General features: G+C 45.9%; 6 protein-coding genes across 17 annotated transcripts; 5 read left to right on the forward strand and 1 right to left on the reverse strand.

Annotated features, from left to right (window-relative positions):
• Positions 1 to 471: 471 nt before the first annotated feature.
• Positions 472 to 29,319, forward strand: LOC138268588 (mothers against decapentaplegic homolog 6-like). The gene is made up of 4 exons (XM_069218390.1): positions 472 to 1,019; positions 6,708 to 7,174; positions 10,076 to 10,177; positions 23,341 to 29,319. Exons 2-4 carry the CDS (start codon positions 6,748 to 6,750, stop codon positions 23,874 to 23,876), a joined length of 1,065 nt encoding a protein of 354 aa, XP_069074491.1. The 5' UTR covers positions 472 to 1,019; positions 6,708 to 6,747; the 3' UTR covers positions 23,877 to 29,319.
• A 39,153-nt stretch (positions 29,320 to 68,472) lies between these two features.
• ZBTB7B (zinc finger and BTB domain containing 7B) lies at positions 68,473 to 191,449 on the forward strand. Of its 4 annotated transcripts, none has more exons than XM_069218391.1 (4): positions 68,473 to 70,006; positions 127,302 to 127,518; positions 171,169 to 172,265; positions 188,036 to 191,449. In XM_069218391.1, the coding sequence occupies exons 3-4, from the start codon at positions 171,175 to 171,177 to the stop codon at positions 188,442 to 188,444; spliced, it is 1,500 nt and encodes a 499-aa protein (XP_069074492.1). In that variant the 5' UTR covers positions 68,473 to 70,006; positions 127,302 to 127,518; positions 171,169 to 171,174; the 3' UTR covers positions 188,445 to 191,449. The 4 variants fall into 4 exon arrangements, with proteins under 4 accessions (XP_069074492.1, XP_069074493.1, XP_069074495.1 ...); XM_069218392.1 differs by lacking the exon at positions 68,473 to 70,006 and adding an exon at positions 70,833 to 70,965; XM_069218394.1 differs by lacking the exon at positions 68,473 to 70,006 and adding an exon at positions 71,791 to 72,089.
• Positions 191,450 to 204,810: 13,361 nt separating this feature from the next.
• DCST2 (DC-STAMP domain containing 2) lies at positions 204,811 to 374,035 on the reverse strand. 4 transcript variants are annotated; one of them, XM_069218399.1, is made up of 18 exons: positions 373,505 to 374,035; positions 310,121 to 310,201; positions 307,545 to 307,617; positions 305,769 to 306,155; positions 304,123 to 304,293; positions 302,870 to 302,971; positions 293,325 to 293,519; positions 292,771 to 292,836; positions 291,502 to 291,715; positions 290,783 to 290,940; positions 288,907 to 289,071; positions 284,678 to 284,845; positions 280,467 to 280,567; positions 258,384 to 258,514; positions 244,856 to 244,992; positions 236,234 to 236,327; positions 206,510 to 206,656; positions 204,813 to 205,548 (listed from the first exon to the last, which is right to left on the reverse strand). In XM_069218399.1, the coding sequence occupies exons 4-18, from the start codon at positions 306,034 to 306,036 to the stop codon at positions 205,008 to 205,010; spliced, it is 2,658 nt and encodes an 885-aa protein (XP_069074500.1). In that variant the 5' UTR covers positions 306,037 to 306,155; positions 307,545 to 307,617; positions 310,121 to 310,201; positions 373,505 to 374,035; the 3' UTR covers positions 204,813 to 205,007. The 4 variants fall into 4 exon arrangements, with proteins under 4 accessions (XP_069074502.1, XP_069074500.1, XP_069074501.1 ...); XM_069218400.1 differs by lacking the exon at positions 310,121 to 310,201; XM_069218397.1 differs by lacking the exons at positions 310,121 to 310,201; positions 373,505 to 374,035 and adding an exon at positions 315,112 to 315,349.
• DCST1 (DC-STAMP domain containing 1) lies at positions 316,357 to 424,727 on the forward strand. Of its 2 annotated transcripts, none has more exons than XM_069218396.1 (16): positions 316,357 to 318,911; positions 328,522 to 328,647; positions 330,363 to 330,437; positions 335,246 to 335,374; positions 367,568 to 367,707; positions 368,943 to 369,294; positions 380,878 to 381,021; positions 388,876 to 388,997; positions 389,890 to 390,047; positions 393,628 to 393,727; positions 404,614 to 404,709; positions 406,657 to 406,783; positions 414,663 to 414,779; positions 414,900 to 415,042; positions 417,686 to 417,799; positions 424,312 to 424,727. In XM_069218396.1, exons 1-16 carry the CDS (start codon positions 318,905 to 318,907, stop codon positions 424,564 to 424,566), a joined length of 2,205 nt encoding a protein of 734 aa, XP_069074497.1. In that variant the 5' UTR covers positions 316,357 to 318,904; the 3' UTR covers positions 424,567 to 424,727. The 2 variants fall into 2 exon arrangements, with proteins under 2 accessions (XP_069074497.1, XP_069074496.1); XM_069218395.1 differs by lacking the exon at positions 316,357 to 318,911 and adding an exon at positions 327,287 to 327,945.
• Positions 424,728 to 434,982: 10,255 nt separating this feature from the next.
• Positions 434,983 to 598,244, forward strand: ADAM15 (ADAM metallopeptidase domain 15). Of its 4 annotated transcripts, XM_069218402.1 has the most exons (25): positions 436,553 to 436,852; positions 474,659 to 474,759; positions 513,084 to 513,160; positions 515,555 to 515,633; positions 517,800 to 517,876; positions 521,122 to 521,299; positions 525,207 to 525,272; positions 526,091 to 526,162; positions 526,428 to 526,597; positions 531,997 to 532,081; positions 534,342 to 534,490; positions 534,592 to 534,766; positions 534,854 to 534,946; positions 538,164 to 538,359; positions 540,337 to 540,445; positions 555,979 to 556,174; positions 557,455 to 557,532; positions 561,111 to 561,222; positions 570,370 to 570,514; positions 574,850 to 574,912; positions 577,100 to 577,196; positions 580,696 to 580,773; positions 583,379 to 583,450; positions 591,743 to 591,873; positions 597,598 to 598,244. In XM_069218402.1, the coding sequence occupies exons 1-25, from the start codon at positions 436,696 to 436,698 to the stop codon at positions 597,653 to 597,655; spliced, it is 2,814 nt and encodes a 937-aa protein (XP_069074503.1). In that variant the 5' UTR covers positions 436,553 to 436,695; the 3' UTR covers positions 597,656 to 598,244. The 4 variants fall into 4 exon arrangements, with proteins under 4 accessions (XP_069074506.1, XP_069074503.1, XP_069074504.1 ...); XM_069218403.1 differs by lacking the exon at positions 583,379 to 583,450; XM_069218404.1 differs by lacking the exon at positions 580,696 to 580,773.
• An 89,709-nt stretch (positions 598,245 to 687,953) lies between these two features.
• EFNA4 (ephrin A4) lies at positions 687,954 to 851,335 on the forward strand. Of its 2 annotated transcripts, XM_069218407.1 has the most exons (6): positions 687,954 to 688,192; positions 771,329 to 771,621; positions 826,919 to 826,987; positions 841,476 to 841,571; positions 846,214 to 847,074; positions 848,282 to 851,335. In XM_069218407.1, exons 1-5 carry the CDS (start codon positions 688,080 to 688,082, stop codon positions 846,312 to 846,314), a joined length of 672 nt encoding a protein of 223 aa, XP_069074508.1. In that variant the 5' UTR covers positions 687,954 to 688,079; the 3' UTR covers positions 846,315 to 847,074; positions 848,282 to 851,335. The 2 variants fall into 2 exon arrangements, with proteins under 2 accessions (XP_069074508.1, XP_069074507.1); XM_069218406.1 differs by lacking the exons at positions 841,476 to 841,571; positions 848,282 to 851,335 and having other exon boundaries at positions 687,962 to 688,192; positions 846,214 to 846,461.
• The last annotated feature ends 302,098 nt before the right edge of the window (positions 851,336 to 1,153,433 follow it).

The following is a 1,153,433-nucleotide window of genomic DNA, read 5'->3' on the forward strand; positions in this document are numbered from 1 at the left end:
GGCGACGCCGAGACTCGAACCTGGTTTCCCAGCTCCAAGGTCGGCAGCTCTGGCCCTTGTGCCACATCAGGCTTCTACCTTCAGTGGAGGCTCCATGTAAATAGATTGATGTGGGTGGTTGGAGCGCGTGGTTACCTTTATAGAACCTGTTCCCTAAATGCGAATGTGTTGGTGAGGGCGTTCAATCACATTGATCAATCGTAGCTTCTTAGCGCTACCCAATTTATAAATATGCATGGTGCGTTGACATTGCTTCTAAGCCACAGACACATAATAGGCATATCATGAAGGTTATGCGGGGTGCACACCTAAGGGAACACCTGATGTCGGTGCAAGGTTTCTAAGCACTATACATGTCGCGTGTGAGCATAAAGCTTGTTGAAGTTTGCGAGGTGGGAGTTTTCTTTTCCTGCCCCTCCTCTGACGTCGTGGTTTCTGTGAGCTAGCCCCTGCCCCGCTGCCTCCCAGATTTCAGCACCGCTATCTGGGGCCAGCCACCGCGTCTGGAGCCTTATCAATGAATGTCGCCTCCCCCACCCCTGGCACATGGGGAGTGATTGCTTAGGAGATGAGAGGAGGGGGGCGCACAGTAGCCTTTAAGAGCATATGGGAGGGCTCCCCTGGCCAGCAGTCCTCCACAGGGGGCAAGCGGGAGCCTCACGGGGAGGGGGTGGCGGGTCCAACTGCCCAGAGTCTTAAAGGAGCAGGAAGAGGAGGAGGGGAGAGCCGGGAGGCAGGAACTGCAGCAGGGGGAGAGCCAAGCCGGGCTGAGAGGGAGAGGAGCGGGGCACAGGGGAGGCCAGGAGACATGCCAGAGGGGCTGTAGCTAGACACCGGGGACGGGGAGGGCCCCTGCTGGAGAAGCGGAGCAGTACCGGAGCAGTACCGGAGGAGTACGGGGCCTCGGGAGGGACACGCAGGAGAGCTGAACATGGAAGGCGTCTAAAAGAAGGGGACCAGTCCGCCCTCGTGTGCTTCACCTGCGCCCTCGGGGGTCCCTGAGGCCGGGTCCCCAGCAGGTGAGACTCCCGCTCTACTCCAGGCGGCCCCGCACAGCCCCTCGCTCCGACCTTCACGATTTAGGGTCCGGTCTTGGCTCTGTGCTGTGACCTGTGGTCCCGTCTGTGTTCACTTTCTTACCTGTGGCCTCTAGTTTTTTGCTAGAGACTTTAGTGGTGACCGCTGACCCTGATTTGTTAGTAGTATTCATCTTCTCTGAGTTTATAGTAGTGTTCACTGGCTTTGAGAGCTTTTAGCAGTGTTCTCTGGCTCTAAAACTTTAGTACTGTTTTCTAGATCTGAGTTGGAGTTTTTCAGTAGTGTTCTTTAGCTCTGATTTGTTTGTAGTGTTGCCTGACCCTGAGCGTTTAGTAGTGTTCCTTAACTCGGAGCTCCTAGAAGTGCTCCTGGGCTCTCTGCTTTTAGCAGTGTTCGCTAGCTCTGAATTCTTTGTAGTGTCGCCGGGCCCTGAGCTTTCACTGAGTTTTCCTAGTTCTACCCATTTAGCAGTTTACTGTAGCTCTGTGCTTTTAATAGTGTTCTCTACCTCTCAGTTTTCTTTCTTTAGCTCTGAGCTGCTAGTAGTGTTCTCTGGCTGTGACATTTTTGTAACTTTGCTTGACTGACTAATGGGAGTGCCTTTTTCGCTCGTGGCCCTGTTGACACGACCGGCTCTTGTACCCCCTGGCTTTTTACTGTCCAACACAGCGTTGTCCCTGCCCCTTGCTGTTGTCTTGAATCTTTGCTGTGTCTCTGGCTCTGATTTTCGTTCTTGCTGTGCCCCTCCTGGCTCCTTGCTGTGCCCCTCCTGGCTCCTTGCTGTGCCCCTCCTGGCTCCTTGCTGTGCCCCTCCTGGCTCCTTGCTGTGCTTCTCCCGAGTCCATGCTGCATCCCCTGTCTCCTTGCTGTGATCTCCCCAAACCTAGCTCACTGCACTCCAAATTGTGTCCGACTTTATGCTGTGTCCCTGGCTCCTTCCTGTGGCCACTGGCTCCTTGCAGTGTCGCTGGCTCCATGCTGTGACCCTGCCTCCTTTCAGTGTCACTGGGCTCATTGCTGTGGCCTCTAGCTCCTTGTTGAGCCCTCTGGTGCCTTGCTGCATCACTGGCTCCTTGCTGTGACCCTTGCTGTGTCCCAGGCTTCTTGGTGTTGCCGCTGGTTTCTCCAGGCAGTGTCAGTGCCTCAATACTGTGTCCCCTGGATCCTTGCTGTGTCCCCGCCTCCTTCCTGTGTCCTCCAGTCCTTGATGTGCCCTCGGATACTTGTTGTGCCCCCCAACCCAGCTCCTTAAAGTCTCCCTGGCTCCTTGCTGTGGCCTCTGCTCCTTGATGTGCCCCTGGCTGCGCCTCTCCCGGCTCCATGCTGTGCCCCCCCCCCAGCTCCATGCTGTGCCCCCCCCCAGCTCCATGCTGTGCCCCCCCCCGGCTCCATGCTGTGCCCCCCCCCCGGCTCCATGCTGTGCCCCCCCCCCCGGCTCCATGCTGTGCCCCCCCCGGCTCCATGCTGTGCCCCCCCCCGGCTCCATGCTGTGCCCCCCCGCTCCTTGCTGTGCCCCCTGGCTCCTTGCTTTGCCCCCTGGCTCCTTGCTTTGCCCCTCGCACCTTGCTGTGTCTTCTGGTTCATTGTTATATGTCCTAGTGTCCAGGCATGTTCAGTTAGTGTGGTACTTTGTGTCTCCTGCCTGTGCACTGTCGTTTCTGGCTCCTTGCTGCACCCTCGGGCTCCTTGCTTTGCCCCTGGCTCCGAATAGTGCCCGACTTTATGCTATGTCACTGGCTCATTGCTGTGGCCCCTGCCTCCTTGCTGTATCTCTGGCTCATTGCTGTGGCCTCTGGCTCCTTAATGGGCCCCTGCCTCCTCGCGGTGCCCAACCCCCACTGGCTCCTTGCTGTGTCACTCGCACCTTGCTGTGTCAGTGGCTCCTTGCTGTGCCACAGCGGTTCCTTGCTGTGCCTCTTGGGTTCTTGCAGTGGCACTGGCTTGTTGCGGTGGCCTCTGCCTCGCTGTGGTGGCCACTAGCTCCTTGATGTGCCCCCTGGTTCCTTGATGTGCCCCCTGGTGCCTTGCTGTGTCATTGGCTCCATGCTGTGCCCCTGGCTCATTGTTGTGACCTCTGGCTCATTGCTGTGTCCCTGGCTCCTTACTGTGTCCCGGGCTCATTGCTGTGGCCTCTGGCTCCTTTATGTGCCCCCTAGCTCGTTGTTATGGCCTCTGGCTTCTTGGTGTCTCTCTGGCTCCTTTATGTGTCACTTGGCTTCTTGTTGTGTCACTGGCTCTGTGCAGTGGCCTCTGGCTTCGTTATAAGCCACCTGGCTCCTTGCAGTGTCATGGGTTCCTTGCTGTGTCCCTGGCTCATTGCATGGCCTTTGTCTCGTGCCTTAACCTCTGCCTCTTTGCTGCATCTTCTGGCTCCTTGCTGTGAGCTCCAACTCCTCGTTGTGATGCTGGCTCCTGGATGTGCACTCCAGCTTCTCATTGTGATGCTGGCTCCTTGATGTACCCCTTGCTACTTGTGTGCCCCTTGTTCATTGCTGTGGCCTCTGGCTCCTTGATGTGCCCCCTGGCTTATTTCTGTGTCCCTGGTTCGTTGCTGTGGCCTCCGGATCCTTGATATGTTCCCTGGACTCTTCCTGTGTTGCTTGATCCTTGATGTACCACTGGATCCTTGCTGTGGCCCTTGCTTTGTCCTCTGACTCCTTGCTATGGCCTTTGGCTCTTTGATGTACCCCTGGCTCATTGCTGTGGCCTCTGGTTCCTTGCTGTGCCCCCGGCTCCTTGCTGTCCCCCCACTCAGCTCCTTGCTGTACCCCCAGTCAGCCCCCTTGATCCTTGCTTAGCCCCCTTGATCCTTGCTTAGCCCCCTTGATCCTTGCTTAGCCCCCTGGCTCCTTGCTTAGCCCCCTGGCTCCTTGCTTAGCCCCCTGGCTCCTTGCTTTGCCCACTGTCTACATGCTGTGGCCTCTGGATTGTTGCTGTGCCACTGGCTCCTTGCTGTCTCCTTGGCTCTGTGCTGTGGCATCTGGCTCATTGCCTTGGCCTCTAGTTCCTTGATGTACCTCGGCTCCTTGTTGTGGCATCTGGCTCCTTGCTGTGTCCTTGGCTCGTTCCTGTGTCACTGGCTCCTCGCTGTGGCCCCTGGTTCCGTGATGTGCCCTGGCTCGTTGTTGGATCCTTGGCTCCTTGCTTTACCCCCTGGCTCCTTGCTGTGCCCCCCACTGCTCCTTGCTGTGCCCCCCTCGGCTCCCTGTTGTGTCCCCTGGCTCGCTGCTGTGTCACTCGTACCTTGCTGTGTCCTCCGGTTCATTGTTATATTTCCTGGCGTGCAGACATGTCCAGTGAGAGAGTGACTGTGGCTCCCTGTGTCTCCTGCCTGCTTGACTGTTCACTGTATGGGCTCCGGACATCTGTCTGTCTCCATTGCCTCCCTCCTCTCTATCCTGGCTCCTTGCTGCGTCCTTGAGGTGCTCCTTGGGGCTCTTTTCTGTGACCTTGGTTCTTTTTTTTTTTTTTTGTGTGTGTTTTCCAGTGGTGACTTGATGCTCTAGTGCATCGGATTCAGACAGGTTGCTGTGTCCATTGTCACTGCTGTGTCCATAACCCCATGATGTGTCCCCTGCCCCTTGATGTGTCCCTTTTCTCTTTTTTAGGTCGAGCGTGCAAGGCCTCTGACCTGTTGTAATCTATCTGTGGGCTTTTCACCACGCCCACCTCACACCCATCACTTTCACTCGTTCCTGGGCTTGCCTTTCAAAAATCCTTTGCTATCATTGGTAAATGCTTTACTCTTGGGGAGGTTTTATTACCGTCTTGCAGACTGCCCCTGTTACATGGATAATTACATGATTGCCGATATGTTTGACTGCAAGCTAACTTCTTTTTTCCTTTTGTGTCTCTCCTTTGCGCTCATTCTCTTGGCGGCCAGGGCGCTTTTTATGTCAACTGTTTTACTCTTCATTTTCAATTTAAGTGGCAAGAAAAGTCCATTTAGGAATTTACAACGTTAACAGCTTTAACTTGAGCAAACGCGAGACGCATTGCAAATCCTTGTTATGTTGTTGGCCCCTGGCTGTGACTCCATGCTGTGCCGTCAGGCATTGTTGTGTCCCTGGCTCTGTGATGTGGCTCCTTGGCTCTGTTCCTTGCTCTGTCCCTGACTTCTTCTGGTGTTCACTGGCTCGGTTGCTGGGTCTCTGATGTGTGTGCTGATTCTGTTCCAGATTAGCTGCAATTACCACTGGGTCGGTCTGCTCCTGGTTCTCTGATGTGCCCCCTGGTTCTCTTCCTGACTCCCCTCTTTGTCCCATGGCTCAGTTTCTGACTCCTTGCGGTGTCCCCTTGCTCTGTCCCTGATTCTATGATGCTGTCTCTCACTCTGACATCCTCTCCTTGCTGCGCCTCATCACCCTGATATGTATCCTTGCTCTGGTCCTGGCTCCTTCTTGTGTCCCTTAGCTCTTTGTTGTGTCTCTGTCACCTTGATATGTCCTCCCAATTCTTTAATGTCTTCCCTCAATCTGACATCCACTCCCTGCTGTGTCTCTCATCACCTTGACGTGTCTAGTTGCTTTGATCCTGGCTCCTTCTTGGGCCCCAAGGTTCTTAACATCTCATGGATGTCACCTATGGCTCCTCGCTGTTTTCCAGCCCTTTGCAATGGTCTTTGAATTCTAGATGAGCCTGGCGGATCTGATCTTGACTTTTTCATTTGTTTCCTGGCCCTGGTCCTGGTTCTCTGATGTGCCCCTGGCTCCTCACTGTGTCCCCTGGTTCTGATCCTGGTCATTTATTGCGCCCCTGGCCGCTCAATGTGTGCCTGTTGCTCTGATTCCTTCATAAGACATCTGGCAAGTGACTCTATCCCTTGCTTCTTCTACCAGGTCTGTGCTGTGCCCCATAGCTCTTTGAGAAGTCACTGAGCTTCTTGCAGTGGCCCTAGGCATGGTCAGCATGGTTCCTTGATCTGACACTCGGCTCCTTTCTTTGTCATCTGACTTCCAGCTGTGCCACTTAACCGTTTGTTGTGTCTCATGGCTCTAGGCCTCGTTTGTTGACAGGCCTCCTGCCTCCTTGCTTTGTCACATGGCTTCTTGTTTTGCCTCCTGGATCTCTGATGGGTCACGTGGCTCTTTCCTGATCCTGGGTCCTTCTCTGTCACATGCCTCCTTGTTTGGTCACCTCCCTCCCTTCTGTGTCACATGACTCCTTGTTTTACCACCTTTATGAACTGAGAATGATAACTAAAAAATCTGATGAAGTGGTACAGGATATTTTTATGTCAAGAGATGATGAAGCAAGAGTGTGGACCCTGATAGGAAGCATGGTATTCTCAGATCAACCTATGACCGTAGTACCATGAGCAGCAAATACACTGGGAGTCTAACAAGTATGTGTTGGTATCTGGTCTATGCATGTTTCTAAGCCGAGACATGACAAGTGCTCTGGTGCAACAAGAAATTGCAAGTGATTATCATAGTCGAAGAGAGGTGAACCACCAAGAGCTAAAGAGTGGAGATCATGAGGCAAAAATTGGCAAGCAAAGGTTGACTTTTGCTTCAAGTTTTCGAGAAGCCTGACCCATCGATTAATAGATAAGGAAAGATATTTTATATTAAATAGTTTAAAACAAATCATGTTTACTGCCAGATTCTGGTCAACAGAGTTCTTTGCCAAACTTAATGGCTTCTTCTTGTCCGTCTTTCCCTATTCAGGTGAATCACCTGGACATACCCCTGAGTTCTGATCCATCATATGTTCCGCTCGCGGCGGTGGGGACTGGTGAGACGCCTCTGGAGGCAGCGCTGTGCGTTGACCCAGTGCGGGCTGAGTGCCCGCGGGCAGAACGAGGGCCCGGAGGAGACACTTAATGCCCTCAAAGTCTCCGCTCATAACTTGTTCAAGAAGCTGAGAGATGATGAGCTGGAGCTCCTGGTCCGGATCCTGGCAAGTCGAGGCAGCTGGGATGCTGGCTGTATCTGGTGCCCGCGTGCTGAGCTGTGGGTGGGCAAGCAGACGGTGCCCCCACATGTATTGCTGTGCCGCCTGTACCGCTGGCCTGACCTGAGGCATGCCTGGGAGCTAAAGAGGCTCTGCTTCTGCGAGGCCTTTTGGAGAAGGGGCACTGATGGGGCCTCCCTCTGCTGCAACCCTTACCACTACAGCAGGCTCTGTAGCCCAGGTGAGTGTCAGGATGCCAGGGGCTACATTCCTGTTGAATCCCACCAGATAATCAGTTTAGAAGATTAAAAATATCTAATTCAGTAGGGAGACCCCTGCAGCATCCTTCCTTCTTCAGGACTCAGATCTGCCAATAATCTTGGTTCTGACCTGCAGCAACCTCACTTGTTCCACTTTTACAAAACTCACACCCATGACTTTGGTTTACCAATCAAGCCCACACATAGGTCTGCCAGTATGCTTCAGCTTTGAAGCGCGGCACCCTGTGTTTGAAGTACCAAATAAGATCTGCTTCTGTGCAAGTGCACCTGAAACTGGAGTGAGGTATCCCATGCTGAGTGCTGGGGCACTCAGAGTAGGTAACCCAGTGCACCCTAGCCCTGCTGCTCCCCCTACCGTTCCAGTACTGACACTCACAAACAACTATGCCTGTACGCATACACCTCAGATATAACCTGTAGCATGCTGCTGTTCCATTACTGATCCCCCACACAGCTTTATCAGTACATCTCACTTCTACCCTGCAGTATCCGTGCTATTCCATCGCTGAGACCACCACACAGCTCTGCTAGCATCCATTTAAGGACCTCCTCTTTCCTCACTCCTCATCCCTGCTTCTCATCCATCATCCCTGCTTCTCATCCTTACTATTCATTCATCATCCCTACTTCTCATCCATCACCGCTACTTCTGATCCGTGCCTCTCATCCATACTTCTCTTTCATCATTCCTACTTCTCATACCTCATCCATCATCCCTACTCCTCACCCATCATCCCTACTCCTCATTCCTCATCCCTCAGTCATACCAACACTTTTTCAGTTTTGTAAAACACACCTTCACACTGATTGGTTGGCAACAGCCAATCAGAGTTATGAGAGAGAGCTGCATTCTATTTCACTGAAAAGCAGCCTTCTCGTTGCATGTGCTGGGTGAAGATGGAGGAGAGGAAATGCAACCGTGTTTTTTGTTTCCAATGAATTCAAGGCCGTACAATGTTTCATTTTATTTAACCTAAGTGTTTTTTCTGTTTACACAGGCTTCGGGAAAAAGCTCTGCTGGTTTGGGAAATAGAAGGGGCACACAGTTTGGGCTATAAATCAGCTCTTGGAGAGAGGGTTATACAGTTCATCTACAGTCCAATGAAAACCTTTCTGGTTGCAGTTTCAAATGTAGAAATAAAATGTTTGAAATCAACTCTGGTGACAGTGCAATCCAATTCATCCAAACATTTTCTGGTTTCATTTGCATTTGTAACAAAATGTTTAAATCTGACGCTGCTTTTATCTCTGAGAGCTGTTGTTTTTATAGGCGAGCGTGTTGTATTCTCTCATTGCGCTTCAAACCACACCCATGTCACATCAGCCTCTTTCATTGGTTCATGGGCTTACCTTTCAAAATCTGCTTGTTTTCATTAGTGAAGGGCATGCATACGTCATGCCTTTTCCAGTGTTTAGCCCTCCTCGAGTGCAGCGACCAAGTACTGAAAACATACGAGCCTGCTTTGCACTGATGATGGCCATCTGCTCGCTTATGTGAAACTTTTACTTTTCAGTTTATATGGCAAAAAAGTCTAGTTAGTTATGTGAAACTGTTTTATTTTCATTTTCAATTTATGTGCCAAGAAAAGTCTGATTAGGAGTTTACAATGCTAATTGCTCTAGCTCAAGCAAACGCGAGACTGGTTGCATTGCAAATGCTTGTTCTTTTCTGAAACCAGAAAGTTTTTCATTTAACTATAGATGAATTGTGTAACCCTTTCTCCAAGAGCTGATTTATGGCCCAAGCTGTGGGTTCCTTGTATTTCCCTAACCAGCAGAACTATCTTCAGAGGCCTGTGTAAACAGAAAAACACTTAGTTAAATAAAATGAAACATTGTACTACCTTGAATTCACTGGAAACAAACACACAGTTGCATTCCCTCTGTCTTCACCTAGCACATGCAACGAGAAGGCTGTTTTTCAGCGAAATATAATGCAGCTCTCTCTCCGAACTCTGATTGGCTGTTGCCAGCCAGTCAGTGTGAAGGTGTGCTTCACAAAACTGAAAATGTGTTGGTATGACTTAGGGGTGATGGATGAGGAGCAGGGATGATGGATGAGGAGCAGGGATGATGGATGAGGTATGAGAAGTAGGAATGCTGGAAGATGTATGAGAAGCAGAGATGAGAAGCAGGGATGAGGGATGAGAAGTAGGAATGATGGAAAAGAAGAATGGATGAGAAGCAGGAATGAGGGATGAGAAGCAGGAATGAGGGATGAGAAGCAGGAATGAGGGATGAGAAGTAGGGATGATGAGAAGTAGGAATGATGGAAGAGAAGTAGGGATGACGGATGAGAAGTACGGAGGAGAAGTATGGATGATAGATGAATAGTAGGGTGAGAAGCAGGGATGATGGATGAGAAGTATGAATGATGGATGAGAAGTAGGGTTGATGTATGATGGTTGAGAAGTAGGGATGATGTATGATGGAAGAGAAGTAGGGATGATAGATAAGAAGTAGGGATGATGGATGAGAAGCAGGGATGAAAAGTACGGATGAGTAGTGAGGAATGAAGATGTGCTAAAATGGATGCTGTACCTGCAGCACCCCCTACTATTCCAGGACTGAAACACACACGCCGCTGCATATACATGTACATCTGAGTCATGCCCTATAAAACACCACTTACGCACAGCTCTGCCAGTACACGTACATCTCAGTCCTGCGCTACAGAACACCTGCTGTTCCAGTACTGAGACCCACACACAGCTCTGCCAGTACATCTCAATCCTGATCTACAGATCAGCTCTGCCTCTGCAGTTTAGTCCTGACTTGCAACACCTCTTTCCCTCCTCTGGCTTTCCTATGCTTCGATTAGACGACCTTCTAAGCTTAGTGTTGTTTATGTTTTGTTGCAGAAACCCCACCACCCAGCTCCTCGAAGGCCTCCACCTTTGATTCCTCCAAGCTCCAAATCTATGAGAGTTCTCACAGCGAGCTCCGGCATCACCACAGAAATGGTAAGAACAGGGCCCAGTGTGAGCAGTGGGGGAAGAGGTGGAGGTGTGTGTGTGTGATACAACATTAGTGTAAGATCAAGGAGTTATGAACCAACCTTAAGTTTGTTTGTTTAGGTTGTTTGTTGCACGTTCTATATAACGCAAATATGCCTCCTTTGGCCACTACAGAGCGATTGAAGAGTGTACACATACAAAAATGCCACACAGCCAAAACGAGCATGGTGCACCAAGGGATGTGCACTTGAAGGTCATACAAACACCTGGTGACCTCTGATCCACTCCCAATTGTCCACAAAAGGTCACAATATATAATATACACACATACATACATAGTATGTTCCAGTGAAGTGTGCTTTGATCCGGGTCCCTGTAATGCAAATGCCCTGATGAAGACTCTAGTCACTGCACAAGTGATGCAAGCAGTCTTTGGTCTGACAGATGGGTGGCAATTGTTTGGTTGGGTTTACCGTAGGTGGGAGTTGGGATGTTAACGTAATCAGCCCTTTCCCCCTCTCTCCGTATGTTCTAGTTGCCACGGTCTGTTAACTGAGGTCCCCTAAATTCTACAAGCGATGTACGATCTTAGTGACAGACCTGTTCTTTACAAAGACTTCTCTGTGTCTAGGATGAACTTTTAGGGGCAGGTGTGGCTTTGTGAAATAGTCTGTGACGGCTTTGGACCATTCCTATAAGTTAGTTGAATTTTATGTCTTGAGTCGTGCTTATAGCTGAGTGGTGGTCCCTGGGTCTCATAAGATGCTGTTCCTAGTTCTGACAGATCTCAATTGAATAGTAGGTGCCAGTGCTTAATTTTAAAAGTGGGGGAATCCAATGCGTTTCTTAAGAGCCCATTGTCAGTGCTGACGAACGCCGAGGTAGCCGACTATCAATGCTGCTTGATTCCACCTTTCGTCTCTTTCTTCTTCATCACCATACTTAATGTCTACTTAACTCGTTCCGACAGGTTCTTTTTTCATGCATCACTCTCCATTTGTTGCTGTTTTCCTTTCTTTCGCTTCCTTGTCCTTTCTCCATTTTCTGCCTTACTTGTGCTCTGGGTCAAAGTCTAATGATGTAAAATATGTCTCATTCTACAAAAATGTCAGTGCCCACAACCTCCAACCTCTCGCACAAACTACACACGCTTGGCTGCTAGTTGTGTAATGGCTGCAGCCTAAACAGTGCGAAAGTAGAGGGCTTGTTCACCTTCATATCCCTATTCTGATGGAGAGGATATGAGGGTATACCCTCACTACATTGCGTCTTCTATATCATGGGTCAGTGCATCATGAGATGTTATATAAAAAATAAGACAAGGGTTATGTAGGTTAAGATTAAAAAGGTAGTTGAGAACTTAAGGGTAACCCAATAAAACAGGGCGGTCTCCCATAAGATATCTAATGTGCCACGATGTATTGCCTCCGGTGTAGTGCTCCATGATGTAGAGGGCTTCGATATAGTGACAGACATCTGATATCAAATTTTTCCCAGTGCTACAGATCTTTCTTGCTTATATCTGGGGCTATCAAAAATATGAGGTTACAGTTTTCTTCATCACCTAGGATTAGGTAATCATTTGCTGCAGGAGCTCCACATTCCATGCCACATTTCTTTAGTGGGGGTGAACTAGTGGCGTAACAAAGGCCCCCGCAGTGCGGGGGAGCCCTGAGCTTCAAGGGGCCCCCTCAACTCAGTACCCTGGCATGGGAGCTGCTGAGTGAGTTCGGAGGGGGGCCCCCTCCATGTACTTTGCAGGGGGGCCCTCAAGTTTCACTACGCCACTGGGATGAACTCTGCTATGGACAAGGCAAATAGCTGTCCTGTCCAATGAGGATTATTGATAACTTCTATCTCTCTCTGCTTGATGAACATGTCTTGCCATGGTGGCTTAGTTGTCTGGGCATTTTGTTCAGAATTTAACCTGATAGGGTGCATTCTGCATGGCCTCTGTTTGCTGCAGTGAAAGTTTGGGACTGCAAGACAGAAAGTCCTCCTTGGGGGTATCTTCTGGACATTTTTTCTATATGTATCAACTGTGTGTTTTCTATGTTGCTCTGTATGTGCAACCAGGAGTATCCGTTCCTAATTGGTTCCCCAAGATATCCTTTTGTAATGAGACCTTCTATTGGGGGTACCCAAATCAATACAGAAATGTCAGCTACCACGTGATCCTATACAAGTTCACCACCGGATTCATGAGTCCTCGCTATCCTTCTACGCATGCGTGCTTCGGGCCTATAGAATCTGGCGCTGTTGGCGCTCATCTCCTCTCCAGTATGGCCTGGAGGCAACCGGCCCTCCAGTTAGATCTGGACACTGCAATGTCATCACATCCAGCACTCAGCATGTTCAGTCTCGCAAATGATGGCAGTTGTGGAAGGCTTTTTCCATAGGATGCCCAGACCGAGGTTGCACAATTCTTGCTAATGGAAAGATCACAACCTTGGCCACCATGCAGCTTAAAGTAACATGGCCTTGGTGGCCACAGCAAACGTGCACAATTCTTTCACTTGTTGTTCCCTTTAAGAAGACATATTTAGTTCCTGGTTCTAAGTCGGGATTGGCTCCGAAACTCTGTTTTGCAGACTTTAAAGTGTATTCATACACACCCTGTGTGGTACAAATGTTTTTGGTCCATAATGGTGGTTGGAGATTCCACTCCTGTCACCAGATTGTTCTTAACTGACCCCCTCCTGATTACAAAAAGTGGTTCTCTAGCGTCCTCGCTCCATGGAGCTTGCAGGTAAAGTGACGTAAGCCCGGTGTACGCATCTTTTGTTATATTACAGCCCTACACATTGGGCACTAGCATTCGTTGAAACTGCAAGCATTGTAAAGCGAAGCTTTGTGCATGTGTTTTTTTCTATACGTCCATGCTCAGCTGGTGGCTGACTTGTTGACACGTAGTATGCAATATTAGATAATATATTGGGTAATCAGCCCTGGTCTTAATAGTAATTATGGCATTGACAGATGACTTGATATAGGAGGTGATTGAACAAATCTATGAGGGTATTGTAGGAAGTTGGCTCTGTATGTACTATTTCAAAGTAAGAAATAGCATGCACAGAGTCCAAGGGTTCCCCTTAGAGGTAAGATAGTGGCAAAAAGAGATAATTCTAATGCTCTATTTAGTGGTAGTGTGGTCGAGCAGTAGGCTTATCAGAGGGTAGTGTTAAGCATTTGTTGTACACACACAGGCAATAAATGAGGAACACACACTCAAAACACAATTCCAGGCCAATAGGTTTTTATATAGAAAAAATATATTTTCTTAGTTTATTTTAAGAACCACAGGTTCAAGATTTACAAACAATACTTTAAATGAAAGGTATTTCACTCAAGTATCTTAGGAACTTTGATTCATCACAATAGCATGTACAGTTTTGGCAAAAATGGCAATAAGCTATTTTTAAAAAATGGACACAGTGCTAAAATCAACAGTTCCTGGGGGAGGTAGGTATTTGTTAGGTTCACAGGTAAGTAAAGCACTTACAGGGTTCAAAATTGGGTCCAAGGTAGCCCACCGTTGGGGGTTCAAGGCAACCCCAAAGTTACCACACCAGCAGCTCAGGGCCGGTCAGGTGCAGAGGTCAAAGAGGTGCCCAAAACACATAGGCTTCCATGAAATTAGGGGTGTCCCGGTTCCAGTCTGCCAGCAGGTAAGTACCCGTGACTTTGGAGGGCAGACCAGGGGGGGTTTGTAGGGCACCGGGTGGGACACAAGTAGACACAGAAAGTACACCCTCAGCGGCACAGGGGTGGCCGGGTGCAGAGTACAAACAGGCGTCGGGTTTGCAATAGGATTCAATGGGAGACCCAGGGGTCTCTTCAGCGATGCAGGCAAAGCGGGGGCTCCTCGAGGTAGCCACCAACTGGGCTAGGAAGAGGGCCACCTGGGGGTCGCTCCTGCACTGGAGTTCGGTTCCTTCAGGTCCTGGGGGCTGCGGGTGCAGTGTCTTTATCAGGCGTCGGGTTCCTAGAAGCAGGCAGTCGCAGTCAGGGGGAGCCTCTGGATTCTCTCTGCAGGCGTCGCTGTGGGGGCTCAGGGGGGTCAACTCTGGCTACTCACGGGCTCGCAGTCGCCAGCAAATCCTCCCTGTAGAGTTAGTTTTCCACAGGTCGAGACGGGGGCATCGGGTGCAGAGTGGAAAGTCTCACGCTTCCGGCGGGAAACGTGTGGTCTTTAAGAGTTGCTTCTTTGTTGCAAAGTTGCAGTTTCTGTGGAACAGGGCCGCTGTCCTCTGGAGTTTCTTGGTCCTTTTAGATGCAGGGCTGTCCTCTGAGGCTTCAGAGGTCGCTGGACATTGGGGGACGCGTCACTGTTGCAGTTTTTCTTGAAGTGGGGAGACAGGCCGGTACGGCTGGGGCCAAAGCAGTTGGTGTCTCCGTCTTCTCTGCAGGGCTTCAGGTCAGCAGTGCTTCTTCGTCTTCAGGTTGCAGGAATCTATCTTCCTAGGTTCTGGGGGCCCCTACATACTCAATTTAGGGGGGGGGGGGTGTTTAGGTCTGGGAGGATAGTAGCCAATGGCCACTAGCCCTTAGGGTGCCTACACCCTCTTTGTGCCTCCTCCCGGTGGGGAGGGGGTCACATCCCTAATCCTATTGGGGGAATCCTCCATCTGCAAGATGGAGGATTTCTAAAAGTCAGAGTCACCTCAGCTCAGGACACCTTAGGGGTTGTCCTGACTGGCCAGTGACTCCTCCTTGTTTTTCTCATTATCTCCTCCAGCCTTGCCACCACAAGTGGGGGCAGTGGCCAGAGGGGCGGGCATCTCCACTAGCTGGGATGCCCTTTGGCGCTGTAGCAAAGGGGGTGAGCCTTTGAGGCTCACCGCCAGGTGTCACAGTTCCTGCAGGGGGAGGTGAGAGCACCTCCACCCAGTACAGGCTTTGTTCCTGCCCACAGAGTGACAAAGGCACTCTCCCCATGTGGCCAGCAACATGTCTGGTGTGTGGCAGGCTGGCAAAAACTAGTCAGCCCACACTGGAAGTCAGGTATGTTTTCAGGGGGCATCTCTAAGATGCCCTCTGGGTGTATTTCACAATAAAATGTACACTGGCATCAGTGTGCATTTATTGTGCTGAGAATTTTGATACCAAACTTCACAGTTTTCAGTGCAGCCATTATGGTGCTGTGGAGTTCGTGTTTGACAGACTCCCAGACCACATACTCTTATGGCTACCCTGCACTTACAATGTCTAAGGTTTTGCTTAGACACTGTAGGGGCATAGTGCTCATGCACCTATGCCCTCACCTGTGGTATAGTGCACCCTGCCATAGGGCTGTAAGGCCTGCTAGAGGGGTAACTTACCTATGCCACAGGCAGTGTGATGTTGGCATGGCACCCTGAGGGGGCTGCCATGTCGACTTAGTCATTTTCTCCCCACCAGCACACACAAGCTGGCAAGCAGTGTGTCTGTGCTGAGTGAGGGGTCCCTATGGTGGCATAAAACATGCTGCAGCCCTTACAGACCTTCCCTGGCATCAAGGCCCTTGGTACCAGGGGCACCAGTTATAAGGCACTTACCTGGATGCCAGGGTGTGCCAATTGTGGAGACAAAGGTACAGTTTAGGAAAAGAACACTGGTTAGCAGGCCTCAGCACACTTTCAAATCATAACTTGGCATCAGCAAAGGCAAAAAGTCAGGGGGTAATCATGCCAAGGAGGCATTTCCTTACAGGTATCATGTAATTTTAGTCACTTGAAGAACTAGGTGTGGATTAGTAACTGCTAATTAATTTCCAAGCTCATTTGTATGTATATTGAGGTGCCTTGATTACTACCTGTTCCTGTGCGATTGTCCAAAGGAAGCCCTGGCCAACTATGGGCCGAAACACGTTGACCATTATAACAAGAGGCTTCCCCCCTGATATATATCTTTGGGTTTGACACTTTTATATAAAAAAAGTTGGCCTGTAGCACAAGAAAGCAGTCTTTGGGTACTCCAGGTACATATTGGGACTGCTTTTTAGGTGTATTCAACGCATTAAATTTTCATTGGGACACCACCAGAAAATAATACAAAGACTGTATCAATCAAACTACGATAAAAAATTTCTGGTATTACAATTTTTGTGGTAATTACATAGTAGACGTTGCTAATGGAATGAACTTATTTCTATATGTGGGTATTGTAATATACCAAGAAAAGGCTTTTTGAATTGGGTTGCACAACTTTAGTCAGAGTTGTATGTCCAATAATGATACTATTAGGGCTTCAAATGATTAGTCTATGGGGAACTGCTTTGTTTGTGTAATTGTCTAGCCCAGATCCCATTAGAGTGCTATTGTCAGGATCCCCGCTGCATACATTTCTCTAGGTATCTACACCCTTGCATGTCCGCATACCATTCTTCAGGCCCCTCTATCCATGTTTGTACAGCCACCAGTGCATTTGTGATACATGCACTTGGTTACAAAGGATAGGACTCTCTGGATGGTTTCTCTGGAAAGACTCACTGCGCAGCTGCCCACTGCCCCCTGCGTGCAACCCAGCTAAGCTGCTCTGAAATATAATGAGTGCCCAGAATTGTGTGTGCAGGGTTTCTTGTCTGTGTTGATCTTCCTTGGCGCCCACTGCACCCACCTCCACATTTTCGTGCGGTTCCTTGGTAAACAGTCTCACTTGGCTCTTGTTTACTGCGCCGACTGCCGACAAAAGGGACACTGTGCGACAAACAGGAAGGGCTGTGAAACCTTGAGGGACCTTGGGTTGAGCCCTGCACACTAAACAAGAGCTGTACAGAGACTCTTGTGAGGGACCATCATATACTGGCACAGTCACATGGATTAAGGATCTGCAGCAAAAAATATCCTGTACAACATAGTTTTACGGACACGTTTCCTTCAGCGATGTTTCTAAGGAATGTGAACACCTATAGTGAAGAGGCTGGGCAGCACCTGAGCTGCATGGCACTGCCCAAGTGTCTTTATGTTAGCCCGAAGAAATTACTGACTAGTTCAGGGATTGGTGACAGAAACAGTTGGCGAGCCCATTGATAAAGCAAAACAGTAGCTTCACCAGTTTTAAAATGAACTAAGGTCAAAATGTGTAAATTTGTGACTTTTGGAATCAAATTTCCATTGGTAGGTAGGGTGTGAGAAGTTTGATATTTCACAAACCTGTATTGTAAACAATATGTGGAACCACAAAGTCCATGTATCATCTGTGGTGGACATGATATATGTTGTTGAAGTCCCAGTAGCATTTTATTTCAGTAGTTCCCAACCATTTGACTTCTGTTGACCCCGAATTTATCAATTCTGGAACTCAGGGACCCCCAGTGAATCCTTATTGGAATGCTGGGACCCTCCACTGAGTCATTACTCAAAGATTGGGACTTAGGGAGTCATTCTGACCCTGGCGGTCACCGACCGCCAGGGCCAACGACCGCGGAAGCACCGCCAACAGGCTAGCAGTGCTTCCTGGGCCATTCTGACCACCGCGGTCAGAAAAGGGGAACCGGCGGTTTCCCGCCGGTTTTCCCCTGGCCCAGGGAATCCTCCATGGCGGCGCTGCTTGCAGCGCCGCCATGGGGATTCCGACCCCCTTCCCACCATCCTGTTCCTGGCGGGAACGGGTGTCGTGGGGCCCCTGGGGGCCCCTGCACTGCCCATGCCACTGGCATGGGCAGTGCAGGGGCCCCCTAACAGGGCCCCATAATGATTTTCAGTGTCTGCTTTGCAGACACTGAAAATCGCGACGGGTGCCACTGCCATTCGGAGCCGGCTTCATCGTTGCTGGGTCTTTCCCGCTGGGCCGGCGGGAGGCCTTTTGGCGGTCGCCCGCCGGCCCAGCGGGAAAGACAGAATGGCCGCCGCGGTTGGAATGACCGCCTTAATCTTTTAAAATTATTACGTTTTCTAAGCCGTTGCGGACCCCGAGGAGGCTTTGTGGACCCCCGGTCCAAATAGAGGTGCAAGATAATCCAATTCACTGAATTCGCTAATTGTTCTACAAACACTTTATTCAAATAGTCAGTTTAATTTTCTGATTTTCACAGAGTATTCTGAGGGATGTGTATGGATAGTCTGGGCCTGCTTTGCTTTACCTTTTATGTACGCGCCCTGAATCTTGTAAAGCAGCTGAACCGTTTATACGTGGGACATTGGATGTAAAGCGCGTAGATACCACTGGATAAGTGGTCCATGGGAATGAAAGCCCTGCCATATTTCAAGATGATTGATGCATAAATGGTTGCCATTTAGATTTATGCCATGTAAATTTATCCTGTAGGAATATCCAGAAATTGTGGCATTGCCAAATGCAGAACTCCAGGATGTAAATAGATAAATACAACTTAGATAGTTGATAAATGGTAGAAATGCTAGCAATGAAAAACACCAAGGTCAAGTGACCTTACAGTCATAGAACTATGGTGTTTAGACAGAATATCAGAAACAGAAATATTGTGGGACAAAGTATAGTATCAAGAATATCGAGAACAAAAATATTGTGAAGGTAAATTTCTGTAGGTAAGCAAAGTTTTACTATATGTAACTCCACATATATACATACCTTGACAATATATATATCTTCAAGGTATGCAGATGTGGAGTTAAGAAGAGTAAATATATTTTACCTATTTTATCTATTGTACCTTTTTGCACTTACCTTCTCAAGATTTTGGTCCTCTGTATTATTGGCATAATATTCTGCCCACGCGATGTTTTGGTTTTGAAAGTCTGTGAGTGATTGTATAGGGATACTATGGACACTGTTAATTACCATCGCTGTTAAGCTACTATGAGTAATGTATGCAGACAGGAGGAGCTCAGTCAGCCTCATTCCTGGTGGTGGTGGCAGCAGGTGAGCACTGGCACTCATGTTTGGGGACCAGGATTAGTTTCACTACCAGATATTGATGCAGAGCAAGAGAGAGAGAGAGAGAGAGAAACAGAAAAGGAAGAAATACTGAGGAAGATATGAAAACAGCAACAAAGGAGAAATGAAGGATTAAAGGAAACTGCAAGAGTGAAATATACCCTGAGTGTAGGAGAGTAGAAGAAATAAGCATGAGGTGGAATCGAGACTAGGCAGTCGTGGTATTCAGCATCCCCAGCATTTGGCATCAGACTGAACAACCTTTTGGCATCTGCACTTATTTACTTTTCGGGAACCGAGTGGTGGCCTCATATAGCAGCCAGTCATGTTTTTGCTAAGGAGGAGGAGTTGGGGCCACTGCCTTTAGGGATGCCCCTAAGGGCAGCTGTTGCAAATAGTAAGCATTACTTCATTCATTACTCAGTGGAGATCGGGAATCAACTGAGGCCTCAATGAATCAAGCGCTAGTGTTGTAGTGATACCTAATAACCAACCTCCGTAGTGGATTCATACACGTCTTAGTGGAAGCATAAAACAGTGTAGTAGGAACGCCTAGTGGTCAAACCATATATGGCATCCCCTAGACGAGGTACATATTGGTACTGCATTGACTCCCAGTGGCCAGTTACATCATGGCACTCTATGAAGTCCTAGAGGAGATTGCAACCAGTGATGCAGCGACACCTAGTGGCCAGTCCCAGCATACCGCTAGCGGACATCTTGAATGAAGTTAACAGAAACCGGGGCAGCAATCATACATGGTGGCAAGCAAGAGTTTGATATTGATTCAGGTGCATACACGGCACAGTGCTACTTTGTGGCAATTCACAACACAGCATCAACTGAGTTCTTATGAAAGGAGCCAGGTGCAGGAGCCAGTGACATGGGTAGCAAGGCCCAATATGATACTGGCGAAGCATTGAAGGCAACACCAAGATGAAAGGTGGAAAGCTTTCAAAAGTCTCAGCCACTAGACATTGACCAGAAAAGCATTCCAGGCAGTCTTTTTACCCCCAGTATTACACTTCTGAGAGAGACCAGCCATATGCAAATCAGCCTTCGTCCTGTTCCAATAGTAATCGTCCAGTCCAAACTGTTATGTCCGCTCCACTTTGAATGTACAACCTGAGACCAGTTCGACCCTGGCATACACAAATGAAGTAGTGAATCTAAATGCAGAGCCACTGGAATTATGCGGCTGGGGGACCAAATTATGCCTCACGTTTTCACTAAATTATATGGCAAGAAAATAGTGTGGGGTAATGCAGCACAGTTTGTGATAGATTTACTTCAATGTCATTTTTTCTCATGGTAACATTATCTGGGCACAGATTGTACCCCATTAGTTGCAGTTTACCACCAAATACAGCAATAAAGAACTAAAAGATGACCAGTCAAAGGGCCTTCCACAGCGCACGAACACACATATTTAGTAACCGTTGATGCATTTGAGCTAGAAACATTCTTTTGTTTGTAAAAAAAAATCTGCAGATTATGTGGCAATGGGAGCAAATCAAAAATTATGCGGAAAACACCCCGTCAGCGGAAATGCCTAATTCAAGAGGGTCTTGGCTAAGTGGTAAGTCTCAGTTTTATACTGGCCAAATTACTGAGTGCAGGAAGTTCATATTGGTATGGCAGTGACACCCGGAGCTCATGGAGAGTGAGGTGGACTAGCTGAGTTTAGTGATGTCGTAGGCAGACACACTGGTGCAACAGTGACGCCCAGTGGACAGTCACAGTATCGCACTAGCTGTGGCTTTGGTGGAGGAAGGGGACACATACGTGCATATATATATTCTGATGCACAGTTGACCGAGTGAGTTTCTAAGGACGTTGCCTCTTTAAATATTTTGTATAAGTTCGCATGGGCTCCAGCACTCAGGAAATAACAAGCAAGCAGAGGAAAAACGCCGATGGCCTCCAGCTTCCTCTCCCTAAAAACAATCAAGCCGGCGGGTGACGGGTTTTTCCCTGGCTCCTCAAGCAGGGCTATTTTAGGACAAGCCTGACCATTCTACGGGGAGGAAATGCAAGTCAGGGGGAGAATGATGTCGTGACGCACGTGTGGGGGGTACACTGTACCCAACACACCTTCCAAGCTCACAGCCCACCCCGTCAGGCCCTTAATGGTTGTCCCTGGGCGGCTGCATCGGGGGTCTCTGGGGTGCTCCGACCCCGCGGCCTTCTCCAGTGGTCTACTGTTCTCCTCCCACTTATGTCTGGCTGGTCCTCGAAGGTGGTCCAGGCAATCTAGGCTCAGTCTTCTCCCGCCACGTCTAACCCTGAGCAGAGCCGAGTAGCTCCTCCAGGCCATATTTTAGCTTTCTATTCTGGGCCGTGCCGTCTTAAGTTTAAAATTGAATAATTAAGACTACAAGTCCCAGAATGCAAAGGTAATGCCCGGAATGGATGAGGCACTCACGCTTGGACCTTGGATACCCCAGAGCTTGTTCCGATCGCTCACGTGGGACACCGCAGCCTGCCTAGCTCTCAAACGCATCCCTCACCCTCCCTTCGAGTCTGTTTGGTCCTGTGTGGCGAGACTGGGACACGCTCCTTCCTGCTTCTCCTGATAACCAGGACCCGTCCGCCACGTCGGGCCCGGACCCAGCAGGAAGGGAGCCTTCCGGAGCCGGGACCAAACACAGCCGCTCTGTCTGGGAGGCACAAAGGCGCGCTCCCTGCCAAGGCCCTGGCGCCCACCCGCGCATACCATCCGGCTCCCGGAGTGGCCGTCTCCAGCCCGCCGCCTCTCGGCGCTCTCGCCCCTTAATTGCCTTCGCTTCCTAACCTCTTCTTCTTTCTTTCATCCTACACATTGTTTCATTCCGTTCTCCTCTTTGCGCCTGTTTTCGCTTCACTTATTTTTCTTTTATCCACTATTTCCCCCACCGAACGTGTCCCACATTTTCACGCTCTTTTCGTTTTGTCGTACGTTTTTTTTTTCGTGTGTATATTTTCTTCTATTTTCCCTCTCCCAAACTCTTGTCTGATTTAGTTTCTCGCTCCCAACCTCCTGTTACCTCCATTCTGAGGAATTAAATGTTTTTTTTTTTATTCCACATCAGTTTCCCCCTTACTCCCTCTCTCTCTCATTATCTTACCCCTCTCTTTTTTATATCAGTCTCTTTTTCCCCTCTCTCTCCTCAACTCTCTCGTCTGTCATGCGTTTTTTTTGTATCACACCCACCTCCTTTCTCTTGCACTCTCCACCACCCGGGCTCCACTTTCCACTCCTGAGTTTAGAGAGTATCTGCACGGGTGTAGCTTCAGGGGGTGTGTTTGGCATGTTACACCCCTTTAATAATTGTAGTTTCTGACGACTAGTTTGGTACAGGTACTTTCAGTCGGGTAGGGTGAGATGTCTGTCGGATTTCACCTGGAATTTTGTATGCACACACTGGCAAAAATACACACACTCTCTCCCTCTGTTTTCAAAGTCCTCAAAATACTGCTTATTTTTAGAAAATACTGTGTTTCTCTCACTTAATACTCCTATCTGCATTCCTATCTCTTTCCACTGCCCTCAAGTCTCTCTGATGCATCCTTCTTGTTGCATAATGTATTTTATCATTATATGCCAGAAAAATTGTTAGATAATCTGAAGATCACCCCCCCCCCCCCCCCAATCTTACTGACCAAGCCACGCCGCAAGAGTATCTTCAGTATCGTAAGTAACTTGCATAGGCAAACTCTGCGCCACAAGAATGCTCACTGGCGTGTTCTAGGACATATTAGATGGAAGTATTCTTCTGCATATGGTTAGTGAGTACATATTGTAAAAATATCCAGAACTTCAGGCTTTCCAATGGGATAACATGGTAATTTAGTGGCCATCTTCTGTGTCTAAGTAACTGGATGAGCATATTCTGTTTCACAGTACATTTGAGTTGCAAGTCCTATGGGAAAGTGCTTTAATATCTTATTTTGTGGCATAGTATCACATGACATATTTTCTAGTAAATTAATTTAATATTTTCAAAGTGTCCACACGTGTCCAAGGCACATTTGTGTCCTAATACAATTGCATGCATTTAAATTTGTCAGCAGGGATCATTCACTGATTTTGTGAGTTCTTTCCCCACTCCCCGAAACACCCTCGTCCAATCTCCTTTTGGTCATAACAAAACTCATGAATGATTACAAAAACTGTGCGAGTTACAATGCCATCTGAGACTCGCCAAGCATGTGACTGTAGGCCCAAGCCCTGTTGGCCTTTCAGAGACACAGACCTGTGTCCGGAAATGTTGCCATTTCCCACCGTGCAATGTTTGTGTTATGCAATTTTGCTGAGCTTTTTTGATGTTCCCTTCTCCCTTTGGTTTTTGCAGACACAACGATCTCCAGAAATACCATAAACGATGGTTATTGGTGCAAACTTGCCTATTGGGAACACCGTGCCCGTGTTGGCTGCCTCTATGCTGTCCATGAACCATCCGTCCAGATCTTCAGTGACCTGCCAAAGGGCAATGGCTTCTGCCTCGGTCATCTTGGTATTGGGGCACGCAGCGATGCGGTGCGCCGGACCCGGGGAAAAATTGGTCAGGGCTTGCTACTCAGTCAGGAGCAAGATGGCGTCTGGGCCTACAACCGCAGTGAACACCCCATCTTCATCAATGCGCCCACACTAACATCAACCAGCCAACGGAACCTTCTGGTGCACAAGGTACTGCCTGGCTACTCCATGAAGGTCTTCGAGGCCGACAGATCGACCACACACCGCAGCCACTCCAGTCCAGGAGATGGGCCCTGTGACCCTGACAGTGCCCGCATCAGCTTTGCCAAAGGTTGGGGGCCACGCTACTCAAGGCAGTTTATCACCTCCTGTCCCTGCTGGCTGGAGATCTTACTAAACAGACCTGGTTGAGGGAAAATCCAATGTAGAGGAGGCCACGAAAGAGTAATCTACTTTCCTCCTGCCAGAAACCATGTCTTTTTACACCTACTTTAGAGTATGGATCTAACCATTCTATAAACAAATAGTTGGATAAACCACTTCATCTTCATGGCACCTACACAACGACACAAGCCATTTTGTTACAAGCTTCATAAATCAAACCTTAGTCAATTGTTCATTTGTCAACTCTGCAAATTCCGCACAGTCACTTCACTGCCAAGATGGCAGCCATGACATTATAATCTACGAATCGAGTACCAGCCATTCCATCATCAGTTTTCCAGATCATCTACTAGCCGTACCATGTCACACTTTACAAAGCGGGCACCAGTTACTTCATTCCCACAAATTGTGTCTTAGTTATTCATTCCATTTTTAGGTCTACAAATTGAACCCTGGGCATTTCGGGCCAGATGTAGCAAAGGGTTTTACCCATTTTGTGTCTATGGGAAAATGTGTTCGTACATATGGCCCTTCATTCCCTAATCTGGAATTCCAATATCTTTCCTTCCATTGCATATCCGGTCATTCCATCATTTACTCAGCAAGTTGGACTCTTATGATTCCATTGCCAAATCTACAAATCTGCAATCATTATTTCATCACCCATTCTTGAAAATAGACAGCATTTGTTCCTTTACCCACTCTGTAAATCACACCACAGCCATTCTGTGGACTGCTTTGCAAATCTGACCACAGTATTTCCCTGGCCCACCCAAATGCAAATGGAATCCGTGTCAGTGCTTCACCACCTCCACAAGCCGAACGCCAAAAATGTTTTGAATTCATTCTTCAAACTTGACATTCCATGGTCAACTCAGCAAATGGAATCCCAGTCATTGCATCATCACCTCTACTTGCCGAACCCTAAAAATGTCATAAATTCACCTTCTATATTGGACCATGTCAATAGGATCACTTTCCTTTCTCTTTAAGTCTGTGCTTTAATCGGAACAAAAAAGGCAAAGGGCCTCGAAAAGGGGGCGTGGCCAAAGAAGGGCATCTATGAATCCCCACAAAGAGGCAAGGCCTATATAATGAAGTGCATGCATTAAACATGTCCACTGAAATCCTGTGCTTCACACAGTGTACTAGCTATCTTGCTTTCAAGTGCCTCTCTGTGAGCTTTCTGTTATTGCTTCCAGACATATCACACAAGGATGGACATGCGGTTAAAACAAGCCAGACAAATTGGGTTTTCCAATGTTTGTTAACAATCTCAGATAAAAGAGTAACAATGATGATCTTGTTGTGAACGATTAGAATTGAACATTTTTCAAGTCTGAAAATATGAAACTGTGAATTAAACATCTGAGGGCTGTGGAACGGCTGGTGGTCTTCAGAGGGCCATAACTACTCCTGTTCTTTACATCAGTTTTGGTTGTAAGTTGCTTTCTCAGCAAAAAAAAAATGGAATCCGGTAGTAAGGCGAAGTGCCTAGTGTATGCACCTAATTTATGCTGTCAACTTTGAGATTACAATAGAAGCCACTGGTGGCAATGGGATTTTTATGAGTCCTAATGTGTAACTAAGAGCATAGAGATAGACACAAAGAGACATTGAAAGTGGTGAAAAAGACTTTTGAAAGATTAGAATATTGCAGAGTTTCCAAATCTTGAATCCATCCATAATTCAGACAATTACTATCTAGAAACATTTCCTTGGCTTATATTTTTAAGGTTCTTTTCTTTTCTTGCAGTTAAAAATGATGATGCACCTTTGGCTGGGAAGAGGGTAGAGGGGGCCTGGTGGCCCATTTATTGTCGATGAAGTGCAGGCTTGTCAGAAGCGTTTGTGGAGCCCTCGTCACCAATGATATGCAGGACCATTTCCTGGTTTGATTGCGATAATTGGTAGCGGCTAAGGATACCTGCCTTATTGAGAATATATCACAAAGGCAGATTTCAAGTGACATATTTAGCAGTGTCAGCAAGGGGCCCTGGAAATAGAGGAACCTGGGGCAAATAACATGTCAGTGCCCCCCTTGATCAGGTGGTTAATGTCTGAATCACAGGAGCTGGCCCGTATTAGAACGGCACCCACCAATGTAAGGCAGGCTTGGCTAATGCGCATTAACAGTGCTTCTCAAAGACCGAAACAGAGCATAAGGTTCACCAAGAAAAAGAGATATATGAAGAAAGGCACAGAGCGGAATGGTAATAGACACTGAGAGGAGGATGACCGGGCAAGGAAATCTAACCAAACTGGAGAAATCACTGGATGGAGGCAATAGACATTACTAAAGATTACCACCAGGGGGCAGTAGTGCCATGTGTGTTAATTTAGAGGGTTTGAATACTACTTTTCATGTATTTTCATACCTGCGTTAATATCAGGATAGAAAGAGGGCCACTGGAATTATGCCACTGTGCAGCTGTGGTGTTTTTCGTATACTTACAGATTTGCCACGTTTGTCACATAATCCATCAATTGCTGCATAATCTGCAGATTTTAACCCCAAAAATTGCTCTGGCTCATTCAGTTCAAAAGATGCTAAAAACACACTGACACCTGCTGACGCATAGTGGAAGTCCCTTTTCAAAGGTTGACTGGTCACCTTTAATTCGTTTATTGCTATATTTGGGTGTTAAACTGGGACTAATGAGGTGAAACCAATGGCCGGACAGTGTTAACAAGTTTTCGAAATGTCAAAGTAATTCTATCACAAAATGTGGCACATTGTACCACATAATTTGCCTTTTCTCGCCGCATAATTTGCTCAACCCTTCTGCACAATTTGGACCAACTCTGCCGCTTAATTCCAGTGGCCTTGAAAATAAGAATAGCCGTATCCTTTGGCATCCAGTACTCCTTTCATGGGCATCAGTGTGCAACCTACAGGACACGCCTTCAAATTACAGCTGTAACTTACTACTGTTGAGTTGAGTTATGTTGGAGCTGCACAGGCAGATCGGTTGGTGGTGTGCGCTGCATACACTGACTCCGTTCATTACCAGCAGCTTAGCCAGCCCCAGCTAGGGAAACAACATTGACATTTTGCAAAAGATAAAGTTCAGGCTGGGATCTAATAATTTAGTCAATTGATGTGGCAAAAGCTAAGTTTTTGCGTTTATAGGATGATAGATGCAAGGGCTGTTGGAATTATCACGTGTGTTTGAATTATTCTTTAAGTGCCTAAGTTATCATTTTTGGCTTTGTGGCACATTTGAAAAATACATTTTTGTCTTACGAAATATAGTTTCTACTACTGTTAAAGTGTATATCTATAATCATATCTTACTATATTTAGAGCACAAGACTGGTAGGCTAGATGTTTATTACACCATGAATGTATTGTATCCTCCTGGGCTTTCACGCGCAAAGGCATTAGAGAGAATCTTTTACATTTGCAGATATTACAGAGTTTATATGTATCGAAATGTTATTTATGCTTATTTAAAGTATATTATTGGAAAGAAAAACTTAGCAGAAGAGAAATGGCCTGGTGGGTTGGAAAAAGTGGGGAAAAGAGGCTGTAAATGGGAATCTTTGAATACAAAGGCCCATATTTATACTTTTTTTGCACTGCATTTGAGTCACTTTTTAATGCAAAAGCAACTTAAACGTACAAAATACAATTATATTTTGTAAGTTTGCGCCAAAAAGTGACACAAATGCGACGCAAAAATAAGTATAAATATGGGCCAGAGTGTGGAGGAGAATACATTGAGTAGAAGAGGAACAAACGGAAAGGTGTGAGACAAATGTCACTGTCAGGGCTGAATAAGAGACAGTATCAGGATAACGGGGGAAGCTTCGGCTGAACAGAAGGTGAGCGCAAGGGAGCATGTAATGGAGGCGGAGACATAATGAGGGAGAAACAGAGGCAGCAAGAAGGAGTTAATCTGAGGGGGGAATGAGAGAGACTGAGTGGGCAGTGAGTGTGAAAGGGCTAAGAGGGGAAAGAGAAACATTAACAGCAATAGATAGTGAGAAGAAGAAAGAAAGAAGGAGAGGTGCACAAAGGTGAGAAAAAGAGAGAGATAGAAATATAGAGAGACTGAGAAAAGGAGAACCACCAAAATAGAAAAGGGGAAGAGAGAGGATGAGAGTGAGTGAACAAGAAAGAGAAAAGGAAATTTAAGATGATACAACAAATATTCAAAAGAGCGGGAGTAAGCTGGAGAGACAAACAGTGGAAGACGGAGAGATGAGGTCAAACTGAAAATAGAGAAAGGAACGAGATACAGCAAGATGAAAAAAGAGACTAAAAGAATTTAAAAATGGACTGAAGAAAGAAAAGCGACTGAGACAAAGTAAGAAAGAAATGGAGAGAGCAGGACATCCTGAATACACAGGAGCAAAACAAATAATTAATGGAAGCAAGTGAAAGGAAAAGAAGGGAAGATTGAGAAGAGGAGATCATGAAAGCAAAAGTGCTAGATTGAGGACAAAAACCCCAAAAAGAATGAGTGAGGGGAAAAAGAAAAAAAGTGTTGTATAGCACAGAGTGCTTTGGAATGAAGAAGAAAGGATGGGAGGGAAAAGATGAGAGGCAGAGAAAGGAAAGGAAGACGCATGAGAAAATACAAGTAAGAAAGTGGGAGAGCGAAAGCAAGAAAATAAAAATAAACGAAAATTGGGTAAATTGATGTGTGAACAAGAGAAGACAAAGGAGAAAGTGAATGATTAAAAAAGGGCTTTATGGAGAAGCAAGGAAAAAATATGATTTGAGGGCTTACATGACAGAGGAGCGTTAATTGCTAACTTCTATCTGACTTGACCCTTCTTAAAGTTTTCACTGTTTATATTTAGGAAGAATTGGGGTATTTATGGACACATTTGGGATTGTTGCCATTTTCATAGAGGTGACTTTGGGTATAATTCCGTGAGATTTAGGATCAAACTGACACCCGGAGGGCTCTCCCTGACGACCAGGGATGCTGAAGCAGTCTGGTGGTCTCAAGATGGACCCAAGGCCGGATGAAGGGTCGAACCAGGGATTAATGTAGCCAGTGGTAGCAGGTGGTGGCACCAGCACATATTTTTGGGCACCAAGACTCATTTCTCATCACCAGACTCTGAGCAAGAGAATAAATAAATAGAAAAGGTAAAAAGACGGAGGTGGAGAACATAGGAAATAAAGTGACAATTGAAGAAAGTAGGGACGAAAGAGAATCCGAAAGAGTGGGTTAAAGAGATAGGAAGTGTAGGGAAGTGGAAGAAATAATCTTGCGGTGGAATCAAGACTAGGCAGCCTTGGTATTCGGCAACCTCTACTTTCAGCAGTGGTGCTAGCCAGCTCTGGAATTAACGTTTGTGCCCTGGATCTTACTTTCTTGCAAAGTCAGCATTAAATTAAACCCATGCTGGAAGATGAGGCCAAGACATAGATCTGAATGGATTCCACTTATGCAAGCTTGTCATACCCAAGCATACCTTCTCTGTGAAAATAAAGTATTTTTTTCCTCTTGATACTGACTCTTTTGTTATATTAGGAGTTGTTTATTTAGACAGTATTCACCAATTTATTTTCCTCTTGGCACTTCATACAGCATGTCTTTGGCTTGTGGTTGTGTGTTCTCACAATGTAGGGTCTTGAGAGCAAGGATTGTTTGAACTGCCAATGCTCCGGGTGTGTGAGCTCATGTGGTTTGAAGGGTTTTGGCCATCACTTCGGTGGCATGCCCTAAGAACCTGGCAGCCTTCAGAGCAAGGCATGTATAAGTGGTTTATGGTATAGGTTGTCTGTGTGGTGATTCCCGGTAACTGCTTGAGGTCAAATAGTCCTTCACCTAACTTACGTCAGCTATGGTAGTGACCTTCTTGGAGTCCAGATGGATGTCTGTATATACAGCCTTTTTCAGGCCATTTCATTCAGTCTGGGGCTGTGTATGTTGCAGTGGTTAAAACTGTGCTGTTTTTTGTCTGATGTGGTTTGTTCCTGACCTAGGATTTGATGAGCTCAGTCTGTGCTGATGGCGCGGTCCTGTCTCCTCCGCACATACAGCTTACGCTACAGTCCGCTGTCCCAATGCTTTAGTATCTGGTATTGTGCCGATTTCACTTTAAAGAGACCTTCCATTCCCCTGTGCTCCTGATCCCTGTGTCTCACTGTGCCTGTTTGTCGTTTCACACATTGCCTTTGAAGATCATGCTCACCGGCTGCCTCTTTTAGGGCCAGATGTATCAAAGGATTTTACCCATTCTGTGCCTATGGGAAAAAGCTTTCGTACATATGGCCCTTAGTTCTTTGTTTTACAGTCGGTTTGAACTCCTCGTCTTCTCGCCCCATATTTCAGGTTCAATGACCCTATCTTTGGCTATCCCGAGATATTTTGTGTCCTTGGGATTTACCACTAAGATTGACTGCATTTGTGAGTGATAGCTGCTACTTCTTCAAGTAGACACAAACTCACCCCACCGCAGAGGCACAGTCTGGTGTCAGCCATGATTCTTGTGCCCTGTCCGGGTGAAAAGTATCCTCTCTGCCCGGAAGCCCATTACAAAGGCCAGTCCACTTTGGTATAGTTTTCACAGCTCAACCGAAACCTGTGACTCCGTACGTATGTCTACCTTAATGCCTAAAAATTAAACCCACCCACTCTAGATGTCTCACCCTACAAGGTTTTGTAGATGTGTAGTGTGAGGGTGGGGTGTGAATTAGGAACAGCCTGGGGCTGAATTTTGAGATATGGACTTTGGAAGGAGTGTAGGAAGCGGCAACAGCCAATGGGATGACAGTTCTCATCCGCAACAGGGGCCCTCCACCGAAACTGGCCACGCTCATGGCTAACGGTGAACACCCCACATCAGAGCCGGGAACTACCCACAAATCTCATTCCAATCACAGGACCATCTTTAAAACCTCAATGACATTGAACCTAGCCAAGCGAGTGTGGACAGGACTTGCTAATCGAGGGGACGTACCCCAGGTGGTTACAGGAGGGGTAGTGAGGCTAAAGGAAGTAGGTTTGAGAAGCAGTGTATCTGAAGCTGGGGTGGAATTTATGCGAGTAATCCATTATTGGCATGACACGGAATGTGGAATTAAAGAGATCATCCAGTGAATGATGTCACAATGTCTCAAAAACCAAGCAGATACAGTTAAACAAAGGAACATTCCAGAATGTATATATTTTGAGGATTGCTGGTGATGCAGGGCTGCTTAAAGAGAACTTGTTTTCTCTTTTCTTGATGGAACCATCGTGGAGTGGTTTTCTGTGGGGTGGAGATGGGTGACTTTTGTGTTAGGCTCTTGGTTTGAAGAGATTTTGATTGTGTGGCTTGATGAGGTGACTAATATGTGACAGCCTGTATTATTGGGCACATGGAGTGACGGTAGGAATTCCTGCATGACTATATGTTGGTTAGCACATAGATTGGGAGAAGGTCAGTCAAGTCACATAAGCTATATTTAGCTAAATGCCATAAAAGACAAATTAAATACATACAGAAATAAATACATGAGTTAATCTCGCCATAAAAACACATGGGCACGATATTGAACAGAGCTCTGATATAAAAACAGTCTCTGGCAATATCATAAAATATCAGGCATTGGACAGAGAAGGATATCGGTGGGTCTCACAATTCTTATATAAAAACCAGATTAAAAACATCATAATTTATGCGCAAGAGCGATAAGAACTATCTGGATAGCACGAACACGAAGGCTCACAATGTGGCAGCAATTCTCGGTGATGCATGCTCACTACTTAGCAGGCCAGGATTCCTATGCTTAAAACTGTGCTGAATGCAACCAACACTGGACAGACACTTGGAGATGAGAGTGATTGCAAGTAGATTATACCTGTCTCATGGTCTCGAATATCGGGATCCTTTAAAAGTGGAAGTAAAATATTTTTCCTGAGAAGGCAATAAAATTGACAGTACAAAATTAAATGCTAAGTAGAGTGTGGAGACAAATTATCACATGGACACAGATTGGGAGCAGGTAACAATGGATAACCAGAACGACAGACACCCCTGCCACTTTCCAACTCTCTTCTAAAATGCCTAAATACGATTAAAAGAGGAACGCGTGGACCGTGTGCGCCATCTCGTGGCACTTGGGGAATATTACACCGGTGTCTAAAATCCTGTCCCTTAGATGGCTTCACACTGAGCAAATACAAGGATTGGCCGTTTGCGAAGGGCTTGGCCACATGGTGCGTTTATGCTACAGGGTGGGGTGAAGTTGTTATATCCTTTTCTTCAAAAGGTTATATCATCCAACATGGGCATTAAATCAACTAATCTTTGCTTTCATATCTAGGAACGTGAAAAGAAGTTGAATGGGGGTCGCCTAGAGGAGAAACATTTTAATTCTCCGTGCTACTTACTCTTTCGCTGCAACACACAGAAAGAGGAAAGTGCCTCTGAGGATTAATGTTGTGCAGGAAGGTGTCCTCCTGCACAAAAACAATCCTGCTTGCAACTCACGCACCCCTGCCTCTTCGCAGACGAAATCTGACGGGAAAAGCAAGCGCGGTTCCCCGGTAGTGAGTGTGGGTGGGCCCCACCTCTAAGTACTGTCTCTATGTCTCTCTCCCTCAGATTTTTTTTCTCGTGCAGTGTCTCTCTGGTTTCTCCCTCTCCCCCTCCTCGTGTCTTTGAGTTTTATTGCCTTCGCCTCGCTTTTGCTCTCTCCCTTTTACGGTTCCTTTCCACTCATGTTTTTCTTTCTTTTCTTTCTGGGTGTTTGTCTTTTCTTTTCTCTCTCCTTTGCCTCCCTCTCTATCCCTCTCCCCCTTTCCTTCTGCCACCCCCCGTCACTCACACCCCCCTCTCTTCCTCCCTCGCCCCCCCTCACCTCGGTTCTCGGGGTCTGTGGTTTGCGGGGCTCTGCCACCCTAGAATAGCACCGAGCCTATAAATAGGCCCCGTCTGTGCCACCTGCAGGAAGCGGTTTTTCGTGGAAGTCTCCGGGGCCTTAGAAGAGGTCTCTGGTGGCGGCGGTGGTCGCAGGTGGGTTTCCAGGTGGGCGCCTGGGGTGGGATTGGAGTGGGCGTAGGGGTTTGATGCCAGGTTGCCGCCAGGGCCTGTGGTCGGCGTTAAGTTGACGTGACACTGACGCTTCTGTTAAGCGGTTCTGTAAGGGTCTCGTGCAAGTCGCTCGCATAGCTCAGAAGGATAATGCACATACTGCAGCCCGCTCAGGGGCTTCTGTTAGAGAAGGAGGTGCTCAACACTTTATCCTTCTGAGGTAAATAAAATAAGCATTAAGAATACAAAATATTGAGTTGGTCAATCATAAAAAATAGAGTTTAAGCTCCCAGAGGAGATTGAGTTAGGTTGCATTCTTACAACCTAACTTGTAATCTAATTCCAACAGAGGAAGTGGGAAGGGGCGTACCGAGTGCTTTTCACATTTTCCCTGCCTCGTGCTGTGTTTCTGCGCAGCCAAAAGTTTGACGCAACGTGATTAGAGCACATCTGGGAACCTCATGCAAGACACCAAAATACTTCCCTTATAGCCCACGCTATAAGATACGTTCTTTACTGTGCATGCACAACAAAGTTAGAACCACTTACTCAATCACATAGAGGGCGCCTTGAGGCCATGTTACTATCAGTGGGTCTTTAAGGAGCTAATGGGACATCCCTCTCAGAGTTCTCAAGTTTCCCAAGTCCATGAGTGAGGAACTTATCAGGTCCAGGTATTTTCTTTACATTATGGGACATGGAATACTATATCCTCCAGCATATGCTTAAGAGCACAAGTACCAGAACGCAAAGAAAATACCTGGGTAGGAGACACTTCTAACATGTGGTCCTGGGGAACTTGATCGGTCTGTTCTAGGGACCTTCCACCAAAACCATGTCAGGTGATCAGTGAGCCGTGTGCTTGACAGAAATGACAGAGTGTAATAACAATCTCCAGGATTCTGTCACATTACTATGAACAACAGAGTTCTATATTTTAACTCCTACTTACTATGACATCACAGATTCTAAAATTACTACAATGCCACACAGAGTATCCCAGACCTCTGAAGCCTACCAGGTCCATGCGCATGTACCTCAACTAGTCTGGCACCTTTGTCTTCTGGTATTTTTAGGCCTCCTTTAGAACGGGATAAACAGGACTACAGGTCCAAGAATGCAAAGCAAAAACCTTGACCTCGGAGCACTGTATGATAGTGTCCCTCTCCCAGTGTCTTCTAGTGCTTGGTGTGTTGGCTTTATATGCTGGTTGTATGTTACACACTTTGCCGGCTCTCTTTTGTAATATTCAGCCAGAATCAACACCTACTAACATATCACTGGGTCGTAAAGACATTGAAAAGTACCACACCCCTGTGCACTGAACTTGCACTCTTCTGATTGTGGGATTATTTCTCTACCAAGCACAGAGTGAGTCCAAGGACTTTCATCTCCCTGGGAGAACAGACAGTTCATGACCTTTGTGACGTGTGGCACCCTGATCGCAGTGCTGGCTATTTATCCACGAGTACTTAGCATTCTGGGACTTGAAGTTTCAATCACTTTGGGCGCGCCCATCTTAGCCGGACTCATGATGGCTAAAAAGCTGGTACCTGATGTTGGGCTACCGGTAGGATGACCAGGCGTCCCGGATTTGCCGGGACAGTCCTGGCTTCACCTGCTGTCTAGGCAGAGTTTGTCAAATTTGGTTTGTATCCCAGTTTTTAGAGAGGGTTGACTGAAAACAGTCAGAGGCACATTTTTATGTGTTCCAAAAAGCAGGGTTAGTTTGCAGACGTTATAATAAAGCAATTTAATTAACAGGTATGATACTGGGTTTAAAAATTTCATTTTCTTAGTATCTGTTTGGTGTTTCTAAGCTGAACGGTGTCATTCAGTGGCGCTCAGTTGATGTGAAATTTTAATCCTTCTTCTATTTTTGCGAAATGTCCCAGTTTTTGGTGTTTAAAATCTGGTCACCCTAGAAATCGGACACCTAAACTGTAGTCCCAGTGGCATAATGCAAAATGATCCCCCCCACCTCCTTGCAGGATGAAGACAGGTCCCTGAGACTCTGACATATCACAAATACTCATGGGTCTTCGGCTACAAAGAATGCCCCAGAGTAGCAGACTTGTGCAAAATCCATGTAATTTGCCTTTGCGTGGTTACAGAAAATGTTTGGGAAAGTTATGGGTAATAATTCTAATTGGACAACTGGCACTGAAGATATATTTTACGCAAAAAAACAGCACTACAAACTCAAGCGCTGTAACATCAGCACAGCTGTGTTCTGGTGCTCTGTATTGTTCCAAGGGGTCACACTAAATTTTTACTGTGAAAGGCGCATAATTAGCAATGTGGCATAATAATGCGCTTTAAAAAGTGATATTACAGAGACTACGCAACATTACGACGGCATAAGTGACATTTCGCCTCAGCCTAGTGATAAGTTTCTACAGCCCAGGTTTTTTTCCTTTCCATTCGAGGTTGGTAGACCTATTTATTCCCATTATCAAATCTGGACTACAACTCCAGAATACAATAAAATGTCTCAGAACAGTTGTGGCTTGGGGAAAGAACCAGGTCCATTTGCTCTTACTTTTAACGAACTGGCTCTGCTTGCTCCCCGGTTTCACACTTCCTTTCTCAGAATTTCGTTGCTAACACGTTTACTTGTGCCCTTACTGTTTCCAACAAGGCCTCTACAGTTAGCTTTGCTTGCATATTGTTAAGGCACATAGATGTGGAATTAAGGGTAGTAAATCTATACTGGCCTCCTTATTCTTACCTTCACAATATAGTGTTGACTGATATTTTGGCCACAATATTTTAGAAGATTTATATTTATTCTCAATATTCTAACATGCAACTACATACCAGGCTGCCAGCGCTACCTATAGGTGACAGACCGGCCCTATATGGGTCATATATTTGCCCCTGATTGTGCTGTCCTGTTTCCCCCATATAGAGATCTGCAACCACAGCATTAAACAACAGTACAACTATACTTGTGGCATAAAACAGACCCACTTCGACCCTTCGCCGACAGCCAAAAATCCCCTACCTTTTCTGTGACTGTGACATTTTAACTTCGCTTCCCCAGACACCCAAAAATAGACTTTCGGGTTGAGGTGTCTGAGGCGCACTCTGATTTTGTGCTTTGTGCTATCTTTTCGACGCCCCCTTCTCATCCCCTCCGGGCCTTTGAAGTGGTTTGAGGTTGAGGAAGAGTGGTGTGTGCAGCTCTGTTCCCCGAAGTCCCACTTAGCCGCGTGTGATTGTGAGCATGTGTGGGGGCGGGGGGGAGAGAGACAGACTGAGAGACCTCCTGCATGTGAGGCAGCAGTGCCAGGTCTTGCTAGGTTATCAGGGTGCTCTGTGGTTCAGTCTGATGCTGGAAGATTGTGGATGTGATCAGGGCACAAGTCCTAAAAAAAGAAGTGGGGGGACTAACCAAGTTAGGCGGTATTTAAGTGACATCATGGTGCATGACATCATGGCGTGTGGCATTGCACGTGGAATCACAGAGAGTGGCATCACAACACACCACCTCTGCGGAACTGACATCACCAGAAGTGACATATGTTTAGCAGGTCTATCATGAGTACATTTGAGTTCATTACAATATTTAACGAATAAGATTTTGGGTCAGGTTAATGCTAAAAAAAAAAGTGATGAGACCCCAAAGCAAAATCTGGGCCTCAACTTTCACATTAATTTTTTTAAGCTCTGCCAAAAAGAAATTAGCAACAAGCAGAAATGTGGCAGTAAATCTGTTCTGCTTAATTGGTTGCAAAGTCTGCATTTTAAAATATCTCATGGGGTTAAGGTACCTGCTGCAGATATCTTTGTGTGCCAACAAAATCTCTAGGAATAATAATATTGGTAAAATAACTCTGGAGGTTAACAAATTTGCTGGAGAGATCTGTGGTTTGTCTAGTCTCAGTTTTGACTCAAAGTAGCATAGAGGGTTAATATGTCTCCTGCAAAGCACATTATGTAACACTCACATAGCCAATTTTTTGCTCTATAAATTGGCAAGTGGGTTACTGCTTTTAACACAAAGATCCTTTTGTTACTTGCAGTTCATCATGGTCAATGTATAATATATATGTGTGTGATGTAAAGCGCCCTGACACCCTGCATTGGGATGAGAAGCGCTATAAAAGAAATAAACAAAATAGCGGTATTTAAATTGTTATTTGTGTAAATACTGGTACAGACCAACACATCTGCCATTCTTACAGTTCATGCATGTTTCTTATATACAGGGACTGAACTAACACATTTCTGTGTGGCCCAAACCGTTGGCAGGGTAGACGGCGTCCACCCTGTGCAAATAGTGGGTAGAAGCCATCTACCTGTGTGTACCCTTGACTTGTGTCCTAGATGTGATTGACCAAATGCCAGGCGCAGCCTGGGCATTGGGGCACACCGAGTTAGTTCTGAGGCAAAGTATGGATCAGTGAGAAGCAGCATTGCCCAGTGCTGTCTGGGCACTGGGATGCACTGCGCTTGGTTCTGAGGCAGGACTGTGGCTCTAAGTAAAGCTGAGGAGGCAGGTGCGGCCCTGACATTGGGTGCCCTTTGGTCCAGTTCTGGTGCAGCACTGTGGGTCTCTGAGACTCCAAAGGGACAAGCGCTGTCTGGGCATTCGGGTGCACCATAGTCCTGTTTTGAAATAGCAGCATTACTCTGTGACAAGAGGTGTCCAGTGCTACCTGGGGGTGCACTGTGGTCCAGTGTTGGGACACCAGTGTTGTACTGTGAGAAGATATGCCCAGTTGTGCCTGGCACTGGGGGTGACCTGTTGTCTAGATGTGGGACAGCAGTGTGGTTCTGTGAGGATGAGGTGCACGGTGTTGTGTGGGCACTGGGGTTCACTGTGGTACAATTCTGCGTCAAGGGGACACCATCACCTGTAGGAGCAAAGGTACCTGGCATTACCTAAACACCTGGTATGTTCCCGGTCTGTGAGAGCAGCCAAGATACCTTAGCTGATGCTAGGCCACTGGGATGGCCTGCTGTCCAGATCTCAAGTCAGGGTAGAGTAGCCATAATGGTAGTAGCAGTGCCACAAGCGACCAGCGCCACTGGGTGCAATTATGTCCATTTCTATGGCAGCAGAGTTAAATGAGCATCACAAAGATGCCAGGAGCTTCGCTGGACATAGGCCTGTTACTTATGCCTTAAGCAGCAGTGAAGATACAGTCCGAAGAGTGGCAGAGGTGCCAGCAGCTGGGCTGGGCATCAGACCGGGTGGTACTCAAGATCCAGTCCAAAGAGTGGCAGAGGTGCAAGGAACTTAGCTGGACATTGCCCTGTGGCTTAGCTGTTGGGTGGCACTGAACATTCAATCAGAAGAGTTTTGGAGGTGCCAGGAACTCAGCTGGGCATTAGTCATAGCTTAGCTATTGCATGGCATTGTAGGGACAGCCCCATAATTGGCAGAGGTGCCAAGAGAACAGATGGGTATTAGCATATGACTTAAGTAGCAGGTGGGACTGAAGTTCCACTCAGGAGAGTGACAGGGGTGTCACAAGCTTGGCTGGGCATTGGTAGGGGCTGAGGTATTGGAGTATAGATCCGAGCCCAGCTATGGTACATGGGCAAGGACCTCCGTTGATTGTGCTCCCAAGAACTGGGGATCTTGTGACAAAAGCTTGGTAGGCCCCTCCTTCCTCACTCTGAGTTCAAAGGGCACAGAATATGTCTTGGTACATCTGGTTGTGACCTCACTGTAGTCAATGATTCCCTGCAGAAGTAACAGATAGTACTTGATGCTTAAGAGACCATTATGTACAAGCAGTGCTTTATTTGTAAAAGAATGAATGATGGTGCCCAAATGTCTGCTCCAGTAGTGCTATAAAAAATCGTACACTAATTAACAAGGGTATGTAGTCTTGAATTTACCTCAGGCCTCTTAAATCCACTACCAGACACTGCTGCTCTCTTATCACACTCCTGCTGGTCCCTGCTTTCTGCCTTTGTGTCCGCTTCTCGTCTCCCTTTGTGCCAGTTTTTCCATCTTACTCTTCCTTCCTCCTTTTTCCCATTTGTGTGTTTTTCTCTCTCTTGCTTTCTGTCAATATCTGATGAAGAAAAATAAGTGCCTGTCCCAGTGAGTGTCAGTGTCCCCCCGGCAACCACGGGCTCAGATTAAGCACTGCGTACATGCCTCTGGTATTGGGTGGTGGCAGTAGGGGTCGCAGGAGTGTCTCTTAGCCTCTGGTGTTATGAAGGGATTTCCAACTAGTAATGTGGAGTTGCTGTACACTCCAGCTTGATTCACAAGAGGTACCATCGCCTACTGTGGACCAAATTTTTGTCCCGCTCTCACCCGTATTATGATGAATGGGTAGGGCAGATGAAGTGATTCTACTGTGAGAGGGGAAACACTGATGCAGGGAGGGTGTTCCTCAAGGAGGAACTATCAATAGTGCAGCAGGAGCAGTGGCACTGGGGCCTAGGTGTACGAGGAGCCCAAGGCAATACAGTTAATGGTAAAAACTTTGCACTTGTATAGCGCACTACTCAGCCGTTAGGGTCTCAAGGCGCTGTACGCATACCGCTGTGGAACCCCTCCTGGCTTTTCGCTGTGATGCGCCCACTCCTGGGCAACCCCCAGGGTGAAGCCAGGCATCCAAGCGCTGTCAGGGCCGTTGTGGAGATTAAGCAAGCTATTGCCCAGAGTTACAGAGTGGGACCCATTAATTAGATTAGGCACTGAGGCGAGAATTATCTGGTCCAAGGGAATTGAGCCCAAGACTCGCCAAGGCGGGAATTGAACCCTGGTCCCAGGCCAGATCTCTGCATCAGGGTCTGCTGCTCTAATCATTGTGCCATATTGTGCCATATGTGGTATATTTTTTTTATCACGTCAGGAGTACCCCTGTCTGCCAAACTCTAAATCAGGCCCTATGTGTAGAACTAATCTGGCAGGTGCCTCAGAAAGGAAGTTAAGTTCTCTTTTACTACGGATCTCCAAATTCACTTCTCCAAAAACAAAACATGCAAATCATCAGATCACCATAAACTTTTAGTGAAGTGTGCGGTCAAAGGAGTTTTAAAAACAACATAAGCATTTGATTTGCACCATGCAAGCGATTTCCGGATGTACACTTTCAATGAATTGTCCTTTGCTGAAAATGAAACAATACAGGAAAATATCTTCATCCCTACTCCTTGTTCTCCCAAAATATCAAAAGTGCAGCTGGGACTGTATGTAAGGCCATGGTAATGACAGTGCAAAGACCTTGGCAGCCTATATTCGGGGGTTGTAATGAGATCATGAGAGTAGCAAAGGGGGGAAGAGCTGGGCCTGATTCTGGATAAGCTATGAGGTATGCAGGGTGGCAGAAAGGTGTTGAAAGAACAGTGTTGCAGCTGAGGCTGAAGAAACAGGAAGCCTGAAAGTAGAAGAAGTGCCGGAGGCCTGCCTATACCGTGGGATGGTGAGTTCTCGTGTTTCGAGTGAGTGGGTAGTTGCTGATGAGTCAGCATCGCTGGTGACCGGAGTCATGCGGCACCTGTAGCCATTCAAGGGGCTTTCTGATGGGCTTCCCTAATAATTGTGCACCACAGACAGCTTCCGGGGTACTAGGGAGGTGATACGAGGCCCTGCACAGACACCAAGGTGGAACATTAAGGAGCAGATTTACTAATACTTTATGGAGTGTTGCATGCGAGGGAGAGAGATGAACAGCACCAGGCTGCTTTGTTCTCAAACAGTGGTGCACAATTAGGGTGGTTTGCGCCACGCAAACACCTGTGTACCATAGCCCAAAGTTGTGTGATATTTAGTGCAGATTTTGTACTGGTATACTACACTCTGACATACCGTAAAACGTTTTCACCTTTATATGTTTGCTGTACAATGCAGAACAAATCCATAATTTGAAAAGGTTGGAGAAAAAAACTAACTTTTCTCCTACCTTGAGCCTGCTTAAAAGTGGCATTTAGTTTGCAGAAGCCCTGTCTACAAATGTTGGTAAATAGAGAGTTGCATCAAAAAACGTGGGTGGTAGCATGCAAACACATATGTACTATGCATTGGACGCCTCTTTGACGCAAAACAACGCAAAGAATACCTTCTGTTATTTTTGGGCAACTTTCCAGGGCACATAAAATTTTGTTCTGGAAAGTAGATTAAAAAAGTCAACACTTCCTGCCAGTTTACATCATTTTTGGTGACTTTGCACCAGCACGAATTCTTGATAAATCTAGTCTTGAGGGTAGACCCAGTAAGACTCTGGTTTGGATCACCGACAGACTATAGGAAACAAAAATATTGGGTTACAGAATATTGTGTCAAAAATATTGAAGAACAAAATATCGGGAAGGTAAGTGCAAATAGGTAAGTATAGATTTACTATTCTTAACTCCACATCTAGCCACCTTGAAGATACATATATATTGTCAAGGATGCATATGTGTAGTTATATATATAGTAAAATGTTGCTTACCAATAGAAACTACCCTTCATGATATTTTTGTCCTCGATATTCTTGACACAATATTTTGTCCTAAGATATTTTTGTTTCCAATATCCTGTGTAAATACCTCTGGTATACGCTAGCACTATGCTGCACAGAGGCTGCCCCTCAGGCGAGTATTAGTGCACAGAACATCAGAGTCATGCGAGTGTTAGTGACCAGTGTGGGTGCCAGGTGAGTAATAGTGCACATAGCATAAGTGTTACATGAATATTAGTGCTCAGAACACGGGCATTACATGAGTTTTAGTACAATAGCGCACAGTGTGTGTACCAGCTACGTATTATGGGAAAGACCTGAGCCGGGTGAGTAGTACTCAGATGACGGGTGTTCGTGAATACGGAGTAGATGGCAAGGAAGTATTAGCGCAAAGATACAGTGTTGGGTTAGTTTATGCGCATGAATTGAGCCTCAGGTGAATATATGCCATCCTCTTCCCTTTGTTCACAGAAGGTTTCCCTGCTGCATTGAAACACACCCTTCTAGCTTTTCCTGTGTTGCTGGCACTAGCATGGCATAAGTAGCCTTCTGCTGGGCTTTCTCCAGTAACAATCCACAGTGAGACCTTTACACGCTGATTGAGAAGAATGGGTATTAGTGCTCGAAATAGGGTTTCCTATATACAGTAATGTACAGGTAAATTGTCTGAAGACTATTCGTTCTCAGAGTGGCATGCCAAAAGGGGGGTTAGTGCACAGTGTAAGCGTCTCATTGCTATTAGTTCACAAAAGAGTTGTCATGTGGGTAGCAAAGTCCAAGCAAATGTTAACGCAACGTTTCCAGCTGAGTAACCAAAATTGACATTTTGCAGGTAGATACGTAGATTTGCAGGTAGGGTGGTGCTTCTAACAGACTGCTTAGCTCGGGTAGAGTCAGTGAAAAATCAGAACCTTGCAAAGGCAGTGAACTTTGGAAAAACTGCCCATTTCCCAAACGTTTGGTCACTAGGCAGGTAGTTGTTAGTGTCCTCAATGCTCGTAGACCCCTATGGCACATATTGCACGGCGGATCCCTCGTGCAGAGAGCAGCTGAGCTGCCCAATGACTATTGCATGACTGGTGAGTATAGTACATTAGGAGGACAACGGGCACAACTTTTCTTAAAAGGAGATTCCATCCAATGCCTCCTGGCCCACTATGGGTCACCCAACAATGAATTAATTGTGCAAGGCTGGGTCCAATGAGAGACCCTTAGACCAGTTGTAAGACCACATGGGCCTACTCTAACACAGTAAGGCCTACTGCAACGCGGGCAGGGTGTAATGCACGGCCTGCTACAACACACTAAGGCCCTCATTCTGACCCTGGCGGTCGGTGATAAAGCGGCGGCCAACCCGCCAACAGGCCGGCGGTCCAAAATATGCAATTCTGACCCTGGCGGGAACCGCCAACACAGCCCGCCGCATTAACACTCCGCCCGCCACGGCGGAACAAACAAACAGTGCTGCGGTCCCCGCCAACAGCCAGGCGGCAGACAATGTACCGCCCACCCTATCACGACCCACCAATCCGCCACCTTTTCCGGGGCGGGAGCACCGCCGATAAAAACACGGCGGAAACAGACTACGAACGGGAAAACGCTCACCTCCACATACTCCACGCGAGATTCCGGCAGTATGGAACCCGAGTTGCAGGTCATCCCCGCACTCCTATGCCTGCTCCTGTACCAGGAGCACGCCCGGTGGCGCGGAAGACATCGGTGAGTACTGCACCTACGACACAGGGGAGGGAAAAGATTACCGGCACACACCCACCCACCCACACCCACTACAACACACACATCAATGCATTCCCACAGATCACTGTCACAACCCACAAACCCCCCCCTTCCGAAATAATGCAAAGACCAAAAGAAGAGATCTCAAACGGGCAGATATATTGAAAAATGGACAGCAGTAATCCAAATAAATAAATAAACTATGTACAAAATATATACAGCTACTAAATGTAGTCCAACCACTGTCCGTGGACCACAGGGGTCCTGAGCAAAGGGGCAAGGCCCAGTCCCACGACAAGAACTCCACGGAGAGAACACTGCAGGGTCATCAGAAAGAAAAAAGGACAGGCACCTCAGGGGGAAGGGAAGGGGGGGCACCTCAGCCACTTGAGTACACGACGCCAGATCCACGAGGGGACTCCATGACCATTGGCCATCCTGGGGAGAGCAAAGCCACAGTCCAAACAGTCCATACAGTGGGTGGCCTGCCCACTGGGCCATCCTGGGGAGAGCAAAGCCACAGTCCAAACAGTCCATACAGTGGGTGGCCTGCCCACTGGGCCATCCTGGGGAGAGCAAAGCCACAGTCCAAACAGTCCATAACAGACTCCACTGCCACTGGAGGAGGCATGTTGGCCAGAGGACATCCTGCAGCCCTGCCCGAGACAGATCCTGCCCTGCCACGTCTGCCAAAGGGCCAGCGGTTCCTGCCTGGAAGGGCCCAGTTCAGCGGTTCTTGCCTTGAAGGGCCCAGTTCAGCGGTTCTTGAGACGGCGGTCCCCAGCGGAGCGGTGCTGGAGACGGCGGGGCCCAGTTCAGCGGTTCTTGCCTTGAAGGGCCCAGTTCAGCGGTTCTTGAGACGGCGGTCCCCAGCGGAGCGGTGCTGGAGACGGCGGCCATTCTATGGCCAACTGCTCATTGCCTGGTGGTGCCCTCCTGGGCAGTGGGGATGGTGCTCCTTCAATGCCCACCTGGGCTGTGGGTGGTGGGGCCCTCCTGGCCAGCTGGGCTGGGTCCTCCCTGGGCAGCGGCTATGGGGGTGGTGGGCTCTCCCGGGGCAGCTGTGCCGGTTCCTCCCGGGGCAGCGGCTATGGGGGTTGCGGGCTCCTCCTGGGCAGCTGTGACGGGTCCTCCATGGGCAGCAGGCCTGCTGCCTGACTTCTCCGCCTTGCTGCCCTTGCCCTCCTTAGTCGGGAGTCTGTGGCCCTTTCCTCCCTTTGGAGCTGTGGCTGTTGACGGTGGCTGGCTAGTGTCCTGGGGGGATATCGAATCCGGGCTCCGGCGGCGGCCCTTCCGCCTTCTGCTCCTCTTCCCAGGGGGTGGGCTGGCTGTCCCCTTGCTGCTGGGCGAAGATCCAGACCTGCGGGCTGGTGGGCTCCAATACCCCTGCACCCTTGTCAAGGGGGCTGCAGGGCTGGTGGTGGCTGAGGTGCTCTTTTTACCCCGACGAGAAGGAGGGGGGGGCTCAGGGTCAGGAAAGAAGGTAGCAGTAGAGAGATAGATTTTCTTGGGACAATGGAGAGTGGTAGGTACAGTGGGTATGGGAGTGGAGGGAGAGGATGTGGTTGTAGGCGAGACAAGTTTGCTGTCTTTGGGTGCAGGTGCAGGAGCGGGAGGCTGTCGTGAGGTGGATGGCTGTTGGGTGGGTGGGTGGCTGCGTTTGTGTGGTGTGGAAGAGGGGGTGACAGACACAGTGGGAGAGGACACAGGGGACGTGTAAATGGCAGTGGGGGTGGTGACTGCACGTGTGCGGACTGTAGTGGAGGGTATGCTGGTGATGGAAACACTGGCTGATGGTGAGGTGAATGAAGGTGTGAGTGTAGACGTCACAGGGAGGGAGGAGGGAGACGAGGAGGTGGGGGTCACAGAGGTGGTAGTGACTGTTGGCATGTCTGCATCGGAATGTTGCTTGTGTGAATGTCTGCGTGATCTGTGGTGCTTATGTTTGGATGAGCTGCTCTTGGGTGTTGAGGTGTGTGCAGGCTGGTCTGATGGTGTGGGTGGGACAGGCAGAGGAACAGGAGACTGGGAGGAGGGAGTTAGTAGAGGGAGGCAGGAGACAGGGACAATGGCTGTCGTCAGTGCTGAGGCCAGAGCCTGGAACGATCGCTGATGGGCAGCCTGACCCGAATGAATGCCCTCCAGGTACGCATTGCTGCGATGAACCTCCCTCTCCACCCCCTGGATGGCATTCAAAAGGGTAGTCTGCCCAACAATGAGCGTTCGGAGGAGGTCAATGATCTCCTCACTGAGGGCAGCGGGGGTAACAGGGGCAGGGCCTGAGGTGCCTGGGGCGAAGGAGATGCCCGGCTTCCTGGCAGAGCGGGCACGGGGCGAACGCTGAGGGGCTGCTGGGAGGGCGGAGATGGTGCGCTGGGTGGCGGCTGTACCTGTAATGGCGGGGGGCACGGATGGTGCCACCCCCGCAAGGGAGCTCCCTTCCGAGGACGTGTCCGTGTCGCTGCAGGGTCCAGTCGTCCCCGTTGTGGAGCTCCCCTCGCCCTCCGTCTCACTGGTCCAGTCAGACTCTGTGGCATGGCCCTCCTGGGCCATGTGAGATGCAGCTCCCTCCTGCCCCGATGCCACTTCTCCTCCGCCTGATGATGCTGATGCACACAAGCACAGAAAGACAAACAAAAAGGGGGGGGAGAGAGAAATAAAGAGATTTTGAGTACATGGATCACCGGTACAGTTAGCGGACATGACAGACACAGATGCCCCCTGCACTAAGTTGCGCACTTGGGGTCCGCTACGCATTCCGTGGAACATGCCCTACACGCCTAGAGTTGACAACTGCACCCATGGATGACACGGCCCAGGGATGGCTGTACTGACACACTACTGAGGGTGGTGGCTGGGGACACAGGGGCTTACGGGGGTGCCCAGCCTACAGATATCGCCCTGGCCTAGGGGGACCCACAGCCCTCCTCCCCCACCCAGACACCTCCACTGCGCGACAACAGAGTAGATAATGCTTGTACTCACCCCCTTGTGTCTGCTGTGCTGCCCTCACGCGCCCATCCAAATCAGGGTAGGCCACCGCCAGGATCCGGAACATCAGGGGGGTCAGTTGACGGCAGGCACCCCGCCTACGTTGGGAGACCATCCCCAGCGGAGACTCGGCGGTCTTCTTGGTCCCGCGGCGGATGTCCTCCCACCTCTTGCGGCAGTGGGTGCCCCGTCGATGGTGGACCCCCAGGGTCCGGACTTCCTTGGCGATGGCACGCCAAATCCCGATCTTCTCATGGGCGCGGACCTATGTGACACGTACAGGGAGGGAGAAATACCACGTTCAAGTTTGTCTGCATTTTCGTTGCCAGTGGCCCAACGCTCCCCATCCCCGCCAGGCCCCCCGCCAGGCCCCCCGCCAGGCCCAACATGCCCCCCATCCCCGCCAGGCCCCCCGCCAGGCCCCCGCCAGGCCCAACATGCCCCCCATCCCCGCCAGGCCCCCCGCCAGCCCCAACATGCCCCCCATCCCCGCCAGGCCCAACATGCCCCCCATCCCCCCGCCAGGCCCCCAAGCCAGCCAGTGGCCCCAAATCCATATAGAATTAAACTCACTTGTTGGTCTGGAGGACCGTAGAGTAGCGCATACTGGGGGAGGACCCCATCCACAAGTTTCTCCAACTCCTCTCCAGTGAAGGCAGGGGCCCTTTCCCCAGTCGCAGCAGCCATTGTCCCTTCCAGACCGAGGTCACAGCAACACTTGCAGTATAGGTCCTCTCCTGTGAAAGTTCAAGTCGCAAGTGGATAAGTAGATAGGAAATGACGGTCACGTCCGCGGCGGTGCGTACCGCGGTGGTGCGTACCGCCGGCGCCCTTCGCCATTGGCTCCTGAAACCCATAGGCTTCAATGTTAACCAATGCGGCTTCGCGCCGCGGTCTTCGACCGCCGCGGTGTGCCACGCCAGCGCATTGACCTCACATCCCATTGTCACACTTCACAGGTCAGGCAGCCGCCATTTCGGGGGTCCACATGGCTCAATTTCAACTGCGTCACACAGGCCTAGGCCTTGCATAGCCACTCAGACACGCCATTCACTGCATAGAGAATCGTTTACTGTGCAAGCTGTGAGTACGTACCTGTGGGTTGCTTGACTCTGTGCTCCATGTTGTCCTTCCTAGGCACCGTCCGCTGGGTTTGGCGAGGAGACGGATGAATCCTCGCGTGTACCGACCGCTGGTGGACCTGTCGACAATGGAAGAACGCCACATTATCCTGACCTACCGGCTTGACCGTGCCACTATACATGAACTGTGTGCCCAGCTGGAGCCCGACCTGATGTCCCCCATCCGCCAACCCACAGGGATTCCCCCTCTGGTGCAGGTCCTGTCAGTACTCCATTTCTTGGCAAGTGGGTCATTTCAGACAACAGTGGGAATTGCTTCTGGGATGTCTCAGCCCATGTTTTCGAAGGTGTTATCCAGAGTGTTGTCTGCCCTGATGAAATACGTGAGGAGCTACATCATTTTCCCTGAGGTGGGCGAATTGGCTACAGTGAAGGGTGATTTCTATGCCCTTGGACATATTCCCAACGTCATTGGTGCCATTGATGGGACCCATGTGGCTTTGGTTCCCCCAAGAGACAGGGAGCAGGTGTACAGGAACAGAAAAAGTTACCATTCCATGAACATCCAGGTGGTGTGTTTGGCTGACCAGTACATCTCGCATGTAAATGCCAAATTCCCAGGGTCAGTGCATGACGCCTACATCCTGAGGAATAGCAGCATCCCTTACGTGATGGAACAGCTAGAGAGACATCGTGTATGGCTATTGGGGGACTCTGGGTACCCCAACCTGTTGTGGCTACTGACCCCAGTAAGGAATCCCCGGACCAGGGCAGAGGAACGGTACAATGAGGCCCATGGGCGTACTAGGAGGGTGATCGAACGCACCTTTGGCCTCCTAAAGGCCAGGTTTCAGTGCCTGCATATGACAGGGGGATCCCTAATGTACTCACCTAAGAAGGTGTGTCACATCATCGTGGCCTGCTGCATGCTTCACAACCTGGCTTTGCGCCGCCAGGTGCCTTTCCTGCAGGAGGATGGTCGAGACGGTGGTGTTGTGGCAGCTGTGGAACCTGTGGAGAGTGACGAGGAGGAAGACGACGGGGCTGAAACAGACAACAGGGACAGAATCATTGAACAGTACTTCCAATAGGACACAGGTAACAATTCAAACATAATTTAGTAAATGTGAACTACTCTCCTGCATCTCTGCTGCCTGTCTATTTGCCCCAGTGTATGATGACTGAGTTATGGCTTTTCCCCTCCCTATTTCAGATCTGGGGTCCCCACTACGAGTCCTGTGCTTCGTTTCCCCATGGACTACAGCTTTGTGGCAGCTGTTTGTTGACTTCACTATGTACAAGGACATATTTGCAATGTCATGTCAATTACAATATTTTGAAATCACAGCCAGACTCCAGATAGTTTTGTGCAAAATAGGTGTTTATTTCAGTGCTCAAAATGGGATGGGTGGTTTCAAGTGGGTGGGGGCTATGGTGAAGGAATGTCCATGGCAGAGTCCAGAGTAACAGTCACACAGGTGCATTGTCCAGAGGCCTGTGGAGAGATGGAGCATGGGCAGTTCAAGGATGGACAGGGTGACAATGTGGGACAGTGGGCTGACATCAGGTGGTATCCTTTGCTGGCGGGGGTCTTGACATCCTACTCTGTCTTCTTGCGAGATCTCAGGGCCCTCTTGCGGGGTGGTTCTTCTCCTGCAGGAGGTGGGGGTCTGGTGGGCTGCTGTTGTGCGGGGGCCTCCTGTCCACTAGCGCCGGCAGAGGTGGTTGGCTGTTCTTGGTCCAGGCTAGTGGCAGGGGCCCTTTGTTGTTGTTGAGTGTCCGTCCTGGTGTTGATGAGGTCCTGCAGCAGCCCTACCATGGTAACCAGGGTGGAGGTGAGGGCTCTGATGTCCTCCCTGTACCCCCGATAGTGTTCCTCCTGCAGTACCTGGATCTCCTGGAACCGGGCCAGTACCGTCGCCATCGTCTCCTGGGAGCGGTTGTATGCTCCCATGATGGTGGTGAGGGCCTCGTGGAGAGTGGGTTCCCTGGGCCCGTCCCCCCCCTGTCGCACAGCTGCCCTCCGAGTTGCCCTGTTTCCCTGGGCCTCTGCCCCCTGGCCGGTGTGCCCACTACCACTGCCCCCAGGTCCCTGTTGTTGTTGGGGTGGTGGGTTATCCTGGGTGCCCTGTAGTGGTAGACACACCGCAGATTGACGCGCCCTGGAGACAGAGGCATGGGCCCGCTGGGTGGGAGCTGTGCTGGTGTTCCCAGAGGGGTTTGGGTCTGTAGTGGCCTGTGCCTGTGTGAGGGGAACCGACTGTCCAGAGGTCCCCGATGGTCCGGGCTGGTCATCAGTGTCCAGGTCGACAGAGCTGCTGTCATCGCTGACGGCCTCTTGGGTGGGGGGTGTGGAGAATTCTGGGCCCTCCGTGGCGGTGTGTTGACGGTCGGGTCCTGCAGGGGTATAGAGGTATGGTTATAGTTTCAATGTGTGGCATATGGGTGTATCTGTGGGTTCCCGTGTCCCCAAGTGCTGGCATTCGTGTGTGGGGGCTTTGGTGAGGGTGGCTTGTGGGGGAGATGTGTATATGCATTGGGCATGCTTTGGTGATGGGTGTCCATGCTTAGTGGACGCATGCAGGCCTAGGTTTTGGGATGTGTGGGTTGTGATGGTGAGACATTGGCAGGGAATAGGTGTGCTGGGGGTGGGGGTGAGGATGGTGGTGGGGGTGAGGATGGTGGTGGGGTTGAGGATGGTGGTGGGGGTGGGGGTGGGGGTGAGGGTGGGGTTCGAGGATGGGGGTGAGGGTTGGGGTATGATTTGGCATGCAGGTGGGGGGGAAGCAGTATTGAAGCTTCAACTTACCAGTATCCATTCCTCCGCCGACTCCTGCGAGGCCGTCAGGATGCAGGATGTTCAAGACTTCCTCCTCCCATGTTGTAAATTGTGGGGGTTGAGGTGGGGGTCCTCCGCCAGTCTTCTGCACGGCGATGTTGTGCCTGGATACCATGGAACGCACCTTCCCCCGTAGGTCGTTCCATCGCTTCCTGATGTCTTCCCGATTTCTGGGGTGCTGTCCCACAGCGTTGACCCTGTCGACAATCCTCTGCCATAGCTCCGTCCTCCGGGCAATGCTGGTGTATTGGACCTGTGTGCCGAAGAGCTGGGGCTCTACCCGAACGATTTCCTCCACCATGACCCTGAGTTCTTCGTCTGAGAAGCAGGGGTGTCTTTGGGGTGCCATGGAGTGGTGTGTATGATGTGTGGGGTGGAGTATGTGTAGTTAAGTGTGTTGAGTGTGGTGGTGTGTGTTGTTTTGTGTGTGGATATTGTGTGGGTGATGGTGTAGTGTGCCTCTGTGTGATGGTATTCTGTGATCGCTGATGTGTCTCTCAGTGCTTCTTTCTGAATTTTTGGTCGTAGGGGTTTGTGGGTGATGTGGGTGTGTGTTTTATATTGTATTGTGTGTGTGGGAGTGGTGTGTGTATGTGTATCAGGTGTGTGGAATTCAAATCGGCCAATGTGGCTGAGTTTTGTTCGTTTGTGTGTATTCTGACCGCGGCGGTGTGTACCGCCAATGGAAAACCGCGTTTGAAAGACCGCCGCGTGGATTCGTGGGTCGTAATGGCATGGGCGTATTTCTGTTGGCGTGACGGTGGAGGTTTGGTCACCTCCACTTTTCCGCCGACCGCTGGTCTGGCGGTCTGTTGTGGCTGTCGGATTTTCGGAGGTTTGGCTGCTGCGGGTCAGAATGACTGTGGCGGGTTACCGCGACCGCGGCAGAATTATGGAGGATTTCTGACCGGCGGTAGGCGCCTTTTACCGCCGAGGTCAGAATGACCCCCTAAATCTGCACCCCCCACCACACTTACTAAGTTGCCAACTGAAACAAGGTTATCATGACACCCTTAGCCAACCATTGCTTATCAGCCAACCGCATGGCTGTATGAACAGGGGAGTATGACCCACCAGTGCTTGTTTTGTTGAGGGGTAGGATGGACAGTAGCGGGGCCAGTGTAGAGCGGAGGGAGTTTGTTTGCATGTATCACTGCACAAAAGATGGTCAAGGGACACGAACGGCCCTATACACAAAACCCACTGTCTCAAGGAGGTACTATGCAGAAGAAAAGGACCAAATTATGCGGCAGAATCGACTAAACTAGGTGCCAAGAAAAGACAAATTATGTGAAGTAATGCGGCACATTTTGAGATAGTACTCATTCATTATTTTGTCATTTTTACAAATACTGAAATTGGCAGGGCAAAGGTTTCACCGAATTAGTACCAGTTTTACACACAGTAATAGCAATATGCCACAGATAGGTGGCCAGTCAACCCTTGTGAAAGGCCTTGCACTACACAGCAACACGCGTTGCCAAGGTACAGAAGAGGATGGATTATGTGGCAAATTCATAAATATGTAAAAATTTGCAGCGGACGCAAAATCGCATAATTCTGGTGGCCCTGCTGAAAGAGTGCCCGTTGGTGTTCTTGTAGGGCAGGAGTGATCGAGTCGCATGGGCATAAGTGAAGCAGCTAGCCGGAGTGTACATTTTCTGCAGCCTCTGAAATGTTTAGAGTGGTTAACTCGGTTGTCATAGTCCATGTGCGATAGTACTGAGGTAATTCAGGCCTGGGCGTTTTGGGGAACCTAGGCTTGCTCGTGAAGAAGGCATTTCAAGGAATTTGATTTACTTGTGGCACCGGGGACAGGTTTCCGTCTTTGATCACTTCCGGGATTATGACGTCAGTCGATGCCTAATTGAAAGCCCTATTGAACACTTCTTGGAGACCACTGAAGCATACTGTGATGACACACCTGTGCCGACTTTAACACCTCACTGCTGAGGTCCACAGGGTCATTTCTGGGCACTGATGCTCACTACTGATGCATACTGCAGCTCCGTCCGAGACGTTATCGCCAGGAAACCTTCAGGGACTCGCAGACTTTATCAGTAAAATATATAAATTATTACTGTAAGTCTGCCGAGGCCTGCTGCAATACAACGCCCCCGAGGCGTATGGCAAACCTGCAGAGACCCACTGCCACACTACTTAGGTCTATGACGACGCAGCTCCTGCCTACTGCGTCACAGGACCATCCCCAGAGCCACAGGCGTCTGCAAGGACACCACCAAGGTCGACTGCCTTACCACTGACACCCGCTGCATTAGTACCGAGTTCTACTGCGTCACTGAGACACAAACGACTCACCATCTGCCTTGACCTACTAAATTTGGGATTCAAATATTAGGTGGCTTCCATCTCTGTGCTTTGACACTGCAACGTGACGCCCTATTGGCTGCACCCCACCATTACGCCCTCTCTAGAAGCCGCGCCTCAGTTCCGCCACCAGACCCACAGGGGTGATGTGAGGTGAGGGATGTGCAGAACATTACCACCCTGCCCCTCCTGGCATCTTTTTCAGTCAAACTGGTTAGGCCGGTCAACCCTCCCAGTTGCTGGGAAAAGCAAGCTAGGGGCGCAGGGGGGTGGAAATTTAAGCACATGCAAAGCACCCGGGGGGTTTTGGTGGAGGGGGCTGGAGAGGAGACATAGCAGGGCCCTTAACACCCTGGCTCTGCAGCCTTAAAGCACAATTTCACCTTCTCAAACCCCTCAGCTTCAAACCCTGCAACATTCCTACACCCCTAACTGAGCCCCACGTACCAGATGAGGGAGCTGAAAAGCTGACGGGGAGAGGGAGTCTTACTGAGTGGTAAAGTGGTTGTGATGTTGCAGCCGGAGATGCTGACTTCAAAAATTGGGGGCCAGGTTCGAATCTCGTCCTCGACATCTTGTGATTTTGGGGAAATCATTTATAATCTCTCAGCCTGAAAAAAAAAAGAAAAATGAATGTGACTTTGTGTAATGTAACTGGTGCTCATATAGAGCGCTCCAATACGTTTGAGTCCAGTTTGCACTATAAAAAGCTGCAACACAAAACAAGCATTTGCAATGCAACGGGTGTTACATTTAATTGAGTTAGAGCTATTAGCGTTGTAAACTCCTAACCAGACTTTTCTTGACACATTAAATGGCACAAAAAAAAACACAGTGTGATGGCGCTGCATAAAACAAAAAAGTCAAAAAGTGGTCCAGAAACCATACAGAAAACATGGAGCCTTGTAAGTTACCAGTAGTTGGTCGGTGCGCTCAAGGAGGGCTAAACACCGGAAAAGGCATGACATATGCATGCCTCACACTAATGAAAGCAAGCGGATTTTATAGGGCAAGCCCATGAACCAATGAAAATGACTGATGTGACATGGGCATGGTTAGAAGCCCAAAGAGAGATTACAACAGGGGACGGAGCACTTTGCACTCACCCCTAAAAAGTGGTTGTCTCCTCCTTGTAGTGTTGGGACTGAATTACATTGGCTCCTGGCGGAGATATCTACGTATATGGGAGTGTTCAGTGCTTTAAATGGGAGAGTATTGTCAGGCTCTGAGTGCCTATTTATCTGCAAAGGAGAGTAACTGCACTTCTTATCTAGGATCCATTACTAAAAATGGTAGAGTTCAGTTTTATAGAGTGAGAAATTGACCTGATTGCACTGGGGTGCTTTACATGAGCATCAGTTACATTCCACAGGCAAGGAGAAACTGAGGGCCTCATTACGAGTTTGGTGGTCTTCGCGGTGGCGGTCGGACCACCGCAATCCCAGTGGTCTAACTGCCAGATTACGATCAGGGCAGACAGACCACCAGGAGACCACTGCTTCCGCCGGGATCATGACAGGTTGGTGGCGGTCAAAGTCGTAGTCAACCACATCGGTGCAGAGTTCGGCACCGCCCTGCTGATCATGACTTAGCTTTCGGCCTGCCTTTTCATGGTGGCCTTGACGGCCGCCTCACCACCGCTGTATTGGAGTTATGGCAGTTCAACCGCCCAACTCAAATTCAGGCCCTACGTGATTTGCCTAGAATAACAGGTTTCTTGAGCTGTGTACTGGAGTTGTCTCCTCCACCAGGTGATGCCATCCTTTTCATAGGCAAGTTGTTGTGTCCTCCCGAAGATGTAGCTCATTTACGTGGGTGAGATTAGGAGTGGTTGTCTTCTCCTGCTAGGCACTGGTCTTCTGAAAGGAGTTAGCATTGAAGTTGTGGCCTCCTTCTGGAAACTGAATGTCCAGAAGATGTGTGACTACCCTTGATGGGGTTCATTTTAAAAGGCAGCAGCCTGTGTCACTACCTCCTCAAAGATGGGAAGTTTAGATGCCTCTCCTGGGGTGATTTGCTACTAAGGGAAATGCTGTACCATCTTCTAGGAGGGAACAGAATGGTTGTAAGCCGTACTAACCTGTTGGTGTGTACAAGTCAAGTTGTCACCCTAACCACCACCAGCCTCACCAGCACTCTCACCATCACCCTCACCATCTTCACCACCATCACCCTTACCACCCTAACCATCACTATCCTCTCACTCAATATGGTTCCCAATTCTTGTAGAAGCTCTTCATTTTTTAACAACAATTTTCAACTCATTACTTGGTTGTTGTTTTCATGGAAAGTTGTGTCCTACTTTTGAGTTTATTTACTCTTGAATAACTTGTTCTCATCTGACACTATGCATCTAGGTTTCCAGCAAAGTTAAATCATACCAAAGATTAAGAAACATTTACACATCGTCTATAGCTGTCGACCTGCCAGCCTTATCTATGGAAATCAATGTGTGAATGTTGCGAAGGAAATCTATGGTAGGATGTTGCTGTAAACCCTTGGGTGACTGCTCCCTGGGCAGATTCACATTTGCATAAACTTCATATTTGGTGCCTTGTACATTTTAATTGCTATGCAGTGGGAATATAAAAATGTAGTATTCATCACAATACGTGTCATGCTTTTAATAAAGCAACTTACAAACGCAGTCAATCCTACTTTGAACACTGTTCCTGTGGGCTGCCCTTCCTAGTTTTGTATTTCTCCCTCCTCTAGAGTATGGCTTCATTACTTTTGTCATCCACTGCTGAATTTTCAGATACTCTTTTTTTTCTTTTTGTTTCAGCACACCTTGAGAGCGCATGTGTTTTCCAGCTGTCTCTCCACAGTATTTATTGTAGCTCCTCCACCTTGCTACATATTGTTCTTGCCCATGCACTTCTCTCCCACTGTTTAGAGCAAGTCTTCAAATGGAAAAATAGAAGTGCAGGTACCCTGCACCAGAGTGCTTAATTACTTCTGAGAAGTGGTAGTACTCTTGAATTAAAATACTGCACGTCTCCTGAGAAGTGCAGGTGCTCTCCTCCTCAAAATAAAGAAGTGAAGGCTTTCATTACCTGACAGTACCAACCCATGCAAAGCACTGGCTTTAGAGTGCTCACAAGTCAAGAGTGAGATCAATGGCACATGCATGACAGCCCTTTAAATATAACTAGTTGAGTCGTGCCACCGGGGGTGAGGCTCAGCCTGCAAGGCTGATCATCCCACCAAGCCTTAATTCCCGATTTCTTAATACCCACAAACAGGTTTCCACACCTAGACAACTCACAGCTTTGGAAGTGTCCACTCCCGAGCGAGCACCCCAAAATCACCCATTCCAGGAATGCCGATCTCCTGGCGGCATGGCGCCGACTGGCACGGAAAGTGGAGCATGATTGGAGGGTGCGGCCTGGATGGGGACAGAGGCTATTCAGTGGGCTGTTTCCAACGCGGAGGTAGCACAGGTTAACCTGGTTTGATGACATCTATAGCCGGGTACACTGGAATTATGCGACAGGGGAGGGCACAATTATGCAGCATGTGAGGACCAAAGTATACACCGTAATCCAGCATATTTTGTGTTAACATATTATTTTGCCATTTCTACACATTAACGCGTTCTTGGCAAAGGTTTTGCCTCATCAGTACCACTTTGACACCCAAGTACAGAAAAAAGCAACAGAAAGGTGACCAGTCAACATTTACAAAGAGCTTTCCACCAAGAGACAACACTTGTTGCTATGTTTTTAATAACTTTTGAGCTAGAGCATTTTATTTGCTGAAATCTGTTGATTATGAAGCAGAAAATGGATTATGTGTCAAATGAGGAAAATCCTTGATGGTGCGGAAATCGCCACTGGTTCTGCCTGTAGCGCATAATCAGCAGCTAACTAGTTCCTTGGTTACAAGACAGATAAAGTGATGTAGCAGCCTGTTTTTATGGCGACTGAAGTTTCTAGGGGTCTTCTTTAAAGGAAAGAAACTAAGTAGCGGGCTGGCTAGTGGGACCAAGTGACATGACATATTTGATATGTGTGGTAATAGGTTTTTATCATCTTGGATCAGTGTCAAACGCCATAGTATGTTATGTAATGATTTATACCCTTACCAAGCCAAAACATCCCAAAACCTAGATTTGGATTCCAGGCCTGCACGGGGCGATGGTTACCTTAATGACCAAGATCAAATCATACCTAAGTGTACAGTTTCTACAACCACTTCAATTTGGGAGGCACATTAAAGGTTATTCCAAAGTTGCAGAGCCTGGTCTGCCAGTAGAAAAGAGAAACATTTATGTTAGGTTCTGCAGACGTACAGAACGCACTATCGCCCAGGAGGCTATCCTGGAGCTAAGCAGGTGTGAGTCTAGGCACATCTGAGACCCAGCAGGATTACTTTAAAAGCCAGTTCTTCAGCTTCCTCAGGAATTCAAGAAGTGAGGATGAGACTCTCATGTGTAGCGTCAGATCGTTACACACTTTAGGAGTGATGGTCGAGAAGGCTTAACCCCAAAGTGTGTTTTTCCCTATGCGTGGGATTTGTGAAAGTAGGCGTCCGGGTGATCTGAAACATTCACCTTAAAAGACATCTTGGTGCTAAAGACTAATAGGAGCTGGGACAGAGGATGCAAAGGAAACCCTATATTGCCTACACAACTAAGTATATTTTTAGGGACTTTCGGAAGTACTGGCTGACACCTGGTGATGGTGACCATTAAATAGGTCACCTTCACCTAAGCTCTGTTTCCTGAAGTAGACAGTGATCTTGAATGATCAATTTTGCTCTCTATTGAGCGTGCAAACTGTTTCGCCAGAGAGATCAATGCATAATGAATGAGCGAGGCTTTCATTATAATTCTATGCAATGTTGTTTGCCGGATAGACAATAAAGGATCATGATTGCGCCGTGGACAGAAACAGTGTGACTTTTTGTGTCCAGTTGGGGGTGAAAGTCGCATGAACCGGCACCACCGATTAAAAGTTAAGTCCTCATCACAGATCCAAGCCGTCTCCTGGGTGACTGCCCTGCACCATCTCCTCGGGCGAGGAGCCTGGAGTTCACGTCTGACAAAAGGTCAGATGAGAGTGGGGAGGACAGATGGTATGTTGTGAGGAGAGAGATTTTGTGAATTACAGAATACAATTTAAATGTCTCCCATCTCATTAAGCACATAAATGAAACAAAGGGGCATATTTATACTCTGTTTGCGCCGGATTTGCGTCGTTTTTTTTACGCAAATCTGACGCAAAGCCAACTCCATATTTATACTTTGGCGTTAGACGCGTCTAGCGCCAAAGTTCTTGGAGTTTGCGTCATTTTTTAGCATGGACACCTACCTTGCGTTAATTATATGCAAGGTAGGCGTTCCCGTCTAAAAAATGACTCCCAGGCCTGTGCGCCTTATTTAAATTCCTGTGCAAAAATGACGCACGGGAGTGGGCGGGTCTTAAAAAATGACGTCCAGCCGCGTTTGCGTCATTTTTTAACGCCTGCTCAGGGCAGGCGTTAAGAGACCTGTGGGCTCGGAAGGAGCCCAGAGGTATCCTCCCATGCCCCCAGGGACACCCCCTGCCACCCTTGCCCACCCCAGGAGGACGCCCAAGGATGGAGGGACCCACCCCAGGGACATTAAGGTAAGTGCAGGTAAGTATATTTTTCCGTTATTTTTTTGTGGCATAGGGGGGCCTTATTTGTGCCCCCCTACATGCCACTATGCCCAATGACCATGCCCAGGGGACATAAGTCCCCTGGGCATGGCCATTGGGCAAGGGGGCATGACTCCTATCTTTGCTAAGACAGGAGTCATGTCAATGGCGTCTGGGCGTCAAAAAAAAATGGCGCAAATCGGGTTGAGGCAAGAATTTTGACTCAGCCTGACTTGCCCCATTTTTTGACGCCCAAGCTCCATTTTCCCCTACGCCGTCGCTGCCTGGTGTGAGTAATTTTTTTTGACTCACACCACTCCGCAGCGCCGGCTAACGGCGGCTAACGTCATTCAATAAATACGGCGCCCGCATGGCGCTTTGGAATGGCGTTAAAAATTTTGACGCACAACTGCGTTGGCGCAGTTGTGCGTCAAAAAGTATAAATATGGCCCAAAGTGTGTTAAGTGCTTTAACTACAAAGAGAAAGTAAAATGTCTACGGAAATGGCCATGAAATGTAGCCGAACTGAAGAACAGACAGAATATGTGGTGGAACTCACTTCCTGTTGTTTCCTTTCACTTAGACCTCTTTGTTTGATGCAAGCCAGTCCATGAATTCCCGTTTAGTTTTCCATTGCCATTTAGGAGACTATGGTAAAGTGATGCAAATGACGCATACCACCGGTCGTAGTATTCCGTTTATGTAGTTGTCTTCAAGTGGATCACGGAAGTAGACTGTGATTGTGCTTCCTGGAGCATTCCCGTGTGTGTTTGGATTCAGGGCTGCAGGGACACCAGTTCTTCCATTGGCAGTCCCTGAGCTAACAATTTCGGTTCAAGGCCATGGATCTTTCCCATCCTGTCCTTCAAGAAAGAAAACCCCTCTTCCTAAATTTAAATTCTAGCCGATCGAAGTGTTCATAATCATCAGCTTCTGAAGGTTCCTGGAGTGCTGAATTTCCACGGTTGCCGTTCATGTATGTTATTTTCAGCCGGCCACGTTTCCCAGGTCCATGAGTGATGTGCTGTTCCATTCTAGGATTTTTCTTTGAATTCTGGGACATGTAGTGTTGTTTATTCCATTATAAAACAGGACTACAAGTCCCAGAATCCAAAGGAATAAATCTGGATGGAGCAGCACATCACACATGGGCCTGGGAAACTTAGCAGCTATGTATGTTATTTTATTTTCTTAGCGCCACCATTGTTAGGACACTGATTCCGAGTCTTGCAGAATGGTGAGGTGTAAAGCTTCACTGTGGAAACAACATTTCTGATGATGCATTCTTCCTCCCAATTTACAGATCTGTAAGGAAAGAAAATCTGGAACAGGGGCATTAAACTTTTTTAAATGGTGTGCATTTTAGGTTTTAATTGTTTATGGAGTTACCAGAGTCTGAGGCAGTGTTACTGAACTAGTATTGTGTTAAAAGTGCATCAAATCAACATTTTTCCAAGAAAACAAAAATTAATTAAAATAGGAAAAATGAGTGTTCACTGTATAATCAGTGTTCTAGCTGTGTGACAAAGGCCATCAACATGCCTACTTAGGTGGTAAATGTGGATATCTGGTGGTTTAGTAAGGTAGCAGAGGATTACAGTGCTCTAGTTAAATAATGTGTTTTTTGGCATTAAAAGGAGTCAACTTTCTACTTTTGAAATGAGCACTTTCTTTCCTGTCTACCATCAGCAGTGAAGTGTATACCACACAGTGAAGAGAGAAGCATAAGCTTTCTTCCAGTGGGAAAAAATGGCATAAGAAAATCCTAAAATACGTTTTTTATGCCTTTTTACTCTTTTGAGTAGATTGCCATTTGTCACTTTTGAGGTTGTGCTTTCAGGTAACATTTGTGGATATCATAGGCGGAATAACGTAGGCAACATGCAGGATTAATAGTGAAAGACACTTTCTAAAACCTGTCACTAAATATCCCTCCATTTACACTCTGTAATGTGTATTTACGCAGCGCACAACTCACCAGGAGGGTATCCTGGCGCTGAAGCAGTAGCTGTATGGGCCGAGCCAGGGTCGGGGCTGGTGGAGAGCCAAATCTTCAATTTCTTGCAGGATTCATGAATTGCGGAGTAGGCTCTAGTGCAGGAGCAGGTCGTTCCAGGCTTTAGGAGGGAGCCATCCTTGGGAGATGGCTATAAGCATACGACCTAAAACAATGATAGTACAAGAGGTATACATGAAAACATGTGAAAATACCAGATATTCACATTTCAAAGCAGCATAGGGAGAATTGTCAGTGCTTCTACGCTTGCACGGAAGTGAGAACTGTTTTTAGATGTTATAGATTGATAAAAGCTACTCAACCAGTCAGGCTAATATTCACACACCTGCCCCAGTCATATCTGTAGAGTAACGTTGTGGCCCACCATTTCGAGAACATAGATTTCTCAAGATTCAGGAGTCATGAATGTCACTCTCGATGGTTTCCATATCGGGCATGATACTTCTTTCTCGTGCTGGCTTCTTAGCAAACAACCAGTTAACAAAGATTTACTTAGGGGGTTATTACAACTTTGGAGGAGGTGTTAATCCGTCCCAAATGTGACGGATATACCACCAGCCGTATTACGAGTTCCATAGGATATAATGGACTCGTAATACGGCTGGTGGTATATCCGTCACTTTATCGTCACTTTTGGGACGGATTAACACCTCCTCCAAAGTTGTAATAACCCCCTAAGTTTTGTATGTCAGCACCGCCCAAAGTACGCGCTGCCCTGGCCAGCTTCCACCACCATCTGCTAGTACTACCATTTAAACTGATTGAAGGAGACCTACTCCAAATGAGATCACAAATCATTCACAACCCATACGAACATTCTGTCTGCTACAACCTTCTTCCAGACATTAGCATCACTCCCAATTTCGGAAGGAGACCCCGTTATAAGCTAACCTTTCTTCCTTTTAGCTTTCGCCTGCACGTCAAAGCAAGTTAATAAGGTTAATGGGGAAAATAAATCTCCACATTTTTCCCTAGAACACCCTCTTATCCGATCTAAATCTTATCATATGTCCACCTTACGTGCTGACCCTTATATATGACACCTATAAAGCTAAAACAAAATTACAAGTCTCGGAATGTAAGTGCAAAAACAAGAATAGCTGGAAATGCTACATATAAAGAGTTGCGCAGCTTAGGAGATATTTCCTGGTGAGATTGTAGATCAACAGAGTAAAAGTTATGGTTAACAGAAAACATCTGATTCTTAACTAAGAGGCTCCATTAATCCAAACAGCACTTACACTGTCTTACAATAAGAAGTGAAATTTGCACCATGTGAGTGAGGCTTGACATTTTGAGCATCCCAGATATTTAAGAAAACCCCAAAATCTAGACAACAGGATAAGATGTTACCAATTCACCTTCTTGGCACACCCATTTCCGAGTTTCTATTTACTTTGTGAAAACATTTTTAAATATCTGCTGAGTGTCACCAAGCCATTTGTGACGAGTTCGTTTTTATCCAGTGGTTTTGGATTGTTGGACTTGTTCTTTTGTTTTCCAAATTAAGTGCATGATCTGGATCTGCAAGTCTCACTATGCAAATTAATGAATAAAGTAAACGACGGCAACAATTTGTCTGCAGCCCGTCTACGAGCCACTTCAACTAAGTGAGTGTTTTGGTCTTTGTTAAGAAGCATGAGCGCCAGCCCACAGAGTCTGTATTCATTTATACTGCTTCAGAGCCATGTTTTTAATTGCCTCAAACATTAAAATGTGCTTTCTGATGTAGCAGCACTTACTGTAAGAACAAGAAGGATCCAGCAAATAATATGAAGGTTTGAGCATACGTCAGGGTGGCAAGTTTAGTGAACCAGTTAAACACATTGGGAGGATGGTGGGATTGTGTACCCTTTTTCATCTTTTGATTTCAGCATTCAAGGCATCTGGATTGGGTGGGTCTTCCTTGAAGCAACACAGAGTGACAACCTCTAAAAATTCAGCAGATTTTGTGACCTCCATGATAAGGGAGAAAACAAAAAATAAGCCCTCATGGTGACTTTTTTTAAACAATTTTTTGGGGGAGTTTTACAAAACTTATTCTATTCATACTGTGCATCTTGTTAAACCATTATTAAGCAACTGCTGTGAAATTTTGCAAAACGGCTGTATAGAATAAACCACCCCCCAGACCATCAAGATCAATTCCCACCCTCTCTAAGAGTTCCAGTTAAATTATCATTCTATGTGTTGCAAATGACTATGCTCTAACGCCTCTAAATCAGCATGAAGACTCATCAAGTTTGTTTTATCATAGTGATGAAAGGGTAGGTTGGGAACCTGAGTAGGCAGGGGTCGCAGGGGGGGGTTCAGGTGTTAGCCTGTTCAGGGGCATCCTCTTGAGATGCTACTATTGGGTTAATATCTGGGTCCTTAAGGTTGACCACTAAAGCCTCCCAAGCACAAGCCATATCCAAGGTGACAATCCCTCGTCCAGCTTCTCTCAGCAATATTCTCCCTTCACACCCCGGCCACTTCTCAAATTAGATATGTCATGTAAGTATCTGGGGGACTTCCAATTCCTCGTGATTTCCTGCTTAGCCAATATAAAGGCCAAATATTGGAATGTACTAGTAGCTTCAGTTTTGGAAGTGTGGGGGAACCAACTCAGGAGACAGTGACCCAGGGTGCAGAGAATCTCTTTTTCTTGGTTTGTCGACAATGTCCCAGTAATCCCTTCCCAGTATGCACGCAGATGGGAGCAAGACCATAGCATATGGAGACGGTCTACCCCCACCTCCCCACACCTCGGGTAGGCAGCGTAAACCAACTGGAAGTATTTGTGAATGCATGCTGGCGTGAAGTATGCCCTGTGTAGGAGGTAAAAGTTAATTAGTTTAAAGCAAGCATTTCTCAATATCTTTGAAATTCTGCTCATTATGATATCTTTCTCACTGATCAGGACCTCTATATCTTCCTTCCATTTACCCTTCAGTCACGCCAATGGGTGGTGTGTATCCTCCCCCATGGCTATATACAGACATGTAACAGCATTAAATGCGCCGGATGAGAGAACCATATAATGACAACTCTTATGTGTCTGAGGTTCAATGGTACCAGACTGCCAGTGCTTCAGGAGCGCTGCTGTGACAGCCCCATATAGTAAGAAATGTCCCTGTGGGAGGTCAGATTCCATACGGAAATCTTCTAAGGGGAGCAGTTCAGCTGTCCTATAGAGGTCTCCAATGGTGGTCGCTCCTGCGGCCACCCACTTCTTTAGATTTCTCTAATCTCCCCCATGTAGGAGCGTTGCCAACATAGTGAGGGGTTAGTCCCGGGTATATGGGATCTTAGTATGTGTTTTCCGGAGGCACTAGCCCTATCACTTGGAAATCCCTCGAAACTGCAGAATCCACGGCCTGAATCCATCTTGTTTGCTGTAGCACTTGTGTAAGGTCCAGGAGTCCTGGCACAAAAGAGCCTATAGCTCCGCCATAAGTCCTCATGCTGATATCATGCGGGACTCCAGTTCTTGTAAAATGTGTGCAACGTAAGAAAAATAAAGATGTCTGCAAAAGCAGTCAATTGCATTTGTTGCAGCAGCACGTGACCGATGCAGTGTTTTCATGGGAATACACGAGTGCTTCAAAGGATGACCCTGAATGTCTCCCTTTTTTTGCCAGTTGTCCAAGTACTTGTTGTTTCATTAGGTCGAGCATGCAAGCGCTCTGACGTATTATAATCTATCTGTAGGCTTTTAACTACGCCCACCGAACGCCCATCACTGTCACTCGTTCATGGGCTTGCCTTTCAAAAATCCTTCAATATCACTGTTAAATGCTTTACATTTCAATCAATCAATCAATCAATCAATCAAAAGAATTTATAAAGCGTGCTACTCACCCGTGAGGGTCTCAAGGCGCTTGGGGAGGGGGGGCAGGAGGGTCACTGTTCGAACAACCATGTTTTGAGGTTTTTTCTGAAGAGCAGGAGGTCTTTGGTTTTGCGGAGGTTGGTAGGGAGGGAGTTCCAGGTTTTGGGGGTGAGGTAGGAGAAGGACCTGCCTCCTGTGGTGGTGCGTTGGATGTGGGGGACTGTGGCTAGGGCGAGGTTGGCTTATTGGAGGTTGCAGTGGGAGTGTGAAAGTTCACTCTTTCATTGAGATATGTTGGGCCGGTGTGGTGGAGGGATTTGTGTGCGTGGATGAGGATCTTGAATGTGATTCTCTTGTTTATGGGGAGCCAGTGAAGGGTTTTGAGGTGTGGTGAGATTAGTTTGTGGCGGGGGAGGCCAAGGGCTAGGCGCGCGGCTGTGTTCTGGATTCTCTGGAGTTTGCGTGTGAGTTTGAGTGTGGTGCCGGCGTAGAGGGCGTTACCGTAGTCTAGTCTGCTGCTGATGAGTGCATGGGTGACTGTGTTCCTTGTCTCTGGGGGAATCCATTTGAAGAATTTTTTTTAGAGTGCGGAGTGTGAGGAAGCAGGAGGAGGTAAGAGCATTGATTTGCTGTGTCATGGAGAGGGAGGGGTCCAGGATGATGCCGAGGTTGCGTGCAGGGGTGGGTGCGGGTCCTAGGGCGGTGGGCCACCAGGAGTCGTCCCATATGGTTTTGTTGGGGCCGAAGATGATGATCTCGGTTTTGTTGGAGTTAAGCTTGAGGTGGTTAGTTGTCATCCAGTTGGCGGTGTCGAGGAGAGCTGCGTGTAGGTTGGTTTTGGCGGTGGTGGGGTTGCGGAGAGGTCTAGGAGGATGAGTGCGACGGTCTTGCCTTTGTCGACTTTGGTCCTAATGTTGTCAGTGCATGCGATGAGGGCGGTTTCCATGCTGTGGTTCTTGCGGAACCCGGATTGTGAGGGGTCAAGAATGTTGTTTTCTTCGAGGTAGTGGGATAGGCGGGTGTTGACTAGTTTCTCGGCGACCTTGGAGGGGAAGGGGAGGAGGGAGATGGGGCGATAGTTGAAGAGGATCTCTGGGTCGGCTTTGTTTTTTTTTTTTTAGGAGAGCTGTGATTTCCGTGTGCTTCCAAGGGTCTGAGTTGGTGGCAGAGTCGAAGGAGGAGTTGATTATGTCACGGAGTATGGGGGCGATGGTTGGGCTGGCTTTGTTGTAGATGCGATGTGGGCAGGGGTCGGAGGGGGATCCGGAGCGGATGGAGTTCATGTTTTTTTCGGTTTCTTCGTGTGTGGTGGGGGCCCAGGTGGTGAGTGTGGTGGGGGATCATGAGTGGGGTTTGAGTTGGGTGAGTGAGGGGTGTGTGTGGTATGAAGCTGTTGTGGATGTCCAGGATTTTGTGGTGGAAGTGGTTGGGAAGGGCGTCACATATGGGTTGTGTGCGTGAAGGGTCTATGTTGCTGGCTTTGGGTTTGGCTAGTTCATTAATGATGGTGAAGAGTTCTTTGCTGTTTTGGGAGTTGTTGTTAAGGCGTGCCTTGTAGTGGTCTCTTTTGGCGGTGCGTATGAGTTGGTGATGGGTGCGAATGGTGGCTTTGAGGGTGGAGAAGTTGGTTGTAGACGGTTTTTGACGCCATATTTTCTCCGCTTGGCGGCATTTGCGCTTGGAGTCTTGGAGTTCAAGGGTGAACCACGGGGCATTCTTGATGTTGCGGGTGGCGATGGGTTTTCTGAGGGGGGCTAGTGTGTCTGCGCAGGTGGTGATCCATTTTGAGAGGTTGCGGGCTCCTGTGTTGGGGTCACTGGTGTGGAGGGGGGGTTGTGAGCCATTTGGGAGTTCAGGCGTTCTGTGGGGATCTTGTCCCACATGCGGTAGGGTAGGGTGTGGTGTGTTGATGGTGGTGTGTGGGGGGTTTGGCGAAGGAGAAGTGGACGCAGTGGTGGTCAGTCCAGAGGAGTTCGGTGGTGTGGCTGTAGGCTATGTGTTGGCTTGAGGTGAAAATTGACTTGAGCGTGTGTTCTGCTGAGTGGGTGGGTGCGGTGTCCCGCCTTGGGACGATTTTGTTACTGCCTTGGCCATCGACCCTATAACATGTTTGCCAATACGGTTGACTGCGAGCAAACTTATTTTTCCTTTAGTGTCTCTCCTTCACACTCACACTCATGGCGGTCGTGGCACTCTGAATTGGCTCGTTTATGTCAACTGTTTTACTCTTCATTTTCAATTTATGTAGCAAGAAAAGTCCAGTTAGGAATTTACAACACTAAGGGGGTCATTCCAAGTTTGGCGGGCAGCGGTTGCCGCCCGACAAACTTACCCCGTCAAATGACTGCTCCGCGGTCAGAAGACCGCGGAGGCAATTCTTACTTTCCCGCTGGGCCGGTGGGCGCCTGCCAAGGGAGCGCCCGCCGGCCCAGCGGGAAAGGCCCTGCAACATAGAAGCCGGCTCCGAATGGAGCCGGCAGTGTTGCAGGGGTACGACGGGTGCAGTTGCACCCGTCGCGATTTTCACTGTCTGCTATGCAGACAGTGAAAATCATGCTGGGGCCCTGTTCGGGGGCCCCTGCACTGCCCATGCCAATGGCATGGGCAGTGCAAGGGCCCCCAGGACACCCGTTCCCGCCATCCTGTTTGTGGCGGTGAAAACCACCAGAAACAGGCTGGCGGGAGCAGCGCCGCCATGGAGGATTCTCCCAGCCGGGGGTAATCCGTCGGGAAACCGCCGGACCCGGCTGGGCGACAATGCCAAATGAAGCACCGCCAGCCTGTTGGCGGTGCTTCCGGCGACATCCACCCTGGCGGTCATAGACCGCCAGGGTTGGAATGAGGGGCTAATTGTCCTATCTCAAGCAGACTGTTGCATTTCAGTTGCTTGTTTTTTTATGGAATCCATTATAAGCTTGCTTTCAAAAAGGGGTTTCTGGGATCACAATGTTGAGACTGCAGACCATTCATGAGAGGGGCTTTGAAACGTAAAATACGTGGACACACATCTAGAGAAATGATAAATTTTGAAGAAGGGGAGAGGATGTGGTGTAACAGCCAGAACTGCCAGCTATGGAACTGGGGAGCCAGGTTTGAGTGTCAGCCTCCACTCAACATGCAGTGATTTTGGGCAAATCCGTTACTCTCCCAGTGCCTAAAAATATAAAAATGAATGTGTCCTTGTGTGCTCATCTAAAGTGCTCCAATACCTTTGGGTCGAGTTTATGCTATATTAAACTGCCCCAAAAAAGTGTATGCCAGGGAAACCATGGCTCGTAAAACTAGCCCCTATGGCATAGGAAAGCTTGCCTATTATGCTTTTAAAGCTACGTTTTGTACTCAACTGTATGGTTTGGGTCAGAGGGCCATACAAATGCCGCTGGGGTTAAGCATCCAGAAAAAGCCTTGAAACAGTCTCCCCAGAAATCTAGTTTCCCTGGTCCATGCATGAGTAACTCAGCCTCTCCAGGTTTTTACACTGAATTCTGAATTAATAATCTTGATTTTATAAAGTGAGTAAAAAACAGGGCCACTGGAATTATGCAGCAGGAGTGGGCCAAATTATGCTGCAGTGTAGAGTAAATCATTTGGCAAGAAAAGGCAGACTATGCAATGTAATGCAACACAATTTGTGAAATAAATACTTCATTATTTTTTTTCATTGTTATATGTTCCAACGCTGCCTGGAGATTGATTATGCCTCATTAGTACCAGTTTAACACCCAAATACAATAATAAGGAACAGAAAAGTAACCAATCAACCTTTCCAAAAGACAGCCCAGTGTGAGGCAACAAAAATGTTGTTGAGTTTTTAGTAACATTTGAACGGTTTGAGCTAGAAACATTTTTTTTTTAAAAGTGAATATTATCTAAGAGATTATGTATTATGAGGCAAATCTATAATTATGCTAAAAACACCACAGCCACACAGTCTCATAATTCCAGTAGCCCTGAATAAAAACATCAAATTAAAGGCCGTTGACGTAAAGCAGAACGCAGGAATAAAGTTACTGATGCATGGGCCTGGGAAAATTTAGATCTTGGCATCTCTCAAATAATTTTCTTACGCGGTGGGCTCCACTCATCGTAGAGAGGCGTTTCCCATTTAAGGCTGCCGCCCTTGCTTGCCCTACATTGTCAGTGCCAAAGTCCATCGGCCCGCCCATGTTATTCACCTTCTCCCGCCTCACCCCGAGGGCGGAAAAGCTTTCTAGAGTGTAGGAGGGTGGAACCTGCAGCGCGACAGAGGCTTGACGGACTACTGCTTCCGCCAACCACAAAGAGGAGACTCACCTGTACGGCACCACCCAATGAGAAAGCAGGAAACAAGGAGAGCCGCTTCCTGGTTCCTGGGAGTCTGGTTTCCTTGGTAGCATAAACATAAAAGAAGCAGTAAATGCAGGAGGCGTGACGACTTACAGTAAACGTCACACGAGCGGGAACTGTCATCGCTAAATCGGGCATTTTTTATAAATAGTTCCAAAGAGTTGAGGAACGGACGTTCTTCGTAGGCGCAAAAAAATGTTTTTCTTTGGGGCTTGAATAATATTGAATAGTGTTGCAAAATAGCTCATATTTTAAAACATTACTCTTAATGTAAATGCCACATTTTTTAAATGTAATACTTGTTAATAAAAAATAGTACCCTTTCTGATGGCTAATATTATTAACATATTTCGTTTAAGTACGTCAACACCTATTAAAGACCAGAGAACAATATTCAAAGATGTCTGCCACATTCGCCTGTCACGTTTCTCCTTTTTAAGCGCCCGCTTGGTGTAGTCATAGAAAAAGGACTGACCTTCTTGGCGTCTTGAGCAGCAGAACATGGGAGGTGTGGGCAGGAGGAGGAGCTATGTGGTGCAGGCTTGGCAACCTGTGCCAGGTGAGGGGAGGGAGGGGGGCCGCAGGGACCCTGGGGGTGGAAGGCAAGGTGTGGGGGATGACTTTGCCTTCTGATTGGCCAAGAAAGAGCAGCAAGGGGGTAATCCAGGAAGTGGCAGTTAGGGTGTTCCCTGTTGCTAAGAGGGGGCTAGAGGACAGGTGAGGGGGAGGGAAGAGGGAGCAGCAGCCCTGCAGGGACAAGAGCAAGGAACAGCCCACCGAGGACCGGCGGCAGCTAGAGGAGGCACGGAGCGGTCCGAGAAGAGCAGAAACAGACATTATACGCAGAGGGGAGCAATCTTTCCAGGGAGCTCTGCAGGTAGGGGAGACAGCGAGGGCGCTAGAAGAAGAAGGGAGAGTATGGGCAGAAGAGAGCAATAGAGCAACACGGAATTGAAGGCGGACAGGGAGGTGCAGCAGGGGCAAGTAAGGCCACTGGAAATTACAGGGAGTTTACACCATTGAAGACTGAAGGCAGAGCCAGTGGCCACTACATGGAAGACACGACGGTCATATACCAGTGACTGAATGCCGTTCAGGGATGTTTTCAGGAGTGCAAAGCTAAGCTTCTTTGGAGAACTGCCATAGTCAAACCTGGACATGTGTTCCTGCCCCTTGAACAGCGCGAGCCCCCAATATGCATCCGAGAAAGCAAAGTTCTCAGCGAAGACCCAGACGCCATAACCTTCCCCAGAGAATCCAAGTATAGTTTGTACAGGTAGAGACCACCCTTTACTTGCGAACAAGGTGGTAGAAAGCACTTCGGAAGCTAAAGTCATAACCTGAAACTACAGAGATCAAGCAGGTGCTATTGGAAACCCAGGGGCAATAACCAGCTCCCGAGGATAACATTATTGAACAGAGCAGTTTTGAAAGGAATAACACCCAGTTGGAATTCCAAAACGGTTCTAAAAGAAGTCCTTCCTGAAAATGTTAAGTATGTAATCTAAGCTTGTGGAAGTCAATCACACCCTGGAGACGTGTTTACTCTTGAGAAAGCTGAACATATCACACCAGAACGTTTGAGACATGTCTTTGCTGTCAAAAAGGCAATCATGCATTGACATTTTTGAGTGTGTTGTAATCTGTGTGTGAAGGAGGCACATGTCAGAGAGCCCGGGATCATCCTGTGCCTCAGAAAGTATAGTTCGACGTGCAACCAAAATCTCCCTAAAGTACGTTGTGATCACCAACCCACGTGACAAAGAAGGGTACCACATGCTGAGACCCCGAGCCCACATCCTGTTCCTGAAGATGAGATCATCACCAAAACTAAGACTGTAACCCTGTAAAATCAAACCAGCTTTCTTTAGAAAGTTGTGAACACTAAAGTTCCAAAGACAAACGAGCAGAAGAACCTGTGAATAAACTAGTTAAGTCCTTGTAACCACCTGAAGATAGAGAACTTGCACTGAGATTACATCGACTCTCTTAAAGAGGTGAGTTTATACTTTACTCCTAAAAATGTTTTCCTTTCCTGAAGGATCTGATCCCATATTACATACCAAAGACCTTGGTGGGGAAACTTGAAGAAAATGGCCTTATATCTCATCTTATTGCCACTCCTGCCCCAAAGTTTTTTTCTTTTTCTTATACCTTATTCCAAAGACCTTTTGCCACTGAAAGGAAGTGATTCTATGGCTGATGCTAGGTATCCTTGTCCTCCTGAAGTGCCGATCCATATTTAACGACCACAACCTCTGTCCCTCGTATCCAACACCTCACCTCAAAGACTCCCTCAGAAGACATCATATTGAATTATGAGGCCCTTGCATACCTTCAAACGGTAGAGCTGTCACATTTCTCATTCTGCAGATCCTTGCAGCTGTACCTCACTTCCAGGAACCTTGTTTACCCTTATGTAGGTGTTCATGTAACTTACCTCCGGGGTTCCCTTCCAATAAAGGAGATCTTTTACCTCGTCTGATGACCGGTGTAACCCGCAGTTCTGTCAACACTTAAGATTTTTTTCAAACAGGTGCCACTATTGTATTTGTACCTACAGCCTGTCATCCCATTGGGGATTTAGATTGTCATAGGCGCAAGTTTAGTTGAGGCCCTCCTTCAACAGCTGCTCACTGTCCTGTGTCCTTATTTCCCAGTTCAGAACAATATCTGGAGCAAAAGTCCTCCCTTCCCTCCCCCACCACGCTACCTTTCTGTGATGGACTGTGGCCTGATCCCACCCCAGTGACGTTGATCCCACCCAGTCTCACCTTGGGGAAGCAACGCCCACACCTGTCCCCAGGAGACGCTGATCCCACCCATATCTCTCCCTGAGACTCAGAGCCCACACCTGTCCCCGGAGACGCTGGTCCCGCGCACCTGTCTTCCCAGCTCCAAAGGTGAACGACAGCACGCCAGGTGCGCTGGGTGTACGACTCGAGACCGTTGACAGGTGAGTAGTCGGTCACCAACGGGGTGCTAAACAGTCCTTTGGTGGTTAGGGGGGCACCCGCTGACTCGATGTCTACCAGGCATCTCCTACTCACCTTGCGGTGGTATGGTGGTGCCCCCCATACCGTGTTGTTAAATAGGGCACCTAGGCACGCCGATCCTTGCCTCTTAATGACATATGTCCTGTTCTTCATTGTTTTGAGAATGACTCTGTTGAGAATGTCAAAACATTTGTGATTGACGAAGTAAAAGCGAGAAGGATGAGAACAATAATGAATTTTCGTTGTCCATAAACCTACATAGAAATTGATTTTCATTGCCTCATGCTTCAGTGGTGCCTCCCCCCCCCCCTTTACTTTCTCCGGTCTACCCTTGTCACGTGAAACTTCGGTAGTTCCCAAATCTTCTCTTCCCAACCAAAAAAGTTTTATTTTTATTTTTTTTAAATCTACGTGTTTGCTGTATTCGAAAACCGATCTGCCCGTAGGGCCCGAGAACTCGAAACCGTGCCAATCCGATGCAGCCTGCAATAAACCACGGCATTTGCGGTCTTCGTCTTTTTGTCATTCCCGGTTCGCGGTTGTATTTGCACCTCTCGACCCCGCGGCCGGTTTTAAATGTTCTTATGGTGATTAATAAAGTGATCGCATTATATTTTTGCAGTAGGTGGTGGGGGCGCTGGCCAGTGGGCTACGGTTGTCTACGACGTCCAATGGCGCTCCTCCACCGCTTCCAGGGTAAGGTGCGTCCCTCAGGTACTCAGCAGTTGCAGCAAGCGGCCGCGGCGGGCGTGTTACTGTACCTGGGCCAACCTGTTACTTCCAGCATATGCCCCTCCTTCGATATTTCATTTTTTTCCTCCTTCCATTTTCTTTTCCTGCCTTCCCAATTCCCGGCTGGAGGCGAAATTTGAAAGCAGTTGGCCCAAATACGGACTCCTACTTTGATGTTGATTTTTTTTTTTTACTTGTTGGTTGATGAAGCGGGTGCCCTTTTTGTTAAGATAAATAAATAACAAAAAACATGTATGTGTTTTCATGGTGGCCTGGAGAGATCGGGAGCGCTTTTTAAAGGGAATATTTAATTCCGCAGTCTAGACAATGCGTGAGGGGGATTAAGTAATTGGTGAGTAATTCAGAGACTTTGATTAAATGTAGTTTGTAAATAATAGTTGTTTTGTAGTGTAATATTCACTGCAATTTATATAGGAGACTGTACAAACTATTGTTTCCAAAAGAGATGTTTCTGTCGCTCTGGAACTCATTTAATCTGCTGTGAAAGGCTGAGTCGGCCCTGTCATGATTCAAACCAGTGGCTTGCTGGTATTTCGTACATGTGTACTGGCTGCTTCTCAGTATTTGCATTGCATTTCCCTTTGTGTGCCCCACCCCCCTTGTTAAGAGCTATATTATTTACTGGCTAGATTATAAGAAAATAGTTGATGAAAAATTCGAACCTACTGAGAATGTACTCGAATGGGACGTAGTTTGGAGAGGGCGGTGTGTGAGTGATTCATTCTCACATTTGTGTTGAGACAGTCGGGGTATAGCTAGAAATGTCATGGAAATGTATGGTCGCCTATAGAAAAGCAGTTATTCGTGGCTCTACAAACTGGTTTAGCAGGCACTCTTAAACATTGTGTACAATTGCATTAGTCTTCTGAGAAGAACATTGAATTAAGGGCAGGACTGACTCTTAAAGAGTTCATTGTTGGTAAAAGGATGCCACTGAAACTATTTAAATTTGCCTGCTCGTGCCTTTTTGGCGTGTCATGTGCGAGGGGTTGCGGCTCGGCGCCGCCGCGGACGCGCCGAGTGACTTGGGGCACTTCCTCATTAAGTGACCGCCCGCCTTCCCTATCCGTCGCCCCCCATTCTGTGCGCTGCCGGGACCCGCTCCGTCCGCTCGACCCCCTTTGGACACCCCACCTCTCCCCAGCCGCGGCAGCTCCTATCTGTCCATACAGGTGACTGGTCAAGACCCGTCATTTCGGCTTGTTCAGTGGGTAAGCGCATATGTTTAATTCATGACTGGTTTCCCCTTTTGGGGCGAGGATGGAGGGAGGGCGGACCGGCTTGCGGGAAGTTGCCTGTCTGCCCTACCCATGCTGAATCAGCAAAGCAGGTCTCCGAGTCCCTAAACTTAGGACTCCTGTATAGGGGGGGTTTACATTGCAAAGTAAATATTCATATATGTGCTTGACCGTCGGCCATGACACGTGATCAGCTGTGCCAAGGGACTTTTCTTTGCCGTTGCAATCTTTCGTCACAGCATCGCTGGCTTCCCACATGCGAGCACCCCGGCCTCTCCCCCGGAGCGCAACCACTGGAAGGAAGACATAGAATAACCTGTTCCTTTATTTTACCCCTGCCGCGGTGCATTGTGGTCCTTGCGTCAGATGTGGGTGAGTGAATTCTCCGCCTGTTGCTGCCTTAGGTGCAGAGGCTGCTCCCATCTGTTGACAGAAGCGCATCGAAGTGCACCTGTAACATTAAGGCAGCGGCCCATCCCCCACCCTGGAAAAGATGCTGGTTCAGGACCAGCATTTTAACCAGCACCCCTCACTGATCTGAAAAAGCGAGTTACTGTTTCCTGTGAGTTTAAGTCCAATGCAAAAAGTAATGTAACTACAAATTCTAGATTACTAAAACGTAGGCAATCTATTTTCACTTTACCCATCAACACGTTCATCCACTCAAACCCCCCATTGGCCTTCTGACTTAAAACATAACGGGGTGACCTGTTGAAGTCGTGTTATCTGCAGATCATGGATTCATTGGATCCCCTTTTTTTGTGTGGGGGGGGGGGGGGGGGGGAGGGATTTTATCTCAAGTTTGTGCCTGTTTCTGTGGAGTTGAGTCCAGTATTACACGTAGCTCAAGTATATAGATACCACCTCTCTAACTTACTGAACTTAATGATTTCACACTTTGGGGGAACCAGATTTTCACATTTGAAGAAGCTGCACCACATTTTTTTATTGTAACGCTAAACATCAATTTTTCCTTCTTGTGAATAAATATCACCTTCATTAGCCTCGTAAAATATCTTAGTTGGTGAACGCACGAACTGCTGCACTCTGTATCCAACTATCACATCTTTGGTTCTTATGCTGGCAGGAACTACTTTGCCTTTTAACTTGCCAAGATCAGTGATGTGACTAACATGTCGAATGGATCATTTGCTCTTTACTGTGGTACTAAGCTACATATAGAACACAAAAACGAAGTTATTCACCAGTATCTTAACTTTAGGACCTTTAATTTATTTTCTACCAATTTTAATTTAATATCTAGCATTGTGATTTTTGCACAACTTGTGCACAGATCAAACACTAGATCATGTGGTTTGCACTGAAGCAACCCTGAGACCTAAGTTCATCCCCTTCTGTATGTGTGGTAGTGGTCCTCAAGAGCTCACCTAATTGCTGAATCTGCCTGTTATTGACCATCCAGCACTTATGATCAGGCTGTAGGGAGGACAAAACCAGCCAGTATAATATGCCTTTATTCTGTGCAAGCGGGGTACATCAAGCATGCCTTGAAAGCAGGGCCACATCAGGCATACAATGAAAGCGGGACCACACTAGGTATGCCATGAAAGCAGGGCCTCACCGGGCATGCCGTGAAAGCAGGACCATGTCAGGTGTACCATGAAAGCAGGACTGCACCAGGTATGACATGAAAGAAGGGCCACATCAGGCATACCATGAAAGCAGAGCCTCATCATTCATACCATGAAAGCAGGACCACACCGGGTATGCCATGAAAGCAGGGCCACACTGGGCATGCCATGAAAGCAGGACCATGTGAAGTGGACCATGCAAGCAGGACCACATCAGATATGCCTTTATTCTGTGCAAGCAGGGTACATCAAGCATGCCTTGAAAGAAGGGCCACATCAGGCATACCATGAAAGCAGAGCCTCATCATGCATGCCATGAAAGCAGGACCACACCGGGGATGCCATGAAAACAGGGCCATGTCAAGCATACCATGAAAGCAGGACCATACCCAGTGTGCTATAAAGAAGGGCCACATCAGGCATTCCATGAAAGCAGGGCCACAGCAGGCGTACCATGAAAGCGGGACCACACCTGCCATGTCATGAAAACAGGACCTCACCAGGCATTCCATGAAAGCGGGACTACACCGGGCATGCCGCAAAAGCGGGACTACACCGGGCATGCCGCAAAAGCGGGACCACACCGGGCATGCCGCAAAAGCGGGACCACACCGGGCATGCCGCAAAAGCGGGACCACACCGGGCATGCCGCAAAAGCGGGACCACACCGGGCATGCCGCAAAAGCGGGACCACACCGGGCATGCCGCAAAAGCGGGACCACACCGGGCATGCCGCAAAAGCAGGACCACACCGGGCATGCCAGGAAAGCAGGCTCACACCGTGCATGCCATGAAGGCGGGACCACCCTGGGTGTGCCGTGAAAGCCTGACCGCACTGGACCTGCCATGGAAGCGGGACTGCACCGGGCACGCCATGAAAGCGAGACTGCACCGGGCACGCCATGAAAGCGGGACTGCACCGGGCATGCCAGGAAAGCATGTCCTTCTCAGCACCATCCTTAAAGCCTTTTTGGGAAAACGTTCCAAAATAGGTGCAGAAGTGAGTACCATTCAGAAACCACCGCTCATAAGCTGTTCACTTCACCTAGTCACGTAATGATGAAACACTGAGGGAGATCCCTGAGTATACAGGACTCAAGACTTCCTAATTCCCTCAGTCCCGTCAATATTTTCCAGGAAACTCCTTAAAAACCCAATTCTTCATGCTCCTTATTTTACACACACCTTCTGGACTCTCAAGGGGTCACAACTGAAGAACACCTACGAGCAAAAAAATACGCTTGATTAATTTGAACTGGCTCCCGTACCAGGTGCCTTCGTGACAGCTATGACTTGGATGGGGGGATTGGAAAGAGCGAGTTTCGCAGCCCGACCTCACATAGCCGTCCACCCAGTACCTTATAATTTTTGACTGCTAGGGCAGTGGCAGGTATTAAAAACCTATCCACCCTGCCTTACCTGCAAAGTGACTCTGGATAAATGCTGAGGTATTTAGGTTGTAAACATTCAAGATACTGGCTCATATTTCTCTACTCTTCCTTATTCCAACAACAAAACATGAGGGGTGCAGCAGCTTGGGTAAGAGTTCCAAATGTTATGCAAACGTCCAGCACCCTCACCTCCTTAGAGCACCATCAAAGCACCCTACTCTGGTCAGCGACCAGGCCGTAAACACCTCCAGAGGTCTTGGTGCCCTGGGAAGTAGGCTGAACAGGGCTGTTTCACTAAAGAGTTTTGCCTCCCTTAGTGGGAACAGTTGGGGCAAACCTCTTATGGACACTAGAGTGCGGTTGAGTTGGTACAGTGAGAATATTTCTACTAAAGGGTAGTACTTAAGTGCATTTGCTTAAAATATACTGTTTAAGGAGGCTGCTGAACTTACAGTAAATTGGGTTTTGCTGCTCTCTTAAAGGAAAAATATGTTTTTACTATTCCCTGGGCGAGCGTGATGAAAAAACCTGGATGTAGGATCGTTGTCATAAAAAAATCGTGCTTGTGCAAGACTAATATTTACTTGTCTTTTTATATGCTGTCTGCTGCCTTAGGGTTTAGCTTTGCATTGCTATAAATAATATTTCGAATTCCCTAGCAGTTCGGACTCGGTGATTATTGATCAGGATGGAATGGAGCTTACCTCACAGTTATATTGCCACCCTAACACACAGTCCTCTTATTATGATGATAACTCGGACCCAGAAGCCCACTTGGGTGGGAGAGGGTCGTTAATGGCCTCTGGCATCTCCATTTTGGTCCGACTTTGTCCCGGCGGTACTCTCTAAGTCGCATTGTAGCGCTTCAGGCGGAGAGCTTGTGCTTCAAAGCGCCCGCTCTTTCTGACAGTTTGGCCCCGTTAGCTCAGTACCTTGCGAGGTCGCAGCTGTGTAACTCGCCTGTTGTCAGATGTCTGAGGTAATAATCTGGTTGTAGTTTGTGAAGACAAGGCCCTGTTTACATCACAGACCATCAAAGCCCCCCTAAAGCCCCCAGGGGACTCCCCACTCAGTGAGGCCAGCAATAACCAGATTTTATCATCGGCTCCCCCCCATTTTGTGTTTGTGGCGACAACGGCTGACAATGCTGATCTCGGACGCTATCAGGGGCACCGCACCACAACAGAGACACTTGTTTATGGTCGCAATGGGGGCGGGGGACATAGGGTCAGTCGTTTGAAACGAACGAATGGGAGGTCGAAAATGGGCGTCTGTTTAAGTCGGAGACCGAGCCAAAGGGTCTTCACCGTTTATGTCATAAGTCGCTCTGATTGTCTAGTGCCAGAGGAGGCTGCAACATCAGCACCGAGATCTTCTCTGGAGGACGAATAGCATCCTTTATTGCCTGAGACGTCACCAAGAAGGGGCTCCATTCCCATGGATCTTTAACTTCTAGACGCGAGAAGAGCTCTTTTCTGAGTAAGAGACGTCCTTGAGTGCATGTTGCCTTCTAGTCGGTGTGAGCCGAGAGTACTTAAGGGAAGACTTGCTGCCATGGAAGGGCATCCATTTTAAGAGACATCTCTGTCAGTGTGTCTAGAGTGGGTGGGCTTCAGTTGTTACACTAGAGGCACCACTGTGAATAAGTTCTCCCTTGTGACGCCTCTGAGATTGTGTTTACCATGAACGTGCTGTACAGAGAACCGTCCTGCAGACCCCCCCTCCATCAGGTTTGAAGTGAGACCGCCCTCACAGTGACTGTTGTGAGATACAGCTTTTTGAAACGGGCCATGTCCCAAAATCAGCATCTCCTATCAGTTACAGTACTTAACTCCTGCCTCATCTGTTGACTTCGTGTTAATTTGAATGTTCCACTTGGGACAGCATCATCTATCCACGCTATAACAAGATGGGCGATACTGGATCCATGGGAGATAGGGGGACCAGGTTCCTTTTTAGATCTGGACTTTGACAGTGCTGCTATTAACATTTCTTATTGATTACAATATTTAGGGTAAGCATTTTAGGCCTGGTTTTTGACAGCGCACCTATCAAACTGGAATTATGCAGCAAGGGAGGGACACATTATGCTACTGGACTGATTAAGTAATGTGGCAAGAAAAGCTGCATAATGTGGAATACTAAATGATGGGACTACACCATTATTTTGTCATTTTTACACTTGTTAACACTGTCTGGACATTGGTTGCACCTCATTAGTTCCAGTTTAACACTCAAGTATAGTAATAAGTAACAGAAAGGTGACCAGTGAAGCTTTGCAAAGGGCCTTCCACTGCATGGCATCACCTGTTGCTGGGCTTTTAGTAACTTTTGAACCATTTAAGCTAGAAACCATTTTTTTTCCTTAAAATCTGCAGAATACGCTGAAGATTGTGGATTATGTGTCAAATGGGGCAAACTGTAATTATGCAGAAAACGCTGCAGTCGCAAAATCTCATATCTCCAATGGCCTTCCCTCTTGCTTATTGTATAGAGTGGATATTGGTTCCACATCTGTCAAACATTGGATTTTTTTATACTAGGGTCTTTTATTCATTGGCTAAAGACCTGACCAATTGCATCTTTGTTCAGCCAAGTCGAGACTTCATCTCTCAAGTAATGCTAGTGGCTGTGCAGTTTGGGTGAATCCTTCTGTATTCAGTCGAGTGCTTGGGTTAGTCTGCATAAGGTGCTATTTTACAACTATTGCCCTGTCTGTGCCTGAAAGGTCCCTCCTGTGTGTCTCGCTCTAATGGGCTAACGTTGCATGTATTAATCACCCTAATCAAAAAAACTGAAAATAATGGCTTTGCCAGTGCTTGTTTTCCTTATCAGTTATACCTCCCTCTCTCCCTGCTAATGTATTCCCTTTACATTCCCCTCACATCCTCGTCATTGCTACTATGTGGTCTGTATCTACACTATATTTTCAAGGTAATGTGCGTGTAATATTTCCATGTAGTTTATTTGTGTGTAGGTTAGTTACCTTGTATGGACAGCCTAAAAATCTGGTATAAATACAGCCCTTTTGGACCAACATTGGACGCTGTTGGCTTAAATACTCTAAGACATGGCGTTGGTATTTCTGGAATGCTTTGTTTGCTTGAAGAGGTGCCGACGTGCTTTGCGGAAAGGGAGCACTATAGTCTGTTGGAACTCAATGTTATTGGTTTAGTATGTGTAAGGGTTGAGTTAGTCATTCTGTTGCCTTTGAATTGTGATGCAGCCTGTATGTAATAATCTGCTCTTTTAGTTAACAGTAGGATTGTGCAGGATCTGTGTATGATGCAAATTCTGTATACTAATGGAATACCTAACACTGATTAGCATCACTGTCATGCATCTGGATAATAGATTATCAGGCTGTTTGTGGGAGAGGTGTCGTGCCATTCGTGCTGGTCACTAGATATGATAACTCCAATACCCCTCTGCTTTGTGATGACCTCCAGCATCTTTCCCTTACAAACCCCCCACTTAGCGATGCTATTCTGACAAACCCTCGAGATACTTCTCTTTTGTGATCCCTCAAGTACTCTTTCCTTTAAGATCGCTAAACTTTCTTTACATCTGGTAGTCTTTCTCCCAAAGACACTTCTTGTGTTTTACATCCATCATCCTTACATCAATGCTACTGAGCTTTGAGACAACCTCAAATAATCTTCTGCTGTCCCAAAAGATCACACGCAATTGGAGTGCCTCAAGGACCTGCTCCCATGGTTCAGCACTTCTTTGGAATTATTACATCTCTTCCATTGGCCTATGCAGGAGACCAGTGCCCTTCTGTCCTAGTAATGGCAGGGCGACGCCCAAATGGTCTCCTTGTTGTGTTTTTTTTTTTTTTTTTTTTTTTGGGATTCATACAATTAGCACTGATAGTCACACTTATTCCTTATAGTATGAGTTAAATGACAACCTTTTGTGCCCTTTGACTAGGTGAGTCCTTGTTTCTGTCGTAGTCCCTTACGCAGGTGCCTGTGGACCCATTGGGGAGGGGGGGAGGGGGGGGAGGAGGAGGGGGGAAGGTGCCCGTTTGCTATCCAAAATCAGAAGCTTGCAAAAGACATTTTCTGGGCGCCGAGACACATTGTGCTGTAGGGCATTCCTGAGTGCACAATATCATCGGCTTCCACTACCCTCGGCCACATGCCTGACACCCTGGACGTTCAGGTCCCACTACCAAGCCTGGGCATTGTACCCTCAGTGAGGGAACAAGGGGTGCTTTGGCGAGGGCCTAGCTGCATTTGGGAGAATGGTGCTCTTTACTGCATGTCCACCGCTACTCGGGGGAGAAGGGTTTCTCTGCTTAGAGATCCCACGGGGTGAGCACCCAATTGTCACTTTAGTTAGAATTAAGCAATTTGATGCTGAACAAGAGCTGCTCTGGTGTCAGTCCTTCCTTAAGGACTCCAAGGGTTCTTTGTCCAGAGTCATGTTCGATTAAGAAAAAAAAGGGGTGCTGTGGTTCGACTACATTGCTGTTAGGTAACAGGGAGTGCTGTGGGGGGGACTTTAGCCCCTAGTCTGGGTTTAAAGGGCGATCCACTGAAAATCCATTCTTCCTTTGGGAATGGGTAGTGCTCCAGGGAGAGGCCAGTTTTAGGGCGGCAAGGGGTCATGCTAAGTGTCATCCTTACTGAGGACATGAGGTTTGCTGAGGCTGGAGTCCAATTGTTCTTGGCACTTGAGTGTTGCTCTGGTGAGAGACTAGCTCCAGTACAGAATAGGGCTAAGCTATGCCACCTCTAGAACCCTACTGTGGGAAGGAGGAGTGCTGTAGTGATAGCCCAATTACTAGAGAGTGAATGGGTATGTTCTGGTGATAGGCACATAAAGGATAGGAGAGCAAAAGAAAAAAGATGAAAATTGGCTCAAAACCTGGCACAAAAAAATTATTTATTGATCTAAAGAAAGTCTTGGCCAAGGTTAAACAACAAGGAGTGAGGAATGAGGTAATGCTTATTCACTATCTCAATCACAATGAAGAAAGAGGGGAGGGAACTACCTTACAATCCCTTTAATGGGTCAACATGTTTCACGTCTCAAGGGTCCATACGGATCCAGTGACGCTTCATCAGGACCAGGTAACTCAATACTTCTCCTTAACTCTACACGTAGACCACAATCAGCCTTGAGCTGTCAATCTAAACATCTCCGTTCACTTTCACAAATAAACTGCATGTCAGGCTTGTCACATGTAAAGGTCGACCATTTAGTGCACTTCAGGAATTCTAGCTAAATTTTAAGCAAATTACTTGAAAATTGCTAAATTCAATTGTACAACATCGAGTTTGTGTCCTATTCAGTGTTTAAAACGAACGCCTGCTACTAATGGAAATTAGTTTGCCATTATTGTGCAGAATAACATATCGGGGTAGTTTTTTGCTGGAAATGTTTGCATTTTGGTATGGAATGGCATCAGCACAATTCTGAGGTCGGATTAATTATTTTGTATGCTCATACTGTTTTTTTAATTTTTATTGTAGCCCTAATACCCCATTATGACCTGCATTGTAAACAGCTGGTGTCATTATAGTCCGACTGTATTTTTATAATTATTTTTGAATCACCACTGAAGGATTAGCCAGCCTTTCCATGACAAAGCTTGTTACCTGTGGGTTTCACCAAGATCTCTGCAATAAACTCATTAAACGATTAAGCTATCTCCTTGCCCATTTGTCTGCTACATTTCTAAAATGTATAGCAACCACCTGTCACGTGACACTTTGCGAAATTCGTGGTTTCTTAGACAGTACATTGCATGCTGGAGGGGGAGTGGAGTGGAGGGGAGGTGGGGAGGAGGTCATCCTATGTTTTTAATGCTAAACTTGAAACTACAATTTCCAGAACTAATTTGAATGCAAAGTACAAATTGGCAAAAGGTGAGTCACATGGCACGAATAAATTGGCCAGCGTTGGCTATAACACTGACTAAGTTGTTGTTAAGGTATAATTTTCTTTGTCAAATGTGCAGATGGCAAGACCAGCCCATGACCTGAATACCTTCTTCGCCATTCATCACGAACATTGGCTGAAGTGCACACTGTTTCAATGTGCGCGTCTGCCCTCTTTGTCATATGCATGAATTCTCTGTTAATAAATTTCACTCAGAGCTTGTGCTGGTGTTATTGGGAAGTGTGTGGACAGTGTCTGGAATGTGCCAGTGAGGTATCCTGTGCGTCTCATGGGTCCACATGAAAGGAAGGCTGACTGAACTTTTTGGGGTGTAAAATACAACAATAATCAGAGTTCCTTGGACCCCTCATTCCTCTTGGCGCCACTGCACCTGCCACAACAATGGAAGCTAGGTCCATGGAATGTGTGTGGAAATCACATTTACCTTTAATTGTGCCTGTCTTAATGGCATGCGTACAGAGGTTTGCACCTTTGATGAGGCCCCAAAAATTAGATAGTGGACTGGTAACACACTAATTCCCTCTCTGTTCTTGGTTGGTAGATTGCAGATTAGTACTGTGGCCCGTTTGGCAAGAATTTGCTGTGTGTTCGGAGGTAGCTGTACCCTAACCTGTTGTGGCAAACTTCTCTTTTCACCTCATCTAACTTTCCCCTGCCTATGTTTAGCTTTTACAACTCTGCCAGTGTTTACCCGGCACTAGTAACCTAGACCTATCTGCGTCTACTTTTCTTTTCCTGTTTACAGATCAAATTCTCGGTTGTTGTACAGGCCCGGTTCCAGGAATTTATATCTGGATGGGCCAAGGGTGTGTTAAGGTGGGCCAATGTGTACCCAATTTCTGTTCCTGTATTTGAAAGACTGCACCCCGGGGTGACACACGGAGGCTGTTCACACCTCACTTTAGTGCCCTGTCTTCATCCAATAGTCACGCACCTGCGTCGCGGCCTACAGGTGCGCGCGGGACACCAGGCGAAGCTTGCCCAATACAGCTCCTAAACCAAGGGGGTCTACCTGAATAAACCTACAGATCCACGAGGGGCCCCGCCGCTCAACGAGAGGAGGGCGATACAAATAAACCCCGAGTCCGCCCGCGGGTGCAGGCGGTGGCTCCGCACTCCACCAGCGCTGCATCCCGCGCCTCCACCGAGCGCGGGATGATGAAACCGCAGTGAAACGAGGCCGCCCTCGGCCCCCCTGCTACCGGCGGTGGGAGATCTGGGGAGCTCCCGCGTGCCCACATCCGCTCGCGCGCTGCAGGGAGGGCACCGCGAGCGCCGCGGCGTTGCAGCGTGTTACGTGGCCGGCTGGCGCGCGCCCCTGGGGCTGCAGGCGTCCCGGGTCCGCCCCCCCGGGGACGGCAGAGAGTCCCCGCCGCCATCTTGTCGCGGACGGACCGAGGGACTCTGCATTTATCCGGGGCACGTGCTTTCCTCTACTCACCGGCACGAGGCATTAAAACCATCCCGCCCAGCAGATGCCCACTGCATGTTTTTTGGGAGGCAGTGGCAGGTTGCAAGAACAACGTTTGACAGAAAAACACCTTTTGAAACTGTTACATGGTCATATGTTTATGTACATTGCTTTGAGCGCATAGCTTTCCAGTCAGCCTCAATTGGCGCGTCACTTTACATAGCTAACGTTTGGGAATACCTCGGAGTCAGGTGGCTACCTTTCTCAGTTTACTTTGATTCTCATCTGGGCACCCCCAGGACGCTTTCTAAAGTGATTTCCTAATGTATACATTGTTTTACTTCTGTGATAACATGGGGCAAAATACAGACATTGGATGATTTTGTTTTTCCTATATTGTTCCACGCCTTGACCTGAAATTACAGATCACCGTAAAAAAACAGCTAGGCGCTAAACCTGCAGGAAGAAACAAATCGTGGGAAGTTAATTTCCCCAGTAGCTAGAATAACATTTTTTGAGCTAGATAGAGGTTTGGCACTATGGCTCACCTTCTTGTTACGGTCTCCCATAGAATTCATAGGAACCATAAGCCTCTTCACCCCACAATATTGTTCGATCTTGCACGCTCCTTGGAGAGTGAAAAGGTTGAGAGGTGTGCAGAGCCAGAGGTTTTTCTGATTTGAAGACACGTTTCAAGTTGCACGATGTCTACGTGCAAACACTGTAACATTACTGTGAGCAACCTTGAAAGACTGGAGCTGGTGTTAAGTGTTTTGGGGTCTGGTTGCGAGGGTGGGGCCTAGTTAAACATTAATGAATTGATAAACTGCAGGGTCGTGTTTGATAATCTAGTGACTTAGGCCCGTATGCAGAGCAAGGCTAAACAACCACTATTGATTTGACCATAATAGTCCTTACTCGTTTTATTTTTTTGTTGCATGTAATCAATCTAGCCTTCTTAATGGGCGAAAATCATAGGAGTTGCATGACTCCTGAAAACCAAGGGTTTTGAGACCACTGCTGTCTTTGTAACAACAATAGCAAACGTAAATTAATGTGTTGATATGCTGATTGGAGCCTATTTTTACCCATCAATAGGCATATTTGTGACCTGAGATATAATATTACTGCACATAATTTATTCCCTTTGCTTGGATATTTCTATTTCATTTAGCTACACTAAATGTGGACTGACCGTGCAGTGCAAGATTTTCATTAGGTGTTTTTCTGGATTTTTCATCGAGCCCACACACAACGCTCTCCCCTAACTTGCTCTTCAGAAACTACTGAATGGCAATCTGTTCAAGTCAGTCTTGAATGTTGACCTGCTTCATGGGATCCAGAAAAAGAGAAATGGTGCAAGGGATTCCTTATAGCTTGGCTGGCCTCAAGCTGTAACAGTGGTCATCAAACCTTTTAATGCGTGCCCACCCAGTGGAGAAAAAAAATATCGGCTCCCTCCTACGAATTTTTCACCGTTATTATATTAAATTGCCAACGTTTGAATATGTGTAGACTTATTTAAACATTACAGTTAAGTTCTGTTACTGTTTTAAAAAGCCAAACAAATACATGATGCCAAACATACTATTCTGGTTAGGCAGGACGTGTATAAGTATTCACAGTGGGATTATTAGAAGTGGGGGTTGGGTTTTGAAGAGTATTTGGATTCCCTTCCCTTAGGACACATACTCCCAGCATGGATATAAATGACAAAACATGTTCATAATGGCCCATTACAGAGCGGGTTACTGCTGCTGATTTGTTTTCAGCTCAAAACAAACCCATGTTCCCAGCAGAATGCTTCTTTTGGCTACAACCTGGCCACTTGAGGCCCCCCCTGTGGGGCCTGCCCCCCAGTTTGAAGACCCCTGAGCTATAACGTCCTATGAGAGCAGCTTGTATTGACCCATGCCTCTTTGTATAAACTAAATTTCAAGCACTCCAAAATTAATCCAAGCCAGAGATCCATTGTAAGTATTCCACCAACAGTCTCTATTTCCATATAGTGTCTTACAAGTCTTTGCCAACTTGTGTTTTGTTTATGCTGTAGGTACACAAGCAAACTTAATCAGGGCTAGAAACAAGTCACTAATATGTAACAATAGTCTGAAGTCTTCAAATATATAATCATCAAGTATCTAAAATCCAATCAGCTGTATATATGAAATGTTCCAAAGTCACTAAAAACTATTGGTCCAGTTTTGAAGGAGGGTGCTCCAACAATTATGTGATCCAGCGCAGAGTACCACTGATTCCGAAATGGTGTTCTGAGTCATTGAAGCTTTGTTTTTGCTTTGGACTTGTTCCTACAGAAGAAGACGTAGTGGATTTTCTTCCTTTCAAGCACCCATTACTAATTGTATCTAATTGAGTTTAGTGCATTTGTGTATTTTAAGAATGTGTGCGCTGTATCTTTCAGCCACCTTCCTTTGTAATGCCTCTTTGTATGTGCATATTATTTTTTTTGGTGCTATTTGCCACCTGATAGTCTCTTCAAAGTACTGAGGTGGTAAATATTGCCCTGCCTTCCCTATCCCCTTCACACCACCTCTCCTCGCCATCTCACATTCTACATCTTGACCCCTAGCCATGCTAAGTGGTGTAACATCCAGCTTTATTTTTCAATTGCAGATCATGCATTGCTTTTGTGTGGGTGACTTCAAGACCACTGTGAAGTCTTTGGTTTTGTTCAGATTTTTACGTCCTATCATACACGTAGTTCTAAGATTGCCTGTGCTGCATATGTGGTAGTGGCAGATTATCATCTTGTGAGTAATGGTACAAGCATGGTGATGGACTACAAGTATAACTAATCGGTTTCTCTGCTAACTCACTCAAATCCTTGGTTGGTCTACCCCTTTGTCCTCTACTTACAAAAGGCAGACATGCAACATTTTCAAGGGGTGTCCTGCTGTGCAGAAGACAGCATGGCAGGATATCCAGCTCCCCGCAAACAGTACAACCACATATTTTTCCCCCAGAGTTTGCACTGCATAAGCATGTCTTGCACCTGCTGCTTTCCAGTAGCCACTTGGGGTCCTGGCAGTCAGCAAATTGCACTACGACTACCACCGCTCCCGGAGGATGAACTATTCACGTCAATGCGGTGAACAGGAATGGCATTCAAGCAGTTAAATCGCTCAGATTTGGCTTAAAACTCTTAAGTATCCTGTTGCCACCCTGGGTTTCCTCTATGATTTCAGGTACTCTTTTAAGTTGATCTGCTTTATGAAGGTGCTATTTATAATACTGTTTCATTAGGCAGTTGTTCATTTGTTTACATTCATCCCATACAGAGCTCCAGGGCTTAAAAGGTTCATGTACCTGCTATACAAGAATCAAAATTAAATTCATGTTGCAGGCAACAATACCACCAACTGGTCCAATAAATATTTGTTGCATCGTTAATCTATTCAAATTCGTACATCAAACCAATCTTTCCATTGCATAGTAGGAATGGGCGGGAGGCCATTTTACATAATCTTCAAATAGAAACCGTGAGTGATACAGCGGTAGTAAATCACAGGACTTTTTTGAGGTTGACACTGGTAGCAACATTAAGACTTTTTGTCCATACGTATAGTTTTTTTTTTATGTATGTGTGTTATACTCATGAAAGAAAAAAAACAGAATGGTGTTTAAAATTGCCCTATATGCTGCATAACTAAAACCAAAACAAATTCATTGACATGTAAAAAGTTCAAATAATGTCGGTCAGCTTATACATCGATGTTAGAGGTGTGGGATGAGTTTGCATAAGTAACACAGTAGCATCATTTTTCTTTTACGCTTTTCAATGGTAACACTACTGACACTTTCTTTGTTTTAACAGGGCCAGTATTAGGGTTTTTCCCACCCGCAGAACGTTATATAGTGTTGTTGATATGATCTCTGTGGTTGAGTAGGCTAGAACAGGGAAATCGTTTTTTGATTGCCAATAACATTGGCCCATTTGACAGATTTGCACAGTTTGTAAAACAAACAAAAAACACCATTCCACGAAGAAAAAATAAAAATAAAAATTAAGGTTAGCTCTTCTGGTCCAGGAACTAAGTTTAGGGAAAAATATAACTCTGTGGCCACGTAGGTGTAACAGGAGCACATTCATACCCTAATGTGAAGGAGTGGGGAGAAGTTTAAGATGAGCAGTGAGATTTAAGATGGCAGACACATAAACCAGTTCTCGAAACGTATTTCTCTTCCTGATCCGATTTGAAAGAATTTAAAAACCTGTAAATATAAAAAAACATTTTACCCCGGAAAAAGAAATGCAGGTGTCTGGGGGAAATAAACTAAAATATCTGTTTCTTGTAACTGTACATCCAGAACTCTTCATTATCAACATAATTAAAGTCTACCAGGGTGTCTTGAGGTTTACAATGCTACTTTACCCTTACAACTACAACTAATTCATTCAAAGATACCTATTCTGTCACTGAAGCAGCCTTTGATAAATCAATATATTTTTTACTGCAACACCTGGATTGTCTCACTGGTTCTGTAGTTTTACAACAAATTTTCATGTCTTTGAAGATATTCGTGAATTGTGAGTGCAGCTGTAATACCCCTTGCCCTATTTGCATATAATCTGCAAGGATATATAAATGTTGAAACATTTACATTACATCTGAATTTAACTTGTATGATGTACATGGCTTGGAAGCTAACAAAATGTCTACATATTTAGTACAAGGTCATGTGGTTTTTACTGTAGTACTGCACCCATACACTTGCTTTTCATGTCCAGATATTAATGAAAATGACTTCATCAATTGCAGCCGTTCTCGTTCTCCTTGTAGGAAAGTCACTCTTTTTGACATGGTTACCCGCACTTTTTGCCGGTTAGCATGCTTAGCCTTTTTTCTGTAGGATCCTGCTGACTAGGACCCAGTGATTGTGCTCTCTCCTCTAAATATGGTGCTTTGGTACCTTTTACCCTCCACAACTGGCATACTGGTGTACCCCTGTAAGTCCCTAGTATATGGTACTGAGGTACCCAGGGCATTGGTACAATAGGGGTCCCCCATTGGCTGTAGCAGGTATGCCACCCATGGGAGCCCATGCAAACTGTGTCTGCAGCTTGTGTCAAAAGGTACATGCAGCCTTTCACTGCTGGTCACTGCACGTCACCCCTATGATAGTCCCTTTCAGCCCAAAGGGCAGGGTGCAGGTCCCTGTGTGTGAGGGCACCCCTCCTTAAGGAGAGGTGCCCTTATGAACTCCAGTGCATTTACCCGTGTTCTGGTCCAGCTACCCAATGGTAGCTCCAAACCTAGGCATGTTTGGTATCAAACATGTCAGAATCAAGCCCAATACCAATGCCAGTATTGGTGGCTTGATTCTATGCACTTTGGGGGCTCCTTAGAGGACCACCCAGTATTACTCCTGCCAGTCTTTCAAGGTTTGCAAGCAGCCCATGCAGCTGCAGTCCCTCAGACAGGGTTCTGCCCTTCTGCTGCTTGACCAGCTCAAGCAGAGGAAGGCAGAACAAAGGATTTCCTGTGAGAGAGGGGATGTAACACCCTCTCCCTTGGAAATAGGTGTTACTGGGCTCGGGCGAGGTAGCCTCCCAGCACCACTAGACTGCTTTGAAGGGATCATTTCATGCCCTCCTTGCATAATCCGGTTTGCACCAGTCCAGGAACCCCCGGTTCCTGCCCGGTGCGAAACCACACAGAGGAAAGGGGAGTGACCACTCCCCTGTCTATCACCACCCCAGGGGTGGTGCCCAGAGCTCCTCCAGGTTGTCACTTAATTCTGCCATCTTGGAAACAAGATGTGCAGAGCCCCCTGACAGCATTAGTTGATCAGGACAAGTAACTGACATCAGTTCCCCACTCTGATAGGTGGTCACCTTACAGAGTGACTCAGACCCCTGTTAGGGCTATTTAGGGACTCTCTTGCAGGCGGGCCCCTAGATTTGTTGTGCAATACTCCACCAGGACTCCTCTGCATCATCCTCTTATGCTCTTGGCTACTAACTGCTGCTGGACTTTACAGGAACAAAACAAGCCTGCAACTCCTGAGACGACCTTGCCTTGCAACATTGTTTCTCTGGCTCCTTCCAGCAATTGCAGCATTGCCACAGCTGTGCGTTCTCTGAGGTCGACAAGGCTTCAGCTGCACTAAAGAAGCAAGAAGGAATCTCCCTTGGAGTGAAGGAGTCCCTCCCCTGCATCCGCAGGCACCTAATGCAATGACGTTCGGCTGCAGGGATCTGCTCTCCACTGGAAGTGCGTGGATCCTCCAACATGTGGTGGTTCTGAGTGGTCCTCTCTCCTTTCTGTCCAACTTGGGAGACGGTGGGCCCTTGCCTCTCCTTGAAGGACAGAATCCTTGAGCACCTCAACTCTGCTACAAACCAAGGCTTGTTGACTCCTGCTCCGAGGGATCTTCAGGCTCCAAGTAGCCCCAGCCTCCAGGACTTCATCCTTGCAAGGAAAGTCCAGTCTCTGCTTCTCCAGTGAGCTGGGACTCCTTTCCTGGTGTGCTGACTGGGCCTCACTGCACCTTGCTGTGCCTGCTGCCAGTGTGTTGCCTGTGGGGGTTATGACTGCTTCTACTGGCTCCCCAAGTGCTGAGAGTAAGCCCAGGCTCCCCTCCAAGGATTGAGTCCCCTGGACTTTGCTGGTCCCCTTCAGCTCTGCAAATCCTCTTCTGTCCAGATGTGAATGTGCCAAGGCTTGTTTGTGGTCCTCCTGACCACTGACCCAGTGACCAGCGTGCGACAGCATCCTCATGACTTCATGGATTCATTCCTCTGCAACTCCTAGGCTCCACAACTAACCTTTATCTTCCACCCTCGACCTGGATCTTCTTCCACAGAAGGGTGGGTAGTGTCTCCAGCCCCACTTAGACACTCCTGCGTGGACTGGATTCTGTCCCTTGGGTTCCACTGGACTGGTCCTGTTCTTGCAAAGTTCCTTTTCCAAGTCCACTTGTTAGTCTATGGGAAGACCAGGTAACTTACCTCTGCTCTCCTGGTCACTGAGGTACATCTAGGTACTCACTTTTTGGGGCCCCAAGTTCTCCCAGCTCCCTTCTAACTACTCCACATCTTTGGGTGGGGGACCTAACTTCGCATTCCACTAATTGAGCATATGGTTTGGCCCCCTTATAGGGCCATATCTATTTAGGCTATTTCTTGCCAATGCTTGTCGTTTCTCCATGCTAATTCCCAATACTTACTGGAGATACATATATTATACTTACCTCCAGTTGGGGGGTGAGATAAGTAATCTAGTTCAGTGTTACTGTAATAAAGTACCTTTATTTTTGCAACACTGCGCGGTTCTTTTTATGTGAGATAAGTTACTATGTGTGGTATTGCAAGTGCTTTACGCTCCTCTTAGATGAGGTTTCGTTGCTCATCCACAGCTACCCCCAGAGAGCCCTGGCTTCCTAGACACTTTTACTAACTAATAGGGGCTTCCTGGACCTGGTATAAGGTGTAAACACCATAGGTGTACACCACACACCAGGCCAGCTTACTACACTCCTCTATATATACCATCTACAAAAGCATTGAGATGTCCTTGCAGATGCTGGAGTAGACCCACATGAGCATCAATTGAGAATGCACTACTTGTTCGTGAAACTGCAGCAGTCTTACACCTCCTAATGTAAAATTTACTGATATACTAGTAATGCCATCTATTACGTTATGTGGGAGGTCACGAGCAGTGATTTGGGAGATGATGACCTGAATGTTGCATTGTATTTGGAGAATTTCACTGTGTTTTTTACGGTTTTGGAGCACTACCTTAGCTTTGCTCTCACAGAAGTTTTATACAGGTGAAATTTGTGCTTCATTAGTTAAGGTTGATTTGTGCATTCCACAGGAAAGACCAGTTTTAAGCCTGTAATCTTGTAGAATTCCCTGGACTAATGAAAAGCGAGTCGGAGTCCTTTTCAGTGAGTAATCGGAAAATCCTGACATACTGAGTTTCAGTCCATATGAAGCACGCAGTGATCAGCCCACTACTACAGAAGCGTTCTGCAAATCCAAAGGACCTTTACAACTCGTGACACATATACCCTACTATTTTTAAACCGAATCATGGAAAAATAATTCAAAAAGCAATTTCTGAAATATATGGAAACTTGCAACTCATTTCAAGATTGGCAAGCAGCCTTTGGACCTTCAGGATTCACCAAAAATGCATGTACATAGACAACTGGTGTCCGCTTCTGTAGGCATTTCTGCTTGCCACGTGTACTGATGTGTTATTTAGAAAACAAGCATTTGCAATGCACTGGGTCTCGAGTTAGAACTATTAGTGCTGTAAATCCCTAAATGGACTTTTCTTGCTACATACGTTTAAAATCAAAAGTAAAACAGTTGACATGAGCGAGCCAGTTCAAAGCACCAAGGCCACCATGAGCGTGAGCGCGAAGGAGAGACACAAAAGGAAAAAGAAGTTTGCTTGCAGTCAAACATAATGGCAACTGTGTAGTTATCAATGTAACAGGGTTGATGTCCAAGATGGTAACAAAACTGTCCAAAAGAGGGACAAACACAAAGCATTTACCAATGATAACAAAGAATTTTATTAATGCAAGCCCATGAACGAGTGATAATGATGAGCTTGCCGTGGGCATGGTTAAAAGCCCATATACATACCAAAACGTCCGAAAAGCAGTGCTTGCACACTGCTATACTCGACCTAAAAAGGGAAAAAAACTGATATCCATCTGAGATTTATATGGCTCCAAAGTCCCATCTCAGCAAGAGTGCACCTTTCGTTCTTTCCGGTCACAAGAGCTTGTTCTTATTGTCTTCTGCTGAAAGTTGATGCACTTTGAGCCCCCCCTGGGGTACCATAAAAGAAGACATCTGTGTGCGACCTTCTGTGTATTTTTATGTAATAAGCCACTGCTGAAAGTCTTATATATTGCATGTTTGCTATTGATGCACTCTGGCAGAGACAGACCGGCCTGCAGGGAGTCACAGGATCGTTCCGTGGCCTTTTAGGTCAATCACATGTCCTAAGCTCCCGCCTTCAGGTGGCTAGAAGAGCTGAGACAGTGCCCACTGTATGTCAAGCTCACCTGCTTTTGAAACATCACCAATAATAAAGTGTAATGAGCTGAATACTAAACTTCTTCCTGTCTTAAATGATGTTCAGTTGTTCGCCTTACTTCCCCATTTGTGTCTGCAAATATTACATGTTCACTGTAACCATATCCCTTCAGGGATCAGAGAGTTGGATGTGACATGGTATTCAAGAGATTGTGGAATCTTGGTTTGTGCAAGCCCTGTTATGTGCTGGTAAGGTGAGGACCGGACATCCATGAACACTTGCCTGCTTGGATGATGAGCAGAGTCTAAGTACTGGAAAGCTATGAAATCTGAATGATTAAACTGGATGTACCTTTCTATTTCAAAGATGGTCAAGTATTTTAAGGTTCTTACTTTGGCATTATTACGCAGACAGATGGAGAGAGGGGAGAAGGGCTTGTTGAAAAGCCTGAAAGGTTGACTTACGGTGGAAAAGAAGCGGAGAAGAAAATTGAGGACCCTTTAATGTTGTGCTGTAAGAATGTGAAAGTAACAGACAAATTGTTCTTGAAGGGGACCAAAGTCTGAATGAGGTCCTTATTTCTGCAAAAAGGGGTGACTGTCCCATGCAAAGTGCAAGTGAATATGAAGCCAAATGAGATTCTAGTATCCCAGATATGGCAGACATTGATGCCAAATAGTACATCAAGAAACGGGGAACTGCAAAACTATAAGGAAATGGGTATTTGACTCTCACCATAAGATGTTGCTATGGACCTGCTTGTACCACACGTCCAGCAGACTCTTAACGGATGTCTAAGATTGAAAGTGCAGTGTAGGCAGCAGGTAGTAAACAAACTGAGACAATATACTATGTGGCATTGAGAGGCCAGGCTTGGCTGGGTAAGGCCAACTAAAGTCCTTGCGAGGTCATGTGGTAGTGAAACATTGAGAAATGTGAGGGCCCCTGGGCTATAGAGGCCTCCACTTGTAAGGAAGACATTGAGGTACACAGGACACCAGAGGTGAGGCATTGTGGATATTTGGAACTGAAAGGAGGCCAGGGTATTCTTTTCTTGGCTCTGGCAGCTGTCATGTGGGGATAGGAAGGTCTTGTTGAGGCGTCAGGAGCCACAAGGCCTGAAGAGGCCTTTAGCATGTGCGAGCTGGACCCAAGCCCAGGGCACAGACCTCCTTCCCGCTCCCTGCAGAGGCCCTCACGACTTGGGTCCAAAGAAAAGTGTGGTATGGGGCTACCAAATTTGGTTTTGCACAGGGTGCTGTCTGAGCAAAGGCCAGAACTATGTAGAAGTAAACGACAAAATGGCTGCACCCTCGTTTCAGAACATTAGAGTTGTGAAGGGGTCAGAAGGGTGTAGATCATGTTGGAGTGGTTGATCCGGATTCGTGGCTTTGCATCGGGGTGGGAGACCAGTCTTTGACTGTTGCTGGGAGAGGTGTAGGGAGCTGTTGACGGGACGTGGGCTTGCTAGGAGTCGCCCCTGAGGCATGGCGCACATGGGGGTTCCTTGTAGTTGGCCCTTGTTTGTGCAGGGTCACGAAGGTGTGGTGCATTATGAAGCTAGAAGCCGAGATTCTTTGTCTGTGGAGCTCAGGGGGCGGTGAGGGAGTTTGAGTCCGATTTCGTGGTTGCTGGGGTTCGTGGTGCCGAGAGGGTCCCAGCTAGGAACCGTGGTGTGTGTAGGGTCAGGATGGCGCGGTGTGCTTCGGGTGTGGAGGGAGCGAGGGGTCCTTTGTTGTCAGAGTTCCTGGTGGTCAGGTTAGCGTGCTGAACAGGTTTGTGCTGTGGCGCGCAGCGCCTCGAGTGGGAAAGAGAGCCGAGGTCTACTGCTTGAAGAATTCGTGACGTTTGCTGGGTCAGGAGGGTGTGGTGCGGGTAGGGTGGGAAGGCCCCCCTCACCTGGTGCCGTCGGTGGCCTGCGGGGGATTAAGGGCCCGCCACCACTGGAGGGAACCTGCCTGACTGCTGACAGCACCTTGCTGACGGGGCCTTCAGGAGCGCTTAATTGGCGCCTGCAGCGGGGTTCAGACGCAAACCTGCCCCCTGCCTGGCCCGCATCTTTTTTGTTTACTGCTGTGATGTGATATCACAGGATTTGTATTTTTTTTTAATGGTTTGGAACACTTTCCCAGTTGTTGGTTTGCACAAAAATACACGCCTTTACACTTGAGGTGCCAGGATTTTAGGCTGTCCTGTTATAGAAGTAAACAAGGCCCCAGCACCTTATAGTGCATGAGCGTGAGGACGCTGGTGAGAGATCTCCTGGTATTCTCGTGCACAGCTCGAGCAGTAAGGCTGGATGTATGTCCAGGAGAGGGCCACCATAGCAGATATTCAGCATATACACCTACAGTCAATGACCTTACCATCAGTCTTGGTGAATGTATTTACACTGTCAGAGTTTATCTGGGAAATCTGTCAAGGATTAGGATCTCTAGGACCTATTTCGACACGTGCACTAGACATATTATTTTTCTCCTTGTCGTCGGAGAGTAGGTTTGGTGACAGCGGACAGGGGCCTGCTGAGGCACTCACGCGGTGGGCGTTTGGGGGGGTCGCGGGGGAGAGGGAAACCGTTTCTGCCTGCAGCTGAAGAAAAACAAACATTGCCGGTTGAAAATAACACGTTTCTGAAAATGATTTGCCTTTTGAGAAAGAGTGGAGGTGCACACAGAGTTTTTCTCTGGAAGGCACGAAGCGAGGCTGGCAGAAGTTGGTCACTTGTCAGACGTGCGGACCAATTTTTTTCTGAGACTCGGGCTGGAAAATATTCCTTTTGCAAGCGCGCATTTGCTCTTGTCCACAGTGAATGCACAGAAGCACTTAACACATTTTAGGAATAAAGACTTCCAAACTAGGAAGCTGTCAGGAGAGCAACACAGCCGCACAGTGTCTGGTGGGCATACGTGTGTCACATAAGATGTTTATTGAGGAAAGGCGCTTCTTCCCCGAGAGAGACTCGAGTTAACTCAATGGCAATTCTTTGTAAAATTCACCCCTTTTCGCACATTCTGGTCATCTCGGCCTGTGTGGGTGACTAGCTCTTTTCTTTGATGGGATATGAGTTTTTAGAAATGGCGTCGGTTGGGCAAACATCAGCCTGTTTGTAAGCCACTGGGTTCGTAAACATGGGTTTCTTTCCATAGACCCCGGGCAATGAGTTTGCAAAAAGCAGTACACAGTAAGGCTGAAGAACTGTGTTCGAGGACAGGCGTTAGTTGCTTTGCTAGGAGATTGAGTTGGACAGACATGAAGTGGTTTTGTAAAAAAAAAAAAAAGGAGGGCTTTAGGAAAACGGACATCAGGCGATGGTTTTGTAAATATGGATTCACTCCCACGGGCACTACTTTGTAGAAAAAGCTTTACTAGGACATCCACTATGCGATAGGTTTGTAAATATGGAATCATGCGTACGGACACCACGAAACTGGGTTGTAGAACAGCTTTTATTTAGTCGGTGGGCACTGGGTTTGTAAAAATCGACTCATTACTGCAGGTCTGAGACAACGGATTTCATTACACTGTAAGATTGAATGCTTTTCCTAGAAGGGGCATCGGACGATAATTTGGTGGGGAAAGGTTCAGTTATAAGGAGAGGGCTTTGTGAACATTGAGCCATTTGTGCAAGCATGAGGTGATATGTTTTTTGAAAGGGCTTTAGATGGAAGGGATAGGCCACAAGAAGAAAAGTCCAGGCTTCGGATAGCAGGTTTATAAACATGGATTCATTCCTATAGGGAACAGGTTTGTCTGAAATAATTTCATTGCAAAGGCAGAGCGCGGTGGAATTCAAGAAGGGCGTTAATGATACAGACAAGGATTTTGTAGAACACGACTGACTTGGACAAACACCAGACAATGCATTTGCAGAAAGGACTTCAGTTGTGTCAATGCCGGTTGATGGTTTTACCAGTTTTCAGTTTTGGCAGCACCGTTAACTTTCTGGCCTCTATAATGCACTTTAGGTGTCTGGTCTCGTTGACACCAAACCAGTTCTTCAAGCGAAGCCAGTCGAGCTTCAAGCCTCCAGAAGCATGAAAAGTAGCCTTAGAAAATCATTTTAACGTTTTTTGTGGAACAGACCGCAACTAAACATAAACACTGAAATACACACAAAACGTACAGAATCACATGAGTTACTTCGGGTAAAAAAGGGGTGTGTAATAAAGTGAAAGAATAAAGTGACAGAAAAAAGTGGTTCAAAGTTTTACTGTAGGCCCCACATTCTTGCTGTTTTTTCAGACTTCAAACTCTGAAGTTCCCCTCCACCTAGTAACATTCCTTTCGTACCCATACCACTTCCTCATACAGCCTTACCACTTCCTTGCTTGCATTACTTCTGACACCGCTCTCTTCTTTGCAGCAGCCATTTTCTTCTTAGCCCCAGCACTTCCACAGTGTATTGTATGTCTTCAACTGTACCTCTAACAATCTTCATCTGTTTCTTATCACTACTGCTTCACTACCTAACATTGTCTCTCACTTTCACCACCAAAGTGCCCTTATCCAACATGTGCCAACTTTGTTTGGTCCCAGTATAGTCCCCTTGTTTGTGATCTCTGAATTGGTGGGAACCTCTCTTGAGCAAATCCTAGATGTCCTGCAGAGTTAGTAGGTGTATGATGAAGAACTGATTTTCTAGTTGGCAAGATTCCATATGAAGATTTTGCTGGATTCATTCTCTTAAATATTTTCAGATTTCTGTATTTGGAGTACTGATTTGCAGATTTATTTTGTTGATTTATCGGTTTTAAATTTGGTCTGATTTTGTTCTTGTTTTTGCCAGATTTCATTCTTGATGATAGCTGATAATAGTTGTTGGTCTGTGCATGCTTTTGGTCTCTGTTGTGTCTACTTTACAGTGCTTTTTGTGCACTCCTATTGTTCTGTGTTTTTGCCACATGATGTACTTGTTTTAGGTCTTATGTACTAGACAGCGCAAGCCTGTCAGTTGTGAGACTTATTGTTAGCTCACAGTGGGCTTAGAGCCTGCCCATTGCTTACCATTGGTTGGCTTCATGTCACTCTCATCTGCTTGCTTATCCATTTGCGTTTGAGAGCTTTCCTTCCTCTTCTTGTGCTTGTCCCGCCACCAGATCATGGACAAATTACTTGTGTTTTTCCACTGCTACCTTTTCATGTGCTACTTTCCGTTGTTTGTTTAGGCACTCCATGTGAGAGCATGTGTTTTCCAGCTGTCTTCCTCATTTACTTCTTCCCCTGGGCCACTCTCTATTGTTTTGCTCTTTGACTGTCAACATGCTTCTCCCCTAACATCCTCTTTGTTGCCCTTGTGTGCTTATCCCCTGGGTTGCTTTTTTTGTCCGTGTGCTTATCCACCCAGTTCCATATTATGCTTTCTCATCCGTTTGCTATTCCTATACCCCATCTCTCCACTTGCTCCTCCTCACCGCAACCTTCGTGATCTCCCCCTCCACCTGTGTTGCTTTGCCCACTGCCCTCCTTTTACTTCCCCAGCCATCTGTGATTCCGCCCACCTCCCACCTCCGTGTTGCTTGCTCTCACCTGTATTACTTTTTTTGTTTTACCAGTCCAACTTGCATGCACTAACAAAAAGGATTAAAAAAATGCTTGCAACATTTTGTAGGTGCATGCATGCTTGATATGCACACCAACAAAATGACGCACCTCGTTGTGGTGGCTTTTTTTCCTACCTTTTTAAAGCCATGATTATAGCTTCAGTGTGGCTAAAACCGTTCACAAAGCTAACTGGTCCCAAAGGCTCGACCTATTGGGTTTGCCAGTGCTTATTATTTCTTCTACTTCCATTCTTGGATTATGTCCGATTTTGTTCATAGTGGTTGTTGCACACACATGCCATGACATAGACATGCATGCGTGCCTTGCACCCATGCATACACGTCATGATGCAAGTGTGAATATACGTTGCGACGCATGCATGCGGTACGACTGCAATCTTTCAATGAGTTTTCTTTAAGTGAAATTCCATTGCCGGGTTGATACACATGCGTGTGCATGCATTTTAAGGCATGCATTTTCACACATGCATGTGACTGCAGAAAGAATTGGTAAAATCAAAAGAATGTTTTGGCCTTCAAACGCCGAGACGCGTTGGCTTTGCCAGTGTTTGTCATTTGTGTTCAGCTGTTAACTTTTTCATGAGTTTCATGAACACCAACCCCCTTTGTTTATCACAAATCCTGATGAAGGTCACTTTTTAGTTCTCCAAAGGCCAGTGTCCTCAAGGAAAAATAAACCTTATGCTTGGCATAGATTCTGTTCCACGAAATTGGGCTCCTATGGCGTAATTGGTGCCTGAGAAATGGGGAACAGTAGAACGATAGAACGATAGAAAAGCAATTGGGTCAGAAGTAGGGGAGTTAAAAATGTGTCTATTGCCAATAACACTTGTAGTGTGAAATGTGGTTCCTCTGTATTCTTTTGACTGTTTTTCATGCAGCCTAAGACATCACATGAGATACTGGCAGGAGACGGATTTGGGTAAAAATTCCCCTTACAGGATATTTTTGGCTCCAGTGAACCAGAATTACGCAAAATCATATGGTTAGACGTTTTGTGAATTTTGCTGGAATAATTTAAATTCTGTCCAAGCCTAGTCAAAATTGCATTAATGTGGCACCGAAATGTTATAGATAGCAGAGAGAGGGTAATTATATCAGAGAAGAGAAAGAGCTCCAGCGATATAGACATGTTACTCCTGCCCATCTTAAGCATCAGGAGGCCAACGTTACATTCCTGTTTCATTTTTCCGGTAGACTGCAACATGTGTAAGCAACATTGGGCAAAAAGTTGTGCTAGTGATCTATGTGCTTGAGTGCCACTGGGCAAAAAGTCCAGCTAGTTAGAGATGTGCTTGAGTGTAACCCTGCAAAAAGTCAATTTGAGCCACTTAACGCGCTTAAGCACCATCAGGCAAACAGGATGAACTTGAGTGTCACAGGGATACATTTGCTATCTAGTGGGATTGGTGCATAATTCAAGGCTGAGTCAAACTGCTTGATGTGATGCACGAGGGAGTGGCCTGTGGGCTATTTTAGGGGCACAATGTAGGACTGTGGAAGTTACACTATGCTAATGCATCAGAAATGCTTTCAAGGTGGAACGTACAGTACTGCAGTGCCTAACACAGAGATTTGTATGGCAGATTTAATTTCAAATCGAGATCGAGTGACTGGCCTTACAATGCACGTTTTGGTCTTGGGAAAACAGTGGAATGCAGATTAGGCTGGGGAAGCAGTACTTGAAATGCAGATTGAATTTTGGATAACAATCGATAAAATGTGGGTTGGACATAGGATGTTAATACACAAATTGTCAAGCTAGCCCATGAAATCTGTTTCTCACTTGTGGCGCATGGATTACCCCATTGCTTCTTTGGGTGGCTTGGCTGGCTCCTGCTGTGCATTTTGCTGGTTAGGTCAATCATATGTTGTCTCATATGGTCAAGTCCATGACCCTCTTGGAATCTGAGTCATTCCTTGATCATAGGGAGGCGAACTGAGATTCCTGACCGGCTGGACAAGTAACCCTGTGATGCTGTGCTGGTGCGTCATGAAAACGGTCACATGGGCTGTCCTTTGGGTCATCAGCTTCATTGGTGTTTTACCTAATCCTAGTCCAGCAGTGACTTCTCTACGTTCGCGGTTTGCAGTTTCAGATCCCAGTATGCTCACAAAGCAATTCTTGAAGTCCTCAAAGTACACTTGCTGGACATCTTGACGGTTTGGTGGTTGTGAGTTGAGAGGAAATTTCGAGGTTTTGCCTGTGGCATGAAGAGCACTGGTTCTGTTGTGGCTCTGTGGGAAATGGCAAGGTCGGAGCATTGGTTAATCCAGGAATCCATTTTGTGAGTCTGATCTGCTAGACTGCTGCATTCCCATTTGTTTTTAATCAGTCAATCCCTTCCCGCCTTGAAGGCCAAGGCAAGGTGGCTTTTTGTGGTGCCCTGTAGATGTCCAGTGCTGTGACTGCACTGCAGGGGATATGCATTTAAGGTCTTGTGCTTGTCCTCCCAGTTTGGTTCCAAATGTGATGTACAGTTGTTGGGCAAATGTGTTGGCAATGGAGGGTGAGGCTGATGTAGAACTTGCTTGACTGTGCCAGAAATGCTGGACAGTTTTGGTAATTTGTTTCTTGCGTTTTTGCAGGTGCCCATGTTTAAAAAAAAAAAAAAACAATAAATAAATAAAATAGCACTATATATTACGATGTTTAGGGTGTTTTGAAAAGGGTCCGCTTCCATTGTAGCCTTTAAAAGGGCACAGTGGTGGATTAGGTTCTTATGTTTCCACCACTGTCAACATTGACTGTCAAGACCGTATTTAGTACCCATACATAGCTGATGAGTGCCATTGAGGATGTATGCTGATGATACATAGCATGGAGATGAGGGACAACACCAGGCACCTCTTGGGCGTGGTAACTTTGGGTCGGTGCTGCCTTTTCAGTGAGTATCTTCTCTGGACCTAGCACCTCGTACTTCCTGGCTGTGAAAAAGCCTTGGCTTCTGGATCAGCCAAGATGGTCTCTCAAAGGCAGAGATGACTTATGTCTACCTTGCCATAGTTGACCAGCCTTTCCACAGCACAGAAGCCGGAACTCTTTTCATCCATGTAATTGTTACTTTCTTACCTGGCTTACCTCCATTGACTTCCTGCGAATGCAAAGTTTTACCTTTCACCCTCTCAGTCTCGCACTTGCTGCCCTCCCATGCGCCATGGGATGGCCATCGCCGTGATCCACATGATACCCTACCCCTCCCTTTGCCTTGCATATTAGCCATTCGCTCATGCTGTGCAGAGGTTGCCCTCCCCATGGTTAACTTTTGCCCTCCATGTGGCGCACCTGTTGGTCATGTGATGTCTTCATGGTTTGACCTCTGAATCAGTGGCTCACTGCTACCCCCAAAGACCTTTACACCCCCGTACTTGCTTCCCCCATGCCTCACCTCCCTTATCTTGTGTGCCTTCGAGCAGGCGGCACACCCTGTCCGTATTTACCTGGGCTCCCATAAAAGGTGCCTCTCACTTTCTGTTAGAGACCTCATTCGGATTCATGTTTTTTTTTTTATTGTGGCCCTTAGCGTGTTAAATCAAAGTACACCTCAGTCTGCCAGCCCACCTGCACGTACCCACTGGCAGCCCATGTGCCAGTCCACGTGACTGTTTCCACTGGCAGAACTGCCGCTGCCCATCTGTAAACCCAGGTCTGTCATTCATGCCAGCTCACTGTACAAGCCCACATGCATGTACCCAGGGCTAGGCTACCTGTCCCTAGTGCTGGCTAACTGGCTAGGGCCAGGTCACATGCCTGTCAAGATTAAGCTCATGTGCTCTATCGTGGTGCTGGTTAATTTGCCCATTCCTGTTGCCAGTCAAGCTCCCTGTTCCTAATGTAAGTGCAGGTGCACTCGAGCCTGTTTAGATCAATGTCCCTAAGGCCAGTCCAGGTAAGTGCTCAGTTAAAATAATGGCTGGCAGCTATTAAGCCACTTCTCATACCGTTTTTCGGTTTGGTGTGTAATGACGCTTACGTTATTCATGGCAAACATATTGTATTCTACAAATATCCTAAGGGGATTTGGCTCAGCTTCCTTCTGCCTTTGGCTTCTTTGATTCTCTAACCTTCTTTCATTGGCTGGAGACCTTGTCAAACACATAATGGATCAGCCCACATGAATGTTTTAGTCTTGCCTTCTTTGTTTTGGCTGCTTGGGTGTATCCTTCTTCCCTCATTGCATGAAGGACCATTTTACACCTGAAAAGTATACCTTCATCACAGATGTATTTATTTATCTCATTCATGCATTGGATGCACAATGACATCTATTTTATGTGGTCTAGAGACAGCTGTAGCTGTCTCACCAGCCCCATGCTTCCAAAAAAAATGCTTACATAGATACAGGGGCTTTTGGTATGCCCTCTTCATCCATTGTTTTTTCCTAGTCTCATTCACATTTTGCTTCTGCCCACCACAGTATAGAGCATGGAACAGTATATTAGCCCACTTCATCCACTGGCTGTCTTTCACTGGCAGCCATGCTGTTTTGCCCTATTATGCCCTATCACGTGTGCAGAACTGCTCGAAAGTAAGTGCACCCCACTGCCAAGGGTGGTGTGCTTTTTATATTTTTTTATGTTTGGCATTTTTTTTTTCTTACGGCATGTTATGCTAAGTTCAGGCTTATTGGCTTTGGCAATACTTTTTTTGTTTAGCCCTACAGTAATCATTTGTCAGTCATTTTTCAATCATTTTCTCAGGACTTTGCCGGCTTTGCTAACCCTTGTTCAACATGTTGCGGCAAAATGAGGGGCGAGGCCGCGACCAGACCCTCAGTAGAGGGCACAAAGGGAAAGTATTAGATGCCAGCTGGATCTCTCACATTAGAGTTGTACAGTGATGTCAGTATGACGTCAGGTTACAGGAGTGATATCGCAGTCTCTCTTTGAACTTAGGAAATTAAATCCTATTGTGTTGTCTGAATCCTGGAATTTGTTTAGATGTTTTACATAGCCCAAAATGCCTCCTTATGCACCCTTCAAAGTGCTCTCAGACACTGTAAGGACAGAGAAGTACCAAAAGCAGATGATATTCAGACAGCTGCAACGAGCATCCTGCAACAAAGGGTACAAGTTGTGAGATGATACTAGACCCCAAATTCCTCTACTCGAACCACCATGATCTATATGGAGATCATTTGTTTGGGACAGGGGTTGCATCCAGTTGAGGGTGAATTTAGGTCTGTGGGTCCACTGTGTTTGAGTGCCATGCCATGACCGGTAATAACATGGCTTGTGCACAGGTGCTGCATGCTAGCTTGGGGGTGATTGTGGCTATATACGGGGAATATCCTCATCTTATGCAGCTCTTAGGAGTAATTGGCATCAGCCATCATTTCAGTAGTGAATAGAATGTACGGTTTTGCGTAAACTATTTAATAAGAAGACATTTAAATGAAAGAAACAGTAAAATGTAGAGTCTGTTGGATTCTTTGTGCTTTAAACTGCTCCTAGAGAGACGAGGAAGGTCTCAAGGGAGGCCATGGGCTTGTGATGAAGACCCTAAGTGTTTGGTTGTAAATGCACCACCACATGTGGTGGTCTCACCCTTCCCCCCTCAGATGTGGCTTCATAAACGCAGCTTGGGCAGGGGCATGTTTCCCATAAACAGTGCCACTGGAATTATGTGGAAGGGGGAGGACAAATTATGCAGCATGGTTGACTATATTATTCAAGAAGAAAAGGCAAATTATGCTATATAGTCCTGCACATCTTGAAATAGTATTGCTTCATTATTTTATAATTCTTAGGTTTCGTCAGTGACCGAGCATGCACTGCATGCACCCTGGCTTCCGAGGGGTATGGTTTACAATAAGGGGCTTGGAACCTGCCCATTGCTTACCATTCATTGGCATCATTGTCACTCTTCTTTGCTGCCTCCTAATTGGCCAGCATGTGCTGGTCGTCACTTCGTTTTCTATCTGTGAAGCATGGACCAAGCACAAATTGATTCAACTTAATTAGTGTCTGCCTGCTGATTGCTCTGTGAATAGGGTATGTGTTTCAGGACACTTCATCTGTTTCCAGATCTTGTGCTGCTTTCTCTATTTGTTCTGTGTTTAAACACAGTTTTGGAAATTGTTTATCTACGTCTTGATCTTTTGGCTTGTTCGCACTTGTACTACGCCACTCCACTCTATATGACTTTACAGTACTCCACTCTACGCCAGTCCACTCTACATTACAATAGGGCACTCCACTCTACGCGACACCATCCCACTCTTAACCACTGCACTTTACTCCACTCTTTGCCACTCCACTCTACGCCATGCCACTCTGTGCCATGCTATTTACACTACTCCATTCCACTCTACCCCACACAATGCTGCTCTACTCCACGCAACTGTACGCCAATCTACTGCATCCTACGCCTCTACATGACTTAACTCCACTCTACGCCATGCCACTCTTTGCCACTCCACTCTACACCATGCCACTCTATGCAACACAGTACCACTCTGTCACCTCATTTAGTGCCTTGCTATGCAACTCCACTCTATGCCAAGCCACTGCACTCTTCCATTCTACTCTAAGCCACGCCACTCAACATCACTCTATGCCAAGCCACTCTACTCTGTGCCACTCTATCCACTCGACACTACTCTACACAACTCCACTCCACTATACTATAGTGTACAACACTCTGCACCATTATAAGCCTCTCCACTCTGTGCCATGCCACTTTACACCACTGTACTCTGTGCCACTCTTCTCTTCACCACTGTACTCCATTCTACACTACTCCACTCCACACCACTCTACTCTTTGCCAGTCTACTCCACTTTATTCTATGCCACTCCACTCTCCCCTGCACCACTCTGTCAAACGTCTCACAACTAACTTTTAGCCACGCTGAAGAGCAGCAACATGGCTAAAAGACATTGGCAAAGCCAATAGCTCTTGCATATGTGAGACGTATTGGCTTTGCCAATGCTTGTTACACATGATAACGCTCTCTGGGCAACGATGTGTTCCTATTGATAAAAGTTTAACAACTAAATACAGCAAAACAACTGAAAGAAGACCAGATAACCTTGGTGTAGGGCCTGCCACTGCACGGTACTCGTCGCCAAGTTTTAGTAACTTTTGATCCGTTTGAGCTAGAATCAGCATTTGTTTTTTGCTAAAATCTTTATGTTGTGCAGCAGAAGATGGACTGAGTGACAAACGCGGCACGTCCATAACTATGCAGAAAACGTCGCCGCTGCAGCATCGCATAATTCCAGTGGCCCTGCTTGTAAGAGGCAGAAGCTGTCGTTTTCCTTTGCTCTGTATTGTTGCCCAGGTCCCTGTTTTCGAGTCTAGGGTTGTGCACTCAGGGTCGAGAGTAGGGGCGGGGGGGCTGGCAGGCCTGGGAGTTGCTGCCAGCCCGAAACAAGTGAGCTGATCTATATATTTTGCTGTTGAAGGCGCAGTGGCTCGCCCCGTGCCAGCATCCTGGTAGGCCCTGCCAACAGGGTGTGTTCCCTTTACTTAGGCTGCCGAGCCCTCCCAGCCTGTCCCCTGAGCAGCAGGAACCGGAGGGGGAGGGTGGGGGGGGGGGGGGTTGTGTGTAGGGGGAGGGATCACCTTACAACCGTTGGGGGGGAGACTGACAAGCCTTCTGCCGCCATTTTACCTATATGGCAACAGCCACCCTCCTCCCCCACCTCTTGTGCCCTCTGCCCCCTGCGAGCCCCACCCTCTCGGCTCTCCAGGCCCGGGATGTGTGCAAGATTTTGGCGGACTTCCTTGCGTCGTCGACTTAGAGCAGCGCGGCCTGCTGGTGCCTTTACGTGCACTGGACAGAGCTGGGGACCTTTGATTGAACCAGTCGCAAATGGCTTATGCTAGATTAAGCGCGTTTTTTGGCCAGGCTAAGAAATGCAGTGAAGGCAGATTCCTGTTGCGTCTTTTGTTCGTGATTATGGGTAGTGTTTGGTATTTTTGGAGTCGCTAGAACTTTCACTTGTCTGCTGCACTTGCAGAGTGCAGAATAAATAAATGCTGCTAAGAGCCAGCAGATCACATAGAAGACATTGGCAACTGATCTGCTGAAACTTGTACCAAGACGGGGTTATTTTTATGGCCTTTTTGGAGTTGCATCGGCTGTGATGTTGTGGGTTTTGGCAGAACTGTCTCGTGGGGTGGGGGTTCCTCAGGCAGTGCTGTCGTTTGCACTGTAGGGTTCCTCTCGTGGAGTGTTGTGGGTCTTTTTTGCCTTTGAGGTTCCTCATGAACCAATGTGTTGTGAACTTTCTGGGTTCCACCTGAAGCAGAGGTCTGGGTTTCAGATCTTTTGAGGTTTTCATTATGCTGGAATGCGATTTGTTGTTTGGCAGGTTTTTTCGAAGGAGTGGTGTGTGTTTGGGACTTTAAGGTTCCATCTCTAGTAGTTGTATGGGTTTGAGATCTTTAGCATGGCCCGCCGTGATGAAATTGATTTTCGTTCTCTGGGGTTGGTCTCATGGGGTGGTATGGATTTTGGGCCTTGGGGGTTCCTCATGGAGTAATGTGATTTGGTCCTTTGAGGTCCTCCTCAGGCAGATAGATGGGTTTCAGGCCTTTGGGTTTCTCCATCAGTCTGTAATGGATATTGTCCTTCTAAGGTTCCTCGTGGAGCGGGGTGGATCTCAGAACCTTTGGGTTCCATTCATGTGGTTTAGGTCTGACTCTCTGCCTCTCTTGCTCAAGTCTTTCCAACTATGAATTATAAAAAGTTCCAAAGTTGGCCTTATACCTCCAGGATCGAGCGTTCTAGGAACCAGCGCCGCCGAGGAGTGTGGTTAGAGGGAGGTGCACCCGGGTTTCAGGGGCTGCAGGCCACTATCACCCCGCACTTGCCACCGTTGCTGCACTGTCTGTGATGCCAGTAACCTGAGGGGCAGACCTGCTGTCTAAGCCAGCAAAGGCATCATTTAGTAACTTAGTGCCGTGCAGTCTCAGGACTGAGACAAATGTAACTTGAGAGATACTGTAGTGTTTGAGCCTTTAGGACTAGTGAGACATGAACACGTTTTACTGTTTGAGCCTGTACGATCTCTGCAGCCAGGATGAGAGAATGTACCTCTAAGGTTCCTGTAACCACAGAGATAGTTGTGCTCTCCTGGGCCTAACCTTGTAAAACCTGGATCACGGGAGGGACGGCTGCAGACTGCTGCCAGTGGGAACTGTGTTCAGTGTAATCGGGGGGACATCCTTGCTGTCTGAAGGCTAGGCCTGCGTGGACTTTGTACCCTTAGACATCGCTCTGCCCTGGAGCTTCTCGCGATAGGCAGGGGCACCACCCAGACCTGTTGCTACAGCGCTTGCCCTGCGGTTCCTGCTCCCCAAGGACCTGTGTGACTGCCTTTAATTACCAGAGGCGTAGGCACCGCAGGATGGCGGCTCTGGGCTGGTGACGCGTGCGTGCTGATGGCATGAGCTGGTCGCCACCACGTGTCATTAAGGTAATGAGTGTCCCCTACCCCGCCATGTACTGGGAGGGTTGATGCTCTCCTGGGAGGCACTGAGCTCACACTAGCCTGGCCTCCACCCTCATGCTATTTCATGCAAGTGTTATGTATTTTAAAGACTAGCTGACAGCACTCTTGCAACCTATTGTTATCAGTACTTTAAAATGCACAGTGGGTGTTTTCTCCTTACACAGGAGTTTTTTTTTTCCTTACCTCATGCAGTTGGCTATTTAATGTTCCAGTGCACCTTCGTGGAAGAAATTCCATTGGATGCGTGAGGGTGGGTTTTACATCTGAAAATAGCACTCAGTAACAAAGTTTTCACGTGTAACTGTATGGCCTACATGCATTCTGTAAGGAAGCCCTCCTTTACTGCTTCTTTGTCTGCATTGAAGCCAGTAGTGTTTTATTTAACGTGGTAAAAAAACCACTGTGCAGGCAATGCACGTGAGCAGTATGAATGCCTGTGTATACATCTGTTGGTACATTAAAGCCAAACCAATTGGCTTCGCCAATGCTTTTTTTTTTTTTTTTAATTCATGAGTCCCGGCCAGTTGAGGCAAAGCTCCGGGCTCTGGCCCCCGGCTCTGTCTGCGGCCACTTCCCACACAGGGGTTCGCTCTGTCCCCGCAGACACACGGTGTGACCCTGGCCTCTTGGGCTCCGCCGCCCTTGTGCTCGGATGTTGCAGATGGAAGAATGCGTCCCCGCCGAGGAATTACTAAGTTATTAAACAGTATCCACCTCCCGTGTTCGCCCGCGGCCCTCTGTCCATCAACCCGCTCTCCACCCTTGGTTTCCTTCTCTCTCCCTCGTGTGTGCCGGCCCCCCACTCTCCCGCCGCCTCTCCTCTCCTCCCACGCTCGCCTCTCCCCCCAGGCCCTGCTGGCGTCTCATGCTTTCTGCCCCCCGCTTCCCGCTCAGACTGCTTCGCTCGCCGCCTCTCCCTGCTTTTCTCACCCCTGCTTCTAGCCTCTGTCCTCCTCCCACCCCACCCTGCCCATGTCACGGGCTCTTTTCGCATCCCGCGTCCTCACTGTCGCTCTCACTCTCTCACCGTCTCTCTGCGCGTGTCTCTCTGTCACTCACTCTCGCTCTCTGTGTCTCTCTGTATCTTTCTATCTCTCTTACTCTCTCTCTGCGTGTGTCTGTCTCTGTCACTCACTCTCTGTCTCTCTGTATCTTTCTTTCTCTCGGTCTCATTCTCACCCCCTCTCCATCTCTCGGTCTCATTCTCACCCCCTCTCCATCTCTTTCCCTCTCCCTCTCTCTTTCTCACACACACTCTCTCTCACTCACTCCATCTGTCTCTCTCTTACACACACTTTCTGTCTCTCTCACTCTCCCATCCTCTCGCACACACTCTCTCTCTCTCTGTCCCGTCGCACTTGCTTTTGGCCACGTGTCCTCTGAGCTTCTCACGCACACTCTGCCCGCCTCCCCTACCTGCCCTCTCCCATCCACCCGTACGGTTTCCCCTTCTTCCTGGACTCGTTCTCTGCACTCCCTACCCCGTCCCGCCGCCACTGCTTTCTCTCTGTCGCGGGTCGCCATCTTCTCTGCCTCCCACAACGCCTCCCCTTGGCCCCTCCATTTCTCAGCCCACCCCTGCCCTGTCCCTCCAGCTTTACCTTTACACGTGCTCTCCTTCCCTCTCCGCCTCGGTCACCCTGCCCTGGGCGCTTTCCCATCACCCCATCTCTTCTCCCCCACTTTAAATCCTGCTCCACTCTCACTTCTCCCTGCTTTGCTCTCCTCATCTCTCTCTCCGCTGCTGCCCTTCCCCTGACATCTTTTGTGTTCTCGCCTTCTTCCAGCCTCTTGTCGCCCATTCGTCCCTCATCCACTCTCATCCCATAATGCATCGCTCAGTGGCCTTATCATTCCACCTTGCTCTTATGACGACGCCTTCCCACCTACCAAGCCTTTGTGTCCACGTGCTGTGCTGTTACTTGGCAGAACAATGTTGGCACAAGCATTCAACAATCCCCCCGCTGCCTTGCCAAAAACAGTAGGCAAGAACGCCGATTGGTCAGTGCAACTCAGATCAATCTCTTCCACTGAAGTGATGTTCAAAGCCTAGCCAAGAGGCAAGTGTGGGCCCAACCCTTTTCTTTTAACCTTTTAATAAGTATTCGTTCATTTCAACCTTTTCATACAAAATACATATATATATATTTTAAAACACAATCAGAAAAAAAGACAGTCAATTAAAGGTCAAACCAAGTGAGGCTCTGCTGAGGTTATCACTACCTAACCATCACTAGTATGCCTCCCTTCTGGATACTGCTGATTGGTTAGGTACAGATAAGCTCAGCAGTGCCTTTTTGTTTATCTACATTGTGATTAGTTGGTGGCCAGGCTCATTGCTGATTACTGGAAGGTTGCATAAGGTGCTGCCATCTTTGTTTTGGGCAACCATGAGAGGAGTGCCCATTTGTAGATGTTGCTTAGAAGTTTTTGGAAGAGATAGTTACCATTGAAGATTCCTTCTTGGGAAGCAGGAGTCAGGTAGCCGGTTCATGTAAGGTAACAAGTTGTAAGTTTATTGAAGATGGTAGGTTGCAGGTTACTTAGTAGAACGCCCCTTCAGGAGCACCATCCTCTCTGCTCAGCCCACTCTCTCCAACTGCAGCCCAACACTACACTCACCAACCAACAATTTATGACATCAGAAGCTTGGATGAGTAGAGCAGGGAAAACAGCAGGAAAGGCGTTACGGACACAGCAGATTATAACAATAGTGTTATATCCCTGCCCTGGTGTTTTCCTGTCGTATTTTTTGAAAGTTGTTTTTAATTCCCTTTTCTAGTACATCAAATCCAGGTACCCTCATGTAGGTGCCACTTGTTCTTTATTTCTATTGTAGTTGGGTATTTCCTAAATGTTATTGACTTTAATGTGCTGTTCTTAGCCGCAATACCTTTACAAAAATAATTTGAATTGCTGCCATTTATTCAGGCCCTGTGGTTTAATATTGTCTAATTTGTTAATCCACTTTGCCATCCCACTGTAATAATTGCTTTCTCCTGATCTAGCTTCTCAGAATATCCAGTATTTTTTCTAAAATGTCAAACCTCATTTGTTTAACATTAAGTTGGCTTCCAAAAAATGTCTCACTGGATGGAATTTTTGGTTGTTGTGTATTAAGCTCCTCTGGCCATTCGCATAATATTTCAATTTTCTTGTGGTTTTCTCGTTCAAGTTTAATCTACATGGGCTTTTGATGATGTGTGTAAAAAAACATCCTATTGTGTTGGAAAGTTCCTCAAACTTTTGTCCATTTTTTAGAGTGTATACCTTATTTACACTGATTGCATTATTATAACTGGAATAGTTTTGGGCAAGGGGGTGTTAGAGTTGTACCGTAGCCAACTTTTTCTCATTCCCATCTCTTCTTTGTGCAGCCTCTATATAGGTTTTGAATTATTGGATTGCAGGATTGCAAGTACCTGTTTCTGCCAAACTATTTTTTTTTCAGTTTCTTGCATACGCCTGTCATCTGTCAATTTTTCATCAGCTCTATTGTAATTCATTAACTCTAAATTCAATATGTCGGACAAGTGCTTACCCTCTATTTTGTTGAGCTTCTGTTTCAACCATTTTTCTCTAGCTGTTTTTTCTGATTTCTCTGACAGTTATTCAAAAATCTTTTAGCGTAACCCCCTCTGGCACTCTCTCTGTTAAATACCTTCTTTTGTGAATGTACTCCCTTTCTACTTTCCTAGTTCTTGATAGAAGTATAAGCAAATTTTCCTGATTGAAGAGATTAATTTTAACTGATCAAAACAAATTTTATGGTCAAAATATCGACCTTCAACAATACTGACTATACTGTATCGTCAAGGTACATAGCTACCTAGACGTATAGACTTACTGTTCTAATCGATTACTGTGACGATAAAGTGGTTGTCGTTGCTGATTTGATGTTGTTGAAGCCCGAAATTTCAAACACAATATTGTGACACCCTGATGATTTCTTTATTTAGATGTGAAACGGTTATTCTTTGGAGAGAAAAAAATACAGAGCTTGATAGGTTCTTATGCTGCAACAGGCACAATCTTGGTAATACCGTAGTAGGTAAAATAGGCCAAGATCCCTGGAGCAGCCGTAGAAGGCCGGTTTTGGTGCTCTGGGTCTCAGTTTAGCTGGTCCGGGCCGTCCTATTTTCCAGAGCGCTCCAGCAGGTCACAACATATTGTTCTAAACCTGTGACACTGGTTCAGTTCCCCATCCTAGGCACTGCGACAGCCTTTACCACTATGCTAGGATTTACTGAGATTTGTGGATCCCCCTTTGAGTGGACGCTATTGCTGCACTCCTCTATGCCGTGCTGTGCTGCTATTGACGGCAAATAAGTAATTCAACATTCTCCCTCAGTTCCATAGACTTTGTTGTTATTTTTAGTATTATTACATTTTTTCTTTGTAGCTTTTTTTGTAGTTTAGTCCACTTTGTCTTTATATTGAATCGGGGTTTTCCTTGTTTCTTACACCTCAAGTCGGCACGTTCCGCCTGTTTAATTTTCTCTGCTCCGAACTGTGGGAGGTGCACTTTGCCCTTGGCCTGTTACCAAGCCAAGGTCAAGAAGGACACAGTGCCTTCTTTGCGTTACTGCACTAGATTGGATTTGACATTAGATTTTGGATGTTCCAAAAGGCTGCTACTGTGCTTGACTTTCATGACATTCCCATAGATGAAACCTCAGTATGATGAGTCTACTTGGAACTACGCTGTATAGTTATGGTTATCCAAGAATTCCAACATGGCGCCGGCATTTAACATCTGAAGAAGGGTGGCGTTTCAACCTGGTGCACAATTTACACACCTGTGAATGTAGCTATACATTGGAAGTGCTGCGGGGGTTGTAGGAGAGACAGGGTCGGAACCCAGAGTTTCTTGTGGCTTCCCTTGGCTGATGCGCAGATTGATAGGAATCGAATCTTTATCGAGCCATGACGCCGCAGTCACGCACCGGTGCTGATGGGTCACTCATTGCGCCCAGCAGTACATTACAAACGAAGCACCCTCATAGCAAAAACGTTTTACATTGCTTTTTGCATTTATTATTTTTCCAATGTTTATTTTGTAGAAAGGAAGTCGTAAGTATCCTTGATCATATGAATAAAGCCCACTATCCATTTCAGTCATTTTTAAATAGTGACAGTACCTTTGTTTTATCTGAACAACTGAAATTCAATGTACTGAACCCCAGTAAACCGGAGTTAGCGGTACTAACGGCTGCGTGAGATGATCACTCATTTATGCTCAATGTTCCTATCAGCCACTGAGCTGGCATTTCCTGTAACGCACTGTTCCAGTATCATGCCCCCAACAGATATTCTTACAGCGATCATACCGTCCACTGCTTTTTCAACAATTACCATTCCCCTGGCCTTCGGTACGCAGCCAAATCAGTTCATCCATCGGTCTGTTGTTGTCAATGATTTTTTTGCCCGCTGGAGCATTGGTCATTTGCCAGCCACTTCGGCCATTGGCTCACTTTACAGCAAGTGATGCTATTCTGCACTTTCACAAGGAGCACGTCCACACACACAGTAGTGGCCCGCAGTGACAGACTACTATGGCAATATGTGATTGTTTAGACCAAAAAATAGTCTTGACCGAACAAGCATTGGCAAAGCAGAGAGGTTATTACCCAGTTCCAGAACGTTTGGTTTTTCCAATACATTTTGTGCATGTTCTCACTCCTCTGCACAGATATTGTGTTAGTAATCTCAGCCCCATCTGTTACGTTAATGTAATATAGGATAGTATTAATTTGCCAGGCGCAATGCTCCTCGGACATTTATAGTGCTAGTAATTTTGCTCCATCATTTGTTATGCAGCAGTAGAGACCCTTTGTTATTTAGCCTGCATAGGGCTACCAGTTAATGAGCCTATGATCTCACCCCATAGTATTGTAGCTATACATCCCATAACACAGCCATTGTGCTAGAGATGGTGTAGCCATCAAGTAAATGCGCCAGAAGCCATTCTTCTTGTTTTTCCATACTTTGGGGGTTTTGGGTCTTGATTAATAGATTTCGCAATTGGGACTACAAGCTGGGCTTTAATAGGGCCTGGTCTCACACGAAGGCAGTAATTACAACAACATCTGCTCCTTTATTCATATCCTTAACTTTACAGGCGAAAACACTGATCGAGTTCCTAGCAGTGACTTAAACTAACACCCTTAAGGTAATCCATGTCTGGGATGCAGTTCCTGTTTACATTTCACGTTTTACTTAATCTTGCCTTCCCAAAGAATATTTTCCTTTTTACAGATGTTTTTTTCTGAAGCAAAATGTGACTCCTGTGTAGTGCATACTGTGAAATGAGTAGTCTCCCGGTTGTGGGTAGGTGTGCGAGTCTCCCACAGTGCTTGTCGGTGGGTCATAGAGGTGGTCAGGATACATACACATCCAGTCCTTGGCCTCTCTGCTGCGCTCACAGAGTGACAGTCACATATGTACTAATTGTAATTGTGGGAAAGTGTGTGAAGGAGGTGCACCGGTGTGGAAATATGGAGAGCAGGAAAGGAAAGGAGTGAAAAGATGTTCCCGAGAAGAAGGGACTGATGATGTGTGGCAGAAGCAGAAGTGGAATATATTAAATGAATGGAGAGAAAAACAGTTTAAGTGTCTAAAAAAGCGAGAGACACTCAGATGAAAGTGGTATGAACAGGAGAACGGTGGTAATTAGGACACTCGGATGACCACCACCCCTTCTATAGACCTAAGTAGTGATTAATGTACAATCTTAAATCTTCACCATTGAAACATTTTCAATTCTAGTCATTCACAACAAAATCATTATTACTCAGTTACTTGATACTGCTAACACAAATTGACAAAACCAGTAGGTCTGACTTGTATTAAGCATGTCTGTTGTCTTGCATGTCTGGCTGCAATAATAAAAAACACACACAAGCACTCAAGGACTGCCCACGGACATGCTTAGTGAAACACAGGATTTTAGTTAACAAGTTCCATGCCAAGCAATTAATGACATTGGCCATGCCTGTTGAAAAAGATCCCTAGTTATGCACCATTTAGAGCCCACCCGCAGTCCAAGAATCAAATAAAAGATCCTGGACTGGAAGACCTACTCGTACATGGGCCTTGGAAACCAGCTCTGCTCTACCATTTGAGGAAGCCTCAGTTTGCTGATTAAGTTGGTTTGGAACTTGTTTGGATTCCCACCCCACCTCCCAATCGAGATAATTCATTGATTAATGATGTCACAATGTATAGAACAGTATACTACAACCTCCTCCACTTTGGAGGACGAGGAAGGGTGTATACATGCCTTTGGGATACTAAATGTTACAGCTGGCCTCATAACTTGGCCTGGACGAAATTTAGGATATACCAGTAAATGTGCGTAATTTCAGGAATTTCGCGTTATGCTTGTTATGTGCATTGTAATTATGCACAATTCGCTGTAAAGATTTACCATCAACACGCCATTCATGGTAAACATGTACTGTGACCGCACAGGAACAACAGAACTTGACTTTTTGTAGTGCACAATGTGTCTTTGCATCAACCACTGACACGAGGCGGCACATCGCTCAAAAAAATATAGCAGCACATGTTAGATTTGCATTTTGTGTAATTATGAGTCATTGTGCTGAAATTTCAAGTATGCGAAAGCAAATTGTGCAAATTTCGCACTACCCAACTCCAAGTCTATACAAACTAGTCTATCCGGAAGTAAGACACTGATGCTTTCGAAAGACTTTGGGCACTGTCAGTCAGGCACAAACTGATCTGACTGAGTGCCCTCCCCAATCAGCCTTTCAGAGTCACATGTCTGCTCTGAACATCTTCTAATTTCTCTATTGGTCGATTGTGCACGGACTCCTAATTGACCCACAGGGACCACGTGGTTGTATGTATCCCTGGATTCACCCCACTTGTCACTTGTTCCTGATAGTGAACCCCTCAGGGTCACCTTCAAGGTTTCTTCTGGCTTTATCCACTGGGCACTTTCCTTCAAAATTCAGCGCCATATTCCATCCAGGAAACGTCCTTGAGTTGAACAGCTCGACTGCCAGACAACATTGACAAAGCCGATAGTTCTGTGTATGTACATGTGTGCGTCAAGCAGAAAGATGATTTGTGTAAAATGATCGTTTGTGTAAGACACTCGCGGAGAAAAGCATGACTAAAGCAGTTATGAGTCCCGAACAGAAGGGACTGAAAGAAATGTCTTATTTATTGTGTGTCAAGAAACATTTTGTAAATCTGATTTCAAACATATTGCTAGTAAGAGCGAAGACAGAGCTAAAAAACTAAAATGATTCTGCAATACCGCACCAAAGCCTACCAATACGGCAGGGTATGGATGTGTGGCATACAGCAGCTTTCATGATCATTTGTGCTAAGTCTTCAAAAACAAAAATATATTTGCTTCAGTGCCAGGGCTGGTGGGCCAAAACTTCAATTTGCCATTTTTTTTCTCTCCAATTTTATATTGATATATTTATAGTTATCCTTTTGGGTTTAAACTAGGTCTTGTTGTTAAAGCAATTCAAAGCCTCTAGTACCTTTTATTTGCATCGAAAATAATATTTCCCTGCGATATGCATTAAAACAAACAAGGGTGTCTATACCTGTTCTACCGACATATGTCAGGTAGGAAGCACCTAAATGGTTATTTTTTATTTAAGTGTAAAATATATACTCCATCCGGCCGCCATGTCTAAATGGTGAAACCCTTGCTTTTACTCTTTTTATCTTTGCCATGCTTGGAACAAAAACCGTTTAAAAAATGTATCGCACCAGCTTGCATGCCAAACCCGGTGGTTTTGCCATTGTATATTTATTTTTTTGGCATATTGACGCTGCAGTTACAATGGGTGATTACCTATAAAACCCGAATGCCAAGGAAAAAAATGCTGCATGCACCCGACACGAGGCCACTCGGGGCCTGTGTACACAGATCTTTCCCGGAAGCACGTGAACCCCCAGAGCTGTCGTCTAGTCCCGGCTCCACCATGACCACACCCTTCCTCCCGCCTCCTAACATGGCCCCCAAGGCCGGACCCTCGACTCCTGGCCGGCCCGTGGCGCCGGGTGTGACCGTGCCAGGCTCCCCCAGGGCCGCCTCGCCCTTCCCGCCTCCTCCCCTTTGTTCGGGCCTGGCCGGGTGGGCGAGCCCAGGTGCCGCGCGCCGCCCACCTGAGCCGCGCCCTTGGGCCCGCGCGGCAGTCGCCAGGCGACCCTTGAGCTGTACAGCCAGGTGTGGCACCAGCAGGGCCGCACCCCCGGGGCCCGGCACTCGAGCCGCTTAAAGGGCCAGCGCGCTAGCTCGGCCGGCTGATGCTCCTGCTGCAGAGACCGTCATGCCGTCCGATTGGCCGCAGCTGCGGATCCTTCACCTGCAGGTCAGGATGCTAGATGCGTGTCACCGAGGGTTGCAGAGGCTGGCCACGTGCACGCCTCAGTGCCATCGATATAGCCTGGCTAATGCACCTGCTGCAGGCACGTGCGTGACGATTACAACTTCTGGTTCTAATCAGACAGCTGTGGAATTTAATGCGGGGCTGCCGAGGTGTATCACGTGCAGCCCCCAGTGACGAAGCTCAGTCGGTTAATGTGCCTGCATCTCCAGGGGTATGTCTGTTTGAGGCTGGGGCGAATGCGGTTCTTATTCATTTGCACGCAGATGACCATAGGAGTAGGAGCTAAGTGACCCCTGCGTTGGGTGCACTTCTTGGTGCCTGTTGTACACAGATAATGTTACTGCATGCCATTGAGTAGTTAAGCCGTACACAGTGCTGATTTTTGTAATATAGTAACGTGTTATAAGTAGATTATGCATACAACTTTGTCGTCTGGTCCTGATTGCCAGAGTGTGTTTTGATGACATCATAAGCTGCTAGAGGGTTGTAAATGTGACCAGGATAGCAATATAGAACCATATTATGAATATTACCAGTTCTATATTTTTTTACATTACATATATAGGATGTTTGGTTTGAAAAGTGTGCTCAGTTCATGCAGGGAAATGGTTTTGTGAAAAACATGAATTCTTTAGTATACTGTTTGGTTGCCTCCAGTAAAGATAAGAGAACTATGTGTATATATAATAAATGTATGGTTTAAGAGAAAAAAAAACACGCTTCGTATTGTTAAAAACATTATGCCTTCAGAGGGGTTATTCTTGAAGCTGTCCTTTTCAGTGTTCAGCTAACAATAGGAACAGGCTGGAAACACCAGGTGTGGGATCTGTTTACCTTTCATTGATAGATTGTTGATAAAACAAGTGTCAGTACCACTTGATTTATGTGGTTGTGGTTGCTGTGTTTACTACATAATTATGACTTTGCCACATAATTTGCACATGTATCCAAATCTGTTGCTTCTGATGGATACTTATAACTGAAGATAACTCACCTTTCGAATACCCCCAGGCACCAGCCTCCATCCAGAAGTTTTAAACAGCATTGCTTGAGTTCCAGGAGGTGGCACCAGGTTGTCCTGAGGAAGCGATGATGGAGATGCATTTAAGCGCCACCCCTGCACATCAGCGTCAGCTCCTTTCTTTCTATGCCTTCGTATGCAGATCTAATGCTTACTCCTAACATTTTCCTCATGCGTTGACAAGATTTTTTTTTCTTACAAATTTCTATTTTCTAGGGTGCAAGGGAACTGAGTCCTCTCCTAAATCTATAGGGTTTAGGGCTTCTTGGGTCTGTTTCAGACACGTCTGTGAGAGATCCCCAGAGCAGTGCATCTGGTATTTGGGTTTAGTGCACAACTCCAAGTCCTGCGAGGAGTGTGGCCTTATGAATCAGAAGGAGATCTCGGAACACAACGCTGAGTGTCACCACACACCAAAGGAACTCTTGGAGATCCAGCTCAAAGTCTAGGTTGGGGACCTCTTTCTGCTTTCAAAGCCAGTAGGGTGGACCCAGTCCATTCCTCATGACTCCCACAGAAGTATTAAAACAAATCAAGGTAGTTGGAAATTAGCTGTTTTTGTCAGGCTATTCTAGCCTTCTGGTAAGTCAATGCCATCTATTTGCAGGGGAGCTATACCCATACTTTATAGGATCTGGTTGCCAAGATGGTATTGGCAGTCCCTTAAGAATTTCAGGCCAGCCTAACTCAAACCATCTGGTATGGTCAGGATGCTGCAAAATAAATAAGCCAGTCTGGAGTGGACAGTATCGACTGCTTAGGCAGAACGGTTGCCACTAGTGTGGTGCTTCAGTGGCAGCCTGGATGCGATCTACTGGCTTGTCTGGGGATTTGCAAGCCTCTCCTATGGACATGCTATTGGATCTTGCCTCTTTGTTGAGAAGGACAATACTGCATTGGAACGCTTTAGAGAACGGCAGGCTAAGGTGCGTTTCATAGGCCTTTCTACACCTGCAAGGCAGTATCCTCAACAGTTCTGCCCATTTGAAGCTACTCTAAAGGGTTGGCGTACCACCAAGGCCTACCGCCCCCTGCAACAAGCGCCCCAGTCCTGTTGGGGACAAGAATCAAGCAAACAGTGTGCAGGCTACCAGAGGCAATGAACTTTACAGTTCCATGACTCTATGGCAACAGCCTCCAAGCCAGTTTATTTTGTCCCCAGTGGCACACAACCACTCTGTGGGAGGAAAGATCAGATATTTCTTATGGTGGTGTCAAAATGTAGCAACTGACAGTTTGGTCCTGCACATTGTTCAACAGGACTATGCTCTGCCTTTCCTTTTTGATCCGCGTCTACCTCTTCCACCCACAACACATCTTTCAGAGGAGCACCTGTCTATCCAAGTACAGGCTCTTTTGCCCAAAGGGGCTATAGAATTTGTCCTGGATGTGGAAATAGGCACTGGATGTTAAGCTTACCACTTACAGGTGCTGAAGAAGGGTTAGAGGCCTTCATTGTATTTTATATCTCAACCCTCTGAACGCCTTTTTGTTGTAAGGACAAATGTAAAATGCTGATGTTGGACCAAGTTCTGTCTGCCCTGGACCCAGATGACTGGTTGGGTTTGGACCTACAGGATGACAACTTTTATGTACCTGTCCTGCATTGCCACCAACACTACTTCCAGTTCAAGGTGGGCCAGGGGTGTTTCCAGGTTGCCGCGCTCTACTGTGGTATCACCAGTGCCCCTCAGGTGTTCAATCGGGTGATGCTGGTAGTCACAGCACACCTTCAGGGGTTGGAGGTTCCAGGTTTTCCCTCTCTATTGAAGGCGGGCTCACCACAGTCAGTCGTAGACCACCTCCAGTTAACAGTCAACCTGATATCATTGGGATTCTCTGTTGTGTGCCAAAGTCATACCTGACACTTGAGCTCCCTTTCATTGTACCATCCTGGTTATGGTGCAGTTCGAGCCTTCCCTCCACCACAACCAGTCCAGCACATTCGCCTGTGATCCCGATGTTTCAGCTTTGGACCTGGGTCTCAATGAGAGTGGCACGAAGGCTTCTGGGTTTCTTAGCACTCTGATTTGGTTATGGAGAATGTGGTACCTGGAATTTCTGGGTATGAGCATCTGTCCCCCGATCAGGCTACCCCTTCAAGAGGATCTCCTGTCACAAAAGCAGGGGAGGGTTCTGGTCCCAAACCTGTGAAATCTACACCTCTTTGTAAGGAGTTTGACCAGCGGCAAATGACTGCGTTTGATCTCCCCCCTTAGGTTTGTTGGGTGCCATCCTTACTGCAAGTTGTACCTCTACAATGTGCTCACCTTTAAAGGTTATTTGTTAGCCCATTTGGCCTTTTTAATCCCTATACAAATCACCTTTTGTGCTGAGGTTTGTAAAAGGTTTGACTCATTTGTTTTCCACTAAACCCTTTGTGGAGTCACACTGGGGCCTTACTTTGTTCCTCACATTCATCATGGTCAAGGCTTTCAAACGCATGCCTCATGAACAGCCGCCCACCACAAATTTTCACTCTGAAGACCGTGTTTCTGGTCACAGTAACTTAAGCTCATTTAGTGAGTGAGCTCCAAGCACTTTGGTGCAGCTGCCTTACACCACTTTTTCCCCCTGGCAAATTAGTGTTGAGAACCAAGGGGACATTTTTGCCTAAAGTCATGACTGCATTTCATGTTGGGCTACCCATCACCCTCCCAATGTTCTTTGTCCCGCCTCGCCAATGGAAAGATGAGAAGAGACTCCTTCGCCTAAAGCCCAAAATAGCTTCAAGCTTTTACATCAATCATAACCAAGACTATGGGTGGATGTTCAGCTCTTTGTTGGGTATTCTGGTACAAATAAATGCAAAGCAGGACAGAAAAAGCCTTTGTCAAGGTGGATAGTCCTCTGCATCCAGATCCGCTACACACAGGCCAAGAAGCAGCCCCCAGAGGGACTGAAGATGAGTTCCACCGGGACCAAGGCTGCTACCGCTGTGCACACTGGCACGTGAAGTGTCTTTACTTGACATCTGTCAGGCTGTGACATGGACATCAGTACACACATTCACAAAGCACTACTCCCAGGTCTCACAGGAAGGGGCTTTCGCCTGTTTGGACATTGAAAACCTTATGTTTTGAGCCATTTTACAGACACACCATCTTAGGAGATGCTGCTTTGGTATCTGTTCTCAAGGGGCAGAATTTGCGGTTAGAAGTATCTATTGGAGGAGAAAGTTACTTACCTTAACTAACGCTCTTTCTGGTGACTACTCTTTCTAAATGCAGATTCCTCATCAGCTAACCTTGCTCCATCTTCTGTACAATTTCTATAAAAAAAGTTCCCAAATTAGAGATCTGCACATTGGTACCACCGATTCTTGTGGGCTCAGCACCTGAGGGAGCACCCAGAGTAAAAAAGAAACTGATGTCCATGCGCAGGGCTAGTGCTTATGTGCAGCTCCATCATCACTTCTGGGGTGTAATGAAGTCAACCAGGAGCCAATGGCGTCACCAATCTCCGGGCTTGCTGTTAATATCTAGCACCTGGGCTTATTCTAAAAGTGAAGAATCTGCAGTTAGAGTATCCACCAGAAAGCTTGTTAATAGATCCAAATAATGCTACCAGAGGAATACTGTCAGAGGATGTGCCACACAATGTTGCATAATTTGCCTTTTTTTTGCTGCATATTTTAGATAATGGGTACATAATTTGTTCTTCCATTGCCACATAATCCTAGTGGCCTGACAATATTAAAACTCTGCAGAATGGTTTAGAATGGTTTAGAACCTGTTACTATGGTGATGAAACCCTTATTTCAAAGTGAGTGATGAAAATGTCTCTATTTTTAACACGTCTCTATGAGTTTTGATACCCTTACATTTTGTGAATTAAAAGCACCAAACATGCAATATAAATATGTATATAATGTGTGTTTGAATGTAGATACGCACATAGACAGCACATGCGAGTGCACATTAGTCCGAAAGTAAATTCCCTCTTGCAGTTGTGCATTTGGTTTGATGACTGCACAAGTGTAGATTTATTAGAATGAGTGTTCATTTGTTATATAAGCCTTGGTTGATAGCACCTCTTGCTTTGAATCTACAGAGCGGGCTTTGGATTTGTGACTTAAAACCATTGGCTTTCTTTTACCAGCTTCTTTCAGCCACTGGATTGAGACTTTGTCAATCAGCCCTTATCTTAGCCCAGTGGAGTACTCATCTCTTACCTTATGCTGTTGGCTCTCTGACTGTATCCTTCTTCCTCCATTTGAGTGATCACTTCCAACTGCATAATCAAATCATTAACATTTATAAAGCGCGCTACTCACCCGTGCGGGTCTCAAGGCGCTAGGGGAAAGAGGGGGTTACTGCTGCTCGAAAAGCCAGGTCTTTAGGAGTCTCCGGAAAGCGGAGTGGTCCAGGGTGGTCCTGAGGCTGGTGGGGAGGGAGTTCCAGGTCTTGGCCGCCAGGAAAGAGAAAGATCTCCCACCCACCGTGGAGCGGCGGATGCGAGGGACGGAAGCGAGTGCGAGGCCAGAGGAACGGAGGAGGCGGGTGGGGACGTAGATGCTGAGGCGTCGGTTGAGGTATTCCGGTCCCTTGTCGTGGAGGGCTTTGTGTGCGTGGGTGAGAAGTCGAAAGGTGATCCTTTTGCTGACTGGGAGCCAATGCAGGTGTCTCAGGTGTGCGGAGATGTGGCTGTTGCGGGGTACGTCGAGGATGAGGCGGGCCGAGGCGTTTTGAATGCGTTGCATGCGATTTTGGAGTTTGGCTGTGGTTCCAGCGTAGAGGGTGTTGCCGTAGTCCAGGCGGCTCGTGACGAGGGCGTGGGTCACGGTTTTTCTAGTGTCGGCGGGGATCCAGCGGAAGATCTTGCGGAGCATGATGCACTTCTTTACAGCTGCAGGGCCATTTGTCTGTTCTGCTGGCACCCTCTTGGGTATCTTACTCTAATTTGATAAGTCTGGATTGGTTGCCTTATTTTTCTATGGTTTCTGCAGCGCTTGTCTGAGTTGTCCATAGTTGGCACAAATCGGAATTTGTTTAGTCCTCAACCGTTGGAAGGGCTCCAGACATCTGAAGATATGCGCTTTGTATTGTACTTGTGAATGTCTGATTTGTACCTCTATATACATTTGTAATTTATTTGCACAATGCATGTCTGCCTTTCCAGAAAATCTCTCATTACGGCTTAGTTTGTTTTATGCAGGACCGAACTACAGATTAAACCAGAGATATCTTCAACTCTCTTATTTCTCGAAAGTGTGGATTTTTTTTGTATTTTTAATGCCCAGTCGATTTTGTGTTAATGTCAATTTTGATGACGAAGATTATGAGATGCTTCACATATTGCCTGTTCTCATAAGGATCCCCTGCTACCGAATGAATGACTTGCCCAACATTTTTGGCTTTTGTAGAGTAAAACTGTTTTACCAGCTCCATTAATACACAGTCACAGCATGGGCTGCACAGACCACTGACACAGTTGTTAGAGCCAAAACTATAGCAGTGTAAACAATTTCCATTTTGCTTATTTGAGTTCACTGATTGGTCAACTTCAAAAGTGTGTTAACAGTATGGTAAGGTAGTTAGTTGGGGAAACTATTGGAATCTCCTGGTGCAGAGGGAGGGAAATTAAAACCTGCTGAAAAGAAAAGTTGTGTTATAGGTGTACCATGCACGGATTACTGGTAAGGACTTGCCAGCAGTATTTTTCGGTACTCCAGGCGCACAGTCCAGACTCGAGAAATAGAGGGACTTTCCTGGGTGCAACTGTTTTACCTCTTGTGTTTGGGGATGGAGCTTACCAATAATTGTATGTAAAGGAGGAAAATGCCAGCTTTATACTGAGGTGCCCTCTTCATCATCCGCGGGGAGCAACTGAAGCATTATTAAAACAAGATATGGGATGCATCTAGCTACCTCCTGTGGTGGACTTCTTTCTTGTAATATAATGGTCATTCTGGTTTCTCATAGTGATTTTAAAGTGCTATTCTGCTACATATTTGATTGCCTTCGAAATGTGGTGGATTTTGATTAAGAAATTGCTAAATCTAGAGGCAAACATGGTTTTTAATTCCCAGTGGAAAGTGTAAGGAAACATCAATTATTATGGTCCTTTCCCATCAGTAAATGTATGTGTTCTTAGCAACAAAATTTTTTTTGTTAAAGGGAAGTAGTGATTCTTTCAGTAAAAGTACTATCTGAATTATTAACTCCCTTGTAGTTGAATGGGTATTATTAGTTGCAATGCAAACCCTAACGCCCAAAGAAACTTTCTAGTTCTGGGTATTGACTCAGCCTTGATTCCTCAACATTGTACGGCTACTGTGAACTCAGATGATATTACTGACAATATGACATATAGCCTCACCGATGACATCACTGACCTGGCATTTGAGACAACATTACATGTAGATTAAATGCTGCAGTTCTGTCGACAGCCAACAGGTGTCCTCACAGAGTTAAGCCCAAAACCAAAAGTAATCGGTTCTACTACAAGCAAACTATTGTTCTTATGGGGAGTACATGAAACTAAAAAAACAGGCATTTTAACTGAAATAAGAGATATTACATGGAAACATATTTACTGCTGTTCTTCTGACACTATGTGGAGACAGAAGATCAACACGCTTGCTTAATAAGTCCTGCCAACTGAACTCAAAGTTCTGCTATTTGTACAAGAAGTGGGCCCCTCACCCCAGAAGTAGCCTCACACTCCCCAAAGCTACCACAGGAAGCAATCGGATTCCCAAAAATTGGTCTCCTGTTCCCAAAAACTTCGGGCACATTCCTAGAATTCCTTTACACAGCTTAAATTATGTCTCACATGTGATGCTAACTGTGCTGTTATACGTTCGGCCATTAAGTGCTGTATTCGTGGTGTCAGTAGTTAATATTGCATAGCAAGCCATGGCTGGGGAATCACAGCTTTTTTTAGAGTCTGGATTATAATCAAACACCACTTCATCTTTGCGCTTTTTCATTGAAATTGTAAAGCTTTTTATGAAATTACTTGGCCTGTGATATTATTAGAGAACACATATATTTTAAACAAAGATTTATTTTCGGCGAATTTTCCCTGTTTTAAAATGTTATTCATTGGCCACTGCCCCTAGTACCAAGAGGTAGGGCCTGAGCCTTCACCCAAACCCTGCGCCAAGCACCTACGCTACTCCTTGGCATGGCCAATGATATATATGCGATCCAAAAACATTTTCCTAAAGAGCCGTCTGAGTGAAGCATGACTACTGAGTAAACCTGGTCACGGTGGTACCTGCAGGGCATGATAAGCAGCCATCTTGGAAGGTTCACACAGAGCATAGCTGAAGGCCACGCTTCGTGCCCACCACCTGCTGATCATTGCTGCCAACCATGTCCTGCTTGTAGTGTGGATAGGGATCTCTGTCTGTGACTTGGCCAAAGGCCAATGCTTGTTTCTTGCACAGCAAGCCCTGCTTTTATATCATGTGCCAAGTGTCCCGAGATCTTGCCTTGTGCCATGTTTGTGTTCTGTGAAAAAAAACGAAGTTACAAGTGCATTTCTGTAAACTGATGAATTTACGATTGAAGGTAAAAAAAAAGTCTCTAAAAATAAAGGTGCTGCACACTAGATTTGGTCTACTCCCCACATTGTATGCAGTTCCAAGATGGTTTGAATTCTCAAACAACGGGAGATGCAGGCTTTGTGCATACCACCAGAAAGACTATTTACACTTTCTATGCGTATGCCCCGCACTGTTATACTGGCGGAAACTGTACCTCAAAAACATTTTAAACTCCAGTTGCATTTCATCTTGCCGACAAGCTATCCTATTTTGTCTCAAAGGGTTGACTCCTCAACACATGGCATGCGTGGCAAAATTAATTTTAAAAGCAGAACACCTTTTAAAGCATGCACCGAAAAACTGTGAAAATTGATTTAGCTATTAGCTTACAATTAATTAATATTGTCAGCACCGTTTACAAGATCAGCCTAGATGCAGAACTTTAAGGACAGGAGGGAGCTAGTGGGGACAGTTTCTGCTATTGCCCTTGTAATGATATACGCAACATTATTTAAATGGGGGACCATTAATCTATCATGGTATTAGTGCTTTTAAATCTGAGAATTATGAATCCGAGCAGGATGTTTTTGGTGTTGTAGATGATAATGCTTTGTGCTAGTTGCTGAGTGCGATGGTTTTTATCAATTATGGAATAAAGTATTAAACCTTGAAAAAAGGCTTGAAGGTATCTGGTTTTAGAACTTTAAGCAGTGGTGTGTAATAGTACAATACATTCTTCTGTTAATATTAGTTTTTTGGGACACACACACGTCTTCCGCTATTTAAGACATTTGATAACTTCTAATCTGTCAATCTGTGCACAATTTTGGCCTGGCAGTCATGACTGACAGCATGCAGAGTCACTGAAAAGAATAACTCCCTCCTGTGGGTTTCTGTTTATGTAGAAAAACATACAGACAGAGAAATATATGGTTTACTGCCTGAGAAAAATCAGTAAAAACAGAAAACCGGGAGCTTTGAGAATAAAGCGAAGCCACTGCCGCACTATGACTGTCCTTAGGGTGTCACTTTGGCACCTTTTGTGATCTGCTCTGCTTCTGCCCCTACTGTAGCCACAGATGTCCCTCATTTGAAAAAACCCTGATTGTCCGTGCCCAAATGACTTGCGGTCCATGTAAGGGAAGCTCATGCCTTTGCTACACGAGTTGTTCTTGTGTTGTGTGTTCGAGAAAGGCCTTTGTTGCTGCTGCGGACTGTTCAGCAACTATCTGTTGTGTGAAGATCCTTGCCCTGCTGCTGTGCGGGCTGTACCAGTTTGGTGAAAGTGGTTTGTCCTTGAACTTCTGCTCCCCATCCTACACTTCTTCTGGCATGGCAGGGAAGCTTGCCCTGTTTTGTGTGAGAGAAGGTTTCAGTGCTGCTGTTGCCTATTCTGCAACTATTTGTTGAGTGAGGATAGTTGCAGTGCTCCTTGTGTTGCACCTGTTTTGTGAGAGTGGTTTTGTTTGTTCTGCTGCTACCCAAGCTGTGCCTTTTCTGTGCATGTGAGGGGCGTTGCCAGTGCTCTACTGGTTTTAGAGCAGCCTGCGGTGCTACTGCCTGCGATGTTAACGATATGTGTGAGGAAAATGTGCCCTGCTGCACTTAATGCTTCGGCTGTGGTTTTTATACACAACTGTGGCTGGTGTGGAACCTGCTGTAAGTATTGGTTGGAAGCTTGCCCTAGTGATGTCTGGGCGCACTGCCTGCTGTGTTCACGCAGACCATGAACATCACATGCAGCAGCACTGCGAGTGGTTCAAAAGAAACCTGCCTTCTCAAGCCTGTGTTCTCTTAGAAAATAGCTTTTTATCTGATTTCCATAAACTTGCTCCTGACATTGGTGCATGGGCACACCACGCCTTCTGTGATTTTTGAAGCCTTGTGGTGGAAACTTGTTTGCAGCAGGTTCATTATCACTTGAGGTAGATGTTGCATCTCAGATCATCCTGTCAGAATTTCGCCCCATCCATGTCACCACCCACCCAGCCCCACCTCCTTCCCCATCTAAGCAAAGGGTTAAGAGTGTGTTCTTGTCTCTTTCGTAGTTCTCCGAAACCTGGCCCAGGAGGTGCCTGACCTCAGGTGTAGGCGTCGGCGACGAAGAAGTGTTTCGAGGCGGGATCCTGAGCAACAGCGAGGCCCTTCGGTACACCAGCCGGGGAAGTCCAGGCAAGCCGACGACTCTTGGTCTTCTCACAGTGGAAACAAACACACCATCAGGCCACAAAACCGGACACATCGACCAGGAGACGGATAGCCAAGGTAAGAGACTTGGCAAAATTGGGCAACTTGGTAAAGTTGGGCAGTTAGGTGGAAACCACCAGCTTTATTGGCTGTTAGAGTGGAAAAAAAGTGTGTGTACATTACGGCAGACACAGCAGTAGAGTTTGTTGAAGAGGGACCGCTAAGTGGTTTTGGGGTACCACCATCCAGGTGGAGGCAACCATGGTGCAGTGAGTTAATTGAAAAGTGGATACATTCACAGAGAAGATACAATGATATCTAAATTGTTTTGAGGGGACAGTGCAGATAACCTGTTTTATAATCCTGGTCAGTGTGGAGTGTGCCAAAGACACCTGATTTCTGTAAGGCTGTTGCTCTTCTTCCCAAGTAGGTCTATGCAGCAGTTGCGCTTGCTGCATGCCTGGTCTGGCAGTCGGGGTGAGTTCCTGGGTGTGTACTGCCTACTGACAAGATGCAATGGCTGCTTGCCTGTACCCGCCGGATGTTTGCAGGTTGCCAAAACAGCTGACAATTCTTTTTCATTCATCTACACTTGCTGCACAGAGAATGCCTTTCAGGACATTTACGTTCTTAACTAGACCAGTCTACTGACTGCAGACCTCTGCAGCAACCCTGAATCTAGCAATACCTCAGGGTCGGGCGAGTATGAAAAGTGCTGAGGCCAAATGTACTCCTTTTGGGTGTTTTGTAGCACATAGCATGTCGTATTTGCGGTGACTTTTGAGATTTTTATTTTTAAGTATAGAGTAAAGTTTTAGGAGTCTGGTAGGGGCGTGGCGTAGTCCCTAATGGCTGGAATTGATCTCTAACAGACAGGCGGTCGTAGTTGTTTCATGGTAGGCTGTGTACACAGACACCAATATGCTCAAAGTATAAATGCCTAGAAGTAGCCAACTGTTAGAATGAAGCACTGCAACGAAAGAGGGCGTTTTGATGCTTTCATGAAGCAGTGTCCCACGTCCAGGTCCCTGCTTCCCCGAGAAGCCCTCTGATCTCACCCAACCATCAACAAGCCTTATACCTAATCTGGTGATGAGAAAGTTGCTGAGCTGTGGTGCTGGCTGTCTCTGGGAAGAAACGCCCTAAACTCATTTCCTACGTAACAAACACGAGTATCTGTAGATCTTGGTGGGCCTGGGTACTCTACATTGAGAGAGTGTTCTTGATGGGTGTTACAAATGCTAGCCTCTAAGCCTGGCGTCGCCTACCGCTTCAGATTCCTTCTGTAGGCCCAATCGGAGAGCGTAAAGTCCCTCACGAGCCAAAGATCCCATCAAGCTGGTCTCCAACTCCTCTGGCAGTCATTTGCGTAAGCCGGGCCTATTTACCAATCATTACATAGGGCACAGTTGCCATCTTTGGCTCAGCATTCACTGGATGAAGAGCCTGTACCCTCTCCGTGCCTCCTTTCCTCTGAAACACCCTGCACAGGGGCAGTGAATGGTTCACTCCATAGTCCACCTCAAGCCTTGGCAAGGCACACATCTTCCGACACACCCCTTTATTTTTTAAATGCATATTTTGCTTAAATAGAAAGCATGTGCAAGAGATGACAAAACACTCAAATGTTGATGTAGAATCGTACTGAAATCATTTAAGCAAATTCTAATAAAGCAAACAATACAAATATTTTTGTATGAAAAGAAGGGCAGTGGAATGTGGAAGGAGGAGAGGGAATGGAAAAAAGACTATCATTATAGAAATGAGCAAAACCTAATCATATCACCAGTTAAATTTATCCCAGATTATATCAGATTTATGTCAATGAAAAGCTTTTTCCAAACTATCCAGACTGTCTTAAGTACGTCCCTCCCACCCTTTTAAATCCTTAGCCGTGGGAGAGCGGTAGGCTGCAGGTTTGTTCCGCAGTGGGGCTTATTCAAGCAGTCATCCTTCGGAGAACAGTGCCTGATGTACTGAACTGAATCTGTCGGGCTGCAGTGGCTCAGTTGCAGGCGCCTTGTGACTCCTAAGGCACTCTTGGTGTTATTATAGTGGAGCTGCTTTAAACTGCACTAAAATACAGGGAGTGCAGAATTATTAGGCAAATGAGTATTTTGACCACATCATCCTCTTTATGCATGTTGTCTTACTCCAAGCTGTATAGGCTCGAAAGCCTACTACCAATTAAGCATATTAGGTGATGTGCATCTCTGTAATGAGAAGGGGTGTGGTCTAATGACATCAACACCCTATATCAGGTGTGCATAATTATTAGGCAACTTCCTTTCCTTTGGCAAAATGGGTCAAAAGAAGGACTTGACAGGCTCAGAAAAGTAAAAAATAGTGAGATATCTTGCAGAGGGATGCAGCACTCTTAAAATTGCAAAGCTTCTGAAGCGTGATCATCGAACAATCAAGCGTTTCATTCAAAATAGTCAACAGGGTCGCAAGAAGCGTGTGGAAAAACCAAGGCGCAAAATAACTGCCCATGAACTGAGAAAAGTCAAGCGTGCAGCTGCCACGATGCCACTTGCCACCAGTTTGGCCATATTTCAGAGCTGCAACATCACTGGAGTGCCCAAAAGCACAAGGTGTGCAATACTCAGAGACATGGCCAAGGTAAGAAAGGCTGAAAGACGACCACCACTGAACAAGACACACAAGCTGAAACATCAAGACTGGGCCAAGAAATATCTCAAGACTGATTTTTCCAAGGTTTTATGGACTGATGAAATGAGAGTGAGTCTTGATGGGCCAGATGGATGGGCCCGTGGCTGGATTGGTAAAGGGCAGAGAGCTCCAGTCCGACTCAGACGCCAGCAAGGTGGAGGTGGAGTACTGGTTTGGGCTGGTATCATCAAAGATGAGCTTGTGGGGCCTTTTCGGGTTGAGGATGGAGTCAAGCTCAACTCCCAGTCCTACTGCCAGTTCCTGGAAGACACCTTCTTCAAGCAGTGGTACAGGAAGAAGTCTGCATCCTTCAAGAAAAACATGATTTTCATGCAGGACAATGCTCCATCACACGCGTCCAAGTACTCCACAGCGTGGCTGGCAAGAAAGGGTATAAAAGAAGGAAATCTAATGACATGGCCTCCTTGTTCACCTGATCTGAACCCCATTGAGAACCTGTGGTCCATCATCAAATGTGAGATTTACAAGGAGGGAAAACAGTACACCTCTCTGAACAGTGTCTGGGAGGCTGTGGTTGCTGCTGCACGCAATGTTGATGGTGAACAGATCAAAACACTGACAGAATCCATGGATGGCAGGCTTTTGAGTGTCCTTGCAAAGAAAGGTGGCTATATTGGTCACTGATTTGTTTTTGTTTTGTTTTTGAATGTCAGAAATGTATATTTGTGAATGTTGAGATGTTATATTGGTTTCACTGGTAATAATAAATAATTGAAATGGGTATATATATATTTTTTTGTTAAGTTGCCTAATAATTATGCACAGTAATAGTCACCTGCACACACAGATATCCCCCTAACATAGCTAAAACTAAAAACAAACTAAAAACTACTTCCAAAAATATTCAGCTTTGATATTAATGAGTTTTTTGGGTTCATTGAGAACATGGTTGTTGTTCAATAATAAAATTAATCCTCAAAAATACAACTTGCCTAATAATTCTGCACTCCCTGTATTTGTGAAGATATTTTTCATGTATTTGTAGTTTTAAGTTTATATTTCAAAGCTGGAAAACTATGTTTTTTGCTTATTTTCCGCATGAATATTATTATTTTTAATGATGGCTATGCCAGGTACACACTAGCCACGTAGCAACCCTGATCACAATTTGATGATCTTGTGAGGAGATGATATTTAATGTGTATATTCGCCTGCATAAATTCTGACCAGGCTTGGTCCCGTGGGTCCAGTAGGTCACAAGCGTATCCGCTGGCGTCCCTCCTCAGTGTGGTCATCAACCTGACCCCCTGCGTTCGAGCCGGGAAACTGCTGTGTCACAGTTGCAGCCTAACGTGTGTTGCCTGCTCCTGATCACTCGCCAAGTAGACCAGTAAACAGTAATCAATGTCTTATAGCTTCCATATGTATATTGAGTGGAAGTTTAAGGGGTACTGGATGTCGGTGACCTGTCCTACAATACCTGTCTAGGTTTTTTATTAATCGCTCCATGTACACAGAAGACCAGACCCATGCGTCGTTTAACAAACCGGTGTATCTTGGAGCTGTAACCTACGTGTGATTCCATATTTGATGAATACACCTGAGGATGACTTCAAGAAAATGCTCAGATCTCTATAGTGTTTGGGCATACATGGAGCAATATGTCCTAACTTCGGCTGGTGTATCTACCAGCTGCAATATATGGGGGCCACTTCCACTATTTATAGGTCGGCCATGCCAAATTCCTGTACCACCTCGAACAACACCTGCCGCATTGGTAAAAACAAGTCTTCTTCGTTACAGGTTTCAGGGTTTAGTTGTGTTACAGGTTATATGTAAGGTCCAAGAACACAGGTAGGACTAAAATGCACTGGGAACCTATAGATGTTTGCAGCTCAGCTTCCAGGTCCTCTCTGTCCCTTCCAACAGGACCTAGGGAGCCGGGGAAAGGGATCTTTCCATACACTAATCCATCACTAATTCCTGTTGAGTTCCGCAGTAGCGTGCTACTCGCCGAAAAGTGCTTCGACGCCTCGTCAGGGGTAGTGAGCGCTGTATAATTACTATTACAATACACAGACAACATCCACCCCACCATAACACTCAGCCGGGGCAGGGGACACACAGGGCACTACAGGCCCCTCTGGGAATATTTGAAAAACTACACTTCTGCTCCTGTGTTGAATGTTTTTTTAAACTCACCCTTCTGATCACCCGACGTCCACGCTCATTATCAAACTGTTTCAGGAGAAGGGCCAACCTGATGAGCTCCTGGGGGAAACGAACCCCAAAAATGTGTAATTCAGAAAAGCTATTTTCACTCCGACTTTCGTCTCTCTGCTGTAAGGTAAAATCAAGAATTCTCACATGTTCCTCTCCTCTCCACGGGTTTGGAGCCATTTTACCTGCTAAAGCCGCACCCCCTGTGGTTCTCCTTAGAAGAAATGCATTTCCTGCACACTCACTTTATTTCTTTTCTTCACCCGTACGTTCCAACTAAAGACTTGTTATTTCTCTATTTTAGTTTCATTTAGTGGTCTCTGTCGCGTTAACGCCACCCGAGGACTAAGCAGCATTTGGGGACATATATTAACCGAGAGGGCATGCGTAAATGGGGTTGAGGAGATTGGCCGATAGCTTATACCAAAAGATCACTTTGAGAAAGACCACCGCCTGCCACGAGGCCACGGCAGCCCTCCTGGGACCCTTGTCACCCTTGTGACTGCACCTGGATTGGAGTTGTATATAATATTGACTACTCACGTAGAATGTGCTACAGTAAATGTCACACTAATGCATCTACAGCCTCGGTCACCCCACTGGACCCCTACGGATACCATAATGCCCACAAAATCACTCATGATCCCAGTATAAAAATCGTACACGCACGAATGAATCCTTTAAAATACCTGCCCTTCTTTAATAAGTAAAGTTCTGTAATCTGTGATTACACTATAAGGTACAACAACACGGTCTGTAAGATAGCTCAGAGGGTTAAAGTGCATGATGCAACGACCCATGTACAACATTCAGATAGTGGGCTTGGATACAGTCAGTCAATAAACCAAAAGTTCTCCGAGTTGTACATTGACAAAATCTGTTATTTAAATTGCCAGGAAAACTTATTATTTTCAATACGGAGTTGGCTGACATGGGAAACAGTGTGGAAAGAGATGTCAGTCTGCAAGGGTGTCCTGGGATGATGTCCCAGTCTATCTTAGACTGATGGCACAAAGTGCCTTGTTGTTTTTGCAGTGATGTTACAGTATGACGTCAGGTTCCTAGAATGCCGTCTGTCTGGCGTTTCCTTGGTATTAAAGTGATGTCACAGCCTTACATCCGGATTTATGACATTTCACAGTCTGACGCCATGTTGTTCGAATGATGTCACAGTTTTTGAGTCTGTGAGTGTGTCACAGACTGGGAGCTTGCAATCTTACTCTGCCAGAGTTCTCCAGATGGTGACATTTTCTAGGGACACTGCTTTAGCCATTCCAGCACTGGTCCTACCCACAGAAGACCTGTCTCCTTCTATGGATGTTTCTTGCACAACCAAGCAGCTATTAAAGGGATTGAGCAGTAGCAGAATAAGTCCAGGTCTGCACATTCACCATCAGTAGGAATTCTATACTGCCTCCCTGGTGTGTAGTTAGTTTGTAAGATTTGTTTGTGACATTGTGCCCCTGCTGGCCCTTTTAAAAACAAAACTTTGTGGCACCGATTGTAAAAAAATAAATAAAAATAAAATAAAAAAAATCGACATAAAAACAATACCACTAATAAAGAATAGATGAAAACAAGGGGTTTTAGAAGTAAAATAGTTGTCTGATACTGAAATCGTGTTGGTTTGATAAATCAAAAAAGAAAAACGATTTAAACAGGAAGATACGTCATGTATCTTTTATTTCAGCGTATTTTACATTCTGAAACAGCATGCCATTTAAATTAACTGCACCAGTTGGAAATTGTATTCCTTATTTCCTGCTTCCTGGAAAGTTGTAGTCGAGATTTCGGTGAATCGTGATATGTTTACCGGCCGGGCCCCGGGCCCACGCATGTGGCGCAGCTAAATGCGTACAATATGTGGATCTTTTTTTGGGTGAGAGGAAATGTTTGTGTGATTGGCGGCGTAAACACCACTTGAAACGCTAACCTCACTGTCGCCATGGCACAGCTTGATGTTTTTTTCCAGGTTTGATCGCCGTCTTTCTCGTCAGCCCTCCGCTTTTATCGCTGCTCTGCGCTTTCTTCCTGTGCTGCCTAAAAGTACCTCAAGCCTGACAGCCTCGCTTACATGCCTGTGTACGTCATCACTGTAACTAAACCACATACTGAGATTGCTTCACTGAATTTATAAACCATATTAAGAAGAAACCCAATTACCAGTTGGTAGTCAATGTAGCCAGTTTCTCTGGAAGGGGCCAGCCCCAAATGTACCCAGATTCTGCACAGTGCCAGGATGTGCTTGAAATATTCACACATCTGCTGTGTTTCATCTGCCCTGGAAACCCATTGGCCTTAACAGATCCTTGGAGACCTTGTAACAATGACCCACTATGTACTTCTGTGACAGTGTTTTAGAGTTCTCCAAAAAAGACAAAAGTAAGAACCTGTTCAGAAGTCCTGGAGAACAGCTGAAGAGGAAATTATTTGCCAATACTGATTCTGCAGGAATACTCTGCCAAGAACCCAATTGTAAACTTGAAATAGGACCCCCAAGTCAGCGAGACGCGGCCTGTCGTTGTGAGAATGTGTTGTTGTGCAGGAAATAAACTGGGTGTGCCTGGTGTCATTGTGGATGCAAAATAGAGTGATGAGACTGGGGCTCCTTATGTGCAAGAAATATACAGTGTGGGGCTGGTGATACTTGTGTGCAGGGGACAGACCGGGTCCTTTATGTGCAGGAAGTAAACACGAGGGACCAAGGATCCTAGATTCAATGGACAGTTTGTCGAGGCCCTTAGAACATCTTTGAGAATTAGAAGTATGACCGCGGATTCTTCTTCTCAGATGTTTCTGGGTTTCAGAAATCACAGCCGCTAGGTTACACTCTGGGCTTTAACATGGCTGGGGACCCACGGCCAGAAACCCGGGGAGCCACTGGCCGCGGGGCCCATTTCTTTGAGGTCGGGGTGTGGCCAGTTTCTCGGAGTTCAAAGGTCACACAACCACAGAACTTGAAATGTCATGATTTATAATTAGCCACTGTCTCCCCTGGGGCGAAATTCGTGTAAAAAAAGATCTAAAACCCCAAAGCCGTTTGTTTAATTATTTTAAATAGCGCTAACATGCTGTATTATGGGGACTTCAAGGCCCGTTGAACAACTATGAATACGCCTTATCAAGGCAGGGTCACGTCACGACAGGTCTGTGAGAAAAGGTGGGAGCTATACATCAAAATTATGACCAGGTGATAATCTCCGCCTCGTGGCTCACAAATACCACAAATTGTCCCGAGCAGCCGTGTCCCACAGGAAGGTTGTCAAATCTACGTCTGGAACTTTATGAATGCGTCTGGGGGGCGATTTACTGATTTGTGGCATCCGCACAGGTTTCCCGGTTACGCCTGCAACCCTGAAAAAGTAACAGGTAGCTCGAGACGACGCAGACACTTCCGCATGCACAACTGTACACAGTGTGGGGGGACGTGCCCGTGCCCCAGCACCGTGTGTACTGCTCCCCCCCTTGTGCCCCACCACCACCACCGCCCGGAGGTGACACAGAAAAACAGACACTGCTCCTTGCCACGAAAATTCATTTGCCCAACTTATTGTCACTTCAAAGCAGCGTTGTTTGCTCAAAATGTTTCCATCTCACTTTGTATGTATATGTCTATGTTTGCGTATACAGGTCCATGTACACACACAAAGCCAGACGAAGCAAAACAAACGGGTAAATCTCACTGTGTGTTTGTGTATACACACACACAGACACACACACACATATATATATATATAGATAGATAGATAGATAGATAGATAGATAGATAGATACCTGACTGTGGAAAGCACCTCCCTGTGTGGGAGGGGGAATATCTGCAGCGTTATTCTCAGAGGGCTCAAATGTCTCCGCAAGCACCTGTAAATGAAGGTGCTTGGAAACTGAATTTTGTTTGTTGCGTTTGCCATCCGTCTTCATTGACATGCAGGGATTGAAGTGCATACTGCAACAAATATAGCAACTGTGACCCTGAGCATTCTGGTAGCAGGGTTAAAGATGTGTCTAAAAAGAACAAAATATTCTATAAGTATTTTGTTATTTTTTTCACCTTTAGCCAACCGCACATAAAATTATGCACATACCTTAAATGAAAAATAAATGCAAATAAAACTGCTTGTTAGGGATGCTCTTTCACACTATAAAAGTTGATTAATGCAATCAGTACAGATGTCTTTATGTGAGACCAGAAAGTCACAGAATTCAATCCTGGTTGGCACAGTTTTGAACAGTGACTTGGGCATTTATAGTGCTATCAAGTCCCAGTATGTAACAGAAAGCACTGTGAATATGTAACGCATTATTTTAAAATTGTATTTCACACAGTATAAGATACGCTGCTTCAAAATGCTTTAGTGTTTAAGGTAAAACAAGTACTTTACAGGATACATTTTACTAACGGACTCGCTGGAAAGTTGTCAGATCTTCCATTGTTATTTAAGACCTTGCGTAAGTCTGGTCGGGCATCATATGGTATGCCACTGAATTACAACGTACAGTTGGAGAAGCTAGCTCAGCAGGTTGCTTCCCTGTTGCTGGGCCTGTGCGTCATCTACAAGTGTGTATTCCATCCCTGCGGTGCAGCGGACACCTTCAGCCTTCAACAGCAGCTGTCGGAGGTTGCTGATCACAGGTGTAAATGGAACCTACTTACGGAGCAAATGGACTACAGTTATATTATAATGCTTTTTTTTATAGCAGGTAAAGCGAAGAGAATCCCACCTTTTTCCGTGTTGGGAACTTCTAAAACAGCTCAACAAGTTCACCATGCAGCCACTAATTTTTGTTCAGCTATTAATCTCGAATTGAGATAGTGCCCAGCCATGCACCGGTTTCCATCTTTGTAACTCCTCCTTTTGGTGTGAAGCTTCTAAAGCATCTAAACTCCTTCCCCCCTCCCCCCCCCCCCCCCCCCCACACACACACACACCTCAGTAGTCCTGTATCACTTACCTCAACCAGGGTAGACACTGCCCTAGGAACTGTATTCTGAGGGAGGTGAAAGGGGATTTTATGTTCCTGATAACTTCTTCAAAGTAATGCTGAAGGCCTCTGCCCCCCACCATACCCCAAAACGACCCCATTTCATTCTTACTGCAGTTCACTTTGCCTTCCCACTAGGCCCAACATGTCTTCATTGTTGGCTCCCAACGCACCGTTGATCGTACAGAGGTTAGCGGTCTAGACTCCACAAAAGCTGCTCTGCTTCAGTGGACTCCACCAGGGCCTCTCCCTTCTACCCACCCTTGGAAACTGGCCTCAAGTTGGCCACCTGCCCCTGTTGGTTGTGCTTCCAGGATCCAGCCCTCTCCCAACCGACGCCAGGCAGGCTGGCTCACCGTGTACGACAGATCTTGTGCAAGTTCCTCGTTCCAGTGTTCACATCCGGCTCTGGCACAGCCCACTCCTTGGCTTGCACAGACTCTCTCTCGGAGTAGCCCCCTTCCATCACAAAGCGCAGAACACTACTGATTTCATACATTTCGATTTAGGCAGTTCCTTTTTGTCATCAAAAGTGAAATTCCTTCCGATGGACCAAATATCTGTCACCCCCTAAGAGGCTTTAAAATAATCTCCCCAGACAGTCAGCATCCAAGGTACTAAGTGTGCCTTGGCCATTCCAGAAGTAGCAGGTATCCACAGAATCCTTGTTTATTATGTCACTCTCTGCATATCTCTCCACAGTAGGATTTTTTGTTTCTTGTTTTGTTGCTGATAGGGCTTGCCAATGTGAGATTTATTGGTTTTGCTAATGTTGTTTTAGCTATGTTGCAAATGGCTTAAAGTAATGTAAAAAAAAAGCTGTTTGACGCAGCCAGCGTTGTCCGCGTTATACTGCTTTTCTATATTCAGTTATGCTGCATTGAAGCTAACACTGCTGTATAATACGGCTAAAAACATTGTCAAAGCCAATAGATCTTGCATAGGTGGTGAGACCTATTGGCTTTGCTCATGCCTGGTATGGAATGCCATATGGTAAGTTATAAGTATTTATGTAGTTTTTACAGCGGCTGAAGTGCTAATGATATAGAATAGAGCATGCCCTTGCCAAGGTGTTACTGTGTCCAGATTCAGAAGCATTTTAGGAGCATACAAAAACTGTGAAAATGTGCTATATAAATGCACTGATTGTAACCTAAGTTGTAGGTAAACAGGAAAGTCCAATAGGTTATAGGATTTATTACAGTGATCCTTTAGGCTATGTGTTACTTTGGGTGAAATGGTTACAAAAGAATAGAAAATGCACTCCTGACTAATTGTTTAGTGGTAAAATATAGCAATAATCGGTGTTTAGTGGGTTTCATACAGCTTTTGGCCTCTGTACCACTGCACCTGCTGCACCATTCAAATTGTGGCCCCCTAGTGGCTGCACGGTAATTGCTCTTGTGACTGCTTGTTCAGTGACAACATTTAGCCGTAATCAGTGATCGATGGGTTTCCTGGAGCTTTTGGCCCCGGTGCCACTGCACCTACTGCACCTACTGCACCATACAGATCAAGGCCCTAGTGCCTGGAAGGTAAATGCGCTTGGGCCTTCTTGTTCAGTGACAAGATATAGCAATAATCGGTACCAGGTGGGTTTCCTGGAGCTTTTGACCCATGTGCCACTGCACCTGCTGCACCCTCCAAATCATGGCCCTTGTACCTGCACAGTAGCATCACTTGCCTAGTGGTAACATATAGCAATAATCAGTGTTTGGTGGGTTTCCTAGAGTTTTTGGCCCCTGTGCCACTGTACCTGCTGCACCATCATAATTATGCCCTAGTGCTTGCAAGGTAAAGAGAGGAAGTTGTTTATATCCAGTAATGTATGTGTTTCGAAAAAGGCACAGTTGCAGATGGAATACATATTAATTTTCTAGGTAAACAAAGACAAAAGGTCTCATAAAAAAAATGCCTTTAAACTTAGCCAGCTGTCCCAAACAAGTTGCAGCATATGTTATAAATAAAGGATATGCTTTACACATCAAAGTGAAACCCAAGCATTGTTAAATTGTGTTACAGTGTGGTTGGCTCTTTTCTGTGAAATTATCTTGTTATGTGCTTGACAGTGAATGGGCCATAAACAGTTTAAATTGCCCAAGATTACCAGACGTTAGGCTGACACAGACTGAAATGCAGTTTTGTAGTTTGTTCCTAAAAGGCAGTTTCACAAACTAAATGGACGCAAAGAAGAAGACTCTTACAAAAAATGTGCTGATGAAGAACAAGATACCTTTTTGAGATGACTATGTCTCAGTGATTAATTTGAGCCGGTGAGGGACACCACCACTTATTTTTGAGGGCCGGCAGTTATTTTTCTGTCTCAAGCACATACTGTGAGCAAAAGACTCATATGGGAAAGATGGAGAAAGAGAAAAACAAACAATCTTTACAAAGGGAGAAAGCTGCAGGAGTGAGCTGAAGGAGCAGGGAGTGACTTTAAATGGATTAAAGAGGCCCGAGATGGCTTCAGGATTAAGCTGCCTCTGTATTGCGTGCTTGCCCATTTAATTGCAGCAGCCGCATGTTTCAGATGAGAGCTTTGGGCACCGGCACATTTTTTATTTACAAATGAACCACTGCTATGTCTAAAATAAAATTTTAAAAAAGGGTACAAGCAGGCTTCTTAAACAAAATAACCAGGCGCCCAGAATACAGCTTGACATTCAACCTCGTCTTTGAGAGCCCAGCAAAGGTGACAAGATTTAAAGGCCTGCTGACAGAAAAGGAGTTTGTGGAAGTATTCGGTGAACACAGCTATTTCTTCAGACAGGACAAACTGAACGTGGACAGTCTAAAACAAATAAAGCCAGCAAATGGGAAGCAAGAAAACATGAGTTACAAACCACAAAGCCAATGGCAAGTGACGGGTGGAATGCATCCCCACGTCAAATTTCAGAAACTCCCCAAGATGTCTTTCACATACCTAGACAGCTGCCTTGTCTGGTAGGATGCAACCTAAAAAGTGGTATGCACCGATTTTGACAGACCTCTTGTAAAGCTTTTCATTTTGAGCTGTGTCCGCACAAATAAATATTAATTCTAGTAAAAGAGACCTTGATGGAAGCTGACAGCACACGCGAGGGGTGTTGTCATCCATTGCTGCAGCGAAAGTGCCCATCACAATGTTTATGTGCCTTTATTTAGAGGTGGAGACTAAGTAGTGGTGTGCACCTGTTCCTGTTGAAAGATTTCATCTGGGGGTGACCTGGGTAAAGTGAAGCTTGGCCTGCTGATTCCATTTTTAGGAGGATGGCTAGTCTTGGTTTTATTTTCCCTACACACCCAAGCACAGGGACAGCGTCCCTAGTCATCTGCGGCGAATGAGGTGTAATTGGTATGCAATTAAATGACGTAGCTGCTCGGTACAACCCAGTAATGAGGAGAGAGGCTGATCAGGTCTCTGCTCCAGGTTACAAAGATGCATCTTGCCCAGAGGTGGCACAGCCTATAGGTAAAGTGAAAGATTTGCTGGCTGGTAACACATTTTATTATTAAGAGGCTGCTACTGTTGGGCAGAGAAAGTCAGGGTAACTACCCTATTTCCACGCCAACCAGTCCACCAAAGCAGTTAAGAGTCTTCATAAACATTTTGCTAATGCACAACACAGAGTGTGTGTGCACTCTATCAACCAACCCTAATAAAGTTTACTAACCCTTCCTCTCCTCCTGGTCTCCCATACTTTTATGGTATTTGTACTTAAACAGCCCTATACTCAGGTCCCAATGCATTACATTATTGCAGTTCTTCATGTGATAACATTTACTCACAATTTGTTTCCTGACAACTCCTGGTATGTGTTTTGATCATTAGCAGCTCTTTGCGGTAGAGCAGGAATGCCAGTTTGAAGTATCCATCAGGACCACCCAAATGCTGCTCCAATTTAGGGAAGCGTTGAAGACACCCCTCATTAAAAAGTACTGCTTCACAATGCATTAACAGTCCACAAACCTGCCGCCTCTCCGGTCACTTTTTGACTTTGCGCCTTTCTTTGACACTCTACAGTGCTCGACGCCCTTTGGCGAGATTTACACTGAAGATACACCTCACGCATATATTCATACGTCATGGTTTTAAGAAAGCCCACTCTTCATCTCTCCTGGTCCCTCCTTTTTGTCTTCTGCACCTTCCAACCTTTAAGGTTCCAAGGCAACTTTATGGCGGCATAAAGCACGATACCAATAACAACCTTGTTGATGGTCCCCACCTAGCCGCAGCGCCTACCTCCTTAGATTTGTAGCTTCTTGGCTTAAGAAACAGGTTGTTATTAATCCAACATTTGTTGACCTCGAATGATAGTAATGAGGTGGCCCCATTGGGATTCACACCCATGACTTGTCCATTTCCGAGACCTTAGAGGTATGTGCTTAACCTTCTCAACTTTTTGACATTTGGCGGCTTTGCTGGCTTTATTCTGTATCAAATATGCAAGAAGAGGTTCTTATTGAGACCAGTTTGCACTAGTGAATGTTGCGCGTTTAGTTAAACAAAACACACACACTTACTGTGCCACCCGTCTTGTCTGTAAAACCTGCTCAACCAGGTATGGATTGCACTACCATAGCCGGTATGTGTCTGTTCCTTTTTGAAAACCCACTGCGTTTCCTGTTTGCTTGGATTCAGGGTGTGAGACTTTGTTAATATGTTTAGATCCGAGCAGCTGTAAATTTTTCTCTGAGCTGCTCTTCTCCGAAGGTGGAGAACCGGTGCCATAACATGGCACGCCGATACCCAGATGATGCAGATACCTGTTTGGTACATCACTGCCTTTTTTCACTACACCTAATCCTACAACAGGAAGAGGCTTGTAACCACGAGACCTGGGTTTGATTGTGACTTTACGTCTTGTACTACAATCTTTAGCAAATCATTTCATCTGCGAGCACCTTTGTTCCCTACCAGGTGAAAGATGAGACTCTAAAAACAAATGGAACACTAATATAAAGAGTTATTTAATAAGATGTGGATGTTTGCGTTCCATTTGCAGTGTTCCTGAAAGGGCAGATTAAATGGTCCGGGCACTGGACAACAATAGTCAACTTGAGAGAGCATTGTGCCTAGAGGCTGATTCTAACCATCACTGGATAGATGCTCTCCAGGTTGGGCTTAACAGGTGTTACTAGCCATGTAGTTGAACATTACTGTTTACAGCGCTAGTTACCACGAGTTGCTTGTTTTGATTGGCCTAATAGTAGATGAAGAAACAGATGGCATTGGTTTCTTCAGAAACAGTGGGTACAGGTTTAAGTTCAAAGATGGCGAAGAGACCATTTCACTGCTGTGGACAGTGATGGTCTTTATTGGTGCTACATTAAGTTCAACAGTAGGAGATGGCGCACACCGAGGGGATGAGCAGGAGCAGTCATGTGTGCCAGCAGCACATTCCCGTCCCACCCAGTAGTCGCCCCGGCACTATTTCTAAGAAATTTGCTTATCATCATCTGTTGCTTTTAATTTCTTGCACTCATTAAGAATACTTAACTGGCTGCTCTTGTTGATCGGTGATTAATCGTTGATCATTGATTTTTGGCACAATCGTTCCACGGGATCCTTAAGGAGAAGAGATGTACTCTTTGCTAATATTTCAGACTTTGGAACTAGAGTTCTTTTTCTAAAATCCCCATTTGGTCCAGTTGAACGACTGTTCCTTGATGTACCAAAATTGAGAGTGATTCGAAACGGTCTTAAGATTTGAATAAGCACTGTATATAAATAGGTAGTTACATTTATATCTCACAATTCAAGTAGAGAAACACTCCTCGACTTGCTGAATGCAAATGGCTGGATTAACTTTGGTTCGAATGCACAGTGAGCAAGCAGAAGGACAAGCAATTAAAGTGATTTATACTTCAGTGCAGCAAGTCGAGAAGTGTTCCTCTACTTAAATCGTGAGACCCCTGCTTTTGTGTTAAGCCATTCATAAAATGGCAGCTCCTTCTGACCAGTTGTGTTTTGGTGTTCTGTGTCCTGAAGAGAACCCTTGAATACAGTGGGTTTGAAACGCATCGACAATAGGGTGCAGCGGTGAGCGATATTAAAGAAGATATGGCCTTCAGGGAGAATTCAAAGCATTGTCTTGTATTCTACATCATTCCTGTTTGAGCTACTACAAAGACTTATAATTAGCGCCTCAGTGCCTTTCTGCTCTTTAAGGAGCAGCCTTAAAAATGTTGCGAATTAGTTAGGCTCGGAGTTCCCTCTCTCTGAAGTTGGTGCAGAACCTGAATTTTAGGTAGTTTTTTTTGTGTGTCAATTTGTGTTCTTCAATTTGTATATCGTCATATGTTTTTGGTGTATGTAATGTGTGTGCAGTGCCCCAAAACTTTTTTTATATGAGGTAATTGCTCACTTTTGTATTTGTTCTTCTGTGTGCGATAAATGTTATTCAATTACAATTGTTCTGGATAAATTTCATTTATTAATACTAGGGAGAGGTATTTGGTTTTGCCTTCTCATTGTAAATAATATTTTTTCCAAGTCAATTATAGTGTTGGCTCTTGTTTCTTTTGTGTAGTTTGATTGGCCAGCCTCGCTGTTTTATAGGCCCTTTTCTATTACAATGGAGGAATAAATAAGCATGAAATCCGGAACTATCTTCCCTTCCTGGCACAAGCTCAGGGTCTGGTGATTGGGCAGATGTTTGTCTCTGGGGGCTTCTATATGTCTGTGGTGATAGGGTGCATAACCACAGACATTCCTGTTCTAGCTGAGTGTTTAACAGGTCCCACTTGTGCTGGAATTATTACAAACATAGGTCTGTAGAGGTGCTAAGTGCCAACACAACCTTTGGTGCACACTATTTTTCAGTGACGTAGCCTGAACCCTGACAGTGCTTACCACACTTTACTCTTAGGAATATCTCCACTGATAAGTTGTTGAAAGGGTACTTGTTTTACAGTTTTCTCAATATTGTACTGACACTTGTCTCACACCCCAGATTTTTATTTTTGAAGTGTGGTGATTAGGTAGCCATACCTTTACTGGCCATGTCCTGGCTGTGATACAATCTCTGTCATGCCCAGACCAAGCAGCCTCCACTCACGTCTTCTGTGGTCCACACAATCTTTTGTCGCTTTGATCTCCGCTGTGCATCTTTAGTGCAAGGGTTTGCTTTCCGCAGCCCTGGGGTGGAAAGTTGCTGACGGACCAGCTTGTTCCTATCTTTCATGCATTGCACCCCATTTCTAAGAAGAGGGGAAACTGTTGACTTTGAAAACCCCCTTTTCTCTCCTCCAACCACAACAGAAAGGATGACAGAGTCTTCAAATCTTCAATGCATAGTCTTGGAAAACGAGCAAACACAGTTGTGTGAAAACTGGAAATGACACCCGTATTCTGAGAAACCACAGTCGGCCTTCCACCCCTCCCTCGGTGAATATCTGGTTGAATTGTAGAACTTAGGTATTTCAAGCCTTATGAATTATAGAACTGGTGATGTTCGCACGGGGGATTGTGACTGCGGGTCAGGTTGGGCAACAGTTAACAGAAAATCCTTAATCCTCAGCAGTTCCTAACATAATTTCCACTCAGTGCTTAGAAAGTGTTTTTTGCTGTCAGTCTACTATAATGGACTGGTAGTTTGTTGGGTAACAAAGTTGAGTCTTGCCCTAAGCTGCCCTGCCCCAAAACTGAGTACCGGGAGATTGCCAAGATCCCCACAAATTACCTTTCTGTGAACCAGCCTACATGTAATCAACTTAAATGCTTTATCAACCCAGACAGAAGTTTTCATCATACCTTGTCCTGCCCCTTGTTCGTCCACACCCATCGACGAACCAACAAGCCGACACTGGCTCTTGTTTATCTAGTAGAAAGCTAACCAATCCAAATCCTCCATTCCCCAAACTTACCCTATTTGTTATAACTGGAAACTCCTATCTTAGTGTGCATCGTGCACATGCTACAAGCATTCTAGTTCTACACTACAAGATGCCTGAAGTAATTGACTCGTGTAGTTTGCTCGTGCTGCTCTGGCCGACCCGCCATACTTGTCCTCCCCATTGGACCGCACGCGCCCCCAGTCGCTGAGCTGTTGCAATAGATGGTAACCATTGGCTGTCCAGCTCTGGGAATCCCAATTCCCTCATCTTTTTTTCTGGCTCATTCTTACATCACGCTCCAGCTGTTGACTTTTCTGCCTTCCGCATCCTAATCACCCCCCTTCACTGGCGCACCTGTCGAGATCCCACCAGAGACCCTGCAGTTTCCGCCTCTAGCACCTGTCCACTCTCAATCCTTAAAAAACATGTTCACTGAGTCCTGCCCTGAATGCTGCCGAATGTGAATTTTCACAACGGAAGAGTGGAAAAAGCAGACTTTTCTTAGACACGGAGGGGAACCCTTTTTTTTTTCCTCTAACCTTTTTGTTTTTTTGTCTTAATACTCCACTATTTTCCTACACTCTAGAATGATTTGAGGGTATTTACAAGTTTTATTTCAATGTGAAAATTTCAGTGAGAGAGAAGCGTAATACTTTGTATACATATAGCCATTAATATCTTGATATACTTGAAAAGTTGTGAATATTTACTTAGTTCAACCTGTAAACCAGTGTATGTTGCCCATTTTTGCATTGTTAGATATTGTTTTCTAGGTACAGGCTTATATTAGACTAATGCTAAGAATTCTCCGTGTAAATAATAAGTGAGTGAAGTCTGTGTTACCGATCAATTGCTTTCAACTATTATAAGCTTCTCAGCAACAACCTAAAAACAATCAGCCTAGCTAACACGCTTAGAAAATTCAAAGCACTATAGAAAAAAATAAAATAGCGTTAGGGTGGTTGTCCTTGTGGAACTCAAATTCTATTGGTTGTGTTTGCATTGTGTATGCACCACTTCGTTGAAAAGTATTGTTTGAAGATTGGTTTTGCTTCTGAAGTGTTTAAAGCAAGTAATCCGTCTACTGCGGTTTGAAATTCAGTGGCTTTTGCTGTAGTTATGCTGACAGAAACAGGTTTTTAAAACTGTAAACACGCTGAATTCTGTGTTTTACGACGTGCAAAGAAAGTATATTGGTTACAGACGTGCAGAATTGCAGTGTTTGGCGATGATCGACACAGGGTGTGCCCGCACAACCCTTTATGGGGCAGCGCAGTCGTTGGGATGGTCTGCAAGGCCGTACTTCGGTGCTCCTAAGACTGCCTCTCCTTTATTTTGTATTTTCATTTTTTAAGAAAAGGTCGGCCATAGAGTAACACCAAGCACGTGATGTTTGAGGCGAACCATATAACCTGCAAACCTATTTAATTTTTCTATTTGCTTTTTTTTTTACTTTGCTGTTTTTATTCGAATCTGGCTCTTGACCTGACAACCTTTGGAGATGGCCTGGTTGGCTTGCATGGGCGAGCTGCCTCTACCCGTGCAAGCGGTGGAGACCGATGCCAGCTCATGCTTTGACACACACTTTTTTTGTCCCCAGTTTACCCTACACCTACAAAGTCCGCTAGCTATGTACCTTCCTGTCTTCGCCCAGTCGACATTTCCAATATGGTTGCTTCTGTCCTGGTAATTTATAGAGTCTTTATTGCAGCCTCTCAGGGGTGCATTTTACAAGAGCAGATTTTGTTCTTTTTAAACCATATTGTAGACATTTTACGCGTGACGTCTTTGGGTCTTGCTCAGCCCCACCTGGGATCCGAACATACAGCTGGCTCAGTCTTAGCCCTGCCTGGCATCGCACAGCAAAGGGGCCAGACGCTGCCTTGCCCCTTCCAGCCTCTCTGAGACAAGGGTGCTCTTGGGAAATCCCCCAGTTTGACACTAGGCTGCGCTGTCCCCAAGACTACCACTGACCGCCCAGCGCCACCCCTTTATTCCTTTGGGGGGCCCGCATGAAGTTGAGAAAGGTGGGTCTGAAGGTAAGGTCATATAGCTAGGTGAAACAGTAGACAAAGAGTAGACTGAATTGATATTTGGATCCAAGTTCATTTCTTGAGGGCATTGTCATCGAAGCTGTTCCCAACATGATTATCATGGCCAGTACTGTAGGCGGGGGGGCTGCACTAAGAAATGTATATTTGTGCATTCGTTCTAACGTAGCTCTCAGAAGCCGCTATTTGTACCTGCGCAAGCCTTCTGCGGGGAAAGTTTAAGGCTGTGCACCTTTTGCTGTGCTCCCAAGCCTGCCATCACCAAGTGGTCCCAATTGAATGTCTTCCCCGCTGCCCCCATGGATCCCAACCTAGCCTTTCTGGTTTTTATTAGAGCATTATAGCCACTAGCCGAGGGCGGTAATGGTTGGTAAAGGCCCTCTTCCTGAGCTGTAGGCCGCAAGGCATTGCATTTGTTGCAGTGGAGCTCTCAGTATTCTAATAACACACAGCTCAGTCCCATATTTAGACTGAAGCATTATGGGGGGGTACAACACTAAGAAAGTGATTGATGTATAAGTCAGAGACTACAAAGGGCACAAGTGTAGGATTCATTTTTTGAGGCACCTTTCCTTTGAGACAATATGAGTGTACCACGATTATCTGCTCAATGTTAGGTCTGGCCCAGAAACGGCTTTAAAAGGTTTGCTAGCTCAATGTACCAAACAAAATCATAAATACAAAAATACCTACAAGTGCATACAAAGGGCTTTAGATTGTCTCTCTTCATCCGTTGCCCTTTCAGTTTCCATCCGCGTTTCCTTCCAGCCCACCTTAGGATATAGCATGGGCCAGTAGGTGGTCATACACTGTAGTCCTTCCCCGTAGTGCACCTAGTGTCGGCATTTATCCTGATCACAGGGTCATTTCCACCAAAATATAGTGCACTTCAGTGGGAGAGTTGGTGGGACAAGCAGTGCGCATGTTCACTTTTTATTTTATTCTTTTCAAAGCATTTGCCTACCACTTTTAGGAGGTGTCATTATTTTTTTTTTTATTTTTTTTTTTTAAACATGTAATCATTAAATGTCTATGAAAGTGGTTGCAAAAATAATAATAAAATACGTAAACCATTGCCTGCTTGATCCGGCCTGACCTGCTTCCTTTGCCAATGCTTATTGTAATGAAGACCGTGAGTTAAGTTAGCACTACAGGCCTAAGCCTGAGAGATGAGGGTGAAGGGCTTATGTAGGCTGAAAGTTATTGACATTGACAAGAAAGATGGCAGTCAATACACCAGAGGAAGCATCCAGCTGCCGAAGGAGGCCATTGTTCTAAATCTTATATCCTTCAACCATCCAGAAATACATATCGGGCTGTACAGTCTCTTATTTAAAGTCCTAACTTGACCTCTGGCCACAGATGCGGCGTCGGGCCTTCACCATATTGCTTTGAAGTCCAGGATGTCTCAACTTGGTTTTGAAGCGCCTAGAAGCGCCTTGAACAAAAAAAAAAAAAATAGAGTCCATATGAAAGTGCTTGTTCGGAGCATCCATCGCTTGTTGATCTTAAGATGCGCACCAGCGTCCTTTTTCACTCGCCATATTATGTCGCCGAGATACGAAAGAGGATGCCTGGTTAGCGCTGTTAGTAATCTGTGACTGTAAACGGGGGCGATTCTTGCAATTTACGCCCACAGGAAGAAAATATGAAAAGAGGGGGGCAGGGGAAATGTGCAAAATGAAGAAAAAAAAAGATCAAAATAAAAAAGGCAAAAGCAAGAAATCTAAGGATCGTGCCTTTGTCATATACATTACAGAAAGAGTTTTTTTGTTGTTATAGTCTTGGCGAAGTTATCCGACGACCATCTCAGTGGCTGAGGTCTTTTTTGGCAGTTAATCTTCCTTTGCTTTTAATAAATTATTCCAGATTTTGTATATCATTTAGTGAAAAAATTACTTTTTATCAATATTTCTTAGCCTGGTGTTGACCAACACCTTTGACTAGCAGGGGGTTTCAGGCGGCACTTTCATTTGTTCTTTTTATGTCATTCATGTTTTTCGCCCGCCCACCACAGCATTCACCAATGGTCAGTGTTCTTGTGGCAGCATTGTGCTTGTGCACAAAGTGGACTTACTCCTGAAAAGCTGACCCCCCACCACCTTGACGGTTGATGTGTGTTTTTTTAAAATTATTATTTATTACATTTTAAAAATTATTCTGCGAGTACTTGGCAGCTCTCGAAACACCTCCACAGGGCCCTTGATGCCTCTTGTTTTATGCACGCATATGACATTTCTGAACGGTTTTAATTCCATTCAAAGGTGGCTGTCTTTCAGCTGGCCTCCTACTAATCCATAAATGGCCACATGTGCATGCACCCGCTTGTGCATCAAGAGCCATCTTCAAATATTTCTGTACAACTTTAATACACAAATATTCAATGACAGCCGCTTGTACACGCATGCCTGAGCTACCATCTTCAAATATTTCTGTAAAAATTCAAAAATGGCCACTAGTGTGTGCATACAAAGGCAGTAATTTTTAGGTTAAGCGTACGACCTCTTGTCTACTTTTAAGTACACGTCTTCTGTGGGCTTCCAGCTATTTCATTTGTTCGTTGCAGGGTCATTTAAAAATCCTTGCTTGCTAGTGGTCAGTCATGCCTCTTTGTCCCTCCTTCTTCTGTGTGTGAGCATGGACCAACTACTGTATAAATACGCTTTGTCCTGTTTATCAAGTCTGTAGGGGATTTTTTTTAAACTTTGTTTCCTGCTCCTGTTCAGGGAAGTTTCCCTTTTGATTTGTAGAGAAATCTTGCTCTGAGCTTAGCTATAAACAAGGGTATAAATCAGGCTGTTATCTTGGTCTCATTTGGTCTTTGTGGGCTGTCTAAACCATCTCTCAGCTGCCTGGCTCCCGCCCTTCCTTGGCCTGTATTTTCTTTACAAACTTTACCAGAGATCCGCAATCCTTAGAGACAGTGCCCACTTCTGCTCCACACTGGGATCCCATTCGCAGCTCCATCGGTGCATCTCAGTTCACACGCTCCAAACCCTCAGCCGTGCCAGTACCAGGAACCCCACTCACACTGTCTGCCAGAGCACCTCAGTTCTTCCAGTCAGTACTCTCTGCTGCTCCAGTACTGAGACCTCAGGTGTAGCTCCATCAGTGCACCTTAGTTTATACACCCCAAGCCCTTCAGCCGTACCAGTGCCTGGAACCCCACACACGCTGTCTGCCACAGCACCTCAGTTCTTCCAGTCAGTACACTCTGCTGTCCCAGTACTGGGACCTCAGGTGCAGCTCCATCAGTGCTCCTCAGTTCACACACTCCAAGTCCCTCAGACGTGCTAGTGCCTGCAACCCCAGACACACTTTCAGCCAGAGCACCTCATTTCTTCCAGTCAGTACACTCTGCTGCTCCAGTACTGGGACCTCCGGCGTAACTCCATCTGTGCACCTCAGTTCACATACTCCAAGCCCCTCAGCCATACCAGTGCCAGGAACCCCACACACGCTGTCTGCCAGAGCACCTCAGTTCACACACTTCAAGCCCCTCAGCCGTGCCGGGAACCCCACACATGCCGTCTGCCAGAGCACCACAGTTCTCACACTCCAAGCCCCTCAGCCATGCCAGGAACCCCAAACATGCTGTCTGCCAGAGCACCACAGTTCTTCCAGTCAGTACACTCTGCTGCTCCAGTACTGGGACCTCAAGCGTAGCTCCATCAATGCACTTCATTTCACACACTCCAAGCCCCTCAGCCGTGCCAGTGCCAGGAACCCCACTCACGCTGTCTGCCAGAGCACCTCAGTTCTTGCAGTCAGTACACTTTGCTGCTCCAGTACTGGGACCTCGGGTTCAGCTCCATCAGTGCACCTCGGTTCACACACTTCAAGCCCTCAGCCGTGCCAGTACCAGGAGCCCCGCACACGCTGTCTGCCAAGAACACCTCCGTTCTTTCATTCAGTACACACCGCTGCTCCAGAACTGGGACCTCAGATGTAACTCCATCAGTGCACCTCAGTTCCCACACTCCAGGCCCTCAGCCATGCCAGTACCCGGACGTCCACACACGCTGTCTGCCAGAATACCTCAGTTCTCGGAGTCAGTACACTCTGCTGCTCCAATACTGGGACCTCGGGTTCAGCTCCATCAGTGCACTTCAGATCACACTTTCCAAGCCCCTCAGCCGTGCCAGTGCCAGAAACCCCATACACGTTGTCTGCCAGAGCACCTCAGTTCTTGCAGTCAGTACACTCTGCTGCTCCAGCACTGGGACCTCAGGCGTAGCTCCATCAGTGCACCTCAGTTCACGCACTCCAAGCCCCTCAGCCGTGCCAGGAACCCCACACATGCTGTCTGCCAGAGCACCTCAGTTCTCACACTCAGTACACTCTGCTGCTCCAGTACTGGGACCCTGGGCACAGCTCCATCAGTGCACCTCAGTTCACATACTCCAAACCCCTCAGCTGTACCAGTGCCAGGAACCCCACCTTCATCAGGCGTTTATTTTTTCTCTCTCCTTCATTCTTTCTTTGTCTTTTATATTTGCTCTTTACCTTGACTCAGTAGGCGTCCTTTATTTTTTGAAAGATCTTTCTTCCTTCCTTTGGTGTTTTTCTTATCTTTATTTTTCAATTCACATTTTACTACCAATCCCTCTTTTCCCGTCTGTATGTGGAAGCCACAAGTTACTTGTTGGGACTCGAAGTGTCAAAGTTGTTTTCCCATTCTGTGTCTCTGGAAAATCTGTCAGTACGTACATGCCCTGGTTCTTTCGCTGCACCTTTCTCTCACCATCTCTCTTTTTTCTCTAATGTTCATTTTTCTCTTTCTTTCCCCACTTCTTTCATTATTTTTTCCTCTTTATCTTTTGTTCGCTAGCTTCCTTCCCTTTTTTCTTTTGTCTCACAAGTTTGCTCTTTTTCTCCTCTTAGTTGTGCTTAAATTTTCTCGTTCTTTCTTTCCCTTCATTCTGTTATTTCTTTGTGACCCCATTCTCTTTCTTCCTTTTGTCTGTTGTATTCCTTTCACTTCTCTTTTTCTGCCCCATCCGCTTTCTCTCTTGAGGCCTAGTTATCAATGGAGCAACAGGTGCAGTGGCACAGGGGTCAAAGACCTACGAACCTCACTCAACTCTAATTACTGCGCTGTTTTCCTACCAAAATTCCAGTCAACCATTTTCCTTTCTTACTCCAGGGCCCATGACACTGTTACTAGGCCACTTGTCCTCTCCATCTTTACTCCTGACTCCCTCTTTCCTTTCACCTTCAAACCTGTCCCAAATGATATTTTTTGTTATGGTGTTTTGAGCATTACACTCTAATGCCAAAAGTTTATTTCTGATAAAGGTTTTTATGATAATTGTTTATGTTTTAAGATAGAGGTAGAAGGTAAATGGAAGTGGTTTAGTTAAATGCTGGGCCACTAGAATTATATGGCGGGAAAAGACAAAATTATGAGGCAGCGTTGATCAGTTTATGTGGCAAGAAAAGTCCAATTATGAATTTACAATGCCATTAGCACTAACTCAAGAAAATGCAAAACCTATTGCATTGCAAATGTTTGTTTTAAAATGTTTTTGTTATAAAGTTTACCTGATAACCTTCTGTCCACCTCAGACATTGTATAGTATATCCCTTCTTGAATTAGGAGTGTATGTGGTGGGTCCTTTGCTCAGTAGGGCATACTATCTCACAGCTCAGTGGGACTTAAATCTCCCAGCTCATTTAGCCATGTCCTCTCTCCATCCATTAGGATATCGCATGACCCAATTGGGCATCCGATCTAAACCATGTAATAGAACATACATTATGCCAGTCAACACTACACACCATCTCCATACTCATTAGGGTACACCATCTCACCAGTATCTTCCAGAATCTCTTCTAGGTTTAGGCTCTTGTTCAGAGAACAGGTACACCCATGCCCTTTCATTGTGCCCATTTGTCTGAAGAAGTCCCTCTGGACCAGGCAGTTTAGCATTTTCTAAAGACAAGTAATCGCAGGCCCAATCTATCTGCTTATATCTCTTTAGACCATACTCATCCATTAAATCTTCCCATGTTCCTGTATATAAGATCAGCAAGCAGGCTTCATGTCCCCTTCTTGCAGCAGATCAGAACTGCAAATCTATCCAAGCTATCTGTTTTCCAGCCGGCCCTACATGGTATAAGCTATATTCATCGATGAGGGAGCGCAGTGTAATCTGTCCTGGGTTGACAACTATTTGTTAGTGACTGATCATAGAATAATACACTCTTGTTCGAGTTGCTGGATGAAGGTGAAGACTGTGGCCACCGGTGTCCTGAGAGCTCCTTTGTGGGTCCCTCTTTTTAGTTTAATTTCTTGGTCACTCTGGTAATTGCCTCCTAAGCACTTCTTTGTTTTCTGTTTCTATTCATTTTATGGTCATAAAGATCCCCTCTAGTTATAGCCAAATTCTAAATTTGGGTAGTGGCAGAACCTGGTCTAATGCAGGATACCTTTTCCACAGACGACCATAGAGCGCCGACATGTGTTGCCATCACAACTTCTCCCTTTTCCTTGTGACTTGCCAAAGGGAGTGTAATGAGGCTGTGGCCATGTCTCTATTATATCTCATAGTTAAAAAATCCAGGCCATCTAGAAGCAAATGGAGTTTGGCTGACTTGTGGTCAAGTGGATCTCTCTACCTGGTTCTGCAAAAAATGTTTGATTCCAGTGGAGGAGGAGCTCTAAAAAAAGGTTAAACTGAGTTAGGATATATCTACTGGGACTTCTGGGTTTGCAGCCGCAGGGTAGGTCTCGGCGTAGGGACTCCACAAGGCTACTGGCCGTGGTAGTTCTGCCTTGGGTCGCATTGTCCCAAAGGGTCCATCCTCGAATAGAGAAGGGGCTAACCCTGTCTATGTTCTTTTGTACAGCTCTTTATGTAAGTTACTTTCCTGCCACTTACCTCACACCATTGAGTTCATTAGTGAAGCTTACAAGTTGTCTTGTGTTTTGGTCTTGAGGGAACACCACTTGATCTGCTTGGACAAATAGGGCGTAAAACATGTCGACCATATTCTAGGACAAGGAGTAATTCTTCCTTTTCCTTTTTTTCTGTCTTCTTGTTGGTAGAGTGGAGGAACTTTATCTCCTCTCCCACTCCCCTGGTTTTTAGCCTTGACCTAGACCCCACGCATTGAATAAACATAGAGTTGGTAGGGTTCAGAGCTAATTTTCACCAACTCCTCCAGCTTCCCATCTCTCCTCATAGGTCTGAATCCACTCCTAAGTTTAACCACAGCTTACAGTCTAAAAAGATCTCTGGCAAAGAGCCCCCTTGAGGGGCCTGTTGGACAATGCAGCGCCAGCCTGACGAGGAGCAGGCCCTATGATGAAGCATGACACCCTTTGGGTATGTGAGAGCTCTGTCTTCTACTCATAGAGTGCCCCCTTGACCTGTGGTTTTTCCCTGTGGAACAGTGTACCTTATTTATTTAGACTTAGACTCTGGGAGGATGTGCACTGAACCAATTTAAAACCTCCATGTCCCTCTACTATTTTGTTTTATATCTACCTGGAGCCTTGGGGTACTGGAGGAAGCCAGTAAAGGCATAGAGCCTTCCCTTAGTAGGGGTGGGGAGGATCAGATCTGTGGCAAACTCATTGGGGAAATGCAGGGTAGGGGCCACTTCATGCCTAGAGAGTGGGGCAGAAGGCTCCACTTGTGTTTGTCTGCCACTAGAGCCCGAGTACAGCCCTCCCAAGCACCTTGCCGCTCACCACCACTGCAGCCTGGGCAGCGCTCTATTGGACACCTGCCATTGCCTGCACCCCCGGGGTGTGGGAGAGAGAACCGGGTGTCTCTGCCCAGGCATGCATACTGAACATTGTGAATCGTGGTCTCGACTTCTCCTGGCTAGACAGGTTCGGCCAGCTCTCCCAAAGACTTGTCCCCTCATTCCCGAGGAGGGCGAGGCCGCTGAACTAACAATGTGCCCACCACTTCCTCAAGAGAGGCGAGGCAGGCTTAACCTGCCCTGTGCGCCCACCACATTCCCAGGAGGGGCGAGGCCATCTTAGTCTTCTCTGTGGGCGCCCATCATATTCTCCCTGGGGGGTTGGGGCACGCCAGTGAATGATGTTAAATTGTGTCTCAAAACCCAAGCAGACGTAATCAATCATAGAAATAAGCTAGAATTCTATTGTTTGTAAGTGCTGCAGGACCGGGTAAAGAAAACTGTTCTTTTCTCACTGCTGGATGGCCTAATATGCCCCTGTGTACCCACCACATTCCCAGTCAGTGCAAGACTACCTTAATGGGCCCTGTGCACCTGTCAAATTCATAGGAGGGGCGAGGCCACCAGTACATACCCTGCACTGTCCCTCACTTCATTTTAAATAGATACTTGCTCTGTATATATGTACATGGTATTTTTATGGCACACATGTAGCCAAAAGGCAGCGGCCAAAGACCAGCATAAAGGCAGTGAGCAATAGGCAAGGGTCATGGGCTATGGACAGTTAATCCATTGAGATGTAATCTTCTTTAAAGAGGTGCATCTCCAACTTGTTTCTAATTTTGAAAATTCTTTGGGACAGTCCTGATGGATACGTGGATGCTTTTCCATACCCTGGGTTCAGAGATAGAAAAGGCTGCTGCCTTGTTTTTTTCTGTTTCTTTGCACTTCTTAGTCTGTGGTCTGATGGTGTCCTGGCAGTGGATGTGCAGAAATCTGCCAGGGATGGTGAACTTGACTGCAAGATAAGCTGGGGTGCTTTTTGTGATAGCTTTGTAAGTATTTCAGCTGGTTTTAAAGCAGGTGCAGACTGGCAAGGGGAGCCAGTGAAGCTCCATCAGGTTGGGGGTGATGTGTTGATATTATTTCAGGCCCCGGATGAAATGTGCTGAGGCATGGTGGATGCCCTTAACGGATGCCATGGTGGAGTCTCGGAGGCCATGGAGAAGGACGTTATCCCTATCCAGATGCAAAAATTAGAGTGCTTGAACAGCAGTTCTGAAGTCACTTTCTGAACAAAACGGTTTCACTTTCTTTAGCATAGAGCTGAAACCAGGCCGTCTTTGTTCTTTTGCCAGTGTGTTCCCCAAGGATGTGCAGAGCTTGGTGTGCAGGGTGAATCCAGGGGATTTTGCATTAGGTTAAAGTTTGATTTTGAAGCGGTCAAGGTTCATGTGATTAAATTAGGTTTATGTTGCTTCTTATTTGTTGTTGGCAAATAAGAATTCTGTTCAGGTTGAGTTGAGCTTCAGGTAGGTGATGGACATGTATGTTTGGATGAAGTGCAGGCAGTGTTTGAGGCATTGGATAGATGAAGTGGATGAAACTGTCACGTGGTCCATCACATTCTCTGTAGAGGCGAAGCCCTTCTTAGCCGGACTGTGGCCCTCCCTTTCCTCAGAAAAGGTTATGCCTCCTTAACTTTTGTCAAAAAGTGTACTCTAGTGGAGGCTGCATTAAGGTGGTGTTAGGAGGGCAAGGCCACCTCGATGTAACCTGTGTACCCACAGATTCCAGGAGGGGCGAGTCAACCTTAACTGGCTTTGTGTGCTCATCATATTTCCAGGAGGGATGAGTCTAACATAACTGGCTCTGTGTGCCACAATATTCCCAAGAGGAGTAAAGCCACCTTAACCCATCTTATGTGCCTGTTACATTCTTAGGAAGGACAAGTCCACCTGAATATGCTCTGTGCTTCCTTCATTCTCAGGCACATGAGAGGTGAGTCTAACTTTGTGTGCTGCCCCCATTACCAGGCAAAGTGAGGCCATCTTAAGCTGCCATTTATGCCCACTGTATTCCTAGGTGTACATAACCAGCTTAACCTGCCCTATGTGGCCACCATATTCCCAGGTACGACCCCATCTTATACTGCCCTATGTCCACCACATTTCTGGGGAAGGGGATCAAAGCCATGGTATCCTGCCCATTTGTCCACCACATTCCCAGCAGAGGCACGGCCACCTTAACCTGCCTAGCATGCCCAAAATATATTGCCAGGAAGGGGGTAAAGTGATCTTAGACTGCCCCATATGTCCACCACATTCCCAGGAGCGGCAAGGCCATTTTATCCCTTTCTATGTGCCCACCACATTCCCATGATGAGCAAGGCCAGGATGTCCTACCTTATGTGTCCACCATATTCCCAGGAGGCGCAAGGCCACGTTTACCCACTTGTGCCCCCTCCATTTTGAAGAGAGGGGTAAGGCAACCATTAACCTGCTCCGTTTGCTTCCCCATTGCCACAAGATTTGAGGCATCCTTAGCATGCATAGTTGCAACCATATTCCAAGGGGCAAAAAAGGCCACTTTACCTTTGTGTGACAAATAGGGAGCTCCCCAATTAGAAACAGTTCTGCCGTCAAGAAAGGAGCCTTCATATACCATGGTAGATGACAAGTGCAAGGGGCTTTCCACTGAAGTGCAATTGTAATCCGCTCCTATGAGGAGAGACCAGAAGCGGTTGCAAGTTCTGTTAGACCTTCGAGACCCACCTTGGCTTTGAGCCGTGGAGACTAGGGAAGTAAAACAATACACGTTTAAACGTCAACTGGTGGTTTTGTTATTCTCTAAACCGTGAAATAGGCTGGTATTTCACACACATTATTTGTAGTTTACCTCCCTGCCTGAGCTCAGATAATGTTACCACAGATTCATTTCACTACACCTGTAGTGATTTATAATACCTTTGCATGCCTTGCCTACAGGCAACTTTAGCTGGTATTGTGATGACCTTTTGACAGGACTACAATAATTACATGGCAGCAGAGGACCAAATTATGATGAAGTATTGCCTAAATTATGCGTCAAGAATAGAAAATTGTGCACCGTAATGACACATATTTTTTTTATAGTTATTTTTTTCATATTTAGGTCGAACACGCAAGTGCTCTGGCCTGTTGTAATCTATCTGTGGGTTTTTATGCATCCCCATCACTATCACTCATTCATGGGCTTGCCTTTCAAAAATCCTTTGTTATCATTGGTAAATGCTTTACGTTCGTCACTCCTTGGGGCAGTTTTGTTACCGGCTTTGCCATCAACCCTCTTACATGGACAATTACACATTTGCCGATACATTTGACTGCCAGCAAACTTCCTTCCTTTTGTGTCTCTCGTACGCGCTCAAGGCGGCCATGGCGCTTTGAATCGGCTTGCTTATGTCAACTGTTTTATTTTCAATTTATGTAGCAAGAAAAGTCCAGTTAGGAATTTACAAAGCTAATAGCTCTAAGTTGGGCAGACGCGAGACCCATTGCATTGCAAATTCTTGTTACACTTGCTAACATTGTCTGGAAAAGCGCTTCGCCTCATTAATATCAGTTTAACAACCAAAGATAGCAATAAACATCAGACAGGTGACCATTTAACCTTTGGGAAGGGCTTTCCACTACGTGGCAGCACATGTTGCAGCATTTTGAGTAACTTTTGATCCGTATGAGTTAAAAACAAATAGTTTTTGTTCAAATCTGCAGTTTGTGAAGCAGGTGACAGATTAGGAGGCAAATGCAGCAAATCCATAATTATGTGGAAAATACTGCAGCTACAAAATCGCGTAGTTTCAGTGGTCCTGCCTATTGATTAGAACACAAAAACTTAGAATGGGCTTTGTAGCACCCAACAGATTATAATTGGATGGATTTTTTTTATAACTCTGAATTGCATACTTCTTATTAAAAAGCTTCCCTTCCTGTTCTGGTGTTTCTCCCTCTCCTGGCACAAAGCTTCATAATTATCCTTTTGGATGGATGACGTGTATCCTTCCACTGCTTATATTAGAAAACAGTTTTTTCTTTTATTTTATTTTTGGAACTCCGTTGGAGTTCAGCTCAGCCTTGGCCAGCTCGTTTCTACTCACATTCAGACTCTTTATTCCTACCTTAGTTCATGTGTTGCTCCGATACACTTTTCTACTTTAGTTTACATTTTTCATTAGTAGGGAAAAACCCTAAGTTTCTAAGGGAGCTGTTGTCCCACATCAGATCATTTTCCTTCACATCCCTGCTACTTGCTCCCATCCCCACTCAACCATCATACCTTCATAATCATTACTAGAGTATTTTTTCATTTCCGTTGCTTTAAAAAAAAAGAAAAAAAAAAAAGGTTTTTTTCCCTCTACAGGCGAGGAAGCTCCATGCTAGAGACGCTCCCCTCACTTTATTTTTTGTTCTTCTGCATAGTGTTTTTGCTTTATGATTTTACCACTCGAAAGTGGTCATTGGCATCTTCAAATGGCAAATTAAACCTAAACACAAAAAAGCTGCTAATGTCTCAATCTCATGTATAAATATATCACTACCCATGCAAATGCACTGGGGGCCATCTTAGAATGGTTTTCTTTGTAAGCGTCCATATTTAGATGGTGGCCCATGTGTGCGCAATCATCATGATACATTGCCAGCCGTCCTGGATTGGGTTTTCTCAAACAAAAAGCATTCCAAGATGGCCTCCAGTGCATCGAAATTCCCCCTTGGCATTTTGATTCCCCCCCCTCCTTTTTTCAACATTGCTTAAGAAACAAGTATTGACAAAGCCACTAGCTTGGCAACTGCATTATCAAAGCAAGATGCACTGGTTTTGCTAGTGCTTGTTTGTTGTAATGTGTTCCGAGACACATGACAAATCAAACACAAATGTGGAATTCAAAGCTAGTTAACCTGTTGATCGTTGTCATTTCTCATTGGAATATTATTTTAAATGTAAAACTTCAACATTAAAAAATACATCATTGAGGCTACGTCTCCAAGTCATGTCAACCAGAAGTGGCGTCCAAGCTGTGGGAATCGCCCATAATCTAGATTTTGCCCAAACACTAGCAGAGCATTCCCCTACTACTAGTCCCTCCACCCCACCCATCACTGCCTTAATGCGTAGTACAAGAGGTCCACATCTAGTTACCATCCTGGGATCCTGAGATGATAATGTTCGAACGGCTGGTGCACCTCAAACGCTCATGGAACAGGGAGAGTCATTCACACATTGTTCTTGTCTTGCTCTTAAAATGTACTATTTTTGGGTTTGAACATAAACTTTTAAGAAAAGGTATTTTTAATATGACATTTTTAATATTTGTGTTTTCAGTGTTTGTTTTATCTATTAAGACAGGATATCCTGAGTAAGTTTTGTGTTATTCGCCTGTATAACTTGACTGTTTTTGAAAGGGCCCTAGCTCTGGTTAGGCTTGAGCCTGCCTCTGAATGCCAGTTAAGGTTAGCTCACATTTGCACCCATATGATGCTATCCATATAACCGAAAGACCTGATACATGTAGGGCACAGTCAGGCAACCTACCACCCTTCCAGAGGCACGATCACTCCGTAATACGTATGACCTCTTAATAGGCCACAACACCCTTGGGTATTTGGGAATATCTCTTGCCATCTTCCTATAAGCTCAGGATACAAGAAGAATCCTTACGACTCCAAACCCTGTTGACACCCTTGTCTGTTTCACCACAAAGACTTCCTTCCACATTTTTACAAGAAGTCAGAACGTTCCCGTGGGCGGACTACGTGCTCAGCATGGCCAAGCTTGCCACATCACTGAGTCACACGTTTAGCAGAGGATGGACGAGGACTGCCCCTCCTTAAAATAAAAATAAAAAAAGCAAAGTAATATTTTTATGGAATGGCAAGAGGCCTTGAGTGTCAAAAAACGAGCCAATCATGTCACGATGGGCTGTGGTGCTCCTCTAGAACCGAGACACTTTGCACGATGCAGTGATACCCCCCACCCCTCAACCTGGACTTTCATCATTACACCTACAAAGAGAATTAAAATGGGAGGCAAGTCCTATTCAGGCTTTCCAGAGATACTGCCCACAGGCCTGCTCTGGGCCTGACATCACAATGAACTGGGCACTAGGTTCTAAGACCACAGCCATGGCAAGTACCCAAAGTTTTGTGTCCTGTGTCCCTAGCAATCACGGCTCCCAGTGGAAGTCGTTCATCTGAGAAGCGAACCACAGAAGTGGACTTAAAGGTGGCTTTCCGGTCTCAGTGTGAAGACCACTGGGAACGAGTTTGTCCTATAGCCATGGTACAATGGAAGATTATTTCTGCTACATATCTCACAGGTGGCCAAATCGGTTTAATCTTTGTGCCTGCAGGACTGTTGCAGGCTGGTACACAGCACTAGTGTGTTGCATTCTATGGGTCGGAGTTTGAATCTTGGCAGAATCATTTCAGCCTTTCATCGTATTGTGGACAAGAAATAAATTGCCACTAAATTGAGTAGTATTTGTACTGGTATCTATTCCAATGCTGTGTCATTGATCTACCATCATAAGTTACTTCTGTCTACATGTCGTTTTTATGGTCCTTCATTGAAGTATTGGGTGACCAACCCCATGTTCGAGGGTATAAAAGATTTTTCGAGTATCGGTTGGGGTGGGACCCAAAGATCTTGTCTGATGGCCCAGCAGTCAGGTTTTGGACAACACCCCCCCTTCTTTCATGATTGTCCCTTAAGCTAAGAATGTTCATGACAAGAAGGATCTGAAGACCAGTTGATACTGCCAGTGCTCATCAATAATGGAGCTTGCATCTCCTTTCAACTAACCTATGTTACCGTATAAAGAGGCATCAGTAACCCTACCCGCTTGGAGTGTCTGTAGCGGGTCTAAAACGTCTAAGGGAGGGAAGAGAGTTTAGTGTCTCAGACCTCAGCGGAATGCACTTTAGCCCGGTGAAGAAGTGGTTATTCAGAGGAGTAAGTTGCAGTAATGTCAGAATCTAGTAAATTAAATGGTATTTTATCTATCTATCTGCATAACTATCAAACCTCTCTCTCCCACGCTCCCTAAACTTATTTGGTGCTTTCATTACACAAAATGCAGCAGCGTAAAAACCCATACTTCTCAGGAAACTGTCAGTTACTTTCCATAATTCGCAGAAATTAATCTCAATGACACTCTCTGCAGCACGTCATCATTGTCTAGTGCTTAATTAGCTACTTTCCTATGAAAGCTTAATCAAAACTAGAACATTCAAATTACAATCAGGGCACGTTGAGAGCCGCACATTCCAAGAAAAGGTTCAAACGCCTCTGAGCTTTGCCATTGATCACTGTTTAATTAGCACTATTTGTAAGAGCCAAGCAAAACCCCAACATGCAAAATTCAACCTGGGATCAACATTGCTGGCAGTCTTTGAGCAATTCTACGTCTACTGTTTAATCAACAGTCTCTTCATTAAAACAGAAGATTCTAATTGTGATTAGGTTCAGCTGTCGCTCTCTCTTGCTGGCTGCTCCTTCAGCAGTCTCTGTAGCAGCCACAATGTTACTTAAGAAACTGAAGCCTACTGTATCTGCAACCCTGTATTGTTAATTACATAATTAAGTACTTTTCTTTTTACTCCAGAATACAGTGCAGTCCAGTACTTCACTTACTGGTTCAATAAACCTCGCACTGTTTCAAAGAAGCATTGACTTGGGCCAGAATAAAGATGTATTATTAAGATACATAAAACATAGTTTGCGCAGATGTGCTATTTTTGCCATCTTTGTTTTTTTGTTGAGCTTTACAAGCCACCCAGCTGTTGGCATTATTGTGTATGATGCCAACAGAACCTCATATTGCGATATCGGATCATGTTCTGCAGTTACCCATTATGTATCCTCTATACTTATATTAAAAATGATACTTACGCAGTAGACATCGGTTCGTGGAATGTAGTGCTGTAGATTCACATGCTTTGCATAAGTCTGCCATCTAGTGTTGGGCTCAGAGTGTTACAAGTTGTTTCTCTTCGAAGAAGGTTTTCGAGTCACAGGATCGAGTGACTCCTCCTCTCTGTGATACTGAGCATGGACATCGAGTCCTTTGTTAGATTGTTTTCCCGCAGGAGGGTGAAGTAAAGAGTGTAGAAGTGTTTATGTACATATATATATTGTAAAGAAATGAGATGTCCATGGAATGTATACACATATTTACAATATATACTACTACAACGGCCACAGGCTTCCGGGTAGGAGGGAGGGCGCATGTGAATCTACAGGACTACATGTCACGAACAGATGTCTACTGGGTAAGTTACATTTTCCGTTCAGTGGCATTTGTAGCTGTAGACACACATGCTTTGTATAGACTGAAAAGATGTCCCATCCCAAAATAAGCGGTGGCTAGCCTGTTTGGAGTTGGAGTAGTCTGAAAGCGTTTTAAGCCCTACCTGTCCAAAGTTTGCTTGTTGGTGAGATAACACATCCACACAGTGATGTTTAGTAAATGTGTGTATTGTAGACTATGTGGCTTTACATATATCTGCCATTGGTATATTTCCTAAGAATGCCATTGAAGCTCCTTTTTTCTAGTGGAATGTGCTTTAGGGGTTACTAGTAACCATCTTTCAGCTTTAAGATACCAAGTTTGAATACACTTTACTATCCATTTTGCTAATCCATGTTCTGAAATAGGATTAATTTTGTGTGGTTGTTGAAATGCCACAAAGAGTTGCTTAGATTTTCAGAAATTTTTGTTCTATCTATATAGCACGGGAGAGCTCTTTTAACATCAAGGGTATGAAAAGCTCTTTCAGCTACCGAATCTGGCTGTGGAAAGAAGACTCGCAATTCCACTGACTGATTGATATGAAACGGTGAAACCACTTTTGGTTTTATTAATTTGAAAGAAAGCTTCTTCTAAAGTGAATGCTTGAATTTCACTAACTCTTCTTAAAGAAGTGATTGCTACTAAGAAGGCAACCTTTCATGATAAAAACTAAAGAGATCAAGAAAGCATGGGTTCAAATGGTGGGCCCATAAGTCTTGTGAGTACAATGTTAAGATTCCAGACAGGAGCTGGTGGAGCTCTAAGTGGAATAACCCTTTAGAAACCTTCCATAAAAGCCTTTATAACAGGAATCCTAAACTGGGAAGTATGTTGTCTGTTTTAGAGGTAAGCAGCTAGTGCTATTAAATGGATTCTAATAGAGTAGTATGCAAGATTTGCTTTTTGTAAGTGTAGCAAATAGCAAACAATATACTGAAGCTTTAAGTGGGTTAATGTTTTTTGGACTGACAGTAGTACACAAAATGCTTCTATTTAGCTGCATAACACTGTCTAGTTATGGGTTTGTGTGCTTCCTTTAGAATATCCATACATTCAGATGGAAGCTGTAAGTAGCCAATTTCTATGACTTCAGAAGCCAAATCACCAGGTTGAGTATACTTGGATTGGGATGTCTGATTTGACCTTTGTTTTGAGTCACCAGATCTGGTCTGTTTGGTAGTTTGTGATGTGGTACTAGAGACAGATCCAACAGTGTTGTGTGCCAATGCTGACATGCCCACTCGGGAGCTATGAGTATCATGGTGGGGTCTGGTTAATCTTTTTGATGAGAAATGGAATTAGTGGGAGAGGTGGAAGGGCGTAAGCAAATATCCCTGAACAACTGTTCCATAGAGCATTGCCCTTTGATTGAGGGTGTGGGTACCTTGATGCAAAGTTTTTGCATTTTCTTTTGTGACGAAAGGTCTATGTCTGGGGTTCCTCACATTTGGAAGTATTGTTGAACACCTGTGGGTGAATCTCCCATTTGTGTACTTGTTGCTGTGTCCTGCTTAAGAGGTCCGCTAGTTGATTGTGTATCCCTGGAATATATTCTGGCAGTGACTGAATATGATTGTGAATTGCCCATTTCCAAAGAGTCTGTGCTAAGAGGGACAATGGAGATGAGTGTGTTCCCCCTGTTTTTGCAGATAATATATTGTGGTCATATTGTCTGTCCTTATTAACACTGTCTTGTGTGTGATTTGTGCCTGAAAAGCTTTGAGTGCTAGGAATACTGCTAGTAATTCCAAGTGGTTTATGTGATACGTTTGCTGGATTGAATACCATTCCCCTTGTATAGTGATGTTGTTGAGATGAGCTCCCCAACCTATCATTGATACATCTGTTGTGACTATGGTCTGAAGCATAGGGTCCTGAAAGGGCTGCTTATTTAATAGGTTGGTGAGATTCCACCATTGCAGAGAGTGAGTGCTAAGTCTCAGCAGATCCTGAATGTGGCCCTGTGCCTGAGACCATTGTTGAGAAAGAACACTGTTGTAGTGGTCTCATGTGCAGTCTTGCATTGGGTACTATTGCTATGCATGAAGTCATCATTCCTAATAGTTTCATCACCAACTTTACTGTATAAGTGTGGTTGTATTGTAGTTGTGATATTACATTGCGAAATGCTTGAATCCTCATTGGGTATGCTAATCCTGATTGAGTGTTCAGAATTGCCCTGAGATACAGTTGTATCTGTGCTGGCTGCAGGTGAGATTTGTGATAATTGATTGTGAATCCTAGATTGTATAGGATGTCTATGGTATACTGTGTATGTTGTTGTCAGATTTGAATTGTACTGGCTTCTATGAGCCAGTCGTCCAGATACGGAAAGACATGTATGTGTTGTCTTCTGAGGAATGCTGCAACTACCGCTAAGCATTTCGTGAATACCATTGGTGCTGTTATCCTGCATGGTAGCACTTTGAATTGGCAGTTCTTTCCTGCTATAACAAATCTTAGATATTTTTGATGTGCTGAATGTATGGGAAGGTGGAAATAAGCATCTTTTAGATCTAATGCTGTCATGTAATCCTGTTTCAGTTGTAGAGTGACCATATGAAGGTGTTCTGAAAGGATGTATTGATTGAGGGGTCTGAGATCAAAGATTGGTCTGGGAGTACCATCTTTCTTTGGTATGAGGAAGTATAGTGAATATACTCCGGATCCCTGTTGGGATATAGGTACTATCTCAATGGCACCTTTGAGTAGTAGTGATTGTACCTCCTGTTTTAATAAATTGAGATGTTCCAGAGTAAGTTTGTTTGAACAGGGGGGAATGTTTGGTGGAGTGGAGATGAGTTCTAGACAATAGCCATGTTGGATAATTGATAGAACCCATTCATCTTTAGTAATGTTGTGCCACTGTGGGTAAACAAATTTCCAGTCTTCCTCCCACAGGAGATGTATGCTCTGTGTTGATGTGTAAGAAGTCACTGTTTTGTTGAGGTGAATGAACCTTTAGGAGCGGTTGATTCACCTCTTACTCTATACCTAGTTCCTCTGTAGGAGCCTCGAAAGGAACTTCTTTTGTAGAAGTGTGTCCCTTGTTTTTGTTGGGATGTGGATGGTTCTGTGGTTGATGGTTTGAAACTACCCCTAAACTGTTGCCTACGAAAAGTTCCCCGCATAGGTGTCGTGTATAACACAACCATATCTTTAGCTGTTTCGGACTCCTTTTTGAGCTTCTCTATTGTGGTATCAACCTGTGGACCAAATAAATGTTGTTTATCAAAAGGCATATTTAATACTACTTGTTGTATTTCTGGCTTAAAACCTGAAGCCCTAAGCCATGCATGTCTTCTAATGGTGATACTGGTGTTGACACCCCTTGCTGCTGTATTCACTGCATCTATAGTGGATCTGATTTGGTTATTGGAAATAGCCTGCCCTTCTGCTACTATTTGTTGTGCCCTTTTTTGATGCTCTGGTGGAAGATACTGCAACAAGCCTTCCATTTGATCCCAGTGAGCTATATCATACCTTGCTAGGAGTGCTTGAGCATTTGCAATCCTCCAATGACTAGCAGCTTAAGTTGCCACTTTTTTACCTGCTGCATCAAATTTGCGACTTTCTTTGTCTGGAGGAGGAGCATCCCCTGTAGACTGGCTATTGGCTTGCTTTCTTGTAGCACTGACCAATATAGAGTCAGGTGGTAGTTGTGTTCTAATAAAAACCGGATCAGAGGGTGCAGGTTTATATTTTTTATCCACCCTGGGTGTAATGATTCTGGATTTTACTGGTTCTTTAAAAATATCTTCGGAATGTTTAAGCATGCCTGGGAGCATAGAGAGACACTGATACTCTTTATGAGTAGACGTTAAGGTGTTATATAAAGATCCTCCTCAATGGGATCTGTATGTAATTGTACATTATGATACGCAGTTTGTTTGGCTATAACCTGATTGTGAGAAGTGGTATTTTCTGGGGGAGATGGCCTTGCAGGGTATAAATCGGGATCATTGGGAAGAATGGGATCTGTGTCATATATTTCCATGGATCTAGATCCTCTTAAGGGTTATACAAATCATCCCTTTGTGGTGAAACAGGATTGTGTTGAGAACTGTGTAGGTGAAGGTGGTGGTGGTGGAGTATCAGGTGGTGGAGAAGCAGGATGTAAAGGAGAATGTGGTGGTGAAGGCTGCTTTGGTTTCTCCTTTTGTTTAAATACTTTAGTAGGTGGGGGGAAGCTTCTAAAGTTTCATGAAAAGTCAATTTTCTTTTGATTGGTGGAGGAGGAGAGGCTATGATCCTTCCTGTGTCCTTATGTATAGGGATCTTTCGCTGTTTAGCGTCCACAATCTCCAATATGGACTGTATTTCTGAAGACTCCTCAGTAGCTGGAGCAGATCTACCACAGACAGGTTTTAGCTCCAGAAGCTTGGATACCGAATGCTTGAGTCGGGCCAAAGATATCAGCTCCGAATGCGCTGTTACTTTTTTCGGCTCCGAGGTGGAAGAGTCAGATTTTCATCTTAGTACTGAAACAGATGTGGCATGCTGTTTGCTGTGTGCCGAACGCACCTTGGTCTTTTGTTTCGGTGCCAAAACTGAGGGTTGGTCAGCCGAATGTATTTTTCGGGTCCGACTATGGCTCGCATACAGAGCAGAACCGCAGACCAATGCAGAAGTCTTTTTAATTGTCTTTGGGTGATGGGATGGGGCTGATGTACCCACGTACTGCGCCGGTGGGATGGATTGGCTGTCGACATTGGAATTCCGAATCGGAGTCTGCAATGGAAACGGTTGCACGCTTTGCTAATTCTTCTTGTGCGTGTTCGTCCACGAAGATGTCGGGAGTGTGTTCTAACAACTTGGACGCCATTTCTATTTGGTGCGCTCTTGATCCCTAAGAGTCTTTTGGGATCGAAACGACCGGCAAGCGTCAGTTTTCTTCTCTGTGATCTGAAGAGAGACAGAGATTGCACACCAAATGTTGATCGGTGTATGGAAATTTGGCGTGACACCAAGGGCAAAAGCGAAATTGAGTCCATTCCATCAGCCTAACATCGTTAGACTACAACATGTCGAAGTATGCCCAAAAAGGGCGAAGTTGCCCCTAAGGGTGTGTAATCAACCCCAGTGATTACACTTGGATCGACTATAAGGTTGGAAAACGTGATTAAAACTATACCGACTTTTATAGAAAAGAAGAGAGAAGTTCAGATAATACCGAACCGAGACCTACCGGAACACGAGGAAACACATCTGAACCCGACAGCGGAAAGAAAACAATCTAACAAAGGACTCCCAATCTAACAAAGGACTCCATGCCCATGCACAGTATCACACAGAGGAGGAGTCACTCGATCACGTGACTCGAAAACCTTCTTAGAAGAAAAACAACTGGTAACACTCCGAGCTCAACACTAGATGGCGGACTTATGCAATGCAGGTGTATCTACAGCTACACATGCCATCGAACATATATATACTGCTTAGCATTGGTGTTAAAGTTATTTTTAATCGCTCACTATAATGGAGCGAATGTACTGTGGAACCCTGAAGGCTGCCTTCACGTTAATAGTTGTGAGCTGAACATGGCACCTCTGAGTTATTTGGTAACTGGTGACTGGCTGCTGCATGGTCTGAATCACTACTAAACACAGGTAGACTAACCTCTCGGAATATGCTTTTGAAAGGCAGCGAGTGCAGATAGCCTTCTGTCCAGAACATGTTTAATGAACAGGACACAGGAAAGACCATAGGTTCCAGACAGGCAAGATGTGCAGAAGGCTGTACAGGCCACCTCACATGTCTCCGTTTATGTTTAAGCCATACCTTTGATATGTAGAATTATAGACTGAATTTAGAGAAGGATACTTAGGCACTTCCAGTCTGCCTCTTTCTTGCAGATAAAGATCCTCAGACCCAACAAGTCTGTCACTTTTCTTGCTGACCACCTGCCACAAGCTCAGCAACTACACATTCTCCCTAGCAGGTAGAGAGTCGGAGTCCAATCCAGCCACTCCACTTCCATGCAGGTAATGCCTTGCCAGAAACCTAATTTCTCTGCAGTGGAGGATTCAAGGCCTTTTTGGCCACGGAGTATAGCTGCCACTCCAGGAGAGAATGCAGAAGGGTTTGGGCTAGCTGTGTATTTTATCTCCAGAGGATTACAGCACTCGTCTGTGGGGGGGCTTATCGTACCCCAGTGTCAATTATCGCAAGGCTTTCAGTAGTACCATTGAGCAGCCATGCATCGTAGGTCAGTGCGTGGGACAAGTGAGATCCGGTCTTGTTTAGGTGATCCTCAGTTCTCTTTGGAATGTGGCATTTGGAGGTGTGGGAGTGCATGGAAAGCTAGATGGCTGCTTTCTGGGTGGGGGAAGCATAGAAAATTTCCACTATTTCTTGTTTTTTTTGTTATGTCCGGGGTATAATGAGATATATTTTGTTACTGTCTTCTGGTAAGGGCGGAGTCAGATAACTTGCATGACTTTCTGGTACTAGGATGGCAGTAGGGTATCTTCTATTGCGTCATTGTGAAGAGGAGAGAATAGGATTTTTGCAGGGCTGGCTGAGGAGAGGAGAGTGACAGCTCCTCCAGGTGGCAGCAGCTATGATGGCTTTTAATGTCCCTTCCTTAATGGAGAGAGAGTAGATTGACTTCTGAACAGGCAAGAGTAGAACAGTTTCTACTCGGAAAGGGATTCCACTTGGATCTGAATGTACAGTGTCTTTAATATCCTGTAACACTACAAAACCAATTAGCTTGTAGGCGTTTTATTGCATTGTTTTCAGTGGACATAGTTTTCATTTATCTCTAAGTAGGCTTTCATGTTGTGTCTTGGGTGTGTTTGCTTGAAGCTGAATGTTACCTTTATGTAGACCTACACAATTAGCAATGGACAGCATTGTGTCTTTGATTCTGTGTCTGTTCCCGGAGCAGGTTTGTAAAGTTTGCAATCTTTGTCATAGGTACTCAAAGCTGTATATCGTCTTTAAATGGACTTGCCCATTTTGTCATTGATGCGTTGTGTATTTGAGTCTGCCTGCTCTCCATAAGTGGACCTAAATGGGGAGTCATGGTAGTGTTGTGTGCTTCAGTCCGTTCTTTATCCTTAAACTGACTTGCGTGGTTTGTCACGGATGGCTTGTGTGCTTGATATTTCCCCCACCCGAAACTGGCATGCAGCATTTATTATAGCCGATTGGTTGTGTAAGTCTGTCCTTTAACCTAAGTAGACTTTCAACATTTCTCATGAATAGTGTTGCGTGCTTGATTGTCCTTCATCCATAAATAGACTTGCATGGGTTTTCATGAATGCCTTATGTATCTGAGTTAGCCCTTTATCCCTTGGTGGATGTATGGTTTGTTGTGAATTTGTTGCTTGCTTATGTGTGTCCTTTAAAACTAGGGAGCCTGTAGTGTTTGTCAAAGATGGGACTGTTGACGTAACTCTGTCCCTTATCCCTATGTAGTCTTCCGTGTATTTTCATGGATAGTGTTTTGTTCGTGAATTTGTCCTTCGTTCCTGGGGAGACTTCCTGCATTTGTAATGGATGAGTAGTCAGCTTGATGCTGTTCTTTATTCCCAAGGAGTGCCAGGTTTATTGTGGACAGTGTTGTGTGCCACGTCTGTCTGTTTACAGACTTGTGTGGCTGGTATGATACCTGGCATGGCTTTGCCATCAGTGATAAGAAAAAGGTCTTGAGGTATCTTCAGAATCATAGGTGGTCATCTATTCCATTCTAAGAGTGTGAGTTTCAAATTCAAGGTCCTGGCACACTGGACTTATGTCTCTCACCCCTCATGGACAGTTAACCTGGAAACTCATAACAAACATTTACGAAAATATTATTGACTCACAGCTTTGTGTGCTTGTCTGGTCTCTTCTGGATTGTAGAATCCAGATATTGTTTTCTACGGGGCAGCCACTCTGATCTTGAATAACTGAAACTGCTTGCCTCCTGAGTCCCAAGAATATGTTGTCTTTTACATTTTAGTCCTTTGCTTAACAGTTGTTTTCTTGAGATTTAATCTACAGTGTGGCAGTCACTTACGGGCCTGTGTTTGTTTTCCTCTCCAACAGGTGACGATGGGAAGCCCAGAGGATGAGTTGATAGGTATTCCATTCCCAGAGTACAGCAGCGACTTACTGAGTGGGTTAAATGAGCAGCGACATCGGGGTGTCCTGTGTGACATCACCCTTAAGACCCAGGGCCTGGAGTACCGCACACATCGAGCTGTGCTGGCTGCCTCCAGCCACTACTTTAAGAAGCTCTTCACCTCTGGGTCTCCAGGCACCGCTCACAGTGTCTGTGAGTTGGACTTCCTACAGCCTGATGCTCTTGGTGCCCTTCTGGAGTTTGCATATACTGCCACGTTGACAATCAGCAACTCCAACATGCGTGAAGTCCTGCGGGCTGCCAAACTGCTTGATATTCCTTGTGTGGTTGAGGCCTGTGCTGAAATCCTGCAGTGCAGCGTTGACAGGCCTGGCGATGCAGGCATTGACGCTGATGGAATAGACTATGAGAAGGCCGAGCGGTACTTGGCTGAGTTTGCCGCTAGGCAAAATGGAGAAGTGCGGGCCGCCAGCCCACCACCAGCACCATCCCCTCTGCCACAGGAGCCTATGAGAAGCATCATTCCCCGCCGCCGCAAGAAGCAACACCAGTTTTTGCAAGTCAAACCATCTCGTCCAAATAACCATATCCTCCACAATGCGCCCTTTCTGAGCCGCCATTTTCCCATCCCACTGTTTGATGAAGATGAGGACGATGACCGCAGCCCCTTACGTGAAGAGCGAAACCACTCTCCACTGAACCTGGTCAGCAATGAAAACAGCCTGAACTATGACCTGGAGCGGTCCTTTGATGGGCGGCCCACCCCACCCCCACTACAGCCACCGCTGCCTCCTCTTTCCCCACCTGATGAGGTGTCGGATGATGACCCGATGGACCTGGAGGATGCTGGCTATCTGAATCCTCTCCATGATCCTGCACTGGCGGCAGAGTTGCTGGACGGCGTCGACAAGCTTGTACGGAAAAGGCGATCCCAGGTGCCTCAGGAATGTCGTGTGTGCCACAAGATTATTCATGGTGCCGGAAAAATGCCACGCCACATGCGCACACACACCGGTGAGAAGCCATTTGCCTGCGAGGTGTGCGGAGTACGCTTCACCAGGTAAGGCTGGCTCTGCTGTTTCCAGTCATGTTCACATTTAATATCAAGATGTCAGAGTTCTTATTATGACAAACAGGTTCTCTACAATTTGATACAGTAGATATCGCTGTTTAAACCGCCAGTTATAATCTAGTACATGGATGAGTGACTCCGACAAACACTTTGATGCCCATATTTTTAGATAATGAAAGTTTTTAGAAGTTAGTGACTTGACTTTGCTAAAATGTCCTATGATGCCTCAGAACCCACCAGCTTCTATGATTCAGATTACTAACTAGTCAACTGAATTATTCTGTTTGGTATTAATTTTATGAAGGAGATTCACAAATTCTCAACTTATGGGCATGACAACACTATTAGCAATACAGTGTCCCATCTAAACTGAAGTATAATGAGGCAGCACCGACATGACATAGGGTCCTTTCTAAACCAAGCAGGGTTTTAGCTAGAATACAGGGGTTTTTAAAGGCCCATGTGAACTGTGCAAAGGCTCTCCCAAATCAGTGCTCTCCTAAACCACACGTGTTGCTACATGATGGGAACTCTGGGATCGAAGTGCCCTTCTAAACCATAAAGGCGTTGTTACATAGGAGAACCATACAATCAAAATGCCTTTTCTAAATCTCATGAAGGTTTCAAGCAACAGTATTTCCAATATTGTAGAGCTAGATAAACTATACAAGGGTTGTAACATAACTGACCTTCTAGTATCAGTGCACCTCTACACAAAGTAAGGATGTTGCATGACATGAAAATCAGTGCCCTCTGTAACCAGGGTTGTTACTTGCCAGAACGTTTATGATCACAATTTCTTCCCATTAGCTTGTAAGTGTTCCTACATGCAGAACATTACCACAGTGACCCCTAAACTGTGCATGGATTGATATAATACAGAACCTCCACCTTTCTTGTACCCCGTAAAACTTGCAAGGGATGTTACTTAACATAATTGCGAGTATCACAGTGTCCCAAAAAGCATGCGCGATTGGTACATGTAGGAAAGTAGCCTTTTTCTAGCATGGTTACCCCCACTTTTGGCATGTTTGTCAGTGTGTTTGACTGTGTCTACTGGAAACATGCTAATCAGGACTCCAGTAGTTATGCTCTCCCCCTTAAATTATGGTTATAGGATACTGGTAATCCAGTATTTCATCCACAATTGGCATACTGGTGCCTGCTTATAAGTCCCTAGTACATGGTACCTAGGTACCCAGGGCATTGGGGTTCCAGGTGATCCCTATGGGCTGACGCATTTCTTTTGCCACCCATAGGGAGCCCATGCAAAGGCTTCTGCAGGACTGCCATTTGAGCCTGCGTGAAAAGGTGCATGCACCCTTTCACTGCCATTTACATTGCACCAGGTCACTCATAGGTCACCCCTATAGCAGGCCCTTCAGCCGTGAGGGCAGGGTGCAGAGTACCTGTGTGTGAGGGCACCCCTGCACTATCAGAGGTGCTCCCACGACCTCCAGGACCATTTTCCCAGACTTTGTGAGTGTGGGGACGCCGTTTTACGTGTGTACTGGACATAATGTCCAATGTCCAGCTACATAATGGTAACTCCGAACATAGGCATGTTTAGTATCAAACATGTTGGAATCATACCCCAATGGTTTTGCAAGCATTGGTTGAATGATTCCATGCACTCTGAGCGCTCCTAAGAGGACCCCCAGTATTGCCATTACAGCCTTCTGAGGTTTTCCAGGCAGCCCCAGCTACTGCCACCTCTCAGACAGGTTTCTGCCCTCCTGTTGTTTGAGCAGCTCAAGCCTAGGAAGGCAGAACAAAGGATTTCCTTTGGCAGAGGGGTGTTTCACCCTCTCCCTTTGGAAATAGGTGTTACGGGTTTGGGAGGGGTAGCTTCCCCAAGCCTCCTTGAAATGCTTTGAAGGGAACCCCCAAGTCCCTGCTCTGGCGCGAAACTGGACATAGGAAAGGGGAGTGACCACTCCCCTGTCCATCTCCACCCCAGGGGTGGTGCTCAGAGCTCCTCCAGAGAGAGGGTCCCTGGGTTTTGCCATCTTGGATTCCAAGTTGGCAGGGCACTCTGGGTGGTTCTTCAGATTCGGATTGCAAGACTCCAGCAGGAATCCTCTCTATCCTTTACTTCACCTTCTTACCGAAGAAACTGCATCTGGACCCTCCAAGAACTCCACAACTGCAACAAAGAACCTGCAACAAAGAAGCAAAGATGACTTCTGCAACATTGTAATTTCAGCTCCTGCCAGCAACTGCAACTGTTTTCCGGTTGTGCATCCTCAGAGGACAGCCTGTCTTCAGTCTGCACCAGAAGAACAAAGGAATCTCCCTTTGAGTGAAGGAGTCACTCCCCTGCTTCAGCAGGCACCTCTCTGCATGACGACCAGTTGTATGGGACCCCTCTCCTGACAAGCTGCTTGGATCCTGCATCACGGGTGGTGGACTGAAGTGGTCCTGATGTCCAACTGTCCAACTTTCGTGTAGATAAGAGCTTGCCACCCCAAACAAGACAGTACCCCAGTGCATTGCATGTTTTGCAGTTGCCAAGGCTTGTTGCCATCCTTCTACAAACTTCTTCGTGCACCATGCAGCTCCTGCCCCCAGCACTCCTTCCTGTGACGCAGAGCTTACTGAGTGGTTCTCCGGTGGCGTGGGACCCTTTGTTGTAGTGCTGCGTGGGCCTTCTTTTGTACCTTTTTTGTCCCTGTGCTGTGGAACTCCTGTGAGCACTACCTGGTCTTCTGAGGGCTTTCTGAGTTGCTGAGTCCCCTCTGGCTCCCCCTCCTAGGTAGAGTCCACCAGGTCCCTCCTGGTCCTGGGCAGCGCCATTTTCCGCTAACTGCGAGCTTTGGGTGTACCAAGGTTTGTTGGCGGAATACAGCGCCGCAAATCAGATTGCAATCATCCATTCGGCGTGAGACACCTTCTGCACCAACCAGGAACCCGCATCTGTCTTCTTGGGGGCAGTACTGACTGTTGTTCTTCACTAGTGGTTCTTTTTTTGCACCTTCATCCGGGTTAGCAGGGGCTCCTGTTCTCCCTGGAATCTTCAGTGCTTCTTGGACTCGGTCCCCTTCTTCCACAGGTCTTCAGGTCCAGGATTCCATCGTAGGTGTCTTGCAGTCTCTTCTGGTTCTTGCATAATCTTCTTTCTTGTGTTCTTATGTGTTCAAGGAAAGTTACTGTGATTTACTCCTGCTTTTGCTGGGCTCTGGGGTGGGTTCTATTACTTACCTTGGGTGTTTTCTAAAACTCCCAGTGCCCCTCTACACACTACACTTGCCTAGGTGGGAAACCAACTTTCGCATTCCACTTAGTATATGGTTTGTGTTTCCCTGCAGGCCCATTTCTAACTATTGTGATTTTCACTATTTGCACTGTTTTCTAACTGTTTTTACAGCTATTTCTGCCTACTGTTGTATCTGTTTTGTGTATTACTTACCTCCTAAGGGAGTATAGTCTCTATGGTATTTTTGGCGTTTTTTTCACCAAAATAAAGTACCTTTATTTTTGAAACACTGAGTATTTTCTTGTGAGTACTGTGTGACTACAGTGGTATTGCATGAACTTTGCATGTCTTTTAGCTCTAGAGAGCCTGGCTTCTAGACACTGCCTACATCTCACTAACAGGGGATAAGTGGACCTGGTATAAGGTGTAAGTACCTTAGGTACCCACTACAAAACAGGCCAGTCTCCTACAGTACAGGACTGGACATCCTGCTTCGTTGTGCAAGGGATGAAGAACATTTTCCAATAGCAGCATGAAACCAGGGCCATGTGCCTTGTACAGCAATATCGATGAAGCTACATGACACCACCGAAAATGACACTGGGTGCACATGTAAGGTACCATGGGAGCCAGTGGATGCCAGATCCACATTTCCATGCCTCTTCAGGATTGGGTTGTGGACCCTCGAGATTTTGTTGGTCCTTACTTTCTCTTTAAGTTTTTTTTTTTCCCCTCAAATTCGTCTTAAACTTTGTCACCCCATAGGTAATGGGGCTTCGTTTCAAGAGAGCTGCTGAAAACACTTGCCAGTGTCAGATCCCCTCAAATACTTTGTGGGGTGTTTGGGCCTGTTGCTGCGTTGACCAGTAACTTGTGTGCGCTTATGCAGTCTTAGGCCATTAGGAAGAGGCACACAAACATCATCTTTGCACTTAAGGAGAAGTGATGGGCTTTGCATTGGAGGAGCCATTCTCCCAAGTGACATCAGGGTAGACACAAATGGAGCCATTACTCTTCCTCCACTCACCAAAAACAGAAAGAAGCCCAAGAGATCCAAGGAGGCATTTTGAGACATGGATTTGTCTTTTGAAGCATCCTTGCTTCAATTTATCATATCACAGCTAAATGTTTCTCCTGCTGGAACCCTCTCAGGAGCAGATCGATAAATTGCCAAAAGTCATCACGGCTTCTGGCTCACTCCCACAGATCGCAAAGGTTCTTTATGCTCTGACCTTGGCCCGAGGCATTCAGAACCCATTACTTCAAGTGCACTCGTGTTTCCTCCGGTATTAATGCAGAAACCAGGGCTTCAGCACTGGTGGCTGCACTTGTTCCGGGCTCCACCAGAGTTGGTATAAGATCCGATGACTGATCTTATTTCTTTTCAGGAAAGATCAACTTGTTATCTAAAGGAGATTGGGCCCCTTGAATCCTCCAATAGTCAAGGAGGAATCCATAGGCTAGATGCATGACCTATATGGGTTTATCTCCAATACACTGCATTTCGAGATTGTGACGATTTTTAGGGATGAGAGCGACGATGATGCAGAGGTTTGCTTCCTCCTCCGCAGAGTGACACTAGCTTTCTGGCCAACTTCCAGAATGCGCGTTGTTTGGACACCTCTTTTAAGGTGGAATTCCCCAGGTGTAACGGGTTCAATCTCTGCCATACAGGCTCATTTTCAGCTGTTATTCAGCATACAATGGAAACTTTAGAAATCCGCATGAACACAGAGCAACCAATCACCCCCCCGCCCCCCCAAGAAGACCTTGCCTGATAAAAAAATAACAGTACAAGATCTATTTTGCCCTTAAATGAGGCTTTACTCTCTTTTATCAAAGAAACTTGGACAAACCTCAGTCCACCCCTGCCCTGCTATGATCCACATCCATAAAACTGAGGCCGATCGCTTCAAACCTGCCTTCTTCTGATGGATACAACTACCTGTGGATTCCTCACCTAATGAATACTCCCATGGCGCCAGCATTCGACGGAAATCTTCTTACTAGTCTCTGCACGTCGACGAGGACGTCACTCTAGCCCACGCGACGCCGTCTGACGTCATACAGGCAATAAGAGGTCCTCGACGACGTGCGGACGTCAGTTCCCTTTTTTCCGTGCATTCGAAACGGTTATCTTCGAGGGAGCAACTGTTACTTTTTTGGTTACAGTGTATTTTTGCTGCGTAGTCTTTCGCTGTGGTAATAATGTCGCAGAGAAAGTCTGGATTTAAGCCTTGTCGTGAGTGTGGAGGCAAGATGTCGGTGACGGATCCTCATTCCGATTGCCTTTGGTGTTTGAGCTCCGACCACGACGTCTCGACTTGTGATTCATGCCAGCACATGAATCCAAAGGCCCTCAAGGAACGTGAGGCGAAGCTGTTTATGGCTAAATCGAAGGAGAAGCATCACAAGAAGTCTTCTTCTCCAAGACATCGGCGTCATCGAGACTCCCGGCGCCGTAGAGAATCTCGGCGTCATTCGAAGGAGACTCGTTCCAGGTCTTCGGATCGGCGCCGAAGGACATGGGAGATCAGTCCCACGGTTACGCCGCATCCTTCGACGCCGTTGCCCTCTCCGGCGTCTCCAACTTCACCTGGACAGGCGTCGGTGATTGAGGTATTGGAGCCTCAGGTGTTTTCTCCGGCGCAGACGTCGAGGCCGGCGTCGGGGTCGCCTCCGAGACAGGCACCTCAGTATCCGGCTTTTCCCACCCCTGGAGCCGATAGTTCCGCATTCTTGAATGCGATGTATGCCATCTTCCAACAGATGGCTCCAGGGGGTGCTCCGGCTGGGCCTTTTCTTTGGGTGATCCTGCGCCTCTTCGGCCGGCACCCTCTATGCCCTTTCTTCCTTTTGGGAACGTGGGCTCGGCGCCAGTGTCGGCGCCGGTGGCCGCTCCGGTGGCTTCAGAAGGATTGGCCCCGGGGATTTCCATCCCGTCGACGTCGGGATTTCGGCCTGTGACTCCGGTGGGTCCATCTGCTTCAGCTGCTCTTTTGTCGGCGCCGAAGTTACCTGTGGCGCCGGACGTGGCGTCGGTGGCTTCTGAAGATCGGCGCCGATCTTCGACTTCGGCGGAGGCATTGTCGACTCCGCGTATTGAACAACGACTTCATTCCAGGAGACGTGCTCTCCGTGTATTAGAAGAGCAGGAGTACCTACGAGCCCTGGAGGAAGGAGAGCTAGAGGACTCGGTGATGGGCTGCGTGGACTGGAGTCGGCCAGTGGGCTGGACACTTCCCCTGAGTGGGATCTTTCGTCCCCTGGGGAATATACTGAGGAGGCTGCTTCCTTTCATGCAGTGGTACGGAAGGCAGCTAGTTTTTTGGACCTGCCTTTGCCGGTGGTGGAGGCTAAACAAAACCTTTTAACAGAGGTGCTACATCCGGCCTCAGCTGCGGCTGAGCCTCTGTTGCCATTTAATGACGCTCTGCTGGATCCGGTGTTAGAGGTGTGGAAGAGGCCGGTATCTTCCCCAGCAGTTCACAGAGCCGTGGCCAGGAGGTATCGGGCGGCTCCGACTGACCCTGGGTTTCTATCTAGGCACCCTACGCCGGAGAGCTTGGTGGTGCAGGCCTCCTGTTCATCCAAGTCAGCGCCTGGTTCTTTCCCGACGGTGCCTGGGGACAGAGATTCAAAGAAGCTAGAGGCGCAGTCGAAGAAGATTTTTTCGTCCTGCAGTCTGGCGTTAAAAGCCACCAATGCAACCTGTATCCTGGGGAGGTATATTCATGCTCTGATGGATGACATTTCCTCATCGTTTACAGAGCTTCCCCAGGGTCTTTTGGATCTTGTCTCAAATGCCCAGGCTGCTGCGACCCAGATTATCCAGACGGGACTGGATACCACCGACTCGGTAGCCAGAGCAATGGGCACAACTGTGGTGGCAAGGAGACAGGCCTGGCTCCGTAACTCGGGTTTTTCTGCAGATGTACAGTCCACATTGTTGGATCTCCCGTTTGATGGGGACAAACTGTTTGGAGCCAAGGCTGATTCGGCCTTGGAACGTTTTAAGGAAAGCAGGGCCACGGCTAAGTCGTTAGGGCTCCAAGCTCCTTCTTCCACGGCCTCTTCCAGATTTTTCAGGAGGTTTCGTGGATTTGGGCGTGGCTCTTCCTCCTCTTCCTTTCGGGGAAGATATCAGCAACCTGCCTCTTCCCATCCCTATAGATCTTTCAGGGGGAGAGGTAGGGTTCGCACCAGAGGAGCCTCTCAGCAGCACTCTGCCTCTTCCTCATCCTCTGGCGGGGTGCAGCAGGGGAAGCAGCCTTAGGCTTCCACCATTTCCCACTCACTCCTCTCCTGTAGGGGGAAGATTACAGCATTTTCTCACCAAATGGAAGACTGTTACAACGGACACTTGGGTTCTCAGTATTGTGGGAAAAGGCTACACCCTTCCCTTTCGGGAGTTCCCGCCCCTCATCCCGCCCGCCCTTCTTATTGTTCAGAAGAACACCTCCTGTTGCTAGAACAGGAGGTACAAGCCCTCCTTTCCAAGGGCGCGGTGGAGTTGGTCCCAGAGCAGGAAAGGGGTCGAGGATGTTACTCAAGGTATTTCCTGATTCCCAAGAAGGATGGTCGTTTGAGACCAATTCTGGACCTGAGGATCTTGAATTGGTTCCTCAAGCAGGAAAAATTCAAGATGCTGACCCTAGCACAGGTGCTTTTGGCGTTGAACAAGGAAGACTGGATGGTGTCTGTCGACTTGCAGGATGCTTACTTTCATATCCCGATACTCAAGTCACACAGGAAGTATCTCCGGTTTGTGGTGGGATCGCAACACTATCAGTTTGCGGTCTTTCCGTTTGGTCTTACTTCAGCACCTCGAGTCTTCACGAAGGTGATGTCGGTGGTTGCGGCAGAACTCAGAAGGAAGGGGATAGCAGTATTCCCTTACTTGGACGATTGGTTGATCAAAGCCAAGTCCCCGGAGCTTGTGTCGCATCATCTGCAGTCAACAACCCAGTTGTTGTTCGACCTGGGTTTTTCGGTGAACGAGCCCAAATCTCACCTAGGGCACTCTCAGCGCCTCCTGTTCATAGGGGCAGTACTGGATACAACATTGGGTCGGGCCTTTCCTCCGCCTCAGTGGATTCAAGATATTCAGGATTTGGTTCCAATGTTTCAAAATGGAGCGGTAGTTCCAGTCCTCAAGGTCCTTCTCCTGCTCGGTCTTTTTGCCTCCTGCATTCTGTTGGTCACGCATGCTCGCTGGCACATGAGGGCTCTTCAGTGGTGCCTCCGAAGGCAGTGGTCTCAACACAAAGGGGATCTAGAGGGTACTGTCAAGATCTCCAGAGATGCTGCTGTGGATTTGAAGTGGTGGATTGCAAGCAACAATCTTTCACAAGGAAAGCCGTTCCAGCAGTCGCCACCAGTGGCCACAGTCATAACGGATGCTTCCACTCTAGGGTGGGGAGCTCATCTGGGGGATCTGGAGATCAAAGGTCTTTGGTCTCCAGAGGAACAGATGTTTCACATCAATCTGTTAGAGTTACGGGCTGTACGTCTGGCTCTCAAGGCCTTCCTCCCTTCCCTTCGTGGTCAGTCGGTACAGGTTCTAACGGACAATACTACCACGATGTGGTACATAAACAAGCAGGGAGGAGTGGGGTCGTACCTTCTCTGCAGAGAAGCTCTTCGACTATGGTCCTGGGCAAAGGACCATCAGATTTGCTTGATAGCAAACCATCTGGCCGGAGTCTTGAACGTGCGTGCGGACAGTCTCAGTCGCCATTTCTCGGCAGACCACGAGTGGCGTCTCCATCCAGATCAAGTCTGTTTAATCTTCCAGAGGTGGGGGTTTCCTCGGGTAGATCTGTTTGCCACTTGAGAGAACGCGCATTGTCCGTTGTTCTGCAGCCTCCAGTATCCGATGCAGGGAGCGTTGGGGGACGCGTTTCAAATAACCTGGTGCGGCCAGTTGCTTTACGCGTTTCCTCCCATACCCTTGATTCCTCGAGTATTGAGGAAGATTCGCCAGGACCGGGCTCTAGTCATCCTAATAGCTCCGGATTGGCCAAGGAGGGTATGGTACTCCGACCTTCTCCAACTCTCAATGTGCCCTCCGCTCCGTCTCCCTTTCAGGGCAGACCTCCTCTCGCAGTCGCAGGGGCAGGTTCTACACCCCAACCTCCAGAGTCTGCACCTACATGCCTGGAGATTGAACGGGGCAACCTGAGTTCCTTCTCTCTCCCGCCTGAGGTAGTGGATGTTATATTAGCGGCCAGGCGACACTCCACTAAATCTATCTACGCTAATAGATGGTCTAAATTTGTTGCGTGGTGTGGAGAGAGGCAGATTGATCCTTTGCATTCTCATCTATCGGACGTTTTGTCTTTTGCTCTGTCTCTAGCGCAGAAAGGTTGTGCAGTGGCTACCATTAAGGGTTATTTATCGGCCTTGTCAGCCTTCATATGTCTTCCAGACCAACCATCTTTATTTAAATCCCCTATTGTTATCAGATTCCTGAAAGGTCTTCTAAATAAATATCCTCCAAAGCCATTTGTTATGCCGCAATGGGATTTGTCCTTGGTCCTGACTTTCCTTATGGGGTCCCCTTTTGAACCTATGCATTCTTGCCCCTTAAGGTATTTGGTTTTAAAAACAGTCTTCCTGATAGCTATAACATCAGCAAGGAGAGTGAGTGAGTTGCAGGCCTTATCAGTAAAGCCCCCTTATACAACTTTTTATGGGGATAAGGTGGTGTTGAGGACCAAGGCTGCTTTCCTCCCGAAGGTTGTTTCACCCTTCCATTTGGCTCAGGCAATTACTTTGTCCACGTTCTATCCTCCGCCTCATCCTTCCAAAGAGGAAGAAAGACTGCACCGTCTGGACCCAAAGAGAGCGTTGAGCTTCTTTATTGATAGAACAAAGGATTTCAGGCTGGAGGATCAGCTGTTTATTGGATACGTGGGCAAGAGGAGAGGAAAGGCAGTCCACAAGAGAACACTATCCAGGTGGGTTGTTCTTTCCATTCAAATCTGTTACTCTTTGGCAAAGAAGGATCCTCCTGAGGGCATTAGAGCTCATTCCACCAGAGCTAAGTCGGCCACTTCGGCCTTGGCCAGAGGTGTTCCTGTGGTCGACATCTGCAAGGCCGCAACTTGGTCGTCCCTTCACACTTTTGCAAAACATTACTGTTTGGATTCTGAGGTTAGAAGGGACGGCCATTTTGCACGGTCAGTGCTGCAGGATTTCTTGGTTTGACCATTTAGGCACCCACCGCCGGGCGTGGTACTGCTTTGGGACTCTATTCATTAGGTGAGGAATCCACAGGTAGTTGTATCCATCAGAAGAACAAGTTACTTACCTTCGGTAACGACTTTTCTGGTGGATACATTAGCTACCTGTGGATTCCTCACGGTCCCACCCGCCTCCCCGTTGCCTTTCTGGTCTTACCAAGTAATCCTTGAGTACGCTCCTCTTGGTCTTTGAGGGTGCAATAGATGTTGTATATTATATTTATATATATGTATATATGTATATATCTTTGTGTATATACTTGATGTGTATATATATATTTTAAAAAGAGAGTTATATATATATATAAAAGATTTACAGTTATTCATGCAATGTTGTGTATTTTTACAATGTAATGGGATGTTGCCTTGCTCTTTCATTGCATTGCCTGGTTGTTCTCATGCACGTAAAAAATGATTGGTACTGACGTCCGCACGTCGTCGAGGACCTCTTATTGCCTGTATGACGTCAGACGGCGTCGCGTGGGCTAGAGTGACGTCCTCGTCGACGTGCAGAGACTAGTAAGAAGATTTCCGTCGAATGCTGGCGCCATGGGAGTATTCATTAGGTGAGGAATCCACAGGTAGCTAATGTATCCACCAGAAAAGTCGTTACCGAAGGTAAGTAACTCGTTCTTCTGTCCACAGTTTGGTCATGCAGTTATGGTGCTGCCACAAAAGCCAGTTGCACATTGGCCAGTTATTCCCAAGCACTTTGGAAGGTGGCCACCCTTGCCATCCCTAGACTCCTCTCATGCAGGAATCTCTCAGACCCTTGATTCAGAGTGGCAGTCCCTGCAAATCGAGTTAGACTTAGTGGAGGCGGTTGCCGGCTCCATGGCCACGGGAAATGTCATATCACCATATGTAGATGAGGCTGTTAAAGCCAAGCTACCAGACATGCTATTTAAGGGCCAGTGTCTCTTCATAGGAGGCTGAGAATTCAAAAGAGCAACTTAATCTGGAAAAGCTGCAACCAGGGCCTTCAGGCTTCCTTGCGAAGAAAGTTCCTCAACAGTGGCAGAAATCCTGGGGTTTCAGAGCAGGTTTGTGCCCGACCTTAGTAAGTGTCAGTGCAGAGCACTTTAGGGTTAAGAGTGTGCACACCCTGCCCTTCCCTCACTCCCCACTCTCCTTCCTTCCGCTGGCACCGACTTTAGCGACTGTTTCCGCTGTAGTTTAGCCGGTACCTCAGAACTAGCGAAGGTGGCGGGGCGGCCTCACCGCTAGACCTGCCGCGTTGGAACTGGGGGACCAGGTTCGCGTCGCTGCCATCGGTCTAAACAGCCGGTGATTCTGGGGAATTCACTTAACCCCTGTGCCTAAAAGTTGACACAAAAAAATGCGACTTTGTGCAATCTAACCTCGTGCTATCCGCTTTGTTGCCCTTGGACCAAGTCTGCGCTGTAGAAAACCGCACATCATAAATAAAACATATAGAACTGCGCCCACAAATATGGTGTTGCAAGCTTTAATTTGACGCACGTTATTTATGACAATAGTGAATGCTTTGGTAGACGCTTTAGGTACATTTTAGGTCTAAGCCAACGTTGCCATCTTGTGGTTACGTTGTATTACTGCATTTTATTTAATTCAGTGTGCATTAATTCCTACTGTCAGAATTGGGGTAATGGGAGGGCCCCCAGTCTCCGAAAGTGGACTGTTTTTTTTCTTCAGATCTCTCCGCGAGTGGTGCTGGTTCTGCCACCATAACCTTTCAGTTTTAAATTTGGCATTTCTATATGATTGATCGTTTGACTTACTTTTTAGCTGGTGGAGGAAGATCCCATATCAGCACATTGAATGTAAAATATGTTTCAAAGCCCACCAGGATTTTTTAAAACCAAATCCTGACACTCAAGTCTGGAGGTTGTAGAAGACACCGCTGACGCTTGTTGCAAGCACAGCCAAGGAGAGCCAGGCCCAAAAGAGATTGGCACCTCTAGTCAGACCTCGTCTTTTACACCTGGTACAGGTTTAGAGTATGTAATAAGTGCCTCTGACTTGAAGGATGAGAGTTCCTCTTGTGTGCAGACCAGTTTTCTAGACCGGACTGTGCATCTGTGCCTCTCAGGAGTATGGCAAGGGCCCACTTTACTGCTGCAGTGCTCGCGGAGGCCAGGCCGCTCCTGAGGACCGTGTTTCCCAGGGCTGACCGCTACCCTGAACAGGTTCCTCTACCCTTACCAGAGGGGTCTAGAAGATCAAGAACAGGTCATCTCTAGTAATCCCGATTGCCGCATCTTGTGTCCATCAGGATTCGTTCTAGATCCAGTTCCTCCAGCCCACCAAACCTAGTTCTGGGAGGAGCCTAGCGTCCACAACCAGCATGTCCGAACGCATCAGCCTGGGCCCAAGGAGGTTAGCAATGACAGGAAGCTTTTAAAGGACTGTCCTGAAATCAGGAAGGTAAAAACAGTCATTCCACAAGGAAGCCCATGGAAACTGAAGAAGCTGTGGAAACATCCTAATATCTCCTCTACAACGAAGGAAATATTGTCACCCGCCTTGTCCCTGGCCAAGGCAGGCATGCACTAATTAACTCTGATGCCTCACTTGTCTGAAATGCATTCTTTCGCACTGAGGCTCAAGGGTGGGTGAAGAAGGCTTTTTCTGCACTTCCAGCATTTTAAAGTTTGCCCCTGTAGTAACCCGGCAGCCCTTGCTAAGGTTGGCTTTCATGACTTCTCTTGCAGGCTGCTTTGCTCTGTTCTTTGCTAGGTCCCTTTTCTTCCATTACGAAAGCATGACTCGCTCACGAGGTGCCAGGTGAGCTTTGAGAGAACTAAGGTAGCCCTTTGTTGCCCTCAGCGTAAAATGCACCAGTATTACTATGATGGTACATTTTATTTCCATATGGGTTCTGCATTTTATCGTCTTGTGGTATGGTTTAGATGCTTTCTCCGGAGTCTCTGCTGGAGATCTGAAGGGCATCCATGTGTGCATGTTTAAGCATTGCTACTTATGTGGGCTTTCCTACCATGCCCATGTTAGAATCGGTGAGGCAGTTCTAAGTCACTCTGTGACTTCCAGTTCCTTCTGAGTGACTGCCAGGTCATTTCTTCTCAGGTCCACATCTGCTCTGACAATGCATCGGAGGACAGTACTTTTATTCTTCTTAGCACTAGCACTGCGTTGCATTTAAATGAAGAATGGCAAACATTCCACAGGCTGCCTGCCAGGTCCGGGTCACCCAGGAGTGTCACTGGGGGGAGCGGGGGGAGAAAAAAAGGAGGTATGAAACGAGATAGTAAATGTAGCGGATAATGTGGGACGCCATCTTGTGTGGTGACGTGAGCAGCCTATTGTACCTGCCACTGCTCATGACAAGGGGGTGGCATGAAATGCCTACTGTGAACATCTGTTTCAAATGACTGGAAAGTGAATTATTGTTGCCAGCGGGTGAGCAGTTTTGTTGTCACCCTATGGGCGACCCTACCCCGAGACAAGCTTGTTCATGCACACCTGTCTGTTAACAGATAACTCAAATAAGATAGTTTTTAACAATCCCATGTAAGGGAAAGGCATATTCATCGATCTCAGAAATCAAGGGAGGGAATTCACAGTTTATCTGCGAAATAGCTGAAGGCGCGTCCTTCACAGAGCGCTTAATGAAACGGTGTGGTGTGGCCATAGATTGTGGTCCTGAGCAGCCTGAAGAGAGCGAGTGAAGCAGTATCTCTGAAATTTATCCTGGAGATAGAGAACCCCTTTGTGTCCCGCTTGCTGTACAGGACAAAGGGATTTTTTTAAACGGAAGCCAGGTGGGCGCATGCCTATATGATGAAACATGCTGCTCTCTTTTAAGGTAAAACAAATAATCAAGGAGCCGTATCATACAGTTGTTGGAGCCTCCAGTTAAGCACCTTGGAGCCATCAAATAGAGTCCGTAGTCAACCCTCAGCGATATTAAGGTCTGCACCACTAATATGTAACTAAAAAGGGAAGATTTATTTCACCATTTTGTGGTGGAACAAACAAATGGACACCACCTTATTAATTTGCTGAGATAGTGATAGGTTATCCTCTAGGTAGATACCAAGATTCCATACTACTATTCTTGGTGTAGGTTTGGGGCCAACTCAGTCGGACCAACTTGTCGTACTCTGACCAAAAACAAGTACCTCCATCTTGTTCTTATTAAGTTTAAGTACATTATTCATCATACTGTTGGCAGTAGCTGATAAGCTTTGAAAGATGCGCAGTTCTGCTGTGGTCTGTCAACTATTATCACAATGTAACAGTGCGATGACTATTGGCACAAGCATTTTTGTACCCCTTCTAGAACCTCAGGAAACAGCCACATTTCTGGCAACTCGGTATCACTGCTGCACCCATGAATGTTCCCATCCACCAGTCCTAATGTGTCTAGTTACTCATTATCATTGATGCACTAGTGATTGTCTGTCTTATCAAAGATGTAATGCCATACCACGTCACTCTGCATCTTATCGCTTAGGCACCGTTGTTCATGTCCGTCAGCATGTGCCATACTTGGACTGGGCATAATGACAGCCACGCTCACAATCAGAGTATTCCTTTGACAAAGAACGAGCTTCTGGTCCTTCTCTCAGGAGTCAGATCAGAGATGCATCAATAAAGGAAAGATTTCATTCTCTTTATATGTGACCTCGCCCACTCTAAAAGTGGCATGCTTCATCATCAGGTCCACCCCAGCCCTTAAAAGCCAGAGTGGGCTTTACCGAAATTCCGGGAGCACTTGAATGTATCCTACCGGACGTGTAAAGATTAAAAATACCTCACTTTTGCTAAGGCATCCCTTCAATAGTGGTACAAGTCGGTATAGGTTACAAGAAAGAAGGGAGGGAGGGTTCCCTAGGATATTATGGTCCTAAGACCCTCACCTAAGCTATCAACATGTTTCAGCCACTACAACTGGCCTACAAAGACGTTTCCGCTCTCTCTTACCGGGATGTTTGGAGTAAGACGCTGGACGATTACCCAGGCTTTGAGGCCCCAGGCATTGGTAATTTTAACTAAGATTCCCTCCATAACTACATAAAGCTTAGAGGCTTTGAGATAACCAGGACTGCCACTTAATGAAAGAAGTAAGTAAAACAAGAATCTTTCTACTAGAACTCTACAACTTCAGTTAGTTTGTCTTGTTCCAAGGTAAGTTGCATGAGTTCATAGGGGTGTCCAACTTTGAGATTGAAAGTGGAAGCAGGGTAGGGTTGAGTATATATTGGTCTGGCTCAGTATTGAAAGTTTTTCCTAAATCTTTGTCTGTTACCATTTGTATTTCTCATTTAGTGCTGTTTTTTTTTAAAAACTATTTCCTCTCCCTCTTGTTCCAGGAATGACAAGTTGAAGATCCACATGCGCAAACACACAGGTGAGCGACCTTACTGCTGCGTACACTGCAGTGCCCGCTTTCTGCACAGCTATGACCTGAAGAACCACATGCATCTGCACACGGGTGACCGTCCATTCGAGTGCTCGCTGTGTCACAAGGCTTTCGCCAAAGAAGACCACCTACAGCGCCACTTGAAGGGGCAAAATTGTCTGGAAGTGCGCACTCGCCGGCGGCGTAAGGAGGAGCCACCTGAAGGGCGGCGCCAGCTAGCTGAAGGTCTGGACTTGTCCAACGGTCGCATAGAGGACTTCAGGATGTCCATGATCCGCTACTGGGGGCTCCCTCGGCCCGATTCTTCAGAGGGAAGCCCAGAAGGCCCAGTTGCAGCGAAACCCCCAGAGTCCATCTAGCAAGGGCTGGGAAAGCTGGATTGGTGGGTACTGATCCCTAACCTGCACATCCTTGGGTTTCCACTCCAACTAACACCACCTCCAGATATCAGGCAGAAGATGTGGGCCTGTGTTTGTTCCAAAGCCATATGAGTTTTAACTGCACTGTTAATTTAGAACTGGCTCAAGGAGCCAGCAGAACATTCACCAAAGGAGATGGTGAGCTTGGTTGGCAGATGGGGCCCATACCTTGCCAGAACATACCAGACACAGATATAACTTGTTTTTGCTTCTGGACCGGTTTTGTTCAAGATGTTGCTTCTCAGCCGGTCTGCATTTCTCACCAAAGGCTATCATGTCTGACTATGACAGCGGCACGCACCGGCTCCAGATCTCTGTGGACTGTTCAAGGCAAGAGGAGAGTAAAACTCTGTTCACCTTCTCGCCTTAATGTTCTCTCTAGATAGTAGCCTTACAGGCAAATAGGGGGCCAGTGCCTTCTAGGTTTTAGTGTCAGAAAGGGAGAGGGGGGGGTTAGTGTAGTTGGGGTGCGGGGCTAAAATTTTTACTCCTGGTAATCAGGATTTACTCTCTGGACCAATCACTCCTAATCGGGTATGGCACAAGGGGAGAGGATACAGAAAAGCACGCAGGGAGTGGGTGTTCGAGGCCAATGTACCGTGAAGCCTCTCGATTTAGCATGGGTACCGCAGAATTCCCGTGCAGTTCTCAAAGGATGGCTAGGATAACTGCATCTTGTAAATTAACTGTTCAAAGCGTCTTATCAAAATCTAAAAAATATTTTTATTGAATATTAAAAATGAATAATATATTCCCTACATGTACAAAGATGACTACATACATATATTTATATATATATGCAGACGTTTATATATATATAGTATGTAAATGTTGGCAACAAGAAGAAAAGCAATAATGCATTTTTAGACTTGCCTTCGGTGATGCGGGTTTACACGAGGTGCTAGCGCTTGGCATGGGCTCAGCCCCATGCCAATGCGAGGGCCCACACTGTCTTTCCTGTCCTGCTCTAGTTGGACTCCAGGTGGAAGGGGAGTTGAAGTTGGGCAGAGTCTTCCTCTACAAGATCTCTCTTGGAATAAAAAGCTGTGATCATCTGGGAGTCCTTGAATCTGCTCACCCCATCAGAGAAGTGGGTTCTCCCTCTCGGGAATGGGAGGGAAGAAAGGTGTGTCTTGCTTACGGTAGGTGTAGCCTGAAGAGGGGCTGGGGAAACACCAGGCAGTGATTTTTGCACATACGCCGGCATGAAGGAAGGCAATTAATGCAGAGAGCATGAACCCAAAGAAAACTGGGTAAAATGCTCTAGATCAGTGTTCTGCAATGTCGGTCCTGGAGAGCCAGGCCCATGCCAGATTTTTAGCATATCCACATTTAGAAAAATGTAGATTTCTGAAACATCTTGTTTCCAAATGTGGATATGCTAAAAATCTGGCATGGACCCGGCTCTCTACGACCGACTTTGCAGAACCCTGTCTAGATAGATTGGGCAGAAGCCCCACCCCCGACATGTAATCACTGTAGTACCTCCCCTCCTCAGTGGCAGTGTATGTTTCCCCTTCTTTGTTTTTGTCCCTGATGTCCTGAGCCCACATTTATTTATTTGGCTTCCACATTTGTCCAAGCTGAACTCCTCACAACCAGAATATCGAATGTGTTATATCGCATGACTGAGATATTGCATCCACTACGTCGACCTAACCAATACATTGCCCAGTAACTATAGTGTGTGTAGATGTGGAGGAAGGAATAGTATACTATGCATCTAATTGTGTACTTTTCCAAATGATGTAGCGGATGGGATAGTTTTGTGGGTTGACTTTATCAACCGTGATATAGCAACTTGATACCGTCATGAGATGCCCAGCAAGCACTAGGTAGCTCTGGAAGCGCTATGGTTGACCCAGGTCCTTTAAGCAGCCGAGCCTCTCTTGGGATTGCTATGACCAGACATTACATCCTCTCTAAAGTACCCTCAACTAAAAGGAGATAGCCATTGCACTACCCTAGCTGCCTTTTTATAGGGTGGTTCACTTGATAAGTGGCTGACCACATTAGTCATATCGGAGCTGCACAACCGAGGCTGACAGGTGATGGATTCTGTCCCAGACAACCAGCCAGTCAAAGAAAAGTGAGCCTTACCAGTGGCATGCTCTGACCTAGCCTTGCCGACCTCTCAGATGCCAGCATGAGTTAGTCCCACTGGTATCTCAGGGGCACTGACCTCTCCAAATTCCCACCCTGGCCAGTTGCCTGTTGGGCAAGTGAACACCTCACTCTGTTTCAAGGCGGACACAGTGTTTCTGGTCTTGGGCTCTCTTGTGTGAACGCAGTGCACTGAGACTGTTGTTTTTTCAGGTTGCTTTGGTTGATCTGAGTTGAGTAATGCGCCTGATAGAAATGATTTGTGGATGAAAAGTACATTGTGTCTGTGATGATCCGACAGGAAGGTGGCTACCCTACCTTGGATGAAATCTTTTTCCCTTTCTTTCCTAAACTGCACACCCTTTCCTGCAGCGCTTATTAGGGGTGTCTACCATTCCATGAGTGAGATAGGATGGGGGATTTCTAATGAACATTTTTCTTGATTAGTTCATTGGTGCTGTTACGCGTCTTCAAGCTTTCTTGGGGAGAAATTTGGGAGGTTCCTGGAGCCTATATTCCCCAAACTGTTCACAAATCTCCCTTCTTTTCAGATGAGGTGACTCCCATGCAGTGAAACCCCTGCTTTATCACAAGTGTACTTGTATTGTTCTTCTGCACTCCAATGCATTTTCACAGGAGGGTGTCCCTTTCAATGGATGGCTTATTGATATGTGGCCAGGTTTCAAACAGGACAAATTGTTTATTATGAGATGAATCTGTGCCACTGCTGGGCTACTTGTGAACTCCAATGAAACTACTGTGTGTAAAATTATTGGTTGAAGAGTTCACCTTCAAATTTCACTTGTGATGCAGTAATAAACACATTAATTTATACCGTACAATCGTCCTTTGCTTATCTACTTCTTAGAGTTACCTACGTAGACAGTTAATAGATATTACACTATATTAGTTTGCTTGGTGAACATACCAGATAAATCTCACTTTGTAAAGATTTTTGAAGTGCACCTGAGTTTAAGTATTTACTTGGACCATACATCACAGTTAACATTCAGCTCAAACGAAGAGACATGTTTCTGAACAATCACAAGTCAATTTCAAAGTGCAATTAGTCACAATCCAAAAACAAGCGTTGACAAAGCCAATAGGCCTAGCTTAATGAGGAGCTATTGTTTTAGGCAATGTGTTTTGCCATGTTGTACACCAGTGTGGTTGCTGTCCAGCATGACTAATAGTTAGTGGCCTGGAATGTCGGAGTGGGGGATTAGAGTTTTGTAGAGTGGATTTGTTGGAGTGTTGTAGAGTAGAGTAGGGGGAGTAGTGTCATAGCGCTGAGTAGAAGGGTGTAGAGTTCAGTGGTTCAGGGGCTGAGAGTGTCAGAGTGAAGTAGGATTGGGGTGGATGGTTTGGATTTGAGTGATGATAGGGCTGCTGTTGGGTGTATTGGACCGGGGCGCAGTAGATTACATTGGACTGAAGTGGGGTGGATGGGATTCACTAGTTTGCAGTGGGGGGGATTGGAGTGGGGTAGACTGGATAGGTTGGAGTGTGGTGGACTGAACTGGGATGGGGTGAGACGGATTGGGTTGGGATAGAGTAGGGTGGATTGGAGTAACTGGGGTGGATTGGAGTGGGTTGGACTGAATTGGGGTGGGGTGGACCGGATTGGGATAGAGTGTGGCGGACTGGAGTAGAGTGTGGCGGGTTGGAGTAGAGTGTGGTGCATTGAAATGGGATGGGCGGATTGGATTGGGGTCTGGTGGGCCGCAGTGAGATCGACTGGATTGCAGTGGGGTGGAGTGGTTTGGAGTGGGGTGTTTTGGATTGAGGTGGATTGCATTGAGCTGGGGTGGATTGAAGTGGGGTGTGGTTGAGGGATTGAGGTAGACTTGATTGGAATGGAATGGAATGGAGTGTGGTGGATTAAGTTGTACTGCACTATTATGTGTTATAGCATCATTTCAGAAATTACACATAATAAAGAAACAATGTTGCTTTGAAATATTTAGAACATGATAATAGTCATGTCCCATTTTCCCAGAAGCAAAAACAAAAGAAAACATGAGTGCAAAGTGAGAAAAGATGACTTGGAAAAATAAAAGAAAGTTAGCTGTAAAAAATAAAACTTTGCAATTTTGCTTGAGGCACTAAAAGTTACAAAGGACAAAATAGTACCTTGATCACGTCAGGAGCACTTTCAGTATCAGTATCAGTCAGTGCTTGGTCCCGGCTCCACACCGGGGAACAAAAATGATGCCAGGCCTGCAGTGACAAATTGCAAGGCTGTAAAGCTGAGTGCCACGCATCCCAAGAAATGGTAAGCGACAGGCGGGCTCCAAGCCTTTTCCTGTACACACCAGAATCTTGCAAGCGAGACGCATGCGCTAGCACATGCACTCGCAGGCTCGACCCTAATGACTATAACCAAACTGTGCATCACATTTCATTAACATCCCCACCCCACTAAGGAGACGCATTGCAAATAATTTAAGGTCCCACCCAGCACTGAGACAGAAAAAAGCTTAGTCACTATAAAGATTAGACTAATTACAGATGTATTATAAGTGAGTATGTTTTAGCTTCCAGTGAAATGGAGCACAGGAATGGCCAAATGAAATGCATGATTTGCACACACCCAACAACATAGCCACACAGATGTACGAAGATATCTCAAAAGCCATCGTTCTCAATCAACCTGCCACATAAAATGACTGTCATGATGACTTCACCAATGCATTCAACCTCCAACAGTGAAACAGAATCAGTGGCAGGTCTTCTAAATTTGGTCAGAGTCGTAGGTTATAACCATGTTAACCGACCTGAGTAGTTTATGTAAGATAAATAGACAGTTCCATTGGTCCACATGATACAACATAATGAGAATCTTCTGTTCTGCATTTCTCAGTGCTGGGAATTGATTGCTTTTCCCCAGATGGAGGATTAATCACTCTTACGTGTTCTGTGCTCACTGTAATTTCACCAGGTTGCAAAAACATCAGTTGCAACTTATTACCAAATTACAATGGCCGAGCATGCTATTTAAATTCTGGCAACCCATACCCCTCTTGTTCAGAACTGATGCTCTAGAGGCCTGATTATTCAAGTTTATCTTCCGCTAAAAGACTGCCTCTTTCAAGGCTTCGATCTCAAGTGCATCCTTCAAACTGAGCCCCACGAAGGATCAATTCACTCCAATCTCCATCAGCCCCAAGCGAATTCAAACCAGGGCCTGCTACCCTGATTGAAGCTGAATGCTGCACTCCCCACTTGTCAGCAAGGATAAATTAAAATCAATCCTGACTGCTCTCTTAGAACCCACTTTCTAAAGAACCATGACTGCCTGGTAACACCACAGAATAAACCTATGCTGTGGAAGAACTTCCATCCTTTACTCTACACTATTTCCGATTAAGTATCTAAGTCAAAAAAGTGTTTGAGGCAGAGCCGCGTGAGTGGAATGGAATTTACGTATCTCGAGGGAGAGAAGAAGTGAAAGAAACCACACCGATGTAATTGCAATCTGTGTTTTGGAGCATGGTGTCAAGGATTCAAGGAAGTCAAGTTTCAAAAAGAATCCTATATATAGAAGGTGTCCAAAAACCAAAGAATGTCAGTACTAAAATGTGAGGAAACACCATCTGGCTCTATGGAGGATCACAGATACTTTCTCCTAAAGGATGCTGGGAAAAACTTTTATTATGTGGATGGTCACTTGAATTCTGCATCAAAGGAAGGGCAAAGTATGTGGTAGAGTTGACTAAATTATGCAAAAAGAGAAAGGCAAATTATGTGGCTAGGCGAAGAAAACAGATGCCATATGAAATTAAAGGCATTTTCAGCAGCGCATTCTACACAACATCATATAGCTATTATAATGTTTTATCATACATTTGTTACATCAAAAAGAGCTCTCCGTGTTTTTGTAATTTTTCCAGATTCTGAATGTCCTTGTCAAAGAACTGTTTTTCCTGCCAGTGTATTGGATGTAAGCATGGATTTCTATGAAAAGTGCAAGTGAATTACATTTTAGGCAGCAGCATTGTTGATTTATGTTGCAGACAAAATTCCTTCTCAATCCTCTCAATTCCTCAAATTGGGGATATTAAAACCATCTGGCAAAGTCTCTCACCTCTTTAATGTATAAATATAGAAGTCAACAACTGAAAGGAGGGCAGGTAACAAATTGCTTTTCTATCATATAATTGGGATTATTACTTGCCCCTATTTAATCTGTGCATGTGGAAAACGCTGTTCAATTTGTTTGGATGGCCAGTTTCGAGATTTGTTGTCATTGTCTCTACTGTCCAACGAAGTGTACACCTATGCAAGGAAACTAGTAATTGAAACGCTACTGTGTGGGCCAACATACCCCTTTCCCCCCCAGATGAAATCTTTGAATCTGTGCATAATCTAGAAATTGTTTTTAACTTGCTGTCTAAGATCCATGACACTCTTGAACCTCTATAGTTGGTAGGATCAAATGTAAATGGTTGATTGCATACTTTCTTACTAAAATGTGTTGAGCAATGCAGGGCAAGCCGTGGTAGATAGTTTTGTCCTTACAATAAGTAAGTTTGGTGAACATGTAGGGGAATGTCAATTTGATATTTGCTTCCACAGTTAGCCACTGTAAAGTATTTTACAGCTGGTTAAGGCACAAATTCATTGTCTGGTTTTTCAGTCTTTGAAGCCTGTGAGTGAGGTAAGTTAAGTAAATGACATACATGTAAATGAAGTAATTGAGGTGAGCCATGATCAGAGCTCCTAGCTCTACCCATAGGTAGGTTTGGAGGAACAGGTTGATTTTCTATTGGTGAGGCAGCATATACTGTTCCTTACTTCAAAATTCTCTAACGTCTGCTGAAAGAAAGGGGTGACCAAACTTCCTTGGTTAGGTGAAGCATATGGTGTTTGTTTCAGGCACGTCTTAAACCAGGAATTGAGTTTCATCTGGAAACCCAAGAAGCAGTGTTCTTGGAGTGACAAACATACACGTTGAACAGCAGATGATCCTGGTGGGAACCCAGCACCACGGTGGTAAGAGAGTCCATAAAACCAATTCTTATATTTTAGTTATAGTTGCAGAGAAAGGATTCGATCCATGCCAAAGTGGTCACAAATATCCGTAAGTTTCAATTCTTTCAGGAGGATTCCATGGTCCACTGTATTGTATGTGTCTGAAGGAGAAGAGAAGGGTTTCCCAAGCATTAGTCGAGATGGGTGGTCAAGAAAGTTATCGCTCTCCTTGATGTATTCTCGGACTTGTCGCTTTCCAAGATTTTTATGGTGGTATTGGAGTTTAGAAATTGGGCGATAGTTTGCCAAGATCTTCATGTCCGCTGTTTATTTAGTTTTTTAGTGTTGGGAACTACTGGCTTTTGAAGGAATGCAGTTATCACATTATTGAAACTTTGGTAAACTTTGAATCATGCAGCTTGGCAGGTTCGAACGTGTGGTTTGTTTGCACTTCTCTGTGCAGGAGCTTTGTAAAATATTCAGCATTAGGTTGTTAAAACGTGCACCGATACAATCTGTTTTTTGCAGTACCCTCAGCGTTATGTGCTGGTGCAAACCCCACAGTAATATCTAATTTCAATCTCAAGACATAACTAAATGTGGAGATATTTTTAATTTTTAAACAAAGGCACTCAACATTTTGTTGCCTTTCTCAATAAACAAACATAAATTCTGGATCGCTAACCAAGGAGTTGTTGCCCAGAATGCCTGGAGTCTGGCAATATCAGATATGTTCAGGGTGGCAAGGTAATGTAGTCCGCACAACAGGGGGGAACCAGAAGTGACCACTTGAACTGTACTCCTAATCGCACCACGTATGCAAAGCGAGCACTCATGATCCTCTTCAGAAGAGTCCCCTTCTCCCCTGAATCATCAATCCATCCCTTCTTCCTCCCATCTTTGCATCCATCTTTCCACCCCTTCCCTTTCCATGCATAAACCCTTTCACCCATTCGTATACACATCAATACTTTCAACCATCAATATAATCACGTATCCAGCCATCAGTCCTTTACCTCTTCCTCCGTCATCCTTTCGCCCATTTGTCCATTCTTCTGTCCTTCCACCTAGTCACCATTAGTGCAGTTTGTTAATTTATGGCATAATTACTGTCATTTTATGCAAGATCTTAAACTCAGGACTATATGGAAAATATAACAGTGATATAATTTCGTATGACCTAGGGGGTGTATTTATTCAGGCCAGATCTTTGCGCCTTTACTAGGCGGGCAGTAGAACATGCTGAACAGGACATATGTCAGATATTTTGCAGAGTTTTACTAAAACTTGTCATGAACATATCGTTCTGAAGGGTTGACCCACATCTGTATGCTTCTGGATCTGTTGGGTAACAGGGTACTATAATACACTTGCATGGGTATCCCCTGGATTCAGGGTTTCAGTGGGTGATAAACTGGATGAGGTGCACTTGCGAAATTTCAAAAGTAATGTAAAGCAAAATGCTGGTTTTAAAGTACCTGTCATCTGGTACCAGATATTAACCCTGCTATTTGTTGATACATACATCATCCATATATTTTTAACATCTACATATCCTAAAATTTCTATCACTAACTGCCAGACAGCTTTGCTCTGGATGGCTGGGAGATTGACCTAAACATCATTTTTCACATTTTCATCAAGTATGGAGTTCTGTACCAGGTGAGGGACTCAATGATGAAGCATGCCACATAGAAATATGTCGATTTGAGGCTTTCTATAAAAGGTGAATACTTTCCCACTCCAGTCTTTTGTGAACAGATTTGGATAAGTGCCTTTTTGGAGGGCATCCTCCTGACTGTAGATTTAAGAAGGAATATAAACAGCGCCTGCCTCATTGCTGGGTTGGAGACTCTTGGCTCCATCCTCTATCTTAATTTTATGAGATGAAAGGGCTGTGTCTCTATGTCCCAGCAAGAAGCTGTTTGAATTTATAATTATCTGGGTGCCTGCACTCTTTTAAGGAGAATACATTTACTCCATGCTGAGTTAAGAAGGTGTTTGTGCAGCAGAAATTAGCAAGATGCTATTTGGATTTTATGTTAAGCTAAGAAGAAACCCAAACACTGTCTGGCTCCATTCTGGGGCACAAGCATTTAATTCTGTGCACCAACAAGGAGACCGGTACTGTTTGGATTTTTTCTTGAACTAAACAACCAAAAACTAACCTCTGGTTCCTTGCTTGCAACTTACCTGTGTGGGTCGGAAAGTAGCTAGGCGCTCTCTGGATTTTTTGTTTGTGCTAAGAAAAGACCCGATTAGTGTCTGTTTCCTCGATGGGATGTAGACTTGTGTTTCTGTGCCCCAAGAAAGAGCCAGATTTTATTTTATTTTTATTTTTTGAGAATGGGAAAAAAAAGTTAAAGAGCATTTTTGGCCACAACACACAGCTTACTCCTTTCCCAAAGCTTCTCATGGAGAGAGAATTGCAAGTGAGAGAGTTGTGGGTGTCTGTGCCCCAGAAAAAAGCCAGACACTGTTTGGATTTTTTTTCTCAGGCTAAGAAAAAAAAAACTAAAAAACATCTCATTCCTTCCTGCAGCACAGAGTGACTTGCTCCTTCTTCTAAGAATAATTTTCACAGACAGAGAAACCTACTCCGATGAAAAAGCTGTGTGGAGCTAGATAGGAAGAAAGGAGTTGAAAGGAAGGTATTATGAAGAGTACTGAACCAGAAGAGACTGGAGACTGTAAACCTGCTCTCCAGGAACAGGAGCAGTTTCTCTCCCATAGGGAATAAAAGGATAAAAAGTCGCTTCAGAAGGAAAACTGAAGCATGGGTTGGAGCTTAGGTAGGAGGTGGTGTTCTGCTTGGTTTTTGGTGATGTATTTGGAACCCTGATAGTTCTGGATTTAAAAAGCTGTGAAAACACTGTAGTATTGTTTGGCTGTTCCCTTAACTTATGTCTCAAAGGGGTTTTTCTTCTCCAAATCGCTGCCTCTTTTCCCCTCTTGAACTGAGTGTCGAGTTGATGCCTTACTACGTTATGTTGACTGGGCCTAGAATGTCTAAGATAAAGGATATGTTGGGCTACATAGGGTCTTGCGGTGCCTGTTTAGAAGATACGGGGAGGGGGTGAGGGTGTTACATCTTACAGCACTTAAGGGTGCATTAAACAGTTCATAACTGACATCTCTGCAGTGCCCGACTGGGCTAGAAGGAGTGTTATTTACGATCTCGGGCATTGGCTGCTTTTTAGGTAAAATAGGTGGAAGGGGTTGAATGCTATATCAAGTTTCTTTTGACCTAAACACATTATAATACCAAATGGGGAAGATGTTTTCTCTAACAGGGCAAAGTTTCTTGCAGTTACAAAGAGGCATTCATGGCCTCATTTGGAGAACGGTGGAATGAAAAAAGAAGTGAAAGGAGTCCCATCTGCTCTATTTAGATCAGGTATTCTTAATAGGGCAGACTTTTTGGTGGATGTCCTGTTTCTTCCAGACTCTAAGCAAGGCCCACGTCCGTTTGGGGCAGGTATTCCCGCCTACAGATTATCCTAAGAATTAAATATCTGATAGAGATTTCTAGTTGCAGATTCCTTACCTTAGAATTTCCCCCAGGCGTCAGAGAGGATCTGGAGAATTTTCTTCGGGCAGTCTCCTTTGAGTGCCACCAGGTGACTCTGTTGACTCTATATCTATCATTGACGTTGTGATCACCGTGAGGATGTCCCGGTCATACATAGGTGTCAGTCGGCGTGCTGACATTAGTTCTTTTCTCTCCATGCCACACGCAGACCAGGAGAGAGCTACCCTGGTCTTTTTCTGACCGAATTCAACCTTTTTCTCGTCTTTTTTTACCTCTTTGGTTCATCAAAGGATGCCCCGAAAGACCGCCTTCAAACATTGCGATGGCTGTCACTGCATGATGTTGGTGACAGATGCACACCTGGTATTTTTGTGGTGTCTGGAGTGCAACCACGACCCAAAGTTGCGCTCTGAGTGCCGGGCCATGAACCTGAAGGCTTTGAGGGGGCAGCCCGGTGCTTGACTCCGTGTTGCTCCCAGTCTGGATTGTGAGGAAGGTCACAAGACCACTTGTGGAGTCATCACCACTCCTTCTCGTCCATTTCAAATCTTCGGGACATTCCCCTTCACAAGAAGAAGTTGAAGAAAGCTAAACCTTCTTCGACTTAACCCTGTCGCTTGGCCGTTGCGACGAGGAAAGAGCATATATGTTTGAGATGTTTGTCGCAGAGCTTCCATCTGGGACCGCTAAGCACCTCCCAGAGTTTCTGGAGCCACCCTGCCCAGCTAAAATACTTTTATGAGGCATTCCCCTCATCTTTGGGCAGACCGATCCCCCTGCGGTGCCTTTGGGGTCACGGATGGGGGCCCTTCGGTTCTGACCCAGTACTTCCAGCCCTGGCCTCCCAGGGCCCCTCCGGATCCGTTTTCACATCTGTGTGACGCCGGTCGTACCAACGCCACCTTCCCTGGCACCGGCTAAGACGTCGATGCTCCTGACGTTGGTTGGGCACACAATCGTCATCGACCCAATCCTCATCCTTGACGAGCTGGAACGGTGTCGATCGACACCGCTTTGGACTTCGATGGGGCCTACTCACCCCAGGTTCGATTCTGACAATTTTTATCATGAGTACAAATATGGGGAAGGATTGGAGGGGATGCTGGACCCTTTAGAATATCAGCTAGACAACACCCTACGTCTAATAGCTTTGTCACCCAACCTCCTCCTTCCTCTGGTGCATTACCATCAAAAAGACCAAATCAACATGGGAAGAAAATGTTTTCTTCCTCCTGTCTGGTATTGCGGTCTGTGAACACCGCTTGGCTTTTGGGCTGCTACACCCATTCATTGTGGGATACAGTCACGCAGATATTGCCGCAGGTCCCTGAAGAGGCCCAGGCCATCATCTTCCAAGCCGTTGCTGATGGGAGGGATGTGGCTAAGTTCAAAATTAATTGTGGGCTGGACTCGACGACTCACCGGGCCGTTCGGTTGCGTCAATGGTGGTCTTGTGGCGCCACGACTGGTTGAGAACGTTTGGTTTTTCGGAGGATGTCCAACAGTCTCTTATGGCCCTTCGATGGGATCCATCTCTTCGGAGGCAAAGCGGACTCAGTGCTCGAGAGGTTAAAGTAGTCCCTGGCTATGGCTCGGTCCCTTGGCCTCGCAATTGCCCCTCGCCCAACACAGTCCCCTTTTCTTCCCTTTCGTGGTCACTAAGGGGCTCCCCATCATGTCCTTTCCCTGCCAGCCACTGAGCCGCACATGCTACTCAGCCACTGTGCGGCTAGGGACGCGGAAACCCATGGGTTCCTGGGACCGGGAACCAGAGGTCTGCCCAGTCCACCCCACACCTGCTGCAGCCTCCGAACCCTCTTAGTCTGTTCTACCATCTCTGACCAGTTGGGGCAGGATCCGCCATCACCTGCCCCACTGGGAATCCATCACAATGGGCAGGTGGGTTTGGCAAATAGACCACAAGGGCTAATCCCTTCCCTTCAAGATCACCCCTCTGGCCATGCCTCCATTTTATGCCACTTACTGGAGGATCTCTTGGCCAAGGGAGCCATAGAGAGGGTCCCACCGCCAGATGTAGGTTGCGATTGTTATTCCCAATACTTTCTGGTGCCCAAAAAGGTCAAGGTCCTGCGTCCTGTCATAGACGTTTGGGCCCTAAAACCCTTCCTCAAGAAGGCTAAGTTCTAAATGCTCACTCTGCTCACGTCCTGTCTGCCCTGGATCCGGGAGACTGGATGGTAGCGTTGGACTTGAGGGACGCTTACTTCCATATACAAGTCTTGTCTGCCCACAGGAGCTACTTGCGATTTGTGGTAGGTCACGGGCACTTTCAGTTCACCGTGCTCCCCTTTGGCCTTACCAGCATAGCACCCATTGGGTGTTCATGAAAGTGATAGCAGTGGTTGCAGCTCATCTGTGCAGGTTAGGGATTTCAGTCTTCCCCTACCTCGACGACTGGCTGTTGAAGGCGGACAAACCCCAAAAAGTTGTCTCTCACCTTCAGACTACAGGGAACCTTCTGCACTCGCTGAGGTTCACTATAAACATGCCGAAGTCACACCTGACTCCTTCTCAGATGCTCCCTTTTATCAGAGCTGTTCTGGACACAGTGCAGTTTTGGGCCTATTCTCCAGAAAAGCGAGTCCAGGATATTCAGGCTATGATTCCAATGTTTCAGCCTCACTCCTGGATTTCGGTGAGAATGACTCTGAGGCTGCTGGGCCTCATGGCCTCCTCCATCCTGCTGGTGACACATGCCAGATGGCTTAGGCGGGCTCTGCAGTGGGACCTGAAGTTCTAGTGGGCGCAGCATCAGGGAATCTCTCACACATGGTCCAGATCTCAGGGGGGGACGGCGAAAGACCTGCAGTGGTGGCTTTCGAATCGCCATTAGGTGAACAGCAGATCCCAATCCCTTCCACAACCAGATATTACAGTAGTGGTAGATGCGTCACTCCTGGGATTGTGCAGCCACATGGGAGAGGCGGAGATCATAGGTCTCAGATCTCTGGAGGAGTCCGGGCTCCACATCAGTCTTTTGGTGCTCCTGGCGATCAGGCTTGCATTGAAAGCATTCCTTCCCTCTCTAAAAGGGAAAGTGGTGCAAGTGTTCACAGACAATGCTACTGCCATGTGGTATTGCAACAAGTAGGGTGTAGTGGAGTTGTGGACTCTTTGTCAAGGGGCTCTGTGCCTCTGGACATGGCTGGAACATCAGGGCATATTCTTGGTGGTTCAACATCTGGTGGGCGCTGTGAATGCCAGAGCAGACATCTCAGCCGCCAATGCATAGTCGATCACGAATGGCATCTCCATCTGGAGGTGGTGCAAGGCCTCTTTCAGCAGTGAGGAAAGCTTTGGTTAGATCTGTTCGCCTCCGCAGGGAACGCACAATGTCAACTGTTTTGCGTGTTGGCGTTTCCAAGGCGGCACTCACTTGGTGACACTTTTCGTCTTGAGTGAAACTCAGACCTCTTTTACACCTTCCCGCCAATACCAATTCTTTCCAGAATACTGAAGAAGATCAAGAGTGACCAGACTCAAGTAATCCTTCTGGCTCCAGACTAGGCATGAAGCGTATGGTATCCAGAGCTACTGAGCATGGCTACGGCTCCTCAGATCAGACTGTCCCTTCGGGAGGATCTTCGATCACAGCAGCAGGGGACGGTTCTCCACCCAAACCTCTCTAGTCTTCTTGCGTAGAGATTGAGCGGTGGCAGTTGACAGCTTTTGACCTTCTGCCCGAAGTCTGTGATGTTATTTTGGCAGCCAAGTGTCCCTCCACCAAAACAGTATACGCCTGTCGTTGGCATAAATTTGTGGCATGGTGTACCAACAAGTCTGTTGAGCCCGCTTTTTGCACCTCTCTCTGAGGTTCTCTTGTTCACCCCTTCTTTGGCCCAGAAGGCCTCTGCTTTGGGCACCCTTAAAGGTTACTTTGCGTCCATTTCAGCCTTTCTTAGATTGCCAGACCAACCTTCCTTGTTCAAGTCTTCTATTGTTGGAAGGTTCTTTAAGGGTCTCACCCAATTGTTTCCTCCGACCTTGTTCATTATGCCCCAGTGGGACTGAACCTGGTCCTAACTTAACTTATGTGTGCACCTTTGGAGCCGCTGCACAATTGTCCCCTGCGGCTCCCAACAGTCAAGACTGCTCTTCTAATTGCCATCACCTCGTCTCGCAGTGTGAGCTTCAAGCTCTTTCTTTCAAGCCAAAAGTTTTGTCTGTCCACCCTGACAAAGTGGTGCTCCGTACAAGGGCCTCATTCCTTCCTAAGGTTGTTACGCCTTTTCACGTAGGCCAATCCATCACTTTGCCTACTTTTTACGCACCCCCACTTCCCTCTCAAGAAGAGGTGAGACTCCACCGTCTGGATCCAAAAAGAGTGTTGGCATTCTACCTCAATAATACTAAAGATTCCCGGGTGGACAATCAACTCTTTGTTGGGTGTGAATAAAGGGAAGGCCGAGCAGAAGCATACCATCTCGCTATGGGTACTGCTCTGCATCAAAATGTGCTACGCTTTGGCAAAGAAGCAACCCCATGAGGGCTTGCGTGCTCACTCCACCAGATCAACTGCTGCTACCACTGCGTTAGCACACGGAGTTCCTATCCTGGACATATGCCAGGCAGCAATGTGGGCATCCCTGCACACATTCACAAGACATTACCACCTGGACAGTCAGCAGAGACAGCTACTTTGGCCCTTTGGCCCTGTGGGACTTTTTAGTATCATTTTGGTTAGCAGCCCACCACCGAGGATGGTATTGCTTGGGTATCTATTCTAAGGTAAGGAAATCTGCAACTAGAAGTCTCTATCAGAATAACAAGTTACTTACCTTCGGTAGAGACATGTCTAGTTGCAGATTTCTTACCTACCTACCCATCCTCCCTGCTTGTGAACTGGTTTCTAGGGACAAGGATTCCTATTTCAGGCCCTTAGTCCTGGCACACCCATTTCAGTGTTCTTCATGGATCCACACTGCTGGTGTGGAAAGTCGTGAAAAGAAACTGACGTCAGCGCACAGGGGTAGCGCCTATGTACGACTGCGACCTCAACACGATGCCAACGACAGACATAGAGTTAACAGACACCACTTGACGGTGCGGATGGCTACTGCTCTAAGACAAATCTCAGGATCCAGTCTGATGCTTGGGGGAAATTGTAAGGTAAGGAATCTGCATCTAGAATATGTCTCTACTAGATAAATCGTAACCGAAGGTAAGTAACTTGTTCATTTAGGTCAGGAGAGGTTCCCTTTTATAATTGTCATCCTAAATATTTAACTTTTTTCCCGGTTGTGGCCTTCCCTTGAATCCTATTTGTTTTTTGGAGTGATTAGCCCTGGGTATAGGACCGGTTGGTCTACCAGCCACTCAGGTGTAAAGTTCCTCTTACTGGTTTCATGGAGAGAACTTCTTGAAGACAACTAGATCTTCATCTCAGAGATAAGAAAACTGGTTTGTTTTCACCAAAGCTTCTTGTAGATCAGTGACAATATATTTTGCTGAGACCCGGTTGACTGTACAGACTGCAAATGCAACTAAGGTCATAAGTGTCCTTCCCCATGCCCTAATCACTGTTAAAAGATAAATGCAGTCTACTATCTGTTGTATATTACTCCTTCAATATGTATTGACAAAGACATTGCTGTTTGATGTGTGCATATTTCCCATCTACGTATATCCCCCAGAAACAAGTGCCATGGTTGCAGGATGTTGGGGTAGGACGAATATTTATTAAGGGCATAACAGTGGTCAACCTGTGGGCTACTTGTACTGCAGAACCACCAAGCAACTTTTCCCACTTAATTAAAAACTTGGTGTTTTATAAGAACACAAAACTAACACAGATGACGTCCTAAGCCTGCAATTGAAAGTAGATTTGCTTCATTTTTTGGAATCCCAATAAGGCCATAATTGAATTCACTTTGTTATTCCTCTATTAGAATGATAATGTCATCAGGTAGAATATAAATGAGATCAGACTCTGAGCTGTTGCTGACAGATGCAAGGTAGGCGTCTTCTGGGTCCTTTTCAGGGCTGTAGTGCTTGTGTTTCTGATCTGCATCTCCTATCCCAGCATACTGGGTGCTGTCCTCCATTTCAGGGCTGTCGTACTCAGTTTCTAAGCTGGTCTCGTCCAATAGTGAGACGTCATCTTTCCATTCCTTCATGGTATTGTCTTCTGGAGGGCTGAGGTCTTTCGGAATCTGCTTGCTTTCCTTTACCGGACTGCGGGTGTCCTCCACTCTCCGTTTAATTCTTCTAACTGGAATACTCGTATCCTTTGTTGGCAGGCTGATGCCTTTCTGATCTTTCACTTTTGGCTCTTTCCAAAAGGACCTCAACTGGCTTGGAGTAACCAGTTCATCAACCTTCTTGGGTGGTGGGACAGTTTGAGGTTCATAGCTGTCTGAAATATCTTCCTCATCACTGGGTTCAGGCTTGTTTTGATATGAAAAATCCAATTCGCTTTAAAGCAAGAAGAAGAGAGAAATGTTTATCACAGGTTCAGCCACAGGCAGAGATAAACCTTCCATGTACGAAAATAGGGAAGACCTGCACAGAAAGGATAATAGGGGTGAGACAGTTATGTAAGGAAGGAGAACCCTGGGGAAATTGTTGCAAGTTAGAAGAGTCTGTGACGGATTTGCCACAGGTCAGTACCTGCTATTTTAGGACATGAAAGTTGTTGCAAATTCTCGAGGCTACTCTACAGCAAATTTCACATTTCGATCAGGGACCAAGGGCCAGATGTATCCAAGGGTTTTACCCATTCTGTGTCTGTGGGAAAATGCGTTGGTTCATACGGCCTCAAGTGTCAGAAATTATGGTGTTTTGTCTTCTGTGAGTTTCCCTTTTCAATATTGGTATTCTGTTCCTATAACCAGAGCCTGCAAATAAGCAGTTGGGGGGGGGGAGGCAGACATATTGGGAAAAAAGCTTTTTTTTTTTTAAGGGTTCAGTAATTCCCCTCCTACTCCTTGACTATGAATTATATTTTTAAATTCTCTATTGAAGGGTCTGAGCGCACCAAAATTATATAATCCCTTCCCCTATTACAGGAAAAGTTATACATGAAAATACTGGAAAATTCTGACAAGTGGTCATTATTCTTATTGCATTCTGGAATCTTGCTTTAAGCTTCAATGTATATTACAGAGATACACCGGCTATGAAAAGTAGCCTTTTCTATGCCTTATTCTCTACACAGATTCAACTGTGTGGTGGTGTTCTTTCACAGTGCTAACCTTGGGTTATCACAGACTAGAAACTGGGAACAGCTTCTCCGGATGTGGTGTGGCAGCACTCAACCAGATGTAAAAAGAAATTGATTTAAGTAAAGTTCTACTCAAAGAAGCCCCCATATTGATTCACAAAGCCTGGGAGGTGACTAGAGAGTTTCCTAGGTATTGGCTGACATCACGGTCACCTTTCAGGGCTATCACTGCTCATATCAGCTTCTTCGAGTCGCTCCTTCAAAACCTGTTGCATATTTTTCCTCTTGGTCTCCTCCTTTGGTTTCATGGAGTTTGCGGCCTTCACCCAAGTACTGAGCTGTTCGTCATCACTAGAGTCACTGCAGAAACAGATTTTTATGAAGTCACTCGCAGCTGTACCATACAGTGTGTTCAGGCAAATCATGTAATTTGACATGTCCTAAGTGTTGTTAATAATGCAATCATTTGACATGCTCTAACATCTGTAATAATCAAGGGTATAGGTAGAAGATGGAGAACGGGCGAGTTATAGTTAATGTAGTGTGTGGCAACTGAGGTGAGAAGTCTGTGTACAGAGGTGCATGAGATATGTACATTTTAAGGTGGTGTGTAAGTTGAAAGGTGAGTTATAATTATGATTTATATTAGTATGAAAGGGTTACTTAAATGATACATTTATTTAAGATACAACTAGAACTACAATTTCTAGTGTCGGTGCAGTTTAAGTTGGGTTTGTATGTTAAACATAAATAAAGTTTGCCGAACTATAACTTATGTTTAACCCTTGTTGGAAAATATATATATTCACTTAAAAAAAAGGTTACAGGGATGTTATAGTTAGGCTCACATTTTAAATGTACAAAACCGTAGAAATTCACCTGTTATAGTTAGAGTTATCTCAAGTAACTATAACTTGTGCCTTAAGGTAACTATAACTCGCACCCCTGCCATTAAAAAAGCTTTTTTGCTCTAGGGGTGTCCTTCTGGGGCCACAGCACCAGAGATAAAGGGGACAGGGGTGTCCCTACCCTGGCCACTGACATGAAGAAGACCGAGAAACAGCTCCCTGTATTGTAGTACCAATACGCATTAAGTGCCCTCAATAGCCAGCTCCCTGTATTGTACTATTGATACGTTGTAAGTGCCCTCAATACGTGCCTGGACGAGAGAGAGAGAGAGAGAGAGAGAGAGAGAGAGAGAGAGAGAGAGAGAGAGAGAGAGAGAGAGAGAGAGAGAGAGAGAGAGAGAGAGAGAGAGAGAGAGAGAGAGAGAGAGAGAGAGAGAGAGAGAGAGAGAGAGAGAGAGAGAGAGAGAGAGAGAGAGAGAGAGAGAGAGAGAGAGAGAGAGAGAGAGAGAGAGAGAGAGAGAGAGGAGAGAGAGAGAGAGAGAGAGAGAGAGAGAGAGAGGGAGAGAGAGAGAGAGGAGAGATGCAAGTATAGAGGAAGGTGTAGGGAGAGGTAGGTAGAGGTAGGAAGTGGTAGGTAGAAGTAGGTAGAGGAAGGGTGGAGGTAGAAGTAGGTAGAGGAAGGGTGGAGGTAGAAGTAGGTAGAGGAAGGGTGGAGGTAGAAGTAGGTAGAGGAAGGGTGGAGGTAGAAGTAGGTATAGGTAGGGGTAGGTGTACATACAGGTATGTAGAGTTAGAAGTAGAGTTAGAGGTAGCTGTAGGTAGGTGTGGAGGTAGGTGTACAGGTAGGTGTAGGTAAATGAAGGTAGGTGTAGGTAGAGGAAGGTAGACACAGATGTAGGTAGAGGTGGGGGTAAGTGGAAATGGATGGAGATGGGGAGAGGTAGTAGAGGTATGTAGGTAGAGGTAAGTAAATGTAGGTAGAGGTGTAACGATAGGTATAGGTAGATGTAGGTATACATACAGGTACAGGCAGGTGAAGGTCTGGATAGGAGTAGGTAGAGGTAGGTTTGGGAGGTGTAGCTAAAGGGAGGTAGGTGAAGGTAGAGGTAGGTAGAGGTAGAGGCAGGTAGAGGTGGGTGTAGATAGAGGTAGAGGGAGGTGGAGGTATGTAGAGGGAGGTGGAGGTATAGGTAGGTAGAGGGAGGTGTAGGTCGGTAGAGGCAGGTGGAGGCAAAGAAGGTAGGTGGAGGTCTGGATAGGAGTAGGTCGAGGTAGGTGTAGGGAGGTAGAGGGAGGTGTAGTTAGAGGCTGGTGTAGGTAGGTAGAGGGATGTGTAGGTAGTTGTAGGTGGAAGTAGTTGAAGGTAGAGGTGGGTGTAGGAAGTAGACAGGTAGATGAAGGTAGTGGTAAGTGGAGGTAGAGGGGGCAGAAGGAGGTAGAGGAAGGTGGAGGTAGGTAGGTGGAGGGAAGTGGATGTAGGGTGTAGGTACAGGTAGATTGAGAGGTATGTGGAGGTAGAGGTAGGTGAAGGTAGTGGTTGATGGAGTGAGGTGGAGGTAGAGGGTGGTGGAGGTGAAGGGAGGTAGAGGCAGGTGTAGGTAGAGATGGAGGTAGGTAGACGGAGGTGGAGGTAGAGAGAGGTCGGTGGAGGGTAGAGGGGGCAGAGGAGGTAGAGTTAGAAGGAGGTGCAGGGATGTAGAGTGTAGGTACGGGTAGGTGGATAGAGAGAGGGAGAGAGGTAGGTCGAGGTAGAGTTAGGTGAAGGTAGGCAGAGGGAGGTGGAGGGTAGCGGTAGATGGAGGGAGGTGGAGGTTGGGGTTGGTAGAGCCGAAGGGAGGTAGAGGCAGGTGTAGGTAGAGGCAGAGGCAGGTGTAGGTAGAGGCAGGTGTAGGTAGAGGCAGGTGTAGGTAGAGGCAGGTGGAGATAGAGGCAGGTGGAGATAGAGGGAGGTGGAGGTAGAAGCAGGTGAAGGTAGAAAAAAGTAGAGGTAGGTAGATGGAGGTAGGTGTAGGTAGAGGTAGGTGGATGTAAGTAGAGGCAGAGGTAGATGAAGGTATAAGTAGGTAGAGATAGAGGGAGGTGTAGGGAGGTAGAGGTAGGTGCAGGCGGAGAGGTGAAGGTAGGTGTAGCTAGAGGTAGGCAGATATAGGTGGAGATAAGGTAGGTGAAGGTAGGTAGAGATAGCTGTAGGTAGTTGTAGGTATAGACAGAGGTAGGTGTAGGTAGAGGTAGGTATGGGTAGAGGTAGGTGTGGATAGATGTAGGTATAGATAGAGTAGGTAGGTGGTGGTAGGTAGAGATCAATGAAGGTAAGTGCAGGTAGAGGTAGGTGTAGTGGAGGTAGGTGTAGGGAGATAGAGGTAGGTGTTGAGAAGTAAGGAACGTGGTGGATGTAGAGGTAGGTGTAGGTAGAGGTAGGTAGATGGAGGCAATGGGAGGTAGGTAGAGGCAGAGGTACCTGTAAGTAGAAGTAGGTAGAGATAGAGGGAGGTGTAGGGAGGAAGAGTTAGGTGTAGTTCGAGGTAGGTGTAGGTAGAGATAGGTGTAGGTGTAGGTAGAGGTAGGTGGAGGTAGGTAGAGAGAGGTGGCATTGGAGGTAGGAAGAGGTAAGTGTAGGTAGAGGTAGAAGTAGGTACAGGTAGATATAGGCAGAATAAGGTAGGTAGAGGAAGGTGTAGGTAAAGGGGTATGTAGGGGTGGGTGGGTGTAGACAGAGGTAGGTGGAGGGAGGTGGATGTAGGTAGAGGTAGGTGGAGCTAAGTGGAATTAGAGGTAGGAAGAGGTAAGTGTAGTTAGAGGTTAGATGGAGGTAGGTGGAGGGAGATAAAGGTCGGTGGAGGTGGAGGTAGAGGTATGTGTATGTAGAGGCAGAGGTAGATGAAGATGGAGGAAGGTAGAGGGAGATGTAGGTAGATGTAGATAGAGATAAATATCGGTAGAGGTAGGTGGAGATAGAGGTATGTGTATGTAGAGACAAAGGTAGGTGTAGTTAGAAGTAGGAGGAGGTTGAGGTAGGTAGGGGGAGGTAAGTGGTGGTAAGTAGAGGTAGGGGTCAGAGGTAGGTGGAGGAAAGCAGAGGTAATTAGAGGTAGAGATAGGTGGAGATGGTGGGAGGCAGAGGTCGGTACAGGGATGTGGAGGTAGGTGTAGGCAGAGGTAGTTGAAGATCGGGAAGGAGGAGTGCGTAGAGGTAGGTGGATGAGGTAGAGGTAGGTGTAGCTACAGGGAGGTAGGTGAAGCTGGAGGTAGGTGTAGTTAGGTGGAGGTAAAGGTAGGTGAAGGTTGAGATAGGAGTAGGTAGAGGTAGGTGTAGGGAGGCAGAGGTAGGTGTAGCTAAAGAAGGGTAGGTGAAGCTAGAGGTAGGTACAGGTAGAGGCAGAGGTAGGTGTAGTTAGAGGCAGAGGTAGGTGTAGTTAGAGATAGCTGGAGGTAGAGGTAGATGGAGGTCGGTGGAGATAGAGGTAAGTAGAGGTAGGTGGAGATAGAGGTAGGTAGAGGGAGTAGTAGGTAGACTTAGGTGGAGGTCGGTGGAGAGAGAGGTATGCAGAGGGAGTAGTAGGTAGATGTCGGTGGAGAGAGAGGTAGGTAGAGGTCGGTGTAGATAGAGGTAGGTAGAGGGAGATGGAGTTAGGTGGATGTAGAGGTGGGTGGGGTAGAGGTAGGTGAAGATTGGGAGGAGTAGGCAGAGGTAGGTGTAAGAAGGTGAAGGCAGGTGTAGCTAAAGGGAGGTGTAGGTGGGTGTAGATATAGCTAGGTGGAGGTATAGGTAGATAGAGGGATGTGGAGGTAGGTAAAGGTGGAGGTAGGTGGAGGCAAAGGTAGGTGTAGGGAGGTAGAGATATGTCTAGCTAAAGGGAGGGAGGTGAAGCTAGAGCTAGGTAGAGGCAGCGGTAGGTGTAGTTAGGCATAGGTAGAGGTAGCTGGAGGTAGGTGGAGGAAAGTAGAGGGAGGTATAGGTAGAAGTAGGTAGAGACAGGAGGAGGTGTGTGTAGATAGAGGTAGGTGGAGGTAGAGGTAGGTAGAAGTAGCTGGAGTTACGGGTAGGTGGGTGTAGAGATAGGTAGAGGCAGGTGGAGGTGGGCGGAGATAGAGGTAGGTGGAGGTTGAGGGAAGTAGAGGTATAAGTATGTAGAGGGTGTGGTAGGTGTAGGCAAAGGTAGGTGAATGTCTGGATAGGAGTAGGTAGAGGCAGGTGTAGGGAGGTACAGGTGGGTGTAGCTGAAGAGAGGTAGAGGTAGGTTGAGGTAGGTTGAGGTAGGTTGAGGTAGGTTGAGGTAGGTTGAGGTAGGTTGAGGTAGGTGGAGGTAGAGGTAGGTAAAGGCAGGTAGTGGAGGTAGGTTTAGATAGAGGTAGGTGAAGGTTGGGATAGGAGTAGGTCAAGGTAGGTGTAGGGAGGTAGAGGCAGGTTCAGCTAAAGGGAGGTAGGTGAAGCTAGAGGTAGGTAAGGAAGTAGAGGGGGTGTAGGTCGGTAGAGGTAGGGGGAGGTAGGTGCGGGCAAAGGTAGGTGGAGGTCTGGATAGGAGTAGGTAAAATTAGGTGGAGGTAGAGCTAAAGGGAGGTGGGTGAACGTAAAGGTAGGTTTACGTACATGTAGGTAGAGGCAGGTGTAGGGAGGTACAGGTGGGTGTAGCTAAAGAGAGGTAGAGGTAGGCGTAGGTGGAGGTAGAGGTAGGTAAAGGCAGGTAGTGGAGGTAGGTTTAGATAGAGGTAGGTGAAGGTTGGGATATGAGTAGGTCAAGGTAGGTGTAGGGAGGTAAAGGCAGGTTTAGCTAAAGGAAGGTAGGTGAAGCTAGAGGTAGGTAAGGAAGTAGAGGGGGTGTAGGTCGGTAGAGGTAGGGGGAGGTAGGTGTGGGCAAAGGTAGGTGGAGGTCTGGATAGGAGTAGGTAAAATTAGGTGGAGGTGGAGCTAAAGGGAGGTGTGTGAACGTAAAGGTAGGTTTACGTACATGTAGCTGGAGGTAGGTGTAGATAGAGGTAGGTGGGGTAGAGGTAGGTGAAGGTTGGGATAGGAGTATGCAGAGGTAACTGGGGTAGAGGTAGGTGAAGGGTGGATAGCAGTAGGTAGAGGTAGGTGTAGGGAGTTAGAGGGAGGTGTAACTAAAGGGAAGTAGGTGAAACTAGAGGTAGGTACAGGTAGAGGCAGATGTAGTTAGAGATAGGTGTAGTTAGTTGTAGGGAGGTGGAGGTAGAGGTAGAGGGAGGTAGGTAGAGGGATGTGAAGGTAGGCATAGGCGGAGTTATAGGTGAGTGAGGTATGCAGAGGTAGGTGAAGGTAGAGGTAATTAGGTGTAGTTGGAGGTCAGTGGAGGTAGAGGTAGGCGTAGATAGGGGTAGGTGTAGGTAGAGGTATGTATAGGTAGAGGTAGGTGGATATAGAGGTAGGTGGATATAGAGGTAGGTGGATATAGAGGTAGGTGGATATAGAGGTAGATGGATATAGAGGTAGGTTGAAGTAGAGGGAGGTAGAGGTCGCTAGAGGTAGGTGTGGGTAGAGGCAAGTGGAGGTGGATGTAGATAGAGGTGGAGGTGGAAGTAGATGGAGGTGGAAGTAGGCAGAGATAGAGGGGATGTAGGTAGGTGGAGGTGGATGTAGGCAGAGATAGAGGGGGTGTAGGTAAGTGGAGGTATAGGTAGAGATAGGTAGAGGTAGGTGGAATTGGAGGTAGGTAGAGGTAAGTGTAGGTAGAGGTAGGTGGAGGGAGAGAGGTGGGTGTAGGTTGAGGTAGGTATAGGTAGTACTAGGTGTAGGTACAGGTAGGTGTGTGTAGAGTTAGAGGTAGGTTGAGGTCTGAGTATGTAGAAGTAGAGGTAGGTGGAGGTAGAGGTACATGTAGGGAGGTAGGTGTAGATAAAGGGAGGTAGGTGAATATAGAGGTAGGTAGAGGCCGAGGTAGGTGTAGTTAGAGGTGGCTGGAGGTGGAGGTAGGTAAAGTTAGGTGGCGGAATAGGTAGATAAAGGTAAGCGGTGGAAGAGGGAGGTGGAGGTAGGTAGAGGCTGGTGGAGGCTGGTGTAGACAGAGGTAGGTTGAGAAATAGGAAGAGGTAGGTGGAAGTGAAGGGAGGTAGGGGAAGGTCAGGATAGGAGTAGGTCGAGGTAGGTGTAGGAAGGTGAAGGCAGCTGTAGGTAAAGGGAGGGAGGAAGCTAGAGGTAGGTAGAGGCAGAGATAGAGGTAGGTAGAGGTAGCTGGAGGTAGAGGTTGGTGGAGGGAGGGGAAGGTAGAGGCAAGTGGAGGTGGGTGTAGAGGTAGATGGAGGTGGGTGGAGGTCGGTGGAGGTAGAGGAATACAAAGATGTAGGTGGAGGTGGGTGGAGGGAGAGGTAGAAGAAGAGGTTGTTGTAGGCAGATATGTGTATGTAGAGGTAGGTGGTCGGGATAGGAGTAGGCAGCGGTAGGTGTAGGGAGGTAGAGTTAGATGTAGCTAGAGAGGTAGGTGAAGCTAGAGGTAGGCAGATGTAGGTACAGGTAGAGTTAGGTGTAGGTAGAGGTGGCTGGCGGTAGAGATAGGTGGAGGTAGAGGGAGGTGGAGGGGGCAGAGGGAGGTGGAGGTAGAGGGAGGCAGAGGTAGGTAGTGGGAGGTGGAGTTAGAGGGATGTAGATGTAGGGTGTAGATACAGGTAGGTGGAGTGAAGTGGGGGGAGGTAAGTAGAAGTAGGTGGAGGTAGAGGAAGAGGTAGGTGAAGGTATGCAGAGGGAGGTGGAGGTAGCAGTAGATGGAGTGAGGTGGAGGTAGAGGTTGGTGGAGCCGAAGGGAGGTAGAGGCAGGTGTAGGTAGAGGCAGGTGTAGGTAGAGGCAGGTGTAGGTAGAGGCAGGTGGAGGGAGGTGGAGGTAGAAGCAGGTGAAGGTAGAAGCAGGTGAAGGTAGAAAAAAGTAGAGGTAGGTAGAGGTAGATGGAGGTAGGTGGATGTAAGTAGAGGCAGAGGTAGATGACAGTATAAGTAGGTAGAGATAGAGGAAGGTGTACGGAGATAGAGGTAGGTGGAGAGAGGTAGAGGCAGGTGTAGGTAGAGCTAGGTGGAGGTAGGTACAGGTAGGTGTAGCTAGAGGTAGCCAGATATAGGTGTAGTCAGAGGTAGAAGTAGGTATGGGTAGAGGTAGGTGTGGATAGATGCAGGTAGAGGTAGATGTAGCCAGAGGTAGGTGGAGGTCGGGAAACAGGGAGAAGCACATAGGCAAGTGGAGCAGGTATGGGGGGGTGGGAGAAACACTCAGGCGAGAGACAGAGCACAGAGTGTGAGGGAAGAGAAGTAAACGAGGGAGACAGCTTGAAAACACAGGCCCTTGTGTGGACTGATTAACGCAAAACAAAATAAGTAGAGTTTGAAACGCAAGCAATGGGAGCAGAGATGACAGCCCATTAAAGAGGCAATGATCCATAGGAGGGCCATCCACAATACTGACAAGCTGGGACGTGAATAAGAAGCAGGCAAATGAGAGTGACAGGTAAGTCAACCAATGATAAGCCATGGGTGGACTCCAAGCCCTCTAGGCTCTTGGTAAGCCACAATATGCCTCTTAACAGACATCACATACACACTGTAGTACGTTTGATCTAAAAAAAAAAAAAAGGGGCGTGGCAACTAGCAATAAAGGAAAATAAAAGACCTTCAGAGAGAAGGGGAAGGTGTAGTTGCAAGAGGGTTTCAAACTGCATGCAAGTTTTAGACTGTACATTATTGACACACAACAACCTAGTGGAGTAAAATCAAGTGTCAGGCCTACCTGAAGCCTTAGCGCATTCATTTAACCAGAAACCAACAGCCCGTGAGTCACAGAATAAGTCAAAAAGAACCCGCTTCCTACTACCAGTGAGCATCATGCTAAAGTCCACATCCACACAGAGCAAATGTATGGTTTTTCATACACAGGCACCAATTGAGGTCACAAGGCAGAAACCGATGCTACGAAATTGTTCCAAGAGCAGTCGGAACCTCTAGGGCAGAGCACATTACACCTTCAAAATGATAAACTGCAAACTCTCATGTGCTGCAAGCTATTTGAGAATTCACATTTGCTATCGCCCCATTTTATGGAACGCACAGCTGTACCGTCGACTCACATGCCAACCATTACACTGTGTGTTAACTGTTGATATGTGTGCACTGCCTAGTTACTTTCAACATAGCACATACGCTCAAGTGCGCCTTAAATAGACAAAGACACACATAAATACAGAGCACAAAGACGTACTTCACAAAGCGTACCTTTAATAAACGGTGCTGGCAAACACACACATGCACGCACATGGATGTACATCACAAAAGGTGCCTTAAATAAACAGTACTGGTATAAGACCACACACACACATATGAATATGCAGGGAAAAAGTCCGCATCCAAATACTACTGTAATGTGCCTGTTACAAAATGACCTTAACAGGGCTTTGACTGACCTGTAAACTCGAGCACACTCCGTCGCTCCAGTACATCGCCGCATACAGCTCAGTGCTTAATTTGTGCTTGTTGTTTCCGGTGCTGAGCACCGGCACTTTTTTGTTTACAAATTAAGCACTGATTTTGGGGTACCTTACATCACCTTATGCACTGGTGTGGGCCACTTCCACAACCGACGCAGGCTGTCAATATATGCAGTTTCCCATGGATGCTGAATGGTCCATCTTCCATCAGTGACACTACTGGCTGCAGTTTGTAATTCTGCCACAAGGCGGTGATACCCCCTGCCTGGCGGATTTACCCCCGGCCTGGCGATGATACCCCCAGGCTGGCGGTGTTACCCCCAGGCTGGCGGTGTTATCGCCGGCCTGGCGGTGTTATCGCCGTGCTGGCAGAGTTACTGCCGGGCTGGAGATGATACCCCCTTCCTGGCGGTGTTACCGCCGGCCTGGCGGTGTTATCGCCGGGCTGGCGGTGTTACTGCCAGGCTGGAGATGATAACCCCTGCCTGGCGGTGTTATCGCCGCCCTGGCGGTGTTACCGCCGGCCTGGCGGTGTTATCGCCGGGCTGGCAGAGTTACTGCCGGGCTGGAGATGATACCCCCTTCCTGGCGGTGTTACCGCCGGCCTGGCGGTGTTACCGCCGGCCTGGCGGTGTTATCGCCGGGCTGGCGGTGTTACTGCCAGGCTGGAGATGATAACCCCTGCCTGGCGGTGTTATCGCCGCCCTGGCGGTGTTACAGCTGGCCTGGCGGTGTTACAGCCGGCCTGGCGATGATACCCCTTGCCTGGCGGACTCACCCCCTGCACCGCGGCTGGAGAGCCAGAAGAAAATGAGTTATATGAGGCAGAAATGGCAGCGTTTGTCCACCTTATGCTGCTAGGGGATTCTCATTAAATGAGGGAGAAGTGCTAGTGGCCAGAATATACAATAGACTTATTTTACTCTTGGATTAGATGCTGCAGATGCAGCAAGGTTATTCCCAACGTAGGTCAAGATAAAGGGGGTGATTCTGACTATGGCGGACGGCGGAGGCCGTCCGCCATAGTACCGCCGCCAAATGACCGCACTGCGGTCAAAAGACCGCGGCGGCCATTCAGACATTTCCTCTGGGCCGGCGGGCGCTCTCCAAGAGAGCGCCCGCCGGCCCAGAGGAAATGCCCCTGCAACGAGGACGCCGGCTCAGAATTGAGCCGGCGTAGTTGCAGGGGTGCGACGGGTGCAGTTGCACCCGTCGCGTATTTCAGTGTCTGCAAGGCAGACACTGAAATACTTAGCGGGGCCCTCTTACGGGGGCCCCTGCCGTGCCCATGCCATTGGCATGGGCACGGCAGGGGCCCCCAGGGGCCCCGCGGCACCCCCTACCGCCATCCTGTTCATGGCGGGTTTCCCGCCATGAACAGGATGGCGGTAGGGGCTGTCAGAATCCTCATGGCGGCGGAGCGCGCTCTGCCGCCATGAAGGATTCCCCCGAGCAGCGGTAAGTCGGCGGGAGCCCGGCGACTTGCCGCTTCTGACCGCGGCTGAACCGCCGCGGTCAGAATGCTCGTGGGAGCACCGCCAGCCTGTTGGCGGTGCTCCCGTGGTCGGTGGCCCTGGCGGCCACCGGCAGCCAGGGTCAGAATGACCCCCAAATTCTTCATCCCAATATGATCCATACATGTATATTGACGTGCCTTAACATATACTGTTCAGCCATTCTCCATAAGGGCCGTGGCAGCCTCGCTCACTGGAATGTGATAATGTAACCGAGGTGACCCTCTGTTATGATGAGAACGGTGGGGCGCTTTGATCCCTGTTGGCTGCACTGAAGGTCGCGCTGATAAACACTATCGGAAGTAATGAAACTCAAACATAGATCATATATGTTAAAAAGATATGCCAGCTTGGCAAAGTTGTGCGAGAGAACGACAATGTCAGTGGTTGGTTGTGAGTGAGGTTTGTATGAGGAAGACTGTGCAAGAGTGAGTGAGTGTGCGTGTAAGTTAGTGTGTGTCACTGTTATGAATCCAGACACACAAGATCCTAGCCAGTGTGTACTCTGCTTTCAACCATCTATATTTGTTGCGAGATGGAGAGTAAAGTTCCCTGCATTGAGCAAGCTCTCTTCCTGCTTCCCGTCGCCTTCTTTTGGCATTCACCCCATGCCTGGCGTATTCACCGCCTGCCTGGCGGGCTCACCCCCTGCTTGGTGCATTCACCCCATGCCTGGCGCATTCACCGCCTGCCTGGCCTGTCCCTGGTTGCATGAATATGCAGGGATAAAGTCCGCATCCAAATACTACTATAATGTTCCCCTTACAAAATTACCTTAACAGGGCTTAGACTGACCTGTAAACTCGAGCACACTCCGTCGCTCCAGTACATCGCCGCATATAGCTCAGTGCTTAATTTGTGCTTGTTGTTGCCGGTTCTGAGCACCGGCACTTTTTGTTTTACAAATTAAGCACTGGGCTAGATGTAGGTAGAGGGAGGTTTGAAGTAGGTGGAGGTAGCTGTAGGTAGGGGGAAGGAGAGATAGATATAGGGAGGTAGTGGTAGGTGGAGGTAGAAGGAGGTTGAGGTAGTTATAGGTGCAGGTAGAAGTAGGTGAAGGTGGAAGTAGGGACAGGTAGGTGAGGTAGTAGATGGAGGTAGGTAGAGGTAGGTGGATGTAAGTAGATGCAGAGGTAGATAAAGGTATACATAGGTAGAGAGAGGTGTAGGCAGCAGTAGATGGAGATAGGTACAGGTAGGTGTAGCTAGAGGTAGGCATATATAGGTGGAGGTAAGGTAGGCAAAGGTATGTAGAGATAGCTGTAGGTTGTTGTAGGTGTAGGTAGAGGGATGTGTGGATGGATGTAGGTAGAGGAGGTTGAAGCAGAGGTAGGTTTGAAGGAGATGGAGGTAGGTGGAGATGGCCAATGGAGGTAGGTGGAGGTAGAGAGAGGTGGCAGTAGGTAGAGGTAGGTTTGAAGGAGATGGAGGTAAGTGTAGATGGTCAGTGGAGGTAGAGGAAGGTAGAGGTAGGTCTAGCTAAAGGGAGTAGAGGTAGGTGTAGGTAGAAGTAGGATTAGGGGTATGTGGAGGTATAAATAGGTAGAGGCAGGTGGAGGTGGGTGTAGATAGAGGTAGGTAGAGGTATAGGTAGGGAGAGGGAAGTATAGGTCGGTAGAGGTAGGCGTAGGCAAAGGTAGATGGAGGTAAAGGTAGGTGGAGGTATGGATAGGAGTAGGTGAGGTAGGTGCAGGGAGGTTTACCTAAAGAGAGGTAGGTGAAGGTAGAGGTAGGTAGGAGTAGAGGTAGGAGGAGGGGGTGTGGATAGAGGTAGGTAGAGTTAGAGGGAGGTAGAGGTGTAGGTAGGTAGAGGGAGGTGTAGGTAGGTGTAGGTCGGTAGAGGTCAGTTGAGGTCGGTGCAGGCAAAGGTAAGTGGAGGTCTGGATAGGAGTAGGTAGAGGGAGGTGTAGCTAAAGGGAGGTCGGTGAAACTAGAGGTAGGCACAGGTAGAGGCAGGTAGATGTAGGTGTAGCTAGTGGTAGAGGGAGGAGAGGCAGAGGGAGGTTCAGGGATGGAGAGGTAGTTGTAGGTGGAGGTATAGGGAGGTGTAGGGAGGTAGGTGGAGGTAGAGGTGGGTGTAGGAGGTAGACAGGTGAAGGTAGAGGTAAGCAGGTGTAGGTAGAGGTCAGTGGAGGAAGGTAGTTGTAGGTAGAGGTTGGTGTAGGTAGAGGTGGGCAGAGAAAGGTAGGTAGATATAGAGGGAGATGGAGGTAGAGGTTTCTAGAGATAGGTGTAGGTAATGGCAAGTGGAGGTGGGTGTAGATAGAGGTAGGTGGAGCTAGAAGGAGGTGGCGGTAGATAGAAGTGGGTGGAGGTAGGGAACAGAGGGAGGTGGAGGTAGAAGTAGGCAGAGAGAGGGGGTGTAGGTAGGTAGAGGTATAGGTAGCGGTCAGTGGAGGTAGAGGTAGGTGGATGTAGGTAGAGGGGCAGAGGAGGTAGAGGGAAGTGGGTGTAGGTACGGGTAGGTGGAGAGAGAGAGGTAGGTGGAAGTAGAAGTAGGTGGAAGCAGAGGTAGGTGAAGGTAGGCAGAGGGAGGTGGAGGTAGCGGTAGATGGAGTGAGGTGGAGGTTGAGGTAGGTGTAGGTGGAGATGGAGGTAAGTAGAGGGAGGTGGAGGTAGAAGTAGGTGAGGTAGATGGAGGTAGAAGTAGTAGATGGATGTAGGTGTAGGTAGAGGTAGGTGGATGTAAGTAGATGCAGAGGTAGGTGAACGTAGGCAGAGGGAGGTGGAGGTAGCGGTAGATGGAGTAGGTAGAGGTTGGTGGCTGTAGGTAGAGGGTGGTGGAGGTGAAGGAAGGTGGAGGTAGAAGTAGGTGAAGATAGAGGTAATAGATGGAGGTAGGTGTAGGTAGAGGTAGGTGGATGTAAGTAGATGCAGAGGTAGATAAAGGTATAATTAAGTAGAGATAGAGGGAGGTGGAGGTAGGTGTAGGCAGAGGTAGGCAGATATAGGTGGAGGGAAGGGAGGTGAAGGTAGGTAGAGGTAGGTGGAGGTGGTGTAGAGGTAGGTATGGGTAGAGGTAGGTGTAGATAGAAGGTGGTAGAGGGTGGTGGAGGTAGAGGTAGGTTTGATGGAGGTAGGTGGAGATGGTCAGTGGAGGTAGTTAGAAGGTAGGTGTAGGTAGAGGTAGCTGTAAGTAGAGGTGGGGGATATGGGGGTAGGTAGAGGTAGGTGAAGGTAGCGGTAGATGGAGTGAGGTGGAGGTAGAGGTAGGTAGAGGGTGGTGAAGGGAGGTAGAAGCAGGTAGAGGTAGGTGGAGATGGAGGTAGCTGGAGTTAGGCGTTGGTGGAGGTAAAGATAGGTAAAGGCAGGTAGAGGTGGGCGGAGATAGAGGTAGGTGGAGGTTGAGGGAGGTAGGTAGAAGTATAGGTATGTAGAGGGAGAGGTAGGTGTAGGTCGGAAGAGGTAGGTGGAGGTCAGTGGAGGTAGCTTTAGGCAAAGGTAAGGGGGTAAAGGTCGGTGAATTGATAGGAGTAGGTAGAGGCAGGTGTAGGGAGGTAGGTGTAGCTAAAGAGAGGTAGAGGTAGGTAGCTGGAGGTAGAGATAGGTAAAGGCAGGTGGAGGTGGGTGTAGATAGAGGTAGTTGGAAGTAGAGGGAGGTGTAGGTCGGTAGAGGTAGGTGGAGGTGAAGCTAAAGGGAGGTAGGTGTAGGTAGAGGTAGCTGGAGGTAGGTGTAGATAAAGGTAGAGGTAGGTGGGGTAGAGGTAGGTGGAGGTTGGATAGCAGTAGGTAGAGGTAGGTAGAGGTAGGTGTAGGTAGGTGTAGGGAGGTAGAGGGAGGTGTAACTAAAGGGAAGTAGGTGAAACTAGAGTTAGGTACAGGTAGAGGCAGATGTAGTTAGAGATAGGTGTTAGTTGTAGGTAGAGAGGTAGAGTTAGGTAGAAGGATGTGAAGGTGGGCATAGGTGGTGTTATAGGTGGGTGTAGGAGGTATGCAGAGGTAGGTGAAGGTAGAGGTCAGTAGAGGTAGGTGGAAGAAGGTAGGCGTAGATAGGGGTAGGTGTAGGTAGAGGTGAGTGTAGGTTGAAGTAGAGGGAGGTGTAAGTAGATGGAGGTAGAGGTCGGTGTAGGTAGAGGCAAATGGAGGTGGAGGTAGAAGTAGGCAGAGATAAAGGGGGTGTAGGGAGGAAGAGGTAGGTGGGTATAGGTAGGTGTAGGTAGCGTCCAGTGTAGCTAGAGATAGGTAGAGGTAAGGGGTTGGAGGTAGAGGTTGGTGGAGGTATAGGTAGGTACAGGTAGGTTTGTGTAGAGTCAGAGGTAGGTAGAGGTTGGTTGAGGTCTGAGTATGTACAAGTAAAGGTAGGTGGAGGTAGAGGTACATGTAGGGAGGTAGAGGTGGATGTAGTTAGAGGTAACTGTAGGTAGAGGTAGGTGGAGGTGGGTGTAGATAAAGGTAGGTGGCGGTAGAGGTAGATGGAGATGGAGATAGGTGGAGGCAGTTGGAGGCGGGTGTAGATAGAGGTAGGTTGAGAAATAGGAAGAGGTAGGTGGAGTTAGAGGTAGGTGTAAGTGAAGGGAGGTAGGTCGAGGTAGGTGGAGGTCAGGATAGGAGTAGGTCAAGGTAGGTGTAGGGAAGTGAAGGCAGTTGTAGGTAAAGGGAGGTGAAGCTAGAGGTAGGTACAGGTAGAGGCACAGGTAGGAGTAGTTGGAGTTAGGTGTAGGTAGAGGTTGGTGGAGGGAGTTGGAGGTAGGGGCAAGTGGAGGTGGGTGTAGAGGTAGGTAGAGGTGGAGGTCGGTGGAGGTAGAGAAATTCAAAGAGGTAGGTGGAGTTAGAGGTAGGTGGAGGCAGGTGTAGCCAGAGGTAGGTGAAGGTCGGGATAGGAGTAGGTCGAGGTAGGTGTAGGGAGGTGGAGGCAGGTGTAGCTAAAGGGAGGTAGGTGAAGCTAGAGGTAGGTACAGGTAGAGGTAGGTGTAGTTAGATGTAGAGAGAGGTGGAGGTGGGTGTAGATAGAGGTAGGTAGACGTAGGTGTAGGTCAGTGGAGGTAGAGGTCAGTGGAGGTAAGAGTAGGTATAGGTGGGGAGGTAGAGGTAGATGGAGGAAGGTAGAAGGAGATATAGGTAGAGGTGGAGGTAGGGTTAGGTGGGGATGAGTGGAGGGAGGTAGAGATGAGTGGAGGTAGAGGTATGTGTATGTAGAGACAGAGGTAGGTGTAGTTAGGAGGGGCTGAGGTAGGTGGAGGAAAGCAGAGGTAGTTAGAGGTAGAGATAGGTGGAGGGAGGTAGAGTTCATTGGAGATAGTGTGAGGCCAAGGCAGGTAGAGGTTGGTAGAAGGATGTGGACGTAGGTGAAGCTAGAGGTAGGTAGAGGTAGATGTAGGTAGAGGGAGGTGGAGGTGGGTGTCGGTAGAGGTAGGTGGAAGTAGAGGGAAGTGAAGGTCAGGAAAGAAATAGGGAGAGGTAGGTGTAGAGAGGTAGAGATAGGTCTAGCTAAAGGGAAGCAGGTGTAGGTAGTGGTAGCTGGAGGTAGAGGTAGCTGGAGGGAAGTAGAGGGAGGTGTAGGTAGAGGGAGGTGGAGGTGGGTGTTGGTAGAGGTAGGTGGCAGTAGAGGGACGTGAAGGTTAGGAAAGAAGTAGGCAGAGGTAGGTGTTGAGAGGTAGAGATAGGTCTAGCTAAAGGGAAGCAGGTGTAGGTGTAGGTAGAGGCAGCTGGAGGTAGGGGTAGAGGTAGATGGAGGGAAGTAGAGGGAGGTGTAGGTAGAGGTAGGTAGAGACAAGTGGAGGTGGGTGTACTGTAGATAGAGGGAGGGAGGTGTAGGTAGAGGTAGGTGGATGTCAGTAGAGGGAGGTAGAGGTATAGGCAGGTAGAGGGAGGTGTAGATAGGTGTATGTCAGTAGAGGTAGGTGGAGGGAGGTGTAGGCAGAAGTAGGTGAAGCTCAGGATAGGAGTAGGTGGAGGGAGGTGGAGGCAGGTGTAGCTAAAGGGAAGTAGGTGAAGATAGAGGTAGGTAGAGGCAGAGGTAGGTGTAGTTAGATGTAGCTGGAAGTGGAGGTGGGTAGAGGTAGGTGTAGTTAGATGTAGCTGGAGGTAGGTAGAGGAAGGTTGAGGTAGGCAGAGCGAGGTGGAGGTAGGCAGAGGGAGTTGGAGCTAAAGTGAGGCAGGTGAAGCTAGAGCTAGGTACAGATTGGCAGAGGCATGTGTAGTTAGAGGTAGGTAGAGGTAGGTGGAGGTCGGTGGAGATAGGTGGACGCAGAGATAGATGTAGTTTGAGATAGGTGTAGTTAGAAGTAGGTGGGGTAGGGGTAGGCAGAGGTAGGTGGAGGTAGGAAGAGGGAGGTAGAGGTAGGCGTAGGGAGAGGTGGGTAGGGAGGTAGGTAGATGGAGGTAGACAGAGGTAGGTGTAGGTCTGTGGAGGTATAGGTGGGGAGGTAGGAGGAGGTAGATGGAGGAAGGTAGAGGGAGATATAGGTAGAAGGAGGTAGAGGTGGAGGTTGGTGAAAGTAGAGGTAGGTGGGGTGGAGAGAGGTAGAGATAGTGGAGGTAGAGGTATGTAGAGACAGAGGTATGTGTAGTTAGAAGTAGGAGGGGCTGAGGTAGGTGGAGGAAAGTAGAGGTAGAGATAGGTGGAGGGAGGTAGAGTTAGGTGGAGATAGTGGGAGGCCGAGGCATGTTGAGGTTGGTAGAAGGATGTGGGGGTAGGTGTAGGTAAAGGTAGCTGAAGGTCAGCAAAGGAGTGGGTAGAGGTAGGTGTAAGGAGGTAGAGGTAGTTGAAGCTAGAGGTAGGTAGAGACAGAGGTAGGTGTAGGTAAAGGGAGTTGTAGGTGGAGGCAAAGGTAGGTGTAGACAAAGGCAGAGGTAGAGGGAGGTGGAGTTAGGTGGAGGTAGAGGTAGGTGGAGGTCTGGATAGGATTAGGTCAGGGTAGGTGTAGGGTGGCGGAGGCAGATGTAGCTAAAGGGATGTAGGTGAAGCTAGAGGTAGGTAGAGGCAGAGGGAGCTGTAGGTAGAGGGAGGTGAAGGTCAGGATGGGAGTAGGTTGAGGTAGGTGTAGGGAGGTAGAGATAGGTCTAGCTAAAGGGAAGTAGGTGTAGGTAGAGGTAGCTGAAGTGGGGTAGAGGCAGGTAGAGGGAAGTGTAGGTAGAGGTAGGTAGAGACAGGTGGAGGTGGGTGTGGATAGAGGTAGGTAGAGACAGGTGGAGGCTGGTGTAGCTAAAGGGAGGTAGGTGAATCTAGAGGTAGGTACAGGTAAAGGCAGAGGCAGGTGTAGTTAGATGTAGCTGGAGGTAGAGGGAGGTGGAGGTGGGTGTAGGTAGAGGTAGGTGTAGATAGAGGTAGAGGTAGGTGGAGGTTGGTGGAGGTAAAGGTAGCTGAAGGTCTGGATAGGAGTAGGTAGAGGTAGGTGCAGGGACTTAGAGGGAGATGTAGCTAAAGAGAGGTAGGTGAAGGTGGAGGTAGAGATAGGTGTAGCTAGGTGTAGCCAGAGGTAGGTGGAGGTAGAGGTAGGGGAAGGTCGGGATAGAACTAGGTCGAGGTAGGTGTAGCTAAAGGGAGGTAGGTAAATGTAGAGGTAGGTAGGGGTAGGTGGAGTTAATGTAGCTGAATGTAGAGTTAGGTAGAGGGAGGTGGAGGTATAGATAGGTGTAGGTGGTTTTAGGTATAGACAGAGGTGGGTGTAGGTATGGGTAGAGGCAGAGGTCGGTGTGGATAGATGTAGGTAGAGGGATGTGGAGGTAGGGGAAGTAGGTAGAGGTCAGTGGAGGTAGAGGTAGGTGGAGGGAGGTAGGTGTAGGGAGAGGTAAGTAGGTGCAGGTAGAGGTAGGTAGGTTGTAGAGGGAGGTGTAGGTAGAGGTCGCTAGAGGTAGGCATAGGTAGAGGCAAATGTAGGTGGGTGTAGATAGAGGTAGATGGAGCTAGAGGGAGGTGAAGGTAGATAGAGGTGGGGGAAGCAGAGGGAGGGTAGAGGCAGAGGTAGGTGTAAGTAGAAATAGGCAGAGATAGAAGGGGTGTAGGGAGATAGATGTAGGTAGGTAGGTAGGTGGAGGTATAGGTCAGTGGAGGTAGAAGTTGATAGAGGTGGATGTAGGTAGGTGGAGGTAGAGGAAGGTCTAGGCAGAGATGGGGGAGGTAGTGGAAGGCAGAGGTTGGTGGGTGTAGGTAGAGGTAAGAGGAGTGAGAGGGGGCAGAGGGAGGTAGAGGGAGGTGGAGGTAGATAGGTGGAGGGAAGTGGATGTAGGGTGTAGGTACGGGTAGGTCAAGAGAGAGGTAGGTGGAGGTAGAGGTAGGTGAAGGTAGGCAGAGGGAGTTGGAGGTAGCGGTAGATGGAGTGAGGTAGAGGTAGGTCGAGGGTGGAGGTGAAGTGAGGTAGAGGCAGCTGTAGGTAGAGGTAGGTAGAAGTAGGTGAAGGTAGAGGTAGAGGCAGTAGATGGAGTTAGGTAGAGGTAGGTGGATGTAAGTAGAGGAAGAGGTAGGTGAAGGTATAAATAGGCAGAGATAGGTGGAGAGAGGTGGAGGTACGTAGAGAAAGAGGTGTAGATAGAGGGAGGTAGGTGTAGGTGGAGGTAGGTGAAGGTAGGTGTAGCCAGAGGTAGGTGAAGGTAGGGATAGGAGTAGGTCAAGGTAGGTGTAGGGAGGTGGAGATAGGTGTAGCTAAAAGGAGGTCGGTGAAGGTAGAGACAGAGGTAGGTGTAGGCAGAAGTATGTGTAGGTAGTGGTAGGTGGAGGTGAGTGTAGATAGAGGTAGGTGGAGCTGGAGGTAGGTAGAGGGAGGTGGAGGTAGGCAGAGTGAGGTGGAGGTAGCAGTAGGTGGAGGTAGAGGTTGGTGGAGATGGAGGTAGGTAGAAGTAGGTGAAGGGAGAGGTAGGTGAGGTACAGGTAGTAGATGGAGGTAGGTATAGGTAGAGGCAGAGCTAGGTGTAGGTAGAGGTAGATGAAGGTATAAGTAGGTAGAAAGGGAGGTGGAGGGAGATGGAGGGAGGTAGAGGTAGGTGTAGGCACAGGTAGGTGTAGCCGGAGGTAGGCAGATATAGGTGGCGATAAGGTAGGTGAAGGTAGATAGATGTAGGTGGTTGTAGGTATAGATAGGGGTAGATATGGGTAGAGGTAGGTGTGGACAGATGTAGGTAGAGGAAGGAAGAGGTCGAGAGAGGAGGCAGTAGGTAGAGGTAAGTAGAGGGAGGTGGAGGTAGAGGTAGGAGGAGGAAGGTAGACGTAGGTTTGAAGGAGATGGCGGTAGGTGGAGATGGTCAGTGGAGGTAGGTGGAGATGGAGGTAGAGGTAGGTGAAGGTAGGCAGAGGGAGGTAGCGGTAGATGGAGTGAGGTAGAGGTTGGTGGAGGTAGGTAGAGGGTGGTGGAAGTGAAGGGAGGTAGAGGCAGGTGGAGGTAGAGGTAGAGGTAGGTGTAGGTAGAGGTAAGTGAAGGTAGGCAGAGGGAGGAGGTAGCAGTAGATGGGGTGAAGGTAGAGGTAGGTGTAGGTAGAAGTAGGTGATGGTAGACGCAGGGAGAGGTAGGTGACGTAGAGGTAGTAGATGGAGGAAGGTGTAGGTAGAAGTAGGTGGATGTAAGTAGATGCAAAGGTAGATGAAGGTATAATTAGGTAGAGTTAGAGGGAGGTGTAGGGAGGTAGAGGTGGAGATAGGTGTAGGCAGAGGTAGGTACGGGTAGGTGTAGCTGGAGGTAGGCAGAAATAGGTGAAGGGATGGCAGGTGAAGGTAGGTGGAGGTGGTTGTAGGTATATTGGTAGGTGTAGGTAGAGGTAGGTATGGGTAGAGGCAGAGGTAGGTGTAGGTGTAGATAGAAGGTAGAGGGAGGTAGAGGAAGGTAGAGGTAGGTGGAAGCAGAGGTAGAGGTAGGTTTGAAGGAGATGGAGGTAGCTGGAGATGGCCAGTTGAGGTAGGGGGAGGTAGCTGTAGGTAGGGGGAAGGAGAGATAGATGTAGGTAGAGGTAGGTGTTGGTAGCAGTAGGTAGTGGTAGTTGTAGGTGGAGGTAGTTATAGGTGCAGGTAGAGGTAGAAGTAGGTATAGGTAGAGTAAGAGGTAGGTAGAGGAAGGTGTTGGTAGGTGTAGCCAGAGGTAGGTGGAGGAAGAAGTAGCTGAAGGTCGGGATGGGAGTAGGTCGAGATAGGTGGAGGGAGGTGGAGGCAGGTGTAGCTGGAGGTAGGTAGGTGTAGCTGGAGGTAGGTAGAGGCAGAGGTAGGTGTAGCTGGATGTAGAGGTAGGTAGATGGAGGTGGAGGTAGAGGTAGGTGGAGGTCAGTGGCGGTAGGTGGAGGTAAAGATAGGTGGAGGTTTGGATAGGAGTAGGTAGAGGTAGATGTAGGGAGGTAGAGGGAGGTGAAGGTAGAGGTAGGTGAAGGTAGGTGGAGGTTGGTGTAGATAGAGGTAGATGGAGGTAGGTAGAGGGAGGTAGGTTTAGGGAGGTAGAGGGAGGTGTGGCTAAAGGGAGGTAGGTGAAACTAGAGGTAGTTACAGGTAAGGGCAGAGGTAGGTGTAGTTAGTGGTAGAGGTAGGTAGAGGGAGGTGGAGGTTTGTTGAGGTAGTTGTAGGTGGAAGTAGTTGAAGGTAGAGATGGGTGTAAGTGGTAGGCAGAGGTAGGTGAAGGTAGAGGTAAGTAGGCAGAGGTCAGTGGAGGTAAAGGGGGCAGAGGGAGGTAGAAAGAGGTAGGTGGAGGTAGAGGTAGGTGAAGGTAGGCAGAGGGAGATGAAGATAGCAGTTGGTGGAGGTAGGTAGAGGGTGGCGGAGGTGAAGGTAGGTAGAGGGTGGTAGAGGTAGAGGTAGGAGGAGGTAGAAGCAGGTGAAGGTAGAGGTAGGTGAGGTAGAGGTAATGAGGTAGATGGAGGTAGGTGTAGGTAGAGGCAGCAGTAGGTGGATGTAAGTAGAGGCAGAGGTAAATGAAGGTATGAGTAGGTAGAGAGGGATATGTAGGGAGGTAGAGGTAGAGGTAGGTGTAGGCAGAGGCAGGTGGAGGTAGGTACAGGTAGGTGTAGCTAGAGGTAGGTAGATATTGGTAGGCAGATATAGGTGGCAGTAAGTTAGGTGAAGGTAGGTAGAGATGAGTGTAGGTGGTTGTAGGTATAGACAGAGGTAGATAGAAGTAGGTATGGGTAGAGGCAGGTGTGGATAGATGTAGGTAGAGGGAGGTGGAAGCAGAGGTAAAGGTAGGTTTGAAGGAGATGGAGGTAAGTGGAGATGGTCAGTGGAGGTAGAGGTAGGTCTAGCTAAAGGGAGTAGAGGTAGGTGTAGGTAGAGGTAGGATTAGAGGTATGTGGAGGTAGAAATAGGTAGAGGCAGGTGGAAGTGAGTGTAGATAGAGGTAGGTGGAGGTATAGCTAGGAAGAGGGAAGTGTAGGTCAGTAGAGGTAGGTGGAGGTAGGTGGAGGCAAAGGTAGGTGGAGGTAAAAGGTAGGTGGAGGTATGGATAGGAGTAGGTAGAGGTAGGTGCAGGGAGGTAGAGGGAGGTGTAACTAAAGAGAGGTAGATGAAGGCAGAGGTAGGTAGGAGTAGAGGGAGGTAGAGATAGGTCGAGGTAGGTGGAGGTGGGTGTGAAGAGGTAGGTGGAGGTGTAGGTAGAGGGAGGTGTAGGTCGGCAGATGAAGTAGGTGAAGGTAGAGGTGGGTGTAGGAGGTGGACAGGAAGGTGAAGGTAGAGGTAAGTAGGTGTAGGTAGAGGTCAGTGGAGGAAGGTAGTTGTAGGTAGAGGTAGGCGTAGATAGGGGTTGGTGTAGGCAGAGGTGGGTAGAGGTAAGTAGGTGTAGGTAGAGGTAGGCATAGATAGGGGTTGATGTAGGCAGAGGTGGGTAGAGGTAGGTAGCGGTAGGTAGATACAGTGGTAGGTGTAGGTAATGGCAAGTGGCGGTGGGTGTAGATAGAGGTAGGTGGAGCTAGAGGGAGGTGGAGGTAGATAGAAGTAGGGGGAGGGAGGTGGAGGTAGAAGAAGGCAGAGAGAGGGGGTGTACAGAGGTGTAGGTACGTGTAGATAGCGGTCGGTGGAGGTGGATGTAGTTAGGTGTAGGTAGAGGAAGGTGGAGGTAGAGATAGGTAGAGGTAGGGGGAGGTAGAGGGGTCAGAGGAGGTGGAGGGAAGTGGATGTAGGGTGTAGGTACGGGTAGGAGGAGAGAGAGAGAGAGGTAGATGGAAGTAAGTAGAAGTAGGTGGAAGCAGAGGTAGGTGAAGGTAGGCAGAGGGAGGTGGAGGTGGCGGTAGATAGAGTGAAGTGGAGGTAGAGGTAGGTGGAGATGGAGGTAGGGAGGTGGAGGTAGAAGTAGGTGAGGTAGATGGAGGTATAAGTAGTAGATGGAGGTAGGTGTAGGCAGAGGTAGGTGGATGTAAGAAAGTGCAGAGGTAGATGAAGGTATAATTAGGTAGAGCTAGAGGGAGGTGTAGGGAGGTAGAGGTAGTTGGAGATGGAGGTAAGTAGAGGTAGGTGAAGGTAGGCAGAGGGAGGTGGAGTAAGCGGTTGATGGAGTGACATGGAAGTAGAGGTAGGTGGCGGTAGGTAGAGGGTGGTGGAGGGGAAAGGAGGTAGAGGCAGCTGTAGGTAGAGGCAGGTGGAGGTGGGAGGTAGGTGGCGGTAGAAGTAGGTGAAGGTTGGTAGAGGTAGTAGATGGAGGTAGGTGTAGGTAGAGGTAGGTGGATGTAAGTAGATGCAGAGGTAGATAAAGGTATACTTAGGGAGGTGGAGGTAGGTGTAGGCAGAGGTAGGTGTAGCTAGAGGTAGGCAGATATAGGTAGAGGTAAGGTAGGTGAAGGTAGGTAGAGATAGGTGTAGGTGGTTGTAGGTATAGCGGTAGATGTAGGTATCGGTAGAGGTAGGTGTAGATAGAAGAAGGTAGAGGGAGATGGCGGTAGCTGTAGGTAGGGGGAAGGAGAGAAAGATGTCCGGAGGTAGAGGTAGGTAGGGGTATGTAGTGGTAGTTGTAGAGGGAGATGGAGGTAGGTGTAGGTAGAGGTAGGTGGAAATACAGGTAAGGTAGGTATAGGTAGAGTAAGAGGTAGGTAGAGGAAGGTGTAGGTAGAGGTAGGTGGAGATAGAGGGAGGTGGAGATATGAAGAGGTAGATGGAAGTATAGGTAGGTAGGTGTAAATAGAGGTAGGTGGAGATAGAGGGAGGTGAAGGTCGGGATAGGAGTAGGTTGAGGTAGTTGTAGGGAGGTCAAAGAAGGTGTAGCTAAAGGGAGGGAGGTAAGTGAAGCTAGAGGCAGAGGTAGGTGTAGTTAGAGGTAGCTGGGGTGGGGTAGAGTTAGGAAGAGGTAGGTGGAGGTATAAGTAGGTAGAGGTAGGTGGAGGTATAGGTAGGTAGAGGGAGGTGGTGGTCCTTAGAGGTAGGTGCAGGTAGGTGCAGGCAAAGGTAGGTGGAGGTAAAGGTAGGTGGATGTCTGGATAGACAGAGGTAGGTGGAGGTAGAGGTAGGCAGAGGGAGGTGGTGGTCATTAGAGGTAGGTGGAGGTAGGTGCAGGGAGGTAGAGGGAGGTGTAGCTAAAGAGAGGTAGGTGAAGGTAGAGGTAGGTAGGGGTAGAGGTAGATAGAGGCGGGTGTAGATAGAGGTAGGTGGAGTTAGAGGGCGGTGGAGGTAGGTAGAGGTAGGTGGAGGTCTGGATAGAAGTAGGTGTAGGGAGATAGAGGGAGGTGTAGCTAAAAGGAGGTAGGTATAGGTAGAGGCAGAGGTAGGTGTAGTTAGTGGTAGAGGTAGGTGTTGGTATAGGTAGGTGTAGGGAGGTAGTTGAAGGTAGAGGTGGGTGTAGGAGGTAGACAGAGGTAGGTGAAGGTACAGGTCAGTGGAGGTACAGGTCAGTGGAGGTGGAGGGAGGTAGAAGAAGGTAGGTGTAGGTAGAGGTAGGCGTAAATAGGGGTTGGTGGAGGAAGAGGTAGGTATAGGTAGTGGTAGGTAGCTGGGGGTAGGTGGATATAGAGGTAGGTTGAAGTAGAGGGTGGTGCAAGTAGATGGATGTAGAGGTCGTAGAGGTAGGTGGGCTAGAGAGAGAGAGCTAGAGGGAAGTGGAGGTAGAAGTAGGCAGAGACGGGGGTAGGTAAGTGGAGGTATAGGTAGGTAGTGGTCAGTGGAGGTAGAGGTAGGTGGGGTGGATGTAGGTAAGTGGAGGTAGAGATAGGTTGGTTGAATTGGAGGTAGGTAGAGGTAAGTGGAGGTAGAGTTAAGTGGAGGGAGGGGTAGGTGGAAGTAGAGGTAGGTATAGGCAGAATAAGAGGTTGGTAGAGGAAGGTGTAGGTAAAGGTAGGTCTGGGTATATGTAGATAGAGGTGTTAATAGGGTAGATAGGTGGAAGTAGAGGTAGGTGGAGATAGAGGTATGAGGGGGTAGGGGAGGTAGGTAGAGGTCAGTGGAGGTATAGGCAGGTGGCGGGAGGTAGGTGGAAGTAGAGGAATGGAAGGTAGAGGTAGATATAGGTAGTGCTAGGTGTAGGCAGAGGGAGTTGTGTGTAGAGGTAGGTTGAGGTCTGAGTATGTACAGGTAGAGGTAGGTGGAGGCAGAGGTAGGAGAAGGTCAGGATAGGAGTAGGTAGAGGTACGTGTAAGGAGATAGAGGTAGGTGACGAAAGAGGTAGGTAGAGGCCAAGGTCGGTGTAGTTAGAGGTAGAGGTAGGTGGAGGTGGTGTAGATAAAGGCAGGTGGCAGTAGGTACAGGTAGAGGGCAGTGGGGGTAGGTAGAACTAGGTGGAGGTATGGGTAGGTAGGTGGAGGTTGGAGGAGATGAGGTGGGTGTAGATAGAGGTAGGTGGAGCTAGAGGTAAGTGGAAATATAGGTAGGTAGTGGGGTGTGGAGATAGGTGGATGTAGGTAGGTAGGTAGGTGGAGGTAGGTTGAGAAATAGGAAAAGATAGGTGGGGTTAGAGGAAGATGGAGGTGAAGGGAGCTAAAGGTAGGTGTAGTTAGAGGTAGAGTTCGGGATAGGAGTAGGTCAAGGTAGGTGTATGGAGGTGGAGGTAGGTGTAGCTAAAGGGAGGTAGGTAAAGGTAGGTGTAGTTAGTGGTAGGTGTAGGTAGAGGTAGCTAGAGGTACGTGTAAGTAGAGGGAGGTTGAGGAATACAAAGAGGTAGGTGGAGTTAGAGGTAGGTGGAGGGAGGTAGGTAGAGGCAGAGGTTGCTGTAGGCAGAGGTATGTGTAGGTAGAGGTAGGTTTTCGGGATAGGAGTAGGCGGAGGTAGGTGGAGGGAGGTAGAGGTTGGTGAAGCTAGAGGTAGGCAGAGGTAGATGTAGTGGAAGTGTAGATAGAGGTGGCTGGAGGTAGAGGTAGTTTCAGGCAGATGTAGGTAGGTGTAGGTAGAGGTCAGTGGAGGTAGAGGGAGGTGGAGGGAAGAGGATTTAGGGTGTAGGTACGGGTAGGTGGAGGTAGAGGTAGGTAGAGATAAGTAGAAGTAGGTGGAGGTAGAGGTAGGTGAAGGTAGGCAGAGGGAGGGGGAGGTAGCAGGAGGTGGAGGTAGGTGGAGGGTGGTGGAGGTGAAGGGAGGTAGAGGCAGGTGTAGGTAGAGGTGGAGATAGAGGTAGGTGGAGGTGGAGGTAGATGGAGGCAGGTGTAGATAGAGGCAGAGGCAGGTGAAGGGCGGTGTAGGTAGAGGGAGGTGGATGTAAGAAGAGGCAGAGATAGGGGGAAATTATAAGTAGGTAGAGATAGAGGGAGGTGTAGGGAGGTAGATGGGGTATAGGTAGGTGGAGGTACAGGTAGAGGTAGATATAGGTAAAGTACGAGGTAGTTAGAAGGTGTAGGTAAGTGTAGGTAAAAGTAGGTGTGTGTAGGTAGGGTAGATCAGTGGAGGTAGGGAAAGGTAAGTGGAGGTATATGTGTAAGTAGAAGTAGGTGGAAGTGAAGGGATGTAGGTGGAGGGGGTAGAGGGAGGTGTAGGTAGATGGATGTAGTGGTGGGTGGAGGTTGTTGAAAGTAGAGGTAGGTGAGGGTCAGTGGCGGTTGCAATAGGTGGAGGCAGAGGTAGGTGTAGTTAGATATAGGTGTAGTTGGAAGTAGGTGGAGGTTGGGGTATGTGGAGGTAGGTAGGGATAGGTGGAGGTACGTGGGGGGTAGGGGTGGGTAGAGGTACCGGTAGGCAAAAGTAGGTGCAGGGAGGTATGGGTAGGTGGAGGTAGACAGGTGGAGGTAGACGTAAGTGGAGATAGAGGTAGGTAGGTGTAGGTATGGGTAGGTGTAGGTAGAGGTAGGTGTGTAGAGTCTGAGGTTGGTAGAGGTAGGTGTAAGTATAGGTAGGTAAAGGTAGGTGTAGTTAGATGTAGGTGAGTGGAGGAAGGTGTAGGTATTTATCAGTGGAGGTAGGCAGAGGTAGGAGTAGGTAGAGGTTGGTGGAGGTCAGTGGAGGTGGAGCTAAGTGGAGGTATAAGTAGGTGGAGGTGGAGCGAGGCAGAGGTAGGTGTAGTTAGAGGTGAGTGAAGATGGGGTAGCTAGGTGTAGGTACAAGTAGAGGTAGGTGTAGGTAGAGGTAGGTGGAGGCAGAGGGAGGTAGAGGTCAGTAGAGGTAGGTATAGTTAGAGGCAGGTGTTGGTAGAGGTAGGTGTAGGTAGAGGTATGTAAAGATAGAGGTAGGTAGAGGTTGAGATAGGTTGAGGTAGGCAGAGGGAAGTGGAGGTAGAGGTAGGTGTGGGTTTAGGTAGAGGTAGGGAGGTGTAGGGATATAGAGGGAAGTGTAGGTAGAGGTAAGACTAGATGGAGGGGGTAGGTTTAGGTAGCGAAAGGTAGTGGTAGGTGTAGGGAGGTAGGTATAGGTAGAGGGAGGTAAAGGTGTAGGTAAAGGGAGGAAAGTAGAGGTAGGTGGAGGTAAAGGGAGGTACAGGTAGATGTAGGAAGAGGACATAACACCACGGAGCGTTAAGCAAAAGAAATAAAACAAGACACCAAAGAAACAGTGACGAGAAACAGCAACATGCCCAAACAACATACCGCAGTGGGAAGTAAAAGAAATAAAAAAAAGGAGTACCTTCTGTGTGGTAGCCAGAAAGGAAGGACTCTGGCCAGTGTCCAATGGGAAGTGACTGGAAGGAGTACTTGGTCCAGAGGCAACGCGATGGCAAGAACGACGAAGTAGGCAGCAGGAAGTGAAGCAGGACAGAGTGCAGACTAAACGCTGGCCAATCAGAAGCACGTAAATCAAAGCAACATGTACTAAGCCAATGGTAAGTTCAGGCGAGTAAGGGGCTATGCCTAAGCACCTTTTAAGGTTTTTTTATTTATTTACAATAGATTTTGCAAGCATAACAATGGCTGCTTTTCTGACAACTTTGATGTAATTCCGTCCGATGTGAGCGTCAAATTCTTGGGGAACATTTTGTGAAGATTCTTCAAGTGGCGCAAAAGATAAAGGCAAGTAAAAAATGCATTTTCTATAGAAACTAGGCGATAAGTAGGACTAGTAGGTAATATAAAAAGATACATACACATACGTCCACACACCAAAAATATTGTTAGGTGCAGTTATACTTTGGTTTAGTGATTCGCCTTGAGATTCAAGAATCTGGAAAACAATCAATCTGTGACAGGCTTGGGATTCACAGACCACCCACAACCCTGAATACAAAATGTTCTTCCTTTGCATGTTGTGTCACTTTTTCCAGGTGCAGGTGTCACTGCACACATCCTAGAATGAATACTTCAACAACATTTTCAATTGTGTTCTATCAAATTGCCCAGCTTTGAGAATTAACTGGTTATCTCCAATTCTGCATTGGACGAGTGGAAAACATGCTCTCTGGTCCAAAGAGAGTCCTTTATTTTTCAATTTTTGATTGACGGATTTAGCAATAGGGGACCCAGCTCGTCTTATTTCTATACATTTTCCAATCTCATATAAGCTCAAGTTTTTGGCAGTTTTGCAGAAACGAATTTTAATGAAACAAAAAAAAAGAGAAGGATTTTGACCACTTTGTTTCGCCTCCATGTTTTATGAAAATCCATCCAGCGAATTTTGCAGTAATTGCGACAGGACTCACCCCCCTCCACACCCTCCCTCTCACAGGAAATGACAATGAACAGGGTGCTCAACACTCTTGGGCCAACCACATACCTTTGTCTCCTTTGACCGGTCTTCTGGAAGTTCTCCAGGATGAAGTAAATGTGAATTGATCTAACCAGTTTTGTCAAACACCACAAAAGTTATTAAAGATATATCTGTAGAGCTGCTAATGCATACTCTTTAATGGCTCTTTTTCTCTACATACATATTTTTGCACACATTCAGGTATGTGTATGTATCCGCATATATACCCAGCTCTGCAGTTATATAGCTATAGATAGACATAACTCAGTGTCTCGATTAGCTATGGTTGAGATGGTGATGGAAAACATTTAGGGGGTTATTACAACTTTGGAGGAGGTGTTAATCCGTCCCAAAAGTGACGGTAAAGTGACGGATATACCACCAGCCGTATTACGAGTCCATACATCCTATGGAACTCGTAATACAGCTGGTGGTATATTGGTCACATTTGGGACGGATTAACACCTCCTCCAAAGTTGTAATAACCCCCTTAATCCCATGCATAGCAGAGGTGCCATTGGCCCTAATGCAAGCAATGATATCTCCTTAACGCCCTGGTCTGTGGTAGTAGAAAAGAGACACAGTTCTGCCACAGTGGGTCCCTTTCACCCCTGGCCTCCATTTCCACTGTAACTGTAACACTTACTATAGGCCCTGTTTTAATTTGCTAATAACTTTGGCGTCAACTGACAAATCAACATATGTGGCAGACTTTAGCCCATGCTAAATGGTCCATTTTAATTTTCATGCAGGTTTATAAAGGGAGATCAAAGTTACAAAAAGTAATCTAAAAGTAACCTTCCCCATTGTAGGCCCCATTACATTTTTGTCACTCTCACTACAGTAAAACGAGCTGAATGGATTTGCATCAGACTTGGGAGGAAGGCAGTACTTAACTCACAATATGCTCTTCTTGTGGCTTGGTGTAAATATGTTCAGTAGTTTTTTTTTCAACTTTTGTAGTCAGGCAGAAGATGCATATTTGTCACCTCACATTAGTTCTCTGAAGACTTTTGTTCTTTATTTCTCGAAAGGTTCAAGAGGTGTGACAGAGAGCTCCTCTTTTAAGTAACCATGCTTCGCTCAGTTGTCCTTTCAGATGAACAGCCTTCCATTAAAAATAGTTATCTCATTATAGACCAGACCACCACTGCATCTTAGGTGCAGATGAACCTCCCCTCCCTGATCAAGAATCTCTGATGGATTCACCCAGCAACACCGCTTTCTTAACGTCACTTACATCTCCATGTCCGCCATGTTGTCATAGGCCAGCGGACCGAAACAGATGCTGCAAACATTGTCCAGTTGCCCGAAGCAGTCCTTGCAGTAGAACCCTGCATAGAACAGAAAACACACAAGTTGGCAACACTCTTCAAAAGCTTCAAGTTGATCAGGGCAGCTTTTTAATTTGGCACAGCTGGCCAAACATTTCAAAGCACAGGGCAAATATTGAGTGATCAACGTACTTACCAGTGATGAGTACTCTAACTGTGTTTCAGAGACAATCACCCAATCAATCAATCAGGAGGTTCTTGTAGAGTGCGATCTTGTCACCCGGGGGGTCTCCAAGCACTGGTTTGGTGCTGTGAGGCAGGCCTGCTTGGTGGTAGTGGTGGTCAAATAGCCAGGTCTTGAGCTGCTTCCTTAAGTCCCTCAGGGATGTGGCGTACGGAGGTAGAGGTTGTTCCAGGACTTGGCGGAGAGGTGGGAGGAGCGTCCTCCGAGGCATTTGCGGCGGAGTTCTCTGGCTGGTTGCTGGAACGAGAGGGGGTTGTTAAGGTAGGCAGGTCTGGCATTGTGGATGGTCTTGTATGAGGTGTCTGAAGAGGCAGCTTTTCTATACTGAGAGCCAGTGTAGGGTTTTGAGGTTGGGGAGAGATTCTGGTCCTTTTGGGAAGTTTGAGGATGAGTCTTGCTGCAGCATTCTGGATGAGCTGCAGGCAGTTTAGCAGCTGTTTGGTGATGCCGACGTGTAGTGTGTTGTCGTAGTCGAGGCAGCTGGAGATGAGGGCCTGGGTGACTGTCTTCCTTGTGGAGATGGATATCCAGTTGAAGATCTTGTGGGCATGCAGAAGGTGTTGAAGCAGGCAGAGGAGACAGCGTTGATTTGTTGCTTCATGGTGATATGGGTGTCCAGGATGATGCTGAGGGTGCGTGTGTGGTTTGTTCGAGTAGGTGGGGATCCAAGGGTGGAAGGCCACCATGTGTCATCCCAGGGAGAGGGTTTGTTTCTGAAGGTGAGGATCTCAGTTTTGTCAGAAATCAGTTTGAGGCAGTTAGACCTCATCCAGGTGGCTATGTCTTTCATGGTGTTCTGGAAGTTGGTTTGTGTGGAGGTGGTGTAATCTGAAAAGAAGAGGGCGAGCTGAGTGCCGTTGGCTTCAGAGATGATGTTGAGTCTGTGGGTGCTGGCGATGTAGGCTAGTGGAGTCATGTAGGAGTTGAAGAGGGTGGAGATGAGGGAGGAACCCTGTGGGGTGCTGCAGATGATGTCTTTGGGGGGGAGACGAAAGGGAGGAGGAGGATCATCTGTGTTCAGCTGGTGAGGAGGGAGGAGATCCAGTCGAGAGCTTTGTCTTGGATGCTGATGGTGAAAAGTCTGTTGATCAGGGTCTGTGGGAGATGGTATTAAATGCTGCAGATTGGTCTAGGAGGATAAGGGCCGCTGTTCCACCAAGGATAAGGAGTTTGATGTCGTTGGTTGCCGCGATCAGGGCAGTTTCGGTACAGTGATTAGGTTGGAAGCCAGATTAGGAGGGGTCGAGAAGGTTGTTGTGTTCAAGGAAGCGCGTGAGCTGGTGGTTGATGACTTTTTCTAGGTCCTTGGTAGGGAATGGAAGGAGTAAGATGGAGGTAATTTTTTAGCTTGTTGGGGGTTGACCGAGGGTTTCTTTAGTGGAAGTTTGAGCTCTACATTTTTCCAGGCATTAGGGATGGTCGCTGTGGTGATGGAGGCATTAAGGATTTCGGCGATGGGTGTTCAGATTACTTCTTTACCTACGTTGTAGAGGTGTGGGGAGGGGTCCAACTGCCAGGGGGGCAATGAAGTCTGGCATGTTGTTGCCGAAGTTAGGGCGAGGGCCTGGGGGGTCTGTAGGCGAGAGTTCCTCTTATGCTGGTGTTGGCGTCGGCTTTGATTTGGAAGTTGAGGTGTTCCATGATCGGTGTGGCATCATTGTCCAAGGCAGTGTAGTGGAGTGAGTCCTTCTGTATGATGGTGATGCCTCCGCCCTGACGGTTGCTGCAGTTGCTGTGGATCATCTTGTATCCAGGGGGAGCTGCAGTGGCCATTTCTGTGGTAGATGTGGGGGGAGCTGTCTGGTGAGGGGGTGGTGATAGCGTATATTTCTATGGTGTTTTTGCAGAGGGATCACACGTTGGGTAGGGCGCAGTGGTTTGTGGCCGGAGGTCCATTGAGAGGTGGTAGGGGGCTCCTATGTCGCAGAAGAAGCAGCAGTTGCAGCACGAGAAGGGGCCTTTCGTGGTTCGAGGTGCGGGGATGTTGCAGTCCGTGTTGGGAGTCTTCAGTATGAGGTTGCGGATCTCGTCTGGGGTGTATTAGCGGTGGGCTGAAGATCCAGGGGTTCTGGTGCTAGGTGCAGTCCAGGAGCAGACTGGCTTGCCCTTGGCACGGTCACGCAGTGTAAAGAAATGGCTCCCTGTTGCAGTTACCCCCCACTTTTTGCCTGATACTGATGCTGACTTGACTGAGAAGTGTGCTGGGACCCTGCTAACCAGGCCCCAGCACCAGTGTTCTTTCACCTAAAATGTACTTTTGATTCCACAATTGGCACACCCTGGCATCCAGGTAAGTCCCTTGTAACTGGTACCCCTGGTACCAAGGGCCCTGATGCCAGGGAAGGTCTCTAAGGGCTGCAGCATATCTTATGCCACCCTGGGGACCCCTCACTCAGCACAGACACACTGCTTGCCAGCTTGTGTGTGCTGATGAAAACAAAACGAGTAAGTCGACATGGCACTCCCCTCAGGGTGTCATGCCAACCTCACACTGCCTATGCAGTATAGATAAGTCACCCCTCTAGTAGGCCTTACAGCCCTAAGGCAGGGTGCACTATACCATAGGTGAGGGCACCAGTGCATGAGCACTATGCCCCTACAGTGTCTAAGCAAAACCTTAGACATTGTAAGTGCAAGGTAGCCATAAGAGTATATGGTCTGGGAGTCTGTCAAAAACGAACTCCACAGCTCCATAATGGCTACACTGAATACTGGGAAGTTTAGTATCAAACTTCTCAGAATAATAAACCCACACTGATGCCAGTGTTGGATTTATTAAAAAAAGGAACACAGAGAGCATCTTAGAGATGCCCCCTGTATTTTACCCAATTGTTCAGTGCAGGACTGACTGGTCTGTGCCAGCCTGCTGCTGAGAGACGAGTTTCTGACCTCATGCGGTGAGAGCCTTTGTGCCCTCTGAGGACAGAAACAAAGCCTGCTCTGGGTGGAGGTGCTTCACACCTCCCCCCTGCAGGAACTGTAACACCTAGCAGTGAGCTTCAAAGGCTCAAGCTTCGTGTTACAATGCCCCAGGGCACTCCAGCTAGTGGAGATGCCCGCCCCCTGGACACAGCCCCCACTTTTGGCGGCAAGTCCAGGAGAGATAATGAGAAAAACAAGGAGGAGTCACTGGCCAGTCAGGACAGCCCCTAAGGTGTCCTGAGCTGAGGTGACTCTGACTTTTAGAAATCCTCCATCTTGTAGAAGGAGGATTCCCCCAATAGGGATAGGAATGTGACCCCCTCCCCTTGGGAGGAGGCACAAAGAGGGTGTACCCACCCTCAGGGCTAGTAGCCATTGGCTACTAACCCCCAGACCTAAACACGCCCTTAAATTTAGTATTTAAGTGCTCCCCTGAACCTAAGAATTTAGATTCCTGAAACTACAAGAAGAAGAGGACTGCTGAGCTGAAAACCCCCTTCAGAGGAAGAACAGAAGACACCAACTGCCTTGGCTCCAGACTTACCAGCCTGTCTCCTGCCTTCCAAAGAAACCTGCTCCAGCAACGCTTTCCAAGGGACCAGCGACCTCTGAATCCTCTGAGGACTGCCCTGCTTTGAGAAAGACAAGAAACTCCCGAGGACAGCGGCCCTGCTCCAAAAGAACTGCAACTTTGTTTCAAGTAGCAGATTTAAAGACCCCTGCAACTCCCCGCAAGAAGCGTGAGACTTGCAACACTGCACCCGGCGACCCCGATTCGACTGGTGGAGAACAAACAACTCAGGGAGGACCCTCCGGCGACTCTACGACTGTGAGTAACCAAAGTTGTCCCCCCTGAGCCCCCACAGCGACGCCTGCAGAGGGAATCCCCAGGCTCCCCCTGACCGCGACTGCCTGAACTCCATTTCCCGACGGCTGGAAAAGACCCTGCACCCGCAGCCCCCCAGCGCCTAAAGAAACGGAACTCCTGTGCAGGAGTGACCCCCAGGAGGCTCTCTCCCTTGCCTAGGTGGTGGCTACCCCGAGGAGCCCCCCCCTTACCTGCCTGCAACGCTGAAGAGATCCCTTGATCTCTCATAGGAAACCATTACAAACTCGACGCGTGTTTGCACACTGCACCCGGCCGCCCCCGCGCTGCTGAGGGTGTACTTTTTGTGCTGACTTGTGTCCCCCCCGGTGCCCTACAAAACCCCCCTGGTCTGCCCTCCGAAGACGCGGATACTTACCTGCTGGCAGACTGGAACCGGGGCACCCCCTTCTCTCCATTGAAGCCTATGCGTTTTGGGCACCTCTTTGACCTTTGCACCTGACCGGGCCTGAGCTGGCGGTGTGATAACTTTGGGGTCGCTCTGAACCCCCAACGGTAGGCTACCTTGGACCAAAAACTGAAACCTGTAAGTGACTTACTTACCTGTTAAAACTAACATTACTTTACCTCCCCCAGGAACTGTGAAAATTGCAGTGTCCACTTTTAAAACAGCTTATTGTGTTTTATGTGAAAAGTATACATGCTAATGAAATGATTCAAAGTTCCTAAAGTACTTACCTGTAATACCTTTCAAATGAGATATTACATGTAAAATTTGAACCTGTGGTTCTTAAAATAAACTAAGAAAATATATTTTTCTATAACAAAACCTATTGGCTGGATTTGTCTCTGAGTGTGTGTTCCTCATTTATTGCCTGTGGGTATGTACAACAAATGCTTAACACTACTCCTTGGATAAGCCTACTGCTCGACCACACTACCACAAAATAGAGCATTAGTATTATCTCTTTTTGCCACTATCTTACCTCTAAGGGGAACCCTTGGACTCTGTGCATACTATTCCTTACTTTGAAATAGTGCATACAGAGCCAACTTCCTACACGCGTTGACTGCCATTTTGGAGGACCTGGGTGGAGGGGCGCCAAAGGAGGTGGGCGGGAGAGGGAATTGCGGGAAAGGGAGGCGGGGACTGGGGGCACTGACGAAGCAGTGAGCAGTAGTCAAACACTGACAATGGATCAGACAGAGACAATACCAGCGGACCAAGCTGTACAATACAATACCAACAAGCATTTACAATGCAACAGGTCTCGCGTTTGCTCATGTTAGAGCTGATCGCGTTGTAAACTCTTAACCCGACTTTTCACCTATCGGGCAAAAGTGCATTTATGTACATAACCCGAAAAAGTGAAATTAATTATGTAAAGCGCTCGACTTCTGCCAAGCGAGATCACGCTCGTAAATTAGAGAAAAAGAAGTCCACGAGCCTGATGGAAAACAGCGAGCCTCGCATGTTTTCTGTACTTGGTCGCTGCGCTCGAGGAGGGCTAGCCACCAGAAAAGGCATGACGTATGCGTGCCTTAGACTAATGAAAGCAAGCAGATTTTATTAGGCAAGCCCACGAACCAATAAAAAAAACTGACGTGAAGTTGACAGGGCTCCGAGCCCTTTTCTAAATACTAAAGCGTCTTGCTGCGATACGCATACGCGAGCGCATACAACGCAGGCTCGGCCCTAAAAAGGGGGCTAACAATATAGTACAATACAAGAGGGGGCACAACTGGACCATACGAGGGAGCTAGCGTGCAGGGACAGAGAGGGACAATATGCTGCATGTAAAGGGCAGTGCTAGGACCAGTACAACAGCTACAACTGACAACTGGGCACAGGCGGAGCGAGGAGAGCAGGGGCTCAGGACTAGGATACTAACAGTAGGCCTATCCTGCTGGAATCTAGACAGTATTACATTTTTAAAACTTACATTCATAAAGTTGGTGGAAAAAGCACAACTTTAGATACTTTATTATCTACGTGAATAGTTAAAAAATGATATCAATGGCATTAAATAATTCAATACGTCACAACAATTATAGCTCTATTTTTAAATAAACTATAATAAAACTAATGTAAAACCAACTTTTGTTGTTATAAATTAACATTAAGGTTTTTGTTAATGTAAATATGTGAAACTACATGAAAAATTAAGATATATCCTTTTCATTTTTAATTGGGATAAACTGCCCGGTTTTACTGGGCGGAGAGAGCCAACCGCCCTGTTGTGTATTTTATGTCCCTTTCTTTGTGAGTTGCACTATGTGCCCCATTTTAAAATGTCTTCACTTCAGTTAGTAAAAGGTACTGTGCTTATTATTTTTCTCCCAAGGTATACTGCCATGTGATTCACTTCAAAATTACCACTGACTAACCAGCTTGTAGTTTTCATATTGTCATTAAAATCCAGGGCCACAAGCATTCCACCAAACAGTGCAGAACTGGCAAAGGATTACTTGAGATCACTACGCCTGGAAATAGATTATCTCTAGTCTATCCCCTGATTATTTTTATTTCTACTCCTGAGACTCCTCGTGGACAGTCTGGATTATTTAAATCATCCGGGCATGGATCCTCTCTATGCAGCTTCTTGGTGTCACCTCAAAACCTGGAAACTGCATACCAAGAGAAATGGATTTATATACTAGAAAGGATGTCAGCAAAGTAACCTTTTTCTGGACTCCTGCTAATTCTTCCTCTCTATTTCCCTAGTCTCCCATAGTGCCCTTGTACACTCTTTGGTCTGAAACATAAACCAGCCTACAAAGCTGTTTCTGCTTCATTGCTGTTGGCAACATTTTCTTAAAGCCTGATAACCACTGTCCAGAATAGTATGGAGTACTTTATTCAGTCTGACATAATTCTTACATCCCAAACTGTTCAGTCCTATAAATCTGAAAGCAGGTTTCTGCTTATCTACTTAGCAAATTGAATAAGGAATTAGGCAGCCGTGGGGAGGGGGGAGTGATTTCACATTGCACATTAGGAATCACTGCGTTCATGTGTGGCTAAACAAATCTTCTAAGGATGTCATTGTCCTTGCTTACGTTGTGGCAGGGTGGACATGGGAATAAAGGAATGCTCATGCTAGGTTCAGGGGCAAAATAGATTAAAGTGATAGTATCTTCCTGAGAAGCCTTTTCCAGATTCTTCCTTTAGTGCAAAGATTTCACAGCCAGTTGGGATGGTGGAGGGAGTGAGAGCTTGACAAAATGAACAAGTTACATGCCTTTAGTAGCGTGCTCCCTGGTGGACACTCTCTAGCCACAGATTCCTCACCTTTAGACTATTCCCAGGCACTAGAGTGGGTCTGGAAGATGTTTCAGCACAAAACCAGCGTGACAGAAGGTGGCCGCCTGCAGCCATGTAGGTGGAGGCACATCTCGAGGAGATTTGTCACAGTCAGCTGCATGGAATGGTCCCCAGAAACCTTAAGCCATGTAATTTTAGGAGGTGACATATTCCCTTCCCTTGTACAATGAAAAATAATTTAGGCAGAAAAATCTTGCCCGCTGACGAGAAAAAAGTAGCAGCTAGCTCCGGATCAGTATGAAGGCGTAGAAAGAAAGGAGCTGATGTCAATGTGCTTCGGTGGCGCCTGTACGCTGTTCCAGCCGTCACTTCGGTGAGGGAGTGGGGCAGCATGATGCCACCTGCTGTCACATAGAGACTGTGCTGAAAAAATCTTACAGATAGAGTCTGGTGCCTGAGGATGTGCTAAAGGCGAGGAATCTGAAAATAGAAGTATCCATCAGAAAGTTTATTACTAATCTTTCATTCCCTGTGATCCATCCAAATATGATTCCTGAATATGGTTAGGCTAGACAAATTCTTCCATGACGCGGGAAAGATCTCCTCTCAAAGGAGAGAGGTTAAATTCTCCATCAATCCCGAACATTCTAATAACCTGAGTACTTGGTGTCTGAAATCGGAGCTACAAACACCTTACACTCTCTTAGGAAAGTCATAACACCTTACACTCTCTTAGGAAAGTCATAACACCCTTATACCAATAATAATTTCAGTCCCCTTGTGGATTTTCTCAATGTGGATCCTTAATGTGGTGTGTGGACCTGTAAAATCACTTCTTACCAACTATTGTTTTAAATAAATCATCCCACACTTTGCTGAGCAGCAGTAGCACACTTAAAACTGTGTTGGTTGTTGCTTTCTCTAGTCATATTTTACCTCTTGCTTACCCTCTTTCTTGCATGATTTGAATCCTCCTATGTGGATTCAAAACACATTCAATTATGTCTCTTCTCTTTCTATCATCAGTTATGGACATCTATGCTAATACAGGTTTACTGCCTTTAATATGGTTAGCAGTAAAGGCCTGATTACAACTTTGGAGGAGGTGTTAATCCGTCCCAAATGTGACGGATATACCACCAGCCGTATTACGAGTTCCATAGGATATAATGGACTCGTAATACGGCTGGTGGTATATCCGTCACTTTACAGTCACTTTTGGGACGGATTAACACCTCCTCCAAAGTTGTAATCAGGCCCTAAGTCAGAGGTTTAATTCTAAGCCTAGTTGGTGCTGAGGGCTACTGTTTGTTACAATGTCTCTTTCTTACCTTTACATCCAGGAGTTATGCAAGGTAAGAAAAACTCCCTGTTGCTAGGATCACAAGCCAGTCCACAGGCTAAACAGTACTTCTTCTTCGACTTTATTAACGGCAGTAACTTCTTCAAGCAGGCAAATTCCTTTAACCTGCAGAGAATAGGAGAGTTGAGACAGCCTGAGAAGTGAGACTCATTTATGCAGTCCTCCATTCTGTGCCTGGCTGCCACACATTCACCTACACAAAGTCATACTCATGGCAGTACATAAAAAACAGTTACAGAAGACATATCTAATAATCAAACCCCACTCTCACTCCAACACAGTCTGGCCAAGGCGGGTCAACGGGACGCCCCGATCTCAGCGGCAGCCTTGCGAGCCGAGCCACGCTGCCATAGTATCAGCACGTTGAGAGGCAGCACGCTGGACTCAGACACAGACGGCAGCACAGCACTATTTCCATCGATAACACCACAAATGCCAATGGCCTGTAAGACTACTTGACCACGCAAATGCCCATTCTAGATTCAGCCATATTATGACACTTTGGCTGATCATGTGTGATAGTCTTAAACGTTCTTTAAAGACCACCTTGTTGTTACTCCCAGAAAATTACCTCTAATGAGCCACCATTGTATCAATGTCAATACTAGATGCTTGCCCCCACCTCTCACAATAACTACCTCATCTGGGGACTAGTTAAAAATATCCTGCAGAATACTTAAATATAGCTGGTACGTGCCCCCAATACTACAGGCATGGTGATCTGGCCCGGACACCCATTTAGTTGTATGAGTAGGTTACACAAAAGGATCCTAAGTAACATGGTTCACTGGTTGCACCCCCCCAAGGCGAATGCAGAAGTTGTATTTTGTACATTTAATTATGTTAATTGTAACAGTTTGGTCGAACGTCTGTTGCTAGCTGGACCGTGTGTTAAGGAAGTTAGAGTTACAGTCCAAGCCTGACATGCACATTATTATTATTACCGCCCCCAATGCTTATGACATACACACCGGGAATGTACATTGGTTAGGCTCGGCGCACAAGCGTCACCGAGTATTGGCACCGAGTATTGGCACAACTACATAGGAGGAAAACACATATTACTTACCTTCAGGAGACACATCTCACAGCACATGAATCACAAAAACTACGCAATAAATGGAGGGGGCCAACTGTTCCATACTTCTTATTCTGCCTAAGCTAGAAGAGCAGCAATCTGGGTGAGAACGGGGGTCCCCTATCTACACCAAGAATCCAAAATAGACATGCAAGGACGATACGTTCTCCTGCAAGTCAGCCTAGATGGAATACCTATAGTACTGGGTTGCATCTAAGCGCCAAAATTTGGAGCAAGATGTGTTTCTCTCCACCTTGTCTAAGGTATTGTCAGCCTGGGCACATCTTCCTTGGGTGTTAGGAGGTGACTATAACGCAGTGATGGATACCCTACTTAACCACTCTAACCCTCCTTTGCAGAGTGCAAACCCGACCCGACAGGCTAAAGCCCTAAGACAATGAGTGGAGGGTTGGGCCCTAGTAGGGTATAGCGCGGGCGTAATGCTGGTATGAGGGAATACTCATTCTACTCCTACCCACACGCATTGCATTCCCATCTTGACCATTTCCTCTGCACCTCCACTCTCCAATCTCAAATATCCCATGCCACGTACCTGGGTAAGACACTATCTGACCATAACCCATTGGAAATAACACTGACATTGGGTAGGATCTCAGCACCGATCCCCCACATGGCGTCTTCAGCCAATGCTAGAAGAGGACGCAGTGTTTTGTGACATATTAACAAATGCTATAACCACATATTTTGCAGAAAATGCTAATACTGCCTCTACTGTGTTGACTGAATGGGAGGCCTTCAAGACGGTAATACGTGGAGTCTCAATAACTGGTGGGAGTCAGAGGAGAAATGCTGCTCAACCTCATACAAGTTGAGAGTAGTCTGGGCCCCTTAGAACATACAGCTATACAACGCCCATACGACGCTTCTAAACTTCAAGAAGCACACCTAACATATGCCGATTACTAGAGAGTCTAAGGGGGTCATTCCGACCCTGGCGGTCATGGACCGCCAGGGCCGGGGTTGGAGGATGCACCGCCAACAGGCTGGCGGTGCATCAAGGGCAATTCTGACCGCGGCGGTAAAGCCGCGGTCAGAAAAGGGAAACCGGCGGTTTCCCGCCCGTTTTCCCCTGCCCCTGTGAATCCTCCACGGCGGCGCTGCAAGCAGCGCCGCCATGGGGATTCCGACCCCCTTCCCGCCAGCCTGGTTCTGGCGGTTTTCACCGCCAGAACCAGGCTGGCGGGAATGGGTGTCGTGGGGCCCCTGGGGGCCCCTGCAGTGCCCAAGCCAATGGCCCCTAAAAGGGCCCCACATTGATTTTCAGTGTCTGCCTAGCAGACACTGAAAATCACGATGGGTGCAACTGCACCCGTCGCACACCAGCAACTCCGCCGGCTCCATTCCTCGTTGCTGGTGCTTTCCCGCTGGGCGGGTGGCCTTTTGGCGGTCGCCCGCCAGCCCAGCGGGAAAGTCAGAATGACCCCCTAAGACTTCTTGACCACAGAACATATCTGTAAAAAATACACACAGAGGCGTACCGCTCAGGTAACCTCTTGTCCCGTCTAATTAGGCCAGCACAGTCACCTACTCCAATTCTACAAATAAATGCACCAACCCATGACCCAGTATGTACACAATTAGAAATAAACCAAGCATTCAGGACATATTATGCACAACTCTATGCTGCGCCTGCCATGACTGAACCCTCAGCGACAACCTCCCATCTTCCCAACTAGCACTCCCCCAGGTAACACCTCCAGAACGTAAGACCCTAGAAGCTCCCATATCCATAAGTAAGATACACGATGCCATTAAGGAAATAGCCCGCAACAAAACGCCTGTCACTAACTGCTTACTGTCTGGATTATACTCCATGCTCTTGACTTCTCACCTCATCAAACTTTATAACGCTTCATTAAAAAAAGGTATGCTTCCTCAGTCGACTATAGGGGCATTAGTGACATCCCTCCTATAACCAGAGACCTCACTGAGATGTCTTCTTAAAGACCTCTCTCGCTCTTGAACACTGAAAAGAAGCTCCTTAGTCAGGTGCTCGCGTGCCGATTGCTACCACTGCTTCCACGTCTATTACACGTTGACCAGTGTGACTTTGTAGCCCGAAGAAGCACCTCCTGAACATACACAGACTATTTCATGTCACGGAAACTACCCATGGCCTCAATCCACATGCGAGCTGTATTTTCTTAGCTATTACATAGGCCTTTGACTCCCTTAGCTGGGACTTCATATTAACAGCCCTCTGCATATGGTATGCCCCCTATATATATCTGCTGGGTGAGACTACTTTATTCAACTCCCACAGCCAGAGCCAAGACCTGTCCCCATATTTCGTCCCCATACTGGATATCGCGAGGCACCAGGCAAGGTGAATCAGTCTCACTAAACTACAATTGCCATCTGACAGGGGGGGGGGATGGGCGCCCCAGACCTGAAATCCTATTGCATAGCAGGTCAATTACAATGGCTGTCATACTGGTTAGCAGCCCACAATTTAGAAGAGATTGGATACACTCCCCGTGTGTTACAAAGTGGAAAGATGCACAGACTACTAGCAATGAAATCCACCCATTCACCCACCCCATATGCTCCAAACATACCACTGTGGAGCCTCTCTACTCCCTGAGGCAACCTCACAATGAATAGGTTGTGTCCCAAGCAACAAGAAACTGAGTTGACGATAGGCTCCCTATTCACAGACGGACTATTAATGCCTCATCTCGAGTTCACACAGATGCATGGGCTGCCAATCACCCTCTTTTTAACACATGCTAGTATAACTGACTATGTGCGCCGACACTGGGCTGAACACGGAAACATGCCAGAAATGCATGAGCTCCTGCAGGCAATACATACTATGGGACATGGAAGAAACCTGATCAAATGGTTATATAGAGGACTTAGAGCACATTTGGGAAACCCGTTAGACTCCCTAAAACTCAGGTGGGAGCTTAACATTAATAGAACACTCACAGATGAAGAATAGTCCTTCCTCCTATGATCCCCAAAACAGTGCTTCCCGGAATACACGTTTTAAATTCATACAATTCTCGATATGCCACAAAGCATACCTTACGCTGCATAGGCAGAACCAGATCTTCCCAGCGGCCTCAGCATGCTGTCCAAGATGTCATGTGTCGAATGCGGATTTAATACATATGTTAAGGTCCTGCCCACACCTAGCATCCTACCGGAATGAAGTCTGTGCGACACTATTGAGCCTGACAGGGAAGGATCACTGGCACAGGCCAGCACAATGCCTATTGGGCTTATATCCCAGGCCCAAATCAGCCAATGTTTCCTTCTGTTTTTGAGACATGTCACTATTACTAGCCAAACGATTATTGACACAACACTGGAAACCTTCGAGACTCCCTTCAATACACCAATGGAGGGAAGAAGTGATGCAATGGGGATTAGCAGAGAGCACCGCAATCCGCCAGGAAAAGCACAAAAGACACCTTAAACGGCCGATGGCTCTAGAGTGGGATAATATACTAGAAAAATTCAACATACAAGACAGCGAAGAGGATAGCACCCATTAAGACACTGACGGACATAACCGCAGATCACAGATCTACACCACCAACCTACCTTGCAACTTGCAATGCCACATCCTATGGACATTGCGCCTGTGCATTTGCCATGACCCCAGAGAGTAGCACCTGACTGCTACAAAATTTGAATATCCTTCTCTATTAGATTGCTTAAAACACTGGTCCTTTCCCCACAAATCTTAGGTTACCTATACAACAGTATCCCCCATATCACTGAAATGAATATATATGTATGTCAGGCTTTTAGAGCGAGGGAAGGGGAGTTAAAGAATTCGCTGTTATGTTTGCATCAACATTTTCTATCTATTCAGGAAAATAAAGTATCACTTTTCAATATCATGTCACTGTGTGGAACAAGGCTAGGTCGCTCCCCCTGCCGCTGCAGCTCCTCCAGGTTCCTGAGTTCCTGAGACCCACCCCACAGTAAGTACCCCCCACCTCCCAGCCCCTCGTTCTGCCCCGCGCTACTCACCCTCTCTCCTGCTCCTGCTTCTTTTCCTCTTTCCTTCTTCTCTGTTCTTCCTCCTCGCTCCTCGTCTGTATTCTTCTTCTGTACTCCTCTTCTCCCCGTCTTCTCTCCTCTTCTCTTCTTCCTCATCTTCTGCTGTGGTATTCTGCACTCTGTTTCTTCGTTTTTTGTATCTCCCTCCGTGTTCTTCTGTGTTCCTCTGTCTTCTTCTGTCTTCCTCTGTCTTCTTCTGTCTTCCTCTGTGTTTTTCTGTCTTCCTCGGTGTTCTTCTATCTCCCTCTGTGTTCTTCTGTATTCTTCTCTGTTCTTCCGTCTTCCTCTGTCTTCTTCTGTCTTCCTCTGTGTTCTTCTGTATTCTTCTCTGTTCTTCTGTACTCCTCTCTGTTCTTCTGTGTTCTTCTGTGTTCTTCTGTGTGTCTCCTGCTCTTCCGGTCTTCTGCTCTTCCGGTCTTCAGTCCTTCCGGTCTTCTGCTCTTCTGTTCTTCTTTTCTTCTGTTCTTCTTTTCTTCTTGTCTTCTTGTCTTCTGCCTTCGACTCTTCTGCCTCCTCCGTCCTCTTCTCCCCGCGCCTGCCCTCCTGCTCCTGCCTCATCCCCCTCCCCCACTCGCATCCCCCCCTCTATCTCCCCTATCTAACCCGTTCACTTTCTACCTCCCTCACTCCTCCTATCTACCTATCTCTCCATCTCTCTATCCCACTATCCAACTCCCTCACTCTCCACCTCCTCCTAACTTCCTATCTTCCTATCTCTCTTTTTCCCTATCTATCGATTTCTCTATCTACCTTTTCTCTCTACCTATTTCTCTATCTCTCCCCCCCTCCCGCCACCCCCTCTATTACCTATCTTCCTATCCCCTCACTCTACCTCCCACCCTCACCCACCTCTACAACCCCCCCTCCCCTATCTTCACAACCCTACACCTATCTTTCTCCCTAATCTCCTAAACCTCCTAACACTCTCCCCCTCCACCCTTAAACCCCCCTCCCCCAGCTCTTCTCACTCTACCTGTCCCCCCCTCCCTCGCGCTTTCCCGCCGCGACCTCCTGCACGCCCCCGCCCCCCAGCTCCCATTCGCCCCCAGCTGACCCCTCCCCCCCTCCTACCTCATATGGCGTCCGCTGCGCGACAGTGGTAGCGACCCTTGACCCAAGGGTAGGTCGCTCCCCCTGCCGCTGCAGCTCCTCCAGGTTCCTGAGTTCCTGAGACCCACCCCACAGTAAGTACCCCCCACCTTCCAGCCCCTCGTTCTGCCCCGCGCTACTCACCCTCTCTCCTGCTCCTGCTTCTTTTCCTCTTTCCTTCTTCTCTTTTCTTCCTCCTCGCTCCTCGTTTGTATTCTTCTTCTGTACTCCTCTTCTCCCCGTCTTCTCTCCTCTTCTCTTCTTCCTCATCTTCTGCTGTGGTATTCTGCACTCTGTTTCTTCGTTTTTTGTATCTCCCTCCGTGTTCTTCTGTGTTCTTCTGTGTTCCTCTGTCTTCTTCTGTCTTCCTCTGTCTTCCTCTGTCTTCCTCTGTGTTTTTCTGTCTTCCTCGGTGTTCTTCTGTCTCCCTCTGTGTTCTTCTGTATTCTTCTCTGTTCTTCTGTCTTCCTCTGTCTTCCTCTGTGTTCTTCTGTGTGTCTTCTGTGTGTCTTCTGTTCTTCCGGTCTTCTGCTCTTCCGGTCTTCAGTCCTTCCGGTCTTCTGCTCTTCTGTTCTTCTTTTCTTCTGTTCTTCTTTTCTTCTGCCTTCGGCTCTTCTGCCTCCTCCGTCCTCTTCTCCCCGCGCCTGCCCTCCTGCTCCTGCCTCATCCCCCTCCCCCACTCGCATCCCCCCCTCTATCTCCCTTATCTAACCCGTTCACTTTCTACCTCCCTCACTCCTCCTATCTACCTATCTCTCCATCTCTCTATCCCACTATCCAACTCCCTCACTCTCCACCTCCTCCTATCTTCCTATCTTCCTATCTCTCTATCTTTTTCCCTATCTATCGATTTCTCTATCTACCTTTTCTCTCTACCTATTTCTCTATCTCTCCCCCCCTCCCGCCACCCCCTCTATTACCTATCTTCCTATCCCCTCACTCTACCTCTCACCCTCACCCACCTCTACAACCCCCCCTCCCCTATCTTCACAACCCTACACCTATCTTTCTCCCTAATCTCCTAAACCTCCTAACACTCTCCCCCCTCCACCCTTAAACCCCCCTCCCCCAGCTCTTCTCACTCTACCTGTCCCCCCCTCCCTCGTGCTTTCCCGCCGCGACCTCCTGCACGCCCCCGCCCCCCAGCTCCCATTCACCCCCAGCTGACCCCTCCCCCCCCTCCTACCTCATATGGTGGCCGCTGCGCGATCGCGCAGCGGGTGCGCCGCTGGCGCGCCAGAGGCGCGCCAGAGGCAAGCCCGTCTGCGCCCGTCCGCGCCTGGCCCGCGCCCAGCGCCATGACCCCTGGTCCCCAGCGCTCCCAAACCCCGATGATCCGCTATGACCCCACCACCCTCCATGCCCTCAACCCAGGACGCTCCAACACCTGCTTCCAAGCTCACCCCAAACGCACCCATGGACCCTTCGCCTGCAACTCCTGCAAACGCATCTTCCACCACGCAACAACTACGACCACAAGCCCACGTGCCATCAACCACCTCAAGTGCATCCTAGTCAACGCTCGCTCCGTTCACAAAGACGCCGTTGAACTCTGGGACCTCCTAGACTCCACAGCACCGGACGTCGCCTTCATCACGGAGACCTGGATGAACGCCTCCTCTGCTCCAGACATCGCCACCCGCCATCCCCGAAGGCTACAAGATCTCCAGGAAAGACCGCACCAACCAAGTAGGAGGAGGTATCGCCATCGTCTTCAAAGACTCCATCAGCGTCACCACCTCCACTGAAGACTCCCCTCTTGCCGCTGAACACCTGCATTTTCAGATTCGCACCAACCCGAGGACCACCCTCAGAGGATCCCTCGTCTACCGTCCTCCCGGACCTCGCGCCCCTTTCAGCGACACCATCGCCGACTTCATCTCCCCGCACGCCCTCGCCTCACCGGACTACATCCTCCTAGGCGACCTCAACTTCCATCTGGAACAAAACAACGACCCCAACACCACCACCCTGCTCGACAACCTCGCCAACCTCGGCCTCAAACAACTGGTGAACACTGCCACCCACATCGCCGGACACACACTCGACCCTATCTTCTCCGCCAGCAAACACGTCTTCTTCAGCCACGCCTCCGCCCTTCATTGGACCGACCACAGCTGTGTCCACTTCACATTCCGACGCGAGACCCGCCACCTCCGCACTCAACCCATCCCTCGCCGACAGTGGAACAAGATCCCTGAAGAGCAACTCTTCGCCGCACTCGCCGCCAACCAACCCACCCTCACCACCGACCCCAACGTCGCAGCCCTCAACCTCACAAACTGGATCTCCAACTGCGCAGACAACCTTGCTCCCCTCAAACGCTCGCAGCGACAGAACAACACCAAGAAACCCCTCTGGTTCTCTGACACCCTCAAAGAATCAAAGAAAACTTGTCGCGCACTTGAGAAAGCCTGGCGCAAGGACCGCACCGCTGACAACATGACCGCCCTCAAGAACGCTACCCGCAAACACCACCACCTGATCCGCACTGCCAAAAGGAATTTTTTCACCGACAGACTGGACAAAAACAGCCACAACAGCAGAGAACTCTTCAGCATTGTCAAGGAGTTCTCCAACCCCAGCGCCAACGCCAACGCCGTCACGCCCTCACAGGATCTATGCGAATCCCTCGCCACTTTCTTCCATCGCAAGATCAGCGACCTCCACGACAGCTTCGGACACCAGACCCAACCTAACACCACCGAACCCACATCCCCGACCATCACCCTCAACAACTGGACCCACATCAGCACGGAAGAAACCAAATCCATCATGAACTCTATCCACTCCGGCGCCCCTTCGGACCCCTGCCCGCACTTCATCTTTAACAAAGCCGACAACATCATCGCCCGCACCTCCAGACCGTCATCAACTCTTCTTTTTCCTCTGCTACCTTCCCCGAATGCTGGAAACACGCCGAAGTCAACGCCCTACTAAAGAAACCTACGGCTGACCCGAGCGACCTGAAAAACTTCCGCCCCATCTCCCTTCTGCCTTTTCCAGCCAAAGTAATAGAGAAGACCGTCAACAAACAGCTGACCACCTTCCTGGAAGACAACAACCTGCTCGACCCCTCACAGACCGGATTCCGAACCAACCACAGCACTGAAACCGCCCTCATCTCAGTCACAGACGACATCAGAACCCTGATGGACAACGGTGAAACAGTCGCCCTCATTCTTCTCGACCTCTCGGCTGCCTTTGACACCGTCTGTCACCGCACCCTAATCACCCGCCTCCGCTCCACCGGGATCCAAGACCAGGCCCTGGACTGGATCGCCTCCTTCCTCGTAAACCGCTCCCAAAGAGTCTACCTCCCTCCGTTTCGCTCAGAACCCACTGAGATCATCTGCGGCGTACACTCTTCAATGTCTACATGAGCCCCCTCGCTAACATCGTACGCAAGCACGACATCATCATCACCTCCTACGCCGACGACACCCAACTTATACTCTCCCTCACCAAGGACCCCGCCAGCGCCAAGACCAACCTACAAGAGGGTATGAAGGACGTCGCAGATTGGATGAGGCTCAGCCGCCTAAAGCTGAACTCTGAAAAAACTGAAGTCCTCATCCTCGGCAACACCCCGTCCGCCTGGGACGACTCCTCGTGGCCCACGGCCCTCGGCACCGCACCGACCCCCGCAGACCACGCCCTCAACCTCGGCTTCATCTTGGACCCCCTTCTCACCATGACCAAGCAAGTCAACGCCGTGTCCTCCGCCTGCTTCCTCACCCTCCGCATGCTCCGCAAGATCTTCCGCTGGATCCCTGCCGACACCAGAAAAACCGTGACCCACGCCCTCGTCACGAGCCGCCTGGACTACGGCAACACCCTCTACGCTGGGACCACCGCCAAACTCCAAAATCGCCTGCAACGCATTCAAAACGCCTCAGCCCGCCTCATCCTCGACGTACCCCGCAACAGCCACATCTCCGCACACCTGAGACACCTGCATTGGCTCCCAGCCAGCAAAAGGATCACCTTCCGACTTCTCACCCACGCACACAACGCCCTCCACGACAAGGGACCGGAATACCTCAACAGACGCCTCAACTTCTACGTCCCCACCCGCCCCCTCCGCTCCTCTGGCCTCGCACTCGCCGCCGTCCCTCGCATCCGACGCTCCACGGCGGGTGGGAGATCTTTCTCCTTCCTGGCGGCCAAGACCTGGAACTCCCTCCCCACCAGCCTCAGGACCACCCAGGACCACTCCGCTTTCCGGAGACTCCTAAAGACCTGGCTGTTCGAGCAGCGATAACCACCCCCTTTGTCCCTAGCGCCTTGAGACCCGCACGGGTGAGTAGCGTGCTTTATAAATGCTAATGATTTGATTTGATTTGATTTAGATATGCAACTCTCATATCATATGTATTTAATCACTAGCAAACTATCCTGATGTTACTGCCAAAAACAAAAATGTAAACTGCAATAAAGTTTGTGTTAAAAAAAAATTATAGTACTATTTTACAGTGTTCTTTATGAAGCTGGCTAAATTTGCTCAATCTCCACAAAGACATTATCACTGCCATCAACATTGCACCTCTCTCTTCCGCTGTTTTAATAGATCTACTTCCAACCTGAGAATGAAAAACAAACTATGAGGAAAATTTACAAGGCACTTACAGAATAATCTTTTTGTTAAGTGAAGCTCTTCAATTGTAGCATATATGATTTTTGCCCTAAGACCATACCTCTTAGATAACCATCAAGAACTGATAACCGTTATAAATGAAATTCTAGAAGTGGTAGACAAAGTTAATGTTCACCTTATGTGAACAGTGAGGAGCTTATCAATTGTGTTTACCTCAATCCCCCTGCTTGTTAGCTATAATCACCTTCTATAACTTCTGATAGCAAACCACTCTGACCACTCCAACAGGATTTTAGCTCCCAATATTGCTGGTACAGCTAGAAATGGTCTCTGCCTGTCTCGCTAACCTCTCCTTCAGAGTCTCAAGTTGTCCAGACCAGTCTTTGGTCACTTCTCTTCTTGTAAGAGACTCACTCGTTGCAGACTAGGATAGAAGCACCTCAATAAATATTACTACTGAAGAGGTAAAATGTATCAGCATAAAGAACACCAAAGCTCTGGGAAATCTACTTCAGATAACATGAATTCTTGGATCCAACTAGATTGCTGCAGAGGGACATCATGCAAATGCAACACTACTGTGGTTTTAGGTGACTGGTTCTGTGATCCTTTTACTGACCTCACAATATTGATAATACGAACCTGTTGTCTTGTCCAAATTTGGCCTTCAAGATACCTTCTGACATGAAATTTTAGATCTTTGTACAACCTCTACCTGAAGCTCATACTCCTTGGCATACTGATGTCACAGTCGCTTTGGTAAACCAACTCTGAGTGTTGCACTGTGATAATGGGGACAGTGGACACAATTTATAAAATGTCTCTTTTTACGACTCTGGAACAAGGTTCCTCCAGGCCCTGAAAGTGCACAGTGTGTAATCCCTGATATTTCCTAGCTTCATGGTCTTCCAACTCTCAATTAAATCAGACACTGGCTCCTGATACAACCAACACTGGCCTCTGGCTGGTAGCTGATCTTATGGACAATTCTAACATCTTAATTTTGCACTAGAACAATATTTCTGATGTTTTAGCAATGAGGGTCAAAGCAAGTGGCTCAAACATGGCATACAAGTACTAGAATTTGCATGCAACAACAATCAGTGCTAGTAAGCTATCGCCATTCTTTTTTATGCTGATATTTCATTTGCATTTGTACCGTCAAAATCACCATTGCGAAGAAATTAACGAAAAATGAAATCACAGTTTTTAAATTATTCATCAGTATTAGGAACTATGAAGAAAAGGGTCAAATATCATTGTACATCTGAGCCTCATTCCACTGGCAATTTGGTTTGGTAAATATTCTGTGTATTCCCATTCCAGATTTCTACGAACCAAATTTTGTTCTTGCTACTTCAGTTTGGTAGTGGTTGAGTCAAGTCATTATTCCTCCTACCTTTCGGTTAAACTTTTTGTGGACGACATAAGTCAGTGCACCCTTCTAGCCTTTCCCCTATTCCGATGATTTGGGTACCCAATGATGTTGTTGAAATGAGTGACTGACAGTTTGTTCCAGAGCAACCCCCAGTTTATAATTGATTGGAAATTGTCCTTAGTGAGTGATCATTCTTCATAACCTGCCTCACTAGTCTTGGCTCCCGGTGTGATGAAATTATTTTTTTTCGCAACTTTTTTCATGGGAAAAGAAACGCTTCTACAGAGAAATATGCTATGGTCCTGGTTTACCCTGGCATTTCCTGCCTTATATCTGCCTATGGTTTGTGTGGTGCTGTTGTTTATTGGTGGCTTCAAAACTTGCTTCCCAGTGGCCCTTGCTGTTGGAACCTAGCAGCGATACACTTGCATGGGCCATGGCCCATCTGCTTTGTGGAATCTTTACCTGTTGGTCAGAAAGACATCTGGGTACAGCAATTTGAGTCTTATGAAACCCTAACCAGTTCCATGATGACACCCTTTTTCAAAGTGGAACAAGATGTCCCATTCCATGATGCTTGATCCACAATACCTCATGCTTCTAGTCTAATGACTTTACAGAAGAGTACGTAACAAACCCACTGGAGCTGCGTGAAGAAAGGCTTCGATTTCTGTTTCTCTAACGGATTCAGAATAACCTATGATAGTGTTTTCACCCTTTGTGTTTTTCTTGACTGCTGTAGTTTGTGTTGTAATCCAGATGGTCCTACTTTTCATTCATGGGTTTTGTACTTCTCAGGCTTTGGCTATCGGAGGAAGGTCTGTGCTCTGCCATGTGCTTTATTCGTTCTAATGATCTGATATCTTGAGCTGGGAGGCTTATGATTTAGTTATTATTACTCCACAATCAGCAGCATCATTTTACTCATATTATTAACATTTCCAGCAGATCTGGAGTGTAATAGATCCTATGCAGTATATTTATATAATATTATCATATTGTATCTAGCAAGTAGCTGGCAAGGTGGCTTCCAACTACTACAACTATCTTTTGACAAATGTCCTATTGACTGACATATCTTGAGTTAGACTGAGGGTGCAGGGAGGAAGACAAGATGTATAGTGTCAACCAAGGACCTCCTTTTCACAGCAACAGTGTAACATGACCATTTAATACTTCACTTAGACAGTATAGCAAATGACAACACTCACATGAGTGGGAGCTACTGTGAGTCTCATCCCACTTCACCCTGCTGTCCACATGACATCCAGTGTCCTGCTCTTGTGAGATGAGGAGCTTGAGAGAGTAATACTAACTTTGCACGCATTATGGCGAAAGGGTTGAAACTTTCTCCATCCGCTGAATTCCTTGTCACTCTTGTCACCATGGCATTCGGCACACCCAATCGTTTCATCATGATGCTGTTGTACAAGTAGCAAATCCGTTCCTGGGACAGAATCAGATGGAGCGGAGGTTAGCATGAATAGACCGCAGGAATATGGGGGGAGCCCAGCCCGTGGAACAGAGGTGGGTCAGAATCTCTGAAAGACCAGACACTACAAGCGGGTGGGATCAGCAGGAGGGTTTAGAATAGAGTGAAAACTATATCAGCTGAGAAGCACCATCATTTTGGCAAACCGTTACAGTGAAGGCTGTCAGAAGAAGCAGCGGGACACAATACAGGGAAACCCGCCACATGCAGTTAGTAAAGGTAGCTGGACCACAATGAGAACCAAGCACGTGCAGGGATTAACTCAAGAGTGTCAGAATGTAAGGAGTGTCCGCCAAGGGTAAGCAGGGATGATCCTGCTCTTCGGACGAATAAGACACCATGCAGGGAGAGGGAGAGGGAGAGTTGGGTGTTTTAGCTGAGGAGGAGTAGAACCTTGGGAGGGGATGACAAGTAGCAGTGATGATACAATGAACTGTATATAGAGGAAAATCCGAAAGGTTTAACTGACACATGTTAAACATGGATAAAAATTAGTTGTTCGAGTAGCTGAGTGTGAATGTAGAGCTAACAGAACAGAGTCAGTAGACATAACTGGACCTTAAGGAGAACCAGAACAGCAGGAATCAGCTGGGTGGGTTGGAGTACAGAGAAATGAAATGGAGGGCAGATGGGTCAGCAGAGGTGAGGTAGACTAAAGCTAACTGGACAAAGAAAAAGGTCCATCAGAGATGGTCCATGCCATAGAGAGAATCAGATTCAAAGCTAGGGAGTGCAAAGAGTATACAGGGTAGTGGACACAGGCAGGATACTAGATAACGTGGGCTAGATTATACAGAATCAGTCTTAGAGGGCTGCTGGGGAACAGATGTGAGTCACAAAATAGAGAAAGGCAGACATAGAGAGGGGGTCAGCTGATACGTGCCAAGAAGGGCGAATCAGACACTGAGAATTGAGATGACACATCATACACTAATGTAGTGATGTGCTACTTTATCGCTACCATTCATACAATGCCCTAAATTTGAGGCCGCACTGACCAACACAATCAAGGCCTGCATTCAAGACCTACAGCCTCATTTACAAGCCCCTAACGGCCCACTGCGCCACTGGATACCCATTTGTTTTATGCTCTGGTGGCGCAGTGTGCAGACCCATATTGACAAGGCCACGCAAAGCCACCGTTCGCGGCTTTTCATGATCTCTCTAAGTATGCCCCCCTTTCATGCACAACTGTGTGTGTTGCTGTGGGTGTTCCCAAGCAACACCCATGGAACCTGACGGAATCTGACGCATTCCCAGATTTACAAGGCTGGGAACGCGTCAGATCCCTACACCACCTCAGGGGTGGCATTAAAGTGGCTCAACGGGTCGAAATAACATTATCACTCCCCATTTGTGTGCTGCATTCTAGCACCCCATACCCTTCCTGCTGCTTTCTTGTCTTCCAATGTTAACAGACTCTGACCCTCTGAAGCTTTTTCACTCTAATAGCACCTCTTTTGTAATCCATTTCTTTCACCCACTTTTACATATTAAGGAACTTTCTGTATTTGTAGGGGTTTTGTCTTGTTCCTTATTGTAGCATCAGTATCGGTCATCCAGTCCCTCTCTGTGTTCAGTCATTAAGAGTTCACCCTATTTCTAGGTGCTCTCCCTCCTATTATAGCACACAGACTCACGGTGAGGAACTGTCCAATATGCCTGCAATATCTCTTCCGCTCTGCAAGACAACCCACACACCCTGCTAATAGCACACTGTCCCTAATCATTCAGTTTGGTATCCCTTCCAAGGCATGTGTTGTCAGGTGATACACGTCATTACTATTGTGCATAACATGCCACACATATAGTACTCGATTTCCACTGTAAAACACATTTGCAGGAAAGTGGTGTATTATGCATTGAGGCTGGTTTGGCTGCACTATGTAATGCTCTCACAATACCCCAAAGATGGTCTCCCTGGATTCACAATAATAAAGCCTTACCTCAGTCCTGGTAGTGGAGCGCAGACCCGTCAGGCTTTACTAGAGGAACATGCAATTGACACAAATCGAAAGATATCTGTAGGAAAGTACCATATTGCCTGGCATGTTACCCCCCATTTTCACTGTATGTATGTTTGTTTTTGCCCTTGTGTCACTGGGATCCTGCCAGGCAGGACCCCAGTGCTCATAATGTATGCCCTGTATGTGTTCCCTGTGTGGTGCCTAACTGTACCACTGAGACTCTGCTAACCAGAACCTCAGTGGTTATGCTCTCTCTGCTTTCACAATTGTCACTGCAGGCTAGTGACCATCTTCACCAATTCTCATTGGCACACTGGAACACCCTTATAATTCCCTTGTATATGGTACATAGGTACCCAGGGTATTGGGGTTCCAGGAGATCCCTATGGGCTGCAGAATTTCTTTTGCCACCCATAGGGAGCTCGGACAATTCTTACACAGGACTGCCACTGCAGCATGAGTGAAATAACGTCCATGTTATTTCACAGCCATTTACCACTGCACTTAAGTAACTTATAAGTCACCTATATGTCTAACCCTCACTTGGTGAAGGTTATGTGCCAAGTTACTTAGTGTGTGGGCACCCTGGCACTAGCCAAGGTGCCCCCACATTGTTCAGGGCAAATTCCCCAGACTTTGTGAGTTCGGGGACACCATTACACGCTTGCACTACACATAGGTCACTACCTATGTGTAGCGTCACAATGGTAACTCCGAACATGGCCATGTAACATGTCTAGGATCATGGAATTGTCACCCCAATACTATTCTGGTATTGGGTGGGAAAATTCCATGCATCCCCGGGTCTCTAGCACAGAACCCGGGTACTGCCAAACTGCCTTTCCGGGGTCTCTACTGCAACTGCTGCCAACTCCGCAGACAGGTTTCTGCCCCCCCGGGGTCTGGGCAGCCCAGGAAGGCAGAACAAAGGATTTCCTCTGAGAGAGGGTGTTACACCCTCTCCCTTTGGAAATAGATGTGAAGGGCTGGGGAGGAGTAGCCTCCCCCAGCCTATGGAAATGCTTTGATGGACACAGATGGTGCCCATCTCTACATAAGCCAGTCTACATCGGTTCAGGGATCCCCCAGCCCTGTTCTGGCACAAAACTGGACAAAGGAAAGGGGAGTGACCACTCCCCTGACCAGTACCTCCCAGGGGAGGTGCCCAGAGCTCCTCCAGTGTTTCCCAGGCCTCTGCAATCTTGGATTCAGAGGTGTTGGGGCACAATGGACTGCTGTGAGTGGCCAGTGCCAGCAGGTGACGTTAGAGATCCCTCCTGATAGGTGCTTACCTCTTTCAGTAGCCAATCCTCCTTTCTTAGTAGCCAAACCTCCTTTTCTGGCTATTTAGGGTCTCTCCTCTGGGCTATTCCTCAGATAACGAATGCAAGAGCTCACCAGAGTTCCTATGGACTTTCCTCTTCGACTTCTGCCAAGGATCGACCGCTGACTGGTCCAGGACGCCTGCAAAACTGCAACAAAGTAGCAAGACGACTACCAGCAACATTGTAGCGCCTCATCCTGCCGGCTTTCTCGACTTTTCCTGGTGGTGCATGCTCTGAGGGCTGTCTGCCCTCACCCTGCACTGGAAGCCAAGAAGAAATCTCCTGTGGGTCGACGGAATCTTCACCCTGCCAACGCAGGCACCAAACATCTGCATCACCGGTCCTCTGGGTCCCCTCTCATCCGGATGAGTATGGTCCCTGGAACACAGGAGCTGGGTCCAAGTGTCTCCCACCGTCCAGTGGCCCTTCTGTCCAAAGTTGGTGGAGGTAAGTCCTTGCCTCCCCACGCCAGGCAGCAAACCTGTGTACTGCGTGATTTGCAGCTGCTCCGGCTTCTGTGCACTTCTCCAAGGATTCCTTTGTGCGCAGCCTAGCCTGGGTCCCCAGCACATATCCTGCATTGCCCAACTTGCTGAGTTGGACTCCGACGTCGTGTGACCCTCATTTGTGACTCTGAGTCAACCGCTGTCCTCAGATCTTCTAAGTGCCTGCTCCGGTACTTCTGCAGGTGCTGCCTGCTTCTGCGGGGGCTCTCTGAGTTGCTGAGCACCCCCTCTGTCTCCTCCTCCAAGGGGTGACATCATGGTCCTTCCTGGTCCCCAGCAGCACCCAAAAACCTCAACCGTGACTCTTGCAGCTAGCAAGGCTTGTTTGTGGTATTTCTTCCTGGAAACACTTCTGCAACCTCCAGCACGCCGTGGGACATCTTCCATCCAAAGGAGAAGTTCCTAGCCCTTTTCGTTGTTGCAGAATCCTCGGCTTCTTCCACCCGAAGGCAGCCCTTTTGCACCTTCATCTGGGGTTTAGTGGGCTCCTGCCCCCCCGGACACTTTCATGACTCTTGGAGTTGGTCCCCTTCCTTTACAGGTCCTCAGGTCCAGGAATCTGTCTTCAGTGTTTCGCTGGTGCTTGTGGTTCTTGCAAAATCCCCTATCACAACTATTCTGTCTTTCTGGGGTAGTAGGGTAACTTTACTCCTACTTTTCAGGGTCTTTGGGTGGGGTATTTTGGACACCCTTACTGTTTTCTCACAGTTCCAGCGACCCTCTACAACCTCCCATAGGCCTGGGGTCCATTTGTGATTCACATTCCACTTTAGCAGAATATGGTTTGTGTTGCCCCTAGGCCTATGTCTACCTATTGCATCCTATTGTGATTCTACATTGTTTGCACTACTTTTCTTACTGTTATTTACCTGTTTTGGGTTTGTGTACATATCATTTGTGTATATTACTTACCTCCTAAGTGAGGGTATCCTCTGAGACACTTTTGGCATATTGTCACAAAAAAAAAGTACCTTTATTTTTAGTAACTCTGAGTATTGTGTTTTCTTATGATATTGTGCTATATGATATAAGTGGTATAGTAGGAGCTTTGCATGTCTCCTAGTTCAGCCTAAGCTGATTTGCCATAGCTTCCTCTAACAGCCTAAGCTGCTAGAAACACCTCTATTCTACTAATAAGGGATAACTGGACCTGGCACAAGGTGTAAGTACCACAAGGTACCCACTACAAGCTAGGCCAGCCTCCTACAATATCCTACACCAATTTATCAAAACAATTGTAAGCTATTGTATCCACCAGAAAAAGCCTTACTGAAGGTAAGTAACTTGTTCTTCTGATGGATACAACTACCGTTGGATTCCTCACCTTATGAATAGAGTCCCAAAGCAGTACCGCACTCGGAGGTGGGTTGCCTGACTGATTACACCAAGAAATCCTGCAACACAGACTGTGCAAAATGGCCATCCCTTTGAACCTCAGAGTCCAAGCAGTAATGCTTTGCAAAGGTGTGGAGGGACGCCCAAGTTGCTGCCTTGCAAATATCCACCACTGGAACCCCCCTTGCCAGGGCCGAAGTAGCAGACTTAGCCCTGGTGGAATGGGCTCTGATACCCTCAGGGTGAACCTTTTTCGCCAACGAGTAGCAGATCTTGATACAAAGAACGACCCACCTGGAGATTGTTCTTTTATGGACTGCTCTGCCCTTCCTCTGTCCAATATACCCCATGAACAGCTGATCCTCCAGGCGAATGTCTGTTGTCCTTTCAATATAAAAACTAAGGGGGTCATTCCAACCCTGGAGGTCGGTGATAAAGCGGCGGCCAACCCGCCAACAGGCAGGCGGTAAAAAAAATGGAATTCTGACCCTGGCGGGAACCGCCAACAGAGACCGCCAACTTAACACTCCGACCGTCACGGCGGGACAAACAAACAGCGCGGCGGTCACCGCCAACAGGCAGGAGGCAGACAATGTACCGCCCACCCTATCACAACTCACCAATCCGCCACCTTTTCCGGGGCGGGAGCCCCGCCGATAAAAACACGGCGGAAACAGACTACGAACGGGAAAACGCTCACCTCTATACACTCCACGAGGAATCAGGACAGCATGGAACCCGAATGAAACATCCTACCAGCCATTGTCTACCTGCTCCTCTACCAGGAGCACGAACGCCGGCGCAGACGACAACGGTGAGTACTGCACCTACGACACAGGGGAGGGGGGAGGAGGAAAGGTTACGGGCACACACATACGCGATACACCCACCCCCCCGCCCCCCTCTCCAAATACCTACACACCAATGCAGAGCAACAAGTCAGAGTGACATCCCCCAAACCCCACGGAATAATGCAAAGACAAAATAAAATGATCATTAAAATTGAAGTATATTATAGCACATTTGAAGTAATGTTAAATATGAAACATATAAATAAAATAAATAACATCATGAACAATATATACATAGGCCAAAAGTCCGGCACATTTTGGCAACCTTCCATTGTTCGTGGGCCAATGTGCATAAACACATGGGCAAAGCCCACACACGAGACCCGATTCCATTAGAGAGAACACTGCTGGGGCATCAGATAATAAAACTACAGGCACCTCAGGGGGAAGGGAAGGGGGGCACCTCAGCCACATGAGTCCACGACGCCAGATCCACGAGGGGCCTCCATGCCCACTGTACCATCCTGGGGAGTGCAAAGCCACAGTCTCTCAAGTCCATACAGTGGGTGGGTTGCCCACTGCTGCATCCTGGGGAGTGCAAAGCCACAGTCTCACAAGTCTCTACAGTGGGTGGATTGCCCACTGCTGCATCCTGGGGAGTGCCAAGCCACAGTCTCTCAAGTCTAAACAGTGGGTGGATTGCCCACTGCTGCATCCTGGGGAGTGCAAAGCCACAGTCTCTCAAGTCTCTACAGTGGGTGGTTTGCCCACTGTACCATCCTGGGGAGTGCAAAGCCACAGTCTCTCAAGTCCATACAGTGGGTGGATTGCCCACTGTACCATCCTGGGGAGTGCAAAGCCACAGTCTCACAAGTCTCTACAGTGGGTGGATTGCCCACTGCTGCATCCTGGGGAGTGCCAAGCCACAGTCTCTCAAGTCTAAACAGTGGGTGGATTGCCCACTGCTGCATCCTGGGGAGTGCAAAGCCACAGTCTCTCAAGTCTAAACAGTGGGTGGGTTGACCACTGTTACATCCTGGGAAGTGCAAAGCCACAGTCCATCAGGTGGATTACAGACTCCACTGGTTATGGAGGAGGCATGGTGGCCAGAGTGCTTCGTGAAGCCCTGCCCGACACAGATCCGGCCCTGCCAATGGGCCAGCGGTGCTTGAGATGAAGGGCCCAGCGGAGCGGTGCTTGAGATGAAGGGCCCAGCGGAGCGGTGCTTGAGAGGAAGGGCCCAGCGGAGCGGTGCTTGAGAGGAAGGGCCCAGCGGAGCGGTGCTTGAGAGGAAGGGCCCAGCAGAGTGGTGCTTGAGAGGAAGGGCCCAGCAGAGCGGTGCTTGAGAGGAAGGGCCCAGCGGAGCGGTGCTTGAGAGGAAGGGCCCAGCAGAGCAGTTCAGAGACGGCGGTGCCCAGCGGAGCGGTGCTTGACAGGAAGGGCCCAGCAGAGCAGTTCAGAGACGGCGGTGCCCAGCGGAGCGGTGCTTGAGATGAAGGGCCCAGCGGAGCGGTGCTTGAGATGAAGGGCCCAGCGGAGCGGTGCTTGAGAGGAAGGGCCCAGCGGAGCGGTGCTTGAGAGGAAGGGCCCAGCGGAGCGGTGCTTGAGATGAAGGGCCCAGCGGAGCGGTGCTTGAGAGGAAGGGCCCAGCAGAGCGGTGCTTGAGAGGAAGGGCCCAGCAGAGCGGTGCTTGAGAGGAAGGGCCCAGCAGAGCGGTGCTTGAGAGGAAGGGCCCAGCGGAGCGGTGCTTGAGAGGAAGGGCCCAGCAGAGCAGTTCAGAGACGGCGGTGCCCAGCGGAGCGGTGCTTGACAGGAAGGGCCCAGCAGAGCAGTTCAGAGACGGCGGTGCCCAGCGGAGCGGTGCTTGAGATGAAGGGCCCAGCGGAGCGGTGCTTGAGATGAAGGGCCCAGCGGAGCGGTGCTTGAGATGAAGGGCCCAGCGGAGCGGTGCTTGAGAGGAAGGGCCCAGCGGAGCGGTGCTTGAGAGGAAGGGCCCAGCGGAGCGGTGCTTGAGATGAAGGGCCCAGCGGAGCGGTGCTGGAGAGGAAGGGCCCAGCGGAGCAGTGCTTGAGATTAAGGGCCCAGCGGAGCAGTGCTTGAGAGGAAGGGCCCAGCGGAGCGGTGCTTGACAGGAAGGGCCCAGCAGAGCAGTTCAGAGACGGCGGTGCCCAGCGGAGCGGTGCTTGAGATGAAGGGCCCAGCGGAGCTGTGCTTGAGAGGAAGGGCCCTGCGGAGCGGTGCTTGAGAGGAAGGGCCCAGCGGAGCGGTGCTTATCTTGCCGGGGCCCTGTTCAGCGGTGCTTGTCTTGGCGGGCCCTGTTCAGCGGTGCTTCTCACAGCGGGCCCTGTTCAGCGGTGCTTCTCACGGCGGGCCCTGTTCAGCGGTGCTTCTCACTGCGGGGCCCTGTTCAGCGGTGCTTGTCACGGCGGGGCCCTGTTCAGCGGTGCTTCTCACGGCGGGGCCCTGTTCAGCGGTGCTTCTCACGGCGGGGCCCTGTTCAGCGGTGCTTGTCACGGCGGGCCCCTGTTCAGTGGTGCTTGTCTTGGCGGGGCCCAGTTCAGCGGTGCTTCTCACGGCGGGCCCTGTTCAGCGGTGCTTCTCTTGTGTTCCTAGGGAACCAGATCTGGCCAATATTCCCCGCTCAGTCGCCATCCGACCTTTCGCTTGCGGGGCCCTCCTGTGCTGGAGTCCTGGGCCCGTGGGTGTCCTCCGTCACACCCCATAAGGGGCTGGTGGGGCCCTCCTGGGCAGCTCACCTGCTGCCGGACTTGTCCGCCCTGCTGCCCTTGCCCTCCTTCGCAGAATCTCTGGGGCCCTTGCCTCCCTTTGTGGATGTGCCAGGTGACGGGGCAAGGCTAGTGTCCTTGGGGGCAGCGGTCTCAGGCCTGTCGCGCCGGCCCTTCACTTTTTTGGTTCTCTTCCCAGGGGGTGGGCTGGCTGTCCCCTTGCTGCTGGCCGATGTTCCTGCCCTAGGAGCTGGTGGACTCCAATAGCCCTGAACTATGGTCCTAGTAGATGCAGGGCTTGTGGTGGCTGAGGTGCTGATTGGAGTCTTATGAGATGGAGGGGGTGGGTCAGTTGTTGGAAAGAGGTCAAGGTTGGAAAGGAAAATCAATTTAGAAAGACAGGGACGGGTAGTTGTAGTGGGTATGGGAGTGGAGGAAGAGGATGTGGTTGTAGGAGAGTCAAGTGTGCTGTCTTTGGGTGCAGGTGCTTGTGACGGAGGCTGTCGTGAGGTGGATGGCTGTTGGGTGGGTGGCTGCCTGCGTTTGTGTGGTTTGGAAGAGGGGGTGACAGACTCACTGGGAGAGGACACATGGGACGTGTAAATGGCAGTGGGGGTGGTGACTGCACGTGTGCGGAGTGTTCTGGAGGGTGTGCTGGTGATGGACGTACTGGCTGATGGTGGTGTGCATGCAGGTGTGAGTGGAGACGTCACAGGGAGGGAGGAGGGAGACGAGGAGGAGGGGGACACAGAGGAGGCAGTGGCTGTTGGTATGTCTGCATGTGGCTGTTGCTTGTGTGATCTGTGGTGCTTATGTCTGGATGAGCTGCCCTTGGGTGTTGAGGTGTCTGCAGGCTGGTCTGTAGGTGTGGCTGGGATAGGCAGAGGAACAGGGGAATGGGACTGGGTGGAGGGAGTTGGAGGAGGGAGGCTGGAGACAGGGACAATGGCTGCCGTCAGTGCTGAGGCCAGAGCATTGAACGATCGCTGATGGGCAGCCTGACCCGAATGAATGCCCTCCAGGTATGCATTGCTCCGATGCACCTCCCTTTCTACCCCCTGGATGGCATTCAAAAGGGTAGACTGCCCAACAATGAGCGTCTGGAGGAGGTCAATGATCTCCGCACTGAGGGCAGCAGGGGTAACTGGGGCAGGGCCTGAGGTGCCTGGGGCGAAGGAGATGGCCGGCTTCCTGGCCGAGCGGGCACGGGGCGAACGCTGAGGGGCTGCTGGGAAGGCGGAGCTGGTGCGCTGGGTGGCGGCTGTACCTGTTGTGGCCGTGGGCACGGATGTTGCCGCCACCACAAGGGAGCTCCCTTCCGAGGACGTGTCGGTGTCGCTGACGTCTCCACGGGTTCCCGTTGTGGAGCTCCCCTCGCCCTCCGTCTCACTGGTGAACTCGGAGTCAGTTGCATGGCCCTCCGGGGCCATGTGAGATGCAGCTCCCTCGTGCGCCGATGCCACTTCTCCTCCGCCTGATGATGCTAATGCACACATGAACAGGAAGACCAAAAAAAAAGGGGGGGGAGAAGAAATAAAGACATGTTGAGTGCATGCATTGGCGACACAGTTGGCGGAGAGGACAGACACAGAAGCCCACTGCACTACGCCGCGCACTTGGGGTACACTACTCAATCACTGGGACAGGGCCTACAAGCCTATGGACGACAACTGCACACATAGATGGCACAGGGCCATGAATAGCTGTACTAGGCACCCTACAGAGGTGGGGGGCGGGGGCACAGGGCCATGCCTCACGGAGGGGCCTAGCCTACAGAAATCGCCCTGGCCTAGGGATACCCACAGCCCTCCTCCCCCACCCAGGCACCTCCACTGCGCGCAAAGATAGCAGAATGTGCTGGTACTCACCCCCTTGTGTCTGCTGTGATGTCCTCACGCGCCCATCCAAATCGGGGTAGGCCACCGCCAGGATCCGGGACATCAGGGGGGTCAATTGCCGTGTGGCACCCCTCCTAGGTTGGGAGGCCATCCCCAGCAGAGCCTCGGCGGTCTTTCTGCTCCCGCGGCGGATGTCCTCCCACCTCTTGCGGCAGTGGGTGCCCCGTCTGTTGTGGACCCTCAGGGCCCGGACATCCTTGGCGATGGCACGCCAAATGTCGATCTTCTGATGGGCGCTGACCTATGTGACATGTAGAGGGTGGGAAAAGAAACATCATCACTTTTCTGCATGGTCGATGTGAGTGGCCCCCCCTCCCCAACCTTGCCATGTGGCACATGCTCTCATCTGTCGTGCGATGCATTCCTCATTCGCTCCCCTCACCACCATCGTTCATTCACCCCACTCAACCCAGGCATTGCCCACTAAGCATGTTCCCAGTGTACTTACCTGTTGGTCTGGAGGACCGTAGAGTAGCGCATACTGGGGGAGGACCCCATCCACGAGTGTCTCCAACTCTTCAGAAGTGAAGGCAGGGACCCTTTCCCCAGTCGCAGCAGCCATTGTCTCTTCCGGACCGAGGTCACAGCAGCACTTGCAGTATAGGTCCTCTCCTGTGGATGATCAGGTCTCGAGTGATTAGGCAGATAGAAAATGGCGGTTACGCCCGCGGCTGTGCGTACCGCGACGGTGCGTACCGCGACCGCCGGCGCACATCCTCATTGGCTCCTGAAACCCATAGGGATTAATGTTAACCAATGCTGCTTTGCACCGCGGTCTTCGACCGCCTACCGCCACGGTGTGCCACGCGAGCGCAATGAGCTCACATCAAATTGTCACACTTCACAGGTCAGGCAGCCGCCATTTCAAAGGCCCACATGGCTTAATTTCTACTGCGTCAAACAGGCCTAGGCCTTGCATTGCCACTCATACATGCCATTCAATGCATAGAGAATCGTGTACAGTGCAAGCTGTGTGAACGTACCTGTGGGTTGATTGACTCTGTGCTCCATGTTGTCCTTCCTAGGCACCGTCCACAGGGACTTGTGAGGAGATGGAGGGCTGTTCCCGTGTACAGACCGCTGGTGGACCTGTCGACAATGGAAGAACGACATGTCATACTCACCTACAGACTTGACCGTGCCACTATACAGGAAATGTGTGCCCAGCTGGAGCCAGACCTGATGTCACCCATCCGCCAACCCACAGGGATTCCCCCTCTAGTGCAGGTTCTGTCAGTACTCCATTTTTTGGCTAGTGGATCATTCCAAACAACAGTGGCCATTTCATCTGGGATGTCTCAGCCTATGTTTTCTAAGGTTTTATCCAGAGTGTTGTCTGCCCTGATGAAATACATGCGGAGCTACATTGTTTTCCCTGAGGTGGGCGATTTGGCTACAGTGAAGGGTGATTTCTATACCCTTGGACATATCCCCAACGTCATTGGTGCCATTGATGGGACACATGTGGCTTTGGTACCCCCCAGAGGAAGTGAACAGGTGTACAGGAACAGAAAAAGTTATCATTCGATGAATGTCCAGGTGGTCTGTTTGGCTGACCAGTACATCTCCCATGTAAATGCCAAGTTCCCTGGGTCAGTGCATGACGCGTACATAATGCGAAATAGCAGCATCCCTTATGTGATGGAACAGCTACAGAGACACCGTGTGTGGCTATTAGGTGACTCTGGTTACCCCAACCTGTCGTGGCTACTGACCCCAGTGAGGAATCCCAGGACCAGGGCAGAGGAACGGTACAATGAGGCCCATGGGCGTACTAGGAGGGTGATTGAGCGTACCTTCGGCCTCCTGAAGGCCAGGTTTAGGTGCCTGCATATGACAGGTGGATCCCTAATGTACTCACCAAAGAAGGTGTGTCATATCATCGTGGCCTGCTGTATGCTTCACAACCTGGCTTTGCGACGCCAGGTGCCTTTCCTGCAGGAGGATGGTCCAGATGGTGGTGTTGTGGCAGTGGTGGAACCTGTGGAGAGTGAAGAGGAGGAAGACGACGGGGACGACACAGACAACAGGGACACAGTGATACTACAGTATTTTCAATGACACACTGGTAAGAATCAACACCAGCATTTTACAGTTACTTACAGTCTCCTGCCTCTCTACTGTCTGACCTATTCCCCCAGTGTATGTTAACTGAGTTGTGACTTTCCCTTCCAATTTCAGAGATGTGGCCCCCACTGCGTGACCTCTGCTTTGTTTCCCCATGGACTACAGCTGTATGACAGTGGTATGTTTTCATCACTGTGTAACTGGACATTTTGGCAGCATTATGTATAATACATTTGTTCACAATACAGGCAGACTCCAGATTGTTTTTGTGCAATAAGTGTTTTTATTAAAATGCTGAATTTAGGGACATGGTGGGAAATCGGTGATGGGTGATGGTGGAGGAATGTCCATGGCAGAGTCCAGCTTTTCAGTCTTACAGGTGCATTGTCCATATGCCTGTGGAAGGTGGAGCAGGGGCAGTTAAAGGTTGGACAGGGTGACAATGTGGGACAGTGGGATGACATCAGGGGGTATCCTTTGCTGGCGGGGGTCTTGACATCCTACTCTGTCTTCTAACGAGATCTCAGGCCCCGCATGCGGGGTGGTTCTTCTTCTGCAGGAGGTGGGGTTCTGGTGGCCTGTTGTTGTGTGGGGGCCTCCGGTCCACTAGCGCCGGCGGAGGTGGTTGCCTGTTCTTGGTCCATGCTAGTGACAGGGGCCCTTTGTGGTGCCACATGGTCCCGCAATGTGGTGACAATCAGGTTGAGTGCCCCTACGATGGTGCCCATTGCGGAACTGATGCTTCTAAGTTCTTCCCTGAACCCCATGTACTGTTGCTCCTGCATGACCTGGATCTCCTGGAACCTGGCCAGTACCGTCGCCATCGTCTCCTGGGAGTGGTGGTATGCTCCCATGATGGAGGAGAGGGCCTCGTGGAGAGTGGGTTCCCTTGGCCTGTCCCCCCCCTGTCGCACAGCAGCCCTCCCAGTTCCCCGGTTTCCCTGGGCCTCTGTCCCACTGCCCCCAGGTCCCTGTTGTTGTTGGGGTGGTGGGTTAACCTGGGTGCCCTGTAGTGGTGGACACACCGCTGATTGACGTGTCCTGGAGACAGAGGCATGGGCCCGCTGGGTGGGAACTGTGCTGGTGTTCCCAGAGGGGGTTGGGTCTGCTGTGGCCTGTGGCTGTGTGAGGGGAACCGACTGTCCAGAGGTCCCCGATGGTCCCGGCTGGTCATCTGGGTCCAGGGAGACAGAGCTGCTGTCATCACTGGTGGCCTCTTCTGGGGGTGGGATGGACATTTCTGGACCCTCCTGGGCGGTGTGGTGGCGTTCGGGTCCTGCAGGGGTATAGAGGTATGGTTATTGCTTCAGTGTGTGCCATATCGGTCAATGGGTGGGTGCCCGTGTACCCCAGGGCTGGCATTCCTGTGTGTGGGCGTTTGTGAGGGTGGCTTGTGGGGGAGATGTGTATGTGCAGTGGGCATGCTTTGGTGATTGGTGTCCATGCTTTGTGGACGCATGCAGGTCTTGGTGTTGGGATGGGTGGATTGTGATGGTGAGCCATTTGCAGGGAGTAGGTGTGATGGGGGTGGGGGTGAGGGTGGGGGTATGTGCTGGCATGCAGGTGGGGTTGGGAAGAAGTAGTTAAGATTTGACTTACCAGAGTCCATTCCTCCAGATACTCCTGCGAGGCCCTCAGGATGCAGGATGTGCAAGACTTCCTCCTCCCATGCTGTAAATTCTGGGAGAGTAGGTGGGGGTCGGCCGCCAGTCTTCTGCACCGCGATGTTGTGCCTTGATACCATGGAACGCACCTTCCCCCGTAGGTCGTTCCAGCGCTTCCTGATGTCATCCCGATTTCGTGGATGCTGTCCCACAGCGTTGACCCGGTCGACTATCCTTTGCCATAGCTCCATCTTCCTGGCAATGGTGGTGTGCTGCACCTGTGTCCCGAAGAGCTGGGGCTCTACCCGAACTATTTCCTCCACCATGACCTGGAGTTCGGCGTCTGAGAACCGGGGGTGTCTTTGGGGTGCCATAGGGTGATGTGGATGAGGTGTGGGGTGGTGTATGTGTTGATGAGTGTGGTGAGTGTGGTGATGTGTGGTGTTTTGTGCGTGGATATTGTGTGGGTGATGGTGTGGTTTGCCTCTGTGTGATGGTGTTGTCTAAGCAGTGCTGTCTATCTCTGGCTTTCTGTTGAATTTTTTTTTCGAAGGGGTTTGTGCGTGATGTGGTTGTGTGTTTTATATTGTATTGGGTGTGTGGGAGTGTTGTTTGTATGTGTATCAGGTGTGTGTGTTTCAAATTGTCCAATGTGGTTGTGTTTTGTAAGGGTGTGTGTATTTTGACCGCGGCGGTGTGTACCGCCAATGGAATACCGCGGTCGAAAGACCGCCGCGTGGATTCGTGGGTCGTAATGGCATGGGCGTATTTCTGTTGGCGTGACGGTGGAGGTTTGGTCATCACCAGTTTTTCGCTGACCTTTGTGGATGTCGGGTTTTTGGCGGTTTGCCAGTTGCGGGTCAGAATGACCGTGGCGGTTTACCGCAGCCGCGGCGGTGTTATGGCGGTCTTCTGACCGGCGGTAAGCGCCTTTTACCGCCGAGGTCAGAATGACCCCCTAAGTGCCCTTTTAGGGTCCAAACGGTGGAGCCTGTCTTCCTCCTTCGAGGGGTGAGGAGGAGGGTAGAAAGATGGAAGGGTAATGGTTTGCCCTATATGAAAAGGAGTGACAACTTTTGGCAGGAAAGCCGCCCTGGTTTTCAACACCACTTTATCTGGGAAAAACAAGGTAAAGGAGGGTTTAACAGAAAGAGCCTGAAGCTCACTAACACGTCTAGCCGAGGTTATAGCAACGAGAAAAACTGTTTTAAGCACTAAAAACCTTAAAGGGCAAGAGTGCATGGTCTCAAAAGGTGACACCATTAAAAAGGTTAAAACAAGATTTAGGTCCCTCTGAGGCACATGAAAAGGAGTGGGAGGAAACTTATTAAGTAAATCCTTAAGAAACCTAACCACAATAGGTGATTTAAACAATGAGGGCTGATCCGGGAGGCAAAGAAAGTCTGACAGAGCAGCTAAATAACCCTTAACCATAGCCACTGCACAACCCTTCTTTGCTAAATCCAAAGCAAATAATAAAATATCAGAAACGTGGGCCTTCAAAGGATCAATTTGTCTTTCTCCACACCAAGCCACGAATTTCGCCCACCTACCGGCATAAATGGTCTTAGTGGAGTGTCGCCTGGTCGATAAAATAACATCCACTACATCTGGGGGGAGAGAAAAGGAACTCAGGTTGCCCCTTTCAATCTCCAGGCATTAGGGTGCAGGCTCTGAAGGTGGGGTATAGAACCTGCCCCTGCGAGAGGAGGTCTGCCCTGAGAGGGAGACGGAGCGGAGGGCACAGCGAGAGTTGGAGAAGGTCCGTGCACCACACTCTTCTTAGCCAATCTGGGGCTATTAAAATAACCTGAGCCCGATCTTGGCGAATCTTCCTCAGAACCCAAAGAATCAAGGGTATGGGGGGGAAACGCGTAAAGCATCTGGTTGCACCAAGATATCTGAAATGCATCCCCCAAAGCTCCTTGCCCCTTGGAGGCTGCAGAATGACAGGCAGTGCGTGTTCTCCTGAGTGGCAAACAGATCTATCACTGGATCACCCCACATCTGAAAGATGTGTTGAACCCGATCCGGATGAAGACGCCACTCGTGATCAGTCGAAAAATGTCGACAGAGTGTCCGCACGTACGTTGAGCACTCCGGCCAGATGATTCGCTATCAAGCAAATCCGATGGTCCTGAAGTCAGGACCAGAGACGCAGAGCTTCTCTGCAGAGAAGATACTACCCTACTCCTCCCTGCTTGTTTATATACCACATCGCGGTAGTGTTGTCCATCAGGACCTGAACTGACTGACCGCGAAGGGACGGGAAGAAGGCCTGGAGAGCCAAACGTATTGCTCACAATTCTAACAGATTTATATGAAAAGTCTGTTCAACTGGAGACCAACGACCCTTGATCTCCAGGTCCCCCAGATGAGATCCCCACCCTAGAGTGGAAGCATCCGTCATGACCATGGCCAGCAGAGGTGGCACTGAAAACGGCCTTCCTTGAGAAAGGTTGCCGTCCACAGCCCACCATCGTTACTCCACTGCAGCGTCTCTGGAGATCGTTATCGACTCCTTGAGATTCCCTTTGTGTTGAAACCACTGCCTGCAGAGACACCATTGGAGAGCCCTCATGTGCCAACGTGCATGAGTGACCAACAGAATGCAAGAAGCGAACAGACCGAGCGGGCGTAAGACCTTGAGGACTGGAACAACAGCTCCATTTTGAAACATTGGAATCAACGCCGGAATGTCCTGAACCCACTGAGGCGGAGGATCGGCCCGATTCAATGTTGTATCCAGTACTGCCCCTATGAACAGGAGGCGTTGAGAGATCTCCAGGTGAGATTTGGGTACATTTATTGAAAAACCCAGCCTGAACAACAACTAAGTTGTCATCTGCAAGTGACGCAACACAAGCTCCGGAGACTTGGCTTTGATCAGCCAATCGTCCAGATAAGGGAATACCAATATCTCCTTCATTCTGAGACTTGCTGCCACCAATGCCATCACCTTTGTGAAGACTCCAGGTGCTGAAGTAAGACCGAACCAAAGGACCGCTAACTGGTAGTGCTGCGACCCCACCACAAACCGGAGATACTTCCTGTGTGGCTGAGTATAGGGATATGAAAGTACGCATCCTGCAAGTTGACAGACACCATCCAATCCACTTTGTTTAACGCCTGAAGCACTTGTGCCAGAGTCAGACAGCATCTTGAACTTTTCTTGTTTGAGGAACCAATTCAAAATCCACAGGTCTAGGATTGGTCTCAAACGACCATCCTTCTTGGGGATCAGGAAGTATCTTGAATAACAACCCTGACCCCTTTCCTGCTCTGGAACAAACTCCACTGCATCGTTTGACAATAAGATCTGAACCTCCTGCTGTAACAACAGGAGATGGTCTTCTGAACAAAACGAGGGATTGGGAGGGATGGGAGGAGGAAACTCCTGAAAAGAGAGAGCATATCCTTTTTTCACAATGTTTAGAACCCATGAGTCTGATGTAACTAACTCCCACTCATGGAGAAAAAGACGTAACCTTCCCCCTACAGGAGAAGTATGGTCGATAAAGGAGAGAAAACTAGGGCTGCTTCCCTTGCTGTTGTCCCCCAGAGGAAGAGGATGATGCAGGGTGCTGCTCGGTGGCCCTCTTGTCCTAAGCCGCCCTCTAAAGGATCTATATGGGAGGCTGGTAGGCTGCTGGACCGAGGACTGGGGTCTCCCTCGATAAACAGATCCACGCCCAAACCCCCTGAACCTCCGAAAGGACCTGAAAGGGGTAGCATAGGAGGCTTGCAGACCCAAGGACTTCGCCGTGGCCCGGCTATCTTTAAAGCGCTCTAGGGCAGAGTCTGCTTTATCTCCAAACAGTTTTTCCCCATCAAAGGGCAAATCCAACAAAGTGGTCTGTACATCCGAAGAAAACTCAGAGGACCTCAACCAAGCATGCCTCCTGGTAGCAATTGATGTACCCATTGCCCTGGCCACTGAGTCTGTAGAGCCCAGACCAGACTGGATTATTTGTGTTGCCGCAGCCTGCGCATCAGATAGGAGTTCACCGAATGGTCTCTGTACATCCTGCGGCAGGTCAGGAACCATGGCCTTCACGGAGTCCATGAGCGTGGTCATATCTACCCAGCACACAGGTAGCGTTTGCAGCCTTGAGAGCCATTCTGCAAGACGAGAAAGTCTTTGCGGATTGCTCCATCCGATTGGATTCACTGTGTCTGATGGAATCACAGGGAAGGAGCCTGGAGCAGACTGTGTAGAGCAAGAGGCCTGAACCACCAGACTCCGGGGTAGGATGTCTCAATAAAAACCCCAGATCACCAGGGGCCACTCTGTATCTCCGTGCTACAGCTCTATTTGCAACAGGCGACGACACAGGCTTCCTCCAAAGCTCTAATATGGGCTCCCTAAGAGCATAGTTGAATGGAAGCAAAGGATCCGCTGAAGTCGAAGAAGTATGCAGGACCTCTGTTAAAATGTTCGTCTTAACTTCCGCAGCAGGCAATGGAAGTTCTAAAAAGTCCACTGCCTTCCTAATCACTGTGTGAAAAGAAGCAGCCTCCGCTGTGAACACCCCCGGTGAAGACAAGTCCCATTTCGGGGAAGTGTCAAGCCCACTGGCCGAATCCAGCCCTTGATATTCTACCAAAGGCTCCACAATCTCCCCCTCCTCCAACAACTGCCTTTGATACTCTTCCTTTTCTGAGAGTCGCAAGGCCTTCCTGCGTGACCTCAGTCTAGCCTCCAACCTCGGCATCGACATAGAATTGGCCGATGTCGAAGACACCGGCTTCAATACCTGATGTGGAACAGGAGAGGAAGGTTGACTTTGGTCGAATCTATCACTCGGATCCGGCGCCGGCACGGATCCTAATGGCGCCGAGGATGCTTGTGGCTCCACCAACGGCGCCGGCTGATGGGGTAATGAAATCAGCACCATAGACCTGGAAGGCGAACTCATGGGAACCACAGGGCCTCGAGGCCACGTCATCGGCGCCAGTCTGGTACCCTCAGCCGGATAGAATGGCATAAACGGCGCCACCTTGTATGGAGCAGGGGAACCCAATGAAAATGCCAACGTACCTGTGGGACCAGCCAACGCACCAGCAGGGGCCATCGCATTGAACATTGAGAACATGGCATTCAAAAATGCCGCCGGATCCGCTCCCGGAGCCGGGAAGTCAGGATGCCGCTGGTTTCCCTGTTGCACCTGTGCTTGCTGAACATCGGACTCCTGAGGAGCAGGTGAAAATCGAGTTCTGTCCGGAGGTGCCACTACCTCAAAGACTGACGGCGCCGGAGAAGCCTCAGGGCTCTGGGGTTGAGAAGTCACCGTCGGACTCCCCTCCCACTTTCGCACGGCACCGACGAGATGGAGACCTTCATCTTGATCGGCTCCAAGCCGAACGTCGCCAAGAGTCATGACGACGCGTCTCTTATGCTTCTTCGAAGAAGCATGGGAAGAGGATCTACGATGGCTCTTGTGACCCTTCTTTGCCTTGGCCAAAAAGAGTTTGGCCTCCCTTTCCTTCAAAGCCTTTGGATTCATGCTCTGGCAAGGCACACACTCCTCAACTTCATGCTCAGAGCTAAGATACCAAAGACAATCGTCATGAGGGTCAGTGACCGACATGCGACCCCGCACTCTCTGCATGACTTGAAACCGGACTTCCTAGGAGGAGACATTGTAACTTAAAAGTTAGATAGCAACAAGATGGAACACCTCCAACATAAGCGAGAGCTAGGAGAAAACCGTTAGCGTCAAGGGCACAGAAAAAAGGGAACTGGCGTCAGCAGGCCGGCGAGGACCTCTTATTGGCACAGTGACGTCAGACAGAGTCGCATGGAGCCGTGCAATTGCAACGTACTCGTCGATGTGGAGAGCTGGGAAGAAGATTTTCCGTCAGATGCTGGCGCAAGGGTGAATTCATAAGGTGAGGAATCCACAGGTAGTTGTATCCATCTGAAGGAGTACTTTTCACATTTCCACAACCCATTCTTCTCCCATTCTTGTTCACATAATCTGATTTGTTTGTTGATTTGCTATGTATCATCTTCACTCTCCCCGCAGTACTGCTCTCTCTCAATTTGAATGTTACCACATGAAGTGTTTAGTCTACCATTGTTTTCGATCATTCATGATCTACACAGACTTTGCTGACATATCTTCTCTTGTAAAGAATGCACAATGCATGTGCAAATGTGGGTTTCTAGCTTTTAACACTCCCATCATACTGTGTTTAATAGGTCTACCATCAGCTGATCCTTTATGTATACTCCTGTATCCCAATGAATTTGCAGTTTGCCTACGTAAGCAACATAACTATCAATGCTCTTGTGAACACCAGATTGTGTTTTATGTATCACTCCAAGAGGGTGCATGCCCCAATACATTCAACCAATTACCCCAACCCAGTATTTGTAGTCCCTTATTACCACACTCTCGTCCCTCCAGATCATATAAGATATATAAGATCTTCAGCACCAAAACAATGTAGCGAGGCTCTTTTACTAATTTGTCTCTCTCTCCCTGGGTGACTACGGTACACTCTAAATCTATCCCCCATATTACCTGCAGCAACACAATTTCCTTGGAATTGTCAATAAATGTAAGATTGGAGATATGTCTATGAACAATGCCAGCAAATATAATAGTTTGTAAATGTTGTGGAAATTGTAATTATACCACAAAACACCGAATCAACGTAACATAATAGCCATTGTTTTCCAAGAAAAACAGTAAATTGACAAAAACAAAGTCACTGTTTATCTACAGTGACATAGACTACATGAAGCAACAGCATGGACAATCTAATAGGAGTCATGGCAGCCCTGGAGTTTGTATACTTCAACAGGCTGCACTCCCACTCTAACCTGGGTGTTGTGGCAACCAGAGCCTGGGTCCTCCCCTGTCTTGCAGGTGTAATACAAGTATTATGTGAAGTAGGCCACGAGGTGTCACAAGATGAAAGGTTCTACTCCAGTAAAGTGCAGTACTCGGTTATTTGTCAAACTTTGCAGAAAATATTCCATGCAAACAGACCTGCCCATTCCTCCATTCAAGTACCTGTCCTCTACCAAGCGTTGCCTCTCCTGGATGAAACTGCCCGCTTACATTATACACTGACCTTAGACGAAGGACAGAGCGGTCACACATGAGAGGCGCAGATGCATCGCCGGATCAAAAAAAGTGGGCTGCTTGTGAATGGCCCACAAAATAGAGAGTATTGGACATAGAGCACGGGTTGGAGGAAGTTGGACGAAATGTGGAAAGAATCAGATGTAGAGTGTAGAAAGCCAAGGTGGACGGAGCATAAAGTGAGAACTGGCCACAGGGTGGGGGTCAACAGAAGTGAGCTGGAGTACGGACAAATGGAATCAGGATTGGGGGGGGGGGAAGAGTCAGAAAAGGACAGAAGCCAGCCACAACAGCTGAGTCAGAGAGGTGGCCTGTAATGTAGGCACAACTAAAGCCACAAAGCTTGGTCAGAGGAGTGTGGGCTTGAATATGGAGCAAAGAGGCCAGGGTGGGGGTCAGCGGAGGTGGGCTGCAATAATGAGAATCCAGAGCCTACAGCTCACCCATTGAGTGTCCAAGTCATCTGCCACCACACTGCGGCGCAGCGGCTCTCAAGTTTTCTGTCACTGTATTTATGCAGCACATCCAGTCCAACAGAGGTAGGTAGTCTAGGTAACAGCAGTATAGACTGCCCATCTGTGGGGTACTCACCAGCTCCCTCTCTGGGTAGTATGCAGCACAGACCACCCTCTGCAGTCTGAAGACGTAGGCTCCAAACAATGCCACAAAGAAGGAGACTCCGTACAAGAGGCCTGGATGCCGGGAAAGAACAGAAATAAATATTACAAAGCTGGAATGTAGGGAAAACCACTAACGACAATTAAGTATCTGCGAAGATAGCACTCTAAATCATTGATTCCCTTACATTTTAGTTTTTACGGTGAAGCCACTTTTTACATACTCTTCAAAGGTAGCTCCATTGCTACTTAAGTTCTGTCTTGGAATAATTACTATAGATATTATTATAAATGTATTACAACTTTGATTGCTATTACGCATATTCATTTAATTGAATTACTATTATTACTTTTACTATTAAAATTATGATCATGGTCACAATTGTGATATATGAGGGGAGAAGAATACTGTATAAAAATCAGTACTTTGTCCACAATATATTTAATGTTATCATTTACGGTTCCCCGTTTATTGTGTTCACTGGTACATGCTGGGGCAGGAGGACAGTAATCTAGCTGCATGTTACATAAATTCAGTAACATGCTTAGAGAGTGACCTGCATTAAACTGCTTAAAACATGTTTTCCTAAAAATGGAAAGCTAGATATTGGTTTATGTCATTGTACAGAAGTTCTCCTGAGTTGGAGTAACCATGGGAGTGTTGAAGAGGTTGTGGCATAGGGGAGCCCAATCCTTACAAGGAATAAGCCACGCCTTCCTACTTTATGCCATGCTATGTTGTGCAATATTTCTTTAGCCCCATTTATGCCATTTATGCAGCTTATTAGCACTGCCCGAGTCATGCTGGTTTGTCCCAGTGGACGGTACTTGTGTGGGGTTATCAAGCAATCAATCAGTTTTTATAAAGTGCAACTACTCACCCGTGAGGGCCTCAATGCGCTGGGTTATGGTGTTGGATCAGAACAACCTGCGACTAAACAAATGTCTGCAGGTTCTTGTTCTCCAAGCTATAAACTGGTGCTCAATGGCGCAAAATGTGTTGTAGTTTACACTTGCCTAGCAAAAAGTGCAAATGTTTACACGGGTGCATTATTCATTAGCACCCACTTTACCAATAATCTATGAATGAGGTCTCTAGTGTGCCATGTGCAGAGAAGATTGTGGCTAGTGAGGCAAGGGAAGTGAGCATGTTCATTGTGCATGAGCCTGCAAACAAGGGTGTTTTGAGTATGGCAGGGGCTGTTACTGCACTCAATGTCAGGAAACCTGCAAAGCGGGTTTGAGTGAATGAAGCAAGGGGCAGCGAGTGTCTGCACTGCTGTGTCGAATAGATGAGACATAGCTAGTGTGTACACTCAATGTACAGAAGTCTAAGAGGTGTAGCTTCTGAGGGGTGGTGTTTGGGGTGTTACACCTGCCTCCCCCCCACCCCCAGAAAAGGGAGAGAGACACACACACACACAATCTGGACCCCCACCCAGAATTTACAAAATGTGAAACCAGATAACCTGTAATCAATAGTCTCCTTGCTTATCCAAATTGTGTGATCCTAGGCATACATTTTATTTTACAGAGCCTCTTTTCCTTTACTATCACATATGGCCGCACTTTTACACACTTGAGGTCAGGATGTGTGCTGTACAAGCATCTCTTATATTTGACTGAATAGACTGTAATGCTGCTCCATCAATAATAAGGCCCAAGGCCACATTTACTGTTTACATGACTACTGACTTGTCTCTTTCTTTACTATTGGTATTGATGTTGGGGGACAAGCCAGTGATGTTTCTAAAAACTCTTAATAAATGTCTGTCCATGGAGTTATATAATGTGATGTACTAAGGTGAAACCCTTCTGCGTGTTAAAAACACTTTTTTTTTAATTATGAAGAGATTGCATCATATTTTTACATTATGATTTTTGCATGATATACATGCCAAATGTTTTCAAGGCTGGTCTTGTGCACAGACTCTTCGAGCTGAGCAAAGTCTATGACTCGGATCTCGCTCAGCTCGCCCCATCAATCAATCTGCCTGCGCGCCCTCCTCTATTTGCAACTCGGTCTCAGCACTTTGGGCCTTCAGTCACTTGATAAAATGATCTGTAAAATAAAAGTCAAGTACTAGAAACACAGAATGATGGAGCCCTGCCAACATGCACTGATTTGACAACTCTACCATCAAGACTTCTTATAGCAGAGACAAAGAAGACTGTGTGCATTGAAAATACCTCTGATCCCAGGACAGGAACTCCAGGCCGTAGTGTTGCAGTGACTGTAAACATGAGGTTCCAGGGAGAACGAGTAGGCCCAGGTGGAACGACAGGGACATAGCTTCAGCAGGTGTGTTTGGGCTGTGACATACCTCAAACGCATTCTTGTTTTGGTCATTGGACCTGAGGGCCCGAGTCGGGTCTGCTGGGTCTGTTTTTCTTATTGTTTTCATTTCACAGAACAGGTTTTAACTTGTTTGTTTTTGGGATTGAAATCTTACATATGTATAGAAACCAGTTTACCACAAAAGTAGTAAATCTGCAACCACTGAAGTGCTCCTTGAATGAGTGCAAATTTACACATTTTGGGAATTCACAAACATTGGCAGTAGTAGGCTGGGAAAGCTGTTCAGTTACAAGTTTCTAGGCATACCAATGGCAAATACATACTCCAAAGGAGATGGGATGATTGGTTGCAAATAGTCTAACCAGTGGCAATCGCTCAAAGTAGGTTTCCAAACCATTATTTCTCATCAACTATTCCACCCAAGACAGAGGACCACCTAATGCAAATCAATACTGACTCTGTTCCTCATAGAAACAGTCTCTCCTGAACCGTGGTCATCTCAACCACCCACCCTGCATCCCAATGCTTCTTCAGCTGGGGAATTTGATATTCACAACACCTTAATATCAACCCCGAGAAGTATGCACAGAAAGGAGTGGTCAATGAGGCATAGAATAGTGAGGATTTATGAAATGCGGGAGGGTAGAGGATTTTGAGGAGAGAAACACACAAGAAAGAGAGCAGGCAGTACACAAAGGAGAAAGCTACAAGGCACGTGGGGGTTGTATTTGGCCGGGGACACAGTGGCGTAGCGTCGGGAGTGCAGGGGGGGCCGGCCGCACCGGGCGCAACATCTTGGAAGAGACTCGAGTGCTAAAATCCACGGGTTAGGGGGCGCAAATTACTTGCCTTGCCCCGGGTTAGGGGGCGCAAATTACTTGCCTTGCCCCGGGTGCTGACAACCCACGCTACGCCACTGCGGGGACAGCCACATGAGAGAAAAAGCTGGAAAAAGCAGGCGCTCTCTTGACCAACAAAAAAAAATTAAAATGAAGTTCCCTAAAAATGAGCAATGGAAGCATACAAGTCATCCAGTCAAAAGAATGGTAAAGCGGCTGTGGTCTTGGGTCAGCGACAAACACAAGACAAGGAAGGCAAGCCATCAAATAAGAAGCAAAGCAAATGAGAATGACAGTACAAGCCGACCAATGAGAAACATTCAGTGGGCTAAAAGACGCTGTATAGTCACAATATGTTTTCCACAACAGATACACTGCTTCTCTCTTGTAGGCAAGACATAAAAAGTGATATGGAGCATGGGGCAAATGGTTTTGCTCCGAAGCGGCCTCCTGGCTGCATGTGTGCTTTACAAACACAACAAATGTATTCCGTCACACAAATGTGAAAATAATATTTTTTAGTTTTACTTTTTGTACATCACACGCATGATTTTCAAACATTAATGTGTGACTGACAGAAACTGATGTGGCAATTTCATTTTCAAATTAGGTTAACAGAGTAAATAAAATGTGCTTGTTGATATACTTTTTAAAGAGTTAACCGCTTGCTGTTAATGTGTTCCTTTCCTGTATTCACACTCTTCAAGCATGGAAATGTTGCTAATGTGTGGTTAAGAGATCCAAAGATAACCTTCTCCTGGCACATTCTAACAGGCAGAGGGCACTGCCAGTGGGATGGAGGGCTGTCACATTTCGTTAAGTGTGTGGGAGGACTTAAACTCTTCAAAAAAGTGATCAAGCAAGATGGTGAGGCACAAGGTGACACCACAAACACCTCTCAGCCTGTCCCTCGGCATGGGGCTCAGGGGGATAGGGCTAACAATCTCCATCTTCTGCTTGTGCAGTTTTGCCATCCTGACTCCCTGTCTTCTCTGTCCTGTTGCCCCACTGCTTCTTTCTCTCTCTCCCTCTCAGCTGTCTTCTCACCTATGATGAGGTATCCTCCATAGTCTGGCTCTGAAGGCTCCAAGAAGCACCTCCTGGATATGACGCTGACGTTGCCCACTTGGAGCACATCGAAGGACGAAACGATGTCTCTGAATATCTCGCCAGCATAGCCGTCGCCCTCCACGCTGACAGTGATGCTAACGGGGGCTGCGAAAGAACATAAAGAGTTTGGTGTAATGAGGGCAGAGCTAAACCATAGTCTGGGACCTTTAAGAATGTGCCAACAAAACAAAAATGGGGCCTGGAGAGAGAGAACTCCAAAGAGCTGTGCTTTATTCTCCAACCTTGATACCTCTGGTTGTAAGTACGATATACATGGGATGGTTATGTACGCAGCTGTGATGTCACCAGGTTAATTCCAGTCCAATATTTACAGTTAAATAAGGCGGCAAAAATTCAATCTGCAAAGGAAATGTATATTTAAAAGCATACAGATAATTGGTCTGTAGAAAGGAAAGTGACTTCCAAACAATGGAAGCAGTGTTCACCAGTGTCAAAATCAGATGGGTGCACACCTCACCTTCCAGGCAGCAGAAAGGAGGTGTCACTCCTAAGGCACTTTTTCAGGGCCCCATACTTGTGCTGCAACATTTATTTATTTATACACTGCAAAGCAAGACTAGGCTGTTTATTTAAGGTGTAGGCAACTAAAACAGCCCATACCAGTAAATACTGTCGGATGCTGCACCTGCCGTGTTTTCTTTCTACGCAGAACATATAGATTTTTTTAACCCTAGAAAATTGTCTTTGTCCTATTCAATAAGAGTAAAATAGATTCCACTGAATAGATCAAGCACATGCACATCTGTCTGTGCAATCTCTACAGTGGTAATGAATATATAAAAACATGTATCATGGCTTGCTTTAAGTGGTTTCAATACAACTTAAAATAATTTAATGTGTTTCTGCATAATTTAACATTCTGTAATATAATTCAAGGTAATCTAATATTAGTTCAAGATACTTTAAGAGTTGAGCTTTCATTTAGTTCATCTGAGCATGCTCTCCCCTTCTCCAAATCTGGTTGTTAAACTGGCTTTCAGTTGTCTGTGCTGAGAAGCTGCTCTTCAGGATATTTTGCATGGGCGTCCGCAAGGAGGGGCAAAAAGGGGCGCTTGCTCCCTTGGATATAGCTACAGCCTCGCGTGCAGGCTCACAGTGCGGTGTAACACTATGGCAGCCGTGGTGTTACGCTGCCTGCACTAGTACGACCGCAGCCCTTGCCAAAAACAGTCCAGGATACCGCGGACCCCCCGGCCCTGAAAAAAATTCTGTGGACGTCCCTGATATTTTGTAACCATTTTGGGCTCTCCAGCTGAAACAGCTTGGATATTAGCTGCACAGAAAATAGTAGGGTTTGTTGTTCTCTTAAAGCCATTCCCATTAAGCCACCACGTCCGATTCCAGGGACATAGAATATGGATCCTTCTGCAGCATGCTTCAGCTTCCTGAAGCACAAAGTTCTAGTATTGTCTCGGACAATGAGAACACTGAGTCCACAAAGGATAAGAGTGGAAACTCTGATAAACTTCACGATTTATTAATGACTAAAATTATGGAGACTTTTAATCTAACTCCACTGGCAAGTTGGTTGCTTCTGACCTTTCGAACTAAGTTAATCTAAAACATTTTCTTTGCCTTTGTTGGGGGTGGGCGCTTCTCTCCCTGTGCCTGCTGCCGCTTCGAAGGACCAGAAAGACGGTCTAATTTTCTTTATAATTTACATACACAGTAATTTTGAGGCATAACTGATTGTGACGCCTGATGCCACTCCCACCCTCTGAAATACTGTGAACAATTTGTGGACGGGGGGGGGGGTCAGTAATACAATTTGAAAACCGTAGGGTAGCATTTCACACTCTCACTTCTGTTATGATCAATGCAGAACCTCAGTCAATAAATTGGATTTTATCTCAGATGAAGGAAGAGATAAGTCCAGCATATCAGCCGCCTTACGAATGACTGCATGATAAGGTGTCACCTCAGGTGGAGGCAACCCCTGTGGGAACAATAACTCCAACTCTGGGAAAGTGTCTAAACCACTAGCCACCTCAATTCCCTCAAAGTCCTCATTTGGGGAGATAACTTCACCTTCATCCAGCGCTGGAGCCTGATGAGAGGCTAAATACTGCTTTTCCTCAATCAGCATCAGAGCTTCTCTTCTGGACCTGAGCGTCGACTCCAGGAACGGCATCAGAAGAGCATAGACTGGCATCGGCGACGTCAGCAGCGGTAACTTCGATGCTGGAGATACAGCACCAACTCAGGCTGGAGTCGAGTGATGCGACGTCAGCAGAGACCTCTCCGACATCCGTGTGGCCACCAGGCAAAGGCCAGGGTAACTGGGCCAATGGTTAGAAGGGCAGGAAAGAAGGCTGCTGGTACAGTGCTGGGAATCCCCCCAAAGGGAGGGACATTGGACCCCTGGGGCCAGCTGGCGCTCTTGAGGGAGTCATGACCCATCTGAAGATGTCATACATCGCATTTAGAAAATGGGTTGGATTCGCCCCAGGAGTTGGAAAGGATTGAAATTCTCGCTACTGCTGTTGAGGCTGAAAAAGGCCTGATGTTGGCGGTATCACTTCTGGCTCCGGATCCGGGTGGGTCACCGGAAAGCACTGCTGTACCATACTCACCAGCAACGTCTGAATCTTCACCAACAACGGCGCCAGAGAACCTTCAGGTGACTACAGAGAAGACTAAAGTGGCTGCAGAGTCACATCTCTGGAGGACCGGCGCCGAGGATTATTGTGCCGTCTCTTCTTATGTTCTTTCCTGGACGACATCGATGAGCGCCAAGATGGCGACTCTGAATGAGGCTGGGACCTACGAAGACTTCTTTTTTACTCTTTTTTTCACTTTCACCAAGAACAGCTTCACCTCTCTCCCCTTCAAGGCTTTAGGATTCATGCTCTAACACAACAAACACTCCCAGAAGTCGTGCTCAAGCACCAAAGATAGTCCACATGTGAGTCAATAACAGACATCTGACCTCCGCATTCCCTACATGGCTTAAAGCCCGACTGTTTTGGAGGAGACATACTAGCAGGACCAAAAACAATCTAAAAATCCTTCAATTCAGTGTATCGCCAACGCAGAGAAAAAGAAAACCATTACGCTTCGAAGGCGCAGAAAAAAGAGACGGCAGGGACTTCTTATGGCTCCGATGACAGACGGAGTAGAGTGTGGAGCCGTGCTATTGTGACGTCCTCAGTGATGGGGAGAGCTGTGGAGACATTTCCATCAAAAGCTGGCGCAATGGGATATTCAAAAGATAAGTAATCCAGGGGTAGATGTATACATCAGGAACTACTTCTGTCTGTAAGGGTTAGCTGATCCTTCAAATGATTGCTCTATATTTCTTCATCTGTATAAAACACTCTGAAGTAATATATCAATTCTACATGATAGCTCTCAAAGTGTGTTTGTTTGCATCAAATCTCTACACTGTTTGACATACATATGCTTACCTGTATATTTACACATAATGACCAAATAAAACATTTAAAAAAATGTATTATGGCTCGATAACTGTACTGATCTCTTTAATGATGTTATCCATTTGAAAATGCTAATAAATTGCTAAACAGGAAGAAATGTTAGCCCAAGAAAAGCAAACATGTATGCTACCTGATTAGCCTATATAGCATAGGCAATGCACAACTACATGAACTACTTGTTTCAGGAAATCAGGCCTTTATGTCATTTCCAAGGGCTTCATGCCGGTCTCCATTCATAAGAGGCATAGATCTCACACTGTTTCAGTTAGGGAAATGTGAATTGATTGAGTAGCTCAAAGCAGTGCATTGCAAACGCTTGTACCTCATTCTTGTATCTTCATGCTAGCCTATGTCCACATGTGTATTACACAAAAGGTCCACCCCCTCATCTCCCTATTTCTTGACCTTATCATTCCAAGCCCAAGGGGTTGCTATGCATTCTTACAAAATAAGTGAGTTCAGTTTCTTGACTCCATTGGCATCATGGGTACCCCTGGGGTATATTGTGGTCTGTAAGCTCCCATTTCCTTTGATGGACCCTTCTGTTTCTACCCAGGCTACACAAAATGGAACTAAGCTATATTCTATTTTGGAATCCAAGGTGAGTCTTTATCAGGTTCATGATGCAGGTGGGTGGTCAAAGTGACAAGACAGCATACACAGGAAAAATAAATAAAGATTACGATAGGCCAAGGCAGGGTGTCTTACCTCTGGCAGTGATCTCTCTCTGCAAATGGAAGCGGGCCATGTCGAGGATCCAGAAAATAATGTAGTCCATAATCACAAAGAAGACAACGATGATCATTTGTCGTAGGACTTTGGTGATGGCGAGTGTGTAGTTTCTCTTCTCCCTCAGAGTCATGAAGCATGAGCCTGGAGGTGAAGTGGAAGGAGAGAAACAAAATTGAGGTCATGGAGAAGAAACGCAGGACGCATAAGCCAAGAAATATAAAACGGGCCTGGTGACATCTAAGCACCAAATATTGGTCTATGCTTCAACAATATGGTTAAGCAACTTTTGGCAGTGGTTTCATCTAAAAAAATGTTGAAACATCATGAGCATGTGCATCACTGGGTAATGACTGCCTTTTTGCAAACTTAGGAAAGGTATCTATTTGTGGTTGAATCAGCTCAGATTTGTTCTATCGAAATCCCATCATCCAGTCTACAAGATAGGACGTTAGAGCCACAAGAAGAAGTGTACACAGACCTGCAGTCTCATGTTCCATGATCACTTTCTCCAAAGCATTACATTTTGCCCCGACATAAAAATCAGAGTCCTGGACCAGGCAGGATTAGTAGCAGGTGTTCCCTGATTGTTCCAAAATGTAATAGAGGGATTTTGGTAGTGTAAAGTTTGGATATTCAATTTTACTGGGTGCAATAGTTGGTGGTCCAGTATTGGCCAGGCAAATGCATAGAGACCAAGATCTCAGGTTGGAAAGCAGGGCCTAGAATAAAGACTTACTAAAGACTATTTACTAACTTGAATACACATTTGTAGTTAGCAACTGTAACTGGGGCTTGGACGGGATGGAGGTACAGCGAGAACTACCCCAAAGTTTTAGCATTTGACAGGATGAGGGCTTAGCCAGATGACTAATACTCAGACACAAAAACGGAAGTCGAAGTTGAGGGAGGCCATTAAATACTTTAATTGCCAAAGTAGGTAGTGAAATAAACCAATTCTTCACTTATTTTTCAGCAGTCCTTATTGTATGTATTTCAAACCAGTAGGAATGTGCAGGACAAAAAGGTGCGTCTAGGAAGGACCAGTCCTCTCACTGACTGGTGTTAGCCATTTAGACTGGCCAATGCGGAAAGTGCAAGTCTATTGCTTACTTAGTTTAACACTTTCGTAATCTGAGGAACTGATGGCAATAAGACGGGAAATCCTGCTGGCCCTTGGCAGGCTTAAAACTTGCTTATACCATCTAAAATTCATGACCTGTTAGGAACATTACAACTCATTTAACAATGTTACTTTTACCAGTCAATCAGAACCACGTGGAGCGCCCTTAGAACTGGAAGGCTGGATACTCAGAACGTTTCAACATAGCTGGCTATAGGGATTGATTGACACAATGAGCTAACTGCAGTGGGTTTGGTAGCAACTGACTGGCTTGGATTTAACAAACTGTGTTCTTATTATATGATTCACTTCACAACAGTGAAGTCCATGTTTGACTGTCTCTTGTTATCTGGTCAAGACAATATCTGGAGACAGCCCATCTGCAAATGATAACTGTTAGACTTATGACACCAGCTCTATGGAATATGGATGTCTTGTCAGGATGTACAACTTACAAGTTGTATTAAGGGACCTGTTTAAGCGGTCTTACAGAAACCACCCTTTAAGAACCACTGCTAAGCAAATAACCTTGTGGTGCTGTCAAAGATTCACCCTGAAATTTAAAAAAAAACATTCATACCAAATGTCTGCCTGGTGAAGACCCAGCAGGCTGGTGGCGGAAGTGGAATGGAATGCAAACTCTACTTCTACCAGTCTGCGACTTACTACTAATGTTACAGCCAATCAACTCTTCCATGGCTCATGTGCAAATGGAGCACTGTGTTAACATACCTGGTCGTAGATATTTTCGACTCTCTGATGACAACAAAGGCAGAAGGGTGCTCTTGCCACGCCGAGCCCTCATGAAATCAATTTCCAGGAAGCCTCTGGTTATGTAGACATTGTCAAAGTTATCATCATATAAATAACTTTTGCGGTAGACCAGCGCCCTAACAGGGAGAAGACATCAGGTAGGCACAAGGTAACTAAGAAGCAATATATTAAGCACATTCCATAGAATTCCCAATCCCTTTGCATTTCAAGTCTTTAAGGCTGCAGTCTTTAAAGATGTACAATTATTGAAGGTGTGCACTTTTGCGTTCCAGGCAGCCCCCCATCTACTAGGCTGCTTCTCAAGCCACATCCCATCACTGTGATATATAGACAAACAATTAAAACACTGGCACAACAGGGGTATAACCTCCACTGTTATGGGAAGCCAGGCTCTCATGTTGAGAGCAAACAGACAGACAGTCTGGAAAACAGCCACAGACAGACAGACACACAAACAAACACACACACACCCCTCTCCATTCAAATGATCACTAGTCTGTGGAGGGAAATCATACAGTTGACTGACATGATGTTTCTTTGAAAGATCAGTACAGTTGAGACATCTGGTCATTTCACTTTTCTCAATCATCCAGCCCATTCATGCCGGGTGATGGCAGGTGTAAACCACACCTCATCCATCCTTAGCTCTTTCATGCAATAACATTCCCCACACGCACCTGTAATAGATGTACACAGTAATGATGGAGGCCACAGAGCCAAATATGGTGATGAACTCCCGGTAAGGGCGCATACGATCATTGACGTCCTCCATTATGTCTGCGGCTATCTGCGAGAGAGTCTTGCTTGCAGTAAAGTCGATGTCAAACTTGTGGGTGATGGTGATATTGAAGTCAAACTGTTTCCTGATGTACGCGATGACATTCATAAGGGCTGTGCCAGATAGCAGTGCAGACAAAAGAGTGGTAGAGGTCAGGAACTTCTAAACCATTAGAATACTTATAAATACCCCCCTTATACTTGAGTGAGTTGTCCTTTGGGAATAATGGAACTACTCATGGCAGGAAAGTTTGTCCTCCAGGGTCACCCCACATAAAGGAGACTATCCAAACAGAACAAAATGTCTTTATCCTATCCTCCTCTTATGGTGTGCTTCTCAGTGCTTTAAATGTCCTACAGCCTCTGAGTACATCATAATCTGCTAGCGGTTATATGATGGGCTTTAGGAGCTAAGTTAGGGTCTGCTGATTGTGTACTAGCATCCTGGAGACACTGTGAACTTATGGGGGGGCATGCAATGGTGTGAGATTATCTGAAAGGCATATTGGGAGCCTTGTAATAGTCTGTTCAGGGCTACATGTGGTTATTTAGCGTCTTTGTAAGGCTCTTTCAGCATATGTGACCGTTTGGCAAGTTGACGGGGAGCTATTTCAATTTACGCAAGAGTCAGGTAAAAGTTGTGTGAGGGTCATTTTAAAGTTTAGCTCAACATGTGAGTCAATTACGAGTTATGTGAGGGTCTATTGTGAGTTATAAGATGCTTTGCAGGTCATGGTCCCTCCTCATCTCCCCATACAGATGCAAGACATTCTTCTCTGACTGCATCAGCATTAATCTGGCCTCACTATTTACTTGAAGTCTTTAAGCTTCTTTTTTAACACACCCAGCTTGGGATCTGGTAGGATCTAGTTGTAACCTCATCTGTAGCAAAATCCAAACAGTTACCCTGATTTTCACTTTGCAGCCCAACTCTTGCCTTGCTGAAGCAGTCTGGTCCACCTGAAAATCATGCTACTGGCAGTCTTTTTTAACCTTTCAATTGTTTCCAGGGCTCAAACTTGCCATCCACTCACTACGTATCTTCACAGACCTTTCATAGGCAACGCCTTATCAGGCAAAACCTCCCAACATCTTCACATGGCCAGCTTGTCTCTGGACAGCAGTCCAAGACCAAATTTGCAGAGATAATGTTTTTGTAAACTACTTACGTTCTCCAACTTTGTTCCTGATAAAGCCCTGAATGATGTGTGGAATGATACAGAACAGGAGAAGCACTGCAGGAGACAAAAGTAAAGAAAATCATTATAGCTGGAAAACTGTCAGCTTGGCCAATGTACAAACACTCTCTTGCCACTCTTCAAACACATGCTTTAGTTGGCAGAACCTAAGATATGATTATAAGAACTCCTGCATGCCAGATAACTGCCTTCCCAGAAACGATCCCCCAGCTCCTCCAAATCAAATCACATCGCAAAAGTGCTAACTGTCCCAAAATCTTGTTGGGCACAGGGCATACCTAGGGGTATTAAACTCACTGACTCATAATTAAGCCAAGCGTTAGGTCTTCCAAAAAAGTAATTTTCCATTTATGAGAACTTTGACTTTCTTTTTAACAGTGAGAAGGCACTAATCAACAATAAGTGAATTTACACCCAACTTATACACAGTGATGTTTCTTTCTGTAAATCAAATTTAAATTAAGAGGACTAGTCGCCTACAGGGTACTGAGGTACAGAAAATCAACCTGGGTGATTCTACTCACATTTAGCCACCCAGCAAAGAAATTTGAAGAGGAGTACAATGTAGCAGAGGAAGAAGAGGAAGGGTATGACCTGCATGCAGGAGTCAAAGGCATCATCGAAAATCTTGCAGCACTTGTAGAACGGTTTACCCAGCTCCTCGTTGCAGATGTCACCAATCTGCATCAAGAAATACCAGATGTTCCGAAGCGCACGAACTGGGGAAGCAAAGGAGATAATCAGGAGCAGGAGGTGCAGCAATAGTGAACTACAAGTTTTTTTCTTACTACACAAAGACACAATCAATAAATGAGTAATCTCCCAAACAGATTCTGAGCTGCAAGACTGGGAGACTGAGCCACCTTTTACTCAGAAAAGAAATCTGTCCTCTAAGGCTAAAGAAATATCTGCCTTGTTCTAGATTAAAGAAAATTAGCTCAGAGGATGTGAAATAAATCTACCTTCTCACACACCTTTGCATTTTCATCTTCAACCAGGTCAATTAATTTCCTTTTTCAGCGTTCCTAGTTGTTTACAACGTATAAATGGTTGATTGGAACATACCATTCAACTCCATCACAGATATGAGCTGACCCATTGTGGTGCACAGAACAGGTTTTAGAAACTGTGGCCTAGAAGGAAAGATTACTTACTTGTAATCCTATTTCTTTGTTAAGGGTATTTCCCTCAATTAATACACAGTAGAACAAGGAATACAACTTTTTAAAGTTTCTACCAATTAAACAAAAAAAAAATATGCCAAAAAGGTAACATATTTTTTTCAACAATGAGCCAAAATGAAGTACAAACCAATGTATTCGGCGGAAAACACATCTCTAGCTAGAGTGTAATTAGAGCAAAAAAGGAAAGGGTTCCCAAATTCAAACAGACAATATTAGGAATTAAAACCTTGCCCCTCTAAGAATCTTGGAAGACTGCACAATCCCATCGTGCCCAACAATCTGTTGTTGGAGCAAAGCGAAGAGTAAAGTAATGGACTCAAAGTCTGTCACTGTAAAAGAAGGGAGGTGGGTGGGGTTTTTATGAAGACAAAGAGATTACACATACTAAGAATTAGGATTGCAATAAATTAGATTTCAATCTTCACCATGGGATTCTGTCCGATATTCATAAAAGGTAGAATTGGGCATCAGATTAATCAAAATGTAAAGTGCTACAAGGGCCACAAAAATGAACTCTTATGCCAATGAGTTATGAGGAGAAGCCTGGCCCACTAAACTTACGTGTACTGGAATACAAGCCAGACAAGGTCTGGCAATAGTGTGCACTGGTCTTAAAGTTACGTCCTTACAAATATGGATATTTCCCATCAAAGATACAGCAGCCACCTTCCGCCTTAGGGTTACCAGGTAAGGACCTAATAGGATTTGATGATTTTCATAACAGGTAAAAATATAAGAAACTAGTTAGCAAGCTATCACAAAAATTGATAAAGAGCAGTTTGACTGTGTGTTTTTCTTTAGACCTATCACAGAAACATAACTTTCTATTGAGGTCGAGAAGAGAACTGTAAGAGGGACATTGGAGTTAGCAAAAATGAAGGTATGCAAATGGTCTGGTTAATGTGAACACCAGAATCACATTTTAGGCTAAAAGAAGGGTGCATGCTAAATTACACTTTAGTCTGTTGGAATACTGCTTATGGGTTATCAAGTCACACAAGCCTTAATCTTAAACATCACTAAATAATCAACCTTCCATGAGAGGTGGTATAAATCAGCCTTATTCTTTGGATAGCTTGCACTTTGTTCAGTTTCCCAAAAGGTGACTGCCTTCCAACTGAAAGAAACACTTTCCTAAGGCCTACCAGGAAATCATCTATCACTGGAACAGTGAAAACATGCCTTAAAAGGAGATTAAGGTAAGCAGCAACAGGAGCTAAATATACTATAATAGAGAAGTACTATAAATCAGATTTTGCGAATTGAAGAAATGGTAATACTATCTTTTCCTGGAATGTTCTTGGGTCCACCTCCTTGTTCTGCACAAGAAGCCCAACATCTTCCATTTGTGGGCATATGAACAGCTTCTGGAAAGACATTTCACCTCTCTAATGATGGCCATGCAAACATCAGGCAAATACGACATGCCCATACTGCAAGGCCTCAGGAGCGAGGGAGTCGAGCCAACCAACAGAAAAAAAGAGAGTGAAAGATTCTGCCGAAAATCCTGACAAGAACATCCAACCTGATCGCCAGCCTCTTATGTATCAGAAGGGACCATAGGTGCCAGGTTCACCTTCCAGGGGAAGGTGAGATGGCTCACAGGATGCCTTACTCACATGAAGCTCCATGGAAAGAATATCCTCTAAAGAAAGAACCTTAAATCAAGAGCAATAAATAAGCAACATTTTTCCTTTTTTGTATAGCACCAACCTCAATATGCAATTCAGATTTCCATATATAAACCATATGCAGGAATCAAATCCCTGGGATTGATCGTTGTATTGTTTTAATGGTGCCTTGAGAAAGTATCTTGCCTATCTGAACACTATAACAAAGAAAATGCCGAGTTATTTTCCCAAATGGAAATGTGAATAGAGCATTTCATTTATTTTACTAACTTAAATCATATATTGATTTTCCGTGTATGAGGAACTGACTTTATGAATGAGTCGAAATCACATTTTAAAACAAGGGGTATGCTTTTTGATGAATTTCAAAAGTGCATTTTTTTCAATGTATAAAGTAAATGTTATACTTTGAATATTATAAATCTTGGTTCCTAAATATATGAGAGATGACTTTTAATTACAGCCTTCTATACCTCCGACAACCCACCTCAGTCCCCTTTAGTAAAGATGATCACTTTTTCGCACTACTGACTTGTCTTTCTGACAGCAGGCATAGAAGTGGGATTGGAGGAAAAGCATAAATAAATCCTCTGGATCAACTCATTAAATCTGGCAACCTGGAAATGTAAAAGGGGAATTTTGCATGCTTTGGTTACAAATAAGTACCTTCAATAGGAGAAAATGTTTGCCAGCATTTCATAATTTAGAAACTGTTCTTCTGACAAATGGGACTCAATTAATCTGCTTTTTACTTAGCCACCCTTGCCAATGCATCAACATCAGCCAAAAGCCTCCGGTCAACATCCAGTGCCACATCACTTAAAAGTCCTGATTAAGCACCCTGAAGTTTCTATTCCCGGGTTTGTACAGATAGTACATGGTTGACACATTTTCAGTGTGAAGCAAAAGAGGTCCTGGCTGAATCACCAGCAGGAAAAGTCTTCTGTGCCAGAGAATCACCCTCAAGACTAATACATTGATATGATACTTCTTCTTCAAAGGAGACCACAGCCCCTGAGTTGCCAGATTATCTATATATGATTCAAACTGCATCAGTGAAAACATCTTCCTATTCTCTATGCCAAAAGACAGTGGAAAGCCCACCTCTGACTCCTCATCCGCTTGCAGTCCAAAAAGAGCTTCCATTGAAAAACACCCACAGCATCGTTTGTTGTACATAAGATGAGAAGACAAAGAAGTAAGACCAACCCAGGAGGAATGTTTCACTGAGATACCATGGCAAATGTCTGTGGTAGGAAAGTAAGCTGTGTATCTTGCCATACCGATAAGTTGTTTGTAATCAACATCCTTCCTTCACTATTTCAAAAGAGCCTCTCTTTTTTTCTTTCGCAAGACAGTCAAGGAGCTAACTCATTGAGTCCCACAAAGAGAGGACATAGTGGTTCAAAGGCAGAAGAACTGAGTGATATCACTGTACCAAATAAAGGGCCTGATTCTAACTTTGGAGGACAGTGTTAAACTGTCCCAAAAGTGGCGGATATACCACCTACCGTATTACGAGTCCATTATATCCTATGGAACTCGTAATACGGTAGGTGGTATATCCGCCACTTTTGGGACGGTTTAACACCGTCCTCCAAAGTTAGAATCAGGCCCAAAGTCTTGTATACTTTCCTGTCCATTAAATCCCAATTCCTTCTCTCATTTTCTGGTGAGTTGGGAGGAACGAGTCATCAGCATTATAGCTCTCTGTGATGGACATGACCAATCAGCAGGAATCACTGCCTTCAAGAACTTTGGATCCGAGTTGGCTGATCTAAACATCTTCCAGAGAGGACATTCTACAGCAGAAATTAATTTACAAGGGTATCCATAATGTGCTTAAGCAGTCTATAAACAAGCAGAACTACAGGACGAGCCTGTGGCCTTCAATGGATCATCTAAAAAAATAGTTGAGGTGCTGACCTCCGGTGTTGTTGTATGTAAATTAAACATTCTCCAGGCTCAGTTTGAGAGCTCATGGAAGATCAAGAAACAGCCAAAAACGTAAATTCTAGATGGTTTAGACTCCAGATACAGGAAAGAGATCCCGCCAACCAGAACACAACCCAGCCGGATGTGAATCCTGAGGTGAAGATCTGTGTTATCTTCCTCTTCTTGGAGGGGGACACTTAGGTTAGGAGTCAGCATGACGTCTTCACCTATTAAAATCCTACTCTGCTCTATGCCTCTTTCACACATGCCCAGATAATGACATATCCGTAGATTTGCGACACCATTCACACGAAATCCACAACTAAGTGGAGTGGTTGGATGATAGGTTATTCTTTCGAGGGATAGGGACTTCTGAAGACGACTGAGGAGGTTGTTGGGGAAGAATCCTGTGTTGAGAAGTAGGTGCAAGTTTATGAATCTGATCATCATCTGCGCATCTTCATTAGCAAAAGAGATGGAAAATATGGGATGATTCTCTCCAGGTCCTTCGAGTTGAAGGCAACCCTGGTGTCGCCAAAACGGGAGATACTCTTGGTGATGAGGACAGTCCTTCAACCTCAAAGTGTGCCTTGATGTCAGCCCCGAGCTTTCTGAACCTCTTGCAATTAATGAATGGGTACATCTTGGTGTAGATGTTGAACTCCAGCCTCTTGACATTAAGCGCCTCTCCAATGATCACTGCAATGTTGATTGGGATTGGGTGCTGCTGTCCACTGAACTCAGGGGGTCAGAGGTGGAATTATGGGAGAAATCAGGAAGACACACAATACTGCCATCATAGTCTTCATTCCTGGACATATTTCCTCTATAGACTGGGCATGTATTTATAAAGTGCTAGAACAGCAGCCAAAAAAAAAAGGAGGTTCAACATTAGCAGGGAAAATAAATACTTTTTACTCAGAAAAAGTGTTAAAAAGGAAAACTTTCTCAGACACAGAATGAAGCTGAAATCCCCAATACACCTTTGTACTAATAGACAAGAGATCATTAAATAAAGCAGGATTGTGTTCAGGATCTTCCTTATAGAGCAGAATAAAAGCTGCCTGACATCCGGGTAGGCACGATGGAACAGTTCAGTCCCCCAAGATTCACAAAGGAGAAGTGTATATTTTGTATGAGGTATCATGTCCTCTTTTCCTTTTTGCTTGGAGCGGTATTTTCATCCAGATGTATTGTTTTGTCCCATAATTTAGCTAATTTGTTTGAATAAATGGTAAATGTTGCCTTTTGTCTTGTTTTTGTTTGTTTGGTTCAATTGACAAACATGAACATTAAAAAAAATGGTGTTACAGATTCTGACAGCCACCCTGAGGATTTCTACCTTTTATAAATATCAACGAGAATCCCAAGGTGAAGAACTTGTATGTACCTTTTCATCATATGCACAGCTAAATAAAGAGTGTTGGTTTGCAATTTAAGCTTTAGATAATTTCTAGTTTTGGCCAGGTATACACATAGAACAGCATGCCCCTATCAGTTACTGTGGCATTACTTGTGCCCCCCATCAGTCACTGTGCTAGGAAACGTACCATCCACAAATAATTGCAAGTAATTCTGAATCCGTATTATACCAACTGTGCAAGTAATCATCCCCACCCTCAGTCGATTCATGCCCATTCATTTTTTGCAGTACAAAATCCGTGATCAAGCAGTAATTATGTCAGTGATTGCACCTCTGGAGACTTCCTCCTCCAATGCCCTCATTCCTATGCTGTTTCCTTTCTGTACCTCTCCTACTTCTGAACCGCAATGTCTGTGCCACGAATACAAAACACTACCTCATCCTTGATGGCTCACTGACTATATGGCATTACGCGCCCATCTCCTACTCACCATCGCACTTCTCCAATACCCATGATTCATCTGATTCGGTTTACGTTCTCCCACCATTCACCTCTACTAATTCAAGGTCCAACTTTTCCTTTCCCAATCTATGCCTTTGATCAGTACTAGATCTGTCAAAAAACTGTTACCAGATGCTGATCCTTAGGCTCACAGATGAGATTTGCTTAGGGCTGGCTTACAAATCATGTGCTGCCTATAGTTCATGGTGCCATTCCTCACGGCTATAAGACTGTCTTCCAAATTCAATTAAAAAAAGCTGGCGGGTTCACTTTCTTCAGATTCATGTTATCAGTACTTAAGTTTCCTGTATTCTCCATTCCTGAATGTGTGCCCAACCTTGTAATGAGTATTCTTCTTACGAACGTAACAACGTCTCCATTCAACTCCAAAATCTGCAATTTCATAGCCTAGATGGACTATGAGCCTCCATTAGTTGACCATTCTTGACCATTTATATGTCTGCCTTGATTGTCTCATTGGATAGGAGTGAAATCTGGATCTTCTTCAATGCAGCTATGGTCCCACACAAGCAGCTGGACATAGCATCAATGCCACCTTTCCACTTTTCCAACCACTGAAATGCATGTACCAGACCCACTCTTCTGACCCTACCACCTCGCCACCCTCTTTCCCATCGAGGTGGCTCTCAAAGAAGCTCCCTGGATCAAGACCACTCTAATAACCGTCTACAAGCCTTGTAGTGAAATATTCTACCCCATCCTTAAAAACCATTGGAATTCTTCAGCTTGATGAACACATCTCTTATTTTTAATGGAAACGTTTCACACGCCAGGATCGTAGGTGCCCTCAACCCCTAAGTTATACTCAAGAAACAGGACCCCTGCCACCATTTCCAAGTCATGAACAGGTTAACAAAAGAACTTTCTTGCTCGGTTCAAAGAACTGCACTCTAGTATGTAAGTGGAGGTTCACTACTGAGCTAATGGGCAAGCTCCTCTATAACTAACAGCTAAGTTTCAATCACAAATGCGAAGAAGAGGTACACCCTCCCCCTTACAGCTTCAAACTACTTTCTGAATAAAATCTTCAATCCACTGACTATATTCCACAACTCGGAAGCCGACACAACACAATCACATTCCTTGTAATATTTCTGTAACGCGCCAGCCAACAACTTGATCAAAATAGCAAGGAAATTTGAATATTACTTAAGCAAACACATATCTACCCAGACAACAGGTCAACTCATGAACCAAGTTACTCAAAACCCATTCAAGTACAATATCAGTAGCTATGCACACATCAACACTGAGATGCTGTTCATGCATCATTAGCTCCCATGTCAGTGTTTATTTCTCATCAGAAATTTTAAAAACCTGTCATGTTTGCACTCCATGTTTTGTTCGATGCTTTAAGTTTACAATTTAAATAGTTAAGATGCTGATGGACACCACCCACCTCCTGCTGATGCTTTCGATAACCCAAACTTTCCAATTGTCCTACTGACTATTTCACAAACTATTTTCACAATTGTTTTTTCAAATTCAAAGCAAACCGTCACAGATGTATACATGACAATCAAAACATTTCACAGAGGACATCAGTTACACACTGAGTAGCACTGTTTTTTGTAAACTTTGGGTCCATTTAACATCCTTTGTTCATTGCACTCATATTCATTTACAAACAACATTAGCGTTCCGTCAACATTTACAAGCTTAGTAACAATACTCCATCATGACAGTACCTGAAAGCCACGTGAGGGGTGCTTGCAAAGGCCTCAACCACTGGCAATCACTTACCCTACATATATCAGTCCATCATGGTTTCTTATTCCTGACTCCAGACAGACATCAACCATTTGCAAATAAGTCTTGGTCCTGCTCCAATCGGAACAGTTCAACTCACACTTCCAGGCCACACTCCTGATGAATGCGAACACAAACAGCCTTGTGGGACTCATTGGTGAGGTGCAGTGTGGATACTATGCCACAGAGCGCACAGGACAGCTGGCTGGTCATGCGCATTGCACTATAGGTTTCAAACTACTTCTGGATTATAATTTCAAAATATCCAAAAATATGTGCTGAGCCAGTATCTATGTGCAAGTGGGCGTTCAAGACAGCTTTCTGTGATCATCTTGCCTGTGATATTTTTCAGTTACTTACTTTTTTTATTGAATGGTGTGTTTAATGTCAACTGTCCTAATGCAACAGTAACCAAATTGCACCAAACAGTCCATATCTGAAAGTAATCAAAGCATCAGTACAATTCAAAATCACAGTTCGCCATCTTAATCAACAGTGTTCCATGTTACATTTAAATCTGCTAAGGGGCTACTAACGTGATACATTTAACTTTTTCACTTTGGCACCAAATAAGGATTAGGAATAGCAGTAATTTACACTAATAACTGTCCAAGGTCAGGAAAAAAAACCAAAGTAAAGGCTTGGCTTTTGCACAATTAAAAATGGTTTAAAAAGGAATTCTGAGCACGCTACCATTTTATTTAAGTTTATCAATTTTAGGTCAGGCTTCAGTTCAGCCATTGGCTTGATAGACTGTCAATCAATCTCGTCTCAGGCCAGTGGATTATTCATCTCTCGCCTAATGCTATTCTCTCCATCTGCCTCCAGGCTTGGTTTGAACTACATAAGAGCCTACTTTACACCTATATCCCTCTCTGTCCGCTCCCAATGGTTCCCGCCTATACATTTTGCTCCTGCGTGCTAAGGTTGAAAGCGTAGGCACATTAACCCCTGATCTATTGACTTTGGCAGTGCTAGTTAGTGTGTGTGGCTTGCTCAGGAGACCAGCTACTGAACCTGACCACAGTGAGTAAAAGTTGACAACCATTACTCTGAACTTTAGTTTCAATTGTTTTCTACACACCATTGAACATCAGAAGGTCTGAACAATGTGCAGGTCCCAGCCGAGGTGATAGAAAGATAGAGATTCAGTCAAAATAAGTTTCTGGGTCACAAAACAAACCAATACTTCACAAAGGAAAAATGTACGCCAAAAAGAGGACTTCATCAAAAGGTGTTGTTCAGTGTGTAACATGATGTCTAGTTAGTGAAGTACATCTATTGATACGCAAGTAAAATTTAATAACGCGTCTAAACATACACAAATGACTCAGTTAAATTTAACTACAGGAGTGAAAGTTGTTTGCAAGAGACTACGGCAGCACAGTACTTGGCAAAGTGGCTTGCCCTTGTGCTAGCTTGTAAGATATTTTGGCATTGATCCTGTCACCAAGAGATGTTTTTTTCTTCCAGTAATATCCCCAGGGAAGGTTCCAGTGATGTACTTCCGCTAAACTCCTTATGTATAAAAGTCCCTTTGGTTTATGAATTAAATGATCATGTCAAAATAACTTTAAGTTTGCATTTGTGCATATTTACATAAACCTGTAAAATATTTTTGGCACTTAGGCTTTAGGGAATATGAAGAAGCAGAAAAAGTGAGAAAGGCTGTAGGAGTCCTTACTGACGTGCTTGATGGCGTGACCCACTGCCTTGAAGAGCCGCCGTACTCTGTCCGCAACCTTCTTGCCCTTCAGCATGAGAGCTTTCAGCTTGTCCAGCACACCTGGAGAGAACCAAGGACCATTCTGTCAGTGGAGAGCACTAGATCCACCATATACTGATTTATGGACACAATTATTCAATTTACAATACTTTTACACACCCAAACAACAGTGTCTAACATCCACGAAATTCACAACAGAAAGGCCTGTGCTTGTGGTTGACTATGAATTAACAGGTGCCAGCTAGCTACATTCAATTAGGTCACTTTGCCTATTGGTCTCATTTCTTCTCTTAGCATAATAATTCTGTTGATAAACAACATTTCTCATTTAATCCAACTAGACTCTTCAGGCTTAATTCAGAGCTTGGCGATAATGGATAGGAGGGCGATATTTCGCTCACGATACTGGGCCAATGTTGGAGGAAAATCATTGGGCGGGCTATTCTCTGGATTAAGCAAGTCACCAAGATATTGGAGATTTCACTGCCCAATTTTAAGTGTGAACGTGTGTTTCATCACCTCTGAATTCTGAAGTGTAAAAAAAGCACATACACGCTATACGCAAATAATCGGCTCCTAGAAGTAAGCATGCCAAAGGCTTTTCATCCCTCTTACAAAAGCCAAAACATGCAGTTAAACTGTGACTAAAATAAGAAAGAAAGTCTTCTTGAATAAAACCTCACATCCTTAACTATATCTTATCTTTCATTTTTATTCCACATGACCAAAAGTATGCTAAACTGTTCAATGTAAACTCTTCAAAAATCAATTTCCTGTTTGAAAAACAATATCTTTCATACAATACACAACCAAACAATGTGGTATAAATATTAAATGTCTTATCCAGGTGCACAAGTGACATTAATAAATCATTAAACATTTCAGGTTACTGTGTAATGTTACAAAAGCCCTGAAGATCATTATTGGTTTGTTGTATCACATTAGTTATGCTATGTTACACATGCCATTTTAAACCCAGTTATCTCATGTTCTTTAGACCATCACCAACAGGCACTTATAGGGTGAAGGACACAACACAGATGGTGTCACAGCTTCCGTCACTAATGTATGTAAATCCCTCTAAACAATTATGACCATATCTAAATCATGGTTGTGTGCCTGATCCCACAGTTCATCAGATGGTAGATTCTTGAGTGACTTTCACAGATACCTCTCTCTCTGGACTGCTAATGAATGAGGCCCCATCTCACCCATGAGAGGTTGTGTGATTTTGTCCACCAGTTCTTTGGTCTGGTTCAGCGCCACTTCTGCGTTGCAGGACACGGACACAGCAGCACGGTTGAAGTTCACAAGCATGTTACACAACGGACCTTCCAACGCAAGGGTGAATGCTGCAAACAGGATGAAAGCCTTGCCCTGAGCTGGAGGAAACCAGATGAAACACAGGTTATCGCTGCATCCCTTCAAGGGGCATGTCTTCTTTCAATTTTGGACTGAATGCCGTTTAAGCCACTCAGCCCTAAATGGCACGTGTTGGTTTTATTTTAACAGTGAGAATGTTTGGCAGGTTAATATGCATGAGGGTTAACTTTTGTTTCTGAGTCTCAATGAGACTTACCACTGATGGTGTGGCACTATACAAGTCAACAGGTGTGAGCTAAGATAACTGAGGGAATGTGCTCTCTTACTAAAAATAAAGTAGAATAAAAATCACATGCATTATGAGGATGTGTGGAGGGCAAGAGAAGGTGATCTCTGTCCGAAGAAAATCATATTAGACTTACAATCCCTGAGAAATACAAGCAATAGTAATTTGTATATTTAAAAGGCCTTTGGAGGCGTCCTGCAGAACAAAAGTCTGACTTGATTTTATTTAGTGCCTCTTCCACTCCCAAGGGCATATTGGCACTGAAAAGAGAATCTAATAATGACTGAAAGTTGAATAGTGGGCAGAAATGTGGGAAGGACAAAGCACAGTGGGAAGAATGGATTAAAGATTCAGTGAGGTGAACTCAGACCTTTTTACTGAGGATTTGGATTACAGCATTACTACAAACCTTAGGGTCCAAAAAGTGAAATAAACAAGTGGTAGCAGACATCTTCAGACAAATGACTCCAGGAGAGGGTTTCAATACTGAATTGGCTGGGAAGCAATACATGGCATTAGCACTGAGGCCCTTCACCACCAAAGAGCTAATACGCTTGGTGCACCCAAGTGCCTTATCCACAGCTGGGAGTGATTAAGATAACAGTGGTGTGACTGGACAGTAAGGGTCAATAGGCACTGAATGGCATGCTAGTGATAGATAAGTGATTGAAAGCTAGTTTCTTCGGGACAAAAGGAGCTTCGTGGACAGATAGTGGTGAGCAATACAGGCTGTACGCCTCGGTCCTGGTAGACTACAATGGCTGTCTGACTCAGGACTGATGAACAACAGAGGCTAGATTCTTAGTAGAAATTGATAAGAGGCTGGGCAGAAAGGGCCAATTTATCTGTATGGGTGTGAATCATGATGTACAATAGAAATTACATTGATAGATCTTTGTTGAGAGTTAGGTTTGGAGGGAAGTGGGCAACATAGGCTGCAAGACCTCAGTTGATGAACAACTGATGCTGCCAGGATAGGGACTGGTGGACACTACAGGTTGCATGGCCTGGTAGAGGTGGACAATAGAGGCTGCATCGCCTGTGCTTATTCATCAATACAGGCTACTTTCTTCTGTGGTCTACAGATCTAACGGCTGCAAGGCCTAGCATTAATGTCAAACAGGGGATGCGAGGTCGGGGACTGAACAAATATAGAGACTACCTGTCTTGGGAGTGACTGACAGCGCAAGCTGCATGCCCTCTGTGGGATGGCTAATAATTGTACTTTGAGCTCCCACTGCCACTTACCTGAGAAGATCTGGGGTATCATCAGCAGCATGGTGGCCCTCACCTTCACAGAGAAACCCATTCCCAAGCCAACAAAGACACCAATGGTAATGGTAGCAAGCAGACAGTACCAGATGTTGTAGCTCTCCACAAACATGAGGATCAAACCATAGAATGTGGTGAAGAGGAGGCCAAAGACGAAACCACCAAAGCTGCGTATGATCTTCTTCAGTAGAGTGTCCTCTGGACCCTCGCGCCTCCATGTCCTCATCCTTCGGGCTGGCCTCATAGCCAACTTCACTCTGTCTTAACTATATTTCTCTCTTCTCCCTCCATGCATCCTAATCAGAGATGGTATAATTCTCTAGCACTATTCTCTGGAAACATAGTTGACTGCTGATACCAAGTCTGTGAATGAGAGGTGCAAAATAATTGTTAGAAATGGTAAATTCAAATAGAAAACAGGGAAATGTGATAAGAAGGTACCATCTTATTAAAAAAAGATTTTTCTTTGAGACGATAACACTTAATCAGAGAATATAAAAAAATAACAAAAAGGGGTCTAAATTGCTTTGAATTAAAAAACATGGAGGGGGGTTTCATGCAGAAAGCAACAATTCAATCAGAAATATGAATATTTCATCCAAAGCGTAATTAACACATTATTATAAGGAAGACTGAAATTAGAAAGTTTACTTTCTAATATGGTTCTCACTTTTTCTGGTATATTTTCCCACTTTCATCTTATCAGAAATCTCATCAAAAAGGAACATTTTCAAAGTTAAGTATACTTAATCAGGAAAATGGAAAACGTTAGTCGGAAGGTAAACTTTTTTTTAATAGAAAATGGACAGCTTTTATCAATAAATTTACAAATATTTTTTTTAATTAAAAATAATTTTAACCAGAAAAAAGGGAAAATAAGTTTAATTACAGAGGAAGGCAAATGAGGTATCTGCTGAAACGTCCTTCCGACGAGGAAGAAACCTGTACTCACAGATGAGGATACTGTATAGTCCCTCAAAGGAAGGAATCTGCTCATACTCAAGAGGAGAGATAACCCCTATCCTCCAGTAGAATGCCGCTCCCAATTACCACTATGAGAGGGAGTTTGCGTTGCTCTTGAGATGAGTTAGCTTCTCTTACCAATGAGCAGACGAAGTTCCATGACTTTACTATTTGTGTGAGGAGACTTCATTTACACTGGACAGAAGTCCCTCCTACTTGCTGCAGGAGGTTCTCCCTCGATTCAGAGGAGAAACCTTTCTTCAACTAACTGAAGGTGACAGCTCCTCACACGCCACAGGAGGATGTCAGTCTTACCCTCCAGCGAAGAAAGCTGTCCTCGTCTGCTAAAAGAAAGCCCATGCTCCCTTCAGGCTCTAGAGTCAAGCTTCCCTGGGAAATCAGAGGGAGCATCTCATGGACAACACGGCTCTCCTAGCCTCCCAAAGCTGGGAGCTTGCTTTACCTTCCACAATTTAAAGAAATGCGTTCTCCTTGACCTTAGAAAACAGAGTCATCTCAAATATCATGGATGGGCAGGTTCCATCCCTCAAAGGATTACACAGGTATAAAAGTAAAATAGATTTTACACAGACTTTCTTATTAAATGAAACAAATCTTGGACCTGGATCCTGTGCGCCAGACTTCCCGTTTGAACCCGGTATTGAATAACCTGTTGTGTGAGTCCGTGGTGAAGGGTCTTGGTATCCCACACTTCTGGGCTTCTAATGACACTGTTACTCACTTGCACACGGAGATGCCAGAGTTCCGGCGCCCTTGTGATGCACTCACCATTCTAGAGTCTGGGGTTCCAGTGTTCTGCAACATTAAGATTCTGTGGGAAGGGCTCATGTCAGAAGAGCCTCTGCAGAAGAAAATACAATAAAATAAAAATTCGCTATTACATTAAATACAATTCAACAATGTGCTTGGAGGCTCCCACCACACAAAAAAGAAAATCATGACGTAACTGCAATAGTGAGTGGGGTGTTGCCTTTCCCATGGTGTCTGTGTTCTACTGCTCAGTGTAATGTTGTCATGCAGTGTGGGGTGTTGCCCATGCCACCCGCAGACCTAGGCAGCTAAAGACATAAGGAGATGGAGGCTAAGCAGTGTGGTACATACAGTGGCGTAGCGTGGGTTGTCAGCACCCGGGGCAAGGCAAGTAATTTGCGCCCCCTAACCCTGGGCAAGGCAAGTAATTTGCGCCCCCCAACCCATGGATTTTAGCACTCGAGTCTCTTCCAAGATGTTGCGCCCGGTGCGGCCGGCCCCCCCTGCACTCCCCACGCTATGCCACTGGGTACATAGCCACTGAAGAGGTGTTCTTCCTGTGCTTACCACTGGTCTGTCTGGCTACCTATTGTGTACAGAATAAAGAATACATTATTTTCGGCATCCTATCTCCCAACTTTTCCATGAAATGTTAACATACATGTAGTGAAGTAACGTAAGGATAACCAACACAGTAATCCACTGTCGGTTCAACTGGGACACAAACTCTGGTTTCGGTTAGAGTGGCATCCCTGAAACACCCTTACGCCTCGATGTTTCTCTCCCCTACTCCAATCAAAAAGAGGTCAGAGGCATCTTGCACAAAGCAAAAAAAAAGAGAGACTCAATTATCAAGGAGGACATTTCCATGAAGTCCTCTACTGTAGCGTATATCAATAACGTCATAAGTATCCTTCCATATCACACAGACTCCAGGTGCTGCAAGAGACCAGCCCCTATCCCTCGCTGCACTCGTGTCCTGGCCAGCGTGGGCGGTCCAGATTCAGGTCCACTGATATGTCTGAGTTTATATTCCAGGGAGCCACAGACATGCCCTGGCACATTGAAGCCCCCAGAGCCAAAAGGTATTGGGATTTTCAGATGGACTACCTCTTTTAAAGCTGTTACCCTCATTGTATAAGCAGCCCATGCCAAAGGCATTGCAGAACCCCCAGGCATGCAATGAAGAGCCCCTAGGCAGATGTGGCACCAGTCACTAGGACCTCTTATCCCAGTCCTCAAACAAATCAACATTCCAGCAAGAAATCAAGCAAGATTCGTCGTTAAGATGGCATATCCAAGTTCAAAAGATGTTCATGTGCATTTTATTGCTTTTCACTGAAGATTGCATGCTGTATCCTGATTGGGTGAAACTGCAGGACTCTGCCATAATTAATCCGGGATCTTTCCATAGTAGGAACCAAATCACATATTTTAGGGCCATCAGTGGTTAATTTCCACTTGTGGTTGCAGGTGGTGGGAACTAACACTCGTTTTTGGTGACCTGGACTTATTTTTCATCATCAAACCATAGCAGGAGGGGGGCAGATAAAGGAGAAGGACTGTGGAAGTGAAAGATGAGAAAAGAGCGTCAAAGGGAGGAAATAGGAATCAAGACTAGCCAGCCTGGGTATTTAGCAACCTCTGCATTGGGCAATGCTAACGGCGGGCTACTAAGAAAAATTCTGACCCTCTGCACATATATTATTTTACAAATTAAGCACTTAGTACGATGAGAAAATCTTTGGGAATTACCTTTTGTCCTAACTCTCACACTTCAGTTCCCTTAGTTTCCAAGTTGCCTCTAACCTGACTTCAGTGAATCTACTCTATGAAATTATTTCTGCGCAATTCAAAGACTTTGCCACCTGGCAAGCAGAACAAGCAGAGGACTCCTGTCATACAAGCCCCACACATGACACAGACACATGCTGCAATTCCTCTCACAAACACCTGTGGTAGCAGGTGCCCCAATACTCCAGGCCCTGCACATTCTCTGCCCGCTAAAGCTGCAGGTCCTGCATATCTCAGAATCACTTGCTTTTTTTTTTTTTTTTTTCTCTCTCTCTCTCTCTCTCTCTCTCTCTATTTCTGACCAACTCTGGAGGCACAACTTGTCTCTTGTTCGCTAACACTGTATGTTCCTTGTAGCCGTTACCACTTATGCTACAGATTATATACAGGTTACAAAGTTCCCGCTTCTGTTCAAAGACTCATGCACTGTTCCCATCTACTCCCTTTACAGAGTCCTGAGCAGCATGGCTCAATGCCTGTCAGTCTTCTTCCCATTGCTCCCTCCATTTGACCTCTCTATACTTTACAGATTCTTCTGCAGAGCCCTTCTGAGGCACAAAGTCCATGTGCAAAACTCCCTGTTCGAAGGCATAGGATTGGGGAGGTTTACTGAGGCAATTCTCCATTTCTAAAATGGAGGTGTTTATACAGTTCCCCAGGCTCATTACAGCTCCATCATGGCTGCTGCAAAATCTCAATAGGGGCTCAGATTTTTTTTTTTAAATCCAGCGAGACTAGTTGCTCAGTGTATCACAACTAAGTGCACTAGCTCCTGTTGACTACGATGGTGTTCCACTTACCTTAGTTCTGTTGTGAAAAAGACAATACATGCATTCTCCTGTTAGCAGGTGCTGGCAGTTCTTCTAAGGAGTATCCATCTTCTGAAAGAAAATTCAGATGGTTCAGGGGGTGATTCTACTTCTCAAAAGCTCATTGGTCCCCAGATCAGCAGTTTTGCAGTGTTGAGAATCAAATGCAACGTGGAAAATAAGGTATTTATTGAGCACATGAAAGAGGGATCCAGCTTGTATAAACACGGGGCCTTATTGGGCTATACTAAGTACCAGGATTTACATCCTGAAGAAAGCTGTGGGACCCATATGGGGCAACTAAAATAGCTGTAACATGTTGCCCAGTGGAATGTGGAACTAATAAGTATCCCAAACATCCCCAAGCTATTTGTATTTTAATATCCCCATAGAACCTGACAATAAATACCACTTTGGAATATCTATGGGGATGTTTTGCCACGTGAGCTGGATCCCAATATCACTATAAGGAGATACAAATATTTCCACCCCAAGTACTTCTGAAATACTTTGGAGCACATCTGTCCCCCACCTGCCCCAAGCATGCCACCTAGGTTGGTGGGTGAGGGTCGGTCTCCATTTATTTATGAAACCCACTCTTTGCAATGGAGTGTATTCCTTCAAAACCTTCACAATGTCTGGGGTTACTATCATGACCGGGTGGTCAACTATAATTCCTAGTGCCTTGGAGGTCACAGTCATAGTATGGCTCACTCCTCTTCTTCATGATAATGGTTTGGATGAGAACCAACAGGCTGTAATGCCATTTGATTTAAACAATCGACAGAAAGTGAATGAAGTGGTCCACAGACATAAATACTTAGAAAATGGGTCAATTACCAGGTAAACCCAATGGAGCATTTTTATCTGTAAAAAGGTCTAATCTGAAAGTGCAGGAACCTATTTTACTGACAGTCAAATTACTATTGGATAAGGCCATAAAAATCACTAAGAGGTTTGAAGCAATGTTTCAAGGAATTATGCAATTAGCTCAACAGGCACAAACTGTGCAGAAAATGTGCAGAATGAAGATGGATGAATGTTAGCAGTGGCAGTGTGAAGTCTAAGTGTGTAGTGTAAGTGAAACATGATGAATGTATTTGCTAAAGATGTGGTCTGAATAGTGAAGTAGCTTCTAGGAAGACTTGCCCCACGGTCAGACAAGTGTGTCGTAAATGCAAAAGTCATTTAGCACATATGTGCAAAGGTAAGATTGTTGAGGTGACAAATGACAAAGAAGCAAGTAGTAATGTTTTAACTGAGAAGTTTGTACTAGAAATATATGTGGGTGGGACAGTGAAGAGCGACTTTCTATGCTGTGAAGTTTTTATTGTTCTGCATAAACCTAAGGCACTGGCTGAATCTGGTGTTAGATACACTTTGGTAAGTGACAATCTATGGTTAATGTTTGGTGACTTGGAACTGAAACAGTTACTTGTTACTAGTTTAGAATTTAAGGGAGTATGCATCCAGGCAGAAGTATATGCTGCCAAAGATAGCTCAGGTTGATTAGACTTTCCTCAACAAAAGGAGCTGCTGATGAAGATGGACCCCATCCAATCCACCCAAATAATTGGGTATGAGGATGTAATAGAGGATGAACGGAATGAAGAATCAAGGTGGGAATATCTATTTTCAAAAGTCACCTTTAATGCTTTCAACATTAGGTGAAGCCATGATTGATGATCAATCTGACTCTCCATCTAGTCTGCATGGGTTTTCATCAGTCAGGTAAGATGGGTAATGAAGTTCTTAAAACAAAAGGTGTACTCAGGTGGTGGACAGGGGCTCAGTGAGGCACCCACTGCTCTGCAACACCAGCCAGATCTACAACTCTGGACCATTAGTTTGAAGGGGCAGATACATATTAGTGATGTCACCATCTAAAACGCTTAAGTATAGTATAGACCAAAAATGGCATTGTAGAAGGGCAACTTATCTGACTACATATCCTGCGATGCAGCAGCTCTTCATCCAGGCTGGGGAAAACACGTAGAAATTTACCAACAATGTTCTGGGTTATGAATGAAAGTGGGTTCTATGTCCTTGATGGGTTTATGCACTCACACTAAGTCATCGTACATGCACTCTGTCACTCATTTTGGTACATGAATCCATTCATCCGTCCAATGAATCATTCTTGCATTCGCCATTTGACAAAACAGCAATAAAACACACAAATGGATAGCGTATGCATGTAAATTAAAAGAATGAAAGTAGAAAAAAGAAAACCTGCTGCCCTCTAAGCATTTGGGCATATACTTGGAATAACATAGCTCAACATAGCAGCAGGTGTCCATCATGTACATAGTCTACCATTGTGTTATGGTTCCACAATGGCCCTCATGATTAGGACCAATGCGTTGGCCATTTTGAAACGATAAAACAATGATACATTATGGACAATAGTTTTCTATAATGGTAAACTGGTTTAAGGTAAGTGGCCACATGGGATGTGGCAGACTGCAGATGAAATGAGCAGCAAACAAGCACTGCCTGCAGATATGTGGCATTCGCTTACAAATGAAAATAAAAAGAGGAGAGGAAATGTTTATATAAAAAAGGAGAAAATCGAAACTAAAGGCCTATCCAATCAACCCTGACACCAAAGCAATCTCCTTTTAAGGTGGATGTGTACAAGGGAACAGAAAATGCCATGTTTCACAGGGCAAGAGAGCCAATGACTGAAATGGAGTGACCCACTACCAATTTTAATACGCTGTCATGAATGGAAGCAGAGGTATCATAGTGCATATCTTCTGACCCCACAGTTTGTTTGGATGGATGGGTCACTAACACCAAAAAAACATTGCCTAATACAGTAATCTGTGAGATTCCATGTAATTGAAAATCTGACTACAGGCTTTAGCAGAGTGCAATAACAATACATCCTTAAAAGCCTATTGCTTTTAGCACACAATTTTCATGATAAGTAGGTCAGACCTACTAGGTTTGTCATAACATCTCATAATACACAGATCCAACCTATGGAATCGGCATGACTTTTCCCAATGAACCGATAAGGCCTACCGCCTCAACCAATGGCTTTACACCTCAACTAACACAGGTCTATTCAAGTGTGCATGCATGTCCAATCATCATGCATGCAGTTATACAATGTGTGAAAAATACAGCTTGCAAAACAATATACAATTCCTCTCCATAGGACCTAACCGCAATCATTACAGTAAAATCCCCCAGAGTTTGTTAGAATGGGGGGGGACCTCGCTAAAACGCATGCCTTCTATGACAATTTGAGACACAACATCTATGTGACATGTTTGTAACAAAATATCCTGTAAGACAATGCCAATGTGCTAACAACCATCCGTTAAAGACCCACTGACTTTTACAAATGTGTTTCAGGATAAATAAGCTAGGGCTACTGCCTTTGTGGTGAATTTTCTTAATAAGGACATTAGACCAATGGAATCAGACACAGGGTTTCCCAGAGCAACAATTAGGCGTATACTTTGTCCAAAACAGAAAGCTCGAGTGGGTTACGATGACACTGGCAACCATCAGACACACAGTCATATAATTAGTAAGTTATGCAGGATTACAGATGACTAAGCAAAATGCTAACTCTCGTAGGAGGGCCCTACAAGGATTCCCAGTGAGAAAATCTTCTATATCCACGGTTTGTCACAGGGTGTAACCAATACCAAAACTCTTTTTACTATGGTAACGTGAGATTAAACGTTAGAAAAACACCTATCTGTAGACTTTTATGTGGAGCTATACCAATCCGTCCTTAAACGCCTACGGACTTTAACATATACTTTTCATAATAAATACATGAGGTCTACTGCTAATTGTAACTTTTAATAATACACAGATTGGACCTATAGCCATGATCACTTCCTTGTCACTATAACCACTTTATCCTGCTCCATTGAGTATAGGCTTTGCCACAAGACAAAAAGTGCAATACAACTGCTCTTTATAATGGAAACACACAACTCAATCAGTCCTCTACTCGGGACACAAACAATTGAGTGGATTCTAAGCCCCTGAAACCTCTTTTTTGTTGATCACATAAGGTCCAGCAACAGGCACCTCTAAAGGCAGACTTACAAGTGCATATAAATTAGTGTGGCTATGGACATCCCATGCTGCTCTCAAACACACAACTTCACGTTGGAGTCTAAAGTTAATGATGGAAAGGGAAGGTGATCTGTGCTGCTCCCAGAGAAATACAAACACAGTAAATTATCTACGTATCTAAGACACTTTAATATCATTACAGTGCCATGTGTGAGCCCCCGAAATTGACAGGGTAAGAAAAGGATAGAACGTGAAATCAGATTAGAGAAGAAGGGGACAACAAAGGAAGGCAGAAAAAGAGAAGTATGAATAATGCATCAGACTCTTCAGGAAACTGCGGGAAAATGCTGAGAGGAAACACACGGGACTCACTTGATGACCCTGGATCGAGACGCCAATGGACAGTGAAAACCGCACCAACATGGAATCAAGTGAGGCGGAGGGAGAGACAACACGTCACAGCAGAACGCAGAGGAGGAAGACGAATAGTCCAAAAACCACTGTCCAGGAGAGTTTACGCATAGCAGATGAGTATCTTGCAGAGGGAACAAATCAATACTAAGGGATAATTAGAATCTACGGAGAGCCATGAGGCTAAAAAGGACAGAAACCCGCCTGCATATGGATGGTGGTAGCAGGGAAGGAAAGAACAAAATGACTGCACTATAATTGAATTCCCTGAAGTACCTGGCAGCTAAAAGCTGACTTTCAGAGGGGGGAGATTATATTTAAGGAGTATTGAAGTGGTTACAGTTTTGCTTCTCCCTTTCAATCTCCAAAATGAAACAGAAGAGAGAGAAATACTCAAGGGCTTCAACCCAGAAATATAATAACAATTCAAGAGATGTTAGTTTCCTTTATTTGTTCTCTCTGAAAAGCCAACAAAAATTATAGTGGAAAAGAGGAAGTAAAGGCATAAAAGATAAGAGAAAAACCTTTATAATTGTCTTTATTCCTTTCTCATTTCTATTTTGCTTGTACCAGGCGTTTTGTATTTTTTTCCTCCGAGAGGGAAATTGGTGCACAGGGTAAACCGGAGTACTGACCTGGAAAGGAAGAAGAAAGTCTGGTTTGCAGATACTCCACGACAAGCTGTGTAGACTTAACAGAGAGCAAATGTAAGAAATGAATAAATCCTAGCAACTGTCCCACCAGTATAGTTAAATCCACACTAGACAGCAGTTACATGCAAGCTGCAGTATGGGCTACACTTGAACGCACACGTTGCTTGTGCTTCCCATTTTGCAGAATTGTGGCAGAACTTTCTCTATTGGTTAGAAACGGCCACTTAGGATTTAAAGACCTGAAAAAGAGATCCGTTCACTCTAATTCAACGGCCTAAGAACAAACAATTCTAAATATTCGATGGAGCCTCAATGCATGCTAACGTGTGGTGATGCTAATGCATGGTCAAATATGTGAGCTAGAAGCGCCTAGCTAAGAAAGTTGCCCAAAAATCAGCCATGCAGTAAAAGTAGCAGTGTTAACCTTCCGCATTTGTTTTACAAGTCCCAACATGAAAACAAGGTCAATACCTCAAAACCTTGGGATCTGTTAAAGGCACATGGAACGGAAATGACTTGCATGGCAAGAAAATCCCAATACATTTTCACAACCACTTCCATACCTTATATGGCTCTAATAATCTTGAAGTCTTGAAGACGGTATTTCATGTTCAGGATTTTTGCAATCTTACAATGAATTATACAGACTCCAACCTGAAAACTGTGTGGGGTATTGTTCTGTCCAGTGATGAGGTGAGATAGAAGATATGAAATACTCTACTTCATTTAATGATTAAGGGCATGATTTAAGGGGCGTGGCCAAGATGGCTGCCGGAGCGGACGCTTAGACAAAGAGCTCCGCTCACAGCCTACCAACATTTGATATATCCTGTCCCTGCCACAGCCTTGACCGCCGACAGAAACGGGCAAGGCTCCCCTCCCCTCCCCTGCCGTGAACAGAGCCGAGGACTCGTGGCTCATGAAGACGGCACCTGGGGCGGGAGGTCGGAGACACTAAGACGGCATCGCAGCCGTCCCCTGGAGCCACTGGACCCGCCCGCTTGCGCCGCGCGCTGGATGGTGGTGCTGCGAGGCTCACCAGGCTCCCCTGATCTCCGGCCCGGAGCCTTTCTTTGCCGGATGCCGCAGAGCAGCCCGGGAGAGCGGACCGCGGCGCTAGGTGCTAGGTGCTGAGCTCGCCGGAGCGGGCCGCTCGCGTGGTGCCCCGACCCGACCTGGCTGCTCCCCAGCCGGGAGGCCTAGTGGAGCACGCGCTGCGGCCGGGCACATGCGCTCGGCGTGCGGGACCCGGACCCTCGATCTCCTCACTTGACCGACGCACTTGTGGAGGGGCCGTGCTGGGCCTCCTCTGGCGTGATGCTACCTCCTGCCCCCCCATCTGGATCTTACGCCGCCCGCGCCGGGGCCTGGGCCGGGCACTCGGGAGTGACATGGAAATCTAAGCAACGGAATACACAGCATGTGGGCACCAGTTAATTCAGTGACTGCAGCCTGTAAGGAATATAAAAACAACAAGATACTAAGAAGGATAGGATGAAGGTCACAAGAAGGAAGGTGAGCCGGGAATGGTGTGGGCCCACACACTAGATGCTCCTTGGGTGTACCGGGCTGAGGGTGCAACAACTGCATAAGGTGAATCGCCAGTAACTCCCCAACTAGGCGCATAATTTTTTTTCTGGGATAATACCTCCGGCCCACAGATACTCAGTGCTACCAGCCGCATTAGTGGAGCACTCCCTTTCATTTGGTGCATAGCAGGGGACACATCTTATATACCTGATCACATACCGTAAAACGGCAACGACGACCAGTCGATGAGAAAGCCGTAAAAAAAGTCAAACTAATACACAGGAGACTCAAGCAGCCCCCATCAACTCAAATTGATAGCAATCACGAGGTCTTTCCATGGGACACACATCAAATAGAAAGCCGATATCCTTAAGCAACACAACTCGGAATGCCCAGCAGCGAGCTTTACCAGCGCAGAACATATCTGCCCTTCTGACAGTCCTGAATTGCCTGCTTATTGTGTGGAGATCCCCGCAGACATCCTACCTGCACCCCCTGGCGCCCCCCGCACGTCTGGGCTCTGAATCGCGGGACGGGTGGATTGGGAGGGGCAACAATTGTGAAAAGACATGGTTAAGCTAAAACACCCCAAACTGGGGATCCACATGGACGGGGACCCGCCCCCACCTACAGTTCGATCGGACATGCAATCAGCAACACTTCCCCAATTGAATGAAACTATGCGCACGCACTCCCTCCAATTTGATAAAATCATGCAAGCAATAATGGACACTAAGGGGGTTATTCCAACTTTGGAGGAGGTGGTAATCCGTCCCAAATGTGACGGATTTACCACCAGCCGTATTACGAGTTCCATAGGATATAATGGACTCGTAATTCGGCTGGTGGTATATCCGTCACTTTACCGTCACTTTTGGGACGGATTACCACTTCCTCCAAAGTTGGAATAACCCCCTAAATCCTCATTGGAGGGGAAAATCGATGCTGCGGTACTGGAGGTCTCACTGCTCCACGCTGACCACCGTAAATTGACAGAAAGGGTACATAACACAGAATCAGCATTAAAAACAGTCCAACCAGAAGTGGCAGACATGAGAACCAAAATCCAACAAATGGAAACGGATATAGCTCAACTGCAACGTAGGGCGGAGGACGCAGAAGGCAGCTCAAGACGCAACAACATCAGATTCCTCGGATTACCAGAACGACTTGAGCTCCCTAAAGCAGAGGAATTCATAGAGAATTGGCTGCAAAACATGCTGAACACACAAGACTCCGATAGGCCCCCAGTGATTGAGAGAGCTCACAGAATTCAGAGCAGACCCCCTCGGCCCGGAGCGCCACCTCGCCCCTTGATAGCGCGGTTTATAAACTATAGAGAAAGAGACATGGTTCTCCAACACTTCAGAACCTCAAACCTAGTTAACCTGGAAAATAACAACGTAACGGCGTACCCAGACTATACTATGGAAGTACAGCATAAAAGAGTTGCATATGTTAAGATCAAACAACTATTGCGTGAACACAATATCACCTACTCTCTTATGTTCCCAGCACACCTGCGAATAGTATCAGATGAAAAAACTTGTATGTTTTCCACACCAGAAGACGCATGGACTTGGATCCATGCTAAAGGATTAGTAGACCCAGCCAGGGAAGAGGCAGCGAACGAAGAATGGACTACCACCTGCTCCAGAAGGAAGGAAAAATCTAAAGCATCGACGCGCCCAACCAAATCACAAATGGCAGCAGATCAAGCACAAATTTTAAAGGAAACCAGCTCTTTCACTCGATCATTAATAGACACCAGGAGCGAAACAGATACTAATGACACCACCTCACACGGAGGGGACTCCAGCCCATCCCCCTCCCCGTTGCTGGTCAGCCCTACCTTCAGTCCGCGCTCGGCTGACAAACTCTAGAGGACCGTGGCGGGTTCCCGTCGCGCCCGTTCGGGCGTGGCGGAGACCTGGGCGTGATTTCCCCCCCTTCTGTGGGTGCATGCCAGGGCTCACGACGGCCCTGGGAGGGGAGCCAACTGATAGCCGAACTGGCAGCATTAACTGTCGCCCGCCATACGACCCGGTCATGCACAGGATCACGCAGGGAAAGCATCATCCTGGAGGTGGGCCATACAGGGATCCGACCTCAGTCAATCTACGCCCCCTGCTACATGAACGGTACCCGAATGGAACTGAACTGCCAGGACGCTAGCTTAGGCACCGGTTGTGCCACTATGTTTAAAACCAGGATCTGCCCGGAATATCCTTTTTGTTATTATTCCTTTTCTCTTTCTTATCTTTCTCTGTCCCATCATGGGATTATTCCTCCTCTTTTGGGATCGGGGCTGAGGGCGGGGGTGGTGGGATGCGGTGGCATGGCTGGGGCACGCATGCGTTGGACTGGTGGCAAATTTTGGATGTGCGCAGGTCTAGGATCCTGGGAACACTACACATAGCTCTTCACAACACCACTCAAAATGATGAATAAAGAGCCAGAATATAATATAATAACGTGGAACGTGAAGGGTATGGCAGGAATAAAAAAATGTAATAGGATACACACATATCTAAAACGCCACCATATTCACATAGCAATTCTCCAAGAGACTCACATCACCCCAGAGGATATTACACGGCTAGAAAAGAGATGGGCGGGTCGGGTATACTGTTCCGGTAACTCGTCGTTTGCCACAGGAGTGTTGATATGGATAGCCCCAGGGGTTCCCTACATGGTACAATGCAGCACAACTGATAAGGATAGCAGATTTATACAACTGTCGGGGCTACTAGACGGGGAGACATTAACGATAAATGGACTACATGTCCCAAATGTTAGACAAGGTGAATTTCTACAAAGAAAGATATCACAACTAACAAACGATCTAACTACATCTTGCATATGGGGAGGGGATATGAATTGCGTACCACAAATAGAGATGGACAAATCACATCCCCCCCTGATAACTGCCCCAATAGCGAAAAACTCCCAGACGCTACAAACATGGATGAAAGATCGCAGCTTGATAGATATATGGACACACCTGCACTCACATGATAGAGAATACTCTTACTACTCCCCAGTACACCTCATACACACCCGTATTGACCTTATTCTTACCCTCACAGGGTTTAACGCATAGAATAACGGTGTGGACTACGCCGCTAGGGTAATTTCGGACCACAGCCCACTCATCGCGCACATTAGATGGGGTAGACCCCGTGCCTGTATTCCAACTTGGCGCCTACAAACTCAACTACTACACGATCCTCCGTTCAGAAAAGAGATAGCCACGCACATCGCTTCATATTTCACCCAAAATGACGGGACAACAAGCTCTAGAGCTATTGAATGGGATGCACACAAAGCTGTCATACTGGGGATATGCATATCAACAACAGTGGGAGTACGTCAAACACTGACACGCGAGCTCTGTAAATTAGAGCAGGAGGTCCATTCCTAGAGTGCAACTTTGCAAAAGGCGCTCCGATATTCGTGGTAAATGGAACGAGACAGACAACCGGCTCAGGCGCTTCAACCATCGACATTACATGGCCCGCACACATGCAGAAGGGGACAGATCCGGTAAATTACTAGCCTGGCTCATAAGCAATGAGCGTCGGAACTCCCCAATAGGCGCCATCTGCCTAGACACAGGATTAATAATCAACACACAAGCGGAGATAAACAGTGCCTTCAGAGAGTACTATGACTTACTATACAAAGCGCGGCCCCCTCCTACGGCAATACAATTAAGCAAGTTCTTTAACGGCATTGCCCTAAACCGTTTAACGGATAATCAGATAGCTGACCTAGATAGACCGATAGATCTTACGGAAGTACAACAGGCGTTACAACAATTAACGCATGGCAAGGCGCCTGGTAATGACGGTATACCCATTGAATACTATAGTACGGTTTCATCCCAAACTTAACCCCATATCTAGCAATGTTAACAGAAGCCCTTAGACTAGGCCAGCTTCCCGACACTTGCAGAGAAGCACTGATAGTGGTGTTACCCAAAGCGGGCCGCGATCCATTGGATGTACGCTCATACAGGCCATTATCGTTGCTAAACACAGACTGCAAATTACTGGGCAGAATTCTAGCTAACCGCCTGCTCCCATACATATCAGAATTGGTCCATCAAGACCAATCTGGTTTCATTCCTGGCCGCAACACTTTCAGCAATATCTGGAATTTACTGCACCTAATGGGCGATTATCACCAAGTAGCAGTCTCGCTAGACATAGAAAAAGCGTTCAACACATTAGGATGGCCCTTCCTGATTGAAACGCTCCGGCACATGGGATTTGGACATACTTATATTGACTGGGTGAAAGTATTATACACTAACTCAACAGCGAGGGTCAAGAGAGGCGACACGATCTCTGAGCCAATCAGCATAGAAAGAGGTACCAGGCAGGTATGCCCATTATCCCCGCTCGTGTTTGCTCTGGCCATTGAACCACTAGCGGCTCATCTCCGTATATTGGCCCTGTCCTGGGGCGTGCATGATGGCCGGACACATCGGATAGTGTCCTGGTATGCAGACGATGCACTAATTTTCCTCCGCAATTACACGGAATCCTTACCTGGCCTACTGAACCTACTGCAGCGATTTGACTCGGTGGCCGGACTGAGGGTGAACTGGTCAAAATCATTTATATTTCCCATGCTCCCGGTCCCTGAAACCCATAGGATACCCTCCATACCGGGTGACTTGAAGTGGTGTCACACCACCTTTAGGTACCTAGGAATAAATATATATCACGACAACCGGGACCTAAGGGACGGCAACCTCGGCCAAGTGATCAGATCCATTAGGGGCTCTCTGCCCTTCTGTGTGGCCATTGCAAAGATGATAATACGTCCACGCCTCCTGTATTTCTTTATGGCCCTGCCGTTGGTACTACCTGCTTCCTTCTTCAAACCTTTGAATAGTTTACTGACTGATTTGATATGGGGCAATGGCTGAAGACGGGTAGCATTATCCAAAATATATCAACCACTTACACTAGGGGGACTAGGGGCCCCCAGATTTGAATTTTACTATGCAGCTGCCCAACTGAAATGGATAACTACCTGGATCAGGAACCCCGCCAACGAAGAAACGCAGATTATTCTATCGGATCTCAGTAATACTGAGGTACTGCATTATCTCTTGAACCGCGAGTGCCCCAAACACCCACGCAGTATCCTGCTGACTACGGCGCACTGGATATGGGGCCAATTCGCATTATCAGGCGACAAAACTCCACAATACTCCCCTAAGATACCACTGTTGGCTCTCCCGAAGCTCGCAAAAATAGCAACCAAGGTGGGTTTGCATGCATGGGGAGACAAAGGCAGATGTACAATTGAGGACATATATTTAGACAGGCAACTCCAAACATACGAGAAACTGGCTGACAAATATACCTTAGGACAGGGTAGCTTCATTGCCTACGGAGCAGTACGACAAGTGATACGGTCTCGGTGGAGGGATGGCAATGCGGAGCCTAATATCTCCCACATTCTCCACAACCTATTAGAAAGTACAACTGCTCCAATAAGTGTATCAAATACGTACAAAACTCTCACTACACATATCGAACATACACAGGAGCAAGCAAAAAGCAGATGGGACCATGTGCTGTCAACACCCCTAACACAACACGCATGGCACCAAGCCATGAGAATGATTTATGAAGTATCCCGTAATCCCCGCTTCCGGTACACTCAGTTCAATTACGTGCACCAAACATACCTATCGCCACACCACATAACGCGCATGTTTCCTCAAGCGCCGCAAGCATGTCCCAGATGCGGAACCACAGAAGCGACTTTCTTTCAAATGACATGGGACTGTCCCCCAATTCGGAATGTATGGAATGACATAATAACCCTGCTAGCCGAATGGACAAACACTTCACTAACTCCCAGCCCCGAATTATGCTTATTAGGCATAGGACCGTGCCCCAAAAAACGCAAACACACGTTTCGTTGTATCGCTCCAGCACTGGTGAAGTATAGGTGCCTCATAGCCATGCAATGGAAAGCACTGGGTGCCCCAAGTATTGCCCAGTGGCGAGCTGAACTGCTGCGGTGGGCAAAGGCCGAAGCACAGACGTTGCAGCTCCTATTGGACAAAGGAATCCTGGTCAAGGGCTTGGATACTTGGAATTTTTTTGTGACCGCTGTAGAAAGCAAGGATGACGATCGTCCTCCCTGAAAAGAGTAAATATCAGAGAACACTGACACTTAAAATTTCGACACTAATACACCAACACAGGTGCTCACTGTCATGCACACTACAAGTTGTAAACCAACTTACGTAACTAAGATATGAGTTACGAGTGCAGTCCAAATACAGCACCAAACAGTATGTGGGGGAAAAAAGAATAAAAAATAAAAAAAAAGAAGAAAATATATACATATAGACACCCACACTGGTTCCCTATGGAAGACCTAAACTAAGAGGACTGAGCACTTACTTATACTATTTGTTCGGGTGGAGCTGGCTGCCACGGCTGCTTGCTTTGCTCGGGGACTGCCATGTCACTGCCCTTACTCCGGGTGGGAGCTGGAACCCCGGCCCCTCCCTGAACTACTATTGGACTGTAGGTATTGCTGAACGGCCCTGGCTAGGGGGCTCAATTGCTGGACCTCAGAGGGGGGCCACACTCCCCTTGTAACCCGTCCCTCTCATTTGCTTTCCCCCCCTCCTGCCTATTGCTGAACGGCCCTGGCTAGGGGGCTCAATTGCTGGACCTCAGAGGGGGGCCACACTCCCCTTGTAACCCGTCCCTCTCATTTGCTTTCCCCCCCTCCTGCCTCCCCTACGGCGCTCGCTCGTCCTGCTCCAGATCTACTCTTTGTGTTTTTTCTTTGTACCTTAAGTTTCTCTATCATTATCTCACATGGTGTACCAAATATGCACTACAATTGTACATTGTTTCCTTGCCATTGTGCATGGGGTGGAGGCTTCTGTACGGGAGCAGGAAATGCGGCAATTAAGAAACCTCAATGTACCTAATATTAGGAGCAAATTGTATGCACCTGTACCTCTCTTAAGTGTTGCCTGTTGGCAGATATAACAATAAAAATATATATATTAAAAAAAAAGGCATGATTTAGAGTTTGGCAAATGGGTTACTCTGTCACAAAGGTGACGGATCTCCTGTCCGCCATGTTACGATTTCCATGGGATATAACTGTAATACGGCAGACGGGATATCTGTCATGTTTGTGACAGAGTAACCCAACTCTCAATCAGGCCCAAAGTGTTTTAAAAAGCTAGAAATACCTGGTGGGGGTCTTTAGCCCACACAGTGGAGAAGCATGCGTATAGAAGTGCATGAGGGATTCATTTTCCAAGCAGTGATGAGGTGAGATAGAATATCAGAAAGGCTCTTCTTCATTTAATGATAAAGGGCCTGATTTAGATGTCAGTGAACAGATAACTCCATCACAGTGGTGATACATCCCATCCGCCGAAATACAAATCCCATTATTTCCTATGGAAATTATATTTCGGCGTACAGGATATCCGTCACCGTTGTAACTAAGTAACCCGTCTGCCGAAATCTAAATCAGTCCACACAGAGATCCAGAGAAGCAGGTGAACAGAAGTGCACAAGGTACTTGTTTTCCAAGCAGTGATGCAGTAAGAAAGAAGTACAGAAATGTTCTTTATTTCGTCCAGTGGAGTGAGTTGGAGGACAGGGCCTGATTCACAAAGGTACTTATTTGTTGGAAAGTTATGAGTGCAGAGTGTTCTAAATACATGTGGGCTAGACGTGCTGGGATGTTCTATATCCATGCGGTGATGCAGCGGATAGACATGTAAGGGGATGTTCTTTATCCATGCGGTGATGCAGTGAGATAGATATGTAAGGAGATGTTCTAAATACATGTGAGCTAGACATGTGCGGGCTGTTCTATATCCATATACAGTGGGAGTGACGTGTAGGAGGATGTTCTATATCCATGCAGCGATAAGGCGGATAGACATGTAAGGGGATGTTCTTTATCCATGCAAGGATACAGGCCTGTTCTATATTCCCTGTAAAATTCAGTTAAATGGGTTAGCTATGTCTGGGGTGGTCTCTGTTATGTGCAATGTCACAGATGGGTGGTAAAATATGAATGGATTCTATTTTTCCTTGCAGTAATGACATAAGAAAGGATGTCTTTATTACTCGCATTAAGTCTGGAGAAATCGTCGCAGAATATCTTTAGACTTAGACATTGCCGACCCACATTCTGGTCAAGTTCACTTTCTTGCTGATCTCAACCTACAGCACTAAGGAATAAGTGTGGCATGAAGAGGTCACAATGCAGTCCTGTGATGATGTCACAGTCACTGCATTCCGATGAATGAACAACCCTGCTGGATCAGGCAAGCCCTGGCTCTGCAGGTCCAGAGTAACCACAGCAAGGAAGACTTTCCCTGACAAAGTATTGAACCAGAGATTGAGCCTGACAATATCCGCGAGTAGAGGGAGGAGCAAGACGCAATAAAAGAAAAGAGGGCAAGCCCAAGTGGGCACAAAGCAAAAGGAAGTCAGTTGGGAGAAAATGACGAAAGAAGGAGGTGGTGGGAGATACATGTGATACAGAAAAGAGTGAGGGGAAGAGACCCAGGAAGATGGAGAAGGAGTGCAAGAGAAGAGCTGCTGAATAAAGGTGGGACTAGGGAGGAGATGAAGAGGAGAGGAAGGCCAGAGGTAGCAGTGAGAAAGGATCAAAGGAATGACGGCATGATCAAAGAAAAGCCTTTAAATAGTGAGACGTGAGGAAGCCAAAGAAGGGCAAAGCATGGATGAAGGACAAACAGGGGCGAGAAGAGTTGAATAAGAAAAGAGAGGAAGAGCGAGAGGTGAAGAGGGAACTGGAGATAACAGCAGGCGTGAGAGATAAAGGGGACAAAGGGTATCAGGTGGCAAAGAAAGGGGGGACAAAAGAAGTGAAGAAAAGAGAGAATAGGGCAAGATCATACAGCAAGGGGGAACAGTAGAGGCTGAAGGAGGAGGAGGTTTTGATGGAAACAAAGAGGAAAAACTGAAGATGTGGTGACGAATGAGACCAAAGAGAGGAGGGTGAGGAACAAAGGAAGGCAAAACTCAGTGATGTTGAAGAAATAGTTCAAAATGTTAGGACAGAAGACAAATGAGGGGGGAAAGTCATTTCAGGATGGGAAGGAGATAAAAAATAATGTATGGAATGATGACAAGGACATGGAGAAAGGGGAAAAGAAGGAAAAGGGTAAGAAGCAACTAGAAGAGAGTAGAGGGATGAAAGAGAAAGGTGTGATAAAGGAAAAGGATACAACTCTGAGGGAAAAGAAGCAGAAGAGGGTAAGGTCTGGTGTGAGCAGCAAAGGGGGGAGAACAGAAGAAATAATTAAACAAGATGACAAAGGGAAAAACTCTAGCAAAAAAGAGGAGGGAAAGGCAGTAACAGGGCTGAAATGGCTCAAAATACCAGGGGAAAAGAAGAAGAAAGATAGCAAAGAGGCAGAAGATAAAAAGGCACAGGTAGAGGAAGAATTGGTAAAGAAAAAAGTAGGGAAAGAAAAGGCAAAGAAAGGGCAGGGAGAAGAAGAGTTGAAGGAGAAGGTACATAGAGAGAAAGGGATTCGTGAGATAAAGACAAAAAACAATGTGAAGGAGAAAGTGTGGAAAGAAAAAGAGATATTGAGAAAAGGGGAAGAAAAGTTGAAGAACGTGGGAGAAGAAGAAAAGCCTAAGAAGGAGAGGAGAAAAGAGACTATAAGGAAAGAGGGACACAGGAAAGCTGATATCGGTAAGAGGGAAAGTAGAACAGTAGAAGAGTTGAAGAAAGACCGTGATCTAGAGCAAGAGCAGAAGATGGTCATGAGGAAGGTAAAAGAAGCCGAAAAGAAAAGGGGGAAGGAAGACAGAGAGAAGGAAAAAGAGACAAAGAAGAATGGAATGATCCAAAAAGAGGAAAAGACTGAAAGGTCTGCCCCCTCCCAGCACATTTCTCAGAAAATGCCGCCTGGGTTAACGTCAAGTGCTCCAGGGTCCATGCAGTATACAGATTCATCAGGGTATAGAGCATCCAAGGATGGACATTCTCTCCGTTCTAGTTCCAAGGCTATGAAAGATAAGGGTGCAGAAAAAAAACTGACATCGGGAAAAACTTCCTGGGTTAAGAGTGGAACCATTCAGTGGGAAGAGCCAGCTACGAAGAAGCCATCTAGGAACTGGACACCCGAAGAATCTGGAAGGAGAACTAAGAAACTGAAGGCTCCAGGTGTGAAGAAAACAAGGATGAAAGTGAGGAATATGTCTGCTAATGCAAAAACGAGGGAGAAACAGAGTTACCGGCAAAGGATGCCTGTTGAGCCCACAGACTCAGAAGAGTTACAGTCAGCCTTAGAGGGGAGTGGAGCAAGGCAAAGCACTGAACAACCAGATCCAAAATTCATCATTTGGGATGGAAATTATGGGAAATATGAGGAGGATGAGGAATATTATTATTTTATCATTGAGGAAATGGAAGAGGGGAAAGCTCTGCCACCTCCCATTTTTGGGGGAAAACAGCTAAAACAGCCCATGACTGGGGTACCAAAAAAAATGGACGAGATAGAAGAGTCCACAGTTGGGGAGTCTACAGAAGAGGATGATACAGAGCCTACAGAAGAAGAGAATGTTACAGAGCTAACAGAAGAGGAAGATGTTACAGAATTGATGGAGGAGGATAAAGTTGAGTCTACAGAAGAGGAGGGTGTTTCAGAGCCAAAGGAAGAAGAGGATGTTACAGAAGTAAGTGAAGAGGAGAAGCTCCCTGACTATACAGAAGAGGAGGAAGTTACAGACTCAACAGATGTGGAGAAATTTAAAATAGCACCAAAGGTCAAGAGAGTTAAAGACCCAAAGAAAGTAGTAAAGGCTGCAGAACCACAACAAGTGAAAAAAGTTCCAATTCAAACAAAGGTAAAGAAGGTTAAAAAGCCAGAGATGGAAGAGTTTACAGAGTCAGAAGAAGAAGAGAAGGAAGATGATGAAGAGGAAGAAGCAGAAGAAGAAGCAGTAGAAGAAGAAGAAGAATCAGCAGAAGAAGAAGAAGCAGAAGAAGAAGGTATTGAAGAGAAAACAGATCCAGAGTACAAATTTGAAGAAGAGGAGGAAACTCACAAAGATGAATATGTGGAAGTGAAGTTAAAAAGAAAGAGGAAGAAAAAGTGGAAGCCCCCAAATACAAGTAAGGAATGATTTATGTGTGGGCAAAACTAGGGTGTATTGAAAGAAATTCACAGTGCATGGGACGACAAGCCTTGAATGCTGATGTGAATTCTGTTGTGAGGGTGAAAGAGATTACTTTGAAAACAGAGGGCGACATTAAAAACTGTAAAGAAAAAAGGGCAGGGGTAGAGTGGGTCATCCTCCCAGCCAGGGAAAGTTGACTAGTCTTGGAAGACAAGCTGGTAGACAGTCAAGAGGATCGAGGTCGACCCAGTCAAAGAGTATACTAGGTTAATGGAGAGTAAAGACAGAGTAAATAACAATTTGAATTGTCCAGGTTTCATGACAATGCACTTCATCGATGGAAGTTTGTAACGCAATCCATTACCCTACAGAAGATCATTGTAAATAGTAAAATCTATAAGCAAATTAAAATACGGGCAACATGTTATTGGGTCTCTATGCAAAGAGGTCACTTTAAAACAGTATAGGGAGGCTATATTGTGGAGGGCATTCTACAAGGCAATTAGTGTAAGGTCACTCTATAAAAATGGTATACTGTAACTTTGTGTCTCCCTTCTGACCTTTTTTCTAGCATTGAAACGGGCAGCCACCTCCCTGCTGCCGTCCATTTGCATCCGCTTCCTGTGGAGTGAAGGTCGTGACTTCTATATCACCAAAGTCTTTTTAGGTGCTGGCTTTGGAGGTTTTGTTGCTATTGGTAAGTACTGTTTCAAAAGAAATGCTAGGCAGGCAACAGTTATAGAAATGTATGCAGAGAAGAAAAACAATCAAATTTGCATGAATTATTTGTCATGGCATGTGATTCGGGACTAATGCTAAAGTACATATAGATCCCTGGCACAGGGTCCTTCAGTATGCCTATTTCTGTGTAGGTAAGAATTTAACGATCCATGCAATACACTCATTTCACAGCAGAAAAGGACCATCCAACCCACCCAGTCTGTCACTCTTCTAGCAGAAATGAGCTTCTAGGTACAAACCAGTCTGAATTCTTCTATGGCAGGCGAGGGTTCCTAATCCCTCCAGTTAGTCTATCACTCTTCAGATATCGGGCCTGATTACGACCTTGACGGATGGGATACTCCGTCAAAAATGTGATTGATATCCCATCGGCCGTATGACAAGTTCCATTGTATCCTGTGGAACTTGTAAAGCGGCAGGCAGGATATCCGTCACGTTTGTGATGGAGCATCCCATCCGCCAAGGTTGTAATCAGACTCAGACTCCCAGGTACATCTTGTCTGATCATTCCTCAGAGGATGAGGAATGTCAGGCCCATTGAGATTGTCTATTTTTTAAGTAAATAAAGAATGCTAGTCCCATCCATTCTGCCCATTTTTATTCAGATATAGCTTGGTAGGCCCAACATCAGCCATTTCCCTGCTGATAATCAAAGCCAACCCTTCCAAACTACCTATCTACAAGCGGACATGGAAGAAAAACACATTCAGACAGGCCATTTCCAAACAGGCAAAGAGCACAAAGTCCAATCAGACTGCCCATTTTTCAGGATGTGCCTGTTAATAAGTGGCAGGTACATCCAGACAGCATATTGTCCAGCAGATAAAGAATGCGAGGTCCATTCAGACTGCCCTGCAGATAAGGAACACCATGCCCTTTCATTCAGCCCATTTCCATTATTGCTCGGATGTCACAGACATTACTTATCTGGAGCGGTGCCTTTGCTTTTACATTATGTTTACTTGATGGTTTATCTATGTAAAAACTGCAGAGATATGTGGGACAACTGTACATGGTTCATTAATATCTGGGTTGAACTGTTATCAGTTTTAAATAGCCAGCAGTGCAATAAGTAGAATTACATACATCTGCGTGTACATGCAATTTTTATAATGCTTAAGTAAATGCACTGGTGTCCAAATGCTTCATCCATGTGGTTACAAGGTGGCGTTGGCAACCACTGAGGTGGGCATTTGCTTCCATGATAATGGTCTCTAGAATCAAAGAAGAAGATGTGTTTTCATTTATTACAAGAATGGCATGAGGGTGGGTTCATCTCTGATGATGAGTGGGACAGCATATCACTTTCTGGGTTCCACCACAATTAAGTTTCTTTCAACCATGGTCTTGTACTTGCACTGAGTGCGCTTCAACCAATCATCACTATTGAGTGCAGTATTGGAAATTCTTGTCGCTTTCTCAACCCGGCTCCATTGCCGTCCCACCATCGTCAAAAAATAGCTAGTTCTGCAGTGATGAGTAATGACACACAATTGATGTCTTTTCAGCAATCAAACTTATTTGTCATGTTTTTAGTGGTGAATATGGGAGTGTGGATCATTGTAGTGATCAAACTTAGGCAGTTTCGGGAATGGCATGGGCATTAGTTCAGTTCTGGTGTGCTCACTTGCCTGATTTTCATGCAATTCTTTTTTACTTCATATTTTTCAGGACTTTTTTTCCTCATAATAGACCCTTTGAATCTTAATGAAGCCCGCAAAATGGGTCTCCTTTACCCCTTGTTTGGTAAGTACAATTAACAGTATCGCCCACATGCCCTCACGTTACTATATATTACAGCAACTCATTTACAACAATGTCTACGCTAGGCCTGGGAGTAATTTTAATTACACCGGAGTAGTTGGAATAGTTTTGGTAATTCCGTGCTACTCTTTGATGTGGAGTTACTGATAATAATGAGATTACGCCTGCTCGCATACTTAAGAGTAAATTAGGGGGGAAAAAAATACTATGGCAAGAGCACATTTAGCAAACGGCTTCCTGCGCTGTTGTTAGTTCTTTTGCATTAGCATTGTTTTCTTAAGTGCAAAATGCATCCTTTAACTCATTTTGGACCACAAGGGTGCATTTTGCGCTAAGAAACCAGTGCTAATTCAAGTGGGAGGAAGGGGTGAGTATGTTGGCAGAAAACTGTACCCCAAGTGGACATTTAGGAAGAGCGCGTGGCGATTTGCACTGCTATTCATGTTCTGTTGCATTTAGTGCTATTGCTTCTGGACACAAGGGGCCTTTTGGCACCAAGAAAATAGCACTGATGCAAAATTATTCTTTCTATGTATTTTCACGTAATCTTGTGGAATTTTTAGGTAATTCTACATGATTACACTATCAATCAATCAATCAATAATTTCTTAAGCGCGCTACTCACCTGGTAGGGTATCAAGGTGCTGGAGGTGGGGGGAGCGGGTGCTACTGCTTGAAGAGCCATGTTTTGTGGCGCTTTCTGAAGGCTAGGAGGTCCTGGGTCTTGCGTAGGTTGGTGAGGAGGGAGTTCCAGTATTTGGCGGCGAGGTGGGAGAAGGATCTGCCGTTGGAGGTGGTGCATTGGATGTGAGGGACTGTTGCGAGGTCGGCGGAGCGGAGCTGGCGGGTCGGGATGTGGAAGTTAAGTCGTTCGTTGAGGTAGGCCGGTCCGGTGTTGTGGAGGGCTTTGTGGGCGTGGATTAGGATTTTGAAGACAATCCTTTTGTTGATGGGCAGCCAGTGTAGGGATCTGAGGTGGGCGGAGATGTGCTTGTGGCGAGGGAGGTTGAGACGTGCGGCGGCGTTCTGGATGCGCTGGAGGAGTTTTCTCTGAAGCTTGGCTGTGGTCCCCCCGTAGAGGGCGTTACCGTAGTCCAGTCTGCTGCTGACGAGGGCGAGGGTGACCGTTCTTTTGGTTTCTATCGGAATCCACTTGAAGGTCTTGCGTAGCATACAAAGGGTGTTGAAGCAAGAGGATGATATGGCGTTGACTTGCTGAGTCATGGAAACAGACGAGTCTAGTGTGAAGCCAAGATTGCGTGCGTGGGTGCCGGGGGTGGTCCTAGGGTGGCAGGCGACCATGAGTCGTTCCATGCTGTCTTGTTGGGTCCGAAGATGATGATCTCGGTTTTTCCTGAGTTCACTTTGAGGTGGCTTGCTGTCATCCAATTAGCGATGTCAAGGAGTCCGGCATGGAGGTTGTTCTTGGCGGTAGAGGGGTTCCTTGTGAGGGAGAGGATGAGCTGGGTGTCGTCAGCATAGGAAATGATGTTGAGGCTATGGGGGTGGACGATGCTGGTGAGTGGAGCCATGTAGATATTGAAGAGGGTAGGGCTGAGTGAGGATCCTTGGGGGACTCCACATATGGTCTTGGTGGCTTTAGACCGAAAAGGAGGGAGGCAAACTCTTTGGGTTCTTTCAGAGAGGAAGGATGTGAGCCAGTCCAGGGCTTTGTGGAAAATTCTGGAGTGAAAGAGGCGTGTGCGAAGGGTTTGGTGGCATACGGTGTCGAAGGCTGCGGAGAGGTCGTGAAGGATGAGGGCAATGGTTTCACCCTTGTCAAGTCTGGTCCTGATGTCGTCAGTGCAGGCGATGAGGGCGATCTCAGTGCTGTGGTTTTTGCAGAATCCAGACTGGGAGACGTTGAGTATGTTGTTGTCCTCCAGGAAGCGGGACAGTTGTTTGTTGACTATCTTCTCTATGACCTTTGCGGGGAAGGGGAGTAGAGAGATAGGTCGTTAGTTTGTGAGGTCTTCAGGGTCTGCTTTGGTTTTTTTGAGCAAGGCGTGGACTTCGGTGTGCTTCCAAATATCTGGGAAGGTGGCGGTCTCAAAGGAGCTGTTGATGACGGACCGGAGCTGGAGGGCGATGATTTGGCTGGCCTTGTTGAAGACGTGGTGGGGGCAGGAGGCTGTTGGAGATCCTGAGTGGCTGGAACTCATGGTTTTGCTGGTTTCTTCATCATTGGCGGGGGTCCAGGTGCTCAGTACGTTGGTGTGGCAGGGTGCTGTGGGGTTGGTTGCATCGGTGGTGGTGATGGTGGGTGGGTGCGTTATGAAGCTTTCGTGTATGTCTGCGATCTTGCGGTGGAAGTAGCTGGAGAGGGAGTTGCAGAGGTCTTGCGAGTGTGGAAGGTCGATGGCGCAGGATCTGGGTTTGGTGAGTTCTTTGATGATGGTGAAAAGTTCCTTGCTGTTGTGTGTGTTGTTGTCTATGCGTTCTTTGTATAAGGATCTTTTGGTGGTCCGGATGAGCTGGTGGTGTTGGCGCATGGCTGCTTTGAGGGGGGAGAAGTTGCTTACTGATGGTTCTTGGCGCCAGGCTTTCTCAGTTTTCCTGCATTCTTGTTTGGAGGTCTGAAGTTCTGCGGTGAACCATACTACACTGAATTACGTGAGTTACACCTATCCCTAGTCTACACAGATATTCAAGAGCTTTTCACATATCGCAGTGCCACCTTCATTTAAAAAATGCATAGATCTGTACTTCTCACTTATTTTCACGGGTACATCTGAGTTGAAGGGAGAAAATTACACTTGTTTTCCAGTCTCCTATTGGCTCCTGTGTCCCACTCCTAATCACTAAGGCGTAGGCAAAGATGATGGACTTCAATCTCTCTTTCAAAACCAAGGTGACCTAAAGTGCTTTCTACCTCTTAAGATTACTATCCCATATATTTCTTTCCCTTAGATTAAGTGACAAGGCCCAGGCCTCTAGTGATCTCACTACCTGTCTGGGTTAATGGGCTCTATATTAGGCCCCCGAGACACTGAAACAGCAAAAACACACAAAGAATGACTTAGCTGGATAAATGCTAAACCTGGGTCTAGGCAACCTGTAACTTGAAGAATCTCCTTCAGAGCTCTCTGCACTGCACCTGGTGGTTCATAGGAAAGAATCTATCTTCCTACAATCCAAACATAGACTATGCAGTCAAAGCAGGAATCCCAAATTCAGAATGGCCTGGGTTTTATCATTTCCAGGTTCAAAAGAACCCCTATCAGCTTTTGCTCCATTTCTCCCTACAAACTCTGGACCCTCTGGAAGAAAATAATGAAATTCAGCAGACACATAGAATGCAGAAGTGCAATGAAGACTTGATTATTCAAAAAAACTTGATTTCAGTCTTTTCTCAACCTACAAGTACTATCAGCCTGTATAAGTGAACTGCCATCCTAAATCTCTTACTACTTTGCTCCCATCTCAAAATATAATGCCCTGAAACGTGCCTGTTGCAGAATGAGTTAGGTACACCTCTAGACCACATACCTAGAATGTAACATACTCCTTGAAGGTCGTACATCAACCAGTACTTTCCCAACCAAACTTAACAGAGTAGCTACATAGGCTTCCATCCAAAGAAACATTTGGAGCTTCTCAGTGGTTCCAAAATGTGATACAATTCCTGTAGATAATTCTATATCAGGGGTAGATGGTTACAAAACTGTCACCAAACCATATTTTGGTCAGTCTAATTTAATTACATTAGTTCCCAGTAAGTATATCCTGTGTATCAGGCGTTTTGGAGCCAACTGAGTGTCGGTCAGGCCCATATTTTTGTGTTGGTCAGCATTCAGTGTGGGTTTTGTGATGCAGAATTATAATCATGGTGGACAAAATAATGTCCTCTAAGTGGGTCATTCTAAGATTCTGCAGGGCTGATGTTGATTGAATCTAGGAATGGCTCATTTGATTGATTGTGTGTGAGTAACTGTGTGGTGTGGTTTAGACTCATGCCGGTGAAGAAGGTAAAGGACTGTCGTAGAAGGAGGACTGGATTCAAAGACACTGGACCCATGGTAGGCGTGATGGCGAATAAACATGGGTTTCTCTTGGTCTGTATAGGTTTGGTGGTGTCTTACTGGTGTCAAGATTAATATCTTTAAATTATTTGGACTGTTTAAGGTTGAGGAATATCAGTTCTAAATCTATGAGATTTCTGTTGCTGGACTGACGCACAACTGTGCATCTTAAAATAACAAACTGCGAGTTTACACTGCACTTACATTTATTTTCAGAGATTAGGATAAGTTACATTTCACAAGCCTCACCGTATTATGGTATCTATCACTAATCTGTGTCCCCACATATTCATGTGTCTCCACATACACAAGTATGTACCTCAGTATCTCACTCACATCATAGGCCTGCAAACTTATACACGCCTCCCCAACATATCCCAGTTCCTCTATACAGTACAGTGAACACACAAATCACATCCCCAGTGAGCCCTAATTATCACATATGCCAGGACATCTCCCCTACATGTCACACTTCCTACAACATATGCCATGTCCTACAGGTTACCCCTTCAGCAACAGTCCACTGTTTTATCTCCACATCCTAGAGTTTCCACACACATCCAAGTGCATCAGCCATACTCTATCTCACTACTCTAAATTCTGAAGGCACTGCACGTCCTTTCTACAGATATTCATGGCTTTCAGTCACAGACCAAAGGGAAAAGAGACTAAAATGTTTCGGGCACCATTAAACTTATTATTAAATCACAGATAATGACGTGGATAAACATTTAGTTTTGCCATTCTTTTTTGTTATTACTCCTGGAGGAGCCTGTGTTCTCGGTTGGGCCACTTCCCCACTCTTCCGCTGTGCCTGCTTCCTGATCCTCCCACTGGTTCTGGGTAAAGAAGGCCGAACCTACATGATCATTTATGTGATGTCTGCAATATATGCTGGTAAGTTACTTCAGTTTTTTAATTTTCTTTTTTTAACATTCACATTATAAAGTGCTCTGCAGGGTGAACGAGAAGTGAATCCTAGCATTCTGATTGGGCAAGCCAAATTCAGAAAAATCAATCTGATTTCCTTGATACCTGCTGGCTTTACTGCAAGCCAGCAGGCTTTCGGAAATGATTTCTTAGTCATCGGAACTGCCATTAGAAATAAGAATGTGTTCACATTCTGGATGTAGATTGTCCTTTGGGGTTTCTAATTCACCATTAAGCGGTGCTATAATGCAAGCTACAGACCGGTATAGGGGACATTTTTCAAAATCCCAGTTCTTTAGTCAGAGCTTTGCTTCTGAATAATGCACATTCTTTAATCTAGAATTACACAAATCTGAATAATAATGGTCCTCTTCTAGCAGCTTGTTACATCTAGCCTCAACTGGAAACTAACTTAAAACGTGTAGCACAGTATTCTTAAAACAATACATCTGGAAAAGAAAACCACATATTCCAAAAACACCTTCTGAGATTTTGTGTAGGTGTAGAGTAAGTACACTCCACACCCCCACAAAAGCTATTCATTGTCAATGTAAACGTAAAACGTCTTACACTGACAATGAACGGATCGTACAAAGTCCATGCCAAAACAGAACGAAAAAAATTTGAAACTCAATACATCATTATGCAAATGGAGATATTAAATAATAGGTACTAATGTGGAATTCCTTCTTGATTAAAGACATCATTTATATAATCATGCAAGTCCTACACTTGAGATAGAAAAACAGTTTAGTACGCATAGAAAACCACAATGCATTTGTATATCTGGAGATCAGAGTTTAAGTCAAACTGCATCAACCTTATGCCTAAAGTATAAGAATACAAATGTGTTTTGAACACACAGTGAAAAATGCAACTAAAAGCCACGTGAGGGTTACAAGCACCTCGTTTATCAAAAGTTGTGATCCAATAGGGAAGGAAATTTGTCAGATACAAAAACAAAAACAATTGTGTTCATAAGAAGAACCCTTTTTATGAAACATGTGTTTCATGAATGTGATTGGTGGCTGAAGAACAAGTTTGGTTATCTTTGCTATATTTTAGAGATAGTTATGAGTTCTAACTTTTTTTTATTAACTGTCATGGATTGCACATCAACAGGATTTGCAATTTAGAAAAACTCCACAGAGTTAAAAAAGGCAACCTAAAGAAAAGTAATCAAGAATAAAAAGTAGAAGTAGTGGCATCTTTAACACTGATATAAAAGCGAGTTTTTGTTAAAAGATCCTTTGGGAAACATTCTTCAAAAAGGAATATTTAGAGCAAGGGTAAACCAGAAACTTAGCAAGTGCTGGAAGGCAACCACACTCATAAAATACCATACTCTGAATTCTATTACCTTTAAGTACAAAAACAATGAATTAGGAACGTCTTCAAACCAAGACACAGACCTTAGAGAGTACCCTAATTTAATGACCTACTTACTAACAGTAATGCTGGAAAAGAACACGAGCAGAGCCAACAAGAATTAAGACATAACATTTTTAAAAACCGAGGACAACAATTGGGGTGTAACAAATAATGGAACACAAGAGGGTTTAAGATCAGTAAGGAACCCATTTACACATTTGTTGAAATAAGACAATGTTAACTTACGTCAGCCAAAAACTAAAGGATTATTTAAGAACACCACCCTCTTCAGAATCTTTGGATACTTACATGGTTGCTTTAGATGAAGGAAAGAGTCTAACATCTCTTCTTTTCAGAAGCTGTACTCTGAAACTATGTATAATATCTCTCTCAACATTCAGACAGAGATAAGAATTCAAGAGTAAGACCTGACAAGTGGAGAAATCAAACACAATGAAATAAGAAACAAGGAACAGTTACGAGATTTGAAAGGCTGAAGGGCATGGCACCAGAGTTTTACAACGCAAATATCATCTGACAGAAATATTATGCCCTAAACATTGTTTACAAAATATCCCCCTGCTGGAGTTGATAATAGAATTCTTGACACACTGGGGCTATATTTTTGTATATGATATTTAGGACACAATATTCCTGTAAAACGATATTTTTGGAAACAAATAATCTGGCGTACAACCTGGCTCCTAATTGCAAACAAAACATTAGTGAAGATCAATGTATCTTGGAAAAGTTACCATTTTGCCCCAATTTACAGTTAGGACCTATTCAAACAAAATCAGAATTGCTGAAGTTTAGACGGTAGCTCAAGTTTTTATCAAACGTTATCAAAACAACATATTGCCAATGACACATGTGCAAATCATTTACTAGTTTGTAAGTCAGTCTAAATGATGTGCCTAGCATTGTGCAGAATGAACATTTAATAACCGAATATAGCTTAAATTTGGGTCAATTATCCCTTTAAATCATTCTAAGAGTGACATCTGCAGTGAAGCATTTACCATTTATTAAAATCGTTGGTGGTGTGGTGGTACTAAGATAGAACTGATACTTGTACATCAGGTAGGTAGGCCTTTATTATCATATGATTGAAAAGGGCAGATCTAGACCAAAAAGGAGTATATGAGCATTCCAAATGCCAGGGTCGTAATGTGGAGGCTGAACCACCACAGCAGCGGCGGTCCTGACCGCCACCGCAAGCCTGGCGGTCTAGTCACCACCAGACTCGTAATCAGGCCCTAGATCGTAAGTTATTGAGAAATTAAGGTCCAGGTGTACAATCCTATTTTTCGATCCCAAATATGCTGATTCACAAAATTCAGGGAGTGGATAGGGGGGTCTCCAACCCTCTCTGTAATAAGAGCTACTTCTAGTCAGTGAAACTTATCAAGAGCTACTATTATTATTAGTGATGTAATAGTAACCAAATCTGACAAAATTACATTAGCAGCAACCATATGCAAGACTACGACCAGCAGTGATCACCTCAGTCATCGTGCGTGGTCGCCAATTATAATGCAAGGAAGGCTTTGCTACTATGGTTTGCCTCTACGTGGGTAATACATAACAGACATAGCACCAATGCCTCTGGTACAGAGGTGATAACATTTGTATTAAGTCCTGTCAATGCCACATGATTTATCACTCAAATATAAATATATGTTGAAAATTCAGCCATTTTTCTCCAAATACCACCTTATGTCTTCTGATAATAAACATATTTTCATCTAACATATGCACTCTCAATTTTGGTACAAGTATATTAATTCAACCAAGCAAAAACATCTAATTTAGTAGGCCTGCCTGCTCAGAGGAGAGCTACTTGCAGGTAGCTGTAGAGCTACCAATAGCTCATGAGCTACTTGTTGGATAAGCCTGGGATAGAGTGAGTGAGCTGGAAAGAAAGTAGACAACACTTGTTAGACAAACTAGATTTCTAAGTTTGATACATTGATAACATTGTCTTCATTTGGAATTAAATCACATTAACTTCCTCTATACTTTGACACATGGACTTTACAAAAATTATGGATGGTCATTGTGACTTTTTTCACCTTGTAGTAGCTCAACGAGATCGCCCAATTAAATGGGTACATGCTGAGCAAAATATTCAAGTGAATTTTGCTGGGGAACAACAAGTTTATTAACAATGTAATCTCTGCTGCACTTCATTTTTAAGACATAGGAAATGAATAAGCATTTACACCACAAGTGCATTATTAGTGATTTTACAGATGACCTCTGACTACTGAATATGCAACTAAATACTTTGTCAAACAATCTATACTGAGATGTAACAAAACACATATTCTTGTTGCCTCAAAGTGTCAATTCATTACTATTTAACTGTAAAAAGGACTGCTCCCATTATCAAACAGCAAGCATGTCTCAAAACCATAAACTACAAGCTTTTTTTAAATAAATAAAAGTTTCAAATACATACTACCACCCAACCCTGTACTAAGAATTTACTAAAGTTACCACAATTCCAGAACAAAATATTCTGTTCCCATTCAAGAGCATTAGCAGGTTCGCCAAACCTTTAATAATATATTATAAAGAATGTTTGCTATTAAGGATTTCACATAAAGAATACACACTGATCCTTTTCTAAACAGTTATGAATGCAACCTTACAGCAAACAAAAGATATTCTAACAAAGCATGTTTGTTGCAAAATAATGACACAGTTACTACGTTTACATATGTTGTTTGCATTGGGATACTGCTTGTAAAAATAAAACATTTACAACCCAGAAAAGACGCCTGTACCTAATTCAAATCACAATAAACATGTTGTTGAGAAAGAGAAGAACTCCTCAAATGTAAGCTGCATGGTGCAAACACAAAACATGTTTAGGTAAACAAATACTGATTAAAATTTAAAAGCAACCTTTGAAAAAAAATTCAACTTAAAGCGAGTAATATCTTTCACAGTCATCGCTTGAACAGGATATGTGTACATGGCCATGTAAACACATACAAACATAAAAATGGCAGACATGTGGTTCAATCCCATCTTTAAAAAGAAACAGATATTCTTTGTGATTACATTTGAATGAGCAAATTGCAGGAGATATTTAATCAAACTGACAACTGCTTGGACATATCTTGTTTGGCAAAGGCAATTATAAATAGCATCCACCTTGCAAAGCCATTTTGAGCCATAAATATGGTTTATGTGGGAACAAGGCTGGATTTACACCGGTCAAGAATACAGAAGAGGATACTAAGCTGGTAGAAGCACATTTACTGCAGTGTAACTTTAAACTGCAGCGCTATACAATTGCACAGTAGTAATTCTGTGCACGGGGTGGGAGTGGGCAGATCAAGGAAAGATTTGTTATTAAATACAAGACTTGTTGGGCATTTACATACTACTTTCTGACCCCTTCCCACCTTGAAAATAGTGGCCAGATTCCTGGAAAGGGCTGGAGTATATCCCCATCCAGAGAAAGTAGGGGGGAACAGAACACTCCAAACTTCATTGGTTTGTAGGACGAAGAGTTTCTCCGCTTGGGTAGTGTTTCTCATGGAAAGAAAACTAAAAGAAAGAAAATATGCAGCTTCACAGTATGGTTTCATTTTCCCAAGGCAGAATTGTACAGTTTATACAATTCAGGATTATGAAAATAGGAACATTTAAAAATATCACATGACATTTCCAGCAGTGTGCCTGGAAACCTTTGACTAGCACAACTTTCCAGATATACAGCTGGCAACAATTGGAACTAAAAAACTGGAACTGCATCAATTTTTCTGAGCAGTATTGAGAATGCACACTTGGACCTTTTTTGCCAAAACAGTGTTCAGGCTGAACCCAGCAACTTCTATCACTTTACAAAATGTTGCTTTCCTTCAAAATCTATCTTCAGACTCATTACAAATAAAATATATCAAACTAAGAGAAATCCAATGGAGACATACAACCCAATGTGATCATTTAAAAATATTATTATAGACATTGAAACCCTGCATTAGTAAGTTAAGTATTGATTTCAGTTCAAGCACATATTTGTTTTTGCTAAGAACAGGAAATTCTGTAGATCTTCCATAACATCAAAGTCCATTGCTACTTGACACAATCATTAAACAAAATGAATGCCAAAACACTTACCTTCAGTAATGCTCAACAAAATGAATGCCAAAACACTTACCTTCAGTAATGCTCATTCTAGTAGAGACTTTCTACATGCAGATGCCTCAACTTTTCAATATTCCCCTGGTGTCAGAAGCTTTTCAGCAGTACCTCTGAGTGCTAGAAGGTGGTGATGTGCGACTCAACAACAATGCCTTTCTGCTTCAGAAATGAGACTGGAGCCTATGCAGGCACCACTCCCACGTGCTGGGATCCCAACCAAAGGCATCCCAACCAAAGACATCAAACGACTCCAACGCATCCAAAATGCCTCCGCCCGACTGATCCTCGACATACCCCGCCGAAATCACATCTCCCCTCACCTAAAGGAACTCCACTGGCTCCCGGTAGACAAGAGGATCACCTTTAAACTCCTGACCCACGCTCACAAGGCACTCCACAACACCGGACCCTCCTACCTCAACACCAGACTGAACTTCTACACTCCAACACGTCAACTCCGATCCGCCAACCTCGCCCTCGCCATCGTACCCCGAATCCAGCGCAAGACATCCGGCGGCAGATCCTTCTCCTTCCTCGCCGCCAAGACCTGGAACTCTCTCCCCACATCTCTTCGCCAGACCCAGGACCTCCTCGCATTCAGAAGGCTCCTCAAGACCTGGCTCTTCGACCGCTAAATCAGCAGCGCTCCCCCCCCCCCCCTCTCAGCGCCTCGAAACCCTGACGGGTACATAGCGCGCTTTATAAATACTATGATTGATTGATTGATTGCTGGTGACTCTTGCTTTCGAGACTGTCCATGTCCCCAGAAGCAGAGAACCAATAGCAAATTGGTTTGACCAGTGTGAAGATTCCTTGACTTAGAATCTTATTAATGGACAGAGTCAAATATCAGAAAGCGGAGGATGGGAAAGTCAGTTGGGAATCTGCAGCTAGGTAGAGTGTCTACCAGAAAGAGCGTTACTGAAGGTAAGAAACAATGTTCTTCTGATGAAACTTCTAGCCAAATATTCCTCACCTTTTGAATAGATAGCAAAGCATTACCTATTTTGTGGTTGGTCTGTGGAAAGACTCAAGCCAGAAAGTTGTGCAGGACAGAGTAGTGAAAAGTACCCTTTTCGGTGAACCTGAATATATATAGCAATAGTGCTTAGTGAACATATGAAAAACACCCACATTGCCACCTGGCAAATGTCTGGGACAGGGACTCTGCATGCCAACCCATAGATAGCAGTTTGGCCCTGGCAGAATGAGCACACAGTCCTTCCGGAGGCTGCTTTTTGCACCAGCGTGTAGCAGATCTTAAGGCAGAGCATGATCCAGTGAGAGCGGGTCTCTTGTGTGCAGCCATGCCTTTTTGTTTTGCTCCAAAGAACCTCCTAAAGAGCTGATTGTCCACCTGGTGGTCTTTGGTACCATCTATGTAGAAGCTCAGTGCTCTTCTGCAGTCCAAGCAATGGAGTCTTTCCTACTCCTTAAAGGGATGGGGTGGAACATAGACCTACTATTACACAAAAAGAGAGTACTGGGAGTATATCAACCCCATACAATCGCCCTTATATTTGAAACTATAATACAACGTGTATGGAGCATAGACCACCAGCATGGTGATGTTTTGACTGACTTGAAATGGCATCACAACTTTTGGCAGAAAGGATACATGAGTCCCCAGAGCCAGTTTATCTGGGAAGAAGATGGTGTACGGTGGGTTGACACAAAGAGCTTGAAGCGCACTCGCACATCGCGCTGAGGTTGTGACGAAGAGGAACACTTTCTTGAGGTTTAGAAGCCAATGGAACAACGTGAAGTGGCTCAGATGGGGTTGACTTTAGAAATGGGATTAAAAGTTAAGTTCCCACTGAGGCATGACAAAAGGAGAGGGAAAACCACTGTTGTAACCTTTTCCAAAATCACATAACAATGGGGGATTTAAACAAAGAGGGCTGATCTGGCAACTGAAGAAAGACCGAAAGAGCCAAAAGTACCCTATACTGTCCCCAGGGAAAGCCATGGTAGCCAAAGGACAAAACAAAAAATAACAAATCAGAGAACTTGGCCTGAAGGGGGTGGGGGTAAATCTGTTGAGAACTGCATCAAAGCACAAATCAGTCCCAATCTTAGGCATACAGGTTTTAGTTGAAAGGGGAAAAAAAGCATGAAACCAAAGTGTGTCCAGAATGGCTCTGATGAAGGGGGCATGTGAGAACAGTCAGCTGTGATTTCAGCACATGGATAGTGAACCCCAAAGTGGACAGGAGGTTTGCCTGGAGGTAGTTGACACTGACTGGGGTGAGTCGGTCTTCAACACCCAGTCATTGAGGCAGAAGAAGGCGGGCACTTCTGACCCCCGAAGGTGTGCTGCCACCCAAGGCCTTACTTTCTTGAGCACCTGAGGGCCACTGGTGAGACCAAAGTCGAGCATAGCAGACTGAAAATGCTCCTGTCCCACCATGAACCGCAGGTAACACTGATAGACAGGCAGGACAAGTATATGGAAAATGGTGTCCTGCAGGTCCAACTCTACCATCAACTCTCAATGGTCTAAGTCAGACAAGTCCTGGTCAGCATTTTGAGTTTTTCCTTCAACAGGAAGTCTGTGAGAGGGAATACATCTAAAATAGGCTGAAGTTCTCCATCTTTATTGGGCCACAAGAAGTAGGAGGAATAGCAACCTGGTTCTACCTCTGCCACAGGCACCTTTCAACAGCCCCTTTGGCCAAAAGGGCCTGTACGTCCTGCTGCAAAATGGAAAAATTGCACTCGGTCAATTGTTGGGGAGGCAGCAGAAGGTGCAGCAGTGGGGAAGGGGAGGACATAGCTCTTCCGAAAAATTTGCAAGACAACTTTTGGCCTGAAAACCTGTCAAGAATGATTAGATGCTGCCTCCCACAGCGTGGCTGTGCTCCACTAAGGACATGCTGAAGTGGCTTTACAGGCAGGCTCCTGGGGGTGAGGGAGTTAAGACTTGTGGACTGAGCAGCCCCTTGACCTTGGCTGAGGGAGTGATGGGAACCACAGCAGTGAACCTGCAAGGTGCTATACTGCGGTTGGAATGTCTGGCGGTGTGGGCTACCTCTGCCGGAACCGTGAAAGAAGGAGTAGGGGTGAGGCAGCTGGAGAGGTGGGGCACATAAATCCAAGGAGCTGCAATACTCTCCTTGAACCACTTGAGAGCGGAGTCTGCCTTGTCTCAAAAGAGGCAAGTGCCATTGAACGCTATGTCCAAAGTCATGACATTTAAAATGGGGAGCTGGATGTCAAGGACTTCAGCAGCCCTACCCATTACAATGGCGTAGAAAGTGGATTCCTCTGTGTCTGATCCAGGGGGTGAGAAGAGACCCGTTTCAGGGGAGTTATCAAGACCAGTAGCTTCCTGTAAGGCATCATACCAATTGTATTCGTGGAATAGCTAAGCAAACTTATCACCCACATCATATCCATTATCCGAGTCCGCACCAAAAAGAGAAGGTAAAGTGTGTTGTCCTTATGAGGGTGGCTGAGCACTTGGAGGAAGAGCTGCCTCAACTGCGCCTTATAAGGTAAGAACGTCGGGCAGGTCTACTGGAAGCTCCTTGTCTGGCGTTGATGGATTTGGTATTGGCATCAAAGTCTCAGGGACCCATGTGGACCGTGACTTAGGAAGCAAGGTCTGGGCTGGAGCCAGAGGCATCCAGAAGGACTTGGAGGGTCCAGCTAGTGCAGAGGGCGAACTCACCAGTGATGTGATGTGCCAGGTGGAGGGCCTCTTGGTTCCTTTTGTTCAGAAGATGTGCCAGAAGGAGTTGGCAACAAGCCAAGAGCTAGAGCATGGCTACTTGGATTTCTTCGATCTGTTCCAGGGTGGCAGACAGCTCCATAAATTGTAACAGAACCAGTTGTGGAATTGTTTCTGTAGTCACCTGAATCCAGAACCATGATCTAGCTCCACAGCGCCACCCCACACCTGCTCTGGTGAATGCAAGTGGCAAGAGTGGGCTGAGTCACGCTTAGATTCTTATGCTTCTTCTTAGATTTATCAGACAATTTGAATTGCAGCTTTGGCCTCGTGAGTAGCTTTGACGACTCCTGGAGTGAGAACGGAACTAGGACTGAATCTTAGACATGGGCCGCAACTTAGAACAGTCTCAGCGAGGAGTCTTCTTATGCTTGGTGATATAGTTTTTCTTCACATTCCCAGTGGCCTTTGGATTCACTAACACGCAGTCACTGCAGGCCTTGGAGTTGCGCTCTACTCCAGACATCATACCTGATGGGGATCTCTCACAGACGTTTGCTTGCGACAGTCCCTACAGGGCTGAAATCCTATAATTTATGGCAGAGGCATCCCGTGCACACTGTACAATTTAGTAGAAAATAGTGAGGTAGAGCAGAGGTTTTAACCTTTTTTGCTATGAGCCCCCCTCAGTCCTGCCCCCCCACTCCACCCAATATATTTTGAAGTCGGGCCCTGCTCCAAAACTTTATGGAAAAATTTCGGGGAGTGAGACAGGTAGGACTGCGTGCAGGTGTTAAATGCTCATGAGGTACTATCAGGGGCACTTTTACAGTAGCTCTTACTCCACAATAAGTGTAAGACATAAAGGAGAAAACACATAAAAAACTGAATTAGTCAGAAAACACTACTCTCATTAATTGAGGTCCTCACACAACAGTGATAGCTGCAGCGCTGAATAGCAGGCTAACCCCTTTGCCTCTTTCACCCCTTCCCCACCATGCCTAGCCACCACTCCAATCTTGAAACACACTGTCTGTTCCTTTCGGAAAAAATTAGCTCCCCTGTAGTGCCCACCTACTGCTCTCCCCATGTCTTACTGTAATGTAAGACAGTCATAATTGTGATGCAGTGGGCCTCTCACTCTTGGGCCCCAGTGCCACTTGTCCTGCTCGGGTCTCATTAGTAAAGCAGGCAGTCTCCTCTGTCCCTTGATAAAGCTCTCCTCCCATCCCCCTTCCTGCCATCTCTCTGAAGCCTAATGCTAAGGTGTCTCCTCTGCTTCAATTACCCCCTCTCTTGGGCCATTGGTTCAAACCCAAACCACTGGAGCAGCAAGGCTGCATTGAGCCCTAATGCAGGGAAGGAATGAGTAAAGCAGCCATAATAGGGGTTTAATTGGGTCCTAACACCCCAGGGCCCTGGTGATACTGCACCTGCTCCAGCACCAATGATGTATACTCCTCTGCCCATTCCACTGGCCAATATTTATAGGCCTGAGGTCCAAAGTAGACTGTCTGCACCTTTGTTTTAAAAAGAATGGGGAAAAATACTCACATCGCCCGCCCCCCACCAAGTTGCTTGTGCTCTGGGCCCCAATGCTAACAAGGAGAATAATATCCCACCCCATTGTTCCAGTAATACATCTATTATTGGGGTATAGTGGCCCCTCACGCCATTTTTCCAGTGCCAATGCACCTGCTGCGCTAATGCTAGTGATGGGCCCACATTTCTCAACTCCCTGAGGAAGGGGGGACAGCTGACTCATTTATAAATGAAATAATCAGATTCCACATAGCACCCCCTGCGCTGGGCCATCTCTTTCACGCTATCCATGGATTCCGCTCCTTACTCTTCCTTCTGGGCCACCACCCAGAAACCCATGGGTCTAGACGGTCAGGACTCTGAATCCGACCCTTTTGACCTCCTCCCTTCCACCCTCGCGACTCACCTCAAGGGACATATGCACATAAACAGAGGCCAAAGTTGGCAGGGTGTATGAGGAGTAAGGTGCCCATGTGTTTTTAACTTTTCAAAAACTGCTCCTATACTTTTTGTTAAAAATAACCATCCCTGAATTCTTAATTGAGACCTGGAGGTACCTCTGTGTGAGAGTGAAAGGAGGGGGTCTAAAGTGCTTTTACTTAAGGCGTCTCTTGAAGCCTCATGATGACAAAAATGTACTATTTTTGAGAGGCAACGTGTGTAAAGATGCTGAGTTTTGGAAAGTGTCCTTTTAATGGTAACTTTAAACAAATGCCTGCAGTAGATGCAGTCTGATTAGCTATTCCTAATATGTATTCTTTGAAAGCACTAGTTGTAACATAGACAGGACCACTGGAATTATGTGATTCTGCAGCTGTGGCATTTTTCGCAGGATCGAAAAAAAATGTAACAAGTAAATCTAGCTCAAATAGAACAAAAGTTACTATAAACGTCGGGGAGAGATCCGAGGGTGCGTCTCACTCCATCTCCATCTTGGTCATGCCCCCAGCAATGCAATTTCAGAATAATGCCTTACATATTCACAGTGATTTCTGTTATGTGCTGGGGCCTCACAGTACAATAAATACACAAATCATTATTGTGCACTGCAACAACCAGGATTAAATTCTGTGGCCCTCTGGTCTCACACACAGACATCAGTAGGTATCACATTAACCAAGTTTCATAATGTGGAAGAGTGAATTTATTTTACACTTAAGGTGTGTGCATTATTTTAAATGCAGTTAAATGAACATGAAAAAATAAAACTGAATACTTTTAGATTATTTTGTTGTTTTTAGTCATTCCATTGACCCCGACACCACAGGGCTCAGGATCACAATTGCCCTCATGTTTTTTATGCCCTTCACCTTTCATATAAACAAAGTCGCGCTTCCAGGTCATCTTTATTTACAAGTACTTACTGAGGCACTTGCACCCCTCTGGGAATGGTGCCATGGACCCCCAAAGAGGCACATTCCCCCCTGCAAGACCTCTGAGGTAGAGTCTCTGAGAGACAAGAAGCTCTGGATCTGCTTAAGGAGATGCATAAAGAAAGAACATACTTCAGCATGAGGGAGTGGCACCTATATAGGTTCCGTATACCATTCCCTGAGTGGAATGACATTGGTGCAGAGAATAGGAACTGCTGCAAAGTTTCCGGATTCAGTCTAACGAAAGGGGAATATTGAAAAGGTGAGGAATCTTCTGCTAGAGATCTCTCACAATAATAGTTTTATGCTTACTAAATTCTTAGTGTAAATTGATTTAATCCATTCTTTAAAAAGAGCAAGAAAATTCAATTATGAAAATGTTTTGTAAAATGTTAATATTACAGTCAATATAATACAAGGCATATAAATGCAAAGAGTAAAATGTAGGCAAGCTCATAATTTAGGTGGACAATGATCCTTCTAGTATTCATGCTGAAATTTAACCTGGGATATGTAAAAAGAAATATATAAACATCCCTTTAGTGTATATAATACTGCCACTCAAAAGGAAATTGAAAAATAAACAAAAGATATCTACAACAATAGAAGGGAGGAACAATATTGAACAAATACAACAACAACAAAAACTTAACTACAAAGAAAGGAAACAAGATATAAATCTACCCTATATTTAAAACATAACATTTCACTACATCTGTAAAATCCTCTCAATCAACATATTTGCATACTTTACAAATAAAAGTCTTAATAAGATCATTCATGGCTATACAGAGTAATGGCACACAAGTGATATTTTACTCTAAGTAGATCAAAAGTTAACCTTGCATCAATCAAAATAATCTACGCACTGTATCTATCTAGAAAAACACCAAACATTTATTCCTTATATACATTTATTGATCCTACTAGCTATATCCTTATATACATTATATGATCCTAATAATAATTTTGGAATCCACAACAATACATAAATTATACACAAATATAAATATCACTCTATTCCAAAATCTATATAAAGTCATACATCCAAAAAGAAATACAATTCATTATCAATTTCATAGTGCATAATCAAACCCAAAATTTGATTATCAGTTTCATAGTTCATAATCAAACCCAAAATCTGATCTAATTAACAATAATATCTAAACCCAACAAAAAACTCCCAATTCGTTGTCATTCGTAGTCAACACGTGTTTCATCCGGGGGAGTACCCCTAGGGTTTCCTCAGGACTTGCTTGTCAAATGAAGATTCATGAAAGACTTCCTACAAAACAGTATTACCATATGACACGAGTCAATTACTACTGTCTCCTATTCATCCATAGCCTAATAATAAATTTCAAATTGAAAACCAACCATGTGCTCAGGTGAGAACCATGCAAGTATCTGACATCATCATTAAATGAGTGGTGTTTTATTGTGTGACTGAGTCAACTACTCATTATCAAACACTTCACCCCCCTTATGCTGTAAAATATGTGGTAGTGTGAGTAAGTGCATCCCCACTAAAAGTTAGATTGAAATCATAAAAAGTGCCCGAAACACATATACATAAATGAATCCAGATAATAACGAGAAATTAATTTAAATTGTAAAAATTATGAAAACAATACAGATATGTGCCATGCTCCTCATTAGCTAAGAAGAACCCAAATGTGCTCTCATGTAACCTCTACACAAGGAGGTGTGTCCCCCAGTTCATTCGGTTTTTACCTTATTGTCTCGATTATATCTAATTGCTTAACATGCTCCAATGCACCTCTTGATATCCGAAGTAAAGTCTAGTAATAAATAGGTACGGTAAGATACACAAGAGTATTACATTAGTGATACATTTAATAGCGTATTTAAGATATCCATGTGATTCCATAGATTGCTTACCAATTAGCTTATTTGTTTGCGTTCATTCTACATCATGTCTTCACGTATTTTCTTATCAATTGCCTCTATCACAGAAGTAAGCATCCATTAGTGACAGATCCTGTCTAATTAAATCTACCCATACACTTCGAACGCTCCATTTCGCTATTTACCTGTTGCAGTATTTCAGTATCAGCGAGTACGCTACCAAATGCCTAAACCAAATCCCTGCCGTACGTCATATTTAAATGCCTACGACGCTCAATCGAAATAAAAGACGGACTACCACGATCCTGACCGTCTTCGCAATCGACACAAATGATGCCCTTCTATCTTGCGGCTACCTCTGTCTAGTTAAGCTCAAAATGGTACTAAACATCAAAAACGGACTGCGCTCGCTACCAATACATCTAAGAAGAGGAGCAGCCACATAGATTCAGTCACTATAGCCTTTCAAACCAGTTCTAATCTCTCTGTGCCATATATCTATTCACTTATATTTACTTGTTACTTATGACATAAGAATAATATTCATTCATTGTTTTTTCAGGAGGTTATCCCACAATAATCAACATAAAAAGAATTATGAAACCAAAAAATATTTATATCCTACTACATTTGAGTTAATCGTTCACTAGTCAATAAAATATATGATATATATTATAATTATCCCAGAGATTAATATTTTGCTGATATTAAATCTCAATTAGTTAATTATACGTTCACTCACTAAACAAATGCCCATTATTACTCACCCAGAAAATACTCAATTTCATGATCTGTGTTTAAACCATATTCTACCGCTCCTAACTTCATGATCCATAGCGATTCCCTTCTTCTCAAGGCCGATTCTCTATTGCCTCCCCGTGGGTTCTGTTCACACTGTTCAAAACCAAAACACTTAAAATCTTTGTATGTCCCTTGTGCTTTGCATATCATCATATGCGAGGCTATCGGATAACGTTCATCTAATTGCCTAATTGCTCTCCAGTGTTCCGAAATTCTCGTCTTGAGTGGGCGTATCGTACTGCCCACGTATATTTTCTCACATTTACATATAAGCATGTAAACTACATATTTTGTGTTGCAATCTATATGTGACTTTAAGTATATTTTACATCCTCTTCTATCAAGAAAATCTTTCTTGGCTTGCCATGCCCATTTACACATTGCACATGACCCGCATTTAAAAAAACCACGATTATGTACGCTAAGCCAATTTGCCTTCGTCTCCTCAGATACATAACTTGGACTTAAGATACTTTGGAGGGTGTTCCCCCTTCTAAACGATACCTCCGGTTTCATACCTATATATTTCCTAAGCACCTCATCTTGAATCAGTATTGGCCAATATTTTTTCATTATCTTTAATAATCTCTGAGAGACATCCGTATAATCCAAGACAATCCTCAGTCTCTGAGCACTAGTCTTCTTGATCCCCTCATTTTTTTGAGTTGTTAGTGGCAGTGTCTGTGAATGGGATATCTTAAGAGCCTTATTACGAGAGTTGAGTATATTGTTCTCCGAATAGCCTCTAGCTCTAAATCTATGTTCCATATCCACAATAGTATCATGAAAATCACAGTCTCTACTACAAATTCTCCTCGCTCTGATCATCTCACCCAGCGGTATAGCCTCTATTTGGTGTTGAGGGTGTGAGCTTGCCGCATGCAATATAGTATTGCAGGAGGTAATTTTCCGAAACAGTCTACTTTCTATCCTATTGTTCTCCACAAAAAGTTCTACATCTAGAAAATCTATTTTGGACTCACTGTATTTATATGAGAATTTAATATTCACATAATTTCCATTAAGGAAATCACAAAAACTCTCCAGCGCTACTATATCCCCTGTCCATAACATGAGACAATCATCAATATATCGCCCCCAATAGAGAATATATGGGTGCCAAGTTGCCGCTTTGGAGCCCCACACCCAATTTTCTTCGAACCATCCCATGAACAAATTAGCATAAGATGGTGAGAATTTTGAGCCCATTGCTACACCCTGCTTTTGTCTGAACCAACTTTGCTTAACCAGAAAGTAGTTATTGTTGAGTATAAGATCAATCATATCCAACAACATATGCGTATGTTCTAATAAACTCGCCGATCTCTTATTAAGTACGTGTTCTATTGCTTTCAATCCCCATTCATGTTGAATACTAGTGTAAAGTGCTGTCACATCTCGAGTTACCAAAAGCATACCTGGTTCCCATTGGATATCTGACAATAGACTCAGTACATGTTTCGTGTCATTAATGTGTGAAGGTAAATTGTTAACAAAAGGTTGTAAAAAAATATCGACAAATTCCGACAGTCTCTCAGTAGGCCCTCCTATGCCTGAAACTATAGGTCTTCCCGGTGGGAATTTGGATAGTTTATGAATCTTAGGTAATGTATATAAGCACAGATATTTGGGACGAAATACTTGTAAGTACAAAAATTCTTCCTCATTCAGTAAATTCTTATCTCTCCAGTTCCTTAGCAATCTATTTATTTTCCCTGTCAAAACTGAAATTGGATTATACGAAAGCTTTTCATAACAAGCAATATCATTCAATTGTGTGTTCATTTCTTGCTCATAGTCTGTTCGATTCATTACCACTATATTACCACCCTTGTCTGCTTTTTTAATAGTCAAGTCCATATTTGATTTCAAAGTCTTTAATGCCATATATTCATCTTGTCTCAGATTAGATTTCTTCCATTGTCTCTTCTTCTTTGTCCAGATCATTCCATACAAGTCCATAAAAGGTTTCTATATTACTGTCCATAGTTGATTTGGGTACCCAGGTAGAACTTCGTTTCAAACCGCTGGCAATATGTTTATCTGGAGATATACTCAAGTCTTGTAAAATTGTAGACGTAGTTATTGGATCTCCCTCATAGTCTGTAATTGTCATTAATGTAACGGTGTCATAGACATCCTGAATCGACAATTTACTAAATGCCCCCGTTCCCATTGGAGCCGTTGCTGTACCTGTTGTACGTGATTCAAAGTATCTCTTAAGTTTCAATTTTCTTATAAATTTGAATAAATCAATTTTAGATTGACACACATTCCCCTTGAACGATGGACAAAAACCCAATCCCCTATTCAAAAGTGATAACATCCCCGGGGATAGTTGCTTATCAGATAAATTAACCACATTATTCTCGGATTTGATACTTATGTCTGTATCTTCTTGTCCCATGACCTTGTCTTCATACCCACATAAGTGTCGCCCTTTGCTTCCTCTCTTCCCTCTCCGTGTCCTCCTACCCAGTTTCTTTTCTGATTTACCTCCCAATTGCCTTGTTTTATTCTTTTCAGTTCTTGTAAAAAACCTACTGCCAACGAGTCAGAACCCATATGCAAATCTCTAGTCTCAGTATCACTGTTATCTGTCACTAGACTACTTCTAGAGGTGGATGCTGAGTCTGTCAAATTACTAGATTCTACTGTAGAGACTGCATTCTTTACCAAGTGGTCATATTTACGTGAGAACGTAAACACTCTACCATTAAGGTAATCTAGTTCGTCCCTCTTTAATTTCCTAGCTTTTCTTTGCTTAATGTCCTCCTGAAATTTCATTATCACATCATTTAAGATAACATAATTTTTTTCTGTCGCCTCCCTCAATTTTAGCTCACTGATCTCTTTTTCTAACTTCTCTATGTCTGCTTGTAATTTCACTACTTTTCTCTCATCATTTTCTATTAAAATATCCATCAACTTCATTGAGTTGGATCTAAGTTCTTCTTCCCATCTTACCAGCAAATCCGCATCCAAATCGTTATATGTGGGGAAAATGTGTGATCTCAATCCCCTGGGAATTCTATCCAATTTCTTATACTGTCTCAGTGTGGTTGCATCCCACCATCTCGACATTTCATTTTTCTTCATCCTTTCCAACCTAATAAATTTATCCTTTAAGCCTTCTTTACTTCTACGGTTCCCACCAGTCGTTGCTTGTTTGACTGTACATCCACTATCTAGGCTCTTAAAAAGTTCCTCTGCTATCTTCATTCTATCTTCCAATGTGCTAAACAAAAGTTTTAATTGGTATCCCCTTTGGAGTAGGGTGCTGCCCACTCACATCTAACTAATGTAAACCAACAGAAGAGGGTGAAATAGTGAGTGATTGGCGCTCCTACTACCACAAATTATAACTTCAAAATTAACACGGTGCACATAACTCAGGTAATCACCCTCCAAAAGTTACCTCCACGATATACCCTTAGGGATATCTCACATTGCTATACAGAGTAATGGCACACAAGTGATATTTTACTCTAAGTAGATCAAAAGTTAACCTTGCATCAATCAAAATAATCTACGCACTGTATCTATCTAGAAAAACACCAAACATTTATTCCTTATATACATTTATTGATCCTACTAGCTATATCCTTATATACATTATATGATCCTAATAATAATGTTTGGAATCCACAACAATACATAAATTATACACAAATATAAATATCACTCTATTCCAAAATCTATATAAAGTCATACATCCAAAAAGAAATACAATTCATTATCAATTTCATAGTGCATAATCAAACCCAAAATTTGATTATCAGTTTCATAGTTCAGAATCAAACCCAAAATCTGATCTAATTAACAATAATATCTAAACCCAACAAAAAACTCCCAATTCGTTGTCATTCGTAGTCAACACGTGTTTCATCCGGGGGAGTACCCCTAGGATTTCCTCAGGACTTGCTTGTCAAATGAAGATTCATGAAAGACTTCCTACAAAACAGTATTACCATATGACACGAGTCAATTACTACTGTCTCCTATTCATCCATAGCCTAATAATAAATTTCAAATTGAAAACCAACCATGTGCTCAGGTGAGAACCATGCAAGTATCTGACATCATCATTAAATGAGTGGTGTTTTATTGTGTGACTGAGTCAACTACTCATTATCAAACATTTCACCCCCCTTATGCTGTAAAATATGTGGTAGTGTGAGTAAGTGCATCCCCACTAAAAGTTAGATTGAAATCATAAAAAGTGCCCGAAACACATATACATAAATGAATCCATATAATAACGAGAAATTAATTTAAATTGTAAAAATTATGAAAACAATACAGATATGTGCCATGCTCCTCATTAGCTAAGAAGAACTCAAATGTGCTCTCTTGTAACCTCTACACAAGGAGGTGTGTCCCCCAGTTCATTCGGTTTTTACCTTATTGTCTCGATTATATCTAATTGCTTAACATGCTCCAATGCACCTCTTGATATCCGAAGTAAAGTCTAGTAATAAATAGGTATGGTAAGATACACAAGAGTATTATATTAGTGATACATTTAATAGCGTATTTAAGATATCCATGTGATTCCATAGACTGCTTACCAATTAGCTTATTTGTTTGCGTTCATTCTACATCATGTCTTCACGTATTTTCTTATCAATTGCCTCTATCACAGAAGTAAGCATCCATTAGTGACAGATCCTGTCTAATTAAATCTACCCATACACTTCGAATGCTACATTTCACTATTTACCTGTTGCAGTATTTTAGTATCAGCGAGTACGCTACCAAATGCCTAAACCGAATCCCTGCCGTACGTCATATTTAAATGCCTACGACGCTCAATCGAAATAAAAGACGGACTACCACGATCCTGACCGTCTTCGCAATCGACACAAATGATGCCCTTCTATCTTGCGGCTACCTCTGTCTAGTTAAGCTCAAAATGGTACTAAACATCAAAAACGGACTGCGCTCGCTACCAATACATCTAAGAAGAGGAGCAGCCACATAGATTCAGTCACTATAGCCTTTCAAACCAGTTCTAATCTCTCTGTGCCATATATCTATTCACTTATATTTACTTGTTACTTATGACATAAGAATAATATTCATTCATTGTTTTTTCAGGAGGTTATCCCACAATAATCAACATAAAAAGAATTATGAAACCAAAAAATATTTATATCCTACTACATTTGAGTTAATTGTTCACTAGTCAATAAAATATATGATATATATTATAATTATCCCAGAGATTAATATTTTGCTGATATTAAATCTCAATTAGTTAATTATACGTTCACTCACTAAACAAATGCCCATTATTACTCACCCAGAAAATACTCAATTTCATGATCTGTGTTTAAACCATATTCTACCGCTCCTAACTTCATGATCCATAGCGATTCCCTTCTTCTCAAGGCCGATTCTCTATTGCCTCCCCGTGGGTTCTGTTCACACTGTTCAAAACCAAAACATTTAAAATCTTTGTATGTCCCTTGTGCTTTGCATATCATCATATGCGAGGCTATCGGATAACGTTCATCTAATTGCCTAATTGCTCTCCAGTGTTCCGAAATTCTCGTCTTGAGTGGGCGTATCGTACTGCCCACGTATATTTTCTCACATTTACATATAAGCATGTAAACTACATATTTTGTGTTGCAATCTATATGTGACTTTAAGTATATTTTACATCCTCTTCTATCAAGAAAATCTTTCTTGGCTTGCCATGCCCATTTACACATTGCACATGACCCGCATTTAAAAAAACCACGATTATGTACGCTAAGCCAATTTGCCTTTGTCTCCTCAGATACATAACTTGGACTTAAGATACTTTGGAGGGTGTTCCCCCTTCTAAACGATACCTCCGGTTTCATACCTATATATTTCCTAAGCACCTCATCTTGAATCAGTATTGGCCAATATTTTTTCATTATCTTTAATAATCTCTGAGAGACATCCGTATAATCCAAGACAATCCTCAGTCTCTGAGCACTAGTCTTCTTGATCCCCTCATTTTTTTGAGTTGTTAGTGGCAGTGTCTGTGAATGGGATATCTTAAGAGCCTTATTACGAGAGTTGAGTATATTGTTCTCCGAATAGCCTCTAGCTCTAAATCTATGTTCCATATCCACAATAGTATCATGAAAATCACAGTCTCTACTACAAATTCTCCTCGCTCTGATCATCTCACCCAGCGGTATAGCCTCTATTTGGTGTTGAGGGTGTGAGCTTGCCGCATGCAATATAGTATTGCAGGAGGTAATTTTCCGAAACAGTCTACTTTCTATCCTATTGTTCTCCACAAAAAGTTCTACATCTAGAAAATCTATTTTGGACTCACTGTATTTATATGAGAATTTAATATTCACATAATTTCCATTAAGGAAATCACAAAAACTCTCCAGCGCTACTATATCCCCTGTCCATAACATGAGACAATCATCAATATATCGCCCCCAATAGAGAATATATGCGTGCCAAGTTGCCGCTTTGGAGCCCCACACCCAATTTTCTTCGAACCATCCCATGAACAAATTAGCATAAGATGGTGAGAATTTTGAGCCCATTGCTACACCCTGCTTTTGTCTGAACCAACTTTGCTTAACCAGAAAGTAGTTATTGTTGAGTATAAGATCAATCATATCCAACAACATATGCGTATGTTCTAATAAACTCGCCGATCTCTTATTAAGTACGTGTTCTATTGCTTTCAATCCCCATTCATGTTGAATACTAGTGTAAAGTGCTGTCACATCTCGAGTTACCAAAAGCATACCTGGTTCCCATTGGATATCTGACAATAGACTCAGTACATGTTTCGTGTCATTAATGTGTGAAGGTAAATTGTTAACAAAAGGTTGTAAAAAAATATCGACAAATTCCGACAGTCTCTCAGTAGGCCCTCCTATGCCTGAAACTATAGGTCTTCCCGGTGGGAATTTGGATAGTTTATGAATCTTAGGTAATGTATATAAGCACAGATATTTGGGACGAAATACTTGTAAGTACAAAAATTCTTCCTCATTCAGTAAATTCTTATCTCTCCAGTTCCTTAGCAATCTATTTATTTTCCCTGTCAAAACTGAAATTGGATTATACGAAAGCTTTTCATAACAAGCATTATCATTCAATTGTGTGTTCATTTCTTGCTCATAGTCTGTTCGATTCATTACCACTATATTACCACCCTTGTCTGCTTTTTTAATAGTCAAGTCCATATTTGATTTCAAAGTCTTTAATGCCATATATTCATCTTGTCTCAGATTAGATTTCTTCCATTGTCTCTTCTTCTTTTCTTCTTTGTCCAGATCATTCCATACAAGTCCATAAAAGGTTTCTATATTACTGTCCATAGTTGATTTGGGTACCCAGGTAGAACTTCGTTTCAAACCGCTGGCAATATGTTTATCTGGAGATATACTCAAGTCTTGTAAAATTGTAGACGTAGTTATTGGATCTCCCTCATAGTCTGTAATTGTCATTAATGTAACGGTGTCATAGACATCCTGAATCGACAATTTACTAAATGCCCCCGTTCCCATTGGAGCCGTTGCTGTACCTGTTGTACGTGATTCAAAGTATCTCTTAAGTTTCAATTTTCTTATAAATTTGAATAAATCAATTTTAGATTGACACACATTCCCCTTGAACGATGGACAAAAACCCAATCCCCTATTCAAAAGTGATAACATCCCTGGGGATAGTTGCTTATCAGATAAATTAACCACATTATTCTCGGATTTGATACTTATGTCTGTATCTTCTTGTCCCATGACCTTGTCTTCATACCCACATAAGTGTCGCCCTTTGCTTCCTCTCTTCCCTCTCCGTGTCCTCCTACCCAGTTTCTTTTCTGATTTACCTCCCAATTGCCTTGTTTTATTCTTTTCAGTTCTTGTAAAAAACCTACTGCCAACGAGTCAGAACCCATATGCAAATCTCTAGTCTCAGTATCACTGTTATCTGTCACTAGACTACTTCTAGAGGTGGATGCTGAGTCTGTCAAATTACTAGATTCTACTGTAGAGACTGCATTCTTTACCAAGTGGTCATATTTACGTGAGAACGTAAACACTCTACCATTAAGGTAATCTAGTTCGTCCCTCTTTAATTTCCTAGCTTTTCTTTGCTTAATGTCCTCCTGAAATTTCATTATCACATCATTTAAGATAACATAATTTTTTTCTGTCGCCTCCCTCAATTTTAGCTCACTGATCTCTTTTTCTAACTTCTCTATGTCTGCTTGTAATTTCACTACTTTTCTCTCATCATTTTCTATTAAAATATCCATCAACTTCATTGAGTTGGATCTAAGTTCTTCTTCCCATCTTACCAGCAAATCCGCATCCAAATCGTTATATGTGGGGAAAATGTGTGATCTCAATCCCCTGGGAATTCTATCCAATTTCTTATACTGTCTCAGTGTGGTTGCATCCCACCATCTCGACATTTCATTTTTCTTCATCCTTTCCAACCTAATAAATTTATCCTTTAAGCCTTCTTTACTTCTACGGTTCCCACCAGTCGTTGCTTGTTTGACTGTACATCCACTATCTAGGCTCTTAAAAAGTTCCTCTGCTATCTTCATTCTATCTTCCAATGTGCTAAACAAAAGTTTTAATTGGTATCCCCTTTGGAGTAGGGTGCTGCCCACTCACATCTAACTAATGTAAACCAACAGAAGAGGGTGAAATAGTGAGTGATTGGCGCTCCTACTACCACAAATTATAACTTCAAAATTAACACGGTGCACATAACTCAGGTAATCACCCTCCAAAAGTTACCTCCACGATATACCCTTAGGGATATCTCACATTGCTATACAGAGTAATGGCACACAAGTGATATTTTACTCTAAGTAGATCAAAAGTTAACCTTGCATCAATCAAAATAATCTACGCACTGTATCTATCTAGAAAAACACCAAACATTTATTCCTTATATACATTTATTGATCCTACTAGCTATATCCTTATATACATTATATGATCCTAATAATAATTTTGGAATCCACAACAATACATAAATTATACACAAATATAAATATCACTCTATTCCAAAATCTATATAAAGTCATACATCCAAAAAGAAATACAATTCATTATCAATTTCATAGTGCATAATCAAACCCAAAATTTGATTATCAGTTTCATAGTTCAGAATCAAACCCAAAATCTGATCTAATTAACAATAATATCTAAACCCAACAAAAAACTCCCAATTCGTTGTCATTCGTAGTCAACACGTGTTTCATCCGGGGGAGTACCCCTAGGATTTCCTCAGGACTTGCTTGTCAAATGAAGATTCATGAAAGACTTCCTACAAAACAGTATTACCATATGACACGAGTCAATTACTACTGTCTCCTATTCATCCATAGCCTAATAATAAATTTCAAATTGAAAACCAACCATGTGCTCAGGTGAGAACCATGCAAGTATCTGACATCATCATTAAATGAGTGGTGTTTTATTGTGTGACTGAGTCAACTACTCATTATCAAACATTTCACCCCCCTTATGCTGTAAAATATGTGGTAGTGTGAGTAAGTGCATCCCCACTAAAAGTTAGATTGAAATCATAAAAAGTGCCCGAAACACATATACATAAATGAATCCATATAATAACGAGAAATTAATTTAAATTGTAAAAATTATGAAAACAATACAGATATGTGCCATGCTCCTCATTAGCTAAGAAGAACTCAAATGTGCTCTCTTGTAACCTCTACACAAGGAGGTGTGTCCCCCAGTTCATTCGGTTTTTACCTTATTGTCTCGATTATATCTAATTGCTTAACATGCTCCAATGCACCTCTTGATATCCGAAGTAAAGTCTAGTAATAAATAGGTATGGTAAGATACACAAGAGTATTATATTAGTGATACATTTAATAGCGTATTTAAGATATCCATGTGATTCCATAGACTGCTTACCAATTAGCTTATTTGTTTGCGTTCATTCTACATCATGTCTTCACGTATTTTCTTATCAATTGCCTCTATCACAGAAGTAAGCATCCATTAGTGACAGATCCTGTCTAATTAAATCTACCCATACACTTCGAATGCTACATTTCACTATTTACCTGTTGCAGTATTTTAGTATCAGCGAGTACGCTACCAAATGCCTAAACCGAATCCCTGCCGTACGTCATATTTAAATGCCTACGACGCTCAATCGAAATAAAAGACGGACTACCACGATCCTGACCGTCTTCGCAATCAACACAAATGATGCCCTTCTATCTTGCGGCTACCTCTGTCGAGTTAAGCTCAAAATGGTACTAAACATCAAAAACGGACTGCGCTCGCTACCAATACATCTAAGAAGAGGAGCAGCCACATAGATTCAGTCACTATAGCCTTTCAAACCAGTTCTAATCTCTCTGTGCCATATATCTATTCACTTATATTTACTTGTTACTTATGACATAAGAATAATATTCATTCATTGTTTTTTCAGGAGGTTATCCCACAATAATCAACATAAAAAGAATTATGAAACCAAAAAATATTTATATCCTACTACATTTGAGTTAATTGTTCACTAGTCAATAAAATATATGATATATATTATAATTATCCCAGAGATTAATATTTTGCTGATATTAAATCTCAATTAGTTAATTATACGTTCACTCACTAAACAAATGCCCATTATTACTCACCCAGAAAATACTCAATTTCATGATCTGTGTTTAAACCATATTCTACCGCTCCTAACTTCATGATCCATAGCGATTCCCTTCTTCTCAAGGCCGATTCTCTATTGCCTCCCCGTGGGTTCTGTTCACACTGTTCAAAACCAAAACATTTAAAATCTTTGTATGTCCCTTGTGCTTTGCATATCATCATATGCGAGGCTATCGGATAACGTTCATCTAATTGCCTAATTGCTCTCCAGTGTTCCGAAATTCTCGTCTTGAGTGGGCGTATCGTACTGCCCACGTATATTTTCTCACATTTACATATAAGCATGTAAACTACATATTTTGTGTTGCAATCTATATGTGACTTTAAGTATATTTTACATCCTCTTCTATCAAGAAAATCTTTCTTGGCTTGCCATGCCCATTTACACATTGCACATGACCCGCATTTAAAAAAACCACGATTATGTACGCTAAGCCAATTTGCCTTTGTCTCCTCAGATACATAACTTGGACTTAAGATACTTTGGAGGGTGTTCCCCCTTCTAAACGATACCTCCGGTTTCATACCTATATATTTCCTAAGCACCTCATCTTGAATCAGTATTGGCCAATATTTTTTCATTATCTTTAATAATCTCTGAGAGACATCCGTATAATCCAAGACAATCCTCAGTCTCTGAGCACTAGTCTTCTTGATCCCCTCATTTTTTTGAGTTGTTAGTGGCAGTGTCTGTGAACGGGATATCTTAAGAGCCTTATTACGAGAGTTGAGTATATTGTTCTCCGAATAGCCTCTAGCTCTAAATCTATGTTCCATATCCACAATAGTATCATGAAAATCACAGTCTCTACTACAAATTCTCCTCGCTCTGATCATCTCACCCAGCGGTATAGCCTCTATTTGGTGTTGAGGGTGTGAGCTTGTCGCATGCAATATAGTCTTGCTGGAGGTAATTTTCCGAAACAGTCTACTTTCTATCCTATTGTTCTCCACAAAAAGTTCTACATCTAGAAAATCTATTTTGGACTCACTGTATTTATATGAGAATTTAATATTCACATAATTTCCATTAAGGAAATCACAAAAACTCTCCAGCGCTACTATATCCCCTGTCCATAACATGAGACAATCATCAATATATCGCCCCCAATAGAGAATATATGGGTGCCAAGTTGCCGCTTTGGAGCCCCACACCCAATTTTCTTCGAACCATCCCATGAACAAATTAGCATAAGATGGTGAGAATTTTGAGCCCATTGCTACACCCTGCTTTTGTCTGAACCAACTTTGCTTAACCAGAAAGTAGTTATTGTTGAGTATAAGATCAATCATATCCAACAACATATGCGTATGTTCTAATAAACTCGCCGATCTCTTATTAAGTACGTGTTCTATTGCTTTCAATCCCCATTCATGTTGAATACTAGTGTAAAGTGCTGTCACATCTAGAGTTACCAAAAGCATACCTGGTTCCCATTGGATATCCGACAATAGACTCAGTACATGTTTCGTGTCATTAATGTGTGAAGGTAAATTGTTAACAAAAGGTTGTAAAAAAATATCGACAAATTCCGACAGTCTCTCAGTAGGCCCTCCTATGGCTGAAACTATAGGTCTTCCCGGTGGGAATTTGGATAGTTTATGAATCTTAGGTAATGTATATAAGCACAGATATTTGGGACGAAATACTTGTAAGTACAAAAATTCTTCCTCATTCAGTAAATTCTTATCTCTCCAGTTCCTTAGCAATCTATTTATTTTCCCTGTCAAAACTGAAATTGGATTATACGAAAGCTTTTCATAACAAGCAATATCATTCAATTGTGTGTTCATTTCTTGCTCATAGTCTGTTCGATTCATTACCACTATATTACCACCCTTGTCTGCTTTTTTAATAGTCAAGTCCATATTTGATTTCAAAGTCTTTAATGCCATATATTCATCTTGTCTCAGATTAGATTTCTTCCATTGTCTCTTCTTCTTTTCTTCTTTGTCCAGATCATTCCATACAAGTCCATAAAAGGTTTCTATATTACTGTCCATAGTTGATTTGGGTACCCAGGTAGAACTTCGTTTCAAACCGCTGGCAATATGTTTATCTGGAGATATACTCAAGTCTTGTAAAATTGTAGACGTAGTTATTGGATCTCCCTCATAGTCTGTAATTGTCATTAATGTAACGGTGTCATAGACATCCTGAATCGACAATTTACTAAATGCCCCCGTTCCCATTGGAGCCGTTGCTGTACCTGTTGTACGTGATTCAAAGTATCTCTTAAGTTTCAATTTTCTTATAAATTTGAATAAATCAATTTTAGATTGACACACATTCCCCTTGAACGATGGACACAAACCCAATCCCCTATTCAAAAGTGATAACATCCCCGGGGATAGTTGCTTATCAGATAAATTAACCACATTATTCTCGGATTTGATACTTATGTCTGTATCTTCTTGTCCCATGACCTTGTCTTCATACCCACATAAGTGTCGCCCTTTGCTTACTCTCTTCCCTCTCCGTGTCCTCCTACCCAGTTTCTTTTCTGATTTACCTCCCAATTGCCTTGTTTTATTCTTTTCAGTTCTTGTAAAAAACCTACTGCCAACGAGTCAGAACCCATATGCAAATCTCTAGTCTCAGTATCACTGTTATCTGTCACTAGACTACTTCTAGAGGTGGATGCTGAGTCTGTCAAATTACTAGATTCTACTGTAGAGACTGCATTCTTTACCAAGTGGTCATATTTACGTGAGAACGTAAACACTCTACCATTAAGGTAATCTAGTTCGTCCCTCTTTAATTTCCTAGCTTTTCTTTGCTTAATGTCCTCCTGAAATTTCATTATCACATCATTTAAGATAACATAATTTTTTTCTGTCGCCTCCCTCAATTTTAGCTCACTGATCTCTTTTTCTAACTTCTCTATGTCTGCTTGTAATTTCACTACTTTTCTCTCATCATTTTCTATTAAAATATCCATCAACTTCATTGAGTTGGATCTAAGTTCTTCTTCCCATCTTACCAGCAAATCCGCATCCAAATCGTTATATGTGGGGAAAATGTGTGATCTCAATCCCCTGGGAATTCTATCCAATTTCTTATACTGTCTCAATGTGGTTGCATCCCACCATCTCGACATTTCATTTTTCTTCATCCTTTCCAACCTAATAAATTTATCCTTTAAGCCTTCCTTACTTCTACGGTTCCCACCAGTCGTTGCTTGTTTGACTGTACATCCACTATCTAGGCTCTTAAAAAGTTCCTCTGCTATCTTCATTCTATCTTCCATTGTGCTAAACAAAAGTTTTAATTGGTATCCCCTTTGGAGTAGGGTGCTGCCCACTCACATCTAACTAATGTAAACCAACAGAAGAGGGTGAAATAGTGAGTGATTAGCGCTCCTACTACCACAAATTATAACTTCAAAATTAACACGGTGCACATAACTCAGGTAACCACCCTCCAAAAGTTACCTCCACGATATACCCTTAGGGATATCTCACATTGCTATACAGAGTAATGGCACACAAGTGATATTTTACTCTAAGTAGATCAAAAGTTAACCTTGCATCAATCAAAATAATCTACGCACTGTATCTATCTAGAAAAACACCAAACATTTATTCCTTATATACATTTATTGATCCTACTAGCTATATCCTTATATACATTATATGATCCTAATAATAATTTTGGAATCCACAACAATACATAAATTATACACAAATATAAATATCACTCTATTCCAAAATCTATATAAAGTCATACATCCAAAAAGAAATACAATTCATTATCAATTTCATAGTGCATAATCAAACCCAAAATTTGATTATCAGTTTCATAGTTCATAATCAAACCCAAAATCTGATCTAATTAACAATAATATCTAAACCCAACAAAAAACTCCCAATTCGTTGTCATTCGTAGTCAACACGTGTTTCATCCGGGGTAGTACCCCTAGGATTTCCTCAGGACTTGCTTGTCAAATGAAGATTCATGAAAGACTTCCTACAAAACAGTATTACCATATGACACGAGTCAATTACTACTGTCTCCTATTCATCCATAGCCTAATAATAAATTTCAAATTGAAAACCAACCATGTGCTCAGGTGAGAACCATGCAAGTATCTGACATCATCATTAAATGAGTGGTGTTTTATTGTGTGACTGAGTCAACTACTCATTATCAAACATTTCACCCCCCTTATGCTGTAAAATATGTGGTAGTGTGAGTAAGTGCATCCCCACTAAAAGTTAGATTGAAATCATAAAAAGTGCCCGAAACACATATACATAAATGAATCCATATAATAACGAGAAATTAATTTAAATTGTAAAAATTATGAAAACAATACAGATATGTGCCATGCTCCTCATTAGCTAAGAAGAACCCAAATGTGCTCTCTTGTAACCTCTACACAAGGAGGTGTGTCCCCAAGTTCATTCGGTTTTTACCTTATTGTCTCGATTATATCTAATTTCTTAACATGCTCCAATGCACCTCTTGATATCCGAAGTAAAGTCTAGTAATAAATAGGTATGGTAAGATACACAAGAGTATTATATTAGTGATACATTTAATAGCGTATTTAAGATATCCATGTGATTCCATAGACTGCTTACCAATTAGCTTATTTGTTTGCGTTCATTCTACATCATGTCTTCACGTATTTTCTTATCAATTGCCTCTATCACAGAAGTAAGCATCCATTAGTGACAGATCCTGTCTAATTAAATCTACCCATACACTTCGAATGCTCCATTTCGCTATTTACCTGTTGCAGTATTTTAGCATCAGCGAGTACGCTACCAAATGCCTAAACCGAATCCCTGCCGTACGTCATATTTAAATGCCTACAACGCTCAATCGAAATAAAAGACGGACTACCACGATCCTGACCGTCTTCGCAATCGACACAAATGATGCCCTTCTATCTTGCGGCTACCTCTGTCTAGTTAAGCTCAAAATGGTACTAAACATCAAAAACGGACTGCGCTCGCTACCAATACATCTAAGAAGAGGAGCAGCCACATAGATTCAGTCACTATAGCCTTTCAAACCAGTTCTAATCTCTCTGTGCCATATATCTATTCACTTATATTTACTTGTTACTTATGACATAAGAATAATATTCATTCATTGTTTTTTCATGCAATGACACAGCATTTGAATTCCATATCATAATATGACGTATCACTGCAATTCAGCAAATAAATAAATAAATAAATTGCTACATTGATGCTGGTTCTCAGCATTCACAATTCAAAACTAGAAGTGAAATCTCAACTGGCCAATCAAAATCCAGAATGACACTAGGGGTGTATCTCTTGGAAAGACAGTATGCAAGTGAAGATTAATTTGAACTAATGAAAGACAATTCAGAATGAAATCACAGACCTATGAGAAGTCCAGATCTAACAGTATAAATATATATCAAGATCTGTTCTTATCCTAATTGAAGATCATTGGGCCCATTCCAAACAAATGCATTTTAACAAGTGGCTCCTTAGCAAACCAAAATGTTAGGCTGGACAAATTACCAAGTTATTGTTAGCAAACAAAACACTTTTACCCCACATTTTGTTTCAAAGCTTGAGATAAGGGTATGGTAGATAGTGACGCTTTTTCCATCATTTCTTCAATTGATGACCTCTTAATATGCACTAAGAATGACGATGCTCATCTTTTTTGGCATCTAAAAAATATTTCAGTCAAATGGGAACCCTGTAGTCTTTCTAGTTTTAATATGTTAGCCCAATGTGCTATTAACAAAGGGTTGTGATTCTTGACATTTCTTGGTGCTGCTCACCTGCCAAACAAGTATGAACATTTTGTGAATACTCGTGTGAATGTTTAGGTATTGCCTGGGGTAATCTGGTAGGTGTTATTTATGTTGAATAATATTAAAAGATGGCAATAAACAATTGAAATTGTGAGGAAGCAATAAGATAAAGTATATAAATATATATTAGATCATGAAGATTTTGATGTCAGGCCTGACAGGCAAATGAGTTTAATTTAATTTGCCATACTTAGTTTATTGTTTTAAACTTGCATTGTCAATCAAACAATAATGATATGGCTGAAAAACTAGACAATACATTTCAACGAATCTGCTTTATGTATTCAGGTCTCAGTCTGTAGAATGTTAATCTGGGAAAAGGACTTTATGGAAATATCTTGTTGTGCACTGTAACTTTGCTATTGTTCTGTAGTTTTAGGTTCTAAGCTATCAGCATCTATGTTTATCTTTACCACATAATACTCATTTAATCCTCAGTGAATTTATCAAACCTTCCCTTTAACAGGCTAAGCATTTTCATATAGATCTTAGAACATTACTATAGTAGAAGGTCCATTTCCCCAGTAGTGTGATTATTTTGTTGAATTTTTAGAGTTACTCCTACCCATACCTGTTGAGTCCACCAAATCTCATCCCATTGTCCATGTCTATCTAGCCAGACTCTTCCAAATGTTCATTTGATCCTCCATCTCGCTCTACTGCAGAGGATTCAATAATACTCCCCCCTTTTTCCATACATATTGCACAGATTCCTGGTGCCCTCAGATGAGGTGTCAATATTTTATAAACCAGTTCAAAACACCCATGGTTCGGCTATGGGCTATCGTATTATATTAATCTGGGCCTTCAATTTGCAGTCGAGGCTTCAAACTCTCTCCTCCATTAGCCCTTCTCTTCTATGAATACTCCTGTGTATTTCACTGCAGGGCCTGTTGGGAACATCGAAAACAACCTGGACAACGTTGTGGAGTCCATTGGGTGCGCAGTGGAGCTGCAAATAAACCACACCAAGATGATGTGGAAAGTGATGCTTGCCCCTTTAAAGAGCATTGTTGGAAATTTAGTGGTGAGTATACATGGAGGAATTCAAGCTTGTATTGGGGAGGCGAGGAAGCACTATAAAATAGCCACGAGAGGATTACAGGGCTTCATAAATACAAATAAATAAATAATCAATTAATGAATCAAAACGTGAACTTCTAAGACTACAGTTTCTTTCTAAAGGAATAGAGAGAACTGTTCTGGGAACACCTAAAGAGAACACACACATACTGGTCAACAAGTAGAGAATGTACTGTGCCTTTAATTTGCTAAGGATATTTGCTTCATATTCCTTTCTAATATGTACTGCAAATATTACACTTGACTATACAAGGCTTCTACATCGTTTAGTTTGCGAGCTACTGGTAGCTCTCCAACTACCTATAAGTAGCTTGTCTGTGTTCAGCCCAGTCAACCCAGTCAGAAGCTTGTGCTTGGGTGAATTAATATATCTATGCCAACTTGAAAAGTGTGTATTTGAGACAGATATATGTGTATTTTCAGAATTCATTAGCCGATGTTTGGAAAAATAAATGGTCACGTTTCTAAAATATATTTAAAGCTGATATTTGAGTGATAAAAGTCAAACAGTGGTGGGGAGACTCTCACTATTATTATTAACTTGGTGCTAGGGGCACTGCAGGTGGAGGCATTCCACAATGACAAGGCGCTTTTACATTACTGCTGGTAACCCTGCCTGATGCGCTGAGTAGGTCGCAGCAGGTAATTTTGCATAAGGTGGTCACTAACGTAATCTTGCCTTATTACTATTACATTTCTAATAATATTAGTATCTCAGTAGGATTTTCAGTGAATGTAAATAGCACTTATTACAGAAAAGGTTGGAGATTCCTGGACTAGGGCAAACTGAAGGTTGCAGGCCAAGTTGGAAGAGAGTTGGATGATCCTTTGTCCCAAAACTGGAAGACTTTCCATCAATCTGTAGCTCCTTAAGCTCAGTAGGGTTGGGTTACATATCTAGGGTGGTGCCCTGAAAGACAGGGAGAGTCAGCACATATCAGGTGGGGCTGCCTCTGAAATGCTACTGGAGTTCAGACAGTGTCTGTCATATGTCTAGGTTGCCTGGCTATAAATGTCTAGTCTAGTTATAGCAGATTGAATCCGATATTAAGCCTACTGCACATGAAAGCCCCAAATAACTCTTGGGCAAAGTCTGTAACATGTTAAGATTTTCTGTCTGTGAGATTCTGGTGAGATTCGCTTAGTTACTAACCTACAGATTGTCACTTTTCTTATCAGAAGGAAGGAAAGGAACTGGGCAGAGACACCAACAAAATCAAAAAAGAGTTTGATCCGATTAAGGAGCAGGTAATGAGCAAAGCAGGCTTGAACGAAAAGTCAGAGACTGAGGAGGAGGCAAAGGAAATCAAGAAAGAAGAGGTGAGGAAAAAAAAGGAAGAGGAGGAGAGGAAAAAGAAGGAAGAGGAAGAGAGAAAAAAGAAGGAAGAGGAGGAAAAAAAGAAAGCGGAAGAGAAGAAAAAGAAGGAAGAGAAGAAGAAAAATATAAAAGAGCCAGTGAAGGAAGGTGCCAAGAAATTTAAACTCCCCACTCAGAAGTTGTTCGAGATCAAGACCATGCTTCGTTGTGAATGTGAGTAAGGCCCCTCAACATCACTGTGCAAAGGTATTAGTGCCCTGCCTACTCCACCTCTCCCCTCCTTTTGAAAAAGAAAAAAAAAATTCTGTGTGATACCTCAAGTGCTCCACGTGCCATGTGCAAATATCTGGTTGCAACAAGGAGCGACATGGTCCCTAATTAAATGGCGTGGACACTTTCTTCTGCACTTCTTAAAATCACCACCAATTTGTTGGACATTATTCATTTCTGGGCTTCAAGCACAGAGACACAATGCATCAAGCAAATATGCCATAATGTAACCCAATGTCCCCCAATCAATAAAACACCATAGTAGCCCAACTAGTACATTCAGAAGAACTGCAGTAGTAAATCAACAATCCACACCGCATCACCACCAGATTACAACAGCTTATTGGTGAAGGATTACTAGAATTAAAAATCAAGCTGTAGGGAATCAACCATCTCATCATACCCTCTACCATCCCACTTCACTTTAACCACTAGCAATAACCCTCAAAGGTAAGAGGTAGATAAACTAACCCCCAAAAGGAAGCACCAGTGAACTTACCAGGGGATGTTTTCGGTAACCTAGGTACCCACTTCCACCCATGTGAATATCTGCCCATCTCTCCCTTCATTATTGGGTGTTACAGATCTCTGGCATTTCATCAAAACTGCCTGGAATACTACTCTGCACAGATGGGAAGACCAATACTGCCCATATTTGACTTTACTTCCCGGTCTCATTTTTAATGACTGTGCAGTGCAGGATCCACAAAAACCGCCTCATAGCTGTTGCCTTTGAAATTGCACAAAATAGATTGATACGGATGCGTTTACTTCCTTGGCAAACATTTGATAATGGGTAGTATTATAAAACAAGATGCCATCGGTCTATCTAACCTGCTTACACTGTGACTTTACTGCACCTGTGCAATCTTACCTATGTACACTGTGGCTTAACAATGCATTTTCTCTGTTTATATAGTTATTTTGACCAATTATCAAGTTTGTGATGGCCCAAGAGGGTTAACGGACACTGCTAAATGAGTTACTAACTTTCCATGCATACTGTCTAAAAATCTAGGTCTTGAATTGCTTTCTAAAATTGAACAAGTCAGTTTGACTTCTCAATTTGAATGATATTGAGTTCCACCTGCTCGGCAAACAGTCTGCCACCTTGGGTGTCTGAAGAAAACAGGTTGTGGAAGATCACAGTGTACACAAAAGGAAATGCAATGAAAGAAGTTGTTAAATTTAAATGAAGTCACAGCCATGCAACGCTTTAAATCAGACAAAGGCTTTTGAAAAGCATACACTTATTATTAAGGAGCCAATACATGGTACACAGATTAATTAAATAGGAGGATGATGGGACAAGTTAAGGAGCAATTGAATTAGATATGTGGGAGACCAAGATAGAGTGCATTGACCTAATCCAGTTGGGCTCCAATCACTGCTTGAATGATGGGATAATGAGCAGCTTTAGATGCAATTCATTTTCAAATGACAAAAACACATAAAAGAAATGTTGAACTTGGCTCTCGCAGCAGTGTTACCCCCAAACCTTTCGCCTTCACCCCTCCTATTTTTGCTCAATTCGTTTTTGCTGGCCTTAAAAATCTGTGCACTTTACCATTGCTAACCAGTGATAAAGTGATAAGGTGCTTGTGCTCACTCCCTAAGATATGGTAACACTGGCTTACATCTAATTGGCATACTTAATATACTTGTAAGTAACTAGTACAGTCGCATATCATGTACCTACGCTTGTAAATTAAATGCTACTAGTAAGTTTGTAGCACTTATTGTTCCACCAACTTAAGTAGAACCTTGAATGTGTCTCAGGTCTGCCATTGCAGCCTGAATGCAGTTTTAAACTATCAATTCGACTTATCAAAATAAACCCCTTGCCAAGTCTAAAACTCCCCATTTTTTATATTAGTCAATAAGATAAGATAAGCTCATGTAGCCCATAGGGAGGGTGAATTGTAGTCACAAAGTTGGACATGTACTTTTAAGTTTTAAATATCCTGGGAGTGAAAAGCTCCTAAATTCGTTTTTCACTACTGTGAGGCCTACCTCTCCAATATGTAACATTGGTTTGCCTTATTACATTTAATAAATTATACATTTTGATTGGAAACAGGTAAACATTTTATTTTTGGTGTCTGAGAAATTCAGATTTTAAGTGAAAAGTTTGAAAATGCCATTTTTAGAAAGCTGGCATTTTCCTGCCCCAACCATGTGGTGCCTGTAGCCTGTTCCTGGGTCACGTGACTGGATGTAGTTAGCAGCTGGACTTTGTTTGAAGTTCTTCAAGACAACCATAGAATAGAGGAATTAGGTGTGCCTGGGTGGGCCATCACTGGCAAGGTGGGGGTAGAGCTTGGCACAGCCCCACTTGCAATTTAATATTTTGTGCCCTGTCTTCACACAAAGGGCTTGCCACTCCTGCATTGTTCAAACAAACAGCCAGGGAAGGGGAAGCAGGAAACTTCAAGCACCTCAAAAAGAATTCTCTAGAAACTCCTACTTCAAAGAAGGCACTAGGTACAAAAATAGGACCATCAGACCCACTCTTCAGTTCCTTTTCTGGGCCTGCAGATACTCTCAGAAGACTGCCTGCTGCTGTGGCCTCCTATGTACGTCAGAAGACTGATTTGCTGCACCTGGAAGTAATGCCTTACTGCCTGAACCCTGCCTTGAACCCCCGGAGGCCTGCCCTGCTGCTTGAGAACTGTTCACTGCTTGATCCTAGGATTACCAGACTGACTTAAAGGGCTAGTTAGCTGCCCTACTGATCAGAGCCTCAGGGACAGAAAAGGCTCAAATCACTTTGAACCCGCACCAGAGACTTAGAACATTTTTTTAGCTAAAAACTGCTTTGAGAACTGATGGGAGATCAGGACCAACCTGCTCATCTATCCGCCCAAGGTGCATCGCTAGTCAGCCTGACTTTGTTGCAGCTCCTGCTACATTCTTCTCTGGAGCCGCAAATCCTGTTCAGCAGCCTTTTGCCAAAAGGGTATCCAGCCCGCTGGAAAATTTTCAACTTTCAAAAAAAGAAACTAAGGTCCTGATTCAGATGTTGGCAGTAACAGGTCCGCCACCACTTTTTCGATGGAAACCCTGTTTGCCACCTTGGCGGTCTGCCTGCCCAATTTAGATGCTGGTGGCCCCCACAGACAATAAGCCACCAGATTCCTGCCAACTCTGCAAAGGTTTCCCATCCCTGCCACTGCACCATAGGAAAGAGTGGCTGGCAGCAGGACTCCAGCCACACTTACCACCATGCAGATTTAGATGTGCCTTACTGCCAAGCAAAATGTAGCGCTCCGACCTCCAAATTCTGATATTGCAGAATGGTGGAAAAAGGAGTGAAAATTCACCTTTTTTCCTAAATCCACTTCAGTTTCTCGCTCGACAACACCCTCCGTCGCTGCTGCCACTGGACCTCAGAGAAAACACGACCTCCCCTGACCCCCCCCCCCCCAATCGCTGGACATGAAGGTAGGGAACCTGCATTGGCTGTGTATGTCGGGGGCTCACTGCACATGAGCTTGGGACCACTGCAGACTTATGCATGTCACAGTGATTTAAAATAATACTGTGACATGTATATGTCGGGACACGAGTGGAACAGGCACGGAAGGGGACAAACTAGCACACAAGATATATCGCACACATACACAAATGTCATTTTGGTGTAAGCATTCACTGGCAAATGAATGCTGGCACCACAATGACGGTACAATCATAGCTGTCAACTGTGTTCATGCATGCACATTGCAAGGAGAACTGTACCTGTCTTGTTGTGCTTCGAGTTGTGTGTGTGAATCTGTATGTGTATGAGTGTGTGCAATGTGATAGACCTGTTGAGGTGGAGAGAGGTGTAGTGGATGCTGTGGTTGTGTTGGTATGTGTGCCACTTGCATTTAGCATTGATGTTTTTGTGTATGTTGTGAGAGTGTGTTTGTGTAGATAAATGTGTAGTTGTGTTTGTTGCTGTGGTTGTGTTGTGTGTGGATGCATCGTCAATAGTGTGTGTATGTTGTGTCATGATGTATGGCAATGTGTGTTTGAGGCATGTATATGTTTTGGTGTGGTGGAATGGCAATGGATAAAAGTGTGTATGTGGTGTGTTTTGTCGTGTGTGATGCACGGGGACACATATGGCAAAGGTAGAGTGTGTGTGTGTGTGTGTGTGTGAGAGAATTACCTGTATTGCATAGCCACTGCCATTGTCTTCTGGGTCCGCGATGTCCTTCCTCGGTCAGCAAACCACCACCAGTACACTGCCTGCATGACTGTAACATCTAAATACGGCAAGCAGAACACCGTCGACTTGACAGTCCTCTGGGGTCCGCTGCCATTGTGCTTTGGCAGTAACACCGACAACATCTAGATCAGGCTCTAAGTCCGAACGTAGAAATCTTCATTGCAACTTCATTCAGCAACTACCCGATGACAACACCTGCACCTAGGCCGCTGCCTGCAGCCTTGCCCCACTGAAGTTATACCTTCTCAAAGTCTTTTTCTTCGAGGTTGTTCTATGTTCAGAAGTAAGCACCAACCGGGCCCAATCCAGTTTTTGTATCCATCCTGCGCTCCATCAGGGTCAGCTACATTTTTCGACTTTCGCCCAGTCTCGCGCAACTAGATGTCTGCGGTTGGTGCTTCGGTTGGCGCGCTGATCTTTAAGTGCTAGCGTTTACCTTTAATTGAAAAAATTCATAATTATGGTTCTACTGACTGGATTTTTGTCATTTTTATTTCAATTCATTAAAATGTATTCTATTTATTTTAAATTGCTGTGGGATTTTTCCTGTGTTGTGTTTTCGCTTTATTACGGTCTGTGTGCCACATACATACTTTACACGTTGACTTTAAGATAAGCCTGGCTGCTTTTTGTACCAAACTACTAGAGGGGGAAGCACAGGTTAATTTTGTGACCAATAACCCAATTTCTCACACAAAACCTAGTCAATTTGAGGGAGAAAGTGAAAGGGATCATCAATAATGGATCATAACTTCCTTACAGCCCCACTGGAGTGGGACAGTAATCAGGTTAATTAGTCCACATTTGTGACAAACACGTGTCATAAAGGAATAACTCTCGGGCTAAGGTCTGAAACATCTGTACTACATGGTGGATGTAGTATACAGCGGTAAATGTGTAGACGATGCAGTGCTCAAATAGGTGTAGTACATACAAAATGTGTTTTTTGTACGGCAAACGCACAGCAGCACAAATGCATGAAGCGGTAAGACAATAATTTACAAGGTAAAAATAAAAAGGGCAGCCCATAATTTTTCTTCTCAACATTTGAGTTGACCAATTGCTCATTAACCAACCCTGAATATTCATATTTTGGACCCAGAGTTAGCATAATTATGCATGGACCATCAACAGAAGAAATGTAAACAAAAACAAAACAAAATGTCACCCTGAGTGAAATTTGAGTAAACATTTCAGACAATTGAAAAATGAAGGGGAACTTACTTCTAATCTCATCGTAGAAGACGTCACTAAAAACTCAGAGGAAACATTTAGATATAGCCCCATTAATTAATATTAATGGGAAAAAGTTGAACTATTTACGGGGCTTGCCCTCTGGGTACAGCAAGGATGGACACATGGATAGTCCGAGTATAGGGCCACAGCAAGACTCCACACTGGCCTGAGCAGAGACACAAAACAACATTGGGTATCAACATTCAGCACAGAGCTCAAGTGAAGGAGTGAAGACGTTCATTCCAGAAGGCCCAGTATGGAATATCCCTTAGAAATACCAAAATGTGTTCAGCGAATGCCGAAAGTGCTGTTGTCGAGATCTGGTTATAATAATGGAAGGATGATCTCGATTTCCTGCAAACACTCGTCAAGGAAGTTTTTTTAACATATAAAATGGAACATCAAAGCCATATGGACTACTTCCAGTCTCGACCACAGAAAAACAGTGTTGCTTAACTAAAAAATCGTCACTGGAATTATAATACCTCACAAGGCATAAAACAAGTATCTTGAGGATTTACAATAGATGTGCCAATCTGTCGCTTCACAATACATGTGCCATCCTCCAGCTGAAGGACTTCTGAAGGCAACAAAATGAAGGCCCAAGGCAAGCATGTGTTTACATTTTGTGTTATGGGGTAGACATGGGCGAGCGTTTTTTTAAAAGGCTGGGATGGCAGTGTGAGTTTTCTAGTGTGGGGCACACTGCAAACTGAATTACTTCACGAGTGGGCTCCCCGTTGCAACATTTTAATTATGATTGCCAAATGTATGAAATTCATACATTTTGCATTACGTGAAATTTGCAACATTTCTTGAAATTTGAAACTGTAGACTTTTCTGCAATCTTTGCCTGCAGGAGTTCTTTTTAGACTTAAAATGCATTGCAAGAGACAACCAGTCTCCTGCCAGTATTTCAAGGCATCTTTTACTGACTTTATGTCCTTGCGTAAATTTTTCAGACAACATAAAGGCACACCATACTTCCTAATACACAAAGAATTTGACATAATTAAGCAAGCCAATGAATGTTCTTTTAATCAATCCGGCTTCATTCCAGGTAGGAGCACTAGGCATTATATGTGGCACTGGTTGCCTGTTTAGCAAGAACTGGCGACTGCTGAACCGGCTTAATGGCATTATTAGCCATGTCCAATGCATTTGACTCCCTTAAGTGGCCCTATCTATTTCTGGTGCTGGAGATGATATACCTAGGTCCAAAGTACTAGGAGTGGGCAAAGCTGCTTTACCGGGACATCTTGCCTGCGTTACAATAAATGATGCATACTCCGCATTGTTCCCCCAGTATGGAGGCATCAGGCAGGGATGTCCACTGTCTCCTATGCTCCTTGCCCTGGCAATGGAAGCCCTGGCATGTTGTGTTAGCAGGGATCCCATAGCGTGAGGCCTGCAACGGGAAATGGAATGGGCAGAGAGAATATCAGTGCATGCTGTTGACATTGTACCCTATGTCTCGGACCTAGAGCCCTCTACTTACACGATAATGTAATAGTGCAAATATTTGGGGGATACACTGGGTTCCGCAATCATCGGTCAAAGTCAGTTCTTTACCCACTGTTGTCTTGGATACCGGTGCCATCAATAAGGGGACGTTTTCAGATCTGCCAAGAGGGATTTCTATACTTGGGAATCTATATTACTCAAACCCCCGAGGATTACTACAGAAAAAAACTTCTGTAATGTGCTGGTGAAATGTAGGGTGGGCGCTGCACATTGGAAGACACTGCTACTCTCGCTGCTAGACACGGCTGCAATGTATAAAATTATAGTGCTTCCCAAATGTATTTATGCCCCACAAAATACACTTTCTCATACTGGAAAGCTTCCCACTCAAAAATAGTGGTGTCCAAATAAATCCAGGGAGTGTATGATGGAGATTTAGCTCTACCAGACCTCAGGAGATATTACTGGGCCAGGCAGTTAGTAGCAGTTCATGACTGGTTTTCGCTGAGCAGGACAAGCCTGTGAGGCATGATACAGCAATAATATGGCCAAAAGGGTACCAGGCAGCCATATATGGAAAGAAAGGAAAAGCTATTTGGCCGGCATATGTGAAGGGGGTGCTGCAGATATGGCGGCACTTGGACAGACGTGGTGGCTCTCCTGGGGGCCAAACATACTGGCCATCCAGCTTTGATTGTTGGGACTGCTTAGGGATCAGAAAACTGGGATATATATATTTTATATGGGAAGGTGCGGATATAAAGACATTTCAGGCACTCAAGAAGGAATATTGATGCCAGAGGGAGAGGTTTTTTGTTACCTGATACAACTGAACATCCTGCATAGAGTACTACACCAGGGTATTGATGATGAAGGTCGTCGTCGTGGATGTGGTCTGAGGGGCCTCTTCGCTACTATCAAAGCCAGAGTATGGGTGAGGGTATCTTCCTAGGGATTCTGAAGGGCGGATTAGGGCTAACACTGCCGTGCTCTAATATAACACTTTAATTGCATAGGTAGAAATTCCAGCACCTACCATTCGGACACTATGGTGGGACTTTACTTATGTTTGACTTTCTTTGTCACGGCATTATTATTAAGTTTTATCATCCTAATCATCGCAGTACATGCCATTTTATCTAGAACGCAATAGATTCAATTAAGTATTTTGAACCAATTCTTGCTTCTGTTTGTCTTTGCACATGAGAGACAAACGTAACTGAGAGAAAAGGATGAGATATGTTGCACCACGATTTCCCCGGGAAGTCAGAATGTCATGCACACAGCTGCCACAAATCGCTGCCACTTTTAGGTGCTGGTGGGGTACTGCTAGCTGGCCGAAAGGGTTAGGCCGACAGTTGTCACAAGGTGAGGAATTGGACTAAGTTCCCCACAGAGTGGTGGTGTTGCCACCCAAATCCAGCAGTCTCATTTAGTATAGTGAGAGTAAAACATGACATCTCAACGTGAGGCACATTTGAATCTTTATGTGAAAGTCATACTCCATGTATATGTCCATTCAAGAAAATCCATTATAGACAGCTCTTCTTCAAGCCTGTGGATTCTCAAAAATATGCATTCCTAAACACAGAAGACTCCATACTCCCCTAATCCAACAAACCAGGGTCTGAGATTTTACCAACCAACATGTTTTCTTGGGACGTACACTGCACTGATTTTTAAATAGAAGATTCAGGGACTGATTTAGAGTTTGGTGAAAGGAGTTTACTCTGTTGAGACAGCAGAGGACATTACCCTCCACCACTGCAAGGGATCTCCGCCTGTCAAATTTAGAGAAGTCTGCCAGGCTCACCAACATCTCTGTAAAGATTTGACAGATGGTACCGGCAGCTATAACGCCCGGCATACTTTTCAAAAGTTTTCTTTTTCCAAACACAAACTGCCACAGTGGGAGTCTGTTTTTGAAAACAAAAAACTAATGACCATGATACTTGCATCCTTGGAGTTTCTTCCAGGGTGTGGGTATCATTTTGAGTTTTTCCCCTGGTGGTGAGGGACAGGGGGAAAAAAAAGGTATTCCATCCTTTGCCTTGAACGCAGTGGACAGTGTGTAATACCCTTCCTCCAATGGCCTCTAATCGGTCATGCACCTGGAGGAAATATTTATTTGATTAAGCAAACAGGATCTTCACTGACGAAATCTCTAAATAAGGCTGGCGGACCAAAAGTTAGACAAGCAGAGTACTCCATCACAAAGGAAACGGAGTACCCTGTGTACCAAACTCTAAATCAGGCCCCAAGACTTTTTAAATAGTTCTACCAACACCAGAATTGTGTTTATCCTAAACAAAAATCTCTCTTCCTCTCCCAGGAGAAACACCCTCTCACCATCCCTAGAACGGCACACTCAATTTTCAACGTCTATTAAATAATATGTTTCTTACATATATGCAAGAAAAAACATTGTTTTTGTTTATATATTTTTATTCTGTGTTATTATTTTGTATGATTTTGTTTACAAGTGAATTTGCAACAGTGTTCAGCCCGGGCAGCAAAACAAGGACATTTGCTAGGTGTGCCCGTGCCCCTAATACCATTTCCTGAAACCCATAGCAGGCCCCAATTGCAGAGAGATCACAGAAGTTGAATAGATCTGTCAAACTCTATGAGATTACACTATCCTGTTATGTGAGAGCCACAGCATGCACCTTCAGCAGCATGCATACCCCTCACCATGTACCCTGCCTGTGGGATGGGTGCTTCCCTTGCTTTCCAATAGGACCTGATGAAGCCTCTCTAAGTATATATATAGCGCACTGTGAAAAACTAAAAGTAATGAGACATTAATTCCCATCTATGCTATTAGGCACATCTTTGCAAAACATATCAAGTTTCACCTGCTTGCTCAGTACCACACCAAAATCTCCCAGGCAATAAGAGCTATAGTGAAAGTTTACATTACACTACACAGTTTTTAGGCAGCTAAGGATCCATGCTTTCAGATTGTGTATTGGTGATGTCTAGATGGTGGCCATATTTCACAACGTGCTTTTTATAACTCCCCTGGCAAAATGGCCGCAACTTTTCAGCGTGTTTTGGCACGAACGCGGTTAGGCTCTACAAGCGCGTACTGGTGTCTGAAATCAGCTCCCATAACGGCTTGTGCACAGGGGTCAGAGGTTAACGAATTAGCCAGCCCTGCTGCCTCGGATCGAATACGCCCGAGTGCGGCTCCCACAAACGGTAGTTGAAAGGTAGTTCTTGTAATCCCTTCAAGAACCAATGCCAATTAGTAAGTATATAAAGAACGCTTGAATAATGCGACAGGATAACGCTGAGGTATATATTGTTGGACTCATTATTACATATACACTATCCTTTGAACCACTTTTAGAATTTTAAAGCACAGAGTGCAGAAGTAGGTTCAGCAGAGAACAAAAGGTAAAGACATTGGAGTTTTCTAGCAGGAGGCAATTCGTTTGGTTACTATATAGTTGATTCACAGACACAGGGGATAATGAATTGCAGAAAGGGTGCTCATAATTACTCCCAAATTAATAGAGCATGAGAACCACTTTGACATCTATGTGGTGTGGTGGACTTGATAACGCACAATGGGGATTGCACTCTTCCTCTTCTTTTTTGAACTAGCATCTCTCTTTTTTAACTAACACTTATATGGTGGAGGAATTATAGTCTGTTTTGTTTTTTATAATTTTGGTCTTGTTCATGTTTAATAGGCATTGTTGTCTCCATTAGTCCTGATGAGGCCCAAATATGAAGGGGCCGAAACATGTCGACTTTTGTGATACATTGCAAGGTTGTAAGGAAGATCTACTTTACCTTTAACGACTGTGGAACACATTTCTCTATGATTTAGGATGAAAAGTCCATAGAATTTGAAATGTGTTTTTGAGTACAACCATCGTACACATGTTGATAATAGTATAACTGACGGATATAACCACATTGTTTTCAAATTAGGAGAGCAATGGTGAACGTTTTGTGATATATATTTTTTGATAATATATGTTTGTGTTTGTTTTTGGCTATATGTATTTATGATGCTTATTTTAAATTTGTTGTCCTCTTTTTGTAATACAATGAATTAATAAACATTGAAATGTATTGTCATTGCTAATTATGGATTAACAGTCTCATTGTGTGTGAGTCAAGGTTATAGATTCTTTACTAATAGCAGACCAGTTACATAGTTTTTGTGTAGTGTTTAAAAGCCAGGTGATGGGTTTCACAACTGGATGGTGCTTCTGAGAAGCATCAGGTCTAGTGGTCCTCACCTACAACTCATGCCTTTGTATTTATAAGCCAGGTATAGCAATGCTGTCTGTTCTCTTAGTGTTTTATCCCTGTGCATCAGATGTGTATATTCCTGTTCCATTGTTTTAGCATTACATAAATATGCAATGCATAATGGTCACTCAGAGTCATGTATAAGGATCTCACCAGCTTGTAACTACTTATGAGTTAAAGGAAAAGATGCTTTAAACCTCACCCCACCGGGCCATTTAATAGCATATAAAGTGGTTGGCATGAGCCCTCTGCCTACAGTGCCCACCATTCTGCAATGCCAGGCAGCCTTAAGAAGAGGAAGCGGACCTCAGGCCTCACTCTTGGCTTGTTTTCCCTTACAGATATTGCAGAAGAGGCTGAAAGGCGGTGCCGCGATTGGTTTGACATGAAGCATGAAAAATGCATGCGGACGATTTGGGTTCCTCTCCTCAACCACCTGCTGTGCTTACCCATGAAGTTCAAGTTCCTCTGTAAATTGGTGCACTGTGAGTAACAACAAACAACCCACAAAGGTGCCATCTGTGGTTCAGATGTTAAATACAGGCGTGCAAAGGCCTACGGAGTGACACCTTGTCCATTGCCATACAAATGCCTTACAGACTCAATTTTACAAACACATGGGCCAATATGAACTTAGCCGTACATGGGCCCACATTAAATGACACAATGAACACAGCTGCATAAGGGGTCAAAAGAGTGACAGAATGGGCATATTTATTTACTTTGATAAATTATTAAGTACTACTTGCTGCATTCTGACTCATTCCGGACACTCTATGACCGGCAGAATTGACACTTGTTGATCAGTGACGTTTTGCATAGGGGTTCCCTCAATAACACTCTGGAATGACATACAGGTATCTATGATTGGCAGAACTGATCCCTAGACAGAGGGTGGGATTGTGTTGGAGTGGTCGGCATCTTGTTTGGAAGGCATGCCTGTTTCTCTGCAGATGTTTATGGCGTTAGGTAGCTATTGGAAACATGTTTTGTTTGATACTTTAGTATCCAATTAGATGCATATCTGGGTGGCTTTGAACATTAGTTGTTTGAAATTTAGTTTGAAGGATTCCCTGTTGTTCTTTCTTAAATAAGAAAGTCCTACCTTTAGTAAAGGAAAATTTAAATTCTTTTGAAGATGTAGATGAAGAGATTTATGATTTATCTTTCTTTCCTTCAACTTCAGCAGCAAACTGTACACACCCTACTGAACAAGCTACACTTCCCAGCAAGCAGAAAGCAGGCAGTTAGAACCACAGCCAAGGTCAAAGGCACAGGCGCAATGAAGACTCTGCAGGTGTCCATATTGGCCTCTTTCTTTCCAGTGATTCACCAACTGCCCATCCCTTTCTGTCATGTTTTTTCTAACATCACTCGTGCTTTTGCTCCCTCCTTAAAACAAAAGAATAACACACTCTGTTACATCATCATGTCAATCAGACCGATCTTATAACAACTAGGGATGCTTAAAATTTGCACAATTACACAAAATTTCTGTAAATTTTGGTAAAATGCAAAAGTGGCATGTGGCGCTACATTTTAGCATGAAACGTGGACCTCGCGTACATTTTGGATGCGAGGACACATTTCTTACTAACAGGCAAGTGCCGAAAACCGCAGCAACTCGCATTCCGGGTGTACAAGTTGTTCCCGTGCCACAGCCCGCATGCAATTACGTAACTAGGCATAATAGTATCATTTTCAAGTAAGAAGTCTAACATGAAATTATGCAAGATTATGCCACCATGATGGAAAATTCTCCTGGGCCTAATAACAAAATTTTTACAAGAAACCATAAGTAGCACCATAAAACAATAAACCAACTGCACATGCATGAATTATATTCCAACCCCTGCCCCACCACAACTTCAGAATCAGTTTCAAAGCTGTGCTGGATCAAATTACAGGTATCATATCACCCTGCTGTCTTCCTGAATATAATTTCAACTTTCCTTTACGAAAACCATGTTTTTATTTAAAAAAATAAAAAAAACAGGACCACAGAGGTTATGATTATTTAAAGCTTACTTTCCAGCATGGTTGCGATATCCGGCACTGGTTTAAATTAAAGTTTTTCAAACTGGCATCTGAAGACCAATCAAACTCTGATATGTTTTTCAATCCCCAGCCCAGAATCATTGGGGCTATGGCACTTCTAATAGAATGGATCCCACAGCAAGTAGTGGCTATCTCGGCCTCTTCCATCATCCAATGTTCCGTGTCCAGGGATGCCCACCAGAACTGACCTATACTCTTTGACAACCGTGGAAAACTACTCCAAGGGAATATCTAACTTCAGGTCACGTCAGGGGTTTGGGCCACTTTGCCATTCACAAAGGGATTCATGCATTCTGTCCTTGGACAGGTGAGCACTTCCTTAACCTTTGCTTTCTTAGCCTAATCTGAACATTTAGGGCCATTTCCTTAGGCGATGTCCACTCTAACCACCTTGCGAGGTCCAAATCCCAGTGATTAAACAATCCCTCTAGTTCCTCGAGATGGTCTTCATCCAGCTCCTGCACATTCGGGTGCAAACACTCCAACTCCATCTCATGGCACGGCTCCCTAGCCTTGTGGTATGGGTGTCAGACTGCATGCGCTTTCAAAGTCTTCATCGAAGTTCTCACAGCATACATGTTCCCCATCCTTCCTCTCTTCACCCTCCCTCTCCTCCTAATCAGACCTTTGAAAGTTTGGGGCCATCTGGGGGTCCACTCCTCCACTCATTTAGATTTGTTTTGTGTAACAGAGGTGAAAGGGCCTGACCCTCCACATTTAACATAAATTCCTTTATAAGGAGTTTCTAATGTACAAATTGACCACAGACCATCTCCAGGCTGACACCACCGCGCAATGGGGCACTTTTCTCACCCTATGACATGCTAGGAATATCTTTCGCGGAGAAGGTGCAGTCACACAGAGGTTCACAATCCTCTTCACCAAGCGTTTCAGCGCAGCAGCCCCAGCTCTCTGGTCTAAACTATCATTCAACTCTTAAAGACGGGCATTTAATGTCAGGAAAGGATGTTCCTCTTCTATTAGTGCATGCTGTCTAGGTGTCACTTGGAAGGTCCTCTGTGTCATAATACAAGGCCTAAGAACACTGTCCGTGCTACTCAGCTATACAGAAACAATGTCAGGGCTGGACTCCTATGTTATGGGCACATGGTAGGAAACCTAGACCAAAATCCGTCAGTGGTAAAATCATCTCAGCTCATGTGAGCAGTGCCAAAGACTGTCATCAAAATGGGAGAACTCCCAGTTACACTATCATCTGTCTCTCTCGGAGACCCACTGCAATATAATCAGTAGCCTGATAAGGTCGCCAGCAAAACTGGACATCCACTGGTCTCTTCCAACCAGCACCGTAGCAAGGATCATGAGGGCCCTGGTGCAAGCAAGGAAAATTACCCCTTTAACTGTTGCTGAGGTAGTAAAGAAACAAGAATTGTCTGGGTTGGATAAGCCCCTCAGGGCTTTGGGCCTGGGTGCCACTGCACCCCCTGCACCAGTAGAAGCTATGCCCCTGCTTACGACCACAGCTGGAGGAGCCCAACTTGCCCAGGATCAGCAGACAGAAATAAATGACTGTTTGTAACCTACATCTATGTCTGCCCCGTGCATGCGCTAGGTTGATGCACCTCTTCCATCCAAAGCGGCTCAATAATCTATTCAGATCTTTACGAATGTTGTGGGCTGGCAAGAACTTACTATCAGACCCAAACAGAGAAACAGAGCACAGTGCATACAGCACCAGACATATCATATCGATCAGCTGAAAAGTTAGAGCAAACTTTCAGCCGTGGCATACAACAGTAATCAACAGATGTAAAATCTCAGGTTATCTCTGGTTACTGAGCAGCAAGGAAAGAGGCTGAAACAGATGCCACCAGAAGCTGTGCTGGTACCATAGCTTTGGTCATTTTAGGCACGTTTTTTAGGGTTGAGTGTGCAAGCACTCTGGCCTGTTGTAATCTCTCTGTGGGCTTTTAACCATGTCCACTCTTGCTATTCACTCTTTGATGTTCTTGTCTTAAATGCTTAATTTTTATTGCTACATTTTGTGAAATGTCCCTCCTTTGTGTGCTGGTGTTGCCTCCCAGGCGATTTCACTATGTGAATATTTTTGTTGGCCATCACACAACGTCATGCTTCCTCCTATTACCGCGTGTGATGGCCCCTCCTCAGGTTTCGGTTTGCCTTTCATCCCAGCCACGGTCCTTTCTAGACCTTGACGCAGGGAGCCAATAAGTCTTGCGCTCACGCTCATGGCAGCCGTGGCACTTTGAATCGACTTGCTTATGTCAAATGTTTTACTTTTCATTTTTAATTTATGTGGCAAGAAAAGTCCAGTTAAGAATTTACAGCGTGAATAGCTCTAACTCAAGCAAACTTAAGACCCGGTGCATTGCAAATGCTCGTCTGTAGTTGTAACTTTCAACATACTGCAAAATGTGGTTTGTTAGTAAGGGTGTCAGCTGAGGTTGAAGCAAAGTAAGGTAAACCATATTGAACTCCTTCGGCCCGACAGAAAATCATGTAGAAACTTCTTTAGACAAGAACTTGCAATGCCAATAGGCCTGGCTTTGAAGGGAAGCTGTATGGTAATGTAAAGCATTATGAGCAAGTAGCTTGGGGAATGAATACATATTTGTGTGGAAGCAAAGAACTGCAGAATAATATTGGTGTAGGTTAAAGGCTCAAGCGACAGTTGCAATGTCAAGCCAGACCTATTCATAGAAGTAGGTTAATGAAAACACCATAAATTAACTAAGTATCTAAGACACTTTAATAACAAAACAGTGGCATGTGTGTGCCCCTGAAAGTTCAAGCTGAGGCTGCATGATAAATAAACAAAATGATCATAGTTGTATGGAGGTCAAGCACTTTTTAGTGGAAACATGCAACTTCTGCCCAATCAAAACATGTACTCCAGGCTCCCAACATGTGGGCGGAGGCAAAGCCCTTCTCTGGTGAAGCTCACATAACTATCAGGTGACAGTGTGCTGTCAAGCCAGAACAGAAAAACGAATGGGTTATTTGGTCTGGCATTGAAAGCTCATCCCACTGCCGAAAATGTTTGCTCACTCACTTGATTCTTGTTATGTAGGTGACTGAGATGCTGTTTGAAACCTTTCATGTAGACTTACGTATTGTTAGCAGGTTACTTCTCATTTCCCACTTGTTAGCTGCAGGACTGGTTTGTAATGAGGGTTTCTTTCATCCCCTTTGACCTACATTTATGTTTAGCACTGCTGATCTACTATTTCTCAACGTGAGATTTCTAAGCAACTTGTGCATGCTTCAGCAGGCTGCATACACAGAGTAGCAATTTGAGTTTGGCAGAAGCAGGGCATCCTCAAAAAAGTGGAAGACAGCCTGTCTGCTAAACTTGTGGTTCCACCCAGTAAGAGATGTTTTAAGGCATGTTCAAAGTGGGCTCTGGCCCACAGCCCCCGCCTTTCATGGGGCCACTTGATAGAGCCAGCTCTGTTCTGCATAGAGTCTTGCCCGAATGCCCTTGAATAATTTTTAAACAGATTGTTTTAATTACCGTTTTCCTCTAATCTATTTTTAATGTGGATGATGTGTGAGTCTATAATAGACATTTTGCAGAGAAATGTGTTTAAGTTTCATGCAGCATTCATAAAATTCTTCTTTTAGATCAAATCAGGGTTTCACATTTGAGAAACAGGAGACAGTTGCAAAGATTATTTGCAGTAATATTAGTGAGCTTCTGCTGTTTTACAATATTAAAAACAAGCCATTATCCCTGGATATTAGATGCTAAAGAGGGCATGAAAGAGCTGAAATTGGATCATAAATTCAAAGCTGTTCCGAACAGGAGCCCACAAAATGTGTTTGGCCCATAGACCTCAAAATCCTTGAGATGTCCCGGTGCCAGCTTCATTTAGAGGCAGGGAGAGGTGTAGTCTTCTGATAGCGCAGCCTCAGCTAACCCCACTGCTGAACATCTTTTATCAAACACACGTCCACCAAAGGTCTGTCAATCCATATTCAATCAGCCCTGTTAAGGTCAGTCGTTCAGAAAATCCGCCTGTTTATGGCAGGCATTCTGAAGTACATTTTTAGGTTTTGCCTACATGCGCATCTTTGTGAAGAAAAAAAGTCTTAAAAAGGGCTTGTAACCCAGGCCCCTTACTTACCTGAACTTAACATTCATACATTCTTTCTGTCTATCTCATTTACTTGCTTCGAACTGGCCAGCACGTCGTCTCATGTTGTCTGTTTTCGGTTCCTGCTCTGCTTTTGCCATTGATGCCCTCTGGACCAAGTACAGTTTCTGGTCACTCAATACTGGCTGATGACCAGTGTCCTTCCACTGGCTACTTCACTTGGAAGTGCTTTTTTTGTTATTTACAATGGAGCACTCCATCTTCACTGTCCTTTTTAAACACGTATTAGGTTTCGCCTGCATGTGTGCGCTTGTTTTTCTTCACAATGGAGCATTCCATCTGCACTGTCCTTCCGCTGGAGTCCAGAGATAATCGGACAGCCCATCACAACATGCTTCTCTTCTGTTAACCTACGGGGGGAAACATCACCATGGCAGCCATGTTACATCGGAAAGAAAGTTTAAAATGCACAGAGTAGCAACCGTGTACATCATGTAGTATGTCAATGCTGCTCATAGCCGTTCCCATTCATGCACGGTCGCTACACTGTGCATTTTAAACTTTCTATCTGATGTAATGGCTCATATGTAATTGTTGTGTGGGCCAGGCTGCCATGTTTGCCTCCTGCCTAGCATCCGTCGACCGTCACGTTTACAGAGCTCAGAGGTCCTCGTTACAACACCACTCCTTCAACCCCCTTGCAAGAAGTCCTGAAACTGAGAATGAGGTTCAAGTCTTGGCATCAGCTCAGCATGATGTGATCCTGGGCAAATTACTTAGGCTCTTACAGTAAAGAAAATATTAGCTCTATAAAGAGGCAAGTATCATTTTCTTAACTTTCAGCCATATTACACAGCAGGGTGATTGCTGGCTGCTGTGCAAATGTAAAAAAAAATCAACAAAGACGATAGGCATAGGCAAAACCTTTTGGCTTTGCCAAGGCTTGTTGCCTAAAGAGACAGCCAAAGAAAGTCTTTTGGTCTTGAACAAGAAACAAGAGAAAGGACATGATGCACCGGCAGAAAAGTCCAAACATATTAGTCTTGTTATTTTTTTGATTTTTAACAACAAACTTCTGCTTTGGAAAATTGTCATTGAAAAAAACTTAAAACTTTGCAGAGAGGGTGCATAAAACATAGCGCCTATTTGGCAAAGCTTCAGTGTGTGCGGCAGAGTTGTGGCAGCTGCTCCACTGAAAGTACAGAGAATCCCGCCCGCTAGTTGGCGTCTCTAAATATGGTGGAAGGTACTGCACCCGGGGAAGCGGAGGCCATGCACTGACATTCTTGTGGCCCTCCAAACTCTATAAAAGCCCCTTAGTCTTCATACACTGCTCTAGGAGTGTGCATTCCTTCACAGCACCCTTTCTTCCGGTCACTCTTTCTTTGTCTTAAGTAATGTATCAGGATTTATTTTTGCATCTATGAAATCACTGACTGATGTTCAGTGGACAACTGTGAAGGACACAAATAACAGTCACATGGAAACCCATCAAAAGAAACCCAACATAGACTTAGAAGACTCCACTGTGAGCAAAACTGTGAATTTAGAGGCACTGGGATCCTAGCGGGAGCAACACAACTGGCATTTATGGCTCCACCTAGGAGTGACACAATTAATATAGAAGCCAACAGTCGATGACACAGTCTACATATATTGGCCAACTGCAAGAGACATAATGGAATAGCTGCCATCTGTGAGTGACACAATGAGCAACTGAGAGCACGTGATAGCTCAGTGGCACACTGAAAATTAGGAGTATATGGGTTGAATGTGTGTGACACTAGGACAAATGAACGCATACAAGTGACCAGAGCGTGAAGTGATGAGCAATCACAAAGTGAGTGACACAGAATGAAGGTACAAGGGCCAACTAAGTGACAGGTGGGACCCTAAAGAAAGGCTTACAAAGAGTCGCTATGAGTGTCACAATAAATATAGTTCACTAGGGGCTATCAGGGAGCCAGGATGAAATTGGGACTTCCAGGGGCCCACCTGAATTTGAATAAAATGAGGTCCACTGTGAAATGTACTCCATCTGTGTATACTCAAATCAACTGCAAGAGACATTACATACTGACCTACAGTGACTTGCCCAGAGTGTCGAATGAGAGCAGTGTAGACAGCAAATTGTGTGCTTTTGTAAATCTGTTTAACAACTCAAGTTTTTTCATTTCAATTTAATACCACTGCCCACCCTAGTGATGACCACATGGTGCAAGTCCAAGATTCCGGTGGAAGGAAACTTCGGGACTACCTACGACAATGTGGACTCAACTTTGACCAATTTGTCCTCTCAGTTCGAGATAAACATGGCTGTGAAGGTACGATTTATAGACTGGAAGAGCCATTCTCCTGCTACTGGCACTTCTTGCCTTCCATATCTCCCATTTCCTCTTCACCTCCTGTGCGGTCTCCTCTTGGTTCTGTAAACAGATACTTTCCCTGTGAACTTTTTCCCCTTCATTGTCTGGCCTTGTCTTAAAAGGGCCATTCTAAGTATGAAAAACTAGCTCTCTTTAGCCAGTTCTATATCACCAACAATAGGCATTCCAGAATGTTCCTTTGTTTTGTAATGTCTGCTTCAGTTTTGAGCCCTACTGTGACGTCATTCACAAGATGGCCTCTTTAATGTGCTCCTTCTTGATCACATTTGCCTCTTCCCTTGTGCCTGTTTCCCAGTTGTGCTCTTACAATGTTCAGTCAGAAACACTGTTTAAGGATTGCCAGTGGTAGCAGTTGCGTCTGGGGGCCGACCCATGCTATTGTTGGCTCTCGACACGCAGTGGGAGGGCCGGAGTAAAAAGCCTATGACATGCCGGCCACGTCATAGCACGAAATTGTGATACCGTCCCACACTGCTCTGTAATGTATCAGTATCAAGCCTCGATTCTGATAGTCGAGGAGCCAGGCAGAGAGCGGTGTAAAAACTAACACTAGGAAGAGAGTTTATGCAGAGAGGAAGGTTACTTACACCTCGTAGGTGCAGGGAGTAAAATAACACCCTTCCATCCTAACTGAGAGCTCCTTCCTCCATCGATAGGTTTTCTCACAGTTTTGCTAAAGAGACAGACCACAGCCTAGATCGGGGGTCTCTCTTACTTTAACCTTGTTCTGAACCTTCACCTGGCTCACTCTATAGTCTCCCTTGCTCCTGACGCACTCACAAACACGCACACTCCATTAACTCTATATCTCCATTTTATCTCCTGGCAGAAAGAGGAAAGGCCCCTGATCCCAGTTGTAAACATCTCGACCCCGGAAATGATGGAAGAGGTTAAATCAGGCATTTCCGATAAGAAGACAAAACTGAACAAAATGCTAATCATATTGCAGGCTATCCTGGCCCTCAGTGTCCTCCTCATCTTTGTAGCGTGAGTATTTAGTGACACTCAACCCACTCTCCAGATTCTAAGCCGAGGGGTCATGGCAATGCCTGTATGGAAGTAGTGAGACTGAAGAGAGAGCTATGATACAGAGATCTTCTGTATGCCCCTGTCCTACCAGGATTCAATACTGAAGTACCACCCGAGGAGTCATTATGGGCTGACCAGGCAGGAGTCATCAGTCAATAATGAATTAACCCAAAAGGAGTCAGTGTCAGAGTGTACAACAGAGCTAAGAAATAATTGCACATAACACATCATATTATCAGAAGCACTGTGTAAATTGGAATACCCAAATAGGAGCAGGAGGGGTCATTAGGCACATAATTGGTAATGATCTGCCTCATAAGGAGACAGAATGGGATCGACGAGCCGGGAGTCAGTATCCCTCCTAATGGGGTTCTGCCCTACCAAGAGATTCCAAGGGAATGCACCAATAGGGGTCAGCAATGGTCATCACTGGGTCAGACTAATTGGCCTTTTGCAGACATCTGTATGTGTTATCTGAAAGTGAAATATTTTAATCCCAGAGGGCTGGCTAGGCCTGTTACTCTTTCCAATGTTAATAAATGTATAACAATTTGAGTTGCAATGACACTTTATTTAAGCACCGTTAGTGGATTTGTCAATCAATCAAAATTCCTTTATTTGGTTAGAAAATATAAGAACCACAAAAGACACCCATAAACAGACATAATAAAAATGCATAGCTAAAAATACACTCCTAAAGTCAGGCTCCACAAGCCAGCCTCATTCCAAGACCAGCATTTAAAAAGCTAGCAAGATTATAGGTAAACAAAATTCATCAGATAATAGCTGTAAAAACAATAATGCAGGACGAACTGGAGTAAAGTTATGGCCCTTCAACAGTGGAATAATATAAACTTTATTTGGCTTACCAGAATATCCACAAAACATTGTGAAGTGCAGGGTATCTTGCGGAGACGCCTGGTCACAGCCGCAAAGGGGCCAACGACTTAAAATCATTCCATCCTTTTGTAACCACTAGCAATAAATGGAACTAATTAAATCTAAATCTAGTGAGTAAAAAAAAGATGGGTGATATTACTCACAAATGTAGATAGGGTTCCTTTGACTAAACCGTTTTTAACAGGACTAACCCTCGGACTGTAGATTTCTGTTTTTCCTGACTTTTCCAGTCTTATATCTTAGGCACTAAGAAGTGTTGTGTTCTTTAACCCTTTTTCTATTTGGCTTGCCAATCCCCCAGGATTGGTAAATAAATCTGCCCTCTGCAAGTTCAGGAAAGACCCCTAGATATACATAAGCCATGGTGTGCAGTGGGCTTTATCAAGGGAGATACAGCCTCACAAAATGTCCTTATTTAATTTAGTTACAGCATTTGTCCATTGTTTACTCAGCACAAAAGGGGGTGCATGGCTATAATATCTGGAAGACAGCTCAAATCGAGTTCCTCATGAACAATAAATGATGGAGTAATCTAAGGCACACTTAGCAAGCGCCTAAAGAATTTATTTTCGATAATCTGTAGCTGAACAATTTTCACATACCCCCTATATATATATATATATATATATATCTCACTACCGTATAAAACTTTAGGAAGACATTTTGCTTGATATACCTGCAATATAGCCTTCAATGGCTTCGTTACCTACACAGGAAGCAAAGCCAAAATCTTCTAAAAACTCACCACGTTTGGCTTGTAACAACTGTTTCCAATTCAATTCAGAGTCAAGCATCAATCCCAAATAGGAGAGTGCACTGACATTCAATAAGGTATGTTCTCCCACCTGGAAAGTTTAAGACTTAGTTGATCGGGGTCAAGGTCCCCATTACAAAGGATTTATTTAAATTAGTTGCCAAGTCCAACGCCTCCATAAAAACCACAAACGTTTCCACAAGACGCCTCGCAGTTCTAGCCATCAGTAAGGTGTCGTCCTTGCAAAGCAGTCCTGGCAAAGAGTGTGTCCCTGTTAGGGGGCAATCTGCTCTTGTTGCCACTAACAGCTGTCCTAGTCTACTTATATGCAAAGTGGATAAAAAGATGAGCTAGGATGCACCCGTGGCGGGCTCCTCTGTTAGCTTCAAAGGCTCGAGTACAGAGAGAATCATCTGTATAACAAACTACTGCCGAAGTATTGGCATGAAGATCCCTTAAGAAGTAAACAGTATCAGTTTCAACCACCGTAGACAAAAGGAATTTCCATAATTTAATACGGTTCACTCTTTCGAAAGCCTATGTGAGCTCCATGAAGGCCATGCGCATAGGGCCCGAACGAGCCACTACATACTTGTTTAGAGACATGTACAACTTCTCCAGGCACTGGTTGATAGTGGACCTACCAGGCCTAAATTCGTACTGCAGTTCAGACAAAACATTGTTTTCATCTGCCCAAGTTGTCAGTCCGCCTAAAAGAACCTACCCCAAGACCTTCACTACTGAATCAATTAGAGAAATTGGTCTGTAACACTAAGCACTGTCATTACCATCCTTTTAAAAAACTGGCACCAAAATAGAGGTATACCAGGAAGGAGGGGATATTCCTTCCTGATGGTAGTGTTTAGGGACTGAGTTAATACTGCAGCCCATCTCAATATCACTTTGATACAAATCAGGGGATAATGCCATCCGGGCTGGGGGCCTTGCTCTTCGTCAGGCCTGATATACCCTTTTTAACTTCCTCTAAAGTAAATGTTAAATTCGAAGTCTCTTCCACAACCAGCATAAATTCAGAGTCAGTTTCAGGGGGACTCACAATTATAAATCACTGCAAAATGGGAACCCATCTGTCTGGCATATTATGATGGCATAGAGACCCAGTATAATTAGAAGCAAAACAGGGCCACTTGATAATACTCCGAAATACGGTACTACTCCTCTGGCATCTCGCTTGCGGTAAAATATCCCAATCTTCATTTCTGATACAATTCTTCCACCTTCTGATTTGTAGCTTGTAGTTAGTTTGGCAAGCCACTACTCACACGGTGCCTTTGGGCTTAGACTCCACAGCTCTTGGTAATCTTCTAAGTGCTTGAGAGCACCCTCTATCAAACCATTTGGATGCTGACTTAAGCTTATTTGAGGGTGGCAGACTAAGAACTTAAAAGGCTTTCTGGTAAATACTAAAAGAAGCCCCTAAAACATCACTATACGAGGACTTGATATTTAAGCAGACAGTAAACTCAGATGTACAACTCGAGAACAACACCCTCTTAAAAATCCTAGGAGTCACCGGTTTCCGTCCGAGTCCTGTACCCTGATTATTCACTGCCCATTCACTGTTATCCCCTTGTGCTTCCATTTTAGCCAAATACGACGTCCCTAAAGAAAGGCACACCTGATCATGATCACTAAATGGGCTCTGCAGGATCTTTAAATCACTCATCTTCAGAAATCAGGAGGCAGGAACACAAAAACAATCAATTGTAGCGGCACAACCCATTCCAATAAAAGTGGCACATGCCAGAAACGAGAGGATTTGGCACTTAAGCTTTATGCATGGTTGATATCAAAAGGGGTGGGCACGTTCAGGCGGGACAAAGAAGACTTATGAGAACCATCTGTCCTTTCCCTCCATTGCAGCGCATTCTCGTATGCCAGCAAGTATAACGGGGACATCCTCTTTGACAACATCTACATCACCACCTACTTCAAACAGATCGATGCGCGCCGCAAGAAGCGGGTGAGTCTGACAACTGCACTGTCTGCAGGGCTGCGTGCTGGGAAGAGGCGCAGGAGACCAGGCCCTTGCTCACTGCTTGCAGAATGGGGTAGGGAGTTTAGAGCACATGCGCTTACCTGCATCACTGGTTTGGTAGCACGCACTCCCGACATTTATATGGGTAGCCCTTTCATCATCCAGTGCTCCCTCTCATTCTATGTGATGATAGGGCCTCTGGTTCCATGTGATTCTAGGGCCTCTGGTTCCATGTGATTCTAGGGCCTCTGGTTCCATGTGATTCTAGGGCCTCTGGTTCCATGTGATTCTAGGGCCTCTGGTTCCATGTGATTCTAGGGCCTCTGGTTCCATGTGATTCTAGGGCCTCTGGTTCCATGTGATTCTGGGGCCTCTGGTTCCATGTGATTCTGGGGCCTCTGGTTCCATGTGATTCTAGGGCCTCTGGTTCCATGTGATTCTAGGGCCTCTGGTTCCATGTGATTCTAGGGCCTCTGGTTCCATGTGATTCTAGGGCCTCTGGTTCCATGCGATGATAAGGCCTCTGGTTCCATGTGATTCTAGGGCCTCTGGTTCCATGTGATTCTAGGGCCTCTGGTTCCATGTGATTCTAGGGCCTCTGGTTCCATGTGATTCTAGGGCCTCTGGTTCCATGTGATTCTAGGGCCTCTGGTTCCATGTGATTCTAGGGCCTCTGGTTCCATGTGATTCTAGGGCCTCTGGTTCCATGTGATTCTAGGGCCTCTGGTTCCATGTGATTCTAGGGCCTCTGGTTCCATGTGATTCTAGGACCTCTGGTTCCATGTGATGATAGGGCCTCTGGTTCCATGTGATTCTAGGGCCTCTGGTTCCATGTGATTCTAGGGCCTCTGGTTCCATGTGATGATAGGGCCTCTGGTTCCATGTGATGATAAGGCCTCTGGTTCCATGTGATGATAAGGCCTCTGGTTCCATGTGATTCTAAGGCCTCTGGTTCCATGTGATTCTAGGGCCTCTGGTTCCATGTGATGATAAGGCCTCTGGTTCCATGTGATTCTAGGGCCTCTGGTTCCATGTGATGATAAGGCCTCTGGTTCTATGTGATTCTAGGGCCTCTGGTTCCATGTGATTCTAGGGCCTCTGGTTCCATGTGATGATAAGGCCTCTGGTTCCATGTGATTCTAGGGCCTCTGGTTCCATGTGATTCTAGGGCCTCTGGTTCCATGTGATTCTACGGCTGCCGTGCCTTCTGCATAAATGTGTTACTGCCACATAGTCAACCATCCACTGCGGAAAATACAGGTTTCACCACACCATAAAAAATGTTTCTAGCTTTCACGAATCAAAAGTTACTAACCAAAAAGCGTGCACGTTGTACCATGAAGACAGACTAGTTGCGTTTCAATGATTTACTGTTCATCCCTCAGTTTGTGAGTGCTGAACTGAGATGTTAAACTGGTTCTAATGAGGTACAACTTTGCCAGGCAGTACCAATACTTGTTTAAATGACAAAAAAACAAAAAAATACTGCTAATGATTGTGCAGCATTTAGTTCCCTAATTGGCTTTTTCTTGCCACATAATTTTGTCAATACTCCAATGTAATTTGGTTCTCCACTACAAAATAAAAACCTACAGGGGCCTTGATTAAGGCCTCTTTTCAATAACAGCAAACTAAAAAAAAACTATGATGGTGCCAGGGTAGGAGGAACTGTTTTTTTTATGATGTAATTTCAAAGACTGATACTTTGAGAGCTAATGACACTAAGAGGTTACAAAACTGTTCTCAGTTGTATCATACGTGCCACGGATGCCAGAAGTGGTCCAAATCATAATCTATATCAATGGCACATACCAACCTAGCACAAAGATAGATATCTTTCTCTTCCGCTAGTCAAGGTATTGTGTGAAAGAGGACATAGAGATTGAAGGTCACTAAAGTTTATAGAAACTCAGCTAGAGTTTTCAAAGCCCTGTCACTCAACTGTATGCATTTTCAAAAGAAACTAAAGTTCTGATTTAGAGTTGGTGGGAATAAAAGACTCGAGGTTTGTGTGGAAAGTTTCTAGATCTGGGGGTGAATTAACAGGAAAAATGCCCTCTACAATTCTGTCGCCACTGGTTAATTTGTGCTGGTGGTTAGCACCCATTCTCGTTTTTGAAGACCATGTCCAATTTTCCATGATCAGACTTTCAGCCAGAGCAAGAGAGAGAAAGAAAGAAAAGAAATAAAGAAGGATGAAGAGACAAATAGGACAACAGTGACGAAGAGAGAAGCAGGGGTGAAAAACAACCTGCAATAGTGAGACAAAGAGACAGGAAATGTCGAGTAGTGGAAGAAAGAGGCATGATGTGAAATCAAGACTAGGCAGCCTTGCTATCTGGCCACCCCAGCATTTGGCTTGTGCCCTTGAACTTTTTTTTTTTTTTTTTTTTTTAATAAAGTAAGCACCCATTGTTACTGTGCTTTAAGGAACCCAGTCGGTGGGATCTCCTCGGATTTGGCACATCCCTCAGCAACTGGAAGGATTTCCTTTATCAATCAGGGCCGGCGCTAGGCCTGGGCAGCGTGGGCAGTTGCCCAGGGGACTACACCCAGTCAACCAACATGGGGCCCAGTCCCAATGAAGCACCTAAGCCTGGGTCTGGTAGGTATGGTTTAGCACTGCAAGGCCCAGGGAATGGCGCGCCCCTTGTCTTGGTCTTGCAAATCATGTATAGGTTTGCAAGGAACAGGTGATGCAGCCCACGTCCTTTGAGCCTTGAAGAGCTAGACAAAAACTGTGAGGCCTAGAGGAGGGGTGCCCCCTCCCCTGGGCCTAGCAGCCTTACACCACAGTTCCAATACTCAGGGCAGGAAGGGTCCTTTCCAGAACTTTGTACTCATGGTGTGGAGCTGCGAGGCCTAAAGTAATGGCCCTGGGTAGGGCGGTCAACCGTCCGCATTCGGCAGGTTTGGCCTGCAAATGGGGAGCCAGTCCTGCCCACACAAAGGAACTTCAGGACGCCCATTGCCACGCATTTTGGTGCCTGCCCTTTTATCCCTTTCAAAGGACAAGCAACTCTCTTCAGCTGTGAAAGAGGTCCTTGTTGGTGGTTGGGAGGAGGATGCTACAGCACAGGAGGGGTACTGCATAAAGCAACTTCAGTGACGCCTTCTGCTACTGAGATGCAAACAGTCTAAAATGAGTGAATGAAATCGATGCACAGGAGCTGCGCTTAGGGTCTACTTCTTCTGTTAAACCTGTTTCAAAGTGCTGTCACACTGTCAGATCAGTAGATGAGGCACACGGTGAGTATTATTTTCCCAGAAACCAAATAGTTGGTTAAGACTGCTGTGCACTGTTATAAATTTATCACTGTATTGCATTTAGGTGAGTATACAATGCGACCGGGCACTTCGCCCCTCCCAGGTAAATATTCAGTCCATTTTTGTAATCACATCCCTGCTTACTAGCAGCTTTCACATGCAATCAAAATACTTCCAATCTTGCCAAAAGGGAGCAGAGCAATGAGTTCAGAAATGTGATTGCCCTAGAGCACACAATTTTGCCAAATGGGAGGCTGGGATTAAAAAATGCGTCTACTGTTTCCACATTTCCAACTAGTCCACTGGACCACGACTGGGGTGCTAGTGATTCTGATGGCAAGGCCCAGGGCTGCCCTTCCCAGGGAAATGTCACTCTGTTATGGGCCCTGCCCAACTATATAATGCAGTGTTTATTTACATCATATTTAAGTAAAATACTTAAGCCCAGATTAGATGTCAAATAGCCTAGTATCTACTGGACCAGGTCGTGTTGCAGTGGGTACCTACTGGACAGTGTACATGGGATACACTGATATTTACCAATGGTGTTTCAAAACTTAGGAATTTCATTCCATTTGCATACTAGAGTCTCTTTTCTAAACTCGTTGCTTGAAATTTGCAATAGCAAGCATTTACGGCTTACTCCAGGAGATGATGAAGGTATTATAACTCAAATAAAGCATAAGTAGTAATCAAATTGTTAAACTCAATCTCCAGTAGAATTATCTTCTAAGAAATTTTCCTTCTGAGGCTTGATATTTAGAATGAAATACCAACAATCTGTTATGTCACACATAGTTCCTCTGCTCCCCAACAGACATCTTCTGATGTCTTCTGCATATGGAGTGTCTATGCACATGCAACTTGTCTCCAAAGGCACAAAATGTGACCTGTGTAGTGATAATGGAAGATGCCACGCTGCTAAACCATGGGATTGAAAGCCATGGCAGAGAAACCCCTCTCCTGAACCCCACAGTGATGAGTCATATCTATGTGCCCCAGAGTAGGGGACTCGCCTGCCCAGGGTCTTGCAGTGCTAGACCATGGACGTGAGGCCCGGGGAAGTGGGACCCCATCCTGTGGGCTTTGCAGCACTAGACAATAGCTGTGAGGCCCAGGAGATAGGACCACCCTCCCCTGGGCCTCTGAGATCTAGAGCATGGCAGGGAACACAAGGAATTGGGACCAAATCCCCTGGGACTCACAGCACTAGACCATAGATGTGAGGCTCAGAAGAAAGTGCCTACCCACTCCACTGGCCCTCGCATCTCTGCGTCATGGTGGGAAGGTCCTGCTGAGGAAATCCCCTAACTGGGCTTACAGACCCTAGACCATTGCTGCAAGGCCCAGGAAAGAAGGCTCCCATCCTTTGTACTCTGCTTGCTTGGGCCTCACAGCTCTAGACCATGACTGAGAGGCCTAGGTTAATGCAGGGCCCTACCCTAGGGCTTGTAGCCACGGACAAATGCTGTGAGGCCCAAAGGAGGAGGGCTCCCTTCCCTACACATAGGCCTAACCTTTCCACCCAAAGAAAATGTATTTCAACTTAATAGATTTTAAAAATGTATGAACTTATTTTATTAGTGTTATGATTTATGTTTTGTTTTATTGATATCTGTACCAGGAAAGTTGCTTCTTGCAAAGTCGCTTCAATAATGGCTAACTGATGGCCTTTCCTGTCATGTCATTGTGATGTAGTTTCCTTTGCCTTTGTTTCGAATTAAAAATATCTACTGTGTGGGAGGGTGTGTGTTACAGTGGCAAAGATGTTGTGCTATGACAATTTGAAAGGACTGATTTAGGTGACATTTGAAAAGAGTAAACTATAAAAGAATGGACATTTACATGTTATGGGTTTTTCCAATAAACGAAAAATGTTTGCAGCTTGATCCTGGTGACTGAGTGACAAAATAAGGGTGGCAGAACGTGTCTTCTGTTACTTAGGGGCCCTTTCACGACATAGTAAAGAGAGTTTGGTTTATGGTTCATTAAAATGTAATGCGCCCGGCGACCTTAGCAGAACACATACATACTCCTCTGTTCAGATCTGGGATTTGCAGTTTTGGGGGCGAAAGAACGGAATTTGACTGGTACACTATTCACCTGCTCCCCTGGCCTAGCAGGACCTGGAACCAAAATCACTCCCCCCTCCCCGATTCCCAATAACATAACGTTATGCCAATTTTCTATTCAAATAAATACACTTTGACAGTTCAAACAATCGCCACTAGATGTCCCTATTGCGTCAAAAACCGTGTTTTCTGTTACTTGGGGGGGCCCTTACACAACTTACAAAAGAGAGCCTGGTTTATTGTTCATTACAATGCAATGCGCCGGGCGACCGTGGCAGAACACATCCATACCTTCTGTTCAGGTCTGGGATTGGCAGTTTTTGGGGCGAAAGAACGGACCGCGGTATTTGACGGGAAACTAATCACCTGCTACCCTGGCCTATCAGGACCTGGAACCAAAATCACTCCCCTCTGATTCCTAGTTACATAACGTTATGCCAAATTTCTATTAAAATAAATACACTTTGACAGTTCAGACGATTGCCACTAGATGCCACTGTTGCGTCAAACACAAATTGTAGGCGGGAACAGGTGACTTCAATTCAGTCGTCAAATAAAGTAACAACGAAATGAAACACCCTGTTTCCCTCACAGCCCGAGTGACGTCACCTCAAGTAACCACTAGACTAGAGGAACCCACGCAACACTCACGAATCACAAAGCATGCCCATATAACTTACAACCCAACATCCATCACGATCTTTTATCTGCTTCATGGTAATATTATAGTGGTATGATATATTACAGTGCCAAGCAGCCATTTTAATGTCATAAGTTCACTATGCCAATATATTTTTCATATAATAGTCGTTTTTTTCAATACATTCACGTCCCGAATTACTTTGAAAATCTAGCTTTTTTTTGTTAGTAAAAACACGCCTTCCTGAAACATTTTAGTACACCGTTTGGCCCAGGATTCTTCTCAAACTGCAGAAACAAAAGCCCCGTGAAAGTAAATAAACAGACTTTTGGCATAACACCCCCAAACTCCGCCTCTCCGGTGTCCCTAATTGGAAATAAGGCTATATTGCAGAGAGAGTGACAAATCTTTTCTTTTATTCCTCCCACCCCTCACTTTAGTGGTCTTCCTACCCATCTTGCCTTGAAGACCTGGCTCTCAATATCCCCTATGTTCCTTCATATCTTTTAGCACTAGCTTGTTTGCAGGATTCTGTTGCAAAACATTGTTGAGATCACAGCTTGAACTTAGAAATGAAAATACATTCCTATTCCTTGTCGCTACACCCCGGACCCAGAGTGGCACCACGGGTGATGTGCGAACACGAGTGGCACCCCCAGGACGGATGCGTGCTGTGGAAAGCTGGATGCCCCTAACGTGGTCCCAGCTTCACCACAACTCCCAGTCAAAGTGTTCAACAGAGTCATCCTGAACAGAATGAAGGAATAAGCTGACGTTCAGTTGCTAGAACACCAAGCAGTTACCCCCTGCACAGAGCAGATTGCAACACTGCACATTACTATTGAGCAGTTGATGGAAGGGAACTCCCCATCTATGTTAACTTCATCGCCTATGAGAAGGCATTCAAAAGCGAGGACAGAGAGACACTTTAGAAACTCCTCTGTCACTACAGTGTACCAGATGAACTCGTAAGAATCACCAGGAACTCTTGAGAGGGAATGACTACAAGACAGTCCAAGGAGGACAAATCATGGAAGCCTTCCAAGTGAGGACTAGAGTCTGCCCGGTTTGTTTGCCCCCATCTTTTCTCCTCCTGCTGGCCATGGCCTGGATGATGAAGACATCCACAGCAGGGAGAGGAGATAGGATCCAGTGGACACATTGGATGCAGCTCAACAACCTGGACTTTGCATACGACCTGGCCCTACTCTCCCATGCCCATCAGCAGAGCAAAAGAAGGTTGACAATGTAGCTGTCACATCAGCACACCTTGGCCTCAACATCTACAGGGGAAAAACCAAGACCATGAAGGGTAACACAGCCAGCACAGCTGCAGTCACTCTTGCAGGCGATGCACTGGAAGAGATTGAGGACTACACCTACCTGGGCAATGTCATAGACAAGCAGGGCTGCACAGATACCAAGGTCAAGGCAAGAATCAGCATATGATAACACAGCAAACCAAAATCAGGCTTTTTAAACACCAATGTAAAATCAGTCCTTATGTATGGAGCAGAAACTTGGAGGACAACAGTGACCACTACCAACAAAGTCCAGATCTTCATCAACACCTGTCTGAGGAAAATCCTCCAAATCCGCACACCAAACACCATCCGCAACAACAATCTACCGCAGCGGACTTCCAAACTCCCTTCCCATAAAGAAATTATGAAAAGATGCTCAGGCTGGATAGGTCACACCCTCCTCAAGCCTGCATTAAACACCACCAGGCAAGCCATGACCTGGAACCCCCAGGGGAAAGGGAAAATAGGAAGGCCAAGGCTGACTGAAAGGAGTAGGGTACACATGGAGTCAGACTGAAAGAAAAGCCCAAGTCTGAGCCGGCTGGAGAGTCATGGCTGACAGACTACACCTCAGGAGGGGTAGTGGCAAGAACTTAATGACAAATAAACTAAAGTGCCTCTTTCCCTATCTCAGAACTGGATTCTGCAATAAGGCTCATACCTACAGTCCAACACCACTCTTGTTTGCATCATACTGATGCATTCTGTGGTCCTGGAGGGAGAAGGAAGGCTAAAGGGGTTGAAATAAAGGGATCCTTTTAGGCGCTGTGATGGCATCCCATACATATCTGCATAACAATCCTGGAAGTACACTGGCGGCTATTTAAGCAAACAAAGCCATGGTGGCTCCAAAACAAGGCATGTGAGGTAGTAAGAGCCGGATATCACCTTGTGGCTGTACAGTTCACTCTTACCCTAGTCCCTGTAGACTTCCTATCCCAGAATGTCACCAGCTACCCACAGGCAATGAAAACAGTCCTACGGGAGAGGCAGTGCAAACTTGTACATGACACAGAGGGAACAGTACAGGGTTTGGATGAGCCACAATTGTCAACTCAGCACACAAAGGCTCCTGTCTAGGGCACCACCAGGAGAGGAATAAACATTCACTACAAGAGGGCAGGGGTCTGGGGCGTGGCCATGTACTCCACCCTGCTACAGACTTGGTGGATTTAATAAGTCTGTCTGGTAAAAAGTATGATAGGAGAAAGCCGTACGTAATTTGTACCATTAGATGTGCCGGTAATCAAACTATTATTGATGCTGAGTGAAGAGTGGCTATGGCTCGACGGAGCAGGTCTTACCTTATTCACTTTTAAATCATGTCATGCGCCAGCAGGAACTGCTGGCTCATCAGCCTTGATGTACAGTGTCTAGAAGTAACATCATTAGTCCTGCATTTACTCCCATTGTAGAAGAAAGGCCACTAATAACAGACCTCACAACTTCAAAATACAATTCACCATGTGAGAAGGGGATGTGGCCCTGGATGGACGTGGCTTCATGCCTAAAACTTCCTGAGTTGTACGTCTGCCCCACACACTTTCTACCCAATCGACCTCTTTAACCCCTCAACAAAAAAAAAACAAAAAAAAGGCTGCTGCAGCTGCTGCTGATGTTCAAGGGTGTTTTCACACCCCTTAATGAACATCGGCTGCTTACAGTATCCATCCAAAGAGCAGCTGGAAACCAACTATGTGCGGAGCTTTCCAGATCATCTTGGCAGCCAATATGTGATATTGGGTCTTCACCAGGTGACCATGAAAAGGGAGGCGATGTCACCGGCCAAACTGTGGCACAGTGTTAGCTGGCAGGGCTGCAATAAGCAGAATTGTGGAGGTTCAATGGAATGGCTACCCTATTTCTTCTAACCTTTGTTGAAATAAAAAGCACTGTATTGCCTCCCATTGCCGATTAGATTAAAGCATCTGCAGACAGGGAGGTCAGGACGGGGACACTGCGGAAGCTGGTAAAAAGTCCTGGTCTTGTGAAATAAGGGTAGAGGGGGGGCATTGACAACCACTGGGACAGATTCAATATTGCAGGAAATTGTAAGAAATTGGATTATTATTTGGGTTAGTTAGCTGCCCACTTCAAGGAATAATCACAACCCTTGCCATCATGAACCCTCAAAGCCACTAAATTAATCTGAGAACATCCACCTGGTATCTTGTTTGAGTGGAGAACAAACAAAATGAAAAAAATTCAGCTAAGGAGACCAGGAAATATGATTTTTTAAAGTTTTAAGTAGAAATAGCACCAACAAAAAGGTAAAGCGCCAATGATAGTCAATGGTTGTTGTAGACCGAAACCTAAACACAATTGGAGGCTGACTGCTATGGAGTACTGGTTGGATACACCAAATAGGTTCATCTTGGTCAAAGATTTTACCTTGTGACTTAGGCTTTTAAGTCCCAACCATCGACAGGAGTACACTTTTAAGGTCGCCAGAACCTCACGAGAGGGCTCTTAGAGACCCTCGGGGTATCAGGCAGAGGCCAACAGCAAAGTCCATTCCAAGTTCAGGTGCCACTAGTCAGCCAAGCACTTTAGAAAAAGTCATCTTGCAGCTTGTGATGTCCTTGAAGCTACACAAGTCAGCCAACTGACCTTTGGAGTCCACGTCTTAGTCTTGGATAGAAAGTTCATAATACATGCTCCCTTCTTGCTTCACTTTCCATCTCCCTCATGTGCTACTGCTCCTTTCAATAGCTCTTCTTGTTTCTCCCTTCTATGTCAACCCAGCATTTTTTTTTTTTTAACCCTGCTGGACTCCCAATTTCTTTCCTCACCCACACTGCCCCACTCACTGCTCGAGCCCAGCCTTTTCTTTTGTAAACTTTTTTTTTGGGGGGCGGGGTGCTCAGGTTAACTAAGACTGGAGTTAGAATACACCGGAAAAAGAGAACTGATGAGGTGAAAAATGCATAGATGAGCTAACAGGTAGTAGATAATTACACTAGGGTAATTCAACATGGGAAGGGACAGCAATTGTGGATTGTGGTTATAAAAGGAAAGTGGAATGACAGTCTTCATGAAAGTGGAGATGTGGGTACAAGAGGAGGAGTGAAAATTACAAGATGTAGGTGAGAAGGGAGAGCAGCAGGAGGTGGGAGGGGTGGAGGAGTGCAGGCCTACGGAACATGGCATTAGGATCACTGACATGCAATGTGGGTATTGGAACTCTGTGGTATAAACTGGTTTACAATTGAGGGTTTGAAGGCTTCTAGAAAAAGGTAAATGCACACTGGAGTGCAGTAGAATCAGAGATCTGTGGGTTATATGGGTTCAGAATGACACAAGACACACCAGGTGCCAAAGGAGGTAGATGACCTCTTGGACAATGGGGATGCAGGCTTAGTTTGCACACAAGCTTCTGATAGGAGTTAGGTGGCCTAGTGGGACTTAGTTATATGGTATGGGCATATCACTGAATGGGACATATAAGCCTTCAGAGGGGATAGAAAGTTCCCTGTGACACTTACTTACTTGCATACACCTGGGATGAGGGTTCACGGGATGTCAGAAATCCACTGGTTGGATTTCTGTGAGCTTGAGTTGATACTTCTTTCATTTCATTCTTTGCAGGGGAAACGCACTTTGCTGCCCTTGAAAAAAGGAGAGGCTGTGAACTACATATTCCCCTTCCGGATTGGTATCCTCGGATGTGAGAGGATGGCAGTGGTAAGGACAAGGAGCACCCAGGTCCAGAATCATACCCTAGTGCCGTTCATCAACTGAGATATCATTGCTTGAAGCACCATGCGCCAAACATGAGTATAAGAGGTGCTACAACACACCAATCTAGATATTTTATTAGAGGAGATCACAAAAAACATGAGTGAGAGACATCTCAGTGGGGGATATGCCATTACACATCCCTGTAAACAACTCCCTACAGAAGAGCCTACAGCATAACTCTGGGACATATCTGTACAGAAGATGCTAAAGAACAGGCCTTGATATATCCCAATACACAGCCCTGGAGACATATTCCTTCAGGAGATCCTATGGTACAACCCTGCCACCTTATAAGAGAAGGCTCTACAGCACAGGCCTGGAGACATCTTGATGGAACAGTTGCTTCTACACAGCCTTGGTGACTTCATAGTAAAGGTGCTACAACACAGCCCTGGAGACATCTCAGTCGAGGAGATGCTTCAACAGAGTCATAGAGGCCATATCAATAGAGAACATGCTTGTACACTGCCCAGGGGACATCTCAGTAGAGGAGATGCTTGGACATTGTCCTAGACAACATCTCAGTAGAGGTCCCACAACACACTCCTGGGTGGGATCATAGTAGAGGAGATGCCACCAAAAAGCCCTTAGGGAACATCCCAGTACAGGGTCTGCCAAATCACCTCCATGTACGATTTTTATATTGATCGTCTTCTCCATTTCTGATATGAAAGGCTCTTGAATGGCAACTGTGGAATGAGTTCTCCCATTCATTCAGTCACTCTCAGCGGTGTGCTCCTTGATCATCAGATGGGGCGCCTGCATAGTGACCAACAGAAGCGTGTAGTATATAGGGAGGGCGGTATATATATATACTGAAAGGCCACACCCTCTTGAAGTACAGACTGCTTGAAAGTTTGGGTAGAGTCAGTCACAAATCAGGCTCTGCTGCCTCTGAAAGACACACCAGGTCTTTAGTAGTTCTTATCTTATTATTCAGGTAGGGCCAATCAAATCTTCTCTAGCTATGAAAGCTAGGGCCTATTGTTAAACTTCATGCAGCGTCCTAGCTGTGCACAATTAACATAAAGAGAAATAACCCGTGTAAAAGGGCTCCTTTAACCAGATCACGACTCCAAATTGTACCAGAGCTAGTACAGATGGTATTTACCTATGGTGTTCCGATGTAGAAGTTTTGAAGGCAAACTTGAACCAGTGCACAAACAAAAAGTCATGACCCTATGAAGTAACAGACCGAATACACATGAAGCACAATCTTAATCTTATTATCTAGAATTTAATACAGATTTAGTTCACCCATGTTCATACAAGGTACATGTCTTAATAGCAGCAAAGGTTATTTTGCTGGCATTGCTATAACAATTAAAATAGTTTCACTGTAATATAACGGCAGTCATGATAAAATCACAATTAATTTGCTCTAACATTTTATTGTTCTAATTAGTTCTAGTTTTGAAATAAATATTTTCAATTATTTTACATTTATGTTAAAATATTTTTTAAAGAATAATAAGCTTAAAACATTTTTCCTGTCATCTCCCACCAAGAGATGTCCACCACCACTGTGAAGATTTCCCCTCATATAGGAAAAGTTACTATTAGTAACTTTACACGCTTAAATCCTGTTGTGGGAGGTTCCAGCAGGGGGAGGAGAATAATTCTACACTTCGGTGTAAGTCTACACTTTGAAATGGTGAATCTAGGTGTCATAGAAAATATACAAATAACTAAATTCACACATGTATATGTATACCTTTGTGGGTTGGGTACCCAAACTATAAAATGAAAGTCAGAGATTGGAAATGTGGTGCCCCCAGGGTTGTACAGCGTTTCTAGCCTCTCCGGGAATCTGTCTATTAGGCTGCAGGGTTGTTAACCTCTGGGAACCATTGCTTCTGCTAACGAGACTACCACCTCTTTCCTTTTCAGATTCGGGAACTCTTGCACTGCATCCCCATCATCATTTTCGTGATCGCTGTCTGCATCATAGACCACCTCTTAACCGTGATCTTCCAGATTATCAGAAAGCGCGCTTCTGTGGAGTACACCTTCAAAAGTAAGTGGGCTAGTGCACAGTCACATTTCTTATCGCCCTCTTTGGGGGGTGGGTAACGTGCCAAATATTCTGTATGATTCCGTTTTGAGCTAAATTATTGCAAAACGTTAAGGGCCGGATTTAGATCTTGGCGGAGGGGAATACTCCATCACAAATGTTAAGGATATCCCGTCCACCGGACTACGGTCCCATTATATCCTATGGAGATCGTAATATAACAGACAGGATATCCGTGCCGTTTGTGAAGCGGTATTCCACCCGCCAAGATCCTAAATCAGGCCCTTAATGTTTCAGTTCTAATCACATTCCCTAAAAAGCACACCAACAGCTGATGGAGAAACACCCGATTTACAACCGATTTTCTACTCCTTAAGGCCGGGAGTTCCAACCCAGCATAGCCAGAAAGGTGTCCTGATATCCCATTAACACTTTGAAAATTACCAGGACCTCTTCCCTCCTCAAATCCAGGCATGATATGATCACTACAAGACTACTCCCTCAAACATCTCTATTGCACGAGTTGCTATGCTGGACTGAGTAGTTTGTGCTTGTAAGGTACACACGGAATAATGATGTCCATAGTATAATATGAAAACTTTGTGATCTGTATTAATCTTTTTCTGTCTCCTGTTGATTTTGCAAGTTAAAACTGGTACTCTACTACTGTAAATGCATGTTGCAAAACCATTATTTGTACGTGGCACCCACACTCTATGCTGGGTTTGTTTACTTTTGAAACCTTGACAAAAAATGTAAAAAGCATAATATGATAAAATTGAACCAAAGCTCTATTTCTAATCACTGAATCTTACAGATATGGGTTCTGACAGAGGCACTCTTGCCTGTTAGCACACACAGCCTTCTAAAATACAAGTCCCTCTTTTTATAGCACAAACATGGGAGCCCAGATACCCTCAGTCCTCAGAGAGCATTTTTAGAGTCTCACCCAGAAAAAGTAATCTCTATAGTAAATAAGTCTATATTCCGGTAGCATCATTACTTCTTACTAACTTATCTTTCATCCCCAGTCTTTATAGGCTCCTTGTAGCAGTCTCCTAGGTTATATGCTAGCAGTATGTAAATCATATCAACAAATTAATATTGATTGTATTGCTCTGTATGCTGGCAAAATGGCTGGCTGAGTTAATGCACCTGCAGATCGGTGTATATTTGCATGTCGCAAGACGGAATGCAAAGAGGGCAATCTGGTTTTCCATTTGGAGTATCCAGGATTTGTGTAATAAAACGATTGCACTTCTCAGTGCGATGGAGCCAGAAGTCTGAGGGAGTCAGTCCCATAAAGGAAAATAAAGTTATTACTATAATACAGATCAACACACTTGAAATACTTCATAATTCTTAAATACCAGTTGGTGATACTAGCCCACTCACGCCCTCACTAAGAGCCAGGCTGAGCCCAATTACTTAATCGAACTCCGCTCTGCCTGATTACAAGTGAATCAGATTTTCCACATTCAGTTTTTCTGCCCATGAGAGAGCCAGAGAACCAGAGGTAATTTAGAACAGTACAATCATACAAGGCTTTGACTGCAGCAGCAGTAGGCGTCATTCCTCAATCTTTCTTCTGACAGAGGAAGCATATTGAAAATGTCACTTACCCAGTGTACATCTGTTCGTGGCATTAGTCGCTGCAGATTCACATGTTTCGCACAGTCCGCTGCCTGGTGTTGGGCTCGGAGTATTACAAGTTGTTTTTCTTCGAAGAAGTCTTTTTTGGTCACGGGACCGAAGGACTCCTCCCTCTTCGGCTCCATTGCGCATGGGCGTCGACTCCATCTTAGATTGTTTTCCCCGCAGAGGGTGAGGATGGAGTTGTTTGCTATAAATAGTGCCCATGCAATGGAGTGAATACGTATGTACATAAAAAGTTTATAATAATTATTTACAAATGTACAAATGTTTAAGATTTAAGATCTACTTCTAAACGGCTACAGGCTTCCCGGGGAGGCGGGAGGGCACATGTGAATCTGCAGCGACTAATGCCACGAACAGATGTACACTGGGTAAGTGACATTTTCAGTTCGATGGCATATGTTGCTGCAGATACACATGTTTCGCATAGACTATAAAGCAGTTACCTCCCCTAAAAGCGGTGGTTTAGCCTGTAGGAGTTGAAGTAGTTTGGAATAATGTTCTTAGTACAGCTTGGCCCACTGTAGCTTGTTGTGCATTTAGTACGTCTACACAGTAGTGTTTAGTAAATGTATGAGGCGTAGACCAGGTTGCAGCCTTACATATTTCGCTCATAGGAATGTTTCCTAGAAAGGCCATTGTAGCACCTTTCTTTCTGGTTGAGTGTGCCTTTGGTGTAATAGGCAATTCTCTTTTGGCTTTAAGATAGCATGTTTGAATACATCTGACTATCCATCTAGCAATGCCTTGTTTAGAGATTGGATTTCCTATGTGTGGTTTTTGAAAAGCTATGAACAGTTGTTTTGTTTTCCTGATTAGCTTTGTTCTGTCAATGTAGTACATTAGTGCTCTTTTGATGTCTAATGTATGTAGTGCCCTTTCAGCCACGGAATCTGGTTGTGGGAAGAACACTGGCAATTCTACTGTTTGATTTAAATGGAATGGTGAGATTACTTTTGGTAGAAATTTTGGATTTGTTCTTAGAACTATTTTATTTTTGTGTATTTGAATAAATGGTTCTTGTATGGTAAATGCCTGTATTTCACTTACTCTTCTGAGGGATGTGATTGCAATGAGAAATGCGACTTTCCAGGTTAGATATTGCATTTCACAGGAATGCATGGGTTCGAAAGGTGGACCCATGAGTCTTGTTAAGACGATGTTAAGGTTCCATGAAGGAACTGGTGGTGTTCTTGGTGGTATAATTCTTTTTAGCCCTTCCATGAATGCTTTAATAACTGGTATTCTAAATAGAGACGATGAATGAGTAGTTTGTAGGTAAGCAGATATTGCTGCGAGGTGTATTTTTATAGATGAAAAAGCGAGATTCGCTTTTTGCAAATGTAGTAAGTATCCCACTATGTCCTTTGTAGAGGCATGCAATGGTTGGATTTGATTGGTATGGCAGTAGCAAACAAATCTTTTCCACTTAGATGCATAGCAGTGTCTAGTGGAAGCTTTTCTAGCTTGTTTTATGACCTCCATGCATTATTGTGTGAGGTCTAAGTGTCCGAATTCTAGGATTTCAGGAGCCAAATTGCCAGATTCAATGATGCTGGGTTTGGATGCCTGATCTGTTGTTTGTGTTGTGTTAACAGATCTGGTCTGTTGGGTAGTTTGACATGCGGTACTAGTGAAAGGTCTAGTAGAGTTGTATACCAAGGTTGTCTTGCCCATGTGGGTGCTATCAGTATGAGTTTTAGTTGGTTTTGACTCAACTTGTTTACTAGATATGGAAGGAGAGGGAGAGGGGGAAAAGCGTATGCAAATATCCCTGACCAACTCATCCATAGAGCATTGCCTTGTGATTCGCGGTGTGGGTACCTGGATGCGAAGTTTTGGCATTTTGCGTTTTGTTTTGTTGCGAACAAATCTATCTGGGGTGTTCCCCAAATTTGAAAGTACTTGTTCAGAACTTGGGGGTGAATTTCCCATTCGTGGACTTGTTGGTGGTCTCGCGAAAGGTTGTCTGCTAGTTGGATTTGGATCCCTGGAATAAATTGTGCTATTAGGCGAATGTTGTTGTGAATCGCCCACTGCCATATTTTTTGTGTTAGGAGGCACAATTGTGTTGAGTGTGTTCCTCCTTGCTTGTTTAAGTAATACATTGTTGTCATGTTGTCTGTTTTGACAAGAATGTATTTGTGTGTTATTATGGGTTGAAAGGCTTTTAACGCTAGAAATACTGCTAACAGTTCTAGGTAATTGATATGAAATCTTGTTTGGTGTACATCCCATTGTCCTTGAATGCTGTGGTGATTGAGGTGTGCTCCCCACCCTGTCATGGAAGCATCTGTTGTTATAACGTATTGAGGCACTGGGTCCTGAAATGTCCGCCCTTTGTTTAAATTGTTGCTGTTCCACCATAGAAGCGAGAGGTATGTTTGGCGGTCTACCAACACCAGATCTTGAAGTTGACCCTGTGCCTGTGACCATTGTGATGCTAGGCACTGTTGTAAGGGTCGCATGTGTAGTCTTGCGTTTGGGACAATGGCTATGCATGATGACATCATGCCTAGAAGTTTTAGCACAAATTTTGCTTGTATCTTTTGGTTTGGAAACATAGCACTTATTACCTTGTGGAATGCTTGCACTCTTTATGGACTTGGAGTGGCAATTCCCTTTGATGTGTTGATGGTTGCTCCTAGATATTGTTGTGTCTGACACGGTTCGAGGTGTGATTTTGTATAGTTGATGGAGAAACCCAGTTTGTGAAGGGTTTGTATGACATATGTGGTGTCGTTTGTGCACTTTTTTACTGTGTTGGTCTTGATTAGCCAATCGTCCAGGTAAGGAAACACATGTATCTGTTGTCTCCTGATATGTGCTGCTACTACTGCTAGACATTTTGTGAACACTCTTGGTGCAGTTGTTATTCCGAATGGCAACACTTTGAATTGGTAATGTATTCCTTTGAATACGAACCTTAGGTACTTTCTGTGAGAAGGGTGTATCGGTATATGAAAGTACGCATCTTTTAGGTCTAATGTGGTCATGTAATCTTGCTGTTTGAGCAGTGGAATGAGGTCTTGTAGTGTGACCATGTGAAAGTGGTCCGATATGATGTAGGTATTTAGTGTCCTGAGATCTAATATTGGTCTTAATGTTTTGTCTTTTTTTGGAATTAGAAAGTACAGGGAGTAAACTCCTGTGTTTTTTTGTTGTACTGGTACTAACTCTATTGCATCCTTTTGCAGTAGTGCTTGAACTTCTAGTCCTAAAAGTTCTAAATGTTGTGGTGACAGTTTGCGTGTTTTTGGAGGGATGTTTGGTGGGAATTTGTGGAATTCTATGCAATAGCCATGTTGGATTATTGCTAATACCCAATTGTCTGTTGTAATCTGCTGCCAAGATTGGTAGAATTGGCTTAGTCTTCCCCCCACTGGTGTTGAGTGAAGGGGTTGTGTGACTTGAAAGTCACTGTTTAGGTGGAGGTGTTTTTGGAGTCTGGAATCTTCCCCTACTCCTTGGGAATTGACCCCCTCTATATCCCCTGAAACCTCCCCTTTGGAATGAACCCTGATATGGTGTGGTTCTTGTTTGTTGGCTGGTGGTGTCTGTGGGTTGGCCACGAAACCCCCCTCTAAATGGAGTTTTTCTAAAAGAGCCTCTGCTCTGCGGGGAGTAGAGTGCGCCCATGGCTTTGGCCGTGTCTGTGTCCTTTTTAAGTTTTTCAATGGCTGTGTCCACTTCAGGGCCAAAAAGTTGTTTCTCGTTGAAGGGCATATTAAGGACAGCCTGCTGGATTTCAGGTTTGAAGCCTGAAGTGCGGAGCCAAGCGTGTCTCCTTATGGTGACAGCAGTGTTGACTGTTCTCGCTGCAGTATCGGCTGCGTCCAGTGAAGAGCGGATTTGATTGTTTGAGATCGTTTGTCCCTCTTCAACTATTTGCTGCGCCCTTTTTTGGTATTCCTGGGGAAGATGGTCTACGAGAAGTTGCATCTCATCCCAGTGTGCGCGGTCATATCTGGCCAGCAGCGCTTGAGAATTTGCGATGCGCCACTGGTTGGCTGCCTGTGATGCTACTCTTTTTCCTGCCGCATCAAATTTTCTGCTTTCTTTGTCCGGAGGTGGGGCGTCGCCAGATGTATGGGAATTTGCTCTCTTGCGAGCTGCCCCTACTACTACGGAGTCAGGTGGTAACTGCGAAGTAATAAACACTGGGTCTGTGGGTGGTGGTTTGTATTTCTTATCCACCCTTGGGGTGATGGCTCTTGATTTTACGGGCTCTTCAAAAATTTGTTTTGCGTGCCGTAACATCCCTGGTAGCATTGGGAGACATTGATATTGGCTATGTGTAGCCGAGAGGGTGTTAAATAAAAAATCATCCTCTATAGGATCGGAATGCAGTTGGACATTGTGGAATTCTGCAGCCCTAGCTACCAGTTGCGAGTATGAGGTACTGTCCTCTGGCGGTGACGGCTTTGTGGGGTATGAATCGGGATCATTGTCCGGCACTGGGGTGTCATATAGGTCCCAAGCGTCTTGATCCTGATTATCTTAACTTATGGTAGTTTGCGCTGGTGAGTGCATTTGTGGCGGTGTTTGTGCCGGCGATGCCTGTTGTGGTGGAGAGGGCGGAGGTGTGACTTTTTTAACCACTTTGGCTTGTGGTTGTGCGTCATCCTTGAGAAGTCCGATCCTTCTTTTCCTCATTATTGGGGGAAGGGTTGATATCTTCCCTGTGTCTTGCTGGATGTACAGTCTCTTTTGTGTGTAGTCTGATTCTACACTTTGGAGCTCTTGTCCAAATCTGTGCATCTGGCCACTTATTCCTTGTTCCTCTGTGTAGGATGAAGGTGTGGAACTTTTCGGCGCCGAGAGAGAATCTTTTTTCGGCTTCGGCACCGACAGAATTTTTGTGGCTTTCGGCAGTGTGTCTCGGTGCCGATGTTTTTCGGTGCCGGCATCTTGTTTTTGCCTCTCGGAGCCGCTATCGCGGCTCCGAGGTTGCTCCATGGCGGTCCCTCGACCGGAGTCGGGTGTCTTCGCTATGGGCGTGCCCTTTTTCGGCGCCTTCGACGGGTCGCCCGTTTTATGGGTCGAGCCATGGCCTGTTGGCAGTGGCGTCCCCTGGGCTTTTGTCTTCTCGATGGTTTTAATTTTCGACGTCTTACTCACTGTTTGTTGCTGTTGTTCGACGTCGGAGTCTCCGGATTCTGATTCCGGAACCGAGAATGTTTCCTCTTCGTCGTCGAAACGTTGTTTTGTTGGCGTGGACGCCATTTGTAGACGCCTGGCTCTTCGGTCCCGGAGTGTTTTTCTGGACCGGAAGGCTCGACAGGCCTCACAGGTATCCTCCTTGTGCTCGGGGGACAAGCACAAGTTACAGACCAAGTGCTGATCTGTATAAGGATACTTACTGTGACATTTTGGGCAGAAACGAAACGGGGTCCGTTCCATCGGCTTCGATGTCGCACGCGGTCGGGCCGACCAGGCCCCGATGGGGGAATCGAAGCTACCCCAAAGTCTTCCGATGATCGGTGTCGATGTACCTAACTATCCCGATACCGAACGGAACAATACCGACGCTTTCTTCCGAGATTCTGACTAACTTTCCGAACCGAAACACGGAGCGAAAAGGAATACGTCCGAACCCGACAGCGGAAAAAAACAATCTAAGATGGAGTCGACGCCCATGCGCAATGGAGCCGAAGAGGGAGGAGTCCTTCGGTCCTGTGACCAAAAAAGACTTCTTCGAAGAAAAACAACTTGTAATACTCCGAGCCCAACACCAGGCAGCGGACTGTGCGAAACATGTGTATCTGCAGCAACATATGCCATCGAACAATGTTGTTCCCTGCCACATACCACCTTCCCCATGTGTCTGGAATTTCCAAATGATAGGTTATCAATTCTGGGGGGGAACCCATGCCTTCTTGGAATTAGATTTTTGGTCGTATGGTTATGAAAGTATGTCACTTCTCATAATTCACATCGTGTTAGGTTACTTAATAAACATTTGTGCTATATTATTTAGGATTCTAAAACTATGAGCGGCCGATTATCTGACAGCAAAATTCAAAGCTCAGAGGAGGTGGCAAGTGTATGCGTTAACCCGCAAGGAACTGGGAATTCTGTGTGGTTTTGTGGCATGGTACATTGCCGTTCCACGGGGCTTAATTCGCTCAGAATGGGGGCCCCAGTGGTTCCTATTATTCAAATAAACACTGTTTTGGTGCCTGATGGAACCGGACAGGATCCTGAATGTACTCTTGCTTTACAGGTGCGCATGAGATTGGGGTTTTCGTAGGCGGGGATAGTTTGATTGCCAGGCTCCTTCGGAAAACCATCGGACTCCTCAACTCACGCTCAGAAACGGAGATGAAGAGTGACAACATTCGTAAGTCTAGGGTAATGGGCAGCAGGGTTCTGTAGGGAGGAACAGGGTCCAATTCCTTTGGTGCTCGTCTCTCTTTTTGTGTATCTATCCCTTTGTAACTTGCTCTTTGCACACTCTTAGGATGCCTCCCCAACCCAGAGCCCTTGGGCGCAATGGACTACTTCATGATTTCGTGGCCCATATTGTTGCTGGCGCTCCTCTGCATTGTGCAGGCCTACATGCACCGAATACGCAGAGCTATAGCCACCTTCTTCTTTCCGAAGGTAAGTTGTGGCTACGTATGTAATGTCAACAAAGTTGTACTCAAGAGTTGCTAACTTACAACATGGTGGCAGCACAGCTATGCGGTCCGATTCTGATCTTGAAGTGTTTTGTGGTCCCTCTCACAGCTCCAACATAGTCCCAGAAAAAAAAGAGAGGTTGGGCTCCACATCTGATGGCCTAGAAGCATCATAGTCTCACAGGTGGAATTTTAGAAGTTTTTACTACCAAAGCATGGTTCCTTCTAGAACAAATGCTGACTAGCCAACAAAAAGCTTGTAGGACCAACCCGGAGTGGTCCAAGAGTGTGACTGTATGCAGCGTATCAGGGAGCGTCACTTGGAGGAGTCCGGCCTAGCAAGAGTTGTATACACATCTTAGAGGCAGTAAACAACAACCCACATACTCTACTCATGCTTTAACTCTGTTTTTGTTCTAACACCATAATTGCCACTCTGTTGAATTCTGTTACTAACAATTGTCTCACCAGCTTTGCTTTAGGTGTTTATTCTCCTCTGTGGAAATTTCAGAGGGTAAGATATTAGATCTCCTCTCAAGGTCTTGACTAAGGTATTTGTTGTTACATGTTGCTATTAAGGAAAGAGTTTCAAGACTTAATTTGTGGAGCGTTTAACACCAAAGCAGGGAACAGGAGGCGAAAAATCACTGAGCCTCCATTCCAAAGAAGCATTTCTTCTGCCATTGCAAAATGCTCATGGTTGGATGACCCAGTCATATCCTGTTCTTATAAGCCAAATGATCAGAGACAAGTACACTCATTGCCATCGCTCATTGTAGCAAAGTAAGCTGTGAAAAAGACACCATGGCCACTAAAGGTCAGAAAACCTTAGCTTTACTATTGTGATTAGTTGTAAAGAGTTCATGTTGTAGTTGAGCAGATGCCCATGAGACAGATAAAAAGTCTGAATTTAACATGTTGCCCACATATTCTGAAACCAGTCTTAATGTTACCTAAATAGACTGTCAGGTAGTTCATAACCATTCTGACTTATATGCCATGGTATCCCACAATTTACTCGGAATCCCATCTCACAAAGATATTCCAGAGCATTAGGGTGACTGACAGTTTAAGTCCTACCTGCAATTGGTTGGAACTGTTGTATATTAGTGACAGTGCTGTGCTGGTGCCTGCTTATGCAGAATCAAGATTTTGTTGATTATCTGAAACGTTCGTAACTGCAGGGCCACGAGACGTGCCAATAATTTTGGCAGGTATGAGCTTTCAGAGGTAGTTGGTTATGTCTGCAACAGTCAGACAGTGTTTTAATAGTTAAAGAATCACCCCATGCTTGTAGGAGGTCCAAGAAGTAATTCATTACCTAGAAGAAGTTATCTCGTCTAGGGAACCGTTAATAAACAGTTTAGGTGGGGAATGGTTTGCGATAGGATTTAGAGCACTAGACCTGCTCAGAGCACTTGCTTGCAAGAAGAAACGTAGGACACAACACTTCTTATACCTTCTAGCACAGTGCAGATACCCAATGTCATCGCCTTCTGAGGAGCACTTCCCTCATGCTAACAACACACACAAAACACACAGCATATTAGACACAACTCTGCATACACTCTGAACAAAGCTTCTCTGTTCCATGCTGTTGCACAGAGAATGCCGAAAAGCATTATCATAGAATATTGTATATTATGGCGAGCTACATTATGTGTGAGTGACTTACATGGTGCATAATCCACCATTATTGCTTGCAGCGATAACAGAGTTCTGTTACCTTCACACCAAGGTTTTGTGGATTCCATTTAAGCCAAGGCTGATCTTTGGCTGTTTAAGCGGAGTCATCTGTAGGAAAAGTGCAGTCCATGTGCTGCTTCCTTGTGCATGTTTTAGCTGTGGGAGTATTATAATAGGTTGTAGATAGTGTGCCTTGCTATATAATCTTCATATCGGATTATTGCTTCTCTTGTCATGCATCTCGTATCACTGATGCTTTATACCATATGGCATAGTCCAATAAGAAATTGAGCATAAATCCTTCAATCTAACTATCCTTCCATCCACCTGACCACCAATCTAGCCTTCTTCCCATTTATCCATTCATCCTTTCACCCGTCCATCAGCCAATCCCCATAAGATTCAAGATTCCTCTCACTCACCCAGATGTGCATCCTTCCTGCCAAACATTCATTATTTGACACATTGGTCCTTTGGGAAATAGGGGAACAAACAAAGACTGACAACTGGCTGTGTGGAAAAGGCCACTTTATTGAAAGCAGGAGTCCTTGCCATGATAACCTAGGCTTATGCCTCACAAAACTAACAGCCTCACTATATAAACAGTTTACCTGGAACACCCACCCCTTCCCAATCCTCCCCTCTCCCCCGATGCCTTAATGCAATCCTTTAATTTGACCTTATACTTGAAGGCTTGTTGAGTTTACACTCCCCTGCAGGTTATATTAACAGCAACTCTAAGCAATTCACAACATCCCATGGTAAAGCTGATGCATGACACAGCCACGCACAGTAATGGACATTCTCAGGACTATGGGTCAAAGGTCTCTAGTGCCCATATCAATGCCCCCTGTTGATGACGAAAAGTTTTATTAATTATTATTATATTATTTGTTTTCATTGTTTTTGTTATTATCATTATTATGCGTTTTCTCTTTAGAGGGAGAAAAAAAGAATTCTGTTCCTGTACAATGAGATGTTACGAAGGAGAGGATTTTACGTAATCAATGTGAAGAAACGGATAATGGCGCGAGCACGAAGGCAGAGGCGTATGGTAAGTCTGGTTCTCTGGAAGTGCATCCTGGCTACTCACACTGCCCCCGCCTGGTGACAGCCACGACCTGAGCTTGGTACCAAAGCGCTGTGATGTCAATGAGTGGGTTTTTAACGTAACAGCTCCACAGCTGTGTGGTCAAGAAGATCATGGACGTCAGTTCACCAAAAATGTCAGGGGTAGCGGAAGTGACATCACGTGACATTCCACCTTTACTTTCACACACACACACTTAAACATACACAGACCTTCACTCATTTACACACACGCTCTCTCACATAAACATTCTCACTTGCAAGCATGTACACAATATACATTTATGCTTTTTTCACTTAACTCTTCTACCAAGGAGGATCATAGTCATGCTAACTGTACCCCCTTTTTTATTACACTAATAGTGAGTAATACTTTATTCACTATTATTGTAATAAAAAACGGATTGAAAGCAAGGAAGTGTGGCCCCAAGCAACGTCCATAAGGACGATCTGCCCCTTTGTCCTGGCACTGATTTTGTGGTCGCAGAGGCCAGGGGTCGCAGAGGCGGTGCCAGGACGCAAGGGTCAAACTGGGGGTCGCAGCTGCGACCCCTGGCGACCACTAAATGACATCCATGGAGAAGATGCCATATATTCTTCCACAGTTAGATGTCTAGTTGTGAACCAAAGGACCCCAGGGTTGTGGTTCCATCACAACGTCTGTACGCTGGTACATTTAAAGGTACAACGCGTCGCATGCATGTCCCTTCCATGCAGTAAAAAGCTAGCTCATAGAAAGAATTATAGCAATTAGTACTAAACATGTTTAACCCACCTATCGCTCTCCAGCTAGTCTACCCGTAACACATTTACGTCTTACATTGCCAACATTTCCATATTACAGACTCCTCCTCTGACACTTCCTGTCATACATGCCCTTCGTCCTCCCAGCACTTCACAAACCTGAGTATTATGCCCCAACATGTTCACCTTTCTTTTACCAACACCACCCACTTCCTACCTCACTTTTGTTCTCTCGGAGGGTCAACTTAGTCTGTCATCTTCCAGAGATGGATAAAATGAGTTCTGCTGAGCTGGGTAGCACTAAACATCTGTTATTTAGCATTAAGCTGGAGAATGCGTACTTTACAAATGCGCATTATGTTATAGTCCTAATTTCAAACAGGAATATGCCTTCTTCACCACCCTCTCTTCCAATTCTATTTCAACCTTCTATCCAATGTTCGCTCTTCGCCTCACTAACTCAGACTGGTCTTCAAGACTTCCCTTATTTCTCTTTTCACAGCACCATTTTCTTACCATTCTCCTCTGTCTGGACATTACCCTTCGTATCACAGTTAATAAACCCAACAGGGTATGCTCCCTCGAAGCACAGTTGTTCCAATCACCACGACATGCGAAAGTTCACTGCACCCACTCACTTAACATTCAACTAAAACTCTCACGAAGCGTACAAATAAAAATTGTTCCCATGCACTATTGCAATCCCTCAAAACTGCTGCATACTTCATACTGCTGTGTGTGCTGCAGAGCTATAACCAAACACAAGTGTCAATATGTGGCAACCCACCCGGTGACCCTGTGCAGAGTTAATTTTCTGATAACATGGTGTTAATTCTGAGTTTTCATCAAGGGGAAGCAAAACTGGTCAAAAGGAATCTATACCATTTAGGACTGAAGTAACATTTCCAAAGAACTAGTTTATGAATTCCCATTTCTGAGTAAGAATACAAAAAGCAAGAGGGGAGTTAAAGGCATGATATCATTAACCTGGCAAACGTTGACAGATATTCTTCTAGATAATAAAAAAATATGATTGTTCGTCGTAGATAAGTCTAAGATGGACCTGGTTCAAACTGGCAGCATACATTTTTGAATAAATATTTTTAAATCTTAAAAAAAAAAAAAACACAAATTGCTTTGAGGGTTTTTCGTTTTTAAGAATGGCAGAGGTGCTCCAAATTAATGGTGGAGTTTCAACAGACTGGAAATTGATGCTGCATTTAGTGTTGTGCAACAGTAGGTCAGCTTTACTTCTGCATTTGAGGAAACCACTGTATCCAATGGCAAAAAGGTTAGGTTTCTAGGGTATTGTATTGTTTTTTGTTAGTGGTGTCAGACGAGCTCCACCATCCTAATGATGGTAGGGTAGGCTGTGATTGTCTAAGATCTTTGGATGTGGATAGAGGTAGCAATGGCATTTGGAGGGAACCTTGCAGGGCGGACCCACAAGCTTTGAGCTTAGCCAGAAATGAAGAATGTGAATCAAGGTAGGATGGTGCTGGGATCTATTGCTGAATCAAGGTTATCAAAGGGCAATCTAAGATTTAAAAAAATAAAACTATTCATGTCTTCCCTGTGTCAGAAACCTCAAAACCATCACCCTAGAATTTCAGGAGGATGGGTTCTTTGGTATGTGGAGGAAGAGTGACTAAAATGGGTCGAGAAGGCTGTATGTTTTCTCAAAGATCTTGTGTGGTGCTAAGATGAGTGGTAAATATTCCTTCTTTGATGAAGGGATTTATATGATCAAATTAGGTAGGTTTGTTTCCGTTTTGTTAATGTCTGATTTCTGGGTGTGTAGAGGGTGTGTTTGTATACAGCCTTGAGTGTGCAGATTTAAATTTTTTCAAATGGAAATTCGGATTTTTCTATGTAAAACTGATCTCTGGCAAAGTCACGTGTGGTTTAGCGCTTAGACAGTTGCTGGAAGTTCTGCTCAGGGACAGTTTGAGGCGCTGATGAGTTTGGCTCTAGGCTTGTACATCTTTTTAGGGATGATTGCCCCTCGGCCTTCTCTGGAGGTAGTCTAGTATTGTATTTGGCTAGAGGATGTTAAGTTCCAGTATTAAGGTTCATTAAGCTCCTAGGCATTTCTGTCCAAGGGTTCTGCAGGAGTCGGTGGTCTTGTCATTGTTTTTCTTGCTGTCGGGTGCTACGCAGACAGTGTGTAAGAGGCCTTATCACTGTACTGTCACATCTGATTTTCTGGCTAAATTACACCTATTCTAGCTTGAACGGAAATAAAAAATGGAAAGGAAATATTATTGTTGCCTTTAAATGCTGAGTTAGGATACATTCTGCAACCTTAGTGCCAGAATGGAAAGCTTAATGTGATGGCTTTGAAGGTCTGTGTTGGCCGATGCCTGCTGCACAGTGGGAATGGCTGAGCTGTGAGATTTCTGCAACAATGTCAGGGAGTCTGTCTGGTGTCAGTGGCACCCCAAATTTCCAGCTATTTTCACTGGAATTTATGCCACTTTCTACACCTCAAGCCATGCACTTTCTGTGAAGAACATGCGACCAGTGCTAACCGCATCAACCAGATGGCCGAGGGTGGAGGCTAATCCCACGATAATGGTCACAGTACATTGTGGTGCATGGGTCCTTGTGTGACATTTCTGAAATATTTATAACCACCTTGGTATTTCTAAGAGTGCTGAAGCCAGAAGGAGGCTAAGTCCTATTGTTAAATGGGGAAGGGCAGTAAAGTACAAATTGTCTCTAATACATGAAAATTAAACAACACGCAAAATGCAGATGGGCAGTGATGACACGGGTGGGGGAAACGCAAGTATTAAGCGCAGTAGTATTAGCTTTTTGGCCTACCAACCCAATGGGCACCCGTTCAGAAACTGTTTTTCTTTTTTGCATTTTTAAAATAAAGAGATTTGGAAAAAATCAAGCAAGTTTATACAAAAGTACTTACTGCTAGTACTGGAGTTTGACCTTTAGCAAGGATGTGGCGTTGGGTGTGTAAAGGGCACACAGGATGTAATCATTTGAATCGATTTTCACTTTTATGGAACATGGTTAATCTTTTTACACATCAGCCAGTTAGTATTCATGCAAGAATTGATGTACCTAGATTATGAATACATAAATATATTTTTAAAAAAATGCAAAAGGAAAAGCACCTACATCAGGACTGACAAAGCTGCTCCTCACCCAAGTAACGACAAAATGCTACTGAAACAAAAACTGCAAGAAATATGACATGACAAGAAACAGTGTAAGCACATGGAGTCCTAAATAAAAAGACTGGTACACTAGAAATGAACTGAATATTAACAGCAGTGCATATTATTTGACAAGCAAAGACATGAGTCTGAATTGAGTAATTATCATGTTCGTTGCAAAGGGTGAAAGAGCCGAGGTCGAATCCTTAAAGTCAAAACAAGAAACACAAACATACAGTGCCAATGCCAATAGGTCCGGCTTCAAAGAATTGTTGTATGCTTATGTGAAGCTTCACAAATAAATAGCTTGGGAATGGAAATATATTTTGTGTGGAAGCAAAGAAAAGTAGGATAATATTGGTGCAGATTACACAATGGTGACAGTTACACTGTCAAGCCAGAACTAAAAGGCCATGTTGGTTAATGACTGCCCTCCTTACATCTGTGCTGCTGCCAGAGAAAACACTGTGTATTATCTAGTTATCTAAGGCAATTTTAATAGCATTATAATGTTATGTATATGCCCCTGGAAGGTTAGGCTTGGTCACCTGGATAAATAAAGAAAATGATCACAGCTGTGTGGAGGGCAGGGACCTTTGTGTGGAAGCACACAACTTCTGCCCACTCAAGACATGCAGTCCTGGCTCCCAACATGTGGGCGGGCCAAAGCCCTTCTGGCGAGTCTCATAATTGTCTGGCGACGGCTACGTTGTCAAACCCGACCATAAAAAGAATCCATATAATTATGAAGTATTCTTTGGAGTCCGTACTGAGCATCCAGGGAAATCAACCGCAGAGGCTGAACTGAAGCGCAGCTATGCCCAGAACCCCAAGAAAGCACGATCCTATAAACCTTAACTGGATGAAAACCAACACATCAATCTAGCTTGAAAGGTAACAATCAAGGGTGGATAACAGCTGTCACAATGTGGCAGATGAGCGATTCAAGCAGCCCAATTTTATGGCATGTACTGGCAAGATAAGCATGGTATAAATCTATCCCATGCTCAGCGAGCACTAACTTTACACAAGCCAAGTAGAGACAGCATTTTCCTATCTCCACAGTGTGAACATCACCACCTACATGATGCGACGTGGAAACATCCTAGGGTAGACCTTATGATTGTATTTCTCGTGGTTTTGGTTATTAGTAACTACATTAAATTGAGCCCTCGGCTTTGAACAATATGACTAGATTGGAGATACAGCTGTATTACATCAAAGCACACAAACTCCACAAGGCATCAGAAGATAAATGACATAATGAATTAAAAGGATTACTGCAGCCTATGGCTTTAGCAACTGGTGCCCAAGTTAGCTGAACTTAACAAGTGTCGCCTTATTTACAATCAAAAAGCAAGCACAATAATTTCCTAAACTTAACCCATAACCTAAGTAAAACATACAAATCATTTAATAGCTGAGGCAAATACATTTCTCAAAATCCAAACATGGCAGAGGTCCCGGATACTGTTGTTCCCTATGTCTTGAAGAAAGCTTTCTCTAGATTTGATAATAATATGGTTCCTTGTGTGGCAGGTGTTCTGACTCCACTGGGTACACTTATGACAGGGACTGACCACAGTACTGATCCATTCGAGGGAACTGCTACCTCTCGCCAGACAAAGACTGCCTTTGACCTGAACATAACATTTGTGGGCTAACCAGGACTGGTACTAACCAAGAATCCCGTGCCTGGGGTGTAACAAAGGACCCTGCAGTCCATGTGGTATTGGGAGCTTCCTCCTTCCAGACAGGGCCCATTCATTCTAAAGCCTGTGGCTATATGTTGGGTATGAAGGCTCCTGGATGCTTCGTGTTCGCATTACGCCACTGCCTCACAATAAGACTTACAGGAGCAGTGTCTTGAGTAGGCTGTGAGACTACCGGTCACCGGTTCGAATCCCAAGGACAGCTCACCCTTTCATCCTTCGGAGGGTGATTACATGGTTAACTTTGAGTTGAGTCATAAAATCAGATAGTGCAGACCATTGAGAGGAAATTCCGTATTTGCAGTGCTCCAGCTATAGTCAAGCCATAATTTAACATTGATATGCATGTTTGCTTTCTCACCTGGAAGTATAGAAAATCATTCTACTAAAGGTCTGGAGGCGTTTGGTCGTAGGCTAAGAATCAAGGAAATGTTCATTTTAAAGATCAGAATGTTTTTATATCTCACCTTCGATATAACTGTTGTATTTTAATGTTGTTGTACTAGCCGCTCACAATCTGCAAGTTTGTTACTACCAACCAATCATGTAACGGCTGCTGTTTTCAATTTACAAAAGGGTAGCAATTTGAGGTCTAAGAGGCAGAATCCATGCCATGTGTTCAAGACAACCACTGACTATTTAAATTAGTTCCACTTACATTAATTGTATGTAAACGTTTCTTCAATGGGTATTCTGAAAATCTGCAATGGATAAGACTCTCTAGGGCCTATGATGGACATTACAGTTTAAAGAAGTCCTATTTCTGTGGTGTCTGCTTGAGATGCTTAACAGATAAATCGATAGCAATACTAATTTCTTATCGATATTTCCCTTTCATTGTGTAGAAAACTGTTGCACCGGGCCCTCTTCACCGCTTCTTTGCCCGCTTCAAGTGGTTCAAGCGTAAACGATGCATCGTGTGCAAGGCCAAGCAGAACAAAAATTCTGTGGTGTGCAATAATGAGGAATGTGAGACCGTGTACTGCCTCCTGTGCTGGGCGGATATGGGTAAGGTTTGCTATGCCTGCCTGCCCCAAACAGAAGATGACTTTATGTCTGGAGAGAGCGACTATGAGGAACAACTGCAGTATGGCGGATAATGATCCTTGAAGGTCTTCTAATGAAAGAAAGAACATTGAACTGGGAAGACAGATTCTGCACATGCCAACAGAACCTATTCCCATCATACCCTTCTCTGCTTATCACCCAGTAAAACTTTGTATAGGCAACATCTTGAAATAAATATTGTTTTTGGTCCTTACGTGCCCGTCTCTATTCTGGATATACCTATAGACCACACAGAAGATTTTAAAAACTCATCTCACAGCATAGATCCAAGGTTAGATGCCATACATGAGGGGCTCTGGTTGAACAACACTATGATGAAATTAAACACATACCAAGTGACAAAAAGTGGACTGCGTAGATCATCACTCTAGGTGAGGATCTGTGGAGTCACAATTAGCATATTTTAAACCCGTATTTACTTGAGAACTCCACACAGAGCTAATAGGTGTTTATGAACATGAGAAATTAAATAGCCTCATGAGGAAATAGCCACATCCTTGGCCAGTGTCTATCTGTGTCCACAACCTATCATTTACACCCCTGGGGGTATGCGTTAGGTGTTACAATACATTACATTTGTAAATAGGAACAGTCCAATTTCTATTGTTACTCTAAAAATGTGTTAAATTATGCTTACAAACTAGCCAATCTTTGTCATGAAACTTTTTTTCTGTAAATGAACTCTGCCTAACACTTGTCCCCTCAGTTTGTTACAATATACATTGTAACAATGTATCTGTTCCGTTAACTTAAAAAGCTCATGCTCTAATACAACATTAAATATGCAGTACTTGAAGATGACTCTTGTGTATCCTCACCCGTGCCCTTACAAAGGTTTATGTGTATCTGTGCTATACGCTTAACTCATGTCAACAAAAATTGGTGGGATCCCCTACTCTATTCCACACTAACCATAACCATGCTATTTGCTCATAACCAATCCAAGAAGGTCGGTCCGGTCATCCGACCCCTGCATGTGATTTTCATTAGGATCACCGCAGGGAGCAGTATGTTTTCTATCATAACCAAACTACCTATACACAGAGAATCTGCCCCTTGTTTTTTTATTTTACTGACATGCATTTCCCCTGTTTCTCTAAGTTTATGTTAAAGGGCTTCTTTGCCCCAAGAGATCACTCCGATTTTGCATGGGCCACAATAAATTTACGGGCCAGATTAGACTTGATGTTTTATGCCCACTAAATCCTACATCCTAATGAATACATTTATACTCATTTTTTGGCTTTACTAGAGACCCTGGTATTTATAAACTGCAGAGGGGTCTTCTTGTCTTACCCAGTGGTTTTAGTACAGAACCTGGTTGTAAGAACTTAGAGTAATAGTTGAGGGGTGGTAGGTACCCACCTCAAGTAATATTCTAAATCCTCGTCAGGTTAAGTCATTAAAGTCACTAAATAAATCTGAGCTCAGTCCCCTGGTAGCTATGGCACAGAGCAGGTAGGCTTAATCTACAATGGGTAAAATATTTATGCAGTACCAAAACAGTGATAAAGTTGAAATGCAGAACAATAAAAATCCCCCACACCGAATTAGAAAATAGAGTAAAAATAAACAAAATTACATTAAAATGACAACTCCACTAAGGGGAACTGGAGATATGATTTTTTTAAAGTTTTAACTGGGATAGAGGCTATTCAGAATAACTCGCTTCCAATTTCTATAAAAAGTGCCTGGACAGGGGAAGTATTTCCTTAACATTATATCATGTAGATAAAATATGATTAAATGATGATCTGACCAAGTACAAGGAATAACCACAAGCTTGGAAATATTAATATTTAATGACCAGACCTGGTCAAGTGTGTGGCCCTTTATATGAGTAGCGGTAGACACTTGCTGATCAAAGTTCAGACTAGACAGATGGTCAGTAAGATCTGCAGATATATGGCTTCCATTTTCTTAACTGGCCCACAGATTGAAATTGCTCGAAAGAAATATCTTTGCATAATCGATAACAAAGGTAAATAAGGCATCAACCAATGATGATAGAAACTGGGGCATATGGCCTGGGGGTCTATACATTAAAATGCATATAAAGGAAGAGGTGGGCGGATCTAACTTGATTACCAACTAATCTTAGTGTTCTCCCACATCTAACACTAAAATCCAGTTTGGGGCATCTATTGTACCCACAATAAACCCAGAGACAGCAGTCTAGAAGACCAAAATAAGGTTCATCAGCAACCAGACATTGGATACACAAGACCGGTCTTGCCATCCTGTTCTCGTCCTTTCAAGTGCACCCCTAGAATTATATGTAGACCCAGGAGACCTGTCAAGTGTCTTTGACACTTAAGGATTTGATACTGTAAAGTCAAAAAGGATGCTCACTGACCTCATCTTGCGTATTCTGTGAGGCTCAGATGAGTCATCTCTGCCCATTCAGGTCAGTCTATTGATTGCTCCTGGGAGGCATTTCATACCGATTTAAAATGCTAATCAGTGACTGGGAGAAGTCTAAGAGTAAATGCAAATTAGCCTCCAGGAACTTCAGGCAGGGAAAAGGTAACCTTCTAAATGTTACTTTTCCTCAATATTTACTAAATAAGGTCTAACGTCATCATTAAATTGGATTATTTAATAACTATTAAAATAGTTGTTTCTTTTTCTGGTCAGTCCCACTCCACAGATACATTATTAGGATGTTCAACTGTACTCTGGTTTTCTACATAGGACAGTTAGGCCTGCCACAGTGAAAATTGTTTTTTTGAGTGCTAGTCATTTTAAGGACATGTTCACATTACATTTCTGCAAGTCTTTCTTTAAAGTACTATGCACCCTGCATTGTGCGTGATAAGGCCAACATATCTGTGAATAATTAATATTTAAAAAGAGAGGTTTTGACCTATCAGAAGTGTTTATTTTGACAGGTAGAATTGCAGTTGTTTACACTGCTACAGTCAGGCTACACTGGTAGGCCTGAAGCCATGTTTGAACTGCCACTGTAGCGGATGGTGCAATAGGTACTGCAGTCCAACAATGGCATTTACCTTACAGGCCCAATGTACACTTAGTTCCATAAACTAGGGACTTATCGGTAAATTAAACATGCCAATTAGAACTATTCTAGTTGGGCCATGTTTAGAGGAGACGCACAGGAAATTTACTGCTGGACAGTGGGGCTAAAGTGCATAGAGAACTAATGCCAGAAAATAAAGTGTCCAGCAAAAGGGGAAAAATAGACTGTGGCCACACAGTAAAGACTAATTTCCTAAACTGGTGATTATAAACCACAGAGGGGCGTTCTTGTCATAGACAGTTGACCTGCACAGCACACATCTACATCTATGGATGGTAAAATATTATATATCATATTCAGACGGCTTCCTTTCATATGGCTTCCACTCTTGCAGTGTCTGTGCTTGCACTACACGCCACATATGCGGGCACCATGAGAGTACCTACTTTTCTTCATGTAAGCACTACACTAACAGAATTATCAAGATCACACATATTTATGCATTCGCTCCTCTCTTGCATGAACAGCACATGCCTTTAGATTTGAGTACTTACACAACGCAACCTTGGCTTGTTGTGCACATATACATTTAATCCACAGACAGTGACCCATATTAAAGGCATGAGAGTCCTGTGTCAATCAGAAATCATATTCCCCGCTAACATAATCTGTGTTCAGATCATACACCAGTAATGGAATGCTGTCTTGCACTTAGACATGATTTATACTATATACATAGTTTATGATTCAATGTATATACCTGTAGGACTGAAACAAATGCCTTTGTAAAGGTCCTGAGGAAGCCTGAAATGTGGTAGTCTAAAATGTATTGACTTTACATTTGAGAAGTTTACACTGAACACAATGCTAAGTGAGTGTGTTGCGTAGACCATCATTATTCTAATGAGACTACTGGATTTCGAGAGGCAGAATCGCCCGTGGTGTGGGAGACTAAGTCTAACCCACTGCAGGTGACACCTGCCGCTCCAATTCGGGTTTTGCTCCGGCTAACTAGCAGTGCCTCATCTCTACACGAGGGCAGGGACGACTGGGCAGCCGAGCGCATGACATAGTTGGTTTCTCAGGAAAGACGTGGTCACTCAGGTCTCATCCGTTTCTCTCAGTTACATTAGTCTCATATATACAATGAAAACAATTATTTTAATGAAGAAACTGCATCTTAGATAGCAAAGCGTGAGCTGCAATAACCAGGACGACACAGCATGACAATATTAAAATTGTGACAAAGAGAGTGAAGCATAAGAATAACTACCATATTGTCACTAGAGTCGATAGACTAATTCCTACCTAGGCTATGACACAGCACAGCTTGTTAAGATCTAATTCTGCCCTTCAGGTTCCCCTGGGAAGACATCATCCCCCATACCTGAGCAAAGGCCTGAAGTCTGCAAAACAGCTGTAGTGAAGCATTCGGCAGTCAGCATACAGTTGTGGTTCTCTGGCTGGAATCGCCCTCTAATGTGTAAGGGACAGGGAAGTGTTTTTATAACAACACAACTAATGTTCTGAGAAAATGTCCCTACGTAAGGATGTGTGTTTTCTACGAATGTCTGAGACTAAACTTATACCACATTCACCGTCTATGTACCGTGCTGTAGCCTTTGAAGAAGCACAGAGTGAGCAAGAATGTCTTGTTTGAGAACAGAGTGCTGGCCTAGGCAAAAACAGTTAGATAAACAGAAAATAAAACAAGACCGTAAAAGTGGCTATTTTAACAATAATAAAATAAAGCTGATTGAAATATATCTAGGTTAGAGTGCACAGTGGCCTGGCCTAGTGTGTTAAAATAACATGCATGGAGCTATAGCTAAAATGGCTACACAACAAGTGGATTGATCTTTGCAACAAAAGACAAAGACTCATTTGAACAGATATGAAGCCTTAACTCACATGAAATACCTCAGGGTGGAAAACGGACACTTGAACAATGTGTAAACAATGACTACCTGGAACTATGTAACATTTTATGCACTATAAAAAAATATTTTTGTATGTTACAATACATATGTGCACCACAAAATGAATCGAAATTCACTTAATAAAAAGTCAGTTGTTATTTTTTACAAAAAGACACAAAGGCCCTCATTCTGATTCTGGCGGGCGGCGGAGGCCGCCCGCCAGAATTCCGCCCTCCAAAATACCGCGCCGCGGTCAAAAGACCGCGGCGGGTATTTCAAGTTTTCCCCTGGGCTGGCGGGCGGCCGCCAAAAGGCCGCCCGCCAGCCCAGGGGAAAACGACCTTCCCACGAGGATGCCGGCTCGTAATCGAGCCGGCGGAGTGGGAAGGTGCGACGGGTGCATTTGCACCCGTCGCGTATTTCACTGTCTGCCAAGCAGACAGTGAAATACTTGTAGGGGCCCTCTTACGGGGTCCCCTGCAGTGCCCATGCCATTGGCATGGGCACTGCAGGGGTCCCCAGGAGCTCCGCGACTCCCCCTCCCGCCATCCGGTTCCCGGCGGGAGAACCGCCAGGAACTGGATGGCGGGAGGGGGAGTCGGAATCCCCAAGCCGTCGCAGCAAGCTGCGCCGGCTTGGAGGATTCCTGGGGGCAGCGGGAAACCGGCGGGAGACCACCGGTTTCCCTTTACTGACCGCGGCTAAGCCGCCGCGGTCAGAATGCCCCGCGGGGCACCGCCGGCCTGTCGGCGGTGCCACCGCGTCCCGCGGCCCTGGCGGTTCTATACCGCCAGGGTCGTAATGACGGCCAAAGTATGTTTTCATGTTCATTTTGCAAACGTTCACAGCGTCCTACAAACTAATGCCATAGGCATTATTGGAGCAATACATTTCTTCATTTGACCAATCAGTTAGGGAACCCATTTCATTTATATGTCATGTTACTGTCAGCACAAACCACTGTGCTACACATGCATGTTATCTTCACTGTCACAATGGTACCTGAATTTGGATGATCTTCCACAGAGTTAGTTCATAGAGGGCTCAAAACTTGCTCCCCAGTTGTCTGTCGTTGACCAACACCAGATCGTCCACACAGAGATCAGAGTCTCTGGTCCTCCAGCTTCAGCTGGCCTCCTGGTCGTCCTTTTTTTCCCACATCCCATAGTGATATCATCCACTTTAGCTTGTTCCCACTCCAGGCGGTGGGAAATAACATCCCCCACTGTTTTCTATATACACAGCTGACTTAGTGTGTACTCGTATGATGTGACGTGTCAAATAATACAACTGGAAAAACAAGTAGATAGCACGATTGACATTTTGATGCTCTGCCAGTACAATTCCAAAAACTTTGGTGAGAGTCCTCATTAATCTTTCTGCCTCCCCATTTCCCTGCGGCCGCCAAGGTATCGCTTTTGGATATTTTTACTAAATCTGTACTTTCTTGACATTCAAACGGGAGCCCATTAACCATTCTCAGTTTATGAAAATGCAGTGAGTTGCCATTAATTTTTAGAAGTGCTCTGCTGCCATGGTATTCACCACTTCGACCTCAGCATACGTGGAGTCGATAACTACTGAAGCCTACCACCCACTGGGGAGACTTTCAAAGTCAGGACTCACTCTAACCCATAAGAAATTTAGGATATCTTCAGTCATTACCAGTTCTAGAGGTTCTGGCCCACATACGGCATGGCAAGATAAGCAGTCTTTCACTCTTGCCTGCACCAGGCTGCCCACATAAGTAAACTACACTTTTGTGAGTACCCTAACTTATGTTTTCACTATACCTCAATGGACTGAATTGACCAGGCATAACACTTACAGTGCCAGATCTTGTGAGATAACAAATTGGTTGCCTCAGAGGAGACAGCCTTCCTATGAGAAAACAAGTTCATTCCTGATATTTTATAGGAATTTCAGGATCTGTCCGGTCTTTGTCTTGTGACATGGGAGAGTGCTAACCAGCTACTTTCATTCACCTGCCCGCATGGCTTGGTGCAATACTTGAAACAGGTTATTGGTGCTCATGGCAGTCACATTGTCTTCCATGGACATCAGGAGTTGGTGCAACCTTTCCATCACCATCCTAAGGTATTCCATGGTGTTCAATGCACTCACCTTTTTTTCTGTGGTTGCTTTCCACAGGTGCAATGGTATGAAGTCTGCCAGGATATGAAAGACTATGAAAAATGCATATCAATGTAACTGGAGGATTCCTTTCTAAATTCCGGGAGGAGGCTTAGAAGATTCTTGAAATAATGGCATGAGGGGCTTGTATTCAGTGCACACGGTGAACAGATGGCCATAAAGATGTACGTGAAAAATGACTGCTACAAAAGTAGATGGCAAAGGCTTCTCGTTCCAATTCTTAATAGTGCTGTTCCTTGGCTCAGTGCCCTACTGGCATAGGTCACTGCAGTACATTATCCGTACTCCTGCTTCCGCGACCCAAGGCCTACTATGGTCTTCTAGCACTTCAGGCAAGCACCAAGAAGTCATCACTGAAGTGAATGACTCCTGGCAGTTTGGACGGAACTTCACAGTTTGTGTTCTATTAGATCTCTGCTGCACTGGAAAATCCAAAATTCAGCCTCTCATTTCTTCTTCTAAGGCTCCATGTGTGTAAAAAAAAAAAATCATGGTATAGCATGAAGTGGTGTCAAGCATCTGTTGATGATATCCCGATTTAAGATCTTGAAAAACCAGCAAGGTGCTTGTTCATTATGAATTAAACATTGCATTTATCCAGTCATTTCTCGTTTGGACTGAATTTACTGAATGCCTTTTCAGTGACTTTTGAATAATGTTGCTCTGCTCTGAGTTTTGCTTGGTCACATATCATGAAGTGGTGTCAAGCATCTGTTGATCATATCCTGATTTAAGATCTTGGAAAACCAGCAGGCCTTGTTGATTTCACTCACTAGTTCCCCCATGGTTAGTGCGAGACGCTGTGATATACCGTTCCCTTTTAATAGCTTGATGCAGGACGCGTATGTCCATGGCAAAAGACCCCTTGATGGTGGATGCCCTTCACTAGGGCGTCTCCTTTTGACATCTAGCTCTGTGGCTGGGCATACGGTCATTTGCTTTGCCCTCTTGGTGCTCCTGAGCACCACGGCTAGCTTAGAATCCTTCCTGGGCCCTGTCCTGGGTTTCCCCACTAGCAGGCTCTCGTGAGATCTAGATCAGGCCTGGGATACGCGCAGGGATTGTTTTAGCGCTGGTGGCACCCAGTGCAACAATCATTTTTGGCACCACCCTGCCTCCTTGGTTTCCCTCGCTACCACTGGGCAAAGAGCCCTCCCTCATTTCTCCTTAGCCACTCTCTCACATCCTTTTAGTTTGTTTTAAAGCACTGGTAAAGGCAGCATTTACAAACAAGAATGTATACAAACCCTTGTTAGCAACATTAGGAATAGAGAATCAAAGACGAGGGGAAAAAACGTAACATCCTAACATATTTTATGCAAACTGCATGCAGCTCTTTGATGACAGTTCGGAACAATTACTGTTCTGTATTAGAGTTGTATCTTATGAATTGCGGCAGGGAAAGACTATGTGATAAAAGTAGTAATCCACTCAGCTATGCACACAAAATAGAAATCTGTGAATAAAACGGTATGCGTTCTTTGCAGCAGGCATATTAGCCCTCTCCGCTACTTTATGGCGATTCAAAAATGACACTGGACAAAACTCCATCTCTCTCTCTCTAGAAGGACCATTAGTCACAAGAGTTACTTTGACATTTTTGTTGCTGCCTGACAGCCGGATTTAAAAGGAACTCTGCAGCAGATTTTTTTAAATTGAAAGTTATTACTAAACACAGCCCTCTCCACCCCGGAGGTCATCAGCCCCCTTCCCATGTCAGTGCCCAGTGCGCCCGCACCAGTCGCACTGGCCTAAAGCTGGCCCTGGATATATAGTCAGGCTGTAGAGACCCGGCCCCGCCATGAAAGAAGGCTAGCACCCTCTACTGGGCTCAACGTGCAGTAGCAAGCACACTTCAACTGCATAGGTGACAGCGAGCAGCCACCAGGCGAGGGGCTGACACTTTCCGCACTGCCAATGTTGCATCGCCCAATGACTCTGAATAAACACGAGGCCAGACAGATGGATCATTCTCCAACAGTCCTTTTTGCAGCCTTTTATTATGTGTGACGTCAGCCGGGACTGTGCTGCATGTATGCCCTGGCACACATTCAAGACATCACAAAAGCCAAACTAAGGACTCTAACAAAAGGAATGAAAACATGAAATGCACGTGTAGGGCCAGTTAGGATGCATAATATGCCTTGCAGCATCCTATAAATGTGTCCCAGCAGTCAAAGTCTGCCAATCAAAAATGTAATTAGCTAATGCAGCGTTACGGGAACTCATTCTCACAAGGGATACATTGCTAACTCCAAAGGTGACGCAGATAAACTGGAATTCGCCCTGCCTGATAAATAACTTAAAATCAGAAGCACCAATAGGCTGACTGCTAAATCTGATGCTGTGTTACTCATGCACATTGCTTTAAACGGGCAGGTACTATTGGGTACTCACTACCTGCACTTCTCCAGTTTGGAAGGGATAGCGCAGACACTTCTAAGCACTGCTCCAGTGATTGTACTGGGAGAGCAGCGGCTGCTCTCAGCAGCAAAACTATACCCTGGGACAAGGAGCACCTGCACTTCGAGATCTCCATGACAACCACTGCTCATGCATTGATATCATCAAGCATATAAAACAATCTTCTGTGCACCCCTAACTTCGACTGTACCCCCGTCGCGGCCGAAAATCATCCGTCTCTTATTAAACGCATCAACTATTCATTAATGGCCCCTGGCCTCGTTTCAGGAACACTCCCTCCTTGTCACAACCGATCGTTAACATATGCTGATATCGCGATAGTCTTTTCCCGGGTTCTGAAATTACCCTTTTTCACTTCAAAGAGCAATTTCCGAGTCCGTCCTCTACCTACAAAGGTGTAAACTTTGCCTGTTCGCACTTCCAGGTCCCGGCCTTCCCTCAAACCTCTCCTCCCCAGTGCGCCCTCATCTCTTCCACCCTACAGCGCCTCGAGCCCCGCCTGCTGCTCCTCCCTCCCCGGTCGGTGCCCTCCACCTCCGCGCCTCTCCTCCTCAGAGACCTCCCTGTCCCCGGGGGTCTCTCCCCGGCCCTGTCCGACACACCCTCTCTCCCAGACCCGCCCCTCCGCCCCGGGCGCTCTCCCTCTCTCAGGCCTCACTCACCCTCAGTCTCCTCCCTCGCTGGGTTATCAAATCCAGTTCAAACTCAAAGGAACTTTATTGGCAAGACAGGCTGCACCACTCTTGCCAATTTAAATACGACACATGCAGAAGGGCCGGGACAGCCCCGTGCTCCCGCCGGAGCCGCCTCTTCGCAGCGCTAGGTCCGCCCTTTCCCTAGGCCGCTCCCCCCTTGTTCGTCCTGAGGCTTCCCCTGCCCCGGGTGCCACCTTCCCCGGCTCCCGCCTCCGCCCCCTCTCCTCCCAGGCCGCCCCTGGTTATTTCCCCCGGCGAGGACCCGTCCCGAGCCTTATTCTGTGTTCGGCCCTGACCGCAGCCGCCCTGCGCGGGACCCGAGGCGCTGCCAGACGGCGGGGGGCACCTGGGCACGGTGGAGCTGAGAGCGGGGCGCGGACAGATCTATACACCCGGGCACTGGCAGGGCTGGACGCCCTGGGACTGGCAGGATTGTGCCGCCGGCCACTGACAGGGCTGGGTACCAGGGACGCTGGCCGGCTGGACACACGGACAGACACACCTCTGTGCTCCAGGGCGCCACTGACAGGCCTGGACCCCTTGGCACAGATTGGCCTGGACCCCCGAGACCTCACCGGCTACGCTGGGCACTTCTGAGAGCATCACTGGCGGAGGCGCGTCTCAGACACCCTCACAGGACACCTGCACCTTGTACCGAGGACACGTGCGGGCATCTCTGCCTAAAGGACTGCATCACCCGTGAGCTCAGGACATCGCCTCAGTCCTGTGGCCAAGCAATGATGCTAAACTTAGCACTTCCGCGTTTTTGACAAAATGACACCCGCACCACGAGATTCACTGGGCAGCGACCGCACTGGTCCTACAGAAAACCTTTTTGAGGGACACCTGCCGTATCACCTTAGCTCGTAATTATTCCCCTCCGTTACCAACAGAACTGCTTCCCAAGAGCCCAGCGCCTAGCTCTTCAGTCCCAGTGCGTTCCACCCAGAGATTTTGCACTTCCACATCAGGCCCTCAACCCCAGGACCCTCCTCCGAGTGCCCCTGCGCATCCACACAGGGCCAATGAGATAACACTCTGAAACCCTTCCGCGCTCCATGAGACATTCTCATGGGTCGCCCGCACTTTTCCCCGACATTGGCACTTTCCACGAGCCCCTTGCACTCTTTTGTTATTTTTTGCCATTTGCACATTTTCCTGGAATGCTTGTGCTTCCTTTCGAGATCTCCGGCACTTTCATCCTGGCTCTCCTGAACGTCTATGCCGAGGTTCTGTCCTCCACAGAGGCCTACCACAAATCCCAGAGCTGCAGCTCCCCTGTCCGCAGGACCGCATCCTGTTGTAACTATATGAGGGATACATTGTAACAATTAAATCCCATTTGCAGCAAGTGTCTCAATCACCCAATATCCGTTAAGAGGGTATACACACGCCAAACGCTGCCCTATGTGAAATCTGTCTGACATAGCATAACTCCTTCCTAGAAGAGCAAATCGTAGTATTGAGAACTACAACCTAAGATTTCATACAACACAGTTGCAGGTCTTGGAATTTGTAACTTTACACTTTCGTACACCACAATAACCCCATCGTTGGAACTAGAGCGCCAGTAATCCAAGCATTAGTGTCGGAGCTGTGTCCCACATACTGTAGCCCATGTAATCATAGCAACTGTTGCCCCAGAAACCAACAAACCACATGTGCATCCAGGAAATGCAGACCCTCCGTCCCAGAGAGGACTGCCTCTCTCGCTGACCTACAACTGGTCTCGAAGAGCTAGTAGCCCTCCCACAGGGAGGGGGCTGCTAACACCAGTGCCACCCAATAAGTGTTTCTAAAGGCACATATTTAGCGCTTTACAGAGAGATTTGGGAAGGGAGAGGGCTACTGGTTTTTGAAATCAGGGTGAGCTAACCGTGGCTTGTCCTGTATACTCTGGGCCAGACACCAGGAGCTGCTCTTAGTATCTGGGTTTTTAAAGCAGCTGCCTCCCGCATTCTACGACTGGCGTGTAAGCCTATTGGACCAATGGCGGAGATGGCCTTTCGACTGTTTACCCTCTTCTTTCTGTGTTGTGGGACATCAGTAGGGCACCCTGAGACTGGAATGCATCCACCTGTGAACAGTGCCTCTGAGCAGAACGAAAGCCCAGCGCCTGGAGTGCGACATGGTCACCACTGGGCAGGTAAGAGCCTCTACTGCTGGTGCGCCAAGTGATGGAGCGGTGTCTGTGCATGAATGAGCGCACGCAAAGATTCATCCAGTTCTTAAAATGGAATAGCATTGAAAGAGATTGTGGCATCGCACAACCAAAGCACCACCTAGCTCGTAACTGCTGTGTAACTCCAGTAAGGCCACCTATCACTATGGTACATGATGTCCTTGAATAGCCTGTCTCAGCAACAAGAATGGGGTTAAATAATGAACCAAGTTACATATGAAGCAGTGATAAAAAGCACGTCATGAAAAAGTTTTATACCCAGATATAGGTCATGTGCTGTATGTGTCAAGGTATACAAGCTGCTCCTCACTGGTGAGGTTTGACTTGGTGAAAGTGGCTTGGGGTGCTCGTCTTGCAATTCAGAAGGGATGTGGCGTTGTAGTTCAGATGGATAGGTACTACTGGGGGTTACACTGGACATGCATATTGTTTTCTGCCTCTCTGAAGAGGGACAAACAGTGATGCTCTGGAATGAACCCACACAATTGCAAGTGACTGAGACGTTTGCAGGCATTCCACGCATCACCTGCTGTTTTAATGTGATATCACATAGATCCGACTGTTAATTGTATAGGGCGACCTCTTAGAGTTCAACTGATCATGTCAAAAACATAATGTATGACGTTTTCAACATGTTTAGTTTATTTCTGAAAATCCACTTTATAGTTTCAGACACCTGACCTTTTCCCCCTTCAAGAAAATAGACACAGCATTGCAACTCAAGGCCCTTATAAAAACAAAGCGTTGCTCCTACTGTCCTCCAAATCAGCTACTACATTTTAGAATGCATAGTTTGTTCTACTATGGTGGTTCTAGTACCACTTCTGTATTCTAAAGAGACCACCAGTGTCAGAGTGGAGTTTTGTACTCAACACATCTGTTGTTGCTTTTGTTGTGATGGTTTTTGTCTTTTGCAAAAATGTGCTTTGGTCTTTCTTCACTCTTGTGATCGACCTACCTCCTTAACCGGGGAGGGGGCCTCCTTCTTTCTCTCTCAGCATACTCATCATGCGGTGGGTGGGGGGGAGAAGGGCACATATGTTACCCTAATTTCATGGTTATGAGAGACACAAAAGAAGAGTAATCATCGGACAAGATTTCATATGTTCACCATATGTTCCTCCAACCAAACTTTATAAGGTGACCAGAATTTCCTTGACTTGGTAATCCCCATTAGCATGTCTATTTTAAATACATATCTCACTTGATCCAACTACTCTTTATAAGAGGGGGTGACCTTACCTACCCATCTTCTACAAATATCTCGTCTGGCTAATAATATAGCATGAAATAGCCACTAACCATTACACCCCTTGTTAGGTCTCGCCTGCTGACAGTGCTTGTGCTGTTGTTGCGAGGGGTATGGTTTACAGTAAACAGCTTTGAGGCTGCCCATTGCTTGCCATTCATTGGCTTCATTGCCACTCTTCTTTGCTGCCTCCTAATTGGCTATGTGTGGCAGTCATCACTTCCTTATCTTTCTGTGGAGGATGGACCAAGCACGGATTGATTCTCTTGATTAGTGTCCATCTGCTGCTCTGACTGTGATTGAGACATTATTTCTTCTTCAGCTCCCACCCACTCCTTCTCTGTGTTGCTGCCCCATTCCCCTACCCACTTCTTCTTCCCGTCCTTCTACCCGTACCCGTTGTTGTTACTTGGCCATATCCTCCACTTCCTTCTCTGTCCTTGCTTGCTGTCCTGTATAAAAAAAACGTTATGGCACAGCACCAGCGATGGCCACGTCAATTCACTTTTTTCTAACTTTAGCCATGATGTACAGTCACACTGCTGCCCAATATGGTCATTGAAGACTATTGGATTATAATCTATCCTTTCTCCATTGAGAGTAAAATGTACTCAGCTAGATTCTAGATGTATTTATCTACAGCGAAGCGGCTTCGCCTCTGCAGTTACACATAGTATTCCTTTTTGGGTGCTCCGAGAAATTCATGCCTCTTAATTAACTTACCTGCTAGTTAGCAGTGTGCTTTGTGTTTAATAGTCCTGTCCAGCTTTAAAGTAACATTAAATAGGTATAACTCTAACGGATAAATCCATAGAATTCCTATTACTCATTTCATCTCCCTATTCCTCAAATGGACGACCACTGCTTTCCTAATTATGGATCAGCTGACAGTGCAGTGCCTTACAAAAAAATCCCATCAATGAGGAGTTCAGGTCAGTGTATCATCAATGCTCTCTTTAGCAGGCCTCCCAGAGAAATTGACAGAGGACAGGCTGGCCTGGGTCTCAGATTTAGACACCATGTTATTTTTTTGGCATTTGATAAAGCTTGAATTGTTAGGAGACACCAAAGCTCTAAGTGGGGCCGATCTTTCTAGACCTCCAAGACAGCTTGATCGTCCCTTGGCCTGGTAATACCGTCACCAATGACCAATTTTTTAGGATATAGCAGATTTGCGCTACTTATTGTCTAGAATTTTAAAGACCTGTTTCTTTGGGGGAAGCTCTGTACCAGATTTTTGAAAACTTGAAGCCGGAATGTCCAGCTTGGTCCCTGGGGGATGGATCCCTGCCACATGTTCAGGTGCACTGTTGGCTATGTAAGCCATTAACGTTCATTATATGTAAGTTTATTGAGAGGGTGCATGGGCCTATTTTGGCTCTTGTGAATTGACTTAAGAAAAGAGATGAATACAACCGGGTGAACGTTATTATTTGGTTTTCAAAAGTGGGAAAAAGGGATTCATTGTTTGACATATGTATGTTCCATGGGGGAGAGTGGACCATATATTGCAGGTGAATGATTGTGCATCTGACACTGGCTCCCCTTAATCTGGATCAGAAGGATTGACATAGCAATCCTTTTGGTTGGTTGTCTGCTGAAAATAACCCCAGAGAGATCTCCCAACGGCTTTAAGTTTTGACTCCTGTGGCTTTTGTGTAACTCTACTGTGAACAGATTCACTTCCCAGCAATATTGTCATGAGGCAGAGAAAACCTCATTTTAACATTTTCATGCAACTGATGGAGACACATTGAGAATCGACTTTCTGTTTCTCTTATCGTGGAGACCTGGGACATGACAATAGCTTACTGTGGGTTTCGTGTTTCACAGGCGGGTGAATACAGTATTGTCAGTTGTCTTTTTTAGAGGTAGGTAAATAAGGATGCGTTGTGACCTTTTACTCATGCACGCATTTATTTATTTGTTTTATATAGTGTTGCGTGTCTAGTCGCGTTATTTTAGACTAAAGTGCAGCCAGAATGTTTCAGGTTTTGGATAAACCAAGAGGCACAACACAGTCTCCACTTCCACATTCAGATTTCTTTAGAGATCTGAACCTGAGAACACTAATTTCAATACTTGATTCAGTCATGAGCAAGCACACACACATCAGCCAGACATAGAAGTCGCTGGTGGAGCCGCCCTATTCACAGCACCACACCCCAGGTTTCTTACCTCTGATTCGCTGCACCCAGACCTTATAAAATGCAAGCGATGGGCCCCCGGCTAGAGTCCGTCTGGCAGAAGTCCAGGACAGACTTTCATCATCCGAAGGCAGGTGTGCGGCCGCCCTCAAACAAACCAGCTTTCTTTTCATTTGCCAGCCTGCACCTTCGGTGAACCAGTGGGCGGACAGGCCTAGTTTTTTTTTTTTTTTTTTTCCAGTTTAGAACGACGGTTCTGCTAGTTTGGCAATATTCACTCATTAATTTTATTTAATGGAGTTTTTGAGATGCTTCAGTCTTGAAACTCATCCGAGGAATACAGCAAATTTGCATTCACCAAGTCTTCCGTATGCCAGTGACTCTAAAAGCAAGCGCAGGGTACTGCAAGCTAGTGTCTCCCCACTCCTTGCGCACCCCACGCACCCCACGGTGACCATTTCCCTTTGCACAGGCAGCTGTGCGACCAGACACGGCCCCTTCCCTCCTCTCTCATCTGGGGGCCTTCGGCGACGTTAAAGGAAAAAGCACAACGTGTCAGGAACTGCATGAAACAAAGTGAACGTGTAATGGGTGAGCTCAGGGCCTGTCCGCCTTCAGAGGAGGAGACACTCCATTTAAGAAATAGCCTGGCGATTGCCTTTTATAATATACGTTTGCTGGGTTCGTCTGATAAGTTAAAAAAAAAAGTTAAGCACGTGTCAAAGATTGCATAAAAGATAATGAATAAGTGGAAACTTTTTAAACTGCGGATCTCGCAATGCAAAGTTTAGAATCAATAGGAAAGAGGGTACAGCTTCATTAGGTCCATATGTTTGAGCTGAAAACTTCAGCCAAGCAGCACTCAAAGAAGTCCAGATCACATGCTTCAAGACCGTGTTTGAGGGACAAAAATACTTTCTAGCCGCAAAAGCCAGCATCCAAATCAAAGTCAAGAAGTATTCCAGCCTCGGCAAAGCTTTGTGCATGCGCCGAATCCCCAATTTACAGCTTAACCAAATTGTAAAGCAAGTGTGTTCCTTGTTTTTACCAGGCATCGGAAATCAAAGTGCCTTGAGACAGTGAGGCTCGTGGTTTAATACACGTGCAGTAAATTGTGTGCATCCCAGTATCTAGCTCTTAAGGTTGTCAGATTTCTGCTACTGGCTTCTGGTCTTCTCACACCACATACCTTACATCTGAATCTACAAGATCCTTAAGGAAGAATTCAATGATTATCACAGATACTTGGATGGAAAACAACGGCTCAATCATACCACTCAAATCAAGGGGCCTGCAAGCCTAGACACCCAACGAAATGACTGCAACATAACACAGAAATGCACGAACATATTAGGTAACAGCACCTTGATGAGTGGTTTGCATCACACTGAAGTAGCTTGTGAGAAGAAGCCTGGTTTATCCCTGGTAACGCGCAGTCCAGAACCTGGACAAATCACTTAAAGCAGTGGTGAGAGCATGCCAAGCTTTTGTGATGTGGCCCGATCATTTTCCCTGTGTCACGAAAAGTTTGCTCTCCTGGCTCTCCTTCATGTAAAGTTCCACTGCTACATGTGTCCACAACCTTGCACTGGTTTTGCATATGCATGTTGAGTGCTAGTATATGCACATGTGTCTGTAGGGCTCTGTGTCATGACATCCTGAGTACTGAGAACAGTGGGATCCATTATGGATGCCCCTGGCTAAGCTTGGCACAAGATGGGGGTTGGATACAGCTTCTCCAGGCAGTAGGTATATTGATTATGTTCCTGTAACTGGAGGGTGGGAATCACACACCAAAATGAAGGGGAATAAAGAAATGGCTCCCTTTAGAAATTCATTGAGGCCCTTTGTTAAGCAGAAGGTTGCTGATTAGTTCTTCTTGAGCATTGTGATTTCGTAGATGGTATGTGTGAGAGGAGATTGCAGTTGCTATTGTTTGAGGGGAAGAAGTTTCTAGGGAGGGCCTGTCCTTTTGTAGGTCCCTCGTCACTGCTTCAGGAAGGCTAATGACAGCCAGATGCTGAGATCTCACACTTAATCAAGTCCTTGCTTTGGAGATGCCTGCTTGGAACCAGCATGAGTGCTACCTGCTGTAGGAGCCATCTCCTTGCACAAAAGCAGTGTCTCAGGAGCCAACAGAAAATGATATTTGAAAGAGAGCGCATTGCTGGTGCCGGGGGCGGAGCCACTCATCTCAGGGCAGGAGCCCTTTAAAAGATTCTTCGCGCTCCCGCCGTCGCGGGAAGCGCATTGCGGGTGCCGGGGGCGGAGCCACTCATCTCAGGACAGGAGCCCTTTAAAAGATTCTTCGCGCTCCCGCCGTCGCGGGAAGCGCATTGCTGGTGCCGGGGGCGGAGCCACTCATCTCAGGGCAGGAGCCCTTTAAAAGATTCTTTGCGCTCCCGCCGTCGCGGGACGCGCCCGGGCAAAGCCCGGGTCAAGGGCGGGCCCGTCAGCGCCCGGAAGAGGCTGGGCTGGGCCATACCCCTTAATCTTTCGGTTTTTGTGCTGCGTCGACCAGCGGGGACCTGTGGTGCTGAGTAAGTTTCCTTCTTTTATCTCTTCCCCATTCTCTATTCAGCATGGGAAAACGCAAGGTTCGCTCTAGTCCTGACCTGGCTACAGCCAAATCCAAAAGCTCTAAATCTAACAGAGCAACGCAATTCCACTCCAATTGCGTTTCTAGAGAAATTGATAACTTAATTGAAGAAGTGGAATCCATCCTCAAAGAAAAAGAGGGCAACGCCTGTAAGAAACTGAAATCAGGATCCTTACTTCCATTTCTAACGACTAGCTCCATTAAACCTACAGACATTCAGCCAAAGAAAACTTTAGCCCAGGTTGCTGTCCCTCCCAGCCCGTCTGGTCTGGCTAATTCCTCGCTTTCGCCTGGCACTAGTCCCAATTTGGACGTAAACCGTTCTGTTCCCATTGTCAATGGGATTCCACGTACAAATCGGTTTACGGTCTTGGACCAACCAGAATTAGCAAGTGCCACACAGCCTTCGCTCCCTGTGCCCACGCCTTCTAATCCCACTTTTGATCTTCCTAGTGATGATGTCTTAGCTCTGGTATCTAGTCTAAAGCGTGAAGTCGGGGAATTAAAGAGTCTCTTATTTGAGGTCCTCAAATTACTCAAAAAACCTGACCTAACTCCTCAGTTTATCCCGAACTCAGCCACTGTACAAGCTTCTCGGCCATTGGCTCCTGTTGACTCCCCATTGCCACGGGAAACGGTCAAGGGTTCTAGTTCTAGTCATCATCATGGAAATTCCTCGACTTCTGCTCAAGCGAATGTGCCACTCTTTCCTTTTAATCTGGGCCAATTTGTGGCCCATTCTACTCATACGCCCAATCGAAACTGCATCGACATGTGTAACGTCCCTCGACTTCCATCTCATACGAGGGAAGACACTTCCTCTCTTATTAACAAGGTGTTGTATTGGATTCGCCATACTAGGGGCTGTGGCTCTATCATCCACGCGGACATTGCCTTTGCGTCTCGTGTGCGAGGCCCTGTTGGGCGTGACACTATCAAACTTCATCTTGTCAGCCCCGCTTTAGTTAAAGGGATCTTGCAGATGGAAGCTCGTAATTTTTCAAGATCGGACTCTGATATTTTTTTTAGAGAAAGTTTGCCTGCTATGGGTCACAAGATCTCGTCCTTGCGTCCACCTGGAGACATCCCAATTCCCCGAATTGTCTCTGTTTCAACTGTCTCCCCTGGCTTGTTGCCTTTTCCAGGCGACGGGGCTGCTATAGTCTGCAACAATAAAGGTACCTTCATACAAGACCCCGTCACCACAGGGGATACATCGGATGTGGATTGACTATGTCATTCTAATTCTTGCAAACATAATGTTCCACATGTCTGGGCAACGTCATCTACAAGATCTTCACTCGGTCTGGGTGCCAATACCATAAGGGCTTTACCCTGCACCACTAATGGGACTTCCAACTCTGCTCTCGATGCCGACTCCTGCATGTCAGCTTGTAGTATTACAAAAAGGAAAATATTGTCTTGGAATGTGGCTGGCATCAAGAGCAAATTATCTGATCCGGACTGGGGGGCTTATGTTGAACCTTTTTTCATATGTATGTTTCAGGAAACTTGGGCTATGGATTGTGCATATAGGCAAGGCTATTGTTGTTTCACTAAAAAGGCGACTCAGTCCACCAGGGGAAGGGCGATTGGGGGTTTATGTACGTGGGTCAAGTTGACTGAAGTGGGCAGGGTAAAGGAAATCACTATTTACTCCTGTGACATCCTTGCAATAGCAATATGGCCTATCACAGGCACTCCGGTGTTATGTATTAACATTTATAATAGGCCAGGTCCATCTAACCGCCAGTCTGGTACTATTCATCTGTTGCACACATTTTTAACTGATCTTTATTCTAAATACAGTGTTATTATTGCAGGTGACCTCAATGCCCAAATTGAATTCGATTCAGATTTTGTCGAGTCTACCCAGGCCGAAGATGAAGTATGGAATCTTCCCCCGCTTTCAATCCAACCAGTGTCATGTACTCTTCCCTTTAGGGTCATGCAGATAATAGACCTTGTAGTAACTCATGGCCTGCGTTTTGGAAATGGCTATTCTTAAATGACAACTCTAGACCCACCTTCTACAGAGGCCACTACAGCAGCACTCTGGATTACGTTATTTTTGATCTACGAGTTTGGCACTTTATAATCATTGTTGAGGTTGGTTCTCGGTACACTAGTGACCATGCCCCCTTACAAATTGAATATAATGCAACCCTTTTTTCAGGGCTCACTCCACCTTATGTTCTGGATGCTCCCAATGATTGTCTGGAATTATCCAGCAATAGGCGTGTGGTGAGATGGTCTTCGTTTTTGAATTCTAACCTGCTTAATGACAAGCTTTTTGACCTAGTCTCTTGCCACCAGCTTTTTGATGACACTATTGTTTTATCTCCCTCAGAAGTTATGTCCTCTCATGCGACTCTTTTTTTGGATCTCAAGGAGCTTTTTACTAAACCCTCCTCAACCCAAAACAACTCCTCCTTGCCCATTTGTAAGTGGTTTGATAAGGAGTGCTGGGAGGCTAAGAGCCTTTTGTCCAAAGCTCTAAAGCTAAAGAGCTGGGATGCTATCATACACGCAAGAAGGAACTATGCTTCTATTTGTAATTCATCCAAACTTAAATACGAAGATAAATTGTGGGAGCGTCTGCTGGAGGCAGCTAGTGCCTGTGACCTTAAACTTTTTTGGACCCTGGTCTCACGTAGAGACCCCACCTTTCCATCTACCCCTGAATGTCATATTGATGCAGAATCCTGGCTCTCCCATTTTCGGGAACTTTATGGGTCTTGCCCCAATCTGAACAACTCTCCTATTGATTCTTCACTGCGCTTTTTCCCTATGCCACCCTTTACCCTAAAAGAAACTGAGTTGGCAATCCGTGCTCAACGAACAGGGAAGGCTCCTGGCTTAGACAGTGTCCCTTCGGACCTGTATAAATCAGATTTATCTATTTGGACCCGGTACATTAATAGGCTATCGAATACTGTTTTGATAACTCGTTCTTACCCAGATACGTGGAAGGTGGCTATTATCGTCCCTATGCATAAAAAAGGAGATAAGAGCTCCCCTGGGAACTACAGACCGATTAGTCTATTAAATAACCTGCAAAAAAAATTCTCTTTCCAGTTGTTGTCCAGATTAAAACACTGGATAACAAAAAATCAGGTTTTAAGCCATCTCCAGGCTGGTTTCCAGGACAAGGTCAGTACCATCGATCAGGTCTTCCGATTCACTACTATCAAGTGCAAGACCGTAGACGCCGACAAAGGCCATTTATTTGTGGCCTTTGTCGATTTGAAATCTGCGTTTGACCTTGTCCCGCGTGCCAAGCTCTGGGAGGTCTTGAGCAACATTGGAGTCCTGGGTTCTTTGATTAATGTTATCCAAGATCTTTACTCTGACAATCATGCCAGAGTGCGCTGGGGTTTGGCTGGTGAGTTGACCCCAGCTTTTTCTACAATGCGAGGTGTGAGGCAGGGGTGCGTTCTCGCGCCCACCCTATTCCTATTGTTTATTAACGCTTGCATCCCATACCTCTTAGATTGCTTTGGTGATGCCCCGAATTTGGGTGGCCAGAAGTTCCCCTGTCTACTGTTCGCAGACGACACCCTGTTACTCTCGCGAACTGCCATGGGCCTTTCCAGATTGCTATCACGATTTTTGGAGTTTTGCAAAGACCATGGGTTGGAAATCAACTCAGAAAAAACAAAGTATATGGTCTTTGGGGACAGTAGGTGCAAAATGAAGAGACCAGTATACCTAGATGGTGCTCCCTTGGAAAGAGTGGGCACCTTTGACTATTTAGGTATCAAACTGGAAGACTCACATCTTTGGCATGCACACTGCCAGAAATCTCTATTGTGCTTGAAGCAAAGGGCGGTGGCATTGTAAGATTCGCTTCTAGATCTCCCAAGTTTGCAATGTCTCCCGCCCTTGAAATATATAAATCCCAAGCCCGCGGGGGCCTTATATGGTGCTGAACTTTGGGGCCATTGTAACCTGGTGGATTTGGAAAGGGTGGAAAATCAATTTCTGAAATCATTGTTAAAAGTTCCTTCTAGCACTCCATCTCTGCCCATCCGTATGGATCTAAATCTTTTTTCTATTTGACAGATTGCTGCTTTAAGGCCCTTGCTGTATTGGATCCGGCTCTGGATAACAGATGCCCTGTCTCCATTTCGTTGTGGGCTTCTCAAACTGGTGGGCAGTAACACTATCAGTAAAACGAAATGGTGTACTTATGTCAAAGATTCCTTATTCCATCTAGGTTTTGGATCCTATTGGTCAGACCCTTCTTCTATTCCTAAAAATGCTGTGCAGCTATTGAAGGATGCTTTTTGGCACAACGCTCAGATTGTGCAATTTACTGAGATTGTTCCTTTGTCAATGTGTGATAATTATTTATCACTCAAATGCCACTATGAATTTGAGCCTTATATGGATATAGCATTATCTCCATTTGCGCGAGCTCTTTTTGTTAGACTCAGAATAGGGTCCCTCCCCTTGTGTTCCCTAACGTACAATTGGCATTGTTCTACTAATAGTTCCAAGCTCTGCCCGATGGGCTGCCAACTTGAAGAGTCTATTTCACATGTTCTCTTTTATTGTCATGCATATCGCAAACAAAGAGCTTGCTGGATTATCCCGCTCTGCAAATCTATAGGCGCCAGGTCTCATTTGTATGCTGAGAGAATTTTTTAATCTGATCCATCTCCTGAGGTAGTTTTACCAGTGGCAAAATTCTTCGAATCAATCTGGCGCCTTAGACTAGCAACCTTAAAGAAGAAGACTGGATAGCTAATTTTAAGATCTATGTATGCACTTTAATTGACCTTTTGATGTCTGATTTTAGTATTTAATTTTTAATATTAAGATACTGTTTTATTGTATTATTGAATTCCCATGGGCATAGGGAATAGGGTCCTTGTTGTGTGGTACACTCTAAATTTAGGAGATATATATTGTGATCATTCTGTTCGAATTTTAATTTTCTACTATCTCTTTTACATTTTTATTGTGTTTATATTTTTAAGTGTTTTACCAATTTCCAAAATTAACAATTTATGATGCTTGTATTGTACTTTTATGGTATGTTGTTTACTTACCGAAATAAAGTTAAATGATGATGATGATGAAAGAGAGCCAACGCAAACCAGTTTTGAAACCTCAGAGAGTGGATCCACATCTCCTGGCTGGAAAATATGTATACAAGTGTGATCCAAACCACACCACTTTGTTCAAGCTCAAAGTTCTTCATGAAAGAAAGGAATGCTCCACAAAGTTTTCCAAGGGTTGCTCTGTGACCAGAGCTAGTGTCTGCATGACAGCTATTCTCCCAATGGTGAGAGGTCATCACCTGAAGTCTGCACTTTCTACTGGAGAAGTTTAAGGTCTGCTTAGAAACCTGCCTGTCTGCTGAGATAGAACGCACTCCATTGCCAATACTGGGGAGCTAATACTTTACTTTGGATTACTTTTTCTTACTAGTCCTCTTTTATTCTAGTCACCCATTTGTGTTCAAATTTGCTATCACATTACTTTTTCAAAGCTAATAGTACTTTTTCTTTGCACCAATATGAACCATATTTCTCTGTCGTGTGCAGTAAAAATAAACAGGTTTTCTATAACTGTTCTAAATAAACCTGGCTATGAACAATCACCATACTGTTACAGTAAAATTATATGCAGTAGTTATTTTTTTAACTTAAATATGAATTGAAAGCGTATGGCTGCCACATATATACTGAAGCACATTTTGCTTTCTGTTTTTTCCTTCTCATTTGTTGGCCTATGCTTGCATCAAAGATTAAAACAAGAACCATTTCCAAGGCTTGCTAAAGCCAAATCATTCGTCTTTGCTAATGCTTGCTCTTATTTCCAGAGGCAGATTGTTCCAAAGCGTAGTGGCCAGAAGCTGAAAAGAGTGGCCTGTGTCACTGGCCCAGTTGACAGCTGGCATGCACAACACACGCATAGTTTCTGAAAGGAGGGCAGGAGCTGGGGTATATAGCCGTAGAAGATGGAAGGTTCTGATCTTTCACGGCCATGGAAAACTCTGTTGGTTCTAGAGAGCCATTTGCAGTGAACCCTTTGATCTACAGAGAACCAGTTTATCTCTCTTAACCATTTAAACGTGATCAAATTTTGGGAGGTTCCGTACTGTCCTGAGTGCCAAGTTATGCACTTACTATATAGTCACTAGTGGATAAGCAGGCATATCCAAACACAGGCTATTAGAGTAGTCACATTTAGACAGAATTTGTGTTTTGACTGTTAAAGCAAGCTTACTTTTAGAGAGGTAAGATTGTTCCTTAGAAGATGGAGCACAAGCAAACAGTAGCTAACCCAGGCAGGAGGCTGAGGTGGGAGCTGTTTGTACAGTCTGATGATAAGCTGAGTACTGTCAGCATAGGAGAAGGCCCAGCAGGCAATGGACCTAATCGGGCCATACGGATGACTTCGATATTAAATAGTATGGGTCCACAGAAGGAACCCTGCGGCACATCACGCAAAGCAACTTGTAATGTTTTAAACTATCCACTCAAAAATGTTTAAAACTTTTCATTATGTACCCAGCTTTGACTAATTGCTGCATCAATACCCCATGGTCCGTTACATGAAAAACAATGAAATGATTCAGCATGGATCACACCTGCTTCTAGGATTCCACTACCCTGTAAATTGAATGCAACATTAGACTGTGGTGATCGTGTGGCAGTGGTGCAAGAATGGTATAGTAATGTAACAGGGATACGACATGAAGATTCCATAGGCCTGTGATTTGTTTGTGATGTGAGAATGCCGTTGCCGAGCAGCAGCAAGTATCCTATGCCCTGTTAAGGAAAGTAGAGTGAGTGGGCCAAGCTTCAGTGATTGGGATACTGTTTGAAGATACTGAGGGAATCCCAGGTGAGACACTCTCCCAGTGTTGGCGATCACATGTGCAAAGCCTCTTGCTGTCCAACAGCTGGAGTGCCTTGGGAGAATTAAATGGTTCGGCAGCCAAGGTTGGGATAAGAACCCACCGTGGCTCAGCAGTGGTGGAAGAGACTTGTCAATGGTGGGTCAGAGTTGAAGTGGATATCATGAGTCATCCCAAACAAACTGTAGCTCACCCTACTCTTGCGAAGCCAGGGTCACCTGATCCTTCGGAGATGAGTATGCTTGCTAATTAAAAATAGAGTTGCGTCCCAGCTTGCCTATCTGATAAGCTCAACCTTCACCAGGCCTTCATTTGTCCATAGATCCAAAAGGCTTTTACATGAAATGTACGAACAATATACAACACTCGCAACATTTAGTTAAAAGCTGCCCTTCTGTTTTTTCCAGTAACGTGTCTGTATCAGGTTATCACACTTCCTATTTTACATTATTATTGTGCAGTTTTGTATCTGTAGGTAAGATAGGTACAAGCAATTGGACTTTCAAGAGGAAGTTTGAAAATAAGAAAGAACACAATATTGTGTGTGTAAGGCCTGGTATAATGCTACGTGTCTATTTTATCTGGATCTCATGACCTGCCTGAAGGCTCTCTCCAAACAAGTAGAGGGAACTTTTTGAACAGTGTATAAGCTCTCAGCCTTGATGGAGGCCTGCTCCTGATGGGGGCATGCTATGTTGTGGACCGTCAGGGCAGTGCTTGGGTCACCAGGCTCTAAAGGTGTTCTGTGGTAGTAAATCTTAGGTCTTCATAAATCAGGGCTGTAGCTTGAGGTCCGAACTCTTGGTCCAGAATCCAAAAAGTTGACAAAAATATCTGACCGAAACTTTTCTGCACGCAGTGGGTCTGTGTCAAACAAGATGGCGCTCCAAGACAATTTCCCAGTTAGCTAGATTCATCTTTTAGGAAGAGAGGTTCGCTTTTGCGTTTTCACCCAGGGATTAAACTTTTCCATTAGGGAATGTAGTTTTTATGGAAAGGGATGTGACTTTTGCATAAGATGCACAGCTTTTCTATAAAATGATGTAACATTTTCTAACTGTTCAGCTAGGGCGTTTTGCAATTAAATAACGGTTTTAGCCAAGAGATTTGCTGAAACGCTATGAAAAATTCAGCATCAGAATGACAGAGTGGAGGTGTATATGCCTTAGTTCTTTACCACAGCAGCCTAACCCAGCTCTTCACAAACCATGGCAAGTCAAATACCTCTTTCAGGTACTTTGTTAGGCACAACTAATTGGACTCAAAGAAATTAAGGGCAACAATTAGATTGACGTAGAAAAATAGTAAAAATATATCAACCCGTTAATTGCTACTAATTTTGTGAAGAAATAATATTTAAAACATAAAATAGATTGAAAGAAACATGTGATCCAAATTGAGGACTGTCGGAAACATTAAAAACAGTAAAACTGGGATAAAAAAGATCTCTGCCATGATACAGAATATTTATATTTGCAAACACTGGAATCCTCTTTACAAGCAAAGGCGGTGAAAAGTCAGTGTCTGTCTGTCTACGCAGAAGCCTGATACTTTCGCGCCTCATGCTATTCGCTGATGATGTATCGCTCTGCGTTATTCTGCCTTGGTTCTGGCCCTCATGGACCTAAGCCGGGTACCATTGCCTTCAAAATCCTGAACACAACAGCAACTAGTCTAGTTAGGTCTTCCATGTATTGTCTGTTAGGCCTCCAGGGAGGGACAGAATGGTCAACTGTCCCTTTGGACTTAATCACAGGAAGGGCAGACCAGACCTCGAAGCAATCTTCCATTTAACAGGGGCACGGAGACAAAACTACTCTCCTGCTTAAAGGCAAGGTCAAAAATTTCCAAGGTAGTCTGGTTCTCTTGCACTTTATATGGGGGAACTCCTATCTTGTAGTGGTGGAAATTTTTGATCTCTTAGGATTTTTCTGGCTGGACACCCCCAGCCTATCACTTGTCATGGGGCGTTCTTTTCTGGCATCACAAATCCCATTCCATGGTCCTTGCATGTCCCAGCGTGGCTCTACCCGGATTGTGTCCAGAATAAGTTTTTGTTTCTTTTGTTATCCCACTTGATGTACTTCAGAAGCCACTTATAGTTGAATGTAACATTCCCTGCCAGGAATGCGTCTAACCTGCCAAGCTAAAAATAGCCGCAGTCCCTGGTTTCGGAAAACGAAAAACAACTAACTGTAGGTGAGTATTTCACTTCTGCATTTGGCTAAGATGGCCTTGACATTAAATCAAAGAGATGTTTCCTTGATTGGTTGGAAAAATGAGCATTTCTTATCCTCGTAAAAAGTTAACTCCTCCCCATTGGAAAAAATATTTCAGAAATCCTTAGAAGGTTTCACAGAGAACTCTGTGTATTTGTAAAATAAAACAAGAGCTGCAACTCCTATTGCAAGAATATGACTTTAATACTGAGGTAATGTTCTGCCATGGCTAGCACAGCTCTTGTAGTAAGGTGTAACAGGCGTACATGGCGTCCATGGAAACCTTTTTTAGTTCACGAATATAGTGCGAGTTCAGCTTTCTATTGTGAAAAGACCTCTTATGAACCCTACCAAAACTTACAGTGGGCACAGAGCAGGCCTGTTCTTACCATCGGGTGACTTTCTTGTCATTTTCATTTGCTTGCTTATTGATTGGCTTGCCTTCTCCATTTTGTGTTTGTCCCTCTCCTGGAGCATGGTTTTTTTTCCCATCCCTTTGATGGGATGACTTGCACCCTACTACGGTTCACATTTTGGGAACTATTTTTTTTTAAAAATGTGTTCATTATTCCCTCAGACTCCATATGTTTTCTTGCTCTCTCCCTCGTGTGCTACTTGCCCCTTCAAATACTGGCCCCCCACAGTTCATATGGCTCCCTTCACACCAAAGCCGCAGGCGTCCTTTACGTACCTAACCCAGTCTTTTTGCCTTTTATCCCCCCCAGCTCCTCTGTAGCTCCCATGACCACTCCCTGTCTCTGCTCCTTCCTTCTGCCTTCTGCCCCACAGGCTCCTCTTTTGCTCCCCACCCCGGATGTCGCGGTCCTTAACGAAACATTTTTTTACCCAGTTTTCCTTTTTTGGACACCCTAACAGCTGGCTTGTGGTGCTGTGTGGCGCCATTTAAAAAAATCCCTTTTGAAACATTTACATGTTCTTCATTTTTTTTTTTTATTCACTGCTCACAGTAGCATTCTTGGAGAAGTAAATAAAAATGATACATATTGGCAAAGCCAATAGATCTGGCTTTAATGTACAAAACAAATGTAAACATAGGCATTCACAAATGCTGTTTACAAGTATTGTATCCACAAATGTGTTTATCACATTAAAGCCTGGCCCTCAAACTTTGCCAGTGCTGGGGAAAAAGTAGCAAAAAATATTGCTTTACATTTAGCGTGCACATTGGAGTGAAAGGACTTATTGTAATAACATCAGTGGCATGTGTTTGACCTAAAGTCAGTTTTGTTGTGACACAATTTCTAGACCAAATTAAGAACTCATGCTCACACAACTTCAAAAAACAAGCAATTACAGCTCTTGGAAGGTAAGTAGTTTTTCCGTGGGAGCACACAGCGTCTGCCCAAGCAAAACATGCACTCCTGTCTGCCAACATGTGGGTGGAGCCACACCCCCTCTCTGTAGTAGCCCTAAAAGCTTTTTTTTTTTAAAGTTTCTCACATAAGGTCTATTAACAGCCTTGGTAAGTCAGACTTAAACAAAATGCTGCAGCTGCTTTATGCCATGTGTGCCTGCGTGAGTGGTGACACCTACATCATCACACTAGGCTGTCCCAGCTGCATGACACATACGAGCATACATGCATACAGGTAATTGTGTGTGTGTGTGTGTGTGTGTGTGTGTGTGTGTATGTGTGTATATATATATATATATATATATATATATATATATATATATATATATATATATATATATATATATATAACAAAAATAGGTAATGGAATATCGCCCAGTGGTTTTAACCTCAGTACCCCGGTCCCCACCACTGTCGTAATTTATAGCATAAAATTTACAATACTGAGATCTACACAAAATCAGACAATACAATTTCAATTGTGGTTCTTCTTTTATTCTTTCTCTTGTATTTGTCAGTGGTTGAGCCTCATTATACAGCACACACAGCCAACACGTGTTTCACGCACACTGTGCTTCTTCAAGGCTGTTTTGTAAAATACAAAGATTATACATCAGTTAATGTAAGAAACAAAGAATTACATACAATCTGTGCGATTGTATGTAATTCTATGTTTCTTACACGAAAAAATAAACCAGGGTTATACCATCCCAGGGGACAACCCATATCAATGCAACTTCCATATATACAGCAGTGACTCTTAACCTGACACGACATTTTATGTCTAATTTCTCCAGTAAACATTGTCCACCTACATTATGTAAATAATTAGCTTGAAAATAACAACTTTCCTTCTGGAAACTGTATTTTCCATATAACATAACAGTACATCTTCACATCACGAAATATTACAATCTTTTGCACAGTTATTCCCTGTAAACAGTAATTCACAATATGTTATGCTCATACTGTATAAATGAACCTACTTGACAAAATTATAATGCTTAGTCATTGGACACTTACTCCGATATGAGAAAGTGATCAATTAGTCCGTTTAATATGTGTAAATATCATAGTCATGTTCACCTCTGAAAAATTAAGTAGCTAAATTATTTTCAAAATTCCAAGTGTCCCTTCAATCTGCTTCCCAAAGTATGTAAATAACTTCTCACCTTATCCGAGATTTTTATTTGTGTCTGCACATTTTTGAGTCATGAATTAGGCCTTATTTTGTGAAATCCCCATATTACGGGATCCTACAAAATGATAAAAACTCGAATTAGGCAAACATTAACATGTTCAGCCGTAGTCTATTCGAGGCTACTAATTCATTGTAAGGGTAGGCGACCTAGTCCTTCCACCAATGTTTCTGCTAACACTATATTTGCACCCAATATATATAAAACGATGCTTAATTAGGCTTCCACTGTCACTGAAGGTAGGCTGGTACCTTTGTTGTCAACAACCCTGACTATGTGAAGTGTTGATTTTCTATACGCAGATGCAACTCAGCCCTCCTCTAACACACATCCTGAGTGCCTTCTGGCAAAACAATCACAAACTCAGAACACTTCAGCACACATCTGCCACTCTGCCTACATTTCCGCACACCTGGATGCCTCAAGAACTTACAGCCGCCCTTGCCACCATGAGTGGCCGCGGATCCAGGGTGTGGTCTGGCCACAAGAGTGCACAGATAATAAACGCGTACTATAGCATCGAACATAAAACCTCGACATGCCCCGCAGCTTCAGCCGGGCCTGCTGCTTCCGTGTCTCAGGGTTGAATATTAACCTCTGCGCCCTTCAGACTCTACTCCAAGGGCAAACAGCCGGTAGCTGGCCACAAAGGTCCTTACACCTGTGAATATGGTGGGGAGTGGTGGACTGCGTGCCTGTTTCAGCTCATATGCTGGTGCACAGGGACACAAGGATGTGCACACTTTAACGGGACGTTTACCAGGTTTTTGCTGTACATAATTAATTTGGGTTACGTGGCCTAATAACACGGGTAGGTGTCCATTCATATAGCACATACCCCAATAATTTTCCCTCAGCACTCCAGTATTCTTCTCGGTACCCAACTTAATGGTGCTCAGTTTATATATATTTGAAGGATAAAAAAGCCGAGGGGACAGACTTTAAATTGGTAGATTTCAAAAGACATGCAGAGGAGTGGAACGCCTCACTTGGGTTCAAACATGTGGCTTGTTGGTTGCATGCAGAAGTTACATGACTCCATTGAGCTACCTTAATTAGACTCGAACCAGAGCCCTGTAGATTACACACACATCGCTCTAGCTGGGGCTTTACCTTACTGAACCCTCTCCACGACAGTTCCTAACAAATCACCTCTCAGCTTTCTATGATATATTTCTGGGTTTGGTCTTGGGCGTGCTACTGTTTAGTGGTGGTTTCTGCTCCCAAGTGGTGGAACTTGTCTTGCTGCTTCCAGTGGCTTCTCAGAGAGTCTGTGGATGCTGGGCGTGGTGTCAGGTTGCCTGACTGGGAAGCTTTTCGCACATGGTTTGAGCTGCGACTCCCTCTGCAGCTTCGAGCACCCAGCTTGGATTGATGTCATCAAAGCCCAGATCCGTTTGTACCTCTGGGGAGACTCAACTTAGATCTGCACTGGTCCTTAGGGTAACACAGCCTGGACCCTGGCCTGGACACCAAGAGTCATCCTGCCTCTTTCCATGTCTTCTGGGGCAGGGCATCTTGGATTGTGGCCTCTGCTCCTGTGGGTGGTGCAGCCCTCAACAAACAGCTCGATGTGCATCCTGGCCTGATCAACCTGGGCAACTCAGCATGGATTCAGCCTCAGACTCGTGGTCCATATCAGTTTAAATTATACGCAGTTAGATGAGGCAACTTACCTCGAGTCCAGCCCTATACTTGCGGGGATGGTTAAAATTTTAATTGAGCTCGTCCTCCAGTGGCGACTCAGATCAACCTTCATTATTGGTCTTGGTATTCATTCCAATATATCCTGCTTGAGTGGTGCAGAGTCAATTCAAAGCTGCCTGTGGTGGACAGGATTTGATCTAGGGCCAGATGTAGCAAACGATTGCGACTCGCAAACGGGCCGAATCGCAATTTGCGACAGTGCAAAATCGGAAATGGGATGCAAAAAGCCAATTTCCGACTCGCAAAAAGCGATGGGACCCGTTTGCGAGTCGCATCCGGTGCGACCCCATTTTGCGACCCGCAAATTGCAAGTCGCAATTTGCGAGTCGCAACCCATATGCAATTGCAACTCGCAAATTGCGACTAGTCGCAAAAAGCCCAGTTTGCATGTCCCATTTACCACTAACTCAGAGCAGGTGGTAACCATTACCAAAGTATAAAAGGGGACCCAGAAAGCATCTGGGTTACTCAAGATGGCGGAGATATACCTGATAGCAGTGAGGAGGAGAGTCTACGCAGCCCAGCAGAGGAGGAGGAGGGGCCACAGACAGGAGAAGATATATAGAACCAGGCAGACTCTTTTTCAGCAAACTGAGGAGGAGATCTATGACAAATACCGCCTTAGCAGCGCAGCCATTCTAGAATTAATAGATTTACTGAAACCACAGCTAGCACACAAGACTCTGCGTGGCTGCGCCATCCCTACGCATGTGCAAGTACTATGCGCACTGCACCTCTTGGCCTCAGGGAGCTATCAGGGGGTCATTGCCGTGGCAGGTGGGGTATCCCAAAGTGCAGTGTCAAGGTTCCTCAGGGCATTCCTAGATGCCTTAGTCACGCACATGTCTCACTTCATATACTTACCAAGGAATGAGGCAGAAATTAACAGCACCAAGCTGGACTTTTACCACATTGCCCACTTTCCTCATGTCATAGGGTGTGTAGATGGGACACACATTCAAATATGCCCCCCTGCTAATCTGGAACACATTTTCCGCAACAGGAAGTGTACCCACTCACTCAACATACAGGTTGTTTGTGATGCCCATTATGTCATCACGGACATCGTAGCTAAGTTTCCTGGCAGTACCCATGACTCATACATTTTTAGGCATAGTGGGATACATCAACGCCTGGAACGTGGGGAATTTGGAGACGGTTACCTCCTAGGTAGAGCCACAGACACTTGCAGACATACACACAGGTCACTGTGCACGACAATCTGGACTTCCTAACCGTGTACTTTTGTGCCCAACAGGTGACAGTGCATATGCTCTCAGGCCTTGGATCATGACTCAGTTTTTAACACCCAGAACTGAATCAGAGAGGTAATACAACAGTGCGCATAAGAGGACCAGGAACCTGATCGAGCGCACCTTCGGACTGCTGAAGGCAAGATTCAGATGTCTCCAACGCAGTGGAGGCGCCCTCCAATACACCCCCATTACCGCTTTCAAAATTGTGGTCGCATGCGCCATCCTCCACAACATAGCCACCCGACGTGGGCTACCTCTCACCCCTGCAGACCCAGATCCTGATGATGAAGAGCAAGAACAACCACATCGCCATCATGGGGATAGGAGTCTAGCTAATCAAGGCAGACTGAGACGGGACCAAATTGCAACGCAATATTTTGGACGGTACGTGTCCACTCCCACCATACTCGCCTATTAACCATTTGTTAAGTGGAACAAAAATAACTGTTTTATTAATGTCATGAAGAAACTATTTACAAGTTGAAATTGTCCATGGGCAGGAAAATGCCAACCAGTCATGTGGCACATTAACGCCATGTGCCACATTAATCTGTCCTGGCTGTTATCTATGATCTCCTGCCTCCTCCCAGGTGTATTTGTTAACTTCCTGGCTGTGATGTCATCATCATGTGCCAGGAAGTGTTTCCAGAGTGTTCTGATATGCTTTCTGGAGTGTTCTGCTGCACCTGCAAGCAATTTTGAAGGTAATCGCAATTTGCGACACCCACTCGCTAATTGCGAGTTCGTTTTTTGCACACTCGCAAACAGCGACCTCGCAAACTGCGGACTCGCACACAGCGTTGCGAGTCCGGCTGCGAGTCGCAAAATCGGATCGCTTTTTTTTCTGACATTCCAATTTGCGACTCGCATTTTGCGAGTCGCATCAACTCGCAAAATGCGAGTCGCAATTTTTTTTTTTGCTACATCTGGCCCCTAGTCCCGACCTTCCTGCATGGTAAGGCTCAGAATAGCTCAGCTCAGATCTGGGCCAAGACATCTGGAGAAGACTGCTATGATTCAAGGCGATATTTCTTCACCGGGCTTTCTTTTGTCCATGTGCAGCCGCTGGCACCGTTCACCTTCAGTCTAGGTCTGGTTTTCTTGAATTATGTAACCCCAACCACATCATCTTGAGACACCATGAACATGACACCTGTCATGTCGTGACTTGTGTTGGAACCATACACAATCTACTGTCCAGGTACATCCTGCAGTGATGCTAACCAGGCCTTGCTGTCACATCTGTCATCTTTCCCATTGTCATGAGGGTGATATGCAGTCAGCATCCCTACGAAAATTTGGCCTTGTAGCTTCACCTTTCCCTTTCTAAGATTGGGGTAGGTAGAATGTCTAAAAACCACCGTCATCACCTGCAGCCACTAGTCAGCTGTGACTCCTGGGCACACTAAGGGGGTCATTCTGACCCTGGCGGTCAGTGTTAAAGCGGCGGCCAACCCGCCAACAGGCTGGCGGTCCAAAAAATGGAATTCTGACCCTGGCGGGAACCGCCAACACAGGCCGCCGCTTTAACACTCCGACCGCCACGGCGGCACAAACAAACAGCGCAGCGGTCACCGCCAACAGCCAGGCGGCAGACAATGTACCGCCCACCCTATCACGACTCACCAATCCACCACCTTTGCCGGGGCGGGAGCCCCGCCGATAAAAACACGGCGGAAACAGACATTTCCAATGGAAAACGCTCACCTCGACACACTCCACGCGGAATCGGGACAGCATGGAACCGGAACTCCACATCCTCCCAGCCATTGCCTTCCTGCTCTTCTTCCAGGATCACGAACGTCGCCGCAGACGACAACGGTGAGTACTGCACCTACGACACAGGGGTGGGGGGAGGAGGAAAGGTTACGGGCACACACATACGCCACACACCCACCCCCACCCTCACCCCCACTGAAATACCTACACACCAATGCAGATTAAAAAGTCAGAGTGACACCCCCAAACCCCCAAAACAAAAATGCAAAGACAAAAGGCAATGATTGTAAAAATAGAACTATATTATAGCAATAATTAAGTATAGCGAACTTAGCAATATATAAAGAATTATTACACATCTAGAACTATATAAATACAAGTAGCAAAAGTCTGGCACAGTTTTGCAAAGTTCAAATGTCCATGGGCCAATGTGCAGCAACACATGGGCAAAGCCCACACACGAGATCGAGTCCATTGGAGAGAACACTGCTGGGGCATCACAAAAATAAAATACTGGCACCTCAGGGGGAAGGGAAGGGGGGGCACCTCAGCCACATGAGTCCACAACGCCAGATCCACGAAGGGCCTCCATGCCCACTGTGCCATCCCGGGGAGTGCAAAGCCACAGTCTCTCAAGTCTCTACAGTGGGTGGATTGCCCACTGTGCCATCCTGGGGAGTGCAAAGCCACAGTCTCTCAAGTCTCTACAGTGGGTGGATTGCCCACTGTTCTATCCTGGGGGGTGCAAAGCCACAGTCCATCAGGTGGATTACAGAGTCCACTGGTCATGGAGGAGGCATGGTGGGCAGAGTGCCTCGTGAAGTCCTGCCCGAAACAGAACCGGGCCTGCCAATGGGCCAGCGGTGCTTGACAGGAGGGCCCAGCAGAGCGGTGCTTGACAGGAGGGCCCAGCGGAGCGGTGCTTGACAGGAGGGCCCAGCGGAGCGGTGCTTGAGATGAGGGCCCAGCGGAGCGGTGCTTGAGATGAGGGCCCAGCGGAGCGGTGCTTGAGATGAGGGCCCAGCGGAGCGGTGCTTGACAGGAGGGCCCAGCGGAGCGGTGCTTGACAGGAGGGCCCTGTTCAGCGGTGCTTCTCACGGCGGGGCCCTGTTCAGCGGTGCTTCTCACGGCGGGGTCCTGTACAGCGGTGCCTGTCTTGGCGGGCCCTGTTCAGCGGTGCTTCTCACGGCGGGGCCCTGTTCAGCGGTGCCTGTCTTGGCGGGGCCCTGTTCAGCGGTGCCTCTCACGGCGGGGCCCTGTTCAGCGGTGCTCCTCACGGCGGGGCCCTGTTCAGCGGTGCTCCTCACGGCGGGGCCCTGTTCAGCGGTGCTCCTCACGGCGGGGCCCTGTTCAGCGGTGCTCCTCACGGCGGGGCCCTGTTCAGCGGTGCCTGTCTTGGCGGGGCCCTGTTCAGCGGTGCTCCTCACGGCGCGGCCCTGTTCAGCGGTGCCTGTCTTGTGTTTCGAGTGAACCACACCTGGCCAATACTTCCCGCTCAGTCAGCATCGGACCTTTCCGTTGCGGGGCCCTCCTGTGATGGAGTCCTGGGGCCCTGGGTCTCCTCCGATACCCCCGGAATGGGGCTGGTGGGGCCCTCATGGCCAGGTCGGCTGCTCCCTGCCTTTTGCGCTTTGCTGCCCTTGCCCTCCTTGGCAGACTCTCCGTGGCCCTTGGCTCCCTTACCCGATGTGGCAGGTGACGGTGCAAGGCTACCCTCCTTGGGGGCAGGCGTATCAGGCCTGTCGCGCCTGCCCTTCAGTTTTTTGCTCCTCTTCCCCGGGGGGGGGGGGGGCTGGCTGTGCCTTTGCTGCTGGCCGATGTCCCTGCCCAAGGAAAGGGCGGACTCCAAAAACCAGGCACGACGTTCTTGGGAGTTGCTGGGCTGGTGGTGGCTGAGGTGTTTTTGGAACTCTTACGAGATGGAGGGGGTGGGTCATGTGAGGAAAAGAGGTCCAGTTTAGAGAGGAATCGTTTTTTAGGAGCAATGGGAAGGGTAGCTGGAGTGGGTATGGGAGTGGAGGAAGAGGATGTGGTTGTAGGAGAGTCAAGTCTGGTGTCTTTGGGTGCAGGTGCTTGGGCTGGAGGCTGACGTGAGGTGGATGGCTGTTGGTTGGGTGCCTGCCTGCGTTTGTGTGGTTTGGAAGTGGGGGTGACAGACACACTGGGAGAGGACACAGGGGACGTGTACATGGCAGTGGGGGTGGTGACTGCACGTGTGCGGACTGGTCTGGAGGGTGTGCTGGTGATGGGTGTACTGGCTGATGGTGGTGTGCATGCAGGTGTGAGTGTAGACGTCACAGGGAGGGAGGAGGGAGACGAGGAGGTGGGGGACACAGAGGAGGTAGTGGCTGTTGGCATGTCTGCATCTGTATGTTGCTGGTGTGAATGCTTGTGTGTTCTGTGGTGCTTATGTCTGGATGAGCTTCCCTTGGGTGTTGAGGTGTGTGCAGGCTGGTCTGTAGGTGTGGATGGGATAGGCAGAGGAACAGGGGAGTGGGACTGGGTGGAGGGAGTTAGAAGAGGGAGGCTGGAGACAGGGACAATCGCTGCCGTCAGTGCTGAGGCCAGAGCGTTGAACGATCGCTGCTGGGCAGCCTGACCCGAATGAAGGCCCTCCAGGTATGCATTGCTTTGATGCACCTCTCCACACCCTGGATGGCATTCAAAAGGGTAGACTGCCCAACAATGATGGTCCTCAGGAGGTCAATGACCTCCTCACTGAGGGCAGCAGGGGTGACTGGGGCAGGGCCTGAGGTGCCTGGGGCGAAGGAGATGGCCGCCTTCCTGGCCGTGCGGGCACGGGCCGAAGGCCGAGGGCCTGCTGGGAGGGCGGAGCTGGTGCGCTGGGTGGCGGCTGTACCTGTAGTATCAGTGGGCACGGATGTTGCCGCCACCGCAAGGGAGCTCCCATCCGAGGACGTGTCGGAGTCACTGACGTCTGCACGGGTCCCCGTGGTGGAGCCCCCCTCGCCCTCCGTCTCACTGGTCATGTCGGAGTCCGTTGCATGGCCCTCCGGGGCCATGTGAGATGCAGCTCCCTCTTGCGCCGATGCCACTTCTCCTCCGCCTGATGATGCTAATGCACACATTCACAGAAAAACAAAGAAAATGGGGGGGGGGGTGGAGAAATAAAGACAAGTTGAGTGCATGCATTGGGGACACCGTTGGCGGAGAGGACAGACACAGAAGCCCCCTGCACTATGCTGCGTACTTGGGGTACACTACTCATTCACTGGGACATGCCCTACAAGCCTATGGGCGACAACTGCCCACACAGAATACACAGGTCCATGAATAGCGTTACTAGGCACCCTACAGAGGTGGGGGGCGGGGGCACAGGACCATACCTCACGGAGGGGCCTAGCCTACAGAAATCACCCTGGCCTAGGGATACCCACAGCCCTCCTCCCCCACCCAGGCACCTCCACTGCGCGCAAATATAGCTGAATGTGCTGGTACTCACCCCCTTGTGTCTGCTGTGATGTCCTCAAGCGCCCATCTAAATCGGGGTAGGCCACCGCCAGGATCCGGGACATCAGGGGGGTCAAGGTACGACTGGCACCCCTCCTAGGTTGGGAGGCCATCCCCAGCAGAGCCTCGGCGGTCTTCCTGCTCCCGCGGCGGATGTCCTCCCACCTCTTGCGGCAGTGGGTGTCTCGTCTGTTGTGGACCCCCAGGGCCCGGACGTCCTTGGCGATGGCACGTCAAATATCGATCTTCTGATGGGCGCTGACCTATGTGACATGTGCAGTGGGGGAAAAGAAACATCATCACTTTTCTGCATGCTCGATGTGAGTGGCCCCCCCTCCCCAAACTTGCCATGTGGCACATGCTCTCATCTGTCGTGCCATGCATTCGTAATTCGCTCCCCTCCCCTCCATCGTACATCCACCCCACTCATCACAGGCATTGCCCACTATGCATTGGCCCCCGTGTACTCACCTGTTGGTCTGGAGGACCGTAGAGTAGCGCATACTGGGGGAGGACCCCGTCCACGAGCTTCTGCAACTCTTCGGAACTGAAGGCGGGGGCCCTTTCCCCAGTCGCAGCAGCCATTGTCACTTCCAAACCGAGGTCACAGCAGCACTTGCAGTATAGGTCCTCTCCTGTGGATGCTGAGGTCTCGTGTGATTAAGCAGAGAGAAAATGGCGGTCACGCCCGCGGCGGTGCGTACCGCGGCGGTGCGTACCGCGACCGCCGGCGCACATCGTCATTGGCTCCTGAAACCCATAGGGTTCAATGTTAACCAATGCTGCTTTGCGCCGCGGTCTTCGACCGCCTACCGCCACGGCGTGCCACGCCAGCGCAATGACCTCACTTCACATTGTCACACTTCACAGGTCAGGCAGCCGCCATTTCAAGGGCCCACATGGCTTAATTCCTACTGCGTCACACATGGCTAGGCCTTGCATCGACACTCATACAAGCCATTCAATCCAGAGAGATTTGTGTACTGTGCAGGCTGTGGGAACTTACCTGTGGGTTGATTGACTCTGTGCTCCATGTTGTCCTTCCTAGGCACCGTCCGCTGGGACTTGCGAGGAGACGGAGGAATGTTCCCGTGTACAGACCGCTGGTGGACCTGTCGACAATGGAAGAACGACATGTCATACTCACCTACAGCCTCAACAGTGCCACTATACAGGAACTGTATGCCCAGCTGGAGCCAGACCTGATGTCACCCATCCGCCAACCCACAGGGATTCCGCCTCTAGTGCAGGTGCTGTCAGTACTCAATTTTTTGGCTAGTGGATCATTTCAAACTACAGTGGCCATTTCATCTGGGATTTCTCAGCCTATGTTTTCAAGGGTATTGTCCAGAGTGTTGTCTGCCCTGATGAAATACATGCGGAGCTACATCATTTTCCGTGAGGTGGGTGACTTGCCTACAGTGAAGGGTGATTTCTATGCCCTTGGACACATTCCCAATATCATTGGTGCCATTGATGGTACCCATGTGGCTTTGGTCCCCCCAAAAGACAATGAACAGGTGTACAGGAACCGAAAAAGTTATCATTCTATGAATGTCCAGGTGGTCTGTTTGGCTGACCAGTACATCTCCCATTTAAATGCCAAGTTCCCAGGGTCAGTGCATGACGCGTACGTCATGCGAAATAGCAGCATCCCTTATGTGATGGAACAGCTACAGAGACAGCGTGTGTGGCTAATTGGTGACTCTGGTTACCCCAACCTGCCTTGGCTATTGACCCCAGTGAGGAATCCCAGGACAAGGGCAGAGGAACGGTACAATGAGGCCCATGGGCGTACTAGGAGGGTGATCGAGCGGACCTTCGGCCTCCTGAAGGCCAGGTTTAGGTGCCTGCATATGACCGGTGGATCCCTAATGTACTCACCAAAGAAGGTGTGTCATATCATCGTGGCCTGCTGCATGCTTCACAACCTGGCTTTGCGACGCCAGGTGCCTTTCCTGGAGGAGGATGGTCCAGATGGTGGTGTTGTGGCCGCTGTGGAGCCTGCGGAGAGTGAAGAGGAGGAAGACGAAGAGGACGACACAGACAACAGGGACAGAGTGATACTGCAGTATTTCCAGTAACACACAGGCAAGAATCTACTCCTGCATTTTATTATATCTGTAACAGTACTGGCTCTCTACTGTCTGACCTTTCACCCCAATGTATGGTAACTTAGTTGTGAATTTGCCTTCCTATTTCAGTGATCTGGTCCCCACGGAGTGCCCTCTGGTTTATTTCCCCATGGACTACCGCTGTGTGACACTGGTACGTTGTCATCACTATGTAATTGGACATTTTTGGTTGGTTATATCGAATACATTTGGTTTAAAAAAATAAATAGCAGACTCCAGATGGTTTTTGTGCAATAATTGTGTTTATTGAAGTGCAAAAATTGGTGTATAGTTAAAAAAGGGTGATGGGTGATGGTGGAGGCATGTCCATGGCAGAGTCCAGACTCTCGTTCGCACAGGTGCATTGTCCATATGCCTGTGGAAGGTGGAGCAGGGGCAGTTCAAGGTTGGACAGGGTGAACAAGTGGGACAGTGGGATGACATCCGGGGGGATCCGTGCATGGCGGGGGTCTTGACATCCTACTCTGTCTTCTTCCTAGATCTCAGGCCTTTCTTGCGGGGTGGTTCATGTTCTGCAGGGGGTGGGGTCCGGGTGGCCCGTTGCTGTTGTGTCGGGGCCTCCTGATCACTAGCGCCGGCGGAGGTGGTGGGCTGTTCTTCCTCCATGCTAGTGGCAGGGGCCCTTTGGGGGGCCACATGGTCCCGCAATGTGGTGACAATCTGGTTGAGTGCCACCACGATTGTACCCATTGCGGAACTGATGCTGCGCAGTTCTTCCCGGAACCCCATGTACTGGCCCTCCTGCATGGCCTGGATCTCCTGGAACCTGGCCAGGACCGTCGCCATCGTCTCTTGGGAGTGGTGGTACGCTCCCATGATGGTGGTGAGGGCCCCTTGGACAGTGGGTTCCCTAGGCCTGTCCTCCCTCTGTCGCACAGCAGCCCTCCCAGTTCCCCTTTGTTCCTGGGCCTCTGTCCCCTGGACGGTGTGCCCACTACCACTGCCCCCAGGTCCCTGTTGTTGTTGTTGGGGTGGTGGGTTGCCCTGGGTGCCCTGTAGTGGTAGACACACCGCTGCTTGACCTGTCCTGGAGACAGAGGCATGGGCCCGCTGGGTGGGTGCTGTGCTGGGGTTTCCAGAGGGGGGTAGGTCTGCTGTGGCCTGTGGCTGCCTGAGGGGAACCGACTGTCTAGAGGTCCCCGATGGTCCGGGCTGGTCATCAGGTTCTAGGTCGACAGAGCTGCTGTCATCACTGGGGGCCTGTTCTGGGGGTGGGATGGACATTTCTGGACCCTCCGGGCTGGTGTGTTGGCGTTCGGGCCCTGCAGGGGTAAAAGAGTATGGTTATTGCTTCTGTGTGTGCCATGGCGTGCGATTTGTGGGTGCCCTTGTCCCCCAGTGCTGGCATTCCCTTGTGGGAGGAGTTGTGAGGGTGGTTTGGGGGGGGGGGGGGATGGGTATGTGCAGTGGTCATGCTTAGGTGATGGGTGTCCATGGTTTGTGTTGGCATTCAGGGGTTGGTGTTGGTTTGGGTGGGTTGTGCTGGTGAGACATTAGCAGGGAGGATATGTGCTGGGGGGTTGGGGGTGAGGGTGGGGGTGTGGGTTGGCATGCTGGTGGTTGGGGGGGGTGAAGTAGTTGAGATTAGACTTACCAGAGTCCATTCCTCCGCCTACTCCAGCGAGGCCCTCAGGATGCAGGATGTTCAAGACCTCTTGCTCCCATGCTGTGAATTCGGGTGGAGTGGGTGGGGGTCCGCCGCCAGTCTTCTGCACAGCGATGTTGTGTCTTGACACCATCGTCCGCACCTTCCCCCGTAGGTCGTTCCAGCGCTTTCGGATGTCTTCCCGATTTCTGGGATGCTGTCCCACAGCGTTGACCCTGTCGACGATCCTTTGCCATAGCTCCGCCTTCCTGGCTATTGTGGTGTGCTGCACCTGTGTGCCGAAGAGCTGGGGCTCTACCCTAATTATTTCCTCCACCATGACCCTGAGTTCTTGGTCCGAGAACCTGGGGTGTCTTTGGGGTGCCATGGGGTGGTGTGGGGTGGTGTTTGAGGTGATGAGTGTAGTGGTGTGTGGTGTTTTGTGCGTAGATGTAGTGTGGGGGATGATGTTGGGTTCCTGTGTGTGTTGTGGTTTGCGTTCCCTGTGCTCTCTCTCTGTGTATTGCGCCTTGTCTATGAATTTCGATTTGTGGGGGTTTGTGGGTGATGTGGGTGTGTGTTTTATATCGTATTGATTGTGTGGGAGTGGTGTTTGTATGTGTATCAGGTGTGTGTATTTGTAATTGTCCAATGTGGCTGAGTTTTCTATGTGTGTGTGTATTTTGACCGCGGCGGTGTCTACCGCCAATGGGATACCGCGGTTGAAAGACCGCCGCGTGGATTTGTGGGTCGTAATGGCATGGGCGTATTTCTGTTGGCGTGACGGTGGAGGTTTGGTCATCTCCAGTTTATCGCTGACCGCTGATGTGGCGGCCTTCAGTGGAGGTCGGGTTTTTGGCGGTTTGGCAGTTGTGGGTCAGAATGACCCTGGCGGGTTACCGCGGCGGTGTTATGGCGGTCTTCTGACCGGCGGTAACTGCCTTTTACCGCCAGGGTCAGAATGACCCCCTAAGTGCTTTGACCTAGGACTGGAAACCTGAGTCAGCTCAGATTGGCTTAGTCTGGTGAACCTCAGTTGCCACTACCACATTTCTAGCCACCTCACCACTTTCCATGGCTGTGCAAAGTATGGCTTCATACCTACACTGCCTACATGCAGGTTATCGTATAAGTCACTGCTAATTTCTTGGCTCATCTTACCCTCCTTCACACCATATGCATCAGTACCCACACGTGAAAGTTTGATTGGCATAAAAACATGTTTTAACTCTGTGTAGCTCCTAACTTGTGGGAACAAGTATGGACTCCTATTGATATGTTACAATCTCACAATTTGTGATTCCACTCTAAGGTCTGACGTTAAAACTTTGTGTGTCTACCTGGGTTTGTTTGTTGTCCATATAGTCACAAGTCAACAAATTGCTTTAGCTATTTTTAAAGATTAAGCCATTTCTCCCTGAGGGATTCTTTGAGGTCTGTGGCTTGTTAGGTCCGGTGCTTTGGTCAAGTTTGACTACTGTAATACTTTGTAGGTTGGTCTATCTCAACCTCTTTCTACTGGCTGCAGATGCTACAAACCCAGGCTGCTTGCATTATTACCAACACCCCCTGAGAATGCACATGATCCTTTGATGTCTGCAAGTAATAGTTCAGTCCTGCATTACTTTTAAGGTGTTGACCTAGCCACATCAGGCTTTGTGTGGGAAAGTACACCTATTAAAGAAGCTCTTACCTTTCTATCAGCGAACAAGACTTACGTGTTCCCACTGCAAGTACTTAAATGCATTTTGATTAGAGGAGCTGGTGGGAACTTGGTCTTCCAGGCACTTATAATATGGACCAGTCTTCTGCATATCTTTGAAGATCAGATTACCTCATGACCCCATCGGGACAAGTGAAGACTCGGTTTTACTGTCTGTCCTTCCTATATTCTGCTCATGCTAAGCGGATGGGTTTCCCTGTAGGACCCATAAGAGCTTTAGATATGGCATGGGGTTCAAAGCTAGACTCAGTCCTTCTGCGCCTTCCTGAGATTGTTTCCGTCCATCCTTCAGACGCAGTATCACTTTGACTCAGAGCAGGACTAAGGAGCTTACTGATTCTAATGGAGCAACAATAGGGGAAACGTTTTCTTGGCCTGGTCTTTGGGAAGCTTGGCTTGGGCCCAGGTCAAGCTTCGAGGCCTGTGTCTGCCTTGTTGATCTCTTCAGGTTTAACCTCCAGGGGCAACTGACATACGCATCAGCAGGACTCTTGTGGCAGCTCAGCGGCACACCGTGGAATTCAACAAGGTGTGATGACACTGACGCTTGTGCCTTTGTACCAATTCTTTGGGAGGAAGCTTGCACTGCAGCCCTGTTTGGTTGTATGTGCCCTGCGCTTAGCACTACTAGACCTGTTCTGTGTGTTTAAAGTTGCACTGATTCTGCCTGTGCGGTACCTGGCCTTTATGCTGGTGTGTTGTGTGTGGTGGGACGAGGACACACCTTGCACAGCTCCTGCCCTAGATGTACAGTTTCAGTGTAGCATTAAATCCTCAGGGTGTGTTATATCTGTTCTTTGTGTGGTTGAATTCGCGCTGCTTTGGATTGTGGGATTTAAACAGAGGGCAGGCGTTTGTCAGGGCACGTTAGACAAGCACAGCATGGCCGGGATTTCAGCACATCGCCGAATTAGTGAGCGGCGCCTTCCTGCGTTTATTAATAGAAGGCGAGGTTAGTGTAAAGGGGATGTCCAGTCTGCAGGAAGCTAAGTGGATGAATGAAAGACTGGATTTGGTGCGCCTGTCAGTGGTCCTTCCGCTGTAGCCACAGGAAGTGGACTGGGGCTTGCACAATGACTGAACATGTGTGGGATACACGTGTGGATTCTGGAGTAGTCCATACACAGCAGGTGCCCCTTTGAGGAAACCTAAGTATGAATCTTGGAAATGTACTCATCCTTCAGAACACTGTATGCGTCGTTTTCTGCTGCTTTGCCGTCTGCTCCAAGTGCTTTAAGGTATAAGGGGCTGTTTGGTACAGTTTTCCTTGTAAATTTGTGTGCAACTGGTTCAAGATTATTTCTGTAATAGCGCGCTTTAACAGGTAGTTTATTCTCGGAAGAGACGCGTGTGTTACACCAAGCCCCATCCTCAAATAAAGTGTGTAACAGTCTGACCAAGCTTTGTTTTCACACCAGGCCTCTCCAACACCCACCCCCTATCCGGAAAATAGCAGTTTGTCGCGGTGGTATTAGCAAATTAACAGTATGTAACAGACAGGGCTATTTGTAGATATGTGGCACGTGGCAGACAGTTCTCCTTCCAGATTATTAGCATGTCGCAGTGCTATTCGCAGTTTGTAATCCGCAGTCCTCTTGGCAGATGAGTGCGATGTCACAGACGGAGTTCCTTGCAGATTAATGGACTGTAACAGACAGTGCTATTTACAGATTAGTACCGTGTAACACGCAGTACTGTTTGTAGATTAGCAGCATGTGCCAGAGATGGCTGTTTGTTCATTAGTTGTGTAACTGCCAGCCGTGGTTGCAGAATAGTAGCATGAAGACCGTGGCATGTAACACCAGGGTTATTTGTAGATGCAACTGCAAGGCATACTTACAGAAATAGTAGCATGCAACGGAGGAGTATTTGTAGATTAGTAGCATGTAACTGACATGAATATCTGCAGATTAGTAGCATATGACTGAGAGTACTGTTTGCAGATCAGTGGCATGTAAGCACAGGTATATTCGTACATTAGTAGCATCTAACAGACCGTGATATTTGCAGGTTAGTATTGTGTAACATACAAGACTATTTGAAGAGAATACCATGTAACAGGCAGTGTTGTTTGTAGGTTGGTAATGTGTTGCAGAGAGGGCTATTTGTAGATCACTAACATGTAAGAGGCGGGCATGCTTGTAAATTAGTACCACATAACAGTGAGATTTGCAGACTGATACCTTGCATCAGGCAATTCTACTTGTAGATTAGTAGCAGGTAACAGACGGTGCACTTTGCAATCCCTTCTGCCAGGTAACTCTCCTGCGAGGCAGAGGACAACTGGAGATGATAGGGCCCAGACTCCAGCTATTGGGGGACAGGTGCTTCTTACAAAAATAGACAAGCATTTGCAATGCAATGGGTCTCGCGTTTGTTCGAGCTAAAGCTATTAGCGTTGTAAACTCCTAACTAGACTTTTCTTGCCAGTCCTATGTCTGGAGTTAGTCTGCTACAACCAGGGATCTCCCTACACTAGCACTCTGTAAAAGCTTAGTAGTTCGTGTCCATTTTGACAGTTTCTTACAGGGGTGTGGAATTTATTAAAATATCTACTTGTCCAGGGGACAGGTTGCTTCTCAAATCTACTTGTCCTGTAAAAAGATCTACTTGTCCCTTTGGTGCCATGTATTGTGGCGACAAATTATGGCAGCAATTAATAACCTCTCTGATTATGCCAGGGCTACTACCATAGTAGGGCTTCAATACTTGGAGTTTCAATCCCTACTGTAGCAATTTCCTTATTTTGCCACCTTTCTGCAGATCTGCATACTGGGGCTGGAGGAAGCATTAAGCAATAGTTCCAGGGCTGGAATTCCTTTGAGTCTGCAAACCTACTAACCTGCATGTTTTAAAGATTTTTACCAGCTTCTCTCTAATATTTTCCCATAATAAGAAAGGTTGGACATTTACTCCTGACAATGGCAGAATTAGAACTTCTTCCAGGGTTGGGAAGAAAGTGGCTGGAGGGAAAATGAACTTGCAAATGCTCAATAGATTTTCACATGAGCAAATCTACACATCGTATTTACCCATGCTAAAATACAGTTCACAAATATTTTATAGGGGTACGACATATACCATGGGTGCACTTTTGTGACTTTCTTTAAGAATTTGGGGCCACAAGTAGGTAGGTTCAGATTTGTGACCTGCAAATTGCGAGTCGCAAATCCGAATGTAGGATGGTGTCTTGACACAATCTGATTCGCAAGGGCTTCGCAAATGCCCACATCATGAATAATCATGAGGTGGGTCGCAATTTGCGACCCCCTCACGAATGGTGGCCTGCTGGAGACAGCAGACCACCATGTCTGTGACTGCTTTTCAATAAAGCAGTTTTTTTTTGTTTTTTTTGTAATGCAGACAGTTTTCCTTAAAGGAAAACGAGATGCATAACAAAAACGAAAAATGAAACGTTTTCGTTTCATTTTTTCAGAGTAGGCAGTGGTCCGCAGGACCACTGCCTGCTATGAAAAAATGTTTACAGTGACATCCACAATGGGGAAGGGGTCCCATGGGGATCCCTTCCCTTTTGCGAAAGTGTTAGCACCCATTTGAAATGGGTGCAAACTGCGATTGGTTTGCACCCTTGTTCGCGGTCACAAAACAATCCTACATTGCACGGCGAGTTGCAATTAGGAAGGGAACACCCCTTACTAATTGCGAGTCGCAAACCTGTTTTGTGATTCGGTAACCAGGTTACTGAATCGCAAAACTGGGTTTGTGCATCTCAATGTGCTTTTTGCACGTCGCAAACAGCGAAAGTCGCTGTTTGCGACATGCAAAAAGCTACCTACATGTGGGTCTTGGTCCCTAATTAGGTCTGGTGTTAACAAAGACATTTTGTTTTTATTAAACTTCTATTTCTCTCTCTTTCGGCTGGCTTTACTGTGAGTGATCGCATTCTGCTCTTCCACAAGGAGCATATTGCCACACAAAGTAGTTTTGTTCTGTGTCGGGAACTACAGTGGCAATCAGTGACGTAACGAAACTGGAGGGTGCCCCTTTGCAAAGAACATGGAGGAGCCCCCTCTCCAGACTCACTCAGGGCAGGTGCTGTGCTGACGGGGCCCCCTGGAGGGCGGCTGCGGGCCTTTGTTATGCTGCTGGTGGCAACGTGTGCTTTAAGAGTTCAAAAACTTTTTGGGGGGGTTTTGCCAATGTTTGTTACAATGTTGAGGGCCTGGTAGCTCCCACAACAATAAAGTGTTACAAAAGCCATTTCAAAACAAGACACGCATTGATGAAACTAAAAGACTTATAAAAATATGTCAGATCAGTTGGCTTTGTCAGTGTTTGTTTATTTTCATGCTTCCCATAATCGTGTTGAAAATGGTTACACTGATTTTCCATTAGAAATATTTTTGGGAAATACTAGCATGCATCAACACATTTTACTAAATGACATGTCATTTGCATATAATCAGAGAGCATTCTGGGAGCATTATACTTAGCCTCTTAGCCTAAACTTTTCAAACATGTGTGTACACATTTTTTTTTTTTGTACTGGAACCAACGTCAGTAGTGAAGTGTGACCTTAAAACATTTATTTACAGCACGCACCCTAATAATGAAGGCTTTCAAATAATGAACCATAAATACAAGTTCGAACAGCATTATCTTTTGGAAACACATTACCTCAACTGCAGAGAGTTCCACTCTCAGTAAACAGGCAGCCAAAGGGTTTGTGCTGTAGTGGGTTGGGCCTACTTGTCCCAAGGACAAAGTAGACATAAAAACTTGTTGCCCTTGACCCCAAACAAGATGTCCCGGGCGTCGAGTTCCACATCCCTGTTCTTAACAGCAAGCCTTCATTCCAGATGCATAAGTGATCTCTAACTTGCACACAAGGCCTCATGACAAGAACCTTCAATAGTGTAGGTTTTGGGGGTTTAGTTTTTCATAAGTGTTTATTAAGACCCTTAGAGCGTGATCCCCATTGATGCCCTGTATCCTGGCTGTAAAGTATTTACATTTTATCTGTGGTGAAAATATTGAATTGATAGTGCATGAGTGGCCAAGTGCTCGTTTTCAAGTCTCTCTTACCAGGCAGCTATGGTAGGGCTGGCTGTGAAAGACTTATTGTGAATTTATCGTGGGGTTACAGCTAATCTATTACTTACCATCAGTTGGTTTTATTGTCGCTCTGTTTCTTGTGTTTTAATTTTTGGCTTGCCGTACTCCTTTGTTTGTTTCTCCCCTTTTGAATAGCTGAGTTGTAGCCTCGACTGCTCACATCTAGGGATCAATTGTTTTCTTTTTCATTCTGCATTCCATGACATTGCTTGTGTGTTCTTGCTCTCTCTCTCTCGTGTTTGCTGCCACCCAAACACCCTTTTCGGCTATGTTGTTCACCACCATCCCAAACGTTTTACAGAAGCACAGCATCCAGGATTATTTTTGATGTGATACGACTGAAGAACAGACTCTTAAGGGTTGTTTTTGTTTGATCTCCTGCATTCAACCTATATTATTAGAGCAACTGCTCTGGCACACAAAGGCCTGTAGGGTGTTGGCAGAAGGGCCATCTGCTGCTCTCTTTCAGCTAGTGCCTGGGGCAGGAGGTGTACTTAGCATGACATTTCCCATGAAGGCTGCTAAATCTGCTCTCTAGGTTATTGTAGAGAATTAAACTGCTGAATTCTGTCAAAAGTAAATTAGGCTTTGGCAAGAGTTTCCCTTTACATTCTGACACTTCATTATTCTTTTGAAATCTAGTTCGGTTTCCAGGGTGAAAAAGAAATTGAAAAATAAACAGTGCCACTTATAAAGTTTGGAAACATTAAATTTAGTGCACAAATTTGAGACACCATAAGATATGTTTGCCTTTCATTCCGTTGTTTGAAATGTTTATTTCTTTAAGTTTTTTTTTTTTAAACTTCTTTACAGAAAAACGCTGGCAAAGTCATCAACTCCACACTCACATTGTAAACGTGAGAACTACAGCTTTTCCCAATTCTCGTTAAAGATGCAGTCCTGTCATAGAGTTCATGACACATAGCCAGGGCTCATGACCTTTCTGAAAGCGTAAAAGGTTAACATTGTATTAACATTGTTAGGCCTCTGTGAATGTGAAAAGGATGTCTGGGGGCTGCAGGAAAAGTTGGAATTCGTATTCTTTAATTTGTTACTTTTAGGTTATATCACCTTAACTTGACGTCTTCTGGTGGTGTTTCTTACCTCAAGTTAGCTTGTGCGTCCTTGTAAATACGTCTGACTTAGTGCAGTACATATTAAGTACTGAATCACATCTTGGCACTTAGTTAATTGAGACTGTGGTTGTGGTGCTCGTAGGAGTGGCCAGGCTACGAGTACCAGTATCTGGGTGCCTCCCGTGAAACCACGACTACCTCCACCGCTGGTTTGGTCCTCGCACTACTCAAGCATCTTGATGTGGAGTAGAAGAACATTTGGCATCGGCCAAGTACCTCTGTTCAGCGCCCAATTTGTTTGACAAAGTGTTACAAATGCAACCACTTGAGAAATTCTCATAACTCTCTTTATTTGTACAGGCCATAGAAATATCCGACAGGAGGAGCCCACACCTTTCATCGAAGTCATTCCTTGGGTGTTGTCGGAGGGCCGACGGAAGCCCCTCCAGGAGGCTCTGAAGGTAAGGGAAAGGCTTTGTTGGGGCTTCTGCAACTGGCCAGGGTCTTGGAAGTGATTGAGTCTTACCTGTGGTCATAGTGGTGTAGTGGTGCCTGAGTGTGCCCTGACCTTGCTCTAGCGTAACTAAAGCGTTCTAACCAAAGCCATTACCTCCTTTCACCGAGCTCGCCAGCTAACCACGATATTCCTGTGATTCCCAGAAGCTGGTGTGTGCTGCCTGTGAAACTATGTGAGAGAGAGAAATTCTCTTGGCCACAATTGTCTGATGTCTGCGCTATAGCTTGTCCTCTACCAGTTAACCATGTCCCTAGCATTCTAGGGCTTGGAAGCAGGAGATATAGTTTTAACCAATAACTTTTTTTGTTTGTTTTTGTTTTAACTTTTATGAAATGACCAATGCTATAAACGGCTTTGAGGCGCACGCCAACGTTCTAAGAGTAAAATCAATATTTAATGGTAGCTGGATTTATCTCATCAATAATTAATGACGAAGCTGATCACTGTTCAGCCCCAGTTAACTCTCCACTAAATACAACCAGACTGATCCTGATAATGAGAAATAGTCTTCACCTTCCAAAGGCTGGAGGCCGCTCGTTAGTTGCAAACCAATACTTTTTATTTTCCTTCTGCCAAACTGCTCTTTCTTTTATTGACACAGATGGGGAGCATGGTTTGTAATAGATCTGAAAAGAGACAGAGGGTCAGTCCAACATACCATGTCGAAGAGGTATGTGGAGGCTTCAGGTTGACGTTCCTGCAGATGTTGCCTAGTACTTGGTTATGTGTCTGTTTTTCCGCTGATGGTCAGTTCAGGTTCTGCCTTGTGACACATAGATAATTGTTTTGCCATAGTCCTAGCACATCATGGACGGTCCCGATTTTGAAAGGCTGGAACACTTGCAGAAGTCTTTAAAGCACAGCCTGGTAAGGTAACATACAATATTCCAGCTTCCTTTGACTGAACTAATGATGTCCTTTGTTCAGAAGATCACTGCGGAACAAACCTCGAGATGTCCGAAAACAACTGATATGTTGCATTTGTCCATGAAAGCTCCTGTATTCTTGACTTTCCTATGTAAAGTACAGGGATGGAGAACCACGAGATCTGGTCAGTAGGAGGGTCCAAGCTTGCTGTGGAATATGATCTTAAGATTCACCCTGCCGATGAGGCCCATCAAGGTCATCATGTGTCAGTGGTTGCTATCATTTTGGTCTGGATTGCACCATCATTGGTATGTGTGGGGTGAGGGGGGTAGACTAATTTGCGTAGGTATGCCTCAAGCTGCAAAGACATAGACAAACAAAACAAACTACCGAGTGGAATGTCCCTAGAACAATTAGGAGTGGTTAGGTTTGGTTCAGATATTTCCATGCATCACTTTTTTTTGCTGAACCAGCAGAAGGACAGGAAAACAGACTCTCAGATTTGTCCCAGCCTAGGAACTAAACCTCATTGTTCTCACTATTTTCACTTTTTACGTTGAGTCGGTTGTCAAGCATTCCTCGAGGTACTCTTTCGATTCAGGTCCACAAGATACAATAATTAGACTCCCCATGAAGATTCAGCATGATCTGTGTATTGTGGCAAGCGGAAACTGCAGACCACTGTGCTGCAAGACTAGAGCTTTAGGGGACACTCATGCCTTAAAGGAGACCAGAAAGAAACCAGAGATACATATATTGACCCCACATCCTAATCCATCAGGACTGACTTGCAAGTGGTTTTCTGTGGCAGACAGTCTGTGACCATCTTGGTCCTTGAAACTTGAACCACCTGCGGGTTTTCGGTGAGGGAGCCGTGCCCCGGTAGTTGATGAATTAGAAGCGAGATGACTAAGAACGTTTCTTTTATAGTATTTTACACTTGCAGTGTACTCATGAAATGTGTGCCAACTGCTCTGTGGTGCTGCCAAGAGAAATCCATCACAGTAGCACACTATTAGAGACGTTTATTGAACTGTGAGTGATTCAGGGTTGATAACTCCTAAATCTGAGAATTCAGAAGAAATCCCCGAAGTTCCTTCTTCGATCTCGACACTATGCTGTCTTAAACCATCGGGTTTGAAGTCGGAAGTCTTGAAGTTTAAATCCAGTGGGCCCCGGACATTTGTCAAAATGTCACTCTATCTATCTGAAATCTTTGTTTCAGCCTCCCTTTTACAAGCCATCATCTGGTAGTTCAGTCCAGTTGGATCTGTTAAAGAAAACCTGGCCTACAACTTCAGTAATTGACTGATATCTTTAATAAAAGCTATAACTGTAAAAGTGGTGTCCTACAGATATGGGGTGCTTAGCCAGGCCTAAATGAGGGGCAGAAGTTGGAAGCATAATTTGATTAATGACACTTCGATATTCCTTCGCTCTGTGAAAATGTAAACTCCTTGCTAGTGTGGCACAATAGTCTTTGCCATAGCTTTAACATAACATTTTGGAAGTCATTCCACTTTTTTGGAATTTTAGATACTCCCATGTCTAAAATGTTGGATATAAGTTACTTTTAAGGGCAGTGAGAAGGAAATCAAAAGTTAGGTGCCAGGTGAAATTTTACATATTTTAAGTTTCAAGTTCTGAGAGAAAAAAGAAAGGTGGTGAACCCAACAACATATATAAGGGTCAGGTAAAGGCAGTGGGGAGGTAAGAAGGGAAAGAACCTGAACCTCGTCCTGTTTGAGAGTATTATTCCAAATTTAAAAAGTCATAATTTAGGCAAAATGCCATCTTTGCACCCCTCTGAAATATTGGCTCATATTTTAGAGATGTGTTGGTGTAATTGAAGCCCGTCCTGCTACTGCTGACCTATCGGATTTTGCTAGTGTTGGGTGTCAATACTGCCTTTGTTGTCGACTGTGGGTATTACCTTTTGGCCCATGCCATTGTTGAGTCTGTTTTCACCCTGGCGCTATGCTTTTAAACTTTGCTCTGCCCCGGGTCTTTTTGCTCCTGCAGGCATGTACTCTGCTGCTTCTCCCAAGAGGTTGGGTGCAGGCTAGGAAGAAAAGGGGACTCATTAAGGGGGTCATTCTGAGCTTGATGGGCGGCGGGAGCCGCCCGCCAAGCGGGAACCGCCAGAATACCGCTGCGCGGTCAAAAGACCGCCGCAGTTATTCTGAGTTTCCCGCTGGGCTGGCGGGCGACCGCCAGAAGCCCGCCCGCCAGCCCAGCGGGAAACCCCCTTCCATGAGGATGCCGGCTCCGAATGGAGCCGGCAGAGTGGAAGGGGTGCAACGGGTGCAGTTGCACCCGTTGCGATTTTCAGTGTCTGCTTGGCAGACACTGAAAATCTTGGTGGGGCCCTGTTAGGGGGCCCCTGCAGTGCCCATGCCAGTGGCATGGGCACTGCAGGGGCCCCCAGTGGCCCCGCGACACCCGTTACCGCCAGCCAGGTTCTGGCGGTAAGGGGGTCGGAATCCCCATAGCGGCGCTGCCTGCAGCGCCGCCATGGAGGATTCCCCAGGGCAGCGGGAAACCGGCGGGACACCGCCGGTTTTCCGTTTCTGACCGCGGCGGTCAGAATGCCCATGGGAGCACCGCCAGCCTGTTGGCGGTGCTCCCGCGGTCGTTGGCCCTGGCGGTCCATGACCGCCAAGGTCAGAATGACCCCCTAAGTCAATATCACTTGTTCTAACACCGAAATGTGTCAGTCTAATTGTGCCCACCTAGACGGGTAGTTATGTTTCTAAATTATGCACTACATTAAGCCCTGTTACACAATACTCACCTTTGCATTTGTGCAGTTTTCTGGATTGGAGCCACAATGCAGCCCCCTTTGCACAAAGCCAAACAGACTGCCCTCTTCCTTGCCTACGCTTGCAGAATTTGATTGGAAATGCCTTTTGGCACTTCATACACTTGTCGGTAGAATCCAATTTCGGTCTCATTGTGTGCAGGGAAAGCCGTCTGGGCACAGACTGGGGACACCCAGGGAATCTAGTGAATGGCACATAGACCCACCCACCACCCCGCAGAGCAATAAAGCATCTGGATGGCACTGAAATAGTAGCTTGGGCCTCTGCCTAGTCACAATCCAGTTGCAGTTGGAATTGTCCTTATGTGTTGGTGACCTGGTCCCATCTTGGTGGGAGTGCATTGCTTCTCCATTGGCCTCTTGTGCAGTGGTTAGCTCAGCTCAGTGAAGGCCTCTTCTCCAACGTCATCTGGGATGATCAATGCTGCACAGGTAGGCATCGGTGTGGATCTTTCAACTAATTGTCCTAAGGTGCCACGCCATATCTGGTCTGCACATGTCACGGTTTGACTGGAGGCACTGCTGGAGCTTGGGAGAAGAACTGTATATGCAAAAACTGGGAGTGGGGGCTTCTTTTACTTTTGGCTGGTGTTTTGAAAAGCTGAACATGTAGGTTGTAGGCGATATGGCAGACAAGCAGAAGAATGTGTGTGAGATTTATTCATTCTTGACTTTTCAGCTCTTGTGTCTTTTTCTTGTTGGCATTGGTGCAAAGTACAACACACCAATCATAGGGCAATGCAGCATTCCTGGTACTCCATAGTGAATTTCCAAACAGTTCTTGGGTTTCTACTGCAGACCGAAGAGTGTTTAAGTTTGTGAATATGGTCTTGCAGTGTAAACCAATGTTCTGTAATGTAAGTGAATGTGACTTTGAGCTGTGGTTGAGTTTTGTTGGCGTTTGAGTGAGACCAGAAGACTGAACCATGCTTATTACAAATGTTCTAGGTCGGTAGGCATGCCCATTGTCCCTGTGTAAGGTAGTTATTGGTTGCTAGCACCGTAGGGTGTGACAGCGGCCAACTAATGGCATATATCGGGTTCTGTTGGCAATATGTTTGGGGTTAGACATAATATGATCTTTTTAGGTCGAGCATGTAAGCGCTTTGACCTGTTGTAAGAATTGTGGGCTTTTAACCATGCCCACTGCATGCCCATCACTTTCAATTGTTCGTGGGCTTGCCTTTAAAAAATCCTCTGTTATTGTTTGTAAATGCTTTACATTTGTCCCTCCTTGGGTACGTTTTGTTACCGCCTTGGCCATCAACCCTGTTACATGGATAATTGCATGTTTTTCGATGCATTTAAGTGCAAGGAAACTTCTTTTTCCTTTTGTGTCTCTCCTTCGCACTCATGCTCATGGCGGCCATGGTGCTTTGAATCGGCTCGCTTATGTCAACTGTTCGTTTTAAATTTAAGTGGCAAGAAAAGTCCAGTTAGGAATCTACAACACTAACAGCTCTAACTCGAGCAAATGCGAGATCCATTGCATTGCAAATGCTTGTTAAGGCTTGGGAAAGGCATGCCCAGGTGGAGAGTGTTGCTCTGAATCCATCTGTACTGGCTGGAATTTGTGTGTAATCCTCTGCAGAATTAAAATTCAGCTTGCAAAGTTTTGTGAGATTCACAACTTTTGCACTTCGGGAGTGGCAACGTTTGTGAACTTCCCAGAACTTTACCTGCAGGCAAAGTTCCCCGCAAACTTTACATGATAAATTCCCCGCTAGGCTGAGTTTTCTGTAAAAACTCACCCTTCTCTTTATTTTCCCCTTTTCTCTTTAAAAAAGCCTTCTTGAAGTTGATGCAGTTTATGAAGTTATAACTTCTTCACACAATTCGAGTTGGCAGAGTTTGACAAGTTCGCCCTCTCCTAGCGTCAGAGGTAAGTAAAGCTTGAAGGAAATCACGGACGGACACTCCACCCTCTCCTGGCCTCTTGATATGAAAGGCAGCTTTTGTCACGGATACGATCTTGGGCAGCGCTGCTACAGAAAGGGTGAAGTCGCCCACAGGCCAGTCACTATTTGACCAACTGTGAAAATGTTGAGCTGTGTATCTCTACCTATGTCCTCTACATAGGGTGGCGAGGCAATCACGGCATAGATTTGGACCAGCATCCCCGAACTTATGGCCCTCATAACCCAGTCTTTCTGTTAGTCTTGCACGAGTGATACCCTCCCCCACAAACAGACTACTTCATAAAAAGTCTGCATGAATTTTGTCTAAGTAAACATATTTACCACATATATACTAAGCTCAAGAAACTGAATTGCCCCTTTGTGTATGCAATAGGTGTCGCTGTTAGTCGTGCACGGGATCTCATTTTATCGACCTCCATAGAATGAATGCCTCAATCGTTCCTCACCCACACACCACAAGCCCTCTCACAGTTCTTCTGCATACAGTGCTCAGCCCATGAGCTTCCTTGCCAGCATACACTAGTGAGGGGGTAGCTCCATTCTCTCTCAAAAGCTGCAATGTACAGCTGTCTTCTTTACTGATTGATCAAATCGCTCCCAGGGCGAACTTTGGAAACGTTTAGAAACGTTCCTGTTTCAGCTGGCTTTGTAACTAGCCTGCGGATATCCTGTTTTTTGCAGATCTGACAGTGTGAGTATTTCTACAAGTCCCACAGCTGCCCAGGCTCCTATATACCACAAAAGAGTATTTTCTCACATAGGAGTGCGCTCTCGCACAGCTTCCCATCGGTATCTGTTCTGCCACTGCCCCTGTTTTCCTGAGGAAACCCTCCAAAAGCAGGCCCCTGATAAGAGCCTCTCTTGACATCCAGGCCTTTTCACTTTCTCCTCTACAGGATGTTCTTTCGGGGCTGGGCTAGGCCTTTGCAGTTCTGTGCAGGACTTAAAGCTCTATTATCAGGCCTCGCTTGGTGTGACAGATCAGGCTGAGGGATTGCAAACAAAGCTGGGCGGCATTGGGGGCACAGCAGAAATCTCGAAGATCTGTATAGCTTGAGTGAGATGGTTTTAAGATATGTATGCACTAAAAAACAAAGGTTACAGGGATGTTATAGTGAAATTCAGATTTTACACACACAAAACCACAGAGATTTAGCAGTCGTAAGTTATACTTATCTCAAGAAACTATAATGCATGCCCTAAGGTAACCATAAATCACACCCTCACCATGCACAGTTTTCTCATCAATAATTTTATTGCAAAAGTTGCAGTGATATTATCAATGATGTCATAGAAGATGTCATTACTGATGTGGAATAATTAGCAGTGCATGGCAAGGGCATGAGTTATAATTAATATAGGGCATGATTTATAGTTTCCTGAGATATGTATAACTATAACTGCTAAATTTCTATGGTTTTGTGTGTCTAAAATCTGAACCTAACTTTAATGTCCCCATAACTTTTTTTCACTGAATTTCTAAGTTTTTTTTAATGTAAAATAATATTTGATTACCAAATGTTAATTTACCTGACACCTCACACAGCCTTAGACCTTGTGCAGCACAGGGTCCGACTGCAGCATCCTTGGCAATCCAACTGCCAGGTCTGGATGCTGGCGGTCAGCCCACCACAAGACCGCCGTAACCGCTGAGCCTGCGGTTATGGCAATGCGGAAAGCCGTGGTCAAGCACAGCGATGCTGATTTCGGCACTGTCATGCTGATCACGACTTGCCTTTTTACCAGCCTTTCCATGGCGGGGACCCTGCCATGAAAAGGTCGGTAGAAACACAGAGACAGGGCCACAGGGAGGCCCCTGCACTGCCCATGCTCTTGTTGTGGGCAGTGCAGAGGCCCCCCCTGTCAGCACACTCAGAATGCGCACTGTCTGCCATGGCGACAGTGCGCATTCTGAGTGTGCTGGGGGCACCAAAAGTGTGGTGGCATTGGCCTCAGCTTTCCCTAATAGCCAAAGCCAATGCTGCCGCACTGTTTCCACGCGCCAGCCCGGTGGGAACTTCATAATACAGCAGTGTGGAGGCCGCCAGCTTGGCCGTGTCCACCCCACCACTGTATTGGCGGTCCGGCTGTCGGACTGCCAAAATCATAATCAAGCCCTTAGTTTTCTTTTTCTGAAGTTATTTAAAAATAAAAATAATAATAGAAGGGTAGGGTAGGGATAGGCTGCCTCCCAGACCTCATTGGGATGCCATACCCCGAAGCCCAATATAAATGTTTAGGGGAGGGGGGCGTGGCCCCTCCATGAACCTTCAAAAGCTGTGGGGACCCCAGGGCGTCTACTTAAAGTAAAAGGGAGGGAAGTCATGTGGCTCCCCTCTCTGACCCTTCAGTGGCACTGAGAACCCCACCCACCACCCCCAGGGCGGGCTCACATACTGTGTCCCCGCGAGTCAACCCGCATAACACAGCAGTTTCTCTGCCCGCACAGGCCGGGAAACGTGTTTGCTCCCACCTGCAAGAGCATTTTTAGGGTTGAGCCTGGGATAGCATGCGCTTGCGCATGCGTACCACTTGCGAAACAATGTAGTACGTCATGCCTTTTCTGGTGGTTAGGCCTCCTCGAATGCAGCGACCAAGTACTGAAAACATACGAGGCCTTCTGTTTTCCATCTGGTTTGTGGACTACTTTTTATCTTTTTTCGCAACGCGATCTCTCTTGGCAGAAGTCTAGCGCTTTGCATGACATCGACCCTGAGACTGTTTCTATTTCCATTTCCATTTTTTAGCAGTGCGATCGTGCTAGTTTTTTTTCCATTTAATGAGGCAAGAAAAGTCCGGTTGGGAGTTTGCAACTGCTAATATAATAGCTCTTACTCGGAGAAATGCGAGACCTGTTGCATTGCAAATGCTTGTTTAAACTCCCACCAAACAGAAGCAAACACAAAGTATGCTTCCAGCAAGCAGGAGCTATAAAACTTCTCCGCCAGCTTAGAGCAGATTCTGTTTCCCTGCCTGCCCTAATGTAGCAGAGATTAAGATCAACAGATTGCTCCCACTGGAGGGAGCATCATAAATAGCTGCTCCCTCAGGGTGGGAGCAATGTGGGCTCCTGCAGCATGGGAAGGAGCGGGCTGGGGCAGTGGCTCCCATTGTTGTGCTTGATGGGTGCCCTGGGTGAGCACCAGCGCACCCACCTAATATGAGGACAGAACCAGGAGGGTGGGGCCCCCGGGCCTAAAATAGGCTTGGGAAGAGAGGCCGCATGAACCCCACTCCCTTTTAGAAAAATATGGCCATGGTGGTTGGGTTTCCAGGGCCTTTTTAAGGTTTGGTGAGGGGTCCATGCAGACCCTCTTCCCTTAATTAACACATTAGTCCCCTTGGATGGGGTCCCCAGGATGAAAACGGATTGCTGAGGGGGACTGTGCACCCCTCTCCCTTTATTAAATTGATTGTGTTCCTGAAATGGGGTCCCTGGTGCCAAAAAATGGCTCCAGGAGTGGGGAGGCACGCACCACCCTTGCCATAAATGATATACCTGTGACCATTGAATGGTCCCTTGGGCCACAATAGGCTCGGGAGGCGGGCCACTCGCCCCCGCATTAAATTAGATACAGCCCTGGAGGATAGGGTTCCTAAGGCCTGATAAGGCTTGGGGGGGAGCGAAGGGTGCCCCTCCCTGTTTAAAAAAAATATGGCCCTGGGGGATGGGTCCCCATGACCTAATGAGGTTCAAGGAGGAGGGCCACGGGGCCCCACTCCCCTTTAAAATACATAATGTCCTGGAGGATGAGGTCTCCAAGGGCCTAATGAGGCTCAGGGAGAGGGCGTCATTGCCTCCCTTCCCCTTTTTACTATACCTGGCCCTGGGGGATGGGTTAGCTGGGGCCTAATAAGGCTTGGAGAGGGGGCTGCACATCCCCCTCCCCTTAGATTTTAGCCCCAGGGGATGAGGTTCCTGGGGCCATAGAAGCCTCTGGGAGTGGGGCACGTGACCCCCGTCCATTTTTCTTATTGTATTTGATCCTGGGGATTTGGTCCCCAGGGCCTATTAAGGCTCGGGGAGGTGGACCGCTCACCCTCCTCCCCAATTAAATTTTATTTGGTCCCCGGGGCCAGTTAAGGGTTGGGAGGGGGGCTGCATGCCCTCTACCCTTAATATATATCTGTTGGCCCCAGGAGGTGGGGTCCCCTGGGCCTAAAGGCCAACCCTGCGCTGCACTGCAAAGGCTGTGTGTGGTGTGGGATTGGCAGCCTGCTGGGGTTTTTGCTACAGGGCCAGGTGACAGGACAAGCCCTGTGAATAACCCTCCACTGCGCACGGCTCAAAGCTGTGCGCACCGTGGGGTTGCCTGCTTTTGGAGAGTTGGAGGCAGGGCCTGGCTGGAACACAGGCATGCGGCTAACCTCACGCCATGCACGAGCAAAGGCCATTTGTGGAGTCATGTTGGGTGCCTCCGGGTGGCTGCACTTTGTGCTACAAAATGCTGTGTGCAGCGTGGGGTTGGCTGCCTCAGGGTGGGTTGGCAATAGGGCCTGGCCACAGGCCCTGTTGCCAACCCTTGCTGCGTATGGCTGAAGGCTATGAGCAGCCTGAGGTTGGCTCCCTGTGGGGTTATCTGTGATGTCATCAATGTTGAAATTGGAAATGTCATCAGTGATGTCATAAATGATGTACGGCCGAAGGCTGTGTGCAGCCTGGGGTTGGCTGCATGTGGGAGGTTCTCAGTGATGTCATTAGTGATGTTATCAATTATGTCAATACGAATTCTGTCATTTGGGCGCGATAATTACACATTAAGCCTTTGAACCCAAATCCAGTCTAAAGTTACTGTTCTGTAGAGATTTCAAATGTTGAAGTGACTGAAATAAGAAGCATTTCGTATTTTAGTTAATAACCACCTGTTTTTGGATGCGTGTGGCTGTAGTGCTTTTCCAGATTTTATGCTTTCTTTTCTTTGCTCTTGACAATTTAGTAAGGAATCAAATGCAAAGTCTGCTACACCTTGCCTTTAGAAACTGAATATATTCGTCCACATCTGACCACATAAATCAATAGTAGAGAACCCAAGTTTAACTTCAGTCCTTAATTTATTGTCCTATGGCTGGCTGCAAATAGCCCGGAAGCAGTCTGTGCTCGGCATTTCTCTTGTGTAAGCAAGTAGCAACATGGCCCTTCCCCTGTACAGCACAGGAAACAACTCAGTGGAGTTTCTCTTCATCTTTTTGCCGCCACTAACCGGAATGACCTCTGGAATGAAGGTTTTACAACAGTCAAGGGTCCGGATCCTGGCCTTTCAGTCATTAGTATTAATCTGAAATGAATGTTTATCGTACGTAGGTCAGTGGCTTAGAGTGCGTGTCTACCGTCGGACACTGACCTGTAGTTAATGTCTGTGGACCGACAATATCCTGGAACGGAGTTTTACCGCCTGACACTGGCCTCCAATGAATGACGCCATCCTTTAATGCGTGATTTTTGCCCGGACACTGATGGAATGAACGTCACTGGACTGACACTGCCCTGGAATGAATGTCTGTGGGCAGACACTGTCATGGAACGAATGTCTGTAACGAATGTCTGTAGACTGACACTATCCTGGAATAAATGTTTACCGCCGCACACTGAAAGAGCCTGGCGTTGCCATGTAATGTTTACAGCATGGCCCTGTTCTGGAATTAGGCTTAGGGCCAGATCCTGGTCTATTATTGACAGTTTTGAACTTTTGGTGCAGGTGTTTTGCCTCTGCCTAGACAGGATGTAATGCGCTGCACATGTGAATCCCCCCTCCCACCTTGCATGGTCCGCGTGGCGGATTCCTGCCTCTCAGGCGGTCTGCTCTGTTCTCAAGCCCTGCTAGACACGGCCTCGCATTGCTCTTAAAAATAGCTTCCGAGGCCAAATGCGGCCCCCCTGCTGCTGTGAAGTCCCACGAAGCTGAAGCTGCAGGGACGGCGCTTCTCATCTGCTATAAGCGATGGGGCCGACCGGTGATTACGCGCAAGAGTGTCCTGCATCACAAGGGTTCTGAAGCGCACTTTAGGTGGATACCCGCGTTCGATTTCTAGAAATGTCCTGTTTAATTCGTCACATGAACCATTTTTAGTATACCCATGCTTGGAAAATAATCTTTATATGTGTCTAACTCTGCCTACCTGTCCAGGCTTTAGAGAGAAGCAGAGACGGACTAAGCCACAAACCATCTAAACTTTCAGAGAAAGACGAGTTAACACATTCGCTCTCTCATACATTCACACACACACAAACACAAGCTCTCTCTTGCTCACACTCTCTCATACATTCACACACACACACACAAACACAAGCTCTCTCTTGCTTACATTCTCTCATACATTCACACACACACACAAACACAAGCTCTCTCTTGCTTACATTCTCTCATACATTCACACACACACACACAAACACAAGCTCTCTCTTGCTCACACTCTCTCATACATTCACACACACACACACAAACACAAGCTCTCTCTTGCTTACATTCTCTCATACATTCACACACACACACAAACACAAGCTCTCTCTTGCTTACATTCTCTCATACATTCACACACACACATAAACACAAGCTCTCTCTTGCTTACACTCTCATACATTCACACAGCACACACAAGCTCTCTCTCTCAGTCTCATAATTTTGTACACCCACACACATGCGCTCTCTCTTTTTCAGATATGTAACTGTATTTCTCCAACCTCCACAATATAGGGCATTTGTATGAATATGTGTGTGTATGTGTGTGTGTGTGTATATATATGTTCTATGGCATGTGTAGCTGCAGATACACATGCTGTGCACAGTCCACCGTCTGGTGTTGGGCTCGGAGTGTTACAAGTTGTTTTTCTTCGAAGAAGTCTTTTCAAGTCACGAGACCGAGGGACTCCTCCCCTTTCGGTTCCATTGCGCATGGGCGTCGACTCCATCTTAGATTGTTTTTTTTCCGCCATCGGGTTCGGACGTGTTCCTTTTCGCTCCGTGTTTCGGGTCGGAAAGTTCGTTAGAATCTCGGAAAAAATCGTCGGTATTGTTTCGTTCGGTATCGGGTTAGTTAGCACACATCGACACCGAATCTTGAAGAGCTCCGGTGGCCCTTCGGGGTAATTTCGATCCCCCGTCGGCGCCTGGTCGGCCCGACCACGTGTGACTTCAAGACTGATGGAACGGACCCCATTCCGATTCTGTCCTAAATGCCATAATAAATATCCTTATACGGATCAACATTTGGTCTGTAACTTGTGCCTGTCCCCCGAGCACAAGGAGAATACGTGCGAGGCCTGTCGCGCGTTTCGGTCGAGGAAATCGCTCAGAGACCGAAGAGCCAGGAGATTGCAGATGGCGTCCACGCCGACAGGACAACAACGGTTCGAGGAGGAAGAAGAAGAAACTTTCTCCATCCAAGAGTCGGAATCCGAAGAACTCGACGCTGAAGAAATGTCAACAGTGAGTAAGACGTCGAAACAAAAAGCTCACGAAAAGACTGACAAAGCCCAGGGGACGCCACCGCCAACAGGCCATGGCTTAACCCAAAAAGTAGGTGACCGTCCATCGGCACCGAAAAAGGGCGGGCTTCTGCCGAAGTCATCCGACTCCGGTCGAGATACAGGCACGCAGCACTCTCGGGCCCGAGAGAGTGGCGCAGACAACATTCGGCACCGAGACAGCGGCACCGAGATTGGTCGGCACCGAGAGGGCACGACGCAGAAAAGAAAAAAGATTTTGTCGGAGCCGAAAAAATCATTAGAAAAGGTTTCGGTGCCGAAACAACCGGCATCCGAACCGAGAAGCAGTTCCTACTCAGAGGAACAAGGACTGTCCTCTCAAATGAAAAAACACAGATTTGAAGAGGAATTACAAACAATAGAGCCAGATCACACGCAAAAGAGGCTCTTTATTCAAAAAGATACTGGGAGGATCAGCACTCTTCCCCCAATCAAACTCAAAAGGAAACTTGCCTTCCAACAAGGAGACAAGCAACCACCAGCAAAGGTGGTGAAAAAAGTAACTCCACCACCTTCTCCACCACCTTCAACTCATGCATCACCGGCGCAAACTCCACCATTAACACACTCGCCAGCTCATACCACAATGAGCCAGGATGATCCAGATGCATGGGACCTCTACGACGCCCCAGTATCAGACAGTAGCCCAGAGTCGTACCCAACTAAACATTCACCACCTGAGGACAGTACCTCGTATGCACAGGTGGTCGCTAGGGCAGCCGAATTCCATAATGTATCACTACATTCGGAACCTATTGAGGATGACTTCCTCTTTAACACCCTGTCCTCCACCCATAGCCATTATCAAAGCCTTCCCATGCTCCCGGGAATGCTAAGGCACTCAAAACAAATATTTCAGGAGCCAGTTAAAAGCAGACCTATAACTCCAAGGGTGGAGAAAAAATATAAGGCGCCACCCACAGACCCTATATTTATTACGACACAACTGACACCGGACTCAGTAGTTGTCGGGGCAGCTCGTAAGAGAGCCAACTCGCATACATCAGGCGACGCACCACCTCCGGACAAGGAGAGCCGCAAATTTGATGCAGCGGGAAAAAGGGTTGCAGCACAAGCAGCAAATCAGTGGCGTATCGCCAACTCGCAAGCACTCTTGGCGAGATACGACAGGGCTCATTGGGATGAAATGCAACATCTCATCGAACACCTACCCAAAGAGCTCCAAAAAAGAGCGCAACAGGTGGTGGAAGAGGGACAAAGTATCTCGAACAATCAGATACGGTCTTCCATGGACGCAGCGGATACAGCTGCATGGACAATAAACACTGCAGTCACAATTAGGAGACACGCATGGCTGCGCACATCTGGATTCAAACCTGAAATACAACAGGCTGTGCTCAATATGCCGTTTAATGAACAGCAATTGTTTGGGCCAGAGGTGGACACTGCCATTGAAAAACTAAAAAAGGACACCGATACAGCCAAAGCCATGGGCGCACTGTACTCCCCGCAGAGCAGAGGCACATTTCGGAAAACACCTTTTAGGGGAGGGTTTCGTGGTCAATCCACAGAAACCAACACCTCACAAACAAGACCACCTACCTACCAGGGACAATATCAAAGGGGAGGTTTTCGGGGACAATACAGAGGAGGCCAATTCCCAAGAAATCGGGGAAAATTTCAAGGTCCCAAAACCCCTCAAAATAAACAGTGACTCACAAGTCACACAACCCCTTCACACAACACCAGTGGGGGGAAGACTAAGCCAGTTCTACAAATCTTGGGAGGAAATAACAACAGACACTTGGGTCTTAGCAATTATCCAGCATGGTTATTGCATAGAATTTCTCCAATTCCCTCCAAACGTCCAACCGAAAACACACAATATGTCAAAACAGCATATAGATCTTCTAGGACTAGAAGTTCAAGCATTACTGCAAAAGGACGCAATAGAATTAGTACCAAGTCCACAGAAAAACACAGGAGTTTACTCACTGTACTTTCTAATACCAAAAAAGGACAAAACTCTGAGACCAATACTAGATCTCAGAACACTAAATACCTACATCAAATCAGACCACTTTCACATGGTCACATTACAAGACGTGATCCCACTGCTCAAACAACAAGACTACATGACAACATTAGACCTAAAAGATGCGTATTTCCATATACTGATACATCCTTCACACAGGAAATACCTAAGGTTCGTATTCAAAGGAATACATTACCAATTCAAAGTGTTGCCATTCGGAATAACAACCGCGCCAAGAGTCTTTACAAAATGCCTAGCAGTAGTAGCTGCACATATCAGAAGGCAGCAAATACACGTGTTCCCTTACTTAGACGACTGGTTAATCAAAACCAACACGCTAACAAAGTGTTCAGATCACACAAAGTATGTCATACAGACCCTTCACAAGCTAGGTTTCTCCATCAACTATGCAAAGTCACACCTTTTGCCGTGCCAAACACAGCAATACTTAGGAGCGACAATCAACACAACAGAAGGGATAGCCACTCCAAGTCCACAAAGGGTTCAAACATTTCACAAGGTAATACAGGCCATGTATCCAACACAAAAGATACAAGCAAAAATGGTATTAAAACTCCTAGGCATGATGTCTTCATGCATAGCCATTGTCCCAAACGCAAGGTTACACATGCGGCCCTTACAACAGTGCCTAGCATCACAATGGTCACATGCACAGGGTCAACTTCTAGATCTGGTGTTGATAGACCGCCAAACATACATCTCGCTTCTATGGTGGAACAGTACAAATTTAAACAAAGGGCGGCCTTTCCAAGACCCAGTGCCACAATACGTCATAACAACCGATGCTTCCATGACAGGGTGGGGAGCACACCTCAATCAACACAGCATCCAAGGACAATGGGACATACATCAAAGACAGTTTCACATAAATCACCTAGAACTGTTAGCAGTATTTCTAGCGCTGAAAGCATTTCAGCCCATGATAACCCACAAATACATTCTTGTCAAAACAGACAACATAACAACAATGTATTACTTAAACAAACAGGGGGACACACACTCAACACAGTTGTGTCTCCTAACACAAAAAATATGGCATTGGGCGATTCACAACCACATTCGCCTAATAGCACAATTTATTCCAGGGATCCAAAACCAGCTAGCAAACAATCTCTCTCGAGATCACCAACAAATCCACGAATGGGAAATTCACCCCCAAATACTGAACACTTACTTTCAAATTTGGGGAACACCCCAAATAGACCTATTTGCAACAGAAGAAAACTCAAAATGCCAAAACTTCGCATCCAGGTACCCACACCAGCGATCCCAAGGCAATGCTCTATGGATGAACTGGTCAGGGATATTTGCGTACGCTTTTCCCCCTCTCCCTCTCCTTCCATATCTAGTAAACAGATTGAGTCAAAACAAACTCAAACTCATACTAATAGCACCAACATGGGCAAGACAACCTTGGTACACAACACTACTAGACCTGTCAGTAGTACCTCATGTCAAGCTACCCAACAGACCAGATCTGTTAACACAACACAAACAACAGATCAGGCATCCAAACCCAGCATCGCTGAATCTAGCAATTTGGCTCCTGAAATCCTAGAATTCGGACACTTAGACCTCACACAAGAGTGTATGGAGGTCATAAAACAAGCTAGAAAACCTTCCACTAGACACTGCTATGCAAATAAATGGAAAAGATTTGTTTGTTACTGCCATGATAATCAAATTCAACCATTGCACGCATCTCCAAAAAATGTAGTAGGATATTTACTACATTTGCAAAAATCTAATCTAGCTTTCTCTTCCATAAAGATACATCTCACCGCAAAATCTGCTTACCTGCAGACTACTCATTCAACTTCCCTATTTAGAATACCTGTCATTAAAGCGGTAATGGAAGGCCTAAAGAGAATTATACCACCAAGGACACCACCTGTTCCTTCATGGAACCTCAACATTGTCTTAACAAGGCTCATGGGTCCACCTTTCGAACCCATGCATTCCTGTGAAATGCAATACTTAACGTGGAAAGTTGCATTTCTCAGTGCCATCACATCCCTAAGAAGAGTGAGTGAGATTCAGGCATTTACCATACAAGAACCATTTATTCAAATACACAAGAATAAGGTAGTTCTAAGAACAAATCCAAAATTCTTACCAAAGGTTATCTCACCGTTCCACTTGAATCAAACAGTAGAATTACCAGTGTTCTTCCCACAGCCAGATTCGGTAGCTGAAAGAGCACTACATACATTAGACATCAAGAGAGCACTAATGTACTACATTGACAGAACAAAACAAATTAGGAAGACAAAACAACTATTTATTGCCTTTCAAAAACCTCATACAGGGAATCCAATTTCCAAACAAGGCATTGCTAGGTGGATAGTTAAGTGTATTCAAACCTGCTATCTTAAGGCAAAAAGAGAGCTGCCTATTACACCAAAGGCACACTCAACCAGAAAGAAAGGAGCTACCATGGCCTTTCTAGGGAATATTCCAATGAATGAAATATGTAAGGCAGCAACCTGGTCTACGCCTCATACATTTACCAAGCACTACTGTGTAGATGTGTTAACTGCACAACAAGCCACAGTAGGGCAGGCTGTACTGAGAACATTATTTCAAACTACTTCAACTCCTACAGGCTGAACCACCGCTTTTGGGGAGATAACTGCTTACTAGTCTATGCACAGCATGTGTATCTGCAGCTACACATGCCATCGAACGGAAAATGTCACTTACCCAGTGTACATCTGTTCGTGGCATGAGTCGCTGCAGATTCACATGCGCCCACCCGCCTCCCCGGTAGCCTGTAGCCGTTTAGAAGTAGATCTTAAACAATTGTACATTTGTAAATATATTACTTTAAACCTTTATTATGTACATAAGTATTCATTCCATTGCATGGGCGCACTATTACTAATATACACAACTCCTACCTCACCCTCTGCGGGGAAAACAATCTAAGATGGAGTCGACGCCCATGCGCAATGGAACCGAAAGGGGAGGAGTCCCTCGGTCTCGTGACTCGAAAATACTTCTTCGAAGAAAAACAACTTGTAACACTCCGAGCCCAACACCAGACGGCGGACTGTGCACAGCATGTGAATCTGCAGCGACTCATGCCATGAACAGATGTACACTGGGTAAGTGACATTTTCCATATATATATATGCATATATATATTTCACTGAAAAACTAAATGTCAATGTAACGTTATAATATAGTTAAGTTAAAATGTCAATTAAAACATAACATTTTGAACTAAAAAAAACACTGAAATTCACCAGTTATAGTTATTTCAAGTAACTACACCTTGTGCCCTATATGTGAGCGTACAAGCTGTGCATGGCAAGGGCACGGGTTATGGTTACTTTAGGGCACTAGTTATAGTTACTTGAAATAACTATAAATGGTGATTTTTCAGTGAGTTTGTTACTTTAAAATATTGGATTTTAACAAGTGGTCAAATTGCATTTAAAAAGGTATGGGAACCCTGATGTGACGTGCAAATGGCGGGGTGAGTGAGTGAGTGTGGGGATGTGGTCAAGGCCGTGTCTGAAAAAGCAAAATATTCTGAAACTTTTTTCGGTCTGTCCCCTTCAGGTAATTAAATATAAAATAAGGCACAGCTTAAATGAAAATTAAATACAAGTAGGAAATGCACTATCATACATTCTGAAACCTCTGTTAATGCACTGCACCAGAGAACCACAGAATTGAGTCCTGGTTGGTGTAGTGGATAATAGTGACTTTTGAATGTTTAGTGCTACTAGGACCCACTCTGTGACAGAAAGCACTATGAATATGCAAGTCATTATCTTAAACTTGCATTACACACTAAGATAGGCTGCTACAAAATGTGCAAAAAGGTGTAAGATAAACTGTGTACAAAATATAGATTTTTTTTGCAGACAGTAAGTAGTGCAATATTTTATATATAACTATCTTTTAAAAGTACACACTTCAAAGCTTTGCTGGTAGCTCCCTCTCAAAAAGAATAAATGTGTGTCCTCAAGAAGTTTCAAGTGATTCCATCAATTAAAGCAAAGGCTGGCTTCCAGGCACCCTTTACATTTACAGATTATCCAGTTGTGCACATTTACATTTCTTCCAGACACCCTGGCAAGAAGGCGTGTTTAGCTGTCTGCACCTCCCTCAGAAAACAGCATAGGAAACTGCCTGCCTTACACTTTGGCTGAAGCATTTTAACTTTTGAAATTAACCGTCCCGGTACAACTGATTTCTCACAAAAAGTAGAGGAACTGTTTTTCTAAAATTAAAAACGCATGGCACATCGTGCCCCTCGGATCCCCCCTCTTCGACCACTGGTTTTAACCGACAATTTCACATAACTATGATGTACCTTTTAACCTTGGTTTTTTATCAGTGAATTTCTAAGGGTTTCTAATGAAAGGTATAATGTTATTGCAGTTCCTAACTATACCTTCCCTTTAACCTTTGTTTTATTTTCAGTATATATATATTTTTTTTAAATGCAAAGATTTCCATTGTCATGAATGGCATGGGGTGGAGCACTCAATCCCCGCTTTGCACACAGCCTTCCACCGTGCATGGCATGGAGTTGGGTGCAGGTCCTATTCTGCAGCCAGGCCATTACCCAACCCCCTTTGGGCACCCAAACTGTTTCTGTGTCGTGGCATGAGGTTGGGTGGAGGGCCTGGCTGTGCACAACCATTCTCATGCACCCAAACCCCCACCGTGCAGGGTGAGCTAGAGGTTGGGTGCAGGGCCTAGTCTTCTGCCAGACCCTGCACCAACCCCACGTCGATGGCCAACCTCCTGCCATGCACATCCAGCTGTCATGTAACAATAGACAGGGTGTCTTTTTAAGTAAGGCAGTCCTAGTGGCTTTGTCAGAGGGTTAAAACACCAAAATATAAAAAGTGGGCCAAATACCTTTATGAAGGGGTCAGCACATTAAAACATACAAAGCAGAGTTACTGGTTTTGTCAAGTGATCATCACAATACGTTATCAATAACTATAATCCAATGTACTTCCATTTATATACATGCAACAATTAATAATAGTCACTGTCACATAATAAAGCATTTTTCTTCAAAATAGCCATAAACCTGTGCTGAGTCTTTAATATTCTTCTAGCCGCTGAGTGCAGGTAGAGAATTCACCCCAAGGGGTCCCTGCACTCCAGCTGAGGACCACAAGCTCCAGCTTAGAGTATTTAAAAAATATGGAAAGCCCTCCAGCGGTCATGCATTCAATGATCCAGAAGACTTACTGCAACTTTTCTTTTAATGTTCCTAGTGGGGATGCTGTGCTCCCTGCAGACCCTACAAAATATAAAGTGGTGGTGCCCCTGTTCCTTCTAGGATCAACAGGAGCATCAAAAATTATTTTTGCAAAAAAGCCTTTGTCGGGAATTAATGGTGTTCCCCAGCTGGGGCAGTGAATCTGAAAAGAGCAGCTACTTTGCTGATTTCATATATCCACTGCTTTCTATTTTTATTCGGGGAGGCGGCTCGTGCCCCCACTCCCCAAGCCTTTTGAAGGCCCTGGGAATTCTGTCTCCCTGAGCCAATCTCTCTCTCTCTTTTTATTTTAAATGGGGAGGCAGGTGTGCTTCCATTCCGAACCTTTTCAAGGCCCTGCGGACCCCCAGCCCGATCCCTTTTTTCATTGAAAGAGTGAGTGCAGCTCCGCTTCTCAAGCCTTTTTTAAGACCCCAGTGACCGTATCCCCCATGGTTGAAGTCTTCTTCGCTTGGGGACAGTGGCTTGGGACCCACCTCCCCGTGGCATATTATGTCCCCAGGGACCTCATCACTTAGGGCCCGATAGCAGCAGTGTCACGGGGACCCCCTCCCCAGGACACTGTGTTGCCTGCTTGGGACAGCAGGAAGGGAACAGAAATCCAACTCCCTGCTGCACTCTCAGGGCAGGGAACACAGGTTTGCTCTCGCCCAACAGGAGCAAGCACATGCATCCTGCTCCCTCTGTTCCTGGGATGGGTGTAGACAATGGGGCCCCAGGGGCTCCCCTGCAGCCCAAAGGCCTGTCTTTGCTGTGGGTGTCCCTGGTGGGAATGAGGAACCCACTGCATTTTTTATTTGCCTAGGCCTCGGGTTATAGAGTCCCTGGTGCCATGTAATGGTTTGGGGAGGGTGGGTCACATGTTCCCTCCCCTTTTAACACATGTGGAATGGGGTCCACAGGGTCATCTAATGGCTTGGGAGGACATACCCTCCTCCTCTTAACAACAAAATACGGCCCCTGTGGATGTGGTCCCCGGAGCCATGTTAATGGCTCGGAATGGGGAGCCTGAGACGACCCTCCCCTAAAATGATAAAAACCTGACCAGCCAGGCCTTTTTTTAAATGGCACCACGGATCCACTCTCCTATAAAAAATGGCATTTGGGCTCTCCTGACCGTATGTGTTTAAAAAAAAAAAAAAAAAAACTTTTTTAATTACAAGGCAGCGAATCCCTGAGTCCTAACAGCTGAACAATATCTTTCTTGATGTTGTGGCAGCCAATCAGATCTTATCTTTTGATCTGTCAGGACGGAGATGCCTTCCTCAGACTCGGTGTGAACAAGTTGGCTGTTTTTTGGCCACTATTGCACTATAGCAATAATCCATGTTCCCATGTCAGCTAGTGTTGGATCCGTTTTATGTATTAAACTCTTGAAGCAACTTCAAATGCTCCTATCATTGTCTGCTTGGTTTCAAAGTCAGCCGCTGCACTTTCATAAGTGACTTCTTCTGTTGGGGTGAGCAATTTAACTCACCAAACCCCAAATTGGACGTGGTTTGCGCCAGAATCAAAAGGTGCTCTAAGAATATTGATGAAATGAAGTGTTCCCAAAAAAATAGTAGATTCTATAGAAAAAAGGAACTCATTTTTGATAGAAATAAAAAAGTAGTTTAGGAGAATTACTTAAATGAACCCAGTGTTACCAAAAGTATAGATTCTTTACAAACGTAAATCATGTTTTTTTAATTGAAACATGTTAGTTCTTAAAACTATATATGTTTTGTAAACAGTTGGTTGTGTTTTGCTATTTGTACATTTAAAACCATCTGGAAAACTTTCCAGAATTGCTGTGTTCCTTCTAATCAATTGTTCAGCTTTTTCAAGCATTTTTGCAGTTCACTTGGAAAAAAAATCTCACTGCCCGATTGTGTCTTTAAAATGTTTTTCTGTGCCATTTTGCACTTAAGGCAAACACCACCATCTCAATTTTTATTTTCAATGCTAATCTCTGGTCAACGTTTCTGCTTTTTCATGATCCTCATTGTTTTAATGTACGTGTTAAGTATTCGCTGCAAACCATTTTTAGGGCTTCTTTCTCCCTACTGCAGTAGGTATCTTTATTCTCTTTGTGTTCGTACTGGTATATCCTATGTGATCATGTTGTGTCCTTTTCTCTGGCCAGTAGCCCAGTGCTTCCATAGCACTTCAATCTGATGGTACTTTCCTCAGTAATCAGTATGGGGTGTTGTTCATCCCTGCCCCTGGAAACCGGTGGAGGGAGGGCCGGACGGAAGCACTTATCGGGACAAATTCTGGATCACTTATACTTAAAGGTAGGGCAAACGAAGAAAAGGAAAAAGGAATTTCTGTCAGGATGTGAACAGGAAGTGACAGCATGGGGACAGGAACTTCCTCCCCGGCTCCTGCCTAACGCATTAAATCCCTGGTTCCTCTGAAGTAAGAGCCAGGCCGCAGACATCTGCACCCAACGCCTTCCTTTCCAGCAATTTCTGTGATCAAGTAAACCAAGCTCTCCTCCCTCATCACCAACCTCATATACATCCCAACTTTTCGATGGAGTCCGGTGAATATTTTAACATGCCTCTAACTTTTGTGTAGTTAGAATTTCTCTCCGTAGATTTAACAGTGCTTGCTCAGCAATGCTGATGCAAAGCGAGACTTCTTATTAAATTAGGTAAAACATTGAATTGCAATATGTTGATGTTTCTTTCAAATCTAACAACAAGGATCCACTCTGAAACTAAAACGAGCAATATGCTTTACAAAATAGGTTTGCGTAACGGTGTCCCTTTAGTTGGTTAAGGCCTCACACTATAGTACCTCATAGAGAGCTTCATGACAGTCAGTTTACAACACGGTTTGTACACATAAATGTGACGTAGGAGTGTAAACAAATTTATTTGTGAGTTTACAATCAAATTTCGGATTGGAAGAATTAGGGAGGGTGGGCTTTTGTCTTCGTACATGGATTTAGCAATTGCTGAAATCTAGGCACTATGGTGGTCTGGGAGAACATCGGAGAAGCCCAATCTAAAACTCTTATTTTTTTTTACATCGTTTTATGTTATTCTAGGCTCTGTGTTATTAGCAGAGGAAAAATGTGCTACCTTTAACCTATGTATTGCTTGTTGAATCCCTGTAAATGTCACGACTCACGTGCTGCTTGCGCCTGGAATTTGTAGATCTAGTGGCGTGGGTCTTCAGTGTTCGGCTTTGGCCCAAAAAGGGGCGACTCTTTCTGGTAGCCACGGTGCTGTAGGCAATGGAGACGCCAAGAACAGACCGTGCCCTTCAGAAAATAGCGCCAGAGGGAAAAAAAAAACTTTAAAAAAGGGAAAAAACCTCCAAACAGAAAGATTCCTGAAAACAAGGACAAAAGAACAGGAATCAAAAAGAACAAAATTCAGGTAACACAGAAATGACGAAATCCAGAACCGAAAGGCAAGGAAATCAGGAGCGAAGACACTATCTGAACAGAAAGTGTTGCAGCGCAAAGACAAGAAGAAAACACATCCCTTAAATACCAAAAAACAGGAAGTGACCCACAGGAAGTAAAAGGACACCATCTTAGACAGGGAAAATTACATAGAACAGAATAGAGTAGGAACCATAGAGAATAGGGAACAAGGAATGCTGGGAAGAAAAAGGTAACCTGGGAAGGGGGAAAAGACATAAAGGAAGGTACAACAAAAAGACCCAAGAAAGAAGAAAAGAAAAAAAGAAGGAGCAAGAACAGGTAAGAGGGGTCAGGAGTCCCCAAAAATGCGGTGAGGAAAAGCAGAGCGAGGCCCCATGCCAATTCTGGGGCCTCGTAATGTGCAGGAAAGGCTGGGGGCGCGCCGCGTTTTGGAAACGCGCTGCGCGGCCCGAGCCGAACGCCCGGCTTGCGGCGAACACTCGGCTCGCGCCGCACCACGCGGCGCGACAGTAAAGACCTGCCATCCTTCTTGTAAATATATATAAAGTGCTTTGATCACTGATCTCCAGGTGAAACCCACTTAAATGATACTGACGTCTTGATAAATCTTTGTAAATCTGTATAAAGCACTCGGATGTCAATTGTTGTTAAATCTTTATAAAGCTCCCTGGTGTAGGATATCATTATTAATTAAATATATACAAATAAATCACGTACCCAGATCATGGCATGTATGGTTAGTACCCAACATAATGCTGTAACTGCTATATCTTACAGAGTAAACTGTAATGCAACCCAACAAAAACTTCTCAACTCTAAAAATAACTTAGATTGATGCATTTCAAATTAGTATTCATAACCATAAGTCTACATGCAGCATCATACCACGCCAAGTGACACATCACTGCGGACTCCTCCCTTGACAAACACCACTAACTACCACACTTTATAAAAAATACAGTCTCACCTTGCGGCTTCACATCAACTACACCCAAATACCATAATAAAACGGTGCAGTAGACCTAAACATTCACTGTATTTGCATCCCCTACCTTGCCACCTCACCTTCTTCCCCTTCTTCTTTTACTTCCCACTCTCTCTCCTCTATCCCTCACATTAACTCCCTTTTCTTTCCTTTAGTGTCATCCTTTCACATTCTCTTGCACCCCCCCAGGTGTCCATCCTGTCTAAACTGTCTTTTCTTTCCCTCCTTCTTATCCTACCTTCGTCTTCTCCTCTGCACAGGAGCGGCGACACGCTCTTCAGATTGACAGGAGGCTAGAAATCCCAGCTCCAGCTAAATTAGGGCTCATTATTGCAAGCATTTGTAAAGACAGTCGGTCTCATCTTTTGAATCTGTTGGCTTTGTCTCTGCTGTTTGCTGATGATGTGAAGCATCATCAAACAACAAAATACTTTTTGCCAGTGTTGTACAGCATAATAAAATAGTGAGAAAAAAGACACAATGATGCAGCCGCTGTTGGCTGTTGTTCCACTCGGTAGACACCAAGACACTTGGATCAGTGTATCAAAGTTAATTTTTTGGTGCAAATGTGAAAAATAAAAAAATAAAAAGGACCACGGGTGGAGCGTAGGAGCACCAACGATAAGAGGTTTGTGGGACGAGTTTTGGTGCGACCATGTATTATAAGGAATAAAGTACTGTCTGTCGTACATTATAAGGATGCTGCAAGTTACCTTAGAGTTCCATGACTGCATAAAGGAACTCAGCCTTCAACGTTGTTCCTCTATATGGTCAGGAAACTCCTGAGTGACTTGCAATATCCTTATACAGCAGCCCCTAATTGCTTTATAAGCTTGTAATGACTTGTGATGCAGCAGGTTGGCGATTATGAAGAAAAAATATTGGAGCTCAACGTCAGAATGCTTGCTGCCAGAGCGAGCAGCCGAGGTGAAAGGCAGGTCAGGGAGCATAATTAAGGCAGCTGTTTAAAGCAACAAATAGAATATTGTTTTTCTTTCTTCTCTATTTTAATAACTTACAATGACAAGCAGAGAGATTAAGTTTAGTTTTTGTACTCCTTAGATACAGAAAACCTAGAATCGTTCTGCATGTTTCTTAAAGTTCTGAGCTACTGAAACCTTTTTTTTTAATTGACATACTAAACTGTTTCTAATATCTGTTTGCAACAAATATATAACAGGTTTTTGATGTGTTTAATTTTGCACTAGAGGTTTTATTTTTATTCTTCATGTGTGCAAACATGCTGGCTCTTTCATATGAAAGAGCTATGCATCAAGGTTTTAAGAAGTTTGTGGGAAAGGTGATAGTGTGACCATTTATTACATGGACTAAAGTACCCCCTGGCTTTCCTGATAAGCATATTGCACGTCACCTCGGAAATCCATAATCTTATAAAGGAACTCTGCCTGCAGCCTCGTTCCTCAATGGTTATGGCACTCCTCGGTGACTTGCAATATCCTTACAATGTACGGCAGAGGGTACTTTATATAAAATGCTGTGATACCAGGCTTGCCGTCCCATATTTGAATTTGATTATGTGCTACAGAAAAAAGTAAATGAGTACAACGCGTTGCTAATATGTCGTCGAAGACAAAAGGTGACTTGACAGAACACGAGCCAGAAAGAAGGCCCAAGCAGGCCAGTTGCGCCATAGCCTGAAAAAGTGCCTGAAATATCCCTAATTTATTCAATGTTGCTGGACCTGAACTCACTAACTGAAGCTCACGGAGTCAAGGAGCTCTGTGGCCTAGGCTGTGACCCGAGCTGCTGTTTCACTATTTTTGTTGGATGCTTTATAGAACCGTATAATACAATATCACATGACACCAAACCTCTTGACCCTCTCCCTTCTTGGCCTTCCTTGATATATGCTCCTTTGGAGCCGTTCCTAGTCCCGCGCCCTTAGAGTCATGTACTTCCGGTGCCAGAGGAAACACGCGCCCTGTTGAGGTCATAGCTCCTCTACAGGTTTCTTATATTCTACCGCTGGCCACCTCGCCGCTCTCTCGGCCACTCAAAGCCCCACTCTCCGGACATTACACAGTGCCAGGAAGCGCCTCGGCCCTTTTTAGAGGCTTTAGAGCGGATGTGAGGGAATGCAGGGTTGGCCCTTTCCGGCGGGGGAGGCCAGCGTGGGCTCCCAGCAGGTGATGTCATGGGCCGATATGTTAGCACAACCCCGAGGACAATATTGAGGAAATGACAAGGGCAGGGGCTCCTGGTGTTCCCAGTCCCCGTGGGACTGTGGGCATTCTGCCTGAGCTGGTGTGCCTTGCTACGTGCACATGCCAAGGGTACGGCAGGAGCTGGTCTGGGCATGGCCGTGTGGGCACTCAGTCATGCCAAACCAGAGCTGTGCCAGAAATCACCCGACCCAACAAGAAAGAGACGCGATTGCCCTAAGCGTACCTGTGCCCTCTCATTAGGGTAAACATAAATTACACTGTATTTCACAAAACAGCTTTCATTCACTTTGTAATCCACCCACAGTCGTATTAGCTACGAGTGCAAGCATGTCATAGGCATTGAATTTGAATGAAAATTTCACAAGCAGTGGCAAAGCCATAAGGTCTGGTCTTGCCAATGAGTTATTGTGGTTATTTTTAAAACTTTTAATTGCAAAAAATGCCACAGACATGAACAGCAAAAAGGGGCAGCCTAAACATGGTAGCCAAATGCTTCCAATACAAAATTTCAATAAAAAAGTAACCATTGTATATCATTGTAATAGAACAGTATGGGTTCGTTTTAGCAGGGCGGTGTACGTAGGACAGGTATGGAAATCTTTTTTTGGTTTTAATGCACATAACAGGTGTAAATAAAAGTCTCTATTGGTTTTGAATAACTGTAACCTGAGCGTGTAGTTTAAACACACAACAACGATGCAAAGAAACAATAAAGAACACAGAGAAAAAAATAACTGACAGAGTTAACTATTTGCTCGAGCCGCGTTTTTCCCTCTCACTCCCAGTGCAAGGGTGGCTGAAACGAGCTAACGCATTGCCCCTTGCTATGTCTTGCTATGTCTGGGCAGAATCGAAATGTAAATTACTGTTGGACAGACCAGTGAATGAAGAGGGCTAATTCGGGGCTAATCCCTCTTGTGTATCTATATACATATCTTTTTATTTATATATTTTTTATTACATGAGGCAGCAAGAAAGGTTAAAGCTGTTTCTAAAAATGAGATTACTTACGCTGTGACTTTAGGTGACTGGTTAAGCCACATCTGGAGTACTATGTCCAGGCATTGCTGACATTTGTAGAAGCATCACTTGTACTGTCTAGCTCTGAAGGCCTCATCTGGACTGTTTTGTCCAGTTTTTGAAGTCACATATGGTATATTCGTTTTGATTTTCCAGAACCCAAACCAAGTGCAGAGCACAGCGGTGTTCTGGGTCTCACCTCTGATGCAGTTTCCAGTTCTGAAAGCCTCGCTGGGTGTTGTGTGAAGGTCTAGCGGCATCAGATGGAGTTGTGTCCTTTTCGGGACACTAGATTTCCTGAAGTGCTAAAGAGACATTAGAGGCAATCAACACCTGGGTGACTAAACTGGTCCTTGCTTCTGAACTACAAGTTCCACTGTAGAATGTAAGCAAGTGTACCCTAGACTAAAAGATGGATAATATCATGTCTCCTATATCACCTGCAAATACAGATATTTTTTAGTTTTGTAGACTCTGTAAGTAACAGTTGCCACTGTTGCCCAACTCAAGGCGACTTGTTTTATTAACCTCAGAAGGAGGCCCTAGCAGGATATGAATGTTATTTGCTTTATTTTATTCGAATCAGGGCCTCCAAAGGACATTTTAACCCCTCGAGCCATTTTCAGGCTCTGTAAAGCAGTTTTTTAAACTGGACGGCCATATTTTTAGCAGAGTGTTTTGTGATCCGCTGGAGGCTGAGAGAAGGCACTCGGAAGCAACAATAAAAAATATACATATATATTCAGAGCAGTGGAAAATGATAACAGTTACTATGGAAATCAACACATTTTGTGGTGGGGACAGAACACAGCTGCGCCCGAGAAAGGCAGAGGAGATTCATAAGGGATGGACTCATGAGCAGCAGAGTCCATTACAGTCTGTTCCTTGCCTCGAGTAAATTGCAAGCACATTTGTATTATTTTTGCTAAGATAATCCCCAAAGAAATGTACAGCCACGAATTTTTTTATTTTTAAGCAGCTTTCGCTTATACTTTAAAAAATGATTGCACTTACAGCTAGCTTGGGTGGTATGGCACCTGTTGTGGACATCTCTGTGCATCTGTCAGTCACAGGGTATATTTGTAAAAACAGACTTGTTGCATATATTTGGGTGTAAGCTCTGGCCAGAAGTTTGAATCGTAATAACATAGCTCAGAGGATTAATGTACCTGCTGTTGAACATGGTATAAAACCCGCAGAATATAGCTGTATGCTCTGTATAAAATAGCTCAGTATTTGGCAAAGAGATCCTTACATACAATGCAGGTGACACATTCCTGTTGTAATAAAATAGCTCAGGCAATTATGTGTGAACTGCAAACAGGCGCATATAACATGTAAGACATACATTTTAAATGCTGTTGGTTGTGATTCAATTTTCATTTTTCAAACCCTGGAAAAATTGGTACTATTGAGTAAATAGTATTAAACATACATTCAACCACCCAAAATACAACTGTCTTCTAATTTTATTATTGGTGTAATTTCCCAAAAGGATTTACAGTGCCTTTATGAAGGCAGAGGACCCGATTCACAAAGGTAAACTTAGACCAGAAGTCTAAGTTCAGACCTGAAGTCTAAGTTTAGACTTCAGACCTAAACTTAAACTTCGGATCTAACTTAGACTTCAGGCCTAGGTTTACCTTTGTGAATCCGGCACAGAGATTTATAAAGTAAACCGCTCTCCTCTGTTGGTTCCCTCAATAGTTGTTGGTTTCATTGATCACCTGCGCTCTTAGCTATGGCTGAAAGGGGCAATAGATTTATCCTCTAAGTGAGGCGTTAGAAGTTGGACGGAAAAGTACCTCCGGTTCCCGTTCACCTTGCTGGCTTCCAGAGCCCTCTGCACACACCGAATGTAGTCGGGCACTGCTCCGTGAGCCTTGGGACAGTTTCAGGAGTTTTCACTAGGGATGCCCGGAACCAGTTTCGAGATAATTATATGTACTGGAACTTAAATACAACAAATTTCCACTCTGATCCAGCTCTGATTCAAAGAAAGAGCAGTAACTTCATTTGTGAACGAGTGATGAAAAAACGTATACAAAAAGGGAGAGGAAGAGGTAGCTGGAACGACCAAGAGACATTTAGGTTTGTGTGAAAAGCAGTCAGAAAATAGCCAGATTGGATGCGCTTAGGTGTTCTTAACAGTATTATATTGTAAACAGGAAGGGTGTATCTCTCGTTTTAGGGTTAGGGCTGGCTGGCTGAGCATGCAGAGTTGTCTGTGTGAACAGTGAGTTGAGCAGATAGAGTGATCTAAGGGGCCTGTGATCGGGCGGCCACGATCACGCCACAAGGCGAAGCAACCTACGACGTGTCGGAGAACCCCGACACGTCAGATCCGCGTTCATCCGTTCCCATGGGAACGGCCTCGGAGTCCTGGGGGCGTTTCCCTGTTTCTAGGGAACGGCTCAATGCCTTCCGGGCCGCCGGCCGCGATAAAGAGGAACTGAACGTTCCGGGAGACGAGCGGGAGGAAGGAGTGACGGAGACAAGTGAAAACGCCAAGGAGAAGATCGCGAGGAAGACGGGAGACGATAACGGAGAGGAGAAGGAGAGATCATATCACGGAACGCCGGAGACGAGGAGCCCAAAAGCCAGCCACGACCCCGGAGGGTCGTGGCTTACAAAGGTACGGTCCTTACTAGGGAGAACAGACCGGAAAAGGGAAAAACATACAGGGGAAGGGAACTGAGAGGAGCGAGAGGGAGGAGGAGGGAGGGGGAAGGAAGGGTAGACTCCCTAACTAAAAAAGGAGCCCGACTGTCCCCTCTGGTCTGGGAGCACCGTGTGTCTAAAACACAATACATCACCACGTTTTAAAATAGTGCACGGGTGTCTCTGCACTCTTCCTCTATACCCCACTGGGCCCTCCCCTATTCCTACCTGAAAGATAAAACCCCGGAAATAGCCAATTTACTTACCTTAGGTTTCTCATGTTTTCTTGCCGGTCTTCTCCCGGGAGCCGCTCGTATTTACCAGAGAACAGTGACCTGAAAAACGAGAAGAAGAAGAACGACAAGATCACGGAAAAGAAGAACGTTAAACCATAGACTGTACGGATACTTACCCACTGTGGAAAGCAAATAGAAAAGAAATAAGAAATAAGAAAAGACACTAGAACAATAAATTTCTATTTACTCACCACCCTACGCCGTTTCCAGTCTGGTTTATACCGTCTAGCCTGTCACAGTGGTGTCAGAAGTGGGATATTGCCCCTAGAAGGCTAAGAAACGGTATAGACAATGAGTGAAGCCCCTACTTTGAAGGATATGATTAAACAGCTGGCCGAAGGCCAACGCCATTTACAGTTGGTGTGGGAAGCTCACCAACGTGAAGCCAAAGAGGATAGGGAGGCGTTGCAGTCCGCCTTAAAAAGTCAAGCCACTATCCTGGCAAACAATCAACTTGTACATGAAACCGCGATGAAAAAGCTAACCGAGACGATAGCCTCCAGTAAAGTGCACCCGAATGTCCCCAGTTCGGTCTTACAAAAAATGTCAGGAGGGCGAAGACCCGGACTCATTCTTTACTTATTTTGAAAGGGTAGCTTCCTCTGCTCAGTGGCCGGAAGACAGATGGGGACAATACATCGCTCCTCTACTCACAGGATTTATGCAGACAGCTTACCAGGCGGCTAACCCCGGTGGAACCACCACCTACCAGGACATAAAAAGGAGCATTTTGGAACGGGTGGGACACGATACTGAGTACTATAAGAGTCAAATTCCGGAAAGTAAAATGGGGACACAATGAAGACCCCCACCCTTCTACTTTAGGGTCCAGGATCTGGCACTAAAGTGGTTGGGCCCGATAGGCTCTAACAGAGAGGATATAATAAAGACAATCATCCTCGAGCAATACCTGGAGTCCCTTCCTTCCAGTACTAAAAACTGGATAAGGCAGCATCCTAATGTAGATACAGACCTAGCCATAGACTTGGCGTGTGCCTATCACAGGTCCACCGATGTGAGAGTACTACAACCTCGACCCAACGTAAAAACACTCACTACTCCATCAAAACCCAACCCAAGATTTCCTGTAGAAGAATCCTTCCAACGTAGACATGGGGAGGCCCCTCCTATGCAAGGACCTCAATGCTTTCACTGTGGAGAGTGGGGTCATATAGCTCAGACATGCCCCAGGAAAACGGAGGGGGTTGAGCCTATGGAGATAGGGGTAACCCAACGCAGAGTCTTGTGTACAGGAGAGGGAGACACCAAATTTAAACAGACCATAAAAATCAATGGGCGCCCTCTCTCTGCCCTTATAGATTCAGGCTGTAATCAGTCCGTTATTCGACGAGATCTGCTAGAGCTGGTGGACAAGAACGCCAACAGATGGGTTACCATCTGCTGTATACACGGCGACAAGGAACAATACCCTCTTAGCACCGTAGAGATAGAGTGGGATACGCACCGAGACTTGCTCCCCATGGGAATAATGGACCAACTGATCGAGGAATGTATTATAGATACTGACTACAAACATTTTCAACAACTCCTAGATGGGGTCCAGGCCCAAAGGGAGAAACCCGAATGGTTGAACGAGGCTCCCTTTTGTGATAGTATCATTGAGTGTCCCCCATACCGCAGGAAACTTTCCCGTCGGGAGAAAAGAGACGAGAGACTCAAGTTTTGGGCAGGCAAGGACAATAATCTCCCCATAAGAGTTATAGCAGAGACTTATAGCGCTCCTATCAGTTTTCGTCAACGTCAGAGAGAAGACCCTACTCTCACTCATGCCTGGAGAGACGCAAAAACTGTAGAAACCGATGAGGTGGGTCCCTATTTTATGGTACAAAGAAACCTTCTCTATAGAGTAAGCACTACACGGGCAGGAGAACGCAAGCATCAATTAGTAGTCCCAGAATCCCATAGGGACCAAGTACTTTTCCTAGCGCATAATCAGCCAGGAGGGGGTCATTTCGGCAGGGAAAAAACGGAGGAATATCTCCTCAGGAAGTTCTACTGGCCAGGGGTTTTTGCCCATATTAGAAAATATTGCTTGCAATGTCCCAGATGTCAGCTCACCGAACCAGGTCGACCCCGGAAAGCACCCCTCCTACCCCTTCCCATCATTGACATTCCATTTAGCAGGGTAGGGATGGATTTGATCAGACCCCTACTTCCCTCCTCTAAAGGCCACACCTATATCTTAGTTATCGTAGACTATGCTACCCGATACCCCGAGGCCCTTCCCCTTTCAAGCATAACCACTAAAGCAGTAGCACAGGCCATGATAACGGTATTCACTCGGACCGGGTTTCCCCGCGAGATACTCACTGACCAGGGTACGCCATTCATGTCCAACCTCATGAAACAAATATGTAAGGTATTAGGAATTACACAAATCAAAACTGCAGTTTATCATCCCCAAACAGACGGGCTAGTAGAGCGCTATAACAGGACAATTAAATCACTGTTGAAAAAAATTGTCGATGAGACAGGGAGAGATTGGGACCTGAAATTGCCCTTAGTACTTTACGCCATTAGAACCCACGAACAGGCTTCAACGGGCCACAGCCCAATCGAACTGCTGTTTGGCAGACAACCCCGTTCTCTATTAGATATGGCCGTTGAAACCTGGGAAGAAGAGGAGGAAGAAGAGGGCCGACCACTGTTAGAATATGTCCAAAAACTGAAAGCACACTTACAGGAACTATGGGAAGATGTACGACAACATCTGGAAAAAGCACAAGAGACTCAAAAACATTATTATGATAAAGGAAGTAAATTGCGTACATTTCTCCCGAACGATCAAGTCCTGATCATGCGGCCTACGTCTGAACAGAAATTATTGGCCAGATGGCAAGGGCCCTATAAGGTGATTCGGGCAGTCTCCCCTGTCACCTATCTCATAGAACTCAGTGTCAACCCTAGGAAAACCCAGATTTATCATGTGAATCTCCTAAAAAAATGGGAACCTGTAGATGAGGGTCCTGACCCCGTCGAGATAGGTTGGTTTATATCCCCCTGCAAAGAATTAGACATCGAACTATGTCCCGTTGAAGCACCACAACAGGAGACAAGGCCCTGTATCAACGCTTCTCTGACAACATCAGAGAAGCAGCAGTTGTACGCCCTGTTAAACCAATATCCCCAAGTCTTCTCCGACATTCCTGGAAGAACATCCTTGATTTATCACCAAATCAGAACACCTCCAGGACAAACTATCCGACTACGACCGTATCGCGTCCCCGAGGCAAGGAAACACCTCATAGAGGAGGAAATAAGCAAAATGTTAAACTTAGGAGTAATTGAACCTTCTATTAGTCTCTGGTGCTCTCCAGTAGTCCTGGTTCCGAAACCCGACGGATCAGTTCGGTTCTGTATTGACTTCCGAAAACTCAACTCAATATCCTTGTTTGACACTTACCCTATTCCCCGGGTGGATGATGTCTTGGAGAAGATAGGGAAAGCTAAATATATGTCTACTCTAGACCTCACTAAAGGTTATTGGCAGATTCCCCTGTTTCCCGAAGACAAAGAGAAAACAGCCTTCTCTACTCAATCTGGCCTTTACCAATTTACGGTGTTACCCTTTGGTCTCCATGGAGCCCCGGCCACACATTTCAGAGATTAATGGACCGCTTGCTTAAACCCTTTCATACCTTCTCCGCTGCTTATCTAGACGATGTTGTCATTTTTAGCGACACCTGGGTAGATCATCTACACCATCTACACCAAATCTTGGCCACTCTGGCAGAGGCAAAATTGACTGCTAATCCTAAGAAGTGTATATTAGGGAAAGCGAACATATCGTACTTAGGCTATACGATAGGCAATGGTACGCTACAACCCTAAACTACAAAGGTTGAAGCCATCAGTAACGCCCCCACCCCAAAAACTAAAAAAGATCTGCGTTCCTTCCTTGGTTTAGTGGGCTACTACCGTAGATTCATACCAGCATACTCCACTATTGCAGCCCCTCTTACAGATTTGTTATCTAAACGTCATCCTAACAAGTTGGTACCTTTTACCGGGGCTCAGAGGGCTAGTTTTGACCATCTACGGTCCATTCTTACATCAGAACCTGATTACAGTCCCCTGATTTCTCTAAGCCCTTCCATCTATATACGGATGCTTCTAATGTGGGCCTTGGGGGGGGTGCTTGCCCAACCTGATTCTGAGGGTAGGGATCACCCGATTGTTTTTATTAGTCGGAAACTGCTACCCCGGAAGTGTCATTACCCTATCATCGAGAAAGAGTGTTTGGCCATTAAATGGGCGATAGAGAACCTGCAGTATTACCTTTTAGGTAGACCTTTTATTCTATATACAGATCACGCTCCTCTTACTTGGCTAGCATCTCACAAGGACTCAAATTCCAGGATCCTACGCTGGTTCCTTGAACTACAGCCTTTTTCCTTCCAGGTCCGCCACATTCAGGGGTCTCAACAAGGCCCTGCGGATTACTTATCGAGGTTTCCCAACTCTTCCACGATCCTCGAGCAGGATCGCTCTTGGGATGGGGTGTGTGATCGGGCGGCCACGATCACGCCACAAGGCGAAGCAACCTACGACGTGTCGGAGAACCCCGAAACGTCAGATCCGCGTTCATCCGTTCCCATGGGAACGGCCTCGGAGTCCTGGGGGCGTTTCCCTGTTTCTAGGGAACGGCTCAATGCCTTCCGGGCCGCCGGCCGCGATAAAGAGGAACTGAACGTTCCGGGAGACGAGCGGGAGGAAGGAGTGACGGAGACGATTGAAAACGCCAAGGAGAAGATCACGAGGAAGACGGGAGACGATAACTGAGAGGAGAAGGAGAGATCATATCACGGAACGCCGGAGACGAGGAGCCCAAAAGCCAGCCACGACCCCGGAGGGTCGTGGCTTACAAAGGTACGGTCCTTACTAGGGAGAACAGACCGGAAAAGGGAAAAACATACAGGGGAAGGGAACTGGGAGGAGCGGGAGGGAGGAGGAGGGAGGGGGAAGGAAGGGTAGACTCCCTAACTAAAAAAGGAGCCCGACTGTCCCCTCTGGTCTGGGAGCACCGTGTGTCTAAAACACAATACATCACCACGTTTTAAAATAGTGCACGGGTGTCTCTGCACTCTTCCTCTATACCCCACTGGGCCCTCCCCTATTCCTACCTGAAAGATAAAACCCCGGAAATAGCCAATTTACTTACCTTAGGTTTCTCATGTTTTCTTGCCGGTCTTCTCCCGGGAGCCGCTCGTATTTACCAAAGAACAGTGACCTGAAAAACGAGAAGAAGAAGAACGACAAGATCAAGGAAAAGAAGAATGTTAAACCATAGACTGTACGGATACTTACCCACTGTGGAAAGCAAATAGAAAATAAATAAGAAATAAGAAAAGACACTAGAACAATAAATTTCTATTTACTCACCACCCTACGCCGTTTCCAGTCTGGTTTATACCGTCTAGCCTGTCACAGGGCCCTGCTACGCAAGTGGAATATTAAATGGACCTGGACAATCTTACCTGTGGAACATGTGCTAATACCAGCTTTGGTGCCCTTAACTGCAGGAAATAAGCAGGAAAAGGTATCATGCTGTCCTAACGTGCTGGAAATGGACAGATAGATAGCCCATGGCGTCATTTCCTGAAGGAAAGGTGCAGAATGTAGTCTCCATGTGTCCTTCTCTCCAGGAAAAGGGCAGACTGAAGGGGTCTTAGAGTCTTTAGCCGAGGTATTAAGCTTAAAAGAGGGACCTTGCTGCAGGAAATGGGCATAATGGAGAGGCATTGGTTTCCTCTAGAAAATGGGCAGGTCAATAAATGTTATGGAAGATTAACTCACATGGTTCTAAGCTCCTGCTGGAGTAGAGACGGTCGTTAGAGGGTGTTTGCAGATCCAGTTTGGATGTTGGAGGCATTTTGGTGGCTGGTATATGGAACTGTATGGTCACAGTGGGCTACCAGCTATTCAGCTCCTTTCGCCGTCATGTTCACTGGCCTCTGGGATAGCTGTGATTTGCAACATTTTTCTGTAGTCAGAGGAGGGTTGTTGGTTGCCACAGTGGTATTCTGCAGGCAGGCTGTGGCCGAAAGAGCTGATGCAGCTTTCATTTGATGGCCAGCTATGCAATGGCATTGTCTAAGTTAAAGGAAAGGAGACCACTAGTAGTGCTGATGTATCATCTAGTGACATCTCAAGTGAGACACATTGGCTTGCGTCTTCTATTGCAGACAGACCAAGGTGCGCCTTCTAGTGGCCAGACGCATCAACAGATATGGGTGCATCCCTGCCACCCTGTGGTGTACTTTAGTATTGCATTTTTAGTAAATTCTAACAGCAAAAGACAGAGATGCACATTCATCTCAGCTACCTAGTGACTAGTCACAGTATGGCATTTGCTGTGTGCAAAACAAGTTACTCTATCGGCATGATAAGTGTTGCCATAGCAAGCAAAATGCAGTAAATATTATTCTGTCGAGTCTGGACATTAGTGGTCATTTTAAAGAGTCAATAGACTGGTGCGGCAGGACCATTAATTTTCCATTCTGAGTAGACACTGACTGAAGCCTTGAAAATGAGGTTATCGTTCTAACCCAGCTCCTCTCGTTTTTACCTCATGTGTGGGAAACATGAGAATAAGGTTTAACAGAGAAGATGAGGAACATAGCAATAAGCCTCAGGTTTTCGGTTCTCACCTCCCTAACCCTTCACTGCCTGTTGAGTTTGTCCATCCCGTCAAGGGATCTCCATACCACTAATCTTCCAAGCTGAAACATACCTGAAATTTTGAAAACAACTAAATACGAGTAAACTGAGCCATAGCCTGATAAATCCCACCAAAAAATTGGGTAGTTTTTTCTTGTGTAAAATCCCTGTTGCAAATATCCAAATGATACCCTCTGCTGAGTAAGGTTGAATGGCTACTTTGAACTCTCTAGACCATAGGTACTCACAAACATTTTCCCTGGGGCCACAAATGATGGCCTGAAGTGAGCCAGAGGGCCACTTTGATGCTATCAGGATGGGAGTGCGGCTTTATGGGTGGTTAAATAGTGCAGGATACTTTATTTTCTTCTTTTCCTTTACTCCAGTTAGCTTGTAAATTAAAGCCTCCTCCTTTATTTAACATAGTTCTAAGTGTTAGTGCTCTCTGAAGTAAACAGCAGCCCAGTGCTGCTTTAATCCGGGGGCCGCATGTGAAGGTTAGGAGGGCCACAGGTGGCCCCAGGGCCGTACGTTGAGTATCACTGCTCTAGACCAACGTCCTTGTTGGATTGCTCCTCATTGAGAGGATAAACAGTGTGGTTCCTAATTTCCCCCTAGGTATCCTCCACAAAACTAGATGATAGTAGTCTTTGGTCGTCCATTGTCTCACTCCTATCTTCTTTCATTTGATTGTAGGACGGCCACCCCAGCCATCTTTTTGTTGCATTGGAAATCGAAGGAGCTCAGCATGAGATGGAATTGAAACAAAACCAGTAAGTTGCAGCACAAACAAATAGCAGTGGTTGGATGAATGCAAGGAGTGGGTGGATGATTGGGAAGTCGACAGGTTATCTTTGTTGAGATGCTTTTACATATTGATGTAATGTCAGACTTTAGACGGAGGCAAGTGTGAAAAATGTTATATTGTGAGAATGAGACTTCCTTAGCAAAAAGTATTGTTGATGGTTATTGCACTCTGGTGTTTGTATGTGGGCCTAGGGCTTCAGTGACAACCATCGTTGTTGGTTACTGGGTGTTTGGTAATGGTCATCGTTGTTGGTTAGAGCCCATTTGTACTGAATACGGGTAGTGGTTTCAGGCATTGGTAATGGTCATTGTTTTTTTTTCCATCGGGCATTCATGTTCATTTATTGATGCTGGCCACTGGGTACTGGCGATGGCTATTGGGCATTAGTATGGATTAATTGGACAGAAACTTCTTTTTTGTCATTTGTCAATGTGATGGACATGAATTGCAAGTTTTTGGCTCAGTTCACAAAGGAACCAAGGAGATGAAGGTGTTAGACGAGCTCACAGTAGGTTTTTGGTGGGTTTGAAATAAGCACGTCAGAAAGTGAGTTTCAAACCACCTTGAAGTGTATTAATTTGAGAGATTGTTCAGGGACACGGGGAGGATTCAGCGGCTAAGCAGACATTGGCTTGTCCAAGAGAAGAAAATGGATGATGAGGTTGAACTATATTTTATTTTGTCGTGTTAATGAATACAAACTGTTAGCTATTAAATCTGAAATTCCAAGAGACTGTCCACAAAGCGATATTACCGGTTCTGCCTCTTCTTGCCTATTTGTGTGACAAAGGCCTGTTGCTCAATCATCCCTTTCTCCTTTGGGCTGGTGGGCTTCTGGTTGTGTGTTAGGAGTTGCACGTTGGTGTTTTTGCTTCGATGTTGGTCATCGATGCATAAGGACTGGGGTCTCAAACAGAAGGGTTTGTTGATGTGGGTGTTTTTGCTGATAGCAGGTGCTGAGGGTGGAGTGGGCAAATCTCGAGGGGTGAGAAAAAGGACCAAAAATGATTGACCAATCAGGGTTAGGCAATGCGACAGCATGGGGGTGTTGGAAATGGATCAGGTTCTTTCCAGACCAAGACCTTCTAGTGCTCGAACCCCGCCCTACTGCAGAGACCCTGGTCCCTTAGCGCGCACACCCTTCCTCGAGCTCCTGGCAAGGCCATGTGAGCTGAAATTCGCCTCAAACAATGGCTGAGTCACCGCGCCCAGCCCTTTCTGTGGCTCCCTTTTCTTACTTTCTGGGCCTGGCTTTGCCTCTGTCCCCAGAGGAGCACATACTTGGCAGCCCACAACCCGGCATTCCTGAGACGTTCCCGCCCAGGAGCGTTGGGTGGACGGCGGTTCATTTGTTCCTTGTCCAGTCAGTAGCTTGCCACGCCTCGGCTAGTGCATTCACAATATGGCTCTGAATCTGCCCGATAAGCAGCGTGCGGCTTTGTGGATGTTTTGAAAAAAAAAAAATAATACGTGTAGTGCCAAGAGGAAGTGTGCGCGGATCCAGAGGGGAAAGGCAGATATGTGGGTTTGAAGGAGAACGAGGGGTCTGGGTGGTGCAAAGGCACCTGCCCTCGGCCACAGTTCAGGCCTGCTGTGACAGCAGCACACCTCACACGTACCCCGTTCACTCATCAGTCCACTTTCTTTCTGTTCCATTACTGTTCCTTCCTTCACTTTTAATTTCGCCGTTTGTCCTTAGCTCTTTTTGGGCTTTCTTCTTTCTATTCTAATTGATATTTTTCACTCTTTCTTTTTATGTTACCTTCATTTTAGCTATCTAACTGTATATTTCCCTGGTCCTCTTTCTTTTCTTTCTTTTTTTCTTTGCTTATATCTCATTCCGTCTTCCTGCCTCTGTTTTCGTACTTTGTGCATCCAAATCTCATTGTTTTTTCTTTATTTGTATACACGTAAATGTGCTTCCATCTTGCTATTTTTTCTTTCACTTGTTCTTTCCTCCACAAATGTATTCTTTATATTATTCTTCCTTTGGTTCTTTTGCTTTCACTCAACCTTCGAGTGCTTATATTTTGCCAATAGCCTTTCCCTCACATCTGGTATAACTTTGGGACATTTGAGACTCGTTACCCCTTTTTTCTAGCATTATTTTTCTCTTGTTCTGTCTTCTACCATATTTCCCCTATGACGTTCTCATTTTTCTTAATGCATTTTACTTTTTTCACGTTGTCTTTCTTTCTTTAAATTATTGTGTCCTCTACTTTACATCTCCATCTTCGCTCTCATTCTCTACCCTGATCCATCACCATCCTCCTTTTTTTATTCTCTCATTCTTTTGGCTACCTTTTCTCACTCTCACTTTCTGTTGCACTCTTGCTTACTTTAATTTTTTCCTTTTTAGGGAGCTCTTGCGTGGGGGGCACAGCCTGGTGTCCTACCTCCCTGATGGGGTTCCTGTGGTGGAAAGTGCAGAGAAGCCGGTAAGTAGCCTTCAGTGTACCTTGCTTTCAGTGTAACCCTAATTTGTCCGCTCTTATAGACTGGCAATTGTTAATTTGTAGCTAGGACTGAGTCTTTGCAGTGAGGCATGCTCTCCACCTTACGCTATCTAGAGCAGTGGTTCCCAACCTTTTGACTTCTGTGGACCCCCATTTTATCAATACTGGAGCCCGGGGACCCCCACTGAATCATTATTGGAACATGGGGACCCCCAAGGAGTCATTACTGATAGCTGGGACCTAATATTATTACATTTTTTAAGCAGACGGACCCCCTGAGGAGGCTTTGCGGACCCCCAGGGGTCCCGGGCCCACAGGTTGGGAACCACTGATCTAGAGGGTCCTGCAGCTTCTGCCAGGCTTCAGAGGAGACCCCATACAGCACGTCACATGACTCCTTGATTTACGAAGCAAGTGGAGGGAAGACCCCATATGTCATGAGTGAAAAACCCTCAATTCCGTACCACAGTACACTGTGCCTGCGCGGCAGGCACCTGTCTGGGTCCAGGAGGAGGCCCCCCCCAAGTTTCGTTATGCCACTGGTTCAAGGGACAAGACCCCCTTGCGTCATAATGCAGGAGCATGAGTTTTGTGAAACAAGATGACTAGTATCTTGAGACTAGACCAGTGAGTCGTGTGCCGAGGTGCTCTCATAGACGTCATTTAGGGGGTCGCCAGGTGTTGCAACTGTGACCAATGGCTTGCCACTTGCGACCCCTGGCACTTCCTTTGCGACCCCTCGCTTCACAGGTGGCAAAATCAGTGCCAGAAACAAAGTGGGAGCTCGTCCATATGGATATCATTTGGGGCTCCACTCGCTTTGTTTTCGCTCTGTTTTTTTGTGATAGTAATAGTGAATAATGCTTCATTCAATATTCACTATTAGTGTAAAGAAAATGGGGTACAGCTAGCTGAAATATGATTTTTTTTATGGACAGTTGGGGTATGTAAGAACAAAAAAGCTTTTAAATGTATGTTGTGTGCATGCTTGCGAGTGAGTGAGTGTTTACGTGAGAGAGTGTGTGTAAGTGTTCAAGTGTGTGTACGTGTACGCATGTGTGGTTGAGTGAAATTGAAGATCAGGACAAAGGGCGTGTGATGTCACTTCTGCTGCCCCTGGCATTGTGTTGAATTGACGCTCATGGGTGCTCTGTGTTGCAAGGGGAGACCTCTCATGAGGTGAGATCCCCTTCACTGTGAGACAGCATCAATCACTGAGTCGAGACTCCTTCTGTCCTGCGGTAAGCCTTTGCTGAGAGACCTACCCCTCTGCGTTACGAAGCACAACTCCACCTACCCCATACATCACAAGACCTACCCCCCTGAGGCATAGTAGTTTATAGCATTTAGTTTGGTTCATCTTAAACTATTAACTTTCATTGCGGGGTCACAGTAGAATAAGATCATGGTCTCGGTGCTCTGCCATTGCCTAACCCTCCGGGGTTGGTTTGATGATCCCTTTGAGGTACTTAGTCAATAGCTGTCACAGGAGGTTTGCATTGGTGGTGCGCTCAAATCTCCACCAGCTCATAACGTGCAATTACTACGTGGTGCAATGTTTACAACAAACTGTCCAAAAATTGATCTCAATTTCTTTTAACCCCACCCTACTAAATTCATTGTTCTCTCCCCAGTATCAATCCGCTCTTGAAGTATAGGGCTCGGAAAGTCTTTCTTGCGTTTGTACATATAGGGCAGTAAAGAGTATATAGTTGATATCTTTACCTCCTGTCTGCCTTGGGCTTAAGATGCGATCCAATACATTGTGAGATGAGAACCCTGTGTCATGAGGCAAGATCCCTGTGCTAACTCTCTCTCTGCCCCCGGGTTTGAGACAGAGCGCTCTCCTTCGTGTGGTGACTCTTCCTTTGCTGGGAAACAATTTTTTCTGCCTTTGCTGATATCTGCTTCTTGAGTAAAGAACCCTTGTGTCGTGGGGCTGGTAGACCACTGTGCCATGAAACACTGAGTAAGTCAAAGGTAATGTACGTGGGGTGAATGCCTCTGGTGCAAAGACTAAACCTCAAGCATCTTGAGGGAAGATCTTCCTGCATAGTGAGTCAAGACTGGCGGGCATCACTAGACTGGAACCCAGGCCCTGCGAGGTGAGCCATCCTTCATAATAACGTTCTTTCTCCTCTTTCGCAGGTGAACTGCTACTACCATTTGCGAGTGCGGGGGCTGCCCCACTCCTGGGGCAGTGTGAGTACATGCTCTGGAATCAGGTATGGGGTGAAAGTGTTTGTCTCCTTTTACTGTTTCACAGAAACGTGCAGAGATAGCAGAATTGAAAACAATGCTTCAAGTGTTTCTTCCTGAATATATTCTCCCGAAGATATAAAAGTTTGTGTACATCTGAATCTGTTGTTCACTGGAATTAAACACGTATGTTTTGTGACATTCTCCATCTCATTACACCTCACAGTTTTTTTTATCCTAGCATCTGTCCACTCTAATCGTGCTACACATGTCAGCTTGTGTCCAATGACGACAGCCACATCTCATGCAGCGTGTTGGGTAACATACCAGTAAACCTAGTAGTTTGCATATTAATGCACTTGTTCACTCACATCTCCTTAGATCTGTCAGTTACCATTTTGAGGGCATTTCCTTACATTTGTAGGCTCTGATATGTTTTCACCTTTCAGGTTATGTTACATGACACCTGTCCTTTCACATTCCATTTCTTTTGTGACAGCTAGCTGCATCCGTCTACTGACATTTCATTACACTGGTCGCATCTAATTGCACCCGTCACATCTTGTTACCTCTGATCTTGAATAACCCTATACGTCTGACGTCTCCAATCTCATTATTCTTGCTGCATAATATCTCATCACATATCAGTGAACATCTCTTCACAAATGTCAACTCACATCTCATTATACCCGCATATTCAATTCTTGTTACATCTATACCAACTCAATACACACATTATCTAGTATCCCGCTACACTGGTTATCTTGTATCTTACCACGCCTGTTAGCTCACCTCTCTATATACCTGTCACCTCACAACCCATTACAGTATCTGTTCTCATCCAATTACGCTGCTTATCTCACATCCAATTACAATGTAGGCGCACATCTCATTGTCCAACCACTAAACTGCCATTATATGCAAGGAAATATGATACAACAACATCCCATAACTAGGTGAGTGAAAGTCACAGCTTCAAGTTTTGAAGATGTCCCTTCTATCTTGTGCCTACAGTTGTACAGTTTTGGCAAGCATCTTTTGATTTTAGAGGAGCACACTTTGTTAGACAGTCGAGGGATAGTAGAAAAACAAACATGCAATTGGAGAAGGTGTAAGAGGATGGATTTACAATGAAAGATAGAGTTTTGAATTAGTAGTGGCCTGCCTAGTAACAACTCTGTAGATCTAGATTTAGACCTTGAAAGCATATATCCTGGCAATCCATAGCGAACATCAAGCGCGTAGCGCTGAAGGTGGGGTAAATCTGGAGATTGGCTAGGATCCTGACATTTTCTTTGCTAACTCCTCATTTTGAGAGATTTTATTCAGGAATGGCTCTATGCCCTTGCTTTGGCCTTTCTGTCATTCCAGAAAGTAGCAAAAATGAGTCCCATACCTTTACAAGTAGGCTAGCATAAGAAAAGATGACTATCAATCCATATCTGGAAGATTGGCCAAAAATTAGACAGTTGTGATGATGACCCTATGATGGCAGGGGGATGTTACCTGAGACTACTCCAGAGCACATCCATACTACTGCAGTAACAAAAATGCCCGGTACTTGCAAAAAAGCCATGGTTTATAAGGTTGAGGACCCTGTGGATTGCAGGCCACACATTCATCACTGCCTGGCAGTCTAAAGTCCTGGACTATAGGTAATAAACCCACTAGGAACATTAAATGTGGCGCTGAAGACGGTAGGAAGAATGCTTCAAGAGAACTACAAGGAATTCCCAAACTGAAACTTTGTGCAATGTTTTGGAATGTGGAGCTATCAGCAAAAAGGCCCATTTGGAAACACAAAGATCTGAAGATATAAAGACATCCCCCTCCCCGTATCGCAAACCTGAAATGCAGAAAAAAGTATCTTTTGATTGGCTTGTCCAAGGAGAATATCTACGTTTTTTCCCTTAATACCTCTTACGCTAATAGCCCTCATTAATCTGAGATAATCTAAGTCTAGGATGATTCGTACTGCATTTGAATGACACTGTAACAGGGATTCCCCAATCTCATCCGGATGTCAGAGTTCACTCACAAATTTGCCGTAAAGGTTGGCTTTTTTCTTAAACATGCAATACAAGAGCCTCCCCCACAGCCTTCAGTACTCGAATTTAGCCTCCTTGCTCCTAAATTTCTCCAATATGGGAATCAAGTTATGTCTCAAGAACAATTTGACATCTTTAGCAACGCAAAGTTCCTCTCCACTAGGATATATGCGTGGTCAACTGGCACAAAGTTTTCATCTGAGAAAACACCATCCTACATTATGCCATGGTAATTTTGTGTTCCTGTACCGTCTATATGCAGTCAGATTAATCTTGCAGGTCACTTTAACTAAGGGCATCCAAGTATATACTGCAGCCTAGAGAAAAGAAATCCTTTTAGGTTTTCCTCTTCACCATCCCAATGATTAAGGATTTTTTTTACAAGTATTTAAACGGTATTGTCTGTACACAGGAGAGCTTGACCTTTTTGAGAGCTCTAAATTGACCTTTCAAGGAGTCAGCGTGATTCAGGCTTTTTGTTTTCATTAACCATAAAAAGTGTTTCACACAATGAGAGAATGTTAAGGACACATCAGTCCTTCCTCAAAAAAACATGGTGTTTTCATGTAACTCTGTTGATATCTGCTCGCTTTCTTCCAGGATCCAACCACTTATGCAGTGAGATGATGGAAAAAAAAAAGTGTCTTGGCGTAATCCTAATGCTCCACCATAGAAAATTCTATTAAAGTCCTAAACAATCCTTTCTCTTTCACAGCAGCAGAAGTAAAATGCTTACTGAGGAAGGAGCAGAATTCTGCAGCAGGGCATCAAAGGGCAGTGAAGGTGGTCGCTGCCCTAAATAAGCAGTTATTTTCAGATTTCCGAAGCTGCAGCCTATCTGGCTCGGTTCCTTTTTATTTTATTTACAAATGGTTCTCATTTTGACTCTGATTGTTTTTAACTACAATTCGTATTTATTTAAAAGAATATATGTAATACTACTTAATGTAGATCACAAGAAGGCGCATGTGTGTTTATAAAAAACGTATTTTTCAAAAGATATGTCTTATCCATTGGTAAATGTCCTCCGGGTTCTAATATTTGGTCGGAAATATTCAAATATTCTGTGACCTCAATGAATAGTCCCATGAGAAAAAAAAAAACCTGTATTACAAATAAGTAGTTTTTTTTACCCTGCAACATCTGCCAACTTTTCAAGAGGAACGGCTAATCTTTGTGAACATTTTTCGGTACCAATGATAAGAAATCTTCTCTTTCTTCAGGGGCCACATTTTTCTCTCTGGAAACCGAAGTTACAGCATCACACCCACATTGGGCGCCCCATCTGGCAAACACCACATCACTAAAATCCAAGATAATCATAGAAATATGCAGACCTGCAGTGGGAGCTACGGACAACCAGCAATGCCTTCGGAGGGTCACAGGCCACGTCCGCGCAGGGTAAGGATGGCGTTGGTGTAGTGAGCCATAAGAAACCTTCTCCAGGGGTGGGCAGACTGGCTCCTGTTTTGTGAGGACAGAATTGAATGGTCTGTTAAATTCATACAGCCCTTAAAGGGTGTTTTAACAAAGCAGTAGGACTTAAAACTAAACAAACAATATATTGCCTACCTTTCTAGTCCACTCTTTGTTTCTTGGTCTGGCTTACAGATTTTAGATGCAGGGGTGTGGAATTTATTAAAATATCTACTTGTCCAGGGGACAGGTTGCTTCTCAAATCTACTTGTCCTGTAAAAAGATCTACTTGTCCCTTTGGTGCCATGTAGTGTGGCGACAAATTATGGCAGCAATTAATAACCTCTCTGATTATGCCAGGGCTACTACCATAGTAGGGCTTCAATACTTGGAGTTTCAATCCCTACTGTAGCAATTTCCTTATTTTGCCACCTTTCTGCAGATCTGCATACTGGGGCTGGAGGAAGCAGTAAGCAATAGTTCCAGGGCTGGAATGCCTTTGAGTCTGCAAACCTACTAACCTGCATGTTTTAAAGATTTTTACCAGCTTCTCTCTAATATTTTCCCATAATAAGAAAGGTTGGACATTTACTCCTGACAATGGCAGAATTAGAACTTCTTCCAGGGTTGGGAAGAAAGTGGCTGGAGGGAAAATGAACTTGCAAATGCTCAATAGATTTTCACATGAGCAAATCTACACATCGTATTTACCCATGCTAAAATACAGTTCACAAATATTTTATAGGGGTACGACATATACCATGGGTGCACTTTTGTGACTTTCTTTAAGAATTTGGGGCCACAAGTAGGTAGGTTCAGATTTGTGACCTGCAAATTGCGAGTCGCAAATCCGAATGTAGGATGGTGTCTTGACACAATCTGATTCGCAAGGGCTTCGCAAATGCCCACATCATGAATAATCATGAGGTGGGTCGCAATTTGCGACCCCCTCACGAATGGTGGCCTGCTGGAGACAGTAGACCACCATGTCTGTGACTGCTTTTCAATAAAGCAGTATTTTTTTGTTTTTTTGTAATGCAGCCAGTTTTCCTTAAAGGAAAACGAGATGCATAACAAAAACGAAAAATGAAACGTTTTCGTTTCATTTTTTCTATGAATTTTTTTTTACAGTGACATCCACAATGGGGAAGGGGTCCCATGGGGATCCCTTCCCTTTTGCGAAAGTGTTAGCACCCATTTGAAATGGGTGCAAACTGCGATTGGTTTGCACCCGCGTTCGCGGTCACAAAACAATCCTACATTGCACGGCGAGTTGCAATTAGGAAGGGAACACCCCTTACTAATTGCGAGTCGCAAACCCGTTTTGTGATTCGGTAACCAGGTTACTGAATCGCAAAACTGGGTTTGTGCATCGCAATGTGCTTTTTGCACGTCGCAAACAGCGAAAGTCGCTGTTTGCGACATGCAAAAAGCTACCTACATGTGGGTCTTGGTCCCTAATTAGGTCTGGTGTTAACAAAGACATTTTGTTTTTATTAAACTTCTATTTCTCTCTCTTTCGGCTGGCTTTACTGTGAGTGATCGCATTCTGCTCTTCCACAAGGAGCATATTGCCACACAAAGTAGTTTTGTTCAGTGTCAGGAACTACAGTGGCAATCAGTGACGTAACGAAACTGGAGGGTGCCCCTTTGCAAAGAACATGGAGGAGCCGCCTCTCCAGACTCACTCAGGGCAGGTGCTGTGCTGACGGGGCCCCCTGGAGGGCGGCTGCGGGCCTTTGTTATGCCGCTGGTGGCAACGTGTGCTTTAAGAGTTCAAAAACTTTTTGGGGGGGTTTTGCCAATGTTTGTTACAATGTTGAGGGCCTGGTAGCTCCCACAACAATAAAGTGTTACAAAAGCCATTTCAAAACAAGACACGCATTGATGAAACTAAAAGACTTATAAAAATATGTCAGATCAGTTGGCTTTGTCAGTGTTTGTTTATTTTCATGCTTCCCATAATCGTGTTGAAAATGGTTACACTGATTTTCCATTAGAAATATTTTTGGGAAATACTAGCATGCATCAACACATTTTACTAAATGACACGTCATTTGCATATAATCAGAGAGCATTCTGGGAGCATTATACTTAGCCTCTTAGCCTAAACTTTTCAAACATGTGTGTACACGTTTTTTTTTTTGTACTGGAACCAACGTCAGTAGTGAAGTGTGACCTTAAAACATTTATTTACAGCACGCACCCTAATAATGAAGGCTTTCAAATAATGAACCATAAATACAAGTTCGAACAGCATTATCTTTTGGAAACACATTACCTCAACTGCAGAGAGTTCCACTCTCTGTAAACAGGCAGCCAATGGGTTTGTGCTGTAGGGGGTTGGGCCTACTTGTCCCAAGGACAAAGTAAACATAAAAACTTGTTGCCCTTGACCCCAAACAAGATGTCCCGGGCGTCCACTTATTATAATAATAAGAAAAAATCATAACTAGAAAGTTCAAACTTCTAAACATACATAGAAGGGATTTAGATTAGCTCTCTTCATCCATTAGTCTGTTAAGCTATCATTAACATTTTGCTTCCGTCCGCCATGGCATACAGCATGGGGCAGTGGGGCAGTCCACATCAGTCATTTTTTCTCTTGCACTCTGAATGATAGGAATTTGCCTGATCACGGGTCTACATCCACCTAAAAATAGCATTTCAGTGCCGTGGATTGTTATTTTACTTTGCAAAAGTTATTTTTCCTTCCATTCTTTATTGTTTTTTTAGTCTTAAAGTTATAATTCTAAGCCAATACTACCTTTTCCTTGCTCTGGTAAGAATCATATTTTCCTGTGGTGTGCAGTAAAACTAGAAAAGGGTTTCTGTACCAGTTCTAAACACACAATTGTTATCCGGAAGCACCTATATTTTTGTGGTAAAATTATATGCACTAATGATTTTTATTTCCTTGTGATCCTGATTTGCTCCCATTCACTGGCCCGAGCTATGGCTGTCTTCACCTCCAAAGCTAGGAGTGAAGGGATCAGCTTTGCTCTGAAGCTTTCTTTCAAAGCAAATGTCAGCGTTGTCCACAAAAATGTTTTTTTAAATCTCTGGTTCCCCGGAACAATCCTGCAGCTGCTACCAGACCAGATCACTTACTGGCTCTCTCCCTTATTGATTCCCATAGTGGTGTGTGTGGATCCCAGCCAAAATGATGGCTAATAACCATACAACGCAAATCAAGCAATCCATTTCTTACTCCACCTTTAAAGGTCACATCACACAAGGGTTGTTGGATTCAAAATGCTCTTCCTTGTCCATAGGTCCATATGTTACTGCACATCTGGATACTTTGTGCACCACTTGCTGCCTCGCTGAGCAGACAGCTGTCTGCCTCCCAAAAGAGAGTATGTAGCTATTCAGTGAAAAAGGTTCAAAAAGTGATTTGAGGAGGTTCGATCTTGAGATAGAAGAATATTCATTGGCCAGCAAAATGGCTTTGCAAGTTCAATGCTCTTGTGACAACTGCTGTGACCTACAAGACACATGTTTGAACACCTGCACGTCTAACTCAGTCTTTCATTTTTCTGAGATTGATAAAGTGAGCAACTACAAATTGCTAAATTAGAAAATGATCACTCCCATTAGTTACAGTACTTAAAAACCTGCAAAAATAGCTGTGTTCATTGCCATACACAAAGAGGTTATTGTTAATAATATCTTTGCCCTCATTCAGGGTTGGCAGGGTCTCCAAACAATGCCATAATAAAGCAGCCTGAGGAAACCATAGTGGACCTCAGTAAAAGCTGGGTACCATGCAGGGATGGCATTTTTCACAACAAGGGGGCTTCCTGCTCTGGCTGCATTGGGTTCTGAGTCTTCTTACGAAGTTATGACCAGAGTCCCTGCTCTTCACACCCAACGTTATTTATTTTTTCAGCTCAGACGGAACGTGCTTAGTGAGAAGAAATACATTGAACTGGTAATAGTTGCGGACAAGGCTGAGGTGAGTTTGCTGTTAATGTACCCTCCCACTGCCCTGCCCCCCAAAAAATTCAACTCCTTATTCACTATTGTCTCCCAGGAAGCTTCTTTCATCTGTCCTTTAGTTTTCTTATCTCACTCTGAAATTCTTCCCGACCCAAGGTTCCCTTTTCCTTGGACAAATCCGCTTCTGTTTCCCACCTGCTCGGAACAATATGCTACCCGGGTTAACATCGCTTCCTGAGTCGTAATCAGGCCAACGGGCCTTTACTTTCATGTAATATGAGTTGTACAAAAATAAAATATTTCTAGACGGGTTGTTTGCTCTTATTAAATGTACTCCTGGTTCCGTGTTGGTGTGCCCGGTGTGACAGACTCAGCACCTACCTGTCTTCCATTGAAGAGCAGGGGGCCCTGAGATCTGGCAGCCACTGCCACACGCCTTCAAGCCGTTCAGAAGCAGGCACATTGGTTAATAGATTGCCCTCACCAACCTACCCAACCTTCTGTTGGCAAGTTTTAGATCTCTCAACTTTAAGAGAAGATGGTGGGTGGCATATCCATGTAGAAGGTACAGAATATCATACATGTAGTCTGTCATTTCGGTTTAAAAGTAAAGGTGGCATACAGGTTAAGGGGCAGCATGAGCAGCTAAAGTATTGAGTTCAGGCATTAATGAGGGGAAATTGCCTGAGGTTGGGCAAGGATTTTGAGCGTGAGCGCATTGGGCAGAAAGGAGTTTAAAAAATGATGGGTAGGGATTTTGGAGCTTAGGATCTTTGCTTAGCCACTCAGTCTCCCAACTGCTCTGCTTCTAAGCTTTGTATTTTCCTTTCTCAGTACAAGATCTACAACTCGAACATAAAGAAGCTGCAGTTCCGGATGCTGGAGATCGCTAACCAATTGGATGCGGTGAGTCTCTGCATGAAATCTAGCATATGTGACCCCCACCTCCCGCCTTGCATCTCCAGCATTGGAGCAATCCCCTTCTGTTTAATGGGGATGCTGAACAGTGAGTCGGCTGCAGTAAGCCAGGCCAGCTCTCCCACTATTGCTTTCCCTACATTCTCTATCTTGGTGTATCCATATGGCCGCCATCTTTACTGCATGACTCTTTCTAGTTCCCACATCTTCAGTCAACGAGGCAGTTTTCTAACATTAGACTCCTCCTCCTCAGTTCTATCAGTCATTGAATGTCCGTGTGGCCCTGGTAGGCCTAGAAGTTTGGAACCAGGGGGACCAGATCCCGGTGGACCGAAACCCAAAGGAGACATTGAACCGTTTCCTGGCATGGCGTCAGACCACCCTATTGCCTCGGATGCACCATGATAATGCGCAGCTCTTAACGTAAGCACCATTCTTGCATGATGATATATGAATTCGAGAGAATGGCTGCCTTTGTGGATAACTCCTCTTTGAATGCCATGCCCTGATTTCAATTTAGTGTAATAGTGCTCTGATTTTTTTTAAATGAGCTTTGAAGTTTCTGGCATGAAAAATACTTGCCAAGCATGTTGACCAACTTGCTTTCAGTATAGCACATCATGACCGCTAACGTTATATTTGCAACTTGCTTGGTAGCGAGAGTTGGTCCTCGAGGACTATGTAAAAAATAGCCATTTAGATTAATTGTGTGTATAAACTTATTTTAAATCAATAACCAGAAAATGTGAAATGGACAAATGCTGTCCAACTCTGCAGCAGGAAATTGATAAATAGCATTTGTACGTGCAGTTGCAGCATAAATCACATAACGGACCCTTGGAAACAAACTGGTATTTATTTAATTTCTTTTACAGACTTGTAAAGTAGCCACACTGCATTAAGGACAGCTCAGAGTGCTAGGAATTCGGGAAATAGTCAGCAGATTAGGCTCTTAGGGCCCACATGTGGTGCTGTCAGGCATTACTGTCACCTAAACCCAAACTGAACAAATCAGTTTACAAAACTCTTCTAAACTTAATGTAGATATTTTCCAGTCATCGGGAAGGTGGGATAGATTGCTAGGTAGTCAAGGTTTGGGCATATAAAAACTTTCCTACATACCACATGTGTTTCAAGGAGAAATATCAGATTTATAAAGCCAACCTTAGATGGCTGGCGGTTAATAGAGCTGGAACACTTTGGTAGGAAGGGTGTAAGGCCAGTGATTGCTGTATCGGTTGGATAGCATGCACTAAAGTGGACTCAACCCTCTAAAGGGGAGCCAGTGCAGAGATTTCCATAATTCTTTGATCTGTGGCCTAAAGGGCTCTGGCTAAATTAACCACACTTAAAAGTTTTCGGTCATTTGGAGTCTGCAAGAGTTTATGGGGGAGACCCGTAAGGATGCGATTGCAGCAGTCAGGGTGGCACATAGTATTTTCGTCAGCTAGGATCCACCGATGTTTTGGGAGTTTGGGAGGTGTAAGGAAGGATGCTCCTTAAAATGTGCTACAGGTAGAAAATGCTCTTTGCAGGCTCAGTAACATGAAGGTCAAACGAAATGGTCAGAATTGAATGTGATTCCCAGGTTACAGGCACTTTGCACTTAGGAAGAACCTACAGAGTACGCACGTCAACAGGACTGGGAAAGGGTTTACTTTCCCAAGGACTAGGATCTCAATTGCTTGGTTGATGCTCTAAAGCAGCATCCAAAATCGCATTTTGAAGCGACAGTCACTTACATGGTGGTGATGCTCTGTGACATCCTTTTGAGTTTCATGTGAATTTCCAAATCAGCCGCACACATTTGATGGCCAAACACATAGCTGTCAAGTATGGTTGTCTAAGAGTCCATATTTGTTTTGAGAAATGTCAGGTGGGTGATGTTAGAAATGTGTCCAGTTTCACTTTGTGTGTGAAGGACAGATTTGAACCACCTTAACGAAATTCCCTTTATGGCCATCCAGTGTTAGAAAAAGAAGAAGATGGTTAATAGAAATTGTGAATTAATTTGAGACACTGGATTTAAAGCTATTGCTTTTTTGCTTACTGCACCGCAAAAAACAAGGACAGATCAATCGCTAAATATACCTTGTCCTGCCCCGAATGAGACAGTGAAGTACTAGCTGCGAGAGCAACTCACATCTCGACAGTGAAATAAAACTTGTGTCCTTTACCACTGTGACTAGCAAGACCTAAATCTGTGCGTACCCATTGCACTCAAGATCTATCACTGGGAAAACCAAAGAGGTGATGGATGGAACATTTGAATTAATCTCAGCCACTAGGTTTCATACCTGCACATCTGGTCACTTTGCAACTACTGGGAGGGACTTGCCAACTGCAGTTTAGTCTTGGCTATGCCCCGAAAAAAGATCATTTCGGCCTAAAGCACATCAATGGTCATGACTATCTCTGTCCATGAACTCAATCAACCCCAACATATTTTTTTCCCTTTTGGACATCACCACTGAGTGTGTTGCAGCTTCATGTGATATTGCACCCCAAGCTTTTCGACCACATCTGAGCCTACCTTTTCTACTTAGGGCCCCTGATTATAATGTGAAAGTATTTATGAATATCTTGACTCATTCCACGTCTACAGCCAAGTTTTCTACTTAAGTAATTATACTGGAGATGAAAATGTAAAGGATTTAATGATAAAAGAATCTATATGACAACACCAGGTGCTTGTTACCGTCCCTTCAGCAGAGGAAGACGTGAATGCAACAGGATTAGAATTGGCTGATTGACGAATGCATAGGGCTGGAGGTTGTTGTGCACTGTGCAGATTGTTTCTTATGTTACACAAATTGTGTTCATTGTCTCATTTGTCTGATATTGTGGATTGGTATGTGAGTTTGGCGTGGTATTGTGAAATGGTATGTTATGTTATGAGGATTTGTGTTGCACACATATCACAGAGAGGTATCCAGGCGCTATTGCAGGTGTGTAGGCTAATCTGAACTCCTAGTTGGACAGACAGTCCTTCAGTTTCTTTGGAAACTCGAGTAGAGAGGAGGAGATCCTAATTTGATGAGGAAAGTTGTTCCACGTTTTGGTGGGGATGTAGGAAAAAAAGCATCCTACTCTTTTGCTTCTGCATATGCGTGGTATCTGTGCGAGGACGAGGATGGCTGAGCGGAGTTGCCTTGCTGGATGCTGCAAGTTCAGGTGGTGGTTAAGGTAGGCAGGTCCAGCGTTAAGGAGAGATTTGTAGGCATGCATGTGCAGTAGGAATTGGTGGCATTATTTTGCAGATCATTTTGCTCTGTCTTTTGCATTGTGAACAGTGGTAGGGTTGTACTTTATTGTGAGTATGTATGTGTCATGGTTCATGTAACATTTCATGTTACATTGTCTCCCCTGAGCAGTGTGGAGTAACTATTCTAGTGCTTTGCTGCCTCTAATGTATGTATACAGGGAGTGCAGAATTATTAGGCAAATGAGTATTTTGACCACATCATCCTCTTTATGCATGTTGTCTTACTCCAAGCTGTATAGGCTCGAAAGCCTACTACCAATTAAGCATATTAGGTGATGTGCATCTCTGTAATGAGAAGGGGTGTGGTCTAATGACATCAACACCCTATATCAGGTGTGCATAATTATTAGGCAACTTCCTTTCCTTTGGCAAAATGGGTCAAAAGAAGGACTTGACAGGCTCAGAAAAGTCAAAAATAGTGAGATATCTTGCAGAGGGATGCAGCACTCTTAAAATTGCAAAGCTTCTGAAGCGTGATCATCGAACAATCAAGCGTTTCATTCAAAATAGTCAACAGGGTCGCAAGAAGCGTGTGGAAAAACCAAGGCGCAAAATAACTGCCCATGAACTGAGAAAAGTCAAGCGTGCAGCTGCCACGATGCCACTTGCCACCAGTTTGGCCATATTTCAGAGCTGCAACATCACTGGAGTGCCCAAAAGCACAAGGTGTGCAATACTCAGAGACATGGCCAAGGTAAGAAAGGCTGAAAGACGACCACCACTGAACAAGACACACAAGCTGAAACGTCAAGACTGGGCCAAGAAATATCCCAAGACTGATTTTTCTAAGGTTTTATGGACTGATGAAATGAGAGTGAGTCTTGATGGGCCAGATGGATGGGCCCGTGGCTGGATTGGTAAAGGGCAGAGAGCTCCAGTCCGACTCAGACGCCAGCAAGGTGGAGGTGGAGTACTGGTTTGGGCTGGTATCATCAAAGATGAGCTTGTGGGGCCTTTTCGGGTTGAGGATGGAGTCAAGCTCAACTCCCAGTCCTACTGCCAGTTCCTGGAAGACACCTTCTTCAAGCAGTGGTACAGGAAGAAGTCTGCATCCTTCAAGAAAAACATGATTTTCATGCAGGACAATGCTCCATCACACGCGTCCAAGTACTCCACAGCGTGGCTGGCAAGAAAGGGTATAAAAGAAGGAAATCTAATGACATGGCCTCCTTGTTCACCTGATCTGAACCCCATTGAGAACCTGTGGTCCATCATCAAATGTGAGATTTACAAGGAGGGAAAACAGTACACCTCTCTGAACAGTGTCTGGGAGGCTGTGGTTGCTGCTGCACGTAATGTTGATGGTGAACAGATCAAAACACTGACAGAATCCATGGATGGCAGGCTTTTGAGTGTCCTTGCAAAGAAAGGTGGCTATATTGGTCACTGATTTGTTTTTGTTTTGTTTTTGAATGTCAGAAATGTATATTTGTGAATGTTGAGATGTTATATTGGTTTCACTGGTAATAATAAATAATTGAAATGGGTATATATTTGTTTTTTGTTAAGTTGCCTAATAATTATGCACAGTAATAGTCACCTGCACACACAGATATCCCCCTAACATAGCTAAAACTAAAAACAAACTAAAAACTACTTCCAAAAATATTCAGCTTTGATATTAATGAGTTTGTTGGGTTCATTGAGAACATGGTTGTTGTTCAATAATAAAATTAATCCTCAAAAATACAACTTGCCTAATAATTCTGCACTCCCTGTATTTTATGTGTTTAAGTGTGAGTCTCGTGCAGTGCCTATTCCATGGCTGTGTATGTTCTAGTGCTGCCGGTTAGTGATGTTGCCATGAGTGAGACGTCATTGTTCTTCCTAGTGTGACATTTACACTATGTGCTTTGCCTCATACTTGTAGCATGAAACTTACTGGCAATGTGGAATTATGAAGATGCTGACCATGTCCAGTCGTCATTCCATGCATGCACAATCAATGATATCTCTTGTCACTCTCAACCACCCGGTCACTCCTGTGTGTGGTCTGGTTAGCAACTCCAGTTTCAGATGAACTCCAGGATTTACCTTATGCACGGCATCAGTGTTACCACCAGCTCCTCTTTATCACCATGTAGAAGCTAGCTGCATCTCCAGCATCTAGTTTTCTGACACATTCTCGCGGGGCCTATGCAAAAGTGGAAGAACTTGCTGCTTGTCTTGGAATGTGTGGTCGGTATGGAAAGCTGGTGCATTATTATAGTTGCCTAAAAAATGCGGCCAGTTTTCTCAGAAATTTTAACTATGCATGAAAAGATAGTGACATGCACAAGATCCTGGTGTTTGGTGAAGGGGATCGTTGGGGCAGAAACAGAAGTCCTTTTGTTGCAAATTCAGTTTAGCCACTAGACCTTCCTTCCTCCTGGATCCTTGTCGCTCCGCTCATCACTATCTGACATGGGATGCGAGTTGCCTTCTTCCCCTCTTCGGTCTTTTAGCATAGTTACTGTCTGCGCCCTTCCCTCCCCCTTTTGAGTTACTTTATAGTCTCTTTAAGACGGATAGATTAACGGGGGGAGCATCTCAATGATTGACTTAATTTTCTGTCCAGGGGTGTTGCATTTGAGAGTTCTTCGGTTGGCATGGCATCCCAAGCCTCAATGTGTACCCCAGAACGCTCAGGAGCAGTCAATGTGGTGAGTGATGTGTATACAAATATCTCTGTCTTACTTGTCTCTGTTGCACACTACTACTTGCATGAAACTCATTTGTATCACCCGAGATGCTCTCCTAAACCTGCTTGCTATAACAGTGCCTCCCAACAGCACCTCCCTCTTCACTTATGTATTTTGCTCTCAACTTTCCATGGCACCTTTCTTTCAAGTTTCAGAGAGTAACCTGCCTGCATTACAAGCATCACTCACCGTCTGTGAATGGCCTTCCAGCATTACCCGTGTCTCTTATAGGTATCTAGATGGTACCTCCGTTAAGAACTGTAGTTACTAGCTCACGTCATCATTCCCAGTCTCTTTCCTGTACAAGTCTGTAATCCCAGTGAGTTAACCATATGGCTTCTATTTCCGGAGGCCTGTGTCAGCGTTGCCCATTACCTGCACCTAGCGCCTGCATGAGTTTATGCCACTTGTCCCTTTTTGAATTCTGTCTGCTTCACCTGAATCTGCTTTCTGCCTGTCAGAAAAAACTGCTTGCATCACCTAGTCCTCTTTGTAATGTTCCTGCAAAACTTGTTCTTCCCACTTGTGCCAGCCTGCAATACCTGTGTCTCTCAATTGCCTCCTGACGAAGACTCCTTCCTAACTAATGCGCGCCTGCAACATCTACAGTTTTAACTTGTGCCTGACTGAACTCCATCTTCAATAGAAACTGGCTACCCACCTAGTAAGAGGCCCTCCTTCTCTTATCTGTGTGTAGAGTACTTGCCTGCAACACCATGACATCCCACCTAGCCCAAACCTTAACCTGCTCTGAAATAACTGCACCTCTCTTCTGTGTCTGCATGAACCCTGGTCCAATAACCGGGCCTCTTACTTTCGTCTGCCTGTAATTTCCTACACACGTGCTTCTTTCATGTGTCCTCCTTCACTTGTTTGAAACTCTCCCTGTAGTACCTTTCCTCTCGCGATACCTGCCTAAAAGTTACTGCATGCCGTGTAGCTCTTAGCAGTACCTGGTCACACTCACTTAGTAACTACACTTGTCAGTTGTGTGCCTTCTTGTTTAGTACACCAAAATCACCCCGTTTGTGTTTTTGATACCTCAGTGCAGCATCTGCACGGCTGTCGTCTTTATATCACCTTTGCCCTCTAATATCTGGCTGAGGGACTCGCATCCCTAATTTGCATTTAACAGCATATTTGCAATACCTCTGTGTACGATCTGTACATCTGTGTCTGTCTATTTCTAACTTGAATTGCCTTCACTTCTCAACTGTAAGGTCTCTTTTCAGCTTCACGTACCATACCAGTTTCTTTCTTTTCTGCCCAGTGCATGCCTGTCTCCTTAATTTTTTACTCGGGACCTGTGTCTCTCACACATCTCTCAAAAAGAAATCCTCGAGATACCAGTGTCTCACAAATATATTAGCTTCTGTCTTGGGTGTCTGACATGTATTCCCTTCTGTGCACCGTGCCTGCTTCCCCCCTTGCCTCCTGTGTCTCTTCTACCGGTACTACGTGCTTCTTTCCCGATTTGTGAAAGCATCCCCTCTGGCCTCTTTCATTTATGGTTGACCTTGTCTCTTTAGGTCCTCTTTAAGATACCCTCCCTCTAGTCCCTGCATTGAATTATGGCCGCTTCCCCATTTTCACAAATACTTGCGACATCAGTGTATACGATCCTGCCAATAGATTTCTGCTGAACTCTTCACATTACCCATCTCTTTATTTTCGGCAAGCAGATATAGGGGGTTATTACAACTTTGGAGGAGGTGTTAATCCGTCCCAAAAGTGACAGTAAAGTGGCGGATATACCACCAGCCGCATTACGAGTTCCATAGGATATAATGGATTCGTAATACGGCTGGTGGTATATCCGTCACTTTACCGTCACTTTTGGGATGGATTAACACCTCCTCCAAAGTTGTAATAACCCCCATAGTCTTGCCTGTCTTAGTTTGCTGTTTTGGATAACTGCCCCTCTCTGTTTTGATTGTTACACCTACTGCTTTCTCATTTATCCACAATAACTTCCACCTGTCATGTTTTCACTTTATGCTTTTAGTATCTGCATCCTTCTCCAATGTCCACTTTTCGGTCTTTGACATCTCCCTTCCGCAGTGCATATCCCACCTGCAACATCTGCCTTTCACCCCACTGTCTGTCTTAATTGACCATGACACTGGGCGCCTCTTTCAGGTACATGCCACAGACCCTTGTAGTAGATATTCTCCTGGGAAATTCATCAGCTCTAATGATTGTAAGCTTCTTTTCTTCGCAGGATCATTCGGTGAGCATCCTCAGTGTCGCCTCAACCATGGCCCATGAGCTGGGACACAACCTGGGCATTAGCCATGATACTGACAACAGGAAGTGTGTGTGTCCTAGGTCACTGTTAGTGCGGAGCTGCATCATGGAGTCAGCCTCAGGGTTCGTGGAAAAGTGATGCATGCTTGGCTTGTCGAAATGAACAGAGGGTGCTTTGGGGTAGGGAGGACTTTATCGCTTTTTTAAACCATCTCCCATTGCAGGTTCCTGTCTGGTCTGGCCTTCAGCAGCTGCAGTAAGATGGATCTCGAGCTCAGCCTGCGCCAAGGTGTTGGGATGTGCCTCTTCAATATCCCAGAACCCAAGAACTTCCAGCGCCAAAGCTGTGGTAACCTTTTTGTGGAGGTGGGAGAAGAGTGTGACTGCGGCTTGACCGAGGTACCTTGCACGACTGTCCTGTTGAGCATTTCTTGTGTGAAGGTGGTACTCTGTTCTTAGGCTTCACTGTATTTTTCCCCTGACCAGGAATGCAAGGACCCCTGCTGTAATGCCACCACCTGCAAACTAGTTCCTGGAGCGGAGTGTTCCTCTGACGGGATCTGCTGTAAGGACTGCAGGGTATGCCCATATGTCTTTGTTGCTACTTGGCAAACATGTACATTAGAGCAAACTTATGGTTATTACAAGGTTTTTGATGCTCTCAAGCTCTGCGTGCAGTTTTTTTACGAACACTAAGCTTATCCTTAGAGCTCTACAGCAGACATGTGAAGTTGTAAGGAAATCTTTCCAAAACTGAGATCTTCAAACTGCAACAATTTATAGGATGCAAAAATAGGTGTTTGGTTGCTTTCAAGGGAAAATATACATTTTCTTTCATTGTATATTTCATAGATTTGCATGTTTGAATCCCTCCCATCATCGGTTAAGGACAACAAAAAACATTGCATAACCATGTTTACTTCACTTTAAGAATGTCGTTAGGTCTTACTTCTCTGAAAGCTAGGAGTCTGGTCTTGCAAGTCTAATACTAGAGATTCTCCAAGCGTTAATGTGCGGCAGTGTAAAAGCAAGGAAACTGTATTTCCAAGACCTTGGCGTTCAAACAGTGATAAAGGCTCTCTGAGGGAAACATCCTCAAACAGTTTTCCTATAATGGAAAGTTCGGTCTTGTAGGTGCAATTCCATAGATCTCTAATAATAGAGAGGTCACAGAAAGGAAATATACTAGATCCTGCAATATCAGAAATCTAGAATCCTCAAAAGCATTTTCCCAATGAGTCTTACGAAATGTAGCAAAGTAAGCTTCCCAGAAGCAAAATTGGTCAGTGCTAGAAGAGATGTAAGGTAGTGGTATGTATAAACGCATTAAAAGCATATTAAAGAAGCCACCTAGAGCTGCTGTTTATGTTATCAATGACTGCTTCATGTGTCCCACTAAGATGTGCAGGGTAAATTTCCATGAGAGCAGAAAAGTAGTCAAGCCAGAAGCTGTAGTGTGAATGATCCATAAGCATCGGTGTGATGTGATGAGCCAGTTATTTTCAGTTCTTCTTCGATGGTACCTGCCATGTTCTCCCAAATTTAGAAGAAAGTCTTCCAGGAGGAGAATATTCATCTCTCAAGAACTTAAACATGTATCATCAAGGTAAGCTGTGCACAGAAGTCAGACATAACATGTTGGGTCCTCTGGTGCAGGAGGTTTCCTGCTTTCTGTATGTCCTGGTTCTTCTTGTACAACACTTTGAAATGCATAGCACCGAATTTACTAAAGATCTGCAGGAAGTACTCACCAACGTAGTGCAAATGTGGTTTGCACAAATTGTATAACTAGACTGATTCACAAATGCCAACTGTGACGATTTCAAAAGTAGGTGCAGGCTTCTTTGATGATCACACACCCTAATGTATAAAGCAGTTGCCTTAGAACCCTAGTGGCTTCCCTTACTTCTTCTATCACCATACTGTTTCATGTGAAAGCACACTCCATGGAGTGCTAATTCTGGTCTCTCTTATAACCTGTAGCCACAATGGGGATGGTGTACTTCACGCAGCTACAGTTTAAAATATATCTGAGCATTCCACTAAAATCATTCAGGCAAGCCTTTCACGTGGATGATTTCAGCTCTTCTCCCTCATACTCTCCCTGTTTGCCGGCTCATCCATGTGGCCCCTCTTTCACCCATGGAGTACGCTACGGGATCTAGTTCTTCCATGTGACCCTTCTTTCACCCATAGTCTGCTGTGTGAGCTAGTTCTCCCATGTGATCCTTTTTCACTCAGTCTACTATGTGAGCTAGTTTTCCCATTTAATTCTCCTTTTACCCATAGTCTATGTGAGCTAGTTCCCCCATGTGATCCTTGTTTTACCCACAGTCTACTTTGTGAATTAGTTCTCCCATGTGACCCCTTTCATCCACAGTCTGCTATGTGAGCTAGTTCTCCCATGTGATCTTTCTTTTACCCACGATCTGCTATGTGAGCTAGTTCTCCCATGTGATCTTTCTTTTACCCACAGTCTGCTATGTGAGCTAGTTCTCCCATGTGATTCCTCTGTTACCCACAGTCTACAATGTGAGCTAGTTCTCCCATGTGATTCCTCTGTTACCCACAGTCTGCTATGTGAGCTAGTTCTCCCATGTGATCTTTCTTTTACTCACAGTCTGCTATGTGAGCTAGTTCTCCCATGTGATCTTTCTTTTACCCACAGTCTGCTATGTGAGCTAGTTCTCCCTTGTGATCCTTATTTCTGACACAGTTCTGCCTGTGACTAGTTAGATGTATCTGTTCCTCTCATGGAGATTTTTCCGGACTCAGCATTTGTATGTGCCACTTTTTCTTGCACAGTGTACATTTTGTGGTCCAACTCTTCCATGTACCCCCTCTCATAGATTGCAATCTGTAAGTGAACACTTCATTGTAACATATCCTTCTCCCGTAAAGTCCTTTCTGTAAGTCAGCTCCGCCTCTCGACCCCTCATTTTCCTTTGTTCTCATAATCCACTTCTTCCATGTGACATGTACTTCTTCCAAAGAGCCGTGCTTGTGAGCTAGCACAAGACCATTCTACTCAAGGTTCTCTCAGTGAACCAGCAATTTGACATTACACTTCTCCCATGGAGTTCCTTATGAGTTAGCCGTGTGATTCCCTCTCTCGGACCACTCTGTCAGCCAGCCTCTCTGGTCACCCCTCTTTAATATTCATCACTGAGAGCTACCTTTTCCTTGTGCACTTCTTTCACCCTTTGAGTTCAGTCTGTGAGCCAACTCATCAAGTGGAAATCTTCTTGGCCCTCTCTATGAGCCAGCCCTTCTTTTTCCTGCTTTTTTACACCACATTCCACTCACTATGCCGGACTCTTCCTTCAGTCTTACAGCTCCCTGTGAGCTAATTCTATCTTGCAACCCTTCCATCTCCCTTCTGTGAGATGTCCTTTCTAATTCGCTCTCCTCCTCTAGACGATGCAGCCATCCTTGCTTCACACTGGAGGTCTGCCTGTGTGCCAACACTTGTTGAATACCTTTTGTCTCATAGTTTTCTAGCATTCTTCTCTTGCATAAATCGATCTGATCCTTTCAGCTGTGACACATGCAAACCCAAAATACCAGTTTCTGGCTTCTGAATACTGGAACCGTTATATCAGTTATGATTTGATGAAGTTACTACTCTGGCACCAACATGGCTCAACCTAGAAAATGAACACAAGTTTGTGCATTAATCTGCTGTCCTGTATATTCCACAAAGACTCATTTAAACTAAAAACAAAAAGCTAGCAGATGCCTGCATTAATACACCACTTTTGGCTGTGACCTGCTAACTTTCCACTTCATTTTGTAGCTGAAGCTGTCTGGGTCCATGTGCCGCGAACCTCTGGGAGAGTGTGACCTGCCCGAGTACTGCAGTGGGCAGTCTCCATACTGCCCTCCAAATGTCTACCTCCAGAACGGACAGCCTTGCAGGAGTGGTCGTGCCTACTGCTACAGCGGGGACTGTCGGAGCTATGACTCTCAGTGCCAGGCTCTCTGGGGATCAGGTAAAGACTTATTAAAATGGGTCTGGTTGCATATGTGGATGATTTGATCATTGCTGCATTATAGACCCTTGGCTGCCAGTTGGATAGTCTACTTTCTGATCTTCAGCTAATTGGCTGAGTTAATTGCTTAATTACCCAGTGGTTATTCTCATCATCTGGACTGAATAGAAGGTTGGCGGCGGGCAACCATTAGGGCCAAGACAGCCTTCCAGCAAGGCACACCACTACAATGGCTAGAGAGGCCACTGAAAGTAGTGATCCTTTTGGCCAGGACCAATCAAAAGGACCAGAAGTGAGCATGTCTTGGTAGTTGAGGTGATTAACATGATCTCAATAAAAGACCCATCAGCGACCTATTGCAGCTCAGGAAGAATGGCAGGCTTTAAATGTCTGAGGACACAGTAGAATTACCAGTATTGAGAGTTAGGCAGACCTACTCATTCTGCTTTTCTTGCAAAGGTTTAAAAATATTTATTGTCCAAAATAATATTGATACTGTATAGCCCTACATCCTGCTTATGCATCAGCGGTTAGAAACCAGAACAGTAACAATAGTTTAATTTTATATGCTTTGGTCAGCTCTTCTATGTATCATCTTAACCTAGTCAGTAGAGTTTGTTTATTTGTATCTCATGTCTGGCCAGTTTAGGTAACATGGTCACTAGGGTGTACTTCATTTCTTCAGGTGCTATAATTACACAACACAAAAACTTTGCAATTTGAGAAACTGGAAAGTGTTGATTATGGACAACATTGGAAGTGGGCAGAGATACTGCAAAAAAGTGATAATGGAGAATGTGCAAGAAGACTCTTGGTAATTTTTTGTTTTGTGTGTTTTAGTTCTCACTGCAAACCACTCTGTTTGAAGGATTTTATATATGCATAATTTAGGAAACCCATTAAAAACTACTTCTAACGTGAGGAGGGGAAGAGATTTAATAATCCAGCAGGATAATGACAAAAATTATGTTTTGGGTCCCCATAACAACTACTAATATAATTGAACCCTATCTTTCTTTTGTAACAATAACACAACTTAGATTCTGATTGGCACACTTCAGACCAGGCCCTGTCCATATTTTGGCTAGTTTCCTGAAAAGATGGACATCAGCCTCCTCCTTGCGCTTGTGATCATATGTCATCTCATTTCACTCTGCACTTTAAATTGTTTAGTAAGTATCTGAGTGATTCAGGAGTGTGCACTCTGCCTTGCCCTTCCCTCATGCGCCGCCCTCTTTGTTTTGTAAGAGAGAATTACATTTAAACATAACTTATTGCAATCTCCAATAGGTTGCAAGTTTTTGCCTTCTCTAGATGTCGTAGAATACTTCTGTGCTTCCTTGCAAGGAAATCCTTAATGAGTTAAAAGAGAGTATCACTGATCAATTTATGAAAGAAAAAGTGCTGGATTCCAAAGTTTGTACAGGAGATGCTGAATGTTGGGGGTGCCGACTGCAAGACTATTTAGTCTTTAGTCCACCTAATACCTATTTATCCATCAGCAAACTCTACCTGTCCCTTCACCTCACTCTTGCTGGTTCTTTTTCTTACTTGTTCCTTCTGCCATTGTTTGTTCGTCTTTCTCTTTCTTTCCCCCTTTTGTGTTTTTCTCTCTCTTGTTCTCGGATGAAAATCTGATACAAAATAAGTGCCAGTCCCCAAAAGTACGTGCTGGTGGCCCCACCTGCAACCACCGGCTCAAATTAGGCACTTGAGAGTATCAAGTACAGTGAGAAAGGATTCTCCTTTAAATGAAAAAAAAGAAAAGTTTCTCACCAGTGTAAATCTGAACATTAGCAATAACAGAAGCAGAAAACATTTCTTGTGACTTGCTCACTTCAGTCACGGGCAATCTCAACACCTCTGTGGTTGGGATTTGTTGTTATGCACATTTGCAGGCAGTTTCACTGCTGTGTAAGTTAATGTCTTGGTTTTCAAATCTTTACTGATGTCTCTTTCTGGGGTGGGGGTTTGCAGGTTCCAGTCAAGCTCCAGACGCGTGTTTCAGTGCGGTCAATGGCAAAGGAGACAAGTACGGGAACTGCGGACAAGGTCCTAATGGCTCTTTCCTGCCCTGCGAGCAGCGGTAAGATTGGCATTTCTAAGGAGCAGGAGAGGGTAGATATGGAATTCGATAAAATCCTTCGGGCTTGGAATAAGTGTTATACCTCAGCTCTCAAATTAATATGTGATTTGCCGTTTGGGAGATAGAGATTTGCCACTTACCAAAGCTCTGCTATATTAAGACTCCCAGTCTGCTCCGCACAGTTATCAGTGACCCAGTGTAATAGTACCTAGATTACACTAGGGTGGGAACACCAGAACCGATTTTACTGGCCAGAAAATACAGCTGCTAGAGTCACTGTGTTGCATCCCAGACCCGTTTCCTGCCCTAACCTGATCGTCAGCCAAGGCAAGGTGGGTTATGTGATGATGCTTCAATGCAAGGTGACATTCTCATCTGCCCTATCTGCTCTTCTCACCCCCTTAAATCCCCTCCCCCTGCTCAGAGTGGTAGTAAGTGTCTGTGGTAAACCTCTGAGAATAAGGAAAACCGTGGGCCATTTTATCCAGTAATTCTGGGTCTCCACAGGTATTCAGACTGGTCTAACCTGTAGTTGAATGAACCCTATTTAAAAATTCTGTTGGTATCAGATATTCTGGCTGCCCGGAACTCCTGCACAGAATTCCTCCAAACTCGTAATCTGATCCTTTGATGCTTTCTGGTCTGCAGCACATCCTCCTTGTCAAGAATGGAGTACCACACAAAAACACAACACATCATCAGTCGTGACCTAATGCAGGAGAAGACCCCTCCTACACAGAGCTCAGTTGATGCATCCTACTTCTGACCAGCAGTATCCATGCTATTAAAGTGCTATAGAAATACAGTACAATCCCTAAAGACACATTGTTTGGTGGTCAAGGGCAACAAATTGTCTTGTTTATTTTGTCCTTTGCACAAGTAGGCCCAACCCCTGCAGCACAGACCCTTTACGCAAAGCTCACAGTATCACATTATGGATCTGCGAAAGAGCTTCATCTGAAGTTAAGATAAGGTTTATATCCGTTAGATCATGCTGTCCAAATTTGTATTTATGGTTCATTAATTCGAAGTCTTTATTAAGCGTGTGACCGCATAAAGGAAATGTTGTGAGCTTGGCTTGCGTTAGTGACAGTGGCTCCAGTATAAAAATGTGTACACAAGTTGCAAGGTTTTACAAATTGAGGCTAGTTGTAATGCTCCCAGAATGATGTCCGATTAGATGAAAAACTCTGCAGAAGCTTGAAAGCAAGATTGATAATTATTGGCTTTCAAAATGAAATGTACTCAATCAAATACCTACTAGAAGAAATACGTTTTGCTAAACTATGCAATTTCTTTGAGGCATCATTTTAGTAAAATGTCTATGACACATGTTAGTAGTTGTAAACAAAACTGTTTATGGAAAATAAGTGTAAACTAGTTTCGGCAAGATTATGGCAAAAATGAAAATAAAAAAGCAAAGGCAGCAGGTCTGCCAGCAGTTGTCCGCCTTTTGGTTTTCTCAATGAGTATTTTGTTTTGACATTGTTTTTGTAAACCTTTATTCTTTGTGAGAGCTGCCAGGTCCTCACCAATGTAACAAAAAATTGACCTAAAGCAAAATTGGTTTTGGCATTAAAAAGCACCCATTGTCATAGTAGTCCTTGGCACAGAAGGAATCATTTTTGTGGGGTCCTTCTGAAGGAGCAGCACAATGTCGTCACTCACAGGGAAGTTACCCATATATGAAGTACTATATATATATATGTGCGATGGCATGTGTAGCTGCAGATACACATGCTGTGCACAGTCCGCCGTCTGGTGTTGGGCTCGGAGTGTTACAAGTTGTTTTTCTTCGAAGAAGTCTTTTCGAGTCACGAGAACGAGGGACTCCTCCCACTTCGATTCCATTGCGCATGGGCGTCGACTCCATCTTAGACTGTTTTTTTTCCGCCATCGGGTTCAGACGTGTTCCTTCTCGCTCCGTGTTTCGGGTTGGAAAGTTAGTTAAAATCTCAGAAAAAAACGTCGTATTGTTTGCGTTCGGTATTGGGTTAGTTAGAACAAATCAACACCGAATTTTGAAGAGCTCCGGTGGCCCTTTGGGGTTTTTTCGATCCCCCGTCGGGGCCTGGTCGGCCCGGCCACGTGCGACTTCAAGGCTCATGGAACGGACCCCATTCCGTTTCTGCCCAAAATGCCATCACAAGTATCCGTATACGGATCACCATCTGGTCTGTAACTTGTGCTTGTCCCCCGAGCACAAGGAGGATACTTGTGAAGCCTGTCGAGCGTTTCGGTCGAGGAAGACGCTGAGAGACCGAAGAGCCAGGAGACTACAAATGGCGTCCACGCCGACAGGTCAAGATCGTTTCGAGGAGGAAGAAGAAGCTTTCTCCGTCCGCGAGTCGGATTCGGAAGAACTCGACGCCGAAGAAACAACCAAAACCGTGAGTAAGACGTCGAAAATCAAGACTCACGAGAAGTCTACAAAAGCCCAGGGGACGCCACCGCCAACAGGCCATGGCTTAACCCGAAAAATAGGTGACCCATCCAAGGCACCGAAAAAGGGCATGCTGGTGTCTAAGTCATCCGACTCCGGTCGAGATACTGCCACACAGCAACCTCGGAGCCGAGACAGCGGCTCCGAGAAACTTCGGCACAGAGACAGCGGCACCGAAGAATTTTGGCACCGAGACACCACGCCGAAAACAAAGAAGGTTTCTTCGGAGCCTAAAAAGACTTCCGAAAAGGTTTCGGTTCCGAAACAGCCAGCCTCGGAGCCGAAAACTAGTTCCTATACAGAGGAACAAGGATTAACCTCCTAATTACATAGATTTGGAGAGGAGCTTCAAGCTGTAGAGCCTGACTACACACAAAGAATGCTTCATATTCATGAGGACACAGGGAAGATAACCACTCTTCCTCCAATCAAAATAAAAAGGAAACTTGCCTTTCAACAAAAGGACAAGCAACCACAGGCAAAGGTGGCAAGGAAAACAACCCCACCACCGTCTCCACCACCATCAGTACATGCATCACCAGCAACAACTCCACCACTGATGCACTCACCAGCTCATACCACAATGAGTCAGGATGATCCCGATGCATGGGACCTCTACGATGCTCCAGTGTCTAACAATAGCCCAGACTCTTATCCTACAAAACCGTCACCACCTGAGGACAGTACATCCTATACACAGGTGGTCGCAAGGGCAGCCGAGTTTCACAATGTCTCCTTACATTCGGAACCAATTGAGGATGACTTTCTCTTTAACACCCTATCCTCCACCCATAGCCAGTATCAATGCCTTCCCATGCTCCCAGGAATGCTAAGACATTCAAAACAAATTTTTCAGGATCCAGTTAAAGGCAGAGCCATAACTCCGAGGGTGGAGAAAAAATATAAGCCACCGCCCACAGATCCAATATATATTACAACACAACTAACACCAGACTCAGTAGTTGTGGGGGCAGCTCGTAAGAGAGCCAACTCTCATACCTCAGGCGACGCACCACCTCCAGACAAGGAGAGCCGCAAATTTGATGCTGCGGGAAAAAGGGTTGCAGCACAAGCAGCAAATCAGTGGCGTATTGCCAATTCACAAGCACTTTTGGCAAGATACAACAGGGCTCATTGGGATGAAATGCAACATTTCATCGAACACTTACCCAAGGAGTTCCAAAAAAGAGCGCAACAGGTGGTGGAAGAGGGACAAAGTATCTCAAATAATCAGATACGGTCTTCCATGGATGCAGCAGATACAGCTGCAAGGACAATAAACACTGCAGTCACAATACGAAGGCACGCATGGCTGCGCCCTTCTGGGTTCAAACCGGAAATCCAGCAGGCTGTGCTCAATATGCCGTTTAATGAACAGCAATTGTTTGGGCCGGAGGTAGACACTGCCATCGAAAAACTCAAAAAGGACACCGATACAGCCAAAGCCATGGGCGCACTCTACTCCCCGCAGAGCAGAGGCACATTTCGGAAAACACCTTTTAGGGGAGGGTTTCGAGGTCAACCCACAGAAACCACAACCTCACAAACAAGGCCTACCTACCAGGGTCAATATCAGAGGGGAGGTTTTCGGGGGCAATTTAGAGGGGGCCAATTCCCAAAAAATAGAGGAAAATTCCAAGGCCCCAAAACCCCTCAAAATAAGCAGTGACTCACAAGTCACACAACCCCATCACATAACACCTGTGGGGGGAAGACTAAGCCAATTTTACAAACTTTGGGAGGAAATAACAACAAACACTTGGGTCTTAGCAATTATCCAGCATGGTTATTGCATAGAACTTCGCCAATTCCCTCCAAACGTCCCACCGAAAACACACAATATGTCAAAACAACATATAGATCTTCTAGGACTAGAAGTTCAAGCATTGCTACAAAAGGACGCAATAGAATTAGTACCAATTCAACAAAAAAACACAGGAGTTTACTCACTGTACTTTCTAATACCCAAAAAAGACAAAACTCTGAGACCAATACTAGATCTCAGAACACTAAATACCTACATAAAATCAGACCACTTTCACATGGTCACATTACAAGACGTAATCCCACTGCTCAAACAGCAAGACTACATGACAACATTAGATCTAAAAGATGCGTATTTCCATATACCAATACATCCTTCACACAGGAAATACCTAAGGTTCGTATTCCAAGGAATACATTACCAATTCAAAGTGTTGCCATTCGGAATAACAACTGCGCCAAGAGTTTTTACAAAATGCCTGGCAGTAGTAGCTGCACATATCAGAAGGCAGCAAATACATGTGTTCCCGTACTTAGACGACTGGTTAATCAAAACCAACACGCTAAAACAGTGTTCACAGCACACAAAATATGTCATACAAACCCTTCACAGGCTAGGTTTCTCCATCAACTACGCGAAGTCACACCTTTTGCCGTGTCAAACGCAGCAATACTTAGGAGCGACAATCAACACAACAAAAGGGATTGCCACTCCAAGTCCACAACGGGTTCAAACATTTCACAAAGTAATACAGGCCATGTATCCAACACAAAAGATACAAGTCAGAATGGTAATGAAACTACTAGGCATGATGTCTTCATGCATAGCCATTGTCCCAAACGCAAGATTGCACATGCGACCCTTACAACAGTGCCTAGCATCACAATGGTCACAAGCACAGGGTCAACTTCTAGATCTGGTGTTGATAGACCGCCAAACATACATCTCGCTTCTATGGTGGAACAGTACAAATTTAAACCGAGGGCGGCCTTTCCAAGACCCAGTGCCACAATACGTCATAACAACAGATGCTTCCATGACAGGGTGGGGAGCACACCTCAATTAACACAGCATCCAAGGACAATGGGACGTACATCAGAGACAGTTTCACATAAATCACTTGGAAATGTTAGCAGTATTTCTAGCGCTGAAAGCATTTCAATCCATAATAACCCAAAAATACATTCTTGTCAAAACAGACAACATAACAACAATGTATTATCTAAACAAACAAGGAGGGACACACTCAACACAGTTGTGCCTCCTAACACAGAAAATATGGCATTGGGCGATTCACAACCACATTCGCCTAATAGCACAATTTATTCCAGGGATTCAGAACCAGTTGGCAGACAATCTCTCTCGAGATCACCAACAAACCCACGAATGGGAAATTCACCCCCAAATACTAAACAATTACTTTCAAATTTGGGGAACGCCTCAAATAGATCTATTTGCAACAAAGGAAAACTCAAAATGCCAAAACTTCGCATCCAGGTACCCACAAGATCAATCCCAAGGCAATGCTCTATGGATGAACTGGTCAGGGATCTTTGCATACGCTTTTCCCCCTCTCCCTCTCATTCCATATGTAGTAAACAGGTTGAGTCAAAACAAACTCAAACTCATACTAATAGCACCAACATGGGCGAGGCAACCTTGGTACACGACAATACTAGACCTGTCAGTAGTACCTCATGTCAAACTACCCAACAAACCAGATCTGTTAACACAACACAAACAACAGATCAGACATCCAAATCCAGCATCTTTGAATCTAGCAATTTGGCTCCTGAAATCCTAGAATTCAGACACTTGCACCTCACACAAGAATGTATGGAGGTCATAAAACAAGCTAGGAAACCTACCACTAGACACTGCTACGCAAACAAGTGGAAAAGATTTGTGTATTACTGCCAGAATAATCAAATTCAGCCATTACACGCATCTCCAAAGGATATAGTAGGATATTTACTACATTTGCAAAAATCAAATCTAGCTTTCTCTTCCATAAAAATACATCTCACCGCAATATCAGCTTACCTACAAATTACTCATTCAACTTCACTATTTAAAATACCAGTCATTAAAGCGTTTATGGAAGGCTTAAAGAGAATCATACCACCAAGAACACCACCTGTTCCTTCATGGAACCTCAACATTGTCTTAACAAGACTCATGGGTCCACCTTTCGAGCCCATGCATTCTTGTGAAATGCAATACTTAACGTGGAAAGTTGCATTTTTGATTGCCATCACATCTCTAAGAAGAGTGAGCGAGATTCAAGCATTTACCATACAAGAACCATTTATTCAGATACATAAAAATAAAGTAGTTCTAAGAACAAATCCTAAATTTTTACCAAAGGTTATCTCACCATTCCACTTAAATCAAACAGTAGAATTACCAGTGTTCTTCCCACAACCAGATTCTGTAGCTGAAAGAGCACTACATACATTAGACATCAAAAGAGCACTAATGTACTATATTGACAGAACGAAACTAATTAGAAAAACAAAACAACTATTTATTGCCTTTCAAAAACCTCATACAGGAAATCCAATTTCAAAGCAAGGCATTGCTAGGTGGATAGTTAAGTGTATTCAAACCTGCTATCTTAAAGCAAAGAGAGAGCTGCCTATTACACCAAAGGCACACTCAACCAGAAAGAAAGGGGCTACCATGGCCTTTCTAGGAAATATTCCAATGAACGAAATATGTAAGGCAGCAACATGGTCTACGCCTCATACATTTACCAAGCACTACTGTGTAGATGTGTTAACTGCACAACAAGCCACAGTAGGTCAGGCTGTACTAAGAACATTATTTCAAACTACTTCAACTCCTACAGGCTGAACCACCGCTTTTTGGGAGATAACTGCTTACTAGTCGGTGCACAGCATGTGTATCTGCAGCTACACATGCCATCAAACGGAAAATGTCACTTACCCAGTGTACATCTGTTCGTGGCATGAGTCGCTGCAGATTCACATGCGCCCACCCGCCTCCCCGGGAGCCTGTAGCCGTTTAGAAGTAGATCTTCAACATTTGTACATTTGTAAATATATTACTTTAACCTATATTATGTACATACGTATTCATTCCATTGCATGGGCACTATTACTAACATACACAACTCCTACCTCACCCTCTGCGGGGAAAACAATCTAAGATGGAGTCGACGCCCATGCGCAATGCAATCGAAGTGGGAGGAGTCCCTCGGTCTCGTGACTCGAAAAGACTTCTTCGAAGAAAAACAACTTGTAACACTCCGAGCCCAACACCAGACGGCGGACTGTGCACAGCATGTGAATCTGCAGCGACTCATGTCACGAACAGATGTACACTGGGTAAGTGACATTTTCCATATATATATACATGTTCGGTGGCATGTGTAGCTGCAGATACACATGCTGTGCATTATCCTGCCATCTAGTGTTGGGCTCGGTGTGTTACAAGTTGTTTTTCTTCTAAGAAGTCTTTTCGAGTCACAAGACCGAGGGACTCCTCCCTTTCGGCTCCCTTGCGCATGGGCGTCGACTCTATCTTAGATTGTTTTCTTTCCGCCATCGGGTTCGGACGTGTTCCTCTTCGCTCTGTATTTCGAATCGGGAAAGTTAGCTAAATATCGAAAAATTGACGGTATTGTTCTCGTTCGGTACCGGGTTAGTGTTATTGTATCGGCACCGACAGCAGGAGCGCTCCAGCGGCCCTTCAGGGCTTCCATTCTTCAGCGGGGCCTGGTCGGCCCGACCACATCCATCATCGAAGTCTAATGGACCGGACCCCCTTCCGCTTCTGTCCGAAGTGCCACTCGAAGTATCCCTATACAGACTAACACCTGGTCTGTAATCTGTGTTTGTCACCAAAACACAGGGAGGATACATGTGAGGCTTGTCGAGCGTTTTGATCTAAAAAGACCCAACGTGATCGACGAGCGAGAAGACTGCAAATGGCGTCGACACGGAGAGAACAACTCTATGTCGGAGAGGAGGAAAGATTTTCCATCCAGGGGACGGACTCTGACGAATCCGAAGGTGAGCGACCCTCGACGGTGCAGCGAACAGTGAGTAAAATTGCCCCGTCCAAAACTCACACCAAGATTGTTAAGGCCAAGGGGACACCACCGCCAGCAGGCCATGGCTTAACCCATCGAAAAGAAGGTGACCAAACATCGGCACCGAAAAAGGCCAAAGATTTGCCGAAGACTTCCGACCCCGGTCGAGATTCCGGCACCGAACGATCTCGACACCGAGAGTTCGACTCACCCAAGGTGAGAAACATTTCGGCAGAACCGAAAAAGACAGTTTCGGAAACATCTGTACCAAAAAAAGCAGCTTCGGAGCCGAAAAGAGGCTCTTACACAGAAGAGCAAGGACTTTCCAGCCAAATACATGAAAAACACAGGTTTGAGTAGGAAATAAGTATGGATGAACCAGACCATATGCAAAGGAGGTTGCATATCCAGAAATGGACTGGGAAAATACAAACTCTTCCTCCAATTAAGACCATAAGAAAACTGGCATTTCAGGAGACAGAAATGCAGCCGAAGGCGAAGGTGGCCAGAGAAAAATCCCCACCACCAAGGTTTTCACCACAACCTTCCCCACTACACTCACCACAACTGTCTCCAGTGGGAACACCTCCAATGCAGTCACCTACACATACAGGGATGACACAGGATGATCCTGATGCATGGGACTTCTATGATGCACCAGTATCAGATAACAGTCCGGATTGTTACCCAACAAAGCCGTCACCTCCAGAGGACAGTACTGCATATACCCAGGTACTATCCAGGGCAGCTACGTTCCACAACGTAGCAATGCATTCTGAGCCAATAGAGGATGATTTCCTGTTCAACACCTTGGCTTCCACCCACGCTTCCTACCAGAGTCTGCCAATGCTCACGGGTATGCTTAAACATGCAAAACAAGTATTCCAGGAGCCAGTTAAAGGAAGGGCTATCACGCCTAGGGTGGAGAAGAAGTACAAGCCTCCCCCAACGGACCCTGTGTTTATAACACAACAACTTACACCAGACTCGGTGGTTGTAGGAGCAGCAAGAAAGAGGGCAAACTCTCAATCATCAGGAGACACTCCACCGCCTGACAAAGAGAGTAGAAAGTTTGACGCAGCGGGCAAACGAGTGGCAGCACAGGCAGCCAATCAATTGCGGATCGCTAATTCGCAAGCCCTACTTGCTCGCTACGATAGGGCACACTGGGACGAGATGCAACACATTATACAACACTTGCCCAAAGAACACCAGAAACGTGCCCAGCATGTTGTGGAAGAAGGACAGGCAATATCCAACAACCAAATAAGGTCCGCTCTAGACTCGGCAGACACGGCAGCAAGAACGGTCAACACTGCGGTAACCATTTGCAGGCATGCATGGTTAAGAAGCTCTGGATTCAAGCCAGAAATCCAACAAGCGGTGTTGAACATGCCTTTTAACCAAGAACAATTGTTTGGGCCGGAAGTGGACACAGCAATTGAAAAATTAAAGAAAGACACGGACATGGCCAAAGCCATGGGCGCGCTCTACTCCCCACAAGGCGGAGGCACATTTAGAAAGCCACAATTCAGAGGGGGTTTTCGAATGCAAACCCCAGAGTCTTCCACCTCTCAAACCAGACCCACCTATCAGGCACAATACCAGAGGGGAGGGTTTCGTGGCTCATATAAAGGAGGACAATTCCCAAGAGGAAGGGGAAAGTTCCAGACACCTAAAACAAGCCAAACCAAACAGTGACTCCAAGGTCACAAAACCCCAACACTTATCACCAGTTGGGGGGAGACTTACCGCATACTATCAGAACTGGACACACATTACCACAGAGGCATGGGTTCTAGCCATTATCCAACATGGTTATTGCATAGAATTCACAAATTTCCCGCCAGATGTGCCCCCAAGGGCACACAATCTGTCCAAACAACACTTAGACCTATTACAAATAGAGGTCCATGCACTATTACAAAAACAAGCAATAGAGTTAGTACCCAAACATCAGAAAGGAACAGGCGTCTACTCACTATATTTCCTAATTCCAAAGAAGGACAAAACTTTAAGACCTATCTTAGATCTCAGAACACTGAGGGGGTAATTCTACCGCCGCCCGCCAAACGGGAACCCCCAGTTGGCCGCTCCGCGGTCAGAAGACCGCTGGGGCCATTCAGACTTTCCAGCTGGGCCGGCGGGCGCCCGCCAAGGGAGCGCCTGCCGGCCCAGCGGGAAAGGGCCTGCAACACTGAAGCCGGCGGTGTTGCAGGTGTGCAACGGGTGCAGTAGCACCCGTCGCACTTTTCACTGTCTGCTCTCAAAAGCTTAATGGGTCCCTGTTAGGGGGCCCCTGCACTGGCCATGCCATGGGCATGGGCAGTGCAGGGGCCCCCAGGGGCCCCAGGACACCCGTTCCCGCCATCCTGTTCCTGGCTGTGAAAACCGTCAGAAACAGGCTTGCGGGAAGGGGGTCGGAATCCCCATGGCGGCGCTGCTTGCAGCGCCGCCATGGAGGATTGGGCCAACCGGGGTTAATCCGGCTGGAAACCGCCGGACCCGGTTTACTGACCGCGGCTTTACCGCCGCGGTCAGAATGGCCCAGGAAGCACCGCCAGCCTGTTGGCGGTGCTTTCCGTGGTCCGCGGCCCTGGCGATTTTTACCGCCAGGGTCGGAATGAGGCCCTGAATCTCTTCATCAAGTCACACCACTTCCACATGTTAACACTTCAAGACGTGGTTCCCTTACTAAAAAAGGAGGACTACATGTCAACATTGGATCTCAAGGATGCGTACTTCCACATACCCATCCATCCTTCTCACAGAAAATACTTAAGGTTTGTAATACACGGTGTTCACTATCAATTCAAAGTGTTACCGTTCGGGATAACAACAGCCCCAAGGGTATTCACAAAGTGCCTAGAAGTAGTAGCCGCTCACATAAGGAGACAGCACATGCACGTATTCCCATACTTACACTGGCTAATAAAAACCAACACTCAACAACAGTGTCTTCTTCACACGCAGTACGTTATAGAAACTCTACACAAACTAGGGTTCTCTATAAATTACCAGAAATCACATCTGCAACCATCCCAAATACAACAATACTTGGGAGCAACACTCAACACACAAAAAGCAATTGCCACTCCAAGTCCACAAAGGGTCCAAGCGTTCCAAAATATAACATCAGGCATACAGTCAAACAAACACTACCCAGTAAGGTTTGTAATGAAACTTCTAGGCATGATGTCCTCATGCATAGCCATTGTCCCAAACGCAAGATTACACATGCAGCCCTTACAACAGTGCCTAGCAAAACAATGGACACAAGCAGCGGGTCAACTTCAAGATCTAGTGTTGATAGACCGCCAAACACACTCCTCGCTTCAATGGTGGAACCCTATAAATTTAAACCAAGGGCGGCCATTCCAAGACCCAGTGCCTCAAGCCGTGATCACAACAGATGCTTCCATGATGGGGTGGGGAGCACACCTCAACAAGCACAGCATACAGGGTCAATGGGACAATCAACAAAAACAACTTCACATAAATCATTTGGAACTGCTAGCAGTGTTTCTAGCATTAAAAGCATTTCACCCACTGGTAGCCCACAAACACATTTGTGTCAAAACCGACAACATGACAACAATGTATTATCTCAACAAACAAGGGGGGCATACTCGTCACAACTGTGTCTCTTAGCACAAAAAAATTGGCATTGGGCAATTCACAATCACATTTGCCTGATAGCACAATATATCCCAGGCATTCAGAACCAGTTAGCCGACAATCTCAGTCGAGATCACCAGCAAACTCACGAATGGGAAATTCATCCCCAGATCCTACAGGACCACTTCCTCCACTGGGGAACACCAGACATAGACCTATTCGCAACAAAAGAAAACGCAAAATGCCAAAACTTCGCGTCCAGGTACCCACACCCTCAATCCAAGGGCAATGCACAATGGATCAGTTGGTCAGGGATATTTGCTTACGCTTTTCCCCCTCTCCCACTCATTCCTTATCTGGTTAACAAACTAAGTCAAAACAACCTCAAACTAATACTCATAGCACCAACCTGGGCTCGCCAACCTTGGTATACAACACTGTTGGACTTATCAGTAGTACCTCACATCAAATTACCAAACATACCAGATCTGTTAAAACAACACAAACAACAGATCAGACACCTGAATCCAGCATCGCTCTATCTAGCAATCTGGCTCCTGAAGTCTTAGAATTCAGACATTTAAACCTTACACAAGAGTGTATGGAGGTCATTAAACAAGCTAGAAAACCTACCACAAGACATTGCTACGCAAACAAATGGAAAAGATTTGTTTACTACTGCCACACTAATCAGATTCAACCACTACATGCCTCCACAGAAGATATTGTAAGCTACTTATTACACTTACAAAAGTCTAATCTAGCATTCTCTTCCATTAAAATACATCTCACGGCAATATCTGCCTATCTGCAGATTACACATACAACATCGCTTTTTAGAATCCCAGTCATTAAAGCATTTATGGAGGGTCTAAAAAGAATCATACCCCCAAGGACACCACCAGTCCCTTCGTGGAACCTTAATATTGTATTAACACGACTCATGGGGCCACCATTCGAACCCATGCACTCTTGTGAGATGCAATACTTAACTTTGAAAGTAGCCTTCCTAATAGCTATCACATCACTTAGAAGAGTAAGTGAGATACAAGCATTTACTATTCAAGAACCCTTTATACAAATACATAAACATAAAGTGGTTCTCCGTACAAATCCCAAATTCCTACCAAAGGTCATATCACCATTCCTCCTAAACCAAACAGTGGAACTCCCAGTATTCCTTCAGCAACCAGAATCAGTAGCCGAAAGAGCCTTACATACATTAGACATAGAGAGCACTGATGTATTACATTGACAGAACAAAACAATTTCGTATAACAAAACAATTGTTTGTAGCCTTCCAAAAACGTCATGCAGGTAATCCTATATCCAAACAAGGCATCGCCAGATGGATAGCTAAATGTATTCAAACTTGCTATATTAAAGCAAAAAGAGATCTACCTATTACACCAAGAGCACATTCCACTAGGAAGAAAGGTGCCACAATGGCTTTTCTTGGGAATATACCTATGACGGAAATTTGTAAGGCAGCCACCTGGTCTACGCCTCATACATTCACTAAGCATTACTGTGTAGATGTGTTAGCAACGCAACAAGCCACAGTAGGACAGGCTGTATTAAGAACATTATTTCAGACAACTTCAACTCCCACAGGCTAAGCCACCGCATTTTGGGGAGATTACTGCTTATTAGTCTATGCGCAGCATGTGTATCTGCAGCTACACATGCCACCGAACGGAAAATGTCACTTACCCAGTGTACATCTGTTCGTGGCATGAGACGCTGCAGATTCACATGCGCCCACCCACCTCCCCGGGAGCCTGTAGCCGTTATTAGTTTAATTAAAATTGTAAATTTGTAAATAAATATTATTTTGATACACATTATGTACATACATACCTACTCCATTGCATGGGCACATCTAGTATACTCACAACTCCTACCTCACCCACTGCGGGGAAAACAATCTAAGATGGAGCCGACACCCATGCGCAATGGAGCCGAAAGGGAGGAGTCCCTCGGTCTCGTGACTCGAATAGACTTCTTCGAAGAAAAACAACTTGTAACACTCCGAGCCCAACACTAGATGGCAGAATAATGCACAGCATGTGAATCTGCAGCGTCTCATGCCACGAACAGATGTACACTGGGTAAGTGACATTTTCCATATATACACATACATACATACACTGAATGAAAACAAAAGGTCTCAGCTAACGGCAGACATAATTACGAGCCCAATTATTGTAGAAAGCCACAGATGTGCACCTATGGTATACATCCTTCCATTAGTGCTGATTCACTAGAATTTAGAAAAATAGGCCTAGAATCTGTACTCCTAGAACAAGTTAGTGAATTACAGTTTAACGTGAGCAAATATGTGTATGCATGTTTGTCATTTGATAATCTGTTGAGTGTTTGCAAGTTCACTTTCCCCACCTCTTTTTTCACCCCTGTCTTGAAAAGGTTTTACTTTTGCCCTTATCAGGAGTAGATTTCCAACCTTGCTCAGTTTGGGAAGAGATTAGAGCAGATTTGGTGAATACCCATAAAAATGCCAGTTTGTAGGTGTGCACAGACTTAAAAGGGCCTTCAAACCCTGAAACTACAACTTCTCTCTACTTCCATCCCAGCATGTGGATTTGCTGAAGGGTGGTAAAATCATGGCATTTCTAGAATCAAAACCCTGCGTTAATATGAGCACCAGCATGATGAGAGATGCTATTATCAGAGCTCTGATATATTAAGAACTCTGCCATAATTTGTCTCCTCATTGCAATACACTAAACGGACAAGTGGATATTTTTATAGGACAAGTAGATTTATGAAGCATCATGTTCCATTAACAACCAGATATTTCATAAAATTCCATACCCCTGACTATACAATACTTTATTTTGCTTATGCACCTCAATTGTGACAAGACACAGCCTCTTTTGGTCGTTCAGTGCACTGCACAAACAGCTCTGTGTAGTCCCATCATGCCTGACCAGCATCACCTTTCGTTCTTCCTTTGCTTTTCTAATACTTAGTCTTATCTACAGGTCTGCAAATGTACTTTGGTCCAGCCTTATACTGCCCATTACTAAGAACTACAAAGACAGTCTCACGTTAGCGCTCTGGTGAGGGCTAGTTACAAAATTATTTTGAATTCTGCTCTCCAGCCTTTCTCACAGAAGCACAGTTTATAATTCAGATTATTTCACATCTGCATTTGTGTGTAATATGCACAATGACAGCTTTAAGTCCTGAGAGCAGTCTTCCCAGATCTGTCCACTGTCTGTTCCTCTTTCTTCTCTTTGTTGTAAACTCTGTTAATCATTTAGCTGTATTTATTTTTCACTCTTCTTTCCATCCTGTTTTCTCATCATCTACACACTAAACACTCTTTTCTTTCATTTAAATCTCATCAGCAATTTTCTTTCTCTTTCCCACTATTCTTGTTTTTCTCTCTCCTTTTGTCAGTAGTTTTTTCCTGTTTGCTTTTGCTTATTTGCCATTACTCTCTTCATTTTCCCCTTGGTTCTCACTGGTTATACCATGTTCACTGTGGATACAGCTTTACCTTAATGTATAATGTTCTGTATTTTTGTTCTCCTCGCTCTTACTATTCCGTTCTTGGTCTTCTTTTCCCATTCAGCTATCGTTTCTTATTCTTTAATCTCCTATTTTAAATTTTCACCTCTTAGGGATACCAAATGTGGCAAGATTCAGTGTCACGGTGGCCATGACAGCCCCCTCCTGGGTTCCAAAGCGGAGATCACCGTGACAAATGTCACTGTCAATAGGACCGAGTTTCAGTGTCGTGGGACATACTTCAACCTGGGCGAGGACGTCACAGATCCAGCCATGGTGATGACTGGCACTGCCTGTGGCGAGGGGAAGGTAGGTCTCTCTTCATTGTTTTGAATTTCCTGAGGCGTTCTAAGCGGGCAGAGTATTTCCTCAAAATACTTTTAACCTAAATAAAGGTATTCAGACCAGTGCCACCATAGAATGAACCTTCTTTAACTTCCACCAAGGGAAAGGGAAAGTGGTCCTTCTTGATTCTGCTCTCCTGTTTTTACGCTGGCCTATTTTTTAAATGTTTTTATTTACCACGGTTACGTGCTCTCACCACCCTGGAGGCAGTTCTTCCTTTGGATGCTCTGTTTTGTTTCCATTTACCCACTTATTGGGTCTTTGTGAGTCAGCTCTTCCATGAAGTGGATCCTCCTTGTCTGCTAGATAGGAAGTCCTGAACACATCAGCTATTTAATTTGATTCTTATGTACGAAGGCTGCAATAATACTTTTACGTTACATTGAGCTCGGCCAACCCTCTCATGTAATTTTTCCATAATAGATCCTCTCCTTGGGCCAGTCCTTCTTTGCTTTCTTACCACTGTGGTAATCTTTAGTGACCATCACATACATTTTGTCCTTCCCCCATCTAGTTCTGTCCTTGAACCAACCCAGTGATATATTTCTCTGTTGAGTATTGTAAATGACAGCCTTTCCCTGTGATCCATCTCTCCAAATCTAGGGACTTTGACTCTGGTTATAAGTTGGACGGTACTGGAGGAATTGTAAATGTTCTTGCAAATTTACCCTTACCATTTAGTTGATCTAACCTTTACTGTACAACTGCGAGTTAAACCCTATTGAATAAGGAATTAGCATGTGGGGCCATTTATTTCAGTCATAAATCTACAACAAATTCCCAGCTCAATTGGATTTAATGCATACATTTATCAACTGATCGAACTGGTATGTAAAGGTATATGGGGAGACCTGGATGGCTTGTGAAGAAGAGCGAATAAATGGGAAAGGTGATTACTAGCTTGGGGAGCCCTGTATCATCCCTACTCTCAGAGGGAAAAACGGGGATTGAGGCTTGGCTGCTGCAGCCTACGTCTCATGCAATATTTCTGGCTGGAAATTACCCGCCCCAAAAATTGGGTTTATTTGATTCTACTACTGTACAGATATTGTTATAAACCAGCCTTTAAAATTTGCCCTCCCAGAAAGAGTCCTTCCTGTGAGGCAGCACTTCTTATGGGAATTGTTCCTGGGAGACATCGCCAGGTGACCCGAGCATTGTTCCCCCTCACTGCATCAAAGTTGCTTACTATGCCAGAATCACTTAAGGCCTTCACTCATGTCTGCTCTATGTTTGCCCTGCAGGTGTGTCTAAACCAGAAGTGCCAGGATGTCTCTGCTCTGCGTGTCCAGGATTGTATTCACAAGTGCAACGGGCATGGGGTAGGTGCAGGCAGAGAGAAGCATGCTTCATTGTCATCCACTTCGTTTATTTTTGTTTACTTAGTTTTATTTGTTTGTTTTATCCTACTTGTCTTTCTTTTTTTTCTTCTACTTTCTCCCGTCTCTCCCCCTCTTTTCTTTCTTTCCAATCTCTCCCTTCCTATTTTATCCTTTCTCCTTAGCATTCTCCCCTCCTTTCCATGTTTTCTTCATTTTCTGTTCTCTTAGTGTATGTTTCATGGCTCGCCTCCCTATAACTTTTGTCTTTCTCTTTCTTTCATTATAATTCATTTTGTTTGTTTCCATTGTTTCTTACTTCATTTATCAATTTGTACTGCTCCCTTCTCGTGTCCTGTTTAATGCTTTCTTTTGGTTTTCCTTATTTATATTCATTTCCATGCTTAAGATAAAACCCTTGTCACCAGAAAACATCTTGGAAAGGGCGTGACGCTCCATACTTTAATTTGTCATCATGGTCCTACAGGTCTAAAGAAAGATCCTGAGAAGTTTCCTCCCAACTCATGTTGGAGCCTGAACCGCTCCAATGAAACTTTTACAAATTATTTTATTGGTAAATGCCGAACCTCACGGAAATCTCGCCATTGCGTCTGCCCTGTTCCATTGTAATACCGCCTGGAAATGAGGCTGCTTCCAGCTGTGGCTGCGTATTATAGAACGTCACAAATGGATATATGTCCTCTTCATATGCAATTGCTATGTCCTTCCTTTCTCTTTCTGACAAGTTTGTATCCCAGTGTCTCCCATTCTAATTCCGAAGACACGGAGGGTTAGCTCCACCAGGATCCCCTAAGGTAGTATGATGTACGCACAGATAGATAGTGCTTGGAATGATTGGACGTCCTGGAGGGTGAACTTCAGTTGGCAGGAAAGTGAACAGACTTCTTCCTCTATGGCTGCAATAACCACAAGACATCAGTGTACTGCTTGCACTCCTCCAGTATGTGGAACTAAAGAGAGCGTATTAAATGCTATTTTTGTGTCTCCATACACCACAGAACATGATTCATATAGAGCAGTGTTTACAGCCTAGGGCTGGTCTGTTTTAAGATGATCATATAAAAAGTGCAATCTTTTCAGTCTGTGCTTGTTTGTGTGCACAGAGTACAGACTGGGAGTACAGCTGATTACACTTGGTGTCTACATACACCAAGCCTCTTGTGCACATAATGCATTCTGTACTGTCTTCGTGTATGACTAGCTAAGGGTGTGATATAAATAGTGCAGTGTTTGTACTCTCTCTCTTTGCTAAGCATCTGGTGTAAATAATGCTATTATTAGGCGGAGGAGGTTAGCATTGGAGTGTTCCCTGGGCTCTGATAAAGAGATGCATTGTTAGTTAAAGAGTGGGATAATTCCACCCCATCCTGGCAATGGTGGTGGTTATTTGAGGGTGTCTAGGGGTCTGACGTAGTGATATATTCCAAGTTTAAAGGTGGGTGGCTCAGCCCGTGTGACAGAATGCTTAAAGGACAAAAGGATACTGGACTACTCTGCTTGGTCCGGAGTAGGCCACAGATCTTAGTGGGTGGACCTGAGCTTGTCAGACTGATGTGTTACTTACTTTCATGGGTCCCATTAACAGAAAAAATGAATGCAGTTATTGCTGAATTTGGTTAATATGAACTTAATGTGATGTAAATAAGCTGCTATCTAAATTGATTTTTAGTAGTGCGTATACACTTTTTATTTGTAGTGATATAAGCTGAGTGGAATGTTTTACTTCTACAAATACAGGGAGTGCAGAATTATTAGGCAAGTTGTATTTTTGAGGATTCATTTTATTATTGAACAACAACCATGTTCTCAATGAACCCAAAAAACTCATTAATATCAAAGCTGAATATTTTTGGAAGTAGTTTTTAGTTTGTTTTTAGTTTTAGCTATGTTAGGGGGATATCTGTGTGTGCAGGTGACTATCACTGTGCATAATTATTAGGCAACTTAACAAAAAAAAATATATACCCATTTCAATTATTTATCATTACCAGTGAAACCAATATAACATCTCAACATTCACAAATATACATTTCTGACATTCAAAAACAAAACAAAAACAAATCAGTGACCAATATAGCCACCTTTCTTTGCAAGGACACTCAAAAGCCTCCCATCCATGGATTCTGTCAGTGTTTTGATCTGTTCACCATCAACATTGCGTGCAGCAGCAACCACAGCCTCCCAGACACTGTTCAGAGAGGTGTACTGTTTTCCCTCCTTGTAAATCTCACATTTGATGATGGACCACAGGTTCTCAATGGGGTTCAGATCAGGTGAACAAGGAGGCCATGTCATTAGATTTCCTTCTTTTATACCCTTTCTTGCCAGCCACGCTGTGGAGTACTTGGACGCGTGTGATGGAGCATTGTCCTGCATGAAAATCATGTTTTTCTTGAAGGATGCAGACTTCTTCCTGTACCACTGCTTGAAGAAGGTGTCTTCCAGGAACTGGCAGTAGGACTGGGAGTTGAGCTTGACTCCATCCTCAACCCGAAAAGGCCCCACAAGCTCATCTTTGATGATACCAGCCCAAACCAGTACTCCACCTCCACCTTGCTGGCGTCTGAGTCGGACTGGAGCTCTCTGCCCTTTACCAATCCAGCCACGGGCCCATCCATCTGGCCCATCAAGACTCACTCTCATTTCATCAGTCCATAAAACCTTAGAAAAATCAGTCTTGAGATATTTATGGGCCCAGTCTTGACGTTTCAGCTTGTGTGCCTTGTTCAGTGGTGGTCGTCTTTCAGCCTTTCTTACCTTGGCCATGTCTCTGAGTATTGCACACCTTGTGCTTTTGGGCACTCCAGTGATGTTGCAGCTCTGAAATATGGCCAAACTGGTGGCAAGTGGCATCGTGGCAGCTGCACGCTTGACTTTTCTCAGTTCATGGGCAGTTATTTTGCGCCTTGGTTTTTCCACACGCTTCTTGCGACCCTGTTGACTATTTTGAATGAAACGCTTGATTGTTCGATGATCACGCTTCAGAAGCTTTGCAATTTTAAGAGTGCTGCATCCCTCTGCAAGATATCTCACTATTTTTGACTTTTCTGAGCCTGTCAAGTCCTTCTTTTGACCCATTTTGCCAAAGGAAAGGAAGTTGCCTAATAATTATGCACACCTGATATAGGGTGTTGATGTCATTAGACCACACCCCTTCTCATTACAGAGATGCACATCACCTAATATGCTTAATTGGTAGTAGGCTTTCGAGCCTATACAGCTTGGAGTAAGACAACATGCATAAAGAGGATGATGTGGTCAAAATACTCATTTGCCTAATAATTCAGCACTCCCTGTAGTGCAGCGTTTACATCCTGCTTGTGCCCACCAACACTCAGCATCTGATAAAATGTGACTAGCAGCATACCTTGTCCCAGTAGCTCATTAAAAGCCAGGCAGGCTGCCTTTGCTAATGCTTATTTGATATTCCAAGTTGCCTTCCCCCATATTTCCTCTCTTTTTTCACTCTGCCAATTGTTCAAGTTTTATCCCTCTCAAATCCCTTGGTCTGTCCCTCTGTTGCCCCACCTTTCTGTTGTGTAAAGAACTCTGTTTTACAGGTCTGTAACAGCAATGGGCACTGTCACTGTGAGGACGGCTGGGCGCCGCCAGACTGTAAGAGTGCAGGGTATGGAGGAAGCATCGACAGTGGCCCCTTGGAGCAGCAGAAAGGTAAGAGTGCATGGTCTATGACATGTTGTCTATTACTGACCTTTGTATGTTGGTGCATGGTATCTTTGTATTTGAACGTGTGAACACATTTGTTTATGGATCCATTTCTTGTTGTTACTGTTGTGAAGCTAATGGCACTAACCATTCGACTGAGCTGCAAAAGAGTCCCACATCTACTGTGAGAAACTGGCTGGTAGATTCTGGTGTCTCAAAGCGGTCAGTCTTAACACATTTTAATGGTGTACGGGTCAAAGTCCCCCTTCAGGTAGTCTTCCCTCACAAGTCGTGCTGGAGACCAAATTTAAGGTTAAACTCACTCAGAGGTGCTGCGGGTTCAGGAATTAACAAAACAAATTGAAAGGAAAAGCAAAAGATATCATCAGGACTTAGCAATATATTCTACAACAGAATACTTCCTGGTGACAAAAAGCAGTAAATTCGATAAAACTATTCTTTTTCAATAAAAGGTATAGTCTTCCCTTGGTACAGTGAAGGTCAATGGAGGCTGATTATAGTGAAGTCTCAGAGAGCAGTGAAAGTGCCTAAAAATCATCAAAGAGTTCTTGTGGGACTCATTTCACTCTCCAGACCTGAGCAGGGAGTCTTGGCCCCTGTTTGCAAAGTTCCTGGAGCTTGGACCTTCAGAGCATAGTAGTCTCTTGCAATGCCTTTAGTCAGTGTCCTAATCGGATTAGCAGATCTGTTGGTGAAGAAAGTTTACAGACTTGGAAAAGTTCTAAGTATGAGAAGATAATGCAAGAGGCCTTAAAGGAAACTCTTTGTAGATATGGAGTGTGCATAGTCTTTTATAAATGTATTTTCCCTAGGCTTGATTTAAGAAAATGTTCTCTCTGCACATTGCTATCCTAGACCCTGCTGCAGAAAGGTAACACCATTTAAAAACTCAGCAGAAGGTGGTTAAATAGGTGCAGCAATTTATAATCTGTCTCTAAACCTGCTTGAATGCTGTCCTAATCGTTTTGGTGACCTCGTGCAAGCAGGGGTTGCTCAGCCACAGCCAAGGTGGTTGAGGCATTTTACTACTGATGTCTTCGCCCCTAATCAACTCTGGTTACTGAAACACAAGGACAAGTAAATCCTTTCAGCACTCAACTGTTAAGGTAGTAAGCTGAATAGTCCAAGACCTCTTGGGAAGGCAGTGTGGGCAGAGTCCCAGAACTCAAGAAATCACCTAGTCTAACCCAATAATGTCTGTCCAGTCCAGTGTTTTAGCTTAACAAAAATGGAAAAGTACACTTTATTAAACCAACATGTAGTACCAGACAAATATATGATGCACTCTAACACGGAGTTCTAGTATAGGGCTGCAGGTAAGGCAGTAGCAATCTATAAATGCAAATCGTACGTGCACTCACACAGTGGGAAGTGTGAGCAGGTTACTGTGTCTGTGATCCGCAGGTAGCCCTCTTAATGGCACCCAGTTTCCCTGTGCTTAGAAGATAGGCCCACAGTCTCACTTCTAAGCCACACTTGTCTTTGTGGCAGAGTTCAGTTAGCATGTATCTTCTCTGGTGTTGCAGCTTAGATCCAAAGGCAGTCTCCCACGCTCTCACAGACTGTGATGAGTCCCCACCCACAGGTCATTGGTGAGCCCGTCATAGGCCCAGGTGGGTCAAAAGGCACGAGTTGCACATTGCAGTTCTTGTGACACAGCACAGGGAAGACTACAGGAGGTGGCCCAGCTTCTTTTTGCCTTCAAGTACGTCAAGTTTACATGGAGGAAATAAGAAGAACCACCCCAGCACGTGTGTTGTGCTCTGTGGTGTCCCTTCTGGTCAGGTGTGCCCATGGGAAATAGGAGAAATTAGAATCTTCAGGGCAGCACACAGGCCTCAACCAGTGGGATGCAGGGAGACAGGCTGAAGCACTCTGGTCAACTCCTGAGACAGCCTTCCAGCCTGTTTGCTCTCCTTTCACTAGGCTTCTATTTTGTGTAGACACCCTTCTACTGGGGTGCACTTCATTACACTCTTTTTGCAAGTCTGGAAGGCTTTTTTTCAAATCAGATGCACAATTCTCTTCCTGCAAGTAGTTGCAGATGTTCATATTTTATCCTGTTACCTCAGAGAGATTGGCTGTCAGCAAGTTCTGAATCTGAAGCCTTTTCCACAACACTCTCTAAACTGTCCCCTCTTCGATCAGTCAGAAATCCCAGAATTATTTGAGGAAGTAGTAAGCTTTCTGTAATAGTCAATTTTCAGACATAGAATGTTGAGTCCACTGTCACTGTTTTGCAGCCAGTTTTTAGTTCACAAATCCTTCTCTTCATAGCAGAAACACTGCCTTTGTTGTCAGGTGGTGATCCCACAGAAGGGAAAGATGAGAGGTGACTCCAGGGAGAGTACCAAAAACAAGGGCATATTGAAGAGTAAAGATCTTGTGCCTGACTGCCATAAGCCCCTTGGAGTAGCACATCTGGAAGAGCAAAAGACAGGCAGTGACAGAATGTTTCACCCTGCACTTACAAGGGAACCTGCTTTCTCTGTGTTCAAACATGCACTATCTGCCCTAAAGTGAGTGCTCAGGAAGGAACAAACAGGCAGGCCATTAATAAAAGCTCACTGCTATATTTGTGAAGAGAGGTCTCTCTTCATCCTCCCAAGTTTTAATGTTTAGTGCTTCACAACAACTCAGGAATGTCAGCAAAGCACTTTGCTTGTCCTTGTGGCTGTTGCCTAGCCTCCTTTCTATACCACGTTTCACTAGGGGAAATCCAAAATGGATCTCACAGGTCTCCTAACCCCATGGTCTCATTGTGTACAGATTCATACCAGCCACCTGATGTTCCTTTTACAAACAGCATACGCTCAGGATGCCAGCAAAGACCTAGTAATGTCTCATTAACAAAACTTAGAGTGAGGCTGGGAGGCATCTCACTCGCTACCAACCCACAAAACCTCCACATGGGGTCCGCGACTGCTCAGAAAATTAAATATTATTAACAAATTAAGTCCCCAGCTTTGAGTAATGACTCCGTTTGGGGTCCCTGGATTCCAGTATTAATTCAACGGGGTACCCGGGTTCCAGTAATGATAAGGAAGGGGTCCACAGAAGTCAAAAAGTTGGAACCACTGATCTAATCATCTGTACATGTACAGTAGTTCCACATAAAAAGAAAAGAAGAAAACCTGCTTTGTGCACCCCTCAAGGCTTAAGAGCCCCACTCTGGGTCTTCCAACCCTTACATATAAAAAGCCTTAGGGTGCACGCATAAAGATCACACATGCTGCCCACTTAACAGTACAAATATAATGGATACTTACAGTTGGGTAACTCGTGCTCTCAAAACCATGCACAGGGCATTCCCAATCCAACAGAAACACATTAAAATAGGCTATGTCTTTTCCCACAAACTGGGACTTTGTAGACTGAACTCTTAGGAACCTAGTCACAAAGGTAAACATGCACCTGAGTAAGTTTACATATGTAAATTCACTCTCACACTTTGTATTAAATGTACTGCTTTGTACTACATTTACACTCGTAAATGCTGAATAGTCAAAGTGCATTCTTGCGTTTCTCCATCCTATGAATTCAGAAGGGTGGAGTGTAATTTAGTAGTGTAAAATTAAAACTACTTACCTTTCACACATAGACAAATATTTCACTATGGTAAAGAGTAGGAAAAAGTTATAAAAGTTATTAAACTTTAAAAACATTCTAAGACAATTTTTATGTTAAATAATAATTTCAATTATTTTATCTATTTAATTTAAATGTAGAACAAAATAAAAATGCTTCAGCACCGTTAACGTAATGTTAAATATTTAAGTAATTTCAGTATATTAAATTACATTTTTAAAAGATTTATTATGACAACCTAAATTAAAATGGTTAGATTTTTTTATGTAGTAAAAAAGTACTTATGTACAGAATTAAATTACTTTGTTTTAAAACATAGTTATATTTATTTTTAAATACAAAAGTAATCAAAATAGAAATATATATATAATTTTTAACATTAGATTAAATGAATATATATTTTCGAGAAGCCAAATTCAATTAATTTAGTTTAACATTATTTTCTATGAAGCATTATTTTCTTCCATTATTTCCCTCTTATTTGTGATTTGCCTCCATTATTTTCTGTGAGTGGGTGTTGCAATATCAGTGGTTGGCCATGTTGGTGCTAGACTTATTCCAGGTCTGCGCTGGATTACTTTTACTACCTTTTGGGTTATTTAGGCTGATGTAACAACATAAGTGCATTTTGTGAATAGCAATGGGCCTGGTGTAACTATGTAAGTGCAGTTTGTGAATAGAAATGGGCCTGCACTTTCGTGGGTGAATGTTTTTTTTCTCCCTGAACCACTCCCTAACCCTATTTGAATCCCTTTTAACTTCTCCCTAAATCCATTAAGAAGTAAATATTTCCCACTTACTGCTACTCCCCCGTCCCACCCACATTTATTACTAGATCATAGACACGTGTTCAGAGATCACCACAGCTAGGGTGGAGATCTTCGCAGAAACAAGATAAGATAGGCGTTGACCTCCATATGTAGTATGAATAGCATTTTGTTGTTACTAGTCATTATTTAATGTTTGTGAACCAAATGGTCGAAATCTTCCATTCTTGACGGTATCCCTACACCAAATGAGAGACGTTACAAGTTAATAACCCCGAAATAAATTGGTAATAAAATGTGGATCTGGGAATATTTGGTCTTTTGTCACTTTGTTGTAACTTGACTAATAATATACCCTTTCATAGTTGCTCCAAAGTAGTATCCCCCTGTGAATACATTTCTAGGCAACTCAAAATGTGGTCCTTGGTGTGTTGATTTGTATTAAAATCTGCGCATCAGTTTGAACAAACATGGCAAACATTACCAGGCTCCTGAACACCTTTACTCTGCAATTTATTTATATACTACTACACAATGTTCTCCTTCTCAAAAAGCGACTATCTTAAGAAGCATTTACATGTCACTGAATATATTAGGGTTTTGCTCAATTCCTTCAGCGATAACACAGAGAGGTGCAGTTTATGGGAATATAATGTGGTAAAGAAATGCAGATGGATTTTCTAAAATTATCCAATACCACAAAAAAATGTAAGTAAGTTATCCTTTCAATAGCAATAGTTACAGAAATTCTATGCAAATGAAATCCTCATTGAATTAGTTTTATAAAACTACAACTGAGTTTGTTGAATTTTATAGTTGCTGTCCTCACAGTTGCATCGGGCAGTGATCAGAGATCAAACACAAGAATGAGATCTCAAAAGGAAGCTGGAAATAGTTCAGGACGTTTTCAGTTTGTACTTGCAGGGAGTATGGCATTTTGAGTAATTCAAGAGGAAGGGAGGCTTAAAGGAGTGCACGACCTATCTCTTGAAATAATTAAAGTTTAAAATAAGCAAATATTCTTGGAGGAGTGGGACGCACATAAGAATGGTTTTGATTCTTTAATTTTGGAATATTGTTTGGAGATGGCTGGACATTCAACGATTTCATCCAGCTAATAACTCATGCAAACACAAGCATTGCTGGTGTCTTGAGACCACCCATTAATCACACATCCATGTTGAGAGCATGATTGGATGTTCTGTCTCTGCATAGCACTATAAAGAACACAATATTTCCTGAAAACAGTACATTATTCAAGGAATGTGTAATATGTAAATTGACCATGCAAATTTAAACTCTTGTAGAATCTTAGAATGTCCACTGTGGTATGCAAGGCTATTATTACAGACAGTTTAACTTAAAGGAGTTTTAACATTTTCAGAGGTGTAATTGTCACCAGCCCTCTTCACTACTTGCCTTTATGGAGACGGCCTCACGTCTGTCTTAAATAGCAAGCTTGCATTTGAGACAGAGGCTCGGTTCTATCCAGCTGTGCATAGTAACCACCAAGGTTGATGTTGCTAGGAACATAAAGACTCGACTAAATAGTGATTTTTAAATGAGGCAGAGAATGCTCGACCAGGAGCATTTGAAAACCTTTGCCTGTCACATTGATTTAGTCTGGACTAATCATACAAGTGCAGGTCTGTTGTGGGATTCATTGGAAGCGGGGTGGTAGTGTCTCATTAAATTCATGTGTTGTCCTCCTTTTCTCCAAGTGCTGCATTGTTGATCATGCTTTGCCTGAAAGCTGCCACTGTTGTGTGAATATCCAGCTAGCAGATAATGTGCACCAAAGGACTAAAATATTCTTAAAAACTGATGAAAACAGAAGGAAGATTATTTGTGCCAGGTGTTGTGTGAGTCCGAGACATTTTCGTGTTGTGTGTAGTACCCCCCCCTCATGGTATACATATGCTTAAGAAACTTGGGGTTATGCAGCTACCTGTGCAAGTAGCTACTACTTCAGTTTGCATTTAGTTGCTCGACGGATCTGGAATCCGTTGATCCCTCTATGCAGCGTAATACACATTACTGCAGCAGTGCCTGTAAAAATAAATACTGAAAATGGTATCTACAGAAATCAAGGCAATGCTAAAATGGCGCAACTCATTCTAAAATCTGCCTTTTGTCTCAATATATACTTTGTCTGGAGTTAGAGTATTTATTTATTCATGGAGCAGTCTTAAACTACATTGGTATTGATTTATACCAGATAGGATATTTTTATAAACAGTTTTATTAGTATGTGTGATGACCAAAAAACACAAAAACCTACGCATGAACAGTTGACGAACATTCAGGAGATTTTTTGGTCAGTTTCAGTTTGATTGACGGTACTTCTCAGGTGACATGGTGTAATATCCCAATGATGTGTCGGACAGCGAGTGGTGCTGATGGTCATATCGCACCATTTGTATACACCCATGGATAGATAAGAATTCTAAAGCTTGATATGTTTGGTGGGCTGTATTTTCAACCAGGGCTGTTCTCCCAAGGAGTGCTCCCTCAACTCTATTCAAACCATGAGATTCTGCTCATAAGGTTCTCAGACCTAACAGTTGACTGTCAGTCACAAGAAATAAGAGAAGGAACCTCACACTTGTCTTGGCATTATAAAGGCGACATGGTCAACCCTTCATCTTTAGATAAACCCAGTCTAGTGTACGAGGTGGGTCTAGAGGCGGTTTCTTTAAATGGTTAGTGACCCTTCACATTTTGTCTTGACGCCAGCCGCCGGGAGCCTAGAAGGAGATGTGTAATTTGAAAAGAAGTTCAAAGAATATGGAACTTAAAAAGACACAAATGTCTTGTGGGCCAGTGGCGTGCTGTGAGTCATTCCACTCTCCACTTATCAGCCAGCCACAATGATGTAACACAACACGTTCATTGGTCCTCTGAGGTAGGTCGTAATCCCATGCTAAAAGTAGTTCCCAAAAATGGATTCGATTATTCGGTTGGGCCACTAGTTTGCAAAGGTTTGCTGTATGACAACATGCAATAACAGGCATTTTTATGTATATGATCAGTTGTACGTTTCGGACATTCTGCTGCTGCTCACAGACTGCTCCAGTCGACAAAGACACCGTTCTGACGGCTCACAGATTAAACAGAGATGTGGATGTATAGTTTCTGGGGCATAGAATGTGACAGTACTGTGTATACAGTACAACCTACCGCATTTTTTGTTCAGCAAAGCAAGTACCAAAGGATGTAGCAGGAACTTACAGATGTGTCTATGTATTTGGAAGCGGGCAGACTTCTGTTTGTTGTCTGATGTGCAGTTTGTCGTTTAGTATAGTTTGAGGTACTTCTGCGGAGAAGGCAGGATTAGGCCCTGCTTCCTACATTACTAAGTTATGTCTCTCAAGTGTGTACGCTAGGTTACAAATTGTGCAAGACGAAATTAATTCACTAATATGTAGGTGTTATTTAATTTAAGAATACAGCTTACTTTCCAGACGAAGATATTCTCAGGCATCGGAGAATGGCCCTTATGTTATGATTAGAAGATGCTGTGCAGTGTAATGGTCTATTGATTTAATTTCGGTGTACTGGGATGCAATGCAATGAAATGAAAGGCCCCATGTGCAAATAGCCTCTAGCAACTACATCAATGGATTGGGGTACCATAGGGAACTGGGGCGCGATTGGATGGAGGATTCCAACATCATGATCACTTGTTAAATACTAGTGAAATGAAAATATCAACCAATGAAGCACTGCAGCTAATTACGCACGTTAATCTCATTATGTCCCTGAGATTCTTATGATGTATATAGTGGAACATCCCAGGCGTAGCCAAAATGGAATCCAGATTAGTACAAGCTATTGGGTCTTGCTTTATGAAGTGGTACTACAGCCGAAAATTCACTAATTTAAGTGATGTCTAATTCCGTTCAGAGTCGTAATCACTCTAATTATAGCCACTTCCTGAACAGATTCACTTTGCATTATTGTTTAAAACGTTCACCATCTTGATGCGAGAAAGTATGCATGCAAACCATGTCAATCTAGAAGACATCAAGTGGCAAAATTGATATTAGCGCTACTATGAATAAGAGGCTATGATTAATGGTTGCTCGAAGTTCCCAAGTCAAGAGTAGGTTTCGTACGATGTGGTTGTTGCGTAAGTGGTCCAGCCTTCTAGGAGCCTGAAAATACTTCCTTAGTAGGTTGGAAGTTAACGAATCTATGCCATGCAGGGAGATTGTGGCCAAATAAAGTACATGAAAATGTGACATGTAGGCTTTGTATACTTAATGGTCATGGAGTGTTCCTCTTATAACAAAGGTTCGGAGTTTATTCTTTCTAGGGGAATCTCAAGTTAGTTTTCCCTAGGTAAGTGAATTATGTTGCTTCAGTAATGGGCCACAAGATCAGCTGTTTGTTGCATACCTTTCAGAGTAACATGGAGACCTTTATTGTTGTCTGAAAGGATGTTCTGTAGGTGGGCTCGCCGAGTTAAAACAAAACTATAATATTATTTTTATTTTCAGGTCATTTTTACAATCCGCCTTCCAAACATTTGTAATGTTCTTATTCATCAGCTATTGGATTGCACAGCAGACATTCCTCGACGTGACAGATCATTGTACAAATGCTCATAATTTAGATAACATTAACATTTTGGAACAAATATTTTTGAAACTCTGAGCAGATGTTAATACTTGCTGTAATTTCCAAAGATGTTCTAAAATAAAGAAGGCTGTTTTATATCTGTTTCCCATAGATCTGAATCATGTGTCTGCTTTTCTTGCCCTTTTCCTGACAGATCCTTCCACCCTCACCACTGCCCTCCTGGTCCTCTTCCTCCTGGTGCTTCCACTGATCGCGCTACTGATCTTCTGTTACGTCAAGCGCACTGTCCTGCAGAAGGTTCTTGGGAACTTCAGCAAAGGCACCAGCTGCCGGCGCAGGTAGACAGGCACCTAAAAACTTTGGTAACAAAAGATGTTGAGGGAGTCTGATAGCATTTCAGCGGTGGCTGAAATTCAATTAATTTTACTGTTTTGTGCTAAGAGAATACCTGAAGACAAAGCCATGCCCATTTTCATACTATGGTGATAAAAATTCAAATTATTATTACATTCCACATCATTGGACATCATTTGTTTTGTGTGCTTTCTTCCTGTCATTCTCTGTTAGAGACCGTCATGTTATATGCATTTTTTTAAAAGAAGGAGTTACTACTCTTTCACTGCTGGCGAAGTGCCCTCCTTCTAGAAACATGCTCTTATGAAAAGGTTCACATGGCTTGTGTAGCTTGTACATTTCCAACAGTCCTACTGTCAAGATCTTCCAATTTTTTAAAAAATATACGCTTAACATACGCTAGAAGACATTGAAAGGCACAGGGAATCTGGCTCAGAGATGAGCAGTATTTCGGAAAAGCATCTTGAAAGTCTGTTACTTCAATCTACAGCTCAGGGCTGCCTAAGAGGGACCTTTTTGATTATTATCAGGCGGGGCACATCAATGGAGGAGGTGGCAGTGATGATGGCATTCCCGCCATTCCAGATGGACTTTCAGGGTAATGATGTAGGAGCCATGGAATTTGAAGAACCCAAGACCCTTGTACTGTTCACTGATGAGATTGCTATAGAAATATTTAATGCCAATGCATTCCAAATTGAACAACTAGGGCCCCTGTTTGTTTTGCATTGAAACGATTGATGCTGAGACATATACCATCAAAGGGAATGAAGTCGCATACATATAACGTTGAGACATCAAACATCAAGGAGTATGCTAATGAGTATATTGATGTCGAATCGGGATTCACATTCTCCTCAATGCACGATTAAGAAAGGCTGGCTCTGCTCAACCCTTGTTAGAAAACAAGTGCCAAGGGAACAGGGGATATCTTTAGGCTTGATTCTTAGAGAATTCCTAGAAAGAAAGTTGTGACACAATCCCGTAATTGTCATTGAGGTCGCATTCCTTGACTTGTCTGATAAAATCATCACAGATAATTGGTGTTTGCTTCATGCCATCTCATGAAAGGTAGTAACTATTCCATTTGATGTCCTTCAAAAAAGACCCTCTATAATATTTGAAGTGTTCCTACTTAGAGCACTTTCAGGACTCTGATGCCGTTGGTCCCAGTCTCGATTGTGCTACCCATGGAGATCTTCTTGACCTTGGCCACAACAACAAAGCAGTGACTCCTTATCTGGTTGTAAAGTAGGAATTCAGATCCAGACTCTCCTTTTCTTTGGATGTGTACATGGGCTAATTCATGATTCTGCCTTCAGAGGCTAATCTTTCCCATCATCGATCTCATCCTCAATACCAAATAACCACAAATTAGGGATAATGGATGTCTATAAAATTGTGTGGCACGTGAACGTGGCAAGCTTTAATGCTCACCCAGATTGATTTATCAATTCACATGGAAAATACTGCAAAGGTTCTTAGGTGGCCTTCCCAGAGATGAAAGGTAGGACTTCCCAAAGGTATTGAATAAAGAGTGAATGTTGTCCATTCAGGTGTCTGTAAATCCTGCATACTCGTTTGCATATGACTGTTGCCACAAAGTCCCCAATATTCTGTTTGCCATGATTCAGAGTTATGGATCTTAAATAAGATGGACTGCAAAAGATTATGAATTTCTCTTCAAATATAGTACTCTCCTCGGCATGCTTACCAATCGTGGAAATGAACATGAAGGTAGTAGCTGATACATTAAAAGTTGTAGGTCTGGGGAAGAGTAGATGAAATTGCATCACAGACTTCTGAAAAGTTGCACTTAGCTTTCTTCTCTTTACAGACAAAGGGTTCTTTGTCTCAAAGCCAAAACCTAGAACACAGATTTGCAAGACTTTCTGTAAACTTAATAACCATGTACAGTCTGAGGCTCAACATGTATGCTCCTGTTGTCTGGTGGACAAACTCCACTGTTTATGAGCATGGATCAATATAAATGAAGAAAATGTGTATCCTTCCAGAGGAGTGATGGTTCTCCATTTAAAAGAAGTGTGAAATAATTTCCTTAAGTCATCCAGCAGACCATCAGATCTCGACTCTCCTAAAATCCTCATAGTATTGATTGAATGAGACGCATGCAAAAGTACACAGAGGGCCAGCATAGTGAGGTGTTTAGGCCAGTGTTTTGAGGTGACAATTTGATTATTGGTACCATCTTTGTTTTCGGATCAAAGAAAAGACAAGACTCAATCTTGGCCCATAATAATTGATGTATCTATTTTAAGGACGGAGCCCACCTTGATAAATTTCCAATTTGATGGGTGTCTATGTTAAAAAGAACTGGAAATCTTTATACAGTGTCTGTTTTTTCGCCCCCCTCTAGCAAGATTCCTCATTTTTTGCTTAAATTTTGCTTTCGAAAATGTTAGGAGGAGAAAGTTTTGTGGTGCACCGTGGACATGGAAGGGATGTTGTTTTTTTGGTGTTTTATTGTAGTTTCTCTCGGATTGGAAATGTTTATCAGGCTGATTTCAAGGAACTGACCATTGAAACCCCTGGGACTTTATAGCTTTGCCCTCTCAAAGTACCACTAATTTTGCAGAAGTAATTTCTTTGCAAGAAACATGTCCCTTTGGAGCTTTAGTGTACATATATACCAGGGACGTGTGTATATGGACCAGCAGCACCATGTGCGTAGAAACTCTTACAGATGGCACTACACACCATTGTATGGGAAATTTAAGTTGAAGGACACTAAATGGGAAAGGCCGGCTACTGAGGCATACATTACTTGGAATGAACTCCTGCCCGAGACCTGTTTCTCTGACTTATGTTGATTATCTGTATAGTGCTGCAATCCCGCCTAAGATGGTCTCAAAACACTGACCCAGAAGAGAGGGAAATGTGGCACCAAGCAGAGTGGGCAAAATAGGGAGAGTGGAAGGGATCAAATGCAGGGGGAGCAGGAGTGAAAAGGAGACGAATGGAGACCGAAGTAGAGGGTGGAAAATGATGTCAATACCTGAAATAAGTGCATACTCCTGTGATTTTCCCACAAGTGTCCCTAGGACATGGAAGATTTCTATGGCAATTCTAGGCTATGTCGGATGGGTGCAGCCAGGGCAAGCCTCGCTGGCACCTTCTCGGCCTCTTTTTCATTAGAAATAGTGAGAGCCGTAGCCTCGTTTATGACTCTTTTTGCAGCATGAACCTATTCTAGATTCACCTACTTTTCTATTCTAGATTTACCTACTTTGCCTCATTACGCCATCTAGTGGTTAGATCGAGACATTTTTATTTTTGGGAAATCTGTAGGCTGATTCAGCAATACTGTTCTGTGGCCGCCATATAACGCATACATTCCCCTGCAGTTTGACAGTGATATGTGGCTATCCCAGGTGTCTCCAAGGAGTAGGTTGTGAGATACAAGTAGCTCTCCAGCTGCCTTTTGAGTAGCTCTCCTGTGTGCAGCCCAGCCTACTATTATAGAAGCTTTTGCTTGCTTGAATCATTATGTAAAGCTAAGTTAAAAAGCATGCATTCAGGACGAAAATGTGCGTATTTTCAGAACTCACAAACTGATGTTTGGAAAAAATGGTTGAATTTCAAAAATGTATTTGAGACTATTATTTGACTTGAAAAGATTTATTACTAATTTTTTACCAAGGTACTAGGGGGTTGCAGCTATGCCTTTTATGCATTACCCCTGTAATATTTCAATTCAAATTGCCAAATACTATTTTACATTACAGCTGGAAACCCTGCCTAATGCACTGATATTATCACTGCTAATAATCTTAGATAGGGTGGTCACTATTGCATCACTCAAATTAGTAGCTTGTGATGATTTTCATTGAACATAAGTAGCTCTTATTAAAGAAAAGGATGGAAACCACTGGCCTATCCCCTCCCCTTGTTAGTCATGTATGATTACCCATTGACGTGAAACATTTGTCTGCCCCTCTGTTTGGGGGTTGTTTCTGCCTTTTCTTTGTGGGTGATGTGTGCCTGTGAAGTGCTGAATCACAGACTGGGAATGACCGCTGGCTCTCGTCACCTCTCTGAGAGTGATGTGATCTTGCACTTCTTCCTGGCAGTGTGGTGTGATTGTCCCTCTGTTACAATCAACTGTGCCAGTCTTTGCTTCGATATTGATGGGCGACTGTCTCTAAGAGATATATGACGTCGTGTCACGCTTCTTCCTGTCTGAGAGTGATGTGCAGCTTCCACTCTACAAACATGTATGCCAGCCTCTCTCTGTGAGTGATGTGATATACAGTAGATGCCGTAGGTGCCCCCTAACTCATGTATTCTTTTCGCTGCAGTGACGAGCTGGCTGAAACGCAAGTGCGATTCCTGGGGGAAGGAGCAGCGAGCAACAAGAACTGGTAATTTCTCTATTTTTATTTGTTTTAGGGTTCACTGTGCCCTGAAATGTCGGGCTGGTTTGTGCAGCTGCTGAACAAACATCTAGTGACTGCTGTGGAGCGAGTGTGCAAGAGCTTCCTCGCATAGCCTATCGGATCTTTGTGCACCAGATGCTAAAACACTACCGAGCAGCGCCTTGCAAGGCCACAAGACAGCAGCCATTGTCTGTTTGGCCTTCGGACCCCAGAAATGACCATACCACACTCATCTCGTGGCCAAAAAAACCCAAGCAGGTGTCAGGTGAGGGCCCCAGAACATCAGCAATGTATGCATCCTCTCAAAAGGATTACAGTACCTAAGAGATATCCCATCGAAGCTATATGATCACAACAATGCGTGCTTCCATCTGCGAAGCCCAGGAAAAGCTGTAGGGCTACCGCAGTTAGCTTTCTCCTGCAGACAGGGCTGTCGGGCTGCACCAGCATTATGGGAGCCACTAGTATCTATTATGAGAGCCCCTCTAACATTCCGGCTTGTTAAAGCAACACATCTGATAACGTTGTATGTTCTGGGGTCCCCTGTTCACCATGGCGCTTCTGTTGGGAGGCCTTATGACATGGCTGTGTACATGGGTGTCCTGTAGCACTCGTGCCTGTCACAAGAGAGTTTGAACATTAATGATTGTATTGATTTGTATCTTAGCGGTTGCTTGACAGTGTACAGCTTCGCCTTTGATAAGCAGACTAGATCGCACCTTATTTTATACTGTTTTAAAACGTATCAGAGGGTGTTATATATTTTGGGTCCATTGATTCTCGTAATTTCCCAAAGGCGTTATTTAGGGGTTGTAGTTCGGAAGCTTGTAGATATAGGTCTTTGTGTTATTGATTGTTGGTATTTTTCTTTTAAATCATGATCTCGCTGGTTTTGTCTTTTTTCGGTCAAATAACTTCACGCGAAAGTTCAGTGCTTGTTTCTATTTGAAGTTGATAGAGAGGATGTAATGCGTGTAGAATGCAGTCATACAGTACCAATTGAAGACTAGGGGGGTCATTCTAACCCCGGCGGGCGCCGCCCGCCTGGCGGGAACCGCCACTTGGCCGCTCCGCGGTCAAAAGACCGCGGAGGCCATTCAGACTTTCCCGCTGCGCCGGCGGGCGCCCGCCAAGGGAGCACCCGCCGGCCCAGCGGGAAAGGCCCTGCAACATTGAAGCCGGCTCCGAATGGAGCCGGCGGTGTTGCAGGGGTGCGACGGGTGCAGTTGCACCCATTGCGATTTTCACTGTCTGCTATGCAGACAGTGAAAATCATGCTGGGGCCCTGTTAGGGGGCCCCACAACACCCGTTCCCGCCATCCTGTTTCTGGCGGTGAAAACCACCAGAAACAGGCTGGCAGGAAGGGGGTCGGAATCCCCATGGATTCTCCCAGCCGGGGGTAATCCGGCGGGAAAACGCCGGACCCGGCTGGGCGACCGCGGCTGTAGAATGCCAAATGAAGCACCGCCAGCCTGTTGGCGGTGCTTTCGGCGACATCCACCCTGGCGGTCATAGACCGCCAGGGTTGGAATGAGGGCCTAGGTTAGGTTGAAGATTGGACTACCTTTGTAGAATGTGAACGAACTACTGAATATCGAACATAGAGATATTATGATATAAGAATATCTTGGATAAAACATCGAGGACCAAAATATCAAAACTTAAGTGCATATCAAGGAAATATTGAGTTATCATTCCTAACTCTGCATCTACGTACCCTGAAGATGTATAACACCGAGACACAAATATGTGGAGTTGGGTACAGAAAATCTATACTTACCTTTCAATATTTCGGTTTTGAAATGTGTCCTTGATGTTTCCATACCACAGTATTCGGTCTTTGAGTTTCAAGGGTGCACTGTAGTAAATGGTCAGATGGTTCCTAATTGAATATCAGTTTAGCTGTTTTGTGTTGACTCACCGACAGAGGCCCTAGTGTCTTCTGCATGTGCACACTGCAGAGTAACATAGCCGGTCTAGGGGGTTAGTACATTGTGCAACAGTAGCGCGGCGCACAGGGGACCTGCTTACCTTGATGTTTCCCATTGGAACTGCCTCCAACTCCACTGTCGTTATGGGAGCTCCTCACCGCCACTGTCTTATGCACACCCTCTTTGTGAAACCAGTGTCTGTCTTTAACATTACAGTGTGATGCCTTCTGTTCTTTGCAGGCATCCCCAATCTGGCAGTCGCCAGCCACCAGAACGTCCCAGGCCACCACAGCGGACACAATCTACAGAGCTCCAGGTGATGCCTGTTAATAGCAAGGTAAGAAAAGAGGCGGCAGGTAGATATTCCCCAAGGATATCAGGACAATATGGTGATATTTCGGTTCATGCTGATAGTCCTGGCCTGCTCCTTTTACAAAGCGCAAGGAGCGATCTGTGTGTGAGTGAGACCTTGAGAGAGATTTGTGATGGGATTTATTTCTACTGTGCTTTTGTGTGCTTAGCCTGTGAAGAACCCTGTAACCTGAAAGTAATCGAGCAATATCGTTTGTAAATAGTTTTTGGTTCTTTATGGTACTCAAATAACGTGTTCAGAGGCAGAAAGATCTGTTAATGAAGGTCAGATCGAGACCCGAGACAGCCCAACTTCCAAATCACCTGCTGCTCAGTATATTGGGGACAAGGTAGGGGTCATACCCTGCCTTTATTTGGAAAGTTGGGTCATACCTCCTTGTTTAGGGACAAAGCTGGGATCCATTGCTGCCTTTATTTGAAAAGCTATGTTGTACCTCTATTTTTGGGTACAAAGCAGGGATCAATTATTGCCGTCTTTTGCAAAGTTTAGTCATATCTCCGATGTTTGGGAGCAAAGTTGGGGGGATTTGCTGCTTTCATTTGAAAAGTTGGGTCATGGTTCCATGTTTGGGGACAACGTGGGGTGACTCGCAGGCTATATTTGAAAAGTTGTCATGCTTCTATACTGTATTTTTTCTGAAGTAGCGTATTGTTATGCAATCCTGTACACTTCATAAGGATTTCAGTACACCCTTGGTACCCTTTCTGCTTATTTTGTTTATTTTGTTTTATTTATCACTTAAAAACCCGGTGTAGCACAGAAGGTCTCACACATCTTCTTTCACTTCAACCTGAGTGCTGAATTCTTCATTTTATTTATGTGGGACTATAGAGACAAACCAACTTTGCTTACTTAAGGCCCTATTTAGAGTTCAGCGAACAGGATACCACTTCAAAAAGTGGCTGATATCCTGTCCATGATGGAGTATACTGTTGTGCAAACTGCCAATTGAGCCTTAATCTCCAGTATTTTTGTCCTTTGCATTTTTTATGCTGTGTGCAAAATTTGTACAAGAGACTGAATCTGGCGAAAGAGTTAAATAAAATTAGCATTCCACAACAATTCCATTGGGCTTTTACACGTGCCAATGGTTATTTTGTGGAAAGACAGTGAAATATTTAAATGCACGGTAGAAAACAAAAGCTGTGGTGATGTTTGCCCAGGCATCCTCTTGAAGAACCTCACCTTGCCTAAGTTGATGTGCTTGGTGCCACATAACATTTGCTAAATAAACCAGTACTATAAAGGTTTTTAAGCATGTTAACTATCACACTCTGGGAAAGAGGTAAATATTAAGTGGTTTTAAGTGTGAATCTCGGTTATTCAAGCCTTTTACAGTTTCTGTTATGGTATTCCTTGAGGTCAGATTACGGTATTCCCTGCCACTATGTGACACGTTTCAGCCACTGCCAGTAATGTGAAAACCTGGACCTGGGGACTTACTCAGTATTTATTTTTCGTTTTGCTTTCTGAACAACTTTGTAAGCTAGAAAGGAAATTATGTCCCTGGAGCAGCCGGGGGCTCCATCCAAGAACAGAATTTAAATCCACTAGTTATTTTTTGTCCCAGTTAGTCATAAGTAAAGGCCCTGTTGCCAGTCAACAACAGCACGTTGGGAAATCTTGTACAACACACCGGGTTGTGAAGGGATGACCTGACTGCCTCTGCAAGCAAACATTGTAGCTCTTTGGCTACTTTCATTGTCGCAACGATGGTCCTCATTATTAGGGCCTGTAATTTGCAAATTGGCTGGTAGTGGGTGTTACCTGCTGCTCCAGAAATTACATGTATTAGGGCACGACATGGCATGAAACATTTTACCCTGGGCATTTTGCTGACTTTTCAGTGTTGAAAAATGTCCCACAGATGAGGAATAACATGCTGAAATGTTATGTTACTGATATAGTCTAGAGGACGCTGCATGTTTCGTGGCACCAGACCATATAGAATAGAGGGAGTTCAGAGAATACTAAAACGCTTGACTAAATAGCTGGGAAGTACCTAAAAGAGTAGTGTGGCTAAGTGCTTTGGGGTGTGAGTTCCATAATTTGTCCGAGCATACAAAAAAGCTACGGCCTCCACTTTTGTTCTTATGGAATTTCCTTTTAGCTAATAGGTTTGTAGATGTTTAGGACTTTTGAGATAATTCCTAAAAAAAATGAGGCCTGACCATGATGACATTCATGACCAATACACGAGGTCTTGAACTGTATATGTTGTTTAATAGACTTCTAGTCAAGATGAAACTGAATGGGACAGGCAAATAGAATCTAGGGGCCTTCAAGATCAGACTGGCTGCTGCACTCTGAACAATATTACGTTTGTGTAGTAGGGACTCAGGAATCAATAAATAGAGAGAATTACTATAGTGCAGGTTTGAACAGATGAGGGCAGAGATAGCCAGCCTTTTACAGTCATCACTTAGAAAGGGGTAATATATATTTTTTAAGATCTTTGTTGGAGTGTACATGAAGAGTCTACAGAAGAGATTTAGTTGGACATAGAAAGTTCATTTGTCAATTTTAAAACCTAGAATTTTCATGAATTTTGCCAGAGTGTTGAAGATTCCTAATTTGCAGGCTAAATAATGTTTAGCGAGAGGTTGTGCTTACCTTTCAAAACTAATATCTGTTTTCTCATCATTTAATAATAGCTGGATATCCAATTCTGTATAAATTTCATGGTTTACTGGAAGGACTGGCTTGCTGTTGGATTGCCAACTAGACTGGCAAACATATGAGTATTGTCTGCATCTATGGTCTTGAACCCATTGTTTAGGAGTGACTTTGTTAATGGTTCATAGGTTTTGGAAAGATGGGGAGATAAGCCAGAGCTTTGAGGAACTCCATTTCCTAAGTGTTAGTCCCCATTTCTCAGGGGGCATACTTCTAATATGCTACTATGAGCAACTTATACATACAATGCTCGTGGTATCATTGTCTTCGAGAACAGGAATACCAACATAGTATTCCTGCACCCATTGTATTGAGGGCTTTGAAGATAAGTGTTCGTGCTGCTGGTCAGCCAAGGCCAGCTACAGCTTTGGACTTGGGTAGTGATGGGTTTGCACTCGTCGTTTCACATTTGAGTTGTCGTCAGATAATTGGGTCATTGGGATAGAAGAGGAAAGGCAAACAGATTAATGAAGTTCCATGATGTGACATCAAGAGAAATTGACTACAAGACAGAGATGCTTCAATTCGTAGAGGGTGGAGTAGTTGGGCAGCTTTCTTGATATACTTGCTCCACTAGTACCGTGTGCATGCAGCTCCTCATTGCATGTAGCTCTGGAAACATCCAGCATGATCTAATAATTCATTCTTAGCCTTCAGAATGCTGCCGCATGAATATCTCTGTTAACATGAATGCACCTTTCTCAACCATGTCTCTTTTCTCCTTGCATATTTCATTTTCCTATTTCTTCTTTGGCTGTCTTTTCGTTGCCATGCACCCACTTCTCAGCCCAGTTTTCAGGGTTCTGACAGGCCTGATCCACCTTCGAAGCCACTTCCTCCTGATCCCGTGCCTAAGCGTGTGCAGGTAATGCCCTATTTCTCTGTGTATTGCTGTCCAGCGAGAGGCTTGTGGTGCTTCTGTGCCTTCAGCGTTTAGTGGGAACAAGCGTTGCATGAAGTGATGGGATCTTGCTGTTTTAACAACTGACAGAGGCTGCGGCATGCGTGTTGTCATAGGGTTCAGAGACAGGCAATTGGTCCAGGTGCCAAAGAGAACTCAAAGTTCTACAACCCAAGACACAAGGATGCGATTAGTCAGTACTTTAATGCAGGAAACCTTTTTTGTACTATTTCTGAAACCCCTTTTTCCCCTCTCCTTAAAAGGTGGTCACCTTTATCAAACCCCACACACATTCCCACAACCTCTCATCCGTCCCTCTGCAATGATTGATTGATGACCGCTGATTTTGGCCATGTGATATTTCCTCTCCGCCAGATGCCAGCTAAATCATACCGTTGTCTCTGTCTCTCCGCAGGTACTATTGTAGAAGAGGTCATTTAGACACGCAGCCCCTTTAAATTATGATTCCTCACCTTGAAATTATGGGGTGTCCTTCACTAGCAGACTTAAAGTCCAACATGGTGTAAGGAGCATGGTTGCCCTTAGAGCGTCCACAGTTTGCCAGTCACAAGGAAGCTGCTTCAAGGAATAAAGTTATCACATGCTAGGTAGAATCAAAGTACAGACTGCATTGCATCAAAGTAAAGCCCTAAGCAGGGCTTCTGCCATGAAGATGAACCAGAGCAGACAATTTCAGGGGTTCAAAGTATTTTATCAGTAGGTTTGATCTTACCTAGCATCAGCCAGAATCTACTCATAAATTGAAGGTATCCTGTCCAATTTGTTATCTGCAAACTGTCTTGAATCTGTACCAGAAATCATGTGGCTAGTCTAAGGCAGAGCACATCAAAGGTTACAGGCACTGTACGGCCGATTGGAAGCAAAAATGCATTTCAAACCCAGAGACTGAAAATTGTAGCAAAGCAATTACAAAAACCACAACCTGCAATGGAACTATGACTCAAGATTGGAAAAGCCTACTCGCTAACAGTAGCTGGAGCAGAGGATGCTGTAACAAGCAGCCGCCCAGTGTTGTGGGGCTGATGCAAAGAATTGCAGCACATCCACATATTAGACGTGAAGATATACTAGGACAATTGGCAAAATGCACATACACCAGAGAATCCTAACAGTTTTAAGGGCTTTCGGGAATAACCCTGCCTCGAAGCATAATTAAAAGTCTGAGCTTAACATTAAGTTCCTGTAGGGAGGAAGCACGGAAACCTTCACCAGACATGAGCAAAACAACCAACTCGACATAGACAAGAAATTCTTCCGACTCACTCGTAAAATAGCCAACAAGACTTAACACTACTTAGAATTAGGTTTAAAAACACGGGCAAAGGCTGTTGTGTACTTTTCGAGAGGGCCCAGTTAGAATGGAAAAGGGCTGCACTGCAAGCATTACCACCACAAAAAAATCACAACATTTTTTTCAGTTTAGGTGCTGATGACAGAAAGCAGAAGCAGTGCTTCTTTATAAGTACTATATCATCTAAAACTTGTCCCAATAGACTACACCTCAGATGCATCAATCGGAGATACATTTGTTCACTGCTTAGCAGTTAGAGAAAATGCAGACTGAGATCCTCCTTCTTGTAAGAGTTTCTTCTATCTGCCTTGGCAGTGGCTCCAGTTCAACCTGGGCATTCTAGAATATGGCATGTTTCAGCTGTTTTTCTTCTTTCTTAGAGTCTCTACATAGCTACCCTCTAGCCCACACAAGCAGAGTTGTGGCATGGAAACAGTATAGTCAAACAACAGTGTTAGTTACTTTTTTGAATTTTCTAATGGAAGACAAGGAAAATACTCATAAACAGAAAGCAATCCCATCCGTGAGAGCCACCTCAGAATTTTTATTTAAAAAAAACAAAAACTTTATTATAAAACTTTATTAATAAAACATCCTGTCATCCACATAAAAAAGTAAGCATACAGAGAACCTGAGATGGTCTATGCAACGCCTAACCAACAGTCTCTTTGATTTTATATTTTAACTATTGTCCGTGCACCTTGCAACCTTTAAGCAGCTTTCTTGTCTGTATGCCTTACAGGATCCACCCATTATACTTTCTGCTCATTAACGGGAAGTAAGGACCCTTTCTTATTGATGGCACACTCTGGGGTTTGCATCAAAGTGTTAACTTTATTTAAATATTTAAGTATCTCCATTTAGCATAATACTGTAATGATGGTGTGCCATGCTAGTGCTCCTTTATGTACACAGGCTTTCATTTAAATCTATTTTCAAGCTAAACTGAGTACAATGCGTCACACAAATTTGAAATTGCAAGCACTAGGCCATGCATTGTACATCAACTCCAAGTGCTAAGATGGAGGCCAAAGTGTGAGAACAGTGTGAGCCCAAAACGTTAGTCACTTGCAGTCATCCTTCCAGGCCTCTTTACATCAGTGAGTGTCTGAAGTCAGACCATGCAGTCTCTGATCCCTTCTATGCCAGGTAGCGAATGCATACAGACCTAGCTGTGTCAGTTGCTCTTGCATGCACCAGTATCACTTCCATAGATGACTATTTTGCTCTCTCACTGTCCAAACTCTCTTTATTCAGGATGCAGATCCAGACAGGCCCGCAGCGCCTACCAGGCCTCTGCCTGCTGACCCTGTGGTGAAAAAATCGCAGGTAACACCTTGCAGAGGGAACAGTATCATCTGTTGCTCTGTTTTGGTGGTGAAGGTGCTGTAGGTTTTTGGTGGTGGGGCCATTTTTGTTTGTGCTTTAGCTTTTATGACGGTGGGGAAAGGTGGCAGACATTTTTTTGTTTTCGCAGCGGCTTCTATGCTAGCAGGAGCTTTGGAAATACTGAAGAAATGTTAACAGTGATGTGCTGTAGGTTTATGGTGGTGGGACTGTTTTTGTTTGCCATCGGCTTTTATGGTGGTGGGATACGAAGGCAGCCATGTTTGCTTATGCAATGCTTTTATGATGACAGAGTGCGCTGGAAATGCTGAAATGTTGTTCAAATGTTTTGTAACCTTTGGTGGTGGTACTACTGTTAGCACTGCTGTAGGCCCCAGTAGTATCGACCATTAGGTTTCTTGGGTTATTGTAAGAATGCTTTCTATAGATATGATGCAACTGGATATTTGATTTCGGTTGCGCTAAAGATATTGTTTACTTCGATGATGTTATTTTTGGTGATGCAGAAATAGGCAGCGCGTTCATCGAAGTGACTTTGGTAACAATAAAGATAATATTTGAGATGCTTAACGGTGATGTTTGGGTAGACATTTTCGATAGGTAGATGTTTTCGATGGCATTAATGAGTTTGATAGTGAAGTGGAAAGTATTGACTCAAGTGTTGATGGTGAGGGATCCTTGTTTGATAAATAGTTTTGGATCTAGTTGGAGTGTTGCGTTTGTTGGTGTGGAGTTTGATGCTGAATCTGGAAAGGATGATTATGATGGAGTTGATGAAGGGGAGTGCTGCATGTGTCTGGATGCTTATTACACGCATAATGAGGATATTTATGATTCTTGTTTTCTTGGCTGCTGCTGTGGTGATGATGTTGACAATGAGTTTACATTTGTGGGTTGTTGATGCTTTGGATGTTGATGGAACATTATCACTGATTTTAAAGATGAGTGTGGCTTGTGAGGTTTGGTTTGAAGATGCTGTGGTAATAATGCTGCTGGTCTCATTGTTAATGTCTTAATGAAACTTAAATGGAGTTAACAAGCCTCATTTATATTTATTATTTTGTGATAGAAAAAAGACACACCCATTTATACAAAGTACATTTGAGTGTAAGCTTCACGATTCCAGCTGTGGAGTTTGAAGGAAGGCAGTGAATCCGGTGCTAGTCTCATTGGTGATGTAGTTTGAGATGGTCTTGATCAACCAGTTTGACATATTGATGATTGTAGTGGACTCTGAGATGACCGCTGTTGGCCTGATCATGGTGATTGAATTTGCAGACCCTTTAACCCACATGGTGCCACCATATGTGATACAATATCTACTCTCTTTACAGCATCAATGTTGAAGAGCCAGTATCCCATAACTGGCATAGAGTGAGCTGGAAATCCCTATATAGGGTACCATTCCAGGCCTGCCCCCTTAAACTCCATTAAGAGTTTTGCATCCTCCCCAGTGTAGACACTTTGCATCCTCCCCGGTTTAGACACTTTGTTTTGGTATCCTTAAGAGGACAGAGGAAGCTATTTAGGCTGAAATAGCCTCTAAGCCCCCGTCCCTCCATTGTCCGCCCATAGTATTGCTTCTTCAGCTCTATTTAGACAGTGGAGAGGTGTAGTCCCAACCTCCTTCATGCCCTGCACCTTTTACATAGCAGTGTCAAGCCTGTGTTTGAGATGATGGTGAACCTCTCTGTAATGTTGTTGTTGGAGTTTATGCTGTTGTGAAAAAAGTGAATTTTAATTTAGAAGGGGGTTGTCTAACCCACATAGTGAAACACTTCCTTGACAGCTTAAAACAGTTCACGGATGCAACCACACACAACCCACATTAATATGGTACAAGTATCAGGCTTTTCCCCCAAAGAAATGCGTATTAAGTTTAAACAGTACCAACCAACCTTAAAGTCATGAAAATATTGAATAAAGTTCCGAACCCAAGTTTAAAAATCAAGAAAAACGTAATGAGGAACAAGCCCTCAAAAGTGGTAAACCATGAATGGAAGTAACTGGAGTTCTATAGTTTTAAGGCAAAAAGTGTCCAGAAACTACTAGGTATCTGGTAAAGTCAATCTTTGTGATTGACATCAACTAGGCATGATTCCTTGCCTAATGTAACGAAGCGAAATCTAGATAATCCTTACAGGCGGTACCAGTGAAAAGATTCACCTTGAGATTTCAGTCACTTTTAATGGAAGTCAAACTTTTCCAGCGTAGCAAGCCAGGTTGTTGAAGTCAACAAGGGTCCAAAAAAGTTGGATATGGTGTGCCTGGCTCCCACTGAAGCCTTTGTTTTGGTGCCAAAAGCTCAAAGCAGGACACCACTGAATTCTGTAGTCGCCATTGTTGGTTTGCCGCTGGGATGTCTTTGCTGCATTACTCCCATCACAAGACATTGGTATGGACTTAAACACTTTTTTTAGAATCTTAGAAATGTCCAGTGGGACAAGGCATGAGACTGTGGCCGACAGGGACTACATAAGTTACACACTAGCTTTTAGTGGTCCCTTGGCATCTTTGAACTCAGCCGGATAAAGCTTCTTGCAAAAGACAGTGGCTATTTGAAGCCAGCTCTCTGGACCCTTTCTTGAGGAGCGTTGGCGCCTTGAAAAATTGCCATTTTCTTTTTGAAAATGAACTGCCGGACTTTCCCACAGCTTCCAGACTTCTAGGGAAGACTCTCAGGGTACATGTGCCTCTCCAGCCGGGGTCCAGAGCAGTCCACATCCAACTTGGCAGCCGGTTCTTCACCACAGGATGGAGCTCTTCCATCTTTTGAAAGGGATCAACCAACGTGGCCCTTGGAGAGCACTTCAGTCCCTGCACTTAAATGGAGAGTAGAATGCACCTCAGTCCTCGTCACAGGCAGGTTCAGACAGAATATTCCTTCTTTTGAGTCTTCACCAGGTCCAGTAGTGTTCTGGTGAGCTTATGGACTTGTGCCATTTTATCCTGTACATTAGCAAGGATATTTTCTGCTCCTATCCATGCATAATTTCCACCATGCAGGTAGCCTATTTTTGCAGCAGTTCCTTTTTGCTTGTCTGCAAACTATTCTGGAAGCCTAAGTTCCAGATAGCAGGAACCTGGCTTCCATGTTTAGAGCTTCCATTCCACTATGACGTACTGCTTTTCGGAAATCAGGATCAACCACCTCTAGCTGTGGTGGGGTTTCTCCACTCTCCTCGATAGAGCAGAGACGAATGTCAGAGATCGATTCCTTGGTGAAAGGGTTTTTCCCCACCAGACATAACAATGTCAGAAGCCAGGTACTCGGTTTGTTCCCTTGTTTGTCCCATCTCCTCCCAACTGGCACTTTTCTAGAGCAGTGCCTAGTGAGTACTCCCCCAGAGCCTTCATGGCTTCAGAGGCAGTTCTGTAGTTTCATTGGCAGGGCGGCTTTTCAGGCCTCACCAAGGCTTAATCACTGACAGGAGGAAAACTCAAAACACTGAATTAATTGTTGCTAAAGCTTCCAGACAGCACAAAGTATAATTTTATAAAGTTATGTTTCCATTTACCAATAATCTATCTTCACCATAGGACTAGAATTTTAATAAATAAAACTGCAGGACTTTTCACGCTGTTTTCTAACTATAATTATGTACAATTAGCAGTGTCTTAGGAAAAAGCCATATTTGCCTATGCAGTGAAAACATTTTGCATCTGGTCACTGGAGGGACCTGTCTTTCTCAATACATGTCTCACTTTTATACATAAAACATCAGCCCTGGAGCTACAAGGCACGGAAAGTAACATATCTAATGAATAAAACTAAGTTTTCCTGTGTGCATGCTGTCAATTTGTTTTTTCATGTTTTAGAGCAGGGCGTAGGCTGCAGCAAGTCAGACTACAAAGGTGCACCTGTAGCCATGATTTCCAGGCCCCCAAGTGGGTGGTGTAAATGTACTCTGCTGCCCACATGTGACATTTAACTTTTATGTCACAGCTATACATGCATCTCCTGCCAATTACTGTGATCTATCTTAAAGGTTAAATAAACGAATTGTGTGTTAGTAATTTTACCATCACTGTTAGAGACAAAGGGCCAGATGTACAAAAGTGCAATTTAGCATTTCTTAAATAGCAATTTCATAGAAATTGCTATTTAAGAAATGCAAAATGCTATGTACAGAGATACCAATTTACTAATGCGATTCCTAAAAAGTATGAATCTCTATTAGGAAATCAGTATTAAGAAATACCATTGCATTTTAGTCAATGGGCTGGTTTTACATTTCCTAAATAGCGATTTCGTATTAAGAAATCGCTATTTAGAAAATGCAAAACCAGGGATGGCAAAAGGCCCCCCCCCTTGGTGCACCTCATAAATAGGGGTGCACCTGTAGAGCACACGTATTGTGTGTGCTATATTGCAATTTTAAAAAAAAGCACCTTTGGGTTCGTTTTTTTTAAAGTGCACCTGGTTACCACCGACTTCAAGTCTGTGGTAATTGATTCTCCAAAATGCCCAAGTCGCATTTAGGAAATGCTTTGTATATCAGAAGAGGAATCACAAATAGGAAATCCCTATTTGAGGTGTCCTATTCTGGGAATCGCAAATTGTGATTTCTGCATGGTAGAAATAGCATTTTGCAATTTCTTAAACACCATTGTACATTTAAAAAAAAGGCCGTTGTGCATTTCTTAATGGTCCTAAATTCCGATTTGGACAGTTAATAAATGTATAAGGGCTTTGTACATCTGTCCCAAAGTTCAGAGACGCTGAATGATAATATCATAGGGCCCATCGCGAAAAAAAGGCAAGCAAGCAAATCTAAAAATAGAAAAAGAAATTTGGGGAGACAATGCAGAAAGGCCACATTACTACAACAATGAACCTTTTTACATTGCTGGAGGAATTGTAGATGATGACCAGCGAGACTCTGGGTAGTGTTAACAGTGCACATATTTGAAATTGTTGTGGTTCACCAGCTGCAATGTTCATAGCAGTGGCAACTAGAGATATTGATGAAAATGTTGGTACTGTTGAGAGTGAAGCTGTGTGGGATGAAGGTAGTAAACCTTTGGGAGAGTTGTCAGTGGAGTCGTTTGAGAAGATGGTGAGTCTGTTGCTAGTGGTGGGGTTTGAGATGACGGTGGTGAACATTTTAATGTTTGATGCTTAGGGAGTTTTACATCATTCTGGTGGCAGTAGTGGTGACATTCTTCATCTTGATTCAGGTACTTCTGCTTAGGAGAAATATGGCATTAAATGGCCCAAATGGACGGTCAAGTTTTATGGAGTGGATAGTTAAAATAGAACTAACTTGCCTCCCAGCTTTTGAAATTGGGTAGTAGCCCTAGGTAGTAAAGTTACTCAAAAGTGTAAGAGTACATTTACTAGGAGTAAATCTACATGTGTAGATTTACCTTTATGAACAGGCCCCACTGTCTTAATTTGGATCCTTCTCGTAGTCATTTTTATTTTTTTACAAACCTGGTATGTGCTAGGACTCACTCAGCGTCAGTAGGACGATAAATATGGTGGCCTTCTTTACATCATGCTGTGCTGGCTCCCTTTGACACCCACGTACGTCCCGTGGGTTCAGCTGCCTATATATACTATGGAAGGTGCATGGGAGCGCTGCCCTCGATTCTTTATTAGCCAGCACTTGAATCACAGTCTAAACCTTACTGGTCCATTCAGTTCCACTAGCTCAGAAGGGTTCTCCGTATTCATCTTGGTATAGAACAGAATATTGGCACTTGCGTGGACAAAGGTTAAGTCCTTGTTGTGGGAGGGTCTCATCCCACACCTGCATTACTCAGGTGGCTGGAGGAAGTGGTGCATAATGGTGTAGCCGCACAAAGGCCATTTCCTAACACAAATTGACGAGTCTAGAGGACTTATAGGGAACTATTCCTCTGAAAGGGAGTGGGAGGTGGTCAATACCATACCTGCATGCCTGTACATTAGGTACTTTACTATACTCTACAGCATTGTACAACCTGAGGGTATCATTTCCTTCATATGGTGAGATACTGGGACGAAAATGGCTTCATAATGGTTCTATATTAAGGTCACTTGTAGCATTTCTGCACCAATCTGTATCTCCTGTTTGATGTTTGACAATGGTGTGTCAGCATCTTGTCCACCAATGGTCCATTAAGTGTAACTCCATGTTTGAATTTCGTGATATCCGCATTTGATAAGTGGACATTTAGTGGATCCAGATGGAAATAGTTATATAGGGAGCAGTTATAGTGAAAATCTGTCACAGGTCCAGCCTTTCTTATTCAGCATTGGGCACCCCATTGCTTTTGAGAGTGATAACCCACTCCCGAGGGATACAGCCATCTCTTGTGCATCCCGCAGGGATAAAAGGTTGGCTGTAAACCTGTTGCATCCCTGCATCTGACCAGATTTGAAATCTTTTAGTGGCTCTCGGGTCTTTGCCTGGCGGAACGTAATTGTTCATTTCACATCTACAGGTATGCCAGACAAGGGCATCTGTAAAGAGGGGAACATACCAGAAAAGAACACCATGTCATGTTTGTAAGGCGAGCAGAGAAATACAATTTGAGGGGGGGGGAAGGGGGGGGGGGTCTTATAACCTGCAGTAATGGATGAAAGGTTGACAATGCTGAAAGTCCATCAGCAATGCTACGTGACAATTCTGAACCAAAAACAATGACAAAACAGAAGAAGAAAACTAAACAAGAAATGGCAAGCCAAAAAGCTGCAGCAAACGCCAGACCTATTAGCTCTGCCAGTCCTTGTTCAGATGGCTCGGAATGCCCCAATGTTCCAGTTTATTACAGCATTTCACTTCTTACTGAACCATAGACTGAATAACATAAAACAATGGCTGCAGCTTTCTCCATCCCCGCAAAATGGCAGTATTGTTCCACACGTGTCCCTAACTTCTCTTTTCACAGATGGAAGTATGTGGAACTTTATAGGGTGTGCAGAGGCTGCGGGTCATTTAGTCCATTTCTCCTAGACCATCTGTGACACATTTCCCGTATTAACAGGAAATCGGTATTTCCCCTGCGGTATTCTGATTTATTTATCATTGGATGTCCATTTTCTGTCCTTCGATAAGCATTTTATACAGATAATTCACTAGCTTTCATGTGTTTTTATGACAGAAGGGCAAGGATTTGTACAGGACATATACCTCAGGGTTGCGCACGGAATAGCATGGCCGACCCTGCAATTCCTTTCACATTAGAATCAGCCACTGGAAAATCCACACTTTACAAAAAGGGCCTGCTCTCTGGGGGCATTTACCAATCATCCCCCTTAAATCTACACTTAGGTGATCTCATTTGTTTTATGCAGAGTTTACCACATAGTCACACCTTTTCCCCAGAAAAATGGTGATCAAGGCCCCCTTTTTTTGTTGTCATTCTCGTACTAGCACGATACATGAGTGTCGATTCACCAAAACACCAGGGATAGCGGAAGTGACATCATCCACCCTTTGACGTTAATGATGTCACAGGAAGTGATGTCACATGACCTTGACCATCATGGCATCACAATACGTGCACTCGAGCCACAACCGTGTTTTTGGCACTAATTGTTGCACCCCTGGACCAGGGGTTGCAAAGGCAGTGCCAGGGATCGCAAAGAGCAAGCCAGGGGTCGCAGCTGAAACCCCTGGCGACCCCTAAATGACGTCCAGGGCACAATAGGACACTTAAATGTACTACTACAGCACGAAGGAGAACACAAAACTGTTTTTATTTGCTAAACAGGGCTTTGCCTATCACCAGTTCTATCCACGAGTCTGCCTGATGTGGTTGGGATGGGGCAGTGGAAACAGTATACATGGGCTACGACAGCTCCGGATCGCTGATGCTGTGAATCATTGATTAGAGGAGTAGAAAGTTCCTGCTGGTGTTGACACTTACCTTTTTGGTAAGGATTTTTCAATAATCTGGCTCCTCCTACTGGCGGACATAAGGTAGTTTGATTTGTGGAGCTGAAAGAACTTTTGTATATTTCTGTGACCCCCTGCAGAGGAGCTCAGGGAGATGAACCAGCCAGATAAGGATGTCAGTGAGATTTATCACTAACCAGAGTTGGTCAGTGAAAGTCATGTAAGCTGGCCTGGCTGTAAGATGGCTGACCCTAAATTTTGCGAAGTTTTGATTTAGGAGCTCTCATCAAGATTGATACTGGTGCTGTAGAATTTAGTCGGTGGCATGTGAAATGTGGCCAAACTGCTCTCATCTAGATTCATGGGTCTACCATCTCGGAGGAGTTTTAGGTTTTGGGCAACACCCTGACGGCAGTGAGTAACCTATTCTATTTTTATCATACAGCCTCAAGTTCCTGCAAAACCGCTTCCCCCACCGAAGAAGGCTCTTCCCTTTGGTCCCACTTTCCAGACAGATGGAGAGTTGCCCTCTTCAGTTCCTTCGTACCATCCACAAGTCATGGCTTTCCCATCCAGGTGAGTACTTCTCATCTAAGAATCCAACTAACGCTTAAAGTCTAGGTGTGGCAAGCATTGTTTCATTCGATGACAAAGGAGCATTTACAGTTCCAGAAATGTGAACCTTCCATGTAGCAGATGACTGTTGGTTTCTGGATAAAAAAATTCAGTGAGGAAACACTGACAAACTGCCAAGACTTCTTTTACCGACTGCCTTCGTGCTGTCCATTTCACTGGATGGATGCCTCCTGCTCATAAATGTTTTTGAGGAAGTTTTGTGGGTTCAGCCTGCGCTTCCCTGCAATTAAGGATGGTCCTATTATGTTGAATTGGTAATCACCGGGTGTAAAGTCCGCACCACTGATAATTCCAACATCTGCACAAATATGGGTATGAGGAAGAGGTGGAACTTTCGTCTGACATGCAGTGGGGACCTATGAGCCATGTAGCCCCTTTGGGCTATTTTTCCTTCTAAGGCGCTGCATTGTTTGTGTCCCTGTTGCTGACGCTTTCTACAATACCACCCACTAACCATAGCATTCTAGATATTGCCTCTCACTTTGTGCTAGACTGCGTTTTATATTCTGAGGTATCCATTTTGATTTTTACTTTATAGCTCCCTCCATAGACGAGCTAGCTCTGTTGTTAAATATAGCATGAAGGCATATGCACCGGTCATCAGTGGTCTTATGCTCAAGAGGCCGATTGCAATGCAGTTTTACCATTGCAGTGTGACCAGCCTCTGCCTTTGCAGCACGATGGATGCTCCAGTTGCCCCACAGCAAAGGGACAGTTCACCGATCCAGGCAAACTGCCTGCCTCGTTAACATTACTATGGAAGGAGATGGCTTGCAACTCTGTGTGATCTCTAGCGAATGCTGGGATAGAGACATGCATAGGACAGCAGGCCTTCATGAAAGCATTCAAAATCACAATGTGCCTGCATTGTGACCCCAATCCCAGCAGGAGTCAGCAGTCGGGATGTACATCCAGAGGCGCACTGGGATTCCAACCATGGAGGCAGCATGAAGCTGTTCATGAGGACCATGTTTTTCTCCATTAAATGTACACAGCCTCCACTAAACTTGAATTCATGGAGTGATAATCAACAGTTAAGTCTGTGTTCACTAACAAGGTGCTTCTCCAAAATAATGTTTTGGGAATTCTGAGAACCCAGGCATATAGAATTTATATGAGGAAGAAACATCTAGATTGTGTAAACCTCTCATGAACACAACATACACCAGACACCTTCACTGAAACCACATACGTTATTACTTTTGAGGATATAGTAGGCTTTATACAAAAGATAACACTTAATGCGAAGAGTCTTCCCTATATGATAGGCTCGATCTTAAAATTAACAGAACTAAGTCATTTGTGATGAAGACGGGACCCAAATTAGCAAAAACGAAAAAAATCGTTTTAGACGGGCATGAGATACTTAAGGTCCCACATTTTACGTATCTGATTGATGTAGATTTTAATTGGAAATTTTTAGTTAATATACGTTCAATACAATTCCAAAAAGCCATTTAAGCTGTTTTTAGGTTCGCGAAAAGACTCCGACATAAACCTGTTAAGGAAATGATGACTGTCTTCTCCTCTAAGTGTCTCTCTATTGCGACATTTGGAGCTGGGGTTTGGGGGCATGCAGAATGTACAGGACTACAGATTATACAAAATATATTTTTAAGAAGGTTATTAGCAGTCCCTCAATCTACACCAGTAATGTTCTGTCATAAAGAAGTAGGTTTGAGATACATATCTAGCTATATAAAACTTCAACCTCTCATATTGTGGGTAAAAATCTGGACTGAGCCTGAAGCATTTTTATGTAGAAAGATTTCTAGATATACCCTGGCTTAGATATGTTTATCTCTCCCTCCTATCATTGGGATTAGGAGAATTTTTTCTCAAACCAGATACTCTAACAAGACAGGACATCAAGAAGGTTAAAGACATATTCTGGCAGAAAAATCAGGCCATGGAGCCATCCTCTGGTGTAATGAGACTATGGATGAGGCATGAGAAACAACAACTTCAACCAAAGTTGTACCTGACCATTATTAATCACGAGCGACAAAGGTTTCTACTCACAAGGCTACGTTTAAATACTTTACACTACCTGGTAGCATTTCCAATATGTTCAAGAACCTTCCTCCTTGTTGTTGCGATGGAAAGACATCTCAGAGTACATTACATTTTATGCTTTTTTGCACTTTATATGCTGTTCCAAGAAAAAGGTTTTTTCGCCCGTTATTTCTGTCCAACAGTATTAGAACTAGTTTGGGAAATATGGACATAATTCAGGCTGTGTTAAATTTTATATATGCTGCTTATGGTGTCCGGAAAATGTATTAATAACGTTTTTTAGAAATATTTTATGACTGAGATATTTGTATGTTTTATTTATCTGATGTCTTTTACGGTCTTTTTGCACCGAATAAAGTAAAGTAATGAATGAATGGATAGGCTCAACAAAGAAAAACAATCTCTAAATTAATGAGAAAACTGGAGGAAAATAAGACCGAAAGACTGTTATGGTTCCTACAAAATGTTCTCACTACAAGGGATACACATACATTTTGGTATGTTGTTGCAAAGTGTTTGGGGAAGGATTGCACTAAAAAGCCAGTTCCAATACATGAAAGTAATTGGAGTGAACACAATGAGAATGTGTATCCCTTGTCCAAAGTATGATTGTGCTGCTAGAAATGAACACTCCAACTAGTACGTCTTGCTGATATGACACCTTGATTGAGAAAATCCACTGAAGATGTCAGTTGTTTACCTTTATGGTGCAAGATGTGAACAATGTATTATTCTTCAGCCCATGCTTAATGAATCTACAAAATACATTTATTAGACCAGTACTTGTAAAATACACAACTGAAACATAATAGGAAGCTGTAATTATTATGTTAAACCCTCTATTGCAAGCATTTACTATTGTTTGAAGATGTTTTACATCATTTTTAAAGGAGTAAATACCGGAAAATAACTTTACTTTGTGTATAGTGGAATGTGAACTGCATATTGTATATATGATCATGAAATAACGTGCAATATGTATTTATATTGTATTGCAGTTTCGTGAAATTATGTATGCTTTATTAGAAGAAATCGTGTCTATATGGATACCCTGTGGTTTAAATAAAAAAACAGAGTATAAACTGTCAGATTTTGACGGATTGTACCAAATGGTTATCGCCTGCCTTCAACGCAGTCAACATTCCATGCTTTACAACTGCAAAAATGTTGCAAAACTTATGTTTATGCTTTTGCAAATCGCAAGGAGGGGGGCGCTTATTGTGTTCCCTTTTCACTTGTGAATTACAACGTGTTTCAGTGTGTGTTTTGTGATGCAATATTGTATAATTCATAACAGAGCACTTTTGTTCCTTATGACATCTCATTTGCATTCACAAAGTCAGTTACACTGACTTTACAACTGCAAATTGTTTTGAGAATCATACCCTGGATCTATGCCTGTTGTTACATGTACACTCAAGCATCAGACCAGTTAACTACCCCATAAGCGTACACAGACTGCTCTTACCACCGATGCCATCATAGCCCTTGTGTTATGAATGTCCAAGCCACAGACAGGGACTTTTCTTTGCATCAATATGAAAAAACTTACATAGTTACATGTATTTGCATATAATTCAAACACTGTGAAATAATTATTCCTCCTTTGTTATGAACCGGTTTTGCTTTTCTACTTAGGCAAGTACGAAAAATCTGTTTGTATAGTCTGATGTCTCGAATCTTAAGGTCACTGCTAGCAAGCGCCTCAAGTTATATATGAGATAAAATACCCTCTTACCATACATTATAGGGATACTGCTAGTCACCAAAGAGTTCAGTGGCCATATAAAGGGACAAGGCCATGGGCCTCGTCCCTTTATATGGTCATGGAACTCCTAGGTGACCTTCAATATATTTAAAATGTACAGCAGAAGGTATTTTATTCCTTATAATACATGACATAACATCACTCTTTTGGCAAACTGCTTAAATCCGTGGTGTCTTGCTCTTGGATACGAGAATGGTGGTATGGTAGCAGGCATGAAGAATATAAGCAGGATCTAGTGTGCAATTAAACACATGGAAAAGCAGTTACTAATTTGTTACAGAAACAAAAATGAAAATCAGTTTAATGTAAGCCACATTAAAAAATAGGAAGGTTAATAAAGTTGTAGGTAAATGCAGAGATTCTGATTTTCTAGTAATGACCAGCAGTGTGAAACAATAAACATGTTGCCAGAAATGTCTCCTTGCTGCTCACAGTTGTTTCTTTTAGAAAAACAATCAAATGAATGGAAAAGCCAGTTGTCTTTACTTTGTTTAAGCTGCGGCTGTCACCATGCTTACGACCTGCCTTTACCTCAGTGCTGGCTCTGGCAGCAAGAATTGTGACAAAACAACTCATCTATAGTAACTTATTACAGTTGAGCAGCTATGTCATTTTGGTATAAATCAGTGACTACAAACATAAGAAGTCGCCTGTCATAAGGAAATGAAAGGTGGTCTTTTCTCCGTGGATTGCAAGCTCCCATGTATTATGTATAAATATAAAGTACAAATACTGTTCTGCAGGGCACTTTAGAGTGGAACTAGGTGTATCTAAATAAAAGCCCTATCATGGACACGCAGTAAACCTAAAACTGAAGACTAGCTCTAAAACTAACTTGGGCGCACAGAATAAAAAGGTTACATTTGAATACAAAACGTCTACACATACAGGCTACATGTGTGCAACACACAGAGTCCAGCTATTTCACTCTTGAAGTTAGAAGGAATTGTGTTAATGAAATAGTGTGCCTAAGTTTCCAACCCTGACAAACTCATTACTTGTTGATGAATTACATTTTCTACAGGATCTAGCAAATGTATATTTTTTTCGAAAGAAATCTTATTTCGCACAGTGTAGGTGAATGAACCCTTTTGTACAGATGTGTGTTGAAATGACAGAAGTAAAGGATATACAGCCACAGAATGTAGCATATAATGCCACAAGTGTGTCTTTTCTTTAGTTAACCCTGCTGCTCAATTTTGCCCTCCGCTGCCGTGTAATTCCAGTGGCCCAGATATGGTACACTTTGCACCTTTCCTACACTTTACATACCTGTAACCTGTGATGACTTCTCTTTGTAATACATGTCTTTTTAGACAGCAGTGCTGTCTGAAGATATACAGGTCCAGGACTCAGGCAGCAGAAAATCCCTCATGTTAGACCGGCTAAATCCTCAGACAGAAGAACTATCTTGAGTTATACAGGCCAGTGCCTCAGCCAGTGGAAATATATGTCATGGTTGGTCTTTCAGGTCTTTGAACAGCAGGCTACTCCTCAAGTTGTGCAGGTCCAAGACTCACATAGCCAACTATTCCTCAGGCTATGTAGTTCAAACCTTTCAGACAGACTTATCGCTCAGGGTAATCAGTGCAGGCTTCAGACATTCGCGCTGTAACCTACCTTACTGAGAATAAGGAGGCATATCGTGGAGCTAGTGCAGCCTCGGAGAGGGTTGCCCATCAGGTTACACAGCCCCTATGCCTGCAAAAGAAGAACTATCTCTGGTCCCCAAAACTAGCAGATAACTCTGCTGAAATATTAACTGTTAGTGCATCTGTTGCACCTTCCAGTTGAGCAGATTTATTTACCAGACTGTTCTCTGTAAGCAAAAGGAGCATCTGTTGGCCTCCATCTAATGTTCATCTTTTTTTTCCCCGCAGACCTGCCCCTCCACCACCTGCTACTCTGTCTGAGGATCCTCATGTACAGATGACATAACTGCACTTCTTTTATATGGGAGAAGCTATGTGACTTTGCCCGTCTAGGCTGTGATTCTCTGCCACTGGAAACCTCTCCTCATCCTCTTTGAGACTGTGTGGATGTGCAGGACAGGATATCTACACTGACAACTGCTGGCCACTGCGTGGTTGGATTGTACGCTACCCACATGGGACATGCGGCTGGAAGATGGGTGCACATGGTACATCTCTGGACTGCTCCTGCCTTGTGTATCCTGACGGTAGTGGTTCCAGCAAAGTGAAAGTGATAGGGCAGAAGACAAGAAATGGACCAATTCTGGAGAAGAAAGAAGTCACCCATCCAGCAGTTCCTCAGTGCCCTTTCTGCTCTGCTGGTATTCGGGGCTTGGAAACTTGGCAGTCGATTGGGGCCTGCTTTTTCAGTTTAAACCATGACTTTTCCAGATGCATGTAGGCTTTATGGATTGGGTGGACAGACAAAGCAGCTTTTGATCAGGCCAGAAACTATATTTTATTTGTGAATAGGACCTGAAAAGTTGTATATATTTTTTATTGGCCTGCAACAGGATGCAGGAATTTGGCTTCACCTGATAAATTTAACACATAAATTAATGTGTGCTTCCTTCTAAATGCACATACACGAACCGGGATTCTTGACACACAATGACACGGGGAACATTAGTGTGGGGTTCCTTTCTGACACCCATGGGAGCGTGGTAGCTGGGATCCGTTGGCTCAGATTCCTGACATCCAGGTTTGTTGGAACCTAATACCGTTGCAGTGTGGTGCTGACACCTGTGCAATTGGATAACTGGCACCAGTTTCCATGGGTTGCTTATGCATATGAAGGAGAGGTTTGTGAGTCATTGGTTGCAGTTGCTGACACCTATTACGGTATTGTTGTTGATAAGGGTTTTTGGTGTAAATTATGGGTGGTTAACATCAAGCAGTCCAGAGAGGGGTCGGACTAGGCGCATAGTGAGCGCCTCCTTTGACGTAAGTGTGACTATAAGGGGACAATCCCCCTCCTTGAATCTGGGGCCAGTAGCCTTTAGATGTGGGGCCTCCGCTAGGTATTTTCTCGCCACAGGCAGGCCCCTTCATTTATTATATTTCCTTTTCCATGCTCTTATTGAGTGTTGGATGTTTGTCTTTGCATTGCATGACATTGAGGGATCCTAGGCCCTGAAGAATGCCCCCCGACCTTCCTTGGCTCATTGTAGAGGGCAGAAACATGTCGGCCAATTTTTAGATAGGTGACCCAGTGAATCCTTACTCTCACCCTGGTGTCCCACCCTTATTTTTAATACACCAGCAGACACCACTATTAAAAGTGTAGATTGCACACCGGTAACTACTTAGGTGTTTTTATATCTTCCCCTAGCTTAGCTGGATCCCGCTTACTCCAGATAAATAATAATTTACGCACTCCCTCCCGTTCCTTTAACAATGAGGTTGAGTCCGCCCAGGTGGCACTGTCCTACCTGGGTGGGGCTAGGTGGTCAAATGATGAAGCATGGCACTATATAGTGTGTGAGACCACCTAGTCCGTAAATGAAATACCCCCTCCCCTATCCATCACCACCTCACAGCACTCACACTACATTTTTACACCCATTGAGGTCTAGGAGCCCCTGAATAATCTCCTGTGGACACAGCTCCTTATCACTAGAGAACCCCATACCCTTATTGTGTTTTTTGGTTAATAGACTCCACTCAGGAGATTTGTAGGAAGTAGTTCCCAAGGACCATTGGCACCCATTGGTTTGCATTGTGAAACACATGAAGATGGTGTTAAGACATCTAAGAAGGTGTAATTGGCTAGAGTTTTTTAGACTCTTTACAGCACCATCTGTCAAGCATTTCGTGCTGTAAGACAATTATTGATAGAATGTAGAGTGCTGGGTTAAGAATGCCATGAAAGTTGGGTAGGTTGAAGTTTACATTTAACATCCTATGGCACCTTTGAGGATTGTTGTGGGTATAAATAAGGTTCGAGACAGGATTTTCTGACCCATCAACTATATTCCATGCTGATGAAGAGTGTGTGTTCCATTTTCAAGCAATAGCCCGAAAAAGCTTGGTATACCAGAGCTTACAGTGAGGGCCTCACGGGAGACTGTGTTTCAAAAGGTTTATAAATAATAAGTTCACAAATATTGGGGTCCCTCAACAGATCCAGATAATTGACTTATCTGTCAATGGTATAACAACCGGTTCAGCTACAGACATTCCAAAATGACTTGCATAAACATGGAAGTGCACTACGCCGTTCTCAACAAAACTCAATGACATCTAGCCTCTGCCTTCACATGGCTTCATACTACCTTCACCACACTTAAAACCCCATGGGAGCAGGTATTAGTTTCGGTACCATCCTAGTCTGCTTCTTTCATCAAAATGCCATTGCATTTGACACTGTTTTCCTCACGGCCAACCCACCACACCTCCCACAACCACATACACTTTAGTTAAACCTAACTAACATGAAGCCTTATTGGGGTCCAAGAACACTTCCCAAACTCACTAATTAACAATTCATCCTATTTTTTGCAAATGTGTCACTTACATTGCCACAATATTTGCCATCTTTTAAGAAATGCTCATCAACATTCGGTTCTGTATGAATCTCCTATTTCTTACACCAGTTTCCTTTATCACAGTAGTGTCACGCCCATCTCAGATTGAAGCAGTGTGAGCAGCATGGTTAGCGTCACCCAGTTTTCTTCCTCTATTGATTGGCCACTGCGATAAACAACCGGCTGCCTTGTTGCTCTTTCCGGAAATGTAAACACTCTGGAAATTAAACTGGTAGGGTGAACAGTCGCCCTGCAATGCAGAAGGTAGCCCTCTGCACCCCTTGTCAAAAGATGCACCTCAGGCTTATGGTAAGAAATTAGTTCTTATTGCACGCTTTCCCCACCCGCCAAACATACAATCTGAACAAAAAGGAAGCCCGCTGGCTTATAATATCCATTTTGATGATAGAGTTTCTCTGCTCTGCATGCCTTTACTTGTGAGTGAAACTGGTCAGTGCTGTTGTTACAAACATATTATTTTATTTTTGGCTAAGTACTGCACTTGGAACACTTCTTACTGGCAACTGCAGTCATAAATATATGCCTTCTCGGAAAGTACTTCCAAATGGCTGGTGCTCTTGACATGTTAAAATGTCTGATCATTTTCAACCACAATTAAGCTCAGTGTTGTCTTTAAATGCACCCTCATTGTATCAGCTGTCAAGTAATAAGCCTCACATTATTCTCAAATATCTCTATATTTGAACATATTTCCTCTTTAATTTATATGGAGAAGCAACACCTACCACTGCCTTCACTAACCTGGCCTGAGCACAAATACTATTGTTTTTTTTCTGAGAATTAGGCTACTCTCTGACTCATTGGCCAACACCTCTAGTCAGTCTACTTTCATGCTCTTGATCATATTTCTTCTCCTAAGGACACCATCCTGAAAAAATATCACATGCAGAACCTCTACAAACAATCCCTGCACTGCACTGTAAATGGTAGGCCTCGAAATGTCACAAACAATTTGAAGTAGCGAGACTCCACATCACTATCAGATTCTATGCCAAGGGTAGGTTTGATGTGGTGACCCACCTAGCCTGACCCAAAGTATTGAACATCTGGCCAGCGTTCGAATGGGTCTGCCTGCTCACCCAGATCTTCCTATGAAACTGTGAAGGTCCACACATATGGTTCTTGTCATTCGCCATGCAACCTGCACTAGTGGTGGCAACCATTCGGAGGCCTCTATTGTCTTGCTAACTACCAAGTTACACAAATCTACAAATCCAGTCTGTTTCTTTGTCACCACCGCTCCCAGCCTGCCTGCTATTACCTTTATCCATTATGTGACTGCCGATTTTTTGCACCCAGTCAGCCTTTCTTCTCTAGCTTGCCCTTTTTTTGCCCAGTTAGCCATGTGTGCTTTGCCTGATTTTGTGTGCCCAGTTTAGCATTTTATTCCTCCATAGCTTGCTCATTTTTGTGCCTCTCTTTTCTATTAGCCATTGTGTTGCCTTGCTGATTATTCCCACCACCTCGCCGGGTGCTTCCTTACGATTTTCTTTCCTCCTGCCTCCCGCCGCCTAGCGCCCCTCCCTTTCCCAGGACCTACTTAATGGAGGCCGCAGCACGATCTCATTGAGCAAGTCATACCAGCTCCCCCTCACAGTCTCTCCAGGTCTCCTACTGAGCCGTGGTTCTAGACCCATCCCTGTCACCACTGCAACCCTGCCTACTACTACCTTCATCCATTGTGTGCCTTCGGATTTTGTGTGTCCAGTCAGCCTTTCTTGTCTAGCTTGCCCTCTTTTGTCCAGTTAGCCTTGTGTTCTTTGCCTAATTTTGTGTTTTAAGTTTTTCCTTTTATTTCTCACTAGCATGCAAAAAATGTTGCCTCTCTTTTCTGTTAGCCATTATGTTACCTTACCTTGCCGATTATTCCCGCCACCTTGCCGGGCGCTTCCCGTTGTTTTTATTTTCTCCCGCCGCCTAGCACCCTTCCCTCCCCCAGCAGCTGCTTAATGGAGGCCTCAGCGGGTGCACTGCGGGCACACCAAAAGCAAGCCTGTCTACACCTGGACTACACCCATCACCAGGAGCCCTGGCCCTCCAGCCACCCACCGATATTCCTCCGCCGAGCTCCGGACCCTGGACCCCAGACGGAACATCAATTGCTGCATCACATCTCCCTGATCTACAGAAGGACCATTCACCTGCCACTGCTTTTGCTTCACCTGCATCGCAACACCACCCGTCCGCACAGGAACCCTCACCACAGACACCCGAGAGACCATGAACACCCCAAAACTGCTCCAGTTCATTCTGCTCAATGCCCGGACCCTCTCCAGACATTCACAGAAATGTGGGATACCACAACCACCCTCACCCCCGTCGTGATCTGCATCATTGAGACCTGGCTCAACCCCTCCTTCACCCCTGACATCTCTACCACAATGCCAGACGGCTACAAGATGATACACCGAGACCGCACCAGCAAACATGAAGGAGGCATCGCCATCATCCACAAGGAAACCATCCGATGCTCCACCACCAAAAGGACCCCACATCAGTCATGGAACACCTCAAACTCCAAACCAACCCCAAGACAACCATAAGAGTCACCCTCACCTACAGACCCCCAGGACCACAACATGTTTTCTGCAATGCCATCTCCAAATTCATCACCCCTCTAGCTATTGACTCCAAGCACTACATGCTACTGTGTAACCTCAACTTCTACCTCGACAATGCCTCAACCAACCTCCTGGAAAGCTTGAGCACCACTGGCCTCCCCCAACTGGTCACTGGCTGCACACACAGGCAGGGACACACACTGGACCCAAACTTCACATTCAGCTACAAAGTCAAGTACAGACATTTCACCAAACTCACCTGGACCGGCCATGCCATCATCCACTTCACCATCATAGATTCCTCATGCACTACCACCGAACCCCAAGCTCCTCCCACTGCAGCTGGACAAAGTGACTGAGACACACTGGACGGAGGCCCTCAACCTCAGCCAGCCCAACGCTGCACCTAACCAGGAAACAGGCCGTCCAGAATTTCTCCAACTGGATCACCAGATGTGCCGACAGAGTCTCCTTCACACAGAGGCGAGACGAGAGATATGACACCCACCACAAGCCCTCCCAAAATAACACTAGTAAATACAAATAGTGTGGTGGGGGTCGCCCCATGAAGCCAGCCAAAACCAGCAGATCATCAAGACAAGGCAGCTGCTACACACCAGAACTCAGAACCATCAAGCGCAATTGCAAATGACAGGAATAACAGTGGCACATCACCAAAGACCCCCACAGACTGAACCGCCTTCAAATCAGTTCTCAACAAGTACCACCAACACATCAAGGACACAAAACGAGACTCCCTCATAGACCGCATTGAAACAAGCGTCAACCACACTAAGGAAGTCTTCAAAATCGTTAGAGTTCTCCTGCCCGACAGCCACCAAGAACACAGTTCCACCTCAACTTCCACCAACCCGCTAGATGCATGCGCTCCACCTCCTTGGCCCTCGCACACACACCTGGCATTTGCTGAAGCCACAGCAGAAGTCGTTCCTTCTCCTACTTCCTACCAAGGCCAGGAACGACCTACCCCTCCACCTACTAACATCACCCTCCTTGGCGGTATTCAGAAGGGGGCTCAGGACCTGGCTATTCGACTGAGACCAGCAAAACCTCAGCAGCCTGATACCATCAGGGATGAAGAACAGTGCTTTATAAATGTTTGATTGATTGATTGCACTGCTGAAAGCATGCTTGAAGATTCTGCCATCACTGGTGTTTCGGACTTTGTCCATATCCCATTGCAAAAACCCTTTAATCTACCCACCTTCTCACTAACAAATATGGCGGTTCCCTTGACAATGTTCATCTTTCCCTAGCTTCATTTACACCAAAAACAGGATAAGCACAACCAAAAGCATAATCGTAACATACGTTATGCCCGCAACCCAACAAGTCACCTCACTTACATTTAATCAACACCTTGCCAAGTGCGATCTATCCCTTGAAAAGCAATTGACCATCAACATATCTGAGAGTATTGTTGGCCTACCACCACAGCTACCTAGATTTCTGCAATCATTTTATTTCACCCTTCACAGTATAACCATATATATGGCGACCCAGAAACCACTGTGACATACACCATAACTCCCATTCACTAAAGTGTTGCTAGGTGTATTGGAAGCCACATCTTAAAAAGTCCCCTCACCAGTTGGCCTAATCTATATCTGACCTCACTTGAAGTTTACTCTTATCCTAGGCACTTTATTACACCTTCACCAGGGGGCATCACACTTCCCTTCATTCCATTACCATTTTCATACCAACCTGCTGCGTATTATCCTCATATTGACCGCCATTGTTTGAGTACTTAATGCATTTAGTAGCTGTCTCTATCCTTTGAGAAACCTGGCTAGCTTCAGCCACTGTTGTGTTTCTGCTGCTTACGATCATTTTTGGAATTTAGAATTCAATTTATGCAGCATCATTTGTTTTGATGGATACATCTTCGTGCGGATTCCTCACTGTTATGTAGCAACATGCATCTTCATCCTTGAATCTGCTTGCTGGACATTATAACACCAGTGTATAATAGACAGATTTTATGGCGACTCAGATAACTCTGACCTTAATGGTTCATGATTTTGCACTTCCCAATTATCTGACCTCAGTACTTAGAAAGAAATCATAGAGCACTGTGCCATCCCTTATCCATCCAGCACTATCTATGATGCTGCCACTGCAGACAATCATGATGTAGTGCTCTGAGTTATTGGTGCCATCCTTGAAGTCGGCTGAAATAATCTATGTGACTGAAGGACTTTGGTGCTCTGAGGAGCCAAAGGATAACATGTTGATTGAAATCATTGCAACCTATGTCTTCATTTGTGGATCCCTTGCTGCTATTTAACAAAACACTAATGAAACCTCTTTAGGTAGCCTGGGAGAACCCCTTCTCAGGCCCAGCAGTTCACAGACCACTGACCTTCTCCAGGTGACCCACAATTGTTGTTCTCACAGCTGTTGCCAGAGAACCTAGTTGTTCAGAGTGTGTTCTCCAAACTGAACCTTAGGGCCTTCCTATAGGCCCTATGGTCAGGTAGTCCAAATGACTGTATGCCATGGGCTGGAAGGTTTGGGTTTCAGGCAGTCTCACTCTTCAGATATCATATGCCGACTAGCCTGCTTTGTCCATGTCTTCTGGGTATGACTTGATTCTGTTCTTGCCTTCCTGAACAAAGGGGCCATAGAGGTCATGCTTTTGGAAAAAGGGGCACATGCTTCTAATCCTTTCACTTCTTGGTCCACTAGAAAGACTGGCATCTGATTCCCCATCCTGTACCTATGCCTCCTTAATGTTTTCATTTGGTAGTACAAGTTCACCATTCTGCCTCTGAGCCAAATCTTGCTTGCCTAGAGTATAGTAGAATGACTTCCAGCCCTTGGTCCCCAAAATGCCTATTTCTATCATCCAAGTCTCCCTAATCATAGGCTTTAATTGAGGTTCACTGCGTGGGTCTAGCACCATCAGTTCCAAGTCTTGGAGTTTGGGCTTACAACAACCTTCAGGATTAGTTGGTCTCCGGGACTGCTGTACATGTTTTCACCTATTATGCCTCTGCCAAAAGTCCTGTGTAAGGCTCTATAGATCAGGTACAGCTGATCCTGGTCACCCCAGATTGGGCAAGGAGGATCTTATATGCCGATTAGTTGGAATTCCTAAACCTCTTCATCTCCGAGCAGAGTAGAACTGCTCTTGCAGTAGAATGTAGGAAAACAATACTGTCCAACCGGTATGAATAACAACAGTTAAGTTTAAAACGATACTTGCACCTTTTATCTATTGTCATTCAGTGCATGTACAGGACAAAGTACTTTAAGGAGACCGTATATGCAACAAATTTACTTTATAAACAAATATGCAATAGAGCATGAGACAACATTACAAAGTTATGTAAGTTATGGAGGGTAAATAGTTCTCTGTAGTGTAGGTGATCACACAGTGCAAGAGAAACAGAACTAAAATAGCCCGATGCAGCCTAGCCTACTAAATTGAAAGCTTTTGTTTGTTGATTTTATATATATATATATACAGATATATATATGTGTGTGTATGTGTGTCTGTGTATGATCAACAAAAGCCTTTAATTTACAGGCTTTTCTCTCTCTCTATTTATATGTATTTTTTAAAAAAAGGTTATATATATATATATATATATATATATATATATATATATATATATATATATATATACCCAGAGTTCTATATTCTTTTTTGCATAATTTATGTTTCACTCTAACCCTAAAAGAGATATATATATATATATATGTGTGTGTGTTTGATGGCATGTGTAGCTGCGTACACATGCTTCGCATAAGTCCGCCATCTAGTGATGGCTCTGAGTGTTATAAGTTGTTTTTCTTCAAAGAAGGTTTTCGAAGTCATGAGATTGAGTGACTTCTCCTCTCAGTGATAGTGCGCGTGGGCATCAAGTCCTTTGTTAGATTGTTTTCTTTCCACTGTTGAGTTCAGACGTGTTTCCTCTCACTCCGGTAGATCTCGGTTCAGTACTAGCTGAACTTCTCTCCTCTTTTCTATAAACGTCGATATAGTTCTCGATCGCATTTTCCAAACTTACATTCGATCCGATTATAATCGCCGGGTCGATTAAACGCCCTTTGCGGGCGACCTCACCCTTTTTGGGCCTATTTCAACGCATGGTAGTTGAACAGTGTCAGGCTGATGGAACGGACTCCGTTTCGCTTCTGCCCTCGATGTCACGCCAAGTTTCCATACACCGATCAGCACTCGGTGTGCAATCTCTGTCTTTCTCTGGATCACAGAGAAGATAGCTGTGAAGCTTGTCGATCATTTCATTCGAAGAAGACCCTTAGGGATCGAAGAGATGGCCTCCAAGTTGTCGGAACAAACACCCAACATCTTCGGTGAAGAACATGCACAAGAAGAATTGGCTCATCACACAACAGTTTCCATCACAGACTCCGATTCGGATCGAGATTGCGATGGCAACAGACAATCCATTCCACTGGCACAGTACACGAGCACATCAGCCCCTGTGCACCAACAAAAAACAGCCAAAAAGCCCCCAGCACCGGTCTTGGGTCCCCAATGCTGGCCAGCCGTGGTCGGACCCAAAAAATACAATCGGATGACCAACCCTCAGGTTCGGCACCGAAACATAATACCAAAGTGCATTTGGTGCCGAGCAAACAGCTTGCTATACCTGTTTCAGAATTGAGACGAAAATCAGAGACTTCCACCTCGGAGCAGAAAAAAAAAATGCTTTTGGAGCCAACATTTTCGGCCCAACTTAAACATTCGGTTTCCAAACATTCAGAGCTGAAACCTGTGGGTGGAAATTATGCTCCAGTTACTTTGGAGTCTTCTGAAATAAGGCCCATATTGGAAATAATGGACGCTATACAGCGAAAAATCCATATACATAAGGACACAGGAAGAATCATAGCTTCTCCTCCTCCAACAATCAAAAGAAAATTGACTTTCCAAGAGACTTTTGAAACTGGGCCTTCACCTGCTAAAACATTTAAATAAAAGGAGAAACCAAAGGCACCACTACAGCCTTCACCACCACATTGTCCTTTACTCCCTGCTTCTCCACCACCAGATACTCCACCACTACCATCTTCACTTACACAATTTTCTCCAATATCCCCTATCTCAACACATGGGGATGATTTATATGACATTCAACAGGATATAGATCCATGGGACATACATGACTCAGAACCCGATCCCTTCTAATGATCCTGATTTATACCCTGCAAGACCATCTCCACCTGAAGATACCACTGCTTACAATCAGGTTATAGCTAGGGCAGCTGTGTATCGTAAGGTACAGTTACACACTGATCCCATTGAGGAGGATGTTTTATTTGATATTCTAACATCCACTCGTAAGAAGTAACAGTGTCTTCCTATGCTCTCAGGCATGCTTACACATGCAGAGGACATTTTCAAGGAACCAAAAATATCTAGAATTATTACACCAAGGGTGAATAAAAAGTATAAACCTGCACCCTCTGATCCAGTTTTTATTACAGCTCAATTGCCACCTGACTCTATAGTAGTCAATGCAGCAAGAAAAAGAGCAAATAGCCAATCTACAGAGGATGCTCCTCCTCCAGACAAGGAAAGTCGTAAATTTGACTAAGCTGGAAAGCTGCTAACCAGTGGAGGATTGCAAACTCGAGCACTGTTGGCAAGGTATGAGAGAGCTCATTGGGACGAAATGGAAGATTTGCTACAGTACCTTCCACTAGAACACCAGAAAAGGGCACAACAGATAGTAGCAGAGGGGCAGGCCATTTCTAATAATCAAATTAGATCTGCAATAGCTGCAGCAGATGCAGAAGCAAGGGGTATCAACCCTAGTGTCATCATTAGAAGGCACGCATGGTTAAGAATTTCAGGGTTTGAACCAGATTTACAACAGTCAATGTTGAATATGCCTTTTGATTAGCAACACCTATTTGGGCCAGAGGTTAACAACACCATAGAAAAGTTGAAAAAAGATTCTGATACAGCTAAAGCTATGGGTGCCCTTTACTCTACACCTACTCGGGGAACTTCTTGTAGGCCACAGTTTAGAGGTGGCTTCAAACCATCAATCCCAGAACCATCCACATCTCAGCAGAAACAAGGGCCACATTTTTACAACAGAGGCTCCTTCAGAGGTTCTTACAGAGGAAATAATTATAGAGGGAAAGGTAAATCAACCACCCCAAGAGGTTCTTCCAACTCAACCAAATAAAGACTTTTTACAGATCCCCACACAGCATACACCTTCTGTGGGAGGAAGACTGGAAAATGTGTACCCACAATGGCACAACATTGCTACAGCTCTATGGGTTCTATCAATTATCCAACATGGTTATTGTCTAGAACTTATCTCTACTCCACCACACATTCACCCTTGCTCTCACAAACCTACTCTGGAACATCTCAATTTATTAAAACAGGAGGTACAATCACTTCTACTCAAAGGTGCCATAGAGATGGTACCTATATCCCAACAAGGGTCTAGAGTGTATTCACTTTATTTCCTCGTACCAAGAAAAAAGATGGTACTCTCAGTCCAGTCTTAGATCTCAGACATCTCAATCAGTACAATCAGTCAGAACACTTTCACATGGTCACTCTACAGAACACCATTCCCCTGCAACAAAAACAAGATTACATGACAGCATTAGATTTAAAAGATGCTGATTTCCACATTCTCATACATCCATCACATCGAAAATTTCTAAAATTTGCTATAGCAGGGAAGTACTACCAATTCAAAGTACTAACCTTCGGGGTAATAGCAGCACCAAGGGTATTCACCAAATGCCTGGCAGTAGTTGTAGCATTTCTCAGAAGACAATACATACATGTCTTTACGTATCTGGATGACTGGCTCATAAAAGCCAGTGCAATCCAATCCTGTCAACAACACACACAGTATACAGTGGACACCCTACACAACCTAGGATTCTCAATCAATTATCAAAGATCTCTCCTGCAGCCACCACAAATACAACCATATCTACGAGCAATTCTGAACACTCAATCAGCATTAGCATACCCAAACCCAGTGAGGATTCAGGCTTTTCGCAACCTCATATCTCAATAGCAGTACAGCCACACTTTCATCATGAAACTATTGGAAATGATGGCATCATGCATAGCAATAGTACCCAAGGCATGCCTAAACATGAGACCACTACAGCAGTGTCTCTCGCAACCATGGTCTCAGGCACAGGGTCACCTTCAGGTTCTAGTGTTGTTGGACTGCCGGACTTATCACTCTCCAGAAAGGTGGAATCACACCAACTTATTAAAGTGGCGGCCTTTTTAGGACCCTGTACCACAGACCATAATCACACCAGATGCATCAATGATAGGTTGGGGAGCCCATCTCAACAACCTTACCATACAAGGAGAATGAAACTCAATTCAACAAACTCGCCACATTAACCATTTGGAATTAGTATCAGTGTTCCTAGCACTCAAAGCTTTTCAAACACAAATCTCACACAAAACGGTATTGATAAGGACAGACAACATTACCACAATGTGTTATCTGCAGAAACAGGGGGGGGGACACTCATCTCAATTGTTCCTTTTGGCACAGCCAATTTGGAAATTGGCAATTCACATTCAAATTCAACTATTAGCAGAGTATATTCCAGGAATACGCAATCAACTAGCGGACCTCTTAAGCAGGACACAGCAACAAGTACACAAATGGGAGATTCACCCACAAGTGATTCAACAATACTTCCAAATGTGTGGAACCCCCGAAATAGACCTGTTTGCCACAAGCGAAAACGCAAAATGCCCAAACTTCGCATCTAGGCACCCACACCCTCAATCCAAGGGCAATGCTTTATGGATCAATTGGTCAGGGATATTTTGCTCACGCTTTTCCTCCTCTCCCACTAATTCCATTTGTGGTCAACAAGATCCGTCACACCTCCCTCACTATGATACTTATAGCTCCCACGTGGGCACGTCAACATTGGCACACAACAGTGTTGGATCTGTCTGTAGTACAACATCACAAACTACCAAACAGACCAGACCTATTGACCCAAAACAGGTCAAATTAGGCATCCTAATCCCAGTATGCTCAACCTGGCGATTTGGTTCCTGATGAATTTAGTTATCTATAGCTTCCATCTGAATGTATGGATATTCTAAATGAAGCACGCAAGCCTACAACTAGACAGGGTTATGCAGCTAAATGGAATCATTTTGTGTATTACTGTCAATCCCAAAAAATTAATCCACTTAAAGGATCAGTACAGGATATTGGGGGTCATTCCGACCCTGGCGGTCCATGACCGCCAGGGCTGGGGACTGCGGAAGCACCGCCAACAGGCTGGCGGTGCTTCCTGGGCCATTCTGACCGCGGCGGTAAAGCCGCGGTCAGAAAAGGGCAACCGGCGGTTTCCCGCCGGTTTACCCCTAGCCCAAGGAATCCTCCATGGCGGCGCTGCTTGCAGCACCGCCATGGGGATTCCGACCCCCTTCCCGCCATCCTGGTCCTGGCGGTAAAAACCGCCAGGAACAGGATGGCGGGAACGGGTGTCGTGGGGCCCCTGGGGGCCCCTGCACTGCCCATGCCATTGGCATGGGCAGTGCAGGGACCCCCTCACAGGGCCCCATAATGATTTTCATTGTCTGCAAAGCAGACACTAAAAATCGCGACGGGTGCCACTGCACCCGTCGCACCCCAGCAACTCCGCCAGCTCCATTCGGAGCCGGCTTCATCGTTGCTGGGTCTTTCCCGCTGGGCCGACGGGCGGCCTTTTGGCGGTCGCCCGCCGGCCCAGCGGGAAAGCCAGAATGGCCGCCGCGGTCTTTTGACCGCAGTGCGGTCATTCGGCGGTAACCGCATGGCGGGCGGTTGGAATGACCGCCATTGTCTGTTATGTGCTTCATTTACAAAAAGCAAATCTTGCATACTCCTGTATTAAAATCCATTTAACAGCAATAGCTGCTTACCTCCAAAACAAATAGCATACTTCTCTGTTTAGTATTCCTGTTATTAAAGCTCTCATGGAAGGGCTTAAATGAATGAATCCACCTAGAGCTCCACCAGCTCCCGTCTGGAATCTTAACATCGTGCTCACAAGACTTATGGGCCCACCATTTGAACCCATGCATTCTTGCCCTCTCCAGTTTTTGTCATGGGAGGTTGCTTTCTTAGTAGCAATTACTTCCTTAAGAAGAGTTAGTGAAATTCAAGCATTCACTTTAGAAGAATGTTTCTTCCAAAGTCACAAAAATAAAATAGTCCTTAGGACAAACCCAAAACTCCTACCAAAATTAGTGTCAATGTTTCATATCAACCAGTCAGTGGAATTGCCAGTCTTCTTTCAACAGCCAGATTCAGTTGCTAAAAGACCTCTTCATACCCTTGATGTTAAAAGGGCTCTCATTTATTATATAGATAGAACAAAAACATTCAGAAAATCTAAACAACTCTTCGTGGCTTTTCAACAACCTCACAAGGGTAATCCGATTTCAAAACAAGGAAAATAAAGTATATTCAAACTTGCTATCTTAAAGCTAAAAGACAGTTACTGATAACTCCTAAAGCACATTCTAATAGAAAGAAAGGAGCTTCAATAGCATTCTTAGGAAATATACCAATGGCAGATATATGTAAAGCAGCCACATGGCCTATACCACACACATTTACTAAACACTACTGTGTGGATGTCTTATCTCGCCAACAAGTAAATGTTGGACAAGCAGTGCTTAAAACACTAATTCAAACTACTACAATTCCTAGAGGCTAGCCACCGCTTATTTTGGGAGGGAACTGCTTTTCAGTCTATGCAAAGCATGTGTATCTGTAGCTACACATGAATTCGAACAGAAAACGTTACTTACCCAGTAGACATCTGTTTGTGGCATGTAGTGCTGCACATTCACAAGTGCCCTCCCGCCTTCCCGGTAGCCTGTAGCCAATGTAGTAGTTTACTTGTAAATAGGTGTATACATTGCATGGACATCTTATTTTATCACTATATATATGTGTTAGATGGCATGTGTAGCTGCAGATACACATGCTATGCACAGGTCCTGCCATCTAGTGTTGGGCTCGGAGTGTTACAAGTTGTTTTTCTTTGAAGAAGTCTTTGCGAGTCACGGACCGAGTGACTCCTCCTTTTCGGCTCTATTGCGCATGGGCATCAACTCCATCTTAGATTGTTTTCTTTCCGCCATCGGGTTCGGACGTGTTTCTTTTCACTCCAGTTGTTCGAGTCGGAAAAGTATTACAAACTCTCTAAATTCGTCGGTATCGTTTTCAATCGAGTACCATCTACCACCGACACCTCGGTACCGGCGGACACAGATCTCTACTTGCCCTTTGGGGCACCCGCGCCCAACTTGGGCCTGGTTGGCCCGACCAAAAGTCTTGTCGAAGCCTCATGGACCAGACCCCGTTTAGATTCTGCCCTAGGTGCCACGCCAAGTATCCTTACACGGACCAACATCTAGTCTGTAACCTCTGTCTATCTCCAGACCATCAAGATGATACTTGCGAGGCCTGTAGATCCTTCCACTCGAAAAAGACTCTGAGAGACCGAAGAGCGAGAAGGTTAGAGTTGGTGTCTAGAAGCACCGAACGCCTCGACGCAGAAGAAGAGATGATCCACACCGCAGTCTCCGTTCGGGGGTCTGTGCACGAGTCCGACAACGACCGACCGATAACAGCGGGCCAGCACGCGAGTACGCTTGCCCCGACCCAATCCAAGCCCAAATACAAGGCCTCGGGACGCCACTGCCAGAAGGCCATGGCTCCACCCGTAAGAAAACTACCGGTGACCAGGGAACATCTTCGGCACCGAGAAAGGCCACACCAACGAAGCCTTCGGACTCGAGCCGAGGCACAGGCTCTGAAATTCTCAAGCACCGACCCATTGAGTCGAAGCCCCAAAAATCCCTCTCGGAGCCGAGGCCAACAAGTACTTCAGGCCTTTCGATTTCGAAGAAGCCGGCTTCGGAGCCGAAAAAATACACATACACAAAGAAGCATGGACTTTCCAAGCAATTGAAAGAAAGCCATAGATTTGCGGAAGAACTTAAGCAAATGGAGGATTTTGACGAAAAACAGGCCAGAATCCAAATTCATAAAGACACTGGCAAAATCCTCACTGCACCTCCTCTAAAAACAAAGAGGAAACTGGCCTTTCATGGACATTTGGACACTGATAAGCCACCGGCTAAAGTGCCAAAACCAAGACAAAAATCTCCGCCTCCTCAGTTTTCACCTCACCAGTCTCCTCCTCATTCTCCTCACCTAACTGTCTCCCCGCCTGCTACCCCCACTGCACAGTCTCCAGCACACTCTGTACAGTCACACCAGGATGACACTGACCCATGGGACCTTTATGATGATCCCATTTCAGACAGTAGTCCAGAGTGCTATCCATCAAAGCCATCACCTCCAGAGGATAGCACCTCATATACACAGGTTCTAGCTAGGGCAGCGGCATTTCATAAAGTAGCCATGCACACAGAACCTCTTGAGGATGATTTTTTATTTAACACATTGTCCTCAACTCATGCCACCTACCAGAGTCTACCCATGCTTCCTGGCATGTTAAAACATGCACATTAAATCTTCCAGGAACCAGTTAAAGCAAGAGCAATTACTCCAAGGGTAGAAAAGAAATATACGCCACCGCCTTCAGACCCAGCTTTTATTACCCAACAGCTACCCCCGATTCCGTAGTGGTCAGCGCAGCAAGGAAGAGGGCTAACTCCCAGTCCTCTGGGGAGGCACCCCCTCCAGATAAGGAAAGCAAAACATTTGATGCTGCGGGTAAAAGGGTGGCTTCACAGGCAGCGAATCAATGGCGTATAGCCAATTCCCAGGCATTAATGGCCAGATACGACAGGGCCCACTGGGATGAGATGAAAGACATTATCCAGCATCTCCCCAAAGACCAACAGAAGAGAGCCCAGCAGGTAGTAGAGGAGGGACAGGCAATTACCAACAATCAGATCAGGTCAGCGTTAGACTCCGCAGACACAGCCGCAAGAACTATTAATACGGCTGTCACCATTAGGCGACACACATGGCTTAGGTCGTCAGGCTTTAAACCTGAAATTCAGCAGGCTGTTCTGAACATGCCTTTTAACAAACACCAACTATTTGGCACACAGGTTGAGACAGCCATTGACTAAATGAAAAAAGACGCTGACACTGCCAAAGCTATGGGGGCGCTTTACTCAACTCAATACAGAGGCTCATTTCGAAAGCCTCAAAATAGGGGAGGCTTTAGACCCCAACCATCTGAGCCATCTACCTCCCAATCCAAACCCTCTTACCAGACACAATACCAAAGAGGGGAGTTTCGAGGAACCTACAGAGGACAATTTCCCAGATCTAGAGGAAAATATCAGCCCTCAAAGCAACCCATGCATACCAAACAGTGACTTCATCCACATCTTCCCTCACCACACTTCCCCTGTGGGAGGAAGACTACAAAAGTTCCACACCCACTGGTTACCCATCACAACAGACAATTGGGTCTTATCCATTATCCAACATGGTTACTGCATAGACTTCACACAAACTCCTCCAGATATACCCCGAAAACCACACAAACTCTCATCTCAACACATTTCAATGTTGCAAACAGAGGTACAGACACGATTACTCAAACAAGCCATAGAGCTTGTGCCACATCATCAAAAAGGAACAGGGGTTTACTCCCTGTATTTCCTCATTCCCAAGAAAGAAAAAACATTGAGACCAATACTAGAGCTCAGAACTCTCAATCTCTACATCCTATCAGAACACTTTCACATGGTAACACTACAGGATGTAGTCCCACTGTTACAACAACAAGATTTCATGGCAACACTGGACCTAAAACATGCGTATTTTCACATACCCATCCATCCAGCGCACAGAAAATATCTCAGATTTGTAATACAAGGAAAACATTACCAGTTCAAAGTGTTACCTTTCGGGATAACAACAGCTCCCAGAGTATTTACTAAATACCTTGCTGTAGTCGCAGCATACATAAGAAGACAACATATCCATGTCTTTCCATATCTCGTCGACTGGCTAATAAAAGCCAACAGTCAAGCACAGTGCCAATATCGTACACATTATGTAATAAACACCCTACACACACAGTAGGGTTCTCAATAAACTACCAAAAATCGCACCTACAACCAGCGCAAATTCAACAGTATTTAGGAGCCACATTAAACACCCAAAGAGCACTTGCAAGCCCAAGTCCACAAAGGGCACAATCGTTCCACTACATATTGCCAAAAATCCAGCCAAACCAACAGTACAAAGTCAAATTTATCATGAAACTGTTAGGCATGATGGCATCATACATCGCCATTGTCCCAAACGCAAGATTAAACATGCGGCCCTTACAACAGTGCCTTGCAAAACAATGGTCACAGGCACATGGTCATCTTCAAGATCTAGGCCCTCATTGGAAGCTCCGCCAACAGGCTGGCGGCCGCGGTCGCCCAGCCGGGTCCGGCGGTTTCCCGCCAGATTAGCCCCGGCTGGGAGAATCCTCCATGTCGGCGCTGCAAGCAGCGCCGCCATGGGGATTCCGACCCCCTTCCCGCCAGCCTGTTTCTGGCGGTTTTCACCGGCAGAAACAGGATGGCGGGAACGGGTGTCCTGGGGCCCCCTAACAGGGTCCCAGCATGATTTTCACTGTCTGCATAGCAGACAGTGAAAATCGTGACGGGTGCAACTGCACCCGTCGCACCCCTGCAACACCGCCGGCTCCATTCGGAGCCGGCTTCTGTGTTGCAGGGCCTTTCCCGCTGGGCCGGCGGGCGCTCCCTTGGCGGGCGCCCGCCGGCCCAGTGGGAAAGTCTGAATGGGGCGGAGCGGTCATTTGGCGGCGTAAGTTTGGCGGGCGGCGACCGCCGCCCGCCAAACTTAGAATGACCCCCCTAGTGTTGATAGACCGCCAAACACACATCTCGCTTTAGTGGTGGAATTCCACAAATTTAAACAAAGTGCGGCCATTTCAAGAACCTGTGCCTCACGCCATTCTTACAACAGATGCCACAATGATTGGATGGGGAGCACATCTCAACAATCACAACATTCAGGGACAATGGAATACCAAACAAAAACAACTTCACATAAATCACTTAGAACTGCTAGCAGTATTCCTAGCACTAAAAGCTTTTCAACCTCTTCTTGTTCACAAACACATTCTCATCAAAACAGACAATATGACGACAATGTACTACTTGAAAAAACAAGGAGGAACCCACTCATCACAACTTTGCCTTCTAGCACAAAAAAATGTGGCATTGGGCAATTCACAACAACATTCACCCTGTAGCTCAGTATATTGCAGGGATTCACAATCAATTAGCAGACGGCCTCAGCTGGGATCATCAGCAAACACACGAGTGGGAAGTTCACCCCCAAGTGCTTCACAAGTACTTTCACCAGTGGGGAACACCAGACATAGATCTATTCGCCACCAACCAGAATGCAAAATGCCAAAACTTTGCGTCCAGGTACCCACACCCTCGATCCAAGGGCAATGCCCTATGGATCAACTGGTCAGGGATATTTGCTTACGCTTTTCCCCCTCTCCCGCTCATTCCATTTCTGGTCAACAAACTGTGTCAAAACAAACTCAAACTCATACTTGTAGCACCAACGTGGGCACGTCAACCATGGTACACAACATTGTTAGACCTGTCACTATTACCACACATCAAACTACCAAACAGGCCGGATCTGTTGACACAAAACAAACAACTGATCAGGCACCCGAATCCAGCAATACTCAATCTAGCAATCTGGCTCCTGAAGTCTTAGAGTCTGGATATCTACATCTTCCACCAGAATGTATGGAAGTAATCAAACATGCAACAAAACCTACTACCAGGCAGTGCTATGCAAACAAATGGAAAAAGTTAGTTTTCTACTGCCAATCCAAACACATAACAACTCTTGCCACATCCAAACAGGACATTGTGAATTATTTACTTCATCTACAAAAAGCAAAATTAGCTTTTTCATCCATTAAAATACATCTCACAGCTATTTCAGCTTAGTTACAAAATATACAAAACAAGTCTCTATTTAGAGTGCCTGTCATCAAAGCCTTCATGGAAGGTCTAAAACATATCATACCTCCAAGAACACCACCAGTACCTTCATGGAATCTTAATATTGTACTCACACGACTCATGGGTCCACCGTTTGAACCCATGCATTCGTGTCAAATTCAATTTCTAACATGGAAGGTAGCATTCCTCGTTGCAATCACTTCATTACGAAGAGTTAGTGAAATACAAGCATTCACTATTGAACAACCCTTTATAGAAGTACAAAAACATAAGGTTGCACTTCACACAAACCCAAAATTCCTACCTAAAGACATCTCACTGTTTCATTTAAATCAAACAGAGGAACTTCCAGTCTTCTTCCCATAGCCAGACTCAGTAGCAGAAAGAGCGCTCCATACATTAGATATTAAAAGAGCTTTAATGTATTACATTGACAGAACAAAATCATTCAGAAAGACTAAACAGCTGTTTGTCGCATTCCAAAAAACCCATACTGGTAATCCCATAGCCAGATGGATAATAAAGTGCATCCAAACCTGTTACCTAAAAGCTAAAAGACAGCTATTAGTAACACCAAAAGCACATTCCACTAGGAAGAAAGGAGCAACAATGGCATTTCTAGGAAATATACCAATGACAGAAATCTGTAAAGCAGCCACTTGGTCAACACCCCATACATTTACCAACCATTACTGTGTAGATGTGTTAGCAACACAACAAGCCAAAGTAGGACAGGCTGTACTAAGAACACTATTTCAAACAACTTTAACTCCTACAGGCTAACCACCACTTATTGGAGGAGAACTACATTGTAGTCTATGCATAACATGTGTATCTGAAGCTACACATGCCATTGAACGGAAAATGTCACTTACCCAGTGTACATCTGTTCGTGGCATGTTCCGCTGCAGATTCACATGCGCCCTCCCTCCTCCCCAGGAGCCTGTAGCTGTTTAAGTTACATTTAAATCTGTACAAATGTATATATATACATCTCTATTCCATTGCATGGACATCTCTTTCTTTACACTCTATCACTCCTACCTTACCCTCTGCGGAAAACAATCTAAGATGGAGTCGATGCCCATGTGCAATGGAACCGAAAAGGAGGAGTCACTCGGTCCTGTGACTCGAAAATACTTCTTCGAAGAAAAACAACTTGTAACACTCCGAGCCCAACACTAGATGGCAGGACCTGTGCATAGCATGTGAATCTGCAGCGGAACATGCCACAAACAAGTGTACACTGGGTAAGTGACATTTTCCATATATATATATATATATATATATATATATATATATATATATATATATATACACATACATACACACACACACATTTCTACACTCTTTACTTCACCCTCCTATGGGAAAACAATCTAACAAAGGACTTGATGTCCATGCGCACTATAACCGAGAGGAGGAGTCACTCGATCTCGTGACTCGAAAACCTTCTTCGAAGAAAAACAACTTGTAACACTCCAAGCCAAACACTAGATGGCGTACTTCTACTAACCATGTGAATCTGTAGCACTACATGCCACGAACAGATGTCTACTGGGTAAGTCCTTTTAACAAATATATACATATATATATATATATAGAGAGAGAGAAAAACCTGTATTTGAGGCTAAAACATGTATTTTCAGAACTCATAACTTGATGTTTAGAGAAAAATGGTTGAGTTTCTAAAATATATTTGATATTAGAGGAATAAATTGAGTGGTGCTGGGGAGACTTATAACTCCTATTATAAGGGCATCACAGCAATGGCTGTTATGTATTACCCATATAAAGGCATTCTAAATTCACAACACATTTTTTACACTGCTATTGGCAAACCTGTCTGGTGCACTTGAAGTGATCACTGCTAGTAATCGTGTGTATGGGAGCCGCTAATGTAATCATGTCTGATGTAGTCACTTTGCAATAATACTAATATTAGTAGCTCGTGATGATTTTCATTCAACTTAAGTAGTTCTTATGTCAGAAAAGGTTGGAGACTCTAAAGAGTTCAATGCTCCTTGGTAGTTGTGTTTTAAAACAGTCTTTTTTCCATGTGGTGTCCAGGGCATTTTGACTCTAAAATAGTTGGCAGTCATCATCGGGATGAAAGATTTGCAAGCACAATGTAGATCTTGAAGCTTAGAAAATGTACAAATTATGACAAAAAAATGAGTCCATACTATACATGGAGTTACTCTGCTTTTTGTCTCCTAATTGCGGAGCAGGTAATTATTCAGTACGGTAAAGGTCCTTGCAAGATAATTGCAGTAGGATGGTCAAGTCCTACACCCCAGACCTTAAACGGTAAGGTTGGATGTGTGCAGATTGAGTGGTGCCAGCTAGGGACATTTTGCGTCCCTTAAACATTGCAGATTACTTCTTAGCTGCCAACAAAATGTTATGGCCAGGATTTATGCATGTTGCTGGAATAGATTTGTGCACTAGTGTGATTCGGAAGGCTTGGACTCCTTTAATCTCACCTTTCTGATGTTATTTGTTTTGCAGTGTCTCTTTCCTGGAGGGACTAGCAAAGGCTATAGTCAAGTTTCACTTTGTTGCTTTGTCAGCTTTCATGCGTCTCCCTGATCAGCCATTGTTGTTTAGGCAATCTTTGTTTGTGAGCTTTGCTTTAACTGTTCCCTCCCACACAATCCACTCTTCTTTGGTGGATCTGAGTCTTGTGTTAACCTTGTTAAATGCATTTCCATATGAGCTGATGTACATCTATCCTAATTGAGCTGTCTAAAGTCTTTGTTGTTGCTAGCAGTACATCTCTCGTAGATTAAAAGAAATTCAGACCCTCTCAATTTTGCCCATTTCACAGTTTTGTACCAGAGAAGTTGGTTTGCCTTTCATACAGCCCAGTCTATTACTCATCCATCCATCTTCCATCCTCCTCACCTCCAAAAGAAGGAAGGGTGGTTTCATAGATTGGCCCTCAGGTATGAAGTCTCCTTATACATCAATCGCACGTGACAGAAACTGTGGATAAACTGCTCTTTGTGAGCTTTGCCGGCGCCAAGAAGGGCAAAGCAGTGACCAAATGCACCATTTCACATTGGATCGCCCTATGCATCTAAATCTGCTACGCTTCGGCTAAGATGGACCATCGGGGGGGGTCAGTGGTGCTTCCTCCACTAGGGCTATGGCTGCTTCCAAGGTTTGAATCAGGGGCTTTCTAGTGGCAGCCATTTGTCAAACGGCCACGTGGCCATCCTTGCATGCATTCTAAGCTATGCTGCCTCACAGCCCAAGCTTGCATTTATGGATGCCTGCCAGGGATGTTGTATATGACTCCCTTGGTTAATTGGCCCTAGTGATTCCCACTCAACTTGAGATGGTGCTGCTAAGGTACTTCTGCCTAAAGTGAGGAATTAGAAGGAAGATGTATCCATCAGAAGTAGAAGTTACTTACCTTTGATAATATTTCTGGTGGGTACATAATCTTCCTGCAGATTCCTCATCACTCTTCCTCATCCTTGATGAGTGAACATGTACATATTAAGATCCCTATGTATGCAAAGATTGTATGGCTGTTATTGTTGCTGTCAGGAAAAGTATTGCCAGCGTTGTTAAGTTCTTCCCTCAGCAAAAACGATTCCCCTTCTCCTTGTACCCACGTTGGTGGCAACGGCATCCTCACTCCCGGTGGCTCTTGCAGAGGCTGTTCTTAGAACTAGCTTCTTCAGGATTAACTGCCACTCAAGATGGTGGGCGCAAATCCTTGTGAGGTCAGTGCTCTAGTGTTTCTACCTTAGTCTTGTGCTGAAGCTTCCCTCCAGCTGTTTCTCTCTGGGAGCCCTGCACTTCAACTGTGATCCTGAGGAGAGTGAGCAGTGTTCCCGAGGTGCTTCGTTTCAAAGAGAATTCTTCCAGTTTTTAGTAAATAATTATTTTTCTTGTTACAGTGTGCACACCAGTTACTTTTTCCCTTTTGAAGAAGCTGAATGTTTTCCTTCTTCCAACTACTGGCTATCAGCTTTCTGAGGAGAATTAGTTTTGGCTTAACAGAACTTCAAGCAACTGCAGTAAGAAATCCTTTTGTATTATTTCCAGACTTGCCAATATATATATGTACATATATATTCAAGAACTCTCTGCTTTGCAGACTTGTCAGTCTTAAAGACAAACCGCAGTGCTCATACTAATTCCTAGAGACTGTGATTGCGAAAACTGAACCTCAAGAAGGAGTTTTCGTTTCCTATTAAAGACATTAGTAGTTTGTATATTTGTTAACTTTTTAACTGTTCTCCTGAGACCTTTTGAAACCTCTGACTCCATGAGAAAAGAAGATATTAAGTTAACATGGTTCTTTTAGGGAAAGGCTAGTCTAGGTTAGGAGAACAATAGAATTTGGTGAATGTGAATGGCTAAACAGTTGAATGCGCAGGAGGAATGTACTTATCTATGCTCTTATCACCCGACCTCAGGTCCTTCCTTTGAAGAAATCCCAATAAGAAGAAAGGTGCAGGTTTTTAGAGACCCACACTGAATAGCCTATCTTCAAGTGGGAAACACAGGCTGGAACTGGAGGTGGTCTCTCTTTTTCTATTCCCATTCCCCTTTCCCCCTAGCGGATGCAGGGTTCAGATAATCAGTTAAAGTCTGAGCCCTCATCTGTTGGAGGGAGTTGGGTAAAAGGCATCTGCTCCTTTGGGAGTTTGATTTAATGGATAATCTTCTGACAGTTGCGGTTGGTTGACGCCCTCGGTTCCCCTTCACATACCTCACAAGAGTGTGGAAAATGTATCTGGGACTGGCATCTGTGCGCAGTTTGGTGCCTAATATATACCACTGTCTTCATGTTTAGCAGGAAGAGTAGTGGTTGAAGCTATGTTGAGCGACCTGGTGGTGCCATGGTCCCACTGCAGCCAAAAATAGTTTATGGACCAGCTGTGCCTGGCAGGATATTATTATAGTGAGGAATCTACAGGAAGATTATGTATCGACCTGAAATGGTTACTGAAGTTAAGTAACGTTGTTGCAGATATTTGTCCACAACTGATGCAAATGCGTAAGCTGTGCTATGTAACTAGTCACAGTCTCAGCAACATCCCGCTTGCTTGAACACACACCTACCTCCCCAAATCAGTACTGTCACTTAAGGCTGACAGAACACGAGAGTCCACCTGATCCCAAGCACAACTTTGTATTAGGCAGTGGAGAAGACCACTGAAACTTTCCACTGCACCTTTCTCGGCTTTCTACATTTGAGGCTCATTTTAGCCATGTGGTACGTTTGCAGCACATCTTGCCGCCTGACAAAAGATGCCGAATAGTTCTTTCTTTGTTTAACACAGGCTTGAAAACCTCACTGGCTTGCAGCGTCAGCTGCCCTTTCTGTCTAACGAGATAACTGGTAGTGCGCGACCGTGCTGTTGTAATATATTGTGAATGTGAAGGGCTCCAGCTCCCTGTAGAGCTCCCCTCAGAGGTTGCAGCAAGCCCTCTCCTTTGGGATGGCAAGTGGCAGTGGCTGGAAGGTTTATGGCTGTATGGGGTAAAACTCTTGACCCCAGACGTGAAGATGTAGAGTTCCCTTTGCTCTAAGTTTGTAGCCAGCCAGTGCTTAATTTGTGCTTGTTGTTTCCGGTGCTGAGCACCAGCACTTATTTTTCAGGGCCGGCGCTTAGGGGGTCATTCTGACGTCGGCGGTAAAAGGCCCTTACCGCCGGTCAGAAGTCCGCCATTCTACCGCCGCGGCCGCGGTAAACCGCCACGGTCATTCTGACCCACAACGGCGGAACCGACAAAATCACGACATCCAAGGAAGGCCGCCACATCAGCGGGCCGCGGAAAACTGGAGATGACCAAACCTCCACCGTCACGCCAACACAAACACGCCCATGCCATTCTGACCCACGAATCCACGCGGCGGTCTTTCAACCGCGGTATTCCATTGGCGGTACACACCGCCGCGCTCAAAATACACACACAGCTCCAAAACCCAGCCACATTGGACAATTACAAATACACACACCTGACACACATACAAACAACACTCCCACACATCCAACCAACTATAAAACACACACCCACATCACCCACAAACCCCTACGACCGAAGATCATAGACGAAGGAGAGAGAGACACATCACAGAATAGAGAGCTACATCACACAGAGGCACACTACACCATCACACACACCACATAGAAGCACAAAGCACCACACACCAACACACTCTTCACCATGTACACCACCCCACACCTCATCCACACCACCCCATGGCACCCCAAAGGCACCCACGCTTTTCGGACCAAGAACTCTGGGTCATGGTGGAGGAGATCATAAGAGTCGAACCCCAGCTCTTCGGCTCACAGGTGCAGCACACCACTATAGCCAGGAAGGCGGAGCTATGGCAGCGGATCGTGGACAGGGTCAACGCGGTGGGACAGCATCCCAGAAATCGAGAGGACATCCGCAAACGTTGGAACGACTTACGGGGAAAGGTGCGCTCGATGGTCTCGCGACACAACATCGCAGTGCAGAAGACTGGCGGGGGACCCCCACCCACACCACCCGAATTCACAGCATGGGAGCAAGAGGTACTAAACATCCTGCATCCTGATGGCCTCGCTGGAGTACACGGAGGAATGGACTCTGGTAAGTACAATCTCAACTACTTCACCCCCCCCCCCCAGCATGCCAACCCCCACCACCACCCTCACCCCCAACCCCCATCACACATCCTCCCTGAGAATGTCTCCCCAGCACAACCCACCCAACACCAACCCCTGCATGCCACCACAAACTATGGACACCCATCACCTAAGCATGACCACTGCACATACCGCCCCCCCCCCCAACACCCCCACAACACCTCCCCCAAGGGAATGACAGCACTGGGGGACAAGGGCACCCATAAATCGCACACAATAGCACACACAGAAACAATAACCATACTCTCTTACCCCATGCAGGACCCGAACGCCAACACACCGACCAGGAGGGTCCAGAAATGTCCATCCCCCCCCGGAAGAGGCACCCAGTGATGACAGCAGCTCTGTCGACCTGAAACCTGACGACCAGCCCGGACCATCGGGGACCTCTGGACAGTCGGTTCCCCACACACAGGCCACAGCAGACCCAACCCCCTCTGGGAACAACAGCACAGCTCCCACCCAGCGGGCCCATGGCTCTGTCTCTAGGACAGGTCAATCAGCGGTGTGTCTGCCACTACAGGACCCCCAGGCTAACCCACCACCCCAACAACAACAGGGACCTGGGGGCAGTGGTAGTGGGCACACCGTCCAGGGGACAGAGTCCGGGGGAAACAGGGCAACTCGGAGGGCTGCTGTGCAACAGGGGGGGGAGGAGAGGCCCAGGGAACCGACTCTCCAAGAGGCCCTCACCACCATCATGGCAGCCTACCACCGCTCACAAGAGACGATGGCGACGGTACTGGCCAGGTTCCAGGAGATCCAGGCACAGCAGGAGGAACGCTACATGGGGTTCAACAATCATCTCACCAACATCTCTACCGCCATGGGGAGCCTAGTCCAGGCCCTCCACCGGATAGAAGACACGTTGCGGGACCATGTGGCACCACACAGGGCCCCTGTCACTAGCCCGGACCAGGAACAGCCTACCACCTCCGCCGGCGCTAGTGGACAGGAGGCCCCACCACAACGACAGGCCACCAGAACCCCACCTCCTGCTGAAGAACAACCACCCCGCAAGAGGAGCCTGAGATCAAAAAAATCGACAGAGTAGGATGTCAAGACCCCCGCCAGCATGAGATACCCCCTGAAGTCATCCCACTGTCCCACATTGCCACCCTGTCCAACCTTGAACTGCCCCTGATCCATCCTTCCACAGGCATATGGACAATGCACCTGTGAGACTGAGAACTGGACTCTGCCATGGCCATTACTCCACCCCCACCCATCACCGTGTTTATATCATGTACCATTATCTAGCACCAAAAATAAATCACTCAATGCACTGAAATCATGCTGGAGTCAGGCTGTATTATTTACAAATGTAAAACACATTACCGATCAATTATGTTCTGTAAACTTTGTGCTGAACACATACCGAGATCAATAAGCATTAGTCCATGGGCTAACCAAGCAGAAGTCACGCAGTGGGTCATACAGCACTGAAAAGGGAAGGGAGAATCAAACATCAGTTTCAAATAACTGGGGGGTCATAGACAAAGTTGAGAAAAACGAGGCAGTCAGGAAAATTAAAAGGGCGTGTGTGATTCTTATCTGTGTGCTACTGAAAATACTGTTGGATAACTCTGTCCCTGTTGTCTGGGTCGTCCTCTGAGTCTTCCTCCTCTTCACTCTCCACAGGCTCTACAGCTGCTTCAACACCACCATCTGGACCATCCTCCTGCAGGAAAGGCACCTGACGTCGCAATGCCAGATTGTGAAGCATACAGCAGGCCACGATGATCTGGCACACCTTCTTTGGTGAGTACATCAGGGATCCCCCTGTCATATGCAGACACCTAAACCTGGCCTTCAGGAGGCCAAAGGTTCTTTCAATGACCCTCCTAGTTCGCCCATGGGCCTCATTGTACCGTTCCTCAGCCCTGGTCCGGGGATTCCTCACTGGGGTCAATAGCCAAGGCAGGTTGGGGTAACCAGAGTCACCCATTAGCCACACACGTTGTCTCTGTAGCTGTTCCATCACAAAAGGGATGCTGCTATTACGCATCACATAAGCGTCATGCACTGACCCAGGGAACTTGGCATTCACATGTGAGATGTACTGGTCAGCCAAACAGACCACCTGGACGTTCATAGAATGGTAACTCTTCCTGTTTCTGTACACCTGCTCATCGTCTTTTGGGGGGACTAAGGCTACATGGGTCCCATCAATGGCACCAATTATGTTGGGAATATGTCCAAGGGCATAAAAATCACCCTTCACAGTGGGCAAATCAACCTCCTCTGGGAATATAATGTAACTTCGCATGTGTTTCGTCAGGGCAGACAACACTCTAGACAAAACCTTAGAAAACATTGGCTGAGACATTCCAGATGACATGGCCACTGTTGTCTGGAATGAGCCACTTGCAAGAAAATGGAGGACTGACAGCACCTGCACCAGAGGGGGAATTCCTGTGGGTTGGCGGATGGGGGACATCAGGGCTGGCTCCAGCTGGGCACACAGTTCATGGATGGTGGCACGGTCAAGTCGGTATCGTAGTATGATGTGGCGTTCTTCCATTGTCGACAGGTCCACCAGCAGTCGGTACACGCGAGGATTCATCCTTCTCCTCGCAAATCCCAGCGGACGGTGCCTAGGAAGGACAACATGGAGCACAGAGTCAAGATAATCACTGGTACGTTCACCACTGCTTGCATGGCACACGGTTATCTAGGTATTGAAAGGCGTGTATGTGTGGCAATGCCAGGCCTAGGCCTGTGTGTCGCAGTAGAGATTATGCCATGTGGGCCCTTGAAATGGCGGCTGCCTGACCTGTGAAGTGGGACAATGGGATGTGAGGTCACTGCGCTGGCGGAGCACACCGTGGCGGTAGGCGGTCGAAGACCGCTATACGGAGCCGCATTGGATAACATTGAAGCCTATGGGTTTCAGGAGCCAATGACGATGTGCGCCGGCGGTCGCGGTACGCACTGCCGCGGTACGCACCGCCGCGGGCGTGACCGCCATTTTCTATCTGCTTAATCACTCGAGACCTGATCATCCACAGGAGAGGACCTATACTGCAAGTGCTGCTGTGAACTCGGTCTGGAAGTGACAATGGCTGCTGCGACTGGGGAAAGGGCCCCTGCCTTCACGTCTGAAGAGTTGGAGAAGCTCGTGGATGGGTTCCTCCCCCAGTATGCGTTACTCTACGGTCCTCCAGACCAACAGGTGAGTACACCGGGTGCACATGGAATGGGCGATGCCTGTGTGGAGTGGGGTGGATGTAAGTTGGTGGGGTGGGGGGCGAATGAGGAGTGCAACGCACGACAGATGAGAGCATGTGCTATATTGCAAGGTTGGGGAGGGGGGGCCAATCACATCTAACATGCAGTAAGTTGATGATTGTTTCCTTCCCACCCTGTACATGTCACATAGGTCAGCGCCCATCAGAAAGTTGGGATTTGGCGTGCCATCGCCAAGGAAGTCCGGGCCCTAGGGGTCCACGTCAGACGGGGCACCCACTGCCGCAAGAGGTGGGAGGACATCAGCCGCGGAACCAGGAAGACCGCCGAGTCACTGCTGGGGATGGCCTCCCAACCTAGGAGGGGTGCCAGTCGTACCCTGACCCCCCTGATGTCCCGGATCCTGGCGGTGGCCTACCCTGATTTGGATGGGCGCTTGAGAGCATCACAGCAGACACAAGGGGGTGAGTATCAGCACATTCAGCTATCTTTCTGCGCAGTGGAGGCGTCTGGGTGGGGGAGGAGGGTTGGGGGTGACATTAGGCCATTGCGCTTTCTGTAGTGTAGTTCTCTCCCTTAGGCATGGCCCTGTGCTCCCGGCCCCCACCTCCGTAGGGTGACAAGTCCAGCTATTGATGGTCCAGCCTCACACATGTGCGCGCTTGTCGTCTCCTGACCTGTTGTCCGAGTCAGAAGTACTGAGTAGTGTGCCCCGAATGCGCGGCTTAGTGCATGCGGCTCCTGTGTCTGTCCTCTCCGCCAACGGTGTTGACATTGCATGCACTCAACCAGGTCTTCTCTTTCTCCCCCCACCCTTCTTCTTCATCTTCTTGTGCATGTGTGCATTAGCATCATCAGGCGGAGGAGATTTGGCATCGGAGCACGAGGGAGCTGCAAGCCACAAGGCCCCGGTGGGCACAGGAACAGACACCGAGGGCCCAAGTGAGCCGGAGGGCGAGGGGAGCACCACGACGGGGACCGCTGGTGAGAGCAGCGACAGCGACACGTCCTCGGATGGGAGCTCCCTAGCGGTAGCGGCAACATCCGGGCCCCCCGCCTCTACAGGTACAGCCGCCACCCAGCGCACCAGCCCCGCCCTCCCAGCAGCCCCTCAGCCAACGCTCCGTGCCCGCTCACCCAGGAAGGCGGGCGTCTCCTTCGCCCCAGGCACCTCAGCTCCTGCCCCTGTTACCCCTGCTGCCCTCAGTGAGGAGGTCATTGATCTCCTCAGGACACTCATTGTTGGGCAGACTACCCTTTTGAATGCCATCCAGGGGGTAGAAAGGGAGGTGCATCGGAGCAATGCCTACCTGGAGGGCATTCATTCGGGTCAGGCTGCCCATCAACGATCGTTCAATGCTCTGGCCTCAGCACTGACGGCAGCCATTGTCCCTGTTTCCAGCCTCCCTCTTCTGACTGCCTCCACCCTGTCTCTGTCTCCTGTTCCTCAGTCTATCCCATCCACACCATCTGACCAGCCTGCACACACCTCAACACCCAAGGGCAGCTCATCCAGACACAAGCACCACAGATCCCACAAACACTCACCCAAGCAACACACAGATGCAGACATCCCAACAGTCACTACCACCCCTGTGTCCCCCTCCTCCTCGTCTCCCTCCTCCCTCCCTGTGACGTCTCCACTCACACCTGCATGCACACCAACATCAGCCAGTGCTTCCATCACCACCACACCCTCCTGTACAGTCCGCACGCGTGCAGTCACCACCCCCACTTACACGTCCCCTGTGTCCTCTCCCACTGTGTCTGTCACCACCCCTTCCAAGACACACAAACGCAGGCAGACACCCACCCAACAGACATCCACCTCACAACAGCCTACAGCACCTGCACCTTCACCCAATGACAGCACACCTGACTCTCCTACAACCACATCCTCTTCCTCCACTTCCATCTCCACTTCTCCTACCTTTTACCTTGGCCCTAAAAAACTTTTCCTGGCTAATCTTGACCTCTTCCCCTCCGATGACCTACCCCCTCCATCTGCAAAGAGTCCCAAGAGCACCACAGCCACCACCAGCCCAACTTCGGGTGTCACTGTTGTGCATGGGTTCTGGAGCCCACCCTTTGCCAGCAGTGACACCTCCATCAGCAGCAAGGACACATCCAGCCCCCCCCCGGCAAGGGGACCAGGAAACACAAGGGCCGCCGTGCGAAGACTGACACGGCTGCCCCCAAGGAGCAGAGTTCGCCCACTTCACCAGCCACAACGTCTAGGGGAGGCAAGGGCCCGAGAGCCCCATCTAAGGAGCGTAAGGGCAGCAGGGCGGAGACGTCAGCCAGCAGGAGCGCGGAGCAGGTGGGCCCCACAGGCCACATCCCAGCTGTAAAGGAGGACACCAAAGGGCCCAGGACTCCGTCACCGAAGGGCCCAGGAACATCACGGCCGGAGGGCGTCTGAGCACGGAGTCCAGGCCAGGTCTGGCTCCCTTGAACCTACTGGATGTGCACCGCTGAACAGGGCCCGCCGTGCAGAAGAGCACCGCTGAACAGGGCCCGCCGTGCAGAAGAGCACCGCTGAACAGGGCCCGCCGTGCAGAAGAGCACCGCTGAACAGGGCCCGCCGTGAAGATAGGCACCGCTGAACAGGGCCCGCCGTGCAGAAGAGCACCGCTGGACAGGGCCCGCCGTGCAGAAGAGCACCGCTGAACAGGGCCCGCCGTGCAAAAGAGCACCGCTGAACAGGGCCCGCCGTGCAGAAGAGCACCGCTGAACAGGGCCCGCCGTGCAGAAGAGCACCGCTGAACAGGGCCCGCCGTGCAGAAGAGCACCGCTGAACAGGGCCCGCCGTGAAGATAGGCACCGCTGAACAGGGCCCGCCGTGAAGATAGGCACCGCTGAACAGGGCCCGCCGTGCAGAAGAGCACCGCTGGACAGGGCCCGCCGTGCAGAAGAGCACCGCTGAACAGGGCCCGCCGTGAAGATAGGCACCGCTGAACAGGGCCCGCCGTGCAGAAGAGCACCGCTGGACAGGGCCCGCCGTGCAGAAGAGCACCGCTGAACAGGGCCCGCCGTGCAGAAGAGCACCGCTCCGCTGGGCCCTTCCTGTCAAGCACCGCTCCGCTGGGCCCTTCCTGTCAAGCACCGCTCCGCTGGGCCCCGCCGTCTCAAGCACCGCTCCGCTGGGCCCCTTCATCTCAAGCACCGCTGGGCCCCGCCGGCTCCAGCACCGCTCCGCTGGGCCCCTTCATCTCAAGCACCGCTCCGCTGGGCCCCTTCATCTCAAGCACCGCTCCGCTGGGCCCCGCCGTCTCAAGCACCGCTCCGCTGGGCCCCTTCATCTCAAGCACCGCTCCGCTGGGCCCCGCCGGCTCCAGCACCGCTCCGCTGGGCCCCTTCATCTCCAGCACCGCTCCGCTGGGCCCCTTCATCTCCAGCACCCCTCCGCTGGGCCCCTTCATCTCCAGCACCCCTCCGCTGGGCCCCTTCATCTCAAGCACCGCTCCGCTGGGCCCCGCCGTCTCAAGCACCGCTCCGCTGGGCCCCGCCGTCTCAAGCACCGCTCCGCTGGGCCCCGCCGTCTCAAGCACCGCTCCGCTGGGCCCCGCCGTCTCAAGCACCGCTCCGCTGGGCCCCGCCGTCTCAAGCACCGCTCCGCTGGGCCCCGCCGTCTCAAGCACCGCTCCGCTGGGCCCCTTCATCTCAAGCACCGCTCTGCTGGGCCCCGCCGTCTCCAGCACCGCTCTGCTGGGCCCCGCCGTCTCCAGCACCGCTCCGCTGGGCCCCGCCGTCTCAAGCACCGCTCCGCTGGGCCCTTCCTGTCAAGCACCGCTCCGCTGGGCCCCTTCATCTCAAGCACTGTTTATGGTTCACTGTGCCCACCATGCCTCCTCCTTGTTCAGTGGAGACTGTTATCCACTTGAGAGACTGTGGCTTTGCACTCCCCAGGATGGCAGAGTGGGCAAGCCACCCACTGTAGAGACTTGAGAGACTGTGGCTTTGCACTCCCCAGGATGGTACAGTGGGCAAGCCACCCACTGTAGAGACTTGAGAGACTGTGGCTTTGCACTCCCCAGGATGGTACAGTGGGCAAGCCACCCACTGTAGAGACTTGAGAGACTGTGGCTTTGCACTCCCCAGGATGGTACAGTGGGCAAGCCACCCACTGTAGAGACTTGAGAGACTGTGGCTTTGCACTCCCCAGGATGGCACAGTGGGCATGGTGGCCCCTTCGTGGATCTTGCGTCGTGGACTCATGTGGCTGTGGTGCCCCCCCCTTCCCTTCCCCCTGAGGTGCCTGTAGTATTTTCATCAGATGCCCCTGCAGTGTTCTCTCCAAAGGACTCAGGTCTCCTGTGTGGGCTTTGCCCTTGTGTCGCTACACTGTAGCCCACGGACTGTTCCATTTGACTTGGATGTAGCGGACTAATTGCCTCGGTTCGCCATGGCAGTGTGTATAGTATTATTTTGTTATGGATATTTTGCATAGTTGCCGATACGTCTCAGAGTCTATTTTGTATATAAACATTTGGTTCACAATTTAATTATGTCTTTGCATTTTTCAGGGGGGTTTGGGTGGTGTCACTGTGCATTGTTGCTCTGCATTGGTGTGTACATAGTTTGGGGGGGTGGGGGTCGCATATGTGTGTGCCCGTAACCTTTCCTCCTCCCCCCTCCCGTGTGTCGTAGGTGCAGTACTCACCGTTGTCGTCTGCGCCGGAGTTCGTACTCGTGGTAGATGAGCAGGTAGACGAGTGCAGGTAGGATGTTTAATTCGGGTTCCATGCTGTCCTCCGTACTCGTGGAGTGTGTTTTGGTGAGCGTTTTCCCGTCCGTAGTCTGTTTCCGCCGTGTTTTTATCGGCAGGGCTCCCGCCCCGGAAAAGGTGGCGGATTGGTGAGTTGTGATACTGTGGGCGGTACATTGTCTGCCGCCTGCCTGTTGGCGGTGACCGCCGCGCTGTTTGTCTGTACCGCGGTGGCGGTCGGAGTGTTAATGTGGCGGGCTGTGTTGGCGGTTCCCGCCAGGGTCAGAATTCAATTTTTTGGACCGCCGGCCTGTTGGCGGGTTGGCCGCCGCTTTATCACCGACCGCCAGGGTTAGAATCACCCCCTTAGTCTTCTGCCTCAAGCATTTACTACGAGCAGAAGACACATATGGGAAAGACGGAGGAAGAGAAAAACGAAAAAGCGTCACGATGAGAGAAAGCAGAAAGCTGCTAGAGTGAGCTGAAGGGGCAGGGAGTGGCTTTATATGGATTGAAGAGGCCCGAGATGGCAGCGGGATTACGCTGCCTCAGTATTCCATGTTCGTACATTTAATTGCAGCACCCGTGTTTTTAAGAGGAGGGCTTTGAGCACCAGCACCTTTTTGTTTACAAATTAAGCACTGATTTTGGGGTACCTTACATCATCTTATGCACTGGTGTGGGCCACTTCCACAACCGGCGCAGGAGGTTAACTCATAGGAAGAACCTCCCATATATTGTGAATGAAGCGGTTCTTTAGTTGTGACTGACTTCAAGGCACTAAGTACAATCTACCTCAATACCGTTTCGGTAACAATATATGCAGTTTCCCATGGATGCTGAATGGTCAATCTTGCATCAGTGACTCTACTGGCTGCAGTCTGTAATTCTGACACAAGGTGGAGCCAGTGGAGTTACAGAAGCATATTTGCCAAGTTCTGATTACTGCTAATCCTTGACAGCCACATATAAACTGTCCGGGTCTCCTAAAATAAGTGTACTACCTATGCGGTTAGTATCATTAAGTGTTGCAAGTGCTCCAGTACTGATATGCATCTTCCAACTGCAGGTTATGGAGTCCAGGGCGGTCATGGAGGGGGTATGACTACTGATCACTGTCCATCAGGGTCACAATTTCGTTCACGGATGGGCCAAGCACCTTCTTGTTTCTCATGTATGTCCCTGATCACTTTTAAGATTGTTGTGTTCAGCCATTCTCCATAAGGGCCGTGACAGCCTCGCTCACTGGAATGTGATAATGTAACCGAGGTGACCCCCCGTTATGATGAGAACGGTGGGGCGCTTTGATCCCTGTTGGCTGCAATGAAGGTTGCGCTTATAAACACCTCTACACACAGCATGTGGCAGTGGCATTCCACCTACTATCGGAAGTAATGAAACTCAAACATAGATCTTATATGTTAAGAAGAAATGTCAGCTTGACAAAGTTGTGCGAGAGAACGACAATGTGAGTGGGTGCCTGTCAGTGGTTGTTTGTGAGTGAGGTTTGTGTGAGGAAGAGTGTGCAAGAGTGAGTGAGTGTGCGTGTAAGTTAGTGTGTGTCACTGTCATGAATCCAAACACACAAGATCCTAGCCAGTGTTGTACTCTGCTTTCAACCATCTATATTTGTTAGGAGATGGGGAGTAAAGTTCCCTGCATTGAGCAAGCTCTATTCCTGCGTCCCGTCGCCTTCTTTTGGCATTCACCCCATGCCTGGCGTATTCACCGCCTGCCTGGCGGGCTAACCCCCTGCCTGGCGGTGTTATCGGCGGCCTGGCGGTGTTACCCCCTGCCTGGCGGTGTTACCCCCTGCCTGGCGGTGTTACCCCCTGCCTGGCGGATTCATCGGCGGCCTGGCGGTGTTACCCCCTGCCTGGCGGTGATACCCCCTGCCTGGCGAATTTATCGGCGGCCTGGCGGTGTTATCGGCGGCCGGGCGGTGTTACCAGCGGCCTGGCGGTGTTAACGCAGGCCAGTCGGTTTTACCGGTGGCCAGGCAGTGTTACCGCCGCCCAGGCGGTGTTATCTGCGGCCTGGCGGTGTTAACGCCGGGCATGCGGTGTTAACGCAGGCCTGGCGGTGTTACCATCGACCTGGCGGTGTTACCGACTGGTGGATATTCATAAGATGAGGAATCCTCAGGAAGACGTATCTATTGGAATTTCTAGTTACATGTGACATGCTTCTTGTACAGCTTTAGAAATGGCCAAACTGCGCTGTCAATCTTTTTATCCTCAAAAAAGCCCAGCGCAGGGTAGAGTGGGGAACTTTCTGCTACCATATCAGTCATCATAGCTATGTTCATGTATATGACACAACTTTTGATTGGCTGAACCTACAGCCAAAGGCCCATATTTATACTTTTTTTGCACCACATTTGCGTAATTTTTTGACGCAAAAGCAGTGCAAACTTACAAAATACAATTATATTTTGTAAGTTTGTGCCGCTTTTGCGTTAGAAAATGATGCAAATGCGGCGCTAAAAAGGTATAAATATGGGCCTAAGTTCAATTTGCGAGTGCACTCTGTTCCACATTCCTATATAATAGTTCTTGGTCATGTTGCCATGGGAAACACATGTACTCTGTCCTGTAGTAAGCAAACTGCTTACCTGTTCTCTCTCCCATGTACCATTTTTTTTATTATCATTGTGCCACAGTTGCCAAACTGTTTCATTGTGCTCAGATAAGGGTGGCTTCTGCAAGTTACATGGGTGCAGGTCATGAACCAAAATTGAGACCAGTCAGTTTCCATGGCCCTTCTCCCAGGTCTTTGCTCTTTTTTTTTTTTTAAGCAGAGGTTCCTCCTGTGGCCGTGTCTTTTTTTGTTATGTTTGGGGTGCACCACAACACCCACCTTCTGCTCTTTTTTGCCATTTTACTTACCTAGGCTCTGTGATAGGCACTATGAGGGGTTAAGAATTGAAGGCGAGATAGTGCGTGTGGGGCATGAAAAGTGTAAAAAGTTTGGAGAACATGGAGTTTGATGCGACCTCAGTACATATAGAGCGTGTGGGCGCATGGACAGACAGCTGGAACATTCAGAAACATGGTGTGAGGAGTTACAGCCACATGGAAAGAAAAGGATAGGCTTTGCTTACGTGAACATGCATTATGAGCAGCACAAACCCCATGGTAGTAGGTAGGCACAGAGAGGACATGGAATGGGGAGACATTCAGAGGATCCTATGATACCTGGGCTGGATGTGATGAGCTTGAGTGACACTGACAGTGCAAGGAGGAGCAGTGACCTACCTAAAGTCATGTCTGACCTCTAATGAAATGTGGCTGATGAATGATGTAATGTTCAAGCATAGTCTAAAAATGATTAGTCTATGTTTATAGTATGCAACTCGGGGGCGTGTTTCAAGGCATGGGCAAAGAGGGCCACTGCCGCCCCCCTACCCAAAGGGCCCCTGTAAAAGTGAAATTTCTCTATATGGGACTTCTGACTAGTTTATTTATCGCTCCCTATGCTGACCTCCCTCCGGCTCAGAGTCCCTACACAGGGTTATCTCAAGCATTTCGGGGTTTGGGGGAGACCTATTTAAACCGCTGTGTGATCCTGTTAAAGTTTAACATATAATTTAGTAATGTTTAGCATCATGGAGGGCATAAACTATCAGAAAATAGGTATAAAAATTAACTTTGTTCAATGAAGGAGCCACCAAAATATATCTTGTCCGGGATCCCCCCGGCCCACCCAAACTTTAACATAACAGGCCGGGCAGGATTACTAAGGGCACTTAGATTTTAGAAGGTCTATAAGCCGACGTTGTCTTGGTTAACAAAAACATATTTTTTATGTAAATGGCGCCAAGAGTTGTTAATGTGAAACCCGCTACGTTACAGATAGATAAATTGATCAATCTAGGAATAGAGGATTATACACAGCTCGGCTGTTTCACACTAAAAGGATCTCACGGCTCTCCAGCTGGTGGCGCTGTAGCACCATGAATCAGACATGGTGAGGCGGTAACTAGAGCATGCCAGCGTCCTCCGTCGGGTGTCGCCGCCGCGCAGCGCATCGTCAGCCAGGCCCGGGCCCGAGCGGTCCATCTCTGCTGATGTGCATTCTCCAGGAATAACCGCATCCAGAAATAACCTGCGAGCGAGCGAGCCGCGGCCCGCCGGGAACCCGAGGAGACTGAATCGGGTCAGAGCGGTCCGGAGGGTCGCCGGAGCGCTTGGCCCGCCTGAGCCGGGAGCTCGTGACGTGATAACATAACTCCGGCTATTAGCAACTAGTAGGACAGGTGGTGCCTAGAGGCGACACGGGATGCATGAAGAGCGGCATTTTTATAATGCATCCCAGCGGAGTAGGGGAAATCCTCCTACGGTCGCCATTTTGGCTATGCGTCTGCTCCTGTGAGCCAAGCTTCTTCCCGCATGCTGCAGCTACCAGTGTCTGATGCCGGGCAGACAGATAACGGCGAATTATGCGTGCGGAAAAGGCCCTTGAGGCACCTGGGCTGAGTCACCATGGCCCGTTATCGGGAGGGTTCATCCCAGAAGGGGATGAGGGGGACTGTGCTCTGGTTTGTAGCACACCCATCAGTCAACATCCCCTTTAAAGGCCACCCCGACCCCGCTGAATATAGGGCCACGGTGGAAAAGGAGTAGGTAAATACTGAGGTGCACGGGAATAGCTGTTTGTGGGTGCCAGGCTTGGGACAGCAAACCGTGAGGCAGGAGGGAATGAGGGAGCAGTTTGGAAGCTGTGTGATGCTGGCTCTGGAGTTTAGATAGCAGGGATTACCTCGGGTCAGACTTGAGGTGCATCAGCAGAGCTGTGTCTTAGGGTCGTGCAAGGTGCTGCAGCACAGGGTGGGGCGTGCTGGGAGAGTTGAGTGCAAGTTAAAGCAATGACTGCAAGGGGGCTGGTGCAGGCCAGGATGAGGGCACACTGGTGTGTGGGCCTAAGCACCAGAATAACTGGGCGCTAAAGGTCAGCATTAAGGTACATTGGCAGAGCTGCCAGTGCGCCCCTAAGTTGACATTGCGAGGCGCTGAGGACAATTGTGCATTAGCAGAGCCTGGCGATGGCGTCCGGATAGGGATGTGAGAGTTCGGATATGGAGTAACTGGGAAATGAAGCTGAGGATCACGGCACCATGAATGGACCTAAAGCCTGGACCACATGGGTGCTGCAGGTGCATTGGCAGATCTGTGTGGGGGGGTCTCAGTACTGCAAGCCAGAAACTAGGGGCATGGCCAAAGCTGTGCATTGGAAACACTCCTATAACAACCCTGGAGCTGCTAGGCAGAACAGAGGTACCTTTATTTTATTTGATTTCTGAAGTGCTGGCTTGTTACATGAAGTCTCTTTGTAACATACTGTTGCTTGTGACATGTAGTCAGTTTTGAACGATGGGCAGGCGCCAGTCTTTGTGTAGGTAGCTCCTTTATTAAGTTGTAAGGTATGATGCCTCCCAGGTGCTTGAGCCTCGCAGACAAGGATGACCCCCACAGCATTCCATATATAATAATCTACTACACTGAACAGTACTGCACGAACAATATACATAAGGATTGAAGACCCAATAAGATAGAGGAAGAGTCCATTGCAGAGCTTTTGGAATGTCAGTACTGCCATAGCAGAAACCTCTGCAGATCAGGAATGGCCCCAAAGCTGGGAATGCAGGTCAGCTATGAAGTACTGGGATCTTTTCCAATGCCCTCGTCAGTATTTGCAGCCACCTTCTTTGTAATATCTCGTGCCAGAATAATCGACTATTCTTGGCCTGCCAGGTGCACCCGCAGAACATCTGTCTGCTGCGTGTGGCATGCCGCTTGTTAACAAAGCAGGCCTTGTGGGTGTGCCAAGTCAGGTCAGTTTGTGTCAGTCTGTGACTACCCTACGACAGGTGACAGACTGGGCCCGGCTTCTTTGTCAGGCAGGTCATTCTTGGACTATATGGTTTAACACATGTGGGCATGGAAGGAAATAAGATGCAAGGCTACTCGGACACTTAAGCAATGATACACAAGAATACTCTAGAACTGAAGCAACAAGACTCAAGTGTACTCTAATGCCTTACACAATTGCTATGTGTACAAAGATTCAGAGGTGGGCGTTCATGTAGGAAAACCGAGCGCTCTGCTAACAGGTTTGGACCTGTTACAGGATGAGAGGACTTGGTGAGGATAGTCAGATATAGGGTTCAGTCTTACGCAAATCACACAGAGGCTTCAGTAATCTTACTAATTTACCCCCTTGATTTTGTCTCCTTCAGGTGGGGCCCATGGAGGTGTTTCCTACCACACATACCTGATAAGGTGGATACATCATCCAAACCACTTCCGTTTTCAGGGGTGGTCTTGCTCTCTCCATATAGGTAAATTAATTGTTCGCCTAGGACCCCAAGTTAAGTGGGATCTCCAAATTCAAAGAAAACTGTTTTCATTTAAAAAGAAAAATGAACATAAAAACAAAATTGGGAGGAATTGATTGCTTTCTTATCCTAGAGCTCCAGTTGCTAGTAGATCATCAAGAGAAACCCTTACGCACTCCCTGTGTCATGCAAACAATCCTTTTCCTGTAGCTGGTGTGCAATGCTAATTTTCCATCACACCATTCTTTTGGGAATTTTCAGCAGTGGCTACTTGTAACTCTCGTGTACATTTCCACATATTGTTTACAAAGACTAAGAAAATACGGGGCTAATTTAAAGTTTTATGGACGGTGCTCTGCCTGTCAGGGTGGCAGAAGACATTGGTCTGCAACCCTAATGGACTACCATCCATCAAATTTATAGATCACTGCTGGCCCAGTAGTGATGTCAGTACCTTAACATTACCCAACGTCATGGCAGTTCCTGTCATTTTCTAAATAGTTTGGTGGATGGCCGCCTTTGGTTTTGATTGCTGTCCAAACTTTTAACATTGACATCACACTCTAGGAGTTTTCTGTATCCTATATCTTGTTGCATCCTTGCAGCAAATGAAACATATTTGTTTATATTCTACATCTTTCCTGATGGATCCAATGCAGATTGCCTGAACACTCCTTTTTGGACCAGAAATTAAGAAGCTATATATTTTCATGATGTTTACAATCAGAATCATGTGAACAAGAGGGTGGCACTAGGAGTAGGGAAGTCAAAGGGGTGTAGACTCGGCAAAAGGGGATCATAGTGTGGGAAATCCAAAATTGTAAAGCTCTGGAGGAGGCAAAACTAGAACTTTTGAGCATCTGAATTATAAATCTAGAATTGTGAATTTGAAGAAATCAAGGACAATGGATTTGACAGTACTAGAATTCAAGGGCGATGGAGGAGTAACAGGAAATAGGAGCACTGGAAAAAGAAGAATCAGAGGCTGGGATGCCATGAGTTGTAGGAGGTGGTACACAAATTAAGTAGTGTATCCAAGCTCTTCCTAAAGGATATAAACACCATACTCAAGCTCGTGCAAGAAGACACTCTAGCAAAAGCAGTCACTGTGTAAACGTGCTGGACCAAAGATATTGTCTATGCATTGGAAGGCAAGAACAACAGTTATCTAATTCAAGAAGCTTAAGCTTAGGCAATAAATAGCTGGTACAATAATCCTGTTCAAGCAAGATGGGAATGGATCATAAATTAGGTTAAAGCAAGAAGGAGCAACTGGTGCACGCAGAGGGTGGAGCAGAAATTGTACTCAGACATGATGGGTCAGAGCATATATTAAGCAAATGGAGGAAGGGCCAGCACTGCAAGATATAGCTAGAGCAGGAATACAGCTCATAGGAGTGGAAGCTAGAGCACTGGTTGGTATAGTGCTAGGAGGAGCTAGAGGAGAAATGGGAGTTCTGCAGGAGGACCTGGAACTGACCTTCCTCAATGAGAGATTAAACCGAATCTGTTTTTTTTTTTCAAGAGGAGCTCAGGGCATACACCTACTCATGCAGCAGGTCAGCAGCAGGAATATGGCTCAGTAAACAGTCTCGGGCATGAGGAAGTCCATGCAGATTATAGGTTGTCAGAGGAGGGGGTTAATGTAGAAAATGAGTTCAAGAGACAATGCCATAGAAGTTTGCTTTTTGAAAAGGGAGCCACATCACAGATCAAAATAGCCAGTGTGGAGTAGATGTTGACTTCCGGCATGGTAGGACCGGGCTACTGAACGGTCTTGTGGAGGAAGAATTAGTGTCAGGTTAGTTATGGCTGGAACAGGAATTAAGCTCTAGGATGTGACTCAAATAGAAATCTGACTTATACAAGAGGGCTGGGGATCAAAATTCATCAAGTGTAAGAGATCTTTAAGTATGGGCAAGACACATATAATTCTAAGCATGGATATAGAAATTTGGTATCAAGCAATGAGATAGTATACTGAACATTTTGGTAACTAAGCGATCAGGAAAGTGGAGACAAGGAACCCACTTACAGTAGAGATCCTGGTGTGCGATGTGATGTTTATACAAGTTTATAAGGAGGCATGGGGTCCCCTTCTTGCAAATATTCCTCCGTCTGTTTATTCTTATAGAGTGCTGGGCTCCGAAAGTGCCTGTGGATAAAAAGGAGATGCGGCCAATAGCTGGTATCAAATTCCTTGCCACCCCCTGTCTCTAGTGTTTTAAAAGTGTTTGTTTATCACGTATAATGCCTTGTGGCACTGATACAATGTTTATCTTAACATCCGTGGCAAGCAGTAGAGATGTTGGATAACGAGAATTACTTTCCTGTGCTTTAAGGACCTCTCATGATCCATTAGCTGGAGTATCTCCTACATAGAAGTGTGTTCAGAAGCGTAGGGTCCAAAGTGAAACAAGCCGCCCAGCCAAGTACTTTGAAAGCGCCTGCAGTGCAGTGAAATGCAACTCACTAAATTGGGAAGACTGAATAAATAAGTGGCGACTTCTTCTAATAGCAAGAACACTATTAAATATCCATCACAAATCTGATAGATGAACAATCGATCCAAATCTGGAGACCCCAATTTCGTTCCCCAGCACAACTGGTGTAATGTAAAGGCCCAAGTAACTTTTGTCACAGAAGAAGCATTAATTACCAGTTGTCACAGATAAGAAAACTCACCCAAAATGTTTCCACTATTTTTAAACTTGCTCTGGTTGGACGGCTGGTTAGTACAAGGCTCGACTATGCTAATGGCCTTATCTGCAATTTCTTTTAACAAACTGCCCCAGAAACATCAAGTAATGCCGCACAAGGGCCAGACTGATTGCTGGGCTTAGACAACTTAATCATGCCTCTTATGCTAGGCAAAACGTTTTGGCTCAAAGTTGATTATATTTAAGCATCATAGCTAGCTGAAGGGGGTACTAAAGTTTGTTAAATGATCCAAACCTTTAACAAGGGTCTAGGCCATGGGTACTCGCAAACATTTCCCCGGGGGCCGCAAAGTTCTGTCTGTGGCATGCCCGAGGGCCGCATAGATGCCAGTAGAGCGAGGGTTGGGGTGATGAAAGGTTGGCGTAGGGGGACGCGAAGCAGCTGCATGGTATGGACAAAAAAAATGAGCCTTCCAATGGTTTCTGTGTGCCATCAATGCTCTATTCTCATGCCTCTAGAATTAAAGTCAAAGCATTAACATCTAATGTTAAACATGAGAGGGAAAGAGACACTCATCTGGTCGGTGAATTGCAAAATGTGAAACCAGAAAACCTGGTTATCAGGCTGGCATCCCCACTTAACCAAATTGTGTGATCCTATGCAATTGGTTAATTTCACTTTGCCTCCCTTTTCTTCACTACCACATATAGGAGCCCCTTTACACATACGAGTTCAGGATGTGTGTTGACAAAACTATAATGTTGTTCCAATTATATAACAAGACTACACACAATGTGCACCTGACAAAAGAGTTGCCACTTGGTTCAATAATGGCATTGTTTTCCAAATGGGGGCGGCATGAGTGTTTCCAAGATCATGTTTGAAAACTGTCACTGCTAATGCCTCTAATGCAGTGATATAGGGGGTCATTCTTACTTTGGCGGGCGGCGGAGGCCGCCCGCCAAAGTAACCCCGTCAGAACACCGCACCGCGGTCGAAAGACCGCTGCGGTGATTCTGAGATTTGCCCTGGGCTGGCGGGCGGCCGCCAAAAGGCCGCCCGCCAGCCCAGGGCAAATCAACCTTCCCACGAGGACGCCGGCTCAGAATTGAGCCGGCGTAGTGGGAAGGTGCGACGGGTGCAGTGGCACCCGTCGCGTATATCAGTGTCTGCATAGCAGACACTGAAATACTTTGCGGGGCCCTCTTACGGGGGCCCCTGCAGTGCCCATGCCATTGGCATGGGCACTGCAGGGGCCCCCAGGGGCCCCGCGGCACCCCCTACCGCCATCCTGTTCATGGCGGGTTTCCCGCCATGAACAGGATGGCGGTAGGGGGTGTCTGAATCCCCATGGCGGCGGAGCGCGCTCCGCCGCCATGGAGGATTCAGAAGGGCAGCGGTGAACCGGCGGGTGACCGCCGGTTTACCCTTTCTGACCGCGGCTGAACCGCCGCGGTCAGAATGCCCTTCGGAGCACCGCCAGCCTGTCGGCGGTGCTCCCGTGGCCGGTGACCCTGGCGGTCACCGGCCGCCAGGGTCAGAATGAGGCCCATAATCTTATCTTCTAAGGTAAAATGCTTATGCATGTTCATAAAACACACTTTTTAAAAGTTTGCAGAGTTGATCATGTTTCTGCATGTTAAGTGCAAGATGTCTTTAAAACTAAAGGTTTTTCTAACGAGAGATTGTGTAGGACACCTTTTCGTCTATACTTTCACTTTAATTAACATGTAAATAAAGTATACCACTTTGTGTTGCAGCTTTCTGTTTGTTCCTGTGCTGTCAAGTGAACAGCAGCGCAGTGCTACTGTTCACCAGGGGGCTGCAATTAAACATCAGGAGGGCTGCACGCGGTCCCCGGGCCGTACTTTGAGTATCCCTGGTTTAAGGCTTTTAACAAACGGTATAGCCCGAGGCTGAAGGGCTACTAGAATATTTCACATACTAAGGTAGAATGTTATAAATTATAATGGGAAAAACAGCAAGACAAACTTTGGGATGTTGACCTAGACGGTTTGTACCAGCCATTATGGTCTCTGAGCCACTTCATTGTCTTCAGTGGAGCTCTCAACAATCCAACATTCAAATAAATGCAAATATGAATACATTCTGTTATTTAAAGACTCCTCTTTTCATCATAGTCTAATATTTTTATCCCCTGCCACCATGAACACTCAGGACCTTAACAATATATCTTGAGAGCACACCAAACACTACTATTCGGGAGACTTGTTTTCCAAATTGGAATCAAAATGTGTAATACTCTTCCAATAGGCAATACGCTTTATTATTTTGGAGATTTTCTAATTCACAGAAAATGTACTTATTCTACATTACTCTTCACTGAAACTATGTCACAGGTTTGGTAAACAAGCCCATTTCACCTCTCCCCCATGTATTTAACTTTGGAAGTAATAGTTTGAAAATAGTTTTGTAGCATATCATTGAACCAGTTCAACAATCAATATGTTTTATTCAATTAAGAGACTTTTTCATAAAACAAAAATTACATTACTGCATAAATAAATAAAAGTATGCAAATATACTGTAGGCTTTCATGAATCTATGCATGTTTAAACATTTTATGAGTAAGCTTGAAACAGCTAAACAATATTATTCAATCAATCAATCAGGGATTTGTAAAGCACACTACTCACCCGGTAGGTCTCAAGGCGCTGGGGGGGGAGCTACTGGTCGAAAAGCCAAGCCTTGAGGTGTTTCCTGAAAGATAAAAGGTCATCGGTCAGGCAGAGGGGGAGTGGTAGGGAGTTCCAGGTCTTTGCGGCAAGGTGGGAGAATGATCTTCCTCCGGCGGTCGTGCAGCAGATGTGAGGAACGTAGGCGAGGGTGTGGTTGGTGGAGCGAAGGTTGAGGGTGGGTGTGTGAAAGGTGAGTCTGTCGTTGAGGTAGGTGGGACCTGTGTTGTGGAGGGCGCTGTGTGCGTGGATGAGGATTTTGAAGGTGATCCTCTTTGATACTGGTAGCCAGTGTAGGTCTCTGAGATGGGGTGAGATGTGGTTGCAGCGTTGGATGTCCAGAATGAGGCGGGCGGATGCGTTCTGGATTCTTTGCAGTTTTGTTTGGAGTTTGTTTGTTATTCCTGCATATAGGGCGTTTCCGTAATCCAATCGGCTACTGACCAAGGCGTGGGTGGCGGTTTTCCTGGTTTCGATGGGAATCCATTTGAAGATTCTGCGGAGCAGGCGGAGGGTGTTGTAGCAGGAAGAGGAGATGGCATTGACCTGCTCAGTCATGCTGAGTGTGGAATCCAAGATGAAGCCCAAGTTGCGTGCGTGGGTAGTGGGTGAGGCTGCGGATCCTAGGGAGGTGGGCCACCAGGAGTCGTTCCAGGCTGAGGGGTTGGTGCCGAAGATGAGTAATTCTGTCTTGTCTGTGTTTAGCCTGAGGTGGCTTGATTCCATCCAGCTGGCTATGGTGTGGAGTCCGTTGTGGAGGTTGTCCTTTGCAGTGGTGGGATCTTTCGTGAGGGAGATGATGAGCTGAGTGTCGTCGGCGTAGGAGACTATGTTGATGTGGTGTGTTCGTGCGATGTTGCCGAGGGGGGCCATGTATACGTTGAAAAGTGTGGGGCTGAGTGAAGATCCTTGAGGGACGCCACATGTGATATTGGAGGCTTCTGATAGGAACTCTTTGGGTCCTGTCCGTGAGAAATGACGAGATCCAGTCCAGGGCTTTGTCGCAGATTCCAGCGTTGTCGAGGCGTGTGCGGAGAGTGTGATGGCATACCGTGTCGAAAGCTGCGGAGAGGTCCAGGAGGATGAGTGCTGCTGTTTCTCCTTTGTCTAGCATGGTCCTGATGTCGTCTGTTGCAGCAATGAGTGCGGTCTCCGTACTGTGGTTTTTGCGGAATCCGGTTTGGGAGGTGTTGAGTGCCTTGTTGTCTTCCAGGAACCGGTATAGTTGATTGTTCACAATTTTTTCGATGACTTTGGCTGGGAAGGGGAGGAGGGAGATCGGTCGGTAGTTCTTGGGGTCGTCAGGATCTGCCTTAGGTTTCTTTAGCAAGGCGTTGATTTCTGCGTGCTTCCATCTCTCTGGGAAGGTGGCTGATTCGAAGGAACTGTTGATAGTGTGGCAGAGATGGGGCGCGATGATGGTGTTGGCTTTGTTGAAGATGTGGTGTGGACAGGGGTCCGATGGAGATCCGGAGTGGATGGTGACCATGGTGTTCGCAGTGTCTTCTGTGTTGACCGGGGTCCAGGTGTGGAGGAGGTGGGTGTTTCTTGGAGCGTAGGGTTCGAGGGTGTTTGTAGTTGGCTGGTGGGATTTGGAGTTGACGCTGTTTTGGATTTCTTCTATCTTTCGACGGAAGTGGGATGCGAGTGAGTTGCAGAGCTCCTGTGATGGCAGGGGTTCGTTGGAGCATGCCTTCGGGGTGGATAACTCTTGGATGATGCCGAAAAGTTCTTTGATGTTGTGAGCATTGGTGTCGATGCGGTTTTTGAAGTGGGTACTTTTGGCGGTGCGTATCAATTGGTGATGTCTGCGTAGGGCCTCCTTGAAGGCGAAGCGATTCGAGGTGGTGAGGTCATGGCACCAGTTTATTTCCATTCTGCGACAACGTCATTTGGATTCCTGTAAATCTGGGGTGAACCAGCTGGCCTTGATTCTGTGCGGGGTGTTTGGGTGTTTTTTGAGCAGTGCGAGGGTGTTGGCGCAGTCTTCTAACCAGTGGTGCAGGTTGGTGGTGGCTGTGTTGGGGTCTTGGGTCTGGGGGGGTCTGGGCGAGGGTGGAGATCAGTTGGTCCGTGGATATTTTGCTCCAGTTGCGTTAGGCAGCTGTGTGCGGTGGTGGTGAGTGACTGGTTTCTGGTAGGAAAAATGGATGCATCGGTGGTCTTTCCAGTAGAGTTCGGTGGTGTGGCTGAAGGCAACGTGGTTGCTGGTTGTGAATATGGGATCGAGTGTGGGGCCTGCGGAGTGGTTCGGTGAGGTGACAAGTTGCTTGAGGCCGAGGTTGGCGAGGTTGTCGATTAGGTTGGTGGTGTTGGTATTGTTGTTATTTTCCAGGTGGAAGTTCAGTTCGCCTAGGAGGATGTAGTCCGTTGAGGCGAGGGCTTGGGAGCTGATGGTGTCGGCGATATCGTCACAGAACTGTGGTCTCGGGCCGGTGGGTCTGTAGACCAGTGTTCCTCGGAGTGTGTTGTTGGCGTTTACGGAGATTGTGAAGTGGAGGTGCTCGGCGGACTTGATGATGTCGTCGGAGTTGGTGGAGATTCTTATGGTGTTTTTATGGACTACGGCGATTCCTCCTCCTGGTTTGTTGTTGCGGTCTCTTCTGGTGATTTTGTAATTATCTGGTATAGCTATTGCTATGTCTGGTTCCGAGGCAGGGTTCATCCATGTTTCGGTGAGGAATGCGATGTCTGGCGAGTGAGTGGCCAGTAAGTCCCAGAGTTCAATTGCGTGTTTGTCAAAACGCTAGTCTTGAAATTTCAACTTCCCAATAGTGATTTGCTTCGAAAAACTATTTTCAAACAAGTCAGTTGAATAATGGCTTGTATTTCCTCAGAGATATACTGGGACAAAATGGAATATGTTTGTCAGGGATGCTGAGCATACTTTCCATTCCCATTAAGGGGGTTATTCTAACTTTGGAAGAGGTGTTAATCCGTCCCAAAAGTGACGGAAAAGTGACGGATTTACCACCAGCCGTATTACGAGTCCATTATATCCTATGGAACTCGTAATACGGCTGGTGGTATATCCGTCACTTTACCGTCACTTTTGGGACGGATTAACACTCCTCCAAAGTTAGAATAACCCCCTAAGTCTTTCACAAATTAAACAAAAACTGCTATAAAAAAACAATCACTTACATTTGTTTAAAATCTGCTCTAAAAACAATCAATTATGTTTGTTTAAAATCTCTTTTTAACCACTTCAGTTTTGAAGTAACACCATTTAAAATATCATATTCTTGTTATTATTTTTGGACAAAAATGTTCCCACTATTCACTTACTAGAACATATTTCTAATTTCTTTAACTATAGTTAGTATGAAATTAAACAACCCAGCAACATCTTGCCCTCAGCCATGTCTTCATCGAAGAACTTCTACTGATCAGAAAACCACTAGCATCCATCGACTCTGCCACATTCTCAAACACCTAGAAACATGCTACTGTCGTGACCCTGCTCAATAAACCATCCACTGACCCAGCTATGCTTTCCAACTACAGACCCATCTCCCTCCAACCATACCTCGCAAAGGTCTTGGAGAGACTAATTAACTAACACCTCACTGACCACCTCAACAACCACCAGCTCCTCAAGGCCATGCTGTCCAGATTCAGGCCCAACCACAGCACAGAAACAGCACTCATTGCTGCCATAGAGGACATCTGCAGGATCCTTGTTAGATGAGACACACCAGCCCTCATTCTCCTGGACCTCTCTGCAGCATTTGAAACCGTCTCACATCCCATCCTCATCAGGCACCTGCACAAGATTGGCATCCTAGGACCCGCTCTCCTCTGGATCTGCTCCTTCTTAATGGACAGACCACAAGCTATCAGCCTAATTCATCTGTGGCGTGCCCCAAGGTCCATCACTCAGCTCTACCCTCTTCAACACATGCATGATCCCTCTGGCCAACATCCTCTCCTATGCCAACAACACACAACCCATACCCTCCCTTTTGCATAAGATCCCCAACACAAGCAACAAGTTCACTGCCTGCATGATCGAAGTCTGGATGAAAGCCACCTGTCTCAACCTCAACACGGACAAGACAGAAGTAGTGGTCTTCGGCAAAAATACTTCACCATGGGACTCCAACTGGTGGCTGGCCGAACTCCAACCCACACCCAGGCCACAAACCGCAGAATAATCTATGACAACAAACTGGACATGACCGCACAAATCAGAGCCTTCAATGCGACCTGCTTTCCCACCCTGAAGATGCTGAGGAAAGTCTTCAAATGGCTCCCAAGCAACACTAGAAAAACTTTCACTCATGTGCTTGTCACCACCAAGTTGGATGCCCTTGCCACCAGCAAGGTGGACTATAGGAACACCCTCTATGCTGGGATTATGAAGCAGCTCACTAGAAGATTACACCAAGCAACTCACTAGAAGGCTACAAACCATCCAGAACGCGGCAGCCAGACTCATCCTCAAACTCCCACATAGGACTCACATCACACCTCAGGGTGCTCTTCTAGTTCCCAAAACACAAACATGCTCATTTTAAACTCCTCACACACACATTCAAGGCACCGCACGACTAATGGCCCCACGTAATTTAACAGCTGCATCTCCTTACACCAACCACCCAGCTCACACACATCCCATGCAAACCCAGAACCATATCAGGAGGATAGGCATTTTCTTACATCGGTCATGAAGTGTGGAATGGCATCCCGTTCCAAGTCAGAGCCTTCTCGTCTCTTTTTGAATTCTGCAAGACGCTGAAGACCTGGCTCTTCAATTAACCAGCCTACTGTAGGCACACACACCTGCTCAGCGCCAGGATACTCACGCAGGTGATATTACAATTACACATAACATTTAATTATTCCACAGCGAATACTTTTACAACTTTTCACCTAACCACAAGTATTTCCTATTCACTTAACAGTGGTCTGCTTCTAATTTGCAAATTTGTTCTCATCCATATCTTAAATGCAGGGTGATTTGAGCATTGACTATATTATTATGCAAGCATTGTCAAAGCCAATAGATCTCAACTTTGGGACCTATTGGCTTTACCAATGTTTTTTTAACATTTCTGTACACAGCCGTGGAAGGACATAAGTAATAGTCTATGCTCCATGGGGGGGACAGATGTAAAATGAGGAAGCAAAGGCCACAGAAACTAACAAATAAGGAGCACACAAATGATGGGGAAAATAAAGCCAACCAATAGTAATCAATAGGAGGGCTCTAAGCCCACTGTAAGCTGACAATGCGCCTTGCAACAGACAGCGTGTGCACTGCCTAGTAGGTGAGACCTAAAAGGGAGTACCCAAACCGTGAACTGCTGGAAATAAACATAAAAAAGTAATGGGCTAGTAGACAGAGCCTGTGGGACACTAAAACATGTTTCAGAAAAGGCTGAAATGAATGATTGTATGTTCACGATCTAACATGATCCAAAAAGAGACTCCCTCAATGGCAAAAATATTGCGATGAGAACTAGCTGATAGAGTTTGCCTCTGATGATGTGGTGAGTGACAGTGTGAAATGATGCTCACAAATCCAATTGGATAAGGGACTACAGGCCATAATAAGTTGCCAAGTCTGATGAGAAAACCAAGCCTGATGGGCATTGAAGAGTTTGTTGCTTTCGAACAAGAAACAAACAAATTTCTTACACGCGCTACTCACCCGGTAGGGTCTCAAGGCGCTGGTGGGGGGGGGGGGGGTACTGCTCAAAAAGCCATGTTTTGAGGTGCTTTCTGAAGGTCAGGAGGTCCTGGGTCTTGCGTAGGTTGGTGGGGAGTTCCAGGTATTGGCGGCGAGGTGGGAGAAGGATCTGCTGCCGGAGGTAGTGCGTTGGATGCGGGGGACTGTAGCGAGGGCGAGGTCGGCGGAGCAGAGCTGTCGAGTTGGTTTGTGGAAGTTGATTCGTTCATTGAGGTAGGCTAGTCTGGGGTCGTGGAGGGCTTTGTGTGCGTTGACAAGGATTTTGAAGATGATACTTTTGTGGATGGGCAGCCAGTGTAGGGATCTGAAGTGGGCGGGGATGTGTTCGTGGCTGGGGAGGTTGAGGATGAGACATGCGGGTGCGTTCTGGATTCGCGGGAGTTTTCTGTGAAGCTTGGCTGTGGTCCCTGCATAGAGGGCATTGCCGTAATCCAGTCTGCTGCTTATGAGGGCGTGAGTGACCGTTCTTCTTGTTTCTAAAGGAATCCATTTGAAAGTCTTGCGTAGCATGCAAAGGGTGTTGAAGCAGGAGGATGATATGGCGTTGATTTGCTGAGTCATGGAGAGAGATGAGTCCAGTATGATGCCAAGATTACGTGCATGGGTGGTGGGTGTTGGGGTTGGTCCAAGGGTGGTCGTTCCATGCTGTCTTGTTGGGGCCAAAGATGATGATCTCGTTTTTTTCTGAGTTCAGTTTGAGGTGGCTTGCTGTCATCCAGTTAGCGATGGCGAGGAGTCCGGCGTGTAGGTTACTCTTGGCAGTGGATGGGTTCCTTGTGAGGGAGATGATGAGCTGGGTGTCGTCAGCGTATGAAATGATGGTGAGGCCGTGGGGGCGGATGATGTTGGCGAGAGGAGCCATGTAGATATTGAAAAGGGTGGGGCTGCGGGAGGATCCTTGGGGGACCCCACAGATGGTCTTGGTGGCTGTAGACCGGAAAGGAGGGAGGCAAACTCTTTGGGTTCTTTCAGAGAGGAAGGAGGTGAGCCAGTCCAGGGGTTTGTGGTGAATTCCGGCGTCGAGGAGGTGTGTGCGGAGGGTTTGGTGGCATACTGTGTCAAAAGCTGCAGAGAGGTCTAGGAGGATGAGGGCGACAGTCTCACCCTTGTCCAATCTGGTCCTGATGTCGTCTGTACAGGCGATGAGGGCGGTCTCAGTGCTGTGGTTTTTGCGGAATTCAGACTGGGAGACTTTGAGAATGTTGTCATCTTCTAGGAAGCGAGACAATTGTATGTTTACTATCTTCTCGGTGACCTTTGTGGGGAAGGGGAGTAGAGAGATGGGTCGGTAGTATGTGGGGTCTTCAGGGTCTGCTTTGGGGTTTTTGAGAAGAGCGTGGACTTTGGCGTGTTTCCAAATATCTGGGAAGGTTGCGGTCTCGAAGGAACTGTTGATGACGGCCCGGAGCTGGGGAGCGATGATTTGGCTGGCCTTGTTGAAGATGTGGTGGGGGCAAGGGTCTGTTAGGGAGCCTGAGTGGATGGAGCTCATGGTTTTGCCGATTTCTTCGTCGTTGGTGGGGGTCCAGGTGTTCAGTAGGATGGTGCGGCGGGTGTAATGGTGTTGGTTGTGTCGGTGGTGGTGATGGTGGGTGATGACAATGTGAAGCTGTCATGTATGTATGCGATCTTGTTGTGGAAGTAGTTGGAGAGGGAGTTGCAGAGGTCTTGGGAATGTGGAGGGTCGATGGTGCAGGATTTGGGTTTGGTCAGTTCTTTGATCATGGCAAAAAGTTGCTTGCTGTTGTGTGTGTTGTTGTCTATGCGTTCTTTGTAGAAGGATCGTTTGGAGGTCCGGATGAGTTGGTGATGTTTGCACGTGGCTGATTTGAGGGCGGAGAAGTTGCTCATTGAGGGTTCTTGGCGCCAGGCTTTCTCAATTTTTTGGCATTCTCGTTTGGAAGACTGAAGTTCTGTGATGAACCAGGGGGCGGTCAGAAGAACTGAAATTGGTCAAGGACCATGTGTTTTAAAAGATTGGGCAACTGCACACATGAAGAGATCTAGTAGAGGCGGGCAACATTATAAAACACCATACCTGTGATGTGTGTTCTTCATCATCTCCCTCAAGTAACCCTCTGCTGCACATCTGAGATTAGGATTCCATCATTAGTTTGAAGTATATGGAGCCAACTTGACATCTTGTGACTTCGTTTGCCACTCCAGTGGCTGGTAAAGTGAGCTCATGACAACAGTAAACTACTGCATCAATCTTCAGGTTCCAATTTGAGATCCATTCAGTGCTACGTTTATTAAATATTTATGTTCTTGGCTTTTCTTCTTTTTCTCAGTATCGTCCATAAAACATTTACGGTTTTGCCTATCTCTCTGAAATATTTTCAAAGTCTGCCCAACTGATTTGATTATATACTAAGTTAGTCGATTTATGCCCATTGTGAGTTTGTTGGCAAAATACTCAGCACTGTGTTTTCGCATATCAGAGCTTTAATTCCACTTTTTAAATGAAAGTTTTTGTTTTTCTACTCATTACCAATGTCCTATACCTACTATTTTTCTAGGTATTCCTCTTTATGAGGGTGACCTGATTTCTGCTAATGTAATCCCAAATTGCAGGCCTTTTTTGGAATTGTTGTTAAGCATTTTCAAACCTGTACCTATGGGTAAATTGAGCTTTTTTGGCTTCAGACATAAACAGCAGTATCGTCGAATGTTGCTGGCACCTAAAGTACCTCTCTAGGGAGGATGCAGATATTAATATACTTTCTTAGCAGCAAAACAGTCTGTGGTTCTCAGTTACCACACTTCAGAGGGCCGGTATCGAAAGATATTTTGGCAAGTGGCAAACACATTGTTTTATTTGTGAGTCGAAGTACTGGATTTCATACAGTTCAGGAGTACTGGTTGAATCTGAGCTCAATGGAAATCATACACACATGCAACAATTGTTACTAAATTAAGTTTGAGGCTCGGTGTCTAGAGAGAACTTTGATTATTGCTAAAATGTTGAAGGCCAAGAATACTGGCAAGCTATCACAGAGCTATTGTGGTGGCTGAAATTAGTTGTTGATGCATTTGGTACCCCAGCCTTGAAAGAGAAAAATATTTCCTGTGAAGGGCATAATCCTAAAACATTTTCGTCTATTCTGTGTAATTTGTAATCCATACCCGTGCTTTCTTGTGATGTGTTAAACCTTAATTACTTTAGCCTGTGAATCGCATTTTCAGTGCCTTTTGTGTTAATGTGTATTTTTTATCTTGCGGTGTTTCTAAATGGTGATTACAACGTGAAGCTTCAAAAGGCTTGCATCAGTCATAGTGAATGGGAATTGCCATGCATAGTGCTTCTCTCCATCACTTTTTGGCAGACGTGCATTTATAGAAAGGGTGCTGTCATATGCAAATCAGTCCTGACACCATGCTAAAAAGCAGTACAGCCCAAACGTAAGCGTTTCGCCGCATAATGTCTTGAGCTAGCAGTCTCATCGAGGCTCGAACTGCTACTCACGTGTGGGGGTTGGTGTGTGAGGCTGATCTGCATTTGGTTGGTCTACTGCTGGTAAGGAGAAAATGATGGAATCTTGTACTGCCAAGAATATTCCCCAATGGGTATTAGGATTTAAGTATTTACACCAATCTCTTTTTTATTGCTACATCAGCAGTGTAAAAGATTCTGCTGCATGCTTTTTATGTCTGATGTGAGCAAGGGCATTTTGTTTCTTAAAAAATATGACATACACATAAAATTGGCTTTGGGTGGGCCTTCTTCAGTCATTAGCTTCTCAGGACTCTACATTTATTGGCTTGAGACATTGCCAATCAAATGCTGCCTAAAGATTTTTTTTCTGCCTTTGCCTTGGCTGATTACGTGTTTACCTCTTCCGTTGGGATGCTCACATATTTAATTTTTGTTTCTGAAATATATATCCTTTTATCATACATTCAATAAGTTAATGCTCCTCTGCCTTGCCACCAAGCCAGGGCCCCCTTTCTGCACACATGGTCCTGTATCCTGGCGCTGAGATGCTGCTCGCTCTGTAAGTGAGCCCAGTGGCTCCTTTCCTCTCCTGCCGGCCACTGTTCATCACACAGGGTGGCTACTGCCATCTGCACACAAGCACTGGCAAAGCCATTAGGTGTGGCTTCCAAAGCAGAATGTGAGCAAGGCCAACAAACCTTGCCAACGCTTGTTTATGTGTGAGGATGGTACGTGTTTCTGGAAGCCAGTTAAGATCTTGCAGTGTGAGGGTGGAATACGCTATTGGTTGAGCTAGATGCCCTTGTTCAATAGGGTGTGGAACAAGGAGATCTTCATTCTTGCCCTAGATTCCCCCTTCACCAAATTGTGCAGTTATTGATGCCTCGCTTGCCTCCGCTGCTGATATTTGTGATTCATTGGAAACCGACTAATCTCAATATCAAGGAAAATTTGATGAGTATTTATTAGTACTGTTATTACTAATATTGTCGTTTTTATTATTTATTATCATTACAACAGAACACAGGATGACAATGCTCATAAGCAAAACAAAAACAATTATATTATATATCTATAATATAATATCCTTAGCAAAATACTACTTTGATGAAAACATACACTCCTTTTGGCCAGTGTACGAAAAAAAGGACCATCTCAAGGCCACAGCCTTCTGGCTGGCGAGGAGCTGGAGTGCCATCTAAAGGCCCAGCATAGCTGGCCTGCCCTACTGGCGAACCTGTGGCGAGAGTGATTCTCTTTTATTCAAGTCAGACTTAAGGTATGTGATGAGATCTCCTCAGATCTGATCAGATTGTAGACACAGTGATGCCGTCTGGCTTGAAGGAAGCTTTATCACGACACCCATTACACAGTACTTGTGGCAGGCTTGTGCCTCACCATCTTGTGGCCCCACCGCAACGGATGCCCTGGGCCATGCTGTATGTAGGGCAGAGAATTGCAAAACTCGCTCACTCACATTTTAAGATCAAGGCACAATATTTGAACTGTGGGACCACAAACATTTGTCCATTGGTGAGATCCTGATAAAATCTCGTGGTCCTGCTTTCTCCCTCCTGTGGAGTACCACTTCCATCTCACCAACCCAACTCCACACTCAGTGCTGTGACGGCTTCCCTCCTCCACAGTCAGAGTTCTCAGCTGTCACTGTTTGCCGCATACGGTATTAACCTTCTCTGTTTCCTCTCCGCAGCACTGAGGTCAGTTGGTATTTACTTTACCTAGATCCACCAGTCATATTAATGACATTTCTCTTGTGAGTTCCGTGCAGGACAAAATCCATTTACTGCAATTAGCCACTTTGAGGGATGGCAGCACTTATAAAGGCACTTTTAGGTTTATTCCCTGATTTTGGCAACATTGTTTGGATTTGCAGAAGCATAGAGATGGGCGATTCCTAGCAGGAATTTTAATATCTACAATCTCTTTGTGCTTTGGTTATGTGCTGAAATCTCATTATAAGGAGCTTAGGTGTTGATAAGCAAAGGTAAATAGAAAGTCCTAATCTGACTAAGGGCGTTTTAAATTGACTACGATTAGATAGCTCAATGTGTGAAGTTTTCTAGTTAAAGGATTGAATCCAGGTATGGCTGACTCAGCTTATTATTTACAGTTAAACTCCAAAACTTTGGTAGCAAGTGTTTAAAACAAATTATTCAGTATCATGTGATAGCTAGAAGTCCTGGAAAAATCGAGAGATGAGAAGGGTAATTGCCATTGTGCACAGGGCGATGTCTCTCGGCCATGCAACCAAAGGTGATGTTCATTGTTTTGTAAAGATAAGGCACCTGTATTACATATTTAACTGAAATGCATCAAGGTATATCACAGCTGTGTAAAATAACAGTCAATGTGAGACCAAGTAGACAAACAAATTGTGACAGAGTGCTCCTGCTCCATGACCCTCTTAACCCACTAGGCTATCTGAGGAATGGGCATGGCCCCTTAAATGTCCTGCCAGGAGGACCTGACCAGCTATACTTGTACCATGGAGCACTAGCCAGACAACCATGTGCCAAAGTCGCCTGGTACGTAAATGTGCTTCGTAATCATGTCCCACAGCAACATTCTTCTACATGAACAGCTGTCATGCTGACAAAAAGATGCCTGGAGACCAATACCGCCTTCACCACCATCATGAACTAAATGAAAGAAAAAAAGATGAAAGTGGCACACAACAGGGTTTTGCTAATTACACAAAAAGACATAGAGACGAGGCTTGTTGGGGTCCAATATTGCAGCATTTTTAGGTTATTTGGCTCGACCTTGGCCTTTAGTGTGCCTTGCCTTGTTGGCTGTAGATGGCAAGTTTGCCTTTTCACCACGGGAGGAGTCAGTTGATGGTGGCGACTGGTGAGCAACCCCTTGACTTGAGAACCTAACCAGCGGCTTGGGTGGAAAAGCATAGTTAAGCCCTTTACACAGAATGTGATGCAGAGCAGCCCGAGGGGTCATCAAGCACCTCCGATGAACAGGAGACCAAGGGAGGGCCCGGCAGTATCAGGAGGAGTGGCGTCAAGCCATGAAAGAAGGTGTGCTGGAACAGTGAAGATAGCAGGCACACCTCTTTCCATGCCTCAGCAGGCGTTGGGCAGCAAGCCTGTAGTTGCATGATGGCCAGACATTGATGTTCTAGCACCACAAGAGGCTTGAAGTCCCACAGTGCCTCCTAAAGGCAGCAGGCAAGGTCCAAGCGAATTAAAAGAGAATATTTGTATCCAAATTCCTGCCACATAGAGATGAGAGGGCTAGAACTGCTTCACCTGCAGGGGGGCAGCCTCTTGGTCCCTGGAGAGCGAAGCCATGATTAAGTCCGTGTTAAAGGGCCTGCAGAGTACTAAGAAATTAATCGAGGGGAATTTACATTTTTGGAGGAGGCTGTAGAAGACTTTAAAGGCCAAATTGGCTCCATGGAATGTGAGGTGAGATCCCGAAAAGATCAATTGCCTTCACTGAAAAATTATGTGCAGGTGGATGAGAGCACAATCTAGGGATGCTATCATTTTGAGGGATGGATGGTTGCCTCAGCCTTGCATCATGAATTAAAGGTGGGGCAGATGGAAAATGAAACCAAGGATCTAAAATATAAACTTTTGCATTACCGGTCCGGGGAACTTTTTCTCAATGAGGTGTCTTTGGAGGCCACCAAAGATAGGACAGTGCTTCCAGGTTGGCTATGTAAAGCCCCTAAGGGGAGAAGGCAAGCATGAGCACTGCTCTTGCAGAGTTGCATGTTCCATTACAATGCAAGCGAGTTACCAAAGCGCCAGTGAGGAAACCTAACTGGTAGTAAGAGACTCTAAAGTGCATGTTCCCAGATTTCAGTGTGGTTAAGCTGCAACATAAACAATACTGATTCTGGAAAAAGCATTTTACCCTACCTTGAAGTGTCCCTCTGTTTTCCTGCAACACTGGGAGTGCGAGAAGGGGGCAAGACTATGGTGCCCTAGAGAATTTCCTGCCGCAAGAAATTGGAGGGAAATCCCCCAGACACTTGACCGTGAAACATCAGTCATAACTGGGGGTTCTGTAATGTGGTAGTTATCAAATTATTCCCTACTTTGTAGGCCAAGGGAACTGACGATTAAATGGATGGTATGTGCAAGACGATATGTTATGAGTGATGTTTAAAATCTTGGAGTGATTTCTCATCTCCAGCTCACATCTCAGATCCTGCTACCCCTTGGGTCTCATGTCAGGTTATTCAGTTTGTGATCTCGATATGAATAGTGTGATGTTTTAGATTCCTTGTAGGTTGTCTAATACTGGAGATTGTATCCTTGGATAAGGCACCATTTTCTTTGGGTTGCTTCTTACTCAGTTTTGGCCAGCCTTCTGTACTTGGCGACTATCAAAACTAAAAAAAATAGTTAAACCTAAAACGATATAGAACCAATACTATGACTTATTCTGTGAGGGTAATTAAGATTCCAATTAATAACTTCTACTGGTCTGATTAAACTTGTTTGCACTCTCAGGTATTTCTAAACTCAGTTATTCTTGGTTTTTAAAAGTAAAACCGGAGTTAATGTTCTCTGTACTTTTTTGTGTGATTAGCAGACATCGTGTTTTTGTAAATCACACATTCGGTCAGGCAACCACAGATGACTACAAGCCTCGTGCACCATGTCACATTTTGAGTGTGTCACAAACAATTTACCTTTAATTTCAAAGCTGTGACTCATATTGATTTGTTACAGAAGTAAAATACAACTTTAAAAGCACAACATTTCTTAATCGATCTAAGCATTCACGAATGTTTATTTTGTAGTTCACCTGGTTTTTAATTTGTCCATTAGTTCACACTGTACACATTATTAAATGTTTGTAAATACATTGGGTTATACATTAATTGTACACTTACGTATTCTATACAACATTCACTGTTTGGCATGATCACTCGGCAAGTAAATGTCTAAGCATGTTTGGTTCAGGAAAGAATACATATATTTACATTTCTATATTAAATATAGCAAACAGTCAATTTCAGCTTTTACAAAAAAAAAGGCATGTTTCTGTTATGCGAGTTATAATACATGATCTGACATCACTTCCTCTGATGCCACTTGCTGTGATGTCACTGCATGTGACTTAATAGCGAACTGCTTACGATAATTAGTCCCCCACTATTTTTTAGGGCCGTTTACTGCGGCTGTCTGACCTTTTTGATTTTTGGTCCTTTGTGGTTTTGCTGCATTCATCAAAGCACTCTGTAATACGGTGCCACAGGAGAATCTTATGAAAAAAAATAGATGATCCATCTTCATGCAGAAAATTGGTCCATGATGCGGCCTCCCTCCAACCCTGGTTCTCAGAGATGGAGCCTTCAAACATGTGCCAGAGAGTGAGCTTCTCTCTCATGAGGCTGGGGAGAAGTTCAGCATTCTTTGTCCTTGTATGACAACAAGGCTTGAATCCTGAACACCTGCTCTTATCCTCTTTAAATATCTGCGCGCTGAAGACCACCAGGGATGACTCTCACACAATGTTATTCTTTTTTGTAGCCTATTTTGTATAGTCTAACTCTTTAGAGCACCTTGAGACACTGTAAGCCTACAGGAAACCCCCAAAAAATAGGCAGGGCTCAGAAAATACACTTTCAGCGAAAAAATAACTATCCTGCAGCAAAGGGGGTCATGAGGGGCAGTTAACTGCAGGCTGGTAGTTTACTCCAATCCAACTTCCTGGCAGAGATATGCTGCCCTTTCACCTAATGGGAAGGTTCAGGATCAATCTGTTTGCTCGACACAGATGCCAGCTAAAGAGAAAGACAAGGTTAAAATATAATATAAATACCCATAAATGGTCACATGCAGGGTAGCCCAAAATGTCTTTGTTCTAGTAATATTTACAAGCCACTCAACCTCATCCCCGTGGTTTAATATATCACCAAATCCTCTGTATATACACGGGTACCAGTTACATATTTTTATATTCCATCTTTAAGGTGATTTAGCGTGATTATTTTCAAGGTGTATAACTATATGTTAAATAGTCTACTGTACTACTTGGTTGTCTCTTGTCTGCGGTAAAAGAATGGAAACATGTTCCTGTTAAGAGTACCACAAGATGGGGTTTAAAACGGTCTATTAATTGCCTGAGAAGCTGAATTGTTCTGTATAAGTGAAGCTTTATGCAGATGGTGTATGTACTATTCAGCTAGCAAGGGGCCCCTATCTGCAGATACACAAAGGCTTTTTTTTATCTGCCACAGGGAGAATGCTCATGCAACAATGGTCAGTGATAGAGCTGGAGAGCATGTTAACATTTTTAAGGAATTTTCATAATTGGAAACCAAATAGCCATGGAGACATAAATCAGACTGAGAAACTCTATTTCTATACCTCTCTGTGGATGAAGTTCTTCGAATTGTGGAAAATAACTCTTGGAATGATATCCTTCCCCTGAAATATGGGTTTTGAAAACACCGATTTTTGGGCAATGCCAATATATACATATTTTTACATATATATTTCGATATAAGTATCTCTCTCTCTCTCTCTATATATATATATATATATATACACACATACATATATATATATACACATGTATATAAATATGTATGAACACACACACGTGCAACAACTATTTTCACTCTAAGCAAGATACACAGCTAAAATCCCTTCAGCATCTAAATGCGACCCTCTGGTTATGTTCGAGGTGGAACCTAACCACTAATCCAGGGATATGGACAGAGTTTGCGAACCGGAGGCGCATTCCCACTGTTGGAATTTTTTGTACTCTGTGAGCTTAGATCACTAGCAGCAGGGGTGTTGATATTAAAAACGTGCTGGCCGTCGTTCCCCCTCACCAGCGGGGAGCAGGTGGGAGTAAAGTGGTGGATTATGTCACAACACTTAATGGCTATGTATGGCTAAATTATTAACCAAGTGTGTGTTTTCTTTTAATATATCGTTAAGTGTGTGATAACGCTTTGGCGTAGGTGCACTGCACTCGACAAGCAATTTCAGGAGCTCCGCACTATTAAAAAGGGAAATTATATTTGCAGACTTTTAAGAGCTGTGAGATTTTGCTGGGCCAGCTGTGTTTCTGTTGATTTCGGGGCCCAGCTGTGCCTTTGCATGCTTCTGGGCCGAGAGGGAAAACTGTTGCTGCTGGGGGCAGCTGTTTATGAAATTAACAGAGTAAAAGTGATTACCACTGGATCTGGTGAGGATAATCTCCTCCGGCATAAAACAAAGAAAAGATCTTGCTGTTAAATGTGACACTAATCCCACTTCTGACACCAATGCGACACAGCGATAGATGATCCCTGTGTTAAATGTTTGGTGGAAACGGAGTGGGGCTGGAGCCCGAAACCTGACAATAGCTCAGTCAAGAGGGACAAGGTTTGAGTGTTTATTGAGCTTCCTATTCAATTAGTTGTGAAAATGGGATGTTTGCTTGATTTAGGAAACTGATTAACTCTCTCGTTCCTTCAATTACCAACCACTAGGGCGGCACCTGTCAATTTAATGCAGCGGAACTAACCAACAAAAATGATTTCTGTTACCAATCCATCTTACTTAAGAAGAAAACAGCATGAAAAAATCTTAGGCTGGTGCAGTTTATCGGAGTGTCCCTGAATCCTGGAGGTCATAAGTCTGAGGCACAGCGTCCTCAATGGCTGAATCTTCCCCATAACATCAGAAAACCTAAAAGGCCTGAAAAATAGCTACAGTTTTGTTTATTTGCTAGGCAGCTGCGACCGGACTGAGCAGTTGTATGTCACTGCTAGCTCTTAGAACATCTATACGTTGTATCTTTCATTAAGGGGAACTGGAATCTTGCAGAGCAGTATTGTTAAAGTTGTGGTGTGTGTAACAAAGACAAGATGAAAACACAGGTCTTATAAGGAATTTTCCCAACAGAAAATTCATATTTTTAATGATGCCAACATAGTTCAAATTTACTCGCAGTATTCACTGCTGTTTCCCAAAATTTACAAGTGATATGTAAAAAACTTGTCAATAACCATGCTATTCCTCACCATTTTAGATGCATTTTAAAACAAGAGCCATTCTAGACAATCTCTGCATTTTGTTGCAGTTGCTGTCCTTCCAGAGCCAGTTGCCGCCTGAGCTGCACGCTGGACGACCCCATCACATCCCACAAAACACACATCGTACATATAAAAAAATGCCTTTGGAAATGGTCTGGGACAACATTCTACTTATGTATTTTTTTATTTTATGCCAAATATAGGTCTAAAGCTCTACACCCCAGACCTAACAACCTAATAATCGATGTTTAGTAGCTTTTGAAACCAAACAGAGAATAACCCTACAACTTTGGGGAACAAAATCTACCAAATACACATCCATTCTGGAGTGTGAGCAACTTGAAGATGGGGCTTCTAGGCTGCAGCTCCTATCATGTGTTACTTTGGTAAATTACAGCTCAGTACTGGACACTGGTGTCAGAGCATCATGGAATCTTTTGATCAATGTTATTACATTTAATCTGCACCACAAACTTCCTGGTGTTAAGGCTGAAGCCACAGCTCATCGCACAGTACAATTAGCAGTGGTCTTTAGGGTATGAGAGAGGGTGCAGCACTGCAAAGTGAAGTATTTAAGAAATCTTTGCAGTGTCCACAAACTTAGTGAAATGTGTCAAGTTTAAAGAAATAAAAACACTAGCTAAAGTCGACTTAGTAAAAATCAAATCTAATGGTTAAAAAATTCTCATGCAGAAAAAGGTATTGGTGGGAAAACTGTAAACACATTTTTGCGCGAATTTTCATACATGGCAGAGTTTTGCAAAGGTTACAGTCCTGTGAGGCTTTACAAAGTGCGATGTTGGCAAAGTTCACAAAACTTTGCAGATGAAAAAAAACATTTTGCGCATCCCTAGCACGCACAATAGCATGCCCACACAACAGTAAAGGGACGCAGTGATAATAAAATACTTTTTTAGCTTAACTCTTAAAGGAGGCATTGCCAGTCCTGCATCGCGAACAAGGGTTGGAAGTTGGTTTAGGTGAATTCCCTGAAACAGAGTGCCACGGATCAATCTTTCCAACATGCATGGTATGCCACAAGGAGAGTTTCTTTGGGTTTAAGCCCTAGTATCCCTGTCATGTCCCAAGTACTTCAGTGGAAATTTTTTCAACACTCATTGCAATACTGGACCCGATAGTTGTTTTTTTTATTTTTAGAAGGAAAATCCACCTTTGAACTTTAACCTCTGGTTGATCCTACCTGTGTCCCCCTCCACCATGGCGGTAAATGGGTTCAACCAGCAGCTGTGTTCAGGTTCAACATGATCCTCCCTATTGAGATACAGATGTCTGCATAATTGTATTCTCAAGACTGTAAGAGGAGCTCATGGGCAGAACAGGGCAGGGCAACTGGCAGCTCTGGGACAGCTGCAGCTGTCTGGTGATGCTACGGATACTGCAGCCAGGGGCATGGCGTCCTGTAATCGTGTTGAAAAGACAGGCGTGGTTGAGATCTTCCTTGCTGATCTACAATATTCAGCTGTGAATTATGGATCCCGCATTTGATGTTGTCAGTCTCTCTAGTTGCACTACAACTACTGTCCTTATACATGAAATCTGGCTTATAGGGTGGGTATTTCTCCAAGGTTAGTTTGGGTTGGGCAGAGTTGGCCATTTTTGATGTTTGCTTGTACTAGTGGTCTGTACTGTTCCCCGATCCTTGTAGCTACCTATGATGATCGATTATTTCCCATAGTAGGCTATGTTAAAGTTATTCTTTGTGAAGAACAGAACCCTCTGCCATCTTCAGTAGTCCTATTCTGGTCTTTAAGTGGGTGGCGGTCCCCAGAGCCCACCTTCCATTAGCAAATGTGAAAGCTTGGTTGCTTAGTTGCTGAAGAATGAGGGGTCAGTGCTCTGAGAAGCACTGAAGTACAACTCAACCACCATTAACCACTGTAAAATACTTATGGCGAAACGTATACACGAAAGCAGCATATTAACCATGCTTCAGCTAATGATTATTCAGAAGTCAAAATCCTGTATATAAAGGAATCCTCGAGGCCAGGCTGCATTCTATGGCAGCCCTGCAAGACCACACTTGTCACAAAACATGCTCTTTACAAGTCTTATAACAGATTTCAATATAAGCGCATGTAGGGGCAAGTTATTGGGATGAAACCTGCTGGTTGGCTAAAGGTATTTGACTATCATTTGGGTTTGTTGGAATATTCCAGCGGATTCTCCACGGTTGTTATGGCAGCGATGAAAAAAATCACCTTAATTGACATATAAGCACAGATCTTTTCCAGTACGAGCAAGCACATCACTTCATGCTAAAACAACTCTAGTACCGAAAATTAGTGAAACCCAGGCTCTAACCTTCTTCAGGACCTTGCAATGAATTTCACAGACACAGGTGTTGCATCAACATTCCTAAGATCCTTTCAGATTTTTCACATTAACCAGAGACCATTCTACCAGCCTTATTCACAAGGCCTATTTCAAAACTCGACTAAAGAAGCAATTAGATGTCTGGTTGTAATTATCCCTACAGTGAAAGGGCTTCTGCTAAAGAAGAATGTTTGAGGATATAATTTTGAAAAATAAAGAATCAATTTATTATGACTGCACTAATCTTGGGGGAAATTATAGACCAATTGGGACAATTAACACATTTTAAGGACTACTTCTACAGGTGCCAAGGGACGCCTTTGTGCTGATACTAGGCAGATTAAGCCTGTGAAACTGATGTCTTGCAGTCCATCGGTAGAAGGAGTTTTACTTATTTTAAACTTTTATGAACCTTAGAATGATGCATTAGTCAGCCTCAATATTGCTGCTGTGTCCATGTATGGGTACTTGCTCTGTCCTCCCAGGAAGAAAGGCTGTAACGGTGTCCATTTCAGTTCTAGTACTGGTGTAGATCCGCATGTGAGTGATGGTTGCACAATCTTTGAGAATCCCCCTGATTTCAGTTTGACTTGCACTGCCTGTGAGGTGGGTGCTACTGATGTGTGGGTGGCCTAGTGAGCTTCTAATTAATGGATCCAGCGAGGGAGTTATTAAGGAGCTGTCTCTATTGTGCAGATGCCTATTCTTCAGCACGCCCCCATACCGCCTCTTACCTTTTAAAGTTACTCTGCTGGTATTTTTATTCTCTTAGAGAGATCTTAATTGATGTATTTTTCAGAGATGATTTTGGCGGTGAAGAGCACATGAGCTATACATGGCTCAGACATTCGTGTCGGAGCCACAATGGGAAATGAGTTTTTGTGCATTTTGGTATCAAATTGTAGAATATATTCATCCCAGAATACATATGTGCAAGATTCTCGCTGCCTATTCGTTTCCGTTATTAAGTTACATTTTAGTATTCTCATTTCCTTTCTTTCCCATGGTTAAATGAGTTAACTGTGGATGAAAAAAGAAAGACACTAGTGCTCATGTATAGAGACTTGTAGAGAAGAGAACTGGGCTGACCTACCCAAAATGAGGAGCACAACTGAGAACATCTGTAAACATACTAAAACAAAGTTTGCCAGGAACCAGTTACCCGTGTGTTTCAAGACATCATTTTAACACACATTTAGACAGAGGCAGTACTACATTAAGGGGGTGATTCTGACCCTGGCGGTCGGTGATAAAGCGGCGGCCAACCCGCCAACAGGCTGGCGGTCCGAAAAATGGAATTCTGACCCTGGCGGGAACCGCCAACAGAGACCGCCAACTTAACACTCCGACCGCCACGGCGGGACAAACAAACAGCGCGGCGGTCACCGCCAACAGGCAGGCGGCAGACAATGTACCGCCCACCCTATCACAACTCACCAATCCGCCACCTTTTCCGGGGCGGGAGCACCGCCGATAAAAACACGGCGGAAACAGACTACGAACGGGAAAACGCTCACCTCTACGCACTCCACGAGGACGGAGGACAGCATGGAACCCGAATTGAACATCATACCTGCTCTCGTCTACCTGCTCATCTACCACGAGTACGAACTCCGCCGCAGACGTCAACGGTGAGTACTGCACCTACGACACACGGGAGGGGGGGAGGAGGAAAGGTTACGGGCACACACATATGCGACCCCCAGCCCCCCCCCCCAAGATGTACACACCAATGCAGAGCAACAAGTCACAGTGACACCACCCAAACACCCGTAAAAAATACAATCACATAACCAAATTGAGAATAAATATTTATGAACAAAATCGTCTCAGAAAAGTATTATCAACCATCAAAACTTTCTTCTGATAAACAAATTATTTACACAGCAGTGGATAACTGAAGCAAGTAGTCCTGCACATCTTACGAATCCATCATGTCCGTGGGCCAAAGTGTAGCGAAACAAGGGCAAAGCCCACACAGGAGACCTGAGTCCTTTGGAGAGAACACTGCAGGGGCATCTGGTGACAAAACTACAGGCACCTCAGGGGGAAGGGAAGGGGGGGGGCACCACAGCCACATGAGTCCACGACGCCAGATCCACGATGGGCCCACCATGCCCACTGTGCCATCCTGGGGAGTGCAAAGCCACAGTCTCTCAAGTCTCTACAGTGGGTGGGTTGCCCACTGTGCCATCCTAGGGAGTGCAAAGCCACAGTCTCTCAAGTCTCTACAGTGGGTGGCTTGCCCACTGTGCCATCCTGGGGAGTGCAAAGCCACAGTCTCTCAAGTCTCTACAGTGGGCGGCTTGCCCACTGTGCCATCCTGGGGTGTGCAAAGCCACAGTCCATCAGGTGGATAAATGTCCCCACTGGACAAGGAGGATGCATGGTGGGCACAGTGAACCCTGAACAGTGCCTGACAGGAAGGGCCCAGCGGAGCGGTGCTTGAGACGGCGGGGCCCAGCGGAGCGGTGCTTGAGACGGCGGGGCCCTGTTCAGCGGTGCTTGAGATGAAGGGCCCAGCGGAGCGGTGCTTGACAGGAAGGGCCCAGCGGAGCGGTGCTTGACAGGAAGGGCCCAGCGGAGCGGTGCTTGAGACGGCGGGGCCCAGCGGAGCGGTGCTTGACAGGAAGGGCCCAGCGGAGCGGTGCTTGAGACGGCGGGGCCCAGCGGAGCGGTGCTTGACAGGAAGGGCCCAGCGGAGCAGTGCTTGAGACGCCGGGGCCCAGCGGAGCGGTGCTTGACAGGAAGGGCCCAGCGGAGCGGTGCTTGAGACGGCGGGGCCCAGCGGAGCGGTGCTTGACAGGAAGGGCCCAGCGGAGCGGTGCTTGACAGGAAGGGCCCAGCGGAGCGGTGCTTGAGACGGCGGGGCCCTGTTCAGCGGTGCTTGTGATGAAGGGCCCAGCGGAGAGGTGCTTGACAGGAAGGGCCCAGCGGAGCGGTGCTTGAGACGGCGGGGCCCAGCGGAGCGGTGCTTGACAGGAAGGGCCCAGCGGAGCGGTGCTTGAGACGCCGGGCCCAGCGGAGCGGTGCTTGACAGGAAGGGCCCAGCGGAGCGGTGCTTGAGACGGCGGGGCCCAGCGGAGCGGTGCCTGACAGGAAGGGCCCAGCGGAGCGGTGCTTGAGACGGCGGGGCCCAGCGGAGCGGTGCTTGAGACGGCGGGGCCCTGTTCAGCGGTGCTTGTGATGAAGGGCCCAGCGCAGCGGTGCTTGAGACGGCGGGGCCCAGCGGAGCGGTGCTTGAGATGGCGGGCCCTGTTCAGCGGTGCTTGTCTTCGCGGCGGGGCCCTCTTCAGCGGTGCTCTTCTGCACGGCAGGTCCTCTTCAGCGGTGCTCTTCTGCACGGCGGGGCCCTGTTCAGCGGTGCTTGTCTTCACGGCGGGGCCCTCTTCAGCGGTGCTCTTCTGCACGGCGGGGCCCTCTTCAGCGGTGCTTGTCTTCACGGCGGGGCCCTCTTCAGCGGTGCTCTTCTGCACGGCGGGGCCCTCTTCAGCGGTGCTTGTCTTCAAGGCGGGGCCCTTTTCAGCGGTGCTCTTCTGCACGGCGGGGCCCTGTTCAGTGGTGCTTGTCTTCACGGCAGGGCCCTCTTCAGCGGTGCTCTTCTGCACGGCGGGGCCCTGTTCAGCGGTGCTTGTCTTCACGGCGGGCCCTCTTCAGGGGTGCTCTTCTGCACGGCGGGGCCCTGTTCAGCGGTGCTTGTCTTCACGGCGGGGCCCTCTTCAGCGGTGCTCTTCCAGTCAGTGTAGGGAGTCAGACCTGGCCTGGACAACCTGCTCACTCGCCCTCCGAACGTGCAGTGTCAGGCCCCTTCGGAGACGGAGTCCTGGGCCCTTTGGTGTCGTCCCTTGCAGCCGGGATGGGGCGTGTGGGGCCCTCCTGCTCTGCGCTCCTGCTGGCTGGCCTCTCCGCCCTGCTGCCCTTCCGCTCCTTAGATGGGGCTCTCGGGCCCTTGCCTCCCCTGGCTGTTGTGGCAGGTGAAGTGGCCTGAGTCACCTCCTTGGGGGCAGCCGTCTCAGTCCGCTCACGGCGGCCCTTCACTTTCCGGGTCCTCTTGCCTGGGGTGGGGGCTGCCAGTCCCCTTGCTGCTCAGTGAAGTGTCACTGCCGCCAAAGGGTGGACTCCATATTCCATGCACCACTTGTACCTTGGAAGCTGGGCTGGTGGTGGCTGAGGTGCCTTTGGGACTTTTCCCAGATGGAGGGGGTGGGTCAGGGGAGGGAAAGAGGTCAACATTTGAGAGGTAATATTTCTTTGGACCAGGGTAAAGGGTAGGAGTAGTGGAGATAGAAGTGGAGGAAGAGGATGTGGTTGTAGGAGAGTCAGGTGTGCTGTCCTTGGGTGCAGGTGACTGAGACGTAGGCTGTCGTGAGGTGGTTGGCTGTTGTTTGGGTGTCTGCCTGCGTTTATGTGTCTTGGAAGAGGGGGTGACAGACACAGTGGGAGAGCACACAGGGGACGTGTACATGGCAGTGGGGGTGGTGACTGCACGTGTGAGGACTGTAGTGGAGGGTGTGCTGGTGATGGAAGAACTGGCTGATGTTGGTGTGCATGCAGGTGTGAGTGTAGACGTCACAGGGAGGGAGGAGGGAGACGAGGAGGAGGGGGACACAGAGGTGGTAGTGACTGTTGGTATGTCTGCAACTGGGTGTTGCTTGGGTGAATGCTTGTGTGTTCTGTGGTGCTTATGTTTGGATGAGCTGGCCTTGGGTGTTGAGGTGTGTGCAGGCTGGTCAGATGGTGTGGATGGGATAGGCTGAGGAACAGGAGACAGAGAAAGGCTGGAGGCAGTTAGAAGAGGGAGACTGGAGACAGGGACAATGGCTGCCGTCAGTGCTGAGGCCAGAGAAGTGAAAGCTCGTTGATGGGCAGCCTGACCCGAATGAATGCCCTCCAGGTAGGCATTGCTCTGTTGCACCTCCCTTTGCACCCCCTGGATGGCATTCAAAAGGGTAGTCTGCCCAACAATGAGCGTCCTCACGAGGTCAATGAGCTCCGCACTGAGGGCAGCAGGGGTAACAGAGGCAGGGGCTGAGGTGCCTGGGGCGAAGGAGACGCGCGCCTTCCTGGGCGAACGGGCACGGAGCGAAGACTGAGGGGCTGCTGAGAGGGCGGTGCTGGTGCGCTGGGTGGCGGCTGTACCTGTTGTTGCTGGGGGCACAGATGTTGCCGCCCCCGCTAGGGAGCTCCCAAACGAGGACGTGTCCGTGTCGCTGGTGTCTCCACCGGCCCCCGTTGTGGTGCTCCCCTCGCCCTCCGGATCACTGGTGCCCTCGGTGTCTGTGTCAGTGCCCACCGGGGCCTGGTGACCTGCAGCTCCCTCGTGCTCCGACGCCAATTCTCCTCCGCCTGATGATGCTAATGCACAAGAAACAAAGAATAAGGGTGGGGGGAGAAAGAAAACAAAGTTGAGTGCATGCCTTGTCAATAGCCTTGGCGGAGAGGACAGACACAGGTGCCTCATGCACTAAGCCGCGAACTTGGGGTACACTACTCTGTACTTCTGACTAGGCCAACAGGTCGAGGGACAACAGACGCGCTCATGGGTGATGTTGGACCATGGATAGCTGCACTTGGCACCCTACAGAGGTGGTGGGCGGGGGCACAGGGCCATGTCTAAGGGAGGGGACTACACTACAGAAAGCGCCCTGGCCTACTGTCACCCACAGCCCTCCTCCCCCACCCAGACGCCTCCACTGCGCGTAGAGATAGGAGAATGTGCTGATACTCACCCCCTTGTGTCTGCTGTGATGTCCTCAAGCGCCCATCCAAATCAGGGTAGGCCACCGCCAGGATCCGGGACATCAGGGGGGTCAGGGTACGACTGGCATCCCTCCTAGGTCGGGAGGCCATCCCCAGCAGTGACTCGGCGGTCTTTCGGGTTCCGCGGCGGATGTCCTCCCACCTCTTCCGACAGTGGGTGCCCCGTCTGGTGTAGACCCCCAGGGCCCGGACTTCCTTGACGATGGCACGCCAAATATCGATTTTCTGATGGGCGCTCACCTGTTTGACATGTACAGGGTGGGAAAGAGAAAACGTCACATTTCTGCATGTTTGGAGTACATGCCCCCCTCCCCACCCTTGCCATGTGGCCCATACTCTCATCAGTTGTGCGTTGCATTCCTCATTTTCTCCCCACCCCACCAACTGACAGCCACCCCACTCCACACAGGCATTACCCATTCAATGTGCACTCAGTGTACTCACCTGTTGGTCTGGAGGACCGTAGAGTAGCGCATACTGGGGGAGGACCCCGTCCACGAGTTTCTCCAACTCTTCAGACGTGAAGGCAGGGGCCCTTTCCCCAGTCGCAGCAGCCATTGTCACTTCCAGACCGAGTTCACAGCAGCACTTGCAGTATAGGTCCTCTCCTGTGGATGATCAGGTCTCGAGTGATTAAGCAGATAGAAAATGGCGGTCACGCCCGCGGCGGTGCGTACCGCGGCGGTGCGTACCGCGACCGCCGGCGCACATCGTCATTGGCTCCTGAATCCCATAGGGTTCAATGTTAACCAATGCGACTTCGTACAGCGGTCTTCGACCGCCTACCGCCACGGTGTGCCACGCCAGCGCATTGACCTCACATCCCATTGTCCCAGTTTAGAGGTCAGGCAGCCGCCATTTCAAGGCCCCACATGGCTTAAATTCTACTGCGTCACACAGGCCTAGGCCTTGCATTTGCACACATACAAACATAGCAGTCAAAACATTTTCGTGTACTGTGCAAGCTGTGTTGTACGTACCTGTGAGTTGCTTGACTCAGTGCTCCATGTTGTCCTTCCTAGGCACCGTCCGCAGGGACTTGCGAGGAGAAGGAGGAATCCTCCCGTGTACCGGCCGCTGGTTGACCTGTCGACAATGGAAGAACGCCATATAATACTCCGATACCGACTTGACCGAGCCACTATACATGAACTGTGTGCCCAGCTGGAGCCAGACCTGATGTCACCCATCCGCCAACCCACAGGAATTCCCCCTCTAGTGCAGGTTCTATCAGTCCTCCATTTCTTTGCAAGTGGCTCATTCCAGACAACAGTGGCCATGTCATCTGGAATGTCTCAGCCTATGTTTTCAAAGATTCTGTCCAGAGTGTTGTCTGCCCTGATGAAACTCATGAGGAGCTACATCATATTCCCAGAAGAGGGTGATTTGGCCACAGTGAAGGGTGATTTCTATGCCCTTGGACATATCCCCAACATCATTGGTGCCATTGATGGGACCCATGTGGCATTAGTACCCCCAAATGACGATGAACAGGTGTACAGAAATAGGAAACATTACCATTCTATGAATGTGCAAGTTGTCTGTTTGGCAGACCAGTACATCTCCCATGTAAATGCCAAGTTCCCAGGGTCAGTGCATGACGCGTATGTTATGCGTAATAGCAGCGTCCCCTATGTGATGGAACAGCTACAGAGACAGCGTGTGTGGCTAATCGGTGACTCTGGTTACCCCAACCTGCCGTGGCTATTGACCCCAGTGAGGAATCCCAGGACCAGGGCAGAGGAACGGTACAATGAGGCCCATGGGCGTACTAGGAGGGTCATTGAAAGGACCTTCGGCCTCCTGAAGGCCAGGTTTAGGTGCCTGCATATGACAGGTGGATCCCTAATGTACTCACCAAAGAAGGTGTGCCACATCATCGTGGCCTGCTGTATGCTTCACAACCTGGCTTTGCGACGCCAGGTGTCTTTCCTGCAGGAGGATGGTCCAGATGGTGGTGTCGTAGAAGCCGTGGAGCCTGTGGAGAGTGAAGAGGAGGAAGACGACGGTGAGGAAACAGACAACAGGGAAGCTGTCATACAACAGTATTTTCAGTAGCACACAGGTAAGATTCAGCCACGCCATTTCCCAGTTACTTAGAGCCTCATGCATCTCAACTTTATGTATTTCCCCCCAGCTCTTTTAAATAACATATTCTTTTTCCCTTCCCTTCTCAGTGCTTAATGACTCATAGCCCGACTTCTGCTTGGTTTGGCCATGTACTACAGCGTATTGACATTGGTATGTTGTCATCACTAACTGACATCACATATTGTGAACTGTTATGTGTTGTACGATTTTTTGAGAATACAGCATGACTCCAAACGGTTTTCTGTGCAATAATTGTTTTATTTTGTGTGCTTAGATAATGGTACATTATATGATGACGGTGATGGGTGGGGGTGGAGTGATGTCCATGGCAGAGTCCAGTTCTCAGTCTGACAGGTCTATTGTCCATATGCCTGTGGAAGGATGGAGCAGGGGCTGTTTGAGTTTGGACAGGGTGGCAATGTGGGACAGTGGGATGACTTCTGGGGGTATCTCATGCTGGCGGTGGTCTTGGCATGCTACTCTGGTTTTTTTTTGGGTCTTAGGCTCCTCTTGCGGGGTGGTTGTTCTTCAGCAGGAGGTGGGGTTCTTGTGGCCTGTCGTTGTGTGTGGGCCTCCTGTCCACTAGCGCCGGCGGAGGTGGTAGGCTGTTCCTGGCTAGTGACAGTGGCCCTGTGTGGTGCCACATGGTCCCGCAACGTGTCTTCTATCCTGATGAGGGCCTGGACCATGCTCCCCATGGCGGTAGCGATGGTGGGGAGTTGGTTGCTGAACCCCATGTAGCGTTCTTCCTGCTGTGCCTGTATCTCGGTGAACCTGGCCAGTACCGTCGCCATCGTCTCTTGGGAGTGGTGGTATGCTCCCATGATGGTAGTGAGGGCCTCTTGGAGAGTGGGTTCCCTGGGCCTCTCCTCCCCCCCTGTCGCACGGCAGCCCTCCGAGTTGCCCTGTTTGCCTGGGCCTCTGTCCCCTGGACGGTGTGCCCACTACCACTGCCCCCAGGTCCCTGTTGTTGTTGGGGTGTTGGGTTAGCCTGGGTGCCCTGTAGTGGCAGACACACCGCTGCTTGACCTGTCCTAGAGACAGAGGCATGGGCCCGCTGGGTGGGAGCTGTGCTGTTGTTCCCAGAGGGGTTTGGGTCTGCTGTGGCCTGTGTCTGTGTTTGGGGAACCCACTGCCCAGAGGTCCCCGATGGTCCGGGCTGGTCATCAGGTTTCAGGTCGCCAGAGCTGCTGTCCTCACTGGGGGCCTGTTCCAGGGGTGGGATGGACATTTGAGGACCCTCCTGACCGGTGTGTTGGCGTTCGGGTCCTGCAGGGGGTGAGAGAGTATGGTTATTGTTTCTGTGTGTGAAAAAGCGTGCGAATTATGGGTGCCCTTGTCCCCCAGTGCAGGCATTCCCTTGTGGGTGGTGTTGTGAGGGTGGTTTGTGGGGGGGATGGGTATGTGCAGTGGTCATGCTTAGGTAATGGGTGTCCAATGTTTGTGGTGGCATGCAAGGGTTGGTGAGGGGTTGGGTGGGTTGTGCTAGGGATACATTCTCAGGGATGATGTGTGATGGTGGGTTGGGGGTGAGGGTGGGGATGTGGGTTGGCATGCTGGTGGGGTGGGGGGGATGAAGTATATGAGATAGGACTTACCAGAGTCCATTCCTCCGGGTACTCCAGCGAGGCCCTCAGGATGCAGGATGTTTAATACTTCTTGCTCCCATGCTGTGAATTCTGGTGGGGTGGGTGGGGGTCCTCCGCCAGTCTTCTGCACCGCGATGTTGTGTCGCGACACCATCGAGCGCACCTTCCCCCGTAGGTCGTTCCATTGTTTGCGGATGTCGTCCCTATTTCTGGGATGCTGTCCCACCGCGTTGACCCTGTCCACGATCCGCTGTCATAGCTCCGCCTTCCTTGCTATGGTGGTGTGCTGCACCTGTGAGCCGAAGAGCTGGGGTTCCACTCTTAGGATTTCCTCCACCATCACCCTGAGTTCTTGGTCCGTAAAGCGTGGGTGTCTTTGTGGTGCCATGGGGTGGTGTGGATGAGGTGTGGGGTGGTGTATGTGGTGATGAGTGTGTTGGTGTGTGGTGCTTTGTGCTACTATGTGGTGTGTGTGATGTTGTAGTGTGCCTCTGTGTGTCTGGCTCTCTATTCTCTGATGTGTCTCTCTCTCCTTCGTCTCTGATTTTTGGTAGTAGGGGTTTGTGGGTGATGTGGGTGTGTGTTTTATATTGTATTGGATGTGTGGGAGTGTTGTTTGTATGTGTATCAGGTGTGTGTATTTCAAATTGTCCAATGTGGTAGTGTTTTGTAAAGGTGTGGGTATTTTGACCGCGGCGGTGTGTACCGCCAATAGACTACCGCGTTTGAAAGACCGCTGCGTGGATTTGTGGATCGTAATGGCATGGGCGTATTTCTGTTGGCGTGGCGGTGGAGGTTTGGTCATCTCCAGTTTATCGCGGGCCGCTGATGTGGCGGACTGCAATGGAGGTCGGATTTTTGGAGGTTTGGCAGTTGTGGGTCAGAATGACTGTGGCGGCTGACCGCGGCCGCGGCGGTATTGTGGCGGTCTTCTGACCGGCGGTAAGCGGCTTTTACCGCCGAGGTCAGAATGACCCCCTAAGTGTATAATAGTAACATGTGCTATGGTGCCACCACAGGTTGTCGCAATATGGTGTCAGAAAAAACATAACCGCAAAAGTTTCCCTGTTTTGTGGGGAAATGGAGACTCCAAATGGTAAAAAAACATTTTGCCTGGAGCTTCAAAAAGTCCTTAAGCCAGAGCTTTTGCCGAAAGTGAGAGAAACAGGGCTGAGGCCAGAAGGGCTCTGGAGTGGAGATTCAGAGACAACCAAACAATCCTGCCAACAGCCTCCCATTGTCACAAGCTTAGAGTAAGAGAACCCATAACCCGTTCACCTCAATGACCTGATAGGGAGGTAAGGATCGGTGGACACTTAAGAAGACAAAAAGACACATTTTAAGTGGATTTTTGCTTCTATAGGCAGCTTTACATCGTACCCAGAAGTTCTTCATAGGCTGTAGATGCAGGGCGCCCTTGACCTGTACAGGGAGATGTGAACAATATGGCCTCCTACAATCCTTCAAGAGACCCAAAAACGGACACTATCTGGAGGCAAGATATAATAGACACAACTGCTCCAAAAGTCTTCACTTGGGCGCCAAGAAGCCATACTATGACCATATAGCGTTACACGTCAGACATGTGCCCTGGTGCGCAGTGAGAGTGTGAGCACTCACCATTTTGAGCGTAAGAGGCTCGCCAATAGGTTGAGTGAACGACAACATGGAGATTTCACCAGCTAACAGTACTTGTCACACGTGGAGAGGGCTGGGGCGGAATCAGTTACAATTTAATATAATGGAAATGGCTTTTGGTAAGTTGGGGGGGGTCAGTACTGTTGAAATGGAAGTGTTTCTTTTATGCGTGTCTGTATCTGGCTCATCTGACACTTTATCCTGACCCTAATGACCCCGTATCGCTAAGAAACATCACCTGATCGGGTTCCTTATCATTACATTCCTTTCTCCCCAGCAGTTTGGGCTATTGCGCAAAACTGAACTCTTACCTTGTATTCTTTGAGCAAGAACTAGCCTCTGCTCTGCAGACTCTTTCTCTTCACCAAGTCATCGGGGCCACTTTATTCCACCCTTCATCTCTAGGGATAGCTGAACTAACTCCGGGTCCCCTGACCTCAGACTAAGGGCAGTGGCTGCTTTCATCAAACAGGAACATGTGGCTGATGACAGAAGGAACTGCCATTGGGAACTGGTGAATCAAAGGTTGACATTAAGTTATGCCTATTGAACTTAGGTGTGTGTGTTTAGGTCAATGGCTTACACAGCTGAGGGAAAAGTGTTACAAACCTGAGATCCTCAAATAAAGGTCTCCTACTAACCCAGGAAGGGTCAATTTACATTTTCATCCACTTTACAATAAAATGTATTAACCAGACTTGCTCTGTCACAGGGGACCAGTTTTATGACATTATTTGTACAGTGCACCCAGCAACCAACACCCACAGTAGTTGGATAGCTGATCTACCTTCAAGGAGCCAGGAAGAGGACCATCAGTCCTCTTCTTCTGAGGTGAGAATGTCTGAACTTTGCTTTTTCCGCGTACTGTTTCAAGGGTGTTGTGGTGTCCAAGAAGTGAGGCCGCATGTTAGCGCTTTCTACCTAAACTACCTAAAAAACCACAAACATCACTAACAGGAGAAAATGTTCTCTGCTGATGGAGTGCTTCTGAAAACACCTGAGATCATGGAATCTGGAGAATGGGTGACTTCTGCTAATGAGTTGAAGTTTTCCAGACAAAATTGCCAGGATACACTGGATGCATTTGGAGAAGAAAAGTACTCTGCAGTGGAGCTCAAACAGGGTCACGTTGGACCCAAGGAACACGAACAGCATTTGAAGAAGTACTCTGTGGGGGAGCTTGAAGATGGTACAGATGGGAACTAAGAAATATGGCTAAAATGTGAAGAAGTACCCTCAGGTGGAGCACGCAAAAGAGACCCAAGAAACATGAAGAGCATGTGAAGAACTACTCTGCACAGGAGCTCAAAGAGGGTCTAGGTGGGACCTAAAAAACAAGAAGAGCATTTGACGAACTACTCTCTGCAGGAGAGCGAAAAAGAAGTCCATAAGAGACCCAAGAAGCACGGAGAGCACGTGAAGAAGTGGTCTGTGGAGGATCTCGAAGAGGGTCCAGAAGAGAAAGAAGAAACATGGAGAGCATTTGAAGAAGTATTCTGTGGGGGAACTTGAAGAAAAAGTCCAGAATAGACCCAAGAAACACAGAGAGCATATGAAGAAGTACTCTCTGTGGGAGCATGAAGAAGTTGTTCAAAAAAGACCCAAGAAATACGGAGAGCATGTAAAGAAGCACTCTGCATGGGAGCTCGAAGTAGATGCCCAAAAGAGACCCAAGAAACAGAGTCCAGAAGAGAGCCAACAGACACAAAGGGTAAAATGAAAATGTACCATGGTGGGAACTCAGAAGGCCAGACGAGACCCAAGAAACACAGAGCATGTGAAGAAGTCCTCTTGATGGAAGCCAAAATAAGTCCAGAGGAGACTCAAGAAAAATGGAGATCACGTGACGAGGCCCTCTCCTAATGAGCTCAAGCTGCCCATACTTGGATGTAAAGAAAAACATAAATACTTTGTTATTCACCTACTCATGCCACCCACCACAACCACGCTTGGGCACCAAGAAACACAACCACAATTAGCAGCAGTACTTTAAATGGACAAGTATTGACAGGTAAGGAGTATGTGCACTTCTTAAATTTGAAACAGAGAGTATAGGTACTTCTGTGCAGGGTAGCAATACTAATAATGGGGAAGCTCCAGCACTTTTAAGTAGCAAACAAGTACTTTGCATTAGTGGGTACATACAATTCTATATTTATATTTCTAGTACTGAGTAGTGGGAAAAGATGCACATGGCTCAAGGTATACAACATTTGGATAAGAGGGGTGCCTTGCTGACGAGCTCCAACAACACTGTGTGGGCACAAATAAACACATACAGTGTGTGGAGAACTGATGTACCCTTGACAGTAGATCAGCAGTCCCAGATGGACACTAAGAACCATTTAGGACCTTTTGAGAGTGAATGTATCCATCTGATGAGTTTCAACAACGGGCCCATGGGTATGAAGAAATGTGCACCATTTACAGATGGGTGGTAGCCTCAATAGCACAGAAGTCATTGTCATGTTTTAGTAAAGAAGTTGCAAAACAATCTGCCTTGAAAAATTTACATTTTATTTTGCAGTGCTGCGGTAAGGAAGTGGCATGGTTTGCCACCTGTATCTCAGATCCCTCAGTCAGCGCAGAATTGAAAAGTTCTAATCTGATTTTCAGATAGAGTGCACCAGAGCTATCATTAGCCTTGCAAACAATTGACAGAGCCATGGACTTAATGTTGGTATGCACTGGTAGCCAATCAATCAATCAAGGCATTTGTAAAGCACACTACTCACCCGTGGGGGTCTCAAGGCGCTGGTGGGTTGGGGGGTGCTACTGCTAGTGCAGCCAAGCCTTGAGGTGTCTTCTGAAGGTAAGTAGGTCCTGTGTCTGTTGCAGGTGGGTGGGAAGAGTGTTCCACGTCTTGGTGGTGAGGTGGGGGAACGATCTGCTGCCGGCGGTTGTTCTGTGGATGCGTGAGATGGTGGCGAGGGCAAGGTCAGTGGAGCAAAGCTGTCAGGTCGGGATGTAGAAGGAGAGCCATCTCTTGAGGTATTCTGGTCTGGTGTTGTGCAGTGCCTTGTGAGAGTGCATGAGGAGTTTGAAAGTGATTCCCTTGTTGACGGGGAGCCAGTGCAGGTCTCTCAGATGTGCTGTGGTGTGGCGGGGGATGTCCAGGATGAGGCGTGCAGAGGCGTTCTGTATGCGTTGCAGTCTTTTCTGGAGCTTGGCTGTGGTTTCTGCATAGAGGGCTTTGCCGTAGCCCACTCTGTTGCTTACAAAGGCTTGGGTGACCGTCCTTCTGGTTCCAGTTAGGAACCATTTGTAGATGTTCCCAAGCATGGTGAGGGTGTTGAAGCAGGAGCAGGAGACGGCATTGACTTGCTGGGTCACTGATAGTGATGAGTCCAGGATGAATCCCAGGTTTCGTGCATGGTCGGTGGGTGTCGGTGCGGTTACAAGTGTGGCAGGCCACTACGAGTCCTCCCAGGCGGAGGGGGTGGAGCCGAGGATAAGGACCTCAGTTTTGTCAGAATTCTGTTTCAGGCAGCTGTTCTTCATCCATTCGGCGATGGCCTTCATTCCTTCGTGGAGGTTGGTTTTGGCGGTGGCGGGGTCCTTGGTGAGGGAGAGGATCAGCTGGGTGTCATCTGCGTATGAGACGATGTTGAGGTTGTGAGATCGGATGATGTTTGCGAGCGGAGCCATGTAGACGTTAAAGAGGGTCAGGCTGAAGGACGATGCCTGGGGTACGCCGCAGATGATTTTGGTGGCTTAGCGGAATGGAGGGAGGCGAACTCTCTGGGTTCTGCGGGTGAAGAAGGAGGTGATCCAGTCCAGGGCTCTGTCGCGGATCCCTGCATGTGCGTAGGGTGTGGTGGCAGACGGTGTCGAAAGGGGCAGAGAGGTCCAGGAGGATGAGGGCTGCGCTTTCCCCGTTGTCAAGTATGGTCCTGATATCGTCAGTGGTGGCAATGAGGGCGGTTTCAGTGCTGTGGTTGCTGCGGAATCCAGATTGGGATGGGTCCAGGGTGTTGTTCTCCTTGAGGAAGCCGGTCAGTTGTTTGTTGACAATTTTCTCGATTACTTTTGCCGGGAAGGGGAGCAGGGAGATGGGCCGGAAGTTCTTGAGGTCCTTTGGGTCTGCATTGGGCTTCTTGAGGAGGGCGTTGATCTCAGCGCGTTTCCAACTCTCCGAGAAGGTGGCGGTCTCGAAGGAACTGTTGATGATCTTCTGGATTTGGGGTGCGATAACGGAGCTCGCTTTGTTGAAGATGTGGTGAGGGTAGGGGTCAGATGGTGAGCCGGAGTGGTTGGTGTTCATGATTTTGATGGTGTCGTCGTCGTCGATGTGGGTCCAGGAGAGCAGGTGTGGCTGGGGGGCGGTGAGTCTGTGGTGTCGGTGGTTGACAGGGGTGTCTGGGTATTGAAGCTGTCATGGATTTCTGCGATCTTCTGGTAGCCAATGAAATCTACATTAAGTTGGGCGATACACTCATCTAGGAACAGTGATTTTAGCAATGTTTGTAATTTCAGTATTTTCTTTTTTGGGCTTTCCAACAAAAGATGAGTTACAGTAATAGGTCTCTGTCAATTATAGATCAAAGGGATTCTGACACAAATGGAAGGATCCTCATAAATTTAAGGAAACAATTTCAAATAGATACCACGAGCATGTCTATCCACAGAGGTTTGGAGTTATATATGGTTCTAGCATTCAGCAGCATACACTGCAGAACATTCCCAAAACGGCATTCCGCTAGTTACATTCCATCTTCTTTAAAGTGCTGTGCAAGAGTAGAACTAGGAATGCTGTCTTCACCCGCGGAGGAATGATCCGTTTTGAAGCACCTGTGCATGTACGCTTGAGTACTTTACGCTTACAGGGTCAATATCTGGGCAGCGTCCCTGAACACAACCTGCCTCACCTTCTTACTGGTGAATCCAAATCCCTAGAGCCATTAGCTTTGGATGTAATTGTTGCGAGAACGAGTTAAACGGTGACCATAAGGAAGACTAACCGGTTCTTGGTAGAAATAGATATCGCCCAGCACATTTGTCTTTACTGTTCAAAATGGAGGTAAACCATATGTTCACTAGTCTACTGCCGTCACCTCCTTAAGCCTAGAGAGGAGAGAATTGCTAAGGGCCTTGAATGTAGCTGACAAGTCCAGCAGGGAGAGAATGTCTTCAATTCCTTGGTCCCTTTTATTAGGATAAAAGACAGGACATGCAGAATGATTTCTCCATCCCCTAGAAACCTGGAAACAAAACTGCAGATCACTTACATTCCTGCTGACTCCATTAATTGCTGTAAATGTCAGGTTGTGCATAGGTGATTTGGCATGGTCATTTTTTACCACTGGTAGGGTAAGAAACTCTTTTTAGAAAGAAGATTACCGGCTTGTTTCAGTTAATCATGGATTGACCCTGCTCAGAATGATCCATTCATATTCTATCATCTGTAACAGCCCCACAGCGCATGCTCCTTTGAACTTTCAGGATGTTGGGTCTCTCTCACTATGTGTTAGATTAAGGTGAATTTCAACCGATCTCACCTCCTGATGGGAGATTTTCCACAATGCAATGGCTATGTGAAAGTTAATAATGCTGGGGTCACACCACTCCACTACTGGGTTGGCTGTTTAGCCATCTCCCTTCATCTTTTGCCTGTACTCCATACCTTTACTTCATAAACTCCTGCAGTGTCACACCTGGCAACCGACTTGACTGGCAGATCAGAGCTGCACACCTGATTGGCGTACATTAAGTCGTTGATTGGAGGAGTTTCCAGACTCGAATATTTTCTTAAAGTGTATGCTAGCTTCGTAGTACCCTAGGACTTTTTTGTAGGATCCAGTGTGTGTCTGTACAGATGTTTTTCCATATATGCTGGTTTCCCCAAAGGTCAGTTTTCAACACAGAATGTATTTACTTTTTGGACGTCATACCCTTAACACTGTTCTTAAGATCTATGTGCACAACAATTAAAGCTAACCTCCTGTGATAAAGGTCTGCATTTCCTTTGATTAATTTGTAAACTATACTCTTCCAGCCTGTGTAATAGGAATGGTTCTTTTCTATCCTTGGTAATTAGCTTTAGATGTCTCCTTTCCTTTATGATCAACCCTTTGGTACCGCTCTTAGCTCTGTGCTTTGGTAAGCCAATGTTTTAAACATTAGTACAAGAGTACAACCTTATGAAGTAGCTTTGGCTCAGTACAGGACCGCATTACCTGAGTAGCAGTGAACTTCATTCTCTCCAAGGGCATGATATTTTTACCCATGGCCCTGCTGCCCGATCTTGTAAAATGGATATCTTGTTTCTTGGCCTGGACCAAGATGAGTAGACTTGGAGTTCCATTCATAGTACCAGGGAGCGGTCCATGCAATATTGATCCCAAATGCATTATACGCCCAACTGTAGGCAACTCCCTGGGGAAGTTGTATTAATCTGCCTCAGAAAAGGTCGCAGCTTCATGGAGGATCCAGAAAACAACAAGCCTCAACTAGAACTAAGCACAGACATGAACAAAGGACTGGCTGCTTATCACCCATTGCATTAGGGTGTCAGATAATCAATGGCCTCACTGAAGGTTTTTTTGCAATTGCTGAAACTTTCCCAATTGTAGGGTGAGTTTAACTGAAGTACTCAATCCCTCTTGGTTGGTTGTAGCTTGTCTTTTTCGTGGATTGGTCACCATTCTGTTGGAATTTACAGTAAGTGGATTGCATCATAGGGTCTGTTTGACAGAAGTCCTCAGCTCTGTGTTGTTGGTTTACAAGGAATTGCAGACAGAGAAAATGCTATGGGAGCCCTGTTTTACCATTCCCGCAACAGCATCTGCTGCTCACTGTGAGACATCTTTAGTGGTATCGAGAAGAATAGGGCCTCAGGACTACAGGAACACTCCGGACGTGTGTCCCTATTTACCAGAAAGTCCAAGCCTACTGGATTGCTCCTCAACCAGCATGCCCCTGCACTACATGCCCTGTGCTTTAAACAGTGGCAGCCTATCACTACCTTTAATCAACACTGCCCCCGAGGTAGAAAGGGCATCCTGGACTGGCCTTTGCCTGGCAGGATCATTAACATATACCAGTCAACCTCAAACAACTTATGCCGCCTCCGATTTTCGAGTTGCTAAAGTCACCATATGCTGCATATGCAACTTCAAGTAGTAAATTTTAGTCAGAAGATGGCGCACACACACATCCACAATAACACATATATAATATGCAGTTGAGTGTCATCATGTTCACAACAGCATTCCCAATAAGGACACACGTACTGTCATACAACAGAACACGTTAAAACAATACTTGTACCACAGTCAGCATATCCCAAACATTCAATTAATTGGATATCATGCCATCTAATACTGCTCGCTATTAACTGTCTTACACAAATGTACTTCTTCTCAGCAAGGGGGTTGCGTATTATCCTACAGTCCTGGGGTCCACCTGTTGAACTTCAAGGGCATTCACCACAACTCCTTGTAAAAGACGCATTGACCTGTCCTAGGACCATGTTCAATGACACTCCCGACTGCCCATCTCCAAAATAAATTAACCTTAGAAAAATTTACAGAATTTGGAGACGAGACATACCCTACAAGAGAACATGTACAGACCAAAAAAGAGCTTCACTGATCACTGCGTGCTTGGATTCGTCAAAACGAGAAAAAATGAGCATTTATGTATCTAGGATGAAGTGTTTCAGTGGATGAAATACCGGCTCGGAACCCACTCCTTTCCACGGATCCTCCCACTCACCTCGTGCATCGGGATGACTCAGAGACAAAAGTTCTCAGGTATGTAGGACGAGTGCCAAGAACCAAGAGTTACGCATGCCTATCGAAGCAGAAAGGGACAGCAGAAAGGCAGGCCCACCCAGTCTGTGCAGTACTCTGTGTATGTTAAATGCCAGACCAATCCAGCCCGGCCGCATCCATTCAGAAAAGGACCCCCAAGCACACCGAGACTGCCAAGGTTTATAGGAAACATCCAACCTGTTCATTTCTTTAGACACGCTGACCCCGGGCCCATCCTGTCGCTCCATTTCCCCTGCAGACAAAGGCCAAGCCTCATGCAGCCTGTTTTTTTTTTTTTTTTTACTGGGGTCAAGCTGAAAGAAAAGGCTGGCACTAAGCTGGTATTCAGAGTAAAGGTGTCTCTGTATCCAAGGATTCCCGACTGAAGAAATCGTGAAATGGCTATCCTTCTGTAGTTATGAAATTATACATTCAAGAACTGTAATTGCCCACGTCTGTATTTATAGTGGTTTTATCAAAGTTGAGTGTCATCAACTGTGTTAGGACATTTAACACGAGTTTTGCTCAGAGATACGAGTTGTATAGCTTTATCAAGGAGCGATGAAATGGCGAATCAATTTTTCCTTCAATTACAAGAGTAAGAACTGTATTATCATATTGGTCACCCAGTCCGTCATAACCTTATTTCAGCGCGCAACAGCCAGTACATTTCTCAGCCACAAAGGCCACGATTTATAAAATCAGTGTTTTCAAAGGCAAAATGGCTACCTGTCATGTTCTGAACCCATTTTACAAATGAATATCAGTTTATTGAATGGTAAAGTGTGGTTTGAAACACTTAACAAATCACTATTTGGAAGGGGGGGGTGTACCCTTTCACATAGCGATTTGTTAAGGGATACATCAATGTTTTGCAACTGAAATCCAGTCGCATGTTTTTTCAGTTTTACCAATGCTTTAAAGCAGGTGTCCAGTTCTTTAAAGAAAATGGGCTGCATTCATATTTATATACAAAAAAAACGTTATTTAAAATGTGATCCCCGACGCCAGCTTGCTACTATTCCTATGAAGGCATCCAATCGTAGTGAGTCCCAAAATACCATCTACCTCATGAATATGTTGATGTGGCAGGTCAGATTGTGATCCACTGTGATTCCGAATTTTTGGAACCAAGCTATTAGTACATAGGTCGGTTCACAAAATTCCTTTCCATTTGCAAACATTAGGTAGCAATTTGCGAACATTATTTCCAATTGGAAATGTTGTACTACTCTCAGGCCCAACCAGCCTGCCCATCTCTCTGCAGCTGTAGACTTCCAGGCCCATCCAAACTGTCATTGTCCTTGATTTTTCCTGCTTCACTGAACTGAACTGTGGACTTTCATTTTAGGACTGTTGCTCCCCCATGTCTGCCATAGAGGTTTTTTACTATTAATTTACTAGAGATGTCTGTCCTACAAACGTAAGAGACACTGCCATGCGCTACTCTTACTTCCTGTGAATATTTTTCTAACATTGCTATTAAGGACTTAAGGAAGAAGGGAACATGGGATGAAAGAAAAGAGAAATAAAGGATAGAAGTCTGAAAGGAAGGAAATGTGAATGTAAGGGAGGGTGAAAGACAGGTAGTAAGAGTGATTGGATGGGTGAGTAGATGAAATAATTGGTGGCTGGATTGGTGTATGGATGGATGAAAGGATGGCAGAGTACATGGAAATATGAGTGTTTGGAAGGACACAATGATAAATCAATGGATGAAAGGCTTTATTGATGGATATCTAAGTCAGATGATGAGTGTATGGGTGCATGGATACATGAATAGATGCATGCATAGATAATGGATGTATGAATGAGTGGATGGAAAGGTCAAATCTTGAATGATTGATAAAAGAACAAATGGCTGACAGAGTGAAAAGGTGAAATGGTGAGTATCAGTGGGTGGATGGAAGGGTAAGCGAATGAAGGAAAGATGCTTGGATAAAAGAGACAAAGGAACTCTTCTAGAAAGGTTTGTGCTTGCTTGCTTCACTTAATGTCATCAGAGATCTGAGTCAAAGTGGGGGGCGGGGGGGTTATGTTAATTTTCTGGTTACTCCTTTGCTTGCCAGCCCCATCATCTCAACTCTTCCACCACTGCCCTACAATGGGTTCCTACTCCTGTGCATCACTTTGTCATGTATAGGTCTGGCCTACACAGCACATGCGCTGTGCTTCGAAATGTACTATTTACATTCCAGTGGGCTTACAACCTGCCCACAGCATACCATTAGTTGTTTTCATTTTCACTAATTTGCAATCTTTCGATTGCTTAGCCCCAACTAGGCTTCCCTTCCTTTCTTGTGTTAGCCCCTCCCTGAAGCACAAACCAGTTACATGTGTTGTTCCGCATCTTTGTTCTTCCTCGTCCTTTGGCAACACACTATTTTATGTGTTCACAAATATTGCTGTACATGGAATTTGCTTTCCTACTTTTAACATAGATGTATGGCTTCTTAATTATGTTGCTTTCACTCTATCTGCCATCTCTAAGCTTTAATTACACCCACATCTGTACTACTCTATGCCACTCTAGCCTACACTAATTCACTCTATGCCACTCTGCTTTATGCGTCTCCACACAATGGTCCTCTACAGCACTCTATACCACTCCAGCCTATGCTACTCCAGGCCATATCGCCCCACACTAATCTTCGTAATTTTCTGCCACTACGCCACTCCACTCTATACCACTCTACTTCACACAATTTCACTCTACTGCACTCCACTCTACACCACTATACTCTATGCTACTCCATTTCACTCTACGCCAGTCTACTCTATTCAAGTTTACCCCACGGCATACAACACCATTCGACTCTACTCTGTACTAGTCAACTCTAAGGTAAGCCGCTCCATTTCACCCTACTCTATGCCACACCACACAATGACTCTCATATTCTATGCCACTCTACACCACTCCACTCTATTCTACTGTACTACACACAGTGCCACACTACTCTATGCCATGCCACTCTACCAGACTCCACCTCACTTTATGCCACCGCACCCTATTGTACGCCACTCTACTATGCCACTCCAAACCAATCCAATTTACGCCACTCTACCACTCCACTTTACCCCACTCTATTGTACTCTACGCTAGTCTCTTCTAGGCCAACGCCACTGACTTTTAGCCATGCAGAATATCAGCCACGCTGCTGTGCAACATGGCTAAAAGACATTGGCAAAGCCACTAGCTCTCCCTCAGGCTTGATCTATTGCTTGTTAATCCTGAGGCTCTCACTCCTGGTGAGGTGTTGGAATTATTCAAATGAAGCAGCTCTGCCTCGTAGGCGCTGGGTGACTTCCAGTTTTCAGCCACTTTAGATGGGTAAGAGTGGAAACAGCTGCTTGTGCAGAGCAGGACTGAGTGCAGCGGAGGTGGCATTTTTCCCATCAGGTTTTGTAAAAATTGGTGAAGTCTTCTGCACAGCGCTGTGAAGACATACACCGTTACCTAAGAAGTGCTTCGAAAGGTAACGGAGGTCAGAATAATAATCTGATTTATAAAGCGCTTAATAATCCTTGGGGTGTTTAAAAGCAATAATAGGACACATTTATGTTATCCTACAAGTGCAACTTATTTTATTGACAATGGAAGGATAAAAGGACGGAAGCCGCCTGCAAAGTGCCCAAGGGAAGCCACCGAGGTATTTTAACAAGGAAAAAATGCAGATAAACGCAGGCTGAGCACTACATTCATGGAGGATACATAACAGATAACTGTATTCTGTCCAATGCTGTTATCGACGGATTCTGGTGACATAATTGACCATGAGGCCAAAGATCGACTGATTCATAAATGTCACCAGAAGCCAGAGTTAGGATCTAGTTGTTAAGATGTCTATATGTGCACTTTATTAAAATAGCACCTATTCATTACATAGCAGTACATGTCCAAATAAATAACAATAAAAACTTAGTGATGTCATTAATAACGTCAAAGACAAGGTGGTTTGTAAAGGAACCAGTGATATAATTAATACAGTTTCTGATGGCTTTTGTCATGTCATGAAAGAGATTAAGAGGAGTCCATTCCAGGAGGAGAGTTATAGTCTGGGTAGTGGTTGACATACATAGTACAGCAGGGTTGGAACACGAGGTGAAAGCACCTTAACTCATACATTTTATGAATTTTTACCAGGGGCAGGCCCTCCACTGTGGCGGAGGAGCATCGCCCCACTGCTGAAAGGCATCAAAACAAAATGATAATGGAACTTCTTTATTATCATTTTATTTTTCCGCTTTCGGAAGACGGGCCAGCAACTCTCACGTCACCAGGGAGGAGGAGTATTGGTGGTGCGCTCTATGCACGCATGTCAGTATGGCCCTCTGGCCAAACTGACATTCGCACTTGGAACTCTCCACAGGGTGGAGATCAAGCGTAGGCTCACACTCCCTACCTGAGTGGCATTTTAGCCCGCTCAGGCCAATCCTGGCGCTTCTCCTATCACCTTCCCCCACACTCCTCACCCTTGTGTGTGGAGGCCCCCTCTCCTTCCCCCACGCTCCTCATCCCTGTGTAAGGAGGCCCCTCTCCTGCCCCCACGCTCCTCACCCCTGCGTGTGGAGGCTGCCTCTCCTGCCCCATCGGCTCTTCAGCCGTGCATGGAGGCCGAATTTCCTGCCCCCACGCTCCTCACCCCGCGTGTGGAGATGGCTCTCCTGCCTCCATTCTCCTCACTCCTGAGTGTGGAGGTTGCCTCTCCTGCCCCCATACTCCTCACCCCTGTATGTGGAGGTTACTTCTACTGCCCCCACGCTCCTCACTCCTGCGTGGAGGCTGCCTCTCCTGCCCTTGCGCTCCTCACCCCTCCGTGTGGAGGTTACTTCTACTGCCCCCACGCTCCTCACTCCTGCGTGGAGGCTGCCTTTCCTGCCTCCACACTCCTCACCCCCACGTGTGGAGGCCGCCCTCCTGCCTCCACGCTCCTCACACCTGTATGTGGAGGCCGCCCCTCCTGCCCCCACGCTCCTCACCCCTGTATGTGGAGGCTGCCCCTCCTGCCCCCACGCTCCTCAACCCTGCCTGTAGAGGCCACCTTTCCTGTCACTACGCTCCTCATCCCTTTGTGTGGAGAAAGCCCCTCCTGCTCCCAAGCTCCTCACCCCGGTGTGTGGAGGCTTCCTTCCCTACCCTCCTCACCACTCGTGTGGAAAAAGCCCCTCCTGCACCCACGGACCTCACCCCTGCGTGTAGAGGCCCCATCTCCTGTCCCACGCTCCTCACCGTGTAGGGAGAAAGCCCCTCGGCCCCAAGCTCCTCGCCCGTGCGTGTGGAGGCTGCCTCTCCTGTCCCCACGCTCCCCACTCCTGAGTGTAGAGGTCCCCTCTCCTGTCCCTACGCTGCTCACCCTGCGTGTGGAATCCCACTGTCCTGCGCCCACGCTCCTCACCCTGCGTGTGCAGTCCCCCGCTCCTGCCCCCACACTCCTCACCCTGCATGTGGAGGTGCCTCCCCAGCTCCTCAGGGGTTAAGGCTGCTCCTGCCCTCAGTGTGTGTTATTTTCTTCCCGCCTCTGGATTGGACAGAAGTTTTTTCCTCCTTCTGCCGGGAGGGTGGGGCTTCCCCATACCTTTCTCCGGCCTCTCTCGTTCACCCTGGTGAGTGGGAGTCTCTGGTGCAGCAGGGTGCCGCGGATCTTACCCAGCGGGGACCCTCCACCTCCTCCGCCATCATGCCCCTGGACCCCCTGCTGAGGGGGCTGCTCCTGGCGTCCCTGGTCCTGGAGGAGGTGAGGAGGGTGTGCAGCGCCAAGCATGCAGTGTACTGGAACAACAGCAACCAAAGGTGAGTGACCGGGGGCGGGGGCGCGAGAGGGTAGTAAGTAATGGGTCTGCCCTTAAACAAGCCGAGCTGGTGTACAGGAGTCAGAGGGGAGGGGGCTCGGGGGCAGGGGTCCTGGCAGTCTGCGGTGCCGTAGTAACTGGACGCAGACCTCGATGCTTCCTGCAGAGTCACGGGAACGGGGCCGCAGCGAGCAACAAAGTGCAGAGGGTGACAGCCGTCCAGGCAGGAGCAGGGGTGGGTGACCCGGAGAGTCTAGGGGGACAGGCGGTGCTTACATGGTGCATACCGGGGGTGCAAGGAGGGCCAAGGGGACAAGTAGGGAACACCCGAATACGAGGCGCGCCATTCTCCCACTTGCGTCTAAGTCTGTGAATTTCATAAGGCAGAAGCACTTTTAAATTGACAGGAGTGTGAAATATGAACGGGGAGGTGGCGGGCAGGGGCGTGGGCTCACACTGGTGCAGTGGCACCTGGGCCCAGAAGCTTGAGGGGCTCACCGACCCCTGAACATTGTTCTTCTATTTCGTTAACGAAGCGGCAAGTGGGAGGCCCTTTTTCCTAGCTTGGCATAGGCACCCTTGCCACGAACCCTGGGGTAAGGCATTTGCTTCCGGTGGGCAGTAGCGGGTTTCTGCCCTCCACATGAAAAGAACATGAATCTTAAACGTATATTTAAACGCTGAGTGGGGCGCTGTGTCATCTATTAATGGGATCGGGCCTACCCTGGGAGGGAGAGGGGTCACAGTGTCATAACCAGGAAGAGTCGGTGACCTCGCCCCATGTGGGGTGGGGGTAAACTCTTTGAGTTGCAGATTGAGGGCACTTTTGTCATGTTAATGGTACTTACTGTGAAGGCATTCTTTTCAGGGTGTGGGGGGGGGGGTTGGGATAGATTCCATGTTTCAGGGACTGTGAAAGCTATACGTGCAGGTGTTGTGCGGAGTGGCGTTTATGTGGCCGTGGGTTGTGGGTTTTTAGGGGTTTTGCTGCCTGGCTCGAATGTTGTGTGATATGTGGTCTTGTGCGTTTGTGCTCCAGTGACTTGTGAGGGGTGGGAAGTGTGACGTGCAGGCTCTTCATTGGTTTGTGAGTGTTCATGTATGGTCTGCTGCTTGAGCGGTGTGTGTACCGAAGTAGATTAAAGTTTTCAGAGTTTTCGGTGAGAACTCTTCACGGGGTGGTATGTCTGTACCTTTTGCCTGGCTGCATGGTTTGATAATTGTGTGTTTTGTGCTTCGAGTGTTCCTGCTTAAAATGACGGGGGTGGGGGAAGAAGGGTTAATCCATGTGTTGCTCCAATTTTCCATCTAAAACGTCCACACACAGAAGTGCCTTTTCTAACAATATTGGGAGTGTTGTCGGGGGCAACATAATCAACAAAGAGGCCCCACTCCCCCGCCCCTCTACGGTGACCTTTGTCCCTTTACGCCATTGTCACTGTGTCAGGCATCTTCACCCTTGTCTCCTAAAGGCTTTTAAAAAGTGATTGCTGTCAAACCCCCGTGAGGCCCCGATAGGTCCCGAGTTCCGCCTTATTTGTTACTGGGGCGGGTACTCACCCTCCCCTTCACAAGAAATAAAAAAATACATTGGTTTTGTTTATTTCCTTAATAATCATACAATCAAACCACAGGCCGTATTTTTCTACTACAGATTGCATTTGCTTATTTAAATGTCTCCGTGATTGGCAACCCCATTGAAAAGAAATACACCACAATTCATACGAACAACATCAAAGCCTTAATATCAAAGTTTGACTTCGCTGGGTCAGATAAGTTTTAAATCAAAGTGCAGGCGTTTCGGAAGATTTATATTGAGAGTGGGGAGGATCCGCCAAGAGCGCATGGTTTACCCAAAGTGCTGTTTATTTTATGTTAGCGCTTTTAAAAGGGACAAAAAACAAATATATTTGAAAGGGCAGAGAGGGGAAATGTTAACCTCTTTTCTTATGCTTGAAGAGAATTGTTCAGATCCTCTTGGCTGCGCCCTTCTAATGTGCTTGTTTATTTTATCTGGCTGTCAGTTTTGTCATCTTAGATTAAACATCTCAGCTCTCTGTGATTATATTACGGCTTTTGTCAAACAAAGGAAGAAAAGGGGGGGAAAATGACCCACCAAGGGCTCTTTCTAAAATCTATTCCCTACGACAAGCCTTAGAAATATTTCTGTTACAAAGTGTACATTTACTCAATGTGTGAGAACTATTATTCTTAGTAACTGAAGTTATTTTTCCACACGTGCTTTTTTTTGGAGGCACTATTCAAAGGTGAACATAATTTTATATCTTATCCTGTGTTTTTATGTTCTGGAAACCATGTGCGATTTCTGCTTTTTTTTTGTTAATATTAATGGAATATGTCAAATTACATCTAAAAGGGAATGCAAACTTGAACCCTGTGTGCTGCTAGAAGTTTTTTTTTTTCTTTTTTTGCCTGATCTCTTGACAACTTGTATCAATTTTTAAATGACTTCATACGCCTGCGAAAATAAATGTTTAACTACTGGACAAAGGATTTTTTTTTTTTTTTACTTGACTTGTTTTCTTGTTTAAATTTTTTTTTTTTGGGTGAGCACTGAAATGCAAGTGTGTTGCTCATATTGAACAGTGCAGAGAGAGACTTCTACTCAACACACAACAAATATAGCACGTTTAACAGGATCAATCACATTTTACTTTCACATTAACCAACAAGAACCATTACTAAACTAGACATTTAACAAACCTCTAGTAACCAAACAAAAGTGCCCAACCGACTCACAGAAATCGCAAGCCCATGGGCTTCTAGATAATGAACTTTGGTACAATCCTACTGATGGAATGTGTTATACAAATAAATTCTTATAAGCACGCATAAACTTAGCTTTACGATCAGTTTGAAATCCCTTCAGGGTCCACTCTTCCTTTCCCAGTTCTGAAGTTAATAAGGAAAGTCTAGTGGAGTTGAGTCATAAAAACATCTAAGGGGTAATTCACCTTCAAATTCATGCTTTAGAAATATTCTGTGTATTTACATTGTCAATGTGTTATCCAATGTCCCAAAATTAAAAACTGCTAAAGTTTAAGTCAGTTTGCTAATGGTACAATAAAGGGATTGTGCTTGGATATAATTCCTTCAAAAGTAGTTATTTTGTGGAAAAGTTCAATGCAATTTAAAATCTAATTCAGAAATTGTAGAAGGCGACAGTGGCATGTTTAAAGAATTTTTCGGCCACAACTTTGTCACTTGGAGTTTAAATATAAAATTTCCTTCTTCAGTTCTCATGTTTGCTTTTGGAAAGTTGAACAAATTGTGAGCTGTGTGAGCGCTGTCACACACAATGACTACTAAGGGTAAGCAAGAGAATCAAGGATTCCTAACAGCATACTGTGATGTTGATCAACCGCATTATGGAGGTCTACAGATCTTGGCGGTTCAGTTTGGATTACCGTATCTGCTACACCACCGCCTGTGCGACCTGTAGGCTTCAGCCTGGCCTTGTCTCCAGTGTTACATTTTATGTAAAAAAAAATGTGAAGGTGCCAAAAGTATCTTATACGAGCCAGGTGCTGTTGAGTGCTAATGCTGCTAAATCCCAAGATTGCCTGATCTGGATTCCACCGCCATGCCTCTTTCTTCTGGTACCTACACCTATCTCTAGCTCACTCTTACAGGTTCTTTTTGTTGTGCTTTCTCCCTTTGGAACAGTTTCCCTAGCTATACCTTTTCTCCTTTTCTGGGTGAAAAATCAGTCCTGCACCCGACAACGAGTGCTGTGTTTGCACCCGCCACCACCCAACTTAAGCTTGGCTTGTCTCTGCGCATCCATCACGGGTACCTTTCTTCGCAGGCCTAAGTTGTACAGACAGTATTGTCATTATAATCTTTCTTTTTAAAATGTAGAGAGGTCTGTGGTGCCTTTAAATCCCCTATAGTCGCTCCCAACTTTTTAAAGCAATATTTTTTTATATAGTCAAATAATTTCTTTTTATTATTGGAAGTCGACTTAGAGTCTCTGTTTGACAATGTTTCTCTCACAAAACGACTTTATCCGAAGGCAGGGTGATTGTTTCCCTCCTCCTGGCTCCATCTCACATGTGCTCTATAAAGTACCCTCCAATCCCTTGAAAACAAGGATGAGAACGGGAACTCTTAAGCTCAGACAATACCCTGTTCATTTATAATAATACCCCGTCTCCAGGCTTCGCTTATTGGCTTCCCAAGAGAAATATTAGCTTTGCCGCCGCCTCCATGCTCCAGCACAATGCGTCCTGTTGTGCAGCCTCAGCCTTGCACCAGGCCCCATGGTACCCCTCGAAAAAGTGGCAAATCCCCAACTGTACGTGCACTTGTGACTGGGGCGGTAGCTGATGATGGGGCCACCCTGGAGTCAACTGTCGCACTGTCGCAGATTATTTTCCCTTATGCAAAAGTTTTTTTTGTTCTTAGTAGAAACTTTTATGTCACAATCTGAAGATAGCTACAAAAGACACAATTTGTAATTATTCTGCGTTTATTTTAGATTTGTTTTTTTGTGGATTTTGTTTCTCCCCACAAATGGTTTCTTTAGAGGCGTGGTGCTTGTGCCTTTCCGTGCCATGCGCACGTCTGCAGCTTCTGGGCATGATAAACATCTTGTTCTGGAACAACTGGTTTTGATGTCCCATAAATCTCAATCTGTGCGGTGTTCTTTCTGTAGCGCCTCGAGCGCTTGGCAGGCGCGCGGAGCCGCTTGTTACTAATCGGATGGAGGAATGAATTCCGGAGAGTGCTCGAAGCAAAGGTGCGGGCGCTGGGAGACGTCTGGGTCCCACTAAACTGGGTGGGTCCACCCTGAACTACCCCCGGGGCTTCCCTGGGAGGGCCCGAGGCCGCGACTCCCTTGGAACTGAAGATCTGGCTAAAGGATCGGGGGCCCCTTTGTTCCTTTGTTTACGGTCGTAGAACAATTCGCTGCCACTTAGCGGTTGGCAGGCTGTTAGGATGGCACCGTGGGTCAATGTGCCTGCTGACGAGACCAGGGCCTCGGAGTCCCGGTTCTCATGTCCGGGACGCAGCGTCTCTCCTATCAGAGGGCACCTAAATTAGTACAGTTCAGTTAGATAATATCTGTTCCTAGCCCCTTGGGATTTGGCGTAGTCGGTTTTATATGGAAGTCCTAGTATGGGTTTTGTGATCATGTGTACAAACATCCATATGAAAGTGGGGCTCCTGCTTACGGTGGCTGCATGAGTGGCCCCCATGTGCTGTGGGGAGCTGCGCCTTCGGGTGTGATGCTTGCTTTCCTACTGGCTGGGCAGGCGGCCATCGACTGTGGAGACCGCTTTAGTGCTTGAGGGGTCAGCAGGGCTCACCCGACTCCATTATGGACCCTGAATGGATGCTGTTCCTAAGGGAGCTTCTACCGCTGCATGTGTGAATGACTGTCTGGTAACCTCCACCTAAGGCAGCTTCCATGCCTAGTTTTAAGACACATTCTCTACCTACGACTAAAACTAGCTTCCATATCTGGGTTTATGAAGGACTGTGGAGCGACCTCTACTGCAAGGGTCCAGCTTACATCTCTGCATAGTGTTTGATGGATGGTCTGAAGATCTCTAAGGGGAGTGCCTGGGTGAATGAAGGATTACCGGTTTCACAGTTCCTCAGGATACTTCCATGCTTGAGTGGGAGACAGACTGGCCTAAGTGTTCAAAGGTTACTCCGTGCATCTGTGTAGGAAGGATAACCGCTTTCACTGTAGCTAAGGCTGCTTCCAAATCCGCTTGTATCACTGACTGACTGAGATGTAAGGCTACTCCATACCTGGATGTATGAAGGATTACCTTATTGATTATCAAAGGGAGATTCCAAACCAGAGCTGAGGCGGGATTGTCCCATGATCTCTATTTGAGACTACTTGCATGCCTGCGTGTATGAAGGATTATCTGTCTGGCTGTGTCTCAGGCTAATCCAAACACGGGTGTATGAAGGATTGCCCATGACCTCTAGCTAAGGCTGGGAGTGTGAAGGATTGTCTCATGATCTTGACCTCAGCCTGCATGTATGAATTTTCTGATTACATCTAAGGCTGTTTCCGTAACCGAGCGTATTCACTGCTAATATAAAAGGTTGTTTCCCTACATGGGGTTGTGCGAACTATCTGCTTTTTTCGAAGGGCGCTTCCACACCAATGGTGCCCTGACTATTTTCTCTCTAAGGCCTTTTCCATAGGTGGGACTGCCCCGGATTCTGCTTCTTTCCAAGGCCACTTCCACACCCGCATGAGGTGGTGACTGCTCCCCTCTTTCCAAGGCTGCTTCCATACTTAGATACCTGTAGAACTATCTGCTTATTTTGGCGGCTGTCAGATTGAACATGGCACTTATTCTGTACCTAGGTTGTTCGGGGACATAAAAGTTGGACTTCATCACTAGGTTATAATATGCTTGTAGGAAAATTATGAGCTAATTTGTAATGCAGATATGTCTATAGCCTGCACTGCCAATCTTCGGTGAATGATAAAGAGAAATGTGTGTATGAGTTAAAAAAATAAAAAAATAAAAAATATATATATATATATATATATATATATATATATATATATATATATATATATACACACACACACACACTCTTTGAGGCTTCACAGTACACAGCCTGGGGCAATGGATCAGCCCAAATCTGCTATTCGCACTCTTCACTGCAGGAGACTGCATTTCCCTTGCATCCACCTAAAAAGTAGTCCAGCTGAGGGCTGGTGGCAATATCTGCGTTCATCACGCATGTTTGTGTATATATTTCTGCAAACATATGCACATCAACTTAGATAACAGCATCTTCTCCTTCATAATATTCAATTGCTAATGCTTGCTGTAAACGATTGGACAGATTAATAAAAAGAGCTGCATGCTTTCCAGGGCCTAATCTCCTGCCACCGCTCTGTTGTTGATTGGACTCCGGGTCACAGGAGGGAGAAGTAAGGGGGCGCACATTGTCTTGTCGAGTAAATCGCACGGATCCCGTGTGTGACTTTTTCACGGGTTCTTCTAGATTGGACGGTACAGCAGATGTTTTAGTCAAGTGGAGGGGGTCTTCACAAACTTCTCAGTTTAGTCTCTCGGGTTGTGGTGTTTACGCGGAAGCCAGGCGCCCGCTCCGCTGTCCAAGAGCCCCCGTGTGATCTCGCGGCGCCTCTGCCTGGGCTGACGCCCTCCACTTCTCGCCCCCGAATGCCTGAGCGGAAATGGGGCTCCTTGCGTCCAGGCTTAAGCCGGTGCAGGGGGTACCGCAAGCCCCTGTGCCGAATGACCCCGCCCAACACTTAAAGGGGCCCCAAAAGCTTCATGAGGCCCCAAGCCCAGCCCAAGTCCGGCGAATGTCTGTGCGATATGGAAGATTCAGGGCCCCCTCGTTACAGTCTGCAAGGAGAGGCCCCATCATTTCGTGTTACGCCACAGGGTCGTGTCCCACACACGCGCGGATTCTCGGGCTCTAGCGCCTGGTGTTGTGCATAGTGAGCGTTGCAACTGTAGGCGCCCTTCTCTATACTCTGAGTTTTCACGGAAATACATTTTTGGGGAAAGGTGGTGGAGTGGGTGGCAACGCTGCAGCAAAATAGAAAGTCCTAAAACATACGATACATTTTCAAATATTTTTTAAACATTTCTGTTTCCTTAGCTAACTTCACAAATATTCCCAAAGTTCCCCACCCTTAAATCGTGCCAGTTTATATTGAACATTTTAATAGAAAGTGAATTGTTTACTTGGCGAACTGACCCTCCTCCCTGTAGTAAATGAAACTTATAATCTAGGCCGGAGTTGTTTTTTTATAACAGTACTTGTACCTTACACTAAATGTTCTATTAAAAATAACTTATGAGTTTTGAATATTCCGCCTCTCCGTGCCTTTTAGTAGCGCTCTGAACAACAGCTGCGACTGTCACATTAACATTGAAAGTTTTATCGGCCCCGGAAAGATAGATGAATGTCTGATTTTCTCGTAGGAGGAGTGGGACATGTAAGGTCTCAGTATTAACAATGCAGATATCCTTGGCTGTAACTATCTGGGTTCCTGTAATTTCCAGCCCAGTTCACGCTCATAAACAGGGCCTTTCCTCCTGGGGCTCAGCAACCAACACTTTTTATATGATTCAAATGCTGGTCTCACTTTTATTTTCAGGTCATTTTCATTGCTTCGTTTTTTTTGTGTAAATATAGTTAGCTGGATATTAGATGTTATTTTTTTTCTTCTGAACATATTTTATTTGATTTTAAAGAAGACAAAATGCCAAAGAAAAACTGTACAAAGAACCGTATACATTCTGTACCGTAAGTGATTTCTAGTTTAGTCAAATTATTTCAGAAAGATATGTAAATATTCGAGTTCTGAACCAGTGTTCGGTATTTGATGAAAGTACTCTAAGAGGCCTGAATACCACTGTCTGCAAGTAGCACTACCTGCGATTTAACAAATGTACACTGTGAAATATGAGACTGTGAACTTAAAAAAATAGTTTTATTTTAGATAATTATGTTGCTCAAAATACTTACACAGAGAAATCTGAGTTTTGAGTTTGTAGCCTAGGGCACTTTTCTATGATGTTTGTGCGTTACAAAATGAAGATTGAATAAGTTTTTTTCTTGTGGTTGAGTAACTGAGCCAACTGTGAACACTGGTTGGGATCCCTCACTGTGCCTGGAAGCGGATTTCCCAGGTGAGCAGCTCAGCGGATTAATGTGCCTGTTGTGGGGAATCCTCCTGTTACAAACAGATCACAGACTCCAGTCGTGTTATCATCTTCGGTGGTAGCCTACCAGTGAATATGGAGGCAAGGATCCAATTCATTTTGGGGGTATAAATGATGTGTATTATATTACAATACACAGATAAATTTAAGGTCGCTTTCTTGATTTCCCACCCCTTAGCAGAGGTCTTCAAACTGGGGGGCGGGCCCCCCTTGGGGGGCCTCAAGTGATCCCGGGGGGGCGCCAAACTCTGGCCAAAAGAAATATTATACAGATAACATGCCTTTGTTTGAAGCAGAAGCATGTTATTGCAGTTTAAAAAAAGTAACAGTACTTAACTGCAATGTTTAAATAGGTCTAGACCTATTTAAACATTGCCATCCTTCTAAAATAATTGTGAACATTTATGGGGGGGGGGGCCTAATGATTTTTATTTTTCAACTGGGGGGGCGCGGCATTAAAAAGTTTGAAGACCACTGCCTTAGAGTGTCCAGACAATAACTCTCTGTTTATTCCCAAAACGTAACTTAAAATTTTTAATGCACCCAGTTTAGATCACAAACTGTTAGAAGGAGAAGCCAGGATACCTAGTGCTTCATGCTATGCTCGTACAATGTGGATGCCACCAATTCCAGACCCACCACACTACACAGCTTCAGCAAGGAGCAAATAAAGTTGAAAACCTGGCTTTTTCAACCAGAATAGCAGTCCAACTGCACTCTGTAGCTGCAGGTGGCCGACAAGCGCAGCGCCGGGGCACTCCTTGGAGTAGCCGTGCGCAGTAAATCAGTTTGTTCATGCGACATTTTGTGGCAGGGAAACCGCCTGCATGCTGGACCTACCCCTAATAGTCTACAGTCCCAGCCTTTCCTATTCCCATTGCATCCTCCTGCACTTACTCTTCTGAGCGTGCTTACCCTCATATACTTTGTATTTCTGGGGTCTTTTCTGTGTTTCTCAGATGGACTTCAAAGCTCACGAGCTCTATGTGGAAAGTGGCGAAAACTCCTTGACTGGGACTCTTGACAATTTCTGGTTTCTGACACATACAAATCCCGCTGCCTGAAAATTCCCTACATTGAACGCTTGGTGTAATGCCTTCATGGGGTCCTCTGGGCTCTTGCTTTCAGAGGCTCACCTAAAGGTTATTCCATTTTTCCAAATTACACAATGACTTGAATTAAAAATTCCTTGCTTAGGTCTGGCCTTCTATACAGTGCATGCACTCTCTGTTGCTAGATGTACTGTCTGCTTAGAGATCTCCCATTGTTTACCACTGGTTGGCTTAATTGTCACTCTCATTTGCTTGCTTCCTGTGTCTTAGCTTGTGAGGGCTTTCCTTCCTCTTTCTTGAGTTTGTTCCTCCCCTAGAGCCTGGGTCAGTTACTTGTGTCCTTACAGTGCTAATTTTTCAGGCTGTACCTTTTTGCTTTATGTTTAAGCACCCAGAAGAGTGCAGGTGTTTTCCAGCTGTCTCTCACATGTACTTCTCCCCCTCCACCTTGCTCGTGCAGCTTTTTCCTTGCCCCTGTGCTTCTCTTCTTACCTGGCATGGTTTTCTCACTCCTCTGCTTCTCCTCCTGTTCCACATTGCCCTGTTACCCGTTTGCTTCCCCTGCTCCATGTTACACACTCTCCTTCTTGCTTTCCCTACCAGCACCCTCTTTCTTCCCCCAATCCAGCTTCCTTTTGCTTCACCTCTCTACCACCAGCAGTGTAGCTTGCCTCTCACCTTCCATGTTGCTTCCCCCACCCGCATTGCCTTCCCCACCTGCTTTCACTACTTTTGTTTTCTTTTTGTGTACTAATCCAACTGGGATCAGTGTAGAAAAAGGAAAAAAGGTGCTCTCATTTCGTAAGTGTGTGCATGCTTGTTGCCTGAGCCTACAAAATGACAAGGCCAGCTGCATAATAGTTGTTTTTCCCTCTCGCTTTTAGCCATGCCGCACAGTATATGGGTGCTGTGAAGTATGGCTAAAATTACTAGCAAAGGGAATAGATCTCAAAGTTGAGACCTAATGGCTTTGCCAATGTTAGTTTATGGCAAGTGAAAACATAGTAGGCAAGATCATCTACTCGAACACAGAGTGAAAACGTAACTACGTCATAGTCTCAGCCTAGCATGGCCCAGTCCAGCACTTTAGAGATTTTACCTCAGCACTGAGGCACAGGGAGAGTCAGAGAACCTAGTGAGCTTCATACACCCCATGCCAGAAAAATACACAAGACAACCCGCATATGGATATAATTTGGGATGTATACATTTAAAAATACCTACAGAACTCAAAATACAACTTCAAGATTAGCATTGACGTTTTCACAAGATATTGCTTAGAGCCTTGAACAAGATGCAAATTGCCCAGCGAACCGCCTGATAAAGCTAAAGAACAACTGTATCATGACATTTATGCACAAGTCGTCATACAGCCCTAAGCAGTGTGCGTAATTCACGTAATTTTCTTTTGTTTAATTGCACAACATTTTGGGAACACTGCAAAATTACACATGAAACAAAATCTGACATTTGCTGCTATATTTCAATGGAAAATGCATCCCTGGGGCTACTTTGGATGCAAGATGGCATACTTCACCAAAAAAGCACTACATTGCACACAATGTGAAAGGCAGCCACTCATGTTGAGTAATAATTTCAGGGGTAATCCTGGGTAACAGTCCAAGGTGCCCTGGACCTGACAAATTACCCACCCCCCCTCCCGCCTGCCCCTGTGAACTGTAATGGGCACTGTCAAAGAGTCATGGGTGTAAACCCCCTGCCCTCAACAAAATACTAACTGACCCACCCTCACATGGGGAAAAAGTGTACCAGTTTTAAGTCTTCAAATAACCATAAATTGGAAAGTCTAAAACAAGAAAGGATATCTAGAGTGGTTCTTCGCCACATGGGTGACATGCCTAAAGCCGCCCACTCACAATTCCTGCCCCACTCACACAAGGCTATTAAATTGGCATAGGTTACATATGCACTGGTCTGTGGAATACAACCATTCCTTCTAAACAGTCTTAATAGGAGCCTTATGTAAGGAAATTTAATCCTCAAAAAATTCACAAAATCTACAATTTATAAAAACCTATTTGTTATGGGAGGTAAATAAATAACAGGGGAAACACCATACAGTATGAAAAACCAACCCCATGATAATCTAGTGTGACGTGGCCCACTATAGCCCCATATCCAAGGATTTCACCCCAGAATCGAGGCATGTACAGAAGCTTTCTACTTTCAGTTAGTTATTGACTGAAAACACAGGTTTTTCCTAGGAGAGTTACTGCTCTGAAGCTCAGCTTCCATGAGATGTTCAGCCAACATTCCAAGAGTTCCTTCGGTCAAATACTTTTATATTAACCCCTTTGAAGCCGAATAGTTAATGCTGGTTCTCTTGGAATGCTGATTCAGAACAAAAGAAACATAAATCACTTCAGTTTTACAAACTGAAATCAGAACGTTCCCAGCAGGTAACCTGATATTTTCTGGCTTCAATTAAGCTGTTCTAGTGAAATTAGGAGAAATTCAAGAAAGACGAAACACACATTTCTGAGTTTCTGGATTTGGCTTGTAATTTGAAAAACTAACTACACAGTTCTATCCGATTTCCTTGACCAGCTCTTCTGTTCTCGGCTGAATAATAAAACCTGAAACTTACCTAGTGCAGAATCCAGCATCTAGACTGTTCCCAACGTCACTGAAAATATCTTTCCACATCACCCCTCATTCACAATTTCTGAATTTCAGAAATGTATATCCTGCGTCGCTGTTTCTTCGACTAAGGAGTTGCGACTCGTGGCTGGGTTTACAAGTGGCATGATGTCACTTAGCAGAGCTTCAGTTTTAAACTAGGCATGAGTAGACCATCCAGCCCTACTCCTGTCCTTTGCACTCTGGTACTCGCAGTCCTGTTTATTCCGCCATAATTTCGGAGATGCGTGGATTTTGAAACTCCAGACCTTTGGATTGGTACCTATTCCAGAAGTTCACTCAGCCTTAAAAAAACGTTATTACCAAGTAGTTTGCTTAGCATGGTTGTAAATATTTATATTCATGAATGAATTCCTCTTTGAGCGCTGAAGGAAGCTGCGCCCACCAGAAACCTACGGTCCCAGACCGTACTTGGGCATCCTTCCTTCCTGCCGCGGGGACGCAGTCTGAGAAGTATGATGATCCTTGTCTGTAATCCCCAATAGTCCTTCCCCTGTCATCACCAATATACAAGAAGCAGACTGACAGCCAGCACCATATGACCCCTAATGGCCTCACAGGGTTGACCCTCAGGCTCGTTCTTTGTCCATCTCCAGTTTGCTATTCGCTTCTCGGGGGCAAAGTGAGAGGAAAGTGTTGAAAATAAGAAGATTAGGGCTTCAGGATCCATGCTCACTTCCTGTTCCCGCATTCATGACCCTGAGACGAGAGGTAAAAAGGGTACCAAATGGCAAGAAAGGGACAGCGGCCGCTGCCCTTCCCTGGCACTCCTGCACAGCCCTTACTGTGAGGGGAAGGAGTCTCCGCGAGGGGTTCATGCAACTAGAGACAAGGCCGAAGGACTCCCTTCTCGCTGCCAAGGAGACAGGTAGGTGATCACCGGCATCCCATTCCCATCACAGGTGCTCCCCCCCCCCCCCCCCCCCCCCCCCCCCCACACACAGGCGTCAAATACCTGCCCTGCGCTGTTATGGCTAGCGGCACTGCCCCATGCTGGGGAAAGCGCTGAGGGAGATGAAGGGGTGCAAACTGAGATATGTAGTCTGGAGGGACGTCACTGGGCTGCACGAGATGAGGGACCCGCACTAGGACACGGGCACGCATCAGACGGTGAACCCTGAGCGCTGCAGGGTTTTAGGCGTAACCCGCAGGCTTGAGATGCAAACAGACTGATCCTGGCCCCACAGGGGCCGCGTGGGCTGTCACTCCGAGCTCCGTGACATGAGCACTTTGTTTCCATTTTTTAGTTCAAATATGAAGGTTTCAGTCCGTTGTTCGTTCTCTCTCTCTCGATTTACAAAAGCCTTTGTTACAGGAAATAGTTTTGCAGGAGAACATTTCATTCTATTACGTGCTTTCGTGCATGGCCCCGAAGTTTCCATCCCGCATTAGTATTAGTGATAAGAGAGCAGGGTCCCTTTTCCTTGTATAATTATTAAACTCACAGTTTCCACTTTTACCGACACATACAAATTGAAAAGCATATATGTTCCTGTATTTATTTTAAAATAAGAATAAAACGGAAATGTAGGTGCCTTTTTGAGTGGTTCTAAATGCCAACGGCCATGACCACCAGGCCAATAGCCAGGGTAAGGGAATTAAAAAAAGAGAGAAAGTTTCCTGGTGAGGCTTTAACAGTTGTAGACGCGCACGACGTCCATACTAAACTGTGCATGAGTGTACCGATTTATCATTTACATGTATTCACACAAGTGGAATCTAGCAGATATTAAAGCATACGTTTACATTTATCAGAAAAAAGAAAATCGTGGAGCTATAATAGTGTTTCATTTATTTCCCAGGTCCTAGAGGAAATATTGTGTGGATAAATACAAATGGAAATGCCAAAAAAAAAAAAAAAAATCATAAAATAGAGAACCCTAATTATATATGAATATTTCCTGAATATTCCTGTTTTACTTGTTTTGGTCCAAATTGATGTAAGACTTTGTAAACTAGTACTACAAGAAATACTAATTTTCGTACTTCAAATGCCTTTGCAATAAATATATGTGTGTGTGTGTGTGTGTGTGTATATATATATATATGTATATATATATTGTTCTAAATATTTTCCACCGTCTCTGACTTGCTGTTGCTTGTGCCATGTGTTCCGGGGGAGGGTAAACCATATTTCAAAATATTGACCCCATTTCGCTGCGTGACCTGTGACTGTCCCCTTCCTGCGCAGAAGCAGACTCTCTCAAAAAACACATAGGGGTGGCATTTTTTTGTTCTTGGAATATGCTGCTCATAGTATTGCAGACAGCTGCACGGAAGCTTCCTTCATTGTTAAAGAGAACGGAGCTTGACCGTAGATAAGGACCCGGGAAAATCTCCCTCAGTCCCATTTCCATAGTTCCTGTAGGATCGATCCCCGAATCCCCTTGCAGCCCTATCAATCCTGCCTGTTACAGCAGGAAAGGACTTCCAAGCACACCTCTGTTGCCCGTGGCCGCCTTAAAGCATCTGCATGTGCGTGCAGTCTGTCCACTCACTACCAAAAAGGGCACTCAGATGCGTTTATCAGCCCAATTCCGCCTGTTTCTCTCAAAGAGGAATATGCATAATATTGGCCTCTGTGCCTTGCCATTAAATTATTGCTTTTGAGTTGTCAAGAGATAATACAGTTTGGGGTGTATGCTTTATAAGTTATTAGTCTAACAGGGCATTAACATTACAATTAGTGTTAATATTCTCAATATAATAATTAGTATTCTCATTACCATCATTGCTGATAGTACCATTAATAATAGTGATGCTGTTATTGTAAATTCATGTGCTTGAAAATACGGATTCCCTAACAACAAACCCTTCATTATTTTGAATTATTTTAAAAAACAGGAACTTCACATACCAAACAAAACAATGTTCACCTCGCCTACTGTGATAAAAAGAAGTTTAATATTCAATAACAAAAAAGTGTTTGTTTGAGCATGCTGACCGAACAAAACCAATGTAGGCTCCCAGCAGAAAAAGAATCTAATGATGCACCACAGGGTGCCTCTGAAACCATCTCGAAAACTTTGCAAGTGGAAAAACACCAAATAACTAACTAACATGCGCCCCCTGAGTTGACCTCATTAAAATCACAAATTGGCAACACTTCTGATGTTTTACTCTTCAAAAATCCATCCCCTAATGGTGTCCTTTTAAAAATAAAATGAGTTTAATGTTTTCTTTTGAAATCACTGTTTTCAATAATGTGCAGCTAATTGGTGGGCTCTGTGGCTGTCTTGTCTTTCACCCTAAACGCACCTTGGCATCTGGAATGATTTCTTTCAAGGACAAACTTAGCTGGAATTGGATAGTTGTGTTATTTTTCGGAAGAGGAGTAATTTAAAGCAGCAGGCCTTCATTGAAACCAAATGATGAATTTGTATTAATTCTGTTGACCCAAAAAGATCCTTCTTTTGGTCAAGAAGCTAGGCGGGATGTAGAGCTATGGGGGCTGAGAGACAAAAGCTTTTGAGTAGAGGAAGTTGGGTTTTAGGGGTGCCCTATTACATGCCTTCGAGAATCCACCAAGAAACACCCAACTCCCTTATAGTACAAGTGCAAAGACGACAAAGTCTTTATATTTGGTCTGATTGTGTATGAATATTCCTATTTTGTTTCAATTTTAGATTTTGGGCCTAACTCACAAAGGCACCTAAAGTATGTAAATGAGAACTAAAGCAGTACTACTTTACATACTCCACAATGCCTTTGTGAATAAGCCCTAAAGGCTGTAAATGGTGGCCTGCTTTAGTTGCACTTTACTTCCATTTTGTCGCCGCTTTCATGATATGACTTAGTATGTGACGGCGCAGTTGCAAGTTCATGTTAAGCAAAGAAAGGCCGGAAGTAAACCCTTTTTGTATACCTCAAGAAAGAGCGGCTACACCATGCGGCTTCCAAAAATATTATTTACTCTTGAGTGTTCTAGCTCACTGTTCCTCTCGAGACCGAGCATGGGGAAAGATCTTTCGGTACTCTGGGACACTTGTCACTGCCATAGGTACAGGGCACTTGCAACATTTTGCTGCGGGGTTGGGAAGCACTCTGGATTCAAATAATAAATTATTTACGTACACGTATATGGGCAAAGGCCAGATCGTAACGTGCATTGACTCCTCTCCAATGTATTTAATAATAACTAGTATTATTTTTACGGGATGCAGATGAACTGTCTTGTGCAAAAAATGCTTCTCATCCTTTTTGTGTTTCCTATCTCGTGCCTCTCTTTTGTGTTGAGGAAATACCAATAAGAAAGATTTAATAATAATACATTTTATATTGTATGTGTGTGTGTGTGTGTGTGTGTGTATATATATATATATATATATATATATATATATATATATATATATATTATGTGTGTGTGTGGAGAGAGAGCGTTTAAAAAAAAATCTAAAGAAATCTTTGATCTGCAAGAACATTTCACATTACCTAACATCTGGGGTACTTATTCACATACAAACTTTAAGACATTGTAATAAACAGCCTAATATTAATCGGTGCTGTTAGTCCATCCAATGCCCTGTATGTTTAACATACATGGTTTCTGATATCATATGTCATTAGATTTTATCACAAATTAAAACCACAGAAAGGCCTGGGACAGTTTGGCGCATAACACAAGGCTTCTTTTGGGAGAGTTATGAAGATAATTATAAAAGAAATTGAACTGAACAAATGAGAATTGGTCCTGTAATGAGATGTTGCATATGAGGAAAATGTTGTTTTTCTTTTTGGTATTCATTAAAAGAACACGTAATGCAAGGCAAGAAGTTGCACTGGAAATGGGTATGTCAACATAAACACCGGTTAAATCTCAATATTACCCCCGAGGAAGCTATATATACGCAAGACGCTTATTGGCTGCGTTCAGGGAAAAAGCTGTTGTATGCACAGTAAAATCTTATATGCACAGAACTTGTATATGGGTTCTTTTATCGTTCTTATAAAAACGATCAGGAAGAGTGTAGTTTTCATCTGATAAAATCTAATGACACAAAATATCAGACACCAACTTTGTATGTTAAACAGGGCATTGGATGGACTATTAGTACTGATAAGTTAAAGATATTTTAAAAGTTTGTATGCATAAAATGGAGCAACACAAAAGGATGATGGACGGAGGGCTGAACAATGCAAACTCTCACCCCCAGTCACAGATCTGGGTTTAATCCATCGTTCTTTTGCTTACCATGCCACCTTAGTTTGGACCCAGCCTTATGCAAATCAGTCTTGACCCTGTTCCCCATGGGAACATATTATCCCGAACTGTCAGGCCAGGTCCTCCCTGTATCGGAAATAAGCATCCTGGGACCGGTTTCGGGAGTATAAAATGGAGAACACAAATAGTGTTCTCTTGAGTACTAAGTGCATTTTTATTTCAAATATTATATTTATAGAATTTGATTTGAGGGATTTCTGCTTACACCTCCCTAAAGAGAGAGTAATAAAATGTGTGATTTGCTACATGAACCAGTTTGTTTGCTGGCTTTCTTGTGTGTGAGAGCGCAGGTTACTGAGAACAATCCAAGGCAATGGTTCCCAACTTGTGGGATGGGGACCCGTGATGATCTGCGAAGCACCCTCAGGGGGTCCCTGACTGCTTAGAAAATTAAATAATATTAATTAAGTGTATATAAATAAAGTGGCTAAATGTACAATTGAACATTTTAAAATGTACCGTAGATGTCAAGGAATTTGAAATTGGAGGCTAAACATTAAATTGGTGTCCTTAGATTGATTCACGGGAGCAGTGCAGGTGCAGCAAACAGAGTGTAGTGTGGACGATGTGTGGCTTCAATTGAATTTAGAAAAGCTCCAATCAGCCTATTGAAATGATTTTGTTATATATATATGTTTTCAAATTAATAAAATGTGCTTTTCATTTGTGTGTGTGTTTGATGGAATGCTTGTTTCTGTATTTTTTTGTGTATTGTTTTGTTGTTCAAATCATGGACAGTGTTTAGACTGGGGTCCCTGGCTTCCAGTAATGACTCATTGGGGGGGGTCCCCCGGATTTCAATAATGATTCAGTGGGAGTCCTTGGTTCCAGTAATTATAAAATAGGGGTCAACAGAAGTCAAAAGGTTGAGAACCACTGATCCAAGAGATTCTCTGTAATGTTTTTTCATTAATAAGCAGTTACTTGGCGTTCAGTAAAGAATTCATGAACAGGTTTGGCCAGTGGGTGATATGTTGATCTCAAATAGATTCTTATTGTACACAATCTATCTATTCCTATAATAATATTGCACCATAAAGATATAGCAGAGGCGTTTAGTGGTGTCAGCTAAAGACAGCTTCATCTCTGCATGCAAAAGCAAAAAGAACAGATGATGGATGGAATGCTGAACAAAGTGAACATTCACCCCCAGTCACAAAGATCTGGGTTTAATCCATTGTTTCTTTTGCCCACCACGCCACCCAGTTTTGGACGCAATCTGCAGGCAGAGCCATTGTTTACAATACATAACATATAGTGAGTGGGCTTAAGCTCAGCCAATAGCTTGTGATTGGATGGCCCCGTTATGTAGGTCTGTTGCCTGATCTTGATTCCAAGGCTTTCCTTTCTGCTCCAGGAGCATTTCGGTCTCTGTGCTCTGACTGGATGAGCTGTATCCTTCTACAGGAGACTGGAGGGTACTCTTTTTGGCTTAAAAGTGCATCTGTGTGCAAGACCTATTGTTATCAGTACTGTGACTCTGCTCAGGTGAACATTGTATCTTTAACAATATACTATTGCTATTGGCTATTAGATATCATTCAGCCTTCTATAGAGTGCTTGCATTAAACTGTACAAGGGACTCTCTTGCATCTCAAAAGTACAGTGAATAATCGCATATTAATTTCTTATTTCAAAGATGCATTGTACACAGAAAATAATTATTGTTATTTTTCTTCACACCAGCAGTTTTTATTTTTTGTGTGTTTTCTTGAGGATGTAAAATGGAAGTGATTGGTTCCAATGCTGGCTTTATTTGGTACAGAGTACTCCTTAGCCTTCCCTTTTCATCTTATTCCCACTACTGTCTTTTCACTCCCGCCCGCTGGCTATTCCTTTTGGTAGTGTTATAATTTTTTTAAAACTTAATTTTATATTTTTTGTTGAGTGACCGCTGGGCTGCTTGTTTCTTTTTTTTCCTTTGCACAAGCTTTTATTTACTTACATTTCAATTTACCATTCTAGCATGCCTGTCATCCATGTTGGAACTGTAAATAAAAAATGGCCACCAGACCTCACAATGCATGTACACCATTAGCAAAAAGCACATGCAAAACATTAGCTTGCTCTTTTAGAGCTGAGACGTTTTGACTTTGCTAATGCCTTTGTTGCGGAATTTGAGACAAATAGGATGGTACATGATTTGATTTGTGCCCAGGATTTTATCTTCCTTGACGGAAAGACCAGTGTTGTGATTAAAGTTCTAAAGTTTTATCATTTATTTAATAAGTGTACATATATTCTACCCATGAAATATAGAACCTCTGTAGTTCTGGTTGAGACAGCATTTTAGTTCTGGTTTTTTTCCACTAATAATTTTAAACCATTTGATAAACGCGTGCCAAATTTGCCCACAACTTGATCCATGTCAATCGGTTACAGTGGTGTCCTCTCTCTAGGAGCCTGTCAAAACCCTGCCCCTAGTGCCATGGCACCTGCTGCATTACTGTAACCATGACCCAAGACTGTTTCTTTGTGTTGCAAATTCGGTGCCGATTTGTCAAGGAGGAATTTTGAGGGGTGCATAACTTCTGTCACCTGAGGTTATGACTGAGAAAGCTAAGATTACAAGAAAAATGCAGATATTGGCCAGTTATGATTAGTGGCACCACTGGCACCATAATGCTACAAAAATGAGGTCCCCATGTATAAGTATTTTCAGCATAGTTCATTTTGAGGGAGCGTGAATAAGGAAATAACTGGTAACTATGTATTATGGACCATTGTTGCCCACATAGGTGTTTTGGTGACAAAATGATCCATAATCACGAGTTCACTGAAAATTATCACAAAAACTAACAGCAGATGTTGTACACCCAAAACGTGGGTCGTTTTTCCAGGTTGTGAGTTTTTGCTGTAATGCAATGACTGATAGTGAATCACATTCCAGAACAGCAAAGCCCAGGTGCCCTTTACCCTGCCAATGTCCAGAGTGCAGAGAGTGCTATTACTTTGGAATGAGTCACGCTGGCCATGGTGGGACCCTCAGCAGTGTTTGTGATGGACACTCGGCCTTCAGCGGGTATTTGTGATTACAAGGGGCTTTTGCAGGCACCTCCTTCAACTCTCAGACCCTGGTGCTGGTGGCACAGTCTTAAAATGGATGCCAAGCACTGTGGTGAGATTTGGACCAGATATTTTTCGGCTTAGCCAGCCTCTCCTAGTTCAGGGTTTGCAGCAGCACCAAAAAGCTCAAAAAGGTCCCATGCAAAAGGTTGTGAGGTGGTCTTTTATTAGGATTGGCCGGTATCTATTTCTGATTAATCAAGCATTGGCAAAGTCAATCGCTTTATTATTTTAATGGTGATAAGAGGATGTGTAATGCAGATAAAAGGTACAACATGTGCAGAAGTAGTGCAAGATTTAATAACAGAAACAACAGACAGCAGAAACAATAAAGCCAGCTTTTCTTTCAGAAGCAGAAAAGCTGCAATAGGAGCAGAAACAGTGCAACCTTCCCTCCCTTAGACAGAACAGGTACAGCATAGGCAGTAGCAGTGCAAGCAACAAACATACCCCTTTGCCGCCTCTAGACTCCCACCCAAAATATAAATAAAACAGTAGTGAAAGCTTATATTCCTTGAGCATCTTTGAGTTCCCTAATTAGATGACCTCTAAGTGGTTAACCAATACGTCAAGGATGTGGTGAGAGCAACATAAATGTTGAGAAGCAGATGGAGAGAGAGAAACAAAAGCTACATATACTGTGTGGCGGTACATTGGTTAGAGGGCCGATCTATTAATTTTAATTAGTTTTATTTCTTGATCATAGTTTGTTCTGACACATGTGTGTTTTATTAGATAATCAGAAGTTTGAAAGGCTCAGCAACTTCTTTCCTTCGTCTGCAGCTCACTTTACATCATCCTAGGTAGGTGCTGGGTCAAGAGTGTACTGTGCTTGCAAGTAAATTATAGAAGTTTTTACACTGCAAAGTCAGCTGTAGAGTAATGAGTGAGAAGTGCTGAGCCTTGAGAAAATCTGATAATGCGAAACAAATGATGGCTAGGTCACACCAAACTGCACTCAATAAGTAAAGTGAATTAAGGTAAGAGAATGGCTCTCTGATCAATCTATAAGTTTTCGACTGGAACTGTGTGGCTGTCGGGAGATGGCACCATTAGCTTTTGCCATTTTAGTTTTACGTCTCTCCACTGTTTCCAGAAAGACTGTCTGGCAACATTAAAGTACACATCACCCGTAAGACCTCTTCTGGGATGATGGGAACATTTCTGATGGGTTCATCTGGAATACTGAGGGCCTGATTTAGAGTTTGACGAAGGAAATTACTTCGTCAGAAACATGACCGATATCAGACCCTCCCCTTATAGCCTGTGGAGATCGTCATAGAGTAGACGGGATATCCGTCACATTTGTGACAGAGCACCCATCCGCCAAACTCTAAATCAGGCCCTTAGTCCACACCTTGACACTTTTATTCTTCCCATCTTTAGAATCTCCATCTGGAATATTGTTTCTGGTACTGGAAACCTCGTCTGTAGAGATGTCCAGTTCTGGAGCCACCTCTGACCCATTCAGAATTGAGCACAGTAAGGCAGAGTGGTTCCCGAATCAGTGGGAAGCAACGCGCACAGATGGAGTGAGGGTGGAGCGAGCTCGTACAAGGTGGGACACGGCGAAAAAGAAAGTGTTGCCCGTGGCAGTTCTGTCAAGTGAACAGTTCAGTTTGGGGATTAGCATACTGGAGATAGAGCAGCCAGCCCAGGTGTAAGCTGGCAGGACCTGAGAGGATTGGTTTAAAGGATGATGCTGGTGCAGTGGAGACCAGCAATGCCAAATTCCACGGGCTAACTTGCAATATCTTCCCAAACCTGCGTGTATGCAATGAATCCAATCCAAATTGGCATGAAATGAGCGGGTTGTATACCTCTGAGTGGAGCCCAAACCCACTTATCTGTATTTTAAAATGATGGTAACAACAGGTAGCTGCCGTTGTGCTATCAAACCAGACCTAAAAACTGTTTCAGAGGCGAGACTGTGGCCTCCCAGTGCAGAAGAGCGCCTCTGGGCAGACAGGCGGGTCGTGACCTGAACTGTGTGTGCTCAGCCTGGCCTGGCAGGGGAGCCTTGACCTAGTTCACATAGCAGGCAGTGCAATGCAGCCAGCAGGAACTAACTGAGCTAAGTAAACGACCATCCTTGCACCATTGTTTTTGACTTGTTAAGCAACGGAATGTTTGACCAGTACAAATACTGATTTTAGTGTTTTGATTTCGTTGTCAGTTGTATAAGCAGCTTTTCCCTTCGCTGGAGGTTGGCTTTATACATTAGGAAAGAGTGGGTATGCTGAAACCCGGTAAACAGTGTGACAGGTAAAGTTGCAATGTTATCAAACCAGCAATTCCCTTTCAGTGTGTCAGCTGAAGCACGTTCTGCATCTGTTATTGTTCAACGAATGCACATGCACATGCACTGCTGCATCGCTAGTTAACGCGAGAAAGGGGCGACGCATGCCACGGGGTTCCTTTGATCCGAAAGCACCCCTCATCGTCTTTGCTACTTACAATCAGATTTTCAGACCGTGCTCTGTTGGCCGTGAAGACCATTGGGTACCGGTGATGCCGAGAAGGAAAGTGCACACCTTCCAAATAATGTAGCTTTTGGATAAACTGTCTAGCTGGCACTACACTCCTCTTTGGTGCATACTGGGCATTTTTTACACATATCTATCTGCAAATTCCTATCAGAAAAACTAGATTTATTTTTTAAAGGGTCCAATTGGGAATTTGTTAAGCATGTTTCTTGTCTGTAATTATTAGGTCACACTCCTCATTGTGTAGGCCATGCCTAGGCAATGCTTCTTCTAAAGTCCCCTTAGCTTATTAGATCGACACCATTTGAAGACCACCTCCATCTTTCGCGATTCACTGAAAGCACCGGCAGGGAGCCTTCCCTCCTCTGTCCATTTGAGCTCATGTTTAGCCCTTTCAGGAGGAGTTAGTTTTTCCTAATTTGTCTATCAACGCCTGCTGGGCATGAAGGGGCTCAGAGAGGGTACTGACCATGTTCGTGCTAGGTAGAGCGGCAAGTTGTCAACAGATACACCATAAACCAAAATAGCTGATATAACTGAATCCACTATGACATTTACCTACATATTAAAAGTAGGGCGTGTGGGGAGTCCTGGGGTACACCCTTTTACGCTTCAGTTTAATTAGACGAATATAGATTGAAAGGACCTATGATGAACATCTTCAGAGGAGTGATTTGAAGTGGCAGTTGGGTATGGGGTTCGTCCATGTAATATGCCCTCATTCGGCTTTCTAGCTTCTCAAAGTTTTACAGAACTAGAACTACATCACCACAACCTTAACTTTCACTGGATGTACCTCTGAACCCCATATTCCCTGTAAAATCTGCAGCATCGCTTACAAGATCATTACCAGCCAATAGTTCATCAAGCCTGAAAGGCTACCAACTCCAGATAGAAAGAAATGAAATTGCCAGACTCAAAATCGAGAAATTTAAAAAAAAGACAAACATTTCACCTCTACTCCACCCGGCGTCCTCCCCGCCAAGCAGGACTCACTCTCCTTCAGTTTTGGAGCGTCTCATCCACCTTTGATCTCCTTCAGTCTGGCTCCATGTACCAACTACACCACCTTGCTAAGTGCCTGCATTTGACTAGTTTCCTACCTTCACTTCAACTACCCTGCACGTCTGTTGCTTCTCTGCTAGGTTTTCACGGCCATTGCAGGACCTAGGGTCAGATATAGGTGCCCTGGAGGAGTAGTCAGGACTTATTGTGGAATTTATCTGTGCGATAAATTGTCTATTCCATGTTAATGAGAAGTAACGTGCAGATTTCGGTACTTACTGCATCAAAGTCAGCAAGTCCCAGTAATTCCTTGCCCCTCTTCCCCTCTATTGAATTCTGGCGGGTTTGACCTGCTGAATTTTATCAAGGAATGTGGACTTTGGCACACCTGGTAATAAGGGGGTGCGATAAACTTAGCACACTTTGGAATTTAAACCCTGTGCAAACAGGAGTTTGTTTAAAGGGTTCAGGATTTTCCTACACACCTGCAATCAGAACATCAGTGCATACATGCAGGTTTGGTAGGATATTGCACACTGCAAAGTTCTAGCAATCATTCTTTCTTTGTCACATTGTACTTTTGCTACTAATTGCTCTGACGTTGTGAATGAATGTTCTTGCTGTACATGGTCTCGTAAGCAATAAACAAAATTAGACTAAACGTTATGAGCCTCGTCCGACCACCAGTGAAAGTGCTACCAGCTTCAGTAAGTGCTACTCTCTTTAAATCCCTGATACCTCTCACGGCAGTCCATTCTGTGTTAAGGCTGCCACGTACCTCTGTCCAAGCTAGAGCAAAGCTGGTCATCCTGCGACTCTGCTTCTTGACTGAGGAGGCAGATGACAAACGTCTGCAGAACTTTTGGCCAGGAAAACAGTTTTGGAAATTGGCCAACAATTGATCCAGCCCTTATTGCTCATTTTAAGATCACACTGTCCAAAGGATTTGTGCCCATTGTTTTTTTTTAAAAAAAATAAAGGTTTCCCGATAAGTATCTGCAGAACCAAGCTGCGTCTTGCAATGGTTTGGCTAACCAGTGTCTTTTTTGAGTCTATCGAGTTACTTTTACCCTTTGGTCAATCTGTATGCTTCTATTTTGGTCACCATGTTTATATCCATTTTGCCTGCTTTTTTCACTTCTTGCAATTGTTCAGCTAGATCTGGGGTTGTGAGACAGTGTGTGGGCCGGTGGGGCTCCCCATTCTGTGCTGCTTTGAAAATGCACATTAATCTTTTCAGGCAGTGGAATAATAGAGCTTTATTCCCCAGATTCCACTTAAGAATCCCGGCCTTGCGTACTTTTTTCCCTCATCCGCCTGGTCACGCCATTATTACCACCATTCCCGAGCTCGTTCCCACCATGAGTGTGGAGGTCATTCCAGATGTGGGAACAGCTGTGCAGGTTTCACGGACTTTGCAAGGTCCAGGCCATGAAAAAAAGCGGGTCCCTTTGGAATCTTCAATGGAGAGGGTGTTCTCGGTTCATTAGTGCCCGGGAAGAATATGTAGAGGCTCTGGCAGGCCATGGCAATATTTTGGCGGAAGTTGTTTGGTAATGACCTGTCAATAAGTATTGAACTGTGCCAATTTTTTTTAATGATAATTCTCTGGCAGATGTTTTAAACGCCCTTACTCAAGCAGACATTATAAATGTCCTGGCATAAGATTTAAATTACCTGTTAGAAGGAGTTGAAAATGCCATGGTGGAACTTGTTAGCACCATCCAGAAGGCGGAAGTTCTTTATAGCCTTAGCAATGATGGAAGTGATCAGTCCCAGTTCCAAACTGTTAAGTCCAAGCCAGATATCAACAGTTGTAACCGCCCTATCATGCAATGTTATTGCAGTGGATGCTCGTTCCAAGGGAACTGCAGGAAGCTGAGACAGGTCAAACAATGCTGAGGCTCTGTAGGAGGACTCTAGGGATCTACAAGGTAATGGTGAGGCCCTGGAAGAGGACATCGGTGGTCTAGCAGAGGACTGGCAAACAATGCTGGCGCTCTGGCAGGGGAGGTTAAGCTGCTGGCAGACAAATGTAAAGCTTTATCAAAGTTTAGTGGGTTACTGTTTGGTGCTCAGGAGTGACTGGAAGACTGTATTGTACTTTGGCAGCCAGTTAATATTTGGGCAGATTATGATAAAGTCCAAGAAAAGGACATTTATACATTGACAACAATCTTGAGGCCCGGGTGGAAGAAGCGGCTCTGGCATAATGCGGCAAAAGCCCTAGAGTAAGTTCTTGTGGGTAGCACTGAGCAGCTGAGGTGGGTGATGCTGAGATACAGGCCGATGACCACCATTTACTGGGAAATTACTGACTCAGAGCCTCATAACGCCTTCTCTGGTATTTTCAGACAGCAAAACCTTCTCAGTTTTGAATCCTTCAAACATTTTGAGTTGGTCTGGGCATTCAAGACAATGACTGCCCAAAGGTGACACTGTGCTGACTGCCAAAGCCTCCTGGGAATGCTGTAGGCCTCTTTGATAAGTTTGCATCTCTCAAATACTAATTTTGACTACAAATTATTGGTAATTTGATGCAAAATTCTCACTGAATACTGGCTGGAAAATTCGGTTCTGCCTTCTGTTTTCCGACCAATGCCATTTGTATGCTCTTTTTGTGGGAGCAGGGCAATGTCTCTGCTTTGTTTTTATATCTAAACTAGGGTTTGTGTTTGAAAAAGGGAGCTCCCTTCTCAGATTGTAGGCTGGGCTGGGTCATCAAAATGCTGCGTTGTTAAGCCTTGCATTCTCAGGGTTGTGGGGAGTACGCTCAGCAGCTGGGGAACTGTGGAGTTCAGGCACACGCTGAGGCGCTGGTATAATGCCAAATACCATATACTGTAGAGATCAAAAACCTATTTCACTCCATAGAAAACTGTGGAAGGTATATGTTTGGGGTCCAAGCCATTGTTCCGTCAAACCCTTTCCTTATACACAATCCCACTGATTAAAACTAGTGGTAATATTGTATGTGCATGTTGGGGTGGGGGTGTGTGAATGCACCAATGGCAATGGAGGGGGCTGTACTGCCTCCCATACAAACTGAACAAATGGTGTCCCATAGCAGGAAATGCTTTGGTCCCCAGAAGAACAGCAGCAGAAAGCTCCCACATCAACATCCCAAATTTCCATGACATTGTCAAGGCCTTCTCCTAAATTCCTCCTGAAATGGAAGAGGACATGGAGGTTTGGGGCAAAAAAAATGTACTTCAGCTTAAAGGATTCTTCTCACTGCCGAAATTCCTGCGAATGATTTTTCCGACTGTGGGTTCTCCAAGGGGGCAGGGAGAGGAGGGGCGCCCTTTTATCCCAACCCGGGATGACTAATCTGGAGAAGCAGTCCCAGCAAGGTGTTGGCAGCTCTTGTGTCTGCCTGTGGAGAGGGGGCTGGGGGTCCGGGGCACGCAGGGGCCACCGCCGTAACTCATCTCCGAGGTCTGCCCATGGCTCACCCGCTGTCCTCCGTGTTCTATAAACAGAAGCTGAGAAGCGCTCCATTCATTTCCAAACTTTCTAAACTCTTCTGACAGGCCCATGCCTCTGGTGCTTAGCATGATGGATGGCTTCTCAAGGGGCGGGCTGGTGCCTGGGCGGACCTTTATGAATATCCCGCCTCCTTCTGTAGCGCCCACAGTAAAAGAATCGCTGCTAGGCGCTATGTAGGATTAGGGGGTGTGCCCAATGCTCCTACAAGTGCCCTATTTAGAACCCTGGCTATATATATAGCTCGAGGCTGCCCACAATAGAAATGTGTCTCCCAGCTAGTGCCAGTTCCTAACTCTGCCCAGCACTGTGTACTTTTCACACTGCTGACTAACGCCGCTTTCTTGCACCAGTGCAGCTCTTACCGCTGGTCACTAGTAGATGCTTCGTACACTTGCCACCACTGCCCACTAGTGCATCCTTTTGTTCTGCCCGCCGGCGGCTCTTTATTCCTAAAAGCACCATTGCCGTGTGTTGTATTGACTGCAAGTGGCAGGTTTTGCTTCTGCCTGCCAGGTCCACTTTTTCCACACTGCCTGCCAGTGGCACCTTAAAATACTGCCAACTGTACCCATCAAAACTTCTCAGGCCGCTGCAAATGGAAAATAAGCTTCGAAAAAAATCAGGGTCTCCTTTTCTCAGAATAAACTCACTCTAACGCGGGGATCTCTCCTTCCTCTCTCTTCCTCTCACCCTCTATTGCCCTTAACGTCTCTGCCTTGCTCTCCTCCTTCTGCAGTTTCCTCCTCATCTCATGGCCTTCCATCCTTTCCCAGATTTCGATTTTTATGCTTCCACATGCGTGTTTTTATGTTTTTTTTTTTTTTTTTTTTTTTTTTTTTTACTTCGGCTTTGACCTTTTTATTACAAAGACTTTAAAGGGCTTTGGAAATCCGGTTACAAGGCCTGTGGCGAGCACATCGTATAAGGGGACATCCTGCTGGCGCTTTACTGCTTTCCACGTACACAGCAGACACACCGGGGTCTTGCCAACCCCTTTCATACACCCAATGATCTAAGGAGAAGCAGGCTGGGGGAGTGCCTGAGCCACTAGGCTCGAGGAAGGCACTTTCTACATTACGATCCTGACTGCACACTGACATAAGCCTGATCGACTTATTTTTACATCTGGATTTTGACAGTGCAGATGTCAAACAGACCTACAGCTAACTTTATAAGTAGAGCAGCGTAGTCTCCTCCTCTTTCAGCCATTGGGCTTCTTCAGCCAGCCAGATTTCGCCTTTGGTCTGGGACTTTCTCAGTCACGCCTAAGCTCAACCCAGTACAGTTTTCATCTCCCACCTAATGCTATTGCAGTTCAGGTGTATCCCTCCACCTCCACATAAGTGTTTGCAGGGTACTGGACGAGGGGGGACTCCTTCACCTCCGCAGCCCTCTCCGGTGGCTCATTCCTGCCTGACTCACTCTAATGCATTAAAGTTGCACGCATTAGCATATCAAACCTGCTCTCGCTTTGAGAATGTTTGTTAATACTTCTTTTATAAAAGCTGCACATTTTATATGCAAACCACTGATTTAGAGTTTTGATATTTTGGTGTTTGAATGTTTCACTTTTTTGTCATATATCTTCGTATCCATGTTGAAAATATTGTTCTCAGTGGAGAAACCCCTTCCACTACATACCCATTAAATGTGTGGGTGTCCCCTCGCTACTTCCACCCCTAGAGACGCACTTTCTCCTGGCGTTGTGTGCATTTCCGGGGTGGTAAACTACCTGCAGATCACTGTACATATACATTTACCGTTGCCAGGTTCACCCTATTTGTTTTTTTTCAAGTGGACTCGCCCATGAAAGTTCACAAACCTTGCCCCGCAGCTAAACTTCTGAATGCTGAAAGCCTACCACACTTAAGAAATTTCATATTTGCAAATGTCCTTTGAAAAGTCCATCAATTCCCAGGTGAAGTAGGATTGCGAATTTCTGTGCGTATTGCAGAGAATTGGCATCGAGAAGGTCAGATGAGGTGTTCAAAATGCTTAAAGAATTAGTGTCATGTTTGGCACCAAGATGACTTGTTTTGGCATGCGTGTCTGCCAGAACTTGTCAACTGAGAGTCTGATGTTCGTCGCAGAAAAGCACTTATTAAATCCGTTTCTGTTGGAGGTCCCCCCGTGGGGAATTGCAAACCCTGAAAGCGAATCTCTGTTTCTTGCATATGGTCAGAAGTCTATATCCTTACATAATCTTTGAAACTCGCTGGTAATGCTTCTACGGAGGACTGATAAGATGATAGCCCCAGGAGCCTGGTAATGAGGTAAATCCTCCAACCACAGAGCTCTACAGCCTAAGTAACTCCTACGCTTCTGGTTTAACTTTGCATTCTGGTACATGTAGTTCCTCTTTTATAATAAGGAAAAACAAGACAAGAAGGGAGTAGAACAAAAATATCGTATTGTGCTACCTAAGCCTGACATAGAGGAACTGCACAGACCTATCATGTGTCATACGCTGACTGACACCAAAGAGTAAGTGCTATGCAGAAAGGTGACCCTTCCTGTTCCTCCAATGAGTGCCTGTTGTACCTACAATGGCAACCTTACCTTGTGCGCTTTCGAGAATGGCCTGTGATGCCTAGGGTTAACACCAGCTTAAACTCTTGCATTGCTTGTTGTCAGTAACTAGGACCTCACAATCCATCTCTGAAATTGTTTCTGTCTCTTACTGATTTATCTTGGAATAATACCTTGAAGGGGTAATTTTCGGAGTTGCAAATGGTGTGGTAGAAATCAAAGACATGGGATGATGTGCACCATAAGGAGCGGCATCCAATATGCTGCATTTTAAACTGCCTTATTCACAAAATAATAATCATGTCTCATGCTTTGATGGGCAGAATACACACTGCAACAGCTCTTTTAGGAAATGGTGCTGAGCACTGTCCTGTAGTTCCCGATATTACATGCATCTTAGTTCTACATCAGTCTTTGGCTACAAGGACTGAATGTTCATGATGCCTCACCTAAAGTGTACCTGCTTCTAGTGTAAAATCTATTCCCGTGCAACAAACTGAAATAATGTTGTGACCCGCACGGCCAATCCAATCTGTCCGTGTTCCTACAAATAAGGGTCACCGGTCCATTTCCACACAGGCAACCTATTTCATCACAGGCACCACCAGGTTTATAGAGACTGTTCATTACACTCCAGGCAAGGATCTGAAGACACAGTCAGTGTGCCTATGTCCAGGCTGGGAAGGGGGCTGTACTCCTATCCAGTGAGCACTTCACTTCCACATGCAGTCTTTCCAGAGGCCTAAAGAGAAGGCTCTCCAAGGGCCCTCCATTCTGCCCAGATCCCTTCAGTTAATGAACTCTCATACCATCCATTCTGCCTAGATCCGATCATGGCCATCCAGTCGAACCAAACCATGTGCATAAGGATCTACTGCAAGGAACATCCACTTTTCTAGTTCCTTGCAGATAATAACCACCACTTTGCTCTGTCCAGTCTGCCCATCACCCTACATGCTGCATCATCACATAATTTTAGTTTCCAGTGCTGTTTTTTGCACTGTGAATGAAAGCTACTGCTCATGTACAAACGTATTCTTCAGTGCCGTCAAGCTTACATACTCCTGCGTGCACATCAACCCCGACGCTCTTCCAGCAGGTCAGCTCCAGACCTTGCCTGACATTGACCAGTATTTCTATTCTGGTGCCCAAGAATAAATCTGGGATATACGCCACACCGGCTAATTCTTTACTCGAGCTTGCAGTTGACTTCCATGACCTGTGCCTTCGGATATTTAGGTATGCTGCACAGACCATAATTTAAATGCTCTTGCAGGAAAACATATGAAAAACACAAAAACTTGGTCGTGGCATGTCCTCGTGGGTAATGCTGCTGCAAGGGCGTGATAGCCAAAACATATGGTGCATCTGGACTGTTTGGCTTGTGTGCCAGCTGATCTGCATAATGTGTTGTATGTGTAAGTGTGCACGTTTCTTATGTCCATCATGTGGTGATGTTGTGCTTTTTCACTGGTGTGTTTCCCTGTCTCTCACACCAGCATCTACCGTGTGGCGGGCTGCCTGCATCCCCCTTCTATAACAATGCCGTGCTTTAGAGGCTGGCACGCGGCTTACAGGACCCGGTGCCCTATGCCAGCCTGCCTGGGCACGGTTTTATCCCTTGTCCCTGCAGCTCCTTTGTGTGCCTCCACGGCACTGCCTGAGATTAAGTTTTTGGGCCAGGATCCAAGTATGATATCACTTTCCCGTGACCCTCCATTGCTAGCCAGTGAATGTCTGCGAAGTACCTCCACAGCCGGACTGCGATTTATGTATCGCACGGCTTATGCTGTGGCTTAAGGAGAATCAAATCGAGAAATAGATCACTTTGAATAAGACAAGATAATCGTACATGTGTATTAATGGTGTCAGTGGCGGAGAGAACAGCTCCGACAGACTCCGCAGAAGGGAAAGGTAATCCTCTAGTTACCGGGCTTTGGAAAATGGAGGTGTTTTATCAAGTAATCGCCGGAAGCCCCTACAAATTTTAGATATTTAGGCTATAAATGAGAGCTGTTATAAATACAAAGAGCTGTTGTAAAGAAGGAATCTTAGCATAATATATATATATATATATATATATATATATATATATATATATATATATAGAGAGAGAGAGAGAGACGGTAGGTGTGGCGTAAAGGAGGGATGCTACAAATCTATAGGTGGTGTCACTAAAGAAGGGATCTTATCAATATATAGAGATATGCCTCCCAAGAAGGCGTGGTCTCAATAAATAACGGTGTCACTCTAAAGGAGGGATATTGTTAACACACAGATGCGTCACGGTAATGAAGAATGTCACAAACTGTTATTGTAATGTTGTAATGAAATGTTATCGATGTACAATCTGGTGTTCGTGTGAAGGAAGAACCTCATTCACATATATGCAGGTGTTGTAAAGGAAGCTTGATGTCAATATATAGGCAGCTATTTGTTGCTGTGTAGAAGTGCGTTATTGATCTGTAGAAAAGTTATGTTACTGAGCTAACTATCACCAACTAGTGCCTTCCTTGTGCTGGGACAAAATGTTAGATTGATTAACAGTTGTGTGGTGCAATTTGCCAGTACAATAAAGATCTTGGACTAAGGATAAAATAGGGTGGTTATGAGACCCTTCTTTAAAAGAAGCTGATCATTTTTAGTCTAAGATCAAAAGGGTGGTTATGAGACCTTTCTTTAAAAGAAGTTGATTATTTTTAGTCTAAGATCTTTACATTACATTATCATTATCTGGACATTGATGCAGAAACGGAGCCCCTTCAGGCTTGTACCTTTATGAATTTTTGGGTTTGTTAAAAGATATGACTCTGCCAATCTCAGGGTCTTTAAAACTGAACACAGCTTGAATTTCTCTCCAAACCATCTACATTCTCTACTACTTAGGCACTTCAAGCAAAGTCTCTCCTGGCAAATACAGGAGATGGCATGGTTGCTGCATCTAGTCTGCAAGGTTATACGTTTAGGATCCCTGACACCTATTGCTTTAGACTTAAAATAGGTGGGTCATCGAATCGTTCAGCAAGGTGAGGAAAGCGTAGAAGAAATTATTTTCTCTGAAATTATAGGTGGAAAAAGCCTAGAATGTGAAGTGAATTTTTTTTACCAGTAATGAAAAAATAGATCCTCTGGTTCTGTCTCCTTTCTTACCATCTGCTCACTCTTCAGCGACTGAATCTATTTATCCGTCTGATACCCTGGGGTCCTTTTGCCCAGTGTGCCCTGTTTTCATCCAGAGTTTATGTTCCAGGCGTAGACTTAAATCCGAGGGACATGGGATATACAGCCACAGTGAGAGATGATGTCCCACAACGAGAATCTCAGTTTTAGCTACATTCATATTTAACCGCTTGGAGTTCATCCAACACTAATACAATTGAAAAATGTTGGTAGAGAAGACCGGGAATGCTACTTTTAGTTACACAAAAAATAGCTGGGTATCCGCATACACATACAACATACAGCCTGATTTCCTACTAGTGGATGCAAGAGACATCACATAGAGGTTACAAAAGTATGGGGATACGTTTGTTTCCTGGGGAACACAGTGGAAGAGGGTGTGTTCTGTTTTCCAAGGGCGGTTTTCTGGGATTTATCCATGAGAAAGGATTAAACCAATCTAATCACCGTCCTGCGATCTGCAGTCAAAAGACAGATGTTCAAGATCTTGTGGTCTGCTGTGTCGACAGCCGGTAAAAGAGGGTCAAGAGCACCTATTAATGATGATTCTGCGCTGTGGCATGGTATGAAACTCACTTGGGAGTCGTCCAACAGAGAGTTTGCTTCGAGGTACTAACATAGCTCTTTAGCTAAAATATTTTCCAGCATCTTGGCAATGGCAGGCAATAGAGTGATCAGCAGATTGTTGACAGGACCAAATGTATACTATTTTTTTTTAACAAAAAAAGCTTAACGATTTCTAACTTAAGCTACTTGCGAACGGTGCCAGGTTTGAAAGAACAATCGTCTTTTGTGATTGGAGTCAGTAACTTACAGAATGTTTTTAGAAAGAAACTTAATGGTCAGCACATCCAGAAGAGATCCGGACTAGCATGATTTGACAGATGAGATCACTTCATCTAAGGAAGGACAACGAAACCGGTTTAGACTGCAGGAATAAACAGTCTGGATGTCAATGGATTCTGTGAAACCCTGTAGATTACTATCTTTCACCAATGAAATGTCAGGTGTGGTTTTACTCCTGAAGAAGCCTAGTTTGAATCCTACAATTCATACAAACTAGTGCCTCAATTCACTGCTGGCATTCTTTTCTAAAGTTATTGAGATTGCAGGCAGTACAGAACTCCTATTTTTAGAGTCCAGCCAATGTCTTGATGCTGCCCAGGTGGGGTTCCTTCCGCTCTCTTGATTCATTGATGCTTTTGGCTGTCCTCCATGCTCTAAGAGCGATTCTGAATAAGGATATCTGCGCACCCTCTATTTTTATTGACCTCTCAGCAGTGTTTGGCACTGTCTCTCACCCCACCCTGCTGACAGATTTCAGGCGTGCAGGTGAGAGGCAATGATGTGAACTGTGTTGTTTTGTTATGCCCCCATCCAGGCTGTTACCCAAGCCTCTTTTCGTTGTTCTTCTGATTGCACATCTACGTGGTGCCACAGCACTCCTCTTTGAGCCTGACATATTTCAACATCTTCACAGCCAAGCTTGTAGCTTTAACTCTGTTTTAATGCTATGCTGACAACCCTCAATTGGGCATCTGGCTTGATAATTAAGCCATAAACACCAGAACATGATTTCATATTGTAAACAGGATTGGTCATAACTTTCTAAAATTGATTAGAGATAAATGAGCAGGGATTATCTGAGCGGTAGCTCCCTTATCCTGACTAGAGTGAGGGTCTCTACTTGGACAGGGTGCAAACCCACTGCCAACTAGCGACCCCATTTCTAACACTGGTTGTCAGCGGTAAGGATAGGACTTACATTTGCACTTGACCTACATTGATTGATGTACACTACTGCCATATCGCAGACCACTACATGCCACATACAGATTTTTGATCTTGAGTTCAAGTGAACTCCAACAACATCATGTCTCTGTCAAGAGCATCGTCAGTTGCATCCCAGGATTTGTTTTTTGAGGAGGATAGGTTGGAAACCTATACAGGAACTGAAGGCAGTTTGTAAAAGCCTCAAAGTCCAGGTCAGAGGCCTCATTAAAAAGGAGGAGCTACAAAAGGCGCTGAGGGCCTGGGAAGCAGCCAGAACTGCCAGTGGGCAGTCCTTGGATCCCGGAGGAGATGTGCTGAGGGTGCAGGAGCTTCTAAGGGGGAGGTACCCCCTGGGTCAGGCAGCAGTGGTGGTTCTAAGAGCCTGACTCCAGAGGAGCTGGAGGATAGGAGAGAAGCCAGGAGGCACCATATTGAGCTGGACAGTTTGAAAATGGAGGAGAAGAAATTACTCTTGGAGCATGAACTTAAAGTAAAGGAGCTGGATGTGAGAAGCAGGTCCAGCAATGATGGTGGCAGCAATACTTCAGTGCAGCCAGACAGAATTGTGCACATTCCTAAGAACGTAGGGAGAGCATACAAGAAGGGAGATGACAGAGAGAGGTGGTTTCAGGGATATGCGGCATCTATCCACATGAATGGGGTCCCTGAGAAGAATTGGGGGGCAGGTTTGTGGAACCACTTCACAGAGGAGGGGAGGAACACTTTGCTAGCTCTGGGTAAGGGGCACAACCTCACCTATGCTGACATGAAGGAGCCCTTCTCACTAGGTATGGTCTCACTCCTGACAAGTACCAGGGTCAGTTTAGCCAGAGTAAAAAAAACGATTTCCAGACCTGGTTAGAATGTGTAGATTCATTTTGCAGAGCACTGGATAGTTGGGTGAAGGGCAGTAATGTGACAGATTTTCAGGGGCTGTACAACTTAATTGCTTGGGAGCACTTGTCTAGTCTGTGTTTTGCAGAGCTGTGCCAGCACTTCACCAATAGTAAGCTTACTGACCCAAGAAAGTTTGATATGAAGGCAGGCCACTGGGTGAGTACAAGGGTCCACAAGAAGGTGCATGTGAGCGACCCAGCCAAGGATGGGCAGGATCCCCAATGGAAGAAGGTAGGGGAGGTCAAGGGAGACACAGGCAGGTCTCAGGATAATGGGGGAGAAAAAGGGCCCCATGTCCCTTCTGACAAGGAGGGCGGGTCTGGTGGGTGGTGGCCCAGGGCACCCCGTTTTCAACCCCAGTGCTTTGAGTGTCTCCAGTTGGGACACAAGCAAGGGGGGACTCTGTCCTAAGAGAACCCCCACTGGTGGCCCCTCTACTGAGGTTTCCAATGTTGCCTTAGGGGGAGGTAGCCTACAGAGGCAGGTCATAGATCATGCCCTGATATCCCTTAGTTGGGAAGTGAACTCAGAGGGTGAGTTGGTGATCCCTGAGGGTGGGAGTAGTCACTTCCACCGATGACCGTGAATGGGGTCCCAGCCACCTCTCTGAGGGACAGTGGGGCTAGCCACTGATAGCGGAAAGGCTTGTCTCCCCGGAGCAGTACACTGGTCAGGTGTGTAGGGTGACGCCAGCCCATGGGCGGGACTTCTTTTGCCCTATGGCCCTGGTATGCCTAGAGTGGGGTGGGAGGTGACCCAGAGGCGGGTCATAGTCAGTTCCCAGATGCCCACAGACTGCCTTCTGGGGAATGAATTGCCCCAGGTGTCAGGGGAAATGGGAGGGGTGCCCCCCAGAGGCGCCCGCCACAGTTCAATTGTCTAGGGGCACCACTCCAAGGGGAAAGTACAGGACCCCAGCAAGAGGGGCAGGAGGAGGGAGAGCCCACCCCTGTCTCCTGCTCAGCCTGAGGGTACAGACCAAAGGGTCAGTGACCAGTCTCAGGACAGCACTCCTGAACTGGTGGAAAGTGAAGTGGAAAAGGGGTGCAAGTCACCTGGGGCTACTCATCCCCACTTTTTAAAACCACAGAGGCTAGAGACACTAGGATGGCCTGGCTCTTGACACTGACAGCTGTCAGTGGTCTCTGTTGGATGTTATCCTTGTGGTCAGAGTTTTCCCTGGGAGGGGAACTGAAGTCAGACCCCAGGGATGGAATGGGCCACATCACACTGTTGGCCCTGGTGGTACTGTCTGCCTACTGGGGTGCATCTGTGAGCAAGGTAAGGTTAGGTGCTGCACAGATGGAGTCCTCAGATGAGGAGAAGACTTTCCCCAAGGTTAGTTCAATGGGCCCTGAAAGTGTTGACTGAGGGATCAACCTGGGTTCAGAGAGGCGTAGAACTGGCAAGAGCTCCTGCAGTAGTAGGCCATTGTCCAGGTTCTATCATCCTGGGTAGGGAAGTCCAGCAAGGTATTGATTGGCCTACCCTAGCTTTAGGCTGGGAAGGAGCTGTGTTGGAAAGGGCCCTTTTTGCAGGGTTATCCCCAAACTTTTTGCCTTCTTCCTCCTATTTTTTCAGGTCTGTTTTTGCTGGTTTATTGTCTCTGCGCACTTTACCACTGTTAATCAGTGCTAAAGTGAAAATGCTCCCCATAGAAATTGTACTGTTGATTGGTTTATCCATGATTGGCATATTTGATGTACTGGTAAGTCCCTAATAAAGTGCACTAGAGTTGCCCAGGGCCTATAAATCAAATGCTACTAGTGGGCCTGCAGCACTGGTTGTGCCACCCACATTAGTAGCCCTGTAACCATGGCTCAGACCTGCCACTGCAGTGTCTGTGTGTGCAGTTTTAAACTGCCAATTCGACTTGGCAAGTGTACCAACTTGCCAGGACTAAACCTTCCCTTTTTATACACGTAAGGCACCCCTAAGGTAGGCCCTATGTAGCCCCAGGGGCAGGGTGCAGTGTATGTTTAAGGTAGGAAATGTGCTGCTGTATTTTACGTGTCCTGACAGTGAAATACTGCCAAATTTGTTTTTCACTGTTGCAATGCCCATCTCTTTCATATGTTAACATGGGGGCTACCTTTAAATAACTTTAAAGCGCAGTTTCCCTTTGGAAGCAGATGGAAATATGGAGTTTAGGGTCTCTGAACTCACAATTTAAAAATACATCTGTTAGTAAATTTGGCATTTTCTTGCTTAATCCATTCTGTGACTCTGCCTGTTTGTGGATTGCCCGTCTGGGTCAGTGTGACAGTTGGGCTGGGGTGTAGCCTGCATATCCTGATGAGCCATCTGTGCTGGAAGGGAGGGGAGAAGTGGTCACTCAGACTTGAAAGGACTGTGCCTGCCCTCACACAATGCAGTCTCCGACCCCCTGATGTGTGTATAGGGCCTGGCCTGGACAAGGAAGGATCTTGGAAACACTTGAGACTTTGCTTTGAAGTTTGCCAACTTCAAAGGAAGAAAGGGGTATAAGAAGACCCAAAACCCCAGACTTGAGAATCTTTCTGGAATCAAGAGGAACCTCTGCCAAGGTGAAGAGCTGGAGGAGGAGTACTGTCCCTTGATGTGCTGTTTTGCTGGACTGGCCAACAGTTGCTGCTTCTGCCTGAAAAGAGTGCAAAGGGTGAACTTTGCTGTGTGTCCTGCTTGAGAAAGTTCTCCAAGGGCTTGGAGTAGAGCTTGCCTGCTGTTGGAAGTCTCAGGGACAACAAAGACTTCAGTTTCCTCGACCTGCAGCACTGGGAACTGTGTGTTTTGTGCTGTTCAAGAGTAGAAACCACTGCGACGCTGCCAACGATGCTGCTAGCCTGCACCGTGACCTGCCGATGCCACACGGAGTCGCATTGCCCCACTTCGCACAGCCACCCTTTTCTCCCCGACACTGACGACTTCACTGAGCCGCTGCTTGCACCGTGACCTGTGGGCCCCGCACTCCGGCATCGCCTGCTCGCACCGCAGCCTGGGCATCCCTGACGACGACGCTCCTGCTGACACCGGCGCTGCTGCCTGCACCGTGGCCTGTGGATACCGCTCGTGAGGTACACGAAGCACCGTCCCCATCCTGCACCGCAGGCCCGGTCCACTGACACCAGCACCATCGACTCCTGTGTCATCACCAGGCATCCTGCCTGCACCGTGGCCTGTGAACCCCGCTCGTGAGGGTCACGAAGCAGCGTCCTGCACCGCTGGCTTGGGCCTACAGACGACAGCGCTTCAGCAACGATGACGCTGCAGCCTGCTTCACACCGCAGCCCTGGTATCACCGACGCCGCTGGATGCCGTCACCGAACAGCTGCCTGCACCGTGATCTGTGGACACAGCACGTTGCATCGTTCCCCTTTGCACCACTGCCCCAATGCCATCCACGCCGGCGCACCTGACTTCATCAGCCTGGAGTTCGATCTGCAACGCGTGTGACCTCAAGGGCTCGACGACTCCTGCACCCCGACCCTGGAACTGACACCGCAACGTCAGTGTTTTTACTTATTACTGTGTGTTATGCTTTACACATTGCTTCTGAGATAAGCCTGACTGCTCGTGCCAAGCTACCAGGGGGGTGAGCAGGGGTTATCTGAGCGAGTATCTCCCGGACTAGAGTGAGGGTCCCTACTTGGACAGGGTGCAAACCGACTGCCAACTAGAGACCCCATTTCTAACATTGGTTGTCAGCGGCGAGGATAGGATTTGCATTTGGATTTGACCTACATTGATTGGTGTGCACTACTACTATATCGCAGACCATTACGTGCCACATACAGTTTTTTGTTTTAGATTTTTTTCTCTTTGACCTATTTTTGATCTCGAGTTCAAGTGAACCCCAACGACATCATGTCTCAATCAAGAGCATCTTCAGTTGCATCCCAGGATTTGGTTTTTGAGGAGGATAGGTTGGAAACTTATTCCATGAAGGAACTGAAGGCAGTTTGTGAAAATCTCAAAGTTCAGATCAGAGGCCTCACCAAAAAGGAGGAGCTACAGAAGGCGCTTATAACTAACTTCCTAATTTTTTACCTTATGCCACATATATAATACTGTTTTACATATTGCACCTTGCGTGTGAGATGCTCCTGCTAAATTTCAAATATGCTTTATTTGAAATGCTCTGCTCTGGCTCCTGGAGCTAGGATCTTGTTTTTTTCAAATACCACTCGTAGCCACCAAGAAATAGTGGCCAATCTCCTAAGTTTCAAATTGCACTGCTTTGTTTAGTCAATGAGGGTGTGGAACTGGAAGTGGGCATCGACAACCAATACCAAACATTTCCAAACAACCCCGAATTCTGAAGAAGTACTGTTTGTTAAATGGTCTACATTTTAGGAGGTTTTCAGAATACTGTGGGCTCCTATAGTAAAGGCAGACTGACATGGCCAGGTGTTTTTTTTCTGTGGGTAGGTCAAAACGTAAAATAGTTTCCCTCTTCTAGAAGACCAAAGAGAAGTTTGTCAAAAATCTCCTTTTTTCTTTGGTCATGAAACAGCGCCCATACTGTATATGAGTATCCACAGCCACCCAAAAATGTGGACTGGGAAAAGCAGGATCCTGGGGCAATACTTGTAACAGAAATGCTTTGGTTTCATGTAAATACCATTATGTAGTTCTTCACACACTCTACAGGTGGTTGAGGTCACTGACTGGAGGAGCACTGTTATCAATTTCGTTGTTGATTGCTTCAGTGTTCTGTGCCCTTCCCTTTGCTCTGGCTATGACAGGCCATTCTAACAACACTATTACTGCGTGACAAGCATATATTTTTATTGACTTTTCTGTTTAACTGAGGCTGTGTGCCTGTAAATCAAACCTTCCCGGAGATCTAAAGCAATTGAGCTTTACAACTTGTGCTTACTTGTGCTATATAGTAACCAAACGGGTTTTTCCTCTCCTTTGGTCAACAGAGCACGTCCACCTTTCTATGACTTTTTAACCAAAGCAGCATTAAATGCCTTGAAAGCAGATTACATTTTTTAAATAATCCCTCTAACATTGCTTCTGATTAGTGTTTTCAACTATATAAAACTTCCCTGATCCAACATGTTCCCAAAGCCCCTGGTGACCGCGACAAACAACAAAACAAACCTGACACTAATTAGAGTATGAGTATACAGTTACTTGTTATGACATGCATATATGACCACCTTGACTGACTCCTGAACATCAGGGGCCTGAAAGCGGCCTCAGATTTCAAGATGCCCTGTCTGGTGTAAAAAAATGACTTTTGGTTGAAATTGAGATTATATACTATATTCTAAAGCGCTTTCAGTCTCATCTAAGTGAACTTGCAAGTTATACATTTGGTATAGGGCGGTCCTAACAGCCCTTATTTTAAACAGTATGCGTATTTTAACTACATAATTATTTCACACTTTTAACAGACAATTTACAGCACTTTTAATTCCACAAGGGAGTAGCTATGAATCCTTGACCTGGATTCTCATTCATGTTGCCACACTCCCAGTACAGTTTTACTGCTCCCTTTGCATGTACAACTGTTTCTAGGGGAGTTTGACTCCTTACTGAGCGTTCTAGGGATATGAATAACTTGTAATAACAAGTATGAATGGACTATTGTAACAAGTTTGGATTAGTCACTCTATAGTTAGTGGTTCTAGCAGGTGACTGGGGCTTCAAATCAGTGGGGAAGCCATTTGGGATTTCTTTGTTAAGCATTGCTCCATCCCTTTTAGATCGAGCATACATGACTTTGCGTGTGCTATCTGTTGTGACATGCTTTGTGCCCGCTCACTGCTTACCAATGCTTGGCTTTCCTGTCAACCTCCCATGCCCATTTCTTGTTCGTGTCTCAGCTTGTCAATCTTGTGTTTTATCCCGCCAATGGAGCACAGCCTCTTCACCATGTCATTTGATTGGCTAGCTTCTATGCTTCCATTTCTTGCTTTTTAAGCACTACTTTTTTCTTTTGGATTAAGCAGTCCATGGGAGGGCGTGTGTTTTCCAGTAGTCTCCCTCCTTTACTTCTCTCCCACTGCAGTCTGTTTCACTGTCTTTTAGTCATTTGCTGCGCTCTGCCCTCTCTATGTGGCACTTGCCCTTGTGTGCCTAGACTGCTTTCTCAGCTGTGTGCTTCTCCTCCTTCTGTGTTGCTTCCCTAGCTCACCTCTCTCACTAGTTGCTTCTCACCCACACCCTCCATATTGTTTCCCCGACCCGTGCACTCCTCTTTTGCCAGTTGCTTCTCCTACCCAACCCTCTGTGTTGCTTTCCTCCACTCCCGACCTCACTGTCCCACACCCGCGTTACAGAAAAAGGAAAACGTTTTTGCACTACTTACTTTTTTATTCACTACTTCAAATCGAGAAATTAAGAAAAAAAAAACAATTGCTTGTGTCACTTTTAGACTTGTGCATGCGTGGTGAGCACGTCTACAAAATGACAAGCCCCCACGTTGTCCGCTCCTTTTTTATACTTTAGCCATGCTGCATAGCATCAAGGATGCTATACAGCAGTGATACTCAAAGTACGGAATACTGCTTAACAGCAGGACTGGCCTGCTGTTTACTCAACTCTGCACAATGATTAACAATATGTAAAATAAATGGAAACCCTTTATTTAACTGATAATTGGAGGCAAAAAAGGAAGTAACTAGGTTGTCCTTTCAGGTCAACCAAGGTCTCTTCAAAAATCAAAACTGTATTTCATTAACATACAGAGTCGTTTCAACTTAGTACATCAGATTATATCAGTGCATTGAGAAGTATTTTCTTTGTAAGTGATGGTTTTCAAACATAAATCCAGAAACATTCCCCCCCCCCCAGCTTAAAACAATGGCAATAGTGAACTAAGAGGCAAGTCGGTTGTTATGGGCACTCTTTGAGTGGCCTTGGTTCTTATTACACATGAACAGTATAGTTTATTAAATTAAACGCAGGAGGTTTTTCACAACGCACATCCTGAAGTCAAGTATTTTGAGGTTCTCTTATATGCACTAATGAAGAAAACGGAGGGAAAAAGAAATAAAAGAATTGTTTAGGCTCATACATTTTGCTATAGTGGGGAAGCCAGGATTCATACCAGGTTTTCTGTTTTCACATTATGCAGTTCACCCACTGTACTACACCTCCACCCCTGTCTAGCATCAATGCTGCCCCCGGTCGCATCACAAACCAAACTTTGTGGCCCCTGGGAAAATGTTTGCGAGTACCCATGCCACACAGCATGGCTAAAAACCATATGCAAATGCAATAGGTCATGGTAACAAAACCTATTGGCTTTGCCAGTGCTTGTTTCGAGTCCTGCTACTTCTTAATTGCAGACTAACAGAGACTAGAAGGTTACTCTATAAGACAAGCCTGGTATGTAGTCTTCATTCTTCTGAGTCCCTGCAGGGGCAGTCAAAAAGGCACTTCAAGCTGCTTATTAGTGTGTCTTGACTGATTATTAAAATTACAAACTGCTTTCAAATTATAAAAGTATGTTGACATACATCCTGCCCACTCCGAATGAGGAGCCTGGGGCAGTACTCACCTGGACCTGAGGGGTGTGTTCGGAGTCTCCCGATATCAGGCCTTTCGCTCCTGGGTTCCATATGATTTAAATTGGCACACGGTGTGCTCTTGGGCAGATAAGGTTCGCGTCCGCACTGAGTCACTCAATAGTTGTTTGCCGCAGCAGAGGCGTGGGCCTTTGTGGGAAGTGTAATGTAAATAACCATTGTTGTGCACGTGCCTGTCGCTGCACTATGGGCCCTGCTGTGGGAGAAAGAAGCAGTGTTTGCGGTGACTCTCGTGATTTCACACTTTGACTCCCCTGGCAGCGCTCGCTGGCCAAAGGGTTCTGGGAACGTCGCCTTGCCCTTCCTGGTTAACATATAACCTGGCAGATACTGTATCTGATAATATGGTGAACTTTTCCTCCCCGAGCTTGGGTGGAGGTGTGAGGGCACCTGAGGTGTGGCCGTGTAAAGGCATGCACAGTATTTATCTTTGTGTGTTTTCCAAGTCTCGGAGTTTTCAGTCAACATGCTTTCTTCTTCAGGCATTGGTGTATTGAATTTTGTGCCGCTGAGTGGCACCGCACGGAGTGCAACAGGAGACAATATCAGCACTTTTAATTAATTTTGAAAGGCTTTCAGAGCTCTCCTACAGAGAGCTTATAGTCAGATGTTGAAAGACATCTTATGTCACACACCAAAATGTACAGTGTGCGCCGGGCCCACCCATTGGTTGGCTTTCTTGTCACTCATTTTTTTGCCTGCTTCTTATTCAATGGCTTTGCTTCCTCTTGTGTTTGTCACACCCAGGAAGCATAGCTTTTTTACCATCCTTTTGACTGGATGACTGGATCCTTCCAATATCCACTTTTAGGGTACTTTTTCTTTCTTTTGCTTTCAGCACTCCAAGAGTGTGCATATATTGTTATGCTCTCCGGTAGTGTGCTTTTTCCCTTTGCAAATTCCTTCCCACCCTGCAAGCGCTCCATGTTGCTGTCTTCTCCCACAACTATGGCTCCTCCTTTCCTTTCTCCAACTTAACTTTTTATTTTTATTTCCTTTGCCTCTATTGCTCCCTTACTCACTCCATGTTTGCCCGCAACTGAATTTACTCCTCCCCCACTACTCCGTTGCAATCATTGAAAAAAAAATGTATATATTTAGTTTTCCCCTGCACTTGCGATTTGGTGTCAGACTCTCTCACGCATGTTTAATTTTTTTTATTTTTTTTATTTAATGTTTCAAGTGGGGAGTGCCATCTTGGAACGGCCAAATAAGGCATGCTGATTGCCAGCTTTTTTTTTTTTTTTAGCACATATGTGGTTACAAATATGTAATCATGTGGACAACAGTCCCCGTATGACACATCATGGTGTTATTTTTTCCACTTGTTTGGCCAAGGCTGCACATCATAAGCCAAAAGCATGTCTTTAGGTTAAAAAGGCAAGACTATTTGGCTTTGCCAATACTTGTACTTTACTGCCCCCTCACTCTTCCTTTTCCACAAAATATCTTTCAGTTACTGCCCTGTCTGACCCTTTTGTTTTGACTAGTGTAGACTAGTTACTGTCATACTAGACTAGCCTATCCTTTTCGGGCAGGTGATGGCAGTAAAAAGCCCTGCCTGGTCATTTTAAAAACGGTATCTTACTAAGCAATCACTGGCCCGCCTAGCCCTTGCATATCAGTTATCCCTTATCACTGCCAAGCACTCGAATGCACTTTCCCTGTTCTTTGCCTTGACTGGCCTTTGATTCCCAGGTATCCGCCAACCACTGCCCTAATTGACCTTCATATGCTGGGTATGAGCCAATCACAACCCAGCTTGGCCCTTCTATATTTAAAACAAATCTTTACCTCTTGCTACCCAACCCGGCCCGTGCAGATGAGATATCAACCTGCCACTGCTCAAACTGGCGCTAGTATGCCAATATAAACCTACCTGTTTCTATATGCATGCACACACCCGTTACTCATGACTTATACCTAGTCAGCCTTGGAAAAACATGGTTTAACTGATTTTCTGACTGTGCTTTAACCGGGGCTGTGCCCTCCTCGTTGCTGACTTGCCTAACCCTTCTGCACAGTGTCAGGCTATGGTTGCCCTTCCTGACACCTCTTATCAAATATCTGCCTGTTGCTTCTCTGCTCACGCATCCATCTGCACCAGGTATTGGCCAGTTCCTGCAGTGCCTACACTTTCTGACGAGATGCAGGTACCTCCTTGGCCTGTCCCTGCAGTGCTTGGTCCTCCTGATGAGGTGTGGGTCTCTTTGCCCATCTTCTGCACCATGTATCGGCCTGTCCTGCTCTGTCTGGTCCTTCTGACGAGGTGTAGATCTCCTTGTCCATCTTCTGAACCAGATAACGGCCTGACCCTGCAGTGCCTGGGCCTTCTGATCCTGCTGACGAGGTGTAGGCCTCCTCGCCCATCTTCTGCACCAGGTATCAGCATGTCCCTGCACTGCCTGACCCTTCTGATGAGGTGTAGGACTCTTCACCCATCTTCAGCACCAGGTGCTAGCTTGTCCCTGCACTGCCTAGCCCTTCTGACGAGGTGTAGGCCTCCTCCTGTCCCTGCACTGCCTGGCCCTCCTGATGTGGTGTAGGCTTCTTCACCCATCTTCTGCACCAGGTATTGGCCTGACCCTGCACTGCATGGCCCGCCTGACGAGGTGCAGGTCTCCTCGCCCATGTTCTGCGCCACATGTTGGCCTGTCCCTACACTGCCTATTCCTTCTGACACAGTGGAGGCCTTCCCGTCCATCTTCTGCACCAGGTATTGGCCCATCCCTGCACTGCCTGACCCTCCTGATGAGGTGTAGTTCTCATCGCTCACCTTCTGCACCAGGTGCTGGCTTGTCCCTGCACTGCCTGGTCCTTCTGACGAGGTGGCGGCCTTCTCGCCCACCTTCTGTTTTGCACAAGGTGTCTGCCTGTTCCTGCACTGCCTGGCCCTCCTGTCGAAGTTTAGGTCTCCTTCTCCGTATCCTGCTCCAGCTATCGGCCAGTCTTTGCCCTCCTCATTCCCCTACGCTGCCAGGCTTAGGCTGCAGAGCCAGCCAGGGTATAACTATGGGGAGTGGCTTGTTCATGTTTTTGATGAGACTGCAGATTCCCGCCCTCCTGCCCCTTTCTGTACGGCTTTGTCTCTGTTGGTCTTGGACAAAGCTCCCAACCCACCGCATTTATTTCAGGCGGTGGAGATTGATGCAAACCGAAGTCTGTTTGTTTAAAGAGTTCTCGTGCCCAGTAGCTGTCTAAACACCAGCAAGACTTGAGTGGCGCTCCGCCTGCTCCGGCCCCGTGGGGACGAAGGAAACGTGGGATGGAGGGGTGATATGGTGGGGCCCTTCTTGCAAAGGTTTCCACGCAGGGGGGCCTCTGGCGTGCCATCTGCTCTTCCCCGTCTTCCCGCTTTGATCAAGGCATTTGGTTCCCGAGTGTTTGAGACGCTGACGGACACTTGGCCCAAGAGGAGGGACATTTGACTGACAAGAGTTTTGTCTATCCGTGCTTGCTTGTCGCATGCGGTTCCAGCTAAACATTGCTCTTGGTTTCGTGAGGCGTTAGGGCAGACTGAATGGTGGTGCGCTCCCTCTTGACTGAGAAGCCACGATTCTCGAGCTGCACACGCTGGCTAAGTGCCAAGCGGACATCTGGTGACGGTGCTGTTGTATTCACTGTCCACTGAATACTGCAACAACAGCGCCTTTGCCGTGATTATTTGGCGCCCATTTTGTGTTTGAGCACAGTCTGCTCAAATGAGAGCCCGTGATCCAGAGGGGGAGGAGAGAGGGCGGGGCTAGAAGAAAAACATCTGCTCTGTAGTGAAGAAAAATTTCTTCCCGAGAGGAAGTGGGGGCTGAAATGGGGGGTTGGCGGGGGGGTGTAGGGGTGGATGTTTATGACCTTGGCGGCATTTAAGGAGTCCAGACTATGGTTTAATCACCGAGCAAAGAGAAATATAGGGAATGGGGTACACCCTGAAGAAGGGGAACACTGATACCGGTACATATAAATCATCTACATGATGGTTTGGTGTTTGAAATCTTGTCTTCTTAGTCAAGTAAATGAAACTCAATCATATTATTTTTTATAGAGCGCACTACGTACCCGTTAGGGTTTCAAGGCGCTGAGAGGGGGTGGGGGGGGGGGTGCTGCTAAAGGTCGAAGAGCCAGGTCTTGAGGAGTCTCCTGAAAGTGAGAAGGTCCTGGGTCTGCCGCAGGGAGGTCGGGAGGGTGTTCCAGGTCTTGGCGGCAAGGTAGGAGAAGGATCTGCCGCCGGAGGTCTTGCGTTGGATGCGGGGAACGAAGGCGAGGGCGAGGTTGGTGGAGCGGAGTTGGCGGGAGGGGACGTAAAAGTTGAGTCTGTTGTTCAGGTAGGCTGGTCCGGCGTTGTGGAGTGCCTTGTGAGCGTGGGTGAGGAGCTTGAAGGTGATCCTCTTGTCCACGGGGAGCCAGTGGAGGTCTTTTAGGTGGTGGGAGATGTGGCATCGCGGGGTACATCGAGGACCAGTCGAGTGGAGGTGTTTTGGATGCGTTGGAGGCGTCGGATGTCTTTTGCTGGGATGCCTGTGTAGAGTGCGTTGCCGTAGTCTAGTCTACTGCTGACGAGGGCCTGGGTCACCGTTCTTCTGGTTTCCGTCGGGATCCATTTGTAGATTCTACAGAGCATGCAGAGGGTGTTGTAGCAGGAGGAGGAAACTGCGCTGACCTGCTTGGACATGGTGAGGGCGGAGTCGAGGACGAAACCCAGGTTGCGTGCGTGGTTGGCTGGCGTTGGTGGGGGTCCCAGCGCGGTGGGCCACCAGGAGTGGTCCCAGGCCGAGGGTGTGTGTCCGAGGATGAGGACCTCGGTCTTGTCGGAGTTCAATTTCAGGTGGCTATTTCTCATCCACTTGGCGATGGACTTCATTCCCTCATGGAGGTTGGCTTTGGCGGCGTGTTGGTCTTTGGTGAGGATGAGTTGGGTGTCGTCGGCGTAAGAGAGAATGTTGAGGTTGTGCTGACGGGCTAGTTGTGCGAGGGGGGCCATGTAGACGTTGAACAGCGTCGGGCTTAGCGAGGAGCCTTGGGGTACGCCGCAGATGATGTTGGTGGGTTCGGAGCGGAAGGGTGGGAGTCGGACTCTCTGGGTTCTGCCGGAGAGGAAAGAGGAGATCCAGTTGAGGGCTTTTTCTTGTATTCCGGCTTCGTGGAGGCGTGTTAGTAGGGTGCGGTGGCAAACCGTGTCGAAAGCTGCGGAGAGGTCCAGGAGGATGAGGGCTGATGTTTCGCCGTTGTCCATTTGCTGTCTGATGTCATCTGTGGTGGCGAGGAGAGCAGTCTTGGTGCTGTGGTTATATCTAAAACCGGACTGGGAGGGGTCCAGGATGGAGTTGTCCTCGAGGTGGTGGGTAAGCTGAGCGTTGACGATCTTCTCGGTGACCTTCGCCGGGAACGGGAGGAGGGAGATCGGATGGAAGTTTTTGAGGTCGTTGGGGTCTGCCTTGGGTTTCTTGAGGAGGGCGTGGCTTTCGGCGTGTTTCCAGCTTTCCGGGAAAGTTGCGGTTTCGAAGGATAAGTTGATGACCTTTCGAAGTTGGGGGGCGATGGTTGAGTCGGCTTTGTTGTAGACGTGGTGGGGGCATGGGTCTGAAGGGGATCCTGAGTAGATGGAGTTCATGATCTTGCAAGTTTCAGCGTCGTCTACGTGGGTCCAGGTTGTCAGGCTGTTGGTGCAGGTGGAGTTGTCGGGGTGGGGCCTGACGGAGGCGTGGTGTTGAGGCTGTTGTGGATGTCGGCGATCTTCTGATAGAAGAAGGTGGACAGGGCGTCGCAGAGTTCTTGGGATGGTGGGATGTCGTTGGCGTTGGGGTTGGAGAGCTCTTTCACTATGCAGAAGAGTTCTTTGCTGTCGTGTGCGTTGTTGTTCAGGCGTTCTGTGAAGTGGGAACGTTTGGCGAGCCTGATTAACTGGTGGTGCTTGCGGGTGGCCTCCTTGTGGGCTGTAAGGCTGTCGGGTGTGTGTTCGAGGAGCCATTTCTTCTTTAGTTTCTGGCAGGTGCGTTTGGAGGTGAGGAGTTTGTCAGTGAACCAGGCGGCTTTTTTCTTTCCTTGGTTGTCGGTGGACCTCTTGAGTGGTGCGAGGGTGTTGGCGCAGTCGTTGATCCACTGTCGTAGGTTGAGTGCGGCGGTGTCTGGGTGGGTGGAGTCGGTGGGCGGGTTCTGGGCGAGGGTGTTGGTCAGCTGGTCTTCAGTGACTTTGCTCCAGCGGCGGTGTGGTGGTAGTTGGGTGCGGAGGTGTTCGATGTGCTTCTTGAATGTGAAGTGGATGCAGTGGTGGTCGGTCCAGTGGAGTTCAGTGGTGTGGTTAAAGGTGACGTGGTTGCTTGCGGTGAAGATCGGATCAAGTGTGTGGCCGGCGATGTGGGTGGGTGTGTTGACTAGTTGTCTGAGGCCGAGGTTGGAGAGGTTGTCGATCAGAGATGTGGTGGTGGCGTCGTTGTTGTTCTCCAGGTGGAAATTGAGGTCACCAAGGAGGATGTAGTCCGTGGAGGTGAGTGCGTGGGTGCTCGTGAGGTCGGCGATGGAGTCGCAGAAGGGTGCTCGTGGTCCTGGGGGTCGGTAGATGAGCGTTCCTCTGAGAGTGGTGTTGGGGTCAGTGTGGATCCGGAAGTGAAGGTGTTCAGCGGTCTTGAGGGTATCGTCCGTGTGGGTGTGGCTTTTGAGGGTGGATTTGTGGGAGATGGCTATTCCTCCTCCGATTCCGTTGGGGCGATCCCTCCTGGTGATCTTGTAGCCGTCCGGGATGGCTGTTTTGTTTTATATAGCGCTTATTGTCCCGATACAGTGGCTTCAAATCACTGGTGAATAGGTGAGGTGTTTTAAATAGCAGGAATCAGGAGTGAAGACTACTTTTAACAGATATTTTAGGATTGAAGAGGTGTTTCATGGCACCAAAGAAGCCGCCAGGACATGCTGTGAACACAGCAAAGGTCCCTGTATTGCATCTTTATTCATGTACCTCCTCAACTAATACACTGCTCAGACCAACTTGTTGCTGGATCCTGCCTCCTCCACGCATGTCGGGTCCGTACTTGCCCTTGGAATGCCCTTGCTGTCCCAAAACTTCCTGTGCGCCTTGCCTTCTACAGGTAGTGTCATCATATGGCCATCTGATGTGCTGACCTCCTCCCTCCTTGACGACACATGGACCACATTCAAGGCGACAAGACTATCTTGCCACTGGTTTCAATAGGTGTATGCTTTTTATTTTATGAGTTGCAAAGCACGTGCCATGACTACCAAGTCTGAGGTGGGTGAAGGGGGGGGGGATTTAGTCGTGGCACAAGCTAGACTTCAGTGATTTCTTTTCAATGCCCTACAGTTTTTATTAGTCTCTGTTGCTGCCCTTTAAGAGATACTGATGAACAATGACAAAATGTAAGCTGTCTATCCTGTGACTTGTGGAATTGGGGTGAGGGACCTGGCTCGGTAAAAACCAGTCAATAATTAATGAATTAATTGAAGCTGTGATCGAATCGTCTTTTCTCAGTGAAATGCTTTTAAACGTTTATCACTGCTCGTCAGATTCTTTCATCTTCAGCTGTTTAGTGAAGACTGTGCGGGAAAAGAGGAAAGTGAGGGAATGACTTTACAGCTAATTTAAAGTATCCCAATGAGGCCTGTTTCCGCAGAAATTATCCTGCATACAACCCCAGAGTGATCGGGAAAATCCAAGTGGGCACAAAAGTGAACGTGGTGTGAGTTGAGTGGGTAAATGGAGGAAAAGGAATGGTACACCATCCTGCTGGGGCACTGAGTAATTCCGAAACGGGGACGAACTGTAGAGACGAGATTAGGTCGGCCCCACTTAGTCAGTTGCACGCCATGCAGTACCAGACATGTGACTGACTCTGCACCTTATCTACATTTTAAAGGAGACAGTGTCATTTGGGTACTTCCATGGTGTATGCCCTTTCACAGTGGTGCATCCTTTCTATAAAGAAGAGATCAACAAATTCCATTCTTATCCTGGCACTCTAGACTGAAGTTTGAGTGCAATGTCACTTTTATTTGCACAAGTGGGTTAAAATCCCATCCTCATAGCCAAGGAAGTGAACTGGTGTTAAACGATATACATACCTCCAGGTATTAAAATTTGTGGATGTGCTTATTAAGTCTTAATTACAGTAAGACAAATACAGCGCCTTAGCTATCATTAAGGCAGTAGGAGCATTGGATATATATATATAATATATATTGGTTCGGGCCCATTTTCCTTGCTTGTTGTATTTCCCATGGCACTCTTTTTACACCACTTGGTAAAGGACGTCCCTCCCAAGAGAGAAAACACCTTCCGGCTCAGACCTCCTCCCTACTGGCACCGACTGACAGTCGGTAACTCTGACACAGGGAACACTCGGCTCACGTCAGTCATCTTAAGCTGAGGACACGAGAAAAGAAAGCATACAGGAGAACAAGCCACAACTCGTCTCTCTCCGCAGGGAAACCCTGGAAACACACAGCACAACAAGGAAGCACTGCAGGAGTCACGACCAACCTCTCTGTTTATTTATGGTTGTTTGTAATACAGTGTATGCCCCTTCTCTCTGCCTTTGGTCGGCACAACAGGGCAGGTAATTTGAGATGAGTTATTTGTTTTCCGTAACAGGCTGAAGTTAAGTCAGCTTGTAGGTGAGAAATGATACACAGACAGCGCCTAGTCTTCTAAACCGTCCCAAGTATGTGGGCTGCTAGGAACAAATGCAAAAAAAGAACAAGTGATGGACGGAATGCTGAACAATGTCAGACATTCCCCCTCAGTACAGAGATCTGGGCTTAAATCCATCGTTTTTTTGCTACCCATGCCAGTCCAGTTTGGACCCAGCCATATGCAAATCAGTCTTGACCCTGTTCCCATGGGAACAGTCCAGCCCGAACTGCCAGGCCAGGTCTTCCCTGGACTGGAACCAAGCATCCTGGGACCGGTTTTGGGGTTTCACCCCTCATCAGCCAGGCTAGCTTGAATCCAGTGGCATGGGAAGCACAGGACCCACGTCTGGGCATGCTAGGAACCCCTCAGAGACTTCTTCCTTGGTTGTCCACAAAGGGCATCTGCCAACTTCCAGGAGATGCTCCAGAATGTAACCCCACATTAGCTCTTTGGTAATTTCAGCATCATCTGTCCACAAAGGGCATCTGCCAACCTCCAGGAGATGCTCCGAAATGTACTCCACTTTAGCTATATGGTAATTTCAGCATCATCTTCCTACCAATACCAGCTGTTGAATGGGTAGAGGGATGGGGTTTGTTCTGCCTGAGAAAGCCAATAGTAACACAATGACCCCCTCAATAATATTGCTGTGAGGAGAAGGATCCTCTAACCACGAGCAACCAAATTCCAAAAGTGAAGAGATCCTTTTGTCCCCCACCCTCCTGCCATCCACGGATCACTGGTGGTTACTGTGTGTACCTGAAGACCCCTGGTGAAAGAGGCTGACATAAGAGCTGCCTACCTTGTGAGAATCGTTCTGCGGTTGTAGGAGTGTTTGTCACCCCTTTCTAAAGCTGGGAGAAGGCTGTTGCTGGATGGAGATTTGATGTGGACCGTTGTAGGCCACCTCCCGACTGTAAATTTGGAGAAGACAAAAGAAAATTAAGAAACCGCTCTTCACATACTGTTAAGAGGCTACTGTTAAAAAGAACATCATATTAGTCCACTGGTTAATCATTACCATGTTTCTTTTCTACTCTGAGCATATTTTATCAGGTTTCTTTAACTGCAATAAAAAGTGGAAGTCTTACATGTATGTTATGTAAAACTAACAGTACATCGGGCTTTGTCTCAGATTAAGATGCACCCTTCATCTACACCCAACCAACCTGAAAAATGATGTACATAACCATCTTTTCTACTGTACATAACAGCATCCACCGGGGCCTGGTTTGCGCTACAACAACTTCTACTGACATAGTTGAGATGTTTCTAATGTGTACAGTTGATATTATAATAACATAATGCTATTTAAGCAGTTTTCATTAATCGGTAACTGCACTATATAACAATAATCTCATAACAATTAACTTTTTAATATTTTACATTTCTATTCAATTTCATGAACAAAGCAGTGTTTCCTTTCTGTTAAATAGCAACCACAGCTACGGATTGTGGTTCACAAATAACGTTCCTTCCCAGATAAATCACTGAAACAGTCGCTACTGGTAGAGAGGGCTATAGAACAGTGGGATGATGTTTTGACAGAGTGCCTCCCCAATTGGGGGGGCGCGGCATTTAGGACCTGGGGCCTCCGTGGCCCAAGCCCTGTACGCTGGTCCTACGTTTGCTGGCCTGGCGCTTCCGCCCTCTTGCGTGGTGAGGGGGCAGAAGAGCAAGAATTAAGAGGGAGGTCGCGCGCGTCACTTCCGGCCGCCGCCTGCGCGACCGCATCTATTGGAGAATATTTAAGTGCCCCCCAGATCAGGCCTCCGCCTTTTCCGTGGATGGGGCTTGGGCGACGTGACCAGTGATCGGCGTTACCCACCCTCCCATCCCTTTAGACATGAGATTGAGGATAATGTGTGAGGTGGAATACGAGGCGTGAGATAGGGTACAAGGATATTCGGATGCATTCCTTCCCTGATAATCAGACACTTCTGTATGGTCCATCGGTGGGGGGGTGGCTAGTGACTAACTTTTCCCAAACCATACTTTCATTTCAGGGGTTCTTGCCTATTGTGAACCTGCGGTCTTGTTTTGCTTTCAGCTTTATTACAACTGTCCAGTTCAGAGATCTTCACACCTGGGGACTGCCCCTCTGGGGAGGGGAGGAGGGCTGAATCGATCACAGGAGCCAAGGCACTGGCCTGGGGGCTGCATTATGCCAAAAACAATGTTGTGGTTTTTTTGTAAGAAAAATGTAAAAAAGAGGGTGGGTAGCTGTAGTGAACTACTCTGTAACGGGTCATCAGTAACATCTTCTAGCATTCATGCAGTGGGTGGGTCAAAGGTAGGCGGACTCCAAAGAACCCTCAGAGTCTCCACAATTTCTAGTAAAGGATATTTTTATACTTTAGTGAGAGCAGGCTGCTTATGGTGGCAATCATGTGTTTGATTGTATTTTTAAAATTGATAATCAAGCACAACTGCATTGTTTGAGCTATTAGATATGTATTTTATAGAATAATTGTGAGAAAAAAAGTGTTTGTCATTCTGATTGGTACCACAGAATTAAAGAGTCTGAAGGCCATAAGTCTGGGTAGACTACAGTTGTACAAATCCACTTGAGTCCACTCCAAGTACGCTGTCAGTAAGTTCCTATAGGTGGTTAGGTGTGCCTTACAGTGTTTTTGGACTGGCTTGACAGCACAGCTGTCACCAGACAATTATGTAACCATCACTGAGGGACTTTGGCTCCACCCACGTTTGGAGCCAGGAGTGCATTATTCGATTGGGCAGAAGTCGTGTGCTTCCACACAAAAAAGTCTCAGACAGATACATAATTAGCAGTGTGTTTTTTTTCTGGCAGCAGCACAGATGGGACCAGGGCAGTCATTAATCTCCATGGATGTTTAGGAATGGCTTGACACTACAATTGCTATCTGACCTTTTAACCTACACCAATGATATTCTGCAGTTCTTTGCTTCCACACAAATGCATATCCATTTCCATGCTGCTTACTTGTAATGCTTCACAGCACCATATAACATTTCCTTAAAGTCGGACCTTTTGTCATTGCCAATGCTTGTTTTTCTTGTCTTGCCCCCCTCATGGGCATGACCTTCTACTGCACTGAATAGCCCTCTGAGTGGTTTTACTGTCTCTTCAACCAGTGCATTTGCTATGGCGGATGACTGGGCCCCATTCCCTCACCATCAGTCAGCAGTAACCCAGCGGGAAACCAAAATCACATCCCAGTCATGGTGAGTGATGACCCGACCCGGTCAAACAAATACCACAAGCAGAAAACTTGGCAGTGGAGGATGTTACCGAGCCTCTCCTCCCGACCTCGGGTCACTGGCGGTGGGCTTGTGAAATCGATGAGGCGCGGTGTAAGATGCAGCTTGTCAGTGGCCTTCCTCAGGGCGTGCCCAGCCAAGCAGACGTGGCAAGGCTTTAATGGATTTGCCATCCTTGTGAAAGTGTGGGCTGGGCCTCACCCAAGAAGTGAGAGGTTCAGGAATTCAGAGAGGCCTAAAGAAACATTTAAAAGTACTCTCGATTATGCATTTGTATGGGATGTATCTCCATTTAGTTATTCACTTCTGAAATGTAGTGAGAAACCGATCTATACTTTGTTATACAGGCGGCAGTTGCTGTTTTATTGACTGGTTTATCCATTCATTAGTTGAATAAACGTATGCAGAGGTGATTGCCGTGCAACAGCTACAGTGCACTAGTGTCAGGAGAGCACTAAGAGTGGGCCCAGGAGACGAGGAGTAGGGGGTAACAGGAGAACAGAACAAAGAACTGCAGCATTGAGACTGAGCAATATTTTTATAATGTACCCTAAATGATTCCAGAAAAGGAAGTGACTAGATTCATGATATAATAGCATTCTAAAGGTTAGTGCCTCTAGCACTAAGCAATTAAATACCAGGTCTCTGGGATCCTGGTTTTGTTGGGATCAGATCATGGAGCATGTTTCAAGAAGAGGTTTAGTCTGTGGTCATAACATAGGAACAAAGAGTTCTGGAACTGTCTGGTCGAACTGTGATAAAAGCCTTACATTGATTCTTTGCTCGACAACCTGTAAAAGTAGGTTCAACAGAGCTGCAGAGATGTGATCACGCTCCGAAAGCCAGATAATGTCTTTCTAGGTGTTCTGATAGGCTTTAACATTATCACGCCACATATGTTTTAGGTGTAAGAAGAGCAAAATGCAGTAGTTGGTCCTTGAGAGAACTGGAGAGTGCAGTGTAAAAGTTCTTAAGTGTTTTAATAGGTAGGTGACAAGCCTTATGATGTGGGTGATTTAGGGAATGAAATGCAGCTGATCTACTTAAATCAATAACTCCCGCCATCCCTGACTTTGACAACTATAGATTCTGCGACTCTTCCCACTCAGAAACCTGACTGGTTGAAATGGATTTGAATTCTCCAAAATAGCTGTGGTATCAGAACTCCCCACTCTCCAATAATATCATCGGGTAGATTCCTTGCCACACCCTTGTCTCTCAACAGCTGCTTTATTAGTGCTGAGGTTGTAGGGAAGGGCGAGGTGTGCAATTATAGAAAGTAAACAGGGCACACTTAGCCGTGTTTACTTTCTGTTCCCGCTGCTGCATTCTTGACTCCCGTGATAAATGTGAACAATGGTAGAGCTAAACTACACTGAAGACATGCCCCAGCTACCCCTCGTGTCCAAACATCTGATCAGGTTCAGAGTAAGTTTGAAGCTGCAGGTTAGCAGTCTTTTAATTTGTATATTTAAGAAACAAAGTTTGATTAAGGGTCCATCCAGGAGCGATTGGGTTTGAACTTGCATTTCATACCCCTCAATCTATAAAATATTTCTACCCTTCTAGAAAAGAAGTAGGTCTTGGAGAGAGTGGGGACAAGACAAGGTGGCGTGGCTTTGAACCAGTCATCACCTTTCCAACCGTGGAGGTGACTTGGAGGCAGTGTGGCCCAGAGGAGGACATTGAGTTTAGAGCCAGGCATTTACTTGAGCAGGCCCTCCTGCCCACCACCCAAATCCACTAACAAAACTTCTAACGCAGATACCCATATCCTGGGAAGTTGCAAAACCCCTGGTGGGAATCGGCTATGCTCATGAGGTGCAAACTGTCTCTGTGCAATGGTTGTCAGCTCGTCTTCTCTTTCACTTTGTGGTATCGCCTTTTCACCGGTAGACCATGTGAGCAGAGCTGATATCTGTGTGACACACGGTGTGTGTTGGCGGGCCCGACCTCAACAGTTTCACACTCCAACTCGCAGTTATTTAGCTGAGTAAGCCTAGATATGTGTATTAATTGGCATTTGCACGCACTGCGTTTCCACCAGAATATGCTAGAGTGTAGTTATGTCTCAGTCGTGGATCAAATAAGACGACGCCGTTGGATACATTTTTTGTGCACGAAAAACAAAGCAAGCCGCATCGCGCGGCACATTACCGTTCATTATTATTTCGCTGTATCGTTTTAACATGCAATGAAGCTGTATGAGCCAAAGTTTCTGCTGATTAGCAGTTTAACAATGGATTTAATTCAACTATCCGTGTAACTTTTCATCTTCAGCTAAAATAGTTTATTTTATGTTGAAATCTGTGAATTGTGCAACAGGTGGTAACTTGCGTGGCAACGCGGTATCGTGATTATGCAAAAAACACAGTGAGCGCAGAGTCCCATGGTTCCAGAGGCCATGCTCATATGTTATCGGCCCAGGCTCATCTTCCGTGGTCTCTTGGCACAGGAACTGGAGTGTGGTAGTATTACCAAGGCACTTCTGCAATCCTGTACTCTTTGCTGCTTCGTGTCAAGTCAATCAGCCCTCCCACCCCACACCCCTCCCTCCTAGCACAACCCCATTCCCAGATGTCCATTTAATTGTACTTGCCCCTGAACAGATTCCTGGAGTGCGTGGCCTGCTTCTTTCTCTCCTCTCCTTGTCTGACCTCTGACCTTGCAGGACCTGATTGGAAAAGCTGCCCTTCCTGATTTGGTCCCCAGGGGGCTGCTGTGGGGGCAGAGGGGAGGTAGGGGGGCTGCTCTCAGTATGGAATCCTGCTCCTCGGAGAGCTAGGCTTTAGCTATGTAGGCCAAGGTTGAAAATGTCTCTGATTTTTTTTGTTTTTATTTACGGGTTAAAATATAAGCTTCTATAAGTACGTGGAACACATAGCCTGATCCGAACGCACCCCCCTCCGTCAGCAAATCACCCGGTTTCTTCTTCTTGGCACAGGATAGGACTGACCTGTCACAGCCGACTTTACTCGTGTGGCGGGCAGACTGTGGTACATGGTTCCACCAGGCCGCGGGGTGCAGAGCTGCAAATCTCGGGGGAGAAGTGGGCTCGGATGCAGACGGCGCGGCCTCTGGCTCCCAGGTTTGGAACAATGAGTTTTGTGGGTTGGGAGTAAGACGCAGAAACTGGACTGAAGTCTAAAATCTGTCCTGGCAAAAAGTGCTTAAACTGGCCCGCCCTGGAGGAGGTTGCCACAATAAACGGTCTGTGGGGCACAGCTAGGTCACGGCCGCCCGTCCTGCTCTGAAAGCAGCCCCGGAGTCTGCAACCTACCGGGGAAGTGGCAGAGGCCAGTCCGGCCGACGAGGTGTGTGCATAGATAACTTGTTGTGTGAATAATGGCGCTGTACGGCAATTTAATAAGCAGAACATCTAGGAGATGCATAACCACTTTCATACTCTGAGAGGACACGCACCTGCTCAAGCGCCTGGATACCCTCACAGGTGATTAGTGCGCTATACAAATAGACAAAACATAAGAAGTGAATAGTGAAGTGGCACAGACTTTTGAGAGACCAGTGTTGGACTATGAGAGACCTGTGAGTGTGTGGCTCTCAGTCCTGGAATGTCCAGGATACTTCTGGTCAGGACTGAGTTGCCCTGGCTGAGTGTAGTTCGCAGTTATTGACTAGGGCTGTCGCTGATCGGGGTAGCGGTTCGCTGACAGAGCTATGCCGATCCTTTAATACAGGGTTGCTGAAGTCAGGCCTGAGACGCTTTGGCGCAGCTATGTTTGAGTTTAAGTACTGGAGTAGTAGGGCGCTGCCTGTGCGCCTTCCTGCAGCAGGGGCCACTGGCTGTGATCGGGGTGCATCGACAGAGCTGTAGGTGAGTCCCATTGCTGAGGGGCGTAACAAAGGCTCCCATGGTGCCGGCCATCACAGTACCACGGCCTGAGAGCTCCTGAGGGAGTTTGGAGGGCAGCACCTTCATGTGCTTTGCAGGAGGACCTCCCTCACGCAGTGTGTGTGTGGATCCACTCTAAGCAGTTGGAGCTATATGTGGCTTCCAGGACGTTGACAGGTTGAAGTTGAGGTACTTTTGTGGAGTTGTGTGGATAGCAGTATCAGAACAGAGTGGAGCGCTACAGGATACTCCTGTGTTTGTCCCTGTAATGGAATAGTAGGGGTGCAGGAGTTCCACATTCGGGGTACACTAGTAGACCGGTGCATGGTTTTGGGAAGCATAGGTCGCATTGCTGCAAAACTGAAGCGCAGCTTTAGGTCTGTGTAAGTTTCGGTTTTCCAAAAGTTTCTGGATTTTTTTCACAGGTACATTTCCTAAGGCTTTTTTGGTGTCTTCAGAAAGATAACGAGGAATAAAGGCGTCTGTAATGCCTATCAGAATATTGTTAGGCTAGTAATTGATCGTGGAGGGTGGCAAAGGATGTCCATTTGGCGTGAGCCACTCTACAAAACACATAGCCTTACTCTGGCTTTCCATAGGGCAACATAATAATTTTAGGTCTGGGTTGACAGCACAGCTGTAGAACAGAATTTTTTGTCAAGACACTGGAATTATGCAGCAACGAATGCCCAAATTGTGCAACAGGGTTGACAAAAATATGTGGCACAAAAAGACTTTGTGCGGCATAATGCAGCACATACATGACCATACCATTTCAGTATTTGTCATCTCAACACCTAGTAGCACTGTATGTGCAGTACGATCAGTTGGAGGTAGAAACTTTTCTGCAAGATGGTGGTTGTTTCGTAAATGTGGCACATCCATACTTACAGGGAAAAAACTGCGGCCAGAGACCACGGAATCACATAGTTACGATGGCACTGTCCATTGCTAACAATATAGTGTGGGCTTTGGTCTGACCCTCTCAGACATTGGCTTTCCTCAAGCAGCATGTTAAGCCATTGGCTTGAGACTTTGACAATCATGGCTTGGCTCAGTCCGGTGAAGTCTTCATCTATTACCTAATGCTGTTTGGTGCTTGAATGTGTCCTTTTGCGTCACTTGAGTGCGTGAATTTAACCACACAAGGGACTACTTTACAACAGTACCACTCCTGCTGCTCTGTCCTATTTAATGTACAAATGATTCATGTGTTCGCACATTAAACTCAGACTTACTGGTTTTGCTAATGTTTCTATTTAGGGCAATAGGCTTGACACATTAGTGTTGGCCTGGGCCATTCCAGGCCTATGAAAAGCCATACCGGCAATCATGCCTCTTCCCACTTTTATTGTGGGTATTAAGCGGGCAATCATGCTTTCATCAGACTGGTGCTGTGCCAGCAACCATGTCCACATTGACCAGTTCCTGATCCAGGTATTAGCTCTCTCAGACATTCACTTTGCAAGTAATGACACTTCCAACAGACACATTGGGCCTGTATCCTAAACCATTTGCTGTCCACGGTCACACCTTCATCTACAATTCTTGTACGGTGCAGTAATCAAGCCCTCTTAAATAGTGTGCTCTGATGATCACCTTTAACAGGCAATTATTTTGTCAGTAATGATGATCCCTCCATCCTACTTTTGTGGACAGTTAATCGCCCCCCACAGATGCGTTTCCACTAGTATGTTCTTTGGATAGCTCATTTGCCAGGAATCACACAGACATCATGTGGTTGTTGTTACAGTAATTATGGTCCTGTAGGTGAAAGAAATTAAGGAGAGCTAATTGGGCACCCATGGCCTCAACCTGCGAAACAACTGTGCACCTGAGAGGGGAACCTGATCACCTCAACTTGGAAAAACTCACAAAGACTGAAATCTCAAGTCTGGAATTTGACTGAAGATTTGGAACAATTGAGGAACATCCTACTGGGACTGGTACCTTGCATCCATAGGATTGTGGCTAACCTTGTATTGGGTTTATCCTGGTGCTCCAAAACATTTCTCAAATAAATATTTAAATAATTGATACCTTCTTCACTCCCATTGGGCATGTATTGTACCCGAGATGTATGTTACAATGACTGACAAAATATTGTCCCACAATAACAGTGAAACTATAATATTACCTACTACGTTTATTTATTGTACGTAGTAATTAAATCGTTAAAATAATTCACAAATTAAAACAAAAAACATAGTTACAAGAGATATAAAACAAGTTAAAATTGATTGCAGGGACTGCCCACTTACTGACAAACTTAAAGCAAGTAAAGCTGTACTGTTCTTACACAAATCTAGACGATATAAATATAATCAAGGTACATAGATGGGGGATCTAAATATACTTACCTTCACTTTATTGTGGTAGTCGATATTCTAACACAATATTTTGGCAAGATATTTAAAACTCCATATTGTGGTAGGACACCTTGTACCAATAAAAATGCTGCATTTTACATTTGTTTATAATGTAGACTGCATATTTATTATAACATAATGAGGATGTTACAGAATTCTAGTGATCATATATTTAACTAGTCTCTTAGTGGGTTGTAGAGATATAATTATACAAACTTGGGCATTAAAGCAGGGAGGTGTGTGAGGGTGGCTGAGCGGCAACAAGTCCAGGGCCCCTCGTCTATTCCAATTTTACTCTTCTCCATTAAATATAACAAGCATTTTCAATGCAACGGGTCTCGCATTTGTTCAAGTTAGAGCTATTAGCGTTGTAAAGCAAAAACAAAACGCTGCGCGATTGTGCTGCGTGTAAAATAAACAGATAAAGTGGTCAGGACTCCAGGCTGAAAACATCGAGCCTCGTTTGTTTTTGGTACTTTACCGGTGCTGTATAGGTGGGCTAAACACCGGAAAAGGCATGACGTATGCATGCCTTTCACAAATGAAAGCAAGCGGATTTTAAAAGGCAAGCCCACGAACCAGTGTAAGTGACTGACGTGGCATGGGCGTGGTTTAAAGCCCAAAGAGAGATTACAGAATGGACGGAGCACTTTGTGCTCGCCCATAAAAAAGGACTTCAAATTAGGACGTTGTCTAAACTTAGATAAAACTGGCTCTGTAAGAGCATTCAAATGGCAGATGTATATGTATTTTAAACCTAACCTTAATCTATATTTCACAAGTTCTTATGATCACAACTGGCCACAATGTTTCTACTTGTGGATGCCGCCGCTCTTCATGCCATCAGGACGCTATATTCATTCTTGGTCCTTCTATGGCAAACTAATGTATTCTGTCAGTTGTAGTTTTGGTTTGTTTCCATAGTACTAATACAACTGATAAGACAGATGTGTGAAAGAAAAGCCCACGACTGGAAACACGGTGTCCCAATGACACGGAGTTACAGTGCACCAATCGTTGTGGTGCCGGCCACAAAGGCTTCATTATCATATGATGCCTGTGAGATTAAGGCATTATAAGATGATTCCCTCTATCTGTGCAAGCTGACGGGAGACCCTCTAAAGGACACGAGGAAGTGGTGGAGCTCGTACAGGTATTGAGGTTTTGCAGTATGCCCACAAGTAAATGGACTGCATTCAAGAGGGCCACCATTGGCCTCAGGTCAGCTAAACTAATCCTCAGATAAACATAGGTACCATCAAGGACAAATCTAATCTGGCTTATCCTGTTAATGCCTTTTTTTTTTTTTTGAAAGACCAGGGTTTTGACTTTTTTGGTTTACATGCAAGACTCTGGGCTTGCAGTATACACCCAGGTGTTTTGTACAGTTCATGGGGAGTCACTTTATTGGATGCTAGCACACTGTCCCTTGCCAACAAGACCCAAGGTTTGCAGTGTACTTGTCGATGTTTTTAATTGTACATTGATCCCTACTCTAGTAGTCCTAAGAAGACAAGGTCATCTGCTCATAGCCAGTATTTGACTTCTGATAATCCTGGGCCTGCGATAGTTCTGGCTTATTGCATGCTCATAGATGAAGCACAAAATAGGACTGAGACTTGCTGTTCAAACCTACTGTCCTTTATGTAGAACCCTGACACTATGTTCTATTCACCCTGCAGCTGGTTGAGGAATACATGCTATTGTGGGCCTTTCTCTACGGAACCTTTGGTCAGTGTAGCTAGCACTTCCTTTCGAAGGAGATGGTGATGAGGATTTGGTGGAGTAGTGGGCGGAATCTGGGTGAATTGTAACATCTATCTGTATGTGACGAGATCCAGGACTTATTTGTCCGATGTTATTTTCTGCCATAGATGACAACATTTTTGGAACTGTTTTTCTCACTGGCTGGTATAATCAGCACCAGAACATTGTTACTATAGGTAAGCTAGACTAAGGGCTACTGAGAGGGTTGATAAGTCAAATACTTATCAACGGATAAGTGTCTTTCCTGGGCCCCTCTAAAGATTTTCTTTCGAAATTGTAATACCCCAAAAGTTCATGCAGTGTCAAGAGTCAGCCTTGACTGCTTGCAAGGACGTGCTTGCTAAACAGAGCATCAGCATGGTACAATAAAAATATCAGATATATTTGTCCATCAAATTATAAATGTTGTGGCCTTGAACCTTAGCACCAAAGGACCACTGACCCTGCCAGTTGTGAGAAAGCTAATTAAGCTTTATCTATAGCACAATCTTATGTTGACATATATTGACATCTCACCCGCCGACAGCAAAAAAATGTTGTATTATTTTTTTTTCATCTCCCGGCAAACATTTTATTTATATGGTCATGTCTGATCACATCTGGTGGCTATACCTGCCCAGTATTGCCAGTGAGTTGGCAGCTCGTACAGTAGTATTGGACCTAGATGAGAATGTGTCCTTGCTGGTTAGGTGGGATTATGAATGACAGGGTTTTCCATGAATGTAATTCCTCCTGAATATATCAGCAATTGGAATCGGTTTTACAACTTTTCTATTTAAAATAATCAAGAAAAATCAAACTAATTTCTTGTTTGCTACAGGAAGCTGGAAGTGTTTGATCGCTTGCTCGCTCTGAAGGGTATGGAAACCACCAAAATTCATCTGGTTGGGGAATCCACCATTTGTAGGTGGAATATGACCTGAAGATCTAGTATAAGATCTAGTGTAAGAGCTAAATGGACCTGACCCATGGTCTGCAATTGTAGGTGGAGTGGTGTAATTGCTCCATATATTGCCCCTCCATATATTGACTGTTGTAGACATGCACATATTAGTACCTTAATGCTTGACACTAAATTATCTTGAATTATTTGTGTTTTGTTCTTGTTGACAATTATGTGTTTTCGTCAATTTGTATTGTCATCAATCTCGATCAGATGGATGTAAACGACTAGGCTGATGTAGACAATGTTTGTTGTTGACAAGGCCTTCACCATAGATGAGGCCGTCATAGAGTATGCAGTCATAGAAAAGGCCTTTGTCGACAAAGCATATGGAGACGAGGTCATCCTAGATGTGGTTCCATAGACTAGGTCACTGTAGGCAAGGCTGTCGTAGTAGACAACAGTCAGATGAGGAGATCGCAGCCGAACATCGTAGATGAGACTGTCATAAGTGACTATCCTAGATGAGACTGTCATAGGTGACTATCATTGATGAAGCCATTGTAGATGACCGTCGTACACGGGGCTGTCATAGACCATCGTAGATGAGGCTGTTGTAGAGACCATCGTAGATGAGGTTGTCGTAGATGACCATCTTAGATGAGGCTGTTGTAGATGACCGTCTTAGAAGAGGCCGTTGTAGACAACCATTGTAGATGAGACTGCCATCATAGATGAGGCTGTCGTAGATGACCATCATAGACGCCTTCGTAGACTACCATCGTAGATGAGGCCACCGCAGATCACCGTTGTAGGTGAGGCCGTCATAGACGACCATCACAGATGAGGCCGTTGAAGATGACCACTGTAGATGACTGTCGTAGATGACCACTGTAGATGAATGTTATAGACGACCATTGTATATTACTGTCTACGAGCACTATAGATGACTGTCGTCTATGAGCACTGTAGATGACTGTCTACGAGCACTGTAGATGCCCGTTGTCAACAGGCACTGTAGATGACCGTCATCTATGACCACCGTAGATGACAGTCGTCGACGACCACAGTAGATGACCATCATAGACGACCACTGTAGATGACTTTCGTAGATGACCACTGTAGATGACTGTCGTAGACGACCATCATAGATGAGGCCGTCGTAGATAAGGTCATTATAGTTGAGGCCTTTCGTAGATGAGACCATCATAGATGAGGCCCTTCGTAGACGAGGCCAGTACACACGAGGCCATCATAGACGAGGTAATAACAGTCGACATAATCATCGACTATGACATTGTATTTCTTGTTAATTATGATTTTACAGGTGGTTTTTAGACACCCCATTGTAAGGTTGTGAGGATCTCTATGATGTATTGTCAGAGTTGAAGAGAGAGTTGATGGTCTTTTTTTTTATGTTTCTCTCTGTGAGAAGTGCCTTTTGAAAACTTGTGGTAAGTCATTTTATGGCTTTTCTGCGCACCTTCCGGGGAGACTGGAGCAACGTCTCCCTCTGACCCCTCCTGTGAGGTGAAGGAATTCTCGCTCTCCTCATTACTGACAGATTTAAGATTATGTAGTCCCAATAATAGCCTCATCTCAGAACGGGAAAGTTTTTGAGGAAAAAGTTAGCCATATTTATGTAGTCTTTTACCTTGTTTTCTGCTACTCTAACATATTAGTGCAAGGGTTAAAGAAAGAAAACAGGAAATATAATCTTGGATGATCCAAAAAGAAGTAAAAGTTGAAGAAGTGGGCAGATCTCAGGGAGACTCCCTTCACACAATGTGTGGTAGAAAATCTGAGGGACTCAGCTTCTGTTGGGAGTGTCCTAGAGGGTGCTGTTGCCTGATTGGTTATGGTTCAAGTTTGGCCCTTTTTTCCAAAAAGGACACGGATAGGCCATTAAACTGACCTTTTCATTGCCATTATACCCTTTGATAGTGATCTAGATATACTGCCTTATTAAATTACCGTGGGACTCCCACTTCGACAATTTATGAAAGATCCAATACTGGAGAAGCTGTGGTCATTTGTATTCCAGACCTGAATCTGTTAGGTAAGTACGAGTTACTGACCTGAGTGTCAGTCAGGGACGCGTCTAGACTAAGAGGGGCTGTGAAGTTAAAGCGTAGTTGGGAGGGCGGAGAGCACTGTGATAGGAGTTGTGTGTGGATTAGGGAGAATGTAAGTGCATGAATGTGTGAGTGATCCAGAAGGAGATTTAGCAAGGTAAGGGATTGGAGGTTAAAAGATCTTGTTTGCTCTTTGCTTTGACGCCATGTTGAGAAGATCCTGAGGGTATTCCATAATCTGCCTAGGAGCTCAGTGATGTAACCAAGAGGAAACCTGGGAAATAAGGGATCGATGGCAAGCAAGGATGTCACACCACGGCATTGTGGATCCTGATGGAAACAGTTCGGATTTGCCACCCATTTGACCAAATGTTTCTTGTCAGTTTGCACGTGTCAGTGGGACCAACCTCTCACAAAAACAGTTTTGAACAGTTTAAGAAAATGTTCAGGCACTGTAGGGGAAACCCAATGGAATGTGATTTTCTGCTTTGTTCAAATCAAGTAAGCTTACAGGAAATTCATACTATAGTCCATTCTCCCCACTTCCCCTTCTTTCTGTCCTCTCTTTTTCCTCTTATATCCCCACCATCCTCCTTCTTTATTTTCTCAAGCACTTTGATGTGGACAAACCAAAACCCCACAGAAGGTGGCCCACAAGGGGCATTTGGCGGGGACCTCCGATTCAAACGTTTGTTTGGGTGGAAGTAATAGGGGACAATGCTAACTCTGATGATCGGACAATAGAGATAAGTCGGATATGAAATTGTCTGCTAGACTGATATCGCGAAGTGTGATTAACCAATACGACTGGGATGGGTATATTTAATTATCCAGAGATCAACTTGTGGCGCTCAAGCACAGTGCTTGTTGATGTAATCATTCTGTGACCAGTGTGTATCTAGCCAGTACTGCCAACAACAGAGATGTGAAAGAACTGAAAAGAAAGCCCCAACAAACCTCCTTTCCATCCCCTAGAAGTCAATAAGCAGGTGGGGACTTGAGATAGCAATTCAAAATAAACTTGGGATCCCACTGAACGGTGGATGCTGCGCCGCTTTCGTTTCTAACCTGCAGGGCTAGTCAATGACAGCAACAGTGCATGTTATCCCCTTTCGGCCTTACAAGAAGCATAGCCCATACTATAGACGGGGAAGGTTTTAGTGATGGTCAATTCTGTGTGGACAGCTGTGGAACCAGCAGTAGAGTGGGGTACCATAATGCTCTTACATGCAGCACATATGACCCTGTTGTCGCAGGCCGTAAGGCAAAATATCGCTCCGCCAGGGGTGCAGATGTATTTTGATTTTTTTTGCACTAACTGCACGTCGCTGCCAGTAAGGTGCATGATTTCTGGCTGAGACGCGTTCAACGATTTGAGAGCGTGTAGCCAGGTAGCAGTGAAACAAATACTCTTCCCTCCCATTCGTCATCTCCATAACAAAAGGGCAGCAGACATGTGCGGCCAATGAGGCTCACTTACTGTGTCCCAATCTACGTCACTCAACGGTAGCAGGCAATGAGTGTCAGCTCTAGAAGCACGTGCAGCCTCACTCCCTTTCCTCTTGGAAGCGGGAGCTCTACTTCCCTTAGGTGCGCTCTGGCTTTTTTCTGTGCATGGACGCCCGTCTTGTGCAACCCACAGTACGCGCCGGTGTGGCTGTGTTCTGACTCCCTTTTGTACTGTGGCGCATCCCTTTTGTTCGTACATCCACACATGCACTATACATGTGACATCCCTCTAGTGCAGAGGTCTTCAAACTGGGAGGGGGGGCGGGCCCCTTAGAGGGCACTCAAGTAATCCCAGGGGGGTGCCAGACTCTGGCCAAAACAAGCATTATACAGATAACAGGCCTTTGTTTTAAGCAGAAGCATGGTGTTGAATTTAAAAAAAGGTAACCGTACTTAACTGCAATGTATAAATAAGTCTAGACATATTTAAACATTGCCATCTTTATAAAATAATTGTAAAAAATTCTGAGGGGGGGCAATGATTTTTATTTTTCAACCAGCGGGGCGGCATTTAAAAGTTTGGAGACCACTGCTCTAGTGCAATTAAATCCAGCTTGCCCCAAGTCTGCACATGCGCGTACCTTTTTGTGCTCGTTGCCCCTACCTTTTCTATGTGAATACGCCCAAACCCCCTCCTCTCATGCAAATGGAACAAGACTTTTGTGACCTTTGTGCCGGATTCCAGTCCCTTGTGAATTCTGGCGCTCCACTCTAGTGCAAGACCTGGTAAAAACTATATGACTGAAGGTGTTTGGTGTGTACAGCTGTCGAAGGGCATTAATAAAATACAGGAAGTGTGATCCTGAGTCCAGTGGGGGTGTGATCAAAGAACAGAATAATCTGTAACTATTTTGGTTTTTCACCTTCAAGTATGTGCCTATAAAATAACAAATAAATGAAAGTTAGACCACTGAGTGAGAGATACACTTATTTATGTAGTGAAACCTCTATTGGTTAATACAGTCACTGCTGTTTGTGAACAAAAAGCCACAGAATTAAATTCTGGTTGGTGTGGCGGGGAAAAGTTGGGTGTTTTTAATGTTACAAGGTATTATTAGTTTGTGACAGAAAGCACCTTGAATATATACTTCACTATTTTAAATTTGTATTACACACAGTATAGCATAGGCTGCCCGAAAGTGCACAAAGATTTAGGTTTAAAATAAAGTGCTTGTGGCATACAGATCTGAGTTATGTGATGACTGTATCTAGTGCAAACATTTCTTATAAATGTCCATTAATAGCACACATCCTACAGCTTATCAGGTCACCTTATAGTACCTCCCTAAAAGAATATGCTTCAATTGACTCCATCAATAAAGCCAATACCGGTTTCCAAGCAGCCTTTACATTTGCAGATTAACCAAATATGCATATTTACATTTCTTTCAGGCAGCAGACACTCTTGCAAAAAAGCCTGTTTCTTGTTCAGCTGTCTATCCCTTCCTTGGCTTCACAGCATAGTGAGACTTTTTCAACTCCACTTCAGCTGAGTCATTTCAAATGTAAGAATTATTTTGAAGGTTTGCCTTTTAACTAAGTAGCCAAGCTGTTTTTCTCAAACTAAAGTACAGGCGTGTTGTGTCCCTCGGATCCAATAGCCTTCGGCCTCTGAGTGCATACACGCCACCCTTTATGGTCCATCTCCACTTATGTGCAGTAGGGTTGTCATATTATTCAATGTTATCTGGCTATCATGTTTTTAGTAGGCTTCTCATATCATTCAGTGTCACCTGGATATTCTGGTGCTTTAATCTGACAACCTAATGCGTTCTGGGGGTTGCAGTCCTGGTATGTCAATTATAATAACACAACATCATAATTGGGCATTTTCACAAAGGTATGCATGTGTTTATTCACTTACATATTTACTACTACTTCTAGGTGTACCTCCACACATGTTTGCTATTCACCACTTTCTAGTTTAGAATTCCACCTAGGTATAGGCTTGCATGTCACCACCCTGGCAAATCAGAGGGTGAAGCCTCTTGCAGTAGGTGGATTTACAAGTGTTACGTTACATTTTGCATAAATCGATAGAGCTCTCTGATACGCTGGGGAATTATAGGGAAAATGATTGAAGTTTATCTTCTTTAATAAAAAAAAATTACGCATTTTAATTAAAAATAAAAGTAACTTACTTGTATGTTAATTTTTAACCAAGTACTAACATTTTTTTTTTTTTATAAAAGCCTTTACCCCTTCCCATTTACTACTGAAATTTATACCTGTATGTGAGAATATCCGACATAGATCCATGCACAGAAAAGGTAGGAAAGTCAAAGGCAAAACTCTGCAGTCCAAAGTTTTGTAAAATGCAATTTGTAGTATGTGACGAAAACTACTGTTGTACTACTTTACATACTATACCAGGCTAAACGGAGACCAACCATATGCAAGTCAGCCTTTGTTGTGCTATAAGATAACCTGTCCAGCCTGAGCTGCAAGATCAGTTACCTCCAGATGTGAACATGAACATAACCCCTTACCAGTCCCATCAGTGAAGAATAGCTTGAGTCTTCTGGTATAGTGAGCATGGGACCCATACTGTTGTCAGCCTTCTTAAGCCTCACTAGTAAGGCATAACTTGAGGCCTATGGCAGAGTGAGCATGGGATCCATGTCTTGCATACCTGTTACACTTGATTGATTGAGTTGGTATTTGTAAAGTGTGTAGTGTTCTAGTGTTGCATCTTAACAGGGAGTACACAAGGAACTAACTCTGAGAAAAGCTGGGTTTTAAGAGGTTTTCAAGAGGTGGTAAGACGGGAGGCAAATAAACGTGACCCTACAGCTCCTTTTATGTGCGAGTGCAAAGCGCTCCGTCCATAAAGTAATCTCTCATTGGGCTTCAAACCACGCCCAGGTCACGTCAGTCTCTTTCATTGGTTCCTGGACTTGCTCTTTAAAATCTGCTTGCTTTCATTTGTGAAAGGCATGCATACGTCATGCCTTTTCCGGTGTTTAGCCCGCCTACACAGCACTGGTAAATTACTAGAAACATACGAGGCTCGATGTTTTGAGCCTGGTTTCTGGACTACTTTATCTGCTAATTTTCCCCGCAGCGCGATCGTGCTGGGGTTTACATAGCGCGATCGCGCTCCGTTTTTTCGTCTTCAATTTCAGTGCGATCGTGCTGCATTTTACATAGCGCGATCGTGCTGTGTTTATTTCTTTTAATTTGTGTGGCAAGAAAAGTTAGGTTAGGAGTTTACAACGCAAATAGCTCCAACTCGAACAAATGCGAACCCCGTTGCATTGAACATTTTAATAGGCAACTGGTAGAGATTTTAAGGTGAGGGGAGATCCTGAAACAGGGGTTTAGGATGAGGAAAAAGTTAGCTGCAGCATTCTGAATGTGTTGAAGAGTAGGCTAAAGAACAGGCTGGAAGGCTGAGAAAAAGGCATTACAATAGTCCAGAAAAGAATCAACTTCTGGGTGACTCTCACCTGAAACTGTCTGGGGAGAAAACATTAAAAAACTTATGAAAGAAGCTAGTTCTTGGGTGTTAATAACTGTTCAAGGCGAAATAAGGATGGGTGTCAAAGACGAGATCCAGATTGTTGGCTGAGTTGGATGGAGTGTTTGCTTAGCCAAGTTCTTTCGGCCACCTGGCGTGAGACCAGACTGAGTTACTGCCAAACATGATAACTTTGATTTGTCTGTATTAAAATGGAGTATGTTGTAGTCTATCCAGGAGGCAAGTGTCTGCACACACTCTTTAAACTGAGTTTGAAAAAGGAGTTGAGGACCCTTGTAGCGTAGGATGAGTTACATGTCTTCTGCATATGCGTAAAGCTGAGATGAAGGAAGCAAATCAAGGCTCTTAGAGGAGCTACAATGATGCCAGTGAGTCTTTGGGATGGAGCCTTGGAGAACTCTGCAGTTAATGGATTTAAGAGATGATTTAAAGGGAGGTAGTGTGAATGTGCGAGAACAGCAATTAAGAATGATGAAAGCCACAGAACGGCAAACTCTTTAAGCCCTAGACAGGCAAGACATTCGAGTAAGATGGAGTGAGACCATGTATTAAATGCAGCAGAGAGGTTGAATACAATAAATGCAGCATTGCTACTGACTTTTAAAAAACTAGGAATATCTACGTTTACTGAGACCCGAATAATTTCAGTATTCAAACAAGGACACAAACCTGATTGGTGGTAGGAGTATACGTTTTTGGATTCTGTGAGCAGAGTAAGTTTTTTCATTGAAGGCTCATTCAATGATTTTGGTGCTAAATGGACTGGATGGTAGTGAGTGTATTAGGGTCGGCAGAGGCTTTCTTAAAAAAAATATATGTGGGTGTGTGTTTATATATGTGTATATATATTAGTCAGGTGAAAACCTGTCCTGAGTTCAGAGAGAAGCACTAGAAAGAATGGGGTAATTGTGGGAGGCAATGGATTTGACAAAGTGTATGGACATGGCTTGAAAGGCGGCCTCGAGGATAGTTTGCTGAAAATGAAAAGAATAACAGAGGGGTTACAGAGGCAAAATTAGAAAGGGAGTGACTGAAACTGGAAAGAGAAGACTGAGATTGCGAGTGCTGGTCAGAAGTGACAAAGGACGGATGGCAAACTGGAGGATAGTATGGATTTTTAAACACGAATTTTGATGATCATCACAAAGATGTGAATGTAAGATAGTGGATTTGGTGACTCCGGGGATGGTGAGACACTGCTGATTTTAGAGAAAGATTCTCCGGTGCAGTTGTGAGCAAATTCAAAACTTGCATGATAGTGACTGGTATGAACCCACCCGAACAGCTTTTCATACTTGCGAAGCTGAGGTTTGCAAAGCGCCTTGTATTAGGCTGAATAGGTGGCAAGCCAGTGGTACTCATGTGATTTACTGTGTTTTTTTGGCCACAGAGATGTATATGGTGAATGAAGGAGCAGAGGGAGAGCTGCGGTGGGAGTTGGAAAGTTTCTTAGGAATTGTGAGGTGCGGTTGTAATCCAATTATTAAAGGATCCTTTATTTTAAAAAATAGCATCTGAGTTGAAAGAGAGGACTCTGGAGGTTAATAAGAAAGGAAACTTTCCAAGGCTAACTTTAGAAAGGGAGGACAAAATGTGGAAAAGCTGGGCCTGTGGTCAGCCCAGTGGAGAGGGAGTGTGGCTTTAAAGTGAGCTAGTTTAGGTTGTGCAAAAATAAGATTCAGAGTGTGCCGTGCTTCATTTGTGGGTCCTACTAATACAAAATAAATGGAAATACAAGTGCATATGAGTTTGCAAGTTGCAGCGAAAGCAGGATCGTCGATCCAAGCATTAAAGTCACCAAATACAATGCCGTTGTCTGACAAAAGCCAAAGAGGTGACAAGATATTGAGAAATAAATGCAGAAAATATATATTAATGGGCCCGGAGGAGGTAGAGGGGGAAGATCCTCCTGCAGCAGCAAGTGGATTGACTTACTGTAAGTGGAAAATATTTGCTGTTGTAACAATTGCAGATCAAAATGGGTTGCTTGTGGTGGCCCACACTGTAGTGTGGATATAAATGATGTATTTTCTAACCTAGTGGTACACAGTGGCTAGGTCAAGGACGGAGTGTTCTTTGAGTCAGGTTTCTGTTGTGAATAGGATCTCTTAACTTGTGGTTGGTAATGAAAGGTGGCGAGAGGATGTTTATTCCGTCAGAGTGATGCACCGAAGTGTGCATCATGGGGAGTGGAGTTATTCTCTGCTTACCTCAGTGAGGTCTGTTGTAGGATATGTAGCATTTCTGCTCCAAGGCCGTACTAAGGCGGGCGAGGACAAAGACAGGCCTGCCCTTGGCGCAACAGTGGTAATCACACTTAGAAACATTCCAGTCTATTGATTTTTGTTCATTATGCCACCCTATGTATGCCACTCTATGGTGAGGTCATCCTCATGTAAATAAGCATTTGTTTATGTAAATCTGGCCCAAAATGCACTCCGATACCAGCAGGCTATTATACTGCAATTGCACCATGTATTATTTACCGTAGCCCTTGTTGTTTACCCTCACAAAAACTAACAATACACAGACTGGTGTACTCCAGTCTATTTCATGCACCTGCCCTAATGAACACACTAAGATTCACCAGCACCATTCCCTTGAGCCTTGCACACCGTGTAAATGTAATAATTGGCCCTCTATATTTCTTTTCATGCGTGTGACCACAAGTGCATCCCACTTGCTGTTTCAACAACTCCTTTTCTTCATCCTAGCGCAGGTGCCCACCAAGTGAGTAGTTTCTACTGTTTAGAGGGTCATACTCATTTCAGAGAATTCAAAATGAGTAACACCAGCCAGGCTACTCTAGGCTCCTGAAACTCGATTTTGGTTGTTTTCCAAAATGAAGAAAAAAGAAAAGTGGAAAAGGCAGTGGGTAAAGAGAGAAGCGTATAAAATTAATAAAATGAAGAAGAGTAATTATTTGCCATGTAGGACATGCTGGAAAAAAACGAGTTAAGTGATTGATTTAGGAGGTTTCTCCAAAACAGATTTCACACATAGCCATTTGGTGCAATTGTCCTCATACGTGCTACTCTTGCCTAGGGTTCCTGCGCCTTTAAAGCTGATCTCCGTGCTATATGGACACGTGCCACCTGCATGCCTCAGCAGCAGGACCCGTGCACTAAGTCCAACGCCTGCCCATGCCCATGCGCTCCCGCGTGCATACGCTCTAAGGTTCCTGAGCGCGGCCCCGGCACTGACTGACTTTTTCTCTACAACCAGGCCTGTCTATGTGAGCTGACCCGTCTCGCAGGAGGATTTCCAGCTCAGGCCTCAGCTCCATAGGGACGTCCACAGACCACCACTGAGGGCCTGCTTTGGCCATTAGCGGCGCGGAGAACAAAAGGGCCTGTATGTGCGGCGAGGCAAGGATGCAGGCCTGCCCTCCGAGCCCGATAGCATCAGTCCTGGTATCGGTACAGTATGTGACCCCCATTGTGCGCGGAATCTGCGCCTCAGAGCGGCTGTTGTGGGATTAATCCCGGAATGGAGTTGATAAGATCAGGCGGTGAGGAACTCGGCCTTCACCGCTACCAGAATAACAAGAAATCACGAGAACTGCTCGTAAAGTTCAAGGAATTCAGTTATAAGCCTTTCTGCAAAGCACGGAATGGCAAATAAATTTATGTTAAAACATAAATGCCATCTGTTAGGATCCGAAGCCGTGCATATGGGCAAGCTTGCCCCAAAAGGCCACCTGTCTAGATATTCGAAGGGTAGGGGGGCGTGGGGAGACACTCCTGGGATTGTTTCCCTCGACAAAGCAGACCGCTAACCCTGCTACAAGGTTGAGAGTGGGGTCCATGCTCACCTACGCTCTTTTGGCCACATAAACCTGTATGGTAGTGGACTCTACTGGGAGAAGCCAATTCGTGGGGCCATACCATTGACCTGTGTCTTTGCACACCAAGAGATAGAGAGGTGTCTGCCTCACAAGGCCTGTCGGCCCCGGCACTAGTCAGTCACATCAGATTTTTCGGATGACCATGTTTTTGTTTCCTGAATGCGCTAAGATTCATCTTGGGCGGGTAGCTACAGTACACCTGCAGCAAAATCCTGAGTTTCATGGGGGAGCTAGTAACTGTTGTTTTGCAGAGCATCACTCCATCCATTCATTTGCACCCATTTACAAAGGCACTCCTCGTTTCCTCTGCCTTGTCCACATTTTTACTCTTGGCTCTTTATTTTCAGCTCTCCTATACCACCCCAGCACTTTACGGTGAACATGTGGAGGCTTAGAGCGCTATACAGATAAGCAATGTTATGTTAATTGTAGTTATTAAACACAACATTTGCGAGGCTTCTTGTCACTATCGAAACCACACAACGAAGGTATAAGATACTAAATAAAAGAGTACCCTTCTATAAATATACAAGGGTGAGAATATTCCTGAAATCCTGATACTAGCCATGTGCAATTAAGAATAACAAAAAGCTGATCTTAAAAAAACTCTAGGGCGCACTTATCAATAGAAAAAGAATTGAGATTTCCTTTATTTTTCCAGTCAGACTCTGCTTGAAGTTCTAAGGAGAAGATTCCACACTTCTGCTGCAGCCAACAAAAAAAGTCTTGTCTCAGCAGGTCACTGTCCTTGTTTTTTGCAACTTGAATTAGGCCCTAGTGTGCGGGACACGACTCTGGGCTTGTGTATACCAATTGAATTTGGAATGCCTGAACTCTGAAGTTTTAGTACAGACTGCCTTATGGGCCATGTCCTAGCTTTAGAGTTTGTCCTGGGCTTCATAGTGCAATGTCTGAGTAACATGTTTGCAAAAGACCAAAGATAAAGTTGCCAGCTATGTTCAGTACCAACTGAAGGTGATGTACCAGTTCAACAGGGCCAGGGAGGTGTATGGCAGCTCAGTAGTCAAGGTGTGATTGATCTAAAAAGTTGGCAACTGCTATGTACCTCTGCAGAGCCATGAAAGCGAGGTATTCTTTTGGAGGTAACAGGAACTGGCAACTTTGGACACCTGGATCTCTAGAAATAGAGTTGTGTCCAGGTAAATGACCAGGTATGTAAAGAGCTTGCTGGACTGGGAGACCACGGAGAGGGGCATAATCTTAGGCAATCATTTTATTCTAAGGTGGCAGTTTGTCAGTTGGTGAGAACAAGCTCTATTTTGGTAGGATTCATTTTCAAAGATTTTCATATGTCCACTGGATGATGGTTAGGCCGTTGGCAAGAATGGAAGAATCATAATGCCCAACTGCTCTACTTCAGATAGACCCAATATCAGTTGTCTTCTACATATATATATATATATATATATATATATATATATATATATATATATATATATATAAAAAATGTTACACCTAGAGAGTGTATCTGTATTTGAAGAACAAGTGGACAGTATTGAGCCTTAAGAGACACCACTGCTAGATTTCCAGAGCATAAAAAGCAATGGTAAATATAATGGCCACCTGAAAGCTCTCCTTTAGGAATTTAGCCTGGCCTGCATCGGCTAAGAGGAGGATCAAGATGAGATGCCCAATGGTGTCAAAAGTTGCTGAAAGATCTAATAAGATGAGGGGCCAATGCTGTCTTTAACAACCAGTTTGCTGAGATCATCTAATTCCAACAGTATGACTCATCCCACGCCGTTGCCTGCTCTGAAGCCTTCCTGAAAATGATGCACCAAGATTTTTTTGTCCAAGTAAGATTGCAGTTGCCTCAGGACAACCTTTTCTGATCATCTGCCCAGGTACTGCACAACAGCGATGGGCAGTAGTTATGCAGATCTTTGGATTAGTGACAAGGCGGCTTCAATAAAGGCTTCAATAAAGCAGGCAAGCCATTAAACCAAGCTCGCGTTTGCCCTGTCTGCAGCGCAACAGGACTAGTGCGGCATTCAGCAATTCCAGAGAATGCAAAATCCAGGAGGATGGAGGAGGGAATGTTTCACATATCCAACCAGCCACAAAAAAACAAGTAAGCAAAGCGCATCCAGGATTGTTAAAAGCAAGAATAATAATAATATAATGTACACTGTATTGCTAATAACAAAGTGTACATGTGCATTCTTTAAAATTATTAGGAGTCATGGTGGCGAAAAGAGGAATAAGCCGTAGGAGAGACAGACGGGGCAAATGAGAGGACATCTCAAGCACTATGAGGGCTGTGTTGTAGTCGTTGATGGAAACACAAAGAGATGGCTAAGGGATTCATGAGGGTGCTGAAAGATATTTCTTGGTGCTATATGAGAAGACTGTCTCTCATGCAGCTGGGCAACTAGACACTGCTGAGGGGAAACTCTCGAATACTCAGGAAACTTAGAAAGTGCTGAGTGGCACATCTCTACTTCTGGAAACTCACCCAAACCTTCGACGTGTGGCTACCTCTACCTCAGACCCAACTGGAATTTCTGGAACTGGTTCATGTGACACACAATTTCAACAGTCCAACTCGACATTCTGGAGGAATGGCGTTTCAGACATTCTAGTGTTTGCCTATAGACTAGGCAGCCTCTGCTAACAGACTGTGAAGTTCTACGACGAATGGTTATGTACCAAAGGCTTGTATTTGGGAATAGTGGGTGAGAAATAGGCTCCTGGAATAATTGAATGTGTTTAAAATCATAGGTGTTGTCCTACCGTAGAGGTGCACTCCCAAAAGGCATGGAGGCATGATCGTCATACCTATTATGGCATCCTTTATTACCTTTTTCGTAGCACAAACTGAATTTCTTTTTCCCCAAACAACTAAAATATGTTGGTTCCCTTTCTGGTACCCAACCCATTTTATAAAGGTGTTAGGCATTACAGTGGAAGGTGTTTTTACCCATCTCTCTGGACACCCTATCGTTGCGCTTATGAAATCCCAATGTTGGAAAATGGCTGATCTTGCTTTCGAGGGAGGGACAGCAGTACGGTGCCCCCTCCCGTCCCCTCAAGCCTCTGTCGACCCAGTAATGAGGCAGCGCCAGGTAGCCAGCGAGGCGCGATCGTTAAAAGGATGCGCACGTCCTCCAGCGAGGGAGAAATTGTTAGTTTTAAATGGGTTTGATTTATGGCTTGGAGGGGAGACACCATGTTACCATTTGCAGAACTATCCAGGTGGGACGGGAAGCAGAAAGGGGGGAGCTTATTAAAGGGCACAGAGGCCCATGGCACGCACAGCTAGGCGTGCTCCATGCTTCGCTCTCCCTCCTGCACTCTTCACTCCTAGCGATCTGCCTTCAGCGGCGTGCTCCTTTCTCCCCTCCTCATCTCTCACCCCTCTCGTCTGTCCCAGATAGGAGCAGGCCCACGCCTGGGCTCTCTTTCCTGCATAAGAAAAGACTAACTCGGGCTTTCTGTCACAGGCTGAAGTAGTCTCCATCCTAAATATAAGCGTTCTCCGTCTTGAGCTCTCTTCCCTAGTTCATGAAGGCTACCTGCTCAGCTTTTATTTGGTGTCAGTCTAACTCCTCAGCTCTCTGTGATCGGTGCAGGGGAACTCCTAAGCTATCTGTCCTGGTAGGGGCTGTCTGACTTCTGCTGTCCGCGTCCCAGATAGGTGCAGTCTAATTTCTGAGCTTACTGTCCCACCCAGGATCAGCCGAACTGCAGCTCTGTCTGTCCCACATGGAAGCAGCAAAACACCTGACCTTCTCTCCTTAGTTGTTAACTGCCACGTTAAGTGTAGGTTTTTTTCCCGCCCAACGCTATTTCAAATGTTGATAGCTTACTCTTTAGTTTGCGGTTTTTTTTTTTTACCAGTTGGTGTATTTTTTTTTTTTTCAAATGGCATTTTGTTCTTGGTTCACTTTGGCCGTTTTGCTGTTTTAATGCCACTAATCTGATTGTGCTGCACTATGTTTGTTTCAACCATATTATTACTCATGTCTACGTCTTTCATTCATCACTTTACCTCAGTGCCTTTTAGCATTTCTTGTTACAAACTTAGATTGAAAGTGAGAAACCTGTGAGAATCGTTTAGTGATGAAATCTATTCTGCAAATGGAAAATAAAAAAACGAGACAAAACTGTCAAGTGTTAACTGTTCTACACATTACATTCTACTTCAAGGATTAAATAATAAAGTCTCATTCTAACAGTAGCTATTCTAATTTTACTTGACATCTAAAATGTAACCTTTGACTCCTCCTAACCGAAACACTACCTATACCCTTACACTAACCCTAAACTTCAAACAGTCCTTTACCATAGTAATAGCTTAATGGGTTTTCCTTACCTTATCCAATTTCCAAATCTATCCTAACCACATTCCCAGCCTTAACCCTTACCATTACTTCCACACCCCGATGCCTAAACCTTACCCTAAAGGTAAACCTTACTCAACCAACTAGTTATCTCTTATCAAAACCCTCAACCTACCACTAATCCATGCCTTTTAACTAACACACCTCCAATTCTAAAGGCTTTCCATGACCCTATCCTTAATTTTATCCCTAACAACTTGCGTTTTGTTACAGTAACTCTAATCCTTTCAATTTTTGCCGTCACATGTTCGTTTCCCTGTATGTCCTTTTCACCACAGCTCTAGTTCACTCATGTCTCTTCCCTGAATCTCCTTTACGCTTATGTACTTTCTGCAAACTGTGTTCACAGCAGTATTATTTCCTCTTTACACCTTCCCTTTCTCCCATTGCATTCCCTAACTATTATCTATCAAAGTGCCTGACGACATTTTGATGTCCTTTGTTGTCCAATGGAGATTCTAATATTGTGGGATAAGCGCGTCTGGTTGGGGATGATACCTTATAATCGAGTGCGTGCATTCATATATTTTTACACCTATACCTCTGAGTTGTCACACATTTGTTCCTGAACGAAATATCCAATATTCGAGTGCTCAAAATCTTGTGCCATCTGGGGAAGCAGATGTTGGCATTTCACTAATATGCACTATTTATTTTAAACCAATAATTTTTGTGACCTATTCCTGGTAAATGCATCTATACTGAAAACTGTTAATCAATTTGGTCACTGTCTGCAGCCCAAGCTGCTGCCACACACTGTTCAGGGCTATAGGGATGGTGAACAGGTTCTGCATGAACCCTAAGATGCTGCACTCCACGCTACTGCGGCACACTCGATCATGTTTATACATATATGCACTATATCGTGCTGCTCACACTTGTGTGTGTACTAAGCTGCATCGGTTAACTTATAGTCTGTTATTTCACACATTTATTCACCCTCACGCTTCTGCTGCATATTCTGAGATAAGCACATATACACCTAGTAAGTGCTGTGTGCAGTCAGTCTAAGCTGCTTTAAACACTTTTTTGTAGATGTCTGTACCTTGGTCCTTGTGCTGGCCACGCGCTGCAGGTAATATATACTGTGTTACAGGTCTGTACATCCTGGATAATTACTTTTCAGATTTTCTATGTGCAATACAGCTGTGTGCTGATCATGCTCCTGTTAGTATCAGTGCTTAAATTGTTTAAAAAAAAAGAAAAGTGCCAGGGCCCTAGTTAGGAGATCACTGCGGGCTGCACCATACATTGCTCCTGCCAGCGCTGCCAGTGACAGTACTAACATAACTACTAACCATCACAATGTTACAAGTGTGAAAATGAAAACTACTTCAGGCCCCCAAAGATATAACAATGGATTGGGTGACAGGTGTCCCATTTTTAATGTATATAGAATTAATACACAACTGTTGTTTTACTAATCTCTAGGTTAGACATACAGCACCCCCATTTGGCAGACTGTAATAAGTGCTGGTGTTGACAATTAAGTGCTGGTGCCGAGCACCAGAAACCACTGGCTCAAATTAAGCACTGGTTAGTGTAACGAAGAAGACAAAAGCATAAACTAGGAAAGAACAGACACAAACGGCATAAGGGACACTTACCAGAAGGAGAAAGTAAGGCAAAGGAACCAGTAATTGTCAAACATACTGGGTTACCACTAGTGTTGTACACAGATAAGACTCAGAACTTCCCACAGCAGTAGACAAGGCTACTGTCTCTATGCAGGTTATTCTTACAGATAGTCACCCTGGAGGCCCACTGAAAGGGGGTAGATGAAGTGATTATATATCTAGACCTGGGGCACAAACAAAGGGTGTGCCTACATACATGAAACAAACATGTAGCCTCCCTGGAGCACAAACAGATTTTACTTAAATATGCAAGGCAAACCCCTATACTTCCTGCTGGAGACACAGTGGAGATGCCTACGAAAATAGAAATGTCACACAGTCACAATTAAGAAACTTAAGACTACATGTAACATGCAACTAAGGATTGGGCAGTAACTGCCTCCTGGAAACCAGAAGCCAACCCTGATAGAAAAGGAAGACACTTATATATAGGTGAGGACAAAATAGTGTACTTAGCGGACACAAAGATCCCAAGAGGAGAAGAAGATGAGTAGGAGAGAGAAAACGTGTACGTAAACAAGCATGGATGGGTAGAGATAACTGGATTGCAAGCATATGACTAACAGGACAAAAAGGTGATAGCAAAACAAGTAATCAAGGTAAAACTGGAGAACAAACAAGGCAGAGCTTGCACAAGGATTCTAGGAACTGTAGCAAGCAAGAGCCTGTAACTGCAATAAAACTTAAGAACTTAAAAACAAAAAGTAGACTGTGAGCCGATATAAGAGCAAAAGCCTTAAAAAAAAGGAACTAGCAAAGGGAAATGATATCAGAAGCAGAAGAAAATAGGAACAAATAAAGGGAGCAGGCCATGACTGTAGACAAAATGTATGCAAGAGAGTAAAGGAAAAAGGAATCCAGACCTAGGAGAAATCTGTAGCAAGCTGCAATCAAAAAGAACACAGGTTGTGGCAGAATCTAGGCAAGAACTGGTCAGGAAACCAGGTCACAAGTGTTCCTGTACACAGAAGTTCAAGCATCAGTGCACAATCAAGGGGTTTAAGGCAGTGGCAGCTTATAAACAGCCCCAGGCCACAGCAAGGCCAGGGTGGAGGTGCATGACTAGGCTCACTGGAGTGGTCACAAATGTATGGCAATTTCTACCTCTCCAAAGTCCTGGAAGAGAGAATCTGGTGCTATTGCACAGCAGGAGAAGCCCCATAGAAAGCACTGCACAGCAGATTCTGGGTCTCTGTGAACACCTGTCAGTGCATTCTGAAATCTGTAGTTTATGGAAGCAGGCATAGGTTTTCCAATATGTCCAAGACTGATCTGAGCAGCAAGCAGAAATCTTAGAGGTACACTGGATAGGTTTTATTGGTGGTTTCCAGGCTTAAGCTGGTCCATGTAGAGCACCCAGCAAAGGCAAAACAATGGAACTGGAACAATAACGTATTTTTCATCATAAGACTATGAGAAAGAAAAAGAAAAAGGAGAAAGACAAAAGAGAAAAATAGGAAATAGTGACAGGAAGAGTTTCAGGATTCAAAGTAACCCACAAGAGATTAGATGAGATGTTGGGTGGTTGAAGACGGAGGCACTGAGTTGGAATATAGACTGGGCAGCCCTGAAATAGGCCAGTCCTGGCATTCATGGACACTGGCGGTGGGCTCCTAAAAAACAAATGTTGGGCCCTGCGCTTAGGGGTTTTTTTTTTTCCAACAAATTGAGCGCTATCTGAGCTGCTCAATGGGTATGCATGTACATGTAGCCCCACTTAAAATATACTCTGGGCTGTTCTGGTGTTCTCTGTTTTATCCCCAGCTGCAGCTCCTAAAATGTCCTTACATTCACAATCGCACACATAGCCATTTTTAGATTTTTCTGATACTGACCGTTGCCTCCTTCGAGCCTAATTTGCCCCATTTCTTTATCCCTCAGGTTCCTGAAGGAAGATTATGCTGTGCAGGTGGACATCAATGACTACCTAGACATCTACTGCCCGCATTATGAGGGGCACGTCCCACCGGAGCTCACAGAGTCCTTCACGCTTTTCATGGTGGACATCGATGGCTACAACGGCTGCTATGAGACGCATGATGCCCACAAACGCTGGGAGTGCAATAAACCCTATGCTCCTTTTGGGCCAATCAAGTTTTCAGAGAAGATCCAGCGGTTCACACCCTTCTCGCTCGGGTTTGAATTCAGACCAGGAGAAGAATATTACTATATATGTAAGTAGCATTTAACTGTCTTACATTGAACACTCACTGCTAATTTCATCGCTATATCCAAGTATGATGATGCAGTGTCTGCAAATACCATTGCGCAGTATGTGAGGGGTGTCATTGTGTCTGTATTTTCACTAGACTGCCTAGCGACGCTACTACCTCTGTGAGTAGTTGTCTACTCTTAATAGATATTCCTGTGCCCATACGTTTTTTGCCTCTGCAGGGGTGTTGCACTGTAAGTGCCTATAATCTGCTTTTCAAGGGTGTAACCGTGCAAGTATCTTCAGGCTGCCCTTCATAGATCCTAGTTTGCATGTCAGCATATTCATGCTGTCGTCTGAGTCTGTAACTTAATGAAGTAACTTAGGGCCAGATGTAGCATAGGGTTTTTCCCATTCTGTGTGAATGGGAAAATGTGTTCGTACATATGGCCCTTAATGTGAGTAACTTCAGTGTACTCGTCACACATGTTAGTGTGTTTAAGAGTTTATTCACTCTGCTCTCGGGTTTAAACGATTTTGATATTACCTTTAATTTGCTTTACAACGGTGTTGGTGTCTAAGAGTACGTTCGTTCTTAGGGTTTTCTGTGATACGAGTATAGCTTCACTGTACTGATATGGTTGTTTTGTTGCCCATGTTTAGGTTCACTCTTCTCTTAGGATGGGTACTATGTCTGCGTTCGGTTTCAGTCTGGCCACAGGATTGTTACTGTACCTGCATGTATATTTGTGGGATTTGTACAGCGACAGGCAGAGCAGCATTGTACAGGGTCAAATGCAAAGATTCAGTCAATGGGTGATTGGAGGGGGAGCTGAATTCTTACAGCAGCGTTGAACTCTTACTTCATTGTGATTTAGTGTTATAAAAAAGGGGGTATGTCTTAAGCTCGTTTGTAAATTGGAGCAGGATAGGGGTGATGCTCTCCTAGGCCACTGACATGTTGATTACGTTTTTAGGTCTTGTCTGTTGGCAAGAGACTTAATATCTCCAATACAGACTTAAAGGGCATTTTCTCGTGCTCGTGATTGGATTTTGTTGTTATCTGTGTTCCTTGGTCCTGACTAAATTGCTTTCCTCCCAAGGAACATTTTGGTGGCATAGTATTTTGACAGGAAGAGTTGTATCCTTCCAATACTGATGTCAGATCCTTGCAGTGCTCACCTGAGAGAATATTTCTCCCTCTGCCACTCTCACTGTGATGCCTGCCATCCCTCTTCCTGCCCCATCTCTTTATTTAAATATCACACCCCAGTGCCATCTTCCACACCCGACTGCCAAGTACTCCATCTTCTGATATAACGGCACACAGCTATTTTTAAATGATTTTAAAACCTTTTAAAGACCCGCCCACGCTCGCACATGCACAAGTGCACTGACCGCATCTTGTGAAGTTTTTCTTTTGGTTTGTGAAAAAACATTAAAAGATGGCCGGAGAGTATGCCTGCACATGCATGGCAGCTATTTTGTCATTCTTTTTTGGGAAGCATAAAAAAAACCACAACAAGATGCCCATTGTGCTTGCCTATGCATGATCGGCCGCCACCTGGCAAAGCCAATAGTTGCACCTGGGATGAAAGGTGAGATCTACTGACTTAGCTAATGCTTGTTTTTTTTCTTAGCCTGGATTTGGCTGGTGCTGTAGCAGACCATTTAGAGAACCTGCCCCTTCCTACCAATAGTTTATATCAGACCCAAGTCAGCAGTGATATGTGGTTCGTCTTCTGCAGGCTTTTTAGCGCTGCAGCCTAGGCAGCAGTCTACTTGGTCACATTGGATAAGGCGCATCCTTTAGAAGAAAAAAAAATCCCATTTTGATTCTTCTGTTCAATTTAAGTAAGGAAGCGAGATACAGATTTGAAATAGAAATTTGTTACTGTACACATCATCTAACTGGTGTACACCTAGACAAGGCCACACTGCAGCCATCCAAACTGCACCTATTCGGTGGCACTGAGTGCCGCAGATTCCAGGGTTCTTTCACATGCTCTTTACTATGCACTAAACCTGAAAAGAGCACATACCAAACGTAACTTCAAAATAGAAATTAAACTTGGTTTGATACTTAATAATTGATAAGTTAAAGGGGTGAAGTTGAAGTTTGACACCTTAATATCATTACGCTCTCTTTTTATTGAATGTGAGGGAGTCAGTAATTTGGCATGGATTTGTCACATCTAAAAACGACAATAATTTATTGCAAACCCAGAAAGAATGCTGAACTAGTAGTATGTTTCATCAAACAAGCATACTGAGGTTTTTTTTCCCCCAAGAGATCAAGGAAACTGTTAATTACAAAATAGGATCATGCTGCAAGCTTGGACTTTTCCGAAGACCTGTGATATGGTATCATACAAAAAGATAATTATTAAGTTGTGTGAATTTTGAATTGGTGATTAAATGTGTACATGGACTAAAAAGTATTTTTAAAGTACATGGTCTAGATGATAAAACTTACTAAGCAAGATTGTGAGTGGGATACAAATGTAGTGAAGTTTCCCAGGGATCAATGCTGGAATTAAAGCTTTTAAATGAATCAGGAATAATCTGTATGCGAAAGTCAGGTTTTCTACTTCCATGACATAGGAAGGCCATATTAGGAGACTTCAGCAATATTAATGGTTGATGTAAAGGAGTTGAGCAGAGGTCACATTTGTTTTCAGCAGTAAGGTTAAATTGTTCTGGGACATATTAATTCATAAAACATGTATGATAAACTGCAGTAACTGAAAGGTGGAAAACACACAGTGCCCTACTTTCACTGTCATTTACAAAACGCACAGTTAATTCGTCAATGTGGAAAATGCATGCAATGGCCTACATGTATGGACACAAAATTGACTGTCGTCTCACAGCTGACTGGACACAGCTGAAGGAGAAGAGGATCATTGTATGATGTGTTCTGAATGCATCAGAAAAAGGCTGACAAAGTTGGGAGTTTGTGTTGGAGGCTTGCAATCCTTTGGTGTGAGAATGCAGATGTGGCCTTTACATGTATGTGCTATGTGAGGGCCAGAAACTGGCTTTAGTTCTGGTGTAGGAAACAATGCGTAGTGCTATGATGTCAGGTAATGTGGAAAAGGCCATACCTTCGTACATACCGGCGTTGGAGGCGAAGGTTACAGTGTGAAATGCACATCAGGGTAATGATGGTAATGTATAAACACAAGGGAACCACAAGTCTTGTTGAACTTGTGGGAAGAAACGTGATTGTCACTGTTGTTAATAGGATTGGGAAGGAAAGTGCAAAAACTAGCGGTGTAGCAAATAATGTCAAGATTTGTCGAAAATAAGGATTTCGTCTGGAGCTAGATTCTCAAGCGTAGGCTGCACCCAGCCTGGGTAGTGTGGATTTTCTTCGGAGGAATCCTGGTTTAGGAGTGCTTTCACAAAGTGACTAAATAAGTGATCACTAGAACTAGAACCGACAGTCCCGCCAGTGGTATAGGAGTGTTCTTTCTAGAGTAAGAACCCAGGCAGAGGATATTTCTAAAGACATGTTGGATGAGTGTTTGGAAGAGCCTGGTTGAAAGATGGAACAGGAGTGCTGGTGAGATGTCTGATTGAGTTGAAGGTGTCAGTGGGGTTCAGCAGCACAGAGCTAGGAGACATTTGTGGCTAAAAGGGAATAAGATGCCAGGGACAAGACGGCCCCTTCAGGACAAGATGGGTGCTAAAGATTGATTGGTATTCAATGATGCTTTCGTTTTTCCCCCACATTGATAGGTTCACTCTTCAGATGTTGCTTCCAAGTGCAACCCTAGCGCAGTTTGGCTCTTGGTGCCGGGTGCTTCATATTTGTTAACTTTTTCTCAATTTAAATTACTTTCATGTTCGCTTTCTGTTGACATTACAAGTGTGAATGCATGTAGAATACTGCCTTTACACCCATTTCCCAGTCATTAGCAACCTTCAGAGGAGCTCGACTTTGTAAGTAGCCGCTTCGCGCAAATGCGTTGAACAGTGGAGGTTAAATGCCTTCATTGCTTTTGTCTGTGAAGTGTTGAGCTCCACCGAGGTCACAGTGTGTTCTGGTACTTGCACTATTTCGGTTCTCATCAGTGTCAAGGTTCGGTTTCCTGCGCCCTCCCGTGAACTTTAATACAGAGAAAAGGTTGGATCGCACTTTGTGCCTTTGTCTTTCTCATTACCAGTCCAACAGTGTTTTTTTCTTTGTTATTCTAAAAGACAGCCCGTAAACATTTTGGAGCCAGACTTGTGGAAGTTCCAGATAGTTTCCCCAGTTCGCTTTCAGGGGAATTGCTGGAAAGGTGACCTGCTCCTGGCAACTGAAAGAAAGTTCAGCTTGCTCAGACTTGCTTCATCTCAATCACACCAATGCACAACACTGGTGGGACGAGAGGCACGCAAGACCTGGGTAATCACGAAGATGTTACCACACCTCTGAAGCTGTTCCCGCCTCGGGGGGCGCTTTTCGCAAAGGGTAGCCGGATCCTTCCTTCATTATTCCCGCTGTCGAAGTTCTCTACAGGGTGAAGCCGCGGTGCCCCTCGGCCCGCTGGCACACCCGGCCGCTGCGAAACCGCCGATCACATTTCCACTTGGGTCATAAAATCAAAACAAGAAATACCGCCTCCGGATGCGTCCCGCCGCGCGGAACCTCGATTGTTCCCGAGATAAGTTACAAGCAAAATTAATTCAGACAGGGGAGGCCTTGCCAGAAAGACAGACGGGGCCCTCCGGGGTTCGCGGGTGACTGAGGCCTGCGAACTGGCCTCCATCCCAAGGACACCGTGGGTGGTACTTTTAAGTCGTGTGTTTTCACCTTCATGCTCTCCCGCGGCTCGCGCTAAGCAGCCCCTCTTCAGGTCGCGCCCGTAAATCCAGCCCCTGTTATCTGAGCACTTGGAGTGAAGTAGTATTTGATGTAGAAAGTCGGCCTCAGGCTAGATGAAAGCGCAGCACAGAATGCGGGTGCAAATCGTGCATCTGTTATTTAGTGCGAACGTGAGAATCGCTAATTAGCAAGCACACCTTCTGCACCCGAATCGGAGTTGGGGACTTCATACCAAGCTGCACGTTCTTCCCCATTTCAATGCTCATTAACTGCAATGTGTGGCCGCTCTTACCTGTCAAGTGCAATTTGTGGCTGACGTGCAATTCCATTTTTGGCTCAAACCCTGTCTAGTGTCTGTGGAATCTATATCCAAGGTTAGAGGGTCACAATACCTGACAGGAAATGACACTGTGGAATCTGAATCAGGTTACTGACGGGGGTGCGCAATACCTGCGGTGACAGTATTAGAAATCTACATCCAGGGATAGAGGGGCACAATAGATGGCAGTGTGTGACACTCTGCATCTGAGGCCTGCAACCTGCAGTGTTAGCATGAGGCATTTAAATTAAGGGTTAGAGGGGCACAATATCTGACAGTGTGTGACTCAAGAACCTGGATCCAGTGACTGATGGGGTGCTAAGGAACCTAAATCCATGGATAGAGGGACACAATACCTGTCAGTATGTGACACTGTGGAATCTGAATCCAGTGACTGACAGGGGTTCACAACACCTGCTGTGGTAGCAGGGCCGGCTTTAGAGCGGTGGCGACATGTGGGGCCGCACTGGACCTGGAGGGGGGCGCTGACCTTAGGAGGGGCACTGTGTTTAGCAATAACGTACCATTTTAAAGTCACCTGCTGCAGTGTTCCTTGTGCGTCCAGCTTTCCGGCAGCTGTAAAAATGTCAAGATAACTCTTGTGCTTAATGTTCCTGCTAGAGAGAGATAGAGTTTTGTCTAGTGGCAGATTTGACTCACCATAAAGTAGCTCAGAAGGTTAATATGAAAGCTGCAAAGAACAGAACTGTATTTTATGTGGATAGTGAAGTGGATTAGTAAAGCCGGCATTTACCAGAGCTTTAAAACAAATGAAATCTTTGTGAGAGAGGGGCTGTGGAGAGATGAGGGGCAGTTTTGCCAGGTGGTAGTGAGGGAATCCAAGGAGTAGGAATGGGGAGCACCAAAAAAGATTAGTGCACGGGGCGCCACCAGCGCAAGAGCCGCCCCTGTATGTTAGTGTGAGGAACCTTAATCCAGGGTTAGAGGGGCACAGTGCCTGGAGTATAAGGAATTTAAATCCAGGATTAGACATGTACAATACCGGACAGAAAGAGACACTGGAAACTGAATACTAAAAGAGATGTACACAATGTCTGGAGTGTGAGGAGTCTTAATGCAGTGGTGCACAACACCTGGCAGTATTGGGAATCATGATGCTGGGATAGTGTTGCACAACACCTGTCTCAGCCTGAAAGGTAAAGATGCACAATATCCTGAGAAGTGCAGACACTCTCCCATTAAATAAAATGCAGCAGTGCTCAGAAGTGCAGGCACTCCGTGCGGGCAGTACCTGCTCATTGGAAGCACTGGATGTGTGAAAAAGATCCGAAAACACATCCCAGCTTTGCCTATACTTGTGTCTTCAGCACTGTGCTATGGTGAGCCTGGAAACCTTTTGCCTTCACGCGCTGGGCAGGCCACACCCTGCATCTTTTTTTCCTGCGACCACAGCGTACAACCCCCTAACCAGGGACGGAGATTGGCCTCACCCCCTCTTCCTGGGGTGAGCCTGGGGGTGAGAGAATTAACGATCCCACGGAGGGGGTGGGGCACGCAGGACGCTTGCGGCGGGGGAGATCAGGACTGTAAATAGTTGCCCCACCTAGGAGGGAGCCTGGAGTAGGGCGTTCCCAAGACTGACCAACAAGCCAGCAGGTGCCAGGGGGCAATAAAGGTAGGGCTCGGCGGCCCTCCGGCGAGGACACACAACAGCCTCGCCCCTGCCAGCTGTTTGAGTGAACTGGGCTCTGGTATGCTGGGAGAAACTAAGAAATACGCTTCAGGGCCGCTCCATGCGTGGTACATACTCCAACTCTAACTAGGGTGACCAGACGACCCGGGATTTCCCCGGACAGTCCCGGTTTTCAGAGGACTGTCCCGACGCTTTTGTTCATATTAAGTAAATGTCCCGGTTTTTGGGGCAAAGGTCAGGTCAACCTGCCAGCCAGAAGTGAACGGTGCGTTGCTGTCATACCTGCTGTCGTGGCGTGACAAGCCTTCTCTTAGAACACGATGCTGGGAACGATCAGTGGTAAGAAGTGCGTGTTTCAAATCTGAACTACGACAAAACCACTAAAGAGCGCAGCAAATGTAGCCTGTAACGAGGACGAGGGTCCCGTAGACACCAGGAAGAAGAGCCATGCAGACGGCAGTGGTGGGCAACACTCGTCATACCTGGCAGTCCCCGTTACTAGAACTGTAGGAGCCGGGACACGTCACACCGGCCCTCTGCGGTATTAGACTCGCAACCTTTAAAACCCAGCGCACGTATCCCTCAGACACTAGAATGACCACATCCAGAATGTACCAGAAACGGCCCTCCAGAACACATCACACTTTCGCTCCACGAAAATAGGACCATCACATCTACAATGCATCACACCTTTCTCTCCTTAGACCTGTCTCTCCCCGACACTGGAAGCACCACATCCACACCACACCTGTCTGTCTGTGGCACTAGCACCGCCTCATCCATCCCCCGTAGTTCTCCACGGTGCTAGAAGGGATCACAGCTTCCCCTCTGCACTGCAGCCTACCCGCCCATCTCCCCGGGACCTGCTGCCCTCGGGTACCCGTGCGCCCGGTTTGCACAGTTTTCTGCACAGCGAGGCGTCGTTCTCTGGGTGCCGAAAAATTGCTTGTGTGAGGAGTAGGTTGGTGTTCAAATCTATAAAAGATGGTTAAGGGTCCCGAGCAGGCCTTGCTTCACTCTTTTAGTGTCATCACTATAAGAGTCATTTGCTGGGACTGGTTAAATAGAGCTTAAGCTGTTAAAGTTGCTGCAGTGGGGCGGTAATGGGAAATGGATGCCAAGTGTCCAAGACAGACACGGAAAACCTAAATCGGGTGCATCTGTCCTCCCTTGTGATTAAGTGCATTATTCTCAGTGCTTCATTTGAGCCGGTGAGTGCACATGGGAATAATTAGCCCTACCTTTGGGGGACTTACTCTTATTAACAGACTTTTGCCCAGAGCTAGAGAGGAATTAAAAACATGATGGGGGTGGGGGAGGACGGAGAAAGAGAGGAAAAAGAGTGACCATGGAAGAAAGCAGGGCCGAAGAACCTCAAGAGTAACATAGCGATGCAGGTAATGTCTGGTGATGGATTAAATAGGTATAAGGTGGAATCGAGACTGTGCGCGCAGTCTTGGTATTCAGAACTCTGACGTTCGACAGGGTCGGCCACAGGCTCTAGAGCAAAATTTTGGGGCCAACACACATACTTATGCAAATTACGCAGTGATTGTACGCTTTTGGTGGTTCAGTGCATCTTCTTTCTCATTGTGAGGTTTCCTGCTCCCACCACACACTTTCTTCTCATCCAGAATCGAGAGGTGTGCACCAAAGCAGATGCCGAGAGAGCCCCCCTGACAGAGGTAGTGTCTCCCGCTTGTGCAGAAACACACCTACTCTACCAGTAAATGAATGAGGAGGGTCCGGGGGCTTGTGCAGTTTATGTTTGGATGCATGACGCTGCACCCGATGTGTTGGTGATGGCTGGATCTAGTAGGTCTTACCTTTCAAAACCGAATAGAATCACATTATTCCTGATTCAATCTCACATCATTAGCATGAGTGAACTACCAACTCACCTGCAGACAAATACTCCTCCGGCCGATCTGAAGGAGCAAGTATTTAACTGAGAAGACAAGTGTTTGACTTGCAGGTCGCATGTTTACACCCCCACAAGGTCTGCCTGGTCCTTTATTCATCTAAAAATTGACAAAAGAACAATTACTTTAAGTGACAGCAACACCTGCTATTTATAGTGCCAAGACAGACGCTCAGCTGCACACTCTGGAGGAGCAATAGACCTAGTGTCCGATGATTCATTGAGTCATTCTTAAATTAAACGCACATGGAAACCGAAGCCTATGTCAAAGACACCAACTGAAGACTTCCTCAAGCAGTACAAGAAGCCCATTAGAGTACAACTTCTGTTCAAGTACAACCTGACTCTCAACTCCAGCAGACCTGTACCCTACACCCAAACCTCTTCACAACCAGGTCTATGACTTACAACCAAACCTGATCTATGCCCACTGCCCGTACCTCCTCACAACCTGACCTGTGCCTTACAACCGAACCTGATCTACGCCCACTGCCCGTACCTCCTCACAACCTGACCTGTGCCTTACAACCGAACCTGATCTATGCCCACCGCCTGTGCCTCCTCACAGCCCGACCTGTGCCTTACAACCAAACTTGATCTATGCCCACCGACTGTGCCTCCTCACAACCCGACCTGTGCCTTACAACCGAACCTGATCTATGCCCACTGCCCGTACCTCCTCAAAACCTGACCTGTGCCTTACAACCAAACCTGATCTATGCCCACCGACTGTGCCTCCTCACAACCCGACCTGTGCCTTACAACCAAACCTGATCTATGCCCACTGCCCGTACCTCTTCACAACCAGGTCTATGACTTACAACCAAACCTGATCTATGCCCACTGCCTGTACCTCCTCACAACCTGACCTGTGCCTTACAACCAAACCTGATCTATGTCCACTGCCTGTACCGCCACACAACCTGACCTGTGCCTTACAACCAAACCTGATCTATGCCCACTGCCCGTACCTCCTCACAACCTGACCTGTGCCTTACAACCGAACCTGATCTATGCCCACTGCCTGTACCGCCACACAACCTGACCTGTGCCTTACAACCGAACCTGATCTATGCCCACTGCCCGTACCTCCTCACAACCTGACCTGTGCCTTACAACCAAACCTGATCTATGCCCACTGCCCGTACCGCCTCACAACCTGACCTGTGCCTTACAACCGAACCTGATCTATGCCCACTGCCTGTACCGCCACACAACCTGACCTGTGCCTTACTACCGAACCTGATCTATGCACACTGCCCGTACCTCCTCACAACCTGACCTGTGCCTTACAACCGAACCTGATCTATGCCCACTGCCTGTACCTCCTCACAACCTGACCTGTGCCTTACAACCGAACCTGATCTATGCCTCCTCACAACCTGACCTATGCCTTACAACCGAACCTGATCTATGCCCACACCACAAACCTCTTCACAACCTGGTCTATGACTTACAACCAAACCTGATCTATGCCCACTGCCTGTACCTCCTCACAACCTGACCTGTGCTTTACAACCGAACCTGATTTATGCCCACCGCCTGTGCCTCCTCACAACCCGACCTGTGCCTTACAACCGAACTTGATCTATGCCCACTGCCAGTACCTCCTCACAACCTAACCTGTGCCTTACAACCGAACCTGATCTATGCCCACTGCCTGTGCCTCCTCACAACCCGACCTGTGCCTTACAACCGAACCTGATCTATGCCCAGTGCCCGTACCTCTTCACAATCAGGTCTATGACTTACAACCAAACCTGATCTATGCCCACTGCCCGTACCTCCTCACAACCTGACCTATGCCTTACAACAGAACCTGATCTGCCCGTACCTCCTCACAACCTGACCTGTGCCTTACAATCGAACCTGATCTATGCCCACTGCCCGTACCTCCTCACAGCCTGACCTGTGCCTTACAACCGAACCTGATCTATGCCCACTGCCCGTACCTCCTCACAGCCTGACTTGTGCCTTACAACCGAACCTGATCTATGCCAACACCCCGAACCTCTTCACAACCTGGTCTATGACTTACAGCTTACTCTGATCTGACCCTACATCCAAATCTCCTCAAAATCAAACCTGTGTCCTACAACTAAATCTCCTTACATCCTTACAACCAGAACTGTATTACACAACTGAACTTCCTTATAACTCCACCTGTGCCCTGCAACCAAACTTCCTCACACCCTGACCTGTGTCCTACATCACAACTTCCTCACAACCCCGCTTGTGCTTTACAACCAAACCTCCTCATAACATGATCTGTGACCTACAAACGTACGCTGGCACAGCGTGATCTGTGCCCCGCTTATTTCCACATGTTCGTTTCTGTAAATTTCAGCTAAGCCGCATCCCGTTTCATTTCCTACCTGGCATTCAAGAAAGATTGAAATAATACCTCCTTCCTATGACATTTTGTTTCATTATTTTAACAAACTTATGTTAACACCACAGCCATCGTTCTCCAAGCAGCAGTCAGTTCCAAGGCCACTCAGACTTTAGAAGAATCCCACATAAGTGTCATATCTTGATTCCTAAAGTACCTTTCTGTGAGACACTTACATGATAGATATGAAATATATAGTACTCTTCTTAAGAACTGTGTTTTTAACGGAGAGAGGTACTCCCAGGGGCCCTCTGGCATAATTACACTGACAACATAAACGGAAGACGGGGTTGTTAAGGACGATGTAGCGCCCGTTTTATTGCAAAAAGCATGTACACGGAGACTTGGTTTCTGCTCTGTAAAACGCTGTATAGGTTTTATAAAATCTATTTCACTCTGAGGGGTGAAAGGACAACGGTGATAAGGTTGCGTCCGTGTTCTTCCATACAAGACAAAGGAAGTTAAGTTGGCAAATAACACGGCGCATCGGTTGTGAGTCTGCTGAGTGTGTGCATCTTTGTTTGCGGACACTGGGACGGCGGAATTATTTTAGTGTCATACAAAATACGTTCGAGCAAGGGTCGTCTGGGTGTTTACAGACCCATTCCGCAGGCAGGAAGAAGACGCCCTCCTATTTCGTTTGTTTTGCTGGGGAGAAAAGAAAGATAAAAATTGTACGATTGCACGTTTCGTTTACTTTGTCAAGAATGTTGGACTTTCCACTAGGAGGCGCTTAGGAATGTACCACTTGTTCAGATGCCCGTTCGCACTGCAGGGCTTCATGCCGATTCAATGGCGTGAATCCATGATCCTCAGAACTCCATCTTTTCAAGTATTGTTTGGGAAGTGGGCCCTCTGCTAGTGACACCACTGGCTCACTTGGGCCACTGTGAAGGCTCGGCAGGCTGTCATTAGCTGCAAGCAGATATCTGGACCGAGACTAGGCTACATCTTGGTGTTCTTAGCTCCGATCAAAGAAACGTTTGCAGACGGAGGTCACACCGCGCCCTCTGGTGGCAAGACGGGGAGGCTGCAGCGACAGCGCAAGCACCCGCATGTTCTCGCTGCACAGGAGGCCGCAATACACTGGGGTGTCCTCCACAGCCCTCTACTTATACTGGAGAAAGAGGCGCTGAGGAGGGATTCAGTGCGTTTTCCGTTTTGGGTATTTTTTCCAAAGAAAACCCTATCCACTGATTGGGTGACGATCGCCGTTTTGTTTGCCTGTAATGCCCTCCAAAGAGATCGAAAGAGTGGCCATTGTGCTTGGTATCTCTGGGCGTTACTGAAAATCCATATCTAAGTGCCAGGTATACATGCCCTGAGGCTGCAGGCCTCTGCACTGATTAACGCATCTGAGATCCTGAAGTGGCATGACTGAGTGATGCTGGAGGAGAAGATGGTACTTGTCAGAGTTTAGGGTGCTGACAACTCCCTACATAGACTTGGCTTACACTGCTGGCCGCTGCTACCTCATTGCGTTATAATCTGGAGGCCACGTATGAAGCATTTACAACTTACATGGACCTCGTTTGGAAGAGTGTTGAGTTCTGGGGGGCTACAACTGCAATGATGTGTTCACTTGGGGTCACATCTGGGTGGCGTCTAGTCCTGGAGTTTGCATCTTAACTATTGTGACCAGTTCTGGGGAAGTCAGATCAGATACTGAATCCAGTCCTGGAGGTTACGTGTAGAGTATTGTCTAGTTCTGAAATCAGAGCAGTAGTGTTGTGCCAGTTCTGGTGGTTACACTAGATGAAATATTGTGTCCAGATCTGAGGGTCACATATCGAGTACTGTCTAAATCTGGAAATATCTGCAGTATGATTTGCTACTGAGGACTTATCAGGAGACGCGTGTCCAGGTCTGTGGTCTTATGTGGACTATTTGATCTAATTATGGATTGGGGTCGGGGAACGTGTGAAGAATGCTGCAATGATCTGAGTGCCTTGTATATTGAGTCAATTTCTGAAGATCGCATATGAATGCTGCAAGTTCAGTCCTGGTGAGTGAGCGGGGAAATGAATGAATGAATCAATCAATCAGTAATGTGTTAAGCGCGCTACTCACCCAGAGGGTCTCAAGGTGCTGGGGGTGGGGGGGGGGACTACTGCTCGAAGAGCTGGGTCTTGATGCACTTCCTGAAGGTCGGGAGGTCCTGGGTCAGACGTAGGTTGACAGGGAGGGAGTTCCAGGTTTTGGCAGCAAGGTGGGAGAAAGATCTGCCGCCAGTTGTGGTCTGGATGATGCGGGGGACGGTTGCAAGGGTGAGGTTGGCGGAGCGGAGCTGATGTGTAGGGATGTGGAAGTTGAGACGCTCGTTGAGGTAGGCAGGTCCGGCGTCGTGGAGAGCTTTGTGAGCGTGGATCAGGAGTTTGAAGACGGTCCTTTTGTTGACGGGGAGCCAGTTTACGTCTCTGAGGTGGGCTGAGATGTGCTCATGGCGAGGGAGTTTAAGGATGAGTCGTGCTGAGGTGTTCTGGATGCGCTGGAGTTTCTTCTGGAGCTTGGCCATTGTTCCCGCGTAGAGGGCGTTGCCGTGTTTCAGTCTGCTGCTGATGAGGGCGTGGGTAACCATTTTTCTGGTATCCGCGGGGATCCGTCTGAAGGTCTTGCAGAGCATGCGAAGGGTGTTAAAGCATGAGGATGAGATGGCATTGACTTGCTGGGTCATGGAGAGTGATGAGTCCAGTATGAAGCTGAGGTTGCGTGCGTGGGTGGTGGGCATAGGGGCAGACCCCAGGGTGGCAGGCCACCAGGAGTCATCCCATGCTGATCTGTTGGAGCCCAAGCTGATGATGATCTCGGTCTTCTCCGAGTTCAGCTTGAGGCGGCTTGGTTCCATCCAGTTGGTGATGTGTGAAGTCCTGTGTGGAGGTTGGTTTTGGCAGTTGCGGGGTCCTTCGTAAGAGAGAGGATGAATTGAGTGTCATCTGCGTAGGAGACGATGTTAAGGCCGTGGGATCGGATGATGTTGGCAAGCGGTGCCATGTAGACATTGAAGAGTGTGGGGCTGAGTGAGGATCCCTGGGGACTCCGCAGATGGTGGCTTTAGACAGGAACAGGGGGGAGGCGGACTCTATGGGTTCTTCCAGAGAGGAAGAATGGGAGCCAATCCAGGGCTCTGTGGTGGATACCAGCGTTGTAGAGACGTGAGCGAAGGGTGTGGTGACAGACGGTGTTGAATGCTGCGGAGAGGTTGAGGAGGATGAGGGCAACGGTTTCACCTTTGTCGAGCCTGCTCCTTATGTCGTTGGTGCAAGCGATGGGGGCAGTCTCGGTGCTGTGGTTCTTGTGGAAGCCAGACTGGGAGATGTTGAGTAGGCTGTTGTCCTCCAAGAAGCGGGATCGTTGGTTTTGATGATCTTCTGGATGACCTTCGCAGGGAAAGTGAGGACGGAGATGGGCCGGTAGTTTTTGAGGTCTTTCTGGGTCAGCTTTGGGTTTTTTGAGGAGGGCATTGACTTCGGCGTGTTTCCAGCTCCCTGGGAAGATGGTGGTTTCGAAGGAGCTGTTGAGGATGGTCCGGAGCTGGGGAGCGGTGGTTTGGCTGGCTTTATTGAAGACGTGGTGGAGGCAGGGGTTGGCGGGTGAGCCGGAGTGGATGGTGCTCATGGTCTTGGTAGTTTCCTCGTCGTTGGTGGGGGTCCAGGCACTCAGGATGTTGGTGTGGTTGGGTGCGTTGAGGTCGACCTTGGTGGTGGTGGGTGACGGCGGTGCAAAGCTGCCATGGGTGCCTGTGATCTTTTGGTGAAAAAAGGTGGCAAGGGAGTCACAGTGGTCTTGCGAGTGGGGGGGGATCGGCAGAGCAGGACTTGAGATTTTTGAGTTCCTTGATGATGCGGAAGAGCTCCTTGCTGTTGTTGTCAATTTGTTCTGTGTAGAAAGATCTTTTGGTGGTCTGGATGAGCTGGTGATGTTTGCGGATGGCGGATTTGAGGGAGGCGTGGTTGCTTTCTGATTGTTCTAGGCGATTGTTCTGTGTTCAGTTCTTCAGGCCAAACCACTGCTCTGTGTCCAGTCTATAAGTAACACCTGGATTTTTATCTGCAGTTCTCGGATTCAAATCAGGAGTATTGCCCAATCTTGGAGGTCTGATCTAGAGCACTGTATCCAGTACTGCAGGTCACAATGGGAGAACGGTGGTCCGTTCTGGAGGAGAACTCTGAAGGCTTGTGTCCCTATCTACAGGTTGCAGTTGTATTACTTTGTCTGTTTCCTGATGTTATATATAGAGTACTGTGTTCAGATATAAAGGCCACCTCCCATGGTCCTTCCTGGAGTATATGTTTATATCTGGAAGAAACATCTAGAGCAGTGTTAGTTCAATTTGTAATTTACCCAGAATTCTAAGGGCAGTCGCTTTCATACCCCATGGTATGGATCTGAAGCACATAATCGGGTGGTAGCACACTACCGCTGGAGGAGTACCTGGTTAGAAGGGTGGTGTACTTGCTGTGGGCCTCTGTGGGAAGTATTTGGTGTTGTGTGTGTTTGACTTGCAGTGCTTACCAGTGTACTGTAGAACCTGAGTGAGAGACGGAGTGTGCGTAGGTTAAGTTGGCTGTATCCTGTACGTTTCTCAGCATATCCCATGTTAGGTACATTGTGATTACTGAAAACTTTCAAAGCTCTTACTATGTAGGTCTACATAGGACAGAAACCACCTGAATGATCAGGATTGCAGTCGTCCCTTGAATAACTAGTAGTTATGTTGTTAGGAGTTTTTAATAATTCAGTGTTGAATATGAAACTGGAATGGACAGAGTGGGGAGCAGGTGGGCCTGCAGGCTGCCCTGAAGTCTGTATGGGAGATGTCTTAGGGCAATATTTTAGTGAAAGATGAAACAATTTGCTTTAGGTAGTAGCAGGGAGAATCGACAAGGATGGGGAGGGGAGAAAGGCGGGTAACATAGCTGGTAAAAAGTCACCTAGATTGAGCACAATGAAGAGACTCGGGCAGTAGAACTGGAGACCAAATACGGCGTGTTGTGCTGAATGGGCTGGGAAACGGCACACGGGATGCTCGGCGGCCTGGTCTGCTCACAGATCGCGTTTCTCTGTTCCCCTGCCTTGGCTGTGAACTAAACGTGCGGTTTATGCCGTCTGGACTTCGTCCGTGTGGACGAGTGCGCTGGAAACTTGCCCCTTTGCCTCTTTTCTACCCCCCGGAGCCCGCGGGCTGTGTTCATAACCTTCGCTGCCTGCCCTTTCCACACCTGAGCGGGAGGCGGTATCCGCGGGGGTCACATGGGAGGGAGAGGCAAAGGCTGCCTTATTTTCGGAATGTACAGTGAAAACAACAGGAGCCTTTAACTGGGTGTGATCTGAATCTGCTGTCACGCGGCAGTCACGTGGGTGTGCACGGGAGCAGGGGAAGGCAGGCCCAGTGGCTCATGTCACTAGGCCTGAAAGGCTCGTAACTGGCTTCTTTTTTCTGGTTTCTAATGTAACCCTTCCGCAATGCGGAACAGACTCAGCTCTGCAATCAACTGACAAACTGTGTTACGCACTAAGAGCTACTATACATTCAGGTGGGCACATGTTTGTTATAGACTTCGATCCACAGCAAGAAAGCGAGAAACGCAAACAGTGGAAAGAAGGGGGAAGAGAAAGACGGAAATAGCAACAGAGGGAAGAGGGAGAAAGCAGGACGAAAAGGCAACTGCAAGCATTAACTATAGAGGCAGGGAGTGTCCGGTGGTGTATAGCGGCATGAGGTGGAATCCACCCCCGCTGTTTGGTATTCGGCACCCCGATCTTGGATAGCACCGGCCGCGTGTTGAACAAAACTGTGGGCCAGACACTAATTCGTTTATAAATTAAGCATTCCCTACCAACCTAACCTGCCATGCCTGTGAGCAGACATGTCCGGACTATCCGCCATCCCCAGCGTCCCTTCGGAGGCACCGGGCTCCCAGTACTTCGTTCTGTTTCCATATGGGCATGCCCGCCGACCCGTGCCTGGACCCAAGCGAGGCCCCTCTGTGCTGAGCAGTCATGCCTAAACTCCCGTACAACGCCACGGGCGCATCTCCATGCGCGGGGCTGGCATTAAAAGCCAGTCTTGACGCAGCCAAAACATTTTCGCCTCTGCGATTCAGTGAGGGGCTAGTTCGCATCTGCCTGTTACAGTTGTTGCTGAAAGGATGAAGACATCCCTAAAGAGTATAGTTTTGTTTTACAAAAGGCGATCGCTCAGGATCCTCTGCGCCTTAACGGGATCAAGTGTAAATCAAACTGCACCACGGTGATTTCCTATCCCGCCTGCTCGATTATTTAAAGTCTTCTTTGAAGGCTTTTTTTTTTTTTTACATTTGCAAAGTTTTTTTCATCCTAATATTCTAAACCAAACCGTGCACATGTTGCTTTGTAACTGGTGACGCTTTGTTTTGTGGAGATCCGGTGGAATCTGAATTGGTACAGTTATAGTTATGGATTTAGCGGCCCCCGCTGGAGAGTCTATGCCAGTCCACCACGGCCAGACCAGACAAAAGCGGAATCCTGTGTGGTCGTGGTACGCGAACTTCCAGCTTAGCACAATAGGGCAGCAACACGTCGGGCTATTAATACCGGTGGCTGGGATCGGCCTCACTTCCCATAACTCAGCATGGACGTTCTTTAATCTTTAATAGACTCCACCGCTAAACAGAGACGTTTCAAGGCAGGGAGAAAGTGGGCTGTGGCCATGGTCCCCAGCCTTTCAGCTCTGTTCCTGCCCTGGTAACCTTGAATAATTCTTAAACAGATTGTTTTCTATGCTGGTCCCTTTAATTTAATTTTAACGTGGGAGATGTGTGAGGGCACATTTTGCTGAGAAATGCTGCGTTTATTTCAGCAACATCCAATAACAAATGTTTCTTTTAAATAAATCGGGACCTCTCATATGAGAAATAGGAGGAATCGTAGAGATTATTTGCAGTAACATCAGTGCTGCTGCTGTGTTAAAATATGGAAACAGACCTCACTGTCCCTGAATATCAGATGCAAGCACATTTAGAATGTGGACGAGTGTCCGAGCACTGTCGGCGGCGATCTGGGTAAAGAGGGGACGCATGAGCTGAAATTGGATGATAAATTGGAAACTGTTCAGAACAGGGCCCCCAAAATCCTTAAGACGTTCTTGCCAGTAAACGCTTATAACAGGAGAGGAGTTGGTTGCATTTGTAAATTTGGGAAATCTCGTAACGCTGGTGCTTGCAGTTAGCATGAGATCAGCACAGCCAAAGTCATCTTGATAGAAACAGCAACATGTTACAAATAAAGCAGCAGACACCAATTAAAGAATTGCATATCAAAACAGAAATAGAGTGGGCACTGGACGATTCATCTCCTGACAAAACATTTTCAAAAGCATGTTTTTGTTTTCTTAGAAGCTCGAAGTAGTGGTTTAAGTAAATCTTGCAACAACATAGCATGGGACTCAGAAATTGCACAACTTACATACAATGCTAGAGAGTAAAGTGTGTGAAAACTTAAAAAACTAAGAAACACGGACAATAAATAATTCAATTTTAGGACATTTGAGCTGAATCTAAAATCTTGAACAAACCCAGAAAGGCAGTCTCGTCAATGAAAGTTTTCTGCTGGGATAACAAATCCGTCTCACTGAATGATCGAGATCTGGCAGCCAAATAAAACTGCCTGGTCTTGCTGATATTGAATAAAATGTGCCGCGACAAACAGTGCTTGACTCGGACGAGCAAGACAGTGGGCTTGTGGGAAGAGGCCCACTGTGTCGCACACATGGGCCTGCATTTCATCAACATATGAAAACTCCAAAATGGACGATTTCCAAAGTGCACTGTTATCCATTATGTGGGGAAGTCGGGTGTTTTAAGGGCACTGCTGGGCTCAGACGTGGCCCAGGTGCCCAAGAAGTGAAAAGGGGCACTCCCGTGTCTTGACCAAGCAGTGGGGTTAGTCCCGTCAGAAAGCACGGTGGGATACATCCTGCGGTTGGTTAGAGGGCTGAAACCATCATATTAAGGGAAACAAGTGTATAATGATTCCATTGTGCCTAACACACTCATTTGCCATCAAAAAATGTGTTCGGTTGACTTTCTTGGTCCTTTAGCTGAGGATGCTGAGAGTAACTACATGTTTCTTCGTACCCTGGCTTGCCTGCAAATAAGGGTTTACCTTCAGCATGTCATTTTTTTGCCAACAATACTCTGTATTAAGGGGTAGGCAGGCCTAGCTTATAGTGGGAAAAGTTAAACTATAAGGTCAGGATTCCTTAGTTCTCTTGCCTAAAAAAACAGGTCTACATAATGGAAACCTGCACAACATGAGGCAAGTTGGCAGCCATGTTCTTGAAAGCAACATGCCATGTACTTTAGCAGGTATTTAGGCCTATTTGGGCAAGATATTTACATGGACTTCTTTTCTTTAAAAGTGAAAAGAATTCAGCCCATTGAACCTGTGGGAGCCACACTAAAGATCTATGGTGAGAACTCATATTTTACTGCTGTCCGTTCATTTCCAGAAACATATACCCAGAGTAGATACTACACCAGCTCCATGTGAAATCCAATCTTCATCCTTTTGTGTGTGCTGCTGACTATGCACGTGTATGTGTAAAAATTCCCAGACCAGGGATATCAAAAGTAGAAGCAGTACAGTACAGCAGATTTGTTCATGAATTAGCATATTATGACCAATCAAATCACATAAATAAATGTTAGCACCGCCATATATTTGGCTGTTCTAGAAGGTGCTTATGTGTGTGGGTCCTTGTAAGCGTGGTAGGGAGACAGATTGGTGACGTCCCTGTGACTTCATTTCCTCAACAGCTGCTGAAAAATGGGATGTTAAATGTTGTTCTTTCTTTGCCAGATTATGATTTAAAATATCCCTCGAAATGAAACAAGTGTGAAGGGAGCACACTATGCTTACTCGTCTTTGTGTAGTTCACGGATTTGCTCACAATTATACTTTTCAGTCTCTCTTTAAAACTGGCGAATAACTATAATGAGTGTCCAGGCTCCAGGAACATGAGGCCACAAGCTAAACTGGAATCGAAATTTCTAGAGACTCATGAAAATCATTCTGAAAAAGGGCAAACTTCGAAAATTCGGCATTCCAGCTTCCTGAGCTATTCGTCTGCAACAGAAGGGCAGTTCCAAAAAATATGAAGCATTCTTCAGGAATGGAGCAAACTTCTACAGGAATGAAAGGGCAGTCTCACACTATCTGGACAATGCTCTTAATGAATTGGAGGTGCAAAGACGCCTCTTTAGGGAAAAACAGGATCTGTCCCAGAAAGTGGGAGTTATGGAACCATCACCGAGGATAATGGGAAATGCAGCATAAACTGAAAAAAGTTTGCCAAGAATGTTATTGTTGTCTGTCTTTCATGGTTGTTTTTCCGGATCGTGAAAAGGACGTGTGCGAAGTCATATTTCCACCTCTTGGTAATGACTGAGGTGATGTGATTTTGTGGATACATTTGTTGACAAAGGACCTAGGAGATCAAAGTTATAGTTTTAGCTCGACCAAGTCATGAGATGAAGGTTATGCTGTAGTCTGTTCCTGTAGTACATTTGCTTTTTCTGCACTTAAAACGAATTTGAAACATTGTGTAGTATAATTAAGAAACTGTACAAAACTAATGATCTGCATTTACGTTAAACAGAGTCTAGCTCGAAACTTGGAAGCCCAGTTTCTAGGAAGTCTAAATCCATTAAAAAAAAAAGGAGATGTCATTAATACGCAGCACGGGGTTTACAGCAACTTTTCCCAGATCTTCCCACCCTTGCTCGGATATCGTCTCTTCCTTACACCCGCCTATCTAGCCTTTATAATGAGGTGCCTGTGCTGATGTGTCCCCCAGCTGTGGTGGGAGTTGGGGTGCAGGGGCTCTTTTCATAGGCTGGCTAGTGGCCAAGTGGCCCACTGGAGAGCACAGGTGTTTCCTGCCGGCGAATACACGCAGCCTCTGATCTTTGCAGCACGTTATCCTAATCCCAGGCTGGAAGTCTCGAGGAAGCTTCCAGCGGCCCTTATGCAAGCAGACCATAACTCATGTTAAATGACTGGCCTCAAAGAGTTGCAGGACTTAAACCCCTTTTGGTGGTCTCCTGCAACTTCCTTCTGATATCTAGGATTTTGCTCTGTTCTCATCTTCCCTCCAATCCACCTTTCCCCTTACAGCCATTATTAATTTGAACAAGAGTGTCCAACTGCAGTCCCACAGGTCCACATGCAACTCCACTGTTTAGATTACCCAACGTGAACATTCAGGAGAATTTTACCAGCAGTTAATGTAAATGATAATGTTTGCGGTCGCTGGTTACCCTTAAAAAAATAAATAATAATAATAATAATCGGAAATGTGTAGTCCTTGAGGACTGGAGTCAGACTTTGTCGACTTGTGATACACTGCTGACGTGTCCTGTTACGTGTGACCATGCAGTATCACAACGTAAGCAACAGAACTTTGTAGTCAGGGATTAACATTTTTTTTTGTTCCAGCCATTTGTTATCATCACCTCCAAGGTTTAGGTTATCTACCACATTGCTCAATGCCCACAATGGTTTTTCTTGAAATTATCTTGAAGAAACAAATACCTAAAAATCTCCGACCCTTCAAACTTTCTTGTTAAGAAAAAAAAAACAGGGCTGGTTCAGGGACTTCTGTGTGCCTGACCAGTGGATTAGAATTCCAACCATTTGACTTCTGTGGACCCCCACTTTATCAGTGTTGGCCAGGTTGCCGTCCTTGCAACACACAGCGACGGCATTTATTAAAGAAATTAAGGTTTTGGAGGTCTAATATATTTATTTTGTGCGTCACATATTTTATTAGTATGGTTGCAGAATTAGGAAGGCTGGCAATGCTGACGTGGCTTTGTGGAATACATTGCGCTACCTGCCCATAGCGCTACTTGCTTGTACTGTGTCAGGGAGCGGTTATGAGATGCACTCCACAGCTGTCTGAGGACCATACGTATGGTTAACACGCATGTTGTTTCGAGTATGCACAGCTGTAGGTAGGACGTAGTATCTTGGTAGGTAAAAACCCATGTGTGGCTTAATGGTTAATGTCTTAGTCTCTCATTGTGAAGGTTAGTGTGTTCGAGTCTTGGTTTTTCCACCGTCATATGTTCCTATATGGTCTGTTGCATTGCAAATAGGAGTAATGAGTACATTGAGTTGATTTTCATTTCAAACGAGGTCCCACACTCTTAAGATAAAGACTTAGTATGTTTCTGGGTTAAATTAAGATACAGTTTACTTCTAGATGTTAAACATAACTGTAGTTTTAGGTACCCCTTCAGAGTATATGCATGTTTTTTTTTTTAAAAGAAGAGGCGGGCCTACAGTAGCCCTGTATATAGATCTCAATTATTAACTGGCAAGTTCATTGTTTAATTACTAGCCTCAGATAAGGAGATGTCCAGCGGCTGCCCGGGGGACATTCCAGAGTACAGATAAATCAGTGTGAGTTGGGATGAATGAGGAGTCTCTGCAGGACGTATTAGAGGGCAAGCAGAATGGCCAGAAAAAGAATTGTTGGGATCCTCCTGGTGGAACAAGGATGAGGAGTTGCTTTCTATGTGTCTGGAGGGCAATTGGAGTCCCTTATTAAGTAAACAGTGAATTCAGCATTAGCTGAGCCACAAGAAAAGAGGCAAAAGCTGTACTCTGAGGAAGGCTCTGAGGAGGATATATTCAAGGGTGTCAGTTGGTGGAGGTGACTGCCCAAATAAGAGACATCCTAAAGAGGAACTTTAGCAGCTTCAGGAGGATTTCTTTGTGCAATAGGCTTCTCTACAGGTAGTGGTTCTTCTGTTTCATGATATTGTAAAGTCCATGGTGCTGAAAGAGTGTTAGGACTTGGAGAAGGCTTAATTTTCAAGGTTTCTAACAAAATGTTATCCTTTGTAGCAGTTTGTTGTTTATTTTCCCCAAGTACTGAAGGATAATAGGGTTTTGGCGAATATGGCTTCCACTTCATTCTTGGCTTTGGAGGAGTCGTCTCTCTTGGATGCTGTGGAGCACAAAGTATAGAGTGCCTATAATAGGAGTTATTTGGCATCACACTTTGCCTTAAGACTAAAACATATGCTGCTTATAATTTTCAAGTGATGTTAAAGGACTTCAATTGCTCTCTGATTGTTTGGATGAGGACAAATATCCCACAGCGATATTCGGGAAGATGGAACTTTTGGCACAGTTTTGATCAGATACTGTGTTTGATCTTTATGTGCTGCATCAACACCATCAGGGCCAGAAACTGCTAGTAGACGATAGATGTGGCTGAATCTGCGGAAGACTGAGCAACTGTAAAGATCATTGATCTATCACTTCCTGTTTTTGGTGGCAAATTGTTTGATACGCAATTGGATGACATAGTAAGGAAATTGATGGAGGAAAGGAAAATGCTGTTTCCTTTTTGGGCTCCTCTATCAAGGAAGTCTTTTTCAAAAGTAACCAGATCAAGCAGCAAAGGATACAAACTTTTCCTTTTGAGGCAGGGCCTGAGGTCGGGGCTGTGCAACCCGCCAAATCCCAGCCAATGTCAGACAATCAGTAGCCAAGTAAATCTTGACTATATGGGATTGGTAGTGGGAGCCCCATTAGAGGACTTTTTATCCACAGTAGCTTTGCATAGTAATAGACAAATGGATTCTGGAGGTGGTAAGAAATGGGTATTCCATAGAGTTCGCAGACCAGGCTTTAGGTCACAGTTTCCGGACCATCCCTGTTCCAAAGGACCTAGTTAAGAGGCAAACAGTGTTAGATGGGGCCCAAGAATGATCCAGAAGGGAGTCATAGTGCCAAGTCCGGTTTCACAGAGTGTGTGTGGTGTGTATTTTAAAATCTTCATGCCAAAACAGGGAGCGAATACAGGCTGGTTCTGGACATGAAGTGGATTAACAAGTTTGTGTTATACACCCCTTTCAGGGTGCTTATTCTACAGGTAGAAATTCCAATACTGGTGAAACACTACTTCTTGGCATTCCTGGATTTGCATGACACAAATTTTTGTGTTCCAATGAGGGAGGAGAGCCAACCGTATCTCAGATGTGAGAGTCCAGGCCATCACTTCCAGGTCAGAGCACTACCATTCAAACTCTTATCATCCCTGAGAGTGTTCACAATGGTACTGGTGTCAGATGTTTCTTTTTTACAGTTGAAAGGGGTACAATTGTGTGCTCATATGGACAACTGGTTTATTTTGTGTTATTCTTTCATGAAATTGAGTCTAATGTGAAGACGGTGTGCTCCTGTTTCAAGGATTTAGGATTCAGAGTAAACTATCAAAAGTCCAGTCTGCCCCACAACAGTTGAAAACACTTACTGAGGCGGCAGTAGGCATTCCGAAAGGACAAGTGTTTTTGCCAGAGATCAGGATCAAGTCTCTTCAGGCAAGAGTGTCCCAGATTATGCCTGCTCGCCAGGCCACACATAAAAGGAAATCAAAAACAAAGGCCATATGCACGTAATACTTCTCTTACCTGATACAACAATAAACAGGTGGGCATGACGAATAGCACCAAAGATAGACTGTGTTTACAAACTTCTTTCTGCCTACGGGGAAGCAGTGGAGATAGGAAATCATTTTGAGGACAGGTGCCTATTATAAATCTCACTATAGCTAACAGGAAGTAGTGTAAATGAGGAATAAACCCAAAGCTAGATATCTTTCACATATCTCTGGTTGATAGGAAGTTTTAGAAATGGTGGGTGCTTTGTCAGGCAAAACTGCAATCAATCAATGAAGGATTTGTAAAGCGCGGCTAATCACCCATAGGGTCTCAAGTCGCTGAAGAAGGTGTGCTGCTCAGTCGAAGAGCCAGATCTTGAGGTCCTTCCTGAACTGCTTCAATGATATGGTCTGCCTGAGCTTGAGGAGAAGTGTGTTCCATGTCCGGGCCGCTAGGTAGGAGAAGGATCTTCCTCCTGCTGTACTTTTCCAAATCTTGGGGACGGCTGCAAGGGCAAGCTGGGAGGAACAGAGACAACTGTTGGGTACATAGAAGGTGAGGCAGTGGTTGAGGTCTGCTGGTCCTATGTTGTGCAGTGCCTTGAAGGTGTGGATCAGGAGTTTGTATGTGATGCGCTTGTTGACTGTGAGCCAGCGTAGGTCTCTGAGGTGAGGGGAAATTCGGCTGTGTGGGGGGATGTCCAGGATGAGTCTGGCTAATGCATTTTGGACTCGTTGTAGCCTTGATTAAAATTTCTTGGTAATGCCGGCAAATAGTGTGTTGCATTTGAAGAACTTCCGCAGGAGATTGAGGGTGTGGAGGCTAGATGAGGAGACAGTGTTAACTTGTTGGGTCATAGATATAGTGGGAGTCCAAAATGACGCTCAGGTTGGGCGCATGGTCCGTGGGGGCGATACCCAAGGCGGTGGGCCACCAGGAGTCTTTCCAGGCAGGAGTGGAGCCGATCACAAGGATCTCTGTGTTGTCCACGTTGAGCTTGAGGCAGCTGGCCTCCATCCAGGTGGCGACTGCTCTCATCCTGTTGTGGAAATTCCTCTTGGATTGCGCAGACTCCTCAGACAGGGAGAGGATCAGTTGGGTGTTGTCTGCGTAGGAGACTATGTTTAGCTTGTGTTATCTGATTATCTTGGTGAGTGGGGCCATGTAGGTGCTGAAAAGCATCAGGCTGAGTGAGGATCCTTGGAGCACTCAGCTGCAAGTGTGTTTAGGTTCTGATGTGAAAGGTTGTAGTGTGACCTTCTGTGTTCTTCCGGTGAGGAAGGACCTGATCCAGTTCAGGGCTTTGTCTCGGATGCCGATGATGCAGTGCTCACACACCAGATATGAGACTCCAGCCAGCATGTATCAGCGGGGAGTCGAGAAGGTTCAGAGAAGTGAGAGGAACAGAAGGTGAGGCACATGGCTGTTGGGTTCAAGTGGCAAAACACAGTCTAGTCAGATTTAACCTCTCTTGATACCAGTACTGTACAGGAGTCACTGGTGTCTTTGACCTTCCACTTTCATCATAATTTTCACCAAAGACTTATGATGATAATGCCTCTCCTCCAATAATAATCATCCAGCTAGACGGTGAAGCAGCCTTTTGCAATTTTTCTATCTTGGCCTCCAACAAAGGCTCTCCCGGGATGCCCCTCCAATGTACATGGAAAATATAAAGTTACAACCTGCATTTAATTACTGTCCATCATAATTCTCAGTGGTGCCATGAGGCATTAGTTAATTGTACAACTGAAAAATGTTATCATCCAAGCCCCTGGTCATCGATGGAAACGTTTGTCGTACCCTGGGTCATCGCAAGGAGCAGCCATGCCAAACTTTTGGTGACTGTGCGCTTTTGAAGCTCTAATGAACAATAACAACTCGCAGCCATACCTGGTTTCAGTTTGAGTCTCAAAAGGCCTGCTCACCTCCACCTGTCTGATCGACACTCTTAATTCAAATTAATTTTGGAAAATGGTCAAGTTTGGACGAATGTGTAGCAGTTTTGGGCACAGCCCTTTTTTTTATACCGAAGAGCCCCTATGAAATAATTCCTCTTTACATGACTTCAGAAACTTGTTTAAAGTAGAAATCATTGCATAATGTTTAACAAACGTCAGAGGGTATTCGAAATGTTGTTGACTTTGTTCAAGAACATCCAAAGGTACGGCAAAGCTAGTTTTTTAATTCTCCCTGACAGCGTCCCCTGTATAATATAATCGCTGGTATGCCAGCATAATTAAACTATATGTTAAGAATCCGCAAGCCCGTTCCACAGCAGGTCCGCACTCCCACTGGCCCTAGGACAGGAAAAGTGGCCGTGCAGAGCATTCCTCAAGACGGCTTCGGAAAAGGCAGGGGGTGCGGCCTAGCTCCCCAGGTGCCGCAGAGATAGGTGAAAACGCTGTCCGCGTAACCGTTCCGGAATGAGCGATTTCCATTCCAAAGGGTTTATTTGCATTTTTATTTTTCTGACTGAGTCCCGTAAATCCTATAATCAGCAGTGGAGCATCATTCCTGTGGCCTGACTCACGCTGGGTACGCCTGAGCCGAACTACTTGTCTGCACCGGTCTTCGTGACAGAGGACACATCAAAGGCACGGCGAAAAGCCCTTCAGATGAGCAGTACCGCGTTGAAGCTCTGTATTTGGGCGCAAACTCTGTTCCATCACATCACCACATAAAAATCCAATTTGGGGTAGTCTAGACTCATTTCTTTCATTTACATTCTGCTTGTTCATTTTTTCTCTACTGCAGCGTGAATTTATGTAAAATCCTAAATTATTCTTTTGATTTTAGTTTTTTTTAGAAATCACGAGTTTTGATTCGGCTATTAAAATGCTATGTTCCGTGTAGGTTAGTTAATCTAAGACAGCCTCTATCAGCAAAGGACATGGTCTAACTCGGGAGGATTAGCAAACAGCAGGTTCCACATTTCTGGGGAAGCACTGATGCCAGTTCCTGGAGTGGGGTCAGTCGAATATCTGGTTCCTCTAGTGATGTCACAGTTTAATCTACCTTATGTAGAGTCTGCAACAAGATGTTTTACTCCTGCAGTAAAGTCACACTCTGATGGAGTGTCCGCTGAATCACATCAGAATTCCAACATCTGTTTTTTGAACGAATTCACAATGTGTTATTCATTTTCATACCTACTGTCAACGACTGACATTTTGTTCATGGAAAAATGTCACGATATGACATCGAATTCTTAGAGTAATTGCAGGTTGACAATGGTTTTCAGCAGAAATGCAGAAGTCTGGCTCTAAGTATTGACCACCTACAGATAAGTGCCAGTACCCCCACATTAAAAGTACAGTGTCCTGTCCAAAAGTCACATGTACTATATTTTCCAAATTAAACAAATACGGATACTCTATACGAACAAGTTACGTACCTTCGGTAACGCCTTTTCTGGTGGATACACTAGCTACCTGTGGATTCCTCACCTAATGAATTCTCCCAATGCACCAGCATTCGACGGAAAGTTTCTTCCCAGCTCTGCACGTCAACGAGGACGTCACAATTGCCCGACCTCCACACAACGCCATCTGACGTCATCGAGGTAATAAGAGGTCCTCGCCGGCGTGCTGACGTCAGTTTTCACCATTTTTTTTACATGCCTTCAAGGCGAACAAGTGACTACCGACTATACATACCTGACATAAATACATCAGTCAAATATAAAACAAAGCCTTTATTAAAATAGAAACATCAAAATATCAAATCTATTAAAAAAGCAGATATATGTACACATAAAAAGCAGATATATGTACACATATCTACAAATATCATCATTATATATATATATATATATATATATATATATATATATATATATATATATATATATATACACACACACACGCCTCTTTACATATAGACACACCCTAGGATATCTTGGTAAGACCAACCAGGCAACGGGGAGGCGGGTGGGACCGTGAGCAATCCACAGGTAGCTAGTGTATCCACCAGAAAAGGCGTTACCGAAGGTAAGTAACTTGTTCTTCTGATGGATACAACTACCTGTGGATTCCCCACCTAATGAATAGAGTCCCAAAGCAGTACCTCACTCGGTGGCGGGTGCCTGAATGGTCACACCAAGAAATCCTGCAGCACGGACCGTGCAAAATGGCCATCCCTCCTAACCTCCGAATCCAAGCAGTAATGCTTTGCAGAAGTATGATGGAAGACCAAGTTGCGGCCCTACAAATCTCAGCCACAGGAACACCTCTAGCCAAAGCCGAAGAGGCCGACTTAGCCCTGGTGGAATGGCCTCTAATTCCAGCAGGAGGAACCTTCTTTGCCAAAGAATAACACATTTTAATGCAAAGAATGGCCCACCTGGATAGTGTTCTCTTGTGGATCGCCTTGCCCTTCCTCTTCCCCACGTAGCCGATGAAGAGCTGATCTTCCACTCGGAACTCTTTTGTTCTGTCAACGTAGAAGCTTAAAGCTCTTTTAGGGTCAAGCCGATAAAGCCTCTCCTCCTCTTTCGATGGATGGGGAGGAGGATAAAAGGACGAGAGCGTAATGGACTGCCCTAGATGGAAGGGTGTAACAACCTTTGGAAGGAAAGCTGCCCTGGTCCTCAGTCCCCCTTTGTCCACATGGAAGGAAGTGAAAGGGGGTTTTACGCTAAGCGCTTGCAGTTCACTCACTCGCCTCGCTGATGCGATGGCTACAAGAAAAACAGTTTTTAACACCAAAAACCTTAAGGGGCATGAATGTAAAGGCTCAAACGGTGAACCCATCAAAAATGTGAGTACCCAATTCAGATCCCATTGAGGCATAATAAAGGGAGAGGGAGGGAACGTATTAGCAAGACCTTTCAAGAACCTTACAACTATAGGGGATTTAAACAAGGAGGGATGATCAGGAAGGTACAGAAAGGCCAACAGTGCCGACAAATAGCCCTTAACAGTAGCAACTACACAACCCCTCTGCGCCAAGGACAACGCAAATAACAAAATGTCCGTCAAATGGGCACATAAGGGATCAATTTGGTTCTCTCCACACCAAGGCACAAATTTTGCCCATCTGCCAGCATCGATTGATTTGGTAGAGTGTCACCTGGCCGATAAAATAACATCCACCACCTCCGGTGGGAGAGAAAAGGAACTCAGATTGCCCCGTTCAGTCTCCAGGCATGCAGGTGCAGACTCTGGAGGTGGGGGTGTAGAACCTGCCCCTGCGACGGTGAGAGGAGGTCTGCCCTGTGAGGGAGACAGAGTGGAGGGCACAGTGAGAGTTGGTGAACGTCCGAGTACCACACCCTTCGCGGCCAACCCAGAGCTATCAAATTAACTTGCGCCCGGTCTTGGCAAATCTTCCTCAAGTTCTGAGGAATCAAGGGTATGGGGGGAAACGCGTAAAGCAACTGGCCATGCCAGGACATCTGAAACGCGTCCCCCAAAGCCCCTCGCACCGGATACTGGAGGCTGCAGAATGACGGACAGTGCGCGTTCTCCCGAGTGGCAAACAGATCTACCTGAGGAAATCCACACATCCTGAAGATGTACAGGATCAGGTCCGGATGGAGACGCCACTCGTGATCGTCTGAGAAGTGCCGACTGAGACTCCGCACTTATGTTTTGAACTCCAGCCAGATGGTTTGCTACTACGCAAATCTGATGGTCCTGAGCCCAAGACCAAAGCCGTAGAGCTTCACTGCAGAGACAGTACAACCCTACTCCTCCCTCCTTGTTGATGTACCACATTGCAGTATTGTTGTCCGTCTGGACCTGTATCGACTGACCGCAAAGGGAGGGGAGGAAGGCCTTGAGAGCCAAACGTATCTTCCGCAATTTCAACAGATTGATGTGAAACATCTGTTCCACTGAAGACCAACGACCTTTGATCTCCAGGTCCCCCAGATGAGCTCCCCACCCTAAAGTGGAAGCATCCGTTATCACCGTGGTCACCGGAGGCGGCAGTGAGAACGGCCTTCCTTGGGAAAGGTTGCCGTCCACAGCCCACCATCGCAAATCTGCTGCAGTGTTTCCGGAGATCATTATCGACTCCTCGAGATCCCATTTGTGTTGAAACCACTGCCTGCGGAGGCACCACTGAAGAGCCCTCATGTGCCAGCGTGCATGAGTGACCAACAGAATGCATGAGGCTAACAGACCGAGCAGCTGAAGGACCTTGAGGACTGGAACAACCGCTCCACTTTGAAACATTGGAATCAATGCCTGGATGTCCTGAATCCGCTGAGACGGAGGAAAGGCCCGATTCAACTTTGTGTCCAGTACAGCCCCTATAAACAGGAGGCGTTGAGAGGGCTCCAGGTGAGATTTGGGCACGTTTACCAAAAAGCCCAGATCGAACAACAACTGGGTTGTCATCTGCAGGTGACGCAACACGAGCTCTGGAGACCTGGCCTTGATCAACCAATCGTCCAGGTACGGGAATACTGCTATCCTCTTCCTCCTGAGATGCGCTGCAACCACCGCCATCACCTTCGTGAAGACTCGAGGCACGGAAGTAAGACCAAAAGGAAGGACCGCAAACTGATAGTGTTGCGTCCCCACCACAAACCAGAGATACTTCCTGTGCGACTTGAGAATAGGGATGTGGAAGTAAGCATCCTGCAAGTCGACAGACACCATCCAATCTTCTTCGTTCAACGCCAAAAGCACCTGCGCTAGGGTCAGCATTTTGAACTTCTCCTGCTTGAGTAACCAGTTCAAAACCCTCAGGTCCAGGATAGGCCTCAACCGACCATCCTTCTTGGGGATCAGGAAATATCCCAAATAACTTCCCTGACCCCTTTCCCACTCTGGAACCAACTCCACTGCACCTTTTCATATATAGGGTTTGAACTTCCTGTTGCAACAACAGGAGATGGTCTACCGTGCAAAAGGAGGGACGGGGAGGGATGGCAGGAGGAAACTCCCGAAAGGGAAGTGCATAACCTTTCTTCACAATATTAATGACCCAGGAATCTGATGTGATCAGCTTCCACATGCGGAGAAAAAGAAACAACCTTCCCCCTACAGGAGAAATATGGGAAGGAATGGACGGGGGACTAAGGCTGCTTTCCCTGTTGCACCCCCCCGGAGGAAGAGGCAGGGTGCTGCTGGGTGGCTCCTCTGGTTCGAACTCTACCCCTACCTCTAAATGACCTATAGGGAAGAGTAGATGGTTGTTGGCCTACAGACTGGAGTCTCCCCTGAAAGGAAGAGCCTCGACCAAACCCCTTGAACATTCTAAATGACCTGAACGGGGTCGTGGTAGAAGCCTGCAAACCTAGGGACTTGGCCGTAGCCCTACTCTCTTTGATGCGCTCTAAGGCAGAGTCCGCTTTCGAACCAAATAGTTTATCTCCATCAAATGGCAAGGCTAAAAGAGTAGTTTGCACATCAGAGGAAACCAGATGACCTCAGCCAAGCATGCCTCCTTGCCTCCTGGTTACAATGGATGTCCCCATCGCTCTGGCCACTGAATCTGCAGTATCTAACCCCGACTGAATGACCTCAGTCGCTGTCGCTTGAGCATCAGCCAAAAGATCCCACATGTCCTAGGGCAAATATGGCATCCCAGCCTTAGCAGTGTCCATCAAGGCATGAATGTATCTTCCCAACACACAAGTTGCGTTAGCCGATTTCAGGGCTATACTGCAAGATGAAAAGATCTTCTTGGCCAACTGCTCCATCCTTTTTGACTCCCTGTCTGATGGAGCCCCAGGGAACGAACCAGGAGCTGAACGCGAGGAGCAGGAAGCCTGAACCACCAGACTCTCCGGAGTCGGATGCTTAGAGAGGAAGCCCGGATCCCCAGGGGCCACTCTGTACCGCCTCGCCACTGATCTGCTAACCGCCGTTGAAGATACTGTTTTCCTCCAAACCTCAATAATCGGTTCAGTGAGAGCCTCATTAAATGGCAGGAGTGGCTCTCCAGCAGCTGAAGCCAGATTTAAAACCTCTGTGAGGATATTGGTTTTTACCTCAGCTGCAGGTAACGGGAGATCTAAAACGTCTGCTGCCTTTCTCACCACGGAGTGATATGAAGCAGTCTCCTCAGTGAATTTGCCTGGAGAGGCCAAGTCCCACTCTGGGGAAGTATCAAGACCGCTGGCAGAGTCCAAGCCCTGAAAATCCCCCAGGGGCTCTGTGATCTCCCCTTCCTCTAGGAGCTATCTCTGATATTCTTGCTCCTCCAACAGTCTGAGGGCCTTCTTCCTTGAGCGCAACCTGGCCTCTATCCTCAGCGTGTTAAAGAATTAGCCGACGACCTCGGCTGACGCTGATCTTTCGCCGGATCTATCGGCGCCATGGGAAGTCGAGCTCTCTTCGCCGGCGTTGATTGGAGTCGTGGTGAAGTGGACGGCGCCACCGGATCAGCCAAAACCACCGGCATCAAAGGTCTCCTTCTACCGGGCAGAAGGGCGTAAAAGGCATCAGCTTGTATGGAGCCGGAACTCCCAGATCAAAAGCCAATGCACCTGAGGGACCAGCCGTTGAACTGCCAGGAGCCATGGCACTAAAGATGTTGAACATCGCATTTAAGAAGGCCGCCGGATCCGCTCCCGTAGCCGGGAAGGCAGGATACCCCTGCGGCATTGGCGCCGACTGCGATGCCGGTACTGGATCCGGGACCTCTGATTGTGAAAGTGAGAAGGCAGGACTCTCGCCAGGCTCGTCCACCTCGAACACCGACGGTGCCGGTGATGCCTGAGGACTTTGAGGCTGAGGCGTCACTGTCGGGCTGACCTCCCACATCGAGCGACGCCGAGCAGCTGGAGACCTCAAACGAGATCGCTCTTTCCCGACTGACGTCTGGAATCATGCCGACACCGAGAGTCATGACGGCGACGTTTCTTGTGCAAAGATTTCTAAGAAGATCTGCGATGTTGAAGCCTTTCCTTCTTCTTCGACTTTGCTAAAAAGAGCTTGGCTTCACGCTCTTTCAACGCCTTTGGATTCATTTGCTGACAGGAACCACACTCTTTCACGTCATGCTCTAAGCTTAAGCACCATGAACAGTCATTATGCGGGTCTGTGACCGACATACGACCCCCGCATTCCCTACAAGGCTTGAAGCCGGACTTTTGAGGTGGAGACATTTTAACTGGAAAGTATCTCTTCCGAGAAACAGTAGCTCCCCAAGAGCCAGGAGAAAAAAAACATTACTCGAAGGCACGGAAAAAAGGGAACTGACGTCAGCACTCCGGTAAGGACCTCTTATTGCCTCAATGACGTCAGACGGTGTCGCGTGGAAGTCGGGCATTTATGACGTCCTCGTCGACGTGCAGAGCTGGGAAGAAAATTTCCGTTTCTTTAGGTGAGGCATCCACAGGTAGTTGTAGCCATCAGAAAAGCCCATTTATCTCACTGCTCACTGTGAACGCGGCTTCTTGGAGTGAAGTCTGTTGAAAAAGCTGATCATGGGGCAGAGGTCTGTTCGGATGCTTTCATAGGGATGTCACAGGCTTTTGGTAGACAGGATACTCCATCACAAAAGTGACAAAATATGCTATCTGCCAAACGGAAAGTCAGAGGAACCTATTTACAGATCAGAGGACCACCAGCCTTCTGTCAGAGGAAGACCAGCCGGAGCTGTTGGTAGAAGGCTTTTTCTGAAGGCATAGTGAGCCCCAGAGGAAGGCCATTACAGAGCCCGCCCCATTTAGGTGACAATGAAATGTCCTTTTTTTTCCTGACCATGCGAAACCTGGCAGTGAAGGGGAAAAAAGCAAATAATGCCCCCACACCCAGAGAATTTTTTTTTTAGGGCAGACCCTCCAAGACTTTGCAATTTCAAGATCTGCAAATGAAAAAATCACAAAATGGCGATTTTTGTTTAAAAAATATTTTTTTTTACAAAAGGAACTGCAAAATCTTTAAAAAAAAAAATTAAAAAAAACTTGATTAAACCTTATTATTGAACCTGTGCTATGGTGCTGTCTCAGTAAAGGGGGGATGGACTGCAGAGGGGTGTTTTCATCCCCTCACCTGCTGTGCGTGGCGTGTGAAACTACTTTGTGTTTCCTGGAGGCAGTGCCGGCCTCCGAGAAGCTAAAATCAATCCACCAGGACCGTATAACTAGAAGAAAGACTGTTGAAGACCAGGGCACAGCAGAGATGTGAGCATCCCTTTGGTAGTAACTTCTGCTGGCCCCCACTTTTGTTATCCTCCCTCCATCTCTTCTTTTGCTCCATGCACCACTCTTTTGCCCCTGGCAGTCGTCTTTCTGCCCATTGAGGTTCTCGCCCTTTTCGTCTTCCATTGCATTTTAATTCTTTCTAACCACGTCCTGCTCGCCTTTTTTCCACCACCCCTACCTGTGTAATTTACTCTTGCTTTGACTATACCATGTCACCTTTTCTAGCCACTGCTCCCTCCTCCTTCTTGTACTGAGCTGTGTGAAATTCATGCTGCTGCGGGAGCTGTTAAATGTCCCTCTCCGCTCTCCTCACAACTAACACTAATATGGGAGGAGGATGGAGGAAGCCACGATAACAGCTCCCTCCAGCAGAATGTATTTCACGCTGGGTAGAGACATGTCAGGATGGTGCCTGAGAGAACACCAATTTTAAATTGCAACTGCAGTCTCTGTAGCATCAGACAACCCTCTTTCCAGCTCACACTTGCTGCACGATGCTGATTTTTTCTGGAGGGGCTACATTATTTTGTGCCTGTCACAAAAATACAACAAATTTAGCTTTTTTAGCTGCAATTTTATTATTTTCTGGCTGCAAACGTTGGCAACCTAGTCTGCCATGTCCTGGGGTTCTGCCTCGGTGGTGGGTCATTATTTGTTTTTCATCAACAAACTATGACTTTATAGAGCTTGTCTTCAAAAAACAAAAAATACATGGCAGCCATTCACCTAACGTTTTGTACCTTGGTGGGGACTGCCACGATAGCAGTTCCTTTAATGTGCACAGATCACTGTGGCCTGGCGATGATCTCTAAAATAAGCAGGTGGGAGTCCGTCAGGAAGGCAGATGTATGGTCCTTCGCCACCCCAGCAGACTGTGTTTTGTCCAGTAAACTCTAGATCAGGCCGTACTTTTCCTTCATTATTAAAGTGCTATAGTGCTTTACTAGATAAATGCATCAATGGCTAACGTGGTGGCAAATATTGCACTCAATATATTTTCAAAAGTGCAACCATGCTAAGTTGACTTCATCATTCTAATAGGTCCCACTATGCTGCAGGACAGCAATCTTCACCAGCAATTGACCACGGAAGAACACCAGTAGAACCCCCCCCCCCCCCCACCCCTGCTAACGTGTTGCTATATGCCAGGCCATGCTCTCCAACAATGCCCATACAGTAAGATATTTTTTCAAGCGGCCCAGCCTCCTGGCATACACTTTTTTAAACAACCCTGTCATCTGTAGCTTCATTAGGCAAATCTTACAAGTCAGTACCGTTATTATTCGCAAGCATTGTAATGTCAGCGATCTAGCCACAGCTAGTAATGCTGCAATAAAATTCTGAGCATACTTACCTAGCCGAAAAGTTTGACTAGATCCCCAAACAGTACCAACTTTGCTTCTGGCTGTAATGCAGCTTGGACACCCTGACTTATTTCTTGAAAGATCGCCTCCCATAACTGTGACCGCTTGGGGCACTCAAAAATGGTATGAACCAATCCAGTTTTCCCTCTTGAGAGCATCTAAAACATTTGTTAGGGATAGATTGATACATTTTATAAATTGCTTTCAGAATATAATAAGTCATCCATCATGATAAAAAACACTAATTCTCTTGAAATTAGCTGCCTTAAGGGAATTATACCCTGGTATCGAAATATGTTCCCATTCTCCTACTGCCAACTAGCCTCCTGTCTCCTGTTCTATCCTTCTCAGATGATCTTCAATCATTGAGGAGTATGTGTACTTCCGAAGGGACCTATACCAATTCCATAATTCAATCTACACATCTGAAGAATGGCTCACTCCTTGCAGATAGCTATTTATCACACCTTTAATATGTACAAAGCTGAGCCACAGCTTCTCGTGTTCTGTCCCTGCTGTATTTTCTTTCAGTTTGAAATCTGAGTTCCTAAATAGAAATCGACCAATGACCAATACTATAAACAGTTCCATATCCCTCAAATTGCTTTTGATATCACTGGACCCAACCCGTGACAGTCCTGGAGCATTACCATACTGTGACACACCAGGACTTGTCTAGTTCTTTAAAAAAAAAAAAAAAAACCTTTGCACTATCCAATTAATTTTGCCTAGCACCTTCTATCTGGTTCTTTTCATCAATCTCGCCATCTTTAAAAAATTTTAAAACACCAGTAAGTTGCCTCCACTCTCCTGCACCATCCTCTTAATATGAAAGAGATTGAGACCTCTTTCTACTGTACCCTTTCTAACCAAACTATCCAGCAATTGGCCTGGTAGTATAAAAAGAAATCAGGAATAGGCAGACCACCTTGTTCCTTGTCCAGCTGGAGAATTGAGTATCTCACTGTTGAATGTTTTCCTTTCCATAGAAATTTAATTATGAGCGAATCTAGCTTTAAAAAAAAAATACCCTATTAATCTTTGTTGGAAGATTTGCAAATAGAAATAAAAGCAAAGGCAGGACAGACATGTTTATCAATTACACTTTCTCTATTAATGTGAGAGGCAACAAGGACCATCTGTTCAGAAGGCCCTTCACCATCTCCATTTAGTTCAAGTTGAACAGGTCGGTATATTTATTTGTCACATAGATCCGAAGATAACGAATAGGATGAGTACTATTATAATTCTTAATTAATTATGTCCATAGGCAGAACTTATGGCTGGACATTAAAAAAACAAAGTCTCGGTTTTATCTTGTTTAACCTTGTATCCCCCCCACATTTGTATATTCTTGAATAACATTCAGAGCACCCTTGATATGAATCTCATTGGCTCTTAAATACAAGGCCATATCATCTGCAAACAACTGAAGTTTGGGCATCCCCTACACTGGGGTAGCAATATTAGCTGCACTACATATTCTTTCCGCTAGTAGTTCAAATAATACTGTGAAAAGTACAGGGGACATTGGGCACCCCTTTCAGGTACCACATTTGATTTGCACAGTGCCTGCTAACTTTGCATTAAGTATTACCCGTGTTTCAGCCCCTTGTAATAGTTTCTTAAGCATTTTCACTATTCTACCAGGAAATCCACACCTCTCTAGTGCAAAAAAAGGCATCCCAATTGACAAGGTCAAATGCCTTTTTGTCATCGACCACTACAATTGCGGCTGTATCTTGGCCCCTAGGAAAAAAATCTATACCCTGATCCATGTCCTGCATATTTGCTGCCACTATTTGCTTTGGTAAAAACCCATTCTGCTCCTTGTGGAACAGAGTCTGACCAACTTCCACTATACGTGACACACAAATCTTTGTAAACAACTTGTAATGAGCATTAAGAAGGCTTATTGAATGGTATGAGTTTGTGCTCACGGGATCTTTTATCTTTTTTAAAGAAACTTACCACTACTGGCTCTTTGAAAGTCAAGGGAATGTCCAACCTGTTACCTATTTCATTAAATAATTGCACTAGATCTGGTAGTAATTCTTTCTGGAATACTTTATATACCTTGGTTGGGATTCCATTGGTGCCTATTACCTTGGCATTCAGTATCTTTTGTAATGCTGAAGCGACTTCCCCAAACGAAATAGCCAGCAGCAATGTCTCTACCTTCGCCAAGCACAGGAGCCTAATCTATCCATAGAATTCCTCGAGACTCGATCTGGAAACATCGTTGACATTCTCGTAGATGTATTTATAATGCTGTAGAACTATCTGGGATATTTTAAGGTCATCTTTTTTCCCTACCTTTGAGTTGGGAACCTTAATTTCCCCAATACACAATGCATCTTGCTTAAGACGTGTCGAGCGGCCAACAGCCTGCCTACCAGCTGGCTCTCTTCATACTGCTTCTGCTGAAAAGTTTCTCCACCTCTGATCTCTCCAAGAATAAAATAATCCCTCAGCGTTTGTTTGACCTGGTCCAGTTTTACTTTTAAATCTGTTCTTAGTTTTATCCTCCCTCCGACTAATGCATTTTGTGCATGATCAGGAGCACTTTGTAGCTCCTTGACTCGAGCTTTCCAGGCTCTATTCTGAGCTGACTTATACGCAATCACCTGACCTCTAAATATGGCTTTAAATGTTTTCCATATTGCAAAGGGCAAAGCTGTGCCTTGATTGATCTAAAAAAAAAAAAAAACTCTTGTATGAAATTATGTGTGGTGTCTAAACAGATCTGGTCCACCAAAGTGTCCTGTCAAACTGCTATTGTGTCCTCTGGATTTTTAAAATTTCAATCTCTATTGTGACACCTACCACTGAATGATCTGAGAATGCATTAACTCAAATCACTGTTCTGCTCCACTTCAAAAAAAATTGAGATAAAAAAAGTCCAGTCGTGAAGCTGTGTTATATCGACTAGAAAAACACGTAAATTGTGCCTGTTCATGATGATCTAAGTGCCACGGATCAACCAGATTCAAAATATATTTAATTGAGTCGCAAACATGAGCAATTTTAGGCTTCAGCTGTTTTTTTGTTCTATTAGAAGTGTCCTGGTTGAGGGCTTGAATATAGTTGAAATCACCTCCCAAAATTAAAGGCTCCTCTTTCCTCCATTGCAACGGCAAATATTTCCCTCAAGGGGGCATCTTCATCTTGCCCCAGGCAATAGTAATTAAGGAGACTAAATGAGACTGCTTGGACCAACATTTTAACCAGATTCATTTACCCTGTTTACTTCTCATCCCCTCCCTTACCTCCCAGATCACTGATCTGGAAAAGTAGTCACTCCCCGAACAGCCAACACTGCTGATGCAAAAAAGGCATGCGAAAAGCTCTTAAGGATACCATTTTTGGGGTTATTCTCTTTGACGTGGGTCTCCTGCAAACATATACCTTCAGGATTAAACATAGCCAGTTAATTACAGCCCCGTATTTTTCCCTATTTAGGATGCCATTTAAATTGCATGACAAAAAAAAACCCTGCCTTAGTCTTACCACTTCCCTATATAAGGGTGGCTGAGCTTGGACCATTTTCCTCCCCTTCTCTCATTATAAAAATGCCCTCCTCCTCATATTATAGCTACGCACAAATTCCTGCTGGTATATCTGCAATTTTACCTCCTGGCATCATTTTCCATGCCTTCAAATTTATTCTGGGATTCACACAGCACCTTCTGCATATTATTCAACTCTTTATCCCAACCCAGGGAGCGATCTTCCAGATCTGACACTCTTTGCTCTAGTTCTTGTAATTATGCAAGGAATCTGTCCCATCTCCTCCTCTATTTTCTCCAGCCTCTGATTAATCGCAGCCGTTTCCTTGCTGTGTGTCTCCCTCACCTCTCGCAATTCATGCAAGATAGTTTCACACAAGAACTTTGACTGAGTCTGCGCCTGATCAACCTTGCTTTGCACTTGTAGAATTTTAGATTTCTCTACTAGGCTTGAGCTGAGCCCAGTCCAATGGTGGGCCTGATCGCCACCCTGTTCTCATTGTCGCTGACTTTGCTCAAGCTGTGACTTTGATAGTTGATCCTCTAATAATTGCTCATCCATTTGTCTTTCTGGGTTCCCAGGTCTTGTCAACTCCTAGTACTTGTTCTAGTACCAGCTCTGGTATGAGCTCCTGGTTTTCGCCATGTCCCATCCCCTTAGCCACCTCAACAACTGCATCCAGCAGCGCCAGTACTTTTGTCAAATTTGTGATGTTTTTTTACAACAAGGGATAGTCTCTACTATCAGTGCTTTAGGCATTCTCGACATTCAGGCCATCTTGTGACTGACTTAATGACTTAATGACTGTAGCTGGGGCTGAGAGCCTCCCCGTCCTCAATGGTCCCTGCTATATTGGTGACCACCATTGACACAGGAGAGGTAGCTGCTGCCTCCCCCAATCCAACACCTTGTTACTCTGATTGTCCTCCGTACCTCACTGTGCATTCACTGGGCTATCGTCACCCCATACCATCTAGGCCACTAAATCCACAGATGACACTGCTTTAGACATCATCACTGACTGGATATTGCTGGCTATTTTCTCAGTACGCTGTACAGGAGGACGCAGAAAACGTGTTTGCTCTTTAGTAGATGCAGGGGTGAATCAGCAGTTGCAGAGTTGGAGCCTCTACCATGTGGCTGCCCCGTATTCCACACCAATTGTCTCTCACCAATGAAGAATATTCATAAGCAAAAGGGCCCTGTTGCGCTCTCCTGCAGCTTATCAGAACTTGCACATGAGGCACCCAACAGAACAAGAGGGAGTCGGCCCAGTGACCATCAACCACAGGCAAGAGACCACACTAGGCTACCACAGTGAGGCGTTCACTTACCACGGTGAGAAACCTGGTGGCTCCTTTGTGCGCCTGGATCTTCAGTAGAGACTCCTCACTGTCACTGTGCAAATCGTGTATATCCCTACTTCTGGCAAACAACAACAAACGAAGTGCAGAATCGTGTAAACACGACCTTCCTAGCAGCCTCTCCTCGTGGCCCAGTCCAACCCAGAAGCGCTCTGTGCAGGCGCAGCACGTAGCATGGGGGAAGTCCTAGAGCGTGCCTACCAGCCGATCATATGGAATCTGTCCGTCCAGCAAAGCACATGACCTTAGCAAGTATTTAACTTACTTAACCATCTTACAAACTTAAACGATTTGGGAATGTTTGTCCCTGTTGAATATTCCTTTGCACTGATGCATGTGATGGATCGAAGGAATCAACACTTTTTTCTCTCCACCTCAATAAATGCCAGCTTTTTTATTATCATTTTCGGGGAACACCGATACCTAGTTATCAAATGAGCCAAGGCTACTACTACGTTTTAATTAGGAACAGGAGCGCTGCATCGGTTCTACACTACAAACAATGAATCACTGAGCAAGAAGAGATATTAAAATGTACTTTGGAGACTCCAAAATGAATAATGCTATCCATAAAGCTAGGCTTGGTAAACGAATGGTAGTGGTCGCCATTAGGAATAACAGGCATTGGCAAAACCACTATTCGCCTTTCAGACCTGTTTGCTTTTCCAATAGTTATAGCCATGCTGTACAGCATTCCCCATGCTGTGTAGAATGACTTAAAAAAAACAAAGTCTTTACTCAGCTGGCCATGTAATTTTTAGGCACCCATGGCAGGCATGCACAGTGCTACAAAATGATGTACATTCTTTTTTCAGTTTACAATCAGAGTTTGATTGGTTGAAAAACTAGTAATTAAAAGTAGGGTGGGTGAGGGAAGCAACAAGGGAGAGGGAGAAGCAACGGCCTGGCAACACTGTGGGGGGAGGAAGCAAAACAAGGAGGGAAGCACCAGCAGGGGCAGCACAGAGAAGATAGGTAAGCAACACAGGGGTAGAAGCAGAAAGGCAAAAAAGCAACAAGGTGTGGTGGGATAGGCACCAAGGGCCGGGGGAAGCACATGAGTGAAAAAGCAATGAGGGGGTTTGCTAAGCACACAAGGGCAGATAGGAAGCATATGGGCAATGAGCATGGCGGGGGGGTTAGGCGTACATAAGGGAGAGAGCAGGAAAACATTTCAGCTTAAAAAGAAGAAAAAAAGTAGAGCCTGAAAACAGAGCAGTGGAAGGACAGAAGTAATGGGTCCCTGCTCCACGGGAGGGACAAACCCAAGAAGAAATAATGAAGCCCACACGCCCTAACGAATCCGAAGCAAGCAAATAAGAGCAACAATGAAGCTAACCCATGTTAAGCAATGGGCGGCTCTAAGCCTACTGTAAGTTAGCAACAAAATATCTAGAACAGCCGCAACCTAAAAAGGGGCAAGGGGAATAGTAGGACCAAGTTAAAACATTTCAAGTTTTAGCTTTATTTGTATGAAGCAGAATATACACAATTGAAAACATGGAAATATGTTTTTAAAGCAGCCTCCAATTTTTTCAAGATTGTTTAATCACCACCACCAGGCGTGACATATTGCCACTTTGTCTTGCGCGTTAAAACAAGCTGGACTGTGGCTTCATTTATTTGCCTTGGCATTTCTCGCTCATGAAGGTTTTGAAACTCATTTTTTATTTTTGGCTGCTCAACTTTACCAGCACTTAGTGCTTTGTTCCCCCCGCCTGTGATCCTGTTAAACGTGCCAGAAGTGGAACAATGTGTTCTTTTAATTCTGCTGCTATTAGAAAGGTGTGGATTTGAACAGCCTGTCTAGTTAACATTTCTTGGTATCAAAAAGACGTTTCTGTACTCCCTAAGACCCCGCCAGCGCTCGCCGTTCCAGTGTTCGTGTATAAGTGACGATTGTTCAAGGTCCCTGGGAGCTCAGCAGGCTGTGAGTATGGTCTGACCATGTTTTTAGGCGCAAGTTTGACTTGGTGATGGACTCCACAGCCCAAATCTGCCTTTAGTTTTTGAGAGAGGAAACGAAGAATGCGTTGTCAGACAGGAGAATGTGACGGGACTGGATCTTTTGGTCGTAGGGGCAAACCTGTCTAGTAACATGCCACAAGCTTAGTCCAGGTTGAGCTGCGTGTCGCAGAACAATGACATTAGGGAAAGAGACGCGCGTGGGCGCTGGATCAGGTTTCACTATTTACCCATTTGAAAGCGATAACAATAGCAATGCCCATGCTTCATCTCAGCTTCAAAGTAGAACCAGCTCTAAAGGTTCTGTCAATCCCAGAAGCCGAGAAGTGACCTTGTAGATGTGAGAGAAGCTAAATAGTGGACTCAGAAGGCTAGATGGGGCTTCTGGAGGTGCTGGTCTGCTTCAGCAGGATACTGAACTTTCTGAATTCATAAACCGAAAAAAAGGCAATGACGCATCTTTGCTTCATTAAGGTCTAAAGTAGGCGCATTTCACAAGACCTCAATTGAGTTTCTTGAAATGAAGTCCTCACACACTCCCAGGTTTGTACTGAGAGCTTGCGTTTTGCCATGCCCGATCACACCATGCAGGCACAACACTGTTTCAAGTCTTTTTTTTTTAACAACAATTTAATATTTATTTTTGGTTTTGGTTCAAAACAATGCACGCATGAAAATCACATGAGATTCCTAGTGATTCCATATCGAGACTACCCAGCTACCACCCTCTTCTCTCACTCATTGCGACGTGGATTAAGTCCTGTGTACCTCCTTGATCATCGCTCCCACCTATCGGTGGGGGAAGTGTTGTGCGATTCCACCGATGCAGATACGCTCACCTAAGTTTTGGATTATTATGTTATAGATGCTCTATTTCCCCCACACCTAATCAAATTTGTTGAGTCACCTCCGCCTCTGGGACACCACCCTTTCAGCCTCCATGCACCTGTTTATAATCATTCTGCCACATCGCTTTTGTTGAAGTTTGTTCCCACCCCCACATTCTGGTCACATCAAATTTTGCTATAAAAAAAAGTAGCATTCAGAACAACAGTTGCTTCCTCGGGATTTCCACATTATTGGGGATGTCCAGAATAACCGGATGGGGTGTTTTAGAAATATTTATTTCCATTATAGCCTCCAATTCACTAATGATGTCCACTCCAGTTTGTGCTAACAGGGAGATAGGTCCAGATTCTAAACAGGATAGCACCCTCTTCCATGTCACATTTAAGAGAGTAGGGGTCCTCTGCTCTCCCCATTATAAATAGCCCGGACCTGGTAAAGTATGTACTGTGCAGATTGCTTACTTGAATCAATCTCAGTCTAGCTTTAAAAAGTGACCTCACTGGGGAGCATCAGGCTGCTCCCCAGTCAGTATCTTCAGGTCACTCAGATCAGTCTTCCCATCTGCCCCGGAAACTCCCGAGATAGTCAGGAGTGTTGTGAATTCTAGCAGGATAAGGCAGGCATTCTGACTTTTGGATGCTCGCAACTGGCTCTCGAGCGGGCTGTGTACTGTGATATTCTGCCCGAGAAGCCCCTCTGCTCTAAGGGCATTCAACAATTTGAGATATTTACAGGACTGTATAGGCGCCAAGGTATATTCCTTTGGTAATGCCTCAAACATTGTTACCTCCCTCCCTTCTATTACATCGCCTAGTGTTTCTATCCCAATCTGATCCCACTGTTGAAACCCAGTCACCTTTAAGAACTCTTTAAGCATCATCTCATTCATAATGGCGTGGCTAGGGTGTGTTTCCCTTTCCAGACCGTGGCTTTAGTTCTTTCATCCCATGTTTTCCAGGTCCCCTGAGTCGGTTTGAACAGGCGTTTCCAGTCTCTCTTCCCACATATATAGTGTATGTGAGTTGCCATCATTATTTCGGCTCTTTTTGTTTCTAGTCACTGGCTCATTTTGTGGGGTATACCCCACTCATTGACAACCTGGAGTTGAGTGGCCTTGTAATATGCTCTCATCTGGGAGCACTAGGCCCCCTTTAGACTGATGTGTACAGTGTATGTAAGGGAATTCTTGGGGTGCCAACGACCCAGAGCAGCGTTCTGAGCGTTTTTCTATTCTATCAAAATATGTGTTTGGGATTGGGAAAGGGGATATTTTGCAGCACATAGAGCAATCTAGGTAGCGTGATCGTTTTAAAACGCGCAGCTCTGCCCATTAGCATTAGTTGGAGTTTGCGCCACCTCTGTCCTCTCGGAATTCCCCTATCACTCAGTCTACATTCAAATAGGTATTCACAGTTATATATTTCCTGGGTCGTTTGTCACTTTGGGTAAACTCGGTAAATCGGTTCTACATCGCACTAAGCATGCCAATGGTTCCAGGCACAATGCAAATAGAAAGGGTGATAGTGGACACCCGTCTCATGCCCCTCACCAAAGCAAATGTCTCCTAAATCTCGATGTTGACCTTCACCACTGCCGTAGGCACCTTGTATAAAAGGGCCACGTATGTGCAGGATTTGAGGCTGGAGCCAAACCGTCTCAGGCTCCCAAGTAGGTATTGCCAGTCTATGAAATCAACTGCTTTTTCGGCATCCAATTATATTATGGCCCTGGGTTCTCGGTCTGCTTTAAATCTGTCTAGCCATAAGTGCAGTTGCCTGAAGTTCAGTTGAGCTGCCCGTCCCGGCATAAATCCCATTTGATGGGTGTGAACAATGGAGGGTTATTACCTTGTCCACCCTGTTCGCTAGGATCTTACTCTCTGTATCTAACAGTGAGATAGGCTTATGTAGGGAACAGTGACTTCCTGGCTTGCTGTTTTTTTAGGGATGACTACTATAATAGCATGGTTGATGTCGGATGGCAAATCCCCTCCAGCTCTGACTGGACAGAACAGGTACAGCAGGTGGAGTTTAAGGAGTGGGGCCAGCATTTTGTAAAACTCCACTTGCTTGCACATCAGTGCTTCCCCTCTCTTGTCTACCAACAACGTTTTCCTCTATTGCGTCCTTGTCTGAATCGGATAAGACCGGGGCGGAAACTCCCCCCAGAACACTTCTGTTTCTTTCTCCATGTGGTCTCTTTGGGACATGTAGAGCATTCATTAATACTGTGTAAAAACCCATGTTACATGACATAGTGAGCCACCTCACTTGTCTCTATCTGCACCTCGGCAACACAGCGCACCTCTCTTTCCTATACAGCCTCACATGGGGACAGCCCACCTTATCCCTTGTGTTATACAGCTTTGTTTGTATCCCAAGGTAGCGTTGATGGGCTGCGTTGTGCACGAGGTTGTGGTATTGTTTCCTTATTGCCCCAGGTGTAAATGTAGTTTTGGATTCCCAGTGCGTGCCCAGGTCTCCTTCAACTGAAGGGAGTCAACGCTTAGGAGCTTCACAATTATCTTCATCGTTTAGATCCCAGGCATTCATCTTCCTGGTTGGAACCCTGTCTAGCCCTAGGGCTCCTATCTTAATAATCAGGGGCGAATGGCCTGATATACCCCGGGCCATGTACTATGCATGTCTCACCCATGCAACCTCGCTCATCGAGATGAACAGATAGTTCAAGCAGGGTCCCATCAGCCCCTGACAGGAACGAATCTTGACTGTCTAGTGGCTGGAGTGATCTCCAAACATCATAAGATTCATTGCATGGGAGAAGCTTGCCAGAACTGAGAATGCTATTGACTGCAACACAAGAGGTGAATATCTTTTAAGTTGCTAATTCATGACCTTGTTTAAGTCTGCGCTGACAATTTGGAGGTCCATGTCAGAGTCAATCAATATGGGTCACAGTATGTTCAGAACTCCTTTCTGGAGCTTTGGAGTTGCATAAATGTTAAGGGTAAGGATAGCCCTCCTTTTACACCTTCCCTTCATCGCCAGGTAGCAACCCTTGGGGTCCACCCATTGCCGAGCCACCTCTGGCCAAGATTTCTATTCCTTGTGAGCCTCTTGTAAACCTCGCTTGGGACAATAGGGTGTAGCATGGAATTCATATTGCCCGAGACACATTGTTTGGGGTCAAGGGCAACAAGTTTTCATGTTTATCTTGTCCTTGGGACAAGTAGGCCCAACCCCCTGCAGCACAAACCATTTGGCTACCAGATTATAGAGAAGGGAATTCTCTGCAGTTGAGGTAATATGTGTGTCCATGTGCTAATTAATGCTGCTCAAACTTGTATTTATGGTTCATTAATGAAAAGCCTTCATTATTAGGGTGAGCGCTGTAAATTAATGTTTTAAGGTCACACTGCACTACTGACAGTGGTTCCAGTAAAAAAAAAAAAAATACATATTTGAAAAGTTTAACAATATGAGCCTAAGTGTAATGCTCCCAGAATGCTCTCTGATTAGATGCACATATTTGCAGAAGATTGTAAGCAAGAATGATGATTATTTGCTTTCAAAATAAAATGTTCAGGAAAAAAAGGTTCGCTACTATGAACTTTTATGTGCTATTTCTATGAAGCTTCATTTAGGAAAATGTATTGAAGCATGCCAGTATGTCCAAAAATATACCTAATGGAAAATCAGTGTAACCATTTTCAACAAGATTATGGAAAGCATGAAAATAAACTAGCACTGGCAAAGACAACCCAACTGACATTTTTTGTGAGTCTTTTGCTCTCGTCAATGCGTGTCTTGTTTTGATATGGCTTTTGTAACACTTTATTTTTGTTGCTGCCAGGCCCTCACCATTGTAACAAACACTGGCAAAAATAAAAAAATGTTTTTTGTCTCAAAAAGCACAGATTGCCACCAGTGGCATAACAAAGGCGCTGCAGGCCCATCCAGCGGGCCCCACCAGCACAGCACCTGCCCTGAGTGAGTCTGGAGGGGATGCTCCATGTTCTTTGCAGGGAAGCCTCCTCCAGTTTCGTTACAACACTGATTGTCACAGTAGTTCCTGGTACTGAACAAAACTACTTTGTGTGCCAATATGCTCCTTGTTGAAGAGTAGAATGCGATCACTCACAGTAAAGCCAGCCAATAGATAGAGAGAAATAGAAGTTTAATAAAAACAAAATGTCTTAGTTAGCGCCAGACTTAATTGAGGGTCCAATTCATAGTCACAAAAGTGCACCCATGGTATGTCTTTGAATTTGTGGCTTTCATTAATTCACAAGAACTTACAGAAGTAGACCAGGAAATCGTACTCCTAGAAAATATGTGTCAACTTTGTTTTAACACAAGCAAATATGCATGTGTAGGTTTAATCATGTGAAAATCTATTCAACATTTACAAGTTCCCTTTCCCTCCAGCCACTTTATCCCAACCCTAGGAAAAACTTCTGCTTCTGCCATTGTCCGGAGTATATTTCCAACATTTCTCATTATGGGAAAAGATTAGGAAGAGCTAGTGAAAATCCTTAAACCAGGCAAGTTAGTAGGTTTGCAGACTCAAAGGCATTCCAGCTCTGGAACTATTGCTTGCTTTTTCCTCCAGCCCTAGTATGTAGATCTGTAGTAGTAGCCCGGGCATACACAGAGAGGCTATTATCAGAGCTCTTACATAATTATATTGTGCCATAATTTGTTACGGTACTCCATGGCACGAAAGGGACAAGTAGATTTTTTTTTTTACAGGACAAGTGGATTTAAGAAGCAACCTGTCTCATAGACCAGTAGATATTTTATTAAATTGCACACTCCTGGTTGCAATTATTCCCCAACAGGTGGGTTTCCTACAATAACACCAGATAGGGGATTGACTGTCAATGTATTGTTATAACCCCTCTTGTAATCTTGCAGCCCAACAAGTTTACATTTGATGAGAGAACTGACAGTGGCTCCAACACATCTTGGATCAGGTGTATGGCACTGTATAACATAGCTACAGACTGTGCATAGCATTCTGGAGGACCACTTAATCGCTGGCATCGGATTACATAATCTCCTTCTTAATGTTTGCCGTACCCTGTGACCTACAACTTGAACTTTCACCCCAAATGTGCCCCTCACCCCACTTTTCCCAACATGTAGCTTCTGAACTGACCATATTCCCAACTTAGGAAAGGTCTGTTGCCCACCCTATCCCTCCCTCACGGATTCAAGATCTTTCCTTACCCTGAGATTACCAAGCTCTACCTTCCTGCCCCCAACAATCGCTCAATGCTCAAGCACCGATATGCAGTATCTTGATTGGTGCAGCCTTGTCCTTTGTGCTCGAGGACACTCCAGTGGCCTCATTTTGCTTCAGCACTGGGGAGTTCATCCCTAGTGTCTGAAAAGTGCACCTTCAGGGTAGTTTTGTAGGAGTCTGGATAACTGTCTTGAGCATCTGGTCTCTAATTCTTGCTGCAGCCTTTGTGCCATCCTGCTCTCTGGATTCACCCCTGATCTCCAGTGAGAGCACGTCCTGATGGGTGGTTCTCACTCCTGGGTCGTTGTGGGGGTTGCTCTTCAATCCACTCCCACATCCAGTCAGTATGTCTGAAAGTTAATGTCTTACCCTGCAAGAGCAACCTCAGCTTGGCCAGATACAGCAGCATTTATTTTGTCTATGGTGTGCAGCTTCAGGTTTCACTAGTTGGTATGATTTCTTCTGCCATTGCACCAACCTTGTTATAGTTCAGGCCTCTAACTGCATGAAGCACCAGACCTGTATCCCGTAGTAAAAAAATAAAAAAAATAAAAAACACCAATTGTCGGTCGTCAGGTCTCCCCCGGGGGAAACATCATCGCCAGGGCTTGCTCTATAAGTAAGCATGGTGAAAGTTGTTCCAGGGACAGAAACGTGTGCTGCTAGGACTTAAGGAGCAGCTCCGGGTGTGGATCTTCCACACATTTTGGGAATCCCAGGAAACAGAAGTTATTGTGGCTAGAGCTGCCCTTGTTGGTGCACTCCACGACTGACATTACAATTTCCTCCTTCATTACTCAGTTTGTGGTTTTGCATAGATCTTGCCGGACCAGTGCCACATGCACCCCCACCTCTCTGATTTTGGTCTCCGGGGCCTGATAAGGGGATTCAATTCCCTGCAGGACGGCATCCGGTCCCCACATCTTCCTGTGTTGGCTGCATCAAACATGTGGCAAATTTATTGAGTTTACCCATTTTAGGTGAAGCTTTATCTTTAGCTGTTTTAGCCTGGTTTTCTGGGTTCCAGCTTGGGGCCCATCAGATCAGTCTGCCTGCCAGTCCCCAGCACATGGCTTCCCGAGCAGGTGGTAAGAGCAACCAGGTTGTCATCTATTTCCTCTGATTTTGACCCTTGGTGGTTGTGTTATATCCTGTCCGTGGCCTGGGAACACCCTGCCTTAGGGGCCAGCTCCTTCCATGTGCTAGTCAAATTCACTCCTGAAGTAGTGTCAGCTCAGCGGATCCCACTGTGGCTCCCCGTTGACATATTAGCCGCAGTGGCGACCCTCCCGACACCTCCAAGGGCAACCCCCTTCCTAGAGTCTGTTCCTGGAAGACCCCCAGGAGACCTGCAAAGTATCTCCTTTCTGCCTGCTAGACAGGGCAGGGGGCCTCTGTTCTGGTATTCCTTCAAGGGGGGGGTGGTCACTGACATGTTCCGACTCCCGGCCACAGTCCGTCCAGCCGGCCTTCTGATACCAGCCCGCCTCGCCATGTGTCGTCAAGGAGACGGTGTGGGAAACGCTTTGGTCCGATGGTGCCCGTCCTCACCAATCCACCGAGGGCAGTAATTGGGCAGTGTCCTTTGCCAGCCCTCCTTGCTGTTGGGCCTAGGCATTGCTGCTGTCTAGGTCACCATGTAGCCTAGTGTAAAAATCCTCCAGACCCACAGGAGTTACAGCTGCTCCCCTTGTGACGTCCGGGCCCAGACTGCCTCCGTGCCGCCCTGGGAAACCAGTCAGGCACAGTGAAGAGACGGGAACGGGGGTGCAGAAGGGAAGCAGACCTGCCCCTCTGCAGTCAGGAAGAGGGCAGAGAAGGAAGAGCAAGCCTACTCTGCTGCCTAGCACCTGCATCCAGCTCACTCAGCCCCTCTCTGCCCAGCCTCTCAGTGTGTTACTACCATCTTTGTTGCTGGTGCACTCACGCCTTGTCCTTCAGCTGCAGCAAAAGCATTGTTTCCATTGTTTGTCTTATGGTTTTTGATTTCCTTTACCACTTTTTGATGACAGTATCTGTCTATCCATTAACTAATGATAAATAGCTGTAATCTTGTAATATGGTCCAATGTTGCTATTGTTGGGTTCAGTTCTAGTGTCTCCATATAGGACCATATTACGTTCCCTGTTTTTTTTTTTTTACATTATATGTTTATTTTTGGGTAGTTAGCTTGAAAAGGCATTTTTCTTCAAAGCATACCTAACTATGACCATTGACTGGAATTAGAATGTTTAAGTTTACCTATCATGAATAATTTGACAAAACAATGGGCAGTAGTGAAAGACAGTCGATTTTAGATGGTTGCAGCCTGTACCATATTATGGATTTAGCACATTTTCAACATTATGTGCAGATTTCACCAAAAATGCTTCTAGCTAAAATGGATGAAAATAAAACTACCAAAGCACAGTGTAATTTCCCTTTTTTGATGCATAATTATATAACCTTTCAGCATAATTTTCACCTCGCTGAATAATCACCATGGCCTTAACAATGGTATAGCTCTGCAGAGTGGTTTGTCGGTGTCGTGATTGTAATGATGAAAACAGTTTTTCACAGGGAACAGTGAAATACTTCTCAGTTGTTTTTTTTTGCGGAGAAATATGAGTTTTTATACCACTGGATTTTGTTTGATAAGAGCACCCAAACGTGTAATAAAAAGTGCGCCTACATATGTATGTTTACTGGAAAAAAAACAGGTTACATTGGCATTAAAATAAGGTCTTGTAGCAATATAAAAACTGTTTGGTAACCAAAAAGCCACTGAAATTGACCAGTCATGTTTTACTAACCTAACTATAACTTGCGCCTCAGTATGCACTGCCTATGAACTCACATATTACTTCACTCATGACGTTAAATGACATAATTGGTGACATTTTAAATGACATTGATGGCATAGCTGGCCATATCACTGATGACACCATCCAAGTGATATGGCACTTCCCTGTAAGCTTTTCATACTGGAAGGTATTAAGAAATATATAAATAAATAGACCCAATTTTGCATAACACCTGTAGTACTAATGAGCGTGTTATTTTGCAGCGAGCAGAATATGAAGCATATCTGTAAAATCACCCTCAATAGGTAGATATTATACTCTTTTTATTCATTTATTTTCTTAACTGATATTGATGTGCGTGAGAAATGTAATGGCTCTGTAGACATTAACGAGCTCAGCAGCTCATTAAACCCTGAATAAAAAAACAAAAATGAGGACCCTCATTGAATCGTTGTTTGAAGCCGGAGACCCCCAAGCAATTTGTACAATTTAAATTTCAAGAATTAAAACCGCAATTCACAAAAAATACACAAACGAGAACACACCAAACAAATACTCAAATTACTAAAGATGTAATTATTTTATTTGGAAAATATGCAAAAAATCATAAACATTTGATGGGAAGGTCGACACTGCATCTCGATGACTAACTTTTCAATGTTTGGTTTTATTTAGGGAAGCAGAATCTTCAGGTCAGATTCTACATTTCCCAAGCCATTTGTTTCAATTTTTTCAGGTACACAAGATCGGAAAAGCATTTTCATATATAAATGTGGTGGGGGAAAAAAAGTAAAACCATAAGGGCCTCTCTTCTCTCCATAACCTCTCTATCACATGTAATTCATTTGCTTTACAGCACCTCTAATACCAGCGTGGGGTGTCAGACCGCTTTATAGTGGACTACAAAGTGTAGGATTCACATGTCATTTATTCTTGTAGGCATTTTCTAAGAGTGCTTGGTTTGGAGACATGCAAACTAGGGATTCAGAACATAACACAGTGGTTAGTGTTGACTTTAATAATAAGAATGTATATCTATGCAAGCAAACATTTTTTACAAGCATTAGGATAATGAAAGACTGGGTAAAAACATAACTTTCTAATTTCTGCCATGCAGGTTCCATGCAGCTCTTTGACCGCAGTTCATAGCTCACTGTGCTACATTATGATTGTAATTTACGAAATGCACAGTGACAAAATAATCTTTGTCACAAAAGCAGTAACCCACTGTGCTATGCACATAAAATACTGTTCTTTGCATGATATACATTCTTTGCAGCAGGCATGTTAACCCTCTGCGCTACCTTAGATGAGTCAAAACTGCCACTAGTAAAAACTCCCATCTCTCTCCTGCAGGAACATTAATCACATGACTTTCCTTGACGCTTTTATTTTTTGCATGAAAGCTGGTGGATGAATTTGCAGTGCTTTTTAAACTGCTGCATAAATAAAGTAATGAATAGAAAAACACGCATGTGTTTCTGAGAGGCCCCAACTGGAGAAGTATCTTCCTGCCAGCTCAGGCCTGCGGACCACCTGGGAATGTGTCACGGACCCCTGGGGGTCTGCGGACCACAGGTTGGGAACCACTGATCTATAGCGCTTAATATACCAACTCTTTTTTTTTTTTTTTCATTTTCACTCAACTACCTCACTAAGCATAGCTTTTGACTGTCCCTGGCAGGCGGGTGGATGCAGGACCAGGCCATGCATTCAATCCCCACAGGCGGTAAACCCTCATGAGCAGCCAACTTCCGGCCCGTGAGTGGCATGGGGTTGACCGCAGAACCTGTGGCCAGGCCCCTGCACCCAGTCTCCTGCAGGCATCGAGCCACTGTTGCTGGTCCTCCCCACATGATCACAGGACCAATAGCATACATTTTTTGGGGAACAATGGTGGGGTCCATCTGGGACGGCCCACAAAGACCAGGGGTCAGAATACCCCTAACCCTACCCATTTCTTTTTTCTAAAGCACAGGCCATAGCGACAAAACCTGAAATGCCCACAACATTTATGTTTCAGTTGTGGCCGTCCTTTTTTATTGGACCCACAAGACTGGCACCAGTCTCACAGGACCAAAAAGGTCCGACACTGAAAAATCCCTCTTGGCTATTCAGAATATTCTATCTTTCAGATCGGCAATACTGCAGGAATACTGTGGTAACAACCTTCCAGATACCACTATGTTTTGAAGGCTAATTTCTCTGGAAAGGCTTGAGAGATTTAGACCAAACCACCAGAAGCACGCTTTTTGAAAAATGATCTAGCTTTCTGCCAAATTTGGTGCACTTCTGTTGAGCCATTTTTTTCAGTATTGTTTCCAAACATTTCCTTTGGGAAATTACTTGGGAAAAACATGTATTGGGACTATCACTTTTTTCATTCCCCCCTTGACAGATCAACCTGAAACTCCAGGAAGGAGCTGGGGTTGATGACTTAAAAAAGAAATTGGAGAAGATTTGTCAAGTGCTGTGAAATTTGTTAGCAAAACAAAAAAACACTTTTCCTAGGGAAGCTATGAATAACCGTGTAACTATAGCCCTTGTGTAAAATGTGTTAAATAATCCCCAACAGTGCACAACCAGAATTCAAAGACACCCTAGCAGTTTGTAACAGTAGAGAGGCCATACTTCAAGGACATTTGCAAGGTCACAGACGTGTCGGCAGAGAGTATTAAGGCATGGGCAAAGTGGGTTCTGGCCGAAGGCCCCCATCTTTGTAGGGGTCCTATTATTAAGCTTTCAGAGCAGTCTCAGACTGTCTAGAGTTTTTTCAAAACAGTATGTTTCTGACTTTTTTTTTTTTTTTTTTTTTAAGCAAGCCCACACTGTCCAGCGAGCATGACCCCCCATCTTCCCCCCCCACCTGAGAGATAGTGAGGGATGAAGAAAAATAGCTAGATTCTGGTTAGGTTCAGTAAGTGCGTTAACGTTTCAAAGTGTGTAGGCACAGCCCAACTACACACACCTTTGCCTTAATGCCGCTTCTGCCTCTTACTGTGCAGTAAAGATTGGCAGTGTGCTCCTTCTGTGACTACATCGTCATTGTTCAGATGCTGCCAGACCAGTGTGATAAATGCCTGCTGTCACCTGCATCCGAATACCAGTCCCATGCATTACAGGCAGTGCATTGAACAAATGCACCCATCATCACCATGTGCCTGAGTGGTCCTGACAGACTAGCTACACGACATATTGTGGATAGAAGGCATTTAAAGTCAATATGAGGATCCTGGCATTCACATCAAGAGGACATTTCAGGTAGTTTTTGACCTAATGGAAGAGACCAACAAAATAGATCAGCATGTTGAAATTAGTCTTGGAAGTCAGTAATCTTGTATTCTCAATTTGAGAACACTCCTTTACTGCAACCGTTTTTAAAAGTATAGAAGTCTAAGAAAAAGAACACCCAGCAAAATATTGTGACAGGTAAGTAACTTATTTTCCCTGTTGCCAGTATTTGGTGAGATTGGGCAGAGTGCTCTGTCATTGCTGTGAGCAAAGCATTAGTCTAGAGGACGCTGCGGGTTGCAGGTGATTGAAAAGCCTGCTTTTCCTTTAGCTATTTACAAAATAAAACTCTTGTGTATGAATTTCAATTTACTGCTTTTCTTTTTAATCTCTTTCCAGCTGTTCCAGATAAAGACAGTGCTGGGCGATGCCTGAAGCTTCGTGTGTCTGTCTGCTGCAGTTCTACAAGTAAGTGAGTGTAACCGTTTTCCTGTCCTACAAGCAAGGAGCAGGTTAAATCACAGCTGGCAAAAAATGCATGTTGGAGGAAGGCAGCCCCATCGAGTAATCTTCATGGTTTTCAGTGCAGTACGTTTGCTGTGACATAGTGTATAAAGGGGTACCTCCTACAAATTAATCTCTTCCACCATCCTCATGGGAGTACCATGATGACTTCAAATGGAGACTTTCCAAACATTTACAAGTTGTAGTACGGGAAGGGTATGTAGAACTTAAATTTCGGGTGAGGAAGGACCCACGTTTAGGACTGACATTGGTACTGTGGTAAGTGAGTATGCACAGACAGTGTGTGGAGCTTGCTGTGCCACATAACTCAAGTTGCAAATGTGTCCTTTGGTTGCACATGGCTGCACCTGAGCAGCAAGTGGTAACCAGATCAAGAAAGAAGGACAAAAGCAAAGTGAAAGGTGGTGGAGTAAGCTTTCAGGTCTCACTGATCTCTGTCAGTTTAAAGAGGTTAGGGACCCTTTCATTTGCGCATTATGGGGCTGTGGGTTAAGATGAGGTCCTATCTGATGTCACCAAAGGTTTCTGAAAGGAAACCAGGATCTCTGGGACTAACATCCTAACGTTATGCCACCACTAGCCCTAAATCAGACGTAATGCCTTGTGGTGGCCTCACAACTGCAACCAAAGACAAAAGTCTAGGAAGCAGCAAAGATAAAGAAAGGGTGCTGTGGCACAGGAAGGGTCAAACGAGCCCATGTGATCCAGAACATTAGCTCTAAATGCGCTGACTCGGGACTGTGATGCCAATGTGTGGTTGAAAAAAATAACAGTTTTATGCACAAAAAGTAAGAATATAAAACCTCAAAATGGGGAACTGAAGACTACTGAAATATGTTTGAAAAACACAGATACGGATCGTTAAAGCTCGTTTTAGGATGCTGAAGAGGAACTTCAGAGTCACCTAGAGGAATTGTATCTCCTAATCTGGCCACAAGCCCTATAAGAAAATAGTGTCTTAGAAGTAGTTAAGTTGTTATTAAATACTGATTGGCAATCTAAGGTACCTACAACATCATTCTCGTGTTTTTATTCTGAGAAGGGATGAAGGAATACAGTTTGTGGATGAAAAAACCGGTTATAAACAGATTGACACTCTCCTCAAAGATCAATCAGGACTATATATTTAATGATTTCTATGGTGGGTGTTTCATATTCCACTGTGTCATTTCTAAATCAGTAAATAACTGCGGTCACTTCCTTTTGTGTGTAGAGTGTAGGTGATGCTTCATTTGTGCAGTTTGTTGCACGTGTTGGGTACTGATCTTTGGGGACCAGGGCGTATTTTCATCCGGGACATTTTCAAGAGCGAGAGAGAAAGGCAGAAAAGGAAGGAAGGCAGAAAGAAAGAGGAAAAGAAAGATAAAAAACGATTACAAACGGAGAAAGATGAGAAACAAAAGAACCTGAAGGAGTGGAATAAAGAGACAAACTGTAGGGTTGTGGAAAAAAGGTATGAGGTGGAATCCAGGCTAGACATTCTTTGGAAACCCTAGTATTTTACAACCGGTGGCAGACCAGAATAAACGTTGGCCCTTTGCAATAAAGCACTGTGTATAAGGGAGCGATTCTCAATAGTGTTAAATAATTCTCTCCCGAATCAGTTTGAATGAGCTGCGGGACATGTCGAGTTGGGTGTGCAGACCGAAGAACGAAACCCGAATAAGCCACACCACCTACCACAAAAATCAGGCACCAGACGCAGCCTTTGGTGTTTGAGAAAACACATCTCAAGCGTTTTTTTCATTCACAACAGTAAAACAAAACAATTTCAGTTATGAAAATATGATCAACAAAACAGTGCCAACATATTTTCCATGAAGTTTAACCAGTGCAAGTTGCAAGACATATATCTTACATTTATCAAATCCGACCTAACCAGAGTTATGGTATGCCACCCAAAAGAGGCCCTTCCAGCATCAGATAATTTAATGGGGCCACTCTATTAACTCATGGGACCACTTGGACATATCTCTGCGGTCCGAATTCACAGGCACTCAACACAGGGAGCCAGGGCAACTGTTAGGCTGACCAAAAAACGTACCATGCCAGAAGTAACCCTAATAAAGGAACCAGCAGGGTGCGTGGCCAAGGCGTCAAGATGGCGGTCGCACTCTCGTAGTGCTCCGGACCCCTCTGTCATCCGCCTTAAGCAGTGCCCGTAATCTGCCCACATCGGCGGCAGTGCCCATTCCCAGTGCTGGCCTGACCCCCCTGGAGCAATCTGGGGGAAAAGTCGGAGGCGTCCACCACTGCTCAACCAACTGGTGTTTCAAACTCACTGTGTTTGGGAGTGAGATGTTATATAAGGGCGACAGATGCTTCTGGTGGTGGAAGTATGGGGTGGGGTGGGAGCTGGGGGCATGGGGGTTTAGGCCTTGAGTTAAGGTGTTTGTTATTGTTAATTGACGTAAATGTTTGTTCATTGTTACTCGCAACTGCACAGGGGGGTGGATCCAAGATGCTAATTGGCAGAGCGTCTGCCACACATTGGGGCGCTGGACAGACAGGACAAGGGAGGTACCGGAGGGGGGGGGGGCACCTGGGCAAAGTTAAGAAACATTCTCAAGGTAGATAGACTCACGCACACAGATGGGAACGACACAGATTATCTCGTGGAATGTTAACGGTCTCCTAGACAAAATTAAGCGGACCGCCCTGTTTACCTACATACACCGGCCTGACGTGCTCCCGTTGCAAGAAACCCACCTCCTGGGGGACAGTTGCCCCTTTCTAGCCCGCAAGGGTTTCAACAGGGTTTACACGTGAATTGCAGGGGGTGGCGATACTGCTGCACCACTCGTTTCCCATAACGGTGATCCAAATATGGAAGGACCGGCAGGGGCAACACCTGCCCATTACTGGTAAGTTCAAGGGCCTCACGATCAACGTGGTTAGCATATACGCCTCGCCGACAGTGGTGTGGGGGACTCTCAATGACTTAACTAAGTTGCTTCTAGACTTGCCCCCGGGACTTACCATATTGGGGGGTGATTTTAATGCAGTCCCGGATCCCGGAATAGATGCGACTGGCTCCCCTTCAGCCCACAGAGAGGCAATGGCAGCGGGGCTAACCAGATGGCTGGCATCCGCAGGACTATGCGATGCTTGGAGAATATGGCACCCGCAGCATCAACAATTTACACATACCTCAGTGGCCCATGGCACGCAATCTAGGATTGACCTTGTACTCCTGCCGGGCACAGATGGCTGCCACCTCACCCATATTGAAATCTTATCGTGTGGGATCTCTGACCATGTGCCCCTTTGGTTTGTTGTCAGACCTGCCCAGGCATTGGTCCGTCCTATCTGGCGATTGAATGCATGGTACCTGCAGGGCGGATCCTATGTTAAGCAGTTGCAGCAGGCACTTCGAGAATACTTCGCCTTTAATGGGGGGTCTGTGACGTCCTCTGGGGTCCTATGGGCCCGCAAGCAAGGCGGTACTACAGGGGATGGCCAGGAGCCTTGTCCGTGCTCTGGAGCGCTCCCAGACGTCCCACATTGAGCAGCTGCAGGCGCAGGCCGCACGATTAGAAGCTGAACAGGGTGTACAGCCCAGCGAAGAAGTGGCTAGACAGATCCTACTGATCCGTGAGAAAATCCGGGACCAATCTTTGGAAGTGGCTAAACACCTTTGGCGAGCAACTAATACCAGGGTCTACGGCTGTGGGGACAAAACTGGAAAGCTGCTATACTGGTTGGCATCCCAACAGCAGACCTCCAGAATTATTCCCGAAATCTGTACAACTTCAAGACGTAGCCGACGTGTTTGCTTTGTATTACAGGGCGCTATACCAGTCCTTGCCAATGATCGTTCTGGATCATGCCCGTCAGTTCTTGGAGGATATTCCCCTCCCGACATTACCCCCGACGGAGGTGCAACTGCTTGACGAACCTTTCCGGAAGGAAGAAATCGGGGAAGCCATCTCCGCGTTGGGGGCAGGTTGGACCCAGGGACCTGATGGATTCCCATCGGAATACCATAAGGTGTTACGGGAGGACCTAGTGCCACACCCCTCTGCTTTGTATGCGGAGGTGGACCGCTAGAGCTCACTCCCGGAGGGGCTAGATGTAGCCACTATTGTGGTGCTTCCCAAAACCCAGCCCCCATCATCGCATTGTGCTGACTACAGACCGATAGCTCTGATCAATAGTGAAGTAAAAATGTATGCCACGATCCTCGTCACCCGTCTTAAAGAGGGTGCTGCCACTATTGATACATCTGGACCAATGTGGTTTTAAGGCCACTTGCGGCACGCGACACTGTGTTCGTCGGCTGCACGTGGCCCTAGCTGGCCGCCACCGGCTGCCTCGGGACCTCACCCCCTATTTATTGACTTTGAAAAGGCCTTCGATACGGTGGACTGGCGGTTTCTCTTTTTGGTGCTTCAGCGTGCGGGCTTTGGGCCGAGGTTTTGCCGCCTGGTCCAGGCACTGTATGCTAACCCCACGGCACGCGTGCAGGTCAATGGTACCCTGTCTTCGGTCTTCTCATTCCATCGGGCAACCCGCCAGGGCTGCCCTCTGTCCTCTCTCCTTTTTGTCTTGGCTATCGAGCCCCTGGCGCAACTGATTAGGATAGATCCACTATAGCGTGGCTGGAGATGGGGGCCTTCCTCTGAGGACAGGGTGGCCCTGTACGCGGATGACGTCCTATTATTTATGGAAGAGCCTAGTGTGACTGGCCCACGAAGCTTTCATCTTTTGCGATGTTATGAAGAGGCATCAGGGCTCAAAATGAACCCAGCTAAATCAGTGTTGGTGCCTCTAGCAAATTTTGTGAGACTGCTTTGACTAGCAGGGAGTGGTACCCTTGCACAGGCTAAGTTTTAAATATCTTGGTATATGGGTAGCCCTACTTCCTGAACTCACATGGGCCCGGAAGCTGACCCCGCTCTTACTGGCACCAAGGCAGATTTGCAAAGATGGCAAGCACTGCCGTTGAATGTTCTGGGCCGTGTAGCCCTATATAAAATGATGGTGTTACCATGACTTTTATATGTATTCCAAAACTTTCCATTTCCAATTCCACATCCTTGGTTCAGGGCTTTGGAGAAAGCCACCACCTCATTTCTTTGGAATGGGCGAGACGCGGGTGGCCACACAGCACTTTCGGGGGGAGGGGTATACGACTGGGGACTGGGCATGGCTGATCCCTATCTGTATTATCTGGCGACCCAACTTCTGGTTGTGCATGATTGGTTTACTGGGGGGTGGGCAGACCCGGCCTGCCAGGTGGAGCTGGAGGTGCTGTGCTTCCCCCGTATCCTAGATTTTCTCTATGGCTCGCCGCTCCCCGGGGACATGGAACTGGTAACTAGAGTGGTCTTCCTTGTGTGGTGCATGCCACTGCGGCACACCCACTGGAACACTGTTATCACCCGACAGACCCCGCTGTGGCACGGGAAATGGCTGAGTGAGTCGGCGGCACTGGACGGGTTCACAGAATGGGACCTGCTAGGTATATCACACGTGGGAGACGTATGGAAAGGGGACGCAATTAAATCCTTTCAGGAGCTGCAGGCTGATTTTCAATTGGCCCGCACACAGTTTTTCAGGTACCTCCAGCTCCGACATGCCCTGGGCACTCAATTGACCCCTGCTGACCCGATACCAGAATTCAGTCCACTTGAGGCCAAGCTGCTCATGGGCTATTTAGGGAGGAAAGGTGTTTCCCAAATGTATAAATGATTGGAATTTGACGAACTTTTAAAATGTGATGCCAGGGTGACTCCTACCTTGGTGCCAGCCATGCATGTACCTTTACCCTGCCACAGGCTAAATGTCTACCTCGATCATCTGAGCCCCACCTCAAAAAAACAACTTTAAGAGGGGCAAAACTGCTGTGCCCTGAAGGCTATCAGTGACTCAACAAAAAGCTCTTGGGAGAGGGCGTGGTCAAGTGAGCGGCTGTGGGCGTCCACACATTAAAAGATGCGGCACACCCTACCTGGAGGCATGAATATTGTTCTGCAAAGCGATGCTGCACAGTAAAACCTGTTTTCTGGATGTTTTATGAAAAATTGGTATGGCTACTCATGTATTTCAGAGCTACATGCACAGTTTCGTAATAAAGCCCCCACCCCCCTCCCAGTGCTTAATTTGTAAATAAAAAGGTGCTGGTGCCCAAAGCCCTCCTCTTAAACACGCGGCTGCTGCAATTAAATGTGCGAACAGGCAATACTGAGGCGGCGTAATCCTGAAGCCATCTCGGGCCTCTTCAATCCATATAAAACCACTCCCTGCCCCTTCAGCTCACTCTTGCACCTTTCTACTTTCTCCCTTTGGGGGCGTTTATTCGTTTTTCCCTTCATCCGTCTTTCCCATATGTGTCTTTTGCTCGCAGCAAATGCTTGAGGCAGAATAATAAGCCCCGGCCCTCAAAAATAAGTGCTGGTGCTCAGCACCGGAAACAACAAGCACAAATTAAGCACTGCCCACTCAAAAAAAAATATCTTGACCTGGGGGACCGATCTCTGGTGGAAGATTGGAAAAAGCAGGGAAAACCTGCAGTGCTACTGCTGTCTTTGAGTTTAACGCTTCTAATGGGAGTTAAACAAACAGCATGTCTGCAGATAATCCTTTCTGCTTGTCTCAGCCTGAAGTCGTTAAACTATTTTTTTGTTTCCTTAAAAGCTTCATCTGTCTGCCTTATTGCATGCTATACATATGTAGGGCAAAGTACAAAATTGCAACGTAAGCTGTGAAAGAGCAGGCATTGTTGCAATCATCAGAGCTTTTTCATATCATGGATGGGTAGGGACTGTCTCACAATTGCATTAAAAAAGGCACTCGTGTGTACCTTTGCTTCTTACAAATCAGAAATGAGATTAAAATACTTGATAGTATTACTAATGGTAAATGTGCATTTTTGTATCAGAACTTGCTTGACAGTTGTGTGAAAGAGTTCATTGAGTCGGCAACTGCCCCACTCGACCACAAGCCACTGTCAGTGTTGCTGATGAACTCTGTTACCTTGTTTGCTCACTGGGTTGATATTTGGGCAGGTTTGATTACTGAGAAGATAAAGAATTTCCTTAAAGCAAGTTTTTTTTCTGAGATTTAAATTTGTTCCTGGGTTAGCATGGGTACATTTATAAATGTAGTAGAGATCTCTGACCAAGTTATCCTCCATCCTGCTCTGAGCCTCTCATTCAACTGTGATCCATCCAACCCACTTTGGATTTTGTTATTCACGAACACATCAACATCTATTGACATGTACAGCTGATGGACCCATAAACAAGGGAAACCAACTACTTACAAATCATGTGGAGCATCTTAACAATCAATTACCCAAAACCTAGGAAAGCAAGCTCTCACCACTGTTAAGTACAGAGTAAACAATATTCAAAGACATGGACTACACTTCTAGATCAAACAGGTCGGAACCACCATCCTCCCTGTGAGTGACCTCAGAAACGTCCCAAACATACACATACTTCACATGGGCATGGAGAAAGATCACAAAATTACCCCCCACCGACCATGGAAAACCCAACGCCTATTCCAAACCAAGCACACTCTTCAAGAATGGTTGCCTACAGACACTTCCAATGGAACCCCCCCACCCCATACTCCAAGGGGAAAACTAAAATTGCAGAGTGGATAGACACTAAAAAGCTTTGAGGCTAAATAATAGGACAATGTCATCCTTATGAAAAACATATATTATACAAGTTACACAGAAGCCATATGTTGCATTGTGTATTTCTAGAGCAGCATTTGACAAGTCATGACAGTGTTTTAACTTAAATGGGCCTGTCACTACTGCTTCTTCAGCTTCTTTTTGACTGTTGAGATGAAGTACATTTATCTGAAGGTGTGCATTGCATACATTATCACTCTGATGCTGTTAGCCTTTTTAGAACGTAAACTCCAATTTTCTGGGACTTCTGTGCCCTAGCCTCCTGGAAAGCCTTACACAGTGACACACCCTTTCTGTCTCTACCTCCTTGTCCCTCTCCGTTCCAAGCTGAGTGTTCTGCTGCTGAGGTGATGGAGCCTACAGACTCAGTCATTCTTAAACCAAAAGGTCTTTACCATTTTCTACACCTTCCTATCTGCTACTACGTGAAACACCCAGCAATCAGCTTCATGTTTTAGTCTTGTCTACCAGACGATTGCAAAATTACCTAATTCCAGTTTACAGTAGACTTAGAGCCTATTCCTTACAACTGGTTGACTTTATTGTCACTGTCATTTGCTTGCATTTTATTTGTTAACTTGTATTGGCTTTTCTTCTACTTTTGTTTGTCCCTACCTTGGGGCATAGCCTCATTACTAGTTTCCTTCAATATTTTTTTTCAAGCACTACTTTTTTCTTTGTGGTTAAGCACGCCATGAGAGTTTATCTCTTTTCTGGCTGTCCCCCTTGTGTGTTTCTCTCTACCCGTGCCGTAAACCGTGTTGCTGTCTCTCTCACCTGTGTACTTCTCCTTCACCCCGCTTCGTATTGTGCTCGCCCTTGTAGGCCTCTACCATTTACTTTGTCTCCTGTGAGTGCTGTTTCATCCTGCCATCCTCCGTTGTTGCCACGTTCCACATTGCTGTTCCCCTCCCGCTTCCCGTTGCTACCTCATCCCCTCACACACGTTTTTTTTTTTTAATGTCATTTTTTTCAAACAGCGGACCAGGCAGCAAATTGCTGCCAGCCTATTCACTTTAAAAGTGCTTTTGCACTACTTATACTTCCACTTCAGTTTTATTTACTGTTTCATCTCAGATCAGTAAATAATAAAATGGCACCCAAATCATTTTGTCGGCAAGCATGCGTAATAGAGCATGCACAAACCTGCTACAATGAAACAGCCGCATGGATGGGTTATTGCGCCTTTTTGTAATTTTTTTTAGCTTTTTGTTATGCTGCACAACATCTTGACAATGCTTTACAGCATGGCTGAAATGCATTGCAAAGCCCATAGATCCCAAAAGCAAGACCTACTGAATTTGCGAGCAGGGCTGTACTGGGAAAGAAAATAGGTCCAGGCATCAAAATAAAGGTGGTTTGCAGTAGATAAAATATTGGCACACATTTGCAGATCGGGGCAGTTTTGATTTTTTAGAGCCACATAGGTATTTTGTGAGGTACAGGAGATACGGGAGATAGCATTCTTTAATACTCGCTGCAGGCAACGTTTGTGGTAATATATGGGAAACCAACAGTAAAAACCAGCCAACCTGACTATGAAAAAGCCCCACAAACCACCCCCTACACTGACCTGGCAGACCTGTTCTATTGGCACCATGTGGCCATGAGAACAGGGACTAAGGTGTGTCACATCCATACATGGTACCTGCACACAAATCATGTTATTAAAATAGCTGTGAAAATGCTTTACTGTCCTCACAGTAGGTGACAGCCATACCCAAAGCTTGAGAATAGGGAATATTCGGGATGCAAGAGTACTTTGTGCAGCACAGGTTTTTCACACTGGTAGTATAAAATCAGAGGTCACCCCATACCCCCCTACATCTGTGTTACTATCACACTTTAAAGCCTGCTTATCCTCTTTTTCTTCAGCATCTGAAAAGTACCTCTGATGCAGTGAGCATTTCCACTCCGAGAAATTCGCCATATTTTCAGCAGTAAAATATATAGGGGGTCATCCGCCAGAGTTCCCCCGACAGAACACCGCTCCGCGGTCTGAAGACCGCCGCGGTGATTCTGTGTTTCCCGCTGGGCTGGCGGGCGACCGCCAGAAGGCCGGCCGCCAGCCCAGCGGGAAACCCCTTCCCACGAGGAAGCCGGCTCCAAATGGAGCCGGCGGAGTGGGAAGGTGCGACGGGTGCAGTTGCACCCGTCGCAAATTTCAGTGTCTGCTAAGCAGACACTGAAATTCTTTGTGGGGCCCTCTTACGGGGGCCCCTGCAGTGCCCATGCCATTGGCATGGGCACTGCAGGGGCCCCCAGGGGCCCCACGACACCCCATACCGCCATCCTGTTCCTGGCGGGCGAACCGCCAGGAACAGGATGGCGGTATGGGGTGTCGGAATCCCCATGGCGGCGCAGCAAGCTGCGCCGCCATGGAGGATTCCTGAGGGCAGCGGAAAACCGGCGGGAGACCGCCGGTTTTCCCTTTCTGACCGCGGCCAAACCGCTGCGGTCAGAATGCCCTTGAGAGCACCGCCAGCCTGTTGGCGGTGCTCTCGTGGTCGTTGACCCCATAATGTTAACCGCAGTGGAAATAACTTTCTCTGATTGCCAGACTGAAGTTCGTAACTCCTTAAGTGCGGGCGTCAGCCAATGGGAAACTGAGAAGGGGGATAAAGGACCCTCAAGTTCTTTGCATCAGAGGGATTCCTTTATTTTATTTTACGCTCAAGAAGAGCTTCTGTGCAGCCCAAGGGTTTTTTTTTTTTTTTTTTTTTTTTTGTAATTATGATCAGCACATCCTAAAGTGAAAGCAAACCAAGCAAATTGGCTCGTTTTCAGTGCTCAAGGGCATATCTGAACCCATGAGCATTAATTGAGGTGGGAGAGGTATCACTGAAAAGGGGAGAATCTCCCCTTTCCAATGATATATCTCTATCAAGTGGATTCCTGCTTGGGGGTGCCACAGGAGAGTGATCCCTAGGCAGGGATCCACCGACTAGACACCAGGAATTTGTTTTAGGGAACATAACCCCCCAGAATGCAGAAAGCCCACTAGATACAAGTGTTTTCTAGCTTGCTGTTTTTTTAGGCAAGGGCCTTCACTTCCTTCATCCCCCTCCCTGGGCCCCATTAGCCTCCCTCCACATCCCCTGGGATTGATGTGGGTGGGGGGCAGAGAGCTCACTAGACACCAGGGACTGCATTTATGCAGTATTTTTTGGTGGATGAAGCACCCCCCCTGGTTGTTGGCCTGTGCTCCCCCACCCTGGGACTCAATGGACTTTCTGCCTCCTGGGGGCTGGATTGGGGTATTCACCCCCCATCTGCCCCACTGGAAGGGCAGAAAGCCAATTAGACACCAGGGACTGTCTTTAGGCAGTATTTATTGGGAGGGGGAGTGAACCCCTGAGCATGGTCCAGTCCTTCCCCACCTCCCGGGGGTGTGGACAGGCTACTCATCCTCAATCCATTCCCACTTGTGTGTTGAACCACTAGACACCAGGGATTTGACACTTGGGGCAAATAAAGGGGGCAGCCAATGAACTCTGGCATTGGGAATAAACAAATCTTTCTGCCTCGCTCCCAACCAGGGGCAGACATCGGGTTTGCTCCCATTTTGCCAGGGGGCGAGGGGAGAGAAAAAAAAGCCCATTAGATACCAGGGATTCCAAAATGGTGCCAAAACGAAACAAAAGGATGGGACTGTATACCCTGGGGCCTTCCCTCACCCCAGCCCAAAAAGGACAAACCAGACTTTTTGCACCCCCCACCCCCACCAGGATAGACAGGGGGTTTGCCACCAGTTTTCCCCCAGGCACCAAAAACCTCATAGGGTGGCAGAAATATATATTTTTATAAGATAGTGGAGTGAGTCTGGCCCATTCTTACATCAGGCCCCACCCTCACCCCTAAAGCCTCAACAGTCTTTCTGCATCCCTGCAGACTAAAACATTCTATCCCAAATGGCAAGCAAGAGGACACTTGATTTTTTTGGGTGCTGTGTTTGCATATGGACCAGGAGAGGGGGGCTAAATCGCCGTACCTTTCCATGGTGAACGCTTTTAGGGTAGATCGACACCTGTGGAAAACAGTTCCGAAAACTAAACATCAATGGGAATCCAGGGTTGTATGCCTTGCATGCACATCCAACATTTTCTTACTCACAATTCATTGCAAACCTCAATCTTTGCCTAAATGTCACATTTTCCTTACATTTCTGCGATGGAAACTCCCAGAATCAACAGGGATCCAGCAGACTTCTACCACCCAGCGTTTCCCCACTGGTCCTGATAAAAACACTATGCCTACTTGTGTGGCTCGGCCTAGTGCCTGCGACGGGAACAGATTAAACTAGGGTCAATTGGCCTTGGTTTGATCCGTTCCTGTCACAGGCACTAGGTCCAGCCACAAAAGTGGGTCAGCATTTTTATCAGGACAAGTGGAGTATCGCTGGGTGGTAAGAATGTTGTGGATTCCAGTTGATTCCCGAAGTTTCCCTCACTGAAATATAAGGAGCATGTGTAATTTTAGGCACATTTTGAGGTTTGTAGAGGCTTCTGGATAAAATTACCTAGTGAGAGCCACACAAGTCACTTCAGCCCAGATTCCCTTAGGTGTCTAGCTGTAAAAAAAAAAATCAGGTGTGCTAGGTCTCCCTAGGTGCTGGCTGAATTGGGACCCATGGTCCATAGCTACCAAGATTGCAAAAACAAAAGTATCAGTTTTCATTGAACAAATGTGATGTGCCCATGTTGCGTTTTGGGCCATTTTCTGTCGCTCTAGGCCTACCCACACAACTAAGGATGTGGGAACATAGAATAGTAGAACATTTGTTATTACCAATTGGAGTTCGCTTTATTTGTGCTTTCCAAATGTGAGACAATGTGTAAGAAATTAGACATTTTGAAAAATGCCCTCTGAATCACATGCTCCTGTGGGTACCAACAAATTCAGAGAAGTACAAATATCCACTTGCCCTAAACTCCACATCTGCTGCCTAATTCAGAAATACATAGGTTTCCTTGATACCCATTTTTCACATATTTCAAAAAATGAATTGGTCTATACTAGGTACACAATGAAAAACCATTTTAAGGTGCAGCTCAGTTGTTGGCTTTGGGTACCTCGGGTTCTTGGACAACCTACAAACCCTATATGTCTCTGCAACAAAAATGGTACAGCAGATGTAATGGTATATTGCTTTTGTAAATTGGCCATCATAGTAAAAAGTTACAGGGGAAACGCCACAAATGGTTGTCCTACCGATTTTTCAATTTTTCTTTATTTAAAAAGTAAGTTTCCTTGGGAAATCTCCAGAGATCCACACGTATGACCCCTTGTTGAATTCGGAATTTTGTCTACATCTCAAAAATCTATAGTTTTCCTAGATCACCCCTGGGTTTCACACTAGTTTCCACCACAAACTGGAAGTCGATTGAAAGTACAAAAATAGTAACAATGTGGTAAAAATAGTTTTTTTTTATTCTGCTCTACATGTCCCTGAAAGCTGGGATGCCATGGACTTTAGCACAGCAAACTTTTTGTTGATGCCATTTTTTGGAAAAAAAGAGACCTGTACTTTGATGGAGCATGTTTTTCCTATTTTTCACAAAATAACTCAACGTTCAGCTATATTTTGCCTATTTTCTTCACCTTCTACAGGTGAATCCACAAACTTTGTGAACCTTTAGAGTCCTCATGATGTTGGATAAAAAGGATGCCAATTTTGCATGAATACCTTATGTGGAAAAAAAAAAGCTGTAGTGGCCTAAGCACGAAGTGCATCAGATAGCCAAACAAGAATTTGCAATTCAATGGGCCTCACGTTTGCTCGAGTTAGAGCTATTAGCGTTGTAGGCTCCTAACCAGACTTATCTTGCCAACTGAAAATAAAAATATAAACAGTTTCACATAAGCGAGCCCATGGCCGTGAAGCAAACACACAAAAGGAAACAGAAGTTAACTTGCAGTGAAACGTATCGGCAAAAGTGTAATTATCCATGTTACCTGCAAAAGTGCAATTATCCATGTAACCGGAAAAAGTGCAGTTATCTATGTAAAAGGATCAATGTCATGCAAAAAACGTGACTACTGTCCAGAGAGATTGCGATACCTACGAAACAAAGAGAAAAAGTAGTCCAGAAACCATACGGAAAACATGGAGCCTCGTATATTTTCAGTAGTTGGCAGGTGCCCTCGGGGAGGGCCAAACACCGGAAAACCCATGACGTATGCATCCCTTTCACTAATCAAACCAAGCAAATTTTAAAAGGCAAGCCCACTAACCAACCAAACTGATGGACATGGTTACAAGCCCATAGAGAGATAACAACAGGGACTGTGCGATTTGCGCGCTCGACCCTAAAAATGGTTTACCACTGGCTTGGGATGTGGAGGGAGAGAAGCCAAGGCAGTTAAGAGCTTAAATCATGATGTTTTAGATTTCAGAAAAAAAACCTGTCTCCTCAGTTATGTTGATGTTTGCTCCATCCCCTCCACACTCAGCAACTCTCTTCTGTGTTGAGTTACCAGATTTAAGTGACAGTGAAAACAGTGAGCCTGTTGAAAAGACCAGGGGGCTGGCAGTGTGCAGAGGATGTATATTCTGTCAAAATATGAGCACCTCACACGTGTCTCTTTTATAATGTTCTTTGGATTGGTCCCTTTTGAGGAACAATACATTCTTGCATTCTTGAGAGCGTCTTCTCCACTTACATAACTATACTCCTTATCTCTCCAGTACCAAGCCCATTTGACTTTGAACAACCCTGAATAACAAGCCTACTTGTTTGTATCTTCTAGAAAACTTACTTTTTCTACTCCTTTAAACAGCGAAGCCTGATGCCCAAATTCCCAAATCTCAGCCTCGTGGAAGAGGAGGAGGGGGAGGAGGAGGCGGAGGAAGAGGAGAGGGAGGAAGGCCCAAGGGTAAGTGTTTACTGCTTAAAACTTGCAAATGAGTGAGCAATGGAGGCAGGGTGGGAACTGACAGGCCGAGGTTGAGAAAAGCAGGGGGCTGTGGTGATGTCTAGCTGGGAATAATAGTGAGGTACATTTGTGAGCTCGCTAAAAACAATAATCATTTAATGCAGGATCGAGCAGGCAAGGTACGTTACTAAGGTGTTACTTGTTGGCACAAAATAATTATAATTATTTTAACTCCATGAATTATGTTAAGAAAAAGAAATTAGACAAGGAAACTAAACAAAAAATAGAAGAAATTACCAGCGATATGAACTATGGCCTAACAATAAAATAAACACAATGAAATAATGTTAGTTACAGCCCAAGTCACAGTAACCAATTGTTTAAGGTTAAACAAAATTTGACAAGAAGTCCACTCTTCAAAAATAAAACTGTCACCGCTGCTGCATATAGTCCCCGAGTTATTTCACTAACCATTCCTAGTTCATATATAATTAAGACCTCCTATTGCTAGATTAGTTGAAGTTTCATTAACAATATAAATAGTTCTCCAGAAATTCGAGAGAAACTTTTTGTTTGTGCTGTAGGCTAAAAAACGGGTTTATACGAATGGTTGGAAGGGCACGTGCTAAAAAGTTCGTCAAATAGCTTTCTCAGTTTTTCTGTAGCTTTCGTACACAGTTGTTGCATAAATATAATAGTTTAATATCGAGAATAGTATAAGGGTGTGGGTCTTGATTTTGAGTATTGTTAGGTGAAGTAGAGGATGCCAAACGTACAGGTATGAAGTTAATTGGCCCATGTTTTGACCAAGAAGTGTGTAGTACCTCCAGTCGAGCCATTCTTAAGTACTGAGCAAATTGTTACGAATGATCGGCTAAAGTTCACTGGGAACTGATAATTTTTCAGGAATTTCCTCAATGCAGGTGGTTGTGTTCTTGGATAGAAAGAAAATGTTACATATGTAATTATAGTTCTTCAGTAATGGTATCTTTCATACATTCACATGCTTAAATCACCCCGGTCGCTGAGCTGGAAGTCCCATGTGGCGCATAGAGAGCAGTGCAATGTTAATAATAGTGTGAAAGCTTTTACACAGTCACATTGGGTAGCCTATACACTCATTTTAAAAAGATCTGAAGTACAGCCAGTTAGCGCGTAGCACACTCTACATGAGTCAGCATGTATATATTGTTCTCGAACACTTGTGCTATGTAGTTCAAGTGATGAAGAACAATTTAACAAGGGTAAGCCTGAGCTGTGGACGAGGCTGGGTTGCATGTGAATCTATGAAAGACACCAGTCGGAGAAGTATATTCACAGGTAAGTTTTTATTTCTCCAATACTGACCTTGTGGGCAGGGAAACTTAAAAGAAAACTCCTGCAAGGTGGTAGCAATGCCATATTCCGCTGCTGGGTACCAAGGTGCCCCAGTTTTAAAAATAAATGTAAAAGAAAAGCGTTACAGGTTCCTGCACATCCCATGGGGCCACTTGCAGGGATCCAGCGGGCCCTGTGGCTCCCTTCGTGGCTCAAACATAAATGAAGGATGTGGGTGTACCAGGTAGGCACCGGGACATGTAAAAATGTATTTAAAAAAGAAAAGAATAAATAATAAACAAGTGTCAGGAGCCGCTCATTTACTATTTTCTGCTCCAATGCAAGGAGTGCTTCATAATGCCCTGCAAGGCCTTTTAATGATTTGTTTTAGCCGTGTGGTGCCTCTGAAAGGGGCAGAGGCACCACCAAGCATTTTTTTAATGTTGTGGGGGCTGCAAGGCTAAAGGAATAATCTGACACAAGCTGTAGGAACCAATCTGACTAAGGCTATAGGAACCCAGATCACTGTTTCTTCTGAAGTCTGCATGGTCCGACTTTAAAGATCACATCCATATTGCCAAGTATCATGATCCTCATCTCTATGTCCCTTGAAAGGTGGGTAGGAAACTCTGGCATTAGAATCTTATTTCTGTCTAGGTTCAACCGAATAAACATCTTCCATCTCACCGCATTTCTCGTCATCTGGGTCCTGAAATTTGACTTTAAAATTTGGTTGGAATGTGTTCAGGTCCTAAAAGTCTATCATTATCAAACTCATCCTTAGACCTCTGAGGTGGATATGTAGATGCCCTACTAGGTGATGTAAGGTCTGGCATATTTAGCATTGGAATTACTTTTTCTGGGACCGTAGTAATCTTGGAAGATCCAGTTTTTAGCGAGGTTGATGGATAGTTATTGTTATCTTGGATAGTGTTGTAGTTGGTGTTGCCATCAAAACTGTTGTCAACTGAGTCGTTGTAAGTGATGTTGGCCTCAACAGTAGTTTCTGCGATGGTGTCAATAAGGATTTCTCACAAGTCAGTGCCAGTGAATGGACTTCATTTTTCTTTGTCGATATAGTCTAGTTGACGATGTCTTTGCCAACAAAGATGCCATCACTTGTCTCATCGATGATGATGTCATTGTCTTTGATTTTTAAACTGTCTCTTCAGAGAGCTTTCTTGGGTGGAAGGCTCAGATAACGAGTCATGGCTTGACTTAGAAGAGGTCCCTTCAGTCAGCATGACCACATCAGGAATCAACTCAACTTCTCTCACAGATTTTTGTGTGATATTCTGGGGGGAGGGGCGATCCTCAAAGGTTGAGGATTTTGTTTTAGATTATGTTTTTGAGGAGCACTTGGAGTGAGAATTCACTTTTTGTGCTTTAGCTGAGGATTCTGAAGCACCCTCACACTACACTTCAGAGGTATGAGTCTCTCCTGATTTTGATTTTTGGAGCGATAGCAGAAATGTACTATCCTGGCTCAGGATATAACCAAATATACTGTCCTTGTGTGGTCTTCAGAACAATTTTTTTCCTGGCACAGGTTCCAAATGTCTAAAAAGACCTTTTTTTAAGAAGAATTAGCCATATCAAATCTTAAAAATGACGGCTATTCTTTCAGAAATAGAGAAAACAGGAGATATAACCAATCCATCTATGACTGATTAAACAGAGCTCGACTCCCTTCACACAAGATTGTATTGAAAATCTGACAGTGGTACCTGGGTAGGGAACAATGAAGAGTGTACTGTGAGATGATTGGCTGAATTTTGTATATTTTTAAAATGATGTGACTAGGGTACAACTTTGACTACTTCAAAGCTTTCTGTCTATGTTTAACATTGCACTGCCCTTTATATTTACTGTGGGACTCCCATCTTGACAACGGGAATGATTGAAGCATGTGAATCTATGAAAGATCCAGTATTGGAGAAACTGGAACATTCCGCGGTACGGAAGCATCATCTGCAGCCTTAGAGCCCTGCTCTGTGTTTTTTATTATCTAAGCTTTGTACTTCCGTTGCACAGGGAGCTGCAAGACCTGAACGTTTAGGGGGATATTTTAGAAGACTTTCCCTCAACAGTATCAACAGAACATCAACATACTTTGGAAAGTATAATCCAGAATTAGCAATGTGTGTTACAGAGAAATGAACATGTCACATTACCTTAACTGGGTGAAGGTTTGAGGTCATGAAACATGCTAGCTGCCCAAGGGGAGCTAGACACCCTTTTGAAGAGGTTGTGGTGGGTCTTTGTGTGTATTGTGGACCAGGGTCCATGGGAGATGAGTGAGCCTGGTTTACTTGGGTGATAGTTATGATCCTTGTATAATGTGGGGCCCTGGTCATGTGGATTTCAGGTGGACCTGAATCCCTCTGTATGTGTTGGGCCTGCTATATTTAGGTGAGTGGTGATATAGGGACCCATTGAAGAAGGGTGTGGTGAGGCTGTTGGGTGAGTGTGGTGCTTCGTCGCTGGTGAGGGGGAAGAGTTGAACACAGTTAGGTAAAGAGCAAACCTGTGATCCTAGGGCTAGGTGTGACTTGATCATACTATCTGTGGGACAGGAGCAGACCAGATGCCATGGGCAAAAGGTGGGCAAAGGTACCATTGGACGAACGACGAAGCACTTCCCTGGCAGACTGTCTTGTGTAATACTGGCAGCTTTCATAGATTCACATACTGTGCCGTAATATTCTCCTTCATTGTTAGACGAGTGCATGGCAGTAAAAAATAATTTAGCACAATGTTTGAGCCTGTAAAGGATAGCAAACCTGGAGAAGAAAGTTGATTATCAGTAACAAATAGCCTTCCAAGGGGGAGCCTCTGTCACATATTCTTAATTGTAGATTAACTTCAGTGTCAGCCCCCAGTAGCCAGTCTGAAGCTAATCGAAATGCCTGCTTCTTAGAACTATATCTTCTTCGAGAAAGAAAAGTGGCTTGCTTGCACTAGTGTGAAGGCAGGATTTTATAAACTGATGTCAAGAGTTATTCTAGGCTCATAGAATGACAGTGTGTCTTTTAGTTCAGAAATACATTTTTTACCTGTAACAATAATTCTCAAGTTGTCAGTCCAGTTCCCAAATGCCAGGTTGATAATTCTGAGAACATATTTCTGGTTATAATAGCCAATACTGGGTACTATTGTCACGGACTAAGAACTTTTTATATACCAGCTTCCTCTTCCCTTCCCTTCCCTTGCCTACCTTCCTAGTGGGGTTCATAAGTAGGGTTGTGGTAAGACCGTTAATCAGCTGCCTGCCTTTAGATTGCTTAAAGTGACTGTACTTTCTATTCATTCCTTCATTTTGCAGATGGTACAAGGTCAGCCGGTGGGTCGATGAGGCAGATACCGCTAGATGCACGACTTCTACTTCTGTGCTTCGGCCTAACACTCATTCTTCTCTGGAACTGAAGAAGCTTGCTGCTTTTTTTTTTTTTTTTTTTTTTTTAAAGATGCGTGCATCATAATTTTGTTTTTCGTTTTTATTTTACATTTTTTGTGGGTAGAGGACGTTGCACTTTAGATGATGGGAGTTGTACAGAAAGCCTACGTTTTGGAACTTTGACCCTGATACATGAAACCTTTACCTAACCTTCCCTTCATCTCTTATAACAATGCCCCCGTGGCTCCCACTGCGTTAAACAGAAATGGCAGAAGCCTCTCGTTTGAGCCACCTTCAACCCAACAATGTGCCACCTTAAACCCAAATGCAGCCAACTTTGGCATAGCTCTTTGCCGGACCCTGTGACCTTTGGTAGCTCGAAGTAGATGCCATGTCTTTTTCTTTTTAGTTATTTTTCAGATCGAATGGAATTGTACATGTGTGTGGATTTTAAAAGCCAAAGACGATACTATCCAATGAATTTCACACCTAAGTGCTTTAGCAGAACGACCAAGGGCTACGTTCCCAACTCAGACAGGCACAGTTTGACAGAAGATCAACCTCCGAGAGCTTCCACTTCCGAGCCGCCGTAGTCTTCCCAGAGTGTGTGAAGACCTTTCTATGGTCATGGAGACTGGATTCCAAGTCAAATCAAGAAACTGAAGAATACGAATGGGCCGTTCGATATCCACCTCCGTACTGCCCAGTGCTGCCCGTACCAATGCTTTGCCAGACGAGTCTGCAAACGCCAGCGGACCTTGATGTGGAGGACCTCCTGCCACATAGAAAGTAAGTTCTTCTCTGTTTCTCTTTCCATGCTGCACGCATTTGCCCCAAACAGCCATGATTCAAAAAGTGAAGGCGCAATTCAGTGTAAAAATAGTTCCCTCCCCATCTGCTAATGCATTTCATGTGGGAAGCCAAGCATTTAATTTTTTCCTGCAACGTTCTCACTTCCAGTCTGAAAACGAGTGGCAGACAGCTGTGCTCAGTTATATACACGTTGATGGTATTAATGCAGAAGTGCCAGTTGGAAGAGTTGATTCAGAGACCTCTTTACCACGGGGAGTTCTGCCACAGGACGTTCTTTTAGGCTCTACTACTGACATTGTGGCATTAATAATTGTTCATAATGGGACGTTTGATTGCCTAGCCAACGTGATAGATGTTTTGTTCTTTGCAACACCTTCTGAGCAGTATTAGATGTACCACTAAAACAAGGTGGCCACCTTGTTCCATGTCATTGTAGACACTTTTTTGCGCTGGGCTTTCAAAATAGTAAACATTTTAATTTATTAGTTCAATGGAAGCACCCTAACACTGCAACAGTCTGAATTAATTATATTGTCACATAACAGCCAGAGATGGAACCAGTGTCCATCATGGCAAAGGCCAGGTTGCCATCCTGCAGCACAGCGACAGAAATGTGGCATTGTCTGACAGGTTTACCCCCCCCATCAGAGGCTTTGTAATACATTTGTAGACTAAAGGGGGCCATGAACCTGCCTGATCAGGACGGGAGGAAATCACAAGGTAACATACATTACAATCCAGTGAAAGGGAATTATAAACAATCCTTATAGTTCAGAGGTGAATCAGCATCACTGACCCTGGTGGCTGATTGGGTCTTCTTCCTGAGAAGGGTGTGTACTACGAGGCAGATCCTTAGTTATGCTGTACTTATTTCTCATGCTTGTGGGCAGCTGTCTCCTACTGCAAAAGGTGTGTGAATGCTGAACCTTGTCCCCTGTTAATAATTATAGTTATAAGGTTATTTGAATGAGCGCAGCATTTATCTGTAGACTTTAACAAGTTCCAGGTTATACAAATAGTGTTTGTGGAACTGTTTATAAACTCCTGAGTACAAGCATAGTGATTCAAGCAGTCAGCCTTTCATTTGAGTAAGGAGGGCATGTCTGCATTTGGTGAAAGGTAGCATTAAGTAATGTTCAAACTGAATTCTGGTTCCAACTTATCCTGGGTCCTGTCTTTTCAGAACCTTCCATGAGGACACTCTTTAAAAACTAGGCGTCTCCTGGGTAGCCCCGCCGAGGCTTCTACTCCCCCCAGCAAGATGGTGAAGAAGTGATTGCACCAGCCCTTCATCAAGTCCAGAATGTTTCGGGAGAAAATCTACATATTGAACACTACTTTTAGGAGAATGAAAGCTGGTATATCTAATTTTCAGAGGGGAAAGAGGATGACCAGGTTGTTTGAGGAAAGTACTGGCGTCCCGGACATTTTGGGAGGGTGGCTTATTGGAAGAACTGCAGTCGTCTGAAATGTTGGTCACAGCACACATCGTCTTTCTCACTGAAGAATTAAGACTAAGCCTTGATGATGAAACTTTATTAAGAAAAAAATGATTCTGCCCTTAATTATATTTTTGTTTCAGCATTTTGCATTTGAACAGTCTGGAGGTTGGGGGAACGTATACATGAATTATGTGGTATGTTTGTGTACAGTAAGGCAGTCGGTGAACAAGAATGTCGGAACAGCGTTATTGCTCTATCTAGCCTTTCACCGTCAAACCTTGCTACCATGGGGTGGGCGCTTCCTTAAACCTGTTCTTTTTCGTTGTGGTTCAGAGCAGAGACTAATTCAAACCACAATCATGTGTTGAGAGATTTCTGCCTCCTTGCACTTTCCTGTTTATTCCCTGCAAAACACAACACCCCGATCGCAACGGTTCAGTATTCTTTCACCTCTTGTTCTTGTAATATTGTTCTGTTTCCGAAGTGCCATTTTTGCCTTTCTTCCCTTCTTCTGCTTCCCCTATGAAATAGAGGTCAGACTCCAGACCCTCCGTGCTAACTTAACACAATAATGGTGTCATTGGATCCACCAACTTCTCCGATTTTTCATCCCCTGCCTCGTCGAGAGTGAGAGAAGAATCTTGGACTATTGTTAATTGTGTGAACAAAACCCAAGGCAAGCCCATTATGCCAATGCTCTACCTATGCTTGCGGTTAAATTCATGTGGTTTTCAGAGTACTTTGTTAGGGTTAACGCTCATTTATTTTCAAAGATCTACACTCTAATGAGGACTATTGGTGCTGCAAGTTCTTGTCTGCTCAGTTGGAAGTAAAAACGAGGCTGAAAAGTTTTATGAACAATCTTCTAGAATATGCACTCACCTTCACACTTCTTTATTCACCAACACCTGACCTGCATCGATATACACTTTCTGACACACACCAGCAGCTTCATACACAAGCACTAGTACCCACACTCACTTTTTGAAAACACTAAAGTCATGCAGGTTTCTAAAGAACTTGAAAGTAAGTACCCCTTTGCCTACACGCTGTGTAACAGTCAACAATCACATTTATTTCGCACACATTGCCTAACAATTACAAGTTAGCTATGTACGTTATCCATTATACATTCTTTTGTGTTTATCCGTGACAAACTTTCTGTTGGCCTCAGGATCTGCCACTGACACAGATTTATACATTATAGTTGGGTGGCATAAGCAGCCACCTCATTTGTTTAATTCCCTTTCAGTGTCACCCTATCCTAGTTCATGGCTTTTACAATGGTTTGAGAGATAACAATTCTGTAAGAACTCGATGACTATATAGCAGTTTCCTGCTTGCTTTCGGCTATCCTTGTGGGCCTCGCCATAGCCTTGTATACTAAGTGATGCTTTAGAGAGCTTGGCACAAGGGTGTCTCGATGCCCTACCCATGAAACAATGTGTTTTGGGTGGACTTGGCAGACACCACAGGCCCATTAGACTTGGATTTGGGCGTGACAGGCAGAGACACTGCACCACACTTTCGTTAGAACACTGTAGTCCCAAACTTTGTTGATTGCATTTCAATAAGGGAGTTGATAGGTTACCATCAAGTTTCAGTTTCAAAATTGGTCATCGATGTTAACCCACTAAGGTTGGATTTGGATATAACAGACGGTGCTGGCATATGAGACTTGAATTTGAGCAAAACAAGCAGTGCATGTGCCCCATCTTTGGATTTGAACATGGCAGAGAATGCTTACCTATGAGAGTTGTGGTTCGACAAGAAATTTAGGGTTGGCTATGATAAACTGTGCTAGCGCACCATTCTTGGGAACTCTGCTGTTCTCACCTATGTTGCTTCACTAAGCTGTTTTGGTTTGACACAGAAGGGTGCCGTGTTCATTAGACTTTAGAGTGGGGATGGCAGTTGGTGCTGAAACATAAGGTTTTGTTTGGACACAGCAGTTTGTGCTAACTGATCAGGCTTGTGCTTTGGAAATAACATTCAGTGTTATCCATTTAGTTTGGACATGGAAGTCAATACTAACCCATCAGACTTGTTTTTCATATGTGAATGGTGCTAACCCATGTAGCTTGTATTTTGATATGGGAGTCGATGCTAACCTACCAGGCTGGTGTTTGAGCATGGATATCAGTACTAAACCCATCAAGTCTAGATCTGGGCATTACATTCAGTGCTAAAACATTAGACTTGGGTCTGCACATTCGAGTTGATAAAAACCCGTCATGCTTGTGTTTGATGTTAATTTTTTGCTAACTCAGCAGGTTTGGGTTTGGCCATGGCGTGCGGAGTTGGGGCATCAGCCATGAATCTGCGTACTGAAGGAAGCCTGGTGCATCATGCTAGCTGTACATTTTGAAGTGCAGTTGCCCCATAAGGCTTGCACTGAGGAGTGAAGAAATATTCTCTGCCATGAGTTGAGTTAGTAAAGGTAGTGGATCACATGAGGCTTCCAGTGAAGGGCAGTGTCCCTTCATCACACATGGGTCCTGTTTGTAAAAGCAGTGGGTATGAGTATCCTTACACCGAGATATCGAGGCAGTCACACCTATAGTGATGAGTGCATAGTAATCTCCCCCACATGACCACGGTTTGATTATCCTTCTCTGCAGTAGCCCAGAACCCAGGGCTTGTCTTCAGTGAAGAGAACAGACTTTTGTCTTCTGAGAAGATAATAATCAATCGCCACAGTATTCAATGTGTTTACAATTGTAATTTTTTAACTGAATATAAAAATATAACTTTGATAAACGCTGAGCCAAAAATAAAAAATATTTTAAATCATGCACTCGCTCTAAAGCTTCTTAATTTACTTTGGTGGTTAAAATGTTTCTAAATGTATTTCTTGTTCAGGAATATGCATACCATGGGAATTTCGTACTGAAAGTAAACTGGCAAATGAAAGGAATTCGTGGAAAGTCTGCGCATGAGGTGGCTCTTAGGAGCTCTGCAACCCGAAGCTAATCTATGCAGTACACGGACTCTCCATCTATTGCCTATCATAACAGGACAGAATTAAACTGGCAAGGCTGCCAGTTGGTTCCCCATACTGGATTAGCAGCATGGCTATAGGTTAGCGTCCTCTGTTTAACTTTTATCAAACCTCGTTCATGGAAAGCGAAGTTGACATTGGTCTTTGTTAAGTGGCATTCAATGTGCCGAATGGGTGCTACTGTCACAGGGCAAAACCGCAGGTCGACGCTGGGTGGCATGGTAGTGCTTTCATGGGTGTCAGTACTGTAACAGAAAAGGGACTCTGTTGGTCAGGACTTGTGGGGCTCTGTGTCTTCCTATCCTGTTCCATCGGTACTGCTGCAGTACAGTCTAAAATTAATTGACAAAGCTCTGGTCCAGATTTAAATGCAGTGACAGAACTACTTTGAGCTGTGCTACAACAATGGTAGCTCATGTCACCTTTTTAATCGACTGTTCTTTACCATCTCCCACGTTGTATTTGTATTTATTTTAAGCAAGTATACTTTTTAGCAGAAACACGTAGTGTGGGTTCCATAGTGGAAATTAGTACACAAGATCAAATATGTAAAGGCTGTACACGTGTATCAAATATGTGGTAAGTACCAGGTTTGTATGAACAAACAAGTCATTATTCGGTTTAATGTTAATAGTCGGTGAATGATTACAAGTAGTTTGAAGTTCACTGGCAAAAAAACGAAAGCCTTAATGCAGTTGTAATGTTCTGTCTTTTGGGAGATCATGTTCATTGAACACGCATGGCTCAAATTTGGAGGATGTTGTGAGATCCAAAGCTTGCATTGAAGTCTTTTGAGCGAAGGGATAAAACTGATTTTCAGAACAATAGTATTCTACGGAAAGGATGTTAGGACTATGAATAACCTAAACTGTACAGTTTCAAATCGAAAAAAACTCTTCATTGAGAGACTACAAGACATTGTTGATATTAAACTTATCCTAATTTCAGTACCAGATGCTTATGGCCGTTTGGTTTGCAGTGGGTTGGCAGAATACCTAGGTCTCCTTTTGGCACTATAAAATCCTGGCCGAAGAGGACCACACTATGGGATCGTATAATCTCCTAAAAGCGAGCAAACCAAGGCACAGGGTGCACTATAAAAATTTGACTGTTATATAGAAAAACCAAAGTAATGCCTAGAAATGACTAATTTCCATACAGTGGCATACATCCATAACTACGAGATTGTGCTACTAGGGAACTGGAGAGGCTGGATTAAGAACTGTACTGTGAGGTTCCTGGCTCCCACAACCATTCAAAATTGCAGATTGTTACAACCCAGGTGCTGCTCCTTGAGACTGACTCCCTGTAAAGTATATCATAACTGAGGTCTAATCCAGAGTTATCCGTAGTGCTAAAAGACCACGGAATAACTTTAGGCCTTTCCTGTGTACTAAATTGGCTGAATAGATCATCAGGAACTATATGGATTATGAATACTCCTTATATCTCCATTAGCTCATGCCTGTCTATAAGAACGACAGCAGCTGCTTTTATGCCAAAAGCCCCTTTAGACCTAGTTTCCTGGGCACCAGGGCACTCAGGGGTTGCTATGCTCTAATCGCATCAACTGGAGTGTTCCCTGCTGGTGTCCCGGGGCCTCAGTACTAGTGGACCCAAAACTGAACAACCAAGTACTCCTCTCCAGCACTTGACTCTCTCACAGTAGCGAGACAGAGCAGTCCAAGGCCTACTCAAGGGGGTAAGGAGGGTTTAGACATTAAGAATAGAGTGCACACTGTACTACCAGCTAATAAGATCAATGTCCAGTCAGTGCTTTACGTTTTAAAAAGAAAAGTACTTCAGTACACACAAGAGAAATACACTACACACAAAACTAAGATAAACAATGAAAACCGACAAACCTCTGGGCCAGAGTTCTGACCCCAAACAGTATTTTAGCATCTATACGATAAACACTATAAAAACAGTTAACATGTAGATACACAATTCGCATTGCATAATTCAGACCATGCAGCACAGAGTTGCCCTCATTCGCTACAGCCATGATACCAATCCTTGCATTGCAATGATGTAGTTTAAGCATATGATGTGAAGTCAAATGCTCCAGATCAGCCCCAGAACCCACCACCCAAAGAACAGAACTGCCTTTGCTTCCTTAGCAAGTACATCGCTCTGGTGGCATCAGGGATCTGATCACAGCAGCCTGATGTCTTGGCACAGTTTACTGGATTCTCACTAGTCCGGTAGCCAATGTCTAGCTGTAGGAGGGTAGTTGGTTGACCAGAGTGCCAGTACACCCTGGTACTCCCATGTGTCATAAAGAGAAAGAGTGGTAACTAGTAGTGTTACACAGGCTCCCACAGCACAGGGGAGGGGTGTGGGCAAAGTGATCTCACCTTCAAAGGCTTGGAATCAAGCTTCTCCATCGCCCTCTGTCTGTTGATCTGCTGCAAGCTTCCTTATCTTGAGCAGCTGTTTGCAATTTCCTTATCTTCCAAGCCAATGCTCGACAAGCCTCCCAACATAGCTGGTCCTCTGCTTTCAGGCTGCTGACTGATGCCTTTGCTCCTTCACAGCAGAATCCATCCGTCACAGAGAAGACTCTCAAGTTCAGACAGGGTAAGCAGGCTTCCTTGCCTTTACAACACGGGCCCACAGCTCGCTTTGTAGACGCTTGTTAGAACTGAAGGCCAGTCTTGAACAACCACTTAGGCCAGACTTTTACCTTTGATTGATAGGCTGATCCAATCAGAGGGTCTGCTACTTTTGAATCCTGGGTGCCCCTCCAATTGTGAGGCATGTGTGTCAAGCTCACTGCGTGTGCAAGGCATGCAATTATGAGTTACTGTCTTTCAGGACAGGCTCTTGATATCAGCCCGGGCTATTTCACCAGAGAGGAATTTTAATTAACTCCAGACCTGGGGGCACTGACCATCACCGAACAGAAATGGGGAAGGGTCCCTCCTAGCAGAGTGCAGCTAAACATGGATATTAACAAGTGTCTACCCCCATCCCACCAGGCTTCACAAAGGAATAGGGAGGGGCACGGGGACTGTAATATGAAGGAGAACTGCTCAGCTCACATTAAACACAATTGCTCACCTCACCATTCTCCCGAGGGGACCTACCGGCTCTCAAACACACATACCAGGTAGAGAAAGGCAACAGAGCCACAGGCAAGGAAGACAGGACAGACTTGATCAGGAGTGTGGCTAGTAGCCCTCCCCCCCATCAAGGGTACAAAGATACAGTTATCCCCAACTATAGATTTATTGCTGCTACCACTGCAAGTCTACCACTGCCTCGGTAGACTAGGCAGTAGCCACTCTCTGTGAAATAGAGGTGCACTATACATGCTCCCCTTGACCTCAGAGTGAAGCTCTAGGGTCTCAGTCCATTTAAACATGGAGATACTCAGTGGACATGCATGATTATGTTCACTGAGGTAGGGATCCAGAAACAATACAGCAACTTTTAAGTGACTTGCCTGTAGATCACCATAAGGGGAAGCACGCTCTCCAGAGACATGCAGAAGACTTACTGTCTCAACACTGGGGGTTTCCGTTTTTTTTCGTTGTAGTTCCTAGTTATAAATGTTTTATCTATTGACATGAACATCAAAGACATATTAAACTGAAAAGCAACACTTAGGTCAGAATATTTACCATTTTCAATTGTGTTATATTGCATCACTCGTGAGCTTCGCCTTGCCTGCTCAACCACAACTATCACTTAAAATTTAAGGAAGTAGAAGTATTTTTATGAAGTTAAAAAAAAAACAATTTATAACATTTGCAGTTCAGATCATCCAAAATCTGAATCAATATCTGGATCTTCATATCGCTATATAATGAAATCACCAACCCCCTTTTAAAATCATAATTTTGAATGACGTAGATGCAACCTATTCAGTAACCATTTGAAAGTCATTAGTAGGTTGCATGTGATATGAAGCCATACGTAACAGGATCTCAAGTGTGCATCATTAGATTAATGGCACTGGAGAACATCATAGCACTACATAATTAATTGCATCAATCCATTGTGTTTCCAAAACAATTCTAATGGTAACATTTCTTGATAAATTCCTTCACTCAAGCTTATTCCACAGATTCATATTGAACCAGTGCAGTGCTGGTATCCACAGTCCTTGACCAGCAGTATACAGAATATGCAGTGAATATCAAATATGAAACAGTATGATACTACCCAGAGCCTACAGGCAGGACCGGGCTAAAAAGGCTGACAATCACACACAGTGAGAAAATTACAGTTTGATAGATAAATTGACATGAAGCGTAAGTGTGATGCCCCAATACCCCTGGGGAACCTGCTACAATAAAAAGAGAAAACAATTACACTTTCCTTTCACTCATCTATGAAATAGCTACAAAGAATTGTTAATAATCTACCAACAACCTACTAACGCAGTGGGAAAGAAAAAAAAAGATATTTTGACAGGCTCATCCCTAATCTGTGTGGACCCTGACCAGGAACAAACAGCCACTCGAACTGATGCAGGTGAGAACTGGAAAAAACTATAGTAATGATAACAAATAAATTTCAGAAAACGTCTTAATGGGCCTTGTAAGGAAATGCCTCCTTGGCATGGTTACCCCCTGACTTTTTGCCTTTGCTGATGCTATGTTTTGATTTGAAAGTGTGCTGAGGCCTGCTAACCAGGCCCCAGCACCAGTGTTCTTTCCCTAACCTGTACTTTTGTTTTACACAATTGGCACACCCTGGCATCCAGGTAAGTCCCTTGTAACTGGTACCCCTGGTACCAAGGGCCCTGATGCCAGGGAAGGTCTCTAAGGGCTGCAGCATATCTTATGCCACCCTGGGGACCCCTCACTCAGCACAGACACACTGCTTGCCAGCTTGTGTGTGCTAGTGAGGACAAAACGAGTGAGTCGACATGGCACTCCCCTCAGGGTGCTATGCCAACCTAACACTGCCTATGCAGTATAGATAAGTCACCCCTCTAGCAGGCCTTACAGCCCTAAGGCAGGGTGCACTATACCATAGGTGAGGGCACCAGTGCATGAGCACTGTGCCCCTACAGGGTCTAAGCCAAACCTTAGTCATTGTAAGTGCAGGGTAGCCACAAGAGTATATGGTCTGGGAGTCTGTCAAACACGAACTCCACAGCACCATAATGGCTACACTGACAACTGGGAAGTTTGGTATCAAACTTCTCAGCACAATAAATGCACACTGATGCCAGTGTACATTTTATTGTGAAATACACCCCAGAGGGCACCTTAGAGGTTCCCCCTGAAACCTTAACCAACTACCCGTGTAGGCTGACTGGTTTTAGCAGCCTGCCACACTCGAGACATGCTGCTGGCCACATGGGGAGAGTACCTTTGTCACTCTGTGGCCAGTAACAAAGCCTGCACTGGGTGGAGATGCTATCACCTCCCCCAGGCAGGAGCTGTAACACCTGGCGGTGAGCCTCAAAGGCTCACCCCCTTTGTTCCAGCACCACAGGGCACTCCAGCTAGTGGAGTTGCCCGCCCCCTCCGGCCACGGCCCCACTTTTGGCGGCAAGGCCGGAGGAAATAATGAGAAAAACAAGGAGGAGTCACTGGCCAGTCAGGACAGCCCCTAAGGTGTCCTGAGCTGAAGTGACTCTAACTTTTAGAAATCCTCCATCTTGCAGATGGAGGATTCCCCCAATAGGGATAGGAATGTGACCCCCTCCCCTTGGGAGGAGGCACAAAGAGGGTGTACCCACCCTCAGGGCTAGTAGCCATTGGCTACTAACCCCCCAGACCTAAACACGCCCTTAAATTTAGTATTTAAGGGCTCCCCTGAACCTAAGAATTTAGATTCCTGCAACTTACAGAAGAAGAGGACTGCTGAGCTGAAAACCCCTGCAGAGAAGAAGAAGACACCAACTGCTTTGGCCCCAGCCCTACCGGCCTGTCTCCCTCCTTCAGAAGAAAACTGCTCCAGCGACGCTTTCCCCGGGACCAGCGACCTCTGAATCCTCAGAGGACTGCCCTGCTTCCAAAAGACCAAGAAACTCCCGAGAACAGCGGCTCTGTTCAACAAAGACTGCAACTTTGTATCCAGAGGAGCAGATTTAAAGACCCCTGCAATCCCCGCAAGAAGCGTGAGACTTGCAACACTGCACCCGACGACCCCGACTCGACTGGTGGAGAACCAACACCTCAGGGAGGACCCTCCGGCGACTCCGAGACCGTGAGTAACCAAAGTTGTCCCACCTGAGCCCCCACAGCGACGCCTGTAGAGGGAATCCCGAGGCTCCCCCTGACCGCGACTGCCTGACTCTGAAATCCCGACGCCTGGAAAAGACCCTGCACCCGCAGCCCCCAGGGCCTGAAGGATCGGAACTCCAGTGCAGGAGTGACCCCCAGGAGGCCCTCTCCCTTGCCCAGGTGGTGGCTACCCCGAGGAGCCCCCCCCTTGCCTGCCTGCACCGCTGAAGAGACCCCTTGGTCTCCCATTGAAATCTACAGGAAACCCGACGCTTGTTTACACTCTGCACCCGGCCGCCCCCGCGCTGCTGAGGGTGTACTTTTTGTGTGGACTTGTGTCCCCCCCGGTGCCCTACAAAACCCCTCTGGTCTGCCCTCCGAAGACGCGGGTACTTACCTGCTGGCAGACTGGAACCGGGGCACCCCCTTCTCTCCATTGAAGCCTATGTGTTTTGGGCACCACTTTGAACTCTGCACCTGACCGGCCCTGAGCTGCTGGTGTGGTGACTTTGGGGCTGCTCTGAACCCCCAACGGTGGGCTTCCTTGGACCCCAATCTGAACCCCGTAGGTGGTTTACTTACCTGCAAGAACTAACATTACTTTACCTCCCCCAGGAACTGTGAAAATTGCACAGTGTCCACTTTTAAAACAGCTAAATGCGTTTTATGTAAAAAGTATATATGCTATTGTGATTATTCAAAGTTCCTAGAGTACTTACCTGCAATACCTTTCAAATGAGATATTACATGTAGAATTTGAACCTGTGGTTCTTAAAATAAACTAAAAAAATATATTTTTCTATAACAAAAACCTATTGGCTTGGAATTGTTTCTGAGTGTGTGTTCCTCATTTATTGCCTGTGTGTATGTACAACAAATGCTTAACACTACTCCTTTGATAAGCCTACTGCTCGACCACACTACCACAAAATAGAGCATTAGTATTATCTCTTTTTGCCACTATCTTACCTCTAAGGGGAACCCTTGGACTCTGTGCATACTATTCCTTACTTTGAAATAGTGCATACAGAGCCAACTTCCTACAGGCCTCTTTCACATCCCCACAGAAACAAGCTAAATAGATGTACACCACATAGACCTGGAAAGCAAGCAAAGTGAGCATTTCCTATATTTCTTATGATCTTAAATATGCCCAAATGTCAGCACATAGAACAGGCGTGGCAGGAATTTCAGAAAAGAACAATCTTAAACAGGCATAAATCTCAACAAGCCACAGAAGAGTACAAGTGGGACATCACTTGACACTGGATGGACATGCATATATATTCAGTATTAGCCCTGCTGGATGCAAAAGAGTTTCTGAGCACATGGCACAGAAAAACTTGTAATTTAAATTTCTAAAAATGTGAAACACATGCTTCAGATACATTCATCTGTTTTTGCAGGCACTAGGAAACTGGTGTGGATCCCGCTGCAGCCTCATGGCTTGCACACCACAAGCCTAACTTGCTCACTCTTTTGGGGATGTGGTGCATCAGTGTGTGATAGCAGCCGAAAGAGGATGAACTACGCCTTGGCAGGGCGAAAGCAGAGGAAACTGGTGGAGGTCTGTAGTTGTCTTGACATGCAAATTGGTCATCAAACCTAGCTATGGGAGCGAAAGACTAATTGAAACATCTAGTAGCTGGTTTCCACCGAAGTTTACCTCTGGATTTACACAGATTTAGGCTTCATGTTCTGCTGGGGTGAGCTGAGACCCTGACTCCATCCTGAGGCCTACACCAACACAACTTGCAGGGTGCAGACAGCTTATCTCAGTAACTACCACTCGCCAACATCTATCACTCTGTGCAAACTGGACTCCTCAGATTATTAAATCGACCAATGCATGTTTTGGGCCAAGCAATACAACAAATGGGTCTCATGTGCTACAACTACTGCTCAGACATTTATAATGTATTTTAATGACTCTGAACACTATTACCTAGTCCTCAAAAGCATACAGGAAAGTGCATACACTTCTAGATGGCACAGGTCTTGGTTCTTAGGGCCTGTATCTGAACCTAAGTTTATAAAGATTCATATATAAATTAATAATATAGCCTAAGGCTACATGGCAACCTCATTTTGCGGTCACAAGACAATTGTTTTGCCAGGATAAGCTATGTGCAATTCCATTAACCTTTTCCAGGCAACAATGTTTTCCTTGAAATGTGTCATGAGACACTGAACCGAGTTTTCTTCTACTACAGTACCACATTTTGTAGTAAAAAAGAATTGAAATACACACATATATGCTTTGTATGTGATGTTCCACTTAAAGTAGTCTTGCACAAAAGTATTAAAGATATGGGTGTTCTGCATCCCTGTATTGAGCCTTCCAGAAGTGGGACATAATTTTCCTGGTTGGATGGATACCTATCACTTATGAAAATTACAAACATGTAAACCCTAAAGATATTAACGTCTCACACACACATGCTTTGTATTGACGAATATTAGGACATAATCAAAATTCAGTGCTCCTAAACATGGGACTGATTTTCAGAGACAACCTGGGCTAACATTACAACCGTGAGCATAAAAGTCTAATAATACATGTGATGTCCAGAGACAAATAAAAAGAAGGTTCAGACCCCTAACTGCGTGCCCTTTTTCAACTGTATCAATGACCGCACGGCAATATTGTAAGGAAGCATAACACCCGGTTGTAACCCCTGCGAACAGTTTAAGTGATACAGTGCAACACGAGTGGCACTTACTGTTACGTAAAAGAAAATGATACATAACGTTATACTAACCTGAGACCACTACTGAGCGTAGGATACATGTATTCTTGGCAAGCCAAACAACTATTCATGTGATCTAAACAGTGAAGTGCTAATAATTCTATTGCACAAGATTTCCTCAATGTATGAAATATTTTTCTTCAAACTGTTCACGGGAACCTAAAACTTAAGATGTTCCATTAAAAAAAAAAATAATCTGTTTTTTTCAGTACTGGAATTTACAGGTACATTTACCAATGTGCTTTTTTAATTTGGGAGAAAAACATTGACAGCTCTCATGTGTTTGCCGAAGAATTTACCAAACCACCTTTTCCATGCCCCAACTGACCTTTTCAGGGCTAACATAGATTTGTGGGTACTCATCCTCACAAGTCAAGATGCTGCTATTGACCCCCCTAGGACTTGGTCTCACACCATAATTGTGCCATTTTTTTTAAATGGTGATAAATTTGGATCCAACGTGCTTTCACCCTATTTCTTTGATCAATTCCACAACTAGATTAATGGGCAGGATTTTATTAGATGGACTAGAATCTTGGGCCATGCCTAATGATGTCATTTTGGATCTACAATACATTTTCAGACTGGATGTGGGGACACTGTGGCAGTGCCTTAATTTTTATTGTGTAACCAACAAATAGTCTGCTGCAAAGAGTAGTTCTGTATATACCACATTTATGAATCTTAGTTCGGCTTTTAATCATGTGACTCAAAGCAAACTATGGGATATTATGATTGACTTAGGGGTTGAGGCCTACACTGTCTATTTTTTTTGAGGCAACTGTATAGTGATGTAACTGCGAGCATCCGGTATGGCATTAATGGAGAGACAACTAAACCTTTCCAGATTGTTTAGGAGTCAGATCAGGGTTGTGGTCTGGCTCCCTTTTTGTTTTTGTTAATCATTAATGGGCTAGAAAAATATCTCCAGAAACATAATGTTCCATATGTTGTCCCTCGTCCAATTCCTACACTTTTATATGCAGATGATGTCATCCTCGTGGCCTGGACCCCACTTGGTCTCCAGAGGTTACTGGATAAGGTGACAAATTTTATGGCAAATCCTGATCTCACCATAACCCAGACCAAAACAAACATAACGGTTTTCGAGCCCAAGAAATTTAAGTGCAAGTCATTTACTGTAAGTCACACCAAGTTTTGCCCTGTTTCCACCCTTTCTTATTTGGGTGTTCTTTTTCATGACTCTGGTGGGTGGTCTATGGTAGGCCACGGCAGCCATGTTTTGGGAGATGTATAGAGGTGCTTTTGAAATTTGCTCTCAAATAAGGCCACAAACCAATCAAGGAGCTTGTCACAGTTTATAAAAAAAAGATGTCTCTCGATTGCCACGTATGGTGTCGGGCTACAGGGAGGACTTTGGGAGTATGACAAGAAACATAAGGAATTGGGGCTGGATTATATAAACAATGTCATCAGACTCCGCCCTGCACTAAGTTGGGTGTCAATCTGGTCTGACCCCTCTAATAATTTTACGTGCCAAGTAGTGAAACATTGTCTATGCTCAGACCTGGTAAAAAAAAAAAATCCATTGGTTGACATGCATCAAGGAATGAAGTCGTAGCCTAGGTGTCCCTGATTTTGGTTTATAAGCCCAGTAGTTTGCCCACCTCTTTTAAGTATGTCTTTAAAGAAAGATTCTTTGATTTATGTCGTTCGTTGAGAATGCACAAGGAAGGCCTCCCAGAGTAATTATACTTTGGACACTACTAGCCCATTGGTTGATTCATATCTGGTCTGGGTTCCAATCAGATTTCACAGGTATCTGTTAACATATTTTAGAATTAACATTGTGCACGTTATGGTGGCTTTTCTGACCCCGATTTTATACCACATGATTTTACCACTATGCCCCTGTGACAATAATTCTACACTGCACTTACTGTTTTTTTGTAAAATAATGTTTCTCCTCAATATCACTTCCTGCTGCCTGTTTAGAAAGATGCCAATGTTTTAGACAGTGTAAAGAAGCCATGGTCTATATTCAATTGTTACCGTCGATGTACATATTTTGGGCTGTTGAGAGATGTTTACATTGTATTATCCAATTACGGAAATTGTTGAGGTGATCTTCATGGTTTTATCCAATTTGGACATTTTAATTGGTATCTATTTGTGTATATGTATTTTATGATGATTTTTTATTTTTTATTTTTACTTTTATGGTCAATGCTTCTAGGAGCTGAGACCTCTTTCATAGTACCCAAGTTTTGTGGTGGCTTACCCCTATCACCAACAGACAAACGTGGCTTTTTATGTTAACCACCTAAGCAGGTTTCTCTTTTAAATTGCAATATATAAATGTTCTCCTTAATTCGGACACCTTTTAAACAATCCCCAACTTGTATTTTTCAGAGAGCTGAGCCTGGATAATTTAAAGTAATTTCATCTACAAAGCCATCTTCCTTCCTCTCCATTTCTATTTGTTTGATTGTTATTTTTTTGTTCTAATGTTTTGCTGATTATACCTGCAGAAATGATGATTCATTCGTTGCTGCCCCCCCCCCCCCAACCCCATTCCAATTTTATTTTGCTAATCTGTTGGCACCCAAATAAGTCAAGGGTAAATGCCCTATGGTGGCAGTGATTGTCAAATACAGCAGCCAAAACTTCTAAATGGTGGTAGGTCTGGACACAGCTTATCACATATTGTGCACATGCCTGAAATGTGACTGACTTTGCCCCAGGTCTAAAGCTTCTCAGAGGTACAGCTTGCACACCAACCGCCCTCAGGAAAATCTAACTCAGTCCAAGGTCTTACATGACGATATGCCATCCAGAGTGGTACACACAGGCTCTGGGCAGGATCACGCTTGCTTCAACATTGTTTGCATCTTTGCCTGGCATTATATGGGTGCCTGCAGCCCTGTGAAGGATGAGACCAAATCCTTTGTCCCAACCCTTCAACCTTGGTTGCAACCTCACCACCATGTCGTAAGGACACCAGGTTTCCAGTGATGGGCTTTCAATTCGGCACCTTTGTGTTATAGGAGTTACTGATTTGATCTGCATCCTTTGAACCAATTTCCTTGACACACTAACAAGTCAGTGACTTGTAGCTGCAAAGTCGAAGACAAGCATCAGGGTGCCCCTGATGGCATGGATCGAGGAGGCAACCTTTGCTTAAAGAGACAAGGCTGATATTAGTAATGCATGGATTTCCCCACTGAAAAAACATATGCGTCAGAATGGTTAAAAATACAAAGGCAGCCTGTAACCAACAGTGTTTTGGAATAAATATTTAATGCAGGGATTTGTTCTGCTGGCGTTTGATGGAGACAGCAAAGACATGACCTCACTGATGGCTTGCATGTCACAGAAGACCGTGTGGTGGTAATCAATGTTCTCAGCATTAATAACTAAAAAAAAATTTTTTCAAAACGAAGGGAGATCGGTCCTACCTCTGGGGACACTCCATGGCTGAATGTTCTCTAGGAGACAATTAGCAAGTTAATTAGGTTTTTTTAAAATATAAAATGGTGCAGTCTTAACCGCTGTGCATCTGTGTGTTGAACTATCAGGCTAGTAGGAAGCCCTCCTGTGTTCAGTGGCTGACTGCTTACGTTTTCCTTATTTGTTTCCTAATATGTAATTAGACTGCGTGATGTATACCAGTGTGGTGTGTAAGTGGCTAATGTTGTGTGGTGTAAGCCAGGGCACAGTGGTGGGGGTGATATGATGGCAAGAACAGTACCAGGAATGCCTTTTGGAATCCATAACGGCACACACCAACACTGCCAATTTCGGACACAAGGAAACCAAGCCTTGAATTCATACCAGGCAGACAAAGTCTTGGCAGGGCTCAGCCACAAAGTGGCTGAACTTCATCACTATTGCGTTCTTATATTCCTTAATGTTTTGATTTCGACTTGCAGCTGTGAGATTTTTCCTAGCCTTCTGACGACGTGAGGCCAGGAAAGGACTTGTAGATCTCCTTCAACAGGACACCTAAAGTCATGACCAGATTGCTCTAAGGTAGAGCAGTCTTCAGTCAACCAAGCTGGTTGATTATCTTAAGTAGGTGAGTAGAAGGTTTCTCCATGTGTTGAATGATGTTATGCCATATTATTGACATTCATAGTGCACATTCTGCCATTGATCCTATATTTCTTTTGACCAACCAAGGTAACTTTCCCCAATGGTTGCAAAGGGTACAATCAAAGAATAGAGTCTGCTGTATCTGTTTATTGTTTTCCGTTAACAGGATCATACAACATACTTCTACCTACAACCAAAGGACGGTGTGTTAACTGTAACGATAAATCATAATAACAAAGAAAGAGGGAAGGATGGGAAGAGCAGAAGGGGAAAGGGGTGGGAATGGGTCAAAGGGTGGAGGGGATTCCCTATGGGTCATCAAGACAGTGGGTATGTGTCTCTATATGTGAGCCATAAGAGTCTAGGGGGCCTTACTGCGGTTGATCTGAGGCCCCATGGAGCATGTTGGTGAGGCCCAATATATGTAGATAAATGGGGCAGGTGAGCTCTTGAAACTCCTCTGCTAAAAAGCGAACACAGAAATCCCCCCCCCCCCACATTTTCTCAAAGCACATCAGTGTACCCGTTGTGGTCACTGTAAGCCGTTCCATGCCTAACAGATGCTAGTACTTATGTAAATCCTAAACGTGACCTAAATTCTTATTATAGGTGGAGCAACATTATAGTCTATAAGTAAAATATAACGGGTGCTTGTACCTCACACATTCTGGTCTGGACTATTTAAAAGTGCATTCACATGTGATAACAAACACAAGCATTTGCAATGCAATGGGTCTCGCATTTGCTCGAGTTAGAGCTTTTAGCATTGTAAACTCCTAACCGGACGTTTCTTGCCACATAAATTGAAAATGAAAAGTAAAACAGTTTCACATGAAAGTCGATTTGCAGTGCCACAGCTGCCATGAGAATCAGTGTGAAGAGACACACAAATGGAAAATGAAGTTCGCTCGCAGTCAAACTTATCGGCAAAAGTGCAATTAGTCTTGTAACATGGGCGATGGCCAAGATGGTAACAAAACTTCCCCAAGGAGGGACAAACGTAAACCATTTACCAATGTCATCAAACTATTTTTGAAGGGGTAGTCCACGAACGAGTGGTAGTGATGGGTGCGAGGTGGGCGTTGTTAAAAGCCCAGATACATACCAACACGGAAAAGCAGCGCTTGCACGCTGCTATGCTCGACCTAAAAAAGGAGACTGTGATATAAAATATATGCCTAGTTCACACAATTTGGACAAGCAGGGACTCTGATATCGATTCCAGGTTGTCTGGTTTCACATTTTGAAATTCGCCAGCAAATAAGTCCATCTGACTCTCTCTCCTTCTAGTTGACATCAAAGGTAGTGTTTTTGTCCATTCTTGGTTTGCAACCAGAAGAAAAACACAACAAAGATATGAGACCCGAGTTTTGCTTCAGAAATGCTAACGAAACTTGCAGGTTTTTACACAACATATTTGGAACATTGTGCTGTAATATGAAGCTCTTGCCCACCCTTTTTTTTAAACGAACTTCCTCCTCCTCCACTGGGCACGTACACTATATTCGGTTTCTCGCTCGGTGCTACACGAGGTTGGTTTTTAGGGTCGAGTCTGCTTTGCATGCGCTTGCCCATGCCTATCGCAGCGAGACGCTGTAGTAGTTAGAAAAGGGCTCGGAGCCCTGTCGACGTCACGTCAGTTTTTTTCATTGGTTCGTGGGCTTGTCTATTAAAATCTGCTTGCTTTCATTAGTTGAAGGATTGCATACGTCATGCCTTTTCCGGTGGCTAGCCCTCTTCGAGCGCAGCGACCAAGTACAGAAAACATGCGAGGCTCGCTGTTTTCTGTCCGGCTCGTGGACTACTTTTTCTCTAATTTACTAGCGCGATTTCGCTTGGCAGAAGTCGAGCGCTTTACATAGTTAATTGCACTTTTTCGGGTTAGGTACATAAATGCACATTTGCCGATAGGTGAAATGTCGGGTTAGGAGTTTACAACGCTATCAGCTCTAACACGAGCAAACGCGAGACCCGTTGCATTGCAAATGCTTGTTTAGACTAGCCGTCCGTGAGGTGCGCAAAGGGATGTGCACACTCTAAGTGGCCTTTCTGCAGCCCGTAAAGAAAGCGGATTTCGTCCTCCAGGCGTTGTATTGTGTCTCTCAAAATAAAAAATGTTGTCCAAGAATCGTCATTCAAGTCCCTTAAAAAGCCTTTTGTCGGAAAGAAACATGTAAACGGCGTGAATCTCTGCCAGATACAAACCTTCCACCCAGCTGGGCTTATTTTATTGGTGTTAAAGCTCAGACGCAGTCTGTGCAAGCAATAACAAAAACCGCGGGGCGTGCGGGTAAAAGAGTTCACCACACGCCTCTAGATGGGCTCCTTAGCAGTCGACTCCAGAAAAAGTGCTCTTGAGTGAATGGTGTCTCGTGAAGTGAATGGTGTTTCGTGTCCTTAAAGGAACCATCCTGTCAATTGTTACAGTAGATCTCAAAACCTCAGCTGACACCATTAAACAAAGGAACATTCTTAACATCTTATTATTGATGACTATTAGCGACGCCGGACTTGGGAGAAAATGTTATTCTCTTCACTAGATGGTCACTTTAAGAAATGTTCCCCTCTGTTTACCAGAAGGGACTATGCGTCCCTTATGTAATGCCCATAAGGATATGTTCCCCAGACAACCTCCTCTTAAAGAGAACTGTCACTCGCTACCTCACCTAAACCCCTCTCACGCGTAAACAGTTCAGGTGACTAGGCCAATTAATTCATTTATTTATGCATTTTTATACAGCTCGACTGTAACCCAAAGGTGTTAGAGCATTTTACAATGAACAAGGTTTGTTAGGCGGGTCGTTACTGTGATGCAAGATTGGAAAGCATATAGATGTCCGAGGCACTATGTACCTAACATTACCATTCATAACAGGCACAGTTTCTAATATTCCTGATATATATGTAGCAGTTTGTCTACTGATGTTCAAATTGCGAAGACAGAAAAGTGTAATCAGTCCTATGTTAATGGTCAATGTTAAATTAAACAAAAAGTATTTAAAGGAAGAGGGATTTCAGCTCAGATTTGAAGGCAGACGTCGGAGTGGTGATACACAGGTTTGGAGGTAGGGAGTTCCATATTCTGGTTGTGCTTCCTCAGCATGATTGTCATGAATCATTCCTTTTCAAAGGTTGGGGGTTCAAGTAGCAGTGCTTCGGCATTTCCTGAAGGTCTGGTGCCTCCGGACAGCTTGAGTTTGTCAGCTAGGTAGCGCGGTGTGGATGTGTGTAGGTCCTTGCGTGTGATGCAAGCATTCTTGTATATTACCTTGACTTCACCTGGCAGCCAGAGGAGAGTAAGCAGCATCAGTGAAATGTGATTATTTCTCTGGGCCCCATAGACAGAGTGAGCTGCAGAGTGTAGGACAGGTTTAAGGGAAGAGAGATGGGCTTGGGGAGAACAGACAAAAGAGAATTACAGTAGTTGAGTCTTGAGACTACTAAGGAATGAACAAGAGTTTTCAAATCTTACTCTGTAATGAAGCAGTGGATTCCCCAGAGAACGGGTAGTTGAATTCACACATTTTTTGCCTTGGTGTTGATTTGCAATTGACGGCTTATGACCTGATTTAGATCTTGGGGGATGGAATACTCAGTCTCAAACGTAACGGATATCTCGTTCTCCACAGGATAAAATGGGATCATAATGACAGGCTATCTGTCACATTTGTGAAAGAGTACTCTCCTCTGCCGAGACCTAAATCAGGCCCTTAGCCTTTCATCTAAGATAACTCCCGGGGATTTTGCACTGCCATCAGTGGTGGGTTTACTATTTAGGATATTGAGTGAGTCCATCCAGGATTGTAGTGGAGGCAGCAGTTGTGATAAAGCAATGAGGAGGAATTCGGTTTTAGAAGGATTTTGTTTTAGGAGGTGTGAAGTCATCCAGTCTTGAACAGTAGTTAAAGTGTTAGCAAGATGTGAGATGTCATTGTGAAAGGCCGTTAAGTATAGTTGAGTGTCATCTGCATGTTGATGGTAGAGGAATCCAGATTTTCTAAGTATGACTCGAAGGGGCTCAATATAAAGGTTGAAAAGGGTCGGAGTAAGGATGGATCCCTGAGACACTCCTTGTTGTACAGCCAACGGTGTTGAGAAACAATTGTCAATTTTTACTGTCTGTGACCTGCCTGTGACAAATGAATCAAACCATTTAAGAATCGGGAGGCAGGAGTTGCCCGAGTCTAGAACTCTTAGTGCATCATCATCCACTTGAAGTAGTGTAGTTTCAATGCTGCAGCCTTTGCCGAAGCCAGATTGGTATTAAACCAGGAAGCTGTTGTCTCTGATGTGATGGGTAAGTTGATCAGCGACACATCTCTTAATGATTTTTGCCAAGAACGGGAGGTTGGAGAAAAGGCAAAAACTGTTAAGGTAATTCTCAATAGCAAAGCTCATTTTGAGAACTGGGGTGACTAGGCCTTTCAGGCAGTCTGAAAATATTCCTTGACTTAGGGATATATTCACCAATTTTGCCCAGTAGGGGAGCATGTGTAGGTAAAGGTTTGTGGCTGTTACCCAAGACAGGGTCCATAAAGTGGTTTGTTCTCATGATCCTCATTAGTAAGTCTTCCTCTCTAATTCAGTTGAAAAGCTGCCAAGTGTTGGCTTTACACAGAGTAGTAGAATAGGAGTGATTGTTTCGAGTCAGAAGTGATTTAATTTTAGTGTAAAGGCATTGTACAAATTCTGCTTTCGAAGTTGGGTTGACAAATGCAGTGGATATAGACTAAGAGGGCTACCCAATGGCTTTAACCAGATCAAAGAGTTGTTTAGGTTGGCTCTGGGCTGAGTCCAGGAGTGATCTGAAAACATTTGATTTTTCACAGAAAATATGATATTTGTAGAGTGATTTTGCATTACAGAGACATGTTAGGTTAAAGGTGGTGGGTGATTGTTTCCATTTCTTCTCCAAAGCTCTTAGGACTCTCCTTTCTTAATACAAAGTTTTTTAAAACCAGGCAGCCGATGGCTAGAGGCTTGTCTTTTTCTCTGGAGTGGAGCAACCTCATCAAGCAGATCTGAAAGGCAGGTAAAGCAATGAGTGGCTGTCCCACTGCTATCAAGTCTACACTGATGGGTGGTAGAACGTTCTGTGCATTGTAGCTTAGAATACTGACATCAGTGTTCTTAGTATCACAAGACTAGGTTATTGCTTTTTTTTGGGGGGTTCGCCAATAGTCATGGAGTATGAGCGTCTCAAAGAGAAAGGGACGAGGAAATGATAAGACCAGTCTACTGGGATGGGCTCATCTACAATGAGAAGGTTGTCTTTTGCGATTATCAAGACTAATATGGCTACTTTAGTGTGTGTATTGGTTTTAAGATGTGTTGTGCATGATCATTCCCAGTAAGAAGGGAGGCCAGGTGGTTAACAGTACAGTCCTCATTGATTTCCCAGTCAAGACTAAAGTCTCCCAGAAAGATCACTTCGGCACTCTGCATTGATTGACTATTTGTGAGATCCATAGATTTCTCAATAAAAGCCATGTTGTCACCTGTTGGGTGATAGATGCCATTTAATCTGCAAAGGGTGCAGTTTTGTTTGGGCAAAACTAGAGATAAGCATTGGAATGTAGAAAAAGCAAAGTTGGGTGACTCACTACATTGTAAGGAGTCTTGGATGATGGCAGCAATACCTCTCTCTACCCTCCAAACACAATCATTTGAGATGATGGAGTAGTTTTTAAGAAGTAGAGGTCCATAATATTGTGTGATGTATCATTAAGTCCTGTACTTAAGTACTGTGAGATTGTGTTGGAGATTTTCAGCTTGTGATTCACTTTTGATCTAAAGTTATGTAGCATGCAACGTACGGGTTTGGTGAGAGGAGTGTCTAGAGGTGTAGTCATAATGGGAATAATGTTTCTGTGAGCCAGTTCCTGCACTGTGTCAGACTGATGTTTAGGCAGTGACAGCTCCGCATGGGACTGAGGTTTATTCCTAGTCAGTTAAATATTTGGAATATTGTTCTGGTTTCTATTGTTTGGAGAAAAGGAGGTGGGAGAGTTGAAGAGGATGAAGATGATGAACTGTAGCTGGCAAGTAGTTTATATCTGTTTGAGAAAGATCGGGTACACATCTCTTGGCACAGGGTAGGAGATTTCTCTTTGTTATTGAGTGCCATGGATTATGTAATCTGAGTTAGGGCATGAAGAAAGTCTGAAGCTTAGTTGGGATATCGTGGCATCTAGATGGAGAGATACGAGTGGCGGGAATCTAGTTTCTGTTCCAGGAGATGTGGAGCTGAGGAGGGGAATTTACAGTAGTGGTCAGCTAGGGCTTTAGTCATCAGGAGATTGCTGTCATCAGAATTATTTAAGTGTTGAGAGGCTAGAAGGATCTGAGTCATTAATAGGTACTGATCTGTAGTATTCCGCTGAAAGTCTGCTCATCCCAAGAGTATCTAGCAGTCGGTTTGAGGTTTGCATTGGTGAGGTGTGGAGAGTTTTGTAGAGACCTGAGTAAGGGAGAATATTGTAGAGATCGGTCATGTAAAGTGTGCTAGGTGATGTTGGAAGGCACCATATAGTAGGACGGTGTGTAATGAGTGAGCTCAGCAGGGATGTGGTGGGATGGTTGAGCAGGGAGGCAAAGGATGCCAGAAGGTATGAGTTGTCCTGCTGGTATAGGTAGACTGGTCAATCAAGTGTGTAGGTACCCGCCGGGTGAAAGTGGATAGTCCAGGTGGGTGTTCAAGGCATGTGGATAATTCTCTGTGCGGTCAGGTGAGAAGGGGAAGGGCAAGGGTTGTTGTGGGATGGTATTGTATAGTGAAGTGTTGTGGATTCCTCAAAGTCCTTGACTGTGAATTGGTGGGGGATGAGAGGTGTGGATGGTGGGGGAAGATGGTTGCATGCGTAGTGTGTGTGGAGAAGCATGACTGGAGTCAAGTAGGTCAGGAGGGGTGGCGGATGGGGCTTGCAATGAAGTACTGAGCAGAGCTGGGAGTAGGTGGTCCAATAGAGCAAGACGTAGATTATTAGTAGACTGAATCATTATGTTTCCGTTTTATATGGAGATTGTAATTGAACCATTAAATAAAGAGGAGGGAGATATTCTAGGCTTGCGGCCATAAGGGATGTTGGAGGATGATGTGACATTAAATTTACTGTGCAAGGTGTTGATCCAGGATGTGGTGTTATGGGAGAAGATGAGGTCTGTTTTCAGCTTCCCATAACATCCACTATGGTACTGATTGGCAAAGCGGGTCCTTGGAAATGTCTCTAGGGTATTGTGTTTATATTTTTCAGCTGACGTTTTGGGAAGATCAGGAAGATATGTAATCTTAAATGAGCTGGTGCCCGCATTTTCCAGCTTGATTTAAATTGTTGAGCACTTGTGCAGTGTGTGGGTCTGGGAAGAGAACAAGAGTCCCAAAGTCATGAGGGAATGTGAAACAGTCAGATAAAAAAGTAGTATGGGATAAATAAAATTGAGCTTTGGGGGCTTTGTCACACTCCTTTCCTGCTTACAGTGTATCTTCTCTGACCACGCAACTTCACACGTGGTGATACACACGTTTTGGCTACAGCTTATCTCCCTCTACATTCCTTCCCCTTAAATTAATTCTCTCATGCCCCTGGCTCAAGGGAAACCATGGCTAAGTCCCAGAAAGACTTAAAAAGACACTTTTTCCATCAATCAGGTGGAATGGTGCTCTTCTAACTGACTTCAGTTTGCTATACTTCTCTCCCTCTGCCTACCCTTGCTCCCTACCCTCTTCCATGCCTTTTATTTCACTGCGCTTTTCTCTGGTGCAGTGGGCTGGAGACCTTGGGGCTGGTTTTGAGAGTGCAGGGCATCTCTTGGTGCCTCTGTTATTTTCTACAGCTCTGTGGGTTAACTGCAGCAGCCACGTGGAGAATTTAAGAATGAGGGAGAAGGAGGGAAGGAGAAAGCTATAAGAGAGGGAGAACGGGAGGGAGAGAATGGATGAATGGAAAGAGAGAAATTACGCGAGGAGACAAAGGGACTGGTGCTGGTTTGAGTATTTTTCCCAGGCTGCTTTTGCTTCCCCATTCTGGCCCTGTCAATGTCTAGAGCTCGATGCAGAGGAAAGTTAGTGTAGGTGCCTAATAAAACCCTTAATGATGAAACAAAAATAAATCATCGTCGACAAAAATGGCTGCGGAAAACCCCAGTAATACATCCAATTGGTCCCTTAGGTTGCAATCAACTTGTTGAATAAGACGTATTGCATTGTTAGGCTATACAACTACAGTAGATGGTTCCTTATTCCCTTGCAGTTCTTCTTTTTGGTTTTCTCACTGCTGAAAACAACAACTCTTCATATATTGCTCTCCTTCTTCTGGGGATCTGAACCTGTTCATCTCCACTCCTGTTTTGATGGGGTATGCACTTCATAATCAATGTTTATATCATACCACATCATTGCCGCCCTCCTCCTACCTACTTAGTGTCAATAAGTATTTAATCTACACTACCATATGTGATTTGCATAGCCTCTCTTCCATGGCAGTGAAACTACATTCTGAACCGAAAATTATGAGATACGTACAACTCTACACTTATGGCTGTGATACGGAAGAGCATATGTTACATATAATATTGAAACCACAAAGCTTAGGTGACTTGCTACTGCTATACTGTGATGCACCTTCTGATAACACCAGCTAACTCAATCAAATAATGGCTGCCACTTTTCCTCTTCACAAGGCTGTGACACACAATCATTCACCTACACTGCCTCTGCTTTTTATTGCCATTTTCATCGAAATTAATTCACTGTCATAGGTTTGCTTACTTTTAGCTTTGAGGATCTATGTTATCTTGGGTTTCAAACCGCAAATCTGGACAACTTCTGCTCCACCCAAAATCCTATAGTCCAGTGGTGAAGACAAGAGTAACCATCATAGCACTATAAGTAAAAGTACAGCAGATGAACGATCCCACCCTAATGTGAATGGATCCAGCATTCTTTCTGTTAAATGATCCCTTCCTCGTTGGTGTCTTGAGCCCTCTATACCCAACTTCTCACAGTTTACAGGGGTTTAGAGTAACTCTATTTAACAGCGCATCAGTTATCACTCCACGAACCTCTTTTAAAGGTCCCATCATCCCATTTTATCAGAAAGAATGTTATGAGGAGCTCCAGGGGTCACCATGTATAAAAACTAGCCAAGTAAGGTCAGACGGCTTTGTAAGTAGATCCCGCCCTGGAACAATGGGCTTGCACTTAAACACCCAATAGCTTAGAGGTGCCCCACGGGCTCATCATGAAACAGGGCTTGTGTTTTTCAGAAGCATGTTGTGTTAACACCGACCTACTGCCTAAAACCCAATAAGTCAGAGTTTTTGGGGAGGCCGACGGGAGCACTTGAGGGGCAGCTGAGTAGAGGAACAAGCCAGAAGTCAGGTACCTCTTGAAAGTGGCCTGCTCTTGGGTCCTTTAAGGGAGCTTTTGATTTGAGTCATTAAGAATGTTCGTAAATGGCCCAAGGTGCATCAGTCCTTTTGCCCGCTATCCTAGCCTGATCCTATGGATTGTCATTAAACAGGGGGTCTGCTTCCAGTCATTGAGAAGAATGTTTGGAAAAGACCTGAGGGCCCATCTCGTGTGACCAGTATTCGAGCACCTGGGCATCTATGAAACTTGGTGTCTCTGGGCCGATAACTCCTATAAGACACCTGGGTGGATTTAAGACAATTACTGCTATCCTAGCTGGCTCCTTTGGCGGGTTATTAAGCAGTGATTAAGTGATCGTGCGGCCAGTCACTGAAAAGAATGTTTGGAAAAGCCTGGTGGGGAGGGGGCTGTTCTTGTGAGCACTGCTCGAGGTCACAGTAAAGGCGAATAGCATATGGATGTTAAATCAGTTCTTGATGCGCTCTTTGGTTACTTTGGTGTATATTTAACCAGCCTTCCATATGCTGGGTCATCGAACGAGCCTCTGACTCGCAGAATTCCAAAATGTTCTGGCCTCCTTCCTGTGCATAGACTTCTGCACACCCTAATATCCAGCTAAATTCGAGATTTCTGCATAAAGAGCACGTTCGGGCTACAAGATGCAACTCTAGACCTTCCTGCAACGCATGGCGCTCAGTAAAATGCAAGACTCTCTGCCCGTTTTAGGTGCTCAAACTGGCAGGTCTGGTTGCCACATGGTGTGGTACCGACTCTCACTGGCATGACTTTGCCTAAGTAGAATTCTGTCCTGACATGCACTTTATTTGAATGGCTGCCCTTGAAAGACCCATCGGGGATAGGAACTGTGAGATGTCAGGCCCACCCACTTCATTTGTAGCCTGGGGCCCCTCCTATTTTCTACCCATGAAAGTGACATGTTGTGCCACGACAAGTCTCTGGCGTTGAACCATGTGTCACCTATGGTCTGGACAAACCTTCCCTTTCAGACAAAACATATGAATCTCTTTCTGAGTGGAATCAGCCCTGTCTCTCTCAACGAAAGAGACAGTTTACTTAATGTTACTAAACACCTTGCTGCGCACAAGCATTACATTTCCATCTCAAGTTCTGCTGTTGTGATCTGACCTTAAGCACAACAATGCATACCCACTGGTTTGAACAGTTGATCAATGGAACAGACTGAGTTAGACCTCTCAGCCCTGGGGTAATCTTCCCCCAAACGTTTTGCCTTAATCCTCCTTATTTTTCAGTTCTCATTTTTGTTGGCCTAAGGACTCTGTGTGTGTTACCATTGCTAACCAGTGCTAAAGTCAGTGTCGCCACTCTTTAAAACATGGTAACATTGGTTCATCCCCCATTGGCATTCTTAAGGTACTTATAAGTCCCTAGTAAACTGGTACTGTTGTACACAGGTGCTGTAAATTAAATGCTACTAGTGAGCCTGCCACATTGACTGTGCCACCCACTTAAGTAGCCCTTATAAACATGTCTCAAGCCTGCCACTGCAGCCTGTGTGTTTTAAACTGCGATTTAAACTTGTCAAAGTAAACCTTTTGCCAGGCTGAATCCTGCCTTTTTAATACATATGTCACCCCTAGAGACCTAAAGAGCCCACATACCAGGGTGAAATGTATTTAAAAAGTAGCATATATACTTTTAAGTTTTACATGTCTTGATAGTGATAAAATCTTAAATTCGTCTTTCACTATTGCATGGCCTGCTGCTTTCATAGGATAACACTGGATTTACCTTAGTACATTTAATAAGCTGTAAATTCCAAATGGGAACAGGTAAAGAGTTGGTGCTTGATGTCTTTGGAGTTGTAATGAAAAATCCTCTTTTATGGTAAAGTCATATTTTAAATTAAATATTGGAAATTGCCACATGTAGAAAGTTGGCTTTTTCCTGCCTTAGCATTTTAGTGCCTGTAGCCTGTCTTTGGGTCAGGTGTGCATGGATGGGCCAACACTGGCAGGTTGGGAGGGCGGAGCTGGGCACAGCCCTGCTTACTTGTGACTAGGCTGTGTCCTATCTTCACAAAGGTTTTAGTATCTCCCATAGCTAGCCTGAATCCAAGGGAGGGGAGGCAGGAAACATGTTCACTTCAAAGGGAAACCTCTAGAAGCTTCTCCCACTTCAAATGATGTATCAGGTATAAATATTGGACCTCAGACACCAACTCTTCAGTACACTTCTGGACCTGTGGAAGACTTCCATGAAGAAGGACTTCTGTGCTGCAGAGAGGACTGCCACTCTGCTGCCCTGAAGGATTGCTGGCTGCTGTGCTAAAGGATTGCTGGCTGCTGTGCTGACCTGCTGCCCTCTTAACTGGGTGAGATGCACTGGACCTGCAATATATACCCAGAACCACCAAAGTAACTCCAAGGGCTAGTCTTTTGTAAATAGCATCTTGTCTCTGTAACTGTGTGTCCTACCTTGACAAGTGGTGCCACCCCAGTCCTGGACCCTTGGAAGTGGGCCTCAAGGTGCTCTGCCAGACCATCTGTGGACCCAGCAGAACCAACACATCTCCTCTGCTGTGCAGGCAATGCCATGCAGACCGACGCATCATCACCTCTGCTACATAGACTTTCATGGAGCCAGGACTTTGGATTGCAGCCTCACAGCTCCAGGAAGCTGATCCATCGCTTTGGCTGTGTAACACACACTCAACACTGGACTCGACAACGACACAGCACCTCACATCGTAGCCTCATAGCTCCTTGGAACAAACGCATCACCTCAGCTGTGCAACGCTTCCTCAATGGGGTACCTCGCAACACTCCCCCACCAGGATTTATGGTGCTCTTGTTGGGCAGGCCTAACTGGGTCCATGTAGCTAGCCCACTCTCTATAATGGTCGGCCTGAACTTGTGACTTTGTCCCGATCTGGCGCACCTAGATATCCACAGTTGGTGTTTTTTTACGCTATTTTCATGAAATCTTTAAAACTAGGTATATCCAGTTCTACTAATTGGATTTTTGTTGTTTTGGTTGTTTTATTTATTGAAATTTACTTAATTTTGTAATCTGGTGTGGCATCCCTTCTGTGGTGTGTTTTCACTTTATTAATGTTTGAGGTATTGCACAAATACTTTATACATTGCCTCTGAGTTAAGCCTGACTGCTCTGTGCCAAGCTACTCAAGGGTTGAGCACAGGTTAATTTAAGGATTGCTTGTGACTTCACCCTCACAAGAATTGTGTTTACTACTTGATTAGGGTTCCATCCCCCTCAACCAGTAACCTAATTTCTTACAGACTGCCAACATGGAAGTCAACAACAGTCACTTTTTTAAAGAATCCATGGGCCCAATGATTGTGCAAATAATATTATTTGGACCTTCTTATGGGATGCGCCTTTAGGATACAGTCTATCATGGAATCTGTAAACCCATTCATAGAGCCCCTACTGGCATACAGAATCTATTGCAGAGCCTGAGGGCCTTGCTGTTACAGTTGAAGCATTAACTGGCACACATACCCGAGTGTTTCCTATCCTACAGCTTCCAATGCACCTTACTACTAACTGGCAATACTATGGGCCTTATTATGGCAAGCCCCATTGTGCTGTTCACTGTCTGGTTTGCAGATGGTGAACAGTGCGAAGGGTGCTAGTGCACCCTACGCACTGCAGCATTGCCGTTGGCTCAATTATGAGCCAGCAACAATGTTGTAAGCTGTTTCCCGCTGGGCCAGCGGGAAACTCCTAATGGGTCCGGCGGGAAGGCGGCCGCACTGGTGGTAACCTACCCTCAGGAGTTAGGCAGGTGGCCTTTTCTGTTGTCAAACTCATAATGACCCCCAAGGTGTGTCTACACAGTGCACATCAGAACCAATGTGTTCACGGTGCAGTTTATTTATAACCTGAAGCACCATGCATATCCACCATGTGCCTTACTAACCTGTGCCACCACTTATGTCCCTGTGCGCCTCACTAACCTGGATTGAGACCCTTGGAGTTTGTGTCCTACCCTCAGCGTGCTTGTATTTTCACTTAACTTCCCTGCTTACTTTCAGTACTACTCATGTCCCTAGAGCGCCTCACTAACCTGTAGTGCCACTCATATGGCCACAGTATGCCTCTATTTCCACTCATGCCTCACAGCCTGCACAACCACTCATATCCCTATCCACATCTATCATTTGCATGGTCCTGTAGCACTTTTTGGTCTGTGCACTATCACCATGCAGTTCTGGGAATTTCAGCAACTGGAATCACATTGTTTGGTGCTATTGTTACATGTAAAGAATAAAACATGCTTGATGTCATCAAGGTATTATACAAGATGCAGGGCACAAGTTGAGGGTAGACGCATGTAGACAGCGTCTACCCACTTTTTTCACAGGGTGGATGGTGTCTACCCTGTCAAGAGGCTGGGCCTCACAGTAAATATGCTAAACTTGTCCTATTGTAATTTCTAGACACGTTTGGCAGAGCCTGCACATTGTCTGCTTTCCTTACGAGCAGCAAGGTGAAGGCGTAGAGGAGACTTATCAGTTTCCAGCTGGGCCCATACTAGAGGCCGAAGTTAAGGGGCCATCAGGACTCTTTTTGTTAGAGTATCCGCGCTGGGAGTTGTCAGGAACCTCACACCAAAGTGCAATGCAGGGGAAATAAAGGCACACAGCTTATCACTTCACAGGTAGTTAAGATAGGCACTCTTTGGACTTTGTTCAGTCCCCGTATATAAGACATATACATGCATTGTAAGAAGGTCACAAGTGTTGGTCTGTCCCAGTATTTACACAAATAACAATTTAACCCCTTTGCTGCTAGACCTTTCCCCCCTGTGCTAAGCCTTTTTTTGGCTATTTCGGGTAGTTTGTGCTTAGGCCCCCATAACTTTTGTCCACATAAGGTATCCATGCAAAATGTATGTCTTTTTTTCCCCCAACATCCTGGGAATTCTAAAGGTACCCAGAGTTTGTAGATTCCTGTGGGGGGGACAGAGAAATTAGACAAAATGCAGCTAAATTCTAGGGGGTTTGGGGTGGGGGGAATTGGGACACTCTTCAGAATTTTGTCTAAGTTTCTGAAATGTGTAGGTGAGTCTTGGCATGAGGGTGAGTGATGGTTCAATATATAACGTTTTATTAACAAACGATTTCTAAAAAATGAAATACACTGCTAATAATTTAAAGGTCAAAAAAGTGAACTAGTGTCTTACAGCTCGTGAGCTGTAAAGCTGCATCAAGGCACCAACCGCTTTACAGTCCATTCACTCAACTTTCATATGTGAAACACACAAGACCATTCACGCCACCTGCCGGGGGCCCAGCACATTACAACACTCACATCCACAGACAGTGCTATTCAAGGGCCCAAAACTTTCATACACTCATATGCCTGACACATTTATCACACCGGCTGACAATGTGAGTGGACTGGCATTTGGCTAGCAGTGTGAATAGAGACCAGCAGCAAATCACTACTTGCACACCGCAAGCCAAATGCTAGCTTACACACACACTGCCAGCCAAGCACCAGCTCGCACAAACCGCCAGCCAAGCACCAGTCCACACACTGCCAGCCAAGTGCCAGTTCATGCACACCATCAGCCCAGCGCCAGTCCACGCACACCGCCAGCCAAGTGCCAGTCCATGCACACAGCCATCCAAGGGCGTGTCCATGCACACTGTCAGCCAAGCACCGGTCCACACACACGGGCAGCCAAGCACCGGTCCACACACACGGGCAGCCAAGCACCGGTCCACACACACCGGCAGCCAAGCACCAGCCTACGCACACCACCAGCCAAACACTATCCCACACACACCAAAGTACACGCAGACCATCAACCAAACCGCAGTTCTCACACACACAAACTTTCCCTGGTACATAGTGGTTTTCTGCCCCCATTGAGGTCAGATGGGCCTAAAAAAATGGCCTATCTGCCCACAAAGGTGGGGGGTGAGGCAGAAACATCCAAAATGTCCCAAAAAAGTGAAGCAACCTGTGCCAAAGGGGCCGTTCCCCAACATAACATAAATAAAATCCCTGGTGACTAGTGGCTTTCTACCCTCCCTGCGGTGGCAGATGGGCCTAAAAAAATGCCTGATCTGCCTCCGGAGAGGGGGGGGCAGAAAACAGCCAAAACATTGCCCCACTAAAGGGGAACAACCCTTGCCCAAGGAGCCACTCCTGACATAAACAAATACACACCCTGGTGTCTAGTGGGCTTCCGTGCCCCCCAGAGGGCAGATTGGCCTACAAATGGCCGATGTGCCTTCTTGGGGGAGCGGAATTCATTTAAAAAAATGGCCCCAAAGGGGAGTGACCCTTGCCTGAGGAGTTCCTCCCCACAATCAGAACAAATATTAACTCCCTGGTTTCTAGTGAGTTTTAACCCCCAAGGGGGCTGAGTGGCCTGCAAAATGGCCTAATTAGCCTCGTGGGGCTGAAACACAGATATAATATGCCCCTGTGGAGCAACCCTTGCCTAAGGGGTCGCTCCATCAACAATATTGAAGGAAAATCCCTGGTGGCCCAGTGATGTGCATAACTGCTCCACGATCGCGGCCACTCCCAAGATCGTGGAGCAGGAATCCACTCTTTATAGGTGCAGGGGGAAAGTCCTTTCCCACATGTCTGTAAAACTGCAAAAAACAAAAACTATGGCGAAGGACTCACCTACGGTGGGTCTTTTCTCTGGACACGCTGGAAGCAAATGGTTTCCAGCGCGTCCCCGGCTGCATTTGATGACGTCAGTGAGGTACAAGCACCCTGACGTCATCAGAGAGTCTATGACAGGGGATTTGGGGGTGGCAGTGGAAGTGCTTCAGCTGCCATCTCGTGGGGGGAGGGGGTATGTGAAAATGGGCTTCCCACTGGGGGAGCGCCAGCACTTCCCCCATGGGTGGTTGCAAGGACAGAATGGTTCTGTCCTTAGCATACGCCCCCTGGTGCTCAGGACAGAACTGTTCTGAGAAACGAAGGTGTTTAATATCACTATTTTCTCTTATTTATTTTATAGCGCTATAACACTACTCTCCAAAATGCACTGTGCCTTAACACTTTACATCACAAGTACACATCATACACTGACAATAAATCATGTGTGTGTAAATCAATGTACAGGATTTGTTACATAAGACAGTGAGGGATACAAGGTGTAGATGCAACTTACTGATAGCTCAGTGTGTTATAACAGAATTATTACAGTTGATTAACTGCAAGTAAGAAAATAAGTTACTTACCTGTAACTGTAGTTCTCCAGTACTGGAATCTTTCATAGATTCACATGCTTGAATCATTCCCCGTCGTCGAGATGGGAGTCCCGGTATAAATTTTCATAAGTAATGTTAAAACATATTGAAGAGAAAAAGGCCCTAGGCCTCTTCAATTTGGTAGTCTATCAGAGTCATTTTGTGAAAAGGACCAAACTTGATCCTCCACCAATCAGGCGACAGCACCCTTCAGAACCTCCTGAGAGAAGCTCTAGCACCTCAGATTTTCCACGCACAAGTGCGTATATTACAATGAGTATATGTACTACTAGAAAGAAAGAGGTGAAGTGAGCTTCTCCGGGGAGGTGGGTGGGTCGCATGTGAATCTATGAAAGATTCCAATACTGAAGAACTACAGTTACAGGTAAGTAACTTATTTTCTTACTCCAGTATTGGAACTTTCATAGATTCACATGCTTGAATCAGAGTAGAAAGCAATAAGTATGCACATTGTAAAATGACAACCCCTTTTAATAAACAGGTTATCTTAGACCACAAAACCTTATCATCATGTATAAAGTGATGAAGTATATGAGTGTACTGACATATGTCTCTACATATACATCTATATATAGATATACATATATACACATCTATCTATACACATGTGTATATATATACATAAATAACAGTATGTCTTTATGTCTAATATAGATAGGGTATTCCTGTGAAGATACATGCTGAAATTGCAATAACAAACCAGTATTAAAACATAAGAGAGTAATGTAAGCTGATCAATATCTGATAATCCGCTTACTATGAGATTATGATAGTGATCAATTATCTTTAGATAATTTTTTTTTTTTTTTTTTTTTTTTTGATGTGCATACCTTTTCTAGGATGGAGGGATGTAGGAGAAATGGCTCACCTTCACCTGAAGAGATTCCTGAGAACTGCTTGGCCCACTGCTACCTCTCCGTGCGAGAGGGACTCCAAGCAATAGTGCTTAGTAAAGGTATGACAGTTCTTCCATGTTGCTGCCCTACAAATGTCTTGTAGTGGCACTCCGGCAAACAGTGCCGCTGACGATGAGACTTTTCTCGTCGAGTGAGCATGCACAGACGACTGTAAAGGTTTGCCCGCTGCCTGATGGCAGAAGCGAATAGCAGAGGCGATCCATCTTGAAATACTCTGCTTGGATAGCGGGTACCCCTTCCTAGGGGCACTGTACGCCACAAATAGCTGATTAGAACGTCGAAAAGCTTTTGTCCTGTCCAAATAAAATTGAACGCATCTTTTCACGTCTAGAGAGTGTAATGCTCTCTCCGCTGGAGTAGACGGATGAGGGAAAAAAGACTTGAAGACCAAAGGTTCGTTAATGTGAAAGTCTGACGGAACCTTTGGAATAAAATGCAGGTTAGTGCGCATTAGTAGTCTATCTTGTTTAAACTGTAGGAATGGCTCTTGGATGGAGAGCGCTTGTACCTCACTGACCCGCCTAGCTGATGTAAGGGCTATCAATAAGGCAACCTTCCACGATAAATGTTTGAGGGAAGCACGGTGGATCGGTTCAAAAGGATGCTTCATCAGTTGTGCCAAAACAATGTTCAGGTTCCACGAAGGAGGTGGAGGTCTGAAAGGAGGGTAAACCCTGAACAGCCCCTTTAGAAATCTTTTAATCAGCCGAGAAGAGAAGAGCGAAGTTGTGTCCTCTGAACGTCTGTATGCAGCTATGGCTGCTATATGAACTTTAATGGACGAGTGTGCTAGGCCAGATCGAGCTAACTCTAAGAGATACGGCAAAATCTCTTCTGGTAGTGAAAGAAAAGGGTCAATCTGACGTTGATGACACCAGGCACAGAATCTCCTCCATTTAAACTGATACGCCTTGTTAGTGCTATCCGCTCTGGCGTGTGACAAAATATCTCTGCAGTCCTGCGGAATATTTAAATGCGCAAATTCTCTGTGGTGAGGAGCCATGCCGCTAACCGCAGTGTGTGGATCGGGTTGTCGAACTTGGCCGTTGTTCATTGTTAGTAAATGAGGTAACGGCTCCAGCGGAATATGGGGTTTGACTGAGAGAATGAGGAGCTCCGTGAACCAATGTTGGCGCGGCCAATACGGGGCTATCAGTATGAGAGTGCACGGTTCTGTTTTCATCTTCGTGAGGACCCTTGGGATCAACGGAATGGGAGGAAAGGCGTAAGCAAAGATGTCTGACCAGACTATCGAAAACGCATTCCCCCAAGATCCCTTTTGGTGATGCCAACTTGCGAAGAACTGGCATTTGGCGTTGTCCTTCTTCGCAAACAGATCCACTGTTGGTGTTCCCCACTGGGAAAAAATCTGGGTGAGTACCGTCTGGTCTAATTCCCACTCCTGGCATTCCGATTTCTGTCTGCTGAGTGCATCTGCTGCTTTGTTGTTTATTCCCGGCAAGTGCACCGCCGATAGTGTGACGCCTTTCTGCGAGGCCCAGTTCCAGATCGCTTGGGCTTCCCTGGAGAGGGTGAGAGATCTTGTACCTCCTTGTTTGTTGAGATAGTGCATCGTAGTGGTGTTGTCCGTTCTTATCACCACTCGCGATCCATGGATTCTTGGGAGAAACGCTTGTAAAGCAAGGTGCACTGCCCTGAGTTCTAGCCAATTGATATGCCTTGATGCCAGATGAGTTGACCATCTGCCACTTATTTTCAGGTCCTGTAATACTGCGCCCCAGCCCTCCAGTGAGGCGTCTGTTGTTATGGTCCACGGGGCTGGCTGTTGAAGAAACGAGAGACCGATTGAGAGATGATGCTTTTGAGACCACCACTTGAGAGTTTTGATCATTATCGGAGTAATTTGTATTTGGTCTTCGAAAGTTCCTGATACTTGAAGCCATTGACGGTTTAGCTGCTCCTGCAAGGGGCGCATCTTTAGCCGACACAGAGGGATCAGAGGTATGCATGAAGACATCATGCCCAATAGTGATTTGAAGAGACGGACTGTTATCGTTCGTCTTCTTTGTATGAAATTTCCTAGGGTTAGTAACCTTTGTTGTCTCTCTAACGTGGGACATGCAATGCCGGATTCCGTGTTCAGTTCTGCTCCCAGAAAAGTAATACTGCGACCTGGTAGAGGGTTGGACTTCTCCCAGTTGATAGTGAATCCGAGATTGGTCAGCAAGGAAACGCACTTTCTTGTTGACTTGCGTGCTCCTGTGTAAGTCTTTGCCTTTATTAACCAGTCGTCTAAGTATGGAAAGACCTGGTGCTTTCTTCTCCTGAGAAAAGCTGCCACTGGTGCTAGGCATTTGGTAAATATTCTTGGGGCTGATTTGAGCCCGAAGGGAAGGACGCGATATTGGTAATGGCTGCCGGCTACGGTAAATCTCAGATACTTTCTGTGGGCAGGGTGGATTGGTATGTGGAAGTATGCGTCCTTGAGATCTAGCGATGACATAAAATCTCTTTGATTGAGACGCAGAAGGACGTCTTGCAGGCTGATCATTCGAAACGATTGCTTCTTTAGGTATACATTTAGTTGCCTTAAATCGAGGATCGGTCTCCAATCCTTCCACTTCTTTCGAATTATGAAGAACCTGGAATAAAATCCTGTTCCTCTTTGATCCCGCGGCACCTTCTCTATAGCTCCCTTGAGAAGGAGCTTGTAGACCTCTTCTTTGAGTTGTTGAGGATATCTTGAAGGAGTCCTGCGGGGAGGGTTGGGGGGAGGTTTCTGGACAAATTCTAACGTATGGCCCCGTTCCACTAATTGTAGGACCCACTTGTCTGACGTAATGGTTTGCCATTGACTGAGAAATAAGGAAATTCTTCCGCCCAGGGTGACAGGAGGAAGACTGGGCGTAGCCGGCGCCTCGAGGACATCAGGTTCTACGAGCTGCATCCTTAGCAGGGCGGGTTGAGCGTCCACGGCTTGCCGGTCTATTATAGGCTGGTTGAGTCTGTTGTCTTTGGGAATAGTATGGCCAAAATTGTTGTGAAGATGACGGATAGGAAGAGTATCTCTGTTGTTGATACCCTCCTCTGTAAGAGGGCTGGCCGCGCCCCCTAGGGCGAAAGGAAGATTTCCGATATTGCAGGGTCCCCAGTGACCTTGCAGTATCCGTGTCCGTGTCCGTTTTAATTGACTGTAGGGCTTCGTCCACATGTTTCCCAAATAACGCTTGGCCATCAAAGGGTAAGTCTAGGATCTTATTCTGGACTTCTGGACGAAATGAGGTGGCTTTGAGCCAGCCCTGTCTTCTTAATACAGCAGCGCCTGCAAGCTGTCTGAAAGCAGTGGTCGCTATGTCCATTGCGCAGTCTATAAGCTCTGCAGACGCGCGTTGACCCTCTTGCACAGTCTTATTTGCCTCTGATTTTACGTCTTCCGGCAGTTGACTAATGAAAGGTGCAATATCTGCCCAAAGTTGTCTGTCGTATCGAGACAAAATAGCCAAGGAGTTAGCAGCTCTAAGCACTAAGCTGGCCATAGAAGAAAATCTTTTTCCTATGTTGTCTAGCATTCTACCCTCCTTATCTGGGGGCGCAGAAATTGGAGCAGAAGGATTCTTTGATCTACTCTGAGCCGCTTGAGCTACCACGGAATCTGGAGGAGGATGGCCTGTCAAGCACGTTGGGGCATCATCGGGAGCTTTGTATTTCTTATCCAGACGTGGTAAAACTGCTGTGACTGTTGCTGGATTAGTCATGACTTTAAGGCCTTCTTCCCACAAGTAGTTCACCATCGGGATGGAACGCACCGACTTCTGGAAGGGCTCTTTAAAATCATAAAGGAAACAATCTGTTTGCTTCATAGGTAGCGGTAATGCAAAGCGCTTGGCTGCCCTCTCTAAGAGATTGTGAAAACCTCCAATGTCTTCAGGTGGGGACTCCACCTTCGAATGAGAAGGAGAAGATGGAGCAGGAATAATATACTCGTCCCACTCTGAGTGAGCATCTATGAGCTCTCCTTCTTCTTGATCTCCATCTGAAATGTCAGTGTCCTGAGGAATTGTCATGTCTGGGGTAGCCACATCTGTGAGATGCAAAGTAGTCGGTCTTTGATGTGGAGTAGAAGGACCAGAAATGGGCGATGGATGAGGCTGTTCTCCTTGTGGAGGAAACCTTCTGTTATAATCCACCAACATGGCTCTAAGGCCAGTAAGCAGGTCGGAAGGGATATACGTTCCCTGTGGATACTGCTGATGCTCCAAGGAAGCCTGGGGATCATAAGCTTCCTCCTATTCCTCCTCTTCCTGATATTTGACATTCAATTCAGAGGGGCTGTGGGCCGTACCAAAGGGCCCATCTTCGTCTGAATCATCATCTCCCTCCAAAAGATGTACTGGTACCAGGGAGGATACCTTACTAGGTGAAGTGTGGGTTGGAGTTAATGTTTCTGTTCTTTTTTGGTATTTTTCCCTCGTTGACGGTGCCGTCGACGACGTATAAACTGACTTTGTCGTAGACGGTGTCGTCGATGCTGGACGCACTGTTATTTTAATAGCCGCAAGCTTCGCCAACGAGTCTACCGTCGACGAAGTCCTCGTCGACGGTAAAGCTGATACCGACATCAGCGCCGTCGACGATGACGAGGTGTAGACGGTCGTCGACGCTGAAGTCGTCGTTGTAGTTCTCGTCGACGGTGGTGTACTCATCGACGATGTCGCCGACGGAGCCGTGGACGACGGAACACCTAAAGTAGTTGGAGTCGTCAGCAACGCACCCACTGACGGTGCCGTCGACGGGGAATCCGTCGACGAGGCCTTTTTTCCAGTCACAGAAGATGGCTTTTTGAAAGGCACAGATGGTGGAACAGATGAGGATTTCCTGTGCCTCTCAGAACTGGAAGAATGTTTTTTCCCCTCTTTACTTGAGAGTCTAGTTGGGGAAGAAGATGGGCTGTGACCCTTATAAGACCCTGAAGCAGTCTTTTTGAGGGCTTTCCTTGAGGTTTGTGAGGGAGATCTAGAGCGTGATCTTGCTCTTTTAGTTGATCTCTTGGAAGTGGATGATTCCTCACTCAGAATCAGAAACTGGATCCTTCCTATGCTTCAGTTTCTGCAGCCATATTAGTAATCTGCCTTCTCTATCCTTTAAGGTTTTAGAAGAAAAAGTACGGCAAATCTTACAGTCCTTGGCTGAATGATCTGGATAGAGGCAGTAAATGCAGTCTTGATGAGGATCTTCAGAATGAAGTCTTTTCTTCCCACAAGTCTTGCAGTCTCTAAAGAGACTTTTATTTTCCTTGTCAGACATAGTTGAAAAATAGCAGACAAATCAAAATTATTGAGTTTCTCTGAGAGAAAAAGAGCTGAATAAAGGTGTGAAAACAGAGCAGAGCTCTGAGGAGACTCCCTAGCACGACGTGCGGTAGAAAATCTGAGGTGCTAGAGCTTCTCTCAGGAGGTTCTGAAGGGTGCTGTCGCCTGATTGGTGGAGGATCAAGTTTGGTCCTTTTCACAAAATGACTCTGATAGACTATCAAATTGAAGAGGCCTAGGGCCTTTTTCTCTTCAATATGTTGAATTGCCCCTAGGGGGCAGATATGCCTATTTTTTAGGCCTTTCTGTCCCCAAGGGGGGCAGAATCCCCATAGCGCCAGGGATACTATGTATGTGTGTGTGTGCTTTGTGTGGGGGTGTGGCACCTTGGGCAAGGGTCGCCCCCCCCCAAATGGTGCAATGTAATCTGGGTGATTTCTGCCCCCTCCCCTTGGGGGTAGATTGGCCTATTTTTTTTTTAGGCCCATCTTCCCCCAAGCAGAGAAGACTAGACACGGGAAAATGAAAAAATGGTTAGTGGCGGAGTGTTTGTCAACTGGCGAAGTATTTACTTTTATGATAATAACAGTTTTTCTCCTTTTTGTTTTAGTTCAAAGCTTTTGCTGACTTTGCTGTGGCTTGTTGCAGTTTTGGCAGTAGTTGTCCTGCGGTTTGCGTAGTTGCATGTTTTAGGTAAGTAAATAAATTTACTCCAAGTGAGTATTGTTGCAATGCATGAATGACATGTTTGTAGGTGGTGTACTGAATGCAGGATTGTGTGTGAAATTGTCCTTAGAGTTATGCACAATGATTATTGTGTTGTCTTATGTCTAATTTGCTTTTTTTTTTCTCTTTTTAGTGGGATATCGTTGGTGATTGCTGTGGCTGTGCAGAGTAGTTGCTGGTGAGTCAAGCTTTTTCAGGCAAGTGAGCAGTATAGTTTTTGAGTTTATAATTCTTAGTGATAAACCTATACTTTGTTACTTATCTTACACAGTGCTGGTTGTTGGTGGTGTATTTGTCCAGTTAATTTTAGTAGGAAGGATCATGGCCAGCCGTAGGATGACCGCTCAGCAGGTTGTTAGTGTGCTTTTTGAGTCATCTTCTGACCATGAATATGAGACTGACTCTGCATCTGAGGCAGAGGAGGAAGTGCAGGATTCTGGAAGTGAATTTTCTGTCAGAGATGAATCATCTGATGATGAAGCCACTCTCAGTGCTGATGAAGGGCCTGTTTTAGAGGAGGACAGTGATGTGCCAATGGTGCAGGAGCCAGCGGCTGAAAGGCTTCCCATTGGAAGACCTGACGCATGGGTTGCACCAAACATGGAGCAGCCACAGTTGCCTGCGTTTACTGGTTTTCCAGGGTGTCGAGTTAATACGGAAAACTTTTTGCCCGTCAACTTTTTTGAGTTGTTTATGGACGATATATTTTTGGAAGAGATTGTTGAGCAGACTAATTTGTATGCAGAGCAGTTTTTGAGGGACAACGCTGCCAGACTTAGGCCACACTCTAGAGCTAGCCGGTGGATTCCCACAAATCTGGAAGAGTTGAAAAAGTTCTTGGGTTTAACTTTTTTGATGGGGCTGATAAGGAAGCCGTCGCTGTCTTCATATTGGTCTACTAGTCCCTTGATGGCAACTGCTATATTTCCTGCCATCATGAGTCGTAACCGGTATGAGCTTCTTCTTCGGATGTTGCATTTTGTAGATAATGCTTTAGCCTTGCCACGAGATCATCCTGATTCTGACCGTCTTTTTAAGATTAGACCTGTCCTTGATCATTTGGTAGATCGGTTTTCAGAGATCTATGTTCCAGGGAAAGAAATATCTGTAGATGAGTCTTTGGTCCTGTTCAAGGGTCGTTTGGTTTTTAGGCAGTACATTCCTAGCAAGAGGGCACGGTATGGAATTAAATTGTATATGCTGTCAGAAAGTAGTACAGGATATGTTTATAATTTCCGGGTCTACACTGGTAGGGATTCCAATATTGACCCCCCTGGTTGTCCTCCCACTTTTGGAGTTAGTGAGAAAATTGTGTGGGAACTTGGTAGACGACTGTTTAACAAAGGTCACCATTTATATGTAGATAACTTCTACACTGGAGTTCGGTTGTTCAAGGAGTTGTTCAGAGTGGACACTGTTGCTTGTGGCACAATCCGCTCTAATCAGAAAGGCTATCCAAAAGAGCTTGTCTGTAAAAAACTTGAGAAGGGACAGTGCAGTGCCTTGCGGAATGATGAGCTGCTAGCTCTGAAATTTGTAGACAAGAGGGATGTATACATGCTAAGCACCATCCATGATGAGAGTACTTCACCTGTGGCTGTTTGGGGTCAGGTTGCCGAAGTGCGCAAACCTGTGTGCATCTTAGACTATAATAAGCACATGGGTGGTGTTGATAGAGTAGATCAGAGGTTAGAACCTTACACTGCTGCTCGTAAGTCTTATGTGTGGTATAAGAAATTAGCGCTTCACTTGTTCCACTTGGCAACTTTTAATGCTTTTGTTGTGTTTAAGGATAGTTCTCCAGAGTCAAGGATGACATTTGTGAAATTTCAGGAGTCTATCATAGCTAGCCTTGTTGTGCTGGAACAGGCAAGAGTTCCTAGAGAAGCAGTGGTGGAGGATGTGGCTAGATTGAAAGATCGTCACTTTGCTGAGCACATTCCTCCCACGGCCAAAAAAAACTTTCCTGCTAAGAGATGTAGAGTCTGTGCTCGAAGAGGTATCAGGAAGGAGACTAGGATGTACTGCCCTGATTGTCCTTCAAAGCCTGGGCTGTGTGTGGGTGGCTGTTTCAGGAGCTACCACACACAGAAGAATTATTGGGAAATTCCGTGAGCGTAAACTGGTGTTTTATATTTTTATATGTTCGGTTTCACGGTTGGCATTAGTCATGTATTCAGTTAGAGCTTTTGTGTTTGTAGTTTTGTACTAATTTATGATTAGTGGTTTCTTTGTTGTTTAAAAACAAAAAAAAGGGGATGGCATGTGTAGAGTGGCGCTTGGCTGGCGGCGTGGGTGTGGTAGCGGTTGGCTGGCGGTGTGTGTGGGGTGGCGCTTGGCTGGCGGTGTGTGTGGGGTGGCGCTTGGCTGGCGGTGTGTGTGGGGTGGCGCTGGGCTGGCGGTGTGTGTGGGGTGGTGCTGGGCTGGCGGTGTGTGTGGGGTGGCGCTTGGCTGGTGGTGTGGGTGGGGTGGCGCTTGGCTGGCAGTGCCGGCCAAACGCCAGTCCACACACTCATCAGCTGGTGTGATTGCTGTATCAGGCATGTGGGCGTATGAAAGTGATGGGCCCTTCACTGGCGCTGTCTGTGGATGCGAGTCTTGTAATGTGCTGGGCCCGTGGCTGGCGGCGTGAATGGTCTAGTGCATGTCATGTATGAAAGGTGTGTGAATGGACTGTAAAGCGGTTGGTGCCTTGTCGTGGCTTTACAGCTCACGAGCTGTGAGTCATTGGTTCAGTTTTTTGGCCTTTCAGTTATTACCAGTGCATTTCACTTTTGTGAAATCTCTTGTTAATAAAATTTGATCTACTGAACCATCACTCACCCTCGTGCCAAATCCAACCAGTATGTGTGGTACAAATGACAAAACCTGCTCCGCTGTAATCAGGCGTCGCAGCACACTTGAGACACGCTAGGTGCCTCAGGTGGGACCCCGATGATGAAGCATGCCACCAACTTGGTTGGTGGGTGAGGGGTCTTCTTCACATAACCTAAGTGTGTTTCTTTTCACAATTTTAGTGTTTGGCACATCACGGACGTATGTGCACACATCAAAGTGATATATTCCAAAAATACCTGTGTTTGGGGGGGAGGGCCCACCTATGTTTTTGGTCCTGGGTGCGGCCGTCATGTAGGGAAACCTACAAAACCCAGAAACTTTTTAAAACTAGGCACCCCAAGGAGTCTAGGGAGGTGTGGCTTGTGTGGCTCCCCCAACATTTTCTTACCCAGACTCCTCTGTAAACCTCACAATTTGCATAAAAAAGCATATTTCCTGATTTTTCTTAGTAGGATCACCGCTCCAGCACAAAATTCCTACTCCCCAGTTTTCCCCTCAGTCTCCCAAGTAAAATGACACCTCACTTATGTGGGTCCCCAAAGCAGAGTCCGTCTAAAGATGTATAAAAGAATATGCCCTTATAAACTTGCTGTGCTATCCCTTCTATCCCTTCAGGTTTTGGGCCTTATTATGTTGCAGGCACCTGGGCCACCCACACAAGTGAGGTATCATTTTTATCGGGAGACTTGGGGGAACGCTGGGTGGAAGGAAATTTGTGGCTCCTATCAGATTCCAGAACTTTCTGCCACAGAAATGTGAGGAACATGTGTTTTTTTAGCCAAATTTTGAGGTTTGCAAAGGATTCTGGGTAACAGAACCTGGTCCGAGCCCCGCAAGTCACCCCTCCTTGGATTCCCCTAGGTCTCTAGTTTTCAGAAATGCACTGGTTTGGTAGGTTTCCCTAGGCGCCGGGTGAGCTACAGGCCAAAATCCGCAGGTAGGCACTGTTTTCTCCCAAAATTGTGGATGTGTCCACGTTGCGCTTTGGGGTGTTTCCTGTCGCAGGCGCTAGGCCTACCCACGCAAGTGAGGTATCATTTTTATCGGGAGACTTGGGGGAACGCTGGGTGGAAGGAAATTTGTAGCTCCTCTCAGATTCCAGAACTTTCTGCCACAGAAATGTGAGGAACATGTGTTTTTTTAGCCAAATTTTGAGGTTTGCAAAGGATTCTGGGTAACAGAACCTGGTCCGAGCCCCGCAAGTCGCCCCTCCTTGGATCCCCCTAGGTCTCTAGTTTTCAGAAATGCACAGGTTTGGTAGGTTTCCCTAGGTGGCGGCTGAGCTAGAGGCCAAAATCTACAGGTAGTCACTTTGCTAAAAACAGCTCTGTTTTCTGTGATATGTCCACGTTGTGTTTTGGGGCATATCCTGTCGCGGGCGCTAGGCCTACCCACACAAGTGAGGTATCATTTTTATCGGGAGACGTGGGGGAACGCTGGGTGGAAGGAAATTTGTAGCTCCTCTCAGATTCCAGAACTTTCTGCCACAGAAATGTGAGGAACATGTGTTATTTTAGCCAAATTTTGAGGTTTGCAAAGGATTCTGGGTAACAGAACCTGGTCCGAGCCCCGCAAGTCACCCCTCCTTGGATTCCCCTAGGTCTCTAGTTTTCAGAAATGCACAGGTTTGGTAGGTTTCCCTAGGTGGCGGCTGAGCTAGAGGCCAAAATCTACAGGTAGGCACTTCGCAAAAAACACCTCTGTTTTTTTCCAAAATTTAGGATGTGTCCACGTTGCGCTTTGGGGTGTTTCCTGTCGCCGGCGCTAGGCCTACCCACGCAAGTGAGGTATCATTTTTATCGGGAGACTTGGGGGAACGCTGGGTGGAAGGAAATTTGTAGCTCCTCTCAGATTCCAGAACTTTCTGCCACAGAAATGTGAGGGACATGTGTTTTTTTAGCCAAATTTTGAGGTTTGCAAAGGATTCTGGGTAACAGAACCTGGTCCGAGCCCCGCAAGTCACCCCTCCTTGGATCCCCCTAGGTCTCTAGTTTTCAGAAATGCACAGGTTTGGTAGGTTTCCCTAGGTGGCGGCTGAGCTAGAGGCCAAAATCTACAGGTAGTCACTTTGCTAAAAACAGCTCTGTTTTCTGTGATATGTCCACGTTGTGTTTTGGGGCATATCCTGTCGCGGGCGCTAGGCCTACCCACACAAGTCAGGTATCATTTTTATCGGGAGACGTGGGGGAACGCTGGGTGGAAGGAAATTTGTGGCTCCTCTCAGATTCCAGAACTTTCTGCCACAGAAATGTGAGGAACATGTGTTTTTTTAGCCAAATTTTGAGGTTTGCAAAGGATTCTGGGTAACAGAACCTGGTCCGAGCCCCGCAAGTCACCCCTCCTTGGATCCCCCTAGGTCTCTAGTTTTCAGAAATGCACAGGTTTGGTAGGTTTCCCTAGGTGGCGGCTGAGCTAGAGGCCAAAATCTACAGGTAGTCACTTTGCTAAAAACAGCTCTGTTTTCTGTGATATGTCCACGTTGTGTTTTGGGGCATATCCTGTCGCGGGCGCTAGGCCTACCCACACAAGTGAGGTATCATTTTTATCGGGAGACGTGGGGGAACGCTGGGTGGAAGGAAATTTGTGGCTCCTCTCAGATTCCAGAACTTTCTGCCACAGAAATGTGAGGAACATGTGTTTTTTTAGCCAAATTTTGAGGTTTGCAAAGGATTCTGGGTAACAGAACCTGGTCCGAGCCCCGCAAGTCACCCCTCCTTGGATCCCCCTAGGTCTCTAGTTTTCAGAAATGCACAGGTTTGGTAGGTTTCCCTAGGTGGCGGCTGAGCTAGAGGCCAAAATCTACAGGTAGTCACTTTGCTAAAAACAGCTCTGTTTTCTGTGATATGTCCACGTTGTGTTTTGGGGCATATCCTGTCGCGGGCGCTAGGCCTACCCACACAAGTGAGGTATCATTTTTATCGGGAGACGTGGGGGAACGCTGGGTGGAAGGAAATTTGTAGCTCCTCTCAGATTCCAGAACTTTCTGCCACAGAAATGTGAGGAACATGTGTTATTTTAGCCAAATTTTGAGGTTTGCAAAGGATTCTGGGTAACAGAACCTGGTCCGAGCCCCGCAAGTCACCCCTCCTTGGATTCCCCTAGGTCTCTAGTTTTCAGAAATGCACAGGTTTGGTAGGTTTCCCTAGGTGGCGGCTGAGCTAGAGGCCAAAATCTACAGGTAGGCACTTCGCAAAAAACACCTCTGTTTTTTTCCAAAATTTAGGATGTGTCCACGTTGCGCTTTGGGGTGTTTCCTGTCACCGGCGCTAGGCCTACCCACGCAAGTGAGGTATCATTTTTATCGGGAGACTTGGGGGAACGCTGGGTGGAAGGAAATTTGTAGCTCCTCTCAGATTCCAGAACTTTCTGCCACAGAAATGTGAGGGACATGTGTTTTTTTAGCCAAATTTTGAGGTTTGCAAAGGATTCTGGGTAACAGAACCTGGTCCGAGCCCCGCAAGTCACCCCTCCTTGGATCCCCCTAGGTCTCTAGTTTTCAGAAATGCACAGGTTTGGTAGGTTTCCCTAGGTGGCGGCTGAGCTAGAGGCCAAAATCTACAGGTAGTCACTTTGCTAAAAACAGCTCTGTTTTCTGTGATATGTCCACGTTGTGTTTTGGGGCATATCCTGTCGCGGGCGCTAGGCCTACCCACACAAGTGAGGTATCATTTTTATCGGGAGACGTGGGGGAACGCTGGGTGGAAGGAAATTTGTGGCTCCTCTCAGATTCCAGAACTTTCTGCCACAGAAATGTGAGGAACATGTGTTTTTTTAGCCAAATTTTGAGGTTTGCAAAGGATTCTGGGTAACAGAACCTGGTCCGAGCCCCGCAAGTCACCCCTCCTTGGATCCCCCTAGGTCTCTAGTTTTCAGAAATGCACAGGTTTGGTAGGTTTCCCTAGGTGGCGGCTGAGCTAGAGGCCAAAATCTACAGGTAGTCACTTTGCTAAAAACAGCTCTGTTTTCTGTGATATGTCCACGTTGTGTTTTGGGGCATATCCTGTCGCGGGCGCTAGGCCTACCCACACAAGTGAGGTATCATTTTTATCGGGAGACGTGGGGGAACGCTGGGTGGAAGGAAATTTGTGGCTCCTCTCAGATTCCAGAACTTTCTGCCACAGAAATGTGAGGAACATGTGTTTTTTTAGCCACATTTTGAGGTTTGCAAAGGATTCTGGGTAACAGAACCTGGTCCGAGCCCCGCAAGTCACCCCTCCTTGGATCCCCCTAGGTCTCTAGCTTTCAGAAATGCACAGGTTTGGTAGGTTTCCCTAGGTGGCGGCTGAGCTAGAGGCCAAAATCTACAGGTAGTCACTTTGCTAAAAACAGCTCTGTTTTCTGTGATATGTCCACGTTGTGTTTTGGGGCATATCCTGTCGCGGGCGCTAGGCCTACCCACACAAGTGAGGTATCATTTTTATTGGGAGACGTGGGGGAACGCTGGGTGGAAGGAAATTTGTAGCTCCTCTCAGATTCCAGAACTTTCTGCCACAGAAATGTGAGGAACATGTGTTATTTTAGCCAAATTTTGAGGTTTGCAAAGGATTCTGGGTAACAGAACCTGGTCCGAGCCCCGCAAGTCACCCCTCCTTGGATTCCCCTAGGTCTCTAGTTTTCAGAAATGCACAGGTTTGGTAGGTTTCCCTAGGTGGCGGCTGAGCTAGAGGCCAAAATCTACAGGTAGGCACTTCGCAAAAAACACCTCTGTTTTTTTCCAAAATTTAGGATGTGTCCACGTTGCGCTTTGGGGTGTTTCCTGTCGCCGGCGCTAGGCCTACCCACGCAAGTGAGGTATCATTTTTATCGGGAGACTTGGGGGAACGCTGGGTGGAAGGAAATTTGTAGCTCCTCTCAGATTCCAGAACTTTCTGCCACAGAAATGTGAGGGACATGTGTTTTTTTAGCCAAATTTTGAGGTTTGCAAAGGATTCTGGGTAACAGAACCTGGTCCGAGCCCCGCAAGTCACCCCTCCTTGGATCCCCCTAGGTCTCTAGTTTTCAGAAATGCACAGGTTTGGTAGGTTTCCCTAGGTGGCGGCTGAGCTAGAGGCCAAAATCTACAGGTAGTCACTTTGCTAAAAACAGCTCTGTTTTCTGTGATATGTCCACGTTGTGTTTTGGGGCATATCCTGTCGCGGGCGCTAGGCCTACCCACACAAGTCAGGTATCATTTTTATCGGGAGACGTGGGGGAACGCTGGGTGGAAGGAAATTTGTGGCTCCTCTCAGATTCCAGAACTTTCTGCCACAGAAATGTGAGGAACATGTGTTTTTTTAGCCAAATTTTGAGGTTTGCAAAGGATTCTGGGTAACAGAACCTGGTCCGAGCCCCGCAAGTCACCCCTCCTTGGATCCCCCTAGGTCTCTAGTTTTCAGAAATGCACAGGTTTGGTAGGTTTCCCTAGGTGGCGGCTGAGCTAGAGGCCAAAATCTACAGGTAGTCACTTTGCTAAAAACAGCTCTGTTTTCTGTGATATGTCCACGTTGTGTTTTGGGGCATATCCTGTCGCGGGCGCTAGGCCTACCCACACAAGTGAGGTATCATTTTTATCGGGAGACGTGGGGGAACGCTGGGTGGAAGGAAATTTGTAGCTCCTCTCAGATTCCAGAACTTTCTGCCACAGAAATGTGAGGAACATGTGTTTTTTTAGCCAAATTTTGAGGTTTGCAAAGGATTCTGGGTAACAGAACCTGGTCCGAGCCCCGCAAGTCACCCCTCCTTGGATCCCCCTAGGTCTCTAGTTTTCAGAAATGCACAGGTTTGGTAGGTTTCCCTAGGTGGCGGCTGAGCTAGAGGCCAAAATCTACAGGTAGTCACTTTGCTAAAAACAGCTCTGTTTTCTGTGATATGTCCACGTTGTGTTTTGGGGCATATCCTGTCGCGGGCGCTAGGCCTACCCACACAAGTGAGGTATCATTTTTATCGGGAGACGTGGGGGAACGCTGGGTGGAAGGAAATTTGTAGCTCCTCTCAGATTCCAGAACTTTCTGCCACAGAAATGTGAGGAACATGTGTTTTTTTAGCCAAATTTTGAGGTTTGCAAAGGATTCTGGGTAACAGAACCTGGTCCGAGCCCCGCAAGTCACCCCTCCTTGGATTCCCCTAGGTCTCTAGTTTTCAGAAATGCACAGGTTTGGTAGGTTTCCCTAGGTGCCGGCTGAGCTAGAGGCCAAAATCTACAGGTAGGCACTTCGCAAAAAACACCTCTGTTTTTTTCCAAAATTTAGGATGTGTCCACGTTGCGCTTTGGGGTGTTTCCTGTCGCCGGCGCTAGGCTTACCCACGCAAGTGAGGTATCATTTTTATCGGGAGACTTGGGGGAACACTGGCTGGAAGGAAATTTGTAGCTCCTCTCAGATTCCAGAACTTTCTGCCACAGAAATGTGAGGAACATGTGTTTTTTTAGCCAAATTTTGAGGTTTGCAAAGGATTCTGGGTAACAGAACCTCGTCCGAGCCACACAAGTCACCCCTCCTTGGATTCCCCTAGGTCTCTAGTTTTCAGAAATGCATAGGTTTGGTAGGTTTCCCTAGGTGGCGGCTGAGCTAGAGGCCAAAATCTACAGGTAGTCACTTTGCTAAAAACAGCTCTGTTTTCTGTGATATGTCCACGTTGTGTTTTGGGGCATATCCTGTCGCGGGCGCTAGGCCTACCCACACAAGTGAGGTATCATTTTTATCGGGAGACGTGGGGGAACGCTGGGTGGAAGGAAATTTGTGGCTCCTCTCAGATTCCAGAACTTTCTGCCACAGAAATGTGAGGAACATGTGTTTTTTTAGCCAAATTTTGAAGTTTGCAAAGGATTCTGGGTAACAGAACCTGGTCCGAGCCCCGCAAGTCACCCCTCCTTGGATCCCCCTAGGTCTCTAGTTTTCAGAAATGCACAGGTTTGGTAGGTTTCCCTAGGTGGCGGCTGAGCTAGAGGCCAAAATCTACAGGTAGTCACTTTGCTAAAAACAGCTCTGTTTTCTGTGATTTGTCCACGTTGTGTTTTGGGGCATATCCTGTCGCGGGCGCTAGGCCTACCCACACAAGTGAGGTATCATTTTTATCGGGATACGTGGGGGAACGCTAGGTGGAAGGAAATTTGTGGCTCCTCTCAGATTCCAGAACTTTCTGCCACAGAAATGTGAGGAACATGTGTTTTTTTAGCCAAATTTTGAGGTTTGCAAAGGATTCTGGGTAACCGAACCTGGTCCGAGCCACACAAGTCACCCCTCCTTGGATTCCCCTAGGTCTCTAGTTTTCAGAAATGCACAGGTTTGGTAGGTTTCCCTAGGTGGCGGCTGAGCTAGAGGCCAAAATCTACAGGTAGTCACTTTGCTAAAAACAGCTCTGTTTTCTGTGATGTGTCCACGTTGTGTTTTGGGGCATATCCTGTCGCGGGTGCTAGGCCTACCCACACAAGTGAGGTACCATTTTTATCGGGAGACTTGGGGGAACATAGATTAGCAAAACAAGTTCTATTGCCCCTTGTCTTTCTCTACATTTTTTCCTTCCAAATATAGGAGTGTGTGTAAAAAAGACATCTATTTGAGAAATTCCCTGTAATTCACGTGCTACTATGGTCACCCCGGAATTCAGAGATGTGCAAATAACCACTGCTCCTCAACACCTTATCTTGTGCCCTTTTTGGAAATGCAAAGGTTTTCTTGATAGCAATTTTTTACTCCTTATATTTCAGCAAATGAATTGCTGTATACTCGGTATAGAATGAAAACGCACTGCAGGGTGCAGCTCATTTATTGGCTCTGGGTTCCTCGGGTTCTTGATGAACCTACAAACCCTATATATCCCCGCAACCAGAGGAGTCCAGCAGACGTAACGGTATATTGCTTTCGATAATCTGACATTGCAGGGAAAAGTTACAGAGTAAAAAGTAGAGAAAAATTGATGTTTTTTTCACCTCAATTTCAATATTTTTCTTTTTCAGCTGTTATTTTCTGTAGGAAACCCTTGTAGGATCTACACAAATGACCCCTTGATGAATTCAGAATTTTGTCTACTTTTCAGAAATGTTTAGGTTTCTGGGATCCAGCATTGGTTTCATGACCATTCCGGTCACTGACTGGAAGGAGGCTGAAAGCACAAAAAATTGCACAAATGGGGTATGCCCCAGTACAATGACAAAATTGTGTTGAAAAATTGGGTTTTCGGATTCAAGTCTGCCTGTTCCTGAAAGCTGGGAAGCTGCTGAGTTTAGCACCGCAAACCCTTTGTTGATGCCATTTTCAGGGGAAAAACCACAAGCCTTCTTCTGCAGCCCCTTTTTCCAATTTTTTTGAAAAAAACGAAATTTTCACTGTATTTTGGCCAATTTCTTGGCCTCCTTCAGGGGAACCCACAAAGTCTGGGTACCTTTAGAATCGCTAGGATGTTGGAAAAAAAGGACGCAAATTTGGCTTGGTTAGCTTATGTGGACAAAAAGTTATGAGGGCCTAAGCGCGAACTGCCCCAAATAGGCAAAAAAAGGCCTGGCACAGGAGGGGGAAAAGGCCTGGCAGCGAAGTGGTTAAAATATGATGGCACTTCTTGTGATGTCATGGGCTGGGATACCACTTCCTGTGATGTCACGTGTGATGCCACACACCATGATGTCATGCACTGTGATGTTAAGAGCCATAATGTAACTTGCATACTGCCTAACTTGGTTAGTATTCCCCCTTTTTTGGGGGTACTTGTGCACTGATGAGATGTATGGGTGGATGTGTCTAAGGACATATTACATTTATTGAATTCCTTCCACTGGGGTGAACGCTTGACAATTTGCTACTCAGGGAAGACTGTACTCTAAGGGGGTCATTACGACCCTGGCGGAAGGCGGAGAACCGGCGGTAAGACCGCCAACAGGCTGGCGGTCTCCCCTCATGGGATTATGACCATGGCGGTTACCGCCATGGTCATCCGCTGGTTCTCCGTTCCGCCCGCCAGGCTGGAGACCTGGGTCTCCAGCCCGGCGGCCGTCACTATACCGCCGGCGGTATTTTGACCCGGCTTACCGCCGTGGATTTCCTGCAGTTTGAACTGCCATGAAATCCATGGCGGTAAGCACTATCAGTGCCAGGGAATTCCTTCCCTGGCACTGATAGGGGTCTCCCCCACCCCGACTCTCTCCCCTACCCCCCTCACCACCCCTGCCACCCCCAAAGGTGGCAGGGTCCCCCTCCCCACCCCGACCCCCAACATCACATCACCCTTTCCCACACAACACGCACGCAAGCACCACCTACACACTCACACGCCAACATACATGCCTACATACACACACACAGGCAGACACGCACACCCACATTCAAACATTCACGCACACAACCATACTGACATACCCACAGACATACATGCACTCATTCCCATACACACAACACCCCCGCAAGCATACACGCACTCACACCCCCCCTTCACATACACACACGCACACCCCCATGCACGCGCACAACACACAACACCACCCACCTCCCTCCCCTCACGGACGATCGACTTACCTGGTCCGACGATCCTCTGGGAGGGGACGGGAGCCATGGGGGCAGCTCCGCCGACACCACACTGCCAACAGAACACCGCCACGGCGAATCACAGGACGTGATTCGCTGGGCGGTGTTCTGTTGGCGTGGCGGTGGAGGTGGAGCAACCTCCACTTCCCCGCCTCCCGCCAGTATGGCTGTTGGCGGCTCTCCGTCCGAAAAAGGACGGAGAGCTGCCAACGGTCATAATAGGCCGAGCGGAAAACTGTCACCAATGGCGGTCTTCCGCTCAGCGGTCTTTCAAAAAGACCGCCGAGGTCAAAATTACCCCCTAAGACTGGAATTGTTACTCAACTATGACAGATTGTTGCAATGTTGTGTCAGTGTTAGGGTGTGACATGGTTAAGCTACCTTCTCTCATTTGGATTGAAAGGTTTTTTTTTAGGTGTAATGAATGGAAGTGCTATTGGCGTGACATCGCTTTTCCAAGTATGCATATTTGGTGCCACATTGTGGGCATGAAGCTGATGTTAGATCTACGAGTGTATTTGGACCTGAATGAAAACTATGCATTGTATGATGTAAAGTGGGGAAATGCATGGCATTGGGCCTCATTGCTCAGCACCTGCAGGCTCTGCTCCTTAGGTAGGGCTGGGCGAAATTGCTAGCTAAAGTTCAAACAGTGTGAAATCCTCCATTTTCAGGTTGAGTGCACAAGCGTTCTGAGGTGTTGGAATCTCTGTGGGAGCTTAACTACGCCCCTGCACCTCCATCACCATCACCTGTTCATGGGCTTGCCTTTCAAAAATCCTTTGTCAGCATTGGTAAATGCTTTATCTTTGTCCCTCCTTTGGGCAGTTTTGTTAGCGCCTTGGCCATCGACCCCGCAGACTTCTTCTTTTTGTGTGTCTCCTTCACGCTGATGCTCATGGTGCTTTGAATGGGCTTGCTTATGGGTTTGTTTGCATGGGTGCATGTAGAATTGTAGGTCTGTGAGACAGGGGTGTACAGCACAGGCCAGCAGTCTGTAGGTGTGTTGTCTGTCTGTCATCCATCTCTCCTGCTGTCTGTCAGCCCATCTTTTCCTTGTCTATATGTCTGTATGAATGGCGGTAAGTGTGTTGTTGTGACTCTTTGCATGTGTATTGTTTGTGTAAATGTGCCTCTGTGTGTTGTCTGTGCACCTATGTGCATATTATGCATGCTGGACTGTGTTTATGAGAGTCTGGATATGTGTTGATTTGCCCACATGTGCTGTATGTTTGTTAGTACATGTGCATGTATGACTATGTGAATGTGTTCATGTCTATTAATCTGTGTGCATGGATGGTTGGAGGTGTGTGATCTGCATCTAAATGTATGCACCTCTGTTCAGGAATATATAAGGTGGGCTATTTTGACTTTTGGGGCATGCTGAGGTGGGGTACATAGGTCTCTGATCTTCTGAAAGAAGGAAGCAGTTGTATAAGCATCTGACACATGGTACTGCTACTGTCCAAAAATAATTTTTCCTAAGGGGTGCCATATGTGCCAGTAGACTCTGATCTTTAAGGATATGTTTTTATTTGGTTGTGTGCACACTGCTTTAATCAAAACCAGAGCCGTACTACTTCAGGGAACCCTTAAACAGAAAACACACAGTGGACGTGGATATATGGGGGAAAAAGAAACTACAGTTTCATACTAGACAATTCTCTCACATTTTGAAGCAGCCCCTAAAATGTTGGCTTTTTAAGTATCTGTAATTTTTAGGTCAAGCACAGAAGCACTCTTAACATGTTGTAATCTTTGCGGCCTTTTAATCACGCCCACCACTATCACTCGTTCATGGGCTTGCCTTCCAAAAATCCTTTGTTATCATTGGTAAATGCTTTACGTTTGTCCCTCCTTGGGGCAGTTTTGTTACTACCTTGGCCATTGACCCTGTTATATGGATAATTGAACGTTTGCTGATACCTTTGACTGGGAGCAAATTTATTTTTCTTTTGATGTCCTTCAAGTTCACGGCGATTTTTATCTGGTTCAAAGGCGACCTTTCGAGGTATGTGTAATTGGAAGCAAATTGTGCGGTCAACACGTTATCCGTCAGTTACAGGTTGGGCTTTTCTTCCCACCCTGTATAATGTACAAGAGAACTAGTGCGCATGGACTAGAAGGGTTAGGTCCAGAGAAAACATCTGCACATCCACATGGTCCATAAAGTCCCTGGCTGAGAGCAGATATCTTTTGGGGCCGGTAAATACTGAGTGGCTGAGAAAACCTGCTTTCCCCAGCAGGTGACCAGCAGTGGAGTGGGGCGGTGGACACGGAAGCAGAGCGGGTTCCCAGCAGGTGTCAGGAGGTACCTCGCCCTGCCAAGGATGATGATTCTCCTGGGATGAGGGGCGCTGCAGGCGATGTGTGTGAATGATGGTAGAGCGCTCTCACGCGCCTAGAGGCCGCGAGAGTCCCCTATCCAAGCTCTAAACACAGTCTGGATCCGTACCAGTTAGTCTGCGAACATATTGTTTGCAAGCCTTTTAGCTGTATTTTGGGCCTGAGAATGCGCACGGCTTATCCTGCTGTGTGATTCACTCTGCCCGACCCCTTTATGTCTGTCCAGAAACCTCACAGCTTATTCATATGCAATGTGGTCTCTGTTTACACCCTACAGCTAATTGTGGGTCAAAGACGTGTTGAAGTTTGGAAAGCCATTGAGAATAACAAAAATGAGAAGAGGAATGAATGTTCAATACATTCTGGGCACTGGTAATTACTGTGGGCCAGATTCCGGTCCAATTTATTTTGCTTACTAGCAAGAGGGACCAATCAGAAACAAACCAGTCTCACCCAATCTGCTTAGTCCGTGCCATCTGTCAGCGAACACAAGCAGGCCCAGACAAGCTTCCCTAACGGCGAGCTACGGGGCCCATATCTTTATGCCTTCCCATCCCACTTAAATGAACAACATGCAATGGATAGAACGCGTGAATTCTTTCCAGTCCGTCATTTCTGGTCACCTTTCAGTTATCAATTGTTGCAGTAAGGAATTAAGCTGGTACCAGAGGCATAGGTTACAGTTCAACTGATGGTCTGGGATATGGATTACATCTGCAGCATGAAAAATATGCTGATACATTTAACTGTAATATAACAAGGAAGGAAATAAAAAATCATTCTTTGTCTTGAAAATGTTTTGCCTCATCGCATAGAAAAATGCATGTTACATTACAGGCCTTGTTATCAACACAATAGGTATTTATTTCAAGGGGCACTCCGAACACAGAAACCCTTAATTTCACCTCTGTTTTTAAAGACTTATGTCCTAAATGTGCAAGTGCCTCCTGGCAAGACACCCTGTGACGTTGTCTCTATTGTAGTCAGAGCAAAACCTTAACTAAATATCGGCTCTAAAACTTAACGGAATGCGCGCAGCAATAGGCACACCTTTCAGTCCACGAAAAGAACATACATACGTGTGTTTTCTATATAGTGCAACTCTGCTTCTTTTACTCAAATTGTTTTACTCTAAAACTTAGAAGAGTCAGTGTTAATAAAATGACGTCCCTGAGCTTCCACGCATAACACAATCGTTATTTAATGGTGAGTACTATTTTTAATAGGATGAGGTGAATGTGAATATTTAAGAGTCATTTTGTATCAATGTATGTTGAAATGACACAATATGAAAATATTACAGCCTCAGAGTATTCGTCATAATGTTCCATTACTAGCCTTTCATGGGGCATGATTTAGTTAAACCTGCAGCATAATTTGATCTTCCACAGGTGGGTCACTCAGATGAATAAGTACTAGTTTCACAAATACATAAATGCACCCACGATTCAGTTTTTTAGATCATGCCTACAGACAGTTTTTAGTCAAGCCCTCTTATATTGTGGACCTCAGGGTTTTCAACCGGTTCCTCAAAGAGGAAAAGTTCTCTCCTCCCTCAGTTCATACAGCGCTTCCATAGCCACTCTAGCCTTTTTGTGTGTTTTAAATAGAGGCTATTTATCTTCTGTAATAATCTTTCTGGTGGATACTACATCTACCTGCAGATTCTTCATCTTTTTTATTTTATTTTAGGTGCCGGTCTGGAACTGGAAAATTTTCAGTAGCTCTCCCATGTCGGTAGTGGACACCTGCTCCATCTGAGCGATGCACACAACATCTCCGAATGTCACTGAAAACATAAAGCACCCCATTGAACAAGTTACTTACCTTCGGTGACGCATTATCTGGTAGAGACAATATCTAGTTGCAGATTCTTTACCTTTGAATTTCTCAGGCATCAAGCAGGATCCAGAAGATGTTTGTGTGAGCAGTACCCCCTGATCTCAGTCAGATGGCTTCGTTTGGTTCTGCGTGTTGTTGTCTGCATCATTGGCGCCAGAGGTGATGTTGAGGTCACCTATATATGCGCCATCCAGGCATGCGTACCTCAGTTACTTTTCACAACTTTCCACATCAGAAACACAGAGCCATAAAGTGAACTGAAAATGTGTGTCCAAACTAAGGCCCTGAAAAAGGAGCATCCTTGACTCTAATAATCTGGCCGCAGAGCAAGGAGGCATGGATATGTCTGTAAGGAATCTGCAGCTAGATATTGCCTCTACCAGATATGTTACTAAAGGTAAGTAATTTGCTCAACTGATAGAGGAGCTTAGCTGCAGGTTCCTTACCTTTGAATAGACATCCAAGCCATAACATCCCATCGGTAGGATGCAGACAAATTTTCTATACTAAAAAGTCCTGCAGGACCGAATGGGTGAAATCCCCATCTCTGCAGAGCCGACTGTCCAGGCGATAGTTAGGCAGTAACATGGGTATCTTTTCACCTGTTTGCCAGACAGATGTCCAGGACTGGAGCTCTACGAGGCAATGCCGTGGTCGCAGCTTGAATAGATATCCAAGCCATAACATCCCATTGGTGGGATGCAGACAAACTTTCTATACTAAAGAGTCCTGCAGGATTGAATGGGTGAAATGCCCTTCACCTGCAGACCTGACTGTCCAGGCAGTAGTTAGGCAGTAACATGGGCATCTTTGCACCTGTTTGCCAGACAGATGTCCAGGACTGGAACTCCACGAGCCAATGCCATAGTCGCAGCTTTTCCTCTGGTGGAATGGGCCCGTAAACCCTCAGGAGGTTGCTTTTTGGCCAGGGTGTAGGAGATCTTAATACTGAGAGCCAGCCAGAGCAAAATGGTTCACATCTGTACTGCCTGACCTTTCTTCGCTCCCATATACCCCACAAAGAGCAGGTTGTTCACCCAGAACTCTTTTGTGCAGTCAAGGCAGAACAACAACGTTCTTTTTGGGTCCAGACAGTGGAGTCGCTACTCTTCTTTAGAGGGATGTAGAGGAGTGTAAAAGGTGGGCAGAGTGTCCCAAATTAAATGGGGTCACCACTTTCAGAAAGAAAGAGGCCCAGGGGCGAAGAACCACTTTGTCTGGGAACACATGGAGATAAGGAGGCCTGGATGATAAAGCTTGCAGCTCACTCACCCTCTGAGCAGATGTTATTGCCACTAGAAAGGCTGTCTTGATGGTAAGCGGCCAGAGGGGACAATTGTGCAGCAGCTCAAAAGGAGCACACATGAGATAAGTGAGAACCAAATTGAAGTCCCACTGAGGCTCGATGAAGGGTGAAAGAGGAAACACATGTACAAGCCCTTTGAGAACCTATTTACAAAAGGGGTCTTAAATAAAGAGGTCTGGTCAGGCAGCCGCAGGAAGGGGGACAGAGCAGAAAGCTAACCCTTAACAGCACCCAGAGCAGAGCCCTGCTGGGCAGGGGTAAGAAGGAAGAGAAAAATATCAAAAGAGGCAGAAAGAGGGCGATAGACTTTTCCGTACAATATTTTACAAATGTTTGCCATCAGTAGGCATATACCTTCTTGGTAGAGGGATGCCTGGCTGCCAGAATAATGTTACAGACTTCAGGAGGAAGGTCAAAAGCTATCAACTGTTGCCACTCAATCTCTACACAAGAAGTCATAGAGTTGATAGGTTCGGGTGGAGGACTATCCCCTGCTGCTGCAACACAAGATCCTCCTGAAGGGAGAGCCTGATCAGAGGATGGATGCGCATTTTCAGAATCTTGGGAAACCAGACTCTGCATGCCCAGCCTGGAGCCACAAGAATTACTTGGGCCCGATCATTCCTGATCTTCTTGAGAACTGTGGGCAGGAGTGGTTTGGGTGGAAAGGTGTACTAGAAGCCTGAACTCCACTCAAGACGAAAAGCATCTCAAGGTGGCAACCGTCTTGGAAACTTCAGCACGCAAAACTGCTGACATTGCATATTCTCTTCGGAAGCAAATAGATCTAACCAAGGCTCTCCGCACTGCTAAAAGAGTCCTTACGCAATCTCCGAATGGAGATGCCACGCATGATCTGCTAGGCATCGACGGCTGAGTTTGTCCGCCTTGGCGTTCAGAGAACCTGCCAGGTGTTGAACCACCACGATTATGCCCTACTGTTCCAGACATGTCCAGAGATGCAGGGCATCTTGACAAAGGGTCTACAACACCACCCCGCCCTGCTTGATGCATTACTACATGGCGGTATTGTTGTCCTTGAACACCTGCACTAGCTTCCCATTAACAGAAGGAAGACATTTTTTCAAAGCTAGCCAGATTGCACTGAGCTCCAGCAAACTGATGTAGAGTTCGGATTCCGCCAGAGACCAGAGTTCTCTGATCTCCACCTCTCCCAGATTGCTTCCCCATCCCAGAAGTGACGCATCTGCCACTACTGTCATTGGAAAAGGGAGAGGAGTTTGTCTTGGACCAAAATGCGGTTCATCAGCCACCACTGCAGGTCTTTTGCAGTTCCCTCTGAGATCTGGACCATGTCGGAGAAATTCCCTGATGCTGTGCCCATTGGAACCTCAGGTCCCACAGCAGAGCTCCCATATGCCATCTGGCATGATTCACCAGCAGGATACAAGAAACCAGGAGGACTAGCAGCCTCAGAGTCATTCTTACCGAAATCCATGACTGAGGCTGAAATATTGGTATCATAGCCTGAATATTCTGGACTCGCTGCTTGGGAGGATAAGCCAGACACTGCACTGTGTCTAGAACAGCTCAGAGAAAATGTAGACTGAGGGCGAGGTGTCACTGCGAGGCCCAAGGACTTGGCCATAGCCTGCAAGTCCTTGAAGCACTCCAGAGCAAAGTCTGCCTTTTCTCCAAAGAGACGAGTCCCGTTGAAGGGCATGTCCATGAGGTTGGCCTGGACATCCCCTGAAAAGTCAGATGTTCTTAGCCGGACGTGGCACCTCAAGGCCACTGTTGACGAAACCAAGCTGCCTAGCAAGTCAGTCATTTCAAATCCACACCTGATGGTGAACTTTGCTTCATCTCTCCTGTCTTTCACTGCTTAGGAGAGGATGGCCGGGGCCTCTTCCAGGACATATCCCACAGGGCATAGGAATAACAGCCCAAAAGGCACGCGTTGTTCACCGACCGCAATGTTAAGCTGGTGGAAGAAAACATTTTCTTTCCTAAGGTTTCCAGCCATTTGGATTCCCTGTCGGGGATGGGGGTGAGAAGGGGGTGGGGGTGACAGGGAACGCACCATGGGCAGTTAAGGTGTGGACTACCAAGCTCTGAGGGGTGGGGTGTTGAGTGAGGAAACTAGGATCACCCAGGGCAAAGCGATGGTGGTGGGCAATTGTCCTATTTACAGGAGCCTCAATGCTGGGCTAGGCCACGTTCCCAGCAGGACATCGATCAGTGCTTTATTAAAGGGCAATATGGTTTCAGATGAAGAAGCCCCAGGTTGAAGCACTTCCGTCAAGAGGTTGGTCTTGACCACCACAGAGGGACGTTCGAGGTCAAGGACCTCCGCTGCCATCTTCACCGCCATTGCATAAGATGCTCCCTCCTCTGTAGCCACAGTGGAGAGGGAGAGAGTAAGCCAGTATCTGCAGAGGTGTTCAGTCCACTGGCATCTCCTAGTTCCTCATACTAGTCCAAAGATGTTGGGGTGTCCAACTGGTATTCTAAAGGGTCCAGTGACCCCGCACACTCTTCCCCCATGCCTGGCTGCTCCAGAAAAAGCTTAGGCAACAACCTAGGACCAATGGGCCATGTCAGAGCCGGAGTCGGTGTTGAGCGATGCAGCACTGACTCTGAATCGTCAGGATGAGAATGGGGCTGACGCCAGCAGCACTGGGAGCATCGGCATTGAGACCAATGCCGTAGAAGGTCATGTTGGCACGACCGGTGCCGGTCTGGATCAATGATTGGAATCACAGGGACCCACTGCAGCCAAGACTGAAACTGCTGGCACGGAACCTGATGAGGCCCCCTCCAACCCCACGGGGCCTAAAGGCATGCAAGTGGGGCCGGTCCGCTCAAAGACAAGACGCATGGCCTCGACAAACTCCCTTACCCGAGCGGGGGTCACTTCGGCTCCCAAAAACAGAGGGAGGCTCGAAGTCAGACCCAGCAACGTCTCTGTGGAAACGTGCCTGGAATGCCGATGTTCTGAAGTTGTCGCATCAGCTGACAGAGAAGTCGAAACGCGCTATGACTTCTCGTGCCTCTTCCCCCCAAGTGTCCTGATGACCTGAAGTGGGACAAAGAACTCTGGGGCTCATGGCGCGGTCTTACGACCTTCTTCTCGACTGTGACCATGACCTCTGAGGAGTCACGCTACGTGGCACCAACTGCCAGGCTGAAAGCAGCTTTAGGGACGCTCCCTTAAAGCGTTCAGTGCCATGGCTCAGCACGACTTCGAGTGGTCACGCTTCAGACGTCATAAGCACACTACGTGCAGGTCCATAACAGACATTTTGCGGTGACAAGTGTCACACGGCTTAAACTCTATCTTCTTCGATGACATTCCTACAACACACTTCGAACTTATGTACAATGGAGGACTTAAACAAGGTAGGTTAATCAGGCAATCTCAAAATAGCAGAAATAGCAGACAAATATCCTTTGAGAGTGCCCATAGCAGAGCCCTGCTGGGCCACGGAAAGGATGAACCACAGGACCTCAGAGAGAGGGGCAGAAAGGGGGGGGTCAACAAACTTGTCTGTGCACCATGACACTAATTTCTTCCAACAACAGGCATATACTGTATTTCTTCCAATGACAGCCGTTTTAGTGGAGGGACCCCTGACTGCCAAAATTATGTTACAGACTTAGGAGGAAGGTCAAAGGTGTCAACAGTTGCCTCTCATTCTCCATGCAAGAAGTCAGGTGGTGGCCAGGTTTAGGTGCAGATCCTACCCCTGGTGCTGCAACAGAAGATCCTCCTGAAGAGGTGGTTAGATTGGAGGATTGATGGACATGCTCAGTATCTCGGGATACCAGACTCTCAGCGCCCAGTCCACAGCCACAAGGACTACTTGGGCCTGTCATTCTTAATCCTCTTGAGAACTTTGGGCAGAACTGGTACTGGCAGAAAGGCATACAGGAGGCCTCAATTCCACTCAAGATGAAAAGCGTTTCTGCGTGAGAGCCACCTTGGAAACTCCAGCATGCAGAACTACTGACATTGCATGGTCTCGTGGGTGGTGAATAGATCTATCCAAGAAAGTCCCCACTGCTGAAAAAGCACTTGCACCACCTCCAGATGGAGATGCCATTTGTGATCTACTAGGCATCTCCAGATGAGTTAGTCTGCCCTGGCGTTCAGAGAGCCCGCCAGGTGATGAACCACCAGGGATAGTCCCTCATGTTCCAGCCATGTCCAGAGATGTAGGGCCTCTTGACAAAGGTCCACGATCCCACACCACACTATTTGTTGCAATACCACATGGCAGTGGCGTTGTCCATGAGCAGCTGTCCTTGCCTTTCCTTGATGGGGGGGTAGAAAGGCTTATAATGCCAGCCAATCGCAAGGAGTTCCAAAAGGTTGATGTGACGTCCAGATTTTGCTGCAGACCAGAGGCCTCTAATCTCCACCTCTCCCAGATGGCCGCCTCATCCCAGGAGTGTCACATCTGTACCAACTGTCAACTCTGGTTGGGGAAGGGAGAGGGGTCTGCCGCTGACCCTTCTGAGCCACCACTGCAGGTCCTTTGCAGTTCCCTCCAAGATCTGGTCCATGTCGGAGACATTCCCCTAAAGCTGAGCCCAGTGGAACGTCAGGTCCCACTGCGGAGCCTGCATATTCCAATGAGCATGTGTCACCAGCAGGATGCAAGAAGCCAGGAGTCCCAGTATTCTGAGTCATTCTCACTGAAATCCAGGACAGAGGCTGAAACATCAATACCATAATCTGAATATGCTGCACCCGCCGTCTGGGAGGATTAGCCCAAAACTGCACCATGTCCAGAACAGCTCTGAGGAAAGGGAGCATCTGAGAGAGAGTCAGGTGTGACTTTGGCACGCTGATAGTGAACTCCAGTGAGTGCAGGAGGCCCACTGTAGCCTGGAGGTTGGAGACAACAGCTTGGGGCGAGCCCGCATTTAATAGTCATTGAGATAGGGGAATACTGGCACCCCTAATCTCTGCAGATAAGCTTCAACCACTGCCATCACCTCAGTAAAAACCTGAGAACGATGGTAAGGCCAAAGGGGAGCACGCTGCATGGAAAGTGCTAGTGACTTACCATGAATTGCATGTAATGCCTGTAAGTCCAACGCTACCATCCAGTTTCCCAGGTCTAGGGCAGACAGGACCTGAGAGAGCGTGAGCACTTTGAATTTCTCTTTCTTCAGTAAGAAATTGAGAGGGCACAGGTCTAGAATAGACCTGAGGCCCCTGTCCTCTTTGGGCACCAGGAATTAGTGGGAATAGCAACCACAACTTATTTCTGGCGTCAGCACTCTCTCAATGGCTCCCTCCTTCCTGGTTGTCATAAGTAGGTGGCCTGGATGGTGGGATAGCCATGAAGGGGAGGCAGTAGCCCCTTTAGATGATCTGCAAAACCCACCAGTCTAATGTTAAAGACTGTCAGTGGGGCAGGTGATGGCAGATCCTGCCCCCACACTGAAACAAGATTCCCATTGAGGTTGTAGCAAAAACATCTAAATGCGTGAGCACCTACTTGGACCTGGTCCAGCGGATCCCCTCTCTGTCACCTTATCTCAAAAACTGATAACGGACTACTTCACGGAAAGTCACAGATTTAGGATAAGGTGCAACAAGGGCCCCCATGGTTAAGGTCAACACACTAACAGGGGAAGTGGTCCCCCCAGCCGACCCCAGGTGACTTTTATTTTCATTATGAACCCTGCATACGCCCAGCTCGACTTGTGTACAACTCCCTAACACCCTTTGGGGACAATAACAATTACACTTTAATTGCCTTACCTGCAGCCTGGAGTGGACCGGTCAGGTTGCTGGGGTTTAGACATTTATATGCAGCTTATAGCTATGCCTATTCTACTACTATACAGTCAATAGTAGTGCTTTTCCTTATTTCTGTCTTTTTTTTCTTTCTTATAACTTGTTTTTTGTAAAATTGTTAAGGATTTGAACTAACTAAACAACAAATACAATTCATTCATTCACTGGGAAAAGTGTCTACTTGAATGTAGAATGCGTTGACCTTCTCCATATCTTTAGTGTATGAGGGAGGGAGGGATGGAGGGAGAGAGGGTGTGTGTGCCATTGTCAGACGAAGAATGTGCAGGGTAACTGGTACCTGTGATCATGGGTTTCAGAACCAGTGGACAAGAAAATACTAGCCAGGATCTTGAGAAGATTGCCCTCTTTATAGATATGTATGGGTAAACCAAAGAAGTTATATGTAAAGAAAACATATCTCCTTCTTTCCATACACGTTAGTAAGCAAGAAGCTCCTGACCCACAGTACTGCTCCAGTTTCTGACACAGGTCCTCAGTAGGTCAAACATGCCACTTTTCAGAAACCCAAAGATATCCATAAATTGGAGACCCTCCTTTTAAAGGTTCAAGTGCTCCTCCTAGCACTCAGTGGGTTATAAAAACAGACCACCTGTGCTTTTATGTTCTCCCTCATGGCTAAGGATTGCAGTGGGTACTGTTCTGGATCAGTCGAACTGCTGGTAGGGTCAGAAAAGAATCTTTCCGACAGAAAGCAGATAGCCTTTCCAATTGATTGGTTGGAGGCAAGTGTATGTATCAGGCACTGTATGTTCAGTACAGGAGGGTGGACCAGTTTCTCTTTGGGTTGTCCATATACGTTAGTGGACTGGTTTTGTCCCTCTGACAAGGGGTTCTCCTTCATCCTTTCTTAACAAATTGCTGTAAGAAATGGGTCATTCAATGGAGAAAAGATGTAGCTGTTGCAACATGAAAGCTTGGATATGGCATGTCTATGAAAGTGCCCAAAAAATACTTGTTCCTCTTCAGGCTCCATAAGACCACTGGGTACATGGTAATCTTCAAGCTTTAGACACAGCTGATGAATACTTTCAAATAGTCTAAACAACTGGCAATTGTTCTGTGCAGCATACCAACCCATCGTTTTTCAACCACTGTGCCCCTCTATAGAGAGATCTGCCTTAAACAAATCAGTACTGACCCTGTTCCAAATGGCAACAGTCCACTCTGAACTGCCAGGTGAGGCCCCTTCTACAAGGAAACATAAACAGCCCAGAATGGTTTCCGCCATGGTAGGCCATGCCAGTGAGGTACAGCTTCGAACCAGTGGCACAGTGGACAACAAACCCACGTCTAGACTATACCCATAAGGAGCAAAGTCTGTAATGATTTGCATGAGACACACCACTGTCTACAGTGCCACAGTGGGCAAAACATGATAGGTTGGAATTCTTCACAGAGTGACTGCAATTGGTTTTAGAGTATTTGTAAGCAGTTCTCCATCAACTTTACTGTGCTTAATCTACAAGTGTCTGTCTTTGTGGCCTACACAGAAAAGAAAAACTTCTGATGCACCTGTACAGAGAGACATTTAAAAACAGTTGAACTCTGTGCATTGGACGCCATCACAGAAGCAGGTTGTTGAAGAGTCTAAGTTTGACAGTGACTGATCTCCCCTAAACACTGACCACTATTTCAGGTCAGTTAGGACCCAGCCATATGCACATCAGTCTTGATAAAAGCAAAGCCAATCCTGGGTTGCCTGTGTTCCAGTTCAGGGGGCACAGGGCCTGACAGTTTGGGCTGAGCTGTTCCTGTTGCAGCAGGGTCGAATGATTTGCATATGGCTTGGCCCAAGCCGAGGTGGCGCAGTGGGTGAAAAATAATGGATTGGTATGTGGTCCGAGTGTTTGCCAGTGCCTGAGATTAATTCATGCGTTCCATCCATGTTTTATGTTCTAAGTGTGACAAGTATGTCCAGGGGTGGGTACTGTGCTTTCTTTGCCACTGGAACCAAGCTATACCTGGCTGAAGAGTCCTAATGAGGGCAAAACCCTTCCTGAGTTGCTCGTGTTCCGTTTCAGGAAGGGCCTGGAAGTTCGGGCTGGAGTGTTCTCACTGGAGCGGGGTCAGCACTAATTGGCATATGGCTAGGTCCAAACTGAGGTGGCATCACCATGATGGATTGGAATGCGGCCCGAGCGATTGCCTTGGCTGTGATTAATTCAAGCATTTAATTCATCACTTTGTTTTTAATGCCCCCAGACACTGACAACATTATTCCAGATGATCCAGATAACCAATGGGAAGACTTTAGCCAACTAGTTCATTGACATGGCCATTGAGTGATATTATAGTCCGTGAATTTTGGGACAACAAAGGTGATTACTTGCTAATTGTGCTCAAACCCACTGGGGTTTCTCTCCCATCATCTAGAAATGCTGAAAACTTTAGAAAAGAGCTGATGTTAAAGTGGTTAAAACTGGCATCAGCATGCCTGCGAGGATTTCTTATGGCTCCGATGACATCAGACGGAGTCGCAAGCAGAGGCGTTCCATTGTGACGTCCTTGTCGACAGGGAGAGCTAGAAAGAAAAATAAATTCTGTTGAATGCTGCCACAGTGGGAGTATTCAGAAGGAGAGGAATCCACAGGTAGATGTATCCATCAGAAATTTTTTATCTGTTTGCTTAATTGAAATTAATTTAGTGAAGGAAGAGGCTAGGCAGAGAGACAAAACCAATTTACTGATGATTTTTGACTGATTTTCAAGTACTAGCCAAGAATATAAACATATGATAATAATTTGATAACACCGGCAATAGAAGTGCAATGTAAACATAATTTACTCAGATACTTTTTCACATAATTCAGTCTACCACAGGTGCCTCAGAGGCACTGATCAGTGGATGACTTAGAGCCTTCTCAAACTGAATGCTTCCAAAACAGAAATAATCACATGTGGTGATTGGAAAAATGATGTCCCATTCTGTTCCTGGCCTAACAATCTAGGGCCACCGTCTAAGGTATCTAAGGAAGTTGGAAACCTTGGAATTACCATGAACTCCAAGTTAACAATGAATGCCCAAGTGGACAAATTAGCAAAATCAAGCTTCATCACCATGAAAATTCTGAGACGCATCTTCCCCTACCTCGGATTGCCAAACAAGGTCCAGGCTACTATCTCTTGTACTGTCTATACTAGATTACGCCAATGGCCTCTACCATGGATCATCTCTATCTACTTTGAAAAAACTACATCACATTCAGAACTTGGCAGCCAGACTACTCCTACACGTAAAGTCACAAGCCCACATCTCCCTGCCTTGAGAGCACTACATTGGTTACAGGTTGCCAGAAGATCCACCTTCAAGCTGCTTTGTATCACCCACAAAGCAATACATGGACCAGGACCATTTTCATCAGGAATAAAGTCACCAAATACATTAAACAAAGAAACCTCCGCTCAAGATTGGCACTCCGCCTCAAAACCCCACCATACAAGGCAAAGACAGTAGGTGGTACATCTTTCTATGTTCAATTGGCCAAATTGTGGAATTCATTACCCCCATATATAAGATCCACGGATGACTATCTTATCTTCAGAAGACTACTCAAGAGTTGGTTCTTTCCTACATAACCACCATACTCAAACAGCAATGGACTGCATATCCCTGTGTATGTAAACACTTATAATCTGATTATATGTAGATACCCTATCAGTCCACAGGTGGCTTTATATGAAAATGGGGCACTACTGATTGCAGTCCGTAACCCAATTTTAACAAATTGTACAGTGGGGAAAACTCTATGACCCACCTACAGAAGAATTCCAAATGATAGAGGTCAAAAAGAGAAAGAAACAGGACTGCAGTTTTCCCTTTAGAACCCATTTTCTTAACTTGTGGACTCAAGCAGGTAAATGAGAAAACCTTAAAATAACTTTGAGTGATGGTACAGCTGAGAAGAAAGGACAAGAAAGGAACTTCATTACCTAAATTCCTCGATATTCTGTAGGCTACAGAATATTGAGTGTGCCATGTTTTATTGAGGACGAACCTCAGCAAGTAAGTTTTAAGAGATCCGGTATGTTGGGGGTTCTCCGTGGTTCCTAATTGCTGGAACAATGCTCATTTTTTCTATAATCTCTGCTATCTGCCGTATACATAGCTAGGCTTTGACAAAGGCATTGCTTATACCTGCAGACCTTTCTGTGGCTGAGACTGTGTGCCCACAGCAAATATACTAATAACAGAAATCTCCTTTCAATTAAAAGTAGATTTGCCTCTTAAATCAGGCTAAATAAACCAGATTCCCAGGGTGTGTTTTTGTTTGTGCTTAGTAGATGGTGTGCTTTTACATTAAGCCACATTCTTAAGCCTGTACACTGCTGCAGTACCGGAACAGACCTGGTTCTGGAAACACTCAAATATGTATATTCGAAATAAACCAGCATAACTGTATTTTTAAGAAAGAAGCAATGCAACGTCTCAGACGCATATCTCTATACTACAGCTGGGCGAAATTTCAGTTATAGCAGCATAATTTGCGTAATTTTTTACATTTTGCGTTAGGCTTTTTAAACGAAATTCCACAATTTTTGTGACATTGGGAATTGGGGGTCTCTTGGGTGAAAAAGATCCTTTGCTGGAGCACCAGAGCAACGCAAATGGACAGTTCGCGAGCAGCGTTTGTTTGCAGCACTTTTTTTTTTTTTTTGCGAGGTGTGTTCTTGCGTCAGTTTTTCAATCGAGGTCGCACATCAACTAAAAAATAGCACAGAATTCCAGATTTGTGTCTTGCATGGTTTCGAAATGCTGCATATTTACGCAAATAGAAATTTCGCAGAAAATGAATGAAAATCACCCCTAATCCATACCATCCTCTACCATCAACCAATAAAGAGAGATCAGCAAAGCATGCGGTGCGAGCGGGACTGGAGGGCACACGAGCACCAATCCTAGGGAGAGAATTACCATAAAAAATGTCCACTATTTCAAGTCCGACTTAAGTTTAATAATGAAATGTTCTCGTTTCTCTTTCTCCATTAGAGACATAGCCAGCTGACATGCTCCAGAATCTCGTGTCTTTTTGTAGACACGGGTCTGACCTTTTCAGAGCCCGCAAAGTTTAATTAGTTGGACTGATACCAGGCGATTGTGTAATGTAACAAAGAGAGGTTCAATTACGGAGCCTCGTTCTTTAATTAAACGGAGAGGGCTAACACTTGAAAATCCGCGAGCTGTCGAGAGATAAACATTAATAAATGAATGCGCTTTGCTTTTCCTGTCCTTAAGAAGAAAAACGATCTGCCTGGCAAATTAAGCATATGAAATTAGGAAGGTTGTGGGGAACGTGGTCTTAAAATATAACACAATTTAAATATTTGATTTTCTTTGACAAAGAGTTTGGTATGAAGAAAGGGAACACACTTGGACCTTTGGTACGGCAACAAAAATGTACATTAGAATTGCATAAAGAAGCAAGCTGGTACTGTGTCATCCTTAGTGATGCATGACGGCCTCTGAATTCTAATCCTAATTCCTTTATATGTGGGATAAAGTACCCTAGCCGTACATTATAAGGATATTGCAAGTCACTGAGGAGTTCTATGACCATATACAGGAAAAAGGCCAAGAGCTGAGTTTCTTTATACATTTATGGAACTTCTAAGGAACGTGTAATAACCTTATCTTGTACGCAGGAGGTACTTTATTCCTTATAATACACTGTCACACAATCACCTTTCCTAAAAAAACACTTTCATATGAAAGAGAGAGCATGTTTTCACATACAAAGAATAAAAATAGAATCTTTAGTGCAAAATCACACATGAAAAAACTGTTAGATAGTTGTTGCAAAAAGTTATTAGAAGCAGTTTAATACAAGTAAAAAAAAAGGCTCAGCAAAAATATGCAGAATTATTCTAACTTTCATATAATTTCCTAAAACGTGCAAAAAATAAGCATGTTGCTCCAAAATCGACTTTCTGCTTCTTTCTATACAGCAAGAAACAAGATAGGTAGAAATGTAACTGTGCAAATAGATACACAAAATATCAACATACAATATGTAATAAATGAATTCACAAAACATAAAAGACAAACAACGCATCAACATATTACATGATAAAATTCTAGTAAAACTGCGTCAGTATTTATCATGGCACTTTTCCTACTACATCATATGATCATGAATACATATACTTTAAAATTGTCAGGCACATTTTCAACCACAATTGATTTTCAAAAATTTAAAGTATATGATGAATTCATGGGGGTCCTTTACGGCTGGACAGGTGAACACCACATTTTTGCCATTGGGTGTGAACCAGGGGCTCTCCCTGTTCTCCTGTTGACCTTGGGGTTTCTGGGATATAAGCACTTTCTTTACGTCTCAATTTTATGTGTGCCCTTTACTCCTTTTGAGAGCTATTGAGGGGTTTGTCAGATCCTGTTATTATGTTTGGCCTGCCCGTTCCCAGCCTGTCACAGGGTTTGAGGCTGATGTGTGGCTTCTCGGTGTGGTGCAAGGGAACCTCCTTCGCAGTTGGAGATGGGAGTGACCACCTCCTTTTTTGCTGCCATGAGGCTTGGATTTATGCCTCTTCCTCTGCAACATTCTGGGCTCTAGACTTGTGAGATATGTGCCCAATTTCCCTGTCTTATATCTGCTTCTGTGCCTTGCCTCATCACAGGACTTGTTGGTGGTCAGTGTGGTGCTGCTTCCTAGGTTTGACATTCCTGTTCTCCTTGATTAGCTTGAGACTGAGATTGGGTATGTGTTCCTTGCCAGAGAGGACGCTGGATTCTGTCCTCCGTTTCTACTTTGTTTTCGAGTTTGTGGGTCTTCTCTCCTAGCTCAGTCTCCAATGGCTCTTGTTGTCGGTCCTTCTCCCTTTTCATGTTTATTAGATTCATGATTGCCATTGGATGTCATAGTTTGCCACTGGGCTGTCCATTGGCCCTGTCAACCATAATCTTGCCTAATCAGTGTACACTTTTGGATGGTCTAGTGGTTGTGGAATGTGGTTTTACCTCCTCATCCTTACTTGCCTCCCTTTTAATCTGTGTGGAGGCTGTGGGTGGACTGACCCTGGTGCCCTATTCTAAGTATGCATGTGCTGCATCTCTTGCCCTTCTTTCTTTTGACTCTATTAGACTGCTGTTTGAGAGACATCCTACATTTCTCTATGTGGGGCTGTTTCTTCCTTTGAAACAGTGCGCCTATAAGCTTACATTTGAGTCTTCACTTGTTTCCTGACAGGTTAGTTGCTTGTGAGTTGCTTCCTGCTTTTTCTCTGGTGGTTTCCACTTGAGGTTGGCTCTTCCAACTGTCAAGAGCATGGTTCTACCTTTTAGTTTCAGCATATGGTCCACCCCAACATGTTTAGGCTGTGGATTTTTGGGAGTGGTCTGCTCAGCTTCCCCCTCATTTTGCCACTTCTGTGAAGGGAAATTTATTTTTGCTACAGGCAGGCACATATACACTCTTCTGTTTTGGGTTTCCACGTGCCTTTTTGTCTTCTGAATGTGCTCCTCTCACTCCATATAGAATTTGGGATTTATTGTTCTTGGGAATGCATTCCTTAGTGCCACTTCCCTGCTCCTCTCGTGTTTCATGTACCTTTCTTGGTACTGTCGGAGTTGCAGGCATTTGGCTTCCACAATTTGCCATTTGCTTCTTATGGTGGGGATTTCTTTAGAGGGGTTTACCCCTGTCACAGTTGTCTGAAGTGTAGTCTGGTTATGGGTTGCCCAGTGCGCTTCTTGTTGGGACCATTTTCCTGGTGTGTCTTTTTGGGGGTACTCCAATCACTTCCTGGTGCGTTGACTGTCCCTATGTCTCCCTAAGCACGTTTTTATTCCAGGGTGTTTCTCAACTACTGACAATGCTAAAAGTGTTGAATCCTTTAGGTGGGGAACTTTCTTCCTCACTAGGTGCTGTCTTGGTCTCTGCTGTAAGGGTTGGTCCTTGTATAAAACAAGTTACTTACCTGTACACGGTGGTTCTCCAGCCTGGATATATTTCATAGATTCACATTCTTGAATCTTCCCCGCCGTCAAGGTGGGAGTCCCACAGTAATTGTTACTAGTGTGCTAGGGTTAACAGGGTCTCGCTAAACTTCAGAGGGATAACCAGTCTCCTGTTGGCACCAGGTTTAGGGTCCCTTGCTTCTGAGCATATGAGGCTGTTATCCCAGTACACTTTATGGGTGCCACTGACATCCCCTGCCTCTTGTGCTGCAGCTTGCTGCCTTAAGCTCTCCAGTGTGGGGCAGGTTTTCCGTTCCATACTGAGTTCTTCCCTGGCAGGTTCCCCTGTACCCAAGAGCTCAGCTGTGTCAGCTTTGAGCTCCTCTGGTGTAGATTCCACTCAAGGAGTAGATTCTTCTTCTTCAGGAGTTGAATCTTCACTGGAGCGTGGGTACCTTTTTACCCTTTTGGCTCTTTTGTTTAGAAGCCTCATGGGCCATTGTTCTAGGTTTCCTTGTTCCCTTTGTATCTTGGCCTGTGCTCTGCTGAGGGCAAAGATATGCCCAGGGATGCCTGGCATTGCTGCATTGGCCACCAATTCCATTTCAGCCCAAGCTGAAGTCTCCAAGTCGTTACCTAGCAGACATTCTACAGGTAGATCAGAGGACACACCTTTTTAGGGCCAGTAACCCAGATAAAGTCAATAACTGCCATGAGGTTGCACAAAGTTGAATTGTGAGCATCAGTCACTTGGTACGTGTGACCAAGTAGGTGTTGCTCAGGAGACACCAGTTTTTCAGTCACCATAGTGACACTGGCACCTGTGTCCATGTAGGCCTCAACCTCAACACCATTGATTAAGGGATGCTGCCTATACTTACCCATGTTGATGGGACAGGCAGCTAGGGTGGCAAAGGCAATGCTCCCATTGGAGACCAACACAGATTCAGTGGTCTCCCTGACTAGCCCAGATCCCACTACAGTCCCCAAGGTAAGTCCACCTACACTTTTGCACTGACTACTGTTGATGTTATTACCACTACTGCTATTGCTAGGGGCACTAGGAGTCGACGTGGTGTTAGTAGTGATGGGGGGCTTGGTGCCATTCTTAGGACAGGAGCTGCCCCCTGCCCTATGGTCTTTGTTTTTACAAATATAGTACCAATGTTTCTTAAAATCTGAGCAACAGGGAAGAGGATTCATTCCCAACCACAGTGGAGTTTGGTGGGCCTGATGAAGACTCTTTAGTTTTATCTCCGTCCCCACCCTTAACTTGCTGCTTACCTGCTTCCTTCTTTTTGTGGTCACCACGTGTGAGTTTTTCTACTCACCCAGGAGCGAACCCACTTGTCTGCCTTCTTTCCCAATTCCTGGGGAGAGGTCAGATCGGAGTCAACTAGGTACTGATGCAGCTGATCAAATATACACTTATTCAAAATGTGCTCTCTTAGAATCAAATTGTATAAGCCCTAGTAGTCACTCAATTTGCTCCCATGCAACCAGGCTCAGAGCTTTAAGTGAGCAGTTCACAAAATCTACCCATTCTTGGGAGGATTCCTTCTTGGTTCCCTGAACTTGATCCTGTATTGTTCCGTGGTCAAACCAAAACCATCTAACAGTGCACTTTTGAGAGCTGTATAATTGTTTGCATCTTCCTCTCTGACATTGAGGAGTTTGTCTCTACCTTTGTCAGAGATAGAGGACCACATGATTGCTGCCCACTGCCTTTAGAGGACCTTCTGTACTTTACAGGCCCTCTCGGAAGCAGTGAACCATTTGTAAATGTCATCTCCTACCCTGTAAGGTGGAACTTTCTTGCCCAGGTTCCTAGAATCATCAGCCCTCCCTGATTCTGGTGTCCCTGAAGCTAAGGTTTCTGCCACCATGGGGTGCTAATACCAAACCCAGTCTCTCCCTTTCCACTGCCAAGTCCTGCCTATCTAGGGCCAGCTGTTGCTGCTGCAGCCTCAGCTTGGCCTCGTCCAATCTCAGTTTCCTAAGCTCCCTGTCTAAGGAATCTTCCCCTGAGGTGGAGCAGTGGGTCCCCTCAGCTACTGAGGAGACGTGTGTTGACAGAGGAGGATCTATCCCTAGAGGGAGCTGTGGATGAGCAGCCAAGACTTATCTAGGAGACATGCACAGCGTATGCAGTACCACTATAGTCACACAGCACTTACACACTTGAAAGAACCACACAGTGTTACAAAAATAAAGGTACTTTTTTATGGCAGCACAAATACTAAAGTACTGTATAGGCAATACCCCAGCTGGAGGTAAGTAAACAGACTATTATATACACACTAGCAATCAGTAAATAGCATAGAAAGAAATAGGCATTGATAAAAACATTAGCAAACAGTGAGGGCCCTAGGGGAGGGCCAAACCACATACTAAAAAAGTGGAATGTGAAAGGCAATTCCCCCACCCAAGGAAAGGTGATCAGTAAAGGGGAGCTGGATGTACTAGCAACTCCAAGAGGAGAGTACCATAGTGACCTCCAGCAACCAGGAGAGCAGAGGTAAGTACCTGGTTTTCCCCAAAAACCAACAGGAGGACTTTGGAAGAGGAGTGTGCAAGACCCAGACAAGATTGGAAGAACCCAAAGGTGGATACTGACAGAAGAAGACCTGCAAGGGAAGGGACCAAGTCCAGTTTGTGATGGAGTGTCCGGCTATGGCATGAGCCACTACCCACCCTTCTGTGGATGCAGGACCAGGTCGACGGTGGATGAAGAAAATCAGCAGTGCAGCACAGGAGCAGAAGAGGAGTTCCAGAAGTGATGCAAGTGATGTCCCACGTCGGCGGTCGTGATTCAGTCAGTCAGTGGTGCTGGAAAACCACCAGCAAGCCTTGGCAAATGCAAGAGTCAGCGAAGAAGGTTTTACAAAGCTGAAAGGGACCAGTAAGGTCCAGGGGACTCAATCCAAGTAGTAAATATAAATAAAACTCTTCAATGCATTGTCCTCAAACTCTGTGGTAAACTCTGAGATTTGGATGGGTAACAGCAAGCGCAGTTTGCTTTGAATGGCTGTCCCAATTCCTCTGACCTATCCACAGTTGCTGTTTGATGTGACATTCTGTTTTATTTACAGAATAAAAACACTTTTAATTACAGCTTTTTTTGAGCAGTGTGTATTGTGCGAGACTCTTTACAAAAAGGCATTAATGTTAGTAAATCAGGTTTGTTCTTCACTGCCAGATAAAGAACCTCTGCCGCCTGTTCTTGTCACAGGTTCACACCATCATGGGCACCTAGGTCCCATTTTATTCTCCTCAGGCTGCAAAACCCAAAATGTTGAATAACAGTGGACCGTTACAGGTAAGCTATTGTTTACTGACGTTTGTGTCTTTCCAGCAACGCCCTGCCAGCTCCTCTCAGCCTCCAAATTAAGTTCCCCCACAAGTGGCAGCCTGTTCTTGACGGAAACTGTTTGATAGGAACAGAGCGGCCTGGTGCTTGGCTCACAATCTGGCTTTTACAGAATCCAATCACAGGCATGACGCCGCCTCCGCTTTGGCAGAAGAGGGCTACAGGTGTGCCAGTAATGCCATCCTGCGGAGGGGAGCTGCCACCTGCCCCTCTCTTGGCCTCCTTTATTGAGAAATTGCTATTTAAATATGCCCCTCCTTCTCCTACCCTCTAGCGAGGCTTCTGGGGAAATGTGTTCACGCAGTGTGGCCTGCTTTGAGATGCATCTGTTCCTCTGCATGTGCCCCTAGGAAATAGCTTTTAAAATGATTATATACTTTAGAAAAAGAACTGTACATGCAAGACTTAACTACGCGAAATTCTTTGTGGGCAACGCCCGATTTTTAATTATTTTTCATTTAAGCACCATTTCAGAACTTATTGGAGCATACTGTCAGAACGCGAGGCAGGTTGCAGCTCTGCGTGCACAGCATCCGTCCTGCACACGGAAATGTGATGCAAACACAACTATGTACAGCAGCAGCCGTGCACGATTCCTTCACACGGCCATAACAGGTCAAATATTGGCAGCGGCAGTGCTCGCTTCTCCCTACCAAAATATTTACACGGTGGAACCCACGCAAGTTACAACCGCAAGTAAAGCATTTACCAGAAAAATAGGTGTTCAAGTTGCCCCCAAACAGAAAAAATATTCAAAGAATATACTTAATCCTCTGCTAACACCATCACGACTACGGATATTATAGCGCACCCTCAGGCAGAGCAAGCTTCACTCATACAAGGAACAGACATCACACAAAAAGGGTGCAGCTTACCCACCACACCAACAGCGGCCAGGGATGCTCCTCTCACACATAAAACAAGTGCAGCATAATCAGAAATGGTGTGGGCCTCGCTACACGTGTAACCGGAACTGGCCGAGTAGCCGCAAAAGACTCCCTCTCCCTGTCTCACATCCACCCACTACAATTTCTGACACAGGACATTTATCATAGCAGAATAAGACCGACTTTCAGGCACGTTCAGGCAAAAGTAGATTATAAAAGGTAAACTATAGGTGAAAAGACTCTTGACCACGCCATAAATGGCTACTAACCCCCTGCTGCAGCACAGAAATACCAATTGTATATGCCCCAAGGTGCGACTCAAGAACTAGCTGCTAGGGAATCCTTTCCTCGGCGTACACAATGGTTCTTTAGAGCATCAAATGAGCGCCCACTGTCAGACATCGCTCGCTGGTCGGCTTCAATGAGGACAGAGTGGGCAGCTTAGGAGGTTGATCAGGCGTGGGTAATGACCGCTACCTCGGCTAAGTGGGGACTCGGGTGGCGAGGCAGCCTCAATCACCAGGTCGCCCACGGCCAAGGAGCGCGCCATCGATTTCTGAGGCCTGACACCCGCTTTTGCCAATAAAGGACAGACTGGGTTTCCGTGGATACAAAGTGCTCAGACAGGACCAGGCGGAAGAGCAAGGCAAACCCCCGGAGAAGGAAATCAATGGGAGGACATACTCGTGCTCTGCATGCAGAGGCGGCTCAAAGAGAGGGGTACAGAGAGCTCACATTACGGCCCTCATTACGACTGCGGCGGTCTTTTGCCAAGAGCGCCGCAGCAGCCAGAAGACCGCCAGTAAAATGACTGCCACCGGATATCTGCACCGCCAGCTGTCGGATATCTGGCGGCATGCATCACGTCGGTCGGCAGCGCTTAGGCGGTTCCACCACCGGCACTGCCACGCCAGAAAAGTCTGCCCACAGAATTACAACAAGTAATTCTGTGTGGCGGTCTTCTGGTAGCATGGTGGTGCCGGCGGTGGGAGCGCCGGTCCTGTACCCTAGCGGAGGAGCACCTCGGTGGACGAGGTAAGTGTCGTCTGCAAGGGGGGTGAGGGGTGTGTGAGTGTGTATGCATGTAGTTGAAGGTATGGGGTGGGGGATGGAGAGTGTATGCATGCGTGATGCATATAGGTATGTATGCGTGTCTATGGGGGTGAATGTTGTGAGTGCGTGTGTGAGTGGGGGTTTGTCTGTGTGTGATTGTGTGTGTGTTGGTGCATGTGTGCGGAGGTGTTTGGGGGGTATCCCAGTGTCCTGTCGTCGGCATACCTTTCCGCCAGCATTTTGTGTCGATGGGACAGCCAGAAAAATGCTGGCGGTGTCCCGAGTCGGAATGACCTTGGTGGTCATCCGACTCCCGCCAGGCTGCAGGTGGAAACCTACAGCCTGGCGGGCCGCAGTAAAGTGGAGGGACGGGCAGTGGCCAAACCGCCGCTGTTGTAATATGGCAGTCTGCACCGCTGGTCCTGTGGCGGTGAGACCGCCACAGCGGCCCTGGTGCTCCATGGACCACCAGGGTCATAATGAGAGCCTATATCTTAATAACCCATACGTACGTGCCGCTCAAAATCACAGTAGTGACACGGTCTCACTTGCACCTCAGAGTGGCCTGTGCGTCCTCTTCCACGGTGGTGCATGCATTGCTTACTCTTGGGGTGCGTTGTCTCAAAAGTACCACAGTCCGTTGCTTTCTCGGGATTACCATACACGTTGACACAAATGCCGTACCCCATCACGTGTGGCAGTACAACTATTTTCACTTTGCACCTGCCCTACCTTCTGAGAACTTGCAAAACGGCGTAGCACACAAAGGTCAATCTCTGTGAGGCATGCCAAGTTCACTTGTTATGCCATGCCAATCGCCAACTCTTGTACCAGGCAGTCTCAACTGTGCCAGGCCCAGATGGTGTGATGTCCATCCCTACATTCTGCCACCCATGTTTTATAAGGGCACCCTTAACCTTTGACACGTGCTATTTCAGGAATGTGACTCACTGTGGAAACTGGTCCAAAGACATTCAGGGATTACTGTAATGGACACTAGTCACTGGTTGGCGTGTGGAGGGTCAGGAAGATCTAGGATTCTAACAGAGTTAGCACTGAGGAAAAGAGTGAACGTGTCAATAAGTGAGTGAATGAGGAATGGATAAGTGCCATTAGTATATGAAGAGATAACTGGAAGAGGATCAACATGGTAGGGGTGTCAGTCACGCTGACATTCTAAAGCAGCCCTATGTTGTTATAAGGCAAAATGATGCACAAAAATGCACATGAGGGTTTTAAGTCAGTTAGTGGAGAGACTTTTTCTTTGTACTGGATTAAGGTGGGCCAACAAAATCTAGGACTGTTGTGAAGAGATGAATGACTGAGCGAGTGAACATGTGCATGCATGCTATCAGTCCATTTCACAACTGTAAGAGGAATCATGTGGGCTTAGCACCCGTAAGACTGAAGACAAGCATTTCAATGCTATACACCCATATCTCTAGTCGTGGCTCTTGGTGAGAGGGGGAGGAGGGGGGAGCGAAACGGCACATGGCGGGGGGGTGGGGGCAAAAAAAAAAGTACCTTCCTGTGACGAGCCGTCGCTGCCCGACCCGTCCGTGAAGGCAGCATGTGCTGGTGCTGCCGCGTGCAACCCAGAGCTGGAGGACTGAGTAACCAGTCCCTTTGGCTTCTGGGATTAAAGGGGGCGCGGCGACCAGCTCACACGCTGGAGAACGTTGAAAAGGAAGCAGGGCGGGCGGCGGATGAGGAGGCGAGCGTGGAAGAAGCCGGAGTGTGGGGAAGAGAAGACAGACGGCAGCAACGGCCACCGGTGAAGAGCCAAGACACGAGCGAAGGCGAGGACGTGTCCAGAACACTGACAGCGGCGCACCGCGAAGACTCCAGCCACGGTTCAGGAGAAGTGTGGCACAGCCAGGTGCGTCCATAAACTGGTTTAGGGGAAAACAAGGGGGGGGGTGGCTGGGAGGAGGAGCGGGACGAAAATAAGAGGGGGAGCGGGAAGGACATAAAGGGGAAATCAAGGGGGGGAGGTAGGAGAGAACATACGAGGGCAACTCTAAAGAGACAAGAGGTAACAGGAGAGTAGAAGGGAGAATCAACAAACAGGAGATAGACGTATGAGAGAAAGGAAGGCACAAAAAAGGGCAGAGAGAGAGACTCAAGAGGATAAAAGATAGAGAGGAAGGAGAATCCAAAAGAAGGCCAAGAAAAGAAAACTGTACAACAGGAAGTTGTAAACAGAGAGAAAGAAAACCCAGGAGCCTGACACGAACTGCAGATAAGAATTAAATAAACAACAGAAAACAGGAAAGTAATGGAGAAGGAGAGGAAAACCCTTCAGACAACTGAGACAGGAAATAGGGAAGAGTAGTAAAAAAAAGAATAGGGAATAAAGGAAAGGAACTTATCGATACTTTATCTTGTTCTTTCCCACATGCGCCTCCAGGGAGCCCTGGAAGAAAGAGAAAAGGGAAGGAGACTTGAAATCCAGTGGAGGACAGACAAAGAGTGAACAGTACAACTTATGTAAATTATATGTCACGCCAGAATCAACAGAAGAAATAAAACTCACCTGAACTCATACCCCACTGCCTTTGTGGCGTCACTGACATACCCACTGACACTTCCTCACTGCGCTGCTCCTCTGGGTCCAGTACTTGCAGGCACAGGCTCTCAGCCTGCCCTGTAGCCAATCCTAATGCTGCTTTCATGCTGAAGTCTTAGGACTGGACGGAGCACCCTTGCTGGGTTCTCCAAGGCACAGTGGGAGCTTCTGCCTGCTCTCTCCAACCCGGCAACACAGTGTCGAGTTGGAGAGATCCCTGTGCACAAGTCTGTCTGGCCGGTCCGAGATGGCCGGACAAACATACATGCATCCACCTCCGTCCCTGTCATCGCCAGTGGCACCGCCCCTTTTACAATAAAACCATAATAAACATAGTTATTGTAAAAGGTTTGCAGCTTCTGCTGCTGATGGGGGGGCGGCCATAGCGGAGGAACCGCCCCTGCATCTTTTCCCAGCCCACAAAAACTCACTAATTCCAGTTTGGGTGTGCTTCTCTAACAGTGCTTCGCAATGACTTTTCTGATAAATGTGTCGTAGTTTGGACTCTTGCTCTAGGCAATACTGCTGGTTCGAGGATGACAGTACTTTTGTTTGTAGGTGACTATGCCTATCCTACAACAAGTTGCAACTGTTGTCCCAACCTTACCGGCTCACTAGCAGCACCTCAATAGAAACACTATAGTAAAAGGTGATTTGTGGCAGCCTTTACGGATGGACTCGAGAATAAGACATCTCAGGGAGTGTCTTGGTTAAACGGAGATTACCCCTTTCTCACAGATATTTCATGTCTCATACAAACACAGGCAATGACAAGGATGCAGTAAATTTTCAATAGTTTTTATTTAACACAACTGCAATTTACGATATGTTGCATGGGCTGCCATGATTAGGATAATGAACAGTACAACAAACAGAATTGTGAAGACGAGAGTCATTATTACAAAGACCCCCACCATCTTGCAATGCATGTAAAAGACATACAAGGTGTAATATATGCCCTAATACCCTAATGTGATAGGCCTAACCCCTCCTACCTAAAGGAGAGCTGGGTTTGTTAAACCTAATCTGCCAATGCCATGTCCATGAGAGGAGCCCCCAACCCTCGTTACCTTGGAATGAGGTCTCTATCTCAGACTCCGCAGGGACACGAAGACTGCGTCAGCATCAATACGACGTGCAGCATCGATATCAGCGATGGTGGCGATGCCCTCGGGTCGGAATCCCTCTGATTATCTGTCTAAAGTGCGATGTATTTATACAGATCTACCAGGACCCCTGACGTACGTGTGTTCCCAAACAATAGATAACATGCTTGGGACGGCAATTATTATAAAGAAATCCCTCAAAAGTATAGAGAGGGAAAATCCCTAAGTGTGAATACCTACTGTTTGTCTTTGTCGCTTGATCTTGACGCCTTAGCGCGGTGGCACTGATAATGCAAAGCATAACAATTGGCCTAACTATAAACAAGGCAGCCATCTTAGATGAATTAAATAATTAAATGGGCTAAGACAGAGCAAGCTAAGTAGGTTAAAAGTCACTAGGTGACGGGGGCACGAATCTGCAAGCCAGAGGCTAAGCTAACTCCTGTTATCCCATTAAAACAAACCAGGATTCACTACAAATGCAGATGGGATATTCAGAAATTTAAGGTAACATACTCCCCTGACTAGCATTTTGCTAATTTCTACATTGAGCTTCAAGTAGATGCTAGTAGATGCTATAATAGATGTTTTACAATAACTTAAATACTTGACGTGAATGTATAATTATTTTATAAACATATTTGATTAGTTTTAATGTAAGCATGTACATCAAACAAAACACAATTAAATAGGGGTGCATCCACCCACACCCTGATTCTTGTCAGTCTGTGTACAAAACCACCACATCACTAAGTTCATTGCTCAGTTAGGTTAAAGTCCAGAATACTCCCACCATCTCCCCCAAATTTTGTGGTATTTCTTTAGACATCCTCTGGCTGTGTATATAGGCTCTTCTTGCTTAGCCCACCGGCCCACTAGTCCATTGCCAGCGCCCATTCACCTGTGAATGCATAATTTCAAGTTCATTCTAGGCTCTAATCCATACAGTTAATTCTGACTGGGCCCACAGTATGTTCTGTAGTACGATCTGACAGTCACCTACCCAGGAGCTGCATCATCAGTGCATCTTCAAGCATTCAAAGAACAAAGACCTAGCATCACACACCAGTAAACTAGGATTGCCAGCTGACCTGCCTCATTCACTATCTTCAAGGAAAACATATTAAATCCATATTAAATCCATAGCAGGTGCTGCACAAGTAGTTACCAATACTTAACTTTCAGTCGGTATCACATCAAAAGAAATCAAATTGGAATATGTGCTCTCAGGGACCCCATCTTCTGGCTTTGTGTGTGTGAGCCATGCAGCTGCTTTCTCTGGTAGTGTGCTCCAGTATTGTGGAAGGGAGTTATCCTTTAGGTATGTGCAATCTCAGGAGTGCCATAATCCACCTCTGAGCCTGGACATCATAAAAAAATAACATGTGCTGTGTCATGTTGCCATGCTCAAATTTTGTACTTAAAGCAGCCTTAGGGCCTGATTTAGATCTTGGAGGATGGAATACTCTGTCACAAGCGTGACGGATATCCCGTCCGCCGTGTTGCAATCCCCATAGGATATAATGGGATTGTAATACAGCAGACAGGATATTCGTCACATTTGCGACGGAGTATTCCTCTCCATCAAGATCTAATTCAGGCCCTTAGGCCCTCATTACAACATAGGCGGTAAATGCCGCTTACTGCCGTGCAGAAGACCGCCAACACACCGCAACAGCTATTACGACCCACAGCCCGGGATCCGCCAAAATCCAGACACCCACACAAGTCCGCCACACCAAAGATCAGTGATAAACTGGCGATAACAAAACCTCCACCGTCACGCCAACAGGAATCCGCCCACACTATCACGACCCACGAATACACACACACTTACAAAACACAACCACATTGGACAATTCCAAATACACACACCTGATACACATACACACACCACTCCCACACACTCAATACAATATAAAAGACACACCCACATCACCCACAAACCCCTACGATAAAAATTGAGAAAGAAGCCCAGAGAGAGACACCACTAGAAACAACACTAGCATCCACAGGCACACAACACCATCACTCACACAACATCCACGCACCTCAGACAACACACACAAACACATCCCCTCACACATCACAACACACACCACCTCACACATCACCCACACCACACCATGGCACCGCAAAGACACCCCAGGTTCTCTGACGAGGAGTTCATGGTCATGGTGGAGGAAATCGTCCGGGTAGAGCCACAGCTATTCGGATCACAGGTGCAGCACACCTCCATAGCTAGGAAGATGGAGCTATGGCGCAGAATCGTAGACAGGGTCAACGCAGTGGGACAGCATCCAAGAACTAGGGATGACATCAGGAAGAGGTGGAACAACCTACGGGGGAAGGTACATTCCGTGGTTTCAAGACACCAGATTGCAGTATAGAGGACTGGCGGCAGACCCCCACCTCCTCCCCCACAACCAACAACATGGGAGGAGCAGGTCTTGGCTATACTGCATCCAGAGGGCCTTCCAGGAGTAGCAGTAGGAATGGACTCTGGTAAGACAAATCTTAACTATTATATCCCCCACCCTACCTGCATGCTATCACATACCCCACCCTCACCCCCATCACTCCAACATCCCAACACCAAGCCCTGCATGCAAAACCAAAGTATGGACAGCCATCACCAAAGCATGTACACTAAAGATACCCACACAGACCCCAAACCAATTATCACACAAGGTCCTACACAACAATGCAAGCACTGGAGTACAGGGTCACCCACCCATTGCACACAATGGCACACACAGATGCAATAATCATGTCTTTACACCCCTGCAGGGCCCCTACCCAACGTCACCGGACAGGAGGTTCCAGACATGTCCGCTCCACCCACAGAAGAGGCCCACAGTGATGACAGCAGCTCTGTCCAACTGGATCAAGATGACCAGCCCGGCCCATCTGGGACCTTGGACAGTCAGTTCCCCTGATATTGGCACAAGCCACCACAGAGCCTCTCCCTCAGGAAAAACACCAGCACAGCACCCACCCAGCGGGCCCATCCCTCTGTCCCCAGGACACGCTAAGCAGCAGTGTGTCCACCACTACAGGGAACCCAGGCAAACCCACCACCCCAAGACCAGCAGGGACCTGGGGGCAGTGGCAGTAGGCACACGGTTCAGGGGACAGAGGCACAGGAAAACAGGGGAACAGGGAGGACTGCTGTGTGACAGCGGAAGGACAGGCCCAGGGAACACACTCTCCACGAGGCCCTCTCCAACATCATGGGAGCGTACCATCATTCCCAGGAGACAATGGCAACGGTACTGGCCAAGTTTCAGGAGACCCAGCGGCTGCAGGAGGAACACTATCTGGGGATCAGGGAGGAACTCAAGTCCATCAACACCACCCTGTTCACCATTGTAGGGGTGCTGAAGGACCTTGTGAACACCAGGAGGGACACTGTGGCACAACAAGGGGCCCCTGACACTAGCCTGGATGATGAACAGCCCACAACCTCTGCCCGCGCTAGTAGACAGGAGGCACTGCCACAGGACCACGACACCAGCACTCCACCCCTTGCAGAAGGAGAACCAGCCCACAAACGGTCCCTGCGATCCAGGACAAAGACAGAGAACAATGCCAAGACCCCCAACTTCGTCACCCTGTCCATCCATAAACTGTCCAAGCTCCACTTCCTATGCCCCTTTGGACAATGCACCTGTGAGACAAATAGACTGGACTCTGCCATGGACATTCCTCCACCATCACCCCTGACCATTTTACAACCCCCTCCACTTTTTTGTACTGAAATAAACACATTTGAATCACAAAACAAGCTGGAGTCAGTCTGTGCTTTCACAAATGTGTATTTTCAATAACTATGGAATATAGCAATGTCGATTGTATTGTCAACATACCGATGTAACACAGCTCTAGTCCATGAGGTAATATAGCAGAGGTCACACAGTTGGACCCACATCTGTGAAATGGAAAGGCAAAGTGACAAGTCAAAGTCCATACACTGGGTGAAAGTGACAGACATATGAAAGGTCTAACAATTGTATGAGAGGTGTGAGGCAATGACATCTTCTTACATGTGTATCACTGGAAGTATTGCTGGATAACGTTGTTTCTGTTGGCAATATCCTCTTCTTCTGCCTCCTCTTCTTCACTGTCCACATGCTCCACAGCTGCCACAAGACCTCCTTCTGGACCATCCTCCTGCAGAAAAGGCACCTGACGTCGCAAAGCCAGGTTGTGCAGCATACAGCAGGCCACGATGATCTGGCACACCTTCTTTGGTGAGTAATAGAGAGAACCACCTGTCAAATGGAGGCACCGGAACCTGGCCTTCAGGAGGCCGAAGGTCCTTTCGATCACTCTCCTAGTTCGCCCATGTGCCTCCTTGTAGCATTTCTCTGCCCTTGTCCTGGGATTTCTCACTGGGGTCATGGCAGGTTGGGGTAACCAGAGTCACCTGCAAATGTCGAGGGACAACTGTTAGACACACACTAACCCTTAGAGACAACCCCAGACCCAGACAACTATTCACAGGGTATAGGGTCCTTGTCCTCACCTATTAGCCACACACGCTGCCGCTGGAGTTGCCCCATCACATAAGGGATGCTGCTATTCCTCAGAATGTAAGCGTCATGCACTCAGCCAGGAAACTTGCCATTCACATGCGAGATGTATTGGTCGGCCAAACACACCATCTGCACGCATTGAATGGTAGCTCTTCCGGTTTCTGTACACCTGTTCACTCCTGCGGGGGGTACCAAGGCCACATGTGTCCCATCAATGGCACCTATGATGTTGGGGATATGTCACAGGGCATAGAAGCCACCTATCACTGTAGGCAAATCCTCCACCTGATGGAAAACGATGTAGCTGCGCATGTGTTTAAGCAGGGCAGACAACATTCTGGACAACACGTTTGAGAACACAGGCTGGGACATCCCTGATGCAATGGCTACTGTTGTTTGAAAAGACCCATTTGCCAGGAAATGGAGTACTGACAGGACCTGCACTAGAGGGGGGATTCCTGTGGGATGGCGGATTGCTAACATCAGGTCTGGCTCCAACTGGGCACACAGTTCATGGATTGTTGCAAGATCAAGTCTGTAGGTGACTATTACGTGTCTCTCTTCCATTGTTGACAGGTCCACCAGCGGTCTGTGCACCGGAGGATGCCGCCATCTCACCACCTGCCCCAGCGGACGTGCCCTATGGAGGAGAACAGCGAGCAGAGAGTCAGCCAACACTGAGGTATTACTAAATGTCATTAGCAAACATTTGTAAATCCGCAATGTGCCTGTTACTGCGTGTATGCAAGGCCTAGATAGGTGTGACGCAGTTAATATTAATGCCATGTGGCCCCCTGAAATGGCGGCTGCCTGACCTGTAAGGTGGGACAAGGGGATATGAGGTAACTGGGGTGGCGTTCTACACCGTCGCGGTAGGCGTTCGAAGACCGCAGGACAATCCGGCATTAGTTAATATTGGACCCTATGGGACCCAGGAGCCAATGACGATGTATGCCGGCGGTGACGGTACGCACAGCCACGGACGTGACCGCCATTTTCTGTCTGTTCACTCACTTGATACCTGATATTCGACAGGCGAGGACCTACACTGCAAGTGCTGCTGTGACCTCAGTCTGGAAGCGACGATGGCTCATGTGTCTGGGGAAAGGGCCCCTGCCTTCACTTTGGAGGAGTTGGAGAAGTTAGTGGATGGGGTCCTCCCCCAGTACATGCTCCTCTACGGTCCTCCAGACAAACAGGTGAGTACACTGTAAGCATGCTTCATGGGCCATGCCTGTTTGGAGTGGTGTGGATGGAAGATACATTGGGGGGGGGGGGGACTGAGGCCTGCATGTGCGGACAGTGAGTGTATGTGCGTCAGGGCAAGGGTGGGAACGTGGGCCAATGACTGTGACGGTCCGGACGGTTAAAGTTTTTCCTTTTCCCCTGTACTATTCCTCTAGGTCAGCGCCCACCAGAAGAAGGATATTTGGCGTGCCATCGCCAAGGACTTCCGGACCCTGAGGGTCCACCACAGACGGAGCACCCACTGCCGTAAAAGATGGGAGGACATTCGCCGCTGGAGCAAGAAGACGGCGGAAGCCCAGCTAATGATGGCCTCCCAACGTGGGAGGGGTGCCCGTCGTACCATGGCGTATCCGGAGTTGAATGGATGCTTGAGGGCATCACAGCAGCCACAAGGGGGTGAGTACCATCTGTCTGACTCGCATTACGAGGTGTCTGGGGGAGGTGGGCAGTGGGTTACCCTAGGCCAGGGCGAGCTTTGTAGGCAAGGACCCTTTGTGAGGCAGGCTATGTGGAACCCCAACCCCACCAGTGGTAAGAGCCATCTACACCTAGTCAGGCTCCTGTGACTTCCACGTGTGCAGCAATCAGGCATAGGCCTTGTACCCCATGGGCATGTGATTAATCTAGGAACTCTAAGTGCATGGCGTAGTGCAGAGGGCTGCTGTGTCTGTAGTGTCCGCCAACGGTAGTGGTATTGCATGCACTGAACATGTATGTCTTCTCTTTCCCCCACCCTTTTTGTGGTCTCCCTGTTCTTGTGTGCAATAGCATCATCAGGCGGAGGCGCAGTGGCACCGGAGCAGGAGGGAGCTGCATCCCACTTGGCCCTGGAGGGCAAGACAACTGAGTCTGAAGCCACCAGTGGGACGGAGAGCAAGGGGAGCTCCACGGCGGGGACAGGAGGTGACATCAGCGACAGCGACTCCTCCTCTGATGGGAGCTCCCTTGCGATGGCGGGCTCCTCTGTGCCCCCCGCCTCAACAGGTACAGCCGCCACCCCCCTACCAGCACCGCCCTCCCAGCAGCCCCTCAGCGCGTGTCTCGTGGCCGCTCACCCAGGAGGGTGGGCATCTCCTTCGCCCCAGGCACCTCAGGCCCTACCCCAGTCAGCCCTGCTGCCCTCAGTGAGGAGGCTATTGACCTCCTGAGATCCCTCACTGTTGGGCAATCTACCAATTCTGAATGCCATCCAGGGTGTCGAGAGGCATTTGCAACAAACAAATGCATACCTGGAGGGCATTCATTCTGGCCAGGCAGCCCAAGAGAGAGCATTTCAGGCTCTGGCCTCAGCACTGATGGCAGCCATTGTCCCTGTGTCCAGCCTCCCCCTCCAACTTCCTCCACCCAGACCCAATCCCCTGTACCTCAGCCTATCCCAAGCACACCATCAGACCAGCATGCACACACCTCATCACACAAGGGTGGCTCAGGCATACATAAGCACCACACATCCCACATGCACTCACTCAAGCATCATTCCCATGCAGACATACCAACATCTACTGCCTCCACTGTGTCCCCCTCCTCCACGCCGTCCTCCTCCCTTCCTGTCTCGTCTCCACTCACACCTGCATGCACTACATCTTCAGCCACTACCTCCATCACCAGAACGCCCATCACCACACACCGCTCACGTGCACTCACCACCCCCACTACCATTCACATATCCCCTGTGTCCTCTCCCAGTGTGTCTGTGAGCCCTCCTCCCAAAGTACACAAACGCAGGCACACACCCACCCAACAGCCACCCACCTCACAACAGCCTCCAGCCCATGCACCTTCACCCAAATTCAGCAATCGTACACCTCCTACAATCACTACCTCTTCCTCCACTCCCAAACCCACTCCATCTACCCGTCCCAGTGTGTGTAAAAAACAAATCCTGGCTAACATTGACCTCTTCCCTACACCTACCCCCGTCCGTCCCCTAGGGCCAGGCTTTCCAGGTCCCAACCCAGCACCTCAGCTACCACATCACCGGGCACAGTGGTCCCAGCAACAGCGGGCTTTTGGAGTGCGCCAAGCATCAGGGCAGACAGTGTGCCACGGAGCGAGGGCAAGGACATTCCGCCACCTACGAAAGTAAAAAAGTTGCACACATCCTGGAGGGAGAAGGCGAAAACACCTGCCACCAAGGGCTCAGGGAAAACAAAAGGGGATAGTGGCAAGACAGCTGCACCACCATACAAGGTGGGGAAGGGCCAGAAAATCAAGGGCAGGTCAGGAGAGGGCATGGTGGCACCGACTATGGGACCAGTGTCACACCTTCTGTCCACGTCGACGCTAACCGGTACGGCGGAGAAGACCGCCACCAGAACCCAGTCACTGAGCCTGCCACCAGCACCGCAGTCACTGAGCCCGCCACCAGCACTGCCACCACAGAGCCTGCCGCCAGCACCAATGCCACAGAAGCCGCCGCAAGCACCACTGCCACAGAGTCCGCCGCCAGCACCAATGCCACAGAGGCCGCCGCCAGCACCGCCGCTACTGACACCAATGCAAGCACCGCCAGCGGCCCGCGACATCCTGAGCCAGTGGCACCACCGCAGACATGGCTGCCATCCCCAGTGGTCAGCTGACCGAGCCTGGTGGTCAGTTCCAGGAGCCTGGGCAGCTTCCATGATGCAACACCTTCAGTGGAGAAAGGCATCCATTACCTCAGTCCTTGGCAGGATAAAGCACTCTGGGCACCAAGCCCCCTCCAGAACCAGTGGAGTATCACATCCACTACCTCAGTCCTTGGCAGGATGAAGCACTCTGGGCGCAAAGCACTCTCCAGAACCAGTGGAGTATCACATCCACTACCTCTGTCCTTGGCAGGATGAAGCACTCTGGGCACAAAGCCCCCTCCAGAACCAGAGGAGAAAGGCATCCACCTGAGTGCCTGTGGCTTTGCACTCACCAGGATAAAGCAGTGGGCATGGAGCCCCCTCGTGGAGCAGTGGCGTTGTGCACTCATCCGGCTGAGGTGCCCCCCTTCCCTTCCCCCTGAGGTGCCTGTTTCATTTCGATCTGATGCCCCTGCAGTGTTCTCTCTGTTTGAAGTCTGGTATTGAGTGTGGGCCTCGCCCATGCATTTTGGGCCCAGTGGTCCACGGACAATAATTGGTGCACTATCCGGACTTGTGTAGTTGGTGTACATAATTGTTTATACTGTATTTCGAGTTTTGACTACTCTTTTTTTCATGATTACAATCGTTCAACTCATTTCCTTTTGTCCTTGCGTTCTTGAAGGGGGTGGAGGGGTGTAAATGTAATGTTGCAGCATGTATTTGTGTGTATGTTGTTGTGAGTGAGGGTGGGGGTGTTGCGTGTGTCACTCTCTTTTCCCTCCCCCCTCCCCTGTGTTGTAGGTGCAGTACTCACCGTGGTCGTCGCCGCCGTCTTTTTTGCTCCTGATAGAGGAGCAGGAATACCATTGCAGGGAGTATTTGGCGTTCTGGCTCCATGGCGTCCTGGTTCCTCGTGGGGTGTGGAGAGGTGAGTGTTTTCCCTTCCAAGTCCTGTTTCCGTCGTGTTTTTGTTTGCGTTGGTTCAGCCCTGGAAAAAGTGGCGGATTGGCCTCTCATAATAGTGTGGGCGGTACATTGTCTTCCGTCTGTCTGTTGGCGGTGACCGCCGCGCTGTTTGTTTGTACCGCCGTGGGGGTCGGAGTGTTAAAGTGGCTGTCTATGTTGGCGGTTTCCGCCACGGTTGTGATTCCATTTTTTTTTCTGCCAGCCTGTTGGCGGTATTACCACCGCTTTAACACCAACCGCCAGGGTTGTAATGAGGGCCTTAGTCTTTTCAGTATGGTATGAAAAAAGTAGAGTTTCTAATTGTGCAGCCTTTCCCATCTAGGGCACTTGGTTTCCAGCACTGCTTTCTTGCCCCTACGATGGTCTCTCACCCGAAAGCACAAAGCACTTTATTCTATTTTGTACTTATATACTGCGCAGAGGAGGCAGTTTCTCCACCCAGTATTAATATTGTCAGAAATTAGATCTAATGAACTGTCCCTTGCTTATTTGCACAGCCTGAGAAGCAAAGACGTTATCCATGCAGTGTTGAATTTTATTTTGAGCGCTCTTTGGATTCCTAGCAAATACTGAGAACAGAGGTTTTACCAAATGTATTTATTTATGTGCCTCTTAACTTTATTCTGAATAATCATGTAATGTAATTTATTTTATCTGATGCTAACTTTTATGGCTCCAAAGAGTGGAATGAAGTATTTATGATTGACAGCAGAATACTATCTAATATCACCATATTTCAGTTTTATGCCTTAGGTAGCCATAGTTCTGGGCAACTGCTGTCTCAAGGTTGCTTTGTTTCAACACTGCGAAAGGATAAGCTCTAATTTTGAGAGTATCCTCTTTTAAGTGCCATCAAGGTGGCATAAGGGGCTATACAACAAAATGAGAACCCAACATACCAAAGCCTTGCAGCAGGGCGAGCTTTAGTTGTTGGCATGAACTGTGTAAGGGGACCGCAATCCAGCTTTGTTTCTGACAGAACTTAGTTTGTCCTGCAGGTGGTGTTTCACAGGCAATCCAGCCGTGGTGCCATGCTCGTACTTTGATGCCAGCTGGGCTTTAACACTGCCAAACATTGTATTTGGGGTGCCTTGCTCCAGTATTGTGACAAAAGAAGCCTTAGTTCGTGGGCGTGTGTGTTTATTGGGAGTGCCAAGATCTAGTACTTTGACATAGCAAAGCTTTTTTGTTAATAAGTACTATTTCTAAGATACTGGCAGCCTTAATTTTCAGCATTGGGCAGGGGTTATAAACACTGGTATCATGCAAGAGAAAGCCTTCATTATTTATCATTGTTGGCTCTTAAGTAGCACAAGTTAAAATTAGGGAAGGGCTATCTATAACTAATAAAGTGTATATCTGGGAGTATAGGAGTGTAGAATAATGGGACACCTCACATGCTATTTCAAGAACTGTCATCAAGTGAGATACTAGCCTAAATGTCTTCTATGAAGAAAGCAAACAATGGTACAAGCACAATGTCAGATGAGACTTGAGCACCAATCTCCCACAGTCAACATTTATCAATGCAGCATTTTAGATGGTACCTGGGCTTTCATCACCTTCCATCTACCCATGGGACCACACCTTAAAAGCTGACCTTGGTGCACAGATCTGGGTCAGGGTGTTGCTTAGGCAATCACACCTGTTGTGAAAGAGCATACGCTATTTCAAGCAATAGTAGGGAAGTGGCTCCTCTCACTTTACTCCATCCTAAATTTCCCAGCTACCCGAACAACATGATGAACAATGGCACAACACATATCTCCACTCTTACTCTCTTTATGATCACCATACTTGGTAATGCAGGGAATGTTTTAGTGCATATTGTCTCTTTACCATCAATTGCCAGTCATGCTGCTTCAAACATATCACATTCACCTAGTTCCAAAGTTTGAGCTCTTCATGGTACAATCAGTATATCAGTAATTTGTTTTCTATATCTGTAAAAAGATTAGAACTATGGACATCTTAACTGAATTTCCGTGATATTATAGTGCCACAACAATGTCCATGACTCTAAATAGAATGTAGAGCCTTGCTGCTACAGTAAGATATACACACATATCAGAGCAAAAATTGAAACGCAGATCTAGCACAGTACATGTGAAGGCCTATACATGGGTGCATATGGGCTGTTTACCACGTCCACTGTATCTCTAACATCTGGAATAGTACAGGAGGAGCATCACTAGAGTTAAAGAGGGCTCAATATCTAACCCTTGATTATGGTGGATGCTTTGTCAAATGCATTCCCTTTTCCTGCGGAACGCTTTTTTTTGGGGGTTGCCAAATGTTATGCTGGGAGACAGGGGTTATTGTGCCATTTGAGAGAAAGCAGCTGGGCAAATACCTGGTCACTAATGCAGCTGGTGTTCAACGTGGTTATAAAGAAGGAAGAATTGGTGAGGTGCAACATTACTGAGCACCCTGAAGATCCTTTGAATTGACATGTGGTCAGAGGTCCAAGCAGCTGTCTGTTAGTTCTAAGGAAGACTAAGCACTAAGGAAGAGAGAGGTAGATATACATTCACATACAGGCCACAAAAATTGGTCTGATAATTTGAGGACTAGATAAGACCAGCTCATCCAGGCTAAAGGTCGCCCACGGGGCTTCTTAGAATAGTAATGTACCAATTAAATTATGCTTCCTTGTCTTTTACCCTTCATTGCTTACATTTATATTGAGCAAGAAGCACTCAACCTGGGGATAAAAGTACTCCTATGGAGTGCGTGAACACAAAGAAAAAAGTAGCTTAAAAAACGGGAGCAGTGGACGGACACAAGTACTTTGTCCATGCTCCATAGGAGGGCAAATCACAAGAAGAGGACATGACGCCCACATAATGTGACAAACGAGGGCGAAGGAAATAAAAGCTACTATGCTTGGTAACCCATGAGCGGGCTGTATGCCCACTGTATGTAAACATGATGTCTCGCAGGGCCAGCGCACACAATGTCCATGAAAAACCTAAAAATTGCGTAATTTCTGGGTTTGTGTAAAGTTTTGAAGTCATGTGACTCATTTTGCATTTTTGTTTTTGCAACAGTGGGAAACCGTTCTCGCTACCATCAGGGGGGGGTTCTGGGCTGATAACCCTTGCTCCTATATTCCACCCCAGACAAACTTCAAACTCCTCTAACGACGACTATACCACTTGTTGCAAATACCTTGTATCAGAAAGCCGTTCTTTCAGTGGCACAAATATTTGCATGCAGGCAATTCTATTTTTGTACCGAGCACACAACTTTCTAAAAGACACACAAATGAGTGATGCCACAGAGAACTGCTGCTCCTTGATACTGTCGCAGACACTGAACGTTCATATTTTTCTTTCACAACTGTTTGTAACAAATGTAATTTTAGCTAAAACATATGGACAAGTTGTGCTGCATAATGAAGCCTTCGGCTTAGCTCCATTTTTTGTTGGGAGGAGGTCCTATCCCCGAGCCAGCCGAGTGGAAGAGTTCAGGAGTTGCTCGTGCAATGTAGGGTTGGTATCAAATTATTTTCAGCGCCAATGTTTGTTCCCATTTCCAGCTCTGGCAGCACGCCAATATTTGGGAATGCCAACTCCTACTCTGGTCAGGCCCTGTTAACCCTGGCCAAACTTTCAATTACCAGCAATTACACAAGCCATTATTTCCGAAGGCAGCAAGCTGCAGGGAGATGGGTGACGAAGGGGAGTACTAATAGGCGGCAAGGCATTATTGACTTTTCTTTTAATTAGGTGCAGCATGTCCTGGTGAGATCGTGAATAGAGGTTCAACTCGACGTCTAAGCGGGGAGGGTTAGCGGAGGTAGTGAAACGGGGGAGGGGGACTGGAAGGGCAGAAAAGAGGGTGAGAATGAGGACATGAAAATAGGCATGTCGGTCCGCATGAAGCGGTACGTCGCACCATAGTAGCAATGGCGTGATCAAGAACGGGCCCAAGGATGTGGTTCGGATCGTTTAGGACGAGGCAAGGTTACGAGAAAGTCATGTATGTGGGAGGTCAGGAGTGCTCCTTGAACAGCTACCCGTTTAGACGCTCAGGATGTTCAGGCAAGACAAACTAGGGAAAGATGGGGAGGTCGGGAAAGAGAAAGGAAGTTACATTCAGGTTAGTAAGGCTGCGGTCTTACAGCACATGCATCCAAGTAGAACACTAGATGAGAGGTTTGACTGCCCGGTAGGCAGTCAAAGTCAAGCGGATGACCTTGTATACACAGACTGGCCTTTCACTTTACTCCTCAGAACTGTCCCCCATTTCATTACGATTTTCGAGTCACCCACACTCCCTTTTTAGTACAGAAACTGCCAATACAAGTAACAGATAAAGTAAATACACCTGAAGAGAAGTCTGAAGATCAGTATACAGATTCAGAACGATATTAAAGTTAATGCATGAAAAGTCGACTCCAGTTGTGAAGCAGCTGCATGTTTTTATTTGTCTGGGTTATACCGTACCAAGATGGCTGATACAGATGCAAGGGACACAGGGGCTTTGGGGCACGCAGTTCCAGTTCTGGTCTTCCCATGCCATGTGTCAAGCAATAAACTTTGCTGCCCAGCTATACATTAATATAGTGTGGAATCATCTCACACCTACATACCTATATATGTATTCCATCTGGAAATCCAATTGGTTCCTTATTCCCGACCTTGCCTCAGATAAAGATACCAATTAAAACACCCTGGGTTTCTCTGGACCAACTACCTTCGAATCATACGCACAGCTGAGACGCGACTTCAACCACATATTTCCAGTAGTGTTGGATTTTAAAGTAACTGATCTCTGTGGGTTTCCATCAAACAAATGGAAGAACTGAACAATGTTCTGTCTTTTTAGCAATTACGGTTTAGGAGCTGAAATTGTGTAGCTCACTGATCGTGAAGTCATGACCCGAATGATGGATATGGAATGGAAACAGCAGGACTCATACGCAGAAATTTCAGATGAGGCAAGGCAACTAAATAAAAGAAGGGGAGCAGAGAGAAGTGGGGAGTCAAGACAGTCAAGAGTGCATGAAAGCAGAGAGAACGCATCAGAAAATCGGAGGTCGGATGAGGGCTGAGAACTGATATAAGAAATGTGATATAGCTGGATGTCAGCTGTGGTGGAGCATGATGGAGCAAGTTGCGTCAGTTAAGCCTCACTATCAAGACCAAAATACTTTAAAGAGAAAGCATGCAAGATGTTTAGTAGAAAGGTCTGAAATAAGTCTTACATAGGCCGGTGTGGTCGGATCTAGTAAGGGAGAACATACACAAGATGAGGGGCAGAATTTGAAGTTTGGAACAGACATGAAAGGAAATATGGAATGCTGGAAGGGTGAGACTTGAAAGAAAAAAAATTATGGACCATAGTGATGGATCCTAAGAAAGGGACAGTCAGAGATGGCAATGGGACTGCACAACAACTGAACACAATGACAGAAAACGTCTGCAACCTGTAAGTTAGGGAAAAAAAAGAAGCCAGACACTAGTCACATGCCTTGTAAATCTTGGATGTTCATAGGTGAAAATGAGTGAAAATTACTTGGGTCTGGTAAAATTTTCTTTTCACTTTCCAGCGATGGTGAGTAAATGTCAATTGTTATTCACTATAAACTATAAATAAGGGAGTATTAGTAATTAACACAATTGTTAAAAAAGGGTGAAGTTATGGTGGCATCTACGCCATTATTATACAGAAGTCCGTGAACTACATTTTCAGACCTTAAAATGTAAAAAATACTTACATTTGATTTGATAAGGAAGCTAACCTCTTCAGTCATCCATTCCAGGTTTGCAAACCTAGAGTTAGGTTTACAGAACTGAACAACTCAGTTTAATTGGCCGCAACTTGAAAACAATGAAAGCTGATGTTGCAAAGAAGGTACCAAAGAGTGTTCTCCATCGAGACAACAGGGATGATAAAACATGTAAGAGCAATGCATCCCCAATGAATTATTTCATGCCGAAACGCAAAAAGGTCGGAAAAGCAGTTAGAGGAAGATGATGATGATGTTGCTAAAGACAATTCACAGCAGAATGAAGAATCAGATTTGTGATTGCATGTTAACAGCCTATTGCATCTCATGAAAGAAGATGATGTTGCTAAAGACAATTCACAGCAGAATGAAGAATCAGATCTGTGATTGCATGTTAACAGCCTATTGCATCTCATGAAAGAAAGGCATTTATACAGGCAAACAAAACTAGTGGGTCATATAAGCAGCAAAGAATTAACATTTAAAAAAGCACCATAAATACTTCTGGCCAAGCCTAAAACAAAGGTACAAAAAAACCAAGTTACACTACAAAGCTGTTTTTAGTTAAAAACAATAGTAGAAAAAAAACTGTTACATAAAGCATAATTTAAAAAAGTTTAAAAAAACAAACAACAAAAATCAAGGAAGCAACCAAAAAATGCCCACAATACTATTGGCTACTTGAGGCTGTGTGCAGCAGCTTTGACCTCCTGCAGGCGGCTAGTCACCTCCATCGATTTGGGCATATGACCAGAGGCTATGCACAGGGAAGGATGGTGTCCCGCAGCTGGCTGAGATAAGGGGCTCACCAAAGGCTAGGGGTGTGCAGCAGAGATTGGCTGCCCACAAAGAGTTACGTGCTGGCCTGGCCTAGGGACAAAGGCCATGGCGTTAGAAGAAAGGAGTAGCAGGATGCAGTATATGATCATAAATCATCCTAAATTCACTAACAAAGATTAAAGTGAATTTATGGTTATATTTTGTTACAGAAATCTAAGATATAATACCTCAGAATGTCACTGAAAAAAACAAAGCAAGGTTATCGGTACAAAACAAAACCTAAAAACTACACAAATTCACTATGTATGGATTAGTAGACTAACCCTAATTTTCTCCTACGTCATGCGTCACTAATGATGTTACATATGAAAGGATACATGAAATGTTAAATTACATCTTTGATGATTTCTCAAATAACATCACTGATGACATCATTCATGACATCACTGATGACACCATCCATGTTACTGCAATTTACATTTGTCAGTGAACCCTAAACACATTTTAAAAAAATGAAAAAAACAGTAATACGTGTCCATACACAGTGAGGGCTGGTTGCTTGTGAAGGGTTCAGTGCTATGTAAGGAGCAGGCCAGGCCCTCCTGCTATCTCCTGCTGCTCAAAGAAGAAGGCCGGGAGGAGCAGAGGCTATTGTCTTGGCACAAAGTTGAAGATCTTGCACAGGGTGTTGTGATGCTATTAATTGTGTTTGACCAATGACTTTGTGTTTCACCACTGTGCATATTAGTTGATCAATGCTCACTAGTAGCACATTATGGGGGTCATTACAACCCTGGCGCACGGTGTTAAAGCGGCGGTAAGACCGCCAACAGGCTGGCGGTCTTTTTTTGAGTATTATGACCATGGCGGTTACCGCCATGGTCATCCGCCGCTTCTCCGTTCCGCCCGCTGGGCTGGAGACCTGGGTCTCCAGCCCGGCGACCGTGACAATACCGCCGCCGGTATTTTGACCCGGCTTACCGCCGTGGATTTCCAGCGGTAGGAACTGCCATGAAATCCATGGCGGTAAGCACTATCAGTGCCAGGGAATTCCTTCCCTGGCACTGATAGGGGTCTCCCCCACCCCCACCCTGACTCCCTCCCCTACACCCCCCACCACCCCTGCCACCCCCCAAAGGTGGCAGGGCCCCCCTCCCCACCCCGACATAACATTACTCACACACACCGGACACGCATGCAGGCACCACCAACACACACACACACGCACACACCACGACATGCATGTCTACATACACACACACAGTCAGACACGCACACCCACATTCAAACATACACGCACACATCCATACAGACATACCCACAGCCATACACGCACTCATTCCCATACACAAAACACCCCCTCAAGCATACACGCACTTACACCCCCCACTACATACACACACGCACACACCCATGCACGCACACAACACACAACACCCCCCCACCCCCTCCCCAAACGGACGATCGACTTACCTGGTCTGTCGATCCTCCGGGAGGGGACGGGATCCATGGGGGCTGCTCCGCCGACACCACACTGCCAACAGAACACCGCCACGGCGAATCACAGGACGTGATTCGCTGGGCGGTGTTCTGTTGGCGTGGCGGTGGAGGTGGAGCAACCTCCACTTCCCCGCCGCCCGCAAGTATGGCTGTTGGCGGCTCTCCGTCGGAATAACGACGGAGAGCAGCCAACAGTCATAATACGCCGAGCGGCAAACCGCCTGCACAGGCGGTCTTCCGCACGGCGGTCCCTCAGCGGTCTTGCAAAAAGACCGCCGAGGTCGTAATGACCCCCTATATGTTTTGTTCAGCTTAGCCGCCTATTGGCTTTGACATGGCATTGGCCATTACATTTTGTATTCAGTTCAGCTGCCTACTGGCTTTGACATAATATTAGACATTACATTTGATATTTAGGTTAGCTGCCTATTGGCTTTGACATGACGTTAGCCGCTTAGCTGCCTATTGGCTTTGACATGATATTAGACATTACATTTTGTATTTAGTTCAGCTGCCTATTGGCTTTGACATGATATTAGACATTACATTTTGTTTTCAGTTTAGCTGCCTATTGGCTTTGACATGATATTAGACATTACATTTGATATTTAGGTTAGCTGCCTATTGGCTTTAACGTGGAGTTAGACATTGCAGTTGAGACATTGCAGAGATGTCTGTGTTTTTTCCAAGCTGTGTTTTTCCACAAGATGAACCAAGCTGTTTTCTTCACACCAGACCTTAGCTGATAAGAGCACGTATATTTTGTGTTTACCTCGCAATCCAGTCTGAGAGCGGAATGGCTCAAGAGAACTGGCCATTCTCCAAGGTCGTTCAGATCTCACACTGAGTTTGCTTTTAAGGATGACTCTGGGCTACAGTGAGTTAGATTCGAATCTGCTTGACTTCAGGCTGGAGCTAGACGTCAGTTGCCAGTCTCCCATTTGGGTAGATAATCTCTTTCTCGCAGTTGACCGGAGTCATCAACTTGCAGACCCCAGAAAGATGAAGCTGAAGATAGGCCCTGCCGCCTTGCCCATACGGTGATGAATTTGACTTTTATGCTTTGCTATGCTATAATCATATATATTTGCTGTGTACATTGCAACTGAGAAGTACTGTGATATATTTTGCTTTCATTGCTGCGACTACTCTTTTGAACGTGTGCCTGAAATCCACTAATTTTGTCTCTCAAGAACTTGTGGGTGGGGAAGAATTAACAACAATAAAGGTCTTCTTTGAACTCAGAAGTGCATTCCAGAGAGGTTCTGTAAGCTCCGATAGGAGATATGTAGGAAAGCAGAACAGGTGGTGAACCATGGATATTGGCCACCTGCGGATGGTTGGCCTTAGGACTCTGCTCAAAGTGGTTTGGTTACTTGCAGAGGCTCCTTCATTCAATCAGTTTTTTCAACTTCTCACCGTGAGGGTCTCAAGGTGCTGGACACATGGCTTCCTCTTGGGCTGACTCCTGCTGTGCACATTCAAACTTAAAGTACTGGTACAAGAGCATGTGCCCGTCTCCTTTTATTGATATGTGGCCCGAGGTGATGGTGTAATGAGGATTTGCCCCCCTCCATCCATTTACCACAAATCGGACTCCCCCTGCGGTGGAATCAAAATGAAAATGGACGGGAGCCCACTTTTTTTTTTTTTTTTTAATAAAAGCCACTGATCTGAGGAACTTCCACAGATCTGCATCGCCAAATAAATAAATAAAAATAATAATTGGGCCTAAATGGGATTCCTTTGCCTCCACACTCCCAACCAGGCCCAGGGGTGCTGGGTATCCCTACCCTGCTCCTGTATAGTTTTTTAAATTTTTTATTCAGGACAGGGGACTGAGTACCCAAGTCCTAAAATGGCATCCATCACATCTTTGTTGATGTGGCGGCAGACAATCAGACCTTATCTCAAGATCTAATGGCTCTGTGGATCCTCAGCAGCATGAAATGTACATTAATTTTGAGCTTTAATTTCTCTAAAACTACTGAAAGGATTTACGCTAAATCACGAAACGCACACATTCTGGACCAAGATCTGGCTTTCTGCCAAATATGTTGTAATTCCTTTCCGCTGTTCTGGATATAGATGTGGCTAATTTTCCAATGGAAACATGAATGAGGAAAATGCGTTTTGGGACGCGCCCTTTTTGCTCTTTCCCCGTTTGATGGATCACCCTAAAACTTTCCAGTAAGAAACTGAGGTGGATGCATATTTTTGGGAACGTTTTGTGAAGATTCATCAAACACTGCCAAAGTTATAAGCAAACCAAAAAACACTTTTTTATGTAAACGTGGTCCTCACAATTCCTACCCAGTGGAGACTGCCACTGGATAAAATATATAAGATAATATATATTACACATTGGTAATCACCCATGTGTAGTTATGGCTGCCACATTTTCCACTGAAAATGCAATTTTTGAAGTGCCTTTATCTTTGGAACCCGTGTGCAACAAATTTAGCACTCAAGAGTATCCAGCAGAGGCCCAGCACCTCAATTATTGTACAGTTTCATCCGGGTGTAAAAAAAGTAAAGAGAGAACAAAACAGTTATGTTTTTCATTTTGACTCCCAAATTAAATTTTGCTCTCAGCTGCAACAAAAAACTGATTTATGCCAAACTTCGCATGAAAGTACATATTTACTGAGAAAGTGTGCTTTTCTTGGTATGATGTATATCCATTCAGTACTTGAGATTAGCATTTGAAAAATATGTAGACCTGAAAGGGTTAACATTATGTATGTTTTGGATATTTAAAATTATGATTCCCAAAATTATTATTTCTGTCAATCACATTTTAATTTTGTAGGCGTGTCATAGGCTGATGGGAGGTTATCAAACATTTTTTCCAGCATCTTGAAAATCGCTGAGCACAGGAGTTGACTGCAAGGCCAACTGCTCAATCTGACCCTTCGGAAGGAGCATCCCAAAGATGTCTACAGGTCACATGCAGCCGTGCAAGGTGACATATATAGTCACCCAGGGTAATAAAAGGACTATTCAACAGCTGCTGTGGAAAGTGACATGTATTGTCTACCCAGGGGTTACAAAGGACTATTCAACAGGCAAACCAAAAGGATACACAGCAAAGAAAAATGGTATTTACAAGCCACCCCCATGCCCCAAGAAGCAACAGAAGGCATATGCTAGGCGTGTCTGTAACTAGGTAGCCATGGTAAATCATCTGAAGAGTTCACTCAAGTGGGACAAAGGAGCAACACCCAGGTAGTGGCATGCATGCAGGCCACCACAGTAAATGATCTGAGCAGTCCACTTAAGAGGGACAAATAAGCAACCTACAGGCATGCACTTGATAAAGGCAGCCAAGACAGATGGTGTATATATTTCACTCAGGCGCAAGAGGTAAACAAGCAATAGTAATACACAGAATACTGCAAGCATAATTAATGATGTAAATTGGCCAACCAGAAGCAACAGAAAAGTACCTCACAGGCATGAAGAAAAGAAAATGTAACAATAGTACTTGCTTTTAAGGCACTATGCTGGGCTGTTTGAGGAGCAACATGCAGATATTCTTGAATTGGAAGCATCCAGGACTCCAAAGTCACAATCAGAGGAGCATGCAAAAGAAGGATACTAATAAATGTGGCGACACACAAGTCAAGCAGCCCATGACCTACTGCCCAGGCTCTGTAAGCCACAGTCAATCTTTAGCTTTGTTAATTAGCTTTTTCAGAAGATTTCAGTATGTGCTTATTAGGTTTGAAGCTCTACAGAGTCAACCCATGTGTGACTAAAGGGAATAGAACAGGAAAGCACTAATTACATCCAGTCAGAGCCAGAGTAAATGTTTTATAGTATTCACCCAGGACCAATCCAGTCATGTATTGAATACAGTCAGCTGTGGTAAATACTATGTGGTAAATGCCCTCAGGAATCCTCCCAGGAGAAACAAAAGAGAAAGCCAAGACAGACAACTGGTACAGGCAGCCAAGGTAAATGGCCTCTGCAGTCCATTCACGAGTGCATGAACCCCACCACCCACAAGCATGCCCTGCATACAAGTTGCCATGATAAAAGTTCACCCATAAGGGCCCTAGGAACAACTCACAGGCATACACTGATTACAGAGAGCATGGGTGATCTATAAAGTTAATCAAGTGAGCAACCTGGTGGCAATAACGTAGTAGGCATTTGGAGCTTCTGAGATTAAAGAGTGAGAGGTATGGTAATGCTATGAAGGAATATAATTAGTAGGTTAAACTGTATGAGAGAAAGAGGTTAAAGAATAGCATGGTTATATGCAACCTATGACAAGTGGTAGTGTTAAAATCCTGTAGCAGCGAGAAAAGTGTCCAGAAGCCAACTTCCCATTCCCCCGACACTCTACTATCACTGGAGGAATATATCAGTCTCCAAGTCACAACAGCCCTAGGGGGAAAGGCGAATTGGAGGAAAGAAAAACACACAATTAATGAAGCTGGGTCTATACAGACTGTCTGTTAAGGACCTGACTTTGTTCACAACCTCCTGTGCATCAGTGGGACTGGAAAATACAAAGTTAACATTGTGTCTCTTTCTCAATCTCTCTCAATCAATTGTTGGAACATTTATAACACATCCATAATCTCTTACACACACTTCTCTCTTACCCCGGTGGAAACCCACAACACATAAAATGTGTATCCAAAATACGTAAGGGCTGTGATTTTAAAGGAACAAATTTACAGACGATCTTATTATAAATACATTCATATTACTTTTCCTCTCTGAAAACCCACCCCTTTCTTATACTAATTTTACCTTGTTAGAATCCTCACTCAAAGAAATTACTTGAGTCCTACATATAGGATAACCAAGACGAACAAAAATGTTAGTCCTCTAATAGTCTAAAGGAGAGAATGAGGGAAAAGAAACAGAGTACAATACTCAAAAAGTCTTTTCAGCTATGCAAAGTGTTGGACTCTTTTGCTTATGCACGGTCATCCTCAATCTTTTTGCCTCCTGCCTCCTATTTTTTCTGACCTGTTGCTGTTGGCTTTTGAACTCTGAGCACTTTACCACTGCTAACCAGTGCTAAAGTGCATATGCTCTCTCTGTAAAATGTGTATGTGATTGGTTTATCCGTGATTGGCCTATTTGATTTACTAGTAAGTCCCAAGTAAAGCGCACTAAAGGTGCCAGGGCCTGTAAATCAAATGCTACTAGTGGGCCTGCAGCACTGATTGTGCCACCCACATAAGTTATCCTGTAATCATGTCTCAGACCTGCCACTGCAGTGTCTGTGTGTGTACTTTTACACTATAAATTCGACTTGGCAAGTGTACCCACTTGCCAGGCCTAAACTTTCCCTTTTCTTACATGTAAGGCACCCCTAAGGTAGGCCCTAGGTAGCCCCAAGGGCAGGGTGCAGTGTATGGATAAGGTAGGACATATAGTAATGTGGTTTATATGTCCTGACAGTGAAATACTGCCAACTTCGTTTTTCACCGTTGCAAGGCCTGTCTCTCTCATAGGAAAACATGGGGGCTGCCTTTAAATATGATTAAAGTGTAGATTCCCCTAGAGAGTAGATGGACATGTGGAGTTTGGGGTCCCTGAACTCACAATTTAAAAATACATCTTTTAGTAAAGTTGATTTTGAGATTGTGCGTTTGAAAATGCCACTTTTAGAAAGTGAGCATTTTCTTGCTTAAACCATTCTGTGACTCTGCCGTGTTTGTGGATTCCCTGTCTGGGTCAGTTTGACAGTTGGGTTGTTTTTCACCTCACACTAGACAGGGACACAAAGGGGGCTGGGGTGTAACCTGCATTTCCTGATTAGCCATCTCTGCTAGGAGGGAGGGGCGGAATGGTCACTCTCATCTGAAAGGACTGTGCCTGCCTCTGACAATGGCGGCTCCAACCCCCTGCTGTGTGTCTGAGGCCTTGCCTGGGCAAGACAGGATTTCACAAGTAGGTGTGAGTCCCCTTTGAAGAAAGGTGACTTCAAAGACTAAAATGGGTATAAGAAGGGCACCCAAATCTACAGACTTTAGAAACACTTCTGGAACCAAGAGGAACCTCTGTCTGGAGAAGAGCTGATAGCTGAGGAAGAAGTGCTGCCCTGCCTGTGACTGTGCTTTGTGGAGCTTTCCTGCAGTGCTGCTTCTGCAAGAGTAAGAGGGCAAAGACTGGACTTTGTGTGCCTTCCATCTTGTGAAGAAATCTCCAAGGGCTTGAGTTAGAGCTTGCATCCTGTTGTTTGAAGTCTCAGGGACAGCAAAGACTTCTCTCTGCCAGCACCTGGAGTCTCTGGAGAGACTCCTGCCCCGACAAGTGGTGCCCTATCCACTCCCTGGGCCCTTGAAAGGAAAGCTGGTGGAAATCCAAAGAAATTGACTTCGGACGACTCTGGACCGCCGCCGCTGCTGAATCCGGTAACGCCGCCTGCACCCGACGCTGTGGCCTTTGCTGGAACGCAACGCTTTTCGCAGGCCCGATGCCGCAGCAGCCCCGCTAAAGTCCTTGACTCCGTGGAAGTCGCCGCACCACGTCGTGACCGACGCCGCTCGAAGTGCGTGGATTCAACGTTTCGCACAGACGCCGTGATCCCCGACTTCGCGCATCGGCTTGTTTTCACTGTTCACCAAAGGTACTGTACTTGGGGGTCTACACAACTCCGTGTCCGGCGCCGCTGGTGTCGGCTTGTTGGGAACGACTCCGTCACGACGCCGTGTTAACATCTCATCTAAGCATTTTTGTTTCTAAGCGCTATTTTTGAGTTTAATCTCTAGAAATTCATAACTTGACTTGTGTATGTCGGATTTTTGTCGTTTTGGTCTTGTTTTGTTTAGATAAATATTTCCTATTTTTCTAAACTGGTGTTGTGTCATTTTGTAGTGTTTTCATTAAGTTACTGTGTGTGTTGGTACAAATACTTTACACCTAGCACTCTGAGGTTAAGCCTACTGCTCTGCCAAGCTACCAAGGGGGTAAGCAGGGGTTAGCTGAGGGTGATTCTCTTTTACCCTGACTAGAGTGACGGTCCTTGCTTGAACAGGGGGTAACCTGACTGTCAACCAAAGACCCCATTTCTAACACTGGTGATCAGCGGTTGGGATTTGGACTTGTATTTGTACTTGACATACAGTAATTAAGTGTACACTACTGTTTGAGTTCAGACCACTACGTGACCACATACTACTTGTTTGGTGATCTTTTGCTTTTTCTCTAAAGGACTCCTTTTTGTTCTACTTCCATGATTTTGCTGATCCCTTGACAGATTCTTTTTACTTCATTGGGAACTTATTTTTTGCCTTTGGAACTTTGCACTTGTGACCATCATGTCTCAATCTGGAGATGCAACAGCTGGAGCTGTGTTTGAAATAGAGAAACTGAAGGAGTACTCAGTTGCTCAATTGAAACAGTTCCTTAAAGATCTTGACTGTCCCACTGAGAGGTCCATCAGGAAGGGGGAGCTGCAAAAGGCACAGAGGGCCTGGGAGACAGTCAAGGATGCTGGAGGGCACACAGAGGAGGAGAATGTGGGTGGGGAAGTGCAGAGGATACACAGTGGTGTAGTGGATGTACCTGTTACGCCTGGGGGGAGGGTCCCCAGGAGGGGTAGCAGGGTGTCATTCAAGGGTCTGACTCCTGAAGCGTTACAGGACCGACAGGCAGAGAAGCCTCACCGGTTGAGGTTCAAGGAGTTGGGGATGCAAAGGGAGAAGGAGTTGGAAGAAAGGAGGAGGGACTTAGAGATCAAAAAGAGGATTTGGGCCTATGAGCTCAAAATGAAGGAGCTGGAAGTCATGAGGGCTGAGTCCAGCAGGAATGGTGGCAGCAACAATTTTATATCCAGTGCTGCTGAAGACGTGCACATGCCCAGAGATGTGGTGCCCTACTTGAAGGAGGGAGTCAACACACACCAGGAGGTTCAGGGGTATGAGGTAGCTCCAGTGATGCACAGGGTCCCTGAGGTGGATTGGGGAACTGGCATGGGGAGTTATATTCCTACTGGTGGGAGGGACACTCTACTGACTCTAGGTGAGAGTGACAGGGAGAGGGGTTCCCCCCAGGTAGAAGTCCTGGTTATGGAGTGTGAAGACATCCCAGAAGAGTGTGGGTTGAGTGTCAGGGACAGTCAGGTACTGTCTCACCAGTCTCAGGAGGGTGAGGTGGGGTGCTTTTTCAAAGCAGAGTCACTGGATGGTTGGGTGAAGGGTACTTTGGTTAATTCATGTGAGGTGCTGAGTGATGTTATTGCTGGAGAGCATATGTCTAGTCCTTATTTTCCAGAGCTACGCCAACACCAGGTGGAGTGTGAGTTCTCTGACCCCAGAGAGATTACAATGGAGGCAGACTTCTGGGTGAGTACCAGAGAGTCTGAAGAGGTATTTGGGGGTGCTCCTGAGAGGAGTGGTCTAGGTAGTTCCCAACCAGGTGAGGTAGGGAAGGATTGTCGTGTCCCAGGTAGGTCCCAGTGTAGTGGGATGGGTGAGGGACCCCATGTCCAGTATCAGAGGAGAGGGAATGGGGATGGGTTGAGGCCCAAGGTGCCCGAGATCCGGTCCCAGGTCCTGGAGGGTTCCATGAGGGAACACCAGGAGGGGAGCCTAGCCTGTACCATAGGGCCATCTGTTGAGGGAGACCCCACAGTGTCAGGAGATCTTGGGGTGGTTGCTGTAGACAGCGTCCCACCAGTTCAGGTGTCTGGCAGACACCCTCCTAGTGAGGGGGTACAGAAGTCCAGACAGAGGGTTGAGAGGGGGCTGCGGACCCCAGTGGAGAACCTGGAGGGTCAGGGTCAGCTCTGAGAGCAGAGCCCCCCATGAATGACCTTGGTGAGACCATTTCTGGGTTGGGGGGAATCCAGACTCTGTCAGATGGGCAGAGGTCAGGAGACCTGCGCCAGCCAGACTCTTGTGTGGCCCTTGGGGACGGTGTGTCCCTTAAGGGGGTTAAATGTGCCCCCCTAGAAGTCCTGGTGTGCCAGGCAATGGTTCAACTGCAGGGTGGTGACTCTGGGTTGAATGACCAGGTTCAGGGGGTAAACTCTGACCTGATGGGGGGGGGGGTAGGTGTGCTCCCAAGGACGTCCTGGTGCGCCAGGCAGTGGTTCAACTGCAGGGTGGTGACTCTGGGTTGGATGACCAGGTTCAGAGGGTGAACTCTGACCTGGTGGGGGGTAGGTATGCCCCCCAGAAAGTCCTGGGTTGCCAGGCGGTGGTCCAGTCTGTGGGTACAGACCCTGGACTGGAGGATCAGGTGCAGGGGGTAAACCCTGACCTGAAGGGGTGGCCGGTTTGCCCAATCACCCCCCCTGGTGTGATTTCAAGGGGTACTCTCCCTGAGGGGGGGGGGGTGCAGAACCCTGAGAGTAGGGGCAGGGGAGAAAGAGCCTCACCCCTGGCCCCAATGCAATCTAAGGGTACAGACCCTGGATTGGAAGGCCAGGTTCAGGGTGTCCCCCCTGACCTGGAGGAAGGGGATACTGCTAACAGTGCCCCTACCATGTTGTCTTCTCGGGGGGCCACTCCTAGTTGGGGGGTGCAGAACCCCAGAAGGGAGGGCAGGGGGAGGGAAGCCTCACCCCTGGCCCTAGTCCAACCTGAAGGTACAGACCCCAGGTTGAAGGACCAGTTGCAGGTTAACAGCCCTGCACTGGTGGAAGAATTGTGCAGGACTGCTTCTAAAAGCACCCTGACAATTTTGGACTCCGGGGGTGCCGCTCCTGCGGGGAGGGTACTGAGCCCCAGAGAGGAAGACCAGTTGCAGGTTAACATCCCTGCACTGGTGGAGGAATTGTGCAGGACTGCTTCTACAAGCACCCTGACAATTTTTGACTCTGGGGACACTGCTCACGGAGGGAGGGTACAGAGCCCCAGAGGGGAGGACCAGGGTCAGGTTGTCGTCCCTGACCTGGTGGAAGAGAGAGTGGTCAAAGGGTGCCAGGCACCTGGGGCTACCGCCCCCAACTCTCAGCAGTCACAGAGGTTGGAGAGGCCTGAAGTCGGGCTCTCATCCCTGACAGTTGTCCGGGGCCACCGTGGCTTGCTGTCCTGGTGGACAGAGTTGCCCCTGAGGGGGGGACGAGAGTCACACCCCAGGGGCGGAGTGGGCAACACCACTGTGTTGGCTCTGGTGGTGCTATCTGCCCATTGGGATACATCTGTGAGCAAAGTAAAGTTAGGTGCTGCACAGATGGTGTCTGCAGATGTGGAGAAGGATTCTCCATGGGTTTGCTTAGTGGACCCTGAGAGTATGGACAGAGGGATCCAACTGGAGTCAGGAAGGCGTAGAACTGGAACATGCCCCTGCTGTTGTGGGCCTGGGTCCTTGTTCTATCGCCCCAATCAGGGAAGTACATCAAGGTATTGATTGTTCTCCCCTGGCTTTAGGCTGGTAGGGGGTCGTGTTGGACTTTTTTGCTTACGCAGGGTCATCCTCAATCTTTTTGCCTCCTGCCTCCTATTTTTTCTGACCTGTTGCTGTTGGCTTTTGAACTCTGAGCAGCACTTTACCACTGCTAACCAGTGCTAAAGTGCATATGCTCTCTCTGTAAAATGTGTATGTGATTGGTTTATCCGGGACTGGCATATCTGATTTACTAGTAAGTCCCAAGTAAAGCGCACTAGAGGTGCCAGGGCCTGTAAATCAAATGCTACTAGTGGGCCTGCAGCACTGGTTGTGCCACCCACATAAGTAACCCTGTAATCATGTCTCAGACCTGCCACTGCAGTGTCTGTGTGTGTACTTTTACACTATAAATTCGACTTGGCAAGTGTACCCACTTGCCAGGCCTAAACCTTCCCTTTTCTTACATGTAAGGCACCCCTAAGGTAGGCCCTAGGTAGCCCCAAGGGCAGGGTGCAGTGTATGGATAAGGTAGGACATATAGGGGGTGATTCCGACCGCGGCGGACGGCGGTCGCCGCCCGCCAAGCGGTTCCCGCCGAAAGACCGCGGCGGTCATTCTGGCTTTCCCACTGGGCTGGCGGGCGACCGCCGAAAGTCCGCCCGCCAGCCCAGCGGGAAACACCCTTCCCACGAGGAAGCCGGCTCAGAATGGAGCCGGCGGAGTGGGAAGGTGCGACGGGTGCAGTTGCACCCGTCGAGAATTTCAGTGTCTGCAAAGCAGACACTGAAATTCTTTGTGGGGCCCTCTTACGGGGGCCCCTGCAGTGCCCATGCCATTGGCATGGGCACTGCAGGGGCCCCCAGGGGCCCCACGGCACCCCATACCGCCATCCTGTTCATGGCGGGCGAACCGCCAGGAACAGGATGGCGGTAAGCGGTGTCAGAATCCCCATGGCGGCGCAGCAAGCTGCGCCGCCATGGCGTATTCCCATGGGCAGCGGAAAGTCGGCGGTACCCCGCCGGCTTTCCGCTTCTGGCCGCGGCTGTACCGCCGCGGTCAGAATGCCCGGCGGTGCACCGCCAGCCTGTTGGCGGTGCTACCGCCAACCTCCGCCATGGCGGTAATTACCGCCGCGGTCAGAATCACCCCCATAGTAATGTGGTTTATATGTCCTGACAGTGAAATACTGCCAACTTCGTTTTTCACCATTGCAAGGCCTGTCTCTCTGATAGGAAAACATGGGGGCTGCCTTTAAATATGATTAAAGTGTAGATTCCCCTAGAGAGTAGAGGGACATGTGGAGTTTGGGGTCCCTGAACTCACAATTTAAAAATACATTTTTTAGTAAAGTTGATTTTGAGATTGTGCGTTTGAAAATGCCACTTTTAGAAAGTGAGCATTTTCTTGCTTAAACCATTCTGTGACTCTGCAGTGTTTGTGGATTCCCTGTCTGGGTCAGTTTGACAGTTGGGTTGTTTTTCACCTCACACTAGACAGGGACACAAAGGAGGCTGGGGTGTAACCTGCATTTCCTGATTAGCCATCTCTGCTAGGAGGGAGGGGTGGAGTGGTCACTCTCATCTGAAAGGACTGTGCCTGCCTCTGACAATGCCGGCTCCAACCCCCTGCTGTGTGTCTGAGGCCTTGCCTGGGCAAGGCAGGATTTCACAAGTAGGTGTGAGTCCCCTTTGAAGAAAGGTGACTTCAAAGACTAAAATGGGTATAAGAAGGACACCCAAATCTACAGACTTTAGCAACACTTCTGGAACCAAGAGGAACCTCTGTCTGGAGAAGAGCTGATAGCTGAGGAAGAAGTGCTGCCCTGTCTGTGACTGTGCTTTGTGGAGCTTTCCTGCAGTGCTTCTTCTGCCAGAGTAAGAGGGCAAAGACTGGACTTTGTGTGCCTTCCATCTTGTGAAGAAATCTCCAAGGGATTGAGTTAGAGCTTGCCTCCTGTTGTTTGAAGTCTCAGGGACAGCAAAGACTTCTCTCTGCCAGCACCTGGAGTCTCTGGAGAGACTCCTGCCCCGACAAGTGGTGCCCTATCCAGTCCCTGGGCCCTTGAAAGGAAAGCTGGTGGAAATCCAAAGAAATCGACTTCGGACGACTCTGGACCGACGCCGCTGCTGAAACCAGTAACGCTGCCTGCACCCGACGCCGTGACCTTCGCTGGAACGCGACGCTCTTCGCAGGCCCGACGCCGCAGCAGCCCCGCTGAAGTCCGCGACTCCGTGGAAGTCATCCCACCACGTCGTGACCGACGCCGCTCGAAGTGCGTGGATTCAACGTTTCGCACAGACGCCGCGATCCCCGACTTCGCGCATCGGCTTGTTTTCACTCTTCAGCAAAGGTACTGTACTTGGGGGTATACACGACTCCGTGTCCGGCGCCGCTGGTGTCGGCTTGTTGGGAACGACTCCGTCACGACGCCGTGTTAACATCTCATCGAAGCATTTTTGTTTCTAAGCGCTATTTTTTAGTTTAATCTCTAAAAATTCATAACTTGACTTGTGTATGTCGGATTTTTGTCGTTTTGGTCTTGTTTTGTTTAGATAAATATTTCCTATTTTTCTAAACTGGTGTTGTGTCATTTTGTAGTGTTTTCATTAAGTTACTGTGTGTGTTGGTACAAATACTTTACACCTAGCACTCTGAGGTTAAGCCTACTGCTCTGCCAAGCTACCAAAGGGGTAAGCAGGGGTTAGCTGAGGGTGATTCTCTTTTACCCTGACTACAGTGAGGGTCCTTGCTTGAACAGGGGGTAACCTGACTGTCAACCAAAGACCCCATTTCTAACACAAAGCCTCTTCCTTTCTTTGTTTTTATCTCTTACAGAACAAACTGATTCTAGAAAATGTAATCCTGAGGATCCGTGAAGCATTCCAACATGAGCCCGTGAACAGGACAGTGAGTGACGTCTGGTAAACACTGAAGCATGCGTCTTACCATAAGATGGTAGGCATGAATTGCTGTTGGTAAATGCTCTTCTTACTTGTTTTGCAGTAGAAAAGCAGCAAAAAAAACATCTGCCCAAAGATAAGTGATGCCACAAACATAAATGCCACTGAAACCAAGACAAAATCACCAGGAGCAGAAGGCAGCGCTGTAATTCAGGCAAGTTCCTATAATCAGGAAAGTAATGTGTTTTCTTTATTAATTTTAAGAGCGATTCGTGAAACTTTTTGTTGTTTAACACAATTGCAGGCAACACGGGCTCTAGAGCGTGCTCTGTATGCACCTGAGGGCCCGTAGACTGTTCGATGCAACTTCCTGTGGGTGGAACCAACGCGGTTAGCCGAAAAGATGGCTAGAACCTGTCCTCCGCATCAGCCTGTCCTACTCCAGGTCCATGTCGGCTGTGCCACATGCCCGATATTGGGACATGCGGCAGCAGCCGTTACAAAGTGGTGACAAACTTAACAGAAAAGTCAAGGAAGAAGGGTCCAAGCACATAGCTTTCGGGGTCCTAATACAAAAGACAACACAGAAAGAAACCCTTAAAATATCTGTCCTTTATATGGATGCCCAGAGATGAGGAGTTAATTAGGTTTGGAGTGAGGTCTATGAGAGCAGGAGGGGCACTACAAAGACACAGCGCCAATAGTGTTCCAAGTAGAGAGGGTACACAACTGTGTGGAAGGAGGTACTGTCTTTCAGAGACTAAAATAAAATAAAAAAAACTAAAGCCTTGCCCATGGGTAGGGGTGTACTGTAATATGCCACAACATTGTGCAATGGTGTGATATGCAATTGAAGTAAACAAAAAAAGTGATGGATGGAATGCTTGGTTTAATCTCAGCATCAGGTAAATATCTGGGGGCGCATGCCAGTCCATCATTTTTTGCCCACCATGCCACTTCAAAATAGACCCAGCGATATGCAAATAAGCCTACGTCCGGCTCCAATAGGAACAGTCTAGCCTGAACTGACAATCCGGATCATCCTAGAACACAAGCAACCCAAGGCCAGTGTTGCATTAGTTGGGGCACTTCAATCAGATGCAGCTTGGTCCAATTGGTACTGTGAGCATGAGATACATGTCTGGGCATCTGCGTCGCACTTAGGGCATCACACTGAAGTTAAGAATAAAGTGATGGATGAAATAAATTAAATAATCTCTGCCACTGGTAATTACTTCGGATCACATTCCAGTCAATTTTTTTCCCACCATGCCACCTCAGATTAAATCCAGCCACGTGCAAATCAGCCTTGGTCAAGCTTAATAGAGGCAGTCCAGCCTAAAATGCTAAGCCAAATACTCTCTGAACCAGAGCACAAAGAACCTAAGACTAGTTTCACCCTTGTAGGGGTTCTTCAGTCGAGTGCAGCTTTGTTCCAGTAGCACAGTGAGCATAGGGCCCATCCACACCTGAGCATACCTATTACACTAGGGTGCTGCACTTCAGTAAACAAAAAGGTGATGGACCGAATGCTTGGATTAATTATAGTCACTGGTAATTAGTGGGGCCACATACCAGTTCATTTTTTTTTGCCCACCATGCAACATCAAATTAGACCTAGCCAAATGCAAATAAGGCTAGGTCCTGCTCCAACTGGAAGACTCCAGCCCGAACTGCCAAGTCCTCTCTAAACCAGAGCACAAGCAACTCAAGTCCAGTTTTGCCATAGTTGGGGCTCTTCAGTCAAGTGTAGCGTGGTCCCAGAAGCACAGTGAGCATAGGGCCCATGACTGGGCATACGAATCACAGGCCACACCCTACTGAAAATATGGCAGAACTGGCCTGTGGTTCTTTCTGGAGGGTGTGTCACCTGGCAGTTCTGGATGGGAAGTTCCTATAAGGAGCAGGGTCAGAACAGAGGTGGGCTTTTGTCTTGAGTGGCATGGTGGGAGAAAAGCGATGGACTGAAATGCAGTGCTGAGTGACTGCCAGTGGCTGAGGTTAAATCAAGCATTTCATTCATCACATTGTTGTTATTACAGTGATATGTCACTGGGCACTTTGCCCAAAGGCAAGGGTGTGCAATATCATCCACACCACCTACACACTTAAACAAAGGCGTGGGAGAGGAGCTATTATTTTTCATGTTTTAATCTCTGATGGTATTTTCAGAGCTCTTCTGTGAGAAAATGAAATACGGCATGTGAGTGGTGTTCTTTAATCACCTGCACTTCCAACAACGTCTAGGAGTGGAGAATTTGATGTCTATGAATGGCACCATGCTCAAGGGAGAGCAGTGCAGGTGTCCAGCAAAAACCTTGCCTGTCCCATGGGCCTGGGGTGTAGTGTGTGCCCTACTACACCACCTTGCCCAAGGGCAGAGATGGTATGGGACCCCTACCATGCACCTGGATCAGACTGAGAACTAGCCAGTCCTGGCAGCTAATCTTCAGCCTGAACCCAGTTCAGAGTCCGCCCCAGCCATCATACCGTGTCTCAGCGCAGATTTCAGACACATGGACACATTCAATGTGCTTTGCTTTGCAGAGCAGTAGCCTGCAAGGGAGGGAAAGGGGTCCTGTATTCATTGTCAGTGTGGCTAGCACAAATGTCTCACTGAAAGTGCAACAGGGAGCACAGGGAATAAACTCCTTGTTACCAGACTCCGACAAGACTACCTTCAAAGCAAAAAAATGTTAATAATTGTGCAGCTAGTAACTGCCTCAATGCCAGGCAGCATTAGGGTTGTTATGTGCTACCCCTGTCCTCTCTAACCCCAGAAATGCTTAGGACCATAGACCACTGCAAAGGTTCAGAGATACATTTCACTCTATTAAATGTGATCATAGCGCTGAGGCACTTAAATACTAAAAAAAGGTCCGTCTTTATATGGTCTGCTTCCTACTCAAACAGAGTTATCTCCGGGAATTGAATGCCCTCACTCACAAACAAATGTGGCATGCTTCATCATGGGCTTCCCACACCCTGGACCCGATAGAATCCAAGCTGGGCTATACCACTGTGAGTGAGAGCGACGGTTTATTTTTTTTATTTGTTTAAATTGTGGAATGTATACTCCACACAATCAGACCAGCGATGAATTCAACAAACAGTCAAAACTATCTACAGCTATTCTAAATTTAGTTTATTACTGGATGTCTTGATAGGGTTAAAATCATGAGTGGACGATATGCAAGGGATACTACTTACCCTATCATCCTATACTATCGTCAACATGTTTCAACTATCTTGCACATGCCCAAAGGGTCAGCAGCCTTCGTCGGGTCATAGAGGGCATTATTACGACCCTGGTGGTCTACTGACTGTCAGGGTCACAGTCGGACCGTCACATAGCGACTGTGGCATTAGCGCCACGGTCAGACTGCCAGTTTTCCTCCACAGGACGGTCTGGCGGTCCTAATCCCCCAGGGCAGCACGATTATGACTCCCTTCTCCGCCAGCGGTTTCATGAGGGTAGCACCGCTATGAAATGGCTGGCGGAGACGGGGTGTAGGGTGCCCTAAGGGGCCCCTGCAGCTGTCCATGCACTTGGCATGGACAGTGCAGGGGCCCCCTGGACAGCCCCGTCACAAAGTTGCAACGGGTGCTGGTGCACCCTACGCACGGCAGCATTGCCGCTGGCTCTATTACGAGCAGGAGACAATGATGTAGGCCGTTTCCCACTGGGAAAGCGGGCAGAAACTCTGTTTCTGCTCGCTGACCCAGAAGGAAACTCGTAATGGGGCCAGCGGGGAGGCGGCTCCACTGGCAGCAACCTACAGTTTGGGATTTCAGCAGACTGGCTTTTCCGTCCGCCGAAGTAGTAATGACCTCCAGAATTTCTGGTGCAAAAAATGGTGCCCTATCATTAGAGTCTAACCTTGCTCACCATGTTGTCTTATATGGAATAATTAGCGACCTATGTGTGTTGGGTACCCCTAAACACACACCCTATGTAGAATTGATTTCTAAGGAGACAAAACACCTTGTTTTCAAAGTCATATGCTCCGGAAACCATTACTCTGCCAAAAACAAACAAAAAAGAAAATAATGATAAGGAGACAAGGACACAACCCACCCTTTGGGCATGTGTAAGGCAGTGCACATGTTGACAATAGTATAGGATTATAGGGTAAGTAGTATCCCTTGCATATCGTCCACCATCCTATCAGGACATCCAGTAATAAACTAGATGTAGGACAGTTTTAACTGTGTGTTTAATTCATCTCTAGTCTGTGAGGTTTAAAGTATAGGAGTGAGGTTTAAAATGCGGGATTATTCAGGGACATAGTCAGATTAGGTGTGTTTGGGTGGGTTGTTCTTAGCTGCAGGGAAATTGGCAGCCATGTTGACCATTTCCTAAAAGAGAATAGAAGACTGCATGAGTCTGGAGGGCTTTGTAATTATTTTCTGTAGGGTTTATTTGGTATTACATGCAGGTAAATGAGCAGAGTACATGGGCCTGGAAGTCCTTACCAGCCCTCATTACTAATGGAGTGGCGGAGAGCTCCTTCGGAATGGAATTATACCAAACCCATATAGAAAGGATACTATTTAAAAAAAACTAAATTCAAACCATGATTAAATTGGTAGTTATCACTTATCACAGATAGAGGTACCAAACATGATGTTTGTTATAGTGATGCAGCTAAGATCTAAAACAGCAATTAGTCAAAGCAATGACCCTACAACGGATTTAAACTTTATCCAAACATCATCACACTATAGAGCATTCAGATGTGACGAACAGATAAATAGTGCAGTCTTACAACGCATATACATATGCAACATAAACTTCAATGTAATGGATACAGTTTTACAAAAAATCATCAAACTTACCAGAAACTAAGATAGGTTCAGCAGAGATACCTGACATGTTGAAAAGGTAGAGAATGAAAGACATTAATATATTTTTACATTTCAACTTTAGAATCATGTTCTAAGATGTATACCAACTATTTTAAAACCAAATAGAAGACGTGTCACCACCTTCAGTATAATTGCTGGACTGAATTTGTAATACGAGGTGCATTTCTGGAGTACATTTTAATATATAGTTTACATCAGAAGTGTATATTTTTAACTTTGCCCACTAAAGAGAAACTGTGAGGACTAAGCTGTGAGGACTAAGCTGTGGGGGTTAATCTCTCCAGGTATTTGTATAATTTCCATAAAAATGTGGTTGGATGGTAGGAAAATTAGGCATCCAGACAAGCGATGGTAAATAAAAATAAAACCACACATGTCCATCTGTCTTTTTCATTTGTCCAGTTAGCAAATTCACAGTTCTGGGGTGCAAAGAGCTGCAGGCTTCCCTTGAAGGATCAAAAAGAAGCACTGGAAGCTTAGAGAGTGATCACAGGCCTGGGGACAATCCACATGGAGCAGTGAGCCATGGTGGGCTTTTGAAGAGAGAGGCATTTAAGAGAGCAGACCCTGGGTCCACTCAAAGTGGGAGTTGATGGCCCGCTAAAAGAGCAAAGGCTCTAAAGCAGTGGTTCCCAACAGTTTGACTTCTGTGGACCCTCACTATATCATTACTGGAACACAGAGACCCCCACTGAATCATTATTGGAAACCGGCGACCCCCATTGAGTCATTACTGGAAGCTGGGGACCTAATCAGTTAATAATATTTAATTTTCTATGCAGTCACGGATCCCCTGAGGAGGCTTCGCAGACCCCCAGGGATCCCCAGACCACAGGTTGGGAACCACTGCTCTAAAGGCTTGGAGAGCAATAGGAACAGCGCTGGGAAAACATCCAATAGTATGAATGAGGAATAATGAGATGCCTGAAGCCTACACAGTAAAGGCAGATCTCAGGCCAATTAGTCAGGGGACTAAGGTATGTCAGCAATAAGTATAGGTTTGGTGGTCACCTAAAAATGCTTCATGAATTATTGCTGGTAGGACTAACAGAAATATCAGCATACATTCAAGAGGGTGATCGGAAATGAGGAACCACAATTTCAATGAACTTCATACTAAGGAATGGCAAGAAGTCTGAGGGGCAACTGCTTGCCTCAGAGTGTAGCATTATTAGGAATTTCTGAACAGTTTTCGATTACTGACTTAATTTCCTCACTTCATTATTTGTCATCTCCCTTTTTTTAATCATTAAATATTTCTTAGTCCAGTGGTTCCCAGCCTTTTGACTCTCGAGGACCCTCACTCAATCATTACTGGAAGCCGGGGACCGCTGCCTTAGCCTATGTAATTGGGTCTGCACATTCTTAAACAGTTTATTGCCCATTTCCTTTACCCGAGGGACATGTGCTTGCCTTACTTCCTGGAGGAAAACTAACTTACCTCCATCCACTGAAGCACACATGCCTACCACCTTACACCATTTACTTGCAGAAGAACATTTCCAACGTCCACCTAAGGTACTCACGTTTCTCTTCGGGGGAATTCGTAATGCTACGACGGTCATTCTAACCGCCATCTCCAGGCCAGGTGCACCTGGGGGTTAAAACACCAACCAGAAGCAAATTTTCACAGGTGTGAACCGAGGGCAGCACGCGCATTAACAAGAGCCGACAGAGAACGCGGAAGTGCACAGCACGAGGGCCGCGCATGCGCACGGTGTACAAGGGATGAGGAGAACTGAATGTTATGAAAATGATGAGAGCGCGCGACTGGATAGCCTTCGGGTATTGTACGCAGCGGCCGCCACACAGCGGCAAGGTAGCGCTTGTGAGGTGAAAGGTCAGGGAAACCGCTCCCTTCAAAGTGTGCGTTTTTTTCGTTAGCTGAGGTACAAGTGGTTGGCGCTGACTGATAACGCACCTTACATGCGTACGTCAATCTGCAGTCACAGAGATGTTATGACGAAGAAGAGGCGGCGAAGAGTGGTTTAGCTAGACGATAATTCACTGCTTAATGCGGTGGTAATTCATGTAGGATTATAACGTAATGCCACTTCGACAGTCCACCTTGCAAATTTGCCGACGGTCAGTGACCTACAAAGGTATGAGTTTAATAACGTGCATATTTCTGACGTTATTAACAGCAAACCAGCAACTGTAACAGTTGATAAAGATTTAAACAAAAAAATGCGAGGACTTAATTTTCCCATTTGCTCGAATTTATAATTTCTGCAAAGCACCGGACATGAAACTTAAATTGGATATAATATACCATCGTCCATGTTCCTTTTTACCTTGTCTTTGTATAGTTCAACTATCAGGCATAGCTCCTCGAGGAACCTCTCTAGAATACATTTTAATGTGTTTTCTGCTTATAGTCGCTGTTTTAAGCATGTACTCAAAAGAGTGAAAAATACAGTCTTTAGGCGATTTTCCTACGCTTGGTTCCTACTGGGATATTAAAATACTGTTCATGCTGGTAAAAAATCGGCCAGGTGGTAACCCTACCCAGGTAGCATCAGGGGACAAGCATAGGCAAAGTCAGTAGATATTGCGTTGGCTGTGAGCCTTTTGGCGTTGTGTTTTTTTTTTTTTTTGGTATCACTTTATTTTGGAATTCGCTGCTGGGCCCACATCATTATTACTACTTTGTGTGACAGGAAAAATACTTTTTGGTCTCACAATGAACGCTTTGCTCTAGTAGTCTCTGGAAGTGAAGGGAACATCTTTGTGTATGTTGATGTATTCTTTTTTAAAAAGAGCAGAAGGAAGACATTTGCAGTAAAGTTATCGAATGGCTGAAGTGCTTTGATCCACTGCTCCATGGTAAATGGTCTGGTAGACATGAGTAAAACGCGATTAACAGATTAATAAACTGATGGGTGAAAGGGCCTCACTCTGCCTGCATTACCAAAACAATTTTGTTTGAGGTTTGAAGGGAATTCTGGCTAAGAAAATGTAGAAGAATCCATGCTAACCACACAACTTTGGACTCCCATAGGTTCCAAAACATTGCCAAATCTATGGGCTTAGTAGGTTTGAGTGGCGTTGACCCTCGGCCCTAATACCACATGTGGGAAGCTGGTCTGGTGTGTGGTAACCTATGGTTATGGGGTTTCCATTATTAGTGAGGTGTAGACAGTGTCTAGGAAGCCTGGGCTCTCTAGGGGTAGCTGTGGATGAGCAGCCAAGACTTATCTAGGAGACATGCAAAGCTTATGCAATGCCACTACAGCCACACAGCACTTACACACATGAAAGAACCACACAGTGTTACAAAAAGAAAGGTACCTTATTATGATAACACAATTACTAAAATACTGTATAGGCAATTGTTTTGCTCTATCGCAGTCTAAGAAGAGATACACGAGTACTGAAAGGAATTTCTGGTATGCAGCGTTCTCAGTCCGGAACATACATTTATTAAGGCACTTTGCCAGGTTTGATTAAGAAGGAAGTTATGTACAACACGAGTGCACATTTGAATAAAGTCACTGCAGTGCAATAAAAGTATTCTGCTTGCACTTCAAACTGAGAGGAAACACGAATAAAATTAATTCATCAGAGCATAGCTCTTAGTCTGAGTCATTTACTAAAGCACTTTTTAAGGTTCAAATAGTGGAATCATGTAGGTCAAATGCAGCAACATGAATATACTTCTAAAAATATTCATAGTAGTAGAATAATATTGACCATAGAAACAAACAATGAAAAAATACAGTACTTTAATCATGGATTATATATATCTGCATATACAGTGATTATAAATTCATTCACAACGCAATGCTACAAATGATAAAAATAATTCATCACCATGGGGCTCGCTTTCTTCACCTCTTTGCCAGCAACAGGCCGTGAACCCAGTCGCCGTGAAGCGAGAACTACCCTCAAGGAAGTGACAGGAGGCACAGGCGTGCCCGTCCTGACCAGAGTTCAATATCCACCTTGGTCTAGTTTCCCCCTCGTATATACTTTAAAGAAGCTGGAGAGGAGAATTCTAGAAAAATCCCTTCCATCCAGTGAGTTGTTGTTCAAACTCTGGCCGTACCAGTCCGTGTTGGAAGAGCACGTTTGGCCACATCCTAAGGTGCGCTCCCAAGGCCGAGCTGTTCCCTACCGTACCATCAACATTCGTCTGGTACATCCTTATCTTACCTTCACTCCTCCAAGTTATGTTGTAGCCCTTGGTGAGAAAGAGCACGAAGAGTGAAAACACGAGTGAAAAACACATTGCATAACTTGTGCACGGAAAAATACCTGCACTTCTAACTTGATGGTGGCTTAAGCTAAGTTAAGCAGGAAATGGAGTCAGTGGTCAAGATGGAGCAGTGGTCAAATACAGATATCGTTACAGCAATTCCTAACTAGAATGTGAGTAAACACACTATTATATACACATTAGAAGTCAGGGACTGGCCTAGAAAGTAATAGAATACAGTGAAATAACAGAAACTAATGGAGTCCCTGGGGGGGGAGATCAAACTATATACTAAGGGAATGCAAAAGTCAGTCCCCCACCCAAGGAATTGGAATCTGTAGAGGGGGGCTGGGGCAGCAAGGACCCCCAAAAAGTAGGTACCAGCGTGTCCCCTAGCGACCAGGAGAGAAGAGGTAAGTGCCTAGTTTTTCCCCAAACCCACAGGTAAGCTTTGGAAAAGGACTGTGCAAGACCCAAGAAAAAACTGGAAGAAACCAAAGAAGGATCCTGACAGAAGAGGATCTGCAAATTAAGGGGGTCAATTCCAGTTCGAGTTACAGTGTCCAGCTGGGGCAGGAGCCACTACCCACCCTTCTGGAGATGCAGGACCAGGTCGACAGTGAAGACAAGGAGTCCGCTGTCCAGCACAGGAGCAGGAGAAGAGTTCCGAAGTGATGCAGACAACGTCCCATGTCGGAAGAAGAGTTGCAGTCAGTGAGTGGTGTTGGAAAACCACCACAAGCCTTGGCAAAGGCAAGAGTCTCAGATGAAGAGTTGCAGAGCTTCTGGGGACCAGGAAGGTCCAGGGGAACTCAACCCCATGGAGGGGAGTCCCAGGTGACCCTCAGCAGTGAGGAGAGTCGGAGAGCGAGGATTCAGCCCCCACAGGCAACTCACAGGCAGCAGGCATAGGAGTCGCAGTAAGACCCACTCAGCACAACTGGAGAGGAGTCCCACGTCGCTGGAGCAGCAGGCAATAAACTGTGCTTTGCAGGGAAGAGTGCTGGAGGCCGGGGCTATACGGAGCCTGAAGATCCCTTGGAAGAGCCAACAAGCCTTGGTAACTGCAAGAGTCGCTGTGCATAGGGGTACTGTCCTGCAAGGAGAGGCAAGGGCTTACAGTCTCCCAAGTTGGACAGCTGGTGGAGAGGACCGAGGGGACCACTCCAAACCACCACCTGTGTTGCAGGATCCACGCAGTTTTGCAGGGTAGAGGATCCATGCAGCCAGGCATCTTTGCAGTTGGTGCATGCGGATGCAGGGGAATGACTCCTTCACTCCAAGGGAGATTCCTTCTTGTTTCTAATGCAGGCTGAAGACTTGTCGCCCTCAGAGAATGCACAGCCACGGAAATTTTGCAGTTGCTGGAAGAAGCCGGAGAAACAATGTTGCAAAGTGGCATTGTTGCTGTAATTGCAGATTGTCAGTTCTTGGCGGGTCCAGTTGCAGTCCAAGTGGCCAGGAGATGAAGTAAACAATGCAGAAGAGTCCTGCTGAAATCCTTTCACTAAGACCCTAAATAGCTCAGGAACAGGTATTGGTCACTTAAAAGGGTGACAACCTATCAGGAGGGGGTTGTGAAATCACGTGTCTGACCTGGCCACTCAGATGCACCTAGGGGCTTCTGCCTACCTTGGATTCAAGATGGCAAAATCAAGTGGCTACCTGGAGCAGCTGGTCACTTCCCTTTCCATTGTCCAGTTTCGTGCTAGAGCAGGGACCGGGGTCCCTGGACTGGCGCAAACCGGTTTATGCAAGGAGGGCACCAACTGTGCCCTTCAAAGCATACTAGTGGCTTGGGGAGGCTACCCCTCTGAAGCCATGTAACACCTATTTTGAAAGAGAGAGGGTGTTGCCTCCCTCTCCTTAAGGAAATCCTTTGTTCTGTTTTCTTCTGCCTCAGCTGGTCAAGCAGCAGGAGGGCAGAAACCTGTCTGTGGGGTGGCAGCAGCGTGGGCTTCCCAGAAAACCCCAGAAGACTGGTAGGAGCAATGCTGGGGGTCCTCTAAGGAGCCCACAGAGTGCATGGAATCATACAACCATAACTGGCAACAGTATTGGAGTATGACTCTGACATGTTTGATGCCAAACATTCCCAGGTTCGGAGTTAACATCATGTAGCTGTGTCCAGTACACTGGTAAAATGGCTTCTTTGCACTTACGAAGCCTACAAAAATGGAGCTGGAGATCAAAGGGGCCACTCTGCTCATGCAGGGGTGCCCTCACACACAGGTACTTGCACCCTGTCCTCTGGGCTAGGAGGGCCTGCCATAGGGGTGACTTACAGTGACCTGGTGCAGTGACCTGTGGTGAAAGGGTGCATGCACCTTTTCACGCAGACTGCAAAGGCAGGCATGCAGAGATATTTTACATGGGCTTTCATGGGTGGCATAATACATGCTGCAGCCCATGGGGATCACCTGGTCCCCCAATGCCCTGGGTACCTAGGTACCATATTCTAGGGACTTACACGGGCCACCAGTATGCCAATTGTGGGGAATGCTAAGTCCTAAGTAACCAAATTGAGAGGGAGAGAGCAGAGTCACGGGTTCTGGTTAGCAGGATCCCAGCGAACACAGTCAAACACATTGACCGCAGGCAAAAGGTGGGGTAACCATGTCACAAAGAGGGTACTTTCCTACCTAATCCCCCTCCCCAGACGAAGGACAATAATGCTATTCTTGTCCAGTTGAGTCTTCATTGTCTAAGTGTAAATATCTGAGAGTCCATCTGCATTGCAGTGGTTACTCCCAGGTCTATGTTCCACTGTATAGTCCATTCCCTGTAGGGATATGGAGCACCTCAAAAGTTTGGGATTTTCACCCTTCATTTTTTTGAACCATAGGAGGGGCTTGGGGTCTTTTTGAACAAGTAAGTGAATGCCAAACAAGTGTGGCCTCAGCTTCTTCAATGTCCAGACCACAGCAAAGGCCACCCTCTCAATGGCTGACCAACGCTTTTCCCTGGGGGTCAACCTCTTGCTAATGAAAGCTGCAGTTGATCCTGGCCCTCATCATTTAGTTGAGACAGTACTACCGCTATCTCTAACTCAGAACCATCCGTCTGCACAATGGACTGCTTGGGATAGTCAGGGCTACTTAATATAGAAGCAGAGCAATTGGTCTGTTTAAGGTAATCAAAAGCTTTTTGGCAGCTAGCTGTCCATTAAACTTTCTTTGGCATCCTTTTAGAAGTAAGGTCAGTTGAAGGGGCTACAATGGAGCCATTAGCCTTAATGCACCTCCTGTAATACCCTGTCAGGCCTAAGAAGACTCTGACTTGGGTTTGTGTAGTAGGGGCAGTCCAATCCAGAATAGTCTGGATTTTGCCCTGTAGTGGTTAGATCTGGCCTCCACTTACTAGGTGGCCCAGATATACCACTTTCCACTGTCCTATCTGGCCCGTAGAGGCCTCAATACTGAGGCCTGTCCTTTGCAGAGCCTCTAAAACATTCCCTAGGTGAACCAGGTGATCCTCCCAGGTGCAGCTAAAGACAGCTATATCATCAAGGTACGCTACACTGAAGCTTTCCAGTCCTTGGAGAACTTTATTCACCAGCCTCTGGAATGTGGCAGGTGCATTTTTCAACCCAAAGAGCATCACAATGAAGTGATGGTGCCCAGTAGGGGTGGAAAATGCTGTTTTTGCTTTAGCGTCATCTGATAACTTGATCTGCCAATAGCCAGGAGTCAGATCAAAGGTGCTCAGATACTTTGTAGATGTCATTGTATCTATAAGCTCAGCTGCCCTAGGGATGGAATAAGAATCTGTTTTAGTAACATTGTTGAGAGCTTTGTAGTCTACACAAAACCTAATTTCCCTTTTGCCTTTTTGAGAGTGGGTTTTTGGGACTAGCACTACTGGACTAGCGCCAGGGCTGTCTGAGGGCTCAATGACTCCTAGGTCTAGCATCTTCTGAACTTCAGACTTGATGCATTCCCTGACATGAACAGGTTGCCCGTAAATTTTTGCTGTTAACAGACAAGCTGTCCCCTGTGTCAATGGTGTGTTCACACCATGTAGTCTGACCAGGTGTCAGGGAGAACAGTCAGAGATCTGCCTAGGGGGTTTCTCTAGTCCTCTTTTTGTGACTCAGAGAGGCAGCCTTCAAGTACAACCCCATCTACTGAGCCATCTGGGAGAAGAGGTCAGGGAGAGAGTCAGTCTCCTCTCCTTGTCCTTCATCAGTTGCCATGAGCAGGGTCCTATCAGGTCTGTTGTAGGGATTCAAGTGGTTCACATGAAGCACCCTGTGGGGGCTTCTTGAAGTGCCTAGGTCAACCAAGTAGGTGACCTCACCCTTTCTCACCACAATGGTGTGGGGACCACTTCACTTGTCTTGGAGTGCCGCGGGAGCTACATGCTCCAGGATATACACTTTCTATCCTGGATGGTATACAGTCAGTACAGCCTTCTGGTCATGTCATTGTTTCTGCAACACTTAGCTGGCCTAAAGGTTTTCAGTGGCCCTCTTCATGTACTAAGACATCCTTGATCTGAGGGCAAGCACATAATCCACAATGTCTTGTTTGGGAGGCTTGAGAGATTGCTCCCAGCCTTCTCTAACAAGAGCATGGGGACCCCTAACAGGGTGCTCAAACAGAAGTTAAAATGGGCTGTAGCCCACACCCTTCTGAGGAACCTCCCTGGTAGCATGGTAACAGGACATCCCACCTCCTTCGGAGCTTTTCTGAGAGTACCATTATCATGCCCTTTTGAGAGTTTTATTAAACCTCTCAGACATTTGGGGGTGGTAAGGAATGGTGAACTTGTAAGTAACACCACACTCTTTTCATATGACTTTCAGGTAAGCAGACATTAGGTTTTCACCCCTGTCTGATACCTCTTTAGGGAAACCCACCCTTGAAAAGCTACCTAGGAGGGCTTTTGCCAGTGCAGGAGCTGTAGTGGTTCTAAGAGGAATGGCCTTTGTGTACCTGGTGACATGGTCCACTACCACCAGTATGAATCTGTTTACAGAGGCTGTTGGAGGGTCCAAGGGGCCAACAATATCCACCCCAACCCTCTCAAAGGGAACCCCAACCACAGGAAGTGGGATTAAGGGGGCCTTTGGAGTGCCACCTGTCTTGCCACTGGCCTGTCAGGTGACATGGGAGCGGCAAAACTTCTTTGGGACATGTGGGGCAGTGAAAGTGAGGAACAGGCCTGTCCTAAGTCTTGGTTTACCCCAAGTGACCTGCCAGGGGAATATCATGTGCTAAGGCCAACACAATCTCTCTAAATGTCAGAGGGATTACCAGTCTCCTGGTGGCACCAGGTTTGGAGTCCCTTGACTGAATATAGAAGACTGTTTTCCCAGTACACCTTATATGTGCTACTGATATCCCCTGCCGCCTCTGGTGCAGCGTGCTGCCTAAAGCTCTTCAGTGTGGGACAGGTTTGTTGTTCCTTACTGAGTTCCTCCGAGGTAGGCCTCCATGCACCCAAGAGCTCAGCTGTGTCAGCTTGCAGCTCCTCTGGTGGAGGTTCCACCCAAGGAGTGGATTCTTCTCCCTCAGGAGTTGAATCCTCACTGGAGGCTGGAGCAAAGGGTACATTTGTACCGTTTTGCTCTTTGGTTTAGGAATCTAATGGGCAATTGTTCCAGGATTCCTTGTTCTTTTTGCTTCTTTGCCATTGCTCTGGTAAGTGCAAAGACACACCCTGGGATGCCCAGCATTGCTGCATGGGCCTCCAATTCCACTTTAGCCTAAGTTGAAGTCTCCGTGTCATTCCCTGGCAGGCATTCTCTATCACCGGCCCAAACCCCACTACAGTCCCTACGGTGAGCCCAGCTACACTCTTGGACTGACTACTGTTAGTAGTCCCACCACTACTGCTATTGTTAGAGGCAGTAGGAGTAGAAGTGGAGTTAGTAGTGGTGGAAGACTTGTGACCCCATTATGACAATGGTGGTAAAAACCGCCTACTGCCGCAGCGACGGCGGTCAAAAGACCATCGCCGCGGCGACTATCCATCCGCCATAATATGACCCCAGCAGGATTTCCGCCACAAGAAAGGAGGAAATCCGGCTGTGGTCATACTGGTGGATGGCGGTAAGGTGACGCTGCTACCACCAGCAGCGCCACGCCAGTAGACTGGTGCCAGCCGTATTATGAAAAATAATACGGCCTGGCGGTTTTCTGCTGGCGGGCACTGCTGGTGGTAGCATCGCCCCGTCCCGTCCCCTGACGGAAGACCACCTGGATCTAGGTAAGTCGGGTTTCCGACAGGGGTGGGGGGGTGTTGTGTGTGTGTGGGGGGGTGTGCATGTATGTGTGAGTGAGTGCGTGCGTGAATGCGGGTGTGTGTTTAGTGGCATTTACGTGTGTGTATTAAGGTGTGTGAGTGCGTGTATGAATATGTGTGAGTGCGTGTAAGTATGGAAATGTGAATGCGTGTCTGCATGTATGTTTTGATGTGTGTGCGTGAATGTATGTGTGGATGAGTGTGTGTCTGCCTGTGTGTGTACGGGGTGCGTGGATGTGTGGGGGTTGGGTAGGTGTCTGGGGAGTGTTGGTGGGAGGGGGCCTCCTATCAGTGCCAGGGAAGGAGTTTCCTATTACTGATAGGTCCTACTGCCATGGTTTTCGTGGCATTACAAACGCCACGAAAACCATGGCGGTAGGCAGGGTCATGATGCTGCTGCCAGCACAATGGCAGCCGCCGGGCTGGAGATTGTTATCTCGAGCCCGGCAGCTGCTACCCCCATGGCAGTCAAAGTGGTACCTTTTTCGTATTGGCTTCAGCCAACCCACCAATGTCATAATGTGGCAGTAAGTACCGCCAGCCTGTTGGCAGTACTATCGCCACATTAGCTCTTAACCGCACCCCTTTGGTGCACTAGGACAGCAGCTGTCCCCTGCCCTATGGCCTTTGTTTCTGCAAACATAGCACCAAGGCTTTTTGAAATTAGAGGAAGAGAAAGATGAAGAGGATTTATTCCCACCCCAGAGGAGTTTTGTGGGCCTGATGAAAACTCTTTACATTTATCTTTGTCCCCCACCCTTATCCTGATACTTACCTCCTTCCTTCTTTTTGTGATCACAGCCTGTATGAACCTTCCTACTCACTCTGGTACACATCCATTTGTCTGCCTTCTTTCCCTGTTCTTGGGGAGAAGTCAGATCAGATTTTACCAGATGCTGCTGTAGCTGATCTGATACACAGTTATTTAAAATCTACTCTCTTAGAATTAGGATATATAATCCCTGGTAGCCACTTACTTTGCTCCCATGCAACCAGCCTTCCAGAGTCTTCACAGAGCAGTCCACAAAATCTACCCAATTTTGAGAGGACTCTTTCTTCGTCTCTCTGAACTTGATCCTATACTGTTCAGTAGTCAGGCCAACTCCTTCTAACAGTGCTCCCTTTAAAACTGTGTAATTGTCTGCATCTTCTTCTCTGACGGTGAGGAGTCTGTCTCTTCCTTTGTCAGAGAAGGAGAGCCGCAAAACTGCTGCCCACTGCCTTTTGGGGACCCTCTGTACCTCACAGGCCCTCTCCAAAGGAGTGAACCATTTCTAGAGATCATCTCCCACCTTGTAAGGTGGGACTTTCTTGTGCAAGATTCTAGAGGTATAAGAGTCCTCCCTGACCCTGGTGTCCCTGTAATTGAAATTGCTGCTACCACGTGGTACTAACCCCAAACCCTGCCTTTCTCTCTATACTGCCAGATCCTCCCCATCTGGGGCAAGCTGTTTCCGCAGCAGCCTCAGCTTAGCCTCCTCCAATTTCAGTTGTTTCAATTCCCTGTCCAGGGAATCCTCTCCTGACTTGGAACAGTGGGTCCCCTCAGATACTGAGGTTAAGTAACAGCTAACAGAGGAGAACCTATCCCTCCTTCTGGGGCCCCTCTGAACCAGGCCGCTAGGTGTAAAGGTGGTCCTAGAAGTGTGACCCCCCCCCCCCCTTCTCACTACCTACTAGGCTTCTGGCAGGGTTGTGATGATCCCTAGTGTGTGCCTGATCTATCTAGGATTGTTGGATCTGACTCTGCTTCCTCTTCCTTCACCTGGCTATCAGCAGTATTGTAATCAGCCTGGAGGAGCAAGCCTAGAAGCAGACTCTTATTGGGATTCTTCACAGTCTTCAGTTTCCTAGAGGCACATATCTCCCTTAACTCTTGAAATGTTACTCTCATACTGAGAGTCCAGGGCCAGAGAGGTGTGCTCTACTGAATACATGATGTCTAGCTAGAGTGGTGTATGAGTCCCTAACTACTCTAACACTAAGCTCCCAGCAAAGTTTGGAGCAAGGGCTGTGCCAGACCTCTAACCTATCCAAACTCAGGAGACTAGAACCCTAACACTAAGTGTAAAATGTACCTACAGCTAGTAATGGTCTTTCCTGCGGAAGGTATGTAGTGACAGAGTGGTAAAGGAATTGCACGTGTCTTATCCCACTGTTGCACCACCAATGTAGGAAGGTGGCCTGGTGTGTGGTGAGCACTTAATAGTGTTATCACCTTATACCAGATCCAGGGATCCCCTATTAGTGAGGTGTAGACAATGTCTATGATGCCAGGGCTCTCTAGAGGTAGCAGTGGATGAGCAGTCAAGAGTTATCTAGGAGACTTGCAAAGCTTATGCAATACCACTACAGTCACACAGCACTTATACTTATGAAAGAAGCACACTGTGTTACAAAAATAAAGGTACTTTATTATGGTAACACAATTACTAAAATACTGTATAGGCAATTCCCCACTAGAAGGTGAGTAAATTAACTATTATATACACATTAGGAGTCAGGGATTAGCCTAGAAAGCAATAGAAAACAGTGAAATACTAGAAAATAATGGAGACTCTAGGGAGAGACCAAACCATATACTAAGCAAGTGGAATGCGAAAGTCAGTCCCCCACCCAAAGAAGTAGAATTTGTAGAAAGGAGCTTAGGGGACTAGAAACCCCAAACAGTAAGTACCAGGGTGCCACTCCAGTTCGAATTGGAGTGTCCAGTTCGGGCAGGAGCCCCTACCTAACCTTCTGGAGATGCAGGTCCTGGTCGACGATGAAGACAAGGAGTCAGCTGTGCAGCACAGGAGCAGGAGAAGAGTTCCAGAAGTGATGCAGACAACGTCCCACATCGGAAGAAGAGTTGTAGTCAGTCAGTTGTGTTGGAAAACCACCAACAAGCCTTGGCAAAGACAAGAGTGACAGATGAAGAGTTGCAGATCTGCCAGGGACCAGGAAAGTCCAGGGGGACTCAACCCCATGGAGGGGAGTCCTAGGTGACCCTCAGCAGTGAGGAGAGTGGGAGTACGAGGATGCGGCCCGACAGGCAGCAGGCACAGGAGTCGCAGTGAGGCCCACTCAGCACACCTGGAGAGGAATCGCTGGAGCAGCAGGCAGGAAGCTGTGCTTTGCAGGGAAGAGTGCTAGAGGCCGTGGCTACACATTGCCTAAAAATCCCTTGAAAGAAGAGCAACCAAGCCTTGGTAGCTGCAAGAGTTGCGGTGCATAGGTATACCTTCCTGCAAGGAGAGGCAAGGTCTTATTGTCTCCCAAGTTGGACAGCTGATAGAGGAGGCCAAGAGGACCACTCAGGGCCACCACCTGTGTTGCAAGAACCACGTAGTTTTGAAGGAGATAGGATCCACACAACCGGACGTTGTTGCAGTTGGTGCCTGTGGATGCAGGGGGTGAGTCCTTCACTCTAAGGAAGATTCCTTCTTGCTCCTTGTGCAGGCTGAAGACTTGTTGCCCTCAGAGGATGCACAGCCAGGGAAATGTTGCAGTTGCTGGAAGGAGCTGGAAAAACAATGTTGCAAAGCGGAGTCGTAGCTGGAGTTGCAGATTGTCGGCTCCTGGAGGGTCGAGTTGCAGTATCGGTGGCCAGAAGATGAAGTAAATGTTGCAGAGGAGTCCTAGTGGACTTGTGCACCTCGAATCTGAAGTCCCAACCTGGAGGGAGTTCCTAAATAGCCCAGGAAGGGGGATTGGACACCTAGCAGGGAGACCACCTATCAGAAAGTTATGGAAAGTTCCCACATTGCCTCTTTTTTTGTGTTTTATTTGCCAAATCTGAGCTATTTTGGGACTGGATAAAGTATTTTTATTCCGTTGATGTATTGTGTTTGTTGTTTGAATAGTGCATGTAGCTTAAGTTAATTGCTTCTGGCTGATCTTAAGAGATCAACATAGTTACATAAGCAGAAGAGATTGCGCAGGCTTGATCTGACATGAGCTTTACAGTTTTAAGGATTGACATTTGAAGTACTGTCACTCTGGCTTGCTTTGACCTTGTCTTTTCAAGTTTAACATCAACCATGGCCTGATTATTACCTTTTACTGTATTCTGCATATTAACTTTTCCAAAGCATCACATTTCACTGAGTCTCAGTAGTCTTATTTTAATTTAGATTTGAGGTGCATGAGGCTTGGAGTGTTACATGTGTTGAATAGAAGGTTATTCCAGATCCTGAGGGGAACCTGTCTCTGTGTTGCTATGCATTGCTAAACTTAGCTCTTGGAGGATGAGAGGACTAAGGGGATCTTGAAATAGGATGCTCTTGACACAATATATGATGTTGATAACTTCTGTGAACAGAATTGTGTTACAAGCTTGTTGATTTACACAGGTTGGGTTAGTTTAAAGGCGATCCTAATGTTAGTGATGAGGTCACTAAACAGCTGACTCCCATCTTATGAAGTTGTAGATGTCATGTTTGTGGTATCAGGTGCACTTGAATCCTTTTAGAGCTCATTCAGTTCACGTGTATTAATTTCTCTTAGGTCATGCTTGGGACAAGTCCAGGCGAGACCATGGCAATTCTTATCAGATGCCCAGTTTTCCAGCAGTCCCATGAGGTATTAAGAAGTACCGTCATGTCTTCTCAGGCCCAATGTAATGACATCCTTGGAAGAGAGGAATTCCCTTTTGACTTTGGAATCACTATCTGGGGGCCTTTGTAGTTGTACAACGCTGAAACGTCACACTGTTTGTTACTTGGGACAAAAGAGAGCCTACCTTTTCCTGGTGACCCCTAAAACCCTCATAGCCTCATTCCGCTTATTTCTGATGCAGTAAGCCATTAGAGGGGAGTCCTTTGTGTATTTGTAAACTTTTTGGGAGATACTGCCCTTCCTGCCTAGCAGGGGAACAACACTGAGATATTGTCACGTTTGCACTGCACACAAATGTATTTTCACTGTTGCGATTTCTGGAACGGTTGTTTATTTCAGAGTAGAGTGACAGCTTTGTCCCCTGCAGTGTTTGCGTTGGGTGACTTCTATGCATTTGCCAGTGCTCTAACACAATTCTCACCTTCAAAGGGAGCCAGAGAAGGCTTCTCAAGAAGAAACGGTGGGCAGGATCTTTTAGAACATAAAGCTTCCTGCTCCATTTTGGGGCTGTTGGAGTCCTGTTATTTGGAGAAAACATCGAGTCATTTTGTAAACTTACTAAAAACAGTATAGCCATACACACCTTCCTCACCTCAGGACTCAACAAAACCCAGTCTGAATCCAGACTGCATCAAACACGGTTTGACAGAGCGACCCCGGACAAACCAGTTTGTGTATTATGAACTATACGAGCTTCTTAACAGCATCGATAATATGTTTAAAGCCTGGCACATATCCTGCTGTTGGTGTAGGCCAGGGGCGAGTTGACTGACCATTGCACAAATATAAGGAAATGCCTCCTTGGCATGGTTACCCCCTGACTTTTTGCCTTTGCTGATGCCAAGTTATGATTTGAAAGTGTGCTGAGGCCTGCAAACCAGGCCCCAGCACCAGTGTTCTTTCCCTAAAACTGTACCTTTGTCTCCACAATTGGCACACCCTGGCATCCAGGTAAGTCCCTTGTAACTGGTACCTCTGGCACCAAGGGCCCTGATGCCAGGGAAGGTCTCTAAGGGCTGCAGCATGTTTTATGCCACCCTGGGGACCCCTCACTCAGCGCAGACACACTGCTTGCCAGCTTGTGTGTGCTGGTGGGGAGAAAATGACTAAGTCGACATGGTACTCCCCTCAGGGTGCCATGCCAACCTCACACTGCTTATGGCATAGATAAGTCACCCCTCTAGCAGGCCTTACAGCCCTAAGGCAGGGTGCACTATACCATAGAAGAGGGCATAGGTGCATGAGCACTATGCCCCTACAGTGTCTAAGCAAAACCTTAGACATTGTAAGTGCAGGGTAGCCATAAGAGTATATGGTCTGGAAGTCTGTCAAACACGAACTCCACAGCACCATAATGGCCACTCTGAAAACTGGGAAGTTTGGTATCAAACTTCTCAGCACAATAAGTGCACACTGATGCCAGTGTACATTTTATTGTGAAATACACCCAGAAGGCGTCTTAGAGATGCCCCCTGAAAATATACCTGACTTCCAGTGTGGGCTGGCTAGTTTTACCAGCCTGCCACACACCAGACATGTTGCTGGCCACATGGGGAGAGTGCCTTTGTCACTCTGTGGCCAGGAACAAAGCCTGTACTGGGTGGAGGTGCTTCTCACCTCCTCCCTGCAGGAACTGTAACACCTGGCGGTGAGCCTCAAAGGCTCACCCCCTTTGTTACAGTGCACCAGGGCATCCCAGCTAGTGGAGATGCCCGCCCCCTCCGGCCACGGCCCCACTTTTGGCGGCAAGGCCAGAGGACATAATGAGAAAAACAAGGAGGAGTCACTGGCCAGTCAGGACAACCCCTAAGGTGTCCTGAACTGAGGTGACTCTGACTTTTAGAAATCCTCCATCTTGCAGATGGAGGATTCCCCCAATAGGATTAGGGATGTGCCCCCCTCCCCTCATGGAGGACGCACAAAGAGGGTGTAGCCACCCTCCGGGCTAGTAGCCATTGGCTACTAACCCCCCAGACCTAAAACACACCCCTAAATTGAGTATTTAGGGGCCCCCAGAACCTAGGAAGATAGATTCCAGCAACCTGAAGGCGAAGAAGGACTGCTGACCTGAAGCCCTGCAGAGAAGACGGAGACACCAACTGCTTTGGCCCCAGCCCTACCGGCCTGTCTCCCCACTTCGAGAAAAACTGCAACAGCGACGCATCCCCCAGGGTCCAGCGACCTCTGAAGCCTCAGAGGACTACCCGTCATCTAAAAGGACCAAGAACTCCAGAGGACGCGGCCCTGTTCCAAAGAAACTACAACTTGCAACAAAGAAACAACTTTTAAAGGACTCCACGTTTCCTGCCGGAAGCGTGAGACTTTCCACTCTGCACCCGACGCCCCCGGCTCGACCTGCGGAGAAACAACACTACAGGGAGGACTCCCCGGCAACTGCGAGCCCGTGAGTAGCCAGAGTTGACCCCCCTGAGCCCCCACAGCGACGCCTGCAGAGGGAATCCAGAGGCTCCCCCTGACCGCGACTGCCTGCTTCCAAGCACCTGACGCCTGGTAAAGACACTGCACCCGCAGCCCCCAGGACCTGAAGGATCCGACCTCCAGTGCAGAAGCGACCCCCAGGTGGCCCTCTCCCTTGCCCAGGTGGTGGCTACTCCGAGGAGCTCCCCCCTTTCCTGCCTGCTTCGTTGAAGAGATCCCTGGGTCTCCCTTTGAAACCTATTGCGAACCCGACGTCTGTTTGCACACTGCACCCGGCCACCCCGTGCCGCTGAGGGTGTACTTTCTGTGCTGACTTGTGTCCCCCCCCCCCCGGTGCCCTACAAAACCCCCCTGGTCTGCCCTCCGAAGTCGCGGGTACTTACCTGCTGGCAGACTGGAACCAGGGCACCCCCCCCCTCCATTGAAGCCTATGCGTTTTGGGAACCACTTTGACCTCTGCACCTGACCGGCCCTGAGCTGCTGGTGTGGTAACTTTGGGGTTGCCCTGAACCCCCAACGGTGGGCTACCTTGGACCCAACTTTTAACCCTGTAGGTGTTTTACTTACCTGCAAAACTAACCAATACTTACTTCCCCCAGGAACTGTTGAAAATTGCACTGTCTAGTTTTAAAATAGCTTATTGCCATTTTTGCCAAAACTGTACCTGATATTGTGTTGATTCAAAGTTCCTGAGGTACCTGAGTGAAATACCTTTCGTTTGAAGTATTGTTTGTAAATCTTGAACCTGTGGTTCTTAAAATAAACTAAGAAAAAATAGTTTTCTATTTAAAAACCTATTGGCCTGGAATTGGCTTTGAGTGTGTGTTCCTCATTTATTGCCTGTGTGTGTACAACAAATGCTTAACACTACCCTCTGATAAACCTACTGCTCAAACACACTACCACAAAATAGAGCATTAGAATTATCTCTTTTTGACACTATCTTACCTCTAAGGGGAACCCTTGGACTCTGTGTACACTATTTCTTACTTTGAAATAGTGTATACAGAGCCAACTTCCTACAACAAATTACCATTGAGTGTTTTTCTGCTGGAACGAAAGGCAGTGTTTTTTGGGGAAGTGTCAGAATGTATGCTGCTGAGTCTAAAGGGGAGCACGGGGCGGACCCTTATATTACTGGTCGACCCTGATCCCAAAAGAGAGAAATCCTCCAATATCTCAAGTCCCGGCAGTACATACATTTAACACCTAATAAAGATATCTCCCGGAAAAGGCACAGACAGGCCTGCTCCTTTCTAGGCATGTTACTCAGAGTATGCAGAATTCCCACACTGCCCCGAAAGGTTAGATGAGGTCAGGAACGGGGGACAAGGCTGGGGCAGGGAAAGATGGCAAATTAAGTCTGTTTTAGCCCATTAGCGCACATCTCCCGTCACCTGTGGAGGCTTGCCTCTGGATATTTTCACTCACGCTGTACCTAATGGATTGCGCCTATTTGTGGTTGGGGGGGGGGGGGGGTTGTTTGAAACAAAGAGCTGGGAATGTGCCAGCTGGATAAATAGATTATGCTCAGGGAGGTGTCCCTTCTGAGAGTTTTCCAGTTGCTTTCACTGCGCCAACGGGACCATGCGAGAATGTGTCGTTGAGCGACCCCATAACTGTTTTTTTTTTTCTACAATCGTTTTATCTGATGGGACAGGACGGCGCTGCATTAAAAGCACTGCCACTCCCCCCACCCCTGAAACACCGTAGGAGTGACAGTGGCCGTCGTTAACGTCAGCTGGCCTAAGGTATGGTCTCTGCCCGTTCTCTGTCACAGCCGGCTGATTTTAGATTAAAGGACCGAATCTCCCGAAAGTATTTACTACGGGGGACTTGTATGAAAAAAGTGTGTGTCTGCAGACACATACTGGCAGGTAGCGTTTTCGCAACCGGATAAAACCTTCCTCGAAAATATTTGAGGGACTATGGATAAATTATCTGGAAGCTTGTATTGTGCTGCCCGAGCTGCACTAATTACTAGACTGAAAGGGGTGCTTGCATAGCCAGGACGTGTAGGGCACCCGCCTTAAATGTGTTATAAAAGTAGGCGACCTGTTTATGATGAGCGTGAGACGTCTTGAGCATTGGCATTTATTTATACAGCGCACGTTTACCTGGACACATCGTGGAACTAGGAATGTCTAATTCGCCCTAAAGAAATCGCAACAAAGACAAAAATGCGAAATAACAGCGCAACTATTTATTTAGCAACAGTTTTAAATGGCCACAATTAGACCAAGTTGAATATCTAGAGGCAGTGAGACCACACCTCTTGGTCCTCCTACTGATGTTCTGAAGCCAAGAAGTTTTAATGTCTGGAGACCTCCAAACCTAAAGTACCTTTCTGGGTAGTAAGTACTTAAGCAAAGAGACAGGAAAGAAGTGCCACTTTGGAAGACGCCCAGTATCCTAGACAAATGACATTTAATTTGAATCATTTGTTTAATTTGAACCCGGTGAAGAGAGCGTAGTTCCTGTTTATGCAAATTAATTATAAGGTTGCTGCCATTTTGTGTTGTCGTTGAAGTTTAGAGATGAAAAGCTTCGGAAGACTAAAGTAAATAAATTACATTACACTAGACTATGGCTAAGTTATTATTAGGGTATTTTTTTTTACAAGATTCAGTAAATACAATACCTCGGGCTGTGAAATTTACTTCAGTGAGTTCTACCATCTGCCTTTGCAAGGCGTTTATGACCGTGATTTGTGGTAGAGGGTTAAGGCAGTGATTACAGTAGGGCTTTCTCTGTGATGCAGGGGAGAGATAGGGGTCGAGATATTGCAAAGCTTGAGAATCAGATTCCTCAAATAGAATAATCCGCTGTTGAGGCTGCTCAGAGGAGAGCAGGCTGCAGCTAGAAGACCTCCTTAAATCCCTGAGGAGGAGGATTCTGGGTATGGCCACGTTGGCTGGGTGATTGTCTCAGGACCGACTTTGTGAGCAACTTAATAAAGCAGCTAATTACTGGTTATCCCAAAAGGAAGCCGGGACCAGGATTATCCCGTCTATCCACGCTCCTGATGGAAGTCTTATGTCCAAGAAGGAGGATATTGAGGAGATATTTGCCAAGTACTATGGGAGCTCTATCACAAGAGGTACCACCATTTGGTGAAGCTGTTCAATGAGCCCATGACCTTAGCGGAGATTCAGTTGGAGATTACGTCCTCCCTGTTTTGCAAAACCCCAACCCACCCATACAGTTTTCCCATCAAATGTTTCAAACAATTCTCCTCCCTTCTGGCACAACACTTTTTGACACTGTTTGGGGTGATTGATTGTTTAGGCTCGCTGCTGAGCGGCCTTCGCTGGGCCACTGTAACTAATAACCTTAAACCAGGTAAGCCCCAGTGCTTTGCTGCTCTTACAGGCCCATCTCCCTCCTGAATGTGGAGCTCCAACTCCTTGCTAAAATCCTGGCCACCAAACTATCCACGGTTATAAAAACACAGGTGCATGAAGACCAAAATGGATTCATGCCTGGATGGGGAATGAGGCACTGTTTACGCTAATTGCAGGCAGTATTTCCCAGGATTGATGGCCTGCAAAATGAAGCAACATTGTTGTTCATAGATTATGAAAAAAGCCTTCAATACAGTGCACTGGCCATTCCTTTTCCAAAAACTGCCCCATTTCCTCTTCTTTTTGTCATAGTTAAGAAACAGCTGGTCAAGTGGATTAGGAGTGACACTCAGATTCACAGATGCAGTGGACTGAGGGTTGGGAAGACAGGTTTGCCTTACATACCGATTATATGCCTATGTATATTCAGCGCCCACCGACCTCCCAGCCTCATATGATACAGATGCTCAAAATATACAAATGTGCAAATTCTAATTGCACACAATGCGGATCCCCTGAAGGGTCCTTCTACCATGCAGTTAGGTTGTGCCTAGTTATTTCTCAGTACTGGCTGAGCATACACAACAACTTGGCCTGTTTGTTACATATACCCAGTGTATTGGATCCCAAGGTGGCACTGTTGGTGGTGATGGAAGCCTGGGTGAACTCACAAACACTGAGGACATTGGCAGGGATTGGATTCCTTATTGCCAAGTGAGATATTGCCAAATAAGTAAGGACATCAGAGCCACTTCCCTTAGCGGTCTACCTTGAGGTATGGACCACTGCAGTAATGCAGGGAAAAAGGTCTACAAATGGTAAGTGTGCTTGAACAAACATCAGGGACTATGAGCCCCTTGGTCTTACATACACTTTTATCCCTGATATGTTCACTGTATAATATTAGCATGAGAACTTTACTGTCAATGTAAATGTAATGCAAACTTTTGCTTGCAGGGCTATACTTTACTGCTGTGGTTGGTGCCAATGTTTTTATATTGGTGACTGTTTTGTGCACTTCAAGAACAATAGACAGTATATTTTACACTGGAAAATCAGTTTGAAAATAGCAAGTGATGCAGTTACTGTCATACAATTTAGTAATCTGATCCCGCAAAATTTCCTGTTTGCGCAGACATGGCAATTTAGCTGTGTACTTATAATTGGGGCCTACGTTGAAAAGCACTCAGGCTCCATACTTCCAAGACCTCTTTAAACGTCAGATTAAAGCAGGAGATTTTTCTCTGGATCTTGTGTAACAGCCTGTCAACCAAACCTTTTGGATTAAATCTGGGAGAGTCGGCCCCGGAATAAAAGAGGACCCCCAGGTTTTTTAACTTGGTGACTAGAATAGTAAAAGAGCCCATTGTATGGATGAAAGGTTCTAATGTCAACAGGAATCTCTTGCCTTTAATCTTCAAGGACTCAGGTTTATCTCCATTCTGCTTGAGAAAATTGCTGGTCATCCACCTTTGTGTCTCCAGCGCTTCTAGAAAAAGAGAGATTGCGCATGGAGTCAATGAGAGAGGGGCTGGTTTGATCATTTGTCCCAGGACTGCTTTTGGTTCCCCATCAAGCCATGCATAAGAGAAGATCTTACAAAGAGAAGGGCATATGAGTTATTTTAATGGTTGTACATAAAAGCTGAACAAAATGGCAGAGCAAAGACCCACGGGGGGACGCCAGATCACTACACTCTCAAAGGAGCGAAATATGGGGACAAAGTTTATCTGTGTGTAGCTCTCCTTGAAGGGTCTACACCAATTCAGAGTAGTTCCTACCTTATACTTCTGAAGTCCTATGTTAAGTCTTCTGATCTCACTATTTACAATGTGTCAAGGTTGCTTTATGCATGTTAGAAGTATTAGCACACTCTCAAAATACCAGTGGATAGCACTAAAACAAAGGCAAACACCAACCAATAGACCATAGCCTAGGGCAGTTGAGTGGATGGAGATATTTCCAGAATGCCATGCCTGGCTGCTTCTTTCCCAAGTGACCCTAAGATGTGTATTTAGTTTTTCTGGCCAAACCAACAGTATTGGGCTTGTGCCCAATGCTATAGTAACATCAGAAAGCTGAATTTCACTTGGAGAAAGTGCCTAGATTGGGGGCAGATACAAAGGAGAGGTGATTACACTGTTAGTGGTATGCTGTTTGTTTTCTGCATTTCATTCTCTTCTCACTCACTAACCAAGGCTCTTATTCCTGCAGGTTGGTGATCCAGTGCCACTTTCAGTCAAAAGATCAATCTATTAGTCTAGGTGCCTTAGAAAGAAAGCAATTTTCTGCGGAGAGGCTTCCCACTGCTGGGCACGAGACCCAGAACTGAAAACTAGCAACCTGGACTTCCCAGCTTGCAGCTGGGCCGGATAGTTGCCATTTAACCAGAGTGCACCATTTAAAAGATTGGAATTTAGCAAATTCTGCAACAGAACGAAGATTTTCCTCAGGTATCTGATGTTTTTATTAATAAAATGCAGAATTGGAATACTGCGGTCATCATTGAAATGCTGTTTTGATGCATCATTCCTTTAACAAAAAGGTTATTTTGAGAGAATGTTTTGCAGTTAGAAGGATCACTTTCTTTCTCACAACTAACCGTCTCCCCTCCTTCGGTGCCAGGTTTACTATCTTCACTTCTAGGGGAAAAACACCAGAAGAACAAAAGTAGTCCATCAAAATATGTTGTAGAAAACACAGAATTATGGTGGAGGATTTGTCTCTGTGATGTCAAGAAAATGTAAACTTTCCTTCTTGCACCATTCATAAAATCTTCATTTTTCATTGAAGCCCACCAGACTGTGAAGCAGCTCATCATAAGGAGCAGACAACCCCTATCAGGTGGTGCTCCATATTAGGAGTTATGTATCTGTCTTGATAACATCCCCATTCTGATGGATACAACTACCTGTGGATTCCTCACCTCATGAATACTCCCATGGCGCCAGCATTCTACGGAAATCTTCTTACTAGTCTCTGCACGTCGACGAGGACGTCACTGTCTCGCACGCGACGCCGTCTGACGTCATACAGGCAATAAGAGGTCCTCGACGACGTGCGGACGTCAGTTCCCTTTTTTCCGTGCATTCGAAACGGTTATCTTCGAGGGAGCAACTGTTACTCTTGCGGTTACAGTGTATATCTTGCTGCGTACTCTTTCTCCGTGGAAATAATGTCGCAGAGAAAGTCTGGATTTAAGCCTTGTCGTGAGTGTGGAGGCAAGATGTCGGTGACGGATCCTCATTCCGATTGCCTTTGGTGTTTGAGCTCCGACCACGACGTCTCGACTTGTGATTCATGTCAGCACATGAATCCGAAGGCCCTTAAAGAACGTGAGGCGAAGCTGTTTATGGCCAAGTCAAAGGAGAAGCATCACAAGAAGTCTTCTCCAAAACATCGGCGTCATCGAGACTCCCGGCGCCGTAGAGAATCTCGGCGTCATTCAAGGGAGGCTCGTTCCAGGTCTCCGGATCGGTGCCGAAAGACATGGGAGGTCAGCCCCACGGTGACGCCGCATCCTTCGACGCCGTTGCCCTCTCCGGCGTCACCAACTTCGCCTGGACAGGCGTCGGTGATTGAGGTATTGGAGCCTCAAGTGTTTTCTCCGGCGCAGACGCCGAGGCCGGAGTCGGGGTCGCCTCCGAGACAGGCACCCCAGTATCCGGCTTTTCCCACCCCTGGAGCCGATAGTTCCGCATTCTTGAATGCGATGTATGCCATCTTCCAACAGATGGCTCCAGGGGGTGCTCCGGCTGGGCCTTTGGCCTTTTCTTTGGGTGATCCTGCGCCTCTTCGGCCGGCACCCTTTATGCCCTTTCTCCCGTTTGGGAACGTGGGCTCGGCGCCAGTGTCGGCGCCGGTGGCCGCTCCGGTGGCTTCGGAGGGATTGGCCCCAGGGATTTCCATCCCGTCGATGTCGAGATTTCGGCCTGTGACTCCGGTGGGTCCATCTGTTTCAGCTGCTCTTCAGTCGGCGCCGAAGTTACCCGTGGCGCCGGATGCGGCGTCGGTGGCTTCGGAAGATCGGCGCCGATCTCCGACTTCGGCGGAGGCATTGTCGACTCCGCGGATTGAGCAACGACTGCATTCAAGGAGGCGTGCTCTCCGGGTACTAGAAGAGCAGGAGTACCAACGAGCCCTAGAGGAAGGAGAGCTAGAGGACTCGGGTGATGGGCTGCGTGGACTGGAGTCGGCCAGTGGGCTGGACACTTCCCCTGAGTGGGACCTTTCGTCCCCGGGGGAATATACTGAGGAAGCTGCTTCCTTTCATACAGTGGTACGGAAGGCAGCTAGTTTTTTGGACCTGCCTTTGCCGGTGGTGGAGGCAAAACAAAACCTTTTGACGGAGGTGTTGCATCCGGCCTCAGCCGCGGCGGAGCCTCTGTTACCTTTTAATGACGCTCTGCTGGATCCGGTTTTAGAGGTGTGGAAGAGGCCGGCATCTTCCCCAGCAGTTCACAGAGCCGTGGCCAGGAGGTATCGGACGGCTCCAACTGATCCTGGTTTCCTATCTAGGCACCCTACGCCGGAGAGCTTGGTAGTGCAGGCCTCCTGTTCGTCCAAGTCAGCGCCTGGTTCTTTCCCGACGGTGCCTGGGGACAGAGACTCAAAAAAGCTAGAGGCGCAGTCGAAGAAGATTTTTTCGTCCTGCAGTCTGGCGTTAAAGGCCACTAATGCGACCTGTATCCTGGGGAGGTATATTCATGCTCTGATGGATGACATCTCCTCTTCGTTTACAGAGCTTCCCCAGGGTCTTTTGGATCTTGTCTCTGATGCCCAGGCTGCTGCGACCCAAATTATCCAGACGGGACTGGATACCACCGACTCGGTAGCCAGAGCAATGGGCACAACTGTGGTGGAAAGGAGACAGGCCTGGCTCCGTAACTCGGGCTTTTCGGCAGATGTACAGTCCACATTGTTGGATCTCCCGTTTGATGGGGACAAACTGTTTGGGGCTAAGGCTGATTCGGCCTTGGAACGTTTTAAGGAGAGCAGGGCCACGGCTAAGTCGTTGGGACTCCAAGCTCCTTCTTCCACGGCCTCTTCCAGATTCTTCAGGAGGTTTTGTGGATTTGGGCGTGGCTCTTCCTCCTCTTCCTTTCGGGGAAGATATCAGCAACCTGCCTCTTCCCACCCCTATAGATCTTTTAGGGGGAGGGGTAGGGTCCGCACCAGGGGAGCCTCTCAGCAGCACTCTGCCTCTTCCTCATCCTCTGGCGGGGTGCAGCAGGGGAAGCAGCCTTAGGCTTCCACCATTTCCCACTCACTCCTCTCCTGTAGGGGGAAGATTACAGCATTTTCTCACCAAATGGGAGACTGTTACGTCGGACACTTGGGTTCTCAGTGTTGTGGGAAAAGGCTACACCCTTCCCTTTCGGGAGTTTCCGCCCCTCATCCCGCCCCGCCCTTCGTATTGTTCACAAGAACACCTCCTGTTGCTAGAACAGGAGGTAGAAGTCCTCCTTTTAAAGGGCGCGGTGGAGTTGGTCCCGGAGCAGGAAAGGGGTCAAGGAGTTTACTCAAGGTATTTCCTGATTCCCAAGAAGGATGGTCGTTTGAGACCAATTCTGGACCTGAGGATCTTGAATTGGTTCCTCAAGCAGGAAAAGTTCAAGATGCTGACCCTAGCACAGGTGCTTTTGGCGTTGAACATGGAAGACTGGATGGTGTCTGTCGACTTGCAGGACGCTTACTTTCATATCCCGATACTCAAGTCACACAGGAAGTATCTCCGGTTTGTGGTGGGATCGCAACACTACCAGTTTGCGGTCCTTCCGTTTGGTCTTACTTCAGCACCTCGAGTCTTCACGAAGGTGATGTCGGTGGTTGCGGCAGAGCTCAGAAGGAAGGGGATAGCAGTATTCCCTTACTTGGACGATTGGTTGATCAAAGCCAAGTCCCCGGAGCTTGTGTTGCGTCATCTGCAGTCAACAACCCAGTTGTTGTTCGACCTGGGCTTTTCGGTGAACGAGCCCAAATCTCACCTGGAGCCCTCTCAGCGCCTCCTGTTCATAGGGGCAGTACTGGATACAACATTGGGTCGGGCCTTTCCTCCGCCTCAGCGGATTCAAGATATTCAGGATTTGGTTCCAATGTTTCGAAATGGAGCGGTAGTTCCAGTCCTCAAGGTCCTTCGTCTGCTCGGTCTTTTTGCCTCCTGCATTCTGTTGGTCACGCATGCTCGCTGGCACATGAGGGCTCTTCAGTGGTGCCTCCGAAGGCAGTGGTCTCAACACAGAGGGGATCTAGAGGGTACTGTCAAGATCTCCAGAGATGCTGCTGTGGATTTGAAGTGGTGGATTGCAAGCAACAATCTTTCACAAGGAAAGCCGTTCCAGCAGTCGCCACCAGTGGCCACAGTCATAACGGATGCTTCCACTCTAGGGTGGGGAGCTCATCTGGGGGATCTGGAGATCAAAGGTCTTTGGTCTCCAGAGGAACAGATTTTTCACATCAATCTGTTAGAGTTACGGGCTGTACGTCTGGCTCTCAAGGCCTTCCTCCCTTCCCTTCGTGGTCAGTCGGTACAGGTCCTAACGGACAATACTACCACGATGTGGTACATAAACAAGCAGGGAGGAGTGGGGTCGTACCTTCTCTGCAGAGAAGCTCTTCGACTATGGTCCTGGGCAAAGGACCATCGGATTTGCTTGATAGCAAACCATCTGGCCGGAGTCTTGAACGTGCGTGCGGACAGTCTCAGTCGCCACTTCTCGGCAGACCACGAGTGGCGTCTCCATCCAGATCAAGTCCGTTTAATCTTCCAGAAGTGGGGGTTTCCTCGGGTAGATCTGTTCGCCACTCGAGAGAACGCGCATTGTCCGTTGTTCTGCAGCCTTCAGTATCCGATGCAGGAAGCGTTGGGGGACGCGTTTCAAATGACCTGGTGCGGCCAGTTGCTTTACGCGTTTCCTCCCATACCCTTGATTCCTCGAGTATTGAGGAAGATTCGCCAAGACCGGGCTCTAGTAATCTTAATAGCTCCGGATTGGCCAAGGAGGGTGTGGTACTCCGACCTTCTCCAACTCTCAACGTGCCCGCCGCTCCGTCTCCCTTTCAGGGCAGACCTCCTCTCACAGTCGCAGGGGCAGGTTCTACACCCCAACCTCCAGAGTCTGCACCTACATGCCTGGAGATTGAACGGGGCAACCTGAGTTCCTTCTCTCTCCCGCCTGAGGTAGTGGATGTTATATTAGCGGCCAGGCGACACTCCACTAAATCTATCTACGCTAATAGGTGGTCTAAATTTGTTGCGTGGTGTGGAGAGAGGCAGATTGATCCTTTACATGCTCATCTATCGGACGTTTTGTCTTTTGCTCTATCTCTGGCGCAGAAAGGCTGTGCAGTGGCTACCATTAAAGGTTATTTATCGGCCTTGTCAGCCTTCATATGTCTTCCAGACCAACCATCTTTATTTAAATCCCCTATTGTTATCAGATTCTTGAAAGGTCTTCTAAATCAATATCCTCCAAAGCCATTCGTTATGCCGCAATGGGATTTGTCCTTAGTCCTGACTTTCCTTATGGGGTCCCCTTTTGAACCTATGCATTCTTGCCCCTTGAGGTATTTGGTTTTAAAAACAGTCTTCCTGATAGCTATAACATCAGCAAGGAGAGTGAGTGAGTTGCAGGCCTTATCAGTAAAACCCCCTTATACAACTTTTTATGGGGATAAGGTGGTGTTGAGGACCAAGGCTGCTTTCCTCCCGAAGGTTGTTTCACCCTTCCATTTGGCTCAGGCAATTACTTTGTCCACGTTCTATCCTCCGCCTCATCCTTCCAAAGAGGAAGAAAGACTGCACCGTCTGGACCCAAAGAGAGCGTTGAGCTTCTTTATCGATAGAACAAAGGATTTCAGGCTGGAGGATCAGCTGTTTATTGGATACGTGGGCAAGAGGAGAGGAAAGGCAGTCCACAAGAGAACACTATCCAGGTGGGTTGTTCTTTGCATTAAAATATGTTACTCTTTGGCAAAGAAGGATCCTCCTGAGGGCATTAGAGCTCATTCCACCAGAGCTAAGTCGGCCACTTCGGCCTTAGCCAGAGGTGTTCCTGTGGTCGACATCTGCAAGGCCGCAACTTGGTCGTCCCTTCACACTTTTGCAAAACATTACTGTTTAGATTCTGAGGTTAGAAGGGACGGCCATTTTGCACGGTCAGTGCTGCAGGATTTCTTGGTTTGACCATTTAGGCACCCACCGCCGGGCGTGGTACTGCTTTGGGACTCTATTCATGAGGTGAGGAATCCACAGGTAGTTGTATCCATCAGAAGAACGAGTTACTTACCTTCGGTAACGACTTTTCTGGTGGATACATTAGCTACCTGTGGATTCCTCACGGTCCCACCCGCCTCCCCGTTGCCTTTATGGTCTTGCCAGGTAATCCTTGAGTGTGCTCCTCTTGGTCTTTGAGGGTGCAATAGATGTATATATATAATATATTTATATATATATAGGTATATGTCTATATATCTTTATGTATATACTTGGTGTGTGTATATATTTTAAAAGAGAGAGTTTTATATATATATATATATATATATATATGTACATAAAAAGATTTACAGTTATTCATACAATGTGGTGTATTTTTACAATATAATGGATGTTGCTTTGTTCTTTCATTGCATTGCCTGGTTGTTCTCATGCACGTAAAAAATGATTGGTACTGACGTCCGCACGTCGTCGAGGACCTCTTATTGCCTGTATGACGTCAGACGGCGTCGCGTGCGAGACAGTGACGTCCTCGTCGACGTGCAGAGACTAGTAAGAAGATTTCCGTAGAATGCTGGCGCCATGGGAGTATTCATGAGGTGAGGAATCCACAGGTAGCTAATGTATCCACCAGAAAAGTCGTTACCGAAGGTAAGTAACTCGTTCTTTGGTGCCAAACATCACTCTGTTATCACAGGAGTATATCTCTCCACTCACTTCTAATTTCTCTTCCTTCATAATATTATAGCTATTTCCATTGTCTGTACTGTCCTTTCCATATCTTTAAAATGATCGAAAGAAAGATGCCCTGAAATTGCCCAAATGGAAATTGATAGCAGAACAGGCTGATTTCCCTGGCCGGAGCTCAAATGGTGAATGTGGCCAACAATGTGTGGATTGTAAAACCCACGAAAACCATTGTTTGCAATAAAATAAAATTTAAATTTGCTTGGTAAACAAAATCCATCATCTGTAGGACACACATCACCCTTTCTACCACTAAGGAAAGACTCTCCTTGATTTTGCAACATATCATAAATAATCAGGGGGATGCTTCTCATCTGTAACCACACTATGACTTTGTTCAGAATCTTTGATAAGGTTCACAGAAGCGTGAGAAACAGAATGCAGGTTGGTAGAATTCCTAAGGGTCTTCTCTTCAGTAAAAACAGAATTATTATAAATGATGTTCCTGAACTGATAATTGGGAATCCGTAGCGGAGCTCCGTTAAAGTACGTCCGCGATCTTGACTCTCCAAGCCATGCCCCCCGGCAGAGCCACCATACCTCAGATTTCCTACTCCATGTTGTGTTTTTCAAGTGTCTCCCTGGGCTCTGTTCAGTCACAGTGTTACGTCTGTCATCTCTTCAAACTATTTCTGGACCTTCAAGCAAAATCTGAGGTACAGTTTTTTGGGATTATTTCCTTCTTTTGACCATGTCAGAGAGGCCCAAAAAAAGGCTGTTTAGGCCTTCTAGATCCTGCGGAAAATCAAGACTCTTCTCTGAGGACCCTCACAAGGAATGTCGGTATTGCCTTTACCCTCAGCACAAGCCTAAGGAGTGTAAGTACTGTCGCACTTTTTCTGCCAAAACCCTCAAGGGTCATGAGCCAGGCTTCTTCTCTGCCTCCAGGAGAAGAAAGCTCAATCCGAGTCTGAGTGTGAAGAAGGGCGACACTCTTTCTAAAAAAAAAAGTTAAAATTAGGGCTCTTCCTCATTGGATAAAGACACAAAGAGGGAAAAATCCCATAGTGATACCACTGTTGAGAGGTCTAAAAGTAAGGAAACTGCTGAACCTTATTTCTCTCTTAGAAGAACTTCCTCATCACCTTCATCTGCTCCTGTTACACCTTTCATTCAAGGAAGAAGATTTGTCCATCGACGGATCCGTCAGCAAAGATCATCCAGTCGTCGGTCGTATTGTTGGCGGGGAAAGTATTGACACATGTGTTCCCTTCAGTACCAGTGACTACAGTGGCATCTCCCATGCCGACGACCAGAATGATAACAACCACATCTTCATTGTCGACGAAGACACCGACGACGACTTCATCCTTAACGATGTGACTGGCGGCAGCGGCAAGAATTTTGATGCCAATACTGTTACATCCTTAGCTTCATTTCAGCCTCCGATGTCGACGATGATTCCATTAGTGGCAACATAGTTGATGACCCCATCAACAGCTGTAAAATAGACTTTATTTCTGATGATGGCATTCCAACGCTTAGGTGCACATTGCGACTTCAGAGGGGAAGTCCGCCGTGCTGGCGGCTGCCGAAGCACATCCAGCATGGCGGTCCTCAGACCGCCATTATACAACTGATGGTGGCTTTCTGCCATTTTCAAGGTGGAAAACCGCCAGCACTCGTACTGGTAGTCGGCGGTCTAGTGGTGGTTACACTGCCATGCCGATAAAACACCGCCTGCCGTATTTCAGTTTAAAAAACGGCATGGCAGTATTGTATTGGCGGGGCGCAGGCGGCCGTGCAAGTGCCAGGACCCGTTCCCTCCTGAATGACCACCTCAACAACAAGGTAAGGTGACCATCCGAAAGGTGAGGGAGGGAATGAGGGGTGTTGTGCGTCTATGGATTCGTGGGGAGGGTGGGTGTTGTGTGTGTGTACGAGCACGAGTGTAAGGGTGTTGTGAGTGTCAGTGTGGGCGTGTGTGCGGAAGTGTGTGCATTTGGGTGCTTGCGTGTATGCGAGGGGTAAGTGCGGGTATGTGGGGGTTACTACTGTAGGTGGGGGGGTGAGAATATTGTATGGGAAAGTGGGGTGGGGGGCTCTTGGATGTGGGGTGGGTGGGGGAGTTGTCTACCAGTGACAGGTATGCAAATTCCTGTTGCTTGTAGCCTTTTCGCCAGGGATTTTGTTGCAGTGCTACCTCCACAAAAAGCCGTGGGTGAAAAGGGACTTGTAATACCACCAGCGGTCTTAGATAGGCCACCGGGTCAGAGAAGCTTATCTCCGTCACGGCGGTCTGACCGCCCTAGCGGTCGGAACTGGAAAGTGGCGGTTTGGCACAGGCCAAACCGCCACACTCGTAATGTGGCATACAAACCGCCAGCCTGTCGCGGTGGGACTGCCACTGCAAGGCTGGCAGTCTGAGGACCGCCAGCCTCATAATGAGGACCATAGTCCTTATGATATTTCTTTGGTGTCTCTTTTACCTCCACAGTGCGCCTACTGGAAATGGAGGATTCAGGGATCAGGGTCTCTTTGACTCTGCATACAGCCCTACACAGCTTAATGTCAAGTGACAGGAAACCAATGATGAGGATGCCAAAGAAGGTGCTTCTAAATATCTGGAGGGTGACTTTTCTTTTTGGGAATATGACACCTTCCAAAAACATTACCCTTACGATGAGTCTGAGGAAGAACAGCATTACGGTCAAGGGGACCCTATTTGGGTCCTTATATCGTTAGTCACCGATTTACGCATGATGATTAATTATTACTATAGAAGGTTTCCAAAACCAGTGCCCTGACACAGCTTACTCCAATATGTTCAGACGCTCCTGAGGAGGTATCTCTTCCAAAGAGCCTTATAAGACCACAGCAAATGGAAAGCGAGTGTTACCGCCTATTACAATGTGTGATATCTTTGCCGATAGCGATGCGATGGAGTTCAACAGCCTGAAGAAAGTGAACTTCTTTCTGACTCTACAGGGATCCCCCATAATGGGACGGCTGTGTGGCGCCATTATCTGCGTTGCCTAACCCAGCCCCAGCGGACTCACCTACAATTGTTATAAGAGGCTTTCACGAGCTCCTCAAAAGAATGCCTAGGCTCTTTGACTTACCTCTCTACTGGCCAAACAAGCCAAATGCTTTCATTATGTCTTTAAAGATTTGGTTCATTGCTCAGTAAGATCCATCCCCATAGTACAGTGTATCTGGCAAAAGGGATTGAAGCTAATGAAGACACCAGCTTCAGTGGCTGCTGTTGTTCCAAAACTGGACAAGAAGTTAAGGCGGCTGACAACACGTCAACTTGTCCTATAGATCAGCTTCCACCGGACTCTGTTATAATGCAAGCAGCCCAGCGGCATTCTAAAAATCTGTCTAGCCCTTGCTCCTCCCCCTCCAGATAAGGAGGGTAGAAGGTTGGACAATATAGGCAAGTGTTCCTCAGCCGTGGCTGCAACATCAATAAGTTCATCCAGTGTGCTGCCCATATTGGGGAGATACGACTGTCAGATGTGGTCTGACATGTTGGCTTTTCTGGATTTTGTCCCAGAGGACAAGAGGAAGGAAACAAGAGAACTAATGCTGAAAGGGGAAAAGGCCTCCTCATAGATCATTAATGCGGCCATGGAAATTTCATTTACAGCCTTTTGCCAGATGGCAGGAACCGCTGTTTTACGTCACCAAGGTTGGTTAAAGGCAACATCGTTCCGCCCAGAAGTGCAGGCTAAGATCCTTGACATGCCATTTTATGGAGAAAAGTCTCTTTGGGAAGCTTGTGGAGAATACCTTGCAGTCTATAAAATCGGACACAAATATGGCTCACTCCCTGGGCACTTTACAACAACAACGTTTCAAGACCTTTCAAGGGGGCAGAGGGAGAAGACAATTTACATCTAGAGTACTTACCAACAAAATAGGTACCAGCCTTTTTCCCAGCAAGGGTTGAATTTGCTGTATCCATCCCAACAGCTAAACAAGATGGCAACAACTTCCTCTTAGGCTAGACTACCATCACAAAGATGTCCTCAGACTGGAGGAAAGTCACAGGACGTTTCTAGGTGACAATTATACATCACAGGCACCAGTCACCTCATTCCCAGCTCAACAATTCGGAAATCCCATCTCCAAATTTTACAGTTGATGGAAGAGCATATCTTCCGACCAATTAGTGTTGGATGTAATCCAGCACAGTTACACCCTGAAATTTGTCCAGAAGCTTCCCAATTTTCCACCCGCAGAACATCACATTGTCATCTCTCTCTGCGGAACCAGGAAATGTGTTTACTTCTCTCCAGAGATGCAATAGGTTAATGCAATGTTAATGCAGCATGGTGTTCTACACCAACTTCTTCCTCATCACGAAGAAATCAGAAAAATTGAGACAGGTGCTGGACTTGAGGCTCTTAAACAAATTAATCAAGATACAGCCTTTCAGGAAGCTGTCCTTACAGGAGATTCTGCAGTCTGTAGATACAGGGGATTAAATGACATCCCTGCATTTTCTAGATGCGTATTTCCATATTCCCATCCGTGTGAAGCATAGAAAATTTCTGCAGTTCGAGGTGGCAGGATGCCTTTACCAATTAAAAGTGCTTCCTTTTGGGCTATGTTCGACCCCCAGGGTTTTCACCAAATGCATGGCCTCCGTGGTGGCCTTCCTGAGGAGAACAGGGCACCAGGTTTTTCTGGATGACTGGCTCAAAAAAAAGACCCACTTTTCACTCTGCAAGAAAATCGACTTGGGCCTGTCTGAGGCTATTCAGGGCACTAGTCCTCAGCTGAACAAAGAAAAATCGTCTCTAACCCAGTCCAGGTCAGCTGTTTTTCAGTGGCAATCCTGAATACAAAGGTTTCCAGGGCTTTCCGAACTGCGGGGAGGATTCATCGCCTCAAGTCAATAACAGCTTCCCTCTCGGCAACAAGGTTCACTTCTATCCGGAAGTACAAATCAATTTTGGGAATGATGTCATCTTGCATCGTGTTGATACCAGTCTGTCCTCTTTGCATGCAACCTTTGCATGAACAGCTAAACGATCACTGGGTCTAGTGCCATGGCACCTTCAAAGACACAATTTCTATTACCTCGACCATGAAGTTGACGATGTCTTGGTGAATGAACACAGACAAAATCTCTGACTCTTACTCGTTCCCGTACAGCCCTTTAAAGTTATTAAAACAGACGCCTCACTGTAAGGCTTTTGAGCCCATTTGCAGAACTTGGAGGTTCATGGAAAGTGGACCGCTCAGTAGACATTATCACACACAAACCTTCTGGAACTGAAAGCATTTTTCCCAGGCCTCCAGGCTTTCTTTCCCAGGCTCCACAACTCTTCAGTCTTGGTGGGAACAAGCAAAAATACAATATTTTATCTCACCAAACAAGGAGGAACATGATTGCAGATTCTGTTGGCTCAAGCTGAATAAATCTGGGAATGGTTGATCGCCCACAACATTACCTTGAAGGTGAAGCATGTTCCAGGAGTGGAGAACGAATGGGCGGATTCCTTAAGCAGGACAGATAGACAGTGCCACGAGTGGGAACTAAATCAACAGCAATTAATGTAGGTTTTTCAAAGTTTGAGGACTCCAAATCTGGATCTCTTCGCTACTCTGCACATCTAAAAACGTATGTTGTACACCTGCAGATTCCCACAATCCGGCTCTTAGGGAAATGCATTCATACAAGCATGGACGGGGATGTTCACGTACGCTTTCCGTCCTTTTCCGCTCATCCCAAAGGTCAATTGCGAAATGAAGAATGAACCTTGCCGCCTCATATGCATAGCTTCAACATGGGCAAGGCTGTACTGGTACACCGAGATTCTTCGCCTATCAGAGTGCACACATTTTCCATTCCAACCATTGGAGGATCTTCTATCAATAAACGAGGGACAGGTTGTCCATCCACAGATACGTTCACTCAACTTGTAAGTGTGACTCCTTACAACAGTGAGTTTGGGACTCTTAATCTGCCTGAGGTTTGCAGATCAGTTCTCCAGCATGCTTGAGCTGACTCCACAAGCAAATGTTATTCTGCAAAATGGAAGAGGTTTTGCTCCTGGTGTAGCTCTCAGTCTCTGCATCTTCTCTACTCCACTCTAGAGCAGCTGTCCTTTATCTGATGTGCCTAGTGGAATCCATTAAAGTTCATCTGCTGGCTGACTCCAGGTTTAGGAGGCAAACAGGGGAATCTTTATTATGGTCTAGCAGGTGGGTTAAATAGTTCATGAAGGACCTATTTCGAGTCTACTCTACAGTGAAGTCCCTACCGGCGGTATGGCAATGCAACACAGTCTTGTATCAGCTCATGAGAGCTCCTTTCGAACCAATTCGTAAAGCTGACTTGAAATGTGTTTCTTGGGAAGATGATTTTTTTTGTTGGCGCTCACCTTGACAAGGAGAATACGTGAAATTCATGCCTTGTCAATTCACGAGCCATGTTTACAGTTTTGGGATGACAGCCATTTTGCAAATTTACCCTAGGTTCATTCCAAAAGTGGCAACATCTTTTCACCTAAATGTACCTATCATATTGCCAACATTCCTCAGTAAACCATCATCGGCAGGAGAGAGCCTTGCATTCTTTCGATGTCACTTGCTGTCTCAAGTTCTACTTCGATAGAACAAAGGCTTTCAGGAAATCTGATCAACTCCTGCTTTCTTTTGCTCACTGAAAAACGCTCAAGCTCTGTCATGGGCGAGTATCGCTCAATGGGTGTCTGCAACCATCACCTTTTGTCATGAGAAAGCAGGACGACCATTGACAGCAAGGGTGAATGCACATTCTGCGCAAATAGGTTGCTGCTTCTTCAGCCCTGTTTACAGGTGTTTCGCTGTCAAACATCTGGAGGACACCAACCTTGGTAAATGCCCACTCCATCACGAAACATTACTACCTGTATTCCCTAAGAAAGGTGGATGAAGCAGTCGGACAGGATGCGTTAAGCAGCCTGGTTCCCTAAGGTATGCAACACTTAGTTATGTTCATATGCATTATTGTTTGTGATGTTTCACTTCTTTACCTTTATTGTGGCTTTGTCGCGTAATGTTTATCAGATTTTTGTGGTAAATTCATGCTAAGCTAATGAGTTTAATCTTGCTGTATTATTTTATCATGGTGGGATCGTTTGCCTTACCCACCTCCATTATTACCTTGGTACTGTTTATTAGTCTGATTCAAGCATGTGAATCTATGAAAGATACAATACAGGAGAAAAAACAAGTTACTTACCTGTACAGTGTGATTCACCAATATTGACATCTTTCATAGATTCACATGTGACCCTCCCTCCTTCCCATTAAGACTCACTACTCTCTATACCTCATATTTTCCTTTATTTGCACTTGTGCTCGAAATCTGAGGTATGGTGGCCCGGCAGTGCTTTTAGGTCTTTGCTCTGATTGATTGAAGTTTGAATGCATTAAAACAATGTGAATTGGCTAGCAATGTCTCTTGTTATCCTTGTGATTCCTAATACTTATGTATTAGCACTGCTTTTGCTACTGTTACTGTGGGACTCCCACCATGACGATGGAGAAGATTCAAGCATGTGGATCTATGAAAAATATCAATACTGGAGAACAACAGTGTACAGTTAAGTAACTTGTTTTTTTTCAGGAAGTAGAGTCTTGACCACAGTGGTTTTATATCCATTAGCCTAATTGGTTGATTCTATGTCTGGGGCCATGCGTCTTGTGGAGCAAGTAGTAACTGTAGGAAAGTACCCTCTTTATGGCATGGGTACCCCTACTGTTTGCCTGCTGCCAGTGTGATTTTGACTGTGTTCACTGGGATCCTGCTAACCAGGACCCCAGTGACTGTGCTGTCTCCCTCTGAATTTGCTTCCATCCTACAGACAGGTTTCTGCCATCCAGCTGCTTGTACAGCTCAAGCCCAGGAAGGCAGAACAAAGAATTTCCTATGCGAGAGGGAGGCAACACCCTCTCCCTTTGGAAATAGGTGTTACATGGCTTGGGAGGAGTAGCCTCCCCAAGCCACTGGTATGCATTGAAGGGCACATTTTGAGCCCTCCTTGCAAAACCCGGTTTGCATCGGTCCAGGGACCCCTGGTGCGAAACTGGACAATGGAAAGGGGAGTTGCCACTCGGGGGTGGTGGCCAGAGCTTCTCCAGGTAGCCAGTTGATTCTGCCATCTTGAATCCAAGGTGGGCAGAGGCCTCTGGGAGCATCTGAGTGGCCAGGTCAGGCAGGTGACGTCACAGCCCCCTCCTGATAGGTGGTCACCATGTTAGGTGACCAGCCCCTCTTTTTTCGGGCTATATAGGGTCTCCCTCTTGGGTGGGTCCTCACAGATTCAACATGCAAGATTCCAGCAGGACTCCTCTGCAATGTTTATTTTGACTTCTGGCCACTGGAACTGCAACTGGATTTCACAGGAACCTACAATCTGCAGCTCCAGCGACGACTTCGCTCTGCAACATTGTTTCTCCGGCTCCTTCCAACAACTGCAACATTTCTCCAGCTGTACATCCTCTGAGGACAGCAAGTCTTGAGTCTGCACCAGGAAGCAAGAAGGAATCTCCCTTTGAGTGAAGGAATCACTCCCCTGAATCCGCAGACACCAACTGCATCGGCGACCGGTCTTGTGGATCCTCTCTCCTGCAACTCTGCTTGGATCCTGCAACACAGGTGGTGGTCTTGAGTGGTCCCCACTACCAGCTGTCCAACTTGGGAGGGGGCGGGTCTTTGCCTTTCCTTGTAGGACAGTGCCCCTGTGCACCGCAACTCTTGCAGCTAACAAGGCTTGTTTGCTGTCCTTTCAAGGGATCTTCAGGCTCTGTATAGCCCGGCCTCCAGCACTCTTCTCTGCAACGCGTAGTCTCCTGCTGCTGCTCCAGCAATGTGGGCTCCTTTCCAGGTGTGCTGAGTGGGCCTTACTGCAACTCCTGTGCCTGCTGTCTGTTAGTTGCCTGTGGGGGCTGCATCTTCGATTTCTGGCTCTCCTCACTGCTGAGGGTCGCCTGGGATTCCCATCCTTTAGTTGAGTTCCCTTGGACATTCCTGGTCCCCAGCAGCTCTGCAACTCTTCTTCTAAAACCCTTGCCTTTGCCAAAGCTATTTGGTGGCTTTTCCACACCACTGACGGACTGCAACTCTTCTTCCGATGTGGGACATCGACTGCATCACTTCTGGTGCTTTTCCTCTGCTCCTGTGCTGCTTAGCCGACTCCTGGTCTCCACCGTCGAACTAGTCCTGCATCTCCAGAAGGGTGGTTAGAGGTCCTGCTCCAACTGGAACTGGACTTGGTCCCCTCCATTTGCAGGTCCTCTTCTGTCAGGATCCGTCTTCTGTTTCTTCCAGCCTTGCTTGGGTCTTGCACAGTCCTTCTACAAAGTTTATCTGTGGGTTTGGGAAAAATCAGGTACTTACCTCTTCTCTCCTGATCGCTAGGGGGCACTCTGGTACTTTCCTTTTGGGGTTCCTAGTTCCTCCATCTCCCCTCTACAGATTCCAGTAACCTGGGTGGAGGTCTGCCTTTTGCATTCCATTTTTTTTAGTATATGGTTTGGTCTTCCCCTAGGGCCTCTATTGTGTACTGTCATTTCACTGTTTTCTATTGCTTTCTATGCCCATTCCTGATTACTAAGGTGTATATAATAGTGTGTGTACTCACCTGCTAGTATTGCCTATACAGTATTTTAGTGTTTGTGTTACTATGATAAAGTACCTTTATTTTTGTAACACTATGTGGTTCTTTCATGTGTGTAAGTGTTGTGTGACTATAAGTGGTATTGCATAAGCTTTGCAGGTCTCCTGGATATGTCTTGGCTGCTCATCCACAGCTACTTCTAAAGAGCCTGGGTTCCTTGACACTAACTGCACCTCACTAATAGGAGATATCTGACCTGCTATAGGGTGATAACACCATAGGTGCTCACCACACACCAGATCAGCTTCCTACAGTAACCTTCCAGAGTGATTATTTTGGATGACGTACATCTAGTCTCTCTGGAGTAAAGTAGCACCATTATTATTTATGCTTACATCTACTGAATTTGTTTGGTTGCAGGCTTTTGTAGGAAACCAGATTACTAAGCTGCGTTGGATGGGTGGGGATGGGGTTTTGGAAGGTACATTCTTTTGCGAGGTGCAAATGTGCTCCCACAAAGCCCGTTCAGTGTGGGGCCTAATATGGAAACTGTTTTCTCTGAGGAATATCTAGCTCACCCTTGGTTTAAGTGGGAAGTCTTTCACTAGAAAAATGTATGTCCCGATTACATACAGGTAATTTTCATTACTCAGGGCCTTAGTCTTCCTTGTCACTGTCCTCTTTGCCTCCTCCCCCCACCTTTCTGTGACTCTGTTGGCACCATCTGTCAGGACTTTAAACTATGCAATGGAGTCTGCGATGGTTGAAACTTTGTAAATAGTTAGTTATGCATTGGGGTTTTATGGGTAGTGAAGGTGTATCAACAGTTAAAGAAAGGAAGAGAAGTTCACCTTCCACTAAGTGAAGAGACACAGCTTTCTTCCCAGTTATAAAATAAAGGGTGGGTGGTATAGGGGTGAGGATTTACCTCTTGTGTAAAGACAGGGAAGCCTTCAAACAACAAGCATGCATGCCTTCCTTTTTCCTAATAGTCTATTTAGCTCTCTGATTAGTATGCGCCAAGCATGAAAATTTGTTGAATAAAGCCAGTCTTCGTTTGGCGAAGACCTTTGAGCTAATTAAAACGACCTTCTACAAAAGATATCTGCAAAAAAACTCAGGGCCTGATTTAGATAGTGTCACAATGGTGACGGATATCCGGTCTGCCAAAATCTAAATCTCATAGGAAATTATGGGATTTAGATTTTGGAGGATGGGATATCCATCACCGTTGCGACACAGTAACCAGTCTTGGAGTATCTAAATCCGGCCCTCTATTCCTGTGTCAGGAATATGCTTTCAGGTAAAAGTTATCACATGGTCATTTTCACCACAGAAAAGCAAGCTGGCCCGACACTTAAGCTAAATATCAAAGATAATTTACACCTATTAGTCTCTGTCTGTTGTTCTTCCCAGACTGTGTGTTGCTTCACTGCACTATGGTGGGTATCCCTTCACAAAAAAACCTGGTGGTCTGGGTGACTTTCACAGGGAAACATCACCTAGAATGCAGAGAGAAGTTGTCATCCCTTTTCTGGGTACCTTGTGCAGCTTTGCATGGGAATTTAGTCTTGTAATCAGCCAGAAATGTGAAAGACCTCTTTGTTAAACACTGCTGCTGCTCAGTTTCAAACATGCTTTGTGCCATATTTTATAGTATAGATAATTGATATAGGTGAACAGAATCTAATGATTCCATTTATTTTTGTCATGCTGTAATATCTATATACTGTGCCACACTTCTATAAACACATTTTATTGATTTTTAAGGGAAAAGTAAACTACAAAACTGACACAAGGTGTAATCGCCTTAACATAGATATGTTTCCTACACTCAATTGTTTGGATGTACATTGCTAGCCTAGTCATTTGCAATGCCAAAATATTCTCACCAAAGACCCCCTCCAATCTTCCTACGTTTATGTGGTCATCCTCTAGACTGGTAGTCTGGCACTTCCATCTTTGAGCAAATGCCCATTGCTCACTCCAGTCATTTATTGGTGGTGAGATTGCTGATTTCCAGTACTTGGTGATGTCACATTTAGCTAAAATAGTGCATTTCCAACTAATAGCTCCTCCCTTCGTCTGCACCTCAAATCATCAACAATACATTACAGTGGTATTTGTGGGGATGACACAGTAGGTTTTCCCAAGACATTTAAGAGTATTCAAAATACGGAATCCCAGTATGTCTTACTTATGGGATATTCACACCTTGCAACACTTAAACCATGGAGAAGGAAACCATCATCACTTTGGGTAAAAAATGTTTTGTGAAAAAGTAAAGTTTTGTTAGATGCAGCTTTGCTGAAAGTGCAATCTCACAGAGGTCCACCCTAGCAGCCCTCCATTGACTATCATCTAGAAATGTTATTTTTATTTTCAGTTCCCACTTTGCCCTGAGAGAGAGACACCCTGACTCACTTGACCATGTGAGGGGGTCCCAGAGGGGCCTCATTTGGGCTGAATTTTCAAAAACATATATTTGGGTTCTCGCAATCCCAGGGGACTCCTGCAGGAGCCAGCATGACCCTTTTACTCCTCCAATTGCTCCTACAGCACAGAGGTGCATGCAGACTCCCCAGGGTCAGAAAACCATTTAAAAAAGGAGGATGTCTTGAGTGTCTGTGTTTGGTTGGCCACCTACGGCCGTTGCCCCTGTGGATTACCCACGCCTTGCATGGTTAAAGGCCATGAGCAGTGGGGGGTTGGAAGCAAGGTGTTTGGCACAGGTCCTGGGCATTGGCAGGCCCTGCCACCAGCCCCACTCATTGCACCCGGTCTCTTCCTATAGTGAATTGGACACAGTATTTTAACTATTTTCCACACCTTGTGGGTTGGTTTCCTGTGCCTTAAATCTAGAGGTGAGCTTTATGCCATCAATTTATTATCCCTTTAGTCACCCGGGAGGGTCTTCAGAACAGGACCTCCATACACCAAGCCAATCATCCCAATTGTATTTAACATTTGACATTCAAGGTTAGAGCCTGGATTAGATTCTGTTTGAAAGAGACATTCATTACTGATTACAATGCAGCCCAATAATACACTCATATGTTCACTATCTCATCCTTCCATCACTGACTGATTGTGTACTTTATCAAATACGATTTGTGCCTGCTTTCCAGCTCTCATAAATGCGTGCATAGCTTCTCATATATTATCAAACTTTTCCTGGGTGATTTCAAGCAGAAACACCTGCATAATGTATAGGAACATAGGCACTATAATTTTATATAAGGCCAGTCAATGGAAGGTGTCCCCACTCTTTCATATCTCTTCAAGACTGTTAGTGGTGTAATTGCATGTTCCCAGGTTTGTCTGGTATTCCATAGCACACATGTGAAGGTGCTCTCACACTATGTGTGTGTGTGTGTATATATATATATATATATATATATATATATATATATATATATATATATATATATATATAGTAGTGGAGTTCGCCAGTAGGTAGTTAAAGTAAGGACCTAGATTCCATAGAAGAAAGTTTTGTTGTTTTTGCTACTAACTTTGGCACCGTTTGATGAATCTTCACAAACTGTCACGATTCACCCTGGGCTTACCGTCGAGGTTGGTGAGAGGTGGTGAACGGCCCCGGTTCCTGCAGGTCCTGCTTTGGCCGAGGTAGGGGCGACCCCTTGCGGTAGCCACGGTGCTGTTTGACAATAGTAAGCCACTACAGTCCGTGCCCTCCAGAAGGAGTCCCAGAGGAAAAACCCCAAAAGGGTAAAAAAACCTCCAACAGGAAGTCCCTGAAACAGAAGGAGGACACAAGGACGTTAGGACGGAAGGTACTGGAGTTCAGGAATACTGGAGACGAAAGACAGGTCAAGAAAAACTGGCTTCACAAAAGGAAACCAGCCGGAGCGTGACTACCACCACAAGAGTGTTGCAACGCAATGAGAAAGAATCTAGATTCCCCTTATATACCCCTAGACAGGAAGTGAGAAACAGGAAGTAGAAATACCACCATCTTGGATTGGGGAAAAAGTCATGATTAATGATAGATAACATGCGTCTAAAAAAGAGAAGTAATGCATGCAGGGAAAAGAGGATGTGAACAGCATGCTGGGAAAGGGAAAAGCATGCATAAAAGGCAACCATGTGCATGCATTCGGCTTTTGCCTGTGTGACCGGTAAGTGAGGGCAAAGGGGGATTTCCCGGGGTGTCCCTGAACATGTGAGAATAAGCAGAGTGTTAAGCGTGCTGAATGCGCTATACGCGGAAGGTTTGAGACCCGACTCGGTGTCTCTTCCCCTGCCGTGCCTGCCCTGGAATCGGGGGTCGAAGAAAGGAGGCGCGGCGAGTGCCGCGACCCCTGACTCGAGCCGCGGATTCCCCCGCGGCCTGCTCGCGGCCCGCAGCGTTTCCTGAGTGCTGCACCGCGGCGGCCCGTGCTCACGGCCGCGGCGCAACAGTAGGTCCCCGCACACCCTCCCCCCCCGAGGCCTCAGGTTTGTGAGGGAAAAGCCGGAAAAAGCGACGGACCAAAAGAGGGGCATGAACTGAAGGGGCATTTTCCCAGGAACACTCACTCATAGGGTAACCTTTCCAATGAACAAGATATTGAAGGCGCCCATGGAAAAACTGAGAGTCACAGATTTCCTGGACCTCGTATTCAGGTACGTCATCAATCAGTAGAGGGGGAGGATAGGAAAATTGTCTGTGATAAGAATCAGGACGGTAAGGTTTAAGTTGTGAGACATGGAACACAGAATGTATCTTCCATGTCTTGGGTAAACGAAGACGCACAGAAACTGGATTAATCTTCCGGAAAATCAGGAATGGACCATAATAACGAGGCTTAAATTTGTTCTGGGTAAGTCGGAGAGGTAAAAATCTAGAGGAAAGCCACACCTTATCGTGGACCTGATATTATGGAGCCTCACAACGTCTTTTATCAGCTATTCTTTTCATGCGTGACTTAGTGGCCACAAGGTTAGAATGGATAGCACATTGGACACCCCGTAGCTGCCGAACATAGGAGGAGATGGCCGGAAGATTGGAAATATCTTTCAGGGGCGTTGGAAAGGCCTTAGGATGGAAACCGTAAGATCCATAGAAAGGGGAGACTTTCGAGGCACTGTATATTGAGTTGTTGTAGGAGAATTCTGCAGGTAGACCAATTACTCTGCGTAGCATTGCAGAAGCTGCGTAAATATTGTTCGAGGCCTTGATTTAGTCGTTCTGTCTGTCCATTAGTTTGAGGATGGAACCCTGATGATAAAGCCACTTCTATTCCCAGGGTCTTATAGAATTGTTTCCAGAATCGGGAGATATATTGGGGACCCCGATCCGAGATAATGACCTGAGGTAATCCATGAAGTTGAAAGATCTCTTGTGTAAAGATTTGGCTTAATTCCTTTGCCGTTGGTAGCTTTCTTAACGCCGTGAAATGAGCCATTTTAGTGAAGGAGTCAACGGTTACCATAATTACTTGATTTCCCACTGAATAGGGTAAAGAGCACATGAAATCAGTGGAGATAGTGTGCCATGGACCTGGGGGAACAGGTAATGGGCGAAGTAATCCTACTGGTTTAGTACGGGGCGTCTTGGCTTGAGCACATATAGGACAGGATGATACATAGTCTTCAGTATCTGCCTTGAGAGTTGGCCACCAGAAGGAGCGAAGCAGAAGCTCTTGGGTAGCTTTCATTCCGCGATGACCTGCGATGGGGGAATCATGGCACATACCTAAGGCTTCAGTTTATACTAACTTGGTGGGTTAGAACAGGGCCTTATTATGGTAATAGTGTCCTTGATCTATATGAAGTTGCGGGCGCAACTTATTCAACTCTGTAGTTCCTAGACGGGAATATTCAGACTTGACCTGATCTAGAAATGTCTGTACTAAACCAATGATCTTGTTACTTTCAAATAAGTTCTGTACAGGAGAATCGCTACACTCAGGATAACGCCGAGACAAGGCATCGGCCAGGATATTCTGAGAACCTGGGATGTATGTGATGTAAAAGTCATATTGACTGAAAAAGAAAGCCCATCGAGCCTGCCGGCTATTCTGACACAGAAAATTCCTCAAGCATTGTAAGTTTCGGTGATCTGTCCGGGCTTCAAAGGGTTCTTTCGAGCCCATCAGGAAGTGTCTCCATTCCGTGCACGCGGTCTTCAAGGCGAGTAACTCTCGTTCTAACACTGAATAGTTCCGCTCTGAATCGGATAAGATGTGTGAAAGGTAGAATACAGGGTGCTCTAACTCATCATCGTCTTGTTTTTGCAGTAAAGCAGCCTCTATGGCTCTTTCGGAGGCGTCTGCGACAACAATGAACTGTTTGCTGGTGTCTGGGTGCCGTAAAATGGGAGCTTGAATGAAGGCTTTCTTTAAGTCTTGAAAGGTTAGCTCTGCGTCTTGTGTCCAACAAAAGCCCTTCTTTAGATTGTCTTTTTTAAGGGTTTGAGTAATGTAACTGGTTCTCTGGGCAAAGTCCGCTATAAATTGTCGATAGAAATTGGCCAATCCCAAAAAACACTGAGTCTCTTTGATGGAAGAGGGAGACGGCCAATCCAGTATAGCTTGCACCTTATCTGAATCCATGGCGACCCCAGTTTGGTTAATGCAATATCCCAAGTATTTTACCTCTGTTCGATCAAACTCGCACTTTTCTGGTTTGCAGAATTAATGGTGTTGTCTGAGTCTCTCTAGGACTTGGAGAACATGTTTAGAGTGTTGTTCTGGGTGGACAGAAAATATTAAAATGTCATCTAGATAAACAACCACTGTTTGCTGTAGAAGATCGGAAAAAATAGAGTCCATGAACCTTTGAAAAATGGAAGGGGCATTGGTGAGTCCAAGGGGCATTGGTGAGTCCAAGGGGCATTACTCGGTATTCAAAGTGACCGAAAGATGTTCTGAAGGCAGTCTTCCACTCATCCCCTTCCTTTGTCCTTAAAAGATGGTATGCTCCTCTGAGATCCAGCTTGGTGAATCTCTTTGGCCCTCTGACAGCTTCTAAGATGTCCTTAATAAGAGGTAGCGGGTACTGATCCTTAGTAGTGATCTTGTTTAATCCTCTATAATCAATACAGCGACACAAGTCTTTCGTCTTCTTAGGCACAAAGAAGAGAGGAGCCCCTGCAGGTGAAGAGGAGGGAGCAATCAATCCACTCTGTATGTTCTCCTCTAGGTATTCCTTAAGGATCTGCTTCTCGGGTTCTGTTAGAGAGTACATTCGCCCAAAAGGAACCACTGCATCTGGTTCCAAAGGAATGGCGCAATCGTATTCTCTATGGGGTGGCAGTTCAGGTCTTTCTGGTTTCTGGAATACATCGGCATATTCTTGATAATGACTGGGTACTCCCTGTAGGACGTTAATATAACATCCCACCTTAGGGGGTGCTGTTAAAAGACTTTTTGGGGACCAATAGTCTCCTGCTAGGTAGCAGTGGTGTTGGCAGAAGTGAGAGGATAAAGAAATAGTTCTTCTTTCCCAGTTGATGTAAGGGTTATGCTGTGTGAGCCATGGAATTCCCAGGATCATAACATGATGTGGTGAAGAAATTAAATCGAAAGAAAGATTTTCTTGATGTTTCCCGAATTGGAGACAGAAGGTAGGGGTGGTATACTGTACGGGTCCTGAGGCCAAGAGTGATCCATCCACGTGTGGACTTGTTCTGGTACCTCCTTAGGTATTTGCACAATCTGTTTTTCCCTTGCCCATGCTTCATCTAAGTAGATACCACTGGCTCCACAGTCCAACAAGGCCAGAGTTCTTTCTTCCCGGCCATCAGTTAAGTGGAGGATAACGGGTAAAAGGAAAAGAGCAGTTCCTTCCTCCCTAGAAGAACAAATGGAAGGTATTTCACGATATCCCGTCCTCACCCTTCTCACTGAGGACGGGAATTGCCGTTTCCCAAAGGCTTGGCTGGACGGACGGGACAGGTGCGACTTAGGTGACCAGCCGCACCACAATACAGACAAAGGTGGTCATTACAACCCTGGCGGACGGTGTTAAAGATGTGGTAATACCGCAAACAGTCAGACGGACAAAAAAAGGGAATTATGACCCTGGCGGAAACCGGCAACAAAGACAGCCACTTTAACACTTCGCCCGCCACGGCGGTACAGACAAGCAGCACGGCGGTCACCGCCAACAGACAGGTGGGAGACAATGTACCGCCCACAGTATCACAACAGGCCAATCCGCCACCTTTTCCAGGGCGGATTCACCGTGGATAAAAACACGGCAGAAACAGCTTTTGCAATGGGAAAACGCTCACCTTCTACACATCCCACGAGGAACGACGACTCCATGGAGCCGGAACTCCAAATACTACCTGCCCTCATCTTTCTGCTTCTTCACGACCAACAGCGACGTAGGCGCAGAAGATACTGGTGAATACAGCACCTACGACACGGGGGAGGGGGGAGGCAAAAGTTAGGGGGACACCCACCAAACACCACCACCCCCACCCTCGCATATTACAACATACACACCAATGCAGTCACAAACATCACAGTAACAACCCACAATTCCCCCGGAAGAATGCAAAGACAATGCGAATTTAGGTCAAACTTTGTAATGTGCCAATATACATGTCATACAAAAATATACAAATATATGTATTATAAAATCACTCTTATTTACATATATACAATCCGAGAAGTAGTGCAGATATGTACACAACAATGTCCGTGCACAAACAGTCCAAAAATGCATGGGCGAGGCCCACAATAGATACCTGACCAAAATCCGAGAGAACACTGCCGGGGCATCAGATAGAAAACTACAGGCACCTCAGGGGGAAGGGAAGGGGGGCCACCTCAGCCACATGAATGCAAAGCCAGATCCACGACGGGGCTCCATGCCCATTGATGTATCCTGGGGAGTGCAAAGCCACAGTCTCAAGTCTCTACAGTGGGTGGCTTGCCCACTGGACCATCCTGGGGAGGGCAAAGCCACAGTCTCTCAAGTGGATGCAGGTCCATACTGGTACTGGGGGGTGACTGGTGCCCAGACTGGATGAGTCTCCCCGTGAAAGGTAGTGTCCTGTCACTGTCCCGGCTGCACATGGGATAAGCATGCCTGATGTGGTGGGCCATCCATTCCTACCCGGTGCATTGCCCTCTTCAGCGGTGCATTTGGCATGGCGGTCTTTGCCCTCTTCAGCTGTGCTTTGACATGGCGGTCCTTGCCCTCTTCAGCGGTGCTTTGATATGGCGGTCTTTGCCCTCTTCAGCGGTACTTTGACATGGCGGTTCAGGACTGTTCAGCGGTGCTTTGACATGGCGGTTCAGGACTGTTCAGCGGTGCTATGACATGGTGGTCTTTGCCCTCTTCAGCAGTGCTATGACATGGCGGTCTTTGCCCTCTTCAGCGGTGCTTTGACATGGCGGTCTTTACCCTCTTCAGCGGTGCTTTGAGATGGCGGTCTTTGCCCTCTTCAGCGGTGCTTTGACATGGCGGTTCTGATAGGGACATTGGTGTGTGGCATGACGATCTCCATACTGGACATTGGTGTGTGGCATGACGATTTCCACACTGGACATTAGTGTGTGGCATGATGTTCCATCATTGACCAGCGGGGCTGTGGTATCCTTGCCCTGCCTGGGCTGTGACTCCAGCGGTGTTCTCCTGACCAGTGACGATACTTGGGCCCTCCTGGGCTGTGACTCTGGTGGTGGTCTCCTGACCAGTGACGATACTGCTGCCTTCCTGGGCTGTGACTCTGGCGGTGGTCTCCTGACCAGTGACGATACTGCTGCCCTCCTGGGCTGTGACTCTGGCGGTGGTCTCCTGACCAGTGACGATACTTGGGCCCTCCTGGGCTGTGACTCTGGCGGTGGTCTCCTGACCAGTGACGACGGTGCTGGCGGTTGTGTCTGGACCGCCGGAAATGATGGCGCACTTCTCCGCCGTGACTCTCACAACAGGCTGGGCAGACTTCCTCTGGACCTTCCCCACCTTTTTTGGAGTTACAGCTGACTCACCAATCGCCTTCGATCCCATTTCACTTGTAGTCCCACCAGGAGTCTTGACACGGTCCCGTCGTCCATTCTCCAATTTCGGAGCCTTTACAGGGGGTGGGCTGCCTGTGCCTTGGCTCCGGGTCCTACTGCCTGCCCTGGTGGCCGGTGCACTCCAAAAACCTTGAACAGGCACCACTGGTACTGGAGGCTTTTTGGCTGAGGCGCTACGACGGGACAGATGAATTGGAGGGGGGGTGGGGGCAAAAAGGTCAATTTGACAGAGGGACAGTTTCTGACGAACACTGGGATGGGTAGCTGGAGGGGGTCTGGGAGTGGAGGAAGAGGAGGTGGTTGTAGGAGGTGTCACTTTAGCTGTTTTGGGTGCAGGTGCAGGTACTGGAGGCTGTCGTGAGGTGGATGGATGTTGGGTGAGTGATTGCCGGCGTTTGGGTACTTTGGGAGGGGGCGTCACAGACACACTGGGAGAGGACACAGGGGACGTGTAAATGGCAGTGGAGGTGGTGAGTGCAGGTGAGCGGCGTGTGGTGCTGGGTGTCCTGGTGCGAGTCCTAGTGCCTGTAGATGTGGTGCATGCAGGTGTGTGTGTAGACAACACTGGGAGGGAGGAGGGAGCAGAGGAGGAGGGGGACACAGTGGAGAGAGTGGATGTTGCTGTGTCTGTATGGGTGTGATGCTTGTGTGAGCGCTTGTGGTGTGTGTGGTGCCTATGTTTGCTTGAGCTACTTGTGTGTGTTGACTTGTCTGCATGCTGGTCTGTGGATGGGTTGGGATACAGGGGATTGGGTCTGGGTGGAGGAAGTTGGAGGGGGGAGGCTGGACACAGGGACAATTGCTGCCATCAGTGCTGAGGCCAGAGATTTCAGGGTTCGCTGAAGGGCAGCCTGACCAGAATGAATGCCCTCCAGGAATGCATTACTGTGTTGCAATTCCCTTTCTACACCCTGGATGGCATTCACAATGGTAGACTGCCCAACAGTGAGTGACCTGAGGAGGTCAATGGCCTCCTCACTGAGGGCAGCAGGGGTGACTGGGGCAGGGCCTGAGGTGCCTGGGGCGAAGGTGATGCCCACCCTCCTGGGTGGGGGCTGGCACGGGGAGAACGCTGAGGGGCTGCTGGGAGGGCGGTGCTGGTAGGGGGGGTGGCGGCTGTACCTGTAGAAGCGGGGCGCACAGATGGTGCCGCCACCACAGGGGACCTCACATCGGCGGACGAGTCTGTGTCGCTGGTTGGTGATCCGGTGGCCGACGTGAAGCTCCCCTCGCCCTCCGTCCCACTGGTGTATTCAGAGTCTGTGGTGTGGGCCTCCATGGCCATGTGGGATACAGCTCCCTCGTGCTCCGGTGCCACTGTACCTCCGCCTGTTGATGCTGATGTACAAAAGGACAGGGAGAGCAGGAAAAGGGGGGGGGAGACAGAACAAAGAGAGTTTTAGTGCATGGCATACCGCTACCGTTGGCGGACAAGACAGACGCAGCAGCCCCATGCACAACGCCGCGCTCCTGCCCTCTGCACTTGCAATTTCATAGATATGGCCTACATGGCAATGGTGGAAATCTGCGCACATGGATGCCACAGGGGCAACTATACCTCAAATTGCTAATTTTCTGAGGTGGGGTAGAGTGCCACATGGCCTACACTACGGAGGGTCCTTGCCTACCTAACTCGCCCTGGCCTAGGAGAACCCACAGCCCACCTCCCCCACCCAGACCCCTCCACTGCACGCAAAGTCAGCAGAATGAGGTTGTACTCACCCCCTTGTGTCTGCTGTGATGTCCTTAAGCGCCCATCCAACTCCGGGTAGGCCACCTCCAGGATCCGGAACCTCAGGGGGGTCATGGTACGACGGGCACCCCTCCCACGTTGGGAGGCCATCCCCAGCTGAGCCTCCGCCGTCTTCTTGCTGCAGCGGCGAATGTCCTCCCATCTCTTCCGGCAGTGGGTGTCCCGTCTCTGGTGGGCCCCCAGGGTCCGGACCTCCTTGGCGATGGCACGCCAAATGTCCCTCTTCTGGTGGGCGCTGACCTACATGACATGCACAAGGGAAGAGGAACAGTCATTACCAATTGCACCATCAATGTGTGTGTGGCCCCCTCCATACTCTGACCATGTGGCCCATTTATTCCCATGCTTTACTGTATTATGACTTCTGCCCCCTTCCCTCTTCCACCCAGCCCTCTCCACCCAGGCCTAGCCCATACAATGTGCTCCCTGTGTACTAACCTGTTGGTCTGGAGGACCGTAGAGTAGCGTGTACTGGGGGAGGACCCCATCCACAAGTGTCTCCAACTCCTCCGATGTGAAGGCAGGGGCCCTTTCCCCAGACGCAGCAGCCATCGTCGCTTCCAGACCGAGGTCACAGCAGCACTAGCAGTGTAGGTCCTCTCCGGTCGAAGGTCAGGTATCTAGTGATTGAAGAGATAGAAAATGGCGGTGACGTCCGCGGCAGGGCGCATCATCACCGCCGGCGCTCCTGTTCATTGGCTCCTGGGACCCATAGGGTCCATTGTTAACCAATGCAGCATTGCGCCGCGCTCTACGACCGCCTACCGCGACGGTGTGCAACGCCAGCGCTGTTACCCCACAAACCCATTGTCCCAGTTTAGAGGTCAGGCAGCCGCCATTTCAGGGGCCCACATGGATTCATTTTCAACTGCGTCACACATACTGAGGCCTACACTCAACACACATACAGGAAGGGATTATTGTCTGGTGTAGTCTTGTGTGTGACTGTGGGTACATACCTGGAGGAATAGTGACTGTTTATTCGCTGTTGTCCTTCGTAGGCACCGTCAGCTGGGACATTTGAGAAGATGGTGGAATCCGCCGGTGGATCTGTTGACAATGGAAGAGCGACATTTAATCGTGACCTACAGGTTTGACCGTGCCACAATCCAGGAACTGTGTACCCAGTTGGAGCCAGAGCTGATGTCACCAATCCGCCATCCAACTGGAATCCCCCCTGACGTGCAGGTGCTGTCAGTGCTCCATTTCCTTGCAAGTGGGTCATTTCAGACAACAGTGGCCATGGCATGCAGGGATGTCCCAGCCTATGTTTTCCAACGTGTTGTCCAGAGTGTTGTCTGCCCTGCTGAAACACGTAAGGAGATACATCATTTTTCCTGAGGTGGAGGATTTGCCTACAGTGAAAGGTGACTTCTATGCCCTTGGACATATCCCCAACGTCATTGGTGCCATTGATGGGACCCATGTAGCTCTGGTCCCCCCCCCCTCAGGAGTGAACAGGTGTACAGGAACCGGAAGAGTTATCATTCCATGAATGTCCAGATGGTCTGTTTGGCAGACCAGTACATCTCCAAGGTAAATGCTATGTTCCCTGGCTCAGTGCATGACGCCTACATCCTGCGCAATAGCAGCATCCCTGATATGATGGTTGAACTCCAGAGGCACCGTGCATGGCTATTGGGGGACTCTGGTTACCCCAACCTTTCCTGGCTATTGACCCCAGTGAGGAATCCCAGGACCAGGGCAGAGGAACGGTACAATGAGGCCCATGGTCGGACTAGGAGGGTTATCGAGCGCACCTTCGGCCTTCTTAAGGCCAGGTTCTGGTGCCTCCATATGACAGGTGGATCCCTATTCTACTCACCGAAGAAGGTGTGCGACATCATCATCGCCTGCTCCATGCTCCATAACTTGGCTTTGTGACGCCAGGTGCCTTTTCTGCAGGAGGATGATCCAGATGACGGTGTTGTAGCAGCTGTGGAGCCTGTGGACAGTGATGAGGATGAAGCTGAAGAAGACGAAAACGACAACAGGGAGTCAGTCATACAGCAATATTTCCAGTGACACACAGGTGAGAACATTTTCTTTTTTACCATTACATTAACTTTCACACATCTACCTCTATCCTGTACCTCCATTTCACTCACTCTTTGTTAACTGAGTTTTCCCCTTCCATTTCAGTTTCACAAATATGGTAACCTACGTGTCAACTGCTTGCATCCTTGAAGGGCTTGTGATGTGTGACATAGGTATGTTAGCCTTCCAATGGGTAACCCATTGTGAAACTGTAATTGATAATACAGATGTACAAATCATAGACTGACTCCATTTATTTTTTGTGTTTCAAGGGTGTTTATTTAAGTGCACAAAAATGAAGGGGGGTTGTAAAATGGTGATGGGTGATGGTGGAGGAATGTCCATGGCAGAGTCCAGACTATTAGTCTCACAGGTACATTGCACATCTGGGCATTGGAAGTGGAGCTGGGGCAGTTCCGATTTGGGCAGGGTACCAAAGTGGGACAGTGGGAGGACAATCGGGGTGGTCTTATTTCCTGGCGGGGGTCTTGCCATCTTGCTTTGTCCTGTTCCTGGATCTCAGGGCCCGCTTGCGTGGTGGTTGTCCGTCTGCAGGGGGTGGGGTGCTGGTGTGTTGGTCCTGTGGCGGGGCGTCCTGTCCACTAGCGCTGGCGGAGGTGGTGGGCAGTTGGTCGTCCTGGCTAGTGTCAGGGGCCCCTTGGAGTGCCACGGTGTCCCTCAAGGTCTTTTGAATGTCCGTCAGAACCCCTACGATGGTGCCCAGGGCGGAGCCGATGGTCCTGAGCTCCTCCCTGAACCCCAAATATTGTTCCCCCTGCAGCCACAGGGTCTCCTGCAACTTGTCCAGGACCGTGGCCATCGTCTCCTGGGAGTGGTGGTATGCTCCCATGATGGAGGATAGGGCCTCGTTGAGAGTGGGTTCCCTTGGCCTGTCCTCCCTCTGTCGCACAGCAGCCCTCCCAGTTCCCCTATGTTCCTGTGCCTCCGTCCCCTGGACCGTGTGCCCACTACCACTGCCCCCAGGTCCCTGTTTTTGTTGGGGTGGTGGGTTATCCTGGGTGCCCTGTAGTGGTGGACACACCGCTGATTGACCTGTCCTGGGTAGGGAGGTTTGGGCCCACTGGGTGGGTGCTGTGCTGGTGTTACCAGAGGGTGGAAGGTCGGTGTTGGGCTGTGGCTGGGCAAGGGGAACCGACTGTCCCGAGGCCCACGATGGTCCGGGCTGGTCATCAAGATCCAGTGGGGCAGAGCTGCTGTCGTCACTGTGGGCCTCTTCTGGGGGTGGAGTGGTGTTGTCTGGACCCTGTGGTGTGGTAACGTTCCTTCGGGTTCCTCCAGGGGTATAAGTACATGATTATTGCATGTGTGTGTTTCATGGTGTGCAATGGTTGGGTGTGCGTGACCCCCAGTGCAGCCATTCCTGTGGGGGGGCTTGTGTGCTGATGGTTGGGTGGTGTTCTGAGTCTGTGCAGTGGGCATGCTTTGGTGATGGGTGTCGATGCTTAGTTATGTCATGCCGGGCTTGGGTTTGGGATGTGTGGTTGGTGTAATGGGTAGATAGGTGAGTATTTGGGGTGATAGGGGAGGGTGTGATGGTGGGGGTGTGTGATATCATGCAGGTAGGGTGGGGGTTATGATAGTTAAGATTTGACTTACCAGTGTCCGTTCCTCCAACGACTCCTCCTAGGCCCTCAGGATGCAAGATGGACAAGACTTGCTCCTCCCATGTTGTTAGTTGTGGGGGAGGAGGTGGTGGTCCGCCACCAGTCCGCTGTACCGCGATGTGGTGCCTGGATACCGTTGAACGCACCCTCCCCCGTAGGTCGTTCCACCTCTTCCTGATGTCCTCCCTATTTCTTGGGTGCTGTCCCACAGCGTTGACCCTGTCCACTATTCTTTGCCATAGCTCCATCTTCCTGGCTATTGATGTGTGCTGTACCTGTGAGCCAAATAGCTGTGGCTCTACCCGGATTATTTCCTCCACCATGACCCTGAGCTCCTCCTCGGAGAAGCGGGGGTGTCTTTGGCGTGACATGGGGTGGTGTGTGTGGTGTGTGTGATGTGTGGGGTGGTGTATGTGTTGAGGAGTGTGGTGAGTGTAGTGGTATGTGGTGTTTTGTGCTTGGATGTTGCGTGGGTGATGGTGTTGTGTGCCTCTGTATGGTGGGGTTGTCTATGCTGTGCTATCTCTCTGGCCTTCGTTCCTGAATTGTGGTCGTAGGGGTTTGTGGGTGATGTGGGTGTGTGTTTTATATTGTGTTGGGTGTGTGGGAGTGGTGTGTGTATGTGTGTCAGGTGTGCGTATTTCGAATTGCCCAATGTGGCGGTGTTTTGTAGATGTGTGTGTATTTTGAGCGCAGCAGTGTGTACCGCCAATGGAATACCGCGGTTGTAAGACCGCCGCGTGGATTCGTGGGTCGTAATGGCATGGGCGTGTTTCTGTTGGCGTGGAGGTGGAGAATTTGTTTCCGCATGTTTATCGCTGACCTTTGGTGTGGCGGTATTGTGTGGGTGTCTGAATTTCGGCAGATTCCGTGATGTGTGTCATAATAGCTGTGGCGGGATTCCGCAGCCGCGGCGGTGTATTGGCGGTCTTCTGCACGTCGGTAAGCACCTTATACCGCCAAGGTTGTAATGAGGGCCAAAGTCCCTTCCTTCGTCTGTTTTCTCGTTCACTAGATGATAAAGGCCCTCAAGCCGTATCGATTTGCATCGGCTCTTCCTCGGTAGCACCCCTAGTTTCAGGACGAACTTCTTCGGTACGATGAGGAAAGGTGCGAGACGTCACTGAGTGTGATGGTAAACGACTCTTCTTTTTCTCCATTCTTCGCTCATTTAACCGATATTCTATCGTCAATGTCTGATCCATCAACCCCTTAAGATTCTCTATTCTGGCAGAGTGCACCAGTTCGTGCTTAATGTCCTCTCTGAGACCCCTGCGAAACAGAGTCACCAAGGTACGTTCCACCCAGGACGTCTCTGCTGCCAATTGTCTGAAACGAGTGATGTATTGTAATACATCCTGATTTCCTTTTTGGATATCGCAGAGAGCTTCTTCTGCTGAAGACTCGAGTCCAGGGCGCTCAAACATCTATTTAAAGGTAGTGACAAAGCTAGAATAATTAGACAAGCTAGGGTCATTGCTTGTCACTAAAGGAGTTGCCCATGCTAGGGCTGGGCCAGATAGGGCGCTAATCAAATACCCCACCTTGGTCTTGTCTTGCACAAATTGTGAGGGGCGGAATGCGAAATAGACCGTCAAGGCATCCAGGAATTCCCTCAATTTGTTAGGATCCCCGGAGAAACAAGGTGTAGTGGCGGATACCGTGGGAACATCAGTGGTTCTAGAGGCAAAGGCTTGTCGGTAGACAGTATTTTCAGTACGTAGCTGCTGGAGTTCTTGAGCCTGTTGTTGTATAGTCATGAGCAGGGTCTGGCTTGTTGGTTCTGTATTCATCACTGGATTATCCATGGTTCCGGACTGCAACTGGAGTTTTTGGCGTTGCAATCTGTCACGATTCACCCAGGGCTTACCGTCGAGGTTGGTGAGAGGTGGTGAACGGCCCTGGTTCCTGCAGGTCCTGCTTTGGCCGAGGTAGGGGCGACCCCTTCCGGTAGCCACGGTGCTGTTTGACAATAGTAAGCCACTACAGTCCGTGCCCTCCAGAAGGAGTCCCAGAGGAAAAACCCCAAAAGGGTAAAAAACCTCCAACAGGAAGTCCCTGAAACAGAAGGAGGGCACAAGGACGTTAGGACGGAAGGTACTGGAGTTCAGGAATACTGGAGACGAAAGACAGGTCAAGAAAAACTGGCTTCACAAAAGGAAACCAGCCGGAGCTTGACTACCACCACAGGAGTGTTGCAACGCAATGAGAAAGAATCTAGATTCCCCTTATATACCCCTAGACAGGAAGTGAGAAACAGGAAGTAGAAATACCACCATCTTGTATTGGGGAAAAAGTCATGATTAATGATAGATAACATGCGTCTAAAAAAAAGAAGTAATGCATGCAGGGAAGAGAGGATGTGAACAGCATGCTGGGAAAGGGAAAAGCATGCATAAAAGGCAACCATGTGCATGCATTCGGCTTTTGCCTGTGTGACCGGTAAGTGAGGGCAAAGAGGGATTTCCCGGGGTGTCCCTGAACATGTGAGAATAAGCAGTGTTAAGCGTGCTGAATGCGCTATGCGCGGCAGGTTTGAGAGCCGACTCAGTGTCTCTTCCCCTGCCGCGCCTGCCCTGGAATCGGCGGTCGAAGAAAGGGGGCACGGCGAGTGCCGTGACCCCTGACTCGAGCCGCGGCTTCCCCCGTGGCCTACTCGCGGCCCACAGCGTTTCCCGAGTGCCGCGCCGCGGTGTGACACAAATGTTCCCAAGAAAATATGACGCTCACTTCAGCGTCTGGAAAGTTTTGGGGTGATCCGTCAAGCGGGGACTGAGAAAAAGGGGGGGGGGTCCCCATCTATTTTTCCATTGGGGTTTTGAACAGCAATAGCGCCCAAGCCACTGGATGGAATTACACCATATTTGGCAGAAAAGTAGCTCTTGGTTCATTAAGCACCCTTTTCCCTGGTGTAATCTCTCTGTAGGCTTGTAACCATGCCCATGTCAAGCCAATCGGTTTGATTGGTTCTTGGGCTGGCCTTTTTAAAATTCGCTTGATTTAATTAGTGAAAGGCATGCTCATGTCATGCCTTTTCCGGTGTTTAGCCCGCCTCGAGCGCACCGGCCAACTACTGGAAACATATGAGACTCCATGTTTTCTGTATGGTTTCTGCACTATTTTTTCTCTTTTTCGTAGGCTGTGCGATCAGGCTGGGCAGTAGTAGAGCACTTTGTATGACATCAACCCTGTTACATGGTCAATGTCACTTTTGCCCGTTACATGGATAATTGCACTTTTGCCGATATGTTTCACTATGAGAGGACTTCTGTTTCCTTTTGTATGTTTGCTTTGCGCTTATGGCGTCCGTCGGCCCGCATATGTGAATCTGTTTTACTTTTCAATTTATGTGGCAAGAAAAGTCTGGTTAGGAGTTTGCAAAGCTAACCGCTTTAACTCGAGTAAACATGAGACCTATTGCATTGCAAATGCTTGTTGTATTTGGTGTAAATCCGTTCAGAAGTTTTAGAGAAGCTAAGGAAAATCCAAATTTGTTTCAATTGAGTCCCAGAGAAAAGGTTAAAAAAAAGAAAATGGGCGAGGGTAGTGACACCCCGATGGTCACTCTTCCAGACATCCGATGGCCCCTAAACCACGGGGACTATATGACAACTGTAGATTTACAGGATGCGTACTTCCACATTCCCATACATCCCAAGTAGCGAAAATTCCTGAGATTTATAGTAGCTGGCACTCATTACCAATTAAAGGTTCTACTATTCGGTCTCAAGTCAGCTCCACGAATATTCACAAAATGCCTGGCTCCTGTGGCAGCTTCCCTGAGAAACGCTGGATATCATGATTTCCCATACCTTGACGACTGCCTGATAAAGGCACCAACGGTCAGTGAAGGCTACCTCAAATTGCCTAGCATTATTCAGCAAATTGGGCCTCACGATCAATCATCTCAAATCATCGACTGCACCATCAACAACCATAATGTTTCTAGGAGCAACTTTGGACATCATCCAAAACAAAGCTTTTCTATCACAAGACAGGTAACAGAGACCCTAGCATTTAGCCCTAGATCTGCAAACTAAAAAGGCCTGATTTAGAGTTTGGCGGAGGGATTACTTCATCACAAACGTGACGGATATCCCATCCACCGTATTAAAATTCCATTATTTCCAGTAAAACTTGTAATAGGGTGAATGGGACAGCTGTCACGTTGGTGACGGATTAACCCTTCTGCCAAACTCTAAATCAGGCCTAAAGTCTGTTTTAGTGTGTCTGTACAAGTCACTCCTAGGAATGGTGTCCTCAGCAAAACATTTGGTCCCTTTTGTTTGCTTAAAAAAGAGACCTTTGCAAGAGGAGCTAGACAAGCAGGAGATACAAACAGTTAGATCCTTTGACAAACTGGTAAACTTTATGGAACCTCATCAGCTTTCCAAGGGCCTTGCATTCCTGCCTCAGGTTCCCGACTATGTCATCACCACTGACGCTTCTTTAGAAGGCTGTGGAGGACTTTTCAGAACTTACAAAGTCAAGGTAAGTGGTCTCCAATTCAGAAGGTTGTGCACATCAATCAACTGGAGCCCAAACAAAATTATCTCAACCTCCAAGCTTTCTTACCAAGAATAATTGGTGCCTCTGAATTGGTACGCACAGACAATACCACCAGAATTCACAATGTCAACAAGCAAGGGGGCACAAGATATTACCCATTTTCAGGGAAGCACAGAAAATCTAGTAATGGACAATGGTGCAGACCAGAGCTCTACGAGCAGAACGTGTTCCTGGAGTAAACAACTTCTTGACAGTCCTGCTTAGCAGGACAAAGAAGACCTGCCACAAATGACAGCTGTACCAGTCCACATCGAGGAGATATTCTGTCTATGGGACAAACCAGCATTGGATCTCTTTGCCACAAGTGAGAACCGTAAATGCCAATTCTTTGCAAGTTGGCACCTGGGTCATGGGGGAATGGCTTTTTGATCAGATGGTCCGGTATCTATGCATACCGTTTTCCCCTGATACCTCTAATACTAAAAGTCCTCAGCAAGATCAAAGTGGAAAAGTGTTGCATCATTCTCATTGCCCCCATGGTGGCCCAGGCAACATTGGTTCACGGAGCTCCTCCTTCTATTGGAATGTACTCACATTCACCTGAGACCATCACAAGCGCTTTTAACAATGAACCAAGGTCTCCTGAACTCAATGAATTCCAAAACCTAAACATCTCTCAGAAATGCAGGAACATTCTCTTGAACACACAAGTGGATTCTACAGCAAAAACATACAGATTGAAATAGAAATTATTGTGCATTTGGTGCCAGGAGTCAAATTTACATCCTCTTCAAGTATCACCGAGCAATTGGCTCAGTCAGGTTTATTGCACTCCTCTATTACGGTGCACCTCACTGCAATTTCTAGATACACATGTTCAGCGCACCCTCTCTCTTTTTGCTCCAACAGGATCATTAAACAATTTATGAAGGGACTGTTTAGAGTTTTCCCTAAACATAGTCCTGTCTCCGCTCATAACAGAGCCTTTTGAACCCATAAACAGAGCAGATCTCAAATCCCTCAACTGGAAGATCTCACTACTGTTACCTCTGACGTCCACCAGAAGGTTTAGCGAGATATAAGTCTTTACGACTCAAGAGCCTTTTTTGCGCATAAAAGATGATGTTGTAATTCTCAGGTTCCAGCTAGTGTTCATCTCCAAGGTGCCTTCGGATTTTCATCTCAACAATCCTATAATTCTTCCCAAATCCAATATCCCCTGCAGAGTTTCTGCATACGTTGGATCTCAAAAGGTGCCTCACATTTTACTTACATCACACACAACACATCAGGATGAAAGATCAGCTGTTGGTCTCCTATGGAAACATTTACAAGGGTGCCCCAGTCACAAAACCAGCCATCACTCAATGGATTTCAGCTGCATTCCAGTTTTGCCTCTTAAAGGCTGGTAAGTCTTGGTCATCCAAAGCCAAGGTGCACTCAACCAGAGCAGTATCCACATCAACTGCTTTGTTTGCGGGAGTGCCTTTGGAGAAAATATTTAAGGGTGTGTCATGGAAGAATGTTCATTCGTTCACGCAGCATTATTGTTTGGAATCAGCTCAGTGCATTGATGCAGCTGTTGGACAGGCAGTGCTTCACCATCTATTTCACTTAGGTGAGCCTCTCTTAATTTCATGTGTTTTCTTCCATAGCACTAGGTATTTCAGTGTGTAACAGATTTCTATTATTATTATTGGGTATGTCTATATAAATTATGTTGCCCACCATCCACAAATTGTGTTCATGCCATAATATCTGTTTGTAAGTACAGTAACTGCTGGCTATTCGGATTCAAGCATGTGAAAATATGAAGGAGCCAATACTTGAGAAGAAACTTACCTGTAACTGCAGTTCTTCAGTATTGGTACCTTTTCATAGATTCACATGCAATCTACCCTCCTCCCCAGATGGGCACTCCTTTGCTCTCATTGGTTTATTTCACACCAGTCCTGGAAAATCTGAGGGACTGGGATGAGGGTTCTAAAGGGTGCTATTGCCTGATTGGCTGGACTTTGGGTTTTTTCTAATTGTCCTTTAACATCGACTTCTGTGTAGATGTTATATACTGCTGTTTGATGGTACCTTGGGACTCACACTTCGACTACTGGAAATTAGTCAAGCATGTGAATCTATGAACGATACTAAATACTGGAGAGCTGCAGTTACAGGTTAGTAACTCGTTTACTCATGACCTTGCCATGCACTGCTTATGATCTCACATAATACATCACCCAGTACATGTTCTATGATAGCATTGGTAACATCACTGAAGACACCTGAAATGACATCTTTGATGGTAACACTGTGCATGGCGGTGTATGAGTTATAGTTACTTTAATTAACTAAAACTGGCGATTTTCATGTTTTTTTGTTTTTTTACTTTAAAATTTTGACAACTCCCACTTGCTGGAAGCAAAGTGTTTGCTTTTGCTTGGCAGGAAGTGTCACAACACCCACCAAGCAAAAGCAAACAGCTATTTCCTGAGGGTGGGCACCTAGGGAGATTGTAGGAGCCGACTCTGGGGGATGGGTGTCCCCAGAGTGCCCCCCTTTGCTCTGCACAGCCTGGCCCCGGGGAGCTGGTTATCCCCCGGCCCATATATGGCCTGGGATGGGGGTCGTGAGGCCCCCCTCCATGTTTTGTAAAATACATTTGGCCATAGGAAGGTGGTTGCCCCCGGAACAAGGGGGTCCGCGCGGCCTCTGTATATTTATTAAATAACTCCCTGGGGAGGTGGTGATCCCTGGGGTTATAAAAGCCCGGGTGGGGGGGCTGTGCACCACCTTCCTATTTATTATATTTGGCATGCCGCCGGCACCTGACCCACCTGGGGTCAAAACTAATAAGAAGCATGGGAGACCATGCTTTAATATGAAAAAAAACAGCAAAACCGCAGATCCACAGTGGATTTTGCCAGACATTTTTTTTAAAGTACTTTTATGCACTGGCTGGTTCCCTGGGGGACTCCAGGACCAACGTTAGCGTGTTCGAATATTTGTACCCTGACCCCTTTTCTGTTTTTGCGTTTTTGTTTCTGACTCAGCTAAAGGAGAGTCTCAAAATGACTGCCAACAATTCCTGTTTGAAGTGTTGGCAGCCAATCAGATATCAGCACTGGGACTGTTGGATCTGCAGAGCATCTGTATCCCTAGATATCTATATTTGTTTTTCCTTTAATATCTCTAAAATTACTGAATAGATTTACTCCAAATCACGAAAAGAATGATCTGCACACCAAGATCTATCTTCCTGCCAAATTTGGTGCAATTCCGTGTAGAGGTTCGGGCTTCAGGCATGTCTAAAGACCCCATGGAAATTAACATGGGAAACACCGTTTGTTTTAAACACCCCCCCCCCTTCCTTTTTTTCTTGCCTCCCGTTTGACCCATCGTCCCAAAACATTCCATGTGCAACAAAACCATACAGGACACTTATTTTGGAAAATTTCATGAAGATTCATCAAACAGTGTCAAAGATTGCCAAATCAAAAAACACTTTTCCAATGGAAACTAGGTCCTAACTATAACTACTTACTAGCGCCCACCATTAGGAGATATATATATGCCTTGAGTTTGAGGTTTTAACTGAGCTTGCCAATAAGCAAAACCACAGGGCCTCCCATTTTCCCAATTAACTGCAAGACCGGAAGATTCTGCATAGAAATTATTATATTAGCCTAGGTCCTGACCAACGTTGGTTTCCAATGAAGAGTAGCACAGTGTGATAAGAAAGGATTCTGAATTCCTGGAGCTTCCTTTACCAGCATCGGAGGTGAAGATTAATATCTTGACTGACGTGTTGCATCCTACCTCTAAGTCTGCGGAGCCCCTACTCCCTTTTAATGATGCCCTTACTGAGCCCATTTTAGACATTTGGAGGAAACCTGTCATAACTCTAGCGGTTTCCAGGACTGTGGCTAGGAGGTACAGAGTTGCTCCAGGAGATCCACAGTTTTTGTCTCAGCATCCAACACCTGAGAGCTTGGTAGTGCAAGCATCTTGGTCTGTCCGATCTGCACCTGGTTTGTTCACTGCTACTCCATCAGATAGAGAGTCCAAGCAGATGGAGCAAACAGCAAAGAAGGGTTTCTCCTCGTCCAGTATGGCCTTGAAGTCGGTTAATGCTACCTGTGTGCTGGGGAGGTATATTCATGCCCTGATGGACACGGCAAGAGCTGTGGTGCCAAGCTTGCCTCAGGATGTGGAGGGGCAGTCTGATAAGCTCCTGTTGGACACTCAAGCGGCGACCAAGCAGGTTATCCAGTCTGGTTTGGATACAGCTGATTCAGTTGCCAGGGCAATGGGCACTTTGGTGGCGACCAGGAGGCATGTATGGCTTAGGTCTTCCGGCTTTTCCACGGATGTTCAGACAACTTTGTGGGACCTTCAGTTTGATGGCAAGAAGTTGTTTGGATCCAAGGCCGACTCTGCTTTGGAGCGTTTTAAAGACAGCAGGGCTACTGCAAAGTCCTTGGGACTCCAGGCTTCAGCTTCCTCACCCTTTATAACTTTCTGGAGGTTTGGGGGGGTTTGGCCGTGGGTCCTCTTTTCGTGGAAGGCCACAGTCCAGCATGCAGCAGCCTGCCAACCCTCTCTATAGGTCTTATAGAGGGTGGGGGAGGGTTAGAACACGAGGAGCCACTCAGCAGCCTCCCGTCTCGTCTTCTTCCTCTGGGGGAACCCAACAAGGAAAGCAGCCCTAGTTTTCTCTCCATCTTGAATCATACTTCTCCCGTAGAGGGAAGTCTATTTCATTTTCTCCGCGAGTGGGAGTTAGTCACATCGGACTCTTGGGTGCTAAATATTGTGGGGAAAGGTTATGCCCTTCCTTTTCGGGAGTTTCCCCCTCCCATCCCTTCCCGTCATTCGTTTTGCACGGAATATCATCTCCTGTTGCTTTAGCAGGAGGTGCAAGTCCTTTTGTTAAAGGGTGCAGTGGAGTTGGTTCCAGAGCAGGAAAAGGGTCAGGGATGCTAGTTGAGATATTTCCTGATTCCCATGAAGGATGGTCAACTGAGGCCTATTCTGGACCTGAGGATTTTGAATTGGTTCCTCAAACAGGAAAAAATCAAAATGCTGACTCTAGCACAGGTGCTTCTGGCGTTGAACAAGGAAGACTGGATGGTGTCTGTCGACTTGCAGGATGCTTATTTTCATATCCCCATTCTGAAGTCGCACAGGAAGTATCTCCGGTTTGTGGTAGGGTTGCAACACTACCAGTTTGTGGTCTTTCCTTTTGGTCTTACTTCTGCACCTTGAGTCTTCAAAAAGGTGATGGCAGTGGTTGCAGTGGACCTCAGAAGGAAGGGATTATCTGTATTCCCTTACCTGGACGATTGGCTGATAAAAGCCAGGTCCCCAGAGCTTGTGCTACATCACTTGCTAATTGCAACACAGTTGTTCAACCTGGGCTTTACGGTAAACGTGCCCAAGTCTCACCTGGAGCTCTCTAAGCGCCTCCTGTTCATAGGGGCAGTACTGGATACAACATTGAATCGGGCCTACCCCACCTGAGCGGATTCAGGACATTCAGGCGTTGATTCCAATGTTTCAAAAGGGAGCGGCTGTTCTGGTCCTCAAGGTCCTGCGTCTGCTCGGTCTGTTTGCTTCTTGCATTCTGTTAGTCACTCATGCACGTTGGCACACAAAGGCTATCCAGTGGTGCATCCACAAGCAGTGGTTTCAACACAAAGGGGATCTTGAGGAGTTGAAAATGATCTCCAGAGACGCTGCAGTGGATCTACGATGGTGGCCTGTGGACGGCAACCTTTCCCAAGGAAGGCCGTTTTGCCTCCCACCTCCGGTGGCCACGGTCATAACGGATGCATCCCCTCTAGGGTGGGGAGCTCATCTGGGGGACCTGGGGAACAAAAGCCTTTGGTCTCCAGTAGAACAGATGTTTCACATCAATCCGTTAGAACTGTGGGCAATACGTCTGGCTCTCAAGGCCTTCCTCCCGTCCATTCGCAGGAAGTCAGTACAAGTCTTGACAGACAACACTACTGTGATGTGGTACATCAACAAGCAGGGGGGAGTAGGGTCCTATCTTCTCTGCAGAGAGGCTCTGCGGCTCTGGTCCTGGGCGCAGGATCATGAGATTTGCATAGTTGCAAACCATCTTGCCGGGGTACTCAGCGTACTTGTGGACAAACTCAGTCGTCATTTCTCAGCTGATCACGAGTGGCGTCTCCATCCAGACCATGGAGTTGGAACCTTATCAGGTTGAACTCCTAGGCCCAGGGGGACCCACAAGGGAACAGTTGTGTAAGGGGCAAGAAACCTGTCCCTCTCTTGAAGGCCTTAGGCAGCAAGCTGCTGAAGAGTCCAAAGGAAAAATAACAGGAACACATAGAGTCTATTGGGAAGATGGACTCCTCTACACTGAGGCAAGAGATCCCAAACCTGATGCCACTAGGAGAGTGGTAGTGCCTCAGGAGTTTAGGGAGTTCATTCTGATGTACTGTAGAATGCCAACAGGCCTTTGACACCCTGAAGCAAGCTATGTGCACAGCACCAGTTCTAAAAGCTCCAGATTACTCCAAGCAGTTCATTGTGCAGACTGATGCCTCTGAACATGGGATAGGGGCAGTTTTGTCCCAAACAAATAATGATGGCCTTGACCAGCCTGTTGCTTTCATTAGCAGGAGGTTACTCCCCAGGGAGCAGCGTTGGAGTGCCATTGAGAGGGAGGTCTTTGCTGTGGTTTGGTCCCTGAAGAAGCTGAGACCATACCTCTTTGGTACTCACTTTGTAGTTCAGACTGACCGTAGACCACTCAGATGGCTAATGCAAATGAAAGGTGAAAATCCAAAACTGTTGAGGTGGTCCATCTCCCTACAGGGAATGGACTTTATAGTGGAACACAGACCTGGGACTGCCCATGCCAATGCAGATGGCCTTTCCAGGTTCTTCCACTTAGAAAATGAAGACTCTCTTGGGAGAGGTTAGTCTCATCCTCTTTCATTTGGGGGGGGGGGGGGGGGGTTGTGTAAGGAAATGCCTCCTTGGCATGGTTACCCCCTGACTTTTTGCCTTTGCTGATGCCAAGTTATGATTTGAAAGTGTACTGAGGCCTGCTAACCAGGCCCCAGCACCAGTGTTCTTTCCCTAACCTGTACCTTCGTTTCCACAATTGGCACACCCTGGCATCCAGGTAAGTCCCTTGTAACTGGTACCCCTGGTACCAAGGGCTCTGATGCCAGGGAAGGTCTCTAAGGGCTGCAGCATGTCTTATGCCACCCTGGGGACCCCTCACTCAGCACAGACACACTGCTTGCCAGCTTGTGTGTGCTGGTGAGGACAAAACGAGTAAGTCGACATGGCACTCCCCTCAGGGTGCCATGCCAACCTCACACTGCCTATGGCATAGATAAGTCACCCCTCTAGCAGGCCTTACAGCCCTAAGGCAGGGTGCACTATACCATAGGTGAGGGCATAGGTGCATACGCACTCTGCCCATACAGTGTCTAAGAAAAACCTTAGACATTGTAAGTGGAGGGTAGCCATAAGAGTATATGGTCTGGGAGTCTGTCATACACGAACTCCACAGCACCATAATGGCTACACTGAAAACTGGGAAGTTTGGTATCAAACTTCTCAGCACAATAAATGCACACTGATGCCAGTGTACATTGTATTGTAAAATACACCCCAGAGGGCATCTTAGAGATGCCCCCTGAAACCATACCCGACTTCCAGTGTGGGCTGACTAGTTTTGTCAGCCTGCCACACACCAGACATGTTGCTGGCCACATGGGGAGAGTGCCTTTGTCACTCTGTGGCTAGTAACAAAGCCTGTACTGGGTGGAGGTGCTTCTCACCTCCTCCCTGCAGGAACTGTAACACCTGGCGGTGAGCCTCAAAGCCTCACCCCCTTTGTTACAGCCCCCCAGGGCACTCCAGCTAGTGGAGTTGCCCGCTCCCACCGGCCACAGCCCCACTTTTGGCGGCAAGGCCGGAGGAGATAATGAGAAAAACAAGGAGGAGTCACTGGCCAGTCAGGACAGCCCCTAAGGTGTCCTGAGCTGAGGTGACTCTGACTTTTAGAAATCCTCCATCTTGCAGATGGAGGATTCCCCCAATAGGATTAGGAATGTGCCCCCCTCCCCTCAGGGAGGGGGCACAAAGAGGGTGTAGCCACCCTCAGCGCTAGTAGCCATTGGCTACTAACCCCCAGACCTAAACACACCCCTAAATTGAGTATTTAGGGGCTCCCAGAACCTAGGAAAACAGATTCCTGCAACCTAAGATGAAGAAGGACTGCTGACCTGAAAGCCCTGCAGAGAAGACGGAGACACCAACTGCTTTGGCCCCAGCTCTACCGGCCTGTCTCCCCACTTCAAGAAAAACTGCAACAGCGACACGTTCCACAGGGTCCAGCGACCTCTGAAGCCTCAGAGGACTACCCTGCATCTAAAAGGACCAAGAACTCCAGAGGACAGCAGCTCTGCTCCAAAGAAGAAACATCTTTGCAACAAAGAAGCCACTTTTAAAGAACACACGTTTCCCGCCGCAAGCGTGAGACTTTGCACTCTGCACCCGACGCCCCCGGCTCAACTTGTGGAGAACCAACACTACAGGGAGGTCTCCCCGGCAACTGGGAGCCCGTGAGTAGCCAGAGTTAACCCCCATGAGCCCCCACAGCGACGCCTGCAGAGGGAATCCAGAGGCTCCCCCTGACCGCGACTGCCTGCTTCTAAGAACCCGACGCCTGGTAAGGATACTGCACCCGCAGCCCCCAGGACCTGAAGGAGCTGACCTCCAGTGCAGGAGCGACCCCCAGGTGGCCCTCTCCCTTGCCCAGGTGGTGGCTACCCCAAGGAGCCCCCCCCCTTGCCTGCCTGCTTCGCTGAAGAGACCCCTGGGTCTCCCATTGAACTACATTGCAAACCCGACACCTGTTTGCACTCTGCACCCGGCCGCCCCGTGCCGCTGAGGGTGTACTTTTTGTACTGACTTGTGTCCCCCCCCCCCCCCCCCGGTGCCCTACAAAACCCCCTGGTCTGCCCTCCAAAGACGTGGGTACTTACCTGTTGGCAGACTGGAACCGGGGCACCCCTTCTCCTTTGAAGCCTATGTGTTTTGGGCACCACTTTGACCTCTGCACCTGACCGGCCCTGAGCTGCTGGTGTGGTAACTTTGGGGTTGCCCTGAACCCCGAACGGTGGGCTACCTTGGACCCAACTTTGAACCCTGTAGGTGGTTTACTTACCTGCAAAACTAACAAACACTTACCTCCCCCAGGAACTGTTGAAAATTGCACTGTGTCCAGTTTTAAAATAGCTTATTGCCATTTGTGTGAAAACTGTATATGCTATTTTGCTAATTCAAAGTTCCTAAAGTTCCTAAGTGAAATAACTTTTATTTAAAGTATTGTTTGTAAATCTTGAACCAGTGGTTCTTAAAATAAACTAAGAGAATATATTTTTCTATATAAAAACCTATTGGCCTAAAATTATCTTTGATTGTGTGTTCCTCATTTATTGCCTGTGTGTGTACAACAAATGCTTAACACTACCCTCTGATAAGCCTACTGCTCGACCACACTACCACAAAATAGAGCATTAGAATTATCTCTTTTTGCCACTATCTTACCTCTAAGGGGAACCCTTGGCCTCTGTGCATGCTATTTCTAACTTTGAAATAGTGCATACAGAGCCAACTTCCTACACACATCAAGTCTGTATTATTTGCCTGCCGTCATCTCATAAACCTGATGCCTGTGACATTTGTAAAACCTTCTCCAGGCGCACCCTTCGTGACAGGGAGAAAACTTGTCTTCAGGCCAAGGAGGAAAGTAGACGGAGGGCACATTCCACCACAGAGAAGGTCAGTCTTCCGCCAGGGCTCTGATTTTGTCCTCTGGAGCAGCTTCCAGATCTGCTCAAAAACGTCACCGGTCCCCGACGACGTCGAGAGCATTGACGTCGAGACAAGGAACAGCGTCGACATGCTCGCCGTCGAGAACCAGCTCGCCGTCGAGGAAGAGACATTGCTCGCTGTCGAGAGCGTTATCATCGACGAGACGGCGCAGAAATTCGCTGTTGAGGAGTTCTCTGTCAAGGTTACCGTCGACGCGAAGGGGAAGATCGACGTCGAGAGACAGTGCTCGCCGTCTGAGACAATCGACGTCATCCAACCGACGTCGAGGCAGATCGCTGTCAAGGGGCTCCCAACGGCGAGAGGAATCAACGTCGAGGGGTACACGTCGGTGTCGTACTTCGACGTTGAGAAGCTTGTCGGCGTCGAGAAGGCATTCAAAGAGACCAAGGAGAGTCTATACCACCTCTGAATCCTCAGCTTCTCTGATTCTGTTGCCACCTTCTCCTCCGCCATCTCCTTTACCACTGACACCTCTGGCACCTACAGCTCCTCCGCCGGTACCTCTTTCTGAGGCCGCTCCGGTGACTCCTGCTGAATCCACAAGACAATCGTTTCATTCCTCGAGACGTTCCTCTACGTCTAGACACCGTCATCGGCATGACTCGGATCACAGGTCTCTTCGCTCCCACCGTAGGCACTCCTCTTCATCCACAAGAGATTACTCTCCGACGTTATCGGACTCCCCGTCTCCGAGAGTTTCGCCCATAGATGACGTGAATACTTTTCAGGAGGTATTAATTTGCGGTGCTACCAAGCTGAACATCCCCCTGGCAGTACCCACTCCAACAACTTCTGTCATATTTGAGACATTACACCAGCGATCTTTTGCTAGACCATTACTACCGCTGGTCCCAGGGTTACTTGAACCGGCAATGGGCATTTTCCTTACACCGTCCACAACCAAGACTGCTCCTTCCAGACTCATAAAGAAATACCGTCCTCCTGAGCAAGACCCTTTATTTCTGAGAGCGGATCCAGTGCCCGATTCGGTGATAATCGTGGCTGCTAAAAAGCTACATTCAACATCTGTCGTCCTCCTCTCCACCAGACAAGGAGAGTAGAAAGATTGATGCCGCAGGCCGCAAAGTTTGCTCAACATCAGCCATCACCATGAAACCGGCAAGTGCCACTGCCCTTTTGGGCAGGTATGATCGCGCCCTTTGGGATTCTATGCTACAATTTGCTGATTACCTTCCCAAAGACAAAAAGGAGGATTTCTTGGAAATTGTAAACGAAGGCGCCATGGTCTCCAACCAGGTGAATAGCGCAGCTGCGGACTCCTCCATATTATCTGCTCATAGTTATTGTCATGGCATATCCTTAAGAAGACATTCCTGGCTGCGACTTACTTCACTCAAGCCAGAAGTGCAACAGAGGATATAGAAGCTTCCTTTTTCAGGTTCCACTTTGGGTCTCATGCTGACGATGAGATGTCTAGGATGAAGACGGAATTAGACGCTCTTAAGGCAGTGGGCATCGAGAAGCCAAGAGAACAGCGGAAAACTTTCTGTCCCTACCACTGTAGATTTTTCGCTCAAAGGCTTCAAACTCCGCAGTGGGTGCCGCCTAGATCCCAGCACCAGCAACACCAGAGACCTTTTTCGACCCAGCGAAATCAAACAAGAGGTCGCTCCACACCACAAACCGCCCAAGCAGGACGTCAAACATCAGCGTCTAAACCTTGAGTCCTTACTTCCCCCTCTTCCGTTACCCACTCCGGTAGGGGGAAGTATTTTGCATAATCTGGAAGAGTGGCAACGCATAACATCAGACGCCTGGGTTTTGAATATTGTACAGAATGGCTATTGTCTCAGGTTCATAAACCCTCAGCCTTTTATTCCACCCAAACCGGTGAAATACCACCTCAACGCTCTCAAAGTAGGGGTCAGAACCCTATTACAAAGGAAGGCGATAGAACCTGTTCCTATGAACCAGCAAGGAAAGGGAATCTACTCTGGTACCAAAAAAAGACAAGCACGAGTTCCGACCCATTCTCGATCTACAAATAGCCAACAAATGGATTCGCAAAGAAAAATTCAGAATGCTATCCTTACACCAAATCTATCTCCAACTTCATCAGGGCGATTCGCTCTGTTCAATAGATCTCCGCGACGCTTACTTCCACATTCCCGTGGTAAAAAAACATCTGAAGTTCTTAAGATTTCTCGTCGGACAAAGCCATTACCAATATACAGTGCTACCCTTCGGCCTCAAGTCAGCACCGAGGACGTTTTCCAAATGCATGGCGGTGGTGGCAGCCCATTTAAGGAAACATCGGATCTTCGTCTATCTCTACCTAGACGATTGGCTTATAACAGCATCCATATACCGAGAGGGCCAACGGCATTTCAAATGGACCTACCAACTACTCCAGAGACTGGGCCTTCAGGTCAATCTCTCCAAGTCCACGACATCACCTGTACAGAGGTTGCACTACTTAGGCGCCATAATCAACACCACTCAAGCAAAGGTATTTCCTTTGGAGGAACGACGTTTATCAATCCTCCAGAAGTGCCAGCTACTCAAGAAAATCCCTCAGACCACTGCAAGGACGGTATCCTCTCTCCTGGGGTCGATGGCGTCTTGCATCTATCTCATTCCCAACGCTCGCCTCCATATGAGACCTTTACAGGAGTGCCTAGAAAACCAATGGAATCAACTAGTAGACGATTGGGAGGACAGCATCCTTCTTTCTCCCCATGCCATTCAATCCCTCAAGTGGTGGTGTTCTCCGAGCAATCGCCTGAAAGGGATGCCATTCCACCAACAGCCTCCCACTCAGACGATAGTCACGGATGCATCGCTGCTCGGATGGGGAGCACATATGGATCACCTTCAGATTCAAGGCTCTTGGTCGCAGAGGGAAAGACTATGGGCCTGATTACAACTTTGGAGGAGGTGTTAATCCGTCCCAAAAGTGACGGATATACCACCAGCCGTATTACGAGTCCATTATATCCTATGGAACTCGTAATACGTCTGGCGGTATATCCGTCACATTTGGGACAGATTAACACCTCCTCCAAAGTTGTAATCAGGCCCTATATCACATCAATCTCCTAGAGTTACGTGCAGTCCATCTTGCGCTCAAGGCCTCCCTCCCCGCATTGACTACGAAAACTCTGCTTCTCCAAACAGACAACATGGCCACCATGTATTACTTGAACAAACAAGGGGGCACCAGATCCAGAACTCTGTCTACGGAGCCCCAAACAATTTGGCACTGGCTTCTAGCCAGGAACTTAACAATAGTAGCAACTCACCTTCGGGGCATCCAGAATGTCCAAGCGGATGCCCTCAGCCAAGCAATGGACGAAAACCACGAGTGGGTTCTGCACGACGACGTAGTCCACTCCATCTTTTCCATGTGGGGTACCCCTTCTATAGATCTATTCGCAACCCCAGAAAATAAAAAGTGCCAAGACTTTGCCTGCAGGTACTACCATCCAGGAACATTGGGGAATGCCCTGTGGATAGACTGGTCAGGAAAATTTATTTACGCCTTTCCACCGCTTCCCCTGATACCGACAGTCCTCCTCAAGCTGTCCCACTCCAACACCAAGATGATTCTCATCGCTCCGGAGTGGCCACGCCAGTGGTGGTTTCCGGACCTTCTTCACCGGTCACTCCGTCGACATATCAGATTGCCATGCCGCCCCGACCTTCTCACGAAGTTTCGAGGCCAGATGAGACATCCCAACCTCTCGTCTTTGAATTTGGCAGCATGGCTCCTGAGCTAATACAGTATGGTCACCTTAATCTTCCTCAGGACTGCATGGAGATTCTAAGGGAGGCAAAACGCCCTTCCACAAGAACAGTTTACGCCTTCAAATGGAAAAGGTTCTGCATATGGTGTTTGGACAAGAACTTTGACCCAACGACACGCGGAGAAGAAGCTATTCTTCCATATCTATTACACCTGGCGAAGTCTGGCTTACAGTTTTCATCAATCAGAGTACACCTTGCAGCTCTAACAGCATAGGAAAAGTCCTTCACAAACCTCTTTCTTTAAACTCCCAGTCAGATTTCCTAGAAGGTTTAAAAAAGGTTTTTCCTCCTACTAGACGTCCATCTCCTCCATGGGAGCTTAATATAGTCCTTTCGTGTCTAATGCTACACCCCTTTGAACCCATACACAAGGCATCCCTCCAACATCTTACCTGGAAAACTGCCTTTCTTGTAGCAATCACTTCAGCTCGCAGGGTTAGTGAGATCCAGGCCCTTTGCGCAAAAGAACCTTATACTGTCTTCCATTCCTCAAAAGTGGTAATGAGAACACATCCTAAATTCCTACCTAAAGTCATTTCAGACTTTCAAGTAAACCAGACCATCTCCTTACTGACTTTCTTCCAAAATCCATCTACTCCTGCTGAGAGAGCACTACATTCTCTCGATGTAAAGAGAGTTTTAAAATTTTATTTAGATAGAACGAAATCATTGTGCAAGTCACAACAGCTGTTTATTAACTATGGCCCAGTTCGAACAGACCTGGCCACCTCCAAACAATCCTTATCCAGGTGGATTGTCTCATGTATCTTATTCTGTTACCAGTTAGCAAATAAATCCCTCGATGGCAGACCTAAGGCCCATTCCACTAGGGGCAAAGCAGCAACTGCTGCTTTGATGAGAAACATTCCGTTAGCAAAAATCTGCAAAGCGGCTACATGGAGATTTGTCCACACCTTTACTAAGCATTACTGTCTTGATTCGGATGCTAGGACAGATGCTCAAGTTGGACAGGCTTCTCTTAAGAATCTCTTTGCGTGATTTATTATTTCTTTATTGTTCTGTCTACTCCACTGCTGTTATTGGGATGGGCTTGCTAATCTATTCAGTGCTTATGACTATACATGGAAATCCCCTACGAGAGAAGGAATAGTTTCTTACCTGTGACTCCAAATCTCTCGTAGGGGTATTTCCATGATAGTCGTAAGCAACCCTCCCTCCTCCCCGGTGGAGTTGACATGATAATAATTATAATAATAATATTAATAATGAAAGATATTTTCAGACTTCTTCATGTCACAATACAAGCCTACAAAAATAACTGAGGCAACTGCCTTTTGCTATGCATGATGGGATACAGGAAGTCTTTCTCTTCTTAAAGGCACAGCTCTATTTACATTCTGTATAATGGCAGCCTATGGGCTACACTGCCCTGCATTGTTTCATCCTTATTTTAAGGTTGTAAAAAGGTTTGTGAAACATTTTTTCTACATCATCTCTAGAATATACATGTTTTTTAATGTATATCTATACTACAGTACCCTTTTTTCAACCAAAAAGAATGAACAATTTGGCCTTTGTAGCCTTTCCTCTAGGCTGCACATTGACATTCTTAAGTGACTTTGCAGGCCTTCCTCAAGAAAGGCCTTTAGGTAACTCCCCCATTCTAAGTCCTCTAGGCAGTTGTACAACTTTGTCTCTGGTCATAGTGGTAATTCCTCATTCTAAGTCCTCTAATCAGTGTTCCCAGTGGTAAATCCTCATTCCTAATCCTATGAGCAGTGCTGTTTCCTGCTTCTCTGGTCCCAGTGTAAATTCCTTATTTAAAGTCCTCTAGACAGTGCTGCTAGGTGCTTCTTTTGTCTTCCTCATTCTTAGCCTGGTAGACAATGCTGCAGCTGCTTCTCTGGCCCCGGTGGTAATTCCTCATTCTTAGTTCTCTTGACAGTGCTGCAGCTGCTTCTCTGGTCCCAATGTTAATTCCTCCTTCTTTCTCCTCTAGGAAATGCTTCTAGCTGCTTCTCTGGTCCGTCGGAAATTCCTTATTCTAAGTCCTCTAGACAGTGCTGCTAGCTGCTTCTCTGGTCCCGTTGGTAACTCCCCCATTCTAAGTCTTCTAGGCAGTTCTACAGCTGTGTCTCTGGTCATAGTGGTAATTCCCCATTCTAAGTCCTCTAGGCAGTGGTCCCAGTAGTAATTCCTCAACCTAAGCCCTCTAGACAATGCTGCAAGCCTCTTCTCTTGTCCCGTCAGTAATTTCTCATTCCAAGTCCTCTAGGTACGGCTGCTACCTACTTCTCTGTTCCCAGAGGTAATTCCTCATTGTACGTCCTTTAGACTGTGTTGCTAGCTGCTTCTCTGGTTACAGTGGTAATTCCTCATTCTTAGTCCTATAGGCAATGCTGCAGCTGCTTCTTAGGTCCCATTGGTAATTCCTCATTCTAAGTCCTCTAGACAGTGTTGCAGCTGCTTCTCTGGTGCCAGTGGTAATTCCTCATTCTTAGTCCTGTAGACAATGTTGCAGCTGATTCTCTGGTCTCAGTGGTAATTTCTCATTCTAAGTCCTCTAGACAGTGCTGGACCTGCTTCTGTTGTCCCAGCGGCAATTCCCCATTCTTAGTCTTCTAGGAAGTGTTGCTAGCTGCTTTTCTGGATCGTCAGTTATTCCTTAGTCTAAGTCCTCTAGACAGTGCTGCAAGCTGCTTCTCTGGACCTGTCGGAAATTCCTCATTCTAAGTCCCATAGGCAGTGCTGCTAGCTGCTTCTCTGGTCCCAGAAGTAATTCATTATTCTTAGACCTATAGATAATGCTGCAGCTGCTTCTCTGGCCCCAGTGGTAATTCCTCATTCTAAAGTCCTCTAATCAGTGCTGCAGCTGCTTCTCTGATCCCAGAGGTAATTCTTCATTCCTAACCCTTTAGGCAGTACTGTTTGCTGCTTCTCTGGTCCGGTCGGTAATTCCACGTTCTAAGTCCTCTAGACAATGCTGCAGGCTGCTTCTCTGGTTCCGCACTATCCAGTACTGGATCTTTCATAAATTCACATGCTTGAATCATCCCAGTTGTTGAAGTGGTAGTCCCACGGTACCTTAGAAAAGGCAGTAAGTAAGAATATCCATAGGCTATAATGCTAGCAAACTTAAACATATAGCCTATCCATGTCCTTTTGAAAAAAGAACCAAACTTGACATGACCAATCAGGCGCCAGCACCCTCTAGAATATTCCCAAGAGAGGCTCCTTCACTCAGATTTTATACCGCGCTTCGTATGAAGGGAGTCTCCCTGAGCTCTGCTCAGTTTTTTTCCTGTCAGAACAACTTTCTGTCTCAGAAGATGTCTGATACTTCCAAGAAAGGCATTTTTTGCCCTTGTAAAACCTGTGGCAAGAAAAGGCTCTGTTTTGGATGATCCATTTAAGGATTGTCTGTACTGCCTCTTTGCCAAACATCAGGTAAAAAACTGCAAAATACACTGTGCCTTATCTGCTGAAACTCTGAGAAACAGAGAAGGAAGACTTCTAATATGGTTTCAGGCAAAATCCTGTACTTCAGGTGAGGAGAGTGACTTGGATCCAAAGCCTCAAAAATGGTCTACATCTTCTGACCCCGGGCAGGCTGGGGAAGGCAGGAAACACCACAAAGCATGCCATAAACACCCTTCCAAAACCTTATCAGGGTCAGCCCCCTCCCAGCCATCCTCTTCACGTCGCAATAAGGAGCCACGTTATCGTTCCCCTTCCTCAGAGCCATCCACGTCTAAAAAGGTTCCACTTAAATGGAAGTCAATGATGACGCTGCCGTCGACAGTCAGAACGACGATGACTACCACAGTTACCGTTGCCACCATCTCATCGACAAGACTTTCATCGTCAATGTTGGTTCTGAAAGCTCCAATCTCATCAGCATGGGTGAGTGAGAAAAAACATCAATCAATGGAGCCGTCAGCGAGATCTCCTGCACCGCCAATGACCCAATCATCGACGAAGACAATATCGGAAAAGTTGAAACAAAGGCTTTGTTTACGAGGACATCATCGACGGAAGCAATTCAATCGACGAAGACACTATAGATCACAGACCGTCGATGACAACACCATCGACGAGACCGTCGATGGTAGCCCCACCAACGAGACCATCATCGTCGACGCCATCCAGAACAACACTGTCGCCGATAATACCATCATTGACGATGGCACTAACATCTACCACTAAAGACAATGTCGTCCCCATCTCTGCTGGTTCTCCTGACCTTCAAGCAACTGTCAGGATCACAACACTTTCCAGGTCTGCCTTACATCCAGCAGATACATCCCTAGTAAGGTAACAACATCGCTACCTGGCCACTTGCTAGACTGTGAAGAATCTGAGGAGGAAGGGCCTTTTGGGGATGCAGATAGCCCATCACAGTTGCACGTAAAATACCAGGATGATGACAATGAGTACGAACACCAACAATATCAACCCTATTATCCGCATCAAAGGCATTACTACGAGCCATTGCAACATCAGCTGAGAGACACAGTACAAATGCCTGCTTCTTTAATTCAGGACTTACAGTCCATGCTCCAAGACTATAAAAGGAGGTTTCCAGTTGCAACTGAGGAGCAGCCGCAACAACCTTCCTCCCCAGCTACTCCAGGGAACATGCCTCCAGCTACGGCAACACCCAGGGTCACACCTGCACCTGCAATAGCTGCTCTCCCTAGAGAGGACATCTCCTCCGACGAAGATGAAAGGATAGAAAGAGAGATTCTTACTCCTCAACATCCTAGCAATGAATGGGATCACTATCTAGCCCCTACACCATCACCGCCACCTCCTCATCCATCAGATTCTCGTCCAGAGGATACAGGATGTTTTCATAATCTAATGGATAGAGCCGCAACACGTTTCCACTTACTAACATCTGTCTCGCATTCAGAATGTTTCCTCTGTGATTTTAAGAAGCAGGCAAGAAAATCGGTGAGGGCAATCCCTATCATAGATTTTATCTGGAGTGAAGGCTTGAAGATTATGAAAAATCTAGCCACAGACCACCAGTGCCAACTAAATTGGATAGAAAATATAAGGCTATGGCTGACTCTCCAACCTGTTTAACAGGGCACCCAAAACCAGATTCTGTCATATCTCAGCCTGCCCGAAGACGTTCTAAGAACCCATCTACTCCCCTTTCAGCCCAACCAGACAAGGAGGGCAGACGTTTGGATAACGTGGGCTAGAGGTTTTCATTGATGTCAGCCATTACTGTACGTGCTGCCAACACCCTGGCTATTTTAGGTCGCTGTGACCGTCAAATGTGGTCTGACATGAATGCTTTCATCTACCTCATCCCAGAAGACAAACAACCTGAGGCTCGAAAGATACTACAGGAAGGGGAGTGCACATCTGCAGAAGTGTGTCGATTACGCTCTGGACATAGCCTCCACGGGCTTCCGACAGTTAGCGGGAGCAGCGGATTTGCACCGTCAAGGATGGTTAAAGGCGACCTCATTCAGACCTGAGGTCCAATCCAGAATAAAAGACATAGCCTATAATGGCGAACCCCTTTTTTGGGAAGCACATAGATGATGCCTTACTAGTCATTAAGACGGATACAGAGACTGCTCTTTTTCTGTGTACTCTACAGTATAAGAGGCAGCCCTTTCGGGGAGTCAAAGGTAGAGGTTTCTCATCTTTTCAGGGTACCTACCATAGACAGTACCAACGGTCACAGATCAGGCCAACAGATCAGCAGTCTTATCGGCAGCTATCTACAACAGCCTACGTCAGACAAGACGGAAGAAAAACACAGACCCCCACAAGCTCGGGAACAAAGCTGTAAACAATGATCCTCATTGGGTGCCGACCGCAGTTCAGTGCTTCCCACAAATTAATCCAGTGGGTGCAAACATCCAAATTATCAACAGAAATGGGAAAGAATAACATCAGACAAATAAGTGTTTGATATAGTGACTTATGGTCATACGCTAGAATTTGTACAGAAACCACCAAACCACCCTCCTGTGAAATCGCATTCACTTCATCTTCACTTACTAAAGCAAGAAGTGTTGCAAATGCTCTCCAAGGGTGGGATAGAAGAGGTCCCTATTCATCAGAGAGGCCTGGGTTTTTATTCTCGATTCTTTCTCATAAGAAAGAAGTCAGGAGAATGGAGACAGATCCTAGACTTCAGACAGCTAAACAGATTTCTGAGGAAACAATCCTTCCATATAATCACCCTGTCGGATATCCTCCATCTTCTCAGCAGTGGAGATTACATGACATTGTTGGATCTCCAAGATGCCTATTTCCACATCCCTATACACCCCAGGCATTGCAAATACCTCCGCTTCACCATATCCGGTCCCCATTATCAATTTAAGGTTTTCCCGTTCAGATTCAAGTCAGCGCCAAGAATTTTCACAAAATGTCTCACACCTGTGGCGGCTACCCTCTACAACAAAGGCTTTCAATTTTCATGTATCTAGATGATTGGTTGATAAAGGCACCAACTCCGCAGCATGCCGCCAACGCCTATCTAGCCCTATTTCACAGCCTAGGTCTGACTGTAAATCACCAAAAATCATCTACTCTTCCAACATGAAAGATAGTCCTTTTGGGTGAAAAACAACACGGACAAAAACAATTCTTATTTTTCAATAGGAAGACAACAACAGCTATCCAACATGGCTTTCACTATCTCAAAAAGAAAGTCAGTTTCAGTGAGAACATTTAATTCACTTCTAGGAATGATTTCCTCATCAATCAACTTGGTCCATCTGGCGAGACTGAAAATGAGACCATTACAAGAGGAATTGCAACTGCAATGGATCCAGTTTCAAGGGTCCTTCGAGGACATGATAAAAATCCCACCAAAGATGGTGGAGACCCTGCAGTGGTGGTCTCAAACCAGTCATATCTCGCAGGGATTGAGTTTCCTAACTCCAATGCCAAATTTTATAATAACAAGGGACGCTTCTCTGGAAGGCTGGGGAGGTCATTTGCAAGACATGTGCTTTCAGGGGAAATGGTCAGATTCTCAGAAGAAAATGCACATAAATCTGTTGGAGTTAAAGGCGATATCTCTTACTCTGAAAGCGTTCCTCCCTCGGATTTCAGGATCCTCAGTGTTGATCCATACAGACAACACAACAAGCATGTATTATGTCAACAAACAGGGAGGAACACAATCTCTCTACCTCTCAAAAGAAGCACAAGCTCTCTGGGAATGGCTCACTCTTCACAAAATTTCTCTGAGAGCGGAGCACGTACAGGGTACCAACAACATCCTTGCAGACTCCATCAGCAGGACAGATGACATTGTCACGAATGGGACCGCAATCATAAAGAAGTAGACAAGATCATTCAATGCTGTGGACGGCCAACCTTGGATCTCTTTGCCCCCTATAAGAACACCAAATGCCAATTTTACGCCAGTCGATTCCCACTCCTGGGGTTGTGGGGGAATGCTGTTTCCATGCGATGGTCCGGTATCTTTGTATATGCTTTTCCTCCCTTCCCATTGATCCCCAGACTTCTCAAGAAGATGAAATCAGAGGGTTACAGGCTCATACTCATAGCATCCAGGTGGCCCAGAAGGTATTGGTACAGGGAGCTCATTCTCCTGTCAGTGGCTAATCCCGTACAGCTTCCCAGGAAACACAACCTACTAACGAAGAACCAAGGGCAGATATTTCATCCAGAACCAGCCTCTCTCCAATTGCACACTGAGTTCCATGAGTTCCAGGGCATGAACATTGATGAAGAATGCAGAGTAAATATTTCTAGAGCGCAAGCTGAGAGTACAAACAGGACTTACAGGCTCAAGTGGCAAAGATTTTGTATTTGGTGCTAACAAACAATGCGCATCCGTTGGAGGCTCTACCAGAGCAAATTATATCATAACTCCTTGTTCTATCCAAGACTAGGCTCGGACATGCCTCATTTAAAGTTCACCTGGCAGCAATACCCTTTTACAGACGTTCTACAAATGCACCCCACTAGGTTCATCAAGGCTCATAAAACAATTTATGAAAGGTTTGTTTCGCACTTTTTCCTCCTATGCGACCACCTCCTCCTCAATTGCATCTACAGTATACATTGTCCATTCGCAATTAATTAAAGTGCCATTCTAAACCATACACAGAGCGGATCTGAAGTATTTCACATGGAAAGTGGCAACTCTCCTTGCACTTGCTTCCACTAGGAGAGTCAGTGACATACAGGCATTTACCACCATGGAACTCTTTCTCAAGTGACTTTGCTCTTCTCAGAACAAACCCAAGATACATTCCTAAGGTGCCTTCATCTATCTTTTTACCTAAACAAACTGGTGATATTGAGAACTTTCTTCCCAAACCCATCGACCGTGGTCGAAAAACTCTCCACACACTGGATATCAAACAATCAGCATACTAAACAATTCCGTAAGACAGACCAACTACTAGACTCTTACGGCCAAGGTTGTTAGGGTACAGGAGTCACTAAAGCAACAATAGCCCGATGGATTGCATCTACCATTCAGTTTTGTCTAACGAAGGCTGGAGAACCACTAACCAGCCAGCCTAAGGCACACTCTACAAGAGCGATCTCAACATCAGTTGCTCTGTTTCAAGGCATCGCCTTAGACAAGATAGGCCAAACTTCAATGTGGAAGACTACACATTCTTTCGCACAGCATTACTGTTTGGAGTCGGCACAACAAAGCAATTCAGTTGTGATGCTGTTCTATGGCATCTTTTCCATTAAGGTGAGCCTCATTTGAATTTAACTTACCATTATTTCGGGCTTGTACAATTCCATATATATATATATATATATAATCACTAGTTTTCAGGAACTGATCCGCGCCTGACCGCCGGTGGTGCCGTGCGACACCGCGTCTAAATCTGTCCACTTTCCTTCGTAGATACACAAGGATACGGCACTCCACAAACAAAAAAGAGTCAAACATCCATTTATTCGACACGCGAAGGAACGCGTTTCGGCATTACTGCCTTTGTCAACCTGGCAGTCGCCATATTGGAACCACTATTTATGTCAAATGATCAGGCTTAGTCATACATCGTAACAAACAATTCTTCTATAATTCCAAATTAGCTTAGTTTAACATTGTTACTTCTCAATCTTTACAATTGCTTCCACAGTACGTGCACGAATTTTACATTGAATTGCCACTTTAAACGTTTCATTTGTGAAACCAATTCATCCCGAATAGCACATAATGACATGGATAGAATTCTAATGTCGGTTCGATCATAACCGCAATTTACAATTTACCTTCAAAATTCAGTTATTGCATGAAATTAACATGGTTTACATTTCATTATGACAACATCCTACCTCGAATTAAAAAAATGAACATAATAATCCATGTAGTGCTCCAATGCACATATCAGTTCAATTATAACCTCAATCTAAATATCCATATTATTTACATAACATCTCATTTTCTTCACTGAGATTACTCATTTTTCATAATTTGTATCCATTATGTGACTAATCAATGTGTTTACTGATTTATTGTCATGTGACATAAATAGTGGTTAGAATATGGCGACCGCCAGGTTGACAAAGGCAGTGATGCTGAAATGCGTTCCTTCGCGTGGTGAATAAATGGATGTTTAACTCTTTTTTGTTTGTGGAGCGCCGTATCCTTGTGTATCTACGAAGGAAAGTGAATATATATATATATATATATATATATATATATATATATATATATATATATACACACACACATACACACACACACACACCCCACACACCCCCCACACACACACACCCCCCCACACACACACACACACACACCCCCACACACACATATATATATATATACACACACACACACATATATATGTGTTTAATTTGATATACAGTTGCTTCTAATCTCTACGCAATTATTGCCTGACTATGTATTTATATAGATAAATGTGTGTGTGTGTGTATATATATATATATATATATATATATATATTTTATGGCATTCCCGGTCACATTCCCCATAACAGGGTCGGTGCGAGTTGCGGATGCCAAATTCTGCCATAAATATTCAAAGACAGTGCCGTGCCATGAATTACGGACACCAAAGAACTCTCACTCCACGGTTAGTTATTTTCAGAAATATTTATTCAATGGCAAAGCGTTTCGATCTTGAAGAGATCTTCTTCTCAGCCAATACAAAAAACTGTGTGCACCACCAACCTTAAAAAATTTTTATTCCATATCAAAGAAAATGGTAAAAAGACTGTGATTTTGACGTTACCTCTTGAAAGAAAGAAATCATTACAAAAAATGTTTAAAAAAACATCGTTACAAAACAGCATATAGACTACACATCTTAATTTCTTCACCTACATTCCACATAAAACACAGCGTCTCTTTTCCCGATTAATAAAAGCAACAAGAGCTTAACAAATAATTATACGATTCAGCATAATTTTCCAAATTTCATGATATACAATGACAGATTCAAGGCCAAGTGGCCATTTTATGTATAAGACTATGCTTTAAATCCTTCTCCTACCAAGAAGGATATGTCAAAAAAATCACCCCAAAACACAATTTGAAGATACAGTGCACCACTTAATATAAACACAAAAGGGAACATAATACGCATGAAAATATTTACTTAAAGAACAAAAACAAAATACTCTGAATACAAAATTCTTGGATTCCCCTGCATCTTCCTAACACCAAATTCTGACTGTTGCTTCCTCAGGGATGACGACATCCTACATGTACAAACAATTCCTCACTAAGGTTGATACCTGACAGGGCCTTGCAATTAGGGTGCACAATTTACTCTGACCCCATTATTTGTAGCTTTCTTTCTCTGTCGCCTCCTCTCGCTAATGGCTCCACCCTGTCAATACTAAAGGAGAGCATGTCAGGATTCTGAGAGTGTACTTGATTCCATTGTCTAGCTGCCGGATAACTGTGATCATCATTCCTAATTGCCCTTAAATGCTCTAAAATCCATTTATTTCACTGGAAAGATGGTACTTCCTATGTAAGGAAGTCCGCATGGGCACATCAGGACATAAACACAGAAATCACTGCTACATGTGATAAATTGATTGATCTTCTGCCATTGTCCATTTGGGAGCAAAAGGTTTTGATGTTCTTACTGTTCTTACATGCTTTGCACTTGCCACATTTGTAGAAACCCCTCTGTTCCAAAAGCCAACCCTCATGTGTGGAATCTATTTTGGTATTACTGTGTACCAACATATCTCTTACTGACCTCGATTTTCGATAAGTGATCAAGGGGTACTGTGAGACTTTATGTCCAATTACTGAATCAGATTTTTTCAAAAGCCAGTGCTTAGAAATCATTCTCTTCATTTTATCTGACTCAGTATTGTAGGTGGTAATAAGTCTCACTTTCCCTTGATCACTCACCGCCTTAGGCTTCTTGGCAAAAAGATCCTTTCTTGAAACAATATTCACTCTCTCCTTGGCTTCCATAAGCACCTTATGGGGATAGCTCCTAGCTTGAAATCTACGTAACATCTTGGTTTCCTCCTTCTCGTAAGTCTCGGTACTACTGCAAATATGTCGAGCCCTGATTAGTTCCCAATAGGGTATACTCTACTTCAACTTAACAGGGTGATGGCTTTGTGCATGCAGTACATTTTTGCCTGCTGTTTCTCTGCGATGAAGGGAGGTCTGTACCCTACCCTCCTTAATTTCTACATGTACATCTAGAAAATCCATCACCCTATCATGCACCTGATGGGTGAAGGATAAATTCAATTCATTGTGTGAGATGTGTAGCAAAAAATCCTGGAAAAGACTTCTAGGACCATCCTGAAACAAAATGTCATCAATATATCTTGTCCAGAGTGCTATGTGTCCTGTCCAGAATTCTTTATTCTCTGATCAGATGTATTGTTGCTCCCACCAATCCATAAAGATTCCTGTGGAACTTGGAGCAAAATAACTCCCTATCGCTGTTCCGGTGACCTGTGTATAACATTTCTTGTTAAAAAGGAAGAAATTGTTGCCCAAACAAAATTCCAACATATCCAATAACATCATGGTATGAATGTACAGATAGATAGCTTTTTTCACAAAATAAATTTCTGCAGGCACCAATCCCCAGCCATGATCAATACAAATATACAATGATACCACATCAATAGTCATCAAAAGATATGTTGGCTGCGAAGGTATCTCCTCAATCTTGGATATGCAATCTGCACTATCCCTACAGCATGCAGGTAAATTCAAAACATACGGTAGTAGGAAGAAATCCAAATAAATGGAGGTAGGTTCTAAAAGACTTTCATTAGCAGAAATAATAGGTTTACCAGGAGGGCTGGTTTTGTCCTTATGAATTTTGGAAACCATGTAAAAACACAGTACCACTGGTTTCTGTACATAGAGGAATTTAAATTCATCAGTATTCAGAAAACCTCGCATTCTCCAATTAGTAAACTTGCAGTGATAACAAGAAACAGATTGTGTATAGGCTTCCATACACGAGAGCTCATAATCCCTTGCTATCGTCAATTGCCTATCAGCCTTGTGCAAGTACTGCCTGATATTCCACAAAACCACATTTACCTCCCTTATCCGTGGACTTGATGGCAATATTAGAATCCTGTGATAATGTCTGTAAAGCCAATCTCTGGGATGTAGTTAAATTCTCTGCAAAATGATTTTTGCTCTGCTGCCAAAGATCTCTTGTTGCTACCTCATGAAACGTATCTATATTGTCATGTGGGGTATTAATAATGCATCTAGATTTAGGCTTAAAAGGATTAGTCTCAGTCCTGTCTAAATCAAGATTCATGGAAACTAAAAAGTCCCTTTCCTTATCAAAAATAAATTCCTCATTTTCCAATTCATGTAAAGCCATCAGTCCCTCAACATCACTTAAACACAGATTATCAAAAGTATGATCTGTATTGGATTTGCTAATGGAGGACTTAAGACCTCTATCATCTTGCTGTGAGAAAACTTTCAACAATTTCAACTTACAACAAAATGAGAACAAATCAATTTGAGTTCTACAATAGTCCTTATTAGCTACAGGGCAAAGGGACAACCCCAGTTACAAAAGGGATTGTTCATTCTTATTTAGTTCATGTGTCAACAAATTAATAACTGTCAATTGATTCTCACTCATCATTGCTTCTTTATCCGACGTGTAGATCTCCCATGTGAAACTGTGGTTTTGGCTCTATTTCCCTTCTCTCTGGGATTTACTCCTTTTTCGTTGTCTGTGCCTTTTCCTCCGGGTTATTCTGCAAGTAACTAGCCGAAGAGTGCGCGTTCTTTGGTGTCCATACTTATTGGCACGGCGCTGTCTTTGAATATATAAACTGAAATGCTCACACCCACCATCCACTAAGGGCATTACAGTTATTGTGAGTACTGCTGGCTATTCAGATTCAAGCAAGTGAATTTATGAAAGATCCAATACCAGTATTGGTACCTTTCATAAATTCACATTCGACCCACCCTCCTCCCCTGTGAGGCTCACCTTCCCTTTTCAGTATATATTCTTCACTCTTGTGCCATAACATCTGAGGGAAGGAACCTATCTTGGGAATATTCTAGAGGGTGCTGGCACCTGATTGGTCACAGGTCAAGTTTGGTTCTTTTTTCAAAAAGACATGGATAGGCTATATGTTTAAGTTTGCTAGCATTATAGCCTATGGATATTCTTACTTACTGCTTTTCTAAGGAACTGTGGGACTCCCACTTTGAGGACGGGGATGATTCAAGCATGTGAATTTATGAAAGATACCAATACTGGATAACTGTAGTCACAGGTGAGCAGTTTGTTTTCTTCTTCGTCCTGTGGACAATGCTACAGTTGCTTCTCTGGTCCTAATGATAATTCCTCATTCTAAGTCCTCTAGACAGTGCTGCAGCTGCTTCTCTAATCCCAGTGGTAATTCCTCATTCTTAGTCCTCTAGGAAGTGCTGCTAGCTGCTTCTCTGGTCATGTGGGTAATTCCTCATTCTAAGTCCTCTAGATAGTGCATCTAGCTGCTTCTCTGGTCCCATCGGTAATTCCTCGTTCTAAGTCCTCCAAACAGTGCTGCTAGCTGCTTCTCAGGTCCTGTCAGTAATTCCCCCATTCTAAGTCCCCTAGGCAGTTCTGCTGCTGTGTCTCTGGTCATATTGGTAATTCCTCAATCTTAGCTCTCTCAGTAATGGTCCCAGTGGTACATCCTCATTCCTAATCTTATAAGCAGTGCTGCTTGCTGCTTCTCTGGTCCCAGTGGTATTTCCTCATTGTAAGTCCTCTAGACAATGCTGCAAGCTTCTGCTTTGGTCCCTGTAACCGGGCGATCACCGCCACGGTTAAAAGCCACACCCCTCAGCCGGTGGAACAGTGCCCCGGGGGCACCCTCTGGTGAACCACACACCCGGAAGTGCTTTCCGACCCGGATATCCGGGTCAAAGACGCGGAGAGAGAAGAAGAGGGGAAGCCGGAGAGGAAACTCTCTCTCAATCCGGAGAACGAAAGGAGAACGGAGCCGGAGGACGAACGGAGGACGGAGCCGGAGGACAGAAAAGGAAGAGAACCAGAGGAGAAAGGCCACAAGGAATCAGAAGAAAGGAGAGGGAGTCCAGCCACACCGGGAAGCCTCGAAGGAGATTCAGAGACACCCACGGAGACCGACGGGAGACATGACCAGCGCTGCCACGTCCCTGGAGGGGCGTGGCTAGCACAGGTACGATCGTGCCTCTGGGTAAACTTCTTACCCAAGTGGATTTGGGGCGGGAGCAAGAGGGGAACGCAGGGGAGGGATAAGGAGGAAGGGAATGTGGAAAAAAATGTTTGACTGAGTGCATACTTAACTTTAATTTCACAAGGAGGGAGTGGTGAAAATAACCACCCTGCAACAAAAGAAAGAGAGTTGCCCTGTATTGGAGACTAAGCTCACTGGGGAGATTGCGGTACACCAAAAGCCTGACCCTCTCACACCCCTGCACCACCCCTAACCCTCGCACACCCGCCTACTAACCCTCATGTAATAAGTAGTCCCCAAAGACCCACACTCACCTGTTCTTTTCGTTTTCTTTGGGGACTGGCCACCATTATCCTGGGACGGAGAGGTCCAGTGTCACCCTGAAGGCCACCCTATCTTGACCACGACGGCCGACGAGGAAGCCCTGAAAGAAGAAGAATATATATAATATCCCCTGTGGCAAAGATCAAGGAAAAACCCAGGACATTACCTAAGGAGACAATCAGTACTTAAAAAGTTATTGATACGTTAACCCTTATCACGAAGTAAATAAAGAACACGTACGAACAGCATCTGGTGTATTACGAGTCATTTATAACCATAGCCCAGGTCGTAACGGGAACCCACTACAGTGGTGTCAGAAGTGGGATTTGAAAGACAAACACCGGGTCAAAGGACATTCCAAAATGGAGGGCAAACCCACCATAGCCGACATGATGCAACAATTAGCGGAAGGACAAAGACACCTCCAGATAGTTTGGGAAGTGCAACAGAAAGAAGCTAAAATGGAGCAGGAAGCCCTTCAAAGTGCTCTAAAAAGTCAGGCGACCATTATGGCCAACAATCAGTTGGTCCATGAGAACGCCTTAAAGACATTGACGGATACCATTGCTGCTACCAGGGTTCACCCCAACATGCTTAGCACAGTGTTTCAGAGATACCAGGAAGGCGAAGACCCAGACGCCTTTTTTACAAACTTTGAAAGGGTCGCCACCTCAGCCACCTGGCCCCAGGATTGGTGGGGATAATACATAGCCCCACTATTAACGGGTACCCTCCAGGTGGCTTACCAGACCATGAACACTGGAGGTACGACACCCTATCAGGATATCAAGAAAAGCATATGAGAACGGGTAGGATTCGACACAGAACACTACCGAGTTCGATTCAGGAAGGCTGAATGGGGGCCTTCAGAAAACCCCAGGGCTTTGTATTTCTGGATACAAGATTTGAGTCTAAAATGGTTGGGACCCATAGGAACTAATCGCAAGGACATTATAGAAGCCGTATTGTTGGAACAATACCTGGAAGCTCTACCCGCCTCCACCCGCAACTGGATTAAACAACATCCTAATCCAGATACTTCAACCACCATTGAGTTAGCATGTGCCTATCATCGTTCCCTGGAATTTAAAAACCCACCCCAACGCGTGACCCCCTACTCCATCCCGTCCGATCCTTAGTGAGTTCCCCTCCTTGGGAAGAAAAGCCCCCGAAGATGCTGTAAAACCCAGAGTGGTGGAGAGGCCTCCCCTACAACTACCCCAATGCTATAGTTGCTGGGAGTGGGGGCATATCGCCTGTGTATGTCCCCACAAGATCGACAAACCTGAACCCATGAAGACAGGCATCTCCCGAGGGCGAGTATATTATATAGGAAATCAGGATAAGCAATACAAAAAAAGAGGTGATGATCAACGGACGAAAAACCCTAGCACTAAATGATTCCGTCTGTTGCCAGTCAGTCATTAGAGCCGATCTAATCAATAAAAACACCCTCACTCCAGGTGTTGCAGTAGCTATCTGCTGTATTCACGGGGAGTCCAGGGAATATCCTATGACCTGGGTCTCGCTTACCTGGGATGGGAAAGGATCTAAAGTCAGAATGGGAGTGGTGGACCGTCTAGTAGAAGAAGCTATAATTGGAACTGATTCCAACAGTACCTGGAAAACCGAAGAAAGCGATCCCTGGTGGAAAGAAGCCCTTTTTGCTACTGAATCAATACAGCCTACTACAACCCGATATAAACAGAGCAAGAACGAGAAAAGGGAGAAAAAAAAGACTATGGGGGTCATTCCAAGCTTGGCGGGCGGCGGGAGCCGCACGCCAAGCGGGAACCGCCAGAAGACCGTACCGCGGTCATTCTGGGTTTCCCACTGGGCTGGCGGGCGACCGCCAAAAGGCCGCCCGCCAGCCCAGTGGGAAACACCCTTCTACGAGGAAGCCGGCTCCGAATGGAGCCGGCGGAGTGGAAGGTGTGCGACGGGTGCAGTAGCACCCGTCGCGAATTTCAGTGTCTACTAAGCAGACACTGAAATTCAAAGTGGGGCCCTCTTACGGGGGCCCCTGCAGTGCCCATGCCATTGGCATGGGCACTGCAGGGGCCCCCAGAAGCCCCACAACACCCCTCACCGCCATCCTGTCCCTGGCGGTCGAAACCGCCAGGAACAGGATGGCGGTGAGGGGGTCGGAATCCCCCATGGCGGCGCAGGGGATTCCTCAGGGCAGCAGAAAACCGGCGGGACACCGCCGGTTTTCCGTTTCTGACCGCGGCCATACCGCCGCGGTCAGAATGCCCTTAGGAGCACCGCCAGCCTGTTGGCGGTGCTCCCGCCGACCCCGGCCCTGGCGGTCAAGAACCGCCGGGGTCGGAATCACCCCCTATATGCCTCTAAGGACATTGAACCGGCCATGGTAATTAAACGAGTCACTGCTTTCACTAGTCTTCCCCCTTTTCGCTCTTGTCAAAGAGAAGATCCCACCCTCCTTAATGCCTTGAGAGCCGCCCAACCTAGAAACCCTGGAGAAAAGGGACCCTCTTTTTCCACATATAAGAACCTGTTATATAGGATCACAAACCCTGACAACCAAGAAAAGAAACAATTGCTTGTTCCCAAGCCTTATCGGCTCCAGGTCTTACATTTAGCCCATAGTCAGCCAGGAGGGGGCAACTACAGTAGAGAAAAACCGAAGAGTATCTGTTAAGATTTTGCTGGCCAGGAGTGTTTTCGCAGATCAGGAGGTTTTGCCAACAATGCCCCAAATGTCAGTTTATCGATCCTGGACCTAGGAAAAGGGTTCCCTTACAGCCTTTACCTATAATCGACGTACCCTTTTCCCGAGTAGGGATGGACATAATAGGACCCCTCATACCTTCTTCAAAGGGTTACAGATATATACTAGTATTGGTAGACTACGCCACCAGGTATCCCGAGGCCATTCCCCTAACCAGCATTAATACAAAGAGCGTAGCCAACGCCATGATCAGTTTCTTTTCCCGAGTAGGTTTTCCTAAAGAAATACTAACTGACCAAGGAACACAGTTTATGTCAAACTTAATGACACAGATTTGCCAGCTTCTAGAAATTAAACATCTAAGAACCGCAGTATATCATCCACAAACCGACAGTCTAGTAGAAAGATACAACGCACCTTAAAAACTCTTTTTAAAAAATCAGTATCTGATTCTGGTAAAGACTGGGATAAGAGATTACCCTTAGTTCTCTATGCAATTAGGACACATGAACAAGCCTCTACCGGGCATAGTCCGCTTGAATTAGTCTTTGAGCGACAACCCCGAACACTGCTAGATATGGCAGCTGAAATGTGGGAAGAAGAGGAAGGTGGAGAAAAATCCCTTTTAGAATATACCAGTGACCTAAAATCCCAAATCCATTCGGTATGGGAGGATTTAAGAGAAAACCTAGAGAAGGCCCAAAATAAACAAAAACGTTACTATGACGGAAACGCCCAGATGCGAACCTTGAATAGGGGAGAAAAAGTTATTGTCCTTTTACCCAGCTCCGAAAATAAGCTATTAGCTAGGTGGCAAGGACCCTATAAGGTTCTGGGAGCCATAACTCTGGTTACCTATACCATTGAAATGACAGAAAATTCAAAAAGAACCCAAATCTTTCACATAAATCTCTTAAAGAAATGGGAAGAACCCCCGGAGCCTACAAGAGCCCAGGCAGCAGGGTGTCTAGTTAATACAGTAAAATAACTCAACATTGGGTGGTGTCCTACTGATTTAAGCTCCAAATCAAAAGAACCTCAGAGGAATCAATCAATCAATCAATCACTGCATTTGTAAAGCGCGCTACATACCCGCAAGGGTCTCAAGGCGCTAGGGAGGGGGGGTGCTACTGGTCGAAGAGCTAGGTCTTGAGGAGTCTTCTGAAGGCCAGCAGGTCCTGGGTCTGTCGTAGGATGGTGGGGAGAGTGTTCCAGGTCTTGGCGGCGAGGTAGGAGAAGGATCTGCCGCCGGCTGTGGTTTTTCGGATGCGGGGGACTGTGGCGAGGGCGAGGTTGGCTGAGCGGAGGCTTCGGGTGGGGGTGTGGAAGCTGAGTCGGTTGTTGAGGTAGGTGGGTCCGGTGTTGTGCAGTGCTTTGTGTGCGTGGATCAGGAGCTTGAAGGTGATCCTTTTGTTGATGGGGAGCCAGTACAGGCCTCTTAGGTGGAGTGTGATGTGGCTGTGGCGGGGGACTTCGAGGATGAGTCGGGCCGAGGCGTTCTGGATGCGTTGGAGTCGTCTCAGGAGCTTGTTTGTAGTTCCTGAGTATAGGGCGTTCCCGTAGTCGAGTCTGTTGGTGATGAGGGCCTGGGTAACGGTTTTTCTCGTGTCAAGGGGGATCCATTTGAAGATCCTGCGGAGCATACGGAGGGTGTTGAAGCAGGACGCGGAGATGGCGTTGACTTGCCTGGTCATGGAGAGAGTGGAGTCGAGGATGACCCCCAGGTTGCGTGCGTGGTCCGTGGGTTCCGGGGCTGTGCCTAGTGACGTGGGCCACCAAGAGTCGTCCCAGGCTGATGGGGTGGGTCCGAGAATGAGGACCTCCGTCTTGTCTGAGTTCAGCTTCAGTCTGCTGTCCTGCATCCAGTCGGCTATGGCCTTCATTCCTCGGTGGAGGTTAGCTTTGGCGGTGTCGGGATCTTCGGTGAGGGATATGATCAGCTGGGTGTCGTCGGCACAGGAGATGATGTTGAGGTTGTGTTGTCGTGCGACGTGGGCGAGGGGGGCCATGTAGATATTGAACAGTGTCGGGCTGAGGGAGGATCCCTGTGGGACGCCGCAGATGATCTCAGTGGTTTTGGAGCGGAAGGGTGGGAGGCGGACGCTCTGGTTTCTGCCGGAGAGGAAGAATGTGGTCCAGGCCAGGGCCTTCTCTTGGATACCGGCATCATGGAGGCGTGCTGATAGGGTGCGGTGGCAGACCGTGTCAAAGGCTGCTGATAGGTCCAGGAGGATGAGGGCAGCTGTTTCTCCTTTGTCCATCAGGGTCCGGATGTCGTCAGTGGCGGCGATGAGGGCGGTCTCGGTGCTGTGGTTACTGCGAAAACCAGATTGGGACGGGTCCAGGATGTTGTTGACTTCGAGGTAGCGGGTCAGCTGTTTGTTGACAATCTTCTCGGTCACTTTTGCCGGGAAAGGGAGCAGGGAGATGGGACGGAAGTTCTTGAGGTCCTTGGGGTCCGCCTTGGGCTTCTTCAGAAGGGCGTTGATCTCGGCGTGCTTCCAGCTTTCTGGGAAGGTTGCTGTCTCGAAGGAACAGTTGATTGTTTTCCGGAGGTGGGGCGCGATGGCTGCGCTGGCTTTGTTGAAGACGTGGTGAGGGCAGGGGTCCGATGGGGATCCGGAGTGGATGGAGTTCATGGTTTTGATGGTGTCTTCATCGCTGACGCTGGACCAGGCGGTCAGGCGACTGGTGCGAGTGGTAGTCGCAGGGGTGGTGGACTCGGTGGTGGGTGAGGGGGGGTCGGGGTTGAAGCTGTCGTGGATGTCGGTGATCTTGCGATGGAAGAAGGTGGCCAGGGAGTCGCACAGGTCTTGAGATGGCGGGATGGCGTTGGTGATGGAGCTGGGGTTGGAGAGTTCTTTCACGATGCTGAAGAGCTCTTTGGTGTTGTGTGCGTTGTTGTCTAGGCGGTCCTTGAAGGCGGTCTTCTTGGCGGTCCTGATGAGTTGGTGATGTCTGCGGGTGGCACTCTTGAGGGCTGTGTGGTTGTCTGGTGTTCGGTCGTGGAGCCATTTCTTCTCCAGCTTCCGACAGGTGTGCTTGGAGATACGGAGGTCCTCGGTGAACCAGGCGGCTTTCTTGTTGGTGTGGTTGGTTGTAAAGGTCTTGAGAGGGGCGAGGGTGTTGGCGCAGTCGTTGATCCACTGTGTGAGGTTGGTCGCGGCAGTGTCTGGGTCGGTGGGGTTGGTGGGTGGTCTCAGGGCGAGGGCGGTAGTCAGTTGGTCCCTGGTGACCTTGCCCCAGCAGCGGCGTGGTAGCTGTTGGGTGCGGTGGTGTGTGGTGGGTTTTCTGAAGGTGAAGTGGACGCATCTGTGGTCGGTCCAGTGTGGTTCAGTGGTGTGGTTGAAGGAGACGTGGGGGCTTGCGGAGAAGATGGGGTCAAGCGTGTGTCCAGCGGCATGAGTGGGTGTCGTTACTAGCTGTTTGAGTCCGAGGTTGGCGAGGTTGTCGATCAGGGCGGTGGAGTTGGCGTCGTTGTTGTTCTCGAGGTGGAAGTTCAGGTCCCCGAGGAGGATGTAGTCCGTGGAAGCGAGGGCGTGGGTGCTGATGAGGTCAGCGATGGTGTCACTGAACTGTGGGTGGGGTCCGGGAGGTCTGTAGATGAGAGTTCCTCTGAGGGTGGTGTTGGGGTCGGTGTGGATCTGGAAGTGCATGTGCTCGGCGGTGGTGAGGGTGTCATCGGTGTTCGTTGAGATTTTGATGGAGTCTTTGTGGATGATGGCGATTCCTCCTCCCACTCCGTTGGTGCGGTCTCTGCGGGAGATCTTGTAGCCCTGTGGGATGGCTATGGCAATGTCTGGTGCTGAGGTGGGGTTCAGCCAGGTCTCCGTCAAGAAGGCAACGTCAGGGGCAGTGGAGTCTAGGAGGTCCCAAAGTTCGATGGCGTGCTTGCGAGCAGAGCGGGTGTTGAGGAGGATGCAGCGGAGGTGGTTGGGTTCTCTGGCTGGTGGTGTGGAGGGTTGGATGCTGGAGAATCTGCAGTTCCGGCAGGTGAAAGGCCACTGGGTGCGTTTCGGGGTGGCCTGGTAGCAGGGCTGGTCTCGTCTGGTGTTGAGTGCGTGGAGGGTGCTTGCGTCGTAGTGCAGTCTGGCGTTGCGGGGGGTGCGGGTTCCAGGGGTTCTGGTGCTGGTGCTGGGTGCGGTCCAGGCACGGACGGGCGCAGACGGGATTGCATTAGGCGTGCCTTTGGCGCGCCAGCGGCGCGCCCGCTGCGCGCCCACTTCGCGGCCTCCATATGAGGGCAGAGGGAGGGAGGAGCAGCTGGGAGGTGGGAGTGGGGCGGCCAATGGGAGTGAAGGGGGCGGGGCAGCAGGGGCTCAGCAGCAAGGGAAAAACCCGGGGAAAAACCCAGGGGAAAACCCGGGGAAAAAACGTCGGGAAAAGACGGCGGGAGAGGGACAACAGAGCACAGGGGTACAGAAGCAAAACACAGGGGCACAGAATGGAAAAAACAAGTAGCACAGAAGCACAAGCTCAGGGGAATAGAAAAATAGGAGCGAGTAGTCAGGCGGCAAAAGTGGCAACGGAGGTTCAACCCACAGGGGGCTGCGTGGCAGATGGGGGGAGCGACCTGCCTGGTGACCGGGTCAAAGGTCAAAGGAATACACACCTCTCGCCAAAACAACAGGACCAGTTAACACAACTCCTCTCCCACCATGATAAATTATTCTCTACTAAACCAGGGAGGTCTACAATAGTACAACACCATATTAAAACACTACCAGGAAAGGTAATACGACTGCGACCATATCGCATACCAGAAGCACGGAAGGTTTTGGGAGAGGAAGAAATAGAGAAAATGATATGCATGGGAATTGTTGAACCTTCTAATAGCCCTTGGTGCTTCCCAGTCGTATTAGTCCCCAAACCTGATGGGTCAGTCTGTTTCTGCATTGATGTTCGACAAGTCAACGTTATATCCCAATTTGACACATATCCCCTTCCCAGGGTAGATGAACTAGGGTAGATGAACTAATAGAAAGACTAGGAAAGGCCAAATACATGTCTACTCTTGATCTTACAAAGGGCTACTGTCAAATCCCGTTGGCAGCGGCAGACAAAGAAAAAACAGCATACTCCCGAACGTCGGGGCTTTACCACTTTAACGTTCTTCCTTTTGGATTACATGGTGCCCCGGCCACGTTTCAACGAGTCTTATGGATTCCCTGTTACGACAATACCCCAGATACGCAGCCGCATATTTGGACCATATTGTGATATACAGCGAAACATGGGAAGACCACTTGAGTCATCTAAATAACATATTTTCAGCTTTACACCATGCCGGACTAACTGCTAACCCCACTAAAAGTCGCCTAGCTTATACCGATATCCACTATGTAGGATATCACATAGGAGATGGCTTAATTAAACCCCAGATGAATAAAGTGGAAGCCATTACTCGTATACCTCCAACTACCACCAAAAAGGAAGTACGATCCTTTTTGGGTTTGGTGGGATACTATCGGAGATTCATCCCCCACTATTCAACCCTAGCCGCACCCTTAACTGACCTCTTAAAAAAGGGTCAGCCCACAAAAATAGCGAGTTTGACCCCATCCCAACACCAAAGTTATGTGTCTCTACAAAAGTGTCTCACGACCAAACCAATTTTGTGTTGTCCTGATTTCCTTCGCCCCTTCCATTTACAAACTGACACGTCAGACGTGGGTCTGGGAGCAGTTTTAATTCAAAAAAAGAGATGAGGGTACAAGTCATCCAATAGTTTTAATCAGTTGTAAGTTACTACCCCTGGAACAGCTCTACCCCATTATTGAAGGGGAATGTTTAGTCATCAAATGGGCTATGAAAAGCTTGCAGTATTACCTTCTGGGACGCCCTTTTGTTCTGTGTGCTGATCACGCTCCTCTTACGTGGCTGTCCCGACATAAAGATACCAACGACCGTATACTGAGATGGTTCATGGAACTACAACCTTTTACCTTTCAGGTATGCCACCTTCCAGGGGAGTTAATGTGTCATGCGAATACTTGTCCCGCTATTCGATGGCCCTGGGTCTGGAATAGCCCCAATCATGGGGAGGGACATGTAACCGGGCCATCACTGCCACAGTTAAGAGCCACACCCCTGAGCCAGCGGAACAGTGCCCCAGGGGCACCCTCTGGGGAACCACACACCCGGAAGTGCTTTCCGACCCGGATATCCGGGTCAAAAACGCAGAGAGAGAAGAAGAGGGGAAGCCGGAGAGGAAACTCTCTCGACCTGGAGAACGAACGGAGCCGGAGGACGAACGGAGGACGGAGCCGGAGGAAAGAAAAGGAAGAGAACCGGAGGGGAAAGGCTGGGTGGAATAGGAAGAAAGGAGAGGGAGTCCAGCCACACCGGGAAGCCTCGAAGGAGATATAGAGACACCCACAGAGACAGACTTGAGACACGACCAGTGCTGCCACGTCCCTGGAGGGGCGTGGCTAGCACAGGTACGATCATGCCTCCGGGTAAACTTCTTACCCAAGTGGATTCGGGGCGGGAGCAAGAGGGGAACGCAGGGGAGGGGTAGGGAGGAAGGGAATGGGAAAAGGAATGTTTGACCGAGTGCATACTTAACTTTAATTTCACGAGGAGGGAGCGGTGAAAATAACCACCCTCCAACAAAAGAGAGAGAGTTGCCCTGTATTGGAGACTAAACTCACTGGGGAGATTGCGGTACACCAAAAGCCTGACCCTCTCACACCCCTGCACCACCCCTACCCTCGCACACCTGCCTACTAACCCTCATGTAATAAGTAGTCCCCAAAGACCCACAATCACCTGTTCTTTTCATTTTCTTTGGGGACTGGCCACCATTATCCTGGGACGGAGCGGTCCAGTGTCACCCTGAAGGCCACCCTATCTTGACCATGACGGCCGACGAGGAAGCCCTGAAAGAAGGAGAAAATATATAATATTCCCTGTGGCAAAGATCAAGGAAAAACCCAGGACATTACCTAAGGAGACAATCAGTACCTAAAATGTTATTGATACGTTAACCCTTATCACAAAGTAAATAAAGAACACATACGAACAGCACCTGGTGTATTAGGCATCATTTATAATCATAGCCCAGGTCGTAACGGGAACCCACTACAGTCCCATTGGTAATGTCTCATTCCACGTCCTCTAGGCAGGGCTGCTAACTGCTTCTCTGGTCCCAGTAGTAATTCCTCATTGTAAATCCTCTAGACAGTGCTGCTAGCTGAGACAATGCTGTAACTGCTCCTCACGTCCCCGTGGTAATTCCTCATTTTAAGTCCTCTAGACAGTGCTGCAGCAGTTTCTCTTGTCCTAGTGGTAATATCTCATTCTTAGTGCTGTAGACAATGCTGCAGCTGCTTCTCTGGTCCTAGTGGTAATTCCTCATTCTTAGTGCTATTCAATGCTGCAGCTGTTTCTTTAGCCCTAGTGGTAATTCCTCATTCTTAGTCCTCTAGACAATGCTGCAATTGTTTCTCTGCCCCCCGTGGTAATTCTGCATTCTTAGTCCTCTAGGAAGTGTTGCTAGCTGCTTCTCTGGTCCCGTCAGTTATTCCTCATTCTAAGTCCTCTAGACAGTGCAGCTAGCTGCTTCTCTGGTCCCATTGATAATTCCTCATCTCACTCGAAGTCCTCTAGGCAGTGCAACTAGCTGCTTTTCTTGTCCCAGTGGTAATTCCTCATTATAAGTCTTCAGACAGTGCTGCTCGCTGCTTCTCTGGTCCCATCATTAACTCCCCCATTCTAATTCCTCTAGGCAGTACTGCAGCTGTGTCTCTGGTCATAGTGGTAATTCCTCATTCTGAGTCCTCTAGGTAGTGGTCCCAGTGGTAAATCCGAATTCTTAATCCTTTCAGCAGTGCTGGTTCCTGCTTTCTGGTCCCAGTGGTAATTTCTCATTCTAAGCCCTCTAGACAATGCTGCAAGCTCCTTCTCTGGTCCCGTTGGTAATTTCTCCTTCTAAGTTCTCTAGGCAAGGATGCTAGCTGCTTCTCTGTCCCCTGTGGTAATTCCTCACTGTAAGTCCTCTAGACAGTGCTGCTAGCTGCTTCTCTGGTCCCAGTGTTTATTCCTCATTCTTAGTCCTGTAGACAATGCTGCAGCAGCTTCTCTGGTCCCATTGGTAATTCCTCATTCTAAGTCCTCTAGACGGTGCTGCTAGCTGCTTCTCTGGTCCAGTCAGTTACTACCCTATTCTAAGTCCTCTAGGCAGTTCTGCTGCTGTGTCTCTAGTCACAGTGGAAAAGCCTCACTCTAAGTCCTCTAGACAATGCTGCAGCTGCTTCTATGTTCCCAGTGGTAATTCCTCATTCTAAGTCCTTTATTTAGTGCTGCAATTGCTTCTCTGGTTCCAGTGTTAATTCCATGTGTGTCGGCCGGGCCCCCAGGTGGGGCGGGTGGGACACTGTATCTCTCTGTTCACTTAGATACATTGTAACACAGAGTACTCAACTAGAGCCAGCAGCCCTTTAGCCTGCTGAGAGCAGGCTGCCCACAGCGCACTCAGCCCAGCACTCCCGCTCACTTGATCTGTGCATTATAGCGCACTCCATCTAACAACTGAGTAGGGGCTATAGTGTTTGTTTTTTCATTTCATTCGGTGATGCTAACCACCACACTGAAATGTGTTTGACTCACGCCTGATGCATGATACTTGACAGGGCTGCATTGTCACTTACAATGCCAGTAGCTCTAACTCTCACAAATGCGGGACCTATTGCTTTGCAAACGCTTGTCTTCTGGATTGGCAAGGTAAACAAGCCCAATCCCGAAAAGCCGACCTGTAACAATCAGCCGCCGGCAGCACTAATTCCTTTCAAACTCATCAATAAGGGGGTTTTCTTTCCTGATTGATATTCCCTAATAGCTTAATTAGTTGTTGGGGAGGAACCTTGGTGCTGGAGGAATTAGGGTGATTGAGCAGAATTTTATTTAAACAGACTTTACTTGTGAGTCTGGGTACTACATACAGGCTCTCATGTTTCCTCCATTTTGGCCCTCAACATCTGCCTTCCTGTTCTCTCCACAGTGTTGGCTCTTCTCCCCTTGCCTTTTTCCCCTCGTAAACTTATCATCAAAGTTAAAACTATAAAGAAACCTGAAACATTTATTTCTTCAGCGCATGACATTAATAATCAATATCTTTAATGATCAATATCCTAATTAAATGAAAGTCTCCTGACCTTGTGTGAGATTCTCTGCTGTTTTATTTCTTCGATTTTGTTTTTATTAAAATGTATTCCTGTGCTAAACCTCTGAACAAGACGTTACCCACAGGAAATCAGCGCCAGTCGTCTCTCCCACTCATCCATGAGGCGGGTGGCGGTGGGCAGGTGCTAGGGGCTGACAGGTGGCGTCTTAGTGCAAGGTTCGCGGGTCCAGACAGTTGTTATTTCGCGATCTCCGTCTTTATTGTCGGAAAAATACGTCTGACGGCTCTGGCCTCGCTGGTAATAAGCTGCAAGTCTGCCGGCAGTTTAGGATTTCATTTCTTTTTTGGCAGTGAAGCCTCCTACTGTCCAAGCGGTGTCAGTACATTAAACTGCGCTGGCGCTGTGTAGTCTATGACAACTAATGTGGAAGGGAGAGTTACTTGGGTACCACTAAAAACTGATTATGAAGTTTACTGATGTGTAAAAATGGTTGTGGGTGTTATTTATATAACTGTTCGTGTGATCTCACATAAATTCGGTGTTATTTTAGAAATATCTTCTTGTAAAGTGGCATATTTGTGTGACATTGGAGTACAGCGAGCATGTAGCAAAGGTCTTAAGGCTGGAGCTGATGGTCCTGCTGTTGTGGATTTTTAAAATTTTTATACGGCTACAGTTGATTATAGCAATACACTTGGTGGTATAGTCGGCTTTATAGTTTGAGCGGTGAAATGATGAATTATAGTGTTCTAGGCGGTGGTTGTAGCATAGGTGATTATTCGTTTGTAGCATGGTGGGTGCTGGTGATCTGACTTGTTTCAGATAATGCGGGCAGGGACATAAACAGTACTAGAAGGACATTATTTGTTAAGGCAGGGTTGTGGTTGAGAGTACCATTGCTAGTTGCAGGATAAGACATAAAATCAAATTTAAAGCTAAGTGGGTAGTGATGGTGTCATAGGTAGAATCATGGTAAGTAATTGTTTCTTAATTGGAGCTTGGTGGAGGTTGATGTTATGTTTTAGTATTGTGAGCTGTTGTGCCACAGTTGGTATAACTGTGGCAGTATTGTCAGTTGTTGAAGGATGGTATTTTTTGCAGCATTTTGGTGATGTCATTGGTTTGTGCAGACTGGGTTGTGATATTACTATTAATAGCAGGGTGGTACTGTGGTTTTACTGGTTGAAATGTGTAAAAGATGAAGCCAGTATTTGTGGGAAGGCGGATTGTCAAGCCAATGGTAGTACCTTAGTGGCTGTTAGTGTCAGGAGTAAAACTGTTATATGTTGTGTATTTGGTATTGAAATGCTTGATGGCAGTCTGACAAATTGTAGTAGGTTAGTTGGTGATGTAATCATAGTTCTGGCCCTTTGATATACTGCCATTAATAAAATGTTGTCCAGAGATTTTCATTTTTGATTTGTGGTTTTGTATCACCAGAGAAGTAATTTAGCATGGCTAAAAATTGCTAATCCAGGCCGATTTTTTTTCTGGACTACATTTTTAAAAATGGCCAATGTGTTGCAGTGATGATGTAATATTTCAGTAACCATGAGACCCATATAGTTCATTTTGGTGTAAAAACATAGGTTTTGGGGGTCAACTAGTCTTACACAGCCACATATAACTCCTCGGAGCAACCTTTCTGCTATTTTTCAGAATGGCAGCTCTATAATGATGTTTTAGCCAACATATTAGTAATGTATTATTTGTTTCAGGTGTCCCGTTGATTCAAATTCGTAAACATGAGTGAAGCACGGGGTAGCAAAGGATCTTTACCTTCTGACAGTGTTGCTGGCTACAAAATCTGAGGACTTCTTCAACAAAGAAAAATGTGCCATATGCCAAACTTATCTGAAAGAAAAGCTAACATCAACTGCGGCTGGATAGAAGAGAGTTCCAGATGCTGTAGAAATATGGCAATATGAAGTTCACAAAACATTGAAACTGATGGGTGAAGAGGATCAAATATCATATATATATCATTGTAACACATGCTGCAAGTCATATAAGATGAAAAAAAGCCTAGAAAAAAATAGCAGAAACCAGTGAATCATAACAAGAATCCAAGTCTTCTGAGAAAGCGAGGACAACCAAACCCAATACCCATCCACTTAGAAGATTGATGACTACCCCTCGTCCACCTGCAACAACTATTCAGAAATCTGTGATTTAGCCAGAACAAAGGCCAAAAGGATTAATGAAAGAACAAAGTACAGTCTGTGTGAGTCTCAAAGGGAAAACTTGTTTTTATCTGCAGCTAGTTGCTTCCAAGTTAACGTTTACAGCAGATTAACTGATCTAAACAACAATGTGCATGTATTTGCAGTAGATTTGTAGGCCCACCCAAACTGCATGCATGCATACATTCAAAAATATGAGTGTACAATGAGCTCCCACCAGCAACATAACTGCCAGCCTTCAGTTAAGTTTGTACTCTTTCAAAAAGTAAATGAAGCTTTAAAGCCACTCTTAAGTGATGGCTACAGGTTCACACTCCATGAGATCATAGAAATAATGGTGAACACTGATGAAACTGTATTGAGCTATAATAATGAAATTAAGATTTTTGTGGTGAGAATGTACAATGACAGAACTCGTTTTTGTCAGTCTAACAAAAAGAATGAGTCACTTATGGTGTTCTTAGCTGATCTGAATCTTGAAGTTCTTGCTGCCAAAATAAGATCACTGGATGCAGTAAAATTTGCAGGTGCCATCTTAAAAAAATCATGATAGATTTAGATTTTGGACTTAATGATGTAATTTGTGATGCCCCAGAGCTCCACAAATCATGGGAGTCAACAAGAATGCCTGATGTTGTCTTAACATTTTTTATATCATTGTTTATTTTCAGTAAAGTAAAACTGTTAAAGATCTTGAGTTCAGAACAGAAACCAACAAATTGATGATGGCTTTGAAGATACAAGCGAAGAAGTAGAAGACAATCCCATGAACTGACAGGCTCACACTGTGCAAATGTACTGTCTTTTCCAATTCTTGTTTTATGAATTACATCACAGCAAAAAGAAAACTCTGCTACACATGACGACTGCCCACACAATCTATGACAAGTGCAAAAGTAGAGAGCTAATCACTTCATTGAATAGGATTGGTGTATCAACAAGTTATAATGACATAGAACGGAGCACAAACTTGTTAGCAGCTCATGCTGTAAAATCTTGTGAATCTGACAGCACACCACTTCCAAGTCAGTTTATCAGGAAAGGATTTACAATTGCTGCTCTTGATAATTTGGATTTGAAGACAGCTCTTCTATGTCTCGAACATCCAGCACACATGTTACTGCCATGGTGCTTTTTCAAGACTGTATCAATGAAGTGGATGCTGAAAAACAAGATGTGTAAGCTGTATGCATAAACAAACAAAGCTGCAAACTTATAATCCAACTGCCTTGCCAGTGTCTGCAAAATCACTACAAACCATCAACACGTCCCAGTCTACCAGTAAGTTACAAAGTGGCTGAAGACATGGATCTTCTTCTACCTGATGCTGTGGCCCTCAAAGCTGATTTGACTGAATTGATCATATTTCTTATTTGATGCAGACTTAAGGATGAATAAAAGCCAGTTCCTCTGTAGACTGAAATTCATACTCTGATCTCCCAGAATACTGCCCTACCGAAGAAGGTTGGGTTTTTACCAGTAATAACATCTCCAGTCACAAACTACGCAACAGTATACACAGCTCTAAAAAAATTCCAAAATGTGTGTGCTCAGCTTGAAGACCAGCCTATCCTGCAAATTTTCTACGATGAAGGTGATTTCCGTATTATAGCTGACATTTTTATGAGCAATCCAATAGAATTTGATGATCTTTATCCAAAGATGGGCATTTTCCACATGATAAAAGTTGTGTTACGGTGTGCAGGAGGTTATCTCAGTGGATGTGGCATAGACAATGCATTTATTCAGACTGAAGTCTTTGGAAGCAAAACCGTCCAGTCAGTAATGAGCGGAACTCATTGTGTTCATTTGTTTCAAGGTATGCTCATCATATCTGAGGCTATAGAAACATTGTGTTGGAGGCTTTTTTTGGTACAAGAATGGCAAATTAGGTTTTGGATATCCTATCTCAGAAGTGAACAAGGCACAGGGTGCATTTCATTCAAATGAAATAATGCAAAGCTAGACAATGTTCATTACACTCAGTTCAAAATCAAAATACCTGAAACCAAGTTAGTAGAGTTTGCCAAAGAATGTGAAGAAAAATCAGGACTTTGCAAGTATTGGGGAAATGTTTACACATGATACCCATAGTTAAAAACTTGGTACATGCTGATTGGGAAGGTGATTGGGAGCTGTACGTGAAGACTGTGGAGTCACTGATTACTGTTTCACGAATTCAATTGCATAAACTACCTGAGATATGTGTCCTGGTATTTGGAAAGAGCGAAGAAGCACATACCTTTACAGAAAATACATCCAAAGACATTTTGTAGTGAAAGGCAGGGATAGAAGGTTCAATGTTGTGGCTCCAGATATGAAACTGGAACAGACTATCCAGAGATCACAGAAAAGCTCAAAGGGAATTGTTGGTCAGATACTTAAAAGTGAATATGTTGCCAAGTGGCGACTAGTTTACCATTAAGTCCTTTCTATTTACAATGTTTTCGGAGAGATGACAAATCCAGAATTAATGGACCATAGTGAAACTGTTCCTCACCACAAACTTGTTGGAAAGAAAGGGAAATGTTGTAATAACCATGATGAGAGCCTTCTTAATTTCATGCAGCAGCAAGGAAACACATTTGAAATGACTGAGCCTGTACTACTACACAACTTTGTGACCAAACAATATGTGGATAATGATATGAAGACAAGTCTGCTAGATGTCCTGGAACATGGATTGAAACCATATGCAGAACTGAGACGGGAGAGATTTGTAATGAAAGAGAAAACGCTGTTTGACATAATCACTGAAGCTAAACTTCCATGCTTTAATTACCATTTGTAAGAGTTTCGTCCACTACAAAACAGGTTACAAAAAACAGCTTTCACAAGCACATAGTGATGGATGTAGCAAAAGAAAGGGGTGAATTTATGAAGAAAATGCTCTTCTTCCAACAAATGCATTATTTGATGGAGATGCTGCAACCAAACCAGTGAAGCACAAACTCGTACAAGAGCTTGAAAAAACTTTCACCAGAAGAATTTCAGTTAAAAAAAGTGTCCTCATTAAAAACTGCTGTTTTTGTGGACTATATGTCAAAATTGTGATTGGTCAAGATTTCATCCATGCAAAACTTGGAAGAGATCTTTCAGACTGTTCTACATGTATCAAAGTCAGTGTGCACCTTGTAGGAGCTGCACATTGTCTTTGACAGTTATCTTAATCTATCTGTCAAAGAATGTGAGAGAATCAGACAGATGCCTACAAGTAGAATAATTGACCTTGCCTGCATCAAAAATCCGACACCTATGCCTGTGCAACTTGATAAATTCTGGTCATCAACATCGAACAAGATGAACTTGTAGATGTTAACTTGCTAAAACATTGCTGATTTTCCATTTATTGCAAGTGGAATGATTGTCAATGAGGAGTTGATTCCTGCAGAGATATATTCAAAAGGTGCGGGCCTTATTGTTCAAGACCTTAACAGCCAATTGGAGGAAGTTGACCCATGTTTTGTGCCACATGTTGAGTGGGCTGTTTGAAATTGTTCACATTGAGTCATTGTACTGTCAAATGACACAGATGTTATTATTGTGCTGCTTAGAGTCTTTGCAGTGTTCATAATTCAAAGATTGTCAGAATAATGGGTATGCTGTGGAACTGGTGAGAAAAGACACTTAGGCCCTCATTCCAACCCTGGCGGTCTCTGACCGCCAGGGCGGAGAGGAGCGGAAGCACTGCCAACAGGCTGGCGGTGCTTCCCGGGCTATTCTGGCCGCGGCGGTAAAGCCGCGGTCAGAAAAGGGGAACCGGCGGTTTCCCGACGGTTTTCCCCTGGCCCAGGGAATCCTCCATGGGGATTCCGACCCCCTTCCCGCCAGCCTGTTTCTGGCGGTTTTCACCGCCAGAACCAGGATGGCGGGAACGGGTGTCGTGGGGCCCCCTAACAGGGCCCCATACAGATTTTCACTGTCTGCTTTGCAGACAGTGAAAATCGCGACGGGTGCCACTGCACCCGTCGCACCCCTGCAACTCCGCCGGCTCCATTCGGAGCCGGCTTCCTCGTTGCAGGGGCTTTCCCGCTGGGCCGGCGGGCGGCCTTTTGGCGGTCGCCCGCCGGCCCAGCAGGAAAGCCAGAATGGCATCCGCGGTCTCCTGACCGCGGAGCGGCCATTCGGCGGTAACCGCATGGCGGGCGGCAGTCCGGTCAGAATGACCGCCTTAATCCCTTTTCATGTTCCATACAAGAAACTTGACCCAGAGATGCCCAGTGTTCTTATCAGAGCACATCTTCTTTTGGGTGATGACACTATGAGCAAAATCGGAACAAAACTTGGAGCTTTAACTGCTGAACCTGTGAAGTTTCTAATAGGATTTGATGAGACAGAAGAAGAATGTGACGTTAAAGTCATAGAAAAATATAGTGTGCGTGTGTGGAAAACAAGTTCTGACCGTCACACATTTTACGATCTTCGGTACAGTGAATGCTAGAGTCGGTCCCTCTAAGTGACCTTCCACTTGACATCATATTCTGTGCCTGGACACATTAAAAGAGCGTTCTACTTGATCAGAATTTGTGTAAATGTTTTGGATCATGCATATGTAGAGGAAGATCCATGTGAATTTATTTGGAAAGATATTAACGGGGCACTTAAACCTACCTAATTTCTAAAGTCTTTACCCACCGAACTTACACATACATATACTTGTAAAACCTGTGCTACAAAAAGATGTCTCTGTCGATATGCTCTTCTCAAATGCTCAACATTCTGTAAATGTACCACAAGTGATTGTCAAAACAAATAAAGTGAACTATGAAAATGTGTCTAAAACAGGAGTGATAAACATTATGGCCCTCATTACAACCCTGGCGGTAAATGCCGCCTATCGCTGATCTGACGGCCGCCAACATACCATGACCGCGGCGGTAGTCCGCCACGGGTATTTTGACCCACACTGAGAATACTGCCACTATACAGACACCCACACAAATCCGCCAGACCAAATGTCAGTGATAAACTGGTGATTGCAAAACCCAAACCGTTACGCCAACAGGAATACGCCCACAGTATCATGACCCACGAATCACCGCAGCGGTCTTTCAATCGCGGTAAACCATTGGCGGTACATACCGCCGCGCTCAAAATACACAAACACTTGCAAAACTACACCACATTGGACAATTCAAACTACACACACCTGACACACACCCACACACCCAATCCAATATAAAACACACACCCACATTCCCCACAACCCCTCACAACAAAGAAAAAAAATCGCCAACAGAGAGAGACACACAAGGCAGGAGCACCCACTCAATCTGAGCCACAAAACATCATCACCCTTACACCATCCATGCACCACACACCCCAACACATCACCCCACACACCCCCATACATACCACTCACACTGCATCCATGGCATCCCAAAGACACACCAGGTTTTCTGAGGAGGAGCTAAGGGTAATGGTGGAGGAAATCATCTGTGTAGAGCCACAGCTATTCAGATCACAGGTGCAGCAGACGTCCATTGCAAGGAAGATGGAGCTATGGCGGAGTATTGTGGACAGGGTCAATGCCGTAGGACAGCACCCAAGAACCAGGGATGACATCAGGAAGAGGTAGAATGACCTACGGGGGAAGGTGCAGTCCGTGTTAGCAAGACATCAGATAGCTGTACAGAGGACTGGCGGTGGACACCCACTTCCTCCCCCACAACTAACAACATGGGAGGAGCAAGTCTTGGCGATCATGCATCCTGAGGGCCTCACAGGAGTAGCAGGATGACTGGACTCTGGTAAGTCATATCTTTACTATATCCCCCACCCTACCTGCATGCCATCACTAACTCCTACCCCTTCCCTCACCCCCATCACTCCACCTCCTCACATATACCCCACCATCACAACCCACCCATCCCAATACCAAGCCCTGCATGCAACAACAATGCATGGACACCCATCACGCCAGCATGCCCAGTAGAGAGACTCATCCAGCCCACAAAATCACCACTCACACAAGGCCAAACCGACAGGGACATCACAATCATAGAGGGAAACACACCCATGCACAATATGGCCCACGCAGATACATTAACAATGCATTTGCATCCCAACAGGACCCATACTCAACGTCACCAGAGAGGTGGTGCCAGCTACATCCAGTCTCCCCCCCCATGAAGAGGCCCACAGTGACGACAGCAGCTCTGCACGCCTGGATCAGGATGACCAACCTGGCCCATCAGGGACCTCTGGACAGTCGGTTGCCCTGCCACAGTCCCAACCCACCACAGAGCCTCCCCCCTCAGGAAACACCAGCACAGCACCCACCCAGCGGGCCCATGCCACTGTCCCCAGGACACGTCAATCAGCAGTGTGTTCACCACTACAGGGACCCCAGGCAACCCCACAAACACAGGACGATCAGGGACCTGGGGTCAGTGGCAGTGGGCACATGGTTCAGGGGACAGAGGCACAGGACAACAGGGAAGCTGGGAGGACTGCTGTGCGACAGGGGGAGGACAGGCCCAGGGAAACCACTCTCCACGAGGCACTCTCCAACAACATCCTGGGAGCATACCACCATTCCCAGGAGACGATGGGCCAGATACTGGCCAAGTTGCAGGAGACCCAGCAGCTGTATGAGGGACAGTACCTGGGGATCAGGGATGACCTAACAAAAATCTACACCATCCTGGTCACCATTGCAGGGATGCTGGCTGACATGGGCAAGACCCTGAGGGAGGCAGTGGCACAACAAAGGGCGTCTGACACTAGCCAAACCGAGGAACAGCCTTCCACCTCCGCCGGTGCTAGTGGACAGGAGTACATTCCACTGGACTCTACCATGGACTTTCCTCCACCGTCACCCCAGCCCCTTGCACATACCCGTATACTTATGAGCACCTAAATAAACACCATTGAAACAAATACCAATTTGGAGTCAGTCTAATGATTCACAAAGGTATTAGTACAACAATTAGTGATTCAAGTTATTGTTTTAATGTTTTTACACCAATTTATAGATGTGTATTTATTTATTTACTTAAGAATTATTTATTATCTTGTTTTTATGTGCTTTTTTGGTCATTGATCGAATAAAGCTGATGATGATGATGATGATTCACAAAGGTATTAGTACAACATTATCAAAGCATTGCAACACAAATGTACAGTGAAATATACTACAGGATGACCTTTGGTGGGCAGCAGTACATATAGCAGGAGCCAGAATGGTGCACAGAGATCTGAAAATAAAGGTCAGAGGCCATAGACATAGGGAAAGAGGCTGACTTGTACAATGTCCAACAGATAACTGAAATGTTAAGTGGAGTTACAGTGTCTTACCTGTGTGTCACTAGAAGCACTGCTGTATTATATTTGTTCTGTTGTCCACATCTTCTTCCTCTGCCTCCTTTTCGTCACTGTCCACAGGCTCCACCGCTGCCACAAGACCATCTCCAGGCACATCCTCCTGCAGAAAAGGCACCTGGCGTCTCAAGGCCAGGTTGTGCAATATGCAGCATGCAACGATGATCTGGCACACCTTCTTGGGTGAGTAGTACAGGGATCCACCTGTCAGATGGAGGCACCGGAACCTGGCCTTCAGGAGGCCAAAGGTTCTTTCTATAATCCTCCTTGTACGCCCATGTGCCTCATTGTAACGTTCTTCTGCCCTTGTCCTGGGAATCCTCAATGGGGTCAGTAGCCATGAGAGGTTGGGGTAACCAGCGTCACCTGTAAATATCGAGGGACAACTGTTAGACACACACTAACCCTTAGGGACAATCCGATACCCAGACATCAACATATACTCGGTGCGGACCTTTGGCTCACCTATTAGCCACACACCTTGTGCCTCTGGAGTTTGGATGCTGCTATTCCCCAATATAAAGGCGTCATGCACAGAGCCAGGATATTTGGCATTCACATGGGAGATGTACTGGTCCGCCAAACACACCATCTGCACATTCATAGATTGATAGCTTTTTCTATTCCTGTAAACCTGTTCATTTGCCGGGGAAGGGGGGGGGGGGAATGGGGGGGGGGAATGCCACATGTGTACCATCAATGGCACCAATGATGTTGGGGATATGTCCTAGTGCATAAAAGTCAGCCTTCACTGTGGCCAAATCCTCCACCTGGGGGAACACGATGTAGCTGTGCATGTGTTTCAGCAGTGCAGCCAACACTCTGGTCAAAACGTTAGAGAACATTGGCTGACACATCCCTGATGCCATGGCCACTGTTGTTTGGAAGGAACCACTTGCCAGGAAATGGAGCACTGACAGGACAAGCACTAGAGGGGGGAATTCCTGTGGGCTGGCGAATAGCTGACAGCAGGTCTGGCTCCAATTGGGCAGATAGTTCTTGGATTGTGGCACGATCAAGTCTGTTTCTTATGATAATGTGTCTGTCCTCAATAGTCGCACCAGGGGTCTGTACACCGGAGGATGCCGCCATCTCATATTCTGCCTCAGCGGTTGAAGCCTATGTAAGAGAACGGTGAGCAGAGGGTCATATTCCAACATCTATTGCACTAATGTTGATTTATTTACGTTACAGAAGCAGTATGTGAACTCAAGAGTCAGCTGATGTGCCAGTGTCTGCTGTGACGCAGTTAGGTGCCATGCTCTGTGCCCCCCTGAAATGGCGGGTGCCTGATCTGTGAGGAGGGACAAGTGGAAATGAGGTAATTGTGCTGGCGTTGTGCGCCATTGCGGTAGGCGGTCGATGACTGCCGCGCAACTTCGCATTGGTTATTATTGGGCCCTATGCGGTCCAGGAGCCAATGGCGATGTACGCGGGCGGTGGCGATACGCACCGCCGCGGACGTGACCGCCATTTTCTATCTATTCACTCACTTGCTACCTGACCTTCAACAGGAGAGGACCTACACTGCAAATGCTGCTGTGACCTGTGTCTGGAAGCAACAATGGCTCATGTGTCTGGGGAAAGGGCCCCTGCCTTCACTGCGGAGGAGTTGGAGAAACTGGTGGATGGGGTCCTACTCCAGTACACTTTACTCTACGGCTTCCAGACAAACAGGTGAGTACACTGTGAGCATGATGCGTGGGCCATGAATATATGGAGTTCTGTGGATATAAGCCCCATGTTGGGGGGTGCTGAGGCGTCCTGGCCAGAGTGCAGCATGTAAGGTGGTCAGTGTATGTGCGTCAGGGCATGGGTGGGAACTGGTGGGCAATAAGTCTGACGGTCCGGACGGGTGAGTAATTTCCTTTTTTGCTGTCTTGTCCCTCCAGGTCAGTGCCCACCAGAAAAAGGGTATTTGGCGTGCCATCGCCAAGGAGGTGTGGACCCTGGGGGTCTTTCACAGGCAGAGCACCCACTGCCGCAAGCGATAGGAGGACTTGCGCCGCTGGTCAAAGAAGACTGCAGAGGCCCAGCTGGGACTGGCCTCCCAATGAGGAAGGGGTGGCCGACTCACCATGACCCCCCTGATGTTCCGCATCCTGGCGGTGGCTTGTCCGGAGTTGGATGGGTGCTTGAAGGCATCACAGCAGCCACAAGGGGGTGAGTACAGATTCTGAAAGCTGACTTTAAGCGCGTTAGGAGGTACCTGGGTGGGGGATGTAGGCTGTGGGTGCCCCTAGGCCAGGGCGATCATGGCAGGGTAGGTCCCTTGTTGGACAGGCTCAGGAGAATTCTCACCCCAATGGTGTAAGTGGCCATCTAATACTGGGCAGGGTCCTGTGGGTTTCTGGTGTGCAGATGCTGGCGTTAGGCATTGTACCCCATGGGCTGGTGACTGTCTCAGTAAATGGTTGGGCATGGCCTAGTGCATAGGGCTGATCCCTGTGTGTTGTGTATGCCAACGGTAGTGTTGTTGCTGGCATTGACTAAGTGTATCATCTGTCTCTTCCCCCCCTTTTTGTTTTGTCACCCTGTCCTTGTGTGCATTAGTATCATCTGGCAGAGGAGCAGAGGCACCCACGACGGAGGGAGCTGCATCCCACATGGGCCTGGAGACCGAATCCACAGAGGGTGAAGGCACCAGTGGAACGGAGGGCGAGGGGAGCACTGCGACGGGGACAGGAGGGGAGACCACAGACAGCGACTCCTCCTCCGATGGAAGCTCCCTGACAGTGGCGGACACCTCTGTGCCCACCCCAACAACAGGTACGGCCGCCGCCTCCCCCCACCAGCACCGTCTTCCCAGCAGCCCCTCAGCGTGTGTAGGAAGTTAGCGCTGTATGTACTATTTCAAAGTAAGAAATAGCATGCAGAGTCCAAGGGTTCCCCTTAGAGGTAAGATAGTGGCAAAAAGAGATAATTCTAACGCTCTATTTTGTGTTCGTGTGGTCCAGCAGTAGGCTTATCAGAGGTTAGTGTTAAGCATTTGTTGTACACACACAGGCAATAAATGAGGAACACACACTCAAAGACAATTCCAGGCCAATAGGTTTTTATATAGAAAAAATATATTTTCTTAGTTTATTTTAAGAACCACAGGTTCAAGTACAGTACAGTTGTGGCAAAAATGGCAATAAGCTATTTTAAAATTGGACACTGCAAAATTCAACAGTTCCTGGGGGAGGTAAGTATTTGTTAGTTTTTCAGGTAAGTAAAGCGCTTACAGGGTTCAAAGTTGGGTCCAAGGTAGCCCACCGTTGGGGGTTCAGGGCAACCCCAAAGTTACCACACCAGCAGCTCAGGGCCGGTCAGGTGCGGAGGTCAAAGTGGTGCCCAAAACGCATAGGCTTCAATGGAGAAGGGGGTGCCCCGGTTCCAGTCTGCCAGCAGGTAAGTACCCGCGACCAGGGGGGTTTGGTAGGGCACCGGGGGGGACACAAGTCAGCACAGAAAGTACACCCTCAGCGGCACAGGGGCAGCCGGGTGCAGTGTGCAAACAGGCGTCGGGTTTGCAATAAGTTTCAATGGGAGGCCCAGGGGTCTCTTCAAGAATGCAGGCAGGCAAGAGGGGAGCTCCTCGGGGTAGCCACCACCTGGGCAAGGGAGAGGGCCTCCTGGGGGTCACTCCTGCACTGGAAGTCGGATCCTTCAGGTCATGGGGGCTGCGGGTGCAGTGTGTTTACCAGGCGTCGGGTTCTTTGAAGCAGGCAGTCGCGGTCAGGGGGAGCCTCTGGATTCCCACTGCAGGCGTCACTGTGGGGGCTCAGGGGGGTCAACTCTGGCTACTCATGGGCTTGCAGTTGCCAGGGAGTCCTCCCTGTAGTGTTAGCTTTCTGCAGGTTAAGCCGGGGCCGTCGGGTGCAGAGTGGAAAGTCTCACGCTTCCGGCGGGAAACGTGTGGGCTTTAAAAGTTGTTTCTTTGTTGCAAAGTTGCAGTTCTTGTGAACAGGGCCGCTGTCCTCGGAAGCTTCTTGGTCCTTTTAGATGCAGGGTAGTCCTCTGAGGCTTCAGAGGTCGCTGGACCCTGGGGGACGCGTCGCTGTTGCAGTTTTTCTTGAAGTGGGGAGATAGGCCAGTAGGGCTGGGGCCAAAGCAGTTGGTGTCTCCCTCTTCTCTGCAGGGCTTCAGGTCAGCAGTCCTTCTTCGTCTTCAGGTTGCAGGAATCTATCTTGCTCGGTTCTGGGGGCCCCTAAATACTCAATTTAGGGGTGTTTTTAGGTCTGGGAGGTTAGTAGCCAATGGCTACTAGCCCTGAGGGTGGCTACACCCTCTTTGTGCACATCCCTAATCCTATTGGGGGAGTCCTCCATCTGCAAGATGGAGGATTTCTAAAAGTCAGAGTCACCTCAGCTCAGGACACCTTAGGGGTTGTCCTGACTGGCCAGTGACTCCTCCTTGTTTTTCTTATTATCTCCTCCGGCCTTGCTGCCAAAAGTGGGGCCGTGGCCGGAGGGGGCGGGCATCTCCACTAGCTGGGATGCCCTGTGGCGCTGTAACAAAGGGGGTGAGCCTTTGAGGCTCACCGCCAGGTGTTACAGTTTCTGCAGGGGGGGGTGAGAAGCACCTCCACCCAGTACAGGCTTTGTTACTAGCCACAGAGTGACAAAGGCACTCTCCCCATGTGGCCAGCAACATGTCTGGTGTGTTGCAGGCTGGCAAAACTAGTCAGCCCACACTGGAAGTTGGGTATGTTTTCAGGGGGCATCTCTAAGATGCCCTCTGGGTGTATTTCAGAATAAAATGTACACTGGCATCAGTGTGCATTTATTGTACTGAGAAGTTTGATACCAAACTTCCCAGTTTTCAGTGTAGCCATTATGGTGCTGTGGTGTTCGTGTATGACAGACTCCCATACCATATACTCTTATGGCTACCCTGCACTTACAATGTCTAAGGTTTTGCTTAGACACTGTAGGGGCATAGTGCTCATGCACCTATGCCCTCACCTGTTGTATAGTGCACCCTGCCTTAGGGCTGTAAGGCCTGCTAGAGGGGTGACTTATCTATGCCATAGGCAGTGTGAGGTTGGCATGGCACTCTAAGGGGAGTGCCATGTCGACTTAGTCATTTTGTCCCCACCAGCACACACAAGCTGGCAAGCAGTGTGCATGTGCTGAGTGAGGGGCCCCCAGGGTGACATAAGACATGCTGCAGCCCTTAGAGATCTTCCCTGGCATCAGGGCCCTTAGTACCAGGTGTACCAGTTACAAGGGACTAACCTGGATGCCAGGGTGTACCAATTGTGGAGACAAAGGTACAGTTTTAGGGAAAGAACACAGGGGCTGGGGCCTGGTTAGCAGGCCTCAGCACACTTTCAAATCATAACTTGGCATCAGCAAAGGCAAAAAGTCAGGGGGTAACCATGCCAAGGAGGCATTTCCTTACAGCGTGTTTCCCGTGCCCGCTCACCCAGGAGGGTGGGCATCTCCTTCGCCCCAGGCACCTCAGGCCCTGCCCCAGTCAGCCCTGCTGCCCTCAGTGAGGAGGCTATTGACCTCCTGAGATCACTCTCTGTTGGGCAGTCAACCATACTGAATGCCATCCAGGATGTAGCAGGGCATTTGCAACAAACAAATGCATACCTGGAGGGCATTCACTCTGGCATGGCGGCCCAACAGAGAGCATTTCAGGCTCTGGCCTCAGCACCGATGGCAGCCCTTGTCCCTGTGTCTAGCCTCCCCCCTCCAACATCCTCTACCCAGACCCAATCCCCTCAACCTCAGCCTATCCCAAGCACACCTTCAGACCAGCATTCACCGAAATCAACACACAAAGTGTCTCAGGCAAACATAAGCACCACACTTCATCTCACAGGCACTCACACAAGCACCATGCCCATGCAAAAACACAAACATCCACTGCCTCCACTGTGTCCCCCTCCTCCTCATCGTCCACCTCCCTCCGAGTAGCGTCTCCACTCACACCTGCATGCAGTACATCTTCATCCACTACATCCATCACCAGCACGCCCATCACAGCACACCCCTCATGAGCAGTCACCACCCCCACAACCATGCACACGTCCCCTGTGTCCTCTCCCAGTGTGTCTGTGACCCCTCCTCCCAAAGTACACAAACGCAAGCACCCACCCAACAGCCATCCACCGCACAACAGCATCCAGCCCATGCACCTTCACCCAAACTCAGCAGACACCTCCTACAACCACTCCCTCTTCCTCCACTCCCAAACAATCTCCATCTTGCTGTCCCAGTGTGTCTAAAAAACTGTTCTCTTCCAGGGGAATCCTCATCAAAGTCATAAACATTGAATATTCCCGCCCTTGTGCGGGGACCCCGGAGCATATATAAAATACACATATAAAGTATGAAATATGCACAAAAAATATATATAGCATTTTTAGTAGACAAATTTTCATACTAAACTCAAATATACATGTGTAAAACAGCAATGCAGGCTATAATCATAAACAGGCTAAAATGCTTTATTTCTATGCAGTTTTTTTTTTTTTTTTTTAAATCTTTACAAAATTACAATAAGAGAAAAAATATCTACCAAAGTCCCAAAACTGGGCCTAGGGAAATAAGCAGTAGTAATCAGAGAAAAAAGAGAAAAAACTACATTGAAAAACACTAGAGCATTCTTAGCCAATAGGCTGCATGCAGGTTAACACAGGAGAACCATAAAAACTTTGGCACCGTGCCTTTAAGACCCTGAGCACCTCCAGTATCCCACCATGCCTCAGGGGTGAAGGAGAGGTGACAGTTGGTTCACAGTTAGGTCAGTTCTTTTTTCCGGCTTCTTTTGAGAGGATCCTGGAGCACTGAGCTCTCAGTTTTTCTGAGTTTTTTCTCAGAAAAATACTTCAGAACAGCGTTTTTTCCATCTTTACTCGACATCTAACATCATTGTCTGAGTCTGGAAGTCTTTTCCTGACTGAAAAATGCCTTCACTTTTTGTGAAATGCCCTTCCTGTGGGAAGAAGAAGGCCCAGTCAGATCCACACACTCTCTGCATTGTGTGCCTGCCTCAGAGTCACTGCCCTGACACTTGCAAACACTGCAAGAACATGTCAAAGAGGACTCTGAAGGACAGGGAGAAGATCAGGCTTCATGGGCTTCACGAGAGGCAGAAAACATCATCCTCTTCGCTTCCCAGGCAGCCAACAAGCCATTCTCAGGAGAGACAGGCTAGATCGACGTCAGCAGGTAGGAAGATACCTGTTTGTTCCCCGTCGACGTCGTCGCTGCCACCATCTCACCGCCATAGATCGCCGTCGACGGCGACCCGACCGACGTCGAAGGATTCGGCGTCGAGAGAACATGGCCACCGCAGGGGCAGATCTCTGTCGACGGCAACCCGCCGATCGACGTCGAGCCATCTCCGGCGTGCCCATTCGCCGCCGAAGGCCTCGCACCCCTCGACGTCAAGGAAGGCGACGTCGAAATCGCCTTAGTGGCGAGAACGAGGACATCCGCCGTCGGCGGCCCACCGCTCGGCGGCAAGGCACACGACGGTAAGCAGGTCGTGGTCCAGAGATCGCCGTTCGACGTCGAGGCACTCAACGTCGAGACAGGAACAACCGGCGGCGCTCCCTTCTACGTCTTTACAACTGTTGACGTCGACGCAGGTTTTACCTGTCTTGCTGGGGGCAGAGCATCGGCTTCCGCCAGCGGATAAGACCACTCCTTCTCCGGTGGTCTCCATAAGAATTGGATCATCTCGGTCGAGAGCTGCATCGTGGGGGCATGTCTCGCCCATCAATTTATCACCGAGGTGGTTGGAGAGCCTTAATAGACCAACGGCCTCCCCGGACCCGCAGTATTCGAGGATGTACTCTCCTACTGCCTCTCTCCCGAGAACACCGTCACCGACAGCGCGGGCAGAACGGGCTCGTTCTGCCTCTCACCAGCCGACCACGAGGCCTGGGTGCTCTGCTACAGCATCTCGCAGCAGGTCACGCTCCCAGAGACGATCTAGGTCACGATCAAGACACAGAAGGTCGCCCTCTTGGTCAGGGTCATCCGTCAGACGATACTCCCCCCACCTTAACGGATTCTCCACCAGCTAGGGTTTCACCGGTGGACGACATCACTACCTTTAATGAGGTGCTTATCAGGGAGCACAGAAGCTAAACATAGAGGTTCCAGAACCGTCAACCTCCTCATCCGTCATTTTTGAGACTCTGCAGCATAGAGCTGTTTCGAAAAAAGCTGCTGCCGCTAGTGCCTGGTCTGTTGCAACCAACCATGGACACCTTTTTAGCGCCAGCCACCCTCAAATCAGCTCCTGCTAGGATCTTGAAAAAATATAAAGCGCCTGAACAACATCCTTTATTTCTCAGGACGGATCCGCCGCCGGACTCAGTCATATTGGCCGCAGCCCGAAAAACTCACTCAGTAGCATCTTCCTCTACAGTTCCACCGGACAAGGAGAGCAGACATCTAGACTCTCTGGGGAGAAAAATGTGCGGCACGGCGGCTTCTATGATGAAGGTCTCCTGCGCTTCTGCACTCCTAGGCAGATATGACCGTTCACTGTGGGACTCTCTGAACAGGTTTGCAGACAAATTACCTAGGGAGGACAGGCAGGACTTCCAGGAGATCCTTCAAGAGGGATGTCTGGTCTCCAACCAGGTCATCAGCGCAGCGGCAGATGGGGCAGACTTAGCTGCTCATGGATACGCACATGGGGTTTGTGCAAGAAGCTCTTCCTGGTTGAGACTGACTGGATTAAAACAGGAAGCACAACAGCGTATCTTAAATCTTCCGTTCAACGGGAACTCGCTGTTTGGTACCCATACGGACGAAGAGATGGCGCGCATGAAGACAGGAGTGGACACCATGAGGGCAGTAGGCCTGGAGAGGAAAAAGGACTTCATGCGAAGGTATAGGCATTATGACAGGCGCCCTTTCCAGCAGAGGGTTCAAACCCCTCATTGGTCCCAGAGGCCACAGCAGAGGCAAGGATGCCCACTTTTTCAGTCTCGTAAGGCCACGAGAGAACGAGGGTCAAGTAGACCACAGCAGTCCACACCCAAAGCGCCAGCCAAACAATGAGAACTCGCTTCCCTTAACACTGTGCACCACTCCGGTGGGGGGAAGTATCACAGACTTTATTCACGAGTGGCGTGGTATGACAAAAGACAAATGGGTGCTCAACATTGTCGAGAATGGGTACTCTCTTCTTTTTCGGCAACCTCCACCGCACTTGCCACCAACCAAATGCAACCCGTCTCACGTCAGCCTATTGCGCAAAGAGGCTCACGCCCTTTTACGAAAGAAAGCAATAGAAAAAGGTCCAGTCGCGCACAGAGGGAAGGGGGTATACTCCCGTTATTTTCTGGTAGCGAAAAAAGGCCGAGAAGGTGTTTTCAGGCCGATTCTGGACTTACGACTATTGAACAAGTACATAAAAAAGCAAATGTTCAGGATGCTGGCCCTTCACCAGATTTTCCCTCAGCTACATCAAGGGGACTGGATGTGCTCCATCGACCTACAGGATGCGTACTTTCACATCCCGATCGTTCCCAAGCATCGGAAATTCCTGCGCTTCCGGATAGCCTCACAGCACTATCAGTTCAAGGTGCTACCATTCAGCCTGAAATCTGCCCCTCGCGTTTTCTCGAAATGCGTAGCAGTGGTAGCGGCACATCTACGGAAGCAAAAAATATTCATTTATCCATACCTAGACGACTGGCTACTGAAAGCCTCCTCTCCGGAACAGGCGAAAAGCCATCGGGACATTGTGCTGAAGGTTTTCAGGTCTCTAGGTCTACAAGTGAACTACCAAAAGTCCACCTTGATTCCAACGCAGAATCTCCACTACCTGGGAGCAATACTAGATACAGAGCTCGAAAGAGTGTATCCTTCGGAGGAACGACTATTATCGATAAAGAAAAAGTGTCAAGACCTGTTGAAGTCCGACGCACCTACGGCCCGTCAGGTGACATCTCTACTGGGCTCCATGGCCTCGTGCATTTTCATAGTCCCGAATGCCAGGCTACATATTAGGCCTCTCCAAGAGGCGTTGGAAAACAACTGGAACCAAAGGACAGGCCGCTGGGAGGACAGAGTGCGGCTGCCGATAACAGCACAACAGTCATTACAATGGTGGATGCCCAGACCTCACCTGTCAGTAGGAGCTCCGTTTCACCAGGTAATTCCATCCGACACTCTGGTAACGGATGCATCTCTTCAGGGATGGGGGGCTCATCTAGGTCCCCTTCAAGCTCAGGGCCTGTGGTCCGACAACGAAAGGAAGTACCACATCAATCTGCTGGAGCTCAGAGCGGTCCATCTGGCTCTCAAGTCTTTTGCTCCATCGATTCAGGGGAAATCTCTCCTAATACAAACGGACAATACGACCACAATGTATTATTTGAACAGACAAGGGGGAACGAGATCCCTACCCCTATCTCAGGAGTCTCAAACCATCTGGCATTGGCTCCTGGCGAGAGGAATGTCGCTTACAGCGGTTCACCTACCAGGTCAACAAAACGTGGAAGCAGATTTCCTGAGCAGACACCTCGAGGACGCCCACGATTGGGTCCTGCACGACGAAGTCGTCGAAGACATCGTCGCTCAATGGGGTCGGCCTCAATTGGATCTCTTCGCAGACGAGGTCAACAGGAAATGCCCAGACTTCGCGTCCAGGTTCTACCGTCCGGGATCTCGAGGGAATGCCCTGTTGATCGACTGGTCGGGGATATTTCTCTACGCTTTTCCACTGATCCCCCTCATACCGGCAGTGATCAACAAACTGTACAGATCCAGCACTAGAATGATTCTCATAGCTCCACAATGGCCCCGTCAGTTCTGGTACACAGATCTCCTCAACCTATCGGAACAACCTCACAGGAGACTGCCGTGCAGGCCGGATCTTCTTTGCAGAATATAGGGCAGGGTACTTCACCCCAACCTACCCTCTCTGAGCTTGACAGCATGGCTCCTGAATTCCTGCAGTATGGGCACCTAGGGCTCTCGCAGGAGTGCATGAACATTTTGAAGGAGTCCAGACGACCTTCCACGCGGCGTTCTTACGTGTTCAAGTGGAAGAGGTTCTACATATGGTGCTGTCAGCAAGGTCAGAATCCCATACGGGCTCAGGAGGAGGTCATACTGTCTTACTTACTCCATTTGGCAAAATCCGGTCTGCAGGTATCATCTATTAAGGTACATTTATCTGCCATTATAGCCTATCGTAAGTCACCTTCTCAGGAATCCTTCTTTACGAAACCAGTAGTCAAGGATTTCTTAGAAGGTTTGAAAAAAGTTTTTCCGCCCATTCGGAAACCCTCCCCTCCATGGGAACTGAACATAGTACTATGAAAACTTATGGGCCCTCCTTTCGAACCTATACAGAAAACCTCTTTGCAACACCTTACGTGGAAGACAGCTTTTTTGGTAGCCATTACTTCTGCAAGGAGGGTCAGTGAAATTCAGGCTTTGTCCTCCAAAGAACCGTACACAGTCTTTCACGACAATAGAGTAGTTCTGCGAACTCACCCATCATTCCTACCGAAGGTGGTGTCAGAATTCCACATCAATCAGACTATTTCTCTACCAACTTTTTTCCCCAATCCGGAGACTCCGGCGGAGAAAGCATTGCACTCCCTAGATCTGAAAAGAGTGCTAAAATTTTATTTGGATAAAACCAAGCTGATTAGACATTCCAACCACTTGTTTATAAATTATGGTCATTTGAGAACAGGAGAGGCAGCATCTAAACGAACCATATCAAGATGGATAGTTTCTTGTATTGTTAATGCATACCAGTTGGCTAACAAACAACTACTTGCTAGACCTAAAGCGCATTCCACAAGAGGAAAGGCGGCTACTGCTGCCCTCCTTAATAATGTTCCAATCTCTGAAATTTGTAAGGCTGCTACATGGAAGTCTGTACATACATTTACTAGACATTACTGTTTGGACTCAGATGCAAGAGCAGACGCCCAAGTTGGGCAAGCCTCTCTGAGAAATTTGTTTGCATGATGCATATCTATTCCTGCACTTCTAGTGGACAGTCCGCAGAGTCAAGGGATGGGCTTGCTAATCTATTCAATGTTTATGACTATTGATGAGGATCCCCTGGAAGAGAAGGATAAGTTACTTACCTGTAAATCCTAGTTCTCTTCCAGGGGTATCCTCATCAAAGTCATAAACAACCCACCCTCCTCCCCGGACGCACGTCTCCTAGAAGTGCAGGACAGACTATCTTTCGAATCGCCTACACAGCTTGTCACCGTAAAAAAGTACTGACCTAACTGTGAACCAACTGTCACCTCTCCTTCACCCCTGAGGCATGGTGGGATACTGGAGGTGCTCAGGGTCTTAAAGGCACGGTGCCAAAGTTTTTATGGTTCTCCTGTGTTAACCTGCATGCAGCCTATTGGCTAAGATTGCTCTAGTGTTTTTTAATGTAGTTTTTTCTCTTTTTTCTCTGATTACTACTGCTTATTTCCCTAGGCCCAGTTTTGGGGCTTTGGTAGATATTTTTTCTCTTATTGTAATTTTGTAAAGATTAAAAAAAAAAAAAACTCCATAGAAATAAAGCATTTTAGCCTGTTTATGATTATAGCCTGCATTGCTGTTTTACACATGTATATATGAGTTTAGTATGAAAATTTGTCTACTAAAAATGCTATATATATTTTTTGTGCATATTTCATACTTTATATATGTGTATTTTATATATGCTCCGGGGTCCCCACACAAGGGCGGGAATATTCAATGTTTATGACTTTGATGAGGATACCCCTGGAAGAGAACTAGGATTTACAGGTAAGTAACTTATCCTTCCTGGCAAACATTGACCTGTTCCCTACACCTCCCTCCCCCCCACCCCCCGTCCTTTCCCTCGGGCCACGGTGTCCAGAACCCAGGCCAGCACCTCAGCCACCAATTCGGCGGACGCTGTGGTACCTGCAACTCCCAGAGGATCAACGGGGGCACCCGTCAGGCCAGGCAGTGTGCCACTGACGCCTGCAAAGGACCAACTCATTCCGCCGCCTGCCAAGGTGCACGACCCACCCAGCAAGGCCTCCCCCAAAACTCCAGCTGCTAGTGCCAAGGTTCCAGCAGCATCTGCCAAGTGAGGAAGGGGCAGAAAAGCCAAGGCAAGGCACTTCAGGCCTCGAAGGCTCCAGGTGAGAGCCTCTTGCCCGCCATCAGAACCGACAGCGCCACCACCTGTACTGCGGGCAGCACTGCCACAAGCACCGCCACCTGCCCCGCCGCTGCCACCACAACTGCCAGCAGCAGCATCCCCAGTGGGCAGCCGTCCGAGACTCCAGGAGACGGGCTGGTGCCTCCTTCCACCCCTAGCAGCACCAGCACCTGCACCACGGCCAGCATCCCAGCCGCAAGCACCGCCACCTGTACTGCTGACAGCAGGACCACTACCAGCAGCCCCAGTGTGCGGCCGTCCGAGGCTGCAGGAGACGGCCTGGAGCCTCCCACCACCACTGGATGCACTCCCACCAGCACCGGCACTACCACCAGTTTGCAGCCTTAGTCACCGCAGGATGGAGTGTGGCCCTGTCTCCATGGAGTATCATGCTACCTGTTCCCTGCAAATCTCGTGCCTCAGACACCCAGGTGAGGGAATGTGAACTGCCACACCTCAAGTGCTGCATCACTGGGCACAAAGAACCAGTGGAGAAATGCATCATTCTCACCCTATCCTTGGCAGGATGAAGCAGACTGGGCACAAGGCCCCCTCCAGAACCAGTGAAGAAAGGTATCCACTCACCCTACCCTTGGCAGGATGAAGCAGACTGGGCACAAGACCCCTTCCAGAACCAGTGGAGAAAGGCATCCACTCACCCTATCCTTGGCAGGATGAAGCAGGCTGGGCACAAGGCCCCCTCCAGAACCAGTGGAGAAAGGCAACCACTTTCCCTATCCTTGGCAGAAATAAGCAGACTGGGCACAAAGCCCCCTCCAGAACCAGTGGAGAAGACATCCACTTGAGAGACTTGAGAGACTGTGGCTTTGCACGCCCCAGGACCTAGCAGTGGGCAACCCACCCACTTGAGGGACTGTAGCCTTGCACCCCCCAGGACCAAGCAGTGGGCAACCCAATCACTGGAGAGACTTGAGAGACTGTGGCCTTGCACTCCCCAGGACCAAGCAGTGGGCAACCCACCCACTTGAGAGACTGTGGCCTTGCACTCCCCAGGACCAAGCAGTGGGCAAACCACCCACTGGAGAGACTTGAGAGACTGTGGCTTTGAACTTCCCAGGACCTAGCAGTGGGCATGGAGCCCCCTCGAGGAGCAGTGGCATTATTTCTTCTTCCGGCTGAGGTGCCCACCCCTTCCCCGTCCCCCTGAGGTGCCTGTGTGTTTATGACCTGATGTCCCTGCAGTGTTCTCTCCGTTTTGAGGCAGGAGTCAAGCGTGGGCTTGGCCCATGATTTTTGGCCCAGTGGGCCACGGACATTTGCAAAGGACAATGCACGGCCTTCTGTACATATTGTAAATATTTGTATATACTGTTTTTCTATTTGTTAAGTATATCTGCCTATTTCAAAATATCACTGATTTAACTCAATTCCTTTTGTCCTTGCGTTCTTCCAGGATGTAATGGGGTGTAAATGTACTGTTGATGCATGTGTTTGTGGGTATGGTGTTGGGGGTGGGGATGTTGCGTGTTGCGTGTGTGTGTCACTCTCTTTTTCCTCCACCCCTCCCGGTGTGCTAGGTGCAGTACTCACCGTGGTCGTCGCCGCCCCCCTTGATATTTGTCATGTATGAGGAGGTAGACCGGCATCGGCAGGATGTGCAGCTCGGGCTCCATGGCTTCCTGGTTCTTTGAGTGTTGAGAGGTGAGTGGTTTCCCTTCCAATGACTGTTTCTGCTGTGCTTTTTATGGCGTTGGTACCGACCCGGAAAAGCTGGCGGATTGGCGGGTTGTATTGGGGTGTACCGTACATTGTCTTCCGCCTGTCTGTTGGCGGTGACCGCCGCGGTGTTTGTTGCTACCGCCGTGGCGGTCACAGTGTTAAAGTGGCTGTCTATGTTGGCGGTTTCTGCCATGGTCATGATCCCATTTTTTTTTTACCGCCGGCCTGTTGGCGGTATTACCGCCGCTTTAACACCGATCGCCAGGGTTGTAATGTGGGCCTATCTTTTTTCATATTCAGATCATGAACATTGTTTGGTGTACACATAAAAGGATTAAAAAACATTATTTGTTTCATGATATTGAGAAAAATTGAGATACCCAAAAATGCATCCACATATAAGATTCCAAATTTGCAGGCATATAGTAATATATATCACGTAGAGTCAAGACCGGTCAAAAATGCATTCTACAATACTGGATTTTCTCAGATGATTTATTACTCGCCTTGAAAAAGCCCCAGGCAAATCTGCCATAGGGGGCGAAACACGTGTCGGCTTTCTGCTCACATATCTACGATCAATTATCCAAAAACCCTAATAAAACTTCCTTGAACTTACCATCTTGACTCTACGTGATATATATTACTATATGCCTGCAAGTTTGGAATCTTATATGTGGATGCATTGTAGGTTTTAGAATGGTGTTTTGTACCCGCCTGCCCTCCATCGTCTGCTTGCTGCTTCTACCCTGCCCTCCGTTTTCCATGTGCAGGCCCCTATACCCTCCCTCCTGCCTTATCTGGTCTGTTGTCGTGCCCCTGCCCCCCCTCTCTCCTGCCCTTCATGGTCTATTATTCTTCAACTTGCCCTCCTGTCTGTCCGGTATGGTCAGCTTGTAGCCCTTGCCTCTTTCCCCTCTGCTCACTCTTGTCCATGTGGGCCCTGTCCCCTGCCTATTGCTTTCCATGGTCTGTTGTGCTACACTGCCCTCCCGCTTGCCTTGTGTGCTGTATTGTATTGCTGCAACCCCTAATTCCTGCCCTCTAAGGTTAGTTTGGATCCCCTTTCCATCTCCCTCCTGCCTGCTGTTATCCAAGTCTGTGTGCCTCCCCTATTCCTCCTGCCCTCCGTGATCCTATGTACCATAAGTGCCAAGATTTTGAACTTTGTAAGAGGGAGATTTTGAGAAAAAAGCAGTGGGAATTTATTTTCCCCATATGCTTACATTGAAAGGGAGGAGATTTTTGGCAGTAGATAAAATAAAGCCTTTTGGGCTTAAAACATCTGAAGTCTTGTGCTTGGATTTGGTCTGTTGGCATGTATGGTTGTACTGCCACTGCCTCTTCCTTCTGCCCTCAATAGTTTGTTATGTTGCCACAGCCTACCCTGCCTGTCCTGCATGGTTGGTTTGTTGCCTCTGCTCCCCTTTCCCCTGCCCTCCATGGTCCCTTGTGCTGCCACTGCCCCTCCTGCCTGCCCAGCTTGGTCAACTTGTTGCCTCCGCACCCACCTCCTTGCCCTCAATTATTCAAGTCCGTTCCCCTGACCTCAGCCTCCCCACAGTGTTCTAATGAACAATTAGGTTGCTAACATTCTTTATTTATTACAAAGGTGTGGCACATCTGATGCCATCTTGATGTGATCAAAATTTCAAAACCTAAAGCTCTTCCTTTAGAAATCATAAAAATGAGAGGGTTGTACTCCCACAAAAAATATTTTTAGTGCTATGAAAAATAAATATGAGTACATATTGTCTAAGTTCTAAAATAGTGACAAAGCAATTTTACATTATTTGCTGTCTTTATGTATGTTTTTTAATCCAGTTGATCACTTGATTATACATTACACTTAGGCGAGAGGATCTGGCGTTACGGAAAGAACTGTGGACATTGCAACTGGGGAACCAGGTTCGAGTTTCGACATCAGCTCGACAACTTGTGATTCTGGGCAAATCACTTAGGGGGTCATTATGACCCCGGCGGTTGGTGGTAACATGGCGGTAAGTACCGCCAACAGGCTGGCGGTACCTACCACCATATTATGACATTGGCGGGTTGGCTGTCGACGCCGAGGATTGAAGCCAGACTTCATTCAAGGAGGCTAGCTCTTCGCCTCCTTGAGGAGCAAGAGTATCGAAAGCAGGTCCTGGAGGAGGGGGAGATTGAAGAACCTCTGGGAGATCTCCAGGGTTTGGATACGGCAAGTGGTTTAGACTCCTCTCCGGAGTGGGACTTAACATCTCCTGGAGAATATACAGAGGAGGCTGCTTCTTTCCACTCTGTTATAAGAAAAGCAGCTGACTTTTTGGACCTTCCTTTGCCAGTGTCTGAATCAAAACCCAACTTATTGACGTAGATGTTACATCCTGCTTCAACAGTTGCAGAGCCACTTCTGCCATTTAATGAGGCTCTTCTGGACCCAATTTTAGAGATCTGGAAAAAGCCAATGTCTTCTTTGGCTGTTAATAGAAGAGTGGCACAGGTATCGTGTGGCTCCTGCGGATCCAGGCTTTTTGTCGAGGCACCGACTCCAGAGAGCCTGGTTGTACAAGCTTCATGTTCATCTCGCACTGCCCCAGGCTCTTTTCCGGGTGTCACAAAATCAAGAGGAGCGGGAGGGACCGGGAGGTTAAAGGTCCAGTGTACGGTCTCCCATCTAAGTCATAAACACTTACAGAGTACACTGTTCCTAAAGAACAAGAAGGTCTAGGGAACCTGGAAGTTCAGGAGCAAAAACCCTCATGCATCACATTGGATGACAGGCATCATCATGTGGAGTTGCTCCACATCAGGCCGGCACTGCAATGCCTGACGTGCTCCCAAGAAGGGAGCTGTCAGCCGTAAATATTAACGTGAAGGCTAGTGGAAAGGAACTAACCACCAGACCAAAAACAGGAGAGCAAAAAAGGAGTAAGTTAAAATTGGTTAATCGCTACCAAACTCCATCATAATTTTAATCAGAAAGGGGAAGTGACAACCAAGATTAAAAATACAAATTGAAAGCAGAAATAGAGTGTAATGCTCAACTGCTTACAAAAATAGACATGGAGGATCCCAAAAAATGTGGAGCCTCTAACAAAAGGTCAACATGTTTCGCGTCTGTTGGTCCAGATGGATCCGTTGACGCTTCTTCAGGACCAGAATGACGCTTCTCCAATTAGCATGAAAAAGGAAATCACTTACATTTAATCTTTAGTTAAGTGACATCTAGAAAGGTAGCCCTAGAAACCAAACAAAAACACCAAAAATGAGAGCTCAAACTTGCTTACTTTCATATCCCGATACTCAAGTCGCACAGAAAGTATCTCCGGTTTGTGGTGGGATCGCAGCACTATCAGTTTGCGGTCCTTCCGTTTGGTCTTACTTCAGCACCTCGAGTCTTCACAAAGGTGATGGCGGTGGTTGCAGCAGAGCTCAGAAGGAAGAGGATAGCAGTATTTCCTTACTTAGACGATTGGTTGATCAAAGCCAAGTCTCTGAAGCTCGTGCTGCGTCACCTGCAGTCGACAACCCAGTTGTTGTTCGATCTGGGTTTTTCGGTGAACGTGCCCAAATCTCACCTGGAGCCCTCTCAGCACCTCCTGTTCATAGGGGCAGTACTGGACACAACATTGAATCGTGCCTTTCCTCCGCCTCAGCGGATTCAGGACATTCAGGCGTTGGTTCCAGTGTTTCAAAGTGGAGAGGTCATTCTAGTCCTCAAGGTCCTTCGTCTGCTCGGTCTGTTCGCTTCTTGCATTCTGTTGGTCACTCATGCTCGCTGGCACATGAGGGCTCTTCAGTCGTGCCTCCGAAAGCAGTGGTCTCAGCACAAAGGGGATCTTGAGGGATCGGTAAAGATCTCCAGAGATTCTGCAGTGGATCTAAAATGGTGGGTTGCGGACGGCAATCTTTCCCAAGGAAGGCCGTTCTCGCTGCCTCCCCCAGTGACCACAGTGATAACGGATGCTTCCACTTTAGGGTGGGGAGCTCATCTGGGGGACCTGGAGGTCAAAGGTCATTGGTCTCCAGTGGAACAGATGTTTCACATAAATCTGTTGGAATTGCGGGCGATACGTCTGGCTCTCAACGCCTTCCTCCCTTCCCTTCGCGGTCAGTCGGTTCAGGTCCTGACGGACAACACTACCGCAATGTGGTATATAAACAAGCAGGGAGGAGTAGGGTCGTACCTTCTCTGCAGAGAAGCTCTGCGGCTATGGTCCTGGGCAAGGGACCATCGGATTTGCTTGGTAGCGAACCATCTGGCCGGAGTCTTGAATGTGCGTGCGGACAGTCTCAGTCGGCACTTCTCGACCGATCACTAGTGGCGTCTTCATCCAGATCTAGTCCGGCAAATCTTCCAGATGTGGGGAGTCCCTCGGGTAGATCTTTTTGCCACTCGGGAGAATACGCACTACCCGTTGTTCTGCAGCCTCCAGTATCCAGTGCAAGGAACGCTGGGGGACGCGTTTCAGATGTCCTGGTGCGACCAGTTGCTTTACGCGTTTCCCCCCATACCTTTGATTCCTCAGGTTCTGAGGAAAATTCGCCAAGACCGGGCCCAAGTCATCTTAATAGCTCCGGATTGGCCAAGGAGGGTATTTGGATTTCTCCAACTCTCTCTGTGCCCCGCGCTCCGTCTCCCTCACAGGGAAGACCTCCTCTCGCAATCGCAGGGGCAGGTTTTACACTCCCACCTCCAGAGCCTGCACCTTCATGCCTGGAGATTGAACGGGGCAACCTGAGTTCCTTTTCTCTCCCACCTGAGGTAGTGGATGTTATTTTATCGGCCAGGCGACACTCCACTAAATCTATCTACGCTAGCAGGTGGGCTAAATTTGTGAATTGGTGTGGAGAGAAGCAAATTTATCCCTTACGTGCCCACTTATCGGATATCTTGTCTTTTGCGTTGTCCCTGGCACAGAGGGGTTGTGAAGTTGCTACAGTTAAGGGCTATTTGTCGGCTCTGTCAGCCTTTCGGTGTCTGCCTGACCAGCCTTCTTTATTTAAATCTCCTTTAGTATTGAGGTTTTTAAAAGGCCTCACTAATAGATATCCTCCCACTCCTTTCATTATGCCTCAGTGGGATTTGAATCTAGTATTAACGTTTCTTATGGGCTCACCGTTTGAGCCTATGCATTCTTGCCCTATAAGGTTATTGGTTTTAAAGACTGTTTTCCTTGTTGCGATTACTTCAGCTAGAAAAGTGAGTGAGCTGCAGGCTCTTTCTGTTAAGCCCCCGTATACATCCTTCTATGAGGATAAGGTGGTGTTGAGGACCAAGGCAACTTTCTTGCCGAAGGTTGCTTCACCCTTCCATATAGGTCAGTCTATTACTCTCTCCTCTTTTTATCCTCCACCTCATCCTTCGAAAGAGTAAGAAAGACTGCATCGTTTGGACCCGAGAAGAGCGCTGAGCTTCTTCGTAGACAGAACGAAGGAGTTTAGATTGGAGGATCAACTCTTCATTGGGTACGTGGGAAAGAGGAGAGAAAGGGCAGTCCACAAGAGAACACTCTCCAGGTGGGTCATTCTTTGCATTAAGCTGTGTTATTCTCTGGCAAAGAAAGAACCCCCTGATGGAATAAGAGCTCATTCCACCAGAGCTAAGTCGGCCTCTTCGGCCTTGGCTGGGGGTGTTCCTGTGGTTGTCGTCTGCAAGGCCGCAACTTGGTCATCCCTCCACACTTTTGCAAGGCATTATTGCTTGGATTCAGAGGTTAGGATGGATGGCCATTTTGCACAGTCGGTGCTGCAGGATTTCTTGGTTTGACCATTCAGGCACCCTCCACGGAGTGCGGTACTGCTTTGGGACTCTATTCAATGAGTGAGGAATCCACAGGTAGTTGTATCCATCAGAAGAACGAGTTACTTACCTTCGGTAACGCCTTTTCTGGTGGATACACTAGCTACCTGTGGATTCCTCACGGTATGTGGACCCTCAAAACCTGCCATTCATTACAATTAATTTCAGTGAGGTGCTATCATGCATATTGGTCCCAGGATGGCTGCCACCACTTCCTGGTTGAAGTACTGACCGCCAATAAGATCTTACCATGACATCTATGCATAGGTTCCTCCCAGATATAAAAATGTATTTTTCTTTAATATCTCAAAAACTGTGGATTGGATTTACACTAAATAACAAAAAGCACGTTTTCCGGACCAAAAGCTACCTTTCTGCCAAATTTGGTGCAATTCTGTCTACTAGTTTGGACTGTGCTGCGTCTAAAAATCCCTATGGAAATTGCATGAGAAAAAGGGTTTTTGGACTCCCATTTTTCTCGGCCCCCGCTTGACGAATCACCCCCTAACTTTCAAGACAGCAGTTGAAATGACTGGCAAACTAGTTTTAAAAATTTCTTAAAGATTTGTCAAACAGCACTACAGTTATTGGCAAAGCAAAAATTACTTTTCCTATGGTAACTAGGTCCTACCTATAACAGCCACCAACTGGCAGTAGTTATAGTTAGGACCTGAAGATATATAGATAGTGCACCACTACGCAAAGTCAATAAAGTCCAGTAACACAATGTTGTCTTGTAACCATCTTCATTTTTTTATTATTGCTTTTTCTTCCATAAACAAACAGTCAGCCAACGCGTTTCGTCCTAACCAAAAGGACTTCTTCAGGGCTGAAATGTAACAGAGAGGATATATATATCACACCAGAACAGATAGAATACAGTGAATACATAAACAATTAAACATATAAAAAATATATACAAGGACATACAAAAGCCATCTCTAATACACATACTTAGAATCATAAGAAGCTTATAAACAAAAGAGACAAGGGACAAATAGTATTTAGAAAATTATCGCACATATACTCAATAAAAACATATATATTAATATACCACTTAACACATATTACCAATATTTACAAGAAAAGATAAGAAAGAAAACCATACAGAAGACAAAAAAATACAAAAACAGATTTTAAAAGAAATATGGATTGTATCTACATAATTCTAAGAATTTGTGATATCACCATGATTCTGTAATTTCTGAAAATGTATATATTTCGTATACAAGAACATAGAAAGGTGTTTATAATATTAAACAAGTCATACCTTATATTTGTATAGTCTTTAAATTAATTGTCTTTCCATATTATTGAACTGGTAAATATCCAATGCTAGCCCATTGTTACTGAAAAGAAATGATGACACCATGTAATATCCCACAAGTTAAAAAGTAGTTATCAACCATAATTGCAAATTACCCATGCGTATATTTAATATATTAAAAAAAAAATAGTAAAGAATTTAAAAGAGATAATCAAACTACCTAACAAAATAGCCATAACAAATTGCCAAAATTACCACAAAAGAGAAACAACAAGACAACCACAGTGTAATTTCAAGTAAACACGAGAGAGTACGCTTTGAGAATAATAACCAAGGCTTAAATAGTTAAATGCATAAATATAAGTGTTTCTGTTTTAGGAGAAAACACAACTCGTGAGCCATAAACACCTGTGCATACAAGTGCTTAAACCGTAACATATGTGATGAGTATAATATTCAACACATCACATATACTAATAGTGCTTGTCTTCACTGCAGAGCAGTCCGAGTGGAGAAAGACATTAGCAAACATATAATACGAAAAACGTTGCACAGAATAGCATTTATAAAAGCGAAGCGCTTATAATATATTTAAATGCTTAGCCCTCCATAATGTTAACCACAATGTCCTTAAACAAGTAAAGCTAAATGCAAATAATAACCGCTTACCTCATAACATAAGGGATGAGCCATGTCCGTCCCGGTCGAAAAGAGGAGTAAGCCGAGCCCAACATGGCGTCTGCTTATAAACCATGGAAATCTCGGTGAAAAGATTATTCAACACAGGTGGCCTGCACGTTGCTATGGCGACCGTTCTGTGACAAGAATAGTCGCCATGTTAAGTAAATACGTCGGACATTTTTGAATGGTGTAATCTATTCTATAATAATACAAATGTATAAGATCTATACAGCATTAACAGGGCTTAAAAAGATTTCAGTGAAGCCCTAAAAGCTGAAAAGAGAATGATAACCTGTAGTAAATTAAACACAGGAGGCATGTAAGTTGGTATATCGACTGTTCTGTGATAGGAATGATCGCTATATCAAGTAAATGCGTCAGCCATTTTAGAATGGTATCGTCTATACTATAATACGAATATCTAAGGCCCATAGAGTATTGACAGGGCTTAAAAGAGATTTTAATGAGGCCCTACAAAATGAGAAGAGAATGAAAACCTGTACTATGTTATAAAATATAACATAGAGAGAGCCAAATTCTGGTAATTCGGAACAAAGAGTGTCGACCATCTTGGCAAGATGTAATCAATAGTATAGATGGTAACAAAGGGAAGAATATGGGCAAATTATATATTGGATATCAGCCATTTTATATAACTCACCAGTTTATATAGCAATTATACCTCACCACCAATTAAAGGTGAGTATCCAATTCATAAACTTTAATACTATGGCATTATAGATTGAATATAGCCAAAAGGAGGACAAGAAAGAGACCTAACAAGAGGTGCCTATCTAGAGGTAGTAGTGGAATTCTTCATCAGTATTGTGGCCCATACTCACGGCGCGTAAGCAGCATATCCATGCTGCTCTACGCCGCAGGGTCAGTTCTCTATCACCCCCTCTTTTATTGGATGGTACCACATCAATCCCATGGAACCAGATCTTATTGTCATCTGCATGTTGTTCCAACATATGAAGTGACAAAGGATATCTCATGTCTTTGTTCTTGATTGCACGGACATGTTCTTGAATACGGAGTTTGAGAGGCCTCATCGTGCTACCAACATAAATTTTGCCACATCCACATCCTACAATGTAAACAACATATCTCGTTTTACAGTTAATAAACTGTTTGATTTCATAGCTTTTGGGAGAATTATAACAAAAATGTTTGGTCTTATCAATACCCAAACTGCAAATGTTACATCCATGGCATATAAAAAAACCTAGTGGACCCATAGGTAACCATGTAGATAATTTATTTGTAGTGATATAACTAGGGCACAAGTGATCCCTAAGGGTTCTGCCCCTTCGATAAATTATCTGTTTTTTTTTTTTAAATACAACTAGGAATATTAGGTATTTCCAATAATAAATGCCAATGATTCCTAATGATCTTATATATATCATTGCTTAATGTGGAAAATTGGGTACAAATCTTACAGAAGTCTGCTTATTACTTCTTTTGTCCATATTGCTGTTATTCATTACAAGTCTGTTACTTCTCATTAGCTGTCCTACTCGCTTTTCTGCCTTTGTCAGGATATGTTCTCCATAACCTCGATTTCTAAATCTTTGTTTGACTTGGTAGTGAATGTCTTGTTGGTGCTACAATTGCGTCTTATGCGGACCATTTCTCCGAAAGGGATATATTAATCACAGATTTCGGATGGGCACTGCTGGCATGTAGGACACTATTACATGAGGTAGGCTTCCTAAAGAGGGTACTCTGTATCTTGTTCCCCTCAATATAGAATGTAATGTCAAAAAAGTCAATCTGTTCCCTACTATATTGTAAACTGAGTTTGATATTGAAGGGGTTGTCATTAAGAAACATGTGGTACGTCAACATTTGTTCAACAGAGCCTTTCCATATGAGTATAAAATCGTCTATGTATCTACCCCAAAAAAACAATAGGTCCGTCCAATGGGAAGCATGCTTGCCCCAGGCATGCTCCTTCTCATGCCAGCCCATAAAAAGGCAGGCATAAGAGGGAGCAAACCTGGAACCCATCGCAGTCCCCTGTATCTGATGGAACCACTGACCATCATGCAAGAAAAAATGATTTGAAAGGATGATATCAATCGTCTCCATTACCATATTATTATGCTGCCAATGGTCCGCCGTCCTAGTGCGTAGGAAAGATTCAACCGTTCTGATCCCAAAATGCTTATAGATACAGGTTCAAAGACTGGTAACATCCATGGTTACAATCATCGGGTCATCAGACCACTCAAAATCATCAAATTTATTTAGTATGTCTTTACTTTCTTGTATATAAGCAGGTAAATTGTGTACAAAAGGTTGTAGAAATGTGTCCACATATTCAGATAATCTCTCCTTGGGGGAAGAATTCCCCGAGATAATGGGTCTACCAGTGGGGAACTTATCCCCTTTGTGTATCTTAGGCAGTACATAAATACATGACAAACGTGGTTCATGTACTCTCAAATACTTATATTCCCCATCTGAGATAAGGCCACTTTCTCGCCAGTCATCCAAACGCATAATAATGAAATCACCAAGCGATTTCATTGGATTCTCCATGATATGTTCATAGCATACACTGTCATTTAATTGTCTATTAATTTCCTGAATGTAGTCAGCTTTATTCATTAGTACTACATTTTCCCCTTTGTCTGCCTCTCTAATAAGCAGCAAAGGGTCAGATTTTAGGGAATATAGTGCTTTCCTCTCCGTTTGGGTCAGGTTGTCATTACTAAATTTGGAAGTGTTACTCCTATCTATACACCTGTACCAATCATTAGTCACTCTTGTACAAAAAAGATCAATGTTGGAATGTGTTCCATGAGGCACAAATTTCGAAACTGGTTTAAGTCCACTGTTAACCTGTGTATTTTCCTCAATGCCCAAATCATATCTTAAATCATTCATGTCCAAACAAGTGTCATCTGTAAGTGACATGAGCAATTGTAGATCTTTTAAATCAGACACCGTATGTGACAATATAGGGGGTGACTCAACTGCCAAAGCGCTAGATATATGCATAGAGTTGAAATGATCCTTTAATTTTAATAAACGTGTAAATTTAAATACATCAGCAAAAATGTTGGTAGGATTGCCCATTTGTGTTTGACAAAAACCCAATCCTTTACTGAGAACTCCATATTCATCTTTATTAAGTACATGATCAGATAAATTAACAATCACCATTTCAGCCCTGAAGAAGTCCTTTTGGTTAGGACCAACCACGTTGGCTGACTGTTCGTTTATGCAAGAAAAATCAATAATAAAAAAATGAAGATGGTTACAAGACAACGTTGTGTTACTGGACTTTATTGACTTTGCGTAGTGGTGCACTATCTATATATCTTCTGTATTTAATCCCGTTATGATTGCCCTTTTGGTGGCAGGTGCCGTGATTTGTGCACACGTATTAGCCATAGATATTAGGCTATAATACAGCATATAGATTTTCAAATTTTCATGGTAGTTAGGGACAGGGGCATTTTTAAGGCTCAGCCGACCACCAATTCAGTAGAAGTTTATAGTTAGGACCTAGTTATAACCAAAACCATAGAAATTCTGCTGTTATAGTTAAAGTTATTTCAAGTAACTATAACTCGTATCCTAAGGTAACTATATCTTGCGCCCTCGCCATGCATTGCTAATTACCCCAGATATTACATCACTCATGACATCTTCTATGACATTGTTGATAATATCGCTGTAACATTTGCAGTAAAGTTATTGATGAGAAAACTGCATGGAGGGGGCTGAATTTATATGTTTTTTTTAAATTCTATTTCCTAACTATAACATTCCTATAACCTTTGTTTTTTCACTGAATATATATGTGTGTGGGTGTGTGTATGTGTGTGTGTATCTCTCTCTCTCTCTCTCTCTATATATATATATATATATATATATATATATATATATTACCCAGTGGCGGTTGCCCACCCTGATCCACTCTAGGGCCCTGAGTAGCAGGAGTTTCATTTATTATTCATTGCTCCTTGTAAGAAATGCCCCATAATGCCCTGTGAGGGCTTTTTAAAACAAGCTTCAAGAGCCTGGTGGTCCCTAAAGAAGGGGCAAAGGCACCGCCAAGCTTTTTTTTTTAATATTGTGGGAGCTGCAGGGAGTGCAACAGCCCCAAGCAATATTTAAAAAATACAGTAAGTCTCCTGGGTTATTAAATGCTTCAGCTCTAGTTTAGAACACCCTTGTTCTTGGTACTATAGCTGTACTTTGTAGCTTGAAAAATGTTAAAACAAGACTCAAAGACATGTTTACTTTTTTTAAATAAAGCTTTATTTAATGGCAGTAATTTTAATTAAACATTTCACAGGCAATGTGAGAATAATTAATAAATTATACATTTAATTATAATTATTGGTGATTTATTTTTTTTACAAAGAAAGCACATGTGCTTTATATATCTTGATATCCTGGCCAGTCATAGTCAGTAGGCCCACTTTTTATATTTTTGTGTTCTGACCCTTTGACAAAGTTAGTAGGTCTGCCTTAGTTAAAATGACTCTCTTTATATTCAACAGTGCGTGCCAGCGGATGTTTCGGGCACCAGGCCCTGCGCCAAACTCCCTGCTGAACACAGCTCTGGTGCAGTGGAGAGATTGTCTGCCCACAAGAGGTTGGATGCAGGGCCTGGCCACAGGCCAGACCCTGCGGCCAACCCCACACTGCGCATGTATACAGGCTGGGCGCAGCATGGGGTTGACTGCCCGTAGGTTACTGCTCAGGACCGCACATATGATATCATTCATGACAGCTTCTATGACATAATTGATAACATCACTGCAGTGTTTGAAATGCCATCGTTGACAAAACTATGCATGGTAGGGGCATGAGGTGTAGTTACTTTAGGTCACTAGTTATAACTACTTGAGCTAGCTATCACTGTTGAATTTCGGTGGTTTGAGTTGTTTAAAATCATGTGTTTGTACTGACATTTTTACTTAACTTTAACACCCCATTAACATTTGGTGTGTAAATATATATGTCAATCAATCAGTACTTCTGTAGTGTGGCTTATCGCTTGTGGGGTCTCAAGGCGCTCTTTGTGGGCTTGCTGCTTAATCGACTAGCCAGTTCTTGAGGTCATTCCTGAACTGCTTCAGTGTTGCTGTCTGTCTGAGCTTGAGAGGTAGCATGTTCCATGTCCAGTCTGCGAGGTAGAAGAATCTTCCTCCTCGCTGTGCTTTTTCTGATCTTGGGAATGGCTGCGAGCGTGAGCTGGGAAGAACATATATATATATATTCATTAATTCATTCATTCATTCATATACATGGAAAGTTGATGCCTGAACCAATGGCTCTTTCCACCCAGATATGCTTAACAAAAAAGTGCCCCCCTAGATAATCTTCCACTTCACTTATTCCTAACTCATAATCAGTTTCAAACCCATTATACAGAAATGCATTCCTGAAACACACAACGTAATTTATTTATATACAGTTCATTCCTTCTTCTTGATATGCCATTTGAGACTTGCCCTCACACTGTTTGCCTTTTTACATTTGCCAGGTAAACTCAGCAAACCCCAGGTGCCTGGTACTTCTCATAAAATGCTTCTCCTCGTGTGTGATACCCCAAATGACTCACCGCCTCTTTCTCCCCTTTAGCCGCTTTCAACCGAACTGATCTACCTGGAAAAAAATACCTCCCAGGATAAGGACAATCAACAACATGGTAGAGACAAAGGATGAGCTTCACAGACCAAAGGAGCAGTTATTAATGAAAGTTAGACCCGAGGGAATGTGACCCAGTCCCTTCAGTGGTAAGCCACACACTCAAGTATCTGTCTGCGTGTGTGTGTGTGTACGTTTTTATGCTCTTCAGTAGTACCAGCCGCTGTCCTCTAATTTAAGCCCCTCACATAGGTTAAGGAATTAATCAAATGAATTAATCTGCACTACTTTTACTTGATCTGGAACGCTGGGCGGATACTTCACCTATTGGTTCCTTGTGTGGGACAAATCCATGCTCTTATACCATTTGGAATATAAGAAACGTCCAAGACCACCTGGAAATCAGGATGGCTCTAGAGAACTAGCACTTTCCCTACAAATGATGAATGGCTGTACCAACCATAGGAATGAGCTATTTACCTTCACATGTAGGACATGAATACTTCAGAACCGAGCATCACAGCCATCTTAGATTCAAAACAAAATCTCCTTAAGTGAGGGTAAGCCAGAGTACATGCACCGGTCTCTGTCACTCACCTTCGCTGCACTCCAGCCATAAGTGCAGTTACATATTTACAGAGGTGTCTTTGCCAATCACCAACAACACTATTGCATCCCCACATAGACTTAGGGCCTGATTCAGATATTGGTGGAGGGAATACTCCGTTACAACGGTGACAGATATGCCGTCTACCAAAATCTAAATCCCATTATATTCAGTGGGATTTAGATTTCGTTGGATGGGATATCCATCACCATTGTGATGGACTAATCCCTCCAACAATATCTAAACCAGGCCCCAATTGTCTATCTTGCACCCACTTCCCATCCATTAGACGACATATAACATAACAGTACAACTCTGTTGAACATACTGGATATGAAGACTCATCACACAAAGTCCCTTCTGCAAATCAACACCCTTCAAACCAAGCATTCTAACGAATTATATGGAAACCATCTGCAAAGCAGTGTAGGAAGTGCTATATAAATGCAACAGTACAATGCAATGCATAGTCCTCGAGGAAGTGACAATGAACCATGTACAACACCCAGCTCCTCTGATGTTTTGTCTCCCACACATTATACGTGGGCAGCAAGCACTGATGCCCACACCAGCACTGACACTTGCATCAACAATTTGCAGTCTCTCCTATGAGGGAGGCTTCAGTGCTACCTGCCTTGGCATGTGCACCCACCAGTACTGGCACACACCAGACTGACCTGTACAATGACACTTTGTCAGTGGCACAGGGATATAATGTCATTAGTACTGGGAGTCTTGGACACTGGCAGTAACATGGAGCCACAAACTCTGGGGCAGGAAGACATGGTAAGCAACAGAAAGATTTTAACGCTGGGTCAGGGAAACATGATTACTGACATGGAAGGGTTCTGATATTGGGAGACTCTAATATTGAACACTAGCACATAGAGACATTGACAATGAGACAAAAAGACTTTGACATTGTGTTGAAGAGATGGTAAGTTACATTATTTGAATGTCTATTACTATGGACACGAAGGCAGTGACACGGGAGCGAAGAGATGCTGACAACGTCAAGGAGGCATACACTGGAGCATAGAGACAAAGGGCCTGAATACGAGTTTGGCGGAAGGGATTACTTCATCACAAATGTGACGGATATCCCATCTGCTGAATTACAAGTTCCATTATATCCTATGGAACTCTTAATACAACGGACAGGATATCCGTCACAATTGTGATGGAGTAATCCCCTCCGCCAAACTTGTAATGAGGCCCAAAGACAGATGAATGAACAGGAACGCTAGTAGAAAAATGAACATTTTGATATGTAAACTGGCACAATGACAATTTTAGAAGTAAACTGGTATTGCCATCAGAAGAAATAGACAGGGAGACATGGGTTCTGGTACTTGTACAAGGACAATTTTGAATGCAGAGAAATAGGCACAAAGGAAGGCACAGTGGCTACAAGAAATGGACTCTGTCAAGATGAGTCTGAGAGTGGGAAAGCAATACATGAGCAAAAACATATTTAAATTATGCAGTCAACTGTTTACATATTTGTTTACGGAAGAGTATAAGAACCTCTTCCTTATTGAAGGAGTGTGTGATTGTTTTTCCTAAGAGCTAATTAAGAAGTGATTTTACAGAGTCCAGAAGAAGAGCTATGCACATTACTGGGGGCAGATCCACAAAAGAGTAGCAAAAGAGTTGCTTTGCGGAATGGTGGATTTTCAGTAACAAAGCATTTGGTGATGGAAGTGTGAAGGACTTGCGTAGTCAGCCCAAATTATGAAATACTAAGGAATAGTTAATGTAGAGCACAGTAGACAAAGCACAGTACTTAGATAGAAATTCTAGTTTAGGTATTTCATTTGCGTAATTGCATAAGAAGGGAAGAGGCCTTGCTTGAAACAAGAAGTGAAAATCACAACCACAACTTCTTGATTCTTTATAATCTGCAAATGATGACTGTGGTATTTGTTTGCCTTTCATTGCTCTTGGCATAACCCAACTGTAGCTTCAACTGCCTTCAAAAGTTGATAGGGAAGAATCTTGTCTTAAGGGAGATTACAGAAGAAATCTGAAAGGACACTTGTAAGTGGCCATCAATTTTAACTCATAGACTATTAATTGTGTGGTGGTGAATTAGGGCAGGGATATAGGTCAGATGTACTAATCGTTTATTTTGACATAGATGTGCGCTCCCTCGAGCTGCAATTATACTTTTTTTGCATTTAGTTTGAGCCACAGCATGCCACAAACTCTCTGACCTCAAGAACACTGCAGTGCAGCGTGGCACTTTGAAGTAGTCCAAGAGGTGGTCAGTTTGCATTCTTTAAAAGGTATTGGACGATGCAAGAGGAAAATTCCAATGTCGAAAATTATTTCAGTGGAAGTGACAATTAAAATGGTCTTCTTCTGGATTTTTATTAGCACTAGTTTTATATTTCTCATTTGTGCAGTTATCCTCTTCTACAAATTTGACTACTTTGCACCTACCTAAAGTGAGCAAGAGCAAGGGTTGGTTGTCTTTTATTTGCTGATAATTTGGTGTTGTTGGATGCTTCATCTGTTGGCCTACAGGTGAAGATTGATGTGCTATTGTACTCGCATAGTAGTTATTAAAAGAAAAATATTTCAATGATTAATATTGATACAACAAATGTTCTTCCCTTTCGAAAACGAGTATTCATATTCTTGGTGGTTGGATGGCAGAAGGTTAGGAGAGCTAGAGTTACGCCAATATTTTGGGCTATGGTTCTCGAAGTATTGGGACCTACATTTACAGAGAATTAGCCAAATATTTTGCCACATGAATCTGGGCAAAAAAATATAACCAGTTAAATTAAGGATACCGTTTATCGTCTTGTTTGAAAGTGATAGAAGCTAAAATTTACCAGTGATTATATAGAAGCAAGAAAACTATTTTAGGTAAATATATCATGTATACCCATATGTAGTCAGAAATTTTAAAACAGCTTTACCTGTAATCTGAGTGGTTTATGATTCAGGTGGTGAGATTACAATTGTGTAGTTGGGAGATTGAGAGATATTGGCAGCAAAGCACCTGATAATCTTTTTTTTTTGCCAGGCTACACAATTTTGAGTGCACTAAGATGCCGACACACATTTATATGCATATTTTAAGAACAAAAGTGCTCTTATCAATAGAAGATGAAAATAAAAAGTATAGTGATATGGTTAGTATTCTTTCTGTTTCTTGTTTCAAGAAATATTTTTTATTGAATCAAGTGTAATTGGCTTGATTACAAATCTATATCTAGGAAATCATCACTGGTCCACGTGATAGAGTTTTTAGGAAGTAGTGGTGTCTTTTGTTACCTCTATGATTTGCCTGATTCTGAGATGAATAATGACATCCTCAGATGGTAAATTGACTTTAAAACTAACTGAAAATCAAGCATATGTAGGAAATCGATAACTGATAACAAAGGCAACTGTGTGTGCAAATTGAAAACAATATTATTTTGTTATCTTATTGTTGCATTGACCCTTGTTCACTCTAATAAGGTTAAGTAATATAATATATGTTACTATATAGTAATGACAATTGTACTTTTGTATGATTGCTTTTGTTTTGTTTTCTGGGGTTTTCCCAAACAAATAATTAAAATGTTGTTAGCTGGAGGGGAGTACTCTTTTGCACCATCCAAACTTTGAAAGTTTTCAATTACTAAAGGTCTGATTTACAGTTTGCCAGACAGGCTACTCTGTCACAACTGTGACGGATATCCTGCCCGCAGGATTACAATCTCCATAGGCTATTATGAGATTGTAATACGGCAAACAGGATATCCGTTACGTTTGTGACTGAGTGACCCCCCCGCCAGGTTCTAAATCAGGCCATAAATGTTTACAAAGCATGCTTTCCAGATAAAGGTGTTTGATTTACAGTGAAATTGCTTTTTTTGGTCATTATTTTGTTATGGAATCCAATATCTGTAAAGTCAGCACAGGTTTGTGGTCTAATACCACAGTTTCACAAACATGAATTTTTGGGAGTGTGGAACTACAGGTATGTTAAGGGGTCTGTGCAGTTAATGCAAAAACTAAAGTATACATGGCGAGTAGGAATGCACAATGCAAATTGTGCTGGAAGATGTATGAGACACCTAACAAAATGTACAGTAATATGCAGATAGTGTATGGGTCTCTGTCTTATGAGGCCTTGCAAAACCCTGGCTCCGATTTTACGTTGTTGTCCTTGCGTTGTAAAACCAGTGCAAATAGGAGTGTGTGTGTGTGTGTACTATTTGTTATCAGCGCAACGAGTACAAACCGGATCCTTTTGTCGTCTGTAGTCTAAACCTTTGACTTTTTCGTTTTTTATCCTCACTACCTGGCATTTATCTCTTCTGGGCTTTTTCCAGTAATTTGTCAGTTATGGGGTTTCTCAGTGGTACACAGTAACCCATTTGCTTCTGATTGAGTACTAGGGATTACAGTCTTTGCTTGACTTTGTCAATGCATGTGAAAGAGATATTCTACATCTATGAGTCCTCCTTTCTACAACCGTAGGGTGATACTCTTCTACTGAAGCCTCTTGCTCAGACTGATCAGGACCTCATCTAGAAAAATCCTCGTTGGGCATGTCTAAGAGAGAAACGTGTCCGCTGAATAGCTTTGCGTATGATATGAATTAGGGGAAAATACTCAGTGTTTGCGCCCAAATTGACTCAATGACTTAACCTAGTTGTTTAGCAGTTCTTGGAACAGTTATTTGACCTGAAAATTAAGTTCACATTTGCTAACATTGGTTTGGAAATAACTTATTTGTGACCTTTTAGATCGTGATCAGTTATCATTATCCAGCTACTCATTTGTTAAGATTTTTCTATGGCTACTCTATGGCTTGTATTCTAAGCAGCAACTCTATTAAACCGTTGGTTTATTCACTCAACGATTCTCATGGCATTGTTCTGTATTTAGGTGCAAGCTGTGTCATCCTACACCTAAGTGACCTTCTATAACTGATATACCCTGACCATGCACCTGGCCAACTCCGCAATGCACAAGTTCATGACCACTGGGGACTTAGACACCCCCACAATAATGGAAGAAGTAGCTGTGTTGCCTGGTTTACTCTCTTTTCCTGGAGGAAGGTCACCGTCTCTCTTCCTCTTCTTATCTGACTTTGAAACACCATGTCTAATAGTGACTTCTAGCCTCAGACTGCTTACCTTAGACCAGTGGTTCCCAACCTTTTGACTTCTGTGGACCCCTACTTTATCAATACTGGAACCCAGGGACCCCCACTGAATCATTATTGGAATCAGGGGATCCCCCACTAAGTCATTACTGAAAGCTGGGGACCTAATGTGTTAATATTATTTAATTTTCTAAGCTGTCGCAGACCCCCTGAGGGGGCTTCGCTGACCCCCAGTGGTCCCCAGACCACAGTTTGGGAACCACTGCCTTAGAAGATTCACCAGGTGCCAGACGGGATCTGGAAGATTAACAAGCAGTACCCCTGTGTGCCGGTAGGTGGTGTAGTTCGCCTCTGCGCCTGTGTCATTAGAGCCGGAAGTGACTTGTGTGGTAACTATATTGACACCACCCAGGTGCCCTGACGTCAGTTCTTTCCTTTCTGTGCCAGATAGCACTGATCCGGTCTAAACTACTTTTCGGTCACTTTTTGACTGGCTTTTTTTGATGTTTTGTCTAATTTTTTTAGAAGTTTTCTCCTGGTGTGAGGTATGTCACGCAAGTAACTGGCTGGTTTCAAACCATGTGGGGCCTGTCACAGGCAGATGTTGGTGACGGACCCTCGCTTGGTGTGGAATCATGACTCCAAGACCTGCAAAGACTGTTGTGCCCTGCCTCCAAAGGCATTGAGGAAGCACTCTCTCAAGTTCCTTGCTGCCTGATGGGGGTCGAGTCCGCTTCTTTCAAGGTCCCAGTCATGCAGAATGTCCCGGGACAGCTCTTCCCGAAGGTCATTGTCACACTTAGAATCGTTGAGGAAGTCCCACAAACATACGAAATGTAAGAACTCAAAGAGGTCTTCGACCATTTTGGGTCTGTCAAAGTCATCTGACGAGACGCAGGAGCATCGACACTCCAGGCCCAGTGAGTCGACAGAGCCTGAACCTGGATCAGCTCCGCGCTTCTCTGATTTTCCCAGAGCCAGAGCGATCCCCACGAGTTGAAGTTGTTTTATGAGGCTATGCGCCTCACATTTGGGTTGCCAGGCTTCCCTGAAGCACCTTTGGGCCCCCTGGAGTGCCTTTGGTCCCTCACGAGGATGGGAGGAGCTGCTACAGGAACCCTGCTGGCAGAATCGCCATCAGTGCTAGTTGAGCCCCATGGATTCCCTGCTGGAGTGGGAGCGCAGCTCCTGGCAAGACACAGTCCTTCCTCAGTACCCTTTCCAGTGCTGATGCCCCGGCACCGCTGACACCCCAAAGCATGGTATAAGGAACTGGAAGAGGCCAGTGGGTTGAGCACCTCACCTGGCACCGATCTGGTCTCTCCTCCTACTGTGGCTATGGAGGTGGGAGCCTCTTCTGCCGTGGTGGTGCATAGGGCTGCTGAGGTCTTCAGTGGCTGTCAAGATGAACGTCTTGATGGAGGTGGTCAGCCTGGAGTCACCCCTTCTGAGCATAGGATGATTGCCCACCACCATCAACCCGATCTTTGGGACCCCAGTTTCCTTACCCAGTATCCCACCTCAAATAGCTTGGTGATCCAAGCCTTCTCATCCAATATTAACCCTTGCGCGTTCCCTACCACTGCACCAGATAGGGAATTCAAGAGGCTGGATACCTTTGGTAAGACAACGTCCTCTTCGGCTAGCCTAGCACTGAGGTTGGTGAACACTGCATGCCTATTGAGCCGCTATTTCCATAGGATATGGGACTGGGAAGTGCAAGTGCTGCCTATGGTCTTGGAGGAGGCCGGAGCATACTCACTCACACAATTGCTGAGGGGAGAAATGCAGCTACGTTCACCATAAGGTGTGGGCTTGGCATGACCAACTCTCTGGGCAGAACAATTTTATCGTTGCTGGCCTTGTGGTGTCACACCTGGCTGATAACAACTGGTTTTTGAGGGAATGCCCAGGTTTCCTTCATAGACTTGCCCTTTGATGGCGCTCACCTTTTTGGAGAGAAGGCAGACTCAGCGCTGGAGCGCTTGAAGGACAGCAGAGCTATTGCCAGGTTCTTGGGCTTGTCTGTGGCAGTTTGCCAACCCAGGTCCATGTTCCACCCCTTTTGCAGCCATAGAAGGGGTATCCAACCATGCCAATTCAGGGTTATGGAATTTATTAAAATATCTACTTGTCCATGGAAACGGTTGCTTCTTAAATCTACTTGCCCTGTAAAAAATTCTACTTGTCTCTTCGGTGCCATGTAAAGCGGCAAACATTATGGCAGTCATTTCATTATGTAAGAGCTCTGTTATTAGCGTCTCAGATTGTGCCAGGGCTACTACTATAGAAGGGCTTGAATACTTGCAATTTCAATCCCTAAAATAGCAATTTCCTTATTTTGTCACATTTCCACAGATCTACATACTGAGGCTGGAGGAAGCAGTAAGCAATAGTTCCTGGAATGCCTTTGAGTCTGCTAACCTACTAACTTGCACGTTTTAAGGATTTTCACCAGCTCTTCTCTAATCTTTTCCCATGATGAGAAAGTTTGGAAATTTACTCCTGACACGGGCAGAAGTAGAAGTTCTTCCAGGGTTGGGAAAAAAAGTGGTTGGAAGGGAAGTGAACTTGTAAACGCTCAATAGATTTTCACATGAGCAAATCTACACAGGCATATTTCCTTGTGCTAAAATACAGTTCACAAATATTTTCTAGGAGTACGATTTCCTGGTCTACTTCTGTAAGTTGCTGTGAATTCATGAAAGCCACTAATTCAAAGACGTATACCATGGGTGCACTTTTGTGACTTTCTTTAAGAATTGGGCCCCTAATTAGGTCTGGACTTATTAAACTTATATTTCTCTCTCTGTCAGCTGGCTTTACTGTGAGTGATCATATTCTGCTCTTCCACAAGGAGCATTTTGGCACACAACATAGTTTTGTCAGTGCCAGGAACCACTGTGGCAGTCAGAGGCATAATAAAACTGGAGAGCACCCCTTGCAAAGAACATGGAGGGCCCCCCTTCAGCTTCACTCAGGGTAGGTGCTGTGCTGAGGGTCCCCCTGGAGGGGGTCTTTGGGGCCTTTGTTTTGCCCCTGGTGGCAACGTGTGCTTTTTGAGACCAAAAACGTTTATTTTCTTTTTGACAATGTTTGTTACAAAGGTCAGGGCCTGGCAGCTCCCACAGCAATACATTTTCACAAAATCTATGTCAAAACAAGACATACATTTACTAAACCAAAAGACTCACAAAAAATGTTGGATCAATTGGCTTTGCCAGTGCTTCTTTATTTTCATGCTTCCCATAATCTTGTTGAAAATGGTTACACTGATTTTCCATTAGAAATATTTTTGGGAAATACTAGCATGCATCAACACATTTTATTAAATGGCCCTTCAATGAAATAACACCTAAAATTTCACAGTAGTGAATGTTTTTTTTTCCTACTTGCATTTTGTTCTGAACATTTTATTTTGAAAGCAAAGAATCATCACTCTGGCTTACAAGCTTCTGCAAACATTTGCATCTATTCAGAGAGCATTCTGGGAGCATTACACTTAGGGCCAGATGTAGCAAAATGCGATTTTGTGAATCGGAAATTGCGATTCGGTGCGACTCGCAATTTCCGATTCGCAAAATCGTACGCAGAATAGTGTCTCAGACACCTTCTGCGAATCTCAAGGGGGTCGCAAAGACCCACCTCATTAATATTAATGAGGTGGGTTGCAATTTGCGACCCCTTGAGATTCCCTGCACTCACAGGGATTGTGGCCGGCTGGAGACAACAGACCTCCATGTCTGTGACTGCTTTTTCAATAAAGCAGTTTTTTTGGTTTTGTATTGCAGCCCGTTTACCTTAGAGGAAAACGAGTTGCAATACAAAAAAAAAATTAAACCATTTGTTTTTGTTTTTTCAGAGTAGGCAGTCGTCCATTGGACCACTGCCTGCTCTGAAAAAACATTTATAGTGACATTCACAAAGGGGAAGGAGTCCCATAGGGACCCCTTCCCTTTTGCGAATGAGTTAGCACCCACTTCAAGTGGGTGCTAACTGCGAATTGCTTTGAGACCGCTTTCGCGGTCACAAAGAAATTCTACATTGCGGTGCGAGTCGCGAAGGGAACACCCCTTCCTATTTGCGAGTCGTATTCCCATTTTGCGAGTCTGTACCCACTCGCAAAATGGGAATGTGCATCGCAATGTCCGTTTTGCATGGCGCAAACTGCGATTTTCACAGTTTGCGCCATGCAAAACGGTTACTACATCTGGCCCTTAGTCTCATATTGTTAAACTTTCAAACATGTGTTTACACTTTTTTTTTAAATTGGAACTACTGTCAGCAGTGCAGTGTGACTTTAAAACGTTTATTTACAGCGCTCAGCCTAATAATGAAGGCTTTTAATTAATGATCAATTAATACAAGTTCGAACAGTATTAACCTATGGACACACATATTTCCTCAACTGCAAACAGTTACCTTCTCTGAAGACTGGTAGCCAAAGGGTTTGTGCTTCAGGGGGTTGGGCCTACTTGTCCCAAGGACAAAATAAACATAAAAACCTGTTGCTCTTGACCCCAAGCAATATGTCATAGTGTCAGGTGATAGGAATTCCACATCCCTGCAATTCCATCCCAGCTACCACAGCCAACAGACTCCCCAGCCTTTTTGTGGCAGAGGGCGCAGGTCTCATAGACAATGTGGGACAAGCAGCCAGTGGTCGGGTCAGTCCACCACCTCCCTTGCAGCTGCTACTTCCAAGCCTCTTTAGTTTGCCCTCCTACTATCATGACCACCCACAGGGAGGCAGGATACGCCATAACCTTCCACATTGGCGGTCAGTAACATCAGACTGCTGGGTCCTATACATTGTCTGAAGGGGCTACTCCCTCCCGCAACCTATGCCACTCTTTTACAATTGGCTAACGGAGGACCATCACTCCTTGCTATGTCAGGAAGTTAGGCTCTCTTGGCCAAAGGAGCCATAGAGGAGATGCCTGCGTCAGAAGTAGGTTGTGGTTGTTATTCCTGCTACTTAATTGCGCCAGAGACTAATGGAGGACTTCATCCTATTCTAGACCTGCACTTTCTCTACCTCCTTCTGAAAAAGGAGGAGTTTAAAATGCTCATGCTTGTCCAAGTCCGGTCTGCCCTGGAACAGTGTGACTGGATTATAGTAATTGACTTGAAGGACTCATATTTCCACATCCATTTCAACCTTACCTGATCCTCTCGGATGTTCACGAAAGTGATGGTGGTGGTTGCAGCTCATCTGCGGAGTGCGGGGTTCTAGTCTTCCCCTACCTTGTTGATTGGCTGTTAAAAGCAGGCTCAACCCAGTCTGACATAGCCCACCTTCAGACTATGGCAAACCTTCTGCACTTACTGGGTGTGACCGGGTAGGTCAGTGACGACACGAAGGCAGTGAGATAGGAGTTCAGGTGACTTTTATTGATTCAATACTTCTGGTGTGACATGACCTTTGCATAAGTTCTGCTGTTCACTCTTTATCTTTCCTTTGCTGGATTTCAAGTCTCCTTTTCTTTGTCTCTTCCTTCCAGGGCTTCCAGGAGGCGCATGTGGGAAAGAACAAGATAAAGTAACGGTAAGTTCCTTTCCTTTATTTCTTATTCTTTGTTTTACTACTTCTTCCTATGTTCTGTCTCGGTTGTCTGACGTGTTTTCATCTCCTTTGTTTTCTCTATTCCTGTCCTTTTCTCTATTAACTATGCAATCCTTATCGGACGTTTGTCATTGTCTCGTGTGTGGTCTTTTCTCCTATTTACTATTTCCTGTTGTACTGTTTTCTTTTCCTTCTAGTAGCCTTCTTTTGGGGTTTCCTTCCTCTTTCTTCCTTTAGCTTCTTGCCTCTCTCTCTTTCCTCTCTCCCTTTCTCTCTCTCTACCCCATTTCTTGTGGCTTTCTTTTTCTCCTGGGTCCATTTCCTGTTAATTGGCTCCTCTTTTCTCTTCTCCCGTTATTTCTAATTTCTTGTAGAGTTTTCTCTTGTATTTTCTCTCCTACTCCCCCTCTCTCTGTCCTTCCTGCTCCCCTTCTTTGTTTGTCCCGCTCCTCCTCTCTGTCCTCCCCGCTCCCCTTCTTGTACTCGTCTCACTTGCCCTCCCAGCCACCCCCCTTTTATTTTTCCCTTAACCCGCTTCAGAACGCACCTGGCGATGCCACGCTTCTCCTGAAGCGTGGCTGGAGTGTTCGCTGTGCGCCTCCTGCGCCGCTGTCAGGGCTCCGGACGCGTCCTCGCCTTCCCTTGTCTCTTGGTGCTGCACCGGGTGCCTTTTCCGTCGTTCGTCGTCTCTCTCCGCAATTCCGGCATCCTCAACGTCCTCCTCTTCATCCGCTGTCCATCCTCCTTCCACGTCGGCGTTTTCCAACCTTTGAACTCCACGCCGCGCCTCCTTTAATCCCGGAAACCAAAAAGGACTGGATCCTCCGTCCTTCAGTTCTGGGTCACACGCGGCAGCACATACTGCCTCCACGGACGAGCCGGCGCTGCCCAGCCCGTCACACTGGGGTTCACTATCAACATCCCGAAGTCGCACCTGACTCACTCTCAGACGCTCCCTTTCTTTAGAGCCATTCTGAACACAGTGTAGTTTCGGGTCTATCCTCCTGAGCAGCAAGTCCAGAATATTCAGGCTATAATTCTGATGTTTCAGCATCTAGCCTGAATTTCGGTGGGACTGATTCGGAGGATGTTGGGCTCTATGGCATCCTGCTGGTTACTCATGTTCGTTGGCATATGCAGACTTTGCAGTGGGAGCTAAAAGCCCTGTGGATGCAGCCTCAGGGGAATCTCTCCGACATGGTCCAGATTTTGAAGAGAACTGCAATAGACCTGCAGTGGTGGCTAACAAAACACAGTTTGGTCAGTGTCAGACCCCTCTCCCTTCCCCAACTAGACCTGACGGTAGTGAGAGCTGCATCACTCTTGGGCTAGGGCATCATCTGGGAGAGGTGGAGATCAGAGGTCACATGTTATGGCCAGGTTTCGTAAATGCCTGCAGCATATGTTTGCCCCATGCCATTCATTATGCATCAGTGGGACCCCAACCTTGTCCTTATCTTTCTTATGTGTGCACCATTCGAGCCTCTGCACAATTCCCTTGTTGGGCTGTTAACCATCAAAAGTGACTTTAGTAGAAATAACATCAGCCAGGAGGGTCCACGAATTGCAGGCACTCTCAGTGCACCCTCCTTATACCACCTTCTACCCGGACAAACTAGTTCTCCGGATACCTGCCTCCTTCCTTCCAAAGGTTGTAACTCCCATCCTTGTAGGCCAAAGCGTCACCCTGCCTACCTTTTTGCTCCACCTCATTCCTCCAAGGAGGGAATAGACTTCACTGTATGGACCCAAAAAGAGCATTGCCATTCTATTTTGACTGCACCAAAGAGCTCAGGGTGTATGAACAACTCTTTGTGGGTCATGTAGAAGCTAAAAATGGGAAGGCAGTGCAGAAACGGACCATATCAAGATGGATTGTTCTGTGCATTATGATCTGTTTCACATTGGCTGAGAAGCAACCCTCAAGGATTTACGGGCTCACTCCACCAGAGCCAAAGCTGCCAACATTGCGTTTTCATGTAGCATTCCTCTCCTGGACATCTGTCAGGGAGCAACTTAGCATCCCTGCACATATTCACCAAGCACTACTGCCTAAACAGACAGGGCTATTGTGACGGACATTTCGCCATTTCAGTCCTGCAGGACTTTCTGATTTAATTAGTTTTGCGGACCCACTCCGGGGAGATATTGCTTGGGTAGCTATTCTAAGGTAAGGAATCTGTTGCTATAAGTCTCAATCAGGTGAACAAGTTACCTTTGGTAATACCTTATTTCTTAGAGACTCTATCTAGCTGCAGACAGATTCCTGGCTGACACTCCCATCCATCCCGCTCTGTGAACCAATTACTGTGTAAGGGACACCCTTCTCGGGGATTCAGCTTGCTAGACCAGCGGTAATTTTTCATCCGGGTGCTTCTGGCATGGAAAGTCATGTAATTAACTGACATCAGCACATTAGGTGGCGCCTACATAGGTACAGTGCACGTCACACGTCACTTCTGGCACAGAGCCGAACAATGCCACCTACTAGCATGCAGGAGTACTGCTCAAAAATCTTCCAGATTCTGGCTGACACCTGGAGAATATTCTAAGGTAAGGAACCTGCAACTAGATAGAGTCTCTACCAGATAAGGCATTACTGAAAGTAAGTAATGTTTTCTTTTGTTGCATTTGCGTTGGCCCGACGGGAAGTTACAAGTTTCATATAGATATCCTTATTAAGGCAGTCAAGCTATTGTGCTTCCCATTCTGGATGGATGTAGGAGGAAGATTGCATGTGTTTTAATTTTGGTGTAAATCAGGTGGATTTTGTGTAAATAAATGTTTAGGTCCAGTGTGATTAATCAGTAACTCCATCTTCTTTTTAAGATCTACTGCCCAATCACTCAAGGATCAGGGGTGTTATTTTTACGGGAATTGCCTGAGGAGTAATTTCTTAGAGCATGTTACAGGAGAGATTATTGCCTACAATTTTTGCACACAGTATGTTTCATTCCCATTCAGGGTGTCTAATTCTTACTGGACATAGAGAGCAAATTAGTCATGTGTGGAGAAGATTGATTGTCACAAACTGATGTAGAACACATTGGGCAAGTTGGCCACGAATCAGTAGCCTCACTCAGATGACAGTTTTTTTTTCTATACGTATCAAGCATTTTTACACAACCTTCTATGATCTCCTTGCCCTTTTGTACTGTTCTTTATTACTCTCATGCCCTATCAATATCAACACATAGATGCATATTGAACTGTAGCTTAATTTTACAGAGTTCCTAGCTCTGACCAACAGGAAGCTGATTAAATTACTGCTGCACTCCTACCTTAGCTCTACCTTAGGGCACAAACAGATGTGGCCAAAGGGGTAAATAAATATGTCTTTGTTTAAGTGAAGGGGGTGCTTTTAATTTTAAAGGATCTCGTAGGAGGCAGGATATTTCTTGTGTATTGGGTCAAGTGCAGAAGATGCATTAGTGACCAAGTGAGCTAAAGTATTTGCTGAAATACGAACAAATTGATATCCTATCTTATTGTTAGGCAAGCCATCAAGCATCCAAGAAAAAAAATAGAATGGCGATCATGCTTGAAAACAGCATGTGTTGATCTGCCATGCCTAGCTGCACAAACATCTTTTCTGACTGGCTACCAGCAGCCAGACAGGGAACATCTCCAAACACGAACCCATTGTTATTAGTTTAAAATGTGTCTATTCAGAATTGCTGAAACAGCATGTTAATTCAACAGTCTGATTTGTCACCCTTTAAAACTCTGTTTCGATCCCTTTGTTCTGACTATTTTGATTGTCTACTGTTAAATCAATCAGTGTAACTGATTCAGGAAGTCTTGCAACTCAGGTGCTGGCTAACAGCTGTATGCTGTAGGATGCCACACATTTTTATTTTTTTCCCCACTGATTGGTAAGCAGAAATTAATCTCTTGAAAAAGGCAGTTCACTCCAGGGTTTACATACCAAAGTGCGGGTGTGGGGAACCTTCCATGCAGGCTTTTTAGCGATAGCATAAACTGCATTTGCTTGATAATACACCCAAGCAAAGGAATGCATAAACCTTATTTCTCCAGTATTGGGGTATCTTTCATAGATTCACATGCTTGAATCATTCCCCGTCGTCGAAGTGGGAGTCTCACGGTACATAGAAAGCAGTAAAAAAGAAATAGTATTTTTTCTCTTTTTCTTTTTTTGTAGTCAATGGAAAAAATACACCACTTCCCTAGCTTATTAGCTTCATTAGGAAAGGCCCAAAGTTCAGCCAGTCAGGCGAGACCACCCCTTTAGAACCCTCAGCTAAGAGGCTCAGTGTCAGATTTTCTACCTCACGTCGTGTGTAAGGGAGTCTCTCTGAGCTCTGCTCAGTTTATTTTCCCTTCAGGAGATATATTCAGCTTTCACTCTTAGCTTGGCTGTAGCTCTTTCTTCATCATGTCTACAGCTAGAAAAGGTTTATTTAGACCTTGTGGTACCTGTGGGAAATTAAGACTTCATTGTGAAGACCCTCACAAGGACTGTATCTACTGTCTCCATCCTGAACATAAAGTCAAGGATTGCAAGATCTGCAGAACATTTCCTAATAAGACTCTTAGAGACAGAGAAGCCAGGCTCCTGCTTTGGCTACAAAAGCAGAAGTCCAGAAAGACTTTGGCTGAGGAGGAGGACAGTGATGCTTCAGTGACCTCAAAGAAAAGGAAGAGGTCTGTGGAGAGTTCCTCCCCCAAAACCAGCAAGTCAGCCAAAAAGCTGCATGTGTTTAAGGACAGCGCTGAGGAATATCCATCAACTTCCAGGGAACATAGTGGTAAGGTTCGTTCTGAGCCATCTACTCCAGCTACCACATCAAAGAAGTTCAAGGAATCTTCAAGTTATCCAGTATTGTATCTTTCATAAATTCACATGCTTGAATCATCCCCGTCGTCGAAGTGGGAGTCCCACAGTACATAAAATAGCAATAATTAACAAATACATTTTTTTGCCATAGGCTATAATGGAAACACCAGTCACTCATATAGCCTATCCAGGTCCTTTTGTGAAAAGGACCCAAACTGGCCTGCTGACCAATAAGGCACCATCACCCTCTAGAACACTCTCCAGAGAAGCACCTTCCCTCAGATTTTTTACCGCATGTCGTGTTAAGGGAGTCTCCCTGAGCTCTGCTCAGTTTTCTACATCTTTAGAAGCTTTTTTTTTCTCTCAGAGAACTTTAAAAATGTTGGATTCTTATAGAAAAGGCTTTTCCGCCCTTGCAAAACCTGTGGAAAGAAAAGGCTCCATGTGGATGAGCCACATAAAGACTGCTTGTATTGCCTCTACCCACAACACCAGGTGAAGGACTGCAAGATATGTCGTACTTTCTCCACAAAAACCCTCAGAGACCGTGAGGGTAGACTCCTGACATGGTTACAGGCAAAATCCTGTACTTCAGGTGAGGAGAGTGGGTCAGAGAGGCCACACAAAAGGTCCAAATCTGAGGACCTGGGCCAGACCGAAAAATCTAGAAAGAGGCAGAAATTACATCATGGAAAAGGCTTGCAGACTTCAATGTCCTCTGAACCATCCTCTCAGCTTCAAAAGAAGGAAGTCCTACCTTCTTTCACCTTCCTCAAAACCATTTTACCTCTAGAAAGGTAACCATTAAAATTAAGTCGACAACGACACCACCGTCAACGACCTTGACGACGACGACGGTGTTTACAGCTACCGTCTCCACTACCTCGTCGACGAGACCATCGTCGGCGACGACTACATTGATGTCAACGGTAAGGGCTCCTATCCCCTCAATCAAACCTCCGTCTATGAGGATTCCAGAACGGAGTGCGTCGTTAACATCATCGGCGACGACAACATCGTCGCTGATAACACCGTCGACGAAAGCCCCGTTGACTATAACATCACCAATGACAGCGTCGTCAGCTGTCTCACCGTCGACGAGGACACCGTTGAAGAAACCGTCGTCGACGAGACCACCGTTGACGACACCATCGTCGACGAGACCATCGTCGATGAGATCGTCGTCAATGGAAAAATCATCCCTTGTCACAGTACCGTCGATGGCATCTTCAACTTTGACACCATCTACTACGCCACTGGTGCCTGTCAGACAGATAGAGGCTACTCTTACCTCTTCCAGGTTTCCGGATCTTCGACCCATGGTCAGGATCACATCTCTGCCCAGATCAGAGATTTATCCCATAGACACGTCTCCGAACAAGGTGTAAACTTTAGTACCCAGTCATCTACTTGACCGGGAGGAATCCGATGAGGGTCCATTCGGAGATGCACACAGCCCATCACAGCTCCACGTTAAATACCAGGAAGAGGACGACGATGATAGGTATAACCAATACCAACCATATTACTCACATCAAGAACACTATTACCAACCAAGAGAGCCTCAGCCAAGAGACTCTATACAAATGCCTTCCTCCTTAATCCAGGATTTACAATCAATGCTACAGGATTATAGGAGGAGGTTCCCAGTTGCAGCAGAAGATCAGCCACCATCGCCAGCTTCTCCTGCTACACCAACCGATGTCCCTCCACCTCCAGCTACTCCCAGGATGACACCTCACTCTGTTTTAGCTGCACCCCCTGGAGATGAAGGTTCCACTTTAGGGGAAGAAGAGGAAGAAGGAGAGATTTCTACCCCGCAACATCCCACTGAGGAATGGGATGACTACTTAGCCCCCACTCCTTCTCCACCACCTGCTCGCACTTCTGATTCTCCACCCGAGGATATAGGTGGTTTCCACGATCTAATGGACAGGGCTGCCACACGCTTCCACCTTCCAGCATCTGTCTCTCAATCGGAATGTTTCCTGCATGATTTTAAGGAGCAGTCAAGGAAGTCTGTACGGGCCATTCCCATTATTGACTTTATATGGAGCGGGGGTACAAAGATTATGCGCAACCCGGCAACAGTCCCACCAGTGCCGCAAAAATTGGACAAGAAATACAAGGCAACCCAATACTCTCCGGCATGTCTCACTGGCCACCCAAAGCCTGACTTGGTTATTTCACAAGAAGCTCAAAGGCGTTCTAAGAACCCTATCTCCACTCCTCCAGACAGAGAAGGAAGGAGATTGGATGATGTGGGCAAAAGATTCTCCTCCATGTCAGCAATCACTGTCAGAGCAGCAAATTCATTGGCAATCCTGGGTCGTTATGACCGGCAAATGTGGTCGGATATGCAACCTTTCATTGATCTCATCCCTGAAAGCAAGCAAGCAAGCAGAGGCACGTAAGATCCTCCAAGAGGGTGAGCGTATGTCGGAGGAGATAATCGACTGCGCTCTAGATATAGCCTGCACCGGCTTTCGTCAGCTAGCTGGTGCCGCGGTCTTACGCCGCCAAGGTTGGCTCAAAGCCACATCTTTCAGGCCGGAAGTGCAATCCAGAATCCTTGACATGCCCTACAATGGCGAATCTCTCTTTTGCAAGCACGTAGATGACGCGCTCCAGGCCATCAAGACCGACACAGACACTGCCAAGTCCCTAGGTACCCTACAGTACCAGAAACACCCCTTTCGGGTGCTAGAGGAAGAGGATTTACCTCATTTCGAGGTTCCTTTCACAGACAGTACCAGCAACCCCAATATAGGCCGTCCTATCAACAACAGTATAGGCAACCATCTACGGCTTCCTACGCCAGACAGGGAGGAAAGAGAAGACAGGGTTCACAAAACAGAGATCAACCCAGTAAGCAATGATCTTCTCCAGGCACCGACATCAGACAAATAGGTGCTGGATATAGTGACAAGAGGTCATACCCTGGAATTCATACAAAAACCACTGCATCATCCACCAAGAACAGGCAGACCGCTCCATCTTTATCTGCTTCAACAGGAGGTATTCCTTATGCTTGTCAAGGGAGCTATAGAAAGAGTTCAAGTTCAGCAACGAGGTCTCGGATTCTCCTCCCGTTTCTTCTTAATAAAGAGAAAGTCAGAGGAATGGCGTCCGATACTAGATCTCAGGAAACTCACCAAGTTCCTTCGGAAGCAATCTTTTCGGATGATCACACTGTCTGATATCCTGCACCTCCTCAATCCTGGAGATTTTATGACAACATTGGATCTCCAGGATGCCTATTTCCACATACCAATACATCAGAAACATCGCAAATTTCTGATGGATACAACTACCTGTGGATTCCTCACCTCATGAATACTCCCATGGCGCCAGCATTCGACGGAAATCTTCTTACTAGTCTCTGCACGTCGACGAGGACGTCACTGTCTCGCACGCGACGCCGTCTGACGTCATACAGGCAATAAGAGGTCCTCGACGACGTGCAGACGTCAGTTCCCTTTTTTCCGTGCATTCGAAACGGTTATCTTCGAGGGAGCAACTGTTACTCTTGCGGTTACAGTGTATATCTTGCTGCGTACTCTTTCTCTGTGGAAATAATGTCGCAGAGAAAGTCTGGATTTAAGCCTTGTCGTGAGTGTGGAGGCAAGATGTCGGTGACGGATCCTCATTCCGATTGCCTTTGGTGTTTGAGCTCCGACCACGACGTCTCGACTTGTGATTCATGTCAGCACATGAATCCGAAGGCCCTTAAAGAACGCGAGGCGAAGCTGTTTATGGCCAAGTCAAAGGAGAAGCATCACAAGAAAAAGTCTTCTCCAAGACATCGGCGTCATCGAGACTCCCGGCGCCGTAGAGAATCTCGGCGTCATTCAAGGGAGGCTCGTTCCAGGTCTCCGGATCGGCGCCGAAGGACAGGGGAGGTCAGCCCCACGGTGACGCCGCATCCTTCGACGCCGTTGCCCTCTCCGGCGTCTCCAACTTCGCCTGGACAGGCGTCGGTGATTGAGGTATTGGAGCCTCAAGTGTTTTCTCCGGCGCAGACGCCGAGGCCGGCGTCGGGGTCGCCTCCGAGTCAGGCACCCCAGTATCCGGCTTTTCCCACCCCTGGAGCCGATAGTTCCGCATTCTTGAATGCGATGTATGCCATCTTCCAACAGATGGCTCCAGGGGGTGCTCCGGCTGGGCCTTTGGCCTTTTCTTTGGGTGATCCTGCGCCTCTTCGGCCAGCACCCTTTATGCCCTTTCTCCCGTTTGGGAACGTGGGCTCGGCGCCAGTGTCGGCGCCGGTGGCCGCTCCGGTGGCTTCGGAGGGATTGGCCCCAGGGATTTCCATCCCGTCGACGTCGAGATTTCGGCCTGTGACTCCGGTGGGTCCATCCGTTTCAACTGCTCTTCAGTCGGCGCCGAAGTTACCTGTGGCGCCGGATGCGGCGTCGGTGGCTTCGGAAGATCGGCGCCGATCTCCGACTTCGGCGGAGGTATTGTCGACTCCGCGGATTGAGCAACGACTGCATTCAAGGAGGCGTGCTCTCCGGGTACTAGAAGACCAGGAGTACCAACGAGCCCTAGAGGAAGGAGAGCTAGAGGACTCGGGTGATGGGCTGCGTGGACTGGAGTCGGCCAGTGGGCTGGACACTTCCCCTGAGTGGGACCTTTTGTCCCCGGGGGAATATACCGAGGAAGCTGCTTCCTTTCATACAGTGGTACGGAAGGCAGCTAGTTTTTTGGACCTGCCTTTGCCGGTGGTGGAGGCGAAACAAAACCTTTTGACAGAGGTGTTGCATCCGGCCTCAGCCGCGGCGGAGCCTCTATTACCTTTTAATGACGCTCTGCTGGATCCGGTTTTAGAGGTGTGGAAGAAGCCGGCATCTTCCCCAGCAGTTCACAGAGCCGTGGCCAGGAGGTATCGGACGGCTCCAACTGATCCTGGTTTCCTATCTAGGCACCCTACGCCGGAGAGCTTGGTTGTGCAGGCCTCCTGTTCGTCCAAGTCAGCGCCTGGTTCTTTTCCGACGGTGCCTGGGGACAGAGATTCAAAAAAGCTGGAGGCGCAGTCGAAGAAGATTTTTTCGTCCTGCAGTCTGGCATTAAAAGCCACCAATGCAACCTGTATCCTGGGGAGGTATATTCATGCTCTGATGGATGACATCTCCTCTTCGTTTACAGAGCTTCCTCAGGGTCTTTTGGATCTTGTCTCTGATGCCCAGGCTGCTGCGACCCAAATTATCCAGACGGGACTGGATACCACCGACTCGGTAGCCAGAGCAATGGGCACAACTGTGGTGGAAAGGAGACAGGCCTGGCTCCGTAACTCGGGCTTTTCGGCAGATGTACAGTCCACATTGTTGGATCTCCCGTTTGATGGGGACAAACTGTTTGGGGCTAAGGCTGATTCGGCCTTGGAACGGTTTAAGGAGAGCAGGGCCACGGCTAAGTCGTTGGGACTCCAAGCTCCTTCTTCCACGGCCTCTTCCAGATTCTTCAGGAGGTTTCGTGGATTTGGGCGTGGCTCTTCCTCCTCTTCCTTTCGGGGAAGATATCAGCAACCTGCCTCTTCCCATCCCTATAGATCTTTTAGGGGGAGGGGTAGGGTCCGCACCAGGGGAGCTTCTCAGCAGCACTCTGCCTCTTCCTCATCCTCTGGCGGGGTGCAGCAGGGGAAGCAGCCTTAGGCTTCCACCATTTCCCACTCACTCCTCTCCTGTAGGGGGAAGATTACAGCATTTTCTCACCAAATGGGAGACTGTTACATCGGACACTTGGGTTCTCAGTGTTGTGGGAAAAGGCTACACCCTTCCCTTTCGGGAGTTTCCGCCCCTCATCCCGCCCCGCCCTTCGTATTGTTCACAAGAACACCTCCTGTTGCTAGAACAGGAGGTAGAAGTCCTCCTTTTAAAGGGCGCGGTGGAGTTGGTCCCGGAGCAGGAAAGGGGTCAAGGAGTTTACTCAAGGTATTTCCTGATTCCCAAGAAGGATGGTCGTTTGAGACCAATTCTGGACCTGAGGATCTTGAATTGGTTCCTCAAGCAGGAAAAGTTCAAGATGCTGACCCTAGCACAGGTGCTTTTGGCGTTGAACATGGAAGACTGGATGGTGTCTGTCGACTTGCAGGATGCTTACTTTCATATCCCGATACTCAAGTCACACAGGAAGTATCTCCGGTTTGTGGTGGGATCGCAACACTACCAGTTTGCGGTCCTTCCGTTTGGTCTTGCTTCAGCACCTCGAGTCTTCACGAAGGTGATGTCGGTGGTTGCGGCAGAGCTCAGAAGGAAGGGGATAGCAGTATTCCCTTACTTGGACGATTGGTTGATCAAAGCCAAGTCCCCGGAGCTTGTGTTGCGTCATCTGCAGTCAACAACCCAGTTGTTGTTCGACCTGGGCTTTTCGGTGAACGAGCCCAAATCTCACCTAGAGCCCTCTCAGCGCCTCCTGTTCATGGGGGCAGTACTGGATACAACATTGGGTCGGGCCTTTCCTCCGCCTCAGCGGATTCAAGATATTCAGGATTTGGTTCCAATGTTTCGAAATGGAGCGGTAGTTCCAGTCCTCAAGGTCCTTCGTCTGCTCGGTCTTTTTGCCTCCTGCATTCTGTTGGTCACGCATGCTCGCTGGCACATGAGGGCTCTTCAGTGGTGCCTCCGAAGGCAGTGGTCTCAACACAGAGGGGATCTAGAGGGTACTGTCAAGATCTCCAGAGATGCTGCTGTGGATTTGAAGTGGTGGATTGCAAGCAACAATCTTTCACAAGGAAAGCCGTTCCAGCGGTCGCCACCAGTGGCCACAGTCATAACGGATGCTTCCACTCTAGGGTGGGGAGCTCATCTGGGGGATCTGGAGATCAAAGGTCTTTGGTCTCCAGAGGAACAGATTTTTCACATCAATCTGTTAGAGTTACGGGCTGTACGTCTGGCTCTCAAGGCCTTCCTCCCTTCCCTTCGTGGTCAGTCGGTACAGGTCCTAACGGACAATACTACCACGATGTGGTACATAAACAAGCAGGGAGGAGTGGGGTCGTACCTTCTCTGCAGAGAAGCTCTTCGACTATGGTCCTGGGCAAAGGACCATCGGATTTGCTTGATAGCAAACCATCTGGCCGGAGTTTTGAACGTGCGTGCGGACAGTCTCAGTCGCCACTTCTCGGCAGACCACGAGTGGCGTCTCCATCCAGATCAAGTCAGTTTAATCTTCCAGAAGTGGGGGTTTCCTCGGGTAGATCTGTTCGCCACTCGAGAGAACACGCATTGTCCGTTGTTCTGCAGCCTTCAGTATCCGATGCAGGAAGCGTTGGGGGACGCGTTTCAAATGACCTGGTGCGGCCAGTTGCTTTACGCGTTTCCTCCCATACCCTTGATTCCTCGAGTATTGAGGAAGATTCGCCAAGACCGGGCTCTAGTAATCTTAATAGCTCTGGATTGGCCAAGGAGGGTGTGGTACTCCGACCTTCTCCAACTCTCAACGTGCCCGCCGCTCCGTCTCCCTTTCAGGGCAGACCTCCTCTCACAGTCGCAGGGGCAGGTTCTACACCCCAACCTCCAGAGTCTGCACCTACATGCCTGGAGATTGAACGGGGCAACCTGAGTTCCTTCTCTCTCCCGCCTGAGGTAGTGGATGTTATATTAGCGGCCAGGCGACACTCCACTAAATCTATCTACGCTAATAGGTGGTCTAAATTTGTTGCGTGGTGTGGAGAGAGGCAGATTGATCCTTTACATGCTCATCTATCGGACGTTTTGTCTTTTGCTCTATCTCTGGCGCAGAAAGGTTGTGCAGTGGCTACCATTAAAGGTTATTTATCGGCCTTGTCAGCCTTCATATGTCTTCCAGACCAACCATCTTTATTTAAATCCCCTATTGTTATCAGATTCTTGAAAGGTCTTCTAAATCAATATCCTCCAAAGCCATTCGTTATGCCGCAATGGGATTTGTCCTTAGTCCTGACTTTCCTTATGGGGTCCCCTTTTGAACCTATGCATTCTTGCCCCTTGAGGTATTTGGTTTTAAAAACAGTCTTCCTGATAGCTATAACATCAGCAAGGAGAGTGAGTGAGTTGCAGGCCTTATCAGTAAAACCCCCTTATACAACTTTTTATGGGGATAAGGTGGTGTTGAGGACCAAGGCTGCTTTCCTCCCGAAGGTTGTTTCACCCTTCCATTTGGCTCAGGCAATTACTTTGTCCACGTTCTATCCTCCGCCTCATCCTTCCAAAGAGGAAGAAAGACTGCACCGTCTGGACCCAAAGAGAGCGTTGAGCTTCTTTATCGATAGAACAAAGGATTTCAGGCTGGAGGATCAGCTGTTTATTGGATACGTGGGCAAGAGGAGAGGAAAGGCAGTCCACAAGAGAACACTATCCAGGTGGGTTGTTCTTTGCATTAAAATATGTTACTCTTTGGCAAAGAAGGATCCTCCTGAGGGCATTAGAGCTCATTCCACCAGAGCTAAGTCGGCCACTTCGGCCTTAGCCAGAGGTGTTCCTGTGGTCGACATCTGCAAGGCCGCAACTTGGTCGTCCCTTCACACTTTTGCAAAACATTACTGTTTAGATTCTGAGGTTAGAAGGGACGGCCATTTTGCACGGTCAGTGCTGCAGGATTTCTTGGTTTGACCATTTAGGCACCCACCGCCGGGCGTGGTACTGCTTTGGGACTCTATTCATGAGGTGAGGAATCCACAGGTAGTTGTATCCATCAGAAGAACGAGTTACTTACCTTCGGTAGCGACTTTTCTGGTGGATACATTAGCTACCTGTGGATTCCTCACGGTCCCACCCGCCTCCCCGTTGCCTTTATGGTCTTGCCAAGTAATCCTTGAGTGCGCTCCTCTTGGTCTTTGAGGGTGCAATAGATGTATATATAATATATTTATATATATATATATATATGTATATGTGTATATATCTTTATGTATATACTTGGTGTGTGTATATATTTTAAAAGAGAGAGTTTTATATATACAGGGAGTGCAGAATTATTAGGCAAATGAGTATTTTGACCACATCATCCTCTTTATGCATGTTGTCTTACTCCAAGCTGTATAGGCTCGAAAGCCTACTACCAATTAAGCATATTAGGTGATGTGCATCTCTGTAATGAGAAGGGGTGTGGTCTAATGACATCAACACCCTATATCAGGTGTGCATAATTATTAGGCAACTTCCTTTCCTTTGGCAAAATGGGTCAAAAGAAGGACTTGACAGGCTCAGAAAAGTCAAAAATAGTGAGATATCTTGCAGAGGGATGCAGCACTCTTAAAATTGCAAAGCTTCTGAAGCGTGATCATCGAACAATCAAGCGTTTCATTCAAAATAGTCAACAGGGTCGCAAGAAGCGTGTGGAAAAACCAAGGCGCAAAATAACTGCCCATGAACTGAGAAAAGTCAAGCGTGCAGCTGCCACGATGCCACTTGCCACCAGTTTGGCCATATTTCAGAGCTGCAACATCACTGGAGTGCCCAAAAGCACAAGGTGTGCAATACTCAGAGACATGGCCAAGGTAAGAAAGGCTGAAAGACGACCACCACTGAACAAGACACACAAGCTGAAACGTCAAGACTGGGCCAAGAAATATCTCAAGACTGATTTTTCTAAGGTTTTATGGACTGATGAAATGAGAGTGAGTCTTGATGGGCCAGATGGATGGGCCCGTGGCTGGATTGGTAAAGGGCAGAGAGCTCCAGTCCGACTCAGACGCCAGCAAGGTGGAGGTGGAGTACTGGTTTGGGCTGGTATCATCAAAGATGAGCTTGTGGGGCCTTTTCGGGTTGAGGATGGAGTCAAGCTCAACTCCAGGTCCTACTGCCAGTTCCTGGAAGACACCTTCTTCAAGCAGTGGTACAGGAAGAAGTCTGCATCCTTCAAGAAAAACATGATTTTCATGCAGGACAATGCTCCATCACACGCGTCCAAGTACTCCACAGCGTAGCTGGCAAAAAAGGGTATAAAAGAAGGAAATCTAATGACATGGCCTCCTTGTTCACCTGATCTGAACCCCATTGAGAACCTGTGGTCCATCATCAAATGTGAGATTTACAAGGAGGGAAAACAGTACACCTCTCTGAACAGTGTCTGGGAGGCTGTGGTTGCTGCTGCACGCAATGTTGATGGTGAACAGATCAAAACACTGACAGAATCCATGGATGGCAGGCTTTTGAGTGTCCTTGCAAAGAAAGGTGGCTATATTGGTCACTGATTTGTTTTTGTTTTGTTTTTGAATGTCAGAAATGTATATTTGTGAATGTTGAGATGTTATATTGGTTTCACTGGTAATGAAAAATAATTGAAATGGGTATATATATTTTTTTGTTAAGTTGCCTAATAATTATGCACAGTGATAGTCACCTGCACACACAGATATCCCCCTAACATAGCTAAAACTAAAAACAAACTAAAAACTACTTCCAAAAATATTCAGTTTTGATATTAATGAGTTTTTTGGGTTCATTGAGAACATGGTTGTTGTTCAATAATAAAATTAATCCTCAAAAATACAACTTGCCTAATAATTCTGCACTCCCTGTATATATATATATATGTACATAAAAAGATTTACAGTTATTCATACAATGTGGTGTATTTTTACAATATAATGGATGTTGCCTTGCTCTTTCATTGCATTGCCTGGTTGTTCTCATGCACGTAAAAAATGATTGGTACTGACGTCTGCACGTCGTCGAGGACCTCTTATTGCCTGTATGACGTCAGACGGCGTCGCGTGCGAGACAGTGACGTCCTCGTCGACGTGCAGAGACTAGTAAGAAGATTTCCGTCGAATGCTGGGGCCATGGGAGTATTCATGAGGTGAGGAATCCACAGGTAGCTAATGTATCCACCAGAAAAGTCGCTACCGAAGGTAAGTAACTCGTTCATCTCCGCTTTACTGTAGCCGGTGCCCATCATCAGTTCAAGGTTCTACCATTCGGGCTGAGGTCAGCTCCAAGAATCTTCACAAAATGCCTTGCCCCAGTCGCAGGTTTCCTCCGCAGCAAGGGCTTCCAGGTGTTTCCATACCTGGACGACTGGCTCATAAAAGCTCCGTCTCTGCTACTAGCCTCCAAAGCGACAAATGCTTGCTTGAAATTATTCCACAGTTTGGGGCTAACAGTAAATCTACAGAAGTCGGTCACACTTCCCTCATGCAGAAGAGTCTTCCTGGGTGCAGAATTAGACACCATCCAGAACAAAGCATATCTCACTCCAGCACAGCAGCAGAAGCTAACCAACTTAGCTGTCAGAATTTCCACAAAAGAGTTAGTTTCAGTACGACTGTTCAAGTTGCTTCTGGGCATGATTTCCTCAGCCATCAACCTAGTTCGACTGGCAAGGCTGAGAATGAGACCGTTACAAGAAGAACTACAACTCCAATGGACCCAGTCGCAAGGGTCCTTCGACGACTTAATAACTGTCACACCAAAAATTCAGCAGGCATTGAAGTGGTGGTCTCAGACCAAACACCTCTCCCAAGGTCTTACGTTTCTAACACTAATAACAGACTTTGTCATCACCACAGACGCTTCCTTGGAAGGCTGGGGAGGCCATTTGCAAGACATGCGCATTCAGGGAAGATGGTCCAATCTCCAGAAAGGAATGCACATAAACCTGCTAGAATTGAAGGCGATCCATCTCACGCTCAAGGCTTTTCTTCCATGCATCGCAGGGTCCTCAGTGTTGGTCAGGACGGACAACACAACAAGTATGTTTTACATCAACAAGCAGGTAGGAACAAGATCCCTCTCCCTCTCAAGGGAAGCTCAGTCTCTTTGGGACTGGCTCACACTGCACAATATTTGCCTCAGGGTGGAGCACCTGCCAGGGGTCAACAACACCCTAGCGGACTCTCTCAGCAGGAAGGACGACAACTGCCACGAGTGGGAACTAAATCAGGGCATACTCGATGGCATCTTTCAACGATGGGGTCAGCCGATCCTAGACTTGTTTGCCACCAACCTGAACGCCAAATGACAGTTGTACGCCAGTCGATACCCACTCCCGGGGTCCTGGGGAAATGCTCTTCAGATGAGATGGTCCGGGATCTTTGCCTACGCTTTTCCCCCATCCCGTTGATACCCAGGCTCCTCAGGAAAATGAAGTCCGAATGCTGCAAGATCATTCTCATAGCCCCCAGATGGCCCAGACAGTACTGGTACACAGGGCTCCTACTCCGGTCTGTGGCCAATCCAGTCCGCCTTCCTTGCAACCACGACCTTCTCACGAAGAATCAGGGTCTAATCCTTCATCCCGATCCAACTTCTCTGCAATTGCATGCTTGGCCCCTGAGTACAGAGAGTTTCATGGTATGAACATCGATCGGGAATGCAGACTGATATTATCTAGGGCACGAGCAGAGAGCACAAATAAAACGTACAAACTCAAGTGGAAGAGATTTTGCGTTTGGTGCGCTCAGAACAATTTCCACCCGTTACAAATTAAGCCTGAACAAATTTATCGTACCTTCTCACACTCTCTAAGGCTGGTCTTTGCCATGCATCAGTCAAGATTCACCTAGCAGCTATAGCCTCCTATAGGCGATCAGCTGAGATGCCCTCAATCAGCTCATCCAGAATCATTAAGCAGTTTATGAAAGGACTCTTCCGCACTTTCCCTCCGGTGCGGCTACCTCCGCCAGAGCGGCACCTTAATATAGTCTTGTCTCAGCTCATGAAAGCTCCTTTCGAACCTATTCACAGGGCGGAACTCAAGTACATCACATGGAAAGTGGCAACCCTGCTTGCTCTCACTTCCACCAGGAGAGTCAGTCAGGCTTTTACTACTAAAGAACCTTTTCTGTTTTTTTCTGATGACTTTGTTATGCTCAGGACCAACCCCAGATACATTCCCAAGGTGCCATCTTCATTCCATCTCAATGAGCCTGTGATACTATGAACCTTTTTTCCAAATCCAACTACAATCGCAAAAAAAACCTCTACATTCCTTGGACATCAAATGATGCCTCAAATTTTACCTTCAAAGTACCAAACAAATCAGGAAATCAGATCAACTCTTGGTATCTAATTCTCTTGGACGACAAGGAACAGGGGTCACCAAGGCCACTATAGCCCGGTGGATTTCCTCTACAATTCAGTTCTGTCATACCAAAGCAGGAAAACCGTTGACTAGGCGCCTGAGAGCCCACTCCACGAGAGCAGTCTCCACATCGGCTGCTTTGTTTCAGGGTATTGCCCTGGATAAGATATGTCAAGCTGCGACATGGAAAACTATGCACTCTTTTACGCAGCACTATTGTTTGGAGTCCTCGCAGAGAACTGACACTCTAGTTGGACAAGCTGTTCTACGTCATCTCTTTCATTAAGGTGAGACCTTTCCTTGGTTATATAGAAACGGTTTGATATGCAAATAGCCATGATTTCTATCCAATATACTTGGACATGCTTCTATATAAGTATGTATGTGGTTATATATATATATATATATCTACATATATCTTTCATAAATTCACATGCGACCCACCCTCCTCCCCTTGGACGCTCGCATTTCCTCTCAGGTTATAATCTTTCACTCTCGTGCTGGAAAATCTGAGGGAAGGAGCTTCTCTGGAGAGTGGTCTAGAGGGTGCTGGTGCCTTATTGGTCAGCAGGCAAGTTTGGGTCCTTTTCACAAAAGGACCTGGATAGGCTATATGAGTGACTGGTGTTTCCATTATAGCCTATGGCAAAAAGAAACAATTGTTAATTATTGCTATTTTATGTACCGTGGGACTCCAACTTCGACGACGGGGATGATTCAAGCATGTGAATTTATGAAAGATACCAATACTGGATAACTGTAGTTACAGGTAAGTAACTTGTTTTCTTCCCTACCACCGTCGACATCCAAGATTTCCACACCGTCGACGGCATCGTCGATGACAGGCTTTGCTTCATAGACGACTACAGCGACGGCCATATTTACAGCTCTGTCGTCGCCAATAATTATGACTTCTTCCCCGTTGTCAATGTCTACTATAATGTTGGTGAGTTTAAAATACGGTCCCTCATCTGCTCAGATCATCAAAATTTGTAAGAGACCGTCGACAGGGAAGAAGATGAGGTCTCTATCGTCGACGCACACAACGTCGACATCAGCAAATAAGATGCAAAGCTCTTCATCGATGATTCCACTGACGGCCGCAGTGACGATGGTGCGAATACCTATGCCGTTGACGGCATCGCCGATTACACCAGTTCCGTCGACGACAGCTCCGTCGATGACAACACCATTGACGACAGCTTCGTCGATGCCCGCACCACCGACGACAACACCATCAGCGACCGCACCGTCGATGGCTCAATTTTCTGAGTCTTCAACCAAACAATATGGAGGATCTCCTTTCTTGCCTCAAAGGATTCTGCCAATAAGGAGTAAATCTACTCACCTGTTGCCTTCTCATACATCACCTAGTAAGGTGTCACCAACAACCCCACAACATCTGTTTGCTGATGATGAGGAAGAGGACGATATATATTCAGATGACGGCCTTTTCCCGGTGGCATGTAGTCCTTCAGAGCTGCGCATTAAATGTCAGGAGGAAGATGATGAAGAGGAGAATGATCAACCCTATTTACAACAACAGGTGCAGAGTCACACAGAACCTCAGGAGTTGCAACAGGAACAAACTATCCAGATACCTGTCTCCTTGGTTGCCAACCTTCAGCAGATGATGCAAGATTATTACACTAGATTTCCTCCACCTGGCTCCCCTATTCCGGTCCAACCTCCACCCACACCGCTGACCACTCCCATTCAGCCATCGGATTTCAGGGGACCTATCCCAGTCCCATCATCTTGCCAGGATATTGATCCACCTTCATCAGTTGATGAACAGGAGGAAGGTGAGATACAGGACTCTGACTCGCTAATTCAGGAATGGGATGACTATCAGATTCAGACGGCATCTTCTACTACACCACCGCCAGTCGACTCTCCACCGCAAAACATTGGTGGTTTCCACAGTGTAATGGAGAGAGCAGCAAAAAGATTTCAGCTGCCCATAACATAAAAGCAATCAGACTGTTTCCTCTATGATTTCAAGGAAAACACTAGAAAGTCGGTAAGAGCAATACCTATTGTCAACTTTATTTGGGAAGAAGGGCTTAAGGTCATGCAGACCCCGTCTTCAATACCAGCGGTGCTACCAAGGCTCGAAAAGAAGTACAAGGCACCAGCTAATTCACCAGCTTGCTTGGTTAGTCACCCTACGCCGGACCCCGTGATATCCCAGGCAGCTCAGTAAAGGTCCAGGAATCCATCTTCTCTTGTAAGGGATTTCCATGTATAGTCATAAGCACTGAATAGTTCTGCGCGCCTGCGGGGACCCCGGAGCACTGATCTGAAATATATTAAGTGCAAATAGCTGCCCTTTTAAAAAGGCCTGTCAAAATCACTTAAGAATAACACTGTGCAGCCTATGTGAAGAGCTACACAGACCAAATTGTTGGAAAGAACGACAGCTGTAGTGTAAATACATCTTCAAAAATACATTTATTCTAGAAATGTATTAAAAAATACATTCTAAAACTTCATTTACACTTCCAAAAGAGAGTAAAAACAATGCAGGGCAGTGTAGCCCATAGGCTGCCATTATACAGGATGTAAATAGAGCTGTGCCTTTAAGAAAGTAAAGTCTTCCTGTATCCCATCATGCACAGCAAAAGGCAGTTGCCTCAGTTCTTTTTTCCGGCTCCTTCTGACAGGACCCTGAAGCATTGAGCTCTACCTCACAAAGCTTTTTTGACAGAAAATTCAATTAAAACCTCTTGAATTTCAATTTCACTCGACGTCTTTCATTGTGAGTGAACATTTGCTAGCCTTTCCTGCCAAATTCTGACAGAAATTTAAGGTTTTTCTATCTTTAGAATGCCTTCCCTTTTTGACAAATGTCCTTCTTGTGGCAGAAAAAAGGCTAAAACAGACCCACACCAGGTCTGTATTATTTGCCTACCATCCAGTCACAAACCTGACTCCTTTGACATCTGTAGAACTTTCTCCAGAAGAACTCTTCGCGACAGGGAGAAAATTCGACTACAGGCAAGAGATGACAGGAGAAGAAGTGGTCAATCTGCTACAGAGCGAGGAGAAGGTCAGTCTTCTACCAGGGCTCTCCCTGTTTCCTCTGGAGCATCTGCCAGACCTGCTCAAAAACGACATAGGTCTCCGACGACGTCGAGGGCATCAACGTCGAGACCGGGAACGGCGCCAACATGTTCGCTGTTGAGGACCGGCTCACCGTCGAGAAAGAGGCATCGCTTGACGTCGACAACCGTTTCGCCGGCGAGACGGCGTAGACGCTCGCCGTCAAGAAGGTCTTGGTCCGGGTCACCGTCTACGCGACGAGGACGATCGACGTCGAGGGAAACTGCTCGCCGTCGAAGACGCTTGCCGTCATCCCACCGACGTCGGCGAAGGTCACCGTCGAGAGGATCTCAGCGCCGAGGAGAATCAACGCCGAGAGGCACCCGCCGTCACCGTACTTCGACGTCGAGGAGTGTGTCGACATCGAGGAGACATTCAAAGAGGCCTAGAAGGGTTTACACCACCTCGGAATCCTCGGCCTCGCTCATTCTTCTTCCAACTTCACCTCAGCCGTCTCCTCAGCAGTCACCTGTGCCGCAGACACCTGTGGTACCTACAGCTCCTCCTCCGGCTCCTCCCTCAGAATCTGTCCCGGTGACTCCAGCGGAATCCGCAAGACATTCCCTGCATTCCTCGAGACGCTCTTCTTCCTCTCGACACCATCGACATGAGTCCGTTCAAAGATCTTCTCATTCATGTCATAGACATTCTTCTTCTTCCACACAGGATTACTCTCCAACCCTGTCGGACTCACCGTCTCCGAGAGTGTCCCCCATAGATGACGTGAACACTTTCCAAGAGCTCTTGGTACGCGGTGCTACCAAACTAAACATCCCGCTGGCGGTACCCACTCCAACGACCTCGGTGATTTTCGAGACTTTACATCAGAGAACATCCTCAAGACCTTTACTTCCACTGGTCCCGGGTCTTCTTGAACCGGCAATGGATATATTTCTGACACCGGCCACAACTAAGGCGGCTCCTTCCAGGCTTATAAAAAAGTATCGCCCACCGGAGCAAGACCCTCTATTCCTAAGGTCGGATCCAGTGCCGGACTCGGTGGTTATAGTAGCGGCAAAGAAGTTACACTCTACTTCTCCGTCTTCCTCCTCGCCTCCGGACAAGGAGAGCAGAAAGATCGATGCCGCAGGTCGTAAAGTATGCTCTACCGCAGCCATCACAATGAAAGCAGCCAGTGCTACTGCTTTATTAGGTAGATATGATCGGGCTCTTTGGGACTCTATACTACAGTTTGCGGAGCATCTACCTAAAGACAAAAGAGAAGATTTCTTGGAGATCGTGAGTGAAGGTGCCATGGTCTCCAACCAGGTGATAAGTGCTGCTGCTGACTCTTCAGTGCTATTGGCACATAACTACGCTCATGGAGTGTCCTTAAGAAGACATGCTTGGCTACGCCTGACATCTCTCAAACCAGAGGCTCAGCAGAGCATTCAAAATTTACCCTTCTCAGGCTCCGCCTTGTTTGGCTCTCATGCCAATGACGAGATGTCAAGAATGAAATCTGAGCTGGACACTTTAAAAGCGGTGGGCATCGAACGACCAAGGGAACAACGAAAAACATTTCGTCCCTACCAATGAAGGCTGTTCACTCACAGGTATCAGACACCGCAGTGGATGGCTTCACGACCCCAGCAGCAACAACAGCATCAAAAAACCTTCTCGACACAACAAAAGGCGACAAGGGGTCGTTCCACACCGCAAACCCAGACAACTCGCCAGGCTCCCAGTCTAAGCCCTGAATCTTCACTTCCCCCTCCTCTGTTATCCACTCCGGTAGGGGGAAGTATCTCAAATCATCTGGACGAGTGGCTACGCATCACATAAGACGCCTGGGTCTTGAATATTGTGCAGAATGGTTACGCTCTCAGATTCATCAGTCCTCCTCCATCTGTTCCACCCAAACCGGTCAGCCACCACCTCGAAGCTCTTCAGTTAGAAGTAGCAACCCTATTACAAAAAAGAGCAATAGAGTCCGTTCCGATCAATCAACATGGAAAGGGGATTTACTTGAGGTATTTTTTGGTACCAAAGAAAGACAAACAAGAGTTTCGTCCCATTCTAGACCTAAGGATAGCAAACAAGTGGATTCGCAGAGAAAAATTCAGGATGCTATCCTTGCACCAAATTTATCCTCAACTTCGGCAGGGCGACTGGCTCTGCGCGATAGACCTCTGCAACAGTTATTTTCACATTCCGGTGAGTGAGAAACATCGAAAATTTCTAAGGTTCATCGTCGGCAAAAGTAATTACCAATTTGCAGTTCTACCCTTTGGCCTCAAATCAGCACCGAGAACTTTTTCCAAATGCATGGCAGTGGTGGCCACCCATTTGAGGAAGCATCAAATATTCATCTACCCCTATCTAGACGATTGGCTCATAAAGGCCTCCACCTATCGAGAGGCTCAACAACATTTCAACTGGTCTCAGCAGCTTCTCCAGAGCCTGGGCCTTCAAGTCAATCTTCTCAAGTCCACAGCAACACCTGTTCAGAGGCTGCATTAATTAGGTGCCATCATAGATACCAAACAAGGAAAGGTGTTTCCTTCGGAGGAACGACGGTTATCGATTCTCCAAAAATGCCAGCAGCTCGAGAGAACACCTCAGACCACTGCAAGGGCAATATCCTCTCTACTCGGCTCGATGGCGTCTTGCATCCACCTCATTCCCAACGCTCGCCTCCATATGAGACCCTTACAGGAATGCCTGGAGGATCAATGGTGCCAACTGATGGACGATTGGGAGAGCAGAGTCCTCCTTTCTCCCCACGCCTTGCAATCCCTCAAGTGGTGGTGTTCACCCAACAATCTCTTGGTGGGGATTCCTTTCCAACAACAGCCTCCAGCTCAAACCATCGTAACAGACGCATCGCTGCTCGGATGGGGAGCGCATATGGATCACCTTCGAGTCCAAGGCAAGTGGTCACAGAGAGAGCGTCTGTATCATATCAACCTGTTGGAGCTTTGCGCAGTCCATCTTGCGCTCAAGGCCTTCCTACCATCTCTGAAGACAGAAACTCTCCTTCTCCAGACGGACAACGTGGCCACCATGTATTACGTAAACAAACAAGGAGGCACCAGGTCCAGGATCTTATCGAAAGAGGCTCAAACAATCTGGCACTGGCTTTTAGCCAGGAACCTGACGCTAGTGGCAACTCACCTTCCGGGCATACAGAATGTTCAAGCGGATGCCCTCAGCCGCGCAATGGACGAGAACCACGAATGGGTATTACACGACGTCCGTTCCATTTTTTCCATGTGGGGTACCCCCTCTATAGACCTTTTCGCAACCCCAGAAAACAAAAAATGCCAAAACTTCGCCTCCAGATATTACCATCCAGGGACACTGGGGAATGCCCTGTGGATAAGCTGGTCAGGAGCATTTCTTTACGCCTTTCCACCGCTTCAACTGATACCGGCAGTCCTCCAGAAGCTATCCAAAGCTCACACCAAGATGATTCTAATTGCCCCAGAATGGCCATGCCAATGGTGGTTTCCAGACCTCCTTCACGATCACTCAAACCAAACATCAGGCTGCCTCATCGCCCGGACCTTCTGACGAAGTTCAGACGGCAGATATCTCATTCCAACCTCTCATCGTTGAGTTTGGCAGCATGGCTCCTGAGTTAGTGCAATATGGACACTTGAACCTACCTCAGGACTGCATGGAAATCCTAAGAGAAGCAAAGCGCTCTTCCACAAGGTCAGCTTATGCATGCAAGTGGAAAAGGTTCTGTGTGTGGTGCTTTGACAACAACGTTGACCCAATATCCTGCGGAGAGGAAACTATCCTGCCATACTTGTTAGGTTAGGCAAAATCTGGATTACAATTGTCATCAATAAAAGTGCACCTGGCGGCTCTAACGGCATATAGAAAGAGCCCCTCTCAACCCTCCTTCTTTAGGATTCCAATCATCAAGGACTTCCTGGAGGGCTTGAAAAAGGTCTTCCCTCCCATTAGGAGACCTTCTCCTCCATGGGAACTGAATATTGTCCTCGCACGTCTGATGCTACCTCCGCTTGAACCGATCCATAAAGCATCTCTACAACACCTTACGTGGAAAACTGCTTTTCTGGTGGCAATCACATCAGCGCGTAGGGTCAGTGAGATCCAGGCCCTTTGCACTCAAAAACCCTACACGGTTTTTCATTCTGCGAAAGTAGTGATGAGGACTCATCCCAAATTTTTACCAAAAGTCGTTTCAGACTTTCATGTGAATCAAACCATTTCATTACCAACTTTCTTTCAAAATCCAACTACCCCTGCCGAGAGATCTCTGCATTCTCTGGACGTAAAGAGGGTTTTAAAGTTTTACTTGGACAGGACAAAATGCTTGCGTAAATCACAGCAGCTCTTTGTGAACTATGGCCCAGTAGAACAGGGTTGGGCACGTCTAAACAATCTTTATCCAGATGGATTGTTTCATGTATGGTGTTGTGTTATCAGTTAGCAAATAAATCTCTTGATGGCAGGCCAAAAGCCCATTCTACTAGAGGAAAGGCAGCTACTGCGGCCTTAATGAGGAATATCCCTTTGGCAGAGATATGCAAGGCGGGCACTTGGAAATTGGTCCATACCTTTACGCAACATTACTGCCTTGATACAGATGCTAGGGCAGATGCGCAGGTTGGACAGGCCTCGCTCAGGAATCTATTTGCATGATTCATGTTTTCAGTATTATTCTGTCTACTCCACCGCGGTTATGGGGATGGGCTTGCTAGTCTATTCAGTGCTTATGACTATACATGGAAATCCCCTACGAGAGAAGGAATGGTTTCTTACCTGTAACTCCAGTTCTCTCGTAGGGGTATTTCCATGATAGTCATAAGCAACCCTCCCTCCTCCCCGGTGGAGCTGATATAGGAAAAGTTGCCATATTAATATTGATGTTGGTACTACAACGAATGGTTTTGTTTCTTCATGTCAGGTTGCAAGCCTCCAAAAAAGAACTGAGGCAACTGCCTTTTGCTGTGCATGATGGGATACAGGAAGACTTTACTTTCTTAAAGGCACAGCTCTATGTACATCCTGTATAATGGCAGCCTATGGGCTACACTGCCCTGCATTGTTTTTACTCTCTTTTGGAAGTGTAAATGAAGTTTGAGAATGTATTTTTTATTACATTTCTAGAATAAATGTATTTTTGAAGATGTATTTACACTACAGCTGTCGTTCTTTCCAACAATTTGGTCTGTGTAGCTCTTCACATAGGCTGCACAGTGTTATTCTTAAGTGATTTTGACAGGCCTTTTTAAAAGGGCTGCTATCTGCACTTAAGAATATATTTCAGATCAGTGCTCCGGGGTCCCGGCAGGCGCGCAGAACTATTCAGTGCTTATGACTATCATGCCCTACGAGAGAACTGGAGTTACAGGTAAGAAACCATTCCTTCTCCTTTAACTGCGCCCCCGGATAGGGAAGGGCAATGGTTAGATTCAATTGGCAAGAAATTCTCGACTATGGCAGCCACCACAGTCAGAGCAGCGAATTCCCTGGCAATCCTGGGAAGATACGACTGTCAAATGTGGTCAGACATATCACAGTTTATAGACCTGCTGCCTGAGGAAAGTACAGCGGAGACGCGCAAGATATTACAGGAGGGTGAGAAGATCTCCGCTGAGATGATAAATTGTGCCATTGATGCCTCGTCTACGGAGTTGCGCCAGTTAGCCGGGGCGGTAGTACTCAGACGTCAGGGGTCTCTGAAGGCCACATTGTTTCGCCCAGAGGTGCAGTTAAAGATCTTAGACATGCCCTATGATGGTGAACTGTTATTCGGTAAGCATATTGAGGATGCTTTGCAATCCATTAAAACAGATACCGAAACAGCCAGATCCCTGGGTACTTTACAGTTCAGGAGACAGCCCTTTCGAGGAGCGAGAGGAAGAGGGCCCTATTCTTACAGAGACGGGTCACACCAGTTCCGCCAACATTCATCCTACCAAAGCCAATTTCGCTCCACCATTGGTCAACAGCAGCCGCATACCTATCGGCAACCACCATCTACACACTTCCGGCAAACCTCAAGAGGAAAATCTGCTTACAAGGCCAAAGAAACAGCAAGAAAACCCTTACCTTCATCAGTTGCCTGCACCCAACCCTTATTCCAACACTGTGATAGGGACCAGAATTTCCGATTTCCTTCACCAGTGGTCTCAGACAAATGGGTCCTCGATATTGTCAGCAAGGGACACACACTAGAATTCAATCAGCCTCCCCCTCACGTACCACCAAGGGGACCCCCACCTACCCATCTAAAGGAACTCCTAGTGCAGATTGCCATCTTGATGGACAAGGGAGCAATAGAGATTGTGCCAAGGAATCAGAGGGGAGCAGGTTTCTACTCTCGCTTCTTCCTTATACGGAAAAAGACAGGAGAATGGAGACCTAATTTAGACCTTCGTTCTCTGAACAAATTCCTCAAGAAGCAATCATTTCGCATGATCTCCCTTCAAGATGTCCGACGCTTACTCAACCAAGGTGATTTAATTACGTCCTTGGACCTTCAGGATGCGTATTTCCACATCCCCATTCATCCCAGTCACAGGAAATTCTTACGGTTCAAGGTTGTAGGCACCCATTATCAGTTCAGAGTGTTACCTTTTGGCCTCAGATCGGCCCCAAGAGTTTTCACCAAAGTCTTGGGACCAGTTGCAACCTACCTCAGGCAGCGAGGGATTCAGGTGTTCCCGTACTTAGATGACTGGCTAATAAAAGCGAGAACGACTCTAAAAGCGGCCGGGGACACAAGAACATGCTTATCTCTCCTCAAGACATTAGGCTTAACAGTCAATTGTCCAAAGTCTCGCCTAGACCCTTCGCAGAGCATCACCTTTCTAGGAGCAGTCTTGGACACGGAGCAAGCGAGAGCTTTTCCTTCGCGCAACAGACAGAAAAGACTTCAAGATCTAGCGACCCATCTCAGCAGAAGAAAGTCCGCTTCTGTTCGGACTTGAAAGTCTTTCTGGGAATGCTTTCTTCATGCATTCCATTGATAGCAAACTGTTGTCTCCACATGAGGACACTTCAGCAACAATTGGACATTCAATGGAGGCAAATAGAAGGATCTTTCGACGATGTAGTTCAAATAACTCCACCAGCGAGGCAAGCCCTAAAGTGGTGGAAGGACACCCCTCTCATCTCGGAGGGTCTCTCCTTCCTAAAAGACAAACCAGTGCACATTATAACAACGGATGCGTCCTTGGAGGGATGGGGCGCACGTTTGCAGGACCTATCAGTGAGAGGAAGATGTTCTACATAGGAATCAGTTCTCCACATAAACAGATTGGAATTAAAAGCAGTTTCCTTGGCACTCAAAGCCTTCCTCACCATGATCAAAGGTTCCTCAGTGTTGATCAAGACCGAGAACACCACAGTCATGCATTACCTCAACAAGCAGGGGGGTACAAGGTCACAGGCGCTGTCTCTGCAGACACAGGAACTATGGCATTGGGTGCTTCGGCATCAGATATCAATCAGTTGGGAACATCTTTCGGGCATTTCCAATACTTGGGCGGATGCCTTAAGCAGAACTCGAACCCCTTGTCACGAATGGGAACTCAATCAGACGATTCTCGACCGTCTCTTTCGTCGTTGGGGCAAACCCAGTCTGGATCTGTTTGCGACAAGAGAGAACAAAAAATGTCAACACTTCGCAAGCTGGCAACTGCAGAGAGGGTCAAAGGGGAATGCGTTTTTGATCAAATGGTCAGGGATTTATGCCTACGCTTTTCCCCCGCTCCCGCTTATTCAGAGACTTCTGCAGAAGATGAAGAGGGAACCATGCCGGCTTCTATTGATCGCTCCCAAATGGGTGCACCAGTTTTGGTTCACGGAGCTTCTACTACTCTCGGAACAGCCTCACATGCGGCTGAGACCAACACTAGACTTGCTAACGATGAATCAGGGTTAGGTCCGTCATCCCAACCCGACTTCTCTTCGATTATCGGCCTGGCTCCTGAATTCTATGAGTTTGACGGCTTAGATATCCATGCAGACTGTTGAGAAGTGCTTGCCTGTGCCAGAGCCCAGTCTACAAATAAGACGTACAAACTAAAGTGGAAAAGGTTCTCCATATGGTGCAAAACTTCTAATGTTCATCCTCAGAAGTCTTCTCCAGAACAGATCCTTCCATACCTGTTACACTTAGCGAACTCAGGTCTCTCTTATTCGTCTATCAAGGTCCACCTAGCTGCCATATCTCGTTTCCGCCAGACGGCAGTACTACCATATTTATGGTCATCCAGAATAATAAAACAATTTCTAAAAGGCTTGTTCAGGATGTTCCCTCTGATTCAGCGTCCTCCACCTTCCTGGCATTTGAATATTGTGCTGTCCCAATTGATGAAGCATCCATTTGAGCCTATTCACAAAGCAGACCTGAAATACATCTCTTGGAAAACGGCTCTCCTTCTGGCCCTCACGTCCGCGAAGAGGGTTAGCCACATCCAGGCATTCACAATCTCACCACCCTTCCTGCAATTTAAATCAGATATGGTCATTCTGAGAACTAACCCAAAATTCATTCCCAAGGTTCCTTCGAACTTTCATTTGAATGAACCAGTGATTTTGAAGACATTTTTTCCGGCTCCTCGAACTCCAGCAGAGCGAGCATTACATTCCCTAGACATTAAATGATGTCTGAAATTCTACATACAAAGGGCTAGCAGCTTTCGTAAAGCTGAACAGCTGTTTATTAGCTATGGCCAAGTCACTAGCGGCAATGCTGTTTCCAAACAAACCATAGCACGCTGGATCTCTTCTGCCATACAATTCTGCCACCAGCTAGCGGGAAGACTGCTATCATCCAATTCAAGACAGGACAAGCAGTGTTACGCAGTTTATTTGCATAAAGTGAGCCAATAATCTTCTTTACCCACCATCCTCGAATGTTATTTCCACACTGATATTTATCTTATATATTTAGATAAAGTAGATGTACGTGTATGTCTTTAGATATTGTTAAGGATATCTAACTACCTATATAACTTAATATATAAAGAAATGTAAAGAAATATGTTTTCTGATAATTACAGAACTCAAACATCTTCTTGTACTGCTGACTACTCTGATTTAAGAATGTGAATCTATGAAAGATACCCCAATACTGGAGAAGAAAATAAGTTACTTACCTGTAACTGTGTTTCTCCAGTATTGGTATCTTTCATAGATTCACATGCGACCCACCCTCCTCCCCATTGGGGCTCACCTGTTTGTCTCTTGAAGTCACTAGTGCGGGAAAAATCTGAGAGACTGAGCCTCTGCACTGAGGGTTCTAAAGGGGTGGTCTCGCCTGATTGTCTGAACTTTGGGCCTTTCCTAATGAAGCTAATAAGCTAGGAAAGTGGATGTATTTTTGCCATTGACTACCAAAAAAAAAAAAAAAAGAGAGAAAAAATACTATTTCTTTTTTACTGCTTTCTATGTACCATGGGACTCCCACTTCGACGACGGGGAATGATTCAAATATGTGAATCTATGAAAGATACCAATACTGGAGAACCACAGTTACAGGTAAGTAACTTATTTTCTTCCACATTGTAGGAAAGGTCCCCTTTTGTCATGGTTAGCCCCCCACCCCTACTTTTTGCCTGATGTCTGATGCTAACTTGACTTTTTTGCTGGGATCCTGCTAACCAGGCCCCAGCACCTGTGTTCTTTCCCTAAACTGTACCATTGCTTCCACAATTGGCACACACCTGGCACACAGCTAAGTCCCGTGTAAAAATACCAGTGGTACCAAGGGCCCTGTAGCCAGAGAGGGTTCCTAAGGGCTACAGCATGTATTGTGTCTCCGTAAGGGACCCCTCACCAAACACTTGCACACCTCCATTGCAGCTTGTGTGTGCTGGTGGGGAGAAAAAGGTAGAGTCAACATGGCATCCCTCTCTGGGTGCCATGCCCACAAACCACTGCTTGGGGCATAGGTAAGTCACCCCTCCTTACAGCCCTAAGGCAGGGTGACTATACCACAGGTGAGGGCATAGCTGCATCAGCATTATGCCCCTACATAGTTTAAGTGCATTCTTAGACATTGTACGTGCAGAGTGGCAATATTGAGTACAAGGGCTGGGAGTTTGTCATTATGAACTCCACAGTTCTATGATGGCTTCACTGAAGACTGGGAAGTTTGGTATCAAACTTCTCAGCTCAATAAAACTACACTGATGCAAGTGTTGGATTCATTGAAAAATGCACACAGAAGGCATCTCAGATATGCCTCCTGTATTTCATCCAATCCTCTAGTGTAAGGCTGACTTGTCTGTGCCTGCCTGCCACTAACAAAAAGTTTCTGAACCCATGTGGTGGGAGCCTTTGTGCTTTTTGGGGTCATCATCAAAGCCTCCTCTGGGTAGGGGTGCTTGAACCCCCCCACACTCTTGCAGGAACTGCAACACTTGGCGGTGAGCCTCGAAGGCTCAGGCCTCCTGTTACACTGCCCCAGGGCACTCCAGCTAGTGGAGCTGCCCACCCCCCCGGACCAGGACCCACTTTTGGCGGCAGGTCCGGTGGGAAAATTAGTAAACACCAGGAGGAGTGTCCACCTCAGCTGAGACCACCCCTAGGGTGCCCAGAGCTGAAGTAAACCCCACCTGGCAAAATCCTCCATGTTGCTTTAGAGGGTGTTAGCCAATAGGGTTAGGAATGTACTCCCCTCCATAAAGGGAGTGGGCACAAGAAGGGTTTTGCCACCCTCAGGGACAGTAGCCATTGACTACTGCCCTCTAACCCCTGTAGCTCCTCTAAATCTAGTATTTAGTGGCACACCTGAATCTTGCTCTTCATATTCCTGGCAACCTAACAAGAAGAAGAAGGACTGAAGAGCCGCACCAGCAGAGAAGTCTCCAGACGACAGCTGACTTGGTCCCAGCCGTACCGGCCTGTCTGCTGCCTCAAGAACCCTGCTACAAGAAGACAACTCGTCTTGCAGGACCAGCGACCTCCAAAAAAAACCAGAAGACTGCCTGTCTATCCAAAGAAAGGATCTCCGTAGGACAAATGCCCTATCCACAAAGAAACCTCCAAGAAGAACTCCAGAGCCACCCTGGATTTGCGAGTCCTGCCCACTCTGCACTGACGCCCTTGGCCGGTGTCCAGGCTGCCCACCGGTATAGAGAAGGTACCCAGGTGATTCTAGCCTCGAGTCCACCCTGGGTTCACCCCTCCTGACCAACATGACGATGCCTGCAGCCTAAATCCCACGGACCCCATTGACTGAGACCGGCTCCGGTGAAGATTTCCCAACACCTGAAAGTACCCCTGCAGCCCCCTGGCCTTGTGGAACCCAACTGACAGTTCAGCAACGTCCAGTGGGCTCTCTACTTACTTGTCCAGGAGCTGGTTTTCTTCAGTCGACTCCCTTGACAACGCCTGCAGCATCTTTGTGACCCCGGGGTTCCCTCATTGAAGAGCATTGGGCGCCCAATGCAGTGTTTGCACCCTGCATTTGGCTGCCCCTATGCCACTGAGGGTGTGTGTTTGGCACTGACCTGTGCCCATACACCTGCCCCGTGCTAATCTAAACCCCCAAGGTCTGTGCCCTGAAGTCGCAGGTACTTTCCTGCAAGCAGTTTCTCTCTGCGTGGCCCTGTCTCTATAGGATTCCATTGAGTGCCCAACACCAATTTTGACCTCTCCACCCGGCTGGCCCTGTGTTGCTGGTTTTGCACCTTTGGTGTCTTCCCAAACTTTCCTCTGTGGACACCTTAACATCTTAACCCCCAAAGACTGGGATCATCAGTCAAGTACTTACCTGTGAATTGTGTCGTTACTTTTCCTTCCCTAGGACTGCATTGATTTCTGTGAGAAATTGCACTGTGTCCACTTTTGAAATTGAAAAGTGTTCTATCCGTGAATTCTAAACAAGGTGCATTTGATACTTAAAAGTGATACATTCTTCAAACTGTACTTACCTGCAACAAAGATCCTTTTGGTACTAGAACTAAAATAACAAAGTATATTTTTATACCTAAAAACATTACAGTGGAGTTAGTCATTGAGTGTGTGTGCCTCATTTATTGTGTGTTTACAACAAATGCTTAGCAGTGCCGTCTAATGAGCCTAACTGCTCGACCACACTACCACAAAAGAGAGCATTAGCATTATCTACTTTAGCCTCTGTAAAGCCTCAGGGGATTCAATGGACTCTGTACACACTATACCTTACTTTGGTAAAGCATATACAGTGCCAGCTTCCTACACAAGTGATTAAATCTGATTGTTAGGGCCTGGGAATCATCTTGCCTCATGCTGTTAAAAAGGGAATATGTTATGACGCTACCCTGATATGTTTTTTCTTGTGATTTATGATTCAGCCCTAAGTGATTCAGTGGGGTTTGGTGGCGATGTAGAGAAGCCTGCACAATGGAGCAGTGTTCTCTGTAACAGCGAGGGCAGCCAACCTTCATCCTTTTGAGGGTGGTGATTTCAGCACCATTGAATTGGGTGATAATGAACCTGTTGTTTACTTTACACCTTTATGTATGTTGTATATTTTGGCTTTTGTGGTGGGAAAGGTCTGTCCTATTAAGTTTCCATGAGGGATTCAATGCACCTCCAATGTTTTTGATGGGGCTCGTGAGAACAAATCCACGACCGTTTGGGCAGGGACCATGTCCTATGAATTTTGGTGCCATGGGACATTCCCGCACCTCAGATTCTGTCACAATGTGGTTTGTGCACGGAGTTGTGACCCCTCTCACTGAGAGTATGTCCCCTTGTGCTCACTATCCATAGGACTCCAGTTTCACCCTACTAAAGAGACCCCCTTAGACTGAAAGTGGTTTTGGGTTGCTTGTGTTCCTGTTAAGAGGGAGCTTTGCCGAGCAGTTTAGACTGGACTGTTCGTATTGGAGACAGATAAAGACTGTTTTCATGTGGCTGTTTCCTGTATGAGGTGGCTTGGTCGGCAAAAGAACAATGGGCAGGAATACAGCCCAGAATTATTACCTGTGGCCGAGATTAATTCAAGCACTACACCCATCACTTTTTTGTGGACCCTTGTAGATGTAGGCCCGTCAAGTGCAGGTGGACCTCTTTGGGCTCACAAACCTCCCTATATTCTCTTCCTCAGCAAGGGCAGCCCTTATTTGCAGTGCAAGTCAATTGCTCCTGCTGAGAGTTGTGATGAAATGGCATCTGCTGAGCCTTCAGCAGCTATTTACAGAGTTGGCATAGGTAATTCCTAATCCTCCCTCAGCACTTGGAGGCCTTGACAAGGAAGACCGGTGACATTATGGGAACTGAGGCCGAACGATAAGGTTAGAGCATATTCAAACAGTACATGGTGTTTGTGCAGTATCAAAGTAAAATAATATGTTTCCTTTGGTCTGAATGAATATAGCAATGACTCACAAACACTTTTTTAAGTATACTTTTTTAAATTAAAGTGATATTTTTATTCTAAACTATTTTGTGGATTTGTAATGTTTTTCTGTCTAACAAGTAAAGTCAATCCACTTACTGTTAGTGAGTGTTATTCAAAAGAAATGTATTTCAAAACAGACGACAATTACCTATATCAACTTGGTTGCCACCTTAGTACAGAAAATCCCCAGAAATATAAACCATTCCGTACCAGCCCGCTTGTTCTGGCCCATAACGCATAGCAAACTAATTTATTTAACAATAACTGGCACTTCGTTTTAGTGAATGTGGGTGATTTCTTCCAGACCAATGAGCAACAAGTATTTTAAAACAGTAATACCTCCATTGTAGTACATTAACAATGCAAAGTCCATGCACCTGAAACTAATACAACTACTGGCAAATGAAGGCAGAGAAGATTAACAAGGGTGGAGTCCCAAAACGTCTCCTCATTCAACTTTTTTTTACATTTATTGTGATTACACGACCTCAGGCTACTGCTTAGCTGTTAAGCCAAGCTTAAAAAGACTCTCACTCGAGTCCACTCTTGGAATTCTTAAAGGCTTGTAAAACTTTATTCAGGCCTTTATTCGTGGTGTGTCGGAGTGAATCTGAAATCGGGTATTTGATCTAATGCAATGAACGGTTTTAACTGGGTTAGCTTGGCCATCTTAGAAAACGTCTTCCAGTTTTTTGGGCTCGACTCCATGAAGCATTTGGCAGTTTTCAGTGGATGGCGCTGCCCTGTTCTAGATCATCACACACATTCCCTAAAGTCTTTCGAGAGCTCGAGGCCAGAGTCCAGTTCAGAGAACCCTGCATTTCATTAAAGGTAATAGGCGGCGAAGAGGCAAACCAAATGGAAGAAATGTAAAACTATTGTGAGGCAGCGTGGGGGTGACGTAGGATTCAGGGGCTTAACACCAGGCATGGAGAGATGCCCATACTCAAGAAACAGGACCCGCTGCCCAGCACTCAAAATGCCGAAGACTCCAAGCGGATTAAAAGGCTAATAACTCAAACCATCTGCTGTTGGATGTATGCGTTCAGCTAAAAGAGGATGAATGCCAAACTCTCACTCAGGTTATTAGCCTTTCAACGCACTTATGTATTTAATCTCATGCTTTTGGTTTTCCATTGCCGTGGAATTAGTGGCTGGAACGTAAACACAATTAAACATTACATTTTAATGCCTTGAATGCATGCTCTGTGCCTTCTGATGTGTGCTGAAACCCAGTGATGGTGAATCTGTTTGTATATTCGCATAGCACAGAATGGGCAGATTGAAGTTTCTACCCTGTGGTACATTGTGCTTAAGCAAAAGTCCTTTGTATGTTCCTGCACTCTGTGATCTAAAATGACAGGTAGTTAAAAAAGATATATATCACAAACAACTGGGTAGAAGTGAGCCACAGATACACATTTTTATTAAGGTCTTTAGCTCCAGCCACATCTTTTAGAAAATTGTGGATCTGGTGCTGTTTGTTATAAGATCACTTGTTAGAGTCAGACATTATATTTAACGTCTCTAGAAGGCCTTTTGTTTTACTTTTTCTGTCATAGATTGTAACCCTACTGACTTATTAGGAGTCGTATGTAGTGATTGACCTAAGTGATTAGGTATGCAAAGACCCCAGTTTACTTTCAATCGGTTTAATTACTATTATTTTTTTTGCTCAAGGAAACAGAATTACAAGTCTAGCGAAAGCTACTTGGGTTACATTGCAGTGCCGCCTATCGGCAAAGCGGCAAACTCCGTTCTCCCTCCCTAGTCCGGCCTGACATGTACTCGCTTCCAGGGTCCAAAACCTCAGCATAGGTTTGCATATGTGGTATCTCTAGTGAAGAGAGGCCCCTGGTGTTTTAAGACCAGCAAATGGGTAGAGCACAGAAAGGATCTGAAACTTGTGTTTGTGGCGCATGAGAGGCACAGAATCCAGAACAATGTCTATTTTGTGCTAGGATTTCTCAAGCAAAGATAAGAACAGGCCTTTCAGCACAAAAATTGCTACTGCTGACCTGAAATTAAAATTTCCTTATGACGGGCAACTACACTGGATGACTGTTGAGAATGGATGACGATAGTCAGCTTTACTATCAACTTTACCATAGAAACTCTGAATATTATATCAGAAGAACAAAAGGCTTTGTACAGTTGGGTTTTGACGTGTAGCTTTCTGTCGTTCTGAGTCAGCGAAGTCTCCTAGACAGACATTAACTGACGAGTAGCTGTATGGCTTCTACCAAACTTCCTGTGATTTCAGAAGTTAAAACTGTAGGCAGATAAAAATGGTTCTATCGGACTCTTTTAGTCTATAGCCAATACTACTTTGCATCTTTTTATCATTAATCAAAATGTACTCTCCAACAATAGGCATCCATCAACAAATACAGTAAGTCAAAAGGGTGCAGGCGGCGCAGTGCTTAAGTGTGTGGTATTGTGCAGTATGCACAGATAAATACACAAGCATGATATCTATAAATTCTAGAACAGTCCTTTCATTTGTCACAGATGCCTGTTTCCAATTTCCTTATACAACAGACAATCCACTGTACAATTGTTGGCGTTTCGACCCTGATGAAAATTTTGCAAGGGACTCTTCAGAACACAGTGCTGTCTGACACTGTACCTTCAAGGAGTCCACCTTGTTCGAATGCTAGGGTATCTGGATCCAAGCTTTATTGTACAAAGGTTAGCCAGTGCCTCAATCTCTTCTGTCAACAACAGCTCTATTTCATTGATATGCCTTATTTTCGCGGCCCTCCTAATTGGCAGCTCCTATGTGCTGAGCCACATCTTGTGGTCTCCACACATGTAACAGTGCATCTGTCAGCTGTGTTACAAGCACAGAGATGCAAGGAGACCACAAGATGTGGCTTAGCACATAGGAGCAGCCCCGTAGGAGGTCCTTGGCCTGAAAATGTGGCATATATCAAAATAGAGTTGTTGGTGGCAGAAGAGATTGAGGCACTCTCTAACCATGGTACATTTAAGCGTGGATGCAGATACCCCAGAACAGAGGCTGGGGTTAAACAGTAATATTTATGTGACCCTTTCCATCTCAATTATTTCAATAGTTTAATTCCCTGATCTTCTCTCTCGTGTTTGTTCCTGCTTTTTGTTGCTAAACCCAAAACTTTGAATTGGATATCTGTCTGATGAGGTTCTGCTGCATGGTGTGGGTGGCCTTCACCTCTCTTTCACCGCACATAATTCTGCAGAATCATGAAAATAACAAGTACCACACATTCTGACAGATAAAAATGGGCTTGGCTATGTTTTGAGGGGCATTCCAGCCCTAAAGATATGCTTGTGTGCCAGCAGCATTGCTTTTGGACTTTGGAGACACCTACAGAGGACCTAACTGCCATTTGGCTCAACTGCAAATGAACATGACAAGAAGCCTGAAGTGAGCTTTGCTGTGTGAAGTAGATCTATTGGCAGATGGGTGTTGACTTTGCATACTGTTCCATTAACCAGCTAAGGTAGTGATGCACAGCCTTCAACTAATTGAGCTTCCAGTTGCAGCCAGGATCAAAGTCTCCACCTCTGGTGGGAAGCTGACTCCATCTTCTTTTCCTGAACTTCAAACCTCCATCCTATCTTCTGTTGAATTCTAGTGAAGAGCATGGAGTGCCTGATAAGGAAAGGAGGTGTAGTGTTGACGGCCAGATTTGGTAAATGCATCCAGCGTCCAACCTGGTTGACACCAGGGAATCTGTCCTTCTCCTTGGTAAGTTGGGATGGAGACATCCTACAGGATTGGACCAAGTGGATGTGAATACCTTCAAGGCCACACATTTACACTGGCTTCCATCAAGCAAGGAGAAAGAACATTCATGCACATATAGACAGGCTGCAATGAATGTAAGTGGGCAGTGATTTGCAGTGTTATATGGACTCCTTTTCTACAGTGTAATTAAGGGATAGCAGTAATCTAGTCCAGAAACGGCACTGACATAGAGGCCAAGATACACCAGTAAAAACTTTTGAAGCAATTAAGTTTGCAGCAGATTTGTTCAGTTTGATCGGAAGAATATATCTCCTTTTGAACCGTGTGAAGGATCAAGCCTTGATGCTGATGGAGGTGTACTAGTGAATGTGAGTAGTGACACAGACATTCAGGCGCAGTTGAACACTATTCCTCTTTTCACCTCATCTGTGGCTGTATTTTGGATCTGCTGTTGACACACCTGTTCTTATCAGGTCGCAAGATATGCTACTTGATAGAAGAAATGCACTGCTGGGATCCCCATAGTTCTCCAGTATTGGATCTTTCATAGATTCACATGCTTGAATCATCCCCGTCGTCGAGGTGGGAGCCTCACGGTAAACTTAAATATATAAAAAGCAGTAAGTCAGTAAAAGTAAAACCAGTAGGCCCTAGTAGGCCTCATAGGGTATTTTACAGTCTATCCACTTTGTTTTGTGAAAAGACCCAAACTTGAGTATCAACCAATCAGGATTCAGCCCCTCCCAAACACTCCCAACAGAGGCTGAATTCCCTCAGATTTTCTACCGCACCTCGTGTGAAGGGAGTCTCCCTGAGCTCTGCTCAGTTTTTTTCCTATTTTCTGACTGAAGATTGTTTTTTCTCTCAGGAAACTAGTTACAACTTTACTATGTCTGAAAAGGCAAAGAAGGGTCTGTTCAGAGACTGTGACAACTGTGGGAAGAAGAGACTACATATTGATGACCCCCACAAGAAGTGTATTTACTGCCTTCATCCAGACCATAAGGTGAGAGACTGCAAAATCTGTCGCACCTTTAGTCAAAAAACCCTCAAAGACCGAGAGGGTAGACTTCTCTTATGGCTGCAAAAACAGAAAGCCTTAGAGCATCCTTCATCAGACAGCGAAGAGTCACCACAAACTTCTCGCCCTCAGAAAAGAACAGGTGAGAGAGATAGAGGTGCGGATGAACCACCAAGAAAAATGCACAAAAAGACAAAACAAGTCTTAACTGAAGAGGCAGTTAAACATGGACCAAAAAAGGTTCATTCAGAACCTACTACGCCGTTACACCGGAAAAGCACCTCAAAGAAACCATCCCTGTCTCTGTCACCACAAAAAGAGACAGAAAAACTCTTTTTGGTGAAAAAACAACCGTCGACGACCGCCCCGTCGACGACAGTGTCGACGGTAACAGCGACCACGGTATCGTCGACGTTCACAACACCATCCTCACCGATGATTATGACGTCGTCGCCGTTGTCATCGACGACGATTATTACTGCAAAAATCTTCAAAAGAGCTTCGTCGGCAACCACAGCGTCGACAGCGGAGGCCTCCTGGGTTCACAAATCATCCAGGGCACTCCCATCTACGCAAGATACGTCGGCGAAGCGACCGTCGTCGGTAAAATACCCGTCGACGAAGGGACCGTCGACTAAGGACCCATTGACAAAGACGCAGTCATGGACGGAAGCGTCGACGAGAGACCCGTCGACGACAGTACCGTTGACGACAGTACCGTCGACGAGGGAATCGTCGACGAGGGAACCGTCGACGATGGAACCGTCGACGATGGAACCGACGATCACCACAGCATTAACAGTTTACAAACCTTTGGACATTTCACCAGATCATTCCTCATACCATCATGAGGACTCCACCAGATTCTTACCCCTTTCCCTTATTAATATAGGGGACAAGCCATCTGACATTTTGCCGATGCATACATCACCAAGTAAAGTGCTGCCATACCCACCGCAACATCTTTTAGACGATGATGATGATGAGGATCAAGGAATGTTTGGGGCAGCTAGTAGCCCGTCCCAACTAAATGTCAAATGTCAAGAGTTTGATGAAGAAGAGGATCAACATTACCAGCATAGTTATGCTTCAACATCTTATCCACAGGCAAACCAACCATCGCCACTAGCTATGCCTAGCACATTAGTGACAGATTTACAACATATGTTGAATGACTACTATAAAAGGTTCCCACCGTCAACTCAGTCCACGCCACCTAGACCTCAGAGTTACCAGCAAGCTCAAACTACTAATGTTTCCGAAATGCCACAGGCTAGTAGACCTGTAACTAGCCAAGCTCCGGAAGCTTACCTCTCGTCGGACGACGAAAGGGAAGAGGGCGAGCTAGCAGATTCAGCGGCTAGTGAATGGGACGATTATCTCGTTCCCACACCATCTCCACCTCCAGCAGCTCCAGTGGATTCTCCTCCAGAAGACATAGGAGGTTTCCATAATATCATAGAGAGAGCGGCGAAACGTTTTGGCCTGGCAATTGTTTCCCATGAAACTGAGTGTTTTTTGTATGACTTTAAAGAGCCATCAAAGAGATCTGTAAGAGCCATACCGATTGTGGATTTCTTATGGCAGGAGGGTTTGAAGGCAATGAAAAACCCAGCAACAGTGCCTTCACAAATGCCAAGGCTAGAGAAAAAATACAAGGCCCCAGATGATTCTCCGGCCTGTTTAGTCTCACAGCCGAAACCTGACTCGGTTATATCACAGGCGGCTCAACGACGATCCAAAAACCCCTCTACGCCTATTGCGTCTCCCCCAGACAAAGAGGGAAGGAGACTAGACAATATCGGTAAG

This window comes from Pleurodeles waltl, chromosome 12, assembly GCF_031143425.1.
Source record: "Pleurodeles waltl isolate 20211129_DDA chromosome 12, aPleWal1.hap1.20221129, whole genome shotgun sequence".
In the NCBI taxonomy this organism is placed as follows: domain Eukaryota; kingdom Metazoa; phylum Chordata; class Amphibia; order Caudata; family Salamandridae; genus Pleurodeles; species Pleurodeles waltl.

Excerpts from the sequence above, each read along its gene's own strand:
- LOC138268588 (XM_069218390.1), top strand. The coding sequence starts at position 6,748 with ATGTTCCGCTCGCGGCGGTGGGGACTGGTGAGACGCCTCTGGAGGCAG. Across the intron at positions 7,175-10,075 it reads CAGCAGGCTCTGTAGCCCAG|AAACCCCACCACCCAGCTCC; the intron begins GTGAGTGTCAGG and ends GTTTTGTTGCAG. Across the intron at positions 10,178-23,340 it reads CCGGCATCACCACAGAAATG|ACACAACGATCTCCAGAAAT; the intron begins GTAAGAACAGGG and ends TGGTTTTTGCAG.
- DCST1 (XM_069218395.1), top strand. The coding sequence starts at position 327,297 with ATGACTGGGGTACCAAAAAAAATGGACGAGATAGAAGAGTCCACAGTT. Across the intron at positions 328,648-330,362 it reads TGGAGGTTTTGTTGCTATTG|GACTTTTTTTCCTCATAATA; the intron begins GTAAGTACTGTT and ends CATATTTTTCAG. Across the intron at positions 417,800-424,311 it reads CACGAAGGCAGAGGCGTATG|AAAACTGTTGCACCGGGCCC; the intron begins GTAAGTCTGGTT and ends TTCATTGTGTAG.
- ADAM15 (XM_069218402.1), top strand. The coding sequence starts at position 436,696 with ATGGCGGAGATGGCCTTTCGACTGTTTACCCTCTTCTTTCTGTGTTGT. Across the intron at positions 534,767-534,853 it reads GTGACTGCGGCTTGACCGAG|GAATGCAAGGACCCCTGCTG; the intron begins GTACCTTGCACG and ends TCCCCTGACCAG. Across the intron at positions 557,533-561,110 it reads ACAAGTGCAACGGGCATGGG|GTCTGTAACAGCAATGGGCA; the intron begins GTAGGTGCAGGC and ends TCTGTTTTACAG.
- DCST2 (XM_069218400.1), bottom strand. The coding sequence starts at position 306,036 with ATGAGGCCAGCCCGAAGGATGAGGACATGGAGGCGCGAGGGTCCAGAG. Across the intron at positions 293,520-302,869 it reads TCACGCCATCAAGCACGTCA|TTCGTGCGCTTCGGAACATC; the intron begins GTAAGGACTCCT and ends TTGCTTCCCCAG. Across the intron at positions 290,941-291,501 it reads ACTGTGTACATCTATTACAG|GGCGCTGGTCTACCGCAAAA; the intron begins GTGCGTGTGGGG and ends TCTCCCTGTTAG.
- ZBTB7B (XM_069218391.1), top strand. The coding sequence starts at position 171,175 with ATGGGAAGCCCAGAGGATGAGTTGATAGGTATTCCATTCCCAGAGTAC. Across the intron at positions 172,266-188,035 it reads TGCGGAGTACGCTTCACCAG|GAATGACAAGTTGAAGATCC; the intron begins GTAAGGCTGGCT and ends CTCTTGTTCCAG.
- EFNA4 (XM_069218407.1), top strand. The coding sequence starts at position 688,080 with ATGCCCCTGGACCCCCTGCTGAGGGGGCTGCTCCTGGCGTCCCTGGTC. Across the intron at positions 771,622-826,918 it reads AGAAGAATATTACTATATAT|CTGTTCCAGATAAAGACAGT; the intron begins GTAAGTAGCATT and ends ATCTCTTTCCAG. Across the intron at positions 841,572-846,213 it reads AGAGGGAGGAAGGCCCAAGG|ATGGTACAAGGTCAGCCGGT; the intron begins GTAAGTGTTTAC and ends TTCATTTTGCAG.